This window comes from Ambystoma mexicanum, chromosome 8 (assembly GCF_040938575.1).
Source record: "Ambystoma mexicanum isolate Mex_15411 chromosome 8, UKY_AmexF1_1, whole genome shotgun sequence".
Classification (NCBI taxonomy): Eukaryota; Metazoa; Chordata; class Amphibia; order Caudata; family Ambystomatidae; genus Ambystoma; species Ambystoma mexicanum.
The window spans coordinates 1,220,715,175-1,221,868,607 of NC_090929.1; the positions used below are offsets into that span (position 1 = coordinate 1,220,715,175).

The following is a 1,153,433-nucleotide window of genomic DNA, read 5'->3' on the forward strand; positions in this document are numbered from 1 at the left end:
ATGTTTAAAAATTTGTTTTTCTAAAAATAATGTTTCTATTTATTCTTTATGTTCATTTTTCTTTGGCTACCTCATATGGCAATAATATGATCTGTGTGGCCCAAATGGGGGCTTCTTTCCCATTTTGTTTTTTTTAATTTTTTTTGTTAACACTCCAATGTCAATTTTGCTTTCATGTTTTATATATTTTATTTTCACTATCGCCACATTGTTTGTAATTTGAAAAAGAAACATTGCCCTGATCTGAGGAAGGCACATGGTTTGTGCGAAACATGTGTTATCGCAAAGGGCTATCAATAAATTGATAACTTTCACACATGAACTAACTCTGGTTAATGAAATCAAACTGTGGCGCAGTAACATGGATGTGTGCAGTTCTCTTCTCACTTTTTACTAACGGAGTGGGGGAACTCAGCGTCTCCGTTTCTCTGCACGCACCATTGCGACACTGCCAAGTTTTGGCTCATGGATTTCCAGTCGCGGAGGTTAAGAGTGAGTTTACCAAAAAGTTCCCTATACCTGATTTTTTTTTTTCGTTTCTGGATTAGACCTACACAACCCTTCCAATCTCTGTCCAATAACGAACTGTAACTTTCTCCTACAAATCTTGGACAAAGTCGCTACCATCCAACTCCAAGATTATGTTGACAGAAACACCCTCCTAAACATTCAACAATCAGGCTTTAGAGGAACTGTTACGCTCACCTGGACCCCATAGGGGTGTCGATCGGACCCGGACAGCTGCGGTCTCCTTCAACGTGATGCGTAGTGCAGAGATGACTGTCTGGACTGGCCCGCCTAGTCTTGTCTGCTGGACCCGAAGAAGTATTTTCCTGCAAGTGGAGACAGAGATTAACTACCTGTGGGTTTTAGTGATGGCCTCCCATCTGTTCTCGCTCTCCCCCAATAATCACCTCCGATATCCCCTTAGTAACCTCACCTTATGTTCGTAAAAGATGAGCTCTCCATCCTGCGTGTCTTGCAGGGGCGCGTAGATACCAGTTATTTCACTGGTTTGAAGGCGTTGGGAGAGTTCCGGTAAGTATTGACTCTGAAGTCCATGGCAAGTTTGGTAAGTATCAAGTTCAAAGAGTTAAATGTGCCCGATGTTCACTCTTGTCCCCTTCCTTCCTTAAATTGCAACTGAGCTCGTGAGAAGAAGGTCTCGTAGCTGTTGCTGGCGTTCAGGTAAGAGTCTGTGTTACCCAACGCTGTCCGGTAACTATTGCATGCGTTAACGTGTTGTTTTTCTCCCTCTTAACAGATGTGGCATATGAAAATGTGGAGAGTTATGGAATAATACCGCCGGTGGTAAGTCTATGGTGGTAAGAGGTTGTATTTGTTGATTCCCTTGGCTCACCTTGTTTTTTCTTTGTCCCCTAGGTGCCGGATTACGGCGAAGAAATGATGGAGACAGTACCAGATTGAAAGATGCTGTGAGAACTGGTGAGTATGGCACCGTGCTGGCGAAGCGACGCGTGCAGGACTGATGTACTTTCCAGGTCCGGAGATGAAATGGTTCCGGAATTAGGTGAGGAATTTGAAATAAGTTCGTTTTCTAACCTTGTCCTTTTCTTCTTCTTTATTCTAGGAGCTCCGGATTCGAGGCGGGCGTGGCAGAAGACTGGATGCTGGCTGCGGGCGTAGCAGAAGACTGGATGCTGGCTGCAGGCACGGTGAGCGTCACGCTGCTGGATGCAGAATAACACAAAGCATGTGCTGCTGTTCGGGTGTGGTTTAAATAGCCTCCAAAGTAGTTCCAGGTAAGAAGTTCCCTAGAGCCACGCCCGAGTAAAAAATAGCCCCTGTAACAAAATAGTCCCATCCAGGCCTCATGTAGGCTTGGACTCTTTTGCAGCATGGTCTGCATCAGGTAAGTAAAGTCTATGAGCCTGGCGCCTATGGCGCCAGGACTGATTTCTATGATGAGCCTGGCGCCTATGGCGCCAGGACTGATTTCTGTGATGAGCCTGGCGCCTAAGGTGCCAGGACTGAATCCAGACAGCCCCTAGCCGGGGCTGCTGAGGTTTAACCAAATGTCTGGATGCCTGCTCCCGGAGCTGAGGGCCTTGGTCCTGATGCCCGGGGGTAGGCATCATGACAGGAACACATGGTATAGAGACGGCCCTGCTCGACCTTCAGACTAAAATGCTTAGTATACTAGAAGAGGGAAAAACAGGGATACTGATATTATTAGGCCTCTCAGCAGCATTTGACTTACTCGACCATCAAAAACTCAATGAAAGCTTTAGACAAATCAGGTATTTGTTCTCGAGGAGCCATAGACTGGGTAACATCCTTCATCAAAGAGCGGAACTCCAAGATCCACTGGGGTGACCACTTCTCCATACCCCGACCTATAAATCATGGCATAACCCCAAGCGACCAAACTATCACTCCTTCTGTTTAATCTCTACCTGCGGTGTCTATGTACCCTATAAACCAACTTAGGGGTTTTCTTTACGAACTTCGCAGATGATACACAACTTGTCATCGAACTGTCCGGCTGTCATACCACTGACAATAATAAGCTTGCTTGCATCTTTGGATCACACCAGGCAAGAGCTAAGCTAGACACCACCTTTAAGATCAAAGACACACATATAAGAGTCTCTGATAAGGTCAAGACACTAGGTGTCTACCTACAAGCATCCTTGGGAGCGGAAGCCCACGTAACATGTTTGAAAAACAATTGCCGGTACCACCAAAACTGCTCAGCCGTATCAGGCCATTACTGAGTAAACAAAACAGCACCATTATCGCCAGAGCCACATTCTTATCCAGACTGGACTACGGGAATGCACTACTCATAGGGGCCAATAAAAAAATGCATCAAACAATGTCAAGTCATACAGAACAATGCAGTAAGGACAATCCCCAAGAAAAAAGGGAGGAACATATTACAGAAGACAGAAGACAGAAAGTCTCTTCATTGGTTAGCCCTGGAAGGCTGGATCACCTTTAAAGCAATGACCCTTGTCCATCACTGTATATATGGATCCGCACCCATATACCTAAAAAACCAAATAGCCACATACAAACCTTGCCACACCTTACGATCCAAGGTGCAAGGGTTTGTGAAAGTAACTCATTCCAAAAAAGCCAATGGACTTGGACGAGCATTCCCTACCAAAGCAGCATCTAAGTGGAACGGGCTCCCAAATAGCCTAAGGCTGGATTCTAATTACAATTGAAACGAGAGCAGGTCCCAGTCACACTGCGCCGAGAAGTTGCCAAATCAAGGTCAAGTTGCCAAATCAAGGTCCCAATTTCTGCACGCTGAAATTTAGTTGTGATTATTGCCTTCGACCAGAGATAACCGCAATTGCGAAGCCTCAGAGCAGTACTCTCTTTGGCATTTGCCTTCATCTCCTAATTTGGAGCTTCTTGAAATTTTCAAGCCAAGCCTCAGATGAAGAGTTGTTTTAAGCTCAAAACACGTGTCAGGCTGTTCCTTCCCAGGCTGTTCCTTTCCAAATAAATTACAGACTTGGACCTTGATTTGGCAACTTGACCTTGATTTGGCAACTTCTTGGTGCAGTGTGACTGGGACCTGCTCTCGTTTCAATTGTACTTTTCTCAGTGGTAGTATACTGGCAGCATACCCACACCCCCCAGGCAACCGCAGCCTTGAGCCTTCTTTTCAATTTGTATAGTACAAGCGCTGGGGGCTATCGGCTTTCTCTGCCAGAAGCTGTCTTTTAGATTCTAACTACCTATTCTTCAGGAAGAAACTGAAGACACTGCTGTTCAAATAAAGGGCCTGCTTAAATACTAATGTCCATGTAATGTAATCTAATCTAATCATACCAGTAATCTTACTCTACTGTCCCGTCACTTTTCTGTTGCCCTTGTCTTCATGTAATGCGCCCTGATGCCTGCGGGATTCGGCGGTAATGAAATAAATAAATAAATGTATTATTAGTATCTCATGAGAGACTTACTAATCTAGGTCTTGCACAAGGCAGCTTGAATTAAATACCGGATTGTTTCTGCCGTGCCCGATTTTGGCAAAGTGTATTAAATTAGAGCTCCTATATTACAGTGTAGTTTTAATTGGATAATTAGTCGGCATTTCATTAGAGTATTGCTATTCAGCAATACTAATTCAAATAGGTATTAATTTGTTGCTTCTGCCGATGCTGATTGGGGCAGATTAAATTACTGAGAACTACTAATTTGCTGGTTCCATTTAAGTATATTGATGTTGGCTATATGTTTCCAATTGCAAATAGGAGACCAGTGGGTTTGTCATGATAAGAATGTAGTAGGGTCCTATTGTGATCTGGGTAGTGGAGAGTCATCCATGAGAGTAAACATAGACTTAAAGTATTGCCTTCTGAAAATTATTGGGATGGGTACCATCCCTCTAGGGAGAAGGATACAGATTTAAGTAAATATCAGTATGTTGTTGCTGCCGTTCCTGAATGGGGCAAAATGTATTAATTGGACCTACTTATTTACTAGTTTTAAAGCATGTTGTGCTAATGTTTGCTAGGTGGTCTCAGTTGCATTTAAGAGACCACAATGATATATCCTCTCCAGTAATTGTCGTAATAAAAAATATTCATCTAGGGAGAAGCACTCGGTGGGCTAATGTTAGAGTTTGCTGTATTCCATTATCTATGTTAGTTATAATTCGGTCAGTTGCATCATAGGGCTGCTGTTCAAATCAAGCTTTTCAGCATCCCTGCTTTGGATCCTGAATACACGGTAGCTAAATTCGCTATAATCAGTTATACATGTTAGTTACATTTCAGTCATACGACTGTTCCATTCATGTTCTTCCGCAACCCTGCTTGAATGTTCGATATATGGTAGCTAAATATGCATAAACAATAGTCCATTGTCAATTAAATACTAATTCTAAACATTGCAAGTATTTTACAACATAAGCAATATGTCGCCCTGGTTTAACAGGGCCATGCCTGGTTAGTTTCAGACAGGGATCGGTTTATAGGAAAAGCACCATCTCGTTGTCCTTGTTAAGTCCATATTCTATTGATCTGAATTTGCAGATGAGATGTGCCTCTGCCTGTCTCAGAAGAATTTCATTGTTTCCTCCTTTTCTTCCTAATTTGATCTTTTTTAATCCAATGAATCTTAGGTCTTGTTTCTTCCCCATCTGGTGCATTTCTTGCCAATTTTGCGCCAGTGGTAGCGATGCATCTTGGCTACCAATTGTGAAAAAATGTTCTCGAATTCTTGTCCGGATTTCTCTGATAGTACTCCCGATAAATATTTGTTGGCATATGCATACTATTGCATATACTACACGTTTGGATCTGCAATTTATATTTGCTTCAATTTTCATTTTTGTTCCCCTTATGTCTTGAAAGGTGATTGTATTTTTGTGTGAATAGATGCACATAGTACATAATCTGCACTTCCTGATTCCTGACACCTCCTTTGTTAACCAGGTTTCAGTTTCTTTAGTAGGTACTTCTGGAGGTAGTGACGGGCTCAGGTGCATTTTGATGGTTCTCGCCTTTCTGTAAATTACCCAAGGTTGGTCTTCGATATATTTGGTTGAATGAGGATCCAGTTTCAATAAATGACAATTTCTTCTTAGGATTTGAATCCATTATTGGTTGTTGGAACAATACGTTGTGATGAATCTTACTGTTTCAGTGTCCTGGTTGCTCTTGTGATCTTTTGGTATAAGTGTTTGTTCTCTTGTCATCTTTAATGCTTTTTGGTGAGCTGCACTGATGCACTTCGCTGAATATCCTCTATCTCTGAATCTATTATGTAGTAAATTGTGTTCTTCAGCAAATATTTTGGAGTCTTTGTAGTTCCTTCTTGCTCTAATGAACTCGCCTGTTGGGACATTCCATTTAACCGGTTTATGATGACAACTTGTGGTGTAAAGTGTTGAATTAACCTAGTTTTCCTAGCGGTATGTTTGTGTGTATAATATTCCATCAGATACGTAAATTGTTAAATCCAAGAAATTAATCCTGGTTTGGCTGTTCTGCCCTGTGAGATCCACACCCAAATCGTTACAGTTCATTCTGATTCTAAATTCTTCAAGTTCAGCTCGCGTACTGTTCCAAATTAGAAGAACATCGTCTATGTACCTGGCCCATTGAACTACTTGTGTCTTGAATGCATAATCTTGGTATACATGTTGGTCTTCATACATGTCCATAAATAGGTTGGCAAGTGCAGGGGCATATTTAGTACCCATAGCTATTGCTCTTTTTTGATGATAATATTTGTTGTCAAAGAAAAAACTATTGAAAGCCAATGAGTCGTTTCTGAAAGCATAATCGATAGTCTGTGTTGCTGATTCATGTCTGATTATTGTGTAGAGAGCTCGCACATCCCAGAAGGCTAAGAGATATGTCGGTTTCCAATCTATCTGTTCAATAATTTGGATTTTGTCAGTTGTGTCTTTAATAAATGCCTTTACCTTAGGCACTTTTGGGTGTAAGACATTGTCAATGTATTCGGATATTTTTTCTGTGGCCCATCCTATGCCATTCATTATTGGCTGTCCTTCCGGAATTGTGTCAAATGCTTTGTGGACCTTTGGAAGGAAATATATGGTTGGTGTAATAGGCTGTTTGACTTGTAAAAATGATTTCTCCTGATCCGTAATTAGTCCTTTTATGTGTCAGTTAATAATGAGTCCTTGTAAGGATTTAGGTTCTTTGTCTGTATCCGTGTCCACCTCCAAACTGCCTGACGAGGTGTTAGGGGTATTCCCTTTGGATATTGGTTTGGTGTATTGGTTGAATTTTTCTTGAAATATGTACACTCTATCGTCTCGGTAATCCCGTTCATCCCTAAAGAATTTGCATAGTTTTCTTAGTTTTATCTCATCTTTTTTACAATGGGAGGCAGAATGTATTAAGGGGCTCTTTCATTGCAAATAATCACAATTGTCATGTACCCTGGAGCGTGAAATTTAGACGAAATGGACAAAGGGCCGTCGCCATTAAATGTGCCTTCACGTTGTGCACGTTGTTTATGGCAGCGGTCTTTTGTTTCTTTTTCAGTGATCGGAGCCGCCGGGTTTATACATTTCCTTCCGGTGGCCCCTATGCTTTGCAACTGCAGTGTCTTTCTGACTGCCACCTCAATGCTTAGCGGCTACTCTTTGAAGTGCGTTCTTTCATTCGCCAACGCAAACTCTCTCTTACAGAACCACCTTGCTGTTGCTACCCTTCTCTCCCCTTTCTTTTTTCCGCTCTGTTAGACTTTCCTTTTCTCTTTCTTATTTCTGTTGCTACGTTTATTTCCCCGACTGTACCTTTTTGCCTTCTTCCCTTTTGCTAAGGCTTCCATTTGTTCCCATTCTTTCTGCCTTCGTCTTCAGTTCACTTACCGTTGGTACCTGGTTTGCTCCTGCTCTCCTTCTGCTGGACCTTGTGTAGGGACATCAAGGAGATTCCGTTTTTCCTTCTGCTTTACCTTCATCATTTCCACAAGGCTACTACCGGACTGGCCTCAAATTTGACGCTGTTTTTTTTTGCCTCTTGGCTTTTTCCCCTTACGGCTGTCCCGGAAGGGGGTCTCCATCACAACACGGAAATTACGATTGCGGCTTCTTTCCGTTGCAAGCCACTGCTCCTAATAAAAACCTGGAAGATCCCCGCACCTGGCGTAAGGATCTACAGAACGTCTTCTCCACTGACTCATCCGATACAGGTGAGGAGAGTGGGAACAGTGATTCTGGGAAATCAGAGAGTGGTTGTGACAGATTGCAACGCCAGAAAAGAATAATGTCTACAGCAGAGCAGATACAGGAGCTCCTAGCAGCAGTGCAAACGCTTTCTGTAGAAATGCAACAACTCAAAACTGAAAATACCGTTCTTCGCCAGTTGGTATCAAACAGAGAGTGCCCTCTGGCAGAACTACCACCCATGGGTCTGTCATCAGGAAAATACGATGGAACTCCCCAAAAACTGAAGGAGTTCCTGGATGACTGTACCATTTATTTCACTTTCAGGACCACTACGTATACCTCTGATCACGCACGAGTAGGGTTCGTCATCTCAAACTTAACCGGGAATGCCTTGGCTTGGGCCACTCCTTTATTAACCGGGGCCAGCCCATTACTGCAGAATTACGGAAATTTTATTGCATAGCTTAGGCAAGACTTTGAGCACCCTGAGATTTCCTATAAGGCTTGTGAAGAACGTTTGGACATAAGACAGGGAACTGCTGATCTTTTGACCTATATTACTTCATTCAAAAAACTAGCCACAGAAGCCAGATGGCCGGACCAGGCACAGTATACCATATTCAGACGAGGCCTTAAAGAAGAGATCAAAGATGAACTAGCCAGGACGCCCAGACCCGCTACTTTATCTGAGTTATTGTCTTCAGCATTACAAATTGAACACAGGATATTGGAACGACGTTCGGAGAAACAACGTCATTGATCGCCTTTCTTGAACCCTGGATTCCCTACTCACTCCTCACCTGTATCCCCTAAGGAAGAACCTGTTATGGACTTGATCTTGATGGTCGTGTAGACTAGTAATGCCTCCGTCCCCAAGTACCACACAGACAACGAGATAATCAGTGCCTGTGCGGTCTTTGAGGCCACAGGTTGTTTTGTGAGCCGTCAGGTCTGGAACCGGGAACAGCCAGAAGGACCCCTGGAGCACTGCAAGGCAATAAGTGATTATCAAACAATGTGCGTGTTGTACAATGAATACCCAGCAAGGAAAGAGAGCACCGCTTACCTAAGAGTATAGGAAGTGTCACCCTGAAGGATAGTGGGGCCCGGGACGGGGCTTGAACTTCCAGTAGCAGAGGGTTAGGGGTTAGTGTGCAAAACTCTGTGGATGGGCGCACACCGTGGTTTTAGGCAGTCCAGGTTATGCAGGCAGGCGCACGCCTTGCAGAGGCCGGTGGCCAAAGTACCAAAAACGAAATCCGTGAGGCAGTCCAAATCCAAGTCCGAGGTCATGAAAAAATGCAAAAGCCAAGGTTCAAAAGTACCAGGGGTTAGACAAAGCAATCCAGTAGACAAATCCGAGGTCGTGACAGAGTTCAAGCCAAAGTTCAAAATTCCAAGGGTTAGACAAAGCAATCCAGTAGACAAATCCGAGGTTGTGACAGAGATCGTAGGAGCAAGGTTCAAAACAAGGAACAAGAGCCGTACAGTACTGAAAGAGTTCAGCTGTGAAGCAACGCTTCCGTGTTCCTGGACGCTTTTGAATCCTTGGGAGAATTCACGTGATGCGTCGGAATGACACGTGATGCGTGTCACGTGATGCGGAAGCGTTGTCGCCACGTGACTCCTGGCGGTGCTAGCCCCCTCACGTGATGCGTGATCATGTTGGCCCCATCACGTGACGTGAGGATCGTCACAAACGATGTTGATTGTTGCGGGCTGCCAGTGGGAGTCTACATTGTAATTGCCAGCCCTGGGATGGCCGGTAAAACCCTGGTCCAAACAATGCCCTTGTCTGGCGGGTAAGAGGATGCAGTCTCCGACTGCCAGAGTGCATATGCGGGATCCCCTGATGGTGTTTGGCAGAGGCCGGGCGTGCGGAGGGAGCAGGGAGAGGGTGTGCGGGGGAAAGCGTGACAGAGCCCCCCCTCAAAGGCACACGACCCTGTGGGCTAGAGGGGTAGAGGGGTAGTCCCTATGGAAACAGGCAACCAGGGTCAGGCGTGCACATCCTGGGAATGGACCCAAGAGCGGTCTTCAGGGCCATAACCCACCCAATCTACAAGATACTGAAGACGACCCCTGAGAAAACGAGAACCCAAAATAGCAATGACTTCGTACTCGTCAGGAGAGGACACAGAAACAGGAGCAGGAGGGGCACTGAGTCGGGTAGGAGCAAGACAAGGCTTGAGGAGGGAGGTGTGGAAAACAGGGTGAATCCGCCAGGTAGGTGGAACGGAAAGGCGCAAGGCCACATGGTTCAGGACCTTAGTAAGTCTGTAGGGACCAACAAAACGGGGCAGCAGCTTGCGACAGCCAGGAATATGCGGGTCGAGAGCCAAACCCGGTCACCCACACAATACTTAGGAGCCGCCAGCCGCCTCCTGTCCGCCTTTGCTTTCATTACCACCTGGGCCTCGTGCAAGTGGGTAAGGGTTTGGGCATGGATCGCAACCAAGTCACGAGCGCAGGCGTCAGCAGCAGGAGTGGCGGAGGGAAAGTCAGGAAGAGGAAAGGCACGAGGATGCTGGCCGTACAAGGAATAGAAAGGGGAGAAACCAGTAGACGAATGCCAGGAATTGTTATAGGCAAACTCAGCCAGGTGGAGCAGGTTAAACCAAGAATCCTGGTACTGGAGGGTAAGACAGCACAAATACTGCTCCAGGGCCTGGTTCACTCTCTCGGTCTGCCCGTCACTAGCTGGATGATAGGCAGAGGAGAAGCGGGAATCGATACCTAAGAGGCCAGTGAGGGCACGCCAGAAACAAGACGTGAACTGGGACCCTCGGTCTGAAACAATGACCTGCGGGAGACCAAACAGACAGGAAACGGACTGAAAGAACAAACGGGCCAATGTGGGTGCTGAGGGTATTCCCGTACAAGGTATAAAGCGGGCCATTTTTGTGTAGGAGTCAACGATAACCCAGATTGTGTCGTAGCCTCGTCTGCGAGATAGGTCTGTGATAAGGTCCATAGAGACCGTGTGCCAGGGCCTGGGCGGGACTGGTAGTGGTTGATTCAACCCCAGAGGCCATCCCCTAGACGACTTGCACTGAGCGCATATTGAACAGGTGTTGACGTAATTCTCTATGTCTCTCCTCATTGAAGGCCACCAGCACCACCGCTGTAGGAGTTCTAGGGTGCGTTTTTGCCCCGGGTGCCCTTTGATTGCAGCATCATGAGACCAAGTAAGTGCCTGATTGCGTACATCGCTGGTTGGGAGAAATAGTTTTCCTTGAATAAAAGGCAACCCCTCCTGTAGGTGAACGTCCCACTCTGTTAAGGCATGTGGGTGTTGGGAAACCCAGTGTCTGATGATGGCAAGCATAGGAGGGGACGGCGTACATATACAGATGACGTGGCCCTTTTCTAACAATGTGTCAGGAAATAGGGGTAACGATTCCCCCCCAGGAGACCGGGAAAGTGCATCCGCCTTGCCGTGGGAGAGACCAGGCCTATGTTTCACCACCAAGAAAGAGATGCCAGCGGACATGTCTGCTGTTTATACACTTCAGCGTTGCTAGATCTTGCAGGTTCTTATGATCAGTATATATCACCGTCTGGTGTTTTGCCCCGATGAGGTGGTGCAGCCATGTCTGGAGGGCGTCCTTGATGGCTAACAGTTCCTTTTCGGTAACTGTATAGTGGGATTCGGCCGGTGTGAATTTCCGGGAATGATAGGCTACCGGATGGAGACGGCCTGTGGTTGGACAAGGCTGGGAAAGGACTGCCCCTAATGCAAAAGAGGAGGCGTCTGCTTCTAGGATGAACGGGAGTTCTGGGTCTAGGTGTTGTAAGACCGGAGCCGAGACAAACCTAGATTTAAGTGCCTCAAATGCCTTCTGCTGATCGGGAGTCCAAATAAACGGAACAAGAGGGCTGGTCAAGGCTGTGAGGGGAGAAACAATGGCAGAGAAACCGGCGATAAAGCGTTGGTAAAAATTGGCAAAGCCAAGGAAAGACTGAAGCTGTTTAACATTGACTGGGGCAGGCCATTCCATGATGGCTCGAACCTTCGACGAATTCATGGAGAGACCCCCAGGGGTGATGTGAAAACCCAGGAAGTCCACCTCCTTCGAGTGAAACAAGCACTTCTCTGGTTTAGCAAATAAAGCATTGTTCTTGAGACGGGATAGGACTTCTCTGACATGCATGACATGTTCTTCCAAGGAGGACGAAAATATTAGTATGTCATCCAGATAGACAACAACATATACATCAAGGATGTCAGAGAAGACTTCATTGATGAAATGCTGGAAGGTGGCAGGGGCGTTACACAGCCCAAAAGGCATTACTGTATACTCATATAGCCCTTGTCGCGAGCAGAACGCTGTCTTCCATTCGTCTCCATGGCGCATTCGGATCAAGTTGTATGCCCCCCTTAGATCCAGCTTAGTAAAGATGGACGCACGTGTCAATCTATCAAGCAAGATGGAGATGAGCGGGATGGGATACCTGTTCTTTATAGTGATGGCATTCACCCGTCTGTAGTCTATGCATGGTCGTAGGTCACCCTCCTTTTTGGGCACAAAAAAGATAGGGCTGGCGGCTGGGGAACAAAAGGGACGAATGTGACCTAACCGTAGGGCTTGTTGTATATAGTCCTTCAAAGCTGCTTCTTCGGAATGGGATAATGAGTAAATCCTACCCTTTGGTATTGGTGCATCAGGAATCAAGTCAATAGGGCAGTCATAAGGCCTATGCGGAGGGAGAACCTCTGCCGTGGCTTTGTCAAAATACCTGCAGATAATCGTGGTAATCAGCAGGAATACCAGCTGTAATGTGGAAACAGAAAAATTGATATGAGGCCGGGAAGCCCAAAGGAAACACACCAACACAGGTTACAAAGGACATACAAAGCGCTTTATTCAAAGTTACAAAAATTACCAAAAGTTAATTGACATACGGATAGCTGAGTAACAGGACGAACCATCAACGGTAGTTCGCCGTGTTAGTGTGAGAGAGCGTACATTGGGAAACTCGGGTTTTTATACTTTTTATCCAGCCTTGGCCAACCCTCTCGCGGGTTAACCATTCTTTGGACCAGGCCTAGGGTTTGTTGCCAGATCAATCCCATAATGTATGCAATTTGATCAGTTCCGCTGATACAGTTGTTCATCTACACATAGGTCAGGGATAGGACAAGGTCTCAGTTTGCGACCCCAACAAGTGGCCTGCGGGCATATTACTTATTCATGTGTGCGGAGGTCACAACGGCCAGAATCCCACTCGAAATGTCATTCGGCCTCCATTTTGTTGTTCAGGGTGACTTCCACACTGCAAGAGTACCTAAAATGGCGGCTTAATCCAAGATGGCGATTTGCACAATACATTAAGGTCAAGACGTTGCCGCGGAATCTATGTATGATGTTTTTAGACAACTTGGCGTATGCCAACATACATTCAAACAATGCGATAGGAGGTACAATATTATTTTGATTTCCACAGACCCTCCTTTTGGCCTATGCCAAGTGCTAAACATCATCCCTAATGCTTTCGAAAATGACTCCATGTATTATCATCCATAGGTTCCGCATCATTGTCTGTAATGTCTATAGCCATAAGGTCGTTCATAAGAACCTCTTGTACCATGAATTCTTTAGATGCTGTACCTGGGGTATATATTTTATGCCCTATTGCGCTCACTGCTTGAGCACAACACCCCCCTAACATTCCACACATACTTGGGAGGCATTGAAAACAACAACAAAGGAATAACAGAATCCCTAAAATAACCAGAATGACGGAAAGCACCTTCCAACCCCAAGATCGCAGAGAATCCCAAAACCAAGTACTAAGGTTCCAGTCTCTTACAGGGATATGGACTTCAGAACTGAGAGTATGAAAGTTCTGAATTGCTTTAAAAATTGTTGGTGAGGAGTCTGATACGAAAACACAACAAGCGGACCCCACTAATTTGCATACTCCACCTCGTTCTGCCAAGATGACATCTAATGCCATCCAATTTTGAAGTGCTACCAATCTTATCGCCTTTTGCTCTAAGGTCATATTGTAGAGTATGTCCGTGGTCCGGTTGATCGTTCTCTCCAATACCCTTGCTAATCCCCTAATGTTCTCTGAGTTTGCTATTTGTCCCCAAAAGGGCACAACCGATTTAGCTATGTCCCCCAATACTTGCCCAGGGGTATCTCCAGTGTTGTCTCGCCATGGGCGAGCCTTAGAAACCTCCAAGGTACTAGCTACAAATACCCTGGGTAACAATATTCCTAAATAACAGGTTCCCTGCCAATCCTTGGGCAACCAGGGAAATGCTAAACTACCACAAACAAAATAAACAGGCCCTCCTACATACAGAGGCCTGTTTTCCCCAGTCAGAGTTACAATATTTTTACAAGTTTCAAAATCTCCCACTGGCCTAGTGCCATTTCTCTGTACACAGAAGGGAACCGAGTCGGGACTATGATTTACAGAATAAGAAGGAGGTACAGCGTCCTTATTGCCTATCGGAGCCATTTTAAAGGAAATCAGAGTTTGAAAAGGAAGAGATAGTTTGTCAGACGGCCTAATAGAAGCAACGTTAGGTTTACGTCTATTTGCGAAAAGCGAGCATCCCAGGGGAGTCAATTCACGTTTCTCAAAATCATTTAAATTAGTTCCATCAAAGTTCCCTCAGATGCTATCATTTCATCGGCCAAAGAATAGTGCTCTAAGAGAGGCATAGCAAGAAGTCGTTAAAGGTAAAGGATGTATATACCATCCCAGTCCCTTGTTCCCATGTTGCGGTAAGTGAGTACAAATCCAACAATTACTCTTATTAAAAATGGCATGAGTAGCATTCATTACTATCATCATAGTGTTATTATGATACTTCTGTCTATGTTGGGAGTCTCTAGGGGACAGAGTGTCAAGGTGTACAGAGGGAGTCAAAATAGTTGGTACGATCTTGGTCGGTAATAAAGGTTTCAAAGGATAGAATTCTTCGAAATACCAAAGTCCTACAGCAGCAGTTGCAAAAATAACAATAATGAAAATCAAAACACAACAGTACGTTTTCGGGGCCCAGGCACATTGTTCATTGTTCGATTTGGTCACCCCCTTATCTAAAAGTTCAATGCGGGGAGCAGCGGTGAAGGTGGCAGGCATCGTAGTTCCTTGATCAACAGCCACAATGTTCGTTGCTGGCGACACTACGGTCCCGTGATTTCTTAGTCCTTCCCAACCCTAGCCAGCAGAATCCCTTTTTGTTCAACAAAACAAAACAATTTTCCGATCACTTCCTTTTCCAGATGCACGACACTCGTGCCGTAGTTCTATTTCCGTGGTCGAAGGTTGTACCTGATGGTACCCAAATTTGTCTGGTTCAGAAGCAAAGTATCGTCACTTCCTGAGGGAAGCGACGTGTCGGTGGCGACGGAAGTCGCAGAGCTCGAAACAGTGTTTTCCGGAAGTGATTTTTCAAGAGAGTGCGGAGACGAGATGGACTGTTCCCCAAGCTCCTCATGCTCAGAGACCTTCTCCGACGCACTCACAGCGCTGTTTGCTACTCCAAGATCAGAGATTGTAGCATCAGCGAGGGGTTCTGCTTCTTCTGTAGCGTGTGGCGTCGGGTGAGGAAGTTTCTTGACGTGCGTCGCGTGAATCCAGTTCTTCTTTCCAACCACCCGCACTGCTGTCCTGGTGACCAATAATACCTGGTGGGGTCCCCGCCAGCGAGGCGCGAGACAGGAAGACCTCTCGTAGGCCTTCACGAGGACCCAACTTCCAGGCTGTATATCGTGTCCTGGGCCCGTGAACTGTACAGGTAAAGCTGAGTGCACCTGGTGGTAGATAAAATACAAATTTTTAGTTAACTGGTTACAGTAGTCTACAAGCAATACAGTCTCCACCTCCCTCAGGGCTTTAGGTTTCGGGAGACCGCAAATGTTAGCAGGCCTCCCCATCACTACCTCAAATGGAGAAAGCCCAGTTCTAGTCTGAGGTGTGGTACGCATAGCTAATAACACAATAGGCAAAGCATCTGGCCATTTCAGTTTGGTATCAGCACATGTTTTCGCAAGTTTATTCTTTAAAATACTGTTGTGTCTTTCTACCAACCCAGCACTTTGAGGATGCCTAGCTGAATGAAATTGTTTCTCAATACCTAGGGCTGTACATATTTTCAAAATTACTGCTGCGATAAAGTGAGGACCATTGTCCGACCAGATTATCCTCGGGAGCCCAAATCGAGGAAAGAATTCTTTTACCATAATCTTTGCAGTGGTCATGGCAGTAGCATCTCTGACGGGGAAAGCCTCGACCCATTTACTAAAGGCACAAATAATTACAAGAACATATTTCAGATTATTACATCGCTCCATTTCAATAAAATCAAAATGTATAGCCTCAAAAGGGACAGAGGGGGGCCCGAAACTTCCCCTTGGAGTCACTGTCCCCTTTCCCACATTGTGCTGTAGGCAGATCATGCAGTTCTGGACGTGCCTCTTTGCAGTTTCCAGAATTTTGTCATTTACCCAAACCTGTTCTAACATTTTCGTGATCTGCTGGGCACACACATGCGTAGGACCGTGTGCCATCGTAACCATCGCCAATACATAAGAATCAGGAAGCAACCATTTCCCTTCAGATGTATCCACCCAACACCCTTCGTCATCCAGTTTCCCCATTCCTTCAGCCCACTTTCTAGATTCTTCCATCGTGGCATCAGTCTGAATATCTCGCACAGACCCAATACCTTCATCCATTATGCAAACGTCTCTCATTTCCCTCGAGGTATACATGTCCGTGCTAAGGTCTGTGGCCGTTTGTCTGGCTATCAAATCCACAAAAGCGTTCCCTCTGCCCACATCATCTATGACCTTGCGATGTGCTGCACATTTCATGATCGCTAACCGTTTAGGGAGTGAGAGAGCCGAAAGTAATTGCACTATCAAAGGGCCATGCTGAATCTTGGTCCCATGTGAAGTCAGGAACCCTCTTTCCGACCAAAGTTTTCCGAAGTTGTGAGCCACCCCAAATGCGTACTGGCTATCGGTATATATATTTACTCTTCGCCCTTGGGAAAGTTCACAAGCTCGGGTCAACGCTATAATCTCTGCGGCCTGCGCGGAGTTATGCGAAATTCTCTTAGTTTCAACAATTTTGCTCAATGTAGTAACTGCATAAGCAGCTGTAGATGTACCATTCGAAAGTTTGAAGCAGGAGCCATCACAAAACAGCTCCCCTTCTGCATTATCCAAAGGAGTATCTATGAGATCTATCCTGCCCTTCGTTTCTTGCTAGGTGGTATACAGACAGTCATGTGATTCTTCGTCACCGCAAACAGTGTTTTGCGGGAAAGGTAAGAGTTCAGCCGGATTGAGAACACAAGACCTCTTAATTTGAATATGAGGGGCAAACAGAATTAGTTCATACCTTGTTAACCGTGCATAGGTGAGGTGTTGCGTTTGGGTTTTGTTCAATAGGATATCAACAGAGTGAGGTACCATCAAAATCAAATCATGGCCTAGGACCATTCCCTCACTCTGTTTTACAGACGCTGCAGCAGCAGCAACAGCGCGCAAACATCTTGGCAAAGCGCATGCCCCAGGATCAAGGGCGGAGGAGTAGTAGCCGCATGGCCTATTCTTCCCTCCGTGTTCCTGTGTTAACAGAGCCAAAGCACATCCATCACATTCATGCACAAACAACACAAAGGCCTTGTCATAATTTGGAGTACCCAGAACCGGTGCCGAACATAGCGCGGTTTTGAGAAGCTCAAATGATCGTTGATGTTCCGATTCCCATGGCAGTGGCAGAGAAATGCCCTTCTTCGTCAAAGCCAACATCGGTTTTACCACTAGTGCGAAATTCGGGATCCACAACCTACAGTAGGACGCCATCCCTATCAGGGCTCTGACTTCCTTCTGTGTTTTTGGAACAGACATGCCAGAAATGTGTTTTATTCTTTCAGGTGTCAATCTTCTCCCCTCCTTTGATAGGAGGTAGCCTAGATAGGCAACCTCCTGACAACAATATTGAAATTTTTTAAGCGAAGCTTTGTGACCATTTTTAGCTAGATGAACAAGCAACAGTATAGTGCCTTCTTTACAGGCCTTCTCAGAATCTGCAGCCAAAAGTAAATCATCAACATATTGAAGCAGCGTGCAAGTAGGTGGCAATTCAAGAGTGTCGAGCTGCTCTTTTAAAGCTCTACTATAAATGCTGGGACTTTCAGTATACCCTTGAGGTGCCCTTGTAAATGTAAATGAGCGTCCCCCCAAGGTGAACGCAAACAAATATCTGCTTTCTTTATGTATAGGGATACTAAAGAAAGCGTTTTTTAGATCCACAACGCTGAAGTGCGTAGCCGAAGCAGGGATCATTGTTAATATCGTCGTCACATCAGGCACAATTGGAAATTGTGGGGCGACCACTCGGTTAATAGCACGAACATCAATTATAAAGCGGTATGGAATTGCATTGTCGCCTTTCTTATATACAGGTAAGATCGGACTGTTACACAAACTGCCTGTAATCTCCTCGATCACCCCACGATGTACAAAATCGGAGACAATGCATTTCAAAGCATGTTCACCTTCTACTGATATTTTATACTGCGGGATGCGTGGCAGTTTCACCCCATGTTTCAGGACTATTTCAACGGGCTCAATCTGTAACACTCCGACATCATTGTCGTCCACCGCCCACAAGCATTCCGGGACAATGCTGAACTCGGGAGGTAAAGGTCGAATCAAGAACTGAGAATTAGGAAGTTGCTGTGGTGAAACCGTTAGCCGTACTCCATCCCAAGAACAATGAATTACTGCGTTCAATTTCTTTAACAAATTCAACCCCAGCAAATTCTCTCCACAGTTTGAAGTGAGAAGAAAAGGACAATGGTCTATAAAGGGACCCAAAGAAACGGATACCGGCATAGAAACCGGACAGTCAGTTGGTACAACAGAAAACCCTACGGAAACATTTGTTTGCCCTGACAGTGGGATGTTTGGAACCCGAGAATGATCAATGGAGCACTTCTGTGCTCCAGTGTCAATCAAAAACTGGTGTTTCCTATTCCCCACTAATAATTCAACGTAGGGGCCTTTTTGATTAACGGGAATAGGCAAAGGTTCCAAACCCTGCTTCGGGCAATCCTAATAAAATAGAGCCTCATCAGAAGGAAGCTCTTCAGAAAGGTAGGCAGCAGAAGGGTGATCGAATATGTTTCTCGAGTCCATACTGGAGGTCTGATTTTCCCGTGAAAAAGGTTGCTGAGAATCCTGTAAAAGCTGACCTCTATCAGGGCCCCCTGCTCCAGGGCGGCCCCCAGGTCGTCTACCCATACCCCCAAATGCACTGTTTGACCTCTGGCGAAGGACAGGGCACTGTGCTCGCCAATGACCTTCCTGGCGGCAATAAGCACATTGATTAATATTTATAGGACTCAGAGGAGCATTTCCTTTTGGAACGTACTGATCTCTAGTTTGTGTCATACCTCCTCTGTGGTTTCTAATAATTTGCTGTAATAATACTTTAGTATTCAAATCTCCCTTTCTCTTTTCATTTTTTTCCTTCTCATTATTAACACGGTTCTCATAATACTGAGCCATGTGCAAAACCTCAGATTGAGATTTTGCCTGCCAAGCGCTCTCAGAGGACATAATTTGTGACTGGATGTCAGGTAACAATCCACGTACAAAATTGTCCACAAACAACCTCTTCCCCGACTCTGTACCTAAATCCTGTCCACTGAAGTCAGAAAATACCTGCTCGAATCTATTGAAAAATTCGGTGGCGCCTTCAGTTTTCCCTTGAACATAGGCCGTAAGCTTGTCCCAAATAATCCTTTTTTCTGGAATTATAGTTTTTAGTTTAGTGACAATCCTATCAGGTAAAGTAAGTATTACCTCTGGCGGTTTCTCACCAGCTGGTCTTTCTCCATCAATTCTAATCATATTTGCCCACGTATCTCCCAACCCCGGCACATCATCTATTGTCCGAACCTGCTTCCATACATTTACGGGTAGGAGTACAGGAAATAACAAGTCAATGTCACTCAAGGTGAACACAGAGGACTGTAGAACGGACTCTATTTCTTTGTAAAACCCCGTCGGGTTTTTCCTAATATCGGGAACTGATTGTCTAATTGTGTTCACTTCCTGTCGTGAAAACGGGACGTGAACAAATTGCGATACATAATGTGCGGGGATATCCACCGCAGGGGCACCAGTCGCCGCGTTGGCGGGGATCTCAACTTTTGGGACAAAGGTCGGAGGAACCTCTCTCATAGGCAACTGAGATATAGGTACCTCCGGCCGCTTACTAAGCAATAGAGCCAGGTCGAGCGCTAAGGCAGCTGTAGAAGTGTCGGGCGAAAAAGCCCTTTTACAAATCCCCAATAATTCTATGGGGCAACTAACCCTCTTCCTTACACATTCCTCTTGCAGGTGCTGTACCATCACCTGAATTACTTTTCTTTGCATCTCTACTGTATACTGACTATACGTGTCATACACTTCGTCTGGCGGTATCGATGAATCTGAGATCCATCGAACCGCATCTTTGGTACAAATTCGTACTTCCTCAGGTGCTGTTCTTCGGCACGGAAGGAACCGTTTCTGTACATATATTCTATCGTCTTCATCATCCTCATCTCGTGATTTTTCAAAGTCTTTCCTAAACTCAAACAATCTTTCAACATGTCCATATACTTTCTGCTCTGTGTCCCTCGAAAGTGCCAAAGCATTCAGATCTCTCACCCCTTGTGGAAGATCCGAATTTTGTAACCTGCCCCACATCACACATAAATGTGTCCCCAATCCTTCGATAAAAACATTTTTCTCGGGAAAACTATTCAAATTAGATAATGTAGAAAAAACATTAGCTTGATCACCTTTCTCCATACAATGCTTAGCCCATGCAAACAATTCCTTTTTCCTATCCGCAGAAACAGTACTACGAGTCACAATCTTTGACCCTGCACCTGGATCGACTCCAATCAATACGGGGCCACTCGGGAGCGGAGGTATAGGTAAATTTAACAAAGGTGCAGGTGCAGGGGGAAGGGGCGGTGCGATAGGCGGAGGAACGACAACCAAAGGACTAGGAACAATAGGCTGTACAGGGGGAACAGGAATAGCAACAGGAACAACAGCAGGAATGGGTAGAGTGCCCAAAACAGGAGCATACGGAGGTGGCGCTGAGGCATCGGGCCTGCGTTCATTTAATAATTTCTCAATACATTCCTCAGACACATGGAAATCTTTAGAGGGATACATTTTCTTGATCCCGAGTGAAAAGGCTCTATCCATATTTTTATCTGATTCTAACCACTTTTCTTTATCATACAATAATGCTTTTTCAGCGTTTGTTTTATGACGACGTGCATGTTTATCCCTACTTTTAAGCTGCTGCAATGCTTCTTTCTTCCAATTTTGTAACACATCAAAGGCTGCTGGCCTAGCCTTTTTCTTTAACAAGATCGATTCTAAGTATTCAATGCGGGGGATCTCAAAACTACCGTTGATTGGCCACTGAAATTCGGAGGCATGTCTGGTCTGTCTGTGCCAAATATCATTAAGTACTATACTTCCAATGCCATACTTACAGTACATAGTACACGCCGGCGACCCCTCCTGTGGTGCCGGGCGGCTAAATTCCAAGGATTGCCGATCGCTGCGGAACAGAGCCCTAAAACAGCTAGACAATTTGCCAGGCATTTCTCAAAAAATTGGTGATACCTGGTCCAATAATTGTGTCTGCAGATACAATACGCCAAATTCAAAGTTTCAGGGTTAAATTAAGAGCCGGGTCACGACTGCACCTGACCAAACATAAGGAGGACCGTACGGTTTACAAAGAACTTACCTAACGAATTTTACCTTGCGTTTGGTGGATTCGGCAAATCTGCCCGCCTCAAAATTGGACCCTCGTCAAGATGCCGTGTTAGACCACACGACTATCGTCCAACGATCGGATCGTGCAGCGCTGCCGAGGTATCACGTCTCGATCGGTCGGGCCCGCAGAATCACACCGTCCGATCCCGGTTCGATAGTCTGCGTCAACCTTCAATGATCCAGCATCAATCTTGAGGGTCCCTATTCGGGCGCCAACTGTGGAAACAGAAAAATTGATATGAGGCCGGGAAGCCCAAAGGAAACACACCAACACAGGTTACAAAGGACATACAAAGCGCTTTATTCAAAGTTACAACAATTACCAAAAGTCAATTGACATACGGATAGCTATTCGGCCCTCAGAGTAACAGGATGAACCATCAACGGTAGTTCGCCGTGTTAGTGTGAGAGAGCGTACATTGGGATACTCGGGTTTTTATACTTTTTATCCAGCCTTGGCCAACCCCCTCGCGGGTTAACCATTCTTTGGACCAGGCCTAGGGTTCGTTGCCAGGTCAATCCCATAATGTATGCAATTTGATCAGTTCCGCTGATACAGTTGTTCATTTACACATAGGTCAGGGATAGGACAAGGTCTCAGTTCGCGACCCCAACAAGTGGCCTGCGGGCATATTACTTATTCATATGTGCGGAGGTCACAACGGCCAGAATCCCACTCGAAATGTCATTCGGCCTCCATTTTGTTGTTCAGGGTGACTACCACACTGCAAGAGTACCTAAAATGGCAGCTTAATCCAAGATGGCGATTTGCACAATACATTAAGGTCAAGACCTTGCCGCGGAATCTATGTACACGATGTTTTTAGACAACTTGGCGTAGGCCAACATACATTCAAACAATGCGATAGGAGGTACAATATTATTTCGATTTCCACAGAAACAGCCCCCACGGTATGTGTAGGTGTGGGTGGATCAACATCCTCAATTCGGGAAGAGGCCATGGCGCCAAGAATAGCGGCGGGAGAGGTGAGTGTCTCGGGTTCTGTTAAGCAGAAATGCTGACATACATCTGATTCAAATGTTGCCTGCCCAGTGCCCCAATTGATCAAAGGGTTGTGTTGTCTTAACCAGGGAATACCGAGTATGATACCAAACTGGGGCGTGGTGATAAGGTCGAAGGACATGGTTTCTTTATGGGTGTCCTGAATCACCACTTCTAGAGGGGCAGTCTGCTGTTTAATTGGACCAGATGAAAGGGAGGTGCCATCAACCGCTTGTACAGGCTCAGGATGTTCTTTCTGAACTAGGGGCAGATTGAGATGCTGGGCTAAAGTGATGTCAATAAAACTGCCAGTGGCCCCTGAGTCAATCACAATGCGTACGGCATGCATGACCTCCCTAGAGGGTTTCAGCAGTGCATGTACTACTATGGGTCTGATAGGGCCAAATACGGGTCCAGTGGGGGTCAATGAGGGGCTCGCCGGTACCCCCGATCTCAAGGGTGAGCCTTCGGAAAACCCAGAGTTTTGTTTTTTGGCCGACGGGGACATTCTCTTACATATTGCCCATTAATCCCACAGTAAAAACAGGCATTACTGGTTCTCCTGCGTTCCCGCTCAACTGGGGTTATAGGACTACGGATGCCACCAATTTGCATAGGTTCACCACCAGTGGCAGTCGAAGCAGTAGAGAGCTGGCCAGAAAAAGACGTCTCTGCTTTACGCTTGGTTCTGCGAGCGTCCACCTGGAGAGTGAGATCAACTAGATCAGAGAAAACAGAAGGAAGGGATGGAACCACCGCAAGGGCGTCTTTCATGGGGTTGCATAGCCCTCGGTAATAGACAATCTCCTTTTTCTGCTCTGGCCACGACGTTTCTGCTGCAAGCTGGTTGAAACGAGTGATATACTCAATCAGAGAATGCTTGCCCTGTGATAGTTCAAGGAGTTCCAGGTCTCGTGATTGGGCCTTATAACGAGTATCGAACACTTTCGCCATTTCAGACACTAGCAGTTCGAAATCGTACAAAGCTGGATGGTCGTTCTGTAGTAATGGATTCGCCCAAGTAGAGGCTACACCGGATAAGTGGACAGAAGGAAAGTGGCCTTGATAACGGAGTCGGGGAAGGCCTGGGGTCTGCACAAAAAGTGTAGTTTGCATTGGTTGATGAATGTACGGTATTTCCGGGGATCGCCTTGGTAGCGTTCTGGAGCCGCCAGGGGAAGAGGAGTTGGGAGCAGCACAGGAGTAGGAGTAGGAGTAGGAGGCGGAGAAGGGGCAGGCTGGAGTGGAGGGTTGGGGTCCCCAAACTCGGCGTCAACAGGCAAAGGTTGGCATGCGCTTTGTAAGGCGTCGAGACGATGGTGAATGGTAGTAGTGGCGGCGGCCATGTCGGTCCTAAGGGCCGCGACAGCCTGCATTAAAGCGGTCACAGGGTCCCCGATGGAGGCATCCATAATCAACACGACCAAGAAGGCTTCACAGTCTGTTACGGACTTGATCTTGATGGTCGTGTAGACTAGTAATGCCTCCGTCCCCAAGTACCACACAGACAACGAGATAATCATTGCATGTGCGGTCTTTGAGGCCACAGGTTGTTTTGTGAGCCGTCAGGTCTGGAACCGGGAACAGCCAGAAGGACCCCTGGAGCACTGCAAGGCAATAAGTGATTATCAAACAATGTGCGTGTTGTGCAATGAATACCCAGCAAGGAAAGAGAGCACTGCTTACCTAAGAGTATAGGTCACCCTGAAGGATAGTGGGGCCCGGGACGGGGCTTGAACTTCCAGTAGCAGAGGGTTAGGGGTTGGTGTGCGAAACTCTGTGGATGGGCGCACACCATGGTTTTAGGCAGTCCAGGTTATGCAGCCAGGCGAACGCCTTGCAGAGGCCGGTGGCCAAAGTACCAAAAACGAAATCCGTGAGGCAGTCCAAATCCAAGTCCGAGGTCGTGAAAAAATGCAAAAGCCAAGGTTCAAAGGTGCCAGGGGTTAGACAAAGCAATCCAGTAGACAAATCCGAGGTTGTGACAGAGTTCAAGCCAAAGTTCAAAATGCCAAGGGTTAGACAAAGCAATCCAGTAGACAAATCCGAGGTCGTGACAGAGATCATAGGAGCAAGGTTCAAAACAAGGAACAAGAGCCGTACAGTACTGAAAGAGTCAGCTGTGAAGCAACGCTTCCGTGTTCCTGGACGCTTTTGAATCCTTGGGAGAATTCACGTGATGCGTCGGAATGACACGTGATGCGCGTCATGTGATGCGGAAGCGTTGTCGCCACGTGACTCCTGGCGGTGCTAGCACCCTCACGTGATGCGTGATCGTGTTGGCCCCCTCACGTGACGCGAGGATCATCGCAAACGATGTGGATTGTTGCGGGCTGCCAGTGGGAGTCTCCATTGTAATTGCCAGCACTGGGATGGCCGGTAAACCCCTGGTCCAAACAATGTCCTGGTATGGCGGGTAAGCGGATGCAGTCTCCGACTGCCAGAGTGCCTATGCGGGATCCCCTGATGGTGTTTGGCAGAGGCCGGGTGTGCGGAGGGAGCAGGGAGAGGGTGTGCGGGGGAAAGCGTGACAGAACCTATGCAAATTGGGTTGACATGTGCCCCCTCTCATCAGAAGAAGACGTCGCCGGGAGTTAGGATTATGTGCCTATTGTGGTTCGGATAAACACCTGTTGAAAGTTTGTTCCGAGTTACCCTCCAAAAGTTCAGGAAACGAAAAACCTCGGTCTTAGTAGGGACGAGATACCGAGGTGAGTCAGCCGGTCCCTATGTTAAACTTTCAGTTACCTCTTCGCCTACCCTAGATGATGCTAGATTTATGGTCATTTCAGTAGGAATGAAATGTGGAAACCAGCAGATTGAGACCCTGGCCCTTTTAGACTGCGGGGCAGCAGGATCCTTTGTGGATACTTTGTGGGCGGATAAGGTGGGTCTCTGCCATCTGCCCAGAACCAAAGGACAAAAGGTGGAAGGGGTTGATGGCTCCCCGCTCAGCTCAGGTCCCATAACCCATACCACCGAGGAATTACAAATAACAATAATGCAACACACTGAGCTTATTACTTTTGACATAATTCAAGCAGCACATTTTCCCATGATACTGGGCATAACATGGTTGAGAAAACACAACCCTCACATTGATTGGCAACATAATCAGATGGACTTTCAGTCAGAATTCTGTGAGAAACTGTGCCTTAAGCATGCTGCAATTACTGTGATCCAAACTCTCTCTTCAGAGTCAGAGAACATTCTAAGTATACATAACATTCCCAAAGAATTGATGTCCTACAGACAGGTGTTTGTTGAACAGATTCTGCAAGAACTGCCTCATCACAGACCCGAGTATTGTGTTATTGATCTAACACCTGGAGCTCTTGTGCCTTTTGGTAGGATGTTTTCTTTATCCACCACTGAAAAGAAGGTCCTTAGAACCTATCTGGATACCAACCTGGCTAACGGCCTCATAAATCCATCTAGATCTCCAGCAGGAGCCTCTCTCTTCTTCATGCCAAAGAGAGATACCGCAGAACTTTGGCCTTGTATCGATTACAGTGTCCTTAACAAGGTGACTGTTCGGGATCGTTATCCCATGCCTTTAATCGCAGATATCATTGAGGCCGTAAAAGGAGCTACCATCTTCGCCAAGTTAGACCTGCGCAGCGCATACCATCTTTTGCGAATTCAATCGGGAGACGACGGGAAGACAGCCTTTCGGACTCCCTTCGGGCTATTCGAATATCGGTTTATGCCCTTTGGGCTGGTAAACGCCCCAGCGATCTTCCAGAGATTCATGAATCATGTTTTTTCGGACATGTTGTTTTTCTCGGTCATTGTATATCTAGATGACATTCTGGTCTTTTCGTCCACTCCTCAAGAACACAAGAAACATTTACTCCAAGTTATGCAAAGACTCCAAGACAACAAATTGTTAGCCAAACCAGAAAAATGCAAGTTCTGTGTGATATCGGAACCCTACCTTGGATACATCCTCTCACCAGAGGGTGTTCGAATGGACACCAGGAAGGTCACTGCCATACTCGATTGGCCTGCACCTGCCTCATTAAAAGAAGTACAATGATTCCTGGGCTTGGCAAATTTTTATCGCCGGTTTATACCTAGGTTTTTAGAGGTAGTATTACCCATCACCTCTCTATTGAAAAAGTCTAGTAGACCCTTCTCATGGTCGCCACAAGCCCAAGATAGCTTTGTAAAACTTAAAGACCTGTTTTGTTCTGCGCCCATACTCAAACAGCCAGATCAGTCAAAACCTTTCATCGTAGAAACAGATGCTTCAGTCTCAGCTATCGGAGCCGTTCTGTTACAGCAACATCAGGATCAAGAACAACCCGTAGCATATCTCTCAAAGACCCTTACCCCGAGTCAATACAATAATTCTGTCATAGAGAAAGAACTTCTTGCCATGAAATCGGCCTGTGAAGAGTGGAGGCATCTACTACAAGGGGGTCCGTTTCCCTTTCTCATCCGCACAGACCACAGAAATCTCAGAGTACTCCAAACAATGGATTGCGTTAATTCACGCCAAGCCAATTGGGCCCATTTCTTTGCACAGTACGATTTTCAAATAACATACCTACCCGGAAGTCTCAACACGGTGGCAGATGCTCTTTCACGCAAATCATCCAAAGACGCAATTAGACAGATTCTACCAGAAAGGTTGATACCATCGAACCGTATAGTGGCCCAAGTATCCTCATTTCTGCAAGAAGTCAGAGAAGCGACTATCCGCACTCCGTGTCCAGAATTGAAAGGGTTTCACAAGAGCTTGGAAGAGAAGAAGGGTCTGTTGTTTTCGGATCATCGCTTATTCATACCCACTAAAGAAATCCGTGAAAAGATCCTGAAATGGTGTCACGATAACAAGACTGCAGGACATCGGGGAAGTGCCAACACTCTTGAGTTAATACAACGTTCTTTCTTTTGGCCTCGGATGAAACAAGAAGTAGAGGCTTATGTCAATGCTTGCCCTGTATGCGCTACTAGGAAGACCAACACGTTCAAACCTTTAGGCTTCTTACAACAGGAACCTACCCCAACACGTCCATGGGGTGTAATATCCACAGATTTTATAGTGCACCTACCCATCTCTAACTCATGTTCCTGTATCATGGTGACCGTGGACTCATTCACAAAGATGGCTCATTTTTCCCCATTGCCGAAGTTACCCACTGCCTGTGAAATGGCCCAAGTATTCCTCCAGGATGTATTTCGTCTTCACAGATTGCCTGATAAAATCATATCTGACCGCGGCAGTCAATACACCTCTAAATTCTGGAAGACTCTATGTGACGAATTAGGAGTCGAAAGGGCTCTTTCCTCAGGTTTTCATTCACAAACGAATGGTCAGACAGAAAGACTAAATAACACTCTAGAACAATACCTGAGGTGTTACACCAACCAGCAACAAGACAACTGGGCTGAACTTCTTAGTACCGCAGAATACGCCTACAATAATACCCGGAACACTGCCACCGGCCTTTCTCCTTTCTTCTGCTCCTATGGGTTCAACCCAAGAGACATATTACCTTCTGATCTCCATGCAACCAACCTACTGGGATTAGACTCATTATTAACCACTCTTACAGAGACACATAAACAAGAATCAGAACAACTGAAGGTCACACAACAGTCCTATGTTACCCAGGAAAACCGTCATCACCGGAAGAACCCAGAATGGTCAACCAGAGATATGGTCTGGCTCTCTACGAAATACCTACCTCACTGGGTAAGGCCTTCTAAGTTATCTCCCAGGTATATCGGGCCATTCCCCTTTCAGAAAGTGAAAAACCCAGTTGCTTTTCGTTTACGTCTGCCAAAGAGCCTAAGACGAGTAAATCCAGTGTTTCACTCTTCACTCTTGAAGACCTATCTGGTGGATCCTAGCCACCGAAAACCATTGAAGACAAGATTAACACCACCTTGTCAGTCGGAGGAATACGAGGTCTCAGGAATTAATGATTCCCTTTACGGCAAGGGCAGGCTTGAATATCTGGTTAGCTGGAAGGGGCATCCCAGCTCTGAAGACTCCTGGGAACCTGTAAACCACTTACATGCAGCAAGACTCGTTCGGAAATTCCACAGGAATCATCCAGGGAAACGTGGTTGCCCAAAGAATAGAAGGGGGCATACTGTCATGTACCCTGGAGCGTGGAAACTTTGGACGAAATGGACGAAGGGCCGCAGCCATTAAATGTGCCTTCACGTTTGTGCACACTGTTTATGGCAGCGGTCTAGTGTTTCTTTCTCAGTGATCGGAGCCGCCGGAATTATACACTTCCTTCCAGAGGCCCCAGTGCATTGCAACTGCAGTATCTTTCTGACTGCCACCTCAACGCTTAGCGGCTACTCTTTGAAGTGCTTTCATTCATTCGCCAACGCGAACTCTCTTTTACAGCACCACCTTGCTGTTGCTACCCTATCTCCCCTTTCTTTTTTCCGTTCTGTTAGGCTTTCCTTTTCTCTTTCTTATTTCCGTTGCTACGTTTATTTCCCCGCCTGTACCTTTTTTCCTTCTCCCCTTTTGCTAAGGCTTCCATTTGTTCCCATTCTTTCTGCCTTCGTCTTCAGTTCACTTACCGCTGGTACCTGGTTTGCTCCTGCTCTCCTTCCGCTGGACCTTGTGTAGGGACATCAAGGAGATTCCGTTTTTCCTTATGCTTTACCTTCATCATTTCCACAAGGCTACTACCGGACTGGACTCAAATTCGACTCTGTTTTTTTTTGCCTCTTGGCTTTTTCCCCTTCCGGCTGTCCCGGAAGGGGGTCTTCATCACAACACAGAAATTGTGATTGTGGCTTCTTTCCGTGGCAAGCCACTGCTCCTAAAAAAGCCCTGGAAGATCCCTGCACCTGGCGTAAGGACCTACAGAACGTCTTCTCCACGGACTCATTCGACACAGGTGAGGAGAGTGGGAACAGTGATTCTGGGAAATCAGAGAGTGGTTGTGACAGCAATGGACAGATCAGCCCAGATTGGCAGATCCCTGGACACACGGATGCAATTTTTGAGAGCAGCTACAACGCGCATGGCTGTTTTAGTAATAATGATGTCTAAAATTTCTAGACTATCCAGTGCAGTGTTATTTGTATATTACAATGGGAGGCAGAATGTATTAAGGGGCTTTTTCGTCACAAATGATCGCAATGGACAGATTAGCCCAGAATGGCAGAACCATGGACACACATGTGAAATTTTAAGAGCGGATACAACCTGCTCAGCTATTTCAGTACTCATTTTATCTAAAATCTCTTAACAAATACAAAATCAACAATTCAGCTAATTTACATAGGAATACATATGTATCAAGAATAATAACCTGGGGTATTTATGTTTAAATTTGCAACAAATCAGTATCTAACACTGGAAAGGACAATACGAAATACGACTTTGGAATGTGTCTGTTTAACCAGTGAGAATGCTGCATATGTTACATGATGAATACATTGCAGGTGGAATTCTAACCCAAAGAAGGAACGAAAATCAGTTTGCTAATACAGAATACTATAAGAATGGAACTTATGGTAACAGATACATACATGTAAAATTGATGGTATATGGATTGAAATTGGGTGATCTGATTAATTGAGAAGGCTGGAACGGACAGCCAACCTAATATGACGACTTATATGCCAAAGGAAATCAATGGACTAGTGGAATCTGTGCAACACAAACTTTCAATGACTTTAATTCACTAAAGGCAGAGTCTGGAATGACTAAAGTAATGGACAATTGAACACTTATATGTAGAGTTTAGAAGAATGATGTAATGACTAATGCACAATACATGCACTATTGTGATTTATATAGGATTTCAATGGTTTTTATGCCATGACTATATTCATTTGCATTATTTTTTCTCTTTTTTACCCCACCTAACCCTACCTACTACTCCCTCCTCAATCTCTGTCTTTCTCTAATACAACCTTGTACGAATATGTTTGTCTGTGCACATGAAGCTTACATAAAATATGCCCTATTTTGAAAAAGGCTCAAGAAGAGCCGAAACACGTGTCATACAAAAGGGCCCTCCTTTGGGATATTTTTGATTTCTATATATATATCTTTCTGAACAAGATCAATTCAAAATTGAAACTACTTAATTTTGTGTGGCGCTGTTTATGTGTGAAAACAACACAACTCTATTCAGACACGGAGGAGGGATAGTGGTTCCTCCGATCTTTTCTTTCACACACTAGCGACACTAGCACATTGTGGATTTAACGAGTCGCAAGGCCGAAAAAATTGACTCCCACAATCACCCCCCTGTTAATACACACTACAAGATAGAAGTTATTAAATGACAGTAAGTGGAATTTTGCAACTCTGTTACTAGGGAGCTTCCTACTTCTGTTGTTGCTCTTTCGTTCCTCCATTTCCAGTCTGGTTTCTTTCACCCTTGTGGAACTCCTGTATCTTTCTTACGTTGCCATTTCCTGGACCTCCCTGCCTGTAGTTCTTCCCCGGACCTACTCTGACTTCATCCTGCCATTGGGAAGTTCAATGTTTTTTTCCTCTTGCTAGGGATTTTCTTTGCTGGGTCACAAACACCTCAGAAAGCATCTAACTTCTGTACCCATAAAGACAGAGAAGTGCCTGCACCAGGGGAATCAGCCTTACCTCTTCCCATACAAAAATAAAACATAGTACAGAGGTAAGGCTAATCGTTGAGAGTATTACTTACCTCCCACAACATCCTGTTTGTTTTTTTAAACACTTATCAACAGGTGAGAAAATGACAACAGGATTGGATGGAAGTTCTTGGTTTACATACTACACATTGCAATATATCATTTTTCTGATCCTATTTTGATGATGTATTTGAGATGTTTCTGAGGGCTAAAGAAGAGGAAGAGGGACTAATAACATAGACATGTATGTACTACAGATTTTAGTGCTTGGTTTACTTATGGGATGACCCCAGCTAATTAATAAGCCGCCATTGCACGTGTATCCTGCTAAACTGTTAATGCTATGCATACACAAGTTTTTAAAGGTATCATGTTTTGCTGCTGGATGAGTAGATAAAGAAGAGAGGTAACTTCCGGCCTCTGCTATTTCGTGGCATATTTGTATATGGGGTTGGTGTAAGTATACTAATATTAATGATTTTAGGGTAGTGGAGGCTGGAGCGGCACCCCCCCCTTAAACACATACTGCCAAATAAAATGCAGTGATCAGTCACTGCAATAAAATATCTAAGATCCCAGGACAATGCACAATACTCACCTCTGTGTCTACAATAGAATATGGTCTGTCATTCTGATATGGTCGACCATATGATGCGATTGCCAAAAGTAAATGCTATTAAGGTTCCAAAGGCAAAATTCTGAGAAGTTCTGCCTACAACGCACTCCTCTCCCAGTATTCGCCCATTTACTTATTTGGACACTTGGAGCTGCTTTCTGACTCTATGTCAAGACCGGAGGCTCGGATTATAATGGAGAGTGCATAGCAGCATATGAGGATATGACAAGGGAAGTGAGACCCCCAGGAGTATCTCAATTACTAATAGCAATTTGTAAACCCTTTAAGGCCATAACACCGGCTACCCTAGCCAGATGGCTCAGATGGGTAATGGAACAGACAGGCATTGATGTAGTAAAATATGGCGTTCACTCAGCTAGAGGAGCGATGACTACCAAGGCATTCAACATAGGAGCCAGAGTAGAGGACATTATGAGGTCTGCAGATTGGTCGAATGAATCGACTTTTAAAACTTTATATTTTAAACCAACGGAAAGTGTGACATCGTTAGTCGTGAGTAAGCTTTGAACAAGCATAATCCGAGCCTCCGGTCTTGACATAGAATTCAGATTTTTAACACATTCGTTCCAGAAAGTCTTCATTTTTATTAAAGACACAGAGGCGAAGGATTATCCCACCCTAACAATCGTAATAAATGGAATGGAATGGAAAAGTACTGGAATGTTAACATGTTTTACTGCATTTATTGAAATGTTTGATGATGAATACATTAAAGTGTTACAATTGTTAAATGCACAAAAGGATCATATATATAAATTGTAGTTGATTTTTACGATTGTCCCACCATCTTTCGATTTATAGTCACCAATTACTTTATGTTTCTATAGGTACAGGGACAGACAACAAACAATCCGGAAATTGAATTTAGATCAGCATGGAACTGGACAGGATTGGAAAGTTCACTGGATGCATTCTGGACTAGCAAAGAAAGAGGAGGAAAGTAGGACAGTGTGATTTATGCACAGAGACTATGATGATTTGTTGAAGTTTATCATGTGGTCAGTTTAAGGACCAATAAGAACAGGACTACCAAAAGCACAAAAACAATGGTTTTATAGTTTATTGAGTTTTGCTATTCATGTTTATTGGTTTGTACTTTGCTGCTGAACAGTAAAATTGGAAGAGAACCATAATCCTTTGCATCCCTGCCTTTAATAGAATTATGACTTTCTGGAAAGAATGTGTTGAAAATCTGAATTCAACCACGAGCGTCTTATTCACTGACTGCAGCAGTTTTAGGGCCTTTTCTTTACAACTATATTAGTGCATCAAAATGATACATTGTTTAAGACATTTGATGATATTGTTAGTAATAAATAAATGTGAATCATTTTGAGATATTTTTCTTATGAAAATGTCAAGAAAAGGGATACAGAACTAAATGCGTACGAGATGGGCTGCTCGAGGACCAATCACCTTCGCATCCCACCTGTCCGTTCCCTTTTCGCCCAAGAAAAGCAAGACCAGTAAAATAGAAAACGGACACAGGCATGGATACGAACCAAGAGCCTCCGAGTTCCTGGAGCCATCTTAGAAAGCTGTATTTACAATTTCAATGCAAATAACATTTCTGATGGTAAATACATTTGAAGAAATATGTTTGACAACATTGCATTAGAAGAGCTACACGATGTTTAGGCAAAAAGTCACATACTTAAAATAGATTGAGCTGCAGATAAACACATATTACTTTTACTAAAAACGTACCCAGTATGCATATGTTATAGAATTAGAATTGCATTGTTAACTGTTTTTAAAAAATATTTTACTGTTCCCTGTTTTGATACACGAATTTATGTGTGGAACATTTTTCCAAGATGTCCGTCGAACGCCCCGCCTCCATCGCCCCCATCTGTCTCTGCTGCGCCTGAGAAGCCGCAGGGGAGGCTGAGCCTGAGAGAGGCAGCCGGGAACATAGAAATGACCGAGAGTGACCTCGGAGAACTGAGCCGCTCTGCGCCGCCTATTGTCGACCCCTAGCCCAAAAGTGACTTGGATTTTCGTTTACACTGAAGACACCGCCAGCTCTCTTGGAAGCCGAGAGGCTTGGTCTCAGCGGTTGCTGCGGTAATGGGGGACGGGGCGGAGGATCCCCCGGGCCGGAGCACTACAAAAGGAACCGCCTGCTTCGTCAATGGGCAGCAATTGCAGAATGGATTTCGTGTTCCGTTGGAGCCGGCGCAGCAGCGTCTACTGCGGAACTCTGTGGGCAGCGGAGATTGCCAATATCGCCAACAAAGCCATGACTCGCCGGCCAAGAAATGCCGGCTCCGCAGGAGGCTCGACTCCGGCAAGAAGAACCGGCCGCGTGAGTAGTGCTTCCTTATCACTATCATCACACCTGACCGCTCTTCATCTCGGGCCACGCCGGCAGACAACATATGTGTTTTTATTGCAGGCATGTCGCAGCTTTCGTTCTGCTATCCCCACCTGCAGTCCTACGTTTCTGGTGTCCTCCCTCTGTAAATCCTTCCTAACCTCAACCTGAAGACCTTTTGTCATCTTGTTTGCCGGAGAACGATTGACTAAGACTGCTCTCCCACAACCCGTGGGAAGCCATTTCATGGATGTCGCTTATAAATTGGGTGATTGTGAAACAGGGCTATGTTTAACAACGACGGTCTGTGAGAGAGGAGCCAATGATCTGGCATAAATTTAACGCGCAGTATGCAAAACCTGTGCTGTACCGGGGCTATGCAGTTTGGTGGCTAGGGCATATCACGACGATGGTGGAAGGCAGCGTTTTACCGCACCATTTGGCGTAGCTGTATTTTCTTTGTTTGGGGGTATTTACGGTCACTGGCACGGTCAGCCCTGGCGACACCTGACTCTGCGGAACGCTATGCCACTATGATCACATACAACAGGCCGCTTCTCCCGTTTTGCGGGTTATTTTTTTCCCTGCTTTGCACGTTTATGCACAGTACCGCTCTCATTGGCCCGCGCTATGGTCTCTGTAGTTTGACAGCAATGAAGCCCGTGTCACCAAGCGCTCCACCTCTCCGCCAATCGAGGGCTAGCTATGCACACACGCCCACTCTTCCCATTTGGGATGGGCCGCCGAGCAGCCAATGAGAGTCCCGAGAGCATGGCTACTGCGTCGCGATTGTAAATACCGGACCCAGTACCGGTACCAGCAGTGTACAAACTCTGAAAATGTGATCCTTAGAGTACATCACAACCCCACTGCTGCTTCCCCAACCCGCAGATTCTTCCGTTTCGCCATTGCGCTTTAGAAATTAGCATGAGGATTATTAATTCCCGAAAACATTGTAAGTAACATGCTGATTGTATATTCGGAAACTTTTTAGTATTTTTTTTAAATTAAAACTTTACTAGTGGATGCTTCTTTTCTATGTTTGAACTATGATTCAAAATATATGCAGCGATTGGAGACAACTGTTGTTGATTTACCAGCAGGGATGTTTGTTGTGCTTTTCTGCTCATAGTTATTAATGCAGTAGTGCTTTTAGATGGTTGTTTGCCGACTTGTTCTAAGTTTTCCGAGCTCAGTCCCCCACCATGTACAATACAATCCCCTTTCTAGTGTCCTTATTTTGTCTTTTTTAAATGCAGTCGTGTCTCTCTCTGTTTATTCTCTTGGTGACCTCGCCCAGTTAAGAGCGTTAGGATGTTGTTTGTTTGTTTATTTATTTGGTGATGCGCACCGAACCCTTAGGTAGCTGGTCGCAAACAGGACAAGTATACTTAAAGCTTAGTTACAGCAAAAAACAATGGGTACAGGCATACAGAAATAACTTGCTACCACTTGCCGGTTACAGTGAGGGCGTGGTGCAATAGGTCACATATACATAATGCAGTCACCTAGTACAGTATGTAATGGGTACAGTGTGGTAAAGCAGTAGGTCGAGACTGCCAGGGGCCGCCAGATAGCAGTGGAACACAGATAGGTGGCAGGTATCTAGAGCAGTACTAGGGCGGTGGGTGATAGCAGTCGTTTGTGCGTAACCAGTTCAACATGTTTTGTCTGAATTTAGGGTAGGGTTGTTTAGTTCTAATGTAATTGTAATAAAGTTTAATTGTATACATTCTCTTTCTCTGTTTTTTGATGGCCGGGCCTTACCTTTTTGATATTTCATCATGTTCTTTTAATGATTGTCTCAGTTTCCAATATTGTATGTAACTTTCTTAGATACACTATTGAACCCTGCAGTCTGTATGACCTTGTCGTTCCCAAAACATTGAATTGTATCAGTTGTGCCTCACTTAAATCAACTTGTAGGCATTATTGTGAATTGTTGGGGATGTTGTTTTATGTCGCGCTCAGTACTATTTCTTGACCAAAACAATTGAGTTCTTTAATGCAGATTAACAAAGCTTCTTTGGATTCTACTGATCACTAGCCAAACGGCGACATTGTGTATTGTATAGACCACACAGTCACTATGGCTACAGATGCGTTTTTTATTCTTCAACAAGTCGCCTTGAAGAAGCCCACTCGGCACAACATTTTGTCCCACTTTTTTTCTTCAGGAGACCCCAAAAAGAGCATCGCTTTCACTTGACCAAGAGCCGACTTTGTGCCTTATCTGTAATTACTTCTCAACAGCAATTTTATTGTAAAACTGTTACAGCACAAATCTGAGTATCATCGCCAGAAAACGGGGATAAAAAAAATCTGTGCACTGTGCAACCACCACTCCTTGCAGTGACGTTATACATGCCCCCTAATCCCTTGTAGACATTGTTGTTTTTATTTATTGATGTAAAAGGCATTTATCCGCAAGTATTAATTTGGTAAAAAGACCAAATACTACTACTTAAATGTAGAATGTCATAAAAAAGAGAACACATTATAATTTGGTAGCCCTATTTGCAAAATAAATTTGAAACCAAAACATTGACCAGTCAGAATTCAGTTGGCAAGTGCGGCCAAAAGCCAGTGCGGGTGTAATCAATTGATGTTTTGATTGTGCTGCAAGGGCTTATGGTTGCTGTAGTCATCAGGTTTTCAGGGAACCCACTCACACCCAACACCCACAGTGGAGGATGGTGGTGGTGGAGTAGCCCGCAGTGTGGCACTCCAAAGCAAGGCGTATATCGTCTTAATGTAGCACCCTGGAACTTCCACCCTCCAGAGTACCTTTAACACGAACAGCACTGGATGGAAGGGGCGCACCCTGGTTCCCTGCACAATTCACCTCCACAGCTACTGATTGTCTCCGACTGGTTTCTCTGCACATCAAGGAGGCAGTCTCATTTGCAGCCTAAAGCCAGTGCGGGTGTAATCAATCTATTTTGACTGATATATATATATATACACACACACACCACATCGTCTGCGAAAATGCATTGCTTCTCTTACTGACTTAATGCTGTGGGCATTTAATAGTGATTTTTAAATAAGTCCTTCTCTTTACATTGGACGAAATGGTGGAATGATTCAATGTCCTCACAGTTCATACAACAGTCATTTTTTAACAAATGTTAACTTTTCTATACATTACCTATGGGGAGTGTGCTAAATTTTATATATTGTGACCTAGCAAATTGGCAGTGGATGCGGTCCAAATATTTTCTAAGCTAAATTCATATATACCCCTTCTCTTTAGGGCTGGCCAAGTACATACAATGCAAAAATAACTGCTTGCATTCTAAGACTATATTGTCATGAAATAACTCTGTGTTGTTTTGACCTGTGTCACTGAACAGTGATTAGTACAGGCTGGAGTCTACCACATTTCTATATATTGCATTCTCCTCGGTAGGGATTTAACATGTTTATACCATGGGAGTTCTTGTCCCCCATCCTGAGCTAATACATCTGTGAGCGCTTCTCTGTATTTGACCAAATGCATGGAAAACTAGATACATATCCAATAAAGTGGGTGATCAGTTGGATTATGCGTTGGACCCTGCTGACAGTGAGGGGGGGGGTTCTAAGGAGACAGCGCCCTTCCATCTCAAAATTGGGTTAAATAGCAACTGGTTAGAACCCTTGTCTCATAGGCGCTGCGTCAGTGGTTCTGATTTGTGATACTAATATCGTTCTAAAGATCTCAAGCTAGTCGGAAGAGGTTGGTCATAGGGTGGGTTTAATACCCGACTTAGACAACATGTGTTTTGACCCTATGTGGGCAAGGCCAACATGAGTTTTGTTGTCTCCTTCAAGTGCTGCTCGGTTTTTTAAACAGATGACGCATAACAGTGTTCCATTTAACCCATCTCCATTATTGCAAGTGTAGCAATAATATTACGTTTTTTATCTAGTGCTTCATGGTGTATACCTCCCTTTGTCTGAGAGCTGTAATGAGTATTATCACTTCCCGTCTTAATGGGAATATAATGCATTGCAAGTGTTCTTGATGAGCGCTTCTCTGAAATGGTCGTGGCCTGCAGTTCTATGAAAAAAGAGGGGAGTGGGTATACACGAGAAGCAAGGTGTGAAACATGTGACATTGATGAATGCTGGCTGGTAGAGTCCTGAGTTCCTCTGTAGTTCTATGCGGTTTGTGGGATTGTTACACGGTTATGCATCCTTAGGGAAACCACACAAAATCTATTAGATGACAGTGCTGCGATAGCTCCTTATAAGGCACAGTATGTGATGCCGCCAAAGATGTAGCATGCCATGAGATGAGCTCTGAGCTCCCTGCTTCCCCAAAATTCCTGTGGAGGGGGTGGTGGTAGCAGGTGAAATGTAAGCCATGGGTGTTTTGACTGTGCAAGTAGTTTAATGATGCTAGTAGAATGAAAGGTGAGTCAATCCATGGGGGACGGAGGAGGTAGGCTGGAGCACTTGAGGTTGAGGAGTCCTGGTATTTGGATTTTAGGGTTGGACTAAAGCGGAAAAGTTCAAGTCATGTTGCCAGCCATCAAGATCTGGTATTACTGTTGGGTTCCCGTTTATGAGGATTGTGGGGTGGTGTCAGTGTCTTATGCCTAATAGGGGGGGGAAACGTTGTAGAGACTGGCCCAACTGGGTTCCGATCTCCAATGTGTTCCTCATGTAAGTTTTGTGCATAATTAAATGGGTCAGTCTCTATCTCATCCTGGTTTTAGAGGTTAATAATCAGTCTTTCCATAAAGATGTGTGTTGGCTATTATGTTCACATCTGAGTTCTCCATCCCTGGGGTGTTAAGAACCGTGCAGGTTCATTTCAGTGAGTTTTACAGTTCTGGCGAGTTTCAGTGCAAGCTTGTGGTTGTGGCCTGGCATGCGCTGTCCAGCCCCTCACCAACAGAGCCACCCCCACATACACACCACCAGCTAGACTACCCTATTAAGGCACTGGCGAAGGAGCCAATGACGGGAGGGACGCCAGGGATCTGTGGAGGAGCAAACCATGGAAACACGTAGTACACACACATCCTGCAAAATCTGGAAATCTCGCTGGACATCAAAATCCCAGGTGCCATATTATGGACCGGGCATATAAGCCCCACCCACTCCATTGCAAATGCTTCACGTTAGAACCTAACGTTTCACCGTGCTGGAAGGATCTAAGTTCCTGCATCCTGGACAAATACTTACCTGTGGGAGGCACTGAATACTCGCCTGATGTGCCTTTGGACCAGAAACCTGCAAGCAAGAACCAAACAAGATTTGATTGATACCGTATACATCACAAGAAGGACTGCCTTACCTTCACCTGGAACTACGAGAAAACCACTCCTGTAAAACGAAAGGAAACAAATTAGTCACACAATAAGAGATGTTCTTATGAAGAACTTTTGCTACAGACATTGCTACAGATAGCATAGACATTTTTCATAAGAAAGCGACAGCTGGGAGAAGTGACGTAACTTTCTCCAAGCTTCGAGATGCGAACATTCCTTTTCTCTGGTACCGTTCTAGAGCATGGGAGGTAGGTGGATCAAGAGGGGTACAGGCCTAGGAAAATGGGACCACCTACACTTATGCAAACCCTTTATTTCCATGCTTGGGCTCAACTCATCAACCCTACCAGCATAAGCAATACCTGGGCAAGGAGTAGCCGCCTACCAAGCCCAGAAAGAACCTTGTTTGGCAAAACCTCCTCTTCCAAGCCCCCACCTGTCATGCGGATATTGATTGAGTTCTCTAGAAGCACACCGACTTTCTCTGTGAGGGGGTTGAGGAGGCTCAGTCTTGGTTGTAGGTGGGTTAGCTTTATGGAAATAAACTTTTGCAACCATTGAAATTACGAAATGTGTGGGCAGGGTTGGACTGGCCACGTCGGCCGATCGGCCAATGGCCGATGTACTTTGAGGACCTGGGGGCCGGTTTTTTATTCACGCCACCCTGGGCCGGTTTTTTGTTGTTGTTGTAATCTCGAAAATACATTTATTTTGCATCATAAAAGCAAGGTAACAACGTGTGTGTTTAAACATTGTTACCTTGCTTTGAATTATTTATCAAATGTCATCATGCATGCAGATGGAGCTTAGGGGCCGGGCCGCGGCCACTTTCTGGGGCAGCCGCTGTGCGGCGGTGGTCCGTGCTCGCATTGCGACCCTCGCCCCCCCACAATGCAGGGCAGGTCCAAATAATTGCTGGGAAAGGGAATTCGGGCCTGGGCCGCCGTGGCTGCTGACGCCAGTCAGCCTGGGCCAGGAGGCTGTGCGTGCCAGTGAGCAGTCAAGATAGCACTTTTGCTTATCCTTGCAGCTTGCAGCTTGCTGCTAATGCTATTGCTAATGTAACACCTGGGGCTGGCTGATGAGTGCTGGGCTGGGCCGCATAATAATTATGTTTTCTTGTATCAAAGACTCGGAAAGAAGTTAGGTTCGGAGGAGGAGAGAGGTGAGAGACAAATACTTCTTGCTTTCAACTTTGCAAGAAGTACAACAAATGTGTTGGACTTGCATGCAAAGTTGAAAGCAACTTGTGCCTGGAGCTGGGGCCCGCCGGGGAAGGGAGGGATATAAATTAACCAATGAAATGATTATGCCGGAAGGGAGCAGCACTCCGCGGCGCCAGAGGTTCAGAGGAGCCGGAGGACTGGGTTAATTCTGTGACGTAGTAATGTCACGTGTGAGGTGTGAGTTGAGGATGTAGAATGCACATGGGCCTCTTGCTCAGTGCTGGGCATGAATTTTGCACAGACGAGTCGAGTTAGAGTCAGAGTCACATCTGGACACGGTCACACTGTCCAAGGCAGCACTCAGTGTGCGCACTAGTCTGCAGCAGCAGGCAGTGTCAGCATGGCACTCACTGGGCCTGGGGCCCTGGGCATCCAGTCTCTGTGTGCGTGCACAGCACAGAGCAGTGAGGGAGGTGCAGGCAGGCACCATGCAGCAGCAGGCCAGCAGCAGAGACTGAGACACAGTGTGACCATCGCGGCACCTGCTTCTGCCTGTGATCTCCCTATCATCTATCTTCAGATTCTTTCCGGATCTGGACCAGGGACTTGGAACCACATGACATGGCAACAAGTAAGTTTAGGTCGGAGCCTCTAGGCCGGCCTGCGGCCTCCCCCCTCTCTTTCTCTGTTTAAAGTTGGTCACTTTAGCACGGTCTGTTTCACAGTCTGTTTCTGCTCATTGCATTGCCTTGCATTGTCCTCTCCTATACATTAAAGGAAACGTTTACGCTGAAAAGAAGCTCCCTTTTGTTGAAAATTGAAAGGCAGCAGCAGTTAATTAGAGCGGCACCTGAGCAGGAAGGAAATGATGCATTTTAATGGAAGGTTCATTTCAGCCATGATTTGGTGCTTTCCAGTTTTGCTTTCTTTCATGAAATCCATGAAATCCCGGCTGTCTTCAAACGTTTCAGTCATGGAAAGGCTTCCAGCAATGAGCCCTAATGGTCAGAGTTTTCTGGTGAGGCATTCATGCCTGACTGGCGCTCACTGAACGGGGTTTAAGTAATCGCACAGCGAAGGGGAGAATGGGACTGGGCTGGGGATGTGTGTTATTCATGCTTGGTTAATGCAAATTAATCAAGTCTGAACATCCATAATAAATAAACATAAAAAGATACCCCCTACTTTCATCTTACACTACACTTTACATTCCTGTTGGGGGGGCGGGGAAGTTGTTTACCTTTCTTTTTTCCGTGCTGCGTTAGGGCAGGCACTGTATTTGCGTGGCCTGTTTTACATCTGTGTTGGGTTGTACCTTTCTGCTGTGTTGCAGCCGGGGGAAGAGGCGGTGTGTGTTTGGCCTGTTCTCTGTTTGCTGTGACCGGTGGTTTTGGCAGGTGGTAGGGTGATGCAGTAGCTGTGCTTGTTGTGGGCCACGGCTCCTCTCATTGAAAGGGAACTGCAAGTGTCTGGATTTTCTCCTTGCCTGCCTGTTACATTTTACTTAACAATTGTGGAATTCAGATGAAAAACCGGAAAGGAACGGCTCCGATGAGGTGAGTAATAGCTGTGGCTTTGTTTTATTTTTGAGCTGTGCAGTGCTGTGTTAACGCTTTTGGCCCCTAACTCTTGCTATATGTTTGACCTATTTTCTCTTTAACCTGGAGCACACCCACAGGAGTTACCTTTGAGAAGTCTAATGCATCGTGTGTTTGCTCTCTAAACAGCGTAAAAGAAGCAGTTTTGTTATGTATCACTTTTTAAAATAAAAACAGCGATGTCCATTTTTATTGATTGACGTTTAATATTTTCCATGTGTATATTTTTCTAAATGTTTGACATCATATTTTAAGCTTAAAATCATATGACCTTCACGTGCATTAGTTTTAAGAGTATTACTCCTAGGTCATGACTGCTATAATAGTACCTTATTGGGGTGACTTACTGAGGGACTGCATTTTTGGATAGGTAATACTTTATTGATGTGTGGGACTGTTCTGCATGTACACGAACATCGCTATGACACGCTCTCCATCATTCTGACACCCACGTCACACCCAACCCAAGCCCTTCTTGTCACTCCATAGCCAGCGCAGCCAAAGCTCAGCAAGCACCCCAGTGGTGACCTGATGCACTGCTTTACTGGCCACCCAGGCACTTAAAATAAAAACAAGCATTGTCAATGCCAACAGTTGTGGCTTTTGGGTAGGCCCAGCAAAGCCATAGTGTTAACTGGCCATTGATGGTAGCAGGGGTGAAAATGGTGCGAGAACCAGGGCACATGATCGCATTGTCTGGCAAATGCCTAATACTTATGCACAGGCAAAAACTGTTGGCTTTGCCAATGCTTGTTTTTACCAGGACTTTAGTGAAGGACCCACCGTGTCGTCAGGTGGTCACACGAGTCTCCTCATTCCTTAAGTACTGTTCTTTGAGTGCAGGGATGATGGGCAGTACTGGTGAGTGGTGGTGATGTACTGATGTAAAATGTTTAAACCTCAACTTGGCTCGGATTTTTTTATATTTAAAATAATTCCTGTTGCCATGTTAAATTCCATTGGGCCTAATCCATAGAGGCGCTGGCAGAAGTAGTACTGCGTGCAGCCCTATTAGTACCCAGCGCATGAGCTGGGCCCTTTGCACTTTTATAAGTTGTTGCTGTTCTGGCAACTCTTGCCTCGGGATGGGGAGGGGCGGGGAGGGAAAATCTAATGAAGCTGCTTATTTTTTGCTATTTGATATGGTAGGGGCGGACTTTCTTGCAGCATTTGAACAGCTGCTACGACACATCCTGGCACAACAAAATCACAGGAGACAACAAGGGACACTAACCTAAGTTAAGTGCTGCGCTACTTCATGTGTGTTTATTATGTTGCTGTGCCTTTGTATACTGCTATAATGATATTGTATATGTGTGTAGAGTCAGAAGCAGGGACGTGTTTCTATCAGTGTAACAGCTCGCTGAAGCATGTGCAGTGATCAAAACCTTACCCTAACATCCCCAACCTATCCATAACCTCTCCCTAAACCTCATTCTGGTTTCCCTACTCCCCCCACCCCCTCTCTTCCTATCCAACCTTCGTCACCCTAACCCTCCTTCCCTGCTGGGGTTGCGGAGCCATGTATAAGCACCTACTTGTAGCAGGTCCCAAAACCACAGTGGGGGGGTTGGTTCATACCACTCCTGCACCTCGGAGATGTGGACTCTGTCACAGAGCTGTATGCAAAGTTATGTTATTTCATGAGTTGTGTTGTAATGTGACAGACATATGCACCCTCCATAAGTAGCATTTTCCATAAAGTCGTGAATTGGCGCGATTCACGGATGGTTTGAGGGCCACTTTTTTGAGGCGCGGGGTGGGCCACTTTTTTAAGGCGAGAGGTGGGCCACTTTTTTGTGGGTGTCCGGGCCTATTTCTTGTCCCAGTACGACCCTGTGTGTGGGTGAGTTGAGTGAGGTCAGTGGGGAAAGGGGACGCGGGAAGGGGAGAGAGAAAGAGGTATAGCTTGCAATATATTTACCTATTCTGTATGAGAAGATTTCACTTCAAATGCCTGTGCCCTCACGCTGCCCGTGCTGCACTTAACCTCGTTTTTTGCAGCAAAGCACCATACCTTTTTGTTTTCCAGGCTTTTCCATCCCAGGGTGCATACCACTAAAACACCCTTTTCCAGTCCCTTTTTAGTCCTGGAAATATCTGAATAGTCTTGAGTAATGGCCATGGGGCAAATTACTATCCCACTTTTGCTAATGTGCCCAATGTTTAAAAAAATAAATGTAGAAACGAAGCCCTCTAGTTGGGCCATTAGGCCTGCCCTGCGATGGTCAAGCAGTTGCTTTAAGCACACCATATTCCGTCTTCTTGTGCAGTAATTATAATTGCAGACTATAAAGCCAGGTGTACAAATACCAGAATGCAATGAGAAAATAATTGGTTTTGTATCTTAACCTGACCTCTGCTAATTTGTGATGTTAGTAAACCTCCCACTAAGTTATGCATGAGTGCTAGTTACCTGCACAGAATCATTGTTTAATGCAGCTTGTTGTGCACATACAATCAAGATACAGCATACCTTAAATGAGAAGACCTCACTCATACTTCAACTACATTCGACGAGGCAAGTGTGCTACAAGTGCACATCAATTAAGCAGTTTGGCAGTGTCCCGGGTGAGGTCACAGATCTTTTTCTTGGCAAGTCTTCGCGGGATCGCTCCATAGTGAGCAGTGTGTTTGAGCCTTAATTCAGATTTTCCACACATTCGTTACAGAAAGTCATAATTCTATTAAAGACACGGAGGCGAAGGATTATGCTTTCTCTTCAACTTTACTGCTCAGCAGCAAAGAAAACATTACCAAAGAACATGAATACAAATCTTATAAAAACTACAATAACCATGTTTTTTGAACATTTGTAGTTCATTTCTATTGGTCTCCAACTGACCACGTGACAATTCCTCAACCAATAAACCAGTCCTCAATGAACAAAAACTCCTGTCCTCTTTCCCTTCTTCCTCTTTCTTTGACCCTGCGAGGATGAGTTCTGTACGTCTTTGATATTCTCTTCCTTTCTCAATTTCCTACTTGTTTGCCATCTGACATCGTCCCTAGAGAAAAACATAAATTAGAACAGTGACTATAAGTTGATACAGGGTGGGTCAATCGTAAAATTCCACATCTAGTAACAACTTGTATAAACATTGATCATTAGCAACATCATCATATTCATTATACCTCTTATACGATTTTTTTGCATAATAATACCAGAAACATGTTATGTAAACATCTCATTCTTACGATTGATCGGGTGGGATAATCCTTCGCCTCCGTGTCTTTAATAGAATTATGACTTTCTGTAACAAATGTGTGGAAAATCTGAATTCTATGTCAAGACCGGAGGCTCTGATTATGCTTGTTCAAAGCTTACTTACCACTAGCGATGCTGCACTTTCTATCTAAAGGTTTAAAATAGAAAGTCTTAAAAATCGATTCATTCGACCAATCCGCCGACTTCATAATGTCTTCTACTCTAGCACCTATGTTATATGCCTTAGTAGCTATCGCTCCTCTGACTGAGTGAGCGCCATATTTCTCAATATTTATGCCTGCTTCTGCCATCACCCACCTAAGCCATCTGGCTATGGTCGCCGGTCTAACCGCTTTAAAAGGTTTACGAATCGCTATTAATAGTTGAGTTATCCCCTGGGGTCTTACTTCCCTCGTCATATCTTCGTATGCCTTTATGCATCTAACTGGGCATAATTTTGGTTGATTTGGAAAAACTTCATATGAAATAGATTTCAAACCTGTCTTAGTCCTCTTCGAAATGAGGAAGGTCACCCCATTAGGGGACATATTCTTCCTATTAATCTCCAGTGCTCTGATATCAGAAGATCTTTTACATGCTAACAGACATAAAATCATAGCTAATTTACCTGAAATTGCTTACGTGTCAAATCTTGATTATCTGGCCATGTCAAAAATAGTCTCAGGACCTTATCTACATCCCATAATTCACTATATCTCTCGCTAGGCGGTTTAATCATTTTTACTCCTCTTAATAGTCTACAAATTAATGGGTGTTCCCCAATCGCTAGTCCATCAACTCTAGGATGTCCAGCCGATATCGCAGATCTGGCCGTGTTAATGGTTCTATAAGCCTTACCTTGCGCTGCCATCTGAGCTAAAAAATTTGCTACATGTACTACATCCGTTCCATCGGGATGTATGTTCCTCTCCAAACACCAGCTACTCCATCTAGCCCATGCTGATCTATAAGCCTTGTGTGTTCCGGGGGCCCAGGATTCGTTGATGATGTTCTCAGCTTCATTCGATAGTCCTGGCCTAATCCAAGATCCCCTGAAATCGCCCACGCTAACAGGTTGATCCCTCCTGACCTCACCAAAGGGTGACTGAGACCTCTGGGATCTCGTATTATTAATTCTCCCTTGGGTAAGGCCAGTGGGTTTTGGTAAGTCATCTCCAGTAGACTGGGAAACCATACCTGATTTCTCCAATCTGGCGTTACTAGGATTAGTGATGCCCTCTGACGTCTCACCTGAGCAAGAGTCCTCGTTATCATGGAGAACGGGGGAAATGCATAGTTCCTCTGATGGCCCCAGTATTGCAGAAAAGCGTCTATCGCCTCTGCCTCCGGGTCCGGTCTCCAGCTGAAAAATCGGGGTAATTGTCTGTTCAATCTCGATGCAAATAGATCGATCTGGCATGGACCCCACCGAGACATTAGTTCCTGGAACACCATCTCGTCCAGTTTCCAATCGCTGGTGTCTCTGAGGTATCTGGAGTTCCAGTCGGCCACTACATTCTGTTGGCCCGGCAGATATTCTGCTCTCACTGAAACTCTTCTTTCCAGACAAAGTTCCCAAAATTCCTTCGCTAGTTCCGCAACAATTCTGGATCTTGTCCCTCCCAGTCTGTTGATATATCTGACTGCCGAGATATTGTCCATCTTTAGAAGGACACAACATTGAACTCTCTCTTGTGTCCAGCATTTGACTGCAAAAGATCCGGCCAGTAATTCTAGACAGTTTATATGGAGATTCGTCTCCTGATCCGACCATCTGCCCCCTGTCGATAGATTCCCGCAACGGGCTCCCCAGCCCCATCTGCTGGCGTCGGATTCTATGATCAGGTCCGGGGATGAACCCAATATGGCTCTCCCGTTCCATGCATCCATATGAATGAGCCACCAATTCAACTCTTCCCTCACTTCTGGTGAGATGTTCACCTTTGATTCGTATGAAGCGCCCTTTCTGAGGTGATATATCTTCAATCTCTGGAGTGCCCTGTAATGTAGTGGCCCCGGGAAGATTGCTTGAATTGAAGCCGCAAGGCGTCCTACTAATCTCGCTATGTCCCTCAGTGATATTTCTCCCTTTGCTAGAGTGTGTCACAATTGTTTCTTGATCTCGTTCACTTTGTGAATAGGTAAACTGAGGGTTCCCTGTTTCGTGTCCACTATGAACCCTAGGAATTCCATCTTCTGTGTTGGGATTAAGATGGATTTCTCCCAATTTATAATGAAGCCCAGGTTTTCTAATAATTCTATTGTTAATTGCACTTGTCCTACCAGTGTCTCCTTCTCCTGGCACATCAGACATATATCGTCTAGATAAATTATGAGTCGTATCCCTTGAGCTCTGAGGTGCGATACTACTGGTTTCATCATCTTGGTGAAACACCATAGGGCTGATGCCAGTCCGAATGGTAGGCATCGAAACTCCCATGTCGTTCCTCCCCAGATGAATCTCAGAAATCTGCAGTGTTCCTCTGCTATGGGAATAGTCAGGTATGCATCCTTCAAGTCTATTCTGGCTAGCCAGTCTCCCTGAATTAGAATATCCCTTAGTAGGTGTATCCCCTCCATTTTGAAGTGTCTGTATACCACGTAATTGTTTAGACCTCTCAGGTTGATTATTGGTCTTGTCTTGTGCTTCCCTTTTACTAGGAACATATTGCTTATGTAACCCTTTGACTGATCTGATACTGGACGTATGGCTTTTTTGTTTACCAAACCTCTCAACTCTCTTTCTAACAATATTTTGTCTCCTCTGTTCAAAACTATTCCCTTTGGTGGTTTCTCCTGCTGGGGTGTATCTAGAAAATCTATATAAAAACCTTGCGCAGTCTGAATCACCCAGGTATCCCCTGATATGTTCAACCAATTGTGTAAAAATGGAGCGGTTCTCCCACCCACTTCTATGGTATTTATACCTGGGATTGGTAGTCTCACCTGGATTGTTCTGCTGACGTTCACCTCGCCAGTTTCTGCCTCTTCCTCTACCTCTCGAAGGGAAGAACGGTGTTTGTTTGCGTTCCTCATAATCTCTCCATTGTGATCTGTCATGATAGGATCGATTGTATTGGAACCGGCCAGCCGAACGACCCCTCCCTCTGCTGGCCCGTCCAAAAATCTGTCTTCCGAACACTCTTTTAAGAGAGGCTTGAGCTTTATCTAAAGCTGCATATGAATTTACAAATTTGGTGAGCTCCTTGATGAAGGAGTCCCCAAACAGCTTCCCTTTTGCCGAAGTGGCAGATTCTGAGGAGGCTAATTCACTCAATTTTGGGTCAATCTTCACTAGTAACGATCTCCTCCTTTCTGTAGTAATAGCATGATTAGCGTTTCCTAACATGCATATCGCCCTCTGTGTCCATCCGATAAGGATTGCCGGGTCAATTGGCTCTCCTTTCGTCTTCGCTTCTTCTCCCATCTGGAGAATCTTTGTGAGGGGCCCCGTCATATCCAACATCTTGTCCTGACACGAACGCCAGGATCTGTCCAGGCCCTTTCTCACATCTTTGGTAAACTTACTCATAAAAGTTATCATTTTTTCATCTATTACCGGCGTGTCTGTCGCTCCTTCAGGGAGAAGAGTTCTGGGGCATTCCGCCCTCATCTTGCTTCTAGCCTCTTTGGCTAATGGCGCTCTCAGGCGCTTCTTTAGATATGCCGAAATCCTCCTGGGAGGTTCCCATTCTGAGGATCTGGGATGGATCAGAGTTTCTGGATCGAAATCCCCTTCATCTGCTATCTCCTCCTCCTCCTTTCTTCCTTTTCTTTAACGCTTCCTGGTCATCGCCTGAGGAGGATATAGATAACACTTCCTCTTCCTCGGGGTATTCTTCCTCCCAATCATTCTCGCCCTCCTCTGAGGAATCTGAGGATGATACTCGTCCCCTGCAAGGCACCGTCTTACCCTTTCTCTTTCTTTTGCCACCTTTCTTTTTAGGTGGAGTGCTCGGGGGGGGGGTGTGGGCTTCATCCGCCCTGCGAGCTAACTTACTGCCCCCTTTTGTCTTCATCCGAGCCTTAAGGCTCTTATCCGCCTCCAGGCCCTGGGATAGTCTGAGCCAATCCTCCATCAGCGCTATCTGCTGCGGATTATGTCCCAGAGAAGCCCCCAGGGCTTTCTGGAAAACAACATTCATTTCTGAATGGCTCCTCTTTTGGCTGACCCCAGCCTTCCCCTCATCACTAGAGGAACTCATGATTCCCAGGCCCTGGGGAATAGTGTTATGTTATGATATATAAATATAAATATATATATATTCAAATATATATAAGTATGTATACCAGGATTTTCTTGGTTTAATTTATATCCAAATATCGTAGTAGATTTCAAATTCACAGGTTTTACCTGGGACTGTGCCCGATTTTGGTGCGGTGACAGAATATTGCCTGCAGGGGCGCTGTAGAGCTGGTAACAGGACGCTACGCTCGAGCGATGCGTGTTGTTGAGCCCTTGATCTTATATATATCAGAGAATCTCACTCTGCGATCACACAACGTTCGTCACAGAAAGTCCGCTTTGAAATGAACCCAACACACGAAAAAGAACGAAGGAGAGAGCGCCGGAACTACGCGGTCCCGTCGCGCTCCCCCTTCCGTTATATAGTGCCCTCTATGACGGATCGTCGGCGTTGCGGCCGCCGGAGCACCAGCCCCGTCGCGGTCGCCGCTCCTCAGAGCCGCCTTTCCGTCGCGGAAATGTTCCGCCTAATATCGTAAACACAACGCGTCACACTAGGTGAAATTAACATGCATACTCACAGTTCGAAATATGAAATATAGAAGAAAAGTACTTAACTCGCTGCCGAGCAGCAAAGAAAGAGGAAGAAGGGAAAGAGGACAGGAGTTTTTGTTCATTGAGGACTGGTTTATTGGTTGAGGAATTGTCACGTGGTCAGTTGGAGACCAATAGAAATGAACTACAAATGTTCAAAAAACATGGTTATTGTAGTTTTTATAAGATTTGTATTCATGTTCTTTGGTAATGTTTTCTTTGCTGCTGAACAGTAAAGTTGAAGAGAAAGCATAATCAGAGCCTCCGGTCTTGACATAGAATTATTAACTTATGGCTGGTTGTTTGACTCATGCTCTCCGCAGTCAAACTACCTCACTACTAAACATTGTCATTGGAGGTGGTGAGGGCGGGGGTGACCCTCCCATGGTAAGATAAGAGTGGGCTATAAGAGTAAATGGAGGTATTTCAAAAGAAGCCCTGGTCTCCGGACTGTTATGGAACCTGGGGGATCCGGAAACTCCAGCGTGCTTGGTGAACTGTACCAGGCTCTTTTTAAAAACTTTTAAAATGTATTTGTTTTTCCTCCAGGACTCAATCAAACAAGTTAAACTAGGTGAAAACAGTCATGCCCCTTGCAAGTTTAGCAACTCAGATTCCGGGGGCTCAAAATAACCAAATGGTTTTTGAAAATGTATATACATCTCCCCCCCCCCCAGATCTGGAACAGGCACTGAATTAGGCATAACCTGTACTGGGCACTTGCACGTGAACAACCTTAGCATGATTGAGTTTGCAGACACTGTAGATCCTGACTTCTGCTAAGGACGATGAGATGGAGGTTATAGGGGACTCTTATTGGTGGCTTGGTTCCACAAATGAAAGAAGTTTCTTGATTGTGTACACCTGAGTTAACTGACTTAATTGAAAATAACATGCCATGGTCTAAGGAGGGAATTAGAATCACGGGAGGTGGATCTTATGCATTCTACCCTTAGTCATGTCGACGATCAGATTTGGGTTACCTCACTGACTATCTCTGCTTTAAATATGGTTTTGAGTTCCTTCATGGTTCTATATGATAACATTTGGGATGAAGTGAAAGCTCATACAATACTCGAGCGAAATGAACCTGAAATTAGAGTTGCAGGGCGAAGGTTCCCACCTGCCCATCCCACAGTCCTTAATTAAACTGTGAAATCTGTTACTAAATCGGCAAAGTGTTGCAGCTTGAGAGACCAGTCCAATTTGGGACTGCTATAGGCTCTCTAGAGGTGAAGTTGTGGAAATACGTAAAGATCAGGGTAGTTTGTTGACTGAAAATAAAAGAGCGCATATTAGGCCAGACTCTTTCGACAAGGATCTGGAGATTGTGAGTGTAATTGTTCCCATTGCCGAAGATCCTATCGGAATGTATAAGGGGTGTGATAAACCTGAAGGTACTCGCTCATCTACTCCCCAGGGATCTTCTGTTCCGGTGGCCAAGGATGGGCCAACGCTTTTGGATCCTGATCCTGGGGGTGGACTAGCGAGGGAGGATCACATGGGTGGAGGGTCCTTTGGGACTTCAGAGAGGGTACCTAAAGGCAAGACATGGTATTCCCCCCCCTTCACTAACACTGACCTATCTGACCCCCCCCCAATCCCCCTCAGTCTTTATATGATATTGTCAATCCTTCCCCCGCTTTTCCTTGTAATCTCATATCAAGCACTGAGACCAGGAAGCGGCAACTATGAGTAATTCACACTTCCTATTGGAAACACCACTATAGATATGATATTTATTACGCGCTTAATACCCAGAGGTTTCTAAGCGCGGACCCGGGGATCGAACCTGTGTTGCTCCCGTGTCGTCTTGCTTCCAAGGCAAGCACGTTGCCACTGAGCTATCCTCCCGAGACTGGGATAAAGGAGTCTGAACACTACAGAGCTGAAGTCAGGCATGTCCCAGTATTTGTCTAAGTGGAATCCGGCAAAACCGGTAAGAGAAGCACACCTGAACCCCTTTGATGGGATAAAGGTGTATGAAAGTGTGGCCTGGTAGCAGCAGAGGGGAAGAGGAGAGCAGAAGAGAAGTCCAGACAGACCGTTGGGAACCCGAGGAGAGCGGAAACGCGAGAACACTGGAAAGTATCAGAGGAGGGCACCCTGTGGAAGTGTGGCGAGGGAGACGTGTCTCCAGGGAGTTGGTGAGGTCGGAGGATGGAAGCTGTATGTAGCGTCGGCGCTTCCTGTTTGGTTCTTCAAGTGCTTGTTCCCCTGGGTGGAGGAGCCGGCCCAGGAGTGCCTGAGAGGCTGGTGGTGAGTGTGATGCTGGAAATGCATTGGAGGGACAGGGTCTCCATGTCCTTGTCCTGTCCTCCCTTATTATGTTTGTTCTGTGTTTTCTGCACAGGAGTCCATGTGTGAGCCCTGGCAGTGCAGCTCTTCCTCTTTTTTTGGTTGTTGTGGACAGAGAAACTTGGGATACCCTTATGGCACCCATGGGTGAGGGGTACAACCCTGTACCCCTAGTGTATGTTTTTGTGAACCTGTGTGTGGTCCACTGATCAGGGTAGGGGCTGGTGGCAGCTCCATGCTGAATTTGACAGGTTCTCTGAGTATCCTCCATTTTGGGATACCAAGGCCCTGCCGTAAGAATCGGTGTACTCCTGATAGAAGGCAAGATGGCCCCTGTGGCCTCTCGGTTTCTATTGCCTGTTATCCTGTTTTCCCAAGTCCTGGGAAGCTCTGACTCTGTCCCTTCCCCTGACTGACTGGTGGGTGGATGAGCCATATATGGTATTGTGGGGAAGTCTAGGCCAGACTGGCTGTAGCCTTCCCAGTGACTGTATGTTGTGGGTACACGCTTGGGGTGGGGACCTGTGTGAATATAGTGTGTGACCAATATGTATTCTATGTTATGGGTGTCTGGTATCTGTGTGAGTGTTACAAAGAATGAGACAGCCCTTCATGAAACTGACATGAATGCAGTGTCATGTGCCGAACAGCTGGGTGCTTGCCCCAATCCACATTCCTTCTTATGGGTGTTTGGGTGGAAGTGAATGGCCTGAATGCACTGTGAGCCTGATTGGCTGCCTGCATGAATGCCCTTCTGTCTGATTGGCTGACTGAGCTTGGCTCAGCAGTGTGAATGAGGGACAGATGTGTATATCTGGGGACGTCTCACTTCCCAATTTGTTCAGAAGCTGAAGTTGAAACTTGAAGCTGCTTATCCTTGAAGCCCAGCTGGAAGAAGAATTGCTGCAGCTTTCCTTCGGCGAAATACGAAAGCTGTCGAGTCTGTCGAGGAATGATCGGACCTGGCTAGGAGACCTCTCCCTGAGCTACGAGGGAACATCATGCAGAAGTTGATCTTCATCGAGGCACCCTGGAAGCCAGTCCCGAAAGATGTCGACCGCAGCCAAGGTCTGCCGAGAAATCTTGAAGTAAAGTGCCATGACATCGAGGCCATCGAAGTCCCTTGTCCTCGACAGGAGTTCCGAAACCGCAGGAAGCCAGTCGAGTCGTGTTGATCAGAAGCTGGGACAGTTATGCTGTTCGATGTCCCGAGCTGCAACGCTTCACCTTTCCCTAAGAACATTGAAAGAAGGGTTCCCTTGCCATCACCGTCGACCGCTTTGTCCCGTCAGAGAAAGTCGAGGTCGTCGACGACCGAGGAGAATCTGCCAGTGGGTTTCCCGCCACCTGAAGTCCACAAAGACGCTGACAAGATTCACAATCCAACCGTGGTCGAGTTCGGATTGCTGACGCCCACTGCCGAGTCTCCGTTCTTCAGCATATTCTGGCATTTTATTTAAACTAACTTATCTTCCTTCCTATGTAGATACACATTACTGTTTGATTTTTTTTTTTAATGTCTTTATAACTGTCAGCAGTTGATGCATTTTAAAGGAGTCAATAGCTAAGTGTGGTACCACATGGACATTGTATATGAAATTACAAAGTGTGTTATTGTGTGTGTGTGTATGTATACATACATAAAACACCTTATTTTTATATAAAGAACTGTGGTAGCACAAAACATAGTGTGTGGACATTCCTTTGTGGGGGGCTTGGGGACTACACTGTACTTAAGAACCAGCCTGCATCACCTCCTGAGAGCTTAGGCCTTGGTTGCCTGTCCATAGCTACCCTATAGAGAACTTTGGCTGGGGTGCTCTGTGCTTCTACTCTGCCATATAGAGGGAGGAGTACAGATACCCCCGCCCCCTGTCCAGTCTTTACAGTGAGTCCCTGACTTCAGTTTTTGAGAAGCTGTGAGAGCGGGTGTTAGGCAGAAACCTGTGCAGTTCCCTTAGGGAACACTGCAAAAGATTTAGGACTACAGGTGTTAGCAGTAAACCCACTTGGTAGCAGTCTGTACCACCCAGATTTACCTGGTAGCTGTGACTGAGCAGTCAGACTTCCCTCAAGAAGAGTTAGGGAGTATGCAAAGTATAAATATAGGCACTCGGATAAAATAATACAAACAAACACTGACCAGAGCTTTTGTATCAAAGTATATAATTATTTATTTAAAAACACACTGTGTGAAACACTCCAGCACTCTTATTGTAAAACACTCTAAACACAGTTACTATTATAATATATACACCCCTTATCAGATAAGTCTTAGTAAAACACCACTTATTTTCATACAGAGGGGAGCGCTTAACTAGATGGCACTCCAATAAGTTTGTGCAAAAGGGAGGGAAAAAGACAGAATATGGAAAGGTACACCTCTCTAAGATTTAGGAATACAGTTAGCAAGGCAGAAGAACAAAAGTCACTGGTGAGCCAAAGTCCATAGGCTGAGCCCACTCTTAGAGAGAGCAGAGCACAAATGCGCCCAAGATCACACAGTTACAATAGGCTTAGAAAGTCTTGCAGAGAGTTCAAAAGGAGTTTAGAGAGGCTCAGAAAAGTTTAGCCAGGGAGTCCCAGGCTAACCCAGGTTCGAAAGCCGGGGGTTAAATCTACCCCGCACAGTCGGTGGCAAGGGAAGCCAGGCGGGACACGGTACCTTAAGTGGGAAGGATCCTCCAGCGGTGGCAGTTGTTCCTGGCAGTGGGTGCAAGTCGCGTCGTCGTCCAGGGGAAGAGAAGATCTCGACTTGGAGGAAAGATGAAGGTCGTTGCACTGCCAGGCAAGAAACCAACCGCAGAGTTTTCCGGTTAAAGGTAGTACCTTTTTAATTCGCGGTCGTGGTAAAACATGGTATCCCGGTTGCCGGGGTGCTTGGCACGGGCAAGGCGGCCACGAGATACGTCGGGAAAAGCGAAAAAGACGGTGAAACTGGTTATCCCCACCAGTCAAAGGAAGAAGACTCTCTGGCGGGTGATCTCCTCTGTCGTTGAGAAAAGTGGTGAGACGGTCCAGCAGGGCTCCACCGGTGGTGTCATCGTGGCAGGTCGGCTCAGCTTTCGCTCGTCGGAGTCTTAGGTCCTGTGGCGACTTCTGAAGTTCCAGTCCCCAAAGCCCTGCTTTTATGCCGAAAACCCCCATTCACTCAGCCTAGCTGGCTCATCACTTGGGCCAATCAGGACGGAGAGCGACTTGAGTTGCCTAGGCAACTCAGTCCAGGGTGCCTAAATCCCCCTCCACCCCTCTAAGTACCCCAGACAGAGTGGCACCACTTAGGAGGGCTTCTGTGGAGAAGCCCGCCAAAAAGTGGAACAAAGGGCTCGACTTGGGTTGGAGTCACAGAAGAGAACACAAACAGCATTTTAGAACCGAGTTTTGGCAAAAAATACCAACCGGAGAATTAATAATTAAATAAACCGGCGGTGTGTTCGAGGCTATCGTAATTAAATAAAGATAGTTGCCTCGAGCAATGGGAAAATCCCATAGAGAAATATTTGCGGTTGAATATAAAAAGTAGTATCCACTGCCACCAGCCAAAACCCGATCAGGAGGGACGGAGACGTGCCCCCTCGAGTAACAGACCCCGGGGCAATTGAATTGCCCCAACCAGTACGTCCACAATATGATGGTTTGTACTGGTTCTGTTCAGAATGTAAGACTAGTAAAGTCAATGGTGACTTTACATGCCCTGGGAGACGGTAGTCAGTCCCAGGGTATGGAGTCTATACTGGGGGGTCACTATGACACCCCTGTGTTACTGTTACTGCACTGAGGGTACTGTGTGTAACACACATCACAAAAACACATGAAGCCCTATGGAGTAAAAGACCCCATAGCCCATTAAACACATCTAGAGTCAAAGAAACACACTCAAATCATGCCCAATAGTGAGGGTAAAAGAGTCTCACTCTTGGCAGGAGAAAAAAATAAACCCCAAAAATCCAGCAAAGCTGCTGGGGGACTCACTAGGTTAGGAAATTCAACCTAAACAGAGAATTCTCCCTAACAGCGGAGGAGCCACATCAAGTAAGGTGAGTTTCTGTGTGTAAAGAAACCTGGTGCGCGAGCAAGAGGAAAAGAAGGTAGATTGTGGCAGAGCAGGCATGTGTCGCCAATAAACTTGTAAGTACTTCTGAACTGATGCTATGCTAACGAGGCAGTACGAAGATACTGTGTATCATAGTGATCGTGTATAGAAGATTTGCAAGGTTTTGAAAGCCTTTCGAGTAATGGAGAAAGACTGACTTGTTGGCAACAGAATATCTTAAAACAGGATATTGGAGTGGTCAGGTGCAGGCAATGGCCACCGTTTCAAAAGTCTCTTGATATCGGAGGATGAATAAAAAGTATTTAACACACTAGGAGTGAAGAGAAAGTATTTAAAGGCTGTTGGATGAACAGCGGAAGGTGGAGCAGTTAAGTGGGAGCAAAAGAGAACCCAAAGGGTGCAAACCCTTGTGAAGGAAGAGACAGACTGAATATAAAGTTAACAAATGAAAGTACAAATGGTTAAGTAATGTTAAGGAGGACGCTTGGACCAGGTCTCAAGCCGAAACATAATGGCAGGGGTCCCTGGTTGTGCGACCTGTAATGAGTGGACTGTGCAATCTGACAACTGTGCCCAGACTAGAGGGCCCCAATCAAGTGTATCGAAGCTGCTGAAGAAAACCTAACAAGTGTTTGTTGAACCTTTGCTGCATCTGTGCTTGTTGCTTGGGGAAGGGAACCATGAGCTCCTTCAGAACTTTGTATATTGAAACCAAGTGTGCTTTGGGGCAAGACACCCTTAAGTCCTGAAGGAACAGATGAAGCCTATAACCATTGGAACTGTATCCTGAACTTGGGGAAGGGAGCTAGAGACTGCTCCAGACTTTGTTGAACACTATTTGAGTTGGAATAACCCTACACTACATTCTTGCATTAGATGTGCGGCCAAGCATGGGTTTTGACAGAGACAGGCTTTTGATTTGGACTTATGGACATAGGCTTTCCTTCGTTTCTTTTGGTGTAGAAATTCCCCCCATAGCTAAAGGGCAAGTTGGGCATTACATCCATTCTGATAATTAATGAGTCATATTGTTGAATTCACTTTCAGTTGTCTCTTGATACCATGCCTGTTTCACAGGGGGCAAATAGGCTATGTTGTAAGAGGCAAAGAAAAAAGTAAAAAATCTTAGGAATGGTAGACATAAAGGTAATTCATCTAGTAAATTCTTGCAGAATTTGATTGTTGAATCGAAGGTCTTCGGAGGTGACACAAAGAAATGTAATAGCTCCAATTGATTTCAGTGAGGGGTTTGTGAACAAAAGTGATTTAGTGGTTGAGAATGTTAGTATTTCATCAGATGAAGAAGTACAAATGGGCACAGCCAAGTGTAGGACCGTACATACGGTTGTACAGACTGAGGCTGTACCAGCATTGGAGGTGGGGCTAGAAAAAGACATTACTTTGTCGATCAGTAAAAAAAAGATTGGTGCATTCTCCATTTTAGTTCATGAATTGTGAGGGACTTTGTTCTCATGTTTTCCCAATTGGGCTTTGCCATATATATGGAAGTGAGTTATTTTGCTGAACAAAAAGATGTGCTTGTTTAAAGGGAGGCCACGACTTAGTAGTATCAGTGCACTCAGCGAATGGGTCTAACCGAGAAGGAGTATTTATAAATAACAAGAGTACAAGTGGAATGGACAAAGTAGATTGGCCTTGGATGGATGAGGCACTTAAGAGAATGGTGACCACTATTTTTATTTAATTTACATTTTTAAAGCACTCGCACAGCCTGTGGGCATCGAGGCGCTGTTACAGGAATTGTTTGTTTTTAGGGGCGTAATTGTTTTTGTCTTAGTTGCGTATTTATAACACCCTTAAACACCCAGAGGTTTCTAAGCACGGACCCGGGGATCGAACCTGTGTTGCTTCATGTCTTGCTTCCAAGGCGCGCACGTTGAAAGACTCTCATAAATAAATCTTTAGCCTTGAACAGTTGAAAGTAGTCTGTTGGAATTCTCATGTGAATGTGCATTTGTTTACTAATGATGAAGTGATGAAAGTATTGAAACAGTCTGTATGTGTCCTCTTGCAGGAGACATGACTGATGAAGACCCCTGTGCTGGATGGCTATTGGATTTTTATACAGGAAGTGAGACCCCGTACAGGGAGTCGTCCTGCTGGGAGGTTGGGGTGGGGGGGAACTATTGACCGCAGTAAAATCCTGTCGAGGTGTAATTACCACCAAAACCAACCTCCCATAAGGTATTTTAGCGGTGGAATTATTATTTGGGAAAACGGTGTAATTTTAATGGTGAATGTGCACTGCACACCGGTGTGAGTGATTGGACATGTTTCTGAGCTTTGTCACAGAGTTGGGGATACATTTGGAAATGCAAGAAGGATGATGGCTGTGTAATACTAGAGGTGATCTTAATTCCACATGTGTTGAAATGGAAGAGGACATTTGCAATGAGACATTGGACAGTTCTAGCTAGAAGAAAAAAAGGACAAGACATGAATGAAATGGATGGTTGGGCTCTCCTCTGTTGGCCTGCATATGTTAAAAGGAAAAGTGCAGGGTGGTTGGGGGGGGGGGGGGGATGTAAGGAACTCATGGTGGCAACAGTGAAGAGAGACACAAGTGATAACAGTTCAAGGGTGTTTATTAAACTGTATAGGTAGGTTGGAAACAACACTAATCTAAACCTAAATCTAAGATGGGAGCAAGCTTCGACCATCAAACAATAAGGCAGTCCGAGTGGCGTCTTGTCAAAATAAAAGGGCCTATACTAAAAAAAACCTATTGCCAATCCTTGAAAGATGTGTGGGATAATGTTCATAAGAAAGAAGGAAGTGTTCACAAATAATAAAGTCTGGATGCGGTAGTCTGGGGGTCTCACTTCCCCATGTTTTCAGCACGGGACAATGTAGGCTTCTGAAACCCAGCACATGCTCGAGCTTTCCCAGCACAAGCCAACAGTCCAACTCGCAGCAATCGGGGCCTATGGTGGTTAAATCTCTTTTCTCACAAAAAGTCTTTCTTCTGAGGACCTAATGGGTTTCAAAATAAACAATTTTCCTATACAAGGCGGGTGATGACCTTTCACCCCTGGATCCCCCTCTTCCGGGCTCAGATCTACAAAAAGTTTGTAATGATTTTGGGACCTTCAGTAGTGTCATGGGTACTGCACACCCAGCTATGCACCCCTTTTCCATAGTGTTTCGAGGGTCACTGAATAGGCAGACAGGGGCTATGTGGGTTGGGGCCTGGCATGCAAAACGCCTCCAGCAGCTTCAATCCCCCCTAAGTCTCAGGCACACTGCCAATTTAGGGAATGCCAGATCCTGCTCACTCAATGTGGAGCTCTAGTGCCCATGCTAGCTAGCACTGTGCAGCGCGTTCCAGTCACTGAGTTTGGTTGCCATTATAAGCCACTCCCAGAAACTAGTCCGTGCTTCGTGTAGTATCTGTTTCCCAAACTACACGCCCACGCCCTAGGTCTTCTGGTAATGGTAGTTTCAACAATCTGGTAATCGCCCAGAGTTTCTTGAGTGAGCACCCATTTGGTGCCTGACTCCTCTGTTGCTGGTTTTCCCCCTTCTAGTATCAACAATTCTTAGTGGATATAATTCAATAAGCTGCTTGATACTTTCGTTCAACACAGTTCGGTTTCTTATCGGCTCTCCCCTCGACTCATCGGCTGTGATTAACAGTTTAGCTTTTCTTCTCTTTGGAGTCAAGGGTGGTACCACTGAGACAAGCGTCTCTCCCCGGCTTGGTTATCCGCATCAAAGGGCCCTGTGTACTGTTGACATCTGCTGTACCACACGCCAGCTATTGTTCACTGTCTTACGATTTCTTCTCGAGAGGTTTCATGGACCTTGGTTGGAAAGGGCAAGGTCGCTTCCCTGCTTCGTCACCTCTTCGGTTAGCGCCATCTTTCTTCTACTCTTGAACTGCTGTGCTGAGTTAGCTCTTTCGTCATGTGGTCTGCCTTGCTCGTCTCGTGCTCCATCTTTTATCCCTGTAGGGAAGGGAAACGGCCGCTGGGTGTATGTGGTTTTGGTCAATTGCCTGACTTTGCCTGACCCTTGTGTTGGGAAATGTCAGGTAAATGGCTTGGGTGTTAGTCTGTCGTTCTTCGTGATATGCAAGTATTTGTGTTGAAAAAGGGGATGGGGTAAAGGGTTTGTGTATCCTATGTAGTAAGTTGGGGGAAGAATGATCCCATAAAAATGGGGGGATACCATGTCTCACCTGTAGTATCCCTCTTCCACTCCCTGAGGGGTCCCCCACCCAGGTGATCCTCCCTCACTAGTCCACCCCTAGGAACTGGATCTAATAGCGATGGCAGTGTCCTGACCACCTGGATGGCAGATCCCCGGGGACCAGTCAGGGAGACAATGTCTGTTTTCTCACAGGGAGGGGTGGATTGTCCTAGACATCTTGCGTGGCAGTGAGGAACTGGTGAAGCCACACTCAATTCCTTTCTCCCGATGACTCATTATTTCAACAGTGTCTAACACTTAGGAATGGGTACAGCAATAATAGCATGTTGAGTGCAGATTTTGGTTCCTTTCTAGGACAGGTAGAGCATGGTGGCGTAAAGGGTCTAATGGTCAATCCTGTGAAAAATGGGGTTTCCTGGAGGGGAAATTGTTATCATGCATTTTAATAAAAACATGGATGAGATGATCAAAGTGACCACTTAGAGTGGAAATTAAATGCTTTCAGAATTACCAAAAAATAATAAATGTGACCAGAAGGAGAAGGCAAATTGCGCTCGCATGCAAACATTATGGAGTGCATGGGTGTTCACTTTTGAAATGTGTCTATACTTTAAAGCCCAAGTTGATTGATCCATGAAGTAACATTTGTACTGACAACTATGCCATAGGATACAAGATTGCATTTTCAACTAAGGTTTGTACACTTATCATGTTCATTTAAATACAGTTTGTATGTTTCTCTTCCACAGGTGGTACAGGCTGGTGGCCTAGCGTACGTTTACATAGTGGCTTCATGGGAGGCTTGGATATCGCGTTCGACAAGTAATACCCACTTGTGTCATTGGTGCCATTCGAGCCAAATTCCCCAGTGACAGCGGTCAGTACAGGGGATGTTTCCACACTGTGCTGAAACCCGAAGTATACATTTTGTAGTACATGTGTGCCATCAACATCAGCAATAAAATAAAAATTATCTTTTATGAATAGTTGTTTACATTTTTCAGTTAATCAAGGACACGCTCGCTTGTCCTGGCAGGGTGGGAATGGCCAAGGCGCCTAACAACATGTACACTTCAAAGGTATCTTCCACGCAGGGGCCATTGTTCACATGGCCTAGCCAGACCCAGTGTGTGCAGGCTCCCCTGAAGCAGACCGCGCCCCTGTAATCCACATAAGTGTGACTCCGTTCATCAATGTTCCGGCCCTTTTCTGCAAGCCTCATGCACATCCATCTCCCCTCTAGTATCAATGGCAGTTCGTACCTGTAGCTGTGCCCTCCCAAGGGGGCTTGCAGGGTGGGAACGGCTGTCTCCAGACAGGCTCCCCTGAAGCAGACAACGCCAGAAACATGTCACTCATTCACATACACACCCACTTTTCTAAATCTTTATAAATCCCTCGATATTTATCCTGAGAACATCTACGAGCACTGCAAGTCAACTCTTGATCGCGCTACCTGTTCTCCTGCTACTAACTACTCTGCTTGCTGAATCTAATTGTTAGTCAAGGTAAGGGCAGGTCACCTAATCATCTTTCTGATCTCAAAATGTCTATTTCGACCAAATGTATCCCGTAGTGTAATGTTCATTCATCTCATTGACTTTACCATTGTCTACTGTTTAAAGTGTTCTCATCTCGATATATAGCAAATTTAATCCGTGTCAATTGTGATAGAATTGCATCTTTCTCGGACCATGTCTACAAGCACTTTTCCTTTTGCTGCATGAAAGTACATTCAACGGACGTGTAACACGTTACGATATCCATTGCATCAATCAATTCTGTATGAAAGTTATCCCAGTGTATATTCGACTACGCTGCACAGGTTTTGTTTCTTGGACCAAAACAAACTTTGCATTGAAAAATTTGATATCATTCCATCAATCTCATGCATGCAGTAGAATCTCTTTGTAATTATGTGTACTTTTTTTGTTTTTTATACAGATTTTTCAAGAATGCCTGCTTGTATGGTTTGCGGTTGCCTTTCTAAGAGCCATGACAAAAGTAAGGGCACAATTCCAACTCTATCCATGCACACGCTGCCTCAAGCGAGTTCCGGATGATGAATTAGCTGCAGGCGGGTGGGGTACTGAACAGGTAACTACATGAACAGTTTGGTGCTTTTGGTGTAAATGTCTCTTACTAAAGTTTGCATAGTTACCAGGTTGTATTACTTTTTAACTATACCACGTTTTACTACGCATCTGTCCTTGGTTTATGGAGCACCAAGAGAAAGTAATTCCGACCATAGAAAACAATGCCATTGTGCCCTTCAAAAGAAGCATAATCTTTTCGTAATCGGTTGCTTGACATGTCAATTTCTTTTTTTAGGAGAGCATACTGACGGAAGCACAGAGCCTCGCAAGTGATGGAAACACTGAAACATCCAGTATATCAATGGTGAGCCCTACAGACTTGCAGAAGTTCATATTATCGAGAGTTGGATCTTCACACATATAAAATGCAAATCTAATTTTCCTTTTTACCTCTGCGTGACAATGCACTGAAAATGAAGGAGCAAGATTCTGCATCCATTACTTTTGCGGAGTCAACAGCAACTTCGAGCGCCTATCAGGTAATTTAATTTCACTTTTGTATTATGTTTGGAATTTAAAATAATATGAAATGGTTTATGTATCCTTTCGTTTGTTTACACTGTGTCATTTATGGGTTTTTCTTTATATGTACCATTGTCTGCATCCTATTGTCTCTATTCTATTTCGTTGTTTTCATCCATACTAAAACAAGTACTGTTACAGGGGGATGCTGGTACTTCGACTACAATTATATCATCCTTTGGAGCTGGTCCAGAGTATGAGGTATACGTACTGACAGTTTCCTTGAATGAAAAAGTAAATTCTACATAGGATACTATTAGACGGTGACATTCATATAAAGGTGCAGTGTTTCAAACATTTATCATTTCAGTTCTAATGTTACAATTTCTACCCTAATGCAGAATACATTGCAAAATGTTTGAGGGCAACATTAAAATCGGTATGTTTTGCACGGTGATCTCTGATCGAGTACACTTGCTATCAATCGGGTGAAATTCAAAATGTAGATTTTGACAAAATGACATACACTGTTTACAAGGGTATGTATGTAAGCGATGTGTGCAATGAAAGATTTTAACTCCAAATACGTTTCGACTTTTGCTTTTTAAAATAAATATTCTATTTAAGGAATGTATACAAGGTCGGGGAATTGGAAGAGAAGGCACATGGATCAGAGGTGGTGGACCAGCTTGCTGGTGCGATTGTTACAGAGAAGACCACGGTTTCACAGAAAATCAAGAAAACAAGGGTAACTAACAATTTTGTATACTAAAAGTATTTTGGGCTGGTGTTTTCTTCATAACATTTAAAAAAATCTAAAGTGTTATCTACTCTGTGTGATTTACATTGAACATGTTTTTACACCCCATCTCCTAGAGGTCTAGAAGGAAAAGAAGTATAAAGACACAGGGGGTCATTCCGAGTTTGGAGGTAAGTAACGTCCCTTACCGGCATGGCGCAAATAGCATGTCATTGCTGGCACCAGTCCGCTAATAGAGGACTATTACGACTTCGTGGGCACGAGCTTTACGCCATACCGGTAAGGTATCTAGCGCCATGCCGTAAAAGGCCCCCCAAAAAGCCCTTACCGGCATCAAGCATAGCGCAGATAACACTACCGACATTGTTCAATGCGTCATTAGCGGTGACTGTAAATAGCAGTGACTGTAATTGGCGGTCACCGCTATTTACGGTCACTGCTAATAAGCGGAACCAGAAGTAGCGTCATTGCACTGTAACGGGAAGGAGCACGGCGGCCATCTTTAAAAACACAATCCATTGCCATCCTCACCACACAGGACCCCTGGGACACTGCTGATTGTTTAAAAACATCCACCTCCAAGACCACAATGCCTAAGGCCCTGAAGAAGGGAGCTGCCTGTCTGAGAAAAGAATGTTTCAATGAGGATGAGCTCCAGATGCTGGTGGACACACTGCAGGAGCATGCTTCCACAGTCTTCTCTAGCAACATGAAGAGAGAGGCAGTGCTAAGGAAGAAAGAGATCTGGGCACTTGTTGCCCAGAAGGTCAGTGCTGTGGGGAACACACCACACACCACGCACAGTAAAAGACTGTTGCAAGCGTTGGGACGACCTGCGACTAAGGGTGCGCAACATCCTCTCCGTCAATCGCAGCCAGGCCATGGGAACAGTAGGAGGTCCCAGTTCACCGATAAAGCTCACGCCATGGGAGGACATATGTGCAAGCATGATTGGGATGGAATCCATCGAAGGTGTAGGCGAGATGGAGTGTGGCGCCACAACATCGGGCGATGGAGGTGAGTGTCCAGTAAACACTGCTATGCCAAATCTGATGAGTCAACCCCAATGTCAGTTCGAAGAGTCAAGCTATGGACACACACATGCACGCACGCACGCACACGCACGCACCCCCGCAAGGTAGGCTGATGCATCATAGACGCATGCAGATGCCTTGTGTGGCATATACCACACAAAGTAGGAAATTCCACGAGTCACACAGCATGCATGTCAGACAGCACTGTTCCTGGCCAACATGAGTGACGCCGACCTATGCCTGCATTAACCACCCATGTATCAAATGACTTGCTCTTCCAAATGCAAATGCCTATTACCTCCAATTGTGTGGATGAGCAATTGCCCCAATGTATGTTTGATGCCTATCAAAACATCACTCATGCCGTCCCTCTCTTCCACCCCCACAGGCACTGACCATGACAGCGATGGGCAGGACACAACCCCTGCACAGGCCACACCCCGGAAGAGGTCCCAGGATGACAGCAACCGGCCGTCAACCTCGAGGGGACAACCCAGGGGGCACCGTGTACCAGCATCCAAGCCACCCCAGGTACCCCTTGCACCTGTGCCACCAAGGCCCGTGGAGGCAAAGCACCACCACCACCACCACCACCTCCACCCACTGGTCAGCCTGATGACCCATGCGAGGCACCACATTCGGAGGAGTCGAGTTTGGCTGGGGAGGTGGAAGCCACGGCACCCCTGACTGTGGATGACACACAGGAGGACATCTGGGTCCCCATGGAGGACGATCTTTCGGATGTGGTCCATACCCCAACTCAACTGGCATCCCCCCTCCCGCCCCCCCCCCAAGTATCATCGTTTGATACAGAGAACGTCCCCACCCCAGAGCAGTCCGGTCATGAGCACACAGAGGGACACTTCAGTCCAGTTTTCAGGGCTAGGGAGGCTGAGCAGGCTGGGCATGACAGCCAGGGGCCCAATACCTCCACAGGTGCACCCGCAGGGCCGCAGCGGGCTGACCTGCTAACTGCCCTTGTGTGTGAGTTCGTCCAGGACAACAGGCTGGCCAGAGAGGAGTGGCGTACGGACGTAGCCGCAGTAAGCCGGTCCATCAGACAACACTGCCTCCATGGTGATCTTTCTCGGACAACACCAGCTGCCTCTGCAAGGAGGTCTTGGCCCTCCTGCAGGTGTTAGGCCGCATCGCGGATGCCATAGAGGCAGGGCATCCCGCCACACAACCACAGCAGGCGGCCACACCGACGTCCTCCAGTTCCACAAAAACCAGTCCGCTCCGCAGGTCAGCCCGTTCACAGCGCCTACAAGACATGCTGCCCCCTGGGCCAGGGCTTGCCGAGTAATTGTTATGGCAGCCTCATGTAGGCTTTGGGGACTCAATGGGACTTGTGGGGGGAGCTGGAGGGGGGTGAGCGTGTGTGAGGGAGTTGTGGTTGGAGGGGGGTGAGGGTGGTTTGAGGGATTTGTCACTTACGTTTACTTTGTTACATTTAATACACCGGTTGTGTGAAAAAAAAAGACTTGAGTGGACATTCATCATTGCGCATATGTCATTTATTCAGTTACAGTGCATTGTGTAGATGTACCCCCACACCCAGTGCCCTCTGTCCAACCATCATGTCACCTTCTGCTGCCATGTGTGTGACAAATATTGTGCAATCACTGACTTGCGCACAGTACGGCCCTCCTGTGCATCGCCACCGCGATGATGTCCAGCCACATCATCTTCCACCCCTTCATCATCACCAAGTTGTAGCAGTTGAATGTCAGGGGCACGTTCTGGCGGATGCACATATCGTGCAGCTTAGCGCATGCCATGATGATCTTGGCCACCTTTTCATGCCTGTAGCAGAGTGCCCCACCCGACTGGCTGAGGCAGTGAAATCGTGGCTTCAACAGGCCAAAGGTCTGCTCGATGTCCACATGGGTACGGGAATGGGAACGATTGTAGTCCTCCTCGTGCCTGTTCTGTAGGTTTTGGACAGGGGTGAGGAGCCACGGCTTAAAGGGACAGGTAAATGTCATGCGAATAGTGATGGAAAGCTATACTAGTCACACATACCGACAGATTATCGTTGGTCACATGCACATGTCCCTGGTTCTATGCAAGATATTTTTTTGTTCCTCAATGTGTCCTGTGCCATGGAATAATGGTGTGGGTTGTATCTTCAAGATGATAGTGTGCTCTGCCGTATTGTAACTCATGCATTCTGTACGCATATTGCTGTGTTTGTGTGAATTTAGTGATTTGTATTCTGTAGGATTTTTTGATGCTGAGCGTTGGCAGTAGCCTCTGCATTTTGGGCATTCTGCGCTGATTTTTCCCATGGTGACATGCAGCATTCCTGTGGTTGATCCGGGATAATGGCCTCCACAATGTGTGAAGATCTTGCTTGCGTCACCTTCCATCTCCACCTGTTTGTGGTGGTATAGTTTGTGATTGTGTTAAACCACCTCCGTGGCATGAAGGCCACTTTTTGTTTCTAGTATCTCCTGGGAGGTCCATGGTAGAGATATGTATTCCGTTGTGTGCTTGAGGTGGAGCACCGACACTACCTTCAGTAGAGGGGGGGATGGCGGTGCATATTTCAATGAGACTGACAGTCGTGTATCATGTCCACAATGGTGTTGATGGTGTCACAGTCCAGACGGTACAAGGTGTGGTTGTGCTGCAGGGTTGGGTTGGAGCGACTGGCTCTGATATTTGGGATTGGGGGCTGCATGCGTGGTTCAGCTGGCTCACTGGTGGGGCATGCAGGGCCTGTCTCACCCTCCTTCTCCTGCTGCGTCTCCTCTGTGGTGCCTGCTGTTGTCGGTGGTGTTGCTGGTGTTGCAATGCATGCATGTCCTCCAGCTGAAGTGTTGATGCTGCTATTGTATTGATCCTGGCGTGGTAAGGGGTGGGGTGGGGTGTGGTGTGTGGGTGTGCTCATTTTGTAGAGGGGCAAACTCCATTGCCTCCACCTGTGCTGATTGTGTGCACCTGTGGCATTTGGGATCACTGCACATGACATTTTACGGTAGGTCTGCGATGGCGGTATTTACGGCATGCCGGTAGGCACTTTTAACGCCTTCATGAAGCTGTTATTTGCATGTCGGCTTACCTTGTGATCTCCTCCAGGTTATGGCATGCTGCTATTGCCGGCATGGTGGGTCACATGCCCACGTCCAGACCGCTATTAAAGGCACCGTACTTTGCAATGTCGTTAATAGCGGTCGGGCTGGTCAGAATAGTATTCCTTTACCGGCATGGTTGTTCCCTTAGCACCAACCTTGGAATGACCTCCACAGACAACAAATGAAACCAAAGATGCTGCTTGCCAAACAGATTTCACCATGGAGCAACTACTGTTTCAGGTGCAGCGTGGTCCAGTGAATAAGCAGACTCGAGATGCTTATGCCCAATGGCCAGAAAATGAATTGAATGTGACCGGCGAAGCCAGCAAAGTGTTGGACCAATGCTACAATGTGTGAACTCGACAAGATGAAACTGAATATAATGAAGATGCTTTTTAATTACTCGCTGATCACTTGACACAATCTACACCCGCAAAAAAAGTACACCCAATAAACAATCGTTGATGGTTTCTCCAATTCGTGTGCAAATGCCACAAGCTGAACTAACAGTGACTGAAACTTCTTTGCAATTGACCGAGGAACTTGCCAAAGATCTCGACTACAGTATGTCTAGTTCGGCCGATTTGTCCACCACAGTTGAGTCACAAAAACCACGATCATGCAGGATGATTGGCTAATAAAGGAGCAGAAATACATTGCATTCGAGAGCTGCCTGAAAGAGACTATACTGATGCTGAAATGTGTCCATCCAGTGAGGGGTGGAAAATATGCGTGGAGCCATTGGTGGATGTGACTCGTGTATTACAAGGCACTAACCTGAAAATCCAAGCCACCTGTGTCCACATCCATGATACATTTTCATGGTCCGCTGAACCGATGCTGGTCAAAGTGCCAGCTGGAAATCTACTGTGTTCAGCAGCTTTACTTTTTAGTGGCTCTACTTTTAGTATATTATCCTTTTTCTGTCAATTTGTGGGACTTCATTTCCTTGCTAAAATGCAGTACTACAATTCCCTGCTATTAGGCAAGCCTGGAAAATGGAACAAATGTCAATTGAAAGGACATTCTCTGGCAAACAGTTCAGGCTAGCTGCGATGGACAGTGTGACAGCCCCCAATTTTCAGCAAAGTACTACACATACCACCTTCAGGACACGGAAACTAAAAGAACTGTGAGTGTGGAGGTCGTGCAGGTGACCCAATGTAAATCCTCAGTGTCCATGGAGAAACTTGGTTTCATAAAATCCCTCGAACATCTTCAATCGATGGGAATGCAACTAGACCTCATAGCCACTGACAGACATGTTTCAATAGCCAAGGCCATGTGAGAGCAGTTTCCAAACATTCGCCATCAATTTGATGTATGGCATGTTGCCAAATCAATCAATACAAAAATCACAGCTGCTAGCAAAAAAAGGGTTCTGGAAATATTTTACAGTGGTCCCAGTCTTTCAGCAACCATATTTGGTGGAGCTTCAAAACTTGTGATGGGTCTGTGGAAATTCTACTTGAAAAATGGCTCTCATTGATGCATCACTGTTCCAACGTGGACAGAAAACCAACATTTTCACCAATGTTCACATGGACCTTTATCGGAGGAACAGGAACGCAAGAAGTGGTTGGTTCCATCTTCACCTCCACACAAAGCTCTTGAGAAGATCGTGTTTGATAAAACTCTTTCAAGAGACCTGAAGTGACTCCCGAGTTCTGTCATACCGGAGATTTGGAGGTGTTCCACAATATGTGCCTAAAGCACAGGCCCAAGAGGTTACATTTCGGCATAGACTGTATGCAATCTCGCACATTACTAGCCGTATTAGCGCATAATGAGAATCTAGGCCGAGAACAATCAAAAACTGCAGGAAACATTGAAATGCCTCGTTACACAATGGCCTTTTCAAAAAGAAGCAAAAAATGGGTTGCCAAGCAGATATACCAGGAAATGGAGTTCGATTTTGTGAAAGATCTCACTTTGACTGTGTTGGCCATGCATACTAATGGAATCGATCCTGAATTTGTTCTGAGGACACATCCATTGCAAACGAGCCCTGTCCACCAAAAGTGGAACTTGTTGAATGGTTGGCTTTTCTGGCATAATTGATTAGCAGCGGTGTGTGTGTTGCACAATGTTTGTACATTGTACATCACCAATGGAAATCTATTCAGCTTGAATTTCAAAAGTATTAAGCGTCCATTTTGTCTTTTCAAATGTATCCTCTTAAATATGTTTTTTTCCGATAGAGATGCCCTTTGGAGGATACCATGCAGTGTAACTCTGTGGTTTCCAGCTTTCGGCCAGCTCCTGTGGGTCCTTCACTGATCAGGGCACCAGAGGGTCAGATGGATATCAGCATGAAAGCAACTGTTGTGTCTGCAGTTGCCTTAGCATGCACGTGTCCAAATAGAATAAATATGCGTCCCACTAGGGAATGAAACCTAAGCTACATAACAAAAATGGCATGCAAGTACTGACTGTAAGCAAAACACCACATGAAAGGGGGCTGTTGGTGTGAAATAGGTGCATTCTGACCAATATTATTTATGGGGGCATGTGTTAGAGGTCGTTCCTTTCGGATGCCTTATCAGAAGGGCTGATCTTTGATTTGCGGCCTTTGGAGTCTTACGATGTCAAACACAGTTAGGATAGGTGTTGGTGTTAACAAAATATTTGACCACTCTAGATTAGGTATATGGTAGGTGAATTGGAGGTGGTGCGGGGGTAGGGTCTGGTGACCAGATGCGTTCAAAGGGAATGGGGGGGCATGGTTTCAGGGGACCGCGGCATGGCAGGGAGGGGTTGGAGATGGCATGAGTCGGTCAGCAGAGATGGATGGGGCACTAAGGTTGGAGCAGGCCTTGGTCTCACATTCTTGGATGAGCACATTTTGTCAGGGCTCGATACTCGCTACTTAAAAATGAAAAGCTGCATTTCCGTGAGAACAGGAGACGCACTGAGCTGACGACAGAGAACAGAGTTGGTGGGTGCTGCTGTGCTAGGAGAGGGAGAATGAATATTTCGCCAGAGGGCTTAGAAAAATATGGCGTTTGGAAGGACACAAAATGGAGTTCAAAGTATACACATTAGCAATGATACATGGATGATGCAAATGGGTACAGGAGGGGTGGATATGTCTCCCACCATAGCTTATACGTCATTTGCCCGGTACGAGAATGGTGCAGGGGCGAGATATACCGCCTCTACTACAACATTTGTTAGTGCACAGGAAATTCACTGGATATGGAAGGGCACTTGGATTCTTTTGACTTGTCAGTGTCTCACATTATCCGCAGAGCACATTCCTCTGCGAAAACAGGGCGCACGCAGATGTGACAATGGGGAGGACTCTAACTGGAACTGTTGCCCTAAAATCACTATCCATATAGATGAGTAAAAAAGTATTCACGATAGAGTGGCATTGGTGGATGCTAGCAAAGAAATATATCTATTTTTTAAAACAATTATTATTATTTTAACCATAAACATACAAACCAAACTTTAAACCATTGTCTTAATGCTATAATAATAATAATACATGTACTTTATTGTTCAAACCCCCACCCAAACTTAAACCATACCATCCTTCTCATCTACTCTGAGGGTATACTTAGTGCTCCTTCTGTCGGGGGGGGGGTGGTCTCCTCCTGCGCCAGTCTGAGCTGGCCCTAACAGTGTTGCCACTAAATACTTTCAGGCCACTAGTATCTCTCCTGGCTCTTCTCCTCCCTTCCTAGCTGCTTCGCTCCACACCTCCTTCTCGGCTTCCACCCATTTCTGAAGGTCTCGCCACCACACTTCTACTAGCTTTCCATCCCATGGCAATCCTATGCTTAGCCAGTATATATGCTAGGTCCTCGAGCTTGCATACATGTTTCAGCTTCTGCGGTCTGGGAAACCCTCCTATCACACACACCCACAAAGATTCCACTTCCAGTTTATCTTTCTCCAATAGGCAACCAGCCACCTCCCTCCAAAACCTTACTATTTCGGGGCATCCCCAGAACATGTGTATCATTCCAGCATTTACTTCCCTTTTGAATCGCGCAATCCTCTGTGGGGTCATGTACGCCCTATGGGTGACATACAACTGGATTTGTTGCAATCTCGCATTTCTAGATACTTTTTTATGATATCCTTGGGCTCTTCCCCCATAACCCGTCACTCATAGGATCCCCAGCTTCCTCCTCCCAGTCCCATCTTAAGTGGAGTACCTCTTTACCAACCCGAGACATGAGCAGCGATGCCAGCAAACAATTTATTTTTTTAACATATTTTGAATGCCACGTTGGACGGCTGGGCTAATCGCTCCCATGGAGTCAAGGTCACTGAGTTTGATGTTTCTTGTGGGCAGTTCACACCAACGCTTTCTGTACAGTATGTTTTTGATTTGTGGCTTTCCTTCACCAAAAGGAAAATGAGCATACACGCTCCTAAAGAAGGTTCAATTGTTGTTCGTCCTTGGACGAAAGGGAGGATTGGCTATGGATTGAAGGACGGGAGGTGTGTAATACCCGCAAAAATTATAAGGTTCACCATTTTAAAACTGGACAAAGGAACATGTCATTTCATTTAATGAAAACCGTTGATCTGAGCGGCCACTCTGCGTTACGCCAAGAGAATGGAAATATCAAATATAATGTAAGTTTTACTGAAGTTGGGGCATGTGATGACACGTAAACACAACCTGGATGTATTTGTCTTTGTATCGGGCACATGGGCAGTTCAACACCGCAATGCATTGAGTTCATGTCTGGGTTCCCCCAGGTTCCACCAACACCAAGTTTGTTGCTAATATTCCATTATAATGCCATCTATGTGTTGTTCGAATTCTTCCATCAGCTTCTGCATCCGCTTCGCATTGCGAGTTAAACCTACTCCACATCATACTCCACAGCACTCCATACACCTACTCCATACACGCACTTCACAACACTAACCTTTCAAGCACATTGTACACTCCAACTTTCCACAATACTTTCTGTGTTTCCATTGTTTCTGGTTTGTGTTCATTATTAGGTTTCACCCGGTGCAGTATTAAAGGGTAAATGGATACATTTGAATAAAGAACGGCTACTGAAATATATTATGTTTTCTACACAGCTACATCCTTCCTTTCTGCGAATGTCATCATCGTTTCCAGATCCCCAGTGATGGCTTCTACAACAGGCAGTGGCAGATGAAACTAAATGGCTGGATCGCAACTACTCTTTTGTGGGACGATCGCCCGGGACTGAGGTGCCCTTTTGCGGTACCAGCATCAAGGAGCAACCTGACATCGTTTACGATGGCCTAGCAAGAAGCTGATGCCGAAGCCTTGCGAGTCAATGTGCATCCAATGCTCGTCATCTACAGAAAACAACACCGTGTGGCTCATGATAAAGATTTGATGTACGAACACAACGAAAGGAAAAATGTGGTTGAAAATGAAAATTAGCGGATGTTCTCAGAGCGTTTACTGTGAAATAAAAGCACATTATAAATTGGAGAGTATTGGTGATTCCTTTTAAAAATAGTGTTTTCTATTCCGATTTGGGACGCACTGTGTGGGGAGAGGATGTGTGTTTATATTCCGAGTTATGTGTCAAGTAACATGAAGGCGTAGGTGATGACTGGGCACGTTTGGCTACGCTGCACACTAATGCCATGAAAATAGGTGGAGAATATCGCTAGGAATAGTGATGTCGGCTTCAGGGGCGGCGGATATGATTAAGTGCCGCAAAGGCAGTTCACGTTAGGGCGATGCAGCAACGGATAAGATTAGCACAAGATGGCCGTGCCCGTTGCTTAATTTCACATGTGTAAAAGTGAGGAAAACTAAGGTAAGGTGCATAGTTTTTACGATCGATCACAGTTTGCTTAAAACCACATGTCTGAATGCTCGGGACATAATATTTTTGAGCGTTTTATTCCTTTAAGAAGTCCGACTAGTCTCAAGTGAAACCCTGCATGATTCAGAAAGTGAAACTGAAGTATATGAATTTTTGTAAACAATATATGGCTAAATTAATGCATAACAATGCCGAACTCGTGATGGGCATTTTGAAAAATAGGGAAGTAATCTCTTTTTTGGGAAGTTATAAATGCTCAGGAAGGTTGTCAGTCAAGGAAACTACTAAACGCGGTAACGGTATAAATGGATGTCACATTTTGAAAACTTGTACTCATTGAAGGGTCAAAACATCCTAATTGAATTGAGTCGGGCTAAGGGTAATGAGGAAAACTGGGATCTTACTTTTGACCTGGAAATTGTTACTGAAACATAGCAGCGATGTGCATGCACCTGGGCCTAATAAGTTAACAAATAAAATATTCATCAACCTCAGCATGTTTGTTAACCCATACTTTTTAACAGTATAGTTTTTGCAGAGCACTTTCCTGGCTCTTGGATGACTTCATTTGTTGTGCCCATTTTTAAAAGGGGCGCGAAGACGGATCCAAGGATTTACTTTCCAATTACACCCACGGATGCAGACAGCAAAGTCTTAGTTTCCCTTTTATTAATACATCTGGATGTTTGAGCGAACACTGCAGTACAACTAAATAAATTACAAACAGGTTTCCGTAAAGGTCACAGCATGAATCTAAACGGCTTTGTGTAAAGATATATTCAGGAGCAGGCCTGGTCAAATGAACATCTTTTGGTATGTGCAGCATGAATTGGTCTGTCTGCTGCGTTGGACAAGAAGCTTCTCTGGGCGAAGTTGGCAAACTGGGAGAATCCCAGAAGGCCTTATAAAATGAATTATAGGTGTACACCAGGCCTCAGGAATTTGCGTCCGACTGAATAAGGAGGGGGAATCCATCCCACAGTATTGTGACTTGGACTGGTTTTGACGCAGGGATGTCATTTTGACTGTCTGCCTCTTCAGTCTGTGTCAGACGTTGGTTACTATTGGAGCACAGTTGCATTCATATCTTCTAAATTGGGCTCTTTTAAGATTCCGTAGCTCGCATACGCGCATGATTTCTCAATTTTTGTGTTAAATCATTTCTATTAGTATTTCGGCAGGGAGGAGGGCAAAACACAGGGGAATAAAGTGAATGCCACATAGTCTAAAGCAACTGAGGGAGGTATGGAAGTGGTACTTACAGTGCTGCCTGCAAATGTGGATGAAAAAGATGCTTTCTGGGTTGCACATTCCACCAGTGGACAAGTGTATGGTACTAAAATCGTCACTGTGGGAATTTGAGGAAGAAGTGGGGGTGCGGGGGCATGAGCAGGGTAACAAAGTTATGGGTCACCAAAACAGTATGTAAAAGCATAGCAGGCAACATTGGGTCGATCGGGAGGAGGATGAGATAAAGGTGCAAATACAGCACTGCCAAGTGCTGCGCACTTATTAGTTGTGTCAATGATGGGTAAGGGGCATTCCTTAGTGGGTGGGGGGAAATCATTGACAGCTGCCACATGTAACTTCTGTGCCTTGTGCAGCTCGAGTCTCTGGGGAGAAGTGGGGGCACCACGGGAGGGGATGGGATCCCGGAACCTGGGGGCATAGGGATGGCCCAGTAAATTATATTATGAATCGCACCACAGCCATGTTGGGGCACAAACTACAAGTAACTAAGTTACTTGGGTTTTTACACTGACAGACCCGACGTTTGAGAGTAGGCATGAATTTCTCAAGCACTCGGCCACAGCAGTGTGCTGGAGAAATGTTTCAAGCTGATTAATTCCCAGGAGAATGTAGTCCTGGGAGATGGGTCCAACTGATACTTCCGAGGTTAGTGAGCCAGGCACCTGGGCGGTCGCTGGGAAAGGAAGAAATGTCGCTAATGAATTCAGGCAAACAAGATCTTGATCACGGTGGGGTTAAGCGGTTTCAAATAGCCCCTTGCCAGATGGCCATGGAAAGAGGGCTGTGGGGCGACGGGATGAGCCGGGAGGCGACCGTCATGGAAAGAGTTTGTGTCCACAGGGTGCAACAGTGTTTTGTGTCCATGCCAATGTCAGGGCACCTCATTGGTTAGATGCCATGCAAACGTCTCCTCATTGCCAATATATAATAATTATAATTGGTTATTTATAATGCTCTTAATACCCAGAGGGTTCTACGCGTGGACCCAGGGATCAAACCTGTGTTGCTCTGCATCATATTGCTTCCAATGCAATCACTTTGCTCCTGAGCTATCCTCCCAGATTCCAAGCTCTAGTTGTTTTGTGTGTCTCATGAGAACTAGCCAAATATTAAAGTTCCTGTGCTCAGTTCAATAATGTAATAAAATGTACATCATTTTGAGGAGGTGTGGGAAGGTTTGTGATGTCACGCTGGGTGGTGCTGATTTGTAGGATGTATTGAGCCACTTTGCTATATTATGTGCCCTCACTCGATCTATGGTGCAAGGAACATTAAAATGGCGGCAAAAACCTTTGTGCGCGCCAAAACCGTGTTTTTCAACACACAAAAAAGATGGCTGCACAGCCTGCCACCCATGGTGCATGTGTGGTGGAACAGAGCACACGCTGCAGAAAAAGTGCCAGTGGGCTCCATGACAAGAAACATAGAGTGCAAAAGGAAAAGCAGCGCTTTGCAGGTGAAACTCCAAAATTCACCGTAAATTACATTTACTTTGCTGCTAAAACTCCAAAATGCCTATACACAACACTTCTCAACATTCAAAATATTGCTTGGCGCTAAAATTCATTTAACTTAATGAAGCACTGTGAATGTACAAAGTCCTGAAAGGTTAAGAGCAAAAATATTTTCTGCAAAACTGGATAGTTCCTGTCAAAAATCGGAGTGCAGCACACTGGGCTACCTGTGAATGACAGTTCCTGTCAAATGGGCTCTCCTGATTAGACTTTAAAGTTATCTAAACTGGATTAGCAAATATAAAAGGATTGTTGCTGAAAGAAACGCAGATTTCAGTTGTCTTTGATCCCACAGGTTTAAATCTAAGAAAGTAATTTATCTGTGTCATTTGATGCAACAAGTTTGTTTTCTGCTGGATTTTAAGTCAAGAAATTAAGAATACATTAGCCTGGCTGGCTGGAAGAAGTGGAAAAAGGGATTTCCCCCCCAAGGGGAGGGCATTCCTCTCAGCAGAAACACACTGACATATTCTAATTGTGGGGTAGAGCAGACTTTTGTCTGCAGCCAGAGACTGAATAATGGCAGATTCTCCAAGCCAGGAAAAGACGTGTGAAGAGGTCGTAAACTTGGCTTGCAGAAGGATCCCAAAGGTGGGGGCTACTCCTTGAGCTCCAGGGAGAGACAAAAGGTGGACCATTTGCTACTAAGAACATGTAATGAACAATTTTTAGAGACTCATAACTTGTTATCAGAAATGCTGAAAAATATAAAAAGGGCAGATTTGTTAGTCTAATTTTTGGCACTACGCTTCAAAACGTAGTGGAACTATGTAAAATATTCGGAACAGGAATGATGATATATGTGGTTTTATGGGAACAGTATTTATGCTAGAATTGGTAAACTTTACACACAAATCCCTATTTGTGGAAATTTGGAGAAAGTTTGGAAATTGTTTTCATGAGGAAATTGACAAAATGCTGAAAAAAGGCGAAACAAGATCTCACAGCTGCGGGATTTTGATGAACAGATACTCCATAAAATAGGGAATCCTTGTATGTAATTTTCATAGAGGATACAAATGTATAAATACGTATTTAGGACAAAATTCGATTTTGATACTAGTGGCTAGGGGAGGATTCTAAGGATTGTAAAAATCAAACCATGAACTTGACATCGCCTCTGTTTGAGCCAATCACTCAGATGCAAGGCGGAGATGAGGCTCTGATCCAATCCCAGTCCACAGGGGCGAGTTGAGTTAAGCCGGCCCATACACCCATTTTTGTGATGTCATTTGAAAGGATAAATGGAGACAGCTGACAACACAACGGAAGTCGCTCTTCTGATTCCAACGAATCACACTGATCCAGCATTTAACACCCAGCATGTTAACATCCTTCCAGATCCAGATGCCAAGGACCAGGGCAAGCAGTAGCTGAACCATTTTCAGCAAGGCCTCAATCCTCGAACTAATTCTTACAACCCAGTGAAGCGCTGCTGTGTGAGAAAGCATCCTGAGAACTAGCATCCCGAAACTATCTGGCTTGCTACCATAATGCTTTTTTTTTTTTTTAACAATTTTTATTATTTTTATTAACACTCCAAACATTACAAACATTGAGGACATTCGCGCATGAACTTTACATCATTATATTTACATCTTGTGTGTCAGTCCCGCCCCCTTTACTCGAGCCCCTGCTTCCATGCCACCAGCATGCACATCTCCGAGCTTGTCTTCCTCATTAGTCCCCCTCCAATCGTCTGCACTAAGTTCGGCCTGGGAGGGTCCCACAATCGAGGCCACCAGTTGCCTCCACGCTATCAGGGGTCCCGCTTCCTCATCCCCTCCTCTACTGATTGCTTCATACCAAGCTGCCGTTTCTGCATCTGCCCACTTCAGGAGGTCTGCCCACCACGTCTCTATTCTGGGTCGTTGGGCTGCCCTCCAGCCCATTGCGATTCTCCGTTTGGCCAGGATGTAGGCCAGGTCTTTCATCTTACTAATGTGCTTCAGCTTGCGTGGTCTGGCAAAACCCCCCCAGCATGCATGCCCAAACTGACTCCTCCAGTGTGATCCCTTTTTCAGCTAGGCGTAGCTTAACCTCTGTCCAGAATCTACCCACCTGCGGACAAGCCCAAAACATATGTATCATCCTAGCTTCCACCTCCCTGCACCTAGGGCATTTCTGTATCACTGAACTTCCAAACCTGGCGACTCTGCTAGGGGTCATATATGCCCTGTGAGTAACATATAACTGGATCTGCTGTAGCCTCGCGTTTCGGGACACCTTCTTGTGGTACCTTTTGAGCCCTTTCCCATTGTTCATCCAGCATAGGTTCTCCCACCTCCTCCTCCTAGTCCCGCCTCAGTTGGAGTAGCTCCTTGCCCACCCTAGTTATCAATAGTTCATATATGCAGGATATTTCGTGCCCACCCTCCAAGATATCGTACATCGTCTCAATGATCATATCCGGTTGCTCCGCTAGCACTGCCTCAGGTCACCTTTCCCGCACCCATTTAATCATGCTTGTATAGGTGATGTATTTGCCCTTGTGCACCCCGGTGTCCTCCATTAATCTCTGGAAGTCTAGTGCATCCCCCTCTTGACATGCATCTCCGAGGATCGCAAGGCCCATCGGTTCCCAGTATCTACGGATCCCTTTTATCATTTGCAGGTCCTCCCCACATAGCACCACTAGCGGCACCTGCAGGGAGCATGGGGTCGGGTTTCCCACCATTTGCCACACTTTGCTCCATATTTCCCAGCCCAGTTCCAGAAGTCTCGCCCTTGCTTGCAAACTTAATTTAGGCAACCACACCACCTCTCTTAGAAAAAAGGGGGCGGTGTCCTTGTACAGTAGCCTGGATTCAGCCGTCTCTACTTTGGACAACCACCTGGCCACATACTGGAGCTGTCCCACCAGGTAGTATAACTCAAAGTTCGGTAGGTTTATACCCCCCCTGTTGCACGAGTTTTGTAACTTCCAAAGGGCCACCCTATTCCTGGAGTTATGCCATATAAAGCCCCTGCATAAGCTGTGGAGTTTCGCAAAAAAACATTTGGGGAGCATGTGCAGGATGTTCGTAAAAAAAATGTAGCAATCTCGGCAGGACCACCATCTCAATCAAAGCCGCCCTACACACCATGGCCAGGGGTAGCCTGGACCAAAACCCCATGCTATTCCTAACGCCTTCCACTGCCCTCTCGGTATTGTATTTGTGTTCATCCTCAGCCGTGTGATATATGTCGATTACCAAGTATCGGAATGTTCTGGTCTGCCAGGGTTTCGGCAAGAGCGGTAGGTTCCTCTGCGGGGCCCTCCTGTATCTCCAGGGAACATGCTTGATTTCTTGGGGTTTACCGCTATGCCCGAGAGGGTGGCATAGCGTTCCATCACCTCCAGGGCATATTGTAGGTTTTCTTCTGGGAAGCGCAAGTATAGCAGTCTGTCATCGGCGTACAATGATATGAGGTACGATCCTCCCTTCGCGGGGATCCCTATCTCCCCATACTGTTGTCTGAGGCAGATTGCCAATGGTTCCAGAGCGAGAATGTAAAGCATGGGCGACCAGGGGCAGCCCTGTCTAGTGCCCCTACTAAGCTATATATAATTTTGACCCACCTCAGATGCTCCATCCCATATTCTTTCAGAGCCACTAGCAACCACGGCCACCTCACTGAGTCGAAGGCCTTAATAGCATCCAACGAGACTATTACCATTTCGCCGGGTTCCTTCACTGTTCAATAATGTGGTGGAGTCTCCTATGATTATCGGTTATATTTCTGCCTGGGACGTAGCCTGTTTGATCGGGGTGTATCAATTTGCCAATAACTCGTTTGAGCCTGTTTGCCAGCGTATCTGTAAGGATTTAGCCATCTCGGTTGAGCATCGATAGGGGTCTGTATGACCCATAATCCGTGCTTGGCTTGCCCGGTTTTAGGAGCGGAATGGCCACCGCCTCCCTCAGGGACTCCGGCAGTCTCCCTCGTTCAAGCGCCTCATTTAGCATGGCTAGCAGCGGGGGGGGGGGGGGAGGAGTACCTCCTGCTTGTATGTCTTATAAAATTCACTTGGGAGCCCGTCCGACCCTGGAGCCTTACACGTGGGTAGGTGCTGGACCACTGTCTCTAGTTCTTCTAGGGCAGGGGTGCACAACTAATTTTGACAGAGGGCTGAAAGTACCTTACATGATGGCCATTTTGGGGGTGAAAAGTAAATGTGGGTGGGGTGGTAGGTGGGGCGTGGCAGGAGGCTTTTTCAACCCTCAATTTGTATTAAACACATGGAAAAAGAATGTTTTTGAGGGGTAACGATTTTTATTGCATTTCAAACTTACATTTTGTGCTACACATTTTCCATTGTTATAATTTATTTCGATTTAGTTATTGTATATCGTCTGTTTAATTAAATTATATATATATTTTATTGACCTATGATTGGACATTACGTTATTTTGGACTGCTATAGTTTGCTGTTTGGGTTGCCCAAGAGGAGCATGGCCTTCGTTGGGTCAGGTTTCCTCAAAAAAGCAAAGGATGGACACCTCCTAACTGTGCCTGTTTAACTTTATTATTGGGTTCACTCTTGGAGTGCAACACTATGCCCCATGGCTCCCACCCCCAACCAAACACTATGCCCCATGGCCTCCTCACCCCCAACCAAACACTATGCCCCATGGCCCCCTCACCCCCAACCAAACACTATGCCCCATGTCCCTCACCCACAACCAAACACTATGCCCCATGCCCATGGCCCCCTCACCCCCAACCAAACACTATGGCCCATGCCCCCCACCCCCAACCAAACCCTATGCCCCATGGCCCCCTCACCCCCAACCAAACACCATGCCCCATGGCCCCCTCACCCCCAACCAAACACTATGCCCCAAACCCACTCTCAAGCATGCACCCATATAGACCCAAACCCCCCAGGCCCCCAACTCAGCACACACACACACTCAAGCATTCACCCATACAGACCCAAACCCCCCCATCCCCCCAACTCAGCACACACACTCTAGCATGCACCCATACAGACCCAAACCCCCCCACCCCCCAACTCAGCACACACACTCTCAAGCATGCACCCATACAGACCCAAACCCCCCACCCCCCAACTCAGCACACACATTCTCAAGCATGCACCCATACAGACCCAAACCCCCAACTCGGCACACTCTCTCAAGCATGCACCTATACAGACCCAAACCCCCACCCTCCCAACTCAGCACACACATTCTCAAGCACGCACCCATACAGACCCAAATCCCCACCCCCATCTCAACATACACAACACAAACATTCAAAAACAAACATTCATGCACATCCGACACCCCCCACACCCCCATCTAAACATACACAACACAAACACTTAAAAACAAACATTCATACATATCCAACACTGCCCCCCACCCCCCAACTCAACATACACAACACAAACACTTAAAAACAAACATTCATACACATCCGACACCCCCAACCCCCATCTCAACATACACAACACAAACATTCAGAAACAAACATTCATGCACATCCGACACCCCCCCACCCCCTCCCATCTCAACATACACAACACAGACATACAGCAGAACAGACCCGACACACAAACAAACAGACCACTTACCGGGCGTGCTGGAAGGCAGGTAAGCTGGAACGCTGGCGAGGTGAGTGGTACTACGGCTGGCGTGGCCAGCAAGGCTGAAATGCCTTCCGGCATCAAGCCTTACTGGCCACGCCAGCCTTAGTGCTGGCCCTCCATTGGTGCAGCACACACGCACTACGTGGCTCGTAGGAGCGACGTGGTGCGTGTGTGCTGAGCCAATGATGGCCAGTGTTTTTGTCCGGCTGAGAAGACAACAAAGACTTTCCTAATGGAGGACGGCCGATGCTGCTTGCATGTTGTGCACCCATGTTCTAGGGTGATTGGGCATCCAGGTCCTCCCGCTCCTGATCGTTTAATTTGGGCAATCCTATGTCTTCCAATGTTTCCTGAATCTCCCGGCCCATCTCCTCCCCCGTGTCGTCGTAAAGGCGTTTATAGAATCTGAGGAACCCCTCGTTGACTCCCTACTGGGTATCCCAGCTCTGGCCGTCTTCCCCCTTTAGCTCCCTGACCACTGATCGTGGTGTTTCATTTTTGTATAACCATGCCAGCAACCTTCCTGGTTTGTCTCCCCCCGCATGTTGCCTCTCGATGTATTTTTTATAATTCAATTTATATAGTCTGTCCCAGTGCTCCCTGCTAGTTTGTTGTAACAGAATCGCCCGTTCAGCATCCTCCTGTGCGGTGCTCCCCCTCTGCATTGTTTCTTCCAGCTCCTTCTCTGTCTCCTGTAGCTCTCGCTCTATGCCCACTTGGAGCCCTCTGGATTTGGAAATGGCTGCACCCCGTACTAACACTTTGAGCGCCTCCCTTAAGGTACCTTCTGCCTGAACACTCCCTCTGTTAATGTCAAAGTACTCAATAATAACCTCCCTTAAGTCCTCACGGAATCCCGAGTCCTGCAGGGCCTCAGCTCTGAGCTTCCAAGTCGGGATTCTCGCTCTGGGGGGCTGATGCCTCCACTCCAAGACCAGGGGGGAGTGTTCCGAAAGTACTCTGGCCTTGTATTCTGAACCTATCCTTTCTCCTACCGACTCCGAGGCAACGAACATATGATCCAGTCTCGTGTACAGGTTGTGTGGGGCCGCGTAATGTGAGTATTGCCTGTCTTCCGGGTGTAGCTGTCTCCAGACATCCTCTAGTCCAAAGTCCCTCAGCAGGGCCTGTAATGCTCTTGCAGCCGGGGTGGGTCTGTCTAGTTTACTGTCTGACCTTTCCATTTTGGGGTGTAATGTACAGTTAAGATCCCCTCCCCATATAATCGCACCGCCCAGTAACTCGCTAATTTTACCATATAGGACCCTAAAATAGGCCGCTGTGTTTTGGTTAGGGGAGTATGAGTTTATAATGCTCACTTCTGTTTTCCAGAATCCCCTGCACCACTATCATTCTGCCATCTGGGTCTACTGTGGATTGAAGCAGCTGAAACGGTGTACATGAGGTGCCACCCACGTGACCACCCCCCTTGTGTAAGCAGAGTATGTGGCGTCTGTGGTGGTCCCACTCCACTTTCTTTTGACCACTTCCAGTTTCTCCTTAGTAAGGTGGGTTTCCTGCAGTAATGCTATGTCCACTTTCAGCCTTCTCAAGTACATTATTACTTTATTCCTCTTCAGATAACTGTTGAGGCCTCTGACATTCCAAGTTACCATTCTAAGACTACCCATAGCCATGTTTGGTTCGTCCCTCCTCCTCCCCTCCAAGGTTTCCTCTCCAATCTAGCTTGACAAGAAATTGGGCTCGTACCCCTCCCTCTTTCAACATAAACTCCCCAACTAACCCCCCTCCCCAACCATAATACACTGCACCCAACCCCTTCCCTCCCCCCTCCCTATCCGTCCCCAACTGGTTCCCAGCTCCATCCCTGGATCTCAGGCTCCCCCGCGTTTGGTCCTGTCTCGGATTGGCGAGATCAGGAGCCCAGCAGGGCGCCACCGATCTACCGGTGACCTAACTAGTCTATTCGTGGGGGTGTGAGGACTGGTCTCCGTTAGGCTCCTACACCTTTCACTAAGTTCCCGTGCTCAAAGGATCACATGTTTACAGCCCTGGTCGCTCTACTCCGACAGGCTGTATCCTGTCCTATATTCTAGTCCCAGTGTCTGAGACTGCAACACCCTGGGTACCGCAGTCTCCATGTTACTTATCTGCACCATCTTCCTTCTGGATACCCGATTCCTGGGGACAGCTCTGCGCATCCAGCCATTCTGTTGCATCCTCCAGGGTATCGAAAAACAGTGTTCTATTTTTGTGGAACACTTTCAGTTTCGCAGGGTAGATCAGCATATACCTGTAGCCTGCTTCTTGCAGTCTTATCTTCACTGCACCAAAGTTCATGCGTCGGCATTGTACCTGCAGGGTGTAATCCGGGTATGCTGTTATGTTTGCCGACGCCCTATGTATCGTTCCTCCCTTCCGGAAATGCTCTAGGATTTTTTCCCGGTCTTGATAGTTCAGGATCTTGGCAATTACCGGCCTTGGGGGAGTTCCCGGTGGTGGTTTCCTCGTCGGGGCCCTGTGCGCCCGTTCCACCGCGAACCCCTGAGTCAACACTCCTCCGATTATCTCTTGCAGCAGCATTGATTCGATATACTCCATGGAGTTGGGTCCCTCGGCTCCTTCAGGCAATCCTACGATACATATATTGTTCCTCCGGGTGCGTCCCTCCACCTCCTCTGCCCTACTTTCCAGGTTGCCCACGTGTTGTGCTAGGACATGGAGCCCGGATTTGTGGAATGCACATGCAGCTGTATTCGGGGACACTTCCTTCTCTAAGTTGCCTGTACGCTACGCTAGTGCTCTGACGTCTTGCCAGAGGAGATTCACCTCCTCCTGTACTGCCCCAACTTTGAGCTCCAGTGCTGCCTTCAGTTCGACCATGGCCGATTCCAATTTGGTTTCCCAAGCCACTTTCACATCTGCAATTGCCGCAAGGATCTGCTGGTCTTTGCTCGTGGCGTCTGTGCCCACAGTGGGGGTTCTCTCCTTGCTCCTTGCCCCCTCTGCCACTGGCGGTGTTTTGCCATATTCATCAAGCGTGGGTTGTTTACCCTTTGTTTTAGGCAGTTTATTGGCCATCTTAATGTTGCTTGGCTTGTGTGTACGAGCACCACAGCGTTTGATCTTTGCTTCCGTCGAATTGGTCCCTTGTTGGCAACGGGACCCGAGTGGGCTAAATTGGGGGTTTCCTTATGCTGCTGATTCTATGCCCGGAGTGGATTGTATCCTCTCACGTTATAGTACTGGCAATTCTTTTTCCTCCCTCCGTGTGCCCCAACTCCCGCTGGTCCAGGTCTGTGGCTGCGCCCCAAAGTGCCTGTGGGCCTTGCTGGGTGTCGTTGCAGGTTCGGCGTTCTTCAGCCATGGGTACCGTCTGGTCACGGGTGCAGCCTGCTTATATGTGTGAGTGGCTGCTGGCTCCCCGGGGTGTGCCTTCCACCCCACCCGCATTGGGTGCCACTGGTGTGTGTCTCAGGTCTGTTTGCGGCACTTAGGTGGGGCCTTACCGGTCCGCTACGGTCTTGCCGTGCTGTTCGGCGCTCATGCCCCCTGCCAGGTCGTTTCGCTGCGGGTGCGCCTGCCTGCTGTGCTCCCCGTGGCTCCCTCTAACACGAGAGTTCGGGCCGTCCTTATTCCCCTGCCCCTCGGGCGTCCCGGTGTTCTCCTGCCCAGGGCTCCCAGGCGCTCTGCTCGAATCTGCCTCCTCTTTGGGCCGCTCCACTGCCTGCGAGAATGCTGCTTGAATGTTGTCCAGCGTGAGCGCTGGGGCCGTGCAGACCCCACTGGGTCTCCACTCACACTGTCTTGAGCCCCCCGAGAAGCCCCAGGCCTTCTTGGTTGCACCTTGATAGCAGTCCTTGGATATGGTTGTATGTTGTGTCTCTTGGCAGTATATCCCTCCTCTATTTGTGTTAGAACTCACGCCTTGCTTCCTTGGTTTGGTTAATGCTAATGCGCCCAGTCCGCATACTTGTCATTATGAGAGTCTCTTTGGCGTTCCCCGCTTCTAATGTACTCTGTGACCCAGCTTGCTTATATGCGGGCAATTTTCGGTTAGTTTAATGGCTCCGTATGTTCCCTTCAGTTGCGTGTGTATTGCCCCAATGCAACTCTATTCCGGCCGATTAAATATTCTAATAGGGCTTGCACTCATGGGCGCAATGCAGGGGTCTGGTCAGCCCCTTGTATTAGCACATACCGAGTGTTTACACAGCGCTTCTGCCGCCTTCCAATCCTGGCGGTGCCTGTCTACCCCGGAGTCCTGGGCTAGAAGCCTTGTTGGCTGCGTGACTGTTTGTCACTGTGCTGGAGTCCCCGCCGTGTTTAATACATACACAGGACGCCTCCTTGATGTGAGATGCCCATCTCACGGATGTAATCTGATCGGCTTCCCCTGCGGTTTGTTGCTCACGTTGTCTCTGCACAGCTGCTGCCCCCACCGGGGGCTCTTCTTGTGTCGTCCCTCCTCCACGTCACCTGGCTCCTCCGCTCCAGATCTGCTTCTTTTACTGCTGTTTAGGGTGCCGCAGCCGTGGACATCTCGGGCGCGTTTGTTCTCTCGGTGCTCACTATAGCTGCGGTCCAGATGTCGTAGGTACGCCTTTCGGATGATTCCTTTGTCTTGTGCTGTCTGCCATTTTGGGGGTCGCTGTGCTTGATCCGCCTCGAGACTTTCTCTGCAGATTTCGCAGTAACCGCGTCAGCGTTCTGAGCCAGATCGTTCCCTGCTGTGCCACAGCATATCACAGGCATATTTCTGTCATTTTCTCCGACCAGGGATCTTTATGTTGGTCTTCTTCCAGGATTAATAAAGGATCATCAGGAGCACGTCCGGATACACGTCCTGTTACATGGCTCCTTAGCCACGCCCCTTGCTACCATAATGCTTGCCTGATGAACTCGCCATCCCGCTGATTTGAAATACCCAGAAACCAGATGGGCAGATCCTGTGCAGTTCCGGTGACCGGCCTAGCTGATCCAGACAAGCGCCTGATGTGCTGTCTTTCCTTGATAGACCCAATCCATTGACCAGAACTGTGACTGTCCAAAAATCTTAAATCACAGTGGATTGTGAGTATTAACAGGACGCTAGAGAACTATTGTATACCTTGCTTATCTTGTTCCACTCTAACCTCTGAACTATCTCTACTTTCATAAGCAGTAAGTGTCAAAATGTTTAGTGCTATCTTATTCTGTGTAGTTGCTAAAGTGCAATTTTCATAGCCATCTTTATTTGTGTACCTCTGATCCATAAATCCCACTTTGAGTGTTTGGACTGGTGCCGCGGGGGAAGGTGATTGGATCTGTTACTGAAGTCATGAATCAGTCTGAGCTTACTTCGCCCTGACTTGGTTGCCTAGCCTGAACACTCTAGCCTTGAATGAAAGCATAAGCCATATTTTCTGATTCTAAACTGAAGTCCTTGTCCAAAGTCGTGTCTTTATTTTCGAATAACACCTCTCACTAAAACTTCCATAACTCCCTCAGTCTTTAAGATAGAAATGAAATGTCAACTCCCATTTGTACCTAACATCCTGAGCTATATTCACAACTCAAGAAACAGTGCGGTTGACCCGTTTTTATGAAAAATCACATAAGTAAAGGTTTGCCATGAATTGTCATTTGGAAAAGTTTTACACGTGTGAATTACATTTAAATTATTTCCCACTTGGCCTTAGAGATCCCAACTGTTTCCTTTTGATTGAATCATTGCTTGCGTTTGCTTGCATCTGTTCAAAGCGGCTCCTGTTGGAATTTATAATAATTTAAGCATTTTTTTAACATATTTTGTGTTTTTTGATCAGCCAATTTCAAAGCCATTCTGACTGAGAAAAGACAAATCCGTATTTCTCTTGTTTTCTAAAGGGGGAAGGTGGGAGTGATATTTGGTTTGGTCTGTGTTATTCCTGAGTACCTGCTCTCTCCTCAAATCTATTTAAATTGCCTATTGGTGGGTTGAGGGGTGTTGCAAGGGGAACCTCTAACCATAGTGCTATCTGTTCCAAACCAACCCAAAAGTATTATTTTCTTTGCTGCATTCTTTTTGTGTTCATTACTTGATTCCTAGTGCATTAAAGATATTATTCATTGTTCCTGTCACCCCATTGGTGATTGTTGTTACCTATTAAAAAATATTGTGATTTAAATTCTAAACAAATATTTACCTTTACAACTAGCTTGATTCCTGGTTCAGTGTAACCTGGGGGGGTATTTTGAGAGGGGTGTAATATGAGTGGTATATCATTCAGAATATTGAACTTCTAGATAAAAATAAATAAGGGATTCATTTGCACACTACATGCTGGGCGAGACTTGGGTGTGTGCCTGATTGAAATCACTTACAGAATAGAGATGGTCAAGATGGCCTTCTCCAATCGGGCGTGGGCAACATATATATCTAGCCATAGGGGACTAACACAGTCACGCCAATAAGCTTCATAGTATGGTTTAACTTTTATTGCAAACTTTGCTCATGCTAATATTGTGGAACTCTATAAAATGTTTAGCTGCAGTAGGCGGCGCCCAAAGGCTCCCTTTTCTATTCCACTCTGCTGATTGACTTGTGCTCTACCAGCTGCTTCTGGGCTTGCAATAAACCTCTTTACTTCTTGCCTGGTATATGCTCTATTTTGGTGTCTCTGACGTTACTAGTTATTGGAGGACCCCTGGTCAACTTTCTTCATTAAAAGACACATGCTCCTCAACTTCAGGTAATCTTGAATGGATTTGTTGCAGTGTAATTTTTGAAACATTAAAGTCATTCTGCAGAGTTAAGGATCTGTAATCTAGAACTGATGTGGATGACTGAATAGTGGAAAGCTCAATTAAAAAGGTCTCCATTCCTTTATTGATGGCTGTGAGATCCATTGAGGAATTGGAATAACTGTGGTCTGCCATATCTGGTGTCGTGAAAAATCCAATTGCACTTTAAACAGGCAAGAGCAGTAAAAATGAGTAAAGTGAACTATTTAAAATGGGTAATTCCAGTAGAAATCGCTGAGTGTATGCAACGAGCAAGCCAAAGCATCCACTAACTCGTAGTGCGTCACGCAGTGTATTCCCTGAGGGAATGAAGTAGCATGCAGCAAAGGATCTCACTGGTGTTCTGTTGGCAACCAATTCAGCTGCCGCACCGTAAGAAGGAATCCAGAGCGGGCCTTTATGACCGAAGCTCCGCAGTATGGGTTTCTGTCAGGCCTTTGAGCTGCCAATGCCGCCACACAGACGCGCTGGAGCGCAGACATATTTAAGAGCACACCGAGGTAGGGGAAAAATGACACCGGAGTGTACTCCAGCCAAGAAAATGTGTTATGCAGAAGTCTTGGGTAAACTAGTACGTTTTGGACCTATTTGAAAAGCTCTGTCGGGTGAATTCACAGGCTATGCGTCCATCCTACTTGGTCGCAAGACACGCACCTGATTTATTGATTTTTGACAACACCCGTATCGCATTTACTATCTTTCCTTGTGAAAATTCTAACTAATCCCAGCAAAACTAACATTTTGAAGTTTTCGAAGTTGTTTGTATAAGTGGTATTTAGGAAAAACTGTCTTTGCAGCACGCGTTACTTATTTGGGCTTTCCTATATGATAGGTTATTTATAACACGCTTAATACCCAGAGGTTTCTGAGCGTGGACCCGGGGATCGAACCTGTGTCCCTCTGTGTAGTCTTGCTTCCAAGGCGAGCGCGTTGCCCCTAAGCTATCCTCCCGCGGCGCAAGGCTACTGGGAAAATTACAATTAGTAATGTGCTTAGGCACAAAAACTAGGTTTTAGACTAATCAACCAGTGAAAATTCATGTGGGTGTTTTTTCGATTACCTTCTATGAAAGTAAAGCGGTTACGAAATTGATAATATGGTATTGAATTGTGGGGGATATGGGTTTTTGAATTGGACAAAATTGAGGCACCCATTTGGAGAAGGGTACTGAGTGTTCCCAGTGCTATTCCATTAGTTGCCATGCATTACCTCTATGTCCACTCTTCCTCGTCCCAGTACTTACCTCATGAGCCCCCTGCCTCCGACACAGGACCACCTTCTATTTTTTTTCCCTATTCATTTAAAATATTTTTATTTGCATTTGTTAATTAACATATTACACATATATCAACCGCTTCCTTACTCACTTCCAATACCACATGTGTAAGCTTCACATAAATTTAACAACCTGATAACACAACAACAAACTTAAACCGACTTCACGTGTCGGGCAACGTGCGAGGGCATGGGTGTCCTGCGCATTATTCAGCGACAACGTTTGTTTTCCGCCTGAGTTAACACCACTGGCATTCAATCTTTATGTACATCAATTATGAATAACTGCACTACAACATTGAAGCGTTCATCATCCGAGGGGTGGAACATATCCAAAACTAGTGATTTCCAAGCTGCATAGGTGTCATTCTCATTAATTACGTATCTAGTAGCCGCCCAGCCCTACACTCTGGTCTCTGCTTTTGCCCAAATTCTTTTAGCCATCTTATGTATTGTGGGCCCTTGGTCGATTTCCAGGCTATCGCTATGGCTCTCTTGACCAATATGCATGCCATGGCCATAAACCTTACCACCTGTTTGAACTTCCTGTCCCTGGAATACGTACCCAACCGGCATTCCTTCGGGGTCCAGCTATATCCTTGAATCTCAGCCCTTCTGCATGCCTGTTGAACTCGAGACCAAAACTTCTGCACCTGCGCGCACCCCCAGAACATGTCAGCCCAGCTCCCTCAGCACCGCACCAGGGACACCGCGATTGCACATTGGAGTTAAATTCAGCTATCCGGAGAGGTGTCATATAGGTGCGATGCAGTATAATAAGCTGGATTAGTCTAAAGAAGCAGTTCCGAGACACCTCACAGGGATACTGCAACACTTGTTTCCATTCTTTCTCTGTAAAGGCCACTCCCAGATCTGCCTCCCAACATTCTTTCAGCGCTGCACTCCTGGGGTTAGGTCTGTCTACCAATAAGCCATGTAGTCTAGACACCGGTTTCCACCCATCGCACAGGCTATACATTAGGGTCATGAGAGGGTGGTTTGCCGTTCTTCCGGCCACTCTGTCCACCTCACTCTCGCCACCTTCCTGACTCTTTGGTACCCCAAAAATTGCCTCTTGGGCAGCCCTTCCTTCACAAGAATCGTGGCAAAGTCCCTGAAAACACCCTCCGCCTAGCAGTCGCCCCAGGCGTAAATACCGTCAGCTCAACTACACTTTTCGCTCTCAGACCAGCCAGCAGGAATATGCATGACTTTGATCTGCTAAAGCAGATCCCAGTCACTTTTGCGTAGTTATCTAGTACCTCCGTTATTGGCGGTACATTGCAGTGTGGATCTCTCAGGTATATTAATACATTGTCTGCTTAGAGCGACACTATGTGATTGACTCCCTGCACCCATATGCCCTGCCTAGTAAATCGCTATAGGCTCTAGTCCCAGCGCATATAACGTAGGGGTCAGTGGACATCCCTTCCTGGTGCCCCTCTGTATGTTGCAGACCGATGACACCTGCCTTTCAGTTTTGATCCTCACAACATGGGCCGTATACAATATCTTGATCCATTTGATAAACTGTTCAAATGCTTTTATCACGTCTAACGATACTATTGTGTACTATGCCTGTGAATCAGCCATTTGTGCCATACCGTGTTGTAGCCGGTGCAAGTTCATGTCTGTGCTTCGGCCCGGCATGAATCTTTTCTTCCCTATAATTCCTCCCCTTAACCCATGTCATCCAGTTTAATTTTTCCTGCCTCTGGCAGGTTGGATTGTTCCCGGTGCGGGGCTCTGTGGTTGCTGGCCCCGCGATGGGGCTGTGTGGCAGGGCCTCGAATCCCTCCAGGTGCAGAGTGCTCCAAGGCCCCCTGCGGGGCTTGGGTCCCGGTTGAGCAGGAAGCCTTGCCTGGTTTTTTTGCCTGGCCCAAGGTCGGCATGGCAGCATTAAGGACGGGGTCCTGCAAGCCCCAGGTGTACGGTATAGAGGAAGGGACCATGTGGGGAGTATCGACGCGCTTCTTCTCCTCCCGGTGTGGCAGCATACAGAATTTTGATGTACCTTCTGGGGGTGGTTGGCTCTGCCTCCGGAGGGGAGGGGGAGTTTTCTTGTTTCTCCGATGGAATTGATGGAAACTCTAATACCCAACGGCCCTTTCCCAAGGGGATATATTGTTTGGTCTCCCCCATTGGTGGGTTTATCGCCTGGCCTGCAGTTTAAATACAGGGGGGCATCTACAGCAAGTTGTTCATGCACACCATGGAAAAGTGCTCTGCAAAACTCGGGCACCTTGCCCCGTCTTCTTCCTCTTTACCTGAAATTCACAGAAGGAAAAAGAACAAATCGAGGCATTTTTCCTTATCCAGGGAAGACTTAAAGAAGTTGCTATCATGGCCATATGCATGGGCACAAGCACCAACGCTGGTCTTTCTCATCCTCATCTTCTGGCGCAGAGTCCTTCTCTGCCGCTTCCTGTTCATCATCATCTGATGCAGGAAGGAAATATCTGGACAGGGAAGAGGTGGAAGTGCTTGCTCAAGTTTTGGACTTCATGGGTTTTTCAGAGCCATTGGTACCTGTGGAGGGGGCTGACCCCACTATTCAGCATTATAAGCATACCCCGAGGATGGGGTTGCCTTGGGGTTCTGATATCCGAGCTAAGATCCTTTGGAAATGGCGTGACCCGGAGAAGATTGCCCTGCCCTGCTTTTTGGCCAAACTCTACCCATTGAAGGGGGTTGAGGTTGATGATATCCTCACCAGTCTGGTGGGTCGCTCCTCTGTCAGCCGAGGAGGCAGCTGTCCGGGACCCAATGGACCCTAGGGTTAATTCCAGCTTGAAGGGCAAATATCTCTTGCCTCTACACTGCAGAGACTGTGCTGAGTGGTTTCAGGAAGTTTCAAAATGCCGTTGATGGGGTTTCTGACTGTGCCCCCCCTGCTGACAGAGATGCAGCGGCAGGCTGAACTTTTGTCCCATCTGGCATTTGATGGTACGTGGCTCGGCCATGGGAGCTGGTGTGTCAGCCCGCAGGCATGTGCATCTGCGGTATTTGAAAACGGAAGGTTCTCAGAAGGCGGCTGCCCTTAAACTTCTTTTTGATGGGTCCAAACATTTTGGTGATTTGCTTGAGGATAAAGTGCATAAAGTGTTTTATGCTGACAAACACGCTGGCAAGTTACAACGCAAGTCTACCTTGACGGTCAAATCTCCCTCTTGATGCGGATTCAGGGACCGGACGGTGTTTCCCTGGTTCCTCCTCCCAATCTTTTCAGAGAACAAGGGGGGGCCGTGGTCCTCCATGCTCTTCACATCTGAGTCCGGTACAGAAGTCCTGACGGTTTGGGCAGGCCAGTGGGCGGACATCTCCAGCTGTTTTTTCCAGTATGGGACAGGTGGTGTTCAGATGCCTGGGTTCTGGACACCGTTCGGAAGGGTTATCAAGTGAACATCCTGTCGCCACCTGTCCACGATTGCATGGTTTGGACTGTCCCAGATCACCAACCAAGAGGTTGGCTATGGTGACTGCCCTTTCCGAGTTGTTGCTGAAGGTGGCTATCATGCCGGTTCCCTTCCCACTTCGGGGTTTCTACTCGCAGGTATTTCTGGTCCCCAAACCTTCGGGGAAGTCTCGCCTCATCTTGGAACCTCAAGGCTCTGAACTGCTTCGTCCGGAAGGAACACTTAAAAATAGAGGCTTTGTAGAACATTCTCCCGATGTTGCACAGTGGGTGGGGGACTGGATGGCATCTCTGGATCTCCAGGATGCATATTACCACGTGAATCTCCACCCCTGCCACATGAGGTTCTTCGTTTTGCAGTGGGAACCCAGCATTTTCAGTTCCGAGTGCTCCCATTCGGGTTGTTCTCTGCCCCCAGGGTGTTCACCAAACTGGTGGCTCCCCTGGTGGCTCATCTGCACCCGAGGGGCATTCAGGTTTTTCCCTACCTGGACGACTGACTGGCCTTCCGGCGGACAGTCCTGACTCATCTCCAGCTGGTCTGCCAGGCATTGCGGGACTGGGGGTTTCTGGTGAACTGTCAGAAGTCTCATATGGAGCCCTCTCAGGATCTGGTTTTCATTGGGGCTCAGATCTGCACCAGAATGGGGGGAGTTTTTCTGTCCCAGGAGAGGGCGTCGCCTGCTGGCTGTTCTGGGCAGGGTTCTCAGGAGGTGGTATATCTTGGCTCGCCTGTTGCTCAGGCTACAGGGACACATGGCATCTTGCGTGTTTCTGGTCCTTGGGCTCGTTTTCATCTCCGTCCTCTGGTGTCTTATCTACTCTCCCACTGGCCCCCAGCCTCTGAAGCTTACGGGACTTTGATCTTGGTGTCTCTAGCTCTTCGGTTCTCCTTACTGTGGTGGTTGGGGGTTCAGAATCTCTGGGCGGGGGTGTCCCTGGTCTGTCCTCCTGTGACCACTTTTACTATAGACGTGAGCAGAAGAGGTTGAGGGCAACATTGGGCGTCCTCTCGGCCCAGGGGTTGTGGGCCCCGGTGGAGGGCTGTCGTTCATCCAATTTGAGAGTTGTGTGCCATTCTCCGGGCTCTTGTGTACTTCAGGGTGTTTCTGGATGGCCGGGCAGTTTTGGTCTGGACAAACAATACCACAGCATAGGCAAATGTCAACCGCCAGGGGGGTCCGGCCGCTCCCTCAGATAGGTTCCTAGGGGGAGTCGCATCTGGTGGCCTCACTTATCAGGAGGGTGGGCAATGCTCAAGTGGATCTTCTCGGCCACAGGTTACCCCTCCTCTACGGAACTGGTTCTGTCAGACAGGGTATTTGCAGAGATCTGTGTCAGGTACGGGATCCCCGTTCTGGATCTCTTTGCATCTCCGGCCTCTGCGAAGGTTCCCCTTTTCTGCTCCCGGTTGCAGGCTGAGGGTGCTTTGCGGGGTGGAGGCTGGATGCCTTCACTATGCAGTGGCCTCTGGGTCTCCTTTATGCATTCCTTCCTCTCCCCCTTCATCCGCAGGTGGTGCAGCGCATCGGGGAGCCCGGGTCGTCTATAATATGATATGGCATTTATAACGCGCCTATGCACAAGTGTGTTATTGCTTGCTCCGTTCTGGCCCTGCCGGAGCTGGTTCCTCTCTCTGTTGGAACTTCAGTCCCAGGAACCTTGGCTGATTCTGAAGTGGCCTTATCCCCGGCAGGTGGGTCTGGGGTTTTGGGTCCGACATTCAATGGGCATTATGGCAATTGCACGGTCTCGGTTGTTGTCTCAGGGGTTTTCCGGTCCTGTGATCGAGTCTATCATGCATGCTCATAGACCTTCTACTCTGAAGGCGTATGGCAGGCACTGGGGCCACTTCCAGGATTTTATGTGGGCGATCTGGGATCCCCACCACCCCGCCCCCTGCGTTCTGGTCTGCCCGCTATTCTCCAATTCCTCCAGGAGGGTTTGGACAAGGGCCTAGTGATCTCCACACTTCGCTCCCAATGGGTCTCCATTAAATTTTTCTTTGGGGACTCTGATGGCCACCAGGATGGGGAGGTGTTGGTAGGGAAGTTGCTCCGGGGTCTTTCTTCTTCCTGTCCTTGTACTTATAAAGGTCTTCCTCTCTTGTCTTGTGGTTCCTTCAGGAGCTGCCTTTTGAGCCCCTTTCTGAAATTGATATCAAGCACTGAAGATGGCTTTCCTTATCGCTATCACATCGGCCCGTAGGCTGGGGGAGATTGGGGCTCTATTGTGTCATCCCACTTTCCTAGGGGTGCTGCCGGACTCTGTGGTTTTGCGGTGTGATATGAAGTTTCTGCCTAAAGTTGTCTCGGTTTCACACCTCATCTCCCTGCTTTTTTCAGAATCCACAGACGCCAGAAGAGGTGGCTTGGCATGCCATTGATATGCGGCAGGCAGTTCTGGAGTTTTCGTCTCGGGCTGCTCCTTTCTGGCAGTCTGATGGTCTCTTGATTACTTTTGGTCCTGCTGGTGTGGGTCGGAATGCCTCTGTGGTTTCCATTAGCCGATGGATCTGTGTTGTTGTCTCCATGGCCTATGTGGTTTCTGGTCTACCTGTACCTGTGCACATTCAGGGTTGCTCGACCAGGAATTTGGCTGCTTCCTGGGCAGACTCAAGGCGGGGGGGATTTCTCTGCAGGAGATTTGTAGGGCAGCCACCTGGGCAGATGAGAGCACTTTCATCAACCATGATCTGTTGACTGTTTCCTACTCCGGGATGGTTCCTTTGGGGCTTTGTCTGTGGGATGTGAATTCAGAGTTATTAAAGGTATGAATTTTTTTTCTGCACTTTCTGGCTCTGTGTCTCATTGAGGCCTTTCCATGTTGCTGCTATGGTATACCTCATGAGGTAAGTACTGTGACAAGGGAAGAGTAGGACTAGGAGTAATGAAGATTACTGGCAAGTAATCGGAGTATTATGAGCTGGGCACTTCATCACTACAAGTCAGAGTGAAATGGAGGTTACTTAGCTTTTATCTGAAAGTAAATGTTTTTAATCCTAATTCACTTCATGACGAGATACATGTGTGTGGCAAAGAAAAGTGGTAAGGAATGTTTTTAAACCTTTTTTTGTATTGTGTGATCATTATGACACAATATTAAGTGGGGGGATGGATGTAATTTGAAAGACTTAGAAGGTTAATCCACACATGTAAAAGCTCTTTGTATAATTTGGATTGGTGTAATACTGTGGACTTGTTGCATCAATTTCCGTTTTTGTCTCCTCTATCCTTGGAGCACAAAAAGAGGTATCTGACTAGATTTCTGACTCCCCTTTGCAAAGCATTTTGTACTTGAGATGGAACTTGCTCCCACAAATAAGAAGCCTCTTGTCACTTTTGTGGAGACGTGAATATCATTGAAACTCGAAGACATTTAATGATTGAAAGTATTGTACTTTTACCCTTGCAAATGATTTATTTTAGGAAATGTGTTGCTGATTTAAACTGTGAAGGGGAAATTCCTATGGGAAAGATGTTTGGGTGCGACTCAAACCTCGGTCGGAATTGCTGTTTCGGGTTATTTGCATTGTTTGAAGTTGGGTTCTTAAACATTAATTATTTTTAAAAATGTTTAAGGATTCTCAAATGATTTTGTTCTTAAGCTTTTAACGTAATAAGGAAAATTAGCTTTTTTTATGGAGGTGGATCAAGGATTTTAAAAAAGTTGACCCATGTGAATTAATCGTTCTTCTGCAAATATTTCATTATCTACTAATAAAGATTGCCTATGCTGACAACTCAGTAAGTCTTCATTCTATTAAAGACAAGGAGACAAGCATTATGCTTTATCTTTCTTTATTTGCTGCCATACCAGCACTTTAAAACTTAAACTTTAATACTGAACATTTGTGGCTTTACAATACAAACATTTAAGAAATAAAAATGTAAAAGTTTAAAGTTCCTTTTCAAAATACAACCACTTGTACAGTTCAAACATCAAGGAACTACTAGCCCCATGATCCTCCGGGCTCTGGTAGTCCTGACCTCAACATTCTCCACCTATCAGTGGCTATCCTCAGGTATAAGAGCCCCTCAGACCAGGTCCCTTCCTCTTTCTTTGTCCATGTCCATAAACCTGAACGTAACTGTCCTTGCCAAACAACTGATCTTCTTTGATCAAACTGAGAGCGGTTGCTTGAAACAGTAAACTTCTTGGTCCAACTGGACAACTCGACACTTTATTTCCTTATCCTCTGCGTGCCAAGTCATCGTGCTGTCTTCTGTTCGTCTCCTGCACAGAATGGGGAACAAATCATGAGGGTGGGAATGTGCAAAGTTCTTTCACCATATGACATGTACGAACAAAGATTTTGCCATTCTTCGTGGGATATAATGCTCGCCTCCTTGTCTTTAATAGAATGAAGACTTCCTGAGCTGTCAGCGTGGTCAATCTTTATTCTATGACAAGACAGGAGGCTCGTATTATGCTTGTTCAACGCCTGCTACCACCCTATTCGCTATTTCGGATACAGGCTTAAAATAGAATGTTTCAAAGGTCGATTTCAGAGGACCAATCTGCTGACTTCATAATGTCTTGCAGAGACACACCTGCTGTGAAGGCTCTAGAAGCCATCGCACCTCTAGCAGAATGCGTGCCAAAAAGAGACAAGTCAATCCCTGCCCATTGCATCACATCTCTCACCCATCTATCAATGGTCGCTGACGCGACTGCATGATGGGGCTTTCTATGCGCTATAAGCAACTGAGAAACCCCTTGCGGCCTAAGATGTGCTGTCGCCTCTTCATAATCTTTGATACACTGCGCTACGCAAAGCTTCTTATTCTCTGTGAAATAAGGTTAAGTGATAACTCTCGAATCTGTTTTTGTCCTTTTAGCAGTGGTAAATGCTACTCCCTCCGGATAGAATACCTTCCTATCGATCTCTAGGGCCTTGACGTCCGAGGCTTTTCTGCATGCTGTAAGGCACAGCATCATAGCCTGTTTGCCTGATAACTGTGATCGGGAAAGGCTCTTGTTACCTGGCCACCTTAGGAAAAGACGAAACACGTCTCTGACATCCCACAATACTCCGTATTTGGGTTCCGGTGGCCTTCTAAGCTTCATTCCCTCAGCAGCCGCAAGACTACCAGGTGTTCGCCCACGGCACTTCCCTCTATCTTGTCATGCCCCGCTGAGATGGCTGGCCTATAAACTCCCACTGTCCTGAAGGCGCAGCCCTCTTGAAATCTAAATGCTAAGAAGTTGAGGACCTCTACTACAGGGGCTGAAATGGGATCCAACTTGTGCTCCGTACACCATTGAGCCCACCCGTTCCATTCAGTACTATAGGATGGAAGGCGCCGAGGAGTCTGATGCAGTCTGCAGCGAGTTGCGAAATTCCTGGCAACTCCCATCTCTTCATGAAACCCTGCAGGCTATCAAGTGTAACATGCTCGCTGCTACGAGTGGGTAAACCTGACCGGATGGGTCGAGAAGAAGGTCCGGCCGATGCAGAGCTATCCTCGGAAAATCTGTAGAAAGTTCCATCGCTACTGGAAACCATGGCTGTGACTTCCATAGGGGTAAAACAATCACGATCTCCGCTTGGTCCCTGCAAATCTTCGCTAGCGTTCTCGTAATCATGATGGCAGGAAGGCATCTGTGCCAGCTACACCCGGGTCTATCCACCAACTGTAGTACTTTGTGTCTGGGCATTCAGTCTGGACGCAAATAGACTTGTGTAGGGGCTTCCAAAGTTCCTGTAATCGATCGAACACTTGGGGTGTAGCTTCCGATCGCAGGAATCTGCAAGATAACGTGAATTCCAGTCTGCCACTTCGTTCTGCGACCTTGGCAAATATTCAGCTGATATAGCAATTATGTTCTGGAGGCAGTAATGGCAGAAACATTTCACCAATTCCGCTAACATCCTGGATCTCGTCCTCCCCCCTAACTTGTTTATATATCGGACCGCTGAGATGTTGTCCATCTTGAGTAGTATGCAGCATTTTATCCTGTCTTTCGTGAAAGCGCTCACTGAGAAGGAACTTGGCAGCAATTTGAGACAGTTTATATGCAGGCGCAACTTTTCTTCCGACCATTTCCTTCCTGTTTGAGTGTGCTCGCACCTGGCTACCCATCCTGATCTGCTTGCGTCTGACTCTATTATCAGGTCTGGGGTATCTCCTAAGATAGCTCGCCCGTTCCAGGCTTCCATACTCTGCAACAACCAGTGAAGCTATGTGAGGGCTTTGTGATCCAGGGTCACTAGTTGATGGTAACCTAAACCTCCCTGCAGATGTCTTATTTTGAGTCGCTGGAACGCTCGATAGTGGAGCAGGCCAGGGAATATCGCTTGAATGGAAGCTGCCAGCAGACCCACTACTCTGGCTAGATTCCGAAGCAAAATATCTTTCTTCGCTATCACTGTCCTGAGCTCTTTCTTGATCGCTCTCACTTTGTGACCCTGGAGCTTGAGAGTTGCTTTCACAGTATCTGTCGTGAAACCTAGAAACTCTATTCTCTGAACTGGCAGCAACTGCGATTTGCTTAGGTTCACTAGAAAGCCAAGTGAGGACAGGAGTGTGAAAACCCACTGTACGTTTTTGGTAAGTGTTGCTCTATCTGGCCCCAAGACGAGGATGTCGTCTAGATAAATGATACAAAGCCCTCTTTCTCTTATGGCCGCCGCCACTGGCTTCATCAGCTTGGTGAAATCCCAAGATGCGGATGACGGGCCTAACAGGAGGCAATTGAAACGACATATGTCCTTGTTTCACTGAAAGCGCAGATACTTCCGAAATGCTGTTGCTATTGGAATCGTAAGGTACGTGTCCTTGAGATCCAGCCAGTCTCCTGTACGTAAAAGATCTCGAAGCAGATGATTGCCCTCCATCTTGAAATGGTTGTACACTAGCCATTTGTTTAAGCTCTTCAAATTTATCGCTGGTCTTATCTTTTCTCCTCTGTGCATAGGAAACCTGTTGCGAGGAACCCTGGATGGACCTCCCTGGTAATCGCGCTCTATTGCGTTCTTGTCTGCTAACATTTGAAGCTCGCTTTGTAAGAGCGTCACTTCTTACTGGGCCATGCACATGGGGCGAGGCTCTGACCCCTGAATGGGTACTCCTGTATATTCTAACTGTAGCCCTGCTACTGCTTGCAGCACCCATGCATCGCTCAACCAGGCTTGCCACTCGCTTAAATATTGGAGAGTTCTCCCTCCCACTCTCACGCTTGCTGTACTCGCCGCCTGCGGCCCTGGGTTGCCGGTAGGATCCTCTTCCCCTGCGACCTCTGGGGAATCTCGCTCTGGCTGGGAAGAAGGTATCCTGCTGTCTTCCCTCCCAGTACTGGGCACGCGGCCCCTGTGGTCTCAGCTGGAAATTGTATCGACCGGAAGAGCAACCCTTATGTCCGGTCCCGGCAAAAACCCAGCCTGGAAAAAATGTTCTTATAGAACTTTGGGCCTTCTCTAACGCACAGTACGTTCCGATGAACTGTGACATTTTCTTCGCGAACGCTTCTCCAAACACCAATCCTTTGGCGCCTTCCCCTGCCTCGTAGGAGGCTAGGTCACTCAGTTTGCTGTTTATCTTTAATAATACCCTCTATGAGGAGAGGGCACAGTTGGCGTTGCCCAGGAGGCACACTGCTCCCTGCGTCCAGTTACCCAGTGCAAGGATGTCTACTGGTGTACCTGTATCTTTCGCCTTCTCCGTCAAGTCCACAATTTTGGCCAATGGGCATGATATGTCCAGGAGCTCGTCCTGACATCCCCGCCAGGCGCGGTCTACACACTTTTTTTTTTTTCTTCAAATTCAATTTTATTGAGTTTTAACATCAAAAGTGAACAATCGGGTGGATACATAGGTGGGCATACGTGGTTACTTCACAAGATTAGCGCGATCCAGCCCTATAACATTCCAACATTAACATACATGTCCACTTTTAATGGATGAACAGTACCAACCCCCCCCCCTCCCCCCACTTTGTCCATTCTCCTACAACTTCCGGGTGTCGGCGTTTGCTGTAGCGATCTATAGTAGATGGTGTGACGTTGATCGTTAGTTTCATGAGTTACAGGCGAAGTTTGTGACAGGCATGGCTATTAAACGGTATGGAGTTCGGTGTTCAGTTCCCGGTGGGGTCCGTTGAGTGGTATTTTGATTGGAGCGGTGAGTCGGTCGTGACCGTACTTGTAATATAATGACCCGTGAAGTCGATCCAGGCTTCCCCGTGTCGCGCGGCCCTGTCGTGGACGGCCGCGGTTATTTTCTCCATTGTATATATGTTTATGGCAATTTGTAGCCAGTCCTTTTTGTCTGGTAGACGCGGGGACTTCCATTTGATGACAAAGGCTGCTCTTGCCACCAACAGCAGGGGGGGATATTGGTCCTTTTACGCGCACCACCTCCTCCTTCTCTTCTTTTTCAAGGCCAAATAGGATCAGAAGAGGGTATAGTTCCCTTTCTATGCCGTCTAATTGCTTTATCCATCCCAGGACCTCTTGCCAATAAATGCATACCTTAGGGCACTTCCACCACATGTGCCAGTAATCAGCGTCCATGTCAGTGTCGCCAGCATTTTGGGCTGGAGGTTTGGAACATTTTAGTCAGTCTTAAAGGATCATACTGCCATCGACGTCTTGGCTGGTGTTTCGCAAATTTTGTCCCAGGCTTGCTGTTAAAATTCTCTATTAAAGTCCTTTCCCATCGCTCTTTGAGGTGAAGACTCAGAGTTTGGTCTTTGGTGATTAAAGTCTTGTACATACAAGCTACTAAACCTTTTGTAGAGTTGGTCGTGTCCAGAATAGATTCAAAAGGCGTCGGCTCTCTTCATGTAGTGTCCTTCCATTCTTTCCTTGACAGGACCCCTTTTAATCGTAGGTACAAGAAGATCGGAATTGGATGAATTTGGAGGGCCTCTTCTAGTTCCGAGATCGAAATGAATTTCCCATTTCTCCACAGTTGGCCTACTCTCTCAAGTCCGGCATCAAACCAGGCTTGATACCTGGCATGTTCGGGGATGGTCTACACACTTTCTGATGTTTCGAGTAGCCTTCGTTACAAAGGTGACCATTTTGGGGTCTAGCTCTGGCATCTCCGCCAGTTTACCTGGCAGTTCTGCCCTTGGGCATTCAGATCGCATCCGTGATCTCATTTCTCTATCCAGAGGTTTTCTAATATGTTGAGCCATGTATAACGCCACTCTAGGCGATGGCACCCAATCTGATGACTTGGGGTGTCGAATATTCTTCAGATCGAACATGTCTGACCTGTTTTCTATGTCTTTGGGGTCTTCCACCTCTTTACAAGCGTCTTCCTCTACTTCTCCCCCTTCATCATCGGGCGAGTAGTCCTCATCCAAATACCCTGATTTATTTACCCCTGGGGCAGGGGGTCTGTCCTGGCCATCTCCCTTCTTTCCCAGGAAGGCTTTTTTCAGCCTGGTGTCAGGGTCGTCTTTACTTTGGGGAGCAGTGTTAACCCTTTCCTCGTTGCCCAGGGGGTTCAAAGAGTACTTGCTCTTCTGGGCTACCTTACACCCCTTTTTCTCAACCCCTTTTTGGGGATGTCCTGCTGACGTTCCCTCTCCAGCGCTTCTAGCCCGTCTTTTCCTGGCTGCCAGCTGCTCTTGCTGTTTAGCCATAATTGTCTCCAGAGTCTCCAGCCTTTGAGCAATAGGCTGTACTTCTTGTGACAGCCTGTGTCAAGGAGTCTCCAAGCACTTTCCTGAAGCTTAAGGATAACTTTGTCTCTTATTGGTTGGGACCTTCCTCCCACTCTTCTTTGCTCCATTCATGTGTGGTGGATGGAGTACTTCTGGGGCTGGTGTATTGAGCCATAGCCATGATCCTTGCCTTGGCAGAGCCAACTGTGTGCAAGTCGGCACAAGCGTGGCTCTGAAAGTGCTCAAATCCTTGCTAACGTTACGTAGTTGCTGCAAGTGCACGTGTATAAAAATGCAATTTCCTTTTTATTTTATTTTCTAAACCTCTGCTGGTGCTCCGTTGTAATCTCTCTTTGTTTGCATCTAAATCGGAATATGAACGTTATCAGTATTCCCAGGGGATGCGGGGAAACGTAGGCGGTTTTCGCTCCCCTGGGCCCTACAGGCTGCCTGTTTAACTGTGACTGGGAGCGGGGCTCGGCTGCCTGAAGCGGGCGAAATTGCTTGCGGCTCCGGCCCCAGCTCCCTCACCACAATTCTACTCTCCTCAGGAACGGCTCTAAGCCTATACCGTAATCTAATCCTGCTGTGACGCATCTCGCGCTTAGGAAGAAATTCACTATGCGCGAGCGCGAAAGTTGACACACGGTACTCATTTTCTGACAAATGTATACTTGGGGTAGTCTTATATCGTTATGCTATCGCTTAATTTTCCTCAATATTCAAGTACACACAAATCTTATTATAGAGAATTGTTGGCACTTATCGGAGTTCGGGCAGCAAAAAGAAAGAGGAAGAGACCTGGTCTGAGGGGCTCTTATACCTGAGGATCGCCACTGATAGGTGAAGAAAGTGGAGGTCAGGACTAACCGAGCCCGGAGGATCATGGGGCTAGTAGTTCCTTAAAGTTTGAACTGTACAAGTGGTTGTATTTTGAGAAGGACCTTTAAACTTTTACATTTTGATTTCCTAAATGTTTGGATTGGAAAACCGCACATATTCAGTATTAAAGTTTAAGTTTTAAACTGCTGGTATGGCAGCAAAGAAAGATGAAGCATAATGCGAGCCTCCTGTCTTGTCATAGAATTATGGATTTTAGCGTGAGTACTGTAATATTTTTTTCATCTAATGATTGATATGTATATTATGATTTATTCTTTCTATCATGTATTGTAAAGGTTTTGATTAAACCAAATGCAAAACAAAAGCTTTTCATTTATATTGAGAAGGTTGAAAAGTAAGATCTTTAATAGTATACTACGGCCGGGATCACATACTAAAAAGAAGGGAAGCGAGAATAGCAGTTATTGTGTAGTTGTTCATATTTCAAGTTTTAAACATATTACATGGTAAACGGCTTATTCACATGACCAGCAAATAGGGAAGCCTGCTTTTAAAATAGATGGCTCCACGCCAGTGCATCAGGATGCAAGAAAGGGGAAGCTAAGTAAATAAAAAGGCTTTTAAAACGTTATTTCTGGCTGGCCCAAGGACCACCGCTTACGGTTGCTGAAGGATCCTTAGCTGGAGGTGGGTGCGACAGAGGTAGGGTGACCAGATTTCCAAAACTAAAAACCGGGACGCCCAACAACATAAAAGGGGTACCCCATCGCAGCCCAGCCATTACCGCCCTCCCCCAACATGCCCCCACAACCACCACCCAACACTATTTCCAGCACTTCTCTGTTGTATAAATTATATATGATCTATATTGTGCAGTCTTGTCTGTGAATCTTGCCATGTTAATTAAAAGCAAGCTTTTGCTCTAATTACATGGCTTGCTGTACAATCATTTCCAAACCAGTGTCTGTGGCACAGCCAGTAAGTGTTGTGGATCTTAACGGAAAGGTTTGGGGGGGTTAGAGCCAATCCTGCAACTTCAAAATTCTGATGTTTTGTGAAAATAATTACAATTGTAATTGTCACCTGCCCACTACCTCCATGTCCCCTTCCTCGTCCCAGAACTCGCCTATGAGGCCCCGACTGCCACACAGGAACTTTCTTTTTCTTAGAGGTGTATATATACCTCCCACTCGCCCATAATCCCCAGTTATTTTTCTCCTGTCTCCGACAGGGACTGGTTCTTCCTGGAGCTGGGCTCTGGGTAGCGACGTTGCTGGATCTTCCGTGGTGGCGTCTCCTGCAGGGTGGCTGCGGGTTCCCGGTAAGGTAAGGGCTCCCGGGCTCCCTGTTGGGCTTGGAGTCCGGTTGAGCGTGTCTGCCTGGCATGGATCCCCTGCAGCGCTTGGGGTCCTGCTGCACAGCCGTTATTGGATGCTCCGCTCTCGGATGGCTCGTGTTCTGATGTCTTGCGGTGCTGCTGGTGTGCTTCCTGCAAGGGATTTGCTTGCTTTTCTCCCCGACACCTGTCCTTGGGGAGGGGGGTGGCTTCTCTGGAGTGTACCCTCCATTGTGCCTCTTCCTGGTCGGGCATTGGTAGGCGGGGACCCCGTCCGGCCTGTTGGTGCCTGCTTCCCTGTGTTTTTCCTGGCAGGGAGAGGGTTGGTGTGCCCTCCCTGTTTCCTATTTGTTCCTCTTTGGGATCGGGCATGGGGAGCGGGGGCTCACTTTTGTTTTGTTGGCGGCCGCATCTGTGTGGAAATGGCCTTGTTCTATGCAGGGGATGGTGGATGCCAGTGGCTCCATTGGACTTGTCTCCCAACTGCCTTGTCTGTGGTTCTGATTGCTGCTCGGGCTGAGTGCCCCTGGGGATGTTTGGGGAAGGATCTTGCTTCCCTTTTGGTGATACTGGCCTGCTTTCTTCACTGGCAGTATCTCTGGGGCAGGCTGTGCCTTTGGCCAGGGTCCGAATGTTTTTTTCTTGTTGCTCCTTGCAAGGTCTTTGGATGCTCTTCCTAATAAGGGGGGTTGACCCTCTTTTGTGGCCAATTCGCGCCAGTTATTTGTTAGGCTGCACCTGCCTTTATGACCGGATCCTGGGTCCCCACCGACAAGCGCCTGTATGCGTGAGATCATGGCAAGTGGGCTTTGCTGCGCGAGTGGTGGTGGGGTGGAAACATGTACTACTGAGTACCTCCTATCCTCCTGTCTATTGTGGGTCAGGGTTCTCTCTGGTTAATTGGGCTCTCTGTGGTTCTTGATTGAAGAGCCTGGTCTCCCTTGGAGTTGTGGCGAGGACTGGCTTTCTGTCTCCATCAATTCACATACTGCTTCCCTCTGGATGGGGTCCCCATGCGGGGGATGCCTACTGTATACTTGTGTCCCAGACCTGATGTTTCACTGCCCTTGATACTAGGTGGAGGTTGCTGGCTTTGTGTTGACTGTGATGCATATCAACGATGTTGGTGTTCCTGTCTTTTATTGGCCCTGCGGCCTGGCCTCTGGTGGGCCTGCTTACCTGACATCTGTCTGGATGGCTGCCGCCTGCAGGACCTACTATGGTTGGATTGATCCATGGAGCCTTTGTTATTTTGATCAGGCTGACCATGGCAAGAGGAAGGTTTTTGCCTCCCCTTTTGTATTACTTACTGTGCTTCTGTGTGTCCCGTTACATCTACATGTGATGGGGTGGAGGGGTCTGTGGGCTGTGTCCACCCAGTGTACGCAGGTTTATGTGTGTCGTGCAGTGTGCATAGGGAATTGTGTGATGCTTTACCCCACTCATTTTCCGGCGGTTGGTCTGCCATCATTTGGTTTCGTTTCCGGTGTTGTGGGGCTGCCGGGGTGCCATAGGGTGCCTGCCGGTTTCGGCCCTGCGGGGTGCCTTACTGGGGGCGCGGCTTCTGTTGGGCCTTTCATTTGCCTGTCTTTTCTCTGCCGGCCTGTTCTCTGCTGGGGGTAGGGCACCCCACCTCTCTGCTTTCTGAGCCTGCTGGGGCCGGTCTCAGCTGTTTGCTCATCTGGGGTCGGTGGTGGGCTTGGCCTGTTGTGCCCTGGCCTGCTTTGGGGGGGGGGATGGGTTTACTGTCCCGTTGGTGCTCCTGCGGCCCCGAGGCTTTCCTCTGGCTTCTTATGGGGTCTGTCTGTTAGGCAGGGGTGTTCACCACCCCCTCCTTTCTGTTGACTGCTGCATGTGGTGGCTTCTGGTCCCTCTTTGTGGGGTTTGGGAGGGGGGCTGTCTGTGTCTCCCCCTCAGGCTTCTGGTGGGGCTTGCTGGTCCGTTGGGCAGGCTGTTTTTCTTGCTTTTCGGCCCTGTCGGACCTTTGGTTGGTTTCCGTCCTCAACCCCTTGTCCTTTGTTTGTGGGTCCATGCGCATCTGACGGACTCTTTGTCCTGGGTCCTCCCCTCTTCTCTCCTCCCAACTGTCTGAGTGTTCTGGTCGTACCTGCCTGTGACTTGGGTATTTGCTGGTTGTTTCCCCTGCTTCCCTTACCCGTGTGTTCGCCGGCTGTCTCTCATGCTGCCATGGGTTTGGTTGGGCCTCCTATGGAGATGGGTTTTCGGTGGGCATCTGTCTCCCGCAGCTAGGGGTTTCTGGATGCTCCCTCTGCTTCCCGTCCATGAGGGAAGTTGGTGGGGCTTATGGTCCTGCCCTCTCTTTTGCTGTCTGCCCGCCGGACAGGTGTCTTTGTCTTCCTTTGGGGACTGCTGGTTGGTGCCTCGTTGGCAGGCCTCCTTTTACGGCTCAGGCAGTGGTTCTTGTGGTGGTGTACTACGTCAGTCCTGTGGTTCTGCCCTTCTTCTGGATTGGTCTACGCAGGGCCTCTGGTGCCTTTCCTGTGGTGTGGTCTTCCCAGCTTTCCCATGACCAGGTGTCTGGTGGTGCGGGCGGCTTGGCCATTCCTGTCTTTTCTGAGTCTGTCGGGTTCTCAGTTGGGTGGCCTGTCTGTTCGTGCACCTAGGGGGTCTTAGGATGCGGTGCTCCGGGCTTGGAGTTGGTTCCCTGGTGTGGATGCTTTGTCTTCTGGCGGTTTTCTCGGGTGTCCCCCGGTGTCCATGGCCTTGTGCGGGTGGGGTGCGGCTAGTGGGGGGGGGGGGTTTCTCGTGGACCTTCCTTTGGCTTTGGTTCCTGGATCGGTCTATCTTCGCCTTGGTGCTTCTCGGTGGTCTGCGGTGGTTGAGCCTTCTGGGTGGTCCTCCTGGCTGCCCCGTCTCTTCCTGCGTCTTCGGTTCCCGTATGAGTGGTTCCCTTTTGGCACTGTGGTGTGCCTCCTCTTCTGTCTGCGGCCCTGAGGGTGGGCCTTTTTGCGCTCTCCTTGGGGGGGGGGGGCGGAGAGGGGGGTTCCCCTGCATGTGCTGGGGTTGGATGGGCCATTTCATGGACATTTGGTTTACTCCCAGCTTCTTCTGGTGCTCCTCCTTGGGTCTGCTAATTGGTTTGCGCTTCTGCTGTCTGTCCTTTTGCCTGTGTTGTTTTTGGGTGCAGGCTGTCCTGGTTGCTTGTCTTATGCGAGTTTGCCTTCTCTGGCGTTGCGTGTTCCTTTGTTTACCTTGGGTCTGTTCTTTCTGGCTGCCCTGGCTTCTGGGGGGCCTTGGGGGTTTCTGGGCGTGGTTTGCTGCTGGTTTATTTGGTGGTTCCGGCTGCCTTGTTGTTCGGTCCTCGTTCCTTGGTGGTGGTTCATGGGCTGGCCTGCTGTTGTAGGGTGCGGGGGCTTCGGTGGTGCTCCCGCTCCAATGCCTTTTTGTTGGTGCCCTTCTAGTTCTGTGGGGTTGAAGTGTTGGCCCCTTGGTTTGGGGGGGTCTCATTGTGCCCATCCACTTATTGTTGGCCTGGGTACGCCTCCTAGGTAAGTACTGGGTCTAGGAAGAGGGACGTGGAGGTGTAATACTCGGATTACTTACTTGTAATCTTCATTAATCCTAGTCATACTCCCATGACCCGACTGGCTTTGCAATGTACTGGGGATTATGGAGAAGTGGATGTATTTGGGATTATGGATAAGTGGAAAGTATACCTCCAAGGGGGAAAAAAGTTCCTGTGTGGGAGGCGAAGCCTCGTAGGTGAGCACTGTGACGAGGAAATTAAGATTACTGGTATGTAATTTGAGCGGTACTACTCACATTATGGGGTTTCCTGAGAGATGAAGAGGGCGATGTCATGGCTGCTGTGTAAGGTTGAGCGAGTGTGCTTCCGTGCAGGAGATGAGTGGCAGTGAGAAGAGAAGGTGATTGATGTATGGATGTGCCAGTGGGTAATGCTTAGAAGACGAATTCCACTTACGGATTACTTGTGTCTAACAAAAGATTCGTACTTTAATATCTGAGTGCGTGTGGTGCTTCTTGTACAATGTCCGATTTAATTGCTATAATGTGATTTTTGTTTTCAGGAACTCTGTTTTTGTTTAGGCACATGAGTTATGTTCCATGCCCATGACTACCAGGACACATGGCCTACGTCCTGTTCTGAAACCCTGGATGGCAGGATCACTAAAACCGCTCAAAATAAACACTCGTGGAACACCTTGTTCTTGCAGATGCATACAAGAATCAAATACTGCACAGGTTTGTTTGTAGCCTTGAGGTTTAAAAAAAAACACAACCAACTTGTACAGCAAGGGTGTGTTTCGTTTTTCAACACCAGACTAAAGGCTAAATAATAGTTCATTGGCTGACTTTTTCTTTATTAGACCTTTCAGGGTTGTTCCAGAGCAGATTTCCTCTTAAGGGTTAGCCCAGATTTTGTAATAATATTTCAGAACTAGATTGGCATGTTTTATGCGCTTAAGATCACTATGTTGATGCTTGGTCATGAAGTCCAAACGAAATGCACACGAAAAGGTGTTCTGTGCAGAAATCATCAAATATGCACCATTAGGTGTAATTGCGGACCTGGTGTACTATACAACGGAAACTAGCCAGTCTTAAACTTTATTTATCTAGGTGCCCTGCAATGTGCATGGTTCGTTATGATTGAGATTAGGCTTACTTGCCTTAATTTGTCACGTTTTGTGTTCTAATCTTGAATTTGTCGCAGCTTCTGGTGTGTTAAGAAATAATGTCTATGTTTTTTGTCAGGGTTTTCAGTGATGGTCTGGAAAAGCGTGCTGAAGTCTGCACCCATGTGTTTGTGAGTGTAGTATGGTTTTAGAATGTCTGCATTCTTTTGTGCTTGGTAAAAGATCCCCTACTGCGCCATTGCTAAGTGTGTTCCCATTGAGAATGGTGAAGGTATTGGAACAAACTATGAGCCTCATGGGAAGAGGCAGCAACGCTGCTAATTTGAACTCTTGGAGGTATCTTCTCAACATGGCCGGCACAACATTGTAGTACTCCAGAGGAGCTGACCCACCTCTGAGCCGGATCATCTAAATCTAAGACGTCGCACTGCATCTTTTAGAGTACCACCAGTTCTCCAGCATGGGGTCTGGCATGGATTCACATGCTCATGAATATTCCCCGTCGTCAGGCTGGGAATCCTCGGTAAAGAAAAAATCAGTATCGGTTTCGTTTCTGATCTCTCTTTCGTAGTAGTAACCAATCACTGATCTCTGCGTCATACTGACCACAGCCAATGACTGCCCTCTCCCTAAGCCCCGCCTCTGGCAGCCATCTTCAGATTTTTACCGCACGTTCAAGTGTTGGGAGTCCTCGTGCTTAGCTCTCGAGCTTTTACTGCGTTTTTCGCGCTTTTTCAGGTGAATTTTCACATTTTTTCGGTTAATCGAGCCTCAGGCTCCACCGTTTCTACTCCCGTTAACGGCTACCCATTGTGGGATTTTCCTACGCCCCTCAAGGGTGAAGATTTCGTCGAATCAACTTCTTGGAGGATTCCAGAAGATTCGCTGCCTACTTCGAGATGGCCCAGGACGCGAGTTCGTCACCCGGACCCAAGCTGTTTCGCAGCTGCCCTGGATGCGGGCTGCAGAATGTGTTTAAGGAGGACAAACATTCGCGATGCCTCTACTGTCTTCATGGGGACAAGACTCATGTAGAGAAGGACTGCCAGTTCTGCAAGAACTTGTCGGAGCGGACCATGAGGGACCGTCGATCCCGTCTCGCCAGCTGGTTGGAGAAGGGCTCAACGGGTGAGAAGAAGAAAGGGTCCGAGCGGGCTTCTAAGTCCTGTGCGGGCGCCCCGGCGACGGGGGCCCAACACCAGGGCAAGCGCCGCGAGTCCGCTGGCTCCGGGAGCGCCGAAAGGTCGGGCTCTTCGGTCGCCAGGCAGGGCGTGCCTTCCCCGGCACCGTCAACCACGAGCCAGCGCTCCGGTTCGGGGAAGAGGAAGTCCGAGACCCCGGGTAAGCTTCGGGAGAAGCCCCGTCCGATCTCGGAAGAGGGGGAGCGAGGCGTCGTCCCTCCCCCTAAGGAGAAGGCCTGGGACGCACCTAAGGTGGTGAAGACCCCTACCCAGCAGGCAAAGGCCTCTATCGAGGCGATCGCGGCGACTCTGGCCAAGCCGGCAGAGACCCCGCCAGCGGAGACTGCCTCCGGGACTAGAGTTTCCCTGCCGCCTAGAAGGGAATCCCCTTTTCAGCCCATCGTCATGGCCACCATGATGGAAGAAGCAAGGGGGGGCACGGTAGCGTCCCCGAGCTCAGAGTCCGCCTCGGAGGAGGAACTGACCGAGGCCGTGAGGAATCTCGAAGTCCAATTCGAGAAGGTTCGATCCCATAAGGAAGATCCTCGGGAGATAACCGAGGAAGAGCAGCCTTCCTTTCCGGCGCAGCCGGAACCTAGGCCTCAGGATAGCTCGGCGGCCATTTTGTCTGCGATCCAGTCCTTATGCTCTGCGATAAGGACGAGATCACCACGGCCCAGGCCGGAGGACCTGCAACCTGGCCCGTCGGGAAGTCCTCAGAACAAACGACGGAGGATCCAACCCTCTCCTCCACTCGCCCCGGTAAGGCCTACAGTTCCCTCCTCATCCTCCCACGAGTCGGGAGATGACGGTGCGTTGGGCTCGACGACTGGTTCTGAGGGCGACGGCGACGGAACGGGTCTCCCGTCGCACGGGCCTCGCCGCCCGACGAGATTGGCTCATTCCACGCCATGATCGCCAGGGCGTCCGAATTGTTCCAGCTCTGCCCGGAGGAGCAGAAAAAGGAAGGTTTCCTCTATCAGCGCCGGGAGGCCAAGAGGAAGACGGTCATCGCGGTGCCCCTAATTGATGACATCTGGGAGGAGGGCCTGTCGGTTCTCAAGAACCCCTCCACGGCACCAGCCAAACGGGACCCGTACGAGAAGAAGTACCGGGTCCCCGAAACGCTCCCCTGTGCCTCAGGGCCCAGCCAACGCCAGACTCGGTCGTCTCGGCGGCGGCGAAGAAGAAAGCGGCGGGGTCAGGAGCCTCGACGTCAAATTCCCTGCCGGACGGCGAGGGAAAGAAGTTGGACGCCATGGGGCGGCGGGTCATTTCGTTGGCGACGACGATCAAAGCGGCCAACGCCCTGGCGATCGTGGCCCGTTGCGACAGGGAGCTCTGGTTTAAGCTGGCCCCCATATTGGACTTCCTGCCGGACGACAAGAGGTCCGAGGCCCTGGAAATGCTGCAAGAGGGCGAGGTGGCGTCGGACCACGCCATAACGGTGGCAACCGATATTGCCGATACCGGGTTCCGGCAGCTGGGCAACGGTGTTTGCCTACGACGACGGGGTTGGCTTCGGGCGACCGACTTCCGTCAGGACGTCCAGACCAGGGTGTTGGACATGCCGTTCGACGGCAGCAACTTGTTCGGAAAGGCGGTGGACGAATCCCTCCAAGCCATAAAAACGGAGACGGCCCGCGCCCTAGGAGCCCTTTAGCTACGACGGCCCTTTCGGAGCTCCGGAGGCAGACAGGGTGCCTCCAAGGGATCCAGCGGTGGCTCGTCGTCCTACCGCCAGGCGGCACGCTCCTCGTCTCAGGAGGCCTACAGGGGTCGCGGCAAGCAGGGAGCGCCTCGCCGCCGTCGGTAAGGTGGCCAGGGCGGCAAGGCCACCACCTCCAAGCAGGACTGAACCGGCCGTGGCCTCGGGGCCCCCACCGAAGCACCCCGGTGGGAGGCCGGCTGACGAAGTTCGTCGGCGTGTCGAAGTCCATCTCCACCGACCGTTGGGTGCTGGATACCCTGGCAAGAGGACACTATCGAATTCCTGAAGAAGTGCCCTCACGTTCCACCTGTGGCCAGGAAGGAAAATCACGTCCCGCAACTGCTGTTGGGAAGTACGGGCGATGCTCAGGAAAGGCGCCATCGAGCTTGTCCCGAAGAGGCTCCGGGGCTCCGGGGTGTGCTCAAGGTACTTCCTCGTCAGGAAGCAGACTGGCGGCTGGCACCCCATCCTGGACCTTCGTCGTTTGAACAAATACATCAGATCACAAAAGTTGAGGATGGTCACCCTCCAGCACATACTGGGACAGCTGGAGGAAGGCGACTTTCTATCGTTGTTGAACCTGGAGGATGCATACTTCCACGTTCCCATCCTCAAAAGTCACCGAAAGTTCCTCAGGTTCGTCGTCCAGGGACGCCACTACCAATTCAGAGCACTGCCGTTCGGATTGAAGTCGGCCCCCAGGGTCTTTACCAAGTGCCTAGCACCAGTGGCGGCGCGGCTGCGCCGGCAGGGGATTCACGTCTACCCCTACCTGGACGACTGGCTCATCCGCTCAAGGACGAGGGAACTCGCCGTCGAACACACTGCGAGGACCGTCCAGCTACTCACAGACCTGGGATTCGCCATAAACTACCCAAAGTCCCACCTGGTGCCGTCGCAGGTGGCCCTGTTACTGGGCGCAAAGCTCGATACAGTGAGGCGCCTGGCGGCTCCGTCGGAGGAACAGACGAAGACCATTCTAGGCAAAGTGCAGCGCCTGCTAGCCACGGACGTGGCCAGGGTGAGGTCCATCAAGTCCCTCCTGGGGATGATGTCCGCCTGCATCTACCTGGTGCGCCTCTGCAGACTACGGATTCGCCCTCTTCAAGAATTTCTCGACGCCCGTTGGATCCAGGCGACGGGCACCTTTGAAGACAGGGTCCCCCTCAACGAGGTGTTCCGGCGGGCGATTCAGTGGTGGGGCGTTCGAGCTCACCTCACGGCGGGCAAGGACTTTCAGACGCTGGTGTACCAGGAGACGGTGACGACGGACGCCTCCCTGGAAGGTTGGGGCGCCCACACCGGAGATCTCCACGCAAGAGGCCTCTGGCTCCCGAAGGAGAGGCTCCTGCACATCAACGTCCTGGAACTCCGAGCCGTGTTCTGGGCTCTCAAATCGTTCCTCCCGTCGCTCAAGGGCAAGGTGGTGCGGATCTTCACGGACAACACCACGACAATGTTTTACATACGGAAGCAGGGAGGCACCAGATCCCCAGCCCTATCCAGGGAGGCACAGGATCTGTGGCACTGGGGGGTCGCCCAGGGGATGTTCCTGGTTCCCTTCCACCTGGCAGGAGAAAGTAACACCATCGCCGACTCGCTCAGCAGGGAGCTGCGCGCGTGTCACGAGTGGGAACTGCGCCAGGATCAGGTGGATCAACTCTTCCGACGATGGGCAAACCCCAAATCGACCTGTTCGCAACAGCGACAAACTCGAAGTGCAAGAGGTTCGCCAGCAGGTTTCCCAAGCATGGGGGATGCGTTCTCGGTCCCCTGGGACGGCCTATACCTGTATGCGTGCCCTCCGTTGCCGTTGCTGCTTCGACTCATCAGCCAGCTCAAGAGGTCCTGGTGCAGGATGATCCTCGTCGCACCGGCGTGGCCGAGGCAGATCTGGTTCCCGGACCTTCTGGACTTGTCAACGTCCCATCCCATCAAGCTGTCGGCGGACGCGGACCTTCTCTCCAGAGAAGGAGGCGCCATCTTCCACCACGACCCGGCGTCGCTGAACCTGCAGGCTTGGCTCCTGCAGCGCTAGAGTTTGGAGGCTATGATATACCGGCCGATTGCAGAGAGGTTCTTGCAAAGGCCAGGGCGTCCTCAACTCTTAAATGCTACGGTCATAAGTGGAAGAGGTTCTCTATCTGGTGCCGAGCACAGAAGATCAACCCCCTACGGATTACGGCCCCTCAAGTGCTGCCGTACCTGCTATCGCTGGCAAAGGCTGGGCTAGCCCATGCCTCCATTAAGATTCATCTGGCGGCGATCTCCAGATCTACCAGAACCACAGGGCGGACGTCCCATCGACTGGTAAAAGAGTTTATGAAAGGACTGTTCCGGTCGTTCCCGCCGGTGAAGGCCCCGGCCCCGGCGTGGGAACTTAACGTGGTGCTGACCAGGCTCATGGGGCCCCCATTCGAGCCGATGCACTCCGCACCGATGAAGTTTGTGTCGTGGAAGACTGCATTCCTGGTGGCCATTACCTCCGCACGACGAGTGGGAGAGATCCAGGCCCTATCCTGCAAAGCACCGTACTTGACTTTCCATGCCTCGAGGGTGGTGCTTAGGACGCACCCCTCCTTTATGCCCAAGGTGCCGTCGGACTTCCATCTTAAAGAGCCCTTGGTGTTACCTGTTTTCTTCCCGTCTCCTTCGTCGCCGGCTGAGAGGACTTTGCACTCGCTGGATGTGGCTAGAGCGCTGAAGTTCTACGTGGACCGCACGAAGAGTTTCCGGCGGACATCACAGCTGTTCGTGAACTTTGGACCTGTGAATCAAGGGAAGGCTCTCTCGAAGACTTCTATTTCCAGATGGCTCTCCGGCTGCATCATGCACTGCCACCGGTTGGCTAACCGACCGCTGCCAGGCCGTCCGAGAGCCCATTCGACCAGAGCGATCGCTGCTACTACGGCGTTCTTATCTGGTGTGCCCCTGCTGGACATCTGCAGGGCTGCTACGTGGAGGTCGACGCACACCTTCGCGAGATTCTACTGCGTCGATCGGGATTCCAGGGAGGAGTCCAGGGTCGGCCAAGCAGTGCTGCGCAACCTGTTCGCCTAAGGTGAGCCTGGTGAGGAGGTAAGAGATGCTTAATGTTGAGATTTTTGTATTGCTTAATGTTGAGCCTTTTGCCACCTCCCGTGGTTGTGCATGTGTGTACTGCTATTTATTCTTATATTCATGAGCATGTGAATCCATGCCAGACCCCATGCTGGAGAAGGAACAAGTTACTTACCTGTAACTGTTGTTCTCCAGCATGGGTCTGGCATGGATTCACATGCGAACCCTCCCGCCTACCCCTCTGCGGCTCTTCACTTGATCATACTGCCTCTTCACGTGCTACCAAATCTGAAGATGGCTGCCAGTGGCAGGGTTTAGGTAGAGGGCAGTCATTGGCTGTGGTCAGTATGACGCAGAGATCAGTGATTGGTTACTACTACGAAAGACAGATCAGAAATGAAACTGATACTGATTTTTTCTTTACCGAGGATTCCCAGCCTGACGACGGGGAATATTCATGAGCATGTGAATCCATGCCAGACCCATGCTGGAGAACAACAGTTAAAGGTAAGTAACTTGTTCCTTAGGTATTCAATAACTCATTAAGTACTTCGCAGCTTGTTAGTTATTCAATATTATCCAATCAGTCTCCAGAACCATTCATGACAATGTTTCACTCCATCGGTATCTTCCTATGCCCACACCAAGCCCCTGGAGCGCCCCGGCATGAATGTTCCCTCTCAGTTACTCACTGTTGTACAGCCGCTCCTCCGGGTGATTTCGCTTTCCTCTCCAGCTCTTGCTCGCTCCCCTTTCTTTCGTCTGGAGCTCCAGCAAGCAGCGCTTCCGAACCTTCTTGCTGCAGTCTGCGGCGTGTTGGAGACTTCTGTGTCCACCAGCTCCAGCGGGGAGGCACGTGGCTCGGGGATCTCCGGCGCTCTCTATCCTCTCGCAGCCTCTTCTGGCCTCGGCATCTTTCTCGCTTTCCTGCAGCGCTCTGCATCCTTTTCACCGGCCCCTGTCCAGCCTGTTCCACTTCAGATTGCTGTGTCCTTCTGCCCAGGCAGTCCTCCTCCCCATTCGCTGGTTTTTCCTTCTATGCACCTGCTGCCCCTCGATTGGCTGCAGTTGCAAGTACTTTGCCTGACCATAATTGCCTCTTCCTTGTCCCAGTCTTAAAGGGGGGCGGGGTGTGTGTGGGGGTGGGGGTGGGGGTGGGGGTGGGTGTGTGTGACACTGGTAATAACCTACAAAGGTAGGGGGAGGGTAGGGTGCATTCTGACAAGGGAAAGGGGATACTATGTGTCACCTAAAGGCATCTTTCCTCCACTCCTCAAGGACCCTCTTCCCAGGTGATACTTCCGTGCATATCTACCCCCAGGGTCGGGGATTCAAAAGCGATGGCCCTTCCCTGTCCACCTGAGGGGAAGACACAAGGTAAGTAGATGGGAGGATGCCCTCTGGTTCCATATAAAGCCCTGGCAGGAGAGTATACCAGGCAGATTTAAGTTTGCAAGTGTGTAAAGTAGAATACATGTGGAAGTCCTGATATGAGAATACATCAGGTATAGCCAAAGACTGTTGAAATTACATTAAAGAGTATAAGAAACCTGGTAAGGGAATACACCAGGTATCTTACAAAATTAAGACTAACAGCCAAGTTGTTTTGCATGCAAACAATTTTTGCTGAACTGAGAAGTCTAAGAAAGGTTCTTACCCTTAGGAGATTGGACATATATAAGCGGAAAAAATGGGGAAGGGAACAATCACCTGGAACTGTGAAAGTCTTCGAAAAGGGAACTTTTGTCACAATTACCTCTTTCCTTTTGAACTCAAACATTCTTGTACACTTTTCAAGGCCAAGACATTTCCCTTTTGACCGTAGAAATTATTTTTAGAATGTGAGGTTCAGAATAGAACTTTGGACCCAAGACATTTTGCTTTGGTTTAGGTAGGGAACTACCTCTTAGTAGGGACAGCGAGGCATTTCCCAACCCCCTTTTTGTTTGAAATAAGTGTATAGCCAATATTATGAACTCCTATGTCTCCGTCTCATTCCTGGCTCCTCACATTATTCGGAGTGCACGTGATGTATATGCTCTACACATCCATGTACAATGTTTATAGAAGCTGTAAATTCATTCTGAGCATACATGTAATCTTCATGCAGGTGTACATTTTAGATAGAATTTGTACATTCATTATAAATTTAATCGGTTTTAAATATGTACAAGAGATGTATATAACTTTTACAGTTCGTACTTGAATTAATGTGAACAAACTGTACAAAGCGGCGTATGAGTGTTGCAGTTTTTACATCACGCAATTTAAGTCTGTAAACTTGCGTCAGTCATTCCTCACTTTTAGGTGAGTTTTCAGGAGATTACAATTGCGTAAGGTACAAACTGTGAAACGACTCTGCCTTTGTACCGTTCGTCACATTAATTACATCTGGAAATTGACATTTAGTTAGTCTCGACTTTCATTTGAGTTTTCAGACGATGCAATGTTGTAATGTATGGACTGTGAATTTCATACGTTCTTAGCACAGTTAGTATGAAAGATGAACCTTCATTCTGGGTATGCACCAAATATAGATGGAGGATGTCTCCTAAGAGCGTGCTTCGTCAGAGGGCATGTCGTAGCAGCACCTATCGTAGGAGCATACGTAGTAAGAGTGTGTGTTGTGGGACCATGTGTCGTAGGAGCATGAGTGGTAAGAGGGCGTGTTGTAGGAGTACTGAGCACATGTCCAGGAGCATTTCCCGTGAAAGTCTGTTATACGAGCGCTTGTCATATGAGCTTGTGTTGTAGGAGCATGTCTCGTGGACAGTGTGCCGTAGACGCGTGCTTCCTAAGATTGAATGGTATAGTCAGATTTTGAGGTGAGAGTAATTTACTCCCTATTTTTAAACTTTGAGAGTAAATGTGATTTCAAGAGTAAAAATGAGTTTTCTCCTTTGCAAGAGTTAAATGTATGTCATCTAGCTGACGTGTGCAAAAACTGTATGGAAATCATTACCATGGGGCAGCCTTCGTAATCGTGATAGAAAAGCAGGGAACAGATGAAGCACTTGGTGCAGCATCGTTATGGAAAAGCAGGGAACAGATGAAGCACTTGGTGCAGTGGCACAAACACCCTCTCAGAAATTGAACAGATGAGCACTAACACAGTGTCCCTTGCATATAAAGAAAGTGTAAAACAGCAGTAACATCTTTTTAATGCTTTACTCACACAGAGCAGGTCAGTTTGAGTAGGTACTGTGCATGCTTCCCCTACAAAGGCGAATCAGGGCACCCCAATGCAAGCTTTAATGATGTAGAACAAGTGGTGATCAGTGCAAGGTGTAAAGTAGCAGTAGAAGATTCCTACACAGAACAGATCGGGTATGTGTCTCCGCAGTAGAAGCTTCTCTGATATAAAAGAGGTGTAACCTAGCTTTCAGTAGTGCACACTCCACTCCTAATGTAGAAAAGGTATATCATGGATCTCAGTAGATCATGCTCATAGAACAGGAACATTGTGAGTTTCAACCTTGCAATATTATCACACTTGGAACAGATGCATTCTGTGTCACAACAGTACAAGTTCAACTTCCATAGAGAAGGAACTGCCTGGGATGGAACACTGCAGCAGTTTCAAGCTACACTCACATATAACTGGAACATCACAAGCCTCAGCAGTCCAAATTACTGTCACAAAGAACATGCCCCGCATGTGCCTCACAGATACAGCAGTGGGAGTACCACCCACTGGTGTAGTGGCGGCCCATGCAGCTCCTGCAGTGTGGGGGTCCTGCCACCACATGTCCTAGGGGGTGGGGGCCCACTCAGACTTAAAATAAATAGTTTCTTTTTGAAGTAATTATGACTTCAGTAAGACATTTTAGTTATGGTTCGGTTCCGTAATTGAAATGATTTCTTTCTGAAGTCAGCGACTTAAAAAATAAATTATTTCTTTTTTTAAGTCCAAGGCCCCCCAACCCCTCACAGGACATGGATGCCTCCAGCTGGTCTGCTCTATGCCTGACAGGATCTAGCATTTCTACTGCGTGGAGCAGGGTGCTGGGAGGCCTACCAGGCCTGCAGAGGTGTTCCTCGGAGCAACGTATTCTAAAAAAGGTAAGCAAATGTGTGTTGTATTCTTTTTAATGGGTGTGTTTGTGGATGCGTTCACGCAAGGGGGTGTGTATTATATAATGTGTGAATGCATGATGTGTATATATATGGGTGGCTGAGTGTGTGTGAGTGGATGGTGAATGAGTGCACATGTAAATGAGGGAGTGATAGGTAAGAGCGTGTGCTTGTGTTTAATGGCCTGGATTAGTGTTACGCTCATCTGGTATCCACAGGGACGCCACCCAGCCGGGTTACTCACTGGTATGCTTCTCAGCTTTGCCCTGATGTGGTCTGTGGGGAAGGTTCTGCCTGAAAATGCAGGAGGACTGTGTTCAAGACTGACCGGCTGGGGTAAGTATCCTCCCTCCACCCCCATATGATTTCAGTCCTTCTGGCGCCCTCTCCTCACCTTGTGGTAGAATTAGGCATGCTCTCCATCCTGCCTTCTTTGCAGGGGTGCATTGTCTTTCATGGGCGAGTGCAATCCAGTTACTTCACTGACGCCATCCCGTTTGATATTGTTCAGGTAGGTCTTATTGCTGTTCTTTAGTTTTGTTACTATCCTGCATGCCTTTCTTTGTTTAAAATGTCTCTTTTTTCTCCCTTAGGTATGCGGAGCTTCAGCACGGCGAACTGGCTTGGTTGAGCCCTGCTGGTAAATGATGGCGCATTAAGAGCGCTATGATGCGGTAAGCGCTATGCGCAGCGCTGCAAAGTCTTGCCTTTGCTAACCTGTGTTTTCCTTCCGTGTAGGTCGCGGTGTTATTCAGCACGAGTGGAATGTCCGGAGTGGTGCCAGCCGAGAGGCGACCAGTCAGGTAAGCCTTTTGAGCAGTTCGTAATTTGTAAATGTCTCTACTGCTTTCTTTAATGTTGCCTCTATCTTCCTCTTTCAGGTCATTCTGTCCGGGAGGTGTGCAGATTCGAGGAAGCTGTTCTCAGTAGCTGCAAGTGTTTGAAGATGAAGTCTGCAGGTAAGATGCTGCTGCTAATGATGTTCCTTTTGTCTCCTTGCAGTTTCTGCTTCTCCGAGGTTCGAGGGAATAGCTGAACACGGTGAGCGTCACGTTGCAAGCTGCAAAGTAACGCAAAGCGTGTTGTCTTGCTCGGGTGTGCTTTAAATGGCCCCAACAAAATAGTCGAGGTAAAGTAGTCCCTAGGCTACCACATCCAAAACACTAGACCCCATAGCTTGGTTCTTAGGAACCAAGCTATGTGGATGCCTCCATGTTGGCTGACAATACAATAAAGTAGTTCCCAAGCACATTGTTTTTCATGGTGTATGAGCCTGGCGCCATAGGTGCCAGGACTGGCCCCATGAGGGCTTTTGAAGAGGATGGCAGGCTCTAGAGGCCCAAGTCCTGACTCCACCTGGCCAATGGATTGGCCAGAGGGGGTTTTGGGGCGAGGGTCGTGACATTTACTTGCCTGTAATCTTCATTACTGCTAGCCCTACTGTTCCTCGTCCCAGTACTTGCATATGAGGCAAGGTGCCTCATACGTAAGTACTGGGGCGAGGAAGAGGCATGTGCAGGTAGTGCTGGGCCGAGGAGCTGATTTTTGGGGTTGGGCGTAGTAGGGAGAGTGGGACTGTGAGGAGGGGAGACAGTGGTTGGTGCGCTAAATTGTAATGGGCATCCATGATAAAGCAGGCAATATATTTGTTATTAGTGGCTAGACTGGCATTTGGCTGCAACCAGTCTAGGCATTGGTAAGGCATCATTCAAATTTTAGGGTCACCCAACTTGTATCAGTTGAGCCGCATCCCTCTCCTGACACCATCTGTGAAGGCATCATGCAGGACACAGAGAACGGATTCAGAATGAAAAACAAATGGTTTTATTAACGCGTAAATGTCGGGTTGAAAAACGTGCCCTATGCTAAGGTGGGATTTCCCTACCTAAATAAAACTAAGGAAAGTCTTGAGTCCGAGTTCAAATGAAGAATCTGTCTGCGTTCAAAACCTATACTTGCCCTCACAACTAATCTATACAATGTGTAGGAATGTCAGCAACCGAAAGAAACTGTGTCCAAGCACAAAGATCCGAGCCTCTTCCAGCTCAATTTCCTTTCAGCTCCCTTCCCCAAGTATGAAACTGTTTTAGCAAAAGTCTCAAGGTTAACTCTTGTGAACTTAGAATAATGTAGTTTTCACCAGTGCTCGGGGTTCCCTTTGCCAATCTCCAAGTAACACAAATCCAAGTACCAAAGGAATAGTTCCAGCCTAAGGGTTCCCTTCTCAAAGCTTGAGTTCAGCCACACCAGAATTGTGTTTTTTCTCTGTAAAAAGTATTTGCCACTCATTAAACTTCTCTTGATATTGTTGATAGATCAGATATAAATCGTGATTATATTCAAAACCAACTTCAAAGTCTTAAAGTTAATTCTTTCTAATATGCAGCTTTTGACTTCACTTGCGAAGATTTCACTGAGTTCGGTATTCAATAAATGTGGAAGTACCATGGTGTCAGGAGAGGGATGCGGCTCAACCGATACAAGTTGGGTGACCCTAAAATGTTAAGGTTTTCATTCAGTTTTAGAATACACTGCAAACGGGTTGCACTTACAAACACACCTTCCCTTTTTACCCGTGGGTTATTCAATAGGTGAGGGTTGCACTCCAAGACATATGTTATTCAGCCCACACTGCAATACTTACTCAAAATTGTTCATTAAGCGTTCACAACACACTCGTTCAGCCAGCGGTATAATACTTCTTTATTTATTTCGAAATAGAATGGCCAATGCTCAGACTTTCAACGTGTCATCTCTCACACGCGACCACTGGGATGCAGTGTATGCTTCTCGGAAAGTGAATACTTTTTTATTTACTTCAGAATGGAATACCCAATGCTCGGAGAACTTCGAAAACGTGTTATCATTCATACGCGACCGATACAATGTATTCCTCATGAGAAGTTCAAACACTTGCATTCCGGGTTTCTCCTTCACTAGAAACGCACTGGTTGTGCTTAAGGACCTCCCAGCAGCACGGATCGCCCGGCCCTTGGCTTTCCAGATCAGGGTTCAGATTCCTGGCCCTCAGGCACTCCTCTGTCACCTTTTCAACACAGGGGAACGAGCACTAGCCATTCCATGAATGGGGACGGCCTCTCCGCACAGCTCTCTTCCCAGAACTAGACATGCTGCATGGGGTTTCAGCTCTCAGGCCGTGCTTCCACAAGTCGCTTGCCTTGGAAGGACCTCCGTGTCTAAGCGTGCTCCTTTGCCATGGTTCCCTGCTACCTTTCATGGCGTCTCTGCTGCTTCGACTCCGCCTCTGCTTCCACTTTCCTCCTCCCACCTTGAATTGGGGTCCTTTATACACCTGCAGCCCTTTGACAGGTTGCAGGTGCGAATGTTCAATTAGCCCTGCCTGACCACAATTAAAGGGACATGCCTTACCCTTACTACTCTCAGCAAGCATCTTCCTCGTCCCAGTACCAGAGTGGTAAAAGAGCATAGTCTTCATTGCTTTTGGTTGTTTATTCTTCGTTTCAGTATTATCAATTGCCATGTGTGAAGGAAAAAGGGGAACTGGCTTGTAACAGTCCAGGAAGACGGGACGGATTGGGTTGATTTATCAATACGGAAAGTGGATACCATGTCTCGCCCAAGGGCACCCCACTCCCAAAGACCCACCCTCAACCTCTCATGCCCCAACAACTATCATTCCATCACCATGGTCCCATTCCTGCTAAAAATTCCTCGATAAAGCCACCCATAACCAAATCCAGCACTTCATTGAAGCCAACTCCATCCTAGGAAAAAGACAATCAGGATTTCGTAAAGGCCACAGCACCGAAATCACCCTCTTGGATCTAGAGAGCCAAATAACCAAAATAATGGACAATGGTAAACCAGCCCTCCTACTGCTACTAGACTTGTCAGCAGTATTTTATCTCGTCGATCATAAAACCCTCACCTCTCACCTCACAGATGCAGCACACTTCTCCAAGCAGGCATCCACTTGGATTACATCATTCCTTGAAGGCAGGGCCATGAAAGTCTTCTCTGGCACGGCCAACGCTGCTTCCTCCATCATTCACTGTGGTGTGCCACAGGGATCGTGTACCGCACCGACCCTCTACAATCTGTTCACCCAACCCCTCTTTGATAAATTGGACTCCATCGGCATAGCATACACAAACTATACTGACAATACCCAAGTCCCCCTCACTGGCTCCTATGAACATGACTCAGCAGCTCTTCGCCGAATCTACTCCACCATACAAGCATGGATGGCAACTAATGGGCTCTGCCTAAACGGAGACAAGACAGAGATCATCCTCATAGGTCCCCAGGAAATACTGCTCAAACTCAACAAAAAGTACAGTGACTTTACCATTGATAACACCACCATCCCAGTCTCTTCTGCAGTCAAGACCCTTGGTATCCACCTAGACTCCACCCTATCCATGAATAAACAAGTCAATGCCATTGCCTCAGCTCATACCACCAAACTAATAAACGCCATCAAACCTTTCCTCTCCCGCCAAAATTGCCTTTCCGTTGCTTGAACAACCATAGGGGCCAAGTTAGACTACTGTAACGTCCTCTTGGCTGGCACCGCTGTTAAAAACCTCAACCGGCTTCAAGTGGTACAGAACAATGCGCTTAGAGCAGCACTTAAGATCCTCAAAAGAGGGCACATTACACAGGCCAGACGCGATGCCCACTGGCTCCCGGTCAAAGAGAGAATTACTTTCAAGACCCTTACTCTAACACATAAATGTCTTCGCCTTGCCGCCCCTGCTTACCTATTGGAATCCATCCACAGAGATTCCTCCACACGCCCGAGGAGAACACACCACACTAACCAACTTCGCATTCCACCCATCAAAAGGGCCAAGGCAGGGGGCTTGGGCTTTCCTCACATAGCCCTGAAACTCTTGAATGCCCTTCTCAACGCCCTCCGTGCTGAAACCTCCCTCCTGGCATTCCGCAAAGGCCTCAAAAGCACGCTCTGTAATTGTTGCCACTCATACCGCTGCCTCTGCTATCTCAACTCTCTGTACTACCTGTAACTAAGTATGTATTCAAGTACGTAGAACTGTCACACACAATCAAGTGTCTCTGTCTGTGTGTAACAGTTATGTTCCTTGTAACCAGTTTTTATGCTCATGTAACAGCGCCACGATGCCCCAGGGCTGCTGCACGCTCTATAAATGCTAATAAATAAATAAATACCCAGGTGATCCTCCCTTGCTTATCCGTCCCCCTGGGTCGGGGATTCAATAGCAATGGCCTTTCCCTGGCCACCCGCGCAGAGGATCCAAGGGGCTCAGGAGTGAGAATACCCTCGTTTTTCTCACAGTATGTCTTACTGTGGTGACTTGCATATGTTGGATTTTTGGTTTGCAGTTACCCTAAAAAACTATTTAAAATGCTCTGGCTTTTTACCCAATGTATGTCCGTGTGTGCTGTATAATGCACCCTTATCCAAACATTTATCTTTGGGGGGATGAAGGGGAAACCCCCCAAACCCCCTCTTGGAATGGGTTGGGCTCCCTCGCTATGCTTGGTCACTCTGGTATATTGTGGGAAATGGTTATGCCCCTTCAATTAAATAATTCACCAGCCACCACTGGTTGAGTGACTTATGGGTATGAGCACGTGTCCCACAGCACGAGTAGTGACAACCCGTGCCTGGAATGCGTGTTACAAGAGTTGGAATGCAGATGAGCAAGCGGAGACGGTTGGCGGAGAAAGCAAGAGAAGGGAGCCGCATCGTGGGGCTCGATACATTATACTTCCCTTTTTATGTCTTAGTTATTTTATAACAATAGTACACGGTTGTACTTGCATTCCCTGCGTTCCCTTCATTACAAGTGGCGATGAGGAGGTTTCAGCGAGCCCCACTACACCGCAGTTGCAGCCGAAACCGCAGCATTGAGGCGAGAGCCTCCCATTCCCTCTGCAGCGCCGTCTAGCAAACAGCAACGACGCCGCGTTGAGACCTCAGCACACTTCCATACATTTCAGCGCTCCCGGCTTCATGAATGCTGTGTGTCTCCTGGCACAAATCATAGCAGCCTCCAGACACGGATCGTGACAAGCATTCCACGCTTGGTTGGTGCACACGCACAGTTTTTATTTATTTGGGGGGGAAGTCACGTCTCTCGTCTAATCCCTGCCCTGAACACTGTTGCATTAATGGCAGCACAAACGCCTACGAGAAAATTTCCACTGCCATTATAATAGAGGCCCATCTCAATTTTCACACGCCTATGAGAACATTACCACTGCCAAGTAATAGGGGCCCATCTCCTCCTTCTTCTTAATTATCGGAAGCGTGGGCGGACCCACGCAGGGGGGGCCCATCTCAAATTTCAAACGTCTATGGGAGAATTACCACTTCCATATAATAGGAGTGCATCTCAAATCTCATTTCAAGTCTTTTCAATCTGCTGAACTAACAGTTTCGACCAGCATCGCAAAAAAAATTCAATTATTGCACTTTGCCACAACTGCACCTCACAAGGAGTACTTTTTTTGCTACCGCTGAAGGATATAAAACTGTACACATACATCAAATTGCGAGTTTTCTTCATGTTTAAACGGGCCTACTGCCCATAGCTCATCAACCCCTCATGCCTGACATGGCATTCAGCTGTGTGCCCACCCCCTGCATTGTTCTTGCCCAAGGTGGGTGAGCCCACAATTCTATGGAAAAGGTGGATCGAGTTATTCGAACATTATGCTAATGTGGTCTGTGGACAAATCTGCAGTGTGGAAAGGAGGAAGTCCCTTTTATTGCACTGTCTAGGTCCAGCAGGACAGGAAAAATTCAAAGATTTACTGCGACTTCCGGAAAGTGAAGGGGGAAATCTGAACGTATATGAGAGGGCAGTGGAAAAGATTGCCAAACACTAAGAGAAAAAACTCAGTAGCATCCTAGAACGATACAAATTTGGGAAGAGAATGCAAGAAGTGAGAGCCTAGAGCAATATATAACTGCACTACGGAATTTAGCAAGAACCTGCAATTTCAATCAGCAATTAGATGAGCATATCCGGGACCAATTTATGCCTGAGTGCAAAAATGCTAAAGTAAGAGAGAGACTATGGTCGGAGGATGGCCCATCATTAGAGGTAGTCTTTTGTGTTTGTGAAGGAGGTAGAGCACACGGATACATGTTAAAATGTTAGAAAGTAGAGTAAGCCATACAAACGTCAGCACTGAGGAACCCAAGAAGAATTGAATGCGTGTTGATGCGTCCAATATGAGTGGGAATGTTTCACCAATTGAAGATGCCTCTGGGAAAAGGAAATACTGTGAAAGGACCCGCAGGTCAGATCGGAGAAATGATAGAAGGTAGAATGTCGAATCGAGGACGAAAAATGAACCACCCCGTAGTCCAAGCAGATGTTTTCGTTGCAACAATGTAGTCCTCTGGGCAGATGATCCTGAATGCTCTGCCTTAAAAATCATTTGCAAACTATGCAAGTGGAAGGGACATTTGTTGAAGTGTTGAAGAGTGAAGAGGCCCTCTGCCAACTACATTGGTGATCAGCACAGCGAAGAGGAAGCAGAAGAGTGCGTGTACACACTATTTGACGATGATAATGATGAAGAAATTGAAAGCCCCAAATCCTCTGTATTCATAGATGGCACAAAAATGGTCATGATTATACTCTGGTGCTAAATACACATTGCTGCCATTAAATGATTGGGATCAATGAGTTTCTTCATGAGTCAGAAATTAACCCCAGGGCATATGGAGGTGTAGCGATTGAGATGGCTCTAGTGCACATTAAAATTCAAGGAGGGAATAGCACAAGGAAAGATCTATGTGACACGAAAGCGTAAGACCCTTACTGAGTTGGATTCACCAACGGAAACTCAAAGTGCGACTCGATCCCACAAAGTGCGACTCGATCCCAATGCTATAGACTGTGTTCACAGTGGAAAATTCTGGTACAAGTGAAAGTGTCAAGGATATACAGGCCGTTAGGGAAAGGGTTTTCCGCAATGAGATACGGTGCTTGCGTGGATTCGTCCACAAGATTAAGATGAAAGAAAATCGACCAGTGGTGCAAAAGTTACGGGACATTCCCTTATCCATGAGAGACGAAGTCAAGGCTGAATTAAAGAAATTGGAAGAGCAGGACGTTATAGAGAGAATAGATGCCAGCAAGTGGGTCTCACCCCTTGTAGTTTTAAGGAAGAAGACAGGAAAGATCAGGATATGCTTCGACATGCAAGAACTTCACAAGTGTGTAATTCCTGAAAGATATCCTCTCCCTAATATTCAAGAGATTGTGTCTGATTGGTCCAGCCAAGTTTTTCTCCACTTTACACCTAACATGTGCCTATCATCAGGTCAAGTTGCATCGTGAATCCAAAACCCTCACTGCATTTATGACCCCTGACGGGTTATTTCAATAGAAGAGGATGCCTTTTGGCCTTGTGTCCGCGACCTCAGTTTTCCAAAGAATCATGCATAGGCTGTTTGATGGGGAGGATGGCATAGTATGCTTCCAAGACAATATTTTTGTATATGCAGATAATGCACAGCTTCACAATGAAAGGCTAGAACATGTCTTCAAGAAACTCAATCTGGCCGAGATTACTTTAAGTAGAGAAAAGTGTAAAATTAACAGAACAGAAATTGAATATTTGGGACATATTATTTCAGCAGAGAGAATGCATCCCAGGAAGCACCAACAGATGCAATTGAGATCATGCCCAGACCAGAGTCAAAAGATGAGGTTCGAACTTTTATAGGCATGGCTGAATATTATTCTAAATTCATTCGAAATTGAGAAAGAGGCACTGCCATTAAATGGGTGGCGGATAAGTTTAGAAACATAATATGGGGCACATAATTTGAATTCCACACAGACCACAAGCCTTTAGTAGAGATAAGTACATCAAAATGTCTGGACAAGGTGTCACAGCGGATTAGGAGATGGGTCACCCAGTTACAAGAATTCAATTATGTGGTCAAATATGTACCCGGCGTTAAAATTAGAACTGCGGACTGTCTATCCAGGCTTACAAATGTAGTAGAATTGAATGAGGAAAATCTTGATGAGGATGTTGTCTTTAATATAAATTTGTTGCCAGTTCCACTTGAGGAGTGGGAACAAGCAATGAGCGAAGACAAATCGCTTAATATGCTGAAGAATGCAATACAGAGTAATGGTGCACAGAGGAGAAGTTATTTTCAGGAATAGAACCGAGTGCCTTATTGATGATTTGAACATTCAGGAAGGTTTGTTGATGCGTGAAGTCAAGATCATCCTGCCTGTGAATGTACGATCAAGGATTATAGATTTGGCCAATAGGGACATCAATGAATTAAGACTAAACGAAGGATAAGGAACGACTATTGGTGTCCCAGATGCAACCTTCAGATTGAGAGAGCAGTATGCAATTGTATCCTTTGCTGTAATAGTGAAAAGGTGTGTGTGTGTGTGAGCTCCAATTATCCTATGGTTGTGACTGATGTTCCTGAGAAGCCATGGGACAAATTGGGTCTGAATGTGCTGGGCCCAGTATGGAGTGATGGTGAGCAGTCATTCTGTTTGGTGGTGATTGATTTGCTTACCAGGTGGGCTGAGGTTTTGATCAAACCATGCATCACTACGAAGTCAGTTAACAATTTTTTGGATGAGATCAGTGAACGAGAGTTTTCCCAGAGTCCTAGTTACTGATAACAGAACCAAATTTCGCTCAAAGGAGATGAGTGATTAATGCAGAGCACACTCCATAGAACACAAGTTCAGTGCCATCTATCGCCTCCAGACGAATGGTGTTGTTGAGAGGTTCAATCGTGTCCTCAAGGAGACCATTCGTTGGGCGTGGTCCAATGGGTTGGAATGGAAGAAAGCTGTGAGGGATACCATTGTAGCTCATCGCTTCGCCCCACACTGTACAACTGGTGTTTAACCTTTCGAACTTAGCCGAGGACGCAAGGCCAATACCAAACTTGTACCACCTTGGTTAGGTAGGAGCACAACACAAGAGGGAAACCATAGGGACTTGTAGAGCGTATCGGAAGTTCTCAAGTTAAGAACAAAACAGCAGATGACAAAAGTGGGAGTGCCGAGAACCAAGAACAAGTCACCTGCTGTAGGAGACACTGTCAGGATTAAACTTCCCCCTTGCTCTCAGGAATGGGCCATGTAAGTGGTCCATTGGTGGGATCTGTGATGTTTAAACATACTGTAAGAGTGGATGATGGACGTGTATGGAATGTGGAAATAATGTGTGTAATGAGAGGTGTGGTGAATGTTTCTGATGTGAAAGAAATGAGGACAGGTGAGTGTCCAGACGGAAAGAAGGTGTAATGCGAAGGGTGTGTGCGTGTGTGTCAAGGAAAGAAGTGAACAGAATTTGGATATTTCCTTGCCTAACAATAATACAGAAATTGTTTGCCGGTCACGATGTGGAAGATCCTACTGTAGACCACGACGACTGGCTCAATACGTGTGTGGTTGAGGAAGACGCAGCTGTAAATTTCCGCCAAGGATTTGTATCATTGGTCTGGAATCACGTGTCCCACAGCACAAGTAGTGCCGACATGTCCCTGGAATACGTGTTACAAGAGTTGGAATGCAGATGATTGAGCAGAGACGGTTGGCAGAGAGAACAAGAGAAGGGAGCCACATCGTGGGGCTCGATACATTATACTTCCCTTTTTATGCCTTAGTTATTTTATAACAATAGTAATAAAGTACATGCTTGTACTTGCATTCCCTGCGTTCACTCATCATTACAGCATGCAAGCTTTGGGCCCTTGCAAGGGGCATTGGAACATGTTTGACTTTGCCCAAAAATGCTAGTTAACTTGATGATTGTTCTTAAATGGAGGGGTGTTTGGGTTGAAGGGGGGTGTATATCTAAATGTTTCCTTACTGTAGCATTGCATGTTTTACTGTCGTTGAGGGTGAATTCCACTTGAAGAGTATCCTTACATGGTGGTGCGGGAGTTGAGGAGGCATTTGGGCAGACAGCAATAACATGCTTTCTTCCTGTGGCAGGAGATCTTTACTGGCATTAACGGCAAAGCCAACAAGAGAATGTTCGTATATGGGGATACTGGCAGAGTCAGCATGAACGTGTTTACTTATTGTATTATTATTTCTCGTAATATTACTGGCCATGCACAGTTGGCTGGTAGATGTGGGTGCCCGAAGCCTGGCAAAGCCCCCTTGTTTCTATACTAGGTGATGGATTTAAGATTTGATTAAAACGCATATTTGTCCTCCTCACAGTGCAGTCCGCGACGTGCCTCCGCAGCACCATGACCATTGTGCATGCGTGGTGGTCCAGGCAGGCCCGGATTGTGGCACGACCCGTGCTTTGCCGAGCTGGGGATAGGGAGGATGGGGTGAGGGGAGGGCCCTCAGCAAGGCTTGCAGGAGGGCCCCCACATTTTATGCTACACCACTAAAACAGTCAGTGGATTATGCCTGTCTGGTACTCTTATTAGCTTTGTGTAATATACCAGTCTCCTCTCTCAAGGACTTAAATGTGTGCTTCACTATCAGAAGGTTGTCCAGAAACCCTGCCTTTTCTTTATGCTACTAAACAAATCCTTGGTCACAGGTACAATTTAAGCTTTGTTTGGATTACAGATACTCCCTATAGAGGGCTGCTTGGCTTTTTGTATTCAATAAATACCTATATGCCATACAGAATGCTGCACTGTGTCTTTTGTTCAGGAGACATAGACCACATGTTTCTCCCATAGTCTGATTCACTGGATGCTACGTAATCCCTGTACTTTTGAAGTGGTCCTCCTGGGCTTTTTATTTTCTTTTTCCTTTTTTGCAAGCAAGCTGCAAAGGTATTTTCATTCTTTCAGGGACTCTCCCTACGGATTTCTCCCTTCTAAAGCAGGTTTCCCCCATTCAAAAGGAAAACATTTAGAAGCAGAGCAGTGACCCGGCTAACATGTCTGCCTTTTCTGCTTTGCGCTATAATTGCATAACGATGTGCCAAATAGCATCCGTAACATCTTGAACATGGCATTTGAGGAAGCTTTAACGACCTTGCTGTTACATAACTAATTCCAGCAAATTAGAGAGTATTTTTCCAGCGCCAAGAGCATACTTTAAAAATGAACGAAACAATTAGGAATCTTGGACTGCAAAACATCTTTCACCGATAATGCACTCCTTAAATTTAGGCCCCAGCCTTCGGCCATTGGTTAGAGAGCAACACTTTCCCTTTTCCCTTGCATGCGTTACAAAAAATTGCCTATTGGAGAGGAGGGCCTTCCTAATGTCAGTTTAATATTGGTGGGGTCCACCAGAGGTTTTCATTGAACTCCATTTTGAATTGATAACCAGTGCAGACGTCTAAGTGCTAGCAAATTTGACCAAAATGACTGATGTGAAGGAGAATCCACATACTAGGTTTTGTAACTTTTAAAAATGGGCATTTCGATGTAAGTGCTATTCCAAATATCCAGGTAGGGAGGGAGGGATGAAATTCTGTACAGTTTTGACCGTATGGCGAAACATTCCGTGCATCTAATTAAGTATAAAAATCAGATTGTTTTTAAGTATTATTCCACATTTTACTTTTCAGACATGAAAGAGTTACTTTTGTTTTTATTCTCATCTGTTTAGCATTTCCATGGTTTGGAATGGATATTGGCGGAACACTTGTGAAGCTGGTCTACTTTGAACCTAAAGACATTACTGCTGAAGAGGAACAAGAAGAGGTGGAGAACCTGAAAAGCATCAGGAAGTACTTGACCTCCAATACTGCTTATGGTAAAACTGGGATCAGAGATGTTCACCTGGAACTGAAAAACCTAACCATGTGTGGTCGCACAGGGAACCTGCACTTCATCCGCTTCCCCAGCTGTGCAATGCACAGATTCATTCAGATGGGGAGTGAAAAGAACTTCTCCAGCTTGCACACTACACTCTGTGCCACAGGGGGTGGTGCTTACAAGTTTGAGGAGGACTTTAGAACGGTAAGTGGAGAAACTAAAAAGTGCTTATTGGGACAAAAGATTTCTGGTAGGTTCAGTCATGCCAAATTCGAATGCTAATATATTTAAATCCTTGAGCGTGTTCGTCAAAACTGGAAGCCGTCAATACAGTTTTAAACTCGTTGGCACAAGAGACACAAGCATGTTCAGACGACGTCCTCTGGTCTACCCAAAAACCTATTGCAAATGGCTGATCCTCCAGTCCTGTTTTTTACCACTGAAATGCATTGAGAGGAATTGTATGTGGCAACTACTGCATCATCTGGGACTTGGTCCCTGTCATGTAAAAGTTTCTTCTGTGCTCTGCTTTATATCTAGCATCAAGTCTTTGATAGATTCACATAATTTGAATATTCACACTGTCCGGTTCGGAACCCCCAGAACTTCAAAAACAAAAATTCAACTTTTGTCTTTTGTTTAACCACAGTTTGCCTAAAAAGCCCCTCGTACCTGCACCACTAGTCATCACCCAAGTAATGCTGACTACGTGCCTTCCTAATGCACGCTTTCAGATTCTTTCTGCATGTTGGGAGGGAAACCCTTGGAATTGAGCCTCTGCTCTGTGTGCGTGGATAATTAGTGTGGTAGAAGTTGTTTTGGCTTTGTTTTTGGCAGTCTGTACCAGAGCTCAGAGTGCTGCTTTAATTTGATCTATTAGTGGGTGTAGATCTAGGCCATTCCAGACAGCATTGAGGATAGCACTGTTCAAGATGTGCATCAACTATTTACGGAAAAATAGATCTGCTGGACCCCCACAAGAGTCTCATCTACTGCTTGCTCCACCACGAGGAGTCACCCAGTTAATTATGGCAAGCCTTGTCCAGAAGAACAAGATCGTAGAGAGAGAGAAAGCACTTGGCTGCAAAAGATCATAGGGGAGAAGCCCTTAAAAGACCCTAAAAGACATAACTGTGCAGAGCGAGAAGGCCAAAGAAAAGCATGCAGGAAAGGTAGAGTCCAAGCCTGGCTCTTCAAAGAATACTAAGGGATCTGGTAGCCTCAGACCCATCTCTACATCCTCCCAAAATGCAATGCAACAACCTGAATATTTAGTCGGGGGAGCTATTGACTAAGAGCAAAAAGTAAATGGGGGCGGGGGGGCGGGTGCTGTTGCTACTGTTGTAAAAAGAAACCAGAGAGACAAACCTACTTTATTCTAATGATCCGCTACTGCGGAAACAGCCGACGTTGATTTTCAAAAAGATTGTCACCAGCCATTAGTTGAGGAATTTCCATTGATGGTCCGGAAACCCGGAGGCTTGGGACACGGTCATTGAGGAGATGACCTGGAAGCCCTGTGTCAAGGTCTTGTCATCTGTCCTTGTTGAGGGACTCCTGTCGGTCACCATGACTTGTCATCAAGGAGCGAGCAGTATTCTCTGTAAGGAGTCACGGTAGATAGGAGCTATACACTGTTACTCCAAAATTGACCGGCTCTTTGAGGCGGTAAAGCAGTTTTGCTGTCAACAGCAGGGTCTACTGCAGAAGGAAGAGGAGGGATTTCCTTTGCACCACCACACCCCTCCATATTCTGAGGAGCAGTCTGCAAGAAAGTGAGAGGGATGATTATGTGCCATGGCTGAATATTTCTAGCAAGATCTCCATGCTTACCACCAACACAGTAAAGGTTGCAAAGGGAGCAGTTGGCACAGCTAAAGGAGGAAGTTAAATTCGTCCATCAAAGTGACCATCAAAGACAATGGTGGACAGAGTGTTGTTAGTAAAGGAAAAAGGATGAAGCACACCAATCCTTTATGTATGTTCATGTTCTCCAGCACATAGTCTGGCATGGATTCACATGCTCATGACTATTACCCAACGTCAGGCCTGGAATCCTCGGTAAAAAGAAAAGCAGTTTGGCTTTAGCCTGAAACCTTTGTTGCTCCTCTAGACCAATCACTGTCCTTTGGGTCCAACGACAGTGATCTCCCTGAGCTCCACCACTGGTGGCCATGTTCAGATTTTTGCTGCACGTTTGTGTTGGGGGGGAGTCATCTTGCTCTGTGCGCTGTTTTGATATTTTGAGTTTTTTTTCAATAAAGTTTTGTGTTTTTTTGACTGACTTTGTTCCATCGACTACTGGCAGCGGGGATCCGTTGTGTGAAGGCATCATGAAGTAAGACACAGACAACAGATTCACGTTTCTAAAATAAATATTTTTAATTTTTTAATTAATTTTATGTCCATCAACCAACAAACCACAACCAAACTTGCAGTACATATTAAAATATATCCAATTTTATACAACACAATCTTGTCTGCTTTTCCCCTTCCCTCCCGCCCGCCCGAGCCTACATCTCATCATGATCTGCTTCTACAGTTTGCAAAGGGATTTCCTCTCTTGTGTCCTCCTCCAGATCCTGGTCACTTGACCCGTTTTGCATGGGCCCAAATAGTGTGGCTATTAGGTGTCTCCAACTTGTTAAAGTTTCTGCTTCTTCTCCCACCCACCTCCTGTTACTAGCATCTTGCCACACTGCTGTTTCGGCTTTCGGCCATTTCTGGAGGTCTTTCCACCATATTTCAATCCTAGGTCTGTGACACCTCTTCCATCCCATGGCGATTATACGCTTCGCCAGTATATACGCCAAGTCTTTTAGTTTGCTTATGTGTCGTGGTCTTGTGAAAGCCCCAAGCAGACATGCCCACGCTATACCGACAGTTATGTTTGATCTCCTTTTCCTCCAATCTGTGTGCTATTTCTCCCCAGAATTTCTCAATTTCTGGGCACGCCGAGAGCATATGCGTCATCCCAGCATCTTCCTCGCCACATTTGGGGCACGTTTGCTTCCCCACGTTGTTAAATTTAGCTATCCTCTGGGGTGTCATATAGGCTCTGTGAGTTATATATAGCTGTATTTGCTGCAACCTCGCGTTCCTAGACACTTTCTTATGGTATCCTTGGGCCCGCTCCCACATTCCATCACTCATTGGGGCACCTACCTCCTCCTCCTAATCTTGTCGCAATTGTACCACTTCCCTACCCACTTTAGACATAATCATCTCATATATCATAGATATCTCATGCCAGCCTTCTGCTATATCATATATCATTTCTGTAGTGGTATCCGGTTGTCCTTCCAATACTGTTTCTGGCCATTTCTCCTTAATCCACTGTACCACCCTGTGATATGTAATATATTGCCCTCTATGTAGCCCCGTTTCTTCCACCAGCGTCCCGAATTCCTTTATCTCCCCTTCTAGCCAAATATCACCTATTGTCGCTATCCCAACCGGTTCGCAGTGCTTCCTAATTATCTTCATTAATTGCACCTCTTTCCCCGCCAGCACAACCAATGGCACCTGCGGGGAACATGGGGTCGGATTTTCCATTCGCTGACAAGCCTTGCGCCATATGTTCCACCCCAATGTCATCATCTTTGGGCGCTCTTTCATGTCTGGTTTGGGCAGCCATATGATTTCTTTCAGGAAGTACGGGGCACAATCCTGTCTAAACAACCTAGATTCTGAGGTTGGGTCCTCTGATAGCCATTTTGCCACATATTGCAGCTGGCTCGCCAAGTAATAAATTTCGAAATTTGGCAAGTTTATGCCCCCTTATCATACGCTTTTTGCAGTTTCCAAAGGGCTACCCTGCTCCTTGCCCCATGCCAGAGGAAGCCCCTACACATGCTGTGCACCTTGTCAAAGAATCGTTTCGATATTAAATATGGTATAAAATAATGCAATAATCTAGGTAGGACCACCATTTTCAACATTGCCCCCTCCCCATCATCGCCAGGGGAGCTTTACCCAAAATGTCATGCTATTTTCGATGCCCTTGACCGCCTTCTCTGTGTTATGCTGGTGCTCTTCCTCTAACGTATGGTAGATGTCTGTTACGCTCCCACAGAGGCGTCGATCTGAACTGGACAGCTCCGGTCTCCACCAATGTGACGCATAGGGCCGAGATGACGGACTGGACTGGCCCACCTAGCTTCGTTTGCTTGGCCCGTAGGAATATTCTTCTGCAAATGGAGAAAGGGGATTAACCACCCATGGAGTTGAGCATAAATCCCCCCACCCCTGCTGTTCTCCCCACAGATCACCCTTGGTGTCCCCTCTTATAGTCTCACTTGATGGTTTGAAAAGATGAGCTCTCCATCCTGCATTGAGCGCAGGGGCGCGTTGATAACCAGTTGCTTCACTGACTCGAAGGAATTGGTGAGTTCCAGAACAATATTGACTCCGAAAAGTATGTAGTTCGTAAGAGTTCACATGTCTGACTTTCACTCTTGTCCGATTTCTTGCAGTTTGCAGCTTGACCCCAGCGAAAAGTTCCTCGTGGTAGCTGAAGAAGTTCAGGTAAGGATTTGGCTTATCCTACACAGTTCAATAAAATAAGGCCAGAATGTAACCTGTTGCTTGCTCCCTTATTCAGGTGTGGAGAGAAAATATGAAGTTCGGGGGAATAATGCCTCCGGCGGTAAAATTAGGTAAGTCTATTGTGGTGAGAAGAGTTCCCCTTGTTTGTCCCTTTGCAGCGCGCATTCAATTCAAACTATTAACAACTTGCCACAAATGCATTTATGGGAATGCTCCTGTGTATTTGAAAGCACATGTAAGCATATATCATCCTCAGAGAAATCTGAGATCTGCTGAGAGCTGCTCCTTGAAACAATATCCGGTCAAACGTGCTAGGGGCCTTGGACGGACTTTCCATGTTCAAGGGGCAATAGCCTGGAATGCACTGCCTTTAACAGTACGCAAAATTGAAAACCAACTTGAATTCAGAAAGCAGCTAAAAACTGTACTCTTCAATCAATATGACTGATTATGTAGTTATGTAGTAGCCACCTTACATCTTCTGCCTCTCTGCGGTTGGATGCCCACGGGCTTTGGCGCATTATAAACAAAATAACATAACCTAACATTTGTCTCACCTTGTTGTCCTTTTGTTTCCCTTAGGGGCCGGGGTACGGCGAGGATGCAATGGAGACTGCGCCGACCCGTGAAGAGGAATAGTACCCCCGGCGGTAATCAGGTAAGTCTATGGGGGTAGTTACTATTGCCTCTGTTTATTCCCTTGGCTCACCTTTGCTGTTCTTGTGTTCCCCTTAGGTGCCAGAGTGCGGCGGGAACGTGCAGAAGGATGCGGTGGATCGTGAGGGTGCTGCGAAGGCCGGTGAGTTCAGCGCGGCGCTGCAGCAGGCGACGGGGCGCGCGTAAAATGCTTCTTTCTTCCAGCTCGAAGGCGCGGTGGATCCGGAATTCAGGTAAGGATCGAAGGTTTTGCTATTATTCTAACCTCTTCTCCTTCTGTTCCTCCCTTTTTCTAGGAGCTGCACACTCGAGGCGGGCCTGGTAGAAGACTCGATGCAGGCTTGCAGACACGGTGAGCATTATGCTGCTGGATGCAGAATAACGCAAAGCGTGTGCTGCTCTTCGGGCGTGGTTTAAATAGCCTCCAAGTAGTCCCAGGTAAGTATTCCTCCCCAGCCCCACCCGAGTAAAAAATGGTCCCTAGGTAAAATAGTCCCTTCCAAGCCTCATTTGGCTTGCAGCTCTGCACTATGGTCTGCATCTGGTAAGCAATGTTCTGCATCAGGTAAGTTCTACTCTATGCGCCAGGACTGACTCTCCATATGAGCCTGGCGCCAGAGGACCGCACCCAAACAGCCCCTATCAGGGTTTTTTGGGCTTGCTCAAAATAACGTGATGCCTGCTTCCGGGGTTGCTGGACCTGGTCTGGTTCCCCGGGGGTAGGCATCACGACATCTATCCCCAGGTACCTAAACGTATTAACCTTCCACGATATTTGTAAGACTGGCAATTTCTCTCGTGGGATGCCGATTTATCTACCCATCGGGAATATACATGATTTATTGGGGTTCACCGCTATGCCTGACAGCGCTGTGAATCGTTCCATCACTTCCAGAACATATTGGAGATTTTCTTCTGGGTATTGTAAATACAGCAGCATATCGTCAGCATACAAGGAGATCAGGTGCGGTTCTCCCCCCTATGTTTATCCCTATCATGTCATATTGTTGCCTTCAGTATATCGCCAAGGGCTCTAGCGCTAGTATTTACAACATGGGGGACCACGGGCATCCCTGTCTAGTACCTCTTCTAAGTTGCCACCTTTACGATATTATCGCTCCCGTTTTAACACTGGCAAATGGCGTGCTGTACAACAATCTAACCTATTTAAGGTACCCGGGTCCTATCCCATAACTGGATAGGGCTGCTGTCAGCCATGGCCATTTAACTGAGTCAAATGCTTTAATTGCATCTAACGATACAATTGCAATTTCTGATGTTTTCCCTTTTGTGTGTTCTATCACTCGATGTAGTCGCCTTTGGTTGTTAGTTATATTTCTATGTGGGACATACCCAGTCTGGTCAGGGTGTATTAGTTTGTCAATAATCCGTTTCATCCTATTTGCCAGTACCGCCGTGAGCATTTTACTATCTTGATTAAGCATCAACAATGCTCTAAATGATCCACAATATTTGCCTGGCTTATTGGGCTTGGGGAGTGGTATTATAACCGCCTCTCAGGTACTCCGGCAATCTTCCTATTTCATAGACCTCATTCAACATGGCCAGAAGCGGGGGGGAGCACCTCCTCTCTATACAGTTTATAAAATTCACTGGGGAGACCGTCAGCCCCCAGGGTCTTGCAAGTGGGTAGCTGCACCACTACTACCTCTTCTAGTTCTTCCAGAGTTATCGGGGCATCTAGATCAGCTTGCTCTTCCGCACTAATTCTCGGCATACCTATGTCTTCCAATGTTTCCTTTATGACCCTATGGTCGCTTCCCCCTTCATCCCCATATAATCATTCATAGTACTTTAGGAATTAGTTATTCACGCCCTCTTGGGTGACCGCTACTTGCCCATCTTCCTTCTCTATTGCCCTGATTGTTGGTCTAGGGGTCTCACTTTTGTATAACCATGCCAACATCCTACCTGGTTTATGTCATTGCGCGTGTTGCCTTTCCACATATCTCTTGTAATTTATGTTACATAATCTCTCCCAGTGTCCCACACATTCCTGTTGAAGCCTGCTTATGGTTTCAGCGTCCTCTTTAGTGTTGGCCTCCCTTCTCATCATTTTCTCCAGCTCCCTTTCCGTTTCCTGCAGTGCTGTTAGTATCCCTCCTTGCAATCCTTTAGTTTTAGCTATCGCCACCCCCCTCACTACCACTTTAAAGGCTTCCCAGAGCGTACCCGCTGACTCTACGCTACCGGTATTAATCTCAAAGTAGCTGACTATCTCTTCTCTCAAGTCTTCTCTAAACATTACGTCTTTTAACGCTTCAGCTCTTGGGCGCCATGTCGGTATCCTTGCTCTTGGGGGGGGTCTGTATTGCCACGTGAGGGTCAGCGGCGAGTGATCTGACAAGACCCTCGCCCTGTATTCAATCTGTGCTATATCTACCATCAGCTCTTGCGAGATGAACATGTAATCCAACCTGGTATGGAAGTTCTGCAGGGCCGAGTAGTGTGAATACTGTCTGTCTTGCTGATGGCGCATCCTCAAACCCAAAGTCCTTTAACAATGTCTGCAGTACCCTGGCTGCCGGAGAAGGTTTGTCTATTTTGTTATCCGATATATCTACTTTTGGGTTTAGCGTACAGTTAGTCACCCCCCCCAGATCACTGCCTCCCCCAGGTACGTGTCAATCTTTCCCAAACTTAACTCGCCCCCCTCCATTTCTACAAACTCCCAACACCCCTTCTCCTCCCCTTCCCTCTCCCCACCCTCCCCAACCCCAACTGGTGCCCAGCTCCATCCCTGGTTCTCAGGCCTACCCGCATTTAGTACCTTTTCGGCAATGCCGATATTAGGACCCAGCAGGGGGTTGCCACCCTACTGGCAGCCTAACTTCCTAACTATTGGGGTTTAAGAGTTCTTCTCTCAGTCTCCCACTATCTCCCGCACCATGTCGTGGACCTGCCACGCTATATTAATCTGTCGCCCCAAGGGTTCCACACATTCCTACTCTATCGTATAATCAAGTCCCAAAGTCACAGCATATACAGCACCTCGGTCTCCGAATCGGGCTTCACTCATCTGAGCTGTCCTTTTTCTGACTTTCCGCTCCTTCCGGACAATTTTGGGTATCCAGCCATTGTGTTGCATCTTCCGGAGTCTAAAAGAAAAGTGCTTTGTTTTTATGGAACACTTTCAGCTTTGCTGGATACATCAGCATATATCGTAAGCCCGCATCTCGCAATCTCCTCTTCACTGTGCCATAATTCAGATGCCGTCTCTGGATTTGGAGAGTGTAATCAGGGTACGCCGAGATGTTGGCAGCTGCTCTCTTGATGGTGCCCCCTTTGCGGAAATATTCTAATATCTTCTCTCTATCTTGGTAGTTCAGTATCTTGGCAATTATTGGCCTTGGGGAGGCTCCCGGGGGAGGTCTCCTTGTGAGCACTCTGTGCTCTCTCCACCGCAAATCCTTGCGTGAGGGCCCCGCCCCCTATTTCTTGCAACAGCATGTTTTCTACATAGTCCATCGGGTTAGGGCCCTCTTCCCCCTCCGGAAGGCCTACTTTATGTATATTTTTCCTCCGGGCGCGTCCTTCGGCCTCCTCCGCTCTGTCCTCTAGTTTGCTGACCTGTTGTTTCAGGACTTGAATCTCCTAGGCATGAGATGTACGAGCTGTCGTGTTTGTGGTCACTTCATTCTCCAGCTCATCTGTGCTTTCTATTTTCCGTACATCCTGTCTTAATAGATTGACTTCCTCCTGTACTGCGCCCACTCAGAGCTCCAGTGCTGCTTTGAGTTCAGCTGTGGCTGCTTCCAGCTTGCTCTCCCACGCAGCTTTTAGGTCCGCAATTGCTTCCAAGATCTGCCGATCATCTCGCGTCGGGGTGGCATCCACCTGCAGGTTTTTGTCTTTAGGTCGTTGCCCCTTCCATCTGTTGTTGGGTTTTGGTGATGTCATCTAATGTGGACTGCTTCCCCCTGGCTTTAGGAAGTTTGGATGTCATCTTGGTGCCTATACTCACACAATCTCCAAACTTCTGGGGCGCAACTAGGCGTTTCCTCCCGACTGTGGCGATGCCTTCGGATCTGCTTTTCAAGGGCTGGGTAACTCCTGGTAATGTCACTGCGGGACGAGCCGCCCGTTGCGTGGATAGATTGTGTCCTCCCACGTATTGAGCCGCCGCTCTTTCGCTTCTCTGTGTAGTCCCGGCTCTGATCCGGTCCCCCACCTCACATGCGTGTCCTCGGGCCCGACTCAGTTCTGTTGCAGGTCGGGACCAAGCCTGCCGCGCGGGAGCACGATGCACCGTTGCCAGCGTGCAGTTGTGTGCACTTACGTCTTGTCCTGGGGTGTTTTCTATCAAAGTAGGATCTGATAGTGGGCCCCCTTTCCCTCTTTCAGCCTCCTGGCGTTATTCAATCATGTAGTATCTGCCGTGCGCAGGCTCAATGCGCTGTTATGCTCCTCAAGCTGCTATCCAGTCTCTCCGAGCTGCAGCAGCTTCAGGATTCCAGGACACCCTCATTGTGATCCTTTTTGCCTTTATCGCAGTGTGTCCCAAGTCCCCACTTTTACTGCGAGCGTGCTCTCCTTAGTCACTTTTCTGTCCCATGTATTTATGTCCTGATGCTTGAAGTGCAGTGCCTCCTTCCCTGATACTCTGCATCAGGACTTCTATTTCTCTTCCTCTCGTTGGGGATGGCTAGAGTTCTGTCCATTGCAGCCTTATTCAGGGCCCGGGCTGTGCTTGGTTGTGTTTGGGTACTGCAGCAGCCCAAGCAGACAGTCCCCCTCACCCAGTTCGCACCAGGGCCCTCCCAGTTTGTCAGCAGCACACATCATGTTTTCGGGGCACTGTACGCCTCCAAACTGTAGTCCTTCGATCATGCTTAGCCTTTCCCAGTGAGTGTTCGGTCTTCACACCTCGACTTTGTCAGTTTTGTGTCTCCTTCTAGCTCTCACCATACCCTTTCATCCTTGATCGCAGCTCCATTCATATGTATCCAATACAGCTTCCCATGGATACTTAATGTAATCATCCGTTCTGGCCGCGAGCGGCGTTCCCCAGCCTCGGCTGCTGCCGCGGCCCGTGTGTCAGTTTCGCTGGCAGTGATCTGCACTAGCAGCCCGTGGCTCCCAGGTAAATTTCAATGGCAACAATTGCCTCGATTGCTTTGGGTCTCCCACAAGCCTTGCCACGCTCGGAGTGGGGGGGGGGGGTCTTTCCAGATCAGCACAGTGCCCACCTCGCTGCCAGGGCTCGGATCGCACCGCCGCCTTTTATTTATTGGTGCATTCCTGATCGGTGTCTTCCTGCACTTGTAAGCCCCCGTAGTGTGCTCATCTCCTTCCTAGTGCCGTCCTGCTCTGTCCTTTCTATGACGCTCTGCTTTTCCTTTGTTGTGCCGCAGGGGCCATTTTGTTCTCGGCTCCTAGGACTGCTCGCGCTTCTCTTCTCCTTGTTTTGCAGCCTTTTCATTCGGATTCTCATGGGAGTGATGTCATCTTATTCCTTATGTTTTCCCATGCAGTTCACTTGTTTTCCTTCACGTTTTGCCTAGCTGCATCTTCGGTACACGACAGGATGATGTAGGATCGATGGGAGACTCACAAAGTCATGTCCTACTCCATGGCTCCTTGGCTACGCCCCACGTTTCTAAAATAAATGGTTTATTTCTCAAAGTTCAGCATGGAGTAAGGCCTAGCCTGCCCCGTGCTAAGGTGGGATTTCCCTACCTAAGGAAACTAAGGATAGTCTGTCATAAAGCTCAACTCAAAAGTCTGTCTGTCCAAAACCTATACTTGCCCTCACAACTAAAGATATACAATGTCTAGGGATATCAGAAACCAAAAACCGTGTTCAAAATAAAGTTCAGAGCTTCTTCCAGCTCCTAGCTTGCTTTTCAGCTCCCCTTTCCCAAGTACAAAACAGTTCCAGAAAAATACCAAGTTCAACTCTGTTCCAAAATGCCTCAGGGTTCCCTTCCTCAAGTTTAACACAGTCCCAAAATCTCAGGGTTCCCCTCCACAAGAAAGCAGATTTCCTGCTTTCAAATTCAGTCAATTCATCCTTATCAGCTTTCAGTATGGATTCCAACTTCACTTTGTAACCTTTCAGGCTTTGCAACAATTCACTTAACTTGCTTTTCTCTTTAGTCACTTTAACACTTGTTAGGCAAAACCGCTTCAGTCTCATGACTTTACTTGGTACACTCCAGGTAGGGGTCACTCAGTCTAGGCGCAGTTGTCGGACCACATGGTTCACCCTTCACAGGTCACGCAACCCATAACCCTTGGCACTTTGTAATGTTCATTGGTTCTCGTTGGACTTCCTTGCCAACACAGGCTTCCTTTCTGCCTCTGTGGCATTAGTCCATATGTACTGCTGTTTCACTTTGACAGTATCTTGACTGTGCCAACACGTGACTTTCACACAACTCACTTTGTGGTGTTTGTTCCTCGTCACCAACTTGCTTTCACACTATGCAATAGTGCTTATTATTTGATTTCAACTTGCTTCACAAGCTCTCATTACTGCCTTTCACGTAGCTTGTACTTTCACAATGTTCATAAATGCTTTTGACTTGTTTTCACTTTGTTTGTAAATGCACATTACTTTCTTTTCACTCGTGCAGTATTTTTGCACATTTTGCATATCTTTTTTTTTAGTTCGACATTCAATAACGCATTTAGTACTTGCAGCTTGTTCGGTATTCAATATTTTCCACTCGGTCTCCAGACCCATTCATGACAAGTTTTCACTCTATCGGCATCTTCCTTTGCCCACACCAAGCTCATGGAGTGCCCCGGCATGAGTGTTCCCTCTCTGTCACTCAATGGTGTACGGCTGTTCCTCCGGGTGCTTTCCGTTTCTTCTCCGTCTCTCGTTCGCTCCCCTCTCTCTTGTCGGGAGCTTTGGCGAGCTGCACTCGTCCCTTCTGAACATTCTTGCTCTTGTCTGCGGTGTGTTGGAGACTTCTGTGTTCCCCCGCTCTAACAGGGGTGGGGGGACACGCGACTCCGGGATCTGCAGTGCTCTCGACTGGTTTTGGCCTCAGCGTCTTTCTTGCTTTCCTGCAGCATTTGGCATCCTTTTCACTAGCCCCTCTCCAGCCTGCTCTAATGTCGGATTGCTGGCTGCATCCTTCTGCCCAGGTGGGTCTCTTCTCCTCAGTGGCTGGTTCTGTCTTGTATGCACCTGTAGCCCCTCAATTGGTTGCAGGTGCAAGTCTTTTGCCTGACCATAATTAATTTTGTCAATGGGACATGCCTGACCATTATAGTGGTATTCCACAGTCCTTTTCCTCGTCCCCGTACCGAAGTGGTGTGCAAAGATTGAAGTGTGCATTACTCATAGTTGTCTCTTCCTTGTCCCAGTCTTAAAGGGATATAAATGTGCGACAGTTGTGTGTGTGTGTGTGTGTGAGACAGTGGGGAAGACTGGTAATGACCTACAAATTTATGGGGAGGGGAGGGTGGATTTTGAAAAGGGAAAGGGGATACGATGCCTCACCTAAAGACATCTTTCCTCCACTCCCCAAGGACCCTCCACCCAGGTGATCCTCCCTCACATGTCCACCCGCAGTGTCGGGATCCAAAAACGATGGCGCTTCCCTGGCCACGAGAAGGTGACCTAAGGGGAGTAGATGGGAGGATTCCCTAAGGTTTCTCAACAGTTGTCGGTGAAGATCATCTTACATCGCTGATCTTCTCTTCAAAGTTTTCGAAAGGCATAGGCTTGGGCCTACTTCACGCCTTCCATGTCAGAGGAGAAGAGGGAATCTCCTCAAGATATGTGAAATGTGGACTAAGAACGGTTTGTCGAGGATCGACCCCCACAAGTGCTTGTATTGCCTGCATCCGGACCACGATGAGGAGGGATGTGACATTTGCTGTGTTTTTTTTTGTGAAGAAGACAAAGGACCGTCACAGGTTAGCGGCGTGGCTCAAGTTGGGGGAAGGCCTCTGACGTGACCTCTGGGCACAGTCATGCCTCATCCAGGACTGGCCGGTCCCATGAGCAAACTTTGTCTGAAAAGAGGTTGAGGTACTTTGAGGATGCCCCTGCACAAGGGGTCCAAAAGAAGGCGAAGCATCACGCTATGGGTCCTGCTGGGATTGCCGCAGCTGCGGTTCCCAGTTCGTGAAGGAAACAATCAACATCTACGTCGTGCTTGCCAGTTAGGGGTGCACCTTCCAAGAGGAAGTTCTTGTACCCCATGGAAGCTCCAATTGCAGTCCTTGGACGAGGCTACAAAGGAGAAGTCCTCAGGTTGCTCCTCTGGCCACCCCTGCCTCACTCCCGAAAGAGTCGGCTAAGGCCAAGGAGAGGTTGCCCCTCATGGGGTCGAGAGTCTCTGAAGGAGCGTGTGCACATCTACACAAGCCTCCTTATGACCATGCATACTTTGGTATCGGAGATAAAACAAAGGCTCCCTGCTACTCCTTTTCTTGTTTTGACCCAGAATCCCACAAGCCCTCGGACCAGGAGTCCTTCCAAGCCAAAGCTTAAGTCAAAGGACCTGTCTGGCCCGAGACATCGGCTGACACTGCATCAGACGTTGACAACCCCCCCCCCGCAGCCCCCTGTAGTGGAGGAGCCCGCAAACACAGACACAGATACAGTCTCTATGGTGACTCATAAAGATGAATCCGATTACTATATCCCGGCAGTCGGGGAGCAGCTGGGTGCTGACGAGCCCGCCAGGGCCTCACCACCGGATGGGCTCTGTTTGTTTCATGCCATGATCTCGAGGGCTTCCACTCTCTTCAACTTGGTGCCGGAGGAGATGAAGAAAGAGGGGTTTATTTTCCAATTCCGTAAAACAGTCATGTCGATCCCACTGCTGGATGACGTCTGGGAGGAGAGTTTGGATCTGATGAAGACACCAAGTACCGCTCCCCAATAAGACAGGCTGTAGAAGAAGTATAGGGTTCCTGACTCGGCCCCCAGGTGCTTGAGGTCCCAGCCTTCTCCAGACTCTGGTGTCTGCCACCGCCAGGAGGCGCTCGTCGAACCCTTTGTCTTCAGCCATGGTGCCTCCAGATCAGGATGGGGAAGAAGCTTGATGCAGTGGGGAAGCGCATCACCCTGGCGGTTAATGCCCTGGCCATTTTAGCCTGCTACGATAGGGAGCTATGGTATAAGCTCTGGTCCATTTTGGACTTCCTGCCGGACGACCAGATGGAGGCCCTGGCCCTGTTCCAGGAAGTTGGCCTCTGATCATGCCATCACGGTGACTCTGGACATTGCGGATACTGGATTCTGCCAGATGGGCAATGGAGTGTCCCTCCGATGCAAAGGCTGTCTGAAGGCTGCTAACTTCAGGGCTCATGACCAGTCCAAGGAACATGCTCTTTGATGGGGATAATCTATTTGGCAAGACTGTGGACAAATCTCTCCAGATGATTAAGATAGGTACAGAGACTGCATGCTCGCTGGGGTAATTGCAGCAGAGGTCATCCTTTTGGTCATCAAGGCACAACACCCCCCTATTGTTAACCCTCCTGTTCCACGGCCCAGAAGGCCTCCCGGGACTGCTCACAGACCTAAGGCAGTGGAGGACAGCGTCGTCCTTGCCCGCAGGCCAGGACGCAGACAACCAAGGAGGCCTTAACCGACCAGGGACCCCACTTTTACACCCCAGTGGAAGGCCGGCTAATGGACTTTGTCGACAGGTGGAAGACTATCACCACGGACAAATGGGTGCTGGACGTTCTTCATCAGGGGCACCTTGAAATTCCAACACGGGTGTCCTCTCATTCCTCCTGTAGCTCGTCATGAGCTACCGATGTCCCAGCTGCTGCAGGAGGTTCAGGCCATGTTAAGAAAGGGAGTAATAGAGCCCGTCCCTCAGCGGCTTCGTGGCTCCGGAGTGTACTGTGAAGGCATCATGAAGTAAGACACAGACAACAGATTTGAAAATTCACAAACAAACACTTTTATTAACTTAAATGTCAGGATTGGACATAAAATTAACTTGCCCTATGCTAAGCTTGGATTTCCCTACCTAAATAAAACTAAGGTAAGTCTGAGTCAAAGAGTTCAACTGAAGAATCGATCTCTGTCCAAAACCTATACTTGCCCTCACAACATTTCTATATGTGCAGGGATGACTGCAACCAAAAGAAACAGTGTCCAGCATAAAGTTCTGAGCTTCTTCCAGCTCGCAGCTTCCTTTCAGCTCCCTTCTCCAAGTATAAAATAGTTCAACAAAAAGTCTTAGTTACCTTTCTTAAGTTCAAGGTGACTCAATTTTAACCACACTCGGGGTTCCCTTCCCCAAGACTCGGTTTCAGTATCGCAAAAATATCCTTGATCTTTTAGGGTCATTGGTTGCACTTGCGCCGTCTTGTATTGTTGTTTTTCATGTAAATGTCTTGAATGTCTTAGATTAAGTGTCAATGTTTCAATAAATCCCTCTTTCAATATATTCTCTTATGTGTAGTTTCCACACAATTTGGTATTCAATCTGCCTTTCTTTGGTTCAAGGTTAGTTTTCTTGCTTTTCAAATGCAGCATACGATTGTTTCATTTGTAGTTAAAGTTTCATTTAGTTTCAATGTTAAAAGTTTCAATGATTTCAAAGTTCGTTCATTTCTAGGATTCAGCATACGGTCGTTTTTCACTTTAAGGTTCAACATACTGTGGTTTTAATGTTTCATTCATTTCTGAACTTAAATGTAACAGTTCTGCTTTTTGGTAGAGTTTTCATTTTAGTTTCGTGGATTGCCCTCATAACGCACTTTAAATTCAACCTGTTACAGCTTCAGTTTGCTTTTAATTGTAGAGCCCAGCCTTCAGAGACTTTCGCAAATGTTTCCTTCAACACTCAACCACTCCAATACAAAGTATTCCTTTAGAAGGAAAGAGCTCAAATGTTCGCGCACCATCTTTCTTACTGGTCAGAAACTCATTGGTCGCGTTCACAGCTTTCCCAGCAGTCTGGATTGTCCACCCTTCTGCATGTGATTTCAGTTTCCAGCCCCTGCCCCTAAGGCACTCCTGTGACAACCTCCTGACACAGGAGAACAAGCATCTAGCCCACAAGGAAAAGGGGACAGCCTTTCCATTCTGCTCCCTTCACAATGTTCAGTCTTTTCCATGGAGCCCCAGCTCCTACGCCACAATTCTATAGACCTCCTCTCTGAAGACCTCAGCACCTCCGAGTTGTCTTCAAAGTTCCCTGCTGCTTGCACCGGCTTTCCTGCTGCTTCTCCTGTCGCTCCCTTTGCTACAGGGCTAGCCTCCTTTTATATACCTACAGCCCCTTGACAGGCTGCAGGTATGAATGTCCAATCAGCACTAACTGACCTCAATTAAAAGGAGACGCCTGACCTTCACTGCTGCTAGCAGGCATCTTCCTTGTCCCAGTACCAGAGTGGTAAAAGAGCACAGTCTTCATTGCTCTTAGTTGCCTCTTCTTTGTCACAGTACTGTTGAGTGTCAATTGTGGAGAAATGAGGAGAACTGGCTTATAACAGCCCATGAAGGTTGGGGAAGGGTCAGGTTTGTTGTCAATAGGGAAAGGGGGATACCATAACTCGCCCAAGGGTCCCCCATTCTAAGTCCCCAAAGACCCTCTATCCAGGTGATCCTGGCTTGCTTTTCCGCCCTTAGGGTCGGAATCCAATAGTGATGCCTTTCCCTGGCCACCTGTGCAGCTGATCCAAAGGGGTTAGGAGTGAGAATACCCTTGGATTTCTCACAGTACTCCAGATACTTTATGGTACAGAAGAAGTCAGGAGGGTGGGGGCTGATCCTAGACTTAAGGCGCCTTAACAAATACTTGAAATCCCAGATGTTCAGGATGGTTATGTTGCAGCATGTGCTCGACCAGCTGGAGGGAGGGGATTTCCTGGCCACCTCGGACCTGGAGGATGCCTACTTTCACGTCCCCGTTAATCCGAAGCATTGAAAGTTCCTAGGATTTGCAGTCCAGGGTTGGCACTATCAGTTCTGGCCCCTACCCTTTTACCTGAAATCGGCATTGAGGGTATTCACAAAGAGCCTGCCTCCGGTGGCAGTACATCTACGAATCAAAAGCTTCCATGCCTACCCTTATCTGGATGACTGGCTCATCCGCTCTCTTTCTCGTGCGCTGGCCCGCCAGCACACTGCCTACACCATTCGCCTCCTCATGGAGCTCGGATTCTCCATCAACTATCCAAAGTCATGCGTGGAGCATCACAGAACGCTATGTTCCTAGGTGCCCGTCACAACACGGTCGCATGCCTGGTATGAGGAATGTGAGGGCGTCCTCACTTCTTTTCCCCCAGTATTCTCTGCTCAGATGGCCAGGGAAAGGCCATCACTTTTGGATACCGATCCTGGGGGAGGATAAGCGAGGGAGGATCACCTTGGTGGAGGAGATATGGGGAGAGGACGTCCTTAGGTGAGCCATTATATTCCCCATTTCCCTTTCACCACAAACCCGGAAAATCGCATTTCGTGGAGCCGTTTAACATTAATAGATTACGGCTTTTCATAGTTGCCTCCCATTTTGAACAAGAGTTATTTTTCTTGTGTGATGAATTTGCTAAACAATGGAGGTTCAAATCGCCCACAATAAATGTGTTTGTTATCTCAGAAGTTTGCGAGATAATATTAAGGAGTTTCTCCTGGAACTTTATTTTAACCAGTTGTAAATAAGGGTTTGGTTGAGACCAGGGAAAAATTCTAAAGCCGGCCTCAGTATTGACAGCTACCATAAGCCCAGATGTAGGACGGCCTTTAGTTCCTTTGATTGCAGGGCAGAGCAAGATTTCATAGCCATTCAGGACCGGAACGGTCATAAACCAAGTTTCTTGAAGGGCTATGATATTATATGTTAGTAAATGGGAGCTGTCCTTTAGCAAATGACAATGACCACAGGTATTCCAACTTAAAATCGAGAATAGCAAGAGATTTTTATCAGACTCTAGTTATGAAGCATGGTACATTTTTTGGCATTTAGATTGCAAATGACCTTGGATTACTTCACTAGAGTCATAATTCTCAGTTGAGTTGTATAACTTGAGCTCTCGTTTTGGTGGTAAAAGAATGTTCGCTTTGTCTTTGTTTGTTTTGTTTTCAAAGATTGTGGGATCGATTGCTAGAATAAATCCCAAGGCAAACAAATCCATGCGAGCTCGCCATAAGACATTTCGGACTACATTTGAGCTTATCCACAATCTGACTATCTAAAGAGTGGAGTCATTTACGAATTCAACCTGTGTAATGTCATTTGAGGTGATGTCATTTAATGCAGGTATCAAAGATTGCCATAACACTTGTTCGACGGTCATATGCTTCAAACTGAGCGTCTCGACACTTTAGTATAAACCGATGGTTTTCATTTTGGTTCAACATATGTCTTGACATTTTGTTATTTGAAGCAAAGTTTGGGTGAACTTTTTTTGTTTGGTCAGAGTCGATTTCGAATCGAGAAGTGCTAGGATTTTCTTTTGGAAATGGATTTGCAACTACCACATTTGTCTCACTTTTATTAACGTAGGGCTCCTTTTTTGAAAAATATTCTTTTATTGCATGACAAATTTCAGCCCTAAAATTGGTCGGTAAATTCGCAGTAGCATTGCATTTCATCACGTCTTTCACAATAGAGTGTGTGATCATTTCACCTGTTGAGGGTTTTGAGATTATAAGAGGTTCTGTGAGTGGTACACTGTCTCTAGATATTACGGTCTCAGTTTGTGTATCTTGGTGTAACGATACCACAGGTTTTATACAATTAGAAGTTATATTGGATTGTTTATATTCATCCAATGACCGTCAAATTTCCGCTTGGACATCTTTTAAAATGCCATCAGGTAGTAAAGATTTATTAGTACCTGATTGTGTTGTGTTCGAAATACTAGCTTGTAGTATTAGTGGCTTATCAGGTAGTTTTCTTTCATTCACAGGACCTTATGTAGTGACAGAGTCACTAATTGCTGTTTTTATGCCACATGTAACACAGGAGGGACAGTCAAGCACAGGTTGAGTTTGCTTCATGTCACTCTTCTCCTGCGTCAGTGGAGTGTCTATCATTGTGATAAGGTCATTCAATGGGGCATATTCTTTGTTAGTAGCCGCATTTTTTTTCGTCAGTTCTTTTTTATTTAAGTGTTTGTATTTATCTTGCAACACTTTCCTTACACTCAGATTTGAGGTCTTTACCGAGGACAGGTGTTGTACAAATGGTTTGACATTCGAAATACAATATGATTTATAATTTTTTTGGTTCTTTGTTTTTTTCATTGAACTTTTTACCATAGTGATTTTATTGGAATCATTTTTTTTTTTTTTGCATTGATGTCAAACAGATTGAACACCGGGGCGGGTCTGACTGCAGAGTCTATTGATTGGTGCACAATAGATTGATCTGAATATATTTCTGTTAGATAAAACAAAACATCTTATAAAGGATCATTATGATTGTGCAAAATTATGACTGTGCAAAGAAAGCCATTCAAGACTTTTTAGGACATTCCAACAGGCTAATGGTTAGTCAGCCAAAGTAGGACCCAAGATGAAGAATCGTAAAGGATAATAAATATGAGTGAGCAAATCAAGACGTGGTCGGAAGGAAGCCAATAAGTGTATCACTGTGTGATAGACCGGAATAGGAGCCTAGGGCATGTTAAGCATTCATTCACCCTGCCTGTATAAAAACAAATATAACTATTTTGAGAAATTTGAACATGTTGTCTGTGTCTGACTCACAATGCCTTCTCACTGGCTATCCTCTTGAAGGAGAGGGTGACCGCCTTCTTGGGGAAGGTGCAGCGCCTGTCAGTGCAGTCCACAACAGTGCAAGCCATCAAGTCGCTGTTGGGGGGAAGGGGGGGTGGTGTCATGTATCCACCTCATTCCATTCTGCATGCTCCTGGTGAGGCCTCTTCAAAAGTTGGGCGCTTGGAAAGACAAGATCTCCCGCAACCAGGAGTTCCGACAAGCTCTGCGATGGTGGGGAGTGCACCCACATCGGACGCAGAGGGCTCCCTTTCAGGTCCCACCATACCAGACCACAGTCACAGTGGATGCCTGTCTGGAGGAGTTGGGAGGCCGCACCGGACAGTCTTGTGTCAAGGCCTCAGCTCCTGGAGGAAAAGGACTTTCACAACAACGTCCTGGAGCTCCAGGCAGTCTTCTGGGCGCTCAAATCATTCCTGCCTCAAATGCGGGGAAGACAGTGAGGATCTTCACAGAAAACACCACCACCCTGTTCTACATACAGCAGAACATGCTCCCTGACGCTTTCCCTGGAAGCTCAGTCCCTGTGGCACTCTGCCATTCTTCAGGACATGTTCCCTTTCTCCTGATGGGCACCAAGAACACCATCACAGACTCGCTCAGCAGGGAGATGTGGTCCTGCTACGTGTGGGAGCTTCATCCTCATCAAGTATCCTTGCTCTTCCACAAGTGAGGTCAACCCTGAATTGACGGCGGGCCAACTCCAAGTGCCAGAGGTTCGCAAGCAGGTTCCCCCAGCCGAGTGGTCTGGGGGATGCTTTTGTATTCCTATGGGAGGGGCTCTTCTATCACGCCTTCCCTTCGATCCCGCTTCCACTAAGTATCGATACACTCTGACAATGCTATTGTAGGGTGATACTCGTAGCTCTGGCGTGGCCACGGCAGATCTGGTACCTGGACCTGCTCCGTCTGTCAGTGGCTCCGTCCATCTGGCTGCTTTCACTTCCCGATCTACTCTCCAGAGAAAACGGAACACTGCACCACAACCCAGCATCGCTGAACCTCATGGCCCGACTCCTGCAGCCCTAGAGTTTGGGTATTTTTCCCTGCTGCTGGAATGCAAGAATATCTTGACCAAGGCCAGAGCTTCCTCTGCGCTGTCGTGCTACAGCCACAAGTGGAAACAATTCTCAGTGCTCGACTCGGAAGATTACACTGCTGTGAGTCACAGCTCTGCAGCTCCTTCCGTATATCTGCTTTCCCTCACACGCTCATACCTCAATCAAGGTTCTTCTGGCTGCCATATCCTGTTACAACAGGATGCCTGGTAGGCCATCCCTGTGGACTCACAGGCTCGTCAAGTAGTTCCTCAAAGACCTCTTCAGGACTTTTCCACCAGTGAAAGCTCCTGCTCCAGCTTGGGAGCGCAACACCGTTTTGACTAAGCTCATGGGGGGTGGGTCCCTTTTGAATCAATTCTTCAGGCCCCTTTGAAGTTTCTGTCGTGGAAGAGGCTTTTTTGGTGGCCATCACCTTGACCACATGGGTCGGGGAGGGTTCCTAGTGATTGCATCGAATGCAAAACCTTAAAACCCATTATAATAAAAGAAAAACCTTAACCTACAAAAAAAATTCATTTTTTCGATCCATTTCTTTTCGATGCTTTTGCATTTGATGCTATGTATTCGATGCAATGCCTGGATACCGTCTGGGAGATCCAAGCCCTCTTACGAGAAGCCGTATGTGTCTTTCCATGCCATGAGGGTGGTGCTATTGACCCACCCTACCTTTTATGCTGAAGGTTCCTTCAGAATTCCACCTCAACGAGTCTTTCGGTTCTGCCCGTCTTCTTCCCGAATCCTTCTACACTTACAGAAAGGACGATGCATTCACTGGATGTGGCTCGTGCCTTGAAGTTCTATGTGACACGTGCCAAGGACTTTCGGAAGACATCTCAACTATTGGTGAATGTAGTGAGCGATAGACGCAGATTGTACTGGTAACCTTGAAAACGTCTTGCCTTGAGGTTTGTGTACCCAGCTTCAGATATCCGGGTGCAACACTTTGGTATTGTTCCATATGAGGTGTAGGGAACACCTTCCCTACCAGTGTTGCTGCAGGTTCACCTCGCCTAGTGATTTTTGACTTTCCCAGGACCTGTTGTAGTTAGTTGTCAAGTGCTGCATGAGTTTGAGTCAGTCTCTAGTGTCCCCCTTGTATTAACTTCTGAATTAAGGCGCTTTCTAAATTGTGATTAATGATTCACTTTCTGACCTGGTCAGGCAGTTGCATATTACATATGCGCCAAGTGCACAAGTAAAGTGCAGTTTCAGCTGTTCCAGCAGGCAGCACAGTGAAAGGTTATGCAGATCTAAAAACAGTGTGTCCCCTGCTTACCTTAGAGGTTGGACTTTCTTACTCAGACTTAATTCATATAACTAGAATGTATAACCTAATAAGTAAATCAACAGATTTAGATCACAAACAGCTTAAATCCGCTGTGGTGGCTTCCTCAAACAACTGCTACACATTTTTGCACTTCAAAGCCTCCATCTCGCCTGGTCAGTCTAATATTCAGCCTAGTCTGGAAATAAAGGTATTATTAAACAAAGATGCCCCTATTTCCTCCTCCTCTGGACAAGGGGCGAACAACTCTAAAGTGATCTTACCTGCTCATCCCCTTGAGCTTTCTCCTAATCTTATGGAGTTGGTTAATCTCACTGATTGTGTTAAGCAGAGTTTAGGACAAATGGCTCAAAAAAGTTGGTTCGATTAATGATACAGTTTCACAGACTCGAGCCCTTTTTCAGGATGATTAGTAGGAGCATAGATCCCCTTCTATGTAGGATGACAACTTTGTGTGAGCTGCTTGAACAACTTTGTGATTCAGGGAACCAAGGTCCTAATACATTCTCTGCACTAAATTGAGTTTTGTCTTTGTTTATATGAGAATGTTTGTAAATAAAATTAAGCTTCATACAAGATTAGGAGAAATAGAATGACATCTTCAATGCTGGGATAATGGAGTCACTTCGGAAGCTCTGATTTACTCAGCTGAGAAGTTTAATATGGCTAGTTCTGTCTTGGATGTATGTGGATCTTCCCTGTCTGTCAACTGTCTAATGTGCCAAAGGACAATCCTGTCCAAGAGTCCTTGTTGGGGAACACAACAGCTCTTGAAATAGACGATCCTACATTATTCAAAATTAAGAAAAATCAGATGACTAAAAAGCCTAAAAATGTGTAATATTCATCAAGCGTCCTGCAGATCCTCAAGAAAATTCTTGAACAACTTGGAAAACAAGTGCTACAGCATGATGATGCTCCAGTGAAAAATCAACTTTGTTTTCATCGGACGTCAAGAAGGCTCAAAGTAAAAATAAAGCTAAGGCTGTGGATACTTTTTCTTCAGTCGCAAATAGAATCACTTACTAATTTGAGGAAACTGAGCCAAAAGCAGTACTTTTAGACTCCTTGAGTGCTAATTATCTTGATCAGGATATTACTGAACTTCCTAAGGTAGTCACTGATCCTGTCAAGGTATCATCAAAACCACATTTGACTGAGGTTTCTACACAAATGTTTTGTAAATCAAAGCTTTTCAATCAAAAGGTAATGGAGAGGCAGACCAGACAAACATCAGATTGTTCCTTTTAAAACTTGGCCTGGAATCACTTTTTATATAAAAACCTCCACCTCTTTTGAATTGTTTGAACGTTTGGTTTATGAAAATCCAAGTTTGAGGAATCTGGACTCAAAGGATATAGAATGGGTGGACGATTCTCACACTGATCTTGTCTGTTAACATTTTATAGCCTCTTTAATCGTGGAGCGACTGCTTGTCTATGGGGTATGGTTTATGTATTCTAATTCACTGTTAACAAATAATAAAACAACTATTACATAGATACATCTCAATTTCCTATGATTGGTTTGAATAAATCATCTTTTAAGGATTGTAAAATGATTCAATTAATGCAGTATTCTAAATCTATAATTCCTTCAACGCAGGATTGGTCGTGACTTCCTTGAGCATTATGCTTGGAGGGTAGGCCAGCCTGTCGAGCGGATACATCTCTTTAACAATCTCTCTCTAATAATTCTGTCATGGAATTCAAGGGGGTCACAAAAATGTATTTTCTCCCTTGAAAACTTGTCCAGATTTTAATGCTGTGGGTTCAATACTGTTAATTTCAGGAGGTTTGGCTGAGACGAAGCCCTTTGTTATATGGCTTTACTACTATTCTACAGCCTGGTGCCTACGGACCTTTAGGGAAACCTTTTAGTGGCCTACATGTAGCTGTTAATAATAGTCTTTGTAGCCACTGAAATTAGGTCAAATAGTTGCCCAGGTTTATTCATTATTAAAAGTATGCTTAAGAAAATGAATTGCCTATGGAAGTTGTTGATTGTGAATCTCTACTGGAATCCTGCACAAGAGTGTGGTTCTAGCTGGTCTCCTTTTGTTGAGTCGTGAGATTAGTTAAATACAATGGAAATATATGTGGTGATAGCCCTCCGACTTCGACATGGCATAATGACCACCTAGTGTCCTAAATTGATTACATATGGTCTTCACTGACTTGATTTGATCGCTGTGCGTATTCCCAAGCCATGTCCTCCTCCGTGATCATAATTGTCTTAATTCTGTCTTGGATATTGTCAGAAGTCTGATTAAGTGTCCAGGAGGCTGATTGGAACTTCCTTCTGACAACTCCAGCACCACTGGTAAAGGCACGTGGACCTAGGGTAGTAAATCGGAAGGTAGGGGAACACAACCTAGATGCTCAAACAGAATGGGTTAGGTTACCGGAACAGAACTCACTAGATCCCTTTCAGCCACCCTATCCTTTCCCAGACATACCGTGTCAGTGAAAGAAGAGAGTGGGAATCCTATGGTGAAGAATGCATGTTGTCACTAGTTTAGTCTATAGATCAGACACCCGTTCCCCACGCAAAAGGAAAAAAGAGAAAACCAAGCATATATAATGTTTGGATGGGCCTAACCTGAGTGCTACGAGGGTTCAAACTGTAGAGACACTGGATGTACAGATACCAGGAATAATCCAAGCCAGGGGGAAATCAAGAAAACAAAATAAAACCCACAAACCAAAGTACAGAGATGGTAAGGGTCACCGAGTTCCACAAAATGAAAGGGCAAACCAGTAACCGTTTCCACAAGACAAAGCCAAGGGTAGAAAAACAGAAGATCCACGCAGTAGTCCAAAATGGCAAATGCAGATCAACCGGATCCAAAAGAGAAAAACTGAACACTAAGCAGAGGATTCAGTAACCAGGAATCAAAATCCCACATATAGAGAGGAGGAATCAAAGGCAGAACGTAAAAAAGAGGTTCAGTGTTGTTGTATAGAAGACCCCAGCTTCTCCAGCATGGATTCACCTGCTTATGAATATTCCTCACCGTCAGGCTGGGAATCCTCGGTAAGAAAAGAAAGCAGTCTTGTTTTAAAAGCTTGAAAACAGCCTTTCGAATGGATTGTATCCTCCCACATATTCATCTTGCGATATATCTCGCCAGCTTTGCTGTTTCGGAAAAAATAATTATGGGCAAAAGGCGTTGTATAAGATGTTGGGTTGATGACCCTCGAGGGCCTCTGTAGAGCGTTGATGTAATTGTCAGTATAAATAGCGCATGCAGCGCCCGTTGGCTTCAGTTCCGTTTTTCCGAAAGATTTCGCTTTGAGTTATTAATGGCACGCTTCAGTTTTCGCTAGAAAATGTCTTCATCATCGACTCCTTCGACACCAAAGTCTGGTTTTAAAAAATGCCACGACTGCGGGTCAAAAATGTCTATTACAGATCCTCACCACATCTGCCTGTGGTGTCTGGGCTCCGGGCACCGTACCGACGACTGCGGGTTTTGTCAATCCATGACAGAAAAAGCTCTCATGGAGCACAGAGGTAAACTGGCGATGGGGAGGGTGGCTTCGAAGTCTTCGCCGAAGAAAGAGAAAAAGTCTGGCGAGTCTAGAGACTCTTCCCAGTGTAAGAAACCGAAGAGGTCCCGATCGAGGCATTCTTTCATCTGCCTCAAAGAAGGCAAAGAGGAGACATCACAGGTCTCCCTCTTCATCATCCAATTCCTCTACTTAGGTAATCGGATGCCCGACAAAATTTGATTCCCCAAGAAAATGGGATGCATTTGGATTAGAGATGATGTGTATTTTTGAAAATGTGGCCTGACCCCCTCAAAAGAATCGCAGAAAAGCCATGCCCCGGTTGCTCTTTCGCTACTACTTCGAAACCGGGCATAAAACCACCAATACGTCGAAAGGTTCTCGACCAGATGAGCAGTCGTCAAAAGTATCGACTCGGGAACAGTCTTTCTTCGGTTCTACTGAAAAAAGAGAAAGCGTCGAAGAACTCAGAGTTTCTCGACTCCATCAGAGTGGGTCTGCTCGATGTCGAAGGCGATGCTGAGTAAACCAGTGCCATTTTCGAAGCAGTCTTGGTCAACGGCTACTTTGACTTTCTCGAGGCCTTTGCCCATACAAGACAAGATTCACAAGCCTGTTCCAAAAAAAAGACTTCTTGAAGTCCATGTCTTCAATTTATGAGGAGAAACAGCCCTCTGAAGAGGATTCCCCTCCTTTTGGGTTACAATTTGGCACTCAGAATGTGCCAGAAGAGCTCATTTTGGAATAGTCCAAAATGAGACCTTTATGATTCTCTCCAGTCAGCTAGTGGTCTTGACACCTCGCCAAAAGTGGAATTTGGCAGGCCTGACCCTTCCAAGCATGAAGATTTGTCCTATATAGAAGACTCATGTCTAGTGTCATGGAGTATATGGGTTCGAGCAGAGCTTCTCCTACCTATGAACAGGACGACATGACTGACATCCTGGACCAGGCCCCTCAGATGGACCCAATTCTGCCCTTCCATAGGGCCGTTCAGAGGAAGATCGCTGCAAATTGGGAGGCCCCAGAATCCACACCTGCTCTTAATAGAAACTTTGCAAGGAAGTACAGGCCTTCGAGCAGCGATCTGGACTACCTAACCAAGCACCCCACACCTGAGAGCTTGGTAGTTCTGGCTGCCACTTCATCCAGGCAATCAGCTTACCCCTCTATCCCCGCAGATAGAGATGAGAAGAGATTAGATGCCTGGGCACGTAAAGTTTTCCCCGCAGGCAGCATGGGCTTGAAGTCGACCAATGTCACTTGTACTCTGTCCAGATTCACTTATACCCTGTGGGACTGTGTTGACATAGCGGCTGATCACATTCCAAAAGGCGAAGAAAGAGGAGGCTTCCTCGCTATAGTTAAAAATGGTAAGGAGACAATGGGAGAATGCCTCCAGTCAGTTTGGATAATGCTGACAGCATCCGCAGATCCATGGCTGCTAGCACCGTACTACGCAGATTTGCATGGTTGAGGAAGTAGGGGTTTTCACCGGACGTGCAGGCCAGGCTTCTCAACATGCCCTTCGACGACTCAAGGTTGTTCGACAGCAAGGCGGATGAACGTTTGCAGAAGCTGCAGACCTCAAAGGTGGCGACTAAATCTCTTAGCGCCTCCATTCGACAACCTCAACAACTCTTTTCAGGCTTATCTTCCTGAAGGGGTCGTTCTTTTCGTTTCTATTCCTCAATTGGTAGAAGAGGACAGGCCGGGCAAAGGGGACAAAGAAGATTCCCTCGTAGTGGACAAGGAAGGGGTGCTAAATCAGCCCCAACAGCGGCAACTTTACCCTCAGCTGCTGCTGCAGCCGCCTCCAAGCTACTCTAAGGCCTTGACCCAGAAGCGCTGGTGGGAGGCATAATTTCTCAGCATCTGCACGAATGGCAGGGCATTACTTCAGATGCTTGGGCACTGGAAACTGTAGCCCACGGTTACTGCCTTCCCTTTCAAAAAAGGCCTCAGGACCATCCACCGGGATACAACGGTCAAAATTCCAGATCCACTCCTTGTGCAGAAAATCTTGATCCTGCTAGAGAAAGGTGGGATGGAACATGTATCTGTAGCGGAGAGGAACAAGGGTTGGTATTCTCCCTACTGTCTGATTCCCAAGAAGGGCAAAGGATTGAGACCTGTCTTGGACTTAAGAAACTTGAACAAGTTCCCCAGGAAGGACAAGTTCAAGATGGTTACCCTTTCTCAGATCCTTCAGGCTCTCCAACTCCAAGACTGGTTGGTATCCTTGGACCTTCAGGATGCTTACTTTCATGTGCCAATCCATCTCAAGCACAAAGTCCCTGAGGTTCCCGATTGGCAGTTCTCATTTTCAATTTCGAGTTCTGCCATTCGGGCTGCCCTCCGCCCCAAGGGTTTTCACCAAGTGGATGGCGTTGGTGGCAGTGAGTCTCAGTAGAGTGGGGGATTCAAGTCGTCCCCTATCTGGACTATTGGCTTTTCAGGGCTCGTTCACCCGAGCAAGCATCACGTCTCTTTGCGGAAGATGTAAAGGAGGGTAGATGGACATGTCCAGAAAGTCTGGATACCACGTGATGGAGATTTTGCTTTTGACCAGAAGGCCAGCAACAAACTCCTTCTACTGGTGCCGCTGAAATAAGTTCAGCAACGGGTGCAGGGATAATAATGTAGATCCATTCCAATGTGGCATACCTATGGTGCTTGCTTTCCTATTGCATTTAGTCAATATGGGGCTAAGAGATACCTGGCAGTGCTTTCCATTTTTGAGTGCTCCTCGGAAGAGGATTCCTATTTTAAAATCCCTGTGATTGTACTATTTCTAAAGGGACTTACTAACCTATAACATCTAGATCAATTTATTGTACCTGTTTGGGACCTTAACCTCATATTAAAATCCTGACATGTATCTCATTCAAGCCTTTACTTTCATGTCCTTTAAGGCTCCTAAATTTGAAAACAGTCCTACCTATAGCAATAACATCAGCCCACATGGTAAGTGAGTTGCAGGCTTTCTTGCAAGCCACCTCCTACTACTTTCTATAAAGATAAAGTCATCCTTGTGGTAAAACCATCTTTTCTACCGAAGGGTAGTCTGACTTCCGCCTGTCGCAGAAGATAACGCTACCAACCTTCTATACTCCTCATTCAGGTAAAGAAGAGGAGAGACTACATAGATTAGACCCGAAAGGGCTCCAAGCTTTTACATTTCAAGAATGGCTAAATTCAGACAGGATGATCAACTTTTTATTGGGTATACTGGCCATAAATTGGGCCTGGCAGTCACCAAACAAAAAATATCTAGGTGGATCATCCTGGCCATTGGAGGATGTTATAGATTTGCGGGAAAAAACGCGCCGGAAGGTCTAAGGGCTCATTCCACAAGGGCATGGCAACCTCTGCGACTCTTCAAAGGGGTGTCCCAATAAATGACATCTCTTCAGCAGCCACTTGGTCGTCCATTTACACATTTGTCAAACACTACTGTTTGGATTCTTCCTCCGCTCAGGGAGGACTTTTTTGCAAAGGCCGTCCTCCATTCGGTCCATGATTAAATTAATTGATACTCCCTCCTCCAAATGGTTACTTCTTTGGGAGTGTATCAAAAGATGAGGAATACGTGGGAGGGCACAATCCATTAGAAGAACAAGTTACTTACACCATGTAACGTTCTTTTGATTGGATGTTCGTCCCACGTACTCCTCATTGCCCCTCCCAGCCTACCCCGCTGTACAATTTACGTGTATTCCACTCTGTTCTTTCTGAGAGCTTGCAGTCTTGGGTACGTCTGGCTAATTCCTCGAAGAAGGGGAAAGGGAAAAACAAAATTGAAACCAACAGGCACTGCAAAGCGCTATTTATACTGACAATGACGTTGACGCTTGACGGAGGCCCTCGGGGGACATCGACGCGACATCGTATACACCGCCCTCTGTCGATGTTTTTTTTTTTTTTTTCGAAGCAGCAAAGCTGGCGAGATACAATATCACAAGATGAGGAATACGTAAGAGCATCCAATTGAAAGAACGTTACCAGGGGTAAGTAACTTGACCGTCTCCCATTATGATATGATATGGCATTTATAACCTTTCCTGTACACAAGTGTTTCTAGGCACGACAAGACAAGGAGGGGACAACAGAGGGAGGACAAAACAACAATCTTATTAGGCCTTGTCATTCAGATTGCACAGATGCAGGGAAGAGAAAGGGAAGAAGTGCAGAGCATGGGGGGTGGTGGGGAGGAGAAGTGCTGGAAACTCAGTGTCGTCAGCGGGTGGCTAAGTGCAGGTAACTCATAATTGCAGAGCGAGGGGACCGTAGGGTTGCAGATACAGACCACAAGTGCTGGGGGAGCCAAGAGGCAGTGCGAAGGGCAACTGGACATGCAGGAGCCTGGGCCCATGTTCAGAGGGTAGCCAGGTGACCAGTGCGTGGAGCAGTCGGGATATCAGCTGGAGAGAGGAAGAGAGAAAAGGGAAGCCGAAAAGAAAGATCTTGAGCTGCTTCCGGAACCAGAGGTGGTACTGCTCAAGTTTGAAAGAGGAGGGAAGGCTGTTTCAAAGGGAGGCCCAAGCCGAAGAGAGAGATCTGGCCCCCACTCTCTGCTTGGAAAAGCGACTGACCCTCAGAGAGTTGAAGGTGGATGAGCGGAGAACTCGAGAAGGGAGATGTTTACGAAGAGAGAGTTGGAGGGAGTGTGGTCCCAGGCCCCAGAAAGCTTGTGGATGATTTAAATGGTCTTTAACCTGATCCTTGCTGCCACGGGAGCCAGTGAAGAGATTTCAGAGCTGGAGAGATACGATCCCTGGGCTTGAGGCCAAGGACAAGTCTGGTCAGTCCTGCTCTGGATAAGTTGTAGAGGCAGGAAGATTTAGAAAGAGGCTGTTGCAGTAGTCCAACCTAGAGAGAACCAGAGCTCTGGAGACAGTGAGCTTCTGGGGAAAAGTGAGGAAAGGAAGAATACCGCTGAGAAGACTTCTGACACACGTAACAGATGTGAGGAGAGAAGGAGAGGATGGTGTCAAAGATGACCTCAAGGTTCTTAGCCTCACAGGTAGGAGCAGGAAGAGGCCCCATAGTGGGAGGGCAGAGAGAGCGATGAAAGGAGGGAGCTGCTGTTCTGATGAGGAGGATCTCAGTCTTACTGGCATTAAGGCAGAGATCATTGGTGGTGCACCATTCCTGAATTGCGGCCAGACAGTCTGGAATGAGAGAAGAGGCGGCCAGGGGGAGCCTCAAAGAGAGCTGGGTGTCATCCGCATAGCACTTAAAGTTGGAGCCGGAAGTAGCGATGCAGTGAGCAAGAAGTGCGAGGTAGTGGTTGAAAATCCAGGGAGAAAGGTTAGATCCCTGGGGGACACCACAAGCAGAGCGAGAGATGGAAGAGAGGAAAGACCAAAGTTGGACCAGGCAGGGTCGGTCAGTGAGACTGGAGGTCAGCCAGGCCAGGGCCTGATTAGTGATACCCAGGTTATTACAGAGGGTATTAAGCAGGGTGGCATGGTTGACCGTATCAAAAGCAAAAGAATGATTGAGGAGAATAAGGACAGAAGGAAGGTTAGAATCCAGGACAGAGAGCAGGTCTTCATGGGTGTTCAGGAGAGCAGTTCCCGTGCTTCTAACAATGATGAAGCCATCCAGGTGATCGTGGAGACAACCAACAGATTCAGTGTGAAGATTAAGCTGGTAGATGGCCAGCTTTTCCCAGAGTTTGCCCAGGAAAGGAGTCGTGGAGATCGGGCGATAGTGAGCAGGAGAGGAAGGATCGGTAGAAGGCTGCTTTACAAGGAGGTGCACAAGGGTGTGCTTGAGGGGGGAGTGGAAGGTTCCAGTGGCAAAGGAGTGATTGAAGAAATCAGTCAAGGCTGGAGCAAGGGTATCAATGTGGTCCTTGATGGTTCTGGATGGACAGTGGAAAACCTGCTTTGACAAGACTTTCATAGATCGGACTGGTCTAGAAACATTGTCTTGGGTGAACAAGGGAAAGGAAGATGGCGGAGGAGAAGAGACGGCCACAGGCGGGCCAGGACATGATGATGATGAGGAGGAGGAAGAGGAACAGGAGGAAGAGGAAGAAGAGGAGGGCGAGGAAGAGGAAGTCCTGAGTTTTAGTGATGAAATGAGAAGCCAAGGCCGTGCAGAGGGCCTGGGAAGGAACAGGAGAGGTAGAGACTGCAGCAGAATTGTCCAGCTCCTTGCAGATTTTGAAGAGTTCGGCCGAGTTGTTAGATGCCTCGGAGACACAGGTTTGGATGTGGGCTCTCTTCTTTGCCAGGACAGAGAGTCTGTATTGCCTTTGGAGCAGGTGGCAGGCCAGTTTGTCAGGGGGTGCACCTGATGCCCTCCACTTCCTCTCAGCCACCCTGCACTTGCATTTAAGGATGACGAGCTTGGAGTCTTACCAAGAGTTGCACTTGGATTTGGGCTTCAAGCAGATCCTCATGACTGGGGCAAGGACATCGAGAGTGTTAGAGATGAAGATAGGATAGGGCTCCAATCACTGGAGACTGGGTCATACTGCACCCATCTTATGACAACCGTCCCTGAGTCCCGCCCCCGGCGGCCAGCTTCAGATTTTTACTGCACATTTCGGTGCAGGGAATCCTCGTGAGTAGCTCTTTGAGCTATTTTTCATCATTGTTTTTGACAGAGGAAATTTCCTATTTTTGTCCAAAATCTCTCATACGCTGACTCGGAGTCGGTACTAGCAGCAGCAATGTGTTGCCGGTGAAGCCCGATGGCTACACCGTCGGATCTTCGTATCAAGTATTGGAAGGCCTAGTGAGGCCTACTTCACGCCACACAAGTCGGAGGAAGGCAAGAGGAGTCTGTTCAGGCTCTGCACCCGGTGTGGTATGAGGAACATCTACCTGAAGGACTTGCACACAAGGTGCCTCTATTGTCTGCACCCTGACCATAAGGAAGACTGATGCGACATCTGCCGAAGCCAAGACTAAGATGGACTGTTACTGACGGTTGGTGGCGCGGCTGAAGGAAGATGGGACCCCTGGCGTTGCCTCTGGGCAAGAGGTAGAGATCGTCTGAGGATGTATCCCCACAGGGTTTGTTTATTTATTTGGTAATGCGCACCAAACCCGTAGGTAACCCGTAGGTAACTGGGCGCAACGAAAAGAATATTTTAGGCATGGTTACAGCATAGTATCGATACAGTACATAATAATTACCATTTTTTTTTACAGATAATGATAGTCAATTTACGAGATATTCGTAATACCAAGCGCTATGCTGCTGAGTCGTCTGGAGATGCTGCGGCTGTGTGTCCTAGTTTAAGATCTGCACGCTCTCCGTCATCATGCCAGTCCACGGTAAGCTTGTTGGTGGGCGGTGTATCATTTGTGAGACCTTTGAAACACGGCCCTTCGTCGAAGAAAAAACCGAGAAAGCATTCCTGTAAGGAGGCCACGTCAAGGTCTTAGTCTACGGCCAAGATTTATATCGGCAGCAAAGCACATCCCCGGCAATGACCCATTCGACAACCAGGGAGAAATCCAGGGAGAAATCCAGGGAGAAATCCAGGGTATCACTGCCCCAAAGACCCACAACCGTTCTGACCAGGACTACTGCCTCGACATCTACCACTACTCAGTCAAGGCACTGGTGGGGTCTTCTGCTTTGAAGGAGGCGGCAAGACCAAAGGATCTGTTACCACCAATGTATTATTTTTCCCAGACCGGTGTGGTGGGGGACGGGGGCGGAAAGATGTTGCGAGTGGCCTGATCATGGCGATCTACAGAGTTCTGAGGAGGAAATGTTGCAGGAATGCCTGGACACGGGTGGGTACAGCCCGATAGGCATAGAGTCGACCAGGCATACTAGCCCAGTGAGACGTATTGGCCCTCCATCAGTGCTCCCGCCTGTGCGCCCCCCCCCCCTCCTGCCCACAGGCCTCTAGAGACATGTCTCAGATATTCTTACTGCGCTGAGTTCTCTGATTTCTGTGAGAAACCTGAACGTGTCTCCCTGACTAGTCCCTGGGGGTTTGTCATCCAGGTGGCCAGGACACTGTCATTGCTATTGAATCCACTTCCTGGGGGTGGACCAGTGATGGAGGATCACCTGGATGAGGGTTCCTCGGGGAGTGGAAGTGGGACTCCAACGGGTGAGATGCAGTATTTCCCTTCTTATAACCCCTTTTCCCCAACCTACCACGTAGGTTGCTCAAACACTCTACCCCACTCCCCACCCACCTTTCCAACACAAACACTTTCCCATATCACGAAGGACGACAGACTAACACTCAAGCTGTTTACCTGACATGGCCCAACACCATGGTCAGGCAATTGACCGGACCTGCACAAACCTGAAGGCCCTTTCCCTTCCCCACAGGGATAAAAGGTGGAGCACAAGAGCGCAATATGAGTAAGGCAGACTGCACGACGAGAGAGCTAACTCAGCAGTTGAAGAGGAGGAGAAAGACGGCGCAAACCGAGAGGGTGACGAGGAGAGAAGCAAACTTGCCCTTTCCGACCAAGGCCTGTGAAACCTCTGCAGAAGGAATAGTAAGACTGCAAACAATAGCCAGCGTGTGTTGCAGCAGATGTCCATGGTACACAAGACCCTCCTCTGCTGATAACCAAGCTGGGGAGAGACGCTCATCTCTGTGGTACCACCCTTGACTCCAAAGAGAAAGAAAGCCAAGCGGTTCATCACAGCCGGTGAGTCGAGGGGAGAGTCGATACATCAATTAGTACCATCGCAGGTCTCTGTTTCTGGGTGCCTGCCTCAACACGGTGGCATCCTTGGCGTACCCCTCGGAGGAGAGGGTGGTGGCCATCCTGGGGAAGGTAAATCAGCTTTCCACACTGCGATCTGCGACCTTCCTAGCAATCAAGTCACTATTGGGCATGATGTCCTTTTGCATCCACCTGGTCCCATTCTGCAGGCTGCAGATAAGGCTGCAGATAAGGCTGCATCAACATTTTCTGGATGCCAGGTGGTGCCAAGTCACAGGGACATGGACAGACAAGATTACCCTCAACCTGGAATTCAGACAGTCCATACAATAGTGGGGAATGTGCTCATGTCTCACTCAGGGTTCCCCGTTTCTAGTCCCATCTTTCCAGGCTACAGATGCTACAGATGCTGCAGATGCTTCTCTGGATGGATGGGCACCTCACACCTGTCAGTCCCATGTCGGGTGTCTCTGGCGACCGGATCTACACATCAATGTGGTGGAATTACAGGCTGTATTCTGTGGTCTCAAGTCATTCCTGCCTCTTCTGAGGGATCTGGTAGTAAGGATTTCAGACACCACTTCCACAATGTTCTACATCAGGAAGCAGGGCGGGACACGATCCCCTGCTCTTTCACTAGAGGCTCAGTCCCTGTGAACTGGGCAATTTTTCAAGGCATGTTCCTCATCCTGTTTCACCTGGCAGGTATCAAAAACACTATAGTGGATGCCCTCAGCAGGAAGCTAAGGTCCTCCTACAAATGGGAGATTCAACAAGAGCAGGTGTCTTTCCTCTTCAGCAAATGGGGGCTGTACCCAGATCGACCTCTTTGCCACGGCAGCCAATTCCAAATGCAAAGAATTCACCAGCAGGTTTCCCCAGCCTGGGAAACTAGGGGACGCCTTCTCACTCAGATGGAAAGGGTGGTTTCTGTATAACCCCCACACCCTAATTCAACTTCTACTGCGTGTCATCAACACAATCAAACTCTTTCACTACAAGATGATACTCATCACCCCAGCGTGGCCCCGCCAGATCTGGTACCTGGACCTGCTCCGCTTGTCGGCTCCAGCCATTCGTCTGTCTCCTCTTCCGGACCTACTCACCAGAGAAGGGGGGGACCATTCTTCTTCACGACCCGGCATCATTGAACATCATAGCTTGGCTACTGCAGTTCTAGAGTTTGGCCACTATATTTTTTTTTGGATTGATTTATAAACCGTGTAACTTACATACTCTTGTATAAGTTTGCATGACAATGTACACCTGATTGTGTCTGTATATTCCAACACCCCCCACCCAGCCTATTCCATTCATTGTTCTACCACATTACATACATCTGTACTAAGTATACACATTAACGTTAGTCTGTCTCTTGTGACGGGACATTTATTACCCTACGGGTATCCCTGTGCGCCAAGGCCATCAATTCCTGCACCATTTGCTTCCAGGAATCTTAAGTCTATGTTTTGTTCTCCTTGGCCACGACGGGCCCCCTCTTGCCACACTGAGTTTTCTGCCAGCGTCCATTTTTGGAGGTCCTTCCACCACAGGCGCACTTCCAGAGCCTTGTGCGCCTTTCAACCCATTGCTATCCTACGTTTCGCCAGGATGTATGCTAGGTCTCTCAACTTACTAACATGCTTTGCCTGCTTCGGACACGCAAAAATGCAGAGAATATAGGCTGTGGGAGAACTCGTGTTTAACGTTATGATATGATATGGCATTTATAGCGCGCCTATGCACAAGTGCTTCAAGGCGCGATATATACCTGCCTTGGCTAAGACCTGGGCTATCCCCTCCCAGTATTGATGGATCTTTGTACACGCCCAGAACATGTGTACCAGGTCTGCGTTAATCAATCTGCATTTTGGCCAGGTCTATTCCGTTCCCTTACTAAATTTGGCGATCTTCTTCGGGGTTAGATACGCCCAATGAGTTACGTACAAATGAATTAACTGGAGCTTCGCCTTTCTGGACATTTTTTCAAGATGAGCTACTGCTCTACCCCAAGCTGCATCTGTCAATTGTTCCTGCAGGTCTGCTTCCCAGCTGCGCCTGGTCTGCTGAAGGATATCCCCCCCTGCCTTGACACTAATAACTCGTATATTCTCAGCACTGCGTGCGCCCCATCCGAAATATAAAGTGTTTCTATTATATCATCTTCCTGGCCATTTCTGCCTTAGTCTGTTGAGGAGTACAGCGTGTATGCCTAATTCTGACTTGAGTGCACTGAAGTCCATCAGTCTGGCCTCTCGTAGTAGGTCTCCAACCGTCACCACCCACATGGGTTCCCCAATATTTCCTCACATTTAGTCTGAGTTGTGGATCCTCCGCTTTTAGGGTCACCAATGGGATCTGGGGTGGCGGGGCGAGTAGGGTGATTCTTTGTCCAGAATGAGACAAGAGCTATGCCATATTGTCCCACCCAGCAGTAGCAGAAGTGGCGGTTTCGAGACACGCAACGCTATGGTCCACATCACCTCTTTCAAAACAAAATGGAGTGCATAATGGCTGTAGCAACAAGGTGTCTTGGGACTGCTCATCCGACAGCCATTTTGTGACAAATTGCAGTTGGCACGTCACAAAATATGCTTCAAAGTTGGGCACTTTTATACCTCCTTGATCATACGGCCTCTGCAATTTCGTTACTGCCATCCAGCATCTCGATTTGTGCCATAGGAAGCTACGACATATGGTGTCAAGTCTATTAAAAAAGCCTTTAGGTATGTTATATGGGACATTGGTGAAAAAATGAAGAAACCTTGTGAGCACCACCATCTTTAACAACGCAGCCCTCCCCCTCAGTGAGAGCAGCAATCGGGCCCAGAATGCCATGCACTTCTCACTTTTATCTACCGCTTTTAGTATGTTCTGTCTTGGGGTCATGAAAGATACCCACACCCAGATATCAGAATGTGGTCACCTCCCACTTTATTGGTAGCTCAGGCAATGTGTTCAGGGGTTTCTTCCTGTACCCTGCTAAAGGGAACAAAACGATTTCTGTGCATTAATCATGATGCCTTATAGGTCCGCATAGCGCTCAAACACATCTAAAATATACTAAAAGTTGGTTTCTGTGTGCTGTAAGTATAAAAGCATATCATCCACATATAGGGAACTTAAGTTACTATTGCCCTGTATAACTATGCCTGCATCTCTGTATTCCTTCCTGAGATAAACTGCTAATGGCTCCAAGGCTAGTATAAATAGCTTAGGCGACCATGGGCAGCCCTGCCTGGTGCCTTTCACCAACAGCCATTGGTCTGAGATGCAGGTGCCTGTCTTGCTTTCGCTGTTGGACAGTAGCCGTACCCATTTTATTTATGTTGGCCCCATGGTATGATATGATTGGTTATTTATAACACGCTTAATACCTAGAGCTTTCTAAGCGCGGACACTGGGATCAAACCTGTGTTGCTCCATGTCGTCTTGCTTCCAAGGCAAGCACGTTGCTGATGAGCTATCCTCCCGATGACAATGCCGAAACTTTTCAGTACCGCTAGCAACCATGGCCATCTGACCGAGTCAAATGCCTTCACTGTATCGAGCGAGGCCACGGCATATTTGTGTACTGGCATGGGTATGATCGATGACATGGCTCCGCTTACCTAGGTTACACGTGATATTCCTGTCTGGAACGTATCCCGACTGGTCCGGATGTATAAGTTTGGATATGGCCGGCTTAAGCCAATTGGCCTTTAGGGCTATAAGTATTTTCCCGTCCTGATTAAGCAATGACAGGGGACTGTAGGTTCCACTGTCAGTGTGAGGCTTGTTGGGCTTCAATAATGGGACAATAATGGACTCTCTCAGTGATGTTGGTAGTATGCCCGTGTCCAGTGCTTCGTTCAGCATTGCTAGCACCGTGGGCGTAACGTCTGCTAATAATTCCTTGTAAAATTCACTGAGCAATCCATCTGCCCCTGGGACTTTACCAGTCCGCGACCCTCTTATCGTGGATTATAGCTCCTTAATGGTTATGGGAGCCTCCAGCACGCCCACCACCTCTGCATCTAGCTTGGGGAGATATGCACCAGGGCCTCGTCTATTTCTGACAAATGTGTTGCTGATGTCTCTGCATATAACTACTTGTAATAATTGTAAAAGCACTTGTTTATGCTTTCTTGCGTCATACAAACCACCTCGTTTCCCCCTGTAAACGCTCATATCATATCCCGCTTAGACTCACTTTTGTATAGCCAGGCCACTAAGCGTCCCGGCTTACCCCCTTCCGTGTGTTGCCTTTCTACGTTTTCTTATAGCTCAGCTTGCCTAATCTTTTCCAGTGTTCCAAACATTCATGCCGAAAACAGGCAGCTTCTTGGGCCCGCTCTCTGGTCGTGGAGAGCAATCTTATAGCTTCTAACTTGGTTTCAGCCTTACTTAAGTCACTTTCTATCGTGGCTTGCATTCCCTTTGCTTTAGCTATCGCCGTCCCTCTAGTCACTACTTTGAAGGCTTCCCACAGTGTACCAGCTGAGTTTACACTACCTGTGGTGTTTCTGAAGTAGTCCTTCACTGCCTCTCTTAAATGTTCCCTGAACACTGTACCTCTGAGAGATTCGCTTCTAAGCTTTCAAGCTGGGATCCATGCCCTGGGGGCGGGTGGGGGGGGGGGTGTTCAGCCATGTGACCACTAGGGGAGCATGGTCTGATGGCACCCGTGCTCTGTATTGCACCGTTTTAAATTCCCCTAGTGTCTCTTCCCCTGTGAAGACATTTTCCGTTCTGGTATATAGATCTTTGGGGGCAGTATAATGAGAATATCCCCGGGCATGCGGGTGTAGGGCTCTCCATATGTTGGATAATTTAAATACTCGCAGTAGTGTATTCAAGGCTTTGGCTGAAGGGCCTGGATGTGCGGACTTATCATCCGATCTGTCAAGTTCAGGGTGCAGTTAGTCTCCTCCCCATACTGTTGTACCATCTTTATATGTGCTAATTAGGGGGTATAGTGAATGGAAGTAGGCTGTTGTATCCTGGTTTTGTGCATATGCATTGATGATGCAGAGCTCTCTCTGTTCCACAAGTCCCTGTACTATAATCATCCTACCCTCTTCATCTTTAAAAGTCTTAAGGGCTTTGAATGGCACAGATGACCCCTCTTGCAAATGCAGAGAATGGTGAGCCCAGAGTTGTAGCCCTCTGTTTTCCAGCAAGAGCAGTTTGTCTCTCTCTTGTGAGGTGCTTTTCCTGAAGGAGTGCTACGTCAATTTTTCGGTGCCCCAGATATGTCATTATCCGATTTTGTTTACTATAACTGTTTAGCCCCGTGACATTCCACGTTGCTATTCTAAGATCCCCCATACCAAACAAGCATTCCTACTTACTTCAACAGTCTGATGTGCATATTATACTTGTGTGGATCTGTAGGCTAACTCCCCACTAACTACCCCAACTCCCATACCTTCCCTAAATAACCCCCCAACAATTGCCTAGCTAAATACCTTGTGCTCAGGCATCCCTGCTGCTTACCCCCACCCCAGTTGCTTGTCCTGGTGCCTGGAGTGCAGCAGGTGGATACAGCTAGTATCGGTGAACAAAACCACTTTTAGGTGAAGGACGCTTCCCCGAAGTGCGTTCCTGGATGTAGACCCCACTGCTGGCTCCCACAGTACTCAAAGGTGTTAGTGCCTGAGTCTTTTGCAAAAAGATTGCACCCCTTTGCAATCAACCGGCTGTTCCCGGCCTCATCCTTATGGGTCATCCTAGGGCCTTTCAGCGCGCATTGCCCTTTTCCGTCGTATGATTGACCGCTCCAGTACCGCAAGATTTCTGTGTGCATCCATTTATGTGCATCCTCAGGGGTATCAAAGAAGATGGCTGTGCCTTTGCTCATTACTTTAAGCCTCACAAGATGTAGCAGCATATACTTAAGATTCGCCACCCGCAGCCTCCTCTTGACTGATGTGAAGTGCATCCTCTTTCTTTGCACCTGCAAGGTGTAATCCGGAAGGATGTATATGAATTGTTCGAACTACAATTGTTTGAATTACAATTGACCTTTGCACAATTGACCGAATTGTGAAGGTCAATTGTTACATATATGCGGGGGGGAAACCCCCCTGCAACCCCCCATTATTTTAATATATATATATATATATCTCAATTCGGACCCTCGACTTTCGGTCAATTCGGTAATTCGAACAATTTGGGTAATACCATCCGGTATGCAGTAATGTTGGTTGATGCTCGCTGTATCGTACCGCCTTTTCAGAAGTGTTAGAGTATCTTTTCAGAAGTGTTAGAGTATCTTTTCCCTGTCTTTGTAATAAAAAATCTGGGCTATAATGGGCCGTGGCAGTGCGCCTGATGGCGGTTTCCTCCTCCAGGGACCTGTGTTCCCTTTCTACTTTGAAGCCTTGGGTTAGGTTATCCGGGCACATTTCTTGTAGCAGGATGTTTTCTATAAAGTTGGTGGGGTTCACATTCTCTTCCCCTTCGGGGTGTCCGATAATTCTCACATTATTGCGTCTGGCTCGCCCTTCTGCATTTTCAACTCTACCCTCAAGATTCTGCAATTGCTGCTGCAGTATTGATACTTCTCTTGAGGTGTCCTTCAGGCTGGCTGTGTTCGCTGCGACTTGCTTTTCCAGCGTTCCTGTATGTTCTGCGAGTGACCGAACATCTTGCCTCAGGAGGTTCACATCCAGGCTGATGGCATCCTTTTTGGATTCTAATGCGATCTTCAAGGCAGCTAATGGCATCCAGGAACTGCTGGTTCCCCCTTTCGCTTGGATCTGTTCTCCTTGTGGATCTGGGGTCACTGGCATGGTGTTCTCAATTAAGTTTGTGGATTTAGTGAAAGTGTCCAATGTGGGCTGCTTAGATTAGTTTTTTGGGCCTTGGGCGCCATGGATGGTTCACTCTGTACCGCTTCTTCTGCCCACTTTTAGTTCCACACTTGCCTCTAGTTTGTTCAAGTGGTCGCCAGCTGATGTTAGGTGGAGGCTGTTTGTAATATTTCAGGGCAAAAATGCTGTCTCTCAGATGCCTCTTAAGTACTCCGCCGATGAATGACACTATCGATATTTGCTGTGTTAGTAGGGTCAGTGTGTCAGCAGAAGGTAGCCTCTTGCACACACGTGTGTTGTACCCTTAATTATATATTTCTGAAAGGCACAGGGGACCCCACACTCTAGATTAGGGTATTAACATAACAGTTAGTCTCGGAAAGAAAATCCAGAGCATACAATTTAAAGATCCAGTATGAAGGATTTTATTACACCTGATACATTTTTCTATTGTGTGAATTAAATCACGATTTAATCTGCACTTAGGCAATAATTTTACATAGCAGGAAAATTAAGATCACAATAATTCAATAAAATTAATACTATTAAATCATTCAACCATTCATCCACATACATTCATCATACACCAATCCACTCATACCAAACATCAATAGGTATAAGATAAAAACCTATAAAAATCGTAACAAACAATTCATCATCAATTCAATTATTATACAAAAGTTGTGCAAAAAAACACATGACCACAGAAGATTATATTAGTGGTCAGCACTGGAGATGGTTCCCAGAAATCTTCAAAGATGACCTCATCTCAAATTTCTCTCTACGGGTTTCGACGTATTAACGTTGCTTATGTTACATCTTCATCAGGAGATAAAGATTACTTTCTAAAACAAGGGAGAACATAAAGCATAAGTTCTCTATTCTTAAATTATATCATAAAAGAATTCTATACAAAAATGTGAAAAGAAGGATTTTTTTAAAAAGACAAAAAAGAAATAAATTTAAAAGTTGACCTTAATCACATTGTTAAAAACAAACCACATCCTGCTCTCACTCCGAGTTTATATCTATAGGGAGGTCCCAAGGTGTCAGACAGAAAGTACTACCATCAGAAATTGGTGTCCCAGGGCATAGTGGGAGTGGATCATGGCCAACAGAATTACCAGTAAATTTAAAGTGCAAATGCATAATGCTAGACTTCCCTAAAATATTAGGCAATTGTATTGGTAGTCTATGGGGGTGAGTCCTAAGTCCCAGTGTATAAAAGTACAGGTACTTAGTGCTGGACTGCCCTGAAGAATTGAACAATTATGTTGTTTGCCTATAAAAAATGACTCCTAAATCCCAATGAGTAAAACTACAGATGCGTGGTGCTGGTCTGCCCTAAAGTATTAGACAGTTGTGGTGTTAGCCTATAAGAAGTGGCTCCTAAATACCAATGAGATGCGGGTCCATAGTACTAAGCTGACCTAAAAGATTGCACCATTTGTATTGTTAGCCTATCAGGGGAGGCTCCTCGCGTGAGACCCAAGAAGCCCGTAAATTATAAAAATGTAAAAACTAACCTTAGCACAAAAAACACAGAGCAGTCCATTGCTTCTTTTATGGTAACCTGGAGATGCCGCCGTAGAGATTGACGGCGTCCAGATAGGTTTTCCTGTGTGACAGCTTACTGAGCTTTGAACTCCAATCTATAATATATTGGTATAGCTTTAATTTTTTATATAGCGTCTCACGTTGCACCAATGAAAGAGAGACACCCATGAGAGAGAGAGAGACACCCAGGGTTATGTTCTAAAAGTCAACAGTAATCTTACCTAATTAGTCCAAACGTTTGGAAGATATGAGGAAGAGTATTCCAACTCTTCCAGCTCTTCTGACGATCTTTACAGTGACCGTAATGCAGTCAGAGTCATCCGGGAATATTTCGTCTCTAAATGAAAAGGAGAGGCTAATTACCAAAAATATTTATTGGTCAGAGGCCATATACTAAATAGGACCTGGCTCTCATTTAAAATCTCCTGGGTCTAACCAAACTTAGCTGGCAACCTAAATGTGTTCTACAGCTATAAATCTAAATGCTAAAGCTACAGAACCTGGTTCGGAATGGTTCTGCCAGCTTTCCAAACCCACATGGTCAGTATCTCACTGCCTCGATAGGCTTACCTGCAGCAGACGGCCGCGGTGACTCAGCAGACGACCCGCGGATCTAATTCTCTAAACGGGCCGGCTCGCGAGAACTCAACAGCACAACACAGCTGTTGCAGCGAGTGTAAATAGGATCCGATTTGATCACATGATCGACTTATTAATCACGTGTCATCACGAGTGACGTGTTGTTCAAGCGCATGTCATCGTGAGTGGCGTTTTGTTCAAGCGCGCTGATAGCGTGCTGTCATGGATACATCTAACGCCAACCAGTAGAAATAGAAGGGGAAAGGAAAAACTACCCTGATTCACCATCAGTTATTTTTGAAAAAATGGACACAAAGTGCATCCTGGCCACCTCTAATATAGGAATCTACTTCTTCAGAAATGAGAGCGAGAGAGAAATCCATAATAGGCCAAAGTCACGTGTCATCGCGAGTGGCGTGTTATTCGCGCTGATAGCGTGCTGTCATGGCAACATCTACCGCCACACAGTAAAACTGAAGGGGGAATAAAAAGAGGGGGGGGGGCTACCCTGATTCGCCATCACAGTTGTGTTTGAAAAAATGGACGCAAGGTGCATCCTGGCTGCCTCGAATACGGAAATCTACTTCTTCAAAAATGAGAGCAAAAGAGACATCCATAATAGATCAACAACACTTTTACAAGATTGGGCTATTGGAGTACTCCGATAGCAGAATTCCAAACACTGCATCTAAATAAATGCTACAGAGCCTGACTAATCATGCACTCGAATGACAGGGTTCCAAGGTATTCAAACCTTGTGTGAGCGTCTTCAAATTAAAAATCCATAATTCTTCTTTATAGCTCAACATTTTTTACATTTGGGTTTGGTTATGACCAGACACTTTTTCCACGCAAAACCATTCCATTTGTTCTGCTTTATGTCCCATCTCTACATAATGGATAACCATGGGAGCATTAAGGTTGCGGGTTTTAATCTATGAGCGGTGCTCGTTGATATGGGTACTGACTTCTCTTGTCATTTTACTAATATACATCTTCTGGCAGGGACAGCGAATGGCATACTCTTACAAGTGGTCCCAATTTTTATTTTGCATGGTACAGGAAGTCCTTTTCTTTGAGAACTTACAGGCAACGCAAGAGGTACAAGGATAGTGTCCGATCACTGGATTCTGATTAATATCTCGCACGGAGGGAGATCTTAAACAGGTTCTGCTGGCACGAGTAATCTTTTGTTACAAATTTTTACTTTTTTTAAACGCAAACAGGGGTTTGTCCATAATCGTTCCTGATGCCTGATGTGGTACGCCCCAGGCCTAGCGAACTCCACATGTATTTATGCTTTCTGGAGCGTGTATCGGTTCCGGACCCCCCCCCCCTACGGGGTCCACACGTGCCTATTGGAGACAGGCTATTGTCCCATAAGCCACTTTTGATGCTACTGCTTTGGGCGACGCCTGCAGATGTTCACCCTATATTTTGTGCCTCAGTCGTATGCGTGTGTGTGCCCTTGCACATTGCCACAGGCTTATGCCCTAGCTGGGCCCCCTGTTTTGCTGGGGTAGCCGTCTCCTTTTTGTGACTCACCCCCTGTTCCTTGGGTTATATTGTCTTGTGTGGCGCTGAGACTTCACTGGCACTAGTCTGCTTTGATCTATTACTTGTTGGAATGTATTTTTTCGCTTCAACGTGTCTTATTCCTACACCCCGCTCTTGAGCCGTGCCTTCATGGATGTTGGATTGCACAATGCTGTGCGGAGCGCTTCAGTGACTTGTTCCCTGAGTATATGCTTATTCTGATGCCCGCTATGGACCGGGCCAGCTCCTGCCCCTCCCCTCCAACGGTGTTCCATTGCAGTCGGCTACTGCCTTGTGTCCCTCACAGTGTACAGAATCATGCGGCGGGGGCCGGGTGTTGTCACAGAGCCGCCTCACTGCCAGTACGTCCTGGAGCCTGCCAGGCCTTCGGAATTATTTGGTCCTGCGCTGCCGTGCCCAAGGCAGCATGTCCCAAGTGCTGCCGCCTCTGACCAACTTACTGCACTGTGTGCGGCTCCAGTGGCAGTCCTCCGGCAGTCACCAGTGTTTCGTTTTGCTCCTGGACTTGTCCGCCCTCCTCTGCACGATGCAGCTTCTCGCTTCGTGGCGGCTGCCCTGCACGCCTCTGACCCATAGCCTGAAAGAACCTGACCACGCAGTCTACCTAAAGCGGGCTCCAGCCGGCCACCAGGGTCTTAGTTAACGCTCTGTCACCACAGTACACCGCAGTGCTCTTCTGCGTACGCAGGCTATTGTCTTGCATCCGACATTTTGTTTTGACTGCCACTGGCCAGGTCTCATATTTCGCATGCTGGTACTCCACAATATGCGCTCCGACGGTGTTATGCTTGCACACAATTGTGCCAGCCGCCTTCATCCATTTGCTGGGGTCCTGACAGGGATCAAAACTTGCTGGGGCCGGTGTTGCCGACCAGGATTATAACGGATCGGCAGGAACTGAAAGAAAAGCATCCCTACTGAATGGCTGCTTGGTAAACGGTTCTTGCCAAGGCCAGGGCATCATCTACACCATTGTGTTATGGGCACAAGTGGAAGCGCTTCACAGTGTGGGGCAGGTCATGGCCTCATAGCTCATGCCGTACCTACTGTCGCTAGCCAAGGCTGCATTAGCCCATGCCTCCATCAAGGTGCAAATGGCAGCTATATCACGATACACATGCTCACCAGGAAGACCATCCTTGTGGTCCCACAGACTTGTCGTACTTGTCAAAGAATTCATGAAGGGCTTCTTCAGATCCTTCCCTCCAGTGGAGGCCCCTTCCCCAGCGTGGGAGATCAATGTCGTCCTTGCCAGTCTCATGGGGCCACAATTCGAGCCGTTCCATCAGGCCACCCTCACCAGGCTCATGGGGCCACCATTTGAGCTGTTGCATCAGGCCACCCTGAAGTGTCTTTCTTGGAAAATGGCATTCCTGGTAGCTATCACCTCAGCCAGGCGGGTTGGGGAGAGTCAAGCTCTTTCCTGCACGCCCATATCTGTCGCTTAATGCTGCAATGGTCGCTTCATGCTGCTGAAGGTGCCGCCTGCATTCCACCTTAACGAACCCTTGGTGCTTCCAGTCTTCATTCCGAATCCTGTTTTAGCTGCTAAAAGGTCACTGCATATGCTGGACGTTGCTCGTTCCTTGAAGTTCTATGTGTCTCGCACAAAGGAATTTAGGAAGTCTTCTCAACTTTTTGTCAACTTGGGTCCTGTGAATCGGGGAAATGCCATGTCAAAGGCTTCCATATCCAGGTAGCTCTCTGGCTGCATCGTTAACCGTCTGGCCAATAGACCACTCCTGGGACGGCCTAAAGCACATTCCACCAGAGCCATCGCTGCAACAACGGCTTTGCACTCTGGGGTTCCCCTGCTGGACATTTGCAGAGCTGCTACTTGGAGGTCTACGCACACCTTCACAAGGTCCTTCTGTGTCGACCAGGATTCCAGGGGGGAGTCCAGAGTCGGCTAAGTGGTGCTATGCAACCTGTTTGCTTGAGGTGAGTGTCTTCCGTGGTAAGTATTCATACTTCTGTTGATCCTTGCCACCTCCCATGGTTGTGTATGTGTGTACTGCTGTATAATCGGATTGATGAGCAAGTGAATCAATGCCAAACCCCATGCTGGAAAAGGAACAAGTTACATGGCAAGTCATGAACACGGAGATAGGTATAGGTACCCCTCAAGCCTCATAGTTGCATCTGATAACAGATGCTTTGACACACTATTCCATGGATTATGGGCACTCCAGAGATGGTTATAACTGATCTACTTCATTTAAGATGTCACGATGAGCGTTATCAGTCGATTATGAAACATTAATTAAGACAGCCAAAAATCACGTGCCCTGGTCCAGATAGACTGCCCATTTATGTTATGAAAGGCTCACATGAACTGTGGGCTGGCACCTTAAACATGATATTTAATCCCGTAATTGAGATACAAATCAACTGATGGCTCAACAAGACTCTAGTGGCAAGACGTTTGCATCACTTAACGTAATGGAACTTGAAAATGGGCATGACACAGGCAGACTAGTTAAATATCAGGATAACTACCTAAGACAACAACGAGCATGGAACACTGTCATTTATGCATGTGATTTTAATAAATCATCCATAACTGGGAAGTAATTGAAGGTCAAACGTACAGTGACATGACAAAAAGAACAGCCAACATGTGTTTCTACTTGAAAACAGTCTTGTTCAAGGCTGTTAAAGATGTAAAATCAAACACCAATATCAAACAATGACTATCACCCAAATGTGAATCCAAGAGAAAGCATAGCAATTACTGTGATGTCAGACTTTGAGGCTACATCAGTATAATAACCACAATTCACAAAGTTTAGTTTAGTTTAGTTTATTATTTATAATGCGCCGAAAAGCCCAAGGGTAACAAGGCGCAGCAGTTACAAGAATTTGCAAGACTTAGTTACAGACAGTAATATATATACAAGTATGAGCACAGTAATAATAGCAATAGGCAGTGAATATAAACATATGTACAGTTAGCAGTTGTGTATCCAGAGTGACCGAGTGAGGTGGGGGCCAAGAGGTCCTAGATGATGGCTGTTTTCAACCAAGACTTCAACTTTGAGCGAAAGTTTTGGTAGGGTAGGTCCATTCTAAGAGTGGGTGGTAGGGAGTTCCATAGCTTGGCCACTTTCACTGGGAAACTATTGCCACCTATAGTTGAGCGTTTGTAAGAAGGGACGGACAGGCAGTCTTTGTATGCTATCCTCGTCGGTCTCATGGATGTTAGTCTGTGAAATCTGTTGATCAGATAGGTAGGGGCTGCATTGTTAAGGGACTTATGGGTTAGTGAGGCAGTTTTTAAGGAGATTTTGTCTAAGATGGGGATCCAGTTTTGTTGTTTGCTATATGTTGTAATGTGGTCTTTTCTTGGGATGCCCAAGGCCGCTCTAAGTGCGTTGTTCTGGAGAGTTTGTAGCTTGCCAGTGACGGCTTTAGATGACCCAAGATAGAGGGTGTTACAGTAATCCAAGCGGGAGAGAATAAGGGCTCTGGCCAGGGTCAGACAAATATTCTCGGATAAAAAAGGTTTGGCTGTCCGGATCAGTTTGCAAGTATAGGACGTGGAGGAGGCTAGTGAGTTCACTTGCCTGCTAAAATTGAAATTAGAATCCAAGTAAAAGCCCAGTGTTTTGACTTCGTGTCCAACCCTGATGGTATTACCATCAATTATAAATGATGAGTATGCCGGGCTCAGATTCTTTAGGCTAGCTTTGGTACCCAGTGTGATGAGTTCCGTTTTATCATCATTCAGGCATAGACCGTGAGTGGCCATCCATGCCTGGATGATGATGTAGACCCTATTCACCAAGGCCAAATCCTTTGCATAATCTCCAGAAAGCGGAAGGAGGATCTGGGTATCATCTGCATAGTTAGTGTAGGTGATACCGAGATGATCCAGATCATCGAAAAGGGGCTTGGTGAATATGTTGTACAGTGTCGGGGAGACACAGGAACCCTGAGGCACGCCGCAGGTGATGGGTATAGGGTCTGCCGCGTCTGTCGGCGAGAAAACCCTCATGGTTCTGCCATCAAGGAAGGATCTAATCCAAGTAATAGCCTCGGGGGGAAAAATGGGCAGCCGAGTGGAGGTGGGTGCAGAGGACAGCGTGGTCGACCAAGTCGAATGCTGCGGATAGGTCAAGGAGGAGGAGTAAAGACGAACATAGTGAAAATCCCAAATTGTACAAGATATGCCGACAATATGTAAAGAGGGGCAGACAAATAAGAGGAACACACCATTAGAAAAATATTATGAAAGATTCCATTTTGATTATAGAAATTAATAGGTGACCAAGGAAAATCTGTCTGGGGTAAACTCTGCACGCCCTGTAAGTAAAACGTACTGTTGTGCTGTGCCTTGGTATATTGGGTGCTAAAATAATCGACTGGCTGATATATACGTCAAAGATACTAATAGGCCCTTTTTGGCCAAGGACCGGTTTAAAGCACTCGTTCAGCTAGTGTGCTTACTCAAAGTGACGGTCCGTAGTGATTATTAGGAAATCTAAAATGTGTATGTGAACAAGAGAAAGATGAGTGGTTGCCAGTGTAATATAATATTCGCGGGAACGGCATGTAAAACGTTGTAAACTAAAATAGTGCAAATATAGGTAAATGCACATACCCATGCCAGAATAGATGCAGTTAATGTATGAAATGGCTCAGACCTTTCACTGTTCATGAACTGTGATGGTGGGTGAAAACTCAAATCTAAAAAATTTGAAAATCGCATTGTTCAAAAACTAGGAACAGACGTGGATACTATCCAAAGCAGAATGGCAATGAGCAAGTATAAATGTATTGATCACTTTGGTCAGGATGGTGCCTGTAGAACGCTCGAGACACGAGAACCTTTTGGTAGTCTCATACCATAGCCATGGGTTTAAGCCCAAACTAATATGAGAAACCAAGAAGACGCACTAGTCACAAAGTCGGACCAAATATAAATAACTAGCCAGATGCTAGGTGACATAGAACAATGCTAAAACCTGTAAGGAAATTGTACCCATGCATGGCTGTGTAAACCACATGCAGATCCAGCCTTTTGGCGTTCCAACAAGGATAACAGTCAGCATTTTGAAACTGTTAAATGGACAGTCATGACAGATGCACGCGTAACATGCAGAGTCATAAACCGGTAGAGCCAACCGGCTTGAGAAAACCAGAGCCCGCCCGAATCACTGTTGACATTGTGAAACAACTTTACTTTAGGAAAGATCTAGTGTTGGAACACCAAGTTCAGATGTTACACTTGAAATCCTCACACATACACACCTACTCATGACATTGGAGTGCGAGGAGAGTGATACTCTTGTGTAATGCAATCTCATTGAGTATCTGAATATTTTTTATTTTTTAAACCTTTATTTTAGTTTTTTTTGGAAAATAAACTGATACAAACATTAGTTAACGAAGAGAGAAGTTGCATTGTGAAATACAGACCCTTTGACCTTCCTGCAAACCCTCTCCCTCGCGACACCTATGCATTTCATAACACCAAATGTCATTACCTTGTGGTGCTTTGAGGCAGTAACCGTGAGGCCTGTGAGGCCTTATTGTTCACCTATTGTTGCTTGGACTGACCTAGGGTTCCCTGTTCAGTCAGCTTGAGTCAGCAAGTAGTTCATATATGGGCCCCAGATGTCTGGGGAACGAGCATGGAGAGGTAGTGTTTTAATAAAGCATGTTTCTACATCGTGACAGTATGTTACGTCCTGCAGCCATTGTCTCCGTGATGGTGGTGGTCCCCTGCCTCAGGACATAGCGACTTAGCGTCTTGCCAGCACTAGCAGTAGGTTAGTGAGTTTCCTCATCACTGAAGGTAAATTGCATGTGCATCCTTCCATGATCACTGTGGGGCACGTTTGAATCTGTTCCCCCAACGATTGCTGAAGTTGTGATCAAAACATCTTCCCAGTATCGACTGATGGGTGGGCACTCCCAGGCGAGAGGAATGAAAGTTGCTGGGGTGGTACTGCATCTTTCGCAGGCCAGGGATATGGAGCTATGGTGTTGGTGAAGTTTGTTATGGGTGAGATAGGTCTGATGAAGAAAGTGGAAGTGGATCAGCTTAAATCTTGAGTTGAGGGCAACCTTTTGTGTTTGTTTTTGTATATAAAGCCAGTCTGTGTCACTGATCGTGTCTGCTAGGGTTTTTTCCCATCTCAATTTGGTGGTCGGCGATGGTTGTGTTGCAGAGAGCAGCTCTTTGTAGATGGTTGATACCAGTCTGCCTTCTCCTCGAGCCATGATCGTTTCGTGTAGTAGCTTCCACGTGGGCGGCCGCCCAGGGAATGTGGAGAACTGTGAGCTGAACACGTGTCGGAGCCTGAAATATACAAATATGCCCAATGAAGTGATTGAGCTGCGTTCCTTGACCTGTTGCAGGGACATGAAATTGTCTTCTATGAACCAGTCGTCGATCGTGGCGATTTGCAGTTTATCGATGAGCTGGAGGTACACTTTTTCCGTGGTGATCGGAATTCCTGGTATAAACTTTGCCGGCAGAAGGGGAGAGTACCTGTCCGCTATTTCGTGTTTGTGTGCTATTCTTCTCCAGATCTCGTACGTGGTCAGGACTATGTTTAGGGAGTTTGCCGGAACTGTGAGTTCTCCAAAGACCACTGCCCTCAGAAGGTTGGGAGTTGCAAAGGCTCTTTTGATCTGGACATACGGGCGGACAAACTGGGTTGTGTACCAATGGCTCAGGAACTGGGCTTGTGCTGCCCAATAGTAGCGTTCCATATCGGGGAGAGCAAGGCCGCCCTTCATCGTGGGTTGAACTAGAATGGAGTGTGCAACTATGGCAGGTTTGCCTGCCCAGATCAGGTCTAGGATGAGACTGCGCAGTTGGCGGAAGAACCCCTGTGGGAACAGCAATGGTATATTCGTAAATCGGTACAGTAGTTTTGGGAGTATGATCATCTTGACTATCGAGGTCCGTCCCCAGAGTGTTAGGGCTAGATGTTTACATCGTCCGATTTTCTCTGTGCGAAGTGCCATGGTTCTGCTCTATGGTTGTTGTCACAAAAGTTGTAATCGCGGTTCCTGGACAGCATAATCCCAAGATATCGGACTCCAGACTGTTCCCAGCAAACTTGGAAGTCCTCAGCGAACTCTATTGTGTTCAGCGTTAGCTGGAGAATTATTGATTTGCTATTGTTGATTTTCAATCCTGAAAAGGAGCTGAATTTGAGGACCTCCCTCATCACTGGGTTCAGGTTAGTTGACGGGTCACTAAGTAGGAGGGCCACGTCGTTGGCGTAGAGGGAGAGGCTCAATTTGTGTGGGCTGATGGATAGGCCTTTGTCCATATATTTGGATCTCAGGTTAGCGGCCAGGGGTTCCGTGGCTAGGGCGAATAGCAGTGTCGACAAGGGACAGCCTTGCCTGGTGCATCTCCTTAGCTGGATGGGATCGGATTTTGTAGATCCAAGTAATATGGATGTTTGGGGGTGTTTGTATAACACCGAAACAAGTTTGAGGAAGTGGGATCCAAGTCCCATTTTACAGAGTACAGCAAATAGGAAGGCCATTCAACGGAATCGAATGCCTTTTCGGCGTCGAGGAGGACGGCTATGGCTTGTGTGGACGGGTCTAGTGCTTCCATGATCCGAACATCCGGCGTAGGCCGAAGGTCATATTTCTTCCAGGTATAAAGCCAGCCTGGTTGGCCAGCACCAGACCCGGCATCAGTGGAAGGAGCCTGTTGGACAGGATCTTGGCAAGTATTTTGTTGTCCAGGTTTATCAGCGAGATTGGCCTGCATGAGCCGCACTCGTCCAGCGGTTTTCCGGGTTTGTGTAATAGGATAAGGTTGGCTTCTCGTAGCATAGGAGGCAGGCGACCGGTCGTCACAGCTTCTTCGAATACCGCTAGTAGAAGAGGGGCTAGCGTGGGTCCCAGTGCCTTGTAGAATTCGCCCGTCAGGCCATCTGGGCCCGGTGCTTTAGATCCTGGCAGTTTTTATGACCTTGAGGATCTCCTCCGTCGTGATTTGTTTATCAAGGTGAGCTCTCATCTCGTTGTATAGCCAGTACAGCTCCTTGTCCTCAGGTAATGTTGGAGAGCTTCCGAGGAACCCGTGGATTTTGAGCTGTAGAGCTCTTGGTAAAAGTCACGGAAGGTTGCCACTATGTCTTTTTTCGGCGTGCACAAGTCTCCCTTGCTGTTCTTGGATGCACTCTATCGCTGGTGGTTTCCTGTCCGCAGCTAGTATTTTAGCTAGGAGAGCTCCGGGTTTTTGCCCCTCGCCGTATTGGCGTATTTGGTAGTTCCTCACTAGGTAGCGACTTTCTCGGTCTGCGTCATTTCTAAATTAATTTAGTTCAGACCTAATGAGGCCTAGCGTGGTTTGATCACTGGTGAGTTCATAGGAGTTTTCGAGGTCTTTCAAGCGACTTTTATTTTTACAAAGGTATTTTCAAATTGTTTTCAAGACTGTGTCCTTTAGCAATACAGATCCCTGTTGTGTATCATTTTAGGGATTCCCAGAGGGTTCCGTGTGACGGGGCTGTGCTTTGATTCGAGTCCAAAAAGGATTTGATCTCATTGCTGAGTTCTTGTGCAAACGCTGAGTCTTGAAGGGCCCCAGCCTTGAATCTCCAGTTGTACCCCCTTGGTTGATAATTCAGCGAAGTGGCGACCAGTGAGACTGGGGAATGGCCCGAGATGGTTCGAGTAGGTAATCAAGGTGCAAGCTGGTTCCGTGCACCCACAAGTGGAAGGTGAATTCGCAGAGAGATTGGTGGGTACACCGCCATACATCTGCCAAGTTATATGTATCGCATATTTCGCGGACCTGAGAGCTCGCTTTTGTGTTTGATCTGGTGTCGATGTTCGATTTGTCGCATGTGGTGTCCACACAGTGTTAAGGACACCGCCCCAGATGATCGTGGCATTGTTGATTCCTGCGAGGTGCTGCATCAACCAATCGAAGGAGTTAGCCCTATCAACATTTGGTTCCGTAGGAGTTCACTAGGACGAGGTTGACACCTGCTTGGATTCCGTGCACTAGTAGAGTTCTGCCTTCTGTGTCTCGTGCGACCTCCAAGAGCTTGAAATGTACGTTCTTGTTGATTAGGATTGCAACCCCTCTGGCGTGCAATGAGTAAGATGCATAGTACCTGTGACACCCTCCGATGGGGGCCCAGCGGTTTTCAGAGGTTTGGGTCAGATGGGTTTCCTGTATAAGGGCGATGTCTACCTCGTGCCGTTTTATGAAGAGAGCTATCTTCCTAGTATTGGCAAGATTGTTGACCCCTCTGACGTTCCACGTGATTAATTTGAATGAGCAGCCGTGGTGATGCAGTGGAGCAGGTTTTTTTCTTTTTCTTTATTTTTTCGGGTTGATGCCTAGGTTGCTGCATGATGATGCATGTATGTGTCGTATCTTTTTGGGCTTGGGCTGGGGGCAGACGGTGCCGGCCGGGTCCGCAATGGTTGCAACTTCTGGAACTAAGTATCGTTCCCTTCCCCAACCTCCCCTGATGGGCAACCCCCAGTCCGCCTGTGGACAAGCCCTCCCCCCAATTTAACCAACAACCAAACAGTACTGAGCTTGGGGCGCTAGTGCCTCCCAAGAGCAGTGCCTCTTTTCAAAACATAAACAGTGCGTGTCTGTGCGATATCTTGTATTGCATAGTTGGGTGTGTGCAGAAGTTGCCAGTGCCGCTTCATGTGGGAACGCCCCTGCCTCGCTCCCTCCGCAGCTGGGTCGGTCTGTTTTGTAAGGGTTGGCAACCAATGTTGTCTAAGAAGGCATTGGCATCCTCCGGGGAGGTGAAGAACTGTTTTTTTCAGCATGGAGGACTTTCAGCTGAGCCGGGTACAGTATTGAGTATTGGATATGCTCTTCTCGTAGGCGGCGCTTCACCCCGTTGAAGGCCCTCCTCGGCGCCTGGACTGACGGCGAGAAGTCGGGAAAAATCTGGACTTTGTCCCCATCATAATGAAGGTCGCCTTTGTCCCGCACTAACTTGAGGATAGGAATCCGGTCTCTGAAATTGAGAAGTTTTGTAATAATGGGGCGGGCCGAGCACCTCGGACCAGGCAGTTGGCTGGGATTCTGTTCGGTCTCTCTACCACAAAGAGCTGGGAGAATGCTGTTGTCCCGAAGAGGTCTCTACACAATAGTTCGACAAAGTCCTCCATTCTCGTTGGAGCCTGCTGCTCACGTATTCCCACCAGTCTAATATTGCTGCGGCGAGCGCGCCCCTTGAGGTCTTCGTTTTTAGCAGCTACCTCCTTCATTTGTCTCTCTAGTGATGCCACCCTGGTAGTCAGTGCGGCTGCGTTATCATCCAGATCGGAGACCGTTTGTTGGACCGTGTCAAGCTGGTCGCCATGTTTATCTAATCTGTGCTGGAGCAGGTCTGCTTTAGACGAGAGAGAGTCCAGCTTAGCGTCAAGGTTGCTGATCCAGACCTTGAGGTCAAGGAGTATCTCCCGGATATCGAGTGTCGCGGATGATATGGAGTCTTCTTCTGATTCTGTAGCGGATGATTGAGCTACTGGTTGGTTTGCCGGCTTTGGGGTTTTAACTGTGGCCCCAGTTTCGAATGTCAACTTCTTCTGTGTTTTATCTGTTTTGCCCATGTTTTAGCGTGGGGATGGTTGCATGCTCACAGCACTGGGGATCATGCCAAGGTAGAAGGGTTCAGGTGATTGGGGATAGTCTTGCTTGGGTGGGGGGGGGGTGCGAGTTGATCAGAGACGTGTGTCGACGTAATGGGGAGTCTCTGTGTTGGGAAATGCAGCGGAGCTTCTCTGTGGCCAAATACCAGATGTGCGCTGGGATATTGGGCCGTGAGTGGGGAAGAGCTGTCAATGAGGTTGCCCTAATTTTGCGCTGGCCACAGGGCAGAACTGGATCTAGGGCTGCTTTTGTCGGCTTGTGACAGTTAATTTGAGATGGCAGCAGGATGTTTCCTGATGGCAGTACCATTTGGGCAGGATGAATCAAAAGGAAGGGCAAGGTGCTGGAGTGTCTTGGTGCGCCACGGGGGCGTCCGCTGTTCCCACTAGGCTCTGGGGCTGTGGTTTCACTACAGGTTCCGCTGGAGGCTCTTCTCCTGAGCACTGCCTGTCGATGGGTCCTGCTGGGTAGCCCTGCACTGCGGCGGGTTCCTCGGAGGTGCGGTGCGTCCGCACTTATGTTATGGCTCCTCCTCGTATAGCCGAGCCTCAGTGTGAAGGTGTATGATTCAGCAATTGTTGGGTCACACCGGGGCCGGTTTGGTAATACTTTGGGAGCCACTGGAGAGCACTGGTCTGCTGGTTATGGACTTTGGGAAGCTTTCAGTTGGCTGTTGTTGGTGTGGCCTCTGGGCAAAACCTGCCTACGATTGATGTGAACACGCACTGGTGCCAAGTGCACTGGCTTCGGGTGGTGTGGCTGTTATTACTAGGAGTGTTTGTAAGATAGGGTCTCTAGTTTGATGATGGTGGAGGCACTCGGATGTGTTTTCCTTGATCCGTCTTTGATGGAGGCCAGGGAAAGGGGGGGGTCTGTGCCACCAACTCCTGCCAGGGGTGAGAGCACCCCACCCTAACTCAGCTGGTCTCGACCTCACTGCTGGTGTTGCAGGAGGAGGGGGCACGGAGCATGTATGCGCCTCTCTGAGGCTGATTGCGTTATGCGGAAGGGCGGGCCCTGGGGGGAGCATCTCACTGTGCCCCGAAGGCACCCGCCGCAGCCGGAGCTTGTGGCCACCACCTTTTTATGGCTGTCGGTGGAGGTGGCGAACTGTCGAGCCCGGAGAATCGAAGCAGAAAGTTGAGTTCTGTGGGCTCGGGGGTGGGACACCACCTCCTCTCCGGTGACCCTGTCCTGGGCTCGCCACCTGGTCTGGGGGTGTATTGGTCTGGGAGGGGTCGGTGGGGAGTGATGATGCCGCCCCTACCAGGTGTGCTGTTGCAGCCCTTCGTCTCGTCCACGGGACTGCGCCCCCCTCTCTCCGCCACGCTGCGGGATGTCTGGGTTCCGCCTCAGGCCACGAGGTGGATGGCAGGTGGGAGGTACGAAGCAAGGCGCCGCAGCGCAGGCCGATGTTGGTCGCCGCACCGCTGTTCCCACGGGGTGGTTGGGTCGATTCTCCTTGCTTTCTCAGGATTGGTGGTGTCTTGCTGGTGCAACTAGACGGGCTCCAAACTGCCTCTGTCTCGATCACAGCTTCAGGCCGGCGGCACTCTGCTCCCGCTGTTCATTGGGCTGATTTGACGTGATCCGCACCCCAGCTGCAGCAGACTCTCCGGGATGCGGCCCCGGCAGGCATCCCCTCATTGTTGTTGGGAGTCGTATTGTGCTGGGGCAGTCAAGTACCGCCTGCCTCACCGCGGCGATGTCGCTCCTCCCCAGAGCCGCAGTAGGATCGCGGCCTCTCTCCCCGCACCCCGCTGCGCACACTGCAGTGGTTGTGGGGCCAACGTGCTCTCGGGCTACCGCTAGGCGCCCCCGGGGATTTCTCGGGAGGGGGGGTTCTGGTTGTGGGATTCGTCGGCGAGGGGATTAACAGGATGCACAACGCACAATCTTTCCAGGATATTTTAAGGCACTGCACAGAGCTCTCTAGTGAGCTGCCATCTTGGATTGCTCTCTAGCGCCCTCTATCTTGAGTATCTGAATATTGATGAAAGATGCATCACAACGCATGAACCCAAGAAGTCAAAATTCACTCCCAACTTGCAGAGTGAAAATGTGATTGATAACTTTCAGCAAGCATTAACACTTCCAATCCAGAAATTGGAAGACCAGACACGCAATATGAAAGGAAACTTTATAAATAATCTGAAGAAGGCATAAATGAATGCACTTAACGATCTTAAAGCTAACGCGAACATTCTAATCATGGAGGGCGAGAAGGGTGGAAATATTGTAATCCTTAACAAAGGCACTACATCCATGGCTTTTAACCATCTTGAGACACCCAATTGTTATGAAAAGATAGCTTGAAATCCCACCAAAATCATTAGTAGGGACACTACCAACCTGACCCATAAATGGCACAGGTTAGATGTAATTATCTATAAGGAACAGAGTTTCTTGATTGCCGAGCATCTGAGAATGCAGACCATTTACTTTTTACCTAAGGTACACATGCCTTTTGAAAGAATACCCGAAGGCAGACCCATCCTGAGTGGGATAGTGTGGGTAACAGAACATCTTGCTTAGAGCTACATCAACTCATTGAAAAGGAAGGCCTTAACATTCCCACATACTTTTGAGATACAATGTGTATATATCTGGATATGTTAGTCCAGACCTTTGGGAGAAAAACGCTGTTCCGAGTGGATCTGGATGGCAGGCTCTTTTTGAAAATGTTTTATTTATGTGGATGACTACATCGCATTCACGTTGTGCTGCAATGAAGTTATTCCGTCTGCCAGGGCGTGGCAGCCAAATTGGTTATAATTAGTATGGGTTTTCATTTGATGCCGGCAACTTCTTCGAATGCGGGATCCACACAGAACAGAGTTTTCTTCCGGAGGTCTGGACTAACATATCCAGATATTGGGAATAGAAGGTTACATTATTTGTTAGAACCTCCATCCCCAGTATTCTTACTAATGACTATGATTTAAAGTGATATTACTTAATCACATAGGGAATTACAAATAGCATATGGCTACTTATCTATTTTTCAGATTATACCAAATAGATATCTTGAAGTGACAGTATACGGAGAAAAGAATTGGGAAAAGTTTGAGAACACATCAAACCCACTACGGTGAGTTTTTATTAAAAGATCTATGACCACACAGACCATAACCTATGTACCCATCATTGGGCTAGCAACACAGATTTTGAAAAGTTATTTTTCCTCTTTATTTTTTCATCTTAAAACCTACAATTTGAAAGTGTTTAACAACAGAACGTCCGGGTGATGCACGTTTTATTGTGGTAAAACGCGTGTAGAGGGACTTTTGATATAAAGATAGACTTGACGCCTCAGAAAATCCCGATCTCATCTTCATCACGGAAACCTGGTTCTCGGACTACCTCAAACCAATCTCTCATGAAGCATTACTTCCCGATTACTCACTCATCACCCACAACCGACCCTCTAGAGTGGGCATATTAGCCATCCTCCACAAACCAAACATCTCTCATCTCCAACGAAACACAATCTTGCACAGCTAACTGCAAATTCCTTCTAGTCAAACTCTTTCTCCTGCCCACTCTGGCACACAGCTTCCTTCTAGTCTACAGGATACGTCAGACATTTCGCCAACAGCCTATGCAACTCACTAGTGGCCACATTAGTTAACCACCCTGCATGCACCTTACTGGGGGACTTCGATATCTGGTTCGACATGCCCAACAACTCCATGAATCTACCCCTGCTTGACAGCCTAGAGGTACTCCACCTCACCCAGTATATCATAGGACCCACACGCACTGCTGGCCACAGCCTTGATGCCATATTCAGCTCCTCTGACCTCATCTCCAAGTACACCCCTAAACCCCTTTTCGAATGGATTGGATCCTCCCACGTATTCCTCATCTTATATCTCCATATCCAGCTTAAGCTGCTTTGGAAAATTGTATTGGTTCAGCAGGGGGCGCTGCGTGTCGGTGCCTGTCGAGTTGATGTCCCTCAAGGGCCTCTGTCTCGGTGTCGACATCATCGATGGTATATAGCGTGTGCAGAAACCGTTAGCTTCAGTTCTGTTTTTCCGCGAGAGCTATAGCTTCGGAAGATCTGCGCGCTTCTGTTCCTTGACGAGAAACCTTTCGTATTTAGTAAAAATGGCATTGTCGTCAGCATCATTGACATGAGATCATGACGGAAATATCCCTTACAGAACCCCATCGGGTGTGTCTATGGTACTCATTTAACATTGGAGTATGGGTCCTGCCTATCGATGACAGCAAAAGCCCTGAAACAGCTTGGAGGGAATTAAGCTGCAGGTAGGTCTCGTAAATCCCTTTTGACAACCCCGTCAAAAAAGCGATCCTCCGAGTCGAGAGACGACTCACATCGTCGGAAGAAAGTTAAAAGGTCCCGATCACACAGTGGTTCACACCACTTGTCATCCTCACAGCGTTTGAAGAAAAGGCAGCACAGATCACCAGCTTTGTCATCTAGTTCCTCCATTTAACGGGTCTCTTGTCCCAACAAATCTGCCTCACTGGCTGAGTGGGAGAGGTTCAGACTTAAAATGCTCAAAGTACTCGAGAATGCAGCCTCAACACTCTATAAGAAAGAATAAGAGCCATGCCCATGTCGACAGACGCAACAATAAGAAGGCAAGGGACAAAACCCTTACACCCTCGGGCCCAGTTGTCTGGAGAAAACTCCTCTGTAGCCCTTGGAGGTTCCCTCGAGTAGAGACAAGACTCCTTTGAAGACCGTCATCGACGCCGAAAGACTCCACGTCGGTGTCTGAAAAATCCTCAATGCCAAAGCCGTCGAAGCCCTCAACGTTGACGGTTTCTAAGACTTTTGATGACGCAAATAACCAAACCATCGAAGGATGTTGAGAAACCTTTCACCCCACTGCATAGGAAAGACTTTAAGTCGATTTCCTCAATTTATGAGTATGATGAGCCATCTTCGGATGAATCGCATCCTTTTGGGTTCCAATATAGGACACAAGGATTCAGAGGATTCAAACATAAAAAAACCTACATGAAATCCTGCAAACTGCAAGTGGGTTAGACACTTCCCCTGAAATAGTTTGGCAGGCCAGTTCACTTAGACCATGCCAATGGCTCATACAGGCAACTGATGTCTAGGGTCATAGAATATCTGGGATGGAGTAGGCCTGCACCACTTTTTGAGCAGGATGACCTGACTGATATTTTAGATAAGGGACCCCACGAGGACCCTATTCTTCCTTTCCATGTAGCCCTGCAAAGGCGAGTTGATGCCAACTGGGAGACGCCGGAATTAATTCCAGCAGTGAACAAAAAACTGACAAGCAACACAGAGCGTCAAGCAGTGACCCCTATTATTTGACAAAACATCCAACTCCCGAAAGTTTGGTAGTTCAGGCTGCCACTTCTACATCCAAACAAAATGCATATCCAACTATCCCCACCAAACAGAAATGACCCGCTTTATGACGCTTTGGCTACAAAGGTTTTCTCTGCGGGGAGTATGGCCCTTAAATCGGCAAATGCCATGTCTGCATTGGCCAAATTCGCTTTCACCCTGTCAGATTGCATAGCGATGGCGGCTGAACATATCCCTGAAGGGGAAGAACGAGACGGTTTCCTAATCATTGTCAAGGATGGGAAATATGTAATGAGTGAATCACTCAAGACTGGTCTCGGCTCTGCTGACAGTATCAGCAGAGCAACGGCAGGTAGCACTGTAATGCGCAGATTTGCCTGGTTGCGTAAGTCTGGTTTTGCACAAGATGTGCAATCTAGACTTCTTAACATTCCCTTTTGACGGCTCACATTTCTTTGGCAGCAAGGCTGAAGAGAGCCTGGAGAAACTGCAGACCTCTAAAGCAGCAGCCAAATTCCCCCCACAAACACGCCCCACTGGTACAGCTTGGATGGGCAGATCCTTTCGCTATTACTCCTCAGTTGGAAGAGGGTGAGGACTGTCGAATCAAAGAGGTCAGAGAAGATTCCCCGTGGTGGACGGGGAAGAGGGGCTAAGACCGCTCAGGCAGGGGATACTTTACAATAAGCTGCCTCAAAACCTCTCCGAGCCCTTAGTCCACAAAACTCTGGTGGGAGGCAGAATCTCACAGCATCTGAAAGAATGGCGGGGTATTACTTCAGATGCATGGGCATTGGAAACAGTAGCCCAGGGTTACTGCCTTCCCTTTCTAAAAAAGCCTCTGGATCATCCACCTGGGAACAGCTCTTTCAAAGTTCCAGATCCACACCTTGTGCAGGACATCTTGGCCCTGCTAGAGAAAGGTGCTATAGAACAGGTACCTGTAGCGGAGAGGAACAAGGGTTGGTATTCCCCTTACTTTCTAATCCCTAAGAAAGATGGAGGATTGAGACCCATCTTGGACTTCAGAGACTTGAACAAGTTCCTCAGGAAGGACAAGTTCAAGGTGGTTACCCTTTCTCAGATCCTTCAAGCCCTCCAGCTTCAGGACTGGATGGTATCATTGGACCTTCAGGATGCTTACTTTCATGTGCCAATACATCACAAGCACAGAGGGTACCTGAGGTTTGCCATTGGCGATTCTCATTATCAGTTTCGAGTTCTGCCATTTGGGCTGACCCCAGGGTTTTCACCAAGTTGATGCGATGGTAGCAGCGAGTCTCGGGAGAGGGGGCATCCACATCTACCCCTACCTGGACGATTGGATGATAAGGGCTCATTCTCCCAAACAGGCCTTGGAACATCTCAGCTCCACCTGTCACTCCCTCCACAGACTGGGCTTCTCCCTCAACTTCAAGAAGTCCCATATGATACCATCTCAAAGGCTCCAATTCATTGGGGCTGTCCTAGACTCATCATTGGGAAAAGACTCACCACCCGAGGTTCGGGCTCAAGACATTCTGCAGATGGTCACAAGATTACAGAGTGCCCAGCGTCTTCCGGCTGAAGGGAGAGCCCTTTTGGCAACCATAGCCAGAGATAAAGGTAGTTACGGATGCCTCACTCACTGGGTGGGGAGCACATGCCAGCAATCTGACAATCAGCGGTCATTGTTCTCCATTGGAGTCCAAACTACACATCAACCTTCTAGAGCTGAGGGCAGTCAGACTGGTGCTGAAGGCCTTCCTGCTCTCTGTTTGTGGAAAGAACATCCTGATCATGACGGACAATACAGTGGCCATGTACTACTTCAACAAGAGGAGGTATAGGGTCACTACCACTGTGCAGAGAGGCAACCATGCAGCTCTGGATCTGGGCAATTGAAGGAATCTTCCTGTCAGCACCTGCAGGACTCAAAAGGAGCATAAAGCAAGAGCTAAAATAAAAGGCTCAGAAAGCGCACGGGATACAGGCATTGATAACATCTGTGACCGCGGACCGGGGGGGCCCCCTCAACATGGAGGAGGAAGAGCTCCGACAGACTGCTGTGCCCCAACGGTCCGTATCAGGCGGGAGCCCTGAAGTGAGAGGCCTGGAGGGGGATGGGCGAGTGAAGTGCCCCGCTGTCGGATCCCCCGGGAGAAGTGAGAGTGAGCCCCCTCTGAGGCACGAATAGCGTCCCCGCTGAGTGTTCTGGTGGCGGTTGCTGCCGGGGGGCTGGCATGGCGCCCTGCGTGGGAGAGACGGCGGAGGCCCCGCCGAAGGAGAAAGCCTGCCTGCAGAAGGAGAAGGCCTAAGGGAGCCCCTGTGTTGCTGTGCGACGAGTGGGGGATAGCCGAGGGACCAGGCGGACTTCCAGCTGGGCAGGTGGAGGTCCTGAGCCACGGCCCATACCGTCTGGGGGTGATCCGCGGCCCCCGGAGAAGAAAACACAAGAAGGTCATCCGCCGGCATCGGAGGGGGGATCGGGAGCAGAGAAGGAGTTACCCCGTCAGAGCGGCCCAGACACGGCCGTGTGGAGGTGGGAGAAGGGGCTGGAAACAAACAGTGACAGGGGGTTCAGTGTCCCGAGTGGAATTTTGCAGCAGATTTGCTTAGTGCATTGCTCAACGGGGAAAGGTGAACACCTACTGTCAGCAGACGCACTCCATCGGGGCTCGTCGAGCCCCGCCGCAATACAAGAAAGCGAGCGGAGGATTTACAGAGGACATGATAAACCCTGGCCCAAACGGAGCGAACGGAATCAGCATCAGTAGCGGCCGCCAGGAGAACAAGGTAGGAGGCTCGCTCACGTCTCTTAACTAACACACAACTTGGGAGGGAGGCCCAATAGCAGGCACTGGTCTGGAGCAGGCCCGATGGGGGCGAGGAGGAGCGGGGCGGAGGCCTAGCGGACACTCCTTCAGGGCCGGTTGGACTCCGGGAATTTAAAGGGGACTTAAAGGACAATCCCCCTCAGGGGGATAACACTTCAACAGCAGCAACCCCAAATGATAAAAGTGGGGGGAAGAGGCCGCAGCTGTACACAGCTGCACCCATTAGTGGGGACGCACGGCCAGCCAGTACCCGCTTCAGCAGCAGCAACGCATTGGCGGAGAGCACAAAAGAGTAGAGATATCTGTGATTAGCCTAGATCCCTGGCACCAGGACGAAAAGTGCACCCCCAAAGGCGAAAAGGTCCCCCCAAATCCAGGATAACCATCTGGCCAGGTGTTGGAGTCGTCAATAACCACAGGACCTAAACACACTGTCGCTGCCACAACGCTCTGCAGAGACAATGTCGGATACATCTCCTAGCGCCACAGACTCAAATAAGGAGGACCTGCTGTCCTGCTTGAAGGGCATGGAGTTAAGATTGACGAATGCATTCCAGACCCAAATAGGGCAACTACGAGACGACCTTAACACTTCACTACAGGAAGTCTGTAAGGAGATCAATGAGCTGGGAGAGAGAGTGGACACAATGGTGAATGGCCTCTCCAACCTATCAGAAGACGCTAAACAAGCCAGCCAGTTGCTGGACCAGTTAGAATAACCTTGAGCTTCAAGTGGAGGATCTTGAAAACAGATCACGCCGATCAAACATTCGCGTTAAGGGCCTACCAGAATCTGTTCCAGATGGAGATCTGCGTGACACATTGCAGCAAGCCTTCGGTAGCCTGCTACTGGACATTAAGCCGGAATCAATAGAGTTGGATAGGATCCCCGCAGACTGGAACCAGGAGCTCTGCCTAGGGACGTGCTGGTGACACTAACATCCTACGCCATAAAAGAAAAGATCCTGAAAACTGCCAGAGCCACCACTGATTTGACAATGGGAGCTCGATCCAGTTGTTCCAGGATCTGGCACTCTCTACCCTACACAAGCGGCGCCTGATGCGCCCAGTGACGAGAATTCTGCGGGATAAACAAATCCCCTACGGATGGTCGTACCCGTTTGGCCTTACATTCAGTTGGGAGGGAAGACAGAAGAAAATCAGCACCTGTGATGAGGGCCTCGCGTTGCTGGGAGTGGAAGAGAACCAAAGCCGAGAAGAGGGTGGTCGGATTCAAAACAAACAGCAGACCGGGGCCAACACATGGGAGTGGTCTAGATCACGCAGGAGCAGACCTAGGAGAGAGCCACACTTTAGAGGTCCAACTAACACCTCACCACGTCAGGAAGATGCCTACAGCAACATCCTAAAATAAAAGCATTTACAGGCCTGCAGGGACAGAGCAGGGAGGTGCCGAACCTTGGAATCCAAACCGAGACAGGGATCTCTGAGACCGCTCGGAAGCAAAGCCCTATATAGTGACCCTAAACCCCAGTTTTTCAGAAGGGGGGGGATTATGGGAAATCTCGGTCACAAGGGCCACATGGGGGGGGCGGGAGGGGGTGAGTTGGGGGTGTAGAGAAGCAAGCAAAACACAGTGCAAATAGCAGCAGTATGAAACAGAATAGAATAAATATGCAAAGAGCTGGGACGGGCGACATTGAGGTGAATTGGGAGAGGGCTACAGAGAGAGGGGACCCCCCATAGAGGAAGGATGGCAGAATCTAATGTAATTTCCCTGAACGCACAGGGGCTAAATTCTCCGACAAAGGGGAGAGCCATATTGGATCCTGCAGGAGACCCACCTCCTCCCGAAAGATGAGGAGGATGTCCCACCAAGCTTTCCCACAGCAGTTTTATGCCTCCAGCGGGTAAAAGAAGAGGGGAGTGGCTATCTTGATAGGAGGGGACTTAGAGTTCAAAAAGCTACAACTCTGAAAGGATAGTGGGGGAAGATACCTCGGGTTAAGGGGAGAATAAAGGGCTGTCTGTATACAATCCTAGCTATTTATGCCCCCAATGAACGGCAGGACGTATTCCTCTCGAACCTACTAAACCAGTTGGGCAGCTGGTGTGAAGGCCAGCTGATAATAGGTGGGGACTTTAACTGAGTCATGGACCCAGTGCTAGATAAACCCCCCCCCCCACCCCCCACAACAACGGCGGACCAAAAGAATAGGCAGGCACTGGGACGCCTCTTCAGAGAACTAGGGGTGATAGAGACATGGCGATTCTTCCATGAGGAAATCGGGGAGTACACCCATTACTCGGCGGTTCACCTGGGCTATTCCAGGATTGATATGATCCTAGTATCGGCTACGCTAATTCCCCAAATAACGTCAGTAGAAATAGGGGTGGAATACTGTTCGGATCATGCTCCTGTCATGGTGGGGGTGGACTGGGGAGAGGTAGCGCGGAAACAGAAGCCACCTTGGAAACTAAATGAACTCCTCCTGAAGGATATAGCGCTAAGGGCCCATATAGAATGCGCCATCAATAATTACTTTAAAGAAAATGACAACGGGGAAGTGAGCTGGGGGGGGAATATGGGATGCGGGGAAGGCAGTGATGAGAGGGGAGTTCATATCTCAGGCGGCAACGTACTACAGGAACAGGTCCCTCATAACACAACAACTAGAGAGAGAGGTGAAGAATGCTGAAATTCAACACAAGACCCGGCAAACAAGGAAGTCCCTACGCGAACTCAGGAAAATCCCAGCCCAGCTGGAGAGCCACATGGCAGAGCAAGTGGCCCAGACACTATTAAATGCGAAACAGTCCTATTATACACATGGGGGCAAGGCAAACAGATTCCTGGCCCCTAAATTGAGGAAAAGGAAGGCCCAAAACTACATTACGCAACTGTACGATAAGCACGGCATCCCCCACACAGCAGAAGCAAAAAAGATGGAAATAATATTGAAATTCCATGGAGACCTCCTGTGTAGAGAGAACCTAAACAGGGCGAAACAATATTCCTACGTTCACTCAACCATCCGGCCACGAATCACGGAGCAAGAGAGGAGTGACCTGGGAAGCCTGATCACAGCCAGGAGATCAGTGATGCAATTTCAGCACTTCCGATGGGGAAAGCTCCCGGCCCAGACGGCTTCAGCAATGGCTTCTACAAAACATTTTGCACACAACTTCTGGCCCCATTGACCAAGCTCTACAAAACAATCAGGGAAGAGGGTCGAGTGACGCCAGACATGCGGCGACCCACAACCATACTGCTATTAAAGCCAGGGAAAGACCCCCGTGAGTGCTCCAGCTATCGGCCAATCGCATTGCTAAATACGGATGCAAAAATATACACCAAAATCTTGGCAACGAGACTGATGAGGATCCTTCCGAGCATGAACCACAAAGACCAGGCAGGTTTCATCGCAGGCAGACTTACAAAGTACAATTTAAGAAGAGCAATAGATGTAATAGATGTAGGGAGAAGAACGCAACAAGCAATTGCGGTGGCCGCCCTGGATGCAAAACGAGCATTCGACAGTATGGATTGGAGCTATCTGGAAATGGTGATGGAGGCCTTCGGATGTGCACCGAAATTCATAAATATGGTGCTAAGTAATTACCAAATCCCGGCAACTAGCTTCATGATCAACTGACAAAGCACAAATTACATCAAAATTTGCAGAGGTACGCCATCAATCTCTCGAAATCCAAAGCAATGAACATTATGGAGAAGAGAGAAGTGATTGAGCACTTAGAGAAGGCCTTCCCAGTGCCGTGGGTGAAAGACTCACTGGAGTATCTGGGGATTCGCCTAACGAGCGACCCGCATAAGCTATACAAAACGAACATACCCCCCACCCCCCATGGAAACAGGTGCAGGACGATATGCTCAGGTGGGAAAACCAGGAACTGTCGTGGTTCGCCCGAATCACAGCAGTAAAAATGACTATCCTCCCCCGTCTTCTCTATGTGGTGGGAGCCATTCCAATGACCATTCCTCCGGCCAAAATCAAAGAACTGCAAAACATGATATGCAAATTCATTTGGCAGGGGAAGAAACCTAGGGTCCAGAAACACATCATGTCGCGCCCACCGCTGCTCGGAGGCCTAGGAGTGCCGGACGTGAAAGGCTACATATTGGCAGCTCAGCTAGCCCCAATGTTACGGTGGGCTAACCCCGATAGTCATAAAGGCTGGTGTCAAATGGAGCAAGCGGCCACAGCAACACCTCTAAAAGCCCTAATATTCCTAAAACAAGGGACCGAGAGAAAGGGGGCCTTCTTCTGGAAGCTACCAGGTGGTCCCTGCTCAACTGGGACACCGCCCGGAAAAGGAAGGGAATCCCACGGGGGCTAGGCCCTAACTCTCCATTAATGCACAATCCGGATTTTTCACCGGGCCTCCAGAAGAGGTTCTGGGACGGGTGGACAGGAGCAGAAGAATTGACCCTACACGATTTATACATTAACGGCACCCTAGTGTGCTTCACGGAATGCCAGCAGAAATTTGGCCTAGATGAAAATGAGCGATTCAGATATACTCGGGTAAGGCACTGGATAACTCACCCAACAGTGAAACAGGCGGGCACAAGGACACCAACAGGCCTGGAGCTGACCTTACAGGAAGGGCAGACAACGAAAGGAGTGACTAGACTTTACAGATTACTCTCTAAGGCCCAAGCGGAAGAGGTGCTCCCCTACCAAGAGAGTTGGGACAAAGATTTAGAGGTACACTTAACAGAGCAAGAATGGAGCCAAATCTGGGCGAGAGCACATGGCACCTCCAGATGCACCACAATCAAGGAATCGGCATATAAATTATACCTTAGATGGTACCTGACCCCCCCCCCACCGCATCCACAAAATGAACAGGTCCTATTCACCTAACTGTTGGAGGAAATGCGGAGTGAAAGGCGACCTGTATCACATGTGGTGGACGTGACCCAAAGCAAATGTATTTTGGAAAGAAATATTGGGCCACCTCAGACATTACAGGGGCGGAGTTGCCAATGTCCCCAAAAACGATACTGCTGGGAGTGCCTATAGAGGGAATATACGCAATGACAGGGCCTAGAGCCACTTTAATAACCCATCTGCTATCAGCGACGCGAATGTCCCTAGCACAGAATTGGAAGGACGAGTCAAGTCCACAGACTGCATGGTGGTGGGTTGAGATCTGGAATGTAATGGTTATGGAGAAGATATGCGCCCTCAATGCCGGAAAGAACACAAGGTTCCTAACAATATGGTCGCCCTTCCACGACCTAGTGAAAGACAGAGAAGCCCATTACTTCAAGCCTCGCCTACTCAGGAACATACACGGACATCGAGTCGACAGGCATCAACGCGCAGCGCCCCCCTGTTGGAAAATGTTTCAAAAACAGCTGAAACTAGATATGGAGATATCATAAGATGAGGATTACGTGTGAGAAACATCCTGCTCTCGCAAGGGACTTGGATGCAGTGTAATTTCACGAATTCAAACCATAAACCAGGACGTGAATACCCAACCACGCGCTGTAAACAATTACTTAGGAACCGAAAACTTGGATCCAATAGCACTTATGCTCCACTTTATTCCCATTGTCAAGGGAATATGCTCTAGAAATCAAGCAATGAAACTGGTGAGGCAAGTAACAGCATGGGACATCGATGTGTTGTACGGAACGGTGTTAGTCAGACACAGCAAAACAACAAGGCTTGGCCAGATGCTGGACCTTGGGTTTCACGGAGTACCAGCCACCATATCTAGGATGCACTCGTATGTCCGTTAGTACAGAACTTGATGCAAACGCACAGTAAAAAGGTGTCGCCAACAATCAATTGCAGACTTATCAAGACAAAGGGATGACCATAGACGATGATGCTGGACTGGGCTCACGAGCACCAGCCATAATCTCTAGGATGTAGTGCTAGGACTGATATAACTGAACGTGATGCATCGGTATGTCAGTAAGCAATTGCAGACCCAACAAGACACAGGGAGGACCTTAGCCTAATAGCCCCGAACCCCAAAGCCGCTAAACAGGCACTGGAAGCTCATCAGGAACAGGGTTCCCCCTCCAATCCACACACACACTCAAACACACAAATATACTACTTCTCTCCTCTGCACCAACAAACAATAGAATGCGGCTATACCCCTCGATTTTAATTCGGTCTAGCTGCACACACTTATACACCTCCATGATCACCTCAACAGTCTTTAGAACTCTTCTATACCCCACGAAAATTGGTTTAGCTGCACACATAATCCCATTCAAAAACTCCACCACTGCCAGGATGCAGCTACCAAAGACCAATTGGCCATACTGCACAGATTCTACTGATCTCGCACAACAACCGCACCACGCCTAGCACTAGAATGTAGCTATACACCACTTAATATGCCCTGGCTGCACACATACCAAGTGCACCCATGCACTGTTTACTACACTACTCTCTCCACTGACCTGGATTATGGTCCCTGAGGGCATTCAACCCACAGCACTTTGGAATAATACCAATGGTAACAGGCGCTATACAAATGCCCAATAACATAACACTACAATAACTGAAAGAGATTTATTTATTTCATTTGTTATACGCGCCCAGGACCCAGAGGTATCAAGGCGCTAGATTACATACATTGAGGCATAGGTAGTTACAGTCCAGTCAACAGTAGTTATATAGGTAATCATGCATATTTATTAAAAAGTGTAGTTTTGACTTGTTTGTGAAATGCAAGGTAGGAAGTTTCGTTTCTGAGGGTGGGAGAGAGCGAGTTCCATAGTGTGGGTGCGATGAAAGTGAAGCAGGAGCCCCCTGATCGTTTTCTGTTGAATCTAGGTGTAGTAAGTGAGATGGAGGAAGTTGAGCGTAAGGTTCGTGGATTGGGTTTCTTGGAGATGCGGTGCGCGAGGTAGCGGGGCTGTGTTGTAGAGGTAGATTAGAAATTTAAGAGGATTGTATTTAGGGGAACTCCACATACACAATGGATTTGTAACGCAGCGGCAAAATAATCTGATCACCAATTTGACAGCATCTTGTTTGGAAATTATATATGCAATAACATCAAATAAACTCAACGGAAAGGAGTAAGGACATTATTTGCTGAAAATGTAAAATAATGGAGTATCATTACCATGAACTGTTGAGCGCAATAACCAATGCTTATCACCTCTAGTATCAATTTGTGCGCATTGGGCAGACATAATTCCTTGGGTTGAGAGTCAGCAACGACAACCCAAAAAACTTGAGAGATCATCACCGATAAATCTAGTGTATGTATGTCTGCAATTACATATTCGCATTTTGCTCATTCAATATGTTTGTCTTCCTGGATTGTGGTTATTATACTGATCTATACTCAATGTTTGACATCGCAGGAATTGCTGTGCTCTTTTGGATTCACATTTCAGATGATTTGTATTGTTTGATTTTTAGATCTTCAGCAGCTTTGAAAAAGACATGTATCCAGGTCAAAACACATGTTTGCTGTTCTTTGCCATATCTCTGTACCTTTCGAAGGTTCCACATTTACATCTGACCTTCGAATACTATCCAGTTTGGATGATTTAGTAAATCATATGCATAAATATCAGTGTTCCAGGCGCGTTGATGTCTTGGATAATTAGTTATCCTATATATTTTGTTGGGGCCCTTCGTACTCTGGTCCTCACTACCTTGACGCAAGCTGCAGGCAGTACATTTTGATTGTCATTTCGGGACCCAGCGCAGGTGATTCTTTAGTTCATTGCTGATTTTAACCCCCCACCCCCACTTTCTTGTTAAAAATCAGAATGGTTTTAGGAAAGGAGTTGGGCACTCAACTTAATGGATGTATACCTTCATATTTTCGGAAACTAGCTTGGTCGAGGAGGACTCCAGATCTATTTGCAGCTAGAATTGATCTAACTGCTGCATTTGGTTTTGGTAATAGATCACGCCTATGCTTTAAGTTGGCATAATGGGGCCTACCAAGAGGCTTATTACCATTATACATTTGCATACAAATACCTCTATAAAATTCCATCTAAAAGGGACCAAGGCAGGATTGCATACTCCCTGTCTATTCAATTTGTAAGTATCAGACTTAAACTTAACGTTCTCTAAGGCTGCTTCTTTCCCCCCAAAGATCTGCAATTTCAGAGTCCAATGGTTCGAGAATGCTGATGATAGTCTTATTTGACGATACTACTCTGGGGTTTAGCGAGCATTGGTCTCCCTTCAGCCATATCTAATCTAGAATGAGCTGGAATTAAACATACATTTAACAAAAATAATTCCTTTTTAAGAGATCGATGCGTGGGGGGGCAATGGGGTGATATTGGGAGGAGCTTGGAAGGGTGAACCCTACACTTTTTGGCACCTGTAAAATGATTTATTCTCCTAAATGAAAATGGGCCTGCTGGTACTATGTCTGACCTGTAGTATAGAAGGAAAGGCTGAGTGTACAGATGCTAGATATCGTAAACAGATGGTTACCTCTCTAGCCAAGGGAGAAAAGACATGAGAAGCACACCCAAAATGTACCACCGTTGCAGCAAGCAAAGCAGGGCGTGTGGAGGGAGCTGGATAGACGCTGACTCTGCGGCAGAGTCCAGCAGTTGCCTTTCACTGTGCATGTGTGGTTCAAACAAAACAAACATGGTGGACCAGCCTTTTGAAGGCTTTGTCTGCTTCTGGGGATAGAGCACATCTCTCAATACCTGTGCAGCAGAGTAAACCACTTAGCACCTGCTAATCCCTTAGATGCCAGAGAAGGGAAGCAGTGTGGGAAGTTTGAGTAGCGGAGCAGTGAGCAGTGCATAGGGAGCTTGGAAGGTGCAGAAAGAGCTGGACATGCAGGGAGAGGTGAAAGAATAGAAACTGTGAAGTGCAGATTGAGGGTCACCGTGACCTGGAGAAGCAGGGAGGGGAGAAAGCAAGGTTGGAGGAGGTGAACAACCAGCAAGAAAAAGGTATAGAAGAGGTTGGAGGTGGTGAAGACCAAAGATAAGTGGGAAGGGGGGTATAAGTACTAGAGTGAGCAATGAGAAGGAATTTCCTTGGAGGCCTGAGGATGATCGACCATGCCTGTCTATCAGTTGTCTGGATGGAGTGGATGGGTGAATGAGCATGAGGCGTGTCTTCAGGGAGGCTAGTCCACAGCCTGGCTGACCTCTTTCCTCTCTGATCGACCCTCCCAGGTCCAACTTGGCTCCTTCCTGTCATCTATCTTCCTCTCTACCTGTGGTGTTCCCCAGTGGTCACCCTCTCGCCATGGCTTTTCAACCAATACCTGGCAACTCTCGCCCACTGCATTGCCATTTTATGCTCAAACTTCCAGTGCTACGCTGACGATACTCAACTAATTTTCAGGCTTCCCTCGGCCACCTCCTCTCCCATCTATGATTGCCTAACTGCCATTCAAGATTGGTGTGCCGCCAATGATCTTTATCTGAATGCCAGCAAGATGGAGATCCTCCTTATCGGCACACCTTCACCATCCTTTCTCCTCACTCTCTGGCCGGCCTCCCTTGGCCCGCCTCTTACCCCCCACCTGTGAGGCTAAGAACCTCGGGGTCATTTTTGACTCCACACTTTCCTTCTCCGTCCACATCTCTGAACTCTCTAAAAAGTCAAATTTCCTACTGCACCTCCTCAGAGGTACTCTGCCTTTACTCTCCTTCCCCCAGAAGTTCACTCTCTCCCAAGCTCTGGTTCTCTCTAGGCTGGACTATTGTAACAGCCTCTTTCTACATCTACCTGCCTCTACTCTCCGCCCTCTGCAACTAATCCAGAACAGGGCTGCGAGACTTGTCCTTGGCATCAAGCCCTTTGATCGTATCTCTCCAGCTCTGAAATCTCTCCACTGGTTCCCAGTGGACACTAGGATTAAAATCAAAACCCTCTGAAGTGTCCACAAGGCTTTCTGGGGCCTGGGTCCAACATACCTTCAACTATCCCTCTGCAAATACCTCCTCTCTCCAGCTCTTCGCCCCTCTGCTTCTAACTCCCTCAGGGTCAGTCGTTTTTCAAAGAAACAAGCTGGGGGTAGATCTTATTCAGCTGGGGCCTCCCTCTGGAACAGCCTCCCTGCCACTCTAACTTGAAGAAAACCATCTCCGGTTCCGGAAGCTCCTCAAGACCTTTCTCTTTGCTTCTGCTTTCTCTCTCTCTCTACCCTGCTGAACTCTCTTGGCACCGTGCACCTGGCCACCCTCTGTCCCCTGGGCCCAGGTACCTGCTCACTCTGCCACCCTCCTGCACTGCCTCCTGGCCAACCCTTGCACTGGGGGACTGTATCTGTACCCATACAGTTCCCCACACCCCAATGTTCTTCTTTTTTCTGCACTTATCAGACTTACCCAGTCTGCTGCCTTAAACACAGCACTTTCTGACTGCACTACACTGTTTATTGCCTCTATCTATGATTTAAAATTGTATTATTATTTATATGTTCTTCTCTGCTCCGCACTTCCACTCTTCCCCCTTCCATGCACTTTCCCTTTCCCATGCACTTGCGCTTTCTCAATGTCACTGGGCCTAGTAAGATCGTTTTGTTCTCCCCTGTTCCCCTCCCTTGCCTTGTCGTGCTCTGAAATACTTGTGTACGAGCGCGATATAAACAAATTATCATATCATATAGCCTGCACAAGAGAGCAAGGCTAGGTCCAGTGGCAGGCCCCAAGGTATAAGTGAGCTGTGATTTTGGCAGGGAGGAATGCAAGTTGGGTGTTGGGTGGCAGGAGGATCAGGATCCTTAGATAGGGATGTGAGCCAAGGCCCATCCAGGCCCTGAAAGATCCTTCAAGACCACCTCACCTCTGGGAAATGCTGCTGGTTTTGCTGTAACAGGGACTGGAACTTCATCGCAAACCTTTACAAATCCAGAGCGATGCTGCTTTGCCCTTGGCCTTCCCAGGAAAAGGTACCAGCAACCAGGATATTGCCCAGCAGAGCAACATTTAAACTTAAAGACCAAGTGGTCCTCGTGAGTGGCCTGGAGAGACTTTTGCAGAATCTTTTGAAGCAAGAAGACTTTTTCTTCTGGGTAGCCATTTTGACCACATTAAATACCCTTCCCGTGTACAAATCCCCACAATAAACCTGTTTGAATTGGAGTCCAGTTGGCTGTCTCGACAATGCACACTCACTTTAAAGGAAGAGGGGCAATAATTCCTGCACTTATCCATTAAACCTAAGGATTGTCTCTCTTCACCCCAATATGACGAGCATGTAAGACACCTCTTTCCTGGTCTTGTCTTGCAGTGCCCAAAAGCCAGGGGCTATATATGTAGCACCAGGCAGGATATGTAGAGATCTGCTAAATTCCATAATTTCTCAATACTTAATGAAAAGCACAAGTCTGAGGAAACTCTGTAGAACACCTGCGTCATATTCAATTTTAATGTTTCGTTGTGGGAACACTTTCTGGGGCTTCTGAATTTGATTACTCGCATGCTTTGCTTATTCTGCCATCTACGAGTTTGTCCAGAAATTACACCGGGACATAAATGATATGTTGTGGTGGTTACCAGCAAAATGTGAGTGCCAAACCCGTGTGGTATGTTGTGAGGCAGAGTGATGGAAGAATTATTTGAGAACATGAAAGGAGTAGGCAAAGCAGTAGATTGGGAACTGTGCCCTGGAAGATACAAGGTTTGATTTAGGGCTGACATATTTATGCACCCAAGTATCCTTTTAATAGACTTACCTCTTGCCCGTTCTCTTTCTTTGTGTTCTTTCGAGTCACTGCAGTTCTAATACTGTGTTGTGGTGATTGCTAGTTTTGTTACAGCGTTTATGGCATTCAAAGTAAAGACGTGTTAGAACTTGGATGTGCATGGGTATATAATGTCGCGAGGATTCGTAAACGGGCTTGAGATGTAAAAAGTGCTGATCTTCCCCGGAAGACTGGTGAAGGCAACAGTGCTTGAAGCAGGACCCGTCGTGCTGTGGAGTCTTTATTTTACGGCTCATGGAAAATCAGCCTTTGCATAACCCGTCAAATTGGTTCGTGCGTCATAACAACATTTGCGTCTCAACTACAAGTGGGCTATCCGTTCAAATAAAATGCCACTAACTAACATGTAGCCCTATGTAGCCATCCTCCATTAAGCACCAGACAGGAAGTCATGACACATATTAACAACATTAATATGCAGCCTACCTATATCCTAAAACCGTAAACTGGCAAACTGCATAGACGCTCACAACAGTGTTCACGATATATTCAAATCCCCCAACATTTAGTAAAGTGCTCGTGTTTTTAAGATAAATATAGTCCCTAGATTCACCCACGGGAAAGCCATTATTGCAGAAAAAAAGGATTATTTTTGTTAATTCGGGAAGTTTCAAAATGATCTCCAGAGCACCAAAGCTATTGGATATCGAGAAAGGTAATAGCCCAGTGTTGTAGAACCATTCAATAGTCTTGAAGCCTATTCATACAGCTGCTTTCGCAAGCAAGCACCGAGCTGCAGTTGCCTAGCAACTACCGAACATGAGCAGAAAAGCCTTCTGGCGACTTTAAAATCGCAGCATTTGTTATCATTGAAGCTCATAAAAGGACCACACACGCCTTCACGAGGAATTATCAAAGGTAATGTGTCCGATAATTGCTGAACTAATATGGCATGAAATGTAACCTTTCCCTAGCTAGCATTGTCTGCCGTGTAATGAATGAACAGTTTATTCGTGATCGCGAGTATGTGGTGTTGGTGCATTTTGATTGCAGAATTTGGACACACTGAGTTAAAGCAATATTACAATTGATGATGATCGAGGCTTTGTGCTGTTGAAGAGTGATCTTTTGTTATTGACTGAAATTAGTCTTTCAGCCTATGTAAAGGAGCTCATGTGTTGCATTGACTTTTATTCACCTTCCAGATACATTTTCTAAACGTGTAAATTCACTTAAATACATGATTTTATGTTTGTAGCGTGCAGTTGGTTGCCAGACCTTATTGGTGACTGATAAATGAACAAAAGCCCCCAATAACACCCACTCTTCCAATGGCAAGCCCACGAAGTGCTAGGAATCCTCAGTATTGCTCAAAGAAAATACCTCTATGGAATGTTGTTGTTTTAAGGGGCGTGCCTATGCTTCACCCCACCCCCCTAAATTAGTTGTGTGATTGTGTGGGAAAGTGTACCTCACGTTTGCGTGCGGAAGACCCGGGTGGGTCCAGTGTATTGCAAGTACACTGACCTTGTGCTGGACAACTGTAGAGGAGACCACCAGTGGTCCATTTTGATAAGTGCACCGTAAACACATTATTCCTCCAAGGGGATAGCAAACACAAATGATCACAAACATCTACAAAGGAAAGTTGGTCGAGACCAACTGCATACGCCATGATTCGTTCACTCTGGTTTGAGGAGAATCTCTGCTATGCAGTCTTTTAACCACATCTACGAGTGCCTTGTTGGTGTAATCACTGCAATTTGTTTTCTTAGTGTGGAGTCGGGTGCTCGCAGCTGGTGGTCATGATAGACAACTGTAAAGAGGGGAATGTCGAGTTTGATGAAGTGGACCGAGTCCCAAACAACAAGTGTCATATCTGCTGTAGAGACACAGAGATGATGGAAATTAGAATTGCACCCAAAAGTAGACGTCCCGTTAGCAGGGGAGCACACCAATAAACTGGCATTCTGGATACTGCTTGGCTATACAAACTCTTTGAAGTAGATTATCCAGGCCGTGTCTCCTGTGTATTTGATAGTATTAACATTTGCAGACAGAAAGCAGTCTGGTAGGAACAGTAAGCGCAACATGGTGGCTGCCCTTCCTACTAACGCCTTTCTGCAAGTGGTTCACTCACTGGCTAGTTTTCCTCTTTGATGGGACCCCAGTTCTTCCATGTGGTGACGTCTCCCTGATGTTCCATCAGACTCTTCTGAAACACCATCATCCCCCCATCCTGGACACCTCCCACCCCCCAATCGCCCCGTCCTCCTGTGCACAGATAGGAAGAGAGAAAATGGAAGGATTTCTAATCCTCTGTTTAGATGACAAACATCAAGCTGTGATAGGTTCTGGGCAGGCTGTACAGTCCGGGGGAGGCTGGGTGTAAGGCAGTTCTCCCCTGGCCTTCAGAGTGGGACTGCATTGAAAGGCTCGCTCCTCACTTCAAGAGAGGGGGTGCTTGCACTTGCACCCCCTCCATTCACTGATTTTCACCCTTAGAAAAGGCACAATTCCTATGACGGAATTCAGGCAGACTGCTCTCCTTTCACAGACTGGTCACTGATCTTTGTAAATAGGTTTTCTTATTCCTTTCTGGTTCCATTTGACAAGTCAGTTAATACATTAATGGGATGGAACAAGTTCTGAGACCACCAACTGTTGTCATAATCTCTGGAAGCACCGTCCCACCCAGTGGGGATACCCAGTTATGTTGAAGTTCCATCTGATGCCACAGAGCTATCACAACCTCGCCCTATTCCATTTTTTAGGTCTATGGATAATCCATGTTTGGTAACTGAGCCTCTCCCATGTCCTAAGCTCATCTAAACTCTCTGTGGAAAAATAGGTCATTCAGCCCTGTTTGCAACACCTTTGTTGTGGAAGGCATTCCCTGACACTGGGTTTAATCACCCCACCACTGACTGCGTGCAGTGGCTGGTGTAGCCTGGCACTGTATGTCGTGGCATCTTTGGCCAAACACAGTGCCTAGGATCTCAGGAGTGCATTCTCCTTATTTGGGCTATCATGGCCCAGACGGCATGCTTAACTTCTCTTCAGCCTAGTTTGCTTGCTGGTTGGAAGTCAATACTAAAGTGGGGTGAACATCTTGACCCCCCCCTTACTACTGTGAAGAAGATGGGTATTACGTCTAACTTATGTAGACACCTGGGCTTTGCTTTTGGCTTGGAACGCAAGATCTTGAACTATACACTGCACCCAGCCTTGCCCTAACTCTGGGGCTGCACACAAACAAGGAACAAACGGGTCTAGAATTCTCAACACTCGGAGCACATATTAAGAAAGATTCATAAATGATAGAGCAGAAAATAAGAAATTAATTGCAATTTTTAATGTATGATCATCAAATGCAAATGGTATACAAAACACACGCATAATTCAATAGTATATGCCAGCGTGGTGACTAAAGATTATCATGGTAGAAAAAGCAGAACATCACTGTGCTCGAAAAGAAAAGCAAAGGGACTAGGGGCAGAGGAGTAAGCCTGCAACCAACCAATTAAAAAGAAAACGGGTAGCAAAGAAGCACTGAATGAAGCCTTCATAAGTGTAAAGCCTGCAAGTGTTGTATACACCATGAGCCACACTTGTGTGTTGGCTCCCCGTAGAAACTGCTTCACAATATCCCAACATATGAAAGCGAAGCCAAAAGGCTTCCAAGTCCGCAAGGTAAAAATAGATGAACAGTGCCAACTCAAGTTTCGGCTTGAATCTTGTCTGAGAATTATGCCCTTCACCTTTTTTCTCTTGAGGATTGATACCATGGCTGCTGATGGCACCGAATGTGTGAGGGTATAGGCATGCAGTCAATCCTGGGTTGCCCTTCTTTGTCCAACCCTCCAGTATGCAGCTCTTTGCATGAGCTCTCGGTCTGCGCTGCTCTTTTTCTGCTCTGCTTTTTTCGTGCCTCTCTTGGTTCTTTTAGCGGATTCAGTGTGATTATAGCTCACCCACAAGACCATAAACCTAACCGCTAAGGCTTGTATCAAATAGTAGAAATCTAATCTAGAAATTGGTTACAGATTGCCAGGTGTTAACAAAGATGTGATTACTCTGATATTAATATGATTAATTTATTTTTTTCCTTTAGATTGAATCATATTTTCTTTCACACAGACTGCCATATGAACAGCTTCATCAAGAAGAATTTGTGTTTTGCTTTTAGAAGTAACCATCCAAAGCAGATTGAATGTACTGAGGGACCCAACTGTCCTAGTAATAACGAAGTGTGCCTGTGAGTGGTAGAGAAGCTGCTGCCTTCTTGTCCCCAATTGCAAGGAGGGTATTCTTGTAGTTTACCAGGGATTAGTATTCCTTTCTCTATGAGCCTTCTAGGGCACAAGATCGTTGGTAGTATAATTGTGGTTATCCAGTACCATCAACCACGCTTTGTCTGTTAGATCTACAAGTGAAGCTGAATATAACTCTCTTCTGATGAAGCTGCCTTTTTGGCAGTGAAGAGTTGAATAAGTGACATCTGTGTGAATGAAAATGTGATTTAATCCAAAGAATTGAACAATTATTTTATTAATGGCTAATGTGCTGAAATACATGAATATTTCTTAAATATTGGTTGGGCCCAGTTTTTAACATTTGGGTTGTTTAACTAGCTTAATTTGTCTAACCTGTCCTTTCACCTGGCATTACCGAGACTTTAAATGGCCTGTCGGCCATTTTGTGGTTAGACCAATGTCCTGCCTTCTGTATGCTTCTTTGTTTATTTATTCACATTTGTATAGCGCACTTGCAGCCCATGGACATCGAGGCGCTGTTACAAGTAGGTGTTGGATTCTTAATTCAGCAGATATGCATGAGACGAGAGGTCTTATGGATACACAATTACAGGCATAGTTACAAGTGAAGAATGATAATCATAATACAGTGACAGAATGCAGTCAGGTACGTGCCTTTGCTCTTTGCTGTGCACCTGTGGCTCTGGTGGCTCTGTGCCTTTCAGTTGGATTTATCACTGCAGAGCTTTTTACTGGATTTGGGGAGCAGAGATGAGTTAAAAAAAAAGCTGCATTTTGATTTAGATGCCAGCAGGGCTGAAGCGTTTTCAAATGGAGCCTTGGTTCCGCGCTGTTGACTATGTACAACTGTTTGTCTCCCAGGTATTGCTGCAACTTCGGTTCAGGTTCTCTTTAACAGGATTGAGGGTTGCCATCGGTGGATTCATAAGTACCTGCTGAATCGGACTAGGAGTGCGAGAAAGAATACTCACTTTCTTGAGCAGATTGAGTATTCTGTGAGGGAGGCATGGTATCACAAGTGGACACTGACCCGAGCTGCAAGTTTCAAAACCTTTTTTGATGGTTTAAAAGGGCTATCTTGCCCTATAACTAAGATGGGAGTATTCTCTACCATCAAACAAAAAGAAAATAGTCCTAGTCAATCCTTAGTCAAAATAAAATGGCCTACACTAATAAACCTAATGCCTGCCCTCTTTCTATTACAATAAATGTGTTGTGTAAAGGGAATGTGTAATGCAAAAAGGAAAATCAGTGTTCAAAAGAAATGTCAGTATGGCTGAGTAAATTCCCTTCCCCACGTTTTGTAGCACTGGGTAAGATGGCACACTTGGACTTTGTGACACACTCTTCTTCGGACACAAGGATGCAGTTTGTTTTGTGGATCAGGGCCCACGTGTCCTTCCACGAAAAGTCACTAGTTTGTCTGCTGGACACTCGGCTTTCTCTCATTCCAGCCCAGGTCACCTTTTAGCTTGTAATATAGTTCAACAAGTTTATTTCCTTCTGATTAGCACAATTCAGTACAAGTTTCCCTCTGCCGAGCTCAAACCTTTCAATCACAATTTGTGGGTGTTCCCTTCCTGAAACTTCCATCACACCTTCATAGGCTTCCCTCCGGCGGACTCAATCCTCCTTTCACTTTCCTTCTGCTGTTGAAGACTTTCGAAACTGCAAGTCTTTTGCTCTTACCTCGGCATGACCACCTTGACCTTCTTTCCTCCAGCGTCACTTTTCTCTCCTACACCAAGGCCTCTTGGTAAATGTAGGTTCAAGCACAGTACTTATTTTAAAGTTCAAAGAGCTCTCTCACATCCAGGTTTCCCTCTGCTGGGATCAAACCTAACAAGAGTTCAAATCTTGCATCTGTTTCTTTCTCTTCGGCTGGTGTAAAGTTTGGAACAAGGGAAATTCCTGAGGAGTTGGTTGACCCTCATTCAAAAATGACAGACCTATAGGAGTGCCTACAGACAACAAGTGGTCTGGACACATCTCCAGAGTATGAATTTGAAAAACCTGACCCTGCTGATCATGCAGGTACAGGAGATTAATGAATAGGGTAACAGAATGTATGGGCTGGAACAGAAATTCCCCTACTTATCAAGAGGAGGACATGACCGACATCCTTTCGTGGGGACCTCAACAAGACCCCATACTTCCTTTTCACATAGCTTTGCAAAGGAAGGTGAATACTGCATGGGAAAACCCTGAGTCAGCTCCTGCAGTAAATAAAAAAAAAAAATCACATTTAAATACAGGCCTTCTTCTTCAGACCCTGAATATTTAAGAAAACATCCATCACCTGAAAGTCTAGTGGTTCAGGCGGCCACGCCTACTAGGAATGCAGCATACCTTACAATTCCCCCAGACAGGGATGATAAAGAAATTGACACATTGTCCCATAAGATTTTTTCTTCCGTTAACATGTCATTGAAATCTTTTTTTTTTTTTTTTTTATTTGCATTTGGTTCATAATACACAATAATTCATGCAGAACCTTTACAAAATTTAAAATATTACGAATAATAATCATTTTACAGTTACAAAAATAGCTCTAATTCATTCTCGATGTGCTTACAAAAACTTGCCAATTCATATATTAAGGGTTTGTGACGTCCCTGCATCATTCTGGTCCACAGAACTTCAAGGCAGTCCTCAAATTCAATTTCCGCGAATTTCCTCAATTTGAGTGTCCTTATGTTCTTAAAATGCGGACAATACAGTATAAGATGTTTCAACGTTTCGTACGATTCATTGCATTCAACAAATCGACATCCCACGCAATCATTTAATTTATTCATTTCCCAGTTCTTAGTCCGTTCCCGTGTATGGTATAGATTTAATCTAAAGCGAATATATACCTTTCGGATATCTTCACAAGGGAATAACAAAACATGGTCATAACGTGGAATGCGCTGTTTTACGTGCATACTGTATTCCTTATACAACGCATAGGTTTTAATTAAATCAATAGTAATACACCAATCCATTTCAAAAAGTTTTTTCTTAACATAACCGGGACGATATTGCATGTCCTCAACGGTTGTATTTACATTATCTAAAATTTGTTGCATTTTCAATTGATAATTAAAAAAGGATTTTGGAGTTTGCATGCCCAACATTTTATTTAAATGGATATACAATGAATTAATAGGAGGATAATGAATTTTAACGTAATTGGACAATTGTCTCCATTTCCAACAAGTTGATAATGAAACCAGACCCAGTTCATGTCGAATAATGGCATTTGGAGTTGACATCGGGAGAAACATTGCAGATTTTAAAAGACAGCCCTGTATACTATCAAGCACGCTTGTCATGTCACACAGACAAATATCTAATGTGTACAATATGACGCTTTCAATTTTTAATGTCATAAAGTCTATTAGTGGGATTAAAGAGAATTTACAGTATTGGCTATAAATCCTTTTCATTTGGGATAATAGTGGTCGAGTTTTATTTCTAATAATATTTGACCATGCGTTAATAGAGTTAAGGGCTGATATATAATACCCTAAATAGATAGCATTGTTCACACGGCAAATTTGTGTATTCAATATTTGCCATCTAAAATTCGCATTTTTTGATTTCACTCCAAAGGTCATAATGGCAGTTTTTGCTGGATTAGGTGTCAAATTATGTGCTTTTGCAAAATTCTCAAATAATGAGTTTGGTTTGGAGCCCTACCGGAGTAGGGTCAAACAAAATAATATCATCAGCAAATGCAATCCATTTCAAATGAATACTCCCCACTTTAACAGAAAACAAATCACCCTTTTCCCAATTTTCACCAAGATCGGATAGGTATAAATTAAATAAGGTAGCCGCGAGGTTACAGCCCTGTTTCACACCTATTGTTGTACATATAGGGGCTGTGGTACCACCTTCTGGCGAGATCCTTATTCTATACGAGGTGTTTGTATGCAACTTAATGATCCAATACATCAACACAGATGGAATCCCTAACTTCAACATTTTCTTCCACAATAAATTGCGGACCACCGTGTCGAAAGCAGAACTCATGTCAATCATTGCTATATATACAGGATTAGAATTCCTTTCTTTTACTCCAGCAATAACATGCGACATGATAAAAGCATTTAGGGTTGTACTCATAGACTTCCTGAATCCAGTTTGATATTTCGAAAACATATCATTCGCTCTGATTACTTTCTCCAATTCATTTAAGAGAAGGATAGAAAAGATCTTAGCCTCAGAATCAATTAACGAAATTGGACGATAATTTTCCGGGAGAGATGGATCACCCTTTTTAAATATAGGTACTATATTGGCGGTTAGCCATGAGGGTGGAACTTCCCCAGATTTAATAATAGAATCAAACTTAAAGTTTATGATGTCAGCCCACAACACGGGATCTGCCTTATAAAGACAGGGGGGAAGGCCATCAGGTCCTGCAGCTTTTGAATAAGTCAACCTGGAGATTGCCCATATAATGTCGTTGCAATCCCAGTTCAGCCTTGGGATATTAGAATAATCAAGAGAAACATCAGGGACAAAGTGAAATTTGCAAGGCAGTTGATATTTAGCCTTTATAAAAGTTTGCCAAATGTGCTCAGGAATACAATTTAACGAAAACATTGCCACGCGTCTATTATCAGCTTTCAAAGTGCGCCAGATTACTCGTGTGTCATGAGCTAAAATGGCACGAATTAATGTACAATTTGCATCGTTATAATTTGAAATACGAGCAGATCTCAAGTGATGTTTATAGGCTAATAGTATTCCATTCCTCCTTATCTTACTAACTTCACTGCCCAAGTTGCCTTTCTTTAAATATCTCAATGCCCTGTTCTTCTCCCTTTTTAATAGTTTGCATGTATGATCATATGGATGTGCATGTTGCACATTACTTTGTATATTGCCAAATCGTTCAAGAGCTATTGCAACTATATCTGGATAATGCATACACAATGTATAATCATAATTTCCCCCTGCACTTCTAGTCCTCTCAATCTCTGAGGAAATTTGTTTAACAGGGTTACATATTCCTTGGTTCCATCTGATGGAATGGAAAGGACGATCTATTTCAACCACTGCCAAGGTTATATTAGGTATAAGTGAATTGCATTTTAGTTGCAAAAACGTAGAAAGTTGTGCGTGATCGCCTATCTCAATCCGTCCTATTTCTAGGGGTGCCATGTGCATAAACAGATTATGAGATATAAATATATAATCTATCATTGAATGCATCGTTCCTCTTGACCATGTATTACCAAGATTCATGTCGTTTCTGACCATTAAATCCATATCCCACTCTGTGAGGAGTTCTCTAAATTTGACTCCTCTACTACGAGAAAGAGTGGATGATTTAAATTTATGGATTACAGTCAAATCTCTACAATCACAATTAAAATCACCGCCTATAATGATTTCACAAGTGCGGTATCTGGTAGATATATCTAATAAACATGCATCTAATTCGTCTAACATTTCGTCAACTGAGAGGGCAGCTGGATTCCAATATAAGGAAATTATCGTAAGAGAAGAGTACCTAGATGCGGGTATTGCAAGATGAATCGCCAATATACTGACAGATTCCCAAGCTAATTCTGCTTGAGCCTGCAAGGAAATCTTGACTCCAACCAACAAACCCCCAGCTGGACGACCTAACAAAGATCTCCTTGGAGGTGATGTAAAAGTTAAATATCCGGGAATCACAAATCGGTCAGTTTTCATCGTTTCTTGTATCATTATTATTGTTGGTTGTTCCAAATAGGTTAAAGCAGAGTGCCATTTCATCAAGTTTACAAACCCACAAGAATTCCAAGATATAATTTGCATGCGCGTATCAATGCATAGCTATTTCGCAGGGATCGGTGGATTCGGACATAAGATTGCCGAAAGCATAGGTTCCAACCATGGTAAACCTTTTGTATTGGCTGCAAGTTTCAAAATTTCCAGCATTCCTCCCTCCAACCCTGCTTCAGATTGCACGCAAGGACCACCTGCAATTTTAGTTTTTTCAATACCCTTGCCTGGTGTTTCTAGAAATATTAGAGCCTCCGACTCACGATCAAAAATAAACAGCGTCAGACCCTCCTTTTTTATTTCCTCACGATTGAACCATATAAATTTCATTATAGCCTCAGAGGCAAGATAACAAATAGCCCTGTGATTATTTGTACTTGCCAGAGAAACCCTTGTAATATCCTCAGATTTAATTATTCTCAATTGAGGTATTTTTGAGAATACGGAGAATGTATAGGATCGATTAATGCGATTATCCGCCAATATCTTTACATCCCCCTCAAATCCAATAATGCACTGCGTTGCCAGTTCACTTCGATGAGGCCTAGTAGCAGGTGTATTTTTTTCTGTATTCATTAAAGATACAGCCAGTGGGATTGTCGTAGAAACCACACAGGGATTTGGCTCAGGTGAAAGTGTACTCCCACTAACAGGTAGATCGTATTCCCTATTTGAGTTAGTCATGTTAATTTGATTCCCAGGTAGGGACTTACTCAGTGCAGGGCCATGGATGGAGATGTGGCTCGGGGCAAAAAGGGTACTCACATTGTTTAATTCATTTGTTGATAAATTCCCAAAATGGGTCTTAGAAGGTACTTCAGAGATTTCCACTTTTTTCCCCCGGCCATTTACCATCACTACATTTTCCTTTTTATCCAGTAAGCAATTATCCGACCTTATTGCATCGTCACAACTTACATTCATTTTGTTACCAATTCCAATTCCTACTCCTGATTCTATTACATTACTCAATCTATGTGCATTATTTACATGTGTTTGAGTATTCGAGGCGCTAGTACATATCTCACTATATGAATTCCTCAGAGGTATTTTTAGGGGGACACTAATTCCTCCGTCCTCATGCTTAATTTGATTTTTCGACGTGCAGCATCTACCTACTAAAGGGAAATATTCATTTAAGGTGGTTTTTGGTGAGTTTTGAATGATGCAATCCGAGTTAGGCTTTACATTTCCCTTTCCCTGGATTAAGTGGACCTTTGGAATAATCGTGACTGCATCTTGATGCATCACAGCTTTAGAAGTTAAGGTTTTCTGAGAGTTCAATTTTGCCAATTTTGTAATATAAGTTTCGTTCTTTCCCATATTCGTATGCACATCTACCTTCAATGATTCAGAGGTGCCAAGGCTTCCACCCTCTTTTTTTACACTTGGTTCAGTTGCAGGTTTAAGGGCATCCTGACTCTCCTTGGACAACTGATCCAAATCAATGATCTCCTCATCTGCAATTTCTAGGATAGAAGTTGATTTTATACTCTTCTCCTCCCTCCTTCTTTTCGCAAGTCTTTTCACAGCACGCATATGCATCCTTCTAGCCCGACGAGACATAAAAGTTGAAGTTACCTCAGTATGCAAATTTTCAATTCCTGCCTTTTTTTGCTTCTCAATTTCATCCAGCAGGACTGAAGGACTATCAGGCTGATCTAATGTCAACACTTGAGCAATAGGACTACGCAGCATATCACAAGGCTGTGGTTTATTAAGTAGTTGTGAAACTATTGTATTATTTAATGCAATTATCGAAGCTTTAATCTCACTCACATCGTTCTCACAAGAGCACTTCAGTATCTCAGATGATACCCCATATGTTTGCCCAGAGTTGCTACGTTCTGGGTGATCAGGGAGTGAACATTGCGTGCTTCTCTCATGACAATCATTTGTAACCACTCTAGATCTTTGTCCACCTATTTCATATTGCAAATATCTCATGGTATCAATTGCAGTTATAAAGCCCTCAATTTTATCCATCTTGGAACAAAGAAAATGCATAGTTGCCTTTAATTCCCTTAGCTGCAAGTGGGTAAGTTCGTTGCCCTTATCCAGAAGATCTAATATTTTTGTGATCACAGGAAGGGGGCTAGGAGATTGAAATTCAGCACTTCCCTTATCGGAGGTGCTACCCTCAGGATCGTCATTTATAGACCTTCTATGGGCTTTGATTTGCTCAGGGGAATACGATAAAGCATGTGAAATCACTTCAGTGTCTTCGTCACCTATTATTTCGTTATGAGTTTTCACAATACGATTTCTAGAGGTGGAGTTAAAAATCCCCTTATTAGATGACCTATGGACAAGTGGGGTCATCATATCAATAGATTGATTAACTTGTTCATCTAGTTCAGCCATTTTCCTCATAGTAATTCTAAACGGGTCTTCGTTCAAGGTGCAAGGTAATAATGGGGTTATACAACTTGCCAAGCTCACCCTAGCAACATTATTAGCTTCCTCTTTTATAAAATTGTACATATTAGCAGTAGGCTCGGCATGAATCTGAGCCAAGTAGGTAGTTTGTATTGGAGTATCAGTACTATTTAAGTTATCATCTTTAGCTTCCTCAGCTAAAGTATTGTTAACCAATAGTTCATTATCAGGAATACTCCTTTTATGGCCTAGGAAGTCATTGTTGGTTTCAGTACAAGCTTTTAGTATTACTTCTGTACACCGCCCACTACGCAATCCATTAGCCATAGTTAATATTAATATAGAAACAAAAAATCTCAACCTACTAAATAAAAGTTAGTATAGACCTATAAAGGGTAGGGACTAATCCAGCTTTACACCTAGAATCAAAAGAAATGCGATTTAGCACATTAGATGATGACAAGCATCTAGCACTTTGTATAAAATATCATCAATAAGACCTCACTTTCGCTCCTCAGCGCATATAAAGAGTTATAAAATCCTTGAATTCTAACAATATTTCATTAGGTTCACTCCTTTCCACATAGAATTGAGCGTTAACACTTCCAATAATAGAACCTCCGGGGTTGACAGTGATTAGACTAGTCACAGCGATCTACCTTCTATGTACGCCGCCAAACAGCCGCACAACAGCTGATGGCCTTTTCACCATCGGGCTTAACGCCGCAAGGGTGGGTTGGGCGTAGTTTTCTGCTCGCGGCCAGTCACGTGATCACACACGTGGTCCGGGTGACTCCGCCCCCTCCAGGAAGCAGTCCGGGCCAGGCAAGAGTAGCACTCGCAGTGCCTGGTTCCTGGCAGATAAAATGCAGATTCAAATGCAGTACTTCGCTGCTCACACGCTCCTTGATCCAACAATAATTGAAATCTACAAATGTAACTTACACCCTTGCAAGATTTACATACCCCCTGTGGTACTGTATGACAGTGGCAGCTGAACACATCCCTGATGGTGAGGAACGGGAAGGTTTCCTAGCCATAGTTAAGAATGGAAAGGAGGCTATGGCCAATCAGGTTTGGACACTGCTGACAGCATCAGAAGGTCCATGACATCAAGTGCTGTGCTCCGCAGATTCGCGTGGCTGAGAAAGTCGGGTTTTGCACTGGATGTGTAGGCCAGACTTCTCAATATACCATTTGATGGCTTGAGGTTGTTGGGCAGCAATGCGGATGAAAGTTTGGAGAAGCTGCGGACCTCTAAAGCGGCAGCAAAGTCACTTAGTGCCACAATACGACAACCTCAACAATGCCCCTACACAGGTTCATCTTCCTGGAGGGGTCGTCCCTTTCAAATTTATTCCTCATTTGGAAAAGGAAGGGGAGAGGCCAGTCCAAGAGGACAAAGGAAATTTCCTCGGGGGCGAGGAAAAGGTGATAGATCTGCTCGAGCAGCGGCAACTGTTCCATCAGCTGCTACTGCAGCTGCCGCAAAGCCACTCTGAGGTTTTGACCCACAAGACCCCGGTGGGAGGAAGAATCTCTCGGCATCTGCAAGAATGGCGGGGGCATTACTTCAGATGGTTGGGCACTGGAAACAGTATCCGAAGGTTACTGCCTTCCCTTTCAGAAGAAACCTCAATCACCCTCCGGGATACAACTCTGCAAAAATTGCAGACACGCTCCTGTTGCAGGAAATTTTAACCCTTCTAGAGAAAGGTGCAATAGAACATGTACCTGTAGCGGAGAGGAACAAGGGTTGGTACTCCCCATACCTTCTCATCCCAAAGAAGGACAGAGGATTGAGACCCATCTTGGACTTTAGAAACTTGAACAAGTTCCTCAGGAAGGACAAGTTCAAGATAGTTACCATTTCTCAGATCCTTCAGGCTCTCCAACTCCAGGACTGGTTGGTATCATAGGACCTTCAGGATGCTTACTTACGTGTGCCAATCCATCTCAAGCACAGAAAGTACCCGAGGTTCGCTTGGCAACTCTCACTATAAGTTTTGAGTTCTGCCATTCGGGTTGACCTACGCCCTGAGAATTTTCACCAAGCTGATGGAGGTAGTGGCAGCGAGTCTCAGGAGAGGGGGAATTCACGTTTACCCCTACCTGGACGATTGGTTATTCAGGGCATGTTCTCCAGAACAAGCCCAGGAACATCCAAGCAAGACCTGACACATCCTACACAGACTGGGCTTCTCTCTTAATTTCAAGAAGTCAAATATGATACCATCACAAAAACTCCAAATTATCGGAGCAGTTCTGGATACTTTCCCGGGCAAAGCCTAGCCTCCCGAAGAGAGAGTTCACCACATTCTGCAGATGATAACAAAGTTCCAGAATGCCCAGCATCTGCTGGCCTTCGATTTTCTAAGGTTGGTCGGTCTTATGGAATCCTGCGTTTTTCTGGTGCCAGAGACCAGTTTGAGGATGAGATCCCTACTGAGGGCCCTCAGGACTTAATGGTCCCAGTTTTCAGGGGAGATGTCAGATCTTTTGCAAGTCCAGACCAAAGTGGCACAAGATCTGCGATGGTGTGCTTGCAACGAACATATCCTCAAAGGAGAATCTTTTTGGCAACCATGGTCGTAGATAGCGGTAGTGACGGGCACCTCAATCACGGGGTGGGGAGCCCACACCAACAAACTAACAATCAGCAGTCGTTGGTGTTCATCAGAGTCCAAATTACACATCAACCTTTTGGAGCTGAGGGGAATCGGACTAGCGCTGAAGGCCTGAAGGCCTTTCTGCCCTCTGTAAAGGGAAAGAACGTCCTGATAATGACGGACAACACAGTGGCCATGTACTATCTCAACAACAAGAGAGGTGGAGTATGGTCACTACCACTGTGCAAAGAGCCTATGCAGCTCTGGTTCTGGGCAATACAGGAAGGAATCTCTAACAGCAATTCACCTAGCTGGAGAGCAGAAAACGGCAGGCAGAGCACAGTCTCCCACGAATGGGAACTAGCCCAGGAAGACCTTCAAGGATCTTCGCCCTTTGGGGAACCCCGCAGGTGGATCTGTTTGTGACCGATGCCAACCGGAAATGCAAACTGTACTGCTCAAGGTAATTTCCCCCAAGAGGAGCTCTAGGAGATGCGTTCGTGGTGGACTGGGAATTTCCACTTCTGTACGCGTTTACTCCAGTCCCCGTGATTCCTCAAGTAATCAGAAGGTTAAGAAAGTTCGGGAAATCCATGATCCTAATTGCCCCGGATTGGGCCAGGAGGACATGGAACCCGGACCTTCTGGACATGTCCATCTGCCCTCCAATACGTCTTCCACAAAGAGAGGACCTTCTCTCGCGAGATGAGGGTCGGGTTCTCCATCCACAGGCCAGGACACTCATCCTTCGTGCATGGTTTCTGAGAGGCTGAGATACAAGGATTGGGTTCTTCCGGATGACATAATGGAGATTTTGCTTTCGTCACAAGGCCAGCAACTAAATCTCTGTACCGTGTGTTGTTGGAACAAGTTCAGTAATTGGTGCATAGATAAGAATGTGGACCCTTTTCAATGTAATATTCCCACAATATTGTCTTTTCTTTTACATTTGGCCAATTTTGGGCTCCAAGTTGGCACGATAAAAGGTTATTTGGCTGTGCTATCCATTTTTAAGCGCTCCTCAGAGGAGGAATCTTATTTCAAGATACCTTTTTAATTGTACAGTTCTTAAAAGGGATTACTAATGTTTCCTCCAATACCCTTTCAAGTACCTGCGTGGGATCTAAATTTAGTGTTGAAATTTCTCACTTGTATTCCATTTGAGCCATTGCATTCTTGACCGTTAAAGCTCCTTACTCTAAAGACAATACTGCTAGTGGCAATTACTTCAGCCCACAGGGTGAGTGAGTTGCAGGCGCTTTCTAGCAAACCTCCTCAAACCATCTCTCACAAAGATAAAGTTGTTCTTAAAGTCAAACCCTCTTTTCTACCAAAAACCGTCTCAGATTTTCACCTGTTACAAAAGATAACATTGCCTGCCTTTGATCCTCCTCTTCACGCAAGTAAGGAGGAAGAAATATTACACAGATTAGACCCTAAGAGGGCTCTTAGTTTCTATATATTGAGATTAGCTAAATTTCATTAGTGTGACCAACTTTTTGTGGGATACACTGGCCGTAAATTAGGGCTGGCAGTGACAAAACAAACATAGTCCAGATGGATAATTCTAGCTATAAGTGAATGTTATAGATTGTCTGGGAAAGATCCTCCAGATGGGCTGAGAGCTCATTCAACCAGGGGCATGGTGACTTAAACAGCTATTCAGAGAGGTGTCCTGGTACAATATATTTGTGCAGCAGGCACCTGGTCATCCATGCACATATTTGTAAAACACTACTCCCTAGACTAGACTGCTTCACAGGGGGGTCTTTTTGCAAAATCAGTACTTCATACTGTACATGATTAATATTTATGGCACTCCCTCCTCCAATTCGAACTGCTTTGGGAGCCTATCTAAGATGAGGAATACGTGGGAGGACACGATCCATTCGAAGAACAAGTTACTTACCAACTCTAACGTCCTTTCGACTGGATGTTCCTCCCACGCATTCCTCATCGACCCTCCCAGCCTACCCCACAGTACAGTTTACGTGTTTTACACTCAAAGTTCCTTTAGAGCTTTTGGTCAAAGGGACACACCTTATTTACTAATTATTGGCTACAGCATATGAAAAGAACAGAACTGAGGCCAAAGGGCGCGGCTCCAGCCATTTATACTGCAGATGAAGTCAACGCTCGACGGATACCGCCGAGGGACATCAATGACGCAGACTCGAGCAGAGCACCCTCTGGTGGAGAGAGAAAAAAATGTCTGAAGCAGCAAAGCTGTAGGTAAGAATATATCCAAGGTGAGGAATACGTGGGAGGAACATCCAGTCGAAAGAACGTTACAGTTGGTAAGTAACTTGTTCTTCTCGTGCATCACCTTGCTTTGAGTGTGTCTGTGTTCCATCTTTTAACCATGTGGGGAGAGCTAATAGGTACCAGGTGTTTGTAATTAAGATCAAGTGCCTGACCCTGCCTGATCTTATTAGTGGGACATGTCCAATGTATTGCATAGATGGTACTCCTTTCAGCCACAGACCTCCTCTTCCTCGGCTTAGTGTTTGTGTAGGAAAGGGGAGCAGGGATCTGGGAAGTTGGAATATCCTATAAAATAGGATGGGACAGGGGTATTTGGAAAGGGGGATACCTTGTCTCGCCAGTGGGTGTTCCTCCCCCACTCTCCGAGGACCCCTCACCCAGGTGATCCTCCCGCACTTGTCCACCCCCAGGGTCTGGATCCAAAGGCGATGGCTGTGCCCTGGCCACCTGAGTAAGGGATCCCCAGGGGGTTTAGGCAGTGAAACACCCTCTGGGTTTTCACAATGCCTACTCAGTTGATCTGTGTGGGATGTGACTGAGAATCCCGACTCTGTCCGCCTATAGGAAGCTAAGGCTATTATTTGTCAGAAAAGCATAGTCTCATTCAGGGTAATTGTTTGTTTTTAACTTTATTATTATTATTTATTCGGATTTGTAATGCGCGCGGCAGCCCAGGGGCATCGTGGCGCTTGTTACATACATGGCGTAGTTACATATACTTGATAATACATAAAGTTACAGGCATAGTGATACTGTACAGATTTACAGGACTGGTTCGAATATAGTTACATTTTTACTATGCCAGGAGTGCGATCTTTAGTTTCCTGCGAAATGCAGGGAGTGAGGTTTCAGCTCTGATGTCTGTGGGTAGTGCGTTACAGGATTTGGCAGGACTATATGGCAGGAATATACGGGAAGCCTAGGCCACCAGCTTTTGCTCTATTGATGCGTGGGATGTGGAGTTGGTTAGTGTATTGTGTCCTGGTGGGACGTATAGAGGATGATTTGGAGATAGTTTCAGATAGGTAGGATGGTGCAGAGTGAGTGAGGCATTTGTGTGTTAGGGTGAGGATTTTAAATGTGATCCGCTCTTTGACCGGGCACCAGTGAGCTGATTGTCTTGCCTGGGAGGTATGCTCTCTTCTAGGGATGCTTAAGGCTGCACGGAGAGCATTGTTCTGCGTGACTTGTAGCCTGTTTACATTTTTTGTTGATGTGCCTGAGTGCATTGCAATAGTCTAGTTTGGCTCCAATGGTTGCTCTAGCTATTGATAGGCAGTTGGGTTTGGATAGGTAGGGTTTTATGGCGTTGATTAGTTTGGTGTTATGCGCAGAGGAGGACGTGATTGCGCTAACTTGCCTGGTCATGGTTAATGAGGAGTCTAGGTATACTCCTAATGTCTTGATGGCTGTGGATACTGGGATGGTACAGTTATCAATGGTAAAGTTGGCGTATGATTTATCGAGTTTGGCTAAGGTGTTCTTTTGGCCTAGTATCATGATTTCTGTCTTGTCCCCATTGAGACAGAGGCCATTTACCGCCATCCAAGCCTGGATGGTGGAGTAGATCTTACGGAATGCCTTAGCGGTTTCGTAGTAAGAGTCTGAGAGAGGTATGAGTACTTGTGTATTGTCAGCATAATTTGTATACGCAATGCCAAGTGAGTCAAGCTTGTCAAAGAGAGGCTTTGTGAACAAGTTGTATAATGTGGGTGCTGTGCAGGATCCCTGGGGGACTCCGCAGTGGATTGTTGTGGGTGTAGCGTTTGCTATATCCGAGAAAACTTTCATGGCTCTTCGAGGAAGGAAGTGACCCAGCGCGCTGCTTCTTGGGAAAAGTTAGCTGAGAGTGTAAGGTGTGATATGAGTGTCTTATGGTCAATCTGATGGAAAGCTGCTGAGAGATCTAGGAGAAGCAGCAGGGCTGGTTTACCTTTGTCCATGATTTGGGTGATTTGATTCTTTAGGTCCACCAGGGCAGTTTCAGTGCCATCTCCTTTCCGAAAAACAGATTGCCTAGTCCCTAGGATGGAGTGGGTTTCCAGGAAGTGAGGAAGTGTTGGATTTGGATGTGAGTGGCTTTGTCCAATAATCTCAGGAGGAATGGCACTGTGGTTATTGGTCTGTAGTTGTTAGGTTGTAGGGGGTCAAGAGTCGTTTTTTTTTTTTTTTTAGGAGTGGGCGGACCCATGCCTCTTTGAGACTGGCAGGGATAATGCCCGATTTGAAGGACGCGTTGCTGAATGCTGTGAAAAGTGGAGCGAAGCGGTCAGCGCAGTCCTTAATGAGCTCTGGTGGGCATATGTCTCCTTTACAGGGGGAGGGTTTGAGGTTTTTGAGTAAGTTTATTGCTTCTTGTTCAGTGATGTCCCTGAAGGAGAACTCAGCATTGGTGGAGTTGTTTGAGGTGGGTGTTGAGTTGGAAGGTTTGGATCCAGTCTTTGGTGGTAAGACTTTACAGTGGTCCTCAATTTTCTTTTGGAGGAGGTCTATTTTATGTAGCATGGCAGATTGGATACTGGCACACCATGCTTCGTCTTTGACGATTTCATCAGGTGTATTTGGTGGGGAGATGAGCTCATTGAAAATGGAGACGATTTCCTTAGAGTGCGATTTAGCATTAGAGATGCATGTGTTGAATGTGTTCACTTTGGCTACAGTGATAGCTGCTTTGTATTGGTGGGAGATTAGGTTGAATTCATTTTTGGCACTGTTATTTGGGTTGGTTTGCCAATTTTTTAGAGCTTCTCTTTTGCATGTTCACAGTGATTGCAGTTCATCAGTGAACCATGAGTTGGAGTGTAGTGATTTCTTATCTTTTTTCCATTCAAGTGGTGCTATTTCGTTAATGGCTTTAGTGATAGTGTCCTTGTAGATTTCGGCTAGGGTGTTGGGGTCGTTGGCGAAGGGGGGTGCTTGTTCAGGAATATTGAGGTAGGGGCACAGATTCTTCTCATTGAGCTTCTTACTTGCGCAGCGGTAGCCGGGGTGAGTTTTGTAGCTTCTGGCGATGGGTATTGTGAATTCGATGCAATTGTGATCAGTCCATGGCATGGTGGTGATAGAGGTGATAGTAGCTTGCCAGTTATGGTCTGCGATCCAGTCTAGGATGAGGCCTTTTGAGTGTGTAGGATTTACTACTTTTTGGGTGAAACCTAAGTCATTAAGTTCCTTCGTGAAGGAGTTAGCAGGTTTGTCTTTCACCTTCCTTGAAACCCCAGTTCAGGTCTCCTAATAGAAGAGTCTTGGTGGAGCTTTTAATATTATTGCTAAGTATGTGGATGGGATGTTCATGAGCGTCTAGGGCAGTGGTCTTCAAACTTTTTTGGCCTGGGCACCGCCTGAGCAAAGTTTGGGCAGGCCAGGCCCCCCAAAAGTGCCAGATGGACAGTATGTAGAAATCGCTATGAACCTTTGCGTGCCGTCACCGCACCCTACTCCCATTACAGACCCTGGGCTCTCCCAACTCTACTCCCACCACTATCCCAGTGCTGACGCCCATCCTGCTCCCACCACAGTCCCATAACGCAAGCATACACACATCCAAACACATATTTAAATAAAAAATAAATCGCCATAAACGTACCTTCTTCAGGATCCTGTGCGTGGTTGCTAAAATACCCTGCTCCAGGTTGCTCTGCCCGTATGTACGAGGAGGCACAGGAGCACCCCCTCGCACATCAATACATGCAGTGCCACAGCCAGCATTTCCAATGAGCTATGCAAGGCTCGCAAAGCAAAACGCCCCCAGTGTTGCATGGCTCAGTGATCATGTGCGGCTGGGGAAATGAACTGTCAAGGGCAAACATTGTTTGTCTTTGACAGTCCAGCCAGCTCAGGAGCACTCCGTCAGCTGGAAAAAGCAGCTGATGGAGTGCTCGGTGTTCCACTGGGCTGGCTCCTCAGCTCCTCCATAATGGGTGAGGTGGCCAGTGGGTAGACGCCCCCTCACCCATTATGAATGGGCCACTTTTTTGGCCAATGTGGGCCAGTTTGAGGAGTTATTTCACTATGCAGCTAGTAGTTTTGACCATTGTTGCTGAATAAATATTGTTTAAATATCACAAACAACCCGATGGGTACTATTTAAAAAGTCTGTGACTAAAGGACTGAATATCCATTTGCAACTGCTGGCCATTTTTTCATTGGTGCCTAAGACCGTTTTATGGTCCAGTCTGACCATGTGAGCTGCCCCTTCCCATTTCCTACAATCTAAAATAATAGATATATTTTTTTTTTACATTTCATGCTGGGCTCTGGCGCCTCCCCTTGGAAGCGGCCACGTGCCCCACAGTTTGAAGACCTCTGGTCTAGGGGGAGGCCTGCGGGGTGGTATAGTATGTGAATGTTAATGGTGCTGTTGGGGGACAGTGTCAGTTTAGCAGATAGAAGGTCAGAGTTGCTGGTCCAGGAGTGAGTGACAAGTCGAAGGTGGAGACTTTTTGTAGATGAGAGCTACTCCGCTTCCCAGTCGTGCTACTCTATCTTGTCTGAGGATGGTGAAGCCTGGTGGTAGTGCAAGGGCGATAGCGGGGCCAGAGGCTTTGTGTAGACAAGTTTCTATGATGGCTAATAGATCAATGTTGTTGTCGGTTATAAGGTCGTGAATCTCAGATGCACGTGCTGGGAGGGAGCGTACATTGATGAGAGCACATTTGGTGTGGAGTGTCTGTGTGGTGCCAGTGTGGGGCCTGGTATAGTTGGTGGGTGGCTGTTTGCATATGTTTGCGTTTACGAGGCGAGGGGTGAGTTTATGGGTCGAGCGGGTGCCTAGTCTATTATTTCTGAATGCCCTGGGGATGGGTTGAGTGCTATGTTCTGCGGACAGAGTGCGAGCTCTAAGTCTTTCCAGTCTACAGAAGGTTGTGATGCATGGTGGAGCAGAAGGAGAGTCTGCTAGTGATGGGTGTGTTTGTAGTGCAGTATCCATGGCGGTGTGGTTCAGAGCGGGTGGCAGCAGAGCTTAGCAGTGTTTGTTTAGGCTGTGGGAGTGTGGTGAATGGAGAGCAAGCAAGGAGTATGATATGGAGGGTGAGCAGTGTGGTAGGATGGGTGGGGAGCTGCCTGCTGTAGGCATCATTGTATTCAGGGGGCCTAAAATACAACAATGGCAGATTGAACTAGCACAGGGGCCTAAAATACAACAATGGCAGATTGGACTAGCACAGGGGCCTAAAGTACAGTAGTATGCAGATTCGATTTAGCACAGGTGCCAGCTTGGACTGGCACAGGGGCCTAGAGTACAGCAGTATGCAGATTCGACTTTGCACAGGGGCCTAAAATACACCAATGGCAGATTGGACTAACACAGGGGCCTGGAGTATAACAATATTACCAGAGAAGGGCATAGATGCGTGAATACATACTACTAGAAAGATCATATGAGCGCATTTGTAATGCGGCAGTCAGTGTAGTCGCAAGCAAAGTGGGTGTGAGGCAGCAATTGTGTGTATGGCAGCAACAAAAGCAGTACTAGACAGTGTGGCCCTAGGTGGCACATTAATTACGGTGTGGCAGCAGACTATGGGGTAACGTTAAATTTGGCAGTGCAGCATGATGGGCGGCCGATCGGTCCAAAATCATATGTGCAGAGCCTTGACATGCATTGAGGTAATAGTACAGACGGGTACCTGGGATTGGTGAGTGGGGTGGGGCCAGTTACTGAGCGAAACCGGACTGTGCTGCGATGACAATGAGGTACGTAGTTTATCGTTCCACCAGGGATAGTCTCTAGTAGAAAAGCATGTGCGTGGACTTGGCTGGGGGGGTTCCTGCGAAGGGGTGGGAGGGGCTTAGTGGGCTTTGGCGAACTGTAATACCTGGTGTATGGTGTCTTGAGGATAGAGGCTGATAGGCCGAGGAACAGGGTGCCAGTCAGGAGGTATGGTCAGGCGTGGACAGGCAGGGACAGGATGTTGGCCTTTGTTTGGCGGCCTTAGCGAAGGCAGGCCGGCTCAAGCCTAACGGTGTGTGGTTGGCTGTATAAAGTCTAAGCTGTGGCCAATGGCAAGTGGCAGCAGTGTAGAGGTGCCGATCAAAGGCAAAGAAGTGTTTCGGCGATGTGGGCGGCCATCTTAAGGTGGTCAACCATGTGGGTCTCGAGTGCACTCAGCAAGTGTATAAAACACGGGCCTCTGTGGATGGTGGCGCAATTGGAGAAAGTAGCCTGAATGCTAGGTAGATAATGCTGCTAAAATTCAGAGTGGCGCTGTGCTGATATGCGAGCTCTCGGGTAGGCCCACGGGCTCACCTGATTATTTGGCGACGGCTTCATCGGAGATGTCGCACTGCTCCGGCAGTGGGGGAGAAGGAGCTCCAGCTCCTCTGGGTACACGGTTGCACTGAACAGACAGGCAGGGATTTTAGCATTTACTTTTATCTTGGGAGGAGGAGTCCGTGCTGGACATAGCACAATATGTGGGTACGTTGGCGGAGTGTGGTGAGAGTTTCTGTACAACATTGATTGTAGCATTGTAGACCTGCAGCTGTCTTTTTTTCCATTGCGTTCGGAAGGAGGCAGATTTAATTCTACAAATACTCCTTACACCAGTGGAGCGGGGTGGGAGTGTTTGTGTTCCTGTGGCCCCGAGGCACAGAGGAACAGAGGGGCAGATGTTTCCACGCTTTGTAAGAAATTATTTACCTAAATTCCGGGCTTTGCAGCGGAAAGAAGGCCGACTGTTGCTGCTGCCGAAACGAAGAGCCAAAGTGTTTAGCACCTGTACACTAATTGAATTTGTTTCTATTGACTTTTAGCCCAGATCCGCCTAATACTACACACCGCTTATTGTCACACTGATAGACTATCATTTGTCCATCATCGTTTATTATTTCAGTTGCAACACTCCATTACTCTAAAACGGCTCAGACATCACTGTGTGCCTGTTGCGGTAGACTGTCAATTTCTTTAATAGGTTAGTGGTCTCAACGGCTCTTGCTAGTTTAACACGTTTCCTTGCTTCACACGCTAAAGCCAAGAAACCAGGCTAACAAAAGCGGTGTGACAAGGAAGACAACAAATATTCCAGCAGATGCTTAAAACTGATAACAAAAACAAGAAAAAATACATTCTGAATCGGTTCAATAACGGACTGTTACAATTGTTGTGTAAACAGAAAACGGAATATGAACCAAAACATATGATGTAATTAAAAAAAAAAGAATGTTTTTGCATTTTCCATCTGCAATACTTACTGAAAATTTACTAACACTGGAATTCCATTGGCATTTACGGGTCCAGGTGCTTTACGTGACATTGACAGCTACTCAATGGCAGTGGCTTTAAGAAGCAAATAACTAAAACGCAGCTTGCAGGACTTAACATAAAGAACTATGATGGACAAAGTTGATGTTCGTCTAACTCCTCCAGCTCAATCTCAGTCAGCTATCAAGAAAAACGTGCCACACACAACTATTTAAAATTACATTTACAGCCACATTGATACAAAACACGCAAGTGTCAGAGGAGATGGGAGAGACATGTAGTTTATTGATTACAAATCCATCAAAACAAATGGATCCGTTGCTATCTAACTTCAGTGGAGGAGATTCCATGGAACCTGACCATCCTTGATAAATCTGTCGAACAGGCAGCGGACCAAAACCTGCCTTTACAATCTGAACAAGAAGGACACTAGTGGACTGGATAGTTCACCAACTAAATATGTGGCTCAGAAGCATCATCGAACACCAAACGCTGATGGCGACATACGTCTAACACAAAGGCTGTCTACTATTAACGGATTCAAGTCTACTGACTTTTTAACTTGGGAGCATCCAAAGTAGATGAGACTCAAACATTCTCGCCCTGGTTTCAGCCTCAATTGCAGCTCTTCACTTGGTGCTGGAATCACTTCTTTGGCTCTAAATTCACATGAAGGAGACAGTTCAGCAGAATCACCTCCAAATTTAAGAGTCCGGCAATAAGATCCAGAAAGTGCTGAATATAGTCGGTAGTAACAAGAAAAAGAAAAGCTCAAAATCTATACACTCTGAAAGTACTGAGGTCAACAATGAAAGTCTGGTTTTAACGACCGGCCCAGACAATTGTCAGAACTTGGAAATAGGGCGTGCGACCCCTAACAGTCCATCTCCATTAATTGTCATTTGGGAAGCAGCCCTTTACTGTCAACACGCAATGAGTCCATTGACACTAGTGACGAGGAACAGAGCATAATAGCTGTTATGGATACTCCGACCTCTCCTGTCTTTTCGGGCAAATCCCTGAAAACAAGATCAAAAGACAACAACAAAAGAAGAAAACTAAGAATCAGCCAGCTAAAAACAACAATCGAAGAAAATCTTCATTAAAGTTCTTGAGGTCACTGTCAATGGTGGCGGAACTCTCAAATGAATCCATTGAGGAAATTGGAGGTTCACAGCACTTGCCAATCGTGGGACCAATGAACCAAGATGAGTGTTCGATTCCTGTGAAAGTGAACAAAACCAATCAGCAAAAAATAACCTCTTTGCTGGCTCCTCCACCAGAGGCTCTGGTACAACTTACAGTTCTCTTCTTTTGAGACCTGAACAGCAGAAACAGAAAATCTCAATTCTAGTGACATGCCAGTGGTTTATTCAGTGCAGGCTGCCTCACTGGCACAAAACAGAACTAAACTGTTACTCGACCCAATGCAACAAATATCCAATAGCAGCGGACTAAGGATTCAAGCCATTTTAATACATTCACTTCTAAATCCATTGGATGGGCCAATATTACCCATATTAATGTGGAGATATCCATGAACAGAATAAAGTTCTTGACCAATTTCAAGTGATACCGTCTTTGCGATTGCTGCGCCCTGGTGACATAGATTATGTAGAGTTTTCAGACGTAGACAGCAGTCGACTGGCATGTCATTTTTACTCCAACATGGTTGCAAAATTTGTCTTTGAAGAGCAAGCTACCTTAAAATCTTTGGGATTTGACCTCTGAGATCAACGACGAGGTAGAGGCCAGGTCCTGCCTAGTGACCTCTATAGCCAAAGTAGCTCCAACAAACAATGTTCTGCAACAATGTGTAACTGTCCAACCAGTGACTCAAACCAGCAATTCAACTCAACGACATATAATAGGCTCAAATCAGGACTCGTCATCGTTGGAGGCGTCCTTCAAGATGTTTGCAAACTCGAGACAAGCTGCACAGCAGCTTTAACACCTCCAATGTAACCCTAATCTCCTGGAATTCCTGTGGCTAGAAGAATCTGGACAAGGCTTCGAACCTGACGCACATTTTTCTGGATAAGCATATTTTACTTCTGCAGGAAACCATGCATGGGTCTCACTTTGAACTAGAAGCGTTCTTCAACTAACTAGCCTCTAGAGGTACCACAGGTCTCCCATCTGGAGGCCTTGCAATAGACATCGATCTTGGCCTTAAGGAAAACTATGAGGCAATAGAAACAAGCTCTGGTGAATTACCCCCAGTAGCTTTTACATCACAACATCCCAAACTGGCAGTTCCGATTTGTTAATATTTAATTGAATCCTCGTAAGCCGACACTTATTACTATGTAAGTGGGGTCGGTGGACCTATTTACACAATGGCTGGATCAAGGCCACCCTTTTAACATCATTGTGGTTGGCGGCTTAATTGCCAGCTGCCTAGAGGGAGCCAGGTTAAACAATCTGGTCCAGTTGGGGGCAGTGCGAAGTCAACAATGGACAGTTTTATGCTACAATGGGGCCTTCAACTGGCTCTCCCAGGCAGCTTGTCTGACGTAGAAGAGACTTCATCTTGGAGTAGAGGCTCATCGTCTTCTTGGATATACTTCATATAGCTCACCAGCTACCTACACTCTGGTACACCTTGGACTTGGTGACCATTCAGCCTTACATCTAAGTTTAGATGTCGAGGTGAAAATGCATATGACCTCACAACGTTTGGCTCCTCTTTCCATTGACAGGGGGACTAACTGTAAATGCTGTGATTATTTACTTGTACAGTAAAGAAAGGTTGGTGTAGAAGAACAAAGGGGTGGCAACGGGTGGAACTTATAAAAAAAAATGCCACAATACAGCATTTAATAAACCCGTCCAATAAAGGAAAGTTTTCAGAGTCCAAAACACACATCCATGTGTATAACAGTCTAGTAGATGCACAAAACGTGAGAGAACACGTTTGTGAAACCTCCAAATAAATCATATGACAACGAAAGCTTATATAGGAAAGCAACAAATATTACAGAGTTATAAGAACGCTGTTATAAGAATTAAAGCTCAAATGCACACTAAAGACAATCTAAATCCTTCTTTAACAGCTGACACACTGTAATACTGCACAATTTTGGGCAGCAGTTGGATCCAGGGCGGCCCCAGTTAAATCTTTGACATGTCTGATTACAGAATCCATCTGGACCAACTATTACTCTAAGTTTACTTCATCGAAAGGGCTTGTCCTGGAGGATCCGCGACTAACTGGTCCTTTGGAATCGGGAGTTTATCCTTGGGAGGACAAGGGTATACTCTTGGCAATATCAAGTGCCGAAGCCTCTAGGGCACCTGGCCCTGACAGGTTGGCACAAGTTTTACTTAAGGCCGCCACAGGCCGGGGTGGGTCCTCTAGGCGCACTGTTTTCCTCCATATATGCCACAAAGGTTTTTCCTCCCTCCTGGCACGAATCGATCATTCTACCTATTTTTAAAAACAGTCCGGTCAACAATCCTGATAATTATAGGCCTATTGCACTCCTGCCAACAAGATATTCTATTCTTTTCTCTTCTTTTACGAGACCTGAATCGTTTGCTGCCGCATCTGGGGGTGCTAAACCGTTGCCAGGTGGGTTTTAGACCAGGCATGGGAACTGTAGTTAATGCCACTATCGTGGGACACTTGCTGGAATTGGTGAAAAAGGGGGCCTTGGGTACCATCTATATAGCCTCCCTAGATAGAAGCAGCGCATTTGATAGAGTAAATCGATATCATCTATCGATATCTTCTATGGAACAAGCTGCTGGGATGATCTGTTCCTCTAAAACTAGTGAAATTAATGGCTAGTCTTAGGAACATGTCTGTTAGGATTAGGCTGACAAGAGGGTGTGGTGTCGGGCCCAGTACAGACCTGTGTGGGTCTAAGACAAGGCTGTGTACTGGCACCCACCCTCTTCAACATTTACATCAGCGACTTAGAAAGCCTCTGGTTAGAGGCAGTCACATTTCCAGTGAATCTGGGGTACGTGAAGCTAAACAGCTTAATATATGCAGACTATGTAATCCTTTTTGATAAAAAACCCATAGGCCTACATAGAAAACTAAATCTATTTTGCACCTAAGCCACCAGGAATAATCTTACGGTTAATGGAGAGAAATCTAAGATTATTATTCTTTCCAACAAAGTGAAAGCGAAATTAATGACATGGAAGGTGGTAGAACAGATTTCAGAGAGGGTATCTTCGATACATTATCTGGGATATGATCTTTCTAATACTTGTTCACTGGCAGCAGGTAAGCTCCGCCTCAGTGAAAAATCCAGGCCTTTAATCTTCCAGATGAAAAGATTGATGTCTAGTCTCTGCAAAGTCTCCCTCCTTCCGGCCATTAAGTATTACTTAGCAAAAGCGGAGCCATCCATTTTGTACAGTCTAGATTTTATATCTTTAGACCTGGGCCCATACTAAAGACTATTCAGTGGGTTGTATGGAAAGAGATTTTAGACCTTTCTAAGTCTGTCCCGAATGGAATAATCCGGCATGAGCTGGGTTTGATTTCCCTTCATACTAGGAATCAATGGAGGCAACTGTCAAATTATTAAAAAATGATTGCCCTTCCTACCAACTATCTTTGAGGATCTGGGTGAACTGCTAAAAGACCAGTCTGTTCAATTATTAAATGTGTTCAAAGCAAACACCAGGGACATTCTGGAGGCTATCAACTCCTCGGAAGAGCTGCTACAACAAAAAAAAAACTATTCACTGTGATCTGGTGTATGAAGATGTATCTCTCCAAAAGTCCTATAGCGAATATGCAAGATTCCCTAGAAAAAGGGAGAATCTTCCCACATGTGCTCCTAGCAATAACATACGAGCAGTATATACGCTTTTGTCTTAACCAACTCTCCAGCGAGTAAGATCCTGGAAACCAGAGGCAGGGACCGGTCACACTGTAGACAGGGTGACTACGTCCTGTTGCGAAATCTAGATTGTACTAAGCTAAAATACATCAAAGTTAAAAATTTCAGCTCAGTAGTGCCCATTTAATCCAGTGACCTGGGGGAGACCCGTTTGATGTGGGGTGATAGTGTGTCACTCATAATTGCCCCCATATGGTTTTCTAGTAGAGACATACGGGAGATTAGAAGTTATCCAGCTTTGACACACTCCTATCCGACGGTTACAAGATCCTCTCTGTGCCCAGGCCCAACCGTGCGGGGGGAGGTGTGGCCCTTATCTTCCCTGAGTGGATTCCTGCCACTGTTACTCCCACGCAGACCTACTCCTCTTTTGAATGTCTTGTCTGCCGACTCTCTCTCTCTCCTAGCCATTCCCTTACTGTGGCTACTATCTATCGGCCACCTGGTCAAATTTCATCCTTCCTCTCCGAGTGGGCGGACCTGTCCTCCTCACTCCTGTCCTCAACCACTCAACTCCTCTTTCTTGGAGACTTCAACATCCACCTGGATGCCTCCTGTCCCCCCTCTGGACTCTTTCGCAACCTCTGCGACTCTCTCTCACTCTCTATTCTCCCGTCTGGGCTGACTCATTCTGCAGGGCACACTCTTGATGCCCTGATCTCCTCTGACCTTCCCCTCTCTGTCCCTCTCTCCACTCCTCTCTCCTGGAGTGATCACTTTCTCCTCTCCTCCCACCTCACCCTCCCTACCCCACAGGCAAAGCCACCCCCATCACTGCCACCTTCCATCTTGGTCATCCGACCCATGAAGCGCGTGTCAGTTGAGGCTTTGGCTGCCACCTTCTTGCCCCCTCCTCCCCCTTCGGCTGACTCCCACCCTGACACAGCCCTCTCCACTCTGCTATATCTGATACTCTTGATATCCTTGCCCCTGTCATGGGAATCCGCCTGAAGCCCAAAGCCAAATGTAACTCCTGGTATGACTCGGATCTCGTCACCCTTAAACGCAAGTGCAGGGTGGCAGAGAGGAAATGGCGTGCTTCATGTTCATCCTCTGACAAACTGGCCTGTCGCCTGCTCCAAAGGCAATACCGGCTCTCCGTTCTCACCAAGAAGAGAGCCCTTATCCAAGCCCGCATCTCTGCGGCATCTAACAATTCGGCCGAACTCTTTAAAATCTGCAAGGAGCTGGCCAACCCTGCTGCAGTCTCTACCTCTCCTGTCCCCTCCCAGGCCCTATGCACGGCACTGGCCTCTCACTTCATTTCAAAAACTCAGGACATCCTGTCCTCACTCTCCTATAACCTCCCCCCTCTATTCCCTGCCCTTCCTCTGGCTCTTCTGCAGCCACCCCTCCTCTCTCCTTCTCTTCCTTTCCCCTTTTTTCTGCTGACGAGGTTTCAAGACAAGTCCGATCTATGAAAGTCTCGTCAAAACAGGTCCACCCCTGTTCCTCCAAAATTATCAAGGACCACATTGACTCCTTGGCTCCTGCCCTTGCTGACTTCTGCAATCACTCCTTCACCTCTGGAGTCTTCCCATCCCCTCTCAAGCACTCCCTTGTGCACCCCCTTCTTAAGAAACCCTCTTCCGACCCTTCCTGCCCAGCTAACTATCGCCCAATCTCCATCACTCCCTTCCTGGGCAAGCTCCTGGAGAAACTGGCAATCTCCCAGCTTAATCTCCATGCTGAATGTGTTGGTAGTCTTCATGACCATCAGTCTGGCTTCAGAGCTGCCAGAAGCACGGAAACTGCTCTCCTGAGCATCCGCGAGGACCTGCTCTCGAACCTTGACTCTAACATTCCATGTGTTCTCATTTTGCTTCATCTCTCTTCTGCCTTTGATACTGTCAACCATACCATCCTGCTCAACCGTCTCCGTGATAACCTCGGCATCACTGGTCAGGCTCTGGCGTGGCTGACCTCTTTCCTCTCAAATCGACCCTCCCGGGTCCAACTGGGGTCTTTCCTCTCTTCTTCTCTACCTGTGGTGTCCCCCAGGGATCTAACCTCTCTCCCTGGCTGTTCAACCAGTATCTGGCACTTCTCGCCCACCACATCGCCGCTCTCTGCCCCTACTTTCAGTGCTATGCGGATGATACCCAGCTCATTTTCAGGCTACCCTCGGCCTCCTCTTCTCCTTCCCTCATCTCTGACTGTCTTTCTGCTATCCAGGAATGGTGTGCCGCCAACAACCTCTGCCTTAATGCCAGTAAGACTGAGATTCTACTCATCGGCACTCCCACTCCCTCCTTCCCTGCTGCTCTCTGGCCGGCCTCTCTGGGTCATCTTCGACCCCACACTCTCCTTCTCTCCTCACATATCCGACGTATCTAAGAAGTCACACTACCAGCTACACCTCCTCAGAGGTATCCTTCCTTTCCTCTCCTTCCCCCAGAAGCTCACTGTCTCTAGAGCGCTGGTTCTCTCTAAACTGGACTACTGTAACAGCCTCTATCTAAATCTGCCCGCCTCTACTCTCCACCCTTTGCAACTCATCCAGAACAGGACTGCAAGACTTGTCCTTGGCCTCAAGCCCAGGGACCGTACCTCTCAAGGACTGAAATCACTACACTGGCTCCCAGTGACTGCGAGGATCAAGTTCAAAGCCCTCTGCATTGTCCACAAGGCCGTCTGGGGCCTTGGGCCAAAATACCTTCAACTCTCTCTTCCTAAATATCTTCCTTCTCGAGCTCTTCGCTCATCCGCCTCCAACTCCCTCAGGGTCAGCCGCTTCTCCAAACAACGAGTTGGGGGCAGATCTCTTTCCACTGCAGGTTGGGCCTCCCTCTGGAACAGCCTTCCTGCCTCCCTGAAACTTGAGGAGAACCACCTCCGGTTCCGGAAGCACCTCAAAACCTTCCTCTTTGCCTCCGCTTATTCTCCCCCTCTCCCCTGCTAATACTACTGAAACTGCACTGAATCTGCAACTGGGCCATTCACCGTTCTCGGCCCAGCCACTCTCCCCTGCACTGCCTCCACGGCAACCCTTGCACTACGGGACTGTGTCTGTATCCATACAGCCCCCCTTCCCAGCACTTGTCTGCACTTACCTCGCACTTGCCACCAGCTGGCCCTTGTTATTTATCCTGTATGCTGTATGCTAATAAGTACTGCACTTCCCCTCTCCCTTTCCCCCATGCACTTTCCCTTCCCCTCCACCCTTGCACTTGCGCGATCTGAATGATATCTGGCCTAGTAAGATCGTTGTCTGTCTCCCCTTGTTCCCCCCCCCCTGCCTCGTCGCGCCTTGAAACACTTGTGTATAGGCACGTTACAAATGCCTTATCATATCATATCATTTAGGATACCCAATGTCCCAAATTTATGAATTACAGAATGTATATATGACTTGGTACTATTCTTTTCGTCTGTTTTTTATCTTTTTTTTCTTTTTCTTAATGACTCGATTGTATTGTAATATGCTGAAATGTGAAAGGTTTATTTTTAAAAACCAATAAAACAAAAAAAAAATATGTAGGTTCATCACTGAATAGCAACTCTATCACGTAAATCCGTTTATGGTTATTGGGGATGCAGTTCAGTAGAGTTTTGCTTTTTTATGGTGTCAGCCAGTGTTGCTTTCTGCCTTCTTTCAGCAATCAACACTTTGGTGCTATTTTGAAAGCTACGCTCCTAATCAAATAATCAATATTATGATCTTACAGTTGAAGAGTGAAGATTGTGTTTCATACAAATGCAAGAATTGTCATGGTGGTTGGAAGAGAGATATAATGAATAATAGTCCAGGGAACAGTCAACTAGTTTACAAAGTCCCAGGCACAGTAATTGTATGTGACAGTGTTGCTGCAGGTAAAGCTCTTTTGAGGATGCTTCCCTGAGAAATGTCACATGAACATTGAAGTATAAGGTATTCACAAAGAGGCGGAAGAATGAAAGAATATATGTATTTATTATATCTTAGTTGTGCTGTAGGGCAAAGGCTAAGTTAATCTATCAGGCTCCACCGGCTGCCGAGCACTACTGTTAACATTTGAATCCTCGCTCGCTCCCAGCACACGTACGTCATGTGCATTATGACATCCTCCAGTATATCGCTTCTCGTGCTTGCTTCACGTGGCGAGCCCTGTAGTCCTTAGATAGGTTAACAATACTACAAACATGTAAAGTCTGTGGTCCTTTCCTGCTCCCCTCTCATGCCGCAAGTCGCCACAACCATTCTGTCCCCTTCCACTGGGTAATATAGACACTATCTATTGTACTAAAGGGGGTGGAGTACTGTTGTGTACCAAACGAAGAGCTTAGAGCAGAGACTTAGTTTCAGAACAGTTTTTGAATAATTAATTGGTGATCTGTTCACTTCTTCCTGTACACGATAGCAGGTTTGTCCTTTGCTGTCTTCAAGCTTTTGCAATGAATATACACATAGTTTCAGAGTGTAATGAATTGTTGCGTTTGTCTGATAAAACTGTCTCATCTTCTCTTTTCCCTTCCATTTGTGAATCGTTATTTCTTTTAGCAGATGCTCTTTCTTTATCCGGTGTCTTATGTTGAGCAAAGGTGAAAGGTAGATGACATGGCTGTATGTGTACTGTACGTTTGTCCAGCTTTTTTGCCTTGTTCTTAACACTCCAGCTCTCTTGCCCTTGAGCTGACTCTCTTCTCCTGCGTCCTGTGAATGTAGCATGCAGGATTTCTGGTCCTTAGCGGAGGGGTGAGAGCTGGCTCTTGTTCCTGGAGTCGCTGTACCCTCTTACCTCTCCTCATGTGTTCCCCAGCTGTAACTCAGCTTATAACTAAAGGAGCCCATCTGGGGACTACAGGCAAGATGGCAATGCTGTTGTCTGCTTTGTCTATGCTTGGTTGATGAGCGAAAGTAATCCACTTAGCAGTCTACTGTTTTACTCTGGAACAATTAACCTGTGACACACTAGCATCAAGAATCTGTTGCATGGAAGGTGGCTAAAGGTCCAGCATGAGAACAAAAAAACATCCTGTTACCAACAGGTAACCCAAATGCACACCTATGGCAATGAATCCCTTGTATTCAATTCAGGTGCTTGTTTCACAATATCAAATTGTAATGACAAAAGTTTTTAGAATTCAAACAGATTCAAAATAAAGTAGTGTTTAATTACACACTGACGGTGTATACCAACAAATTATTCAAAAATAATACTTTTGTTTACATGCAAAAATATAGCAAGATATATTAAATAGTTTGTCATGCATTGTCACACATGTAGTGTTTTAGACCAAGGAGTACCTTTCACTAGAGACAGCTTTACAGTAAGAGTTGATACAGAAAATAAACAAATGGCTGACTCTCATTAATGCTGACGCTTTGCAGATGTATTATACATTTTTAAGGCTTTCATGCTCTTTTTTTTCTTTCTTTTTCTTGTGAATTTAAAGTCTTCAACCAACCTAGAAAGTACAGTGTAGCGTCATTGCATTACATTCTAATGTGTATCACTATTGCATGGCATATACATGTCAGCCACAAACCTCTTAAATTCACCTGATATTTGCTTGTGTGTATGTGTACATAAGACCAAAATAAGCAAACAATCATCAGTCAAGTGTTGGTCTCAGTTATGTACTAACAGGATTCACATATATGATGCATCTCACATTAAGAAGGATAAGTGCTCACCCAGATCCACTTCTTCAGACCTCCCAGAGCAATGTTTTGAATTTCAGATCTTTAAGCCAATTGAAATACTTCTGAAAAAATATACAGGCTTGTGTCATAGTATCCACTGCACGGAAGTCTACCTCCCTACTCTTGCATACAGTACTTATGATCTGCAGTTTCACCGCTCCAGTCAACAAGGCAACACACCGGCTAAACTGGTCGGGTTCCCTTTGTCCATGATTTTTTGCTCTGTTTGGCTTTTGTGTGACTTCCATAAAATACTTGGTGATATCATGTATCGTGCGGCAGCCATATTGGAACGCCACAAATGGACTTGCATTAATCATAGTGTTAAACATGGGACTGCGTCCCTTCAACAATTAATTGTTTCTTCTATCCTCTTATTTTCTTCACCAAAGACAGGCAGTTAATCAAAAATATTGGGGCCTGCATCTCACCCCTACATTCCAAATTAATGAAGTTTCCAATCACTGGTGTATTACACACAGGGATTCACCCTTTACATAACTAAAGGTAAGGCGTGTATTAGATCATTTTGAACGGGTCCCGGGGGAGTAGACCGGAGACCCAGTCGGGTTCCCCCACGTCCGTTCTTCCTGTTGGCATACAGGCATAATACTCGATGCAGTTATTGTCAGGGAACGCCATCTTGGAGTGTGTGGTTTCCCACACCCGCATATGCGCTTCTAACTGGTATCTCCATCTGAATATTATTCTCCATACCAATCATTGTATTTTCGCCCATCATCTTTGAACGATAGAATCATCGAACCCCTGGATGTTTAGTCTCACACACATTGTTTTATCTAGCCTCACAGCCTTACAAAATGCAGTAACATCTCTGGTGAAATGGCAGTGTGTTAATCTCTGTGTAATATTCATCGTACAGTTTCATAATTATTTTGAAGTCGCAGATCTCAAAAATCTATTAAAACGTATAGTTCCCCACTGTAGAATGTTGTAGCCATAGTACATATTGACCTCAGATCAACTAGAGTCTCTCTCAGGATAAACCTGCTCACATTCTCAGACCTGTCCCCCTAAGAAGAACCATTGGTTGCTAAATTGTAACCATGCCCCATGTCTTGAATTGTTTTCAGGTAAGCCAGAATCTCTCACAGGAAAGGCCCGCTCACAATCTTGAACCAGTTCATTTCTCGTCGGCCATAAGTTCCTAATTTGTAACCCTCATGTAGGGCCACTCCACCATGTAGCCCTGGTCACTAATGAAGTGGACCCCAACAAAGCTCTCCGGTGGATCCTTCTCGCAGCCTCACAAAGTTACCACAACGCCTCAACTATATGTAACATGTGAGATCCCAGTTGCAATTAATTCCTCTAGTTGTAGTCTAGACGATGAATCCACACAATCAGTCTCTGCCTAACCCTCCTCTGTAGGTCGTGCCCCCCCCCTTCCCCTCCCTTTCTGGGCATGGTAATCTGGTCTAAAATTACACATTTCAATGGAGCTACTTTGTGCCTACCTTCTAGACAGTGTATTGCCACTGTGACCTGAGATTCTTAGTCCTGATATTCGATTTACGTTCAGTCCAGCAGACCTTTGCTTTTCTTCTGGTCACGCCTTTGTAAAAGAGCCCACGGGGGAATTTCAGTGCTTATACCACATTGGCAGAGTCACATGTACATGAATGTTTAAGCTCAATCTTCCTCCCTGAGTGTGTGTGTGTAATCTTTTTGCCCTTAATGACATTCCCACAATGTTGGCAATTGTAACAGGGCTGGGTTCCAGTGAATTTGGTAGTCGATCTCTTAGGGACCAATGTCTCTGCCCCACATGGGTGTTTTTATGAGCCTGACTATTTTTGTATGCAAAAGTAGGTAGGTGCGGAAGTAGCCCATGTAATGTGGAGTCCATTTGGACCATTGGCCAGTACTTCTTATTCACCTTTTTAATTTTTGTACTTTGTGTGGAGTATGTAGTCAGATATACCATTGATGGGCTGGTTCCCACTGGTTTAGGTGCAAGTTGGGACTCCCTTGGGGTATGTACTCTCCGCTATCCCTTTGATTAATTCCTGATCGTATTTTCTGTCAATACATTTATCCTGTAGTGTTTTTGTCTGTAGTTTATATACTTCTGGTTTCGTGATGTTGCTTGGATACTGTAGAAACTGACTGAACGGCACACTATGCAGTGTGCATTTGGGGTGAAAGCTGGTCACCAACAGCAACCTATGGTCCAGCATGACCAGGTCTTGGTTTAATAAGTGACCTTTTGTTACAATTCTGTGCAGATCTTTTCCAAGTGGGGTTTAAACCTCAATTTGATTATGTAAATAATCCACCTTCCTAGTGACTGTTCTATATCTGTGAACAAATCATTTTCTATATAATCTTTCTATTAAAAAAAAAGCATTAAAAAGACTGCATGCTCCACTTGGCAGTGCTACACTGCCGCACCCTGTTTTAGTGCCCAACAATCATTTGCAGAGTGAATTGCTGGTAAAACACAGAAAATAACTTGATATTGACTTTGACACGTTGTTTGTTCTCTTTTTTTTCCGGAGACATTTTTCTTAGAAATTAGTCTGTGATTTCATGATATGATATGGTATGATATGATATGGCATTTGTAACGCGCCTATACACAAGTGTTTCAAGGCGCGACGAGGCAGGGAGGGGGAACAGGGGGGAAAGACAGACAACGATCCTACTAGGCCAGGTGTCATTCAGATCGTGCAAGTGCAGGGGTAGGGGGGAAGGGAAAAATTGGAAGAGGGGGGGGAAGTGCTGAACAGGGTAAGTAGAATAAAAAATAAATAAATAAATAGGGCCAGCTGGTGGCAAGTGCAAGGTAAGTGCAGACAAGTGCTGGGAGGGGGGGGGGGCTGTAGGGATGCAGAGACGGTCCCGCAGTGCAGGGGTTGCCAGGGAGGCAATGCAAGTGGAGAGTGGCTGGGCCAAGGACCAAGGTCGGTGAGAGTGGCCCAGGTGCAGGTTCAGTGCAGTTTCAATGAAGAATTTAGCAGGGGAGAGGTAGAGAGAAAGCAGAAGCAAAGAGGAAGGTTTTGAGGTGCTTCCGGAACCAAAGATGGTTCTCCTCAAGTTTCAGGGAGGCAGGAAGGCTGTTCCAGAGGGAGGCCCCTGCCGCAGAGAGAGATCTACCCCCAGCTCGTTGCTTCGAGAAGTGGCTGACCCTGAGGGAGTTGGAGACAGATGAGCGAAGGGCTCGGGAAGGAAGATATTTAGGAAGAGAGAGTTGAAGGTATTTAGGCCCCAGGCCCCAGAAGGCCTTGTGGACAATGCAGAGGGTTTTGAACTTAATCTTCGCAGCCACAGGGAGCCAGTGTAGAGATTTCAGTCCTGGAGAGATACGGTCCCTGGGCTTGAGGCCAAGGACAAGTCTTGCAGTCCTGTTGCAGAGGGCGGAGAGTGGAGGCAGGCAGATTAAGATAGAGGCTGTTACAGTAGTCCAGCTTCGAGAGAACCAGGGCTCTGGAGACCGTGAGCTTCTGGGGGAAGGAGAGGAAGGGAAGAATACCTCTGAGGAGGTGCAGCTGGTAGTGTGACTTCTTAGAGACGTCAGATAAATGAGGAGAGAAGGAGAGTGTGGAGTCGAGGATGACCCTGAGGTTTGTTGCCTTGCAAGTAGGAGCAGGAAGCGGGCCAAGAGAGGCTGGCCAGAGCGCTGCAGGGAAGGAGGGAGTGGGTGTGCCGATGAGTAGAATCTCAGTCTTACTGGCATTAAGGCAGAGGTCATTGGCGGCACACCATTCCTGGATAGCAGACAGACAGTCGCAGATAAGGGAAGGAGAGGAGGAGGCCGAGGGTAGCCTGAAAATGAGCTGGGTATCGTCCGCATAGCACTGAAAGTTGGGGCAGAGAGTGGCGATGCGGTGGGCAAGGAGTGCCAGATACTGGTTGAACAGCCAGGGAGAGAGACTAGATCCCTGGGGGACACCACAGGTAGAGAAGAAGATGTCAGAGAGGAAGGACCCCAGTTGGACCTGGGAGGGTCGATTGGAAAGGAAAGAGGTCAGCCACGCCAGAGCCTGACCAGTGATACCCAGGTTATCACGGAGACAATGAAATAGTTTTCATTAAAATCTTAACTCCTCATAGTTTTTAGATTTTTGTCTAACTCTTTTATGACCATAGACTCCTGAAAATTTCACATTAATTTTAGGGGTCTACATAAACGTTGAGGAGCCAACAATATTTTGTTGCTGAAACTTGAGCTTGCCATCTGTTTTTGACCCATTCCCAATGTACCCTAAAACAGTCACTCTGCAGTACTGCACTCAAACTGTGCATAGATTTGTTGATACTCGGTTATGCTCTGCTCACCACCAGCCATGCTGGGAATCCTGTGAAGCTTTGTGGCGCCTACAGGCCAGGCTCAGGGAGTGGGACTTTGGGTAGTGCTTATACGCTTTTATTGCACCACTTTTTAAACTCACACAATGTGATGGAGTCGTGAAGCTGGAAAGGGAAAGAAATTTAGCACACACCTCCATGTCTTGGAGGAGAGGAGAGAACAACCCACATTGGGAGGAGTTAGTTCTTGGTGAGCTGTGCAAGGAGACCACAAAGAGGAGAAGACACGATTTTCCTACTTTACTGCTCCATGTCTGCGGCCAGATGGATTATTCCGATTTCTTGACACCTGCACATGTGCTCTTTCTCATAGACATGTACACAGGAGCACTGTAAGAATCAAAAGCAATACAGTGTCCTAGAAACGGACCCAAGCCTCATCATGCATTGTGTTCTACTCCTGTCAACTCAGGCAGCCGGGAAATGCAAGGAACCTGCTGGACTGTCAGAATACCTAAAGCCAGCAACATGACTTGGAATTAGGGAGGCTCCAGAACTACTTATATTTGCAAATTGTGAGACTATATAGGATTTGTAAGCAAATGGCACTTGTTAACTGTAGTGACCACCCGTTAAGTTATGCTGAGTGTGGCCATGTATGTGCAGGTGAGTGTCCTGGTCTCCTTTAGCATTGTTATTTTTCTTTGTGACCCTTTGTATATATGTTCATGAAATTTAGTTTGTTCTTCCCTGTGACTGCACAAGTGTTATGACTGACCAAGAGTAGCATTTTGCTGTTGCTGTTATTTTGCTTTAAGATCCAGTCCTGTCCACTGGATCATACTTATTTGTATTGTGCTCTATCCCTATTAGTCTTATCTAGATGCCATTAAAACACATTTGTGTGAAAAAAAAAATGTATTTCCAGTGACTGGGTTATATATTTAGAATGTTGGAGCAGCGTGACCTCTCACCCCTGATTGTTTGTTTTTGTATATCCTAGTATACCCACCTGGGTTTTTCAGGATTTTGCCAGGTGCCCTAATATATAACCCCCAATATGTCTGCCATCCAGGGCGCTGTGTGCATCAAGAGCAGACCCAAAGCAGTTTTCTGGAGCTGTGCCATCTGAGACCAGTGGTGGTTGCGGCTATCCTGTGTCGCAGGAGGGGCGAGCTGGCCATAAGAGATCGGAAGGCTGCAGGGTGAGCGGGCCGTGAAAAACAAGAACCGCCTTAAATAACGGTACGAGAAGTTGTGCACTTGGCAGTGTCTCACTGGTTTATGACATCGGCAAGCCGGGAGCGGATCAGTGGGCAAGTACACTAACAACCAATCCTTGGGCTGCAGAACCTGCCAGATGACATTGGCCGTTCTCTTAGCTGTCATGTGGATCATAAGTGAGGCAGTGAAGGACTCCTGTCTGGTGTAGTGGCTCTGGCGCATTAGAACTGCAGGGCCTGACGAGCAACAGAGTGTCGTCATGTCTTTTCTACAGCAACATCATGCCTGCAGTACTGGTATTGCCCTGATAAAGTAATGGTGAGCCGCCTGCATGCAAGCGTGCCAGGGAGGATTCTCCTGGTAATCATGGAGAGTCTCCAGCTGGAGAGGAAGATCTGCTGGGATGTTGTCCCCAAGATCGGGATTTTATATGGTACTGTGACACACCGTCCAGTGGTTTAAAGTCATTCTGAGTGTTGAAAGAAGAGCAAGCTGCCATCTATATGTGACGGTGTCTCATGCCGAGGGGAGCTGCAGATCACCAGTGATAATTAGTTACTGCTTTGCTGGGATGAATGTCCAACGTCCCGCATGCAAGAGAAAATACAAGATAAGGAAGTCCCTATAACACGAAACAGAAACTACACAGAAGGCCGGACACTCGGCCAATATGCATAACACAATAGGCCTTAGGTGAAGGAGACCAAGGGATAGATGTATTTCTGAGAACCTTCATGAAGAAATATAAACAGCAGCATACAGTAGACACATGCACGTACATTAAGAGTATATCCAATCTAGAATAATGGCACATACTAACAACGTGCAATAGAGGATTAGGCCTGAACACACACACACACGAGTACGCTGGATGCAGACAGTGTGTAACGTAAGCAGCAGTGAAATATTTTATTAGAAACAATGAAGATTGTAATCACAAAAACATAATATAAGAACATCTGACATTCATTAGTCGTACAACATATAGAGTAGACCTCTGGACAAAAGCAGTTTGGTAGGTCATTAAGAATTAATAGGCCTAAGAAATGCATGGATTATCCCGCACAGTAAAATGCACCCAGTTTGGTTCATCTTCAAGACATACACACATACAAACAAGGTCAGTAGCCTCGGACCGGGTGTAAAGCAGCGCTGCGATTGTTCAGAACAGAGAGTCGTAGCTCATTTCCAGGCTTCGAAGGGGAAAGCAGTGATTCAATTAAATATTACAGTATTGAGCAGACCCGAGGGAAGATGTGAGAGCTCCACACAGACAGGCTAGGAGTAGGAGGTGCAACAAGTTCCCAGGCAAGGGACAAGTGAAACATAAAACAATGTGCCTACCCATTGCTTTAGAAACTAAGACGACGAAGGCCACAGCCTGGCGAGAATGAGCAAATGAGCAGAGGAGTGCACAAGACAGTCGATCAGGGGAAAGACGCACGCTGCCCCCTATATGAAAATATCCAATCAAGACTGAAATCACAAACAGCACTCTCTGGCCACCCTCCTTGGGGCCCCTCACCCACCTGTGAGGCAAAAAACCTTAAGATCATCTTTGAATCCTCTTTCTCTCCACACATCACAGACCTTGCCAAGAAGTCCAACTTTCAGCTCCACCTCCTCAGAGGCATTCTAAATTTCCTTGCCTTTCCCCAGAAGCTCAATGTCTCCAGAACCCTGGTTCTCTCTAGGCTGGACTACTGCAACAGCCTCTTCCTTAATCTGTCTCTTTCCTCCCTTCGCCCCCTTCAACTAATCCAGAATAGGACCGCAAGATGTATCCATGGCCTCAAGCCCAGGCACCACATCTCTCCAACCCTAAAATCTCTTCACTGGCTTTCAGTGAATGTAAGCATCAAATTCAAGACCCTTTGCATAATCCAAAAAGGCTGTCTGGGGCTTGGGACCCCCCTACATCCTGCTTTCCCTCCCTAAATACCTCCCTGCTAGAGTTATTCGGTTCTCTGGCTCAAACTCTCTGCATGTCAAACGTTTCTCCAAGCAGAGAGTGGGAGGTAGATCCCTTTCCTCAGCTGGTTCCTCCCTCTGGAACGACTTCCCTGCCCCCCTCAGACTTGAGCTGGATATTTTTAAGTTCCGGAAGCTTACTCTGCCTTCCCTCTCACGTGCTAACGCTTCCTCCCCGCTGCGACTGGAGCCTGGTCCACAGACATACAGGGGCCAGACCACCCCCCCCATAAATCCCCCAGCATCACTTGCCAGAATTTGTCCTCGGGAAACCTTCCCCGGACTAGCCCTAACCTGGTCCACCCTGTCCACTGCACTCTTCCTCCCTTCCCCCTCTTTCCCCTGACACTTGCTGTCTTGGCCCTCAACAGCACATGCTCACCCCCTCCTTTTGGGCACCCCACTCCTGCACTTACCACCTTGTCTTGCACGGTAGGATTATCACAAGGCCAATATAACCATTTTTTTTGTTGTTCTATTGTTTTGTTTCCTGTTTCCCCCAACACCCCAATTTGTCTTGTGGCACCTGGAAACCCTTGTGTATAGGCGCCATACAGATGTCCAATAAAATAAACACTGAGCAACATGAGCTCCCCAACCAAGAAAGATGCGGGCATCCATAATAAGGTATCCAGTGATGTTACCAAGTAGAAAACTGTGATTCTTTTTTTTTGTATCGAAACCAAAATCTGAAAAAATATTGAATGTTTAATTAAAATGTATATTGGGGTGGGGTAAAGGGGTAAAAAAGGGGTGGGGAGGGTTTAGAAGCACAGGAAAACGGGGGCAGGGGGAAGAGGGTTGGGTGGACCTCCTCAACTTTAAAAGAAAATTTGAAAAATCAATATTATTTCAGTAGAAAATGTTAAGTAAAAAGGTATTCTCTGTAATTTTTTTCGGTAACATCACATAGATCCCCATAATAACATACATATGGAGTCTAAGTATTATATGATTATATGGAATATAATAAGGAATACATAAGACTGACTACCTGACACCCATTAAATGATAGGCGTTCATAGGTATTAGGACTACTCACGCCAACACACACAAATACACAATTTAGATGTGCACATGGTCCCAAAGCAAGAGGCCCAGAAGAACGCCCCATGAAGTCATGCAGACACATCATTGAAAAGGAAGCAGAAGGGCAATGTGTTTCCAACGAGAAGTCGCAATATTAACTGTCAGTTGAACAGTCGCACAGTGAGAACGGTAAGTTGGTGCCAACCTTTGGGTCCTGTGAGAAAGGATGTGAAGTATTCTTTTTTTTTTTGTTGCCACACTTTTCACATCTCACCAGGCGATTTGTCAATTGTGGTGGAAGCAGCCCACCCAGGAACACTTGAGACTGAACAACTAATGATCAACTGAGTAATATGTTGCAATATTTGAATCTGACAGCTGTCCAATCAAGACTGTAATAAACTAGACAACCCCATTATTAGATCATTGTCAAGAGGAAGTCATAAGCATAGTCACGAGGGATAGGCTAGGCCAGTAGGGCGAGGTATTGTGTAAATTCACCTATAGCACAGCAAAGACTGTCCAATCAGCGAATGGGAATTTACATGCATCTTGAAACAATGTGTGAAAATCAACTCCACTTCTCACTATATAAACCGCCATTTAATATGTTATGTTGAATGATTTGTGAATTTTTCCCGGCCGAGGTTGCATGTAATGAACCTTTTTGATTTTCTTGCTTCTCGTGCACTTGTATTAGCTCATTTTTCTACAATTCGGGTTTTGGGCCTTACTGTACATGTGGCGACCCTGTGACGTGATTCCAGGCTTTCTGGAGGCTACAAGCGCCTCTGCCGCATTCTCGTGGGTAAGCTGCAGAGAGCAGAAACTGTGCAAACCACGATCAGATCTGATCCATATCAGTAGTTACCAATTCCATGCAACAATCTGGCCTAAAACCTAGTTGAGCACAATGTGGAATGCCATGTGACTGTACAACATCTGCTCTGTAAGTTATCTTGTGAATACTCTCTCAAGCTGCTTAGTGAGAAAAGGAAGCTGTGACCTGGGATGGAAGGTGGCCATTTTATCAGGATTCCAAATGTTCTTTTTTTTTTAAAAAAAAAAATATTGGTCTTCTTGGCCGGTTTCTAGAGTTCAGGAAAAATCCCTGAATTCGCTAAGCTGTTATCTAGAGCAGCTGTAAAGAAAAGTGGCATCCTCTGAGGTTTGGGCAAAGCACACCTGGATAGAAAGGGATTGAATATAGGGATTTCTTATCTTCTCGATTTTTCTCTGAAGTTCCGAAATGCCATCTTCTAACATTTGTGATGGGGAAAACCTGCATGATATATTTTATTTGTATCACACTCGTACACAAGTGTTTCTTCAGGGCATGAGAGAGCTAGCAGATTTAATAGTTTATTCAAAATTTAAAATGTTCTCTAGGTAAACTAGTGGCGTTATCTAGTATACTGGTATGTAAAACGTTGCATTAGCCTGTGTATTGAGGATTTTTATATCTGAAGATGTGATTTAAAGTTGGACTTTTTCTGCTGGATTTAGGACACGCCTCCATCTTCTTTTAAGACTCTGTTGTATGTGGCCTGAGTCCTTTATTTCATTGTAGAACCAACTTGCTCTGGGTGTTATTGTAATAGAAATATTATTTCTAAATTGTGCTCATTCATCCAGAGTGTTGCTCAACCAAAGGGTCCAACAGCAAATCAGCATGGTCCCCTATTTTCAAATCGTAGGTTACAGAAGAGTGTGTTCCTAATTACTTCTGATGTAATCTTGCCCTGTGTTTGAGAATTATGAGGGCAGACTACTGCCAAAGTTAGCCTTGAGTTTGGTGTCAGATTTACAAAAATATTAATACAAATTACTGGAAAGGGTGTCACTGGTGCTACTGCAGAATGGAACATAAATATTTGGTCTAAAGTATGTCCACCCTAATGGGTGGAGGAAGAATCAAGAGGGTGGAATTACAGATATCAAGTGCTGATAGATGCGACACGTTCCTGTTGAGTGAACATCAAAACAAAAATTAAAATTGAACATCATAAATCATGTCCTTGGCCTGTGAGTAAAGTTTAATTGAAAGCGGCTGTCAGGGGCTTAAGGGCAGAGACGTGCCCACAAAGCCAAATGGAGAAAAGCGCAGAAGAGACAGGAGTCTAAGGCGTTTTGTAGACCAGAAAGGATAGGCAATGACTACAGGCAGGCAACAAAGGCAGTGAACTAAAAGGGGCATCTAATAGAAGTAAGACAAACAAGTTTAGGTTCCCAATTGTGGTGTACACAGAATGGCGGAAGGGTTTCCCACAGGTTCTGGGTAAACTCTAACCTTCTGAGCTGGTTACTATTACAGGGCCCCACTCTGAATGCTCATGGAAAGGAGCAGCATGAGTGGGTGTCTGGAGCCAAGGCACGAACAAGGAAACAGTGCTCACAAGACTGAAGCCTGTACTGGTCCAGCAGGATCTGAAAAGGGACTGGCTCCTGAAACAGGAACCAGCACACTGTTTGCAATATGGCACAAGGTACAATACTGAAATGCGACAAAGGAAAGGGGCAGAGTTTTCCTGCTGAGAAACCCAGCAGCCAAACTCTGAACAAAGGAATTATACAAGCACAAGTGGAGCCAAGGACATTAACAGAAATATCCAGGGAAAGAATAGGAATTCTAAGTGAGCAAGGTTCAGGACAGAGATTGGGAAGTAGGAGGAAAAATAAGAAGACAAGAATCTAAGTGCAAGGGTACAGGAGATTGGGAACTTTAGACTACTAACTAAGCACTGGGATCGGAACAGCAGACTAAACTATAGACCAGGAACAAGAAATCTCGGGACCAAAACTGTGGACTAGGGTAACAAGGACTGAACTGCATATAGGTAACAAGGAACTATGGACTGAGGAGTATCCAGGGCAGAACTACAGACGGATGACAAGAACACCCAGGACTGGAATCTAGGAAGCTAAAGCCAGGTAACAGTGCACAGAACACGGAAATGCAGACCCGGTACAAGAAGATTGGTGGTAGAGAGCAAGGGGCTGCAGACAGGGAACAAAGGACTGAAAGCAGGGGAGCAGAGCTGCAATGCAGAAAGCACAGAGGTGCAGGGCAGTAGGCAGGGGAGTGCAGGCAGAGTAGCGGGGCTGCAAGGCAGGGAGCACAGTGCACGAACAGGAGCGAACATTCATGACGATACTTAATTTAATTTAAATTATAATTCTGGTTTCCACTCCATCAATTTTGCTACTCTACAGTGGTGCAAGAAGAACATCTTGAATAAAACAAATTGCGGCCAAGACCACTTTTGTTCAAACATATTTGTTGCCTTAACCATCCTGGCTGGACATTTTTGAAATCATTTAAAACATGTGCGAAATATCTGTCACTTGCCACTTAGAAGGGAGCACTCGACCATCAGGTGAAATTTGTGTCCGTTTTACAGAACCTACACCACCTTAAGACCCGTCTCACCCCTCCCTTTTGCTCCTATGACTTAATTGGTAGGAAATGGATTCAAATGTAAGCGTAGAAATTGAGACCGCCAGTGTTACCCTGGACAAATAGTGTGGAATGGTATTGTAAGCACAAACGTCCAAAAGGACCCCAGCAAACAGATGGTAATCCCGAACACAATTGATGGTATTAATCCAGTCCCTCTCCCAAAGTCTTTTTTACTTTTATCGGGTTAATTAACAAATACTCCACTGAGGTATCAATAGAGTTTAGGACCTTACGGCACTGAGTCTGCCACTCCTGCAGTGGGACTGAGGTCTTGTTTTCCATGCCACGCTTTAGCAAACCCCAACTTGACCTTTCTTCCGCTAAATCAATTTCTCGAAGGAAATTTGTTTTTCTACTTATCTAGTGCTTCAAGGGATACTAGGTCTAATTCATATCTTAACACTGGCACATTGTTTGGCACTTTTAAAATTCTCCTCCAGAAGGCCCCTTCTAGTTTACTCCATTGCCCCTTTAATGCAAACAGTCGTTTCAGCTCCATACGTCAAAATAGGTGCCACCTTTTTGCAATAAAACTCCCTTACAGGCACTATCCGAAATTGGCCACATTTCTTATTTATGTGCCCTGCCTGGGCGGCTAAGGCAGCAATTCCTGTGACGTTTTGCTTCAAACCGCTGCGTTTTATATTTATGAGAAAAGATTGGGAATCCCAAATATATGAATGAGTCCACTTTATCGAAGTGCTTCTTACTCAAGAACAACCTAAAATGTCCTCCAACTTTCTCAGACCCTTTTTTGAAATGAGGATTTTGGATTTAGCAACTAACAGTTGGATTATTCTTTTTAGTATAGGTCTCCAATGCGTTTAACCAGTCGCTGCAGCCCTATGGGCGTGTGAGCCATTAAAATCAGATCGGCATAGAGTAGATAATTGATTAATGTGCTGTCTATTTTTGGTGGAAAAAAATTGAATGTCTAAAAATGCCTCTCCGATGTCTGATTAAAAACAAATTAAATAAAATCGGAACCAGTAAGCAGCCTTGTTTGAGACCTCTTGCCGAGCTGATTGGAGCCGATAACTCACCATTCCTATCCAACCTCACACGCAAAGAAGTAACTGAATGTAACGCTATCAAAATTGGAGTCAGGGGCTGAGTCTGAGGACTTGTGGAGAGCGGAGCGTAAAGTCTGTTTACCCTGTTTATCGTTCGCTGTGGGTGTGTCTGCATACACCCTACCTACAAAGACTCATTCCCCCCGCGGAGCGGACGCGGAGTCAGGGGCTGAGTCTGAGGAGTCAGAGGATCGGAGGAGTGGAGGTGTGCAGCCTTCCTGGTCTGACTCCCATCCTGCGGTCATAGCTTCAGCGTGAGAATGCGCGAAACCCGCGCCCAACGAAAACTGATCTCTCCAAGATCTACAGCAAGGACTGCATCTGGCGACAGATCTTGGGACCCTGCCGTGCACGCACCGTCTTATGATGTTCGAGGTGTGGCTTGTGCGGTATCAGCCTCACCACCATCAAGATCAGTTTCATCTGCACGGGCAGCACCTATGCCAGAGGTGAGTGCTTCCCAGCGTAAACATTGTGCCACACACAGTAATTGTAACTGTATCGGCAACTGCGTTGAGACATTCCAAACTCCCGTTACCTGTGTGCATTCATCGGTGTCCGCTGCTTTGCCGAGTGTCGGGGAGGCCGGCTGGTCTTGCGGGCCTGCTGTGCATGCTGATGTTGTTGGCGTCGGTGGCGGTGGCGACGTGGACGGCGAAGTTTCCTTTGCTGCTTCGGAGGTCCCCGCCCCCGCCGGATGCTTGGAGCCGTCCGGGGTCGGAGTGGTCGCTCCGTGTGATGTTGATCTTGCTGGGCGGGCGGAGGGGTGGGGTCTGCCTGTCACAGAGGGCGCCGTCTCGCGGCAGCTCTGCTTGAGCGGAGCGCTCTGCGAACCTGGCGGTGTCTGCTTTTCGGATGCCGTGGTCGTTTTGAGTGACTCGCAGTTGCGTCCTGGGAAACCTCTTAAGCCTTCAGGAACCATTAGTCCAACTGTTAATGGACAGATAAATACAAATCCTGAGTCACCTCGATCCGGATTCTATAGTGCCTTGGCTTCACCTGGAAACCCTGACATTTCTTCAGTACATAACAGTAAAGAGGCCTTTTCATTTGAAGACACAGATGTACTTTTTAGTGGTGTTACGTGTGGTATCAAGGTGCCCGTGTGTCTTGCAGCACGACAAGTTGAAGAGAGGGGTACTGATCCATGTCCGAATGATGTCTTGGGTGGCGCCTTGCCTCATTTTACATCGAGCTTTGCCACTCCCAAACCCATATTAGGATCTGAGAGAAGAAACTCACTTGAGGTGGCCAACAAATTGCTACTTGACCTCACTCGTTTAAATAAAGAAAGAGCTGTTAAAAACAATACAAACGGTGATCTGGTTCTACAGGTTCCTGTAAAAAATCATTCTGGCTCAGGGGCGTGTTCCTCTACCACGCAGCCCATATTGCTCACCCCGAGGCCAAGCTCATTGCATAAATGAAGGAGGATTGGGGGGAGCGTATCTCCCAGTCTGAGCTGCTCTCAAAACAAGAAACTCAAAATGAGCTCGATAGAGACTAGCAACGCAATAGGTTCACCAGCTACAGTCTTAGCGCCAAGGCAAGCTACTGAAGATACCTCTTGTACAATGGATTCCTCATCTGATCAAACCTCAACGGATTCATCCATAATGGAACGGCCGTACCCCAAGATCCGACGACCGGCATACCGTGGTAGGCGAATGCCACCACTTGACTCTAAAAACCTGGAAGGGCCAAGAACTGTTCAGCAGACTAAGGACCTACAAGCAACTATAATTTCCTCTATGGCCATCTCCATCGCACCCTTCATCAAAATGTATGAGCATCTTAATGACAACATAAAAGAGCTTTCTACGGTGGTTACTGCCATGAATTACAAACTGGAGAGCATGGAAAACAAAAACTTCCATTGTAAGGAAGTCCTACAAGAGCTACACAAAAAAACAGACTGGGCCTTTGAAACACTATCAGATCACGCTAAAAATGCAAACCTAGATAAAAAACTTCTAGCTGAAGTAGCTAAAGAAGCGCTGAGTATCTTTCAACAACAAAAAAAAGAACACGGCTACCAGGGGGTAGTTTCCCCTCATGTTGTACTCCAGGCGAAACAGCCACGTGTCATGCCAGTTTCCTCATTTAGTACTGAAAGATGTACACCAACCAACCCACCTGAGAATGCTGCTAACAACAACAATACTACTGCTGCCAATATATCATGCGGGCCTGCCAATGTGCAAAAAGAGCCAATATTAAGCAATAAGGGAACACCAGAGTCCATTGTGCCTCATGTTGCCACTGCAAACTCGATAGATCTCACCTTGACACCTGAGACAACGGAGAAACTCAGGAGACCGTCTACACAACCGCATGTTGCTATCATCGCGGTAGATGAATGCCAGTTTAGTACTCCGTTTGCAGCTGCCCTAAAAGAGAGCCAGGCGGTTACGAACCTGGCACTACAAAACCCCCAAGAGGCATCTACCTCTAAGCCGAGTCTTAATCAAGATCTGTCTTGTTCCCAATTGCAACCAATGTCTCCACCTGCGAGGGTAAATCCCGTGCCTGCCATACACGACATCTTCAAGAAACCAATTGCTGCACAAAAGCCTCCCGCAGCCAACAAACAAACCACAGGTGGTTCACTTAAAAAATCTAAAAACCAACCCGCAAGGAAAGCGAGAAGAGGAATCGAGTCTCGAAAATTTTTACGTAACATCAAAACAGTTAACGTAACTGTCAATGGCGCCATCACTAAAGACACCTCTATTGGGAAAAAAGCTGGTTGTAAGCTCAACAAAATCTATGCCATTAGATCCCAAAGAGACATCAAACTGTGTCAGTGATGGTCCCGATGATTTAATGAATGTATCTGTGTATGACGAGGAAGAACTCACCGTCAGACAGGCCAGTGGCATCTTTGCAGGGCAGACTTAAATTAGGCTCTGCTGCGCCTACCTACACTGATTCAGACGTGCCTGATAATACACCCCAGGAAGAAGTCAAGAGTCCTTGTACCTCATCTCTGAAGTCTAGTCAATATGTGCCTATTATTGAGAAAGCGTTTAAGGGAGTGTCTAGAATCTGCCAATTGATTAAACCACCACCTCTGCAGAACACAGACTGTGACTTTGGACGACAAAAGACGGATGCTTGACGCCAAGATCCGTACAAAGGGCCCATTTCTAGGCCCGCAGGTCGGGACCGAATCATCTACCGCGTCCAATGAGTTGCAAGCTCCCATACGTGCGACACAGGTTGTATCGATCGGGGCCCATACAGCGAGCAATTCTGGGTATAAACTGCCTATGCCTACAGACAAAAATAAAAATCAAACAGAGTGGGTGAATCGCTCAAATAAACAACTTCAAAAACCAATGGCAAAGGAGAGAACACATCAACCAGCGACGCGGCAAGCACCTCGTCTGATATTGGAACGTATATAATCTTCTGATGACCTTATATTAAATCGATTCAACGTGCTGCGGCTGTGTCAGCTGATTCCCAGCCTACGTGCGATAATTTCTGAAGACCTCAAAATTGTGGAATTTCCGAATGAAAAGAAAACTGATGCTCTGATTTTACATTTACACTCTAAGATCATAGCAGATGCACTATTGGACGCCGGTCCTGTGTTGATGTCCCTAGGATTTGACATAACTAACGCCGAAGGAGGGGCCTTGGTTGTTGACTCCCAAGAGAGGTCCCGCAGTAGACCAATGAATAATGTGAATCCAAGACCTACTCAAGATCTGGAGAACAGCAATGAGAATCAACCAAAGGAAAGTCAGGTGCTTAGTCCTCCCAGAACCTGGGACTCAGCAGCCTCTCCACATGGGTGTGATCTGATAAGAATTACAGTTAATGGAATGGTAAGCCCACCTATTACACGAGACAACGAGAGGACCCCTGCCACCATAATAAACAAATGCAATGATTGGTCCTGGTTGGCCAAAACCTTAAACACTGAACCGATGAAATAATGCCAGGAACCAGGAAGCACTTACATATGTACTGTAGGTTCTTGGAACACTAGAGGCTTTATGCACCTATTTGAAACAACATGGGCCTCAAAACTGGATATTCTGTGTTTACAAGAAACATGGCTCTCTCAAAGTCCGTTGTTGGAAGGATTCGAAATAGCTATTAATCCTGCTATAAAACAAACAAAGGGAAGGCCGATGGCTAGCCTCCTCTTGGCTGTGAGGAAAGGTGCTGGACTACGGATCCTTAATTCATATAATCCTTCACCACTAATTCAGGTCTCCACCGTTGGTGTCTATCAGAAAGAAACAAACAAGGAAGCTTGCCTGTATATTATCAACTTATACTGGAACCATAGACGCAGTGAAGAGCTTACCTTTATCGACCATGTAACAACCTTGATCGACGATTTACTCACAAAGGAGCAACCGCTAGACTTAATTGTATGTGGTGACCTAAACATTGTCTGTATTCCAGATATTGCTCAAATTGATGAAAACAAGAGAGGCAACTGCAAACGCAAACAAGCTGCGGCTCAATGGTGTCTGGAATTAGATCTTAGAGGTTTGCACATGCTCAATGGACAAACGGTTGGTGATATTCCGGCCTGCCCTACATGGAGAAGAGATGATCAAAAATCGGTCATTGATTACATATTTGTGACTGAAAACATCCACAAGAGAACAATGAAACTTGAAGTCATTAAAATGCAATACAGTGATCACGATATGGTAAAATTATCAATCCATCGCCCTTGTTCGGGTGAGCAGAACTGTTGGCCGTTTGCGGTGTGCACTGGGACTGGTAGAATACGTCTAAATCTCTTGGATACAGAAGTAGCGGCCATCTCTAACGTCTTTCAACACACTGCTAAATCTCTGGAATATCAAAATCTTCTGTCCAGCTTTGAGGAACATAAACGTAATCTAAAACACGTCGAGTTTCGTCCAAAGCATAAATTCGACGCGTCTATTCTTCAACGCAAAAGAGAGATGAGACAAGAACTAAGAAAACTTAAAGGTCCGTACACCGACAATATGAGAGACAGCAAAAGAGCGATCAAGGCCAAATACCGAAACTGGCTTAAATCACATGCAGCGATTATGCTACAAAACGACTCGGAAGAGATGCTGCAAAAAATGGCTGGTAAAAACTCAGCAGCATACTGGAAACTGATAACACCATGGCTCCACAGCAAGCCCTCCAGGCCATTGCAGTAACTGAAGCTGAGTGGTCGACTTTCTACACAAACCTTTTTTGCAGTGACAAACCCGTACCAACTTGGGTACCTATGACGTCAAATAAGTGGGACCTGGCGTTTGAGAGAAGTGACATCTTGGATATAATCAAGAATGTGCACGACTCTAGAGCGCCCGGCCCTGATGGCCTAACTAACTATACACTGAAAAAAAATCCAGCTTTATGGGCAGACATTTGCGTTACTCTGTTTGATCGAGTCATTGCGAGCCGATCAACCCCAAAGTCTTGGAAAAGCGCTGTAGTGGTCCCAATCTTCAAAAAGGGAGACCGCCTAAATCCAAAAAACTACAGGCCCATAGCTCTTCTTAACGTGTTGGGGAAGATTTATGCCACCCTTTTGCAACAGAAACTGTTAAAATGGACTAAAGATCATAACCACGTAGACCCCAGACAAGCAGGGTTTGTAAAGGGAGTTGGATGCGGCTTGAACCTATTGGTACTGAACCTCATAAAGATGGAAGCAATCAGAACCAACACAAAGATCTACCTGGCTCTGATAGACCTGTCCCAGGCGTTTGACAGCATAGACAGAGAGCTGTTATGGGAGAAACTCATTAGATGGAACTGCCCTCCAAGTCTAGTGGAAGCAATTCGTGAACTACACACGGATACCACTATCAAGATCCGTTTGGACACTAAAGGTACGTTATCCGCCCCTATCAGTACACAGAAGGGAGTGAAAAAAGGCTGCCCTTTGGCATCCATTATTTTCAACCTCTTTATATCTGATATAAATGAGGCATTCACTGGTGTAACAATGTTTCCTCCGAAATTACATGGCTCGCCTATCAACTACTTGGTTTACGCTGACGATCTTATTCTAGTCGATCTGACTCCTACAGGCCTTCAGCGGAAACTAAATTGTCTCGACATCTATACCACAGCTAACGGCCTTCGAATTAACAAACAAAAATGTGAAATTCAAATTTTGGAGAAACTGCAAGGCTGTAGCACTCAACGGAAAAAGAACAGATGGTGTCTTGGTAATGAACAACTTCAGACAGTAAAACACTCTACATACTTGGGCATGAAGATCAGTGCCAGCAGAAACGATGCACCATGGGCAGAATTGGCAAAGAGCAAATGCCGACAGATGGCTTGCTAAGCATGCTAATTAACAAAAAATTTGGAAAGTTCTCCTTAAAACCAGTAATTAAATTTTTCCAACAAAAAGTGGTACCCGCCTTAATTTATGGCGGTGAAAACGCGTTTGGTTGCTCAAGTGACCTGTGGAACTCACTCGAAAACATATTCTGGACGCGAGTTCTACAGCTTCCCAAAGGCACCTCGACGGTCTGTCTCCGATATGAATTGAGCCTTATTTCAATAAACGCAAGAGTCACCTGGAACCTATTAAGTCTGTTTAGGAAAACAATGATAAAAGATCCAGCGATCCAATTCAAAATATTACACAAGCCGGATTCTGCCAAAGAATACATGATTCTCTTTCAATGGAATCTCCTTTGCCAAACACTTTTAAAGGAGTTTGACATTTCTGTCATAATGTTATCTGAGAATCCCGAGTTGGCAAAGACTAAAATCTGGAGAGCTGACTGGATCAAAACTTGCGACTCAAGAGCTAAATCAACTCTAATGCAAGAGGTCCCAGGAGAAGCTAAAGCATATCATCAGAGGCACACTTATCTAACCCTCCTTCCAGACCATCATGTAAGATCCTTATACATGCGCTTCAGGCTAAACATGTTAGAAACAAAGGAGCGTATGAGCAGTTGGGCGAAGTGTGCGGATATTGACTTAAGGTGTAGATTCTGTAACAAGTATAAGGAGACCTTAAAACATCTAACGTTGTTCTGTCAAACTTTTCAACATCAAAGACAAATCCACTTTGGAGCGCTGATTAATGACCATCAATGTATGACGGTTGATGACTGGTGGGCAGCTTTATTTGAGGGATCTAATAGAGCAGTTCTATTTGCACTAATAAACTTTCTCCGTGTATTAAATGGACGACTGGACGACCAAAAAGCAAATTTGGTGTAATTAAAGACTAGAACTCTCTGGTAGCTGTCATGGTCCTATCCCTTAACATGACATGATGGATGTGCTAATAGAGCTGTTAAGACGATAACGGTGGAGGGAGGGAGGGATGGAGGGAGGGAAACAAAACAAAAAAAATTCACATGTGATGTATTTTTTTTTGTGTGTTGTTTGCTTTGCTTATTTTTTAAAGGTTGAACAAACCAATAAAAATATATAAAAAAAAAATTTAAAAAAATGCTATTAACGCTGTGGGACAGCCCCATTTATCCAATTTGGCCCATAGCTTATTTCTTGGCACTGTGTTGAATGCCATTGAGAAATCCACAAAGGCCACGTATAGTGGTTTATGTCTAATCGCCTCCTTCAGCAGTTCCACCACAAAGCCATTCATTTCTGTTCCTACCCCTCGACAAAACCCTTTTTGGATTATGTCCATCCTTCCAATGTTTTTAGACCAATCTCTTGGGCCTCTCAAAACTAACCCTGCAAAAATCTTAGATGGACTATCCAGTAAGGAAATCAGCCTATAGTTGCTAGTGCTCAAGCGTGAGCCCTTTTTGAAGATTGGAACAACTATTGCCGTTAACCATGACTCTGGCAACTCTGTCATTTAGCGCAGCCTTGAGAATGTTGTCTAGGACGTTTACCGAAACTTGTTGTTCTTTAGGACAATCATAGCTAGCCCACCTGGCCCTGGTGCCATTGATTTGTTTACTCCTGGTAATTAGTTTGTACAAATCATCTAAGTCCCACTTTAGTACCCACTCTATTTTCCCCTTATCCTTCAGAGCCCATTCGCACTCCATTTGCACTGTGTGCTTTGTAAATCTCTGCAAAGTGTGCCTTCCACAAGTCCTCTGTTATTGGATTTATTTTAGTGCCAGTTTGTGCAATGTCGTTGGATTTCATTATGTTCCAAAAGTCATACAAATGTTTACTCGGTATGACTTACAGCATTTTCCAGGCATCCTTCAATATCAGCTGATGATGATAATAGTGTTGCTACCAATTGTTGTAAGAAGTATTCAAACGTCTTTTACCTGCCATGTCCGTTTTCCATATACCTGTAAGTGATTTCCGTAACGCTCTTTTTGAGCATAATCTCCCTACCAAAGGTATGCGTATGCAACACTTTGCCAGCGTTCCTTTTAGTAGTCTCTTGTAGATCTCTTCCCAAACTTCTTGATAGTTCTTCCCCTTAAAACGCTCTTCAAAGAAAGCTTTAAATTCACCTGTTGCCAAAATTGTGTTAAAAACAGACATTCTCTGCTCGGTCCACCTTATTCTGTTGTCCCCTGAGTTTATATCCAGATTGTGAGTGTAACTTTCATTTTGCTTACTGGAATCTACTGCCTACAAAACCTTCAATGGGAAATGGTCACTCGCCCTTTGTTTCTTCCATGTGTAGTTAGTGTATTTCGGAGTAGATATCCTCTGAGACATAGTAGTAATCAAGAATATTTCTTCGTGTGCCCCTCTCCCAAGTGTGGTGTGGTAACTCATCTCCTTTAATATTCCCAATTAGGATTAGTAAACCCCACTCCTCCATGAGATCCCCTCAAGAACATACCCTTTTCCAGGCTGACTTTTCTGCACAAGATGTCCCTTTCCCGGCTGTCCACTCCATGCACCTACTATTTAAGTCCCCACAAATTATGATTGACTTTTGCCCCATGGAATGCCAGTTAAACAAAATCTCTTCTGCTGATTCCAGGAGCTCTTTTTGCGGGATCTTTACATTATTCCAATATATGTTTATTTATAGAGAGTCTAATCTACCCGGGAAACTCAATTTGTTCCATACCAGCTTTATTCCCTGGATATATGGATTGGGGTTAGCAATTGTCCCTGCCTCAACCAAACCTTGTTGGATACCCCAGTCACCAGCCCAGTGGCTGGGCAGCCCCTTTCACCTCTAGTGGCCCAGACAGAGGAGGACGGAGTACCCATCCAATGTTGGTGCATCTCTCAACCAACATTCTAGCAGACAAAACAGGTCACAGGCTAGAATATCCACACTCTCCCTTTGAAACAAGTGGGAGAAGCCCCTACAATTCCACCAGAGGAGACCCACTAGAGTATTGGTTTCATCCTCCAGACCTCTTTCATGCTTACCCGCTTGGCCTCGCTTTTAAGGTAGCGGCCACCCATGACCAAAACATCCTCCCTTTCTTGGGAATCCAAATCATCCTCCCTGATTTCTTACATTGGAACTGGCCCCAGAACATCTGAATGTTATTTTAGTATTTTCCACAATGGGCGCAGCCTTCTGGAGCTGTGGTAGGGATGCACACCAATTGTAGGAACCCCTCTCGTACATGGCCGTTTATAAAGGTCATAGCCCCAGGCCCTGGTCACATCTGCCTCAGCCAGCTCCTGATTACATATAGTTAAAGTGTAGTATCACTTTATCCATGTTGAATTTATTCCAAAATGCCACCCGCCCAATATCCCTGGCGGACAGATCAGCCAATGCCTGCACTTTCCACAAAATTGCCAATACCTTTGATCTGTTTAAGACAATCTGTACATGATCCAGGGGCAATTTCTGTAACACCACTTTAGTCTCCCTCCCACCTACTTGCATCCTCCACCTTTCTCTTCCGGTTTGGATAGCTCCTGACCTGTATGATGTTTCAACCTCGTGGGATGCTCAAAGTCTGTCCTCTGGGCCCCTTCGGGTGATCTGCCTAACTCTTACTCCCTTCTTGGTAATACCTCCCTCTCCTCACTTTCCATCCTGTTGTCTTACCCACGCTGCATAACTAAGGAAGTATCAATCCGCTCTTCAAACTGTGGCTCTACCCGAAGGTCCCTGTTGGTATCCTCTGGAGTATCAGTACATTCCTCAATTCCCCCCACCCCCTATCTTTTTTTGGCAGAGCCCACCAGGTTTACTCTGTTTCCCACGAAACTCAGGCTCCAACTAGCGGCTGGGGGCGTAAGGTTCTGAATAAATTGTCATACTCTTTTCTGACCATTTTTTCTAGGTGCCTTTTTTATTTCTTGATTTCGGGCCAATCGTATTCCTTGGTAGTAGACCGGCTCTTTTTTTTTTCTTTTTCCCCATCAAATATCTCTAATCCCTCTCTTGCAGCCCGCATGTTTACTGCCCCCTTGTCTGCAGCAGTAGGCTCATCCCCTGATATTGACTGATCTACATAGTTTTCATTTAGTAACTATTCTGCCACCCAGAGGGCTATTGGTGAGAATCGATGTAATGGGAAGAGGGCTTCCTCACTTCCTCCCTCCATTTCTCCCTTCTCCTGACACATGGCATTGTTGGTCACTTCTTCCACCGACGTGGCCAATACACTTGGCAATATATCAGAGAAATCTTGCCACACCTCCACCTTTTTATTTACATTGATTCGATCGTTTTTGCCCCTAATGTATCCTTCAATTAATGTTAATTTGGTCCTCATTGAGACAATCACTTCCCCTTGATTTGCCACCGCTTGAGCTATATCCCTTTGGGAATTATTCATTATTAACAAGGCGGCCTCCAAACCCCTAGATACCGACCCTAAACTGTCCATTATTTCCCTCGGTCGGGATCATATGTTTGTAGATTACAACACACACTCTTGTTCAAATGTTGAATAGAAGGCCTATGTGGCTCATGGAGGGGGGGTGCTGCCTGCTGACCCCTCCACAATGCCCTTTTCACCAAATTCACCCATCGGCAGAGGTCTGGCAACAGTGCCATCTCACTTTTTTGCACAGATGCTCCTTCTGGCCTGGGGTTTTGACTCTCCTCCGCCCTCAGAGTCAAACCCTTAGGGAATGCAAAGTTACTACCATTTAAGTTGGTATTAACCCGAAAGGGAAAGGACACAGGCCTCACTATTTGACCCAAAACTGGGGGAGATAGTGCCACTAAACCTCCCTCCTGGGCCTGGGCACCGTCCTCTTGTTCACCCACCTTTGCCCCCCTCAACCCAAGGTCCCCTTTGGCAATGGCCCTGTCTCCCCTTGACCTCCTACCCCTCTGGCCTAGGGCTTTAGGGACCAGCAAAACAAAATATGGAGCTTAACGTCCGGTCCTCTCCCTCCTTCCATTGGCCCCGGAGTCCCCCTCCTGTTCCTCCCCCGGAAAGTCCCTTGTCCGAGACTTTATGGGGGCTCCAACCTGGGTGCCCCTCTTCGACCTCACAACCCGGTGGATCCCCCATGTTCAACTTGCTTCCGCTTGATACCCCCACCCTCCTTGTCCTTGTCAAATTCTACCCCCTCTTCTTTAGCACAGGGCAAGGATAGTAGGTCTTGGCAGGCCAAAAGTTCCATGCCTGTAATATCGTCCTGGGCGGTGTTTAGATGATGGCATTCTGCATGTATGTGGGTCAACCAAGTCAAGCGTTCCCAATGAAGCCGTATTATATCCCCCACATCCTTGATAGGGCACCCTTCACCAATCCCCTCATTTCTCCAGGGGTATTCTTTTTGACGCAGTTGGTCATCTCTAATAGCAATTGAGGTTGATGCACAGGGCGCTCTCAGGGTCTCTTCCCTGTTTACAATTTGAGAGCGGTGTGCTTTGCGCATAGTTTCAAAAAAAGCTTCTTTTGATGCCTGCAACGAGCGCACCGAATCTTTAGGGGCACAGATTTGTACCACCACTGTTTATCTCCTAGAAATGACAATTGCTGCTGGCAAACCATTTTACCCGGCCTTTTATCCGTCATCCCCTCTGAGATAAGTTTGCTCCTATGGCCGACGCCATTGTGGTGTTATTTTGCCCCACAGGGAGCAACCTTGCATATTGCCGGCTGGCGGGGCACATCCCACAAGCTCTTTTGGTGAGCTTTGAGGAGAACCCTGCTAAAGCTAAAACAGATGTCGAGCAGCACACTCCTTCACAAGCCTGCTTGTAAAACACAGTAAGACAAATCAAGCAGGCGAGTTTCCTTACTTGTGGAACAATGTTTCTTCCTGTGCGATTGCCAAGTCTCTGGTCTCTTCTTACACCGCCCCCCGCCAAACAAACAAAATGCACTGTGCGCTAAGCGCGGAAGAGGGTTTTTTGAATGCTCCACCCTCTGGCGTCACAGTGGAAAAAAAGGTAGGACTTGCTCCTCCAGCAACTCCGGTCTCAGTAATAGTCTCTCTCCACACAAAACACACTGCATGCATACTGACCTGCCCTGTGCGAAAGCATGCTCATTAGCAGCACCTGGAGCACCACACCTGAAGGTAATTTGCCTCCTCCCACTCTGGTCCTGGGAAACGTGAAAGCAGCAATGATCTCGAAGGCTTCTGTGGATTGTGGTTCTAAGACTGCTGCATGGGAATAGCCAGGGAATGAGAACTGCTACAAGGTGCATTATGGGACATGCAGTTTGTGAAATTAATTAATGAAGTACCAAATTCTTGCAACCGGAAAGTAAAGACAAAAATATGATAAGGTATTGTCCGGGGGAGGATTATGGTGATTGAGTCCCAAATAGTCCATAAAGGGTGCCAATTAGTTCTCCAGTGGCACAGTCTTGACAGCGGCATCTGCATGAGGCAGTCTATAAATCAATAGCAAAGCAATGGATTTGCTACGAAGTTGTAGCTTCACAAGTAAGGATTCGGAGTCTAGAAAAGTGTTTGTCTGCTTTAAGAATCCGAAGTGAGTATCTAAAAAAATAATAACGACACCTCCTCTTTTGTCCAAGTGTAGATGAAACGAAATCCTGTGCTGCACTCTGAAATCCATCTTTCCTTTAGACATGGAAAATCAATATTCCTTTTCCTAATAAGATCGAAGATGAAGCGCTTTTATTTACTTTTTTTTTTATAGCGGTTTGCTTGTGCCAAAATCAATAAATGCACCGTTGTGAAGGATGCTAACAACCTCTGTAAGAGGGTACCCCCCATTCCATGTGATGTCAAATTCAAAGAACATGTCTAAACACCCAGCTTCTTGAGCCTGCGCTTCAATTGATTGGGAAAGTAACCATTTTAAACAACCGAGTGGTGCTGCGGTTGGGTGGTGTTAATGCAACCACATTAGAAGATTCCACACATACCTTACTTGTATACTTTTAGAATTTGTGGAATTGTTTAGCCTTTGTGTTATCTCAGCTTATGTGGGGGTGACCTGTGTTTGTTTTGCAATGTTCGCCTTTTGCTGGACTAGCCCTATGTACTGCTTCATGGTCCATCAACACGTTTTCTTGCTGTTATGGTATTCTTTCTGCTCCATTTCTTCTGTTCCGTCACCTGTATTTTTTTCATCATTTTATTATTTTGTACCAGTTGATATATTTTTGTAAATCACTTTGCATATAGTGCTATAGAAGTAAAATAAAATCCAGGTACATCCGTCTCTGTCAGGACAGAGTTCACAATCGGTATAGTGGTAAAAACGGAATTTGGACTTGCTGCACTGAATACAGAGCAATTATTCGTGTTTAAGTGTTGAATATGCAATTGACATAAACGTTCATAAGGGGAGAGGCTGCGTTCTCATGCTGTACATCTCAGAGAAGATCTCCTAAACATCAGACATGGCAGGTTACTTTGAAGGTAATCCCTACCTTGGAGTCCCACTGGGGCCCGGCGGAGGGGCTTGGCCTAATCTGAAAGCAGCTGCAATCAGTTGGAAGTTGAAGACTAGAAAGGCCATACTTCTAGATGCAGATCTAATGAGCGGACACACCATGCCCAGGAACGCAGCTTGTGATTGTACATTCACTCATGCACACTGCAAGATAAACATCATCCAAGACCAGCGCAAACATGCCCCTTGCTTCCAGTAAAGCCAAAGACCAGTGCCCTTTCTTAGCAGCTTAACAGATCAAAAAAATGACTGTTGATAGAACACGGACTGCCTAGCCCCTTCTTTAAAGTAGGTCCAAGGTAATGCTTCACTATGAATGTAGTGGGCAGAGAAAAGCAATACGCCTGTAGACATTCAGTTTAGTTTTTGGCTAGGGCAACGTTTGCATGGCATCTGCATACATCTCGCATAACCACCACACAGCTCTGCAATGCCATGCACTCAGGGCAGTGCCAATGCAGTCCAATGAAACGGGGGGATTAATTGAGAGGGCTCCATAAATAATTGCACTCTCGGGTACCCTTTATTTTATGGGCAGCGCAGCCCCACATTTGCATCAAGGTTCCACCAACTGGGATTGATGAGGGGAGATTCCTTTACCCCCCCCCACCCTTTGTACCTTAATCCCACGTGTTCTGTCTCGCCAAAGGGTGACACCATGCACAATGTTCCTCATTGCTCCTGCTTGGTTGCAACAGTCTGTGTCTGACCCACATGTCTTTATCCAGGAGTCCCCCATTAAAACTCGGTCTCTGTCCTCTTCTGTCTCAGAAGAGGTGTGGGCAGATCCTTCATCACCCCCTGGTCTCTATGATGCTGCCCTCTGTAAACAGGAATGTTGGCGTGTTAGCTTGGTGTGGTCCTGTTCAATGATTGCCTTGACATCTCACCAAACCAACCTATTCCAGAAATTGCCACCATTTGTGTTCCTGGTGTAATGGCCAGGCAATGCAACCCTTTTCCCTCAAGCCCCATCTACCATCTTTTGGCGTACCCCACACCTCTAATATGTTGCATTTGTCTGCAATATCTTGCTAACTACTTTCTCCAGTAGTTTAGGGATTCCTGAATGGGCTCCGAAAGGATTTTCCTCCCAAGTTTCAACAGGCCCCCTTCCTGTGCGTTGAAAACTGTTCCTACAAAGCTCATTTAGGCTCTTTTTAGACCTGTGGTTAAGGACAACATATATGGGATTTCCTGGAAAAGTGCCTCGTTAGTGGCTATAACCGCAGTCGGGAAGGTGGACGAGTTGCAAGCCCTCTTCTTTTTATTTTCAGACAAGTTTGTTCTTCATGCACCTTCAGGCTTTTTACGTAGAACCTTTTCTGCAGTGGCCCTGTCCCAATCAATAACATAACCTGCTTTTTGATGAGTCTCTGCAGTGGCATAACAAAAGCTGCACACGTATGGCAGCTGCTTTATTACTTGATTTTTCCAATCTAATTGAACTTTTTTCATTTTTTACACGTGTTATGATCTGACTGGATGTTGGTATGTTTAATTGTGGTTAATAATCGGTGGGGGTGATTGTATGTTACCCATCAATCATGACAGTGCTCTATCCAATGGCTAACAACGTTTGTGATAATTTTATCTTGCGTTATTACCGTTTAATTTATGACCTCCTTGCGATACCTGATGATGATGAACCAACGTTGCACTAATATCTTTACTGCAAGGCATGTGTATAATGCATGATATATATATTTCTGAGGCTTGTGGAATCCGCTTAGATCACATGCTGTGCATAGGCTGACATCTAGTGGAAGCTGCAGAGTATTAGTTTGTTTTTCGAAACTCGAAAATGGGCGTCGACAGAGGGCGTGCCAGTAATACTATCCCTAGTGTGACGTCCACTGTACCCATGATCCCTCACGCGTCTAGGACCCTCAGATTGTTTTTTTCCGCCATACCGGTCGGAAGCATTTCGCGGAGTTCCCTGGCCTTAGCCATACTTGTGCTAAATATTGTTAAATTTACCCATTTCTCCACCCCAACGTCGAGTCACCGAACTTCCACACTCGACGCCGGCCCGGAGAAGAATTCGACCGTCGACAACTGCATGACGGATTCGGGCCTAGGAAGGCCTCTGGCCTCGGCCCGGGCCTAGGAAGGCCTCTGGCCTCGGCCCAGGCCTTGGATGGCCGCTGGCCTTGGCCCTGCAAGTAGGGAGAGTGGGGGGTGGACATACTCTACACTCTTTTGGTATATAGGTACATTCTTATATATTCCTACACTTACAAGCCCGCTGCCACAAGGTGCGTATGGAGGGTACCCCTTTCCAATTCTGCCCCAAGTGCATCCGCAAATACCCTTGGGTCGACAGGCACACCACGTGCAATCTCTGCTTGCCGAGGGACCAACCCGAGCCGAACTGCAGAGTGTGTAGTAGGTTTAAACCCAAAACACTTGAGGACCGTTCAATCAAGCGTTGGGCCCACCACGCCAGGCGTCCAGAGACCATGGCAGCGGAGGGCGCCTTCAGCGATGGCAGCGATGCCGTGCTTTCGGACGGCGAGGGCATTATGGCATCAAAGGACAGCCGAGCGCAAGTCCCTGACCTCGGAAGGTCGTCCGGCAGGGCGGCTATGGGGAAGACCCCCGGCGACACAAGCGCTTCCCACAGCACTTCCACAAAACACATGAAGTCCAACCGGGACTCGACGCGCACGTCGAGTTCTCGGAAAGAGGCACATAGAGAACGGTCGGAATCGGCGTCCTCAGGGCGTTCTCGATCAAGATCGCCGCATGACTCCAGGCAATCATCCACTGTTGCCAAGAGTGCCTCGCTCCCCAAGGTAACGGACGTTCGATCGTAGGAGGACGAAGCCGACTTCCATCCCCAGACCGCACTCCAGGAGTCAGCGCCCGCAGACCGGGTTTCAACGGTTCCCGAACCCCTACCTCCACGCTCGAAGGATAGGGACAATAACCCCGACCTCGACGGCAGGCTTCGTAAGGCTCCGAGGGGCCTAAAAAACAGGGAAAACACTCTTCCAGTCACGGGGAGGGAGGGAAACAACAAAGGAAGCAGCCTCAACCTACTTCCACGCCCTTAAAACACTCCACTCATAGACAGACAAATCCAAGTCTTCTGATATCACTAAGTCCCCTGCTCAGACCACCACGTCTAGTCAGGATAGGTTTGAGAAACTTCCAGAAAGAGTCATTCCCAGTTCTAGAGAATGGTCTAGTGATGACATAGACAGGGTCATGTCAAGGATGTCGTAATTGGCTGATTTTTACGCAAAAAACCCACAGCATTTTCTCTCTTACACTCCCGACAGGTCAGCACCCTCAGGCTCTAAGGATCCTATACCTCCAAGTAATAAGTCCCGGTTTGAAACACCAACAGTCTTCGGACCCCTTCTATGTTCAGCCCTACTCTCAGTATCAAGGAGAAACATCCTTTTGTGAGGATCCAGATTTGGGCATGGTGGAAGAACAAACTGGTACGGGCTACTATGGGGATGGTGAGGACCAAGAAGAGGAGGAAGACCCGGAAACCTATAGAGTAGACTCCCCGGTAGAGAGAGAACTCCCGGTTACCGACTCCCCTGTCGACAACCAGCCGCTCCTGAATGAAGTGCTGTCTCGAGCAGCTGAACATTTCCACATTGACACCCAAGGTGCTCAAGGGGAGAGGGACTTCGCCGAAGAGTTAGTGGGAGAAAGGAGGCCTGTTGCTCAGGCCATCCCTATCCTGAAGTCTATTCAGAGAAGAATAGACCCTTCACTCACTAATCCTAATCTCACCAGAGCAGTGAACCCTAGGATTGAGAAACTTTTCAAGGCAGCCCAATCAGACCCACTGTATATAAGGGGGAATCTGAAGCCAGACTCCCTGGTTTTTACAAACACCCGTAAGAGGGCTGGAACACCCTTGTCATTGTCCGAAGCTCCTCCCGACAAGGAGAGCAAGAAACTGTATGGTTTGGGCAGGAAAGTGGCCTCCACTTCCGCCTACCAGGCAAGGATTGCCAACTCCACCACCCTGTTGGCCAGCTGCAACTGCCATCAGTGGGAAGAAGTCGCGGCACTCATAGACTCCGCACCAGAACCCTTAAAGAGCCAATTGGCACGAGTTTCGGCAGAGGAAAGAGCCATGTCCGGTTGCATTTTAAAGGCAACCTTTGATGCCGCAGATAACGCCGGCAGATTAATAGCAGAAGGAACTGTTATCAAGAGACACGCTTGGTTACGCCAGTCTGGATTCAAGGCTGAAACACAAGCATCATTGTTGGATAAACCGGTGGAGCCAGATCTGTTGTTTGGTAAGGCGGTCGAGGATGCGCTGAAAAATGCCAAGGACGAGTATGAAACACTGAAATCCCTAGGCCAGCTAACCAATAAACCCCCGAATCAGAGAGGGAATGGCAATTTTCGTCGCCCACGCGGCCAAAATTCCCAGAGAGGATCAAACTATTCCCAGGGGCAGGGTACACAGTGGAACAATAATGACCATCAGTCTACCCAGAGTTACGGCAGGGGTAATAAGAGGACGTGGAAAGGGTAGAGGCAGCCCCAGTAGAGTAGGCGGCACGCCTCCACTGAAACAGTGACGCTCCATTCAGGGTCCCTTCTCACGCAACCCCAGTAGGGGGACGCATTTCCAACTTCACCCAAGCCTGGGAAGGGATCACATCAGACAGATGGGTGCTGTCCACAGTATCCGCAGGGTACTGCATAGAACTGCTAGAGCGTCCCCAAAACCATCCTGCACGACAAAGAATACATTCTTTGGAACACCAGAAGATCCTCCTCGAGGAGATCGTCAATCTGCTAGCAAAGGACGCGATAGAACTCGTCCCGGGACACCAGGTAAACAAGGGTATTTATTCAACTTACTTCCTTGTGCCAAAAAAAGATCTGACAATGCGCCCAGTATTGGACTTGCGGCCTGCCAACAAGTATGTCAAGCCCCAAAAGTTTCGCATGACAACTCTCCAAGAGGTAATCCCCCTCCTAAAAAAGGGGGATTACATGGCAACATTGGACATGAAAGATGCCTATTTTCATATTTCCATGTTCCCAGCGCACAGAAAGTACTTGCGCTTCAAAGTGAACAGTCGGCACTACAGGTTCAAGGTACTGCCCTTTGGGATAGCTTCGGCTCCATGGGTTTTCACCAAGGTACTGGCGGTGGCGGCAACACACCTACGCAGGGAGGCAATCCCGGTGTACCCTTACCTGGTCGACTGGCTCATCACGGTGGAGACACCAGTAATTTGCAGAACGAACATTCAAAGGACAATCGACCTCCTCTTCGAATTGGGCTTCTCATAAACGAGAAAAAGTCAAGTCTGGTGCCAAGCGCATCCAAACAGTTCCTAGGATCTAGGATAGACACTCAAGAGGGGTTGACCTTTCCTTCCGAGGAAAGAATTCGGAATATACTGCTGCAAATTCCACAATATCAGTCCGGTCGCCAGATAACGGTACGCAAAGCATGCGTCCCATGCAGGAATTGTTGGCGAAACAGTGGTCTCAGGCAAGTGGTCAGTGGGACAATCTAGTGGTCGTTTCGCCAACACTTGTACAAAGCCTTCACTGGTGGACAAGAGAGAATCTGTCCAAGGGGAAACCCTTTTACGATCCCGAGATACAGGCGGTAGTCACAACCGATGCATTCCTGACTGGGTGGGGAGCTCACCATCTCCACCACACAGCTCAGGGTCTCTAATCTCACTCAGTGGCCTACAATCACATCAACCTGCTAGAGCTTCTGGCAGTATTCAGAACGCTTCACGCGTTCGAGCCCTACCTGCTAAATCTGTTAGTGCAAATCCGGACGGACAGCACTACAGCCATGTTCTACCTGAACAAGCAAGGAGGGACTCGTTCGCCAAATCTGTCCAAGGTTGCCCAGAAAATCTGGATATGGGCACTCAGACGGAACATCTTCCTGTCATCGCAACATGTTCCAGGGGATCTCGATTCCCTAGCGGATGCTCTAAGCAGAGCCCCCCTCCCAGAGGAACACGAATGGTGTCTACATAGGGAAGTTGTAGAAGATATCTTCTCTCAGTGGGGTTTCCCCAATATAGACCTATTCGCCACAAGCGAAAACAGACAATGCCCAGGATTTGCATCCAGGTTCCCCCAACCAGACTCCCAGGAGAAGGCCCTGTGGATGAACTGGTCAGGGATGTTTGCGTACGCTTTTCCACCAACTCCTCTAATCAAGAGCCTGGTCAACAAGATGAACAGAGAATCGATGACGCTTGTCCTAGTTGCTCCCATGTGGGCAAGACAACCATGGTTCCCACACTTACGCAGATTGGCAGCGTGCAAACCCATCAAACTTCCGGGCTGGCACAACCTACTGTCCCAGCACCAAGGTCAAACAGTGCATCCTCAACCCAACTCAATGAACCTAGTAGTATGGCTCCTGAGGTCATAGAGTTCGGACATCTCAATTTACCACAGAGGTGTATGGACATCCTAAAAGAATCTAGGAAACCTAACACGAGGCACTGCTACTTTGACAAATGGAAGAGATTTGTTATCTGGTGCCAGAATAAACAAATCAACCCAGTTGATTGCACTCCTTCCACTATTGTTACATACATGCTGCACCTGCTGGATGCAGGACTGGTTTTTAACTCACTGAAAGTACACCTGGCAGCCCTGTCAGAATACACCACTTCCCATAACAAGGTGTTGTGGTGGAAAGTACCAGTAGTTAAAGCCTTCATGGAAGGAGTAAAGAGACTTCACCCTCCTATTTCAAACCCACCACCAGGATGGGACCTTAACGTGGTGCTATCTAAGCTCATGGGCCCCCCATTCGAACCAATGCATAAAAGCAGTCTCAAACACCTGACTTATAAAACGGCCTTCTTAGTAGCTATTACATCTATAAGAAGGGTCAGTGAAATTCAGGCTGTGTCAGTGCAGGATCCCTTCTTTACTGTCCATAAAGATAAACTGGTTTTACGCACACACCCTAGGTTCTCACCTAAGTTTATTTCAAAATTCCACGTGAACCAGTCCATCGAGCTTCCGGCTTTCTTCCAAGACCCACAAAGCTCAGCTGAGGTGAAACTACACACACTAGATGTGCGTAGGGCGGTCCTCTACTATATAAACAAGACCAGACCTCTAAGGAAAACAGATCAGCTGTTTGTCTCCGTAGCTACAGGCAGAGAGGGGGGATCGCGTCTCTAAAGGTGCCATCTCTAAGTGGATTATTAACTGTATCCAGCTGTGTTACTTTCTGAAAGAAACTCTTTCACGCCGAGGGCCCACTCTACAAGAGGCATTGGGACCACTCTGGCTTTCATTGCAAATGTACCCCTTGACACCATTTGCAAAGCAGCTACTTGGAGCTCTATTCACACTTTTACTCAGCACTACTGCATTGACACCCATTCCAAGACAGATACACAAGTGGGACAAGCGGTTCTAAGACATTTATTTGCTCATGGCCCTTCTCACATCCCACCTCCTTCTCCGGTACTGCTCGCTAATCTATTCACAGCATGTGATCTAAGCAGATTCCACAAGCCTCAGAAGGGATATATTACTCGCCGTAATCGTATTTCTGATGCTTGTATCTGCTTAGATTCACATGCGACCCACCCTTCCTCCCCTCTGAGAGAAGGCGCATGGATGCTTGTAGTCTTACCTTTCTATCTGCTTGGATTATCTGTACTCGCGCTACTCCTCATGCTACCTCATGTCAGAAAAAATACAATCTGAGGGTCCTAGACGCGTGAGGGATCATGGGTACAGTGGACGTCACACTAGGGATAGTATTACTGGCACGCCCTGTGTCGACGCCCATTTTCAAGTTTCGAAAAACAAACTGTAATACTCCTCAGCTTCCACTAGATGTCGGCCTATGCACAGCATGTGAATCTAAGCAGATACAAGCATCAGAAATACGATTACGGTGAGTAATGTATCCCATATTGTATCTTGGTATATTGTGGGACACAGATTCAACCAGTAATTGGTTCTGATAATATAAGAACTATAATGAGCTGGCCCCGATGAAGGATACAGACTCCAAAATGCATAGGCCAAATAGAGCTCATGTGACGCATCTGCCAAACCAGTGATGTATAACTGTAGAGCACTAAGGAAATGACAAATAAAATTTTACTTTTCAAAACGAATATCAATTAACCACTTGAATAATTATTACCTGCAACAGATCAATGCTAAGTAGTTATACCACTTGGTGGTAACTGGGAGTGCAGCCCGCACCGCTGGCTTCACGGCCTTGGTCCATATTTTATTTGCTTTATCTCAAACAGAAGAGTTTTACATGTGCGTTTGACTTTTAAAAGCTTGGCAATCTTGACAGTGTTCCATACAAGTATGTGTCTGACATTTTCAAGGTGGCCATGGGGACCACGCTGCATACCTTCACAGATCTGTTGTCTGGGCACTGGCTACTGAATTAGCTGTGGGTCATGTGATGCTCTGTCCGCCTAATGTCTGAAGTTGACCCGTGCCTCACACCATGTCCTTGTTCTCCAAACTGCTCCATATTCTATTTTTATCAGGTGATCTATGGAAGATTCAATGCTGGGTATGAATTAGTTACCTGTAACTCTAGTCCTCCAGTGTAGGTATCATTCATAAATTCAGATACAAGCTACCCGCCATTCCTTGAGGCTGGACACTATCCTAATTCATCATGTACTACAATTGCTTATATATAAATCTAAAATGGCTCCTGGAGGTGGAGTGTCTGCCTCTGCCCTTTGTTGGTCCCAGTGTAAAAGCGACTTGCAAGTTAAAGATGTCTTTTCTTACTGGTACACATTTGTATTAAATAAAGATTCCCAGCCTGATGCTAGGAGGGGGAGAGCGGGTGTGGGGGGGATTATTTTAAGCATGTGAATCTATAAAAGATACCGTACTCTGGAGAACTCGTTCTTGCTTGGCATTTCAGTGCTGAACTGTGGGCTGGTATGCACATGGTATGCAAATGAACAAGTTACTTACCCCATGGTAACGTTCTTTCGACTGGATGTTCCTCCCACGTATTCCTCATCTAGATCTCCTATATCAAGCTTCAGCTGCTTCAGAATTTCTTTTTCGGCCGAGGGCGCTGTGCGCCGATGGGGGTCCACTCGATATCCCTCGAGGGCCTCCGTCTCAAGGATGACATCATCGAAGGTATATATGGAACGCGCGATGCCTGTTGGCTTCAGTTCTGTTTTTTTGTATTTTTCTTACAGTAGAAATACCAGCATTTATGTGGTTTAGACCATACCAGACTCTGAAGGAGCGTTAAGTGTAAATTACGGAAATTCTACTGCAGGTAGGCTGGGAGGGCCGATGAGGAATATGTGAGAGGAACAGTCAGTTGAAAGGATGTTACCAGGAATGGATTGTGTCCTCATCTATGATAGACTCCCAAAGCAGTCTTAGTTTTGGTGGAGGGAGTAAGAATTTTGCAATCGGGGGCTTTTAAACTGAATGAAGGACTACTTTCCCAAAGCTTCCATCCTGGCTTGAGGTGGAATAAAGGCAGTAATGCTTAGTAAAAGTGTGAATGGTGGACCAAGTGGCTCAATATCTTGTATTGGAACCCCTCTTTGCAGAGCAGAAGTAGTAGCTATGCCCCTAGTGAAATGGGCTCTCAAGCCTTCTGGGGGTATCTTTCCCGGCCAGTCTATGACCAGTTTAGTTACAGCCTGTCTGTCTATGACTAGTATATACTATAAACAGTTGTTTATCTAGACAAAACTGACATTCTTGAAATGTAAAAACTCAGAGCCCTTCTTGGGTCAAGTCTGTGAAACCTTTTCTTTTCCTTGCTAGGATGAGTAAAAGGTAGGTAATACTAATCTTTGTCCCAGATGTAAATCTGATATAATCTTAGGTAGGAATGAAGGTTTGACCTTAAGGATGACCTTGTCCTTATAAAACAAAAAACCCATAGAAGGTGGTTTAGAAGAGAGTGGCTGCAACTCCCTCACCCTACGGACTGATGTTAAAGCCACTAACAAGATGTTTTTGAATGTTAGTAGTCTTAAAGGACCTGAATGGAGTGGTTGAAATGGTGCACACATGAAAAATTTCAAAACAAGATTAAGGTTCCAAATAGGAACTTGAAAAGATGGAGGAAACATGTTAGTGAGTCCCTTTTAGAAATGGTACTACCAAAGGTATTTTTAAATATGCCGTTTCCTCAGACGAGCGCTTGAAGATGGAAAACGCTGCCAAATAACCTTTTATGGTTCCAACCTGGAGCTCCAGATTGGCCAAATGCAGCAGAAAAGATAACACCTCTGGTGTTTTGCATAGATAAGGATCCACATTCTTATCCCTGCACTAGCTGTATAATTTATTCCAAAGGCAGCGGTGCAAAGACTTTGTTGCTGGCCTTCTGGCCAAAAACAAGATCTCCATTACATCCTCTGAGAGGTCCCAATCCTTGCATCTCATCCTCTCAGAAATCAAGCGTGAAGGTTGAGCGTATTGACCTCTGGATGGAGGACCCGACCCTCCTCTCTTTGCAGAAGACTTTTGGAGGGCAGATGGACATGTCCAGAAGGTCTGGGTACTACGTCCTCCTGGCCCAATCCAGAGCAATTAAGATCATGGATTTCCCAAACTGTTGTCAACCTCCCGATCACGCGAGGAATGATGGGGACTGGAGGAAATGCGTATATAAGTAGAAACTCCAGTCCACTACGAACACATCCCATAGAGCTCCTAGAAATTCCCTGGAGCAGGACAGTTTGCACTTCCGGTTGACGCTGGTTGCGATCAGATCGACTTGAGGGGTTTCCCAAAAGGTGAACATCTCTTGAAGGACTTCCTGAGCTAGTTCCCGCTCGGTGGGAGACTGTGCTCTGCCTGCTCAGAACGTCTGCCGCCGTATCCTCCACTCCAGCTAGGTGAACTGCCGATAAGGATATTCCTTCTTGTATTGCCCAGAACCAGAACTGCATTGCCTCTCTGCACAATGGTAGTGACCCTACGCCTCCTCTCTTGTTGAGGTAGTACATGGCCACTGTGTTGTCTGTCATTATCGGGACATTCTTTCCTCGAGGGCAGAAAAGCCTCAGCGCAAGTCTGATTGCTCTCTCCTCCAAAAGGTTGATATGTAGTTTGGACTCCGATGGAGACCAACGACTGCTGATTGTCAGATCGTTGGTGTGGGCTCCCCACCCTGAGTGAAGCGTGTGTGTGTAACTACCGGTATCACTGGCCATGGTTGCCAAAAAGGTTCTCCCTTCAGAATTTTGTCCTCGCAGGCCCACCACAGGAGATCCTGTGCGACCCTGTTTGGAACCTGAAGTAGGTCTGACATGTTGCCTGAGAATTGAGACCATTGTGTCCTGAGAGCCCATTGAAGGGATCTCATTCTCAGGCAAGCCTCTGGCACCAGGAAAATGCAGGTGCTATAAGGCCGAGCAACCTCAGGCCGAAGGCCGGGAGACGCTGGCCACTCTGAAATTTGGTGATCATCTGCAGAATGTGTTGAGCCCTCACCTCGGGTGGCAAGGTTTTTCCCAAGAGTGTGTCCAGGACTGCCCCAGTGAATTGGAGCTTTTGAGATGGTATCATATGGGACTTCTTGTGATTGGGGGAGAAGCCCAGGAGAACGTGCCAGGATCAGCCAATCGTCCAGGTAGGTGTAGACGTGAATTTCTCCAGCATGGGGTCTGGCATGGATTCACATGCTCATGAATATTCCCCGTCGTCAGGCTGGGAATCCTCGGTAAAGAAAAAACCAGTATCAGTTTCGTTTCTGATCTGTCTTTCGTAGTAATAACCAATCACTGGTCTCTGCGTCATACTGACCACAGCCAATGACTGCCCTCTACCTAAGCACCGCCTCTGGCAGCCATCTTCAGATTTTTACCGCACGTTCATGTGTTGGGATCCTCGTGCTATTGCTCTCGAGAGTTAGTGCTATTTTTTCGCGCTTTTTACAAAAAACTTCGATTCTTTCGGTCAAAAGAGCCTCAAGCTCCACCGATCCTACATCCGATCAACGGGGACCCGTGTCGGATTCATCTGTGCCCCTCAAGGGTGAAGATTTCGTCGAGCTACACTTCGGAGGACTCCAGAAGCTTCTCAGGCCCTGTCTCGGAGATGGCCCAGGAGAAGGGAAGCTCGACGCCCGGAAAGCTGTTCAGGGTCTGCCCTGGATGCCAGCTGCAGAACGTCTTCAAGGAGGACGAACACTCTTTCTGCCTTTACTGCCTTCATGAGGACAAAACGCACGTGGAGAAGGACTGTGCGTTTTGCGGCAACATGTCGGAACGGACCATGAAGGACCGCCATCAACGTCTCGCCAACTGGCTGGAGGGTAAGAGCCCGTCTGGCGAGAAGAAGAAGAAATCCGAGCGGTCTTCTAAGACCTTTGAGGGCGCCCCGGCGACGGGGGCCCAACATAAGGCCAAGCACCGCGAGTCCGCTGGCACCGGGAGCGCCGAACGGTCGGGCTCTACGGGCGCCAGGCAGGGCGCACCCTCCCCGGCACCATCAACCACGAGCCAACGCTCTGGGTCGGGTAAGAGGAAGGCCGAGCACCCGGCGAAGCTCCTGGAGAGGCCCCGGTCGAGCTCTAAGGCAGAGGAGGAGCGTGGCAGTGCCCCCTCCCTCAAGGATAAGGCGGTGAGCGCACCTAAGGTGGTGAAGGCCTTGATCCATCCGACCAAGCCCTCTATCGAAACGGTCGCGGCGGCCCTGGCTCAGCCTGTGGTGGCTGCACCAGTGGTGGCGACCTCAGGGCCCAGAATCTCCCTGCCTCCTCGGAGGGAGTCTTCCTTTGTGCCCATCGATAGGACCCCCGTGAAACCCTCCGTGGGGAAGAAGAAGGGGGGGCAGGGCGTCGTCGTAGAGTCGGCCTCAACCTCAGAAGAGGAGCTGATCGAGGTCTTAAGCCACGGCCTAGGCGTGGAAGAAGGCCAGCCCGTCGGAATGGACCCCGACGCAGGTGACGACGACGACATCGTCGAGGATACCGACGGGGCCCCTGCTCGCCCGTCGGATTCCCCTCTGCCAGCGCCGCAAGACAACTCGGCGGCCATTTTGTTGGCCATACAGTCCTTATGCTCCGAGATAAGGACGAGGCTACCGTTACCGACGGAGGAACCTCTCCCGTCGGGGGATCCAGAACCGGGACCTTCTGGTGTTCCCCCTACCAAGAAAAGAAGGATCCATCCACCACCTCCTTTTCAACCGTCGCGCCCCTTCCAGCCCTCCTCCCCGTCCACCCGAGGGGATGATACGGGGACTGACACGGCAGTGACGGGTACGGACGACGAGGCATACGACGAGGATTTTCCGTCGTCGCCTCCCACCAGGGCCTCTCCGCCCGACGAGATCGGATCTTTCCACTCCATGATCTCCAGGGCTTCCGAGCTTTTCCAACTCTGCCCTGAGGAGAAGAAAAAGGAAGGCTTCCTTTATCAGCGGCGCGAGGCCAAGAGGAAGACGGTCCTCGCAGTGCCTCTGTTGGACGACATTTGGGATGAGGGCCTTTCCCTCCTCAAGAACCCTTCCACGACGCCAGCTAGAAGAGACAGGTACGAGAAAAAGTACCGGGTCCCGGACACGGCCCCCCTATGCCTCCGGGCGCAGCCTACCCCGGACTCCGTCGTCTCCGCGGCAGCCAGGAAGAAAGCGGGGGGGGTGCGGCCTCCACATCGACTTCCCCGCCGGACGGCGAGGGAAAGAAATTGGATACTATGGGGCGTAGAGTCATCTCGTCGGCAGCGACGACGATTAAAGCGGCCAACGCCTTGGCTATCGTGGCCCGCTACGACAGGGAGCTCTGGTACAAGATGGCTCCCCTGCTGGATTTTCTGCCGGACGACAAGAGGGCGGAGGCCCTTAAGATCCTACAGGAAGGTGAGGTGGCCTCGGACCACGCCATCACCGTGGCGACGGACATCGCCGACACTGGATTCCGCCAGCTGGGCAACGGTGTTTGCCTTCGACGTCGTGGATGGCTCAAAGCTACGGACTTCCGGCAGGACGTCCAGACCAGAGTCCTGGACATGCCCTTCGACGGGAACAACCTGTTTGGGAAGACAGTGGACGATTCCCTTCAGGCCATCAAGGCGGATACTGAGACGGCCCGGGCCCTTGGAGTCCTGCAACGACGGACGCCCTTTCGGAGCGGCGGAGGCAAGGGCGCCTCCAAAGGTTCGGGCGGCGGTTTCGCTTCCTACCGTCAAGCGGCCCGCTCGTCGTCGCAAGAGGCCTACAGAGGACGAGGCAAGTCTAGCGGACCCCGCCGTCGTCGCCAAGGAGGTCAAGGCGGCAAGGCCGCGTCCAAGCAGGATTGAACCGGCCGTGGGGTCGGGCCCCCACCGAAGCACCCCGGGCTTCGTCAGCGTGTGGGAGTCCATCTCCACCGACCGTTGGGTGCTGGACGCCCTGGCCCGGGGCCACGCGCTCGAGTTTCAAAGAAGGTGCCCGCGCGTCCCCCCCGTGGCCAGGAAAGAACTTCACGTCCCTCAACTTCTCCTGGAGGTAAAGGCGATGCTCAGAAAGGGCGCCATCGAACTCGTCCCAAAGAGGCTTCGGGGCTCCGGAGTCTACTCAAGATACTTCCTCGTGAAGAAGAAGACGGGAGGATGGCGCCCCATCCTGGACCTGCGACGTCTGAACAAGTTCATCAAGGCGCAGAAGTTCCGGATGGTCACCCTCCAGCACGTCCTGGGTCAGCTGGAGGAAGGAGACTTCCTATCGTCGTTGGATTTGGAGGATGCCTACTTCCACATTCCCATCCTAAAGGGGCACCGCAAATTCCTCAGATTCGTGGTCCAAGGGTGTCATTACCAGTTCAAAGCCCTTCCCTTCGGACTACGGTCGGCACCCAGGGTATTCACCAAGTGCCTTGCACCGGTGGCGGCGCAGCTGCGCCGCGAGGGGATCCACGTCTACCCCTACCTGGACGACTGGCTCATCCGCGCCAAGACGAGGGAGCTCGCCGTGGTCCACACGGCAAGGACCGTCCAACTCCTCACGGACCTGGGATTCTCCGTGAACTACGCCAAATCCCACCTGGTTTCTGGGAGCGAGGCTCGACACAGTGTCCCTTCTGGCCTCCCCGTCGGAGGAGAGGACCAGGACCATCTTGGGCAAGGTGCAACGGATGTTGGTGGCCGACGCGGCCAAAGTGAGGTCCATCAAGTCCCTCCTCGGGATGATGTCTTCCTGCATCTACCTCATTCCCATGTGCAGGCTCCGGATGCGCCCGTTGCAAGAATTCCTGGATGCGCGCTGGATCCAGACGACGGGCAGCTTCGAGGAAAGGATCAAGCTCGACGAGAGTTTCCGACGAGCGATACGGTGGTGGGGCACCCGCGCGCATCTGACGGCGGGCATGGACTTCCAGACCCCAGCCCACCAGGAGACTGTGACCACGGATGCCTCCCTGGAAGGGTGGGGAGCGCACACCGAAAATCTGCACGCAAGGGGACTCTGGCTCCCGACGGAGAAGTCCCTACATATCAACGTCCTGGAGCTCCGTGCAGTGTTTTGGGCCCTCAGGTCCTTCCTTCCGTCCCTCAAGGGCAAGGTGGTGAGGATCTTCACCGACAACACCACCACCATGTTTTACATCAGGAAACAGGGCGGAACCAGGTCCCCAGCGCTGTCCAAGGAGGCGCAGGACCTGTGGCATTGGGCCGTCGCCCAAGGGATTTTTCTGGTGCCGTTTCATCTGGCAGGGATAAAAAACACCATCGCCGACTCACTCAGCAGGGAGCTGCGCTCGTGCCACGAGTGGGAACTACGGCAGGATCTGGTGGACCGCCTCTTCCGACGGTGGGGCACACCCCAGATCGACCTGTTCGCGACGGCGACGAACACCAAGTGCCGGAGGTTCGCCAGCAGGTTTCCCCAGACGAGGAGCATGGGCGATGCTTTCTCGTTCCCCTGGGAGGGCCTGTTCCTCTACGCGTTCCCTCCCTTGCCTCTGCTAATCCGGCTCGTCAACCAGCTCAAGAGGTCACGGTGCAGGATGATCCTCGTCGCACCTGCGTGGCCGAGGCAGATATGGTTCCCGGACCTTCTGGACTTGTCAGCGTCCCCGCCGATCAAGCTGCCGGCGGACGCGGATCTACTCTCCAGGGAAGGAGGCGCCATCCTCCACCACGACCCGAAGTCGCTGAACTTGCAGGCCTGGCTCCTGCAGCACTAGAGTTTGGAGGATACGACATACCGGCCGATTGCAGAGAGGTTCTTGCAAAGGCCAGGGCGTCCTCGACTCTTAAATGCTACGGACACAAATGGAAGAGGTTCTCTGTCTGGTGCCACGCACAGAAGATTAACCCTCTACGGATTACGGCTCCCCAAGTACTGCCGTACCTGCTGACGCTGGCCAAAGCTGGTCTGGCACATGCGTCCATCAAGATTCATCTTGCTGCGATCTCCCGATACACCAGAACCACGGGCCGGACGTCCTTGTGGTCTCATCGTCTGGTGAAAGAGTTCATGAAGGGACTGTTCAGATCGTTCCCGCCGGTGAAGGCTCCGGCCCCGGCGTGGGAGCTCAACGTGGTGCTGACCAAGCTCATGGGACCTCCGTTCGAGCCTCTGCACTCGGCCCCGTTGAAGTTTCTATCGTGGAAAACAGCTTTTCTTGTGGCCATCACCTCCGCACGACGAGTGGGAGAGATCCAGGCCCTTTCCTGCAAGGCCCCGTACTTGACTTTCCACGACACGAGGGTAGTGCTCAGGACGCACCCCTCCTTCATGCCCAAGGTACCGTCGGACTTCCATCTCAACGAACCCTTGGTGTTACCTGTGTTCTTCCCGTCGCCTTCGTCGCCGGCTGAGAGGACTTTGCACTCGCTGGATGTAGCTAGAGCGCTGAAGTTCTACGTGGACCGCACGAAGGGTTTTCGGAAGACGTCACAACTCTTTGTGAACTTTGGACCTGTCAATCAGGGGAAGGCTTTCTCGAAGGCTTCCATCTCCAGATGGCTCTCCGGCTGTATCATGTGCTGTCACCGGTTGGCAAACCGACCGCTGCCTGGCCGTCCGAGAGCCCATTCCACCAGAGCGATCGCAGCTACCACGGCGTTCCTATCTGGTGTGCCCCTGCTGGACATATGCAGGGCTGCTACGTGGAGGTCGACGCACACCTTCACGAAGTTCTACTGCGTCGACCGGGATTCCAGGGAGGAGTCCAGGGTCGGCCAAGCAGTGCTGCGCAACCTGTTCGCCTGAGGTGAGCCTGGTGAGGAGGTAAGATGCTTAATGTTGAGTTGATGGGATGCTTAATGTTGAGCCTTTGCCACCTCCCGTGGTTGTGCATGTGTGTACTGCTATGTATTCTTTATTCATGAGCATGTGAATCCATGCCAGACCCCATGCTGGAGAAGGAACAAGTTACTTACCTGTAACTGTTGTTCTCCAGCATGGGTCTGGCATGGATTCACATGCGAACCCTCCCGCCTACCCCTCTGCGGCTCTTCACTTGGTCATACTGCCACTTCACGTGCTTCCAAATCTGAAGATGGCTGCCAGAGGCGGTGCTTAGGTAGAGGGCAGTCATTGGCTGTGGTCAGTATGACGCAGAGACCAGTGATTGGTTATTACTACGAAAGACAGATCAGAAACGAAACTGATACTGGTTTTTTCTTTACCGAGGATTCCCAGCCTGACGACGGGGAATATTCATGAGCATGTGAATCCATGCCAGACCCATGCTGGAGAACAACAGTTACAGGTAAGTAACTTGTTCCTTACCCCCACCCCCCCCGTCTCCCTAGACTCGCTGACACCACCGCCATCAGTTTGGTCAATACCCTCGGGCGGAGGTCAGCCCGGATGGCAGAACTCGAAACTGATAATTAGCACCTTTATGTGCTTCAGATGGATTGGCACATGAAAATAAGCACCCTGAAGATCCAACCGCACCATCCAATCCTGGAGCTGGAGGTCCTGAAGGATCTGAGAAAGTGTGACCATCTTGAACTTGTCCTTCCTGAGGAACTTGTTCCTGCATCTCAAATCCAAGATGGGCCTCAGTCCTCCTTCTTGGGGATAAGGAAATATGGCGAATACCACTGTTTGTTCCTCTCCATTACACCTTTCTCAAACAGGCTCAAAATTTCCTGCAAAAGGAATGGATCTGGAACCTTTAACGAATGGTTTCCTGGTGAATTATTCTGAGGTCTCTGAAGGGGAGGCAGTAACCCTGGGCTATGGTTTCTAATGTCCAAGCATCCGAAGTAATGTCTTGCCATTCTTTTAGATGCTTAGACAGTCCGCCTCCCACCGGGGTGTCCTGAGTCAAGAACTCGGATGTTTTGAGGCGGCTGAAGCAGCAGCTCATGGTAAAGATGCTGCTGCTTGGGCGGGCTTTGCACCTCTCCATCGTCCACCACGAGGGAATCTTCTTTGGCCTCTTTGAGCAGCCATTCCTCCCACTCTTCCAACTGAGGAGTAGAAGTGAAAGGATCTACCACTCCAAGAAGGTCCACTGGGGTGAAAAGGCTGAGGCTGCCTGATGGCAGCACCTAGAGACTTGACTGCTGCCTTCAAGGTCTGCAGCTTCTCAAAGCTTTTGTCAGCCTTGTTGCCAATAAGATGAGACCTGTCAATAGGCATATTAAAGAGTCTAGACTGCACATCCGGTGCAAATCTAGACTTCCTTAACCAGGCAAACCTGCGTATCACAGTGCTTGCCACCATGGCTCTGCTGATGCTGTCGCCAGACTCGAAACCGGACTGTAGACTCACACATGGCCTCTTTCCCATCATTTACAATAACCAGGAAGACTTCTCTTTCTTACCCATCGGGAATATGTTAAGCCGCCATGGATACAGTCCCATACGGTTAAGGTAAATTTTGCAAGGGCGCATGTAGAGTTGGCAGACTTGAGAGCCATATTCACGGCAGAAAATACTTTCTTTGACCAGGTGTCTATACGCTTATCCAGATCTGGTGGAATGGTTGGATAGGCAGCTTGTTTGGAAGTAGAGGTTGCTGCTGGCACCACCAGGCTTTCTGGGGTTGGGTGTTTAGATAAGTAGTTGGGGTCACTACTTGACGTTCTATATTTGTCAAAATTGTATTGACTGCCAGACTTGATTCTGGTGCTTCCCAGTTTGCATAAACATTTTTTTTTTTTGTAGAGTAGAGCAACATGAAATGTTAGGATTGGATTCCTTTGAGGACCTTCATCCAGGATATCCGTGAGGTCATACTGTACGAATGGAAGAGCAGGCCTGCTCCATCCTAGATAATCAATGACCCTGGTCATTAATTGCCTGTAAGATGCATCTGCGTGATCTGCCGAGTCTGGCTTGCCAAATTCCAATTCTGGAGAGGTGTCCACCCAACTGGCTGATTTTAAACGATCACACAGGTCCTGCATTCTAGACTCCTCCGATATAAAACTATCAGGAACATTAGATGTGCCATGTTGTAACCCAAAAGTAGTATTATTGTCGTCTGAAGACTCAGTCTTCATAAATCGATAAGAGAGATTTAAAAAAATCCTTTCTTGGCAATGGTTTAAAGGATTTTTGAATGTCTGGTGGAGGCGTCGATGGCTTTGAATGTTTCAAGCCAGATGCCGATGGAGTAGTCGTCAAACTTGGTTTTGGCGTTGATGAAGTCGGTGTGTTGGACGCAATGGTTTTTGCGTTGACTTTTCTTTGGACTTTGTCCATTACTCGGTGGAGTCTTCGATGATTTTTCATTGACTCAGGACCTCGACGGCTCTTGATGAAAATCTGGCCTTCGTCCCGGGCTTGAGGGTGCTCAAGATGTTGCTCTAGCCCTTTCCTTACCGGCTTCAGAAGGCACACTAGGAGCCTGGCCTACGTGCTTCAAGGGAGCTCGTTTCTCAAAATGTTTTATAATTTCCTGCCCGAGTGATTCCCATTCAGCCGGACTCGAGGCCTTAGTAGGACAAGCTATACTCCTCTTTGGAGATGAGTCGGAAGATGAAGTAGGCGTTTTATGATGCCTTTTCTTTGATTTTCTCATTGACAAGGCGTGGTGAGAGCCACTCCGTGACCTAGACCTTTTAGTTTTCTTCTGTCGAGGAGAGGATCTCTCGCTTCGTCAGAGGAATGCTTTTTCAACGGGCTAGTCAAAGGGTTTTTTTTTTGCAGGGGGGGGGGGAGTCTACCTACTGCCAATTTCCCTTTGCGCTCCTTCAGAGCTTTTCCTGTCATCGATTGACTCGACTGACAGGTCGAGGTCTTTTGCGCCACACCAAGGCACCACAAAAGCACCCGATGTGGGTCTGTCAGCATCATTTTGGCACTGCAGTCTTGGCATTTGTTAAAACCGGTCTTTGTGGTTGTCAGAGACTAAGACGTTACGAAGTAATATGATGCGTGCCGTAATTCACAAAGCGATAGCTTACTCTGAAAAATGGAACTGAAGCCAACGGGCGCTGCACGTTCCATAAATACCTTCGATGATGTCATCCTCGAGACGGAGACCCTCGAGGGACATTGAGTCGTCTGTATCGACGCGCAGTGCCCTTTGCCGAAAGAAACATTCCGAATCAGCTAAAGCTGGATATAGAAGATATCATAGATGAGGAATAAGTGGGAGGGCACAATCCGTTCGAAAACATATTTCTCAGCTGGTTTGAAAAATTGCAGTTGGTTAAAACCTGCTACAAACCTTACTGCCTGAAGACTGCTTCCAGAATTGTTTCTTGGGGTTGAACATTTTATTTGCAAAGTTGCTGGTTCATTAATGCACAACACTATTAAGTGTTATGGTGTCATTTATGAAATTGTTTCTCGAGCTTGCTGTATATCCCTCAAAAAGCTCACTTTGTTACCACCGTTCCATGAATTGACTGCCATGTTTTTTAGTTCCCAAATTATGTGCATCTGTGATCAAATTCTGATAAGTCAATGGATTTCCCTGTGGATGGGATTCTGTCATTGCATTCTTGTAAATATTTAGATGCCATTAAAATCAATGTATGAAAAAGAGTATATAGTTATAAAATATGGCTACGGGTTTTGCCTAATGCAAAGGGTCTTCGAGCAAAAGTTAAAATCCTAGCATTTTAATTAAAACCCTTAATTCTCCATAATGACACGTAGCCACTCTGAGCATCAATTGTGAAGTTGAGCCCACACGTTGTAGTTTATTGAAAGTGGAAGGACATGCTGATGCATGTGGTGCTTGTTGTCCCTTAATGGTATGATTGCAAGTGCGAACCCATTTGTGAAATCGTGTCTGAATTGTGCTTTAGTTATTTGAAACGATGAGCAGTTTTCTAACAAAGTGCATTAGGGTAAAGTATCGTGCTTTAGTTATTTGAAACGGTGAGCAGTTTTGTAACAAAGTGCATTAGGGTAAAGTATCGTGCTTTAGTTATTTGAAACGGTGAGCAGTTTTGTAACAAAGTGCATTAGGGTAAAGTTCACAATGCAATGTGTTCAAACACCTGTCCATTTATTAACTTTGTTTTACTTCTTTCAGATAGCTGACCTCCAGCTCCATAAACTAGATGAACTGGATTGCCTCATCCAGGGACTTTTGTATGTTGACTCAGTTGGTTTCAATGGTTCTTCTGAGTGCTACTACTTTGAAAATGCTACAGACCCTGAACTCTGCCAGAAAAAGCCTTACTGTCTTGACAATCCATACCCTATGTTGCTGGTTAACATAGGGTCGGGGGTCAGCATTCTTGCTGTCTATTCCAAGGACAACTACAAGCGAGTTACAGGGACCAGGTAACTATTGTACTATTTTGTATTGTTGAGCACTAAGTGAAATGCACACCAGAACTGCCCCAGGGAGATCTTTCTTGGCATAGAAGGTTGAGAGCAACATGACATTTTATTCACATCACTTAGCTTTTGAATGAAGTTCTAGTTTCTGCATCTGTGCCAAATTTTTGTCCATTTGATACACTTTCACTAGAGCTGGGAGCAGTTTGGTGAGTCAAGCCTAGGTCCACCTGGGCCAAACAGCTGGCTTGACTAGAGTTTGGAGCCAGTGACTGGTTAAACCATGGACAGTCTGTATGTTTGCGACAGGGGAAATAAAGGTACGTGTGTGAAGAAGAGAAAATCATGCCCACTTTCTTCAATGGGTAAAAACAAGTGTCTTACCTGGAGAACACTGGTGACCAGAATGGCCTTCAACTCTCCAAGCTACCTCATAGGCATAGCTTTTGTTTTTTTACGTACTTTTCCTGCTACCTGAGGGATTGTACCAGCGAATGTGTTGCCAGGGCCTGGCCTGAACATAGGAGCCATGCCTGTTAAAATGCCATTCTAATTCCGTTATTTGCATGCAGATTGCACGTTTGTTAAGTTCTGCATGAGCACATTTAAATGCAGCAATAATACTCTTTATAACGATGTTGACTCAAGCAATGAATACACTCCTCACACATATATAATGTATGGTCACTATTATACAATAACTTCATCAAATATTTACTGTGGCTGATTTCTCAATCTTCCCATTCTGGATGACAGGTTAAAAAGGTTGCTATATAAATGTTTAATGCACATGTGTCACAAATGGCTTGAATAATTTCACAAACTCAGGGACACGGTTGTAGGGTTTTTATTTAGAAGACTGCAAGAGATCTGACTAAGGGTGCCCCTCACTCATCCCTCGACCTCCCATGGGCTACCACTTGCCTAGCCTAGACTCCCCTACTCCACGGGACACAACTAGTGCTCAGTAACCCCTAATGTCTAATCTGACCTTCTCTACTGGTGAGGGCCTGAATGATGCCCTACAATGTGATCAATAGTGTTTGAGATGATGACTGTCCCTTCAAACACATACTCCTCTAGCCTCTTCTCTCACTCCTTTTCCTGATCTTGCCATATTCCTCCATGTTCTTTCTATTTCCTATCATTCTCCTCCCCTCTCTCTCGCCCACCTCTGTTCTCTCTCATCTCCACTCCTACTACTCTCTTCTGTCTCCACGCTTCCTTCTACTCAGTCTCTGCAGTCTTCTCTATCTTTCCGCTCCCGCTCCCCCTCCTCTTACAAATACTCTGTCCCATCTTCAACCTCCCTCTTTGCAGCAGTGTCCTTTACCTTCCATTCCCACATCCACTCTTTGGCTCTCACCATCCATTCTCTAGCTCCCCCGTACTGTACTCTCTCCCATCTTCCTTTCTACCACACACTCCCAAACCACCGTTTTAAACTTACTTTCATACTTAGTACCACTCTCTCATTTTCAATATCTTACTTGTACTCTTATCCAACACTGCCACATATTTCTCAACTTATCTCCACTGTCCTCCTTCTGCCTGGTCTCTGTCTTCCACCACGCCACCTGACGTCATCCCAAAACCTTTCACTCTGTTTAGTTTCCACAGGCTTTTTATACCTGGGACTTCCTGGTTCTTACCTTTCCCATCTTCCCATTGGTGCTGTGTCTCACCTGACTCTTTGGGCCATTCTAACCCGATTCGTTTCCCTGGGCTGGAGAATCCCGCTGCTCTGCTGTAAACGCCCCTATTGTAGGCCAGGCCCCTGCCCGTGCACAGGGTTTCATGCAGTCTGAGGTTTGCGCAAGTCAGCGTTCCTCTGGCATCTTGCTCTTCTTTCACTGCGTTAAGTTACATTTCATGCGGGCTTGCTGGATGCTGGATTGCTCGAGAGTCTGGTGGGTCATTGTATTCGGCGTCTGTCTGCCTGCAGTGTTTCTCTGCTGCTGTGTTGCATTTTGCATCATGCAGTCTTACAAAACAAGAGAACTCAAGTTGAGAACAGCTGCTAGAAGGCAGGAACTGATCGGCAGTGGCACCACTATTCTCATGCAAGGAGTGTTCAGGGACTGGGGCCCTCCAAATCTCACCGCACCTCTGGCATAGGATAGGCCCTGGCATACACCCTTGTAGGCCGCTTAACCCATGACATTAGGGGTCCCTGTACTCCCGACTACCCCCCACCCCCCAGGCCACCTCTCTCCCCTCCCGACTAGGTCACGCCCCTGACCGTTGTCAGTGCCATGGCAATGTGGGGGGGCAGAACACCAACAGATATGTGTATTGTGTTTTGTGAGATGAGGAGGCAGGACGTGATGTCTGGCCTTCCTTTTGATGCATAAAGGCAGGCAGGATGTCAGGCATGGGTGTTAGTGTATTTTTTGTTCGTTTTATAAAGTGATAAAACTTGTTTAACATGATTCTTCAGAGTGTTTTTAAAAGGAGAGTGTGGGAGGGAGTCGGGTAACTAAACAAAACGGACAAGTTTTTTGCAATGTTAAATGAACAGCAGATTCCTTCTTTGCAACAGGATACATTTCTATACACAGGTAATACAAGAGTAAAACAAGTGCAGAAGAGTAGACGGTGTCCGATGTGGGAGGAAAGCAGTTTCAAGATATAGCTCCACGGGAGAATGTATTACTGAAAAGCAGGCTTGTTGACCATTTCTAATCGTCAGATGATTTTGCGCAAGTCGAAATTCCACAGACACGGCATTCCACAGGATTGCACTTAAGGCTGTTTGGCTTCTACAAACCTGGATTTCCTTTACATTCTTACCTCCTTTATGTAGGAGGCCATCGTTGGCTTGTTGGAAGTGCTCGATTGGAAGTACCTGGAAGGTTTGTATCTGGCCAGCTGTTTGTAGATGTAGGAGGGGCTTTTATTATTCAATTGTCAGCCATTTCACTCTCTTGAAGGCCCATGATGCATCACTTTTTCAGTCCACAAATGAGGCCTGCTGCCCTGTTTTCAAACTCTTGAAGGTGGCTGGTCTTTTTTGGGAAGGCCCAAAAGGAGGCTACTGCAGTAGCTCAATTTTGATGTGATCATGGTGTGGATAAGGTGTGCGATATTGCGCATCGCCTTTAAGATCATGGTGAAATGCCATTTGCTGACGACTAATATATCTGTTGCGGAAAGGACTGGTCCTGCTAAACTACTCCCACTTGTTCTGCTTTCCTTGCTGGTGTGGGGCCAGGCTAACATTACCTGCTTTGAGGGGTTAGAAATGTGAGGCGGACAACTTTGTAAAGGTTTTTCATAAAATGCCATTTTATTAACTTAAATGAGTTTGACAAACGTCTCACTATCTCTACAATAACGAGGATTTCCCTGCCTATCAAAATAACTAAATGAAACACTCTAACAAAATTAACATGAGCCTCACACTTGCACATACAACAACTTAACAAGGTAATGTATGGCAGTTCATAAACGACAATAACAGTTATGTTCAATGTACACCTGCTAACTGTTTCTCCTGGTAACTGGGGTGAAATCCCCTTCCCCAGATTCAACCAGGATCTTCTCTCAACAGTTTGACAATTAGGTTAGTTGCATCTTACAACAAAGTTCAAATAATAAAATTCTTCTTGCTTCAGTCTTTATCCCTCCACTATTGCCAGAGAGTTCTTTTGGGGAGGAGTTAGTGCCGCCCTGCACCCCTCCAGCGCTTTACAATTAGGCAAAACTTCTATAAGCACTATATCACTGAGAAAGCTTTTTTCATGCAAAAATACTCACACACAGACGTGGCCAGGCACTAAATGAAAATAGTATTTAAATATAAGGCGCAAATATTTAGCCGACTACATTTGAAAAAGGGTTAAATTGTAGTTAGTTTTTCTCAAAGCACAGTGAAAGCAGCCAGGCATTGCATGGTGTCGGCTAACTCTGGTAGAGCACACTAAGTGGCTGGGCAGCTGTTCCCTGTCCATCAAAACACCCAGGCAGGCTGCGGCTCATGTACACAATGTAACAGTATGGGAAAACATGTTTTTTTAGCGGAATTACTGGACCACATAAAATAAAAGTATATCGAGTGAAGTGTTGAGAGTATGGCGGGAAGGTGTGTTTATATATAAATGTTTATAATATAGTAAATGATGACAAACGGGAGCTACAATGTATTCCTGCATAGGCAGCAGTTTGCAAATTAGTTTGTAGCCTGGCCATGCAGAAGAAATACAGTTTGGATGATCAATGCCAGTATCCAGTTACCAAGTTGAACAGTATATAAAGAGGCCTGCTTGCCATCAGTCTGGAGGAGCCGGCCACGGAAGGACAGAATGCTGGTCCGGGGGGTGGATGGCCTGAGTCCTTTGACCCCACCATCCTTATTTTTGTGCAGATTAAATTGTTATCCTTGCAAGACAAGCCTCTTGGCCTTAATTCCCTAGAGGGATAAACTTTAATCTGGTGTGAGCGTGTTTAGGGGTAGCCCAATATATTTAAGAGGTAGCCCTGTAAGTATGGGCTACCTTTCAGTTCAAGTCAACTTCTCCTCAGAAAAGTATATTTCCACAGTTCGTTTGTATCAACAAATAGGCCTTTTGTCAGGATGATTCCACAACAGCTCACAATATCTTTTAATGTCCTTGCCACTGCTTCTTCAGTCTTTAACCACAATATAGTACTTCAGTGACTTACACCTGGTCCACTCACCTGCCAGGTCTACTATTAGAGAGTCTCTGCCCCGAGATACTCCCCTACCAGGACATATGAACACTTCTAACACTATTGCAAGTACTTCTGTGGTAAAGGTTTACTTAAGGCGACTTATCAAAGTCTTTAGAGTTTCCACAACATCAGTTTTGACTACTACTTCTGGGAAGACATGAAACACATTGGTGCTGTTTGTTCCACACTTGGGACTGCCACATGCAATGTAGGTTATGCTCCCCTCTTCCTGAATACTCTATCCGGAAGGCAGCTCTCCTGCCACTTCTGTTTTCCCACTCTTATGTTACCCAACTGCTGATAATGGCTTTCACTCCAACTCACTCTTCTCTGGCTTAGACCATGCTCGTTTAGGTCATTTACAAGGCTTGCTTGTTTCTCACTCTGGCAATATGCTTTACAAACAACTTGTTTCTTAATTGCCCTCTCTTAGCTTTGGCAATGTTGGTTTTACAAACTTGCCCCGATATTGCTTTCTTTTGACTCTGGCAATGTTTCTGACCTTTACCCGTATAATGACCCCTTTCTTGTTTGTCCCCACAGTTCTTATTCTGTCACTACAGCTTCTTTGGGTCAGTTCGGTATTCACATGCATTATTATTCTGCCACTTCAGATTTGTTACACCAGTTCGGTATTCGAAAGCTTTGTATTTGGCCAGCAGGCGATCAGAGTGTTCTGGGGTCACAAACCACTAGTGAACACACTTTGCATCGCATACTCGTCCATTTACTCTGCTGCCTATGGGTCTTACTACTTTTGGTTTCCCGGTCAGGAATGGAGCGCTCCTCGCTCCAGGGGCACTCCGGTGCTTGCCTGCCACCGTAGCCCGCTTCACATTGGGGAAAGCTTTTACTCTTAATGCTTCCAGCTGCGCAACCTCTGCATTCAGGGCCTTTGAAGGTAGGGACCGCCTCAAAACCAACACTCGCTCTGCAAATCACAGGCGCTCCAGAGTCTCTAATCTCCTTCAGCTTCAACTGCAGTTAGGCAATCACTCCACCGCCCACTACTGCTTTCTATGGCCTGCACTTGAGTGGGTCTTTTATACCTCCCAGTATCCCTTAGGCGTGTGGGTCATTAATACAATTAGACTGTGACTCGCAGTCCAGTGCCTTTGCATCACACTTCCTTTTCCCAGTACTTCGAGCATTGTGGACTTGAAGTCCTTAATGCTCAAATTATCTTTTCTATTATGAAGGTTTTCTAAATGTAGTACTTTCATTTCTGCTCTTCAAAACCTCCTCTAAAGAATTTTTATAAGGATTTAATGGTGGGATTCTGATTAACAAAAGAATAAGGGTTTTCAGAATCTAAGAAGTTAATGGTTTGTGATTTGCCTTTAACAATCCCCTGTGGAGCAAATGAGCTTTGACCACTATACCTGTGGGTGACTTGGGGCCTGGGGAGGGGTGGAGTCTCACCCCTAATAACTGACTGATTATGCCAGTTTTCACCACCATTATGATAATTGGCTTTGGGAAAGAAAGCCTCCCTCCGGCAACAAGCCATGACATATTCGGTCATCCCTGATATTTTAACTAATTCAGTATAGTCCTCCTGGTGCCATTCACCTCCCAGGTGATCCTCCTGGCTAATACCACCCCCAGGGTCAGGATCAGGTAGCGGCCGCTTTCCCTGGCCACCTGGGAGGAGCTTTAGGCAGGGTCTTTGTGAGGACTCTGCAGGATTCATCACACTGCCCACCACAAGGTTTAACTACTGCCGACATTAGAACCACCTAGGAGAATTTCTGTTTTGTCAGGGTTCAGAAGAAGTGGGTGTTGGACATCCAAGCTTAGGTAGATGATGATCATTTCCAATGGAGGCTTTCCTCCCACTGATTCCTCATCTACAATATCCCTATCCCAGCACTGCTGTTCTCTGGAAAATATTTCCACCATCAGGAGGCGCAGCATTGCTCTGCCTGCCACCTCTACATGCTCAGCGCCGGATATGATGTTGGGTCAGTGTATATATATATATATATGTATGTGTGTATATATATATATATATATATATATATATATATATTTTTCTGAGGCTTGTGGAATCTGCTTAGATCACATGTTGTGCATAGGCCGACATCTAGTGGAAGCTGCGGAGTATTACAGTTTGTTTTTCGAAAGTCGAAAATGGGCGTCGACACAGGGCGTGCCAGTAATACTATCCCTAGTGTGACGTCCACTGTACCCATGATCCCTCACGCGTCTAGGATCCCCAGATTGTTTTTTTCCGCCATTCTGGTAGGAAGCACTTCATCGGAGTTCCCTGGCTTTGCCATATTTTCACTTAAAATAATTCTAATTTGCCCCGTTTTGTCACCCTTACGTCGATCAGCATCTCGACGCAGAACAGGGGAGGAGATCAACGTCGAAACCCGACGGATTGGGCCTTGAGGCTTCCGCCTCGGCTCGGGCCTGGGCCGCTGGCCTCGGCCCTACAAGTAGGGAGAGTGGGGGGTGGTACACTTCCACACTCGGTTATAGACACCTTCTTACCTACACACACTTGCCCGCTGCCCACAGGCGCGTATGGAGGGTACGCCCTTTCAGTTTTGCCCCAAGTGTAATAAGAAATACCCTTGGGTAGATAAGCATGCTACGTGCAACCTTTGCCTGCCCAGAGACCACCCCGAGGCGGGTTGCAGGGCCTGTAGCAGGTTTAAGACCAAAACTCTTAAGGACCGCTCCACCAAGCGTTGGGCCCACCACGCCAAGCTAGCAGCTATGGAGGCGGAGGGTACCTTCAGCGACGGCAGCGACGCCGGACTTTCGGACGGCGAGGGCACCAAGGCGTCGAAAGACAGCCTAACGCACGTCCCCGGCCTCGGAAGGTCGTCCGTCCCGGCGACTATGGGGAAGTCCCCCGGCGACAAGAGCGTTACACATACACACGCTAAACACAAAAAACCCACCCGAGATTCGACGTCGTCGAAACCTCGGAAAGAGGCACAGAAGGAGCGGTCCGAAAGGACGTCCTCTGGGCGGTCCCGGTCGAGGTCGCCGCACGACGTCAGGCAAGCCTCCACACTTGCACATAGTGCCTCGCCCATTAACATCACGGAAGATCACTCGTCCGGAGACGAACACGGCTTCCATCCCCAGCCTGCACCCCAGGGAAAGGGTACATCACTTGGGAGTAAGGAGGGCCCAGTTTCGAAGCCTAGTTCGAAACACAGGGATTCCACCTCCGATCCTCGACGCCAGGCGTCGAAAGATAAGGGAAAGGGTAAACACACTTCCACCCACGGGGAAGGGGGTAAGCAATAAAGGAGACAACCCTTGCAATCCCCCACAACAATAGAACTGACTTCCCCGTCCAAGTCTTCTCAGGGACAGTCCATAGAGAGTTCCAGCAAGGTCACCCCAAGCTCAAGACTCTGGTCATGCGAGGACATTGACAGAGTAATGTCAAGGATGTCCTCCTTAGCAAATTTCTTCGAAAGACACCCTGACCAACTACTAGCTTTAAACCCTCAGGAATCTTCTCCCTCCGGTTCAAGGGACCCTATCCCTTCAAATAAGAGGCCCCGGGTCGAGACGCCATTAAGGGCTTCAGACCCCTTCGAGGTCCAACCCTATTCTTGCCTTTTCCCTACAGGCCAAGGAGACTCTTCCCTTATAGAGGGCCAGGATTTTGAGACACCAGAAGATCTCGCAGTGTCAGATTATTACGGGGAGGACGAAGACGAGGATGAGCCAGAAAATAGCCCAGATATTTTCAGAATGGACTCACCAGTCGAAAGGGAAGCCCCAGTGTCTGATTCCCCAATAGATAATCAGCCCCTCCTGAATGAACTGCTCTCTAGGGCAGCTAACCACTTCCACATAGACACACAAGGTGTCCAAGAAGAGAGGGACTTCGCGGAGGAACTAATAGGGGAAAGGAAGACAGTAGCCCAGACCATTCCCATCCTGAAATCTATTCAACGCAGAATAGCACCATCCCTTGTCAACCCAAACCTGACAAGACCTGTAAACCCGAGAGTAGAGAAGCTGTTTAAAGCAGCCCAGTCGGACCCTCTATATATTAGAGGCCAACTTAAGCCAGACTCTCTAGTCGTAACTAACACCCGCAAGAGAGCTGGAACCCCATTATCTTCCTCGGAGGCTCCCCCCGACAAGGAAAGTAAGTAACTCTATGGTTTTGGTAGAAAAGTAGCTTCCACGGCAGCCTACCAAACCAGAATCGCGAATTCCACCACACTGTTGGCCAGCTACAACTGCCATGAGTGGGAAGAAGTGGCAGCACTAATAGATTCCGCTCCAGAACCCCTTAAGAGCCAGCTATCTCGCATTTGTGCAGAGGGAAGAAACGTCTCAGGCTGCATTTAAAAGCAACTTTAGACGCCGCAGACAATGCGGGTAGAATTATAGCAGAGGGGACTGTCATCAAAAGACATGCTTGGTTGAGGCAGTCGGGATTCAGAGCAGAAACACAAGCTGCACTCTTAGACAAACCAGTGGAAAGTGATCTCCTGTTTGGAAAGGCAGTCGAGGACGCACTAAAAAACGCTAAGGAGGAATTCGACACCCTCAAATCCCTTGGCCAGTTAACTACAAAACCACCTAACCAAAGAGGGAACGGCAATTTTCGTCGCCCCCGCGGCCAAAATTCCAATAGAGGAAATAGCTATTCCCACACCCAGGGTACACAGTGGAACACCAACTCACAACAGTCTACCCAGGGGTATGGTAGGGCTAGTAGAAGAGGACGTGGTAGAGGCAGAGGCAGCCCCAGTAAAGGAGGCGGCACGCCTCCACCAAAGCAGTGACGCTCATTTCAGGGTCCCTTCCCATGCAACCCCAGTAGGGGGACGAATATCCAGCTTCACCCAGGCATGGGAAAGGATAACATCCGACAGATGGGTGCTGTCGACGGTATCCAAGGGGTACTGTATAGAACTACTGCAACGTCCCCGAAACCACCCTCCAAGACAAAAAGTCCACTCTTTAGAACATCAAAAGATCCTCCTCGAGGAAATCTACAATCTGCTCCTAAAGGACGCGATAGAACTCGTCCCAGGACACCAGGTAAACAAGGGTATCTATTCAACGTACTTCCTTGTGCCAAAGAAAGATTTAACAATGCGCCCAGTATTTGACTTACGGCCTGCCAACAAGTATGTCAAGCCCCAAAAATTCCGTATGACCACGCTACAAGAGGTAATCCCGCTCCTAAAAAAGGGGGATTACATGGCAACCTTGGATATGAAAGATGCCTATTTTCATATTTCCATGCTCCCGGCGCACAGAAAATACTTGCGCTTCAAGGTGGACAGTCGCCACTACCAATTCAAGGTACTGCCCTTCGGGATAGCTTCAGCACCAAGGGTATTCACCAAGGTACTGGCGGTGGCAGCTGCACACCTACGCAGGGAGGCAATCCCAGTGTACCCTTATCTGGACGACTGGCTCATAACGGGGGAAACCCCAGGAATCTGCAGATCAAACATTCAGAGGACTATCGACCTCCTCCACGAATTAGGCTTCTCTATCAACGAGAAAAAGTCAAGTCTGGTGCCAAGCACCTCAAAACAGTTTCTAGGAGCTATCCTAGATACTCAGAAAGAATTGACCTTCCCTTCGGAAGAAAGAATTCGGAATATACTTCTGCAAATTCCGCATTATCAGTCAGGTCAACAGATAACAGTACGCAAAGCTATGCGGTTACTGGGCATGATGGCGTCATGCATTTACCTGGTCCCCCACGCGCGTCTGCGCATGCGTCCCATGCAGGAATGGTTGGCGAAACAGTGGTCTCAGGCAAGTGGTCAGTGGGACGATCTAGTGGTCGTTTCGCCAACACTCGTACAGAGCCTACACTGGTGGACAAGAGAGAATCTCGCAAAGGGGAAACCCTTTTACGATCCCGAAGTACAGGCAGTGGTGACTACAGATGCATGCCTGACTGGGTGGGGAGCTCACCATCTCCACCACACAGCTCAGGGCCTCTGGTCTCACTCAGTAGCCAAGAACCACATCAATCTGCTAGAGCTTCTGGCAGTATTCCGAGCGCTGCAGGCGTTCGAGCCCCATCTACTGAACTTGTCGGTGCAGATCAGGACGGACAGCACGACAGCCATGTTCTATCTGAACAAGCAAGGAGGGACTCGTTCGCCAAATCTGTCCAAGCTTGCCCAGAAAATATGGATATGGGCACTCAGACGGAACATATTCCTGTCATCGCAACATGTTCCAGGGGAGCTCAATTCCCTAGCGGATGCTCTAAGCAGAGACTCCCTCCCAGAAGAACACGAATGGGTCCTTCACAGAGACGTAGTAGAAGATCTCTTCTCTCAGTGGGGTTTCCCCACTATAGACCTATTCGCCACAAGCGAAAACAAACAATGCCCAGGATTTGCATCCAGGTTCCCCCAAACGGACTCCCAGGGGAATGCCCTGTGGATGAACTGGTCAGGGATGTTTGCGTACGCTTTTCCACCAACTCCTCTCATCAGGAAGGTGGTGTACAAGATGAACAAGGAATCAATGACGCTCATCCTAGTTGCTCCCATGTGGGCGAGACAACCATGGTTTCCACACCTACGCAGGATGGCGGTGTGCGAGCCCATCAGACTCCCAGCCTGGTACAACCTTCTGTCCCAGCAACAAGGTCAAACAGTGCATCAGGAACCCAACTCTATGAACCTAGCAGCATGGCTCCTGAAGTCATAGAGTTTGGACATCTCAAATTACCACAGAGGTGTATGGACATTCTAAAAGAGTCCAGGAAACCAAATACAAGACACTGTTACTTTGACAAGTGGAAAAGATTCGTTATCTGGTGCCAGAATAAACAAATCAACCCGGTTGATTGCACTCCTTCCAACGTTGTAACATACATGCTCCACCTGCTGGATGCAGGGTTGGTTTTTAACTCTCTGAAAGTACACCTGGCAGCCCTCTCGGCTTACACCACATCCCATAACAGGGTCTCGTGGTGGAAAGTACCAGTGGTTAAAGCCTTCATGGAAGGAGTAAAGAGACTTCACCCTCCTATTTCGAACCCACCGCCAGGATGGGACCTCAACGTGGTGCTAGCTAAGCTCATGGGCCCCCCCTTCGAACCCATGCATAAAAGTAGTCTCAAACACCTGACTTATAAAACGGCCTTCTTAGTAGCCATTACCTCCATAAGAAGGGTCAGTGAAATTCAGGCTCTGTCAGTGCAAGATCCTTTCTTTACTATCCACAAGGACAAACTGGTTTTACACACACACCCTAGGTTCTCACCAAAATTCATATCCAAGTTCCATGTAAACCAGTCCATCGAGCTTCCGGCTTTCTTCCAAAACCCACAAAGCTCGGCTGAGGTGAAACTACACACCCTAGATGTGCGTAGGGCAGTCTTATACTATGTAAATAAAACCAGACCGCTAAGGAAAACAGATCAACTGTTTGTCTCCGTAGCTACAGGCAGAGAGGGGGATCGCGTCTCTAAGGGCGCTATCTCTAAGTGGATTATCAACTGTATACAGCTGTGTTACTCTCTTTCTGGAGAGACTCTGCCTTTTACGCCAAGGGCCCACTCTACTAGAGGCATTGGGGCCACTCTGGCTTTCATTGCAAATGTTCCCCTCGACACCATTTGCAAAGCAGCTACTTGGAGCTCTATTCACACTTTTACTCAGCATTACTGCATTGACACTCATTCCAAGACAGATACACAAGTGGGACAAGCGGTTCTAAGACACCTGTTTGCTCATGACCCTTCTCACATCCCACCTCCTTCTTCTGGTACTGCTCGCTAATCTATGCACAGCATGTGATCTAAGCAGATTCCACAAGCCTCAGAAGGGATACATTACTCACCGTAATCGTATTTCTGATGCTTGTATCTGCTTAGATTCACATGCGACCCACCCTTCCTCCCCTCCGAGAGAAGGCGCATGGTTGCTTGTAGTCCTACCTTTCTGTCTATCTGCTTGGACTATCTGTACTCACGCTACTCCTCATGCTACCTCATGTCAGGAAAAACACAATCTGGGGATCCTAGACGCGTGAGGGATCATGGGTACAGTGGACGTCACACTAGGGATAGTATTACTGGCACGCCCTGTGTCGACGCCCATTTTCGACTTTCGAAAAACAAACTGTAATACTCCGCAGCTTCCACTAGATGTCGGCCTATGCACAGCATGTGAATCTAAGCAGATACAAGCATCAGAAATACGATTACGGTGAGTAATGTATCCCATATATATATATATATATATATATATATATATTACGCGCGCCCTGTGACCTCAGTTCTTTTTCCGTTTACTCTGTTCGCTAATTGTGAACATGCTTTGTTGAGCTTACTTTAAATTCTCTACACTATGCCTACTCCATCTAAGGCCTCGGACTTCAAGCTGTGTGCCTAATGCAGCCGGTAGATGACGTCTTGGATCCTCACTGGATTTGTCTGTATTGCTTGGGCGAGAACCACGACACCCAGGATTGCAGGTCCTGCCCGTCCATGCACATGAAGGCCCTCCGGGAGCGTGCGTGAAACTCTTGATATTTGTCCATAAGGCGAGGGGTGAGGCTCCACAGCCTCACTCACTCTAGTTCGCACGGTGTGGATCAGCCCTTCGAAGAACTGCGGCTCTGCGCAAGGAGAAACATTAGAAGAGGTCCTACTACACGAATGAGTCCTCACACCAGCATTCCTCCTCTTCGAAGAAGGGCCATCCCTCCAGGGGCTCTCCTGAGCGGCTGGCGCAGGTGCAATATCCCACCCATACCTTCACACCGGAGGACTGGGAGAATTTTCGTCTGAAGATGTTTGGACATCTTGGCCAAGGCACTAACGGCTCCGGGCTTGGCGCTGGTGGTGCAGACAGCGGCACCGGCAGTTTCTGTGCAGATGTGTCCAACTGCGTCTATTGCGACTGACGGGGTACCCTCTGGGGATCACTCATGCACGCCTAAGGGCTCGAGCCTGGACCAGAAACTGACTGAGGTCAACTTGGCGCGACTGACCCCCCCCCTCCCCCCTCCTCTGGGTGCTGAGGCTTCAGCTCCGACTTTGTCGCCGCCGAGCAGGGTCGTTGACACTGTAGCTCCATGGAAATACTTCCCACTCTCTATGGGTGCTTTCATGTGAAAGATTTTTCATTTTTTCCCCTTTTTGTGGAAGGTTTTTAAAAATGGAAAAACATTTTTCCTGTTGTAATAGTCTATTTAAGTATTGATTTCTGGTATCTTTGTACTTAATGCTGAAGGTTATTTTATAGAACTATAATGCAATAAAAAGAAAATGTATGACATCTTTGAGTAGGGCGACCAGGTCCCCTTTAGGCTAGAACCTCTGGGTTTTAGGCAGATGAGGGATTTCCCAGAGGAATTCTATGGGGAAGATGAGGATGTGCTGGGATTGGCAGAGGACCTGCGGGCCTCCAGTAGCCCCGTCCCTTCTCCGGACATTGACATTTTGACCGCTCCCACCCCAGGAATTCCTCAAGCCACGTTCCAGGCATGATGGGTAAGGTGGGCAGTACTCTAGGGCTGTCGGCCCTGTCCAGGTTCAACGTTTACTATGAACTATGCGACATATTGGACGATGCTCCCAAAGAGGGGACGCTCATGCCCTTCAATTTGGCAGTGGAGGCGCCTGTACTAGAGGTGTGGGAGAGGCCTGCCACTGTCTGACAGTGGACACAGAACTGGCAAAGAAGAACTGTCCCGCCCCGTCAGACTTTGCTTTTCTCTCCTCCCATTATTCACTGCAGTTTGGTGGTTCAGGCTACAAAAGCTAGCCTGAAGACATCTACTTTCCCATCCCTACCACCAGACAGGGAAAGTAAGAGGTTTGTGCTTAAGAGGTTCTTGCGTCGGGCAGTCTTGCACTGCATGCCGTGAATTCCTCTTGTGCCATGGCAACATTATATTTCAGCCTTTGGACTCACTAGCCAATGCGACTGAATACGTCCCGGAAGGAGAAATATTGGACATTTTCCTGTCCTTGGTCACTGATGGCAAGGAGGTGGCACGCTAAATGTTGCAATCTCCACTAGACGCTGCAAACTGTGTGGGCAGGTCCATGGCCATGAGAACTGTGGTAAGGTGTCACTCTTGGCTGAGGAGATCTGGTTTTGTGGCCGATGTTCAGTCTAAGTTATTGGAAATGCTTTTCAATGGCCAACATTTCTTTGGAACAAAGGCAGATGGCGCCCTTCATAAGGTCCAGTCGTCAAAGGCAATGGCTAAGTCTTTGGGGCTTGCCGTGCAACAGCCCCCCAAACAGTCGGTGTGTCAAGGCATGGGTTTTTGTCCCTCGACACCCTATGTCCTGAGGGGCCATCGTCAGTCTGCCCCAAGTAGAATGCAGGGCAGACCCTTCCTGCAAGGTAGAGGAGCCCAGAGAGGTAATGCTGTTGCAGCTGCCGTCACCACCACCGCCGTGCCACAGGACGCAAAACCTCAGTGACAGACTTTGCCACTCAACACCGGTGGGGATGGAGGCTTTCACTGTTCAGCCTGGAGTGCTCAAGGTCCACTGTTCACGCTTGGACCTGACAGGTCATCGAACAGGGTATTGCCTCACATTACTCCAATGTCCTCTGTATCATGGGGCCCAGGGTACTGCGTCCTCCGTACCATGGGCCATTGCCTACTGTGGCCAACCAGACGCTATAGGTTAGAGGGGTTTTCCCTACCTACAAAGTAAATTAAAGTTGCTTGTCGTATGTCAAAACAAATGAGTCCTTGGTCCAAAAACCCGTTTGTTATCCGGCCCTACCACTTTAGGAAAAAAACATAAAAATAAGCTAGAATAGCCTCTTAGCTCAGGCTTCGTCTGACCAATATTATTTGGATCTCTCTCTGGGTATTGGTCACAGTTCAAAACAATGTTCTTCAAATTTCACCAAAGAAATGTTTTCAGCTCTGTCTTTTTAGGCTCCTCAAACGTTGTAAATCTTTATACAAATTAAATGTCTCAAGTTCTTTGAGGGGAGGAATGACTCCCTTAGTCCTTCTTCACCAACTTGGTCGATTTTCTTTTTTTTATATCTTGTACAGACTGATTGAACCCTGCAGGTTCCCTTCTCTCACATGTTGAAGAATGTCATTTAATTCTCTATGGCTCTCCAGACCCCTCCAGCTCTCTGTCTTCAGAATTGTAGGACTCTCTTAACCCTCCTTGTCATTTCCTCTCTTTTCGCTTTGTTCCACTCCCCTCTCTCCACTCTGGGGGTAACGCTGGTACCCCTGCTGTTGTCTGGTGTGCTCCATGGATTGGCGTCCCGCAGAGCCATAGTGGTGTGCGCCCGTCTTCGGTGTCGTCGTTTCATAAGGATTTGCTTACTGTATCCTGCCTGTCGTGGCACACTCGGCGGTCCTTGCCCTGAGAGCAGAGGATTCGTTCCTCTGTTGTTTGCTGGTCTCACGGTTGTTTGCGGGTCATTCACGACTGAAACATGGTCCCCAGGTAAGATTGTCTTTCTTCCATCTATCTCAGCATTATCGCCCTTTACAATGCCAGCCTCCCGGTGTGCATCTCTCTCGTCTCTGCTGTGTAGCGTGGCTGAGCCCCTCCAGGACGTTCTCACATCAGAGGCTCGCCTCTGCGTAAGATTCTTCCATCTGAATTCAAGATTCCTTGTCTCTTTATTCTCGCTGCCGTACTCGAAAGTGGTGTGTTCATCAGCTGCTGAGTTTGTGAAGATTCCAGTATTACCATGAGCTAACATTAGACAAGTGATGTTCCTGTTTTGAATGAGGGTCAACTGAAACACCAGTTGTTTCTATTCCAATGTATGCAGGCAGGGTAACTTTTAGAGTTCCAGATAGGAATGCAAGTCCTTGTCCCCTTGAGGGAGTAACTCCCGGCGAGGACCTGCTTTCCCAAACCCCTAGGGAGGATTTTACTGAGCAGGCTCACTTCCCTAACCGTAAAGGGGGCGGATAGGTGGGTACTCCATACAAACCTTACCAGCATCTTCATGCTTGGCTACTGAGAGGTTAAGATGCAAGGAGTGGGAATTGTTGGATGACATCCTCCATGTGCGCCTTTCAGCTAGGAGGCCTGCTACAAAATCCATGTATGCCTGCAGATTGCCTACATGTTTGATCTTTGCCGGGAGATGGACCTGGATCCTTTACCCTGCCCGCTATCCCCATATGTTGGCTTTTCTGCTATGCTTGGCCCACGTGGGCCTGCAGAGTGGCGCTGTAAAGGGTTACTTCGCCGCTATTTCGGTGTTCAAGAGGTCCCCGGAACAGGACTTGTTCTCCACAAACCTACAGTTCTTGCGGGGCTTGTGTACCAGTTTCCTCCCCACCGGTTTGTAGTTCTGACGTGGGATTTGAATTTAGTTTTAAAGTTCTTTATGGGCGCTCCGTTTGAGCCCCTTCATTCCTGTTCTATCAGATTGCTCACCCTTACGGATATGTTCCTGGCTGCCATCACTTCTGCAAGACTGGTTATTGAGTATGCCAAGCATTGTCTTTTTTACCTCTCTATTTGTTTTTTCCAAAGATAAGTTGACTTTCAGAGTGAGACCCTCCTTTCTGCTGAAAGTGATCTCGGATTTCCATCTTTCTCAGAAGATCCATCTTACTTAGTTTTTTCCTCGGTCTCACCCTTCCAAGGCAAAGGAATGATTCCATTGACTCGATGTGAGCCTTAAGTTCTATGTCTCTTGAATTAGAGGCTAGGAAAGATGACTAGCTGTTTGTGGGTAACGGTGGAGCTAGTGCTGCCAAGGCGGTCACCAAGCAGACTCTATCAAGGTAGATCATTCTCTGTATCTCGGAATGCTATAATCTGGCTGGAAAGGATGTGCCCGAATGTCTCCGAGCTCATTCTGTCGTAGGAGTAGCTGCCACCTCTGCCCTGCAGAGGGGTCTCCCTGTCCCGACATCTGCCAGGCTGCAACATGGGCATCTTTGCACAGGTTTGCAAGCATTACTGCTTGGATTCCCTTGCGGGCCAGGATACCCGTTTTGGTAGGGCAGTCCTCCAGAGTTTTCTGGTGTCATTTGGCGTCCTTGTTTGTTGGATGTTCCTCCTATGTATTCCTCCTTTCCTATCTGCCTCGCCCACATGGTGGGTAGCTATTACACCATGGTTCTACGGTCTCTCGGCTACAGAGTGCTAGGGAAACGAGTAGTCACTGGCCCAAATGTCCTATCCAGCGCAGGCCACGTGGAGGTGTCAGCGGAGCCAACGCAGAGCCGTGCTGCACCCCCTGGTGGTGGAAGTGTTTCTGGAGAACAGTTGCGCTGGGCTAGAGATATCCTAGATGAGGAATCCGTGGGAAAAAACATCCATCAGAAAGACCATTGCCAAGAGGTAAGCAATTTGTTCTTTAGGCTGCTGACGTCGTTTTGGGGCCAAGTGAAAGCTCATTGCAATGCAATCAATACAGTTGTTGTAGGCCACATTGAAGTGGTCTACTGTGACTGTGAAGGGGCAGCACTAGATGTTAAACTCCCATGGTGACTGAGATGATCCTTGTGCGACACCATGCTTTAGGGGAATGAGATTGCTTAAGAATTTACTCCATTTTACCCTAGCTGTCGGTCTTGACAGTAAGATAAGATGATCGACCTGGTTGTACCCCTCAGAGGTCGAGAAGAATTATTGCTAAGGGTTTATTCAGGTATAGTCGGCAGAATATCTTCCCTGGTGCCTGTGCTTATTGTAGGATGGATCCCTTACTGTATGTAATGTAATAAAAAGAATGATTGACTGCAGTTGACTTCGAACAGGGGGGTGTAGATTGGCCTGTAGTTTTTCAGTTTCGTTTGGTCAGTGTTGTTTTTTTTACAGAAGGGGTTAGATAATGGCAGAGTTCAGCTCCATTGGGAGGGTGCCTGTGGCCAGAGAGGACTTGCATTGTACAGTGAGTGGGGTAACCAGGGGATCCATGATGTCGAACAGTTTGGCTTGTTTGATTCTTTTCACCATTTCAAGTGTATTTTCAGGAGTGATTTCACTTGATGTTTTGGTAATCCAGGCGAAAGTTGGTTTGGGGGGTATTTGGTACTATGTCTTCAACTTTCTTGCTAAAGAAAGATGACGGGTTGTCCACTTGGAATTAAGATGTCTCTGGAGTGGTGGACTCTCAGAAGTAGACAAATAGCTGTTTGTGTTTATTTGTAGGTTCTTTGATAGAGAACAATACTTTCTTCAGGTTGATGGTGGCTGTTTAGGTTTAGGCATGGTGAATGCTCTAAGAAAAGGAGCAGACTCAGTTACAATGAATAACCATTGCATTAAGCTGTAGAAGGACCGTGCGGAGTCCCTCATGAATCGTCTCCGGTCTTCCAATGTCACCCAGGGACATCTAGTCTCCCCTTACATTCTAGAAGATCGTGTTGGGACTCTACAAGGAACAACACCTATAAGAGGTTTGATGCACTGATGCATAATAACTATATAAAATGCAAAATATAAAGGAGGATGGAGGGAAGCATACCACACACCTCCCACTGTTGAGGACAAAACAGGAGGAAGAAACCAAGGAAGGGAACGGGGTGAATGAGAATTAGGAAAGGGGCAGTGGGGAGGACAAGCAGGATGACTGAGAGGAAAGGAGAAGAAAAGGAAAAGAAAAGGGCAACGGAACACTACATGGATGAAGAAATGTATTGCCTAAATCTCATAATCTCGAAACCAGATATGGTGTTTATTTACCTGCTTGGTGCTATTGGTCCTCTGGGTTAAAGCTTCATCAGGGATTCATGCATTGGTGGAACATCCACACACCACCTCGCTCAATACTCTTTTTCTCTTCAGCTCTCCACTCATGCCCCATGATACCCTTCTATTGTAAATCCAAATAAACACATTATCCAATCTCGAGGCTTTAGGGAAAATGTTTTGTAAACTCTTTTTGGGCCAGAAAGCGTAAATACCCTTGTGTGTTGGCTTCCCCTCTCAAGATGACCTGGTAGAGCCTCTTCCTGCTGCGCCAGACTCCCTTATGTTACATCCTGAAATTTGACACATGCTGGGTTCAACATCGAGTTAACATTCCTCCCTCACATCAAACGGAAGGAGGATAGCCCTGTGACTCAACTGGGAGCTGACCTAACACTCCAAATCATCCTCTTCAGGGCCTTGTAACATCAATGTTGTTCCTCCAAGCCTGGTCAACTGTGTCCACCACTGCCCTATTAATATTTCCATTGGCGCTTGGTTTTCAGGTGGTTATTCACAGTGAACTTCAATTTCATTCCTATCTCTCTCGCATACTTGGCTACCTCAACTCCCCTAAATTGGGATCCGTTACTGCTAATCATATCAGCTGGCTGACCCGATCTACTAAAGACCTCTTCCAGGAATCGTACATTATCCTCCCCAGATGTGCATTTTCACATGTTTTAGCTCAGGACTCTTGGTGTAAAAAAAAAATCATGGCCATTCTAAATCTGATGTTCTGACCTAACCTTTAGACCCCTTTAGAAACCTGTAAGGGATCAAGAGTAAGACTTGCATACAGTGGCAAGTTAAGTGTTGGTTACATACTTTTATTTTTCACAAAGGAAAACTAGGATTTGAGGAATCCTATCTATCCCTAACCTTAACAGGGGTTTCCCTGCCTCAAACAAAACTAAGGATTGTCTGTGTCAGGATGTTAAACCAAAAAGTGTCCTCCGTCTTGTGTACAAAACGCTAAACAAACCCTTTCCTGTGAAACTTAATATAATGTGCAAATGGGGATTTCTGTAAGCTATATACTTGTAGCTTTCTTTCAAAGTTCCAAGCATAGAGTTCTACGATGCAGAAAGGAAAAGGAATACATTTCAGGAAAGGGGGTCTTGCCTTCCCCTAGATTTCTTTTGGTGGTTTGAATGTTACTTTGTTATAGTTCGTTTGTTAAAGGAGGAAGACTCTTTACGCACACAGTACTTTTGAATATTATGTGTTTCACTCTCTGGATCTCATTTATCGTTAGAGTTTCTTTTTCCCCTTTCCCGTTGATTGTCCCTGTTTCACAATTCCAAGGAGCGGTTTTGACCCCTGAGCTTTCTCAATCCTTTTCATACCCCTGGTGTACTCTCCTGCCAGGGTATTGCAACTTTTTGTTACTTAATCTTAAAATGGGTATGGTTCTTCCCTTTTTGTATTGGTTATCACTGTTCCACAATTTCAGGGTGTGGGTTTTACGCCTGCCTTTTCTCACTTCTTGTCCTTTCTCTGGTTTAACTCTTCTGCAGGGGATTTCAACTTTATTACTTGGGAGCGGGTCCCAGATTCACTGTTTGCCTGGTTCACAATCCTGCCAGGGCTTTTCCATTCTCCATTCACACTCTTGCATCCAGGAAATAATGCTTGTATTGGGTCGCAGACCTTTCTTAACAATGTTGGTATCTTTCTCTCATCAACACAGTTCCAATTCACATAACCATTGAACCCACGAACAATTGATTATCTTCCTTGTCCAGAGCATTCAATGCCAATTGTTTGACTTTCTTAATCAGCCGTCTCCGTATTTCACTATAATTTAGCTTTATTCATTTACTATTCCATTCCCAATAAGTACTGGGACAAGGAAGATGATGTTTATAATCACTCCTGTTTCCAATTGGGTCTCCAACACAGTTTCCATAGATTTGGCATAAGTGCCCCAGTCTCCCCGCTCACTCTTGTGGTCTCACCGGTTTCGTTCGGCAACTTTGGGCTCCCTTGCTGCTTCCCTGCAGCTCTGCAGCGTTCTCAGACAGGTGGCTGGCATCACCCTTGCGCTCCGGTCTTCCCGGTCGGCGAGAAGCTTCTTTGCTGCTTCTATGCTCGCTTTAGACCACGTGCAACCTCTTCGGACGCGCTGTTCCCTGGGATGTTGTATTCACTCCTTCTCTGCTCTCCGGTAACCTGTCGGCTCTGGTCTCGGCACAGAGAGGATCTCTGCTGTGCTTTCTTAACCCATGTCAGGAATGAGTCAGTCTTCTTCTTTCTTGCTGGTCGGGACTTTTGAATAGCCCAGCCTCGGTCACATGTCCATAACAACTAGAGGGCATGGCTTGCTTCTCGATCTTCGCTGTTTGAGCCCTCTTCTTTGTCCCAGTATTTCTATGGGACTGTATATGGAGGTGATTATTCATACTTATGTTCTGTTCGTTCATCACAGTATGGCATACAAAGGTGAGAGGGTGACAGATTATTATTGTCACCATTGCTCTTTAGGGAGAGGGGGCAGTAGCATGTTCTGTCTAGCAAGTCTTCCATAGTCCCCTGAGATTGTTCCCCCCACAGATAACCACCCCCAGTGTCGGTGTCGGGTAGCTTCTGCCCTTCCTTGGCCACAAGAGGGGAGACTCTCACCGGGGTATCGGTGACGACTTGCTGTATTCTCACACACCTTATCTTGTGATTTAAGACTTCTTTCGGAAATATTTTTTGAGGGACTATACTCAAGACTGGTTCCTCCTTGTTAAGATCTATTTTGATGTTCAGTGTGGACTGATCTCTCCACTATAGTAATTCAACACACAATGGCCATCCTGCCTCTAAACTGCACAACCGATTGGAAAAACACAAAGATAGTGTAAGGTTGTAGAAGTAAGGCTCTGACACTAAGGTGGTATGTTTTTTATTACGAACTTGTATTAACCAAGAAAAGGGTTGGGAACACTGCCTCTCTGTCCCTAAAGCTACGAGGGGTTTCCCTGCCTTAATGTAAAAATAGTGAAAATGTCAGGATGTCAAATAAAGAGATGGTCACGGTTGTGTCCGAAACATTCCGACACTAATAACCTAAATCTAATGTGCATAGGTATTCTCTTCTGAACTAAAGTGCTAATGACCGTTCTTGCCAATATAAAAGTTCCCTAAATCTCGGGCGGTCAAAATGACAAAAGAAATGTTCACCAATGTACTATTCCAAGGATTTTAGGGGTATGCTCCATGCCCTGAATTACTTCTGGCGTATGTCTTTAGGTCTCAGACCCATATCCTCTTGGATGAACCTCACTGCATTCTTAGATTTTCACATGGGTGCGAGCCCCACACTCAAATGCTTTGTTATGCCAGCTTGGTGTACTCTCCTGCCAAGTATATGTTTTCTTCTGATCTGTTTCTTTCGCTTTCAGGGTCCCAATCCCCTTTATTCTCTGTTTCACATATAGGTGCGGGGTCGCAGACTCACAATGTGTGGTTGCAATAACTTGGTTTACTCTCCAGCCAAGTATATGCTGCCTTTTGTACTGTCTTTCTCTCAGGGTCCCAGGCCCTCTTTTATGGGTGCGGGTCCCAGACTCGCAATGCGCTTCTGCAATTGCCTGGTTTACTCTCCTGACAGGCATATGCTTCGTTCTGCAACATCTGTTTCTGAGGGTCCAAGGCCCTCTTATACTTTGGCTTTTATATGGCTGCTGGTCCCAGACCCACTTGTCTCATGTTCTGCCTCGGTTTCCTGCTTCCTTGCAGAACTCCAGCACCTCTCGGTCTGCCCGTGATCCATTTTCTGTGGTCTGCATCCTTCGAGCACCGGTGCTTCCTTCTGAGGCTCTGCGTTCGGTTGCTTGCTGCATTCTGCAGCGACCCACCGGTCAATTTGCATTTGGGTTCCTCTTCCCGTTGGCGGTCGCTCCGCCAGTCTGCTCCTTTCTCGGGATGGGGTTTTACCTTCCGCTTGCTGGACTTGGGTGCACCAGGATGTTTGTTCGGGCAGCTAGGAAAGTAGCTCCTTTTTTTTTGGACTACCTTCTCGCTCCTTTCCGCCTCCATGCACTGCGTCTTATGCTGCGGTCCCCGGTTTGCCAGGTCGGCATCTCACAGGCTTCCTCATCAGAGGATGGATCTACGTATGTTGGGTTCCCACTGATGTTTTGTATTTCTTTGAAAGCATCAAATGCTGTGGGAGACTAGACCGTTCACTTTGGTTCTCCAGAGTGATCTGCATAGTCCTTGTCTTCTTCACATACTTGTAATGGAGATATATGGAAGGCAGTTGGTATGGGTTAGGGCCACTAGTCTGGTCTAACATATTAAGTTGATCAATGCTACAATAGCAGGCATTGGAACTGGTGGGAAGGAGAGTTTGGGTTGGGGAAGGAGGGAGGATCTAACAAGGCGTGGTATACCACGTTCTCTGGGAATGGTTGTCCCTAATCCCATAAGGGGCTTCCTCTCCCATGTGATCCTCCCCCTGTGCACCACCCCCAGAGGGTCTATTGTACTGTGGACGCACTGCCCTGACCCCATTGGAAAGGTGTCTCCCTAGGGGAGAATAGGACGACATCCACAGATTTGTCACAATAGGTATCAGAGTGCCTTCATCCATCCAGAGTCTTTGATGTTAGACCTCCTCAGGTGTGCTTTCAAACTCTGCTTCACTAGCTCTTCCTATTTATGCTTGGTGATGATGGAATACAGTGAACAGCTGTTCACCATCATCAGAACAGAAATCTTGTTCATGCGGGCAACACGGCTCTAGCATCTTATTTTGGAATAATTTTCAGTATGACTGTTGATCGTCAGCACACACTCATGGTCGTAGCTCTCCTCCTGAACACAAGCCACCTTACATTGGGAAACAGCCAAGTGCCCACTTATACTGCAAGCATTTATGGTGGAGCGCTAGGCGTGAGTGCAAATTTACATAGTCACAATATCTGCCACAGCAAAAGTCCTTCTAGTCTGATTCAAATAGTATCTGGGGCTGCTTGTTGTCCTTTTTAGCAAATGTATCTTCCCTGACGTTGATATCCATTTGTTTGCTCCCAACTTTGACTTGTATTTCACTAGGCGTGCCGACATCTTCACAAGTCATTTTTTTCTTATCTTTGATGGTTTTACAACTGAGTTCTATGTGATCTACCTTCTTCGCTATTGCAAGAGTTGCCTGCAATATGGGGTCACGAAACATCCAGAGATCGGCTCCTGGACAGTGCGATAATTGGTATGAAAAATATGAAAATGTTATAAATAAAATGTTTTAAAAGAAAATTCAACACAATTACATCTGTCCTCAACCCCTTCCACCCTCTCTCTCCACCCTTCCCCATAGCTACCCACATAGCATATCGGCCACCCCCAAGTCTTTCTGTTGCACACATCCCATATAGAACAAGGTTACATAAAGCCACCATGTCCCCAATATAGCTACCAAAGCTATGAGTTTAGTCCTTGTTCCCGTCACTTTCCTTGCTATTGGTATGATTCATTAAATAACTCCTCGGGGGCGCCCAGATGTTCCCCAGCCGCCTACTTGTGGCTGGAATAGTGTCTCCAAATATAGCCTCCTTCGCTTGACAGTACGCCAAAGTCCAAAGCCATGTGGCCATTGTAGGCATAGGGCCCTGTACTGCAGTTTGGCAATCAAGCAATCTAGAGATCATGTTAAAAATCTTTCTAGTGAGCAATCCCTCAATTGGAAACCACCCCAGGAGCCACATCTTGTTGCAATTACCTATTTCACCGGAGCCCAAAGTTTCTGCACCGGAAGGCAGGACCATGATGAGCATCTTCAGCAAAATGCCAACGCCAGTTTACTAGGCGAGTAATAGATCTGGTGTATATAGTTGTAGTGTGTAAGCCTATGTGTACCACTCCGAAATTGACCTAGTTAGTAAGGGTATACAGTCTGTATAACGAAAATGTTATGAAGAATGCACATATATCTAATCTTTTATAACAAAAATGTATGTGGGGGTGGGATAAAGGGTTTGTTTCCATTGCTTATCTGCAAGCTCCTCCCTCCAGAGTATTTTCCCATCTGGTCATTGCCAGGTCCGAACCCCGGATTCTCTGTTCCTTGAGCATTCAATACTACCCTGGTGTAACCTGGAGGAGAAGTAATATACAGTGCAAGAGGGGACACAAATGGAGCATCTGGCATGCTATGAATATGTTGCTTCAGGATCTCCCCCACTCCCTGAGGCTCATGTGAAGAAATACTGTGATTTCATTGACTCAACCTCTGTCCATCAGTTGCTCTAGAAAAATAAAACTGCCCTCAACAAATAAATCCTGTATCGTATGAATCTCCAAGTGTTCAAAATGTGCTTGAAACAGCTTCTCATGCGAGTTCGATCCCTTCCACTCCATATGTGGAAAGTTGGGTGCATATAGTTTACCCAATCCCACCATCTCCCCCATTTTGTCCCATGCTGCCCAAGTAGTGTGTACCATCATTATTTCACATTTGTTGAATATTCTGCTACCCCATATTATGGACCTTAAGTTAGTTGGCGAGAAGAGAGCCCTTTCTACACTTGCGTCAGGAAATTAATGCTTCACCGTGACCCACCAAGTAGCATATTGCGACCTGGGCTGAAAGGTAATAAAGGTATAGATCTGGGTAATCCATCCCCCCTTCATCGTAAGGCTGTATGGGTTTCATATGCTAGTTTGATCATCATCCTTACACTTCGCCAAAAAGGAGCTAGGGGGTATGATTGGGACATTATTAAAGATGTATAGCATCCTGGCTACGATGACCATCTTTGCTAATGCCCTTTCTCGCCATCTGGGATAATGGGAGCCGTGTCCACCTAGCAACTTTAACCTCCAAACATTCCAGGACTACCACATAATTCTCTTTGTACAGGGTGCTCATGTTGGTGGAAACAGTAATCCCCAGGTATCGAATGTTGTCCTCACTCATATTTAAAGAAGTCCAATAGTTAACTCAAATAGAATGGGTGACAGCGGACACCCCTGTCTGGTACTTCTGGAGGGTGCTGTAGTTGGTCATCACGGTAGCCCTAGGGTCACTATACAGCAGATTAATCCAGCTCACAAACTGGAGTCCCAGCCCAGATCTACGCAGTACTTCATGCATATAAGACCACTCCACAGAGTCAAAGGCCTTGTCTGCGTCCAGAAAGGCTACAAAAGCCAGGATTTGGAGATCAATGTGATGCATCATCAAGAATAGTCTCCTCAAGTTGTTCTGGGTCGAGCGACCGGGAATAAATCCCACCTGATCTGGGAGAACCAGGGAGGGTAGAAGTGATAGGAGTCTTCCCTATTTTTTGGCCAGGATCTTATTGTCCGTGTTTTTCAGGGACAGTGGCCGATATGAAGTGCTTTTAGATTGTACGTTTCCAGGCTTTAGTGGTACAATGATGACCTACGTCCGTGTCTTTTCCCGGGAGCCTACCCATCTCAAATCGGTGCTCAAACATGCAGAGCAAGTGTGGTGCAATATCTTCCACAAAGGTATTCTAAAACGTAGTTGTAAGACCTACGTTACCCGAGGTCTTATCTGACGGCAGTGCCTTAATGGCAGCTTTAATGTCTTTGAGCGAAATGGGGTATGAATAATGTTCTCATCCCTTTAGAAGTGCATCTGTTTGCATACCTGTGCAACATTTACAGATAAGCATGCGGAGCACAAACCTATTTGGATTTTGTCTTCCTGGAATAAAAATTGTATCTTAATTGCAATGCTCTTCTTTGGTCTATACTTTGTATTCAGTTGCTTCAGTGCAATTTAATAAGCGTTAATATCTCCTCTGCTGAAATCAGCTGACGACATGGCTGGTATTTCCCTGAATTTCCTTTGCCACTCTGGGCCGAGTGCATGAATAAGTGGATAGAGGTTTCGGCTGGGGGATTGGAAGAAAGCTTTCAGGGGTGGGCGGTAAGGGATTGCAAGGTAATCAGTCTTGGAAGGTAGGATGTGTACATCTGTCCAATCACAACAGTAATTAACAGTATTCCATGTCCATCTTGGAAACAGAATGCATGTCAGAGTGGTTTCCCACAGTGCACTTTCACACAGCTGCTTCTGCAAAGTAATACGGCAAGGTTTGCAGCATCTTGTATGTCCCGTGGCTGCAGCACATGAGGCATACTGGAAAGTGCCTGTAAAGAATTCAATAAAGTTAAACTCTGTGCTTTGTTGCTTCTGTATTAAGGAAATCATGTGTAAGATAATACTCATTCCTTTTCATGAAAGACATGATCATATGTTCAAAGAAATCGAAGCACATCACACAAATATCAGTTTTATTTGTGGCTACATTCTAGATTCATATATCTTGATACATACAACAGTTCTGCATCATATTCTGACTTCACATGTCTTGATATGTATGCATTAGTTCTGCGCTGAAACATGTTTCGACCAGGCAGCTTTTATTAAGGCAGGTACATTCAATTCAAAAGTGACATTGTTTTAATGATCTCTTATCCCAGTATTATTACATTTTAGTTGTTCAAGTTACTTTACCAATAGCAACATTTTAGTTGTGACATAAAACCCATCTACATTGCTGATCTTCATTCAAGATTCTTTATTCTTTCAAGGTTCCTATACTTAGTTAATGTGGAGTCATCATAGTCCTGTTCATTGTAGGTTGTGCAATATTCAATTGCTTCAATTCATATTTAGTCAGATGGTTTACATTCCCACCATGTTCAGTGTTTTATATATATATATATATATATATATATATATATATATATATATATATATATATATATATATATATATATATATATATATATATATATATAGTTTTAATCTGCTATTTATCAACAGAAACAAGTTTTATGTAAATGTTAACTGAAGTTGCTTTTGCTCTTTAGAGGTGTATAAGAAACCTGAGGCTATTCTCACTCCTAGACCCCTTGGATCCTCTGCACAGGTGGCCAGGGAAAGGCCATTGCTGTTGTATCCCGACCCTGGGACGACAAAGCGAGGAAGAATCACCTGGGTGGAGGGACCTTTGGGAGTGCTGTGCCCTAGGGCGAGACATGGTATCCCCTTTCCCTACCAATGACCAACCCTTCCCCATTTTATATGGGCTATTGTAAACCAGCTCCCCTCATTACCCCACCACTGACACTTAAAAGTACTGGGACAAACAAGAGGCAACTAAGAGCAATTAAGACTATGCTCTTTTACCACTCTTCTACTGGGACGAGGAAGATGCCTGCTAAGAGCAGTGGAGGTCAGGCATGTCCTCTTAATGGTGGCCAGTTAAGGCCGATTCATTATCCACGCCTGCAGCCTACTAAAGGGCTGCAGGTGTATAAATGGAGCCCAAACCAGTGGCAAAGGGGAATGACAGGAGAAGGACCAGGGGGCTGGTGGCATGCAACAGAGAACCCTATGGCGTGGCGTGAGAGCTGAGACTCCCAGGAGCAGACTGGGACCTGTGAAGGGAGTCATGCTGGAAGGCTGCCCATTCCCTTTCTACTTAAAGTGCTTGGTCCCCTGTGGTGGAGGACCACCACAGGAGTGTCTGAGGGGCAGTCTCTGGAGCCCCGACCCTAAAGGAACAAGGCTGTGTGATCCACGCTGCAGCACACACTTTCAAAGAGACCGGTGAGTTTCTGGGGATTGAGAAACGCGGTGCACGTGCATGTGAACCTGAGCATTTCGTGGCCTGAATACTTTGTATCGGAGTGGTCGTGTGTGGAGAGCAACATGTTTTTGAAGGTCTCTGAAAAACGTACTATTCAATTAAAGTGAAACAAACTATTATATTTGTCAATGATCAAACAAAGAGGAATATCTTGTATCGGAATTGTCGCGTGTGGCAAGAAACACATGTTCGAAGTCGTCTGAGCAGTGAACCATTGAATTAAAGCAAGACTAACAACTCTTGGACTATAAATGGAGGGAAAATGAAGCCTAAGCAAGAGATATAATTATTGAATGACGAACGCAAGTAAAACTTTGAAACCATTACAGAATTAACACCTCTGGAACCTAAACAGGGGAAAAGAAACTTTAAAACCAAGCAAACCATAATATGCAGAACTGTTGAATGACTATCACAAGCCCTGAAAATGATGGTGACCTTCTGGAAATGGCCATCTGCCCTCCAATTTGTCTTCCCAAAAGAGAGGACCTACTCCCACAAGAGGGGAGGTCTCCTTCACCCATGGATCATGACTCCCAATCTTCACGCCTGGTGTCTGAAAGAGTGAGATACAAAGATTGGGACCGCCCGGAAAACATAATGGAAGTTGTTGCTTTCGGCAAGTAGGCTAGCAACTAAATCCCTGTACCGCTGCCATTGGAATAGGTTTCGGAGCTGGTGCAGGGAAAAGAGACCTAATCCTTTCACATGTAAACTTCCCCATGTTCTGTCTTACTTGCTCCACCTGACCGATTCTGGGTTGCAAGTGGCCATGCTGAAGGGCTACTTGGCGGCACTATCAATCTTCAAAAGATCTCCAGATGATGGGTCACACTTCAAAGGGCTGATTGTGGTACAATTTCTGAAAGGCTTAACCAATTTGTTTCCACCCACTGCCTTCAGCGTGCCATCATGGGATTTAAATCTTGTATTAAGAAGTCTTATTGGAGCTCCATTTGAGTCCTTACATTTGTGTCCTCTGAGGATGCTAACTTTGAAAAAAGCCTTTCTGGTAGCTATCACATCTGCCCGTAGGGTAAGTGAGCTGCAGGCCTTGTCTTCCAAACAACCTTTTACTTCCTTTTCAAAGGATAAAGTAATTTTAAGAGTTAGGTCATCTTTTCTTCCAAAAGTTGTCAGAGTTTCATCTAGCACAACGTATTGTACTACCATCTTTCTACCCTCCTCCTCCTCCTCATCCATCTGAAGAGGAGGAGAGACTCCATCTAGACCCGAAAAGAGCACTAAGCTACTACAGCTGATGAGGATGACATTAGCATGCTAGTCATGTTGGACCTCTCGGCTGCCTTTGATATAGTAGATATTGAAATACTTATCTCAAGACTTTCTGCTACGGCCCAGGTTTCCAATGCTTCATTGCAATGGTTTATTTCTTTTTTTAAATGACCGATTCAACAGGTTAAACTGGGGACATTTATCTTTGAATTTCTGGCACTTAAATATGGAGTCCCCCAGGGATCTTCACTGTCACCGTTGCTTTTCAACATTTATATTCGCCCTTTGCTGGAAATGTTTGCCGGATTTGGATTACTCTATCGTTCCTATGCCCTGCAGGTCTATTTGTGGCTAATTGAAACTATGCAAGCCACACAGAGTGCTCACACATTTCGTAACCTCGGAGGAATCTCCATTGGTTGCCCGTACAACAGAGGGTGCTGTTTAAGACCCTCTGGTTGGTCTTTAGGTGTATTCAAGGGACTACCCTGAGATATTTGGTGTCAAAAATCTCGGCCTGTCACCCAGAACATTGTTTGCGTTCATCACAACAACAGCTTCTGGTGGTCCCCCACTCGAACCCTGTTACTTGGGGGCGATAGACGCTTCTCGTATGCAGGCCCAAGAGCGTGGAATGCTTTACCTCACGAACTTTGCAACACTAAATTGGACTTAAGAAAAAAACTGAAAAGTCACCTTTTTCATCTAAATGTAGCCGACAATGCTGGCTTTCTGTGTCTGTACTGCTTTAACATCTGCTCTCAGATGCATTTTTTTTGGCCCGGTTCCCTTGTGGATATGCGCTCTAGAAGTTCAAAAATACATACATACATTACAAGAACTGCAAGTATTCTGCGGCAAGATGATCAGCTTTTCATCGGTTATGCTGGGCATGGCAGTGACAAAACAAACATATCTAGATGGATTGTAATGTGCATAACAGAATGTTACTCATTAACAGGCCAAGATTTGCCCCTAGTTTTGAGGGCGCATTGCTCTAGAGGGGTGACTGCTTCTTCCGCTCTGGAAAGAGGTGTGCCGGTATGAGACATTTGTAGAGCGGCAACCTGGTCGTTACTTCACACTTTCAGTACATTTTACTGTATAGATTCTTTTTTCAGGAGAGGAAGCCAAATCTGGCAAAGATGTCGCCCATAATAACAAATCAGAACATTCTTGGCACCTACTACTTAACTCCAACTGTTTTGGGATTCTACCAAAGATGAGGAATATGTTGGAGGACACAATCCATTCGAAGAATGAATTACTTGCCCATGGTAACGTTCCTTCGACTGGATGTTCCTCCCACATATTCCTCATCGTCCACCCACCCACCCACCCATCCATCTCCTCTTGTCTGATTAGAATGTTCTGTGTCTTACACCTTCCTTTCTCGCAACGTCAAGATTGTCTCCTCCTATGAGACAGCATGCAAGTTAAAGGAGGGAAAAAAACGAAGAACTGAGGTAACGGTCAGCGTGCGCACTTCTTATACCAGCGTCGAAGGGCCGCTACAGAGGTCGAGGACCAAGACTCAACGCTGCACGATGCTCGACCCTATGAAAAAGAAATTCCGAAGCAAGCTGCAACCCGACTTCAATGTCAATGATGAGGAATACGTGGGAGGAACATCCAGTTGTAAGTATGTTACCACGGGTTAGTAACTTGTTCTTTGTGAAAAACCTTTACCAAGTTGTCTGCCTCACTTTTCTGACCCTTCAGTGTGTTGCTGCATAGTTTAAAGCAGCATGTTCGAGAAAAGGGACTGTGTTCTAAAACATGAGCACGTAGCCCAATTTAAAATCATTAACTACCTTCTCTAGAATGTTTTTTCCTTTGAAAATGCCCCAGCGATATATTTCAGTTCCCCTCCCCGTCCCGAAGAAGGACGTTTATGTTAATTAAATGAAATACATTGGGGGCCATAGAGAATATGGGAGCCTGGGAGGGTGTACCCTGGGAAAAACAGATGTGTAGAATGTTTCACACAACAGACCAGGTGTAAACTGCTCGATGTGTTCTAACATCATGTAGTGCCATGTGGCCCATTTATCTGAGGCATTATAAAATCAATGTACACTATTTGAATGATATTACAGACGAGGTGTTCTGGTTGAGATGTGTTTCTGCGCAGAGTTTGTCGCCAACACTGGCAATAACAAAAGTTTGGAAAATTGCAGCAGCCAAATGAATGCCTAGCTAAGGGTGTATTTGATGATTCACTATGTAAATGCATGTATTCATTCTGATTTTTAACTGCAATTATGAGTTTGGTGTGGCTATATGTATTTCTGTAGTATTGTATTATCTTTTGTGATGAATTGTGTGTGTAAAGTTACATTTGTAACTACAACACACCAAAAATAAAATAAAAATGTATATAATGTATCCTGGTTGAGCTATTGTGGCCATTACTATTTTACGCAGTTGATCCAGGCCAAATCACCCATTACATTCCCTCAGTTCAAGTTTACACAAAATATGGGCACTATCTATTGCCTGGCTAGGCAGTCTAACTGGATATTCAGCCACTAAGGACTATCCCAAACCACATTGTGGTGAAGGAGGAGAAGATATAGTGGTTCCAGAACCCCGGATCCCCTGATCTCTAGGAATCAGGCTACCTCTAGTGAGGGGCTCTTCTTTACGATGTACCGATCTGGTATATGATAAAGAATAGTCAGAACAGTCTATCGCACAAAAGAGCGGGGAGTACACGCACCGCTAACCCAACACTGCAAAGAAATGAACAGATGATTAGACACCCAAAAACTATATGGAAGCCTAAGGATAGGATAGATACAATGGGGATGGCAATTACTGATAAGCAAGGACGGACACTATTCGGATTATACACAATAACGGTTACAGAATAATGTTGTTATTGGACTAACCTGGCAAGTCGGTGTAGGTTAACCAATCCAAAGTAAGAACCAATCCAGGAGAGTAGAAAAACAATGAAAGGGTAAAATAATAAACGGGTAGGTTAGTACAGGGTGCTAAACCCGATCGGCAAGAGGGCCGCACTAGATCCGGGTTGGTGCACAAACAGGAAAGCGTTCACATGCACTAGCGAAACCAATCCGAGAAGGGTTATGTCCTGGATTGCAAGAAAGTACCCAAGTTCTTCAGGCATGCAGGTTCCGTGGTAGATATGGAGAACAGAGCAAACGGAGTACAGAATGGACACCGGCAGTTGGTTACAGGGGTATTGGAATACCTAATAAGGACCGATCAAAGGAGACGCCAATATTCTTCCTTCCGGGATAAGGAAACGGACGAATGGAAACACTGGGAATCAAAGCGGGACTTCTCTGCCTCCAAGGCGGGCTAGCTGATTAGACTTCGTTAGTTTACAGGCAACTCGGAGCTATGCCAGCTCTGTCAGGCAAAAGGGGAAAAGCGAGAGTCTTGAGTCAGCCCTCTTTGGGAGGCAAGGAGTGAGGCAGGCGCTGTGTAACAGGCTAGCGAGGAAAGCAATGAAAGAAACATACGAGACCTCCAGAATCTGTAGTGCCGAACATCAAAGGGAATCCGAGAGCAGTCCGAGCGAATAAACAGGTCTGATAACCGGGTAATCAATCGGAGGTCCGGAGTAATCCGAAGACAGGAAAAGTGGCTGAGAAATCAGCCGGAGCCGTAACAAAATGATTAGCAGCAACAAGAACGCTGCTGCCGCAGCGTTTTGAACTGGCCGGGGGCGTGGCTTATCACGTAGGTAGACGTGATGAACGTCTACGCTTCGTCAGCTGACGAGCAAGATTGCCAGCCCTTCCTAGTTTCCATGGCAATTTGAAACAATGCCATAATGGGCTCCGCCGTATCGTGGAATCCAGTGCAAATGCAGCATGCAACAGCCGACGCGTAACAAGCAGCTATGTGTACTTTCTTGGGATCATATAGTGTCCAGTTGTTAACAAGTTCCTGCATTAAATCTAGTGTTTTTGGTGTGATTTTATTATTGGGTCTATTGTATATATTAAACAGAACAATGTACTGGCCTTTGGTTATGTGTGTTATTAAATGCTGTAGATCTGTAACGTCCCAATTCAAATCCGCATCTACCCACGTTAAAGGTCCTCCACTGGGCCCCTACTTTGGGCCCTTCTGAGCAGGGATACAGAATTCCCGATGGCCCTTCACTTCTACTTGCTCCAATGCCCAGGTTCCCTGCATGCATATTAACATATGCCTCCAGATAAAACTACAGCAGATGTTATCCATAAGATGCTTCCAAATCCCGACAATATTCCATGAAACAATTTTGATTCGACACAGGCAAGATCGAACTTTAACTCCACCACATGGGCCTGGTTACCCAAAGCTTTGACTACTCGTCTTCATAAATAGCCACCAGTTGTTTCAAAAACTGTCCAAGCACAACTTTCACTCTCCCTTGCGACCTGGAACACAAGAGGGTTTCTACACTTAACAATTCCCGGTGACATCAACCTAGGAGAATGACATCCTTTGTCTTTAGGAAGTTTGGCTACAATCTAAACCCTCACTGGATGGTTTTGAACTTGCCTTTGTAGAAGCATTAGCAGGAAACAAAGGAAGGTCTTCCTCAGGCCTAATTGTTGCAGTCCGGATGGGAGTGGGACTAGAAATAGCAAAAATCATATTGCAGTCCCCTTACGTCATCGCGGTACTAATTTCCTGCCTGCGAAGAGAGCCCGCCGAGGACCAGTATACACGCACTTTTTTGCTAGTGATGTCCATTTATTGGAATCACAAAACGATGCAACAGACTGCACTATTCGACACAGTGACTTCTACACTGGACTCAGTATATCTAGAGTTCGGGATTTGTGACGTCATAGTATGCGGAGACTTAAATATCAAATGTCCAACCCCCAGTTCGATCGTCTCAAGTCCCGCACAGATCATTCCTTGCCGACAAGGTCTAGCTTGGCACAAGTTGATGTTGGCCAGGCAACTGTTTAACACTGCATTTGCTCTCCCAGACTCCACTGCTTTACAATCATGGAAACGAGGCATGGCCCATTCAACAATAGACTATATCTTCGCCTCTGAATTTTTGCTAGCAAGGCTGACAGATTTCAGCATCCGCCAGACTAATCAAAGTGACCACAATCTCCTGGTTGTTAAATGGGCATTTACAAAACCAGCATTAGCCCATTACTCGGGTAGAATTGAACCGGAAGTAAAAGGCAACCGGGTTAGAGTTACAAAGGCAAACATTCAAGCATTTACTTCTTCATATGGAAGTGCGCAGGAAGCAGAGAAGGTTGACTACAGACCACTTTTGGAACCTCACAGAACCACGACAAAGAGCTCGAAGGGGATAAATTCAAAACAAATCCACGCTCACAATTTCGATGCCCTCGTGGTGGCCCAGCGAAACCTCCTTCGTAAAGCAAAAAGGACGGCCCGGAGAACCAACACGCCCTCTAATAGGGCGTATGCAAAAGAGGCTTCGAGAGCCTATAAAAGCTGGCTACGGGAGCACTGTTTAAAATTATACCAACAAGACTCCGAAAACATGTTGGAACAAATCCAAAAATCCAACTCTAGAGAGTTTTGGAGTTTGGTTAACCAACGAGCTAAAGAGACAGCCTCAATGATGCTGAACAGCATTTCAGAAGCATCTTGGATTGAGTTCTACTCAACTCTTTTGCTCTCCAGACATGGCCGAGCTCCCTTTAACACCCCAGACAAGAGCACCATGGGTTGATCTTTCAGACAGAACTGAAATCTTGGAAAAAATATCAAAACTGAAGAAATCAAGGGCCCCAGGCCCTGATGGTCTGTCAAATGAGAATGTGAAATCTGCACCAGAAGAATGGTCACATTTGCTGAGCTTAATATTCTACAAATGTACAACCTTTTGCACAATCCCGCCTACCTGGACTTCAGCGATTATTATCCCTATATTTAAAAAAGGTAGGAAAGATGATCCCAGGAACTTTCGCCCAGTGGCTCTGCTCGACGTTATAGGGAAGATCTACGGCTCCCTTTTGCTGGATCATTTCAACCAATGGGCAAAAAGTGCACCCTGTAACGACCTGTTTCAATCTGGGCTTAAAAAGGGTGTAGGTACCAGCATAAACATTTTTATTCTCAGCCTTTTGAAAGCCAAAGCTCGTGAATCCAACAGGAACCTTTATCTGGCATTTATAGACCTTTCCCAGGCCTTTGACCTTGTCAATCGCAGGGAACTCTGGGAGAAACTTACCAAATGGAACTGTCCACAGGAAATTCTAAATCCCATCAAGGCTCTCCATGCTTCCACTTCAGTACAGGTACGATTGAACACTAGAGGCCTGCTTTCGTCAGCTATAACTACTGACAGAGGAGTTAAACAGGGCTGCCCCTTAGCACCAGCCCTCTTCCTCTCATATTTCGGAGACTACAAAGAAACCATAATTGGTTTACGAGCATTTCCTCCAGAATTAGGCAAAGAGAAGATCCCAAGACTTCTGTATGCGGATGATCTTATCCAATTGGATCAGACCCCAATTGGCTTACAACGCCAACTGGTTGCATTGAACACTTACACAGTAAATAATGACTTAGAGATAAACAAACAGAAAACAAAGATCATGGTGTTGGGAAAAAATCTCCAAAGGAAAAAAGAACTCGTGGTTCCTGACAGGAAACAAAATCGAACAAGTGACAGAATTTAAATACCTGGGAGTCCTCATTGACTCCACAGCGAAAGATACAGCGATGCAACGCCATCTTGTGGAAAAAATGAAAATACTAGTTTCTCAAGCAAAACTACTCGACAAAAAATATGGTCGCTTCTCACTGATGCCCCTACTTAAATTCTACCGGGGCAAAGTTATTCCAGCTATCAATTATGGAGCCGACGCAATGCCATCTTTACCCCAGTCCCTATGGGCTAGATTGGAGAGTCTTTTTTGGCGCTCAGTCTTGAACTTACCATCATCGACTCGAATCGCCTTAATAAGACGCAAAATCTCCTCTCCTCTCTAGACTCAATAGTCAAAAGGGCGTCAGTCATGCTGTACAGGAAGATCAAAGATCCTACTTCCGCGGCAATTTTTTTGATGGTTCAGGCTGAGATGAACCTACACAACTCAACGTTACTCTCCAAATGGGAGCTTATGTGCCTACATCAACTTGAAAATTGCGGCAGCTCGATGGAAGAACTGATGGGTAATCCAACAAAAACTAAAGCATGAATTGAAGAAATGGATTGGATAAATACATTGGACAAGGCATCTGAGTACAAGCGTGCCACCCATTTACCTCCAACATGTAGAAAATTGAACGTAATCCAACCTTTCCTGATTAAACATCCAAGCAGAAAAACTCGGAATACACTTCTTCGTGCAAGGTTAAATTTATTACCTACAAATGAAATTTTACATTCAAGAGGTCTTTCACCATCTAACACCTGCCGCTTTTGTAACGACCCCGACCAACAAGAAACATTACGTCATCTTTTGCTATTGTGTCCTGGTACAGACAAATTTAGATCCCCATATATATATTGCACCATCTAAAGAATGCCTACCTTAGGGAAGAAGATCTTTGGTGGGAACGCTTAATAGGAGGCTTCTTCCTGGACCATAGCAGCCACAAACATTTTGGACCAGATCTTTCTACAAGCACCACTACAGCCTCCCCAGAATGGGTTAACACAAACAGATTGTGGGGAGTGATCCTCTCCTGTCCTGTTCTGTTTGCCTTCGTCCTCACTTTTACCATCTGTGTTTCCACTCTGGCTTTCATTGTTAACCAGTTCTTCAGTTTCATCTTCTATCTTTACTTTTTCTACTACTATTTTTGCTTTTACCTTCGCTTTTACTTTTGAAATCTTACGTTACCTTCTTCATCTTCTTGTAAAAATCACTTCGGTGATTATATACTCGGAATAAAAAAATAAATAAATAAATTATTGATTTTAATGGAGTTTCTAGCAAGGTCTGTCCTGCGTCCCAGCAAAAGGCCCTCTATGTGAAGTCCCAGCCTGCCCCTATCGGTAATATCCCCTATATTCCGCATGGGTCCCTCTTGATGCTGCTGCAATTGTGTTCGATGCATTCAACTTATGTTCATCAATCCAATTATTCTTGTCACATCCAATAGGGGAGGGGATATGGAGTCTTAAGGTGATTCTTGCTCTCCGTGGCACATAAGCCTTGAATTCGATGGTGATTAACCCCAGTACCAACCACCTGCTTTTCAAAAAGATCTGGATATAGCTGTCTACACCGTTTGGCATATGTCTCCGGTCACAATACTCTGATCACTGATGTGTATCCCTTCATGTGGCAAATCCAATCAGTGCATTTATTGACTGGGGCCTCTTTGACCTCATAACTACTGGAACCAAGCCTGCGCACATTATACATTAATACAAAGTTTGCTCCCCTGGTGTTGTCTTACCCACCCTGGTGCTATCATGAAGCGCCCAATACCAGTTATTCCACTGTGTCCTTCAGTCCCTTCTTTGGGCCAATTTCTCCAGGGACGATTAGCATTGGCATGCCTTTTTATAGTCTAGGTTATGGCCTCGCACAAGTTAGAAGGATCAGATGTTCGGCTAACCCCGAAGGTTGCTGAGCTCACACCACTCGCCCCATTTGATCTAAGGGTTGGTTCATTGTTACCACCTTTGGGGGCATTTGTGTCCAACGGTTCACCTGTATACTGCTGGCATAAGGCCTTAGATTTCTCAATTCCGGGAACATTTTGATGTGGTGCAAGACCAGGGAATTTCATATCATGTAATTGTCCCACTAAATTAATGAGGGTGCCTATTGATCCTGACAATTTTTTCATTTCCACCAGAATTTCCTGGTTATTATCCCCCTTGCGGCAAACAGAACCTGTATGCGCATGTAATGGCGTAACTTTCAGCCCCTCTTGACTTATGGGAGATATCTCGTGGGTAATTTTAATAATCCCTCACCCCCGTCAGTGCTTTGATTATTCATGTGAGCCTACTTGTAGGCACAGGTATCACCTTCATTCCAGAGACCAAGCACGCTCGACTTCTTGGAGGGCAGCCTTAGAGTTTGTCTCCCTCCCCTTGCTCTGGGTCACCCCTTTCTCCCTACCACATAAAGTTCCTGTTCCTAGCTGCTGAGATGGTAGCCCAGTTAACTCAGTCCAGTTCCACATACATGTCTGAAGTTGCTGCCGTACTGGACACCCACGACGGTATATAGAAATCGTTGCTGTTGAAATTAACAATTCACCCGGCTCGCCAAAGGTGTGGGCCGAATACTAAACCACGATCAGCTCCTCCGTTGGTCACTGGGAATATAGTGTATGGCTGTTATACCAACACTTCCTCACGTTGCCAAACAGCCTGTGGCGCACAACAGCAGCACCCATGACATCCTGCTTGCTTCACCGCTGCAGGTTCCTGACCCTTGCTTCAGGCTCTGGTTGGAGGGCAAGGGGGGAAGCGCGGCCTCCTGATCAACAGGCCGCTTCGTTCCACACCAGCTTGCGGCACACAGTTGCCGAGCCCTTGATCTCCTGCAGGCTTTTCTTTTCCATGTTGTTGGCCCAGAAGTATTATCTGCAACTCTGCAGCAAAGTTATTTCCAGAGCTTACTCCCTTTTCAACTCTGCATCTGATGCCCTGAAGGCAATGCCTTTTCTGCGCAGTTGCTATTCTTTGGACATTGTGACAGAAGTCCCTGACAGTAGATGGGTTGGAGATTGAGGTGTTGCTACTGTCCCATAAGTACCCTGTGCGGTCCTTTCGAGAAGGTAGAGTGAATGACACCAAAGTAGTCAAGAAAGGAGTGTACGCCAAGCAAGAAGTAACACCGTTTTTTACAGGTCCAGGTGCAGCGGGAGAGCACAATTCAATCAGCACCGTGGAACAGAACTGATCAAAGGGAGCTGTTGGTGCCGCCAACCGCGGCTAAACGTTTTCTATGGTTAAACATTATTAGCATAAATCAAAGTTAGCAACACTGTTAAATCATCCTACAAAACTTATTGGCAGAACTACATCAGTCCTTTATGGCTCCCTATACGTTATGTAAAAAACCAGGAGGTCTCCCCGCTAGTCCCTGGGGATCTGCCATCCAGGTGGCCAGGACACGGCCTTAGCTTTTGGATCCAGTTCCTGGGGGTGGACTAGTGCGGGAGGATCACCTGGATGAGGGGGTCTTCAGGGAGTGGGAGTGGGAGTGGGACACCGGATGTTTAGGAACTCGACCTCCTCTCCCTTTTCTGACACAAAAACTTTCTCACAGATTGTTCACCATGAGCGACAAAGGATTGACACCAGAGCCGTATACCTGACATGTCCCAACACCATGGACAGGCAAGGTCAGGAAATTACGGATTATTTCACACACCTGCTTTCCACTACACTTCCCCCACACAGATAAAAGGTCGAGCACACTGAGCAAGGCAAACCACACGAGGAAACAGGAGTTCCAAGATGGCAGTTTAATACGAGGAGAAAGACAGTGAGACCAGAGAGAGAGTTGAAAGGAGGGATGTACCTGTGACCTCTAAAGAACATTACTTTCGTGAGCCTTGGAAAGTAAGAAACAGAAAACCGGGAACTAAGGCTGATCAAACCTGCACAGTGTGTCGGAGGTACTCGGGGCTCTCTTGCGTTGTTAACCAAGGCGGGGAGGAGCGATTGCCACTGTGGTGCTGTCCTTGGTTCCTACAACAAAGCAGCGTCAGAAAAGACAGCACAGCCAGTGAGTCGGAGAGACTGATACCAAACCAGCGTGTGTTTTGAAACAAGGTTGCAAGCGCAACATTGTACAAAGAGAATAGTGTGTGAGGCGTTTGCAAAGAGCGACACAGAGATAGTTGGAAACCAAAAGGAATAGTTTATCTTTACAATTGAACTTTGGGAGAAAAGATGCCATACACAGGGCCTCATCACGAGTTGGGCGGTAACGCCGGCGCTAAAAGCGCTGGCGTTATTAGCCCTACCGCCAAACCCACCTGTGCTATTAGCTCCGGATCTTGGGTTTGGCGGAAGGAGTATTGCCCATTCCCCATTGAGCCCATTTGGGAATTCCCCATTCCCCATTGGGCTCAATGGGGAAATTTCGGGCTTTTACTGCCGGCGGATTTCCCGCCGGCGGTAAATGCGCCGAAAATCGGCAAATTCTCGGTGGATTTCCCCCCAGCTCAGAGCTGGGGGGGAAATCAGCCAAAGCCGTGATTTGGCGGACCCTTAAATGCGGCGGTAACAGCGCTCCCACCGCATTTAAGGGCTACCGCCAAACTCGTGATGAGGCCCACAGAGTGGTACGCCGTCACGTGGGCGCACATTCAAAGATCTCTGTTAGGTATGCGTAGTGTCAGAAAAAGGAATACTGATATCGAAGTGGTCATGTAACAGGTCTTGCTAAATCCCGTGCACATTCGAAAGTCTTTGATAGTTTAAAGTACAACACAATTGGTCTGAGACCGGCTGAGGGAGACAAATTGAGTGAAAGAAGGGGAACTGAGCCCGGCTCAGGGGGATCTGGGTGAATCGCAAGTCACCAGAGAAAGAGTTATCTGAACATAGTTTGAAAGGGATCTGAGCCCGTAAGAGAGGGATCCAATGTTGACCTTTTTCTTTTTATAAAGTATCTGAGCCTGGCTGAGGGGGGTCCAGGGTGAACACCCATATTGAGTGTTGGAAAAGAACGTTTGTGTTTTGTGTACACCAGGCCCTCTGAGTCAAGAGACTTGCAAGAAGCAAAGAGACTTGGACACAGTAGGTCCTGAACTGTGAAAATATTAATGTATCCTTGTGCTGCAGAAGCCAGAGTGTGTGCTTGGCTCGAGTGAACCGCTGTGTCCCATGCTGAAAACGTGGGGAAGAGAGGCCAACGGCCCAATCGTCCTGACTTATTTTGTGAACACTTCTTTCTTAGTCATGAACTTCACCCCACATCATTTGTAAATTGGTATTAAGGATTGGCAATAGGTTTTTTAGTATAGGCCCTTTAATGTTGACAAGACTCCATAGGACTGCCTTCTTTATTATTTGATGGTTGTAGCTTGGTCCCATCTCTAGATTTTATTGAACTCTCACTTGTCTGTCTTACTATTGCCACCATGACTTCCTTAGAAATACTAGTTCATGATGGGTGCAAACCATCTTGACCCCCCCCAACCCCCTCGGACTGGCACCTCCCCTTTGACGTCACAAACATTCCCACACCACCCCACAAGGACACATTTTTCATAACTTAATTGTACTAGCCACCAGAACTTTATTTGCTTGTTACTGGCCAGTTCTCTTGAGAAACACAAACCAACCTCGGTTTGCCAATGAAGAGACTTTCACATGGCATCTAACCAATGAGGTGCCCTGCTGACATTGACACGGACACAAAACACTGTTGCACCCTCGGAACACAAACACTCCACCTGATTGGTCCCCTCCCGACTCACCCCCTCGCCCCACAGCCCTCTTCCCAGGCACATCTGCCATTGGGCGATTTTGAAACCGCTTACCCCACTGTGATGCTTCTTTTATTTACCTGTATTTAATTATTAGAAATCTTCCTTTTCCAGTGAATGCACTGGAGCCTGGCTTGTTGACCTCAAAATTATCAGCTGGACCTCTTTCCCAGTAACTAGAGTCTCCTGGGAATGGTTAGTGTGCAACATTCCTCCAGCACGCTGCTACTGCAGAGCGCTCAGGAAATTCATGCCTGCCCCAATATACGGGTTCCGTCTGTGTGAATATCCAAGTGACTTACCAGCAGCTATGTGTCATTATAGCTTGGGTATGGTTACCTTGTATCATGGGTGCCCTTGCCCCTACTTTATTCTGCGGACTCCTCAAGCTGCACCTGCACAGGCGGTCCCGAAGGTATATTTTGTAGCCGTCAATGGTGCCCCCCCCCCTTTTAGGGTTGCCCCCTCCCCCCCCTTTTTTTTTTTAAAGGTTTTTATTAAATTTTACAAACAAACAATAAAACCAAACAAACAGTGCATGATCCAACAGTTTCAATACACTTTTTTTAGTTCCTAACCACAACTCCCTCTACCCCACCCCCCTTGCGAGTCTATTGCATTGAACCTTCAGTTTCCACACCCTGTGGTTCGGTCTCCTCCTCCACAGGCTCAGTCGGGTCGTCTACATGCTTCTTGCCATGCCATGGTTTCGGCTTCTGCCCATTTTTGCAAGTCTTTCCACCACACCTCTATCCTCGGCACATGGCATGACTTCCATCCCATGGCTATCCTTCTTTTTGCAAGCACATAAGCCAGATCCCTTAGTTTGCTTACGTGCCTGAGTTTCTGTTGTCTGGGGAACCCCCCCAGCAGACAGGCCCACACCGTATCCACTACTATCTTGATCACTCTTCCTTCTAGGTTCTCTTTTACTCCCCTCCAGAACCTCTCTATGTTCGGGCATGACCAGAACATATGCACCATGCCCGCGTTCTCTTCGTCACACTTGGGGCATGCTTGCCGACCTGCATTCTCGAACCTCGATATCCTCCAAGGCGTCATGTAAGCCCTGTGTGTTATGTACAGCTGTTTCAAAGGGATTGTGTCCTCTGACGTATTCCTTATCTTTGATATACGTTTCCAGCTTGCTGGCCTCCAAAAAATATATTCTCTGTAGAGGGCGCTGCGCATCGACTTCCGCCGAGTCAATGTCCCTCGACGGCCACCGTATCGGCGCCGACGTCACCATGCCCATAAATAGACACGCGCTGCGTCCGTTGCTCAGTTCAGTTTTTCCGCGCTTCGTGGGGCCTCGGAACGTCGTTGCTCAGTTCAGTCAGGTTTATCTAAATCTATTTTGACGAATATTCCTTATCGTTCTCGATGGCTTCTTCATCAGAACCGACGACGCCGCGATCCGGCTTCAAGAAATGTCGAGACTGCGGTAAAAAAATGTCAATAACGGATCCACACAGGGTCTGTTTATGGTGCTTGGGGTCCGAGCACCATTGTTCGGAGTGTGAGGACTGCATGTCCATGACGGCCAAAGCCCTGAAGGAGCGAAAGGGGAAGCTCGAGAGAGGTAAGTCAGCCAAAACCTCCTCAAAGGTTTTGTCGGCCGAGGCATTTGTCTCCTCGCCGTCGAAAACACTCCCATTCTAGATCTCGAAGCAGCTCCCACCATTCGTCGAGATCTAGACACTTCAAAAAGAGACGTCGAAGGTCCCATTCCTCGCCGTCTTCGCTGTCCCCAGAAAGAGTTTCCTGTCCCACCAAACACAGTTCTCAAATTGAGTGGGAGGAATTCAGAAAGAAAATGTTAAGCGTCTTCGAGAACCCGGCCTCGACCCCCTATAAGACAGCTGAGGGTGATACCCCGGGTGAAAAACCCAAAAAATCTAAACGCCGCGAGTCGCAGCACCCGGCGAAACATTCCACCCGATAGTGCCATGAGCCATCGGGTAAGAAGGCACCGTCTTCGACGCCGTCGTCGAGGGTTCCTTCGCCGTCGTCGAAGATTCCCTCGACGCACGGGTCGGCTCCATCGACGCCGTTGTCGAAGGGTTCCTCGACGCATCGGTCGATCGACTCGACGCCATCGTCGACGCCGACACTGAGGAAAGAGAGGACCAAGGCTCCACAGCCAACAGTGTTTTCAAGGGCCTCCGGCACGACGCCGAGACTGTCGTCGAATCACCCGAGTAGGATCCCGATCCTCTCGAATTCTTCGAGGCCCCTTCCAGTTTTTTCGATGCCATTTTCAGCGCCTTTGAGGCCGGTTACATCGGCGTTGACGACTTCGACATTTTCTCGTCCAATAACGACGAGTTTGGCTCCTTCAGCCCTAGAGATGGGCTTTACTCCATTTCAGATATCAGAATACCCTGGTCTTTCTTCAATTTATGAAGAAAGAGAAGACTCTGACCAAGAAACCTTTGGTTTACAGAGATCCTCACTGCCTGCTGCAGAGTATTTCACCTCTGAAGAAAGGAGGCTGAAGGAACTACAGGACTCACTTCATGAGGCCAATGGACTTGACACTTCCCCAGAAGTGGAATTTGTAAAGACAGACCCAGGGGAACATGCCGAAACACCATATAGAACCCTGATGGCAAGAATAATTGAATTTATGGGTTGGTCTGCGCCTTCACCTGTTTTCCAACAGGATGATCTAACGGATATATTGGACAAAGGCCCACAGGAGGACCCGGTGGTCCCCTTCCATGCAGCCCTACAAAGAAAAATTGCATCCAATTGGGGGACTCCCGAAGTCATCCCAGCAGTCAATAAAAGACTGTCGACAAAGTATAGGGTAGCGGCTGCTGACCCTGAATACCTGTCAAAACACCTGACCCCAGAGAGCCTGGTGGTTCAAGCGGCACGTTCATCCAGCAGTAGGACTGCTTACCCTACTGTCCCACAGGACAGGGATGACAAGAGGTACGACTCTATGTCAAAGAAAGTCTTCTCTGCCTGTAGTATGGCATTGAAGTCCATCAACGCCACCTGTACGCTCGCCAGGTTTAGTCACACATTATGGGAGTGTGCTTCATCAGCAGCTGACTGCATACCCGATGGAGAGGAGAAGGAAGCCTTCCTTAACATCATTCAAGATGGCAAAGATGCCATGTGCGAGTCTCTTCAAACTGGCATCGATTCCGCTGACAGTATCAGCAGGGCCATGGCGGCTAGTACAACAATCCGCAGGCATGCGTGGTTGCGAAAGTCTGGCTTTGCTCCAGATGTACAGGCCAGACTTTTGAATATGCCCTTTGACGGCTCTTCGTTATTCGGAAAAAAGGCTGATGACAGTGTGGAAAAGTTAGACTTCTAAAGCAGCAGCAAAATCCTTAGGAGCTGCTATCCGCCAAACTCCTTTTCGCCCCTCAGGAACCTCTGGGAGAGGAAAGTCCTTTCGCTATTATTCCACATTCGGAAAAGGCAGAGGACAGCCGGCGCAAAGATGCCAAAGAAGATCCACCCGAGGTGGACGGGTCAAAGGTACTAAGACCGCAGCTGGTGCCTCTTTACCCTCGGCATCTGCATCAGCCGCCCCCAAACCACTCTGAGGCCTTTGCACACAAGACACCTGTAGGGGGCAGGTTAACTCACCATCTGACTGAATGGCAGGCTATAACGTCAGATGCTTGGGCGTTGGAGACAGTTGCCCAAGGTTACTGCCTACCCTTTCTACACATCCCTCAGAGTCATCCACCGGGGAACAGCTCCCGAAAAGTTCCAGATCCGCTCCTCTTGCAGGAAATTTTGGACCTGCTAGAGAAAGGTGCCATAGAACCGGTAACTGTAGCGGACAGGAACAAGGGCTGGTACTCCCCCTACTTTCTCATACCAAATGAGGACGGAGGACTGAGACCCCTCCTGGACTTAAGAGAATTGAACAAGTTCCTCAGGAAGGACAAGTTCAAGATGGTAACTCTCTCTCAGATCCTTCAGGCCCTCCAGCTCCAGGACTGGCTGGTATCTCTGGACCTTCAGGATGCTTATTTCCATGTGCCAATCCATCTCAAGCACAGGGAATACCTGAGGTTCGCAATTGGCAACTCTCATTGTCGATGTCGGTAGTGGCGGCGAGTCTAAGGAGGGAAGGGATCCACGTCTATCCCTACCTGGACGATTGGCTGATCAGGGCCGTATCTTCGGAACAGGCCCGGACCCAGCTAGATTATGTCTGCCTCTTCCTTCAGACTGGGCTTCTCCCTCAATTTAAAGCAGTCACAGATGATACCATTTCAGAGACTCCAGTTCATTGGAGCGGTCCTGGACACTTCCCTGAAAAAAGCCTCGCCACCAGAGGTGAGGGCTCAAGATATTCTGCAGATGGTCACCAAGTTTCAAAATGCCCAACGCCTCCCAGCCTTCGACTTTTTGAGGTTGCTAGGCCTCATGGCATCCTGCATTTTCCTTGTGAGGCTCGCCTGAGAATGAGATCTCTTCAGTGGGCACTGAGAAGTCAGTGGTCACAATTCTCAGGGAGAATGTCAGACCTCCTCCGGATTCCGGACAAGGTAGCCCACGACCTTCAGTGGTGGGCCTATTCAGAGAACATCTTGAAAGGAGAACTGTTTTGGCAACCATGGCCGGAGATAACAGTAGTCACAGACGCCTCGTTCACAGGGTGGGGAGCCCATGCGAACGACTTGACCATCAGCGGCCGTTGGTCTCCATCAGAGTCCAGACTACATATCAACCTATTAGAGCTGAGAGCGATCAGACTAGCGCTGAAAGCTTTCCTGCCATCAGTACAGGGGAGAAATGGCCTGATAATGACGGACAACACAGTGGCCATGCACTACCTCAACAAAAGAGGAGGTGTAGGATCACTACCACTGTGCAGAGAGGCAATGCAGCTCTGGTTTTGGGCAATTCGGGAAGGAATCTCTCTATCGCCAGTCCATCTAGCCGGAGAGAAGAATTTGACAGCGGACGCTCTGAGCAGGCAGAGCACAGTCTCCTACAAATGGGATCTACCTCAGGAAGTCCTTCAAGAGATCTTCGCCCTTTGGGAAACCCCTCAGGTGGATCTGTTCTCCACAAGCACCAACAAGAAGTGCCATCTGTTCTGTTCAAGGGAATTTCCCCCGAGAGGAGCTCTGGGAGACTCGTTCGTAGTGGACTGGGAGTTTCCACTCCTCTACGCGTTTCCACCAGTCCCTGTTATTTCTCAAATGATCAGGAGGTTGAGAAGATTCCGGAAAACCATGATCCTAATTGCCCCGTTCTGGGCCAGGAGAACGTGGTACCCGGACCTTCCAGATATGTCCATCTGTCCTCCAATCCGTCTTCCACTCAAAGAGAATCTTCTCTCGCAGAAGGGAGGTCAGGTTCTCCATCTAGACATCAGAACCCTCAACCTTCACCCTTGGCTTCTGAAAGGTTGAGGTACAAGGATTGGGATCTCCCTGATGACGTCATGGAGGTGCTGGTTTCAGCCAGAAGACCAGCAACAAAGTCTTTATACCGCTGCCGTTGGAACAAGTTTTGCAGCTGGTGTAGGGAAGAGAATATCAACCCTTTTTCATGCGATACACCCAACGGTGCTATCGTTTCTACTCTACTTGGCAAACTCAGGCCTTCAAGTTGGCACTGTAAAAGGCTATCTCGCAGCGCTTTCTATCGTCAAGCGCACTGCGGAGGAACCATCATATTTCAAAATTCCTCTAGTGGTACAATTTCTCAAGGGTCTAACTAATGTTTACCCTCCAAAACCATTCCAAGTCTGGGACTTAAATTTAGTCTTAAACTTCTTAATGGGCACTCCATTCGAGCCACTTCACTCTTGCGCATTAAGATTTCTCACACTTAAAACTGTTCTTCTTGTAGCACTAACATCGGCTAGGAGGGTGAGTGAGCTACAAGCTCTCTCCTGTAAACCCCCACATACAATCTTCCACAAGGACAAGGTTGTCCTCCAGGTGAAGCCTAATTTTCTCCCAAAGGTGGTTTCTGAATTCCATATTACTCAGAAAATTACCTTGCCTTCATTCTACCCTCCTCCCCATCCGGGGAAAGAGGAGGAAAGGCTACACAGGCTGGACCCTAGGCGAGCGCTCAGCTTTTACATCAGCAGAATGGGTAGAATCAGGCAAGCAGACCAGCTGTTTGTAGGATACTCGGGACACAAGTTGGGACTACCCATAACAAAACAAACCATCTCCAGGTGGATTATCTTGGCCATCCTGGAATGTTATAGACTAGCAGGGAAAGAGCCACCCCAAAACCTCAGGGCTCATTCAACCAGGGGTATCGCAGCTTCTTCGGCTCTCCAGAGAGGGGTACCGGTCCGGGACATATGTGCAGCTGCCACATGGTCGTCCGCACATACATTCACAAAATTTTACAATCTGGATTCCTCCACTGCTCAAGAGACCATATTTGGCAAAGCCGTATTACACTCGGTCCATCCCTAAAGGGATATATAACACTATCACTCCCTCCTCCAATTACATACCACTGCTATGGGAGTCTATCAAAGATAAGGAATACGTCGGAGGACACAATCCCTTCGAAGAACAAGTTACTTTCTTACCTGGTAACGTTCTTTCGACGGGATGTTCCTCCGACGTATTCCTTATCGCCCCTCCCATCCATCCCCGCAGTGATAATTTCCCTTGTGGTTGCAGCTTTCGCTCCTTCAAGGTTACTAACCAATTCAGGCATGTCCTTCTTATACTACAAAACGGAACTGAGCAACGGACGCAGCGCGTGTCTATTTATGGGCATGGTGACGTCGGCGCCGATACGGTGGCCGTCGAGGGACATCGACTCGGCGGACGTTGACGCGCAGTGCCCTCTACAGAGAAAAAATTTCCGAGGCCAGCAAGCTGGAAACGTATATCAAAGATAAGGAATACGTTGGAGGAACACCCCGTCGAAAGAACGTTACGAGGTAAGAAACTAACTTGTTCATCTGTTTCAGCCTCGCGTTTCTAGACACCTTCATATGATACCCTTGCACCCGTTCCCACATCCCATCTCCCATTTGGGCCCCAACCTCCGTTTCCCAGTCCATTCTCAACTGCGTGACCTCCTTCCCCACTTTAGACATCAACATCTCATACAGTCTGGAAATCTCATGACCCCCCTCAGCTATATCATATATCACGTCTATGGTGGCGTCCAATTCTTCCTCCAGCACAGTTTCGGGCCATGTTCTCTTAATCCTCTGTACCATTCTGTGATACGTAATGTACTGGCCTTCGTGCAACCCAGCTACTTCCCGCAGCCCCTCAAAAGTAACACTAGAGCCCTCCTGCCAGATATCCCCCATCGTTGCCACCCCAGCCGGTTCCCAGTGGGTCCGGAGTATCAGTCGCAGCTGAGCATCCACCTCTGTCAATACAACCAATGGCATCTGCGGTGAGCATGGGTACGGGTCCCCCATCATTTGGCATGCCCTGCGCCACACCTTCCACCCTAGTAGCATCATTTTAGGGCGCCCCACCATTTCCGCTCTGGGTGCCCACATAACTTCTTTCAGATAAAAAGGTGCACAGTCACGCCCAAACAACCTATGTTCAGAGGTCTCTTCATCAGATAGCCATTTGGCAACATACTGCAACTGGCTCACCACATAGTACGCCTCGTAGTTGGGCAGCTTTATTCCCCCTTTGTCATGGAAGTTCTGAAGCTTCCATAACTCCACTCTATTTCGCGTGCCATGCCACAGAAAGTCCCTACACATGCTATTCAGTTTGGTAAAAAAAAACACTAGGAATCAGGTACAGTATATTCCCGAAGTAATGTAGGAGCCTCGGCAGGACCACCATCTTTAGCATCGCTCCCCGCCCCATCATCGGCAAAGGCAGCTTCGCCCAAAACCGCATGCATTTCTCAATTTTTTTGGATTGCCACCTCTGTATTACACCTATGTTCCTCCCCAACAGTGTGGTATATGTCTATCCCAAGGTACCGAAAAGTGCTAACCGCCCACGGTACCTGTAAAACCGGTAACCTCTCCGCTGGAACTCCTATATACCCCCCCAACGGGAACAGACTAGACTTCTGGGGGTTCACCGCTATGCCGGATAGCTCAGCGTATCTCCCAAGCACTTCCAAGATGTACTGGAGGTTCTCCTCTGGAAACCGCACATACAGCAGCATGTCGTCCGCATATAGGGAGATCAAATGCCTCTCCCCGTTCACCTCGATGCCTATGGTGTCCTATTGTTGCCTCAGATAGATAGCAAGAGGTTCCAGGGCCAGTATGTAGAGCATCGGAGACCACGGGCATCCTTGTCTAGTACCCCTGCTAAACTGCCACCTCTCTGATATCACAGATCCTGTCTTAACTCTAGCCAGCAGTTCACTATACAAAATCTTCGCCCACCTTACATAGCCAGGCCCTAACCCATAGTGTTTCAGGGCCGCCAGCAGCCACAGCCACTTTACGGAGTCAAAGGCCGTGATCGCATCCAAAGACACGATCGCCATTTCCTCATCTCTACCACTGCCAAACTCAATGATCCTCTGGAGTCGCCTATGATTATTGGTGATGTTTCTATGGGGGACATAGCCCGTTTGATCCGGATGTATTAACTTGCTAATGACCCTTTTCAGTCTATTCGCCAAGACTGCAGTTAATATCTTGCCATCTTGGTTCAGCATTGACACAGGTCAAAAGGAACCACAGCTACGCTCAGGTTTATTTGGTTTAGGGAGAGGTACTATGACCGCCTCTGTGACTCCGGTAAGCGGCCCATCTCGAAAGCTTCATTTATCATTTCTAGCAGCGGGGGGAGGACCTCTTCTGTATATACCTTATAAAATTTGCTTGGGAGCCCATCTGTCCCCGGGGTCTTACTAGTAGGCAACTGCCTCACCACCTCCCCCAGTTCTTCCAGGGTAATCGGGGAGTCCAATTCCTCTTTCTTCCTCGCTTATCTTGGGCAGCCCCATATCATGAAGCGTTTCCTCTATCATTACACGGCTACTTTCCCCATCTTCCCCGTATAACACTTTATAATAATCCACAAATGCTTGATTAACTCCCTCCTGGGTGTCCTCTACGCTCCCATCGTATCTCTCTATAGTTCTAATTGTGGCTCTGGGGGTCTCGCTCTTATATAACCAAGCCAAAAGTCTCCCCGGTTTATCACCTCCCGCATGCTGTCTCTCTATGTACTTTTTATAATTCAGGTTACACAACCTCTCCCAGTATTCCGCACATTTTTGCTGTAGCTTGAGTATCAAATCTAGTTTCTCCGCTGTATCGTCACCGGCTTTTAAGGCCTCTTCCAATTTTGCTTCCATCTCCCTCAGTTCAGCCGAAACCCCACCCTGTAGGCCCTTGGATTTCGCCATGGCCGCCCCCCTCATGACAACTTTGAAGGCCTCCCATAATGTCGCCGCCGAGTCCACACTCCCAGTGTTGGTTTCAAAATAGTTTACTATTTCCTCCCGCAAATCCTCTCTAAAGAAGGGGTCTCAACGCCTCCGCTCGTAGGCGCCATGTCGGGATCCTCGCCCTCGGGGGGCAGTATTGCCATGCAAGAATCAGGGGGACCCTGGCCCTGTACTCTGTGTGCCATCTCTGCTATCATTTCAGGTGATCCGAAGTCCTAGTCCAGCCTCGTTGATAACTGCTGTGGGGCCGAATAATGCGAATATTGCCTTTCCCCAGGGTGCCACACTCTCCATGCATCTTCCAACCCAAAGTCATCAAGCAGTGTCTGTAGCGCCCTGGCTGCAGGGGCCAGTCTATCCAATTTCCCGTCCGATCTATCCACCCTCGGGTTCAATACGCAGTTGAAGTCCCCTATCCAGATCACCGCGCTTCCCACACACACGCTCAGGTTCGCACTCAGTGTCCTAATGTACGCTGCTATGTTCTGGTTCGGGGCGTACGTGTTAACAATACTTATCTCCCTGTTCTCTACCAATCCCCTCAGCATAACCATCCTCCCGTCTGTCTCAGCCACCATTTGCAACCGCTGAAACGGGACATGTGGCGCCACCCATATAAGTACTCCCCTTGCGTAGGCCGAGTACGATGAGCCCACTAACACCCCCTTCCACTTTCCCGCAATCATGTCTATCCTCTCACGTGTGAGGTGGGTTTCTTGCAGCAATGCAATATCTATTTTCTGCCTGCGCAGATACAGCATAACCTTGTTCTATTTTAAATAGCTATTGAGCCCCCGCACATTCCATGTGAGTATTCTAAGGTCCTCTAGGGCCTGGTATGATCCCATTCCCCCCCCCCCAGGTGTCGTTTAACTTTGAGTTCCAATCCATATAGGCTTGCATCCCATTCTAAAACCCCTTTAACCAAAAACGCACCAAACTTCCCGCCCCCTCTCCCCCCCGCCTCCCGTCCCTTCCCCAACACTCTCCCCCCCCAACTCTTGTCCAGCTCCATCCCTGGATCTCAGGCTCCCCCGCATCTAGCTTTTTCGGGCTTTCGCCTGTACTCGAAGCTCCGCAGGGTGAGGCCGCCCTAGTGGCCAACCTACTACAACTATAATTCAGGGGGTAGGGTACTTCCGTCCTGCCGCTCCAATAGCACATCGAATAACTACACATTGCCATACAATTTAAATATATGTAACCGCCACTATATTCCAGTCCATCAAGTCTCTCACAATCAGCAATATGTTATCGAATATCAGCCTCCCGCAGCCAGGCCCATCGTTCTCAGCCTTCGCCTAGGCACCCTAGGGATGTTCGCTCGCCGCCATAGCAGTATGCATACCATATCTGAGTCACTTTTCACGTCCATTTTGTGTCTCTTCCGTGTCTTGATCTGGGCAGCCCTGCAGATCCAGCCATGTTGTTGCTTCTTCCGGAGTGTTAAAAAAATGCATTTTGCTCTTATGCACAACCTTCAATTTTGCAGGGTACAGCAGCATATATTTTATCCCAGCCGCCCGCAGCCTCCTTTTGATAGTTACATAGCTGCCCCCCCTCCGCTATGTCGTATATCATATCTACTACGGCATCTGGCTCACCCTCTAGCACAGTTTCCGGCCACATTGTCTTAACTTCTTTCACTATTCTATAATATGCAATGTACTGACCTGGATGTAACCCAGACATATCCCGCAACTCCTCAAAGGTAACTATTGAGCCCTCCTGCCAAATGTCTCCCATGGTTGCAAGCCCCACCGGCTCCCAACGGTTTCTGATTATTTTCCGTAACGGTGCATCTGCCCCTGTCAGCGTGACCAATGGTATCTGCGGAGAGCATGGAGCTGCGTTTTCCAGCATCCTGCACGCTCTGCGCCACATTTTCCAACCTAGCAAAATCATCTTGGGACGCCCCTTCAGGTCTGCCCTGGGTACCCACATCATTTCCTTTAAGTAAAAGGGTGCGCAATCCTGCCCAAGCAACCTAAATTCAGAGGTTTCCTCGTCAGAAAGCTATTTAGCGACATACTGCAGTTGGCTGGCCACATAATATGCCTCGTAGTTGGGCAATTTTATCCCCCCTTTTTCGTGGCAATTCTGTAACTTCCATAACGCCACTCTATTTCGCGTGCCATGCCACAAGAAATCTCTGCACATACTATTCAGTTTGGCAAAAAACTTATTCGGGATCAAATATGGGATATTCCCGAAATAATGTAAGAGCCTAGGCAGAACCACCATTTTAAGCATCGCTCCCCTCCCCATCATAGCCAAGGGTAACTTCGCCCAAAACCGCATGCAGTTTTCAATTTTAGCCAGGGCTGACTCAGTGTTATGTCTATGCTCTTCCTCCACCGTGTGGTAAATGTCTATCCCTAAGTATCAGAACGTACCCACTGCCCATGGCACCTGCAGCACAGGCAACTTTTCCCCGGATATACCCGGATATCTACCCAACGGGAACATGCTGGACTTCTGGGGGTTCACTGCTATACCAGAAAGCCCTGCATATCTATCCATTACCTCCAGGATGTATTGGAGATTCTCTTCCGGGTACCTTAGATACAGTAACATGTCATCCGCATAGAGGGAAATCAAATGCTTTTTCCCTTTCACTTCAATGCCTATCGTGTCATACTGTTGTCTGAGGTATATCGCTAGAGGTTCCAGGGCCAGTATGTAAAGCATTGGGGACCATGGACACCCCTGTCTGGTGCCCCGGCCTAGCTGCCACCTGTCCGATATCACCGATCCTGTCTTGACCCTAGCTAGCGGTTCTCTGTACAATATCTGCGCCCACCGTAGGTATCCTGGACCCATTCCATACCCTTCCAAGGTCGCCATCAGCCATGGCCACTTGACCGAATCAAAGGCCTTAATTGCGTCCAATGACACAATCACCATTTCCTCAGTCTGTCCATTACTACTTTGAATAATCCGCTGAAGTCGCCTGTGGTTGTTCGAGATGTTCCTGCCTGGGACATATCCCGTTTGATCAGGGTGTATGAGACTGCCAATCCCTCTCCTCAGTCTATTTGCCAACACAGCCGTCAGTATTTTGCTGTCTTGGTTAAGCATCGACAAGGGCCGATACGAACTAAAGCTGTGCCCGGGTTTATGTAGGAGTAAGTTCTCAATGTAATCAGTCGGGTCCTGGCCTTCCTCACCTTCCGGCAAACCCACCACACGAATATTGTTTCTCCTCACTCTCCCTTCTGCTTCTTCTGCTCGAGACTCCAAGTTGGCCACCTGTTGCTTAAAGACATGGATCTCCTTTGCATTGTTGGTGCTGGTGTCCGTGTTAGATTTCACTGCACCCTCCAGGCTGCTTGTGCGTTCCGCCAGTCCCCTGACATCTTGTCTCAGCAGGAAGACTTCGATGCCCACTGCTTCAATTTTAGCTTCCAGAGAAGTGCGTAGGTCCGACATCGCAACCCCCCAAGATTCCTTCAGCTCCGTAATGGCTTCTAAAATCTGATGATTATCAGCCGCTGTGGCGCCCTCAGCCTGTGCCATTGGGCCTTTGGTTGCGATGGCCGCAGGAGACTGTTGTGTTTTTGCAAAAATGTCCATCGTGGGTTGTTTGTTCTTATTCTTACCCACGGCACCTCACGCCGCCATTTTCCAGTCACCGTTGGGTCTCCCTAGCGTCCGAGTGTCTCCCCAACCGTAATTTCCGCTCTTTACCGACTGTCGTGATGATCTCCAGGCAGTCGCGACATCCTCTCACCGCTGCTGGTTGCTGATCAATGCCGAGCGAGTGCTTCTTGTGCTTGTCGTGGTGCGGCCTGCATTTTCACACCTCTGCTGCCCTCGGGCCCCTGCCGTCCGGGCCAGCCCCCAAGCCTCCAAGGCCCACAGCCCCCAGGGGTTTTGTTCCGTCTTCACCTTGCCATTAACGTTCTTTCCCCGTGGCTGCCGCCCCTATTCGTCCCCTTTGGGTACCCTAGATTCGTTTCCTTTGTTGTCGGCCATCTTGTGTGACAATGGACCAAACTGCCGCCGTCGTTCGTCGAGCAATTCCTCCAGACTCCCGCTTACGATTCTCTCGATCTTTATACAATGATCAGAGAATACGTTCCTGTGCGTGTGTGATCAATTCTGGAACCAATGGCGCACTTTCAAAGGTAGTTTTTACGGATCATCTGTCGGATCCTCCGGAGCTCCACGGGAAGCATGTCCTACTCCATGGCTGCTCAAGCCACGCCCCGGGTTGCCCCCTCCCCTTATCTGTAATTCCCGCAACTGATATGTTCACCCCCACTCCCTTGGCAGCGCTGTATTTGCACCTTTACCGCAATTATCAGACATATGAAACATTGCGCAGTTTGCGGCTACAGTTCAACTCTCACTTAAGCGGTGGCCTTGCAGGAAACGTCAAAAGAAAAGAAAAAAAAAAAGTGAATTACCAGAACATCACAACACAGAGGAATTGTTCACGATGCCCACAAGCCAATTGTACGATTTTCCTGCCTTGTGTACCATCATGAAAGAAAGAGCCTCAACAGTTTGGTTATACATTAGTCCCGTAGCCCTTTCCTAGGAGCATTCGAGCAGTCCCATCGCTTTACAACCATAGAGCCATGTAGAGTCTCTATTATGAGTCCAAGCATGTGAAAAACCCCGCCCCACCTCTGAAAAAAGGTCTGGATCTCGATTTCTGAGCAGAAACCACCTTCTCAGATGCCATTATTGCCCACATGCGTGCCCACCAGTCACCAATATTAATTTTGATCGCTGAGACCCTTCCAAATGTAGAGATGGCATTCGTCTCCCAGGATCGCAGGTCAGACTTGATGGTGTTGAACAGGTCAGGGTAGTTAGCTCAGAACAGGTCACCACATCGGGGAAAGAGAGAAATCCCCAAGTACTTCAGTTTTCCATCTGCCCAATTAAAGAGCTACCTGCTTCAACACGCCAACGGTCTCTGCCCGACATGATATATTCAACGCCTCACTCTTGCTTAGATTCAGCTTAAACCCTGATACTGGGCAGAAAGCATCCAGGATCTCCAACTGCACTGGGACCGAGGATTAAGCCCTTGACAATCAAGGTCACATCATCCGCAAAGAGAGCGATTCTATTTGCATCCCCCTATACGGAATCCCTTGAATGTGGTCTTCTCTAATCCACACCGCAAACGTCTCCACCTCCAGTGCGAATGAGAGGTGAGAGGGGGGCAGCCCTTCCTGGTGCCTCCAGAAAGCGTGAAGCCACTCGAAATTCCACCATTAGCAGAGAGAATGCCCCTTAATAAAGCCATCCCCCAGGTTACACCTCCTGAAGACTTCTCTGAGAAAAGGCCACTCAACGTAGTCAAAGGCCTTATTGGCGTCGAGCCCCAGCAGTATGGCCTGTGTACCCGTAGTCTGAACCACATCTATAAGGTTTCTGATTTTTCCGGACATTATCCACACACTGGCAACCGTTTACAAATTCCACCTGATCCTCTCCAACAGCAGCGGCAGCACCTTATCAAGCCTCAAAGCCAAAATGTTCACATAGATTTTTATGTCTGTGTTCAATAGGGTGATGGGCCAGTATGAAGCGCACAAAGCAGCGTCCTTGTTTGGTTTTGCAATGCGGGATATCCTAGTCTGGCCCACGGTTTGAGCTGATATACCCTGCGAGAACATCTCATTAAAGAGCCTATGAAGCGGTTCTATGAGACTACCAGAGAACTTCTTGAAAAAGGACATCATTGGGCCCTCCTCAGTCTCGGGGTCCAGGTCGCCTGTAGGATTTCCTCCTTAGTGATCACGCTCTCAAATAGATTGCACTGCTCTGCTGAGAGTCTAGGCATGGGGCACTGGTCCAGAAACTCTAGTACAGAGGCCTGGTCTGGCCGGTCATAAGTATATTGCTTTTTTAAAAAAGGTATCAAACTCCCCCAACAGTTTGCGGTTGCTACCTAGCATTTTGCCTGTCCCATCCCTGACACCGGCAATCCTCCCCGAGCTAGCTCTCTGCTTTCGCTTCCATGCCAGGCGCTTACCCCCGCTCTGCTACCTTCTTCAAAATATTTTGCTTGGTCCGCATGATATTAAATTCTGCCCTCGAGGCCTCAAGCATGTTCACCTGCCGTTGCGATACATGCAAGGTCTTGCGTGAGCCTGTTTCCCTGTGGTCAGATTCCCTACTCTTCAGTTTTTGAGCAAGCAGGACAGATTGCGCTCTTCTGAGTCTATTAAAAACAGCCGCTTTGGAAATAAACACCTGACCCCTTGTATATGCCTTGAATGCATCCCATCGGGTGACCTCTGGGACTTGGCCCACAGGGTTAGTCTGAAAGAACTCGGCAATTTCGACTTTAATCTCCTCCCGCAGAACAGCATCATTGAGTAACACATGGTTGTTTCCAGCATCGGTAGCCCGCTTCATTGGGGGTCATAGTGACTCATGTGAATTGGAGCATGGTCGATTGTACCTATGTCAATGTTGCCCACCTTTGAGACTAGGCCTTCCCCCACCCAGAAGTAATCTATTCTTGAAATATATGCGCTGAGTGTGCGAAAAGAAGGTGTAGTTCCTCACATTGGGATGCAAATGGTGCCAAGCATCAACCAGATGTAATTCTGAAAGCTGCTAAAGGAGAACAGTAGAGGGACGTGCGGATCCCCAGTAATCCCTTTTAGACTTGTCCCAGTTGGGGGTCCACAAATTAAAATCACCCCCTAGAATATGCCCTGTGGAGAAAATCATCAGCTCCATGCATAGGAAGTCAATCTGGCCTGTATTTGGCCCCTAAACAGCCGCTAGAGTGGCATGGGATCCCTCAGGAGGCCCGTTACAAAGAGGAATTGCCCTTCACCGATCATATTTCACCACTTTAACCTAGAGCGGACCCTCTTCCCAGTAAGGATACCCACTCCTTGCTTTTTACTGCGGTGTGTGGAAAAAAACTGTTGCAGGAACTCCCTGGTGTGCAACCTACTCACGTCTGATCTGCTCATGTGCCGTCCCTGGATAAACACAATATCAATCTGAGAGCACTTCAATCTGTGTATCAATATGCTACGTTTCCTGGGGTGTTCATGCACCTAACATTGTGGGTCATACATCTTAATTCCATCCCGCCTGAGGGAGTAACCTTGTGCCTGCAGGCTGCCCCATCATTTTCCACATTGGAACCCATGTTGAGACTCCTCCTAAGTTAGTACCGTGAAGCCCCTTGTATGTCAGTGCATTCTCCAATTTGACATAACAGCAACAAGAATAAACATGAATAAACTCAAGCCATTCCAAGGGGTGTAAAGGCAGATCTGCCCAGTCGGGAACCACTTTTCTCAACCGGACCTGCCCCCCTGGCGAAACACCCATGCAGACCTATCCAGAGATGAAGTTCCCAAACAACCATGAGGGTAGGGAGCCCAGACACCAAGCACACTTTACTGTGGATCTTCGATCATCTGGAGGAGCCATGCTCCGAACGCCTTACCCCTTTAGGCTCCTGCCCCGCAGGCGCCTCCATCTTCTCTCAATGTCATCTTCTTTAGGCTGCCCCAGTGAGATTCCCAGGAACCTTGCTGCCTCATCTGGAGCAGTGCAGCGCCATTTCTTACCTTCCCACATGAAGTGCAGGCCAAAGGGGAGCATCCATCAATACTGTATCTGCTCCTGCCAGAGTTTCCCTGATGCCTGAATGCCAGCTCCCCATGGGCCCTTCTGGAGGGGTCCGACTCTATGTACTCTGTCAAGGACGATGAGACCTGCGGAAATGTTGGGGAAAGTTTCTTTGAAAAAGCAGAGAACCCATGCCTTGAGGTCTGTTCCTTCTCCTCAGGTTCCCGGATCCTAGGATTCTCTCAACTATGCCTATTCTCCAAATCTTCACTTGTGAAGACCGGCTTTTCCATTCCCTGTTTAGCTCCAGCAAATTTCCCCTGCAGATGAATGACATCTTCCTGCAGAAGTAGATTTTCTTCTGGTCCTTTGAGAGTAGGTCCAGAGACTTCTGAATCCCCTCTGTCGAAATGTCCTTCCTGACTGAGGTTGAGAGCTTCTCCTCAAGGCTGGCCATGCACTCCAGAAGTTCTTTTCGTAAGGGGCGATGCCCTCGCTCCCACTTCTTTTGCTGCCACCATCGTCTCTCCAGCCGGCTTACTGGAGCCACTAGCCACTTCGCGCTCAGCCTTCGGGGACCACAGGGACGTCGCTGACCTCCACTTCTTCTGCCCCTTAGGTGTTGACATGCAGGTACTGCCTCAATGCCTCCTGCCCCCTTGTTACGGCCAAGATCACCACCAAGTGGTGAACCCCAACAGTCTTCCTGCCAACAGGCCTCCAAGGTGTCATGTGGCACTCACGTTGCTGAGCTAGCAGGCTGGAGTCATGGGCCCCCAACATGTGTCTGCGCAGGCTGACTGCCACGGAGCCGTCCGGTCCTAGTGAGACCCCAGCGAGTGGCCAGAAGAGATGTTCAGCTGAGACCAGGAGCCACCTCTCCTTCCAAGTGCTTCCAGTCAAACACAAAAGTCCAAACACGGCTACATGACCGTCTCCAGGGCACAGCTCCCGGTTCCCCCACTCATAGACACTAGCCCCTCACTCTAGGTGGAATGGAGAGCAAGGAGCGGGCAGACAATCCCACTGAGGGCTACAGGTAGGGCTCCTTCATGGGGCTGTTGCAGCACCCAGGTTTCCGACTCCCACGGGCCGCCAGCCGAACTCATCACCGGCTAGATCGCAGGTCAGTGCTGTCTTGCTTAGCCGAGCGGGTCTACCACGGATGGATGCCCTTTGCTATGGGCATGCTGGGCCTCTCCTCCATTAGCGAAGGTCACCGGGCACAGCGCCCCACCAGGCTCCACCAGACAGGCTACAGTAGATGGTCATGTGGCACACCACAGGCCCCTTGGCACTGCGTCGCAGACCTGCTTCTTTTCCCGGCCGGGACCCTGCTCCCACACTCACCGGGGTCACTGGCACATCGGGCCCGAGGTTGGAAGAGCTCCCTCAAATCGGCCATCTTGACTCCTGCCGACCAAGCCCCCCCATCCATATATTTTGTTGCAGAGTCCAATCTACCGTGAGCACCCCGCTTCTTTTTGCAATAGTAGCCTTTGTCTTGTGGGACTTGTTGGTTCGGATGGGGCTTGGCTGTAATGGAATCCTGGGACCAGGTTCATTCCACAATAATTGGAACTTGCATAAGTAGACCAATTTATTTGAATCACCAGTTTGGAATGTGGCGAGAACTAACATTTTCCACTGGGGCTTCTGGTTCTGAGAAGCACTACGTTTTGCTTTACTAGCTCTATTGCACAGCAGCCAGGGAATCCTTCCTTCCTGGAAGTCGCACTGTACAGAATGCATTTTATTGAATTCCTCTGGCATCAATAAGTGCTTCCTGTGGCCTTTCTCACCATTTCCATGCAGATGATTCTCAGATCTTTCTTTGTTTCCTCCTTCTCAAATACTATTCACTTTTTAACTGCCATTCTCTCATCTGTCCAATCGTTGATGTCGAAGCTTTTCTTTACATCTTGATCCATCCAAGACTGAACTCCTCTTATTCCCTGTTTCTACTAGTCCTCCTTCTTCAAATCTTTTTCCTTCCTCCTCTCTCCCAGTCTCATCTGCAGCTCGTAATCTTGGAGGTATTCTGGTCACCACTTTATTTTTTTCTTCTCCTATCTCCACTGTCACCCGCTCCTGCCGCAATCGCCTTTACAATGTTAGACATGCCAGTCCCTTTCTCTCTTTCCATGAGACAAAACCATTGGTTTCTTTGTTAATTTTCTCCCGAATTTTCTACTGTTAATCACTTCTTTGTCTTTCTGCTTATCAATCGGCACCACTCCTATTTACAATTCTTCAATCCAACTTATTTTTCAACTTTATCCTTGTGATCCTATTGCTTCTGCTCTTCATTACCTTCTACTGTGACAAATCTTGTCAATTTGTCCCTTCTCCCCACAGGGGATCCACCCCTCTGTGAGGCTAGGGAGATGAACTCGCTCTGCAAGTCCCTCCCTAGGGGTCTGGGCAAGTGGGACCTCACTGGGAGTGACTACACGTTTTGGGACTAGAACTCCCAGTCTGAGAAGGACCTCCCGGACCATACTACAGGCTCAGCCTACATAGGTATTAAAAGGGCTGTTACTTCTGTTTTAAAACCATCAAACAGTGACACTTTTTTAATTTCTTTGCCCCAAGTTAATGGTGGACCTCGTCTGAACTCCACAGTCGAAGAACACAGGTCTTTTTACTGTGATCCCCTTTTTACTGTGATCCCCTTTTTACTGTGATGACGTATTTAAGCAAAGGAGGAACTGTGAACAAGGAGAAAACTCCTACGCAGGAAGGAGAGTGAATTCCATGCAGAGGCAAACCTCTGCCTGAAAGACGTCCTGGAGAGGCAGAGCCATGCCTGACAGCGAAGCCAGTGTGGTGCGGGAAGCAAGCCTAAAGATAGCTGAACTCTGGAAGGTTGGCGTCTCGTCTGACTGAGCAGCCAGGGTTGGAGGGAGAGGCAGTGACGGGGAAGCCCACGTTTCCTCTGGTGGTGCGACTGCAAACAAGCTGTGATGAGCTGGAGGCCTAGCAACCGACACCAGATTGCTAGGAAGAACACAAATCCCTGAGCTTCATATCCGACGGACGTTAACTGCTGAGGGACGCAGTACCTGGGAAGCCGAACGCTTCCATGGAGAGAATACCGCTGAGAGGAACGCACACTTTGAATCAAGGGTAAGAGAACTTTAAATGTTATGGGATCGTGAGAAACCCAAACGGGCAAACACCTGGTATGAAGCTGGGTAAGGAAAGTACGAACACTTTAAATTAAGGGAACCTACAAGGTTACAGGAGCCTGAGACGCCCAAATGAGCAATTGCTCTATATCAAGATGAATACAAACACTTTGTGTACAGGTTGGAAGAACCTATGAGGGTACGGGAACCTGTGAAACCCGAACAGGCAAGCTCCCTTGTAAATCTGATCAGAGACACAAACTCTTTGTATATAAGAAGGGACAACTGACAAGGTTCAGGAGCCTAGGAAACCCAAAGGGGCAAGCGCCCTGTGTGAATTGAATTTAATGCAAACATTTTGCATCCAAGCTGGAGAAGCCGGCGAGGTTGCGTGAACCTGAGTGAGCAACCGCCTTATATAACGTTTATACCAGAGAGTGAACAAGTCTCTCAGAGAGCCATAAGATTTCGGGGAGTCTGAGAGCCACGGGCTTGGTCTTTGTGTAAGTGAAAACATATTGAACATTTCTTTTGAACTAAGGTCTGCTAGAAAGATGGGAACTGTTGTCGAACTTTTATGAACTATTGAGAAAACCCAAGTGTTGGGCTAAGCAAAAGTCTAACCCAGAGACCGTGTCTTGGTCACCTCCTTTCTGTTTGTTTTTCTAAAGTGGTAGGTCCAGTTAACAATTGGTATTCAGACAGAAGACTTTTATTTTGGACTTTGACGAGCCTCCTTAGTTTTAGTTTTGGGAACTTCCCTCGTAGAAATAGGGCAACAAATGAGTTTTCCTTTTTATTTAAATAAAATCACATTAACATGTCACTAAGTTGTCCTACTCCTCCTTCTGGCTCGCCACTCTACTCATCTACCCACTCTTTAATCTGAGTCTTAATTTCTTCTTGCTGTCCCCCATGCTCCCTTGCACCCCCAATCTCTATTTCTTTCCTTTTCACTTCTAGCACCTAAGTTCTGGAATATTCTCCCTCTTGATATCGGATATACTTCCTCTTTTTCTTTGTTCCGTACTAGTCTTAAGACTTATCTACTCTTCTCCTAAAGTTTATTCACGTAATTCCATTTTGAACTATATTTGTGCTATTTATATATGTCAACGGCTTTGGCATAAAGCACTATAGTCATTCAATAAAATTCAAATAATTGCCATACAATCTGTGAATACAATACATTCCATGGAAAATGACAGCCTAAAATCCCGTAGATTCGGTATTTAAGTCTGGATCACATTGGCAGAACACTCTCCTTAACAACTCCAAGAATTCACCAGGGGACCTCGTTGGGCCTGCGGATAATGCATATGCAGCGCAATTTGCATCCGGAATGGCATGGCTTGGTATGGTGAAAATACATCCCAACTTCTTTTTGTAATTAATCCATGAGGTAATGTTTTGCTCATCTAAGCTTCGTAAGGAACCGGAATACTGGATTTCAACTGTCCAGGGGAAGACTTTGATATAATGCTGCTTTTCAACTACAGTGCAGAATGGGGGAGGGAGGTGCTCCACAGCCCGGTATTTTAGCATGGCTGAATGCTAAGCTTCAAGGGTGCACAACAGTGAATAATTGGGCTGCCCTTTCTTCAGAACGCCTATATAGCTGACGTGAGGTGTTTGGTCCCATTCGGGGCTGTGTTCTATTACCTGGGCCTGGGCACAACCATTGCACGTGAGCCCTCGACCCTTGCTCCACGGGGCGCCTGTTACGCTCACCTGGCTCCCACAGGGGCGTCGATCTGAACTGGACAGCTGCGGTCTCCACCAATGTGACGTGTAGTGCCGAGATGACAGACTGGACTGGCCCACCTAGCTTCGTTTGCTTGGTCCGTAGTAATATTCTTCTGCAAATGGAGAAAGGGAATTAACCACCCGTGGAGTTGAGCGTTATACCCCCCACAAAAAGCTGCCTACATCTACCTTGGATCCTGAACCTGCAGTAAGCTGCGGTAGGTAACTGGGTAGCAGCGGGACACACTCCATCCCCCTTAAACGTCACACTAGGGTAGAGTGCACCCCTGTCAACGTCTGTAGCCCTGCCCCTTGGGCTTCTTTGTAAGAGTTGGCTGTCTGCTGTTGCGGCCCATGACATAGCGGACCCTAGAGTTTGCAATCACTTGCCTGCAGATCTCAGACCGCTTGATCAGCAACGCCTGGGCTGACACTCCTCCTTGGTTGCGTACTGCCACTGAAGCCCCTAGACTATATCCTAATCCCTGCACATCTGTGCTACTCCCGCATTCTGATGCGCTGCTGCAGGGTTCACTAGACATTGGGGTGAGCGACATTGGCAGCATCCGGCAACCCTTTTTCCCCTCCTTGCTACCACACTACACATCCTCTGTTGTCCTGATTCCAGCGAGGTGCTGCAGGTTTGACATGACTAGGGTACCGGGAAGAAACAGAGCTCAGTAAATATGCATGCCAGGGCTACGCCCAAGACTTTGGATGGGGCGGACGGCGCAGCGGCTGGTGTGTCGTAGCCGGGGAACCTAGCGAACTCCACCCCAGGATGGAATATATGTGGGAAGGGTTCACTGCCATATACACTAAGTTGGACGACATGAGCGGTACAATCAGCGGAATAAAATATGGGATGGAAAAAACTGATCTCTGTATTGGTGAAGTGGGAACGACCGAAGATGAGGTCATGGCACTTAGAGCAGATGTCACCTCGCTCTCGAAGCAAGTGCTTCATCTATCAGCAAAAAGGAGGATGACCTGGAATCCAGATCACGGTGCAATAACCTGTGAATAATGGGTGTAACGGAGGATAATAGTGATGTTTCAATTAAAGATTTGGTGTAACGCACCCTAATCTCCTTACTGGATGCCCCTAACTATCACTGCAATTCGAAATAGAGCGCGTCCATCGCGCGCTCAGCCCCAAGCCCAGGCCCGGAGCTCCTCCCCGACCGATAATAGCCTGTGTGCTCAACTACAACTACCAAAAGAGACAAGCTGCAAGGGCCAAGGGGGAGTTACTGTTAGGCTCCAACAGAATCCACTTGTACCCCGATTTTTCGATTGCGTTGCAGCAGTAGCGAAAATCGTTCATGGCCACAAAGAGGCTTTGCGATCTCGGTTTGAAATACGCCATGCTATATCCAGACAAATTAAGAATTGTACATGGCAGCAAGGTATACTTCACTCTACCCGAGGAGGCCATGAAGTTTCTAGATGACCAATTCCCTGGATGTACCTAGACTGTACGGTTCCATTGCCTAGAAGTCCTCGTCGATCGATCCTTGTTGTGACACTGACCATGAACGAAATGTACCCATGAGCGAACATTGTGGTTCTCCTCGACAAGACTGTTGCTGTTTTTCTACCTTGACTATTGTTCACTTTGGAAATATGCACCAGTAATTTGTTTCAAATATGTAACGTCATGGCTGTGTTGATGCCCGGGCTGTAGTCATCGGACAGCCCTCCCATGCAAAGTTGCCAGTGCTGTTGGGTTTTCGGGTGTGGGATGTTCATTCCTCTGATTGGGAGAGGGGTGGGGACTGGGAGTTTCGGGATGTGGGACAAAAAAATGGGACACGCTGACCAGACCATACATACAGGGAGGCCTTGCAGCCCCGGATTCCGAAAAGTACTGGATTGCAGCCCAGGCACAATATGCAGCCTATTGGTTCGATGGAGATGCTCACCTTCCACACGTTAAAATTGAACGACATGCAGCCGGTACTCGCAATGTGCGTTCATTGGTACTGCCACCGTTATGGAGCGACCGCGGAGTCAGCGATTCCCATTAATGGGACAGCATTGGCTTGGAGCAAGATATTGAAATGATTAGATACCCCTTGTCCGTTCCACAGGGATTTTCCACTAAGGAACTTCTTCCAGTCGTTTCCTAAAATAAGCAAAATCGCTTAGCGGCAATGGGCGGTAGATGGGTACACTACTGTAAGGGACGTTTATGACATGGGGTCCTTTATCACATTTCAAGACTACCAGGGCCCTCACGGAGACGACCCTCGTGATGGCTACAATATGCCGGGCTCTGCCGCGCTCCTAAGGATCTGGACAGAGTTCCCTGTGCTGCCGCCTGATGAGCCGTTAAGTTTTATCATGGAGGGAACTTCAGCTTACAGCAGAGTGGCTACGTTATACGATCTACTGCAGAGCCGAGGTTAAGCTCTGCGAGACCTGGGCTAGATATTTAGATATAGACATTACTGATGAGATCTGGGAAGCCATGTGTTTGCAAACCCGCATTGTATATTTTCATTCTAGATTTTGTTTAATACAGTTTAAAGTGTTACACAGATTCCACTACACTACGGCTAGACTGCATCTCTTTTCACACACTCACTCTGCCTTGTGCCCAGGATGTTACTCTGAGGGGCGGGTTAGCTGCACATGCTGTGAGACTCCGAACTGAGAGATTTTTGGGATGGGGTATATGATACAATGGCTACGATATTCGATTGCACCATTGAGCCCAACCCGTTGGACTGTTTGTTTCCTAAGTTTCAGTCACTGCGACAAGGTTTCCACAGGCTGGCGAGCCTCTGTATGTTACTTGCAGTCCGATGTATATTGTTATGGTTGAACCCCGCCAACCAGACTGTGACATGGGTTTCCGATCAAGAATAACAATGGTCCTCTTTGCTGCTGGCGGGTTGCAAGCCAACGGACATATGGCCTCCTTTCCGCATTTACTTGCTGTCGCTACAATAGAATGTGCTTGATACTGAGAGCTTGCCAGTCTGCTTGTCATTTTCCCCTCCTCTGTTTGTGTGTTGCTACAGTTGGGTCTAAGTTGTTGCCTACTTTGTGCTTTGTCTTGGTTACTACAAAGCTAATGTGCACAACTGCAGGCGCAAGATTGTCACTCTCCCCAATGCTGCTACTTTCTCCTTTTGTTATAATGTCAAGCACTTTATAAATAAACTTTTTTTTTTTTAAACTATAGTGCGAAATGTGCATTTTCTGCATTGTTAAAATCTTCTATTGAAACACCTTATCCTTTGGTGAATGTTTTCACCATTTCCTTAAGGTACTTTACAATTTCAGCAGGGTCTACTGGATATGGGCCCTTTTCCTCTGTCTGGTTCTAAAGGGCCCCCATGGGCCTGTTTCTTCTGAGGCTGACTCATGTGTGGTGTCTCGAATTACATGTCTATTCCTGCACCTACTGGTGCACACTTTTCTGCCTTCCTTTTCACACACTGAATGCACTTTTCACTCTTGCGAGAGCAGCACTATTCTTCTCTGTGGAGCTGCTGTTCTGTGTGCCTCTCTGGCAGAGCATCTGGTTGATGCCAGACATTGGGGCTCATTACAGGGTTGCCGGTAAAACCCGCCTGATGTCCTGGTTGCCACCAGGATATCACAAGGGCGGCAGTAACGGTTACTCTCCATTTCCATGATGTCTCAACCCCATGTCTCGGCATGGAGTTCAAGTGCTTCACTCACCTCATTCACTGTACTAGCTGCCTGACTCTTGAACACCTCAACTTCAGACCTCTTGGTTTATGAGATAAAAACATAAGCATGCTTCAGTAATCTTAAAAGATCTTAACATTGCACAGTATGGAAGCAAATGGACCAGGTTTTGCTATTGAAGTCTGACTAAAGAAATGTTAATTGTTACATTAAGTCGGTTCTGTCACTCATGTCTATCCTTGGTAGATTGCCAATTAAAGTTGAATCTTGTCAGACCTATCTCTCTGCATTTGGGCCTACTTTAATTCTGAATAGTGGTTTCTCGGTCCAGAATCCGGAGATCAAATGGGGTTTTGGCAGGCTAATCCCCCTCTTTCCTACCGTTGAGGAACTGTGAGGGAGGCATGGTTCAAGAGACACAAACTCAAAAGTATTTGTTTATTTACGGATGTTCCTGGCTTGGTAGAATGACTGACTGGCCCTAACTCTAAAGGAATGGTTCCCTTAACTGATGTTTCTAATGACCTTCGTCCAATAGTCCAAAACAAAAGTCCATCTGTGTCTAAACCTATGCTTGCCTTCACGCTTACGAACATTTGATGGGAAGTCTTTTTGAAAAGGAAAGCTAGTGGTTCAACAGAAATGGCAAAACCAGTGTTGGTTTCAAGCGGTATTCTCACCAGGTGCAATTTGGTCAATGTCACAAAAATGTGCTCACTGTACAGGGCTGTCCGAAAGACCTTCTCCACCAGGCCTTCACAATGAATTCCAATACATCCAATGTCTTTGAGTTCCTTGCGGTTCCCTTCCCCAAGCTTCAACTTGTCCACTTTACTTTCATCAATGGGCCTCTCAGGGTTCACTTCCCCAAGCTCAGGCCTTTTCGAGCTTTCAGCACAAGTCTTATTTCTCAATTGGCCTCTCAGGGTTCCCTTACCCAAGCTCGGGCCTCTTTCAGCTTTCAGAACACAAAGCAATATCTATCACAGTTCCTTATTGATCTGAGGGTGCCCTTCCTCAAGTGTAGGCCCCTTGAGTTCCAAACACCATTTTATCTGTTCAGGGTGCGCCTTTTCCATATGTATATCCTTTCTTGCATGCTATCCTCTCGCGGGGTAGAATCAGAGGCTTTAAAAAACGCCCGGTTCTTTGCTTTTCCTTGGCGCGACTACTCTGACCCTCTTGCCCTGCTTTGTTTTTGTGTGCTCCTTTCCCTTTATCGTGCACAGTTGCACTGTCCTTTACTCCTTTTGTGTGTTGTGCCTCTTGCACACTTTTTCTACTTTGCCAAGCATCTCTGTGCTTGTTTCTGTCTTTCTGGGTCACTTACACCCTTTTTGCATTATTCTTTCCTTTTGTGTCTCTTGCACCTTTTCCATTTCCCATCGTGCCTCTTGCACCATTTTCACCACTGGCTACTAGCCCCCTTTGCATTCACATTACTTCACTGTACAATTTTACTCTTTATTCTTGTTCACACGCACGTCTTCCCAGTTTCACGCATATACTTTACACTGTTACTTATATCAATGTCTTTGCACTCTTTGAAATCTTCCTGTTAGGCATCCCGGTTTCTGGCCTCTGGTCCTGGGCAACTCTAGAGTCTCGCTTCTCCTCTCGGTTCCATGTCATTTCATCGCAGGATTTTATTTTGCTGGGTTTTTAACCGCAAATCTTTTTTACATATATTTTTGGGGCTTCTCCCCTACCCCCCAAGTCCCAATTCCATTTCAGTTTTTATCTATTCCCAAACTACTCACATCCCATATATAGAATTTTCTAACCCCCCCCCCCCAAAAAATATTCAATGCCTTTTTTTTCGTTAAAAGATTTGCGGTTAAAAAAACCCTGCGGTAAAACGTCCCGCCATGAAAGGAAGTTGTACCGCGATGAAGGGACGTTGTACCCTCCTCAGCTCGCTCTCCTGCTTGCTCTCCTACTCGCTTATACCTCTGTGTCAGACCACACCTTTTTATAGTGAAAAAAACAGTGCAGCGGAGTCAAATATGAATGGTTACTATCAAATGTCTGACACTACCTGACTGATAGGTTGCCCTAATTTTACCCATGTTATTCCTGTGGGTAATCATTACTGATCTTAGTTGCATCTTCCTCGTCTCAGTATTTGTTGAAAATGGAGAGGGGGAAATGGGATTTGGCATTGACAGGCTGTTATTACCAGGTGATTGCTAAAGAATAGGGAAACACCCCTTAGCCCTAATTTGGTAAACAAAAGATGAACCTCTCTGTATGAAATGATTCCCTATGTTACCCACTCGGATATGCGAGCACTGACCTGTGTAACCCTTCCCATGGTCTGAACGGGGGAAGGACCAAGAAGCATTGGAATTGAGGTTCAGTTTTTTGTTTCAACTTGTTTATGGAAACAATGACAGGTGACTGATGAGGGGGGATATAGGAAAGCCCTCTAGCTTGGGTTTTGTTTGAAGGAATAGTTGTTTTCCCTCTCAGTAGGTCACTTTGTATTCCTGACCAAGTAGCATACATACGTGGGACTTGATAATATTCCCTGGAGTAGGGGGTAGGGGGAAATAAAGGTATACTTCCCTTAAGACTATATCTTTGTCTTAGTTGTCTCTTGTTCTCCCTTGGATTGAGTATAGGGAGGTCTTGGTCAGGGATGATGGAACCAACATAACCTACAAAGGCTTTCCTGTCCTTCCCATGTCTTGTTGGGATACCACATCTCGCCTAGAGTATTCCCACAACAGCAGCCCCGGACTCCCCAGATGATCATCCTTCGCTTGTCCACCCTCAGGGTTGGAATCCAAGAGCGGTGGCCCTCCCTTGGCAACCTGAATGGAGGACTCTATGGGTCTTAATGGGAGAATACCCCTAGGTTCCTCAGAGGACCACCTGGTCTGGAAACTCAATGTTGTGTTAACATCCCTGGCTCACAAAACCATTGATCCTATGGCTTCTTTAAGGTGAAATTAGGCACTTTGTAAACTTTGTCCTGGGTTCACATATTTCATTCTAAAAGATGCAAGAGTGTCAGACTTTTTTGCTCCGAGAAGCCTATCATTTTCCATTGAGACATGGTGGTAGGCCTTACAAAGTCCTTAATGATGTTCACATTAATCAGATTTTAGTGCCTGTATTTTCTTCTGAATCCCTCTGATGATGCAAAGGGGATGCTGCACAAACTGGTTTTGGATCCTTCATCTCAGGTGGGTCTAGAACTCCCTAGATTGTTTCCTGTATTATGGAGCACTTCTTGCTCTCAGGTCGTCCAATACCTAAAGGGTTTCACACCCACTATGTCTGATCTAAAGTAGCTTCTGTAAACTCGACCAGCATGTTCTACTAGAGGATAGCTGTGAGACAGTTCTGCGGTCAACCCCACATGCATTTTGTAAGCATTACTTCCTGGAATCCAGCTCCAGTAAATGCTAATTTGGTCAGTCGATCCCAAATTTTGTTGCCTAGTTTAGGAGTTCCTGTTGCTGCCATTATCCCTCTCGCTTATCAGTTCCGTTTGGTCGGAGTACTATGGAGAAAAGGGTACGGGATGTCAAAACGGGTACAAGCTACTCGCTATAGTGACTCCTGTACTCCTAGTACATACACCTCTGCCCTATGGCCTTCTCTCCACCTCAGCGAAATACGATTCCACAGAATGGTTAACTAAGACGAAGGGACTGGCAGTTGGCAATGGGGGCATGTTAGGGTGACCCTTTGTGACGAGGTTATGCTTTTGTGCCATGGCTGTTCATTTTAGGACCCTCCTGCCCCAGTGCTTTTTTTTAACTAAATATTTTTGAGGCCATTGTCCTGATGGTTTGAAGAAAAGGGGTTGTTACACCAGGAGTAGTGTTCACAATGGCGAGTAGCTTGTAAAACACATTTCTAACGGAGTGTGAAGGAGGTGGGAGGTGCCTCCTAGTTTCGCATCACATAGCACAATTTGTGGCTCAACTCTTTCATATTAACAGTTACTTGTATTCTGAGTGAAGCCACACTTTCCATGTATGGTTAAAAAAAGTATTCCCAATTCTTCCCTGACAGAGAGAAATGATTGCCTTGGTCAATCATAAATGTCTGGCTATGGTAATAGTTATATTGTAGACCTGGAGTGCAGCCATGCTATTCAATGAAGCGAGCATTTGGAAAGTTTGTTTATTATCTTTGTATCAAACTTAAATGAAATGTCTGTGCAAAATATTAGCCAATACTTGGACAATATTTGCACTTCCATGTATATATGTGCCAGCACGAGTTAGGATCTCAATGCACCTATATCAATAGACAATATGGAAGCTACAGTGAAAGATCTATCACATTTGATGCTCTTGACCTCGATAGCTTAACAGCAGAATTGTACAAAGAACTCAAAAATGCTTGCCTTGTGTCGCGTCAAAATTCATGAAACCTCTGTCCAACGAGGCTCCCTACCTGGCGCCACTCTTGAAGAGCTAGTGACCATTCCATTAAGACTGAATAAACCACCTCAGAAATGCTCACCCCGCCATCCATCGTCCCTGATTACTAAAATCTTATTGGTGGTTTTAAAGATATTGGCTAGCCAGGTATTTCCTTTTAATGCTGCACTTAATATTGGACTAAGCCAGTTTTGCGCCTGCTAGGGCAACACAAAATAACTCGGTTACATCGATCAGATTTGCTTATTTAGAGGATGATGTAGAAAACTATGTAACTGATGATGAAGTTTGCCATTTAGGGAAATGGAATTGATGAATGTAGTACTGATGGACATTTTAATGTTAGGATGATGTTAAGTCAACGTTAGGAGACTTTTATTCAACTTGTGAATGTTAGACTCAAACAGTATTGTGTTTTGTGATCCAACTATTGTAATGTTTTGCATTGCAAGCAACTATCGTTCATAATGCCAACACTGATCTGCTTGTCATTCTGGAAACCTGTCATGTAGAGTAGGCCGCTGTCTCTGTTGAATGGCCTTTTCTATTTGAGGTATTCATGAAGGTCTGCTATAGGTGGTTATTGTATTTCCCTTGTCAAATTGTTATTTGCAAAAGTAGAGCAGGGTCAATGGGATTATGTGGTCTGTCCCTTCCCCCCCCCCCTACTAGAGGCCCACGTCAAGGCTTCCCCATTTCATAGTTGCTCTTTGTTTTTCCCCATAGAATCCTTGGCTCTCCTATCAAGGGAAAAGCATTGTAGGGATGAAAGTCCAATGCCCCAGATATGAGAGAAAGTACAAACTAAGAAAGCACCTATAGCGTGGAGAAATTGCCATTCAAGTGCAGGCATCTTTTGTCATTGTGTGCAACATTGTTGCCACGTGTAAACTGCATTTAGTTCAGACGCTGTAGAACGTATTTTAGGGTGTAGGCCAGAGTGGTATAATGGGCATTTGCTAGTGAGCAGTAGCTGAATTGGATTGTGGCACGTGTATACAAAAGTTGTGGCAGATACTCTTGTATTGATTTTTTTTTTAATTTAGTTACTAAAAGTCAGTCAGTGCACTTATTAAGGAAAATGGATGCCTGGTTTATTAGCAGACTCTTGGTTATATTGGCTAGAGTTGTGCCAGGTTGAATTACGCCACATTAAGCGTTCTAGATTCCGGTTGCCCCAGATTACTAGGTCATGGCTTTAACTTTGGTTTTCGTCATTGTCCTTGGAGGTGGTGTGAAATGTTGCTCAGTGATTGGCTGATGTTGTAGGGCCTAGCAGTATCACAGGCTTTGAACAAGAACATTACAGCAGTTTTGTGTTCCAGACATTGGCTCTGCACCTTAGTGCGATGGACATAGCTTAGTCTGAACATGGTAGTGTTGGGCTGTGGACAAAGGGATCTGATCAGGTTGTGGTTATTCCTGCCCCCAGGGAACACACTGTCACTCAATTGGATCTGCTGAAATGAAGCCCATAAATTAGAGAAATAGTTTTGCAAAGAGTGGTGTCTTAGTGGTATTTTTTATAAGGTGATCTCATAGGAGATGAGGAAAGATATGTACTAAAATGGCAAAATGTTTCCAAACAGGAGTTGCAATTTAAGCTGTCAATTGTACAGCCACACCATTCGGGTTTTGGGCCAACCTCACAGCATGCTTATTGTGGATTACAAATGTATTCTAAAAGAATGCTGCTTTTGCTGTGGCTGGTAAGTAATACTCGGTCAAATACCGATCGATCTCTTCCCCATGGTAATAGAACACAAGCACTTTGGAGAAGTGGATGCATGTTCACCAAGTTGGAGAAGTCTGATCCTCTCCCTATAATGCCCGTTACACACATTAAGAAACTTCGTTTTTAAATCGATACATTCATCGTTTTGGTACTTTATTATGGCGGTTTCTCTGGGAAAAGACATCTTATTTAATGAAAACTAAATCAATTGAAGTTTTACAATCCAAATTCGAGATTCGAATTAATTTCCTTACGTCCCGTTGTACATCATAGGATAGCTTTCTCTTATGAGGATGGTGGTTGAATCTTAGCTCACATTTTTTTTTTAAATCTCGCTATTACAGCCTGTTTGGTTGAACGTCTCCGGAGGATGTTTATCCAACTCATATGGGCGGTTCCTGACCAAAGGTTTCATTTGACACATTGCAGTCATCTGCTTAGAATACCTGAGTAGGGTGCAGCAACCGTCCTTTTTATGGCAAGAACAGGGCTGTTGACCACCGGTGTTAAATCTGGTCTTGCGTGCAAAAGTGGAAAACGGTGCACTCTTACTGGGCAGATCGCTGCATTGGCAGTTCAATGATTGTGGTGGTGCTTTTAGTTCTGGACCCTGAGGTTTTCCATCTTGTTGCCCATGTGAATTGTGAATCTTAGCATATGCCATACTTAGAGTTGAGAACATTGGCCTGCGCCGTATTTGGACAGGATTGTGAATGCTAGCGTGTGCCACACTTAGTCGGACTTCCTAGCTTCGCCCTGCGTCGCATCTAAAAGTGCTGCAAAAAGTGTGCCTTACTTAGCGACATCCCCCGGTTTCTTTTCGGATTTGTGAAATCTTATACGAAATGATTTTTGCATTTATCATCAGACATTGTACATTAAAACATTGACTATAAATGTATGAGAAACATCTTTAGCAGAAGATTTTATATTTCTGATGTTTGTTAATCTGCTTAGAATCACATACTGTGCATAGTCCGACATCCAGTGGTCACTGCAGAGTATTGCATTTTGTTTTTCATAGTCGAAAAGGGGACGTCGACAAGGTGTGTCTGAAACACTATCCCTATGGTGACGTGCAGTGTACCCACAATCCCTCACGCGTCGAGGTCCCTCAGATTGTTTTTTTCCGCCCAGATATTGGTCGCCTTTACGCGTTGCTCCTCGAGAGAAATTGCAAAGACATTTACTCGACCCTTTGGTCGTTATTTAAGACTATACATTAGAACCCTCCTTCGACGTCGTAGCTGAGAAGCTGTTTCACCGCCGAATAAGAACTTTGACGGCGGTGACTTTGAAGGAGGAGATCCTTCGGCACTGCTGAACACGTGGCCTGGCCTCGCCGGCCTAAAACAGTAGGGAGAGTGGGGTCGTGGGACATTTCTTGTTCTTTCTCAGAATGCCTTTCTCTTTACCCTTCCTTTCCTTTGGGGTCGTTATCATGTTTAACTGTATCCTCAGCTATGGAGAGGACTCCCTTTAGATTTTGCCCGCGCTGCAAGGGCAAATTCACTTGGAAAGACAAGCCCAAACGGTGTAACCGTTGCTTGCCCCTCGACCACAAAGAGGACGGCTGTGCGGCCTGTAAGCTTCTTAAGCCAAAGACTTTAAAGGACCGCAGGGTCAAAAGGTGGGCCGCCTACGCTATGTCTAGGTCTGATTCCTCACCTGCCGCTACCGAGTGTGACGAGGATAGTGATAACCTGACCTCCGTGTCGGAGGTCGTAGACCTCTCTAGGGAGCGTACCCACTCCTCGTCGTCTGTCCCCGGCCCCGACAAGCTCGGCTCACGCCCTGCTTATGGGGATGAACACCCCGGCGACACGGACAAACGCAGAAAACACAACACAAGCACACAACCCACGGCACGTCTTCGTCGAAGACGAAGACAGCCCTAGCACCAATGGAGACGCCTGGCCTACCGGCGACCTCCACCGACCGTAAGGATTGCAAGCCCTCCCCACCACCGCACTAGCGACTGGGCTACCTGCAGACAAGGGCGCTACCACCAAAACATCAGGCGACGCGCCTCGTAAGAGCTCTATTGTTGCCGAAAAAGACTCAGCAATGCCCAGCACGACGCCAGACGAACTCGACGGAGAAACTAATCGTTGAGAGCTTGGTGCGTATAGTTTCCAAGGACAGCCAGAAACGGACGGCGAGTGACACGCCAAAAACCGCTCACAAGGCCAGGGAAGCGCCGAGGATGCCGGAAGGAAGGCAGGGATCACTCCTGCCGTCGAAAGAAGGCCCTAGCCTGCGAGAAGGTTTCTCAGAAGGCAAAGGGACCTTATCGTCGACGTTATGGGACAGACCTAGATGGATACAGACAGACAGAGGGACCTCCTTTTTCGCCCCCAGACCGTTCTGGTTTACCATACTGGAATGTTGAGAGATTCCAGTCATGTATGGACAAGCTGGACAGATTCATGTCAACTCCTGAAAATAAAACGCCTAAGAGACCAAGGGAGGCACTTCAGGAGGATCCTAGGACTAAATATCGTAGATTATTGCATCCCCTCCAAGAGGACATGAATACTTATGACCTCACTGAAGAATACTCTCACTTCCAGGAAGTTGAGGCGTTCTTAAATAGTGAAGACCAACAAAACCTAGAAACAGAAGAAGGTTTTAAGGAAAACACTGACATGGGTTGGGGGGGGGGCTTCGAGGAAGACCCAGATGAAGGTGGCTCACAGCCCTGGCAGTCACCAACAGACCCTGACATCTTAAACCTTCCCTCTCCTTAGACCACACCGGTCAGGAATCCATCACCAATAGATGATCAACCCACCTTCAATGCGCTACTTCGAAAGGCGGCAACGCATTTTGAGATTGAAACTGACGAAATTACCCCCGATACTCATTTTGTGGAAAAGATCATTAAAGAAAAACCTCCCACTAGTCAAACCATTCCCCTCCTCGCCTCAGTTAAGAGACGAATTACTCCATCGCTGTCCACACCTGCACTGGTAAGAGGGGTCAATCCCAGAATTGAAAAATTGTTTACTCCCTCTCAGACACATTATACATTAGGGGTCACGCAATTCCGGACTCCTTGGTGGTAACTACCACAAGGAAAAGAGCAGGGATTCCGCTGTCAACCAGCAAAGCACCCCCAGACAAAGAACGAAAGAAGCTCTATGCCCTGGGTAAAAGAATTACAGCCTCGGCAGCTTTTTCAACCAGAATTGCCAATAATAATACACTACTGGCAAGTTATGCTGATGCCCAATGGGGAAAATTACCGTGAGACCTCGAAGTTCCTGAGCCCTTAAGAACTCGCTTATTGGCCACAGTAACAGAAGGAAATCTGGTTAACCAGAGCATCATTAAAAACACTCTTGATGCTGCAGAAACGGCTGGCCGTTCCTTAGTGCAGGGAATTCTTTTGAAGCGTCATGCCTGGCTCCGCAATTCCGGTTTTAAGCCAGAAACACAGGCGTCACTCATTAACAAATCAATAGAGGAGTCTAACCTCTTTGGGAAGGCAGTGGACGACGCACTGGAGACTGCAAAGAAAGAGTTCGACACCCTCAAGACCTTAGACCAAATCTCAAGGCCTCCCAATAAGCGAGGATTTGGCAACAAACTCTTTTTTTGAGGGCAACGCCAACAGCAGCAACAACAGCAGTACACCACAGGCAACTGGTCCTCTACTCGGGGAACCAGTGGCCAGTACACGCAAAGAGGACAGCGCCGTGGCAAGGGCAGAGGTCGGGGCCCCACTCCCAGAGGTTCCCCGGCTACCAACACCAAATGACCCAAAGATCCGGGTCCCCTCCCATGCATCACCGGTCGGGGGCCGGTTATCATCTTTACTACCAACATGGGAGGGAATAACAGACCGATGGGTATTGTCAACTATAGCCCACGGGTACTGTATAGAATTTAGTCGGTCCCCCAAGTACAGACCCCCAAGGGGACGACGCCCGTCATCGGAACACCTCGCCATTCTTCAAGAAGTGGAACTACTGCTACTCAAAGGAGCAATAGAGGTTGTGCCTCTATCACAGGTAACGGAAGGTATTTATTCAGTGTACTTCCTTGTACCCAAAAAGGATTTAACCATGCGCCCTGTACTAGATCTGCGCCCAGCGAACAAATTTGTCATACCTCAAAAATTTCGCATGGTGACCCTACAGGAAGTACTTTCGCAGGGAGATTACATGACAACACTGGACATGAAAGATGCATACTTTCATATTGTAATGTTGCCAGCACACAGAAAATACCTCAGGTTCATGATAGAGGGCAAACACTACCAGATCAGAGTGCTACCCTTCGGCATAGCGCAGAGGGTATTCACGAAAGTACTGGCAGTGGCAGCGGCCCACCTGCGCAGGTTGTCCATCCCAGTATACCCTTACCTCGACGATTGGCTCATAACCGGGGATTCATACGAACATGCTTCTCAAATACCCAAAAGACTGTAGACCTTTTGTTCCAACTGGGCTTCTCCATCAATGAGAAGAAGTCAAGCCTAGATCCCAGCCAGATCAAACAATTCCTAGGGGCTCTAATTCGAACAAAGGACGGCCTCGTCTTCCCCTCCAACGAGAGGGTCCAAAATATGCTGTTTCAGATCCCTCAATATGTGGCCGGTCGAGACGTGACGGTGCGCAAAGCAATGCGTTTGCTAGGAATGATGGTGTCATGTATATATTTGGTACCTCACGCGCGACTGCGCATACGCCCAATGCAAGAGTGGCTCAACAGCCAGTGGTGTCAGGCCAGCGGACAATGGGACGATCTAGTGGTGGTCTTGCAGGCCTTGGTTCTCTCGCTACGGTGGTGGTCGAAGGAAAACCTTGTAATAGGGAAACCATTCGCCACCCCCGCAGTGGAGGCCACTCTAACCACAGACGCATCCCTCACAGGATGGGGGGCTCACCTATCCCATCAGACTGCACACAGAGTTTGGACTCCGAGCGTAGCGTCCAAACACATAAACTTGCTGGAACTGCTAGCGGTCTTCAAAGCACTGAAGGCTTTCCAGGCACACCTGTAAGGGAAGACAGTGATGGTCCTCACAGACAGCACCACAGCCATATACTATCTGAACAAGCAAGGGGGCACTCACTCTCCAGGACTGTCCAAGCTGTCCCAGAACATCTGGAAGTGGCCTCTCAAACACATGTTCCTGTTGTCACAACATGTACCAGGGGAACTCAATCTGCTGGCAGACGATCTCAGCAGAGACTTCCCTCTGCCCGGAGAGTACGAATGGCGGTTACAAGAAGACATCGCCTTCGACGTCTTCACACAATGGGGATTCCCAGAAATAGATCTGTTCGCAACTCTGGAGAACTCCCAATGCCAAGATTACGCCTCCAGGTACCCCCAGAACCAATCCAAGGGGAACGGTCTATCGATACCATGGTCAGGGAAATTTGTTTACGCTTTTCCCCCCGACTCCCCTTCTCAACAAGATAGTGCACAAGATGCACCAGGAACCAGTTACCATGATATTAGTGGCCCCTATGTGGGCCCGGCAGCCATGGTTCGCTCACTTGATGGAAATGTCTCTATCTCCTCCATTGAAACTTCCCTGCCCGTACAACATGCTGTCACAGGACAAGGGCAGAACACTACGCCCATGCCCACAGACCCTGAATTTAGCAGCCTGGCTCCTGAGGTCATAGAATTTGGACATTTACAACTCCCTCAAAGATGCATGGACATTCTTAAAGAGGCTAGAAAACCTAACACTCGTTACTGCTATTCCAGCAAATGGAAAAGATTCGTCATCTGGTGTGGAGATGAGAACATCAACCCAGTTGACTGCTCTCCCACACAGATTGTTCTTTACCTGACTCACTTATTCGCCTCAGGTCTGGTCTTTAATTCCATTAAAGTTCATCTAGCTGCACTTTCCGCATACACCACTTCTCAACACAAAGTGTCATGGTGTAAGGTCCCAGTTATTAAGGCCTTCATGGAGGGAGTAAGGAGAATACACCCTCCTATAGCTAACGCAGCTCCCGGATGGGACCTAAATGTGGTACTTACCAGGCTTATGGACTCACCCTTTGAACCCATGCACAAAGCATCCCTTAAGAACCTCACTCTTAAAACTGCTTTCTTAATAGCTATCACCTCCATTAGGAGAGTGAGTGAACTACAAGCGCTCTCTGTACTAGACCCCTTTGTAACAGTTCACAAGGATATGGTGGTTCTACGCACACATCCTAGGTTTGCACCAAAATTCATTTCTAAATTCCATGTCAACCAATCAAAGAACTACCAACGTTCTTTCAGAACCCTTCAAGTTTGGGAGAAAAGAGCCTGCATACACTAGATGTACGCAGGGCTGTCATGCTTTACATGGAAAGAACTAGACCTCTGAGAAAGACTAATCAGTTCCTTGTCTCGGTGGCAGCAGGAAGAGAAGGAGATGGAGTTTCAAAATCCACTATATCTAGATGGATTGTCCAATGCATCACTCTCTGTTTCTCTCTTGCTAAGAGAGAACGACCCTTCAAGCCAAGAGCACATTCTACTCGAGGCACGGGGGCTTCCATAGAATTCATTGCAAATGTCTCTCTGGAGTCTATTTGCAAAGCGGCAACCTGGAGTTCTGTACACACCTTTACAAAACACTCCTGTCTAGATGCCCACTCTAGATCTGATTCCCAGGTGGGGCAAGCAGTGTTAAGACATCTATTTTCTAATGTTCCTTCTCACAACCCACCTCCAACTCCGGGTACTGCTCGCTAGTCTATTCATAGCATGCGATTCTAAGCAGATTAACAAACATCAGAAGACAATGCATTACTTACCGTAAAAGCATTTCTGATGGTTGTATCTGCTTAGATTCACATGCGCCCACCCTTCCTCCATGCTCGGATGGAAGGAACATAGACATCCTTACCTTTCTCTCTTTTCTGTACTCACTCACGTCTGATAGGCTCCCTCAGGGCAGAAAAAATACAAACAGAGGGACCTTGACGCGTGAGGGATTGTGGGTACACTGCACGTCACTATAGGGATAGTGTTTCAGACACGCCTTGTCGACGTCCCCTTTTCGACTACGAAAAACAAAATGCAATACTCTGCAGTGACCACTGGATGTCGGACTATGCAGAGCATGTGAATCTAAGCAGATACAACCATCAGAAATGCTTTTACGGGCAGTAATGCATTGTCTTATGTCTCGGAGTCGGTGCCGTCTGCCTGTGGCCCAGGGCCTGCGGCAGCACCGCAGCCGCCGCAGGTGAATTCCGGACCATGGGGGGTGTCATGGCACCCGACCTTGCACACACCCGACCTCAGCCTGGGCCTGCGGTGGCGCCGCGGCCGCAGGCGAGGGCTGTGCACCAGTAGCACCGACCACACACATGCCACAGCAAGCCCCACGCACTCACCCTCCCCACACCCACCTCTCAGTCTCACACACAGCTACTGTCTGCCACCTCTACCTGAGTCTGTGTACTCACCGGGCCTTGTTGCTGGAAGCGCTGGAGCGCCGCACACATCTTGCAAGTGGAGGACCACGCAGTACGGCAAGAAACCTGTGGCCACGCCCCCTCCTCTGATTGGATGGTCGCCAGAGGTCGCAAGAGATTCACAGAGGTCGCTGGCCAATCGGCAGCGGTCGCTCTTGTGACCTCTGGCGACCCCCAAATGACGCCCCTGCGTGCAAGGCCTTGAAGTTTGTCGAGAGTGACTTAGGAAAATACTCCCATGTCCCCCTCCCTCCCTGTCTTTTGTGTAGAAGGCCTCTATATCTCCTTTGCTAAGAACTTTGTCAGGGTTGGTTGTGGTTTAGGCTGCCCATTAATGAAGATATTTTTGTACACTGGGCAGTTATCACTCTTAAGCAGCTTTAAAAGTCAAAATACCAGGCTTCTTGAGTGCACTCCAACCCCGTGATTTTCGGCCTTGAGCAATTTATTGCGAAACCACTTTATTGTAAAAATTGTGCTTCTCTATAAAGTCAGTCCCAGAAAGACCTGCGGGCAATACTCTGGGACCTGCTCCAAATGTTGGCCAGCGCTGTTGAGCAGGTTTGCATGCCCACCTGACTGCACTGCAAATGGGATGCTGATGAGCAGTTGCCTCTGGTTTCAAAGTAATTAACTCACAGCTTAAAACACAGGGCAGCAACTGCATTGGTTACTGCTGGTTAGTACTCCTTCAGATCTTTTAATGAGACGTCAGATCTTTTAAAGAATCCCAATTCAGAGAATGCATAGTTGGCATGGGGGTCTGGATTAACATATGCCGATGGCTTTCCAGCAAACAGTCAAGTGGGATAAATGTGCATTGCGGTCTGCTCAAGTTACTTTTTCGGCTGATAGACAAGGTGATCCTCGGGTAAAACAGACCGTGACAGACGTCGGATATGGGCTTTCACCACCCATCCACCCCAAAATTCTCCCCTTCATGGTCTGAAGCGTCTACATCTGAGACAATCCGCTCAAATGCTATACCACACAACAGGACGGATGGCTCACATTACGTTCTCAAAATCCCTCATTAGTTATCCCCCTGCACCCCTTTATGCAAATCTATTGAGTAAAGCTATTCGCCTTAGTAGGGACAACTCTTTCAAGGTATTGAGTCAGATTGATTAGGGTTGTTGAGCAATAGAAAGAAATCGGAGGGGAGGAGGCTGGAAGTTACCGTCAGGGATTTTTCCCCCTTCAAACATTAATGACCCCTGGACCTTTCTGCACTCCAGTGGGTTGGGTTTAGGGATGGGTATTTTATTTTCACTTGGGTGCAGCACACAGCTGTTAAGGAAATGATTATGGCCAAGGTTTGGTTTATCCAGGCAGCTCATCTTCAGCGTTACTGTGGAGATTGCCCGCAGCGTGCTCGTCGCACTTTAAATGGCTCCATTCAAGGTTGCTGCTGTACATTGCATTTTATTATATTTATTGCAAATGCGTGCTGTTTCAACCCGAAACACGTACATAAGCAAACTATGTAGTGACCAGATGGCATTGTCTGTTTCTTATGCAAAAAAAATCCCGGTGCACTAGTTTGTAGAATATCGGTTAACATATTGCTCTTGCACTGCTTTGAATGTACTGTCCCTTCCTTCTCTTCTAGTCTTGGTGGTGGAACATTCCTGGGTCTGTGCTGCTTGCTGACTGGTTGTGAGACCTTTGAGGAAGCGCTCACAATGGCAGCAGAAGGAGACAGTACTAATGTTGATAAGTTGGTGAAAGATATCTATGGAGGCGATTATGAGCGGTTCGGACTTCAGGGATCTGCTGTTGCATCCAGGTAAGATTCATAAAACATTCTCCACTTATTTATTTGGTTTATGTAAGCGCTAATACTTTGAATATTATACAACGTTGAACTTCTTACTAGTTAATCTGGCAAGACGATAAATGTCAGATTCCCCCAAGGTATGTCTGTCCACTTGAGTGAGGCAAGTAAGAACAGTTTGAATTCCTGCAGCTGGTGGATTCTATGGGAGAACTAAAGAGGTTTTACCATCTACATGATTTTGGTGTGTCACCCCTTTGCCTGGGGCGTGTTGCATTGGTGTCACGTCGGGTGGGCCTGACATCAACAGGGTGACCCATATTAGGAGATCCGCTGCGTGATCGCAGCCCGTGTCCCCCGCCGGGTGATCCCGGTATCAGCTGTGTTCTGCTCCGGGGCCCCAAGAGCGGGACACCACAATGATGTTTATAAATTCTTAAAAGGAGAAATATTGACTGGAAAATTGTGTTGTCTTAAGACGGGTGTATATTTAACCTTTTTGAAACCTATTTGCAAACTACGAAAACGTTTGCATTAGCTTTATTCGTCCAATCCTTTCAAGTAAATGCTTTTTTCTGCCTCAGTGGGAGCAATCAATAGGAATTGCACTTAATCAATTTTGACAAACTATATTATTTTCAAAATACTTTTACATTTAAGATATGGATAAGCAGCTCAGGTCAAAGTGTATAAATGCCCCTGAACAATATCTTGTTTCATTCATTGAATGATTGGTCATCGTATAACCTCAAACACATTAATTCTGTGGCAGCAGCTTTTTTAAAAAAATGTTTTAAAATGCAATGACAGTAGAATCCCAAAGGACTCGATTAATCGTGGGAAGTGTCGCACAAAACTAAAATCCAGTTTGGCCCATTACCATCTGACACAACCTGAAATAAAAGTAACACACACTTCGCCGCTTCAAACTTCAGACTTACCAGCTCCAGGCCCACAAGAAATAATTAAAACCATTATTACTCTACAATGTCAGAAGTAGCTTTTAAGTGCCATGGTTAATGTTTCTAACATTAGCAAGTGCTTCTCGACGTTTTCAGACACTGTTAACTCAACATGGGGCCTAAATAAATCTCCTCTATGGCATAGAACTCGTGCACAGGCAACCATACACCTTATAGGACAAGACCACAGCTTTCCAGGGAAATGTTTGTGCAATTGTCAGAAGCAGTGCATGATACAGCTACAGCTCCTTCCCTGAAGCAAGAGGTCAATCATTAATTACAAGTCACGAAAAAATAGCATTTTTAAATTTTTTTTATTTTAGTGTGCCTGCCGGGTATTCTAATGCCGACAGTTGTCTGTGCTGGGTAGCAGCACATACGAACGAATACATGCTTTTAGAGCTTCTTCATTGTCTCTAAACTTGACAACCCTCTTTTAGAAATGTTTTTTTTATTGCTGCACTTCATCCTGCAGTCACTTTACAGTGATGGGAGCTACATGAAGAATAACCGTAGGATACAGGAAGAGCTCTACCGAAAATGAAAAAACCAACAACATATCTGATATCCTTCAGTTGCTGTTCACTGTGTAGAGATGGTTGTAGTCAAATGCCATACAGAAATGCTGTTTTCAACGGTTCACAAATTGGCACTTTGTTGAGGGTTTGGGAAATTCCAAAGTCTGGGACCTTTTACTTACAGGGAGACTTTGGAGAGATTGTTGGTTGATCAGATGTCCGTTAGCCAACCAGTAGTTTTTAACCAGTTTGTCGTGTGGAACCTGTGTCTGGCAGTAGCATGGGGCTCTTTCCCACTAGTCTCCTCTGCCTACCCCCATCCCTTCCTCAGATAGCAATCTTCTCATTGTCCTAGTTGATCGGAAACTAGGAAAAATAGGAAGCCTATGATAAGCAGTGCACTTTCCAAACCATGTTTTGCATGGAGAACATGTGCAGTATATCCACTACTTAAACACTGCAGATGCTTTCATTTTGTGTTCAATTTCTTTACAAAGAAAAGTTCTATCTTTCTGTCAGCTGTAGTGACACACTCTTGGCAAATGTCTAGTCCTATACCTGCCTAGATAACAATAACATCGTTTGCTTCACCATGCTGTTCTCCATCATCCTGCTATTCACCCTACCTTGGCTTTCACCTCGATAACTTTGCTGTGTAGCACTGTACTACAACCTAAAATAAATGATCACATATATTGAATATGGTGCCTTTTACAGATCCCCATACTTTTGACCACCTCTTAGGCTTGCAATCTCTGAACTTTAAATGGTCATTTAGCATAGAAAAAAAATGTTTCCTAGTGTTTAAAAATAGCCTACTTAAAATGGTGCATGCCTCGTTAAGCATGCGTGCACCGCCTACCCACTTTTAACTAATCCGAGCAGAGTACCTATATTTCAAAACCACAGTTTGACTCTAATTATTTTTGCACCCTCTTGGAGAGACTCCCCTGGAAAGAGTCACTGTTTAGCTGTCTTCAATTGTGGGAAAGTTTGTATTTTGGAAAAACATTGGCTGTTTTCAAGGCATTGTGTGTCACAGTTACCGACAGCAGATTTAATTTCATCTGAGCAGGTAGCCGCAGTTCTTATCAATTCTGGACAGAAGGGATTATGTTCCTTTATAAGACTTTCAGCAAGTGTTTATGAGAAAATATAGGTCTGCAAGATTCCCATGAGTTCTGTATTTATTACTTATATACTTGTGTGGAACATTCATGCCTGCTGTGCCAAATCTCTCGTTTACAAGAAGAGTGCAAGGCAAAGAGCGTATGCTTTTGGCTTGCCTACATAAGCCTAGTGGTTTGAAGACCATTAAAGAGCCTAAAAATCAGTACAGTGTTCTGGGAGAGATAAGGTGAAAGGAGAACCATGTAGGTAAGACAAATTCCAATCCTGGGACTGCAAGGATTGCTGAGGTGTCTGTGATGAAATTACTCCTGCACTGCAGGAGTACACAGTCTTTTATGGCGGAACTGCATACTCGGCCCTCACACGTCTACAAAACAAGAGTGATGTCAACCATAAAGGTGAAACTGGCACAGTTAAGAGAGCTAACTCCTTCGCCTTTTTTAGTAACATGGGCTGAGGGGAAGGCTTGTACTCACGAGAGGAATGTGATTGTATCCCAGTAGCAAGTCAAACAGCAAAGTGCAACAATGCAAAATAAAAATGTCCAACCGAGGTTCTAGAAAAATGAATATACTTTCATTAAACACACCACTGTACAACTATTAAAACCACTATCAAAAACCTACCCCTGAATAGAAAGGCATAAAAACACCGAATGTAATAGATGCGCACACTCTGTATAGTCGCAAGGGAGGAGAAAGGCAATGTTCAAAAAGGATATTCATGTGCGAGACAAGGGATCCAAAGTGAAGCAACCTAACCAGTCTCTAGGACCCACAGATGGACATGTGAGGGGCAGTTGGCAGTCAATTATACTTTCTCACTTTTCTTGGGTGGCTCAAAAGCATCGAGCTACACTTCCTCTACTTGTGTTTGAGTGCTGCGAGTCATGTAGATCCAAGCGGCGATCAGCCATCGAGTAGTTGGTTTAGAGCAGTGGTTGGAGCAGCAGTTTGAGTGTGGTGTTCGAGCGATGCAGTTCGGAGGGCCTCAACAGAGTCAGCTCAAAGATCACTCCCATTTGAGACTCCGTAACTGCTGGTTATGGTTGGGCGAGTGTCTATCACTGAAGGGGGGGGGGCACTGTAAAACTGAGCATGCACTGACTCAGTTAGTTGCTTTGGCGAGGGTTGCAGCCCAGGTTATCATTGCACACTCCTTAGAGCTCGGTATGCGAAGGTGGCATGGTAGTCCTGCATCTCCCAAGTGTTATTAGGCATTCCAACTGGCTATCGCCAATGAATGGGTGCATGGTAATCCCTCACACCCCACATTTGTATCGACATAGACTGGTTGTCACTAACTGACCCCCTTCAGATGCTGTACAGTAACACAAATATCACACACGTCACTGACCTCGCAACAGGTTGTCGGGGTAAACAGGGCGGCCACAGGAGCTGTGGGATGGGCGGGCAAAATCACTATCAGAGCCTCTCTCTGGTATGTTGCCTACCTGAACTCCAAAAACTGGAAATTGTGAATGCATGCCTTAACTAAGAACATACGTCTGGTGGCAGACGTGATAATTTAGGGATGACTAAGCACATTTGTGGAAGAAAAGTGTCGAGCTGTCACGTATAGACCAGTTTAGATATATCCAAAATTAAACAAGCTATGCAAACACAACTTGGGAAAACCTACGTTTGCCCAGATCACAATCTTCTAGAGGCCACCTTCAATGGGAAATTGATTCACAAAAAAGCAATCTCTGTCTTGTGCCAAGTTTTCTTAAATTTTAGCCACCGCCCCTTGACGAGGCTAGAACAAAAATGGGTGTCAGACTGTGTTCCTATTGAAGCAGAAGCTTGCTGGAAAGTTCTGGTGATGCCCGAAGAGGTAGATCTCCCCACCCGATTCCGACTGGTTCAGCTTAAAATCCTCCATAGGGTGTATTAGACATGGGGACTGCTGTTTATATGTTGCCAAGCAGAGAACCTCAACTCTTCGCAGGTTCTGGCTTGCGATCCAGAGGCAGGTATCTCAAACACTGGTTTTACCCACCCCAAATGATCCAAAACGTGCGCTGTTGGGCATATGGGGAGAGACAGCCTATTCCCTATTTGAGAAAAGCGTTGTATGAAATGCTATGATCGTACCCAAATGTAACACTGCCATGCTGTAAGAAATGGAGGCGAGGGAATCGCCTAAGATCTACAAGTTTGCAACGGGATCTAGATAACTGCATGCCATTGGAGGATGAGATGTATAAAGCCTGCGGATACCCACATAAATTCACTAATATATGGAACAAGTGGGTGGACCAGAATTGTTAAATCGGGAAATGACGTTATCCCCTATGGGCCAGGTAGTCATTTATGTGGGTCAATGAACACTGTGTGAAGCAATGCCACTCATCAATTTGGCTGTAACTGTTTGATGGTTCTGTTTTTGGGTGCATGTAGTGCCTATCATTTCTTTCATAACAAAACAATTTGGATTTTAATCATTATGTTGAACCCATCACCACCAGACCACATGGGCATGTGAGGTTTAAGATTACCCTGTCACCAGGTGGACAGTTTATCATAATCATATAGAATTTGGAACAGAGGTGTAGATGTAAATGCTACCTCTGCACTGCCGTGACTTGACTTTCACAGCAGCTGTCAAACAGGGACTCCCGCTGTTAGGCTAGGGAGGTGAGCCTGTGCACCAAGGGCCTCCCTCCATGGGAACCTGGGCAAGTGGGACCTCACTGGGAGTGACTCCCCTCTAGATCACAAGGACTCTCATTCCCACATTGAACTCCTAATGCAAATGACACAATATGCTTATATGGGAGTACCTGTAGTAACAAGTAGTGTGCCTTCCTCTCTATTGGCTGCAGGTAATGCTGGAGCGAATACGATATTGGAAGGAAAATGAAATGCCCCTTTGAACGAAGTATGTAACCGGGATGAACTGAGCGAGAGAGAGCCATACGCAGGGGTGGTCATCTGACGTAGTCGCATCTTGGAGAGCTGGAGCAGAGGGGAGCTGCAGAGTCCACGGCAAGCCATGAGGGAGAGTGCTAGAGAAGGATGCTGAAGCTCCTGCGCAGAGAGCGGTGGGGAAACCGCTTTCAGGACAGTGGCGTGACCACGGGAAAGCCACAGTGAGCCCATTGCCCAATCAACAACGCCGAAACCGAAGTAGTTGGAGGAATTAAACCTCCCATCAGCAGACATATGCCGAGCACATCAACAGTACGATGCAATGAGAGCAACTCCATGCTGGAGCTGAGAAAGCGGAGACGAGAGGAAGCAAATCCATCCCGATGGCCCACCACGTGAGTCCACCCACATCAAGTGAAGGTACTAAGGTGGATAAGGTGAGGCCACAGGGAGTGTATGCAGTACATAAAATGAATGGCCATGTTGACTGTGGGTCATGGAGAAAGCACAAGCATTGTGAAGCACCAACAAAGTTGCCAAGCATAATTGTTTATTAACATTGGAATCTATTACTAAAAGAAATTGAGAATTAAGTTCAAGTACCAGGCATAGAAAACAAAACAGGGAAACCAGAGGAGAAGCCACAGGAATGGTGGTGCTGTAGCTCTAAGGAGGACATACCGAGCCCCAATAGAGAGTCGAATGGACAGTCAAGGTCTAAAATGTAAAGGAAGAAGTATTTGAGACTATCTGCAGAAAGGCTGTAAGAAGGACGTTGAGGACATTGATAGGTCTCCCAAACTCTGGGATATCCGGCCTATAAATATGCACCACAAGCTGCAAAAGTTCATGAAGGAGAATTTGGAACCCGGTTTGAAATACGCTACTGAGTTGTTTGAATTTCCAGAACTGGTTGCATTTGGACTAACCCTGAAACTAAGCCAGAAAACCCGTCCAAAGGGAAGGTGCTACAAGAGTGATATTCTGGCAGTATTTCATTATTGATTCTAGTGGTAGAGTCAGATTGAAGTAGGTTTTGGACTGTAGACGTTTGATTTGGACTTTTGACAACAGACCAGCCCCATTAGTTAGTTTGGTTAGGTAGGGATCATTCCCTTGGCTATAGGGAGAGTTCGTTTTTTTGTGCTTTTTATAGTCCACCACACTTTGAGATGGCGTTTCCCGCATCATTGTATTAAGTAATACAAATCAGAAAGGCCAGTTCTTCCACATCCTTGCTAGATTGCAATTCTTCGCCGTGCATATTGCCTAAAACTTTCCTAGAGCCCTAGGCCAGTTGGAAAAATGGGTAATTCTTTGTTGTCAATGGAGAAAGACTTGGTGGCAAAGGACCCATGGTTTCAATTGTGCGACTGGCTCCAGTGCTCAGCCTTCAGAAGATCATTGTCCACCTCAGACTTTGACATGTCTATTGGTGTGTGAGACCTAGGGCGTGGTTGTTGACAAGTCTGCATGGGAGTCTGTCTTTGAAGGTCCTCAAGGCCAGGTGCATGTGGATCTAATGTGACTTAAGCAACCAGTGCACTTAGAGCTATTGCAGCAGTCTCTGGATCCTTGCATTCGGATGCCTCATGTTCACAAACTGCTGTCCAGGCTCAAACCTTAAGTACTGCATCATGCTCAGCACTGCACTTTGTCATGTCAGATTATAAAGGGTTAACATCTCCCTTCTGAATACGTATCATTGCTCTCTTCCAGTAATTGGCTCTCCTGAGAAGGTGGAGCAAATGACAGGAAGGGGGAGTTAAAGACAGAGGGACATAGCTACAGAGATTTCAAAAAGGGGGGTAATAAAGGAGATTTACCTGCAATAGTCGCCCAGCTTCTTTATTTAATTTTGTGTCCTCCTGTTCAAGGCCATGATAACTGGCGAAGAGGATGGGGATGCATTGAAGTATACATTCAGAAGTCGCCCTCTTTGCTCAGCAGCATATTCCGATCCATCAACGTGAATTGCTCTTACCCTAATCACTCTCTCCACCACTAAGTGACTTCCCGTCTGGTGCACAGTATGGTAATTGTGCCTTCGCCTCACTCTCCCTACGGATAATAGAAAATTGATAAGAAAGCAAAGATGTACCTTTTCAACGCATAATTACATGCAATTTGGCTGCATAACAACCTGTATGCTAAATTTTCAGAGAAACACATTAGGATCCTCACAAGGTGGCCCTCTTGATGTGGCCATTGGTAATGGTACATATATAAGAACCTATCTGAAATTTAAATTGAAGAACACAGACAACTTCCACTGCAAGCATATATTTATCATCAAGTTACATTCAAGGATTATCATGACAGATGCTTTCTTTTTTCTCCCACTTCTTTATGACTTGTCTGATCCCAAAGCCCTTGAGCCTAAATGGTAAAAGTGGATTAGATGATTTGAGCATTACCTTGAGGCACAAAATGAAAATTATCTGGATAAATATGCACAAGTGTACTCCTTGATTTGATTGGTAATGAAGCCAAAGATCTGACTCTGCATTGGCTGCAGGACTGCCTTAGTGAATAATTTGACTCTCAAAGAAACATAGTTCACGAACAACACACTTTTAACTCTGCGTGACAGCTACCAGGGGAATCAATGAACCTGTTTATCACGAGACTGCAAAAATTTGTCGCACACTGTGACATTAACTAATGAAGAAGCAATACGATTACATATCAGAAGTGTCTGCTTATCGTCCTTTCGTGAAAGATTATTGAAGAAACCTCTTCCTCTGGTCACAATTCTCACCTTGGACATACCTGAAGCAAGAGCTGAGAGTCCAGCATCTTAAGGGGCAGGACGATGCAGAAACCTGAACTAGTGTGTCAAAAAACTAATTTTAAGGAAAAAAGAGGAGAATGGAAAAACAAACGTTTGCACTGATCAACAAAACCATCTCTGTAGGGGAATGTTACAGATGTGGACAATCACTTCATCACAAAGGTAATGTCCATCTATGGGACAAAGGTTCAGTAACTGCAATAAAGAAAATAATTTGGCCAGAGCGTGCAATTCAGCCCCGCCCAAGCGTGCTGATAGAACTTTCAGTGACACTAGACGCAACATACATGATGGCAAAACAATTTTCATCCCAGTCTGAAAATGAGTGATCAAGAGGAAAACATCCGAAACACAGAAGATCATCTTGAAAACATGGTAGATGATTACTTGGCTCCGTTTATGGAGGATACTGGAGCAATGCTCAAAGTCCTGTGCATTTTGTAACGCTAAATAATGAACATGAGGCCAGCATTGTCACAGCCTGTATTGAGAATCTTTCCATGGGCGGCTAAAGATCCTGTCGTCAATCATGGCAAGTTTGTGACACAACTCAAGTGTAAAGGAAAAATAGTATCAACTGAAATGCATGTGCTACAAGGGGGAAGTGATTGGGAGCAGTCTTCTAGGTTGTTCCACAGCAATTGCCATGGATGTAGCAGCAATGACCTTTCTCTGTGAGGCATGAGCACACTGTCATTTCAACAAATCGGATAATTGAAAGGAAATCCAGCCATACTCCACAGTGATGAATTGGTACATCCAATTGCTCAACATTGACGTGTTCCAATAAATCTCCAACGTCAAATAAAGAAAGAGATGGCATCCCTGATCGAAAATGACATTATTGAACCTGCCACCAGGCGCACTCATGCATCTCCCATAAAGTTGCAGTTCCACCAAAGAAAGATTCGAAAAACAACATTCACTTCTGCAATTGAAAGTTAGACTCATCCGGGAATACACATGGATCATATGATCCGCCTCCTCAGTGGTGCCCAATATTTTCTAAGTTGGGTATAAACCAAGAGCAACACAAGATGGAATTAGAGCCACAATCACGCCACATTACAAAATGTTCTACGCATCAGGGGTTACACAGATACAAACGGCTTATCGTCAGCTGCATAAATCTTGCAGGGTAACATCAGACAAGTGATCAAACATTTATCACCAACAGTTTTAATTGCATTGATGACATTTTGGTGGGATACTATTGAGCGTCGTGACCATGTTCTCAGAGAGGTATGTGTATAGCACTCACTGGAGCTCAGGTTAACACTTACTGCTGACAAGTGTAAATTTCACAAAGTACAATTGAAATTCATTGGACACATACTTTCCTGTATTCGAATGCAGCCAGATACAGAAAAGGTGAAAGCCATCACTGTGATGGCATCATGAAGTAGACGGACACCAGTTTCAAATTTGTACTCAATTTATTTAACTTGAAATGCAGGATGGAGAAAGGCCTAACTTGCCCAATGCTAAGGTGGGATTTCCCTACCTGAAAAAATGAAGGATAGTCTGTGACAGAATGTCCAAATCCAAAAACAGTGTGTCCAAATCCTATTCTTGCCCTCATAACTAACTGTATACCATGTGTAGGGATGTCGGCATCTGTAGAAATAGTGTCCAAAATAAAGTTCTGAACTTCTTCCAGCTCTTGGCTTGTAATCTGCTTCCCCTCCCCAAGTTCAGCACAGTTCACAAACTATCAGGGGTTCAGTTCCCCAAGAGTTCAAATCTTCCAGCTTTTCAAAAAATACCTTTTCTTGGGACACTTTGAAGCTCTCATCAGTACTTTTCACTGATTCACGAGGCTTTATATACTTATTGGAATTGTAAAGTGGCCACAGGTGTGTCATCCAGTTCAATTACTTGACCATAATGAAACTCATTAGCTCGATATGCCTGGCTGTTCCATCGGTACAACCCATAGCCCTCTTTTTCGTCTCGGTACCAGAGTGGTGTTTGGGGATATATGAATTAAAGTAAGTATGCATAACTTTTATTCTTCTGTGTCTTGGTACTTGACTGATGTGTCTAGCTCACCCAAATGAGGATGTGTCCTCCTAGTTGGCCTCTTCCTCATCCAAGTGTTGAGGTGGTGTTTTTGGGGGACATTTTGGAGGGAAGAAAAGGGAAAGGGCTGACTGGTGTGAGGGATAGAAGGTTCATTCTGAAATGGGAATGTAGGATACCATGTCTCACCTAAGGATGATCCCTCCACCCAGGTGATCCTCCCTTGCATATCCACCCCCAGGGTCGAGATCCAAAAGCAATGGCCTTTCCCTGGCCACCTGAGAGGAGGGTCCAGGGGTTAAAGAAGTGAGGATGTCATCAGGTTCCTCACTTCAGATATCCCTTCTCCATCAGATGCCAGTGATGTTTGCTGCTGCTTGTGAATGGCTAGCGACTCCCGCAGATACATTGCAGACTTTGCCACCACTAGTTCTCCGTTGAGAGAATTGACTAAACAAGGTGTGCCATTCAATTGGTTGAGAACGTGCAACCAAGTATCCAAACAAATGCAACATGGCACTGTTTTAGCTAACCATGTCATATTTCAACCCATCACTGTGCACAGAATGGATTGTTGATGAGTCGTGTTGGTCTTGGGGCTATTCTTGCTCAACATAACCAGGTTTTGAATCATCCAGATATCTGATTGCATTTGCCAGCAGAAGTTTCTCGGATGCAGAAAGAGCATACCCCCAACCACAGAAAGAAGGGTTCGGCTTTGTATGGGCATGTGAACATTTTCACAATTATCTATTTGGAAATAGTTGCGGCTCATCAGGCATTAGACACCATTTATGGCAGCCCTAAATGCAAAATTCCGCCTGTGACGAATCTGGTCAATACGTCTCTTCCCCTCTCAGAAGCAAGGACTCCCAGTCAGAGAAGGACTTTCTGGACCGGACTACTGTGTCCACCTAGATGGGACTTGAAGAGAATGACTTTTGAACTATTACTCCCAGAAATCCTCGTTCCACCCTGTTAGCTTCATGTAATGCTGGGGTTTATCTGACCATCACAGCCAAGGAAGAACACACCCCCTTTGTCTGTCATGACATACATAAGCACAGGAGGAACTGGGAACAAAGCGAAATCTATGCAGGGAGGAGAGTGAGCCCCACGCAGAGATGAACTTCTGCGGAAAGGACGTCTTGGAGAGGCGGATCCAGGTTCGACCACAGAGCCAGCGGTTGTGTGGGAATCTAGCAGAACGCTAGCCGAACGTTGGCGTCCATTTCCACTGGGAAGCCAGTCTCGGAGGGAGAGGCTGAGACTGGGCAGCACCAGTTTCCTGCGGTGGCGCGACCACGAGGAAGTTGTGGTAGGCCTGGGTCCTAGTAACTGACACAGAAACCAGATCGCTGGGGAGGACACAAATCCTCAAGCTCCATATCAAATGGATGTTAACTGCTGCCGTAATGGTCGTCTGCATTTTCCTCGGTAGAATTATGGCCGGTTCAGTTATCACATAGATTCTGTCAGAATTACCTGATACTCTGTGCAGTGAAGTAGCCATCGATTTCTTTGGTCCATTGAAAGATGGGCAATATCTCCTAGAGCTGATGGATGAATTTTCTGTAGTCCTAGTTTCCTCTTCAACAGGACCATCAGCAGTACTCCCATTTTTTGATGATGCATTATCTTTTTGGGGTTTACCCATCTTCCTCAAATCTGAGAATGGTCCACCTTTCAGTGGTCACGAATTTGCAAGATACGTGAGATATATGGGATCACAACAAACAAAGATAATTCCTCTACCAAATAGACTGGTGGAAAGGTTCATGCATAGTATCAGTCATTCAACACTGCGAGTCAAGCACCATGTAATTGAAACTAGCTTTGTGTGTGCTATGCTTAGTGGAATACGGAATCCGCCCAACCCCCAGCACTACGGCAGCATGCCTGCAGAGCTGATACTAGGAAGAAGACCTCTCAAACAACTTCCATGCTTATAGAAACGACAAGAACAAACATACTGTAATAAAAGGGAAAGTATTCCCAACATGAAGAAATGTAAGCGATATCTGCATTTCAGATCTGAAACACTGTGTTTGGACGGAAGCAGCAAGTAAACTAACTCCATGTTTGATTCATCGCCATTGATGTTTACCTACATCACTGTACCAATGGTGACTGCAACAACTCCAGACTTAGTTGTGACAAGGAATGTCTAACTTCAGAAGGTACAAGCGTTGTGAAATTGAGAACGACCATGTGGATGATTCTCCCAGTGATGGAAAGGAACATGCTGAAATGGATGATGTATACAGGGTTTCTGGCGGTGTTAAGCCTAAGAAGAGTGGTAAAAAGGCCTACGCCCTTAATGGAAGAAATGTCATTGATCATTCTTATTCTGTAATGTTTTGAGTTAATTATGTGCGCGAGGGGGTTTGTCGCCATGTTGGTCCAGTTGTAAAATCAAACAAATCCCACGTTTTGAGACCTTTTATTTGGACTAACACAATATTGTGCTAAGATGCTAGTTCCATAGGATTTAGAAGTCCAAGAGGCCTTTTAATCATATGGTGGCCGCAAGACAAATGGGGAAACAAAAGAACATGCACTCAGAGGTCTATTTCACTTTTACATGATGGGGGGAATTAAAAAAGGGCAAGGAATTCTCCCACTTTAAACTCCATTGGTTTTGGGGAAAAAGTATGCCAGGAATTCAGTCATGCAGGGACCTTGTATCTAAAGGGCCATGATTGGAAATTAAAAACAGACACATGCTCGAACACTGGGAGGCAGTTTCCCTCGCCGAGAAGTTACATTTCAAGCAAATGTTTTGCAGTGCGCAATGTGTCCAAACTTTTAAAAGCATAGGGCATGAGTGGAACCCAGCATGAAAAATAAGTAATGGTATTCTAGACACATTCCAGAATGTTAGATTCAAAGGCACTGTAAGTGATCAAGAGCAACATTTGGACACAGTGGCATTTTTGGTGCTGGTTAAAGACTTTACTAAAAGAAATGGGGGGTTTGGGGAAATCCTACCTATCCCTAACTCTACAAGGCATAACATAAGCAGTGTTGCACTTTGCTATGCAATTCTGAAGGTTTTCTAATTAAATTGGCACTTGTGTAGCAAAAGTTAGCTATTCAAGTTACCACTGCTCACCCTGAATATGAGAGAGAGAGAGAGAGAGAGAGAGAGAGAGAGAGAGAGAGAGAGAGAGAGAGAGAGAGAGAGAGAGAGAGAGAGAGAGAGAGAGAGAGAGAGAGAGAGAGAGAGAGAGAGAGAGAGAGAGAGAGAGAGAGAGAGAGAGAGAAGAGAGAGAGAGAGAGAGAGAGAGAGAGAGAGAGAGAGAGAGAGAGAGAGAGAGAGAGAGAGAGAGAGAGAGAGAGAGAGAGAGAGAGAGAGAGAGAGAGAGAGAGAGAGAGAGAGAGAGAGAGAGAGAGAGAGAGAGAGAGAGAGAGAGAGAGAGAGAGAGAGAGAGAGAGAGAGAGAGAGAGAGATTTCTTTTTCAGACGTAATCTGGTTGATATTAAGCAAACTATATCTTCTTTGGCAAAGACCAGCATGTGTAACTTGATTAAAAACAGTCATTCAATTTTTTCCTAACAATTTAAGTTGTTGCATAACTACAATATTGGCTTCTGCAAAACACTGCATTGTTTATTGTACAGTTTAGGTTAGTGTATCTAAATCTCAGTGTCAACTAGATTTTTTTTTTGTGGGGAAAGATGCATCACATTGATGAGTGAACGCTTTTGAAAATGTGCATGATCACATGGCAAATCTAGTTCTATGACCTGCTGGTTGCATTACCTGTGCAACTAGTGCTCAACGCATGAGCGGTTTTGTACCAGTTAGCCTGAAAGTGAGATGTCAGCAAACCATATTACACATAGTTTGAAAAGGTCTCTGCCTGCTATGACATTTACTTTATGACATGTACTGTGCTTAGTCTTACTTTCTTTCCACTTAAATAATGAATACACAAGTCTAACTAAATGTTTATGCAAAAGAATGATCAATAGTTTCATCCAGACAGTGCATCGACAGATCTACTGCAGTACCACACGCTTTAGTTAGCCTCCAGAACTCACTTTGCTCTAAGATTATGATTGTATTATATATACACACCACCTGTGGGGAAGGGCTGGGCAAACTGTTTCAGAGCATTTTTATCATATCTATTTTTCTGAGGCTTGTGGAATCTGCTTGGATCACATGCTATGCATAGGCCGACATCTAGTGGAAGCTGCAGATTATTACAGTTGTTGTTTTCGAAACTCGAAAAGGGACATCGACAGGGTGTGCCAGTAATACTGTCCCTAGTGTGACGTCCACTCACGCATGGTCCTTCACGCATCAAAGTCCCTCAGATTATTTTTTTACGCCATTGTGAGCGGTCGCTTCTCGCAGAGTTCTATTTCGGCTGACGCCATTTACTTATGAAAAGTTTAATTATAGTTACTCTTTCTGTCCTTTTCCTTCAGACATCGTTCTTCGACTCGGTGGAAAAGACAAGATAAGACAACACCATTGGATTGAGTCGAGTTTCGACTGACCCTTTCGGCCTTGGAAGGCCCACCAGGCCTAGGCCCATACAGTAGGGAGAGTGGGGGCGGTCATTAACAATGCATTTTCCCACCTTTTCCCTTCATCACCGGATACCCTTCCCAGACATGGATAAGAAACCCTTTAAATTCTGCCCTACATGTAATAGAACATTTCCGTGGATCGACAAACAGTGTGCAACCTGTGTCTGAACCGCGCCCACGACAAAGTGCACTGTCGTGCTCGCAAGCTCTTTAAACCTAAGACACTTAAAGATGGCAGAACCAAGTGCTTGGCCCATCGCGCCATGCAGGCAGGCCGAGGCCACCGCGGACGTGTGGGAGCCTCCAGTGACTGCAGCATCACCGTCTTTTCGGGTGACGGGGAACAACATCCAAGCTCCCAAGTGGAAGCCCCCGACCCTAGAAGACAGGCTGGCAGCTCTGTTGTGGGGACGACACCGGTGGCAAGAGCACTTCCTCTTCCCACACCTAGCACATACCCTGCGGCGATACGTCAGCACTGCCGAACAAATGGCCAGATTCGGCGTCTCGAAAATCCTGGTCACCCCATGACAGGCACTGTAAAACAAAGGAAACCGCCCATAAAACTCCTTTGGCCGAACGTCGACCGACAAGGTGGAAGCCCTTTCAAATGCCAAAAAGTCTTCTTCTAAGAGTTCTGACATAGAGACAAGTCTCCTAAAGTCAAAGACAAGTCTCATAGGGATAAGTCTACCCCTTCTAAAGGAACTTTAACTGTCCCACAAGAAGATAATGAGGGTCCCTTAAGTGAGGCCTTAAATAATAAAGGCCTATCCACACCAACACCCCAAATCCATGCCATACCTTACCCTGGGGTCATCCCCAGCTCAGCCTTATGGAGAGCAGAGGACATAGATAGGGTGATGTCCAGAATGACCTTTTTTGAACATTTCTTTGAAAAAAAACCTTCATGCAATAGAACACATTCAGATCACACCTCCCACTGGTCAGGCTTCAAGCTCTCAGCCCATGTCTTCTACTTCTCAGTCACTGTCTTCATCCCAGCCACCAGCAAATAGGTATTGCACTTCTGCTGACCTTTATGACATCCATACAGACACTGAAGGGGATCAGGAGGAATACCAATACTATGATGGTAATGATGATGAGGCAGAGGTGTATACTATATCTTCTCCAATCCAACAGGATTCCCCAGGGCCTGATTCTGCAGTAGATAATCAGCCATTATTCAATGACTTAATGATCAAAGCATCTGAGCACTTCGGTATTCAAACTTAGGAGACTCAGCAAGACCAATATGTTGTCGAAGATATCCTGGGAGACAAAAAAGCTGCCACCCAGTTCATACCCATCTTAGTCTGTCCAGAGAAGAGTCCAACCTTCACTGGAGACACCCAAATAAACAAGGGCAGTAAACCTGTGGATAGAAAATCTGTTCCGCCCGGTGCTGTCTGATCCTTTATATATCAGGAGAGAGCTTAAGCCGGATTCGCTAGTTGTCACAACTACTTGAAAGAGGGCGGGTACACCACTAGCCTCTTTAGAGGCTAACCCAGACAAGGAGAGCAAGAAGCTCTATACTATGGGGAGGAAAGTGGCAACTTCGGCAGAGTTTCAAATTAGGATCGCCAACAATTCCACACTGTTGGCGAGCTATGACTGCCATAAATGGGACGAGATCACGGCCTTCATTGACTCTGCCCCAGAGCCTTTAAAGTCTAAACTTGCCCTAGTAGCAGCAGAAGGCAAAGCCACTGCCAGCTGCATTCTCAAGAACAACCTTGATGCTGCAGATAATGCGGGCTGTATTATTGCAGAAGGAACCATTGTCCAGGGCTACGCTTGGCTCCCCCCAATCTGGATTCAAGCTTGAGACCCAGGCAATGTTACTAAACATGCCAGTGGAACCAACTGTACTATTCGGCAAAGCCGTGGAGGATGCTCTGAAATCATCCAAAGAGGAATGTGATACCCTCCTTTGGGCAACTGACTAATAAACAACCTGGCCAAATGGCAGGGAACAATTGACGCCGTTTTCGTGGCCAAAATTCCCAAAGAGGCTCCAGATACGGACAAAATCAAAATTCATCAAGGAACAACCAGGGTCAAGCGTCAGTGTTATCCAAGAGGTCAGCGCAGATCCTGCGGCCGGAGGAGATCCTCCACATCTAGAGGTGGAGGAATGGCTCGCAAACAATGACAACCCGCAACATGTCCCCTCCCATGCCTTCCCAGTAGGGGGACGGATTTTACAGTTCACCCATGCATGGGAGGGAATAACCACGGACAAGTGGGTGTTATCTACAGTAGCGTGAGATTATGTGGAGCTCCTGGAAAGATCATCGAACCCCCTCCCCCCTGCCGCGCCAAATGAAGCCATCAAAGGAAGAACAACTCATCCTGGTAGAAGTCAACGCGCTGCTCCTCAAGGACACCATCGAGATTGTGCCGTCCAACGAGGTAAACAAGGGAATTTACTCAACATACTTCCTTGTGCCAAAAAAAATCTAACCATGCGCCCAGTATTAGACTTATGCCCTGCAAACACTTATGTAAAGCCACAAAAGTTCCACATCATAACGCTACAAGAGGTAATTCCCCTGCTAAAATGGGGGGATTACATGGCAACATTGGATATGAAAGATGCCCATTTTCATATTTCAAAGTAGCAAACCAGCACTGCCAATTCAAGGTGCTACCCTTCGGAATAGCTTCAGCTCCAAGGGTATTCACCAAAGTACTGCTGGTGGTGGTACACCTGCACAGGGAAGCAAACCCAGTGTACCCCTACCTGGACAACTGGCTGATCATAGGAGAAACACCCCATCTTTGCAGACAAAACACACAAAGAACCATAAATCTGCTCTTTCAGTTGGGCTTCTCAATAAACGAGAAAAAGTCAAGTCTTGTACCAAACACAACAAAACAGTTCCTAGGAGCTGTATTAGATACAATAACAGGTTTAGCCTTTCCATCCATGGAAAGAGTGCAGAACATGCCTTGGCAAATACCCCACTATCAAGCCAGCCTCCAGATAAGTGTAAGCAATGCGTTTGTTAGGCATGATGGCATCTTGCATATACCTAGTCCCACACGCACGTCTGCACATGCGACCAATGCAGGAGAGGTTGGCGAAACAGTGATCTCAGGCAAGCCGTCAGTGGGACGATCTAGTGGTAATTTCACCAACACTACTTCAAAACCTACGCTGGTGGTCGAGAAAGAATCTGTTAAAGGGGAAACCCTTCTACGATCCGGAAGCACAAGCGATTGTCACAACAGACGCATCACTCTCCGGGTGAGGGGCTCACTACTTTTACCACACAGCATATGGTCTGTGGACTCTCCTCACGGCACAGAACCAGATCAACCTGCTGGCAGTATTCGAAGCACTTCAAGCATTCGAAGCACAACTGATGAACCAGTTGGTTCGGAGTCTAACAGACATCACAACTGCAATGTTCTACATCAACAAACAGAGGGGCACACACTCTCCAAGTCTGTCCAAGTTGGCGCAAAAAATATAGAAATGGGCACTCGGGGAATATCCCTATGCTCCCAACACGTTCCAGGGGTACTCAACACTCTAGCAGACTCTCTGAGCATAGATCCCCTACCAGAGGAACACGAGTGGCATTTGGCTCAAGCGTCCTAGACCACATCTTCTCTTAGTGGGGTTTCCCCGCACTAGACGTGTTCGCTAGAGGTTAAAACAAGCAATGCCCAGACTTCGTGTCCAGGTTCCACCTCCCAGACTCCAAGGGGGAATGCCCTATGGATGAACTGGTCAGGGAAATTTGCTTACGCTTTTCCCCCCCCCAACTCCATTAATGAGCAGAATAGTGAACAAGATGCACAGAGAACTGATGATGCTCATCCTAGTCGCTCCCGTGAGGGCGAGACAACGGTAGTATCCACATCTGCGCAAACTGGCAATGCGCGATCCCATCAAGCTCCTGTGCCTAACCAATCTGTTAACCTGACATGGGGGGGGAACAACAGTACACCCACAACCACATTCATTGAACTTGGCAGCATGGCTCCTGAAGTCCATAAAATTCAGACACCTTAATCTATGACAGCGGTGTATGGATATACTTAAGGAGGCACAAAAACCAAACTTTAGACACTGTTATTTCGACAAGGGGAGGAGATATGTTATTTGGTGCCAGTCAAATCAAATAAACCCCATAGAATGTACTCCCTCACACATTCTAAATTACATGCTCCACTTGTGAGACTCTGGGTTAGTATTCAACTCTATAAAGGTCCACCTGGCAGCTTTATCAGTTTATACCACCTCTCAAAGTAAAGTATTGTGGTGGAAAATTCCAGTCATTAAGGCATTCATGGAGTGAGTAAGGAGACTCCACCCTCCAATTTCAAACCCACCTCCTCAATGGGATCTCAATGTGGTACTAGAAAAGCTCATGGGGCCCCGATTCGAGCCTATGCATAAGTCAAGTCTTAAACACCTGACATACAAGACTGCCTTCTTAGTGGCTATTACTTCCAAGAGAAGAGTTAGTGAATTACAAGCATTCTCGGTGCAGGACCCTTTCTTTATTATCAATAAAGATAAATTGGTTTCACCTACTCATCATAGGTTCTCCCCTAAATTTATTTCCAAATTCCACGTGAACCAATCTATTGAGCTTCCGGCTTTCTTTCAGAATCCGACTAGCTCAGCTGAGGTAAAACGCCACACACTGGATGTGAGGAGGGCAGTCCTTTACTATGTAAACAAGACCAGGCCGCTTAGGAAAACAGATCAACAGTTTGTCTCCGTAGCCCCAGGCAGAGAAGGAGACCGCATTTCCAAAAATGCCATCTCCAGATGGATAGTTGGATGTATACAATTATGCTATTAATTATCAAACAAAACATTGCCTTTTACACCAAGCGCTCACTCCACACGTAGCACAGGAGCTACTATGGCTTTTATCGCAAAAGCTCCCTTAGACAGCATTTGCAAAGCAGCCACATGGAGCTCAGAACACACTTTCACTCAGCACTACCTCATTGACACCCATTCCAAAGCAGATGCAAAGGTGGAACAAGCGGTTCTAAAACATATGTTTGCCGCTACTCCTTCTTACGACCCACCACCTTCTCCTAACACTGCTCACTAATCTATGCATAGCATGTGATCGAAGCAGATGCCACAAGCCTAAGAAGGGATACATTACTCGCTGTAATTGTATTTCTGATGCTTAGATTCACATGCGCCCACCCTTCCTCCCCTGTGAGAAGGTGCATAGATGTTATAGGAGCTTTCTGTTATCTATCTGCTTGGATACACCTCTACTCCCGCTACACTTCATGCAACCTCATGTCAGAACAAAACAATCTGAGGGACCTCGACGCGTGAAGGGCCATGGGTACAGTTGACGTCACACTAGGGATAGTATTACTCGCACGCCCTGTCGACGTCCCTTTTCGAGTTTAGAAAACAACTGTAATACTCTGCAGCTTCCACTAGATGTCGGCCTATGCATAACATGTGAATCTAAGCAGATACAAGCATCAGAAATACGATTACGGTGAGTGATGTATCCCATTTGTGTCCACTTTAAAGACACAGCCAAAGCTTGCCAAGTTCACTCGCCCACTCGCATAGTCAAGTAGATTTTTATGAAGGGTGAGTACCTTTTGCAAGGGATGTTTTGAAACTTCTTTTTTGCAGTAAATGTCAAATAGGTTTCACTGCACATAGCTGGCAGCAGTGTGTCAAACAATATGTTTTTGTGTTGACATGCACAATTTTACTGAAAGCGCATTTACATTTTGTTGTCACCCGTTGCTATGGGTCAAGTGCATTTATTTTAGGTCGAGTAGGTAAACTAAATTACTTAACCTGCAGGTCTAGTGTCATTTTAAAGGATTTGCAAGGCCCGATTCGTCTCAGTAATATCTTACTTCATTGGTACACACAAATGCTGTATTGATGCTCATTTTATGTTTTGGATGCAAATTACTTCTGTTGACATTACAAATATTAATGCAGCATTGCTAATCAAATGGGTGTGTTTGCTAATCAAGAAAAATGTAATTAGCAAACTCTGCTAATATATTTTTGAAAACTAATTTATGCCATGCTCTAGGAGGGGTTTTCCTGCCTCAACAAAAGTAAGGAAGGTCTGTGTCAGAATGTCCAAAACAAAGTTTTGTCCTCCTGTGTCCATAATCCTAAACTTCCCCATACCTGCTAAACTTAATATAACGTTAAGTGGCAATATCCTTTAGCTGAACACCTGCAGCTTCTTTCCAAAGTGCTAAAATGTAAAAGAAACCAAAAAAACTTCCACCAGAAAAGGGGGCCTACCCTTGCCCTGGATTTCTCTGGCTTTCCAATGTAACATTAATATACTCCACAATCTCAAGGGGGCCAACTGCTCCTCTAGATTTCCTTCAATTTACACAGTTTACTCCACAATCTCAAGGGGCATGACTCTTCCCCCTGAGTTCCCTTCAGTTTACAGTTTATCACAGTTCCACAATACACCGGCTCAAGGGGTGTGTCTCAGCCCCTGAGTTCTCTTGGCTCTTTTCAGTCCACAGATTTCACAGTTCCACAATGACGGGGAATTGGAGGGTGACTCTCTTCCACTTCCCTAGATTTTCTCTCATTTGGTTAATGTTTCCCCTTTTCTCAAATTCTCCAATCTTGATTGGGTGTGAATCCCAGACCCGCTCTATGCCTGGTTTACTCTCCTGCAAGGGTTTCCTTATTCTGTTACTTGGGTGCAGGTCCCAGACTCGCTATAGGCCTGGTTTACTCTCATGCCAGGACTTTATTTGGCTCAGGATGTGGGTACAAGTTCCAGACTCATTTCTCATCAGCAATCGACTTCTCTTTAATATAGTCCCACGATTCTTTAACTATTCTCTTCATAGATTGGGTCAGCGACCCCTTTTTAGTAGTCTGAGTCTTTTTGCTCAGTTTTCCCAGTATCTCAGCTGCCTTGCTCTCCGGTTCCCGCTTTGCCTTCTTCCTCACTTGACCGCTCCTGCTCTCTTTGGCAAAAGCGCAGCAAATCTTCCACTGCTTGACTTCCCTGGACGGCACTTCCACCAGCTTCTCTGCTCCACACTGCAGACTGCTCTCCTCCGGTGTCCCGACCGACGTCGGGACGAGTGAGTCTCTCTTCCTCTTCAGGTATGCCCCATTTAAATTTCTCTGCACTTGTTAACCTTTTCAACAGCTAGAACGCAGTGTTTTTTTTCCGCCTCTAGTGATCTTCATTACTCAAGTCCTCTTACTCGTCTTAGTGTTGTATTCCATGGTGAACTTAATGCATTGGTGGAAACTATTAAGGGATAATTTAATTGTTTCAGGGAATTTTTGCCTTCTGTCCAAATCAAGAAAATATAATTGATGTAGCGCATGTATTTTAGTGGTAGTGGCAGTTCCAATATTTTGTAGGACATGTTTTCCTTTAAAGCAGAAATTGTTGTGTTGAAGTACGAATGTAATGAGATCCGTTATGGCTTTTATTGGGATGTCTGCCTTGGGGGTTGATTTGCAGGAAAAGCTAGCATGCAGCTCATGTGGAATGTTGGAATAAAGTGAGGTGAAATCCTAAAATCTCTGGTGATGGCCACAAACCGCTTTGTAGAACACATTTCCTCAGCAAGAGTCGAGAGGTTGGACATGTGCCACCGTATGCACTGTTGTATGTCACCTCACTTTATTCTAGCATTCCACATGCAGATGGAATAGCTGATTGCAAGAGTGTCCTGCAAAGCACAAACCCCCAAGATGGACATCCCAATTAGGACCGTAACAGATCTCACGAGATTTTTTATCGTGCCGAGCAGCGCAATGATTGAAAGACCACACAGTACAGATGCACTACACGGCTAGTTCACAGCACAATATGTGACTCGCCACAGTCAACCACACAGTTATTCTGAGCCTTAGTCACAAGAGTGGCATGGTCAGGGTGAATGTCTCCTTAAAATACTTTGAGGTGAGATTGTTCCATATTTACAATTGAAATACTGGACACGCATAATCAGTGGCCAATAATTGAAGTAGCCACTGCTGACAAGCTGAAAAGTCTTGCAAACCATATAGAAGACAGTCCTGAAGATCGATCGACCATGTGGCCATCACCAGAGATTTTAGGATTTCACCTCACTTTATTCCAACATTCCACATGAGCTGCATGCTAGATTTTGTTCTTTCAGTCATACCTAGACACACCAATTTCAGATTTAATGGAAGAAATTTTTCTACAAAAGACTGGGACTGCCGTGGGCACACAAATGGCGGCCCAGTATGCTAATCTTTTCAAGGCAGACCTCGAGCAGCAGGTTTTACGACAATCCTAGAAACCACTAACATACATGTGCTACATCGATTACTTTTTCTTGATTTGGACACAAGGCAAATATTCCCTGAAACAATTCTATGAATCCCTAAATAGCTTCCACCACTGCATTAAGTTCACCATGGAATGCTCCAAGATGAGCATACACTTCCTGGACATCACCATTTCTGTTGGAAGCAACGGCCGCCTAGAAACAGCTGCATACAGCAAACCAACAGAAGGAACAAATGCCTTGCACAGGACATGTTTTAATCCAGGCCACACAAAACAATCTATCTACAGCCAGGCCATCCAATACCAACGTATATGCTCCAACAGGAAGGCAACAGGCAACCAACTTGCCACACTTCGTAGCTCCGTCTTGCAAAAGGGACACTTGGCCAGCCGCATTGATAGGGAATTTGATCCGGCATTGAGACTACCCAGAAATGACCTGCTTCAATACAAAGTCAGTGAAACCACGTAAAGAAAACCCTTGGTCGTCACATATCATCCAGCACTAACCCAACTAAATAGAATTGTTAAGAACCTACAATCACTATTCAGAAATGAGGAGCCGAGTGACTCCTTCAAAGAAATCCCTTTAGTTGCATACAAACAACCAATAAATGTTGCACGGTCTCTCACCAGAAGCTTATTTCTACCATATCTAGAACAGAGACAACGGGAAAAGTCCCCATGCAATGTTAGGAGATGCAAAACCTACCAACACATCAGCACCAAATCAGCTGTAAAAACTCCATGGAACCAAAATTAACAGATACAATAAACATAATCGCAAATCATCTAATGTAGTATACCTCATCCAGTGCAAGAAATGTCAAGGAACATATGTGGGTGAGACTTGCAAGGAACTACGTCAAAGAATAAACCTGCACAGACACAGCATCTTGAACCATAAAACAGAAACACCTGTTAGCCAACACTTCACAAAATGGGTATACACTGCATGACCTGTCAGTGATGGTGCTGAAAGGAGACCTCTCGAATACTGCACAAAGAACATCAGACCTCAAGTAAAGATTCTCAACCTGAAAAATGCTGTTCTGAACACACACAGGATTTATGTCACACTATGGCCTACTTTGAGCCTGTGACCTTCAAAGCCACCACATGGACAATACCTACATATGAGCTCCTCCTACTATCTATCACATACAACGTTTAGACACAAGGTTTAGATCCCCGAATGGGTAAGGACACAGACCTCAATTATGGCAATTTTGGATTTCTGCTGGGCATGCCTCTTTAATAATTGGTACCAATCGTTTCTGCTCAAACAGTGGAAACGTCACCATTGGAACAATGGCAACGTATTTTTGTATTTGTCGCTTTTTTATGCGAGCCATGAAGACACTGTCAAATATGAGGCACAACTAGGATACATTTGGACATAGCACCTTGGAAGCTTACGGAACATTTCTGTATTTGTTCCACCATATGCATACAAGTAGCCCTAAGTAACTCTGGTAAACCTTTTATACCATCCTAGCATAGCATGGAGGCATACCATGCAGCAGTTTGACTGTATGGTAGTTTCAACACACTGATGCACAGTGGTATTCTTAGTCAGGTGGGTTGTTACAATAACTTCAAGCAATAATTTGGGTGTCTGCCAGGAAGATATTTATGCACGTTGTAATTGGAAAAATGTGAGTCTGTTTATAATATTGGAAAATGCGTACCACTGTACATGTGAAAAACCTTACTGCGCAGGAATTTTGGAATTTGACTACAGTAGCATTAATGGTTTTTTATGCTGTGTTGTCTACACGTTTAAACATGTTACATAATGCCAAACATTTGCTTGAAATGTAACTTCTCAGCCAGGGAAATTGCCTACCAGTATTTGATTATGTCTGTTTTTCGTTTCCATTTCATGGCCCTCTAGATAAAGGGGCCTTGCAAGACTGTATTCCTGGCCTACTTTTTTCCTGCAGCCAATTGAGTTTAAAGTGGGAGAATCCCCTGATGGAGGGTTAACATTTTCCTTCTGAATGTGTCACTGCTTCCTTCCTGTGATTGGCTCTCACAAGAAGAGCTGGAGCAAATGATCGGAAAGGACAGAAGAAATGAGGGAGTGGACAGAACTACAGAGATTTCAGATTCAGAGAGAGGAAGTAACCAAGGACATGTACCTGCATATTCTGCACTGCTTCTTTATTTCGTTACTTCATGTTTGAGGACAATACACACAATGGCAGGTTGCCTTCTGATTCTGAGGTCTTCGAGTTTGAACACTTGAACACGGATCAATAATTCACAGAAGATGCAGAGGGCAAAGTGGTTTCTACAAGGCTACCTTATCCCAAGGAGTGGAAAAGGTTCTGTAACTGGCAAGGTCGCCACTCTTGTCAGTGGATTCAGCCACTGGTACTTGAATTCAGGAGTATCTGAGGAAGATCTCCTTTGTTATCTACATAATCTCAAGCCTATTCAATCCAGTTCGGACACACTTCCCGCCATTTTAATACAACTTTATTCCTCTGTTTGACGAAGTGGATCTCCCATTTCGTCAAACTATCTCTACAAAAGGGGATCTGGTCCCTCAGCTTTTTAAAAAAAAAAAAAAAAACGCCCTCATCACAACCCTCTGGAAAAAACCCTTATTAGACCTTGAGGAAATGCGAACTAGCAACTGAATGCAGGGCTCCCTTGAATCGCATAGATCCTCAAAGGTGGTGACTCAACAACTAAGTGCCTTTTCATTGAGACCAAAAAGCCCTTGGCCCTCCTGCAACCAGTGTTCGAGCCGGGACATGGGACTGACACTGCCCAGGTCTCGGTATTGGGATAAATTATCACTCCATTTGGATCAGGGGCGTTTGCCACTGTTGGTGATGTTGATTTATCGTCTGCCCTTGACATGGTGGACCACCGTATTCTTTTATCGCAACTTGCAACTCTATTAGGGATTTAAGGCTCCACACTGGACGGGTTTTGAACCTTTTTTCCAACAGGTACCAAGCTATCCAGGTCGGATCATTTTCACAAGCCTCTTCTCTGGTCACATGTGGATCCCCTCTGTCCGCTCTTCTATTTAATATTTATTTTTCCTTCCCTTTTGACTGTCATTCGTAAATTTTATATTCACTTTCATTCTTATGCATTGCATTAGAACTGTTCCTAAAGGTCTTCAGTCCTCCCTCTCTGTAGTTAAACTTTGAGTAATAATAAACTTCCATTCAACCCAGCGAAGACCCAGGCTATGCGATTGGGCCCCTAAAACCACCCACAAGACCATCTTAGATGCCGTGGATCACCAATTTATGTTCTGCTTATCAGGTTTGCAAACAAGATTAAGAATCTAGGAGTCATCTGGAAACCTGACATGAAATTAACTAATCAGATCAGATCCTCCTTTTATTATTTTCGCATGCTTAGACTATTTCTTCTGCATGCTGCTCATGGGGTGCTGTGGGTCTCTTTGATAAATACCTGGTTTGATTATGCCAGTGCTCTGTATACCAGACTGCCAAGCTACTTGATGAGCCACTTAAAAATCACCCACAATGTAGCCATTAGACTTATTTGCAAAGTTCCTAAGACCTTCCAGTTTCCTTGGTTAGGCATTCTCTGCATTGGTTCCTAGTTCTCAACAGGTGTTTATAATGTTGAGCCTGGTTTTCAAATACGTCCATGGATTGGTACCCAAGTATCTATGCCCAACAAATGTAAACCATACCTCACAGTGCGCCCTCTTTGATCTTCCAATCAGTGTTTCTTGCACAGTCCTACATCATGTTGTTTAACCAGGGGAGATGTGGGGAGGGGAGAGGGGAACTTTGTTTTGGGACCTCGCCTTTGGAACAATCTTTAGAACATCTTTGCTTCCCGAACTATTTTGTGCCCTTTAGGAAAAAGTTGAAAGCCAACCTTTTTTGTCTTACTGCTTTTTGGTGTCATTTTTCTATCGGCCTATTCTTTCAGAACATACTATATTGATTCTTTTCTTTTCCCATATATGTCTAGATACATGCTGGGTTATGGACCATATAGAAAAAAAACAATAAATGTCTGGGTTAATATGTAAAGAAAAATGCCTATTTGTTAGAAACTAGTATGTCCACATTTGGGTGTGTACAACCCTGTGCGATTGGTAATGTGAAACTGGTGACATGTAACATGTGTACTGTTTTTAGGCTAGGTTTGGTCACATTTATGAATTAATATAAAGTCTCACGGCTGAGCTTGCAATAGTCAAATCCTAACTAGGTTGTTTAAGGTTAAGAATGAGACCAAAAATAGCATGAAAAATAATAGGACACAAGTGTCAGAACTGCATAACGCTGACAGAAGTAATTTAAAACCTTGTGAAATCTATTGGTAAACAATTAACCAAATCAACTAATAGTTAATGTAATTAACAGATATGCTCTGCAGAAGGCTTGCACTGCTCAATACAACGAGTGGCACTGAGTCATGGACAAAATGCAGGAAGACCACGTGGTACTAGACGTTTTTCTTTAATGTAATAGTAATGTGACTTACATGACCAATCCGCCCAATCGACAAAAAGCACAAAAGAAACAAGTGATTTGGTTATACGTTAAGGGTTGCCTTTTGGTGATACGCACTTGCCCTTTTAATGCAGCACAGCACAGTTCCATTGCCAACCTCTTCTATGATTGTATTGTTTTGACATTAGTGGATCACAGCCACATAGATGGCCTATTGCCCATAGATCATACATTTCCACTAAGAGGCTGTGCACTAGGACCCCAACCGGCCCATAAATCTGGGGGTTGCCCAATACACTTAAAGATGAGTAGCAGCATCCGTGAGATGGATGGGGATGCAGATTAATACTCTAGCATCAAATCAATAATGACAACACAATGGTTTGGCAAAGGGAGTCCGTTTAATGACAAATACAAAAAACAGAGTTCATGAATATCGGCAGTCGCTCGATCTTCCTTCTCGCTTCAACAACTCCAATGAACTTCATAAAAAACACATCATTTATACTAAAAACTCATCATCACTGACGTGTAACGCTTAAAATGTTGCATGCAATTCTATTGGTTCTAGGAAGGTAACTTTAATATAGGTGCTATAATTGTACATGGTAACGGAGTAAGGGGATTGGACAAACACTGTCAGGTGGGGCATCTAAGCCCTGTTCTTTTGATGGGTACTGGACAGAGCCCCACTGTGGCTCTCTGCTGGTTTATTTGCTCATCATACGACACATATTTCGGCGTGAATGTTCCTGGTACTTCAAAATGGATGGCTGGAGTGTGGGTCGTGCTTGGGACCTCCTCTACACTCCCCCCTCTGGGCGATTCATCAACCACCTTCACTTCTTTGGGATCCACTTTTACTTCGTCCTCTGGAGCCAAACATGGAGGTTTGAAGAAATGCATCTTTGGGGTCCATATCTTTGATTCTCTTCAAGCTTCCTGCTGTTCTCACATGTTCATCTTTGTTGCATGTCATAAATTGACATTGTCTATTGGGCTACAATAGATCCATTTTCCCACATAATTCCTATGTTTTCTTGGATATCGAAACTTTGTTCCTTCTGGTGCATAAATGCTGGCTTTTACAAAGTCCCTTATTTCTTAATCAGTCAGGTCCTTGGGTTTCCATCCTCGTTCGACATCAATCATGATCTTCATCCCTATGGCCTTTTTCGCAGTTTTTGATCTTCATCCCTATGGCCTTTTTCGCAGTTTTCTGGCACTGAGAGATTATTTTCTTGCTAACACAGAATCCGAGCAGTGTCATCAGTAGCAAGGCTCCTAGGAATTTGAATACATCTGCCATCCATTGTGGAACCCATGAGAATAGTGATCCAAACCAACTGTCGTCGTCGACTTTGTCAGTTTCGTCAATCATTTTAATCTATTATATAATCACCATACCTACGGCCTCTGTTACGGTTCCATTTTCTTCGTCTTGAGATGGTATAAATGTGCAACATGATTCTCCTATTTTTGCACGAACACCTCCATCCATAGCTGTGATCATGTCAAGGACATATCTGTTCTGGAGAGTCATTAGTTGGATTGCCCTCAACTCTTCTTAGATTGCGTTGAATCCTTTTATGGTTGTGTTGATGGTTTGCAGTAACTCCCATCTGGTTATCTGCAACCATTTAGTATTTGCTCCAACTTGAACTCTTGGCATAAACATTGTTGTGAACACTGATGAGGTCAGGCTGAACAGTCTGTGTTCATACGGGATTGCATGAAAAGCTTCTTCTGATGTAGCCGAAAAGTAATTCGCTCTCTTAATTCGATTCACCAGTTCCACAGATCTCTTCTTCCTCAGGTGAGCATCTGCTTTCTGGAAGCTGTCAATATTCAGATCACTTTTTGGAATCACCAATGCTGGAACATGGACATTCACTATTGTGCATATACCTCCCAAGTTTCTCGGCAGTCTGATATATGCTTTATATACATATGCCCAATAATAATCACTGCAGTACATGTACCATTCCTGGACAGTCAAGAACTCGTCCACAGTTTTGATTCTCCCCCATTTTCCTTGTGCCATTATTCCTGAAGCAGAATTTTGGGCTCTACAATGGCACTATCTGCAAGGGTCCACTCGTGTTTGCCCTATGTCAGTTGTTTAGCAAGTTTTGGCCATAATGGCTTGCATCCATTTAAACTATGTTAATGGTGGGCTCGTAGTGACCGAAGACCATCCATGCTCTGCAGATCACCACTCCTTTTCCTCATCTGTCTGGTGAAAGCACTGTTCTCTAAATTTGCATTTGGCCTCTGTTCTTCCACTTCCGAGGTTCTTCCAGAGTTTTTCCTTGGACGTTTAGTTTATTTGCCTCTCTTCTGATCTCTGCTCCTTTAACGCCAGGCTTCTCATATCCGATCATAATGTGCTTGGTTTTTCCATTGTTTCTTTTCTTTATGTCTTGGACATAATCGTCTTCATTTGGATCAGTTCCTTCAGTTGCCCATTTCAGTGCGGCATCACTTCCAATCAATCAAAACAAATGTATTCGGATGTATAAAAACAACCATTAAACGACAAATCAACACATTATTGCACAAATCCAAAATACAAATTCTTAAAATTACAATTCATAAAACTAAAGTCAATATACATTTCCACGGACAACATACAGATACAATTAATCATCAGATGGTTAACTCATCAAAGTCTATTTAAAAAAAAAAAGAAAATAGTTGAGTAAGGGATCATACAAAAAGCAATACAGGAACCTTTGTCCCATTACTGGTGCTATTAGGCTTTATTACAGACCTTCACCCCCTTGCAGTTTTAAAATACTGTTTCTGAAATACATTGCTCTTTTCAAGAACGTCAAAAGAGCCCATGCTGTATATACAGTTTCGGCACTCAAAAAGAACACAAGAGCAGCCCTATGTGTGCGGATCAACGTCTTCTTAAGAGCTGGAATCAGTGTCAGTTTACGAATACCAACATACCCAGTACAGAAAAACAGCAAATGTGAGAGATCGTCTCTACAGTGTCCACAGACTGGGCAACCCGCTGTGTCTAGAAAACCCTTCCAATTATGGGTGTTACCTTGCAGCCGAAGGCAATCAAAGCTTGCCCTCGTGATCAACCATCTGTCCTTTTTTAGCGTACTCCATAGCAGATATGGTTGAATTCCATTCAGACAGCTAATGCTGGTATGAAATTCACCCTTTCTGTGGCCATACTCTAGCAAAGTTCTTTTTCTTACTAAGGTTTCACCCAACTTATTTTTGTAAACGGTCCTTTCACTCTTAGAAATGAGTGTATCAGGCGAAAAAAGGGCACCTAAATTGGCTTCGCCCAAGGTTGAAAAGACATACGCTAGCCAGGGGATTTTTTTCCAGCCACGTTTGCCCAGCACCGTGCGTAAAATGGTATGACACAAGGAAGCATGCTCATTGGCCCACAGCCTGACCCAGAATAACAGTGGAGCCAACGCCCACTGATCTTCCCAAAACTCCACACCCAACTCCCTGTGGATGGCTATTCCAGATACGCTGGACGGGAGCCCGAGCAAGTTTTTGAAAAATGTGCTCTCCTTTCTCTGGATTTCTGCCACATTCTGGAGCACCGTACAGAGTGGAGGCCGCAGTTTGGGTGCTATAAATCTTAAGGATCACATCCAAAGGCCAGCCCCTACACTTCGACATAAACCGAAAAATACCACCTATCTGTTGACTCATCTTGAGGGATTGTTTGGCCACGTGGTCTTTACCATTTAACGCCTCTGAAAAGCGTATTCCAAGATAGTCAAAGGATTTAACTCTGGGGATGATCTCTCCTGCACAAAGCATGGGTTTCATGGGCACAGGACGTTTTCTTCCAACGCACGCCATTACTGCAGATTTCTGAGTATTTATTTTTAGGCCCAAATTGTCCATAAATGTTGAATACGCATTGATCAATATCTGTAGGGCCCTGGGTGTTCTTGCAAGAAGGACAGTATCGCCCACATAGGCCAATACTGGAAACCCCCTTCCTCCCAAAACTAAAAAATCTGCCAAAATACCAATCTGGTCCTGTGAGAGGCCATTGATGTAGAGGCAGAAGCAGATGGGGGCCAATACACAACCCTGCCTCACACCACACCCCACCTGAAAGCAGGCCGTGCAGTGCCCCCTAGGACCACTGCGAACACAGGCCTCATTATCCATATGGAGATCAACCAGAGCCTGCAAAATTTCCCCTGGACACCCTAAGGACACAAGCACTGCCCAGAGCTTAGCTCTATCAACTTTATCAAAGGCAGTGCTTAGGTCCATGAAAGCCAAATACACTGCCTCGCCCCGACAAAACACAGAGTTAGCCACCAACAAGTACAAGTTAAGGCTCTGTTCTAAAGTGCCCACTCCAGGTCGAAACCCGAACTGGATATCTGATAAAACTGACTGTTCCCCAAGCCAAGATTCAATTCGGGCCAGCAGTATTCTCCCAAAAATTTTAAACGAGGAGTCTAACAAAGAGATAGGCCTATATGCGGCGGGGCTGGACAGGTCTCCCTTTTTAAAAATAGGGAAGATTATCGCCCTCTTCCATGAGGGGGGATATTTCCTCGCTTTCAAACAAGCTTTAAACACCATGAACTGGCCTCTGGTCTTGCACATTGCTACGTGTGATAGACAGTGTGCCGTCTGCACATCTATTTAAACAGCTACAAAGATCTTTGATTTCCCCATGCTGTAAGGTAGGAGTGCACAAACAAAGCATTCCTCCTCTGAATTTCGTCTTCCAACTTCTTTCATATGTTGGTACCAGATGTTATTTCCCAAGTGTGCTGTGCTGACCAAGTAGTTGTTTAATTCATTATCATCTGCTTGTATGCTGCTTTTGATTCTGAAGGTTTTCATGTAGTTTGCTATAACCACGTCCTTGAACACATCCGTATGGCTTCTTCTTGCTGGAGGATTCTCGGGTATCTCAATCCATGGCTCAGGTCTCTTCATCTGTATCAATTGGGTAGAAGACTGTCTGGCAATTCTTTCCTTGTCCTCTTGTCTCTTCCTACCTCTGGCTATGAACGGCCATAATGATTCTGCTATCATTTGTGCACGTGAGATTTTTGCTGGGCTTGCACTTGCCTCTTTCAGTGCTGGGTCAGGGGTGCTTCTCAATGCTGTCTCTGTTGGTTTCTTCTCCAACTCCTTTTTGTTTCTTTAAAAGTTCAGCTTTTCCCATTTCTTTTCACTTCACTTGTAGTAGAGCTTCTAATCGTTGCTTGTCCAACCTTCTCCCATTCTTTGGATTGTGGTTCTGCAGTTATTGATACTAGACCTGGTGTATGTGCACTCCTCATTTGTATATGTGTGGTTGTCAGTAAGCTTTCAAAATGTTTGCTCTGCCGACCCTGTCTCCGGCTTTTCAACTTGCTTGTCACTACATGTGTGTCATTGCTAATCACATCCATTTCAAGTTCACTCACTCCTTTGTCAGACCTTCTAGGAACTGGAATCACTATAACGGGTCTAGGTCCTTTTGTGGGTGTCATGCGTACATCATTAGGTGGGTGCACTGGAATCGGAACACTTTGTGCACCAATGAAAAATGCAGTTCAAATTGTCAGTGACAGTAAAACAACAATGAATACAATGCATAGATACATTATTCCTCTATAGGTTAGGCGGCAACACTTAGTTCTGGAACAATAAGAGCGTCTCTCCTCCTGAGGGATGACAATGCTGCTATTTTGGGTGCCCAACTCTATCATCTAAGGAAAGAAGACTAACTTTTAATACATTCTACGCAACAATATCTCTGAATTCTGCTGTCTCTGCTTGTCGGCTGCAATGTACTGGAACAATTGTCCTCCTTTGTCTGGACAATGGATTGTCTATTGTCTTTGGATACAGTTCTCTTTTCTGTATACGGAAAAATGTCAATTAAGACAAAAAGTTCAGCAAGTCCTTTTTTACTGTTCGTGTTCAAAATACACAAGCTCCCCATCGATTCCTCTCATCTGTTTCACTCCGGAAGACATGTCGTGTCCTTGTCAGTATAAAGAAGAGTGAAGTCACTGGCAACACTTTCTCGATCTGTCCCTCGGTAGAATTTTTTACAGTCTCCTCCGGAAATTCTGATGATGATTAGAAAGTTCAACTTGCATCACAATGCCATGCAGGAGCATGCTCATCTGTGTAGAATTTGCTGTGTCTCTGATGAAAGTGAGGACGTCAACACTGGCGGGCCGCCCCACAAGTTATGTAAAGTCCTCAATCAGGAGAAAGAAAACATTGCTTGCCAATCTGCTATCTTCTGGTGACGGGGACATTTGTCTTGTCCTTGCTGTGAAAGGAACTGTTCGGCACTTACTGTGAGCATCTTCTGTGATTTCGATGAGCGTGAAGAGCAACCTGAATTATGATTCCGTTCAGGATTACACTCAAACGTTCTGTGTTTGATGGATCTCGAAGAAATGTCAAGACGTCAGTGTGTCTCCCGACAAGATCTGGGAAATCTTCAATTAAACGAAAGAATAACACGCTGAGAAGCCTATTTGTTTCATCTTGCGCTTGGGACATTTATTTTTTTCCTCTCTGTATTCCGGAAGCAGATGGAACTGCTTGGCGATCACGGTGAGCAGCCTCCTTATTGTCTTTTCGTTTTCAGGGTCTTGGAGAAATTTTGTGATGCTAGTGAGCCTTCCCACTAGTGACGGATACGATCTCAAGACTAAGTCAAAGTAATTTAGAACGTCTTTAGTGATGTCACTGCTGTGGGACACCATAAGTGAGTCCAAATAATGCTCCTGTTTGGAACAAGTCTAGATATTGTATTTTCCTCCAATTTGTGTGTCCTCGATCAAAATTTGGCATATCCTTTTCTTATCAAGGCTTCAGTGTGCCTCAGTCCAAAGTTCAAAGTTAATAACTTATGTTGTGGCTTATGCATGCAATTCTCTTCTTCACCCTGCAACTGGGATGCACAAAGTGTCTGTTTTTATGTCCTTATCCCTTTTTTCGCATAGAGGAAACTTCCACATTAAGCCACAACCTTGAACAAAAGTGATTTGCCTTTGCTTTTGCTGGTCATGCATCCTTCTTCGTCATGGATCTCGTCTGCATGTGCTGCAGTTCTTCCCAGTCATCTGTAGTCTCTACGTGTTGGGGTGCGGGCAGGGTGCCTTCTCCGTTGTACGGCTTGATGTCACCCAGGAAGATCCAAGCTCTTCTTCCATGTAGCTTGACTGTAGAGGGAGTGACGTCTTCCACTGTAAAGGGTCCATTGAACCTTGGCTCGTCCCACTTTTTCCTCATGTGGTTACTCACCAGGACCGTGTCTCCAGGGAAAATTGGTGGTAAACCTCACATACTCCCCACCTGGGAAATACCTCTCTCACCAGAGATTTGGCCGCACAGGTAGAGTCTGGGTATGCACCTGGACCTGCTTCTATCCATCTAGAGAATGGACACACTACAAAAATGAGATACCTGTACCCGTTACACACTTGAATCATATCGACATAATCGACTTGCAAGTGCTGAAAAGGTCCATTGGGCCTTGGGATGACTCCTCTAATTACTCTTATAGTATGTCCAGCTGTGAACTGTTGGCAGATTATACAGTTCACCATAAAAAAAATGCAACATGTTCCACTAAGTTCGGTATAAACCAGTCTTCCGCGATCGTTGCTGCTAGATTCTCTTTTGACATGTGTGCTAGATAATGCAATTGTTCCAATGCTATTTTTGACAGGGCTATAGGTATCACTGGTTTACCAGTGATGTCTTCTCGCCACAAGCTTTCGGAGGGGTTTAAAGAACACCCTCGCCGCTTCCAAAGATTGTTTTCCTCCTGTGCTGCTTCCCCTTGGAGTTCCATTAACTGGGTTTGCCCCACATTACTATAACCCTCGGGTTTACTTTGTGCAACAATAATTTTTTCATGTACATTAGTCATTTCCACATTCATTTATTGTTTCGCCCATGGTCTTCATACGCTTGGCTTTCGTGTCTGCTGCTTGATTTCCTCGTGAGATTAAATCTGTGCCTTTCATGTGGGCAGCACATTTCACGACTGCTATGCCCACTGGGAGCTGTAGTGCCTTAATGAGCCTGCCCAATAAGGCTGCGTGCTGCAGTGACGTGCCGTCCACTCGGAGGTAGCCCCTCCTTTTCCAGCGCGCTAGGCTCATGCACTGTCGACGTCACATAGGCATAGTCGCTGTACACTGTCACTTCCTGGTCCGCGTGAATCTCAATAGCGAGTATCAATGCCAATAATTTTGCAGGTTGCGCTGAATAATGAGATGGTAATCATGCACTAATGAGTACTCAAGATTTGCTGTGTGCTTTACCACAGCAGTGTCTGTATATCTTTGCCCATCATTTTGTTTGATTCTTGAGGAACGGTCAACAAAGACAATTTCTCCTTCTGCCAATGCAGTGTCTTTCACTCTGGGAATCTCCTCCTATAATTCTTCATAGTTTGCACATTCATGGATTGGCTCTCCGTCAGTGACTGGCTCTGCTATAAACATAGCTGGGTTCACTATCTTACATTAAATTATCTTAATCGATGGATTTGATATGATCACTTCATAAGCAGAAGCTCTCTGAGATGTCAATGTGCCTTTTGGTTTTTCTAGAATTGCAAATAATGTGTGCTTGACGAATAACGTCATTGAGCATCCCATCACAATGGTTGTAGCCTTCTCTATGGCGAACGCTGCAGCAGCTAAACTTTGTTCGCAGGGGAAGTGACCTCTCATCACTGGGTCTAAATTCCCACTGCAGTATGCCAGGTGCTTGTACCCCAACGTGGTCCTCTGTGTAAGTACTGCAGTCATAACACTGCCATTCGTGTGTGAAAACAGGTAGAATTCCTCTGCATAATTGGGAATTCCTAAAACTCGTCTTGTGCAAATAGCTTTCTTGAGTTCAATAAACCCTTCTTCCATGGTCTCGGACCATTCCATTTTTTTCTTTAGTCACCTGTGCCTTATTTAGGGCCTGTAACAAGGGCTTGGTATATGAGCTGTAGTCCAAGACCCATGCCCTGACATAATTGCAAAGACCTAGAAAATTCTGCATCTGTTTTATCATGTGTGGCTTGGCTGTGTTCAATATGGCCTCAGCCCTTTCAGGGATAACCCTTTTCCCCTCATGCGAGATCAGCTGGCCTTTGTACAGCACTTCTTGCTAACAATATTGTAACTTCTCTTTTGTCAACTTAATATCCTTTCCCAGCCAATATAGTCAATAGCTGAATAGAATCGTGTCTGCACCTTTCCTCTGTTGTGATGCAAATTAAGATGTCATCCACATATTGCAAGACAACACTCTCTAATGCAACATTGCTTAAGTCCATCTGCAGGACTCTGTTGAAAATCGAAGGAGACTCACAGTACCCCTGGGGTAACCTTGTGCTTTTCAGACGCATCTGTCTGAATGTAAATGATGTCAAATCTTGTGAGTCTTTGTGCAATGGGATTGAGAAAAATGCATTTTTCAAGTCAATCACTGTGAAATATTTTGCCTCAATGGGCATATTACATAGGATTGTGGACGGGTTAGGGATTAGAGGGAACTAGGCCTCTACAATATCATTTATCGGGCGTAAATCATGGATTAGTCTCCACGACCCTCCATTTGATTTTTTAATCGGATAAACCGCGGTGTTGCATGACGACTCTGACGTCACTAAGATGCCCTGCTCCATCATCGCAGAAATTGTCTTGAAAGTCCCTTAATTTGCTTCCCTAGACAAGGAATATTGTCATGCTCTTGGCAAAATTGCTCCTGGTTTCAATTTAATCCTCACTTCTCCAACTCCTTTTAGTAAGCCTATGTCATAGGGGCCTGTGATCCACACTGAGACAGGCACCTGGGCCATGTAGTCATCAAAATATTCAGCACGGTTTTGTGCCGGCATCATTCTGTGGGGCACCCCTCTTTTGATCATTCCCCCCCAAAAAATGAGATTTACCTCAACTGTTGTTTCCTCAACATCTTTTTGTTCATCAAACAGATCGTCATCAGTGACGTCAGTCAATCTGTACCCTTCCTCAATGGTGATTACTGTGCACCATTGTCTGCCTTCGTCATCACAACCATCGATCAAAGCCATTTTCCCTCACACTATGGCTGTGTATTCATCAAGAGAAATACTTGTCCCTTTTCTTCATGCATAGGTATTCTTGGCCTGAATAGAAACTCATCTGGAGTTCTCATGGTTTTGTCTGCAAGGCCTGGTAGCCCTGCCATTAACACACGCACTCCATACGCAAATATTTCTGGTTCCAATGGGACAGCCCTCATAGCTGTTTGTCCCGCATATCATCGTATAATCATCGTGAATACGGTCAGATAATGCATTCCTGGAGTCGAACATACTATGCCCTTCTTCGTGAACGAGATTGTCATGTTTAACTTCGTCATTAGGTCTCATCCCAATATATTTACTGGGGTTTGCCCTGAATATAGTAGTGGCACATTCATGTCACATTCTCATATAGAGACTGGAAGTTCATTTGTGGGAGAAAACACAGGTTCCTTCAGACCTCAACCTGCAGGTTTTACACTTTAGTCTAACTACCATCTACGGGGAGCTTCTCGGTCTACTTAGCCGGATTGGCAAAGGACTCGTGGTATTGCAGAGGACCTAGAGTTACTTTATGTCGACGGTCAATGGGTGTGTTATCTAGTCGATAAACCATCCTATCTCTGCTACCAAGTGTGCACTAGGACCCCAACCGGCCCATAAAGCTGGGGGTTGCCCAGTAGCACTTTAAGATGAGTAGCAGCACCCATGAGATGGATGGGGATGCAGATTAATATTCTAGCATCAAATCAATAATGACAACATAACGGTTTGGCAAAGGGAGTCCTTTTAATAACAAGTACAAAAAACGGGGAGTTAGTGAATATCAGCAATCGCTCGATCTTCTTTCTCGCTTCAACAACTCCAATGAACTTCATAAAAAAAAACACATCATTTAGGTTAAAAACTCGTCATCACTGACGTGTAACGCTTAAAATGTTGCATGCAATTCTATTGGTTCTAGGAAGGTACGTTTAAAATAGGTGCTATATCTGTATATGGTAACTGAGTGAGGGGATTGGACAGACACTGTCAGGTGGGGAATCTAAGCCCTACCTTCAAAATGGCTACTGTAAACGTCACTAAAAGTATGTCTCATTAGTTCTACTCCCTATAGGACCCTAGATTACTTGGTGCACTATGATTGTGTTGGCAACAACCCCACTCATACTTTTCCACTGGCTTAGCAGCGTGCAGAATAGCTGGCCAGGTGCAGGGAGTTTGTCTGCACCCCCCAGCTTTCCTCAAATTATTGCTACAATCAATCATCACCTCAGTGGTAATGTGTCAATTATTTTTGTGGTTGGCCTCAAGACTGCTTTTCGGTTTGGAAATGTTATCTGTGCATGGCACAAGGCCACGCATAGGTGTGAAAGTTTCATCCCTTCTCGCTTGGCTGGTCACGTGATTCAGACACTGTGAAATCGTCTTATTCTTCAGGCAATTTGTGTATTTGATTTAATTATGCCAGACATCTGCCTTCTGTGGCTTATCTTGACCTTTCTGAACAGGATACCCTGTTCTTCTTTCATAATTTGTATCCACTGTTGGTCTATTTCAGCCGATATGACCTTGGCTTCTTGGCACGATTTGCATGCGTCTGAGTTTCTTTCTGTCTTTAGTTTTCGATTTGCTTGCTGCGGGACTCTTCCCCTCAGACCTCTAGTAACCTTTGGTTGATTCTGCTCTTGTGCATAGTGGAAGTATACTTATATAAAGTACTCCTTTTGAGGTAGATATGTATAGGTGGCACTTCCCACACTCTATCTTACTACTAAGCTTAAGCAAGCCTCATGAATTCTCTGCTTCTTGCGGTTCCATGCATATGTACACATGTAAACATATCTTCATCATGCTCATGCCATAAAATTCTGACATTTTGACATCGTTATTTCACATTAGGTTCACGATGTCCCTTATCTATGGTGTTTCGTCTCTTTTCATCATTCGCAGGTCGTCATATCTTCTATGTGTGAGTCAGTCTGGGTTCTTGTGACGTCATCATTCGTCTTCCTTCATTATCTTTTTAGCTTCTTCAGGGACTGTGTTCTGACAATCTTCATTCTGTTTCATTTGTCAATATGGCTTTCTCAATGGGTACCTTACTGTCCTGGGTTTCTTAGGTGTTGGTACTTCAACGGGTGCTGTCCTTTTCATTGGTACTGGACAGAGCCCCACTGCGGCTCTCTGCTGGTTTATTTGCTCATCAAACATCACATATTTTGGCATGAATGTTCCTGGTACTTCAAAATGGATGGCTGGAGTGCAGGTCGTGCTTGGGACCTCCTCTACAAAGCTCACGGGTCGAATCAAAAGCAAAGCCTCCTTTTATGATTCTGGGCCCAGGGCTTATTAGAGATGAAGTTGGATGTACCTCTAGAGATGCACATGGTCAATCAAGCACTTGGGAGTAGGTTTTTGGGGGAAATTTCACAAAGGTGATATTTAATGGTAAATATAGAAGGGTCCTTACCAAGTATATAAGGGCTCTTCCTTAGGCTTTTGTAGGGTCCGATTTAGAAGCTTTTAATTAACAATGGTGGTCTACAAAGCGCCTTGTCCTCATTTCCTATGAAAATAATCAATGTGTAGCTTGGCATTGAAGGGAGTCTATCCAAATGATATTGTGATATATTGCAGATTTACTGAAAAACCCTGAGGCTTCCTATTGTTTGCATTTTGTAAGGAGCAAGGATAAAATGTGTTTCTAAAAAACATGGACATGTCAGAAATTAACTATTGTAGGCTGCAGATTTTTTTATGTTCCTACTATTAAGAACCAAAGGTGGCGGCCCAGTGGTGGGTTTACAACCTGCATTAAAAATGACTTAAATGTGAAGGTTACACAATTGTGTATATGGTAGCTTGGCGAGGAATACCAGGCGAGAACTTGAGCAAGCTCTGGAAGAAATAGGTTGTGCTGGTGGTTCACCTCTGCATTTAATTATGGTGGTGGTGGTGCTAGATGATTTTAGGTTGCATCTAGAGGCTCTTTTGGATACACAGGATCTGCTAGATGGGGGAATATACCTGCTGGAATATCCCTTCCCTTTGGGAAAATCCACCCATATGACAACATCGTCCAGTGCTAGAAACGGCACACATTGTTCCGAGAGGGTCTGCAATAAGCGTACTCCTGGTGATTCATCTGCCAGACCAACCAATAGAGGAAGGGATACATGTAGCCTGACAGACTACAGTTTAGTCAATATGGAAGCATTGGGTATGTATGTATGTGGTTTTTACACAGCGCTACTGCGGCGCAAGGGCATCAAGACGCTAGATGGAAAAGCAGGATGACCGGAAGGCTTCAAACACAAAAGAGTGACCTGCCAGTCAAAGCAATGAATGCAAAAAGGTTTTTAGATGCTTATGGAACCGGGCATGAGAAGTTGTTCCCCGTAGGGTTTCCAGAAGAGCATTCCATAGGGTAGGTGCCAAGTAGTAAAAGGAGCACACAACAAGGCGCGCTCTTTGGTAATGGGGAGTCTTCAGCAGGTTCTTAGAGGCAGACCGTAAATGCCTACCTGTTTGGTAGCACAATACTTTCTCCTGCAAATATGAGGCACCAACATTGTGTACCGCATGGTGTCATGCACAGCACCTTCAATTTAATATGGGAGCGGACAGGGAGCCAGTGGAGCTGGTGCAACAAAGCCTGAGAAGAAAATAAGTGTGGGGCATCAAGTGCTAGCCGAGGCGCTGATTTCTTTAAGACTTGTAGTGGTTGAACCTAAAACAGATGCCTATCCCGGATAAATCCCATTGCAGTAGTCAAGTGCCCCCATGATAGACGACGTGACTACTTGAGTTCCACATTTGAGCGGAAGAAAAGGAAGACTCTTCTTAATAACTCGACTTAGTAAAGCCGGCATTGCAAACTGTGTTGATGTGAGCATCTCTCAAAGCGGATGGTAAAGGTTTCACACCCATGCTTTTAACTGAGTTGCTCACGGTGGTTCATAGAGCCAGGGCTTCGGGCCAGAACTCAAGACTCCAATTGGAGTTGGGGTTCAGGGAGGCAATCAGTAGAACCTCTGTTTTGTCAGCGTTTAGTTTCAACCAGTTTTGCATCATCCATTCACCTCTTGTGGGAAGACAGGATTTCAGTTTGCCCCGAGGTGTCCTGTACCGGGTAGTCAAGACGGAAAACCAGCTGTGTGCCGTCCGCATAAGTGTAAAAATGCACTCCATGGTGGGCAATAAGCTGTGCCAGAGGATGAAGACAAAAGTTTTTTAAAAAAATTACCGAGAGGGAAGACCCCTGGGGAAGACCCCTGGGGAACGCCACAAGGTAGAAGAGATGGGGCAGAACGCTAGGGCTCCAAGGACACCGGTTGGGCACAGTTAGAGAGGAAGGAGGCAAACTAGGCTAAAGGAGAACCAGAAATGCCAGCCTCCTCCATGCATTGCAATAAAATAACATGGTCCTTGTATCAAAAGCCTCAGAAAGGTCAAGGAGAATCAACACCATGACACCTCTGCAGTCCTGAAACAGAGCACAATCATCAAGGAGCGGGACCATGACAGATTCTGTACCCATCTTTGGTCTGAAACCTGACTGAAAGTGGTGCAGAAGCCTGTTCTGGTTAAAGAAACGTGAAACCTGAGAAGAATTAATCGCCTCCATAAGCTTCATAAGCACAGGCCGAACTGAGATGGGGCAATAGTTGGAGGGTAAGGGAGGGTCCAGATGAGGCTTCTTTAAAAGAAGAGAAACCTGTGTGCATTTCAATGGACCAGCTGTAATAAGTGGTAAAATTGTAAGAGGTCACTTTTTTTTAAAAATGGGATCCATTGTTTAATGCAGACAGCACTATGTCATCGGTAATGGGTTCAAATTGCAAGGGTTCAGCAAGGTTTGATCCCTTGGGCCAACGCCCTTCCGCTTGGCCCTAATTGAGTCTTATGTTTTCTATTTCTTTCCATAAAAAATGTACTGATGCTATTGCACCGTATCTTTGAGCTTGCCGAGGTAATTCCCAACAGAGGAGGGTAGGTAGTTCCCTTGCAACCCTAAAAAGCTCACGTGGGGAGCAGGCTGCAGAAGCAATGCGGTAAGCATACAATGAGTATTTGGCGTCCTTGATCACTCTGTGATACCATTGCACTGCCATTGAGTAACAAGCTTTGGCTTAACTTTTATGCCATCAGTGTTTAGTCCTACGGCACTCTCGGTTGTGGTCCAGCAAGCTGGGATTGAAACACGGGACCAATGGCTTAGAGGGGCATAGACGTGTCAGCAGGCGCAAAAGTATAAGCCGCTTCGGTCATGGCTTTAATTAATGCCATATTAGGGTCCACACCTTCAGCAGTGGGCTTACTTGTGCTAGTCAGAAGATATTCTGCCACTGCAGGAAGTTGGACCCTCGCCCAGAAGCGTTTGGTGGTTGGTCGTTTGGGGAGGGGGCCAGGACCAATTCCTTCCCTTAATGCTCCCTGGGTGTCAGAAATAATATTATCAGTAACTCGGGTGGCAAGGCTCAAGTGTACTAGTTTTCTGAAGATTTTAGACCTGGCATCAAGAAGATGGACAAGAAGTTCACAAGTTCCTGTCTCCCTTCTTAAAAAGTGCGACACTCGTAGCCCAACACCTATTATTGGGAATCTGTCCAGTATTCATACAATACGGCATTTAATGCTCTTGTGAGGAGAGGTGCCCAAACGTTAAGCCTACATTTAAATAATGAATGGCATCTGGGTCCTCGCGCTTGTCAGATGACTGGGAAGTAATGGCACTAGAGACCTCTGACAAAGTCAACTTGTTACTGGCTCTCTCAATATTTTACACAGCCTCCAAATCCTCTAGCATTGTAAGAGCTTGCAAAAACTACTCTGGCTATAAATGTCTGATAAATAATCAATCCACATGGATGGTGGAATAGGAATTTTCAGCCACTTAATTAGTAGTTATAAGCTCAGCAGCTTTCCATCTCCAAAAGTATCTGTTAAGAGCAGCTTTTCCCAGGTTGGCTCAAGCAGTTTATGCCCACTCCTATGAACATCCTTCAAGGCAAATATCTGTACTGCAATCAATCCTGAATTCTTTAAGATTAGTTTGAAGGAACTAAGGAGTTCAGGTTTGTCCAGTCCGACTAGACCAACCTATATTCAACTTTTCCTCTGGCAAGTCTAACAAATTCTGCTGTGGTTGAAAATATAGATCTAATATTTAGGTCTGGGTACATATGTATGCATTATCTTGGTTGTTCAAGTTATTTCATGTATGCTGTTTTGGGATTAAAAACGTTTGATGCTAAAAGGTTACACCATAAAAATTAAAGCAAAATCGTTCAAAGGTGGTGGTCCTTATCAAGTTGCTTGGCTTGCTTATGTTTCTGTAATTTCATGTACACTCACTTTGCAGATGATTATGCATAGCTGCATTTAATATTCTTTTGAATAATTTGTTAAAGCAGCATCAAAGTAATAATGTTATGTCTACAACAGTTTTGGTCAAATGATGAGTAAAGAAAAACGAGATACCATCAGAAAGGAAGATTTGGCAAAGGCAACATTGGTAACCATTACAAATAATATCGGATCCATCGCTCGAATGTGTGCGCTGAATGAGGTAAGTTGCAGAGATGTAATCACTCTTCATGACGTCGGTCAACATTGAACCATTTTACCTGTGGATTTAGCTGAGTAACTGCATAATTGATTTTTTTCTCAAGAGTTCAAAATTGACATTCTGCTTTTTAAGATCCATTATTTGCTGTTGTTTTAAGTAGTAGTTAAAGTGCTGAGATAAAATGTTCTCAAATATTTGCCCATCTGCACATGGTAAACCACTGCTGTACGTCGACCAAAGGAAGACTCCAGGGAAACAATTAAAGGGGGCATCCCTGGCCGATACACAAAATAAGCTCAACAGACCCCTTTGAGAAACATTGTGGCAGTTTTAAGCAACCAGCATAATGTATCTTTGAATTTATTTCACAAAGGCTTATGTAGTAATTAATCTATTGTTTTAACTTTTGCTAGTGGATGCTGTATAATCAAACATTTGTGAATACCATAATTTCTCATACATTTCTTTTTACTTTTTTCAAAAATGTACTGAAAACCTAATTATTTCAATTAATCAAAGTGGCATATGCACCCTAAGCAAGGGACTTGGGCAATAGCAGATGGAGTGCATAGAACTGAGGGAGTAGTTGCGACGGATGCAATGCATGGAACAGACAGAGGGCATGGAATGGACATTGTGCAAGAATGGTTGGAGGTCATGGAACGGCTGGAGTGCATGGAACGGTTAGAATGCATGGAGTAGCCACTACGGATGGCGCAAACTCAACGGATGGAGTTGAACAGACGAAGCCGACTGAACAGACTGAGTGAAGAAAACGTTTAGAATAAAAGGTTCAGATGCGCGCTTGATCTCAAGCACCTACTGAAAACCACCATATCACATTGCATCGCCACGCTTACTTTCTTCTATACAGCACCACTTAAGTAGAACACAACAATACTATGACACATTCGGTATAGATGTTCTCATACCAACACCTGCCACATACTCCCCATCATCCTAACTAAACACAGATGGCTGCACACCCGCCAGCTTAGGCATTCTCCTCAGGCCTAACACAGCCAGAATCGGTCTGATATCACCCTGCCAGACCGAACACATACTCCTGATCTCCCAACCACCACACCTACCGCTGAGAAGCAGCTATCATACAAGTGCCACACCGGCTGCACGCATATCCAGTGCTCACACGCACCTTATGATTCTCTCTCTCTACTGACTTGAACTACGGTTCCCGAGGGCGTTCAACCTACCAGCGTCTTGAGATCATACCAATGGTACATAAGGCGCTATATAAATGCAAAGTATCATAACGTAACAATAGCCACCAAATTGGGCAACTTTAAATCAACACGATAAACATTGAAGCTTATGGATTTTCAATGAACCAAAAAACATTAACTATTCAACCTTTTCAATGTTAGTTTGTGTTTTTTATTATTATGATTGCTATTTAAGTGTAGCTTCGGTATTGCTGTAATCCACGTTTGTATGGCTCTTTTAGTTTAGCTCTAAAAAACAATTCCCAACATGTCTACTTCCCTCTAAAGATATTGTTCTATTGTGGGAACTTCTTCAGGGGATCTTTTCTTTTGAAATGGCGTTAGCAATTTAAAACAATAATGTATTCACCCTGATTTCATACTGTTCACTCTGTATTCACTCAGCTACTACATCTTCTTAATACACATGCTGAAGTTGTCTTTGTGTTTACCTGCAACATAATGTAAACACAGCCTAAATTAGTACTGTTCTCATCATACTTTTAGTACTGGTGTGTCAAGCACCTATGAATTAGCAATCTCCTAGGAGCAAAATTAAAAAAAACATCCTTATTCAAGTGTCGACCGTATGTCTCACCACTATTGGGCATTTACAATGCACTTTTTAATCCTGTGATGTATAGTGTTAGACTACCAGTACTTACTGGTCCTTCTATTGCTATGCACATAGTGTTTCTATGAGGAAAATTCTTGGGTCATCCATGTAGTTCTACCATAGGTGTACCTTTAAAGACAAAACTGGGGGAAAAAAAGGCAAAAAGAGACTCTTTAGTTGTAACCCTTAATTCTGCTTTCTGAATGGAGAACGCTCCATCTACTAATGAATGACTAAATCTTGCCTCCATGTCCTCTCAAATTCACTGGGTATTCAGTCTGTGGTGGCATATGCCTCCACACCAAACCCATCGGATAGACTCCATTGTTAGCAATAGGTTTTCTTTTTGCGACAATTTATAATGAAAGCAAAACAAAATCTCGGGTCAGTTTTAATCTCATACTGAATCTAGGATGTATCTAACATTTACAATGGTATGCCATTATGTCATCTGTCCTCGTTTTAATCGTGTCTTACCTCCTTTCCGCTTGAGATCGGTCTTCCTTTCTCATAGACCACAGTCAATGCCGACTATGTTGACTATTACGCGATGACAAATATGTTTACAGTGTGAGATGCACACGTGAACGTCTAGGAAAGGCTCTTTTATGCATAGCAGTGGCCATCTTAGAGTGTAAAGGGCAGCTTATTTCTTTTATATTCGGAGCTGCATAAAATGCAATGGTCACATTAAAAAATGAAATAGTTAACCGTAAAGGTCAAAGCGACTCACGCATGCCGCTCATACTGTATGCATCTGTGAGATTTATCATACTCTAAACATCCTTACCATGTAAGTGGTTTATAGAAGATACTCTGTTACACATGATTAGCATATGCAACATATTATATGTGGCCCAAGGTACTAACTTGTAGTACCAGTGAGACACTGGTAAAAGCCATTTTACTGAGTCTTACTTCCTTATAGATATTGTCTGCCCGTGTGAAGGACCTTTATAACCTATAGCGCTCTGTTTTCATTAAGACCAGTCTCACGACTAATGATCAAATAAATCAAGTGCTGCTGTTGCTCAGAGTTTCTTTTTGTTATAGGGTGCATTTCCACTCAAGTGGATTCTCACCAGTACAGTCCAATGCAGCTCCTCACAGTTTTGGCCCATACTTACAAAATGCCCAACAATGGGTACATTTTGTTCAGTTTTGCCTATGTACAGTTTACTACAAGGACACCAAATGACATATATCACCATTGATATGTTGCAGTTGGATAATGTCTTCTGTAACCATGGTTTAAACCTAAGTCCACTGTCAGGCTTCTTCTGGTTTGGGCACAGCAACTGCAGTGGCCACAAGAGGCATGTGGTAAAGGTATTGGCATACCCCAGCTTTTTGTAATACTCATTTGTCTATCTAGAGGTAAGTGGAGATCATTCTTAGTGAGGCTTTCTTTTAAATTCTTACTCTTCTGAAAGCACATCCGGGTGGGGCCAGGGGCATATTGACTTCCTGTAAAATCCACCAATTATTCTTAATAATACTATTGATTTTATTTGACAAGGGGTTGTAAGTGCTGACAAATACAATATTCTTTTACTCATCTCGCCTTTGTTTTGTATTCTAACAAAGCCTCTGTTATTATTGTTAGCCCTTTTGCATGCTTGTTTCACTATTCTCTTATGATATCCTCTCTGCATAAGTTTTGAGCTAAATTATTTGCTTCAGTGGTATATGATGTTTTGCTAGTGCTGTTACATCGTAGATGCAAACATTGATCAAATGGTAAATGCTGTCTTGAATGGCGAGGATGAAAACTGGAAAACAGACATAGGAAGTTTTTACCACTAGCTTCATGATAAGGTTTAACTATAAGCAAGTATCGCCCAGAACAACAAAAATTGTGATGTCGAGAAAGTCTTTCTGATTTATTCTGGCTTGAAGTAAATATCAAAAATGAGTTTTAGTTATTCAACCACGTGAAATAATCCTCAAATGTGAAAGAATCACCATGCCAGACCAGAAGTACATTGTTAATATGCCCTTTCCAAAGCTTGATGTTATTAAAGAATGGGTTGTTGTCTGTCAATACTTTGCTTGTCTCAAAACTCTTGACATAGAGGTTATCTAAAGTAGGAGGTACCGCTGACCTCATAGCTGTCCAACGTGTCTGGTGGAAAATCCTGTTGTTGAACATGAAATCGTTTTCCATTAGGGAAACTTCTGTATACCAGAGAATTAATGAAATGGGTGTAGGACTGTTCTGTTTACTATGAAACAGTTCTTCAATTATCTCAGGGGTTGCTGCTTGTGGTATTTGTACACACTATATCTACTCCCACCAATAGATCTTGGGTCTCTTCAAACAAATGACCCTCTTTTGAGTTGATAACTTCAGTGGTGTCCTGGATGTAGTTAGTCATCTGTGGTTTGAGATGGAAATCTGCAAATTTTGAAAGGTGTTAGAGAATCGAGCCCGTTCCAGAAACGATTGGACGTCCAGGGGGGAGGTGGACCAAAGTTGTTTTACTCTTAGGCAATACATACAATTTTGGTACACTAGGATTGTCTGCAATTAGATGTTCTGATTCTTGTTTTGAAATCCATTTATTAGGGGTATATGTCGACAAATGAAACAATAAGTCTGTCGGCTCCTTGTCTGGACAACTGAATGACACTTCATTTTATAAAGAAATTGCTATAGACCCTCCAGAACATCTAAAATCACTGATTGTCACGAAAGTGGAAAACGCTTTTAAGAGGGTTTTTCAAAGTATGTTTATCATTTTATTTTTTACCATTTTGATCAAAGTTTGAAGACATCAAAGTAGTAGTATGATGTCTTCAAACGTTCTGTTCATTATTTAAGAAAGGGGATAGGTTTCAATTGTTTTCTGAAGCCAGTCAAAAAAGAAGCTGTCCAAAATCGACAATTGCAGACTTCCAAAATGCTGGCGCTTCACAAGAAAAGGCTTGTTTCTGATTTTCATTTTTTCACCATGGGAAGTTACAGAATTAGTTTATTACGGTTGCACGAGGTGGAATTTCGTCCAAGAACATGTAGTTTGGTAATAAGATATGACGGTTGCCCCAATCTGAAAGCTTTAAAATTAAACATCCTAACTTGAAGCGGATATGTTCTTTAAAGGGGAGCCAGTGCAAAGATTTCAAAATCAGTGACACAGAACTGAATTTTCTAGCTCCAGTGATAGGTTTAGCAGCAGCATGAAAAATTATCTTTAGAGGCCTTAGATTACTCCGTGAAATTACAATAAGTAAAGTGTTCTTTGCATCAATATGAGACAGGACAGGATAATATGAACTAAACTGGAAAATTAAGTAGAATGAATGTCGTCTCTAATCCTGCAGAGAAGAGAAAGTCGATAATGGGTTAGCTGTATTTTGTTAGATCCATGAAACCTTGATGTATTTTTGTGTCCATGAGAAAACCCAAATATTTAGTTAAGTGTCAGAAACTTAAAGCAAGTGAGGATGGCCAAGATTTAGACTAGCCCTATTTTCATCCATTCCTCAATGGCTGATATACAACAGCCTAAATGAAGGGTTGTATACGAATTGTTCGTTTTACAACTGTTCGAATTACAATTGACCTTTTCACAATTGACCGACTTGTGAAGGTCAATTGTAACATATATGTGGGGGGAACCCCCCAGAGCCCCCAAAACCCCTATATATATAAATAAATATATATTACCAAACATATATATATGGTCAATTGTGAGAAGGTCAATTGTGACCCTTTAAATTCAGTCAATTGTTCATTCAAACAATTGTAAACGAACAATTTGGGTAATACCAAATGAAGAACATCATCCTCCGATCTCACGGCTAAATACAGTTGTGTATCATTGCCATACGGATGCATAGTAATCACTAAGCTTGAAACCAGGTCCCCTTATGTTTCCATGTACACATTAAAAAGCAGTGGAGAGAGAATTTAATTTTGTGGGATGCACAGCGTACAGAAAAGCAGAGAGTAATTGGAGGCTCCAATGTGAACTATCTGATGTCTGCAACAGAGAAAAGAGTTGAAGCAATTTAAGACAGCTGCTCCAATACCCATGTGATGTTACATGGTGTCAAGTAGCACTTTCTGATCCACAATATCAAATGCTGCTGAAAAATAAAGCAGAACCTAAAGACCAAGTTCCCTCTGGTCATTGATCCAAAGAATACAATCCAGCACTTGTAGTATGGCCGACTCAATTCTGTGGTTTTCGCAAAAACCTGATTGGCAAGGTTTCAAAAGATTTGCTTTAGAAATGGTCAATAAATGCAAGGAGGCTGTTTTTTAGGATTTGTCATAGAAAAGGTAAGGTGAACCCTAGTCGAAAAATGTATTATTATTGTCTAGGTTATCCATCTTTAACAGGGGAGTAATGATGCCCGTTTATAGAGGACTAATAAATATACCACTTTAGAATCATAATCTGATATATATCTTCCAGTGTCATTTATTTTGGCGGGTCAGAAGTACACAGACATGTTGAAGACATTTCCAGCAATGTTTATTAAATAATATGAAGATGGCCTAGCTCTCCCTATAACTATGGGGTGTTCACTACCTATATAATTAACGTGCTTAAAAATGTCCACATCAAAAAAGTCCACTGTCCAAAACTAACCCTATCTGACCCTACTACCACTATTCAAAACAACTAAGGTCAGGATAATTACTCCCTTCTGATGGTGAATCAGGATTCTGCTTGGCTTTAGTGTTCCATTAATATCTTATTTTCAAATTGTCTCTAGCCACCTTCTGTACTAGGGCTTGCAGTTGTTGGATAAGGTATTTGACTCTTCCTTTATCTTGTGGGATTATTTTCTCGGGGCTCTTTCTTAAAGTGCATTTGATCCTTATGTCCACATTGGTTAGTCGTGTATGACCATGCCTGATATCTTCTCTTGGCTGGGTTATCCCTTCAGGGTTTTTTTATGTCCCCTTCGTAGCTTAGACTCATCTTGATCATTGGTTTGTTCATCCACTATCCTCCAATTAATGCCTCCACTCTAGCACTTCACCCATCATGGTCACATGCCGAGCACAGCTGGCCGTACCCCTGGCCTGCACTTAAAAATGTCTGTTGGTTGTCCTTAATCCTAGTATGTCCACTTATGTATTGTCCCCGGTGACTGTTCAATTTACTACCCTTTGCAACATGGTCAGAATGTCCTTCAAACTCGCCTCATTTTAAGAAGCTCACTGCTACCCGTCAAATCTGATTTCTTATCTATTGTACGTTCTTTTGTGATCAAAAGAGCATTGTTCCTCCTGTATATAAATATTTTTTTTGAGGGTTTACGTCTTCTCCCCTCTTCCCAAGGTAGTCTTATCTACTGATTCACATTTTCTTTCTCAGGTTTACATACAACGTTCCCTCTTATTTTGTTACAGTTCAGATTTATCAATTTTGTGCGTTTCAGTACTTTCAATGAGAAGAGTTTCTCCACTCGTATAATGACTTCCTTTTGGCTTCCCGTCTATCCATTACCTCTCTTCATGCATGGGGATTCTGGGAACTGTGGTCACTCGGGACCTACCTTCCTGCTTAGCATCACTTTCTCAGTTGTTTTCTTTGGTGGCATCTGTTTGCTAGTTTCTTGCTTCCCTTTTGTGCTGTGGTCTGGCGTCTCTCTTGGCAATCATTGCTGTTGTGGATACCTCTGCGGGTTGGTATCAGTGTTGTTGGTTGTGCTCTCTGCCCACCACAAACTATTTGTGGTCAAACCACCAATGGGTTCCGGGTTCTCAGACTCTCGGTTTCTTGTTGATGCAGTAAGCTGTCTTCCCAGTATGTGATATTCTAGTTAAGAGTCATTATGAACTTCACAGGCTCCGGGGCTCTCTTCGGCTCTGCCTCCCACTTGTGTTAAGCCTCCCCTGCTGCTGTATGCTTCTCTCTCTATCTCTCTTACTTCCATCTCAGCATGTCCTCCTCTTTAAACATCCTCGTCACAGTGAAGTTGTGGTTTGTCGTAAAGAGGCTGCTTCCTTTCTTTGATACTCTGGCTTCAGGATAACATTGTCTTCAACAGAGTCTTAGTTTTTTATTGCTGGTAAGCATCTCAGGTAGTCCCTTGTATGCCATCACGAGAGAGGGGTTAGGTAGTTCCTCAGAGGAACAGGAATCTGTGTCCCCTAACGGGCAATCTCTCTCAGTGAGTTTCTACTTGCCCACACCCATAGGGAAGGTTCTGTGGAGCTGGTGCACCCACTTAGCCTCAAAGGGGGAAACGCCCCCTTAGGGAAAAGGGAAAAATTCCTTTGATTCCTCACAAATTGCTGATAATTTTTTGTCAATTTTTGCTGGATTCGGATTGTTGTCATAAAATGTGGGTTTTAGTTTTGCAACTAGCTTGAGGAATTACTCTATAGTAGGTAGGGTGAAAATATTCCAGTTTAAAAAAAATATATATATATTTTGCCATTTTCACCAACAATTTTGGACGAAAAGTAAGCATCCGAAATACAATAAATCATAACAATCGCAAAACCAGTTTATCTCCAAGTTGCACACACATCAATCATTGAAACAAAATCAATACCTGAAACATGAAACAACCAGTAATAACAATGAATAACATTCCATAGTCATGTAACCAATAAACATAAAAACCACAAAAACAAGACCAAAGACACACAGACATACATATCCAAAACATACCACAACACAGAACTATGCCACTCCCCAAACACCATCCACAACGTACTCCACCAACGAAAATCAGCCATACAAACTAATAAACTGTGCCTGCATCGCAAGATAAAGTTCCTTCCGGTTCCTGTTCAACACATCACCTTGCCACTCACGCTTGCCACTCACGGCCTTCACCCAAAATGGCCGACGCTTTGAACGCGTCGTGAGCGTTCCCTGGTTGCCTAGCAACCTCATTTGCATATCCCCCGATCGCGAGGACCGGAGGCGGAAGCCGGCCCCACTCGACCTAAGGCCCGCAGAACAAAGGCCCTCCCTGTCTGCCCCTGTCCGCACCTAGCGGCACAGCGCGGGACTCTGCTCCTCACAGTGCGACTTTTAGGCACCCTTTCTGCCTTACAGACAACGTACACATGCCGCCTATCGCAAAGCAGATTCTGACGGTCTGGAACTATCCCCGGTAACACTCCGGTAAGACTTGTGACCTTTTTGCTGCATTCACTTGAAGCCTCACCTGTGTCCCTGCACACTGCATATTACATCTGCATGGCACATCCACCGCCCACATTATGTGCACTCAGCACGTGCAGCCTGCTTGCCAACATTTATTGCTGCCGCCCGTGTATCTCCCGCTCGCCTGACTTAAAGCAACTTAGTCATTGCTTATGCTAATCTATGCCCACTGTGCCTTGTGCAACTTAGTCATTGCCTATGCTAATCTATGCCCACTGTGCCTTGTGCAACTTAGTCATTGCCTATGCTAATCTATGCCCACTGTGCCTTGTGCAACTTAGTCATTGCCTATGCTAATCTATGCCCACTGTGCCTTGTGCAACTTAGTCATTGCCTATGCTAATCTATGCCCACTGTGCCTTGTGCAACTTAGTCATTGCCTATGCTAATCTATGCCCACTGTGCCTTATGCAACTTAGTCATTGCTTATGCTGATCTAGGACCACCGTGCCCGGTGTATCCAGTTCCACATCATGAGTATCACACCTTGCAGCCTGCTATTGTACCTATCTGCAATTATCTTCCACCATAGAGAGGACAGTAGCCTCCCTACTATGCTCACAAGACCACCAAATTCCACCATGACCACCCTCTCTACTGACACCAGTATGGTACACCCGGATCTGAATCCACTATCCGAGTTTCCCAGCAACCCATGTAGTCTACTCTGTCGAAACTCCAGGCTCAGAGCTAGACTCTCGAAACCTTATGAGCCTCTGACTAGAACCCTACCTCCTAACAACAAAAGATCCAATACCCAGAAGCCCAATACCAACGTCCCCCCAAAAAATAGGAGACTTCCTCCCACTACCCAGACCAAAACTGTACCACCTCATCCGTCAAACCACCTACTCAAAGGAGGACTAATAAATGCAAGATCCCTGATAGCACATGCCACAGATATCTGTGACCTGATAGTGCTCGACAATCTGGACTTCATCGCCATCACCGAGTCCTGGCTGCACAACGCAGCAGGACCCCTACTCTCCTTAGCCATCCCAGAAGACTTTACGATATTCAGGCAAGATAGAACTAACACGCGCGGCGGTGGCATTGCCATCATCGCAAAGACCAGCTTAGATATGAAAATCTCACCTACAATAGCAGCTGACTCATGTGAATCACTTACTATCAAACTCCCACTAGCTAGCTCCCAAACTTTGACGATCCATCTCATCTACAGACCACCTGGTCCCTTAGGGACCTTCGAGGAGGATCTCCATAATTCACTCTCCAATAACCTTAAAACCTCTTCACAACTACTTGTCCTAGGGGACTTCAATCTGGGCTTCAATGACCCTTGAGATAAAAATGCCACCATCATTGCCAATTCCCTCTCAAATTTGGGCATGACGCAAAAAACTCTTGCACCTACACATAATAAGGGAAGAATCCTTGATTGGCTAGTAGACTACAATTGCACTGCCAATATCAAAGCTATTATCCCTCAACCTTGGTCAGACCACTTCTTCCTGTCATTTGAATTATCTACCTCCAGACCACTTCCACCAGCCTCCATCATGGCCCCGCCTTGCCCAACAAGAAACAAAAAGAGCATCACCAGAGACACAGTGATCCCGGCCATTCTACCTACACTTAACGGATTAGCAGATCATCTAGACCCAGAAACACTAGTCAACGAGTACAATAAAATTATGCTAACTACCCTCGACAACATCGCACCCTTGAAACTCAGAAAAAGTAAACCCAAATCTCACCTAAATAAATGGTTTACCCCCGAACTAAAGGATTTGCGACTACTTAAGAAGAGCTGCGAAACAGCATGGAGGCTCACCCCTTCAGTAGACCATAAAATGAAACTAACAGAAATCTCCTCCCAATATAAAAAAGAAATCCATCTGGCCAAACAGAACTCCTTTAATAAGCGGATCTCCAACGCCAATTCAAGCATGAGGGAACTATTCACCATCCTCAAAGAACTAGAGTCACCCATCCCCATTACGGATACATGCACCAAAGACAAAACTTGGTGCTCCAACATTCAGCTAGCCTTATCCAATAAAATCTCCCTACTCCAAACAAAAATAACCAAAAAGAAAGCCTCCCTTACTCATCATTCCAAGACTAACAACCTCATTACAGACCCTACCCCAAAGACCCAGAACACAGCCACACGATTCATGTTTTCCAAAACATCGATTCTCGAGGTGGAGAAAGTCATCCTCTCTCTTAAGCCGTCTAACTGCCAGGGCGATTCCTGCCCTGCCCAGCTTATAAAAGACGCAGCTAGAGATCTCTCCCCGTTTATCGCCAAACTTGTCAACTCCTCATTCACGTCCGGCACGGTACCCACCAACTTAAAACAATCCTGGGTACTACCATTGCTTAAAAAGCAAACGCTAGACCCTCTTATACCCACAAACTACCGCCCCATTACAACAATCCCCTTCCTGCTCAAAATCCTGGATAAGATCGCCTACAATCAAATCCAAAGTTTCCTGGAACAACATAAACTCTTAGGAGAGCGCCAATCAGGATTCCGTCCACAACATGGTACAGAGACTGCCCTCATCGACCTAAAGGCACAAATAGATGAAATAAGAGATAAAGGTAAAATGGCTCTCCTCTTGCTGCTGGACCTCTCGGCGGCATTCGACCTTGTAGACCATGGAGTACTTTGCAGCCATTTAGACTCAGCCACACATTTTTCCAAGGAGGCCATATCTTGGATTGAATCCTTCCTCAGTGATAGGACTATGAGGGTGTTCTCCCCCTCGGCAGCGGCGGACCCAATCCCCATCCGATGTGGAGTCCCTCAGGGCTCATGCGTCTCCCCGACTCTCTACAACATATTCACTAAGCCCCTTTTTGATGATCTGGACCATCTTGGTATCACCTACACCAACTATGCAGATGATACCCAGATTCTCCTCCCACTTTCCGGGGACTACAACAAGGATTTGGCCTTGGTGAATAGGGTGTATATCATGGTCCAGGCATGGATGGCAACCCACAGTCTATGCCTGAACGATGACAAAACAGAGCTGCTCATCCTAGGGACACATTCTAACATGAAGAAACTCAGTCAGGACTACACCTCATTTGAAATTGACGGAAATATTATCAAGGTTTCCAAAGATGTGAAGACACTTGGCTTCTATCTGGATGCCACCCTCTCTTTTGACAAGCAGGTGAAGTCATTGGCATCTGCCACCGCCTACACATGCAAGCTCATTAGAGCAGGCAAGCACTTTCTCTCCGATAACAACTGCCTTATCCTAGCGAGAGCATTAATCCTTTCGAGACTTGATTATTGTAATGCCCTCTACATCGGAGCAAACAAATCCATTACCCACCGACTTCAAATTCTTCAAAACAATGCCCTACGAGCCGCCCTTGGTGTACCCAAAAGATCACATATTTCAAACATCAGGCGTCAAAACAATTGGTTATCCTCCCAAAACAAAATCCACCTTAAAGTAGCATCCCTGGTTCATAAAGCCCTGAACAATGCAGCACCAAGCTATCTCCGCAATAAACTCACAAAAAGAAATTACTCGCACCCCGCTAGAACTGCAAATGCCAACAGCCTCATTATTCCTAGATTCAGGTTATCTAAGGCGGGGGGTAGTAGCTTCCCGGTGCAAGCAGCTCAATTATGGAACTCATTGCCTAATCCTCTACGCGAGGCACAGCCCTTCCCTAAATTCAGAATTAACTACATCAATCTGCTAAGGACTGCCAATGAATAGCCTATTGACGCCCACTTATCCTTCACCCCACCCTAGAACTTACACTTCATCATGATCTTATGGTCCCACTCTCTTTGGCCACCTGACCGATGAGCTTTCGCCCACACAGTACCTGTACATAGATTGTCTTGAGCATATTTTGTATTTATTCTGCATGTATACCGCAACTGCTGCCTTCCTGTGATATTTTGCATCTATTTTTTGTATTTTGTATTTGTACAGTGTATGTATCCCATGACCCCACCCTGCAACCTAAGCTTCGCATTTTCTGTACTGCTGCGCCCAGCTACCTTTGGGTTTGGTGCGCATTATAAGTGAATAAAACAAACAAACAAACCTTCTCATAGCTGGACAGAACCTGCATATCCACCAGTCAATCTTCCACACAAGGTTTCTTCCTAGTCTTCCAAACATTTAAAAGGTGTTTTGCTGCAACCACTAAAGCCTTATTGATCCATTCATCATACCCTCCAGCAACCACACAACACCCATCACGTGATAATAGAATCACCTGGGCGGGTGATCTGGAAACTCAAATGTTCAGCACCATATTCACCTAATCTAAGACCTCCCCCCAGAGAACCCAAGCACTCTCTCGTTCCAAAGCATATGCAACAAGGTGTCCTTATCTCCTCCACAACCCCAACAAATATCAACAACCCCACACCATTAATGCGCACCAGCCTCCAAAAAAGTCGCTATATTATCTTATACCTGATCAACCTCAAATTCATATCCAGTCTGGACGGAACACCAACTTTAAGTAAACCCTCCCGTTCATCAGGCGAAATCACATAATTTAGATCATCCGACCAAACCTGCCTCAGTTTATCCCAGGAGTCTAAATGTGACTGTTTCATAGGCATCATAGCAGTATATGTAGATACCGTGTGTGGCGACGCTTCAAAAACTTTGCAGCATTTTGGCTTAGTCTCTAGTCTTAACACCCAACATATTAAGTCTCTGCAACAAGAGAGTCTCTCTATAGCACCCCAATTGAAATCTGTCGATGTTCCTGAAAACTCACCAATCACCCCTCCCTCAACTCACCTTTCATGACCCACCTACGCTTATACAACCATTTATTCCCTCTCTGGAGTGCCGCATACGGCTTGCATGCATCCTTATCTATTCTCAACCAAAGTGGTGATGTGTCTTGATTCAATGTGAAATAATGAGCTGCTCTTTTAAGTAGAAACCCATTGCAGTATTCTTCAAGGTGCAGGTAACCAAAGCCCCCTTCCCTGACGTTGTGCAGCAGAATGAATCATGGAATCCTCAGACGTTAACGCCCCACCAAAAATTCAGAAATATCCTATCAATTTCCTTCAGCAATAACTTAGGAATCTGCAGCGGCAGTGATTGTATGATATATAAAGCTTTCGGCAATAGTACCGTCTTAATAGCATTCACCTTGGCCCATATACCCATAGTCAACCTTTCCCATTTCCTAACATCAACTAAGGTTTTTTCCACTACCTTATTCACCTTATTAAACTCTACAATTTTGCTCCGGTCTTGTATAATATACACCCCAAATATTTCACCTCACGATCAGACCATCTGTAGTTCCATGAAGAGAGAATCTCCCTGTCACGAGAAGAGGGAGCACCTCCGTCTTGTCCCAGTCCATTTTATGTCCGGATAGCTTCCCATCCTCCTGAAACATGGCCATTAGCAACACACCACACTCCCCCGGATTTGATAAAACAAGGGTCATGTCATCTGCATAAGACAATACTTTTATATCCTGACCTTCCCCTCCACCTCCCACGCAGATCCCACAAATTATTTGCTCCTGTCGAATATAAGCCACCAGTGGCTCCAAGGCATTATTAAATAGATATTCCATTTTTTATTTTTATAACATTGGAGCATACTGTTGTGGTATGAATTTTGAAACCATCATTAATCTTTTATTTTAGCAATAAAGTATTACATTTTTCACATAACTAAATCTGCGAATTTCGGACAATCAACTTTTATTGGAGTAATAATTTCTTTACAGCTCCAAACATGGTCTTCAGCTTATTCTCAGTTTGAGTAATTCATTGTGAGTAGTAGTTTGCATTGGCCTTTGCTTTTCTAATCCGCTGTCTTCTATTCATTCTTGAATATTTTACTTCTGAGAAATCACCCGTTTTTTTTTTTTTTTCTTCCTTTTTCTCATGCCTTTTCCAATTTTCGAATTATATATTTGTCATTCAGATTTGGGTTGTACCATGGGTCATAGGTTTTCATGTATTTAATTAACCAGACTTCTAAAGGAAGGACAGTATCGAAAGCCTCTGATAACTTGTTAAAATACCTTTCTAACATCTATTGTTAAAGACACATGATCCGCACTAGGGCTCTAGTTATATCATGTACTTTTTCTAAATGAAATGGAAAGAGCAAAAAGTACGAGAACATATTTTTTTTCTGCATTTTTTGTTAACCCTGCTGAATCTCAGAAGTATATAGAAAATTAAAGGTAGTTGCTCTAACCAGTCTAATTAAATAAGGGACTGGCATTATAATAAAGCTGGTTTGATAAAATATTAAGACAAGTACATTCCCACAAATACGAGTAGGGGAGAGAACATTTTCGATAAAATTGGAGGGCTCTAAAACTTCATAAAATTTATGTTATAATGCAAAGATGGAGCCTTTTAAAAGGTAGTCATTAGTTAACCATCTACTTTCAACTGCTGCGGCACATGACACTGTTAGGATCATCAACCAGGCACTAACTTCTGTTGGCTCTAATCGTGGCAATAATGAAGTACAGCACTTGATCAATTGTGATCTCGCAATCTGGATTCCATCTAATAGTTTGAGGGTGTATAACTCACTGGCAGGCAGTGGTTGTAGCTCAGTGGGTTCATTAAGTTGGAAATGGTGTGGTTGACATTTCAAATACCTATCCGGGCTGATACAAGCTTCCATAGTTTTGAGTTCAATGAAATGTGTACCATATTGTGATTTTGCAAAATCTAGGGTGTATTGGAGTACTGATGATGTCTGGAAAATGAAGACTCAAATGGGTAAGTGCTTAAATAGGAGCACATATTGAATGATAGTTGAAGGATTGTCATGCGATATGTCATGCAATTTTTGGTTTTCTGACCTTAATAAAAACACATAATATAGGAATCGCATTGAATGGAGTAATACAATTACTGTGTTTGTGGTTTCTTTTAAACAAATCTTCATGCTCTGTATGGTGGTTAATATATAATTGTTTGCTAGCAATGTCTGTTCAGCTGCTGAAAGAGAACACTTCTTGAACTCCAAATATTCAGATGTCAAGGGAGAAGTCGTGTAAACAGCATTTCTGAGGAAAAGTGTCGGGACCAGGGATGTTTATTCTCCTTGTTTTCAGCTTCTTTACAGTGTTGCCTTGTTGCATGGATTTCAAGCAGCATTGTACAGGGCTATCAAAGCATTGAGAGCTGCATCTGAAGGGAGAGTTTCCATTGTACTGAAGAACTTGAACATTAAAAGAATGAAGTACACTCCACCTAACCGTCAATAGTTTTGTGTGCAATTGAATGCATTTTGTGTATTTAAAAAAAAAAAAAGTGTGCATACTTAAGATTTCTCAGACAGTTTGTACATATCTATGTTCTCTGCAAATACAACATGAACCCGTTGCATGAAACCTAACAGAATCCAGTGATCTCACGTGTTTCATATTTTACATTTTATTTAAGTTTTAGAGCCCTTACTCATTTTCTACAAATATAATCTCTGAGATTGCCGTCAGCTGATTTATTTTGATTGTGTACTGTAAGACTCTTATTAAAACTTAAAATAGCTGAAATTGCTCCAGGAAGTGATATACTTTTTGTCTGATTGTCAAGCGCTAGAATCATGCTTAAAGAACCTTACGTCTGACATATATGTCCTAGGGTTGTGCTGAACACACTATCTCAGTCACAAGATACGCCCATACTACCTTCGCAAAGTCCTACTGCCCAATCTCTCCTGTCTCACTGCCTCCCCTCCATCCAGCTTTGAAGACAAGGGGACCATTGGTTTCTCAGTTCGGCTCCCCAATGATCAAACTGCCTTTTCCATGCCATCCGATTGTTGCCTACTTCTTGAGTAAGGTTTTAAAAAATAGCCCTTTTCCGAGCCACAAAATTCGAATCTGTGTGTTGATGAGGTTACTTGCATAAAATAAATGCTTGTTTTCTATTACCTTCCTCAGCTGCATACATTTACTATAGGTTAATGCCCCAAGTGTGATGCATAGGACTAGAATGACTAGATATCTAGTATATTGACCCTGAAGCGCATTGTGTAAAGGTTTTCCTGCCTTAAGCCATACCCCAGTATTGGGAGGAAAAATACCTCTTCAAGAAACTTTTTTCTAAGTGTCTTGTTTTGTAACCATGCTTACTTAATATAGCAAATTGCCGACACAGACCTACCCAAAGAAATCTCACAATGTTAATATAAAAGCACCAGCATCTAAAAGAGCCAAGATTTGCAACCTCTGCTTGTTCGCCAATGCCTATCTTCACATGAGAAGACAATTCCACGCTGGCCAAATCAGTATTGTTTCAAATTTAACTTCTCAAAAACATTCTACCCTACACACTAAGAGACAATCACCTAAGCCTAACCACCACAGCCGGTAAAATAGTTCAGCAGGTTGAGCGCTCACTGCTGCGATCTGTGTGATTTGAATGTTCAAATCCCTCCAAGGCTAATTCAGCCTTTTATCCTTCGAAGGTCGATAAATGAGTACCAACGTCCGTTGGGCAATAATGGTATGTACATATGTTTTATGTACAGCACTTTGACAAAAGCTGTATATAACTAATAAATCATCATTACTATCATTAATGGGTGTAGGATCATTTGTGAATTCTGAACTCAAGGCTGCACTACTGACACACCTTCTATGTGGGCCACTTTGCCTCTCTGATCACAAGACGACAAAAAGTAATGATTGCCATGGGTGGGCTAAATAGGCTTAAAGAAAGTTAAAGCTGCCACCAACTAGCTCGGCAGCAAACGTTGACTTCCAGTGCAGTACAGTATTGCCTTCAAGCTCTTGTGCCTTGCATGCACATGCCAAGAAGACTACGTCTCATGCTACCTGCAAGAAAGGATCTTATGAGGCGAATCCAACAGAAGCTTATGCTCTATAACTACTAAGAAAAACATCATGCAAGTCCTGAGATGACAGATGATTCACTTCAATCACCCCCAACTCTGGAATAACGTAGACAACTAAGACTCAACCCAAATGTGGCACCTTTCAATGTATAACTGAAGACCCACCTGTTCTTCTATGACCACAAAGAGGAGCCACTGCTGGAATCTGCCAGAAATGCCAGGATGCTTTTCATTTATGCAGTGAGCGTGCTACAAATAAACATACTATTGCACTGTGTATTAAATTGACATGCTTATCTTCTCTTCAGAAGCTTGAACGGTCATATTTCAAGTGCTAGTTTAATTGGTGTCTCCTGAAAGTTAACCTGGTAATGCAAATGAATGTCTTCACATACACAGTTGTCTAAAATATGATGAGCATGCTATGAAGAATGGAACATTAGGTCATTTGTGCATCACATTTATTTTTAAGTTTTATAATGCACCAATTTGCAGTACCAGCTGTTTCGAAGCATGTGGAAGAGGAGGGGGAAAAGCGAAATGTTCTAATCAATAAGCATGCGTAAATTGCTTTCCTGAATGAGTAAATGGATAACTGTGTTAACATTAATGGTTTCTGGGGGATCCAAATGTGGAAGCAGAGGGTTTAGGGCACAGGGTATTATTAGATGGAGCTACATCTGGGGCAGGAGCATACAGTGAGATCCAGTCCAGGGATTTCTAGGGCACTTCTATGCTATGGGTACCAACTAAGCTCAATGCTTTTCCATGGAACCTTTTCAGTTAGTGTTCAGTTATAAGGGCCTTGTAAAGCTTGTACTAGGGTTTTGCTTCAAAGGCTACAGAAGTGCAATTTCCATGCAGATATCTGAATTTGGGCAATGCTAATAAATTGAATGAGGCAGATCTCAGATTCTTTGCTGGTGTGGACTTCTTCATGCTAGGAGGGAGGGAGGAAGTGAAGTCCTTCACAAGAGGCGCTCTTGTGCATGTATCAAGGAGACTTGTGAATGTATTTTTGTTTAGCAGGAACCCATTTGACACCTTTGGTGTAAAAAGCTGCATAGCTTGATGTTGAATGCAAGACTTTCTGCCTTGTTTTGTGGAAGTTGCAGTTAGTGGATCTAGTTTTTGTTAAGGTCCACATACACAAAGTTGCAATAATCTAACCTTGACTGAACCAGTGCTTGGCTCAAATCAATTTTTTGCGGCCCATCAAGATAAGGGCTCATTCCTCAAGTATTTCTTGCACTCTGGTCAATGTGAGGGGTGCATGTTATGTTATTAAACACAGTGCCTAGATTTCTGCCTGAGGAGATGGTTAAACGGGGGTGGCGCAAGCAAAGCAGGCCATCTGAAGGGATTGGAAAGTGGATGAAAGAGTCCAAAACAAATACTTGCCTGCTTAGCAGGATTTAGGCACAGGTCATCCAATTGTCCAATCTTGTAGGTTTTGGAGGAAAGGGGGAATTAAATAAGTTACTTTACACTTTACCCATAGAAGGGATTTCAAGGAGGGTCTGTAAGTTAAATGTGTAGATCTGAAAGTGGAGAGGTAAGGAATAAATCTAGTTGGGTGTGGGGTGAACATAATTGTTGAAGAATCATGAGATATTGGAACTTTGGGGTATGTTAAGTTATCCGGTGGTGACGCTCCCCTCTTTGACATGACGGGTGCGCTCCTGTAGGCCTTCTTGATTCATTTGAGAGCCGGAACTCTAACAGTGTTGTGGAGCCACTTGATGAGCAGGTCATGGATACTGAAATACGTGAAATACTGATTTAAAGGATACAAAGGGTAGTGATGCTTCTGTCTAGGAAATCAAGAGTTTTCTGTCCGGGAAAGGAGACTGGTCTCCTTGCTTCTTCGGAGCTGGAAAATGTATTGGTGATTATGCAGGAGACTTAGGATCTTGCCTCAGAAGCAATTGTTGGAAATGGGCAAGACGTTTTCTATGACCAAACACCTCTCGCCGTAACTCAATTGACTTCAAGACCATTGATATGAAAACACTATGGACAACCTAAGAACATTCCTTACCTTTGACTATCCATCAGGTTCTCTCCACCTTACCGCACACAAACCCAAGCCAGCCACTTGCACACAGCTTTATTGAAAAAAGACCCTATTTCTCAGACCTTGAACACCACAAACCTACACCTCTTACGGCAGCAGACATCCTCAGCCCATGACTTGCACCCACACTCGAAGCAGAAGACTCTTCCACTGGGCACAAAACCTTTGCCACCTACACTTCACGCTTACAAAGTTTACACGCACACAGAGCTCAGCGTACTTCCAATCTGCAACCTCATCACAAAGCACTGCATTCTTGTCTCTCTCTTCTCCTAACTAACCAAACCCACTCACTCTCTTGCAGATCCACCAAAGCACCTGGAGATCATATCATAAGGCAACGGTGCATGGTACAATTATTAGTAGCATAAGACACGATGATGGGCTGGCACCATGTTTTTTTGTGATTGTTATGAGAAGCCTTGTGATGGTGGATGAATTCAGGGCGGCAGTAACTAAACCACTGTTCAGTGAGGCATTGCAAGAATCCACAATGGGTCCCACCACTATGTGCATGGACTCAAGTATAAGCCTTGAGATTCCTGGTTATGGTGTAATGTCGTCCGCAGTTATCTGTGAGACATTTGTGAAGAAGCAGATCATAGGCATGTCTGAAATTGAGAGGATGGAAGAATGCAATTGCTGCTTGCCGTATGATGCTGATGTGCTTGACTAATCTTGTCAGCAAAGACAGATGCCAAGTTCATGGCCAATGATGTCAACGGCCGAGAGTTACTGTTAATCTGCAAAGGATTGCGTTCAGAGTACATTTTAAATACTTTTGTAGCTTTGTTTTGTGATGTGAGGAGATTCTTGAAGTGCAATGTTTTTTTCCTTTCAATAGGTTTGTGGTAGCCTTGTTGAGAATTGTGTAGTGTCGTTTGTCAGCTGGGACAGGCTCTTGCACCAAAGCTAGTCCTGATTCACTTCAGTATGGCCAGATCTTCATGAAACCATGTTTGCTAGAGTGGTTTTTGCCATCTTCACTTAAATTGAGACTATAATGTTCAATGTTCTTGATATTTCACCATACAAATTGCTATGAAGCCGGTCTGGATCAGAGGCAGAGGCAGCTGAAAGCTGTAGTTGTCCACAAAGGCTACTGTGAAGTTTCCCGGGGTTAAGAGGTTAGGAAGGTCGGACCAGGAGCTTCATCCTGTTTTTAATTAATTGAAAAGCAAGTTACGATCTGACTAAGGGCGATGCACATGATGGGTGAGAAGTTAAAAGTGAAGATGTCAAGTCTGAGGCCATCTTGATGCATGGAATTGTTGATCCATGTTATGAAACGAAGGATGAGCATCATCTGAGAAAATTGGTTCAGACAGATTGATATCTGCAGGTTGAACCTAATGTTTAGCCCTTTTATAATGCAGATGCATTTAGACATGGGTGAGGGTTGGAGTTGAGATCTGCACATTAATCCTGGAATATGGAATCTGTTCCTGGGGGTAACGATATGACTAGGATAGTGAGTTTATAGACCCATTTTCTTTAAAAGTCTGACCGACTTGAGGAGTGGTAAAGGTGCAGTAGTTGAGGAACACCAGCTACACTGTTGCCTTTTTTGCCACAGTGATTGACACACATTTGGAATTGTTTTAAGAGCAAAGAAAAGATGATGGTAGTGAAGTTGGCAAAGAACCAGGCCTCCACTGAGGCAAGAATATTGATGTTTGCAAAGGATTGTGCAGTATTAGTCTCTTGTCTGTTGGTAGACTGCAATCGAGAGTGCCATAGCTGGTCCGATAGCATAGCGAGTAGAGCGCTCGCTTTAACATCTGTGCAGAGCCTGCTGACGCAGGTTCAATTCCCGGCAAGGTCAAACTCGGCCTTTCATCCTTCTCAGGTCGATAAATGAGCACCACACACCGTGGGTAAAAATAAGCAGTACTCGAATGCCTGAGCGTTCATAGCGCTACATAAATGCTAAATTATTATTATTATTTTACAATATGCTGTTGAGTCAATTGAATGTGAGGTCAATGTCCAGAGGCGAGTAGGGTGAGGATATTTGAGGTAGCTCTACAGAAGTAGTTGTATAGGAGCTAGAGGTGGATAATGGGTCCTTGGAGATGCAATGCCTGTAAACGTGGGAGACCTATGGTTCTGGGACTCGGAATCTATTGGCCCGGGGAAGTTGCAGTGTCGGGTTGAACCTTTGGGTCTGGCTGAGGGCAGGGGGGTCCGGGAGAGGGAGTAAGAGGGTCAGAAGTAGGAGAGGTATCGTACTGGGGGATGGACAGGTAAGAATTTGCCACTTTTTAGATGGCAAGGAGCAAGCTGTCCAATTTGTGCAATGTTGCATGATAGCTTGGAAAGTAATAGTGCCAGTGTTATATATGACCGAGTTTGTGGGACTTGGAGCGCGGGAGCAGATGGCTGTGACCAAGTTCCCTGACTGACTCCGGGGGACATCTGGTGCCTTGATTAAGTAGGCCTAGTGACACCCCAAGCTAGCAGGTGATGGAACTGGATAGTATCTCGAAAGGTTTACTTTACTTCTGTTAAGACTCTGCTAGCACATATCAGCCGGGCCACCATCCTCTTAATGTGACAGTACCCATATTTTGTTCTACCTTAAATATAACAGCAGCAGCATTTTCCCAGCTGTCAGCAGATATGGGATACTAAGTGCTCGAATTGCACCCCCCTTTTGAATACTTGGAATAAGAAATGGTGTCCCCAGATCAGTCAGGGCCTAAGTATACTTTTAAAAGGGAAAAAGTCCCAAAATAAAACTTCATGAATCTGTGCTCTGCTGCTCAGAGTCATTGTTCTAAGATTGGTTGTGAATCTAAGGAAGATGATACACGCTCTTTGAAGCCTAAGCACTTTGTGCCAGAGCTTTTGTGTGACCTGAGGTTATAGCCAATGGCATTACTTCTCATGAATTACTGATGTGCAGACTAATTTACATTGCCACGCAATTAAGTCCCTTCAATTACAAATTACCTAGGTTTTTGCTGAGACCTCGCAGTGGCTCTTTCTTTACCGAAGAATAACTTTCTCCATTGACTACTTGCTTGGTGGCAAAGAAATGTAGGATTCGGAGTCTGTTTTTACTGTATTTTCTAACTAAACACAATGGTATTAACTGATTAATGGCATTTACATTGAAAGCTTACCCTCAGAAGAAATAACAGTAGAAAACCAAAATTGTAACCCTCATCCAAAAGTACCCTTCACTACCCCTATGAATAACCCACTTACTCAGCAGTACTCACAAGGCTGAAAACATTAAAATAGTTCAAATCTAGATTCCAGTAGTTCGTTGTGCTTCCAGTCAGACCCAGAGTAGGCCATATGTATCAGTGGTTAGGAGAAATTTAACAAGCCTTCAATCCTTTTTTGCTTGTTGACCTCATTCCCGGACGGTGTACTCCATAGCCTGTGCTCGGCACAACCTCACTTTGCCGGACTGCTTCAGTGAGCATACTGATTATCTAGGAGTTCCTGCTCCATTAAGTTTTTTTTCTTTGTTTGCAACTTGACTTTAACATCTGCTGCATCATGGCCTGTTTGTGGGCGTTTCTTGTTTCCTGCTCTCTGGTTCCTCCTTCCCTCCCTACCAACCTCCCCGTCCCTGATTAGGCGATCTGCCCCACTTAAGTGTGCCCAGTAGAGCAGTCCGACTGCAGGTTGCAGTCCCCTGCAGCTAGGGGCCTCAATGCAAAGGACAGCTCCCACAGTAGCTGCTCCAGAGGGTGTTAGCCAGTGTTTGTCTTGGGAGCATGCAGAACAGCTGTCCACCAGCAGCGACTGACAAGGTAAGAAAGGTGCAGGCAGGGCATACACCCATTACTGCTATCTTTTTAACTGTCCCTCCTCTCTTACTACTTCTATTATCTAATTCTACGGTCTGCTGCACTTGGCAGTTGTATGTTGCCTTTATCTGGCATTGGTGATTTGTCATAATTAGCCAGTGGGGCTTTTCCCTCTTTTCTAGGAAAGTCAAACTTGTGTGTTCTTGCATTTGCTGTTGTGTTAAAAAAAAATGTAGGCTTTTTCCCTCATGTCTAGGAAACTCACTCCTGTGTATTCTAGCATCTGTTTCTGTGTTAAAAATGAGGCTTTCCCTCTATCTAGGTTCTTCCCTTAGTCCTGATAACTTGCTTCTAGATGTCGTGCTTTCTGTTATATGATGTAACCTAGGCCTTTTTTCCCTCCTGGACACTTGATTCTAGTTTGTTGCATTGCTGTTTGTAGTTGGTGTTGTGCTCTTCATTTCCTCCCTCCCCCCCGACTCCCACTTTCTCCCTGCACTCTACCTCAGTGGTGCTCTCAATCTCCCCTATCTTCTTCAATTCTATCACCTATCCTATCCCCCCCCGGCCCTCTGATGGTTGTACCACACTCCTGTAACCCTCCTCGGAAGACCTTCAAAAGTGGCAACTTGCTCCACTTACCTACCCTCAACTCTCGCTCTGTCGGCAAACACTCCTCTGAAATCTGCCACCTCCTTGTAGAACTCGACCTTGATGTCCTCACTCTCACCGAGATATTGTTCACTGCCAGCTCTGTCCCATATTTTGACAATCTCCACCCTGATGGGTACTAGATGCTCTCTAAGCTCAGGCCTTACTGGCCCGGGGGCGGAGTTGCCCTGATCTTCTCTGAGTAGGACCCTGCTACTTTCATACCTCACATCTCCTGGCCTCCTCCACCAAGCTCCTCATCCTCTGAGACTTCAATATTCACCTTGACTCCCTTAATGGAGCCTCTGGGCTCCTCCGCAACCTCTGTGACTCATTCCCTCTCCATTCTTCCGCCCAGTCTGGCACACTCACCTGAACACACCTTGGATGCTCTCATCAGACATCCCCATCTCCAACCCTCTCATTACTTCTCCATCCTGGTCTGATCATTCTCTCCTGTCCCCCAGCCAAGCTCTCGCCCACACTGCCAGACTTATTTTCCGTCATTAGACCTATGAAGCCCCCTCCTACTCCTGCCACTGACTCTCACTCTGACACAGCCCTTAGTAACTTTCAACTATCCAACACTCTGGACGTCCTTGCCCTGGTCATGACGATCCTCTTGAAACCTGCCTACAAGTGCAACTCCTGGTATGACTCTGACATGGCTGGGCACATCCTCTAACAAACTGGCCTGCCACATGCTCCAAAGGCAATACAGACTCTCCATCTGCTCGTAGAACAGGGCATATATCCAAGCCTGCATCTCTGCGACCACTTACATGGCTGAACTTTTCCAAATCTGCAAGGAACTCGCCAACCCTACTGCAGTCTCCACTTCTTCTCTACCTTCCCTGGCCCTCTACACTTCTCTGGTCTCACTTAATTTCTAAAACTCAGGACATCTTGTTCTCCATTACTCCTCACCCTTCTCCCCCACCCGCTCTCAGGCTTCCCTTGGCCCTCGTCTCCTCTTTTTCTCCCATAACACCTGATGAGGTTTCTAGACAAGTCTGCTCTATGAAAGTTTTTACCAAACAGGTACTCCCCAGCTCCTCCGGAACTATCAAGGACAACATTGTGTCCCTTGTTCCAGTCTTGGCCGATTTCTGCAATCAATCTTTTGCCACTGGATCCTTCCCCCTCACTCCTCAAGCACTCCCTTGTGCACCCCCTCCTCAGAAAGCCTTTTGCTGACCCTTCCTGTCCGGCAAACCATCACCCTATCTCATTACCCTCTTCCTGGGCAAACTCTTGGAGAAGCTGGCTATCTCCCAGCTTATCCACCATGCTGAATCTGTTGGTTGTCTCCACGACCAACAGTCTGGCTTCAGGTCTGCCAGAGGCACGGAAACTGCTCTCCTGAACACCCGTGAAGACGTGCTCTCTAATCTAGATTCCAGCTCTCCTTCCATTCTCCTTCTTGACATTTCCTCTGCTTTTTGATACAGTCATTCATGCCACCTTGATAAAATGGCTTCATGATACCCTTGGCATCACATATCTGGCTGTAGACTGGTTAACCTCCATCCTCTCGGACCAATCTTCCCAGGTTCAACTGGGCTCTTCTCTCTCCACCATCTCACTCTTCACCTGCGGTGTCCCTCAGGGCTTTATCCTCTCACCTTGGCTTTTCAACATCTGCCTGGCCCTTCTAGCCCATTTGATCTCCACCTTCTCTCCTAACTTCCAGTGTTATGCGGATGGCAGACAGCTCTCCTCCAAGCTTCCCTCCTCTGCCTCCTCCTCTCTCATTCCTAACTGCCTTTCTGCTATTCAGGCATGGTGCACTGCTAACGATCTCTGCCTTAATGCCTGTAAGACAGAGATCCTTCTCATCGGGACCCCTGCTCCCGCTTTCCCTCCCACACTCTGGCCACCATCCATGGGCCCTCTCCCCTCACCCTCTTGTGAGGCAAAAAACTTGGTGTCATCTTCGACTCCTCTCTCCTTTCTTCCTCACATCACAGACCTTGCCAAGAAAGCCCACTTTCAGCAGCACCTCCTCAGAGGCATTCTCCCTTTCCTCACCTCGACCCAGAAACTCAATGTTTCCAGAGCTCTGGCCCTCTCCAGGCTGGACTACTGCAAAAGCCTCTTCCTCAATCGGTGTAACTCCTCCCTTCTCCCTCTTTAGCTAATCCAGAACAGGACTGCGAGAGTTATCCTTGGCCTCAAGCCCAGAGACTGCATCTCTCCAGCCCTAAAATCTGTTCTAAAACATGTGCGTGTTGAGAAGGGGAATGGTGGTGATCGAGGGGCGGAGAGTGTAGGTTATGGGACAATAAGGTCAGACAAGCACGTAAACCGAGACCACCTGAGGGAAAGAGAATGGGACACTGTGGTTGAGTTTGAGGAAGGGGATGCACAGGAGGCACCAGAGAAATCACAGAGTGAAGTGCTTGTGGGGACCGCGATTGAAGAGTATGTTTGGGTGGGTAGCAGTGTGAAGGAAAAAGGGAAGTGATGGACGGAAAGCGTGGAGGGGAGTAGGTACCTATCTGCCATTATTGCTTAAAGGCCATGGTATGGTGCATTATGTGCTTTGGGCTAAAATGAATAAAAATAATTTGATCAAAACACTCCCACCGCTCCCTGCAGCGGCTGGGAAGTGAATATATGCATTTGAAAAGCAGACAGCGGGGCATTCCTTTGGCATGGAAGACATGAAGAGTTTACTCGTAGCAATTGTGGGTGATCAGGCTGGGGGCGTGTGGGTCAAGGCAGGGTAACTAGGAGTGAAGCTAGATAATGATGCGCATGATGGAGCCTGTTTCAACAATATCAGAATTCAAGTGTAGGACACTGTGGTGGGCATACCCTGATACACCGGACTTGCAGTCCATAATGCAGTATATCATGGGGATGACGATGAAGACCCTGATCAGTACATTTTAAAATGTGTTTATTTTAAATCAAGGCAGGTTGACAAGAATAAACCATGAACAATAGCAGAGACATGTTGACCCCAAACATTTCCTTCAAGACCCGTCCCCCTCCCTCCATTCCCCTGCCGGGGCCTTCACCCTCTGGGCTGTCAATTCTGTGGCCCCATAGTCTGTGTCCCCTCCGGGGTCTTCCTGGTCTCTCAGGGTCCACCGGGCATTGATGGGTTTGTAGGTCAGAGCGGGAAATCGCTGGTCATATTCCAGTACCGGGCCCCAAATTTTCTGGAATCGGTGGAGGACCCCGGCCTTTGCCGCTGTCACCTTCTCCGCTATCAGTATGTCCCATAGTTTTGTCCACCACTGGGCCATAAAGGGGCCGTCCGGGGACTTCCAACAGCGGGTCATTACCGTCTTCCCAGCTAGAAGGCATTGGGTCAGCAATTTCGCCCTATTCCCGGAGCCTGGATAGATCGCAGGGACCAGGCCCCCTAGCAGAACGGGCTCCGGTTCCAGCGGGATTGCTGTCCCAGTGATTTGTGCAGTAGTTCCCAAACATACTTACCAGAATTGCTGGATTTTCGGGCATGTCCACCACATGTGGAAGAAGGAGCCTGGATGGCAGCATCCTCTCCAGCAAGAACGGTCCACCTGGGGGTTCATGTGATGAAGCCTAAGAGGGGGTTAGTACCACCTCCACATGATTTTAAATGCACATTCCCTGTTGGTGACACAGGTGGATGAGGAGTGTGCTCGAGTCCAGATATCCACCCATGTCTGGTCCTCTATCGGGTGCCCCAAATCAACCTCCCACTGGGCCATGCAGCGGGTTCTCTCTGCCAGGAAATCGCCCAAAAAGCGCCTATATAAGGTGGATATCCTGCCTCGAATCGGGAGGTCCTTGAGTGTTAGGTCAAGGGGGTGAGAACGCGCGTTGCTGCTTGTAGGATTTGGGGGTGCGAGCACCAGTGAGGCAGTTGTATGTAGGTGACTCTTTTTCCTGAAGTTGGAACTGTTCCTTGCACTGTGCAAATGTGTGGGGTAGATTTCCCTCGTACAGCTGCTCTAGGGTCTCAAGGCCACCATTTATCCAGTTTTGAAAGTGCAGGGGTTCGACCCGGGCGAGAAAGCTGGATTATGGAAAATCGGCGATTGTGGGCACAGGCCCCTCGGGACTCCCTTTTGTTTTAGTGCCCAGTCCCAGGTATTCAGGGTGTGTTTGGTTGCCAGAAGTAGATGAACTTTAACATTTTCCTCTGTAGGTCTCGAAGGATTGGTGTGAGGATTGTCACTGGGAGGGAGGAGCAGGCGTAGAGAAACCTTGGGAGAAGGTTCATTTTGCAAGCCGTCCAATTAGCGAGATCTCCTTGGTCGTCCAGTCTAATTCTCTGGGCGAAGGGCTCCATGGCGAGTACAAAAAGCAGAGGCGATAATGGGCAGCCCTGTCTGGTTCCACAGGACAGTGGGATTGGTGCCGAGATGGATCCGTTAGTCCTCAGGAATGTTTTTGGTTCTTTGTAGTTGGCCAGAACCATTGTCTGGAATGCTGTTCCAAAGCCAAAGGCCCCCAGAGTGCGTTTCATGAACGGCCAGCCAACCCTATCAAATGCCTTGGTAGCATCCAAGGCCATGAGTACTAGTTTCTGGGAGCTTCGGGCGGCAAGGTCCACCAGGTTTAAGGTCCTCCGGATATTGCCTCCTGCTGACCGGTTTAGGATGAAGCCTGCCTGGTCTGGCTGGATTATCTCTGGCAGGATGCGACCCAGGCGATTTTGCGTGAATTTTGGAATACAGATTGGCGTCTATATTCAGTAGTGCTATCGGCCTGCATGTAGCCAGGTCTCTTGGGTCCTTCACTGGCTTGGGCAGGAGGATGGTGGTCGATTCCTGCATCGAGGGGGTCACCGACCCTGTTTCCCTGAAGGAGTTGAAGAGTGTCACCAAGGGGGGAACCAGCTGGGGTCTGAATCATTTGTAATACCTGGCCGAGAAGCCGCCTGGGCCCGTGTTTTGAGAGACTTAATGGCTTCCTAGACCTCCTCCTCTGTGATAGGTGCCTCCAGGCACTCTCTTGCTGAGTTGGAGAGTTGGCCAATGGGCGTGGACCGTCACCTACCGTGCTAGCCGAAGTGGGCGTGATTTTGTTGTGAGTGTGATTTGTCCCTCTGATGGGGGGACCTAGCCAGGGGGCCTCCTGACCCCAAGCTCTCAGCCCAGGCCTCAATTATACAAGGCTTCAGGGTGTGCCCCTGGTGTCTTTAGCCTGGGAGGGCGTGGGTCCGCAATGGAGGGTCAGAGCAGCCAGCGGCGGAGAGCGAAGTAAGAGGGGCCCCGCTTAGCGGAGTATCATGGTGTTCCGGAGGAGCAAGTCACTGGAGGAGCATGTGTAATGCAGGTGTAATTTGGCACCAGTGGTGTTTACTTGCTTCTTCGGGAGTCTCCGGACTACTGCGTTGGCCGAGGCGAGTCGCCCCCTGTTGGCCTGGATCTGGAAGGGGTCCTCTAATATCACCTTGATGGGGCTGCCCCCACCACCCGCGTAGCGGAGTATCATGGTGTTCCGGAGGAGCAAGTCACTGGAGGAGCATGTGTAATGCAGGTGTAATTTGGCACCAGCGGTGTTTACTTGCTTCTTCGGGAGTCTCCGGACTACTGCGTTGGCCGAGGCGAGTCGCCCCCTGTTGGCCTGGATCTGGAACGGGTCCTCTAATATCACCTTGATGGGCTGCCCCCACCGCCCGACACCCCCTGGGGCCGGGGCCCACTTTTTAATGTCTTGGGGGTGGGCGTTGGGCTGTTCTCCTGTGTCGCCTGCCTTGGCTGTTGCTCCGGCTGTAAGCCGCAGCCCTGATGCTGCCTCTTCCCCTGGTTGGTGTTTCTGCCGCCCGTCCCCTTCTGAAGATGGGGTCCGCTTTTGAGCCCCTTTAGAAGTGGGAGCGGGTGGCGGGCTTTCCTCCTACGCCGCCCGCCTCAGCTGCAGCTCCTGCTGCAAGGGAACCCCTACCAGGGCCTTGACACGGCCACCTTTGCCGCTCCTCCTCCTCTGGGGTCGGGCTCCGCACGCCGGCGCCCCGCAGAAGCAGGGGGGTGGCTCCCTCCTCACCTCACCCTTCCCAGCTGCTGCTCCAACCGCGGAAGGCCCATGAGTGTAGCCTTACTGCGGTCTTCACCGCTGCTTGTCACGCTTGGGAGCCGGGGCTGGCTTTCCTGGCTGGTGTTCTGCTGGCCCCCCTCCGCTCCGATGCTCTCATTGGGTTCGGGCCGCCTCACACAGATGTAGGGTTTCAGTAAGCACCTCCCGTCCGGGCACTCATCGCCAGCCCGCGTGTCGTTGTGAGGTTCGCCTCCATTTCCAAGCCGCATACGCACTCTCACACGCGCCCGCCATCTTGCTTTTCTCGGATGGCGCTGGGTGCTGGGTTTAGGCCGGCAATTTCGGGTACAGTGCTCCTGCACTAGCCCTTCATCTTTGGAACATTTATGCTCTACCGGTTCTGATCATCATAGCTGGTGTCGGTGGTCCGTTTTACTTATGGGAACTGCATGAATTTTGCCGTGACAGCGGGCAGTCCACGGGCAGCTTAAGCAGAGGGACCACATCGATAGCGCTCCAAGCCACGCCCCCGATCGGTACATTTTAACAGTGCAGATGTGGAGCGCAGAAACAGGTGACCAGTGGGACCAATCAGATCCGCTTTTTTATTTTTTCACTAAGAGGGGAAGTGCAGAAGGCGCTAGAAAAGATATTTGGTATAGAGGCGAAGGATTGGGTCGAGATTCAGACTATAATTTTACACCATGGCAAAAGGATTCAAGAACGAGAAAAGGAAATGGCTCAAAGTGTTCAGGCTAAAGGAAGCGAAACTGGTGCAGAAAAAATGTGCTAAAATAGCAGTAGAATGGGGAGTAATGGCAAATACTCGGCAGAGCAAGCTGCAGCACGTGCAGAAGTGAGAATAGCAGCGTTTTGGCCAGGCAGAAGATGGGGGCAGTGGAGCGGTGGACCTCAGCATCAGTATTGTAGATGACAACAAGGTCAACAGCGGGGAAGAGGGGACAGGGCAGGGATTTGGTGGGCTGGGACCCAGAGTGGGTATGGGACCTTCTCAGTGTTGGAGATATGGGAAGTGGGGGCATTGCGCTAGAGAGTCCAGAGGTAGGCAGGGAGTGGGGTATAATCCATACAGTCAACCTGTACCACCGCAGCCATATTCCTTTCCACCCTCGATGGCCACCTCCATACCCTATGAAATAAACCAGGCGTATACCCAATTGCCACCAAAAACCACCTTGCATGCAGGCACGTGCACTGCCTAATGCCCAACCACAAGCTGCTCGGCAGAACCCCACCCCACCCCCCCGTGCAGAGGTCAAATGTCCACCACCAATGCAGTTCGTAATGGAACAGTAGCGCCTTATCATGGGGTCAGTGTCATGGGGGAAACCCTTTCACGTTCCCAGGTACCAAAACGTACCCGGACTAGGACAGCCCACTGAAAGCTCTTGCGTGCCAAGTGCTGTCCAGGACTACCCACCCTGACTAGGAATCCTTGGTGGGTGCTGACATGGGTAATGAGCAATTCATCTTTATGGTCGACGCTGGTGCCACTAAATCATGCATCAGTGAGGGAACCTTTCCATCATCAGGTGAAACTCTCAACACTCAAGGATTCTTTGGTGCTGTCGCCACGGTTCACTACACAGAAGAGATAGCAATCAAAATAGGAGTAAAAGTGGTGCGTGCACCCTTATTGTACTCCGTTTTCCCCGATAAATTTGTTATGGTGGGATTTGCTGAGTAATTTGAACATGACCAACTCCTTCATGGATCATGGGGTGGTTTGTGTCACCTCAGGCATGTGCTACTTGAGTGTGATGGTCCTAATACAGGCCAGGAGTGGAGAGGTGGTAGTTCATGGCATCCCTGTGGATCTGGATAGGTTTGTGAATGGGATCACAGTTTTACTTGATGCAGTGCCCCAGATTGGTATGGTGTGTTGGAGGGTACCTTCTGATTTCATTTTCCAACCTGTGGTGACCCAGAGCTTGTGGCAGGGACAATACTTTGCGTAGATCTAAAGCGCCTAGTGGGATCAGCCAAAAGAATTGTTGTGGTGGGGATGGACTCTGACGGGTGAGAGTGGCGTACTATGCTGTGCCCCTCAAAGAAGTGACAGACGCAGAATTGTTTGAGGATCAGGTTGGCGATGGAGAAATTGTTAGCAATTTGTATCCCCTGTGACATTATGGTGCAATATTGCAAGGTACAGTGTTCCTTGTCGCCACGCCTCCCTTCACTGAAACAGATTTGGAGAAGGTCCCAGAGAGGCTATGTACTACCAATGCCCACGATGTAGGGCTATTGCAGGGAGTAGCCCCTGTTCGAATTACGTTCAAGCCAGATGCAGTATTGCGCCGAGCTAAACTGTATTCGCTGTCAAAAGAGAACCAGGAAATGATTGTAATTTCTACATCCCCATCCAATACGGCTATCTATCTGATCAAAAAGGCAAAAGGGATGAGTTGGAAAATGATACATGATCTCTGCCCCCTAAATGACATTGTACAGGCAGAATTTCCTGTAGTTCCGAACACCGCAACAATTCTGTGCAGCATCCCTAAAGAGGCGACCCACTTCACTGTGGTGGATCTCAAGAATGCCTTCTTTTCCATACCCTTGCACCACGACTCGCTGTACCTCACTGTGTTTACGCATGGAGTAATGCACTCCGAGCTCACAAGATTGCTTCAGGGGTACTGTAAGTTACCCAGTATCTTCAACAGAATATAACATGCTTACCTAGGGAACATTCAGGGGCCCAGTACCATTATTCAGTATGTAGATGACCTGCTTGTGTGTAGTGACAGTGAGCAGGAGTGCAGGAAGGAATCTGACGCCCTTCTGAAGCTGCTTGCATACAAGGGTTACAAGGTAGACCAGGCGAAGCAGCAATACTGCCTCCAAGAAGTACTCTATCTGGGACAATTGATATCTGTTCACAGAAAGAAAATCGTACCTGACTGCACCGCGTCTGTGACCACCGTCCCCAGCCTAAGATTGTCGAGGAAATGCAAAGTTCCTAGGGTTGTGTAATTTACTGCAGAGCATGGATTTCAGACTACGCTGCTTACACCAGGCCCTTGTTGCAGGACCTCAAGGAGGCTCAGAAGAATGACCATAAGCTTGTATGGACGGAGGACATGCTTAACAGCTTCAATGACCAGAAGGAGGGTCATTCCCACTGCCCCAGTGCTAGCAACCCCTGATTACACACAAGAGTTCTATCTATTGTCCCACGCCAATGGTCAACTGATGACTGCAGTGAAGAGCTCAATGGGCCATAAGACACTAGCCTTCTGCAGCGGAGTGTTGGATTCAGTGATGCAGGGAAGTTTCCAATCGAATTGGCACTTGCTGCTGCTGCCTTTGCCATTGTGAAAAGCTCCACTATTGTCATGGGATGCTCTGTGACGCTGTATGTGGAGCATGCAGTATTTGCCATCCTACGCTTACCATGCAGCGGGCGTTCGCGTCTGAGGTAATCCTGTCCAGTCCAAACATCCATATAGTGCGATGAAAAAATGTAAACCCGGCCACCTTTTTGTTACAGAGGTGTGCACTGACACAACTGTGACATTTCAAGGGGATGAAGACCTCCAAAAGCAAGAGACCACCCACTTGAAGTTATCTGCCTAGTTTACTTGGTTTTTAAGGTAGTGGTGCAGAAGAGAATACCCATGCGCTATTCAGCCCAAGCAACAGAATTTATAGCACTTATTGAGGCACTCCTAGCGTCTGAAGGGTGCCGCTTGACGATCTACTCTGATTCTGCCTACGTCACTACCACAGTGCTCGCGGGACTTGCCCGTTGGAAGAGAAGGGGATTTAGGAGGGCTGACGGGTCCCTGGTACAGCATGCTGCACTGTTATATAAACTTATAGAAGCACTATCACAGCCCTCCCTGACGGCGGTGGTGAAATGCACCGCCCATACGAACGATAAAGATGAGGTCTCACTCTATAACGCTGCCTCGGACACAGCGGCCAAGCAAGCAGCATATCTCCCAGTGCCGAATGTTTCTGAGTACCCTTTGGTAGCACAGAGCATCTGCCAGCCTCCTATAACTCCCTGCCAATTGCACAACTGATTGATTTGCCGGGCCGGGCCCCACAGGATGAAAAAGATCTATGGTTGAAGAGAGGATGCAAGCAGTCTCCTACAGATTTACTGTGGCGATGGGAGATATCAGGCAAAGCAGTCATGCCGCACAAATTGCTGCTGGTCGCATTCGACCAGCTGCATTATCCATCCCATGTGTCAAAACAGCATATTACTGCACATATACAGGAGGTCTGGTTTGTCCCCAATCTGCAGGAGGCAGTAACTAAAATGGTTATTAATTGTACATGTCAGACTTACAGCACTGGCCTCGCCCTAAGAACAATCAGAGGTACCCTTCCCCGCCCTACTGGGCTGTTCCGTTAATTACACAGACTACACGGAAATGGGAGAAAGGTGTAATGGATCCTGTTATCTGATCGTAGTTGCTTGTCCCTTCTCATGGTGGGTGGAGGCTGGTCCTTGTGCACTGTTTGCTCTAACAAAAGCCATAAAATGTATCTCTCAACAGGTGGCGCTGCATCAGACACACCAGCAACGTCACCTCCTCTCCAGATGACCTTGTGTACATAAGGAACTTTGTCCGCTGGTGGAGTGTGCCTAGATATAACGGCCCCTTTTGAGGTTGTTTATTCCACTCCCTTTGTGGTGAAAGTGCAGGAGTTGTGATATTGGGTGCCTCTGTCTGATGTTTGCAAAGCAACCCAGACCCCACCCCAGCCCAAGTTCAGTAAAGAACCAAGGTGGCAAAATAAGTCCTGTACCCTCCTTCACATGAATTAACACGTGCAACTGCACCTTGAGTCACTGATCTATCTCTGCGATAAATAGAAAACGCTGCTACGCATTGTTTGGAAAAGTTCCCCCTCTCCCTGCTATTTCTATGTTTAGATTAGGTATATATCTAGGGTGTAGTTTTAAATGGGTGGCCAGGTAAAAGGGGGGGGTTCAGACATGCAAACGTTACTAATGGTTCTTTAACACATGAAAATGCTGCAAATGTATCACTATCAAACAGAGTAACTGAAATGAATATTGATACTGCTAATGATACATCTTTCACCCAGCAACACATGGGCTTGCAAATTTGCTAATGTTATCATGATTTCCTAATGTGTTTTCTGACATAATTGCAAATGTTAGTTTCTCTCCTAGGGTCCCACATGTTACTGTTTTGAAACATTTTAAAAGATACGTTTGAAGGACCAAGTACGATCAGTACCAAGGACTTTGATACAATAGAAGATGTGCACCATGCAGAGTTAAGTATTAGCTCAGTGGGGAAAAAGAGGGTTAATGGAAGCCACTACGTCTATTCCTTGTTACAACATGCGTCGGGAGCCCCCAAGGTATTAATGACCTTGTTCAGATCGCGAAGCACTTTCCAGACACGAAGCACGCAACTCAAAATAATGGATCCAGATCAACCGCAATGTGCTCAAAACAGTGTGTGCAGAGATTGCAAAGACTGTACCTAAAGCTGGAAGGCGTTAAGTTCATGGCAAGCAGATATCAAGAAACCACAATGAGCTGCATGGCAGGAGGATCTGTAGTATTCGGAGAAGAAGGGATTCAAAAAGTGATAGTTGTATGCAGTGGGTACTGGAATGAGCATGTGACAAACCTCACATGGGTTGAGGCAATGGAGAAACCAGTAAAGGTACAAAAAAAAGCAGGAGGGATATGAACTGTGTTTTTACAATGAAGGGAGCATCTTGGTGGGTACAAATAGCAGGTGCAATAAAACATTATACATCCCAGACCTCAATAAAGGGACAGCAGCTATGATGGGTAACTATTGAGTGTGCAGCCAGAAGGCATTCCTGCACCTCCCGCCATCATAGCGGGGCGCCTGCTCGCTGGACTTGTTGCACTCAGAACTCCTGGTAGTCCATGAAGAACATTTGATAGTGGGACCTGTTGGCTTGTCTGCCCCAATACCTACACCAGCGTCCTATGTTTCCACTACAGTGCTGCCGCAGCCGCCTGTATTCCATATCTTGCCAGAGGAGAAGGGCCAACTATCTATTCCAAGATTCCTCACAATTACTCAGAGATACCAGATCAATATCGACTCTACAGCAAGGTAGAAACATTTTTTGCATCCTTATTGTTACCAGGAGTGAAAACTGCCACAAATGCCAAATTACTTCAGATCATGCATTGGGAAGTGATCCAACTGGCCATTGACACTGAACAAGGCCTCAACACAATCAAGATGGAGAGGCTCACGATCCGGCTCATAACGTTACAGAACGATACATGCTGGACCTCCTCATGGACATGGAAGCAGGGGTATGCAAGAAAATTGTCGATTCCTTTAGCACTGACGTGCCTCCTAATGATGCAGACAATGTGCCCTTTACAAACATAATGGTGGCCCTGCACACCTTTGGCACTCACATGCAAACAGAAACTGGCATTCAGAAGAATGACCGGGGTCAACCTTTTTTCCTTTGCACCGACTTGGATGGGGGCGATTGTGAAGCTACTTGTTCCTTTCAGTGTTCGTACTCGTGACCTGCCAGCTGGGGCTCCGATGTTGTGCCAAAGCAGTGCCTAGCAGTGCAATGATGATTATCTCAATTGGGGTACAGAGTGCACCTTGCAGTACAAAAGAGAGTGCGATCCAAACCAATGACCCTGACAAGTCATGCATGGTTGCAATGGAGCAACAGTTTCACAAACCCCCCTTTCCCCCCCGGGCACCACCAACTCCCCCACCAAACACTAAGAATTATATAGAACACTGGGTAGATCTAGCCGGGGACGGATGGTGTATATTCATGACATGTGCCACTAAGCAATATGCCTTCGCTGGGCAAAGTTTACCGTCTGTATGTAGAGCATGGGTATCAAAGGAAGGGTCACTGCCATATTTGGAAGTGGAAAGATTGGAAAGGGAAAGAATGGAGGAGGAAGAGCAGCTCACCTGGGAGTTTGTTAATGTGATATTAACGAAAGTGGGGAATGTTGAGAAGGGGGGACGATCCGTTTTAGGAAAGATTTCCAATTTATAGGTAATTTCCCCTCCAGTTGTGTACCCCCCAACTTTTTGCTGATGTTTAACGCCATAGTCTGACTTTACCTTCTGCTGCACTCCTCTGTGCTTTTCGCTCACTTTTTATGGGAAACGGACATTAAGTACTGGGAGACTTTGTTTCCCTTAGTCCTTTCCAATGTTGCAACTTTTCTGCAACATGTAACAAGTGTACAATGCACCTTCCAGAACAGTGCACTTGGGTCTATTAGTCATTTCCAAAGGCCCTAGATACTCTCGAAGGATTTTTTAGGAGAAGTGCGGATGTGTCTTGGATAGGGCTGATGGCAGATTATCATTTCGTATATTTTTAACCCTTTCCTGCCAGGTAAACGGCCATTACCGCGTTTGGCACGAATAGGTGGCCTGGCTCCAAAATGGCCATGCTACAAGGTTCTTTGTCCTGTCCTTTGGCCATCTTGACTCTTCCCCTTCCCAGGTCGGGCCAACCCAGGTCAGTCCTTATTTGGGCATGCATTCTCCCACGAAACGCCAAGCTTTCGTGGGCTTCTGCATGCCTTTTGTGTGCGCCACCAGGATGTGGGCTGGAACGTCTGGTTCCAATACACATCCTGGGTGCCAGAGAGTCTTGAGTGCCGTGAATGCCTGGGACCACTGTGGTCTGTGATTGGTCTACGTATGGTATGCTTGTATGTGATCAGATCTCCCATTGGGTCCTCTTCGTTTTGGCGTGAAGGAGATTCTGGATAAGAGAGGGCCCCAAACACCCATACCATGTCGATCTCTGGAGTTCTCACTGAATGAAGGATAGGATCCAAGTATCCTGAACTAAGAAGCTGAGTCGAGGAGCCGCTGGTGACCCGCTGGAAGGTTTGGCATCCTGAGCCTGCTGTTGTCCCGTGGGACCCCTCTGCATCTGGTCATCCTAGAAGGTCTGCGAAGACGCTTCTACCCATTGGAATAGTGGGACCAACTATTCTCGGCACCTTCAACAAAACCTGCAAGTGAGCCTTTTTTCGGAAGTGTTCCTGGGCCAACCAGTGGGCTGACCAGTTTACGCAGACTCTTTGCCCTGATACCGCCACCGTTTCGTGGAGGCCCTCGGAACTTGGTATATCGCTAGCTTTGTGTTCATGGCACCCTCACACCGAATTTCGTACACTTGGCGTTCCCAGGTCTGAAGTGAGACGAGTGCGCCACAACCGGAGCATACGCGGTTAACGTGTCGCCCAGCCGTGGTGACTAACTTTGCAGGTGCACTGCATTTGTGACCTTCTTGCCCCTGAAGCCTGCTACAGTGAAACTGGCTTGATCCATCCACCAGGAGTGGAAAAATCGCAACTGTCCCGCTTGGGAATCATCACGGTATCTTCGTTGCTGAAAGCCACAGAGCTGTCAAATTGCCTCACTTGAACCTGCAACTGAAGTGGACTCGACTGCCGAAGTTTGGTCCGTAGTGTGCCGGGGGTCAGTGAGAAATCGCAACCCGAACTGGTGGCCCCTAGTGCCTGCATCCATTTTGATGCACGAGTGGCCCCAGGGGGCCCATCTCATTTCCACTGCTAGTGCGAACTAGCGAACTATTCCCACTTCTTGGAATTGCCTCTGCCCTCAAGTGGAGACCCTCCTCGAATAGTGGGAACCTAATCTTCATCGCCTCACCCACCTTCCTGAGTTCCTACAGACCTCTGAAGAGACCCCGTTTTGCCGATTTGAACTACCGCATGCGCTTGCATTGCATGTACATTTGAGCATTGGGTTCTACTCTTCTTAGGGATTGGACTGCCTCTTAGGAGTGAGTTGGATGCAGAAGGGACTAAAGACTATTTGCACTGCCTGTTTCCATCCTCTTTTAGGTTTTGGACCCATTTCATGCATTAACCATTTAGACCCCATTGGTCTTTTATATATGTAATTAGGTAGGATTGTGTTGGCTTAATAAGTACTGTGATTTGATTTGTGTGTTGAAACTCAAAGGCCTAGAAATAAATGTATATGTATTTTTAATATATCTACACCTGACTTGGAGTGATTTGTAAGTGTCCTTTACTCTGTGTGCTCATTGAGGGCTTTCAGTCACCCTCACCCCTCCTGAGACCTAGTCTTCACTGCCACCATAGCTACCTTGATTGGTCTGGCTTGTCCAGAATGTTCACAACACACTCCTGAGAGACCAGAGGTAATGTTTACAATGACCTCTTGTGAACAGCCCTCTACAAAAACATTTGTTTCACAATATAATATGTTCACAGGGTCACTTGCTTCCAGAGAGCCATTCAGGTTGTCCCTTATTGTACATGATTAATACTAATTAAATTCACATATAGCACCCAACTTTTGTCAAAAAATATATATATTTTTTTATAACAATTCTTTAGTAAAAAGATTTTCACATCTACAATGTTAGAGTTTTCAAACAATTTATAAAACCAGACATTTCACAATAGTATTCAATTCAACTGTGCACATTTAATATTATGTAGTACTCCAATCAATTCACAATTTATAAAAGTAGTTTCTCAATCAGGATCTGTTTGCTCTCCTCTCTCATAGAGAAGCACATCCCAGTCCATACCACATTTTACTCTGTGTTCATATCACCCATGCTTTCTTTCATGCCACATTCATACCATACACATGTTTCATTCCTTTCACACTTATAGCAAGGAAATTCTTCAGGGGTTTATTGTACCACATTCATTTAAAATGTACAATTGTGTTTGTCTTATTTTGGATTATATCTGGGGGTTGGCTTCAAATGATACCCCGTTAGTCCCTTCATCCGGGCCAACCACCAAACGGATAGCTGTGGGAAGCAAGTGTGGGATATTCGAATTTTAATACTCAAATTATATCCCGGTTGTAATTATTATTACAGACAACCTGCTGTAGTGAATATTGCAGCAAAAGGGAATCATTAACTTATTTAGCTCCTTCTATTCATCTGTTTAGACATCATTACTCTTTCTAGCTTGGTCCAGGCTTAACATGATAGGTTCATTCGGGATTGATTTTATCTCACCCTTAATTTTGTAAGTCATACTCTTATGACGCACCCCATGATTACATCATGCATTAATGGATCTCTAAGCTTATCTTGACATTTTACCTTTATAGCTTTCACCTCCTTTCTGTTACGTCTGGGGATGGCCCGTCTATTCTTGTGCCGACACTTCCAGATTTATGTGATGGAAAACTGCTTGCTGCCACCTATGTTGGACCACTGGGGCACACCCCTATGTGAGAGACATAGAATGTACATCATAAGTATTTTTCATTTTTTCTTTTTTTTTTATCCTTCACTACTACGGGTTGGATTACTTGGTGCATCACATACTGACCTAATGATCTTATTTGTCTCGGGTAACCGGATTTGGCGAATCTTGGAGATTAACTCTATATATCTTTAGTTGATAATGTAGGGTCCTCTATGGCTGTGTTGATGGATACAATCCGTGTTTCTAACTGGGGAAATGCGGCAGGGAAAAGACAGTTGGATCATTCTTCTAAACAATTTAACTGCCCAGTATGTTATTGTCATATTGCTGTAGCATTCTAATTTCTCTATTTGACACGCCAGTCTTACCTAGGGTTCCTTTTTATAGCCCTGCTCCTTCTCCGGTTCTCTGGTCCAGATTGTGACTCTCCTCGCTCCTGTCTGGGTCGTCCAGTCTTCTCCGGTAGCTTGGTCCTCTTCGGTTGTCGCCGTTCACCTACTATCCCTTTCTATCCGGCATCCCTTTTTATTTGTTTAACTGAGTCACGTGACAATCTTGTCACATGATCGGGCGGCGTGGCTAGATGTTACTCGCTTTTCTTTTTAAGCTTGTCTTGCCGTCTCCTGCCTTCGGCCCCCCATTAGCATTACTCCAAGGCTCCAGCATCCAAACAGGGTCAACATGGCTCAACGGTGCACACTAACACATGAAACGCTCGCACTCGCCGCAGACCACTGGCTTCCCGACACGTGACTTCTAATAGTTTGTGCTAGAATAGGAGGGCGGGGAATTTTGCACATAATGAAGGGCTCTACTCTAAGGTTAAAAAAGCCCATTACCTAACCCCTCCTAGTTTTTTTACAAATATGCGCGCCATGTTCCTGGCTTTGTGTGTTGAAACTCAAAGGCCTTGACATAAATGTATATGTATTTTTAATATATCTACACCTGACTGGGAGTGATTTGTAAGTGTCCTTTACTCTGTGTGCTCATTGAGGTCTTTCAGTCACCCTCACCCCTCCTGAGACCTAGTCTTGACCGCCGCCATAGCTACCTTGATTGGTCTGGCTTGTCCAGAATGTTACCCTGTTCCAAGAAATTAGGCTGGCCTTCTGAACCTCTGCCAACCAGGTCAGAGTTCAGAAATCCATCTTAACAACCGTCCCAGACCCCTTAGCGCTTTCGGGTGAGGCAGAGGCCTGGAAAAGTATGGTATGGCCTTGGGGAGGGGACAGGGGCAGGGGTGTGTCGACAGGGTCTATAGTGCGGGGAGGGTAGTGCATGTTTTGGTTTTAGAATACATTGGGAAGTTAAACCCCATCTTAGATAATAGCAGCCATACTGAAATCGAGGCCTAACTTTGCGCTGCAGCCAGGACTGCAGGCCTCGGCCATAAACATGGGAATAGGTGCATGCATGTAGTAATAGGTTCTATCATGAGCACCAGTGAGAGAGGCCAGAGCTGCAGAGATTCATAGACCTTTCATTATCTCATGTTGCCAGCATTTGTATCCCAGGAGGAATGCGCCCTGCAAGGCCATAAGGGGGTTGAGAGCTCCCTGCAAAAAGCAATCTCACGAGGAGGGCACAAGTATCCGACCTTTCACGTCCCAGCTCTAAGTAATGGTGCCCAGATGCCCCATGTCCCAAACCCCAGCATTCCAAGGTACGAGTCAGTCCCAGACCACTGACCATAAAGCTGTTAGACCCCCCATACCCCCAATCCATCAGGAAAGATCAGAAAGCAGGGGCAGGCTGCTGCTGCCACCATAGGGCAAGTGATTTGTGCTGCGAGGTGCTGGGAGTGGCAAAACGGACCTAAAACGCAGGTGGGGAGCTTTGGAAGGGCGCCGGCGTGTCTGGTACTGAGCTGAAGTTTGTGAATGACATTGACGTGAAACTATCTTCTGCAACAAATTTTATGGCACGGCACACTCCAGCCAGAGACGACTTCTACTGACACTGAAGGTGGCGCACCATAAAACACACCTTTTTTATTTTTATTTGAACCCCGGATTCTTTCTTGAAGAGGCACCCAACCACTCACACACCCACCTTCACAAATACCCAGTGTCGTAGTGGACCATGAGCCAGGCCGATGTGTATCGAAGAAATATTTATTTATTTTTCGAATTCAAATGAAAATCAAAGTGAAACAAATTTTAAGGCAGAAATTGCCAGTGTGGTGACAATATAATGCAAAATGTTATAATTCAACTTTCTGACACTTCTACATAAACCTTAAATAGAAATAGAAGCAAAATCACTTTTTTCACACTCCTAGATGGCACATATGTTATGCACTCCCCCTGCAACACTCCCCCCACACACCTGCTAACTAAATTCTGTGCAGATGGAAAGCAGTGGCAAGGAGTAAGCAAGGAGAGGGAACCATCATTTTTTTAAATTCGACCCACCACCCCAGAATGGGAGGCCAAAAACGAAGTGAAAACCTTAAAATTGAGCAAAATAGCATACTCTGATTGCACTTGTTACTTGGAGATCAGTTTACATTTGCTGTAGGATAGATAGGACTGAATTTTGTTTGGCTGTGCTAAAGAGACAAGGAAGCTTGCAGGCTACTGATCAGAGCACTAAAGCAACGTGGACACACATGAGAAGATCGATTTTGGGAGGAAAACAATGGAACAAAATCACACATGGCAAAATTGCAATTTCTTATTTCACACAGGCTTTAAACTGGCAAACCGCTAAGAAAATGGGCTTAGCAGGCAAAATCGGAAATCGGTTTTTCATATGAGAATAAAGACACTGAACAGATGGGATACTAAGGAAGGGATGGATTACTCTTATGGGATGACATGGGTTTTATTATGTGAAGTGCAAATCGGATCTTTAAAGGAAAGCAAATACACAGGCAAAATCTGTTTTGTTAGCACAAGGATTAGTTTTACTGAAACTATATTTTAAGGCTATAATTAGTAAAAACACTCGACAGAATTGTTACTATCGAAGTGAAACAGTAACAAACGTGAGTTTTCAATGGGGAATTAATTTATTCCAAATGATTCTATTGACTTGCACAGGTAACTGAAGGAAATAGAAAAGAAATATGCTAACAGATATAGACTAAACCGATTTTTCTAGGGAAAGGGTGAACCGAGGATACTGGCAATTGGGAAAATGACTAGGATTGTTATGGGATTTGAATAGGATTTTTTATGGATTTGAATAGCGTTTGCACTGGGTGCAAGGTAAGATAGCGGGATATGCAGTTTTGGGTACTGGGTGATGAAATGCTTACAAGGCAAGCTTGGGTCTGGTAATTTGAATAGCCAACAGGGTCTCTAGAAGGCAGGGCCACAGAGGTCACAGGCAGCGCGGTCAAGAGCTCTGGTTACTGGGTCAGCTGGGGGCTCCTGGTGGGGAACAGCTGGGCAAAGACTGGTCACTGGATTCTCCTAAAGGGGATCAGTTGCCTTTCCTTCTTTCTCCATGGATTATTGGGTATGTCTGGGTCTGGATTGGTGGTTCTGCCTACATCTGGAGTCTTGGAATCTTGAAGGGTGAATTTTGAATGTTGAATGTCCCTGTGTCTCCCTGTCTACCCCCTATATAGCCAGAATGACATCGGAATTTTACAATATGGGCGGAAGTATCCTGGACTTACCCCTTGCATGGATAGGCAAGGCTAGGGGTGTCCCCTCCTCCCTGCGGACTGATTGATCCAAAGGAAGTGACCTCACCTCAAGTGTGCGTACTTTTGACTCCCTCTGTCTCACAAGCCTATTTTTCACAAAAGTGGCTTACGGAACAAAACTTCATATTTACAATAGTCACCATCAAAAATCAGATGGGCAGATCCCATATTTTGCAAGAAATATGCCGGTTTGAATGCCAATTCTGTGCGATGTTGCCTCATCCTTGGGCTAAATTTCATTGTTTTCAGGAGAAATATTTTGTCTAAAATTCTGCAAATGGCTACACATATGCCTAATAGTATTTGGCATATTTTCCCCAAGTTTAATATCTGTGCCACTTTTACGCTTGCCCCAGAATTGCATTTTTTCTGCCGTTCCAGTTCCCCAGGGTATTGGAACAAGTCCTTACTCTCTTTGGGTTTGTCCATAACTCACATAAAATACTGGCATAATATAACATTACTGCTTATTCAGGGCATTGGGAGAAATGTCTTAATATGGAAAGGTCCATAAATCAAATGGGTTGGATTTGTCCCAAATATGGGTGGTCTTTCCACCCCCCCACAGCAACTGTCTCTGCCATGCTTGGCTGGCAACAAAGAGTTTTTTACGATGTATTTTGAAGTTTTTGACAGTTCCACCTCTTCAGAGGGGTGCTTGAGGAAATCGCACCTTGCTGTTATGCCCAGCCCAACTTGGCCTCCTTTGTTCATTCTGGCAGAGCAGCCAGTCAGTCTGATGGCGCGAACTTCCACACTTTGGCCCTTCTATATGCTCATGGGGGCTGGTCCATTTGTGGAGGGAATTCTTTTCCCATGGGGGGCAGAGCACCTTTGAAGTGCCTACTAGGCCAAACCTGTTCTGCTGGTTTCAAAAGTTATTTTTTTCTTGCTTTCTTTCAACAGAAGTCTTTTTGGGAATACATATAATATACATTTCAGAGCCAATCCCATCCCCACATATATAATATTGTTTCTGTGCAAGTAATGGTTTTATTTCACATTTAGTTTTCAAAATGTCATTTTCCTGCAAAAGCAGATTTACACATGTTCTTTTTCTCTGATGTTCATTTCACAAAACAAGTTTTGTTCCCCATACACAGCTTCCTTGGCATTTACTTTCTGAAGTGCTTTTTATAGATCTGGTCAGTTTCTAGACACAGAGATATGCTTGAAAATGGTTTCTTGGTAATTGACACAGGCAAAAGAGAGCATCTTTTCTTTGAAGTACTTTGCGTGTGTTGATTTATTTCAAAAAGTAAATCCAAGACATGCGGACTGGAAGCAGCAATCATTTGCATTTCATGGACTTTACTAATGATACAATGCCGTTCTGGGAGGGATGGCCTTATTTGATGGTGTTCAAAATGAAATACACGGACAGGGCTGTGTGTTTAATAGAACCAAACTGTGTGATGTTAAAAATGAAAGTAGCACCAGTGTGATGCTGTTTTAAATGCAAGGTAATTTTCCTTTGCAGCCTTGAATATTTAAATGACTGAACAGCAATGCACAGCCATTCTGATTGAGTTGTTTTCTCTGGATTCATGTGAATGACACCCAAACGCAGCTATTTTTGGGGTGGCTGTGTTGAACTCTCGCCCCATATGTGCTCAGCAGGCCAAAGCACATCCATTTTTGGGTAACTGCTGGAATGCAGTTTTTTGTTTTAGGGGGTTTCTGCCTTAGGCCTTAAATGTACCCCACAGATTCCCCCCTGCTCTGCCGCAACCTCTTGTTGAGGGAGACTAGGGCAGAGTGGGATTCATTTTATGGAGTTCTCTTCCATCAGGGAGCGGCACACCAGAATTTAATTCTGTCTTTTGGTTGGAGGGTATGCAGCGGCACCACCTTTCCTTCCTTCCATTTCCCCGGGGAGGTCCTCGCCAGACTAGAAGGTAATGAAGTTAATTATCTAATAGGACATAGATAAAAACAGGTTTTACGATATTTAAATGGCAGTCTTCCCGGAAGAGTTACACACTGAGACAATAATTACAACTCACGCTTTCTAGGACATAAACATTTCGCAGCATTACCATCACACCAAGTAGATTACTCAACCGGACAAAACAACCATTTGATTTGTAAAACAATTATTTTTTCATTATTACAGTAACACTAATGATTATTACAGTAACACTAATGAAAAATACTCCCTGTTATATAGATATACCTATTATGTCCTTCTGCTTTTTCTTGTTCTTTCTTCTCATTCATCTGATGGTTCCTCTGTCTGATTTTCCTTCGGCTCATCAATCAGCCGCAAAGTGTATCTGCGTGATGCTGGAAATGCATTGGAAGGACAGGGCCTCCCTGTCCTTGTCCTGTAGTCCTTTTTAATCTGTATTGTTTTCTGCCCAGGAGTCCATGTGGGACTCCTGTCAGTGCAGCTCTTCCTATTTTTGGTTTGGTGTACAGACCCATGGGGTACATATATGGCACCCATGGGTGGGGGTAAAACCATGTGCCCCTAGTGTATGTTTTTGGGCAACTAACTGTGTGTGGCCCACAGAGCAGGGTATGGGCTGGTGGCAGCTCCATGCTGAATTTGACAGGTGCTCTGAGTATCCTCCATTTTGGGATACCCAGGCCCTGCCATTGGAATCAGTTGATTCCTGATACGAAACAAGATGGCCCCTGTGGCCTCTTGCTTTCTATTGCCTGTTACCTTGTTTTCCCAAAGATTTGGGAATCCCTGACTCTGTCCCTTCCCCCTGACTAGCTGTTGGGTTGAAGTTCCATATATGGTGTTGTTGTGAAGTCCAGGCCAGACTAAATGGAGTGTGTGACCAATATGCACTTCTTGTTGTGGATGTCTGGTATCTGGTGTTTGACACAATGACTGAGACAGCCCTGCCCGAAACTGGTATTTATGTAGTGTGTAGTGTTGAATGGTTGGGTACTTGTCCCAATACACATTCCTTGTTGTGAGTGTCCGAGAGGGAGGAGAATGGCCTGAATGCAATGTATGCCTGACTGCTGAATGCCCTTCTGATTGATTGGTTGCCTGAGTGTGACCCAGCAGAATGAATGGCAGATCAACTAGTATATCTGGGGATCTCTCACTGCTAGAATTTGTTCAGAAGCTGAAGTAGAAACTGACATTGAAACTGAAGCTGAATCTCGAAGCCGAGCCCGAAGGTGGTTGACTGCTTTTACCTTCACCGCAATCTGAAAGCTGCCGTGAAGTCGAGTCTGATCCAAGAGAGGACCTGTTTAGGCTCCCTCTTCCTGTGCTCCGAGGGAACCTCGAGCACTGCTAGCCTTTGCCGAAGCTCCCTGGAAGTCAGCCCCTCAACAGGCTGCCGACCGGAGGCAGGGACCGCCGAGGAGAATGAAGATAAGCACCGGACATTCCGTCCACCGCCGTCAACCAGCGTTTGCAGGTTTGCTATAACCGCGGAAGGCCTGTCGAAGCTGTGTTGCCCAGAAGAGGGCCTGCTTGACGCCGTGCCATCGACGACTGGAGCTGCATGCTGCATTGATTAAGACATTTGATTCCCGGACGCGCTCGTCCGCTACGCCAACCGCCTCATCCCACCGGAGAAAGCCAGGCCGTCGACGTGCTGGGGAGCATCCGCCGGTGGGTTTCCCGCCACCCAAAGATCGTAGAGACGCCGGACCACTCGACGCCCTTGCAGGGCCACAGTTCTTCACAAACTCTTTGCGGTGCTGAACTATCGACATTGAGGTGCCCCGCATGCCTCTTCCTTGCAGAACATCTTCGCTCTGTCGTCGATGGGCACCGCTGGGACCGAAGCTGCCGCCTCGACGCCGAGTACACTTTCCTCGAGGGATCTCGTTGATCCGTGGTTCCTGTTTTAAAGGGAGCCGCTCAAGAAGGCTCTGTCGATGACTCGTCGAACTCTGCTATTACAGGTACATTGGGGTGGTAGAAACATTATAGAAGGAAATGAGACTTATTGAACAATATATGGAATGGGCTTGTAGTGTACCTTTTTATTTTAAAGGTTGCCCAGATGGGGGGGATCTCCACACATACCTGTGTCTAGTGGTAGGAGCCAGTATTCTACCAATTGTTCTAACCAACTGCTTTCCTCCTATATCTATTGTTGGTTACCTTTATTAAGTGATTTGTGTGACATTTAACCAGAGTACAGTTGATGCACTTTAATGAAATCTGATAATAATTGTTGTACCACTTAGAACTGTATATATTTGCCATTGTAGATTAACTGAGCACAAAGTGAGTTATTGTGATTGTGTATATAACCTTGAACCTTAATTATATAAAGACTGTGTTTTAACTAATAGTGTGTGGACATTCCTTTGTGAGGGCTTGGGGACTACACTGTACTTAAGAACCAGCCTGCATCACCTCCTGAGAAGCTAGGCCTTGATTGATTGTCCATTGCTACCAACAATAGAGAATCTTGTCTGGGGTCCTCTGTGCCTCTCCTCTACCATATAGAGAGCAGGAGTACAGGCACCCCCCTCCAGTCTTTACAGTCTGGGGTGACAACTTTTTAACTGATTGATGTGGACCCATTTCTCTTCTGACAGCTCTCCTTTAGGAATGCAGATTCTGTAGGCGACAGGTAACATTTTGTCTACAATTTCAAAGGGACCGCACCAGGAGGAGAGGAATTTTCTCTGCTTAGTCTGGTTCCTCTGAAAATTGTACAAGGAGACCCTGTCTCCTACTTGGTATTATTGGTTTAGTTGTTTTTAAATCGTAGTGGGTTTTCATCCTCTCTGCTGATTTCTCCAGATTCCGCTGAGTGGACGCAAAAGCATGCTGAAGGTGTTTTCTTAGATTCCCAACATATTCATGTGTTTTGGAGGCGTTTATCAGTGTCTGCTCTTGTGTTCCATAGAGCAGACGCTGAGGTAGCACCAGTCATTGGCTCAAATGGAGACATTTAGGTGGCAGAAGATGGTGTAGATCTGATGGCCATCAGGACAAGTGGTAATCATATGTCCCAACTTGGCCCAGAATCTGCCACAAACTTATTGAGAATGCTCACAATGGTTTTATTTTATCTCTCAACTCCCCCACTAGAGGATAGGCAGTATGCAATATGGAGTTTCCTTTTTACCCCAAGTATCTCCCACATCTTGGTCAGCACTTCACTGACTTCCTCGGTCTGACAATCCTTTGGGGAAGGCCGAAACGTGAGAAGATGTGGTTGATCATCAGGGCAGCTGCTGTTTCTGACTTGCAGTTTGAGGCCGGGAGACATTCCACCCATTTGGTAAACCAGCATGTTACTGTTAACATGTACTTGTTCCCCCTAGAGGAGCGAATCACGGGCCCGATGAAATCTACTTGTAAATCTGACCAAGGCAGTGTCATCCCCCTCTTCTGGAGGGGAGCTCGGTGTGTGAGTTAACTGGGCTGAAATTGTGCACACACAAAACAGCCCTTCAAATATCAGTCAAGGTCCTGCTCCATGTGACGCCAGTATGCAACCTCCAGCAAGATTTCTAAAGTAGCGTGAAACCCCCGATGAACAGCTGTGGCCGCGTCATGGACTGGATTTAGCATCAGGCTTCGGAATGCGGTAGGTAACACCCACTGCTCACATCCAGAGATGGATCTTCTTACCAACAAACCGTCTTGGATTCTGAACATTTTGGGAAACTTCATCAGCACCCTGAGATCCTCTTTCCCAATGTAATCGGTTTCCGTCAGAGGAAAGTTCACAGGGTCCTCAATATGTTGGTAAAATGTCCCAATAATCTGATCCCCTTTTTGTGCCATAATTAAATCCGCATCTGGGGTCTCCTTACTCCACTGGGCAGTTGAGAGTTCATTGTGAGCAATTATCTGGGACCTGGTGACAGCAGTGACCTGGATTTCCCCCAACAGGGACTCGATCTCAAGGAGATCCCCCTGGATGGCTCTGGTTTTGGCCAACTGATCAGCCAGGTAGTTTCCAGTTTTGTCTGGTCCCTCTATTCTAGAATGACCCTTAATCTTTTTCAATAGATGGTCAACCCATTTGAGGTGACCAGATATTCAATATTTTGTATGAGCTTGCCATGTTTAAGGTTTATTGTTTGAACACAACACGCCTCTGGTTTTCCAATTGATCAGGTGCTCCATGAACTCGTTCCAGACATAATCTGAATTGGTTATTATGACCAGTTCGTGGAGTCGGTGTTGCACGGCAGTGAGGATGGCCTGCTGAACTGCCATCAACTCCGCCACCTGACTGCTGCGGGACTGATTTTGTACCCAGCGGAGGGCTCTGGGGCATCATTCACCCAGACATTCCCAGCGCTGGCCACCAGTTCCTTTTCCCCGTTGTTGTCAACATGGTAGGAGCACCCGTCCACATAAACTGTGGGCATCCCCTCGCACTTGTCTTCCTCATAGACTTTGTGCGGGGAATTCAGGTATGCCTCCATGTTGTCTTGGGTTTTCAGACTTTTGTCCTCGAGACAGTTTTCTTGCGCACAGTCATGCAAGTCAGCCAAACCTTCTTGTTTTGGCCATATCTGACCTCTACAGGAAAAGCCTTGCATGGACATAATCCAGGACGTAATTCTGGAATTACTTACATTTCCTGCCCTGATTCTGTCACTTTGGAGGTATTGCAAAGGCTGGTGCAGAATCTCTACTATGATGTGCTCCCCCTGGATGAACAGGTGGTAATTTTTTGATGCCCACACTGTTGCCAGGAGTGCCTTCTCACAATCGTTGAATTTTTGCTCCACAGAGGATACATTCATGCTTGCATAGGAGATGAATTTATTGACCTTGTCATGCTTTTGATATATTACTGCTGTTAAGCATGTATTCGAGAACCCCGTCTCCAAGAAGAACTCCTTGTTTTTGATGGGGTAAGCTAGACAAGGTGCTTGTGAGCAACTTCTTTTGAGTTGCTTTACTGCCTCGGCTTGTTCTGGACCCCACTCGACCCCCCACCTTTAACAGATGGACCAGAGGTCTTGTGACCTCTGCGTAATCTTCAATGAACTTCCTACTGTAGTTGGTCAGTCCAAGAAGGCTCTTTTGTTCAGAGAGTTGTGGGGTCTTTCAGTTTTAGTAGTGCTTCCACTTCTCCAGCATTGGATCTTTCATGGATTCACATGCTGTGAATATTTCCCCGTCGTCAGGCTGGCAAACCTCAGTAACTTTAACTCAGAGTTTTCCTATGGAAAACTTTGACACTTTAGTGCCCTATCCATGTTCTTTTTGGGTGCTTTAGGCCTCACCAATAGTATGCCTGGTATAAATAGCCCAGCCCCAGCTGCTTCCCTTCAGATTTCAACCGTCTCCAAACTGTTGGGATCACCTAGTGTTTCTTCATGTTTTTGTACGTGCGTTTGGTTCGTGGGCTAGGATGTCATCGGTAGCCAGAAGAAGTCTGTTTTTCGGCCTTGTGCTACCTCCGGCTTGAAGGTGGTGTACTAAGGGGATGGTCATATGGACTGTCTTTACTGTCTATACCCCCATCACGCGGCGGATGCTGCGAGATATGTCGGTTTTCGCAGAAGACTTCGTAAGACCGCAATGGACAGCACTTATCCGACCTCTGAAGTTGGTTTGGCCCGGGGAGCCAGTCTTCAGAAAGGGCAGAGAAGTCCGCAGAGCATCGCCGGGCAGCATCGGCGGAACCCCCTGCTAAGTCTTCGTCTAGGCCGCATCATTCGAAGGGGGGTGAGTGACTCTTCGTTGTCCAAGCATGGTAGGCCAGACAAGTCCAGGGGGTCTGGTGGTAGGTCTGAGAAGTCTACGGGGTCTGAGAAAGACCTGGCGAAGCCGAAGGAGTCTGTGTCTCCGGTGAAATCGAAGTCGGAGGGACGTGGTTCCGACGACAACAGTCGACGGTAGTGCTGCAATCTACAGTCCCATCGTCGGTGGGGTTGTCGACGGTGCCTCCACGACTCTGACGAGCAATGGTCCGCCTCTGTTGTCGTCATCACCGATGGAATCGGAAGGGTTGTTGACGACGGGTGGGGCGTGGCAGTCCATCGCCTTTGAGTCCATCCTTCCTGAGAACATTTTGCAGCAAGATCCAGCTACGTTTTCTGTTTCTTCGGGAATAGAGGAGGAACAGGAGCCGGTGTTTGACCCGTCGACTCTGGGTCTGCAGAGTGTGAGGCCTTTGACGTCGAGTGGGGTGGGGGTTGGGCCGCCCCTTTACCCGTTGGCTAACCAGCAATCTCTGCTGTTGTTGCAAGTGCTGTCGACGCTTCAGTCTTTATTGGGGCAACTGGATGCGAGGTTGTAGCCTCCTCCGAGTCCAGCTGTGCCGGTGGTCGAGGGGGTGACTGGTGAGGTGCCTAGGAAGTCATCAATATTGCTGTGGACCAGGCAGAGTCAGGTTTTAAACAGATTAATAATGGGGTGGTGCTCCGCTGGCAGACCTGGTTGAAGTGCACAGACATTTGCCCAGAGGCCCAATATAAGGTCATCGACATGCCCTGTGAGGGCGAACACTTGTTCGGCGAGAAAATTAAGGAGGCCCTGAAAGGAATGAAAGGGGATACGGAGACCGCTAAATCCTTGGGTTCCTTGCAAAGTGGTCGCTCTTTTCACTCCTTTTGGGCTTTTCGTGGAGCCTCTGGGAATGCCCGGTTTGCTTCCGCCAGAGATCGAGGATATGGGCGCTCCAGCTACTCATCTCAAGGTTATCGGCGATCGGTCCATTTGGCTCAGAAGGGGTGGGACTTCAAAGCTGAGCGAAAGAAAAGTTTGCAGTCCTCGGCGGCTAAAGGACGGCAAACAAAAGCTCAACAATGACAGCCATATGGACAATCTTCTGGGGGGCAGGGTCGCCATCCATGTCGACGAGTGGCGAAAGATAACTTCAGATCGCTGGGTGCTGGACACGGTGCGTCTTGGCCACTCGGAGTTCCGGCGGCCTCCAGTCCCTATTCCACCAATACATGGCCTGCAGCCGCATCTTCCAATCCTGCGCCAGGTGGTGGTTCTCATGCTAAAAAACAGGGCGATAGAACCAGTTCCGATTGCAGAACGGGGCCAGGGGGTCTACTCCTGGTACTTTGTTGTGAAGAAGCCCAATGGCAAGTGGAGGCCTATTCTGGATCTTCGGGCGTTGAGCAAGAGTCTGCATCGCCTGAAGTTCAAGATGCTCACCCTTCATGATGTCATCCGTTAGGTGGAGCCAGGCGAGTTCCTGACGTCGTTGGACCTGCAGGATGCCTATTTTCACATCCCTATAAGGCGGAAGCACCGCAAGTTCCTGCATGTTGTGGTCGGAGAGGAACACTATCAGTTTCGGGTCCTCCCGTTTGGACTGAAGTTATCCCCCAGGACATTCACAAAGTGTCTGGCCCCGGTGGCGGCCTTCCTCCGGAGGGAGTGTCATCATGTGTACCCCTACCTGGATGTTTGGTTGGTGAGGGTTTAATCGCAGGAAAGGGCACAAGAGTCTCTCTTGGCGACCATGCGGCTTTTGCAACGGCTGGGGCTTGCCGTCAATTTCGCGAATCATATTTGACGCTGTCCAGGGAGTTGGTGTTTCTTGGGGCACAGTTTCTTATCCGGCAAAATCTGGTAAGGCCTTCCGGCGAGCGAGTGGAAAAGTTGCGGGCCAAGGCAAGCGAGTGGAGAGGGAGTGCAGTGGTCTCGGTCTGAGGTTACATGTCACTGTTGGGGGCCATGGCGCCGTGTATCCCTCTTCTTCCCAATTGCCGCCTGTTCATGACGCCGGTGCAGGAGTTCCTCGCAGACAGATGATCGCCAAGTTGAGGATTATGGTCGGACAAGTTGGTGGTCGAGGGCTTGGTGGACGCCCTTAGCTGGTGGGCATGCACGACCAATCGTGTGAGGGGCATGCCCTTGCTGGAGCCGGAGTTCCAGTTTACGATTGTGGCGGATGCTTCCCAGGTAGGGTGGGAGGCACACCTCGACAAGTCACAGGTGCGGGCCTATGGTCTCGGTGGAGGCTATGTTACATATCAATGTGCTCGAGTTGAGGGCGGTGCACTGGGCCCTGAAGTCGTTTCTTCTGCGCATCCACGGATCAGTGGTGAGGGTGTTAACGGACAATACAACCACAATGTTCTGTTTAAGAAAACAGGGGGGCACACATTCCAGAGTCCTGTCAAAGGAGGGGCAGGATGTTTGGCATTGGTGTCTAGCTCAAGGGATCAGCATTGGGCTTTCCATCTGCCTGGAGTTCTGAATGTTCAAGCGGACCCGCTCAGCAGGGAGGCTGAAAGAGCAGCAGGTGACAATCTTCCGGCGATGGGGGCAACCTCCGTTGGATCTGTTTGCTACGAGGGAAAACAAGCAGTGTCTGGAGTTTGCCAGCAGAGAGGCTCATCCCGAGTCATTGGGGGACACGTTTTCGTTCCCGCGGGTGGGCCTCTTTGCATATACGTTTACCCCGTTCCCGCTCATTTGGAGAACCATCCAGTGGATTCTGAAGTACCAGTGCCAGGTGATTCTGGTAGCCCTGTTCTGGGCCCGGCAGACGTGGTTTTCAGATCTCCTTCATGTGGCGGTGGAAGAGCCGGTTTGGTTGGGAGCAGATCCGGATCTCCTGTCTCAGGACGACAGCTAAGCGTGGCATCACGATCCGGCGTCTCTAAGCCTGGCGGCGTGGCTCCTGACCACTCCAAGTTCGGTCATCTAGGAATATCCAGAGCGTGTCAACGGATCTTGGAGGCAGTGAGGGCACCTTCCACGAATGTCTCCCATGGTCATAAATGGACGATATTCTGTGAATGGTGTAAGGGTCATCCTGAGGTTGAGCCTTTGGACGTTTCCCCGGCTCAGGTTCTCCTGTACTTTTTACACCTGACAGAAGGGGGCCTTGGCGGCGATTTCTAGGTTCACGAGAAAGCGCCATTCTGCACCTCTGTTCAGTGATCGCTTGGTGAAACGTTTTCTGAAGGGGTTGTTTCTGACATTTCCTCCGGTGAGGTAGTTTGCACCGGTGTGGAGCCTTAATATAGTCCTTTCAGCTTTGATGAAACCTCCTTTTGAACCCATGTCGACGGCTCCCCTGAAGTTGCTCTCATGGAACGTGGTTTTTCTAGTGGCAATTACCTCGGCCAGGCGGGTATCTGAATTGCAAGCACTAGTCATTGACCCGCTTTACTAAAGGTTTATGAAGGACAAGGTTCTCCTGGCCACTAACCCATACTTTATCCCGAAAGCGCCGCCGGCATTTCACAAACTTGTCTCGATTGCATTACCCTCATTCTTTGCTTATGTGTCCACGTCAGCGGAAAAAGCCCACATTCTCTGGACGTTAAGAGGGCCCTAATATTTTATCTGAATCGCACACAGGACTTTAGAAAATCAAAACAGCTGTTTGTGGCGTTTGGGCCATCCAACAAGAGGCAGGCCGTCTCCAAGCAAGGGCGTTCCCGTTGGGTTTCCTCTACAATTTCGTTTTGTCACACAAAAGCTGGCAAGCCTTTGAGGGGTGCTCCGAAGGCTCATTCTACGCGGTCCACAGTGGTCAGCGGTGTTGTGGTCTGGGATACCGCTGGTGGACATTTGCCAGGCAGTCTCCTGGGCGGTGCCGCATACCTTCACCAGGCACCAGGCATTACTGTCCGGGGAACCAACATATGGAAGATGTGCAGATGTGCAGGTGGGGAGAGTGGTCTTCCTCCTGTTTCAGTAAGGTAGGCCCTGCAGCTTCGGGGTTCTTTCTATTTTGCTATATCACTTTCTTGGTTTGTTGTCTCATGTATGTGATTAAATACCGTTTGTTGGTTTGTTGGTTTGCCTGTGACACACCGCCACACATTGGTTGTACTACTATGAAATCTAGTCACAGCATGTGAATCCATGAAAGATCTAATGCTGGAAAAGGGAGTAGTTTCTTACCTGTAACTCCATTTCTCCAGCGTTGGTATCTTTCATGGATTCACATGCGCCCGCCAGACGCCCCTGCAGGCAAACCTGGGTTTGGGATCCCTCTACTTTGGAGGTTAAAATCGGAAGGGAAGCATGGGGACGGGGCTATTTATACCAGGCGTCCTATTGGTAGGGTCTAAAGCACCCGAAAGGATGTTGATAGGACACTGAAGTGTCGAAGTTTTCCATGGGAAAACGCTAAATTAAAGTTATTGAGGTTTCTCAGCTGACGACGGGGAGAAATTCACAGCATGTGAATCCATGAAAGATACCAACGCTGGAGAAATGGAGTTAGGGGTAAGAAACTACTCCCTTCTTCGCCTGGAGACAGAGACCCTCAGGGGTGATTTCATGTCCCAAGAAGTTGACATGGGTCCTACACCACTGTGCCTTCTGGAAGGACAGTTTTGCTCCGGCAACCCTCAACTGGGTCAGAACATAGCGGCTATGAGTTCCTCCACAGTTGAGCTTTTAATCAGGACATCATCCACATAGGCCAGGTTACCCCTTTCACCCAAGTCGGGCATGGCCTTGTGCAGGAAGATGTTCAAAAGAGTTTATGTATCTGAAGGGAGTCTGGGTCCATGTGTACAGCTGGCCCCCGAAGGTAAAGGACAGCTTGCACTGGTCCTCCCTACTGACGGGTACTGTTCAGTATCCGTTGGTCAGGTCAATGGCGGTGTACACCTTTGACCCCTGGATCTGGGCCAGTCCCTGGTCCAATGTAGGGAAGAGGCCATTGGGACATGTGGACCTGTTTGTTCAGCCCCTAAGGTCTGCACAAAGTCTCCATTGGCCATTTGGCTTTAAAACCCCCGGTACCGGATTATTAAAGGTACTGTGGACTGGACGAATTATCCCACAGGACTCTAGGCTTTTTATAATTTCTGTAAGGAACTCCATAGACGCGAGAGGCAAGCGATATTGCTTCACAAATACAGGAGTCATTCCAGGGTCTGTGGGAATTGAGGTGGTATGCATCTCGTATGTATCTCGGTGCGATCGCAGTCGTACGAGACCACAGCAAAGATATCTTGAAAATCTAAAAACACCTGTTTCAACTTTTGTTCCTCGGTCTCACAGGCATCAGCGAGGTTGACCCGTTCTTCAACCATCTGTCCGAAGCCTGGAAAAGACCTTGGGTTTTGTGATCTCTGCAGCCTCCTCCAGCTGTGTGGAGAGTTCTCTGGTGAGGGTGTTGACCTGGACAGAGGTTTTCAGGTAGGAGAGGCAGTCATTGTGGACCTGGAATATCACCTCATCCTTCCTGATGTCACAGGCCACCTCTCCCCCCTTCCCCCCCACACCTCCTATAAGGGCAGGAAATTTCCCCCTTGCCGGGTGAAGATCCTTTCTGGTGCTATGTCATCATCACAGTCATAGCAGTCATTGGGGATCGGTCCTATAAGTTAATTCCCTAAATCCATGGAAAAATGCTGGTCATCAACCGCCATTCCAATAATGGTGGCTGCGCCCAGAGTGATACTCCTAGGGTCGCTGTTATCCACCAATATTGGAATGGTGTTGGATTCTACATTAACTAATAGTGTTGGGTTTAACCCCAACCCCTGTTGTTGAAGATGGGCATTGAGGTGTACATAAGCATATGGATTTTGAAGTTTCTGTCCTCTTAATTTTTAAGTCAAGTGGGAATTGTCGGGTCCGTCCTGGGATGGTGACCTCCTCTCAAATTTGAACTTCAACTGCATTCGGTAGCAATTGAGCTGACCGAAATGCCATTTCCGAATCATTAGAGCCCATGGGGTTGCCCCCAAGTCGGGACCAGGCCTTGTAATTGATAAGATCCAAATGAATTGCGAACTGATTGAGAATGTCACTGCCTAAATAAAATGCAGCAGGGACATCTCGCATGACCCAACAATTATGCTCTAATTTAAATGTGGGAATGGTGGGATCTTTTGGGAGTTTCCTGAACAACGCTTCGCTGACTAAGCTTTTTCCATTATTCAGGCACACTCCTCATTTAACTGAATAGGGAGGAACAGCTGTTCACGCTTTTCTGAATCTCAGCCAAACTTTTAGCTGGTTTTTCATCACCTTTGACTACAGGACTTGGATTTTCAGATCGGGGATCGGTATACAATTTCAAGGCATTTCCTTCCAGTGTGAAATGCCACTTGAAACTGGAAGGAAGGTTGATTTTTAGAAATGGAGGGGAGTTCCCATCACCAGATTATGGTCCTACAGCAATGACTGTAATGTCAGGTATTTGATTGTTTTGGAAATGGAACTCGATTTGGTTAGATTTCTGTTCAACCATGTGCCATATAAACTGACATAGTTGATGCTTTTTTTTAAATTTCATTAGCCGGTTAGCCTGAGTCAAGATTACCTTGTTCACTCAGTCTGTTAGAGGAGATAACCTCAGAAGGAGGTCATTTCCTAATAGAAATGGGGTTCCCTCTGGAGTCACAACTATTACCGGGTGCTTCACCTTGTCGGCCAATTTTAATTTCCAGATCTGCAGTACCCGCTCCCGTCAAAGTTCTGGAGTTGTCCAGGAAGAGGGGTGAGGGGGATCTGGTATCTCTCTCCCGCTTCCTGAATTTAGCTGCTCAGAGGCTCTTTTGGACAGAAGAGTGGCTTGGGATCCAGTGTCCACCACTGCTAAAAATCCACATTTCCCTTGCACTCGGACAGGGGCATAGAACCTCCCTTCTTTCTCCTCCAAGGGGCAAAGGAAATGGGCATTTTGGGCAAGCTGGACTGTTATTTTCTTTATTTTGTACTCCGACACTGGGATTTTGGACAGTATTCTGTGGCGGAGTTTGGGAATCTGTAAAAATAAAATGGGCATCCAGAAATAGATGGGATTTTGGAATCCCCTTGGTCCCTTAGCTCTGTGCTGTCCCCCCTTACCTGAAGACAGTCTCTAGAATCAGTTTGTCAGGAGGATCCCTCAGTTACTGTTACATTCACAGGATGACATTTCTGGGGTTCAGGGATGGGCGATTCTGAATCAGTCCCCACACCTACCCTCTGGGTTCTGGTCTCTTGCGACCCACTTTTCTTTGGGAGGAATTCCCCCATATTTGAAGGAGAAGACTTTCTTCCCAGAATCCTCCAAGGACTCTTCCTCTTCAAACTGGAGGACACCGACTTCCTCCACAAAATGTGCTTTTTTGGTCTCTTTGTTTCTCCTATCCACCCTCTGTTCCCTGGGTTTCAGATTTTCAGGGGGCAGGAGATTTTAGTTCCGGTTCAGGGGTGTCCAGGGGCTTTTCATGGGTGAGGATGGAAGCCTCCTCTAGGGCTTTGCATCCCCCTTCCTCCCGTGCCGTCTCCTCTGCAACCAGTGGGTTGTCGGGTGTAACGCTCACCTGATTCCTGTAGAGGCGCCGGTCTTGACTGGGCGTATACCGTATCTTCAAAGGTGATGTGTAACACACGGCTGGCTCTTTGGGCTGGACCTCTGTGCACTGTATGTCTGACTCGAAGGGTAAGGTGTCTGCAGATAGAAAATATGGGATTAATGAACTGGGTTATTGAATGTCTCTCTCTTCTTCCCTTTCTTTTCTCCTGTAGAACCCCAAAGGTTAACGCACTCACCTTAGGTAAGTGAACGCCGTGCTCTCCATCTGCTTCGGGGCAGGGTGCTGTAACCAGTTTCTTCACTGGATGAGGGGAGCAGGCCTCTTGACTTCAGAGGACTGCTGTCCGTCGTTTACTACACGAACGGTAAGTTTCGAGTAATTCTAATGTCTTTAAAAGTCTTTAGTAATGATGTCTCTTGTTTTGCAGGGTTCCGGCGATGGCGGATGACGGGCTGAAGTGAGTTGAAGATGGAGCCCGTGTGATGAATAGAAGCGCCTGGAAGCACGTAAGTAAGCGCTTGTTGCCTGCTTCACGATGCGCTCTAACTGTCTTTTTCTTTTGCAGGTACAAGTTCGGAGCGGCTGCAGGGTGCCGGAATACCCACTGGGTTAGATGTGGAAAGAAGTAATGGCACGTGAGTATTAAAGTTCCCCAATGTCTTTAAACGCACCTTGTTTTGTCTTTCAGATGCGGGATGCAGCACCGAAGGCCTCCGGAGCGTGCGAAGAGTTGGTAAGCTTTTGTCTTTCAGATGCCGGAATGCAGTGCGAAGACCTCCGGAGCGCACGAAGAGTAGGTAAGCCTTTGTCTTTCAGATGCCGGAATGCAGCGCGAGGCGTTGGTGACAACCGATGGGCCAGGTAAGTGAAGCGCTGTCACTGAAGACCGTAATGCTAACCTGTTCTTTCGTGTCTTTATAGGTGTTGCTGAAGACTGGATTCAGGATGGTAAGCCTTTTTCCTTAGGCCCAGGATCAGATGCAGAAGACACGATGAGCGTTCTGCTGCAGAGGATGCAGAATAACGCAAAGCAAGATTCATCCATCGGGTGTGGTTTAAATAGCCTCCTGTAGTGCTTAGGTGTCTCCTTCCACACCCACGCCTAGGTAAGAAAAGAGTTCCTGCTTTCCAGAAGAGTTCCAGTGTTCTGAACCTAGGGAGTGGCTCCTGCCCCACCCAACAGGAAAAGTAGTTCTAAACAGAAGAGGATCAGAGGCTCAACTGGCAGGCAAGTAAGCAGCATGGTCTGCTGCAGGTAAGTCCACCCAAGCATTATGAGCCCGGCGCTTCCAGCGCTGGGACTGGGCATATTTATGAGCCTGGTGCCACTGGCGCCAGGACTGGGTCCAAAAGGTCCCAATTGGGACTGGTTGGCACTCGGAACCTGGGTTATGGATCTGCTTCCAAGGGAGTTGGGAAAACCCTGACCTTTTGGAAGCAGAGATCATGACATCGGGGTTCTCTCCCCATCATTGTTCTGGGGTACCAGACGCTTGGTTGGAGTTATTCTGAGCCGCCATGTTCATCTGAGGGTTTTGCTGAGCCGTCAACATGCGACCCAGATCTTGAGTCAAGCTCTGGACCTGTCGCTCCAGTTTGGACACCTGCTCTGCCTTCTATGGGGGTCTTGGATCAACTCTGAGTTTCTCTTGGGAAGGGTAACTATCCCTTCTCTCGGAGTAACCTGGGTACTGGGGGTTCCCCTGGTAACCTTCCACCCTTGGCCTCCCCTCTTCCAGATTTGGTGGTCTGGACTCCTTAAAGCGGGGAGAGTAAGGAGGGCTGTCCTGCATGTTGGGGTCTAGAAGGTACCTGGGGAAGAAACTTAAACCAGGATTTGGAGGATTACTGCCCTCCTGAGGGAAGTTTCCAGGGGCCGTACTCGCCTCATTGGATCCCCCCCCTTCCCTGGGCCGGGGGAGTCCACCCGTACCACAAGATGGGTCTGTTGCCCTTATACCTAGGGCTGATGTAATTGTCAGAGTTAGGGGGCACATTTGTGGGGTACCCTACCTGACTACAACCTGCTTGTGATTGATCAGAGGGTCTTCTTTGCCTCTGATTGGGTTGGCTTTGGGAAGGTGTATTTTTAGGCCCCCCCGTTTCTAGGTCCAAAATGGGGGCAACCTCCACCTCCGCCACCTTGGCAGCAGCGGGGGTGCTGGTTCGTTTGGGGTTTTCGGTTGGACTTTTGTTTTCTATCAGCTTTTAGACCGCGTAGATCCGGGTAGCTTGCTCTGTTACCCAGGCCAGGGTCCGGTCATCATGGAAATCTTACCAGCTGTGTCATGATATATTTTGGGAATGCATGAAAATATGTTTTTATAAATTCCCTACTATTCGTGCACACCCACCTAGTAGTTTGCGCAAATGCCCGCTTTAGCTCCTGAACAAATTCTCTTGCTCCCTGATCCTCTCTACACTGCAGATTGTAGGCTGCATTGCGGGCCTCCTGGGGGTTTGTGTGTGTGGAGAAGTGCTTCAAGATGGCTGCCTTATAGGTGGACCACCTTGAATGGTTCTGGTCTTACAACCCAGCAAAGAAGCTGCAGTATTCTGAAGAGAACGTCCATTTGGCAAATTCTATGCAATTCTGTTCATATAGCTCCAGATGCTCCCAGACAGAATATTTGGCATTCTTGTGGTGGAAAGTCATGAAACGCCATATAGCTTTAATCTGTTTAATGGGGTCTTTCACCAGAGCTCTCTTTTTTGTTTATTAGCCTTTTTTTGCCACTTGACCTGAGTCCATTCGCTCTCAGATTCAGAGCTGCTATTTGAGGTCCCCTCGTTATCCTCTAGGCACTCCCTAATCCTTTGAGCTTGTAAGTTTCTCCCAGAATGATGGGGTCTAGTCTCCTCTCCCCTGTTGTGCCTTGGGCTCTCTGGGTCACTCCCCTTGGACTCCCTCTTCTGTACAGGAGAGTAGTCTTCTGACTCCTCCCTGCTTCCAGAGTTGGTGGAGAATTCTCCCCCACTGCTCTGATTGGGTGGAGGCTTTTAGAACACTCTTTTGAGGCCTCAATTCATACTCCTTTTTCTCTGCAAAGCGAACCAAGAGGTTCCTCTGTAGGCGATTCTGCAGGTCTAGTTCCCTGATTTTCTCCTCATAGGAGCTTTCCTGGTCAGATCCCTAAGCCATAATATTTTTGTACCTGAACAGAGACGCCTGTCCATCAGTCTCTGATGGACGCTGGCCCGTCAGCTCAATCGTGCTAGGCCTATTTAAGTCTAGCTGCCTCATGGTTTTCGATTCATTTGAACCTGGGGACATGAAGTCAGAAGTGCCTTGTGCATACAAAGTGGTACATAGTTTCGAGTCCCTTGGTACAGTGGGCATCATGCTGTGATCAGGGGTTGCCCTGCCACTCTCTACTTGTTCGGGGTCCCTCAATTTCTGATTCAGCCTAGCACACTTTTTCTAACTTCCCAAGTTTCTCCTTCTCGGCCCCTACCTCTTGATAGTAGGCAAAGGTCTGAGCCTTTTGCTCTGCTATCAGGGCTTGACTTGTCTCTATTACCTTTCCTTGGGCTGCTACCTGGCTCCGGCGTCCCCTGTTCTCATCACAGAGGGCGTCATTGTCTTTTTGTGCTGCTTGTATTGCCTGGAAACACTGAGACCATTTTTGTTGCAAGAGATACATCTCCTGACTTTGCACGTTTTTGGCTTAGGTGGTCTCTTCTAGATCACCTTCTACTTGTCTTGTATGCCCCAAAAATGTTTAATATTCTACTTTTAGTTCATTCAGTTCCTGTGGGTCCAACTCTTTTCTGTAGGTCTGTTTTTAATGTGCACAATTCCTGGTATAGGGCATCTTTTTCCTGATGCAGGGTGCCAACCTATTCAGTCAGGTCATCCATCTGTTGCCTGATAGGGCTTATTCCTGGCATTCTTGGTCAAATTCTGTTTGAGTGGAGTTCTTTAATTATTAATTTATTATTTTCCTCTTCCAATTGCTGGACCTGATTTTGTAAACTGATTATCTGCCCTGCGCAGGCTGTTTTGTACCCCACCTATTCATTTAATTTTTGTTGATTCTCTTTCAGGGACTCAACCTTTTCATAACACTATTCTTTTAATGTAGCTAATCTGGCTTCTTGTTCTGAGTTGGTTTGCTGCTGTACTGCCAACTCCTCTTTTAGCTGTTTGATGTGGTTTTCAGATTTTACCTCAGAATTTTGGCTCTTTTGTAATTCTTCTTCTAGCTGTTTTAATTCACTTTGGATTTGGTTTAAGAGGTCAGACTGGTTTTGCGCAAAGGTTCTATTTTCTTGATATTTCTCCTCCATAACCACCATGTGAAGGTATATGTAGGCATTGAGTCGACTATTTTAAGCTGCTCTTCTTTAATATTCAGAGTAATATACATCTCAGTCAAGGCTTGATGTAACAGGCTGCTGCCCTATTACACATCCATGTTCATGGAGGTGACCAGTTGCATCATGTTGGCTAGCCAGACTCCCTGCTCCTGTTCCGCCCATTCCCCTCTAACGAATAGTTTGGACAGAAGGTACTGCCTATATATTTTAATCTCTATGGTGCGCATTATGAAGAGTGTTCTTCCTTTATTTAATTATAAATGCAAGGACAGATCTATACTCTGCTTTTGTCTAGTTTAGGGTCAAGTTTACTTTATTTTTACAGACAGGCCTGATTCCTAGGGTACAAGTTTTGGTATGGTGCTTTTACAGTGTAACACGGTTTTCTAACCACCAAAACTATCACTACCCTCAATAAGTTAGCCGGCTGTGTTAAGCTGTCACGGGTGGAAACACTTACTTCAATCATGGCACAAGCCCACAATGTGTAACGGATTTTATGGCACGGCACACTCCAGCCAGAGACGACTTCTACTGACACTGAAGGTGGCGCACAATAAGGCATGCCTTTTTATTTTTATTTGAACCCTGTATTATTTCTTGAAGAGGCACCCAGCCCGTCTGACACCCACTTTAACAAATACCCTGTGTCGTAGTGGACCATGAACCAGGCCGGTGTGTAACAAAGATTTATTTATTTGAAAAATTCAAATGAAAAACAAAGCATAACTAATTTTAGGGCCGCAATCACCAGTGTGGTGACAATATAATGCAAAATGTTATAATACAATTCATTCAACTTTTTGACGCTTCTACATAAACCTTAAATAGAAATGGAAGCAAAATCACTTTTTTTTCACACTCAGATGGCACATATGTTATGCACTCCCCCTGCAACACTCCCCTTCTAACAAAATTCTGTGTGGATGGAGAGCAGTGGCAAGGAGTCAACAAGAAGGGGGAAAATCGTTTTTTAAATTCGTCCCAACACACCGAAAATGGAAGGCCAAAAATGAAAAATGAAAACCTTCGAATTGAGCAAAATAGCATACTTGGAATGCACTAGTCACTCAGAGATTAGTTTACATTTGAGTTAGGATAGATAGGACTGCATTTCGTGTGGCTGCGCTAAAGAGACAGATTGCAGGCTACTGATCAGAGCACTAAAGCAACGTGAACACAGGTGAGAAGATCAATTTTGGGAGGAAAGCAATGGAACAAAACCACAGGTGGGAAAATTGCAATTTCTTTTTTCACACAGCCTTTAAACTGGCAAACAGCTAAGAAAATAGGCTTAGCAGTTAAAACCTGAAATCGTTTTTTTGAGATAGGAACCAAGACACAGAACAGATAGGATGCTAAGGAAGGGATGACTCTTATGGGATGATATGGGTTTTATTATGTGAAGTGCGAATCTGATTTTTAAAGGAAAGCAAATACACGGGCAAAATCGGTCTTGTTAGCACAAGGATTAGTTTTACTGAAACTATATTTTAAGACTATAATTAGTAAAAACACTCGATAGAATTGTTACTTTCGAAGTGCAACAATAATGAACGTGAGTTTTCAATGGGGAATTTGTAATTTATTCCAAATGATACTAATGACTTACACAGGTAACTGAAGGAAATAGAAAAGAAATATGCTAACAGATATAGACTAAAAAGATTCTTCTAGGGAAATGGTGAACAGCGAATACTGGCAATTGGGAAAATGACTAGGGTTGTTATAGTATTTGAATAGGATTTTTATGGCATTTGAATAGTGTTTGAACTGGGTGCAAGGTAAGATAGCGGGATATGCAGTTTTGGGTACTGGGTGATGGGATACTGGCAATTTGGAAAGGCAAGCTTGGGTCTGGTAATTTGGACAGCCAGCAGGGACTCTAGATGGCGGGGCCACAAATCTGGTCTCAGGCAGCGCGGTCAAGAGCTCTGGTTACTGAGTCAGCTGGGCTCTCCTGGTGGGGAACAGCTGGGCAAAGTCTGGTCACTGTGGACAGTGGAATGGGCCAGCTGGGCAAAACGTTTGGTCACTGGATTCTCCTAAAGGAGATAAGTTGCCTTTCCTTCTTTCTCCCTGGATCATTTTTTATTTTATTTTTTTATTTTTTATAAGGCTTTATTTGGTTTATTAATTACAAACCTTTTGCCTTCAGATGAAAAGAAAAAGAAACCGTCTTACGCATAAATGGTTGACATTTCCCACTTAAAATGGGGCTAAAAAGTTCAGTGTCAGTAACAAACATCATACAAATTCAATATGACCACTAAAACTGTAGTTACATTTCAGGGAATATAGTAATCGTTGAATTTCTTAAAATAGCTAGCAAAAGTTTCACCAACGCTAAAGTGATGCATAAACTATGACCTCTGAGCAGAATCAGCCACCAGCCTTCTGCTGATTTGTTAACATAACGAGATGTGATCTTAGACGTTAATTGACATCTTATGTTATTAACTGCTGGACAATGTAGGACTAAATGTTTTAGTGATTCTTTGGCTTCGGTTGAGTGACATAATCTGCATTTTGAATTAATGACGTCACCAGTAGGAAGAAGATTCAACCGAAACCTTAGATATTGGTCTCAAAATGCAGCATTTGTAAAAATTGCCAAATACTTCGGGATTGTATTCAACTTCTGGCAATCACCAAACGATCTTCCGTATCGTGTTAATTTTTGTCGATCATTTTGTGTCTTAATCCAGTCTCTGGCATAAAGTTTCTTCTTAATTTTGTCTGGATTTTCACAGTGTTTTTGGTTTTTCATTCAGATCTTTCAGAGTTTAATACATATTAATTGCCATTCTTGTAGAGTGGATTCTTGATTAGTTGTTAAGGCGTTATTTATAGATAAGAATCCACTTTTTTTGGAGGATAGACGCATTTTCTATACAAGGCTAGTGATTTCCATAGGACGATTGCTTGGAGGCACATAAGGCCTAATTCCATGAGTAATGCATAGATTGGTGCTCCAAGTGGGAGGTGAAGCACTAGTTTCCAAAAAAGTCCTTCCTACCATCCAATTATGTATGTTTTGGAATGTGAAGACTGTTTCTGCACCATATGTAAGTATCGGAATTACTTTTGAGCGGTAAAAAGCTATCAGTGGTCTAAGGGAGAATTCTCAATAACGTTTTAATAGAATTTGGCCTTGACTAGCTAAATTAATAGCTTTTTCTCTTAGTTGATCGAGTCTCGGTTTATCGCTCTGGCTTGTAGTCAGGCATACCCCAAAATAGGTGAACGCAGTTACTCAGGGGATATTTTCGCCATTTATTGACCACTTATTGTTTTTTTTCCTCGTCCTGATGATTTTCTCTCCAAAAGTCATTATTCAGCATGTGGTCGGGTTGATTTGTAGTCCATTGAATTGCACATATTGGTGGAATGCATTTAATTGCCGTTGGAGGCCTACGGGAATTTGATCTAATAAAACGATAGAAGCCAGTTTATTGAGGTGCTTCCAATTTTAGGAGGGAAGCGTCTGATGTCATGAAATGCCTGCTAGATATCCGTTATAAACAAATTAAACAGGTTGGCCGCCAAGGGGCAGCCTTGTTTTAGCCCCTTATTGTTTGAGATGGGTTTTGTTAGCAACCCGTATCGGTCAAGGCGTATTTGGATCGAAGTGTTCAAATATAGCTCTTGTATTGCATGACAAATTGCCTGAGGGCATTTCTACAATTTTAGCTTGTGCCATAAAGTGCGAGGGTTAACTCGGTCAAAAGCTTTGGTTAAATCAATAAAAGTAGCATATGTTTTTTTGCCTTTGTTTCGTTGGGTCTGAGCTTTTAAAATATTTAAAATAAAAAGATTTAAAGTTGTGCCTAGACCGCGTACGAAGCCACTTTGCCAGATGTCGCGATGATTAGATTCTGTACTCCATATGCTCAGTGATTTGCAAATTAAAGTTGTGAATATCTTCCATGTAACATGGAGTAAAGCAATAGGGCGATAATTAGATAGAATGGATCTCAGACCTTTTTTAAAAATTGGCATTACGGGGGGCGTGGCCTGGAGCACCAGAGAGGTGGCAGCTCCTCTAATGGTCTCCGCATGGGGACCACAGCGATCACTGTAAACCTCTCGTTCCTAATAGGGCCCAACCTTCTAAATGCTTGATTCGGGTGGCGGAAAGCTGGAAGCCCTACTGGAAGCGATCCTAGGTGGTAACACGAGCGAGAACTTTGTAAACGCAATAGGGGTGCCTACTGGCGGTGTCCGCCAGGCAAATCCAAGATGGCAGATGCGCCGTGTTGGCCCCATCGCTGCGGCCATTCACCAGCCCTAGTTGGCTCCGGGACCACGCTGGGGAGCCTCTGACTCCTGAAATCCTCCCTTACCCTCCAGCGGAACCTGTCAACGCTGACCCAAACTGCTGTGCCTGAGCTGCGGATGTGGCACTGATCAAAGCTCAACGGGGAGCCCAGCCTGAATCCGCTCTATGTGGGTTGCACCTGTCGAAGGCACCGCTTTCAACCCAGCGCTCTTGGCCTTCTCCTGCTCCCCAGTTACTCAACTCTCCTGCCAACTCCCCTCGGGAGGAACTGGTCCCTCCTTGGAACTGTACTGCTGTCTACGGAGGGTGCCGGCCGCCCACCTCACTGGGGCCAGGCCCCCTGGGGCCTACCCCCCCCGCCCGCGCCACAGCAGTCTTGCTGGCGGGTGACTGGTCTCTCCCTGGATGCGGAGGAGATGAGGTTGTGGCCTCGTGGCCATGCTCCTGAGGGGGGGGGGCCCCCCGACCACCAGCTGCACCCTGAGTGTTTAGGGAAGCCTCAATGGACGACAGCAAGCTGCGGCGCCCCAACACGGCTAATTCACCCCCTGCATGCTTGGGGAGCAGAGGGGGACACTCTATAGCCTCCACTATTCTGTTGAGGGCCCAGACGGCACTGGACTTCCACTCTACCCCGGCGAGGACGGCCATCGCTCTCACAGAGCCCCTGCTCCACCCGCACAGCACCTCGCCCCCACCAGCTCTAGGACACTCACAGGTTTGAAGAATCCACTGATTGAGCCCTGAATAATGGGCCCGAGCAGTGATCCTCCCCCTGCGCAAGGCAGGAACCATCTGGGGCCTTCACCCCCTTTCCCTTCATCCAAGTTCATGGGAATAGCATCTGCTCCTGCTCTCCCGCCAGTGCTGCAACCTTGGGGCGGCATCCACTGTCATGACTGCCACCTCACATTAACCCTTTCTTGCCTTGCTCCCGCACGCCTCGGGGTGGCGGCCTCACCCCAATAGCCAAGGGTGTGTGGGTGGACCACGGGGAGCATAACACGCTCTTGGAGAAGCGCCCATTTCCAGCCCGGAGTCCTCCAGACACAGCCAAGCTCTGCTTGCCCACAGCCTATCTCAGAGGACTCCACCACTGAGGGACACAGACTGGAATTTTAAGGCCTACAAGATGGCCCCCCCTCCTGCCTCCAGGGTCCAATCTACATTCTCCCTGGAATCCTGGACTCTTTAAGAACATCTACAGCAGTCCTGGCTGACAGCAACTGCTCGTACAGCTTCCTGGGGCGCCCCTGCCCACCTCCTATCATCACCAGAACGGAGAGGCTTGATTGTCCCCCCACTCCCCCTGCCTTCACTTCGGGAGCTCTCAGCAAGCAGTGAGTTGAGCACCAACTGCCATTATAGCTTTGGGCCCCCTTGAGCCCACTTCCCCGTGTGCTAACCACTACCCCACTGCAGCAAAGGACCTGCAATCGTTAACTGGACTGGCCACTTCCTGGGGCGCCCCTGCCCACTTCACTGCTGCCATCAAAGTAAGACAGCGTATGCCCTTGGCTGGCATCCTGGGACTTTCTACTGGTCAACTAGCGTCTCACCCACGGCCCAGCAACCGTAACTTGGCACAATCTTGTGGGGAATTGTCTCCCGCCCTGGAACCATGTCTAAATCCCTGAAACCTCCCAAATCTGCAGATATTTCCATCATGCTCCTAGCAGCGGAGAAAGGGAAGAAAGCAGACCCTCCAAAACTCACGCCTCAAAAAACGCTTGATGATAAAGGGTCCCTCGCAACCAAAGAAGACCTCGAAGCTTTCATGTCCGATATCAAAGCAGAGTTCAGATCTTGCATGAGGGAGCTTACTGCAAAGCGTGAACAAACAGAGCAAAGGGTCAGTGACATCGAACACAGGGTGGGGGAATCTGAAGACCTAGCCCAAGAACACTCCAACACTCTGGAAGTGCAACTCACAATTCAGACCCTAATGGACAGAATCAAGATCCTCGAATACAAGCAGGAGGATCTGGAAAATCGCACCTGCTGCAGTAACCTGCGTATTGGAAGTGTTCCCTCCTCGATCCCCGCCAGGGAATTACCCGAGTACGTGGGCAACTTCTTCCAATCGATGCTACCGAACCTGGACGAGGCCCAGCTTCTACTCGATCGCACCCACAGACTACACCCATGATGAACTGACTTAGACCACCCCCCCCGGGATGTCATCTTGAGAGTCCATTTTTATACCACCAAAGAAGCCATCTCAGCAATAGGTCGCTCGCGTGATGAGCTATAATTCCAGGGCTCCCCACAGAAACGCAGAGTCCTGTGCCCTCTTACACTCTTTCTCCGAGACAAACAGATTCACTATAAGTGGCTGTTTCCAACGGCATTGCAATTCTCGCACAATGGCACCCCGCGTACCATCAGCCACCTCGACGATGCAGCATCAATCCTACATCCTGGTTCCCCGGGGGGGCACAGGGTCTTCCTCCCCCCACCCAGAAGATAACCGAGCCGGGCACAGCTTCCCCTAAGCCGAGGCGCGCGCCCTTTACAAGAGTGCAGAGAAGCCGTAAACCTAAATGACGATCTGCGAAAGGTTCAAAGAATACATAACATCGGAACCCAGCTTACTCAATCCTGCTGCGGTCCCCACGAGGTCCGTATCTAACTTCAAGGTGGATGTCACCGTTTTACCCTTGGAGTGAAATTCAACCTCTTAGGCTGTTGACAGTTTGGCTGGCTGGGGGTTGTATCATTAAGTTAAAATCGGTGCCCCCAGGTCAAGGTTCTGCCCCCCCGTTGGAGGACAATGTTAGAAGTTTGTTCCTCCCGTTGGGGGCTATTTGAAAAACCTCAGCCTCAGGAGAACCTAAATCGGCCTGCCCCTCACGGCCATGGCTGACCTGAGCCCCTTCCAACATCTCCCTCCCCCCCCGCAGCAAGGGAGCCCAGGGGGCCAGCCCTCATATCAAAAACTAAAATTCACCACCCTAAATGTCAGGGGCCTAAACTCCCCTCCGAAAAGGAAATCCATTCTACAAAGGCTACAGGACGAGGGAACCTCAGTAGCTTTCCTGCAAGAGACTCACCTGAAGCCGGCTGACTTCTCCCGCCTCCGCTGTAGATTTTTCCTACAACTACTGGCCTCCAATGGCACCAAGAAGGGAGGCACAGCTATCCTCTTTGCGAAAGAACTGAAACCGCAAATCCTAGACTCACTACGATGCCAGGAAGGTCGCTTCATTGCAATCAAATGCATCATTTTTGTCCAACTCTATACCCTTCTCTCAGCTTACGCCCCTAATGAGCATCAAGAAGGGTTTTACCGAGAACTAGAGGAGGCCCTCCTCCCATTCATTGAGAGGCAAGTCATCATTCGGGGAGACTTTAATGGAGCCCCGGACCCACTCAAAGGCAGATCATACCCCCCATCATCCAGAGACCTGAAATTAGCAAAGGGCTTGCTTTAGCTCTTCCGAACCCTGGGTGTCCAGAGGAAGAAAACTTCATGTTCTATTCATATGTGCACCGTACCTTCTCTCGAATTGACCTGCTACTGGCCTCGCCTCAGATCCTGGCCTTCACGGACGACGTCATCATTGGCTCCCGGAATCCTCTCCGACCACGCCCCAGTCTCATTGATCCTGCGAGCACGCGACCCAGACCCCCCCCCCCCCTCGCCGCCAATGGACTCTATATGACCCTATTTTGAATGACATGGCAGTGAGGGGCTCCATAGCCCAGACAATAAACATATTTATGGAAAACCGTGTCGAAGATAACTCCCCAGCTAACACCTGGGATGCCATGAAGGCAGTGCTCAGAGGGGAACTGATTGCCCAAGGCTCAGCCTTTCATAAGCGTAAACAGGCGGCCCGCGCCGACCTGGAATCCGAAGTCCGGGAAGCGGAAGCCACTCACAAGCGGAAGGGTTGGTCCCCGAAATCCTACAGGACTCTACAGGTAGCAAGAAAGAAGCTGGAGGCACATTACGCCGAAGCCACAGCACATCTACTAACCAAGACTAAACAGTGGTACTATGTCAACAATAACAAAGCAAATAAGCTGCTGGTAAATAAACTGGCCAAATCGAAGAAATGAAACACTATCCTGGGCCTTCGCGACTCACCGGGCACGGTCCAATTCACAGAACGCGAGAAGCTACGTCTGGCAGTGGCCCACCAAACGGAGATAATGACTGCAGTCCCGAGGGACCAAAACAAACAACAGTCCTATATACGGGAGGCAGCTCTCCTACTTCTTACACCCACGGCGAGGGAAGGACTTGAAGCGCCCATCACAAGCAAGGAAGTTGAGGAGGTCATAAAAAGCCTGAAATCTAGAGCCCCATGCCCAGATAGGTTTTCCACCCGATTCTACAAACTCTTCCGCCCCCAATTGGTGGCTCCCCTAACCCAGCTCTTCAACTCATTTGCCGCCACCGGAAGTATCACCCCTACTATGCAGGAGTCCATTACGATCCTTATTCTCAAGCCCGGAAAAGACCCTAAGGACAACAGCTCGTATAGGCCCATCTCATTGTTAAACCTGGATGCCAATATATACTCTTAAGAACCGGGCCAACCCCCTGGCGCCCATCCTTCCTAGCATTATAAACCCGGACCAGACTGGGTTCGTTACCCACAGGTCGACGAGAGACAACATCCGCAGAGCCCTAAACCTAATGGAGGTTGCCAATCAGGAAGCACAACAACTTGCCCTGCTGGCCCTGGACGCAACCAAAGCCTTTGACAAGGTGGATTGGACCTTCCTATGCCTCGCCCTCGAAGCTTTCAGCTTTGGCCTGACATTTCAGAAAATGATCCTAGCTAATTATCAATCTCCCAATACCCAGCTGAGAGTCAACGGCCTCCTGTCGGACCCGGTCCCTCTTACATGTGGAACGAGACAAGGATGCCCCCTGCCAAACCCCCCCCCCCCTTTCTCTTCACCTGGGCCATGGAACCCTTGGCCCAAAACATCAGCAGAAACTCCCAGATCAAAGGCCCTCAGGTAGACCCGGCCCAACATAAGATTGCTCTCTATGCCGACGATGTGGTGTTGACTATCGCCGATATTGAGGTTTCCATGAAGGTGGCCTTGGCTGAAATCCGAGGATTTGGGAGAGTAGCAGGCTTGGTCATCAATTTCGGGAAATAGGTGGCCCTGGGGGAGGGACTGAACCCAGGCGAAAGGGAAGCCCTAGAGAAACAACGCCCAGTCCAGTGGAGTGTCAAGTCTATCCCATACCTGGGGGTCCAGAACCCGGCCCATCCAGCAAAAGTGTATCAGACAAACTTTCTTCCGCTCTTTGAGGAGATGGAAAAGGACCTCAACCGTGAGCTATCGCAAGAGATCTCCCTCTTGGGCCGTATTAGGGCCTGCAAAATGAACCTCCTCCCACGGTTCCATTACGCCTGCTCCTCCTTACCCACTTCAATCCTGCCTCCCCCCGCAACACCTGCAAAGGAAAACTATCGATTTTATTTGGAGGGGCAAGAAACCGCACATCCCCTGGAGGACCATGATGGGCAGCGCGAACCTGGGAGGACTAGGGGTTCCAGACCTCTGGAAATATCAAATAGCAGTACAGCTGGCCCACATCCAGGCATGGGGAATCGCCTTGGGGCGCCCGAAATGGGTGGAGATCATAGAGTCCCGTCTGGCTCTCCCCCTCCGCTTTCTCCCGTTCATCCCCACCGCACTGCACCAAACTTGGCCAAACATGTTGGCCTCCGCTAAACACTCAGTGAGGGCCTGGGACTAGGCCTGCAGACACAAAGGCATCCCCGGGGACCTGAGCACCTTTTCCCCAATCTTTCTTAACCCAGCCTTCTCCACGGGCCTTTGCCCAACGAACTTTAGTAACTGGATGGCGGGAGGCCTCGAATCGCTGGGGCAGCTCTTTGAGGGGGGCGCCCCTTGCACCTTTGAACAATGCAAGATAACCTTCCAGCTGGCGGAAACACAGGTTCACCTATGCCCAACTGCGACACTGGTGCTCCCACCCTCGGACGCGAACTGCAGCGACACGAGTCCCTGTCCCACTGGAGCTCACTGTAAATGACCTGCCGTCCCGAGGGAAGATCTCGGCCCTCTATAAACTACTGGAGGAGGACCCCTTTCTCACCAAGCCCTCCTATATGTCCCAATGGGAGGCGGACCTGGGTCATGCAATAAAGGACCAAACCTGGATGGACATCTGGTCGAGAACACGCACAGCCTCCCCCTGCATCACAAACCGGGAATGCGCCCACAAACTGTTCTACACTTGTACTACCCCCGCTCCGCCTTCACCACTTCCAGCAGACATTGGACCTGCACTCTTGCCGCCTTTTGTTGCCTCCCAGGATCCTATCTCCATATGTGGTGGACGTGTCCCAAGGTGAGAGAATTCTGGTCTCAATGCCTCGCCACATTAAAAGATATCACTCAAGTGACAATTCCACTAGCCGCTGAAATGTCCTCTTGCGGATCCCGGTCCCAGGCACGTACCCAAGAACAGGAAGGAAGGCAGCCCTGATAACCCAGCTCTTGCTGGCAGCCAAAATTACAGTGGCACACACCTGGAAATCCGCGAAAGGCCCTCTGATGACCCTTTGGTGGGTAAAACTTTGGGACATTCTGATAGCCGAAAAGGTCACGGCAGCCAAAGTGGGCTTTCTTCATCGCTTCATGAACATTAGAGCGCCGCTGATGGACTATGACCAGAACTATCCGGCCCTAACTTATAAACCACGCCTCATAGCGAGAGCCTTGCACTCAACCAGCGAACACCTATCGCCTGACCTGCCCCAATGAGACGGGGAGATAACTCATCTTGGGGATGATGGGGGAGGGATAAAGGAAATTTCAATTTATATGTATCGCGAAGTGCAGCAAGTAAATGTTAATGTATATGTTCTCCTGTGTGCTGATATATAGATAAACAAATTTAAAACAAAATTGGTATTATGACTGCTTTTTTCCATGATAACAGGATTTCTTGTTTTTTTATGATCATAAACAAAGCCGACAAAATTTCAGATCATTGCTCAAGATTTTCTTTCAAGAGAAAATTTGTCAGGCCATCTGGTCCCGCTGCACGGGATTTATTCAGTTTGCGTTTCACTTGTTGTATCTTCGTTATGTTGATATCAAATAATCCCAGTTGCAGCCTGATTCTCTCTGATCAGATGGATTTTGTAGGTTCGCATCGAAGAATTTTGAGAAATAAGTAGACCAGGTTGATGCCGAAATGGAATTTGATATAATTGCATTTTGAGGAATATCGAGGTTATTAATCAAAGTCCATATTTGGGATTTTTTTTTTTTAGTATATATGTTTGAGCATTTGTTCGGCATCATTTAATATTAATGACCTTAAATGACGTTTTCTCCAGTTACAAAATGGTTTTATTTTTTTAATGATATCTTTGCGTTCTAATAAATGTATATTAGATATCGCACGTATTTCTTTATTTTTTTTCTTTTGATTGGCCAACAGGTTGGCAAAACCATTGCATCTATAAGCGGTTATGATCACTCATAGGTGTCACGACTACTTGCATTGAGTTTTTATGTTGCAAAACATTTTCTGAAGTGCAAATATAGTTGAGAATTTTGTTAGTTTTCTTTACTCTCCATGTTGCTGAACCTGGTTTGTCAAATAGCCGGATTGTCAGTCAAGATGCTGATATTTGTTTGTGTCATATGACGTCTCCATGATATGCCTCTTTTTCTTGCTGCAGATATAACTGTTGAATCATCATCTGTATCATAGCCATCATCACTCCAACACAAGGCATTCAAATTACCACAAATAATGAAATGAGGGTTTGACCACTGTTCTCCAGGTTTATCTATATATAATGAAATCATTTCTGGAAAATTGTTGAGAGCTTTTATTACCGGATTCCAATATAGATTTAGAATAACTAGAATTTTGGATTGGGTAAAAGTTTTGTCCAACAGAATGCCTGCTACACATTGAGAGTATGAGTTTGGATTGTTTGAGTAAACTAAATCAAAACTTGATTAGAAGACCTGAAGCTGTTCTTCCACGCAGGCCTTTAGTGGCTGGATTCAAGAATACTGAATACCCCTCAATGGTAGGAATAGATTGTAACCACGTTTCATGTAAGCAAATGATATCTTGGAAAAATACTGATATATTCTTATCATTTGTTAAGTGGTTAAACCCTCGTGTATTCCAGCTCACAGTTGTTAATCGTTGTTTTTTCTTGCTTTGAGATCTATGCATTGTTCATTTTTGTTGCAAACAAGCCTGCAAGCAACCGCCAATTTTCTGCTGTGCCAGTTTCAGGAGTCGCTAACTGTGGTCCTCTTTTCTGAATCTCAGCTGTCCTAGTGGACTCCACTTTTGGCTTATTTGATTGAAATCTTGTCTGGGTACGAGTGATGGTGTTTTTGCGTTGATTGTGATCTTTCCATGCCTTATTCGGCCTTGTTATTGGATTTGATGTTGAATTGTTTTTTCGGCTCAGGATCATTTAGTTCTGTTAAGATGAAACCATAGATCTTAAATTGGGTGCTTCGTCTAACAAGATGTGTTTTATTAAGATACTGTTTAGGTGAATGATAATTTTATCTTGCCGTTTTTCTTCAGCGAATTCTATTGTTGTCACATCTCGAGTTGTTAATCTTAACGCAGGAAGATGATGGAATAACCAAATGATGTTCCCTCTGTTTAGGGTTAGTCCGTCATCTTCTGGTGAAATACATTCCAGTCATATTCGAACCGAAGTATCAAACTGTTTTGTTTTCGAAGGTACTGGAGCACCATTATTGGGTGCGTTGTGAAAGGTTTTTTGAAAATCTTTTCTTTTGGTGATTCGTAGAGGCGGAATTCTGTAATTGTCATTTGGTTTTGAATCTTTAATCAGGCCACGTCTGTTGTGGGCTGTCCTTGTATCTAAATTGTGGTCGTCTTCCTGGGTTAGTCCACCTTGGTCAATTGGCACAGGTGCTTCTGTTTCTTCTTGTATGACAGTTAATAACTTTACCTCTGAATTCCAAACTTGAGGTCGCCGTTTTTGTAAACTTTCTTTCCGTATGTGATGCATCGGACTTACCATTGGCTGGAGGATTCGATGGCCTACTTCTTGGTTGAGTTTGAACAATAACTGGTCCTCATGGTCTTTTATTCCAGCGTGGTTTCTGAATCTGATAAAGATCGTCCTCGGAATCTGATGGAGGTTCATACGATGAAACTTCATTTTGACTTACATCTGAGTCTTGTACTTCAGAGGATGTAATAGAATATGTGGACAGATCTAATAGATCTATAGTTGGAGACACCGTATTTGAAGGGATCTCAACTTGTTTAGTTGCCTGACAAGAAAGGTTAGTCGAGCAATGTTCATCAGTTAGCAGTTTCCATGATTGATTAGAGCTTGGTAGTGTAATATTTTTGATAAATGTTTTACTTTGGTTAGATTTGGTGCGATTATTTGCCAATCGATTTTTGGTTTTTCTTACCTGATTTAGTTTGGCAGCAGTTTTTATAGTTTTTTGTGTGGTCTTCTTGTTGAGATACCTGTACTTGGTGAATATGATGTTGAAGTGGTATTAGATTTACTGTGTTTGTTTAAATATCAGACACATAATTGATTCTGATGGTAAAGCAGATACTGGTTGTACTTTAGGTTCTGACTGTTAAATTGAATTTGTGGTCTGAGCATTGATGATGGGTATGATCATTGAATTATGACAGTCGATTGGAACTGAAGCCTGAGCATTTAATGGAACTGTGTTTTTTAGAAAATATATAGAGTTAACCAAAGAATGGTCAGTTTGGGAGGCAACCGTTGATTGATTAAGGTACTCCGTTTGTGCTCCAGTTGCTGAAACTTGTTTCGGCAGTGACATCAAAGGTGAATTGATATCAACAATTTTGTGAGAACGCGAAAGCCTACGAGCTTGTTTTTCTTTTATGATGGGGTCCAAAATAGTATGTAATAACTCAGACACTTTGGCTTCGCTGGTGTCAATGTTTTGTTGGACACCACTTATAAAGCCCTCAACATGAATAATTTTGTAGTGTAGCATTGCAAGGACTGTGGTGTGGTCTTTAAGGTTTTTGCCAATTTGTTCATATAGTTTAGTAAAAGGATTCAATATTGATGTAAGAGTGGAAATCAATGTGAACTCACGATTGCTCGAAAATTCGTCTTGTTTATTTTGATCTTGAGAACAATTATGTATAATAGTTTGTGTTGTTGCAGAATGTATTACTTTTTAGTTTTTGTTGATCTGATAGATTTTGGCCGATGCAGACTGCAAATTGACTCAAGAGTACAGGTAGATTAATTTGAGAATTACTGGTCATCTTGGCTTGAGACGTAATTTGCAGAGTTGGTGGATTCAAGTTTGCGCTGGCGGAGCCCAAATTTTAAGTTGACTGTTGTAAAATAGGGCAACTGCTGAGCTCTTCGGTACGCTCAACAGACAGAGACATGTCTAGCATTTGCTGGTCTGAAATTTCTGAATCATTGGTATGAATATTGTCTGAATATTCAGGATGCTGCAAAGAATGAAAAACAGCCGATGTATTTATCTCAGTAGATAAATTAGTGTTTCTTGAGTTTACATAATGGAAAGATTCAACATCAAAATTACAATGTGGTTTCAGAGTCATGGGTTTCCACAAGGTTTTAGTGTTGCTTGTTTTGCCAAAAAAGTTGCTCCACGCTGTTCATGCAGCGTGATGTTAAGCTTTCTTTTGAGGTCGTGGGTAGGTAATCGTATATTTTCATTTACCATTCCTTTGGGCGGCTCATTCTGAGTGGCAATGGGCATATCCAACAAATGGGCGACACGCTGAGGCTGATGTTGTGGTTGTCCGGGTAGAGAGCGGTGAGGGACCACAACAGGGAGGCCCACAGAGCCGCTCTCGGCACCAATCCCGTCGACAGCTCTCTTGGTCGATACAAGTCCACCGAGCAGATCTTGATGACCCGTGTGGCCTTTGGATGCAATTACTGGTGCCACCTTAAGCTACTGGATGACATCCAGAATCGCTGTTGCCGACATGGCTGTCGCGAGTACTCCGGCTCAACAGTCGCCGTGTCTCGGGTCTCGCCGCTGCCCGTATCAAGTTTGAAGTTGATTAAACTCGATGTGTGGAGTTGTCAAGTTTGTTGTTAGAATTAATGCAGAGCAGGTCAGTGGTGAAGAATTGACAGACATTGTAATTGGCAGGTGACTTGTTGATAAAGGTGTATGTAGTTGCATAGTGTTGATGTGAGAAGCTGTGCGGGCAATAATCTCAACTTCGACATTGAAGGGCAGCGAACAGCAAGGGATGACATTTGCCTGATGGGCAAATGCATTAGGTAAAGAGGTTAGCTTTAGAGCTGATAAAATTTCAGTCTCGATGTCTGGAGTCTCTTGTTTCTCACAAGCAATAACTTGGCTAAAGGCGGCGACATCAGTATACGATGGAATTATGCTGGTCGCATTAAAGGGCAGAACAGTTGTTAAATGCATAGATGTTTTGTTGCAAGCATGTTCATTGCTAAACGCCAGATCAGCTTCAACACTGGGTACATTAAATATAGGGGCGGCCGTGGACGAGGCAGATGGAGATATCAAAATAGTCTGAGAGCGTGATGAGTCCAACTGACGCTTTGTCTAAATTTCATTGGTAGGATGTAGTTATGTTTTAGAACAGAGTACAAATCACTCACCACAGAAATATTACTGCTCTACCGGAGTGCAGGACTGCCACTTTACACCACTCTGCGGAGTTAATGGAGGTTATATAGGTCCGCCCACAAGTGAGAGCAACTGGAAACTGTAGACTGACTCTCCAGGGGAGTCAGTAACACGCAGAACTGAGAGTGGTTAAAGGTAGTAGACTGCAGGACTGCCATTCTTCCTGGATTATTGGGTATGCCTGGGTCTGGATAGATGGTTCTGCCTGCACCTGGATTGGAATTTTGAAGGGTGAATTTTGAATGTTGAATGTCCCCGTTTACCCCTTATATAGCCAGAATGACATCAGAGAATTTTACAATATGGGCGGAAGTATCCTGGACTTATCCCTTGCATGGGATAGGCCAGGCTACAGGTGTCCCCTCCTCCTTGCGGGCTGATTGGTCCAATGGAAGTGACTTCACCTTAAGTGTGTGTACTTTTATGACTCCCTTTGTCTCACAAGCCTATTTTTCACAAAAGTGGGTTATGGATCAAAACTTTCACCATCATAAAAATCAGATGGACAGATCCCATATTTTACAAGGAATATGCCGGTTTCGAATGCCAATTCTGTGTGATGTTGCCTCGTCCTTGGGCACAATCTCGCCGTTTTCATGAGAAATGTTTCATCTAAAATTGTGCAAATGGCTACACATATGCATGATAGTATTTGGCATATTTTCCCCAAGTTTAATATCTGTGCCATTTACGGAACAGCAGTGCACAGCCATTCTGATTTTTAGTGTTTTCTCTGGATTCACGTGAATGACAACCAACTGCAGCTATTCTTGAGGTGGCTGTGTTCCACTCTCGCCTCATGTGTGCTCAGCAGACCAAAGCACAGCCATTTTTGTGTAACTGCTGAAATGCATTTTGTTTGTTGTAGGGGGTTCTACCTTAGGCCTTAAATGTACCCCACACTTCTTAGCCCTTGTCTGTAGATGGAGAAGGCATTGTTTTTCTTTGTATAATGAGCAATTAATTGTAGCTTCATGCCTGATGACGTGGAAGGAGATGGACAGAAAAGGCTGGGAGCAATGGCCTGGAATCCCCTATGGAGCAGGTAGCCTATGTATAGGGTTGCGTCAACAGCTATTATGATTTGTACCTTATGTAACTTACGTCACTGATTCTGTGTGCCTTTTAATGGGTTGTCCGTGCTGATTTTGACAGAATGTTCCACAGCAGCAGAGTGCTTTGCTTGTGCATCTCTATTTTTCTGGACATAAATCTTGTGTTTCTTGCAAGAGATGCTGGGCCTTTTTCCCCCTAGTGAGTTAACATTTTTTCTGGTGTTAGCGTTGGGGGACTTCTCTACATGGCAGACAACAAAGGGGACTTTGGGCACCCCTGTCTCGTCCTGCTTCCAATATAAATCTGTTGGACTTCACTCTGTTAACCAATAGCCTTGCTGTTGAACTGGAGTTCAGTGCTCTTGACCAACACGCTCGCCTCTCTTAAACGTGTCTGCCTAACCAGCACCTCCGCCATCTTTCACCAGCTGACCAAGTCCAATGCCTTCTGAGTATTCGGGGATATTATGGTGAGGTCAGCTGAATCTTCACATAGGGCAGTCTAGAGGTCTGGGGTGATGCGTATATTAACTCCTCCCTGTCAACCCTTTATAAATCCAACCTGATCATTGTGGATAAGCTTGGCCAAGAATGAATTCAGTTCTAATGCCAATTCTCTTGCGAGAATCTTTGTATTATTGCTAAGGAGCAATATTGGTCTTTATTACACACACTCTTTAAGTGGCTACGTTCTTTAGGAGGCTTCAAGGAAAGAGAATTTACTCCTCCTTGAGAATGTTGTACACTTGATCAGAATTGGGGCTAGAATTCCTCTGGAACTTTGAAAATGATCTAGTGAAACAATCACTCCCTGGGGCTTCACTGATCCCTTTCATCCTATAGCTGTGAGAACCTCTTTCAACAGAATGTGTGTTTGAATGCATTATTGCTTCCTCAGAGAGATTCATTTTGGATCAACATTATTTCACCCGATTGCTCGACCTTTTACTCCTCTCTATATATGGCTTCTTAAAATGTCCTCCTTTCCCGATCGGTCCCTAATAACGAAAACTCCCCCCTCTATTCTCTGAACCCTCAATCAGTCAGCAGAGTCAGCCATATCCTCTTCTGATAAAACCTCTGTTTAAGGATGTGTAGCTTTCCATTCCAAAGACACCACTAGCAAGAGTGAATGGAATTCCTATCTTTTTGTTCGTATTTTTAAAAGTACATCTCCATTTTGTCCTGCTGCTTAAGCAGGACATTTATCTTCTGAATCTACTTTTTGAGCTTTGCTTCCAACTGCTCCTTCGCCATGAACCTACACTAATCTCTGAAATATGTCCATGGCCACTTCCCAAACTGTGCCAAAAGCCACTTCTGTATATCATGTACTTTGAAAAACGATTCCCTTTCCTCCTGCTGACAGTCCCTGAATGCAGCATCTTGAGAAAGAGTATCCAATACTTGTCTTTGTGATGGAATTCCCCAACACCCAACATCAATCTTCATGGATACCCTATCATGGTCCGTCCCCGAATAGTGTGTATGAGCTGGCCGGAACCAAATATTCCTTCTGCTGCAAGAATAATCAATATGATTATAAATAGATTGGGGAGGCGACAAGAATGTGAACCCATTGTTCTGTGAATTGAGAGAAAATCATACTTCTGAAAGACATAGTCCGAGATTAGCTTAAGCTTTTTCTGTTCAGTCTATCATGGTGAAAGAGCCCTCTCCCTACCAGTACAAGTCTAGGGACGTGTTCCGAGGTCTTACTAAAGTCTCCAGTCATTTGTAACCCTTCGGGACCCACTCTGCCTGATTTTAATTAGTGCCATAAATAGAACCCATGGTAACTTTCATGTCTCCCGTAAACCCCTTCACAATTGGGAGACAACCCTGAAGTGCACTGCCAATGGCTTGCAACTTAAATATCAATTATCTATTTATCATGATTCCAAACCCTGCCTCACCTCCCCCACCTTCTTGTAAGAATCTGCAGCTCAATATGAATACCCAAGTTGGCTTCCATGAATCCTATCCTCCTCTCTCCTCTTTAAATTGGTTGTTTTTAAGAAACAGAATAGGTAGATTATTGTGTTTAAAGTGCTTAGTAACCAGAAATCTCTTAAATGGTGAGTCAACCTATTTACATTTAGAGTACTGACTTTCAAACCATTCCAATTTGAAATCAAGCTCAACATTCTTGTTCTTTCTTTTCCCTCTTGAAATCCTGCAGTGAAGAGCAAGGATCTATAAAGAATCGATTTTCAATCTTCTCAATTGCTTCGATTTATGGCGCAGAAATATGGGCCTTTGAGAATATTGGAGCACTAGACACTCTGGGACACAAGTTCCTGAAACAATTATTACTTCCACAGAGCGCTCCATCTGCACTGGTCCATCTGGAGCTTGGAGTACTTCCTCTCGGCGAACAGGTCACCCTGAAGCCAGTCCTCTATTGGATTAGATTGTGGTGCACAGAGGGCCCAGGAAAACATTGGGAGACCCTGATGCACCATATGAGTCTGGAGGGGGCAGCAAGAGAATAAAATAGGTCTCAAACGTAAAGAACACATTACTTGCTCTGGAGGAGAGAGGTCTTTGGGATAATCCCCAAGCACTAGATGGTTTGGCACTCACGAAGTTGAAAAAGCGGCTACCGAGAAATCGATAGAGCATTTGGTGGAGAGAGCCACCAAATTAAAATTGGGACCAGCTTACCTTCTATACAATATGCGGTCTGGGTACGAACAGTATCTTGACTTTATTGTGCCACCATTTGAAAGATAATTTTCTGTGGTTAAGGCAAAGGGGAATGGCCGCTATGCAGGGCAGAGAGTGAAAAAGTGACTAATTTCTTCGTGATATGTGTTGTGAATCTCAAATTGATTCTACATTATAATAATGAAGAAGAAAAAAAGAGGCCTAAAACAACAGGGTTTTTTTGTGGCTGAATTACAAAAAGATTATTTTCCCTCTTTTTTATTTAATGTGGCGGAGACCCGCATGACACCTTCCACATCCCCCCACACTTGTTATACGTTTACCCAACCCCCATCTATTTTTTAGATAAAGGTACCAAAATACTGCTCAAATTCGGGCCAAATAAATAGTTGTTTTCGTGCTTGTTTATTTTGTATTAGTTCTTTTTTTGTTTTTTACACCCTACCCTCAATTTAAGATGCATTCACCCGAGACCAATAATAGCAGCCGGGTTCTGCACTACGGGAGATACCATGAACTTCCTTATATACTCCTTGGTGCCCCATGTATTTGCAACAGCACAATATTTACATAAAGCCTGGATGCAACGAACTAGGACCCTAAAACAGGTGGCCCCTAAGAGTGTGGTAAGGGAAGGTTCATGACCATACGATGGCTGTACTCCGGTATGGGCAGTCTGTTTAGATACGGTCAATTTTACCAGGTTGCCAGCAGTTTGTCCTTATTGGTACAACTTCACACTTGTGTTACCCAGGATCTCTGTACTGATGAAATGCTTTATTTCCTTCTTACACCAACCATTGGACCGTAACTGTGCAGCTTTCTCTTTTTTATTTATTTATTTATTTATTTATTTTTAAAACATTTAATCCAAACAATGACAATACAAGATGTGCAAAATAATTCATAAACTCACATATTCATTTCCCCTCCTCAAAATTCAGCTCCCGCTCAGCAAATCACAACAGTTTAGTATCAATTCATAGAGCATAACATAATCATGTACAAATTCATTTATCAATAATCTATTGAAGGGAAGAAAGCATTGGAACGATATATTGCCAGAAACGGAGGAAAAAAAAATTATATATATATAATTGGAGTCTGTGCAATAGAAGGCTATGTCAGGAGTTCATAAAGTGTCTCATTAAGTTCGGTTGAAAGAACATCTGCTCTCTGTCTAACACATAATTCAAGAAAGGGTTCCAAATCTGTATGAATTTCGAGAGTTTCCCCTCTAGCATGGCAGTAAGTTTCTCAAGACCCATCAATTCCCACACTTTCACCCACCAATACGCCACATGCGGCCCCTCCACAGATTTCCAGAAACAAGCTCTTGTTATTCGTGCAGCAGTAAGCAGCTGGGCAATTAGGGCTACTCTGGAGCCCGACATTGGGAAGGACCCATCCTCTGGTACGTCGCCCAAAATTAGTATGCGTGGGTCCATGGCGAGCAGTGTGCCAGTGATGTCCTTGATCTTAAATCGCACCTCCAACCAAAAGGTTTGCATAACCGAACAATGCCATCACATGTGCCCTAAATCTCCCCGTTCACCACAGCCGTGCCAGCATGTGTCTGGGTAGTCTGGGTTCATTGCATGCAACCTGCTTGGCGGGAAGTACCAACAAAAGCATATCTTAATGGCATTCTCTTTTACCAGCGTGCATCTAGAGCTCTTATGGGCTCTATACCATATTCAATGCCAGGACTCCTCTGGAACCTCTACTCCCAATTCCCTCTCCCAAGCCATCATGTAAGGAAGCTTCTCGCCTTCCGAGGCGTTGGCCCTATTAGTCAACCAATGTCGGAGTTGTATGTACCTAAACCGCTCCATCTCTGACACCCCAAATTTCTCCTTACACTCCTGAAATGTCAGCGGTTCCTGATCTACATACAGATCCCTAAGCCTTAAGGGCCTACCTGAATTCCAGCCCTGAAATGAGCTGGGATTTAGTCCCGGCGTGAACGCCGGATTTTGGACAATGGGGGACAGTGGACCCAACCCTGAGGCAATCCCTCTTTGCGCACTTGCCTTGTCCCAACACCGGAGCGTTGCCAGCGTCGTGGGCAATAGCCCTCCTTGATAGCTTCGTGCCTCTTTGGGTAGGAAAGGAAAATATTCCAACAGGAAAGGGGCGGCTGCTTGCTCAATCTCCTGTCATTTAGGGGGTTCCAAAGAGCTCCACCAAGCTAGCATGGGTGTGACCTGCGCCGCTCTAAAATAACGCGAAACTGAAGGAAGACCTATGCCCCCAGATGCCGCTTTTCTCGTAAGGAGCTTGTAGGGGATTCTGGGCTTCTTTTTCTTCCAAACAAAACGTCCTATTTCCTTTTGCATAGCAATGAGATCCCCTTCAGGGATCTGAACCGGTAAAGAATGAAAAGAATACAGCAGCTTCGGGATAAGGGACATCTTCACCACACTAACCCTGCCCAGCCATGAAATTTCCTGAGAGTCCCAACGTTGAAGCCATTCTTTGGCTTCTCTCAGTAAAGCCGGTATGTTAGCCTTAAATAAGCCTGCGAAGGTCGGGGTCAATTTTATACCTAAATAAGGGATATTTGTGGAAGACCAGGGGATGGGGAAAGCCACTTGTACCTCTGCCAAGCCCTCGGGAGATTCAGTTAGGGCCATGCCCACCGATTTATTAGCATTCACTTCAAAGCCAGAAATTCTAGCAAATCGGGATAATAATTTCATTGGGGTGGAATGGATTTAGGGGCATCATTCAAAAAGCACAAGTCATCCGCATATAAAGCTATTTTATGACATTGTCCTGCAAATTCAAAGCCCAAGATCTCCGCACTCAGTCTAATTTGCTGTGCTAAAGGCTCTAACGCCAGGGCAAAAACCAAAGGAGACAGGGGACAGCCCTGCCTGGCACCCCTATATAAACGTATTAATGGGGTCCAATTTGCGTTCACTTAGACTTTATTAGAGGGGGACTGATAATTTGAGAGGATCAACTTTAAGAAACTGGGTCCAAAGCCGAATCGCTCCAGTACCAGCTGCAAGTAGCTCCAGGACATACTATCAAAGGCCCGATGGGCATCTAAAGATAACAATGATAATTTGCCTGGCAGCCTGGGGGCCAAAGCTATCAAGTTTATCGCCCGGCGGATATTATCGTGTGTCGAACGGTTGCGTATAAAGCCAGTTTGGTCTTTCTCCACTAATGCCGGAAGAACCTCTCCCATGGGCCCCGCTATTACCTTACTTAGTAATTTCGCATCTGTGTTCAATAAAGTAATAGGTCGATAGGATTCACAATCGACTGGGTTCTTTCCAGGTTTCAAAATCTGAGTCGTAGTGGACTCTGTCATAGATTCCGAGCCAGCTACCCAGTTGTTGTTAAAGAGTTTTGTTAAATAAGGGGAGAGCACAGCTTTAAAGGTCTTATAAAATGTATTCGTGAACCCGTCTGGTCCCGGGGCCTTACCCAAGGCTAGCATTCTCTACCTCTTCTATTGTGATTGGCTCCTCTAAGAGCTCCCGAGCCTCTTGAGACAGTTGTGGCAAGTGCGCATCCCGTATAAACCTATCAGCCATGTGCAAATCTGTATGATGGGGGACGGAGTGGTCCCTGAAATACCCCTCAACTATGCAGAGTTTATCCGCCTCCGTAGTAACCTTCCTCCCTTCTCTATCTAGCAGTGCTTCAATCCAATTACGACCAGCCTGCTTTTTCAGCTTGGCCGCCATAAGCCGATTGGCTTTATTTCCTTTACAATAATAGTATTGTTTAGTTCTCATCATACTATACTCTGCTCGGCTCATGTGATGAGCCTCGAGAGCCCTCTGAGCTACCCTGACATCACGCCTCAGCCTTTGAGAGGGTCTGCGTCTATGGGATTCCTCCCTCTTCCGGAGCTCTAGCTCCAGCTGGGACTGTATTCGCTTTCTAGCCTTCCCCTTCTCTGCTGAGTAAGCTATAATCTGTCCCGAAGCACAGCCTTTGCGGCATCCCATATTGTGGTATAGGCCAATTCACCCAGTTCATTCTCATTGAAGTAGTGGAATATAGCATCTGAAATAAAGGATCGGAACTGGGGATCCTCCAGGAGGAACTCATTCAACCTCCAGGCGCGTGTGGATTGTGTAGTGTCATTGAAAGGGGCCATCGTTAGCAGTACTGGGGCGTGATCTGATAAAGCTTTAGGAAGTATATCTACGCCAATTGTTTGAGCTATAAGCTTGTCAGAAACTAGGAACATATCCAACCTGCAAAATCCCATATGTACTGCAGAATAGTATGTATATTCTCGCTCTTCTTGGTGGTAAAATCTCCATACCTCTATATGGGAGTGCTCTCGAAGGAGCGTTGTAAGCGCCAAGTAATTCTTTTTATCAATGCTAGTTGGAGGGAGAGTCTTGTCCAGTAAAGGATTAATCACAGCATTGAAATCACCCCCAATCATGATTTCACCTTCAGCATGTTCAAACAGAAGCTTAGATAAAGACACAAAGAACATGTCTTGTTGAGAGTTGGGCGCATATAAAGAGACCAAAGTCATCTTCCTTCCTTGTAACCTAGCCACCACAAGGACATATCTACCTTCCACATCTCTGAGTCTTGCAAACCACCAACGGGGTCCCCCTGCGAACCAGAATGGCCACCCCGCCTCTCCTAGTCGCCGAAGAGGCGCAAAATTTCATGCGATATAATTTATTATTAAGCCTGAATTTATCAGATGGGAGAAGATGAGTTTCCTGAAGGAATAGGAGCGAGGAGTCTAGGGTGGCCATACGGTGCATCAATGCCCTGCGTTTAATGGGGGAGTTTAAGCCTTGCGCATTCAGGGAGAGGCAATGAAAATTCAGGTTAGTCATAGCCATATTTCCTTTTCCAAGCCAGTATCTCCAACAATCTCTTCTTCAATATAGGCCAAAAACTAGAGTCCCATTCCATCCCCATCATCCATCCGCATCGCCTGTTTCCCTGTTCATTGACCCCAAGCAAACCATGCATGCAAAAGGACTGCTTCATTTCCACCACCATCCCCGACATTAGCATTTCACCACAGCACATTTCAGAGGGACACATGAAAACCCTGGGCATAACGGTCAAGAGCGAGTCCTGACATAAACCTTGTAAACTAGACTCCTTGGAATAATATAAAAATACATAAAAGGACAATAAAAATAAGAAGAATTAACAAAAAAAACAGATTACCAATTGCTTGCCAAACTTTTAGTACAACTGATTTAAACAGCAGCCCTTTCAGGGTAACAGTAACAGGCATAATCCATGGATCGGGCACCAAAATTTAGAACACTTCATATTTGTCCCAACAAATCCCAGACTGTATTATTTGCACGCAAGGGGAGCGCGCGAAAAGAGAACTTACTAGATATTATTGCATCCTCATACACATCAGCAATCCAGAAGCAACACCTGGAGCAGGACAGAAGGTAAACAGATATTATACCAGTTTATTAGCGTAGATGTCCCGACCAATCAACCTGGGAATAAGTTCCGGCCAAGCTTCATCAGTCACCTTGTAGCAACACCCAAAGCAGGACGGAAGGTAAACAGTTATTATACCAGTTTATTAGCGTAGATATCCTGACCGGTCAACCTAAGAATAAGTTCCGGCCAAGCTGCATCAGTCACCTTGCAGTCAACAACCATTTTGCGAAGCAGAAGCATGCCGCAGAGAGGAGAACAAATATACCACAAATTAACAAACTGCAGAACAGCCGGCATCCGCCCGGCAAGATCCTTCCCAGCCTCATGCAAACTCGTGTGAGCTCCTCAACCCGACAGCAACCACCAGGTCAAGGGGGGAACAGTGCTTCCCAGATCCAGATCCTCCGATTCTTTGGATGCTTTAGTTAAAGCCCAGCCCCTGGGCTTTCACCTCTTGTCTTTTGGCATGGGACTTAGAGCCGACCTCCTCACGACAGTAGTACTCTTGTCACCAGACTCGCTTGCGGTGTCCCGTAGCCAGTCATCTGCTTCTCCTTCAGAACCAATAGCGTAAGGGCGGTTATGATATCCGAACAGTAGTTTGCATGGGTACCCCCATCGGTAGCGGACCTTTTTCACCTGCAGCCAAGTGGTGACTTTCTGGAGGCGCCTACGCTTTGCCAAAGTATATGGCGAGAGATCTTGAAACAATGATATGGAAGAGCCACGGAATTCTACCCTCTCTGCCCTTCTGGCTGCCGCCATTATTTCCTATTTTTGCTGAAAGAAATGGACTCTGGACAAAACATCAGGGAGAAGATTACGCTTTTGCTGAACAGAGGAATAGACCCGATGGGTCCTGTCTAAGATCAGTTTGTTAGAGTCTCCCAGGTTCAATAAGGATTTAAAGAGGGCCCGCACATATTCAGAGTTCCTGATCTTGAACCTGCCTTGGCACTCCCCATATCCTGATATTATTCCTTCTCGAACGATTTTCCAAATCCGCTTGCTTAGCCGACATTTCCACCAGCCTATCTTCCACATTCTGGATTCTTTTGGTGAAGTCATAATTTTCCTGCTGGCTCTCACATACTAAGTTCTCCAGTTCATCAACCCTGGTCTCGAGGCCCGTCAAAGTGGAACTTATTTCAGCGATAAACCGTGCCAAAGAGTCTTTTGAGGACTGAATCTCCAATTTTATTGCTTGTGTGATGTCCTGCTTAAGAGACTTTAACATTCCCTCCAAGTCCTGTCTAGATATGGCCGGATCAAGGGTTAGATCAGACCCTTGTGAAGCATGAATTTCCACCACAACAGACTGCATCTTCTGTGGTGCAGACGTCACCGAGGTCAGGTAGGTTGTAGCTACCTCACACTAACAACTAACCTTTGGTCCTGTGCGTCCCGGCTGGGACCCTGTATTACATTGCTCTTGTACATTACTTCTCTTCGTCGAAGCTTTGATATATGTAACATCTGCTGTAACTCTGTCACAACTGTTATGACTACTGTGATCATATGTCATTTCTGTAACCTTCTATTAAGATATGCGCCCGTTGCCCTCGGGCCTGGTTTTGCGCTATACAAATAAAATAAATATAAATTACTCCCTTTATGCTTGTGTCCTATCTTGGGCATTTCCGGGAGGAGATTACTCACATCAATGGAGCACCCGTAAGGGCACACTTAAGAGCTATGCCTGCAGGTTGTGACGTTTCGGAAGGGTGACGCTCCTATAAATTGAGGATTAGGAGTGCCAGTACGTCAACCAGCACCCTAGAGCAGTTACATGTAAGGACAATATTTATCCCTCCAACTCAGGCTGCCAAGGCTGTTCCATCAGGGACTCGCCTCCCCAGCTAGGCGTCAATATGCCGCCCCCAAATCCAGCGACGCAATCACCTGGTTCTTTCTCCCCTCCACTGCGTCGCTCACCACCTCCAGCCCTTAGGTGTTCTCCGACACCGAGAAGCAAAGGGCTCCCGACAGCGTGCACCGCTCAGCCCTCAAGCGCCCCTCCACTTGCGGGCAGCTCGAGGGAGGCATAACGCTCCAAAACAGCCCGCACCTCGATTGGCAGGCTTGCGGACTGCTACGAGGCTCGCCGTCTCCACCTCCGCTCCTCCCCTGACAGGCTCCTCCGGGCCGCCCGCTCACCGTCTGTGCGGCGAACCTTCCCACTGCGTTTGCTTCAGATGATGCTGAGAAGCACTAGAGCACCGTCCCCTCGCCAGCCGGTCCGCTCTATGCCGGCAAGCAATGCCGCCCCGTGGAGCCTCTCTCCTCCAGATCAGCTCCTCCAGGCTATGCAGCTGCCTCCTGGACCCGCAGCGGAGCAGAAAAACAACTCCAGCGCGCCCGCCATCTTGCGCGCCTCAGGCTCTCCCTCGCAGGGCTCCGAAACTTTGGAAAAATCAGCTCCCAGGCGTTCAGTACATCACCGTCGGAGCCCCGTAATCTTCAAAGGCGCTCCCTGCATCTTTCATGTGTAGATTCATGGAGTTAGGGCATGTATTAACTTATAAATAGGTGCCCGTCCTGGAGCCTACAGCAGGCACGTCCACATGGCGCCCTGCCTGGCCACGCCCCTGCATCTTTCTCATTCTTATAATCAAATAGGGAAACACATTTTTAGAAACTGTTCTGTATCAATTTTAGTATATTTTATCAAGTTATCATTATACTATTAACTCATGTCAGCAATTTCTTTTATCTCTGTGCCCTTAGTGGAAATGAAAATGTGTTTTTATATTTGTTTTGTACTTGAAGGTTTTCATGCCAAACATAAGTACCACAATTCACCCCAAACCCAATAAAGAAATGGCTGCTATCTCTTTTGTAGCAAGTTACCATATGCCTAATCCATGTTCTTCAATTCATCAATACAGTTAATAAATGCATTGAAGAGAAAAACATAATCGGCCAAGATGATAGAGCAAAATATCTAGCGGCTGCAAAAGCCCATAGAGATGCCATTACTGCTGCAAGAAAAGTGGCCTTTGATCAAAAGATCAAATGTGCAAACGCAGACACTAGAGAACTGTTTAAAATATTGCGGAACTGGAAGATCCGGTCCCCGTTCGACCAATGATGAATAGAAACAAGGATTGGTGTAATTCCATCCAAGATGGACTGATCAATAAAATAAAAAAGATTCAGGCTGATATGCAGGCTAAACAGGATATACATAGTTAGCTGCCATGATATGCAACGGGAGGGGGATGTGAACTTTCCTCCTTTCGAGTTTGACCCAATCACGGAAAAAGAAATGTCACCTTTGGTGAAATACCTTTTGTAAGGGTGATGTGTGTCCATCGAAGTTGGTGTAAGATTGTGCTATCCAGCTGATCTCTCTCATTACAAAATTTGTGAACTTTTAATTTAGGGAGCCAAGTTAACTTGTGCCAAGTTGTGTTAAACAGACATGGATTTCACTGCTACTAAATAAATCATCTCTTGATCCAAAAGTACCCTCTAACTATAAATCTTGGACCGAGCTGCCTAGACGCAGGTACAGGTCTATCTGGAGGAAAACTAGATTTTGAGTCACAGTCGGAGGGCCCATAGTACAGAATCCGCCTTGCTAGTTCTTAAAGCAAACATGTTGGAAATTGTTGGAGGAGGTACGTCCCTTCTCTTGCTCATTGATCTTTCTGCAGCCTTCGACCTGGTAGATCACTCTGTTAGTATCCAGGCTCACACATTCTTCCACTTCTCCATAGCTGCGGCCAAGTAGATTGAGTCTTTTTTTGTCCTAACGCACCGCCAGAGTTTGTGCTGATAATTACAAAGCAGATAACTTTGAGTTTTCTTGTGGGGTCCCGCAGGGTTCATGCCTGACTCCAGCGCTTTTTAATTTGTTTACCGCACAATTGTTTGAGGTGCTCAGTGACAGGGGGTATTATTTCTAAATTACACTGATGGTACTCGGTGCCTAATCCCCTTGTCTGGAAATTAAATTGGGGACAATGAGGCTATCAATGTGGCTTATGCCATAATACAAACCTGGATGATGGAAAATGATTGGGCACTGAATGATGGGAAAACAGAAATCATGATTGTGAGCACTGCTGCATGCCTGAAGAAACTAGGTCCAGATTATAGTGAATTCCACATAGCTGGGTGTGTTATTCCTACCGTTCACAAGGTGAAGGCTATGGGCATGATGCTAGACCAAGAGCTCAGCATGAAGGCTCGTTTGTGCTTTCTGGTGTCATCTACTTCCTACTACTTGAAACTGCTTGTACAGTTGAAGCCTTTCCTATCGCATGAAAATAATGCGACAATTGCAACTGCAATCATTGGAGCAAAACTAGATTATGGCACCAGCTTGTTATATGGAATAAGCAGGGGAGAGATGATGTGTCTCCAGATCACTCAAAACAATGTTGTGAGAGTAGTGGAGGGACTGAAAAGGAATGACCATGTTACGGAAGCTAGGAGAGCACTGCATTAGCTTCCCATGGCTAGCAGGATGTCCTTTCATCTTTTGTGCATTGCGCACAAATGCCTGTGTTGAGTCAGTCCGGCTTATCTTTCTAACTCTTTTTCTTGGTTGCGGGGTCGAAGAACACTTAGGTCCAACTATCTGGTGCTCCTTCAAACTCCTTGGGAAAAGCTTCACATGGTAGCCCAGGGCTCTTTTGTTTATGCTGCGCCTAGAAATTGGAACGCTCTTCCTCCAGATTTAAGACTGTCAATCCTTTGGCAGTTTCAAAGCTGGATTATCAAAAAGTTGCTGTTCTGCGGATTCTGGATTTGATTTTTCTAATTCATCTGACTATTCCCTGATTTTGTTTTTTTTTGTTCTTGTTGGCGCTATTATGCCTACGGGCCTGTGATTGCCGCCTATAAATAAATAAATGAAGAAAACAAAGAAAAATAGTGATTCCAACTTGACCCATGAAATGCATTGGATGAGGCAGAGGTAAACATATTCAGTAAGATAATTTAGTCTTTGTTGTACTTAAATTCAGTTATTTCCAAGTTATTTCAGGAGATGTGTACACCCCCACAATTCATTTTTCGATTCCCCACTCATTCTGTCCAAAAGATGCTCAGCCGGCAAGAGGATCTCCTTATTTTATATCTCCAAATCTTATCTGCCCCGCCCACCTAGGTTCCATTCTTACCACTTGTCTGTACGGTTTACCAAGAATCAGAAAGTAAGATCCCACTTACTCTGTGCTCCACAACAATTCACAGATATCCTATCCCCTTTGCCCCCTGATCAACCCAAAAAAAGATGTTATAGATTGTCTCACACTCATATTTTTTTGATTCAGTCATCTTCTTTCTCATTCCTTTGCCCATACAGTCCTCAGCTTGCCTGCCAGGCACTACTTTGTCCAAGGGAGTTGGCTTGGGCTATTCTGCTCCACTAGATGTTCCTTATTTCCATATTTGTAATGAAGTATTCTTTCTCCACTGTTCACTCATCAGCAAGAAACTTTAATTCCTTTAACTTATACCAAGGTCCAATGGGTGATTAAAGGTTTACATTCTCTCCTCTTGAGTGTCAACTATGAGGCGTACTAAAAGATGTGAATCTCCGCCTTCTCGATCAGTCATGTCCATCTTTCATGCTCTGGTTGGACCCTCACAAGGTGTCACTCTTACCAATACAAGCTAATAGTCACATAGTGACATTTTGCTGCTATGTTACCCTTATCTGGACCTGCTCTTTTGTGAGCTCTGTCCAGCAAAATGTCCTTGCCACCATCTTCCTTAAAGGCTATTATTTCCTTGACCATTCTTTCCATAACCTTAGGGGAATCTCCCTTATCTGCCACTCGTAGTACCCATACATTACAGTACCTATCCCTGTTCTGTTATCCACTTTCAGGACCAGGTCTGGTTCATGGGAATCAAAATCCAATCCATGTTTCCTCATATTGCACATGGATCAGGTTCACTGATAACTGATTATTCTTAAAGGCCTCAACCTGGTCTTCCTCTTCATCAACCCGATCCCTTGATTTCTGTCCTAATTTCATTTAGTAGGTCTTTGTTTTCCTTGTGGCCACTTCCACTATTTCCGCTCCTCATCTGCACTTCTAAGTACCACTCCATAATTGTTATAAAGTAGTTGACCTTATGAACTACTGCAGATCTGCAATGCCAATGATCCTGAGCCTGCACCACAACCTAGTGTGGGTGCAAGCCTGTTGCTGCCCAGGTTTAAGAACAGACGCTGATTCCCCCACAGAGAAAACACATACCAGTGTGATCCAAACGACCAGTCTGGTTAATTTAAATTTTGCCCACAGTCTGTACCTTTTGGGTGAGTTCTGGCATTGACTCCTCCCTTCTGCTCACATGCCCTGGCGCTTCGTTCCAAGAAATTGCTGCTCCAGCTTTATATAACTCTTTTTGCTGGATGCTCTCGGACCTCCCCTCACTGTTACTGATAAGGGTTCTTCTCCCAGAGCTTGTATTCAGCGTTGCCAGGCTCCTGTTCTTGCAGGTCTTCCCAGTGACCTCTCCACAGGCTCTGGAACTTTCCTCTCAAGCTCTCTGACCAGGGAGGAAAGCTGATCTGGCTACACAGAGCAAGGGTTGCAAGCAACATGCATGTGCAGAGAAAGGATAGGCCCTCAGCTTCTCCCCCTCCACGGCTGCCAATTATGGTATGTCGCAGCAGATGCTGGGGCCTCTAAAGTTCCTCCAGTACCGCTAGGCCTTCTCAGCCACTTTGCACAGTGTGGCACCTGTGAGGCACCACAAGGATCCCTTCCACACCAAATGCACCCCGGGGGTAGGCACGGCCAATCTTCAAGCCTGTGGTATCAACAGGGTCTCTTTTTGTTGAAGCCTCAGAGGTGATTTTCTGTTGCCCGGTGAGCGCTAGCAGCAGGCATTCATCTTAGCCTGCACACTTTGTTTGTCCCAAGCATTTTCTACTAATGGCGTCACTTTGGAAGTACCATTCTACTTATTGACTGCCTTTGGTGTTTGCTTCTCGTTCCATGTTTCTTGTGGCTTCCTCATCTGGAGAAATCTGTCACTCTCGCCGGTGATTCAGATAGGTACTTATTACTTTAATAGGAAATTTGGGGGGCAGCTAGCGGATCACGCAATCTGGGTCCACCAAACTCTGCTCAGCAGCACTGTATGGAGTAAAATAGGGGGTGATAATGTAACAAATGACTTTATTCCCATTCAACAGCACTATTTTCCATCAGATAAGTACTTTCCGTAATAGGCAATATGGCTCGCTTCGTAACTTTTTGTTTTTAAACTCTTATTATTTTAACCTTAAACAACCACAAAAACCAAACAACAAAACAAATCTTTAACATAACAACCACTCTGGCACTTCCATGTGGATTCTGCTTTTGCATCCGTCTCGGAATGACACTGCGACAGTGTTATCGTGGGTCGCCTCCTTCTGTTTGATCAGTCTCAAGTCGATCTTTCTTGCTTGCCTGGCCTTCCAAGGGGTGCTACTTGTTTGCATCTCTCCTCTCATTAACGTACCTCTGCTTCCCCAGAATATCCAGTGTCACTTTCTGGGCCGTGTCCAAATAGCTCTTGCAGCAGGGAGTTCCACGCCGTTATTCTCAGACCACTTTCCCCTTCACCTATCTGCACCGCTCTTGTCCATACCACTGTCTCGGCCATTGAAGATCAAACCACCATGAGTCTATACTTTGTCCCTCCTTGGACTTCCATGTCATTGCTATCCGGCGTTTGGCCAATATGCATGCCAGATCTTTCATTTTGGCCAGGTGTGTCCTTTGTCGGTCTCCTATGGAGAAGAGGCCCAGTAGATAGTGCTTGGTTTCCCATGCTTGCATTTGAAGCTCACCTTTTGCCACTTTCTCCTTGATTCCTTCCCAGAAGATCCGTATTACTCTGCAGGTCCAAAACATATGCAACATGTCAGCTTCTTCCTCAGGGCAGCGGCAACATTTACAGGGTTCTCCCAGTCCCATCATGGATATCTTTTTGGGCATGAGGTATGCCCTGTGTGTAAGGTACAACTGTGCTTGCCTAAACCTTGCGTTTCTGGACACTTTTTTCGGACATCTCAGCACCCTTTCCCACTCCTGCTCGCTAAAGGGCCTCTGAAGCTCAGTTTCCCAGCGTTCTCTCACTTGTAACACTTGCGTGTTGCTGGGTCGCAGCAACTGTTCATATAGTCTTGAGGCTGGGTCCTCCTTCTGAGATGGTATACCATGAATCAGCCCTTGTCTTCCTCCTCCGGCCATTCTGCCCATCTCTTGCTGAGTACCGCTACCATTGTGGCATGTAGAATAAATTGACCCCCAAGTATATCTTGGCCTTCCATAATATCCTGGAATTCTGCCCATTGTCCCTCTTTCCTCAGGTCTCCTATATGGGCCACTCCTTTGGCTTCCCACTGGGATCTGTATGCCGCCGGGGATCCCACATCCGTGGCCACAAATCCGGCTAGGGGGATCTGTGTTGAACAAGGATCTTTCGACCCTTGGAGTTTCCATGCTCTGGTCCAGTGTTATTGCGTGTTTGATCATAGTTGGTAGGGGCTTAATCAAGGAGTTATCGATCCATGGCAATTCTCTCAAAAAGTATCCTTGTAACGCTGGTTGGAAAAGTATAGTGTCTATCGTTATATCATCCCCCAGCCATCTGACCACAAATTGTAACTGCCCTGTTAGATGGTACTTTTCGGAATCCGGCAATCGAATCCCTCCTGCATCATAGTCTCTTTGCAGAGTCGTCACAGCGATTCTGCATCTTCCTCCCGCCCCCCCCCCCCACAGGAACTGTCACGCTATCGTATTCAGCTTTGTGAAAAAGGTCCTTGGTATGTTATATGGAATATTTGTGAAAAAATATAAGTCATGGGAGTACCACCATCTTCAAGATGGTCGCCCTCCCCATCATACCCAACAGATGTGTTTCCCAGAATCTCATGGCTGTTTGCGTTCTGGGTAGGTCTGCTTGGGTATTGATTTTATGTGTCTGCAATACCATGGTGTATATCTATCCCCAGATATCGGAAGGAACCTGGCGTTCATCTAAGTCCCAGATCTGGAAGCTGTTCCAAGGGGATCCGTCTCAAGTCCGCCAGGGGAAATAGGGAGAATGTTTCTTTATTGATGGCTGTGCCTGAGAGCCTGGTGTATGCATCAGTCGCCTCCAGCAGACAAGGCAGGTTTTCTCTCGGGTTTCCGACAAATAAGAGCATATTATCTGCATACAATGAAATCTGATGTACTACTCCATCTATGTCTATTCCCGTGTCTCCATATTCCGCTCCAAGGAAAACTGCGAGAGGTTCTAGCGCCAATATATACAACATTGGTGATAATGGACAGCCCTGCTTCGTCCCTCTGTATAGCCTACAGAGGTCAGAGATATGTTATCCGGTTTTGACTCTAGCCCTGGGATCCCAATATAGCAACCTGATCCATCTGAGAACCCCTCCCCTATTCCAAAGTGGGCGAGTACCTCCAGCAGCCACTTCCAATTGACTGAATCGAAGGCCTTCACAATGTCTAAGGACGCTACGGCACATTCGCCCTGTCTAAAATGTGTCTGTTCTACCACGTGATGGAGCCTCCTGAGATTCCACAACGTATTCCTCCCCGGAACATATCCCGTCTGGTCTACGTGGATCAGCACGGGTATCACTCATTTGAGGCGGTTAGCTAACACTGCCGTGAGAATTTTGGCATCTTGGTTAATGAGGGAGATCGGCCTGTATGAGGGGCACTCCAAGGGGGCTTCCCGGGTTTAAGCCGGTCAAGTGGCACAGTGAGTAGAGCGCTCGCTTTGACATCCGTGCAGAGCTTGCTAACGCAGGTTCGAATCCCGGCAGGGCCAAACTCAGCCTTTCATCCTTCCGAGGTCGATAAATGAGGACCACACAACGTGGGTAATAATAAGCAGCGCTCAGATACCGAGGGTTCATAGCGCTATATAAATGCCAAATTATTACTGATTCCAACATACTATCTGACATTTGTTCCTTCTCATATGCCTCCTAAAAGGTTTCAAGTAGTCTAGGTGCCAGGGCGCTCTTATATACCTTATAGAACTCCCCCAGGAGTCCATTGGTACCTGGGGACTTGCCTGATGGGAGTTACGCTATCACTGTCTCTACTTCCTCCACTGTAATGGGTTCATCCAACAATTGGGCCTGGTCTTCTGCTAGTTTTGGTAATCTTATCTCCGCTAAAGCATCTGCCATATCACCTGGCTCCGCCTCTGGTTTAGGGGCGCACAATTTCTCATAGAAGTGGGAAAATAACGTATTAATGCCCTCATTTCACCTAACCTCCATCCCTGCTTCATTGAATATAGTATTGATTGGTTCTTTTATATTCCTGTTTGGTGAGCCAGGCCAGAAGCCTACTGGGTTTGTCCCCCTCCACGTACAGCCACTGTATATATTTCCCATAATCCAACCTTCCCACCATCTCCCATAGGTCTACACTTCTGAGTCTCAGCTCCACCAGCTCTCTGGGTTCCCCTCCCATTCATCGCGCTTTTCGTTCTTCTCTTTCTATCTCCCTTTCCAGGTTACTCGGTGCCGCTAGGGTTTCCCCCTTTATTCCCCCCATTTTGTTAATTGCCACCCCTCTCACCACCACCTTGAGCGCATCCCATAGCGTGCTATTATTCTCTATGCTTCCCACGTTATGCTCAAAGTAGTCTTCTATCACTTCGTGCAGGTATTCCTCAAACTCGCCTTCTTTTAACGCCTCCGCCCTCAACCGCCAAGTTGGAATCGGGGCCCTTCTGTGTGTGTGTGTACCCATGTTGCTACCAGTGGTGCATGGTCAGATAATGTGCGTGCTTTGATTTCTATCTTGGAAAATTCTGTCAAAGATTCTGTGCCCGTGAATAAATAATCTATGCGTGTAAATACCCCGTGGGGGGGCACTGTAATGTGTATATCCCCTCTCCTTACCGTGTGCCTTCCTCCATACGTCTGTCAGCTGCAGTCTAGTCAGGGCAGTTTGCAAGGCCTTGGCTGGGGGAGCCGGCTTCTTATATTTATCATCTGACCTGTCTACGAGTGGATCAAGTATGCAGTTGAAGTCTCCCGCCCAGATGAATGTCGCTTCCCTGTACTGCACTAGATTGGGCGCAAGTCCCCTAAAGAACTCGCCTGCCTCATGATTCGGTGCGTACGTATTTACTAAGCAGATCTCCCTATTTTCCAGCATTCCATGCACTAGGATAATTCTTCCTTCCAAGTCCTGCTCCTGCTTAATTGGTTGAAATGGAACCCCTGGGGCCACCCAGATTAGAACCCCTCTAGCATAATTAGAATATGTAGAACTGTACACCTGTCCTCCCCACTTCTTATCTACTTTGGTTTGTTTTTCTCATGTTAGGTGAGTCTCTTGCAACATTGCTATCTTACTCTTCATCCTGTTTAACCACGCATATACTCTGTCTTTTCACATATGCATTAAGCCCTCTGATGTTCCAGGTTACAATCTTCATATCATCCATGCCCATATTCATTGTGTCTCTCCCGGCTCTGTCGTCCCACGGCCGTCCATATGATCTCTGTCCTGTATCTGTCTCTCGATTCTTGCTTGGGGCGTTCCATCTCTCTCTGGTTCAATTTTCTATCTCCTATCTTCAGCGCATTCCTGCGTCATCGACCTCTTGGGACCCCAGCCGGAGCTATTCCTCTGAGCTCTCGGTTTCTGTGCTTTCTCATTTTCGCTGCTTCCCACTTCTCTTCCTTCCCTTCTGTATTTGTTGCTTCCTCCACTGTTGGGTCCTTCTACTCTTCTCTTGAACAATCTACTAACTATAACTATATAACCAGCGCCCAGCCACCCTGCCCCTGCTCGGGCTTCGCCGCTTCTCTTGCTCAGTTTCCCATAGTGGGACTGGCCCGCCGCAGCGTGACTCCTCCAAACTGGCATCTGAACTCTCAAACCATTCTAGGGGTGTGTGTCCTGTCGGCCCTTACAGCCAACTTGGAGCCCTCCGCTCCATCTCAGCTTTTTATTGGCTTGTCTTAAATGCTGTGAACTCGGCATCTCTATACATGGTAGTTCTTCATTGTTATGCTCAGGGTTGAATATCATCTTCATTGGCGTTCCTAGGTCTTTGCTGGGAGATGCCTTGTTGATCCATCCATGTTTGGTCCCCCTCAGTTGTTTCGAAGAAACACGACTTCCCTTGGTATATCACCTTGAGTTTGGCGGGATACAGGAGCATATAGCGCACTCCTGCCACCTTAAGGCAATCTTTGGTCGTGCCGAACCGTGCTTGTTGTTTTTGGACCAAGGCTGTATAATCTGGGTACATGGTAATCCTGGAGGAGTTTCTGGTGATCACACCCCCTTCTCTCGAGAATGCCAGTATCTTCTCTCTGTCTTTAAAGTTCATGATCCTGGCAATCATCGCTTTCGGGGAGGGCACCTGGTTGGGGTCTCCTGGTCAGGGCTCTATGCGCTCTCTCCACCACAAAGCCCTGAGACAGCATCCCCACCCCGACCTCCTGGAGCAGCAAATTCTCAACGTAACCCATGGGGTCTCTGCCTTCTTCCCCTTCCGGGAGCCCGACTATTCAGGTGTTATTTCTCCGTGCTCTCACCTCCGCGTCCTCCGTTCTCCGTTCTAAAGTCTTGACTCTCTGCATTACTTCTGACATTTGTGTCCGAGTGACAGTGACATCTGTGGTGTTTTGTTGCATCTGCTGTTCCGCTGTTGTAACTCTGTCCGTCAGGTTTTGTGCATCCTGGCGGAGGATGCCCACGTCCATCATGACTGTGTCTAATTTGTTTTCTAAGGACGCCTTCAGAGCACCTATTGCTGTGTTCATTTTAATTTCCAGGGATACTTTCAGGGTGGCTATCGCTTCCAGGATTGGTCCCTCACTCGCACTTCCCACTTGGTTTGTGGCACTTGTTGTAGCCATCGCCATGCTTGGTTGGGCAGATTGCCTGTTCCCAGATTTCCTGGTGAAAGTCTATACTGATTTCCTTATTCTTTGCCCATGTTGTTCTGTTTGGCATTATCACTGTTACAGATGTAAAGCGACTTTTCCTCTCCTGCAAGTCCCACTTCCGGATCTGTGTGAAATGGTCTTTCGCTGCATGTTGTTGTGGGTTATGGTGAGTCGGACCGTGTTGTTGGCCATGTTAACTCTAGGATAGATGCCATAGGCGTAGGATCCTCCCCCTCTTTCCTCCGGGCCGCAACTCTTCCCCCTGGGTTTCACCTCACTTGTGGGGGGTGTCTTGACACCCAGGTCGCCCGACCTTGCCTCTCGCTGTTCCAGCTTTCGAACTGGTCTCATTCACGAGGTGGGGGTACCTCTTTCTGGACCTGCTCCTCCCTCTTCATCTACAGAGCCTTTGGACGGATTACGACCTCCTACGTTATACTGCCTTTTACCTCTTTCTGCGCCTTCCTCGGCTGAGTGTCGCTCAACCACCCTGCTTGCAGGAATGTACTGTTCCAGTGCTGTTTATCGGCCACTCATCACAAAGTGTCGGTGTGGTCGGGCGTGTTCCTTCCCCTCTCCTGTTCGTCCCAGTGTCCCCCGTTGTTTGTGCCACTGTCTCCGGCTACTAGTCTCTCTGATGTTCTCTCTGCTTCTTCCTTCTTACTCGCTTCTCGAGGTGCCAGTGGGTCAGTGCAGCGTTCCTGCACCTTTCTTAGGTCTTGCGTCTCTGTGCTGCTCCGGAGCAGGTTGGGCCCTGTTTGCTCCTCTCTCTGCATCTAATCTCCCCGATACTGTTTTGTTGAGTCCCTTCAGGTCCACGGTCCTTCCCCTGTCCCCCAGGCGGTAGATCGCTCATACAGTGCACAAATGGCCCTTCTTGTTTGCACTGTATATGGAGTGCTGTGCACTCATGTAAGGCACGCAGTCGTTCGTACCTGTTAGTTCATTTATGCGTCTGGCAACTTGCATTTATTTGTTTGTTATCCCTGCTTGTCCTCGTTACTGTGGGTTTGCTGCGGGGGTTGCCTCTGATCTCCGGTTGCGGCTGATTTGTGCCGGTCCAACCGTCGGTTCCCTATCCCTTCATGCACTTTTTTTGGCCTCCTCGGGGCCTGCTCTGTGTTCTCCGTGAGTAACGTCCCTCTGGCAGGTGCAGGCTCCCACCTCTATCTGTCGGTGCGCTTGGGCCGAGTTCCTGACTCTCATCTCCCGAGTGCGCACCTCTTCCTGCTGCGGGACCCAGGGGTGCGGAGGGCGTCGCCTGTTTGGGCCTCCCTCCGGGACTCTGATGGTAGCGCTGTGTGTCGCACCCACCCTAGGTGGCCGGTCTGCCCCTGCGCGTCTCTTGCTCTTCAGGGCGATACTTCCCTTCCCGACTGTGCTGGATTCATGGATGGGTGCCCGGCTGCCGTCAAGTGTCCACCACCTTCTTTGCCCTGATCACGGCGACCGCCTCAAATCCCGCAGTGTGTCTGCCTTCTTCAGTGGTCTGCGTCCCCCGCACCCACCATTTTATATTTTGCAAGCAGGATTCTTCTCAGCTGATTCCTCCGCTCTGCTGTTCCGGTTTTGCTCGGCAAGTTCTCTGGGTATTCTCTGTATGTTCCAACGTCAGCTCTAGTAATTTTGCTGAGCTTGGTATTGCCTTATGCCAGTTTAACAGGATTCACTTTAGGATCTCGTCTGAGCTCTCGGGCAGTTCTCCTTACTGCATGGCCTCCAAGCCACGCCCCTCGCTCGCTTTGTAACTTTATGTGAAACTAGCTGGGGTACCCGGCGTTGCCCATGTCCTGATTGGGTGATGTCTCATGTGCCCTGGAGGATGTTGCTCTTGTCTGCAAGTCCTGCTTCAGCTTCCTCTGGCATCTCATTTGCCCTGGAGAAAGTTTCTCTTGTCTTCTGGTTGGCTAGTCGTGCTGCTGTTTTTTGTGTTTCAGAAGCTCTTGATATTGATTTTCGCTTTGTAACCTAGTTACCCCTGTTGCCCCACCTTGCCTAACAAGAAATAAAAAGAACATCACAGTGGACAAGGTGATCCCTGCCATCCTCACCACCCTTAACGCGCTCGCAGACCATCTAGTTCCAGAAACTCTTGTCAACGATTATAACAAAATCATGCGAACCTCTCTAGACACTATTGCCCACTCAAACCTAGACCCAGCAAGCCCAAAACCCATCTAAGCAAGTGGTTTACCACACAGTTAAAGGTTCTACGACAACTAAAGAGAAAATGCGCAACCTCCTGGAGATCACTCCCTTCAGAAGCCAACAAAACCAAACTAACTGAAGTCTCCTCCCAATATAAAAAGGAATCTCTCTGGCCAAATGCAATTCCTATAATAAACGCATCTCCAATGCCAATTCCAGAATGGAGGAATTATTCACCATCCTTAAGGAACTAGAGACTCCCATCCCCACTCCTGACATCTGTATTAAGGATAAAACATGGTTCTCAGACATACAACAAGCACTCTCTAACCAAGGATCCAACCTCCAAAACAAAATGGCTTTAAAAAAAGCTTCCATAAATTCTCTACCTCATCCGCTTAAAACTATTCCTCACCAACCCTCCAAAGAACCATCATCCGACTCCCCTGCCCGATTTAACTTTACCAAAACTTCCACGCTGGAGGTAGAAAAAGTTATTCTCTCACTCAAGCCTTCCAACTGCCAGGGTGACCTCTGCCCAGCCCAGTTGATAAAGGATGCGGCAAGAGACCTCGCCCCATTCATTTCTAAACTCATTAATGCTTCTTTTTTATGCGGTACTATCCCCACTAACCTCAACCAATCATAGGTGCTCCTGCTGCTAAAAAAAGCAAACCCTTGACCCACTTATACCTACCAATTACCGTCTCATTACGACAGTGCCCTTTCTCTTAAAAATTCTTGACGAGATTGTCTACCTCCAAATCCAAAAATATTTGGAACTTCACAAACTCCTAGGAGCACGACAATCTGGATTCCGCCCACTACACGGAACTGAGACAGCCCTTATCGACCTCAAGTCCCAAGTCGATGAGCTAAGAGACAAAGGGAAAACTGCCCTCCTTCTACTGCTTGACCTCTCAGCTGCATTCGACCTCGTGGACCACAAGGTCTTATGCAGCCACCTAGATTCAGCTGCCCACTTTTCCAAAGATGCCATAATTTGGATTGAGTCATTCTTGAGTGACAGGACCATGAGGGTCTTCTCCCCTTCAGCTGCAGCAGACTCTGTCCCTATCAGGTGCGGGATGCCCCAGGGATCGTGCGTCTCCCCCACATTGTACAATATATTCACGAAGCACCTTTTTGATGATCTGGACCATCTTGCTATCACCTACACCAACTACGCAGATGATACTCAGATTCTCCTCCCATTTTCAGGGGATTACGCTAAGGATTTGGTTTTGGTGAATAGAGTGTACCTCATCATCCAGGCATAGTTGGCTACCCACGGTCTATCTAGCCAGGAAACTAACACTTATTTACGTGACAGTTCTTCAGTGATTAAATTGGTGGAAGGAAGACCATTAAACACTGAGGAGGAGATCCTTGTCACTTTGGACATATGTGCACTTTACACGAGTATTCCTCAACAGGAGGCGGTTCAATGTGTACGTGAAATTCTTACCATTGAAGGATCAACTCGGAATACCCCTGCAGAATTTATCTTAGAGCTGCTTACGATGGCCCTTGAAAAGAACTATTTTCAATATAAAGACCAGTTCTTTCTACAGACCCATGTGACGGCTATGGGTGCGGCTTTTGCCCCCAGCCTAGCCATATTATATATGGCAATGTGGGAACATCATTTTGTCCTCTCTGAAACAAATCCGTTTGTGGGCCACATTAAACTATGGCGGCGCTACATTGACGATATTCTTCTGATTTGGCACGGTTCGGCCTCGGTTCTCCAGGAATTTTTCCTGTGGATCAATAGGCAACACACAGAGATCAAATTTACAATCAGTTCCAGTATAAAAGAGATCCAGTTTTTGGACCTCAGAATATACGTGAGGAATGACAACTAGTGCTCATTATTCAGAAAACCTACGGATAGAAACACATTGCTTAATTTCTCGAGTTTCCATCCGAGGGGAGTAAAAGAGAATCTTCCGTATGGTCAATTTCTGCGATTGCGCAGAAATTGCACATCTATTGCTGAATATACCACCCACGCAGACAATCTCAAAACGCGCCTGGTGGCAAGGGGTTACCCAAGTAAATTGGTCTCTAAGGCGGCCAAAAGAGCGAGATTCACCCCTAGGGAATGTCTCCTCACCCCAAAAGTACATACTACTGAAGAAAAACTTGTCTGTGTGCTGCCTTATTCTACGCATACGTATGCAGTCAAGAAATTGATCAAGAAATTTTGGCCTTTGGTCAAATTGGAACTGAGTGACGAACCAATGCCTAGAAAGACTAGACAGAAAAAGCTGAGGGACCTGTTCGTGCATGCGAAATCACAGGTTTCCCGAAACAGAACCACGGGTTGGGATCTCCGCCCGTTGGTGGGACACTTCCCTTGCGGAGGCTGTTCAGTCTGCAAATATACCAAAAAAATTAAAGAGTTTCAGGTGAGAGACAGAAAATGGGATATCATTGCCATGACTAACTGTAAAACCCCCAATGCTAGATATTGTATCCAGTATCCATGTGGCCTTAAGTATGTTGGCCAGACTTCGAGACCCACCCACACACGTATAGTAGAACATAGATCTCGCATCAGGTGTAAGAACATTAATGCACCACTAGTATCTCACTATATTGAATATGGTCACTCTCCCGAAGACCTATATTGGTGGATTTTGGAAGCTCTCCCTAGACAAAATATCTCGCCACGCAGCCTGAATTTGGCTGAGGCTAAGTGGATACATCGGCTAGATAAAATTGAACGGGGTTTAAATGAGAGCAATCCTCTACGATGGTGACTGTTGCCATTCTGGACATGGTTTCTTTTTGGGCCCCCGTCCTTGATCTAGGGAAGTTCCGCCTCTGCACATAATGTTTGGGCCATTTGGCGCAACTTTTTGCTGTTTTTCATCTCCATTTATGTTTATTTATTTTTTATTATTATTTATTACCTTTTAGCTTTAGGTCTTTATTTGGTTTCTCTGGCCTTTCTCTCACCCACTCAGTGGTATGAGACTTCGGGCTATATTCATAGCCTGATTTATGCCTCCATATAATTATAAACCTCGCGGCGCGTTGTTGGGTATAACTAGCTCCTCTGTGTGGGGCTTAGTAAAAGTTCCATCGGGACTTACGCAACTTTAGTACATCAACCTTATCCCTGGCCGCTGGTTTCAGCTTCCAGTCCCATTTCTTTGCCCATGTATGGGCTCTGTATATAGCTACCAGTTCTTGAGGCAACTGCGTGTCCTTTCTTTGTTTCCATGGACCTACTGTCGGCGCGCGCACACTGCATTTCCTGTTTCGGGTAGTGCGGATGACGAAACACTGTGGATACGGGCTGTTAAGTGGAAGGCTCTTCTCGGGTTACGTTCAGCGCCACACACGCAGAGTTGAGGAGTGTAACGCAGGTAGGCGCCGCATTTAAAGGCTGTGAGGCACTATTTATGTATGCCCGATATATGGGGCATGTTGCTAAGGGTGTGTACCACGCGCTCCGTGTGGACACCCATGCATATGGCTCTACACGTATTTCTAAGCCGTGAAATGTCCATTAATTTTGAGTGATTAGGACGTGTAGATCCTTCATTTATGATTGCATGGTCAAGCCAACCTGGCTTTCTCTGTTTCGCTTTCCTCAGTCTAGGAATGGCTACGGGAGGACGCCCGACTGCATGGTTGCCCTGTACCTCTGCATTTGGTGACATGGACGTTTAATCTATGCGACAGTCATTAGAGGCATACTTATTGAGGTCATACCCAGCCTTTCCATCCAGGTGAGCAAGGGTGTGGCTCCCTATAGGTTTTAAGGGGGAGATTTGTAGTCCATTGTGGGTTGCTATCCCCTCTTTTGATTAGGGTGTTATTGTTTATGGTTCTTTTGTCTCTATGTTTGCAGACTTGGAGGTTCTTTCCTCTTTGTGCCGCCTTTGTGGCAGCAAATATACTTCTGGAGGATCGTTTCTTTTCTTAAAGTAAGTTGAGGGCCCATTTAGCCCTTTTTTTTATATACACTGTCTTGGGGTTCTGCAGATTTTTTAGCCTTGGGTTCGGTCTTTTGGGGCTCTTGGCACCCCGGTTCTTGGGCACAGCATCACCACACACAACCTTGTTGGGGGTTTTATATTAATGGCTGTTTTAATTTCCCTCTTGCCCTTCATCGTCTTCAGGTGGAGGTTGCTCTCTATGTAGATATCACCACACTGGTTAGGTGTGGGGTTTTTGTCTATACACAGTAGTTTGGTGTTGTGTTGGTGGAGGTTTTTCCTTTTAGCCTCACGTTTCGACATATTATTTCCCCAGCAGCCGCTCTTTTAGGCGCTGGCCCTGCAATATGTTTTTATTTTTGAAAGTAATGTTAACTATTTATCACATCTACAGAGCTCCATTTCCCTTGGGGTCCTGACGAAGGCAGTATAACTGATGTCCTGCCAAAACGTCCCTTGCATCACTCTGTACCAACGAGTTCTGCTACGTGGTCCAACATCGCCACCATGGACGTAGACCTGGGACGTGTATTTTCAGTCATGTACAATTCTTGTCATGCATAATCAATTTTAGAATATGTATTAGGTGACACTATGTTTTGGAGGATTTCTGTGACTTATTAGCCAGATAGGGCCAGGAAGACAGTGTTTTACGCCCGCCTCCCTCCAAATTATAGAATTGTCTCTGTGTCACTTTTCGTTTTATGATTGAATCACTGAAATGCTATTAGATGTATACATACATCTTCCATATCGATATATGTATTTATGTGTTTTTTTTTTATTTTGTTAACGTAGGACCAATGGCCTACGCAATAAATTATAACTATTTTGTATAAAATGACAAACACTGTGTATTATATTTTACATTCTGTGTGGTGATTCAAACAGCATATGGAATGGGACCTGGTATGAGCTAAAACTGGGCCATTAAATTAGTTGCTGAATGGTTCATTTGGGGGACCCCCCTACGTGTGTTTATCTCGTTACTCATTTGTCCCCTGTATGCCTTTGAGTATTCTTCCCTTGTGTGGCAATACCCACGGTCTATGCCTGAATGATGACAAAACCGAGCTCATCATCTTGGGTACCCATGCCAATCTCAAGAAACTAGGGCAGGACTACTCATCCTTCTTAATTGATGGCAACCTCATTAAGGTGGCCAAGGAGGTAAAGACCCTTGGCTTCTGCCTTGATTCCACACTCTCCTTCACCAAACAAGTGAATGCCATGGCTTCTGCCACTGCCTACACTTGTAAACTCATTAGAACCCGTAAACCCTTCTCTCTAACAACAATTGCATCATCTTGGCCAGAGCCCTCATACTCTCGAGGCTCGATTATTGTAATCCCCTCTACATTGGGGCCAACAAATCGATCATCCAGAGGATACAAATCCTCCAAAACAACGCCTTAAGAGCGGCTCTCGGTGTGGCTAGAAGGTCACACATAACTATGATTAGGCACCAAAATAACTGGCTCTCTACTTATAATAAAATCCAGCTAAAAACGGCATCCCTTAACCACAAAGCACTGAACAATGCCTCCCCAGCTATCTCACGGATAGATTCCACAGGAGAACATCCACCAGACCCATGAGACTCATCAACTCCAATTGTCTCACTATCCCCAGATTTAAGCTCTCAAAAGTTGGTGGAAGGAGTTTCCCTGTCAAAGATGCCCAACTATGGAACTCCCTGCCACATTCCATCAAGATTTCAGAATAAATTACATAAATTGGCTCAAGTCTTCTGATCTTTAAGGCCCTTCATGTGTGCACTCTTGTACTGCAATTGTATTCTCACCCAATGTATTTGTATTCTCACCCAATGTATTTATTTGATTTATGCCTGTCTTGTAATTTTTCCTTTGTGTAACCTGTTAACCTAAGCTTTGCATATCGTGTAACTGCTGCGCCCTGATAGCCTTGGGTCTGGTGCACATTAGAAATAAATAAACAAACAAACATCAGATGGAGCTTTTCCAATTGATGTTAGTTATTTGTGCGGCTGTTAGGAAAGATTTCATATTGTATGTAATTTTCCCTCCATGTGGCAACCCCCAAACTTTTTGCTGCTGTTTTACACCCTGATCTAGACTTTGCCAGAGAAGCGCAGCCTTCCGCCGAACTCCTCTGGGCTTTCGCTCAATTCTAATGGGGAAACTGACATGCCCTTAAAACAGTCAGTACTGGGAGACTTTGTTTCCCTTAGTCCTTTCCTCATGTTGCAGCTTTTGTGCAACATGAAACAAGAGTGCACTGTAACTTACTTTGCCGCGCTCTTGGGTCTCTAGTCATCCCAAAGGCCCTAGAAACTCTTGCTGGACTTATTATGAACTGTGCAAGTGTGTCACGGACAGGACTGGTGGCAGCTATCGTTTCTCTTGTGTTTTGAACCCTTTTTCACCATGTTATCCGCGCTTACCGCGTTTGGTGCAAATTAGTGGCCTGGCTCCAAAATGGCCATGCCCCGAGGTTCTTTGTCCTGTCCTCTGACAGTCTTGCCCCTTCACCTTCCCCAGGTCGAGTCGACCCGGGTCCGTCCTTATTTGGTCATGCATTTTCCCGCGAAACCCAATGCTTTCGCCGGCTTCTGCATGCCTCGTGTGTGCCTCCAGGATGTCGGCTGGGATGTCTGTTCCCAATACACATCCTGGGTGCCAGAGAGTCTGGAGTGTCCTGAATGCCTGGGACCACCGTGGTCCGTGATAGGTCCACGTATGGTGTGAGTGTTTGTGAGCAGATCTCCCATTGGGTCCTCTCCGTTTTGACGTGAAGGGAACTTTGGATAAGAGGAGGCTGAAAACACCACTACCATGTCGATCTCCTGAGTTCACACTGAACAAGGCATAAGGAGCCAAGTATCCTGCAACAAGAAGCTGAGTCGAGGAACCACTGGTGACCCTCTGAAGGTTTGGCACTGTGAACTGCTGTCGTCCTGCGAGACCCCTCTGCATCTGATCGTCCTAGAAGGTCTGCGAAGGCGCTTCGACCCATTGGAATAGTGGGACCAACTATTCCCGGCACCTTCATCAAACCCTGCAAGTAAGCCTCTTCGGAAGTGTCCCTGGGCCAACCAGTGGGCTGACCAGCTTACGCAGGACGCTTTGCTCTGTCACCGCCACCGTTTCGGGAAGCCCTCGAAACTTGGTTTACTGCTTGCTCTGCGTCCACGGCACCCTCTCACTGAATTTCGTACACTTGGCATTACCAGGTCTGAAGTGAGACGAGTGCGCCCGGAACAGAGTAAACGTGGTTGCCGTGTTGCCCTGCTGCGGTAACAACCTGTGCACGTCCGCTGCATTTGGGACACCCTCGACCCTGCATCCTGCTACACAGAATCTACACGGGGTCGAGACGCCCTGATCATCGCGGCTGAACCTGCCGCAACGTGAACTGAACTGGAGAAGTCTGGGTCTACCTGCGTCGGGGACCGGTGAGTAGTCCATACCCCAACCGGTGGCTCCACGCGCAGGAGCCTGTTTATTTTCTACCGCTGTTGCGAAATAGGGACTCTCTCCCGCACTCTCACCCTGCCTCTGCCCACAAGTGGAGGCCTTGCTTGAGTAGTGGGGACTTGTTCTGCATCGCTTCATTCACCTGCCTGAATTGCCTGAGACCCTTGAAGAGACCCTACTTTATCCATTGGCACCAGCGCGTGCAGGTATTTTTGAGCATAAGGCTCCTCTCTTCGTAGGGCTCGGACATCCTCCTAGTTAGGTGTATTGCTGATGTCGAACTGGGTCTAATGATTACTTGCACTGCCTGTTTTCCTCCCCATCTAGGTGGTCTACACATTACGTGCTCATAACTCCTTAGACCCCACGGTCTTGTATATATATATTGTATTGATTGTGATGTGTTGGTTTACTTTAGTATTATTGTGATTCTTTGCTATGGTCGATGTTAGAAAGGCCTTGTAATAAATGTGTCTATATTTTTAATATAACACCTGTCTGGAGTAATGTGTAAGTTTCCTTGCTTTGTGTGCTCATTGAGGTCTTTCCGTCACCCTCACCCCTCTTGACACTTAGTCTTGACCGCCGCCATCGCTACCCTGATTGGTCTGGCTTGTCCAGAGGTTACCTTGTTCCAAGAAACTAGGCTGCCCTTCTGAACCTCTGCCCCTCCAGGTCCGAGTTCAGAAATCCATCTTAACAGCTGCATGTTTCAGTCACTCAATGGCTTCAGCACATTTGGGAAAATGTCCAAGAAAGATTGATTGTGCTCTCTAACTGTAACCTTTCCATTTTCCATATTTGGAGTGGTGTGATTAAAAAAAGGTAAATTTCTTTGTTTTTATTCTCTTTAAAAATGCTTTAATAAACACTTTCGAACTGTAAACTGTTGTAATACATTTCAAAGGAATAACCAACACATCGAACATTTTGCTTCAGACACTTCCACATTTTGCCTCCTTATAGTAACTACTGTAGTGAATCAGGGTGAGCATCAGTAAATGAGGGTGTCTACCGAGAGCATTTTTTCACATCCAACCATAGACTATCATCTTCCCCCAGACAAAAGAGTAATTCATGCCAAATTTTGTAGTAGTGGGTTCAACAGTGTGGGTTTGTATAGCTGGACATACATATATACATACGTTCAGCTTTATATATAAAGATGGTTTGAAGCATTACATCTGTAACGTGCCACAATACCCCTCTTCATAATATTGTATTGTGGAGGGTCTACACTGTTACTTTGGTACTACAGAAGGAAAGCGAGATAGAGAATCTTTAAACCAATTAAATCAACATATAAAGCTTGCATGCCAAATAGAAGAAAAGATCTGAAACTTTATGACAAAGAAAATAGTGAGTGACACCTTATTGTGAAGCCACGGAAAGCAATCATAGTTTAACTATTAGGGTTTTAATTCAAAATAACAGAGGGATAATCTGCCATTTGGTCAGTAGCTCAGAATGCATTGTTATTGTACCAGACACTCATATTGTGATGCACATGCCAAAACACGCATTATGAAATTAACAGAGTGGCTATTTGAAAAGGTTTTGAAAAGAAAATCAACAACAAGCCAGTAACAACAAGGTTATGCTGGGAACAATAACTGTCCAAGAATCCCAGGCCCTGATTTCTCTTCACTATCTGATGAGATCAAATGTGTCATGAAACACCACTGGAACAGTCTTAGCTGGTTCCTTTTGTATTTTAAAAAAGATCTGCAGGAGCAAATTATGAGAAATTACCTTATATTGAAATCAAGCCAGACACAACAGAACACAGAAGCATGTCTAGGTGTACCTCTGAATAAAAGGCCACTTAGCATGCTGCTCATGTGAAATCAGTCGGACTTCCAAAGAAATGGAGGCAAATAAACACCAATTGCAACACCAGCACAGTGGTTTTCCTCATTACTGGCCCTTGTAGTCTCCAATATATCGAAGAGAAAACTAGAAAAAGAAAAGTTCAGTGCAAATGAGCACAAAAGATGTAATTGACTTCTAGATGAAGCTACACCTTTACAAGCACATATAATAGAACACCTCCCATTTCCCAATTCCATAACTATATATGGAAGCTTAATGAAAACTGGCCACAACATTGTAGGTTATGGAATGTAGATCTTTCTCTATGCATTAATTACCGCCAGTAAAAAAGATGAGCAGAAAAAGGTGGTATGCTGTCCTTTAGTAAACAACTATATTGGTTACTTTTTGTAACATCAAATGCGACTTTCAAATAATAAACCTCTGTAAGTAACTCAATGACCCACATGTAAAAGGTTGAGCATGCATGAATAACTATTGGCCCAATTTCCCTGCACAGGACCGTTGACAACATTTTGTAAGGGTGTCGAAGAAGGAAGTTGTTACAAAGGTGTCATGGTTTTGGTTCTAAACTTGTATTTCTCAAATAGAAAACCTCACTGTCATTATCTCTAAGAGGGGTTTCCCTGTCTCAAACTAAAACTAAAGGAATTTTCAGAATGCCCGTGAAATCAAAGTTCCACCGTCCTGTGTCAAATTCTACTGTAACCCTCAACACTAATAGGTGCACAAACAGAAAGTTTCTTCATTAAGAGAATGACACCCTTCTCCTGCTTCTTGAACGGTGTCCAAAGAATGTTCTCTTCGAACAGAAATGGCTGAGAGATTGACTCCCTTCCCCTGGCTTACTGGTTTCACCGAGTCTTTATACAATGCCCAGGAGAATTATTCTCTTCTCCTGCTGTAAACGTATGCAGTTCCCAATAAAAATATGGGGGCTGGGGGGTGTTTCTCCCTTCCCTTGGTGTATCCAATACAACTTTTTGCCCGGTATCAAGAGAATACATCCCTTCTCCTGGTGTTACTTTGTACATTTCACCACAAGACCATGGGGAATGACTTCATTCCCCTGACGTCTTCAACACAAGTCCTGGGTCTGTCTCAAGATAATGACTCCCTTCTCTTGGTGCTGCTTCCTTCAGTTCATAATACGGCCGAGGAATGACTCTTACCCTCATGGCTTTGTCACACCTCTTTGTTTGATACAAGGAGAATGACTCCCTTCTCCTGGTATTGCTTGGCACAGTTTTTTCTCACCGTTTGGGTTCCAGTCCCTTCTTGGTTGGCCACTGATTTCTTTTATACCACTGCACCGGGGAAGATTTCCTCTTATGCTCTCTTTCTCACTGTTGGGGTTCCAGACCTTTCTCTGGTGGACAGTGGCTTCCTCATTACCACTGTGCTTTGGATGTTTTCCTCTGATGCTGGCCTTCTCACTCTTAAGGTCCCAGACCCTTCTCTCGTTATGCCCATTAATGTCCTTGCTAACACTGGGTTGGGGAAATGCCACCTCTGTGTCAACCCCTGGGTCCTCTCCGGTTCTTGTGTACTTCACTTTACCTCTTACATTGGTACCTCTGGTACGTTGCCAGGACTTCCAGGGACCAAGTCACACTTCTCCAGCTCAATGTGCTTCTCTGCTCTGCATTGTAACTTTGCAGCATTTTCTTGGCTTTGGGATTCGGTCTGCCTCCACTCAGTGAGCAGAGAACTTCTTTGTCCTCTTGCCACTCTATGCTTTTCCCCAGCTGTCGGTTGACATTTGAATCTCATGCGCTATAGATTTCATCAGCCAGCTGCTTTCCCCAACAGGACTGGATAGTGCTGTACCTGCCACCACTGTGCTTCTTGTTATGGCTGCGTTTGGCTCCGCGACCGGGCTTGATACTTGTAATAGTACTTTATTCCTTTTTATACATTGTATCCTGTTCCTCCCATGCAGATTACACAAGTCATTCTTCATTGTAACTGACTTAATCCTGAGGCTCCCGTGGGGCCACCTCGTACCAGTGTTATCACAATCAATGATCTTTGTCTCCTGTGATCTTCCTCATCCTAGTACTTTTGCCTCTCTGCCCTATATTACAACAATACATGGGTTTGTTTTCAATGTAGTGGGTCTGGACATTAGTGAGGGGTATGGAATGTCAAGGAGTAACATTCAATTGGCTGTACCCCAGGCGTTCGTCCTTATTGTCACGACCCGTGACCTAAAACCCCACTGGCATGCTCACATGCCAGGTAGGGTTAAGACTCGAGGTTCAGCTGGGTCCCCAAGGGCCTTGCACTATCTTCATGGACTCTCCTGGAGTCAGTCCTGGCACCAGGCTCATGTTCAGGATGGAAAACCTTCTTGAAGGGACTACTTTTTCTTTGGAGGCCTGCGGCCAGCATGGAGGCACCCACATAGTCTAGTTCCTAGAACCAGACTGTGCAGTGCAGTGTTTTAGGGTATGGTAGCCCGGACTACTTTACCTGGACTACTTTACTAGAGGGCTATATAAACCACACCCAAGTTACAGAACGTGCTTCACGTTATTCTGCAGCCAGCAGCGTGGCACTCATCGTGTCCAGTGACCAGATTCCGGCGATCCTTGAACAGCGGACCTGCAGAGGAGACAAAGAACATCCTTAGCAGTCTCTACTTACCTGCAAATTCCATCCCGCCTCTGCCCGTCGAATGTCCATCCTCCTGCTGTTCAGTCATCCATCCAGTCAGCAGCATCATCGGGACACCACAAACGCACTGGAACGAAGCACCTGGAGGGATAGAGAGCGAGAAAGACAACGTTAAAACAAGTTACTCACAGCCTTGCCGCAGTCATCACGAGAACCTGGCTGGGCATCTCTTGGCCGGCATCGTTCCGGAACTCTTCACACGCCCGCAAAGACCATCGCGACCTGAAAGGAATAAAGAATACAGGTTAGCAATTAAAAGGTATAACAGCGGCACACTTTGCGCATTACCTACCAATTCGTTGTACGCTCCTGGGTCCTCCATTCTGGCAGGAGCCGATCCAAGCTGCGCATTCACCAAACCTCCGTGGACCTAAGGGAGGAAATAAAGAAAAGACATTAATCACAAGAAAGGAAGGCAAAGGCATATAAAGACTGCTGGAATCAGACTTACCTTTCTAAAAAGACACTCGAATGGGCTAGCACCAGTGAAGTTAACTCAGTCGCTCAAGTCCGCAGAAAACTATGTGCCCCTGCACAGAAAGCAGGACAGAGAGCATGCCAGACATCATGACAAGGTGAGGAGTGGGCCATCAGGTCGAATCCAGGGGCAGGTGGGAGGAGACTGAATCTGTTCCTAAATCCAGTCTTCCTGTGCTTTCAGGCTCGACTTCCATCGAAGGCGCATCTGGGATCGGGAAGGGTCCAGAGCAAATCCAGGAACCAGGGCAGAGGGGCGTCCCCGTGGATACCAGCTGAGCGTAACAGAACGCGAAGACTTCATAACATTATCCACCTGGGCTCCATGGAGACATCAGAAATTGACCAACTGGCAAAGTTATTAGGACAATTACGTGCCAAAGTTCATTTGGCTAGGCAAGAGACCAATACTCTACGAAGGGATCTCGTCGTCACCAGGGATCGCTCCGAAGAAATCAGCAGGCAGTTACTACAATCACAGACCGGACAAACTCCATTGCCTGGAAACAATCCACCAGCACAGATACCCACGTTATCTACCGCTCCAGTGCAGATCACTTTACCCGGAGCAATTCCTTTAGCGTTGCCGGAACGGTTTTCAGGAGACCCCAGGAAGTATGCTGCATTTATGAATCAATGTCGTCTTCACTTCCTCTGCAGACCAGGCGCATTCCCCAACGGTCAGGCATGGGTAGCCTTTGTTCTGTCATACCTGAGTGGAAGTGCAGCAGACTGGTCAGTGCCGCTTTTGAGCTATGATGATCCTTTACTACGTGACTATGGGGGTTTCCAAAGGGAGATGGAAAAGCTCTTTGCACGTCATACACATGAACAAGCTGAAGACCATGAACTCCTGTCACTTCGGCAGGGGAATCGAGACTTATTAACATACATAGCAACCTTCAATAGGTTAGTTGCTGAAACTAGGTGGCCTGAAGATAAGAGAACCACATTGTTTCACCGAGGCCTTCGAGGGGAATTGAAGGACGTCCTGGCCCAAGTGGTTGATCCGCCTAGAGACTGTAGTGAATTCATCAACCTGGTTGTGCAACTAGATCACCGATTGCAAGATCGGAAGGCAGACCGGTCCAGGTCAGACATTTGGGCCGTGTATCTGCAAACCAAGGATGCTGCTCCACGCATGTCAGAGAATACCAGAGAGCCCATGCAGATCGGAGGCATCCGACCACCGATAACAAAAGCTGAAAGAGGTAAGAGAAGGTAACAGCAGTTATGTTTGTACTGCGGAAAATTAGAAATCATGAAGAAAAAGGGGTGTTGCTGTGCCGTGGGTTTTCAACAGAGATGGGGGTTATTTGATTCCTGAAACTCCCCTGGTCAACCCAATGTTAAAGCAATGAATGCTGCAATATTTTGTTTTAAATCTAATCCTCTTGACAAGACAGGTAAGATACCAAAAGGAGGCAAGTATCATAAAAACATATTTTTAATATATGTAAAGAAATGAAGAAACAATCAACAAGAAATGAAAAAAGAAAAACAACAACATAAGTCTCAAATCACATGAAACGATTTGGTGTAATGTGGCACACACCTGAACTTTATCTGTAATCTAATAACAGAAAAACTTGTGTTTAAATCAAAGCGTTGGTGTATGGGAAACAACAGAGATGCAGAAAAGAGATGCGGAAAATTAGGGCACTTCCTAAAAGACTGTCCAGTAAAACCTCCCAAGAGAACTGTAAGAGCTACAGAAATCGATGAGAGTAAGGAGTCGGAAAACTGCCTAGCTCGACAAATGTAGAGGTCAGTTTGTCGAGTGAGAAGAATGAGCCACCGACCTCACATTTTGCAATACCAGTGATTCTAATCAATCACCAACAACCATCAAGGATGCATACCGTTGAGGCTTACATAGACAGCGGAGCAGTTGGGGAATTATATTGATCTAGACCTGGCCGCACAGATGGGCTTCCCTTATGTTTCAAGCCGAACACAGAAAAGGTAACCACTGTGGATGGGACAGAAATTGCTTCCGGGCCAGTAACCCAATGTACAGTGGGGATAACCCTGCTGTGCCAGGATGGACACAGAGTATCTATTTCCTTTGATCTCATCAAGGCACCTCAGTTTCAGCTAATATTAGGGATGCCATGGTTAGTTGCTCATAACCCTCGGATAGATTGGTGTGCAAGAAAATTGACTTTCCCCCATGACTGCGCTCCCACCTGTTATTACCCAGGAAGAAAAATCCAGTTTCAACGTCCCTAGGAATCCTAGAACCGGCACATCTACACTTGGCGCAACTAGTACTCTGCCAGAAAAATACCAAGATTTCCAGGACGTGTTCCAAAAGGAGCAAGTTAATACACTACCGCCGCACAGGCCCTATGACTGTCAGATTGACCTCATACCTGGTGCACAAATCCCTTGTGGCAGAATCTATGCGCTCACAGAACCAGAAAACCAGCATCTAAAATCGTATCTGGACCAGTACTTGGCAAAAAGGTTTATCCGCCCATGTAAATCCCCGGCAGCCAGTCCCCTATTCTTCGTACCGAAGAAGGAAGGGGACTTGAGGACCTGAATCGACTATCGCGCATTAAACCGGATCACTGTGAAGAACCGTTACCCCCTGCCACTTATTCCTGAAATGCTGGACCAAGTCAAAGATGCCCAGATTTATACCAAGTTAGACCTCGGAGGAGCGTACCACCTAGTCCGAGTTAAAAAAGGAGTTGAATGGAAAACGGCTTTCCGTACCAAATATGGGTTGTTTGCGTACCAGGTAATGCCTTTTGGACTCTGCAACGCCCCCGCAGCGTTCCAATACTTCATGGACGATGTTCTGAGGGAATTGATCAATGTTTGCGCCTAAGTCTACATAGATGACATCCTAGTGTATTCAGCCTCGAAACAAGACCATGTCAAGTATGTCCGCGTCATTCTTGACAAATTTCGCCAGCATCGACTATATGCAAAACTTGAAAAATGCTTTTTTCACGTAACCGAAGTAGAATTCCTTGGTTTCATCCTCACACCGAAAGGCATCAGAATGGATGTAAACAAAGTGGATGCCACTCTTAAATGGCCTTCCCAAACTTCGTTAAAAGGGGTCCAGAGCATGCTGGGCTTTGCAAACTTCTACCGTCAGTTCATCCCAGACTTCTCTCAGATTGTGCATCCGATCACATTACTTCTACGAGAAAACAATAAAAAATTAATGTGGACAGAAGATGCCGAAAGGGCCTTCCAAGAACTTAAGAGAAGGTTCACCTCAGCCCCGATTTTACAACACCCTCGCCCGGATCTCCCTTACATCGTGGAAACGGATGCCTCCAGCATGGCTATGGGGGCGGTTCTTTCTCGAAAGGACCCTGAAACTGGCCAATTGCACCCTGTGGCCTTCTGGTAGCGAAAATTCTCACCCCCCCCCCGAACTCAATTATGTCATCACCGACAAAGAGCTTCTCGCTATTAAATCCTCCTTCAAGGCATGGCGACATTATCTCTTGGGGGTCAAAGATACGGTCCCAGTAATCACCGATCATCGGAACCTACAATATTTGAAAACAGCAAAGGCACAATCCTCACACCAACTACGATGGGCCCTTTTCTTTGCCAAGTACGACTACGTGATCACTTATCGCCCAGGCGTAAGAAACGGGAAAGCTGATGCATTATCTCACATGGGCATCGATGAGAAGGTGTATGCAGCTCCAGATCCGGTGGCCATCATCCCTGAAGATGAGCTCTTAGGCCTCACCACAGCTTTAACACAAACCGAAATCAGAAACGAGATTCAACGTGAATTAACCCCTAATATCTTACTGGAATGGCATACTAAAGGAAACAATACACCATTAAGAACCAACTGCCATATTTTGGTGAACGTCTGTACGTGCCTACAACAGAACTACAACAGTAAATAATTTCAGATTATCACGATTCCCTGATGGAGGGTCACCCCGGGATTGCCAAAACTCTAGCCAAAGTGAAACGCAACTATTGGTGGCCTACTTGGCATCGAGACGTCATCCAATATGTCCCGTCATGTGGGGTGTGTGCACAAAACAAGTCACTAAAACAGAAACCAGCTGGTCTTCTGCAACCATTGGAAATTCTTCCTGCACCATGGCACACACTTTCTCTCGACTTTATTACAGACTTGCCTCCCAGCCAAGGATTCAACACTATTTTAATAGTAGTAGACTTATTTTCAAAAATGGCACACTTTATCCCTTTCAAGGGCCTCCCGGATGTATCCCGCCTAGCAAAAGTGTTCCTGGAAAACATTATCAAACTATATGGTTTCCATCAGTCCTGGTCTCTGACTGAGGCAGCCAGTTTGCATCCAATTTCTGGAAAAAGTGCTGCTCTATGGCTCAAATCAACATCCGTTTATCCACCAGCCATCACCCCCAAACGGATGGTCAAACAGAGAGGACCAACCAGACTCACGAAAAATACCTACGGTGTATGCTGCACCAAGTAGAAGGAACTTGGAGAGACCTATTATGGATAGCAGAATTTGCTTTCAACAATTCATTGCATTCCAGTACTGGACAAACCCATTTCTACACCCTCTACGACAGGCATCCACGTACTTCCGAACTAGACAGTCCTCCCAGTTTAGAAATGCCAGCAGTGAAAACTCTTCATGCAACCATCTCTCAGGCCTTTGGGGCGTGGCTTGGCAGCCATGGAATAGGCTGCATCTCCTGTGGGCTCCGTGATCCGACAAACGATCTGTGGAAGCGTGTGCAACCTGACTGCAGAGCCCTGCCTCAAAAGAACACCAAGCATATATAAAGGAGCAGGGACCATGAAACGTGTACCAGCGGGAGGAATGATACATTGTGGCAGGAGAAATTTTACTTTGTAACTCGAGTCGCGAGCAGTGAAACTGGCAACAAGATGGCGGCGACCCGAGACAAAGGAACCCTCTAAGAAGGCTATTGTGTTGGAGAAGCGGGCCGCCGGAAAACAGCTGGCCTGCACAGCGCTGAGCAGAGCTGAGCGGCTGTGGCAGCGCTGCTACATTGGCCCATGAGTGGAGTGGGCTGTGGACGTAACAGCCCCGTTGCACACAGCCGGTACCCCGGCCGTACAGAACTCTCAGCGGAGAGCTCTGGGGGCGCCCCGTGGGCGAAGGACGGTTCGGCAGGAGGCACCGTTGACCTGGCAGAAAAAGGTGCAGGCAGCGCGGCAGCAGCCCCCGAGGGCAGCACGGCGTATAAGCGCGAGATGCGCTAGGACACTAGCAGAGGATGGCTGCACCCGGGGATCATTGTAACGGAGGAGCGGGCCGCCGAAATCATCTAGCCGGTACTTCTGTGTGGAGCTGATCAGCTGGTGCGGCACGGCTGCATTAGCCCTGCGGATAGACGAGCCTCGCATAGAACAGCAGGCAGCCCTGACCGCACATACCTCCAAGCCGAGCATCCGAGGCCCTCTGCCGAGGGTGCTCTGGGTGTGCTGCGGGCAGAGGACCGCTCGACAGGCTGAGCTGCGGATCCGGCCGAGAGCCCAGTAGTGAGGGAGGCACAGCGCGAGAAGCGCTAAAACATTGGCCGGAATTGAGAGCCCCACAGCTCATTGTTCCGGGCAGGGCTTAATAGCCTCAGCAGGACAACGTGCACACGGCCCGTGGAGGTGCTTTAATCGGAGGCTGCAGGGGCAGCTCCTCACACTGCAGCACGAAGGGAGGACAGGGTACCCTCTGCACACAACGGACTGCAGTAACAACCAGGTGGGCAACCCAAGAAATAGGTCACAACGCATTGGACAGCCTCTGCAACATTGTGACCCCAACGGGGTTGCACAAGGGCTAGACCTCAGATGACACACGGCAATCCCAGCAGGCGAATACACCACAATCACGTGCTGCAAATGTGACATTCCAGGCAGCGCAGAACGTAGAAAGGAGCAACCTGCAGCGAACATCAAGCCTGCACATTACCTCAAGACACCGAGCCTGGGACCGGCCTGCCCCCGATAGGCGTGGACTGGCGGCAAGGCCGGAAGACACAACCAGCCACACGCCAACGCCAGACAGACACCGCATCTTGTGGAGAGGTTGCACGCAGAGTATTGAGGACAGGTACTTCACGCGAGAAGAGTGGTAGCCAAGATTAGGATACCAGAAGTGCCCAAGTTTGTTGGAGGAAGAGCACACACACAGACCTCCGTACACCAGCTGCGGGATCGGTCCCCCAGAGGGACGCACTTGAGCTGTGCGACAACGAGGCAGGGAGATACATAACCAGGAGTCCGTGGCGGAGGGAGTGAGGCGACGCTACGCTCTTCCACAGGAACCGAGGTGGTCAGACACACAGCAACGCCCATACAATGGCCCAGAATGGAACCAAAAGGAAAGTGAAGCAGCGGACCATGGACATATTCACCACAGCACAGTAGCCCCAACCATGCATTCACAGGCCGAGGCCACGACGCAAGAAAAGCGAGCTCGCCAAGAGACGATCAACGAATCCTTGTAGCCATCACGGAACTAAAAACGGCTATGGATGAGCTGAAAGAGGCACTGGAAGCCAAGATAGAGGCAGTGGGAATTGACGTCAATCTACTAAGGCAAGATGTGAGGGCGCTGGCAGACCGAACAAGTGGCCTGGAGAGTGCTTTCAAGACAAATACAGAGGCAAGCGCCACCAATATGAGAGAGGTCCATATACTGAAACAGGTGGCCAACCTGGAAAACCGAGCAGAAGAAGCGGAAGGACGCGCTAGACGCAGCAACATACGAGTGCTAGGCTTACCGGAGGGAGAAGAAGGCATGGACCCCACGGATTACGTCGAGATCATGCTACTCCAGGAAATAGGAGCTGGCAAACTTTCACAGGGGTTCGCAGTTGAATGGGCACACAGGGTCCAGACGTGAAGGCCTCAACCTGGGGCTCCTTCGCCTGTGCCATCATCGCCAAAATGTTTAACTATAGAGACCGGGAGAAGTTTCTTGAATTCTTCCGAAAAGGCGGAACCATAATTTGAGCGTCAGCTACGATCACGGCTGACCCGGACTACACCATGCTGGTACAGAGACAGCAATTCAACTATGTGGCCGTTAAAAGAAGACTGCGCAAGGCTTGGTTGAAATACATGCTCCTCTACCCTGCGGAATTGAAAGTCTTGCATAAAGGGAAAGCCCACTTTTTCGCGATCCCAGAGGAAGCTGCAAACTGGCTGGACAAGCAAGGATGCCCAGAGGCGGAAGAAGAACGAGACCAAGAGACACAGGCTAAGTGATCCGACACATGGGTACGGAAAGGGGAGGGAGAGACATAGTAGGAGCAAAAAAGCAAAGGTGAGTAAGGCGGGGGGCAGAAAGGGGGTGTCACCTGTATATACGCACTCGCTGAGTGAACAATGTGGACTGGAATATAGAGGCGAGTAGATTAAACATGTGGCGCACAGCGCAGTGACTCATAGATATTTCAGAGCCACGGGCGTTCCATTAGGTGTATTAGAAGGTGCGCCAATAGGGCAGCATCTCCCCACTGGGTTCCGAGTACGGGCAGCGCAGAGAAAGGGGCCAGATGTGGGGGAGCCTGAGATCCAGGGATGGAGCTGGGCAACAGTTGGGAAGGGAAATGGGGGAGGGAAGTTGGGGGTTCAGTTGGGGCCGGGAGGGGGAAGGGAGGGAGTGAGGTGGGAGAAATGGTAGTAGGGCGGGAGGAGGGAGGCGAGGGAGTGAGAGTGGTAAGGGTTCGAGCATACACCAGCGCACCGCTGCGCATAACCCAGATTATGTATGCTCGGGCTGTTGATTATGGAGAGATAGTCGGGGGCAAGGACCGGAAGGGTGATGGGAGACCTCAGAGTGATAACCTGGAATGTCAGGGGCCTCAGTTCCTACTTAAAGAGGAATAAAGTGATGATGTACTTGAGGAGGCACAAAATAGATATAGCCCTGTTACAAGAGACACACCTCACTAAGGAGAAACTGGAGGCTATCAAAAAGAGATGGAAAGGTACCACTACAGGTTCAACATATTCAGCATGTGCTAGGGGGGTGGTCATCTGGGTGGCACCACAAGTGCCTCTCCAGATATTACAGGCTAAGGTGGAACCGGATGGTCGGGTGGTAGCGCTCCGAGGACTGTTGGAAAAAGGGGAACTGAGTATTATAAACGCATATGCCTCCAACCAAGACATGGTGACCTACTATAAATCGCTAAATGGGAAAATCAGCCCCCTTACAGGCGGGGCGATGTTATGGGGAGGGGGGCTTTAACTGTATGCTAGATCCCACACTGGATAGATCAGACACAAAACTAGTCAAACCTACCCCCGCAGCAAGAGCATTACGGGCCCTACTGAGAGACCTTGGGCTCGAGGACATCTGGAGGAGACAGCACCCAACAGCAAGACACTACTCACACTATGCGGCCCCACATAATTTGTATACGAGGTTGGACTATGTATTTACAACCCCCGACATAGCGGGAGAAATTGTGAGCTCGGAATACAAAGCCAGGATATTATCGGACCACTCCCCTTTGGTCCTGGAATGGCGTCACCAGCCCCCAAGAGCTAGAATCCTTACATGGAGACTTAGAGCTGAAAAACTGAGGGATGCCACATTCCGAGAGGATCTACGGGAAGAGATAATATTTTGAGCTATTTTAATATAATATTTTGAGAAAAGCTATTTTGAGCACAACACGGGTAGTGTGGATTCAGAGGGAACCCTATGGGAGGCCTTCAAGGTGGTAATTAGGGGAGCTGCCATATCCAAATCTAAAGGGCTTCGGGGAGGCATTGAGCGGGAGCTGCAGGACATAGAAAAGAGACTGGAAAGAATGATGGAGTAAGAGGGGACTTCACAGGAGCAGGAGGATGGGGTGTGGCGGCGGGGAAGTATGGGAGAGGCTAAGCAATCTGAATTACAAGAAATATATTGAATGTCAGCACGTAGGAGGGGACAAACCGGGAAGGCTCTTAGCATGGTTCTACCAAAATGAGGCACCTAGGCCCGCCATCAGAGAGATAGTGGGAGAGGTGGGACAAGTCTGGAATACCGAGGAAACGGTGAACGAGGGCTTCCTTAAATTTGATAAACACCTCTATGCAGACAAAGGGGAGAACATGGAGAGAGAAACGCAGGAGATCCTGGAAGACATGGGCCTGCCCAAACTAAGCGCGGAAGAAAAGGAGAACTTAGACGCCCCAGTCACACTGGGAGAACTTGAAGCAGTGGTGATGCATCTGCCTACTTGCAAAGCTCCAGGAATGGATGGGCTCCCCAGTGAGTTTTATAAAACATAAACAGGAGATCCTTCCCCCGCTACTGGCAATGCTAAATGAGGCATATGAGAAAGAGAGACTGCCAGAATCACTGAGAGGCGGTAATCATCCCTCTCCACAAACCGGACAAGCCTAGCGCAGATTGTGGGTCATACTTATGCTGGACTTCCTTTGCATCTTGTACTCATGGTTGGCCCTGACTCATGCTGTTCCCATCTTCATCTTGTATTCTGGCTTGCAACATTATGTGTTACTACTGACTTCTGCAATTGTATTCGCTCTCCACTCTTGCTTCTCCACTCTTTTTGACTGCTTACTCTTTTCTCTCCTCCTTTCCCTTCTCCCTTTTCCTATCTCCTCCCCTTACTTAATTCTATGCACTTACTCTATCAAAATTGTCCCTGGACCTAATATGATAGCAACCTTGTCTGTTTCCTCCACCCTCCCATTACAGTTTTTTTCCTCCCCACCCCCCCTCCAGCACTATCTGAAATGTCGTGAGGCCTAGTATGATAGTTGCTTGTTTTGTTCCTCCCCTCCCTTTCTGCACCCCTCTCCCTCACCTTTTGCTTTTCTCCGGCTCTACCAGAAATGTCATCAGGCCTAGTACGGTAGTCGCCTGTCTGTTTACATTTCCATCCCACTCTCCCCCTCCCTTCCTTATCTATGTCTTAGCTCTTGCACTATCGGAAATGTCGTCAGGCCGAGTACGATAGTTAATTTCACATCCTTACTGTTCATGGCCTGTAAGAATGTGGTTGTATTTTCCCTTGTTCCCTCCCTTGCCTTGAAGCGCTTTGAAACACATTGTGTATAGGCGCTATATAAATAATCATATGATATCATATCATACAAACCACTATCCATGCTGAACCAAGACAGTAAAATTCTTACAGCAGTACTCGCAAATAGACTTAAGCTGGTGATAAATGAGCTAATACACCCTGACCAAACTGGGTATGTCCGGGCAGGAGCATTTCTGACAACCACAGGAGGCTCCACCATATCATAGAGCAGACAGAGGATGACCCAAATGAAATAGCAGTGGCCTCGCTAGATGCAGTCAAGGCCTTTGACTCGGTTCGGTGGCCGTGGCTGATGGCAGCCTTAAAGGAATACGGGATAGGGCCTGGGTACCTGCGGTGGGCAAAAATGCTATATAGCTCCCCCATGGCTAGAGTAAAAACAGGAGCGATAATCTCAGAGAAGTGGTAACTAAGTAGAGGCACAAGACAGGGGTGCCCATGGTCCCCGATGCTGTTCATCCTTGCGCTCGAGCCGCTCGCAATTTATTTAAGACAGCAATACAGTGAGATTGGGGTGCGCACTAAAGGGGGACTGCACCTAATATCATTATATGCAGATGATATGCTCCTGTATCTGCGATACCCTGAGGAGAATTTACAATACATCTTAGAAGTGATGGAGTGCTATGTGGCTCTATCGGGTATTACGGTCAACCCCAGGAAATCGTGCATGTTCCCCCTGGGCAGATACAGAGGCAGGCCACAGACAAACCTCCCCATACTGCAGATCGCTTAGCAGACCGATACTTTCAGATACATGGGGATTAATATCTACCACACGGTGGCGGCGGAGCACAATACAGAGAGAGCAGTGGAGGGTGTTGAGAACAGCGTGGAGTTCTGGGCGAAGCTCCCCCTGGCCATGATAGGGAGGGCGGCACTGCTGAAAATGGTGGTCCTGCCTAGACTACTGCATTTCTTCACAAACATCCCATGCATGGTGCCCAGCTGCTTCTTCACTAAATTGCACAGCATGTGCAGAGGTTTCCTGTAGCATAAAACAAGGAACAGAGTGGCCCTGTGGAAACTACAGAACACGTCCGACAGAGGGAGGATTAATCTGCCAAATTTTGAAGTATACTACCTAGTATCCCAATTACAATACATAGCTAGGTGGCTAGCGGAGAACGAGACGGCAGAATCCAGGCTGCTGAAGGAATAGAGCGCCCCATACTTCCTACGAGAACTAATATGGCTACCCAAGCCAGAGATACGGGGCAGGCCGAGATTGATAACATTGGGCTGGGAAATCTGACACAAGATTTGCCGACCATAGGAAGCCCGATCCCATGCTCCCCGCAAGTCCCACTCATGGCGTTATGTGGAGCAGATGACCAATTAAAAAAAGCGATCCAGACATACTGGGAGCCAGTAGGCCTCGCCACCCTGGGTGATGTCTGGCAGGAGGGGGAGGCCACGGATTTCCAAACAATAATGGATGAAACCGTGGGTACAAGCGGGTCAGCATATCACATATAGAAGAATAGTCAAGAGTGAAAGAAACGTGGTCCGAAATAATGCTAGCGGAGCCACCGGATACTGTCATTGAAACGATATGACATTTCAGAGGGAGGGCATGAAATATCCAGTATATACAAACTAATAATGTCCAGAGTGGGAAGAGAGCCACTCAAATTGCGGCAGGACTGGGAGGAGGAGGCGGGAGAGGCTATGCAAGATGGGCAATGGGAGAGGGCCCAGAGATACCACAAGAAAGTGTCCAGAAATGCCAGGTTGCAACAGATCCAACTATACGTTACCCACAGAGCGTATATGACCCCCCAAATGATGGCAAAATTTGGAATCGCAGAGGCACAGAAATGCCCCAAGTGTGGAGAGGAGGGAGCGGGGATGATCCATATGTTCTGGGCGTGCCCTGAGGTTGGGAGGTTCTGGGGGGAAATTAAACACAATCTGTCTGATGGGGGGGATTAAACTAGACGTGGAATCTATATGAGCATGCATGCTGAGGGGCTTCTCCAGGCCGCATAACTTGAGACATGTATGCAAACTCAAGACCTAGCATACATCCTGGGTAAGAGAAGTATTGCCATGAGCTAGAAGGCTGCTCATAGACCCAGACTAGAGATGTGGTGGAGAGACTTCTTAAAGTGGGCAGATGCAGAGACAGTGGCATGGTACGAGGTGGCTACCAGGGGGGGGGGGAGGGAGAAGAAGTAGGACCACTGATGGAATGGAGACAAATGATGGCCACGCTGCATGGGATCCAAAGAGACCCCAGTGAGGATGACCGGTCCGAGAACCAGGAAGAGAATTAACCCCGAGCAGCGGGGGCCAGAGGCACAAGAGAGAGAGCTTGAGTTAATGGGGCAAGGAAGGGGAAGACATTAAGGAGAATACATATAAGGAATGGCATGATTCTTGTAACCAAATTGTTGGGTGTGTAAGTTATGTTTTGTTTGTTTTGGTTGTTTTAAAATAATAAAATTATATTTAAAAAAAACAAAATCTCTCAGGTCTTTAAACTGGCAACAGAGTATTTAGTCGAAGCCAAGAACAAGCAAGAGATTTGTTGACCAACATCGGAAGAAGGCCCCTGACTATCAAGTAAGAGACAGGGTTTGGCTAGCTGCAAAATATATACCCTTAAAAGTAACCCGGACCTTTCGTCATCGCTATTTGGGACCTTATTCTGTCAAAGCCATTATCAACCTAGCAGCAGTTAAACGAGCACTACCAGCCAACATGCGAATACACCCGGTATTCCACGTCTCACTTCTAAAACCGGTACAACCCGGTACACGAGTTAAGCCGCCACCAGAACCCTTAATGGTCGTTGGGGAACCAGAGTTCGAAGTAAAAGAGATCTTGGATTCTAAATATACTAGGTCCAACCTATACTACTTAGTTGATTGGAAGGGTTACGGCCCTCAAGACAGATCCTGGGAACCTAGCGAACAATCATGCACGAGTGCTGTCACGACCCGTGACCTAAAACCCCATTGGCATGCTCACATGCCAGGTAGGGTTAAGACTCGAGATTCAGTTGGGGCCCCAAAGCCTTGCACGATCTCCATGGACTCTCCTGGAGTCAGTTCTGGCGCCTTTGGCGCCAGGCTCATATTCAGGATGGGAAACTTTCTTGAAGGGACTACTTTTTCTTTGGCTGCCTGCAGCCAACATGGAGGCACCCACACAATCTAGTTCCTAGAACCAGACTGTGCGGTGCAGTGTTTTAGGGTGTGGTAGCCCGGACTACTTTACCTTGACTACTTTACTAGAAGGCTATATAAACCACACCCAAGTTACAGAACGTGCTTCGCGTTATTCTGCAGCCAGCAGCTTGACACTCATCGTGTCCAGTGACCATATACCGGCGATCCTTGAACAGCGGACCTGCAGAGGAGACGAAGAACATCATTAGCAGTCTCTACTTACCCGCAAATTCTAAATTCCATCCCGCCTCTGCCCGTTGGATGTCCATCCTCCTGAAGCTAGCGGTCATCCATCCAGTCGGCAGCATCATTGGGACATCACGAACGCACCGGAACGAAGCACCTGGAGGGAGGGAAAGAGAGAGAGAGAAAGACAATGTTAAAACAAGTTACTCACGGCCTTGCCGCAGTCATCACGAGAACCTCACCTGGCTGGGCATCTCTTGGCCGGCATCGTTCCAGAATTCTTCAAACGCCCGGAAAGACCATCGCGACCTGAAAGGAATAAATAGTACAGGTTAGCAAGTAAAAGGCATTAAAGCGCCGCACTTCGTGCATTACCTACCAATTCGTTGTACACTCCTGCGTCCTCCATTCTGGCAAGAGCCCGATCCAAGCTGTGCATTCACTGAACCTCTGTGCACCTAAGGGGGAAAATAAAGAAAAGAGATTAATCACAAGAAAGGTAGGCAAAGACATATAAAGACTGCTGTAATCAGACTTACCTTCCTTAAAAGACACTTGAATGGGCTAGTACCAGTGAAGTTAACTTGGTCGCTCAAGCCCGCAGAAAACTACGCGCCCCTGTACAGAAGGCAGGACGGAGAGCACGCCAGACATCACAACAAGGTGAGGAGTGTGCCATCAGGTCGAATCCAGGGGCAATTGGGAAGAGACTGAATATATTCCTAAATCCAGTCCTCCTGTGCTTTTAGGCCCGACTTCCATCGAAGGCGCCATCCGGGATCGGGAAGGGTCCATGGCAAATCCAGCAACCAGGGCAGAGGGGCGTCCCCGTGGATACCAGTTGAGCGTAACACTTATCCCCAGAGGGGGAGTCCCACCCCATGAGGTTCTCCCGCATTAAACCACCCCTAGTGGGACTAAAGCGTAGCGGCTGCACCTCCCTGGCCTCAAGGAAAAGGGCTTCCCCTAGGGAGAAGTGGAAACGCCTTGTGAATCGTCACAATTCTTACTGTCAGCTTTTGGACAGTATGCTATGAGAATTCGCATTTTAATGTGTCTGGCGTAAGATGTCCCCATTGAATCTCTTGCGATTGGGCAGGGTACGTGCACCAAGATATTTAAAAGTCTGTTTTAAACCTAACTTGTTCCTTTGCCAGCGGACAAACTCCATAATGCGGTAAAGACCAACAATTATGCCATCTAAGCAACATTGTTTTGGTGGTGTCGCTTTTCTGTTCGTTCATGCAGACGCTCCCATGTGAGACCTTAACACTAAATTCCACCATTAACACGTAGAGCCCATTTGATCAACATTTAACAGTGGTGGTGTGGTCCGGTGGATGAATCCACTTCTCAAGAGATTAATTCCGGAACTTTTCTCTTCCAAGTAGAATCCTGGAAGACTCCTCTATCTGCAGTCGGTGGTCCTCTTTTACACACACCCCTACCTATATGCAAAAATGTGCCTTACTCAGCTACAAGGGTATTGAGGAGCAAGCCTACCTTTGGGAGGCAACAGATGGCTTTACAAGTCATAGGGGGAGGACAGTGAGGGAAGCAGACATACAAGGCAGGGGCAGATAGCAATCGGGAGGTCAGGCAATTTGGCAATCTACAAGCAACTATTGGAAGAAATGGGAGGGGAGAGAATATCCACCAGTCTCCGGTTAGGTCGGGAGTGCAAGGTGAGTGGACCTGGGTACTCGGAAGGAGCAATCCACAGCAACACTGTTCACTGTTATTTTAACTTACTTTTCATTACAGAAACAAGGTTCAATGAAACCGCCAAACTTGTTTTTCACCATCTAATACTCCATAGTCAATCAGTCATCCTGGAAGACTTGCTGGCTGTGTAGCTGTCATTTACCAATCTTCCCTCAAAATCTTGTAACTCCCAATCCTGCATGAACAAAGTTTAGAGTACCTTCACATCCTTCTTGGCACACCTACAGAGAGTGGCGTAGCACAAAATTTGATGGCCACTCTGAGGAGACCCTCCTAAGCTCCTTAACAAAGCACAAGGCACGTCACATCCTGGGCCAGCCTGGACCATGTTGTGTTCACAATTTATATAACGCTGCAGGGGCATGCACTACTCCGGGTGAAAGATGTAAATGTTTTTTGATCAAAGCTTAAATGTTTCCCTGGCATAGAAGGAAGAGGGCAGTGCCCCTTCATTGGAGGGTGTAAATGTCATTAAGTATGAGAATATTCTTAAATAATTATCTTTACTTATCTATGAAGTCTCTATTTCTGGTTATATTCAGGATGTATTTAATGGGCTACATATGGCAAGCTCCTTGTGTACAATGTCAAAAAGTGTTGCAAACATTTGGCGTGAGTGCGCTAAATATAATTACTTTTGCTGCGTTTGTGATCTAATGTCACATTGTTATGCAGCCAACCTCCTCGGGGAAGTCTTTTGTGGTTCAGTGGCAGCCCAACTACACAACACTGTGTATAATTTAAAATGTTTCATACTTAGTTGAATCTAAGACGGACCACCTGTCTAGAGGTCAATGTATACTTGGCCTCCAGTTTATGTAATCAAAATCAAAACCAGGACATTAGACCATATATGGCATGTCTATTGTAAAGTGCAGTGCATAAAGGCATCGATCAATATATTGTATCTTGTGCAAAACCACGTTACTAAAGAACATATTATGCTAAAGTCACTACCAGGGGGAATGTTATTAAATGAATAATCCCACCTGTTACTAATAAATCATACAACCGGTGTCGGTGCTGACACTAGATTTAAAGTGCCTCGTGCTTCATATAAATACAATCCAATGTGCAAATTGCAAATGCTAAGTTGCAAAGTGCCATGAATAGCTTATTGCTAGACATACAGTAATGACATAAATAGGGCCTATCAACTTTGACTTTCACCTAAAGTGCTAATGCAAAGGATCATAATATATCCATCGTTTGTGCATAGAGTGCTAGTGCAGAAAGTCAAAATACATGCTAAAGTTTACATATCAATTAGATTTCATACAGTCAGTTTAGAAATACATACATCTGAGTCTACATTCAAGCCAAATGGTCTCGACGTTTATTTACAGATTAGTTTTGCTTCTAGCTGTCTCAACTTAAGTTCCCTATTCCCTTTTCTTTCGTGTTCAGGGATATGGGCAAGTCCCAAAAACTTTATATTTCCAACATCACCATTGTTTTTGTCCATACAGTGTTGTCAATGGGTAATTTAAATCTGCATTTTTTATGGGTTTTTTTTATGGCTCTTTAGTGTTGCAGTATTCTGAGTTTCAAGGGCCCAGTAGTCAAACCAATATATTTCAGACCATATAATAACATATACCACATATTTAGACATGTCTAATGACAATGTTGAAAAGATGAAGTTTTTGGGACTGGCCCATATCCCTGAACACAAAAGAAGTGGTGGGTGAGGACTGGGCCCCCTAGACCTAGTGTGGCGGGGCCCCCGCTGCGTACTGCCTACAGACATGAATATCAATAACGTGGTTGTCGGCCAGTCCTCTGGATATGCCAGACCTTTCCTGGAAGCCATTTCCTCTCTTGCTTCCCTATTTGTTATCCAAATCCACCCTCCCTTTCAGTGATTTCAGCCTTTGCTGGTAAACTCAATCAAAATCAACCGCAGAGTTTGCTGACCTCTGTTACTTTTTAGATATCAGAATCGTAATCATATCACCCACCCACATCAAGGACCCTTGTATCAACTTTGTCTGCAGAACATTACATCCACATTTTTCCATTCTTCCCACACCCTCATCTAGACTGATCACTTTCAATCTTTAATTGACTGCTCCGATCACACTTCCCCATAGATCCCACATTCCCTCTTAGCCCTTTGTTCTTAAAGGAAACCATTCTCGTCTGACTTAGTTAAGTTTAGGTTTGAGAGCATTTTTCTATCCCGCCCCAGTGTCACCTTGGTATCCTCATTCATGTTCAACATCAAATCCAAATGTATAACCATTGCCTGCTCCTTGGTGCCCACTAAAACAATCAATGCAAAATCTAGCTGCTAAGTAATCTCTCATTGAGCATCCTTCCCCTTAAAACCTTGCAAACTATAAACCTGCTAGGAAATCCTAATTCAAAGCCATACTCCATGCCAAAAATATCTTTCTCACACAAAATCCTGGAATCCATTAATAAACCCACAGAAAGGTTCCACGCTGGCTTCTATCTGACGTCGCCCAATTGTTCTCAATGTCAGAACTCGCAAAAAACCTAAACGCTTTCTTCACTTCTAACATAAGAAAACTTGTTAACAGGCCTAGCCTCAGGCTCCACAAAGCCATCCTCTTGTATCTCCCCCCTCCCCACACCACAAAATTGCATTCTACGCTTCTCCTGAAGAGGTATTGCCTCTTATATAAAGCCCTAAACCTACCAAAGAAAAAATTGACATCTGTCCCAATGCACATATCTTGGCTATCCATGTCAGACTTCACCAACCTCTCACTTTGACAAGGTTCAGTTCAGAATGCTCTCAAGGAATTCTTCTTTACCCCCATCTTCTGAACAAAGATCTTTCCCGACGTACATGTACACTCAATCTATTGCTGCATTCCTGAATTTCTCTATATATCGCCAGAATCCTTGCACAAGTGTTTACTGAGCAATTGCAGAACCACAAAGAAAACTGTGCCCTATTAGACATCTCTCTTTTTTGCGTTCAAATCTTTTTATTCGGAATTTTAAATGAACATTGCAAGGAGACAAACCGTAATTCTGTCTTACCAGATCTCCAGATTCAGCCCAACAGATAGGTTTTAATCATGCACCCAATTCCCCCCTGCCTTCAATACCCTCACCGCCCTAAACCCCTCACTACTGCTACCCCCCACCTCCACCTCCCAGTCCGCAGCATCTCGCAAACCAGTTTCCAGCGTATTGTGTCACCTGTTAGTTTATATCAAAAGCTAACTCTTCTCACAAGTTCAAGAGCTCTATGCCGAGAGGGGAGTAAGGGGGGGGCATGAGCAGTCCCTATTTTTACAATATATCAAAGACACAAACAATGCCTATTTAGTGAGTGTGGACTTGTGTGATGCAACATATAAGAAATCTTTTCACAAATAAGGAGACACCACATGCCATTTAGCCAGTCAGTCAGTGTGAGCTGAAGTGTGGAGTTCCACTTGGCCGCAATGGCATTCCTGGCCACCAGCAACATTAATCTGAGAAGTCGTAATGATTGACGCTGCATGCTCACCAGTTTTTCTTGTTGTGGGGACCACAAGCCTAGCAAGCAGAGTTCTAAAGATCCACATATCGGGACACTGGTTATCTGGTTTAAGGTATCAACTACCTCATCCCAAGAAGGTATCAGCTTGGGACAGTTCCACCACACATGTTTGTATGTACCTGCTGCCCTGCACCCTCTCCAGCACAGTCCTGGCTCATGAGATCTAACATGGGCCCCCCCTCGTTGGACAGATCTACCACCTTGCTAACATTTTTTAGTTCTGCTCCATATATTGCCTACTGACTGTCATTCTCCTAGAACAGCTCCCTCACCCCCCCTGTATCACATCCCACTTTTCCTGGTCCAGCTCTCTGCCTATATCCCTATGCCAGTCCTTTGTGTAAGATGGGAGGTTTGCTAATGTATGCTGATTGAGACAGCTATCAATCCTGTGATATCAGGCCTCTAGAGCCACCCAGAGTGAAGATTAACCATTTGAATGCAGTAAGAGGTCTCGTAGCACCCTTTTTGTTTCTCCTCTGTATGACCCAGTGTCTCAGATGTAAATATGTGAATCGCTCCTCTTCAGTGACCTTAAAGGCATCTTTGCATTTCAGGAATTACCTAATGTTGCCCCCCCTCACACATGTGCTATGTATTGACAGCCTCCTTCCAGCCCTGGACGGAATATGTTTTGGTAAGCCAGTGCGAAGCAGCTGTTGTGGTGGCTCGAGGTGGCAGGGCCCGGGAAAGAGGTGAGGTCCAACCACCTTGCTACCGCATCCCACACTTTAAATGTTGTTGCCGTGGCTGGAAGCTCATATAGGCCTATGGGGCGGTCCTGCCTTGGAAGAGACAACATGTACTGTAAGGATTTACCCGCCACCTTCTCCTCTATCTGCATCCACGGTTTAGACGAGAAGGGATCCACCCTATCTTGCAAGACTTGAATTGTGCAGCTTGATAGTATTTTCAGAGGTTCAGAAGGGCTAGAGCCCCTTCTCTTTTTGGCCTATATAGTGTGACCGCTGCAACCCTACCTGGTCAGTTAGTCTAAATAAATGCTCCAATATCTCTTTGGAGCTTCGCAAGTAATTTTCTAGGAACCTCCACCTGCAAAGTCTGAAATAAGTATAGGAGCTTAGGCAAGATCAACATTTGTATGGCGGCTATTCTGACCAGCAGTGATAACTCTTGCAAGGTTCCATTTAGTTAATTTTCCCCATATCCAGTCTAGGAGTGCCGGGTAGTTTGCCATATGGAGGTTCTACGCACGTGGCGTTAGAGCTATACCTAGATATTGAATTGCGTCCGTTGCCCAATTGAACAGAGATCTTCAGGAGGCTCTGCAAGCTATCATGCCCCAGGGATAAGTTCAACGCATCACATTTATCAAGGTTTATGTTAAACCCTGAAATGGCATTGTAAAATTCTAAGAGCACAAGTGTTGGAGGAAGCAAGACTTCCGGCTTGGACAGTGCCAGAAGATTATCATCTGCATACAACACGATCTTGTGTTCGGTTCCTTCATAACTGAGCCCGTGGATCCCTGTCTCCCCTCTAATTCCACTAGCAGTTTTACAGAGAGCACAAAGAGCAAGGGTGAGAGCGGGCAACCCTGTTGGGTGCTTCTACTCACCAAAAGCCCTGAGATAACTGGCCGTTCACCACAACCTTCCCTGTTGAAGTGTTGTATAGCGCAAGTATTCCTGTGATGATCTGTTCGCCTATACCAAATTTATGTAATACTGCTCGATGGTAGGGCCACCCCCCCCCCCCCCCGGTCAAAAGCCTTTTCGGCATCTGAGGCAATTAACATGGCAGGGAGCTTTTGCTTGTGTGCAATGGCAATGAGATTTATGACCCTTCTATTGTTATCTGCCGCTTGTCTCCCCACCTCAAACCCAGATTGGTCAGATATCACCGAGGTTCCAGCCTAGCTGCTGGAATCTTGGCATTGAGTTTCCTATCACTGTTTAACACCGCAATGGGACGATATGATAAGCATAGACATAGGTGTTTGCCCTCCTTCAAAATTACTGAGACCTTCGCCTCTTCCATAGACTCCTGGACATGGCCATTCCTCCAGATTGTGTTGAACAGCACGTGAAGCGGCTACAGGAGCGGGTTGGCGTATGTCTTGTAAAACTCGGGAGCGAACCCATTCGGTCCTGGAACTTTGTGCATTTTGAGGGAGCTAATAGCCCTTACAATTTCTTCTTTGGTGAGCTTCCCATCGAGCCCCAGTCTTTGCTCTGTCAATAGCTTTGGCAGCTTACATCTACTTAAGAAGGCGTTAATTAGCTCAGAACTGGGAGAGGCAGAGGAGTATAATTCTGTGTAGAGGTCATCAAAGACCTTAAGCTTCTCCCGTTCCGAGGCGATATAGTGGCCATCTGCAGTCCGTATTTCAACCCACCATCCTCTGGTTAGTCTGGGCTTCAAGTTTCCAGGTGAGCAATCTGCTTGTCTTGTTGCCATGCACATAGTATTGCTGTTTGGTCTTCAGGAGAGCGAATTCTGCCTTGTTACCCTCTAACAAGTTGATTTGTCTCCTCACCGCCTGCAGTTTCCTATAAACCTTTTGCGTAAAAGAGATTCTGTATTGACCATAAGTCTTTTAGCTGCACTAATAGTTTCTGTAACTCTAGTGCACATGTCCTATGAAGCCCCGCCCCTTTCAAAATGATCACTCCTGTAATGCAGGCCTTGAAAGCCTCCCATTGAGACTCCTCCTTCGTTTTGACTTGAGCATTCTCATGGGGGAAAAAAATGTCTTTGCCGATCTCAGTCCTTCATACTGAGTCATTAAGGAGTGATTAATTAAGTCTCCATGTTCCCTTGGCTGTAAGTACCATGTGATTGTGACTGGGACGTGGTCAGAGACTGATATAGTACCCATTTCTGCTTCCTTAACTCCCGCTACACAGCTCAGCCTTATGATGTAATCCAACCTGGAGTAGACATTATGCACATGTGAACAAAATGAGAAGTCATGCCCAGGGGATTCAGGTGTCTCAAGTTATCAGGCCGGCCTCTTCAAATCCCCTGGTGAGTGCCTTAGATGGTTGTGTAGTGCCCATATATGTGCCTCTAGAGACGTCCCAGTTGGAGGTCAAAAGTGTGGTTAAGATCCCCTGCCAACACCATTTCCCCAGATGCAAATCCAATGAACTCCATCAATACTGCACAGCAAAAATGGTTCTGGCCTGTGTTCGGTGCATAGACTGAAGCTATTGTGAGGAGCGCATCATTAAACCAACCCTTAACAAAGAGATATCTTCCTCCTCTGTCGGACTGGTCTTGAGCTGTTTGAGTTGGAACTGCTTGCTTACTAAGATACTCACCCTCTTGCTCTTACCCTTGGCGCAGGAGAAGAATTGGTGCGGGTACTCTTTCGTATAGAGCCTATGTGTGTCTCTGCCCACAAAGTGTTTTTCTTGTAGACCCGCTACATCGATTTGTAGGCGGGAAAGCTCTAGGAAGAGTGTACCTCTCTTCGGTGTCGAGTTTAGTCCCCTCACATTGTATGTCAGAATCTTGAATGGCATATACTCGCAAGGTCTGGCTTGAGGCTTTGTAGTACCCTGTGATCAAATCGCCCTCCCTTCTATACAAGCATGATCGCTGTGGACAATCCTCCCCACCCCCTGCACATCCCCTGTACCCCAAAACCCATCCCACCCAACTCTCCCAACGAAGCCGAATAGTTGAGTTCCATCCAACTCACTATTCAGAAACCATTTAACAATGGGTAAAGCCACCATACTCAACCCAGCACCTTTGATGTATGGGCGCTGATCTAATAGGCACAGGCCCCGTTGCGTGGTGCCCTCAATTGTCCTCCGTGAAACTGCATGTGTCATGTCTGCGTACCTATCACTGTTCCTGCACCCAGTGATCTGCGTAATCTTCTGTGCGGAAGGGGTCTGGCCCAAAGCCTGTTTTGTTGCACATTTCCTTCTGCTCGCTTCCAAGTTGCAGTCCAAGAATCTGGGCTGCCTCCTTTGGAGTCGTGCACCTAGTTTCTCGGCCGCCCCAGGTGAAGACTAGCCCACACGGTAATCTCCATCTGTATTTGAATCCACCCTTCTGTAGCTTGGTTGTGATCTGTCGAAAAGCCTGCCTCTTCTGTAAGGTGAGAGCAGCTATGTCTTGGAATATAAGTATGGATATCCCTTGATAGGATATGGTGCCCATGTTCGTTGTCTCTCGTAGAACCTCCTCTTTTGTCCCATAAGAGTGAAATTTCATTATAATGTCCCTCGGCTGGTCATTCAGGGTTTTTCTAAGGGGGCTCACTCGCTGCACAGAGTCCAGGGTTATGCCTCCTGCCGCCAGTTCCGGGACGATGGTTTGAAAAATATGTTGCACCCGTTCGCGTAGGTCGGGTCCCCCCACTCCCTCAGGTGCTCCTCGCATGCGGAAGTTCGCCCTACAATGTCTTCTCTGGTGGACACTAAAAACAAAATGTCTTCTTTAGTGCTTGCCAGTTCTCCCTGAAGGTGAATGACGTCTTCCTGCAACGATTGCACTGATATTTCCTTGTTGCTCCCTGTCGGATTCGTGGACATTCTTCTGGACTGTTTCCCTGATGTAGCCTGTTCCGGGGAAGCCCAGAGGGTGCTCAACGTCTGGACCTGTGTACCTTGAAGTTTCGAGAAGCAACATACGCTGATTGGGTATCTTCAGTGGGAGTGACTTTTTGTGCTGAAAGCAATTGTCCCAGGAACCCACTCTGGTCACTTCCCACCAAAGTCTTATGTGCCTTTCAGATCGCTTGGACCTGTCTTTTGGAGTGACCGCCTTAATGTGGACCCCTGGGTTGTTGGTTGTTTCTGCCTCGGAGCCCCCAAACTCTGCCGCTGAGTGGTGCAATATCCGCCAGTTAGGTAGCTGGGTTCTGTTCACCCTCCCCCCCCCCAGGTCTGTTGGACATGGGGTGTCAGCGCTGTGTCCATTTGCCTGCGCTACGGGAGGATGCCGAGCCCTCACTATTCCCCCAGCACAACACTCAGATGGCGCCCCATAGAGTGATAGAGCTGATTTCTCAGGGGCTTTGCTTCGTGTACATTCCACTTCTCCTCCACTGGAATAAAGGAGGGGGCACCACCATTCGGTGCTGAGTCCTCAACACAACCCTGGAGACGACTGCTCACTCTGGGGAAGAAGAAATTGTTGGTGTCTTTCTTGAGACTCACTGTGACTCTTGTATTACTACACCAGTGTTTTGCTTGACAAAAAGTGCAACGACAGACATATATCTTTTTATCATCAGTACACAGTAGAGCAAATCTTGGAAGCAGGTAGGCAAGGCAATGATTCACACATATACACACGGTTAGAAGATAAATTAGCGTATTTATTCATAGTGAAGCATACATAAAGGAATAAACTAACAGAAATAAATCACAGAAAACACAGTAATCTAAAGAAAATACATCACCGTGGGTGCAACTTCAATCCTCCTCTTGCCAGAAGCGGCGGGAAGATCCCGGAACGCAGCCAGGCACAGAGCACAGCAACCCACATGTTTAGAGCGAAGCTTCCCCCTCCGACGGAGGCCTTTGCTTTCTGCCTGACCTTTTAAGAGTATCGCATTATAAGCCCTCCACAAAGGGGGTGGATTTCTCGAACCTTCTGGCATGAGTGCCTGCGCATTGACGGCAAACCGTTAGTCCCCGGCCGGAGTGACCCACGGTAACCTCAAGGAGCAGAGCGCTTCCCTTTCTCAAAACAGCAAAGAAAACAACTCTGTAACTCATCCTCAACTTTGACAATGCCCATAACAACCTTACCTTATCAGATACCAGCCTGCACCCGCGGATCCCAGCTTCTTCGAGCACTGTGTCCTTGAATGAGCCATGCAGAACAACATAAGCAACAAATAATGTTGAAAACATGTTTTTCCAGTAAAATACTGCTAACGATGCTGAAAATCTGTGTACAAGTGCAGCTTTCACTATCCATTATGGCTCTGAGTGCCCCCAGAATGCACTGCACACCAGCACCATATTTTAGCTCAATCATTACAATCCACCTTTAGATATTTACCTACCGTAGCCCAGTGGCATTGGAATTGGTTTCTGAAACCGATGGAGCATCATAACTAAGTTAGGAATGCATTGAATACAACAGCAAACAGCAATTATAACAGCTAGTATTACACAAATGCAAGCAAAGGCATAACGCAGGGTTCTCCCAATATCAGGAATCCATGAAAATAGCCAGTCCCACCAATTCCCAGTATGATCTTGAGACACTTGGGATATTAAGTCTTTCAAACCTTGAACATGGCTTTCAATGGATTGTCAATGATCACACAAATTGAAATAACCCATACCTTCAACTGCGTTGCCCCCCAAATTATGTTTTAGCTACAAATAATCAATGGCAGCTCGGTTTTGCAAAACTGCCTTTCTAACAATTTTGTTATCGAGAGGCAACTCCCCTAATGCCTGAGAAGTGTAAGTCCTTTCACTACTAAACACGCTAATTTGATTAAAGATGTATAGCCCCCAGCAGCTAAACCCCAAACTCCCACTAATGAATAGGCCAATGCTAATACCTCAGCCTCTGATAACAAATGCACATGTGAATCACTATTTGTGAATAGCCCTACAGATTCGAAAGTTGATCTTTTGCTCGGATATACTGCTGGGTGTAACAGAAACATCATTAATCCTAATCGGGTTAAGGCACATGGACCCTCAGAAATGTTAGCTGGAATGTACATGTACGTGATGTTACCACTTGAAAAAAGCCATCCCGTTGTAAGTTTCACAAGATTTAGAGGACTTGCAGCTACCACTGTGTAATTACAGGTCATGGTGTTATTTACATTGGTACATATGTTTGGAATCGTGCACACAATTTCTTCTCAATAGCAAACATTGCCTTGAGTCAGATTATGGGGTATAATTTGTATCAGGTTTCTCTATTTGCGATTTGTTTCTTGGCAAAACTTGCAATACTCATAGACAGAAAAGGACTGCCTGACATCGGAATCCTGTACTGCAAAATCCTTGTGCATGACCCCGAAAACTTGCCCCAGGATTGGGGCAGGTGTTGGCACTGCTACTAAACAGGTAGTCAGCAAAGCTTCTGCATGATGCACGTCAGTTAGGCAGAAATTTGAAATGTTTAAAACTTGCCGTGCTAGATATGTCCACATGTTCTCCGCTGGGCAATCATCAGTGAATATCTTCGCCGCCCTAAGGACATCTCTTGCATAGCTGGCATCAGTGTTTGTGCTCGCACCTGACATGTTTTTCCATTTCACGAATCCCGATCTTCGGTCTGGATGTTTTTTTAGCATCAGCATTTGTCTGCTTTTGGACATCATTGCTCATAGTCATTAGACTCTCATGGATCATGGGCACAGATGTAACATTTTGCATCGGTTGCAGCATGCTGTTTGACACTCCCTAACAGAGTATTTTTAGTCCCACAATTACACCAGCCAGACACAGGATCTAGAAAGCAAACCCAGAAAAGAGAGATGAGTGTTGATAATCACTGTCTTATGTAACATTTGTCTGCAGGCACATACTGCCATTTTTCCTTGCCAGATTCCAACACTAAGACTACTTGGTCCTTGCCTTACGCAATAACATCTGTGGGCACTGGTGGGACACTTGGTCTTTCGACCCACACTTTCGCACCCGGTACCATGCTGTCTGAAGAGCCGAAACCACGATCCCCATGAGTTGTTAACACTGTGTGGGGGTGGGGGGCTCCCTTTTTTTGATCATGGACAACTTACTTCGAACAATCAGCTGGGCTACTCGATCGGCCTTACGAATCGGTAACACTCGGTCTCCACTGTTCATTAAAATGACTTTGATCTCTCCTTGGTAATCAGCATCTATGACCCCTCCAAGCACTTGAATGCCTTTCAATGCTAATCCAGATCTAGGGGCAATCCATCCCATGTGTTCTGGTGGAATCTGTACTCCAATCCCTGTTTCAATCATAACTATCCCTCTCGGGTCTAACCTGATCTCTTCATGAGAATGCAAGTCTACCCCTGCTGATTCTGGGGTTGCTCGGTAGGGAGCTAAAGACCCCACTGTAATTTCCCAGTACATTAAAGTCTCTCTAGCTGAATTGAGTTGAATCTGTAAAGCAGGAGTCATTAATTGCAGCAATGGGGGTCTCATGGTTATTCACTGGGCAATTATTCAATACATGTACCGCATCAAACACGCGATCACGCCACCCGGCTAAACTGCCATTGCCCGATTTTGTGCAGCTGTTCTCTCAACAACCCATTCATTCTCTCGATCAACCCTTATGCCTCTGGGAGGTAAAGGACATGCAACACCCACTTAATGCTCTTTTGCTGACAATATTCCTTAATCAATTTGCCTTTAAAGTGTGAGCCGCTGTCACTTTGCATTTGCAAGGGTACACTGTAATACAGTGTAATCTGATCCAACAACTTAATGGTGTTCAGTTATGTAGCATGTTTACGCGGCAATAGCATCAAATATCCGCAGTATGTATCCACAATAGTACATGCATACTGTCAGCCTTTGCTGATTGTCACAGGACCGATATAATCGATTTTCCAGATTTGACCTGGTAACTTTCCACTTTGCAACATACCCCAGACAATTTGAGGGATGGGTCTATGTTGTTGGTGTTGACACACCGGACATTGCAAAATGATTGTCTTCGCTACCTCTCAAGGGATAATGATCCCTTGAGCATGTGCCCATCTGATAGCTTTTTCTCCAAGGTACCCGCATTTTGGTGAGCACACTTGCCCAAACCCTCCAAATCGTCGTCCTGACCCTCTGCATCCACAGATTAAATCTTGGTGTGTTCATCTATAACAGAATGAAACCAACGTTCTAATGAATCTATAGCACAATGTGCATCTACATGATACACAGTGACTTTACTTTGTGATAACATTTCCACAATATCTTGCTACAGTTCCTTTCCCCACAATTCTTTTGAATGAATTTTCCATCCATTCTTTTGCCAGGTTGGCAGTCACACCGCCAACCCATTTGTCACTGACCAAGAATCTGTATACAAATAACATTGACCAGGGGTCTCTTGTTTCAATGCTTGGTAAACTGCGTATAGAGTTCTACAAACTGGCTGCTCTTTATTTTTCCCTGATGTTGTCAAAATCGTTCTTGTCTTGGGATTGTATGACACCCCATTCCAGTATCGCTCAGTTCCCACGTAGCGAGCTGAGCCATCCGTAAACCAGGCATGCTCTGTTTGCTCGACTGTTGAATCGCCTTAAGGTACTCCCCATTTCACGGGAGACTCACGTTTTCAGTCACTTTCTGTGGTATGTAATCTGTGGGTGGTATGTTGGCCACTTGCTCACGTAATTTTGCAACTCACCCTTTCCCGATTGTCTTGAATGTACAATTTCCACTTGATTATACTGGCTTCTTGATCGTGTCTTATTCTGTGTGTCTTAGGAGAGCTCAACACCCATTGCATAATCGGAATTTCAGGCCTCATCAATACATCATGCCCCACTGTCATTTGCTCAGTATTTACAAGAGCCCAATAACATGACAGCAATTGCTTCTCAAACGGAGTGTATGTGTTACCAGCCTCGGGCAACTTACGACTCCAGAATCCCAATGGGCCACGCTTCCTGTCCTGTTTCTGCCACACACTCCAGTTAGCATAATTGTCTTATACAGACACGTTTAACTCCACTTCGCCTTCCTTCAATGGCCACAAATCAAGCACCTGCTGCACAGTGTCTTTTGCCAAATCAAAGGCTCTTTGCTGCTCCTCCCCCCACTGAAACTCGTATTTCTTGTGTGTCACTTTATAGAGGGGGGCCAGTATCTGCCCTAAATGGGTTATGTACTGTCTCCAAAACCCAAACAGCCCTATGAACTTCTGAGCTTGTTTTTTGTTCATCGAAGTGGTGAACCTCAGTATTTTTTGTCGGGCCTTCGGCACCATCTCCCGATGCCCATTATGCCACTAAATTCCTAGGAACACCACAGTCTGAACTGGCCCTTGAATTTTGTTAGGGATAATCTCCCACCCTCCCTTCAACCCTTCCAGGATGACTTCTAACTGAGCTTGCACACTTTGCTCATCCTTGCCCTGAATCAAAATATCGTCAATGTAGTGAGAGATTTGTATATCCGGTTTACATGGTAGCTGGTCTAAATGTTCTGCCACCAGCCTGTGACAGATGGTCGGGCTGTATATGTACACCATAGGTAATCTCATGAAGGTGTACTGGCGCCCGTTCCAAGAAAATGCAAACTGCTCTTGGCACTCCTCAGCAATTGGCACAGAGAAAAATGCATTGACTAAGTCTACCACTGCATACCAGGTTCCCTGAAACTTTTGGACATTCTCAATCAAAGTAAAGGCATCTGGATTATCGCAAGTTGAATAAACACACTCCTCCTTTAGTGGCTGCAGTCCCAGAGTCATCCTCCAGCCTCCATCCCCCTTTTTGACAGTCCAAAGCGGATTGTTCCACGCTGTAGTATCAGGGCGTAACACTCCATCCTCTACATACCCTTTCATGGTGTCTGAAATTTCCTTATGCCCCAATGCAGTATTGCTGCATCGCTACCCTCTTGCTTGCCACAGGCACATGCACTGGGGGCATTTTCAATTTGCCTATGGTAACGGTTGTACAAGTCAGTTCACTCACTCCAAACTGATAAGTTTTACCTCCCAGTCCCAGAGTCAATCCTCCAAAATATCAACCCCAATTATGTATTTGGGTATCGGGACAATCAACACTTGGTATTTCTGCCTTGTCAAATTGCCTATTTTCATCTCCACTCCTGTATGTACTGCAGGGGTTTCCTTCCCCCTACTCCTGTAATGGTAAAGTGTCTACCTTTAAATCGTGTCAGATTTCCATGAATCAAAGAGGACTCCGCCCCGGTGTCTCAGTGCTTGCATCAATTGTGTATTTCCCAGCCCCCAAAAAATCTTAACATTAACATGAGGTCACCTATCGGTTTTTATGCAAGCAGACGCTGCCGCAGCATGGCTATAATCCTAGTCCAAATGATTGTATCCCGACCCTGACTCTAACATGTCACTCACCTCCTTCCTCAAATCAGCATATGTTGGCTGGTATGGGGAAGAGATCACCATCGACCCTTCCTCCTGTTCCTCCTCAGGAGGATCTGAAGGTGAGGTGTCCCTCTGTGGCTTAGTCACCACCTGTCTCTTGACCTGTTTATAGCACTGTTTTGCTGCAAGCCCTCTCTCTTTGTATAACTCGTACATTGCCCTTGTTTCAATGCCATCAATTTCTTCTTGTGACACATCATCTTTCAATAAGGCTAAACACATTAAAAACATATCCTTTCTGGACACTCGGGAGTCTCTACTATCTTGCCTCCTTCCTTCAGTTCTTCTTTCGCTACGCCCCTCTCTCTCTCGGCTTATCTTCACTGTTGTCCCATTCCCCCCCAAGTCTACCAGTTGCCGGATGGCATCCACTACTTCATCGGGTGGGTTTGCCCATCATACCTACGAGCAATGTCATGATTGAGACTTTTGTATGCGGTTGGGGCATTTCTTATCACCATATTCCTAGTTGAAACTGAAAGTGGCACTACCCCATGTGTCCTGGCTCATCTACATGAATTGCCTCCTTCATAGCGTGCTCTCTGATCTTTTGAATTGCTTCTTTCAAAGTGTACCACCTCTTTTCCTCACTCAGCCAGTTTGTAGTAATGGGATACTTGTGGTTACACCCTTGGACTGCTAGGTTGAACAAAGACACCTGTGAAGCTTGACCATTATCGTTTGGGGGCGGCCCTGCTCTTAATACCTCCTGTACATTGGTGTTAGTTGACAAAGGCAGGAAGCGCAGAGAGTCTGTCGCATCTACCAATAACCTTCCTGCCCCTCCATCCAACATCCTCACCATCCATGCCAGCAAAGGTTCTCCTAACTTTTGCCTCTAACGATTAATGATTTCCCCACCCTCCTGTTGAGTGTAATCTTCCAGCGTGGTTAAATCTACGACTCCACCCGCAGGATTATACAGATGAGGTTGCGCACAGCGTCTCCTAATGGGTTTAGCTCTCACTGTGTTTTTATTAAGTTCGGACTTAGATTTTGACTCCCCCCTCCGAGGTGCTCTCGGGGCTGGTTGTGTTAAAGATGTCTCCATTCCATGTGTGGGGGTCCCAGTATGCACTTGCTTTAGCAATTACAGCCACTACTTTCCTCTGGTTGACCCCCCCTCGTCTCTTTCTGTATTTATATCGGACCACTCTGACTGCTGCCTTCTCTGCTACGGTCTGATATCTATCAGCCTTGTCCTTAAAAAGATTCATTTGTAATTGCTGCATTAATGCAATCTGTCTTTCTGCCAACTCCACATTCCTCTGGTGTAGCTTTCTATAAACTTGTAAGACAACCCAACCCCTCCTACCTAGAGCAGCATATTCCTTTCCCTTTTCAACTGAAACCTGCTGTAAAAAGAACACCACCTCTGCGGTGCTGGTGTCTCATACGCTATCATCCCAGGGTCCACTTAAGCCTGCCCCACACATCCAGGCTTGGACTCATTTATCATATGGTATCTTGGCCCACTATGGAATCATGACATTGGGACTTTATCTGCCAGCGGAAGCCCCTTTTCTCCAGCATGGGGTCTGGCATGGATTTACATGTTCATGAATATTCCCCGTCATCAGGCTGGAAATCCTCAGTAAAAGAAAAAATCAATTTCAGTTTAGTTTCTGAATGGTCTTTCTCCTAATGACCAATCACTGGTCTCTGGGTCATACTGTCCCCAGCCAATGACTGCCCTCTACCTAAGCCCCTCCTCTGGCAGCCATCTTCAGATTTTTACCGCACATTCAAGTGTTGGGAATCCTCGTGCTTAGCTCTCGAGCTTTTACTGCGTATTGCGTTTTTTCAAAAAGTTTACTCTTATTTTTTCGGTCAAATTGAGCCCCAAGCTCCACCGATTCATCTTCCAATTAACGGGGACCCATTTCGGAAATCTCTACGCCCCTCAAGGGCGAATTTTTGTCGAGTTTCACTTCTTGGAGTATTCCAGAAGATCTTGGAGGCCTACCCCTCGTAGTCATGGCCGAAGACAAAGGAGACTCGACGCCTCTGTTTTGGATCTGCCCAGGATGTGGACTACAGAACCTCTTCAAGGAGGATGGGCACTCAGGGTGCCTCTGCTGCCTGCACGCAGATAAATCGCACGTCGAGGAGGCCTGTGCGTTCTGCAAGGACATGCCCTCCCGTACCATGAAGGACCGTCACAAGCAACTCGCTGACTGGCTGGAGTCGAAGAGCCCGGCGGCAGGTGAGCCCCGGCAGCATACTTCTCCCAAGAGGAAATCCGAGCGGTCTTCTAAGACCTTTGAGGGTGCTCCGGCGACAGGGGCCCAACCTAAATCAAGCACTGTGAGTCCGCGCGCACAGGGAGCGCCGTTGGTGCAGGCTCCTCTGCTGCCAGGCCGGGCGCAGTATCGCCAACACCGTCAACCACAAGCCAACACTCTGGCTCGACGAAAAGGAAGTTGGACAACCGGGTAAGCTTTGGGAGAAGGCCCGGTTGGTTTCGACGGAGAAAGCCAAGGGGAAGCGAGGCGGTGGCCCTCCCTCCAGGGTGAAGGCCTCAGACGCAGTTCTACTACGCATCTTCAGTTCGGATCGCAGCTTCTGTCCCGTGTCCTCCTGATCATGGGCCCTGCTGCCTAGTTTTGTTTCCTTGGGCTACGCGCCCATTGGAAACATTGGATCCTCCCAGCTATTCACCAGTTCTGCAGCTATAGTCCCGCTCCCAGGCAGCCCCCGCCACCATCCAGCTCGTGCGAGCAGGTACTAACGCTGTGGTTCGCAGCTGTCCCAGCGGCCCGCGAGCCTCTGCTGCTGTATGCCGGGGAGTCTCCTTCACATGTGCCGGGCTCCCCACACATCACCATCCACCGCACTTAGGGCATGCGGGCTCATCTAGGCTCGCATCTCGTCACAGGGAGCCTTGTTCGTTGCGCTATGCAATTTTGCTTCCAGCCGCTACAGCCGCCTCGCCATCCCGCAGCTGGCTGATTCCTTTGTCCTGACCCTCAGTCGGCCATTTTACCTCCTCCTTCTTCCCCGGCTCTCACAATCTTGTGCCATGAAGAACTCTGTTGCGGCTCATCTCATACGCTCCAAAAGTTCAGTGGGTACGGCCGCCCCGTTCATAAGCTGGCATGTGGATTTTCAACGATCCTAGGCATCTGTTAGTGCGCCATTTGACAGGATGGTTGCAGGATCACAGGAGCTCCTCCAGAACACGTCCTCCTATATGGCCCTCGTAGCCACACCCCCCCCCCAGAAGCTATTCAAGAACATTTGTGTAGTACAGTTGCTGCATTCCCTCTTTACTATGACTTATTGCTCCTTCGTAATCCAAGCAGTCTAAAATAAGGGCCAGTATGTACTCGTATATATAGGTTACTTTCATAGTGACCCTGTTACTAGTTGCATGGGGATCCTCTTCCTATAGTCGACCCATCCATCATCCTCCATTCTCTGTTGTTAAGAGTTTCATATAGAGTGGAACTGAGGGGGCGGGGGTGTGTGTGGCATGCTGGCTTTCATTGTATTTTATACTTTGCAACCAATGCTCTGTTCTTTTTGTCTAGTGTACCGATCTCCTAGGAGTCTACAGGAAGGGGCGCATGGAATATGTATGTCACTATCATGACCAACTGTTCCAAGCATTTTGGGAAATGCATTTTGAGATGTGGTGCGTTTATTTTAGCACATCACCAACCAGGGGAGTTGCTAGGTCTGGAAAAGACCCGGGGCTAAGCTGCTGTCGGAACTGTTGGGACTGGGGGCTAGCTAGTCTTTTGGCTGTAGCTCCTGAGATTCTATCCGGGGCTACAACCAAAAGATCAGGGGCTATAGCCCCCTTAGCCCCCCCTAGCAACGCCCCTGTCACCAACACCCAGGTTGCTGCTTAGAATTGCTCCATTTCGCCTTGCATACATTAGGGGGCACCTGTTCCCACTCTGCACTCAACTGATGATATATTAAAATTGGAGAATGTTTTTATTATTATTTCACTTTGTGGTATCAAGAATTGTCCTTTGTTTTGTAGTTCAATCATCCACCTACACCTCCAACTCCCATGATTGGATGAGGAGGTAGTTAAGAACATTTTCCTGCAGTGGGGTCTCTTTAGGTTTTGTTTTCTACAAGGCAAAGCAGGCAAAGTGTCATTTTGATGCGGCTTAGATGGGAAAAGTTTGGATTTACTCAGTGGAGGCCTTTCAGATAAATTGGCCAAAGACGTTACTCTACGCCTTACCTCCAAAGCCTTTCATCCACAAATGACTTCAAAGGTTTAGGCACAGCATGAATTAACCATTGACTCTGATTGCTTTGAACCGACCTACCATTTAGCCAAAACTGAAAAAAGGATGTGCTTATGCCATTTGAGCTCTGAATCACAATGCTAACCCACTGACATAGTCTATAGACAATGTCTCGCCATTTGGCGTTATTGTCCAGCACTGGCATCAAGGCTGATTCTTGCAAACATTACACGTTGGCTATTGTGGCCTAGTTCAACAGAAGTGCAATTGTTTACTCCTTGCAGAATGTAACCATTAAGTGCCAATTTCAAGGCCTGCTTCTCCTTACCTTGCCCCCACGTTAGAAATCCTCCATTTCAGTCTGATTTTAATTTCATTCTATATTCCCTTCTGAGGAAGCCCTTTGAGCTTGTGGCTTTCTGCGACCACAACATTGCATCCTGGAAGACTGCTTTGTTGACCACGGTTTCTTCTAGCAGGAGAGTCAGCATGTTGCCAGCTTTTGCCTGTAAGTAATCTGATGCAGTTTTCCAAGTTGATAAGCTGATTTTAAGGATGGGTCCTTCATTTATAAATTTCTGTGCATCCATTCAAACCAGGAAATCTGTTTACCGAAGGCCATGCTGGGGGGGCATGTATCCAGTCAGCAATAGCCTTTCAAGTAGTCTCATACTTGTCCATAGTGCCAGTTCTGACTTTGGGGCAGCCCTGCCTTAAAAGTATTTGTGGATGATTGTCTCGACCAGACAGCCATGGCTGATGTGGCAGCCCTGGAGCTCCCCAACAAGCAGAACCACTTCAGGGACCACCAGAGTAGAGTATTGACAGATTGCTGAGTCAGGATGCTTCCATACTCTAGCCCAATGCAATAAGGGCAGGAGCAGGGTCTCCTCCCTCTTCCTTGTTACAGTAGATAGAAGCAGAAAAAGTAGACTTGTTCTTTTATTTGGTCTCGAAGTGTGAGTGAGCTTTCGAGCTATGGTTTGAAATTCATTTTTGGAAATGTGGGTCGCTAGGGTGGCGCTAGAGAGCCCGACCAAGATGGAGGTCTCTCTTTAAGCTCTGTGAGGCAGCAAACTTCTTTAGCATAGGGCGGCTGTGTGCCCTGAAGATCCCCCCCCCCCCTGGAAACCTTCAACTCATCTGGAGCGGATGCCGACTCAACCCACGTAATGAGCATGGCCGGCCCATAGGCGTGAGGTGGGGCCGACGAGTGCACAGAGACCCCTCGGTGCGTTGGCTCTAGAGGCAGATAGGGGCTGGATTGGAGGGGTTCCGGCGAGCTGCAAAGCTGCAAAACCCGATATAGGCGGACACAGCAAGATGGGGGTCCAGTGAGACAGCTCCGGTTCCGAGAGTGCAGAAACAGACAGTCGTGGCCTTGGATCGACAACGCCTGTGATCCGAACCGAGCGGGCGAGCGAGAGGCCGGCCGCTGGATGAAGAGAAGGCCCGTCCTCACTCACCAATACCCCCCCGTACCTCCGTGGCAGAGACTCTTGGCAATGTCCCCCATCCATCAGAGGGAGAAGGAACGAGAGTGAGATGCAGACGGTGACGGGGTGCCGCCTTGCTGGAGGGGGGTTACGTTTCATCACACTCCTCCTATGCCAGAGGGGCCGCTATCCTGAGCGGGAGGAGGTTAAGTTTCATCTGATCTCAACAGCGAAAGACGATGAGGGGCATGCTCTCCTAGTCCACGGGATCCTTGAGGGGGTAGAGGTGGCACTATTGAACTCTTACGGCCCCAATATAGATGGTCTGAATGGCTTCGACTGGGTCATGATACACCTAGCTGGATGCCAGGGTGCCACGATAGTGTGGGCAGAACACCTGAACTCAGTGCTGGATCCCCTTATGGAATGGACGGGAGCGGGGCAGGGTAACATAACCAAGGCCGGTATACAAGCACAGGAAGTCTGCGTGTTATATGACCTCATGGACTCCTGCAGATATATCCACAAGAGGAGCAAGACTACACCTACCACTCTTGGGTCCATGGCTCCAGCTCTATGCTTGATTATCTATTGGTGTCTCATGCCGGGGGGATTCCGGTTGGGTGCCTCTCCGATGCTTTCACAGACCCTCCCCGAGCATGCTGCGGTTCTTCACGAATGTGGGGTGGGCAGACTGGGGGGGGGGGTCATTGCTGGTGATTTAAATCTGGCGCACTACAGGATGCAGTTTTCCTCCAAGATAACGAAGGTTCCGTCTTGTCGGTGGGGGTGCTGAGGAAAGTCTAAAGTGCCTCATTCGAGGAGCTTGTATGTCTAAAGAAAACAGACTCCTCCGGAGCATTAGATCCAAACTCACGCAGGGGGAATCTAGAATTAAGGAACTGGAAACCGATTGGGCAAGCACTTTGAACCCCCAGGTCCTCGTACAACCACGCAAGGAGCTCGATAAGTTCAGAACTAACGCGTAACGGAAGGTTCGCCCTCTGGCACGCGGTTGTAAAATTAGGCAATCCAGTGAGGGACATAAGCCAGGGGCACTACTTGCACTGCTAATAGCGGCTGACAGGCGACCTCCTCAAGTGTAGTGTGTGAAGAACCCCCAAGGTAACCTAGTAGGCTCTGAAGAGGACATTGCAGCAGCGTTTCAGACATTTTATGCAGAACTATATAGCTCCAAAAACCTGACAGACCCTGAGGCGCTACAGTGCTATCTAGACCAGGTGGAACTGTATTGGGTAGAGAGCACCTCTGCAAACCCCTCAAGCGCATAATATCCTTGGAGGAAATCCTAGCGCTAATCAAGGAGCTCTCGGTATCGAAATCTCTAGGACCTGATGGTCTAACGGGGGAATTCTATAAAGCCTATGCCCCTATAATACCCCTGATTCTCCTACGAGTATACCAGGAGTCGCTCACGATAGTATCGCTCCCACCCACACTGGGTGAGGCCAACATAATACTAATACAAAAACAGGGGAAACCCCCCTCCCCCCAGGACTGTGATTTTTACCAACCTATTTCCCTGATTAACGTTAATAATAAGATATTGGCCAAGTATCCCTCTACTGCTGCCCGGCAGCTTTGTTTGACGCCTATGTGGACTTATCCTTGAACGGGTGTGTGCTGGGAGGATGGCGAGGGTGGCCTATGCAACACTGATACACCCACTGAGCAGGGCAGGCCTAGCTCTACCTGAACTTGAGTGCTACTATTGGCCAACGCAGGCACACTTCTTGAGTCACTAGTATGCAATACATTTTATACGACCCCATGTGCAGGTGGAGAGGACTCTATCTGCGCCGCACTTGCTGCGGCAGTGATTATCGGGGAGTCACACGTGGCAGCCAGCACTCTGAACGTAGTAAAGATCACATGTGCGATCTGGCAGAAAGTGGCAGGGAAGGTCAGCCTTTCCATCCTATACTGGCCCCTGACCCCAGCACGCCACATCCCAGGCTTGTCCCTGACAAGCTAGCAGGTGTATCTTCAGTGGGACCATAGGCTAGGAATTCAGACCCTTGGGGACCTGTTTGCAGAGGGAGAGTTCCTCACAATCCAACAGGTAAAAGATAAGGGAGGTGTCTCGGCGTTAGACATTTTTGTATAGTTCCGTCTGCGTTTTGCTATCATGGGGCTCTTTACAACATTCCCTGTACAACCCTCAGTCTGGCCATTTCTGCAGGGAGTGAGTCAATCCTAGTGGTGGGCAAACTGGTCTCACAAATATACAGGGGGTTGATCTGGGAGATTCCGTGGGACAGAGACGCCCTATGGAGGCAAGGGGAAACAACACAGAGCACCAATAGATGATGTGGACTGGGGTATTTACTTAACCAGACCCAGAAAGTTTCTCTGAACTTCGGATACAAGCAAATACATTTTAACTTTCTGCACTAGACCTATCATACCCCAACCAAGCTTGACGGATGCCACCCTGGACGCCTGTGGGAGATGTGGATGCGCCCCAGCTGGTTTTCTTCACCTTGCATTGGAGTACACACGAGTTCACGGTTTCTAGGTAGAAGCGCTGGCCGAAAGTTCCTCGATCATTGGTGAACCTCTAGTGCTGGATCCCGCTCTAACACTCCTGGGATGCACTAGAGGCTTGCATCCCACAGGGAAACACTTGGCTGGATTACTGTTGGTATTAGTGCGCAGAAATGTGGCTATGGCCTGGGGGAAGGGCCCCTCTCCCAGAATACAAGATTAGTTATAGGACATAGCCTACAGTCACAATGTTGAGACTGCCTTCATACAGACTCTGCCATTACATGCCCGTCCCCCTGAGGTGTGGAGCACAAATGTCCAATACTTGATTTCAAATGCGGCCTGATGATGTTGCATGTAACTCGAATATTACACAAGTTATGGAATTTTCTGGATGTGTATCTAAGTTTGGTGGTCAGTGGTGGGGAATCAGACTTTGAGTTTGTATTGTTTGGTTGTATAAAATACAAATAAAGTATTTAAAAAAAGGAAATGTGAGTCATTGGCTATAATGTTGAGGACTGAAAAAAATAGCCATTGCTGTCCCCGCAATGATGTTTCGACCTTTGAGAAGTGTTCATTGGTTTCACAGGCCTACCAACATCCATTGGGCCTTCTTGTGGTGATCACACTTATTAGTGAAAAAATAGACTTCTGTTGCTTGCTGTATGGTCTGGTCCTGTGCTCCATATGACATGCGTCATGAAAATACGTCTTGAGATACATACTATTCTTGGTGTGTGTGTTCATTAGGAATGAAATACAGCCTAATGGGTTAGCTGCATTGTCCAGCTTTTCAACCCAAAATGCTAATGCTTATTTGTAGCAAACTAACCCCTTGCCTGTTATCATACTTTCGTATTTGCAGCCACAAAGGAGATTGTATTGACTGGAGCCCATGTAATTTACTTACACTTTCCCAAACCGTCTGAGACGTGGTAAAGCAGACCTGCACATAAAACTATGTGTCCCACATTATCCACTCTAAGTTTTCAATGCTACTTTATGAAACTGCATGATTAGTATTCAAAAGTGAGTCATTACCTTGAGGCTTGCTGGAGTATTGCACATTAGCATTAATATATTGTGTGTTTTAATATTAATGCGCATGTCTGTTTTTAATCTTGCAGAATATTGACCGCGTTGTGTTTGTTGGAAACTTTCTCCGTATCAATATGGTCTCAATGAAGCTGCTTGCTTATGCCATGGATTATTGGTCAAACGGACAACTGCAAGCCTTGTTTCTGGAGCATGAGGTACAGCATAATATGTATTACTTTATTTCCACTGCAGCACATCGACTCTTACTATCGAGGCTTCTTGGTGTTATAACACAGGCAACCTATCTAAAACCGATGACAAATGCACAGTTTACAGAGAAGCCTTTTGCTTAGATAATAACATTTTGGTGTGTTGTAGAAGGGGACAATTGTCTTTATATAAGGCATTGATTATGGTGTAGCGTTTCACAGGACTGCAGCTTGCAGTATGAAAGCTCCCGCCACTCTCCTTTGGAGCAATTCCAATGAAGCCTGACCAGTAACACTGTAGTAAAGAATCGCACAAGACATGATGAAGCTTACCTGGGAACATTCCTTGAAGAAATGCAAGTTATTTTCAGTGAATGACCCGGGGCCTTTGTAAAGTTACTTCTATACAGCTGTCTGAGCAACAGGCTCCACGAACAAAAGGTATGGCTGCTACATGTATGAGGTGTGTGTCCAGTGGCATAGGGCAGGTTCAGATGTCAATGGTGCCCTGTTGGACAACTGCTGTGACAGCCACGCCACTCCAGTGGTTGAATTTACGTTTATACATGTGTACCAAATTCCATATGATTGATAAACTTCCCACCTAGTGGCAGGTAATCAAAAAATATAAACCATACCCCATGTGGTGTCGTAGAGGGTTTAAATAATTATTAAAAGCTACACTTGATTTGAATCCTACACTTGTCAGCACTGTGTGCCCAACCACGCTGTGTTAAGGGTTGTATGTATTCTAGTCGGACACCCTGTCCCTGCTATCCAGCAGGGCGAAAGGCTGAAGGACTAAAAGGCAATGCTTCTTTTGATCCTTTGTGAGTTTGGGTAACGCCACTCCCCACAAAAACGACCCATTAGCAGGAGCAGTCCTGGGAAATTTGAATCAATGGGCATATCCAATACAAAAGGACTAGCCTCACACCAGGTTCTTGCATACCAAAGGGCCTTTGATGCCTAGGGTGTAAGGAGGCATGGTTAGTGTAGTCAGAGTGAGCTTTACACAGCTGCGCAAACGTTACACAATCTTTTTTTCTCTTTGAACTGCTCCTTCCTTCCCGTCTCCTCTAGTTCCTTGAGCACAAAGCTCTTTGGTTATGATGCAAGTAGGCAAAGACAACTCGTCACAAAGACACGGTTTTGACCCCTTAAAGCAGGCTTGCTTTTGTCCAATCAGCTGTTTACATGTGTCTATAAAGGGGTGCCTCTGACTCTTTTGATTCACTGTTGGACCATCCAGGCAGAAAAAAGAATACATTTGGACCTCTTTTGGCAGAGATGATCTTTCCAAAGTTGAATGCCAGTGAGGTAACAGTGCGGAAGAATGTTTTTTGGAAGAATGTAATTTACTGACTGAAAGATTTAAGGAGAGAGGCTACACAGCGGACATAATGGGAGTCTCACTGTAAAATACTACTTAGGAAAGGACTTCTATGCTACAAACATGTGCAAAATCCAAGACCATTCCCAATAACGTTAATATTATCACTCAGTATTCAAAGGACTCTAAAACACTGTTCAGCATTGTCCAAAAGCATTGGAAAATACTACTTATGGACCCGGACCTTTGTCCTTATCTGGGTAAGAAACCCAAATTCATATGTACACGAGCACCTACCACCAAAAAAAGCTCTGTCCCTCATTTCTGAAAATTGAACCAGCAAGGGGCAGTGATTGGTTGACGAAAACAACTGGGTTCCACAAATGTAGGATGTGAAAGTATGCACATGCTGACTGTCGTGAGTTCAGACACAAGAATGGTAGAGTGATTAAAATTAAAGATTTCATGAATTGTCGAACTACGTATACTGTGTATGCTATTATCTGTGTATGTGAGAGAATGTACTTGGGTAGCACGATCAGACAACTGCGTGTGAGAATTAGGAAACATGTGGCCAATTTGAGTAGCCAAGACAATAGGCTACCAATCGAAATTATCTAAAATTCAAAGGTCTGATGCGGGCCAAAAATGGAAAAAGAGGGGGAACCTCAAACTAAAATGAAGGAGAATGGAATCAAAATGTTTCTCTTAAAATGTGTTAAACAGGCACTGAATGCTGAATACGAAATTAACTTTTTTTGTGAACTGAGCACTAATCTCTGTGATCATGTATCAAATGTCTTACTAATTAGCTGAAAGATCGAACCTGTATGCTGCACCCGACCAGCCAGTACCAGCTATAGTGGCTGGGGGGAGAGATTTGACTACTAAGGAGTACAATTTAGGATGTATACACTTTAACACGGGCTATACACAAATCTCTGGTTTATGGTGCAAAAGGATGTTTGATGATTCTAGGAACTCATTGGCCAGCAGGGCTAATCATTTAACAGAATGTCACTGCATTGTTTTTATAATTAAACATAATCATCTATCTATCATGATTAATGAATCAAGCTAACTGCACCCAAAAGATAATCTAGTGCTAACAGATGGGAAGCATAATATTTCGGGAGGTAGAGAAATAGGCCATGGACCCAAGCGGTAATTCAGAGAAGTCTGTAGGATAGATTCTACCAATAAGTAACGATTTGTATGCAGAAGCAATAGGGATTACAATCATGGACTCCGAATCAGGGAAGCTGTATCCAGCACGATGCGTCACCATGACAGCACGTGCACGCATACTGTAAACGTCACACGCCACACTAATATCAACAATGAAGGGAATGGCGCCGGCCTGCTGTGACACTGGCAGTGCCTGGGATCTATCCCGTATAATGGTTAAAGAGAAATAAGATGAGCGTGACGCGATTCGAATAATTGAGAAACGTGTTAATATCTTCTCGACTATAGAGGTTTAGGTTAATATACTAAATGAACATTGGATAACTGGGCAGTTTTTAGATGTAATGCCTGTACTACATGAAAGTCCAAACACTTTCTTTGTAAAGTAGAAACACAATAATTCCAGCGTTGTCAATGGGGACATACACGAAGGAGTTATACCCACTATTCTATTTTACAGGATATTTATCCATGGTTATTACGTATAAAACACTTGAACCAGTGCAGCTGCAGGATAGAACCTCCAACTACGGCAATTGTGTAAGTGAATAGAAACTGAGAGACAATACGTGTCATGAATGACATATGCTAACATACATCTCTAAAGTAATATCTCTTTACCAATAGGCATTGAAACCAGGAACGTGCCATTAATGAAAGGAAATAATAAATGATTGGAGTGCACAATCTTATAACCACTGAGGTGGATGGAAGTTGTTAAGCATGTTAAAGGAGTGCATCACAGCACCTAGCTGTCTATAGTGGATTAAGTCCACTATAGACCGGGTTCGGGTTATAGGGTGCCGCTCACCACTGTACCACAAGCACCAAGATAACCATATGTTAACACGCTAATAATAATATACCAAAAAAAGGGGGTGTTTAAAACACTAAAAGGCCGATTCATGGAAATACAGTCAAAAGTATCGCACGCGGCTGGCGCAGAGTGTTCCCGTGCGAATGTCTGCGCCAGCCGCGTGCGATAAAATCCATTTCAGCGCACATCGTATTCATGGATTAATCCTCCAAAACAAGCCGTGGCGCAGAGTATCGCAGCGACCCTGCAGCAGCGCCAGTTACGCCCCCAAGAACGCCCTCGCGCAAGGAAAAGCCATCAAGATCGCAAAACCATCGTAAAGGGCTGCGCCAACCCTGTACCAGTGCGAGAAGTAACACACGCGACCTGGGGGAGCGTGTGTATGTAATTCAGGGGTGCGCGAGAAGTTCCACACGCGATTGGCCTGGGCGCGTGTATTTCAGGGGCTCGCGGGTGGTTACACACGCGATCGGGCCTGGGGGAGCGTGTGCGTGTAATTCAGGGGTGCGCGAGAAGTTCCACACGCGATTGGCCTGGGCGCGTGTATTTCAGGGGCTCGCGGGTGGTTTCACACGCGATCGGGCCTGGGGGAGCGTGTGCGTGTAATTCAGGGGTGCGCGAGAAGTTCCACACGCGATTGGCCTGGGCGCGTGTATTTCAGGGGCTCGCGGGTGGTTTCACACGCGATTGGCCTGGGCACGTGTATTTCAGGGGTGCGCGAGAAGTTCCACACGCGATTGGCCTGGGCGCGTGTATTTCAGGGGCTCGCGGGTGGTTACACACGCGATCGGGCCTGGGGGAGCGTGTGCGTGTAATTCAGGGGTGCGCGAGAAGTTCCACACGCGATTGGCCTGGGCGCGTGTATTTCAGGGGCTCGCGGGTGGTTTCACACGCGATCGGGCCTGGGGGAGCGTGTGCGTGTAATTCAGGGGTGCGTGAGAAGTTCCACACGCGATTGGCCTGGGCGCGTGTATTTCAGGGGCTCGCGGGTGGTTTCACACGCGATTGGCCTGGGCACGTGTATTTCAGGGGTGCGCGAGAAGTTCCACACGCGATTGGCCTGGGCGCGTGTATTTCAGGGGCTCGCGGGTGGTTTCACACGCGATCGGGCCTGGGGGAGCGTGTGCGTGTATTTCAGGTGTGCGCGAGAAGTTCCACAGGTGATTGGGCTGCGTGCGTGTATTTCAGGGGTGCGCGGGAAGATCCACACGCGATTGGGCTGCGTGCGTGTATTTCAGGGGCTCGCGGGTGGTTTCACACGCGATTGGCCTGGGCGCGTGTATTTCAGGGGTGCGCGAGAAGTTACACACGCGATTGGGCTGTGTGCGTGTATTTCAGGGGTGCGCGGGAAGTTCAACACGCGATTGGGCTGCGTGCGTGTATTTCAGGGGTGCGCAGGAAGATCAACACGCGATTGGGCTGCGTGCGTGTATTTCAGGGGCTCGCGGGTGGTTTCACACGCGATTGGCCGGGGCGCGTGTATTTCAGGGGTGCGCGAGAAGTTCCACACGCGATTGGGCTGCGTGCGTGTATTTCAGGGGTGCGCGGGAAGTTCCACACGCGATTGGGCTGTGTGCGTGTATTTCAGGGGTGTGCGGGAAGATCCGCACGCGATTGGGCTGCGTGCGTGTATTTCAGGGGTGCGTGAGAAGTTCCACAGGCGATTGGCCTGGGCGCGTGTATTTCAGGGGCTCGCGGGTGGTTTTACACGCGATCTGGCCTGGGGGAGCGTGAGCGTGTATACCAGGGGTGCGCAGAAAGTTATACATGCGATTTCAGCAGGGTACGTGTATTGCAGTGATTTGCCAGTGTGGGTCCTCCCAGGTGTTCCCTGTACACCCTCCACGGCCCCTGCAGGCAGCCCACACCACAGGGGACTACCCTGCATCCCTGGTCATGTCCCGCAGGCAGCCCACCCAACATGGGCATGCCCCCCAGCATAGGCACATGTCTCCTTGCACCAATGATCACCAACTCATGTCCCCTTGCACCCCCACCCCCAGAATTGCGGGGCACCTGCCAGCAGGCCCCCACCCATGTCTCCCACCACCCCCACCCCCCAGCACTGTGGGGCACCTGCCAGCAGGCCCCCACCCATGTCCAACTCATGTTCCCCAGCACCCCCACCCCCCAGCACTGTGGGGCACCTGCCAGCAGGCCCCCACCCATGTCCAACTCATGTTCCCCAGCACCCCCACCCCCCAGCACTGTGGGGCACCTGCCAGCAGGCCCCCACCCATGTCCAACTCATGTTCCCCAGCACCCCCACCCCCCAGCACTGTGGGGCACCTGCCAGCAGGCCCACACTCATCTCCACCATGGCATGTCATGCAATGTGAGAGCAAACAAATTCATACCCCAAACATTACACAAGTGCCACGAAGTACAGTGTCCCGAATGGAAACTGCCCACACACAATATGGCCACATACAAGTAGAAATAACAACAAACATGACCAAATACTAAAGGATACGTTGACCTACAACCTGATAATGCCAGCACATCGACCACCTCTTACTGTACAGTTTTGGTGCCAGCCACATCTGTGAGTGCACTGCTTACAACATGAACTCCATCTCCAAAGTAGACGGGCTTGTGAAGACATGAGGACTGACCCTGCAAATTAGGAGGGAGACATGGAAGCACAAGCACACATCAATACACCATGCAGTGTACAATACTACCACAATATGCACTAGGAATGTATACACAGTATTGACTACAGACTGGCCACATAGCTCATGGGAGTCCAACGTCGCTGTGTAAGTCACTGTCACTTGGGCACACCCTTTGCAAGCCCATGGAAACGGGAAGCAGGAGGAGTGTGGGTCTCACAAACCCAAGCATCTAACCCAAACTCAGGACAAGCCTGCATGTGCCCAACGGAATACAGTGGATGCCCACGGGAGCCACACAAGGCAACACACTGCACCTCAAAAATCAAAAAGCAAAAATCAAAAATGGCCATGTGGGGGTCAGGGGGGGTGGGGGAGGCCACCCAGGAGGTCCGCGGACAGGATGCTCACCAACAGCCACCTGGGTGAATGTTGCGAAAATAAAACACCTCCATGGGCTCATGGCCTGCACGGCTACTAATTTGTGGGAGAATCACTGCTGGATTCGCTCTCCTCAACCTCTGCTGCTGCCACAGGAGGTGGTGGTGCTATGGGAGGCAGCCCACGCAAAGCCCTGGTTTGGTCCTCCATTGCAGCAAGCATGCGGGTGTTGAAGGCTTCATTCTGGAGGGATATGGTGCGGAGATCCCCATGCAACACCCGACGTGTTGCCCGGACCTCCGCCCGAGTTGCCTGCATCTCTGCTGAGAGCGTACGGGTGAGGCGCTCCAGCAGCTGTTCTGTCCTGGTGACAGTGGAAGCCTCAAGGTCCAGTAGAGTCTGCCTGAGGTGCTGGACCTCTCCCCTCAGGGCTTCCCTCTGTCCCTGGGCATCTAGAGAAATTGATTCCCTCAGATTGTCCAGGGCCGCCTGTCTGTCCCTGTTGGACGCCAACATGTCCTCCCTTACTGATTGGCAAATGGAGGCTGTTGCCTGCTCTAGTAGCTCCCTCTGCCTTTCTGGGGGGCACAATGGAAGTGGCCACCCTGTCCATGGCTTGAGCAATCATTTCAGATGATGCTGCCTGTTGGTTGGCCATACCATAAATGGATTGCTCCCATACGGTATTGCCAGGTGATGGACGGCCACCGCGTTGGCGGGCACCACACCTGTCTGGGGCAAGGCGAACTGCGCCTCGCAGTGTCGGCACTGCCTGAGGCTGCAGGACTGCATTTCCCCTCTGATCTGCTGGCCCAGGAACAGGATCAGATGTTGCGGAGTGTGGCCCTGCATCCGTAACCACCACAGGCGCACCTACCAACACTGACATCCCCATAGTGGGCTCTACCCCTGGTGCAGGTGGGTCGGACAGAACAGTATCCCTTCCATGAACACATACCTGCGAATCCACATGGGTCACATCCGAATCAACACTTGAAAAGAGTTCTGGGGAGGTGCACCCATATACAGCCCTGAAGAGAATGCCCTGCAGCAAGAGTGGGTTCTCACCCACCAACACACCACGTCCCCCACTCGTGCTCAGATGTGTCAGAGATCCCTCCTGGGTGAGCACCATCTCCTCACCCTCAACAGCATCAAGTGCGTCATCCTCTGAAAAAACATGAAAGACAGAAAATGGAAACAAGCATTAGCACCATGGCACGCAATTAGGCCAGACAAGCTACAGAAACAGTACTTGATAGACACATGTCCCACATGACTATGACCCTCCCATGCATGCACTGTCACTGAGTTGGAAGGGGAGGAAAATGTCAGACACTGATGACACCAAGATGGAAGGGCAACACATCAGATGCATGCTGGCTAGCAGTGCCATCCCACAGTTGGCATGTACCATAGGTATGTCATATTTGTGAGAATAGGGCAGAGTGATGTGCAATAGAACTGGGGGTATTTCAACAATCAGCCGGAACGTGCACAGCAAAATACGGTACAATGTTGTTGCATGTTGCCACTTCAAGGTCAACTGGCGCAATATAGTGGCAAATGCCTGCTGTGGCCAGAAGGGACACTGCAATACCCAAATCCCGGGGGGCTAAATGCATTGGATGAAGCACATGGGTGACCCAAACCACTCAGGCACACACACCCTGACCTGGCACCCACCCTGGACCCCTCCCACATGCAACGTACACATGGATCACACACACATGCATGTGCACTCACCGGACAATGCCTTGTAATCTGGAAGTTCTCCCACACCTTGGATCTGCTCCTCTGTGACGTAGGTCCCAGCAACATTCTCATGTAGAATGAGCTCAATGTCCTCTACTGGAGACCCACCTCCAGTCACCAGAGTTGCGGCATGACTTGAGGCCAGCTTCCTCTTTGCCCTGCGCTTTAGGTCATTCCATCGCTTGTAGCACTCAGTAGCTGTGCGCCTCATAAACCCAAGGGAACTTATGCTGTCCGCGACGGCCTGCCAGTGTGCCTGACGCCGAGCAGGTGTGATCCTAGACCCTGGAGTGCTCAACATTTCGGCGTCATGATTGGACACATACTGCACAAGTTGATTCAGTTCGGCATCATTGAAGCTAGGCTTCCTCGGCGTGCTGGACTGTGTAGCTGTGTCGGGGGCATCAGCCTGTAGTGCACGAGCACTCTTCCTCTTCCTCTTGTAAGGTGGTGGGGACTGTGAGTGGCATATGCCGCTCTGGCCACTCGGGGCAGGAGCACCGGTGGACTGTGTCGTAGTGTGCAATGGCACACTGACCATCTGACTTCCTGCAGGCATTAGCTCGAGTGTGATAGTGGCAGGGGGAACCTCAGACTGACGGACTGGGACCAACACTGTCCTGGCTGGGAGAGACAGAGCTGGGGTGGACGGAGCTGCAGCTGCCCCTGCAGCCTTCCCACCCCACCTACTTGGGGCAGCTGATGACATGGCTGCCCCTGATACACGTGGCCTGGTGACACTGCCTGGCACGGCCACCCGTGGCCTAGACTTGGGGACCTGGAAATCAGCCTCGGAGTCAGCCTGTGCCAGGTCAGGTGCCACAATGGACGGGTCCAACAAGGGCTGAGCATCGATGGTGTCAGCCACGTTTTCCTCAACCATGGGGGGGGGCATGGGTCTCCCTGACTGGTCCTCCACACGTGGGGTGCTAGGGGTAGCCTGCAAATCCCGGCCACGTCCCCTACCGCACCCACCACGCCCACCTCTTGAGGGTCGGCCACCTTTGCCACCCTTACCTCTTGCTCGCCTCCCAGACATGGCACTGATGTAGCTGTGCGTATGGGAGTAGCAGGGAAGTATTGTCCTGGGCAATTGGGGGTCAAAGGGGTAGGGTACTAGATGGTATTCGTACCCTAGTGCACTTGCAAGGCTGAATGGAACCCCTGGGGAAAGATGACGGGTCACGCAAAGCACAGGCACCCCAATAACAGAAAATGACGTGCAAGCGACCCCTCGTAGACCACGTGCGGGGAAACAAAAACACGCACTACACTGTGGCACCCAGAAACACAATAATGAACGTATGCGTGTCACACGCAGCCTACAATGACCTCTGAAGGGGTACGCGACACACGGGGCAAGCACTGTTGGAAAATAGGTGCGCAACTCACCGTCTGCCAGGAAAAAGTGCGTGAAGTAGACGCGCGTGCGCGCCCACGCGTTGGCAACACCCCCGCCAAAAGAAGAATTGTACGCTGTCTGAGGAGACAGGACTACAGGAGAAGTGAACGCTGTCTGAGGAAACGGGTCCAGAGAAAAAGAGGAAAAGAAAAACTGACAGAGGTAACAGGGAGTACGAACTCGAAACGCTGTGAAGTAATTCGCGTGTGAACCGACAAGAAGTACAGATTTCACCCACTCGCTCTCCACGAAAAGCACGTACAAGGAAATGACGTCCTACACGTACCTTTTAAACAGGACCACACGTCCAACGTCACTTCCGCGTATACGTCCTAAGGACCTATTACAAGAGCTGTGACTAGGACGTGCAGTTCACGTCACAGACGCGCCTGCGCTGTAAGGGCCTTTGGTCCAATGGATTCGCGTACCCAGCCAAAACGCGTGTGAAACTTCTCCCGCACCCCTGAAATACACGCACCCAGCCAAAACACGTGTGACACTTCTCGCGCACCCCTGAAATACACGCACCCAGCCAGAACGCGTGTAAAACTTCTCGCGCACCCCTGAAATACACGCACCCGCTCCCCCAGGCCCCATCGCGTGTGAAACCACCTGCAGGCCCCTGGAATACACGCACCCCGCTCCCCCAGGCACCATCTCGTGTGACACTTCTCGCGTACCTCTGAGATACACGCACCCAGCCAAGACGCGTGTAAAACTTCTCGCGCACCCCTGAAATACACGCACCCGCTCCCCCAGGCCCCATCGCATATGAAACCACCCGCAGGCCCCTGAAATACACGCACCCCGCTCCCCCAGGCCCCATCGCGTGTGAAACCACCCGCAGGCCCCTGGAATACACGCACCCCACTCCCCCAGGCCCCATCGCGTGTGAAACCACCCGCAGGCCCCTGAAATACACGCACCCGCTCCCCCAGGCCCCATCGCGTGTGAAACCAACCGCAGGCCCCTGAAATACACGCACCCCGCTCTCCCAGGCCCCATCACGTGTGAAACCACCCGCAGGCCCCTGGAATACACGCACCCCGCTCACCCAGGCCCCATCGCGTGTGAGACCACCCGCAGGCCCCTGAAATACACGCACCCGCTCCCCCAGGCCCCATCGCGTGTGGAACCACCCGCAGGCCCCTGAAATACACGCACCCCGCTCCCCCAGGCCCCATCGCGTGTGAAACCACCCGCAGGCCCCTGAAATACACGCACCCCACTCCCCCAGGCCCCATCGCGTGTGAAACCACCCGCAGGCCCCTGGAATACACCCACCCCGCTCCCCCAGGCACCATCGCGTGTGAAACCACCCGCAGGCCCCTGGAATACACCCACCCCGCTCCCCCAGGCACCATCGCGTGTGACACTTCTCGCGCACCCCTGAGATACACGCACCCTGCCAAGACGCGTGTAAAACTTCTCGCGCACCCCTGAAATACACGCACCCAGCCAAAACGCCTGTGAAACTTCTTGCGCACCCCTGAAATACACGCACCCAGCCAAAACGCGTGTGAAACTTCTCGCGCACCCCTGAAATACACGCACCCAGCCAAAACGCGTGTGAAACTTCTCGCGCACCCCTGAAATACACGCACCTGCTCCCCCAGGCCCCATCGCGTGTGAAACCACCCGCAGGCCCCTGAAATGCACGCACACGCTCCCCCAGGCACAATCGCTGAGCTGTGTATACAGTATTTTTTAAGCGCACATTTTGGCGCACATGTATTGGGACGCTACCGCCTGCTTTCTGTGGCGTACGGGCCTGTGCGCGTCTTTGTCCGTGCGCTCTTTTACCCGATTCGATTCCATGAATGCCTGTTGTAGGCGAGCGTCTGGGCGTTCCGCGCACTTGCCTCCTGGACCTCCCCTGTGACGCCCACATTTTCACGAGTTGTTCCCCATTCCGCGTGTCACGCCCCGGTTTCCGCCTACTTTTGGGATGTGCGCCGCGCTATGTGGTGACCTGTGCGCTAGCATGCGGCGCGCACTTTTTCAGCGCACATCCCACATTTTGCTCGTGCCCGTGCTTCCATGAATGGATGTGCGCTGTTTTCTGTGCGATATTCTGCGATTTTTTTTTTCTGTGGCACTGCGAATCGCACGTTTTCGCACGCGTGCGCCGGTTTTTCCGCGCACATTATTTCCATGAATCGGCCTGTAAGTGAGCACTATGTGCTTAATGCCACAAATGTAATATTCAGTATGTAAGAAAACGGCTGAAAAGTTTTTTTTTTTTTTTCTGTGTACTTTCTCCTATGCCCTGACCAACCGCCCACTTTGGTATGTTATATTCACATTCTTTTATTTGATGGATATGTTTTCATTCAATCTATTGTCAAAACAAAAATGGCTATTTTGCTATTTGTATTTTGTGACTGCATTTAAAAAAAATGTTTGGAATATACTCTTACATGTATTCAGCCTTGAGAACTACCTAGCGTCGAAACATGTCGGCTGAACAGATCAATAAACTGGCGAGCAACCTACCTAAGAAAACTTGCGACTATATGGATTTATTTGAAGTTATTTGGGCAGTGCGCGTATCTACAGTATTAACCCACTGTTTTAATTATTTATCAAATATGTTGTGTGAAAAGTTTATTTGAACTAAAACACACTAATAAAAAAATAAAAATAGCTTTGTCTGCCTTCTTACTATAAGACTACGTGTGCTTTTCTTTCTCCTTCCTTAATATTTTCCAGTCTTCCTTAAGATGCGCTTTTTCTTAACTCATTCAAAAATACTTCAATTCCTTCTGCTGTTATGTTAATTTTCAGCGAACTTCAATTTTCCACTTTCTTTAGTAAATTCTTAGTACGCCTGTGTCCTGCATACTTGTAGAATGTTGTCCGTATGGGGGCAGGATAACAGCACTCAGGTATTTGGAGAAAAAAAAGAACCAGGTGTATGTGGGGGGGGCCACATATTGACACCAGGACCTCCGTGTTTAATGCTTCCTGCTTTATAGGGATGTCTCACATGTATGAAAGAAAGGGAACTATCTACAAAGATGTACAGCAATCACTGCAATGAGTAATGGTAAACATTTGGTTAAGTCTCAGCTCTTTTCATTCCTACAGCTTACCTTTCCTTTGATTTCTTAGCCTTCTTTTCTAGTCAAATCACTCCCCTTTCTCCTCTTCACCACCCCGGTTCGGTGTTCCACCTTATATGGCTTTGCCAGCCCTGCACCCATGTTTCCCTTTTCCTCAATATGTTGCCATTGTCCACAAAAGGTTCTCCTTGTGTTTTACAGAACGTTTGTTGTAGTTACTGGCACAGCTCCTTATTTTCTATTTTTTTTTACTCCACTATGGTGTTGACTAAGGTTCTCACGGCCCCTTTTTTACATTTGTGTACACCATTCCTTGCATCGCATTTCCTTACTATTTCTTCAAGATATCTGTTGAAGTATTTTCCCTCTATGTACAGATTGATATAGTTAATGTATGCTATAAAATGTGTTGCCACCTCAGTACTTTTTAGAGGGATCCTCTGAATTGCTTTTTCGTTACCCACTTGATATTTTTCTATCCCTTTCCCTACCATCACAACTTGTTCTTAATCTATTTCTTTGGCAACCTTGTGCAGTGCATTGATACAAAGGGCCTGATTCATGGAATCGGGCGCAGAAAAGGCGCAAGTGCCGCCCGCCGAGGAGTCTGCGCTCCCCGTGGCGAAGAGAAAATCTTGCGCGGCATGGGCATTATTCCCAGAGGCATCAGTAGCTGTCACATAAGTAACATCAAGCTGTGCAAGTAATGCCCGCAAAACGCCTCCACGCGCACTAAAAAGCAAGTGAAATGCCCAACACGGCGCAAGCCACCACGCCATCCGTGGCCCATCATACTGGCCCCCCCCTCCCCGCTAAATCGCACAGAAACACCCTGCGATCCCATGGGCACACTCCAGCGTAATTGCACGAAAACACCCCACGATCCCTGGGTGCACCATAGCCAAATTGTGCATCTGCACTGTGCAATCTGCAGTATGCAGCCCCTTCCAGATGGGTCACCCCCATCCCAGGCCCCATCACCATGACACCATCCTGCAGGCAGCCCCCTCCAGACGGGACACCCCAGCCCCCATCACCCTGAAGGCAGCCCCCCTCCAGACGGGACACCCCAGCCCCTATCACCCGTGACCCCATGCTGCAGGCAGTCCCCTCCAAACTGGACACCCTCACCCCAACCCCCATCACCCGTGACCCCACCCTTCAGGCAGCCCCTTCCATATGGGACACCCCCGCCCCATCACCTGTGACCCCACCCTTCAGGCAGCCCCTTCCATATGGGACACCCCAGCCCCCATCACCCGTGACCCCACCCTTCAGGCAGTCCCCTCCAGATTGGACACCCCACCCCAACCCCCATCAACCGTGACCCCACCAGGCAGGCAGCCCCCTCCATATCGGACCCCCTCCATCACCCATGACCCCACCATGCAGGCAGCCCCATCCATATGGGACACCCCCATCCCAGCCCCATCACCCATGACCCCATCCTGCAGGCAGCCCCCTCCAGACGGGACACCCGCAACCCAGCCCCATCACCTGTGACCCCACACTGCAGGCAGCCGCCTCCAGACAGGACACCCCCATCCCAGGCCCCATCACCCGTGACCCCACCCTGCAGGCAGCCCCCTCCATATGGGACTCTCCAACCCCATCACCCGTGAACCCACCCTGTGGGCAGCCCCCTCCAGACGGTACATCACCTGTACGCTGTACCCTGACATAGTTACACATCTGCCATGTTGTGACAACGACCAGAATATCCACAGGAACATGTATTCCGCAAAACAAAATGAAAGCATTCACCTGGGCCACATCCTTGAGTGTGGCATCTGCTCAAACACAATTGCTGTCCGCAACCATCTCCCAACATAGACATGTAAAAAGTCAATTTAAAGTTGAGGCCCTGCTGGCCATGGGACAATGTCATGACATCAATCCCAGGGACAAATAGTTCTACAATGACAGAATCAACAACACTCTCAATGGGTGCCACATGAGCAAACACTGGGCAGGTGTCTCAGAGCCTGATCCTCCTTGAGCTGCTATTTATAGAAGCGATTTTCCTAATAAACACATCACCGGTCCGCCTATGTGTGAAGGACATGCCAATCAGACACTGCACCATGCACAGAGACAGTTGCCTTGGGCAGCCGATGTGTAAATACAAAGAAATGCCAAAAGTGCATCCCAGTGCAAGGGGTTGACCAACACCAGAGATGATAACTGTCCAAACACATGCTGGTGAAGGGAGATGCACCACCTGGGTCTTAGAGAGCATCACGCAAATCACGTGCAAATGTCTTGAACATGTAACCCTCCCACAGTCACCCCACCCACCTCACTCACAAATACAGTGAGGTCAAATACACAGTGATTCTGCACATGTGAAAGGAAATGCCATTTGCCCGTGCACACACAAAATCCCACTTCCCACCACCACCACCACCGGTCCCCCATGTGCATACTCACCCCGCAAATAAACCCCAAACATTACACATGCAAGTAAGCAACTACACACATGACTAACAATGGGCTGGATCAGGGCTACTAAATGGACTACCAAACAGGCACACTGCACAAATAACTGTGACAAGCAATGACTGAGAGTAAAAAATTAATATATTCAACAGTTGTATTTTCCACATACACACTGTAAATAAAATCGTAAAAGATGTCCATGTAAAAATAGAAAAATAAGAATGTCCATCTGTATAGAAATATTTACACTAAAAAATTACAAAAAAATACAAATGAAACATGGTTACCAGGAGCCCTCAAACACACTAAAAAACTATGTACAAAAAAAAGGATAGGTCAGAGTCCACTCCAAATAAAATCATAAATAAAAGAATATGTACACCTACAGAACTATGTACAAAAGAAATGGAGTAATGTCCGTAATCCAAGCTCCAAATAATAAGGAAAAATGAAATGAAACCTATATCTACAAAACTATGTACACAGGCAGCGGGTTATTTATTTATTTATATATTTATAACGCGCCGAAGCTCGCAAGCATCAGGGCGCGACAACAACACAAGAGGACAGATCACAGGACAACATGAAAAAGGAGGACAGGGGACTCAAAGGAGTCCATGCTGAATATGTAACGAATTATCGAAAGAGTAGAGTTTTCAGCTGCTTCCTAAATAGCGAGTAACTACTTTCTAATCTGAGTTTCTCAGGAAGCTCGTTCCAGAGTGCAATAGCTTTGGTGGGGAAGGCTCTCCCGAGTCCAGTAGCTTTGACTCTGGTGTGGCTAACTTTGAGTAGCCCTTTTTTTGCTGATCTAAGACAACGGCTTGGTTGGTACCCAAGAAATTCCTTCTCTAGGTATGTAGGAGCCGTGCCAAAAAGACAGCGGTGGACAAGTGTCAGGGATTTGAATTTAATACGCTCCTCAATGCCGAGCCAGTGAAGGCCTATTCGGTCATGGGTGATGTGCTCGCGCTTAGACTTCCCGGTAATAGTTCTAACAGTGTTATTCTGGATGATCTGGCATTGTTTAATGCAAGATTTACTTGAACCGAGCATCAGCGCATTCCCATAATCCAGTCGGGACAATATCGTGGCTCTAGCAATGGTGGCGCAATTTGTAGCGTTGAGATATGGCCTAATGCGGCATAGTAATCTCTGGTGGTACTGGCAGTTCTTTTTAAGAAAAGCGACTTGAGCGTCTGCTCCTACTGAGGATTGCAGGTATATGCCAAGTGTTTTCACCTTAGTTAGGACCGTGATGCTAGAGTCCTTAATAAGAAATGATGAGTAGGCTGGGCCTAGATTGGATAAGGCTTTTGAAGATCCTTCCTCCTCATCACCAATTTCACTCAGTCTGGGCCAGGGCATCATCAAGCACTGCGTTTCTTCCCCCAGGCGGGCCTCTGTACTCTCCTCGAGGGCTTACAGGGCCACCAGCATGGACCTCTCCAACCCTCCCACTCCCTGCAAGTATCCTCGAGGATGGCAGCCCGCCTCCTTGCCCGACACAGTGCAATCTCTCCCATGGCCATGGTGACTCTGGCCTCCCGAGCCCACTGCCTCTCTGCCCTGATTCGCTGCCCGTATCACACGAACACGGAAGACATCCTCGATCTGAGGTCCACATTTGCGTCCTGCCTGACTCTGGATACGTGCCCCCTTAGGATGGTATGCCCCGAGTACATAAGCTGCCTCCTCAGAGCCTGCTGCTGCCATAGAGCCCGGTGCCTGCTTCATATGGACAGCCTGATCACACTAGCCAGGGTCTGGCCCGTGCCCTGCTCCTGGGTGCCTGCTCTCCCTCCATTGCCTTTGCTCCTGTCGTTGCCTCGATCAGCATGGTGACCACCTCAGCTGATCCACTGTCGACTCCCAACTCATGCAGGGATGTTTGTCCCACCAGACGGGCCAACATGGGTGGGATTTGTGCACAAGGGGCCCTGGTGGTATCTGAGCTGGAAGGCACCCGGGAGGATGACTGGAGCACAGAGGAGCAAGACTAGGAGGGGGTCGCAATAGTGGCCAGCCCATACAGCACACTCGAGACCAGGAAGGCTGCTAGCCAGTTCAGGAGACGCCAGATGTCCTTGTGATGATGTGCAAGCCTGCACATCATCACAAATGACGCTGGGACGCTTCCCAATACCGACTAGCAGGGGTACCATTCTGTCCCGAATGGCAACATCCGCAGGCATTGGGATGTCGGTCTGGGTGGAAACATCAGACACCTCTGGATAGGTACGGCCTGGGGCATGCCAGCAGGTGCATACTGCTGCACACGCTGACACGGACAGGATTTAGCAAGGGCACCTCCATGGTGACCTGCACGGCCTCATGCCCCTAGGTCAGGACTCTAGCAGTGAAACCCACCTCACCACCCCCGCCTGACCCCATGGACTAGGTTACTATGGCCCCCTTCTCCTCCCCTGCCATCCTGGATGCCTCCCGAATGTCTTCCGCAGTGGTAGGCCCCTGTGTCTGCTCCTGTCCCCCCCAATCCTCCTGCCGAGGAGCCAACGTCCCTCTTGGACTTTCCCTCAGCAGCTGTGGCCGATGGTCCAGGCGCGGCACCAGCTTCCTCGCTCCCTGATGATGTGTCCAGGGAGCGAGGCTGGGCCTTGCGCCTATGCCTGGTGGGGTCATCCCTGCTGCCTTGCTTCACAGCACCATCTCGGCCCTCTTTCTCCAATGCAACTGCAGATAATGCGACATAGAACACAAACATCAGGGTAATGCACCGATGTGTGCTTCAGACCAAAAACATTTGCATTAAGTACGCTGCTAAAGGGTACAACCATCATCACCCTCCACAACACACAGGTACATGCAATGTACATACATGCACATACATGTCTGTCCTTCACAACAATCACATCGGTGTACATGGCACTGTCACAACCTATCAATTGCACATGCTACACACAAATGCATCATGGGCTCATACACATGTCATGCACACACATCACCTGACAGTCCTCAAGCAGTGCACTTAGCAATCAACAGAAATCACGCAACATAACTAGGTCACACATTGAAAGGCACCTGTTACATCCATCCAGGTGTGATGACCAGTCACATTTTAGACGCATACACATGAACACCATAAATGCACATGAGGTTGACAACACCACCTCATCTGTCACACCTCTCACCCTGGCACGTCTCAGACACATGTTACAAACCACATGCATGTTGTGAAATGCTGCAGTACAACACACAATGCTAATGTAAGACCATTGAAATCACACATGGTTCACTGAACACATGTACAGTATTGTCTGGGACATGCACACAGACATCCATACAAGAGGCATACTTGCTGTAAGCCCAAGGTGCACACTCCCACCATACATGAACATGCACATGCACTGTGAAGGCCAGCAACACATGGACACTGACCTAACGACTCCAGACATTGCTGCAAATGGCTGACCTTGGTGTGACGCGCCGGGTAGAACTTCTCCAGGACCCACATGTCAGTGGTGTTCATCCGGCACCTGCACCCCCCTTGCTTGGCACCAGCCTGGAGGAAGCGCAGGGCCTTGATGTGGGTCTTGGATTTCAGGTCCTCCCAGCGCTTATGCACGTGTTGGTAGTCATGGGATGCCACCCACCCCGCATTGATGACATCCACAATTTGGTCCCAGATCAGCTTACGTCCTTCCTTGCCAACTTGCGTTGGGGCGTTGAAGAGGGCTTCATAATGCCCCAGGACATGCTCCACCAGGATGTCAAATTCCCTGGCATTGAAGTTGACAGCCCTCTACCTCGATACCACGGGTTGCCACCTACCTCTGAAGATGTTGGTTGAGACATGGCAACTCCTAAGGCAGGTGTGGGTGGGCAAGGTGGTCCTGGGGTTGGGTTGTGGAGCGGTGGTGATGGAATGGCATGTTGGGAGTCTTCGGAATCAGCTGAGGCAGGTGTGGGTGGGCAAGGTGGTCACAGGGCCAAGGAGAGGAGCACTGGCAATGGCTGGCCAGCAGGTACTCAAATTGCAGGGCAGGTGGTCAGCAGGTACACACAGTGGGCAAGCAGCAGCAGATGGCTCATAGGAGGCAGCTCAGGGCAGTAGGAGGCAGGTAAAAAGGCTTGCAGGCAGGAGCATGGGTCTTCTGTGTCTCTCGCGTGGGCAGCCGGAAACGGAGTGACAGTTACTGTGCACGTTCGAAATTAGTGCGGACACGTGAAATCCGAGGAAAGGTCCTCACTGCGTACCTTACGTGACACGTGCTGGGCGTTGGCATTCCAAATCAGTATAAAGAAGTGCGTAGTAGCAAATCCAGCCGTGCATGTTTTTTGGAGTGGACGGACAAGTGTATTTCATGGACATCTGGAGTGCCACGCAATTCGTTCACTACTGTGACAGTGCTTACTTATTATTTTGCTCGCGGATTTGCCTGTGCGCACATGTGAGTCATATAAACATTATTCATACTCTGTGTTCCCCTGTGTATCGCGTACCTCCATTATTACCATCAGAATAGCTTTCCTTGGCTTCGCGTATGCATTATTTATGTTGCTGGGTGCCACAGCGTATCGCGTATTGCTTATACTTTTTACTGCAACAACCGACGTGTCGCGTACATGCTTTTTTGTTTTTTGGGGTGCCTGTGCATTACGCATCCAGTTTTATTTTCACCAGGGGTAATATTGAGCCTTGCTGGACCACACAAGTACGTTTACCATCACGTACACTGCCCCCTCACTCCACTTGTCCAGGACAATTGCTTGGTGTGCCTCCCATTGTACAAGTCCATCTGTACCATGAGTGGGAAGGCCCCAAGAGGGCAAGGTGGCAGAGGTGGCCGGGGTCGGAGTCGTCCATCTGTAGCTAGTGCCCCCACCTCCAGGGGCAGGGGACGTGGAGTGAGAGCTGTGCCCCCCACCCAAAAGGGGCACGGAGCTGCAGATGCAGCTGCTGTCCTTATCACCCAGGATCATGGACCTGCAGGGACAGCTGCTGTTGTCACCCCCCAAGGTCAGGAACCTCCAGGGACTGCTGCTGTTGGTCAGGGAACTGCAGGGACAGCTGTTGTCCCCAACAACTAGGGTCTGGGAGCCACAACAGTAGCTGTTGTTCCTCCACCCCCTCACGGTACATAGACACACAAGGACAGCTGATGTACATGCTCCAAAGGGGAAGGGACATCAGGCAGCCACAGCAGTAGCTGTTGTGTCCTCTCTCCCCCTCCATATAGCATGGAGCATAACAGCTCGCATGTTGAGGGACCTGCAGGGGCAGCTGTTGTCCGCAACCAGGGTCAGGGAGCCACAGCAGTAGCTGTTGTGTCCCCTCCCCCCCCAGGTACACGGACATGCAGGGGCCGCTGATGTCTGCGCCCCAAAGGGGAATGGACGTCCGGCTAAAGTCCCTGTCCCCAGCTCCCATGTTGAGGGACCTGCAGGGACAGCTGCTGACCCAACATCAGTGGGTGATGGCATGGCCCATACCACTAGTGGTCCAGCCTCTACTGCCCTGAGTGGTCCCAGCCACACGGAGTCTGCACCACTTTCCAAGAAGCAAAAACCTGGAGGACAGGAAAAGTGTCAATCCCAACGCCTGCCACAGGACACCACCACTTCGAGGAATAGGAGATTCAATGATGAAGAACTCCAGATCCTCGTGGACTACGTGTGCGAACACCACTGTGACATGTGCACACAGCCAGGGAGCAAACACATGACTGCTCAGCGTATGGTCCACTGACGGCGAGTCATGGATGACATGAACGCCTTGGGCAATGAGGAGCACCGCTCGTGAGGTTATGAAGCGGTGGAATGACCTCCACCGCTGAACCGAATACAAGCTGGGTGCCAACCTTGCCTCTGCTATGGTGACTGGAGGAGGGTCACCACAGGAGCAGGAGCTCACACCACATGAAGAGGCCATGAGCGAGTTGATTCATGTGGATTAGGTGCAAGGCATGGGAGGCCTGCCAAATCACGAGGACACGTCCGGTGAGTGATGAAGCTTGTGCATCCTTAATATGTGTATGTAGATTAAATGAATCGGTATGTTTGTTTAGCACTTCTGCCTGCATTAGTATGACTGCCATGGGTGAACCATGTCATGGTGTACTGACTTGTGCTTAGTATATTGCAGAGTGCATACAACCCATGTGCTGCACATCTGTTGAACATGCCTTTGGGACAGTAGTCAAATTTCTGGCATGCCAACACAACGTGGCATCTGGGTATTTTTATCAGTGATGTTAGTGACTCAGCTATGCCAGTCATGTGCTTGTGTCTGAAGCACGTGCTATACATTATGCACAGCATGTAGTAGAAAGTCCATCCACACATGTCCGTAGGTGGTTTCATGCTACCCATACCTTCCATGTACACTGGCAGGGGGCGTGACATTGTGCCATGAGTGACAGTGCATTTTACTGCACTGTGCAACACCCATCTGCAGCTGAGGCACTGACCCCCTTGTAAAAAATGTGTCAGGAGTCATCCCTGTTGACCTGCCCCACTCAACACACATTCCATGTGCCCATGGCCCTGTCCCCTCTTCCTATCTCCCGGGGCATGTCATTACTCTCTCCACATCACACACCTGGCCCTCCACACTCTGGGCATTTCCACATTGTGTGTACTCCTGGTACCAGTCGTACACTAGTGGTACATTTAATTGTAGTTGACTTGGCTTTGATTATGTGAGCACATGTTATTCTGTAGGTTGTCATGTTACATATCCACTTGGTGAGTCACAATTAGCATGTTTTAGTATACCGTTTGCTGTGCCATGGGACAGGATCTACCTCCACAGATACATGTCTGTTGGCAATGTGTGCAGTGCTTACATGGTCAGGGACATGGGATGTAGTGGCAAGTCTGCAAACGCCATGGTCTCAGGGCTTTTTGTACATAGTGTGTGTATGCAAATTATGGCATGTTAACATGTATGGCAATGTGTTGCAGGACAGCATTGTGATGACAATGCATGTAGTAGATGCAATTAACATGATTCTTCATGTCTTTATATGTCCATGTGGAGGTGATGAGCCACTAGATGCAGGGGAGGAGGTAGAGGAGGAACGGGAGCCTGAGCCCCAACAGCACCAGTGGAGGACGTGTTGTGGCAGCCCATGAGAATTCCCTGGTGCTACAGGCCATCCAGGGCATGGCTGAGTATCAATCCAACGCCAATGAAACCAGTAGCTCTGGTGGTGAACTGGATGTCCATTCCTCTATGCTGTTGGAGGTGATTGCATCAAGTGTTGGAGCTGTTGTAGCCTGTGCATCTGCAGGTGGTCACGTCCCCTCAGAGGGCCAGTTAGTGTTGTCCCGTCCATCTGTGGAGTTATGGCTGCCAGGGCACGCTCCACAGTATTGGTTTTCCGGTCCTGGGATGGATGACCAAGGGAGGGATGCAGTTCTGGAGCCGCAGACAGTGGCTTCACATCAAGGGCCATGCTGCCTTCGGTCTGGCAGGCAGGCGTGGAGCACGCACACATGGTGGACGTGTGGCGGCTGGGGAGACAGTGTGGGAGCAGACAGTGTTGCGTGTTGCACAGCAACAGGGTGCTTCCTTTGAGATGTTGGCTCAGGGCATGGATAGGGTGGCCAATTCCATGTTCCCCTGAGAAACACAGAGCACCAGCTGCGGCCATTGCGATCCACATGCCGCTCACACAGGCTGCACATGGAGTCCAGCAGCAGGAGCAGACGGGATGATCTGAGGTCTCGGCAGGCATCCCTGCTTGCAGAGGGTCGGGCCCTCATGGAAGCCCTAAAGCAGGAGTTTCTGGGCCTCAATGGAAGTGCTAGAGACAGCCCTCAGTACAGTACCAACAGTAGATGCAAATGTTGAGTCATACCATCTCGGAGGAACTCTGTGCATCCCATGAGGTGTTGCATGCGGACCACAATGGCTTCATGTTGCAGATGCATTCATCCGAGTCCCACCTGGCCGCTGCCATGGAGGACCAGGCCAAGGCTCTACGTGGTCAACCTCCCTTACCACTACCACCTTCGGATTCTACACAGGAAGGTGGCCACAGCAGGGGCATTCCTCCCAATCAAAGATAGCTGTGCGGTCCATGAGCCCATGGAGGGAATTGTTTTTTTCAACCTCCAACTATGTGGGAGTAGACGTGCATCCTCCCCCGCCCCTCGGTGCCCCCACCCTGGTCCAAGATGCACATTATTTTTTTTTAATTATTATTTCCACCCCCCTGGCCAGATGTTGGCATATCATATTTTGTTTTGCCCTTTTTCTGGTTGTGTTCTTTAATTTTTGTATTGATTGCCCTTGAGGTGTGCCATTAACTCCTCATAGACTATACATGTGCATGCCTAGTGAAGTCATCTAGCATGTTTTCATGGGGGTGCACAGGATGGCATGTGCAGGTAATTATAGGTTTGTTGTGCCATGGCACGTGTGTGCTGAGTCAATTATACTGCACAATGGGTATTTTAATATGTTCTCCCATGTTGTTCCAGTAATCCATGATGTAGCGGGGACTGCTGTCCCGGGTGAGACATCCTGCACCATTTGAAGTCCACACTCCTCATGCCCTCCACCAGACACTGTCCTTCCTTTGACGAATTAGGAAACGCACATACTGGTGAAGGTCATGTGGAATTTACAACATGCAGACACAGTAATTTGGTAAGCGTTTACACTGTCTTGCATGCTTCATTTGTTTGTTTGTTTGTTTATTTGATCATGCGCTCCAAGCCCTTGGGCAGGTGGGCGCAACAATACAAGTAGACTCAAAACTTAGTTACAGTGCCTGACACAGGCTATTACAAAACAGAGGTAACTTACAACAAATGATACAAGTGATACTGTACATATAGGATCAAGATGGGTAAGCGTAGACGAATACCGTCTTAACATATGTATAGCATGATCAGCTAGATAAGGGTGAATATTGTTACATATCATTGTTGTGCAGCCATTTGAGAGCGTTACATCTAAATCTAGTGTAGGGTAATGAGCGTCTGAGGTCAGGTGGGAGTATGTGCCATGATTGTGCAGCTCTAACAGGGAAGCTAGATCCCCCGCTGTGGTAAGTTTGAATCTTGGGATTTCAAGTAAGAAGGTGTTGGCAGATCTCGTCAGTCGGTTTGAGGGTCTCCAGTTGATTCTTTCAGCTAGGTAGGGGGGTGCTTGATTGTTGAGGCATTTGGATGTGAGAGAAATAGTTTTAAGGAGGATTCTGTCCTTTATCTTTAGCCAGTGGGCCTCAGTCCGGTGTTTGGAGATATGCTCTCTACGTGGGATATTCAAAGCTGCTCTTAGGGCATTATTTTGTAATCTCTGGAGTTTGTCAATGACCGACTTATTTGCACCTGAGTATAGGGCATTGCAATAGTCCAGTCTGGACATGACAAGGGAATTGGCCAAGGTGAGGCAGCTGGCACTGGACAGGAATGGTCTGGCAGCACGGATGAGTTTACACGTGTAAGTGGTTGTAGAGGCGAGGGAGTTCACTTGCTTTTTAAGGGTGAGAGCTGAGTCGAGGTAAAAACCTAGAGTTTTAACCTCTCGCATAACCTTGATAATATTATTGTCGATGTTAAATGAGGCATAGTCCGGGGTGAGTTTAGTTAGGTTAAGGTCTGATCCGAGGAGCAGAATTTCAATTTTATCGTCGTTCAGGCAGAGGCCATGGGTGGCCATCCATGCCTGAATGAGGATGTATATTTTATTCACCATAGCCAGGTCCACTTCATAGTTGCCCGAAAGGGGTATGAGGATCTGGGTGTCAACTGCATAATTTGTGTAGGTGACACCCAGTCTGTCCAACTTGTCAAACAATGGCTTGGTGAAAATGTTGAACATAGTGGGTGAGACACAGGAGCCCTGTGGGACTCCACATGTAATTTGGATGGGATCGGCACAGGTAGAGGTGGAAACGACTCTCATGGTCCGGTTGGCTAGAAAGGATTGGACCCGTGCTATAGTTTCCCCTGTGAAATTGGCAGCAAGCTTGAGGTGGTTGCATAAAACTGCATGATCCACCAAATCAAAAGCTGCTGACAAGTCCAGTAGGAGTAGCAGCGCTGTTTCCCCACTATCCTTGAATTCCTCAATTCTAGTTTTAAGATCTATCAAGGCTGTTTCAGTGCCATGGAGAGGCGGAAGCCCGATTGGCGTGAGCCTAGTAGATGGTTAGCTTCTAAGTAATCTTGAATTTGGAGATAGGCTACTCGATCGATGATTTTTAGTAGGAAAGGTACAGTGGTAATAGGCCTATAATTAGTTGGGATGGATGGATGGATCAAGGGTTTGTTTCTTAAGAAGGGGGAGGACCCAGGATTCTTTTAGGTTAGCTGGCACTGTGTTGGATTTGAAAGAGGAGTTAATGAGCTTCGAGATAAACGGGGCTAAATCTCTGGCTGCGTCCTTTATTATTTGAGCTGGGCAACTGTCGCCCTTACAGTTGGAAGGCTTCGGTGAGAGGATAACCTTTTCAGTGTCGATGATGGAGATAGGTTTGAAGCTAAAAGGGGGAATAGTATTAGGTTCAGTCACTAGAGGTGCTTGTTGATCAGTAGGAGAGAGGGTGTCCTTTTTATTAGTTATTTTAAGCTGGAGGGTGGAAATTTTATTAGATAGGGCGTTCTGTATGTTAGTGCACCATATCTTGTCCTTGGGGACCATGTCAGTTGGTTGGATGGGGGATTCCATTTCTCAGAGGATGGCAAAAAGTTCCTTGGTATTAGATTTGGCATTAGTAATTCTGTCATTGAATACATTTTTTTTTGTATTGATAATTTCTGTCTTGTAATATTTGGTGAATTGGGTTAAGTTAACTTTGTTGTCGTCAGTAGGCGAATTGCGCCAGATAGTTTGGAGTTTTCGTTTCTGCTTTCTAAGGTCCTTAAATTGGGGTGTGAACCAAGCATTAAGGTGGGCTTCTTGTTTAGCTTTGGGTAGTTTAGGTGGTACAATAGTGTCTAGTGCATGAGACATAGCTTTATTAAAGGTATCTACTAGGGTGTCTGGGTCAGTATTGTTCTCCAGGCCATTGATAGTAGACAGGAGGAGGGGGATGAGTTTTTCTGTAGTAATGTCTTTTTTACTTCTGGTGGGGAGTGGTATCATTTTGATAATTTTAGGGCTGAGGAGGTCAAGTGTGGCAGTGAAATTTATTAGATAGTGGTCGGTCCATGGTTGAGGGATGATGTCAGTAATGACTATGTTGCAGTTAAGTTCAGATACCCAGTCAAGGGTTCTACCTTTAACATGTGTGGGGGTGAGGACTTTTTGGGTAAGGCCGTGGTCGTTTAGGATAGCTGTTATAGAGAGGGCATTTTTATTATCTGGCTCATTGAAGCCAATGTTAAAGTCGCCCATCAACAGCGTTTGCGAGTGATTTTGGGTATTGTTAGCTATGAGGGCGTTAAGGTCATCTTCGAAGGTTCCCAAGGGACCTGGGGGCCTATAGATCAAGTGAATAGTTAGCGTGCGGTTATTAGAGAGTTGCAATTTTGCTGAGAGTACTTCGCAGGAAGCACAGGGAGGTGAGGTGGTGAGTCTGATAGGCAAAGTAGTTTTAGCGATGATGGCTAGGCCACCGCCTTTGGCATTGGGTCTATCTACTCTGTGGATCTGGTAATTGTCAGGTACGGCTAGCATCAGGGAGGGTCCTGCTGCCTCGTGGAGCCAAGTTTCTGTTACGGCAAGGAGGTCGATGCTGCTGTTGTTTAGTATGTCAGCAATTTCAGTTGCATGAGCTACCATGGATCTGGCGTTGATAAGGGTTCCAGTAAGTGATAAAGTATTCTTAGGAATAGGATAGCTTGCAGATTGCTTGTTTCGACTCGGTTGTTTCTTTTTATGAAAGTGAGTGGAATTCCGGGTCGGAGTTGAGGGTTTCGTGGCTTGAGTTTGCGTATCCAAGTGCGTCTGTATAGTTGGGGATCCAACAGTATTGTTTGCGCTATTTCTTTTGGGTTCATAAATGCAAGGTAGTCTTGCCCTAAGTCTCAGGTTCCTGTCTGTGGGGGGGCTAGTGCTGTAGGTAGCAAAGGCCATGATTGTAGTTAGGAGGGTCAGGAAGGTCAGGTTTCTACACATGTTAGTTAGAGTAGTTAAATGGTTCAAGTTACTTCCCTTACTTCGCTAGGATGTCTGGCTAGGGTGTCGCAATATAGATTGCGGGTGGCTAGTTATAGCCAGGGGTTCATCTAGTGATATGGATCATGATATTCAAGAATCACAATATGAACTAAAATGCATGACTTAGAGTAGTTAGCAACGTGCAAGGCAGGCGACCCAAGGGTCTTAAATAGGTAACAGGATGCAGTGGCAAGCTACCAAGGGGTCTCGATAGGTCACAGGGTGCAATGGTAGGAAATTAAAAAGGGTCTCGGATAGGTCACAGGGTGCAATGGTAGGCGACCAAAAGGGTCTCAAAAAGGTCACAGGGTACATTTGTAGCAATGCGGCAGTCTAGGCAGTACTGAGTGAATGAGTGGGCACATTCATAGCAGAGGTACAAAAGGCAAAGCAGATACCAGGCTTGCAGCAAATGTGGGCATATCAGGCAAAGAGCAATGCAACATACATGGGGACAATCATTGTTGGGCATCTTTGCTGCATGTGTCAGTTGTCTTATATGTCCATTGCATGCTCACATGGCGTTGTGGTAAATTGATTGGCGCTCATGTCAATGTGTAAGCTACCTATGTGGATACCTCAATGGGCGCACTGACTGTGCTGTGCAGCATGTCATTGTACATCGTAAAACCAGGCCATGGACTCCTTGATCTGTCATTTCGTTGGTATTCTCTCTCTGTACAAATCTATTTCTATAATCATTCCCCCTGTGTTGCTCCTGCACTCTGTTCTATGCATATTTTCCTTCGGTGAACAATTATGATCATGTATGTGCAATGTGCATGTAGTTTGTGCTGTTACTCTGCATTGCATTCCATTTAGGTAAAGCGTCTCCCAATGGTGTGCATCATATGCAAGGCAGGTGAGTTCCACGGACAGGTGAGTACATGGCATTTGCTGACACTTCGGTGGTGTTTGCATGGGAGCGAAGCACTGTGTGTGTTCACTCTGGATTTACTTACCTTGTCTCTATCACTATTGCTCGAGGGTGGAATTGATCACCCAGGGATGATTCCAATGATGGCTATGGTCATGTTAATTGGAAGGATTGCTGGGGTCAATGTTCGCTGATTATGATAACTGTGCTTTCTAACTGTGTCCAGCTTTCATGGTTGTATGGGAGTGTGTAGCATGGTCAACAGTTTGTGGACTGTGGCAAGTACAGATGTTTGGGCTGAGGTGTGGCTCATTCAACTTTTTTCAGGTCTAATGGTGACACATCTGATTCATATCAGGGTTTGTGGGATTAGGGATGGTTCTCATATTTATCGGGTCGAATTTATGCTTCAACTATTGGTGTGTGCTCACACATCGTGAATCCACAAACATGTTGCATTGTCTGCTGGTATGTGTGGTATTTGTTCTTACAGCACATCAAGTTTTGTATTGTTAGTGGCTTTTATTCCTTTTTCCAGGCATGTGGCAACATGGTGTATGCAGCTTTCTATTGCAACGCATCTAGGCGCATGGTGATGCAGCATTACACCATTGGAATGCGGTGACCATGAGTTCTACATTGACCATGTTCTTGTGGTTTACAGTGTACTTTTACCATTATTTGAATGTTTAGGATGTTATGTTTGCTTGTTCTTGGCTTATATCTCCCCTTGACACTCCATCAGTGTGCAGGAGTACTTTGTGCCATCAAGGAGGGTTCTGGCAGAGGAGCAAGAGGTGAGCGGCTGATTTATTGTGAGGAAATCCACTGTATATTCTCGTAGACCACCTTCGCCGTACCTTTATGCGCTCACGCCACATACTACGTCTTGATAATACATGTAAATGAATGAACCAACCCCTCTGAAGCAGTCCCTTGTGCATCCTCTCCTCAAGAAACCCACAGCTGATCCTTCATGTCCGGCCAACTATCGCCCATTATCCATTACTTCCTTTCTGGGCAAACTCCTAGAAAAGCTGGCCATCTCTCATCTTAACCTTCATTCTGACTCTGTTGGCTGTCTGTCTACATTACCATCAGTCTGGCTTCAGAGCTGGCAGAAGCTCAGAAACTGCTCTCCTGAACATCCGTGAGCATCTGCTCTCCAATCTAACATTCTCTCTGTCCTCATCCTACTTGATCTCTCCTCTGCCTTCAACGCGGTTAACCATACCATCCTGCTCAACCATCTCTGTGATAACCTGGGGATCACTGATCAGGCTCTGGCCTCTTTCCTCTCTGATCGACCCTCCCATGTCCAACTTGGGTCCTTCCTATCATCTATCTTCCTCTCTACCTGTGGTGTTCCCCAGGGGTCTAACCTCTCAGCCCTGCTTTTCAACTAATACCTGGCAACTCTCGCCCACTGCATTGCCATGTTCTGCTCAAATTTCCAATGCTACGCTGACGACACTCAACTCATTTTCAGGCTGCCCTCGGCCACCTCCTCTCTTTCTCTCATCTCTGATTGCCTAACTGCCATTCAAGATTTGTGTGCCGCTGCCGATCTTTGTCTAAATGCCAGCAAGACGGAGCTCCTCCTCATCGGCACACCTCCACCATCCTTCCCCCTCACTCTGTCTGCCCTCCCTTGGCCCTCCTATCCCCAACTGTGAGGCTAAGAACCTCGGGGTCATCTTTGACTCCACACTTTCCTTCTCCGCCCACATCTCTGATGTCTCTAAAAAGTCAAACTTCCTACTGCACCTCCTCAGAGGTACCCTGCCTTTCCTCTCCTTCCCCCAGAAGCTCACTGTCTAGCTCTGGTTCTCTCTAGTTTGGACTATTGTAACAGCCTCTTTCTAAATCTACCTTTGCTGGTAAAAGCATTATGCTAAGGTATCAACAGCCTACCACCGTCAGTTAGGTTGGTGTCTCACTTGGTGTCTCGCTTCACCCTCTCCTCATACTTTGCTATGCCTCCTTATTCTCAATAACTTGCATGCATTGTATCTCTGTTCTTGTAAACTCTACGTTAGCCATACTATGTTCACCTTTTGTACCCATGGCATGCTCCGTCACCAACGTTTGCTTACTGTTATTGTTCTGTATAACCTTCTTCTCTCTACTCTAAATTGTATTACCTATCACATTTTGCACCGATCATCATCCTATAGACATAGCTTATTTCTATACCCACCTAGGCCTGGTGCCTTGCGCACTTTACTCTTGTACACCTTGACTACCGCAGCTTCCCATTTGGGTTCCTTCTCTGATATATTGTTTCATCGCTAACATCTCTGTACCTGCATTTCTAAGAAGAGCGTATACATGGTTACATTACGCAATACAATGTGCAAACATATTTGCCCATACCTTATGCTCACTGCACTACTACATATACCTATTACTCATTGGTATACTTACACCGCTACCTTTTAATACTTTGCGTATTAGTAACCTTGCCCAACCACAACTCACACCAGAACCTGGACTGCTTAGGTATCTTTCATCCACCACTATCATCTTCCTTACTTAAATTGACTCTACACATGCCTATTCGCCCAACTATAATTAATATGCCAGACTCTAATCCTTACCTGAGCTCGCCAGCCCTCTGGCTACAACACTTTGCTTCTAAACCAGCGCCAAGCCAACCTTGTGCTACAGCCATCAGAAATCTAAGAATTGGCTCTAGATTCTGCTACAAAGCGCGCCACTCACACGTACGTACCATTACCAACCATAAACTCACCATTACTAGGAACAACACTGCAACCCATGTGCAAAACATTTTCCCATCAATCTTGACAGCAGTACCACCACGTCCGAAAACATACCTATTAAAGCTGCACTAATTAATGCTAGGTCACTCCCAGCTCATGCCTTTGATAATCACATCAGAAGATTTGGACCTGCTGGCTATTACGGAAACGTGGCTCCATGCTGTGTCTGGCCCCGCACTTTCCTTGGTGGTCCCAGACAATTATACCATCATCAGATGGGACAGAAACAATAATCAATGTAAAAGTGGGGGTATTTCCTGTATTTTCAAAAGGGCCCTTGGACTTAGACCCACCCAATATTCGCAAATCCCTTCTGCGGAAATGTTAACAGTCAGACTCGCCATCTCGCCCATTCACACAGCCACAATACACCTCATCTATAGGCCTCCAGGTCCCATTTCGACCTTCACTGAGGATGTATCTACAATCCATGCTGCCAATACAAAGCCTAACTCACAAATTATACTACTTGGCTACCTCAACTTGGGTCTCCAGGATCCAAATGATACTGTTGCCTGTGACTTAGCCAACTCCCTAACAGATCTTGGATTTACCCACCACATCCAGGAACCTACCCACATCAAAGGTAGAACCCTTGATTGGTTAACCGATTTGAATTGCACAATTGACCTCCTGGCCATAACACCATGCCTATGGTCTGACCACCACAAAATTATCTTTACTATCAAAGGATCGCCCACGTCAGGCACTAAAACCAACATACCTCCCGCTATCCCCACTCATAATAAAAAGGACATTACTAAGGAGACATGACTCCCCTTAATCTCCCCTCTTCGCAATAAGTCGGCATCACTTGACTCTAACCCTACAGTCCTTGCCGACATCTATAACCGTACCATCTTAAAAGCTTTAAAAACCATTGCACCACTAAAACTGCGCAAACCCAAAGCACGTCCTCATCTTAACTCGTGGTTTACACCACAGTTGAGAGATCTCCGCAAAGCCAAAAGAAACATTGGGGCCCACTGGAAAAGTAGCCCATCTGATGCTAATAAAAACTCACTAATCTCTGCATCTTCCATCTATAAAGATGTCAAACTCCGTGCCAAAAAAGATGCCTACAATAATGGTATCCTGTTGGCTGAATCCAATACGAAATAACTCTTTAAGATTCTTAAAGAACTTGAGTCACCCATTGCCCCATTAGACCAATGTAACACTGATTCTTCCTGGCGCTCCAACATTCAGAAAGCCCTCCTTGACAAAGTGGCATCCCAACAAACAAAAATGAATCTAAAGAAATGCAGCATCACCCCAGATCCTGCATTTAATCTTGCTTTTAACACCACATCAATTTGCCCGCCAAAACCTTTCAGTTTCTCTATTTGAGAAGTAGAGAATATCATCAAAAAACTCAAACCTTCTAATTGTCAAGGTGACTCATGCCCAGCACCCATCATTAAAGACTCACAAACTGGCCCCATTCATCGCTACCTTCATAAACGCCTCTTTTAAATCGGCAATTGTACCTGATAACCTCAAGGCTGCTTGGGTGATACCCTTAATTAAAAAACCCACCTTGGATCTTAGTAATCCGGCCAATTATAGACCTATAACTATGGTACTCTTCCTTCTAAAAAACTTCGGACAGGGCAGGGTATCTGCAAATTCAGGCTTACCTTGAACCCAACAATCTTCTTGGCCTCAGGCAATCGGGCTTCTGCCCCAGACACGGAACCGAAACTGCTCTTATTGACCTCACAACACAAATTGAAGACTTTAAAAGATAAAGTTAAACTTGCGCTACTTCTTTTGCTCAACCTATCGGCAGCTTTCGATTTGGTCAATCACCAAATTTTGTGCCAACACCTCAAAACAGCTGCCAACTTCTCTGATGATGCCCTTTCATGGTTTAGTTCTTTCCTCGCTAACCAAACAATGCGGGTCTTCTCACCTTCTGCATCAGCCGAACCATCACCAGACTTATGTGGAGTACCTCAAGGCTCTTGTGTTTCACCAACACTCTACAATGTACTTACTAAGCCCCTTTTTGATATTCTCGACCATCTTGGTGTCTCATACACTAATTATGCTGACGACACCCAGATACTCATCCCCATTACTGGCGACCATGCTCTCGACTCTAAAGCACTCAATGATGTCTACTTGATCATCCAAGCCTGGATGGCTTATCATGGGCTATGTCTAAACGATGAGAAAACCAAGCTACTCATCCTAGGTTCCCACATTAGACTTAATAAATTGAATCCCACTTTTAAATCCTTTACCATTGACAGTGACATTATTAACATTTCTAAGGACAACAAAACACTCGGTAACTATCTGGACTCCACTCTGTCACTCACACGACAAATCAGTGCTGTTGTTTCAGCTTCGGCTTACACCTGTAAACTGCTAACAGCATGCAGACAACTTCCAACTGCATTACCCTCGGAAGAACTTTGGTGATGGCGAACATTTTATTGTAATGCTTTATATCTTGGGACCTGCCAAGAAAATATTAACAAGCTTCAAGTCACCCAGAATAATGCCATCAGGGAGGCACTCAACATCCCTAGGAAATCGAGCATATCTGACACAACGTAGTCTACACTGGCTTCCTATATCCTCTAGAATATCTCTGAAGACTCTTGCACTTAATCAAAAATCCAGAACTAATCAGGCACCTATCTATCTTGCCAACCGATTCACCACCTACACACCAAACAGACCATTAAGATCTGCGCATGACAACTTATCGGTTATACCGAGATTCAAGCTGCAGAAAGCGGGGGCTCTAGCTTCCGTGTCCTCGCCGGCAAACTCTGGAACACGCTGCCAGCCACATTGAGATCTGAATCTTTTTACTTGGCTTTTAAGAATAAGGCCAAATTATGGCTCATTGAGCAGGACCGCATCACCCCTAATATGTAACTTGTTATGCCGGTTTCCCACATCCGGTAAACACTCTACTTTATTATAAGTAACTGTGCCTCTTGTGTATATATCTCCACCAATCATTGTATCTGCCAATCTTGTTAATTCTGTGTCACTGTATTTACCTCCCTTGTTACCCTTCCCTAAGTAATGTGCACAGATGCCTCCGGGCCAGGTGCGCTATACAAATAAACGAAATACCTGCCTCTACGCTCCGCCCTCTGCAACTAATCAAGAACAGGACTGCAAGACTTGTCCTTGGCCTCAAGCCCTGGGATCATATCGCTCCAGCTCTGAAATCTCTCCATTGGCTCCCAGTGGATGCAAGGATTACATTCAAAACCCTTTGCATTGTCCACAATGCTTTCTGGGGCCTGGCTCCAAAAAACCTTCCGTTATCCCTCCGCAAATACCTCCCTTCTCGAGCTATTCACTCCTCTTCCTCCATCTCCCTCAGGGTCATTCGTTTTTGAAAGAAACAAGCTCAGGGGCAGATCTGTCTTCGGTTGGGGCCACCCTTTGGAACAGCCTCCCTGCCACTCTAAAACTTGAGGAGAACCATCTCCGGTTCTGGAAGCACCTCAAGACCCTTCTTCTTTGCTTCTGCCTCTGCCTACCTGTCCCCTGCTGATCTGTCCTCTCTCGGCACCGTGCACCTGGCAACCTGCTGTCCTCCGTGCCCAGGTACCTACTCATCCTGCCACCCTCCCGCACTGCCTCTGGCCCACCCCTTGCACTGGGGTCTGTATCTGTACCCGTACTACCCCCCTCCTTTTTCTTCATACACTTATCAGACCTAACCTGTCTGCTGCCTTTAACCCAGCACTTGCCACTTGCTGGCTGCACTACCATTGTTTGTTGCCTTTATTATTTTATTAATCTTATTATTTATCTGTTTTTTCTGTTGCTCCGCACTCTCCATTTCTCCCCCTTCCATGCACTTGTCCCTTCCCCCTATCCCATGCACTCTCGCGTTCTCAATTTCACTGGGCCTAGTAAGATCGTTGTTTTGTTCTTCCTTGTTCCCCTTCCCTTGCTATGCTCTGAAACACTTGTGTATGAGCGTGATAGAAATAAAATATCAATTCAATTCAACTACTGAGAGACACTTCATACACAAACCTAAGCACCTCGACACTCACCATCATCATTATTCATTCTCCTCATTCACGTATGTCTCCCCTGAAGTATTCAACCAAGTTGAAAAGTACATGAAGGGGTCATCCCTATTGGTGCACAGCTGCTCCTACAGAACCATCATTGCAAACTTCTCTAGGTCTAATGCTCTTGCTGATCTATGTATACTCTCCTTTACTGGTTTTTAGTTTCAATCCTCCATAAGGCACTCACTTCTGCACAACATTGCTAATTTGACATATGCCCAGCCTTCCTGACCACCAACATACTGGTGAATAGCTTGATAGCCTTCTGGGAGAAATTGCTAGCGAAGTAGGTCCAAACACAAATGTACACCCATTAGGGCATTCTCGTGGATGTACATCAATACCAGTGTGCATTGTAACAGTCCAGAGCAACAGTCACTAGGGTCACATCATCAATGGTGGCATCCCTCCATTCATAATGCCATGCTGTACTCCTCATCCTAGATGTCTTATTTGCTTTTCACACAGAGATGCATTCCATTCTCATTTTGATGATCCATGAAATGGACTTGCTTATGTCATTCTTAAAAAATATATCAAATGAAAACCCATACTGTCTTTCTTCTGCCCTACTTCAGCCGCCATCTGTGGCATCATGCAGGTGTCCATTCCTTTTCGATGCATCTTTGACATATGCATTTGCTTGCTGCAATGCACATTTGGAAAATGTTCATTATGATTAATGTGCTATGATGAGGACAGAGTACTTTTCACTACTGTTACTAGTGACACACTGGCTCCCTTATTCACCATGTCTGCCACTCAGCCATACTGGACTGGTGCCCTCAAAATGTCCTTGGCTTGTGTGCCGTTTACACATGCGCATGCCCCTATTGACTCCACTGCAGCCTACTTCTGCCATTGACTCAGTCCTTCCTACATGTTCTCACTCCCTGCACACTCATTCCAAGGCAGGAATGTTGCCTTAATGTTCAACTATCCCCTTTTTTACTGCCACGTATTTGTGGGATTGTGAAGGAGTCTGACTTGCAGGTCTTGATGCACACAGTTAATGTACACTTCCACAACATCACACAGAGGTGTAATGTTACACGTGCTGTTACACTCTCTAGGCTACACTACTGCTACTGCCTATTCCACCAACTCCATGCTTCTAATCCACACCATGTGTAATTCATTCCAGACAAGACCGCAAGTATTGTGCTTGACGTCAAGGCCAGGTACCACATCTGTCTGCCACTGATTGTCCTCCTTTGGCTAGCCGTGGCAGACAGCGTCGAGTTAAGGAAGTATGCATTGTGCACTGTGATTTGTGAAGCCTGCCTACTCCCTATCTGCTAATATTCATTCCTCAATGCTGTCCCTCCAGAACCATTTCATCATGTTACTCCAACCTTCTTCAGGTGAGGCAGTTATTGATGGAGATTTTTTCCAGGGGATCTTTATCATCAGCAGGGGCCAACCTCTGGGATACCCATCCTGCCTCCCTCTGTTTGGGGACTCATTTCCTGACTTTCCATGAACTACCAATGTGTTTCATCTTCTACACTTCCTTCTTTCTCACTCTTCCCTGCTAAGCGATCCCTCTGCTTTCTCACTCTCTCCATTCCTTTTGTCCTTGCTGCTTGATGACTGTCTGCCTGATGTGCCTCAAGGTCTCACATGCCCCTGTCAACCCCAGCAAATTGTGGGGAAGTTGCCTCCGTGACCTGGACTAGTGTCATCATCACTGCACTTGGGAAATGACCTGAGAGAGTTGCTTCTCTCTGCACTTAGCCAAGCATCCACTGACTGGTTGCACTTGAACCACCCTGACCTTGTTACCACCCTCCGAATACCACACCCCTCTGAACATCTGTGCACTTACTGCTTCTGATTGCACCATGCAGGCACGGTGTCTGTCTGTTCCACCCTGTCCTCTGTCCCTGCATGATGGCACATTGATGCACTTGTGAAAATATGATGAATCACTGTCCGACAGATTCACTGTTACATCCACTGTTAATAGTATAGTATAGAATGCAATTACTGTTCCTGTCCAGAATATTATGGATGTCTATGACACTTCTATTATGGATTGCCCATTTATCTATCTCCTTTGACATTGCATACCATGGAACAGTCCTGTGATTATTTTACATGAAATATGGGACGGTTTATGTGACACACAGGCAATTTGATGTCTAGTTTGGCATGGTGCTAGTGGCATACTCTCTCTTCTATGTGTTTCTTTTGGAAACTCAAAATTAAATTAGTTTGTTATAAGGGATGCACACAATGTTGCACTTCCAGGGACACATTCTCAAGGTGGTTTGGTGGGCACAGATGATTGGCCCTTTGTCATCATTGAATGGCACCTGGTATGTGCCAGGACTGTGTGTACTCCACAGGGGTTGGATTGTAGGTGAAAAATGTAACCACAAGCTGGGTACGGGCAGCCTCGCCAGGTGCCCTTTTGACCTGCCATGTGCAAGCGGCGTGCATGTGGTTGGGGATGCAGGGGCACCACCATGTCCACAGGTACACCACGCCCTGTTGCAATATTGTGCAGGACACATGCTGACACAATGATCCTGCACACTAGTGGTGGTGCATATAGCAACTCACCACCAGAGTGGTCGAGGGAGCGGAAACATGACTTGAACACTCCGAATGTGCGCTACACTATGGCCAGAGTTGCTATATGGGCTCTGTTGCATCTTACCTGGGGCGGTATGGCAGGGTTCCGTTTTGGCGGCGTCATGTAGGTGCTCGGAGGGTAGGCACTGTCCCCTGTAGAGGTGAAAATGTTCGTCATTGGTGTGCATTTGTGTGTGAGACATGCATGCATGTGTAGGGCCATGTATACTCACCAATGAGCCATGTGTTTCCATGCCTCCCGCTTCCAGGGCCCTGTGTAGGGGGTGACATTCTGAATATGAAACTATTATGGGTGGACCCTGGATAGTTTGCATATACAGAAGTAATGGTGCCCGTGGCATCACATACAACCTGCACGTTGATGGAATGCCAGTGCTTGTGATGTGCTCTGTAGCCTTAGGTGGACGTAGAGCCACATGGGTGCAATCGATGGCAGAAAGCACTCTAGGGAAGTGCGAAACCCCAAAAAAGTCCTGGCCAACGGCCTGCCTTTCTGCAGGTGTTCTGGGCATGTAGATGTGCCTGCTGACCGGGGGGCGTGCAGTCATTATTGCCAACACCTGGTGTAGGCAGTGTGACTGCGTGGACTGTGAAATGCCCCCAACTATGGCAATTGTCTGCTGAAATGACACATTGGCCAAACAATGCAGTATATTGAGCACCTTTTCCAAGGGGCTCTGTGCTTGGGAGCACAGGGTGGGTGATACAAGGTCATTTTCCCACCCGTGACCAGATCTAATATGATATGATATGAGGTGGAAAGCTGTACCTGCCATAGACCTGGTCATTGGGCATCTCAAAAAAGGCTGGTCCTAGGTAGGAAAATCCAGGCCCTGGCCATCCTCCTCCTCCTGCGGTGTCCCATGATCACTGCTGCAACAAATGGTACATTCATCATAGCTGTATACATGCGTTGGTTTCACAAGTTAAGTGTTGCGCAGGCTTTTTATGCATTCTTTTTTGTGCGCGTTGATGTTTACGTCAGCTATCGCGTGGCGTACGTGTTTCACGATTTGCATTTATGGGCGTTGCGAGGACTTTACTGTGGTACTTCCCTCGTTATGCCCATATTTTCGCTTGTTCCCCTTTCCACGTGTTCGGCCCCCTTTTTAGGTGACTGTGCAGACACAGGGAGGCCTTCACTTAGAGTCTTGCGCAAGGCGTTCGTGGTGTCGCAGTAACGTGTTGGACTGGCACGGATTCCTCGCAGGTTCCTGGTAAGCCCAGCGCATTCTGTTCCATGAATCGAAAAACTGGCGCTTGCCCGTGATTTCGCCCGGAAGTCCTCTATTTTCTGCGCAAATAATTCCATGTATCGGGCCCTAAATGTGTTTTTAAAAAACGAATGAAAGGGTAACAAATGCAAGAAATAAATGTATATTGAAGTTTCAGAACTCTGTGCCCATCAAACCTAGAATATAGAAGAATAGGACTGATGTCTTTAACCAGCACTCAGTAACATATTTTTGTAGTAAGGCTGCTTCTTCATCGATAAGCATACCGTAAAATGATATTGCCTTTGCCACTTGTTGAAAGTATGGCTCTTATTGGCCACCCATTCCCTTTACCAGTCAGCATGTCTGCATTTTGTGACTGAATCCATCCAATCATATAAGTGCAATATTGTAGCGCCTCAATCCACACATCCTGAGGTAGGGTGGGAGGAGGGCTTTGTTGCTTTATTGCTGATATGGAGATAAAATACGTGTATGTAACTTGCAACAATCCTCCAGTGAAGTTCATGAACACCATGCTATTCTAACAGGGCTGCAAGCGATACTGTTTTTCTTAGAAGCACTTTTGTGTATCATTTCTATAAGGTAGCTGCACTTTTTAATAGTCCTGGTTTCCTTAATTGATTTTCTCCATTTTGTTTTGTTAGGGTTATTTTGGAGCCGTCGGGGCACTACTGGAATTGTTGAAAATGACTGACCGTCAGTGAATTACACTACTGGACACGTTGCCCTTTGCAAAGCTGCTGCTGATGTGAAAAAGGCTCTGGGCAGATGGAAATGAAGCCATTGTAGCAGTTGTTAATGTTAAATTTGTAAATAATGTAAAAGCGTTTTAGCCAACGATCCACTTTTTTGAGTTTTGAATTGTAATTCAAAATTCAAACTTGGGATATAATTTTCTCTTCACTGTAATTTTAAATTAAACAAATGTGCAAAATGGCCAAACATACTGAACCAATTTTATGTATTTAAAAAGCTGGATACTATTTAAATAGGACCTAATTGTAAGAAACCATGTTTTTTTTTTCTTTTTCGGGTGTACTGATTTGTGCGATTAATGTACTTTTCGACAAAGATGATATTGTTCACTTGTATTGTTCATGACATTTCATGATTTTAGATGTTGGTTTCAAATGAAACTACAATGCTGCTGCATGTACTGTTAACACTAAGGACTTTGATTCTGCTGCAGTTGTATTTAAAAGAAGAGCCTTGCAAACTGACTTTATCTATAAAAAAATGAAAATGTTAATGTTTCTTAAAAGGTTGTGTTTTTATTTGTGGTTCCCAAACGTGAAAGGGTTTGATTGGTACCTCCACGCCTCCGAACAGGGACTGTGACAGGACTGCAAAACTTGTCCTTGGCCTCAAGTCCTGGGATAGTATCTCTCCTGGTCTGAAATCTCTCCATTGGCTCCCAGTGGGTGCAAGGATTAAAATCAAAACCCTCTGCATTGTCCACAAAGCTTTCTGGGGCCTGGGTCCAAAATACCTTCAGCTATCCCTCCGCAAATACCTCCCCTCTCAAGCTCTTCACTCCTCTACCTCTAACTCCCTCAAGGTCAGTTGTTTTTTGAAGAAACGAGCTAGGGTAGATCTGTCTTCGCCTGGGGCCTCCCTCTGGAACAGCCTCCCTGCCACTCTAAAACTTGGAGAACAATCTCCGGTTCCGGAAGCACCTCAAGACCTTCCTCTTTGTTCTGCCTTCGTTCTCCCTCTCTCCTGCTGATCTGTTTTCTCTTGGCACCATGCAACCTGGCCACCCTCTGTCCTCCGGACCCAGGTACCTGCTCACCCTGACACCCTCCCCAACTGCATCCGGGCCACCCTTTGCACTGGGGTCTGTATCTGTACCCATACAGCCCCCACCCCCTTTTTCTTCCTGCACTCATCAGACCTACCCTGTCTGCTGCCTTAAACCCAGAACTTGCCACTTGCTGGCTGCACTAACAGTTTGTTGCCTTTATTATTTATTTATTTTTATTTATGTTTCTCCTTTGCTCCGCACTTCCCACTTCTCCCCCTTTCATGCACTTTTCCCCTCCCCAATGCACTTGCACGTTCTCAATGTCAAAGGGCCTAGAAAGATTATTTTTTTCTCCCCTGGTCCCCTTCCTTGCCTTGCCGCACTTTGAAACACTTGTGTACGAGCGCAATAGAAATAAAGTAAGAATTCAATTCAATTAACTACAAGCCAAGTGTCTGTCAGCGGATACTATCTGACCATCTAACCAAAAACAGCATTAGGCCTATTTCACCCAATACCTAACTTGGGTCTGCTCACGGCTCCTCTACTTACTTGCAACGATCCAGACTCCACACTCCAAAGCCTTGATATGGGTGGAATGGTGCACTTTGTAAAACATTAAAATAAATACAAAATGTAAGTTTTAAATATTGAATTAATCGTCAGAATTTGACTTCATACAACCTAAGTATACTGAGCTTAAGAAATCCTGGTTTGATAATTAATAGATTTTAATTGTAATGATGTTTGTAATTCAAGTCAGTTGATTTAGAATAAAAAAAATTACATTTACCTCACCCTCCCTTTTTTCTGATATGCTCTCGCCCTCATTCCTCACAACTCCTTTTAACCTCCTCTTTGATGTTTCTCCCACCCTTCCTCCAATACACCCACTTCGTTTCTCCCTCTGTCTATCTCCAGCCTCCGCTCCACATAATCCTACCACCTCCTCTGTTTGCTTCACTTCAGCTGTCTCGCTGCAGCTTTCCCATTCCCCTCTCCTTCACCGCAAACTTTGTTTCTATCCAACTCTTAACACCAACCCCAAAGCTATGGTGTCTGTGGCTTTTATTGCGTTGTAGCCCCTCTCTGCTATGCTTCCCGGGAGTTGTAGCATTTGTGGGGGGCATTTGGCTCAGGTTAGGATTGGCTTAGTATCCCCTTCTTTGTGCACCTACCAGCAATGTGAGACCACAGGGCTGCACTGTGACGTGGACTGAGCTATCAAGTTTATCCATCATCTTGGATTGGACATGCGCAATGCAATTGCTGTCGGGTTGAGGGCCCTAACAGCATTCCCTTGCCAAGCTGATGCAGCATCTCAGTTGTACATCTCCATTTTCACCGCAAAACTGAGCCTGATGCTATTACTCTTCTTACCAGCATGTTTAAAGGTTGTAACATAAGCGAAATAGGCATTACAGCAGGGAATGTGGGTTAACCCTGTTGGCACCTCTTAAAGGGACTGGTCCACAGAGCTATGTGAAGGTGACAGGGGATACTCATGCTCTACCTCCAGGCTCCTTTATACTAAAAGAGGACTGCTTTTTTTTTTTAAATAAGAGGACAGGATCAAGCCCCTTTTAACTTCATATTCTATACAAAAGAATCCTGTCACCTCTTAACTATTCCCTGGTGGTATCAACCTTCTTTGGTAAACTCCATGAGGATTCTTGAACTGGAACGCAAAAGCAACTGCAAAAGTTTTAGTCTTAAGTGAGTATTCTCATTAAAACCTCGCCACTGAAATGGCAAAAGTAATTCATCTTTTTATTAAACAAATTAAAACACACAGGCCACGAACATGAAACAGTTCATCCTCCAAAATTACTAAAACAACTTGCTGAAAGAAAAAGAAGGAAAAGAGAAAAGGTAGAGTGAATCAACAATTCACAATCAAATTAACAATAAAAAAACCTTTAACCTATTCTCAAAATGGCCTTTTATCCCAAATAATAATGTGCATAGGATCAAATCAACCAACAGACCAAGAATACAATACATAAACAAAAAATGATCCACTAAAAAGACACAATAAATGAAACTAGCATTTAGCACAGTCTAACATGTTAATTTCTAGTATCAAACCCGTGATCTTGTTCTAGGGTTCTCAAATACAGATTAGTTCACTTGGCTTTTAGTGCTTTAATATCTCTGTGGAACTAATCTCACAGCATTTTTAACCCAACATGTTTCATTCCCATTTTAATTAGCATCGGTTCAAGGGAAATTCATCAGGGGACCACATTTCTAAAACATTCACTGTGTTATCAACATCAATTTCTTAAAATCTGTAGCTCCAGCTTTGGATTCAAACTCTTTGATCAGTCCTGATGGAGTTTCAAACTGCTATATAATGTGCAGTTATCTAGGGGAATAATAGAAAACTCCTGTAAGTTGCACTGCTACAAAATACATTCAAGCAATATTCTCACCAAAATTGCTTAAATAAAAGTGGTTAGGCTTACCACATTTCAGTCATAAATCACTGGTTAGTGTGGAAAATGGAACTTCTTCCAATTAGAAGCCGGATCTATAAAAGTAAAAAAGATAACAAAACGTCCTTAATGTCCAGCTCAAGTCATGTCCAACCATCATGTTTCTCCTTTTCAGGAGACCATTTTCTAAGTTGGTAACACATTTTTTCCACTATCTCTGTTCACATTAGGACAATTAGGGTCTGAGGGATTTTCATACATTTAGTGCAGGTGTCTATCTGATATCCTACTCTCAAGCAAACCAAATCTATTTGTTTATTACAGAAACATCTAGTACCTATCCATTCCTATTATTAGATGGTACCATGTTCTTAGATCTTAGCTCGCAGTGTTTTTTTCTTATTTCTCGTATTTAACACCCACTCACCATGCCCACGCGGTACTGTGATATCTGTTTTGCAAAAAGCTTTTTCATGTGCGTTCTTGCAGGGAGCTGCTTTCGGATTCACGTGTTTTCTAACAGTCTCAAACTGAAACGTTGATATGCTGCGAAACCAGAGCAGGAAAGGAGTTGTATTTAATATATTTTAACCACTAGTTTTTAATTACAACATTACAAACGAACACTCGAGTATTGCAAAAGAGTTTGTTCATTTGCGATCGTTGTGTTGGAACCAATATGTTAATTCGGAACAAACCCTTCACATTCGCGAGAGAAAAATGTTGCAAATAAAACAAGTGGGAAAAACGCAGGGATGAAAGGAGGGTTTCTGTTTACCTCGCCGCATTCATTGTTAGTCACAGAGCTTTTCCGGAGGACCGATCGACTGCCGGCCTCAACACAAATGTACATGCATGCGTCTTACATCTTAGTAAGTTGTATTTGCAATACCGGAAGTACGCCGGCTGTCACAGAACAACTAGACCATTGTTATTCTTGATCCTTATCAAAAGTTGGCTCTCATCTTGAGGGAACAGCATTTTCACATGTAAAGTCGTTTTGTTATTTACAATGGACACTGTTATACAATATAAAAAAAACGACAACAGTAGGCCTAGTATTATAAAGACTTTTTATAAATGTCATTATTCTTGCTTGAAATATCTCATGTGGTGTTCCACTCATGACTCACATAGAGACCCTCTTATTTTTCCTCTTTTCATATTTTTTGCTATTTCCAGTTGGTTATTAAAAAAAAATGATTGCTTGTCACACTCTGTTTAACCCTAGATGTAGTAGGTGTACGACCAACGGACTTAAAATGCCTAGGATATATAAAGGGGACCAATCAATTAAATCGTTAAGCCTGTTCTCTACAGTATTGCAAAGGTAAATCAGTCTTTGTTCTTTGTTGTACGGTCTCTTTTTATTAGTTGCAGTGTCTTCCTCCAGGCTCAGCATCACAGCGCTGGTGGCGACACCCAGCCCCTGTGATCTCCCCACCCACTTACTCCTGGCAAAGGCAGGGAACGTCGTCACATCCTCCCATCACTGTACAGCATAGCTTTAGATTGTATGCTATGTTCCCTGTAAAATCAGATTAAGGGTTTTGACAGACCCAAGATAGATAGGCTCTTTAAATAAAGAGTTTGACAGCGGAACACCAAGAGGGATGCATTTGAACGCATCTCCCCAAAGGCCAACATTGTACCCGACTTCTAACGGGAGGTATGCTCACTAATTTACCTGCCCACAATGATTCAGACTCAAAATCCCTGTGATGTGGCTAAAAAGACAAGTAGGTGCTCTATAGAATATCTACATAAATACAATATGTACAATTTCAATATTGCTTAAACATGACTATTCTGCTTCAAGCAACCCAAGTACAGAGTTTAGCTATGAATATGAATTATGAAAACAGGGCTCTTGGCTTTGGACATACTTCCAATAATCCACAAAGCATGCAGTTTTGATGGGTTTTAATGAATACTTCTTTCCATCTTTGGTTAACACTCGTATTTCCAAAAAGGGTGGTGGTGGTGTTCACATGATCAGCAAGGACACACCATTGGCACTCCTTCCCCTCTGATTTAATTCCCTCATCCATTCAGCATATCTGTTGAACCCCTCGGCATATCTCATTCCCACCCCTCTTACTATCCTGATCTACTGCCCACCGGGCACACTCCACCTCTTCTCTGCTGGGCTCTTACTTGAAACACTCCAGCTGATGTCCCTCCCGTCATAATGAGTGACCTCTACCTCCCCAATATGACTTAAGGCCCAACCACTTCAAGCTGACTTCACTCTTAAACAACTCACTAGTCAACCTATGTAAGCTTCCAACCCCACACTTAAGGCAACTCTATTGATATTATATTCCTATATTCCTTCCTGGTTTCTTCTGCTCCCACGATTAACCCCAATCTCCTCTGACGACTCTTTCACGTCACCTATTTATTACCCACTCTCCCCCCCTCATCTATCATCAAACGTAAATTCAAGCCCAACTCCATTGTCCACTATCTCAACCACATCTCTCTCCAAGCTGTCTCCTCTACTTGCTTTTATTAACTTCATTGAACTCAGACTTGCTGAATTCAACTCTGAACTGTCTACCCTCTTTAATGATCACTACCCTGCCTGCTTTACCATTTTCTGTGTCCTGAACCATGGATCTTCCCCGTCATCCAGCAGCTAAGGACAACAGTGCATCACTACTTTCTCCGTTCCCCCTTCCCCCTCTTCTCACTGCCCACAACGACTCTCTACCCTGACCCCTACTCTCAACATGTGCTCTTTTTTATACTTCTTAGCTAAAACCACCAAAAATGTAACACCTTCTTTACCAGTCTATCTATCCATCCCCTTCCTCATTCTCCCCTCCTCCCCACACTTGCCTCTCTATCTCCCTTCTCGAGCACCTTTCCCACTGAACTTCCTCCCATCCTTACTCTGCCAACCCATCCGTTGTTCCAGTTGACCCCTTTGCCCCACATATTGTTTATGAACTTGCACCAGTCCCCTCCATTCACCTCAACCACCTTATTCAACCCGTCTCTCTCAAAAGGCATCTAAACTGCCTGTTATTAAACAGCTTGTCATACCTCTACTAAAGAAACAAACTGCTGATCCCAGCTTACACATCTTTTGCAAACCCTTGTCTCTCCTTCCCTAGCACTAAAATCCTTTAGAGGGTTGTCTTCAACTGCATAGTCGACTATCTAAAGGTACACTCACTTGCTTGCTGACCCCCTCCAATCTGGATTCTGGTCCAAACACTCGGCTGAAACTTCTAGACCTTTCAACTGCCTTTGGCACTATGATTGAACCCTCCCTTCAAACTCTTTCCATTCTTGGCTTCAAGGACACCATACTCGACTAGGTGTCCTATCTCTCCGACTATTCCTTCTCTATCTTCAGGGACACCAGAAACACCTAACACTTCTTCCCATGTGTGTCCCTCGAGAACCAGCATGGACCCACTTCTTTTCACCCTATATAACCCCTCCCTTGGCAAGCTCATTTCCTCCCTTTGGCTTTAAAACTCCCCTCTTCACTGACCTAATCCAATATTCTTCTCATTTTCCTCCTTCGCTATTATAATCACCAAATGATAACCATTGGATTTCTCCACTCTGCTTCATGCTAAACTCTTCAAAGATGGAAATCCTCTTTCACCCTATCTCAAATGTGAGACCCACTGTCCCCTTTCCCATCTCTTTCCTCCAGACCTCCTCATCCGTGACTTATAATCTTGGGGTTCCCTTGGATAGTAACCGAAAACCTTACCATTCCGTTACGGCAGCTGCAGCCAGAATGAACCGTCTAAACATTAGAAAGACTGGCCACTCCCTGAAACCCTGATCTCTACTTTTATGCTCTGTAAACTTGATTCTTGTCTGTGCCTACTTCTTGGTCTACCCCTATACTGTTTTGCTCCAATCAGCAAAGTCCTCAACTTTGGAAATGCTCCCCTTTTCAACATACCAAGATCCTCCCCACCACTATCTGCTTTTACCACGCTGGATGGCTCGCCATGCAACTTCACTCCTTTCTTCTAGTCAATAAATCGTCATGGTTTTGCCCCCACCTCCTCATGGAATGGATCTCACTGCATGTTCCCTCTTGAACTCTCTGTTCCTTGATTCATCGCCTAACAGTCCCCTGAACCTCATGCTGCCTCCTGCTTTCGCTCCTTTTCCATGCATGCCCCTTTCCACTGGAATGCTCCCTCTCTAAGGTAATCAAAGCCATTTCATTCATTCAAAGGAATTCTTCAAAATGAGGTGCGAATCCACCTGTTAGCAAGGGAAGGGCCCCCAACCCTCTCCACTCCCTCCTTATTTAAATGAACTGCCCAACCAATCTCTCAAGCATTCTGTCCTCCGACTACACTGTATAATTTGTAAATATGTAAATACTGACCTCAAGCTCTCAATGTAAAAGTGTTAATGTCCTCCAGTCCCTGTCCCGTGTTCCTATTCTTACTCATCACCAAGCAGTATACATAATTCAATACAGCAATGCTCTTCTGTAAAGGCACCTTGGCTTCAGACTGCCTCTGCCTTCTGTTGTTGTTTCTGTTGTTGTCTACTTTGTAAGCCATTTCGGTTAAAAATGACACCCTGTTCTTAAATAAAATTGCTATAATAAACATGTTGCCATTGGGCTACTGGGTTATTGAATGGATCCTCATATCTCATTCCCTTTTTCTGCCTGCCACAGATGCTAGAATTCAGTTCTCAGAGTGTCTTTTTGGTTGGTTTCCTCTGGCATATTAAAATTTTAGGGCTTCCTGCTATGCATTTGCCTAGAATCTCAGGTTTTTAACTTTGAAAACTGTGTGATCATCTATCTCTAACTCCATTGTTTCTGTGTCTAGTGTCTACATTAGTCATGTTTAACCCTAGTCAGAAAAGGCTACGATTCCATGCCAAATCAAGGTTTCCTGAGGGGGAGCCTTGCTGCCCCCACCGCCACCCCACCTTCCAGGTCCTCAGAGGGAAAGAAGGCCGTCTTCCATCAATTAGTGCACAGAAATAAAAAAAACTGCACACCACCTCCAGTATAGAATAGCTAGTATAGCTGACAATGCTTAGAATCTTCTGCCTTGCCTGTTTTGGGATTATGGCAGAGACTTATTGAAATCTTTTATTATATGAAAAATACTGGTGCTAGAGAAACACAGTGACAAGGAAGTTGTCTATTTTAATCTTGCTCTGAATTGCGAAGCACAGCCTTATCATCTAACCACTGCTAGGGATTTAGTTCTGATTCGCACCATACTTGATCAACGTCTCCTCTGCTTATCCCTGCTGCTTCTTCATTTAAGTAAAGTACCTATTCTTTAAAATTGCGAATACTGGACCGCTACCTTTTCTTATTCTTTAGGTAGCTTCTAGCCAGTTGGAACAGTTTTGGTAAGCTATATTAACACACACAAAAATATGGTTCTGCATCAGTCTTTGGCTTCCCCAAACTATTCTCCCTTTCATGGTTTTTGGGGCAGTGAGGCTGGTGCGGCACCTTGGAGTCTGTGCTATGTAGAACCTTCATTAGTTCATGTTAATGTTAAAGGACATTTGTACCGCACACTATCAAAACCGGTGTGGTCCCCTGGTGCTCTGGCGGCTCTGAAAAAGGAAGGGGAGGGTGAGTTAGTGCGAGGAAGCTGGAAAAGTGCAAGAGAGCAGTGATGGACTGTTGGCGGCCTCAGCCCGGTGGGTCCATTGGCTGGGCCTGGGGTCAAAATATAAGTCCCAGATGTGTTGATATTTCGATAACTTCTCAAATCCGTTTTTAAACAAATGTTGACAGATTTGAATGCTTGGTCTCTATGGTTAGAACGCAGTTTTCAAACCCACTGTTGCTAGTGACTGGCCCTCAAAACAAATTTGTCACTTTTCTTAGGACTTGTAATGTCCCACATGCTCTTCTCAGCGCCTACCAGTGCAGTCTGCCAGCTACACTTATTCTACCATGTGAATATACTCTCTTGTGCGCATTGTTCTTTACATGTTCTAGCCTCTTCCCTGCTCTGCACTCACCTCTGCTGGTTGCTTGTGACTCTGTCTTGTACATTTACGAATCTATGATTGACATACTTCAAATGTGCATAAATAAACTATACATTTAATCACTCTGATTTTCTTGTGCATTGAAAGCATCTCTGCTCTAATTTGTCTATTTAAAATGCAAGTCTGATCTATTTTACCTATGCATTGGCCAATTAAATTGTGTTACATTTTGCCTGTACGTTTTTGAAAAAGCAATTATCTGTAAGAGGTGCATTTGAAAAGTGATTGAGCTAAATTGGCCTAGATTTACATAACCTTTTTGCTGGCTTCTTTCTGTGCTCCCAGTTCACCACATCCATTGACGAAATGGAAAAAGACTACCCTCAAATGTAATAAAGGGATCTGTGAGGAGCCAGGAATGAGACAAGGACACAGAGGAGAAATGTTGTTGGTTACAAACCTTTATTGAAAAGAAATGAGCATTGGAAAATACCTCACCATCCCTATTCCAGGAGTAATGTGCATACCGCAACCAAAAACGAATGGGTATGCCCAGTGTCCAGATGTCCAAACAAAATTATGTCCTGTGTCTGTAATCTTGTTCTGCCCTTCACACTGTAAATAAACTCCACATTGCAAAGGGTACTGTCTCTTGTAATTCACAGGTGCTCAAATGTTCAGGTTCAACACAAACATTCAATCCAGCAAAAAGGGTTCCAATGAGCAATGTTCCCAGTTCCAGGGAACAGCTTTCTTTGCCAGTTTCCTTTTGTCAATATCACCAATTCAAAAAGAATGACTTAAGTTCCAAGAGGATTACTCTTCCCCCCACACCCCCCGCTTGGTCAAAAGGAGTTCCAATGAACAATGTCCACAATCTCAGGGAATGACTTTCTTTCCCAGGTTCCTTGGATCAGTCTAACCAGTTCAGAAAGAATACAATTTCTTGTATCAATCTTACCAGTTCAAAAAGAATAATCAAGTTCCAAGAGGATTATTTTCTCCCCTTGAGGTATTCACTTTTCTTGGGGTATGAGTCCCTTCCCAGGCTTTCTCTTCCTATTTACTATTAGCAGATCCTAGGTGTATGTCTCTTCCTAAGGACTCTCCTTTCTCTTGGGATTGTTCTCAACGGTTCATGATTTCAAGGGCATGGCCTTCCTTGAAGTTCTTTTAAAATTGTTGTATATATTTGTCTTCACCTGATATACTCTCCTTCTAGGACTTTACTACTCATATATTCAGAAGGCATATCTGTCTGCCAGGCCTTCAGTACATAAATGCTTAAATTCACCTAATATACTTGTCTGCCAGTACTTCATTATACAAATTACTCTTTCTTTAAGGTTTGGGTTTAATAACACGTTGGTGGCTTTCTGTACTACTTCGTGTTGCGTTTTCAAGAAACGCTTTACTTTCTTAGGCCATCCGGTAATCCACTTGCATTCATTAGGTTCATGTTGGTTTATGGCTTCCACTTGCTTCAGTTCCCTGCAGTTTATTTCTACGAAGTGACTTTCATGCACTGGCAACCCGGTAACTCTCCTTCTTTCCCAGGGCTTACTGGTTGCCTCCAACGCTGCCTCGCTCTCTTCTGCTTCAGCGTACTGACTCTATGTGCACCCCGTCAATTGTTGCACTCCCACTGTGTTTCCTTTCATGGTGCACGGTTCCCACTGCTCTCTCTCAGAGGTGGACGCCAGCACCCAGCCTACACCTTTGGATTCACCTTCACGTCACCTGCCGCAGCATGTTTCTCCCCAGTGTGATAATGGTCTGCACTGAAGTTCAGTGTCTGCAGCTCTTCTTTCTCCCTCTGTCAGCTGTTGCTGGCCCGTACTTGAACTTAATTTTGTTTAAACTTTCTTCCTATGGGTCCTCTGTGATAAGTGGTGGTACCAGATGGGTTATATGTTTGGGCTTATCCCCTAGAACTGAACTATGATGTCACAGGGCAACCACATGAACTTGCTCGCTTTTGTGCACCTGCTCATGGCTTTCTTCACTTTACACATCTTTACCCTATGGCTGGTAGGATCCCTAATGCTTCTTGGTATGCAACCTCCTCTGTACCTTTGTATCACTATAGCTGGTCCTGCTTAACATTGCTCCCCAATGCTACAAAGTTACCAGTTTCTGGCCCACCGGCTAGGAAAGTCTTAAAGGCCAGGAACTATTGAATGGTGCATGCTCTCATCTCTAGGTCTGCTAACAATCATACCTCCAACATCCATAACATGCTTGAAAAGCAGGACATGACTTATTTGGCCTGACCTAGCGTTGGTTCACTACTAAGCCTTTTTCCCTGATGGTTCAAGATCATTCTATATAATCGGCAGAACAAGTTAGGTGGAATGGTTGCCTGTATCTTTCCTTTCGAATGGATTGTGTCCTCCCACATATTACTCATTTTATGATATAGCTTCCAGCTTCAGCTGCTTCAGAATTTTTTTTCGACAGAGGGTCCTGTGCATCGATGCAGTCGACTCGATGTCCCTCACGGACATCCCATCGGGTGCGTCTGTGGTGCCTTAGCATCGAACATAGGACAGCAGACTGTGAATCCTGTCAGTTGATGACCTGTAATCCTCTGAAAGAGCGTGCAGGGAAACTGGAGGCGGGTAGACCCCCTAGTATATCCCTTCGATGACTCCATCGAAGAAACGATCATCCGACGAGTTAAGAAGTGACCCTCCTTAAAGGAAAAGATCACAAAAAACACTCATGTTGCAGGAGTGGGTCCCATCATTCCTTGTCATCTTCGTTGAAGAGAAGGCATTATAAATCACCTACTTCAAGTTCATTTTATTCCTCCCCGGAGAGGAGTATAACCTGTCCAACTAAATCCTCTACTCCAGCACAGTGGGAACATTTCAGGCAGGAAATGCTGAAAATCTTCAAGAGGCTCCGACCCCCTCGAAGGAGAAGGTAAAAAGCCATGCTCCTGGTGAGCCAGCGAAGGCAGAAAAGGGAAGGCCAAAAGCTACATCCCACACACCCTCGAGCCTGGGACATAAACTGGAGACCCCTCGAGATCCTTCGAGATCTCGACATGACGAGAAATCGTCGAATACTCTTTCAAGTCGCGGCTCAAGCCCTTAGAGGGCTCAGTCAAAGATGAGATCGAAGGAGAAGCTGTCAGTGCCTTTAGCATCAACACCGTCAATGCCATCAGCGTCCGTCATCAACACCAATTTTGTCTATCGAGGCCTTTGGCAAAACAATCGACGCCTTTACCTTCAAGGCCTAAGGAAATTCAGAAGTCTTACAAACCATTAGCAAAGAAAGATTTCTTTAAGTCTTTATCCTCAATTTCTGAGGAATATGAACCTTCTTACCACGATACTCCAAGTTTGGTTTGAAATTAAGCACACCTAATGCCCCAGAAAGCCTTCTTCCAGAAGAATCCAGACTAAAGAATTTATATGAAAATTTCCAATCAGCTAGTGGGTTCGACACTTCACCTGAGATGGAATTTGGCAAGCCGGATCTGGCAGTGGCAAGCCGGATCCAGCAGACCATGCTGATGACACTTCTAGGCATCTGATGACTATTCATTGACTTTCTGGGATGGGGCAGACCTGCAAGATGACCTAACAGATCTCCTGGATAAAGGTCCACAAAAGGATCCCATGCTTTTAATGTAGCTCTCCAGAAAAGGGTCATGGCAAATAGAGCCCAGCAGTGAACAAAAACCACACCAAAAAATATAGGCCATAGCCTAGTTGTTCAGGCATCTATGTCAACCTCAAAACAGACTGCAAACCCTATCATCCCACCAGACAGGGATGATGAGCATTTCGATGCTTGGGCAAGAAAGGTATTTTCTGACAGAAACATGGTGCTCAAATCCACTTGCGCTTTAGCAAAATGTACATTCACCCTGTCGCACTATGTAGCTATGGCGGCTGACTGTATTCCTGAAGGGGATGAGAGACTGCTTCCTGAGCATTGTAAGAGATGGCAAGGAGGCTGTGTGAGTCTCTACAATCAGGACTGGACTTTGGCTGATAGCATCCGTAGAGCCATGGCACCAAGCACGGTAATGGGCAGATTTGCGTGGTTGCAGTCCAGGCTCCTCAACATGCCTTTTGATGGCACCCGGCTGTTTGGCAGCTGACCAAAGCTCAGAGAGTGTTTGCCGAGTGTTTGGCAGCAAAGGAGAAAGGAGAAGCGCTGCTAAAGTCTGTTCTCTGTTTCTACACTTTTGGATCCCTCAAGAACCACCCACAGACGCGGAGCGTAGCGGAGTGTTTGCCGAGTGTTCGCCGATGTGCGAGCAAATGGACCGTGAGACATCAGGAGACATGTATTCAAGAACACGGAGTAAGGTACGTGCACTGGATGACAATCAATCTAATAATGCACGCTTAATCTCCCCTTATGCTCCATCAAACCTAAAGACTAGTACAAAAGGCTGTGGAAAACAATGCAAAAATTTGACACCAAACCTAAGCCTCATCAAAGTACACAATACAACTACAAATGAAAGCTCCCCCCTAATCCCGCCTATCCCACCAAACAACTGGTCCTTACCTCCTCCGGACGCCTGTGTGGCCCCTGGGAGGTCGCCGGCGTGCTGCGTCGCGGCATGTGATTGCCATCGCGGCTCCAGCGCCATTAGCAGCGGGGTATGCGATGAGCCCTCGGCCGGTGCGAGGTGCGGCCAATGGGTGGGGCAGGCTGAGGAGATTGCGATCGGGAGTGCGAGAGTGCCGTCTGCAGTGCACGCCTTGGAGGCGAGCGCTGATATGGGCGCAGCCCCCCTGGCTCCCCGAAGGGGAGAGGATGTGTGCTGCGATCCGCCCTCCAAGCCCCCGGGCCTCGCAGAGGTGTCGCAGCTGACGAGGACGGAGGCTGATGAGAGCGCGGTCCCACCGTCGCACTGCAGGGGAGAAGAGGCGGGCTACGGCCCTCGCACCGATCCCCTGTGCCCAGCAGCGGCATCGCGGCTGGCGGAGAAGGATGCGGACATGGGCGCGGCCTGGCCAGCACACTGCGGGAGAGGAGAAGTGGGCTTTTGCCCTATCACCGAGCCCCAGTGTTTCGCAGTTCTTACAGCGAACGCGGTCGGCGCGAGAGAGGTGGCAGCTGATCCCCGCGGCTGCAAGGAAACACGCGGCTTGATGCCGTGCGGGGGCGGAGTTACTCGAAAGCCTGAACCGGCCTCGAGCATTGTGAACGTAGAGAGAGAAACTAACTCTTTCACGTCCGGGGAAAAAAAAAGCCTAAATGAAAGGCTTTTGCTTACAGAGAAGCATGGGCAACCTGGACCAACTAAAACACATAACACAACCTCGCAAATGTCCCCAGACCCATTATTAAATATTCCAAATAAAAACAAGGCGCCAAAATTTTCTTATGAAAATATATACCCCAAAGTTGTGAAAAAAAGTATTAACATAAAAAAGACGGTCACTAATGCAGAAGGTGACCAAGACAAAAGATCAGAAGCTCATGGCATACAAACTTTAAAGAAGCAGACAAAAAAAGGTGCTACTCTACATCAGAAATCGGCACTCTTAGATGGCACTTTAATGGAAAAATTGCGCCTTCAGAAAAAAGCAAAGCTACAAATTATGATGAAATCGTAATTTCCAGTGAAAGACCTGTGCAGAAAGAAAACAACACAACACCCAAAGAAAATGTGATTACTGAAATAACAGATGATGACCTACTAAATAACATAGTAGAGATCACAGACACACAGATGACAAATCCAACCACAGAAATGCTGAAGGATATGGAAAACCAGAAAAAATCTATCACAAACCAAAGTAAAGAGAATGAGACAACTGATTTCTGGTCTCCAAAGAGCCCCCGAATCCATTCACCAGAAAAAGTCTCTCTGCCAAATACACCGGAGGCCCCTATTCATCCAGCTAACAAAGAAACATTGACTAGTGATACTACCTCTAAAACAATGTATGAACCAAAAAATCACAAATTAAGGCCTTCCAGGGAGAGAGAATTAAATAAAAATTGTGATTTAGAAATAAAAACATTACAAGACAAAATTAAAAACTTTCTACCCCACACAAAAACAGGCCAAACTGAAACTATGACATCAGAAGACACTTTTTCATCTTCTTCAGAGTCCAGTCCAAATGAAAGTAACAGGAAGAAAAGAACAAATTTACAAAGACACTCAAACAGTACCATACATGGATCTGCAAATGAAGTGAGGTGGCTAAAAGAGACATAAGAAGCAATCATAGCATCTGTATCAATAACATTGGCCCCCTTCTTAAAACTCTATGAAGCCCTAAATGAAAACCATTGAGATCAGTGAACAATAATTGCCCTAATGAACAGCAAAATGATCTATGTGGAATCAGTCATGGAGCAAATTAAAGAAAAGCGAAGCAGAGAGAAAGAAATGGACGGAGTGGTCCTAAAAACCCTGATTGATTTATTAAAAGAAGCTAAAACTGATAAACAGCAGTTTCTAGAAGGAATTCGAGAAATTGTCACAACCTTATCCTCTGGATTAAAAAAGACTGATTCAAGGCAGAGTCCCATGCGGCCTCACACACGAGAAGAACAGAGAGGGACCCAAAGCCCTTTCCATGTGACGAGTCCCGAATCATCAAATCCAGGAGCCTCTATCACTGTGTCTCCAAACACAAGAACAACTCCTACTCCAATACAAACGGAAAATGAAATTAGCCAAAAACCTGCACCTGAGTTTGCTGATAAACCGATTGAAAATGAGGAGAAAACAAAATCAAGCGCCTTTCCAATTTTTGGCCAAAATGTAAACAAAAAGTTAGATGCAGTAAATACAAACAACACACAAAAGAATAACCAAAAAAGTCTAAGTAAAACAAAAAACGTGACCAGTAAAGAAAAGAAGAAGCAATGCGGATCTAGGAGCTTTTTAAGAAATGTAAAAGACACAAAAGAAAAAGAGCCGCCCTGCATTGCTTCTTCTAGCAAACTCAGAGTCACCAATCCGGGCAACTACTGAAAAGACCACAACAGTCTCCGTGTCATCAGAAGAAGACTGTTTACAAGATGAAAGCATACAAGAACTTTTAGATTGTTCGATATACAAAGACGATATTGTCCAAACAGATCAAATACAGGAACGAACGATCAAGGACTTCAATATATATGACGCCAAAGAAGTATATTTTGAATCCAAGACGGTTGATGAAGATTTTCTAACACTAAGTGATAAACTAAAAAAATGCACGGCCAAATACTCAGAATCAAAAGAACTGAAAGGCCATCGTCCTCAAAAAGAACTGCAATTCACCACCTCAAAAAATGACTACCAAAATGTTACAAAAAGGGAGCTCTGGCCCCAAAATGGAAAACAATGAAACTTTAAGAACACCGGCGCGAACACCAAATGGAATAAGGAAAAACCAAAACCACCTAAAAATACGGTTGTAACAATAGAAAAAACAGGAAAAAATGCCGATGGCCTGATTTTAAATAGATCAGCAATTATGAGACTTCTCCAATATATTCCTCAATTAAAAACAATAAAATCGGAAGAACTACTGGCAGTAAGCTTCCCGGATGAAGCGCGTGTCGATTTTGGTGGAAATCGTGACGAACTCAGCAATACTTGCCTCAATTATGTTAGAGGCCCATGAGAATTTCAGAGCACTGGGATTTACGATCTCCGAACTAGCTGACACCCAAAATACACAAGAAGAGCCCAGAATGAGCAAAAACAAAAAGAAAATTGTACATTTTGAGAGTTCATTTTCAGGAGATGAAAGTCCACACTTCATCAACTCAAGAACTGAAAATAAAAAGACAAATCAAAGAGAGAATTATCAACACGATCAGAACAATATGAATGAAAACAAAAATAAATTAAGATCAAACACAGATGCTCCACACAGTACAGAGATGGAAAACGGAAATAAAGAACAAATACAAGTGCGAGAAAAAGAGCATTTAAACAAAATAAAAATAACAATAAGAACTGGAAATACAAGTGACCCAACAAATTCACAACAAATGCCAAAAGAAGACCCGAAATATTGGAATTGGTTAGGAGGCTCTCTCGCCACCAGAACAGAACTGTAGCCATTCAAACAAACTCATACCAACCGATGGAGATTAGGAAGCTGGAACACTAGAGGCTTCCGACATCTTTTTCAATGATTTCAACCCGTTTCTAAACGAGCTAGACATTATATGCATACAGGAATCCTGGCTAAAAACAGCCCCATTTAAAGAAGGCTATACTGTGTTATGCAACCCTGCTAAAGGAAGCTCAATTGGAACACCATCTGCAGGTCTCCTAACTCTAATTAAAAATGGATCAGGAATACAGGTGATTGAATCAAAAAATGTCAACTCATACATTCAAGCAATAACCATAGAATTCCAACTAGACACCTCAAAAGCCAACCAAAAAATGCTAATACTAAATGTCTACTGGAATCCTAAAAAAAATGAAGACGAATGCTTCATAGACCAAGTAATGGAATGTATAGATGGAAAAATAGAAGCACACGAAGAGCTAAACATCATCATCTGTGGCGACCTGAATGCGAACTGCTTCGAAGAAAATAAAGTTCCTCAAACATCCATAGGCAAAAACGACTACAAACGTAAACGCGGAAAAGCATGGAATGAAGAAATGGAAATAAGAAGACTACACAGACTTAATGGCAATATGAAGGGTGATATTCCCCCTGCAAACACTTGGTCAAATGGCAACGTGAGCAACATACTTGACTACATGTTTGTGTGCGAACGTTTACTAGCAAAGGCACAAAGCTTTAAGATATCACCGTCAAACCACAGTGACCACGATCCAATCATTGCTGAATTCTTACACTCGAAGACTCGAATAAATCAAATGTGGGACACAAAAATAGAGCCAGAACATGGCCTAAATCGACTAAGGCTGAAAAAAAGAGACTTCGATGTGGTACTAAAAAACTTAGAAAAGTGGCAATCTAAAGATCAATTGTCTGTAGAATATGAAACATCACTACAGATTTTCAAACAAAGCAATGAAAAAAACATAAGACCAAGAACCAGAAAGCTACATATATATGACCCAGAAGTAGCGTTACAAAGGAAACTTCTAAGGAAAGATATTTGTATTTTAAAAAATGAAAAGGGCAAAAACCTGAAAGAACTTATCCAAAGAAGGAAACAAAAATACAAAAATTGGCTAAAAGCCCATAAATCACAACTCCTCCAACAAGATGCTGAAGCCATGCACAGAGCAATATCAAGGACAAATAGCAGATCTCTATGGGACATGTTAAATGAGAAACAATCAATGGCAGCTCTTATGAATCCGATACCAGAAAATGTTTGGGCAAAACACTTTACAAAATTATTCAACGAGACACAAACTATGGAGAAGAATAATACTAAAGAAGAAATATCATGCCCATGGGAAATTAAATTTGACAAGGAAGAGATAAAATCTTTAATCAAGAGAGCAAGCTCGTCAAGAGCCCCTGGCCCAGACGGCTTGTCAAACGCAGTGCTAAAAGAAGATCCAGAAAAATGGGCAATTTTCTGCGAATGACTCTTTAAGCGAATTGTGAAGCAAGGACAAATACCAAGATCTTGGAAACTGGCCATCATTGTCCCTATATTCAAAAAAGGCAATAGAATGGATCCCAAAAATTACCCCCCAATCGCTTTACTAGATTGTGTCGGGAGAATTTTTGCCACAATTCTGCTCAAACAATTAAAGACCTGGATAAAGGACTCGAATATCTACGACAAAAGACAATCAGGCTTTGTCGAAAATGTTGGGTGCAACTTAAATCTTCTGATCCTAGGCCTAATGAAAAGAAGAGCCTTCACAAATAAACAAAAACTGTACATAGCCAGTATAGATCTTAAACAAGCATTCGACAGTGTGAACAGAAGCCGACTCTGGGGAAAAAAATGGCTTCTAAAGGGTGCCCTCCTGATCTCCTAAATGCAATAAAAGAACTGTATGCTGAAACTTCAATAAGAATTAAACTGGACCAAGGCGGAAATCTATCGAAGGCCATAAAAACAGCAAAAGGCCTAAAACAAGGATGCCCGTTAGCAGCCACCCTATTCTGTTTCTATATTGAGGACTTGCAACAATGCTTTGGAGATATCAGGTCTTTTCCACCAAGATTAAACTGTAAATCAGTTAACCATCTGCTATATGAAGACGATCTGATAATTTTAGATCATACACAAATTGGTCTACAGCGTGCATTAAAACAGGTTGAGAAATACATAGAAAACAATGACCTAGAAATAAATGCAGAAAAAAACGAGATATTAATAATCAGTGACAAAAGATGGAAAAAGACCAAAAATGAAGAATGGAAAGTGAATGAAACCTGGATAAAACCTTGTGAAGAAATGAGATACTTAGGACTACAAATAAGTGGGATAAAGAATGAAGAACCCTGGAAAAAGATGCTAAAGACAAAAACTAAACAGCTAACAACCCAAGCAATCATTATCAACAAAAGATACGGAAAATTCTCTCTATGCCCAGTGATTACATTCTACAAATTAAAAGTAATTCCCACACTTATATATGGAGCAGAAACTGGCACAAATATCCCAGAGAAATTCTGGTCCACTTTAGAAGGTCTTTTTTGGAAAACCGTCCTTTCAATACCAAAAGCGATTCCAATCTCGGTAATCCGCCATGAACTAGGCCTAACATCAATATATATACATATACGTTACAGCCAATTGATGCTGTACAGAAAAACAATGATCAACCTGATACCTCCCCAATTTGAAATATTGGTCAATTCCAAGAACTATGATGAAAAAGTAATAGAAGATTGGAAAAATGGAAATAAACAAACCCTGACAGAATTTGGCATCAAAATCGAAACCCTAACGGAGAAACTAATAGTTGTAAAAAGAACGCTGTGGGCGGAGGACAGGTCGAACACTGAAACGAAACGAGCTTCGGCGAAAACGCACACACTTCTGAAATCCAATTGTGGTGTGATGTCTATTATACCAGATTATCTGAAAAAATTTCCTAGTTCAAAACAAAGAGATCTGTTATTACGTTTCAGACTAAACATCTTAGGAAACAAAACGACAAAAGCAAGATACACAAAAGAGAAAATATGTACAAAATGTAGACTGTGCAAAAGAGGCGAAGAATCTCTAATTCATCTAGTGCTATTCTGTCCAGAATTAGGAGACTTGCGAACCTTTTTGTTTAGCAAGTAACATCACTGACTTATGCGATCTAGATGCGGAGAAATGGTGGAGTTTAATATATACCTGCCAATCTCCAAAAATAAACTTCGCAACAGTCAAATTCCTTGAAAACACCCTAAAAAGACTCGATCACATTGATGAGGAAAATACAGCATAAACAATGAACTCGAGCGAATGAAAGGTTGTGCTGAGCCAATGTTAGATATTTATGCGTCATTTAAAACTATTGATCTAATAATTTTATCTTATCCAATACTGTTAGCAATAGAAATTCACCTTAAGTACTCCATTTGATTATAAAAGGAGGTTTTAAACTAATTTAATTTCTTGATTGTTAGTTAATGCTATGTTAATTTGCAACTAACATTTTGTTATCATTTATCAGCACTGACTCTGTAAATTGTTTTTTCGTAAAATTCAATGTGATTGCATTAGGACAGATCTCTCTTAATGAAATATAATGTTTTACTGATGTGAAAGATTTGAAATAAACCATATACACTTAAAAAAAAAGCTCAGAGAAGCTGCAGACCTTGAATGCTGGGCCCAAGTCCCTTAGAGATCCACAATCCTCTCATCCCTGCCTTCCCTTCCTTTCTAAAGAGGCCTCAGGATCTTCCACCAGGAGTCACTCACTCAAAGTTCCAGATCAGTTCCTTGTGCAAGACAGTTTGAGCCTGCTAGAGAAAGGTGCTATGGAACCAGTACCTGTAACGGAGAGGAACAAAGGGTAGTACTCTTCCCCATTTCCTAATCCCCAAGAAGGACAGAGGATTGAGGCCCATTTGGGACTTGAGACGCTTGAACAAGTTCCTCAGGAAGGACAAGTTCAAAATGGTCACACTTTCTGAGATCGCTCCAGCCCTCTGGCTTCAGTTTTGGATGTTGTCCATGGACCTTCAGGATGCTTACTATCATGTGCCTGTCCATCACAAGCAAAGAAAGTACCTGAGGTTCGCAGTTGTCAGTTCTCATTATTAGTTTAGAGTTCTGCCATTTGGGCTCACCTCCGCCTCGAGGGTCTTCACCCAGTTGATGGCAGTGGTGGCAGCAAGTCTCAGGAGAGGGGGGATTCATGTCTACCTCTACCTGGACTATTGGCTGATCAGGGCTCGTTCTCCCAAACAGGCCCTGGAACATCTCGGCATAACCTGTCACTCCCTCCACATACTGGGCTTCTCCCTCAATTACAAGAAGTCCCACATGATACCATCGCAAAGACTCCAATTCATAGCTGCAGTCCTGGATGCACCCTTGGTAAAAGCCTTGCAAGCTGAGGTGAGGACTCAACACATTCTGCAGATGGTCACCAAATTCCAGAGTGCCCAGCATCTTTCGGCCTTCAACTTTTTGAGGTTGCTCGGCCTCAAGCACTTTCCTGGTGCCCGAGGCTCGCCGAGGAATGAGATCCCTTCAGTGGGCCCTCAGGACGCAGTGGTCCCAATTCTCGGGCAGGATGTCAGACCTACTTCAGGTTCCAAGCAGGGTTGCACAGGATCTTCTGTGGTGTGCCTGCGAGAAATATATTCTGAAGGGAGAACCTTTTTGGCAACCATGTTCGGAGATTACAGTAGTTACAGATGCCTCACTCATGGGATGGGGAACCCATGCCAACGAACTGACAGCGGTCGTTGGTCTCCATCGGAGTCCAAACTAGACATCAACCTTTTGGAGCTGACGGAGATCAGACTAGCGATGAAGGCCGTTCTGCCCTCTGTACAGAGAAATAATTTCCTGACAATGACAGACCACACTGTGGCCATGTACTACCTCAACAAGAGAGGTGGTGTAGGGTCACTACCACTGTGTAGAGAGGCAATGGTTCTGGGCAATTTAAGAAGGAGTCTCCCTATCGGCAATTCACCTAGCCGGAGAGAACATGGCTGCGGAAGTCCTGAGTAGGCAGAACACAGTTTGTCCCGAGTAGGAACTAGCTCACAGAAGCCTTTCAAGAGATCTTCACCCTTTGGGGAACCCCTCAGGTAGACCTGTTTGTGACCAGTGTCAACTGGAAGTACAAACTGCTCTGCCCTGGGGAATTTCCCCCAAGAGGAGTTCAGGAGATGCGTTTGTATTGGACCATGAGTTTCCACTCCTGTATGGGTTTCCTCCAGTCCCCGTCATTCCTCACATGATCAGGAGGTTGAGAATGTTTGGGAAATCCATTATATTATCTTAATTGCTTTTGATTGGGTCTGGAGGATGTTATACCCGGACCTTCTGGACATGTCCATCTGCCCTCCAATGCGTCTTCCACAAAGAGAGGACTTTCTCTCGCAAAAGGAGGGTTGGGTTCTACATCCAGAGGTCAAGACACTCCACCTTCACGCATGGTTTCTGAGAGGTTGAGATATAAGGTTTGGGACCTCACAGATGACGTAATGCAGATTTTTATTTTGGCCACAAGGCCAGCAACAAAATCCTTATACCGATGCCTTTGGAACAGATTGGGACCACAAAAGGATACTTGGCGGTATTTTCATTATTGAAGCGTACCTTGGAAGAGGTATCATATTTCAAAATACCATTGATTAAACAATTTCTTAAAGGGCTCACTAATGTATTCCCTCCTTCACCTTTTCAAGTCCCAGTGTGGGATCTTAATCTGGTATTAACATTTCTAATGTGTGCTCCCTTTGAGCCACCCCACTCGTCCATTAAGACTGCTAATATGGAAAACCATTATGTTGTGTTAACATCAGCGCGGAGGGTGAGTGAGTTACAGGCCCTATCTAGTAAGCCTCCATTTACCATTCATTTTTTTTTTTACAAAGATAAGGTTGTCCTTAGGGTTAAACCATCTTTTTTGCCAAAAATTGTTTGATTTTCATTTAGCCCAAATAATTGTGCTTCCAACTTTCTATCTGCCCCCTTATTTGGCCAAGAAAGAGGAAAGGCTACATAGGCTGAGCTTTTGCATTTCACAGAGGGGAAAGATACGTCAACATGATCAACTTTTCATAGGTTATACTGGACACAAACTGGGACATTCATTTACAAAACAAACCTTGTCCAGATGGATAATTCTTGCTTTTACGGAATGCTACAGATTGGCCAGGAAAGAACCCACTGAAGGCCTGAGAACTCATTCCACAAGGGGCATAGCAACATCTCCCGCTCTTCAAAGAGGGGTGCCGATAAAATACATTTTGTGCGGCAGTCACTTGATCTACCATCCATACTTTTACAAAGCATTACTGTCTGGATTAATCCTCGAGCCAGGAAGGAGGATTTGGGAAAGCAGTCTTCTACTCTATCCATGACAAATCTTGAAACTGAAAATTCATACTCTCTCCTCCAAGACCTAACACTGCTTCAGGAGTCTGTCATAAGATGAAGAATACGTGGGAGGGCACAATCCATTTGAAGAACCAGTTACTTACCCCTGGTAGCTTTCTCTCGACTGTATGTTCCTCCCACGTATTTCTCATTGCCCCTCCCAGCCTACCCTGCTGTAGAATTTCCAGGCATTACACTTTACGCTCTTTCAGAGCCCAGTACTGTCTAGGACTCACTGAGGCTGGTAGTTCTGCATGATGATGTAAAAATGTAGTTGAAGCCAATGGGTACTGCGTGTGCTATCTATACGGACGATGACGTTGACCCTGTGATGGAAGCCCTCGCGGGACATTGAGTTGACCGCATTGACGCACAGTGCCCTTTGTCGAAAAAAAAAATTGCAGGCAGCTGAAAATAGAAGATATATCATAAAATGAGGAATGCGTGGGCGGAGCATCCAGTCCAAAGAACGTTACTAGGGGTAATTAACTTGCTTGTCTCCATCACTGCAACCAAGATTGCTCCGGTGGACTTTTTTTCCTTCCAAAGTGTAGCATGGAGATGCCTTCTGGTTTCCAGCCCCTGTCTCTACATAATTTTGTAGAGCCCCCATCCTGGAGACACCTCCCTCATCACTAAGGAATGGCCTGCCCTAATTGCAAGGAACCAATCAGTCTCTAACTATAGTCTTACTTTTGGGGACTTCAATATCTGTTTGGGACCCCTAAGAACAAAGCCACTGCTATTTCTCTCAACTTCTGCGATACCCAGACTCTCCAAATCTTTCCTCCCACTTCCTTGGGTGGGCATACAGTAGGTGCCATTTTATCACCTCTGCTGTCACTCTCGAACACTGTTGATATGGTCTTTATTTGTCTTAGACCCCTATTCTCAATGGTCACCTGGTCCAACTGGGAAAGTGGCGGGCCCCTGCATACTCAGTTGAGGCAGAATCTTTCACTCAGGCCTCTGAAGAGGGTCTACACTTCTGATTTTGCTTTCACCTTCTTGCCTCCTAGCATGGAATTTAACCCTGCCCTTCCCACCACCCCTACACTCCCCAGACTATGAAATATCTTCCTAGATAGCCTCCACATTGTGCTTTCCAACACACTGCTCTCGTTGTCAGGAAGAAGGATCCACATGCCTCCATAAATGTAATTGCTGGTTTCATGAGCACAAGGAATAGAGGACTGCAGTGCAGCTAGTTGAAATTGAAGACTGGGAGGAGCTTGTGGGAGTACGAGTTGGCTCTCCTATGCCACATGGGAGGCTACTACACTACTATGAATCGCAAGAAGGAAGCCCTCTTGCACAAATGCAATGATGTGGTAACTAACAAATCTGCTGAGCATTCTGCTGTATATCAAAATGAGTGCCCCTCATACCTGCTTTGCCATGCCAATCCCCTCAGAATCCCTTGCAGACAATCTGACTTCCTTCTTTGAAAAGCTTTAATCAATCCAGACCACCATTGCTGACCATGCTAAATCCACTTTTTCCTCCCCAATAGTCCTCTCATGATTGTCCTCACTCTTCAAACTGAGCGGACTGGCTGATGTTATGAATTTGACCCACAAAAATGAAAGCATTGACAGAAACAAATTATTTTGCCAGCTTGGCAGCTCCCTTAGTCACCCTTTGCAACTGTTTGTTCCACTTGATATCCTTCCCTAAGAGAGAAGATTCACATCTTGCCTCTCCTTAAAAATTATTCTGATGATCAATTGGTTCTTTCTAACAACCATCAACTCACCATCACCCCATGTTTTGCTAAAGTAATTGAGAAGATGGCCTTCTTCCACTACTTCCTTTCAGTGAAGACAATGGCTTTCTTCATGACCACCAGACTGGTTACGTTCCTCTGAGCCAAGCTCCACCATTCCTTAGACAGTAATTGTCCTGTCATCCTCAGTCTCCTCGATCTATCCTCTTTCGACAAGGTCAAGCATTCCTTGACCATCTGGTTGAACATCTGGACTGCTCCTTTGGCATCAAAGACAGAACCTTGGGTGGATGTTTTCCTTTCTCCTGAACAGATTGACCCAGGTCTGGTTTGGCACTTTACTTTCTCAATCTACCATTTTACCTATGGGGTCCCCCAAAACCTAATTGTCTCACCTTGGCTCTTAGCACTTCTCTCCTAGATCGGCGATCTCATCTCACCCTTCTTTTGTACCTTTCAGTGTTTTTCAAAGGACTCACAAATTGCCTTCATACTGGTGGCTCTTCTGTAGCCTAATTCCCTCCTGCCTCTCTTATGTCCAGGCTTGAATGTTTGATAACGATGTGTGGCTTATTGCATAAAAAACACATCATTTACTTGGCATCCCTGCTTCTTTTATCTTTTCCCTGGCCTTCCGCTATGGACAACCTGCTTACTACACCAAAAACTTTGGGGTCCTACAACTATCTAAGAAAACTAATTTCTAACTGCACCTTTCTCCCTTTTCTTAATTTCCATCACAAGGTGAAAGCGACCAGGGCTCTGGCTCTTTTTATGTTCTACTGTAGTAATAGCCTTTATCCCAGTCTCCCCAAGTCTGTACTCCTTCATCAGCAGATCATACAACATAAGGCAGCCAAGACTCATCCTTGGTCTTCGACCGAGTGACCACATCACTCCGGCCTTGAAATTCTGGCACTGCCCAGTGGTTGATGCTTGGGTCCCCTTCACAGCCCTCTATTATCCATTGTGCCTATTGAGGCATGGGACATGGATACTTATCACATATAAGGATACTAAGTATTGTCTTTCCAAACTCTAATCTGCCTTGTTCAGGTCCCTTGTCTACCAGTCTAAAATGCAAATGTTTGATTGGCGCACCCTTTGCAGTGTTGGGGCCTGTTGTGGAACTCTCTACTGTCCCACTTCACGGTTCAGCCCCTGTTGCTTCAGAGAAGGACTGATGACTCATGTATTTACAGAATTCCTTGACCCTTAGGTTGGACTGTTTATGCCGTTTACTTGTTGCCTAGCCTTTCTTCGTTGCTCCTGGTCAATCATACTTGGACTGTGGTGTGTTGGGGCTTGGTCTAGTCCTACCTCTGTGTATGTGGCCTTCTTGGTCTTTGGTCTTGTTGCCTAGTAATGACTGTTAGGGACTTTTCTCTTGTTCCTCTTTGTATTGGCTTACTGTGGTGCTCTGTTGTGAGAATGGGTTATCATGCCCACTTTCATGGGCTCTGTTAATGGTTTGGGAGTTCCTGTGTGTACCCTCCGTTGTCGTTACCCTTTCTCCTTCCTCCACAGAAACTTGTCTAATCTGAATGTTGAGTCTGCTATTACCAGTCAGCTCTCTCCTGATCCCCACTTGTTGCGCCACAAAGTTAGCGCATTTTACAGATGGCATCTTGACTATATAAATAAATGTGCTTGAAAAGTACTATAAGTAGAATCCCTATTGCCTGAACTACCATTGTGACACAAGCAATAACTGATCTGGATCACGGTAATGATGAGAGGTAGCTGTCCCTTTGGATTTGGATTAAGCATACAGTGCAATTGAAGGGGTGGGGGAAACCTTTGCCCTGCTTGTATTTCTTTTTTATTTCTTTTTTTTTTATTGCATATTAGTTTATTACAAAACGTTTTCCAAAATACGAACTAAGACTTCCTCAGCTCCAAAAGACCTTAAAGTCGAAAACTCTTCTTCAATCCCCCTGCTAGGCCCAATATTCCTTAAGAAAGGGCCATCATTTCAATACTATTTTCCTTTCATCATTACTTCCATTTGCCCCTTTTCAAAATGGCGACACTGCCCCATTTATCCTTAAAGGTAAAGAAAAAAGTCAGAGGTTGGCAACAGGTCTAGTTATTTAGATTTAGACATTCTCTAATGAAGTCAATCATGGCAATAGTTCGGCCAACATGTTTACCTCTAAAGGCCAGTTGCCACCATTCATCAGGCGTAGATTTCCTCATTTTTGATGAATTTGGCTAAATGCTTTGGCCTTCATTCCATTAAAGCCTTGCAGGCAGTAGCTAGATGTTGCAGTGTTTCCTGAGATCCTATTCATCTGCAAAATCTGCACATAGGAAGTATTGTCGGACATTTCCCCCTTGCTGCCAGGATCTGCATAGTTGGTAGAAGGTTAAACCTGATCCTCATCAAATTGGCTCTATAAATAGGATCTGCAAATTTCTTTATGTAGCTCAATGGTTGGCTGTAAGATTTCTCCTCAAACCCCAGCTGTTTATACAGTTTATTCTTTTTACCTTCTTCCCCAGTCTTTATCCAGTCTCATTCCCAGAGTTTCCGTTTAATTGTATCTGAAATCGACAGGAGCTCCTCTGGGGAGGCCTCAATTGTGTTGAGAAACTTTGTGCACTGGTCTACCCATAGTAGGCTGAGTGTGTTATTCCGATTTACACATTATGCCTGTATCATTTTGAGGCATGGAGCCGGGTTTGGTGATATACATTTCCTAAAGAAGCTTAAAAATGTCCAGTCCACTGCTGCTCTTAGTGAAATTAGGCCTAATTATTTTCTTACTATTTATATCGGTATTGATTTCGGTAATCCAAGCACACGCTTCCAAAACATCCATTCAAGTAATGGCCACAATTGGTTAGGGAAAGCCATCAGTTCTACTTTCCGTGTCAAGGCCCCATATTGTCCTTTTCTGCTTGTTTCACAGAGATCATCAGGCCCAGATATTTAAACGAAGAGACATTCTCTAATTTTTCCCCATCAATATACCAATTGAAGATGCTCTTTCCTTTATGCTGTTGAAAATGCATCACCCTGGTTTTCTTTTTTATTGATTAAGTTTATTCAGCTTTGTGTATGCTTCGCGGCAATTCAATTGTCTCTGAGACTCATTTGGGGTTCTATCCATCAAGACGAGGTCATCAGCATATAAAAGGTGAGTCAACTCGTGTTACCCTACTTTTGGGTGAATGCAAGTGCAGGTTTTCATGATTGCTGCAAGATCTGAAATGTACAAGTTATAGATGTAAGCAGCCAGCGGGCACCCCTGTTTTACTCAGCAGCCCGTTTTTATCTTATCTGACAGCTATTCTTCCATATTCAGTTTTATTCTAACCGTGGTGTCCTTGTGAAGAGCTTTAATTTGGGCTAACAGGTCTTGTGGGCAGTTCCAATTTGATAACTTTTCCCACAATTGCCGGCTAATGCTGTCAAACACTTTTGAAAAGTCAATGAAAGCCAAATAGCAATTACTTTTACATTTTAGCAATTTGTTTTTCATTAGAGCCAACATAAGCAGCAGATGTGCTCTCCCAAGGCCTTTAGTGAACCCAAATTGGAAGGGATCCTGGTATCCAGTCTCTTTTGCCCATGTTTTTAGTCTCTAGAGAAGAAGTGTAGCGTACAGTTTCCCCAGGACATCCAAAAGTGCCATCGGACGGTAATTCCCATGATCTGCGCAATCACTTTTTTCATAATTGGCACCACGATTGCCTCCTTCCAGGACACGGGAATCGATCTTTACATGCATCGTTTTTTCTGTAAAATCTCCTTGCGTGATGTAATTATTTTCATATGAATCATTTATTACATTTGAATTCTTCATAAATTTCACAGTACTTGGCTTTATGCCAACATCTGATAGTGTGCAGAGTACGGGAGGATTCCCAGGTTGAATCTTCTTTCTCTAGTTATCTTCAATGAGTCAATTGCCATCAGTCTTCTAGAGGCAAAGATTTAATCAGTGACCGAGGCCCGTGTTCCAGAATGCCATATTGTCCTCGTCAAATGCTCCATTTAACATATACATATCTTGTGATTTCATCACTTGCACCCAGCGGGCTCCCCTTTGGTTTCTTTGACCCATGTTGTTTATTTCTTGTTCGGTCACTGGCGTCCCCGCCTCACAAATCGAATTTAGGTCAAGCGCCGCAGAGTAGGATATAGGTGTTGTCTAGATTGTAGGCCTTGTCTAGGGCCATAGCTATCTCTTGCAGTAGTTGAGCCTCTTCCTTTTTTTTGGGTTCCAATATGTTAATTAGAACTAAGAATCTCAGTTTCCGCTGTGCACTGGAATTGATAGATGCCCGTGATTTTAGATTCTTCACTTGCAAATAGGGGTCATAATTCATTGAACTAATTGGTTCAAACCTGGACCCATTTTTTTACCAGAGTCAACAATCCTGCAGCAGGATGGCCCCTTGCGTTTGTTATTGCCGGATTTATGAAGGACACCTATCCATCCAGGGCAGGATTTCTTGAATGCCACGTTTCTTGTAGACACATGAATTCTGCATTAGTCCATTCAATTTCACTTTTTTTGTCAGATGAGTGAAACCTCTTGTATTCTAGGACACCAGCGATAAATTAGGGCGTCCGACCTTCTCCTCTGCTCACTGCTAGATATCATTTTCCCTGGAGTTTGAGACTTCAGTTGCCAAATTGCGAGCCCCAGTTGTCACCAATCTGCACTCGTGGCTTTCCCCCGTCTTTTCAATCCGTAAAACCAGGTTTTCTCTCTCCCTGCTTGTTTTAGATTGTCCTAGTCTTGGTCCATTCAAAGGTCGATCTGCCTGCACAGTAGGAGAGGGACTTCTTAAATCCATATTATCCTGTGGCAGTTCAGGGGTAATCTTCTCACGGCTCATTGTTTGCCTTGGTTGCCTGGCTCAGTTTGTAGTTAAATTTTCTTGGAGGGCTGTCCTGCTCAGATTAGTTACACCAAAGCCAAAAGTTAGCATCCAACAACAGGTCTTTGATGATTGAAAGTGTATGTTTTGCACACACCTTATTACTGCGCCATAGTAGAAGAAAGGTTCCAGTCTACTGATTCGTGTTGTGTTGGTGAATTTTTATTTTTTGTTTATGGCCCTTTATGATAACACGTGTTTTGGTATTATAAATGTTTTTTTCAAATCAGGGCATATCTTTGTATCCTTTGCCGTAGTTCATATATGCATGATAGCTGAGGATTTGAAGTAGTACTGGGCTAAATCCCGTCTGTAGTATCTTTCTCGCGTCCCGCGTCGTTGACCCGCAAATGCAAGAGCACCTCATCTGTGCGATTTTCATCCGGAAACTCTGCAATGCAAATGTCATCCGGTACTAATTGTCTCTGATTCAAGATACAGTGGCATCATTTCATGAGGTTATGTCTGTTCAAGATGCACTCCTGTCCTTTATCCAGCACTCTTTCTATTCTAATTGCAGCGGGCCCAGTCCCTCTGAGGATTCTGATGATGCGACCCCCTTCTACAGAGATTGCTAACCAACAGGCTTCAGCTCTTGTCCATTCACTTAATTGGTTGTGATTTGAAAAAACTAGCTGGTTTTAGTCGTGGACTTTCTATCAACCCTGGGGCCATATCCTTTCCCCTGGGCATTCTCTGAATCGCAGGCACCTGCCGCGCTGATGTTTTCCACAGTTATCAAGATTTATAATCTGGGCTTCAGTCAGTTTGTCACTTACCAGGCTTCGTTGACACTTCCTCCCTTCTTTCAGCAAGATTGAGGAACAGACTATTCCTCTTAGTGTGGGGCTGTACTATCCGCATAGAGACCTTGGCTTCATCCCGCTCTTAGTGTCAAGGGCCATTTGGGCTTCAATCAGCTCTTCCATCCCCTCGTCGGTCGAATATGAGGAGATGTTAGTTAGAAAGATGTGGTCGTCCACCTCCCAGACCTGTATTTCTTCTGACTGACTTTTCAGAATTTAAACACACCAGCTAATTCAACATCTCCAGTAGACATGGGGGTAGTCACTGCAGCCACACACATCAAAATAAAGTGTTGAGGTTCTTCACAACCAACTCACCATTCTGCCTATCGAGACCTTTGACTATTTGTACACTGAATATGGATTGTGCACATTTGGATTCGGATTATGTATCATGAGGGACGTACATACCTCCCTCATGATACATAATTTAATGTTTTAACTAACCCCTTTTCTGTAGACCAAATTTGGTTTTAGGCAATAAGATGTGACACCACCCATAAGAGTTGGGTACCACGTGTGCCCCAATGTCGAAGGTTATGTAGGCTGGGGGCCTCCAGAGGCCAAGATAATACAAATGGACATTGGAGGACACTGGCACCGTGTTCACTGCTACCAGATAATTGTATCACTGGGTAGGAAATAGAGAGCACTCAATTAAGTAAAGCCCACTGCACCACTGTCCCACTGTCCAGCACAATTTGCTTGTGACCGCTCAATTGGGGTCCTCCCATGTTCAAAAGATGTGTAGTTCTGGAGAGAAAGGGTATTGTCTACCAAAGTATTGATGGGTCTCATGCTCAAGCATCAACAGGGAATACTATAAAATGGGAGGGTATGCTTGTTTACATCTGTGTATTGCCTATCAAAGTGATATGAGGGAATTCGACATTGTGAAAGGCCATATATCCTTATTCTATGTTTTATTAGAGACTTGCAACGAGTTATGGTTGCTCTGAAATCACAATGGTTTAACCAGCCCAATCCCTAAATTGCAGGGTGGTTACTGCTATAGCTACACCTGCATTTTATGTTATAATGGTGAAATCAATAATTATTGATTATAGTGAGCTCTTTTTAATTGTTTTATTGAGGCTTATGGGATTCAAATTGATTTTTAAATGCATAGTCTCTATTGAATAATATTAAGAAATGGCAATATGTAATAGTGTTTTATTTTGTTTGTATTGTGTTTAAGGCTGAATTGTCAACCATTTAACAATATTAAAAAGTAAAAAAATAGCTCCAGCTAGACAGATTAACTCTTGCAGAGCCCCTATGTTAAGTTAATGGAACATATAGGTGGCATCACGATCCTGTGTAGCCGCTGGAAATGACCTCCCACTTTATTGACCATTTATATTTATTAATACACTCCACTATTAGCGGTAGCTGAACAAGCAGTGCCCAAGCACCCCTATATTCCGAATGTATCCCGATAGAACTGCCAGTGGGGTGTTCACCCTTCAAATCAGACACCTTGATATCCTGAAGGATAGACCCCAGAAGATTACAGGGAAATGTGGATTTCACCAGCTTTGGATGTTCAGTAGATTCACATACTTTGATTATTCCCAGTTGCCAGTCTGGGCCTCCTAAGAATAGGTTTAATATTGCAAAAAGTGCAGTGCTGTGCCTATCCGCCTCATTTTGAGCCTTTTGCCCAGCAGCCAATGAGGTGGATAGGCCATAGGTCTACCCCCAGAGGCCATCTTTAGAATATTTACCACCCCTCATGTGAAGAACAGCTTCAGCGCATTCTCGAACTTCCTTCAGTGATTTAGAATCAATTTTAACACCCAAATAAGATGTTAATCAGTTTTCGGAGAGGCTCCATTTACAGAGCTTTTTGGGCTGTTTACTGTCAAGGGCGGCCACGTTTTCTGGGGTAGGAGAGCTCTGTCCACACTCTTTGCTCTCCTGGGTCTCGATACTGAACACAGGCCACCACCACTCCTTCTTCAAAGTCTGCACTGTGGTACATGTTGACAGCTCCCTCATCCATGAAGCCAGTGTCACCAGCCCACCTATCATTGGCTCATAGCAGTCACCAAGCAAGGTGCCAACGACCAGGTCCTCAAACAAATCCTGGCATACACACTACTCATTCAGCACAGATATCAAAGGCCCCATCAATATGCATGTGTCACACGGTCTTGCTGATTAACTCAGTCAACACATAGCTCCAGGGTGCATCACCAGTCATTATAACTTTCATCAATTGAGGCTTTGATTGTAACATTGGGACTGTCATTGGCAGCGCTCGCCTCAGCACTACCGTCCTCAACCACATCTCCATCAGGTTCACTGATGGCAGTGCCAGTGACAATGTCCACTATCAACAGGAACATACATTACAACGCAATTAGCATGATGCAAGGTCTATAGAGAGAACAGTCATGCTTGTCCTGGAGTGCCCAATCCTTACTGAAGTGCTCCAAACTTGTACATTTTCTGTCAAAGTGACCTGTTTCCGTGCTACACATTCTGGAGATGTTCCCAGAGGACGTCTTGCAGCACCAGATTGACAACAGATGTTAATGATTTTAGGAACTTTCAGACTCTAACCCCACTGAAGCCAGACCATGGCGAGTAGGCCTGTCGCCAACATGGCGTCGTCATCAGCTGGCTCCTCCGTCACTAGCTGAGCTACTGTCTCTGCAGATCCTCCAAACCTTAGATGAATAGCAGTTACTTTTTTTATAAGCTTTTTTTTTTAAACTACTATAAATCCTACTCCAAATCACAATATACAAATAAAGACCAGGTGCAATTAATGAAATCTGTGGATAGTGACCTAATCATAATTTATCGAATTTTGGGGCGGAGGCACATGGGGAGAAGCAGACCCTGAGATTTAAGCAGGCAATTGGGTTGGGGGGGTGGGGGTAGCCAGAGCTTTGGGGTAGTTTAAAATAAAACCGATTGAGCTAGTACTCAGTCTTTCATGGTAAAGCTTCTTCTGTGGCAAGATATGGCATGGAGTTATGGGGATTTGGTAAAACTGAATCCATCTAGGTGGTTCAAAACACTTTTTTTTAAGAGTGTGCTGGGGTTACCTGGGGCTGTCTCCAATTTTGCAGTACATCAAGAACTGGGCTGTTGTTTTCTTACTGACCTGATCGCATCTATGCCTGTTAGTCATTGGCTAAGAATTTGGGGTAACCCTAAAGCCACCTTGACCCAGGAATTAGTTATCTTGTGCTGAGAGATCACCTTTTGAGGAATCCTTGGCTCAGGTATGTGAAAACCGTGCTGTTGGATGCGGGTGTGGGTCACTGTTTTTTGACATTAGCCCTTTTATGTAATAAGGGTGTACATTTAGCAAATAATTGTGTACTCTGGTCTATTCAGACTAAGAGAGAGTCTTTGGAGATCATGAGGCCTGCTAATAGGAAACATTTGATCATTTCATCCCCTGGTTTGCGGAAGTATCTGAGCTGGGCACAGCATCCGTCTCAATGCATCCTTATTTCTAGGGCACGTTTTAACCGTATTCACCTACGAGCTGTGGTGGTGGCTAGGCTCGAGGGGGATGCAGATCAACCATGTTTGCTTTCTGGGCTGCCCAAGGAGGACTTGGTACCCGTTTTTATGTTTTGCCCAGCCTTTTCAACAATTAGAGAACATACTTTGAAACCTGTATTAATGGGCCTGGGCTTTCGTTGTAATGAGCCTGCATTGTATTATTTGCTGTGGGCGGATTCTCTAAATGTGGGTTGGGCTGTATTGACTTTTTTTTTAAACATGCTTTGTTTTGGAGAGAATTTTTATTAAGGTGAGATGGATCTTAAGTATTGTAGTTTTGTGTCCCAAATATTTTTATGGTTGTTGGGTTTAACTACATTTATATATATTTTTTTTAAATATTGTTGATTGTTAATTTTTCTGTCCTGTCTTTATGGTATGCTTTGTTTCACCACAATAAACAATGAAATTAATGGAACGGACATAGTCCGATGTTTTCAGGCAAGTCATTAAAGATTGTCCCTAAAGACTATAAAATGGCATTCCTGGGGGGGTAAAATAAATGTGATTGGGCTGGTTAGCACTGTGGAGAACTCATCTAAGATATTATTCAGAATCTTCACTCAGCCTAGTAAAGCTGCACATTTGCATTCAGAAGCTATACCCTCCAAACATTTTCTGCGATACATTACAAAATCTTTGAAAATCCATTTAATCTAAACCTGGCTGCTCCTAGAATTAACAGGGGACATGCCTACCTTACAACAGTGATCTCCAAGCAGTGCCTCTGGGTGTTCCTTTCGTCCTGAAGGTATTTGCTCAATAATTCAATCAAATGCTCCAACTTTGGTTCCAGTAGATTCCTCCCCTGTAAAGTGATTGCATTACACATGGATGCTCTAGACCCACTCATTGCAAATATTTGCTGGGGGTTTCATTCCTGACTCTTTGAAAAAAACCTAAGGTGCATCACTTTTGCTTCCCTTGGTCATTTTCTTCCCTCGGGCTACAGACCCATCTCTGACTATTTTTGTTGAAGATCCCTTGTAAAATCACCTCTCTGCAACTTAGAAACTGCTTTGACAATTTCCGGGATTTAGGAGATTGGCAGTCAGGTTTCAGAGCATCGTAACTGCCTGCTGGGTGTTAAGGATAATCAGCGCCAATTAATTGATGCTGACTGACTGAACGTGTATGTTGATGTTGCTTGATGTTTCGGCGACTTTCAACATGATAGATCATCAAATCATATTAGACAGACTGCCCATGAATTTAAAGCTTGATACCACAGTTACTAAGTGGTTTTGTTCCTTTCTTCAAAACAGGAGTGTGTCAGTTAAACTGTGGTTTTATAAATCCAACATTAGTGTCCCAAAGTTTTGTGTTAAATGGGGCTCTTGCCTCTTTCCCTTCTTGTTTAATGTCTACATTAAACCTCTCCATGAATTACTACCTGGAGCTGGGGTGGCATTTCAAAATTATGCAGATGGCCCCTAGATCACGTTAAGAGCAACTGGAAATAGAGAAACTTTGCAAGTTTTGGAAACTGCTCACCTTGTCCTGGAACTTTGGATGAGGTGGTTGAGCCTAGATCAAACCAAGACTGGCTTCCTTCTCCTAAACAGAGACCATCTTAAATCAAAGATTGCAAACCTTGTATTCATGTATTACTATCGTCCACACAAGGATCCAAACCAGTGGCCAAAGCTAAATCGTTAGGTGTTACCCAGGTGTACATTCTCCCTACGCCAATTTGTACTTTTTACACCTTGTAACCAAGTTTCGCATATTCTTGTACATGCTGCGCCCTGATACCCCTGGGTATAACTGCGCATTATAAATAATAAACTAAACTAAACTATATTATACCATTTCCGTGTCCTGCCATGCCGATATTAGTTAATTATCCTATTATCTGATGCTACTTCAGCAAATCCAAACTTTTTGGTCAGAAGATAATTGTGTGCGCGTTACTCTAGTTATAGACTCGAAATTTGATTATTGCAATATTCTACTTTTGGGGGCAAGGAAGAGTATTGCTCAAGGAATGCAGGTACTGCTTACTTTGGCATATGAAGTAGTTAGCAATTCCCTGAGGTGTTCTCACATTTCACCCGTTCTTAGGAGGTACAATTGGCTTCCAGTGGAAGACTGGGTTGAATGTAAGGCTTTCCCTATAGCTCACAAGATACTGTCTATCTGTCTCAATGCCTTGCAGGACCAACATCAAGGTGCCCAACGGAAGTTGAATGCCTAGACTCTTTTTTTTTGTTTTGTTTTTGTTTTTTGGTCTAAGCCCCTCCTCTAGTAAACATGTACAATAGGGGACTTCCACTACAATGACCCTATCTCCAACCTGCCCACATTCCCGCCAGCAGCTGAGAGATACATTTGGAGTGCCTTTATAGTCTTTGGGGAGTTGCGTTCCATTTAAAAAAATAATTGAATAAGAAATAATCGAAGTGCATGTCGATGAATGGTATGCCCTTTCCCAAATCCTTATGTGACTCCCCAGCGATGGTGATTCCAAGCTCCATTTTCCATTTTGTTCATGTATGTCGAAGGGTGAAGGAGGATACAGCAATTTGCAAATGTGAGAAATCTTGTGTCTTGTAGACCCTTCTGAGGATAACACATCCAGACCATCCGTTCTAGTTTCTGCCATCGTCATGCATTTATATGATTGCCAGTGGCATAGCTGCAGCTACATATGTCTGTTTGGGTTCACCCAAGTAAAACTTTTCCTTGCAATCCATACATTTTAGTGACATGCCCTATTAGTACAAGTCCCGCAGCAGACAAGTCTTCCTCCTTCCCAAGCAAACCAGCTACTCCTGGAAAGACCCGGGTAGAATTTTGGATGATCAAGCACAGGTGAGAATGGCCTCAACCCGGGGATAAGTCCACATAGCCTAAACCCCAATGTCAGTAATATAGTGTGCATTTAACTGTGGGCAGGAGAGGGCCCCCTGTTTCCCTAGGTATGGCATCTGTGAAAGGGACGTCGAGGAGAATTTTGGAATAATGCTGTTCCGCAATCCTTCCAACGTTTAACCATGGGGCAGTGACGCCATTCAAGGAGCAAGCTTATCTGAGATGGAAATCAGGGTCGCTAATGAATGGGACCCCAAACCGCTTATTCTAGGACCTTGCATGAGAATGTTGCAGGTACTGAAAGTACATTCCCCCCACCCCCCATATAATAGCGCTGATCTTCCAGTGTAAACTATTAACCATGCTCATTGGAATAAGGAATGGCCACCCCTGGGACATATACAGTAATCTTGATGTTAATGTAATTTTCACTGCTGTTATGCAACTGATCAGGAAGATCTCCTGTGAATCCCATCGATCTAGGTGACTACCTCCTTTTTAAACCCCCAATAACTGGTTTTCCCAGCTCCAAGAACTGAAAAGCCATTTATCAAGCTTGTGTGCACATGCTATAACCCAAAGCAGCCTATGTTTCAAATGCCTAACCCTTTGTTGCCCCTAACCAGGGATTGTGGCCACAGTTAAGCCAGGCCTTGTAGCTACGGATGTTCCACGGGATTAGACTGCCTATTCTGGCAAATATCTGGACAGTTTTCTCCAGCTAAATCGAGAAGATGTGTAAAACAGTCACACAGCTTCGTGCATTCCTACCAGAAGATATGAGCTGAGCTGCATGGGTCTTGAATGGTGGAGAGGGGGATTCAAACCACACCATAAATATAGCATTGTAGTGGCCATCTTTAAACAAATGAACAACGGCAGAGTCTCCAGTCATCAAGGTTGGTTGAAGTGTACTTCATTCAGACATGAGGCACAGACAAACGTCCTGCGTTCGTTCTTTGATGGCCAACGCATCTTCTGGAAAAAGATAGATGAAGCCTTGCAATAATCAAATCAGAAATAGAGACGGCACTGCCCTTTGGCTCCTTCCAGCAAAGCCGGCAATTGTTCCAAAGGTGGGCGGACCATGAACAGTTTGCATGGCAGATATCAGTCATACCCCTCACAAAGATACCAGTATGTCTGCCATTATGTACTGCAAATCCCAGAACTGCTGCTCCTTGACTAAGGGAAAACTGCTTCCACCCTTCAAGATGCATGCAACCAGGTAGGCCTGACTTTGAGGTGCTCTATCCCTGCCAGACATATGCCAGCCCAGTGGGAGGTGGGATTGCAATGAAACGCAATCCCATCTGGGTCCAGAGGTCACGAGACCAGCCTTGAGGACACCACAATTGTCTGGCTTTGCTCAGAAAGAGGTTAAAGCTCTCCTCAACAAGGGTGTCATTGAAACGGTTCCTTGCTCTGAGAAACCAGAAAGTTCACAGCAGATCCTTCCTGGTAAAAGCAAAGGAAATGTTGGCTAATAATGGATCCCCGATTAATCAGCAAATTCTTGAGAAAGCAAACCTTAAAAGATGGTGATGCATTATACTGTTCCTGCAAAAAGTGGATTTTCTAGCATCTCCCAAATCTACAGCCTGCATATTTTGACATTCCTATTCAGGTCAAATGCAGCAGATTTTATGTCAAACTATAATTTCCAATTCAATGTGTGCTGCCCTACTGGCTGAAGCCTACTCCCGGTGGGTGATAATCTTTGAACAGCAAGACACCATGTCTTTCTGTACGACTGGCTGAACCATGTTTTTACAGCCAAAGAGGCCGATATGCCACTGCAAGAGTCAATAACTCTACTGGGATTGCCATAAAGTTAAAAACAAAATTCTCCCTTACCTTGTTCACAACTGTAACATTCTTCAGTGTGGCGTTCCATTTATATCCAGACCTGGTGAGACAGGTAGCAGAAAGTAACTTTTTTTTACAAGGAATGGTAAGCTTCATGAGCTCCAAGGAATGTGTCTCTGTGAAATAGTAAACATCTTTTCTGGGTGGCTCTCCTTTTATTCCCTTAGCACCACGCTACAGTCTACACATGAGGTCGACTTGGGAACCTCCCTGCAATCTTTCAACATCTTGGGTCCATGAGAAGAAAGGATCTGCTTTGGTGATCAATTGAGTTTCAAATCGATGGTGGAAAGATGTTCGCACCTTCTCAAGGAAGCACAGTTCGAAGACCCACATCCCACTGTTACATTGGTGACTGACGTTTCTGTGGAGGGTTTGGGGTGGTCACTTGAAAGTCTGCAAGGGAAAGTAAATTAGCCTCAAGTGAAAGTTATTCCACAAATCCACCCAAGAGTTGAGGGTCAGATGAGCCCCCTGATCTTTCCAACGCTATCTGTGAAACACAGTGCTCAACATCTCCCAGACAACAGTACAAGCATGTGTTATATCCATAAGCTGAGATGCACAATTGCAGGAAGCTCAGCAATTCTGGCAATGGGCAATCCAAGAAGAAATGTCTGCAATGCCATTACGAACACACAGTAGGGTGCTACCCTGCCACAAGGGAACATTGAAACGACTGCCCCTGCACAAGGTCTTTTGGATGGAGGGGAAGCTCTACCGGATTCCTTTGCCATAGCACATTGTGATGAATCTGAACAACTAGTGACATTCTGCTTTAAGAAACTGTAAATAATGTAACATTTACCATGCATTTCATTGAAGGCAGGCTTCTACACCACTGTTGACAAACAAATGAAGTCATTATAGCACAGCACATTGATAATATATGATTCATTGTTGATATGTTTATAAGTTGACAATGCACCATACGTTCATTATACACCTCTAAAAAGGGATAGCGCTTATTAATTACTACATTTGTTCAGCTTGGCTTCTGCTGCTGGAAATCAGACAGCAGCAGAGAATGGCATTTTATTAAAAACTCACCTCAAGAGTATTGCATTATTTTTGCAAAGTATATATTGGACTAAATCCATATATAGCTGGATTGATTCCAAGGCATCTTTGAGAATAACTGTACATGCATTCATACGTAGTCCAAACACATCACTTGTGACAAATTCAACATCACGATAGGACCAGGCTTAGACTAGAATAGGGAATGTCAGTTTACATTTGATTTATTTCAGGTTGATTCTCTCTTTACAGGAATGATTATGCAAGATATAACATTGTGCTGAGGCAAGCATAATGTCTTCAATCCAGAATAGCCTTATAAATCGATTAAACTGACCGAAGTAGGATGATCAAAATTGAGAGAAACGAATGCATTGGTATAGGAGCAGGAGGGGACAGCAACCTGGCATGGAGCCCTTTTGAAACTAGTACAGACATTGATGGAAAAAATGCATTTTTGTTCTTACGTATACTAGAATTTGCTACATTATTTTATGGACCAATTTGTGTATGATTTAAAACACATATGTATTGCCTATTCCCATGTACACGTTTTTACTTTACATGAATGTTTTATTTAGAATTTCAAAATGTTGTAGAATTTCAAAAAGACACGGCTTTTCTACAAGAATTAATTATACTTTGCACGTGGAGGCATATATCTTTAAAAAATAAGCATTTCTGCATTAAACCACAGAGGTGGCAGAAGATACAAGTTTTAAAGGAAGGAGAAGATGGCGTGGATCTGGAAGAAGGACAACCGGCTATAGAACATCAAGATGAAGGCACAGAGAATAAAATATGACCTTGATGTAAGGGGAATCCAGGGAACCACCTCAGGCTGGAGCAATGGTGTTTTTAGACTTTGTTTTCTAGGAAATTCTAGGGGGTCGAAGCCATCGAACCAATCCTGAAACTTCATTTGCACTTTATTCCTACCACACTAACAGTTTCCTAATAAAACATCTTGAACTTGGTTTTGTGTGCTTGTTTGGTCATTTTGTTCCCTGTCGTAGATGTGGCAGTCTGTATTAATCTTAGGAAGTCGAAAAACTGCATTTAAGCAAATAGGCACATTTGTCGAGTAGAGAATCCGTATTTACCCAGTTTATATGGAACAAATGGCTCGGAATGAGCAACACTCCCTCCAGCTGAAAAAGCACAGATGGGCAGTAGGTGTAGGTATAGATGAAATATAGCTTAACAGAAATAACATAAATGCTTCCAAGCAACCTCCTCAAATAGCCTACATGCGTTTCATGCTGTGGTCCATTATGACCTACATTGTGCTTCTCCAAAGCCTGTTTCAGCTACTTATCAAAGTATGTAAGAACATAAAAGAAGAGTAGGAAGAAAATGGAAAAGAATAATTGAGCAGACAATGACCGCCTCAAAGGGACGCCAGCTACAACACCACCACAGACAAACAACCAGAGAGGAGACGAGATGGGTCAAAGAACCACAAACAAACCTGGCTAGATAACGTCAAGCCGCAACCAAAAAGCCTTGCCAGAGACCCCAACAAACTGACTGACTTACTAACCCATCTCCCCCTTCCTGCTCCTCCAGCATAATTGGCACCACTACACCAGACCTTGGACTAGCCACACTACACATAAACAGAATCAATGCTATGATCACACCCAGCATCTCTAGATGCTGCAGCACGCTTAGAGTGAACCACCCACATAGCCCATAAAACCATCAACAATGTAACTACACAGCTGGAAACCGGGTTATCCTACAGCTACGGCCACCTGTGACTCTGGATCCCTTAAGGACACTAACTAACCAGTGCACACATCATAACCCACAAAACGCTACCACATACCCGAGGCACCGAATCTTACCCATATGGTTAGAATGCATGAGGTCTTGGGCACAAACTACCACATGCAAAACAACACTCCGCTAGTTCCTCCTCGTTCTGAACCTATCTTCTTACACTATCCCCAACAACCTTCCAACCCACCTCTCTTGCAGAGCTACACAAGTCCATGGAGACTGCCCCTGGGTGGTATAGCTGCGTGGTATAAATCAACATGACATGTATAATCTTTCCTTATCTTGCATGCCTGATAAACAAATGAAGTAGAACGTGGAAAAGCGCAATAGTTGACCAAAGCACACCACGTGTGTAGGCCATTTGAGGGGGTTTCTGTGAAGCATTCATTGCACTTTTATTAAACTATCACATGAGGAATTACTTGATTCTTTGAACAAAAATGTTATTAGTTCAAGGAAGTGGTTGTAGGCATGTCCGATAATCACTTGAAAACTTGTGTATGTATATCTATATTTGTCTTAACCAAACGCACATATATGCTAAACAATGGTGAAGAAAACTTAATTGAAAATGAGGAATTGATTCAAGCGCTGGTTCGTCCCTCCTATATTACAATATTGTTCTAGGCACTACCCTAAGGGTTTGGTGCAGGGGTAGAAATACATCTGCTAAACCCAATCTACATATAACGTTTAAGAGAAGCACAGGTATTGAGGACACCTGCACTCTACTTTTGTTGATGTTTTGTTCCTCTTAATCTTGCAGCAGTCTATTATTTTGATAATTTGTCCATTTTTATTTTCAGTCTTAACATGCCAACATATAAAGATAAATGCCAAAAGGCTATTTGGGCACCATTTGCCCCAAGGAGGTGAACTGAATATGCCTTTTCTAGCACAGATAGCCATTCTACGGAAACCATGAGAGATGAATTTTACAAATTAGGAAGGTTTACAAAAAAATCATACGTTGTGGGTAGCTGCAATGCTGAATAAATACCCTGTTAATGGCCACTTCTCCAGCATTGGATCTTTTGTTAGATTCACTTTGAATATTCTCTGTTGTCAGGCTTGTAATCCTTCGTAAGTTTATAAAGCAGTTGCCCATATACAACTCACTTCAGGGATCTATCCACCTCATTTTGGGTCTTTTATCCCCTGGCCAATGAGCTTTGCATCACTAATCTCCCATTGAGAAAGTAAAATGGCACTCATAAGATCTGTTTGCCACTGTAGAAAACCCCAAATGCTTTCAATTTGCCTGTCGTTGCAGTCATCCGAAAACTTCCGTGTTCCAGGAGTGTTGCACAAGCTGCTTTGACAGACAGGCTGGTTAATGCTGGTGGCCCCATTATGTCGACGAGGGGCTTCGTCTACAAGGCGCCTCATTTACCAGAAACCTAGTCAGTGAGGAGCCTAAACTATGACAGTGCCTCGTCAACCTGGATCTTGTCTAATATGGACCTAGTCAATGTGAAACCTGTTCAATGACCCTCTACGAGTGGTTGCTCTGCGACAGATTCCTCAGTGAGAAGCTTTATCAACGAAAGGCCCTCGTCCATGAGAGATCTATCTAGGATAGTCACTCATGTACAATAAACTAGTCTACGTAGGGCCTCACCCACGACTGCTTCAACTGCTAGTAACCTCAACACTAGGCCTTTTCTGAATATGGCGTAGTCTAATGGAGGCCTCGTGCACAACAGCTTTAACTGTCGGAGGCCTCATCTATAAGGGGCTCAACAAGTGGCCATCTCTACAAGGCCTTAACATGACCTGGCCTAGCCTCCGACATCCTTGCTCTTTGGCAGAGCTCAGGGAACAAAGGCTTTGTCAAGGGGAGGTTTATTATCAGACCTCGGCACCAGATAACTTAGTCTGTGAGGGAGCCAATACCACAAGGAACCCTGGCATCAAATAATTGAGCAGTATTCACAAGGATACCTCTTCTACATATTCATCTTAATAGGATGAGTGCTTAACACCAAAGGAGCTAGGTGCTGGTGCCTTTTATACTAAACAGAGTTTCAAACTTGAGGCCTGTATGTCACTGCGCAAAGCCAAGAGAGTGCCGGTGGAGTGCAATCGGCAATGTTCTCTGTGTCTCTGGTTTGTCCAATCTAGCGAATACACTGTATCCTGACTGCCCCGGTCCCTCTGGCTAAAGATGTAAAATAGCCGGTGCCAGTGGAGTGCCTTTCTGGTGCAGCCGAACCAGCGGATTACTACACTGTACCCTGAGCCAGCCCTTCCCCCACCCCCAGGCTGAAGACGTAAAATAGCCTGTGTCCTGTGAAGATGAGACACTGGTGTAGTGCAGTTGGCAGTGTTTCTGTCTCTGGTACGGCCGAACCAGCAGATTGCTACACTTACTACCGGCACCCCGCCTCCCTAGGCTGAAGATGTAAAATGGCCTACACCGCGCGCTGGTGGTGTGCAGTTGGCAGTTTTCAGTCAGTGGAACCCGGGCTTGAGGACACATCACACCATTAACCAGAGCAAATTGGATCCTTTTGTTGAGGTATTCCTAATATTTTTTATTCTCACTTTTATATTGAGATGCCTTATAATCTGCGCAGCTCAAATGTCGAAGCAGTTAATGCCCCTATTGATATTGATTTACAGCTCGAGTTATGTTATAAGCTACAGAGGGAAGTGAAGAACACAGAAACCGGTATAATATCTTCTGCTGAAATTGCAGAGGTAAATGAAGCAGCAAACAACCAAAATTTCAATCATACACCTAATTTGGAATACTTGATCAGCAATGATAGCGTAACTAATTCCATCCTTTCGCCTTCTCGGTCTTCCGCTTCTGTCCATCTAACTGTGATATTGATATCTTTAGTAACTATATGCCCTGCAATCCAAAATGAACAAAAATGCATTATGACTTCTTAGTGCCCGGCGAGAGACAATCTGAATGCAACAAGCATTCTGATTGGCTCTCGACAGGTCCCTACCCGGCCGGGAATCCCTACGTCGGGATTCCACAGCCTTTGTCCCCGGCGGGGGGCGTGGCAACCCCTCAGCCAATGAGGAGGCTCGAAGCAGGGCCATCCCCGCTCCGAGCCTCTCCGCGGCTGAGAGGCTGCCTTCGCCCCACCGGCGGGGACTCGGGTAAGTCTTTTTTTTTTTTTTTTTTTTTTAAATTCCCTTCCCTCCCACCCACCCCCCAACCTACCTTCTTGGTCCTGCGTCCCCGGCAGGGGACGAGGGAAGCCTCCAGCCGTGTGGAGACTCGGAGCGGGGCCATCCCCGCTCGGCGCCTTTTTTTTCCCTCTTCCCCCGTCCCACTCCCGCCCTCCCAACCCCACTTACCTTCTTTTTGATCCTTTTTCGGGAGCAGACGCGCTGGGAACACTTGTGTTCCCAGCGCGTCCGCTCCCAATGGCCGCCATCGAAAGGGACAACGGACTCCGTTTTCCCTTTCCATGGCGACGGCCATTTTCTTGGTCTTTTTTTTCTGTCCCGAAATGCTAAAAAAAATGCTTTTAGTGCCCCGGTCACGCAAATAATATGGGCCAGGGTACTAATAGCAATAGAACCCTCGCGGCGGGGGCATTACCGACTCCGGTAATGCCCCGGGGCCTTCGGTAAGGAACTCGTTTCGCTCGGGGCCTTACCTATAGGCCCCGGGGTAGTACCTGAGTGGGTAATGACCCCGCCGCTCAGGTTCTATTGCTTAATTAAAACAGGTCAGGGTAACAATAAACATTTCAGAGAGCTCATTCCTCTATTTTTAGAGGGTAGTCTGACATAGTATAAGGCCCGCCGCAGATCACCTGCCATTAAATAATGTCACGGTAGCGGGTAATAACTCATATGAAGAGTAACATCACACGGCTCTGTAAAGGTACTGATACCTGAAATTGCAGAACTGTCTTACAGCCAGGAGCGAGCCTCGTTATTCCCCTGCCAACATTTGCATCCATTTGCCCAAATGGTCGAAGCAACCGCACAAAAAGAATAAAAGCAACCTCTGTATACAAAGGTGAAAAAAATGAAAATAAAAATATAAACAAGAAGGGGTGATATGACGCTCCTAGCAAAGTGAATATGCAGTCACGCTCTGACTCCTCTGAGGATACGAGAAACGAGGGGGTAACAGGCTCGAATTGAAAAAGAAGAAGCTATGTAGCAGTCGAAAATAAGAAACTTTAGACTCGTAGTTAGTCAGGCAAAAGCTGTTCCTGCACTTGGAGTCGCTGCAATCAGCGCAACTTGGGGAATTCAATCTGACATTTTTGGACAAACCAGACATAGAGGAGAAGTGTGCCCGAAATATAATCTCTTGACAATCTAGGCAATGGAAGGATTGAACACAAATTACCCTCAAATGTACACATAGTCAAAAGATGATGGATCAGCAACTATGAGGAATTCGCACCTGGGACGGGGGAGCAGCCAATGGAGTTCCTTGGACCGTGGGCTGAAACTGTTAATCTCAGCCTGCGTTCCATAGAACCTGACGGCTGCTTCCCCCACCCTGTACCGCCATCCTACCCCCACATGCCCTTATTGTTTTTCCCCTCCGACCCACCCCAATTACTTCTTTTTTTTCGGTGACCCTGCCGGTGCTGCTGCTACCGCAACGTGGCTGCCATGCAAATGGAATAGGGGCTCCGTATGGAGCCCCGCCTTCCACATCCATGGTGGCCATCTTTAGAAATTTTTTTCATTCAACGCAGTGTCCTGTACATTAACTGAAAATACAATTTTCTTAGCAACCCCGGGTTTCTGGATTGGAAAACCTGGGTGCTAATAACGTTAAGCATCCACGGCAAGGGCTAAAATGGGTGTTAACGTCCCGGGGCTCTCGTTAAATGCCCTTGCTTCGCTTGGGCCTTGGAACGTGAGCCTAACGCTATATTCGAATCGGTTTCCTACTACAGCATCACCTGCATGATCCTCGGTGGATATTTATGCTTCAAAGGAAAGTTCCCCCTTTAAATTGCCTCTTTGTGTTGAATCTTCTGAATACGATCCCTCCACTCAGGGGTATAACATCCGCAGACATTGACTTAATTGGATTATTTGAAGATAAGAGACGCTTCTCACCAATACACTGTTTTTCCACCCATACGTTGGAACTAATAATGGTTCACTCATCATTAACAATGGCCTATTCTTCTGAAATTGGCTCTCATGACAACTATTCAGATGCACTTTGTTGTACAAGCCTTGCAATTATAAAGTAGTGTGTAATATGGGGTGCTCGGTTTACATCCACCTCGAGAGTAAATCTACTTGTAGGAAGGGAAATGCCCTGTCAAAAAAGAAAAAATGGATTCCTAGCCATTGCAATAGAATGGGTTTACTCTCCTGGAATACCAGAGGCCATACCCTTTATAACCGCGTTACCATGTTTTCTTCTTTGCTATACTAGCTGTTTTCATATGTGCCATGGTGTTGTCACATTGGCCGGTTTCACCACTTAAAAAAAAATACATGGGTTGTGTGCTTGGGGTAGGGGATTAGGGGGGTGGGTGTCAGAGTGAGATGGTGGGGGTGGTGTAGCGATGATTGTGGGTAACCCCCACCATAAAAAAATGGCAAAAAGGTTGCGGTAAAAACACCACGGCAAACATGCAAACAGCTAAAATAGCCGCGAGGAAAACACGGGAACCCCATTATACACATTGTAGTGATGGTTTCCTTATTCTGATCTTACAGGAGACTTGGTTTAGGACAGAGATTATAATCGATGGTTAGCGACTGACGTTGCGTCCCCCAACTCAGAAGGGAGCATATGGTAGGTTTAAGGGCGGCGTTAAATCGCACTTACAATTGCAGGAGTACAACATGCTTGGAAAGAATGAAAAAGTTGTATGTGGTGAAGTAATTATTGATGAGAATATGGTTAAGTTACACAGTCTTATGATCAATTCATATGACCCCTCTTGGGGCGAGCATACAGATAGGATTATCCCGGGAATCTTTGCTAGAATTGCAGAGTAGTCCTGGAATGATTGTGATACCAAGATATTGATTTGCTGTGACTCGAATGCCTATTGTGGCGTTATGGCATTGCGCCTGGAACACGTGGAAGGATTGCATGATGGGGAGATGACTTCATGGTGGATGCCGAAACAAATCGCTCAGGGTGAAACGTGGATGAGTAGTACGTACAGTACAGTCTTGGCCTTAAAATAGTACACGGCACTGATGCTGCCTTTTAAGTTAAGGTCCGTTCTTGGAAAAGCGGTAGTGGGCTTCATTACATCTTTGCTGGTGAAACCTTGAAGAACAAGGTAGCTTTTTCCAAAATTCAACATAATATACTTAGTGACCATTCTACTTTGCGTGTATATTTACACACAAACACAAATAAAACGTATTTACTGGGTTTACATGAAACTAATAATCAGGGTAATCAAAACATCTGCAGAACATCAAACGCCAATGGATTAAATCAGGAAAAACTTGAATACATTTGCTGATGATTGTCAGGAACATGTGAATTCTGGTGCCAACAAATTAACTGGAGTCTCATATTCACTTTGGCACCAGTAGTAATGCATGAGTCCATGTTAGGGAGCAAGATGTGACAAGAATTTGATGCTAATAAAGCTGATCGCAAACGCGTCAACATAGAGCTATGCGGAAAACAATCTAACATTTATTGTGCATTGCACGTCTCCACCTTAAAAACTAGATATAAAAATTGGATTCTTTATTATAGGAAATCTGCATGAATCGTTCAATGGCAGAATATATACTATGCGCTCATAACAAATGATAACATGTTGCTCTAAGGATACTACTATCAAACAAGAAATCCATCCTATAGCTGGAAAAGATCAGGTTACACATATTGCACTTTATTATGATAATAAACTCAAACCATCATTAACAACTCCTTCTCTGTTAGGAGCCCCATATGTGGACCCTCACACTGTGGAGTACATCTCTGATTTGATCATAAAACTTAATCCCTCCCGTGCTCCAGGACTGAACGGGTAACCAAATATTATAATCAAAAGCAACTCAGTACTTTGGTCAAAGATTCTAAATGCTTTATTCAAAACAATCAGTCCAGATTTCAAAATACCGTACTCCTGGAAAAACACCTTATTGGTCCGGGTCTATCAAAAAGGCCCTGGTAACGACCCTTCCCATGACCACCTTCGAGCAAGATTTTTGCAAGTATATTGCAAAGGAAACTGGCAGAAAGCAACAAATGATTGCATGAAAATCAAACTGGCTTTCCCTCAGTAATGGGAACTACACACAATACATGCACTGTGCAGTATCTCATCAGATGAACATTACGCTCTTCCATCATCACTGTACGTGGGATTTGTGGATTATTCTGCAGTATTCGATGGTATTAGCCGCCAATTGCTGTGGGAAAAGTTACAGAAATGCGGTATACCAGGCCCCATACTGCATTTAATAAAACAATATTACCGGAATACTGCTGTGCTAATAAGACTGGAAAAAACAGGAAAATCATCCAAACCTGTGTCTACTAGCATTGGACTGAAGCAGGGGTGCGTTCTTGCACCCCCGTTGTTCAATGTATTTATCTCTGATATGCACAAAGCTTTGAAAGACACCACTGCTTTCCACCTAGAACAAATGCATGTGCAATATTAGGGTTGGGATATGCTGATAATAATATGATGGATCAGACACCTATTGGATTGCAGCGGTCTCTGCATGCTCTTGCTGCATGCTCAAAATTATTTGAAAATTAATTTTAAAACAATGTTTTGGCCTGCAGTAGATCTCAACCGAAAATTAACTTAAACTGGACAATCAATGGTATACTGATTGAGCAACCAGGACCTCATTTCACCAAAATGCTAGGGGTAGCGGAGGTGACATCAGACGACCCTTGACATCTGATGACATCACAGGAAGTGATTTCATTTGACCCCACCCCGAAGTGACACCACTGGAAGCGTTGGAACACAAACTTTCACCCCTTGACAAAACAGGAAGTGGCATCACATAGCATTGTTTCTAAGTACAGTATGAAAAATCTGGTTACTATATCACTGTAAAGTGGTATACATTTCATACAAGAATGGACCACCATATGTATCGTTAATATCAGTGCGTGTAGGCCCATATTACTAAATCACTGTGAATGCAAACAGACGTCCAAGGCCAAAAAATTATGTGTTATTATATAGCACTTACGCTTAAGCGCTTCATATAGAACAAATATACATACAGTATCACCCAACCTGTGTTGGTACTCATTTATCAACCTCAGCAGGATGAAAGGTTGAATTGACCTTGCTGGGAATCGAACCTGCAACCTTCAGTTTACACACACATTGCAGCAGCCAGCGCTCCACCCACTGAGCTACCTTACCGGCTATAGCTATCTGAAAACCAGCCACTCTAGAAACAAAGAGCCACGTGTTGCATATCCCCAACGCTCTACAGCATATTCACCAAGCTGATGTTCGACCGCCTTGATGAATGTGGAGTGTCTTATACAAACAATGAGGACGGCATGCAAATTCTTATACACCTAACGAGAGACTACAATACAGACTCTTCCATCCTCAACAACATTTACCAGCTGATACAATCCTGGATGGCACAAAATGAACTTTGTCTAAATGACAACAAAACAGAGCTACTTCTGGTCGGCACACAAACTCACCTCAAGAAACTTGACCCCAAAGACAAACACTTAATTATTGATGGAAACACCATTACCATATCTAAAGAAGTTAAAACTCTGGAGTGTATCTAAATTCCTCCTTAATCTTCACCAGGTAAGTTAATTCAATAATCTCATCAGCAGCCTACACTGCCCAACTCATCAACGCTTAAAGACCCTACTTATCAGCAGACAGTTGCTTAACCTTAGCTAGAGCCCTCATTTTGTCAAAACGTGACTATTGTAATATCCTCCTGGCGGGCACAGCAACCAACAATATCAAAAAACTACAGGTCACTCAAAACAACGCCTTACAGGCAGCACTGAACATACCAATGTGGGATGTTTCAACCCACACATCTAAGCCCTGCAACATCATTGTGCATTACTGACAGCAGAACCATCAGAATGGCCACTGGAAAGCATGCTGCTCGCTCAAAACCAGCCAAAAATGCACAGTAAAAATCTAAAGAATAGGCTGCCACCCACTTTTGCCTATATTAGTGAGCACAGGAGGTCACTGCCTAAAACCACCATTGGGCTACACACACAGTAGCCTGAAACCATTTGGGAATAGCAATACTGATTGCTAAAAGCAACCCAGAGCTGTTGGGAATTCATTTTTTATGTCCAAAATTGCTAAAATTAGGGCTCACCAAAACCATTAAAAAGAGACCACCTCCTTGTTGGGGGGGGGGGGGGGTCAACATCATTCTCCCGCAAGAATCTACATGAATCTGAGGTCCACAAAAGTGCATCCATATTTGAACAAAGTATTTTTGAGGATTGCTTACCGGTAAGGCAGCTGTTAAAAATGGGTGCAATACCGGTGCTTGCCACTGACTGGCGATGGTGATCTAACTTCTGACAGGAGACCTGTATTTCTGAAGCTAAACTGTACCCGGAGTTAGCTGAGACTTCTAAGGCTGGCTGTCCCCGGGAAGTCTTAACACCTAGTCTTCTCAGCAACAAGGCAGGGAATCACAGGGTTCTGTTAATCAGATGGAGAGTGGCACCCTGGACTGATGCCCTGCTGGCAGGAAAAACAGGACAAAGGATTCCTTCAGCTGAATAGGGTATGCTGATTTTGGGTGTGAACTGTCAACACTGCTCTGGGGGATGGCAAGACATTTGACCTTTGAGTCAAGTCAAGTTTCTAGGGGCGGGGACAAACCAATGGGTGTACTGAATTGAGAGCAAATGTATGTTTTATAAGAATACTGATAACTAATTACACCAAGTGGACAAAAATGTACAATTTAGAGATTCTTAATATGAAAAATGTACCCACAACTTGAGACTAAGCTGGACGCTGTGGGATGTTCTGAGACCAAACCCCATAATTATTAATATTGTCACTGCTGTGTGTATGCTAGAAACCTAAGAACTTACTGTCATATGCGCAGAGAGGGTGTGTACCTCTGTGCAAGGTTTGGGGTGAACCCAATATTGCAAAACCCACGAAAATCGTGAATAAATTGTCATTTCTGAACCCAAGCTCTTAGAAAGAGCAGGGTTGAACAGAGACCTGTCTTAATTAATTTGTGAAGTGTACATGTAATTTCAACAACTTGTATATCTGGGAAGCATGTTTGGTTATGAAAAATTGTTTTCTAAGTAAATGCAAGGGGGAGTGTTCTTTCAGCCAAGCCATAAACATAGCATCACTCTGACTCATTCTGACTCACTACTCCGTTTAGGTCACAGAAAATCCTTTAACCTATCAGGATCCTCCGTGGGTTGGGCATAGAAAGTCAACCTTCCCACCCAATTTCAAAAGACATAAAAAGAGCCACTGAGACCCAGATAGGGACTCATTTTCCACTCTTCAATCGATTTCTTGTGCAGCACTTTGCCGGACGACTTCAAACCCAGAGACCAGACTCTAGAACCCAGCTTGAGAACCTTAAGCAGGGGCCTAACCCAAAAGCTGAACCCTTCTCAGCAGGCTTCAGAATCCAGCAACCTAACTCAACTATTCAACAGCCGGGCGAGCTGTTTGATTCTGGCTAGAACCCGGTGCTAGAACCATATCCAGACCCAGAAAGCAGAGCTGTATCCAGACCTAGACCAGACTGCTGTGCAGTGCCGATAGCAGCCCAGAGGCCTCGCTGTGGGCAGAACCAGTGCCAGAGACCGTCCCGTGGCGAGAGAACCGCAGCCCAAACCTGACCAGATCTGTGACGAGGTCCATTCCCTTCCAAAACTAGGAGTGAGTATCTGAACTGTCCTGACCCCATCTCTTAGTTTAAAGTAATCTTATTCAAACAATTTCAACCTGTCCAGAACTGCATAGAAATTGTGTGTCCATTCTGTGATTTCACAGCTGCAAAAGTGTCATCTGTCATTCTGAAATCTTGACTTCATTTCTGAAAATCTACCTCCACAAAAACATCTGTATCTTTTGAACCATATGTCCTAGAAGCAAGATTTAACTGTCATTTTGAAACTAAGATCCTCAGCTTTCCAACAAACCTAAACTCCTTATAGTTTTTCCATATTCACGGTTCACACATTCGGAAAAAGTGCAGCGAATTGCAAGTTGGCTCAATTTCACCACTTGTAAAAATAGCTGCTTCTTGCTTTCCACTGCTGAAATTCGTTTTCACTCTGATAAATCATTCATGAATCATTGCTAGTGCTGACCTGAACTAATTGAAAGTAGCTGTCACCTACCCTGAATCTCCTATAGGGAATTAAAATCATTTTTAGCATATTTTTCACTTCATTGCAATCACATTTAAAAGTATTTGGCCTGTGTTTTGAAATCATACCTGTTTATCTAAGCTTGCTGGGGGGAACTGGAATTTGAACTGCATTTGATTGTATTCCTGAAAACTGTGTGCTCTTCTTTCCATCTCTTTCTATTGCATAAGGGGAGGGGGTGAATTATCACAGGAAAAAAAGTAATCATCTTATCTATTGTTGAAACCATATCAGTTATTTCTGTGCTGCATTCTATCCATCATTGCTTTTGATGGAAACCATATAAAGTATTCTCTGCTACCTTATCCTTTCTATACCAACACCTAAGTAATTAAAGAATTGTGCTACTGTAATATTATCCACTGTTGATCACTGTCATATTCATAAGCGTGCTATCAAGTATTAATTTATTCATAAAAGTGTGATACATATATTGTTTAATTTTTCCAATAAACCTTTTAATTTGCAAAACAACCTACTTCTTGGCTCAGTGAGGTCAAGGGGATTCAAAGAGAGGGGCGTTATATAAGGGTTCATCATCCAGATTTAAGAACTTGACATAAAAATATATAGATAAGGGCTTCCATCGGGCATTCCAGACTAGGCATTGATTTAGTGGGATTGCTAGATTGAAGTCACTTTCAGAGTGGGGCTCGTCCGGGATGTCTGGGTTAGATCTACCACTTCTGCAGCTTAATACAGTGTGCTAAGTGACAGGATACAAAAATCCTGTTGGATAACCACGCTGTGTTACGCTGCAAAAGCACTCCTCAAGGGAACGCTCTAAGGAAACGGTCTGTTTTGCAAAATAAAATACTAACTTGTGTAAGTCAGGAAGGAAATCAATTTCCAGAATGACGACACTGGTAGACATCAAAATAACGAGAGAGCACCTCTTACATAAGCTGTTTGTGAGAGGTGAGTGGATTCAGCAGGACCAGACGGTGTGGTTGCAGGCAATCGCACCCCAGATCACTGAAACAGGGTCAGATATATGGAGAGATCAGGGTCCCTTACATGTGGCCCCGAGTGAACTATATATAGCCCCTAAAGCCAAAGATGAGCACGACAAGATTGCCAGGATAGCGGCATATTTATATTTATATATGTGAGCCATACAGGACAAATGTGCTGAAGGCCAAGATCAACGCATGGCATTAGAGAAGGCCCAATCTGACGTGGATTCTTCTGAGCAGAGACTGCAGAGGAGCAAGGAGTCCAAAAATGACAGTAGACAGTATCTCATTCAAATAAAAGAGGATATGGTATCCTGCAACAGGAAAAGGCAGACCAGGATACCAGATTTCTGGCCTTGCAGAAGGAGTACCAAGAAGGTTTGGACTCCCTACTGCAGAGCCAGAAAAAGCTGGAGCAACAACTGGACTTCAACAGGGCATGCGCAGAGCAGGTAGTCACCCTGCAAAGCCACCTAGATAGGGAAAAGGCAGAGAGCAATAAACTGATTTTGAAAGACCTGGACACCCAGACAGAGTTTGATGAGGAGCGCCAGAGAGCTGGTGCCTTTCAAAGGCAGAGGGACGACCTGGCAGCACAGATGCAGGCTCCTACTCAGGAAAGGGATACCTTAGGCCAGGAAGTCTGCCACTTAAAAAAGAAAATGGAAGAAAATCACCTGGCCCTCCAGGGACTGGGTGACCTCCAAAAAGAGCATCAGAACTTGTTATAGCGCACCAGGAGGGTGGAAGATGTTCTGGCAAGAAATGAGCAGGCCAGTAGGGACAGTACTCAGGGGGTAACCTTCCTGCAGCAAAGACTGGCCCAGTACTCCAAGACTAACCAGGAAGCACAGAGAGAAAATGAAGCCCTCTGCCAGCACAATGATAGGCTCCAGCAACAGGTAGCCATGCAGGAGAGACTGATAGAGTCTGGTAAGGCCTTGATTGAGGAACTGAAAGCACAGGCTCTTGCAGAGCAACAGGGAGCAGGGGCTGATAGAGATGAGGTTCGCTGGGAAAGGGAAACACCTGAGCATAATCTCAGGAGCCCTAGTACCAGAGGCCTCCATCTCTCCCAGTCCCTGGACTCTGCCACCCCCATGTCCACTGGTGCACATGAGCCCAGGGCCACACGGATGGCAGATTACTATCCAGTTAGGAGTATGGGACTCATGAACCAGTGCCTCCCAGGAATGGATGGGCGGGCATCCGGGTATGGGCACCCAAGTACAGCGCAATTTAGTGGGGAACCCCGGGAGAGTAGGCCCTCTAAGGGCATTCTGAAAACCTCTGCCCAGTTAGGTCCGTGAGGGGGTACCCATCAAATCCGGGCAGCAAGGAGGAATCTGAAGACTCCTCCGCGCGTCCAAGGACAGAAGAGACTAGCTCCCCACATTCTGCCGGCCATTCCCAGGCTCGCAGAATTCGTGAAAACCTGGAAAATCAGACGGGCACCTCTGGGAGCAGTGCTTCTGAGTCAGAGGATGAATGGTGCAGGGTTACCCGAACCAAGAAGGCCAATAAGGCAAAAGGGGCCTTGCTTAAGGACCCCTTGAAACAAATTAAGGCAATAAGGAGTGTCATCACGCCTTATCACAAAAACAGCAAGTATTCTGTGTGGGAACACTTGGAGCTCTTTGAGTAAATGATGGAGACTTTCCATTTGAAAGACAGCAGTAGCTGCATGCAGTACGTCAAATGGACATTCTCCCCAGAATACTCCAGTTTCTTTGCAGGGCTGGAGGACCAAAATCATGCAAGATGGTCCACCTACAGGGCGGCCATCTTAAAGCACTTTTCTGTTCACAGAAATCCCCAAGAGGCTCGCAAGGCAGCCTACAATTTGCAATGTGGGGAGGATCAGGCCCCACAAGAATTTGTGCAGGAATTGAAACGTGCCTTTGCGCAGACTACCAAAAGGGTGCGCACGGACAGCAAAGAATTTGTTAACACTGTTTTCCATGCCTTGCCCAAATACATCATGACCCAGCTAGTGAGAGATTTTCATGCGAAAAGGTCGCTAGACTGGGTCATTGAACAGGCCACCCGAATCTATGAGGTGCAGAAGCCCATAGAAAATAAAAGTAATGCGCAGAAAAGCCCCAAAAACGACCAGCACCCCTGCTGCTGCCAAGGTGGCAGAGGTAAAGGTCACACCCGTTTTAGATTTGGAGATGGGGGGGGCCTAAAAACTTGCCTGCACAGAATGATTCCAATCCAAGAAGGCCCTCGGGCCAGTCACAGACAGGGAGTCAAGGAGGTAGTCCCACAAATGGGATCCCTCACTCCCCTGATTATGTAGGTCCCCGCTACAAGGGAAACCGACCCATCCTGGGTTATGTGTGGACACCTCCAGCCCAAGGGGGCGGGATCCAGCCAAGCACCTAACCCAGGGAACTTCCCTCCTAACTTCCCACAGGAGGGCAGAAATTCACCAAATCCTGGGCAGAACTTTTTTCCCAGGTATCCACCCAATTTCCAACCCCAAAATCATCTGTCCTTCTTTCCCCACTTCCCTGAGCCCAGACCACCTAATCCAGGAGAGGGGAGGCCAAGGGTGGAGGGGTACCCAAATCTTCCCAACTCGGGGTACTACCAGAGAAGGGATAGATACCCTTCGCGGGATTAGCCAAGGGGAGAAAACAGAACCCTGTATCAGCCTGAGCGGGTTTCACAGTTAGAGCGCCAGGTCCAAAATATGGCACAGGAGCTGGGTTGCATGCTAAGGGCTCAACCGAACCCTCAAATGGGCATGCCGGCGAGGAATGCACCAAACCCTCGGCCTGGTGCTCCAGAACAATGATGGGGGCAGCACCCCGATAACCCACCGGTTCCCAGGGAGGAGGCACAAGGTGAAGGGGGGTGTAAAGCCTTGGAGGAAGCTTCCTTCCCCACTTGTAAACAGCCCCTGGAAACCCAGGAACCGGAAACAAAATCTCTTACCCCTGAAGGTCTGCCACCCAAGGAGCAGAGAGGAGGTAGGAGAAACAAAGGACCCAAACAGACCCACTTTGTGGAGGAGTTACAGATCTTCCAATTTGAGGGAGAGGGATCCTCAGAGGATCCTGGGAAAAGGATCTTCTCCTTCAGAGATGGGGGAACTCCTCCTAAAGAAAAATGGGTCCCAAGGGATTCACAGACAGACTGCGTAGATGTGGGGACTGAGCTAGTGCCGCCCATCATCTCATCCCAGAACCAACAGCATCAAAATCCCCTGGTTCAAACCCATTCTGGTAACTGCCTCCAAAAAGGGGGGGCGGCCCAGAACCGGAACCCGGGGAACCCAAAACGTCTCCCATTTCTAATTGCCAACTTTTTCTTTCAGATTCCCAAGACTCTCCACAGAATTCTGCCCAAATCTCTTCTCTTTGCATGTCCAGAACCAGAATATTGGCCCACCAGTTGTCCAAAAATGTGCATTATCTGTGCCCCCTTGAGGAGAAGGAGGGAAGATACTATGCCCCGGTACAAGTGCAGGGTACAATGGTGGCACTGGTGGACACTGGATCCCAAGCTACCCTTCTGTCCAAAAGAGCCTTTGACGAACTAAATTCAGGAAGGGGGGAGAATTATCAAATTCCTCTCACCTCTCTTCCTGGACAACTTCAGAACTTTGAGGGGAAGGAAATTCCCGTCGAGGGGACTGCGGATTTGGACATTAAAATTGGGCGACACAAGGTGAAACACCCGGTCATAGTAGTGACTCCAGAGGGCACCCCTTGTTTAATAGGGATTGACTTCCTGAGAAGGTTGTCACCCCTAATAGATTGTGTAAACAAGGTCCTCTGGACCCAGACTAGCCAACCAATAAAATTAAAACAGAGTGTCAACCATGTTAGTTTAAACGGCATATGCCACATGGTTGAACAAAAATCTGACCAAGTAGAATTTCACTTCCAGAACAACCAAATTCCAGACGTGACAGTAATAGCAGTAGGACAACAGACTGGTGATGGGGGGGTCCTCTCTATTTCTGAAAACCAACCTTCCTTCCAGTTTAAGGTGGTATTCCACACTGGAAGGACACGCTCTGAAATTCTTTACTAATCCACAATCAGACATTGCCACTCCAATAGTCCAGAAAGATGTGAAATCAGCTCAGAGCATGCCTGATATTCAGCAAATTGGACAGCAGTTGTTCATCCTTGTTCAGTTAAATGAAGGGAAGGACTCTGTTCTCGCCCGTGTGTGTGTGAACAACGGTAAGAGCTTCATCAGCGAAGCCATGTTCCGCCAGCTCCCAAAAGATCCTGCCATTCCCACATTCAAACTGAGAGACAAATGGGAAATGGACCTGGAAGCACCCAACTCCAAACATCTCCTGCCAAGCTCAATTGGCAACAAGAGCCTAGTCCATAATTTTTGGGTCGTGCGAGACGTCACTGCTGCCTTTTACTTAGGCAGTGACATTCTCAATCGCTTTGCCATTAGTTTGGACCTAATAAACTTCAAAGCTTGGTCCCGATTAGCGGATAATCCCACGGGCTTTGATGATCCAGAAAAAGCATTTAGGTCAGCTCAATTGCCACCTTATGCAGTTGAAATTCAGATTGAAGAGGAAGTCACCATCCCAGAAAGGACCCGACAATTCTCCCTGGAAGTGAAAGTTAAAAGAGGACAAAAATTGAAAAACCCTGATGCTTATATTCATCTAAATGCTTCTCTCCAACAGCAAGGATTGGGGGTAAACCCAAAACCATTAGTCAATACAGAACATGACACCATTCCAATAGAGGTGTATAACAGCGACTTAAAGAGTATTACTCTAGCCGCAGGCACCATTATTGGAATGGCGGTTTATGACCTACATTTCTCCATTGATTTAGGAAATGAACTGTTAGGACCAATCCGCAAGGACTGTTTTGACAGTGACAGTGATGACAATTCAACACCAGACAGGATCTTTACCCGGCATGGCGGGAACTTCCTGGTGTACACTTCCTGCCCTTATGGTAAGGAAGATGTGACTTGTGACTTCAGGAGGGATGAGGTGATTTTCCAGGTCCATGAGGGCTGCCTTTCCCACCTGAAGCCTCCGGTCCAAATCAGCACTCTGACCAGGGACTTCTCCACCCAGCTGGAGGAGGCCGCTGAGATAGCAAACCAGAAGTCTTTCCAGGCTTCAGGCAGATGGTTGAAGAGAGAGTCAACCTAGCTGATGCCTGTGTGACTCTGGAGCAGTTGAAACAAGTTTTCTTGGATTTCCAAGATCTCTTTGCGGTGGACTCATATGACTGTGGTCGCACCGACATCCACACAACAACAATTCCCACGGACCCTGGCATGACTCCAGTGTTTGTGAAGCAATATAGCTTGCCTCTCGCATCCATGGAGTCCCTTACTGAAATAATTAAGAACCTTGAGTCCCGGGGGATAATCCGTCCAGTACACAGCACCTTCAATAATCCGGTGCTGGGAATATTGAAGCCAAACAGCCAGTGGAGACTCTGCGCCAACCTTAGGGAGCTCAACAAACGGGTCCATACTTCCCGATGGCCTCTTCCTTACATTGACCAAGGGCTGGCCCAGATCCAGGGGTCACAGGTATTCACTGCAATAGACCTCACCAATGGATACTGGACTGTGCCTGTCAGTAGGGAGGACCAATACAAACTGGCTTTTACCTTTGGGGGCCAGCATTACACATGGACCCGAACTCCCTTTGGATACCTCATCTCCGGCAATGAATTCAACATTTTCCTACACAAGGGCATGCCCGACCTGGGTGCGAGGGGTAACCTGGCTTATGTAGATGATGTCCTCATCAAAAGTTCATCTGTGGAGGAACACATAGCGGAGATCCGTTATGTTCTGACACAGTTGAGGGCCGCCGGAGCAAAAGTTTCCTTTCAGAAAGCACAGTGGTGTAGAACCCGTGTTAATTTCTTGGGGCATGAGATTACTCCTCAGGATCTCTGTCCCCAGGAAACAAATGTGGAAGCACGTCAGAAACTGAAGGACCCCACAACTCTGCGGGAACTAAGGAGCCTCCTAAGACTGACTAATTATAGCAGAAAGTTCATTGAGGGCTACGCAGAGATCACTAGACCCCTGATTCATCTCTTGAAAGGGGGGTCAAGTGGGAATGGGGTCCAGAACAATCTGAGGCAGTAAGACAGCTCAAAAGAAGCCTCTCACAAGTGCCCTGCCTAGCTTACCCTGTCAGAAACAAGGAGTTTTTCTTGGAGACAGGGTTTTCTAATACATGCTTGACTGCAGTATTATATCAAAAACATGACAAGGTCAATAAAGTAATCTCCTATGCGAGTAAAACTTTATCCTCTGTGGAGGAAAAATTCAACAATTGTGAGAAGGCACTCCTGGCAACGGTGTGGGCATTGAAGAACTACCGCCCGTTTATCCAGGGGGAACACATAATAGTGGAGACTCCACACCAGCCTATGCAATATCTTCAAAGTGACAGAATCCGGGCCGGAAATGTGAGTAATTCCCAAATTACTACCTGGATCCTGTCAATGCAAGGCTTTCCTGTGGAGGTCAGATATTGCCAAAACATGAAGAGTCCCCTCGCGCAAGGTCTGGCTGACTTGCACGATTGTGCCAGAGAAAACTGTCTCGAGGACGAAAGTCTAAAAATCAAGGACAACATGGAGGCATACCTCAATTTCCCACACAAAGTCTTTGAAGAAGATAAGTGTGAGGGAATGCCCACTGTCTTTGTGGATGGATGCCCCTACCATGTTGACAACAACAGGGAAAAAGAACTTGTGGCCGGCGTAGGGAATGCATGGGTGAGTGAGTCCCCAGAACCCTCCGCTGGGTACAAGATTGGTCCCCGAAGTAGTCAGGTGGCAGAGTTGATTTCTGTGCATCAAGCTATCGTCACTGCTGTCCAACATCAACTCCACAAATTGGTCATAATCACAGATTCGGATTATGTACAGAACGGGTTAGTGGAGCACCTGGTTAATTGGAAAACCAGAGGCATCTTATGTGCTAATAACAAACCCTTGAAACATGGGAAGTTAATCCAAAATATTGATGATCTGGTCACCTCGAATGGGATGACCATCTACTGGAAAAAGATCAGGGGTCATTCCAAAGTAGAGGGACCAGACAAAACTGGAAATGACTTAGCTGATCAGCTGGCCAAAACCGGGGCCATCCAAGGGGATCTAATAGAAATGGAGTCCCTGTTGGGGGAAATCCAGGTCACTGCTATCACTAGCTCCCAGACAAATGCTCACAATGATCTTCAACTGCACAATGGAGTAAGGAGACCCCAGATGCTGATTTGATTATGGCTCAAAAGGGGGATCCAATAATTGGTAAGTTTTACCAACAATTTGAGGACCCTGAGAACTTTCCCCTGACGGATACCGATTACGTTGGGAAAGAGGACCTCAGAGTGTTAATGAAATGTCCAAAAATGTTCCGAATCCAAGACGGTTTGTTGGTAAGGAAATCCAAAGCTGGTCATGATCAGTGGGTGGTTCCTACTTCATTCCGAAGCCTGATGTTAAGTCACGCCCATGATGCGGCCACTGCCGGTCATAGGGGGTTTCAGACAACACTTGAGATCTTAAGAGAGGTTGCATACTGGCCACACATGGGGCAGGACCTCAACTAATACTTGAAGGGGTGTCTTGTGTGTTCACAATTTCAGCCAACATCCCTCACACACTGTGCGCCTCTCCAAAAGAGGGGGATGACACTGCCATGGTCAGATTTACAAGTCGACTTTATTGGGCCCGTGATTCGCTCCTCTAGGGGGAATAAGTACATGTTGACAGTGACATGCTTATTTACTAAATGGGTGGAATGTCTCCCGGCCCCAAACTGCAAGGCAGAAACAGCAGCTGCCCTGATGATCAACTACATCTTTTCGCGTTTTGGACTACCCCAAAGGATTGAGTCAGATAGAGGTAGCCATTTCACCAGCAAAGTAATGACAAAGATGTGGGAGATACTGGGGGTTTAAAGGAAGCTACACATTGCTTACCGGCCAGCCTCTTCTGGTGCAGTAGAACGTTACAACAAAACCATTGTGAGCATCTTGAAAAAATTTGTGGCAGATTCTGGGCCAAGTTGGGATATTCGCTTACCTCTTGTCCTAATGGCCATCAGATCTACTCCTTCATCTGCAACTAAAATGTCACCGTTTGAGCTGATGACTGGAGCAGACACTGATCAATGCCTCCACAACTCATGAGTATGTTGAAAACTTAAGGAAACCCCTTCAACATGCTTTTGCCTATGTTCAGCGAAATCTAGAGAGATCAGCCGATAGCATGAAGACCCACTATGACTTGAAGACTACTAGGAAAGAATACAATGTAGGAGACCGGGTTTACCTGTACAATTTCTAAAGGAACCAGGCCAAACAGCGGAAATTTCTGCCTACCTGGAAGGGACCTTTTGAAATTGTAGACAAGATCTCACCAGTCACCTACAAGATCCGCATCCCCAAAGGTAGTTTGGCGGAAGGGGAAGACAAGTGGGTCCATATTAATCAGCTAAAGTGTTGCCATCCCAGGCACACTCTGCAGCAACTGGAGGAGTCCTCTGCAATCCCAGAGGGGGCCGCTCCAGAATAATACATTTCCAACCCTAAAATATTCCACATATAGTGTATGAAATACCATAATAAGAATGCACATGTCTCCTGATTAAAGTATGAAATACCATAATAAGAATGCAAATGTCTCCTGATTTATAAAATGTATATGTTCACCCCACCACATTAATAGTTGTGGGGAAATGTCTACGAATATGTTTCTGCCGCTTTGGCTTTGTCATCCGAGGTGAGAAGAGAGAGAGATAAACCAGGGAGACTGACCAAGGAGGATGACCCGGGGACCGGGAGCAAAGATCCGAGGGGCCTGGAGTACCACCCAATACTCCCATCAGGACCAGCGAGGAGAACCGATTGATCCACCCTGATGGAGGACAAGATGCTGAACTTTGTCATCTGCGGAATCAGAAGAAGATGAGGCGAACATCCCAGTCTTGCGAGTTCCATTGATGGACAATCAATGCCATCGCAAGAGGGGGGCTTGTGGGATGTTTCAACCCACACATCTAAGCCCTACAACATCATTGTGCATTACTGGCAGCGGAACCATCGGAATGGCCACTGGAAAGCATGCTGCTCACTCAAAAACAGCCATAAATGCACAGTAAAAATCTAAAGAATAGGCTGCCACCCACTTTTGTCTATATTAGTGAGCACAGGAGGTCACTGCCTAAAACCACCATTGGGCTACACACACAGTAGCCTGAAACCATTTGGGAATAGCAATACTGATTGCTAAAAGCAACCCAGAGCTGTGGGGATTTAATTTTTTTATGTAAAAAATGGCTAAAATTAGGGCTCACCAAAACCACTAAAAAGAGCCCACCTCCTTGTTGGGGGGTCAACATCATTCTCCCGCAAGAATCTACATGAATCTGAGGTCCACAGAAGTGCATCCATATTTGAACAAAGTATATTTGAGGATTGCTTACTGGTAAGGCAGCTGTTAAAAATGGGTGCAATACCGGTGCTTGTCACTGACTGGCGCTGGTGATCTAAATTCCAACAGGAGACCTGTATTTCTGAAGCTAAACTGTACCCAGAGTTAGCTGAGGCTTCAAAGGCTGGCTGTCCCCGGGAAGTCTTAACACCTAGTCTTCTCAGCAACAAGGCAGGAAATCACAGGGGTCTGTTAATCAGATGGAGAGTGGGACCCTGGACTGATGCCCTGCTAGCAGGAAAGACAGGACAGAGGATTCCTTCAGCTGAATAGGATATGCTGATTTTGGGTGTGAACTGTCAACACTGCTCTGGGGGAAGGCAAGACATTTGACCTCTGAGTCAAGCCAAGTTTCTAGGGGCGGGGACAAACCAATGGGTGTACTGAATTGAGAGCAAATGTATGTTTTATAAGAATACTGATAACTAATTACACCAAGCGGACAAAAATGTACAATTTGGAGATTCTTAATATGAAAAATGTACCCACAACTTGAGTCTAATCTGGACGCTGTGGGATGTTCTGAGACCAAACGCCATCATTATTAATATTGTCCCTGCTGTGTGTATGCTAGAAACCTAAGAACTTACTGTCATATGCGCAGAGAGGGTGTGTACCTCTGTGTAAGGTTTGGGGCAAACCCAATATTGCGAAACCCATGAAAATCGTAAATAAGTTTTCATTTCTGAACCCAAGCTCTTAGAAAGAGCAGAGTTGAACAGAGACATGTCTTAATTAATTTGTGAAGTGTACATGTAATTTCAACAACTTGTGTATCTGGGAAGCATGTTTGGTTATGAAAAATTGTTTTCTAAGTAAATGCAAGGGGGAGTGTCCTTTCAGCCAAGCAGCCATAAACATAGCATCACTCTGACTCACTACTCCGTTCTCCATTCAGGTCACAGAAAATCCTTTAACCTATCAGGATCCTCAGTGGGTTGGGCATAGAAAGTCAGCCTTCCCACCCACTTTCAAAAGACATAAAAAGAGCCACTGAGACCCAGATAGGGACTTCATTTTCCACTCTTCAATCGATTTCTTGCGTAGCACTTTGCCGGACGACTTCAAACCCAGATAGATCCAGAGACCAGACTTTTGAACCCAGCTTTGGTACCTTAAGCAGGGGCCTAACCCAAAAGCTGAACCCTTCTCAGCAGGCCTCAGAATCCAGCAACCTAACTCAACTGTTCAACAGCCGGACAAGCTGTTTGATTCTGGCTAGTACCCGGTGCCAGAACCATATCCAGACCCAGAAAGCAGAGCTGTACCCAGACCAGACCACCATGCAGTGCCGATAGCAGACGACCAGAGGCCCCGCTGTGAGCAGAACCAGTGCCAGAGACCGTCCCGTGGCGAGAGAACCGCAGCCCAAACCTGACCAGATCTGTGACGAGGTCCAACTGTCCAGAACCCATCTCTTATTTTAATGTAATCTTATTCAAACCATTTCAACCTATCCAGAACTGCATAGAAATCGTGTGTCCATTCTGTGATTTCAAAGCTGCAAAAGTGTCATCTGTCATTCTGAAATCTTGACTTCATTTCTGAAAATCTACCTCCACGAAAACGTCTGTATCTTTTGAACCATATGTCCTAGAAGCGAGATTTAACTGTCATATCCAACACACCTAAAACAACCTCTCAACTCCTTATAGTTTTTCCGTAATCGCGGTTCACGCACTCGGAAAAAGGGCCGCAAATTGCAAGTTGGCTAAATTTCACCACTTGTAAAAATAGCTGCTTCTTGCTTTCCACTGCTGAAATTCGTTTTCACTCTGATAAATCATTCATGAATCATTGCTAGTGCTGACCTGAACTAATTCAAAGTAGCTGTCACCTACCCTGAATCTCCTATAGGGAATGAAAATCATTTTTAGCATATTTTTCATTTCATTGCAATCACATTAAAAAGTATTTGGCCTGTGTTTTAAAATCATACCTGTTTATCTAAGCTTGCTGGGGGGAACTGTAATTTGAACTGCATTTGATTGTATTCCCGAAAACTGTGTGCTCTTCTTTCCATCTCTTTCTATTGCATAAGGGGGGAGTGAATTGTCACAGGGAAAAAAGTGATCATCTTATCTATTGTTGAAACCATATCAGTTTATTTCTGTGCTGCATTCTTTCCATCATTACTTTTCATTGAATCCATACAAAGTATTCTCTGCTACCTTATCCTTTCTACACCAACTCTTAAGTAATTAAAGAATTGTGCTACTGTAGTATTATCCACTGTTGATCACTGTCATATTCATACGCGTGCTATCAAGTATTAATTTATTCATAAAAGTGTGATATATATATTGTTTCATTTTTCCAATAAACCTTTTAATTTGCAAAACAACCTACTTCTTAGCTCAGTGAGGTCAGGGGGATTCAAAGAGAGGGGCGTTATATAAGGGTTCATCATCCAGATTTAAGAACTTGACATAGAAATATATAAATAAGGGCTTCCATTGGGCATTCCAGACTAGGCATTGACTTAGTGGGATTGCTAGATTGAAGTCACTTACACCTAGAAGAGAACATATTTCTGAAATCAGACACAAACTGCATTGGCTACAAGTTCAAGACCGGATTAAATTCAAAACCTTAGCAATTGCCCACAAATGCCTCAGCAATATTGCTCCTAAATATCTTACTAATCTGCTTACTCCAACCCAAACCATCAAGCCCACATGCTCCGCATCAGCATTCCTTCTCACGGTGCCAAAATTCAAAAGCACCAAGGCGGGGGGACGTAGCTTCCTAGTCGTGGCAGCCAAAGGTTGCAACGCCCTACCTCTAGACATCAGAGCGGACCCCTCTCACACCTCATTTTGCAGAAAACTCAAGGCCTGGTTCTTCACTTCCAATGTGTACCCCTCGATGCCGCATTTCCTACAGTATATTCACTATACAATCTGCCTATGTAAATACTTCTACTCTACTTCATCAGTACACATACAGTTATGTGAATAAGATTGTACATGTAACTATCACTGATTATTATACTTACAGATCCTGTGTGTCTGTAAATTATCCTATGTCTGTAATTATGCTACTTATTTGAATAAGATTGCACATGTAAATATCACTGATTATCATGCTCACGGATCCTATGCATCTGTTAATTATCTTATGTCTGTAAATATGCTCAATATAATATATGCCAAACTTATGTTTTCTATTGTTGACTGTACCGCATTACCTGTTTCCCAGCGCACAGATACCCACGGGTTTGGCGTGCTCTATAAATGCTAAATAAATAAATAAATAAATAAAATGAATGTATAAAACATGCTACTGGCCACAGCCCATGAGCCTCAATGTAAAAAATAAAAAATGTTAAAAAACTTGTTAAAATCATATTTCAGGGGTAGCAAGGGAGACCTCAGGGGTTGCATTTGTGACCCCTAAATGACATCCATGTTGAGAAGGTTAATGCGTTTCTTCATCTAGGAGCTCTATTAAGTATTAAGGACATAAGACCAATTACAGAATCATGTAACCACTAAGACATTAAGCAAATGTATGCCTATGAAAGGATTTAGATGCTAGATTGGTGGCTCCTCGAATTAGGGCTTACTTAAAATATACAAATCGAGCATCATTCCAGGTGTTTTATATGATATGAACTGGAAATCTACTCTGAAACGAGTACAAATTAATAAGAGGGTGCGGATAACTGGATAGGATGCGCTCAGGTATCTGATATACAAGGCAGCTGCACAACTATACGGAAGCTGAGATTTCCCCCTAAATCTCTGCAAATTAAGAGCATGAAAAATGTAGCTTCCTGATGTGTGTGCGTATCTAGAAAACATTTAACAACTGCTAGATGCCGTGAATGCAAATTCATATTCCTTGTTTGCCTGAAGCGAGTACAAACTTGCGAAAGAAACTGGAGGGTAAACTTTGGCGATTTGCATTATCCCTACAACATTGCTTCCCTTTGAAGCCACTAGATTAGAACTGGGGCTAACTTCATTATCCACTCTTAAAAATAAAACAGTCTATTTTAATTCATAATGATTACAACTCATGGTAATTCGCTATTGGGACGCATTGGAAAGCTCATACTGCATGGTCATACTGAATCTTAAACCATAGAAATGTTTATAACATTTTGTGCCTAATTTCATGAGATTATAAACTGGCAGGTAGACCTGTCCTTGAACTACTCTCAAATAAAACGTACAAGATCTACATTATGGTATTGTGGTAATAATAATGCTGACTATTTAAGCACCAAGAACACTTTTCATTATTGTACTCCTGCAATGTACCAGACTAGTGTTAGCGATATTAGATTGCAACACTTTATAATGCTTCAATCAGCTTCGCACATTCACAGGGCGGGGCCCATGATTAAAAATATCACAAGAAGAATGTAAATGCAGACTCTGTAATTTGCCTCTTGAGACTGCTCAACATCTCTTGACTCAATGCAAGGAACTACAACCCGCATACATAAGCAATTATCCCACCTTTATGTACGATAGCCTACCACAAGACACAAATGAGAATTGGGACTACATAGGGGCTGGAAAATCAATGTTCATACCTTCTATAGTACATACATTCTGGAGACAAATTGTTGCATCGATAGTAGATAATGTACAATTATGTAATGCTTTTATTTGAACTTGTTGGATAAATATTAGAACTGTGTGAATTCCAATGTATGTATAACACATTCAAATGTGTGTAAGATTTAATGGTTAACCATATCGCAATAAATAAATCATTTTTAAAAAAGCTGTGAAGAAAAAGTGTGGGTGAGAATGTGGTCAGGTCTGCTGGCAAATGTGTCAAAGGTCTATTCTGTTCTACTAGCTATACATTAGATTGGCATGGCAGATATGATATGATCCTTCCATGCCGTGTTCAGTACACCAGGTGAAAGTTAAATGCTCTCTGCAAAAGATACTGGTAGCAGGAGCCCCCCCACCCATCTTGACCTGATCTAACTAACATGAGGTATGAATTAGGCTCACTTCTAGACATCTTGCCAGGCAATGAGGGAATTGATACCCAATACATCTGAAAGGGCTTGAAGGTGGCTTCAGACGGTACTGTGCCCATGTGTTTGTCGGATCAGTTATGTGAGACTAAGGAAGACTTCTGTGCCTGGCATACTCTCAGGAGAACACATTCTAATAAGAAACAGAGTATAATTTAGTTTGTGTCTTGCGTAGAGCCATAAGGGTGTTCCTAGCACTACCAGTCACCTGGATCTCAAGCAGGGCATGCATGGCAGAATTGCCAATCACGCAAAATAGATACTGCCCAGACAGTGACCCACACAGACATGTCTTAATAGCCCACAGCCAACACTAACATCACCAGGCGCCACTGGCGATAGGATGCTTTGGATATTCTGACTGGATAGTATGTCACAATCAAAATGTAATGGGAGGAGGGGGGAGGACTGCAGCAGGCCAGCCTTCTAGACCAGCCAAGTCTCAGGAGGTAGGAGACCTTTTTGGGTTTTTTAATTCTCCAGCATGGTCAGACATGTCTGAAAGTCAAAAGGTAATAAGGGGTATATCTGTAGACCGTTGTGTCATGCCTTCAAAATAGTGATTGCTTGACACTCATTGACATGTAAGCGACCACATTTGATGAAAGGCTTGCTATTAAGGGTGCCCATTACCAGTCCTGGGGGCTTAGGGGCTTCCCCTCCAATTTAGGTTACCTTAGGAGGTTTGTCCACCAGGTCAAATTGGAAAGGCCCTGGTTTATCTGGTATGACGTCCATTCTTCAACATGCATTTTTTCGATGGGTTTTTGCCAATTTTCTTTTTGTTGAAATAAATATGGAGCTGTCGGAAAGGGTATATAAGGGATGGGGAGTTGGGAATAGTGTTGGATACTTGAGGGAGGTGAGGGGGAACCCCACAAAAAGAGAAAACAATATTAGAAAAAGAAATTTCAGCAAACAAAAAGTATAAAAAAAAATGCAAGTCGATAAATGAACATAGAACCGTTCATCCAACTATAGAGGATGGGCCCCTTATACCCTGTCTGTGCTCTGGCAATTTCTTGACTCCCCAGCTCAGTCAATGCATTTAGTACTTTGCCATGACCGTTCCCAGAGTGCACACTTCAACACAGACTAAGTGGTACTGCTATTTCAAAGGAAAAGGTACAGGGTCTTATTAGCAAAATAACATTACTTGCAGTGACTTTGCAAGTCACTGCAAGTAATCTTACCATCTTGCATTAAACTGATCCGATTTTAGTTGTTTCTTGAGACTCATGTTGAAGTACCACAACTCCAGAGGAAATCTTCCTCAGTCTCATGATGATACAGTACTCTAATGGGTGCTCAAGTTGTACAAACCTCCTCCAATGTCACCTTCATGAAGGCCTTAAGTTCTGAAAAGAGAAGATTTGCATAAATGTTCTCAAACTTTTAGCAGCTATCTACACTCTAGAGTCTGTATGATTGCATCAGCATGGACCTTCAGGCAGCGTTGTAGCACAAAATATGGGGGGGGGCCTCCTGCGGACATGTTGAACCCCCCCTGCCATAGCTCCTTAAAACATGGGGCATGCCCCAATCCGGGCCGGCCTGGACCACAAAGGGTGCGCAATGTCCATGATGATCGTGCAGCTGCAGGGGCACGCACTGCTCCAAGTGAGAGGTAAGTATGTTTTGTAATCAAACAAGGGGGAGGTGCCAATGGTGGCTGGTGAGTTGCTTTATTGGAGGGTGTAAATATTTGCCACAAGTATACGAGAGCCACTGAGCAGCCATACACCTTCTCTCATAACCACTCATTGCATTCGTCATACAGGCACCCACCCAGAACATGCATCCAATCACATTCATACTCATTAATCCAGCAGTCACTCACCCATACACCTTCTCTCACTTCCACTCGCACTGCATTCTCCACACAAGCATCCACCCAGAACGAATGAACACACACACGCATGAAAAATGCACATATCACACTTTACACACACAAAGAAAACCAAGCCTTCTCACCTGTTTGTCATAGAGTGAAGTCTACATGACACAGGTAAGTCTCACTAGCTGTTTATTTATACAAGGACAAGGTGTCAGAGGGGTATAAAACCCCCTCTAACATTTCCCTTCTCCAGACACAGCACCCAACTGATTCCTATCAGAATTCCATGTACACTACAGAGCCTTGCAAGCATCCAATGTTCCACTCACTCCAGTCTTCCCACACACATACTCCACTTAAAGATATAACACACATCCCCTTCCACATACTCTCTCTCTCACACACACACACACGCACGCACACATCCTGCACTCAAACACCATCAATAATTTTAGATGTACCCAACCCGTGACACAGCAGCCTTTGCAATATTCTGGGTGATGCACTGACCTCAGACAGCACTCTTCCTCACTCTTCCTTTGTTCCATACTTTCCCATCTTCCGAGTCCACTGTGTCTTCATACACTCTTATAACTCTCTGCAGACCCCAAACACTGCTACACCCTTTTGCAATTGTTCCCCCCTTTCATGATCCTCACCTACTCCCCTACATGAACTTCCTATCTCTTGACATCCTTCAGCATACCATGTCTTTCTGTCATGTGCTCTTTTCTATCCTTCACTTCTTCTCTGAGGTTCTGATCGACCCACTCCATGAAATGATCTCTTCCCAACCACGGTGGATCCACCATTGTATGAGATTTCCTTCTTCTCAGAACCTCAAACAGCACAAGACCTGTAGTGGCATGGGGCACCAGACAATAAGCACATACTATCCTAGGCTCTCCCTCCTCCCAATCCCTTCCCTCCTGAATTGCCATGTGTATCACTTGCATAATCAGTGGACCAGTGGAATGGGATGACACATACATTCTTTGTTCAAATATAAATTCAAATTTTAATAGTCAATACAAATTTCACACCATAATTAATTTCCTCAATTATACATTTCATCAAACAATCATTCTCACCCCCATACTTTCACATTCAAACCCTCAACAATAAAACCAATTTGGCATGTCAGGGCAGTATACACTACTGCTACTAATACAGTCTTCCTGACTTGACTGTTTGCATAAACAATGATCTTGAAATGTCCTACTCTACTGACTGTCTTTACATCTTTCCTTGTGAGAAACTGGTTTATGTATTAGTGCCTTGATGGCTTTGGGTTTAGTGCGCTTTATCAATGGAAAAGAAATAAATAAACTAGGAAGACGTCAGGGAATTTTACCAATTGTTCCATGAAAGTGTTTTCAATTAGGAGAATGCTTAAGAGTTTTATTGTGTCATGCATTGGTTTATAGTGATAAATTCGAATGACATTACGTCGAAAGTCATAATGTCGAAAAAGAAATTAAAAAAAAAAAAAGGAATGTCTATTTTTAATTGCTTTTTGTTCTAAATGGGGAGGGTTCCCTCACCCCCAACCCTCCTTTTTTATTTTTTTTTGTTTTACCCCTTTTTTTAACTCGCGGAACCCGAAAAAAAACATGTCAATAAAAAAATCAAACATTCAGGGCCAATGTTCAATGGGGAATTACCGCCCCGCCAACCTTGGAATGGGGTGGTAATTCCCCATTGAACATTGGCAGACTGGTTATGATACCGGCACCAACCATGGTGCTAATAGCGCCATGGTTTAGCGCCAGTACCGTAATGAGGGCCTATGTCTTTCGACATAATGTTTTCGACTTTTTCACTGCCTACCTCATGCATTTATTACTAAAGATATGGCCCGTACCTCTGAATGACAGTATGAAGTCTGGCAGTGTCTTAGCTGAAACCCAAAATAGAAAATAATACTTCATAGAGCGGGAGAGACAAGCAAATACTCTTACACCACCAAGTAAAAAAAGGGAAATTATTACATAGGCAGTGATGTTCAAGTTTGTTACACATTGTTGCACTATTCAGTACTCATGACAAATTCTTTCGCTGTTATTTGTATGTTTATCAGATCCATGATAACTTTATGTATAGTGTATATTACAAATTAGTAACTGTCCGGGGAGGTGTAGGAGGGGGGAGTTTGGCAGCCTCTCATCCAATGAGAAGGCTCGGAACGGGGAATTGCCAAGGATAATCCATTCGCTCCAAGCCGCCTCAAGGCTGGATGCTGCCATCTTCCCCCTCCGCGGAACGAGGTAAGCGTGGACACCCTCACCTCCCTCCTCCCCATCCACAGAATTCCCTTCCCACCTCCAATCCCCACTTACCTTCTTTAAAGTCCATTTCAGGAGTGGACACGCTGGGAACACTTCTGTCCCCAGCGCATCTTCTCTTGATCTGCGACAGGCCGTCATGGAAAGGAAGTCGGGACTAGATATAGTCCCTTCTTCCTTTCCATTGCAGCCATTTTTTTGTTTACTTTTTTAATGGGTGCCATGAAAAGAGAGAAGGGACTACTTGTAGTCCCTTCTCCCGTTTCCATGGCAGCCATTTTTTTGTTTACTTTCTTCAATGGCTGCCATGGAAAGGGAAAACAGACTTAGTTTTCCCTTCCCCGGTGGCCATTTTTGACATTTTTTTAAACAAAATTCTGTTCTGAAACGCCAGAGCCTGAAGTGGTAATGCCCCCCTAGTTGGGGCTTATTGCTTAAATAATTCAGTCTTTTCTGAGACATATTGGACCGCTATCAGGTTTTTACTCATCGCGAAGCACTTAAGCTTCTCCCAGCCTCACAGGAAGATTCTAGATCATTTAAGAGTATTTGTAGTAGCTTCTCCACCTGTGCAAAGAAAGCTTTATCTGTAGGAAGCATCCTTTGAAAAATGTCTACCAGTTATAAGACTGAAGAAAACTTGTGTATATTAGATAGGGTTGTTAATTGTGCAAAGAGGGAGAAAATGTTAAATACAGACATTTCATATTTTTGAATCATTTTAGAACTTAGTTGGTGGAAGTGTGGAACGGAAGAGATTGGAAGATGAGAGCGGGGTGAGTGAAGGAAAGGAGTGGACAAGAGGAGAGCTAACAGACTGAAGTGGTGGTTAAAATGATCAAGATGGAAATGCATTTGAGAGGAGAGAGGGGCATATATACATAGATAATGATCACAATAAAGACATCTAAATCCAATTGCTCATTTGCCGATTAGCATTTCTGCTGTAACACTTTAGAATGTAGTGGGTTTTACTGGGTATCCACCCCAGGGGCTACACCATACTACCGGACAAATGTCTGAGAGGGCTCCTGTATGCAGCACTACGGTGACATAGCCCAGGGCACGACACCTACAAGGCCCCGTCCTGAGGTGCAGGGTAGGCCTCAAGCTCCACCACCAAGAGTCCAGGAGGAGGCCGGGCCAAGCACGGCAAGCACCACGATGCTGGCACGTGGCATTCAGCCCAACAAAATGGCCTCCATGCCAGAAAAAATGGCCGCTCATCTGATGCCACCCCTCTTCGGGGGGCAGGTAGGGGAACGAGTTTCCAGGTGGGACTGGTCTTCACAAGGTACATGGCCTAGAGCATATCCTTCAGTGTTGCAGGGTAGATACACCCATATGCATCAAGGCCGAGTACGCCCAGGCCTCAGCAACCTCAAGGCCCTGCTCCTACTCCCGCACCACCTAGTGCCCCACCTTCCCGTGAAGACAAGTTTTTTGAAAAGTTCCTCATGCTGATGAGGTCCCCGCAGATGGGAACCATCCCTCGGGATGTGATCAGGGACATACTCCCTCCAGTCCTGCCACTAGCACCCACAATCATTCCTCCAGTGCCTCAGGCCTCTGCGCAGCCCCAGCTGCCCACGCTGGGACCCACGGTTCCGGCCCCCCTGTCTCCTGCAGCTCAGGTGGTTCCACACCCTCCAGCCTTGACAACAGCCTCCAGCTCTGGTCAGCACACCTCAGCCTTCGGCGCCCAGTACTACTCCACCTGCTCTGGACCAGCAGGACACCCTGGTGGACACAGATGAGGAGGCGGACCCCGACACACCGTCTTCAGCCAAGGCATTCCATGAGCGACTCGCAGGATTAGCCGAATACTTGGTGTTTCCACAATCCGAGGTTGAACAACCAGAGGCAGGGGCTCTGGCCTAGGTCCTCACTCTACTGCCTGTGGCTAGAACAGGGATTCCGATGCAGAAAGACGCTGTCGCCTTGGCCAAAAAGGGGTGGCAGAAACCCCATTCGGTGCAGCCTACCAATCTGCGCCTCAACGCCAAGTACAGGCAATTGGTGGGGAATCCACTCTTGCTGTCGGCACACTCTCAACCACACTCCTCAGTGGTTGTTGCAGCCTCACTGTACTCCAAGCCACAATCTTCCTCTGCTACCTCGTTCTCGGTGCTCCTGGGCAAGGAGGGCAAAGGTCTAATCCAACGCATCAATGACCTTCGTCAGTCTAATGCGGACGCTATGCTCGCTGCTGTAAATCAACGGTTTTGGCGGGAAATAGCCGACTTCCTTCCATAACTTCCGGTGCAAAGTCATGCACGCTTCAAGGCGTGGCGGAAGCAAAAATAAATGTTGGTGCAGGACATCATGGAGTCCACAGTGGCTCATATAGACCCCTCAGGCCTTGCCATCTGCATCACTACAGACATGAGAAGAACTGCCTAGCTATGGGCTACCAAGTTCAACCCGGATGTCCAGGAGCGCATATTGGACCTTCCGTTTGAGGGTGGCAACCTTTTTCATTACACCACCGATGAGGAACTTAATAAGAAGAAAAACGGTTCCCAGACTGCAAAATCCTTATCTATCCTCACAAAATCCAAGCCCAAGACCTACAGCAGAGGTCTTCAAATTGTGGGGCGCACCCCCCTAGAGGGGGTGCGAGAGCCCAGCATGAAATGTTCAAACAAAAATATATATATATTTTTTTTAAGGTTGGCGGAAATGGGCTGGGGCAGCTAACATGGTCAGACTGGACCATACAATGGCCTAAGGCACCAATGAAAAATTGGCCAGCAGTTGCAAATGGATATTCAGTCCTTTAGTCACAGAATGAATAATACCCAAGGGGGTGTTTTTTGTTCAAATGTAAACAAATTGTGATATTCAAAGAATATTTATTCAGCAACAACGGTCAAAACTACTAGCTGCATAGTGAAATAACTCCTCAGACTGGCCCACATTGGCCAAAAAGGTGGCCCATTTTGACTGGCCTATACTCGCATTTTGCATTTTTGGTACGGTCATTGCCCTATTGCCCTATAGGCCAGTCCAAGCCTGGCTGCTCATCGATAATGGGTGAGGGGGCGTCCACCCACTGGCCCCCTCACCCATTATGGAGGAGCCGAGGAGCCAGCCCAGTGAAACACTGAGCTGCTTTTTCCAGCTGAGGGAGTGCTCCTGGGCTGGCTGAACTGGCAAAAGGAAACACTGTTTGCCTTTGATAGTTCAGTTCCCCAGCCGCACATGATCACTGAGCCATGCAACGCTGGCGGCGTTTTGCTTCGCCAGCCTTGCATAGCTCATTGGAAATGCTGGCTGGGGCACTGCATGTATATATGTACGAGGGGGTGCTCCTGCGCCTCCTCACACATACGGGCAGAGCAACCCAGAGCAGGGCATTTAGCAACCACGCGCAGGCCCCTGCAGAAGGTGCGTTTATGGTGATTTCTTTTTTATTTAAATATGTGTATGGATGCGAGTATGCTTGTGTTATGAGACTGTGGTGGGAGCATGATGGGCGGGAGCACTGGATAGTGGTGGGAGCAGGGTGGGGAGAGCCCAGGGTCTGTACTGGGAGTAGGGTGCGGTGACAGCATGCAGAAGTTCATAGCCATTTCTACATACTGTCCATCTGGCACTTTTGGGGGGCCCGGCCTGCCCTGATTTTGCTCAGGGAGGGCCCGGCCTGCCCAAATTTTGCTCAGGGGGGGTCCAGGACAAAAAAGTTTGAAGACCACTGACCTACAGCCAGGCCCACCAACGTTCTGACAAAGGGTGGACCTTCGGCAGGTTCCGGGGCTTCCAAGAACGAAGGTCATTACAGCCAGACTGCTCTCCAAGTCAGCACTGCCTCAAACAGCACAAGGCAGGGAATAAGGACTTCTTTCAGCCCCCCTCCTCAGCCCCAGAAGGAAAGTAGCATGACACACCCCACCGGCTCCACGTGTCTCCAGGGGATGGGTGGGGTGTTAAGGGGGAGGGGGATGGGGGAGTGAGGGAAATGCGATCGCTTGTAGAGTCAGGCAGTGGAAGAAGTCCCAGCCTCCCAGAGAGGTCTGGGCTTCTATTCACAGATTTTCACCATACACAAGAAGAACCAGGCTAGCCTGAGAGTTGTGTTGGACCGTTCCACCTTGAACCTTTCCCTCCCTCTTCAAATGTTCAAGATGGTTACCCCAGCGTTTATTCCAGAGACACTGTGCAAGGGAGACTGGATGTGTTCCCTGAATCTGAAGGATGCGTACCTACACGCCCCTATTTGGCAGCCTCATCGATCCTTTCTGAGGTGCAGGATCATGGGCTTTCATTTTCAATACAAGGTTCTACCCTTTGGCCTCAATTTGGCCCCCAGGGTTTTTACCAGACTCATGAACGCGGTGGAAGCCCTTCTCAGGGCCCAGGTCACCATGTCTACCCATACCTAGATGACTGGATTGTCGGGGCGAGATCTCCGGAGGCAGTCCAGCACACTGCCTCCTCTCTCATAAATATGCTACACAAATTGGGATTTTCCATCAATCTCAACTAGTCTCAGCTGGAGCCTACTCAGAATCTTACATTCCTAGGCCTCATCTGCAATGCATGCCCAAGAGAGTTTTCCCCTCGGAGGACAAGATCACAGCCATCAAGTGGGCCACGGGGCATTTTCTCAGCAGACCTGTGACCTCGCCTTGGTGGTGCCAACACCTCTTGGGTATCATGACGGCATATCTACTTTCTTCTCGCACCCCAAGGACGAGGCACAGAGGGTTCTGCACTGTCTGGATGTCAGGCACGCACTAAAATTCTATTTGGACAGAAACACGAGCTTCCACAAATCGGAGGCTCTCTTTGTCACCTTCGGTGGGTCAAGGCCAGGCTATCAAGTTGCCAAGGCTTCCATGGCAAGATGGATGGTTGCTGCGGCCACCATGGAGGCTTATGAGGGGCAACGCAGACCACTCCCAGCAAATATGCATGCCCATGCTATCAGGGCCAAGGCCACGGCTGTGGCGTTTCAGAGGCATGTTCCATGGCAGGTCATCAGTAAGGCGGCTACATGGGCAATGACGTTGGCCTTCTGCAAGCACTACTGCTTGGATGCCAGTTGCAGGATGGATGCAGCATTTGGTCAGGCAGTTTTACGGAACTTGTTTTCTTAGGAGGGTCACCTCTCGACCCTGGGGCTACAATCCGTTGTAATCCCCCATACATTATGGAGGAAAGGGGACAGGACGTATGAGTAATTATGTTACTCACTTTAGTGATTAACGTACTCCTAGTCCATAGTCCCCTTTCTGCCATACATCCCACCATCCTCCAATACTGATGTAATTATGCAATGGTAATATTGTTGACGTGTCAAAAGGGGACTGAGGAGTGGCGCAGGTGGGCACAGTCAGGGGAGCGCATGCTCCCAGAGCCGCGCCCCCTCGCGCCTCTAAATTTAAAGGGGAAGAAGATTTTTTCTGGTGAAAAATATTCCATCTCCCGGCCCCTAGCGAGGGACGCCCATACAGTTTGGAGGAAAGGGGACTATGGACTAGGTGTATGTTAGTCACTACGGTGAGTAACTTATAATTTACAAGCCCAGAAAGTACCACGATTTGTCAGGTATTAGCATGATGGGCTCTGGAACTCACATCATGAACCATATTTTGCTAGCCTATACCAGATTATGCTTCGAAATCCCAGGTACTCACTACTTCAAGGTTGGGCTAACAAAATCCAAGGTACTCATACCATTACCAGGTATTGCCATCAATATAATGAAAATACCAGGTTCTTGCACCATTACCATTAGATGCCAAAACCCTTCCAAGTCAATGTCCACAACCAAAAAAACCTGGTGGTTGCTGACACAGTACTGGGTGAGAGCAAGAGGGAAGAGCGAGTGGGAAAGGTAGCCCATTGTTTGCCTGCTTACATGTCTGTCGAAAGAAATGTGAGGGGAAAGTTCTGAGCATGTCTGTCATGTCCAAAGTACTTTGTGTTGTTGTGACAAAATTGCTGCTGACACAGTGACAACTAATGGGCAAGTACCTCCTTTATCCCAAGCAGCCTTGGAGTCACCTATGTGCTTCCCATTGTCAAAGGCACCTTGCTACATTAAAAAAACATTTGATCGCATCTATTCATAACATGCAGGCAAGGGACATACCATTAGACAGCTTGCCATGATGTTGCACATGTTTGTACACTTGCCACTATACCAATGGAATGTCTATGCACAAGCTGCTGACTTGAAGAGCACCATACTAGCAGACAATGTTGCACAACCACATATGTGTGCAAGGGTCCAATATGGACAACCAGGAGGGGAGTGGATAAGTGAACCGTTGCTTGTGGGTAGTATGTGCTGGAGCAAGGTCAGGCTTGGTAATGGGAACATACCCAACATTGGCATTGTTCACTAGTTCTTTAATTGCACATCGATCCTCTGCAATAGGACCCAAGTAAGTGTCCCACATGAACCACACACCATGGTGCGGGGAAGGGGTACCTTCCCATGTGCACCCCTGCCATGACAACCATGTGTTGTCTGCTCACCTCTGCATGCAGTGGCCATGAGTGATGCACCTTATCGGATTTGCCCTGGTGCAGGATTGGGTGTGTGTATCAATATATGTTGATGAGTAGATGATCTCTTATGTATGTACTGTGAGTTATATGAGGATGTTGTCCCTCCTTCCCTAGGGAAAGATCTTTCCCATTGAGCCAGGGCGGTGCGTCCAAAGTACAATAGTTGCCCCTCAGGGTGGTGCACTGAGGGAGGGTCACATGGGGAAGGCACACTCCCCTATGGGATTTTGGACGATCATCACCAGAGAACACAGTATCATCCTGCTTTTCCACATCCAACCCCTTTTTCAAGTCCAGGTTCTTCTGCCCCCTCCCTGGATGCAGCTAATATATATATTGCTGTCAAGTTATTTATTTTGTCATTTGTAGGGCGCACCAAACCCGGAGGCATCAAGGCACTGTTTAGATTAGGCGCAGTATATGAGTGAAGCATTTGGTACAATAAATGCAGATTAGTGAGAAAAGTTACTGTACAGTTTTCATGGATAAATGCATGCAGCATTTTTCGTTTGAGTCTTGTTTAAACAGACATGTTTTGAGGCATTTACCAAATATCCAGAATGACTGTTCGATTCTTAGTGATCGTGGTAAGGTGTTCCAGTGTTTGGCGGCCATTACAGGGAAAATGTTGCTCTTTGTAGTTTGAATCTAAGGATGGGAATCAACTGTGAGAGGGAAGCCCTAGTTGATCTGTTGGACTGAGATTTGGTAAATTTGCTAGCTAAGTATCTTGGTGCCGAGTTTGCACTCTCAAATGGCCAACCAATGAATAGCTTTCCTAGCATGTGATATATGGTCTTTTTGGTAATGTTTAAAGCTGCTCTTACCGCATTGTTCTGAATGATTTGTAATTTCTTGATATTGTCAAAGGAAGAGCCTGCAAAAAGAGTGTTGCAGTATTCTAATCTGAAGAGAATAATCGCTCTCGCAATTGTGATGCAGCTGTCCACAGAAAGGAAAGGTCTGCATGCATTGATGAGTTTAGTAATATGGGCTGCAGATAAGGTAATTGCGTTAACATGTCTGGTTAGCGATAGTGAAGAGTCCAGGTAGACCTCTAGTGTTTGGACTTCTTTAGAGGCTAGGGTAGTATTACCGTCAATGATGAAGGATTTATAGGCTTTATCAAGTTTATTTAGTCGAGTATGGGATCCAATGAGGAGCAGCTCTGTCTTCTCATTGTTAAGGCATAGGAAATGTACCGCCATCCAAGCTTGAATGGTTTGCTATATTTTGCCTAGGGTGTTGGACTTGCTGTCATAGGTACTCAAGCCAGGTAGGAGAATGTTGGTATCATCTGCCTAATTGTTGTGGGAGATACCCAGGGAGTCCAGAAGATCGAAGAGTGACTTTGTGAAGATGTTATATAGTGTGGGTGAGACGCAAGAGCCTCGAGGGACTCTGCAAGTGATTGGGGCTCGAGGGCAGAGAAGACTCTCATTGTTCTATTAGATAGAAAGGATGAGATCCAGGCTGTGGCTATCAGAGAGAATTGACCTGCTGAAGAGAGGTGTTGGCATACAATTTTGTGGTCCACCAGATCAAAAGCAGGTAAGAGGTCTAGTAAGAGGAGGAGGCCTAGTTTACTGTTGTCTTTTATTTCGTCCATTTGGATTTTTAGGTCTGAGAGCAGATTCTGTGCCATGACCTGGTCAGAATCCAGATTGGCATAGCCCAAAAGGTAGATTTGGATTTGAAGGTACGTTGCTTGGTCCTCTATTTTCAGTAGGAAAGGGATGGTTGTGTTGGGACGGTAGTTAGTGGGGATATTTGGGTTTAGGGTGGGCTTCTTGAGAAGGGGTAGGACCCAGGCATCTTTTAGAATAGTAGCCACAGTGCCGGAGGTGAAGGAGGAGTTAATGAGTGAGGAAATGAATCACACAGTCTTTGATGATTGTGGCTGGTCAGATGTCCCCTTGACATCTGGATGGCTTGAGGCCTTTGATGATTTAGATAACATCAGCGGCTGAGGCCAATTTGAACTTAAATAGGAGTGTGAGTGGGAAAGGCTTTGGGATGGGTATGATCTCTGTGGTAATTAGTGAGTTTTTTTTGAGAGTTAATGGTGGGAAAAACTGGGGATTCAGTTCTCGTAGTATGGCAAAGAGTTCTCGGGTACCAGAGTTGGCTTTTGCAATTCTGTCATTGTAAATGGCACTTTTGGATTGTAGTATAGCCTGTTTGTATGTTTTTGCCACAGAGGTAAAAATGTCTTTATTCAGGACTGTTGGGTGTTTTTTCCATGTGGTCTCGGCCACTCTTTTGGTGGAGCTGTGGTGATTGGTTATATAGTTAAACAACTAGTATCGGGGTCCTCACTCTGTTGTAGGTAGTCTGTCAGAGGGTCTAACAGCGGCAGAAGAGTCGCTGATGTGATGTTCCTAGTATTTCTGGGGAAGTGGGCCAGTGGGGGGGGTGAAGGGGTAAGGGGTTTATTGATCGATTTGAATGGAGAATGATACAACATTGTGGTCTGACCACTGGCAGGGCTCGTACAATGAGATGGTGATATTGCATTTAAAGTCTGCAAGCTGGTTCAAAGTCCAGCCTTTATCATGGGGAGGATGTGTGACGCTTTGGGTGAAACCCAAAGCTTCTAACGAGTTAGCTAAACCAAGTGCATTGAGGTAGGTAGGGTCATTAAATCCTAAGTTTACATCACCCAGGAAGACTATTTTGGAGGAGAGTTTAGCCTCCAACGAGAGGAGGTGCAAGGTGTCTTCCTCGAAGGAGAGTGGTAGGCATGGAAGTCTGTATATAAGGTGCAAGGTGATGGTGGTTGTACAGGATAAGGTCAGTTTAATAACAGTTCCCCTGAATGAAAGACTATGCTGTTCATTACACGGATAGGCAAGGAGCATTTAACAATGATGGCTGCTCCTTCCCCCTTTGGCATCACTTCTATCTTTCCTAAAGATGGAATAATTATCAGGAATGGCTAGCGAGTGGGTGGGGGCTGCTGCCGCATGCAGCCAAGTTTCTGTAACGGCCAGTAGGTCAAGATTATTAGAGGAAATGAGATTGAACATATTGAGTGGGTGAGCCATTAAGGACCTGGCAATGATTAGTGCTCCTTTGAGCGGTGGTTGTGTTAAAGGGCGAGGCAGTGTTGAGTTGGCAATCGCTAGGATATGATATGATAGTTTGTTTATATAGCGCCTATACACAATGTGTTTCAAAGCGCTTCAAGGCAAGGGAAGGAACAAGGAAAAATACAATGACATTCTTACAGGCCATGAACAGTAAGGATGTGAAATTAACTATCGTACTCAGCCGGACGACATTTCAGATAGTGCAAGAGCTAAGACATAGATAAGGAAGGGAGGGGGAGAGTGGGAAGGAAATGGAAACAGACAGGCGATTACTGTACTAGGCCTGATGACATTTCTGGTAGAGCCAGAGAAAAACAAAGGTGAGGGAGAGGGGTGCAGAAAGAGAGGGGAGGAACAAAACAAGCGACTATCATACTAGGCCTGACGACATTTCAGATAGTGCTGGAGGAGGGGTGGGGAGGAAAAAACAGTAATGGGAAGGCGGAGGAAACAGACAAGGTTGCTATCATATTAGGTCCAGGGACAATTCTGATAGAGTAAGTGCATAGAAGAAAGTAAGGGGAGGAGATAGGAAAACGGAGAAGGGAAAGGAGGAGAGAAAAGAGAGTAAGCAGTCAAAAAGAGTGGAGAAGCAAGAGTGGAGAGCGAATACAATTGCAGAAGTCAGTAGTAACACATAATGTTGCAAGCCAGGATACAAGATGAAGATGGGAACAGCATGATTCACGGCCACCATGAGTACAAGATGAAAAGTAGGTCCAGCATGAGAGTTGAGAAAGAGTGACGCACCGTGAATGAATGAAGTCCATAAAAGTCAAATCCAACATTGGCCACAAGACGGTGATGGTGAAACCAGAATGTATCAGGACAGTCTCCTGCAGAAGTAGGCTACAGGAGGTTGAGGGGAGCAGGGTGGAAGAATCAAGCAAAACAGGCAACACCTGTGTGCGAGAAGGGGGGGGGCACAAGGGTATATCACAGTGGGACCAGAGGGGGTGGCGATGGCCTGTGAGGACAGAGGGGTTAACACATGTTGGTGCATGCTTACCTGCTGTCTGAGCAGGCGGTCGGGCCCTGGGTCCTCCTGGTCCGAACAGGTGCAAACAGGAATTGCCCTTTTCTTCGTCTGCCCTTCACTGCAGACCAATGTTCCCTCTAAACTGTGCGCATGTGCGCTTGCCCAGCTTCCTTCTGGGTGCCGCTCAGAAGAATTTTAGCAGCACACACAGACAATTCTCACCTATTCAAAACGATTTAATAAGGCACAAGCCACAGCAATTACCTGAAATGTTCTGTCTCTAAAAAAAGCCTCTAGTCTTCATACTCTGCTCATTTGCTTTACACTACTGTGCATTACACTACTGTGCATCTAGAATCCCTAACAGCAAAATACAACACAAGAGGTTAAAAACTAATATGAAAAACTGGCTCCATGAACAGAAGAATCTAACCAAGATATGCCTGCACACATTAACCAAAAATGTTACCTCTCCACCCATGACTCCTAAACCTGACTCTAATACACTTTTACCTTATGACTTTAACTTCTGCCCCAGAGTACATTAAGTCACTACCAGACAACTTTGACAGTTCCTCTCTTGGCTATGCGAAAGGTTAGCAGACGTGTACCTACAGCCACTTGTTTTATGTTTGTTGTGAGTTCACGTGCCAGAATTTCTGTTACTCATTGAGCCTTACCAAAAGCGTCCCCCACACTATATAATCGAACTACCAGCTCAAATATCAGATACTGACTGTGAATAAGCAAACTACTTGGATGTGTAACCAAATCCCATGCTTCCTCTTCTTTGTACATATGTCACGCAAGTGCTTTGAAGTGGCCCCCTTGTAAGTTAAAACATTATAAAACTCAAATATTAATTTGCCCTCTAAAGATTATGAAAAGACGAATGTGATGCTCAGTGTCTCCTACTATACCATTACTAACATTACCCTATAAGCAGAGAGCAACATTGCAATATCATATATAAGCCTACAAGGGATAATGGATATGGACTATGCCTGGGATATTTCGTCCGTAGTATCAGGTCACCGGATATCCAGACAGGAGAATGCTTTTCACACAATCTGCATCGTTTCCAAGTGTTCAGAGTACCTTTGTGCATAGACCTTCACATGGTATATGGTAACTCGCTTCTATACAAAAACAGTTTCACTGAGCACTTGTGTAATGCTACACAATGATATAAGGGTGGGATATATTGCAAACAATCTTGTATGCACTGCAAAATAATTGTGTACATGCAGAGTCAAGACATTCTTAAAATGCACATCATATGTTGAGGCATTTAAATATGCCTTGCTTGCAAAGAATTGTGGGTCTACAAATACCCCAGTGAGTGTTTACTGCTACAATCCCTCACTTTTTACAGTGCTTTCAACTAATATTTGAGGCAAGCACAAGGGCCGGGGAAGGGTATGGGTGGAAGCATCACTCCTTGCGGGTCATTTGCAAAGCAGCACATTTAAAAAAACAAGGCAGACATTTGGACAGTACACTGAAGGAAATGTGTTGCATGTTTGATAAAGAATAGGAAATTCTAGTACCCATCTAGACAACAGCACCTTCTTTTTCTTTCTATACACAGCTGCTGAGGGCTTTTCACTATAACTGTGTTCTGTGTGTATCGTCTCTAGCATCCCCTGCACCGTATTTAACTGATAACAAAGAATTACTGAAGAGGGATCCATAGTTACAGAAGAAGGCACTCAATCAGTTGTATCTCTGATGAATTGATGCTATTAACTTAAAAGGCATATATGTGAGATTTTCTTCAACCGGGCTCCATAATAAACCTCAGTAAGGCTCTTTTTTAATTGTATCTTGGCTGTGGTGCGGAAGGGTGGGAAAAACTATACACTTTATTATGTGCCTTGTCATTTCACTTCCTATGTCAGGGATACAAGCAGGGCTCTAATCAGATTTTGCTCCCTACTTGGAGTCATGATTTGTGAGGGAGTAAAAAGTAATTAGCTTTGATAATAGGGATACTTTCTGCTTATTAAAAGATGTTATTTGCACATAAAATTCCTTTTAAGATCGTTATTAATATTATCAGAGTTCCTTCCTTCCTATGCCACTGCTCTACTGGTCACTAATTCGAAAACATATCAGTGGAGCTTTGTGGGTTGAAGCAATGATAGGTTAATTGTTTCTCATTTTTCTTAGACATATTTTCCTTTTTTTAGGGAGTAAACATGCATGCTGCATATGTCTCTTAGCTCTAAGGCTTGTGTTAACCCTACCCACAGAAGAACGTAATGTGGATAGTAAGAAGAGGCACAGGAATTTTGGATCATCATATTCTAAGGTGCAGTTATTATGATGCAATTATCATCCTTACACAAACTATTAGAAGCATGTTCTCCTGGCCCTTGAATTACTTCATTAAAGTGGCACTTGAACTCCTTTCAGCATGTTTTTGACACATTGCTTTTAATTGCCATTAATCCATCAGCAAATGTATTCTGTCTTGACAGCCACATCAGTTATGACAAGAGATATTTGCGGGCCACAAATGCCAGGGACATCGTTTGCAGCAGTAACAGGCTGACAAGCCAGCCTATTCAAGGAATGGAACTCACCTACCCCAACCCACCACCACGAGCCAATCTACCTAATGGTTAATGATTAATAACACACCAGCCTTGATAAAGACCCCTAGGGTCGAAACACGTGTGAGCTGACCACGAGATTATCGCATCAAGAATCGAATCCCCTTTTTTTGAAAAATCTGAATACAAAGAAAAATTTCTTTAAGAATAAATATTGTTTGCGCAAGATATCTGGGAACACAACTAAGAGATATTTGTGTTTTGTAATAAAGAGGAGTGATTTTCCAGTGACATAAAATATACAGGGCCTCATTACGACTTGGGGCGTAAATCCACCTGCGGCCAGAAGAGAAACCAATTGGCTATCTATCAAGGATAGGATTCTACTCAAACTAGTTTCTATCACCCATAAATGCCTAAACAATGCTGCCCCACAGTACCTACAAGAAAAAAATAATCAGAAAGTCTTCATCCCGTCCTACGAGGGCTACCCAATCTTGTTGCATTATAGTTCCCAGATTTAACCTGAAAACAGCAGGTGGGAACAGCTTCCCAGTCCAAGCCGCCCAACAGTGGAAGGCACTCCTGCTGCACCTCCGAGCAGACCAGACCTTCCTAAGTTTCAGGAAGAATACGAAATCTTGGCTTGCTTCAAATGACATCTGAATGTAACTTTGTCGTTCTGCAACTTCATCATGTACTATATTGTATTGTTCCTTACTTGTAATTTTCATGTACTGTAAAAAAGATTCCTACCTGTAATAACCTTGTATTGTATATAAAAAGTGCATACCCTTGTCGCGCCCAGATACCCTCTGGTGAGGAGCGCTATATAAATAAATAAACCACCCAAATTAATTACTGTTACTGTCACTTGGTCCAGGGCAATTTCTGCCGGATTACAACTGGTGGTGTCGGTGTAATTCCCCATTCATATTTAGTCCATAGTGAGTCCATTGGACTCAATGTGGCTTTTTTGGCGGAATTACCGCAGTGGGAATTCCGATGATTTCGGCCTTGAGTTGGACGATTTACCTCCAGGATTGTCCTAGAGGCAAATCTTCCACTCCAGGCCCGAAATAGTAATTTGGCGTAGTGGTGAAGTTGGCAGTAACTCCATTGCAACTTTACCACTTACAGCCAAACTCGTAATGAGGCCGACATTTGCTCTGCGCAGAAGTACATTTGCATGGTGCTGTGGCAGATATTGTAGTCTTGGACTGGTTGATGAGTTTTCTGTATAATCACATGACATATTTTATTTTAGACTATGTGATTGGAAAAAGTGTTGTAAGATTTTTAAAGAATTGCAGTGGCTGGGAAAGGAAATTCCTTTCCAAACTCTCTTCTGGGACGGTAGCTCACGAAGTGGCTTATCTCATTAGTACGTTGCGCACATGGAAAATAATGTGCGCACAACAGCCAACCGGTTCCGCACATAGAGAAAAATAATTAGAGGGAACATTGCTGCAGACGCCCGGGTGAGAGACGCCCTTGATCGAATAGTTAAGAGCAGGAAGGAAGAGGCAGGGCTAAGAAGGTGGGTGGTGCTTAGAGCAGGTGACCTAGATGCACTTGCACCTGCTCCCCATCTACAAAGGAAAAGAGGCTGGAGGGCTCCTTAAGTAGGGAAACAGAGCGGCAGGCAGGAAGGCACCAGGTGGGCGGGGCTTGCTAAGTGGTGAAAAAGAGCAGCAAGCAGGAAGGCACCAGGTGGGCGGGGCTTGCTAAGTGGTGAAAAAGAGAGGCAGGGAGGAAGGCACCAGGTCGGCGGGGCTTAGGCCAGGTGACCTAGATCCACTTGCCCCTGCTCCCCATCTGCAAAAGCAAAGAGGCTGGAGGGCTCCTTAAGTAGGGAAACTGCGCGGCAAGCAGGAAGGCACCAGGTTGGTGGGGCTTTCTAAGTGGTGAAAAAGAGCGGCAGGCAGGAAGGCACCAGGTGGGCGGGGCTTGCTAAGTGGTGAAAAAGAGCGGCAAGCAGGAAGGCACCAGGTGGGCCGGGCTTAGGCCAGGTGACCTAGATCCACTTGCACCTGCTCCCATCTCTGATGGTGATGATGAGTGAGTTTCGAGGAGTGGTGGACTCATCTTTCCAATTTGCTTGTTAGTTATGGCGTTGGTGCTTGAGGAGAAAGTGGTAGTGTTAGCGCCCTTCTTGTTGATGGGAGGATTAACAGCATTTTCCTTATCAGCAGGGGTGCCAAATACAGATTTGTTAGTGATATTTATGTTATATCCGCCTTGCGTCCCGCTATGCGGTGACGCAAGGTGTCCTAATAAAAGCCCTGCTCCTGCTCCGCGGAGGCAGTTCTGGGGCAGGACAGCAACACGAGAGTGTCTGTGTCATCACTGCTCCCGCGGGAGCTGCGCAGCGAGGCCTAGCTGTCCGGGCCTACCCTCCCTGCTTCCTGCCGACACCTCGGTCGGAATCAGGGACATAACACTGGCGACGAGGAAACTAACACAACGGCACTTAAAGCCATTCACAAGGGCAACATTTTTGGGAACACGGTGGGGGCACCCAAAACCCCACCCAAAAAAAAAAAAATCTTTTTCTCTCCTTTTTTGTCCTGGACTAATCTCGACCACACTGCCAGACGAGTCCTGAAAGTATCCACGCCACACAGCGGGAGCTTTGGATGCGGAGAAGGAATAGCATCACGCCCAACACATGGACACACGCAGGGGAAGCCAAGAACACTCCCAAGAGCGCCCCAAGGTGAGAGAACGGTTGCCACACTTGCGCACTGACTTTCAACATGGCGTCAGGCACGTCCAACCCGAGGCCCGGCACGCCTTCCAGAATGGCCACGAACTTGTCACTGTCTACGCCGCAGGCCCGCCCGCAAGGTGGATCAACCGTTGCACTCTACCCTTTTGACCCATACACTGACCCGTCATCAGTTGGCCCATGATGGCAGTTGTGGTTACAAAAGTTCGAGATGGCAATGGAATGCAAAGACAAAATGAGGTTGCACCTAATACTGAATGTGGGGGATAAAGTATTACGCATTTTCAATTCACTGGCAATCACGGATGGCATTGATGTCTACCAGCAAACGAAGAACGCCCTGACGGCCCACTTCATGCCCCAGCTTAATCCATATTGTGAGACATTTATATTATGCCCAACCATCCAGATGGAAGAGGAAACGCTGGATGTCTACCACACCAGACACCGGAAGCTTGCAATCTCATGTGAATTCTAGGACATAGAGAAGGAAATCCGACGCCAACTCATAAATGGGATTCACTCAGAAAAACTGAGGAGGATGGTGCTGAGCGAGAAGGGAATATCACTGACCCGGATCCTTGAACTTGGCCGCCAGAGGGAGTTAGCATATGCCAGGGCGGCCCACATGGGCATGACCCTACAGAAACTACAGCCAGCCCTCACAACGGCAACTGTGGCCCATATCACGAATCGCCAATTCACAAGGGACGAGGCCAGTGGAAACATCATGCACCCCAAATGGCAACACCGAATCCCGGGACCCATGGAATGTGGGTGGTGCGGAGGGCCTCCCCACGGACGATGCAACTGCCCGCTCAAGGAACCACATGCGGCGCATGTGGCAGAAAAGACCACTTCGCCAAGGTATGCAGATCGTCAGGAGTGCCACAGCAACTACCGCAAGCACCCCAGGACAAGAGTGCAGGAAAGAAAAAGAAACAGGCCAGCGCCCGACGTATCGAAACCACCAATTCCTCGACAGAGGAGGAAGGGGGCAACGCAGCACATATCCAACTGGAAGCTGCAAATGAACATTGGAAAAAAGAAAAAAAGTATACCTAGTTTCAGCCCTCAACTACGGAAGCACTACACCAAAAAGGAAACTGAGAAGATGAAAATGCCAGGTAGCGATCCAGGGCCAAAATATACTAATGACCATAGACACGGGGGCATCCGTGAACGTCATGCCACTGATGCCACTCAGAAAACTACAGCCCCAGCCTGCCCTCAAATCGACAGACACACTACTATTCGCATACGGGTGCAAGACCCCACTGCCCATAGTAGGCAGATTCTGGACCAAAATCAGCCAAGGGGAAAAATCACTGCAGTCAAAAATCTACATGGTAAACGCAGGCATTGAATGCCTCCTGAGCGGAGACGCAGCAGAGGACCTGTTGATTAGCTTCATTTGCGAAGTGACCGACTCACAAGAAGTCGACAACATTCTCGAGAAATACCCGAACCTCCTCAAGGGGATCGGATGCCTAAAAGGAAAGTCAATCAGGCTACACATCGATGAGCCAGTCCAACCGAGAGCAGTGCGACACAGAACGATGCCGTTCCATATACGCAGCCAAGTGGAAAAAGAACTAAGGGCACTGGAGAAAGCGGGCATCATCGAGGAAGTAATTGGGCCCACGCCATGGGTCTCTCCCATGGTTGTCACCAAGAAGCCCAAACAACTGGGGAAGGTCAGAATATGCATAGACATGTGCCTCCCCAACGCAGCAATAAAACAGGAGCGCCACATCACCCCAACCCTCAATGAGATAGTGGCAGACCTCACAGGATCCAAAATATTCTCAAAGGTCAACATGAACGCCGGATATCACCAGCTGAAGCTACACTGGGATTCCCGGTACATCACGACATTCTCAACTCACATTGGCCTACGCAGGTACAAGCGCCTGAGTTTCGGAATCTCCTCGGCAGCTGAGGTTTTCCAGCAAACAATACAGGAGGTAATACGTGACATTCCGGGAGTTTTAAACGTCAGTGATGACATTTTAATTCATGCAGGCAACAAAGAAGAACATGTACGAAGGCTCCACATGCTACTCAGCAGGTTAGAGAGTGCTGGTCTGACAATCCACAAAGAAAAATGCGAGTTCCTGAAGGAAGAGATCTTGTTCTTTGGGTACACATTCAATAGCGCAGGCATCCCGGCGTACCCCCAAAAAGTAGCGGACATCCAAGCTGCCACACCCCCCACCACATCAACGGAGGTGCGCAGTTTTCTATGAATGGCTACCTATTGCGGAAGGTTCATCCCAAACTTGGCCACACTATCTGAACCTCTTCGAGAACTCACAAAAGCCAGCATGAAATGGGAGTGGGGGCCCACCTGTCAAGAGGCATTCGAGCACATCAAGGCATCACTCTCGGCAGACACCATGGCCTACAACGACCCCGCACTGTCAACCAAATTGTACATGGACGCCAGCCCTGTGGGTCTGGGGGCCATTCTCATACAGGTGGCCAAAACAGGAGAATTGATGCCGATTGCCTATGCATCCAGAGCACTGACACCGACAGAGCAACGATACTCCCACATCGAAAAAGAGGCGATAGCGGTGCTGTGGGGCTGCTGCCACTTCCACCTGTATCTGTACGGCGGAAGTTCAAAACCTACACAGATCACAAACCACTGCTCCCAATCTTCACGGGCACCTCATCTCACCCCCCCTGCCAGGATTGCTAAGTGGCTGCTACATCTCTAACAATACAACTTCGAGCTGACGTATCAGCCAGGCAGTGGCAACCCGGCAGAGTTCCTGTCGAGACACCCGAGAGCGGCAACACTGAGGGAAATACACGTAGCAGAAGAGACAGAAGAACATATCTGCCAGGTGATACACACCATGAAGCTACGAGCAATCGGACTAGAAGACATCGTAGAGGCCACACAAAGTGACCCATGCTGTAATCTGGTGAAGGACACAATCATCTTAGGGGAATGGAAGTCGTTCCTACGGAACATCCACAATAGAACAGCGGAAGCCAAAGAATTCCTCACGGGAGTCTTCACAGTCCGGCAGGACCTATCCATCATGGAAGAAGGGCTCATCCTACGAGGAACCCGAATCATCATCCCTCCCAAGCCTACAGGACAAAATAGGGGCGTTGGCACACGAAGGCCACCAGGGGATAGTAAGGAACAAAGCCCGGATAAGGCACCGCTTATGGTTTCCCCATATCGATGGAAAAGTCGAGCGGCTAGTCAACACCTGCCTCCCATGCCAAATAACGGGGCCACTGCCCAATCCGGAGCCCATTCAATCGGCGGAGCGAGGGCCCGCGAGATGGGACACCATAAGCATAGACTTCTGCCAAATACAGGAAGGAACCTACTTATTGGTGGCGATTCACGACCACTCCAGGTACCCGGAGGTCAAGATTGTCAATTCCACGGCAGCAGAGGCAGTTATACCCGCGATCGAAAAATGTTTGCAACACATGTCGCTCCTGATTCTCCTTGGGAGGCCAATGGCCCACCTTTCCAAGGAGAAGAATTAAAAAAATACCTCATGGAATTCAACATCCGCTACCACCACATAATGCAGAGATGGCCGCAGGCAAACGGTGACGTGGAACGTTTCATGCGGACAATAAACAAGGTATTGCGCCTGTCGCGTGTCAACGCTAGCCCATGGCAGGTGGACTTATACCGATTCATACGGAATTACAGAGTTACACCCCACAGCACAACGGGAATACCGCCGGCAGAGCTAATGTATGGCACAATCATTAACTCCTCCATACCGCACCATCTGAGCAGGAGCACAGACACGTTCAACCACAAGCGCACCGAACTAAGAAGACCAGGGGCAAACGCTCACATGAGCAACAAAAGGAATGCCATGCGGTCCGACCACAGAGTCGGTGATCAAGTGGTTATGGTGAGGAACCCATCCAAATATAAACTAGACACCCCATATGACACTGCCCCATGGACAATAAGCCAGCGGCATGGCACCATGATAGCCGCCAAAAGGGGGCAAAGACAAGTAACGCGAGTAACGCGAAATGCGTCATGGTTCAAGGCAGTGCCAAAGAGTCTATGGACGGACGGCGAGTGTCCCCCGGAGGAAGAAGAGAATCTGCCTAGGGACGAGGGACATGAAAATCCAGAGGATGGAGAAATCGTGGACGACAGAACAGAGGAACCACCGAGTGAACCAGAACCGGGTGAGCCGAACAGTGAAGGTGAGCAACCCAAGGGGAGACAGGGGGTTGCACCCAGGGGTGGAAGACATAGCCTAAGAACTGCGACCCGGCCCCAGGCCAGACTCAGAGACTATGAGTGGTAGAAGACCCCACCGAGAGACTTAATAATGAAAAGGGGCAAGCCCGGTTGGCTGAAAAATGTTTTATTGTTATTGTTCAGTTAAAATAAAGGAGGAAAGGTGTCCTAATAAAAGCCCTGCCCCCGCTCCGCGGTGGCAGTTCCGGGGCAGGACAGCAACACGAGAGTGTCCGTGTCATTACTGCTCCCGCGGGAGCTGCGCAGCGAGGCCTAGCTGTCCGGGCCTACCCTCCCTGCTTCCCGCCGACGCCTCGCCGGAATCGGGGACATAACAATTTACTCCAGTGGGAGTATCTGGTATGTTACCCAAGGTTCCTTGAGGATAAAAAGGGGTACTGCCTGTGGCGAGCAGAGTTGAGCACGGTGACTAGGCGGTTTGCACAGCCTTGTTCGCATTCCACACGACAAGGGTTGTGCACTGGAAGGAGCTGCTATTCAATAGCAGAGGCGTTGGTTTCGGGAGCTGCATAGCAAAGGAATAGTTTGGTGTCTGTTGACATGAGTGGAGCGGGCAGATAGCTGCATGTTTCTGGAGTAGCCGCCACAAGGTTTAGAGACTCAGCGATAGTTAGGGGCTATTGCAACATCATGACTCGAGAAGGGGGGAGCTGTGGACAAGGTCTGCACAGCAGTGGGTAGGAATATTGATGGTGTAATGGTTGCATGCTCAAGTAGTGAACCAAACATGCATAGTGTAATACAGAATTTAGGGATACTGAGCGACACATACCATAGTGAAGAGACAGTAGGCAGGAGACTTCCAGGAGCATGACAGGGCAAGACAGGGGTTGCACACAAAGGCCTTTCCAGTCGGCCTTCCAAGCGGGCTGGCTTCTCCTGTTGGCTCCTGGAAGGATGCAATATCATCCTGCTACTGGGCTAACCAGATCGGAACGTAGGCGGGCCTTTCGAGGCCTGGACATCTGAAAGGATCTCTTGGGCATCTCGGTCAGCCACTTTAAAATCGTCCTGTTTCATCTTTGTTCAATACCCCAACTGGGCCTGCAGCATGCTTGTGAGACCCCAGATGAGGGTTCGCAAGGACAGCAAGTTAGCCAAACTAACCTACATGGCAACATTGAAAATCCAGATAATGTAAAGCATTATGCATTTAACTTTAAGGATGCTACAGATATGAAGAAGATTGCCAGGGGTACACGGATCCCTCACGAGCAACCGAGCGAGCAGTGTAGTTCCAAAGGGCAGTGATTGGCTCTAAGCAATACATCAGTCCGATGCAGGAGTTCTAACAGAGTTTAAGCTCGGGCTCAAACGAAAGCACCGAAGCGACGCGAGAGAGGAAGAGCCATTCCCCCGAAGAGGAATAGCGGCAGCTATACACCATCACAAGTCGAAGTGCAGAGACAGAACGCGCAACCAGAGAGAAGCCTCAGCCTGCATGGATGCTGCAGTCCTCGCTGGATGCCCAAATACTGCCGGAGCCTCAAGGAAGGATACAGCTGCCTGGCAACTGCCAATACAACCAGGAAGGAATCAAATTGGTATGTGGGTTGCCTGGGAGCTGTGAAAGGTCTGGAGAAGCGTCGGGGTGAGCTAAGGAGCTGGAGAAAGAGGGTCTGGAACCCTAAATCAAATAAGGGACAGTTGTATACTTGGCAGGAGAGTGAACCAAGCGGATACAACACAACGGCGCAAGTCTGGGACCTGCACCTAAGTGAAAGAAGGTCATACTTGATAGGAGAGTGAACTAAGTGGATACAACTCAATATTGTGAGTCTGGGACTCACACCCACATGTGAAACCATAGTTTAAGGAGAAGAGGGTCTAGGACCCATAGAGAGAAAAAGAGATAATGCAAGCAAAAAAGCTTGTTTGGAAAGGGAACAAATCAAATCATATAAAGTATTGCAAGTCTGGGATTTGCACTCAGGTGAGAGCTTAGAAAATAAGAGGGACAAGAACCCTAAGACTGGAAAAAAACAGAATCCGAAGTTTGGTAGCGGAACGTGATCAGCTGATAGGATACAACGACTGTGAGGCTAAGAAACAGTTCCTCTTGAGTTATATAGTGATTTAAAATAAGAAGTAGTCTAGGGGAAAGGAGCACAAACCTAGCATTTTGGAATCTTGCATTTTGAAACATTATTTTGCATTACATTTTACTACCAGTGAAACGGGGACCTTTTCTGTTGGTGGAAAACACAACTGACACTTTTTGCTTTGAGAAAAGACCATCCTTGCTCTGAAAGCTTCATGAAGTAGACACAGACAACTGAACTGAAGTTTGGGCTATACACTTTTGTTAAACAGAAAAAAGGGATGTAGAAAGGCATAGCTTGCTCTATGCTAAGGTTGGATTTCCCTACCTAGATGAAACTAAGGATAGTTTATGTCAGGAAGTCCAAAGTAAATGTCTGTTTGTAACCAAAACCCATGCTTGTCCTCACATCTATTTGTATACAATGTGCAGGTATTTCAATGTCAAAATGATACGTGTTCAAATAACTGACCAGAGCTTCTTCCAGCTCTTATTTGGCAAAGGGGTTCTCTTTCGCTAAGGTTTGAGATAGTTCACAATGCCAAGGGGTTCTCTTCCCCAAGTTTTCAAGTCTTCCAACTTCTTCAGAACAACATTCTTTGTGATATGTACCAGCTCTTCTGGTTTGGTTACCTTTCACCAATTTCACAAATTACAGTTCCTTAATTTCAGTTCACATAAAATGTCCTTCATATTCAATTAAAAGTTTCTTTGTAGGTGTTTTAAGAGGGCTTTCCATAGGTCGGTGTCCTCGGTCTAGGTGTAGTTATCGGACCACACGGTCCATCCATTACAGGTCACACAACCGACACACCTTACTTGCCTCTTCTTCCTTGTAGGCACGTTGCCACTGTTTCAACTCTACAGTGGTGCTTGGTTTATTCTCGTTTCACATCCTCTTGATGCTTTGCCATTACTTGTTTTTCCACTATTCAGTTGTTGCAATTTCACATGTTCCTATGGCTCTTGCCAATACTTGTTCTCTTAAGTTACACAGTTCCTTTTATAGAGTTAAACTCCACAAAACTGCTTTGATTAAGATCTGAATTCCACAGTGCTTGCTTTCATTCGGACCAGGATTCAAAAGTCATTGCTTTAATTTGAATCAGCATTCATTAAAGTTCTCACAGATCTGAAATCCTTGCCTGCTGTCCTGTGTCTCCCTGCCTAGGTTGACTCATTGGTCGGTGCTTGTGGTGATACAGTGAGGCTTCCGGCAGCCACAAGCTCTCTTTCATGCAGTGCCTTGCTCTGTCTTCACAGCAGCTCTATGTGGCTTTGCTCCTGCCACCAATGCGCCTATTGCAGCTCGGGCCTCACTCCGAAGTTTTGCCTGGTCACTCCGGCTCCCAATCTGTAGTCTGCCACAGGCCTCCAGCTTCCTTTCGCTTTGCTTCCCACTGCATACGCTTTGCGTCGAAGTGGGGTTCTCGAGCACTCCGTCTGCCACGCCTCTGTGAGAAAGCTGAAGGTGTCTCACACGCTAGTCCCCAGAGATCTGTCATCCTGCTGGCCAGGACATGGCCATCGCTATTGGATCCAGTTCCCTGGGGTGGACCAGTGGGGGAGGGTCACCTGGTTGAGGTGTGTTTGGGGAGTGGAAGTGGCCCCGTGTAATCCATACAGGAGGACTTTAAAGTGGAACATGCCTAGGGGTGTGGCAAAGGCAGTTTTTTGTTTATCAGGGCCGTATAGTGGAACATGCCAATACCCTTTTGTAAGGCATATGATGGAGAGATAGACAGCATTGCCAAGCCGATCAAGGAGATCACCAATACAGGACATTGGATAGGCATCAAATGCAAATATGGCATTGACTTTCTTGAAATCAAAACAAAATCGGCAACTTCCATCGGGTTTGGAAACTAATTCAATGGGGGAAGACCAGGGTTATTAGATGGTTCGATAATTTTGGCTTCAAGCATCTCCTTGACATTCTGCATGATGGTCGCTTTCCTTGCCTCGGGTAGTCTATAGGGTTTATGGTGTGCCACTTTGCCCTCAGGGGTGAGGATATGGTAAGAGATTCCTTTCACTCTCCCTGACTCCCCTTTTCAATACGTCGTTAAATTGTAGGAGTAAGTCATACAGATCTAGTTTCTGGTTATTACAAAGTTCGGGAGGGTTAAGTACCTTTCTATCAGAGTCATCAGGTAGTAAACATAACAGAATAGTGGTAGGGTTTTCTTTCTGTTCTTTTAAAAGGTTGATATGGTATACCTGGGTTTTTAATCAGCGGTCAGGTTGGGAAATTTTGTGGTTACAGGGCCCTGTCTGTTCTAGCACTTCCTAAGGTCCGTGCCATTTGGAGATTAGTTTATTCTCGGAGCCTGGTAATAACACTAACACCTTTTGTCTCACTGAGAAAGATCTTATGGTGACCTTTCGATTATATGAGGTTTTCAGCTGCTCTTGTGCTTTGGCCTTATGGGTTTGGACTAGAGATCTTACTACTGTCATGAGCTCTTTAACGGTGGGCGATTTGGGAGAGTGGAGTTGGAGCTTCCTCTCTTTCTTCCCAGGTTTCTCTCAACATATCCAGGATAACTCGGGGTTCCCATCCGTAGAGTAACTCAAATGGGGAAAATCATGTAGAAGCCTGGAGGGTCTTCCGAACAGCGAATAAAGCCCAAGGTATGATCTGGCCCCAATTCCTTTCGTCTTTTTCCAATAGCTTCCGTAACATTGTTTTCAGGCTTTTATTAAAGCTTTCTACAAGGCCACCTGCCTGTAGATGGTATACTGAGGTTCTTAAGGTCGTAATTCTGAGTGGAGACATGTGGCTGTGGCCAACCCAGCTAGAGAGAAAACTGCAGCGGTGAGACCGAGGCAGGCTCCAGCGCTGGTCCACATCAGAAGGAGAGGGTGGAGATGCGCTGGTGCAGACAGGGCCGTGGCTTCATGGAGCGCGCCACTGCCTGCAGCATCATACATCTGAGAGGCAGACTGGGGACACTGTAAGCAGCTGAGAGCTGCCATAGACCAGTATGAAGGTGGCAGCTGCAAGATGCCCCTTCCATCGAGAACGAGGTAGTGAGCCAAAGTAAGATGAGCCACAAACCCACCCTTAAGTTCAGGGGCCTGCTCGGCAGCCCAGTGGGAGAACCCGCTGGGCCTAGGGTGGTACCCTGGTGCCCAGGGGGACTGATTAGGTGGGGTGTTTAAAGTTATTTGCCTCACGATTAGCTTGAACAGCCCACAGGTGGAGAACAAGGGGTAGAGCGGAGGAAACCTCGCTCCAGCTCAACCCCTGTATAGCATCATCTAGCAGGGATCCGGCATTCCATAGCCTGCTAGAAAAGTGTAAATTCACTGATATTCAATCCTACCTGGTCCCCTCGACCTGCACCGCACAGTGCAAGGAGCGGAACCTCTGCCTTGGGTGACACCGTGGTCGTGGCTGACACATGATGCGATGTGGATAAGATCGCATGATGGTCTGCAGTTGACTGCTCCTGGGGTGCTGACTGGAGCGGAACTGCTGCAGAGCCCCTCTAGGCAGTTGCAACCCACTTCTGGGGGTTAATGGTGGCCCGCTGCCCAGAGGAGACAAAGGCACACAAATTGCAGCTCTGGCAGGTGAATAGTGGCATGAGCAGCCCCCCGGTGGCCCTGAAGTATTACTGCCTGACCCGGGGACTTGCTGCAGTGTCCTTAGGAGTCTCTTGGTTTGCTGGAGCTGCATGGTTTCAGCCTGTACTGTCTTGGGTGCTATAAGTGAACTTATAACTGAGTGGCAGATTAGTGAGCAGTTTGTTATGCGTCCAAACCCACACCTATACCACCAGGATCATACCACAACTGCTAGCCACATCTAGACTGTGTGCTTCTGCCTATGTAGCCTGTGGGATCAGCAGGACTCAGCTTGGTTACTGGGCAACCGCATAACAGTGTACATCACCCTTCACCGAGAGCTTGGAACTGGAACTACGGGATGTCGTAGTTCTGATGAGGCTTGGCCGGCCTGGTGGAGGGGATTGAAATTCTGTCCTTTGTCCTGGTGAGTCGGAGCCCACCAAGGCAGTGGAGGCAGTTCAGCGGGGGATGGGAGTGGCTGTTGGTGGTGGCCTACCGCACTTGTGGGAGGGATCACAATGTCACCTGCAAATCCCCACACTGGGTCCGATCACCTGGGGCTGTTTTGTCTCAGGGTCCCCTGTGACCGATTGCTACCTCTTACTACCTGGCTCAGTGTGTCAGCATCTGGGCAAAGACTGCCAAAAGAAGCCTCAGGACTCTTAAAGGAAGCCTCAAAACTTCCTTTCCCAGCTGGAGCAGCACAATATCCCGCTCGTCAACCTGTGTGATGTTTTGCACCTGATTTGTCTGTGCCTGTCTTGTTGCTGGCTGCCTGGTGAGTTCATGCATTGTGTAGTTTCTCTGTCTCGCTATCTCCCCTTCCCATTTCCCTCCCCTCTCCCTCAATGGTGCTCTTCATACCCCTGTTTACTCTAACTGCTTGTCAGGAATCAAGGGTGCCCACAACCCTGTGCAAGTACTATCATCTGCAACAGATCCCAAGCCAAGCCTGTGCTTCGTTTTCCTCATTCACGGCTGCAGCTGCATTCCCCGGTCCTGGCTCGTTACAGATTGCCATGGAAACGAGGAACACGTACAGCAGCACACCATGCACCCGGAAGATTTCCATGGAAACGGAGAATGAGTGGCACGTCATGCCGCAACCCCGGAAGACATTCTCCAATCAAGGGTCGCGTTGTAGCATGACGCGCTTCCTCGGCATATAGCCGCCTCCTACTTTCATTCGGGGCTTCTGATTGAAGTTCAGGACTTTGTTTTGCTTCGTCCTCATTTCACGCCAGCCATTCGTTACCTGTTCTATTCCTGGACCCGTTCTGCCTGATGCTCTGTTTAGCTTTCTTGGTCTGACTTCTACACTGCTCTATGGAATTTTCACGTCTCCTGTTTCCATATGTCTCAAGTTACCAGCTAAGTCTACTGAACTGTGTGTTCCCTGTTCAGGCTTCCTAGACCCTCTTCTGTTCTTTCTTTCCTTGCTGAATTCCCTTCTCCCTGCTGATATTATCACGGATTGCTAACAGACTCCTCCTGCCTCACGCTTGGTACTTTCTCTACAAGCACATTGCCCGACCCGGATTGCCCAAAGGACTCCTTCTGCCTAACGTTTGGTAATGTCACTGCAAGCACTTTGCCAGACCCGGATTGCCCAAAGGACTCCTTCTGCCTAATGTTTGGTACTGTCACTGCAAGCACTTTGCCAGACCCGGATGCCCAAAGGACTCCTCCTGCCTAACGTTTGGAACTTTCACTGCACGCACATTGCCAGACCCGGATTGTCTAAAGGATTGTTTTTCTTTGTTGCCCTACCATCATTGTGTTCACAAGGCACTAGGACTGGAAACGCTGTCTAGCAAGTGCCTTAGGCGTCCTCGTGCCGTCGGGATAGGTTTGAGACTTGGGAACCACCAGGCATCCTCATGCCGTCGGGGTAGGTTTCCTTGGATACTGGATCCTTTCCATCAAGTGGAACTGCTGGAATCATCAAGAACTCTTCGGCTCCCATCTGCAATAGAAATTGGTAAGAGCTCTGCCTGTATCTTCTCTTGTCTTAGCCCTATAGAGCTTTGCCTTTATCTCTTCTTGTTTTAGCCTTTTCTGTATCATATTTTGATCTTCTGGTATTCCTTTTAGAACCAATTACCTGGCTCCAGGAGATATACCAGCTACACCTAAGACTGACCTGCACCTTTCAGAAAACTACAAGGTGGGTCAACTACACTGAGCCCTCCACTGTCTTGCCAATCTTGTACCTCTTATTGACCATTTGTCTTGTTTCCCTGCAGCCGGTGAATTGTGGGTGGTCTCCTCTTCCAACTGCTCGACCTCTCTGCCTGTTTCTTATTTGAACAGCAGTGAGGTATGACAGGGGGAAGAAATCTTCTTCTACTGATCGGTCTTCTGAATTCCATCACACCCTGACAAGAACCTCCTGGTGGTCTTGGGTTCATGACATAGCTACTCTATCACTTATCCTACCTCTCTTTTAAAGCCTGGAAGGAAAAAGTTCTAGAAAGATATTCTGGTCTCCAACCTGCCCATCGCTAACACCTACGTCAACGCTTCTTCCAGGGAGACTGTCACTGACATACTCTTTGTTGCTCCTTCACCGGGCCAATGGACTCTCATATGGTCTCAGTCCTCGCCCCTTTCTCTTCTTCACCCATTAATGGTGGAACCAGATGGGAAGTACTCTTGGCATACTTAGCATCGTCTAGGTGCATTGTTAATGTCTACCAGAATGGCACTGGCATGCCACAGGGCTCTCAGCCCAACCGCCTCCTTCTTGTTTTTATTTTATATTTTTTATGTTATTATAACCAACACACCAAACATTACAACTTAGAGGACATTTACATTCAAGTCTGTTGCGATATAGTCGTACATCAAACATTACGGTCCTTCCCCTCCCTCCTCTTTACCTCGAGCCCCTATTTCCATGCCGCCCGCCAAACCATCTCATTGTGCTCTCACATCTCCTGCGCAGGATCCCCGTTGGGACCCGCCTTGGGGGTGCCTGCTAGTGTAGACACCAGTTGCCTCCATTCAATCAAGGATCCCACTTCTTCCTCCCCACCCCTGCTGATTGCTTCATACCAGACTGTCGTTTCAGCGTCCGCCCATTTTAGGAGGTCCGTCCACCACGCCTCTATTCTGGGGCGCTGGGCGGCCTTCCAGCACATTGCGATTCTTCGTTTGGCCAGAATATAGGCTAGGTCCTTCATTTTACTAACAGGCTTCAGGTTACGCGGTCTGGCGTACACCCCCAGCAAACATGCCCATACTGATTCCACCTCCAATGTGATCCCTTTCTCCGCCAGGCACAACTTGATCTCTGTCCAAAATCTGCCCACCTCTGGGCAAGCCCAGAACATATGTATTAGCCCCGCTTCCATCTCTCCACATCGTGGACACTTTTGCGCCGCTGGGTTCCCAAACTGGGCAATCCTACCGGGGGTCATATATACCCTATGGGTGACATAGAGCTGTATCTGCTGAAGCCTTGCGTTGCGAGACACCTTCTTGTGGTACCTCTGAACTCTGTCCCATTGTCCAACTAGTAGGGGTTCTCCCACCTCATCCTCCCAATCCCGTCTCAATTGCAACACCTCCTTACCCACCCTGGACATCAGTAATTCGTATATGCGGGACACTTCATGCCCACCCTCCGAGATATCATAATTGTCTCGATAGCCATATCTAGTCGCTCTGATAACTCTTCCACAGACATCTGTCCAACACCAGTTTAATAATTCTAGTATGGGTGATGTTTTGGCCTGCTTGCACCCCGGTGTCTTCCATCGGCCTACTGAAATCTAGTGCTTCGCCCTCTTGCCATACAGCCCCGAGGGTCGCAAGTCCCGTTGATTCCCAGTGTTTACGGACCGCTATTATCAATTGCGTGTCCTCTACGCATACCGCTACCAGCGGCACCTGCGGGGAGCACGGGGTCGGGATTCCCACCAGCTGCCACGTTTTGTTCCAGATTTCCCAGCCCAGTGTTAGGAGCTTTGCCCTTCCCTGCACCTTAGCTTTGGGCAACCACACCACCTCCCTCAAAAAATAAGGGGCCGAGTCCTTATACAGCAGCCTGGTCTCAGCGGACTCTTCCACGGACAGCCACCTGGTCACGTACTGAAGTTGTCCTGCCAGATAATACAGCTCAAAGCTCGGTAAATTTATGCCCCCTTTGTCACTCGGGTTTTGTAACTTCCATAAAGCCACCCTGTTTCTGGTATTGTGCCAGATGAAGCCCCTACATAAACTGGGGAGTTTCCCGAAAAACCGTCTGGGGAGCATACATGGAATATTCACAAAGAAGTGCAACAGTCTCGGCAGGACCACCATCTTAAGCAGCGCCGCCCTACCCATCATGGCTAAGGGGAGCCTAGACCAGAACCCCATACTGTTCTTAATACCCTCTACTGCCCGCTCCGTGTTGTGTTTGTGTTCGTCCTCCACCGAGTGGTATACATCAATGCCTAGATACCTAAAAGTCCTGGTCTGCCAGGGTATTGGCAAGACCGGCAAGTTTGCCACTGGGACCCTTCTATATCTTCCCAAGGGGAACAAGCTTGATTTCCTGGGGTTCACCGCTATGCCCGAGAGGGTGGCATAATGTTCCATCACCTCCAGGACAAATTGCAGGTTGTCCTCTCTGAAGCGCAAGTATAACAGGATGTCATCTGCATACAGCGAGGTGAGGTGCGTCCCTCCCTTTGTGGAGATGCCAATCTCCCCATACTGTTGTCTGAGGCAGATTGCCAGCGGTTCCAGAGCAAGGATATATAACATGGGCGACCATGGACAACCATGTATCGTGCCCCTGCTAAGCTGCCATTTGTCAGAGATCATGGCGCCAGTTTTAACCCTGGCGATTGGGGAGCTATAAATCATTTTGACCCACCTCAGGTACCCCAACCCCATGCCATACTCCCTCAGTGCCGCCAGCAGCCATGGCCACCTCACTGAATCAAAGGCCTTAATTGCATCCAACGAGACTATCGCCATTTCGCCCGGGTCTTTCTAAGTTTGCTCGATAATGTGGTGGAGTGTCCTATGGTTGTCCGTTATATTCCTTCCTGGTACGTACCCTTTTTGATCGGTATGGACCAGTTTCCCTATGATGCGTTTAAGCCTGTTTGCTAACACGGCAGTAAGGATCTTGCTATCCTGGTTAAGCACGGACAAGGGTCGGTAAAATCCGCAATCCGAGCCTGGTTTGCCTTGTTTCAAGAGTAGGATTATTACCGCATCCCTAAGGGACATCGGCAACTCCCCTTGTTCATACCCCTCGTATAACATGGCGAACAGCCGGGGGAGCATCCCCTGCTTGTATGTTTTATAAAATTCACTCGTGAGCCTATCTGACCCTGGGGCCTTACACGTGGGTAGGTGGTGTACCACCGTCTCTAGTTCTTCAAGAGTGATTGGGGCGGGCATCTAAGTCCTCCGGTTCCTGGTCACTAAGCTTGGGCAGTCCTATATCCTCCAGGGTTTCCTGAGTCTCTCTCCCCATCTCCTCCCCCGTGTCCTTGTATTAGCGCCTGTAGAATCTGAGAAATCCCTCATTGACTCCTTCTTGGGTATCCCAGGTCTGGCCATCTTCGTCCTTTATCTCCCTAATTACTGAACGCAGCGTTTCGTTCTTGTAAAGCCACGCTAGCAACCTGCCCGGTTTATCGCCTCCCGCATGTTGCCTCTCAATGTACTTTTTGTAATTTAACTTGCAGAGCCTTTCCCAATGCCCACTGCTAGTCTGCTGGAGTAGAGCCACCCTCCCCGTATCTTCTTGTGAGGTACATCCCATCCGTATTATCTCTTCAAGCTCCCTCTCTGTCTCCTGTAGCTCCTGCTCTATGCCCCCTTGGAGCCCTCTAGACTTAGATATGGCCATGCCCCGCACTACTACTTTAAATGCCTCCCATAAGGTGCCCTCCGACTGCACACTCCCAGTGTTAATATCAAAATATTCAGTTATGGCCTCCCTTAGGTCCTCTCGAAATCCCGAATCCTGCAAGGCCTCAGCTCTGAGTTTCCACGTCGGGATTCTCGCCCGTGGGGGCCGATGCCTCCACTCCACCACCAGGGGGGAGTGGTCTGAGAGCACTCTGGCCTTGTATTCCGAACCTGTCATTTCCCTGGCTATTCCTGATGACACAAACATGTAATCCAATCTAGTGTACAAGTTATGGGGGGCCGAATAGTGAGAGTACTGCCTGTCCCCCGGGTGCAGCAACCTCCAAATGTCATCTAGATCAAAATCCCGCAGTAATGTCGTTAGTGCCTTCGCCGCAGGGGTGGGTCTCTCGAATTTCTTATCGGACTTGTCCATCTTGGGACCTATTGTACAATTAAAGTCGCCTCCCCAGATGGTAGCGCTGTCCATTAGGGGGCTAATTTTGTCATATAGGGCCCTGTAATAGGCCGCTGTGTCCTGATTGGGAGCATATGTGTTCACGATGTTGACCTCCCTATTCTCCAACATCCCCCGCACCACTAGCATTCTCCCATCCTGGTCTGGCGTGGATTGGAGAAGCTGGAAAGGTACATGAGGTGCTACCCACGTGACCACCCCCCTTGCATATGCCGAGTATGTAGCTCCTGAGGTGGTTCCCCTCCACTTTCTCTTGACCACCTCTAATTTGTCCCTAGTAAGATGGGTCTCCTGTAGTAATGCTATATCGACTTTCAGCCTTCTCAGATACATCATTACTTTGTTCCTTTTCAGGTAGCTGTTGAGACCTCTTACGTTCCAAGTTAGAACCCGGAGGCTATCCATAGCCGTGTGAAAAATGTGCTGCCTCCAGCCTCCACCCGGGTCACCGTTCCAGTCCCGGCCAGCATGAAATTGGGCTCGTTCCCTACCCTCCCCCAGCTTGGGCTCTCCAGCTAGCCCACTCCCCACCCCCCACTCAACTATTCCCCACTGCACACTTCCCCTTAACCCCACCCCCCAACCCCACCCAAACTAATGCCCAGCTCCATCCCTGGATCTCAGGCTCCCCCACGTTTGGTCCCACCTCAAATTGCTGAGGTCGGGAACCCGGCAGGGTGTCACCAATTTTAGGTGACCTAACTAATATACTAACTATTGGGGTCAAGAGTGCTTCTCACTCGTCTCCTGATGATTACCATGGTACATTGTGCATCCCCCGTATCACAATAAAGTACTTCGCCCCTGAGAGTCAACAAATCGCTACATTATATTATAATCAAGTCCTAGAGTCACAATATGTACAGCACCTCGGTCCCATGATCGGGCCTCACTCGTCCGTATCGTACTTCTTGCGGCTGTCCGCGCCCTCTGGGCAATTCTGGCCATCCAACCATTCCATCGCATCCTCCGGACTCTCGAAAAACAAAGCTTTGGTTTTATGGAATACTTTCAGTTTAGCTGGGTACATCAACATGTATCACAACCCTGCGGCTCGTAATCTCCTTTTCACCGTCCCATAGTTCAGCCTCCGCCTCTGCACTTGAAGTGTATAGTCAGGATATGCTGAGATGGTGGCAGAGGCCCTTTGTATGGTGCCCCCTTCCTGAAATATTCCAGTATCTTCTCCCTGTCCCGATAGTTCAGAATCTTGGCGATGATCGGCCTCGGGGGGGGGGGGGATACCCGCGAAGCCTTGCGTGAAGATCTCAGCCCCTATCTCCTGAAGCAACATGTTCTCAACATAGTCCGTCGGGTTAGGGCCCTCTTCCCCCTCCGGAAGGCCCACTATGTGCACATTGTTTCTTCGAGCACGCCCTTCGGCCTCCTCTGCTCTATTCTCCAGGTTGGTCACCTGCTGCCTCAGGATATGGATCTCCGAGGCGTGCAAGGTCCGGGCAGTCGTGTTTATGGTCACTTCTTTCTCTAGTTCATCTGTGCGTTCCGCCATTTTCCGCACGTCCAACCTGAGCAAGTTGACCTCCTCCTGCACTGCGCCGATTTTGAGCTCCAGCGCTGCCTTAAGCTCGGCAGTGACTGCCTCTAGCTTACTTTCCCACGTTGCCTTAAGGTCTGCAATTGCCTCCAGGATCTGCCGGTCAACGCGTGTAGGAGTGATGTCCGCTGGTGGATTATTGTCTTTAGGTCTCACCCCCTCCGCCTGTTGCAGGGTCTTGCTGAAATCTTCCATTGTAGGCTTCTTCATCTTGGATTTGAGCAGTTTGGATGCCGTCCTGCCGTCTGGCATTCCTGTGGTTACAAGCGAGGCCTACTGGCCCCTTGTCGCGGTGCCGTAGATCGAGTAGGCCTGCAATCTTGCCGGCCGGCCAATGGGCTAGCCGTATATTAGGGGCCGCTATTGGCCCCTGCCTCCCTCCAGTCCCAGGTGGATGCCGCTGCCTTATGTGCACCCGCACTCGGGGCCCCTCTGGAGTATCCTATGTCGACTGCTCAGGTCCACAGGGCGCTTGTGCGCCGCCAGTTCTGTGGAGCGCACATGCACTCCCGTTTCCGATGACCGCCTGTATAAGCAGCAGGAGTGTCCACTGCTCCGGGTTCCCCAGCAGCGCAGCTTGGGCTCTTCATGATTATCTTCTAAGCCGCCATCTCGGCCGACCAGGGACGCTGTCCCTCAGGATGCCCACCGAGGCCTCCTCCTCAGTCCTTCCGTTCCTTTGCTCGGAGAGCCCGTACCGCCGCCATCTTTGATTCCGGCCACTGTTCTCCACCGCCAGCACAGTTTTCTGCGGTAGCTGCACTAATACTTGATGAATTTTGAGCGGAGTGCCGTCATTTGAAGCAGCTAGCGTTGCCACCGACTCTGGTCTGTCTTTGGTAGTGAATGTTCAGGATTACGGTGCCAATGCACCCAAGGATCATTCCGGATCCGCAGGAGACGGTCTTACACCATGGCGGCCTAGCCACACCCCCCGACCGCCTCCTTCTTGATAGGCAACTTCCATCTCTCATCAACTTCCTGCCTTCTCCTGCCACTCCTCCTTCTGCCACCCCCCTGGCTCCTTCGCCACCACTGACAGGTGTACCAAATCAGTGTAGCCCTCCTCAGAAGACGTTCAAAGATGGAAAGCAGCTTCACTTAGCTACCCTCAACTCTCGCTCTGCCGTTAAGCACTCCACTGACATCTGTCACCTCCTTGAAGACCGACCTTGACACCATTGCTCTCACTGAGGCGTGGTTCACTACCAGCTCAGTCCCTGTTTTTGACACACTCCTCCCTGGGGACTACAAGATCCTCTCTAAACCCAGGCCTAACCGGTCTGGAGGCGGAGTGGCCCTGATCTTCCCATAATGGGTCCCTGCTACTATCATACTGTGGGATATATTGACCCACTCAGCTGTACTCCCTTCCATACCCAAGCTGTACTTTGGCAGAAGCAGAAAAATGGCTGCGCTGGCTCCTGTGACCACCATTGCCTCACACCAAAACTGCATTTTCAGCTACAAAAAGATGGCTGTACCATCTTGCCAAGCACATAGTGGGCAGGATGGAACAAGGGGGCACACTAAGAAAGCCTGCCAGGGTGTTCTTACATGTACAAAGGAAGGGGAGTGAAAACGCAGCTCTGCTTTGCTGCAAACCCAAAGTTCCCATTGAAAAAGGGAAATATTTACATTTAAAAATGATGCCGCTCTGATGCTCTTTTTCCTCTGTTACTCATCACAATACTTTTATGAATGACAGGCTTTTGTTCTGATTTGAAGAAATCAAAAGAAGCTTTACTTCAGCTACACGGGAAATGCTTTACTTTTTGTTGTCAAGGATCAATGGGTCAAAAAGGCCCTGGCTTTCTGGGCCTATGTCAATTTCAGTACACCTGTGTTTTAACCCACTGCTGCGTACCAGAAGCGAACTATGGCTACAAAACAATGTGGGAATTCAGAGGGAAGAGAAAAATCGAATTTGCAAGGAAAATGTAGTCACCACACGTTTAAAATGTACTTTTGCAAACTAAGAAAAATACTTGTTTAAAAGTGTATGTTGGATAAGGCCCTGCCCTTATCTAGCAATGTGAAGGGTTTTTATGCCGTGAAACGTACATGGGAGATCATATTCAACAGGCTTTATTCTGATTTATAACAAAAATAAATAAAATAAGGAATTCAATTGCATTGGTTGCAGTGGCGGAAATCAGCCCAAACAGGTTTCTGCTTGGGGTTTGCCAGCAACAGAAGGTCCCTCACAGAAGATGTTAGAACACACAAGTGATAATTGCTACCTTGGCAGACTTTCATCTGGGCTGAGGCCTATTACAATGGAAGTTCCAGGACACCAACCTGTGAAGTGGAAGCAGCCATAAACATTAATTCAAGCTGTGATAACCCTTCCCCACACTGGGGGAAGTGACAGTTGAAGGTTGCTGAAGAGAAAACAATTGTCCCAGTGAAGGACAAAGAATGTCCATTTGTTTCAAAAGACTATTTTATTAAGAAACTTTGATGACAGTTAGTTTTGCAACAGAAATTTGCAGGAATGTAAAAAGTTCAGTTTTAATGTAATTTTGTGTGCTTTAATTTAAAACGTAGCCTTCACTGCCATATAGGGAACAGAAATGGAGGAGAATGGGGTATTCCAAGGAAAGTGTACATGATGCCAATGTAAAATTAAATTCTGACATGCCTGATGGTAATCCATACAGACGTGTAAAGTTATAGAATTTTAGGCCAAATATTTCACACTAAAAATTATTAGAAGGGCAAAACAATGTCTTACAAATAGAGTTGGTCTGGCTTGTTGTACATAAAATATGTAACCTGCTTATGTAATTTGTTAGAAGGCCCCAACTATACAAATGTGCCATTTATGGCAAAACGGAATTGTAGCTAAACTAACTGTGGGAGGTTCTGGACATTGTAAAACTCACATGATAAATCTGACATCATGCCCACGTAACCCAACCAGCTGGGAGGAAGGCGGTAACTATCTCCCCTGACCAATCCAGTTGTTTAGAGGCGTGCTTAGCTAAGCCTGCCCTGCTGTATAATTCTATGATGTCACCATGCTCTATAAAAAGGTTGGCTGACAAAACTCTAGACAGACTCCTTTGCACCTACCTGCAAAGCAAAAAACCTTGGAGTCATCTTCGACTCCACACTCTCTTTCTCTCCTCACATATCTGATGTCTCTAAGAAGTCACACTACCAACTACACCTCCTCAGAGTTATCCTTCCCTTCCTCTCCTTCCCCCAGAAGCTCACTGTCTCCAGAGTCCTGGTTCTCTCGAGGCTGGACTACTGTAACAGCCTCTATATAAATCTTCCTGCCTCTACTCTCCGCCCTTTGCAACTTATCCAGAACAGGACTGCGAGACTTGTCCTTGGCCTCAAGCCCAAGGACCGTATCTCTCCAGGACTGAAATCACTACACTGGCTCCCAGTGGCTGCGAGGATTAAGTTCAAACCCCTCTGCATTGTCCACAAGGCCTTCTGGGGCCTTGGGCCAAAATACCTTCAACTCTTTCTTCCGAAATATCTTCCTTTTCGAGCTCTTCGCTCATCCACCTCCAACTACCTCAGGGTCAGCTGCTTCTCCAAGCAACGAGCTGGGGGTAGATCTCTCTCCGCAGCAGGGGCCTCCCTCTGGAACAGCCTTCCTGCCTCCCTGAAACTTGAGGAGAACCATCTCCGGTTCAGGAAGTACCTCAAAACCTTCCTCTTTGCCTCCGCTTTCTCTCCCTCTCTCCCCTGCTAAAAACACTGAACCTGGACTGAATCGGGCCACTCTCCGATCTCTATCCTTGGCCCAGCCACTCTTCCCTCAACTGCCTACCTGCACTACGGGACTGTCTCTGTATCCTACAGCCCCTTCTCCCGGCACTTACCTTGCACTTGCCACCAGCTGGCCCTATTATTTATCTTGTATTCTACTAACCATGTCCTGCACTTTTCCTTGCACTTGCCACCAGCTGGCCCTATTATTTATCTTGTATTCTACTAACCATGTACAGCACTTTCCCCCTCTCCCTTCCCCTTGCACTTTTTCCCAGTCCCCTCTACCCTTGCACTTGCGCGATCTGAATGACACCTGGCCTAGTAGGATTCGTTGTCTGTCTCCCCTTGCCCCCCCACTGCCTCGTCGCGCCTTGAAACACTTGTGTATAGGCGTACGTTACAAATGCCATATCATCATATCATATTATATCATATATCATATCATATCTTCCTGAATATTCTGCGCCTGCGTTCCTGATTTTCTACATTCATCTTGCCAGATTCCAGATCTCACTGCAAGGCCAAAGCATTGCTGACCATCCCAGCAAGGGCTAAATCCAGAGATCCCATTAAAGAAATCCCAATAGCCAAAGGGAAAAGCTGTGGTGTTCTTTTGGGAAGCATCCTGAAACCAGACTGGCTTTTTGCTCACTAACTGTATGCTCGCTGCAACCCTATCATCCTGTTGTCTTGATTATCTGGTGACTAGACAGGCCCAGCTGTTGTTCTGCTAGTAGAGTCTGCTGCTACCTTGTGACCCGAGCCCTGGAGTCCAGAACCTGGTTGACTGTTACTAATCCCAAATTTAAGACCAGACTGTGAGTATGCCTCATCCCATAACACATAGTCTACCACATCTTGACTTTTGCCATTGTGCCACTCTCTAAGCAACCCTATCCATACCCTGATAACTTGTATAGACTGTTCCAATTTTCTGTGCACCCTGTTCTTGTTTCCTAGTGTTAGCGCAACTCTTTTATTCACCTCACATTGTAACTCATTAGTGATATTTGGAGTAATTTAAATTAATTCCCACATAGATCAGACCACAGTGGGAAAAGGTTGACGTCGTGAATCAATCTTTGAACGTACCGTGGCTTTCTTTAACAATATAGTCTAAATAATTTAGTTTAAGTAAAATTTGCCTCTCATTTTTAAAACCGATTTTCTCCTTTTCACTGTTCTATTTTCCTAAAAACTGACTTCATTCTACCTTCCAAATCTCTCTCAATTCTCCAGCTATAGCCCTCCTTTCACTTCTATAATTGTCCCTGTGCTGTGTATCTCTCTCTCTCCCTGCCCAAAAACCGCTCTCCGATTCAGTTGTTTTTCACCCGTTTATTTGAAAAAAACATTTTGTATTTATAACCAAACCAGAAAAAATGCAACTTTTCCATGTGTGAATTCGGCTGCACTGGGTTTTCAATTTCAATCTGTTTTGGTGAACTGCATGCTTTTGTGATCCCTTACCTTATAGTTGATAGTGAGATAACATCCCTAATACAGTGATAAAACATATTTATATCCTTATTTAAACACACGTATAATTATTTATCAAAATCCGAGTGTCATTTTAGGCCTTTGCAAAAGGGTTTTTGCCTCTTATTTAGTGAGGGAAGGTCGGAATTTAATTCTGTTTGCTGCCTCTTATCCCTGACTACCTGCTGCTTCTTTCTATCCACTCAGAATTCGATTATTGGTGGGTTGAGGGAATATTGCAGGGGGAAACCTTAACTTCGGTGCTATCTATCCTAATTCAAAAAGTGTTCCTATTGCTTTGTGCTTTGGATATGTTCTACTAGAAGCTTAACCAAGTGCATTGGTTCCATTTCCATTGTCATTATCACCCCATTGGTGATTGCTGCCCAATATTAAAATTTGTGTGATTTTTGTGAATTTTAAAAATAAATAAATATTGTAATTTCACCAACCGGCCTGGTTCATGGTCCATTGTGACCCGGGGTATTTGTAAAAGGGGGTGTAAGACGAGTCGGGTACCGGCTCAGTTCGAATTAATTGAAATTAATTTCCATTGTCCTGGTCCAGTGTGTGACGCCCAATTGGAATCCTTAACAGATTGGGGGCTTGAGTTGGGGATTGTGTTTGTTTATTTACCCGTGATAGCCTAACACAGCAGACTAACCTTCAAGGTAGGAATACTTTGTGGGGCTGGAACACTGTGTTACTCTGTAGAAATGCCTCCCCAAAACAAAAATCCTAAGTACCAGGCCTTTATATAAAATTAAAGTTAGATCAACCCCTAAAATAGACAAAAAGCAATAGAATACAGATTACCCTTCTATAAATAAATGAATAAAGAAAGAACACTTTCAAAAATGGCAACGGTAGAGATCAACATAGCTAGGGAACACCTTCTGCGCAAATTATTTGTCTGGGGGGAATGGCCTGAACAAGATCAAAATATCTGGCTAGAAGAAATGATGCAACAGGTCACTGCCATAGACATGGATACATGACGGTGGCCTATTACACCAAGCTTTGGGCGATTTATACAGGACTCTGAAAATTAAAGAGGAGCAGATTAAAATTGTCGGAATTGCGGCCTATATGTACCTTCATATGGGAGTGATGCGGGAAAAGCATGAGGAAAATACAACTCTTGCGCAAAATCAATCCGAACTTTTAGCTGCGATCCAGACTGAACTGAAATTAGCGGAACAGAAATTGCAAAATAGCCAAGATTCTGAGGCAGAATGTGGAGATTACATTAAAAAGTGAAAAGAGGACTTGGTCCTCCAACAACAGAATAATGTAGACCAATTAGCCTGATTAGATGCATTAAGAGTAGAGTGTCAGGAAAAGGTTTACTCTCTGGCAGAGAGTCAACAGAAGCGGACTCAATTAACATATAACAGGGCCTGCTCAGGACAAATAACCATGTTGCAAGATCAGGTCAAAAAGTTGAAAGAGGAAAATAATAAATTAATTATGAGAGACCTCCACTCCCAATCAGAATTTGATGAAGAGCGCCAGAAATTAGGCGCCATAACACAACAAAGGGATGACCTGGCGGAACAAAGGGGCGCTCTGTATTAGGAGAAAGAGGCCATCCACCAGGAAATGTGTAATTTAAAAACCAATCTGGAGAAAAGGGAGTCAGACCTTCAAGGACTGACTGGCCTAAAAGAAGAATATGATAAATTAGTGGGGCATAGGAGACAAATGGAACTTGATTTAGAGCAGGTCATAGAGGCTCTAAATGTGCAGAAAAGGGAGGCTCACCTCCTACAACAAAAATTGTCACAGGGTGCCCAAACTATCCAGGCAGCACAAAGAGATAATGAGACCCTCTGTGAGGAGAATGATCGACTCCACAAACAAGTGGCAGCTCAAGAGCGGGTCATAGAGGCCAGTAAAACTCTGATAGCCGAGCAAAAGGCTCAGATCTTTGCCTATTATCAAGAGATAGCGGCTGCGAAGGAACAACTAGCCAGATTGGAGAAAGAGTATTCTAGACCTAATACCAACTGGAGGGACCCCGAAAAGGTGGAGAGGGACAGGGCAAGCCCTGATCACAGTATGATGACCTCTGTGCTAAGGGACTCCAGCCCAATGGAATGGGGGGTCCTGCCAGGTAAGTACTCCCCCAGCAAACTTCCCTGCTAACTTCCCTCGGGAGGGCAGTAATCCCCCAAATCCTGGGTTAAGTTTCTTTCCCCAGTACCCTCAAAACGCCAACCAGCAGGGCAACCCTCCTTTCTTTCCCCGGTTTCAGGAGCCTAGACAAGAGGGCAGGGCTACCAAAATCCACTATCTCCAGGGTACTAGAGGAGAAGGGGTAGCTACCCTTTCTGTGAACAACCGAGGTATGAGCAGAGACCCCCGTACCAGCTGGAACAAGTGCCCCAACTGGAGCGCAAGGTCCAGAACCTTACCCAGGATCGGGGTCGCATGTTGAGAGCTCAACAGAACCCTCAGATGAACATGGCCGCTCAGAACCCCACAAACCAAGGGTCTGGCACCTCAGAACAATGACAGGGAGAGAACCCTGACAATCCACCGGTTCCAGAGGAGGAGGCACGTGGGCAAGGTGGTTGTAAAGCCCTGGGGGAAGCTTCCTTCCTCACCCGGGAAAAGCCCCAGGACACCCAGGACACCCAGGAACCGGAACAAAGATCACTTTCCCCTGAAAATCTGCAACCCAGGGAACAGAGGGTGGGTAAGAGAAAGAAAACCAGTAAAAAGGCCCACTTTGTGGAGTAAACTAGTGTCCTCCAGTTGGAAGGGGAAGAATACTCAGAGAATTCTGGGAAAAAAATCTTTTCCTTCAGGGATGAGGGAAATCATCCCAAAGGAAAATGGGTCCCAAAAGATCCAAATGAAGACTGGGGGGATTGTGGGGACTGATGCAGAGTCACCCATCCCTCAACACCAGAATTGTCATCCTGAGAAGAAAATAGTAATGGAGGGATCCTCCCCACAAATTGGTTGTACTGACTGCCACCCGGTAAGCGGAGGCAGCACAGAGCTAAGGGAAACAGGGAATTCCAAAATCTCCACTATTTCCGGATGTAACATTTTTATTAAAGATCCCCAGACTCTGACACCGAAAATTGTTCAAAATGCCACTGTGTCAGAGTCCAAAATAAAGAAAATGACCACTCAGCTTGCCCAAAATGCACATTACCTTTGCCCACTTGAGGAGAAGGAGGGTAGTTTTTATGCCCCGGTCCAAATGCAAGGGCAATGTACATTTTCAGCACTGGTGGACACTGGATCCCAAGCCACTCTTCTGCCAAAAAGGGCCTTTGATCAGCTAAATTCAGGAAGGGGGAGAGATACCAGATCCCTCTCACCCCTCTTCCTGGACAACTCCAAAACTTTGACTGGAATGAAATTCCTGTCGAGTGGAGAGCAGATTTGGATATAAAAATTGGGCGACACAAAGTGAAACACCCGGTCATAGTCGTGACCCCAGAGGGCACACCCTGTCTACTAGGGAATGACATCCTGTGCAGGTGGTCCCCCCTAATAGACTGTGTGAACAAGGTCCTCAGGACTCAGACTAACAGGCCAATAACATCAAAACAGAGTGTCAACCATGTTAGTTTAAATGGCACATGCCACATGGTTGAACAAAAACCTGATCATATTGAGTTTAATTTCCAGAACACTTAAATACCTGACGTAACAGTAATTGCTGTAGGACAACAAACTGGTGTTGGGAACTCCTCTCCATTCCTGAAAATCAACCTTTCTTCCAGTCTTAAGTGGAATTCCACACTGGAAGGAAATACTTTGAAATTTTATACTGATTCACAATCTGAAAACCCCAATCCTATAGCCAAAAGTCATGAGAAACCAGTTCAAAGTTTAGCTGATATTCAGACAATTAGAGAACAGTTGTTCATCCCTATTCAGTTAAATGAGGGGAAGGAGTCAGTTCTTGCCCAAGTGTGCGTGAACAACGGTAAGAGCTTCATCAGCAAAGCCACGTTCAGACAGCTCCCAAAAGATCCAGCCATTCCCACATTTAAATTGATCAATAAGTGGCCAATGGGCCTGGAAACTCCCAATTCCAAACATCTCCTGCCTAGCAAGTGTATGCTCAAAATTTCTTTAGGTAACAAAAGCATAGAAAATAATTGTTGGGTCGTGCAAGATGTCCCTGCTGTATTTTATTTAGGCAGTGACATTCTCAATCGGTTTGCCATTAATTTGGACCTGATAAATTACAAAGCCTGGTCCGGGCTAGGGGGAAACCCCATGGACGTTGATGATTCAGAAAAAGCATTTCGGTCAGCCCAATTGCTGCCGTATCCAGTTGAAGTTCAAATTGGAGAGGAGGTCACCATCCCATTACGGACCTGACTATTCCCACTTGAATTAAAAATTAAGGGGACAGAAACTGCATTATTGGATGGCGGTTGATGACCGACATGGTTCCATGGATCGAGGAAATGAACTGATAGGACCAATCCCCAATGACTGCTTTGATAATGACAGTGACAATGACTTACCACCAGACAGGATCTTCACCCGGCAAGGGGGGAATTTCCTGGTGTACCCTTCCTGCCCTTACAGGGAGGAAGAGGTGACCTGTGACATCAGGCAGGATGAGGTGATATTCCAGGTCCACAATGACTGCCTCTTCTACCTGAAACCCTCTGTCCAGGTCAATACTCTAACCAGAGACCTCTCCACCCAGCTGGAGGAGGCTGCTGAGATAGCAAAACCGGAAGTCTTTCCAGGCTTCAGGCAAATGGCTGAAGAGCAGATCAACCTAGCTGATGCCTGTGAGATTCCGGAGCAAAAGCAAAAGTTGAAACAGGTGTTCTTAGATTTTCAAGATCTTTTTGCGGTGGACTCGTATGACTGTGATTGCACCGAAATCCATACAACAATTCCCACGGACCCTGGAATTACTTCTGTGTTTGTGAAGCAATATTGCTTGCCTCTCGCCTCCATGGAGTCCCTGACGGAAATCATCAAAACCCTTGAGTCCCGTGGGATAATTCATCCAGTCCACAGCACCTTTAATAATCTGGTGCTGGGGATTTTAAAACCAAATGGCCAATGGAGACTGTGCGCAAACGTGAGGGAGCTAAACAAACGGTACCACATGTCCTGATGGCCTCTTCCCTACATTGACCAGTGGCTGGCCCAGATCCAGGGGTCAAAGGTATATACTGCCATTGACCTGACTAATGGGTACTGGACCGTGCTCGTCAGTAGGGATGACCAATGCAAGCTGGACTTTACCTTCGGGGGGTAGCAGTACACGTGGAACCGGACTCCCTTTGGATACATAAACTGTTACGCTCACCTGGTTCCACAGGGACGCCACCCAGCAGTTGGGACTCAGGTATCCTTCTCTGCGGTTCCCAGGTGTGACCAGCGGGAGGGTTCTGCCTGGAATACAGGTGGGCAATGTTCAAGACTGGGCAACTGAGGTAAACAGTCTCCCACCACCCCATATACCCACGGCCTCACTGGACCTCTCCTCACCTTGTTTTTAATGCAGGTGTGTTCTCCGTCCTGCCTTCTTGGCAGGGGCGCGTTGTGCTTGGTGTGCGTTTGCGATCAAGTTACTTCACTGATGCTGGCCCGCTTTGAGTCTTTCAGGTAGGTCTTATTGCTGTGCTATATTATTGTCCTTGCATGCCTTTTTGGTTTAACTAATGTCTTTTCTCTTCCTTAGGTGCGCGGAAGCCCAATATGTGGCACAGACTGAATTGGGTCTCGCCGGTGAGTAATGGCGTTTTTAGAGCGCCTTAATGCGGTGAGTAGGCGCTAAGTGCAGCGCTATGATGCCTTGCCTCTTGCTAACCTGTTGACTTGTCTTCCCACAGGTCACGGTGCTCACCCGGTGCATGGAAGTCCTGAGGCAATGCTGGTCGAGGAGCGGCTTGCGAGGTAAGCTTTTCGGCACCGTTCATTAAATTGTAAAAATGTCTAATGCTTTGTTTCTTTCTTTTTTGCAGATCCGTCGGTTCGGGAGGAGCGCTGGTTCCAGGATGCTGATCTCAAGAGCCGTGGACAGCTAACGAAGAAATTACAGGTAAGCTGCTGCTGCTAACGATGTCCTTTTTCTCCTTTACAGATGCTGTTCTTCCGAGGTTCGCAGGTGCAGCTGAACACGGTGAGCGTCACGTTGCAGAATTGCAAAGTAACGCAAAGCGTGTTATCCGAGTCGGGTGTGGTTTAAATAGCTTCAAGAAAGTAGTCTAGGTAAACTAGTTCCTATGATACCACACCCAGAAATACTATACCGTATAGCTTGGTTCCAAGGAGCCAAGCTATGTGGATGCCTCCATGTTGATTGACACTGAAATAAAGTAGTTCCCAATACAAGTTCTTTATCAAGTATGAGCCTGGAGCCAAAGGCGCCAGGACTGGCCCCAAGAAGGCCTAGGCCAAGGATGCCTGGTTTTAGTGGAGACCCTTCCTGGCCCATGGGCTTGCCAGGGGTTCTTCTGGATGGGGGTTGTGACATAAACTCTGGCAACAAATTCAACATCTTCCTGCATAAGGCCATCCCCGACTTGAGTGAAAGGGGTAACTTGGCCTATCTGGTTGATGTCCTGATAAAAAGCTCAACTGTGGAGGAACATATAGCAGAAATACGTTATGTTCTGACCCAGTTGAGGATTGCAGGAGCAAAACTGTCCTTTTAAAAGTTGCAGTGGTGCAGAACCTGTGTCCACTTCTTGGGGCATGAAATAACTCCTGAGGGTCTCTGTCCCCAGGAGAAGAAAGTGGAAGCACTACTAAAACTAAAAGACCCCACAAACCTGCGTGAGCTAAGAAGCCTCCTTGGACTTACTAATTACAGTAGGAAGTTCATTGAGTATTACGCAGAGATCACAAGACCCCAGATCCACCTGTTAAAGTGGTGGCTCAAGTGGGAGTGGGGTTCAGAAGAAGCCGAGGCAGTAAAGCAACTCAAAAGAAGCCTGTCGCAAGCGCCTTGTCTAGTTTACCCTGTCAAAAACAAGGAGTTCTTCTTGGAGACAGGGTTCTCGAATACATGCTTGACATCAGTATTATATCAAAAGCATGACAAGGTCAATAAAGTCATCTCCTATGAAAGCAAGACTTTATCCTCTGTGGAGGAAAAATGTAACAATTGTGAGAAGGCACTCCTGGCAATTGATTGATTGATTTGTTTATTTATAGAGCGCCTTATACCAAGGCGCTGTACAATGGAACAACTCATACAGTGAACAACAATAAACAATAAACAATGTGAGCAAAATTACACAATGAATCATTCAACAGCAAAACAGTGCAAAAAGCAATTAACTGGACGGAGGGGAAGTGGAGAGGAAGTAGGATTGGTGTGGGGGAACAGAGAAGGATAGAACAAGTGAAGAATAGAAAGGTGGGAGAATGAAAAGGGAGTGGGGATTGAGGAGTTAGAAGAGGGAGAGAGGGGGGATGAAGAGAGAATAGGGAGATCTTCAAGGAGGAGAGTGGAGGAGAAGGGATTTAAGGGACGTGCGAAATGAGGGAAGGGTAGTGGAAGAGCGGATTGAGAGAGGGAGTGAGTTCCAGTGAAGAGGAGCAAGGAGTTGGAAGGAGTGGAACCGGGAAGAAGCACAAGGGGAAGGAGGTACAGTGAGGAGGAAACGGTCAGCAGAACGAAGAGAGCGTGAGGGGGAGTAAAAGGTGAGAAGGGAGGAGAGATAAAGAGGAGCAAGACCATGTAAGGATTTAAAAACAAGGCAAAGAAAGCAGAATTTTAACTGTAAGTGGAAAGGTAGCCATCGAAGATGAGAGAGCGAGGAGGAGATGGAATCATGGGAGGTAAGGAGACAAAGAGTACGAACAGCAGAGTGGTAAATGGATTTAAGGGGGGTAAGCTGGGAAGCAGGAAGTCCAAAGAATAAAGGGGAGCAGTAGAATAGTCGGGAAAAGATGAGAGAGGAGATAAGGAGTTTGGTTGCATGGAATGTGAGGGAGGGGCGGATTTTGCGAATGTTGGATAGGTGGTAAAGGCAGGAGCGAGAGGTAAGTGAAATGTGTTGTGAGAAGGATAGAGAGGAGTCAAATATAACGCCCAGATTACGAGCATGGGAGGAGATAGGGAGGTTGGAGGGGGGAACGTGGATGAATGGGGGAGGAGAGGGAGGAGGAAGTGAGTTAGAAGGGAAGAAAAGGACTTCCGTCTTATCAGTGTTAGGAGAGAGGAAGTGGGAGGACATCCAGTTCTTGATAGCTGTGAGACAGGAGGAGAGTTTGAGATGGAGGTCAGGTGTGAAGGAGGAGAAAGAGAGAAAGAGTTGTGTATCATCAGCATAAAAGTGATGGGAAATGTCAAAGGAGGAGATAACAGGGGCGATGAGTGAGGTATAAAGAGAGAAGAGGAAAGGACCAAGTACAGAGCCTTGTGGAAATCCATAGGTTAGAGGGAAGGAAGAAGAGGTCTGACCTCCCCATGAGACAGTGCAATGCAATGGTGTGGGCATTGAAGAATTACCGCTCGTTTATCCAGGGGGAACACATCATAATGGAGACTCCACACCAGCCTTTGCAATACCTCCAAAGTGACAGAATCTGGCCCGGAAATGTGAGTAATTCCAGAATTACTTCCTGGATCTGTCAATGCAAGGCTTTCTTGTGGAGGTCAGATATGGCCAAAACAAGAAGAGTACCCTTGCGCAAGGTCTGGCTGACTTGCATGATTGTGCCAGAGAAAACTGTCTTGAGGACGAAAGTCTTAAAATCCAGGACAACACAGAGGCGTACCTGAATTCCCTGCACAAATTCAATGAAGAAGACAAGTGCGAGGGAATGCCCACAGTTTATGTGGACGGGTGCTCCTACCATGTTGACAACAACGGGGAAAAGGAACTGGTGGCCAGTGTGGGGGATGCCTGGGTGCATGATGCCCCAGAACTGTCCACTGGGTACAAAATTGGTCCCCATAGTAGTCAGGTGGCAGAGTTGTTGGCAGTTCATCAGGGCATATGCACTGCCGTCCAACACCAACTCCACAAACTGGTCATAATCACTGATTCAGATTATGTCCGGAACGGGTTTGTGGAGTACCTGGTAAATTGCAAAACCAGAGGCATGCTATGTGCTAATAACAAACCGCTCAAACATGGCAAGCTAATACAAAATATTGATGATCTGGTCACCCCTAGTGGGATGACCATCTATTGGAAGAAGGTAAAGGGTCATTCCAGAATAGAGGGGCTAGACAAAACTGGAAACAACCTACTTGATCAGCTGGCCAAAACCGGAGCCATTCAGGGGCATCTCCTTGAGATCGAGTCCCTGTTGGGGGAAATACAGGTCACTGCTATCACTAGGTCCCAGACAAATGCTCACAATGAACTCTCAACTGCCCAGTGGAGTAAGGAGACCCCAGATGCTGATTTAATCATGGAACAAAAAGGGGATACGATTATTAGAAAATGTTATCAACACATTGAGGACCCTGAGAGCTTTCCTCTGACGGATACCGATTACATTGGGAAAGAGGACCTCAGGGTGTTCATGAAATGTCCAAAAATATCCTGAATCCAAGACGGTTTGTTGGTAAGGAGATCCATATCTGGCTGTGACCACCGGGTGCTCCCTACCTTATTACGAAGCCTGATGATAAGTTACAACCATGACGCGGCCACAGCCGGTCATCAGGGGTTTCACACTACTTTAGAAATCTTGTGGAAGGTTGCATACTGGCCACACATGGGGCAGGACCTCGACCAATACTTGAAGGGGTGTCTTGTGTGTGTGCACAATTTCAGCCAACTTCACTCACACACCGAGCTCCCCTCCGGAAGAGGGGGATGACACTTCCTTGGTCAGATTTACAAGTAGATTTCATCAGGCTCGTGATTCACTCCTCTAGGGGGAACAAGTACATGTTAACTGTAACATGCTTGTTTACCAAATGTGTGGAATGTCTCCCGGCCCCAAATTGCAAGGCAGAAACCACAGCTGCCCTGATGATCAACCACATCTTCTCACGTTTTGGCCTACCCGAAAGGATTGAGTCAGACTGAGGTAGTCACTTCACCAGCAAAGTGATGACAAAGATGTGGGAGATACTTGGGGTGAAAAGGAAACTTCACATTACATACAGCAGTCCTCTAGTGGGGGAGTTGTGAGGTACAATAAAACAATTGTGAGCATTTAAAAAACGTTTTTGGCAGATTCTTGGCCAAGTTGGGACATCTAATTACCGCTTGTCTTGATGGCCATCAGATCTACACTTTCTTCTGCGACCAAGATGTCTCCATTTGATCTGATGACTGGGCGAAGGATGGTGCTATCATAGCATCTGCTCTACAGAGCACAAGAGCAGACACTGATAAACGCCTCCACAACACATGAGTATGTTGAGAATCTAAGAAAACACCTTCAACATGCTTTTGCGTACGCTCAGTGGAATCTGGAAAAATCTGCAGAGGAGATAATGAATTAATATGACCTAAAAACCACCAAAAAATAATACCAAGTAGGAGACAGGGTCTACTTGTACAATTTCCAAAGGAACCAGACGAAGGAGCGGAAACCTGGAACACTCAAAAATCTAAAGTATGCTACATGAATGCAGACCTAGAACCTAACACAAGTGGCACTAGGCTGAGACTAGCTGAAAAGGCTATTGATCAGCTCACGAAGAACTACCTGTCTCAGACTGTAGAAAACAAACCAAACAAAACAAATGAAGTTGACCTGTCGGCGTTCCTTTCAGTCTTAAACCAAAAAAGGCAAAGGTCTCCAGTCATTCAAAATCCACTTTGCATGCATTCAATGAACAAGTGCTGGAGAGAAGAAAGAAAATTAGAAAATTGAGCGGCACAGCCTATAAAGATCAATCCAAAGCTAAAAATAAAATGGAGGAAGCAAAGCAAGCCTTGAAAAGCTATCGAGCCTGGTTGATGAATAACAGATACCAGAGATACCAGGAAGACTCTGAGGTAATGCTGCGCGCAATATGCGGAAAGAAGACGCAGGACTTCTGGCCACTAAGAAAGGGTAATGCCAAAGGTGAAAACCTATCTCTTCAGAATATAGTGGGCGACCAAAAGTGGGTGAAACATTTTGAGGAGCTAAACAGATCGCCCAATAGAACGAAAAAATTGGAAACCATCTCAAGCACTGACAAATGGCTAATACCAACTGACCACAATGAGATTCTAAACAAAATAAAAAAAACTCAATGGACCCTGGGTCGCTGGCCCTGATGGAACCACAAATTTAAAAAAAACATGCAGAACCCTGGTCAATTTTCATCAAGGAAGTGTTCAAAAATTGTGTGAGGACCGCATCGATTCCGCCCTCATGGAAAAGGGCGATAGTGGTCCCGATTTTCAAGAAGGGTGTCAGGGAAAATCCAAATCATTATCAGTCTTTTGCCCTCTTTGACTCAATAGGGAAACTCTTTGGTTCACTGATCTTGGAAAATTTACAGGAATGGATGACCATCTCCAAAACCTTGAATCCCTTCAAGCAGGTTTTGTTAAAAACCTGGGGACGACAGCCAATATATTGGCGCTGAGTTCACTAAAAGCCAAAGTCCTGGAAGGGCGACCCAAAATCTACATGTCATTCATCGACCTGGTATAGGTTTTCGACCAGTCCTGTCCACCTCAGATTCTGAATCCAATAAAGGCACTGTATACAGGAACCTCGATGTGTGTATGTCTCAATCAAGCAGGCCTGCTTTCGACGTGGATAAACACCAGACGTGGCGTGAAACAAGGATGTCCATTGGCTCCGGCACTGTATAACGCCTACATAGCTGACTTTATGGACTACAAGAACAGAGTCTGATCCTTTCCACCAACTTTGGGCAATGTAAAAATATCGAGACTGCTGTATGCAGATGATATTATTCTCATGCACCAAACGCTGATAGGTCTGCAGAGATAAATAACCAACTTAGCAGTTTACCTGAAAGATAACCTTCAGATGGATCAGGAGAAAATGAAAATAATGGCATTAAAAAAAAACATGAGGAAATCAGAGAGTTTCACCTGGAAGATCGATGAGCAGCCTCTTGAACTGGTGAACAACTTCAGATATTTGGGAATCACACTAAATAAAAAATATCAAAGAAGTGCTGATGCAAGATTGTTTACTGATAAAGGCACGCCTACTGGCGACCCCGACCAGAGCAATCAACAAAAAATATGGTCTCTTTACATTGTCTCCTACTCTGACATTTTACAAATCGAAAGTTATCCCTAGACTTAGTTACGGCACGGAAGCTATGCCTTATCTACCAGTGAAGTTCTGGCCAAAGCTGGAAGGGATTTACTGGAGGAAGGTTTTAAACCTGCCACAATCATTGACATTATCTTTGATACGGAGAGAACTATGTCCCCAATCATTAAGTTCCATTGTGGCCCGGAATGAAGTTATGTTATATAGAAAAATATTGCTGCCTTCACCTCCATTCATCCTTATGGCTATCAATAAGGAAATAAAAGCAGGAAAATGTAAAATGCTACAGACTGGGCTTCCAAGAACAAATCTCTCCTGGATTGGGTTGGTAGCTGTGAAGAGGAGCTAATAAGTAATCCAGATAAAGTAAAAAACACATACTAGAAAGAGATTGGATATAAACCTTTGAAGATCCGAGCTCCTCAAAGTTGATATCAGACTTTCCTGCAAACACGACAAAAATCAATGCAATAAGACTTTACCTGGCTAAATGGCTGGACAGGAAATTACGAGAAAACCTCTTGAGAATTCGACTAAACATTCTACACGCGAAAGAAATTCTGGCAAGAAGAAAACAAAGTGATACAAACTCATGCCGCTTTTGCTTACAGCCAGAAATTAAAGAAACCATTAAACACCTCCTGTTGATTTGCCTGGGGGTGAACTCTGTGCGCTCACTTCATTTGGGTCATCTATTCAGAAACCTACAGTACTACGACGAAGAAGAATGGTGGAGTAATTTGATGAGTGGGGAAAAAACGAACTGGCTAATAGCGGTAGGAGGTTTCTTCGAAGGCTTTGGACTAATCTGCAGGTGGACACCCTCAGCCATCGATGAGGCAGTGGCTACTCAAGAAAAAATGGAATGCTAATGATACATTTAATGCTGAGGACATACTGGCCGGGAAAAAGACTTGACTAATTAGTCAAATAATTAATCAACTGGGATAATCCTTGTAAAAATTGTTTTAATTGCAATTGAAACAAGTTTAAATATTTAAATAAATCAGCCCAAACAGGTTTCTGCTTGGGGGTTGCCAGCAACAGAAGGCCCCTCACAGTAGATGCTAGAACAAACAAGTGATAAATCCTACCTTGGCCGACTTTCATCTGGGCTGAGGCCTATTACAATGGGAGTTCCAGGACACCAACCTGTGAAGTGGAAGCGGCCATAAACCTTCAATCAAACTGGGAAAATCCCTTCCCACACTGGGGGAAGTGACAGTTGGAGGTAGCTGAAGAGAAAATAATGGTCCCAGTGAAGGTCAAAGGATGCCCATTTGTTTCAAAAGACCATTTTATTAAGTAACTTTGATGACGGTTATTTTTGCAACAGAAATTCGCAGGAATGTAAAAAGTTCAGTTTTCATGTAATTTTGTGGGTTTTAATTTAAGACGTTGTAGCCTTCACTGCCGTATAGGGAACAGAAATGGCAGAGAATGGGGTATTTCAAGGAAAGTGTACATGATACCAATGTAAAATTCAATACCGACATGCCTGATGAAAATCCATACACACGTGTAAAGTTATAGAATTTTAGGCCGAATATTTCACACTAAATATTACTACAAATTTTTAGAAGGGCAAAACAAGGTCTTACAAATTGTAGAGTTGGACTGGCCTGTTCTGTATAACATATGTAACCTGCTTATGTAATTTGTTAGAAGGCCCCAACTGTACAAATGTGCCATTTATGGCAAAACTGACTTGTAGCTAAAGTAACTGTGGGAGGTTCTGGACTTTGTAAAACTCACATAATAAATCTGACATCATGCCCTTGTAATACAACCAGCTGAGAGGAAGGCAGTAATTATCTCCACTGACCAATCCAGTTGTTTAGAGGCGTGCTTACCTAAGCCTGCCCTGCCATATAATTTTATGATGTCACCATGCTCTGCAAAAAGGGTGGCTGACAAAACTCTAGACAGGCTCTTTGCTGAATTTCCTGGGCCTGCGTTCCTGATCTTCTACATTCATCTTGCCAGATTCCAGATCTCACTGCAAGGCCAAAGCATTGCTGACCATCCCAGCAAGGCCTAAATCCAGAGATCCCACTAATAAAATCCCAATAGCCAAAGGGAAAAGCTGTGGTGTTCTTTTGGGAAGCATCCTGAAACCAGACTGTTTTTTTTGCCCACTAACTGCATGTTCGCTGCAACCCTGCCATCCAGCTGTCCTGATTATCTTGTGACCAGACAGGCCCAGCTGTTGTTCTGCTAGGATAGTCCACCGCTACGTGGTGACCCGAGCCCTGGAGTCCAGAACCTGGTTGACTGTTCCTTATCCCAAATTTAAAAGCAGACAGTGAGTATTCCCCATTCCATAACACAGTCTACCCCATGTTGACTTTTGCCTTTGTGCCACCCTCTAAGCAACCCTATCCATACCCTGATAACTTGTATAGACTGTTCTAATTTTCTGTGCACACTGTTCTTGTTTCCTAGTGTTGGCGCAACTCTTTTCTTCACCTCACCTTGTAACTCATTAGTGATATTTGGAGTAATTTAAATGAATTCCCACATAAGTCAGACCATGGCAGGAAAAGGTTGATGCCGGGAATCAATCTATGAACGTACCATGGCCTTCTTTAACAATATAGGCTAAATAATTTAGTTTAAGTAAAAATTGGCTTTCATTTTTAAACCGATTTTCTCCTTTTCATGCTCTATTTTCCTAAAAACTGACCTCATTCTACCTTCCAAATCTCTATCAATTCTCCAGCTATAGCCCTCCTTTCACTTCTATATTGTCCCTGTGCTGTGCATCTCTCTCCCTGCCAAAAACCGCATTCCGATTCAGTGTTTTCCACCCGTTAAAAAACATTTTTGTATTTATAACCAAACCAGAAAAAATTGAACTTTTCCATGTGTGAATTCGGCTGCACTGGGTTTTCAATTTCAATCTGTTTTGGTGAACTGTATGCTTTTGTGATCCCTTACCTTACGGTTGATAGTGAGATAACATCCCTAATACTGTGATAAAACATATGTATATCCTTATTTAAACATACATATAATTTATTATAAATCTGAGTGTCATTTTAGGCCTTTTAATCCATGACTACTTGCTGCTTCTTTCTAGCCACTCAGATTCGATTATTGGTGGGTTGTGGGAACATTGCAGGGGGAAACCTTAACTTGGGTACTCTCTATCCTAATTCAAAAAGTGATCCTATTCCTTTGTGCTTTGGATATGTTCTACTAGAAGGTTAACCAAGTGCATTGCTTCCATTTCTATTGTCATTATCACCCCATTGGTGATTGCTGCCCAATATAAAAATGTGTGTGATTTTTGTGAATTTTTAAAATAAATAAATATTGTAATTTTACCAACCGGCCTGGTTCATGGTCCATTGTGACCTGGGGTATTTGTGAAAGGGAGTGTAAGACAGGTCGGGTACCGGCTCAATTTGAATTCATTGAAATTAAAGAAAAAGCATTCCTATTGAGCACCGCATCCCAGGCTAGGACCAAGTGTCCTTTTCCAGTGTGTGATGCCCGATTGGCATCCTTAACATTACCCACTCAGTCCTACTCTTCCTTTGAAAGGCCTTGTCTGCAGGCTTGCTGTCTCTCCTATACTCTTGCCACCATCTACAGGACCCCTTGTCCGGTCCCCCTTCTTCCTTTCGGAGTAGTCTGACCTCACCTCTTCTTTCCTGGTCTCTACCTTCAAGTTTTTCCTTCTCTGAGACTTCAATATTCACCATGACTCTCCTGATGCAGCCACTGCACTGGACTCTTCTGCAGAATCTGTGACTTTTTCCCTCCCCATTCTTCCCTCCGGTCTGCTCCACTCAGTCAGACTCACCTTGGATGCTCTCAACTCAGCAGACATCCCCATCTCCAACCCTCTCACTACACCTCTCTCCTGTTTTCTCATCTGGATCTCTTGGGCCCCCCTTCTAGGCCTCTGCCCGTACTGGGTCATTCGACCGATGAACTGAGTGTCTGTTGCTGCTTTTGCTGCCACTTCCATTCCCCCTCCCACTACAGCAACTGACTTTCACACTGACACAACCCTTGCTAACCTTCACCCCTCCATCTCCAACACCCTGGACATGCTTGCCCCTGTCATGAGGATCTGCATGAAGCCTGCCTCCAAGTGTAACACCTGGTATGTGACTCTGACATAGCCTCTATGAAACGCAAGTGCAGAGTTGCTGAACGGAAGTGGCTGGCTTCAAGCACATGCACTGACAGACTGGCCTGCCGCCTGCCCCAAAGGCAATACAGACTTTCTATCCACTCTAAGAAGAGGGCCCATATCCAAGTCGGCATCTCTGGGGCAACCAACAACATGGCCGAACTGTTAAAACATCTGTAAGGAACTCAAAAGTCCTACTGGAGTCTCCACTTCTCCTCTGCCATCCCAGGCCCTCTGCACTGCACTGGCCTCCCACTTCACAACCAAAACTCAGGTCATTCTGCCCTCGCTCTCCTCTACTCCCCTCCCTCACCCACTCTCAGGCCTCCCTTGGCCCTCCTCTCACCTTCCGTCCTACTCTCCTCCTTCTCGCGCATAGCACCAGATGAGGTCTCTAAACAAGTCCTCTCTATGAATGTCTCCTCCAGAAAGATGCTCCCCTGCTACTCCAGAACTTTCAAGGATAACATTGCATCCCTTGCTCCAGCCTTGGCTGATTTCTACAATTACCCCTTTGCCACTAGTTCCTTCCCACTATCCCTCAAGCACTCCCTGATGGACCCTCTCCTTAAAAAGCCTTCTGCCGACCCTTCCTGCCTGGCTAACTACTGCCCTATCTCAATTACCCCCTTTCTGGGAAAACTCTTGGAGAAGTTGGTCATTGCCCACCTGATCCACCACACTGAATCTGTTGGTTGTCTCCATGACCACCAGTCTGGCTTCAGATCAGCCAGAGGCACGAATGCTGCTCCCCTAAACACCTCTGAAGACTTGTTCTCAAATCTTGATTCCAACTTACCTCCTCGATCTTTCCTCTGCTTTTGATACAGTCAATCATACCACCCTTATAAATCGCCTCTGTGATACCCTTGGCATCACAGACCTGGCACTGGACTGGTTGACCTCCTTCCTATTCAACCGACCTTCCCAGGTTCAACTCGGCCCTTTCCTCTCCTCTGCCACTCTCCACCTGCAGCATCCCTCAGGGCTCTATCCTCTTGCTGTGGCTCTTTAACATCTACCTCACCCCTCTGGCCCACTTGATCTCCACATTTTCTCCTCACTTCCAGTGTTATGCGGATGGCATGCAGCTATCCTTCAAGCTTCCCTCCACTTCATCCTCTTCTTCCTCTCTCCTTCCTAACTGCGTGACTGCTATTCAGGCATGGTGCATTGCTAAAGATCTCTGCCTTGATGCCAGTAAAACTGAGATCCTTCTCATTGGGACCCCAGCTCCGTCCTTTGCTCCTACTCTCTGGCCGCCCTCCTTGGATCTCCTCCCCTCACCCTCTTGTGAGGCTAAAAACCTTATTTTCATTGTAGATTCTTCTCACTCCTTCTCCCCTCACATTGCAGACCTTGCCAAAAAGGCCCACTTTCAGCTGCACCCCCTCGGAGGCATTCGCCCTTCCTCACCTTTGTCCAGAAACTCATTGTCTACAGAGCTTTGGTCCTCTCCAAGTTGGACTACTGTAACAGACTCTTCCTCAATCTGCCTTTATCCTCCCTTTGCCCCCTTTCAACTAATCCAGAGTAGGACTGCATGACGTATCCTTGGCCTCAGGTCCAAGGACCACATCTCTCCAGCCCTAGAATCCCTCCACTGACTAGTGGTCGCTGTGAGGATCAGGTTCAAGACCCTCTGCAACATCCACATGGCTTTCTGCGGCCTGGGACCCTGCTACAACCAACTCTCTCTCCCTAAATACCTCCCTGCTAGATCCCTTCGGTCTTCTAGTTCCAACTCTCTGCAGATCAGACTCTTTTCCAAGCAGAGCGCGGGGGTACACCTCTCTCTTCAGCAGAAGCAGCCCTCTGGAATTGCCTCCCTGCCCCTCTCAGGCTTGAGCCGGATCTCCTTATGTTCCAGAAGCTTCTCAAGATCTTCCTTTTCACTGCTTCCTTCCCTCTCCCCGTCCCCTGCTAATGCCCCCCTCTTCTGCATTGACTGGCTGCCTGTTCTCTTATAAATCATACAGGGCACCAGGCCCTCTTGGCCCAGTCTACCCCAGTACCCAAGTCTTCCTTACACCCCCCCTCACCTGCACTTGCCCTTCCCCAACTAGCCTGGCAGGGTGTGCATCCCTTCCAAGCCTGGTCCATCCCCATCCTCGCACTTAGCATGTGGTCCTCACTCCCTGCACTTCCTGCATCCCCTGGCACTTGCCCACTGGGCCTCCCCTTAGCACTTGCCTAGCCCCAGGGACCCTCTTTGTCCCTTCCTCCTCCCCCCTGCACTTGTATGCCTCCACTATTTTGCCAGATTGCATATGATTGTACAAAGGTCTTAATATCTGCATGGAATCTGGGCTAGTGGAATTTGTTGAGGATTTGTGCTTTTTTTTCTGTCCTAGGTGACCACCTGTCAGATGGGAATTAGCTATTTCCAGGACAACCTGCTTATGACTCTTAGGTATGACTAATTGTGTTCTAACCAGGCCCTCTGAAGTTGTGTCTCCCTGGTACATCAACCCATGATTTAGAAAGAAAAAGTGTCCCCCTTTCTCACGGCCCTCTAGTTCTGGTATGATTGGTAGGAAGGCTTCAGCTAACAGTGGGTCATTCCGTTGGGCAAAGGCAATGTCGGGAAGAGTTTCTAATTCTTCTTCCATGACTCTTCTGGGCTCGGGTGGGGGTGTCAGGTGTTTCATCAGCTTCCCTGGAGTCTCAGGTACCCTGATCCGTTACTTCTCTCCTGGCCGCTTCTTTTGCCCTAGGAAACAGTGCTCTTTCGAGCACCCCCTGTACAATTGTATCCCCTGGATGGATTTGGAAGGGATCTTTCCTATGGTTTTGCAGTAAAACCTTTATATCTCACCTGAAGTCTGGGTTTATGACCCCTGCTAACACATCAATTCCAAATGTCCATGCTAACCCTGATTTGGGAGCCAATGTGATGTATGTATGTGTGTGTGGGTGGAATCAAGACCAGATCAGTGGGTATTAGTCTCCTTTTGCCTCGGGCAATAATTTCTTCCCTACTGCTGCAAATATCAAACCCAATAGAGCCTTCAGTAGCTACTGAAGGGTCTTACGCTTTGGTACATTTCTCAAACTTTAGGGTTCCCTAATTTGTATTGGCTGAACTACATCCCACTCCTGGCACGACCATTGAACTGAAGTTTGGGCTACAAACTGTTATTAACAGAAAAAAGGGATGGAAAAAGGTTTAGCCTGCCCTATGCTAAGGTGGGATTTCCCTGCCTAAATTAAACTAAGGATAGCCTATGTCAGGAAGTTTATGTGGCAGGATTGACCTGATAGTATACCTCCTAGCAATCACCCTCCCCTGGTAGGCCCCAGATCCTTCACCATGGCTTAGCCTGAGGCCTCTTGCTACTCCCGGCTCTCCTGTCTTGCCCACACCCCGCCTTGGCGCGACAAGCCACAACCTAATTTTACCCCCTGGACCCATGAGACTCCAGCTCCCAGTACCTTTCCATAGCTGTGTACAAATACCAGTTGTGTACGCCAAAGTTGAGTACTGATCTTTCTACACAATGTACCCTGCATGTGGCTTCTTCACTGCTTCCTAGTAATACCAAATGTCTACAAACATCATGGCAACTTGCCATGCTATATAAGATGAGCACTGACCTGGCAGAGCGCGCTCCTTTTGACAACTGATTACACCTGTAATTTGTCATTCTGTATAACTGTATTTTGCTGTTTGTCTTTCTCTAATAATGACTTGGTTTGCCTCTCAGCTGTGTTCTTAATTTTCTTGCTGTGGGGTTTCCGCCTGCCTTGGGGACTTCCTTATCAAAAGTAAATGTCTGTCTGTGTCCAAAACCTATGCTTGCCCTCACATCTATTTGAATACAATGTGTAGGGATTTCAATGTCAAAATGATAAGTGTTCAAATAGCTGGTCAGAGCTTCTTCAGCTCTTAGTTGGCGAAGGGGTTCTGTCCCCTAAATTTCAAGATAGTTCACAATTCCTGTTACCTTCCCCAGGCTTTCAAGTCTTTCAACTTCTTCAAAACACAATACTTTGTGATACATCCCAGCTCTTCTGGTTTGGTTACCTTTCAGCAATATCACATATTGCAGTTCCTTCATCTTAGTTCACATAAAATGTCCTTCATATTCAATCATAAGTTTCTTTGCAGGTATTTTGAGTGGCTTTTCCATACGGGGTGTCCTCTATCTAGGCACAGTTCTCGGACCCCACGGTCTACCCATTAAAGGTAATCCAATCAATGCACCTTACTTGCTTCTTCTTCCTTGTAGGCACATTGCCACTGTTTGAACTCCACAGTGGTGCTTGGTTTATTCTCATTTCATATCCTCATGATGCTTAACATTACTTGTTTTGCCACTATTCAGTTGTTGCAATTTCACATGTTCCTATGGCTCTTGCCAATACTTGTTCTCTCAAGTTACTCAGTTCCTTTATAGCGTTAAACTCCACAAAACTGCTTTCATTCAGATCGATATTCCACAGTACTTGCTTTCATTCAGATCGGTATTCAAAAGTGCTTGCTTTCATTTGAATTGGCAAACATTAAAGTTCTCACAGGTCTGACATGCTCGCCTGTCGTCCCGGTGTCCACCTGCCTAGGTTGACTCACTGGTCTGTGCTTACGGCGATACAGCGAGGCTTCCGGCTGCCACAAGCTCTCTCTCTCTCGTGCTGAGCCTCACGCTATCTACAAAGCCGCTCTCTATGGCTTCACTCTCTCCACCGATGCATCCCTCGAAGCTCGAGCCTCATTCCGAAGCTTTGTCTGGTCACGCTGGCTCCCTTTCCGTAGTCCTCCACAGGCCCCTAGCTTCCGTCCTCATCGCTTCCCGCTGCATATCCTCTGGATCTAGCTGGGTTTCTTGAGCACTCTATCTGCCACACCCTTTCCGGGCGAGTTCTGCGCTCCTCCAGCAGTCTTCCTCATCCCAGTACCAAATTGGTGTGTGTATGTGTGTGAGTCAATAAAAAGAAGATGTATAACTCTGGTTTGTCTCTTACTTATCCCAGTACCTAACTGGCATCTATTGATTATGGGAAAAATAGGGAAGGGACAGTCAATAGCCTATAAAGGCCTGAGGGATGGCAGACTCATTATGAAAGGAACAGTTTCTCAACCAAGGGTGCCTGACCTCCTTCACCCCGGTAGTCCTCCCTCACATATCCACCCCCCCCCAGGGAAACGATCCGGTAGTGAAAGCTTTTCCTTGGCCACCTGGGAGGAGGATATCTCGGGGAAAGAAGTGAGGACGCCCTCGGATTCCTCACATAACACAGTTATCTTAGATTATTAGTGTTAGCGACAGAGGTAGGTTTTTGGGACATGGCAGTGACAGACTTTTTAGTTTTGGACTTCCTGACAATTTCATGTGTTACCTTTGAGGTAGCGAACCCCCTCTTAGCATTAGTGATAGTGAGGCATTATCCCAACCCTCTTTTAATTAATAAAAGTCTATTTCCAAAAACATGCCACCATTGTTGAGCCTTACTTCTGCAGCATTACAGTACCCAGCAACCACTTTGGCTTTAGTGGTACTGCCTTCATGATGCATGTCAGGTTGCTCTGTCCCAGGACCATCGAGTCATGCGTGAAGCCTGGAATCATACACACACATGTAAAGGGCAGGGCAACATCTCAGACTATCTGCCCATTAATAATGTGTTGCACATGTCTGTTAATGAACATGTGCTCTCTTGCCCGGGGGCTGTAAAAGGCTGCATGTGTACAGTCCAGAGTCTCAGCACTGATCTTTGGCACAATGGTGTTCAGCTTTGTTGGCTTAGGTCCTGAAAGATTTTCCTCCCTGCTCTACAGTCCTATGAGTTGGCATTACCGTGGAATAAAGCACCTTACAGAGCCTTATAGCGTCAGGGTAACTGCCAAAGCATAGTAACCTAAAATGAAAGAAGGACGTCGTCGGTCACTGCATACTAGAACCCTCACTCGAGTGGTGCATATGGTGGGTGAGGTCTTATTTGTGGAGCTTCCCATTCCCCATACAATGTGCCGCAGGGCCCCGGCACAGTATTGTGGTGCTCTAAATTGTCTTTGTTGTAGTTTTATTAAAATATTTATTTTCTTTCCTCGGCTTTGAAAGACACTGCAGTGCTTCAAAGCACTAGGAAGCTAATGCAAGCAGTATGTTAGCACTGTACATAACACAAAACACATCAAATCAGAAAACAAGAAATATGAAAAAAAGAAACTCCATGCATCATAACTTCTGTCCTTCGTTCTGCTTAACCCTGTAATGACTTAGAGGATGCTGTTGATATTACTCTATATCACCACATCAGATCTCAGGCAGGGCATCACTGTTAGAGACTAAGAGAAGGGTTGCAAGTTGGATTGCATAGGTAATCATACGTTTCATGCCTCCATGAGAATCACACGCCAGCAGTAAACAATAGGCAATGACAAAATGGAGGATGTCAGCACGGCAGAGACCATATGTCTGCTCTGTGCGCCTCCTCCACATTCTCACAGAAGCAACTTGGAGCAGAGCAGACAAGGGAGTTGTGAAAGCATTATGCTAGCTTTCATATGTCAATTCCTCAATCTGCCCCATTTTGAATGAGGCTGGCTGACTGTGGATCTCAACACACCCTTTTGTTTATATGATCATGTAACATGTATTGCTGTACATGTGCCCATTCAACCTGTCAATACCGTGTCCTCCACACCAGTGTGTTTGGTACATGTGTGACCCTTTCATGGGTGCTTTTGAAGTTGATAGATATGAATGTGAAGGACCACTGAACAGGGCCAGGCGGGCCCCTTTATGGCATCTTACTATGGACAGCGCTGCATAGGGTGCATGCCTGCTGCCTTGCATGCCTGGAAATGTTCTCCCTGCCCTGGTGCAGGGTCAGCGACATACCAGTAATCAGCTGTGTGGGTATGCTTGACCCTGCAGAGATGTTGATTGATATGATCATTGCAGTTGAATGTCATTGCTGAATGCTTGCCTCTGTGAGACACATTCATATGGCAATGTTAGCATTGTACACTAGTTCTTTAAATGCACATCCATCCTCTGAAATAGGACCCAATTAAGGGTCTATTCACCCTGTACTCCATGTTTTGCAATGCACACTTCTTGGCACTTCTGAATGTTGGCACTGATGCATCTTGTCAGCTTGCTCTGCAAAACTTGCTGTTCCCTGTTTAATGAATCTGATGGCATTGTTACTCCCTTTCTGGCAGTGACCTCCCTCCATGTGGCCAGGAGACGGCAGCCGCTTACTGATGATGACCCTGGGGGTGGCTCTATGAGGGAGGATCACATGGGGGGAGACAACCTCTGGGAGGGAGTGATGGTATCCAAGGATGAGACGTGGTATCCCTCCTTCCCCTTACAGGATGACTGTCCCGTACCCAACATCTTAATCGCCTATTTTTGTTCCTTCTCTGCTTCAGAGGGAGAGTGCTGAACTTTTCTCAATCAAATTTCAAGTACAATTCTCAAACCTCGATTTGCAATCAGAATATGATAAAAACCATTCCTCCAATATTTCCATACAAATACATTTTTAAAAAAAAGACTATTCCCAGAAGCACTTTAACACTGCCATGAGGAAGAGGATTGGAGGAATGCAGAGCCGAGGAACGTCTGAGCACAGGCAACGCTCTAGTTGTTGTGAGCATAGACATGTGCCTGGGCCGTTTAAAAGAAGATCACCAGAAGAAATGGCAGACTGATGTTAGGAGTGGGTTGTAGCTCTGTGCTGCAGAAGAACCAAAAGCTGAACGTTGGAGCCACTTGCCTAATATAGTAAGCAGTAGAGGACAACGTTAAGAAGATTCCATGTGGGTACACCAGTAGCAAGCAGAGTGCACCTGCGCAGTCACGAGCCGTGAGGAGAGATGAAGCCCAGTTAGAGCCATGGGGGACATGGAAACTGAAAGCTGCTCAGCGTGAAGGAGAGAGAATCCAGCAGCTGTCATCGGCGAGCTGCAAACAGACCATGAGATGCCACAAAGAGATGGTGAGTCCACACTGGGACAAAGGGAGCACTCAGGCATATTGCACATTTGCCGCAGAAGGGAATCTTTAGTAGACAATGTAAATTATCCCATAATGCTAAGGTGGTGAATGAATGGAAGTGTGAGGAAAACACTAATGAGGCAATGTACTATGGACTAAAGGAATTAGCCAAAAGGGCTAATGTGGTAAACTATCAAAGGTGGTATTGCAGTGACAGACAACTGCAAGAAGTCCTGGCTGGAGAGTACACCAGGCAATAGCAAGTGTGTGAAAACAAGAAGCCCTGGCAGGAGAGTATATCAGGTATCCTGGCAACCTAAAGGCCAAAGATAAATATATATGTGACTTTGATATTGAACAAGAGAAGACAAGAACTATTATTGGAAAGAAACTGTGAAGAAGAATCCAGGGGAATGGAGACACCCTCTGGATTAAGGAGCAATATCCTCGAGAGACTTTATGTTGGCGTTATGTATTCCTTTTTGAACACTTTCGAAACACTGAAGGCCAAAGACATCCTTTTTACCTTAAAATGTATTTCATTCGAATGTGACGGTAAGAATAGTACTTTGGACACTGGATAGTTTTGTTTTGGACATTCACATACAGTAATACAACAGAGTGCAGCGTTACCATCTTATCACCATATTAGCATTGGCGTTGCCTGCGAATGCTGTTACATACAACTACTGAGCGGGTTTCCTCACTATATCCTGTCCTGTGTGGACTGCATCTCAGGGAGGAGGGCAAACATGGCTTGGGTCAGCACATTCCAGGACGCCACGTCCACACTTCCAATAGATCCCTGTATACAGCCTTGTGCCAAATCGCATCTCTGCAGGTCTCCCCACAATGCTTCAATGCTTGGACCTGCCGCACATTTACAGGCTGTGATGCTGGAAATGAATCAGAGGGACAGGGCCTCCGTATCCTTGTCCTTTACTGCTTTTTATCGTGTGTTCTGTCGTGTTTTCCGCACAGGAGTTCATGTGGGACTCCTGGCGGTGCAGCTCTCTCTCTTTTGGTTTGGTGAATGGACCCGTGGGATACCCTTATGGCACCCATGGGTGGGGGTACAACCCTGTGCCCCTAGTGTATGTTTTTGGGCACCTGTGGGTGGCCCGCAGAGCAGGGTATGGGCTGGTGGCAGCTCCATGCTGAAATTGACAGGTGCATGGGGTATCCTCCATTTTGGGATACCCTGGCCCTGCCATTGGGATCCGTTGATTCCTGATGGAAAACAAGATGGCCCCTGTGGCCTCTTGCTTTCTATTCCCCATTACCTTGTTTTCCCAAAGTCCTGGGAAGCCCTGACTCTGTCCCTTCCCCCTGACTGACTGTTGGGTGGAAGTGCCATATATGGTGTTGTTGTGAAGGCCCGGCCAGGCTGGCTGGAGCCTTCCCGGTGATGTATGTTGTGGGTACCTCCTGTGGGTGGGACCTGGGTGAATAGAGTGTGTGACGAATATGCATTCTGTGTTGTGGGTGTCTAGTATCTGGTGGTTGACCCAATGACTGAGACAACCCTGCCCGAAACCGGTATGAATGCATCTTGGAGTGTTGCATGGCTCAGTACTTGTCCCAATACACATAACTTGTTGTGAGTGTCTGGAGAGAAGTGAATGGCCTGAATATCTCGTGTGCCTGATTGGCTGCCTGCCTGCATGAATGCCCGTAGTCGTGATTGGATGCTTGAGTGTGACCCAGCGGAATGAATGGGAGATCAACAGTATATCTGGGGACCTCTCACTGCTAGGAATCGTGTTCAGAAGCTGAAGTCCACTATGAGGAGTAACTGGAGTAACTGACGCTTGACCTTGAAGCCCTGCTGGATGAGAAGAATGGCTGTTGCTCTCCTTCACAATCTGAAAGCTGCTGTGCCTCCAAGGACTGACCCAGAGAGGACCTGGTAAGGCGCCCTCTTCCCGAGCTACGAGGGACCATCGTTCACAGCTGATCTTTACCAACGCTCCCTGGTAGACAGACCTTCGACAGGCTGCCGACCCGATACGGGCACTGCTGCGGAACTCCAAGGAGAAGCACTCGGACTGTTGTCCGCCACTGTCGACGACCGCCATCGCCGACCGGAGCCGCTGTGCTCTCGTTTGCCTAAGAACTTCAATTGATAATCGGACGCTCTCGTCTGCATCGTCACCCGCTTGTCTCCCGCTGGAGAAGGCCTGACCGACGACACGGCGAGGGGCATCCACCGGTGGGTTTCCCGCCACCTAAAGACCACAGAGACGCCGACGACTCGACGCCCTTGCTGGGCCACAGTTCTTCATCATCTCTTTGCGGTCCAGAACTATCGTCACTGAGGTGCCCCGCACGCCTCTTCCTTGCAGGACGCCAACGCTCTGTCGTCGATGAGCACCGCTAGGAAAGAAGCCGCCACTTCCCTGCCGTAGTTCACCCTGTTCACCGTTGGACGTTCTATGACCCGTGACTCCTGCCTTAAAGGGAGGGCACTCAAGAAGGGCCGTCGATTCCCTGACACCGAACGCCAAGTTCCCCGACACCTCTCGACGATCCGTGGCTCCCGCCTGAAAGGGAGGCACTTAAGAAGGATCGGTCGACGCATCGTCTGAGAACTCTACTCCACCAGGTACATTGGGGGGGTAAAACCTTAATTGGAAAGAAGTGAGACTATCGAACATTATATGGACTGGGCCTGTGCTATATATCTTTATTTACAGGTTGCCCCGGTGGGGGGATCTTCACACAGAACTGCGCCTAGTGGTAGGGGTCAGTATTCTGCCTATTGTTTCAACCATCTTGCGTTCCTTCCTATCTCTATTGCTGGTTTCCTCGTTATTAATCTGTGTGACATTTTAACCGTACAGTTGATGCACTTTAATGAGATTCGATAACATTAGTGGTACCACTTTAGAATTGTATATATTTATCATTATTGACTTCCGAGTACAAAGTGCGTTATTGTGATCGTGTACATACCTTTGAATATTAATTATATAAAGTCTGTGTTTTCAGTAATACAGTGTGTGGACATTCCTTTGTGGGGATTCGGGGACTACACTGTACTTAAGAACCAGCCTGCATCACCTCCTGAGGAGCTAGGCCTTGATTGCTCGTCCATTGCTACCTTATAGAGAATCTTGGCTGGGGTCTTCTGTGCCTCTCCTCTACCATGTAGAGAGCAGAAGTACAGACACCCCCTACCAGTCTTTACACAGGCCATGGCAATCCAGCACTTAGCCAGCACAGAAATAAGGTCCTTAATCCTCATAAATTGCACCATATTATTTATGTTTTCCCATGTGTGGAAAAACGCCCAGTAGGCAGGCCTCAGGGGACCATGCTCGCATATCCACCCAAGCCCTGGCTACCCTTTTTGCAATTGAAGACCAAAATGTTTTAATCACTTGGCAGGTCCAAAACATGTGTAATATGTCTGCGCTGCCCCTGTTGCATCTGGGGCAACACTGCCCACCTACCCCCTTGAACTGGGATATTCTGTGGGGAGTCATGTACTTGCGGTGCATATGGTACAGTTGCGTAAGCTTGAATCTAGCATTTCTCGAGACTGTTTTAGTATACAGTAATACCCTGCCCATTCCACATCAGTAAATGTCCTACCCAGATTTGCTTCCCAACTTGCTTGCACCCCCAGATCGCCTGGACTGCAACAACTCGGGAGCAATTCGTATAATCTAGATAAAACATGGCTCCCTTCAGACATGTCATAAATTCCCTCTAATGCTGGGTCACTCTAAATGCCCAATCAGAATTTCCAGCCATCTACTATCAATCTTCTGAGAAAGGCCCGTGTATGTTAAGAATTGCGCTTTGTGTATACCAAAATCATTTGTCAGCCTCGCAAAGTCCATCACCTTACCCTTCCAAAGTAAGTCCCCCAGTGTGGCCACCTGGTACCCTTCCCAGTGTTTCCTGATGTCCCTTCCTGAGTCTGATCGCCCCCCTGCCAATATCACCAAAGGAATGTGTGGGGAGTAGGGGTCTTCAGTGCCAATAAGCTTCAAGGCTCTATGCCACAATCTCCTGCCCAGGATTAAAAGGTGTGGCAATTGGGGGAAACCAGCCTCATTCACCCAGAGCACCTGCTTCAGATAATAAGGTCCCACCCAAGGCTGCAAGTGCATCGTGTCCATTGAAGCTTCATCAGCTAGACAGCCCGTTATGAACTGCAATTGCCCGGCCACGTAATGTAGCTCGAAGTTGGGAAGTCAGATATCCCGTCAACGTAGGCCCTCTGTAATGTACTCAATGCAATTCTATACCTCTTCCCACCTCGCAAAATTTCTCTAGATATCGTATCAAGCTGCCTGAAGACCCTCTGGGGTGAGTAGTAAGGGATATTTGCAAAGTGGTACAGCAGGCGGGGGAGCGCCACCATCTTCATAAGAGCTGCTCTGATGATCATTGACGGGGGTAGTTTCTTCCAGAAGTGCATGGATGTCACCATGCTTTCCAATGCCACCTGTTGTGCTCATGTGATGATCTAAAACCATGCCAGATATTCACACTGAGGTATCTAAACGTGTGTGTGGTCCACCTTTGTTCCAGGTACGGTAGCTGTCCGGCCTTAGGCACCTCATGTCACCCTTTGGGAACAGGCAAGATTTATCTCTGCTAATCCTTATCCCAGAGATCTCTGCAAAACTGTCAAGCACATCTATAGAATATATGTTAGGTTGGTTTCAGCGTATCTTGCATGGAGAAAGATGTCATCAGCGTACGATGAAAGGACATGTGTAGTCCCATTCAGCAGAATGTATGTGTCTGCATATTTCATCTCCACAAATGATGCAAGTGGTATGAGGGCAAGAATGAACAGCATGGGGGACAGCAGAAATCCCTGCTTTGTACATTTCCTCAGTTCCCAGCTCCTGGAGATGTTTCCCTGTCCTCATCCTTGCCATTGGTTTAGTGTATACCATCCGCACCCACTCCAGGAAACCAGGCCCAATACTCAAATGCCTCAGAGCCTCACACAGCCAATCCCATTTTACAGAATCAAACGCCTTAACGGCATCCAAGGAAGCAACCATGAAATCTCTGGCAGGCGTTGAGTGCAATCTACACCGTTAAGCAACAGTCTCAGATTCCAAGAGGTGTTCCTGTCCAGAACATATCTGGTCTGGTCAGAGTACACTAAGGAACCTAACACCCCTTTTAACCTATTCGCCAGGACAGCTGTGAGAATCTTACGCTCCAAACCTATCATGAAGAGGGGCCTATAAGAACTACAGTGTAGTGTGGGCTTTCCTGGTTTGATGATATGCACTATGATGGACTCTATTAGGCTCTGGGCCAATGATCTGCCTATTAACTACTTGTCCTTCATATAAATAAGCTGTTTCTATTTATTTGCTCTGATTCTGTATTTACTTCTATATCTGTTTCTGGCTGTTATCTTTTCCTTACTTCCACTAGCATATGTATGGACGCTGCACTGTAGACAGCTGGCCTCGGTGTTCATACACTTTTATTTCCATTACCTTTCCTCCTACAGCACTGTACCCCATAGTTTACAGCTGAGTCCCATGCAAAACTTGGTCCAGCCGTCAACATGCACTCTCCCATTCCCATATACTCTGCGCCTCTTGTCTATCCACTCTTTGGCTTCCAATTTCTCTACACTAGACATTGCTTCTATTCTAAACACATTCATAAACCATAATTAATTACTGCTGCATGCATTGCTATTCTCCTTCCTCTTGTCATTTCAGACTAGTCTGCTGAAGTGCCATTTTACCTACATGGCTTCAATGCCATTACACCAATTTGAGCATCATTTTCTTTCTTGCGGCAGTTAGTCCCATGGTCTGCAACCAGTGACAAGCCCTCCCAGAGTTGTGATCTTCATGAGGCACACAGGAGGAACTGATGAGGTTGTGAAGCTGCAACAGAGGTGTAGCCCTGGCACCACTGGAGTCTCTTCCCACTCAGATCTCCAATTTGCAACTCCGAAACTGTCTATGCCGGGATAAATTATTTCCTAGCAATGGAATTCTTTCTGTGGACAAGGGGATAAGACTTCCCATGGGATAGTTTTCACTGAAGGCAGTTTCCACCTGGGATAGTTCTGCCCCCCGGGATAGTTCTGCTGCTTGGGATAGTTCTGCCCCCATGATAGTTGTACCCCAGGGATAGCTGGGCGCCTCGGGATAGCTCAGCCCCTGGGCTAGCTCATCTCTTGGGATAGCTTAGCCCCTGGGTTAGATCCCACCCCTCGGAGGTGCCCCACCCCAAAGATACGGTTTTGCCCCTGTGATAAGGTTTAGACCAGGGATGAGGTTAGCCCCCCATATAAGGTTAGCCGCAGGGATAGGTTTATCCATCGGGTAGTTTGACTCCTGACATAGTCTCGACCACTGGGATAGCTTGTCCTATAATATCATCTTACACCCTACATCCTGTGACACCTCTGCTCCAGGCTGAAATAGCAAAGACAAACACAGCCCAAGTGAAGAGAAAAACCCTGTGAGGACAAATCGACAATCCACCAGGACAAACCTGAAGAACCAAACTGATTGAAAAAAACAAAATCAAATAGTGACCCAGTCCCCAAGCAACAAGCCCACATCACTAAAATTCACCATAATAGGAAAGACAAATGCACAAGAAACAACCAAAACACATCAAAGCAAATGAAACGAGGCCAACCATCTCCAACCACCACACCTGTTAGTTAACCAACACCAAGAAATAGCACACCGCTGGAAGAGAAACCCTCTGCTGGAACAAGACCAAAATCACCCTAATATCGTGCGACCTATCAACCTACCACCCATTTGCACAGCCAGCCAACCACATGCATCATAAGCACATAAGAAGGCGTTCTGGAAACACGACAGACAGACGTGGTATACGCAGAAGGACAACTGAACAATACGACCTCAACACACCATTCGTTACAAAAAATTGGCGAGACACAAAGAATCATCAATGCGAGCAGACAGATGACCCCGCAGAAAAAAACAACACAAAACAAACCCTCTTGACCTTCTCAAGGAAGAAACAGCAACAACAAAACCGAAGACACAATCTGATGGAAAAGCAAATCGATATGAACTCGAATCACCAATGCCACTGTCAGAGGGGAAAAAACTCAGAAAACAATAGTATACTCTGCAACCTAGTCAATGCTAGATCAACATCAAAACACACAACAGAGATATGCAAACTGCTAAGCAATGGAGGGACAGACATCCTATTTCTAACTGAAACCTGTTTTACTCTAAACGTCAAGCTAATAGCACACACTTCCCGACCCAACAACTTCAAATTGAAACAAGCCAACCGAGATGGAAAATAGGAGGTTTTGCCATTGCATACAAAAACCAGCCAGCTAAAGATGACCACACGAAACATCCCAAACTGCAAATCACTCCTTCTGCTGTAACCTTAGACCACCAAAGCAACCTATCATTCCTACTGATCTACAAACCATCGACATACAACCCTACTTACACAAGGCTCATCTCTGTCACCACTGCTATTCAACATCTACATGATCCCTCTCATCAACCTCATCAAAACACACAGTGTCACTTGCTAGAATTAAGCAGACGATACACAAATCATCCACAAAATCAACACTAGTGGAAAACAAGACCCACCGCTTATCAACTGCCTCACAGATATAAACCATTGGTTGAGTACCAACAGCCTTAAACTCAACACTGGACAAAACTGAAATCATGATCACTCTCAGTGACCCATTGAACCAACACCACATTACATAGCCCACTCAAATGGGAAATCGACCGGAACCATCCAAAGTGGTTACAAATCTCGGAATGTTAATGAACGACTTACTCAACCCGCATGTCAACGCAATAGTAAAGAAGTGCTTCTTCCACCTACACACAATTAAGCTGATACTTCCCTTTTTCACCTTCCCACATAGAACACTCACCATCGTTTCTCTTGTCATGTCAAGAATAGACTACACCAACAGCAACTATCTCAGAATGGCAGACTGCCTTACCAAAAAACTACAATGAATACAGAACGTAGCAGCAAGACTACACCACAGATCAGACTCACTAAGAGAGAACACATCACACCAGCACTGAGAACCCTACATTGGCTACCAGTCAAGAAACACATTGCGTTTACGTGTAGACTTGATCATCTCACCGAACGCATCCAGCTATCAAGCAGTAACATTGCTCATCACATTGATGTACAGACGTCCCTTCTCCGCACCACTACTTTCATATATATCTAGCTATTTAAGAGTGCACATGATACCAGGCACATCATTTTATCCTGCATTTACCTTGGCTGCTGTAACCAAGTAACTTGGACCATTTTTACCTCTGTATTGCAACCGTGTACCCTGTGTTAAGAGTACTTCTTTTTGTCTCAAACCTAAACAATACTCAAAGCAGAAATTTGGTGGAACAGCGCTCTCCTGCATCACAGCAAAACTTTGGAACTCGTTCTCAAAGGAAATAAGAACCACAGAAGATCACCTAAAGTGCAGAAAATTGCTGAAAACAAGGCTCTTTAACTCACCAAGCAAAACAGGAAAATAATCAAAGGGAAACGGCAATCACATTACAATAGAAACACCAAAAACAACCAAAACCTGATGAACTGAAACATGGCTACAGAGCAAAATAAAAGATTCTGCCGCAATTCACCATAGAATAATATGAACTTGACGGAGCAACATAACCATGGCACAAAAGGACACAAACGACTGTCCACTAGCCCTACTAAAAATGTTCCAATATCCTGCATACCCGTCCATAAGCACTGAACAAAACCCACTCATACTTCTATCACAGCAAAAACCTAAAACCTCCACAAACTCTGCAACACCCAAAAGGAAAATAAACCAATTACTCAAAAATGAACTCATACACACTAATTCACCAAAACACCACATAACGTTTATCAACTAAAAACAAACCAGCACACAGTGACCAGTTTTCTGAACAGAAGCTACCAAAATCACATTAAAGCCGTCTGGGGCTTTTCCCTCTCAATCCACCAGAGCACCTGTAGACCATGAAAACGGCAGTGGTGTGCAGCATACATCCCAATAACAAAAAATAATTGCGAGTTCTTTCAAATGCATCCTGCTGCGCAAAAAATTGTACAAGGTGCACTTTCAAAAGCACGAGTTTGCTCTTTTCTTGACAAAATATTTGACGTGAATCTTGCCCCGCACCCCCACTCTAATCCTCGACCCTCACTTCCCCAACCCTCCACTACTTTCCCGATCAAAATTAAAGATTTTATTTTGCCAATATGATACACAAGTGCTGAACAAAATCGTTTTTGGTGAACCACCCATCCCTTAATAGCCCTAGCAACTTGATGCACTGGGAGAAGGGGCACTCGACAGTGGCATCGCCAGGAATCAAATTTAGGAGGGGCACAGAGGGGGGCTCAGACAAAAGTAGGGGGGCTCAGACAAAAGTGGGGGGACGCCTATTAAAGGTAATGCGTGACGTCACACGCACTCCTACAAAGAGGATTTTGTGCACACCAACCACCCACACCCCACTGCACCCCCCCCCATCAGAATGCAGGCACGAAACCATTCAGTGACTAATGGCCCATCATTAGCACTTTCGTGCTCTACATTCTTATGGGAGAGGCTGCAAACTGCTCTGCACACTATGGAGGTCGCTGTGCAGAAGCCGGGCAGGGACACCTGAGTAGTGGCTTGTGCTCATCATACCAATGCCAGAAGATCAATGCTAGCTTTGAGACAAAGGGGTATTTGTCGTGTGATATGCAGACAGAACAGGGTCACTGCTCACCTTAGGTGGGGGGGGGGCACAAGAGGGGGCACATGATTTCAGTGGTGGGCCAGGCCCCGCAGGCCACCCGTTAGCGACGCCACTGGCACTCAAGCGCCCTGTGAGCGCTAGGGCTCAGGGACATTTTTTTTTATCAATCTGAGAGCCTTCAGCACGAAACTACAAATAGACGCTAGGTGGCAGTGTTCTCCACCAAGCACTGACGTGGTCATACGAAGCAGGACGTGTGGGCGCATCTTCCTTGGCATGGCTGTTGCGGCGCCTTGGACACACATCTTCTGATGGCGCGACTTGCTTTGCTGCTATTGAATGTAGAAATGTGAAAATGCTGAAACCTTGGGGATACATTTTGAAGTTCTGCACTGGCCAAACGTATAAATCCCAACAGTTAAGTTATGTCTGCACTCTCCCCCCCCGCCCACCCTTGTACCTTGTTCTTTCCATATCAGCAAGTTTGGTCTATATAAACTCCATGGAATGATGAGAAGGATATACACTAAGCAGGGAAATAACTATTGTATACTCAATTCAACCACAAACGCCGCACTTGGTCTGGACCCATGACTCGTGCATGCGGCCCTAACTCATGCTGAATGCACTCGTGTACTTTGCACATATGTTCACTGCATGTGCCATGTTGCCTGCTGGACCAGGCTCCATCTCACAGGTTGTCCATAATGCAGCAGCCATTTCACCTTAATATTGTGGGAGAAGGTCCCTTTTTTTTAAAGCCAATGCGAACCTGTAATATACTGGTTGCATAGCTCGCTGAGCTACCCCGTTGGGACGGCGTTGCTGCACTTCATGTTGATTGGCTGCGTGGGACAGGAGGCGGCCACATCCATGAATTCACATTGTACCAGACTTCCTCCCTCCCCACCTTGACCCCCAGTGCTCACCACTATAAGCATTTAGCCCCCTTGTCCTCGTCTTCTTCGGCGCTTCCTCTCACCTGGCAACGTATCATCCGGCACAGTTCAGCAGTACAAGTGTTAATGTTAAAGGTATTTATTTATTTTGTATTCTTTAGCTTTGCATTTACCCTACCAGTCGCTTCGGGCCCAACAAAGCACTCATCCCTTTATTACATTGATTTTATCTCGTTTTTCTATCTCTTGTAGGACATGATTTATTAACGGCATACTCTTGGAGAGTGCCTAGAAGTTACTGAGTTTGAATTGCTGTGCTATGACAAGTCTTCACGGACAGCAGGGCTTCAAAGCCCATTCTACGGGGGATTGGGAGCTGGTATGTGGCTTTACATTGAAGTGTTCCCATATCCTCTGCATCTCTCCTCCACAGGTCACGCGGTCTTCCGGGCCTTGCACAAGATGTACATTTTAAATATGGCTTTGAATGAAGACCGCATACACAGCCTCTGATTGGGCCAGCCAATAGAGGATTGTTGCTTTATTTATGCAACCGTGTGAGTGCATCACCTTGTTGCTAACACCTGCAACAACAAAAAAAAGCAGACGGTAATGTTCGGGGTGTGGAAAATATTTCCAAGGCACAGGATCGGAAAATCTCAGTATTATTATTATCCGTGTTGGGCCTTGTTCTTCCGAAGCGCCTCCTCGGTGCAAGGGTTACCAAGCCCTTAATGATGGGGATTCTATTGATGCTTTACAATAGAGCAGGTATGTATTGATGCAGGAGGTATGTCATCTATTTTTTTTTATCGTTGATCTGTTTTCTTTTGTTTTATATCGTGTATTGTATAATTTATTTTGCATAATGTTATTTTTGTATTGTATGATACAAATGCTAAAGGCTTGCTTGCAAGCTAAAAGCCAAATAACAATTCAATTTAAAAAGAGCAGGTATTCCCCTCTACTGTCTGAATTCTAGTCAAGTAAACACACATCTAAACACCCTCTTATAGTCCTCTACCCGAATAATCCACGCATTCTGTGTAAGAGAGAAAAATAAACTTCATGGTAGACACTGGCCCAGCAAAGGAATATGCACCCATTGCACACGAGCGCGTTGTTGTGCATGTTTCTGCAAATCATTGGCATTCGGCTAGATCATAACCAGTGGAGTACAGAGGAGGGGATGGGAGCCAGACCGGGACATTTGCCAGTAGGACACCTCTCCCGTTCAGCACCCAAAGGAAGGGAAAGGCGGGGGACAATTAGCAGGGGCTGTTGTCCCTTTAGAAATGTGAATGGGAGGGAGTGAAGGGTGCACAATGCTGCATGCTTTATGAAATAATGAATATGGGTTTAAAACCCAAGGGGGATTTGGTAGGCCAGAGAGATAGAGGAAAGGAGGGAGCAGGTGTACCGATGAGGAGGATCTCAGTTTTACTGGCATTAAGGCAGTGATCATTGGCATGAGAGAAGGGACAGAGAGGTGGCTGAGGGGAGCCCGAAAGATAGCTGGGTGTCATCTGCATAACACTGAAAATTGGATCAGAGAGCAGCGATGCGGTGGGCAAGAGCTGCCAGGTAGTGGTTGAAAATCCAGGGAGAAAGGTTAGACACCTGGGGAACACCACAAGTTGAGAGAGAGATGGACAAGAGGAAAGACCCTAGTTGGACCTGAGAGGGTCGGTTGGTGAGAAAAGAAGTCAGCCGTGCCAGGGCCTGATCAGTGATACCCAGGTTATCACGGAGGCAAATGAGAAGGATGGCATGGTTGACCGTATCAATCGCAGAGGATAGATCAAGGACAATGAGGATAGTCAAGGGGAATGAGGACATAAATTGAATGAAGACTAGGACAATTTAATTATCCACATCCAAGTTTCACCATTTAACCAAAGTTTGTGATCCGGGGAAAATAATTTAATTGCACTGTGTCTTATATGCAGCTCTGTAAGCGATTCTGATTCCCTTCATAGCTTATGTTAAGGTATCATGCTATTAAAAAAAAGCATTATGACTATAAAGTTGCTCCGCATATAATAATAGTGCAATTTAGGTGCTTTGCACTACAAAGTTATTTGCTACTTGGCTTGCTTATGGCAACTTATTATAAAGTTACTTCCATGGTGCCTCCAAGTATCAAAGACTGATGATGCTCACTGCAATGTTCTTTTCTGTGAAGTCACTTCTGTTGGTGCAATCCATTTGCAAATTAGGAGGTTTGCAAGTATTTTGCCCCAGAGTGCCAGGACAAAGTTCTAATAGATGGGTTTCCTGCCTAAGAAGATGGAATTCTTAGATGGAATTCTTAACCTTAGCCTTTGCCACATCTAGATAGGATTGTGAATGTTAGCATGTGCCACAATTAGATGGAATTCTTAATTTAGTCCACGTCATACCTAGATAGGATTGTGATCGTTAGTATGCGCCAAACTTAGATGTAATTCTTAACTTTAGTCTGCGTCACATCTAGTTAGGATTGGGAATGTTAGCATGTGCCACACTTAGATGGAATTCTTAACTTAGCCCGCACCATACCTAGATAGGATTGTGATAGGATAGGATCACAACCTTGATCGCCACACCTAAATAGGATTGTGAATGTTAGCATGTGCCACACTGAGATGGAATTCTTAACTTTAGCCTGCATCGCATCTAGATAGAAATGTGAATGTTAGCATGCGCCACACTTAGATGGAATCGCAAGCATCACACCTAGACATAATTGCAAGGACAGCAATGCCAATTAACCATTCCACTAACAATTTCACCCCTCTGCATACACCTCTCACACTCTAACCAAACACAACCACAAGCCTACAACACATCAATCCGCACAAACTTCACTACACTGCAAAAAACAAAACAAACCACACATAGACTCGCTCAACAGCACACAACGACTACCGACCGTAAAACACCCCAAGCCCCACTTTTCCAGCTTATTCCCACTAACTTACCCCCCTTCCCTTTTCAGAGCCACCAGAGCGCCAGGGGACCACTCTGGTGGTGATAGTGCACGCTACAAATATCCTTTAACATTAACATTAACATTAACATTAACATCTGCAAGGATCCTGTAGTTCGTTTTAATGTTATGTGTTAAAATGCCATCTGCTGCTAATGTAACCAAAAAAGTAGATTGGTGTAGGGGTGGGCAGTTTGGGGGTGCAAATGAGACCCTATGGGATTGTGTGCACTGCGTTTGGGGGGGGAGTAGCAGGACTTTTTTCATGGCTGTCCCCCCTGCCCACCTACTCTTGCAATGGTGGATACTGCCCTGTATGAATAAAGCAGAATGTTGCTGGTAATGTGTCTATCATTTGCCACAAGGGCAATTGTTTTTTTTTAAAACCTTTATTTTATTGGCAATTTGGTCGAGTACCACAGATTACTTATGGAATCAAACAAATGCAATTTATACACAGATAATCACAGATCATTGTAATTGTAAAAGACAGCTCATGTAATCAGCACACGCGATAGTAATGTGTCCATTACTCGCTGTGGCCGACTAACCTTCTATTCCGTGGTCGTGACTGCTGCCTAGTAAGCCCGGAACTCAGACCAAATGTCCCTGGGTCTGGATGTTAGGGGCAATGTGCCCACATACAGTTCCTCATTTTCTTGAGCCCAGGTCAGAGCCACCACCCATTCTCGCTCCCCAGGGTTTTTTTAATCTTTCCACTTCAGCAGAATGCATCTTTTGGCCATCATGCAACCCACATTTACAAATGCTGGATGGCTCTTGCTCGGCAGATCTGCCCATAAGCCAAACGGAGCTCTGAGTGGGGCTCGCTCCAACCGGGAACCCACCACCATGGACAAGGTATCTAAGACTTTGCCCCGAAAATCTCTCAAGTGGCGACACTCCCAGAACATATGTAGGGGATCCGCCAGGACAGACCTGCATCTAGGGCAGTTATGTCCCTCAAGTTGGAACAATTTGCTTAGTCTGGTGGGAGTGTAGTATAATCTGTTCAGTATTTTCAATTGCATGAACTTGAACCGGAAACTCAGAGATATTCTCCTGGTGTGGTTGCACATGTGTGTCCACTAGGCGTCCGTAAGTTCCATACCCATTTACTCCGACCAGCGAATGTGTGCATGTGGGGCTGAGGGGATTATTTTGTTTAACAACATTTTATAAAGGGTGGGTAGGATATGTCTGCAGGTGTCGGAGTCGGCTATGTATGCCAGCTCTGGCGTTTCAGGGGGTTTATTGGGTTATCCCGGCCATCTGGTTGTCACTGCTGATTGGATCCTGTAGTATTGAAGCAATTCCCCTGCAGTACATGCATGCCCAGGACTCCATGTAGTGGACATGATACATTTCCCTTCAGGGTAAAGATCTGCCAGTGCTCAATAGCCCAAATCCTCCCACTTTGACTGTACCACCTCCATCCCACATGGGTCCTAGTTAAGGAAACGTCCACAATGGAAGCCATTGATAGTAAGGTTGGTCGGCCCCTGTAAAGGCAAAGATTGCCCGCCAAGCTCTAATCGTAGAGGCAACTGGGTGGTATGGGCAACTGTCTTTATAGTGTTGGTCCAACAGCAATGTCCTAAGATCTGTACGACCTGATGCCAGTCTCTCAAACTTGACATGGGGCAGGGGGTGTTTCCCAACATACCAGAATGTGGCAAACTATGCTTGGGCGGCCACCCAATATAGTTCTAGATGGGGGGATTGAAACCCTCCCCTCTCATATGGAAAGGTCATCTCTGCCCATTTTTTCCAGACCACTACGGGAATGCCACAAGAATTCTACAAATAGTCCCTGCATCTTGGCAAAATAAGACTTCCCTGGCCAGAGTGGGATATTTATGAACATGTACAGCATTTTAGGTAATAATATCATTTTGATCAGGGAGAGTTTGGCAACAGCGGAGAGTGGGAGAGATTTCCATCTATTGAGCCTGTTTTCCACGTATGTTATAGCTGCCTCGTGATTGTCGTGCAGCAAGGAGGTGCATGTTCTGGATATCCCCACTGAAGGCACCACAGATTTTGTATGTATTATCTGTGAGCGGCAAGATCTCTGATTTGGAAACATTAATGGTGAAGCCGGAGATTTCACTGATTCGCTTAACATTGTGAAGGATTGGGTCCAAGTTAATGTGAGGGTCTCTAACATACAACATTACATTGTCAGAATACAGGGAGATTATCTCAGGAGGGCCGGTCAAGCCGCCGCCGCTGGTTGTGGCGCTCTCTGATAAAATCTGCCATGGGCTCGATGGCGAGGGCAAAAAGGATCAGGGAGAGGAGAAAATCCTGACGGGTGCCTCTTTCTAGGTGGAACTGCTCAGATTCACATGAGTTGACTAGTATCCCGGCCAGTGGCTCTGTGTATAGTAATTTAATATGTTGTGTCATGGCCGGACCTATCCCCATCTTCCCCAGCACCACCAGTAGATATTCCCACAATACCATATCGAACGCCTTTTGGACATCGACAGCCACTCCTTTTGATGTCAAACAATCACCTAATATTGAGAGCTGTAGATCTTTCAGGAACAAACCCGGCATGGTCGCAGTGGACAAGATGAGGCATCAATGGGAGAAGGCAGTTGGCTAGGACCTTAGCATAGATCTTGGTGTCACAGTTCATGAGCGAAAGGGGCCTATAAGATCCACATTAGTTTCTTTGCTTATCTGGTTTCAGAAGTACTGTGATCATGGCCTCCCAGAGCGACTCCAGCAGAAGAGAGTTGCAAAGCAACTCCTCACAGACCCAGAGGAGTTTGGGGGCCACCATTGCTGCATATTCCTGATAGAACTATGCAGTGAGACCATCTGGCCCTGGAGCCTTTCCCTAGTCTTTCTTCTAGCGTTATGAGGGCCTCAAGTCTTTCCATAGTCTGGCTGTTAAGGCGTGATAGTGGGATATCTTCTAATAATGAGTGAATGGTATGTTCCCAATGTAGCAGCTCCTCTGTGTATAGGGATTAATAGAATTCAATTTCAGTGTGAGTGTCACTGGGGAGTGGTCGGACAATGTGCAGGGTTTTATGTCGATGTCTAGCACTCTTCCCATAAATGAGCTGGAGATCAGGAATATATCAATCCGGGAGGCCATATCATGCACTGAGGAGTAAAAAGTATATTCCCTTGTCTGTGGGTGTGTCATGCGCCACACATCGCACAGGGCTAGCGATTGTATATGAGACAAGAATCAGCGGGAGACTCTAGGTTGGGGCCTGGGTGCTACACATTTTATCTAGTGTATGATCTACATTCAGGTTCATGTCCCCTCCCCATATTATAGGTATCCCACAGTATCCAGACAGGATCCTGCCGATAAGGTCAAAGAACTCAGGGGAGTCGACACTGGGACCATATGTGTTTGCAAGTACCAGTTCAATCCCCTCAAGGACACAGTGAATCACCACGTACCTCCCCTCCAGGTCAATGTGCACTTTATTCCCCACAAATTGTAGGGTCTTTTGTATAAGTATCATGACTCCTCTGGACTGCGAGGAGTAAGAAGTAAAATGCCTATTCCTCCCCCATGTAGGGGAAATACTACAGCATATTTCTTCTTTAGCATGGGTTTCCTGCAGGAACAGAACAGTTGTTTTATGTCTATTCACGTAGTCCATCACTTTCCGTGTTTTAGGGAAATTCCCCAGACCACGGATATTCCAACACATTATTCTCAGTTGTTGTGCCATATCCTATGCATTATCATATTATTTACCTAGTGTTTACTTAGAGTTAAGACTTCTGTGCAGCCAGGAAATGTGCCATCTGAGCACCCATCACTTGCCAATACTTTTATTGTTTTCTCCCTCCAGATCCCCTGAACCGCGTAACCATAACTCAAGGCCTGTTATAGCCTGTGACCTTATTTCCCCTACATCCACGCCGACTGCCACCCCCCAACCTGCAGTGTATAGAGCCCCCCTACCAACTATCCCCAAGTTCTAACCGGGCCCAAGGGGGAGTACTTCCCTCAATTCACACAAAGCAACTGCAATGGGGCTCACTGTTGCCACACAGCACCTTACACTTAACGAGGGATGTCATAGCCCTTGTGAATAGAGTATTGAGGTGGCGGATACGCATAATCTTGCTGCTAATAACTCATATTATGACCTGAGGTTTCCAAAAGCGACATTGGGCCAGGGGACCCTTCAGTCGGGCATATTTCCCTCTGCAGGGTCAGTAACAGGGTTATTTTTAGGGATCTGAGCGTCAATGAACTTCACGTCTTCACTCAGGACTGTGAAAAAATAGAGTTTACCCCGTAATTGTAGCCTTAGTCGCGCTCGGAATAGCATTGCATATTGTTTGTTGCGCTCCTGGAGCATTTTCTTGACACCAATAAACTGTCTGGGCTCATGCTGCACCGACAGTTAAACGTCCGGGAACAAGCAAATGGTTTGGGATCCTAATCTCAATTCCTTCTTCTCTCTGGCCAGGCGGAGCAGATGATTCCTGTCGCAGTAACTCAAGATGATGGGCCTGGGAAAGTCACACGGTTTGGATCTGGGGGCTAAGGCACGGTGGGCACGTTCCACAGCAAAGAAGGGTAAAGTTCTGGGTGACCCAGAAGGTCATTGAGCAGGTTCTTAACCACTGATAACATGCTTTCAGTGGGGGCGTCTTCCGGGACTTCCACTATACAGATGTTGTTCCTGCGTGAGTGCGACTCTAGATCATCGCATTTGTTTTTGACAGATTTCGTGTCCCTGCTGAGGGTAGCAACAGTGTCCTGGAGGGCATGTACATTGTCTTCATTGAGACCTTTCCTTGCCTCTTCCTCTGTGATGTAGACCCCTTCCTGAGCCAATTGTGAGCACATGGACGCCCCGTTTGCTGTTATGTCATCGAGCTTTTCGGGCACGGCAACAAACCCTTTCCCCATGGCTTCCATCATATTTGTCAGATCTGGTGAAGGTGTAAGCACGGGGGTTGGGAGGGCCAAGTCAGGTTGGGCCTGGCTTGACTGCCCCTGCTCGCCTCGCAGAGTAGATCTTGCAAATGTGTCCATTGCTCCCGATTTCCCCCCCTCCCACCGGCTCCTTTTGTCATGGTGAATTGAGGGAATGCAATTCAAGGATCCCATCCAGCTGTTTCATCAGGGCCTAGGTCTGCTGTCCGGCAATGAGGCTGCCAGTCACTTCTTCACACTATGAGGGGAGCTCCACTTATGAGGAGGATACCCTACGGCCCACCTTGGGGGTTCCCACAGTACAGGGGGGAACCCTGCGGTCTCTTAGTTATGGGGGTCCCATGTTTCCCTTTTGGTGCTGATGTGTGCCCAGGGCTCAGGGGGCCGCTCAGCGTAGATTACGCACCGACCGCTGGGTCACTCTGGGCCATGCACTGTGTAACGTGCAGGCCTCCCTTGGGACCTGCTGTGTGATTGCAGTGGGGGGTAGTGCTCCTCACCTCATGTGGTTGTTGCTTTCCATGAGGTTTCTCTTAGGCACCTTCTGCTGTGGTCCGGGCTGTTATCCTCAAGGCCAGCACTGCCGCTGCAGCGCATCTCTCTACATGCTCCAGCGCCCGCGATGCCTGCATAGTGTGAGGGGGATGGGCGGCTTACTATGCCAGCTGCTGCAGCTAGGCCTGGGCCAGGAGGATCCAGGCAGTGCACAGGGACCCTAGGGTGTTGGGTCGTCCTATCTCACAGAATGTGGTAGGCAGGCAGTGGGGGTGTGTGGATTGTTTGGTCTCTCGGGGGAAGGAAGCAGGTCTCTAAGGGCTCCTCGGGCCTCCTCCTCACATGGGCTGTGTGCTGTGGCCCGCCTCCAGCGTGGGGTCTCCCGCGTTGCAGCCTGGGCAGCCAGGAGGCTGCAAAGTTGTCCACGGGTGCACTACCATTGCTGTAATGCTGCCACCTAGCAGGATATTCGCACTGTTCTGCGGAGCTCTCAGTCTAGGCAGCCATCTTCCTCAGCTGCTCAACAGCACCCCCGCCGCAAAGGCAATTTAGAATTAGGCTGCAATGCCAGCTGCTAAATGCCCACATTTAGCAGCTGCGTCATAATTGCACTTGCGCCAAATGAGCAGCGCCAAACTGATTGTGGCGCAACTGTGGAAGTGCGAAAGGAGCTGACAGGCCACAGTAGTGCACCAAAACATTCCACGCCAAAATGCTAGTGTCGAAACAAGACACACCAGTGTTTCTGATGTAAAGACTGCAGTTTTGTTTTTAGAATATCTTTCTTTGGGAATTATGGAGCAGAGAGAATCCGTCTTGGGGTGGGGATCGACGTCTACATAGTGTATGACTGAGCCAAGGATGGAATACACTGGGGGTCATTACGAGTGAGGCGGTAAGGGGTTAACGGCACCAGTAAAGGTGCCGCAGCCGTCAACCCCTTACCACCTCATTACGAGTCTGCTTGCGCGAACCCGCTAGGGATGCCTGGTTGTACCAGGCACCCTTAGCGGGTCCCGCGAGCAGACCAGGGTGCTAACAACGGGCCCGTTGTTAACGGGCCCGTTGTTAACACCCTCCCCATTCCCATTTAGCCCTATGGGGGCTTGAATGGGAATGGGGATGAGTTCCTTGAATTAGGAATTACCGGGCCCTCCAAGGTCAGAATGGCCCGGTAATTCCTCATTCAAGGTACCTGGTAAGGGGGTAGCCATGCCGCTAATAGCGGCATGGTTACCTCCTAACTTGTAATGACCCTCACTGTGTGCAGTAACTGGTGCTTTATGTAGTCAAACATATGATTTCAGTTACAGTGAACTATTAGTGAAGGTTCCAGCAACGAAAATATCACGTCATTAAGAGCAAACCTGTATATATGGAAGGATGTATGATAAATGTGTCTCTGTGAAGCATTTATTGAGAGGCTGCGTCTGAGTGTGTACTTGTTGAAGTGTGGCTGGATGTTTGGAGGGTTATGTGCGGCTATGCCCAGCTGAAGATGTGTAGGCCCCCATTTCAACATGATGGTTGGTGGCACCCTGCTTAGAGAGAAAACAGTCTGAGGCACCCCTGTGGTTCCTACATTACAGTGGTGACAAAGATAAGGTTTATCACAAGATGGCCAGCCAGCAGGGAGCTTAAACACTAAATACCCACCGAAGAGCAATGTACCCTTTGTCAGCATGTGGCTGATATGGAGGAACCAGTGTTAGAAGGCAATTAGGTGATAACACTTCTGTATTTATTTAAAATGTTGTTTATTGCCATTTGGTAAAAGCATAACAGAACATCAGTGGTTAACAAAGATCCTTGTCAGGTTCAGTTTACAGTCACTCAAACCATGTAAGGTAACAGGTCTGTGCATACTGTGCACAGGGGAAGTACAGGGGGAGAAAAACAAACCAAACCTAACATCAACATTTTCTGTGCTTAACAACTGGACTCTCTCATTCAGGATGGAACAAAGGGGTTTTGCAGGCAAGACAAGGCATGCCACAGATGCCGAGGGATAGGTGTTGGGGGGGATTAGTTTAGAAGAGCAGAGTGGGAAAGGGGTACAGCAGGGGTGAGAGTGGTACGAACTTATGTCACGCCAGATGGCATAGTGTTTCGGAGGGATTCATGGGGGTTTGTCATCAGAGGGGTGGAACATATTGAAGACAAGTGTTTTCCATGCCTCTTATGCACCTGCTTGAAGTTTACCCAGGCCTCGTAGTGACCCAGGCCGTGCCTTTGTTTCGGCTTCACACCAAGTTTCAAATTCAAGATACCAAAATTTGTACTGCAGGCCCTTAGTTTGCTTCCATGACATGGCAATGTGGCGTTTAGCTCGTATGCAGGTCAAGTCCATAAACCCGGTGACGTGCCTGACTACCCTTCTTCTGGAGTATGCCCCCAGCAGACACTCTAGTGGATTCCAGGTATATCTAGCAACTCCAGCCGCCCTGCAGGCGTGTTCAACCCGTGACCAGAAGGACTGTACCTTGGGACATTTCCAGAACATATGGACTAGGTCAGCACCATCAAGTTTACACCACGGACATGTCGCATTCCTATCTTTACTAAACTTAGCCACTCTTTTAAAGGTCATATACGTGCGATGGAGCACATTAATCTGGAGCAGTCTAAATCTGGCATTGCGGTAGACTTTTTTTGGGAAGTACAGTACAAGTGACAATTCCTGGTCAGTAATCGTAGACCCTAAGTCCGATTCCCAGTGTGTCTTTAAGTTCAGGTTTTGTGAGCGTGAGCCGCTTAGTAATCAGCCGTATAATCTGGTAACAGGTCTCCATCCATCCTCCAGCATGTACATTTGAGTCAGGAGTTCTGTCTCTTCCAGCTCAACCGACCATCCCACCCAATAGGCACTAGCAACTGTTTTAATTTTCATGTATCCTAAGAATTGTCCCTCTGGCAGCCCATCTGATGGATTAGATTATCCAAGTCCCTGAACAACCCATTCCCGTACATGTTCCCCCATGTATTGATTCTCCATATTTCACAGTGCCTGATGGTTACCAGGCCTTCTCTGGATTTGCATACATCTGCTGAAAAGGAGCGTTGGATGAGTAAGGGCGACGGATATGGAGGAGCCTCATTGCGCGAGACCAAACCTTCCTGCCCAGGGTCACAAGAAGCGGTAGGGAGCTCATACAGCCGGGCGGGTGCCACAGGGTTTCTTTGAGGCGGGTGGGTAAGACCACTCACAGAAGTAGCGTTCATTCCGAGGTGGAGTCGTCAGACAACCATTTCGTGATGGAGCTCAGTTGAGCAGCCAGATAGTATAGCCCCAGCCTTGGTAGTTGTACACCCCATTCACTATATGGTATGGACTAGACCTTTAGGGAGAGAGTGTGGCGGTTATCTAGTTTGCAGAAAAATTCACGGGTCTAGTTCGCAGAAAAAGTGGGCCCCAATGTAGTAGGAGACTCGTGAAGCAGTAAAGAAATTGGTGGAGAATAATCAATTTCACGATAGCAACCTTACCCACAAGGGACAGTGGTAGTCTGGACCAGAAGGACATGGACCTCTCTAAACCCCGCAAGACATTGAATGTGTTAAGGGTGTGGGTGTCCTTCGGTGTGTATAATGTGGATCCCAAAGTACTTAAAAGAGTGCTCCTCCCAGGGAGGCCCAGGTTAGGTAGTGAAGTCTCATTCACCCTTCGAAGACCTGCAAGGGGGAAAAGGCAGGATTTCCGCCTATTGAAGACTATGCTGGATAATTCAGTGAAGTTATCTAGTATGTCTAGAATCATTGGAAGTTGTGTTGTGGTTCACTTGTGTACAATAAGACATCATCAGAGTACAGTGATATCAAATGTTGGGTTCCCCCTATTTGGATGCCTGCACTTAAGTATTCTTGGCGCAGGTATACTGCAAGAGGCTCAAGAGCCAATATATATAACATGGGTGACAACGGGCACCCCAGGCGGATCCCACAACGTCTGTTCCACAGTTTGGCAATCTGTCTGCCAGAGTTTACCCTGGATGTTGGGAAGGTGTATAATAGTGTAACCCAACGGTTGAAGCAGTCCCCCAACCCGAAGCTCTTCAGTGAGGTAAGCAACCATTCCCAATAGACCTAGTCAAAGGCTTTAATTGCATCTAGTGATGCCACAACATAGCTCTCTGCACAGCGTTTAGTTTGGTCGATGATGTGTTGTAGCCTGCAGAGATTTAAGGTAGTGTTGTGCCTCGGAATTAACCTGGTTTGGTCTATGTGTATCAGTGAGGCGATTACCTTGCAGAGGCGGGCCGCTAGTACAGTGCTCGACATTGTAACGTAATTTAACATTGCAGGAGTTGGTATGAGTCACACCTGTCCATAGACTTGCCTGGGTTGGGAATGGGCACAACCAGAGTTTCCCTCATGCTGGCTGGGAGCATGCCTTTCTAGTAAGCCTCCTCAAACACTTTGTGGAACAGTGGGGCCAAAGGGACACTGTAGGTTTTGTAGAACTCCTGGGGCAGTTCATAACTTCCTGGGGTTTTGTTGGTGGAGCGGGAAGTTATTGCCTCAGTGAGCTCCTCCACTGAGATGGGTTGGTCGAGTAGGGTCCTTTGGGTTGGCGTAAGTGTTGGGAGCTGTATGATCGAAAGAGCTTCATCAATGTCGTTATGGGGTACCTGTTTATCATGGCTGTACAACTGGGTGTAGTATGTCGTGAAAGTGTTGTTTATAGCAAGTTGGGATCTCCATGGGGCCCCACATTCATCATAGAGTAGGGTAGTCGGGAGCCTCGGGTGTTCTTTTTTGCAGCCATGCCAGTAGCCTACCAGGTTTGTCCCCCTCAGCGTGTGACGGGGCGACACGTGTGGCATGTTTGAACCTTGGAAGCCTTTCCCATGCTACAAGATAGAGGACTCCAGTCTCCACCAGTTCCCCTTACAGTGGACCGAAGGTCCATGTTCTGGGTCTCCAGGGTTCATAATTCATCCTCCATAGCTTCTAGGTCCTCTGGCAGTTTCCTGCGTATGCTACTGGCACCTGCTATCACCTGCTCTCTGGTCACCACTTTCAGCATTTCCCAAATAGTGCCACATTCTTTAACTCTTCCAATGTTGCACTCCAGGAAATCTGTCAGGAAATCCTGAAAAGTCTTCCTGAAAGCCTTGTCAGTCAGTGCTCCCACTGGCATGCGCCAGGTTGGAACAGGGGATCTTGGGTATGTGACATTCCATTCAATCACCAGGGGTGAGTGGTCAGAGATAGAACGGGCCAGGTATTCCGCACTGCAAATTTCAGCCATTTGACCAGACCCAGCAAAGAAGTAATCCATTCTAGTGAACTGCCCGTGGGGGGATGAGTAGTAGGAGTAAGCCCTGGTATCAGGATACGAGTCTCTCCAAACATCCACAAAGACTAAGCCAATTATAGCTGTGTTTAAAGCAATAGTGGCTGGAGTTGGGCCCCATAGGGGCCATCTGGGTTCTGTCCACAGTAATGCCCTTACATAATTAAAGTCCCAGCCACATAGAAAGAAACTACCCCATCTTGACGCAGCTACACTGCTCATGGCATGTACATGGGATAGGATATTGTGGTTTGGGAAATACGAATTTACGATACAGATTTCCCTGTGTTATAAGTAGCCCCTTAGTATTACAAACCGTACCTCCCTGTCCCTCTCAACATCAACCAATTGGAATGGTAATGTGTCATCTATCCAGGTGAGCACCCCCCAGAAAACTTGGTGTATGCGGCCCCATATCCCATCCCGCCCCAACGGCTCAGAATCACTTCCTGTTTGTCTGCCAACAGATGGATCTCTTGGATCAGGGCTATAGATATTCATCTGCATTTTAAGAAGGATTTCACCCTATTCCTACGAAGGTAAGTTCTCATCCCTCTCACATTCCAGGTTATTATTCTAATTGGGGCCATGAGCAGATGTAAGGAGAAAACACACCAGCCAAAGCCCCCATCAGCAGCCCTGGGAGGCCCCCCAATCTTGTGCCACAGGGGCACAGACCACCTCTGCCAGTCACTGTCGGGTCCTGTTGCACTCTCTTCGTGAGCAGGAGAGACCTTGAAATACCCATTCCCAGCCCCCCTAACCCATTGTCGTAGCACCCTTGGTGCCCTAATGCACGGAGTGAACCAGAAAAAAGAAACGGAAACAACAGAACAGTCTAACATTTCCCAGCAGAGGGTGGTTGCTCAGGAATACCGGTACTGTCAAGGCCAGAGTCCGCCATTGAGTACCAGGTTGGTGGGGGGGCAGCAACAGGCCAGCTCCCAGTTCTTACTATGGGTGGGCAAAAAGAGTGGCAGCGAAAGGCTGGGCTTTGTGTTCCTGCTGAACAAGAAAAAGGTATTGTTGAAGCAGTGCAGTTGCAGTTCCAGCTGGTAGTAGGATAGTCTTGTAGGTTGCGCTGCGTCCAATTTCAGGGAGTGTCCTAGTTGTTCCAGGAACCCTGCTGGGAGATGTTGGCGCTGAGTCCAGGCATCGTACTGTAGGTGGGCTCAGAGCAGGCCATTGGGGCCATGTATTTGTTTAAGTATCAGTGTCTACCCTGCCAGCCAGGTTGTTGTGTTGCATCCACATGGTGGCTGCAGCAGGACTTTCAAGGAAATGCGATTTGTTATTGTAGATGATCTTCAGTCTGGCAGGGTACCTCAACATATATTTGAGGCCCAGTTGTCAGAGCCTCGCCTTGACCGGCACAAATGAGTTTCTGGCTCTCTGGACTGTAGGTGTATAGTTAGGGTAAATTGCAACCCCAGAACTGTCTCTCTCTATATTGCCATCTTCTCTAGAGAATTTGAGGATGATTTCTCAGTCACAGAAATGTAATATCCTGGCTTTGATCGGCCTCAGGTGAGATTCAGGTGGGGGCATCTTTTTGAGTGAGCGATGGGCGCGTTTAACAGTGAAGCCCTGTGAAGGTTGCCAGGTCCGTTCTCTTGTAGCAGCATGTTTTCAACGTAAGTTGTGCGGTCTGGTACCTCGGACCCCTCTGGGAGGCCCAGTATCCAGATGTTGTTTCTACAGGATCAGCCCTCAGCGTCCTCAGCCCGTGACTCCAGTGTTTTGTTTTGCATTTCAAGTTCCCTGATGCGTGCCGCCAAGTCTTTAGTAGCATCAGTTGACTCTTTTAGTCGCTGCTCCACGGTTGTGACCCTCTCAGCCAGTTGCCAGACATCCTGATGGAGGAGCTGTACATCTATATTGATCTCGTTGATTCTGGTTTCAAGGGATGATCTTAGAGCAGCGATTGCAACGAGGACCTGACTGTCCTGGGGTTTTGCTCTTGGGAGGGTAGCTTGGCTTGCGTGCCCTCCTCGGTCTGGCTGGCTTTGTATTTTTCCTTTGGCCAGCAAATGAGTCGATTATTGTTGGGTTGCCTCTTCCTTGGGGACATCCTGAGGCTCTGGGACAGGGGGCAAGTGCCATCCATTCCAGATGTTTATGCGTGAAGATGAGGCGAGCTCGTGGATCACAGCTTCTCGCTGCTAATTTGGGCAGTCAGGCTATTTGCCCTGTTGCTCCGGTCGCTGGCTTGGGCCCAGAACCAGCACTGAGAGCGCTACTGGTGCATAGCTGGGGGCAAGCAAGCAGGCGCACCAAAGAGGTAGCCAAGAATGCGGCTTCCAAGTTTGTAAGGCTCCAGGGGACCATGTGGCTTTGGATTGCCTCAAATTGAAGGAAGTCTTTTGGGGAACGCTTCCCCAGCCATCCATGGTAACAGGTGTCAGCAGAGCTTGTGGTTGGAAGGTGAGGGGGAAAGCAGAGGGTTCCCTTGGGTATTGTGTGTCAGTGGTTCTCCCAAGTGCGCAGGGTGATGTTGCGTCAGGCCACGGAGGAGCAGCACAGCGTTATCTGTTCAGTGTAACACTCGTAGTGGAGTGCTGAAGTTGCAGTGCGCCTCCACCTCACAGCGGACTGATTTGGTTTCCTGCTCCAGCGCACAAGGGAGGAGTGTCATTGCAGCAGAAACCCAGATTAGGTGTACCGGGTCCAGGGCACCAGTATAGTCAGGTTCAGGTCAGATCAGAGGACCACCAGAGCTTGCAGCGATCTTCACCTGAGCAATCTCCCGGGGAATCTGGTGGTGTTGAGCCCATAGCTCATCCAAAAAATTGCCAGCAGCTACGCAGTCTACCAGAGCCGGTACATGGTCGACCTGATTTCCTTGAAATTGAATGGAGACTCCAATCACTACCATGGATTGGTCCTTGTTAATGGTGCTGTACAGCTGGGGACCCAATATCTCTTCCTGTATCACAGTCCCCTTTATGATTGGGAGGAGGCATTTCCCGAACGCCTAGTAGGAGCAACGGGACAATCCCATACTAAGTGAGTGTTAGCTGCACAGTACATACACAAGCCCAAAGTCTTGCAGCAATTTTGCCCTTCTGGAGTGAGGGGACCTCTAGCAGCCCCAACTTGCATAGGTTCATATTCAGGAGCAGTCTTTGGAAGGGGTCTTCCTCCTTCTGCTGTTCCTCTTGGGGCCCCCAGTTTCTTTCTCTCAGCATGCTTGTCTTGAAGACGGTAGTCTATTTGCATTACCATAGTAATCATGTCCGCAAGGCTCCGGGTCTGGGGACTCTGGATACTTCGTCCTTCAGCTCTTCTGTTAAACCCCAATGGAACAAAGTCAACAGGATGTCGTCTGGCCAGGCCGTGCCCCCAGCCAGTTGTTTGAATTGGGTGATGCAGGCTAAGGTGTGTAAAGAGCCTTGTTTGAAATCAAGCAGCTGTTCTTGGGCTGACACCGTGATTTCTTGACCTCCAAACATTGCACTTAAACGGGCTACAAATCCAGGATAGGAATCCAGGACTGTATTGTTTGATGTAACTATGGGTTGGCCCAAGCAATAGCCCCACAGGATAGATTTGATATCATAAACCCCACGTTAGCTCTATCCGTTGGGAAATAGTTTGGCTTGAAAGTGAACTTGACAATGCAGGCATCCAAGTATTCCTTGAGTTTACATGGATTCCCAAAATATTTACCGATTGGAAGGGGCACTGGGGGTATTTCAGGTGCCCTAGAAGGCTGTCCCACTATTTTTCTTAGGGCTGCGTTTTCATTTTTTTAACGTTTTCACTTCAGTAGTTAAAGACTGGACAGCGGAAACCAATAGCTGGAATTGATCAATCTCCGTTGGTTAGGTGTTGCTATCTGTCAGATGACGTGCACTAACCTGTGGAGTCCAGTGGGAAGTGCGGTGATTGAGGTATGTGAAGGAAATCCCCATTATCATCCAACCCCTAAATGAAACAGAAGGTTGTGTGGCCAAAGGGGAAACCTCTGTTCAACAGGGAAAAAACCCTGGAACGCTGAGGTGAAAGTTCCGCTCTAAGGCTGGTATGTGGCGGGCGTTCCTCCAAATGCCACGATAATGTGTTTCCGGATCCTGATTGGCAGAACTCCGGGAGTTGGGAGGTGGAGTCTCGCTGGAATCGGAGAAAGTGCTGTCAGTATGCCGACACACTGTAGACTTCAGGAATCGCCGGGAGGACGGGCAGGGGGTGTGTAAAGTCCGAAAGGTTACAAGCAAGGAAGCAGAGGATGGCTTTAGAAAAGGTTGAAGCAGTAGCACAGAATCAAGGTACGAGCATAGGAGAGTAGCGAGGGAGCAGGGCGAAAGAAGCAAAAACTAGAGTGGTACAGAGAAGTAGCAACACGCCGTCTTACCTTGTAGGTATCCTGTTCTTCTTGTCTGCATATCCCGTGACAAGCGCCGCAGATGTACAGCTGGCTTCAGAGGTACTGCTGTACTGTTCCTCCTCAATAGATAACACGGGATGATTCGGGAGCCATCTTGGGGGAATCCTATATGATAACAAAGGCGCTTCCACCTATTCCACAGGGTCCATGGGGGACGATGGATCCTGATACTCCCAAGTGTTTTGGAACAGTCTTTAGAGAAAGTGCAAGGTATATCCAGAAGAGATGCTCTAAACAAGGTTAAAACAAATTGAAATAATACATTCTACATTAAGCTATGTTCCTTGTATGCATTTTATTGAGAGGAGTATTAGAATCACTGTGGAATACAGAGGGCTGACTGAATGGTGGAGAGGATCCCCTCAGCACCCTCCCTTGGTCTCTGTTGGTTGACATGAGACAGTCATTTTGAGACAATCGGACCTCTTTTTAAAGTGGGGGATGCCAATAATCCCTCACTTGTGATCCTGGACCCCAAAGGGGATCCAGTGACCTTCTGAAATGTAATGATGCAGTCTGTGGGCACTGTGATGTCCTGTGCGTCCATTAACTAATTTCCTATGAATTCTGTGACTTTTCTGCGGACTTGCCTGGCACCTGCGAACATACTGGAAAAGCTGAAAATAGGTTAGATAATTCCCATACCCCTACAACACTGAGGATACCTACACAGCATGGCGATGCAGTGTGTCTTTTTCTCACACAGCCCTCACAACCCTTCTCATCTCATATGGGAAAAACAAGATGGCTTCCAGGCCTGATATACGTTTGGTGCTTGAGTCTGAACTGGGTCCAAATGAGGCTTGAAGTACTAGCCAATTACAGTCCTTAATGGGTAATGACAGCTTCAGCCCCTTACCCAGTATCCAAACCTGCGGGAGGGTCTGTAAAAAGGTGGACACACACTCGGTCAGTGTGGGTTGTTGGAGCAAGATAAGGCTGTAGATTGGAGGAACTGGAGTGCAGTACAGGACAATAGTCTGTTGGAGGCAAGGTGGTAAGAAGGAGCAAAAAGAAAGTGGGAAAAACTTAAGAGGTGGTAGCAGAAGAAGAAGGATGTGAACATCAGGAGAGGGTGGTTAGACTAAGAGTATCTGGTGAGAGTTTGGCACAATGATTATACTAGGAGTAGTAAGTGATCACCAGGAGAAGGTGGTTACACAATGATTAGATGTTTAGTTCCTGAGGAGGTGATTACATCAGGAGGAGACGGTGGGAGTGGTTTATAGTGACATTTTCGAACGTCACATTTTCAAAATGGCATTTTGTCGACACAAAAATGCAGAAAAAAAAAATTCGAATGGATTTTTTTTTATTTTATTTTTTTAATGGAGGACGTCCCCCCAACCCCCTGTTTTTTTTTTTATTGACACTTTTTTTTTTACTAACGAAACAAAAATAAAACACAAAATAAAAAATACATTCTGAATTTTTTTTTCAGCATTTTTGGTTCGACAAAATGGCATTTCGAAAATGTAACTGGATACCGGTGGGAGTCTGGTGGGGGGTGATTATAGTAGTAGGAGGAGTTAAACATCAGGAGGAGGCAGTTGCATAAGGATAAGCTTGTTGGTTTCTGGAGGGGTTTACATCAGGAGGAGCAGGTGATGGTTTGGATGAGGTGGTTGTGGGAAGAGGCAGTGAATGTTAGAAGAAGGTGGTAATATCAGGAGGAGGTAGTGAATGTCCGGAGGAGGTGGTAACAAATGGAGAAGGAGGTAACTAAGAGAGTAAGCACAGGAAGGAATGCAGAACCTGGATGGTCACAGGAGGAAGAGGTGGGGTGAGGTGCAAGATCAGGCAGGGAGGACAGTAGAGGAGTATTGAGGACACGGAAAGCAATTTGGGTTCCAAAGGAGACACTTGAGGAGTAGGAAGGGGGGCCTTGAGCTTGGTCTTTGCATTGATGTGCCTACTTTATGAGGTTCTTTGCTTTATGAATCACGAAAGACGACACTTCGTTTTCTAGGGGCTTGAGAGCGAGCAGATGGGAGGCCATGTGGAGTACATGTCATTCAATATTGTACAATTTTTTTTTTTTTTCTTAAAAAAACTTTATTGTGTTGTTTTTCAATAAAATCTTTACAACAACCAAATTTTATAAGATCACATACAAATTACATAAATCAAACCCTATTCATGTTACTCTAGTATAACAATTTCATTTACGTAATAATAAAAACAGAGCAGAAGAAAAGAAATGTTATCACAGAGAACAATTAGGTAGTAGTTGACAGTGAGGCCCAATCACATCATTATCATCATCTCATTATCCGCTTCTCTTTCCAATTTACTTTCGATGGCAATCAAGAAATAATGCAGATCAGCAATCAATGATTTCCTTACTCCCCACATACATTGGATCCATAATAATTCAAGGTCATGGTTATTAGATTCATTCAGATATTTTCCCAGAAAAAGTTGCCTCTGCATGGAAAAATAGGAGCAATAAATGACCAGATGTTTCAAGGTCTCAATTGTTGTTATATTACAAAATCTACAACCTTCTACATAAGCTGATACCATCTGATTCCAGTTTTTAATCCTCTCTCTCGTTCTAAAAAGATTGAATCTAAAACGCATGTAGCTCTCTCTAAGCTTTTGACCAGGTGTCTGCATGATATATCCCAGTACTGGTTTTCTGGGATGACGGAATTTTGCATATTCTCTATACAATTTATAGGACCCAATTTTGTCGGCTGTATCTGCCCAATCAGATTCACGTAGTTTTAACTTCACTGTTTGTGGTCGTGTGATTAAGTCCACTGAGTTCATTGCAAATCTTTCCATCGCTATTATACATTGTTGTCCTGCAACTTCTATCCATTTAGGATTTCCCAGTTTTAACATTTCACCCAGATCTACATACAATGAATTTGGTACTGGGTCTAACATCTTTGCATAACTGGCGATTTTGCGCCACAAATAATTTGAGGCTAATGAGTTTAACCCTAATTCATGAATAATTATCACGTTGGGCAATGACATCGGTAATCGCAATACTTGTTTCCATATTTTTCCTTGTACTTTATTTAGAATTTTTCCAATTTCAAGAGTACATAAGTCTAACCCATAAATGAGTATTGGTTCCACTTTAAGAATATAATAATCAATCAGTGGTATCAATGAGAATTGACAAAATTTCTTGTATATTAGTTTCATTTGAGAGATAAGTGGCAGTGCTTTTGTGTTAATTTCCGACTGCCATTTTGCGATCGAGTCAGCATTTGTTAAATTATACCCCAAATAAGTCAGGCCCAATGCCCTTGGTATACATAACCCATCAATGTTCCAATTATACCGAATAGTCTTTTTTTTATTTGTAAAGACCATAATGTTTGATTTCTTTGTGTTTATTTTCAAGTTATGATTAGCGCAAAATTCTGCCAAGCATGTCATTTTGTTTTGAAGGCCAAAAGGAGTAGGATCAAATAGTATCAGGTCATCCGCAAATGCCATCCAATCCAGGCGGAGTAAACCCAATTTTACTGAAAAGGCATTACATCCTGACCATATTGCACCAATTTCTGTTAGATATAGATTAAATAATGTGGCAGCCAAATTACATCCTTGTTTCACGCCAATATATGTTTTAATTGGAGAAGTAAGCGATCCATTTTGGTCTATCTTTATCCTATAAGTTGTGTTCGTATGGAGTAGTGCAATCATTGCTATAATTTGTGCTGGTATATTGTGTTCTTTCATTCTTTTCCATAGTATCTGCCTAATCACTGAGTCAAATGCTCCTGATATATCGAGCAAAGCCATGTAAATCGGTCCATGATTTTTTACCCTCGTTAACTTTAGTAAGTGAGCCAGAACAGTCGCATTTAACTGTGTCCCCATCCCTTTCCTGAATCCAGTTTGGAATCGGGATAAAATTTCTTTTTTTGTGATGAATACATTTAAGTCTTTTAGAATAAGAGCAGCAAACACTTTCGCTGTTACATCTATAAGTGCCACCGGTCTAAAATTTGCTGGATCATTTAGTGGCCCTTTTTTGTGAATGGGGATCACAATCGCCGACAACCATGATGTCGGTACTCTCTTAGTTTTCAGCACACACTCTATACTTCTCAGTGTAATAGCCGCCCACAACTTAGGGTCATCTTTTAAAACACAGGGTGGAATTCCATCAGGGCCTGCCGCCTTAGATGGCTTTAGGTTCATTATAACCAATTCAATATCTTCTAGTCCCCATGGGCATTTAGTTGGCAAATCTGTCATGTTAACTTCGGTATACATATTTTTAAATTTTGATGGCATCGCATATTTATTACTATATACCTCTGTCCAGGCTTCACCGCTGACAGCCGAAGGCAGCGACGATCCTTCCATCATTGCAGGATCTCTTAACAATGCCCAAATTTCTCTTGTATTTTTTTGGCATAAGTTATATATCATGTTCTGATTAACTTTTTGATATTTTACCATTTTTATTTGTTTTAAGTCATTTTTATAGCTACTCATAATAGCCTTTTTTTCATTATAATATGTACTACCGAAATTACCATTCCCAAATTTTAGTAGGTTGCGCAGTTCTCGATTCTTGGTTTTTTTCCTAATGGCAATTTCTGCATTATATAATCCCTTTTGGGTTTTCTTTTTCTGTGTGTTGTTATCTTTTTGCGCTGCCAATCGTTCAATATGATTGTGTATCATAATAGCATTCTTTGATTCTAGATTATTAGCCTCTCCTATACTCAAGAACTGTGGATTCATTTTAACCATGTCCCTATTCACCAGGAAGTTAAGTTCCCTATATAGCCTCGTATTCCATCGTATTGATAGTGCTTGACGATCTATTTCCAATAGTGCAAGTGGCACTAGTACATCATATCTTTGAAGAGGACATTCACAGTAACACTCCAATATGCAATGATCACTAAATTGTGATTGTGTAATTGTGCACAGGGATGTAGTGTTAGCTATTGGTCCAGACATCACAATATAGTCAATTGTGGATTTCTTAGACCCGCGCGACCAAGTAAATAATGGCTCTTTGACAGAGTAAGGTATAATATTCATGTCCCATTGTTCAAAAAATTTTAACCAGATTTGTCCCCTTTCCACGGAGGGTGTAATATAACCCTGGTTAAATATCATTCGGTCTGCGCTGCTTTTATCAAGGATACAATTAAAGTCACCACCTATGATGATCATCACGTTGGGGGATTCTTCTATAACTACCGTCATCACATTCGATAATTTTTCTAGTATGGTATCTAAAGTAGTTGTAGACGGATTCCAGTATAAAGATATTAATAATATGTGTGGATACCCGGTGTTACTTGATCTAATTTCTATTGCAAGTATTTCAGCATATGTAAAGAGTTGCCGTATTTTAACCGCATATAGATGTTTCACAAAGATCGCCAATCCACCAGCTGGTCGCCCCGTTTTGCCCCTCACTGCATGTGCACAATATGCCATGTATCCTTCCAAGTAAACATCCGCTAGTGCCATTGTTTCCTGTACCACAATTAAATCAGGCAATTTCTCCCGATGAGTTTTCTGGAACCATGCCTGCAAGTTCTTCAAACCACAGCAGTTCCATGAGCATATACTCAAAGGCTCATATTATAGGTTTGTTTTTCCTGATTGCTCACTATTTAGAGTCTTTATTAGTGGCTCAAGCAATGCGAGAGTGGTGGCTATCTGTGCGACTGCTTCTGATTGTTCCCTTATTTTTTCGTGGATTCTTGCAATTTCACTTTCTCGCCCTTCCATTTTAGAATCATTGTGGCACAATGATGGCTGATATTCAACAAATCCACTCGCTTCTTCCATTGAAGCGTACAATGACAATTCATAGCCCAACAATTCAAAATCTTTAACATGTTGCCATATTAGCGATGCAATTATTATATTTTGATATTTGCATAACATCCTACAGTTTGGAACATAAGGTAGCCTGACCCAATCAATGTCATTTGATACCAGGTTGAGTAGGTTTGGAATTTGGTGAAATACCTTCATTAGTGATGCGCGGTTTAAATTTGGTTTTTCAACCTTTGCTGGGTCTACCGTCCAGCCCATCACCAGTTTCATCTCGGGCGACAGTTGTTTATAGTCAATTCCACCCTTAGCCTTGCAACTACCCTGTGACTTAGTCTCTGTTTCCGATTTCTCTTTAGAGTGTGCATCTATTTGTAATGTATTTACATGTGGGTTAACATGCTCACCTGCACTTGGTGTCACAGGTTCTTTTTCCTCTCTTTGTACCGTCAATATGTCCTTATTGGACCCTAAAGCAGTGGTCTGAGATGTGTCATTGATCATCTGCCCAATACCCTGAGATGATTGAGTTAAGGACGATATTTTCTTATCCATCCTCTCAAAAAAGCGTTGAAGTTGTGTTTGTATAAGATGAGGTGTTGATATGTTCGTAGTGTCTTTAACATCTACTAAACTATCATTGTCTTCTAAGTGTACCTGACTTTCCTTATTTAAGTGAAGTTGGTCAATTAGTGGTGCCTCCTTCACTTTATTTACACTAGTTTTATTCTTTTTAAAGAAATCTCCTGTCACCAATCCTTTTCTTTGTTTTTTGTTCTCTTCTTTTTTGTTTGTAGTGCCCACCACCTGAGGTGAGGTTGCTTGAGTTCCTCTAATTGCTTGTCTTTTTTTTGCTCTTGCGTGAAGTTTTTTTGCTTTTCGGGACATAAAATATAATGTTTGATTTGCCACAGGTTCTTCATTATCATTTTTATTTGACTCAGGTGCTTCACCATTAGCTCCTTCAGTCAAATCAATAAGGTCTGTAAGATCCGAGGGGCTATCAGGCCCTCTATGTGTCAAAGAGTCACGCATATCCCCCTGTGCCATCTGTTCTCCAACATGTATGGTATCAGGAGCTAAATTTGCAGTTAGTACTATTTGTTCTAATACCAAAATTCTATCGTGCTGGAGTTTTGCAATTTCTGCATAAGGGGGGGGGGTTTCTATGTTCTTATCTAGTGAATAGGACTCTATGATTTCTTCAGACCCATTTTCTATACTCCCCAACTGTGTTTGGGTAAATTGTGATTTTTGAGCTGGAATAGCACCACTATTTGCCGCACCCATTGTCTCTGCCACCATTTTCTCCTTGGTGACTTTATCTCTGAGAAGTTGATCAGCCCAGAAGGTGTGGCATTTTTCCTGAGCCATCATGTATCCTTCCATTCTACTTATTCTGTTACCAATATCAGACATTGCTGTGCTCAATGCACCAATTGCACCATGGGTATATTCATGACCCTTATCAAGCAAGTTAAGGATCCTTGCCAGCACAGGGAAGTTTTGTAATTCTTGTTGATTCAAATCCACGAGCGTATCTTCAAGTGGAAACAGTGGCAGAGATGAGTTCGGTTGGCGTATTGAGTCAAATAGTGGTTTGGCTTGAAGAGAATCGGCCCCTAACACAGGTGAGTGTGGATAGATTATCTCCAATGGATTGGTCACTAAGTCGTGGGCAGGAGAGCTTGCATTTTGTTTCTTTTCTTTCTCTCCCTCCTCTCTCCCATTAGTTCTTTTTTCCTTTAATTGTTCCAAATTGGCAGCAATTGCTGCATGGAAATGAACTTGGTCTCTCACTCCCCGCGAGCTCGCTGCAGGAGTTGATGGGCCATTTGATAGTCGTGCTCTACTATGTAGTTCTGCTAGAACCACTGGTGCAACCAGAGATGTATCACCAGTAAATAAACTGTGTTCCTCACTAACTGCACCTAACATTGAACTATCAGTGATTGGTATATTACATATGGGGTTTATAGGATATGTAAGCCCTACCGTGTTCTCCATGTGTATTTGGGCCGATACAACTTTTTTTATTTTTGGTGCTTCATTTGAGTTTACCATCTCATCTACTGCTGAGTTAGGAATAAGTGAACTTGCTGATGGTAATGCTAGCTCCTTATCACTAGACGTCTTACTATTAGTTCTCCCTTTTTTTTTTGTTTGATTTATGGTGTCGTGCATTATTTCGTCATCCGACATGTTTCCTTCTCCTAGTAATGATGGAGACCCATTCAGACACCTTTTCCCATTCCTTAGCTTTTTCACCATTCTTTATTACCACAATCAGAAGTTTCTGTTATTAGCCACTAATGCAAGGGATGAATGCATGCAACACTTATTATAGGTTTTGTAAATGTCCTAGTTTCTACACCCTCAACCATCCAGCACTCTCGTTATATGATTTCCACAAGCAGGTTAGTGACTTACTGTTTTATAGCCTTTACCCACACCCTGCGCTTCGTACAGCAAACAACAACCCGTACCTATGTGGTACTTAACAGTGCGCACGGTGCACTAGTAGATAAGATTTTACAGACCCAGGAAGAGGCGTTTCAAAGACGGGGAGCGAGATTTCCAACAATGAGAAAATACCTTCTTCCTATAGGGTCAGGCAATAAGACAGTGTCACGGGTTCAGCTGTCCTCCGAGCGAAATTAGAACAGGAGGTCAGGCAAACCCAGCAAACAGTGCTTATATGGTACTTAACTTGTGTTATTAAGATTGCAGCCTGTGTCATGCAACGGCGTTGTAGTTTTACAAATCTTCATTAAATGTCAAAAGCACATGTGTCGGACTCATGCATCTACGAGATTATCTACGTTGTGCATTAGTCATTACCATTTTATAACACACGGCTGTTGACTTTTCACAGCACTTAGCCGCTTGCATTCTCTGCAGGCTCCCGTGTGCGGAATGCTTTCAACACTTCAAACGCCACAGTTTTCAGAAGTTTACTTAAACATTGGCATAAAAAAAAAAAGACCGTAATTGCTTTCAGCACATACCTCTCAAATTCAGTTACATTGACTTCCTTTAGGCAGAACTAGCAAGCACGACAGAGTGTTATCAAGAGAAGAATCAATCCCCAGTAGATCCTCACAGCGTTTTAGATAAGACGGCAAGCAAACAATGTTCGCAGCCTCCAGCCTCCAGCCCCCGGCTAACAGGCACTTCTGGGCACTTCCTTGGTGCGCGCGCGCAGGTGCGCGCAGCCCAGCCTTCTTGAAGAATTCTGGGAGGCGGGGGCGGGGCTTATCTAAATAAAGAAATGTATAAATATTTAAAGCTTTTTAGCTTTTGCTGTTACCTTCTCTGGTATATACAATTACTTTCAGTACAATTTGAGGTCACTGTGTCCATGTATGAGCTAAAAAAGCTCACCCTTGATATAGCGAGAATATAGTCCAGCAGCGTTTCCAGCAGCGTTTCCTCCAGGCTAACAGGCACTTCTGGGCACTTCCTTGGTGCGCGCGCGCAGGTGCGCGCAGCCCAGCCTTCTTGAAGAATTCTGGGAGGCGGGGGCGGGGCTTATCCTTGATATAGCGAGAATATAGTCCAGCAGCGTTTCCAGCAGCGTTTCCTCCAGGCTAACAGGCACTTCTGGGCACTTCCTTGGTGCGCGCGCGCAGGTGCGCGCAGCCCAGCCTTCTTGAAGAATTCTGGGAGGCGGGGGCGGGGCTTATCCTTGATATAGCGAGAATATAGTCCAGCAGCGTTTCCTCCAGGCTAACAGGCACTTCTGGGCACTTCCTATATGATAAATACTGCAATGTATGCGCATATTACATACGTTTGCTATGTTTTATATTCTGCAGAACTTGCTAAAATGTTTTCTGAAACGTGCAGTATATGCGGCCATTGAAATGATGAATTAAATTCCAAATAAAAATTGCAATAAAAATAACATTATGATACCATGAAAAAGGTATATATTTATTCCTTGTAAAGAGTGCCTGTGAGGTTGTGTTAATATGCACACTTTTCTGATTTGATTGCATATGTTCTAAGCGCCACAGGCGTTTGTGCTGAAGAGCAGATCCAGTTTTCTTCAAGGGGTAATGAGTGCACTTTATTTCACGTCTGTGGTGAGTGAAAATGTGTCATTGTGGGAATAAAACGGAAGTTCCCAGGCTCTTCTTTGGACTCTGGCTGCAATCTCGGTGGGACGGATAAATGTCTGCTGGATGCAGTTCTGCATGCTAGCATTGCAGCAATTCCTAGGAAAATACCCTGTAATCATGGTGTAGGGTCACCCTCCCCATTCTATGGGTTTCACCTTCTATATTTAGTCGACACCACATCTTTGTACTGGACCTCTGTGTCAGTCTTGGGTTTCTCCAAACTGACTGCATGTTCAGGATTCCTGCCCTTCTGGATCTCTGTAAAGCAACGGAAAAGTTAGTAGTGGGCGCCTTGTGATGTAAATATACACCATCTTCAAGAGATCGGCGGTATGGAGACATTGGGCCTCATTACACGTTGTGCGGTAGGGATTTAACGTTACCGGTAGAGGAATACCGGTATCGTTAAATCCCCATGCCAATTACGACCCGGCTCACCGCTATTAGTGGCACCGCTAAGTACGGTGCCACTAATAGCAGCTAGTCCGCGTGTGCGCGACCCTCCATCCCATAAATAACGGCATGCTGCTAATAGCACACCATCACAAGCCAAGCGGACATGCTAATAGTGCATGGTAAAGCCCCCAAAACCCCTTACCGCCATGGCGCTAATACCGGCATCGCGAACCACCCGTTAATAGAACTGAGCAGTGTTCCCACCTGCCACAGGTGGACACAATCAGCACAGGTGGAGGCAATGGACACTGTGGCAGCACAAAAGGAGCACACCACACCCCTTCACACACCCCTTCCCCCACCAAGATGGTTCCAATACTAGCAGCATTACATGGGCTGGAGGACATGATTGCAGTGCAGCACCAACAACAACAGGCAGCACAGAGGATACGCAGGAGGAGGAGGGCAAGACAGGTGCAGCAAGCACCACCAGGGCACCTAGTCATACCACAGAGGCAGCCACCAATCACCAGGATCAGAGCCAGTCCATTTAACCTAACCCCTGAGCAGATACACACCCTGTACCGTCTGGACCGGCATACCATCACCAGCATTGTGGACATGATACATGACGACATTGTCAGCCTCATAGACATCCAAACTGCCATCCCCCCTCTACTCAAGGTGGTGACTGTGCTCCACTTCCTGGCCACAGGCACCTACCAGCATACAGTGGGGCAGATGCATGGCATCTCACAACCAGTATTCTCATTCACCCTGAACCAGGTACTCGATGCCCTCCTGAAGCATGCACCTGAACACATATTCATGCCACGGACTGCCCAGGAGATCGCAAACACCAAAGTTGGCTTCTATTCACTGGCAGGCATCCCAAGTTGCATTAGGGCCATCGACTGTACCCATGTGGAATTGGTGGTCCCATATCACAATGAAGTAGTCTACCGAAACAGGAAGCAATTCCACTCCATCAATGTCCAAATGGTATTTGACGCTAACAAGATAATCACTCATTGTTGTGCCCGAATTCCCAGATCAACCCATGATTCCATGGTCCTGCGGAACTCAACCATACCACGCTACATGGAGCGACAAGCCGGACTACGTTCGTGGCTACTTGGTGAGTAGCAGGGCAAGCACATGGCTGTGATTGGGGTGGGGAGGGATACATACTCCAACTGGGTGTAGCCTGTCGTCCGTAGGACAAATGGACATACAGATGTATGCCAATGTCCATCAGGGAAGGCCGCAATGTACTTGAGAAGAACCCGCATGCAATTATATGCTACATAACATAGAGAACAATTCAGGTCTACGAATATTACACATCCATCCACATCCACATTGCACATTATGCCACACCACATAATACACGATTCAGCAACATAGAGTCAAGATGGTAATACAGTATCAGCGCAGCACAACATCAATACAGGAATGTGCCCTTGAATGCATGCAAAGGGATCACCCCTAGCCATAGCATTTACCACACACCTATAGCACCAGTAAAGTGATGCTACACAGCATGGCAACATCAATGTCGGAATGGCAGTACACTAGCAGTGTAGTACCAAATATGCCTGGGCCCAAGGACACCTAAGACCTGGCCTCACCCAGGACATGTCAATTGCTGTTGGAGGCATGATTCGGGCATGTCCACTTGCAGGGTCAAGTACACCTTTGCACATTGCAGTCACACATTGTCTGCATGCATGCTGGTAGTCGTGGATCACAATCAGTATGCATAGTTGATTTGTGTGACATGTACATGCCACTCCAGAGTTGAACAGTAACAGGTCCCCATTCTTCCCCCCATACAGGCGATGCCGGCTATCCCCTGAAGAGGTGGCTCCTTACCCCTGTACGGAACCCACAGAACCGGCACGAAGAGGACTACAATCTTGCACATACCCGTACCTGTGTCGTGATTGAGCAGACATTTGGCCTTTTGAAGACACGGTTTAGGTGCATAAGCAGGTCAGGAGGCGCTCTCCTCTACGGCCATGAGAAGGTGGCCAAGATCACCATGGCATGTGTCATGCTGCACAATATGTGTATCAGACGGAACGTCCCACTGCCCCCTGACGTTCAAATGCAACCACCTGATGAGGATGATGATGGTGATGAGGACGGAGGTGACAGGGATGCAGGTCATGCAATGGGCGATGGCCAAGAGGGATGTGATGTGAGACAGCATCTGATCAACCAAATATTCTGAGTAACATGGTTTCACTCTGTAAGATGGATATGGGTAGAAATGCACTGGTGTCTGTGTTGAAGCGCACAATGGACCCTGTCACCAATAAAGTATACATACACAATGAAGAAGTCCTAGCCTGTGTTTTGATTAATCACCAGTATATTAAGGAATTTAAAGATGTATAAGTGAATGTCCCCAACCATCCCACCACCATTCTCCCCTCCCCCCACAACAGTCCCGAAACACCCTTCCCCCCACCCCCACAACAGTCCCGAAACACCCTTCCTCCCTCCCCCCACAACAGTCCCGAAACACCCTTCCCCCCTACCCCCACAATAGTCCCGAAACACCCTTCCCCTCTCCCCCCACAACAGTCCCGAAACACCCTTCCCCCCTCCCCCCACAACAGTCCCGAAACACCCTTCCCCCCTCCCCCCACAACAGTCCCTTATGTGTCTGGCACAATGTAGTTGTCCAGATGCACGCGTGGAAGGTTCACCCTGCAGTCCCTATTCCCCATTGCCACCACTAGCATTAGGAGGCTGGGATGACGTGCGCCTGGGGGTACGCCTGGAGCGGCGGAGGGGGCTTGTCTGCCTCGAACTAGCGGATGATGATGTGGCTGTCTGTCCGGGTGGTGGTAGTGGGAACTGGCGGTCCATCGCGTCCGCTATCCGCATGAGGACCTGCCTAAGTTGGCCAATCTCCCCATACAGCCTGTTGGTACAGGCCTCAATCGCCTCCCTTGAGTGCCTGGCAGTCTCTGTTATCTCCCCCCTGAGACGGGCAGCCTCCTCCACATGCTGCCCAACCAGCACAGTTATGTCCTCTTGGCGCTGCCTGATGCTGGCCAGGTCAAGGGCACTGTGGTGTTCTGGTGGTGTGGCTGCTGCGCCTTCCTCTGCTACCAGGACATTTGGTGAAGCCACCGGTGGGCTGCTGAACCCTCCCATGTTGTCCTCACCAGACTGGCCATGGACCCTGGATCCAGGTGTTTCCTGTGGAGTTGCCTCTGGGCTTCCTGGAGGGGTTGGGGTGTGAATTTCCATGGGGAACTCCATTGGGTCCTCCACATCTGAGAGCGGTGTTGTGGCTGCCGCCTCTCCTGTGGAACTTGTTGCAGTAGAGGGTGGGCCCTCTGTGGCTGGAATCTGTGGTGGGGGGTTCACTTCAGAAAGTGGGGCAGTTGTTGCTGGTGTGGACAGTTGTATGTTAGCAGTGGCGCTCCGCCGATGTTTGGCACTCTGCATGGGGACTCTTCTCCCTTTGCCCCTTGATGTCGTGGGGGTGTCCCCTGTGTCCTGTGGCCTTGGTTTTTTCGTGGCAGGGGGTGCCTGAGTTGCAGTGCCAGGATCTTCACTGTCTGTCGGGGACAAAGAGGGGGATGGCATTGGTAATGGTTCTATGTACTTCATGCAGAATATGTCAATCATGCTGTTGTGAGCATTTGGACTTCATTGGTAGGGATGCAGGTGATGTGTCTGTTGAGTGGCTCATCCATGCATGGTTGTGTGTGGCACTTGTCTCTCTGGTGATGTGTGCATGTGTGTGTGTTTGGGTTTGACACAGACATGGCCAGGGTTGTATGCATGTATGGATGTTTGTGCATCCATCAGGTGATTCTGGGCTCACATTTGGGGGGACCTGAACATTCACAGTGCATACTTTCATGTGTACACTCACTTCCATCTGATGTAGTTGCCACACCATCCTCCATGGTCCCGACTCCATCAATCGATTCAACTCCAATCATGTTGGCGCAGGTCTCTTCCCACTCCTTTAATTTTATCGGCGAATCAGATCCACCTGCTGTGGCTATGTTGTGGTTCGCAGACAGGATGCTTCTGACCCGGAGGCAGAGATCATCCCACCGCTTTCTGCACTCCCGGACGGTGCGGGTGGTGGTGCCCACTGCACTCACTTTCAGGGCAACCTCTGCCCAGATTGCCTTCTTGCGGATAAGGGTCTCCCGACGCATGTCGCTCGCAAATACCACGTCGGCATTCGCTGCAAGGGTATCTGTGAGCATTTTTAGCTCCTCAGTGGTAAACTTCTCCTTGCGCTGGCGGTCGGTTGTTTTTTTAATAGACGTAGGCATGGCGAGGGTCTGCTTGTGGCTTTCCAATAGCGAAGTACTCAAAACAGGTCCAGGGGGCAGAGGATGGCAATGGATTGTGTTTTTAAAGATGGCCGCCGTGCTCCTTCCCGTTCCTGTGCAATGACGCTATTTCCGGTTCCGCTATTTAACGGTGACCGCTAATTGCGATGGGCGTTATTAGCGGGGACCGCTATTTGCATGTTGCGGGAGGTCGGAAGTGCTATCAGCGCTTTCATCGGTGCCGCTAAGGGTCTTTTTGGGGTCTTTAGCTGCATGGCAGTAGGGTCATTACCGGCATGGCGCTATGCTTGTGTCCGCGTACTCGTAATGCTACGCTATTAGCGGACTCTTGCCAAGGCGGACACGTTAATAGCGCCATGCCGGTAAATTGCGATTTTTACCGCACAACGTGTAATGAGGCCCATTGTCATGAGTTTTTGTTCATACCAGGGTTTTTTGTCTTGTCTCAGAGACATGCAAAGGCTTCTCTCAAACATCCAGATAATCCTCTCTTGGGATGTTTATCTCCAGAGCAAGGGCACGGACGGATCCAAGTGTGTAAGGGGTTCCCTTACACCTGTAATTGCAGTTCTGCAATTCATCCTGCATCTCTGAGTAAGGCACTGTGGCAGAGACTTGCATGTTAATGGATTTCTAGGAAGACGCTGAATCTTTCGCAAATGTTGCCCACTGTGCCCCAGGTCTGTTAGAATGGGTTATGATTTTGGACTGCAGTCTCCCCCTGCCCCTTGCGGGAGGAAGGGCGCCCTCTTTCACTGTGGTTCAGGGTGCTTCCCTCATTTACATGTTCTGAGCAGATGCCAGTGCTCTCCCGATTTCTATCATGTCCTATGGTCGACTGGTCATTGGGGGGGTTCTCTGATGGCTATGTTTGGCATTGATAGATGGGAATTATTTATTTAGTAGTAAACTGACAGGTACAGCCTTTCTCTTTGGCTATCGTGAAGCCAGTCCTTCTGCTTGGGTATTCCTAACTTTGTAAGAACTGTGATGAGGAAGGGGGACGTTCGCAGGGGTCAAGTCCTAAAAAATACAAATGTGACGGATTCATTAAAATACGCCATATGATGTGACGTCACCAGAAATGAGCATATCATGGTGAAATATGCACATTTCATTCAATTGGTTTAGCATAACCATACACATTGCGAACACAGGACGAATGGCATTTGCCTTTCATAAAATCAACATACACACAAAACCAAGAGAGGATATTTTGTTCTAATAGTGTCTAGAAATATTTAAAAGGTGCGCGTGTTTTAAACTCCAAGAAGCAATATCAATGTTTTGCCTGGAATATGCAGTCCCGAAATGTGGCATTTCACCTTTAGTTGTTTGCTGTTTTTCACCAGGTTATATGGTGTAGTGGTGAAGTGACCAGCCTGTGAAGCTGGCCACTGCAGTGCCAGACCCCATGTCGGCATAAAACAAAATGACAGTCAATGTTTTGCGTGTTTACACATACCCAGGAGGACCGTGTCTGCCCTCTAAAAAAAAGTGGGGGGACGCTGTCCACCCGCGTGTACCCTTGACTTGAGCCCTGGACGTTTATGCCATGTTTGCATTACTTACCAGTAAACCAAATTGCTCCTAGTCCTCCTCTTCCTTGGCACAGCCTTGACATCCTCACCCAACCTTGCTAAGGGGCTGGGTCTTTGGCCCAGAGTGGACAGGCTTAGGTAATCACACTCAGACAAGTATTCCAGCCACTTTTACATCTTGCCAGAGGAGTGGGCGGGGACAGTCTTGAGTAGTGTTGACAATTATTTAAAGGGCCAGTTATTGTCTAGGAGGTGGGATCCACCCCACTATGTAACTATTGTGACTGGGCACTAGGAGTAATGATGCGTACTGGTAAACCATCTAGTCACTGGCCTGTTAGGTAAAGCCATCAGGTTATAAACCGTCTTGAGATAGGTGTCCGAATGGAAGGCACGTGGCTGTTGAGTCGGTCCAGGCTAAAGGGCAGCAGCATGGGGACATTTCAGCAATTCCTGTGCGGACAGTGGCAGTCAGGGTCGCACTGGGACATACAATTCTCTAGGGACCAATGAAAAAGTGGCCACTGTTGCAAATGGTTATTCATTCCTTTTGTGACTCTCTTTGAATAGTAACCAAGGGGATGTTTTGATTAAGTGTGATGCACATCTTGTATTTTAAATATTTATTCAGCAACACTGCTCAAAACTACTAGCCACAGAGTGAATTAACTCATCAAACTGACCCGAATTGATCAAATAAATGACCCCTTTGACCAAAAAAACTGGCCCACACCAGCATTTTGTGTTTTTGTTTCGCCCATGGGCCTAATGCCATATATGCCAATCTGAGCCTGGTGGCAGTGCGAGCAACCTGCAATTGCACCCACCACCCCCCACTTGCCCCTCCTTCAACAGAGAATTGTATTTTTAGATGGAGGAAGGCCGTGACCAGCTCTGGGTACAAACCTACCAGATGCAGTTGAAACCGTAAGCACGACTCAGGAAGTTGGCAAAACATAACTGTTTTATTTGCAATTGTCTAAAACAGGGAGTACAACGGACCATAACGGATGTTCGCTCAAGTTTTTTCAACTCACTTTCAAAGCATTTCATAAAAAACATAGACTTTATACTAAAAATCTGTCAGAGGTGACGTCATACTTCGTGGCAAAATAAGGAAACCTACGTGAGAGTGTGGTTGGTCTACGGGGAACATCGAAGTATACTTTCTATGGGGGAAAGGATTATGATTTGGTCTCTGTCAGGTGGACAGCTATGCCCACCCCTAGTGCAAGTCATCTTTGCTGTCATGAAATAAACGTTTCATTAGCTTTCAAACTATAGGGCTCTTTATTACATGGCCTTCTATGATTGGTTGGCCCGCTTGTATCCTTCTGGAATATTCCACTTGCAAGCAGCATGCAAGCTGGTAACCCAGGTGCTGGAGGGTTGGACTTGACCATGCCTCCCCACCCAATTAGTCCAACATCCATCATCACTCCAGCTGTCTGCCTAGTATATTGAATTTTTAGTTCCTGACTGTTACTGGCCTAGATATATATCAGTAAAGGAAAAAAAGAGTGAGCCAGACATGTGATGTCATCAGTGATGTCCTGGGTGTTAGTCTTAGCAGTGCACGGTGGTGGTGCAAGTTATGGTAGTTTAGCTTACCATAACTGGCGAATTTCAGGGGTTTTTCGGTTTTATTTGGAACCATATGTCCCTTTTAAAAAAGATTTTTCATTGAATACATATATATATATCATGCAGCCCACAAGAAATAGGCACCGCCTGCAGTCTATTCACTACGCATAGTCAGCCTCATGATTAGTCTACTTGCATTTCAGCATCTGTACAATTATAAAATGGCTTGCATTTTCTTCAGTGCTTCTCCCAAACGTACAATCTTCATTTCGCTCATGAAATGTTGCTCAATTCTTTACTTCGCCATCAGATTCTATAAGGTCTATATACTGTCTTCATTGGCATCTCTTCTGGGTGCATCATTTCTGCTTCATGTGATGTCACCAGTCCTCTCTTTCACTCATCTTCCCCCTCCTTTCCGGAACCGCCTTTAAAAGACTGTCATTTCTCCGTGGGGGCACCATATAGGGCTTTGTCAATGGATACCTTGTTTCCAGGTTTCTTCGCAGTATAGGGACCATTATTGGTGTTGTGCATGTCGCAATTTCCGGTTTCCCAGTGCCTGCTGATAGAGGCACTTGTCTCCTCCTCTACACAGTGACCTTTCCTTCATTTGCATGCGGTTGTGACTGAAATGTGTGCATGCTGCCCACACCAATAGGCAGGTCAGCCACCTATTTCAACAACTTTGGAATTACAAAAGGAACAATGAGACCCCTTCTGTAAAATTGATATGGAGCAAATGCACAAAAGTCACCAAACACTGGCTACTGTGCCAGATGTGCAGCTGTTGCACAGTTATGTATCTGGGTCACATGACCCTTGTGCAACTGCTAGATAATAATATCTAGTGCTGTTCTTCATGGACTAAGTTACAGAAGAGAAGCAGAATCCTCTGTTTTTAATTTAAGTAACTAGAGGGAGAAGTACTTGCTTCAATGAGTTTTGGACATCGATTAGGTTTTTTGTAAATTAACATGGTAGATAATACTGTCTGGCACACCGAGTCGATATTAGCCAATTCAAGTCTACTTTACAAGTCCCAGAGACAGTGGTTCAGCTCAGATGTGAAACATCTTTTGAGTTTTGGCTTTTAGGTGGCGCTGAACGTCATGCCCATAAGCCAAAACTATTGTCATGGGAAGCGAAGGTAGGAGAAAGATGAGATTTACAGAGGAATAAACAGCTTGTCGGTGTTGATAGTTATACACCCACCCATTGACCACCCCTGCCTATCCTAGTCCTCATTGCCATTCCAACCCACTACCTGCCTCACCAGCCCTAAACACATTCTTAAAGGTAATGGCGTATTTGCATCTATGAACCAGCTAAACCAGATCCTGGTGTAATAAAACTGTCTAAACCAAGTGTTGCCTTCTTCAACTTGATTTAAAATTATTATTTGTTTCCTTTCAAAATATTTCTGTTAAAAACAAGCCTTGACAAAGCCAACAGCTTTGGCTCTTGTATAGGCATTCGATGGGCATTTTCAGGGAACTGCTATAATATGCCCAGGTACTATCACCATTTGCCAGCAGGTGTCCTCTTGTGGCCAGGTATTATGCCAGTGCCTGGAAAATGTGTCTCTCATTCCTACAAAAAACACAAAAACACTGGCTTACCCAATGTTCGTTTTCAGCAGCTGTTAAAACAGCAGCTGCTCCAAATTGAAGGTGTGATTTCACCTTTGAGACCTTTAACCTTGCAGTCAATCAGTTGACTTAATACTAAATCCCACACATGCACAGCTCAGTGTACCATTAACTGACTGCCATTAACAGACTGCCGACGAGCCATTTGAAAACAGACTTTTAATTATGCTCATGAATTATGTCTACTGAAAGTGAGGTTTATGCGAAGTGTTTGCTCCATTTCAACTCGAATGCGATTCTTTTTTTTAGTAATTCATATGAAATGAATTGTTGTACTCTTTCCCAAAGTATGCTTTTTGATAATAGCATTTTGGAGATCCACTGGTACCAGTGGCCAAGGCACGCCATGCTTCATTGGTTAAGATCAACAAAGCACTTTTAGAAGTCATTGAGCAAACAGTGGAAGGTCATTCTGCCGAAGTGTGATAATGTCCGCTCAGGGCTGAACTGGGCTGCAGCTCACAAGAAGATTTGCACTGGGCACAGGGAGTTCTCATCATGTTTCATTGATTATCGATTAAGTGACAATGGCTGCAGACAGGCCTGCAGTTTCCATTTCCTGCGTTGCCTTTGATTTAGAAGGTAATGAGGCGATTTTCTGAATTAGACAGCAGGTTGTGTGGCACTGGTCTAACATGTAGTGTAGCCACATCTATAACATCGCCAATGTTTCCAATGAGAAGGAATACCTGTTGGCCACACCTTTGCCTTCCACTACTATAGGCAAAGAAGCCAAAGATCATATGGTGGTCATGAAGGCCTCAGTGGTGGCTGACGGTGTGTTTAATTGGTAGGGTGGGGGTGGACTGGTCTAGAGGGAACTCTGGGGATTTCCCACTAGGCCCCTGCACCCGGGGCCTCTTTGTGTGGTGTTTCCCATAGGAAAATGAAAATGTGCAATGTGTGGCTACTCCGAAAATGATTTCCAGGGCCTCCTTTGGTTCCCAGTCCACCCCTGCTGGTGGGACATACATATTTTCCCTGAATTTGTATGAGTGACCCAGAACCACCACCCCCTCCCGTCACAGGTGTCTGTGTGGTTTCTCCACCTAAGAAATATTTATTTAAAAATTGTCAAAATTGTGTTTTTTTTCCAACTCTATGTTTAGGAACATTGGATAAAAGCCATAGGATGTATAAGCTTTTCTCTAATGGATAACACCGGGACCAGATTCTCAAAACATTTTTTGGTAGAAGTAATGAGACGCGCTTTCACCAGACAAAATAAGCAGCCCAATCCACAAAGGGTATCTGAATGTGCACATCTTAGATGCACACACATGCCTTTTGCATTTGCGCAAATAAGGGGGCATTTCTGCGCATTCCAATGCACATCCCGAATCCACGAAATTAATGCGCTTTGAAATCCGCAGAAAATAGACTCACTTCCCTTGCGCCTGTTTATTAAAGGTGCAATGTATGACAGGCTAATATTTGACCCTATGCATTTTGTTTGAAGTGTGACAGCACTTATATAATGCATGTGTCAGACTTGCATTTCTATCCCACAATCAGCGATAGATATGCTTTTTGCATTTGCAGTGCAGTTAAGCTCCCTTGAAATGCTCAGGTCATCTTTGTGGAGAAGGGGATCTGCGTATATATCTGAAATTGATGCAAAAGTTCATCCTCAATGCTATTTTCATTTGCACTCATTTTTGAGAATCTGCACAAGGTACTCGTTCACATGAACATTTCCTAGCAACAAACAATGGACTCATTGGAATATTTTTTGGCAGTAACAGAAATTACCACAATATTTCCCACAAAGCTGAATTATACATTTGGAGAGTTTAAGTATGACCTTGAGGGCTAAGATCATTTGTTAACTGGAAAATTACAGCTGTTGTGCAAAGACCTCGTGGTGATGGAGGGGATAAGCAGCCATGGTTTGGCGGGTGTGTGTAGGTTGCACATTTGCTGCCCATGCTGTTCTGGTACTGCCTGTGTGTGAAAATGCGCACTGGGCTAGTTCTGTGAGGCAAGCTGAAACTTGAGTTATCCATGCTTCACATGTTGTGTGTTACAATGGTATGCTTCCGATTCTGCTACCTGTCCAGCAGGGCCGGCCTTAGTGCAGGGCCACCCAGGCAACTGCCCAGGGTGCCATTAGCCCCCCGCCACACCAGCTTGGTTGAGCCTTTTAAGGTCCTCTCCGAGCTGGCGTGGTGGGAGAAGGCGTGGCAGGAGCCTATTGAAATTAAATGCTCCCTGCTCTTGTGCTGGCTCCTGCCTTTCCGGCGCGGGAGTGGGGCGTATTTAATAACAATAAGGCGCTGATGCTTTTGCATGGATGACCTATTGAAGTGATTTCCTCCCCGCTCGGGCGCGGGAGTGGGCTGGTTTTCATTAGACTAGGACGCTGATGCATTAGCATCAGTGCCCCAATCCAGTGATGCACTCCCTGCTGTGGCGCGGGAGTGGGGCGTTAAAAAAAAGTGCCACCCCCGGCATTGACTAGGGATGTGCGGGGTGGGGTGTCGGCGCCACATTTATTTTTCACTACCCTGGGCTCTACTGCCAGTAAGGCTGTTCCTGCTATTCAGTGCCTGGCTTGTGGGAGGGAAGCCATACCTACCAATATGCTCCATGCTATTTGCAAGATTCTTATGCAGTCCTGTTTTTAAATTTACACTTTTAGGACGTAGAGGGCCTGATTTACTAAGCCCTTTTCAATGGGGTTTTCCCATTCAAAAGTATTTTTATAAATCAGGCCCATCGTTTTGTGGTCCCTTTAGGAATGTGAAAGTACCAGCCCCAAGGTGAAAAAAAAGAAACACAGGCCTGGATAAGCTTCCCCTAAATAACAGGCAGCATCCTGGTATGTGTGGGAAGCTTGTGCTGCACTAAACATCACTTTTTGTTGTGGTGCCATACTCAACTAAAAAACTTTTTATTTTGCTTGAATCAGACGTTGCAATATTTCACGTTTATTGTGAGACCCTATTAGTATTCACGTCATTTGATGGGTGAGTGGGGGCCACATTGAGATACAGCAGAATTTCTTTAGAATTAATATTGTCATAGGAGGCTAGTGATCCCGATTTGCTACTGTTTTTCCTCCTCTTTGTTTATAAGTACAGTATCATTGGTCCAGCCCGTACTCTCTTTACGTAACATTTTGGAGACGGTTACAGGCATCTTCATATAACATCCGTATATTTTAGTGTTTTGGTTAGAATTTAGTCTTTGGAGATGTTATATAAATGATGCTACGACGTTCATTTATCGACAGCCATTTTTTCGTTGGGTATTTTGCCGAATGTATTTCTCTCGAAAAAAAAACATCGGAAGGGGGTTTGGGGAAGGGTATATAAGGCTTGCAGGGGTCTGGGTAAGAGTGAAACGCTGTACCACTATGGCAAACATTCAGAATAATTTCAAGTTATTCTTTCCAACCCCACTTCTCTTCACACAGGGCATGGCGGTTCCAGTGTCAATGAACAGTTAATTGTCGGTTCAACGTTTCAGTCTCTAGAGAGCGAAACTCTCTAGGACAAATGCCTCCTCACGAGCTAAAACTGAAAGTAGGTGCTGTAGTTATGCTACTATGCAATATTATGCCATCACGGGGACTCTGCAATGGAACAAGTTTGACAAATACACGTCCACAAAGACACATCATAGAGCCCTGTGTAATTGATGCATTACATTTAGATACTGTGTTCTCATACCGCACATACCTCTCATTCCATCTGATACAAATATGCAAAAGAAGACAGTTTCCTGTACATTTAGCCATTTCACTGACCATTAATAAGTCACAGGGACCTGCGCCCCCTTCCTGGAAATGATTAATGTTAATTCCGATATTTAAGAAGGCGGACAAAAGTGACCCTGTGAAATACCAACCGATATTGACCTTTAAGATAAACTAGAACGGCATATCTTATGCCAGGAACAGCTAGTGTTTTTTAATTGGCCTATTTAGAGTTAAGGAGTGTGCACGTAGAGTAGTAACACACTATATAGACTCTTATTTGTTGATGTTTTGTTTTCAGAGATCTGCCATTTGGATGGACTTTCGAGTCCAAAAATACACTGGCCATGATCGTCTACCTCATGAAATATTGAAGTTAAGGGGCTCACAATAAAGAAAATGTTTGTATGACAAGAGTATTTTATCATTGTGCTATATCTGGACACACGAGTAAATTGCAGTAGTTTTACTACTACAAGGGTGCAATCAGTACTGTGGGGGTTTCCCATAGTTGTTTATGTTTAGGGTCACAATATGCCACTTTTCGACAAGGCCAGGCACCATACGACCACTATGGTGGTGGTAGGAGCAGTATGAATATTGGACACCATAACATATAAAAGACGTATGTTCTTAAAATTCTATCTACATCAGCTATAAATGGCTGAATTAATGGGTTATCTTACAAGATTCAATTGAAAGACACAAGTTGGAGGTAATTACGACCCAGGCGTTAGGGGGTTAACGGCGCCGTAAAAGGTTGCAGCGCCGTTAACCCCTTAACGCCTTACTACGAGGTCCCTTTGCGGCTCCCGACCTTTACGGCTGGTCTGGACCAACCGTTAAGGTAGGGACCCGCAAAGGGACCTTGAAGGTAATTACGGTACCGCAATTTGCGGTACCGTAATTACCGCCTTCCCTTTTCCCATTGAGCCCATGGGGCAAAAATGGGAATGGGGAAGGGCCAATGGTAAATGGGGAATTACCGCCCCGCCAACCTTGGAATGGCGTGGTAATTCCCCATTTCACCATGGCGGAATCGGTAAATTACCGGCGTTAACCATGGCGCTAATAGCGCCATTGGTTAACCCCGGGGTTGTAATGAGGGCCAATATGTCAGCTATGTAACACTAATGGATCAACGGGATAGGAAGACTCCATCGCTGGATTTTCCATCGTGGGAGAATTCATCTATTTTTTTCCATTGCATTTTGCAGCAAAAATTGATGTGAGAGGGGTGTAGAGTAATAATAAAGGTTGGCACTGACTTGGGGAGGCCTGCTGATGGTCTCCCCACGCATACATCTGCGGTAAAATGTCCTATAAAGAAAAGAAAAATCAATGAATTTTCACATTATGAAAAGTGCTCGATGGCATCACATAGAACTGTATCAACCGGGTCCTTAAGGCACTTCTATATGGAGTGCTGTGTGCTAGATCAATGCAGACTATTAGCATGTGATATGTCTGTAACCGATAACACAGAATTGAACAGGGAGTACAACGGACGATAACGGATGTTCGCTCAAGTCTTTTCAACTCACTTTCAAAGCATTTCATAAAAAACATAGACTTTATACTAAAAATCTGTCAGAGGTGACGTCATACTTCGTGGCAAAATAAGGAAACCTACGTGAGAGTGTGGTTGGTCTACGGGGAACATCTAAGTATACTTTCTATGGGGGACAGGATTATGATTTGGTCTCTGTCAGGTGGACAGCTTCAGGCTATGCATTTTCAAGGTTAAGATTATCATAAAATCCTAAAGAGGCATCTTGTTGTCAAATAAAATATTTATTTTTCTGTAATTTATGTATACTAGCTATACTCTTTCTTATGAAACATTTATCTTTTCTTACATTTTTTTTGTTTACATTTTAATGTGTGATAGTACAAATGTATGTAAATCATGTTCATGCCCAATAAATAAAAACATTTGCAAGTTAGTCATGATTAAGGAGAGCGTTCTCATGAGAAAAAGTAGACACACCATCAGGGAATAGTAGCTTGCAAAATACGTAAATGTGACCTCCATTTTTATACAGATAGTTAAGTATTTTGTATCACAAATTCCAAACTCAGGCCTGATTCTGAGCTTGTGATTAAACAGTGTGTGGAAATACGACATTCTTCCTTCCAGTTTCCAGCTCCCAGCTCCATCCTGTGGGGGTAATCTTGGAGGGGAGATGTTGTGCTTTCCAGCAGCAAAAACTGCTAAAATCACACGTTCTGAGGGAAACGTGCTACAATGACATTGCAAGCATTTCCTTATAGACTGCCACTTTTCTAGTTTGAGAAAGTTTTCTTAAACTTTCTATAAACTAGAAAACTGGTGCTGTAATTCTGGGAGATACCAAGCTCCTCTGGAGGGGTGACACATTACACCTCCTTCATGGAAGAACACTTTCTTATATTTGCACGCACCTCAGAATCAGGCCCTCGGTTGCTTGCAAACGCCATCTGCCGTGGTTGACAACACACACTGCACATAAGGAAATAGAAACTAGAGGTAAACACTCATGAGGACAATTGACTAGTAAAACATACATGCTGGCGGTGTCATGATTACACCAACAAGAATTAGCCTTACAGCGTCTCAACATAAGAAATGTTTCCTCCTTCGTTTATTAAAAGCTTCTCTCATGTGAGGTGCACAACGTTTTTGCGCAGGGTCTACCTCCTTTCAAGCTTTCTCTCACAGTAATATAGATCGTGCTCAACTTTTAAAAATGTGTCCGATTAATGCAACCCTGCTGCGGATCCCGGGGTGCAGAGCCGGGGAGGGGGGGGGTGGAGGTTTAGGTTACCCACTGTGAGCAGTTCTAGTGAGAAGTCCTTGGAGAAAAAAAACACTCTGTACCCTTTGTGTATTAAGAGTGGTGAGGGTGCAAGGTGTACACACCGCTGGACTGCAGGTGGCATGCCCTGCGAGATAACACGCTTTCCAGCGAAGAGGACCTTCGTCTCGCTGATCCATATCTCCAGAGTGTATTTGGGGGAAGCATGTGGCCGATTGCACAAACATTATGTGACAATGCGTTCTGTTGCTTCTGCAAATAGCGCCCCCTGTCAAGCAGTAGCCTGTTTCTCGCTAGGCCTGTGATGCTAGACTGGCATATGGTTTCCTCGCCGGTTTACTGGCGGGAATCTAGGCAGCTCCTTCCAATGGTAACCTAGTCTATTTGCATAGCAACCTGCAGCCCCGAGGGATAAGAATGGTTCATCGGGCCTCGCCATCCCATCACACCTGCACACCGGAAGCCCACACACTCCAACCTAATGCAATCCACTCTCTGGATCCGCACAGTGTCCTGTGGGATCGACTATATTATAGGCCTGGGCATAAATAATGACTCCCACCACCTGCTGCCAATGTTCTCAAGTTAGTAAAAACAATGTGCATCTTTGTGACATTGCATTCACTAGTTTGATGAAACAATACTAACGTATTTTGGTAGAAATAATGCACAGTTTGGTTATTTTTTTGATTTAGTAATGATTTTTGTGAATCACATGCCTGGCCTGGTCACGCATTACAGTACAGTCAGTGGTGGAAATAGAAACAATGTAAAGGGGGATCCCACAAGGGCCGGGGTGGGGGTGAAGCTTGGAGGAGGGGGTGGATTTCCGAGGGGGCGGGGCTGGCAGTTGAACTGCGCTCAAAGGAAATGTTCAAAATAATAGTTTAAATATGGGGCAATTTCTTTCTTGCTGCTTCTTTCCAAACTCGACACTGTACACCAATTCCACTTTAAATCACTCTCCATGGCAGTGGTGCACCAGAAATAATGTTGGTTATGTAGTGATTTTTAGTACATCAAAGGATCCATAGACAAGCTCTACAGTAGAAGGCTACCAGGGTAGCTCAGCAGGTTGGGAGAACCACTGTTTGTTAATCGTATGACTTTTTGCAATTCCTTATAAAAAAACAAGTGCTATAAAATGTGTTCGGCCGGGAGATGGGTTGGGCTGCTCGCTTGCTTATATTCTTGCTTGCTTGTATTCATGGCAGAGGTGGGAGTATTTCTGCCCATGTAGTGATAAACAGAAGTTGGCACCCATGGCCCCACAGTTTAATCTCCTAACAACTGCTGTCAGCACAAAAGAAGCATTTATTTGTGATTAAGCGATTTGACAAGAATATAACATCCTCCTTATAAATATAACATGTGATAAAACACAAAGGAAGGGGCACACACATTGCAGGGTATTTGTGTGGTAGTCCAACAAAAAAGAAATACATTTTTTTAAATTTGATTTATTTTGCATTAGTTTATTAAACAAAAAGACGTTTACAAATTCCATTTCAGCTAATCCATGCTACATGGTTCAAATTATATAGTCTCAATGGCATATGCCAAGTCACAGAAAGGTCAAGGATCATCAGTTCAAATGATTCCATTGCGGGTTGTCTGTTACAAAGACCTTGTTCAGAAAGTTGACAACTGACCAGACTCCAGAGACCATATCGCCGTTTGTCAAGGCGCCACACCATTCCTCTGGACACAGTGATGGGAAGGCCCGGATAAACAAACGGAAATAGAGAGTTCTAACCTCGGTCTGCCCTGTGCAAAACAGCAGCAGATTCTTCAAGGTCTCCACTTGACAAATCTCTAAGCAAAATCTACACCGACTTGTTTTGTTTTGCTTGTGGTGGAGACCTTGAGGCAATTATTTCGTTAGTTGGAAGCAAGTTCAACCGTAGGAATTGTTTTCTAAGTTGTTTATTCGGGAATTTCCCCCGATATTTCGGGGAAAGTGCCCAACTTTCTTACTTCATGATCCAGCTGTCGATACAATTTGTATGATAAAGCTTTTTCCAGGTTATGATCCAATCAATCTTGTACAGTTTTGTTTTTACTCTGCGCAGGTTAGTTAATAGGTCCTCCGTAGCACAGCCAATGTGCTTCAACTTGAGATTGTTAGCATCCACCCATTCCTTCAATGGCCCTTTGGTGAATTTCCCCTTTCTTTGTATATAAGCGAAAAGAGTACCGGCCTCGAGGCCCTGAGACATTTCCCATAGAATGTCAGTCTCTTCCATTTCACTGTTGCCTTTAGAGAAAGGGGGCCTAGTTCTCTTTACAGACTGTACATAGGAAGTCAGCTCGGGAGTCCCAAAACATTCCTCCAAATTGTACCTTCGAGCCTTTCAAAAATGTCCTCTGCATCATAAGTGAGTGTTGGAACAACTTTCATTTGGAAAAAGTCTAAAACCGTCACAAATGTGAAGCGTCCAAATTTCATATTTACTCTGGTGGCTTGGCTCTCCAGAACTTTGGTCGTACTACAGAGGAAATCCACCGTCTGGTTTCGACATTGCTGTTAATCACCATGGTTCCCAGATATTTAAATGCTGACACCTGTTCAACCTTTGTTTGGCCAAGATGCCTTTCGAAGGTGTTATGTTTGGAGTTTTTATTTCTAGTTCTTTCTTTAAAAAAAAAGATATTTCTTTATTATCATTTTAATTTCAACTATTAGCAATACAAACAGTCCCGAGATAAACCGCCCCTCCTGCCCCCATCCCTCCAAACATGTCGAGACAGTACTGGGCATAAGAGCAAGTCATACATTAGCGATAAATGTATACTGGTCAATGCATCAGCTTGTACATAAATATACACCATGAGCATCTAAGGTGATGTCACACACTGCCCCAAACTTCCACACCATCCCAAGAGGGCATCACAAGGCCCCGCCCGTGCTATTCCCATACAGGTATTGAGGAACGAAACGACCCTGCGGTCACACTGCCTAGGAAGGGGGTTAGGCCAGGTCCTCCACCTCTCTAGTCAAAACACAAGAGGCGACGTAGACGACCTCTCCAACTACAGGCCAATTTCAAACATCCCCTACCCGGCAAAACTCCTGGAAACCTACGTATATAAACTAACCGAAGAGCACGTAGAAAAACATCACCTGCTAGACCAAGCTCAAGTCGGTTTTAGACCCGCAAGAGGAACGGAAACAGCACTACTATCCATCTGGGACGACCTAAAAACAAACTCAGACTCAAACACAACCTCAGCCCTTATTTTGCTCGACCTCTCCGCAGCCTTCAACATAGTTAGCTATGACACTCTAACCAAAGGACTGTAAGACATAGGCATAACAGACACAGCACTACTCTGGACTAAATATTTCCTAGCAGACAGAACAGAAACCGTATGGATAAAACCCTTCAAATCCACTCCATGAGTTAACGACTGTGGAGTACCACAAGGATCCTCACTATCACCACTGTACTTCAACATCTACCAGACTCCAGTTATCAGAATCTTCAAAAAATACATTACATGCTACAACTACGCACATGATACTCAAATCATCTACAAAATCAAAGACACCCAAGCTGATCATTCAACCCTAATCAAATGTCTAAAAGAAGTCTTCAACTGGATGAATGCGAACAACCTGAAAATCAACCCAGGAAAGACAGAAATCATGATCGTATCCAAAGACCAAGAGAACAAAACCGCCATCCCGTGGCCAACGGAAATGGGAACCGCACCATCACCGTCTAAGGTAGTAAAAAATCTGGGAGTCCTGATGGACAACACCCTAACCTAAGAACCACAAATAAATGCAGCAGTCAAGAAATGTTTTTTCCTCCTCCACACGGCAAGAAGAATCCTACCTTTCCTCTACTTCACACACAAAACACTCACTATCGTCGCTCTCATCATGTCAAGAATCGACTATGCTAACAGCCTATACCTCGGAATACCAGAATACCTCCTGAATAATCTACAGCGGATTCAAAATACAGCAGCCAGACTACTCCTCAAACCATCCAGAAGGGACCACATCACTCCTTCCCTAAAAACACTACACAGGATCTCAGTAAAACATCGCATCACCTTCAAAACAATGTGCATAACACACAGGGCAATCAGTGGACAAGGAGCAGAATTCCTACAAAAGAAAATAAAAATCTACAAGCCAACGAGACTCCTCAGGTCAAGCAATGAAAATCCGCCTGGATCTAAAACCATAACTTAAGAAAAAACTTGGAGACACCTCCTTCTACCACTTAGCCGCAAAAACCTGGAACAACATCCCAAAAGAAATAAGGAACACCAAAGATCACCTAAAATTCAGGAAATTACTAAAAACCTGTCTCTTCAACACCACAGACCCAAACTGGAAACCGAAACAACAGAAATGAAAATGGATGACTAAACTAAAGAGGACAGAGACAAATCCCAGAACGGATTAAGAAACTCCCCCAACACCTAGACATGTGATGACAAGGAAAATAGAACACAATTGACACCCATAAAGACAAAATCGACAACCCAGGCCAATCCCACCCAACTTCCTCACTCGCCTCTTAGCTGCTACCAGGTACCACAATGTTATAGAATTGTCAAATATTAGCAATGCCCACATTAACTGAGTAGTCAACATTAGCAGATACACTGGCCACATGAGTGGGAAAGCGAGACAGGTATGGTTATGAAGGAGGTTGATGGAAGTGGAGGCCTGATGTGAAATACCTGAGAAGCCCAGATCAGGACAGAGGCGCAGAAATGCCCCCACACCCAGTCTGGGGAGATTACGCAAACTCACCCCCTCAATCCAAGAGAGAAATGCCAACTAATCAATTCCACTAACAATTTCCACCCTCTGCATACACCTCTCAAAATCCAAACCAAACACAACCACAAACCTACAGCACAACAAACCGCACAAACTTCAATACATTGCAACAACAAAACAAAAAACACACATAGACTCGCACAACAGTACACGATGACTACTGGCCGAAAACAACCCAGGTCCAGCCAACGGAACCACCAGGCTGAGGCCGCCGACAGCACATCACGGCTTTCTTGCACTTTTTCCAGCTTCCCCTCACTAACTCACATTCCCTTCCTCTTTCAAGGCCTCCAGAGCACCAGGGGACCACTCCGGGGGTGATAGTGCGTGGTACAAATATCCTTTAACATTAACATTAACAATCATATAAGTTCTAAAAGGGTTCCAGTAGTCCAGTGGTCTGCTATGGTCTCGGAGGGTTGTAGCATAGTTTCCCTACTCCCAAACATGTTCATGCTGTCAGCCACTCCTGAAAGAAAGGCGCTCATCGTTTCCCCCATGCCCTAGCTATTAAGGTTCTTGCACCCACTGATGCCATCCCCACTAATTCCATTTCTGCCCTAGACCCTGTTAATGGCTCCAATCAAGCATTCCCAGTAAGTCAGTGCCTGGACTGGGATTGCTCAAGGGAAGCCCTTATTTATATATTTTTATGACAAGTTATAATCTGGATGATGAACCCTTGTATAACACCCCCTCTTAGAATCCCCCTGACCCCACTGAGCCAAGAAGTAGGTTTGTTTTGCAAATAAAAAAAATGTATTTGAAAAATTAAACAATAGAGATATATCACACTTTTATAATAAATTAATATTGACAGCACACTTGTGAATATGAGCAGTAATCAGCAATAGGTAATCCTACAGTAGCACAGTTCTTGGTTACTTATGAATAAGAACAGATGACTAAGGTAGCAGAGAATGCTTCATATGGTTCAAGGAAATGTAAGGTGGGACAGAATGCAACACAGAAATAAATTGATATGATTTCAACAAGAGATAAGGTGATCGCTTTTTCTTTTGACAATTCACCCCCCCCCTTTTATGCGCAATATAAGGAAATTGAAGGAGAGCACACAGTCTTCAAGAATACCAACAAAAATGCAATACAAAGTTCCAATTCACCCCCAGCAAGCTGAGAGCACCAGGGATGATTTTTAAACACAGGCCCAAAATACTTTAATGTGGGGGCAATGAAGTGAAAAATATGCTAAAAATGCTTTTAATTCCCTCTAGAGGAACAGGGTGAGTGAGAGATACTTTAAATCAGTTCAGGCCAGCCCTATCAATGATTCAGGGATGGTTATCAGGTTGAAAACGGAATTCCATAATGGAAGTAAAAGACAAATATTTTTACACGTGGCTGAAATGAAGCAAAATGTCAAATCGCGGCAATTTAGTTGCGTGCGTCAGGCGCAATTACGAAGGATCTATAAGTTAAATCTCGCTTCTATCACAAACGGTTCAAGAGATACGGACGATTTCGTGAAGGTAGATTTTCAGAAATGAAATAATGATTCAAAATAGCAAAATGACACTTTTACAGGTTGAAAATCGGAGAAGAGACACACAATTCTATGATGCAGTTCGGGACAGGTTCAAATGTTTTGAATCAGATTAATTTAAGCTAAGAGATGGGTTCTGCACAGTTCTAGCTGGGTACTCACTCCTAATTTTGGAAGGAATGGGCCTCGTCACAGATCTGGTCAACAGGTTGAACTGGACCTCTGGGCGGTTTCTGGTACTGGTTCTCTGGTTCTGGATCTCTGGTTCTGATCTGGCCTGTTCTGGATCTCTGGTCCTGCTCACAGCGATCTGGTCTGGGTCCGGTCTGTGGTTCTGGATACAGCTCTGCTTTCTGGGTGTTTCTGGCACAGGGTTCTAGGCCAGAATACAATAGCTCAGCCCGGCTGTTTGAATAATTTGCAAATGATTTTGAGGCCTGCTGAAAAAGGATTCAGCTTGTGGATTCAGGCCTCTCTGCTACAAGTTCTGGAGTCTGGATTCAAAGTTCTGGTCTCTGGAGATTGATGGATTTGAAGTCTGGAGTCTCCCGGCAAAGCGTCCCGCAAGAAAGTGGAAAGTGAATGTCCCTGTCTGGCTTCCAGTGACTCTTTTTATGTCTTTTGAAAATGGGTGTGGATGCTAACTTTCTGTGCCCAACCCTCTCACGATTTGATAGGTCAAGGATTTCTCTTTGACATGATTTGAGAAGGGAGCAGTGAGTCAGAGTGAGTCATCTTTATGGCATACAGAAAGAACACTCCCCTTTGCTTTTACCTTAGAAAATCATTTTCATAACTAAACACATTTCCCAGATACACAAGTGGTTGACATTACATATACACATCATATATCACATAAGGTAGTCTCTGTTCCAACTCTGATGTTTCTAAGAGCTTGGATTAAGAAATGACAACATTTCGCGTTTTTTGGTTGGTTTCCCAATATTGGACTTTGACCCAAATTTACACAGGGGTACCCTGTCTCTCCACACAACATGAATAAATTGCGGGGTTCGGTCCCAGAACATCGTACGGAATTGAGTTTAGACTCAAATTGTAGGTACATTTTCCATTTTAAGGATCTCCAAATTGTACATTCCTGTCATCTGGTTACAATTAGTTATCAGTGTTTATATAAAACATATATTTGCCTTCAATTCAATTCACAAAAAGTGTCCGGCCCGCCCTTAGGAACTGGGTGAGTCAGGGATCACATGTCTCTTCTTCCAGGCAGAGCTCGGTTTACAGTCCACACCCAAATCAGCATACTCCATTCAATTGAAAGGGTCTATTGTGTTGGGTCCAGCAGGCTGCAGGGAAGTCCCCTCCCTCTCAATTAACAGGGCCATGTGATATCCTGCCTCCTGGTGTGGGTCTCTGGGGTGTTCAGAGTTCTCAGGAAAGGCATGTCTTTTGAACTTTTAATTACATAACACCCCCTTCTGTTCACTGCACAGCTCTGCAAGACAGCTCTCCTGTCAGGATTTATAGAGCGCCAGCGCCGGTCAGTGTCCAATGCCGGTACTGCACCTATTTTTGACAGCTGTCTTGAATTAATACATTTCAAAAGGAAAGGATATACTTGATAGTATATGATCCTTGCTTGACATGGAATTGATGTGGATCTGTAGTAGAGTAAAGTAAAACACTCAACCATAGTTGGATTTTTGTTTGGTGGTTCCGGGCCCATGATCTTAGCAATTGTTGACATTAATAAAACGGGTTTTGAACAGAACCATCTTTCTTTGCACTGGTGGGTGGCAGGTCAGGGGACCATTTTGCTGTGCGCAAAACTGCACGGTCCTCCAGGATTCTGGCGCAAATGTGGGCTTTTCTGCCCTCTTGGATTTCCTAAGGCCACAGCACCAAATGTTGCAGCATAATAGTCCAAACGTGGGTCAGGACACCCAACAAGCCCCCCCGCCTGACTGCGCTTTGATTTCGAGTCGAGGGGGAGTCGGGTGCAAAGGATGTTTTGATCCACGTGCTGGTAAGTTCGCATCATCTTCTTCCAATTCCGCAGATGGCACAGTTCAGCATCTTTTCCTCCATCCGGTTGGATCGATCGGTTCTCCTCACCTGTCCTGATGGGAATATTGGGTGGTACCCCGGGCCTCTCGGATCTTTGCTCCCGGTCCCCGGGTCGTTCTCTTTGGTCAGTCTCCATGGTTTCATCTCTCCTAGGATGATAAAGCAAAGCGGCAATACACATTCCTAGACATTTTTCCACCACTATTAATGGTGTGGCGAACATATACATTTTATACATCCAGATACATTTTGCAGTCTTATTTTAAAAAACAAGATATAACAGGAATTTTCATACCAGAATCATGATATTTTAGAGACTATATGCAGGATATTTTAGGGTTGGAACTGAATTACTCTGGAGCGGCCCCCTCTGGGATTCCAGAGGATTCCTCCAGTTGCTGCAGAGTGTGCCTGGGATGGCAACACTTTAGCTGATTTATATGGACCCACTTGTCTTCCCCTTCCGCCAAACTACCTTTGGGGATGCCGATCTTGTATGCAACTGGGGAGACCTTGTCTATAATTTCAAAGGGTCCCTTCCATGTAGGCAACAATTTTCGCTGTTTGGCCTGGTTCCTTTGGAAATTCTATAGATAGACCCGGTCTCCCACATTATATTCCTTCCTGGTGGTTTTCAAATCATAGTGAGTTTTCATGCTATCAGCTGATCTTTCTAGATTCTGCTGAGCATAGGCAAAAGCATGTTGGAGGTGTTTCCTTAAATTCTCCACATACTCATGATTTGTGGAGGCATTGATCAACGTCTGCTCTTGGGTCCTGTAGAGCAAATGCTGGGGAAGCACCATCTTGCGTCCAGTCATCAACTTAAATTGTGACATTTTAGTTGCAGATGAAGGGGTAGATCTGATGTCCATTGGGACCAGAGGTAATCGGATATCCCAACTTGGCCCAGAATCTGCCACAAACTTTTTTAATGTGCTCAAAATGGTCCAGTTGTAGCGTTCTACTGCCCCAGAAGAAGCCGGCTGGTAAGCAATATGTAGCTTCCTTTTGACCCCCAGTATCTCCCACATCTTAGTCATTACTTCGTTGGTAAAATGGCTACCTCTGTCTGACTCAATCCTTTGAGGTAGACCAAAACGGGAAAAGATGTGGTTAATCATCAGAGCAGCTGCTGTTTCTGCCTTGCAGTTTGGGGCCGGGAGACGTTCCACCCACTTGGTAAACAAGCATGTGACCGTCAACATGTACTTTTTTCCCCTAGATGTGCGACTCACAGGGCCTACACGGTCGATTTGCAAATCTGACCATGGCAGTGTCATCCCCCTCTTTTGGAGAGGCGCACGGTGTGTGAGGGATGATGGCTGAAATTGTGCACACACCAGACACCCCTTCAAGTATTGGTCAAGGTCCTGCCCCATGTGTGGCCAGTATGCAACCTCTCTTAAGATTTCCAGTGTTGTGTGAAACCCCCTATGACCGGCTGCAGTCGCATCATGGGTGTGACTTAACATCAGGCTTCGCAATGAGGTAGGAACCACCCACTGATCATGGCCAGCTTGGGATTTCCTTACCAACAACCCGTCTTGGATTCGGAACATTTTTGGACATTTCATCAACACTCTAAGGTCCTCCTTCCCAATGTAATCAGTATCCGTCAGGGGAAAGTTCTCAGGGTCCTCAATGTGTTGGTAAAACCTACCAATTATTGGATCCCCCTTCTGAGCCGTAATTAAAACAGCATCAGGGGTCTCATTACTCCTTTGTGCAGTTGAAAGATCATTGTGAGCATTTGTCTGGGATCTAGTGATAGCCGTGACCTGGATTTCCCCCAACAGGGACTCAATCTCTATTAGATCCCCTTGGATGGCCCCGGTTTTGGCCAGCTGATCAGCTAAGTCATTTCCAGTTTTGTCTGGTCCCTCTACTTTGGAATGGCCCTTGATCTTTTTCCAGTAGATGGTCATCCCATTCGATGTGACCAGATCATCAATGTTTTGGATCAACTTCCCATGTTTCAAGGGTTTGTTGTTAGCACATAGCATGCCTCTGGTTTTCCAATTGACCAGGTGCTCCACGAACCCATTCCATACATAATCCGAATCTGTGATTATGACCAGTTTGTGGAGTTGATGTTGGACAGCAGTGAGGATGGCTTGATGCACAGCCATCAACTCTGCTACTTGACTACTTCGGGGACCGATTTTGTACCCAGCGGAGGGTTCTGGAGACTCATTCACCCACGCATTCCCTACGCCGGCCACCAGTTCTTTTTCCCTATTGTTTTCAACATGGTAAGAGCATCCATCCACATATATAGGGGGCATTCCCTCACACTTGTCTTCTTCAAAGACTTTGTGTGGGGAATTAAGGTATGCCTCCATGTTGTCCTTGATTTTTAGACTTTCGTCATCGAGACAGTTTTCTCTGGCGCAATCATGCAAGTCAGCCAGACCTTGCGTGAGGGGACTCTTCTTGTTTTGGCCATATCTGACCTCCACAGGAAAGCCTTGCATTGACAGAATCCAGGAAGTAATTCGGGAATTACTCACATTTCCGTCCCGGATTCTGTCACTTTGGAGATATTGCAGAGGCTGGTGTGGAGTCTCCACTATGATGTGTTCCCCCTGAATGAACGGGTGGTAATTCTTCAATGCCCACACCGTTGCCAGGAGTGCCTTCTCACAATCGTTGAATTTTTCCTCCACAGAGGATAAAGTTTTGCTCGCATAGGAGATTCCTTTATTGACCTTGTCATGCTTTTGGTATAATACTGCCGTCAAGCACGTATTAGAGAACCCTGTCTCCAGGAAGAACTCCTTGTTTCTGACAGGGTAAGCTAGGCAAGGCGCTTGTGAGAGGCTTCTTTTGAGTTGTCTTACTGCCTTGGATTGTTCTGGACCCCATTCCCACTTGACCCCCCCCCCTTCAAGAGATGAATCAGGTGTCTGGTGATCTCTGCGTAGCCCTCAATGAACTTTCTGCTGTAATTAGTCAGTCCAAGGAGGCTCCTTAGTTTCCGCAGAGTTGTGGGGTCTTTCAGTTTCTGAAGTGCTTCCACTTTCTTTTCCTGGGGACAGAGACCCTGAGGAGTAATCTCATGCCCCAAGAAATTAACATGGGTGCTACACCACTGTGCTTTCTGAAAGGAAAGTTTTGCTCCGGCGGCCCTCAACTGTGTCAGAACATAACGGATCTCTGCTATGTGTTCTTCCACAGATGAACTTTTGATGAGGACATCATCTACATAAGCCAGGTTACCCCTCGCGCCCAGGTTGGGCATGGCCTTATGTAGGAAAATGTTAAACTCATTGCTGGAGTTGAGGTATCCAAAGGGAGTCTGGGTCCATGTGTACTGCTGGCCCCCAAAGGTAAAAGCCAGTTTGTATTGGTCCTCCCTACTGACAGGCACGGTCCAGTATCCATTGGTCAGGTCTATTGCAGTGAATACCTGTGACCCCTGAATCTGGGCCAGCCCTTGGTCAATGTAGGGCAGAGGCCATCGGGAAGTATGGACCCGTTTGTTGAGTTCCCTAAGGTCAGCACAGAGTCTCCACTGGCCGTTTGGCTTCAATATTCCCAGCAACGGATTATTGAAGGTGCTGTGTACTGGACGGATTATTCCCCGGGACTCAAGGTTCTTAATTATTTCAGTAAGGGACTCCATTGATGCGAGAGGCAAGCGATATTGCTTCACAAACACTGGAGTCATGCCAGGGTCCATGGGAATTGTTGTTGTGTGGATGTCGGTGCGACCACAGTCATATGAGTCTACCGCAAAGAGATCTTGGAAATCCAAGAAAACTTGTTTCAACTTTTGCTTCTGTTCCAGAGTCATGCAGGCATCAGCTAGGTTGACTCTCTCTTCCACCATCTGCCTGAAGCCTGGAAAGACTTCTGGTTTTGCTATCTCAGCAGCCTCCTCCAGCTGGGTGGAGAAGTCCCTGGTCAGAGTGCTGATTTGGACTGGAGGCTTCAGGTGGGAAAGGCAGCCCTCATGGACCTGGAAAATCACCTCATACCTTCTGAAGTCACAAGTCACGTCTTCCTTACCATAAGGGCAGGAAGTGTACACCAGGAAGTTCCCCGCATGCCGGGTAAAGATCCTGTCTGGTGTTGTATTGTCATCACTGTCACTGTCAAAACAGTTCTTGGGGATTGGTCCTAACAGTTAATTTCCTAAATCAATGGAGAAATGTCGGTCATCAACCGCCATTCCAATAATGGTGCCTGCGGCTAGAGTAATACTCTATAAGTCGCTTTTATCCACCTCTATTGGAATGGTGTCATGTTCTATGTTGACTGGTGTTGGGCTTACCCCCAACTCTTGCTGTTGGAGAGAAGCATTTAGATAAACATAAGCATCAGGGTTTTTCAATTTTTGTCCTCTTTTAACTTTCACTTCCAGGGAGAATTGTCGGGTCCTTTCTGGGATGGTGACTTCCTCTTTAACCTGAATTTCAACTGCATAAGGTAGCAATTGAGCTGACCTAAAAGCTTTTTCTGGATCATCAAAGCCCATGGGATTATCCGCTAATCGGGACCAAGCTTTGAAGTTTATTAGGTCCGAACTAATGGCAAAGCGATTGAGAATGTCATTGCCTAAGTAAAAGGTGGCAGGGACGTCTCGCACGACCCAACAATTATGGACTATGCTCTTGTTGCCAATGGAGATTTTGAGCATACACCTGCTTGGCAGGAGATGTTTGGAATTGGGTGTTTCCAGATCCATTTCCCATTTGTCTATCAGTTTGAATGTGGGAGTGGCTGGATCTTTTGGGAGTTGGCGGAACATTGTTTCGCTGATGAAGCTCTTACCGTTGTTCACACACACTCGAGTGAGAACCGAGTCCTTCCCATCATTCAACTGAACAGGGATGAACAACTGCTCTCCAATTTGCTGAATATCAGCCAGGCTCTGAGCTGATTTCACATCTTCCTGGACTATCGGAGTGGGAATGTCTGATTGTGGATTAGTAAAGAATTTCAGAGTATTTCCTTCAAGTGTGGAATACCACCTTAAACTGGAAGGAAGGTTGATTTTCAGAAATAGAGAGGACCCCCCCATCACCAGTCTGTTGTCCTACTGCTGTTACTGTCACGTCTGGAATTTGGTTGTTCTGGAAGTGAAATTCTACTTGCTCAGATTTTTGTTCAACCATGTGGCAGGTGCCGTTTAAACTAACACGGTTGACTCTCTGTTTTAATTTTATTGGTCAGCTAGTCTGGGTCCAGAGGACCTTGTTTATGCAATCGATTAGGGCTGACAACCTTCTCAGGAGGTCATTCCCTAGTAAACAAGGGGTGCCCTCTGGAGTCACTACTATGACCGGGTGTTTCACCTTGTGTCGCCCAATTTTGATGTCCAAATCTGCAGTCCCCTCGACGGGAATTTCCTTCCCGTCAAAGTTCTGGAGTTGTTCAGGAAGAGAGGTGAGAGGAATACGGTAATTCTCCCCCCTTTCTGCATTTAGTTTGTCAAAGGCCCTTATGGACAGAAGGGTAGCATGGGATCCAGTGTCCACCAGTGCCAACATTGTACCCTGCCCCTGTACTTGTACCGGGGCATAATATCTTCCCTCCTTCTCCTCAAGGGGGCACAGATAATGCACATTTTTGGACAACTGGTGGGCTAACTTTCTGGTTTTGGACATTGAGAGAGAAGAAATTTGGGCAAAATTCTGTGGAGGGCCTTGGGAATCTGAAAGAAAAAGGAGGCAACTGGAAATGGTTTCGGGTTCCCCTGGTTCCGGTTCTGGGCCACCCCCCCCCCTTTTTGGAGGCAGTCATCAGGATGGGTTTGACCCATGGGATTTTGTTATTGTTGGTTCTGGGATAGAATGATGGGCGGCGACAGCTCAATCCCCACATCTACCCAGTCTGGGTTGGAATCCCTTGGGACCCATTTTTCCTTTGGAGGAGTTCCCCCATCTATGAAGGAGAAGATCCTTTTCCCAGGATCCTCTGAGGATCCCTCTCCCTCAAATTGGAAGACCTGTACCTCCTCCACAAAATGGGTCTGTTTGGGTCCTTTGTTTCTCCTACCTCCTCTCTGCTCCTTGGGTGGCAGACTTTCAGGGGTAGGAGATTTTGTTTCCGGTTCCTGGGTCTCCAGGGACTGTTTACAAGTGGGGAAGGAAGCTTCCTCCAAGGCTTTACACCCTCTTTCCCCTTGTGCCTCCTCCTTGGAACTGGTGGGTTATCGGGGTGCTGCCTCCGTCATTGTTCTGGAGCACCAGGCCCAGAGTTTGGGGCATTCTGCGGTGGCATGCTCATCTGAGGGTTCTGTTGAGCCCTCACTATGTGACCCACATCCCGTGTCATATTTTGGACCTGGCCCTCAAGTTGTGAAACCCGCTCAGGCTGATACAGGGTTCTGTTTTCTCCCATGGGCTGATCCCGGGAAGGGTAGCTATCCCTTCTCTGGTAATACCCTGGGTTGGGAAGATTTGGGTACCCCTCCACCCTTGGCCTCCCCTCTCCCGGATTAGGTTGTCTGGGCTCAGGGAATTGGGGAAAGAAGGATGGATGGTTTTGGGGTTGGAAATTGGGTGGATACCTGGGAAAAAAGTTCTGCCCAGTGTTTGGGGAATTTCTGCCCTCCTGTGGGAAGTTAGGAGGAAAGTTCCCTGGGTCAGGTGCTTGGCTGGAGCCCCCCCCCCTTGGGCTGGAGGAGTCCACACATAACCCAGGATTGGTCTGTTTCCCTTGTAGCGGGGACTTACATAGTCAGGGGAGCGAGGGACCATATTTGTGGGATTACCTCCTTGACTCCCTGTCTGTGACTGGCCCGAGGGGCTTCTGGGTGGTGAATTGTTCGGTGCAGGCAGGATTTTAGGCCCCCGATCTCCAAATCTAAAACAGGGGCAACCTTTACCTCTGCCACCTTGGCAGCAGCAGGGGTGCTGTTGGCTTTGGGGTTTTTGGGCTGATTCTTATTTTCCACCGGTTTCTGCACCTCATAGATGCGGGTGGCTTGCTCAATGACCCAGTCTAAAGATCTTTTCTTGTGAAAATCTCTCACGAGCTGGGTCATTATGTATTTGGGGAGAGCATGGAAAAATGTGTTGATGAATTCTCTGCTGTCCGTGCGCACTCTTCTGGTGGTCTGCGCAAGGGCACGCTTCAATTCTTGCACACATTCTTGTGGGGCCTGATCCTCCCCACATTGCAAATTGTAGGCTGCCTTGGGGATTCCGGTGAACAGAAAAATGTTTCAAGATGGCCGCCCTATATGTGTACCATCTTGAATGGTTTTGGTCCTCCAGCCCTGCAAAGAAACTGGAGTATTCTGGGGAGAATGTCCATTTGACATACTGAATGCAGCTACTGCTGTCCTTCAAATGGAAAGTCTCCATAATTTGCTCATCGAGCTCCAAGTGTTCCCAAACAGAATACTTGGCGTTCTTGTGATAAGGCGTGATGACACTCCTGATTGCCTTGATCCGCTTTAAGGGGTCCTTTGGCAAGGCCCCTTTTGCCTTATTGGCCTTTTTAGTTTGGGTAACCCTGGTCCATTCATCCTCTGACTCAGAAGTACTGCTCCCAGAGGTTCCCGTCTGATCTTCCAGGCTCTCCCGGATTCTGCGAGCCTGGGAATGGCTGGCAGAATGTGGGGACCTGGTCTCCTGTGTCCTGGGCCGCTCAGAGGAGTCTTCAGATCCCTCCTTGCTGCCAGGATTTGATGGGTATCCCCCCCACTGACCTAACTGGGCAGAGGTTTTCAGGATGCCCTTAGTGGGCCTACTCTCCGGGGGTTCCCCACTAAATTGCACTGTGCTTAGGTGCCCATACCCGGATGCCCGCCCATCCATTCCTGGGAGGTGCTGGCCTATGAAACCCATACCTTTGGCCAGATAGTAATCTGCCCTCCCTGGAGTCCTGTGCTCATGTGCGCCAGGGGACATGGGGGTGGCACATTCCAAGGACTGGGAGAGATGAAGGCCTCTGGTACTAGGGCTCCTGAGGTTACGCTCAGGTGTTTCCCTTTCCCAGCGAACTTCATCTCTGTCAGCCCCTGCTCCCTGTTGCAATGCAAGAGCCTGCGCTTTCAGTTCCTCAGTTAAGGCCTTACTAGACTCTATCAGTCTCTCCTGCATGGCTACCTGTTGCTGGAGCCTATCATTGTGCTGACAGAGAGCCTCATTTTCTCTTTGCGCTTCCTGGTTGGTCCTGGAATACTGGGCCAGTCTCTGCTGCAGGAGGGTTACCTCCTGAGTCCCATCCCTACTGACCTGCTCCTTCCTTTCCAGAGCATCTTCCACCCTCCTGGTGTGCTCTAACAAGTTCTGATGCTCTTTTTGTGATTTCCTTCAATTTGTTCTTTTAATTGGCAGACTTCCTGGCCTAAGGTGTCCCTTTCCTGACTAAGAGCCTGCATCTGTGCCGCCAGGTCGTCCCTCTGCCTTTGAAAGGCACCAGCTTTCTGGCGTTCTTGTTCAAACTCTGCCTGGGTATCCAGATCTTTCAAAATCAGTTTATTGCTCTCTGTCTTCTCCCTATCTAGGTGGCTTTGCAGGGTGACTACCTGCTCTGTGCATGCCCTATTGAAGTCCAGTTGTTGCTCCAGCTTTTTCTGGCTCTGCAGTAGGGCGTCCAAACCTTCTTGGTACTCCTTCTGCAAGGCCAGAAATCTGTTATCCTGGTCAGACTTTTCCTGTTGCAGGATATCCATTTCCTCCTTTATTTTATTAATATACTGCCTACTATCATTTTCTGACTCCTGGCTCCTCTGCAGCCTCTGCTCAGAAGAATCCAGGTCAGATTGGGCCTTCTCTAATGCCACAAGTTGCCTATTTACCAGATCTTGGCCTTCAGCACATTTGTCCTGTATGGCTCCCATATGTAAATATAAATATGCCGCTACCCTGGAAATCTTGTTGTGCTCATCCTTGGCCTTAGGGGCCATATATAGTTCACTCAGGGCCACATGTAAGGGACCCTGATCTCTCCATGTATCTGACCCTGTTTCAGTGATCTGGGGTGCGATTGCCTGCAACCAGACCACCTGGTTCTGATGAGCCCACTCACCCCTCACAAATAGCTTATGTAAGAGGTGTTCTCTGGCTATTTTGATATCTACCAAGGTCGTCATTCTGGAACTTGATTTCCTTCCTGACTTACAGAAGTTTGTATTTTCTTTTGCAAAACAGACCGTTTCCTTAGAGCGTTCCTTTGAGGGGTGTTTTTACAGTGTAACACGGTGTGGTGATCCAACAGAATTTATATATCCTGTCAGTTAGCACACTGTATTAATCTGCACAAGTGATAGCTCTAATCCAGAATCCCTGGCTACGAGCCCCCACTCTGTTAATGACTCCAATCAAGCATTCCCACTAAGTCAGTGCTTGGTCTGGGATTGCTCAAGGGAAGCCCTTATTTATATATTTTTATGACAAGTTAGAATATGGATGATGAACCCTTGTATAACGCCCCTCTCTTAGAATCCCCCTGACCCCACTGAGCCAAGAAGTAGGTTTGTTTTGCAAATAAAAAAAAAAATTGAAAAATTAAACAATAGAGATATATCACACTTTTATAGTAAATTAATATTGATAGCACACTTGTGAATATGAGCAGTAATCAGCAATAAGTAATCCTACAGTAGCACAGTTCTTGGTTACTTATGAATAAGAACAGAGGACTAAGGTAGCAGAGAATGCTTCATATGGTTCAAGGAAATGCAAGGTGGGACAGAATGCAACACAGAAATAATTTGATATGATTTCAACAAGAGATAAGGTGATCGCTTTTTCTTTTGACAATTCACTCCCCCCCTTTATGCAATATAAGGAAATGGAAGGAGAGCACACAGTCTTCAAGAATACCAACAAAAATGCAATACAAAGTTCCAATTCCCCCCCAGCAAGCTGAGAGCACCAGGGATAATTTTTAAACACAGGCCCAAAATACTTTAATGTGGTGGCAATGAAGTGAAAAATATGCTAAAAATGCTTTTAATTCCCTCTGGAGGTTCAGGGTGAGTAAGAGATACTTTAAATCAGTTCAGGCCAGCCGTATCAATGATTCAGGGATGGTTATCAGGTTGAAAGCAGAATTCCGTAATGGAAGCAAAAGACAAATATTTTTACACGTGGCTGAAATGAAGCAAAAAGTCAAATCGCGGCAATTTAGTCACGTGCGTCAAGCGCAATTACGAAGGATCCATATGGAATAGCAAGTCGATTTAGAGCTTGTTTAAAAGTTAAATCACAAACGGTTCAGGAGATACTGACAATTTCGTGAAGGTAGATTTTCAGAAATGAAATAATGATTCAAAATGGCAAAATGACACTTGTACAGGTTGAAAATCAGAGAAGGGACACACGATTCAATGATGCACTTCGGGCCAGGTTCAAATGTTTTGAATCAGATTAATTTAAGCTAAGAGATTGGTTCTGCACAGTTCTAGCTGGGTACTCACTCCTAATTTTGGAAGGAATGAGCCTCGTCACGGATCTGGTCAACAGGTTGAACTGGACTTCTGGGCGGTTTCTGGTGCTGGTTCTCTGGTTCTGGATCTCTGGTTCTGGTCTGGTCTGTTCTGGATCTCTGGTTCTGCTCACAGCGATCTGGTCTGGGTCCGGTCTGCGGTTCTGGATACAGCTCTGCTTTCTTGGTGTTTCTGGCACAGGGTTCTAGGCCAGAATCCGATAGCTCAGCCCATCTGTTTGAATAATTTGCAAATGATTTTGAGGCCTGCTGAAAAAGGATTCAGCTTGTGGATTCAGGCCTCTCTGCTACAAGTTCTGGAGTCTGGATTCAAAGTTCTCGTCTCTGGAGATTGATGGATTTGAAGTCTGGAGTCTCCCGGCAAGGCTCCCGCAAGAAATTGGAAAGTGAATGTCCCTGTCTGGCTTCCAGTGGCTCTTTTAATGTCTTTTGAAAATGGGTGTGGATGCTAACTTTCTGTGCCCAACCCACTCACGATTTGATAGGTCAAGGATTTCTCTTTGACCTGATTTGAGAAGGGAGCATGCGCTTTTTGGTTGGTTTCTCAATATTGGACTTTTACCCAAATTTACACAGAGGTACCCTTTCTCTCTACACATATTCCAGTAAATTTCCATGTCTCTAGCTTAAACCCAGTGTCTGCAACATGAATAAATTGTGGGGTTCGGTCCCAGAACATCGTACGGAATTGAGTTTAGACTCAAATTGTAGGTACATATTCCATTTTAAGGATCTCCAAATTGTACATTCCTGTCATCTGGTTACAATTAGTTATCAGTGTTTTTATAAAACATATATTTGCCTTCAATTCAATTCATAAAAGGTGTCTGGCCCGCCACTAGGAACTGGGTGAGTCAGGGATCACATGTCTCTTCTTCCAGGCAGAGCTCTGTTTACAGTCCACACCCACATCAGCATACTCCATTCAATTGAAAGGGTCTATTGTGTTGGGTCCAGCAGGCTCCAGGGAAGTCCCCTCCCTCTCAATTAACAGGGCCATGTGATATCCTGCCTCCTGGTGTGGGTCTCTGGGGTGTTAAGAGTTCTCAGGAAAGGCATGTCTTTTGAACTTTTAATTACATAAGACCCCCTTCTGTTCACTGCACAGCTCTGCATGACAGCTCTCATGTCAGGATTTATAGAGCGCCAGCGCTGGTCAGTGTCCAATGCCGGTACTGCACCTATTTCTGACAGCTGTCTTGAATTCATACATTTCAAAAGGAAAGGATTTCACTTGATAGTATATGATCCTTGCTTGACATGGCATTGATGTGGATCTGTAATAGAGTAAAGTAAAACACTCAACCATAGTTGGAATTTTGTTTGGTGGTTCCGGGCCCATGATCTTAGCAATTGTTGACATTAATAAAAACGGGTTTTGAACAGAACCATCTTTCTTTGCACTGGTGGGTGGCAGGTCAGGAGACCATTTTGCTGTGCGCAAAACTGCACGGTTCTCCAGGATTCTGGCGCAAATGTGGGCTTTTCCGCCCTCTTGGATTTCCTAAACCCACAGCACCAAATGTTGCAGCATAATAGTCCAAACGTGGGTCAGGACACCCAACAACCCATCTTCAACAAGGGCTAACAACCACAGATCTGAGGGATATTGCATTTGAGTACAAAGCATCTGAGCAATAGCCACCTCTGTGTTATCCCAAATAGGACGCATCTGTGGGCAGCTCCAGGAAACATAGAGAAAATCAGTCGGGTCATATCCACACCTAATACACTGGGGGTGTGGGTTATCAGGGTAAAACCTGTGCAGGTGAGCCTGGGAGTAGTACATCTGGTGCAAACATTTGAAATGTATCAAAATCAATCAGTGACGATTGTTCAAGAATAGTTTGCGCGTCTGTATGCATATCTTCCTCTATTGTTCTTCTGACAACTCACTCCCCAGTGACCTTGTTATTACATATATTGGTTACTCTCTGTGACCGAATAAGTTTATATATGGAAGATACCAGCTTCTTAGTGGTTGGTGGAGCTCTGACATGGAGTATTAGGGGTGGTTCAGGGTGCGTGCGGGAAGTTTGGCCATTTGGACTAAAGTACCTCATGCAGTCGGAACTACAACAGCATAGTAACTGCTGTCCATTATCCTCTATCCTTTAGGACTGCCCATGCAATGAAGCACCCGTCATGAAGTAGATCCCCCCCAGTGCGTGGATCCCCAACCTCTCTAAATGTTGTCAAAAACTTTTCTTGTGGGTAAGTGGGATACCGCTGACCTGGTACAAAGCGAGCATTGGGGCGTACCACTCCCCAGGTCCAGTCAAACGACCTAACTGGTCCTAGGCACTGCAAGTGATTGCAACTGGTTGTATGTCGGTTCTCACCTCCCTTTCTAAGAAACCCCATAGCAGTCCTCTCACGTTATTTGGGTGTGAAATTACCTTTTCAAGCAGGATATGTGGGAGTTCAGGCATAGGGGATCACCGCCGGACAGTGTATTGTATCTGTGCCACTAGGAAATAAGCATACAGGTCCATTCCCATCCCGGGTATTCTAGGCTCCCCTGTTCATACGATAGGGCCTGGGTGTCATAAGATACCCTTCTGCCCAGACTAATCGGACCATCAAGCTCCTGAGTCAGGAACAGCAACCCAAAGGGGGCCATGTTGGGACATTGTTGAAAATGTATAAAAGTTTCGGAAGGATCACCATCTTTGGCAGTGAAATTCGGGCCGCTTTGGAGATGGAAAGGAGGATCCACGTATCGACCTTGAGTTCCAGTTTTTTGAGCGTCATCACATAGTTTCCTTTATACAGTTCTGTTGGGGAAGGTGACACTGGTATGCCCAGATATCGAATGCCCTGAGGGCGCCATCCAAAAGCCTCGCCAATGGCAGAGCGATCAACACTAGCTCCAAACAGGAGTACCTCCCACTTAGTCTAGTTGATCCTCAAACCGGAAATGTCACCAATCCGGGAGATATCATCTACCAGTGGTTGTAAATTCTGTCTGGGATGTCACATATAGCTGCATGTCATCTGCGTAGAGAGAGATTATGGAGGGATGGGAATGGATCTTTACCCCTCTGTGTGCATGATATTCCCGTATGACACAGGCTAAGGGCTCGACTGCCAATTCAAAAAGGATGGGGGACAAAGGGCATCCCTGTCCAGTACTCCGCGTTGGGTGGATATAGTCGGACAGAATTCAGTTAGTGTATATCTTCAAACTAGGTGCCTTGTACAGCAGCCGTACTCATTCCCATTAGAGGAAGGAAACTCTGATACCCAACTGCCGAAGAACCTCAAACAGGAATGGCTATTCCACTGAGTCGAAGGCCTTCTCAGTTTCCAAGGCGGCCACAGTGATTGGGATCTCCTGGTTCACATTATGCAAAGTGGAAACAGCTGACGTAGATTATTCTGGGTGGAGCGACCGAGGATGAGGCCGGTTGGGTCGGGAAGGACCAGAGTGGGCATATATGGAGGGAGCCTGTTGGCCAGGATCTTAGCCAGGATCTTATTGTCTGTATTGACTAAAGACAATGGTCTATATGAGGAGCATTTGCGTGGGTCCTTAGTGGGCTTTAACAACAAAATTATGAGGGCAGTCCTGGTGGATTCAGGAAGCATGCCTGAATATCTGGCCACTTCATACATGTCACGCAAGTGAGGAATTAAAAGATCAGCGTATGCTTTGTAAAGTTCTGCTGTAACGCCGCCTTACCATTAGGGAGAGAGAGGATCACTCTATGAAACCGTCGTTGGAGGGGGGATCATTCCGGGACATCCCTAGAGCTTGGTCTAACCAACCCAGAGCTATTCTGTCCAGATTGTGCCCTATAGTGTCATGCCCAGCAGTTGTCTGGGAGGTGTATAACCTCTCATAGAAGTCACAGAACACAGTGTTGATTTTTTCACACTCTTTTGTGAGGGTCCCTTCCATGTCTTCAGTTTACACTATAGTGCCCAGCTGACGTTCTTGCTTAATCGTCCAGGCCAACATCCGACTTGGGCGGTCCCCCTCAGCGTATGTAGCAGCCGTTTTGCGATCCCCCAAGTACTGTTCTTCTCTGCCCGTTAGGAGAGCCATTTCTTCCCTACTCGGCCCGAGTTGAGACAGCACCTCCCGGGAGTGCAGGAGGCCCTGCTGCAACTCTAAGCTTTTGATCTCTTGCTCAAGGGCAGCTATGCACCTACTTATGGATTTCAAGACACCACCTTCCTTTGCCATGGAACATCCCTTAATTTACACCTGGGGTCAGGTACCACATTTACTTGAAAAAAGGTTTGAATGTCCTTCCCTATTTCCTCCCAGAAAACCGCATCTTCTAGGGCGTGAGCTCTGAAGCTCCAGAGCAAGTGCCTAGTGGCTGGATCGGGCCTAGGAACTGTACCAGCACTGGGGAATGATCAGATAGAGTTCCGGGGTGTATCTGAGCCATTGTGATATCACAAGCTAAATCACATGATAGCACCATGACGTAATCTATTCTAGAGTAGCTGTCATGTACCTCAGAGTAATATGAATATTCCCTAGATGTGGGGTGTAGTAGTTACCAGGAGTCATGAAGATCATGATATTCAGCTATGGCAGACCATTTCTGGCCTGCTCTCAGAAGGGAGAGCTGGGTCGTGGAGGATCTATTCAGATCTAGGGAAATAGCAACATTGAAGTCTCCCGCCCACATGATCTCATAGTTCGGGTATGTACACAAATGAGTGGCACAGCGCTGGAAAAAGTCTGCGCTATCATTGTTTGGAGCATATATATTCATGATAAGGACCCGCTATCCTGCAATCTCTCCTGCTAACAGTAGGAAACGTCCCTACTCATCCCCAATTTGGTCATGGAGTTTAAATTCTAAAGAGCAATGGATGTAGGTTTTTGATTGATTGATATTTAATTTCTATCGCTCTCGTACACAAGTGTTTGAGAGCGTGAAAACTGTTCCCCAGGAGTGTGTAGAGAAGGAGGAGCAGTATCCATGAATCCCCCACCCCGCCAGGTTGGGGAGCCTACTGTCCCATGCTAGGTGTGTTTCTTGTAGACATAAAATATTTACACCATGTATTTTAGCATCGTTCTTGATCAAGCGCACTTTCTTGCCATTAGTAAATCCGCGAATGTTCCAAGTTAACAGTGTTATATTCACGTTTGACCCATTATTATCTTCAGGGGTTCCCATACTATGGTCTAACATAAACCTTCAACAAGCGTTTGTACAATACCCTTAGCCCTCGGTGGGGACCTCACAGGAGCTCATAATGCTTGCACGTACTGTCAGTTGACACAATTCATCTCCCCAAACCAGAACAAAATTATGACTCGACTTGTCATCTTCAACCCCCTTTGAATCCACCCACGCCAGAAACAACAATTTACCAGCCCCTTGATCACCACCCCCACCCTGCTCATCCCCCGCAAGTAAACCCAAACAATGTGTTCTTTGCCTAAGGGCACAGGGAGCTAGCGGCAGCTGGGTTGGCTCCATGTGATAGAGGCATGCTACCATATCTGTTGCTTTATTACCACTTGTTGGTGGGATCCAACTGAAGGAAATATATGCACCCATAGTCAGAGTGCCATAGCGCCATGGGCGCATCAGGATGATCCCAGCAGAAGAAAACACTAAGGCAACCTTTGGGGGGAGCCCCTCGGGTCTGGGATGTCCCCTGCGAAGCATTCTGCAGCCTCCGGGATGTAAAAAAGGAAACCCTGCCATCCTGCACCACCCTGAGCTTGGCTGGAAATAGCATACTTGCTTTATTCTTGGGATATTTTCTACTGTTTTAATTGTTTTTATTTGTTCCTGTACTTGTGGGCTGAAATCAGGAAAAAAATGAATGGTCCCCGATCCACACCGCAGCTCTTTCTTTTCTCTGGCAGCACAGAGCAGGATGTCTCTGTCTCAGCAACTGAAAATTCTGGCTTTAATAGCTCTCTCCGGTGCACCAGGGGGCTCTAGATGCCAGAGACCTATGTGCTTGCTGTACCATAAACATGCTTCTAACCAGTGGATTTTCAAGGTCCTCCATGAGCAGTTTTTCAACAAATGACTCCATATTGTCCACAGGAGTGGACTCAGCCACTCATGTTATACAGATATTATTCCTCCTGGATCTTCCCTCAAGGTCGTCGGTCTTTGCCACCATTTTCTTGATTGTTTCGCTGTAGAGTCACCACTTTATCCTCCCTATCGCCAATCCTCTGCTCTGCTTCGGTCATACGGCTGCAAAGCTTATCGATCTGGACTTCGGAGACATCCACTTTGCAAGTCAGGGCAGTAATTTTAGCCCTGAGGTTCTCGGTGCTGTTCTTCAGAGCTGGCAATGTTTGGTTCATGGCTGAAATGTCCAGTTGAGATGGGCACAGCATCTCAGTGGGTTTGAGGGGGTGTCTGGTCAGACCTGGCAAAATGGTCTAAGTACCCATACTAGGGCGTCAGGCAGTAGAGCTCCAATGTGAATCCCAAATGTTTTTCTTATTCCAGTGATTGTTTCACTTAATGTTAGGGGTCACACTACAATCTGTCAATTGATGCTTGTTAATTAGAGAGTGCCCAGAGGACCTCAGGGGGAGCGTGGCCACAGTAGATGTTATGTGTATGGGACTGTGTGCATGCCCAAGTGATACCCCACTGTGTAGTGCCCTTAGGGCCCTGCCCGCACCAACACACAGGATCTCAATGCATGGGCACAGCCACCATCAAGGAAGGGGCAAGTGGTGGACGCACGCCTCCCAAGAAGGGGGTATTCGTCGCTGTGGTCACACACACTCTCCACATACTCACTGGCAGCACCGATGGTGCTCCTCAGTTCCCACATGTGGTCTGGGTGTTGGAAATATAAGGCCTCTCCCCCCTGGCGACTAAGGCTACAGACTTGTTGCAGGTGATGGATCGGGCATGGATAGGCCAGGTCCCCAGTGTGGGGCAGAGGGTGGGACCACACTCCACCCACACGTTCAGGCCATCAGGGACACCCAGAGCCCCAGGGTGCTCAAAGAAGCACAGCATTGCAGGCTCCTCCTCCCGCTCTGAAGCATTGGGTAACAGGATCTACAGGCAGCACAGTGTTCACAGAACCAGGTCAGGCGAGTGCCGTGCACACAAACCCCCCAAACGGATGGGGGCGAGATGGTTCCAGGCACCTCCGCTTGCAGATTTGGGACCACTTGACTGTAGGAGGTCTCTGTGTTGGGCGCAGCGTATCACACCACCATGCTCCGCTTAGGATCAAAGCCGGCACTCGCGAGGCAAGGGTCACAGAGTCTCCGGAGTAACACAAGCCACTGCCACTCCCTTTAGGGACCTACCCTACCGCAGCATAGGTGTAGAGACCGCCAAAAGCAGGATACAAAATCAGGAAGTGTATGGCCTCTGCCGGAGCCTTCTCAGGTAGCAGCCATTTTCCAGCTGCACAACAGCGCCCCAATTTCTAGTTCAATCTAACACCAGGATCTTAGTTTTCTCTGTGTTAACCTGGTGATCATTTTCCTCCACATATTTCCTTAGTTAATCTAGCTGCCGCTAAAGACCCGCCAGGGTTTGATGTATTAAGACTAGATCATCTGCATAGAGGAGCCTGCTAAGGTGAATCCCACCAAAGCATGGAGGAAAAATTCTCGCCATGTTGAGTGATAAACCAATGTCTGCCAATAAAAAATGTAAATGGTCTGATGCCAGCAGGCAACCCTGCTTTAGCCTTCTAGATGTTTCAATTTCTGCCGACAGTAGACCAGATTGATTTCATCTTATTCTCATTGTGGTATTTGAATGAAGAGCCATCAGAGGATCCAAGATGGGCATTGGGCAGTTCAGTCTTTGCAGTTTTTCCCACAGACGTTTCCGGTCTACCTGATCGAACGCCTGGACAAGATCAACGAAAGCCAAGCAGATCCTTGTCTTGCTTTCATATGCCCTTCCGTTTAGGATACTTAGAATCAAGATGTTAGCTCCAGTTCCAATTTCTCTCCTGAAGCCTGTTTGAAAAGGGTCATTACAACCCCTTGTCTCCAACCATTCGGTTAGTCGGGTCAAGCGGAGAGAGCCGAAGATCTTCCCGATTACATCAAGATGGGCAATTGGGCGATAGTTCTCAGGGTCATACCTATTGCTCCTCTTGAAGATCGGAACAACTGTTGCTTGCCTCCAGGAGTCCCGAATTGTATGGGTGTTGGTTATTCATTCAAAGAGAAGTTTAAGGAACCAGGCCCATTCCTCTGGATGTTCTTTTAACATTGCGTTGGTGAGGCCGTCCGGGCCAGGAGCATTGGAGCCTGACAGTTTCTGCAGCTTTGTCATTATGTAGTCCAGGTCATGCGGGGTGTCCCAATAAGATACTTTCTCAAAAGTCTCAATGGTAGTTGGATTCCTCTTCTCTTCATATAGTTTACTAAAGTGAGAGATTCAGACTTCTTCCGGGATGTTGTTGGTTTGAGATAGCCTTCCATTCCCTGAACAAAAGTTTGTAAGGTACCAAAAAGTTTCTCACTCGTCTCCCACAAACTGTTTTTGACATAGTCTCTGAGTCCTGTTGGTAGAGTTTTTGTCTGTAGGCACGTAACCAGCTTTTATACTCCAGGGCAGCTATCTTTGCTTTGTGGATGTCCTTTGGGGTCTTTGTTCGGGCAGCTCAGTGTTTTGCTCACCTCATTATTTAAATTTTCCACCACCAATGCGTCATAAGAATGTAATGTTGTTAACTGACTTTTGGTTCTTCCATTATTTTTGGTGAAAAAAACACCTCAATAGAGCGCTACAGTCCACCTTGGAAACTGCTTCCAATGAGTCTGCCTCCTGATGGTCGTCAGAGAATTTCTCCATAAGCTTCCTGATTGCGGTTTTTGGCATCCTTAATCTCCTTCCTCCATTACAGTCCTCTACAAGTTGTGCCCATTTATGCACGGGTCCTGTTGGTTCTGCTTCCCAAGACATTTGCAAGAGATTGTGATCACTATGGTTTGTAGCGATTATTCTAAAAGAATGGACTGCAGGAAGGAAAGCTCCCAGGCACAGCCTTTTTTTCCATCTCTTGCCAGGTCATACATGGTGGATTATCACCCACCATGTGGCCATTTAAAAAGGGCATGGCTCCTTTTGCCATTATAGTTTCCAAGCCGATCCTCTTAGGGCAGAAGGGGTTTGGTTGAGGTCACCAACAGAGGTACCAAGTCCCAATATACCAATTGCATTTAGATCGCCACAAACGATATTTTTGGCTTAATGATGGACATAGGCACCATCAATCAATCTTTCTGTAAAGGTTCAAAAAGGCTTTGGTCGTGATTGCCATCATATTCCAGTATAAGTTTATAATTGCCAGGTGCAGCCCCTTTGCCTGGCATGGTTCCACCACCTCAGGAGTCCACTCAGTAATGATTTCCTCCGCAAACAAGTTTGAAAAAACCAACTCGGTCAGTTTCATGCCTGCTCCTGTTTTAATTGTGGTCAGGAGACCTGAGGAGGGTCTTCTCTTCGCCCCCTTGGCAGCTGGGCTTAGAAATAGTTTGAATCCATCTAAACATGGTTTTTGCATCAGCCAGGTCTCCTGGAAACATAAGAGGTTGTAATCTCGTAAATTGACATCACTCTTTGATGTACAGTGTTTAAAACCTCTCGTGTTCTATGATGCCATCTTCAGCCAGCTGCTGTTTCCCCTCCGGCAGCTCTGAGCTCTGTTTGCCTGCTAAAGCCCCTGATATCCATGACCATGAATAGCCATCACGGTTATTTGCCACATTTGACAAGGGCATTGTGATATCTCTTTTTCGACTCTGAAGCTTTTTCGTCCTGGATGGTGATGCTAAAGTTAGTCATCTCTCAACCCAAGAGGTGTGATGAGTTAGCTTTTTTAATTTGGGAGGTGTATCCCGTGGGTGTGGGGTTTACAACATTCTTGGTTATTTCATGGGCTGTATAGGCTTTTAATTTCTGAGACCCCATTTTCATTGGTTGGCCTCACCCCCTCGAACTGTTCTTTTGCAGGGTTCGTCCTCATATCAAGGTCCTTGTTCTCTTCAGGTTTTGAAGCATTTCCCACACTCGTCACTGGGACGTCCCCACTCGTTTCTTTTACCAGAGTAATAGCGAAGTCCAGCATTAAGAAACGTTCTGCTGCTCCAAATAGCATTCACTTTGTTAGGGAGAATTCTCATTTATGGCTAATTTCCCTCACCTAGTGAGCCCTCAGCAGCTTTGTTGGATTTCTGGGGTTTATTTTTTTCCACCTGGTAAGAGTGTGAGCCTTTTTTTCCCACTCTTTAATGTGTTTTGCCATGTGTATTTGTACTTTTTGTGTGATCTTGGGCTCTGGAGCCACACCACTCCATGAGCCCCACTTTTTGTGTGTGTTACACAGCACCTTCAGTGCAGTGACACCGGGTTGTCTTCGACACTTCCCCCTGACTTCATTTTTCTGGGGCTGACTACTGTCCCCCAGAAACATGTAAAGTTGCCATTAACTGTATGTAGTCTCTTTAAACTACAGACCCAGTACTCCCCATCTTAAATGGAGTATTGGAAAGGGTTAGTTCCTACCCCTTTTTGTCTGTGCCTCCTGGAGCCTTGTTTCGCTCCCTTAACATTAAGACTTGGCTGGTGGCAGTGGTCTCTACCCTACCTTTTCTACCGCGATTATAGTATATAAACGTGGTACTGTTTTAAGCTATTGTATTAGCCTTGAACATAAACCCGCTTGACCAAATACATTTTATTTTTGCTCCAGTCGGGTTTAGTCACCATTTATTTTTGTTAAAGTCCTTCTTGTGTTTTACTTTTTGCGCCAAACCAGGTTTGCCTTCTTTGTTTGCCGTCCTTTGGCAGGCTTCTGCCCAAAAAGCCCTTGCACTGGAACTGCAAGAACCGCAGAGAAGCAGAGAAGAAGACGGCTGCTGCAACTCCCGAATCCCGGTGAAGCCCTGCTGCAGTCCTGAGCTATCTACCCTTCTACGACAGAGAAGATCCAGTCCGGTGTCTTCTTCCCTTGAGCCTGGTGGGATCAACCAGCCCACCTTCAACAGCCAGAGAATCCTCTTCTGGGTCGAAATCGCTGCACAGAGCTGTAGTGGTCCGGATAGCCATCAGAAGAGCCCTCTCCTGTTTTAAAGGAGCGCACCTTTTATTCACTGTTGCTTTGCTGCTGCTGGCTTCATCCCTTGGTAGTGCAGATCACTCCAGACATCCTCCTTCTTGTCCCCACGACTGAAGCTTCAGAAACCGTGAGTCTGCAGGAACTACCAGGAACAACTGCCGTAGCACCAGCTTTCTTCATACGAATAAGGTACTGTGTCTGTTTGGTCGTTCTCTCCGTCCGACCTTGAGGAATCAGGGTGAACCCTTTTCCTTTCCGAAGGCTTGTCCTTTCTTCCTTCCCTCTTATAACTTTTGCTTCCCTTTGACAATATCCAAGTACTCCTGGCAATCGTTAATCGTGAACTGTTATAACCGTGTGATCCTCGACAACAGGATTCCTGCTCCATTTGACACTGGCGCAGGCCTATTGACTTTTATCTACCTTCTAGAAAGTGTCCTCTGCTTCTATTTGCCTTGACAAAAGTATTGCCTATGATTTTTATTCCCTATTCCCTTGTTTTAATTCTTTGTGCTAAGTGTGTTGGACTTCGGGTGTATTTCTTCCCGCGGGTACGCTTTATTTTCGTAAAACCGAACTGTCATTACTGTCAAAAAGTGATTGTGTATTAACCCCTGGTAACGTCTTTCTTTCGAAACACTGGTCTGTCAAAGTCTAATGTACTTACCTTGAATTGATCTAAACAAGAGGACTTGTTTAGATTTGTTTACTTGTTTAGTTGTGACTTGTTTACTTGTTTACTTGTTTAGATTGTGTTGGACTTCGGGTGTATTTCTTCCCGCGGGTACGCTTTATTTTCGTAAAACCGAACTGTCATTACTGTCAAAAAGTGATTGTGTATTAACCCCTGGTAACGTCTTTCTTTCGAAACACTGGTCTGTCAAAGTCTAATGTACTTACCTTGAATTGATCTAAACAAGAGGAATTGGTTGTGTGTAGCATATTTTAAGTGTGGTTTTATTTAACAGAAGTGAAGTGTTTTGTGAACAGATGGTTTAAAAAATAAATGTACTTATATATTTTTTTCAACCAGATACCTTGTGTCAGTGTTTGTTTGGGTCACAGTAATTGTAGTCTTTTATGTAATCTCTACTATTGCTCATTTGCTCTTGAGATAAGTCTGGCTGCTCAGGCATTGCTACCACTTTTCTGTGTAGCACAGGCTTGCACCAAAGGTGCAATTGTAATACCACTTGTAGTCTTAATTGTGTGCAGTGGTCCCTAAGGGCACTGCATATGATTCTGCCTAACACTGGTGTACAGCGGTGGGATTTTTAAGTATAGTGATTACACTTAGAGTGCTGCTATTACCTTGGGTCAACTAACCACAAGGCTAAACACCACTAAAGTTTATTAACTGAAAAATAATGTCAAATATGGAAAGCTACAGTGAAGAGAACCTCTTAAACTACACTGTTGAGGTTTTAAGAAGAATGTGAAGGGAACAGAGCCTCTCTGGTAAAGGAAAGAAATCTGAACTGGTTGCTAAGTTATTGGGAAAAAAAGTCTGGAGAGTGGGTCAGAAGGGCCTACCCCTCCAGCAAATGTGGGTAATGATGTTTCTGATTCTGAGAGTGTTGGATTGGAAGTAGTAGATGAGTCTATATCAGAAGGCCCTCCAACTCCTCTCCCTGCCCAGAAACCACAACATCTGTCCACAGGGACCCCATCAGGTCCTACACTCACTCCTGAATTTATTGCACTTGAGAAAATGAGACTTGAGTTGGAAGTGAAACGTATTGAGGCCCAAACTGCCATGAAACATCAAGAGTTAAGGCTCAGGGAAATGGAGATGGCCCATGCTTTAGAGATGAAGAAATTGTCTTTGGAAAATGCTTCTCTCCCAGAATCTTCTAGGTCTTCAGGCCCTAAGAGACCCTGTATGCCAAAGGAAATGATTGGTATGTATAAGACTAAACTTGATGTTTTGGATTGGTTAGCAATTTTTGAATATAATCATGGGATTCAGGGTATCGCAGGGAATCAGTTGATTACTTGGCTTTTCTCTAGGCACCCCCCTGTTGCAAGTGATGCTGTAATGGACTTGGGGAGGAGGATAAATTGGATTATGAGTGTGTGAAGCTAACTTTGATAGCTAAATTTGGGAAGACCCCTTCCCAGTACCTTAATAAGTTTAGGACCCTCAAAAAAGCATGATGGTACCCCTTGGGCTACGTGGGTGTGTGAATGTTTGAAAAACTTAGATGGTTGGGTTAAGGGTTACAAAGTGAACACTTATGAAGGTTTGAGGAATCTTGTTATGATTGAGTCAATTTATGATGCCTGCTCTCCTGAACTTAGACAGCACTTGGCTGATAGATCCTAAAAGGTTAGCTAAGGCTGCTGACTTGTGGGTTGCCAACCGGGCTACTCACAAGGAGAAGAAGGATGAGGGAAAGCAGCCAAAGAAAGATAACAAGGAGAATTCCAATACCTTCCATCCACAAGAGGGCCCCAAACATAACCAGGGTAAGCCACAGGGGAAACCGAATCAGGCTAGTGTACCATCTGGTGCTAAACCAGGTGGAAGTCAGAGTAATCTTCCATTCAATAGAGCATTTGGAAAATGTTTTGTTTGTGAATCTACTGACCATGTGAAAGGGGATCCCAGATTTACGGGTAAACCTTCAGGGGTCCACACTGTCTCCGTAGCCTTCTCCCAGGTGGAAGAAGTACCTATGGCCAGTGGCAACTTTCAGTTACTGGCTGATGAACCCATGAGAGTCTCAGCTAGTGTTTCTTTAGTGTCCTTGGATCTTTGGGAACAACAGAATTTAGATGTCTATAACTCAAACCCAGATAATACTAAGGAGTATTATAAAGATAGTGTTCTTGTGAATGGTCAGGAGACACCTGCCATCAGAGACACTGGAGCCAGCATAACTGTGGTTGATGAATGTTTTTTCAAGGTAGAGGATGTTGCTAAGGCACTCAAACACCTAACCAAGTTAGCTGGAGGTCCTGTGCAAATGGTTCCCCAGTTACCAGCTCTCATCCAGTGCAATGACAAGACTGCCAGAATACCTGTTAGTTTGCAGAGTGAAGTACCTGGGAGAGTTCTGTTGGGTAATGACCTGAAAACTCTTGGAGTTGTGACTAGTACCCCCAGACCTCCCAGTAAAAAGAAGCAGGAGCTCACAAGGCCTGCAAGTGAGAGAACCTTGAGAGGCTCTCCTGGGGACTTGATAGAGGAAGTTATCACCCAAGTCCACAGGACTTACTTACTGCTATTGCAAGAAAGAAAGAGACCAAGGGGAAACCCAAGTCTACCAGCAAGAAAACAGCAAGCACCCCTGTGCCTGCAAGGACATCACAGAGACTGTCCAAAGTCACACCTGTGTGACCACAAAAGTGATGGGTGGAAGGTTTTGAATGAATATGAACCACTGGGCAACCTTCCACACCACCGTTTTTTTAGCTTGTCTGTGCCATTGCAAAAGGGGTCCAGCCATATGCAAATCAGTCTGGTGCTATACCAATGGTAGCAGCCCAGCCTGAACTGCTAGGCCAGGTCCCCTCTGCACGGAAACACAAGCAACCCCAGACATGTTTCGGCCTTGTTGGGCCTCCTCAGTGAGGTGCAGCTTGGTTCCCTATGGCGCAGCGAGCAAGAGACCCACGTCTGGGCATACCCTCTCTCACATAGTGAGACAAACCGTGACCACAAAAGTGATGGGTGGAAGGTTTTGAATGAATCTGAACCACTGGTGTAGGACCAAGCCTGATTTGCATATGGATTTTCCCCTTCTGTAATGGCTTGGAAGACTGAAAAACGATGGTCTGGAGTGTTGGCCAGAGCTTTGCCTGGGGTTATGATTTATTCAAAACCTTCCAGCCATCACCTTTTCGTTTTGCTAAAGTCACCCCGAGTGGGACGGGTATGCCCAGACGTGGGTCCCGAGTCTGCTGGGCCTAGAGACCCAAGCTACTCCTCACTGATGACGCCCAACAAGGCTTAAACATGTCTGGGGATGCTTGTGGTCTCGTGCAGAAGGGATGTGACCTAGCAGTTCAGGCTGGACTGCCCCTTTTGGGCTAGGACCAAGCCTGATTTGCATATGGGTTTTCCCCTTCTGTAATGGCTTGGCAGACTGAAAACGATGGTCTGGAGTGTTGCCCAGAGCTTTGCCTGTGGTTATGATTTATTCAAAACCTTCCAGCCATCAACTTTTCCTTTTGCTAAAGTCACCCCGAGTGGGACGGGTATGCCCAGATGTGGGTCCTGAGTCTGCCGGGCCTAGAGACCAAAGCTACTCCTCACTGATGACGTCCAACAAGGCTGAAACATGTCTGGGGATGCTTGTGGTCTTGTGCAAAAGGGATGTGGCCTAGCAGTTCGGGCTGGACTGCCCCTTTTGGGGTAGGACCATGCCTGATTTACATATGGTTTTTCCCCTTCTGTAATGGCTTGGCAGACTGAAAAACGATGGTCTGGCGTGTTGGCCAGAGCTTTGCCTGTGGTTATGATTTATTCAAAACATTCCAGCCATCACCTTTTCTTTTTGATAAAGTCACACCTGTGACTCCTCCACCAGCTGAGGATGAGTGTGAGGTTCAACCCTGTGTGATTCCACCAGATACTGAGGACTCAGATCTGGAAGAAGATCTTACTCTAATTGGAGATCTAGACCCTGTTGAACATCCTGAGCTGCAGTCGTTACTGGCAGAATGTGGACCCAACAGGGCAGACTTCAGCAGAGGACAAAGAGAGTGTCCTACTCTTGAAGGTCTTTGCCTACAGGCAGCTTCTCAGCTCGATGGGAAAGAGCCTGGGAAGTATAGGTTGCACTGGGAAGATGGCCTCTTCTACAGTGAACCGACTGAGTCAACCCCTGGAGACTGCAAAAGACTTGCAGTACCTCTGGTGAACTCCAGTTCCTACAGTTAGCCCACGAGATACCTTTGGCTGGTCACTTAAGTTTTAAGAAGACCAAGGAAAGGCTCTCACTCTACTTCTACTGCCCTAAAATGGGTTCAGAAGTAGATAAATTCTGTTGGAGCTGTCACACTTGCCAAACCTCTGGCAAGAGTGGAGCATAGAATGTGGCACCCTTGGTGCCTCTCCCAGTGGTGGGAGTTCCTTTTGAGAGGGTAGGGATTGACATTGTTGGTCCTCTTGATCCTCCCACATCTTCAGGTAACAGGTTAATCCTGGTTGTAGTAGGCCATGCTACTAGGTATCCTGAAGCAATACCTATGAGAACTGATACGGCTCAGGCTGTGGCTAAGGCCCTACTTGGTATTATTACCAGAGTAGGTTTTCCTAAAGAGGTGATATCTGACAGGGGATCACATTTTATGTCCCACTACATGCAAGCCATGTGGAAAACCTGTGGAGGCACTTACAAGTCCTCTCCTGCCTTCCATCCACAAACAAATGGATTGGTGGAGAGGTTTAATAGAACTATGAAGAGCATGATAGGTGCTTTAGAAGAACCCTTAAGAGGAAATGGGACCTTCTACTGCCATGCCTTCTCTTTGCATATAGAGATGTCCCTCAGGAGGGAGTAGGTTACAGTCCATTTGAACTTCTCTATGGCCATCCAGTCAGAGGTCCATTGGCCATGATTAAGGAGGGGTTGGAGAGTGCTCCTTCCCCCAAGCCAGTCAGAGTGACTGACTATGTGATAGTTCTCCGGAGGAGAATGTCACACATGATGGCAGAGGCAAGTGATAACTTGAGGGCTGGTCAAGCTCTGGTCAAACATTGGCATGGCCAGAAGACTGTCTTTTTAACTTAAATGTAAATATAGACAATGGGCTAATTTTGCTCCTTGTTTGTTTTTATCTCCCCACTACCAGCATACCCACCTGTGAAAAACAGGATCAAGACCACATTTTTTTAGTGTTCTTAGAAGCTACGTCAAGGTTGAAGTGACAAATAAAGTTTTGTTCCTCCTGAAGTAAGTTCTGTATTAAATCTGTAGAACTGAAACATGTCGAGGGAAAGACTGGTAATGATTAGTACTAGTTATATGTGTGTTTTCTTTATCGATTTGACACCCGGCGAGGTATTATTGTCTCACCTGTATATGTTATTGTAAATATTCAGGTGGTTTTTTCCGAAGTCATTTTGACATCGGTGTTGAATAATTGTAAAGGAATATTGTAAAATCAATTATTGTCATGTGCACTTTGTCCTTGCTTTCTTTTTTTAACAAATGTTCTCTATAATTTGATGACCAGAAGGCTAACATCATTGATTTTACTCAAGACCAGCTTGTTCTTGTTATGGTGCCCACAAGGCAGAGGGCCTTGCAGGACAAATGGATAGGACCCCTCCAGGTTGTGGGTGAATTATCTGGTGGACTTAGGCAATCCTAAGGAGGCTCCCAGAGTCTTTCACACCAACCGTTTGAAGGCTTATGTCTCTAGACCTGAAATAGGAGCTTTGCTTCTAGCTTCAGCTCAGGAGGAGGAGGAGAGCGAACCTCTGCCTGATCTCCTCAGAGGCTTACCTTTAGATGAGAAAGTGGAAGGAGTTAATCTCTCTTCCAGTCTAACACCTGACCAGCAGGATGAGTGCAAATTACTGTTAAATCAGTTTGCCTCCATGTTCTCACTTTCACTAGGCTTGACCGCTTGAGGCCAGCATGATATCCTCACTGATGACTGTTTGCCTGTGAAAAGCAGGGGGTACAGAATGTCAGACAATGTCAGGACCCATATAAGGAATGAGGTCAACAAGATGCTTGATCCCGGGGTTATAGAGCCCTCAACTCGTCCATGGTCTAGCCCAGTTGTGTTCGTACCAAAGGCAGGATCCAAAGAAATGAGATTCTGTGTGGATTATAGAGCTCTAAATGCAGCCACAAAGACTGATGCCCATCCTCTACCTAGGACAGATGAGCTGGTGGATAAACTTGGTGCAGCCACGTACCTCAGCACCTTTGACCTAACCTCAGGCTACTGGCAAATAGCTCTGACAGACCATGCCAAGGAGAAAATGGCATTCTTCACCCCAGCAGGCCTCTACCAGTTTAAGTTAATGCCTTTTGGACTAAAGAATGCACCTGCTACATTTCAGAGGATGGTCAATCAAGTTCTGAATGGGATGGAGGACTTCTGCATGGCATACTTGGATGACATTGCAGTGTTCAGCCCTACATGGAAAGAACATATTGATCACCTAGGATATGTTTTGCAGGCTCTTGAACAGGCCCATCTGACCATAAAGGCAAGTAAATGTCAAATTGGTCAGAGCAACGTGGTCTACCTTGGACATGAGGTAGGAGGAGGTGAAATAAGGCCATTGCCTAGCAAAGTACAGGCTGTACAAAACTGGGCCACCCCTACTACTCAAACACAAGTGAGAGCCTTCCTAGGTCTCACTGGGTACTACAGGAACTTCATAGAGAACTATGGGACCATAGCCTCTCCCCTGAATGTCATCTTTTCTCCCAAATTTCCATAAAAGGTCAGATGGAATGAGGAGTGCACTCAAGCCTTTGAAGGCCTGAAGAAAGCCCTTTGTCAAGCTCCAGTCCTAAGAGCTCCTGACTACCACCAACCCTTCATTGTACAAACTGTTGCTTCAAACGCAGGTATAGGTGCAGTCCTTAGTCAGTTGGATGAGAAAGGTAGCGAACATCCCATTTGTTTCATCAGCAGGAAGTTAAGGGATCATGAGACAAGGTGGGCAACAATAGAATGTGAATGTTTTGCTATTGTGTGGGCACTGAAGATGTTTAGACCATACTTGTATGGATCTACTTTCGTTATTCAGACTGACAACCAACCCTTGAGATGGCTGATGCAAATGAAAGGGGAAAACCCTAAACTACTAAGATGGTCAATCTTCCTGCAAGGGTTTGATTTTACCATTGAGCACAGAGCAGGAAATCACCACCAAGATGCTAATGGTCTCTCTAGGATGTTCATAACCAACTAGAGGTATGAGATCCATCCAGGAGTGGATCAGATCCTCCTGTCCCTTAGTCTGGGGGGGGCGAGTGTTAGGGAGAATTCTCATTTATGGATAATTTCTTGTTTTTTTTTTTCCCACCTGGTAAGAGTGTGAGCCTTTTTTTGCCCACTCTTACATGTGTTTTGCCATGTGTATTTCTACTTTTTGTGTGATGTTGGTCTCTGAAGCCACACCACCCCATGAGCCCCACTTTTTGTGTGTGTTACACAGCACCTTCAGTGCAGTGACACCGGGTTGTCTTTGAGACTTCCCCCTGACTCCATTTTTCTGGGGCTGACTACTGTCCCCCAGAAACATGTAAAGTTGCCATTAACTTTATGTAGTCTCTTTAAACTACAGACCCAGTACACCCCATCTTACATGGAGTATTGGAAAGGGTTAGTTCCTACCCCTTTTTGTCTGTGCTTCCTGGAGCCTTGTTTCGCTTCTTTAACATTAAGATTTGGCTGGTGGCAGTGGTCTCTACCCTACATTTTCTACCGCGATTATAGTATATAAACGTGGTACTGTTTTAGGCTATTGTATTAGCCTCGAACATAAACCCGCTTGACCAAATACATTTTATTTTGACTCCGGTCGGGTTTAGTCGCCATTCCTTTTTGTTAAAGTCCTTCTTGTGTTTTACTTTCTCGCGCCAAACCAGGTTTGCCTTCTTTGTTCGCGGTCCTTTGGCAGGCTTCTTCCCAGAAGCCCTCCTTTGGCGTCTGGGTGTCTAGGTGGGCTGAATGTGAGGGTGGGGTTTAGTAACCCCCTGCACAGGGCCTCCTGGAGACCCAGGTTGCACTTTGTGTCAATTGGCTGAGGTGGTTGTCCGGGCCAGACAACTCCCCTGCTGGGTGATTGACAGCCAGGCTGTGTGAATGGGGGATTTTGGCATAAAAGGCAGGACTCTTGGGCTGGAAGTCAGAGTTACCACTGGAACTGCAAGAACCGAAGAGAAGCGAAGAAGAAGACAGCTGCTGCAACTCCCAAATCCCGGTGAAGCCCTGCTGCAGTCCTGAGCTATCTACCCTTCAACGACAGAGAAGATCCAGTCCGGAGTCTTCTTCCCTTGAGCCTGGTGGGATCAACCAGCCCGCCTTCAACAGCCAGAGAATCCTCTTCTGGGTCGAAATCTCTGCACACAGCTTTAGTGGTCCGGATAGCCATCAGAAGAGCCCTCTCCTTTTTTAAAGGAGCGCACCTTTTATTCACCGTTGCTTCACTGCTGCTGGCTTCATCCCTGGGTGTTGCAGATTGCTCCAAACGTCCTCCTTCTTGTCCCCATGACTGAAGCTTCACGAACCGTGAGTCTGCAGGAACTACCAGGAACAACTGCCGTAGCACCAGCTTTCTTCATACAAATAAGGTACTTTGTCCGTTTGGTCGTTCTCTCCATTCGACCTTTAGGAATTGTGGTGAACCATTTTCCTTTCCGAAGACTTGTCCTTTCTTCCTTCCCTCTTATAACTTTTGCTTCCCTTTGACAATATCCAAGTACTCCTGGCAATCGTTAATCGTGAACTGTTATAACCGTGTGATTCTCGACAACAGGATTTCTGTTCCATTTGACAGTGGCGCAGGCCTATTGACTTTTATCTACCTTTTAGAAAGTGTCCTCTGCTTCTATTTGCCTTGACAAAAGTATTGCCTATGATTTTTATTCCCTGTTCCCTTGTTTTAATTCTTTGTGCTAAGTGTGTTGGACTGTGGGTGTATTTCTTCCTGCGGGTACGCATTATTTTCGTAAAACCAAACTGTCATTACTGTCAAAAAGTGATTGCGTATTAATCCCCGGTAACGTCTTTCTTTCGAAACACCGGTCTGTCAAAGTCTAATGTACTTACCTTGAATTTATCTAAACAAGAGGAATTGGTTGTGTCTAGCATATTTTAAGTGTGGTTTCATTTAATAGAAGTGAAGTGTTTTGTGAACAGATGGTTTAAAAAATAAATGTACTTATATATTTTTTTCAACCAGATACCTTGTGTCAGTGTTGGTTTGAGTCACAGTAATTGTAGTCCTTTGTGTAATCTCTACTATTGCTCATTTGCTCTTGAGATAAGTCTGGCTTCTCAGGCATTGCTACCACTTTACTGTGTAGTACAGGCTTGCACCAAAGGTGAAATTGTACTACCACTTGTAGTCTTAATTGTGTGCAGTGGTCCCTAAGGGCACTGCATATGATTCTGCCTAACACACTTGACCACTGGTAATGGTATGTATAAGTAGACAGAATCTGTGCGAATTTCATCCACAAATTCAATTATCTTCCGATCAGAAGATAAGACTTGGCGGAGGTTTGGTATACAGAGCAGTAGGTCCATAACGCTCTTTTTGTTCATTATGAGAGCGTCATCCTGATCCACTATTTTCTCCAATTTCACCTGAACGGTTTGCTTTTTCCATACCAAACCCTGCTTACGAGCAGTTGACCGGCTTGGGAACCCTCCCCTTCAGAGCAGACCCTGATTTGACGAGTACTGGCCAAGAGGGATTGTTTATTGGTCTAGGCCACCAACTCCCTATTGTACCATCCTTCTGCCTAGAACAATCCAAGTGGGGCGGTGGCAGTTCGTATTAGGGTTTCTCTGAGCCACACTCCTAGTTTTTGCATTGTCCTCGTCGTCATTCGGTAACCACACTAGAGTGTTCATACCTTCTCTAGGGGGTTCTTTTTCAGGATGCTCGATGGCTGTTTGTTGTTTTGAATGAGCTATATTCCTTCTTTCTTCCAAGGTCAAGAACTGTGGAGAAGATGTCCCAGCTATTGTGTTTACCTTCACAGTGGTGGCAGGCAAGGTCTGTAATGATGAAAGCTTTCCTGAGGAAGGCTGTGAGTCCCGGTCTGCCATCGCCTCCTCCAATGAATATACAGACATGTTCATGAGGTCTCAATCAGATAAGTAAACCGCTTCTTCGTCTCTGCTCTCCAAGGTCATAATAAAATCCCTTTTGTCAGCAGACAAGATTGAACGTCCAAGTGCCAAAACTGGGGTAAGATCTTGCCCATCCCGGCCATTTCCACCAAGGTCTTCTGGGACTGGTTGGACCTTCTAGAGACCCCGAGAGGATTTTGATTTTGGTGGACAGTACAAAGGTTTTATGAGATGTTTATAAACACATAGGGCTGCAGTTTTTTTCTTCTTCCTTTTTTGTTCAAATATCCCACATTCTTTACTTTTAGAACCTACCAGATCTTTTCCTAGAGTAAAGGTTTGAGTGTTAGATTCAACGTTGGAGGTGTCGGCGCTGCTGAAATCCTACTGTTGGAGCCCCCCGGCTACAACAGTGATCGGGCATATGTTTTGTGTCCCACTTGGGCACTTTCGCTGTTTAACAAATCCACTGGTTCCGTTGTGCCTGGTGTTGTCTCGGAAGTCTGATCTTTAGTGACTCCCTTTGATAAGACTGCGCTATCCTGTGGTTCAACGCTATTAGATTGTTTACTGTGTGCTTAACCATTCTTTTTCTGCAGCTCTGCACTTGTTATGAACTCCTCCACAAATGATAGTTTTGTATGGACCATTGCCAACAACGTAGTATGGTCTCCTATGGTGTCATTTAGCGCCTCACATAACTTAGTGAATGGCGCCATTGATATAGTTACTGAGGACATTATTGTTAGCAGGTCTGGTTTTAAAAAGCCTCTGAAGATGATAATGAGTCTAAGGATTGCCTGGTGGTATGTGAGGCAGAGTACACAGCCCTTGCCTGGCCACTCGTGACTGCCAGGTCTTGGGGACTGGGGGGCAGAGAGCCTGCCGTTTGTCTCTGCTTTGTTGTCACTCTCCACCTCGTCCATTATTACTGCTAACTCATTTGGGATTTGGGCAGCCAATTTCTTATGTCCACGGCTTTTGTTCTTACATCCTGGGCTTTTGGCTGCCCCCAAGGACCTGGCTTTAAGGCCATTCGCAAGTTGTCTGGTCTTCGTTTTTTGTAGTTTGAGTTCAGGAATTTCCTGATAACTCTCATCTGTAATTGGAGCCCAGTTATTTAAATTAGGCCTAATGCTGGCCCCAGCTGGAAGCCTCAATGCTGTTCTGGGCTCCATTAGTGGGCAGTTAGGTCTCGATTCCATTTTTGTATTTTTTTTAACCAAGGGTTGAACAGCACTTCACCTGCTCCCTCCAGAATTTCTGCTCTGTATTGCAAACGTTTTTTTTGCTTGTTGATTTAGTTTTCAGTTGGAAGAAGGCTGTTTGTTTTGCCGTCGGGAGCAGACAGCCTCCCACACCACTTCTATTTGATCTTATTGGCGTGGAAGAGGAAGCCTCAAATGTCCTCACAGTTTCTTTTTTTTCAAATTCAATTTTTATTGGCATCAACACGTATACAACTCAATGCAGGAAGCCTGCCGAAATTACGGTATTACTAGATAAACACCAGATTTTTACTTTTCTCCCCCCTCCCAACTGATAGTATGTACTCCCCCTCCCTATGCCCAACAGTGTTCCGGCCGTACTAGGGCAATCTCTCTTTCAGTCCCTCCGGGATCTCCGTTCCTGTCTCTATAATTGTAGCCTGAGGTTTGAGGGCACGGGCTGAGGCACCCAAATTTCCTCAAACTTTGGACCCCTTCCGATTAATCTCCTTTCAGTTCATGTTCTCCTGTGTGTCTTAGCCTTCGACTGGGTTGGCTCCCTGCTCCAACAACATTCTTTCCGGCCCACCACCCTCTCATCCCACCTCTCCTGCCTCTTGTAAGTGTTCTGGGTCGTATTTTTATAGGAATGGGGCCCATTCCATAGCCCTGGTAGGCGATCGATTGTGTATCAGTCTCGTTAGCTCCTCCATCCTATACAGGTCTAATGCCTTAGATGCCTACTCTTTTTTACTTGGGAGGCTGTCCCTTTTACATCCACATGCTAGACATGCCCTCGCTACCAGCAGGAGAGAGTGCAGCATATGCAGTAGTTTCTCCTAGTTCTCCTCTGTTGTTTTGGTTCCAAACAACACCAGTAGAGGGTCCATACTCCTTTCCACCCCATCCAGGTCTCTTATCCACCCAGCACTTCTTTCCAATATTGTTGCACCTTATCACAGTTCTACCACACATGCCAGTAATCCGCTCTGTGACCACATTTCCTCCAGCAGTGGGGGTCCGCCCCGGGTACATTTTCCCCAACCTTGCCGGCTCATATTGCCACCTGTATAGCAGTTTGAGCCCATGCAGCTTATATTGTCAGGCGACTGATGTCCGGTGTGCATTTAGGCAGAGTGTCTTCCATAGCTCCGGATCTATCCCTTTCCATGTCCCTTTCCCATCTTCCCTTGAGCGTTGATATATCATCCCCTCTAGCCTCCAGTAGTGCCTCGTACAGCCTTGAAATAAGACCTCTAGAACCCCTCGCTGTGTCTAGAACTCGCTCCGTGCGTGTCAGATCCTTCTGCAATTCCTCTCTCCATCTTCTTGACATTAGTGCCCCCTTCAGACGCAAGTATTTAAAGACAGATAATTTACTCATCACCAGATCAGCCTCCAAGTCTGCTATTCCCAGAAATACATCTTTCTTGAGAACCTGCCCCACTCTCTCTAGGCCTGCTTCAAGCCAGTCCTGGAAGCAGCTGTGGTCTGGTATGGCATCCCGGGTGACGCCCATATGTGGCTTAGTGGGGAGTGCCACGTTGTGACCCCTTCCATTTCTTTACTATCTTTCCACAACGTCAAAAACGGGCCAAACATTTTATGCAAGTAGATTTCTATCGGCATTGCTTTCCTCGGCACCCACAGCCATTCCCCAAGGGTGACCGCGCAAAATCGGTGATTTTCTAACCCTACCCACTGCTTATCCTTATCTGTACGCAGATGGGGGACCAGTTCCTTGAACTGGGATGTTCTGCAGTACATTCTCATTTCAGATAGTCCCACTCCACCATTTTCCTTTGGCTGGATCAATAGTTTATAAGCTACCCTTTGCTTTCCCCCTTGCCATATAAACCTAAGTATTTTCTCCTTTACTTCCTCGAAGTGTACCCCCCGGTATGTCTATCGGGAGCGCTTGGTATAAATATAATAATCGGGGAAGAATTACCACTTTAAGTGCGTTTAGCCGCCCACGCCAAGAAATTGTAAGTTCCTCCCATTTCTCCATTTCACCTACTAGCCTGTGCAAAAGTTGGGGGAAGTTGCATTTGTAAATTCTTTCCAACCTCCACGGTATTCGCACCCCTAGGCACCTTATACAATCCCTTTCAATCGGTATCCCCAGGTCTGACCACATCAACAATTGCTCTAGCGTACCCTCACCCAGGGGAAGGAGAGTCGATTTATCAATATTTATCTTAAAGCCTGTCACTTTCTCATATTCACCTTTAACCCGAAACGCTCTTTGTACAGAGCCTCCCATGTCCAAGAGGTACATAAGAATGTCATCTGCATACATGCTAATTTTGTGCATCTGCTGCCCTACTGCTATTCCCTCTATCCCTTCATCCCCCCTTTATCTTTTTACCCAAGGGCTCCATCGCCAGGGCAAACAGTAGGGGCGGAAGGGGGCAACCCTGCCTGGTACCTCTCGTCAGGTGGAACTTGCGCAATGTTGCCTGGTTAACCATTACCCTGGCTGTCGGATTTGTATAAACTGCCCTAATTGCACTGTACATCCTCTCTTCTACCCCTATTTTCTGGAGCACCCCAAAGAGGAAGGGCTACTCCACTCTATTGAATGCCTTCTCAGCGTCTAAACTTAGGAGTGCTTGTTCCCCTTTTTTCTCCCCCATGTGTTCCATTAGACCAATGGTCTTCCTGATTGCATCCATCCCCTGCCTTCCCGCTATGCACCCCATTTGGTCCGGATGTACTAGGTGCAGTAATTTCTCTTCAAATCTCGTCGCCAAGAGGCGGGTGAACATTTTTTCAGCCACACTTAAGAGGGAGATTGGACGGTATGAGGAGCAAAGGGATGGGTCTCGACCCTCCTTAGGGATAACAGAAATGAGGCCCTTGCTAAACGATTCCAGGGCCTTTCATTGCTCCAGGATGTGGTTGTATTATTTGACCAGGTGTTGCGTCAGGGTACCTGAATGTTTCTTGTAGAACCCTATCGTATATCCATCCTCTCCTGGGGCTTTTCCAGTAGGAAGGCGGGATATTGCATTCTGGACTTCCTCCTCTGTAATCAGACTATCTAGTTGTTCTATCTCTAGGGGTGCGAGTCTATTCATGTGCACATCACTCAAATACTTCCCAACTTCATCCTCCCCTTCCCCCGCTTCGGTAGCATACAACGTTTCATAGTACCGTGCAAATCCTTCCGCTATACCACTCGGCGTGTGCCTGTCTCCCTCCCCCTTCACCGGACCCTCCAATTTCATGACCAGCCTCTCTCCTCTCTGGGCTCGGAGTCTAGCCGCCAGGAGCGCATCCGCCTTATCGGCCTTTTTGTAGTATTTTTGTTACAAATACCTCAACTTCCATAATGATGCACCCATATCCAGGGTCCTTAACTCAGCCCTCTTAGCCAGCACCTTCTCCCTAAGTACCTCTGGGTCACCTTTCCTGGCGTGCATCTCCTCCTCTCCTTGTGCTGTTTCCTTACGAAGCTTCCCTTCTACCAGGCCCCTCTTCCTTTTCTTCGTTGCCCGTCTCTGATCAGCATGCCCCTCCAGGTAACCTTCCCTGCATCCAATACCGTTTCCACAATCACTTCCCCCGTATCATTAAGTTGAAAGTATTCTACTATCCCCTCGGCCAGGCAGTCAGAGAAAAGGGGATCATTCCGAGCCACTCGTTAAATTGCTAGATGCCTCTTGGTCTGTATAACCCCGAGATTTCAAGGGTGCACAAAACCATATCGTGGTCTGACCAGCCCACAGGTCTTATAGTACTTTCCACCAATCTCACACCCTGCTCCCTGTTGAGAAGGCTATAGTCAATTCTCATATACGTTTTGTGTGGGGGAGAGTAGAACGTATATCCTTATTCCTTTGGATGCTTTTGCCGCCACACATCTACCAGTGCATACCGTCCCATTGTCCGTCCTAGATGATGCCATCTGTCATCACCCTTTTCCACACTTCCCTCCCTAGACATTCTGTCCTATGTTTCATTCACCCAGGCATTGAAGTCTCTGCCAATAATATATAGGTCAGCCTCCCGCTCATGTATTTTGTCTAGTGCTTCCCTTATAAACCGCTCCTGTCCCTGATTAGGGGCATATATTGCAGCCAGTAGCACTCTTGCACCGTCCAGTGTTCTCTTCACCATTAACAGTCTGCCCTCCAGCAGACTAGTGGCTCTGCACTCTTGGATCCAACAGTGTTTGTGGAGGAGTATCCCTACCCCTCCCTTTTTTGCGAGTCCAGAATCCCAGTACACTTTTCCTACTCCCCCTCCTCTCAGCTCCCGCTCCTCCCCCTGCACCAGTCTAGTTTCTGCCAGGAAAAGGATGTCATGTGAGGCCTTCCGAATCTCTCTAAGTACCAACAACCTTTTGGTCGGGGAATTTAACCCTTTTACATTTAGGGTGCCTACCATCAGGCCCTTCGTGACCGCTTTATTCCCCGTAGCTGGTTCCATCTATTACTTCTGCCATCTTGTAACAAAAGATTGGGGTCACCTCCAGGCTTTCTTCTTTGTTTCGCAGAGGAGCTCGCCCAAATTTATGTGAATTTGCCCTTTTAGTGCCGGTTTTCCCCTTAAACATGTTAATAAAACATGTAACTTCTCTAAAAGTAAAACCCTCCAAAGTGGAGGTGTGAACTATGAAGTGTAAGACGCCCCCTCTCTCACCGGGGGCCACTTTAGAGAGGTCAGAACACCCTCCTTCCAGCAGTCATTTCATGTTTACCTGAGCATCCGCCCTGGCATCCTTGCTTATTGCGTGGCCTCTCGCATTCACTTTGCTTCCCCTTCAGTACCCTTTCTTCTCTCGGGGCGCTGGATCTTTTCTCGGCAAAGGGCCGTTAAGCCTCATAAATTTCTGCCCTTTCTGGGCTCTCCTTCTTCTCTGTGGCCCTGGTGCCGGTCGAGTAAGTGTTACCCCTTGCGGCCCCCTCACTTGATTTTCTGTGTCTTACGTGAGGTGTATCGGGGCTTGTTCCGCTTCCTTGATTGATGCCAATCTGTATTCAACTCCTTCTGCCGCAAAATCCAGAGAGAATGGGTAACCCCATCTATAGCGGATCTCCTTCTCGCGCAACCAGGTCGCAAGCGGCCTGCAGCCTCTTCTCCTTGCAAGTGTAAAATTGGAGTGGTCTTGGTACACAGAGACTTTGGAGCCCTCAAATTCAATTTCCTGTTGCTGCTTAGCTCTGTTCAAGACCTCTTGCCTGTCTCTGTAACTTAGGAACTTGACCACAACGGAGCGGGGGCTGTTCCCATAAGGTTTTCATCCACTATGGGCCCTTTCCAACTGCACCAACCTGCCCGCTTCTGCTGCGAAGAGCTGATGAATCAGCACCTGTACCTTTTCTTCAACTTTTCTCAGCGTCTCTCTGTCTGACTCCTTCATGCCCAGTATTCTAAAATTGTTTCTTCTCTCCCTATTTTCGAGGTCATCGATTATTAGCCTCATTTCTTCTTCCCGAAGGTCCATCTTGGTCATTCTAGCGTCTAGACGCATCTGTACCATGTCAGCATTGAGTTGATTAGGTTCCAGTGCTTCTACCTTGCCTTCAACTATGGGTACTCTGCCTGTCAAATCCACTAGAGAAGCCTGAATATCTCCTCTCAGGGCTTTAATCTCTGTGAGGATGTGCCCTATATCCTCTTTGGTCGAGAATTTCGAGAGGTCTACTCCTGTAGCCATTGTGGTCTCCGTCCCTGCACGCTTGCCTTGCTGCTTTGAGTGCTGCCTTTGGCGCTGCCTCCTTTTCCCCTTCCCATTCAGTGTGTCCTCTAGTCTTCTCTTCTCTCTTTACTCTGTGGTTACAATGCAAACTTCTTGGTTTCTGCGCCATCCTGGGTTACCCCTAAATGGTACAGAGCTCAGGGCAGTGCAATGTCATGGGGGCTATGGGCTTCCACAGGGTAGCAGTGTTATGGGTGCTGTTTTACCTCAGTCCTTGTGACCTGTTTGGCGTTGTCTGTAATTACCCTTCTGGGCTTGGAAATAGAGGGTTGAAGTTACCTGCTGGCTGCCCTGCCGCCTCACAGCGGCGTGGGTTCGGTTTGCCTCTCCTACACCTGGGCTCTAAGTCCATGCACTGTCTCAGCTCCTCACCACGCCTTTCTCCAGCTGCATTGTAGTCCCTGTTGCCCCCGGACGTGCGTACTTGGGAAGGGCCAGGGCACAGCACGTATCCTCCTGTCTGTGTTGGTGTTCGGCTTCTTCTGCTCCCCCTCATTTCTTCACCTGATCTCTCCCCTTCGTATTTACTTCGCCCGCTCTGTTGCCTGGCCGCTCCCAAGCACACCCCTGCCAGTTGCAGCTGTATGAGGCTTCACTCATTGCTCCAATGCCCCTGGGGGCTTGTGTGTCGTTTTCTGTGCACTTAGCCTATTATTTTGCTTACTTTTCGGGCTCGGGCATCCCCGGGGGGGGAGTCACCGCTTCCTTCCCTTATCTGAGTCTTCCACTTTTCTCTGTGCCTCCGAGGTTGGTCTCCCACTGCTGCGGTCTTTCCCCACACCGCGTGGCCCGGGCTGTGAGCGGTACAATCTGGTCTGCCGCAGCCACAGTCCCCTCGGGCGCTCTACTTTTGCTGCATGAGCCCATGTGCTCCTTTCTTCCGGTCCCCTCTTCAGGCACGCTATCTACCCAGCTATAGTACCGCTGCACAGCTCTGGGATTGCCGGTTCCCTGGGCGCGATCTCACGCATAAGACTCCTGCACCTTTCTTCTCCAAGCCCAGCCTACCCTCTCCCTTAGGCCTCTCAAAGGGGTCTTTCCTCCTTACCGCTGGTCCTCTCAGCTCTGTGCGATGTGGGCGCGGGGAGATGCATCTCCGATCAGCTGTCCCAGGGGACCCCTCCGGTGTACCTCCTTCACCCCACCACAGAGGGCTCGCCCTGGAGCAGCACAGGTGGGCAGCCGCGTCCCAGCTAGGCACCACGACGTGCTCCACAGCGGATGGTCTCCCGTCGGGCAGCTTCGCCGGCTCAACGGAGTCTTTCGGTGGGGACTCGCCGTTGGCAACTTCCGGCCGGAATCCTCCTCTGGCAGCCTCGTTCAGCTCGTTGTGGAGTGTGTGCAACTCGGGCGGGGGAGTCACCTCCGATGTCCAGTGTCCGCCGCCACAGGAGGCTTTGCTTCACCTCGGCACGCCCCCAACAGAGGCGGCCGAGGTACTCCAGGCTTTCTTCACCACCGAGCGTGGTCCTGTCACTGCCGGCACCTCTGGGGAAGGCCCCTTCTGCATTTGTGCACTTCCCGCAGGTGTTTATTACTGTCTTTGCACCTACGGGTGCCCCAGTCAATTCAGCTTGAGGTGAGTGCCTCTGCTCACAGATCTTTCGGGTATGGATGCTCGATCTCCTCTCATAAGTGCTGGAGGGAGCGGGAGCTGTGTACTTAGGCAGCCATCTTGTCCCTCACCCCCTAGTGATCTCATTCTTACAGTTTGTAATAGCGCCTCAGATGCTGATGTGATTTTCCCTAGCAAGTCGGACAAGCCCTCCCAAGCTGCGCCCACTACATTCACAACCTCTCTTGAGGTGGTAGGGGGGAAAAGAGAGGGCTCAGGTTCCTGCCCACTCCAACCGTCCCCTCCTTGTTGGTTGCACGGAATGGCCCCCTGTGTGGCTGGATGGATTTATCAGGGGGGTATGGATAAGGCATCAATGGGTGAAGAGATCTTCTCATTCGGGAGGTTTGTAAATAGGTCAACGTTTCGAGAAGATGTTTGGGCTGCTGGATTGTGGACTTGGGCTATCATGTTCACTTCCACCCTTTGAAGGGCTGGTTCTTCTCCTAAAATGAGCTCTCCTTCTCGATCCACAGTACTCATATATGGGTATGGGGCGATTGTGAAGGCTGAAAGATCTGATTTTCAAAGCCAAAGTCTGTAACCAATGATTCATTGTTGACCCTAAGGAGTCCTGGAGACTTCTCACCCCTGGTTCCATATCTCGTGGAAGTCTGGCCCCTCTCTCTGATTCTCTCTACTCCCCCCACCTAGGGCCAGCAGGGTGGGAATTAGGTCGGAATTCTCCAAGGTCCACCAGAGGGGCCAAAGGTGTAAGGCTCATGTGGTTTAATGGAGAGGAGGAGAGGGCACTGGGGGTGATGGAGAATGTTCTGTTAACGGTACTGCTTTATCTGCTTTGTCTATAGAGGGCGGTTCAACACACGGCTCCATGGATGGAGGCACACTACTGTGGTCCTGGTTTCTGGCTGAGCAGTCAGGGTTGGACATAAGTGAGATGTTTAAAGAAGCTGTTTTCAGGTTACGCTTACCCACAGTTCTTGCAACGGTGGTTGATTTTGCAGGGAGACTGAAAAACAAAATTGAGGTGTGCCGGTGTGGTGAGGCGCTGGGTTAGAACTAAATTTGAAAAGACAAACTAAAGTCAATGCGACCCTTACAAACCAAATAAGATTGGGTTGCTGCACGAAAGAGGGACCAGCAGTCACCTCAAGAGATACAAACACTTGAAAAATGTCACCTCTAAATGATTGTGCAGCCCTAAGCGAATGGTAAATATCCTATTCAAATTGAATGTGTAACTGAACAACAAATACAGTGAAACAAAGAGTCCAAAGCAATAGATTCTTCAGTCAAAAAAACGCTGTTGAAACAGATTTTATGAGTTGATGCAAAAACAAGACTGCCGACATGTGTTTCGACCCAAAACAACGGGTCCTTTTCAAGGCAAGAGGTATGTTATTCAAACTGAGTTGGAAAACCCAAGCCCTCCTACGGCAAATAACTGAAGCAGTCTCTGTTACTGATACATTGTGGTACATTCCCAGAACATGTGAGTTTGTTCAAACGTTGCAACTGTAAGTTCAGGGGCTGGTTCCCCACTGTGGCCAGAGTCCCTGGTAACAGAGACTGCTTCAGTTATTTGCCGTTTATATTCTCGAGGAGAATCAACTACTTTAGAATTGGCCCATATATCTGCCCCTAAGGAGGGCTTGGGTTTTCCAGTGAAATGCTATGTAAAGTGGGGGTGGGGGGCATTACCGCTACTGATCAATGCATGCCCTATCAAGGCACTGTGCAGGCAGGATCTGCCCTCTCACCCCGCACAGGACACCCACCAACCCACAGTATTAGGCCCTGCAGGACAATGCAGTAGTATGTCAGCAATGCATATTGCCCCAAAAATTAAGTAATACACAGACAGAGGACTGCGGGAACCACAATGCATAGGGAACACATACATACACTGCCAATGACACAGTTCAACACTGCACTATGACAATGCAACACTGGCAGACAGTGATGGCATGTAATCTGCAAACCATGTTTGTGCCATAATGGAAGGAATGCAGAAACCACAACCATGCACAAGACCAACCAATCACCAATCAGGGCACATACATGATAGCAGCACACAGGTCCAAAACAGATAACATGCACATTGCAAATCCGATCATAGGCCATGTTTCTCACAACTGGTGTGTGTGAGCTGTGTGGACAGTGTATCTCAAAGTGACAATGCATATGTACCCCCATATGGTTCCATGTGTTAATATACCCGCAAAAATATCGCCATACAAAAATATCACCATATTTTTCCAGCAATAGTAAGGCATGGAACCTGCGGGGAACACCCCCCTCAAACCCTGCATTATTTTTAAATGAACGGGGGACACCCCCGCAACCCCTGCTCCCAAAAACCCCCAAATGTATCCCCCCAAAAATATCACCTATGGCCGTTCCAGACGACCATATATACAGCAAAATTTTGGTGGGGATAATATGTAGTGATATCCCCCATATTATATAGCACTGCATACAATTATTGGGATGGAAAACCATGTGGTACAACAACGCACCATTGCTGCTTCAAGAGAGTGCCCATCAACATGCCATGTAACATACCATTCATCCTCAATGCACTCCGACTGACATCTTTCAACTTTGCCTTTGCAGGTGACTCTGGTTACCTCCATCTCCCATGGCTGATGACACTTGCATGTAATCTGTGTGTGCCGCAGAAGGTAGCCTAAAATGTGGCACACGTTCGGACCAGGCTGTGCATTGAGCGGACCGTGGGCCTTTTGAAGGGATGCTTCCAGTTTCTCCACCAGACTGAAGGGCTCCTGATGTACAGACCAGAGAAGGTTGGCCACATTTTTTTTGCCTGTGCCATGCTGCACAGCATCTGCCTCAGGCAAATGTCTGGTTGAATGGTTGAGTAAATAATATGTCTTTGCGCCACTCTAAAATGTATCAAAATATAATACGTTGATATATATTATATGGAGGTTCTTGGCTGCAGATACCTAAAAGTGATTGATGTTCACTTAGTCCAAGAGAAGAGATATAAATGCAGAGTAGTTAGGTAGGGTTCCGCGCCATTGTTAATCAAACTCAATACGAGCATATGTAGGCAAAATAGATGTATTATTAAAAATAACTTCTGTCATTTGGTATATACAATGCGGTCCTAACTCATCCTAGGCCATTTTCAACCTTCCTAAGCCAATGTCATCCAAATGGAGGCATGTGCTAATGTTTCTGACACGACTGGGCTTTGTGAAGCCATTGCAAAAAGCAAAACAATTAAAACCAATTATCCTGTCTAGAAATACAGGTTGTTATGTCCTCGATCTTATTATCATCCAATATGTCCTTAGTTTGTTACACTGTACTTAACATTCCATTGGTCATCAATCCAGCCTGGCATTGCTACTTCACAATCTTAGATGTTAACAACCATTAGTTGATCTTATTTTGTCCCAAAGTACATCATTTTCCATATGTTGTTAACACATCATCAGATTTGTTACGCATTAATTCGTTTTTACAATCCTGTTGTATACCTGTGTATAATTCCAGTCCTGTATGTATACTTGTGTAAAGTTAATTCATAGTGTCCAGCTGCCCTTCATTACTGCACATGTATTGCTACAAAATAAATTTGCAGTAGGCTATTGCCCATGTTCCAAAGAAACCTGTGAAGGTAAGTGTCATGATGCCCGCTCCCGGGGAGCCGGTTCAAGCCCTGCGTCTCCGAAAGGTGACATCCAGTCCCCAAGGAAGGACCCAGCAACCCCATATAGGGGCCCTTTGGACAGTGTCCTGGCACCTATAGCGCCAGGCTCATAAAAGACATCAGTCCTGGCGCCATAGGCGCCAGGCTCATTATGGAAGTGCTTGGGTGCACTTACCTGATGCAGACCATGCTGCAGGATCCCAGCCTCCTTGAGGCCTGAAAGGAACTACTTTACCTGTGGGACTAATTTACCATCCGGGCGTGGTCGGGGAAGGATACATACCTGATTGGAGGAAGGATACATACCTGGAACTTCTTCCAAGGCTATTTAAACCCCACCCGAACAGCCACAAGTGCTTCGCGTTGTTCTGCATCTAGCAGCTGGACGCTCACCGTGTCTGCTCCTGCATCCTGACTTCTGCCACGCCTGCCAGCATCCTGGATCACCTGCAAAGGAAGAGAAGAAGAGAACAGAAGAAGGAAAAGTCCTTTCCTGCTAAATCCGCATCCCGGAGACATCTCGCCGACAACCCTGAAAAGAAAGACTTTTATTTAAAAGTTCATCACGTCGATCGCTGCAGCGCCGCATTCCACTCACCTTTACTGGGCGCCTCCATGTTCAGCAGCGATCATCCGGATTCGCAGTCACGCCCCAGCGCCTAGGGAGAAAAAGACCAGAACAAAAGGTGATATAGAGAAGGGAATAAGGAAAGCTAAATCTCCATGTTAAGACTTACCTGTTGATTCATTCCCTCTTCATTTCGGTTCCACGCCACATCCTGGCATTTCCGGACCCCTGCCCCTAAGGGGAAAAAAAGACATCAGCATTAATGAGCGAATGAAAAGACATTACCAAAAAACGCTCATTAAAGACTTACCTGATTTCTACAAGGATTTCACCTCTCATCTCGGGTCGGTGCCTGTTCCCCGGCATTCCGTACCCCGGCCCCTATGGGGAAAAAGACACTAGCATTAGTACATTAATGCATGGACACAAGGGGAACCTCTTATCAAAAAACTTACTTGGAAGCCAAGCAAGTTTGGTTCTCACCAATCCGAAAATCCAGTGAAGTAACTGGATACCAACGCGCCCCTGCATCAGAAGCAGGATGGAGAGCTCGTCCTTCCAGACCCTAAGGTGAGACGCTACGAGGAATCACAGAAGGGTTTCGAGGAGGGTGAGAGGGGAAAGTGGGAGGCTGATTGCATTACCCCGCAGACAGTTAATTTTCGCCTACAGAAGGATACTTCTGCGAGCCAGACAAGCCAGATTTGGGGGTCCGGTCCAGTCCGTCTTCCGAACCCTGCGCATCACCTTAGAAGAGGTCACAGCAGCGCGAACCAGGCCAGCGCCTCCGTGGGAGTCAGGTGAGCGTTACAGTAAGTAAAGTGAGGGAGAGGAGAAAAGAAAGAAGACTAGCAGAACCTTCCTATCCTCCAACAGCTGCCTCACTCTTGCCAGAGCCCTCATTCAGTCCAAACTGGACTACTGCAACAGCCTGTACCTAGGAGCCAACCAATCCATAATCAACAAACTCCAGGTTCTCCAAAATAATGCGCTACGTGCAGCACTCAACATCCCAAGGCGAGAGCACATTTCCACAACCAGGAAAGCGTGTAAATGGCTTTCCATACAGCAAAAGATTGACCTCAAAACTATCTGCCTCACTTACAAGTCCTTAAACCACCTAGCCCCACCGTACCTCACCAAAAAATTTACTTTAAAAACCGCCACCAGAACCACCAGATCATCCAACTCACTATGCCTGTCAGGGCCTAGATTTGCCCTAAAAAGAGCAGGAGGCACTAGTTTCACAGTGCTTGCCTCCCAACTTTGGAACACCTTACCACTCAACATTAAAACTATTGAGTCCTTTCCGATCTTTAGGAAACATGTTATTGGCTGGTTACTGAACAAAGAATAGCATTTACCTTCACTTTCTAAGATCTTCAACTCCCTAAGGCCGTAACCATGCCTATATTATATGTAAATTGTTGCAACATGTAATTCATGTAAATTCCTGTACTATGTAAATGTATATCTCATGCCTGTAACCGCTTCCTTAAGCACCCTTCTACCTACGGGTCCGGAGCGCTATACAAATAAATAAAATAAACAAACAAACAAAGAAGGATATTAGGGAAGAGGTATGATAGGTCTATATGTATTGTCATTTATTGTTCATTAATTGAGTTAACTATAGTGTTAAGGTAATCATCTTGCTAGTCTTGTTAAGTATCTAAATGCCTGTCTCATGACATCACCAAATTCTCCAGGTTGTTAGTCTATACTTGGGCATCAGTGCATGGATACAGAACTTAGCTAATTTCTTCCATAATTTGGAACCATTACCTCTTGCGGGATGGTTGTACATGGTTGAATCTGCGTCAATCTCAATTCTTTATTAAGGGTATCTGTGAATTAGAAACCTTGTGTTGGTACAATGGACATATATAACTATGTGCTATGCACTCTCCTCTTGTAACTGGTCATAGTTATGGTAAAGTATTACGTTCAATTCAAAATACATTTTATAAAATGGTCATCCTTCTATACTTTGTGCTGTGAGCTTCAATGTTCAGTCTCTGTTGTTGTCCTCTTACATATGTCCTATTGGATCTAATGACAAAGAGTGGTGTATATTTTTGGATATTCCCAAATTAAGTGGATTCTTATAGTGAGCCCTCATTTTCAAAATGCTTACCCTGTTAGGTCTATGCTCAACTTCTTTTAGGATGGCAGTGCTCTGCTTGCGTGGTGGAGCGCTGCTATCTTGAAAATGAGCTTTATAGTCATTGTGCGATGATGTCACACGCTCTCCGTTAGTGAGAATAATATAATATTGGTAACACTGTCTAATTAAAAGGTAGGATAGTGCCCTGTACTACGTTTAACATGACTGGTCCTGTAAGTGGTGAGATGAATTCCTAGTCCCTTCCTAAGCAAGATGATTACACTGTCCACTAGATTAAGTTGTTAGTGTGGCCATTGTTGGAAATATTTTAGGACTCATATAGCATATAGTATAGACCCTGTGTATATAGGCCTTTTATTATCAACATGGTTCTATTACTATTCAGAACCTCACAATATTTAGTCATTCAAATTGTACACGTTCTTCCAATTTGGCTCTCATATTTGTATTATCATGAGTGTTAACCCTAGAGATCAGACACTAGAGAAATATGCATTGTGCATGATACTTCAATACTGTTATTACATTCTAATATATTTTCAGAAATTGTACATATCATATATTACATTCCATGGCCTCATACATTTCCATAGGAAGTGGTGCATCTCGTTGTCTGTGTTTAGTCCTTCTGTGATGGTTCTCAGATTGCAGATGGTCTTGACCTCTTCTTGTTGTAGGATTTACTTTCGGTCTCCCAGTCTTGCGTCCGTTCTAATAAGTGTAATGCAGAGGAATTTCACATTGTCTTTTTTCTCAAAAGAGTGTTCTTTATGCCAATGTTCTGCCAGTGCACTGTTCGTTCGGGCATGGTCAGGTAGATCCTGTGTTTGTCGAGTGACCACAAAACTATTGTCATCATCCTCTCTTTTGCAAGAAGAAACAACTAGTTCCTGAATTATTCTTTACCTGTCCCTCTACAACCACCTTCACCTCTTTGGAAACATTTTAGAAGACCAGTGGCTGTGGATGCAACATTTCAAGACCATAGCAGCATGACCAAGACAAGTGGCAGACAACATAGAAAGATGAATGTTTGTAGATTTATGGGCGGGTGACATCCTGAGGATATGAGGTGTGGAATTTAAACAAAATCTGCACTTGCTGCACAAATGATTTTTAACTTTTTTGCTGCAAGTAATGCAAAATCACAAAGTTGCACGCATTTCAGTGTCTCAATGTAAACTATTCCAGTTTAACATGATGCAATTCACTGCTCCACATTCTTTTGTTCTCCATGAATTGGAAATAGCTAAATGTGAGATAATAAATTGTCACAGTCACTTCCCAATGTCTGTAGCTGGAGGCCACCCAGACATATACAAAAAACATTGTTTTTTACCACTGCAGGGGTTGTATTTGGAAGGCTGCAGATCATGGTCCATGGAAACACTTAGCAATCCGTGCCACGCCTATATACCTCCACGTATAGACATTTATCACATCAGATTCTTGTTTTCAAGCATTTGGAGCATCACCATATTCCATAGGCCCTTGGCGAATCACAGAACCACTCGGCTCCAATGCAGGCCTCCCAAGACTCATCTGACCCTGCACAAAGCAGATAAACCATTCCGATAAGATAATGGGTTGCACATTCCAATTACTCTTTGTGAAGCACAAAAACATTCCCATCCAGTGACACATTCATCACACCCTCAGCATCTGACGACAGTGCACTCCAACAATTTGCATCCAATGGCAAGCATGTATCCATAGTATCAGTGTCTGATGGTTGCATGTTTCTACAATCCATATTCAGAGTGTCTGCCGATGGCTCGATCCTGCTGTTAGAGTTCATTGTGTGTCTAAAATACAAAGAGAATATAAAATCAGAATAGGATACCTTATACTCATTGCCAATCACCTCTTTGAAATATTCAGATACAATTCCCCCCCAAAAATATCACCTATGGCCGTTCCAGACGACCATATATACAGCAAAATTTTGGTGGGGATAATATGTAGTGATATCCCCCATATTATATAGCACTGCATACAATTATTGGGATGGAAAACCATGTGGTACAACAACGCACCATTGCTGCTTCAAGAGAGTGCCCATCAACATGCCATGTAACATACCATTCATCCTCAATGCACTCCGACTGACATCTTTCAACTTTGCCTTTGCAGGTGACTCTGGTTACCTCCATCTCCCACGGCTGATGACACTTGCGTGTAATCTGTGTGTGCCGCAGCAGGTAGCCTAAAATGTGGCACACGTTCAGACCAGGCTGTGCATTGAGCGGACCGTGGGCCTTTTGAAGGGATGCTTCCAGTTTCTCCACCAGACTGAAGGGCTCCTGATGTACAGACCAGAGAAGGTTGGCCACATTTTTTTTGCCTGTGCCATGCTGCACAGCATCTGCCTCAGGCAAATGTCTGGTCGAATGGTTGAGTAAATAATATGTCTTTGCGCCACTCTAAAATGTATCAAAATATAATACGTTGATATATATTATATGGAGGTTCTTGGCTGCAGATACCTAAAAGTGACTGATGTTCACTTAGTCAGTCCAAGAGAAGAGATATAAATGCAGAGTAGTTAGGTAGGGTTCCGCGCCAGTGTTAATCAAACTCAATACGAGCATATGTAGGCAAAATAGATGTATTATTAAAAATAACTTCTGTCATTTGGTATATACAATGCGGTCCTAACTCATCCTAGGCCATTTTCAACCTTCCTAAGCTAATGTCATCCAAATGGAGGCATGTGCTAATGTTTCTGACACGACCGGGCTTTGTGAAGCCATTGCAAAAAGCAAAACAATTAAAACCAATTATCCTGTCTAGAAATACAGGTTGTTATGTCCTCGATCTTATTATCATCCAATATGTCCTTAGTTTGTTACACTGTACTTAACATTCCATTGGTCATCAATCCATCCTGGCATTGCTACTTCACAATCTTAGATGTTAACAACCATTAGTTGATCTTATTCTGTCCCAAAGTACATCATTTTCCATATGTTGTTAACACATCATCAGATTTGTTACGCATTAATTCGTTTTTACAATCCTGTCGTATACCTGTGTATAATTCCAGTCCTGTATGTATACTTGTGTAAAGTTAATTCATAGTGTCCAGCTGCCCTTCATTACTGCACATGTATTGCTACAAAATAAATTTGCAGTAGGCTATTGCCCATGTTCCAAAGAAACCTGTGAAGGTAAGTGTCATGATGCCCGCTCCCGGGGAGCCGGTTCAAGCCCTGCGTCTCCGAAAGGTGACATCCAGTCCCCAAGGAAGGACCCAGCAACCCCATATAGGGGCCCTTTGGACAGTGTCCTGGCACCTATGGCGCCAGGCTCATAAAAGACATCAGTCCTGGCGCCATAGGCGCCAGGCTCATTATGGAAGTGCTTGGGTGCACTTACCTGATGCAGACCATGCTGCAGGATCCCGGCCTCCTTGAGGCCTGAAAGGAACTACTTTACCTGTGGGACTAATTTACCATCCGGGCGTGGTCGGGGAAGGATACATACCTGATTGGAGGAAGGATACATACCTGGAACTTCTTCCAAGGCTATTTAAACCCCACCCGAACAGCCACACGTGCTTCGCGTTGTTCTGCATCTAGCAGCTGGACGCTCACCGTGTCTGCTCCTGCATCCTGACTTCTGCCACGCCTGCCAGCATCCTGGATCACCTGCAAAGGAAGAGAAGAAGAGAACAGAAGAAGGAAAAGTCCTTTCCTGCTAAATCCGCATCCCGGAGACATCTCGCCGACAACCCTGAAAAGAAAGACTTTTATTTAAAAGTTCATCACGTCGATCGCTGCAGCGCCGCATTCCACTCACCTTTACTGGTCGCCTCCATGTTCAGCAGCGATCATCCGGATTCGCAGTCACGTCCCAGCGCCTAGGGAGAAAAAGACCAGAACAAAAGGTGAGAGAGAGAAGGGAATAAGGAAAGCTAAATCTCCATGTTAAGACTTACCTGTTGATTCATTCCCTCTTCATTTCGGGTCCGCGCCGCATCCTGGCATTTCCGGACCCCGGCCCCTAAGGGGGAAAAAAGACATCAGCGCTAATGAGCGAATGAAAAGACATTACCAAAAAACGCTCATTAAAGACTTACCTGATTTCTACAAGGATTTCACCTCTCATCTCGGGTCGGTGCCTGTTCCCCGGCATTCCGTACCCCGGCCCCTATGGGGAAAAAGACACTAGCATTAGTACATTAATGCATGGACACAAGGGGAACCTCTTATCAAAAAACTTACCTGGAAGCCAAGCAAGTTTGGTTCTCACCAATCCGAAAATCCAGTGAAGTAACTGGATACCAACACGCCCCTGCATCAGAAGCAGGATGGAGAGCTCGTCCTTCCAGACCCTAAGGTGAGACGCTACGAGGAATCACAGAAGGGTTTCGAGGAGGGTGAGAGGGGAAAGTGGGAGGCTGATTGCATTACCCCACAGACAGTTAATCCCCTATTTTCGCCTACAGGAGGATACTTCTGCAAGCCAGACAAGCCAGATTTGGGGGCCCGGTCCAGTCCGTCTTCCGAACCATGCGCATCACCTTAGAAGAGGTCACAGCAGCGCGAACCAGACCAGCGCCTCCGTGGGAGTCAGGTGAGCGTTACAGAACGCAAAGCCTTTCTACAAATTCCCACCCAGGCGCTATGGAAAGTTCTGAGACTGATTAGTTGGCCCAATTACTGGGGGAATTACGGGCCGAAGTACATGCCGCTCGTCAAGAGACTAATGCCCTCAGGAGGGAATTAATATTATCAAAGGAAACAACTGATGACCTGGCCAGACAGCTTTTGCAAGGTCAAGCTGGGCAACCTCCTCTACCCGGTTCCGGAGGGAACCCCGCTCCTGTGGTTTCCAGTAACCCTGTGCAGATTAATCTACCTGGAAACATGCCGCTGGCCCCACCCGAACGCTTTGCTGGGGACCCCGAACGATTCGCCGTATTCATGAATCAGTGTCATTTGCACTTCCTATGCAGATCTGGGGCCTTCCCTAATGATCAGACCAAGGTAGCCTTTGTATTGTCATATCTCAGCGGCTGCACTGCCGATTGGTCAGTTCCACTGGTTACTCAAGATGACCCGATTCTCCTTGATTTTCAAAGGTTTCAAGCAAGCATGGAAAGGTTATTCGCTCGACACTCTCAGGGGCAGGCTCTGGATGACGAACTTCTATCCCTGCGACAGGGCAATCAGGACCTCCTATCCTATATTGCAACCTTTAATAGACTAATTGTGGAAACGGGATGGCCAGAGGATAAAAGAGTCACGTTGTTTTATCGAGGCCTACGCGGAGAACTTAAAGATGTCTTGGCCCAAGTTGTAAATCCGCCCCAAGAATGCACAGAGTATATAGACTTAGTGGTCCAATTGGATCATAGACTTCAAAACAGAAAAGCAGATCGGTCCAGGTTTGAGACCCGGGTGTTGGTCAAGACCCATGCTAATCCCAAGGGAGTTGATGTCTCTGAGCCTATGCAAATTGGAGGGGTTAAAGGACCCTTAACTCAAAAGGAACGTGAAAGGAGGCGGCAGTTAAAATTATGTCTTTATTGTGGGAATTCTGGACACTTTCTACGAGATTGCCTGGCAAAACCGCCCCGAAAGGCGGTAGGAGCAGCTGATAAAAACCATGAAGACTCTGTTTCGGGAAACGACTCTGCCCGACAAGTGTAGGGGTCCGCTTGCCGAGCTTGAAAACTAACTCTCAGACCTCGCATTTCATTGTGCCAATGGTTCTCGTAGATCCAGAACAGCCTAAGCGGTTGCATGCAATAAAGGCATACATTGATAGTGGGGCTATTGGAAACTATGTGGATCGTGAATTGGTCTCTAGGATTAACCTCCCTCTCCGTCCTAAAACCAGCAAAGATGTCATCACCACAGTTGATGGAACTGAAATTGCCTCTGGACCGGTAACACATTCCACTACTGAGGTGACTCTTATTGGTCCCGACGGCCATCGGGAGGGTGTTTTGTTTGAAGTAATCAAGGCTCCACAGTTTCAGGTTATTCTTGGAATCCGTTGGTTAGAGACACATAATCCTCGAATTGATTGGCAAGCTAAGAGAATAACCTTCCCGGATTGTACACAAACCTGCTACCCAGAAAACCTGAAGATTAATCTAGCATCTGTAACCTCTGCCTCCATGCAACTACCTCCGGAATACCAAGACTTTCAGGACGTCTTCCAAAAGGAACAGGCCAACACGTTACCTCCTCACAGATCGTACGATTGCCAAATCGATCTGGTGCCCGGTGCACAACCCCCTTGTAGCAGGATTTATGCCCTTACCGAAACTGAGAATCTGCATTTGAGACAATATGTGGATCAATACCTAGCTAATGGTTTTATTCGCCCGTCAAAGTCCCCGGCATCCTCGACTTTGTTCTTCGTGCCCAAAAAAGAAGGCGACCTTAGAACTTGTATCGATTACTGCGCATTGAACCAGATAACGGTTAAAAACCGTTATCCTCTGCCTCTGATCCCTGAACTCCTTGACCAAGTGAAGGACGCTTGCATATACACCAAGTTAGATCTCCGGGGGGCTTATCATCTGGTACGAGTTAAAGAAGGCGACAAATGGAAAACTGCCTTCCGTACTAAATACGGATTATTCGAGTACCAGGTGATGCCTTTCGGATTGTGTAAACGCGCCGGATGCCTTCCAATACTTCATGAATGATGTCCTTCGGGAACTCATCGATGTTTGTGTTGTCGTATATATCGATGAGATTCTGGTGTACTCCTCTTCGGAATCTGATCACAGAAAACACGTCATGGCAGTACTTGAAAAACTGCGCCAACACAAACTATTTGCTAAATTGGAGAAATGTGTTTTCCATACCACAGAAGTCGAGTTTCTAGGTTTCATCCTGACACTCAAAGGAGTCCGAATGGACTCAAGAAAAGTGGATGCCATCCTCAAATGGCCATCACCTAGCTCTGTAAAAGAGGTTCAAAGCATGCTCGGCTTTGCCAATTTCTATCGCAGGTTTATCCCGGAATTTTCACGCGTGGTACAAACCGTTACTGCACTCTTGAGGAAAAATAAACGTTTTGAATGGTCTGAAGAAGCCGAGCCGGCCTTTCAGGATTTAAAAGCTAAGTTTACCTGTGCACCTATATTGAGACACCCGCGTCCAGATCTCCCTTATGTCGTCGAGACTGACGCATCCAGCATAGCCATGGGAGCTGTCCTGTCCCAAAGAGATCCCGAAACCAACCAACTGCATCCCGTAGCATTTTGGTCCAGAAAATTCTCGGCACCCGAGGTTAATTATGCAATCACGGACAAAGAACTGTTAGCCATTAAGTCCGCTTTTAAAGCCTGGCGGCATTATCTTCTTGGCGCTCGACATTCCATCACAGTGATAACTGATCACCGGAATTTACAGTATTTGAAAACCGCCAAGGCTCAGTCATCACAGCAGCTCCGATGGGCTTTGTTTTTCGCTGAATTCGATTTCATGATTACCTATCGACCTGGCTGCAAGAATGGCAAAGCAGACGCCTTATCCCGAATTGGAATGGGAGAATCTGATACAAACTCAGATCCAGTACCAATAATTCCCGAACAGAGGATTCGAGGCATGACTTCGTTACAGACGCTTGAAGACATTCAAGCCAGAGTGAAACAACTCCTGGACCCTACAACCTTACAGGATTGGATACAAAAGGGATCAGACTTTACCATAGATAATGGTTTACCTTATTTTCAAGGACGCTTATTCCTGCCGCATAAGGAATTACACAAACTAGTTATTTACGGTTCTCATGATGCATTAATAGAGGGACACCCCAGTATTGCCAAGACAGAGGAAAAGGTGAAACGACAATTTTGGTGGCCCTCTTGGCGAAAAGATGTTAAATCTTTTGTGGTGTCCTGTAGTGTTTGCGCCCAAAATAAAAGTCAAAAGAAAAGACCAGCCGGTCTCCTTCAACCTCTAGACATACCGCCAGCACCCTGGCACACCCTATCAATGGATTTTATTACGGACCTACCTCCTTGTTCAGGGTACAAAACTATTCTGGTAATTGTGGATTTGTTTTCCAAAGTGGCCCACTTTATTCCTTTGAAAGGTTTACCTTCAGCTTCTGTCCTAGCCAAAGAATTCCTCAAAAATATTGTTCGGCTACATGGATTCCCATCTATACTAATCTCTGACCGGGGAAGCCAATTCATTTCCCACTTCTGGCGCAAATGTTGTCAAATGGTGCAGATCGACGTAAAAATATCGACCAGTCACCACCCTCAGACCGATGGTCAGACTGAGAGGACAAATCAGACCCTTGAGCAATACTTACGGTGTATGTTACAGCAATCTGAAAGCAACTGGAAAGACATTCTTTGGATAGCCGAATACGCATATAATAATTTGGTACACTCTGGAACTGGCCACAGTCCTTTTTATGCTTTGTTTGGGCATCACCCTCGAACCTCAAACCTTGACTCACCTCAGAACCTCGGAATGCCTGCAGTAGAACATCTGCATTCTACAATTACCCAAGCCTTCTAAGAGGCAACTACGCATTTACAACAAGCCAAGAGAAAATACAAGGAGAATGCTGATCTACATCAGAGTGAAGCACCTCCGTATCAGATTGGGGATCAAGTGTGGTTAGCTACCAGACATTTACCACTCAAAGGGCCTCGGACTTTTAACCCAAAATATCTGGGACCTTATTCTATTACGGCAATAATTAACCCAGTGGCTGTTAAACTTGATTTACCAGCTAGTATGCGAATTCACCCTGTTTTTCATGTGTCACTTCTGAAACAAGTGGTACCCGGAACCCGACTACTCAAACCTTCAGAACCTATTCTAATAGATGGGGAGCCCGAATTCGAAGTGAAGAACATTTTAGACTCAAAAATGTTTAGGTCAAAACTGTTCTACCTAATTGATTGGAAGGGGTACAGACCTCAGGAGAGGTCGTGGGAACCCAGCGACCATGTGCATGCACCTCGATTAGTCAGGAAATTCCACCGACTCTTCTCAGACAAACCAAAACCCCCAGAGGGAACAACCTTGGGAGGGGGCTTGGGGGGGAGTGCTGTCATGATGCCCGCTCCCGGGGAGCCGGTTCAAGCCCTGCGTCTCCGAAAGCGGACATCCAGTCCCCAAGGAAGGACCCAGCAACCCCACATGCTCATAAGACATTAGTCCTGGCGCCTTAGGCGCCAGGCTCATTATGGAAGTGCTTGGGTGCACTTACCTGATGCAGACCATGCTGCAGGATCCCGGCCTCCTTGAGGCCTGAAAGGAACTACTTTACCTGTGGGACTAATTTACCATCCGGGCGTGGTCGGGGAAGGATACATACCTGATTGGAGGAAGGATACATACCTGGAACTTCTTCTAAGGCTATTTAAACTCCACCCGGACAGTCACACGTGCTTCGCGTTGTTCTGCATCTAGCAGCTGGACGCTCACCGTGTCTGCTCCTGCATCCTGACTTCTGCCACGCCTGCCAGCATCCTGGATCACCTGCAAAGGAAGAGAAGAAGAGAACAGAAGAAGGAAAAGTCCTCACCTGCTAAATCCGCATCCCGGAGACATCTCGCCGACAACCCTGAAAAGGGATCGCTGCAGCGCCGCATTCCACTCACCTTTACTGGGCGCCTCCATGTTCAGCAGCGATCATCCGGATTCGCAGTCACGCCCCAGCGCCTAGGGAGAAAAAGACCAGAACAAAAGGTGATAGAGAGAAGGGAATAAGGAAAGCTAAATCTCCATGTTAAGACTTACCTGTTGATTCATTCCCTCTTCATTTCGGTTCCACGCCACATCCTGGCATTTCCGGACCCCTGCCCCTAAGGGGAAAAAAGACATCAGCATTAATGAGCGAATGAAAAGACATTACCAAAAAACGCTCATTAAAGACTTACCTGATTTCTACAAGGATTTCACCTCTCATCTCGGGTCGGTGCCTGTTCCCCGGCATTCCGTACCCCGGCCCCTATGGGGAAAAAGACACTAGCATTAGTACATTAATGCATGGACACAAGGGGAACCTCTTATCAAAAAACTTACCTGGAAGCCAAGCAAGTTTGGTTCTCACCAATCTGAAAATCCAGTGAAGTAACTGGATACCAACGCGCCCCTGCATCAGAAGCAGGATGGAGAGCTCGTCCTTCCAGACCCTAAGGTGAGACGCTACGAGGAATCACAGAAGGGTTTCGAGGAGGGTGAGAGGGGAAAGTGGGAGGCTGATTGCATTACCCCGCAGACAGTTAATCCCCTATTTTCGCCTACAGAAGGATACTTCTGCGAGCCAGACAAGCCAGATTTGGGGGTCCGGTCCAGTCCGTCTTCCGAACCCTGCGCATCACCTTAGAAGAGGTCACAGCAGCGCGAACCAGGCCAGGGCCTCCGTGGGAGTCAGGTGAGCGTTACAGTAAGTAAAGTGAGGGAGAGGAGAAAAGAAAGAAGACTAGCAGAACCTTCCTATCCTCCAACAGCTGCCTCACTCTTGCCAGAGCCCTCATTCAGTCCAAACTGGACTACTGCAACAGCCTGTACCTAGGAGCCAACCAATCCATAATCAACAAACTCCAGGTTCTCCAAAATAATGCGCTACGTGCAGCACTCAACATCCCAAGGCGAGAGCACATTTCCACAACCAGGAAAGCGTGTAAATGGCTTTCCATAAAGCAAAGGATTGACCTCAAAACCATCTGCCTCACTTACAAGTCCTTAAACCACCTAGCCCCACCGTACCTCACCAAAAAATTTACTTTAAAAACTAAGAACCACCACCAGAACCACCAGATCATCCAACTCACTATGCCTGTCAGGGCCTAGATTTGCCCTAAAAAGAGCAGGAGGCACTAGTTTCACAGTGCTTGCCTCCCAACTTTGGAACACCTTACCACTCAACATTAAAACTATTGAGTCCTTTCCGATCTTTAGGAAACATGTTATTGGCTGGTTACTGAACAAAGAATAGCATTTACCTTCACTTTCTAAGATCTTCAACTCCCTAAGGCCATAACCATGCCTATATTATATGTAAATTGTTGCAACATGTAATTCATGTAAATTGCTGTACTATGTAAATGTATATCTTATGCCTGTAACCGCTTCCTTAAGCACCCTTCTACCTACGGGTCCGGAGCGCTATACAAATAAATAAAATAAACAAACAAACAAAGAAGGATATTAGGGAAGAGGTATGATAGGTCTATATGTATTGTCATTTATTGTTCATTAATTGAGTTAACTATAGTGTTAAGGTAATCATCTTGCTAGTCTTGTTAAGTATCTAAATGCCTGTCTCATGACATCACCAAATTCTCCAGGTTGTTAGTCTATACTTGGGCATCAGTGCATGGATACAGAACTTAGCTAATTTCTTCCATAATTTGGAACCATTACCTCTTGCGGGATGGTTGTACATGGTTGAATCTGCGTCAATCTCAATTCTTTATTAAGGGTATCTGTGAATTAGAAACCTTGTGTTGGTACAATGGACATATATAACTATGTGCTATGCACTCTCCTCTTGTAACTGGTCATAGTTATGGTAAAGTATTACGTTCAATTCAAAATACATTTTATAAAATGGTCATCCTTCTATACTTTGTGCTGTGAGCTTCAATGTTCAGTCTCTGTTGTTGTCCTCTTACATATGTCCTATTGGATCTAATGACAAAGAGTGGTGTATATTTTTGGATATTCCCAAATTAAGTGGATTCTTATAGTGAGCCCTCATTTTCAAAATGCTTACCCTGTTAGGTCTATGCTCAACTTCTTTTAGGATGGCAGTGCTCTGCGTGCGTGGTGGAGCGTTGCCATCTTGAAAATGAGCTTTATAGTCATTGTGCGATGATGTCACACGCTCTCCGTTAGTGAGAATAATATAATATTGGCAACACTGTCTAATTAAAAGGTAGGATAGTGCCCTGTACTACGTTTAACATGACTGGTCCTGTAAGTGGTGAGATGAATTCCTAGTCCCTTCCTAAGCAAGATGATTACACTGTCCACTAGATTAAGTTGTTAGTGTGGCCATTGTTGGAAATATTTTAGGACTCATATAGCATATAGTATAGACCCTGTATATATAGGCCTTTTGTTATCAACATGGTTCTATTACTATTCAGAACCTCACAATATTTAGTCATTCAAATTGTACACGTTCTTCCAATTTGGCTCTCATATTTGTATTATCATGAGTGTTAACCCTAGAGATCAGACACTAGAGAAATATGCATTGTGCATGATACTTCAATACTGTTATTACATTCTAATATATTTTCAGAAATTGTACATATCATATATTACATTCCATGGCCTCATACATTTCCATAGGAAGTGGTGCATCTCGTTGTCTGTGTTTAGTCCTTCTGTGATGGTTCTCAGATTGCAGATGGTCTTGACCTCTTCTTGTTGTAGGATTTACTTTCGGTCTCCCAGTCTTGCGTCCGTTCTAATAAGTGTAATGCAGAGGAATTTCACATTGTCTTTTTTCTCAAAAGAGTGTTCTTTATGCCAATGTTCTGCCAGTGCACTGTTCGTTCGGGCATGGTCAGGTAGATCCTGTGTTTGTCGAGTGACCACAAAACTATTGTCATCATCCTCTCTTTTGCAAGAAGAAACAACTAGTTCCTGAATTATTCTTTACCTGTCCCTCTACAACCACCTTCACCTCTTTGGAAACATTTTAGAAGACCAGTGGCTGTGGATGCAACATTTCAAGACCATAGCAGCATGACAAAGACAAGTGGCAGACAACATAGAAAGATGAATGTTTGTAGATTTATGGGCGGGTGACATCCTGAGGATATGAGGTGTGGAATTTAAACAAAATCTGCACTTGCTGAACAAATGATTTTTAACTTTTTTGCTGCAAGTAATGCAAAATCACAAAGTTGCACGCATTTCAGTGTCTCAATGTAAACTATTCCAGTTTAACATGATGCAATTCACTGCTCCACATTCTTTTGTTCTCCATGAATTGGAAATAGCTAAATGTGAGATAATAAATTGTCACAGTCACTTCCCAATGTCTGTAGCTGGAGGCCACCCAGACATATACAAAAAACATTGTTTTTTACCACTGCAGGGGTTGTATTTGGAAGGCTGCAGATCATGGTCCATGGAAACACTTAGCAATCCGTGCCACGCCTATATACCTCCATGTATAGACATTTATCACATCAGATTCTTGTTTTCAAGCATTTGGAGCATCACCATATTCCATAGGCCCTTGGCGAATCACAGAACCACTCGGCTCCAATGCAGGCCTCCCAAGACTCATCTGACCCTGCACAAAGCAGATAAACCATTCCGATAAGATAATGGGTTACACATTCCAATTACTCTTTGTGAAGCACAAAAACATTCCCATCCAGTGACACATTCATCACACCCTCAGCATCTGACGACAGTGCACTCCAACAATTTGCATCCAATGGCAAGCATGTATCCATAGTATCAGTGTCTGATGGTTGCATGTTTCTACAATCCATATTCAGAGTGTCTGCCGATGGCTCGATCCTGCTGTTAGAGTTCATTGTGTGTCTAAAATACAAAGAGAATATAAAATCAGAATAGGATACCTTATACTCATTGCCAATCACCTCTTTGAAATATTCAGATACAATTCCCCATCCACCGCAGTACACAACATATTGCATTGTAAGTGCACACATTTTATGTCCAATGCAATACCCTAGCACTTGACCCATTAAAAGAATTCAACATTTCAATCAGTTTATATGAAAGAATCTCAGCTACATCTCTTCATCAAAATGTGTGATCTTTGACACATACTCGAATCCCACCGTGCATGGCCTGCCAAAATTGTGAGTTCACAAAACCCCTGCATCATTCATGAGGGGCAATGCATTTGTTCGAATCCTGATCCTCTTCTTAGAACCAATCTCTGTATTAAGCACGTTATAAAAGAACAATTATAATTATGCATAGCAACCCCAATGGTGTCAAATCACGTCATAGTCAGTCTGATTAATGAGCAAGCTGCCGCTTGAATATTTGCACACTTAAAATATTTTACAGTCAGTAGCACCATGAGAGTTATAAGAAGCATATATGCAGGAATATGTTGTGCGCAGGCATGTGTGTGCATGTGTGTGTGCGATGCATGACCCTACTCCTTGATTTGCTGAGGTTTTGGACCCCTGAAAAGATTAAATTTTGCTCTAAAATGTAATCTCTACCGGGGTGCAGCGTTATAGGTTTTCGAAGGCCTGAATTTGCAAAGACTTCACATCATTTGAAATAAGACCCACCATGTTTTACAGTTAAATAAGTGTAGGCTTAAATATTTGCACAGGAGAACACATTTTGGGTAAGCTGAGAAGCAGGGATTTGACCACCCTTTATACATTTGACCTCATACTTTCCTTCTTCTTACCACCACTTGCATTCTTGCAACTATATGTGAATATCTTGGCGTGCCTCTTTCCATGTACATACCCCCTCAGGTTGTCTAAAAGCCCCCTTATGCCATCACCTATCAGTTTATATAGTGATGGCAGCCACAATCAAGAGGAGGATTCAAGAAATTGCATTAATTGACAAAATTCATTAGTTTAAAACAGACTTCAGTCCTCATAAAGTAATACTCTGATTCTCAACCCCAATACAATATAGCCCTCCATGTACAGGGTCGCAATCCCATCATAGGCTTTCTCATGGCCTCAGCGAGTGCATCGCTGAAAAACTGTTCAGACAACCCCGCTTGAACAATTACAAGGACCACAATGCATCTGGGCAGTCTGTGCCAGAAGCCAGCGCAGTCTTTTAAAGAACCTTCAAATACAACTTTGTTTAATGAAAGGGTCACCAGGAGTTCAAATCACATCCAAGTTTACTTACAAAACACAGAAACTGTATAACATCTAAATACTTATAGCAACATGCCAAGCGGGAAAGAATATTGCTCTGTTTTTAATTTATACAGCCCGACTGGTAAACTATAACCCACAGAATGCATGGGAATGCAACCCTGCCAGGCCTATTTACCTCCCCTGTCCCCACAGTACCTAAGTCACAGCCTAAAGGAAGCAGTGTAAAACTTAGCTAGATCTGGAGATTCCTTGTTAGAAACATCCATCTCTTTGTTATGCCTGTTGCCGATAACATTTGCATCATAACATAAATGCAACATGTCCGACTAACAAAACATCCTGCTGTCCAACAAATCTATACATGGCGCTTTGAAATGCTACTTTGAAAAAAATACAAAACCAATACAGTGAAACACAGGTCTTAAAAAAATCATTTAAATGTTTAGTTTAAAAATAAAAAAGCAGCTCACCTAAAGTTCTGACAGCCAGGGTCTTGAATTTGGCTCTTATCCGATTAGTAAACACAGGGCTGGTTTCCAAGCAATTCCAGGCAGGTGCCCTTCCCTGCCCCAGGCCTGCCAACAGCTCCACTGGGATCACTTAACTCCAGATAGCCCAAATTCTTCACCGGTCCTTCCAGCAGATCCAGGCATTAGTCACCCAGAATGAGCCTCCACACAGGGTATTTTACAATGATGACCCCAGCTGTCAGAATTGTCAACTCCAGGTAAAAATCCACACTTGTCCCAAGAGATGGCCCTGCCTGATCAGAAGTGCAACTTTCATGGGTTAAAGACATGCAGCCCCCATGCCTCCCCCTACTGCTTCCTGGTCACAGAGGCAAGATGCATATACTCTTGTCCCCACTGCCCTAGATGTCCTGCCCCATGTATTTCCTGCTTGCTTTGCAAAAAATTCCCTCTGGCTGCTTGTGTCACTGTTGCAGAATCTAACATTAGCCTGGGCCTTGCCAGGCTGCTGCTTCCTGTCTCTTTCATATCACCCCAACATCATTCTATCATAAGCTGAAAATATCCCTCCCATCCCTGCTGAAGTGTGAGTCATCAGATCAGAATCCCTGTCATTCCAGAGACCATAAGTCACTGTATTGCGTCAGCAGATCCTTGAGCTTCGCAGAGCCAAAAACCCACCCTACAGCAACCACTGTTTGTGATATCTTTGCTGTACCCACAATTCAGTCATTTGTATCTGTCTGCTGCAATGCATTGGTCTCAACGGTGTTGGGTACATTGAAACAGCGTGGGGCGTTTGAAGGCTGCGGAGGACTGGTGTAGAATCATTGATCTATCATAAAAGGTTTATGGTCTTTTCATCGAAAAAGAACCATCGAAAAGGAAAACCATTGAAGAAAATGCACCAAAATTAAAGTATCGAAATGCTATCTTTTACATTTAAAAGTACATATCCTTCAAAACTTTTCCATCGAATATAGGAATGGACAAGTTTTGATGGTACTTTTAAATGTAAAAGATAGCATTTCGATACTTTAATTTTGGTGCATTTTCTTCAATGGTTTTCCTTTCGAAGCATTTATTTTCCCTGTTGAAATGTTACATGGAGCTGCCCAGACCTGAAATCTTTAAATTATTTCGGCACTGCCCAGCTTCATGTAACATTTTCTTTATTGGGGGGGTTCCCCCAAAACCCCCCAACCCTAACCCTAACCCTAATCGAAATCCAATTAAATGTATTCAATGAAAGTGCATTTCGATTTGATGAATTTATTTTCGATGGATATTCAAGATACCATCATAAAACAGGTTGATGTGCCTACAACAACCTTTTCCCTCAAGGCTATGCATTGTGTTAATTTAAAATAAACAGGCATTGCCCAAGGCAATAGTTTTGATCTTTTGTATTGACATTGGAAAAACACACCTTGCCTATAAAAACAAATTCAAATAGGGTTATTTTGGCTTGCATCAAAAGATCTGGGGGTTCCAAGCTGGCATCTATTTCTACTCTATATAAAATGTATATCAATGTTTGATGTTACTTGGTGATGCAGCAAACTCAGCTCTCTAGGCTTATTTTTAGATGCCATCTGTAATGCCATGATGTCATCCATACTTTATAGTGATTTTATATCCAGTTAATATAACATTTATATATATTTTATATCAAATTATAGTACAAATGTTGGCTATCAATTACAACTTTTTTGCAGTTATTAAATTGACATCAAAAAGTATATGGAATTTTATGTCCAAATGTATATTAATATTATATCAAAATTCATATTAAAATATATCAAATGTTATTTTAAAAATATACTAACATGTTATATTAAATTGTATATACATTTTATATACAAAATGGATGGATGCTTTTGGCTGTTATTCACCCTGGATACAGAATAATAGGGGCTTAAGGCAGGGGTATGTATTGGCCCGTTCCTTTTTTGCTTGGGGTTGGGAGGTCATCTAGGAACATGCCTTCCCCCCAGATTGGGCTCCCTGGTAATCCAATATTTACAGTAAGCGGGTGATATAGTTTTATGCGGCTTAACAGCTATCGGCTTACAGAGAGCACTAACAGCAGTAGAGAGATTTCTGGTGAGTCTGGGTCTATGATTAAACACAACAAAATCGAAGGTGCTTATCCTAAAAGGGGGGGGAAAAAGTTGGAAAACATTACCCTGGCATTTGGAAAATGGTAAGCTTGAAGTAGTGAATAAGTTTGTTTACCTAGGTCTTGCATTGTATGATAATGTTACAAGGGCAGAACCGCAAGAAGATTTGAAGACTAAATACCTAGGGGCACTCGTGAAGCTCAGAGTCTTTGATGGCAAATTTGGTAGATACTCACTTTTACTAGTTTTGAAACTATACAAGCAGCAATTAGTTCCAAAACTAATCTATGGTGCTCAAACTAGGAGTCAGTGTATAGATTGGCCAAAATTGGAGTTTGCTATGTGGAGAGGTCTTTTGCAATTGTCACAGTCAGTACCCCTTGCAGGGACAGCTCCTTCTCCAGACTTTGGTGGACTGGGGGAAACTCCAGCTTTTTATAAACATTCTGAATCCTCCCACGGCTTCGGTTCTTGAGCAGTTTAACCTTGTAAGGTTACAGGGTGGGTGTAGGGTTCTCACAAACTGGGCCCTGAGTTGCGAATCAATGCTCCAATGCGCAGACATAATGGTCGAAGAACTAGGCCATACACCAAAAGTAGCCAAGTTAAGATGGTGTAGGCATGTCTGGACAAATGTGAGATCAATGATTATGGATTCTAAATGTTTTGGTGATCACTTTGTGTGGACATGTAAAAGCTTCAATGTACTAGCTCCTTACTTGAAAAACACCCTTCTAGAAGCTTTAGGTCTCAATTATTAAGAGTTAGGTTGAATTTGGTCTCAAGCAATGAAATACTGGGCTGGCGTCTTAACATTCCACGAGTACAGAGATTGTGCCGTCATTGCAAGACTGAGATCGAGACTCTAAAGCATCTATGTGTCGGGTGTCCCAATTTGGAAACTTTGAGAATTCAATTCCTACCTGGGATAGGGTACTCCTCTGAAGAAGAGCTGTGGAGGAGGATTTTAAATGGAAATGAACTAAGTTTGAGTTGAGTTGAGTTGTCTTATAGTTTTTAAAGAATGCTGCAATACTTTTTTAAGACCGTATATTTTTTGTGGATATCATTTTTCTTGAGGTTGCATTGTAATGATATTGGAATTTGGTATTGTATTGGATTTGTTAGATTTAAACATGTGTCATTTGTTTTATGTGTTTTAAATACTGTGTTAAAAGTACATTTGTACTGTGGGACACAATAAAATAAATAAAAAATAAATAAAGTCGGTCACAAAAGGAGTCAAGTCTGAGGCCATACATTTTGCCGCACAAGCAGGCAAGGGGAAAGGTATATTAATGGTAGGCTTCAGTGCCACAAGAAGGGGAAGGAACCATTTTTCAGACACTGACTTAAAAGCAAAGCATGGTGTCATATTGTTCTACCCTCCTCCTAACAATTCCCAGCTGTCCAAAGGGTTTAAAGATGGCAGTCTCTCTTGTGGTCATTGGGATCTACTATTTTCTTGAATGGTTTTTATTTTGTCCATAAAGAAAACATTGAGAACATTAGCCTGGTCTAGCGAAGGTTGTTTCACAGGTGGCACTTTGTTAGGACTTACAAAATTAGCTATCGCTTGAAAGAGTTCTTGGGGGGCGGTAGGGGTGGATTTTCTTTTTTATATTTTATTAAGGCTAATTTTGACATGTCGGCATGGTCAGATGATTTAGAGATGCACCATTTTCTCTTTAGTCTTTTGTATGTTGTTTTCAGTTCAAACAACTGGTCTGTATACCTTTGTGTTCTCCTTTGAGATTCTTATCTTATTCTTACTTTCTACTGTTCTTAAGGATATTTGTATCTCTCCTAAAACTTTATATTCTGAGAGGTTGGCACAACCACCTTATGTGGAGTGCCCAGGGGATACTTACCATCACCTTTCCCTCTGCTCCTGTGACTTTTTAGTCACATAGACATCCTTCTAGTTATGGCTGGTGCTATTGGGCGTGTTCTATCAGCTATTATGTGATTTTCTACCACAGACTATGTTCATAGACCTGGTTGTGCATAATAGGGTCGCTCAAGTACTAACTTGGGGGCTCCTTCATTTTTTCACCATTTCTAGCAAGGTTTGTCTTTGTTAGCCCTTCTTCTACTATTCTGGAAGAGGGAGGTCTGTGTGTCTGTTTTGCCTTTGGCTGGAACCCTTGGGTGTCCCCGCCTAGGCTCCAGTGTGTCTGGGCAGGCAGGAAGTGGGGGAGGAGTTATTCACTCCCCTGCCTTTTGTCTGCATGAGGGCCTGAATTGAACCAGTTCCCACTAGGGGTCTGGCTGTCCTAATTGGACAGCCAAACACCCCTTTCAGTAAAATGCTGAGAGAGATTGCAGAGGAGTGTATGCTGAAATTGAATACCTTTTGCAACACATGAATCAACCACTGCTGTCCTGACCGAAGAGGGCGATTCTCACCAAGGCCAGGGAAAAGGGTCCAATCGACCTGAATGGTTAAAAAATACAGATTTATCAGTACCTGTCAGCTCTTACATTAACCAAACGCAAAGCGTGACATCAATTGACACAATGGCTCCAGGAACATGCGCTTCGCTACAGATGGGGGTTCCCGTTTTCGCTTAATTGTGAGTACCTGAGGGAGACCTATCATGTAACGATGTCGGCGGAAGCAGGGGGAGCATTGGAACACTTAAAGAGCAGGACACAAGAATTAGGACCCTCCATAGAACCAACAAGACCGCAACACTCAGTGGCAAGAGACCCCCTGTACCAACCGCAACGGGGAAGAGACAGTGTCCACAAGATTCTGCAAGCTCAACACTCCCTAAGGTAGTTGCTTAACATTGGCATCTCTCTGCCAATTGGACCCAAAGTGCACCAGTCGGATGCTTCGGGTGAGATGGATTGTGGTTGCAGTCAGTCATTAATCAGAAGCCCTGACCGATTGGTCTCACCTTCCACCAATATATTTTTGACCAGGCCCAACAAACTTGGGGGGACTCTTGTTAGAATTGTGTATTTAATGTTGCACCGTGGGGGACGAAGGGGCCCGAGTGGGTGACCCTAGTTTAATAGTGTTGTCTCCTAAACAGGAAGGAGGAGGGAATTCGTAAGGAGATGGGGGGGAAGATGGAGGGCATAGAGGGGAGGAAGGGCCTAGGGGGAAGGAGGGGAAGGGGGGAGAATTCAAGGGGGTAGAACCAACAGGGGATAGATGCATTGATGTTGCAATGAAATGTACAGTTGTCAGTTTTGACGGGCGTATCACAAAGACTCGCCAATTACCACAATTGGAGAGACATTTTTTTGAGGGATGCTATACTCAATGGGACAATGACAACGAATGAACAAACTTTGCATGTGGGGTCACTGAATGTGAAGGGACTAAATTCGCCACATAAATGATCTTTGATGGGGAGGGAATTCCAGAAATCGGGGGTTGATTTATTGTTTATCCAGTAAGCCAAATTTAAAAAAGGGGAAGAATTCACTGTAAGGGGCAATGGAATAGGAACCACAGTGCGGGCATCCAGGCTGGATAGAACAGCAGGAGTGGGAATCCAGATTAGGATATCATTGCATATGCAAATCATACAGACCAAGGATGATATAGATGGCCGATTTCTAGCAGTCAGGGTGTAAACTTGAAAGAAATGAGGCAACACTTTGCTTGCTCTATATGTCTAACCAACAGCAGACCTAGTTTTGCGATGAATCATTTAGCAAAATTGAAAAATGGAAGAAGGGACTGCTGATTTGTTTGGAGGGGGTACCTTAACTTGCTGGCAGATCCATTTAGAGACTGGTACTCAATGAGGGAAGGCATGACACGACCCACAGGCTGTCAGGGGGACGCCTTAGCAGGGCTTTTACATAAAGACTACATGGAAGATACATTCAGGACGACCCACCAAGGCCATAGGGCATGCATATTCTACTCTTCGCAACACAGGACCTACACAAGACTAGATTATATATTACTTACTTCTGACAGAATTCATGATATAGTAGGCTCGGATGTTTGAGTAGTAGCCTGGTCTGACCACGACATGGCAATGCTCACGATTGACCTAGGGCGGTGGACCACAACTAATCGGCGATGGACCTGTAACAATACCCTGTTCAGGGATAACTTGTTCAGGGACACATTCCAAAGGGAATTGAGTGAATTGTTTAAGACCAATGACACAAGGAAGTACAGAGACAAATGGTCTGGGATGCTTCAAAGTGACTCTACGAGGCCTCCTAATTGCAGAGGGAGCAGCAAAGAAGACGCTTAGAGCGATGAGAAACAAAGAACTGCTTTTCTTAATTAGAATCCAAGGGGAGTACTTATGGGAGGGACACTCTGACCCAGATGACGGTAGGAAAGTGGTGACAGATTTGAGACAGGAATTGAAGGACCTGTGACAGGGAGGCAGCCTTGTACCACCTAAAGCAAAGATTCTTTGAAAAAGGGGAAAAAGCCCATACCTTTCTGGCAGCCACGCTCAGAAAGCAGAGGGCTGAGAGGTTAATTAGTGAGGTGAGAGACCTATGGGGGGGTCCAGTTAACAACTCCAGTAAGTATAGCAGAGAGATTTGTACGCTTCACTGTACACCAGTGAAATAAAACACTGCACCAGGCCCAGGTGGCTATCTGAAAAATCTTTATAAGCGGTTAGGGATCACATTGGTACCGTTCCTTAGTTCCCTATTTAACAAACTGATGGATGGCACAGTGACTCCAGATTCCTTTTACTCAGGCTACAATATTTGTTACATTAAAGGAGGGAAAAGACAACATTGAATGTGGCTCGTATTGCCCCATTTCCCTCCTAATCATAGATGCAAAGGTGTATGGTAGCATCCTGGCTAAAAGACTGGGCAGGTTAATGCCCACCCTTTTACACCACGACCAGGTAGGTTTCGTTAGAGGGCGATAGCAATCGAGCAATATCCAGAAGACCCTTGCCGAAATAAAAAGAGCACTCTTAAGATTTCTTTGGGATAATAAAAAACCACAAGTGGCCTATAACACCTTGATATTGCTGAAGGAAAGGGAAGGAGCAGGATTCCCGGATTCATGGGAATAATACAGGGCAGCCCAGCTGAGAGTCCTAAAAATCTGAGAAACAATAATGACAAACAGTGGGTTGACTTAGAGAACGATCTGATGACACCACTTATGATGGGAGAATGGTTGTGGGTACTCTATAAACTAATCCCAGGCACAGTTAGAAAACATCCAGTATTAGCCACATTGGTGGCCCTGTGGAGGAAAACTAGGGTGAAAGGAGATAATCCACCTGGCCGCCCCCCAGCCCCCCTTATCTGCCACTTGCTGCCCCCGATTAGAGATAAAATCCATGAGCCACTACGATTCCAGTCCCACTATGAGAGTGGTTTTATACGGGTTGGGCAACTATGAAGGGACGGAAGGTTTATTACTATACTGAACCTTGACATAAAACTGGGTAATAACTCTTTGTCTAACTTTATGTATCATCAATTAAGGGGAGTTTTAACGGACCGTTCCTGGAGTGACTATTGTGAGAAACCAGAAGGTGTCTCACCCACTAGTCCCCAGGACATGGTCATCACTTTTGGATCCAGTTTCTGGGGTGTTTCAGTGCAGGAGGATCACCGGGTGAGGGGTCTTCAGGGAGTGGGAGTGGGACACTGGATGGTGAGACACGGTATCCCCTTCCCTGTAATACATTTACCCCATCCTAGCAGGAAAAATACTTAGGAACTCAACCTCCCCTTTCCCAACATGAACACTTTCTCACGAACAGCTTGCTATAACAGAAAACGGACTAACACCTGAGCTGCATACCTGACATGTCCCAATACAATGGTCAAGCATGGTCAGGCAATTACTGACCATTACACATACCTGACTTCCATTACACTTCCCCACACGGATAAAAGGTGGAGCACGAGAGTATACTCTGAACGAGGCAAAGCACACAAGGAGGCAGAAGTTCTAAGATGGAAGTTTAATACAAGGCGAAGGATGGGAAAACCAAAGGGGATCGCAAGGAGGGAAGTGCCATTGACCTTTTCGACAAGGAGCTGTTACTTTCATGAACATTTGAGAATAGAAAACGTAAGGACCGGAAACAAGGCTGAAGAATCTTGCATTGTATGTCGGAAGTACCTGGGACTCTCCGCGTTGACAGTCAAGGCGGGGAGAATCGCTTGCCACTGTGGTACTGTTCTTGGCTCCTACAACAAAGCAGCTCCAGTGAAGTCAGCACAGCCGGTGAGTTGGGGAGACTGATACCAAACCGGTCTGTGTTGAAGCCAAGGTTGCCAGCTGCAACATTGTATAGTGAATGCTGAAGTGAACATTGTATGAAGCATATGTGATAATTAACGCAAGTAAATTTGAACAACAGATGAGTGATTGAACTTTGAAGCCGAGATATCATACCTTAGATAGAGTGGTCCGGCACTGTGTGCATGATCATTCAAAAGTCTCTGTGAGGTATCCAACTGAAAGAGTGACAAAGAATTGTGAATCGAAGTTGTCCTGCAATGGGTCAAGCTAAATCCTGTGCATAATTGAAAGTCTTCAATGTTAATAGCGCAAAGAAAGGTGATGACAAAGCAGATGAAGTTGGTCTGAGCCTGGCAGAGGGAGATCAGCTGAGAGATTTTGGTTAAAGCAAGTTTGTGTTATAAAGTTAAATTGTAATTGGTCTGAGCCCAGCGAAGGGAGCCTAATTGAATATTGTGTTAAAGGGGATCTGAGCCCGGCTGAGGGGGATCAATGGTGAGCCGTGAACCACCTGAGAAATTGGATACATGAATATCCTATGAGCATTGGATACATGAAATCCTAAGAGGAAAAGGTGTTAAGAGGATCTGAGCCCGGCTGAGGGGGATCTGACCAGAATAGTGAATCACCTGAGAAATTGAGTACTTGGGAAATCCTAAGAGGAAAGGAACTTATAGTTTGTTTGTCGCCTCAGGCCCTCTGAAGGAAGAGACTTTTAGAGGCAACGAGACTTGGGCACGGAAGATCCTGATGCTAATGATTGAACTGTATCCTCATGCTAGAGAAGCCAGAGACTCTGCTAAGCTCCAGTGTACCGCCTTGTTCCGTGCTGAAAAATGGGGGAAGGGAGGCCAAAGGCCTGAACATCCTGACATCATTTTGTGAACACTTCTTTCTTTTTCGTAACACTATTTTCCACACTATTTGTATTTAGAGGTGAGGATTTGCAATAGGTTTATTAGTGTAGGCTCTTTTATTTTGGCAAGACACCACTAGGACTGAGTTGTTATTATTTGATGGTTGTAGCTTGCTCCCATCTGTAGATTTAGGATTAGATAGGCATTTTTCAAACCCTTTTTGACGTTCAATAAACACCCCTTGCAATGGGGTCACTTGTGTCTGTTTTACTGTTCATATCATGCCTTCCTTACACTATTTGAGTCGCAGGTTGGTGACATTTGAGCAAATCTTGGACACATACATTGGGTCCAAGGCCCACATTTAAAAACTCTACCTGGCATTAATAGAAGCAAAGGATAAAGAGATGCAGAAGACTAAGCAGCAATGAGCAAGGGAGCTTGCTCCCCCAGAGGATAGGGACCCATGGCAGGCTATTTATAGACAGACCTGGACAGCCCTGGCAGCAATGCAATATAAGATGCATAACTACAGGTTACTGCAACGCTAACAGTTCACCCAGATAGGGTAGCCAAGATTTTCCCAGACCCGAGCCCGCTGTGTTGGAGAGATGTGGAAATATCGGAACATACTCGCACATTTGGTGGGACTGTCCACAAGTGCAGATGTATTCCAAAGATGTACTGCCCTGGATAAAAGGCATGGATGGGATAGACAGACCTCTGACTCCCGCCACTGATCCTCTTTGGGTTACACAACGATGGGGAAAGTTACAATGCAACTAGGAACCTACTACTGGCAGTGAGGGCATGCTTAACGATATATTGGAAACAAGCTCTCCTCCTTACATATAGAGAATGGCTCCACAAAGCTTCCAACATATGACATTGAATGCTTAGCAGTAATCCTCTCAGACACATATATTCATTTAGACTCGGAATGGCTTCCCTTCCTCACTCACTATAGGTAGGCAAAGTTGCGGACACATACGGGATCTCACTAGATCGCTTAACATTGGTTGCAAGACTGATTGACAACTGGACAATTGCAAAGGTTGAGATGGTTTATCCTGATGGAACTGTTATTGAGCATTCCTTTTGACTCCCCTTGCACGAGTAGGTGGGAGGAGGGTGGGAACCGAGACAGGGGTTGGTGAAGCAAATATAGAGGGCTTATGTTGAGTTTTTGCATAGTTTAAGTCAAAAGAGGTTTCAACGGTTGGCAAGCAAAGAGGATCCTGTGTTTTGGAATGATAACTTGTACTTTTCAGGCAAAGCAATAGATCCAAGTTCAATGACAAGGTATGATTTGTTGTACTCAATGTTACTCATTGAAAACCAAATTTCATAAAAAGATAATAAATGAAGACGAAAGACCTTGTTATTAACATTACAATATACCATAAGTATATATAGAGTTACGCCTTTATCTTTATATATAAAGCTGAATGTATGTATGTGGGTGTATGTTTGTTTGGCTATAAAAATCCACACCGTCTACCAAATTTTGCATGGATTTCTCTTTTGTCTGGGGCAAGACTGTAGTCTATTTTTGGATTAAAAAATCTTATATGCAAAAAATGTTTTGTGTGTATGTTTGTCTGGCAATACAAATCCACACCGTTGCACACACTGCTACCATATTTTGCATGGATTCCTCATTTGTCTGGGGCAAGATTGTAGTCTATGTTTGGATGCAAAAAATGTACTCTGTAGACACCCTCATTTACTGATGCTCACCCATATTCACTACAGTAGGTACTATAAGGAGGCAAAATTTGGAAAAGTGTCTCAAGCAAAATGTTCGATATGTTGGTTATTCCTTTAAAATGTATTGCTACTGTATACACTTCGAAACTGTTTATTAAAGCAGTTTTAAAGACAATAAAAAAAAATTAACATTTTTTTTATTACGCCACTCCAAATAAGGTTAATGGCCAGGTTACAGTTTACGTTTATTCACGAGAAGAGAGCATAATCAATCATTCTTGGACATTTTCTCAAATGTGCTGAAGCCATTAAGTGACTGAAACACGCCGCACAAAAAAATGACCATCACTTGGAAAAGCTCCATCTGATGCAAAGCGAAAATCAATATCAAGCGCTTCTGAAACACAACAACAAACAGCAGCACGACTTGCCGTCCCGAGGACAAGAGCAACTTCCTCCAGGGCACATGAGACGCCAGAGCAAACTGAAGCATGACTTGCTGACATGAGGACAAGAGCAACATCCTCAAGGGCACATGAGACACCACCTGAACAGGAAACGGGCCACGTCAGGTACCCCAGCTATATGTTAATACAAAGGTTACAATGTCATTCTCGATAGGGGGAGAGACAGCCAGACTAGTTCTTATAAAGTGCCACTCGGACTGACGAAAGACTCAAAACATAGCTATATATAATATGCTGCATTTGACTGAATCGAAGATCTGCCTGATTGCAAACAAGACCAAAATTGGCCAGTTTGTATACTTCTTGTGCACAAATTCCACAAAACCAACCTTATATATTTTAAGTGATTACATTGAGATAATACATGGAGTGCAGTTTTTAATCAATGTTACACATTCAACAAATTCTGGGTTTTTTCTTCCAGACTCCTGTAATCATTATTGTCAGTAATGCGTTGAGCCTTAACTGCTTAATAAATCTACATATTGTAGGATCATTTTAATTTATTAAATATTCAGCAGGTGTATTATGGCCAAAACCTTCACTAACGTATTCCGATACATTTTTTCATGGTAAACTGTTCTAAATTAACAGTACAATCCCAATCAATTGCTTTTCTCCTAACCTCCCTCACATAGTTTGTTTCTTTATCTACTGTTCTATCAATTTCTTCAAGGAAGAACTTGCATGAATGGCAAAATCCCTTTATTGTGTGGTTAGTTTCTTTACCTTTACTTCCCAAATTGGCAAATAAAACTAGCAATCAATGGGGATTGTTATGCTCTGCTTTTCTTTTCATGTACAAGGGATTACTTTTAATTTTCAAATTTGTGAGCAATGATGTAAGGCCCAATACTCTTCTGATATTTATTTATTTATGCATTTGTATAGCGCCTTGCAAGCCCTTGGGCATCATGGCGCTGTGGAGAATAGGTTACACAGATGCTACTAGGGCCAGAAGGTGGTTACAAGTTACTTGTAAAGGAATGGAAGCAGAAAGACCCAACAACCTGCGCCAAAGTTTTATTTCTAGATTGTTTAACCAAGCGTCTTCTTTATCCATAAATCTTTCTAAGTCATTGTACTCAATATTATGCTTGCATTATATATTTTAAGTAAGCCTTCAACCCGAGATGTCCCATTTTATATGGGTGAAACTTTTAATTGCACTGAGCTTCTTTAGGACTTTTGGAATAATGTGCTTTCCAATAATTTTGGATTAAGAGACCAGCTAAGGGGAATACGCAAGTAGGTATAACTTTCGACCACTTTAATAGAGGAAGAAGTGATTTTCCATACCAGATTGTTATATAGTTTCTTCCCAATAATCAATATCTTGGTCTCCTAGTTGTTAATCTGAAGATCATTTGCTTTAGAGTATTTGAACAAGGCTTTGAGTGATCTTTGGAGGCCAACCAGGGTTTTATCTAAGATGATTGTTTCGTCCGCATAGGAAAGCCATGCAACCCTTTGCAGGTTCATTTGAGGAGGGAAGTTGTTAGTCAATTAGCACCCTGGTGGGGGGAGCCAGCCAATTAGGTGGCTAGGAACGTGGGTTTGAACCACTGGTGAAATCCTGCTTTCCTTCCCACCTGACGGCCAGATCCCTCAACCGCCATCATTCCCCCACCCTCTCTCCCTTTTTAGTTTTTTATTTGTACCCCTTCCAACCCCCCACTTACCAGTTTGTTGTGGCTGCGCAGGCCGCTGCCGCAGCTCCTTCCCCACTTCTCTGGCCTAAACTTTAGCTTAAATAGCATGTGTGTTTGGCTGGGATTTGGATTGCGTGTGGGAGGGGGTGTGGCGATGTGGTTTTTGGGCAGCGGGGGCAGGCCAGCAGGGACCATAGTTCCACTACATCTTTCTGTACACTTTGACCACTGAGTAAAGGTGCTAGAGTGCACCCTTGTTTGAGTCCGCAATTGGTAGGAACCATTGTAGTTTCATTGCCAGTTTCCAGTTTCCTATAACCATATGGTGACAGTGGTTTGATGGTAAAGTTATATGATTACTAAATTGTAGATGCCCAGAAAAATATGCCATGGCACAGTACGAAAAGGCTAGAGTGGCTGCCCCCAAATACCAGTCTAGACAGTCAATAACACGTATCATGCTTACTTTATTATTGATGGGCAGTAAAAATGTCATGCCACAGTAAGAAATGACTAGGCTGGCTATACCAAAATGCCAGTCTAGCCACTAATAACACATATCATGCCTGCTTTATCATGGATGCCTATTAAGTTTTAGCGAAACACAGGGCTTTAAGTGGACCAGGGCTAGCCAGGTAGAGCCCTGACAGTCTACAAAAAGGACCCCCAAGCTGTGGGCATGCAGCTCCCCGACTAGGACAAGATATGTTGACCCCCAGCAGGCAGCCCATTTAGCTAAATATTTGCACATGATTAGGGCTGCCTGCAGGTGTCCGCACTTCTGATTAGGAAAAAGGAGAGATGGCGCTCCTTTTTCCTAATCCGAAGCGTGGACACAAGCAGCCAGCCCTTTAACCATGAGTGGCTCTTTGGCTAAATGGGCTGCCTGCTGGGGCTTGGCTCCTCTCATTAAGGAACAGAAGGAGAGGCTGGACGCAGAAGCTCTCCTTCTGTTCCTTAGTGAGAGGAGCTAACCCCCTGAAAGCAGCCCTTTCACTCAAAGAGCTGCAGGGTTAAAGGTCTGTCTGCAGGTGTCGGCATCCCATGCAGGCAGCCCTTTAACCACATGGGGAGCCAAGCATTTTTCAGGCTCCCCACGCCCCGCAGGTGAGAGGGCCTCTAGTTTAGGGGCATGGCCTAAGTACGGGTGGGTCAGATCCTGCCACACATACCTAGGCCACACACCCTTACTAGAGCCAACCTCGATTCTGAGATCCACTTAAAGCACTAGTGCACCCCCTCCTGGCCCACCCTTCCCACGCATCCCTTTCCCACCCTCTCTCCTCCTCCAACCCCCAAAACCAGCTCCTCGGCCAGCATTCCCTCTGCATCCCTCTTCGTCATCCCAGTACTTACGTATGAGGCAAGGTGCTTCATAGGCAAGTAGTGGGACGAGGAAGAGTGGGACTAGGAATAATGAAGATTACTGATAAGTCATCCAGACATTGAACACACACCTTCACACATCATTCACTTGCTCATTTACACGTGCACCCATTCACTCACACAAACACCCAGGCATCCATACACACACACACACACACACAGACACACACACGAAAAAACTTTGTAAAGTGACGTTATGGTTAAGTTGCACTAATAAAAACCTATGAAATTCAGTGAAAAAATGTTGTTAAAGAGACGTTATGGTTACAAGTAAAACTGAAAAATCCCAGAACTTCCCCAGTTGTGGTAAGTTAAGCAACCATACCTCGCGCCACCACCGTGCACTGCTAACACTAACACCCAGGACATCAAAGATGACATCACAAATGTCATTTATGACATTATTGATGATATCACATATCTAGGCCACTTGTTTTTGTTCACTGACTGATATATCTAGGCCAGGTGTTTTTGTTCACTGACAGTCAGAATATAAAAATTTAGAAGGTGCTTTATATCTACACATTAAACTTGTCAGATGTTCTTAAAGTACTTTCCTTACTGTTTAGTATGAGCTTATGGTGCACATACACAGGGCACTAAGCAGGCCTCAAACACACAATAATTTGTATACATGAAGATGAACTTGAATGTTATTGACATGTTCTGGTGATGTTGTTCTTTTCCTCCTTCCGTTAGTTTTCCTGCATATGCCTTCATATGTATTGGTGGTATTAATACAAGTGCATTGCAAGCCTTGAATTGTTAGCTATCTATTCCATGTTCAAATTAATGAAAACTGTGATAAGGTAGCATTAATTATTTTACTATTGAAAATTACTAGATTAAAAATATTGTACTTCTATGGTGCATGCTGCAGCCATTGACTATGTGTATGTATGATTACGTTCCTGTATTAACAACAACTTTCCAATATAATATTTTGTTTAGATGAGTACATTCTTTAATATATGAAGTATTTCATGATAGATCTCCAAATCACCTCTGAAATGTTGCTACCAACATTTTGGACACAAACCGGTGTAGGAACTTTTTCCGACAATTAATTTAATAGGTGATGTCATCAGTGATGTCATAAATGACATTTGTGATGTCATTTCTTATGTCCTGGGTGTTAGTGTTAGCAGTGCAGGTGGTGACACGAGTTATGGTTGCTTAGCTTACCGTAACTGGTGAATTTCTGGGTGTTTTGGGTTTTAATTATAACCATAATGTCCCTTTAGCAAAGCTTTTTCACTGAATTTCATGGGTTTTTACCAGTGCACCCTAATTCGCTACAACTTCCTAATATAATACCCCAATATAGCCCCATTTTCGACCAATGTCCAAAGTTTAAACTTAAAACGTGGCATTTCCATCTGACATCACTGCAGACTTATGGAGTCAAGTCTTTAGGAACCACCTTTCACAGTTAAAAAATTGAAGTAAAAAAACATAAGCTTATAGACTCCATCTACTTTACATTTTTCAGTAAAGTAGTTAGACTCAACAAAATTCTCCAATATTCCCATTATCATTTTCTACTATGCTAATGAAAATAATGGACAATAGTATACTAGAGAAAAAGAACAAAACACAGAAACAATTTTCTGTCCCAAATACTTTTCTCTAGCATACAGTAAGGACCATAATCCATGGCCCTTTAGGAATATCTGCGGTCTCTGCTTTCACCTAGCTAGGCCATGCTTTATTAAAAATCCCGGATTACCGTGCGCACCATCACACGATACAGCCCTTCTAACCATTTTACTGTTATGTTTGTACCACTCCCTCATTGCCTTCTTTGAAACAGTCACACATATATCCACCCATTAGATTAAAAAACTCTACAGATAACCCTATCAGCATACTAAACCTCCACACACCAACTGCCACTTAATGTTTTACAAATCTTTTCCATATGCATTTCCCTTGCTTATCCAAGAAAATTGTACACAATGCTGCTATAAATGCACACATGCAATGCGCAGTAAAATAAGTTAATGAATGGAAAGAGGAGTAGGGATTTGCCAAGTGCTCATAGTGCTCATAGACACCCAGAAAGAAAGTACCATGACATGCCAAAGTGTGAGGCCATTAACTACCTGCTGGGGCAAAGGAGTCCCAAGGGTGTGGTACACATCCGCCAGGCAGTACACCCGCAAGGGCAGTGCTGAAGGGTGGAGGGGTGTACTTGTGTCGACTAGATATAGGGCCTAGAAACTGTGAGGTTTATGAGGCACCAAGCCATCATTCCTTGCTATGAGTTAGCAAGGAATGGATTCAGTAAAACGAACACAAAAGCAGTTTTCTGAAGTTTCCAGAACTTAAGGAAGTTCAGCTCAAGTACAAAAGGAACAGGAAGTCTGTTCCAAAGAGAGGCACTGGCCGAAGACAGAGACATGCCTCCCGCTCTCTGTTTCAAAAAGCATTTCACAAGCAGAGTATTGGATTTACAGCCCCAGAGCGCTGTAGCAGTGCAGTATTTAGGGAAACAAAGTTGGACATATTATAGTCATTGCAATTAGCAGGACCCAATGTACACATTTTTGGGCTGCAGTGATACCATCCCTGGGCTTCAGGCCAAGGGCAACTCTTGCAGTCCTCTTCTAGATTAGCCGAAGGGGATATAGACGACAAATGCAGAGGTTAAGGAAGAGCCTGTTGCGGTAGTCCCACCTACCCAGTACCAGGGCTCTGCAGACGTTGAGTGTCTGGGGAAAGGTAAGGAACAGTACAATGCCTGTAAGGAGGTCAAGCGCAAACCATGGGCTTTCCTTACAAGCGGCAAAATGTAAGGAGTAAAAGAGAGAAAAGATTTATATAAAACCCCAAGGTTTTTGCCCTCACAGAATGGTAAGAGTAGACGGCCCAACAACAGCAGCCACAGGGTAGCAGAAAAACAGAGTACAGGTATCATAATAAGAAAGATCTACGTCTTACTGGCATTGAGACAGATGTTGTTAGCCGCACACAATGCCTCAATGCAGAATAAAAAACAAGGAGAACAAATAAGTTCAGGTAACTTTAAGGAAAGCTGTGTGTCATTAACAGAACACTGGAAATGAGAAAATCATAAAGACATCAGATGAGCCAGAGTGATGAAATAGATATGTAATTGCCACAATGATAGGATAAAACCCTGGAGAAATCTGCAGTACACAGTGTACTGGTGAAGTACAAACAGCCGAGTTGCCGATGGGAAGGTCAGTTAGTCAGGAAACAGATAAGCCAGTATCATGTAACCATTTAATAAGGATACAGTGGTTCCCCGTGTCAAAGGTGGACGAGACTTCAAGGAGCACTATCCTCAATTGTACTTCAATCATAAATACCATTTACACTATTTAGACAGAGATTGTTAGCCATACTCAATGCCTCAATGGCGGTCAGACAATCCGGGATAAAAAAACAAAGAGAACAAATGAGTTCTGGGAAGTTTAACATAACACTGGAAATTAGAAAAAAAGAAACGCATCAGGTGAGCCAGAGAAAGGAAATAGATATGTAATTTCCACAATGATAGGATAAAACCCTGGGGTACCCTGCGGGTAAACAGTGAGGTCGTGGAGTACAAAAAGCCCAGTTGCAGCTGGGAAGGGCCATTAGTGAGGAAAACAGAGCAGCCAGTCCAGTACCCGGTCCATGATGCTAAAGGTATCATGTAACTGTTTAATAAGGATACAATGGTTCGTCGTATGAAAGGTGGACGAGACATCAAGGAGCACTATTCTCAATTGCACTACAATCATAAATACTATATACAATTTAATTATATCAGTCCACCATATTACAAATACTGTATACTCGCCCTACATTACCTATAATTACTATACACATATTATTATACTACGTGTTGCCAGTGGCCAGATTTATCCTCCTCCTTTGCTGCTTCTCTCTCGAAGCTGCATCCGTCCTGCAAGAGGGAGAGAGGTTCCACCTTAGTCCATTGTCGCTGTCAGCTTTTAAAAGGGGTTGATTAGGCGGTAGCCAATCAGAGCTGTTTTTGCTCGGTTCCTGGTAAAGACTTTCCCAGGCCCCACCCCCTCTTCCCCGTTCCGCCAGTCGTCACAGTGCCTTGCTCCCAAACACTCTCCGGTGAGATTGTACGAGGGAACAGAGGATTTGGGAGGCCCCTTCAAGAGGTGAGTTTGTACAGGCGGGGGACAACAACCCATTACATGCAGAACTCGGCAGTGGGACGTGCACAGTCAGAGGCTCTTCGGAATGGCTGCTCCCCCCAGCAGCAAAGGAGTACCGCTGGGCCTACAAGGACTAGAGGAAGGGCCAGTAAAGTCCACCCTTACTACAGAGGCCCTGAAAAGAACAAATTTAAAGAGACTGAAGCAAGTTTCTAGCAGCTATCCTCTGTACCTTCCTTAAATAAATCACGTATTGTTGGTTCATGCAACACTGCTTCCTTCATCCTTTAACAGGGTCATTTGTTAATTGCAAAGAAAGGACATCAATGTTAGCACTTACATGCACCTGTGTCCCCTCCATATAATTTTCAACATTTGCAAAAATGTTAAAACAGACAAAATAGCCTTTACAACTTTGTACTCCGGAGACCCCCGGCCGGCCCATAGAGCCAAGGTTTGCTCTAAAAGTACTTTAAGACGAGATAGCTGCCCCCTTGAGATGGATGGGGGTGCAGATTTATTACTCCAACACCAATCAATAAGGACAACTCAATGGTTTGGCAAAGGGATTCCGTTTAATGACAAGTACAAAAAATGGGGAGTCATGGAAATCAGCAGTGATGCGATCGTCCTCCAATGAGCTTCATAAAAATCATAGAATTTATACTGAAAACTCATCATAATTAACGGGTAACACTCAAAAGTTAACATGCAATTCTATTGGTTAGGAAATGGTAACTTTAATATAGGTACTATATCTGTATATAGTAACAGAGTGAGGGGATTGGGTAAACACTGTCAGGTAGGCGTCTAAGCCATTCCTTCAAAGATGACTACTGTAGACGTCACTAAAAGTACCCATTGGTTCTACTAACTATAGGACCCTAGATTATTTGGTCCATTGTGATTGGGTTGGCACCAACCCCATGCATACATGTACACTTTGCTTAGCAGCACGCAGAATGGTCAGCAGGTGCAGGGTACCCCTCCATTACCCGGCCTTTCTCCAATTAAGGTTACAATCAATCATCACTTCAACAACTATGTGTCAATTATGTTACTGTGGTTGCCCTCAAAACTGCATGTTCTGTCTGGCAAGTTCTGATATCTCTTCCTGGGCGGATGGCAAGTGCAGGTGTGAACTCGTGCTTCTCCTCGCTCGGCTGGTCACGTGATGCAGATACCGTGAATTTGCCTAGTTTCTCTCAATTTGTGCATTTAATTCTTATTCGGTTTGCCACCTGCCTATGCCTCCTTATCTTAATTTCTCAGAGACAGGATATTCTGTTCTTAAGTTTAAATTATATGTAGCTACTGTTTGTTCCTTCTATTGGTATGACCTTGGCTCTCCTGACACGAGTTGCATCTGCCGAGTTTCGATTCAGCCCTCTCTTCTCGTTTTGTTAGAATATGAATCTATGCTCATTCGGCCTTTAGTAACCTGGGTTAATTCTGCTTTGTTTTCAAAGTGGAATTACACTTATAATACTGTGCTTCGTTTTGAGGTAGATTATGTATAATGGCGCTTGCCGCACTATTCTTCTACTTAGCATTGTAAGCTGCATTGTGTTCTTAGCTTTCTTACGGTTTCAAGCATATGTACAAGTGTTAGCTGGTTGAATATCTTCATCCTGTTTACAGCTTAAGCATATTTGTATTTCAACATCGCTCTCCCCTTTAAGGTTCACGACATCCTTATTCATGGCGTTTCGTCTCTGGGTGTCATTCTCGGGTTGTCATTTCTTCTACTTGTACGTCAGTCCGGGTCCTTGTGATGTCACCATTCGTCTTCCATTAAGACCTTCTTGGTTTCTTCTAGGACTGTACTTAGGCAATCTTCAATTTGTCTCATTTGCTGGTAAGGTTTCCTTAATGGATACCTCACTGTCCATGGTTTTCTTGGTATCGGTACTTCAATAGGTGTTGCTCTTCTGAGAGCCCTACTGCGGCTCTCTGCTGATTTATCTGCTCATCATACGTCACATATTTTGGTGTGAACGTTCCTGATACTTCAAAATGGGTGACTGGAGTGCAGGTTTTATTTGGGACCTCCTCTACACTGCCGCCTCTGGGCGATTCATCGACCACTTTCACCTCCATCTTTGGATTCAACTTACTCGATTCCTCTGTATTTATCTTTACTCCATCGCCTGGGTTCGTTCTTTCTTCATCTTTGGGATCTATGCATGATGTTTTGAAGAAGTGTGTCTTTGGAGTCCATATTTGTATTACTACTTTCAAGCTTCCTGCTGTTCTTACATGTTCGTCTTTATTCGTAGTTATCAATTGACATTGTCCATTTGGGCTGCAATAAACCCATCATCCCACATAATTTCTGTGCTTTCTGGGATGGAGAAACTTTGTTCCTTCTGGTGCGTGAATGCCTTCACAAAGTCTCTTATTTCTTCATCAGTCAGGTCTTTGGGCTTCCATCCTGGCTTGACATCAGTCATGATCTTCATCCCTATGGCTTTCTTCGCAGTCTTCTGGCATTGCGAGATTATTATCTTGATAACGCAAAATCCTAGTAATACCATCATTAACAGGGCTCCCAGGAAGTTGAATGCATCTGCCATCCATTGTGGAACCCATGAAAACAGCGATCTAAACCAGCTGTCATCATCAACTTCAGTTTCATAGATCATCTGGTTCTGCAGGTTTGTCAGCATGCCTATGGCCTCTGTTAAGGTTCCATTCTCCTCAGCGTGAGATGGTATAAATGTGCAACATGATTCTCCGATTTTTGCACAAACTCCTCCATCCATGGCTGTGATCATGTCAAGGACATATCTGTTCTGAAGAGTCATCAGTCGGATGGCTCTTAGCTCTTCCTTGATCGCATTGAATCCTTTTATGGTCATGTTGATCGTCTGCAGTAACTCCCATCTGGTTATCTGCAACCAGTTAGTAATTACTCCAACTTGGATTCTTGGCATAAAAATCGTTGTGAACACTGATGAGGTGAGGCTGTACAGCCTGTGTTCATATGGGATTGCATGAATCAGTTCCAGAGATATCCTCTTACTCAGATGAGCATCTGCTTTCGGTAAACTGTCAATATTCAGGTCCCTTTTCGGGATCACCAGTGCTGGAAGGTGGACATTCACTATTGTGCATATACCTCCACAGTCTCTTGACATTCTGATGTATGCCTTGGATCCGCATACCCAATAGTGATCCATAATTACTGCAGTTCCATGCACCAATCCTGGAGCGTCAAACACTCATCCACAGTTCTGATTCTCTCCCATCTTTCTTGTGCCATTATTCCTGAAGCAGAATTTTGGGCTTTCTAGTGGCACTATCTTCAAGGGTCCTCCTCTGTCTTCGACCCATGTCAATAGTTTTGCAAGTTTTGGCCATAATGGCTTGCAGCCATTCTGCACGATGTCAACAGTTCCTTTGTAGAGTCCAGTGATCACCCAGGCTCTGCAAATCACCACTCCTTTTTCCCACCCATCTGGTGAAAGCACTGTTCCCCAAATCTGCATTTGCGTTCTATTCTTCCACTTTCAAGCTTCCTCTGGAGTTTTTCCTTGGACATTTAATCTCGGATTCACCTCCCATTTTATTCCTGCTCCTTTAACTCCAGGCTTCTCGTACCTGATCACATGGTTCCTAGTATGAGCTCTGTTTCTTGTCTTAATGACTTGAACATAATCATCTTCATCGGGATAGGCTGTTTCAGCTGCCCATATTAATGAGGCATCACTACCCATGAACTGGCCTCTGGTCTTGCACATTGCTACGTGTGATAGACAATGTGCTGTCTGGACATCGATTTCTACCGCTACGGAGGTCTTGGATTTCCCCATACTGTATGGTAGGAGTGCACAAACAAAGCATTCCCCTTCTGAATTCCGTCTTCCAACTTCTTTCATATGCTGGTACCAAATGTTGTTTCCCAAATGTGCTGTGCTGTCCGGGTAATCATTTAATTCATTGTCATCTCCATGCATGCTTATCTTGATTCTTAGTGTTCTTCTGTAGTTTGCTATAACTACATCCGTAAATGCATCTGTATGGCTCTTTCTTGCTGGAGGATTCTCAGGTATCCTGGTCCATGGTGCAGGCTTCCTCATCTGCGCCATTTGAGTGGCCAAACGTCTGGCAGCTCTTTCCCTCTCGTCATGCATCCTTCTCCTGCTGGTTACAAATGCCCATTCCAACCATCCTGACGCTGGTCCGGTGTATGGTTGTGTTGTAGAACTTGTACTTGTCCCTTGTGTTGGAACATATATTAGGTTTGTTACTACTGTCTCTGGGGTTTTATTCTTCAATTCCTCTAGTCTTTTCCCGTCTCTGGCTAATGATGGACATACTGCGTCTACTATTAGCTGTGCTTGTGAAATCTTCTTGAGTTTGTCTTTGTCTCCCTCAGTGTTGTCTCAGGAGTGTTTATCATTATCGTTTCTGTTGGTTTCTTTTCCGATTCCTCTTGTATTTCCACAATGTCTGTTGTGGAGTTTCTTGTGGCAAGCAATCTCTTCTTTTCTACTGTTTCGGCTTATGATTCTGCAGTCATTGACACTAGGCCTGTTTTGTGTGCATTCAGTGTTTGCATGCGTGTGGTTGTCAGTAACCTTTCTTTATTCATTCCTTGCCAACCCTGTCTCCGGCTTTTCTGTTTGTTTGTTACCACAGGTGTTTGTGTATCATTGCTAATCACATCCACTTCAAGTTTATTCACTCCACCATCAGATCTTCTAGGGGCTGGAATGACTAGGTAAGGTCTGGGTGTTTTTGTGGGTTTCATTCGTGCATCATTAGGTGGGTTCACTGGAATTGGAACGCAGTAAAAAATGCAGTTCTGATTGTTAATGACAGTAAAACAATGATGAATATGATACATAAATACATTGCAGCATTTACTTCCAGAGAAGCGCGGTTGTCTCTCCTACTGTGGTAGGACCAGATTGCTGCTCTGGACCCCCATCTCGATCATTCACCAAATGTCAATGCTATTGTATTCCCTTAACCAATATCGTCTTTCAAGATCTGTGTTTAAGAGTGTCAGTTGTTCTACAAGTGGCACCCCTCGTGTGGATGCTGAGTTGTCTCTTATCTCAGGATACAGTTCCTATGCTGGACTATGGGAAAATCAAATCAACTAACACCTCGGTAAGTCTTTTACTGTGCGTGTTCAAAGTAAGTAAGCTCCCAATTCACTCCTCGGATTTGCTTCAGTCCTGAGGACATATTGTATGCTGGTCAGTATAAAGAAATAAGGACAAAATAACAACAGATGCAATAAGTGAAGTTCTTGACACTGCTTCCTTGATCTGTCCCTCGGTGGAAGGCTTTTAGAATCTCCTCAGATAATTCTGTGGATGGTTTGAGAGCTCTATCTGTAGCACGATTCCATGCAAGAGCATTCCCATCTGTGCAACATTAGCTGGATCTCTGATGAATGTGAGGACGACAACATCGATCGGTCTCCCCACTAGCTCTGGAATGTCAGTGACTAGGCAAAAAAGGACATTGTGAGGTAGCCTGCTGTCTTCTACTGACAGGGACATCCGTTCTGTCTTGCTGAGTTTTTCAGGATTGTATGCTTTCTCTTTAATGTAAACAATGTCTGCACTGTCCAGCCGCGTGGAGTGCGACTAGGATCACTATTTTATTTAGGAGATGGCTTAGGTGCTCTGTATTTGCTGGATCTCGAAGAAACGTGAGTGTGTCTGTTGTTCTCCCGACAAGAGTTGGACAATCTTCGATTATACGAAAGAACAATGTGTTGATAAGCTAATTTATTTCCATCTGTGTTTGAGACATTTGGTTCTTTCTCACTGTACTCAGGAAGTAAGAGAAATTGTTCGGCAATAACAGTAAGCAATCTCTTTATTGTCTTTTCGTTTTTAGGATCTCGGAGAAAGTCAGTGACACTGGTGAGCCTTCCCACCAATGAAGGGTACGATCTCAGCACTAGATCAAAGTAGGTGACCACATCTTTGGTGATGTCGCTACTGCGGGACACCATAAGTGATTCCGAATAGGGTCTCGGTGTAGAATGAGTCGGGATACTGCAGTTGCTTCCAATGTAAATGTCTTCGCTCAAAATTTGGCATATTCTTTTCTCATCAAGGCTTAAGTATGCCTCCGTTCAAAGTTCAAAGTCATCAGATTGTGTTGTGGCGTATGCATGCAATTTTCTTCTTCACCCTGCAACTAGGATGCATAGAGTGTCCTTTTTTTATGTCCTTATCCCCTTTTTTTGCTTAGAGGAAGGGTCCAAGTTAAGCCACAATTTGCAAAATGTTCTGTGTCTTTGTTTGGGTGGTCATGCGTCCTGCTTCCTTTTCATGGATCTCGTCTGCACGTGCTATGGTTCTTCCCCGTCGCTCATCGATTCCTCTCGTTGGGGTGCAGGAAGGGGGCCTTCTCCGACGTAGAGTTTTATATCGCAGAGAAAAATCCAAGCTCTCCTGTCTTGTAGTTTTACTGCGGATGGAGTGCCGTCGTCCACTATGAAGGGACTGTTAAACCTTGGCTCGTCCCACTTTTTCCTTGTATGATTCCTCACAAGGATGGTATCTCCAGGGAAGATGGATGGAACACAAAGTCCTTGAGCTGTGTCTGTAGTAGTATCTCCTTCTGTGTTCCGTGCTGCCCTGCACCCTTTTCGTCGTCACTGCAGCTGGTCTGAAATTACAGTAAGGCAAGATGTCATGCAGTTCAGATGGTTTTGCATTTCAGATTCTAAAATTTCTCCTGTTGACTGGGCATCACACTTAACTCTATCTCGGGGTGTCAAGGGAGTTCCCATTCTTCTTCCTGTGACTATCTCGTGTGGTGTAAAATGATGGTCAAAACCGGGTTGGTTCCGAAGTGCATACAGTGCCAAAGGAAGGCAGTGCAAGCATCCCTTTCTTAGAGTCAGCTTCAACTTGGCTATCCTTTACTTTAACAAGCTGTTGAGCTTCTCACAGATCCCATTACCTTGCGGATGATACACTGACGAGAACTTGTGCTTTATAGCAAGCAGCAAGCTAATCTGTTTGAATATTGCATTAACAAAGTGAGGGCCATTATCTGATCTCATGACCTTGCATACCCCCCACCGGTGGAATACCTCTCTCACTTAAAATTTGGCCGCACAGGTAAAGTCTGGGTGTGTACATAGACCTGCCTCAATCCATATAGAGAATGGGCACACCACAAAAATTAAGTATCTGTACCCGTTACATACTTGAATCATGTCGACTTAATTGACATGCAAGTGCTAAAAAGGCCCATTTGGCCTTGGGATGACTCCTATTATTACTTTTAATGTGTGCCCAGCCGTGAATTGCTGGCAGATTATAGAGTTCACTATAAAGAATGCAACGTGCTCAGCTAAATTCGGTATGAACCAGTCTTCAGCTAACGTTGCTGCTAGGTTCTCTTTTGTCATATGCGCCAGATAATGTAACTGCTCCAGCGCTATTTTTAATAGGGCTACAGGCATTACTGGTTTACCAGTGCTGTCTTGTCGCCACAAGCTGTCAGAGGGCTTTAAAGAACGCCCTCAACGTTTCCAGAAGGTTATTTTCTTCCTGTGGTGCCTCCCCTTGGAGTTCCATCAGCGGTGTTTGTCCCAAACTACTGTAACTTTCAGGTGCAGTTCATGTAACCATCATTTGCTCGTTGGCATGGACTTCCACTTCCACTTCCATGATCGTTTCACTTTTGGATGCCATACGCTTGGCTTCCGTGTGTGCTGCTTGATTTCCGCATGAGATCAAATCTGTCCCCTTCGTGCGGGCAGCGCATTTCACGACTGCTATGCCCACTGGGAGTTGTAGTGCCTTGATCAGCCTGTCCAATAAGGCTGTGTGCTGCACCTCCGTGCTGCTCAGAGGTAGCCCCTCCTTTTCCAGTGTGCTAAGCCTGCGCGCACTGTCGACGTCACATAGGCAGAGTCACTGTACACTGTTACTTCCTGGTCTGAGTGATTCTCAATGGCGAGTATCAACACCAATAATTCTGCAGCCTGTGCTGAATAATGAGATGGCATTCGTGCACTAATAAGTACTCGAAATTCTCCATTTGCTGTGTGTTTTAGCACAGCAACGTCAGTATATCTTTGTCCGTCACTTTGAAGACCCATCAATGAAGACGATCTCTCCTTCTGCCAAGGCATTTTCTTTCACCCTGGGGATTTCATGATAGTGTTCTTCCTAGTTTGCACAGTCATGCATTGGCTCTGGCTATGAACATAGCTGGGTTCACTATCTTGCATCAAACTATCTTAATCGATGGATTTGACATGATCACTTCATAAGCCGAAGCTTTCTGGGATGTCAATGTGCCCTTTGGTTTCTCTACAATGGCAAATAGTGAGTGCTCGACGTACAACATCATAGAGCATCCCATCACAATGGTTGTAGCCTTCTCTATGGCGAATGCTGCGGCAGGTAAACTTTGTTCGCAAGGAAAATGACCTCTCATTACTGGGTCCAAATTCCCACTGTAGTATGCCAGGTTCTTGTACCTCAACGTGGTTCTATGTGTGAGTACTGCCGTCATAACGCTGCCATTTGTGTGAGAACCAGTAAAATTCCTCTACATAATTGGGGATCCCTAGAACTGGTGCTGTGCAAATAGCTCTTTTGAGTTCGGCAAACCCTTTTTCCATGGTCTCACACCATTCAATATTTTCTTTTGTCACTTGGGCCTTCTTTAGGGCCTGAAGTAAGGGCTTAGTGTAAGAGCTATAGTCGAAGACCCATGATGCCCTAACGTAGTTGCATATGCCTAGAAAGCTCTGCATCTGTTTTACTGTGTGTGGCTTAGCCGTGTTCAGTATGGCTTCAGCCCTTTCTGTGGTCACTCTCTTTCCCTCATGTGAGATCAGCTGGCCTATGTACAGCACTTCTTGTTCACAATATTGTAACTTTTCCTTGTCAACCTTATAACCTTTCTCAGCCAGTATAGTCAATAGCTGAACAGAATCATGCCTGCATTGGTTTTCTGTGGTGCTGAAAATTAAGATGTCATCCACGTATTGCAGAACGACACTTTTTAGTGCAATATTGCTCATGTCCATCTGCAGGACTCACAATACCCCTGGGGCAGCCTCGTGCTTTTCAGACGCATCTGTCTGAATGTAAATGACATCAGATCTTGTGAATCGCGGTGCAACGGGATTGAGAAAAATGCATTTTTCAGGTCAATCACCGTGAAATATTTTGCCTTAACAGGTTACTTACATAGAATTGTAGCCGGTTAGGGACTAAAGGGAACTCGGCCTCAACAATATTATTTACTGGGTGTAAATCCTGGATTATCCTCCAAGACCCCCCCTTTACTTTTTTTCACAGGGTAAACTGACATATTGCATGACTACTCTGACGTCACTAAGATGCCTTGCTCTATCATAGCTGAAATTGTCTTAAAAATCCTTTCATCTGCCTCTCTGGACATGGGATATTGTCGTGCTCTTGGGAGACTTGCTCCTGGTTTCAATTCAATCTTCACTTCTCCAACCCCCTTCAAAAGGCCTACGTCATAGGGGCCTGTGGTCAACACTGAGACAGGCACTTGGGCCATGTCATCATCAAAGTATTCAGGACGGTTTTGTGCCAACATCATTCTCTGAGGTACTTCTCTTTGGTTCATTTTTACCCAAAAGGTGAGACTCACTTCCACCATTGTCTCTCCCATATCTGCCTGTTCTTCAAACAGATCGCCATCGGTGACGTCAGCCAATCGATATCCTTCTTCGATGGCGATTACTGCGCACCATTGTCGGCCTTAGTCATCGTAACCGTCAATCCAGGCCACCCTCCCTCGGACTGCAGCTGTGTGTATCATCAAGGGAAATACTTGTCCCTTTTCCTCGTGCATTGGTATTCTTGGCCTGAATAGGAATTCATCAGGGGTTCTCATGATTCTGTCTGCAAGGCCTGGCAATCCTGCCATAAGCACACGCATACCATATGCGAATATTTCTGGCTCTAATGGTATAGCCCTCATGGCTGTGTGTCCTGCGTACGCTCTGATCATTTTGCATACATTTGAATAGTGCATTCCTGGAGTCGAACATATTATGCCCTCCTCCGTGAACTAGATTGTCATGTTTAACTTTGTCATTAAATCTCGGCCCAAAATGTTCACTGCAAACTTGCCTTCACGTATGCACGAGCGTGTTACACCCGTGCCAACTAGGAAGGAATATTCTTTATCCCCTATAGCAAAATCCACCCTAGGTTCCCTGTGAGGGTCTGGTGTCACTGATAGGATAGAACACATCAGGGTTCCCAGTGAGCTGTCCTAGTCTATATATAAATTTGGCCCACTGTGTGCTGGCAGATTTACCCCATTTCCATTGTTACTTCCCATTCCAGGGTTCATGGTCTGCCCTGTGGTCATCATCTGCGATAGTTGCAAAAGTGCCTGCTGGGATTGTCCTTGTGGAAAATTCCCCATGCTTTGCGGTTGCACCCCTTGTTGCACTCCTGGCGCTTGTTGTTGCACCATGTGATTGCTGTAAAACTGCAGGTGGGTTTGTCATGCCTGCTCCTGTTCCTTGGCCATTCTGCATCATGCCTTGGTTTCTGCAAGTGCGAGCTAAGTGCCCTGTCATTCCACACAACCAACATACTGGCGGTGGTCGGATCATTTTCCCGTTTGACATATCTTGATTACCATTTTGCATATTTTGAAAACCTCCTTGATTATTTTGGAAACCTCCCTGATTACTCTGACATCCTCTTCCCCTAAATCCTCTTCTTCTGGGGTAAAACCCTGTATTGCCCTGATTATTCTGCTGTGGATTAGTCACCTGCTGCATGCTTGATTCAGCTGTGCTAGTTATCATGGCTCCCTCAAGAGCATATTTTGACAATTTCTTCTGCACCAATTTTGCTTCCTCACCCTTACGTGCAGCTTCCTTTTTGTGATTCTTTTCTTGCAGCAATCTGCAATAGTGTGCTATGGTAAGCTGTATCTCAGCCCAAGGCTTGGCCTCAATTCCCACCAACTTCTTGAGCTGTTTCCTCTGGCAGCCCTTGGCACAATATATGGTAGAACACAGGTATAGATTTCGTCCAAGATTCATGAGTCTCGAGTACCCATGCGTCTTGAAAATTCTGTATATAAATTAAAAGATCCTCAGATTCCTTTATTTTCCGTGTCATTATAGCTCCCATATTGGAAGTATCTGGGTATAGCATTCGTATCGCTTTCCATACTGCGGCTCTACAATTGTTAAATGGAGCTCCGTCATGCACGGTATTAATTGTGGTTACACCAGGGTAGCCTGTTCGTGCCCACACATCGTCTGCTCTCTCACCAAGTATGGCGATTAGGAGACCCTTGATATCCCATATAGCTAACGTGTTCCCTCCTGTCATTTTTTCTAACTCATGTATCCACTTTCTGGCTCCCGATGTCAGCATTGGAAGCTTGTTTTTCAAATGTTCTTGGTCCATGTGTGGCCATGGAATATATTGTGGTCTTACTCCCCCTTTCTTGAGTAATGGAAATTGGGATGCATAGCCCTCTCTCTCTTCTCTCATTGTCCTCCTGTCTATTGCCAGGGTAATATTCCTGCATTGCCATCTGCCTGGTAGGGACCTAAGTCTGTCCTCATAGGGCTGTGAAGACACCCCCCTCTGACCATGAGATACTTCTTCATGTCGGTCAGACTGTGTGGCTGATTCTGATGCTCTTGGTGCAGACTCACTAGTGTCTGACCATCTTATTCCTTTCTCTCTTGGGAGTCGTCTTTCGCTCCATCTCTCTTCCTCATTTTCCTTGCGCTCCTCTTTTTCTTAGTCAGACATTATCTGTCCCCCATTCGTGCAACTTCTTGTATCTTCTTGGTTCCTACTTACTTCGAATCTATCCAGAGATAATTCCCTATCCCCACTACTTCAGGGGACATCCTCAGTGTCGTAAAGCTGAGTGCTCTCCATGAGCTCGTCTTCCCTCTCCCCCTGGGGTGTTTGTTCTAGCCCAATTTCATCATATATTCTATTGATCATTTCTCTGATGCTTCTGTTGTCGAAGTCATCTTCCGTAATTGCCCTAGACGTGCCTGGTACTGAATCGTACGCAGGAAAGAATTCTTTGATGTCTTCTGAATCTACTACTGGATCTGGTTTTTTAACCTCTCTTCCTAGATATTCAAGATTGCGTGCTCTCTGTCTTTGCTTACGTTCTACATTGCCATTAAATTCCTTGCGTTTCCTCGCCTCTCCTCTGACCCTATCTTCTTCCTTTTTCTTTTCATTTCTACGTTCATCTGCCCTTTGCATTTTTTCATCTCTTAGTCTTTTTATTCTTTTCTCACATATCCTTTGCTCTTCCTCTAACCTCTGCTGCTTCTGTCTGTCTTGATCATTTTCTGCTCTTGGGTTGCGATTGAGCTGTCTTTCTTGCTCTTCGCGATATAGCTGATCTCGCCTTTGTCTGTCTTTCTTTCTTATTTTTTCATCTCTTAACTCCTTCTCTTTTCTCTTTCTCTGTACCTCATCTAACCTCTCCTTTCGTTTCGCGTCATCAATGCCTTTGCCATCAAGTTTCAATAAAATGTGTCCTCCCATCCATTTGTTTTTTGAGAACGCTATCTCATCAGTTCTGTATTAGTTTCCCTTTCATCTCTTTCCTTCTCTCTCTTTGTCGAGAGATGCACTTGTCTGTGCCTGATCCCTTCTTTTGTCATCGCATCTCCCCTTGTCCCGTGGGACTGTGGAGGTAATATCCTTATCCTTATCTTTCAAGTTGATTTTTGTCACTACTTTGCGTGGGTGACTCGTATGCGGGGTTGCTATACCCTGTGGCTGCTTTGAGCTCTCTCAGCGGGTATAATCCCTCATCTTTACTTTCTTCACCCTTTGTTTTGGATGGGGCTGGTGGCGCGTTAGGCGTCTCACCCAGCTCTGTGCATACATTAAGTATCCAATCTATTGGCGGCTCCTCTTCCTTTCCCTGTTCATACATTTTCCAAAGTTCTAGAACAGTGAGGCATTCGTCTAACTTTTTGCCCATATATGTGGCATGCAAATATGCTGTCATGTGTTGTAAAACAGCTTTAGATAAGGACCCACCCTGTGGCCATGGCATAAACATCTTGTGGGCGGTTCCTATAACCCACTCTGAACTATATTTCTTCAGTTTCGGTGCGTGTTTCGGCAACTGTTTGCACAAGTGTGTCAATGCAGTTATATCCTCCATGCTCAAATCTATTCCCTTTCCTCTTATATAACACTTGTCAGCACTGTTCACGTGGCTTAAACAGTTCCAACAATATGAACGAGCACCAAACACTGCAAGCTCCAATCCACATTTTTTCACACATTTCCATACCTTCTAATTTACTCGAAAAACATTAATTCATATGCGATATTATCTCAGCTATTCAATCGCGTAAAATTTAAATCAATTTCTTTAAGGACATTTTTTTCGATGTATGACGTCACAACAAAAACATGTAAGGCAGACTCTTAACATACTAGACGAACACCAGCTGGTCATAGATATCTCTGCCACTAACCGTTGTGGTAGTCTGGTAGTCTAATCGTTCCCCCTTTAGCTGGTACTCTGGGTACACGTTTCCTCTCTCTTCTGGGGTGTCCTCCCTGTTAACCTTTGTTTACTTAATTATTCTCTAGTCATTATTCCCAAATATATATATATATATATATATATATATATATATATATATATATATATATATATATATATATATATATATATATATATATATATATATATATACATTCTTCTCTACGTCTAACTATATTTAGTTTTTTCCCACCTCCCTCTGTTACCTTTCCCCTTTACTTGCGCTAAGGCATGCACATTTACCAAAACATTCAATCTTTTTCACTCACAGTTCGCATGGTTCCTCTCTGGACCCTCGGGATCACCGCCTTTGTTATCGCCTTCTTCGGCTTTTCACCCACTCAGCTGCCCATAGGAATGGGAAGGGATGTGTGGGGAACATGGGTCCCTTCAAGCTCTGGTCTGCAGTTTTTCTTTTTACACTACCACTGTCTACGGGGAGCTTCACGGTCTACTCAGCCAAAGGACTTGTGATATTGCTGAAGACCTAGAGTTACTTTATGTCGATGGTCAATGGGTGTCTTATTCAAATAAAATAATCGATAACCATCTCAAATCTCTGCTACCAAGTGTACTCCGGAGACCCCTGGCCGGCCCATAGAGCCGAGGTTTGCTCCGAAACAACTTTAAGATGAAATAGCTGCACCATTTAGATGGTTGCGGATGCAGATTTATTACTCCAACACCAATCAATAAGGACAACTCAATGGTTTGGCAAAGGGAGGCCGATTAATGACAAGAACAAAAAAGGGGGAGTCATGGAAGACGGCAGTGATGTGATTGTCCTTCTCGCTTCAACTCCAATGAGCTTCATAAAAATCATAGAATTTATACTGAAAACTCATCATAATTGATGTGTAACACTCAAAAGTTAACATGCAATTCTATTGGTTAGGAAAAGGTAACTTTAATATAGGTGCTATATCTGTATATGGTAACAGAGTGAGGGAATTGGGTAAACACTGTCAGGTGGGCGTCTAAGCCCTTGCTTCAAAGATGATTACTGTAGACGTCACTAAAAGTATAACGTCCCATTAGTTCTACTAACTATAGGATCCTAGATTATTTGGTCCATTGTGATTGGGTTGGCACCACCCCCATGCATACATTTCCACTTTGCTTAGCAGCACGCAGAATGGTCAGCCAGGTGCAGGGTGCCCCTTCATTACCCGGACTTTCTCCAATTAAGGTTACAATCAATCATCACTTCAACAACTTGTCAATTATGTTACTTTGGTTGGCCTCAAAACTGCATCTTCTGTCTGAGAAGTTCTGATATCTCTTCCTGGGCTGATGCCAAGCGTAGGTGTGAACTCATGCTTCTCCTCGCTCGGCTGGTCACGTGATGCAGACACTGTGAATTTGCCTAGTTTCTCTCAATTTGTGCATTTAATTCTTATTCAGCTTGCCACCTGCCTATGCCTCCTTATCTTGACTTCTGAGAGACAGGATATTCTGTTCTTAAGTTCAATTATATGTAGCTACTGTTTGTTCCTTCTATTGGTATGACCTTGCCTCTCCTGGCACGAGTTGCATCTGCCGAGTTTCGATTCAGCCGTCTCTTCTCGTTTTGTTAGAATATGAATCTCTGCTCATTCGGTCTTTAGTAACCTGGGTTAAATCTGCTTTGTTTTCAAAGTGGATTTACACTTATAATACTGTGCTTCATTTTTAGGTAGATTATGTATAATGGCACTTGCTGCACTATTCTTCTACTTAGCATTCCAAGCCACATTGTTTTCTTAGCTTTCTTGCGGTTCCAAGCATATGTACAAGTGTTAGCTGGTTGAATATCTTCACCCTGTTTATAGCTTAAGCTTCTTTGTATTTCAACATCGATCTCCCCTTTTAGGTTCACGACATCCTTATTCATGGCGTTTCGTCTCTCTGGCTGTCATTCTCGGGTTGTCATTTCTTGTACGTCAGTCCGGGTCCTTGTGACGTCACCATTCATCTTCCATTAAGACCTTTTTGGTTTCTTCCGGGACTGTACTTAGGCAATCTTCATTTCGTCTCATTTGCTGGTAAGGTTGTATACCTTACTGTCCATGGTTTTCTTGGTATCGGTACTTCAATAGGTGTTGCTCTTCTGATAGGTACTGGGCTAAGCCCTACTGCAGCTCTCTGCTGATTTATCTGCTCATTATACGTCACATATTTTGGTGTGAACGTTCCTGGTACTTCAAAATGGGCGACTGGAGTGCAGGTTTTATTTGGGACCTCCTCTACACCTTTTTGGGCAATTTGTTTTGTAAACAACGTGTCACTTGTCATTTACCCATGGCAGGTCTCATTAACAATGTATTTCTATGGAATCCACTTACTTTTAGCAAGCCCCAAAACAGGCAGCTTCCTTGTGAATCTATTGGTTTTACACAGACATGAAAATGGCATACTTAGCGATGTCATTTGGGGGTCCCCCTGGGTCACAACTGTGACCCTTGGCACTGCCTCTGCAGACCTCTTCACATTTTATTCAGATAAGCAAATAGATGTTACAGTTCAGTAATAATGCTTTGTGTTTGGTGGTATGTAGAAACAGAGCTCTGTGCATATTTATTTACGTCCATGTGCTGATCCTGCTATGGATGTCGTCATGGATCAGGGAGAGTAGCTCTGCAATGGTCTCCCTGTTCAGCCAGTACAGGGTTACCAGCTGGACATCAGTTAATGCCCTGGGAGATGGCCTGACCCAGGGAATAGGCTCTCGCCTTACATGGCGTCTCCTCCTCCTCTCTGCTCTATGTCCTCTCTGATGCTTTTTCTGCCTCTGCACCTCGATGTAGAGCACGAGATTCTGCATGTTCCAGTTTGCAACGGGTAGTGGCAGCGTTCTGTTGGAAAGAGTGTTTGGGTTCAGGTGTGGGCCTTGTATACTCTTTCAGAGTGGATTGGGTGCACCTGTAACTTGATTTTAATCACCTGTATGCCTTTACCTCCACCCTTCGGGTGGGGACAACAGCACCATTTTTGTCAATATTTCAAGTTGTAATACAAAGGAAATACAATTTTGCATCTTGATGATATTTCCACCGGCGGAATTAACACCGTAGCTAATTCCACCATATGTTGGCGGAATTTCCGCTGGCGCTGATTCCATTGGCAGAATTAGTGCCCACCCCTAATTCGGCTGTGTGGTCAAAGTGGCAGTAATTCTGTTACTGCTTCTTTTAACACATGCCACCCAACTCATGTCAAGCCCCAATATGTCAATTGTGGAAGGCAGGGATACTAGCTTTCTGGTTTCATAGTTTCAAATTTAGACAGGAGAAGAAACTTCATCTTCTCCTATTCCATCTTCAGTATCAGAACCAATAAAACGCTTTTGTTTTCCAAGGGATAAACAAGTACACTACTCAATAGATCTGGCTTGCCAAGCACCAAGTCACATGATAAAGCAACCTGACAAAATATAAGTGCAGTCTTAATTGAAACATTTGCTCATGAAGCAATTATGCATCAATTTGTTAGAAAAAATGAAAGGGGTTGAGTACGTCCCACGATGAGGTACAGTGTCATGCACATTAGGCAGAGATCTTAGCAACAGTCACTCAATCTACTTACCAACCTTTCCAAGTGTGTACCTTTCTCTCATTTACCCTATTTTTCTTACCCATCATCCTCAGTCCTTCCTTTGCACCACATCCACAATACCCTTTGACCCCCTACCTTTCAATTAACTTTCAGGCTTCTGTTCTCCTTTTGCACCATCCCATAACCGTTAACTCAATCCCCTTCCCTTACCTCACTTACCCCTTCATTTGCCCACATTGCTCAGTCACCAATTATGTATTACTGAGCCCCTTACATTGCCCAGGCTCTCATGTAGACAGTAGACCCCCTTGATTTGCTAATCAGCCTCTGCCAGACATGACAAGAAGCTGTGGTCAGGGACTCGCTGGTAATTCTCGCTATGTGGACTGCACTTGGACAACGCAGAGCAAAAGATGCAGAGGGGACTTGGTTGTTATTGTACTTCCAAAATGCACTTTCTTGGAAAGTCAGCTGCATATTTTAGCTCCTGGACGGAGAGGGTACTGCAAGGAGAGTCTGTCTGGGATCTGTTGATGGAGAAGAAAAGGGAGAAAAAGCAGCCTGTCCTATTTATGTGTGCTTTCACAGAAGGTGTATTGTGTGTGTGTTTCTGTGTGTTTAGTTTCGGTTTGTGTGACTGTGGTGATGTGTTTGAGTGTGTTGGTGACTGTGTAAAACATGTGGAAGGATGAATCTGAATTCATGTGACTATGAGCCTCATCACGACTTGGGCGGTAACGCCGGCGCTATTAGCGCCGGCGCTATCTGCCCTACCGCCGAACTCTCTGGCGCTAATAGCGCCGGATCACAAGTTTGGCGGTAATGTTAATCCCCATTCCCCATTGAGCCCATTCGGGAATGCCCCATTCCCCATTGGGCTCAATGGGGAAATTTCGCGCTAATACCGCTGGCGGATTTCCCGCTGGCGGTATGAGCGCGAATTTTCGGTGGATTTCCCCCCAGCTCAGAGCTGGGGCGAAATCCGCCGAAGTCCTGATTTGGCGGACCCTCAAATCCGGCGGTAATAGCGCTACCGCCGGATTTAAGGGTTACCGCCAAAGTCGTGATGAGGCCCTATGTATCTGTACATGTCAATATGTTGATGTTTGTGAGTCTTTTGTTGGTGAGGTGAGAGTTTTCTGGACAAGACAAAAAAATGAAAACGTTAGCAGGGTCTTTCAGAGTTAGGCGGTAATGATAAACTCAGCAGTATTTGGCAAATACCGCTGATTTTACTGCGTTCCCAATTCCATTTTTGATCAAATATCACCGACAGTATTCCATGAGAAGCAGTATTTTGCGTAGACTTTCTGCCGAAAATCTGCCTACTTTTAGCTCCACATAGGAGGTGGAGTTAAAATAGCCACATTTAAAAAAAAAGTGTTTTATGGTACAGAAGAAAAAGGGCGGTCGCTTTCTTTCAGTATAGTGAAACAAGTTTTCACAACTGGCCGTGGTAAGGGGTGAAATGGTGGTCATCTCTAGTGTCCCTTCCCACCTTATCAAGAATTGACCCATTTGCTCATTAAAAAAATGGATAGTAGTGATGAGAACCACTACAGTACATAATCCATTAATGAACGTGGAAATGACTGAAATTTATATTTTTAAAACACCTTTTTACATCACCACCGGCACAGGTGACATTTCAAAAATACCTCCGAAGGTATTCCAAAAATAACATCTCAGCTACTGAACTGGATGGATTTCCAGAAACAACACTGCTAGAGGTGGTAACTTTCTCCATCAGTATTTCATAAAAATTATCTGCCCAACTCTGAATGACCCCCGTAGTTTGTAGTCTACTAATAATTAATACCTTAATGTTACATCTTTCTGTGCATGTTTTTCAACTGTGCATAAAATTGCGTATCACAAACAATCCAACAGCCAATTATGTGAGCACCATATAGTAACATTCATGGGTGCTATTCCGGGTGCCATTAAACCTTTTTGTGATGAACTTACCAGTGATCAAGAAATTCCTCAGAGCACAGGGGAAGCATTCTTACAGGATGAAACTCAGGACAAACTAATAAGATATGGACCCTTACTTCCTGGCAAGTAGGACTCGTTATAAGCTGCTGAGGATTGTACCAGACCAATGGTAAATAGGTCACAGTGGCGCCAGCATGTTCATGCAGGATGCCTACATTGCCACTGGGTGGTATGAACATACTCCTGTGCCTCGGCTCTTCTCTCTCTCACCCACTGTGGAGGCCCACATGTGGTGGTCGCCCATGCACAGGTGGAACATTGCTGGAATCTAGACAAGTGTCTAACACCATCTTATAAAGAAACCGAACAGGCCTTGCAGCAAACATTCAGTTCCTTCGAGGTAGGGTAGCATCTGAAGGTTTTTACCCTTTTTCAGTTTTATTTGTACATTTTGCAGCTCTGGCTCAGGGAGCCAGAATTGGGCAGAGGAAGGGGTTGCCCTTTTGCCCCCAACCCCTTTCCAGCCCGCCCCTGACCGACGCATTCTGGAAACCTCTAAATTGGGATATTTGATGGTTCTGATTATCCCACTCTAGGCACCTGCAGTTCCGATGTACACAAAATAGGAGCATTGCGTTCCAAACCGTGCGCGCAACAGTTTGTCGTTGTATGGAATCGTCTGCGGAGGACTTTTTCATACTGTGCAGGGACTTTGCGCATGCTCGGCAACCTTATGAAAGCGATCGAGTGCCTTGCGCGAGACACCCCGCAGAGTGTAGGAGTGGCCTGTTCAGAGACCGGAGTTGGGGGCTGAACACACAAAATGGGGAAGAACAAGGAAAAACGTGGGCATTAAGAGGGACTGCCCGCAGGTAGTCCATAGCAAGTCAACAAATGTGTATAACCGAGCATCTTCATGGATCGGTCCGCGCAATCTGTCGTCAAAGAAATGGACACGAAGTGCATTCAAACTATCTGCCAACCAAAAGCAGATGTACAGACACTTGCGCATAGGAACCACTGCACAGAGGTAAGATAGGCATCAGATTTAGGCGTGCGTGCACGCAGTTGGGATTCCGATTGCACTTGGGAGTGCTCGTAAGCAGTGTAGAGGGGTGCAGGAATCATTTCCGGGGGTTTGCACGCATGTGTACCAGAAAAAGACGATTTTTATGATATGTGGTATGCATGTTGGGGGGTGCTGGGAATAGTTATGGGGGGCCCACGCAGGCTGTTTTTCCAGTGTGCATTGCTACACGCACGAGGAATGCGCAAAGGTCTCTTTCCATGACTGGAATGGCTCTGCGTGTCGTGGGCGATCCGGCCGCGACTTGTGCATGAGGTTACTTTGCATGGACAATTCCATGAATACGCATGGCACGCAGATTTTCTTATGCGCGACGGGCCGCACAGGTTCGTTCTCGGGATGCAGGATCTATGCACACTTTTCCATAAATTGGGCCCAAAGTGTGTGTATATTTTGTTATCCTTTTATCATCACAAAGTTAAAGGAAGAGACAAACTGGGTGCAGGGAGAGCCACCGGAATTAGCAGCCCAATTTATAATGGCATTTGCTAACAGCAGCAAGGTCATTGGTAATGACAGGCTTGCTCCCTTGAACCACAAGAAGTTGTTACATTCTGACAATGGTTTTGCTCCAGCGCGCCTGAAATGGCTCTCCCCATAACAGCTGGATATACCCGCTCATTATCGCCTAGCCCTGTAACAGCCCGTCTTCCTTAAGGCACAGGAAGAAGGGAATTGGAGCTTTGTAGCGATATCTATGTTTACGACCCCTTTTTACTGTTTTAAAGTCAAGTCATTTTAGGGCACAGATATTGATGCCTTAGACTTTTATGCCACAGCAAATAATATTGAAAACGCACATATCCCAGGCCCGGGAGAACAGTCACATTCCCATTGGTATAATTGTTTATAATTGCCCTTCTGGGGAAAGACTTATGTATTTTCCAGGATCCTCCTGGTTTAATGACCAGACGGTTTAACTGCTTGAAGGTGTGAGAAAGACCGGGGTTCTGAACGGAATCCTCTCTCTGCCTTCAACTAGGGATACCTCGCACTATTTGTTTCCTCACTAAATAGCATTTGTGGCATGTGTTTGTATTTCTCTTGCAAACTCACACCATGTGCAAACAGGAGGCATTTTATATTTATATGGAACGAGAACTCTTTTTTAAATAGAAGTGTGAGAGTAATATCATATATAGAGAGAGTTCTGTTGGTGGAGACCGGATGCTTGCTATTGTGAACTAAAGCTCCTTTACTCTTAACAGCCGCAAAGGAAACAACTTGTCAACAAACAAATATATGTGCTTCAAAAGGGAACAGAAACATAAATTTACATCAATCCAATATGGATGACAAGATTGTGGTCCCGAAACAGTCCATCTAAACCAGCTAGCCTGTATAAAACAGCCCAGAGATAGTCTCATAGCTCTCAACCTTTTGTGTCCCCAGGGTGGGTGAAAACACCCCGGGGCCTGCTTGCACCGAAAATCTTGGCGCAAGCAGGCGCAAGCGCGCAAAACAGGCGCACGCGCATGCGTGCGATTCATGGAAGTCCCTGCGCGTGTTTTCCTCGGGATGTGCGCCAAACCCGTGCATGGCGCACACGTCACTGCAACATCCCGAACGGCGTGCGCGACGCGCACAGTGAAAGCGCACAACCTCGGCGCATACACCAGAAAGTGGGCGGAACACGGGGCGTAACGCGCGGAATGGGGAACAACGCGCGAAAATAAGGGCGTAACTGGGGATGTACTGCAGGGAAGCAGATGGAACGCCCACACGCACTCGAACCACACGTATTCATGGAATCGAATAGGGCAAAGACGCGCACAGCCAAAGACACGCACAAGCCGAAACACATCCGCCACACGAAGGCAGGCGGTAGCGTCCCTGCACATTACAAAAGTGGCAATATACAGCAATGATGAATGTCCCATACTGCGATTGGGCCTGTGCGAGTGGGGCATGTGCATTTCAGGGGTGCGTGGGAAGTTTCACACGCGATTGAGCGGGGTACGTGTATTTCGGGAGTGCGTAGGAAGTCTCACATGCGATTGAGCGGGGTACGTGTATTTCGGGGGTGCGCAGGAAGTTTCACACGCGATTGAGCGGGGTACGTGTATTTCGGGGGTGCGCGGGAAGTCTCACACGTGATTGAGCGGGGTACGTGTATTTCGGGGGTGCACGGGAAGTTTCACACGCGATTGAGCGGGGTACGTGTATTTCGGGGGTGCGTGGGAAGTTTCACATGCGATTAAGCGGGGTACTTGTATTTCGGGGGTGCGCGGGAAGTTTCACATGCGATTGAGCGGGGTATGTGTATTTCGTGGGTGCGCGGGAAGTTTCACACGCGATAGGCCTTGGGCGAGCGGGGTACCACCCACCGTCTGCGTGTAGAAGAACGCGTAGCCAACACCCACCCGCTGTGAAGTAATAGCGTGTGAACCCCAACGCCTGGAAAACACACGCACCGCACCCCACGGAAAGCACGCACAGAGCAATGGAAATCCATGTGGGATCTTCAAGCCCTTCCAGGGCAACGCCCGTGCGCGATACGTCACAGACGCGCTTACGCGCTAAGAGCCTTTGGTCCAATGAAATCGCATATGCGTGCAGACGCGCTTACGTGCTAAGGGCTTTTCCTCGAATTACACGCTGACGTGCATATTTTTTCATGAAAACACACGGAAGACCACGCTCCTGCCCAAAAGGCCGAATCACTGCCCCCCAGGGCCCCGAGTATGCTCCCACCTGCCATCTGCTGCTGCCTGTCTGCCTGCTGCCCTCGTGCCCTGCCATTTGGTGCCTGCACATCAGCCATCTGCAGGGGTCCAGTTGCGGTGCCGACCCCTGCTGGAACAGAAGACTCCCGACTGGGATACCATCACTCCACAGTCCAGCCCCAGGTCCCAGTTGCCCACCCACGCCTGCCTCGGGGGTCGCCATGTCGGGGCAAACACCATCTGAGACCACTGGCGCCCCCCAGCCAGAGGGGCAGAGGGCCGCCAGCTTCAGTCAGAAGGAAGTTGGTGTCCTGGTGGAGCTTGTCCTGGGGAATTATGATGCCCTCTTCGGATCATCATGCGCCGATAAGAAAGGACGGGACAGGATCTGGGACGACTTTGTGGTTGCCATCAACGCGGAGGGTGTGGCAACCCGCAACATCAAGCAAGTCAAGAAGCGCTGGGAGGGCTTGAGGTCCAGGACCCTCATAAAGGCCCGGTGCCTCGTGGAGGGGGGCCGGGGCAGCATGAGTACCATCCAGATGAGGGTCCTGGAACCCGTACGCCCAGCGCTCCATGCCCAGATCCTTGAGAGGCAGACCCATCTGGAGTCGAGCGGTAAGTGGCCAAGCATTGCTGTGTGAGACAGGGCATGTTGCAGTGTGTTGGTTGTCTGATACTTGCCTGTATGTGTGACATAGGCCATGTACGCATGTGTTTGCGCAGGGACATCATGGTCATGCATGTGAGACCAGTAATGTGTGAACCACACGGTTGGTGCATGTGTTGAAATGCAACATGGGGAGCCCTATGCGGAATGGATACATGAGAGCATGCCAGTCTCTGTTCCTGGACATGGGTGGGGGTGAGGGATGGGTGCTGATGACATGTACATGTATGGTGTCCATGTCTGTGTGTCTGACCTGCGTGTCTGTGACTTGTGAATGCCCTGGATGCATGACACATGTCTGTGACAATGTTCAGATTCACTGATGCAGCCAAGTTATCCCTGCATCCACTGTGTCTGGGGTGTACGAGGCCAGATGGATGAAACTACGGTGAAGTGTGTGCATGTGATAGGCATGACCCATGATGCATGTGAGTTCCAAAACAACATTGTATGTTTCAAGAGTCCCTTGGACATGTATGCTAATGTCCATAGCATGCGCCATGCCAGTTACTGCATGTGTTTTGCCTGCACTGACCCATGTGTTGTGGAGGGACATGATGGAAGTGATCTTTGACAGTGTCACTCATCTGCTATTGCTTCCTGTCTAGAGGACCATTGTACAGTACCCTGATGCTTGTGTTCTATGTCTCCCTCTACACAGCGCCAAGTGAAGAAGAGGGCGGAGACGGCGCTGTGGAGCAAAGGGGCGGGGATGCCCCCATGGCTGCAGCGGAAGGGGTGGGTGAGCCCCCACAGGGGCTTGCAACGGCGGAAGACAGTGTGGAGCCATCCAGGTTGGTGGTTTCCACAGAGGAGGAGGAGGCCACTACTGAGCCGCACATGGGGCCTGGTGGGGGCATCCCTGCTGGTGCAAGTGCTGCAGTCCAGGGGCAGGGGCAGGAGGCAGCACAGGTCGCCGTGGAGGGGCCTGTGCATGTCACTGTCCCTGACACTGTGACTGCACCACCATGCACCAGCAGGGATGCCCCATCCCAGCCCTGTCCGCAGGTAGGGGGATGTCCATGTCATCTGATTCCCCTCCACCTGCGGACGAGGGGACCCCTGGCCGTATGGACAAGGTCCTGATTGGTGTTGCGTTGCGCACGCCTGACATTCGTGATGACGTGCATGCTTCCCGGGGGGAGCATGCACGTCATCACGAAGAGCACCATGCCAACGTGGCCCAGTTGGGAGCGGGCATGGTCGGGGGTTTCGTACATGTGTCAGCCACTCTGGCGACCCTCTCCTCCTCTGTGGAGGCTATGCGCCAGTCGTTCTCCATGCCGTCTTCCGGCCCAGATGCCACCAGGGCCCCCTGTGGACCTGCCCCGACCAACGCAGCCAACTCAGTGGGGATCCCATCCCTGCCACAGTCGGGAGTCGGAGGTCCAGCAGGGATGGACACACCAGCAACTGGACCCCAGCAGATGGAGGATGTGACGGCATCATCGGGCAGGGCACGTGCACGACGGCGTCGGTGGATTCCATCAGCCTGGATGCCGTTGTGCTGGCAGAGGCAGTTGCGTCGGAGGCAGCGGCAGGCTCGACGTGGGAGGCATCATGGCTCGGGGCCATCAACATCAGGGGGCTAGGCATCGGCCGGAGGGCAGGAGAACCCTGGAATGGGAGTGTCTTCCGTGTGGGAGCGGTTGGGCCAGGAGATAGGTGCGAAGCGGCGGCGGGCGGAGGAGGAACGGCTCACAATGGTCAGGGCGGAGAACTCCATGCGCGCCTTGGCGGGCTGAGTGCCTCGAGGTTATTCGCAGGGAGTTGGAGCTGGACACCGCATTATCCCTGCGAGACCTCGGGGCCAGGGAACATGCCCGACTCCAAGCCATTGAACAGGAGTTCGATGATGCCCTGGGCCATGACATCAACCAGTTAGCCGTCGGACTAGCCTGCCGCCTTTGTATATAGTTATTTAGGTTTAGGTTTCATTTCTTTATTATCATGATTTGGAGTCCACGGACTTTGCTCCACTTTTTGTATATAGTTGTATTTTAGATAGGGTTCTTGGTAGGTTTCATTTGCTTTTGGGATAATGGACCCTTCAGACTTTCGTTTTCAATTTTCAGGACATATATATACTTTCTTTTAGTCATATTCACATGGATTAATGTTTTTTTTATGCTTTCCATCTTTGGATTTCATTCTATGGACTTTGGGGATGCACCACTTATATTTTTTCATGTTTTGGATTTCTTTTCTTGCTTCGATTTGACTTTCTTTTTCTTATTTCAAATATTATTTCTTCATTTGCATGTGTGCTTTTCATTTTGACATTTGTTATACTTTTTAATACATTTCTTTATTCAACATTATTGGTGTGGTGTACAGTGATGATTTTGGTGCATGTCTCCATGAGCATTGGCACAGTCATGTGTTGCAACTGTGTGGCTCTGTAGGACATTTGCTGATGGGCATGCTGGTTCTTTTCAGACTATCATGGAATGGGTGACTTACTAGGGAGTGGGTGCAGTAGTTCGTTGGGTGTTTGCACTGGGGGGTGGAGGGGTGGGATTTGGGTTGGCATTAGGGCCATGGGTCTGTGTAGTCATGGCGTGGTGTTTGGGGGACATGAGTAGGGGCCTGCTGGCAGGTGCCCCACACTGCTGGGGGGTGGGGTGCAAGGGGACATAGGTGGGTGCCTGCTGGCAGGTACCCCTCACTGCTGGGGGGTGGGTGTGCAGGGGGACATGAGTGGGACATGAGTGGGGGCCTGCTGGCAGGTGCCCCACACTGCTGGGGGGTGGGGGTGCAAGGGGACATGAGTGGGGGCCTGCTGGCAGGTACCCCGCACTGCTGGGGGTGGGGGTGCAAGGGGACATGAGTTGGTGATCAGTAGTGCAAGGAGACATGTGCCTTTGCTGGGGTGCATGCCCATGTTGGGTGGGCTGCCTGCGGGACATGACCAGGGGTGCAGGGTAGTCCCCTGTGGTGTGGGCTGCCTGCAGGGGCCATGGAGGGTGTACAGGGAACACCTGGGAGGACCCACACTGCCAAATCCCCGGCACCCCCGAAATACACATACCCTGCTGAAATCGCGTGTGAAACTTCCCGCGCATCCCTGAAATACACGTACCCTGCTGGAATCGCGTGTGAAACTTCCCGCGCACCCCTGAAATAAACGTACCCTGCTGGAATCGTGTGTGAAACTTCCCACGCACCCCTGAAATACACGTACCCTGCTGAAATCGCGTGTGAAACTTCCCGCGCACCCCTGAAATACACGTACCCCGCTCGCACAGGGCCAATCGCGTGTGGAACTTCCCACGCACCCCTGTAATACACGTACCCCGCTTGCACAGGCCCAATTGCATGTGAAACTTCCCGCGCACCCCTAAAATACACGTACCCTGCTCGCACAGGGCCAATCGCGTGTGAAACTTCCCGCGAACCCCGGTAATACACGTACCCCACTTGCCGTGCTGGTACAGGGTTAGTGCAGCCCTTTGCGCTGGATTGGGGATTTTGATGGCTTTTCCCTGCGCGAGGGGTGTTCTTGGGGGCGTAACTGGCGCTGCTGCAGGGTCGCTGCACCACTCTGCGCCACGGCTGGTTTTGGTAGCTGAAATCCATGAATACGCTGTGCACGGAAATGGATTTTAGCGCACGCGGCTGGCACAGAGATTCGCACGAGCACACTGTGCGCCAGCCGCGTGCGCCACTTGTGCGCTAAATTCTATGAATTACCCCCCAATGTCTTTGTTGGCTGTTCCCAGTCCATTGAAGTTAAGAATGTGTAGGCGGCTTGGCGTGTGAGTAAACTGATTTAAAGAAGGGTGACAATAAGTGACACCCACTAAAAGCGTTTCCGTTGAGAGCTATGTAGTCCTACGCCCCTTTTTCTGCTTGACCAGCACACGCTATTATCATTGACCCAAGTGTGCCTCTCGAGAACTTGATTTTCAATGGATCTTTGTTATTGGTTACAATCAGTGGCGTCGCTAGTGGGGGGCGGGGGGCGTGCCCCCTCTGAAATCCTGTGCCCCCCCTCGTATCCCCAACCTAAGGCGAGCAGTGACCGTGTTCTCTGTTTGCAGTGTTATTTGTGACACTCAGTAAGGCAAATGTCTGCATATCACACGGCAAATACTCTCCTTTTGTCTCAAAGCTAAGAGTGATCTTTGCATGCATTCTGACATTGGTATGAACATGAGCACAAGCTACTTCTCAGGTGTTCCTGCCCGGCTTCTGCACAGCGACCGACCTCCATAGTGTGCAGAGCAGCTTGCAGCCCCACCCATCAAAATGTAGTGCACGAAACTGCCAATGATGGGCCATTAGTCACTGAATGGTTTTGTGCCTGCATTCTGATGGGAGAGGACTGCAAGCTGCTCTGCACACTATGGAGGTAGCTAGTCACTGAATGGTTTTGTGTCTGCATTCTGATGGGAGAGGACTGCAAGCTGCTCTGCACACTATGGAGGTAGCTAGTCACTGAATGGTTTTGTGTCTGCATTCTGATGGGAGGGGAGGTTCAGTGAGTGGGTGGTGTGCACAAAAGCCTCTCTGCAGAAGTCCTTGTGATGTCACACATTCCCTTCATTCGGCGCCCCTTCACTTTTGTCTGTGGCCCCCCCCTACTTTTGTTGCTGCCCCTCCTAAATTTGATTCCTGGCGACGCCACTGGTTACAATTACGATGTACTGCCGTAAAATCTGGTTTGATTTCTGCTTTTTTGCTCTGCCGAGCGTGTGAGGCACGTGGCAGCTCCTGTCTTTGGAGTGAAACAAATCGTCTTCCCTGTGCAGAGTGAAATGTTTTAGTTTGGGCTATGCCACCTGTAAGCCAAAACGATTGCATTAATGTGCAGATATAGAGAATTGGCACGTGAGGAGGGACACCCAGCTTGTAGGTGGTGTTTGGTTATTTGCCCACTCATTGAATGCCTATGGCCATGCTAATCCCTATGGCCATTCCCACTCAGTTCCTGTCCCTCCCTGCCCAAAACCACGGTTTAATCAAGCCTTATCATCAAACTTTGCACTCACATTGCCATCCAGTATTTTTTCCAAAGCAGTCTCCTCAGAGTTAATGACTTAACTGGAGGTGTACATCCGCTACAGGTGTAATAAAAATGTCTTAACCAGGTCTGCCTTCATCCACTCGATTTGTAAGCGCTATGCGTGCCCTTCACTGAAGTGCTGTTTAAAACAAGCATTTGCAAAGCCAACAGTTTTGACTTGTCTATAAGTATTGGCGCGCTCAGAGCAAGTGGCTCTGTAAGTGGCTGTTCGGCTGGGTATTCTGCTGGGATTCGAAGTTGAAAAATATCCGAAGACATCACTGATTGGCTCCTCCCACTTTACCCAGAAATCTTTAAGAATTGTGGTCTGCGCGCTCATGCGCGCGCGCTCAGAGCAAGTGGCTCTGTAAGTGGCTGTTCGGCTGGGTATTCTGCTGGGATTCGAAGTTGAAAAATATCCGAAGACATCACTGGTACGCTACTGAACCTATCGTCCGTTTTTACTGAAGGATCAAAGATCAATGGACTCTCTAATATAATTATAAGATCTCTATATGTAATATAGAGTCTAATTTCACCTCTTTACTTAATTTTTTAGATTGGCTCCTCCCACTTTACCCAGAAATCTTTAAGAATTGTGGTCTGCGCGCTCATGCGCGCGCGCTCAGAGCAAGTGGCTCTGTAAGTGGCTGTTCGGCTGGGTATTCTGCTGGGATTCGAAGTTGAAAAATATCCGAAGACATCACTGGTACGCTACTGAACCTATCGTCCGTTTTTACTGAAGGATCAAAGATCAATGGACTCTCTAATATAATTATAAGATCTCTATATGTAATATAGAGTCTAATTTCACCTCTTTACTTAATTTTTTAGATTGGCTCCTCCCACTTTACCCAGAAATCTTTAAGAATTGTGGTCTGCGCGCTCATGCGCGCGCGCTCAGAGCAAGTGGCTCTGTAAGTGGCTGTTCGGCTGGGTATTCTGCTGGGATTCGAAGTTGAAAAATATCCGAAGACATCACTGGTACGCTACTGAACCTATCGTCCGTTTTTACTGAAGGATCAAAGATCAATGGACTCTCTAATATAATTATAAGATCTCTATATGTAATATAGAGTCTAATTTCACCTCTTTACTTAATTTTTTAGATTGGCTCCTCCCACTTTACCCAGAAATCTTTAAGAATTGTGGTCTGCGCGCTCATGCGCGCGCGCTCAGAGCAAGTGGCTCTGTAAGTGGCTGTTCGGCTGGGTATTCTGCTGGGATTCGAAGTTGAAAAATATCCGAAGACATCACTGGTACGCTACTGAACCTATCGTCCGTTTTTACTGAAGGATCAAAGATCAATGGACTCTCTAATATAATTATAAGATCTCTATATGTAATATAGAGTCTAATTTCACCTCTTTACTTAATTTTTTAGATTGGCTCCTCCCACTTTACCCAGAAATCTTTAAGAATTGTGGTCTGCGCGCTCATGCGCGCGCGCTCAGAGCAAGTGGCTCTGTAAGTGGCTGTTCGGCTGGGTATTCTGCTGGGATTCGAAGTTGAAAAATATCCGAAGACATCACTGGTACGCTACTGAACCTATCGTCCGTTTTTACTGAAGGATCAAAGATCAATGGACTCTCTAATATAATTATAAGATCTCTATATGTAATATAGAGTCTAATTTCACCTCTTTACTTAATTTTTTAGATTGGCTCCTCCCACTTTACCCAGAAATCTTTAAGAATTGTGGTCTGCGCGCTCATGCGCGCGCGCTCAGAGCAAGTGGCTCTGTAAGTGGCTGTTCGGCTGGGTATTCTGCTGGGATTCGAAGTTGAAAAATATCCGAAGACATCACTGGTACGCTACTGAACCTATCGTCCGTTTTTACTGAAGGATCAAAGATCAATGGACTCTCTAATATAATTATAAGATCTCTATATGTAATATAGAGTCTAATTTCACCTCTTTACTTAATTTTTTAGATTGGCTCCTCCCACTTTACCCAGAAATCTTTAAGAATTGTGGTCTGCGCGCTCATGCGCGCGCGCTCAGAGCAAGTGGCTCTGTAAGTGGCTGTTCGGCTGGGTATTCTGCTGGGATTCGAAGTTGAAAAATATCCGAAGACATCACTGGTACGCTACTGAACCTATCGTCCGTTTTTACTGAAGGATCAAAGATCAATGGACTCTCTAATATAATTATAAGATCTCTATATGTAATATAGAGTCTAATTTCACCTCTTTACTTAATTTTTTAGATTGGCTCCTCCCACTTTACCCAGAAATCTTTAAGAATTGTGGTCTGCGCGCTCATGCGCGCGCGCTCAGAGCAAGTGGCTCTGTAAGTGGCTGTTCGGCTGGGTATTCTGCTGGGATTCGAAGTTGAAAAATATCCGAAGACATCACTGGTACGCTACTGAACCTATCGTCCGTTTTTACTGAAGGATCAAAGATCAATGGACTCTCTAATATAATTATAAGATCTCTATATGTAATATAGAGTCTAATTTCACCTCTTTACTTAATTTTTTAGATTGGCTCCTCCCACTTTACCCAGAAATCTTTAAGAATTGTGGTCTGCGCGCTCATGCGCGCGCGCTCAGAGCAAGTGGCTCTGTAAGTGGCTGTTCGGCTGGGTATTCTGCTGGGATTCGAAGTTGAAAAATATCCGAAGACATCACTGGTACGCTACTGAACCTATCGTCCGTTTTTACTGAAGGATCAAAGATCAATGGACTCTCTAATATAATTATAAGATCTCTATATGTAATATAGAGTCTAATTTCACCTCTTTACTTAATTTTTTAGATTGGCTCCTCCCACTTTACCCAGAAATCTTTAAGAATTGTGGTCTGCGCGCTCATGCGCGCGCGCTCAGAGCAAGTGGCTCTGTAAGTGGCTGTTCGGCTGGGTATTCTGCTGGGATTCGAAGTTGAAAAATATCCGAAGACATCACTGGTACGCTACTGAACCTATCGTCCGTTTTTACTGAAGGATCAAAGATCAATGGACTCTCTAATATAATTATAAGATCTCTATATGTAATATAGAGTCTAATTTCACCTCTTTACTTAATTTTTTAGATTGGCTCCTCCCACTTTACCCAGAAATCTTTAAGAATTGTGGTCTGCGCGCTCATGCGCGCGCGCTCAGAGCAAGTGGCTCTGTAAGTGGCTGTTCGGCTGGGTATTCTGCTGGGATTCGAAGTTGAAAAATATCCGAAGACATCACTGGTACGCTACTGAACCTATCGTCCGTTTTTACTGAAGGATCAAAGATCAATGGACTCTCTAATATAATTATAAGATCTCTATATGTAATATAGAGTCTAATTTCACCTCTTTACTTAATTTTTTAGATTGGCTCCTCCCACTTTACCCAGAAATCTTTAAGAATTGTGGTCTGCGCGCTCATGCGCGCGCGCTCAGAGCAAGTGGCTCTGTAAGTGGCTGTTCGGCTGTTCGCTGCTCGCAGCGAGCCGCGGTGCGATCATTTCTGTGACCTCCACCCTTTCCAAAATGATGGTTGTACTCGTGTCATGTGTGTTGGTGCTGCGCGCGATGAATTTAGCTAAGTGTTCTTAACTTACATACGAATATCCAATGAACGTAATATATTGTATTCAATTACTTTGATGAACACGACTTATATCTGTTTGATGGGTATTGACGGGTTTTGTATTGTACAGCTGCCCTACTTTCATATTTGACTATCTTGTTCCAATGGCACGCATGTCGGCATAGCATGTTTACAGAAATACGATTTCTACTTCCTTAGTTACACCTCGCTGATTGCTTTTCTCTGGCACTTATTGTAGTCTCACTTTCCCTCTGTAAAATATGTCTGGAGCTTCACTTTTGTTACAGCATAATGAGTCATGAGCCCAAAAAAATCTTTTAAAGTAGCTGCAAAAAAATCTGTTAAATCAAAGCTACGCTCTACCAGTGTATCTGTGCCTCACATGGCCACCAGAATGAGTATTGCTCGTGCAATAGCCCTATCCACCTCGGATTTATCTAACTCCGAAAGAGAGATGATGGATTGTGCGCAAATATGCTCAAATGAACAAAATCTTATAGCCAATGTTGTTCATCTCTCAGAAAGCTCGCAATCTCTATTTGCTGAGGAGGGCACAACTTCTGATGTTGATGGTAATAGGGTGATCGAACCAGACAACAAAAAAAATAGTATGAATGTGAGTCCTACTTATGCCGACACTCCTCCAATCTTTAGCATAGGAGCAACTACATTGATGGACGTTTCACAACATCTGGTCCAATATTCAAGCTATGACAACACTTCTGTACTAGAAATAAATAATGGAAATCCAGTCATATCTCCTGAGACCTGTTGTATAGAGACCCAAGCATTGGTATTATCAGAATTAAAGACTCACTCTAGATTATTAAATGAGATGGTACTGGCTCTTACAGCTCTACCCGAAATGCTAACACAATTGATCTTAAATCATGATATTGAGTCTAACTGCGTGAAAAAGCAGCTAGACAATAGTGACATCACAAAGACTAAAGAGCTGATCATAAATGCAAATCACCTAAAGATCCCGCAGGGTTTGGCTACAGGTGTGTTAGAGACTAACATTGCTAAATTAGGTACAAGCACTCCCGACACTGTCACTGAAGGTATAACTACCATAAGTGATGATGACAATGGTGCTTTTATTGAAAAAATATCAAAAAAAAAGGAAAAGAAAAATAGAAAAAAACAGGCAAAACAAGCGAAGGCGAGTCTAACAACATCTCGTAAATTTATGAGAACTCTTGATATTCGCGAGGCTTGGCTAGACAAGAATACTAACAACAACACATGCAAGGCGGCGGTCGAAAATAATATAGCTGACCCAATCCCCCCAGTTTCATCAGCTAAATCGGCAACCCTACCACCGGTTGCCACACGAAGCCCAGACAATTCGGTGTACACAGAAGGTACCTCTATGCTGTCAGCCGTACTTAAAAATAAAGTTACTTCTGACAGGATGGATAGCAATCTTCGAGCCTTAGAAAGGGGGGTCCAAGACATTTTTGATATCTTTAAGAACCCAGATGTCTTATCCAGACCAAATACTCCTACAATCGTGGACTGCACCTCCACCGCTTGCTCTATATCTCCAACAGCACAAGCAAAAGAAACTATGGTGGCTCGTCAAATTGACAAAAAGGGTGGTGGGATCACACAAAGTTGCAATTCTAAAGAGGGGGTGCAGGAGATCAAGCATCCCGATCTCACTGCAAAAGATAAAACTTATGAGTCACGTCAATTAAAAAATGCCGAAACTAATACACCAAATGTGGACATAACTACGAATCAAACTGCAGGGACTTCCGAACACCCAAATTTATCTAGGGAAGCAGTTAGTAGTATTGTCGAAGACATTTTAAATCACAAGCTAAGTGAAGCAAAAAAACTCCTACCGAGCCTAGTGGACCCCTCCACGTGTAAACACGATAATTTTACTATGGGAAGTGTTGCAAGTAGAAATAACTGGGTGCCTGAGGTAGCACCAAGTCAAAACATGGGTATAGGGTCTTCTCGAGGTAGACAGGAACGCTATCAATTCCAAGAATCCGAACAAATGGTCAATAGTAATAAGAGAAATGAGTCCCGCTACTTAAGGCGTCCTGTGTACCCGAATGAACCAAGTCTGGTGCTTTATTACGTATTTGACGACGGGGGACCTTGGTCCTTAAATAGGCAGTACATCTTAAGCTTATTTAACGACATTGAAGAACTACGCCTAATTACCTCCTCAGACATTCAACTTGTAGACTTTATCCATGATGAGAGATATGACTATGTCAGATTAATAATCAATTCTCCTCTGGTTAGAACACTTATTTTAAAAGAGGCAGGTGCTCTCCAAAAAAGAGGATTTGATGTGATGGAATTCCAGGAATCATATAATATTGACGTAAACATGGGGTCAAATGAAGGCTATATGAAACATTCCTCTGATCCAAGTACCTACTCTCAAGAGGTTAGGTGCCTCAATGGTAATGAAGGTGATAAGCCGGCAATGAAGGAAGTTAAATCCCAACTATCTGATATGCAAGAATGGAGATGGTTAGCCCTATCTCTTAGGGAATCCATAACTGAGCTGAAAACACTGAAGGACCCACTTTAGCATAGATACAGCTTTTAACCTTGGTTCTTGGAATACTAGGGGTTGTTCACATCTCACTGCTAATGCTGAAACTGTTGATATGTTAAAGTGTTTTGATTTTGTTTTGTTGCAAGAGACCTGGGCCACAGGCAATTTATTATGGGATGGCTATGGTATAATTAACATGAAAGCTTCTAAAGGTCTGCTAGGTTGTCCTAGTGGTGGCCTTGTATTAGGTTATAGATCAGAAACTAATATAAAGCTGATCTCTGAACAACAGATTATGGACTGCGCAATTGTTGGAACTTTTAGATTAGCCACAGACAATGGCAATGTTCCCATAATGCTGATAAATATATACTGGAACACCGCCACTCACACAAACACAGAGCTTTTAAAGCTTTTTGCTCTGCTTAATCAAATTTTACATGATTGGTTGGATTCGAACATGGGTAGTGCTTTGCTGCTTGCGGGTGATCTGAATGCAGATTGCACCATGGAATATGATGACGCAACCTGGATTCTCGCCTCCACTGAATTGGAGGCTTTGGGGGCACGTAATAAAGTGTATAGAGGCTGTATGTGGGTGACTTTCATGTATAGTTGGGGAATGCAGCCTTTACTTAATTCTACTCCAACATGGCAAGCACGAGGCCTTAGCTCCATATTGGATTACATCTTTGTAAATAATAACTCCCAATATTACCCTAGCTCCTTAAAGGTGACTGGTCTGTTGGAAAGTGATCATGCAATGCTATCTACAGTTTTACCATGGAGGAAGGCAAACAAAGATGTGGTGCAAAATTTGGGGAATATTACAGTTAATGTTGCTGGTACTAAGGTAAAATGGACCCCGGAAAATATAACCAAGCTAAATACCCTGATATTACATGATTATCTATCTTCACCAATAGAGTGGAAGCTTGCAACTTATTCAGGAGATTACTTTAAAACATATGTAGCATATATGTTGGTAAAAGGTAATATCATAAAATCAACCTCACAAATCCCTAAAAACAAATGTCTACATGTTTTTGATATTGAAGTGCAAAACAGGAAGGCTTTGTTAAGGAAAGAACTGCGCTTAGCAAAAAAGGTAACATCAAACGAGATAGAATTGCTCTGCATAACAAAACAGATCAAACAGAAATATAAAAACTGGCTTCTATCTTATAGAGCCACTATGGCACAAAAGGATGGTGAAGCGATGATTAAAGCCCTGGAATATGGAAACCCCAGGGATATATGGCTTATAATCAATGGAACTGAAGTTTCTCAACAACAATTGATAACAAATCCAATTGCTGGACACATATGGGTAAACTATTTTGAGAAGCTGTATCAACAACCAGATACTCAAATCTTAACCCATTATATTAATGACCGGATGTGGTTACTGAATATATCACCAAATAATATCTCCAGGCATATAAATAAAGTTAAATCCACATGTACCCCCGGTCCCAACAATCTCTCTTATATCACACTGAAAAACAATGTAACACTATGGGCAGATTTACTGAACTGTATGTTTAGATCCATTATACATGAGAGGAAAATTCCTAAATCCTGGAAAATGTCTTATGTTATACTGATACATAAAAAGGGTAACCGCCTAAGTCCCCTGAATTACCGGCCTATCATGTTAACAGATGTAGAATCTAAGATTTTTGCGGCAATTGTTCTGGACGAGCTGAATTTATGGATAAATAAAAAGAACATTTTAGACATAAAACAAATAGGTTTCAGAGAAGGGATGGGCACAGACTTGGGCGGGTCAGTCGTAACAAATTTGCTGAGTATGGCTAGGAAAAAAGACAAGCCTCCATTGTATCTAGCATCCATGGATCTATCCATGGCTTTTGACATGGTCGATAGGGAAACCTTGTGGACAACCCTACTTGAGCTTGGCATTGAAAAAAACCTACTAGATGTTATAATAGCTCTTTATTCTAACACTATGCTTAGGGTGAGACTTAATAACAATGGCCTACTATCTGACCAAATCTCTACATATAATGGTCTAAAACAAGGTTGCAGACTGGCAGCCACACTGTTCAATCTCTATGTGTCCAAAGCAGGGAGCTTTTTAGATGATAGCGGTTTAGTCTCACCTAAATTGGGCAAAATAAGATTGAATTGGTTGGCCTATGCGGATGATTTTTTGTTATTTGACGCGACCAAGGTGGGCTTGCAAAGGCTGATTGTTGCATTCGAGAAATTTATCTTGAATAGAAAGCTACTGATAAACCCTAACAAAACAATAATATTCTACACAGGTATAAAAAATATAAAAGAAGACTCTTTTTCAATCACATGTGGTGGTTTGAAACTAAAAAACAAATCTATGCTAAAATACCTGGGTTATATATATACATCTCCCTTTTCGTCAGGGTTTATAAAAAAACATCTTGGTATAAAAGCCTCTGCCATCGCCAACCAAATATCAGCTGTGGAGAGAAGATATGGCAGGTTTACAATGATGCCCTGTATTTTGTTTTATCGGTCGAAAGCTATCCCCCGTTTGACGTATGGTCTTGAGTTCTACTCTGAAGAATTGGTATCCTATTTGAAAATAGTTGAAGCACAAGTATGGCGAAGGGTCCTAAGACATTTACCGAAATGTTTGCCTATGGAACTCATACGTTATGAGTTAGGTTTGTCTTCCCTAAAGTGTACAGTACACTGGAAAAAATTATCTCTATTACGAAAGTATATGATGTCTGAAGATAATACACTATATTGTTTTTTGGGTGCTGATTTGACTGGAGTTTTCATCTGTGAGTTAAAAAAAGACTGCATGAAAATTCTAAGTGATTTAGGTCTTACACTAGAAAATCTAAAAAGAAATCCTCTTAAAGTGAAAGAACTTTTAAGGGCCTCTGATTGGCTGGAGAATAATGTGGTAATCCTGAATTCCTCGATATATTCACAAGCGATATCTTTCTGGAAATGGAAACCTCATCCTGAGAAATATCTAGAAAAATATCCATCCAGAGCATATAGAAACCAATTTATGAGATTTCGTTTTAATGTTTTAAGTACTTACGAAATTTGGAATATAAGGTATAGAAATGAGACAAAGAAATCCTGTAGACATTGTGCGGGTACTAGGGTTAACGAATCATTAATGCACTTGTTGTTGGTTTGTCCGGCCTTATTGAAACAAAGAATAGAATACTTTGCAATGTTTGTTCATGATATTTCAAATGTAAATAGATGCAATTTGTGGTCCGAAATGCTTCATGGTAACTCGACGATTTTAAAAATACGTATTAATGAATTTTTGAGAATTATCTGCGAATTAACATAAGGATTACTTAAGCCTTTAAATTATCCGGAAGCTTTGAAAAACAATGAGTTGAAGTCACAAATTTTTAACAATGTTTTAGTCAATAGGAATAATTATTATGATCACACATACATTGAGAAGTAACAAGTGATAAGCGTCTTAAAATGAATTGCTCGTTTCTAGCTGTCCAATGTATTATAGGTTCGGTATTGTATCAGAAAAATGTATCTTAAAGTAGCGTATTGTATTTTTATATGTTGTAACTCTTTGTAAACTTTTGCTACTAATTGATTGTATTATGAAAAATATTTTTATACATTGTACCTCTTTTGTAAACTTCTTCTATCAATCATTTGTAATATGGAAAGAATTCATTCAGCTGTCTAATGAATTATAGGTTCGGTATTATATTAGAAAAATGTGTTTTAAAAAGTGTAGTGTAATGTATTTTTATATGCTGTAACCTTTTGTAAACCTTTTCTACTAATCGATTGTATTATGAAAAGTATTTCCATATGTTGTATTTTCTTTGTAAATTTATTCTATTATCGTTCATATTATGAAAAGAATTCATTTTGTAAAGGTTTGTATAAACCAAAAACAATAAAGATAATAATAAGTATTGGCCATTTTGCAGGCACTGCCATTAGATGCCCAGTTAGTCGCACCATCTTGCACCTGCTATCATAAACGGCCAGTTAATACCACTACGGCTAGTGCCTGACAAGCGCCTTTCCCATGTCTGTACAAAAGCGAAAACTGTTGGCATTGCCATTGCTTGTTTGTTATTGAGGCACCTGCTCGCTCAAGTTTACCAGCGCTTAGTGCAGCATTTTCAAGTTTCCCAGTTCCATGTGTAATGAAGGCATCCAATCCAGTTTTTTCTTGGAATTCTAGGAATTGTAGTGCTTTTCCATTTTAAATGCAGTGCTTCAAATCCCAGAATTCCAAGAACAAAATATGCCTGGATGGCTTTCTCATACATGGAACTGGGATACTTGAGAGCTCTGGCAGTGTGCTTCCCCGATCAGCCTCCCAATAGCCTGCCCTGGTCTTTTGCACCTGATGACCCTACTTTCCTCTTTGGTTTACACAGCCTGCCTGGCTCAGTACTGTCTCTCTCACAGCTCTGAGGAAGCTCTGATGACATGCTTGCTCTTCCTGGTGTGAACCCTGTTCAAGGTGAGATACGCCCTTGTAAAGGGCCATACATTGGCTTTCAATCAAAGGGGTGTACAGTAGCAGGTACACATGGTGAGCGGGCTAATGACATCTTCTAGAGGAGGAGATAGCGCAGTGCAGGACTCCACTGCTCCTAGAGGACTTAAACAGGGCTGCAATTTGGCTCTGACACTTTTCAACCTTTACCTTGCCGATATGGACACGATTCTGCATAACCCTGTATCAATCCCCCCAGAATTGGGCACTGTAACACTGAAATGGCTAGGCTATACTGATGACAATGTCATCTTCAATTTAACCCCCGCCCCTCGAGGCATGTGGGCCACTTTGGACAATCTCAAAGCCTACTCTGATCTTAATTCACTAAAAGTGAATACGATGAAGACCAAGATCATGATCTTCTGCCCGCCCAGAAGAAAACTGAAGAAGGTTAAGTGGGAGATGGATGGCCAAACAATTGAAGTGGTGAAAATGTACAAATACCTGGGCCTCGTTGTTGATAAATTGCAAGGCACAGCTCACCTACACCAAGTTCCCACCAAAACAGCAAACTTAATTGCCATTATCAACTCATTTGCCAAAAGAGGATGAGGCTATTCGATCGATACACTACTCAAAATTTATCAGGCAAAAGTGTCTTCTGTTATTCTCTACGGAGCTGAAATCTGGGTTATCTATAGCTGATAAAATCCAGCTTAGTAGCATGACCACTGCCTGGAAATTGGTTAATGCTCCAGCTCAGACTTTAATGCACCTATTAGACACAGTAATGATGATGTGTCCCACAACTATGCATCAGAGTCTTCTTGCAAACATGAAGACTCTCCTGAATCAGTGGACACTACAAGGTGCCTCTGCCTCCACAATGACGCTAGCTAGCTACAAACTTCATCTCACAGCCTCAATTAAAGATAGTGCATATGAGCTCTCTATAGCTAAATTGACTAACAAAAACCAGGCCCTGGAGTTTCTTGAATATATCCAGCACTGGACCTTGTTACCGCCATATGCACACCAATTCATCAGCAATTCGCTGGTTTGGGATGATGTCAAACTAAAATTTTATACTGTGAAAACCAGTGAAATTTTAGGTGCTTGGGAGGGTGTCCCAAAACAAGACAGGGAATCCCGTCCATTTGGGGGAGCAATCATCGAAACATCTACTCTTTGAATGTGAGGCTCTGGAGTTACTAAGAGCCTCGACAAAACTGGCTATGAATATTTCCTCTTTTCCTTTCTTCCTTTTCTTCTTCTTTTCTCCCCTTCTTTATCCTCTGTTCCTTCTTTTATATATGGTGTTTACAATTAGTTTATGATGAATTGTTTAGTATGCTTTGACTTTAATTGACTATGTGCATGATTAATGGGTCAGTGATTGTCATTCTTTTCCATTTTTGTTCTTATTAGTTGTAATGACAATAAAAATTTAAAGTGAAAGCAAAGCGGAATTACACCCAGTGAAGGCTGGAATTTATTACCTGAGTGGAACAAGCGAACCATGTATCATCTACTTCACCCGATTATGGAGGAAGATTGATAAGATATTGGACATTTGGGAAGTAATCACGACAAGCAGTCTACCACCAAAACATCCCTACCTTGAACATGCTCCAATAAAAATTTGAATTCCTGCAAATTCATCAACCATTTTGCAATTCTGCGAGTTACCATGCCTGATCCCAGGGTAGAAAACAAGTGTCCCAAAGGTTTGTGTTCACATTTTACAGAAAACGGTATGGTCCACGAATATGTTCAAATATATCTTGCTTCCCAGCAACAGGCCCACACCTCCTTCTCAATAACTTAAACCTCCACTCACAATCATTCAACGCTCTTGAAGCTAAATCAATGGGCACCTCTTCACAGCCTTGACACTGGCTCAATACAGCCCCTATTCCCTCGTCGCCTGCACCCTCTGTCAAGAATGTTCTTGTGCCCACCACAAATCTTTAAAGTGTTGGAGCCCTGGCAATATCTTCCTTAACATCTGTAAATTCTTTTTTTACATTCTTTTTAATTGTGATATAGTTCACATAAAGCCTTTCATAATTTTCACAACATAAAGTCACAACTAATTGAAAAATAACAATACAATTAAACAAATAACGCCCTTCCACATTCTTTCATCCAAACTGAAAACCATAAACTCATTCACAGTTATTTTTCATATCTTTCACGAAAGCTAATACAACAAGTGATAACGATAACTGATGGGATGCTAACATTCTACACCAAAATTGGTCGGTCTGCAATTCGGATTCCCTTTATATGAATTTACTCAACCAGCACTATCTAATAGGCAATAGAGCATCACATTCAATCACCAAATGTTTTTAGAGACTATCGTACCTTTACAGACCCGAAATATTGTACCTTTACAGACCCGAAATAACTTACTCTCACGCACCATCTTTTGTCATGCGCCGCCTCCCGTGGACATTATGGTCCAGGGTGCGGCTTGGGGCCGCCATTGCAGAGTTCCGCCACGTTTTCGAACGTCGCTGTAACAGTCTAGTGTTTCTTTCTCTGCGAGCCGGAACGCTTATCAGCCACGCCCCCCGGCACACAGTGCGTTGCAACCCGCTTGGTCAGCTCCCTGACTGCTTTCTTTCGGTTGCGGTTACGCTAGTTTTCCTTTCCTTTTTCCTCTCTCTCCTCTGCCGCCCTTTTTCCGGGACCTATTGTCTTCCTTACCTCCTTACTCTGGCTCCTTTCCGGTTCTTCCTCCGTTCTGTTGTCTCTCGCTGGCCATTATTTTCGGCTACCTCACGGTTCCCTCGGAGCCTGCCTTCCACCCGGAATCCTTACGACGGACCTCCGCTGTTGCTGTTCCACACGGAATCCTTACGACGGACCTCCGCTGTTGCTGTTCCACCTCTGGGGTTTTTTGTGCCGGACGGCTTTTTCCCCAGTTTGTCCCTCCCAGAAGATGGGCCGCAGGTAGTGCTATTCACAGCAGTACACTGTGGCTTCCTTTTCGTGAGAAAGACACTTTCTCAGAAAAAAAAGAAAGAAGAAAGAAGGAGAAGGATTATTGTGCTAGAAGACCACAAATATCATCCATTCAAGACCAATCTTCAGGTGAGGAGGAGGCGAGGGGAGAAAGGTTAAGGGTGGAGATTGAACATTCTCAGAGGGCTGACATCTTTTTCCTAGCGCCCAACAATTCATTTGTTAATAACAGATTCAACTTCAGTCTCATAATATTGTTTCTAAATCTATAAGAAGGGTAACGAATCAAATAAGGATATATTATTAAATGATTTCACTTCCAAGTGTGCATGATAAAATAGCTGATATTTCATAAGTTGCTCTCTATTTAAAATTCAATCCATACGGGCCACTTTTATTTTGGTTTTATGGGGAGTCTGAGTCAATACTTCTAACGTGGACTTAGCAGACTGCAGTGTACTACAACAACAAATTGACCATTGATTAAAAACCTCACACAATTTACTTGATCATAAATTATATAGATCTTGGAAAAGAGTATGTATAGGCGGATTCAGAATTTTGCTAAGAAACGGCAGCTTTTTCCAGTCAATTAGACATTGAATTGATAAAAGACTAAACTCATGTTTAATTGCGCTTATCGGTGCACCGTTCAACAATTGAAAAACACTACGCCATATTATCCCCTCAATTCTCCACCAGTCTACACTTACAGGTAGCGTTTCAGCACCGTAAATCAATTTGGGTAATATCTGTAGCTCATAAAATTGCAAAACAGACAGAATTGATAAACGTACAAAACGTCTATCCAACATTTTCATCTGGAACGCCACTGCTTTTGCAGACATACGCAGTTATGTTGTCCTTTATTGCTTGCCATGATATTTATCTATGAAATGGACCCCCAGATATTTAAGGCCATGAAACCAGTTCGTTTTTTTCATCTTTTTAGGTTGTGTTGGTTTCAGAATCAATACTTTAGTTTTGGAGTCATTAATCTCTAGATCCAATTTGCCTACTTATTCCACAATCGCAATTAAAGCCCTTTTCAGGCCAATCATGTTGCGGACCAAATCATCAGCACATGCCATGTACTGCACTTTTAGCGGGCCCAGATGAGGAAGCCCTGCTTACATGTTATTGAATCCCAATTTAAGTCACTGATATACACATTCAATTAAAACGGTGCTAGAATGCAACCCTGGCGTAAACCACAATGTGTAGGTATTGACCAAGAATAGTTGCTCTTCTGGTCTAATCGTACATTAACACACGTCTCTTCATGTTAAGTCATTAATATATTGAGTAAATGTCTCAGACAACCAGCATGATATAATATACTCCAAAGTCTTGACCTATTTACGTTGTCAAAACCCTGTGTCAAGTCAAAAAAAGCGACCTATATCTGTGCTTAGTCCGCATTTCTGCAATGAAAAAAGATGAAGTATCACCCAATTCAAGGACGTACCCACCATCTTTCTAAAGCCCAGTTGAAATCTGTTTCTAGCACTCGAGGACATCGCCCAATTCTGCAGTACTTTTAGCAGTAATACTGGAAAACCTTACTCAAGATTTCCTGAAGAGAGATCGGTCTCTTGTTACCAGGATCCATCCGATCGCCCTTATTAAATGCCAGAATAATATTCACATATTTTCAAGACTCAGGTATACGTTGTTCCTGGATAATATTCAGAAAAGGCTGAAAGCACAGACACACATACCTCAGCGCAAGTCTTAAAAGTAGAATTTGCAAGGCCATCAGAGCCCGGCGTCCTGGAAGATTTGAACATCTGAATGATCACTAAAACGTCCTCCACCGCAAAGGGCAAGCTCCAAATGCTTCTATCTAACTGCCAACAATTCAGTACTAAGCTTACAGGTTTCTCTTATAATTTACGAACGTGTTCTACCCAGCAAGGCTCAGTAATACGTTGCATTAACAAAAGAAAATTACTAGTCATTGTGGGTTTAAACAAGGACCAAAATGTTACAGAATCTTTCTTACCAAGGGCACTTATCATGCTTTCAGCATTGCGCTGCTAGATTAAAAATTCATGTGCCTTCAGCTTATTTTTAAAACTCTGTATTATCTTTAGTTTCTTCTGTGGCCCTTCAGTATTTATTAATTTCCAACTCATGCGTTTTAATGTCCTTTTCCTCTCCTGTACTGACTCCTCAAAACAATGTAGATGTGGACTCCTACTACTTTCTTGGTTACCCCGCCTATCTATGAATCAACTGCTCAAGATATTTTGATAAGTGAACGCAGAACTATTAGGACGAGATCATTCTTGAAATGTCATGCATTTAGTGGCCATTAAGCAGCTAATCTTATTCAAACGATTTGCCAGACCAGAGCACCATACTACAGAGAAATGACTTTCTCTAATCTCCTATTTTGGATTGCTCTTCCCGACCGCATTGACAATGTCAATATCGTTTCCGTCCACAACAAACAATGGTCACCTCCTTGTTGCTTACATGTCAGGTTACTACACCCTGACGCCATATTCCTGGACACAAAGATGTAAACCAAGGTCGATTGTAAATTGGCAGATTGCCACGTGTAATGCGGGGAATATCGGCCTTAATGCACCCAATCATAGGGAACAAATCCCACTCCTCCAATACCCTGCAAATATATTCACCGTGAGCTCTAGATTTTACAAAAGCGTCTCTGCAAAGATGAGCATCATAATAAGAAACTTCCAAACATTCACTGTTAAATTACCCCATCACCACCATAGAACCTGAATCAAGTGCATACCATTTCTCAAATCAGTCTGTTATAGCTAACATAAAAGTCTCTATTTCTATTTTACTAGGGTTCAAATGTACATTCAATAATAAACAATTTTTAACCCTAACTCAGTCGCACGGCCAAAACATATTGACGTTTCACCTCCCAATCCTCAATAGTTATTCCAATATTATTTCGAATGGCACACAAAAGTCAGCCGAAGGGTCGCCCCTTAGGGCCTTTTTGTGCCCTAGCAAATTTAACCGTGAAACCATCCAGCATGGGTGTGTCAGCTAACCATGCTTCTTGCAAACAGATCACTGACACTGTACCATCAAACACATTCCAATGAGGGCTGTGAAGCAAGTGAGAAAAGCCCCAAGCATTCCAAGATGTAACATTTAAATGCTGAAACTCAAGGCCTCCTTTTGATGGTAATGTTAAATGTTAAATGCTAAAGGTATTTATATTGTGCACTGTCATCAACAGAGTTGGTCCCCAGGCGCTCAGGCTGATCTGTAAAACAACAAGGCGGGTGGGTTAGGTTAGTCAGGTGAAGAGGGAGTAGGAGAGTGAGAGAAGTGGTGTGCTGTTGGCGGCTTCAGTTCGGTTTCCACCGTGCGCTGAGCTTTGGTGTGAGTATCGGACTGGAGCAAGACCTTGGGCCTCATTAAACGGACAGCGGTAACCATGGCGCTGGTTGCCGCCGGTATTTTACCGATTTCACCTTGGTGAATGGGGGAATTACCGCCCCATTCCAAGGTTGGCGGGGCGGTAATTCCCCATTCACCAAGGCCCTTCCCCATTCCCATTTGATCCCCCATAGGGCTCAATGGGAATGGGGAAGGCGCAAATAACGGTACCGCTGTTAGCGGTACCGTTATTTGCCCTGAGGTCCCTCAGCGGGTCCCTTCCTTAACATGTGGTCTGGCCACACGTTAAGGACGGGATCCACTGAGGGACCTCGTAGTATGGCGCTAAGGGATTACCGGCACCGGTGCCCTTACCGGTGCCGGTAATCCCTTAGCGCCATCCGTGTAATGAGGCCCAATTTGTGTGCTGTTGATGTAGTTTATGTGTTGGTTGTTTGTTGTTGTTGCAGTGTGGTGAAGTGTGTGCGGTTTGCTGGGCGAGAAATGGTTGTGTGGATTTTCAGGTGAATTAGGTATGCAGAGATTAGAAATTGTGTTAGTGGGTTGTATATCCTGGTTCTAGCAGATCTTGTTCTATTTAACTATCATTCCTATCTGTAGGCTTAGTTGCTACTTTCCTTTCTTGACCATCTAACTGTTGTGAGTGATGGCGCAGCGCGTTCGCGGCTGTGTTGTATTTGAACTTAATATGGTGGGTTGGGTGTGTCTAGTCCCCCCCTCTGTTGTTGGTGCTGTGGTTTGGCCGCCCCCTATTCCTTGTTATCTATATTGACGGTGGTCTGTTGGAGTTTGAGTGTGATTCGGGGGCAGGGTGCTATTGATGAATCGTTCTTCTCCTTCCGTCTTGGTCTGACAATGTATTCAGTCTTTAGTGTCATCCTATCATAGCTATCTCTCAGTTTGTAGTTTGGTATGTCGTAAATTGTCTTCCTTAGATTCTGTTTGTAGGTGATTGCTTGGTGGGATCTGGAATCGGTACCTCCACTCATCATTGTTTCAGCTATGTGTGTGACCCTGTGGGTGTTCTTCTAGTTAGGCAGTGAAGAGCCAGGATTTTAGCAGTTTCCTGAATAGTAGGTGGTTTTTTGTGTTGCGTATGTTCTTTGGTAAATCCTTCCAAGTTTTTAGTGCAAGGTGGGAGAAAGAAGATCCTCTGAGATTTCTTTTCATGTAGGGTTTCGGTTCCAGGCCGGTGTCGTTGCTAGATCTGAGCATTCTTGTTGGGTGGTGTAAGCGTAATGTGTCTCTCAGGAACTCTGCACCTTGGTTGTGGATTGCTCCATGCGTGATGCACATTGATTTGAATTTGACTTGTTTTTTTATTGGTAGCCAATGTAGTGATTTTAGCTCAGGTGTGATGGGTTCTCTTCTGGGTAGTTTGAGGAGCAGTCTGGCTGCCGCATTTTGTATGCGTTGAAGTTTTTTTTAGAAGTCGCTCAGGCATACCCAGGTATGGGCTATTGGCGTAATCTACTCTGTACATGACGAGAGCGATGCTGGTGTAACGCTCACCTGATTCCCGCAGAGGCGCCGGTCTTGACTGGGTGAATGCCGTATCTTCAAAGATGATGTGTAACACACGGTTGGCTCTTTGGGCTGGACCTCTGTGTACTGTATGTCTGACTCGAAGAGTAAGATGTCTGCAGATAGAAAATATGGGATTAATGAACTGGGTTTATTGGGTGCCTCTCTACTCTTCCCTTTCTCTTCTCCTGTAGAACCCCAAAGGTTAACGCCCTCACCTTAGGTAAGTGAACGCCGAGCTCTCCATCTGCCTCGGGGCAGGGTGCCGTAACCAGTTTCTTCACTGGATAAGGGTGCAGGCCTCTTGACCTCAGAGGACTGCTGTCCGTCGTTAACTGCACGAACGGTAAGTTCTGGGCACTTCAAATGTCTTAAAAGTCTTTTGTAATGATATCTCTTGTTTTGCAGGGTTCCGGCGATGGCGGATGGCGGGCTGATGAGAGTTGAGGATCGAACCCGCGTGAGGAATAGAAGCGCCTGGAAGCACGTAAGTAAGCGCTTGTAGCCTGCTTCACGATGCGCACTAACTGTCCCTTTTATCTTGCAGGTACAAGTTCGGAGCTTTAGAGAAGCTGAAGGGTGCTGGAATACCCACTGGATTCGGCGTGGGAAGGAGTAATGGCACGTGAGTAATAAAGTTGCCCAATGTCTTTAAACGCACCTTCTTTTGTCTTTCAGATGCGGGATGCAGCGCCGAAGGCCTCCGGAGCGTGCGAAGAGCTGGTAAGCTTTTGTCTTTCAGATGCCGGAATGCAGTGCGAAGACCTCCGGAGCATGCGAAGAGTAGGTAAGCCTTTGTCTTTCGGATGCCGGAATGCAGCGCGAGGTGTTGGTGACAGCCGATGGACCAGGTAAGAGATGCGCTGCCACTGAAGACCGTAGTGCTAACCTGTTCTTTCTTTGTCTTTACAGGTGCTGCTGAAGACTGGATTCCAGGATGGTAAGCCTTTGTTCCCTTAGGCCCAGGATCAGAAGCAGAAGACACGATGAGAGTTCTGCTGCAGAGAATGCAGAATAACGCAAAGCAAGATTCATCCATCGGGTGTGGTTTAAATAGCCTCCTGTAGTGCTTAGGTGTCTCCTTCCACAGCCACGCCTAGGTAAGAAAAGAGTTCCTGCTTTCCAGAAGAGTTCCAGTGTTCTGAACCTAGGGAGTGGCTCCTGCCCCACCCAACAGGAAAAGTAGTCCCAAACAGAAGAGGATCAGGGGTTCAACTGGAGGGTAAGTAAGCAGCATGGTCTGCTGCAGGTAAGTCCACCCAAGCATTATGAGCCCGGCGCTTCCAGCGCTGGGACTGGGCATCTTTATGAGCCTGGTGCCACTGGCGCCAGGACAGGGTCCAAAAGGTCCCAATTGGGACTGGCTGGCACTCGGAACCGGGGTTATGGGTCTGCTTCCAAGGGAGTCGGGCAAGTCCTGATCTTTTGGAAGCAGAGATCATGACAGCACCCCCCCTCAAGGCCCCTCCCAAACCGGGCTTCTCCGGGGGTTTGGGCTTGTTAGGAAATGTTCGATGAAATCTTTTGATTAGACGAGGCGCGTGGACATATTCTGCAGGTTCCCAGGATCTTTCTTGGGGACCGTAGCCTTTCCAGTCAATCAGGTAAAATAGTTTAGATTTGGAGATCTTGGAATCCAGGATGCTTTTGACTTCAAACTCGAGTTCTCCATCAACTAGAATAGGTTTTGCAGATGTAGTTAGTCGGGTTTGAGGTTGCACAGGTTTTAATAGAGAGACGTGGAAGACCGGATGTATCATGTGAGGGGGCAAGTCCAACTTGACCGCTACTGGATTTACTATGGTAGTGATGGAATAGGGACCAAGGTATCTTGGGTTGAATGTGCGTGGTCCTTTTAGAGGTAGATATTTGGTGGATAACCAGACTTGATCTCCTACTTGATATTGGGGGGCTTCCTTCCGATGTTGGTCTGCTCCTTTCTTGTATTGTTCTTTAGCCCTTTGAAGGTGAGAAACGGCTTCCTTAAAGGCTTGGGTGATTGTAGAATGCAGGTGGTCTACTGCTGGTGTTCCAAGATCTTGGAGTGGATCCAACTCCGAGGTTCGAGGGTGACTACCGTATAAAAGACGGGGTCTTCCCAGTTCCCGAGTGGACAGAGTTATTGTAGGCATATTCGGCTATCCAAAGGATATCTTTCCAAGTTTTTTCAGTTTGTTGTAGCATGCAGCGCAAATACTGTTCCAGAGTTTGATTGGTCCTCTCGGTTTGTCCGTCGGTTTGAGGGTGGTGGCTGGTCGAAAGTCTCACATCAATTTGAGCCGACCGACAGCAACTTCGCCAAAAATGAGAAATAAATTGACTACCTCGATCCGAAATTAGAACTGAAGGAAAACCGTGCAGTCGGACGATGTTTTTGAGAAATTCTCGGGCCAGAGTTGCTGCTGTTGGTAAGCCTTTGAGTGGAATGAAATGCGCCATCTTGGAGAATAGGTCCACGATTACTAGGATCGTATTGTATCCGGAGCATGGAGGTAGATCGGTGATGAAGTCCATCGAAAGCGTATGCCAAGGGCGAGGCGGGATGTCAATAGGGCGTAAGAGGCCGGCTGGTTTTTCCTTTTGACTCTTGTTTTGGGCGCATACTCCACAGGACATTATAAAGTCTCTGATATCTTTTTTCCAAGACGGCCACCAGAAGTAGCGCTTGATCTTTTCCAAGGTCTTGGTCATACCGGGATGTCCTTCCATTAAAGAATCGTGATAACACGAGATTACCTTTTTCTGTAAATCTGTGCTGGGCAGGTATAACCGTTCTTGGAAATATAATAGGTTGTCCTTCACCGTAAAGTCCTTTCCCTGCAGATGCCAATTCTGTATGTCTGCTCGAGTTACCAGTAGCCTGGCTTTATCCTCAACTTCCTCTATGGATTGTGCGGCGATTACACCTAGAATTCTTTGTTCTGGAATGATAGGTACAGGTTTAGCATTGACCAAATGTTCTTCCACTCCCATCCGAGAAAGGGGATCAGCTTTACCGTTTTTTGTACCAGGTCGATAGGTAATTATGAAGTCAAACTCGGCAAAGAATAGTGCCCAACGGAGTTGCCTAGAGGATTGAGCTTTTGCGGTTTTCAAATATTGCAGGTTTCGGTGATCTGTAATCACAGTAACGGTGTGCCGGGCTCCCAGAAGATAATGCCCCCAAGCCTTAAAGGCGGACTTGATAGCTAGAGGTTCCTTATCAGTAATAGTGTAATTGATTTCAGGAGGCGAAAATTTGCGGGACCAAAATGCCACGGGATGCAACTGATTGGTTACTGGGTCCTTTTGTGATAGAACTGCCCCCATGGCAGGGCTCGAAGCATCAGTTTCAACGATGTAGGGGAGTTCTGGGCGAGGATGTTTTAAGATCGGTGCAGAGATAAATCTAGTCTTCAAATTCTGGAAAGCTTGTTCCGCCTCGGTAGACCATTCAAAACGTTTGTTTTTCTTTAACAAGGCGGTGATGGGCTGGACTATTCGAGAGAATTCGGGGATAAACCTGCGGTAAAAGTTAGCGAAGCCTAACATGCTTTGAACACCTTTTACGGAGGATGGCGATGGCCATTTAAGAATTGCATCGACCTTCTTTGAATCCATACGCACTCCGCTAGGTGATAATATGAATCCCAAGAATTCAACTTCAGTCACGTTGAAAACGCATTTTTCCAACTTAGCGAAAAGTTTGTGTTGACGCAATTTCTCGAGGACCATTTTCACGTGTTTCCGATGTTCAGTTTCCGATGAAGAATAAACGAGGATGTCGTCAATGTAAACAACGTGTTTTTCTCAAACGGCAAAAACCATGTTTTAATGGATCAAATTACACTCTTTACCACAAGGATAAACCTAATAGTATATATAACAAAAAAAGGGTGTAAACACCGTACAATATACCACAGAGGTGACAAACGCCAGGGATCGTATATTCCCGAATATACTTGTTCATACATTAATTTATTTAATTATAACTCTCTTAAAATGATCACATTACATAAAATTCATAGTTAAACACATAATATATAAAACATCAAAAGACTGTACTTCACAAAACACATACAAATCCCGAATATGGGTTGATTCTGCTGGTCTGTAAATTGACTCCGTGTGGAACTCCACACTGGAGAAATTTCTCTTTTAACTAGGTTTTATTGGTCCTTGCTCAGTAACCCAACTTGTACAAGTTTCTGTCCTAGAAACACAGATTAATGTGGGACATTCATCAGGGGTAAAGTGATATGTGTTTTTTTCTCTCAAAGGTGATGGTGATTCCTCCTACCACTTTCTTGCAGCCATAGAATTTCTAAAATTGACTCCCTGTGGAATAAAACAAAATCTATTACTAATTTTGTACGGCTGTTTGTATCTTATAATTTAGACTACAAACATCAGCACCCTGATTCAAAAAAAGGGTGTTAAAGTATATATTTATTTACATACCTTATCAATTGTGGTAATAACTTCCACGACAACGCCAAATTTATGGTATTGATAAAAGCGACTTCCAAATGGTTTAGAGAAGGTCGCTCCAAAACTTCATCTCAAGTTCTACAAAGACACATAAGGAAAAAAATATTTTTATAGAGAAAAATATTTTTTTATAGGTGAGAATTCAAGGATTGGTTCAAAATGATATAGGAACTTAGCATGGTCCTCTATATTTTTTTATAAAATACCCAAATCTTACTTACCGATCCTTTAATTAGATCGGTGCTTTAGGATAAGAATTAGCCTCCATCTTGAAGGATGTTGATTAAATGGACGGAAGAAACTTCCTGTAGAATGAAAACACAGGAAAAAAGGTTTGGGTCTAGGAGTCTATAGATACAAAGTTTTTCTACATGATGTCCATAAATACTATTTCTGAAATTTTTATTTCAAAGTCTAGATTTCAAAAAGAGGGAGTTTTTTGCATGTCCCAATGTGTATACTTTATGCATTAGGGAAAAAGATTTCAAACTACACCCCAGGTTCTAAGGGTCGAGATAGATAATCTGCCTGCTGTTGATTTTCTAATGGCAGTTTCTCATCACATAAAGAGTGTCAAATCCTCCTTACCTTAACAGGAAAAAGAAAGGAGAAAGAAATTCCGGCCACAGAACAGGTTCCAGTTACATCTGTGCCGTTTTAAGAGGAAAAAGGGCCGCCTTTTAAATCCCTAATCTGTGGCGTCTCACGTGACGCGATGACATCACCCGCAACATGGAACGCGCGATGGCGTCATCACGCCACGTGCAGTGACGTCATAACGCTCCGCGCCATAATGGCGTCCGCCCAAATAATTAGGGCAAAAAAACAGCAATAAATTGGGAAACAAACAGAGTGAGGTACAACCTCACTTCCCTAGATTTACTGGGAAATATAGAGAGAAGCCTAGTCGTGGAAGGGAAAAAAAGGGGAAAGAAAAAAAAGGGGAAAGAAAAAACCAGAGACTGGACACAACCAGCTTCATAGTTGCCCTTGAAGCCAAGTAATAAAGGTAAAAATACCATAGCAGAGTTTATTGAACCCACACCAAAGGCTGTTTATAAAAGATACATCTTATTTGGGAAATCTTTAGAAGGTCACTGTTCACTACACCCCCACAGGCGGAAGGGGGGGGGGTTTGGACAACAGCATAGTCAACCAAGGGCTAAGTATGACAAACATAGCTGTAAATGAAAAACATACAGATATAGGAACATAGTCGCCTCCTGATCTTCCAAAAAAAACTAAGTAACAAGAATGACTGTAGAAAAAAGGAGAAGCGTTAAGCATTGTGCCACTCTACATTTTCGTTCAAACCACAAATATGACTTTTTTTTTGGAAAATTAGTTTTTGTTCCAGACTCAAAAGTTTCTTGTTGATCAAATTTTGTGTTTTACCTCTCATATGTTTTAGAATTGTCCAATTAAAGTCTGTGTTTGACGAGTGGTGCTGGTTCTACCTTGTTCCTAATGCAGCTTTTATGCTCAGTCATTCTTATTTTACACTTGCGATTAGTTTTTCCAATGTAGATGTATTGACACAGGTATTTGATGACATATATCACATTCTCTGTATTGCAGTTAGTATGCTCAGTAATGTTCCATTCTTTTTTAAGACCTAAGTCTACTTTAACAGTTTTTCTGGTCTGTGCACACATGCTACATTTGCCACATGGGTAGTGTCCTACTACTGGAGGTAAATTCCACAATCTTGTCTGCTGTACACCTTTATTTTCATTGTTTCCAATGTCATTCCTCATCACCAAGTTGCGTATGGTGATACTTTTCTTAAATGCTACTAGTGGTTTCATATTCTCCTTTGGCATCACCTTTTTCCAATTTTTATTGATGATGCCTTTGATCTTATAGGATAAATTGCTATAAGTGTTCACGAACACTAAAGGGCTCTCCTTACGTGTCCTGTTCTGGTGTAATTGTTGATCAAGGAGGGCTTCTCTGTTATTGTTGAACGCCCTCCTTGCAGCATCTTTAACTAAACGTTTCGGGTATCCTCGATTTGTAAGTTTAGTAATCAATTTATTGGCACCTTCCTCGTATGACTCTCTAGTACTACTGTTTTTCTTAATACGAAGAAATTGACCAAAAAGCTAATTATTTTTGACATGTTGGGCATGATGACTAGTGAAATGAAGAAGAGCATTTCTATCTGTCTCTTTGTTGTAAGGTTTAACCAAAAGGGTGCCTTGGTGATGATATATCGAGATGTCTAGAAAGTTCACCATGTCATTACTCATGTTCATTGAAAATTTGAGGTACCTGTTTTGTTCATTCAACCATGTGTTGAATTCATTGGCCTCTTCTGCGTTACCCTTCCAAATAACAAAAATTTCATCTATATAGCGTAGCCAACATATTATGTTGTCTTGAAAAGGGTTGAGACTACGATATATGATTGTTTCCTCGAACATGTTAACGTATAAATTGGCTAAATTCGGTGCCATGGCGGCACCCATAGCGGTCCCTTCAATTTGTACATAAAATTGGCCCATGAATTGAAAAAAATTGTTTGTCAAGGCCATCTCCGTACACCATTTTATAAAAGAATTGGAGACAGGATGATCATCTTCTCTTTTGAGGATGTCAATGTAAACAACAACACACACATCTATGAGCTCTCTGAGGACATCGTCATAAAATATTGAAAGGCGGCCGGGGCATTGCAAAGTCCGAAGGGCATGACCTGATATTCAAATAGCCCATACTTGGTGCGAAAGGCCGTCTTCCATTCATTGCCCTCTTTTACTCGTACCAGGTGGTAGGCTCCTCTAAGATCCAGCTTTGTATATATGCATGCTTTTCTGACTTGGTCCAGGAGTTCAGGGATCAAAGGTAACGGATATCTATTCTTAACGGTGATCTGGTTCAGGGCGTGATAATCTATACAAGTTCTAAGGTCCCCTTCTTTTTTTGGAACAAAGAACAAAGCTGAGGAAGCATGGGACTTGGAAGGACGAATAAACCCATTCGCTAGGTATTGATCCAGGTATTGTCGGAGGTGAAGATTCTCAGGCTCGGTGAGGGCATAAATTCTACTACAAGGAGGAGTAGATCCAGGTATCAGGTCTATCTGGCAGTCATAAGACCTATGAGGAGGTAGAGAGTTAGCCTGATCCTTCCGGAAAACATCTTGGAATTCTAGGTATTCAGGAGGTAACTGGGGAGTCTCCGAGGAAATTGCTGCCAGTGCAACACCAGGTCGAGGGTGACAAGTAGAGACACATTCTGGAAACTGAACCGTTCTTGCTCGCCAATCGATCTGAGGATTGTGCTTCTCTAACCAAGGAATTCCTAGAATAATCTGGAACTGAGGGGCCTTGATCACATCGAACACGATCTTCTCATGGTGTCCATCTTGACTTACTAGCGTCACTTCTTGGGTGGTATGCGTTACTGGTCCGGAGGCTATCTCCGTACCATCCACCGTAGTAATGACGTCCTTTACAGCCTTTGGACAAAGAGTCAGATTCATCCTCAAAACCATTTCATGATCCACATAATTGGCGATGGCACCGCTGTCGACGTAAGCTTCAATCGCATGTAATCGATCCGGATGTTCAGGGCTAATGAGGACCATAGGTATCACGAAATGCGAGGTCACTGAACTGGTTTTAACGCTCGGCAAGAGGACCTCTATTCTTGTCGGGCGAGGTCGTTTCCCTGCTCAGATTTTGTGACCCTGGTAACTGCAGCTCCTACTGCCTTCTTGGCTGGTTTCACCGGACAGTCTCGAAGAAAGTGCCCCGAGTTTCCGCAATAGAGGCATAATTGCAGCTGTTTTCTCCTTTCCCGCTCCTTTTGTGTTAGTGGTCCTTTCAGGCCCCCTATTTGCATGGGTTCCCCGGAGTCTACTCCTTTGGTAGGAGTTGGTGGTTTGGAAAATACTCGAGCATCAAACTTGGAACGATCGGCCCTCCTGTTCTGCAGTCTGTGGTCAATTTGAACGACTAAGTCAATATAGTCCGAACAGTCTTGCGGGGGATTCACTACTTGGGCTAACACATCTTTGAGCTCTCCACGTAGACCTCTATAAAACAGCGTAATCCTTTTGTCCTCAGGCCATCGAGTTTCCACTATCAGTCTGTTGAAAGACGCAATATAAGCCAAAAGGTCTTGATTACCCTGTCGCAATGAAAGGAGCTCATTGTCCAAGGCCTGCCCCTGTGAATGTCTTGCAAACAGTTTTTCCATACTGAGCTGAAAAGCTTGAAAATCATGGAGAACCGGATCATCTTGATTAACTAGAGGGATCGACCAGTCTGCCGCATTGCCACTAAGGTACGAAAGCACGAAAGCTACCTTAGCTTGATCAGTTGGAAAGGCTGCTGGCCGGCATAAGAAGTGCAACCGGCACTGATTAATAAATACTGCAAACCTCTTTGGGTCACCAGAAAATCGTTCGGGCGGAGCCAGAGGTACATTCCCAGGTAGGTTGATCTGCACTGGGTTCGTAGAGGATGTTGAAGGAAGATTTGCCCCTGATGCGGGTAACGGAGTTTGTCCGGCTTGTGACTGTAGCAATTGTCTAGCGAGATCGTCTGTTCGCTCCTTGGAAATAATCAGTTCCCTTCTTAGAGCATTCGTTTCCTGACGGGCTGCATGCACTTCTGCTCTTAGTTCCCCAAGTAACTGGGCTAGCTGGTCGGTATCCGAGGTTTCCATAGCGCCTGGGTGGGAGTTTTGCGGTAGGCTTTGCGTTCTGTAACGCTCACCTGATTCCCGCAGAGGCGCCGGTCTTGACTGGGTGAATGCCGTATCTTCAAAGATGATGTGTAACACACGGTTGGCTCTTTGGGCTGGACCTCTGTGCACTGTATGTCTGACTCGAAGAGTAAGATGTCTGCAGATAGAAAATATGGGATTAATGAACTGGGTTTATTGGGTGCCTCTCTCCTCTTCCCTTTCTCTTCTCCTGTAGAACCCCAAAGGTTAACGCCCTCACCTTAGGTAAGTGAACGCCGAGCTCTCCATCTGCCTCGGGGCAGGGTGCCGTAACCAGTTTCTTCACTGGATAAGGGTGCAGGCCTCTTGACCTCAGAGGACTGCTGTCCGTTGTTAACTGCACGAACGGTAAGTTCTGGGCACTTCAAATGTCTTAAAAGTCTTTTGTAATGATATCTCTTGTTTTGCAGGGTTCCGGCGATGGCGGATGGCGGGCTGATGAGAGTTGAGGATCGAACCCGCGTGAGGAACAGAAGCGCCTGGAAGCACGTAAGTAAGCGCTTGTAGCCTGCTTCACGATGCGCACTAACTGTCCCTTTTATCTTGCAGGTACAAGTTCGGAGCTTTAGAGAAGCTGAAGGGTGCTGGAATACCCACTGGATTCGGCGTGGGAAGGAGTAATGGCACGTGAGTAATAAAGTTGCCCAATGTCTTTAAACGCACCTTCTTTTGTCTTTCAGATGCGGGATGCAGCGCCGAAGGCCTCCGGAGCGTGCGAAGAGCTGGTAAGCTTTTGTCTTTCAGATGCCGGAATGCAGTGCGAAGACCTCCGGAGCATGCGAAGAGTAGGTAAGCCTTTGTCTTTCGGATGCCGGAATGCACCGCGAAGCGTTGGTGACAGCCGATGGACCAGGTAAGAGATGCGCTGCCACTGAAGACCGTAGTGCTAACCTGTTCTTTCTTTGTCTTTACAGGTGCTGCTGAAGACTGGATTCCAGGATGGTAAGCCTTTGTTCCCTTAGGCCCAGGATCAGAAGCAGAAGACACGATGAGCGTTCTGCTGCAGAGAATGCAGAATAACGCAAAGCAAGATTCATCCATCGGGTGTGGTTTAAATAGCCTCCTGTAGTGCTTAGGTGTCTCCTTCCACAGCCACGCCTAGGTAAGAAAAGAGTTCCTGCTTTCCAGAAGAGTTCCAGTGTTCTGAACCTAGGGAGTGGCTCCTGCCCCACCCAACAGGAAAAGTAGTCCCAAACAGAAGAGGATCAGGGGTTCAACTGGCAGGTAAGTAAGCAGCATGGTCTGCTGCAGGTAAGTCCACCCAAGCATTATGAGCCCGGCGCTTCCAGCGCTAGGACTGGGCATCTTTATGAGCCTGGTGCCACTGGCGCCAGGACATGTTCCAAAAGGTCCCAATTGGGACTGGCTGGCACTCGGATCCGGGGTTATGGGTCTGCTTCCAAGGGAGTCGGGCAAGTCCTGATCTTTTGGAAGCAGAGATCATGACAGCTGGTAAGTGTTTTGTTGGCAAATGACAGGAACGGTAGGATCCTTTTTGCTGCTCTATTTATAAGGACTTATTAGAATGCAACCTATTAACAATAGCGGACCATTCCAACACTTGCCTTTTTGGTATACTCGCCAAATCCGGGACCTTCACAGCCTGGCCTGCTTTCCCATCTGCCGAAATACGGATAACGAGTGGATGAAATCTATCCATCATTACCCCACTTGGCACTTCATGCATATTTGTTTTTAAAATGTTCGATCTATAATTTGTACCCAGGGATAAAAAATAAAAAAAACATCAAAACCTAATGATAAAAGTGAGGGCGCTTCTTCTCGCAGTAGCACCATCATCCTTACCATATTAGAGACAAAAGCAAGTTTCACTAACTCCAAGTACTGCTATATACATTCCACTTGTATTATATTCGTACCTACAATAGAGTGCAACCTTGGTATCTCATAAAACAGTGCCAGCACATTTTGTCTGTTTAGAGGGGTAATACACTCATCGTCTAAGACTCTTTTGGGAAAAACATAATAAGAGGCCGAAAAATCCTTATTCGTGACCTGGCAAGACTGTGACTCTGCAGGATATGCTCGAGAAGAGACTGGTGAAAAACTATTTCCCTGCCCACCCAGCATTACTCTTGGGTCATCCAAATCTCTACTTGTATCTCCAGTAAACAGCCTCGATCCCCTAGGACAGGAGCCTCAGGCCGCCCAGCCACTGGTTAAGGCACATTTACCCACCTCGAATTCCAAGCCCAGTCTGACTAATAGTTTTTTCCTTTTTTCCTCAAATATAAGAAATACAGGCGACTCTGGTTGCACTACTCCTTTTGCAGCCCCTAAGGACCCCACATATAATTCACTTCCAACCCCTTGCACCATCCAAATGGCCTCTTCCTGGGCATCATCTTTCTGCCCCTTGGAGACGCCAGCATTTCACATGAATGTACTCTCAACATGCTAAGGTCAAGTCCTATTTTGTCCCTTTCTCTCTCTCCATTGACTGAGGTTTGAGGAAATGTGTAATCACATGTTCCTCTTTCGTACTTTATTTCCTTTGTTCGCTGTCTTCCTTCTACGTTTCTTTTCTTTAGGATGCAGTGCAACTTGAGAAGCATTTTCCTTTACTGTGATTTCCATTTCCAGTTGCTATTGTTCCAGCACTTCTGAGTCCTCACTCCTCATTGATCGTAAATAGTAAAGCTTTTAGTCTCCTTAAAAATGTCTCTGATACTTTATTTTTAGGTTAATCACCTTTTTTTAAAATGTTCAATTTATTTTTATTAGGCTGAGCATTGATACGGCTAGTTTGTGGCAATATCATCACTCCCTCTCCCTTAACATCTGCAATATGGACATTATAACACTCTGGAGCAGCATGAACCACGTCCATAATTATAACAAATGGTTCTTTAGCTGTCACTGCAGAAATCACCTCAGGCTCTGTTTCTCTTAGCCCTACACACTCCATAACCAAGTCTCTTACGATTCACTGGATCTCGTCACTACTCCCCGAGGGGAGCACTTCCCGGTGAGGCTACGGCGGTGAGGTCGCTATCCAATAGTCCCCTTAGGGGTGGTGGAAAGTGATACCCCACAGAGAGAGACTCCCCTCGTGGGTATAAGGACTCCAATTCTGTGAAGGAACTCCCTAACCCTCTTGCTCTTGCAACCATAAAAACCCCCAAGTCTGTAGAGAGTGCAAGTGAAAGTAGTACTATGTGCTACTGTAACATTCCCTCCATTCCTTCCTTGAGACTTGACACCACTGAGATGAAGAAGAAGAATGATGACATACCCTTTTTTAAAAGTACTGGGAAGAGGTGGCCTTGAGGAAGCATAAATAGTACCTCATGGAAACAACCAAAAGAATATGACACTCCGCTGGGGCGGGCCCAGCTAGGAAAGATAAAAACAGAGGAAGCACTGAAAGAAGAGACAAGCCGGCAAGGAGCCAACAAAGCTCGGGAAGTTCAAACATGGGAACCTGTCCACTCTGCAGATAAATTGGTCCTTGGGATAGACGATGCAGGCGAGTGGATGTCACAGAGCAGTCCCTTGAGCCAGCAGAGAGCTGACTCACTCGAGTGCTGGGGAAGTCGAGGTGATGCGTGACCTCTGGGAGGTGGACTGTTTGGTCTGACAACGACTGCAGAGACCGCAGAGGTGAACCGAAAAGAAGTGTCAAGCGAACACCAAACCACCCACGATCTCAGGGAGAACCAGACAAGTGCTTCCAACACAAAGAAGGTAACAGGAACTATGGGAGATCCAGGGGCGGGGAGCCATGGAAACCAAAGAGTCAAGTAAGCCTCAGGAGTAATCTCCCTCGTCACAGCAATGATACCCAAAGAAACAAGAGTCAAGAAAGTCTCCGGAGTAATCTCCCTCATCACAGTGGCGACATCCAGAGAACCAAGAGTCAAGAAAACCTTGGGAGTAATCTCTCTCTTCATTGCAGTGATACTCAGAGAATCAAAAGTCAAGAGAATTTTGGGAGTGATCTCCCTCGTCACAGTAGTGATGTCCAAATGTCTGAAAATCAAGAGTGCAGCCGGTGGAATTTCCCTCATCACAATGGTAATTCAAGTACAACTAAAGAAGATTCTAGACAACAAGAGCTGTCTGTTGATTTATAACGTTCTCTGTCAGGGTTTGCATTTGGACAAAAATCCTGATGACAAGCACTTAAGTTATTATTTGTTTAGGCAGCGATATTCATTTAGAGATAGGGAGAGGTAGCACCTTTTCTTTATTTTTCAAATAATACCTGTTGAAACACACCCCTTTCCTACAACTTGTTACTCCACCACCTTAAATATAGGGTGTCAGGAGTGGAATCCTGCCCAATTGATATAAATTAGGGTTCACTTAATTTCAGCAAGCTTACTCCGAAAGTCTCAAATCCAACTGTTGCAACTGCTGAATCTATCAGTTTTCATCTTCATAGTAGCAGTGACGTCACTATTGTTGTAGGTGAACATCAACTTCCCACTGGCCTAATTCTATCTCCTCCAAAAGGCACCTATATAAGATTTGTTTCTAAATCCATGTTGGCTTGGGAGCATGGCCTGGATGTCATGGCCGGTGTGATAGATCCCGACTACTGAGGTGGCATGAAAACACTAATCCACAAACATGGAAAACAGGCTTATGATGTAAAGGTTGGTGAGAAAATCTTGCAAGGAATCTTGGAAAATACAGTGTTTTCCATACCGCTTTAAGTCCAGGAGCAAGATATCACTGAGAGAGAGAGGTACAAAGGGTTTTGGGGAAGCTGACATAGATCCACCAGAGACAGTAAGACTCTTACCTGAAGAGGCAGAGTTTATTCCTGATTTAGCCTTTGCACAACGAAATGATCAGATTTTAACAGAAGCCTTTTCGAAGGTCATTGCAGAGCCTGAGGGTAGATCACAGGAATGGTCTTTCTTTTTAATTAAAAAGGGGTTTTGTGTCGAGTGGATATGACATCCGAGGGTATATCTAGAACACAGCTCATAACACCCCGCAACCATAGGCGAGTAGTCTTATAAATGGCTCATTCCCATTTGACATCTGGGCATTTGGGAATTGCGAAAACACAAGGATAGGCCCTTTCCTGATTTTATTGGCCAGGATTCCATGCAGGTGTGAAGAACTTGGTTGCTACCTGTGCCTTATGTCAAAACATAGCTGCCCAAACAGTGCCACCAGCTCCCTAGCAACCCCACTCTCCCCTGCTGAACTGCTCTCTTGGCACTGTGCACCATGCCACCCCCTGTCTCCAGGACCCAGGTACCTGCTCACCCTGCCACCCTCGTGCACTGCCTTCTGGCCACCCCTTGCACTGGGGACTGTATCTGTACCCATACAGTTCCCCACACCCCCATTTTCTTTTTTTCTGCACTTATCAGACTTACCCAGTCTGCTGCCTTAAACACGGCACTTGCTGGCTGCACTACCACTGTTTGTTGCCTCTATTATCTATTTATGTTTATTTATTATTATTTAAATGTTCTCCTCTGCTCTGCGCTTTCCACCCTCCCCCTTCCATGCACTTGCGCGTTCTCAATGTCACTGGGCCTAGTAAGATTGTTGTTTTTGTTTTCCCCTGTTCCCCTCCCTTGCCTTGTCGCGCTCTGAAACACTTGTGTACGAGCGCGATATAAATATATTATCATATCACATCATTGAGGTACCCTTCTCTAGAATCAGAATGGACATAGTAGGAACATTACAATCTTCAAAGTTGGGGAATAAATACATCTCAGTTACATTAGACTATGCTACCTGTTACCCAGAAGCTTTTACCCTTAAGAACAACTCTCAACAGATTCTAAAGCATTTGATTTCCTTCCTGTTTAGGGTGGGGTTCCCTCGTGAGATTATAACAGACCAGGGCAGCACGTTCATTTCAAAACTAATGGTGGAAGTTAAGGTGATACTCCAGATAAAAACATTGCGTACCTCCGTTTATCGTCGTCAAATTAATAGATTAGTGCAGCGCTTTAACCAGACTTTGAAAAACATTCTTAAGAAGCTGGTTGAGGCTGATGGGTGCAACTGGGATACGATGATCCCTTGGCACCTTTTGCTACATGGAAGTCCCCACAAGCTTCCTTGGGTTTTTCTCCTTTTGCACTTGTTATGGGCATGACCCACAGGATGTATTAGATATGCCGAGGGAAACCTGGGAGGAGAGGAGGCAGCCCTTATTATTTCCCAAACTGCCCAGAGTTTGCTATTGTAAGGGAGATAGACAATAGACATCTAGAAAAAGCCCAGGAAACTCAGAAGGATCCATGTATTCAAAGGGCTGTGCACCGCTCTTTTTCTGTAGGTCAAAAGGTACTTGTTCTTTTGACCACTTCAGATTAAAAACTACTTTAAAAGTGGTATAGACCTTATGAGATTGTAGTGAAAAAAGGGCCATATAACTATCTCGTGGCCCAACCTGATTGCAGAACTAAGACTCAGGTTCACCATATAAATCGCCTGAAAGAATGGAAAGTGGATCCCGTAGGAACCCCTTCAGTAACCATGACTACACTTCTTTTTTTTATTTCTTTTTTTTTGCATTTTCTTAAACATCAAAACATAGCCCACCCCCACCCAGTTTCCTGAACAAGGCCACCAGCTGTAACATAACAAATGCCTTCTGTATTTGTTTAGAACTGTGTCCTCCTTTATAAACACTAAAATACAGGATCACAAAGACCTGGGTCCATGCAAAGCAAAGAAATGAGTCATATACATATTAATTTCCTTCCAATACTTTCCTAACTTTGGGCACGCCCACCATACATGTTACCAGTCTCCCAGCATTCCACATCTCCTCCAATACTTGTCTGATAGGCATGTTTTCATTTTGTGTAGACATGCCGGTGTATAATGCCATTGCGTCATTATTTTATACCAGACTTCTCTGATTCGCAGCGATCTGGTAAGTACCTTCCACGGCCCATCCCATTCTACCTCTGATATTTTGTCCCCTAATGTTTGATGCCAGTGCTGTTTATATCTAAGCGAGGAAGTCTGAGCTGTGTCATACATACGTTTATGCAGGTTTGAAATGAAGGCTTTATTCCTTGGGTTGGATGCCACAAATTTCTCAAAAGGTGTGAGATCACTTACTGCCGCTTTTCGCACTGGGGGGGTGGCTAGAATCCAGTGCCCAACTTGGAAAAATTGGAATCGACTCGATTCTTGAAGATTAAGCTCCTGTTTACACTATAGAAAGGATTTAGTATCTGGTCCCTGAAACATATCCCATAGTCTATTGCAACCCACGTGTTTCCATTCAGAAAATGCTTTAGGGTCTGGATCGGGGGTGAATTTTGGATTGAAAATAATTGGTGTAGGAGGTGAGGGGAATGTTGTCAGGTGACATTGTATGACTGCCTTATCGCATACTTCTTCAACCAGATTTGTAATAGCACTTGCATGCAGATTGGGAGGGTCGATCTTGTTTTGGTAACCAAAGGTTGTCCCCAAGCCGAGGACCGCAGATTGCCCAATGTATCTGCATTCATTGCTTACCCTCATCTTCCTCACACCAATCCCTGAGTACCCAACTTTGCGACACCTGATAATATTTCATAAAATTGGGGAGACCCAGCCCACAATTACCTGCCGGGGTCATTAACGTGCTTAGGGCTACCCTTGGAGCTGTATTATTCCAAATGAACCTTGAAATTGCTTTATTCAACTGCTTAAAGAATGAGTTAAGGACCCGTAATTGTGAAGGTTTGAAACATATAGAGTATCTTGGGCAGTGTGACCATCTTAACCGAGTTAATTCATCCAAGCCAAGAAATGGACATCGGACCCCACATCAAAAGTTGACCCTGGATACTTTTTAGCAGGGGAGGGTAGTTAGCTGCATACAAGCCTGTTAATGTTGGGGTTATAGTTACTCCTAAGAGTCTGATCCCCTCCTGTGCCCAGCCGTATTGTGTATGTGTGTGTAATGTTAGGATTTCAGTAGGAGAGAGGGACAAATTTAATATCACAGATTTGAATTAATTTATCTTTAAGCCTTCTACCTTTCCAAACTCGCCCAATCTCCTCAGCTGCTGCATGCCAAGTGTTTACCAGCTTTGAGACCAACATAAGCATATCATTAGCGTAAGCCATGAGTTATGCATAGAGCCCGCAACGTCGATTCCCCTGATATCGTCCGTCGGTCTGACCCTGGCCAATAATGGTTCCAAGTGAAGTGTATATAATAATGGTGATAGTGGGCATCCTTGTTTGGCTCCCCTTTGTAATAAAATGGGGAGGGATAATTGACCGTTCAGTAGTAGTCTTGCGGTGGGTTGTATATAATTAGCTATGATGTATTTTACACATTTTGGGCCAAACCACATCTTTGCCAGGGTGAGAAAGAGGAACAACCACTCAACCCGATCGAAAGCTTTTTCAGAGTCAATTGAGAGAAGTACTGCAGGAATCTTTTTCTTCTCTACCTACTCTATGATGTGATACACTCTACTTATACTCTCCTTATATTATCATGCCTCTGCCACTGTTTAATAAAACCCGTCTGATCTGTCTGTATTAATGAGGGTAACAGATCTTCCATCCTATTAGTGAGGACTTTTGTAAAGATTTTTGCATCTAAATTTATTAGAGCAATTGGGCGATATGACCCGCAACTACTTGGATCTTTGCCTGGCTTAGGGAATATAACTATTTTTGCCTCTTCCATAGTAAGGGAAATATGACCGGTATGTGGAAAGGAGTTGTATAATTGGGTTAATCTGGGGGCTAATAAATTCTGCTATGTTTTGCAAAATATAGCCGAGTATCCATCTGGACCCCACGATTTATTCAGAGGAAGATCGGTAATAACCCTATTAATTTCGTCTTGCGTGATATCCTGTTCCAACCCTTCCCAATCAAATGGTGTTAAGCAAGGGAGGTCAATCCTTTGTACATATTCCTTCTGTGTATGAGAGTCTGGATGGTCTGATCGATATAGGTCCAAATAAAATGTGTGAAATTGTGTAAGTATGTGAAGATCTTTGGTAATTATATCACCTAAGGGTAGACAAATCTGTTGTATAGTCTGTGATATCATTTTTCTGGCAAAGCTGATTAGCTAGCAGTCTGTCCATTTTATTAGGCTTGATATAATATTTTTGCTTAAGATACAGCAGGGACTTTTCCGCTTTCTTAGTATTGTGTAAATTGATCCTGTCTGCCGCAGCCCTATTTGCTTTTTGCGTGATCCGACCCCTGTTTGTTTCCAAACTTTTCATTGCTCTTCTAAGATCTTCCTCCAGTTCTATTTCCAAAGCTAATTTCTGCTTATGTCCGTTGGCCGATTCTGCTGTTAAAAGACCCCGAAGGGTCGCTTTAAAGGCGTCCCATGCAATATGTATAGTGGTTTGGCCTACCAGATTCAAATACAAAAACTCCTGTATCTGCTCTGCAATTTTATCACTAATAGCTTCATCTCTCAGTAGCTGCCCAGAGAATCTCCAGGTCCATAAACTCTGAGTTTTTCGGGAGACAGTAATCTCTGTCACTATCGGAGCATGGTCCGACAGAGTAATAGGATGTGTAGTGATGTGGATAACTCTACCTAATAATGGGATCGAAGCCCAATGCGTAATCTATTCACGAAAGGGGAGCGATGTATGTGTGAATAAAACTTATAACCTACATCTGCCCCTCCGAGAGCCAACCAAACATCGACCAAGGATAGTTGTGTGAATTTATGCTTCAGCAAAATGGAAGGGGGAGGTTGAGCATAACATATGAATATACTACGATCTCTGGCGGGGTCCCATGCAATGTTGAAGTCTCCTAGAAGCAATATTTCCCCCTCTCTGAAAATTTCCAGCGGACTCAGGGTGGACTTCAGAAATCCCTCCTGACCAGCGTTAGGGGCGTAGACAGTAGCCACGGTTAGCCACAATTATGGAAATTCAAGGTTCATAAATATTAATCGGCCAGCTTTGTGAATCTTAGTATGATGTACTTTATTGCAAGCCCCAGCTCTAATTGCAATAAGCATGCCCAAAACCTTCCTCTCCGTATTTGCCTGCACAATATTCTGGTAATCTCGCGACGTTTATACTTATCCGCTCACCGAATGTGGGTTTCTTGGAGTGCCACGAAGTCTGGTTGGTAGCATTCCAACAAGGCCTTCAATTTCCGGCATTTCAGTGGGGTGTTAAGCCCCCTGATATTCAATGAGAAGCATTTGAATTAGGCAAAGTGTGATAATCCATGGGGCTGATCACTGTAAACTCCTAAAGCCCTCATAGCACAATGGTTGCCACCCTCCTTCCCCAGTTCCCCTCCCCCAACATATATTCCTTATCCTCCACCCCAAATCCCCCTCCCCATCCCCATAATGTCCCCTTCGGCGATTCACAGTACCTATTGTAACCTGGAATGAAAAGCCCCAGCCATGAACCACCTTTTCTCCGAAGGCAAAGTGCAGGATGTACTAACATCCCCACCCGCTACCTGAATGGATGCAATTCCAAGATGCAACACTTCCTCTCTTAGGGTCGTGTTTTTAGTTCTGCTGTGTCTGAACTGTGCTCTTCTATGTTCCTTTACGAGGCCTCTATGCCGCTGTTTGAGGATGAGGCGGCCCTCTAAGACGGACTCTCCAGTTCTTGTTCCAAGTACCTCCTCCCTGTCTCCTACGTAGCGCCTTGAAACATTTGTGTATAGGCGCGTTATAAATGCCATATCATACATCATACGTCGATCTACCGTAGACCATTCCCACGGTTTAGACTGTGTGATACGGGACACCACTGTTCCTGCAGCCCCTTCTGGAATATCTTCAATTTCCTCTTCCTCAATTTGAAAAAGCGTGATTCCAGCCTCCCAGGTTGTGATCCTATGTTGTCTTCCCTCCAATGAAAAAGCTAATCCAAATGGGAATGTCCATCTGTATTTAATTTTGCGTGTGCGAAGAGCTTTAACTACCACCTGCATTTCCCTTCATTTTTGGAGGGTTGTCAGCGAAAGATCTTGGTACAATTGAATGTCCACTCCATTATATGTTATTGGAGCCGCTGTTCTGGCCTCCTGAAAAAATCTGCTCCTTTTGTGTGTACAGTGCACATGCCACCAGCACATCACGCGGGCGAGCTTCTGGGTCTGTTCACTTCGGGCCAGTCCGATGATCCCGGTCCAACCGGATACCCTCAGGCACCTCTCCAGCTATAAGGTTCGAGAACATCTGAGTGACTGCCTCTTTAAGGTTCAGATCTGACACTGTTTCCTGGAGGTTTCTAATGCGAATATTAGAACACCTTGAGCAATCTTCTAAGTCTTCACATTGAATTTCGAGGTTTTATGTAATCCTGGATAAGTCAACCAGAGCCATCTCGGCCGGTTTACTTTTTTCTGTCAGTTCTTGTATTGCCCGCTCATTTGTATCATCACGTTCGCCCAGGGATGAAATGTCCTTACTAAAGTCACCAAACAAATGTCTTATTTCTGTGATTAACAAAGTGAATTGCGTCTGAAAGGAGGCGCAGAATTTGTCCTGGAAATCTTGATAAATATCAGCAAAGTCTGTCTTAGATGCTGCCATGTGGCTTTCTTTTGAATGGAGTTCCGGTGAGAGTTGTTCAACAGAGGGGTCTGGGGTCACAGTTCTTTCAGTGTCTCTCCCCCAGAGTTTTTCCAGCAGAGTAGCTGGTTTTCTGAGAGGTTGTGTTCGGCTGGCTGGGGTCTGCTTCTTCATACCGCTTGGCATGTACCCAACTTCTCAAATCACCTATGAAGTCCAAATAGCCACAATGACATGAGGCATGCAACAGCGGGTTTGAGGTCATAGGAGTACACCCTGGTTTCGCAAGATTTTGGTGTTTTCTTCAGATTCTCTTGTCAGGGTACACATGAAAAAGAGAATGTCTGCGAGGTATACAGTGCGCAGTGCACCACAAGTATAATCAGTCCCTGCTGTAGAGTGGCCTATGCCCAATAAAGAAGTCTGGAAGCAGGCAGTATACACATTACAGGCACCACAAGTTGTTTTAACGAGGTAATGCTCCCAACCGGTCCAATTTTGCAGCCCCTCAGGTGCTTTAGATTTGGGCTCTGTCCTCCTCGACTGCTAGGTGTTCAAGGTTTGGTGCTCCCTAGCAATGACTAACCATGATACGCAGGATTCCCCAGCACTCCAACTGTCCCGTGGACCACAAACGCCTTTCTGCTTCTTATAGAGTGAGCGTTCTCGCTGATCGCATTCCACATGGAGGGGGAAGGGTCTCAACAGCCAGACAGATGATGCGGGGCAGGAGAGCCGTACCTACAGCCTGCCTGCAAAGCACCACGCCCAGTTCCAGCACTGTAGTTGCAAAACGTATCGGGAGTCAATCCTTTCTGTCCCACATCGGAAGACTGCTGATGTTGCTGCAGTCAAATGTTGCCCCGGAGTGATTCACTGGAGAAATGTTGCTCGATGAGAGATGGAGCATCAGCATGTACATCTTCACAGTGCAGTGGCCATCTTGGAATCCATGGCTACACTTCTAATTGAGGGAGTACCAGAAGAATACTTGGTTTCCCCTGACTTAACACCTCAGCAGCAACAAGACATCTCAAACCTGTTATCACAGTTTCCTGATGTCTTTAATGGTGACAGGACACACCTAGGGCTTAATTAAAGACCATGAGGTCCTAAATACATTCCTGCCATTAGGATACAGTATTGTAACACAAAAGAACGGTATTGGAGAACACAATTAGAGAAGAGAAGAACCAATCTTCTTGTTAGTTAAATAAAACACACAGGCAGACTGTCCCTATAGTGAAGAACACCCTGTCCCTATCCCAATGGATCTCTCCCTAGGAGTCGGATGGTGCACCACCTAGCTAAAAGGGATAGTAGAAGGAAATCTCCCTATTCAACAATTGTATAAATCAATCAATAAAATATCAGATACAGGTCAACAAAATATCACTTCAAGACAGAAAAAATTCAATTATGTCTTTTTTCAAGAGTGACATGGACTGGTCCTATCGTCTGGAATTTGGCTCTGTGTTTTAATCATCAGTTTCAAACGTAGTCCTGTCAACTCAAACCTAGCTCTGATAATATAAAAATATTATGCTCCACGACAGGAGCAGAAAAACCTAGAGGCTGATAGAGCTATCTAGAAGTAAAACACATTGTTTGTGACGTATGCACATGTATTAGGTTGAACATCGTCATCTGTATGAGAACACTCATGCCTGGTTGTGTCGACCGGTTTCAATAAACATAGCAATTAGGATCAATTGATTTATACAATTGTTGGATAGGGAAATTTCCTTCTACTATCCCTTTTAGCTAGGCGGTGCACCATCTAACTCCTAGGGAGAGATCAATTTCCCTTTAATAGTGAACCAGGGAGGGTAAAATCTTTACTTCACCACATTCAAGCTCCCCCCAGAAAGGTGGTAAATCTGAAGCCATATAGTATTCCAGAAGCCTGGAAGAAAGCAATCCTTCAGGGAGAGGAGAAAATGTTGGAGGCGGACATTACGGAACCATCTGAAAGTCCTTGGTCCTCGCCAACAGACCTAGTCACAAAACCAGATCACTTGTGGAGATTCTGTATCGACCTCAGAAAGCTTAACTCCATTTCCCAGTTTGACAATTAACCTATGCCTAGGATTGATGATTTCATTGACAAACTGGGACCAGCGGCTCATATCTCTGTGATTGATCTGACAAAGTGCTATTGGCAGGTTCCATTAAATCCCTCTGAGAAGGAAAATATGTCTTTCTCCACTCCTCGGGGTTTGTTTCAGCTCAAGGTTCTTACTTTTAGATTACATGGGGCCTCAGCAACATTTCAAAGGAACCCTTTTCCAATTTTTATACATAGATGACATTTTAATCCACAGCCAAACTTGGGAAGAACGCCTTTTTCATTTATATGAAGTTGTGAGGTCCCTAAGAAAGGCAGGGCTGACTGCCAATCCCAAGAAATGCCATCTGGCTCAGTCAGCCATGATAAATCTTGTTTTTTTTATTGGAAATGGATTGATACTGCCACAGATAGAAAAGTATGGGCTGTTCAAGACACCTCTCCCCCTAGGTTAAAGAAAGATCTTCATGCATTTCTGGGTCTCACTGTATATTTATCCCTCGATATTCCATGATAACATCAGGTCTAACGGATACACTAAAGAATTCAGAACCACAAAAGTTATAGTGGGAAAAAAAGAAGATCAGCCCAACTTTGACACACTGAAGCACACACCCTGTAGTGAGCCGGTATTAAATGCTCCTAATTTCAACAAGGAATTTATACAGATACGTCGAAGGTGGGTCTTGGAGTGGTATTTTCCCAAGAATATGTTGGGAGTGGAACATCCTGTACTATGCATTAGCTGAAAGCTCTTTCTGCACTGAAAAAAACTATGCCACTATCGGGTAAGAGGCTCTTGCCATCAAGTGGGCTATAGCAAATTTAAAATACAAATTAAATTGTTGTAAGTTTAGACTAGTTAATGACCATTCTACTCTAACCTAGCTAAACTCGAGGGAAGATACCAATCCCTGCATAATGCATTGGTTTGTATATCTCCAGCCTTTCTGCTTTTCCGTTGAACCTAGGAAGGGAAACAAACAGGGGAATGTAGATTTTCTTTCCAAATTTTTTCTAGATGAAGATGGGGGAGCCAACTCTATTAGGGGAAGGATTTGTGATGATTCACTGGATCTCGTCACTTCTCACTAGGGGGGCTTCCCTGTGAGGATAGGGAGGTGATACTGCAACCCAATAGTCACCCACGGGTGGTGGAAAGCAGGACTTCATAGAGAGAGACTTCCCTCATGGGGATAAGGACTCCTGTTCCATAAAGGAACTCCCAAACTATCTTGCCTTTGCACCCATAAAAACCCTAGAGTCTGCAGAGAGTGCAAATGAACTTCCCACTGTGTGTTACGTGTGGTACTGTAGCATTCCCTCCATCCCTTCCTTCCTTCGTTGAGACTTGACACCACTGAGACGAAAAAGAGTAAGAATGATGACATACCTTTTTCTAAAACTACTGGGAAGAGGTGGCCATGAGGAAGCATGAAGAGTACCTTATGCAAACAACCAAAACACTGACACAGCGCTGGGGTGGGCCCTGCTAGGAGAGATTAAAACAGAGGAAGGACTGAAAGAAGAGACAAGCTGGCAAGGATCCAGCAAAGCCCAGGAAGTTCAAACCTGTGAACCTGTCAGTGGTGCCGAGAAGTTGGTCCTCTGAATAGACAACACTGAAAAGTGGTAGTCGCAGAGAAGTCCTGTGAGCTGTCAGAGAGCCGATTCACTCCAGTGCTGTGGAAGTGGAGGTGGTGGCGTGAATTCTGGAAGTTGGACGGTTCGGTCCAACAACGACACTGGGATCTCCAGCACCAGGCTTTTGTGGAGCCATGCAGGTGAACCAGAAAGATGCATTGAGCACTCCGCCCATGAACCCGCAAAGAACTGGACACATAGAAGGTAACAGGAACTGCGGGGAACCGGGCAGGGTCCAGAGATACCAAAGGGTCAAGAAAGCCTCAAGAGTAATCTCCCTCATTACAGTGGTGACATCCAGAGAAAAGAGTCAAGAGAGCCCCAAGAGCAATTTCCCTTGTCACAGTGTTGACATCCAGAGAACCAAGAGTCAAGAAAGCCTCTGGAGTAATCCCCCTCTTCACAGTAGTGATACTCAGCGAATCAAAAGTCAATAGAATCTTGGGAGTAATCTCAAATGTCACAGTAGTGATATCCAAAGATCTGAAAATCAAGAGTACATCGGGAGGAATCTCCTTCATCACACTGATCATCCAAGTAAGACTAAAGAGGTTTCTAGACAACAAGAGCTATCGTGAGATAATCTTTATAATGTCCTACGACAGGGAAGAATTACTAGAACTGTAAAGCTAGCTTTAAGAAGCCATTGGGAAGTAGTGAAGAGACTTTTGAGGGCTATCGTCAAAGAATATACAGGGCAACCTTCAATACTGTGTGAGGTGGGTCAGGAGAAGGGAGTCATTCTCCTAACCACACTTTCTTTGTTGAATCAGAAGTTAGAGCAAAAGATTGATGTGAAAGAGATAAAGATTGAGCAAGTTTAGCAGGAGAAGTGAGGCATTCTCCTGGTGCTGTTTTCAATTGGATGCTGTACCCTTTTGTAGTCTTGTGATAAGATTAGAGTAGGTTTTGATTGAGACAGAGGACGGACCTTTTCATTTGGGCAAACAACCTGATGACGAGTACCTGAGTTGATATTTGTTTAGGCAGGGATAACCCTTTAGAGAGAGGGAGAGGTAGGACCTTTTCTTTATATTTCAAATAAAGCTTGTTGAAACATGCCACCCCTTTGTCTGACTCCTTACTCTGCCACACAACATCTCTCATTAGATTTTGCATAGATATAACCCCCTAAAAAGGTCAACTTTGTCCCAATCGTTGTGAGGGTATGCTCCTGAGATTTTAAATCTGCTCTTATAATATCATATAATTTTACTAGCGACGTTAGAGCAAAATTGAGTGCATACACAGCTGAGTTGGCGCCCAATGGCCCCTCTACATGTGATGATTTTAAATTGTCTGTCGTTCATTGCCATGGTGTTGGCTGATAAGAGAAAGCTGACAGTTCAAAGAGCTGCACACTCTGAGGCATAAAGGGTAGGAGAATGGGATAAGCAAAGCGTGCACGAATCACCAGTTCCAGTAAGAGACCCTGCTACAGTATTATGTTCAGGCACAAGTTCTTCTGGAGCTTGGATATGAGATTCTCCCGGTTCTTTAAGAAATCGCATCAATTTATTGCCCTGCATTTCATCCGTCACAGTCTCCAACATAGAAATGTCATCTAAAGAGTTATCATTTTGCTTTTTAAATTTAGTCTGTGCACTCGAAGCTAGAACCTTTCTTCAACCCATCTCTTAAATCAGCTGTTCTCTCAGAAAAATGTGGTACACATTTTGAATAAAATTCCACTAGACCCAAAAATGAACTCAATTGGTCCTTATCCTCAGCCTACCTCATCTCCTTGATCTCCTTTACTGACTCTGGCTTCGGTTTTAACCCTTCTCCTGTTATTACATGGCCCAAATATATGACCTGGGATACCATGAAATTACACTTTTATTTTGTCACTGTCAATCCTGCTTTTTCACTGAATATCACATGTGCTGCAACAACTGATCATGCGCTCCCTTCCCCTGCACACACCAAGGTATCATCCTGGAACCAGTGTGTATATTTCTTTTCTTGAAACAGGTCTCCCATCACCCTGTGGAAAATAGCAATTGCCGAAGTCATCCCAAATGGCATTTCTCCAAAATGGCGTGCCCCCAGGGATGTTATGGATGCATAATATATTGTGACTCAGAGTGCAACTTTATCGCATAGTAGGCCGAAGACAAATCTTTAGTGGAAAACCAATTTGCCTTCCCCATTATGGATAACATATTGTTTGTAGATACAGGTCTACCCATATAACCTTGTTGGCATTGCGCAGATCCACACACACACAGATATATCTTATTAGTAGACTTTTGTGTTATCACAATGTGCGAAAATCATTCACTTGATTCAATCAGTTTTATAATCCCTTGTGCACAAAGCTTCTTTAGTTTTTGTTCCAACGTATCCCTCACATTAAAAGGAACTTGCCTAGCGTCATGCACAGTGGGTATTGCATCATATTTCAATGTTATTTTGTGGTGAAAACCCTCTAAGATCCCAATGGTATTGTTGAAGACTTCTGGAAATCCTCCTACTAACTCTTCCCCGTGTTCATTACTGGAGGAAACGTCTTTATTTGATTCACTTGACCAGGCATTAGTTCCATTTGCAATCACCCTTTCTCAGTGCCATACACCTTTCCTTAATCGTTTCCGAACCTATCTTGCAACAAACATAACCTAAAGAGCGTATGGGTACACCACCATAGGCGGAGGGATCTATGTCCTTCTCCTGCAGACTCTCATTCTCCCTTTTTAAATCTGACTTGTATACTGCCTCGTACACCAATGTCTATGGGATCCAGAGTCTACCAGAATCTGAATCTGTGTGTTAATTACCGTAACTCCTGTAAAGGGTGGTCTGTATGGTCAGTTATTGTCTCCCCCATCACAGACAGTCTTGGATCTGAAATACCAGCTTTGGAAAATCCTTCCCCTCTTCTGTTGTCAATACATTGACACAAGAACTCGTCATTGCTGCTTTACCTATCCCTGGCTCATATGCTTGGCATACTTGTGCAAAATGTCCTCTTCAATTGCATTTGCAGTACACTCCTATTAAGGCAGGATACTCTCCGTCAAATGCCCTTTGCCCTATGATTCGACATCGGAAGCAAGCACCTTTGAAACTTGCAGCGAAGGCACCTCTCGTGCCCGTTGACAATGATCCTCCCAGACCACCTTGGATTTCCTTTTTCGAAATTGCTACAGCCATCACTCTGCCCACATTGGGTTGTGACAGCTCCTTTTACTCTTAATCAATGTTCTCTCTTCCTGCTTCCTTCATCTCTATATATAGGGTGCACTTCTTGCTCAATTCTATACACCTGGCTATGTCTAATGCTTCCTTCGAGGTAGGATTTTTTGCTTGTCACAACATTTCTTGTATGTTGGCAAATGATGTGCACAAGTCCAGTTGATCCCTAATACATCTGTCTTCTGTACCAGTAAAATGACATATTAGTATTCACAAGTCGGCTATGTAGGCCTTGATATTTTCTATGGGAATCTGTTTGCATGAGAAGAACTTGTACCATTCCAAAACGATATTAGTTTGAGGACCATATTGTTCTTCCATCTTGTGCATGGCTTGGTGTACATAGATCCCCTCGTTGAACCATCACGTTAACCCTCTGCTGAGGTGGTTGGCTGTAGGAGGCGTTTGATAACTTGCACTGCCTGTTTGCCTAGACAGTTGATCAAAGTGGCATGTTTTCTTTCATTTCAACATGTTTTGCCACCTGTGGCTAGGTGGTAAAATAGAAAAAAACCTTTCCCCTCCTCTGACTTAGTAAAAAGGCTCTCATGGAACTTACAAGAGTTTGCTGGTGGCGTTATTCCAGAACTCGTTATTCTGCATGCAGCTCATCTGTCTCCTTTCACTGGTAGTTTCAAGCCTTTCTGTCATAACGGGTGGCAAGGTGTTTTTCCTTTTAGTGCAGTCACCCCTTCTTACACTTCCTCAGTTCTCTTTGCAGCAACGCTCTTCTGCTAGTGTCTTTAAGCTATAGAAGGCAATGTATGTTCCACTCCACCGGCATCTGTCATCTGTAACTGGCTGCACCCCCTCATCCATCCTGAGTAGCTCTCAGTGCACTGGTTGTGGGATCCCATACTTCCCCACATCAGTTTCCCACTGCTGTGCTTCTCAACTCTCACTAGGGCCTTAGGGTTCAGGTCCACCCCACCCAGGCCCTTGCTCCCCCTGTAGCTTGCTTTGCTAGCTTGGTAAGCTTGATGCACATTGCAGTACAGCTCATACCAATGTTCGGTTGGGGTTCCTCTCCATGCAGGATCACTCTTTGGAAATGTTCAAAAGATAGTTTCAATGCTGGGTATTGAAAGAACTGCCGTTAATAGGTTTAGTTTGTAAGTAACATATATCCTAGATGACCCGCACTGATATCCTTATCCTCCCCCACCAACTGTCTCCCTCACCCATCTTTCCAGAACCCTTCATATGGCATATGTCAAGCTCCTCATTACAACTGTCATATACTGGTGAAGTAACCCAGCCAGTACTAAAGACAAAAACTATACTTAAATGTATGCACTCCTCAAGGAATATCCAGATGAAATCAAATTGTGCAAATTCCGCAAAATTCTATGGAGATTAGAGAGATTATAACAATGACAGGGTATATACTTTCCACGACAAATTTGATTATGACAATATTTCACCTAATGTGAAAACAATGACTCTCACTCCAGTGTCTTCTGAAGTAGAATCAGAGGAAGATAATCACGTTGCATCTGAAATGGGAGAAGCAGTACCGCCACAGGTTTACAGCACCGAAGAAGAGGGTTTCTAGTGGAAACTAGGCAATACAAGAAAGGTAACCAGTCTAATTACAATTCCACTACCACCAAACAAGTTAGATTCCATGTCCCTTTAGGGTGAAGTATGCCAACAGCGACCACCTCTTCAGAGGACTAAGAGGAAGAGGGTCAAGGAGAAGAAACAGGCAGGAATACAAACGCCAGATTAACCAGGTCAGGCACCAGGAATCTCAGGAGCAAGCCCATCTTGAAAACATAGTGTGTAATTTGTCGAACAGAACTCTCTCAAATTGTGAATTGTCGCTTCTCAAAAAAGGCCTTTCTTTTGCTCCCAGCACACAATCCGATCTAATTGAATTTCAAATAGATCTCTATAAATACGTGAGAAAACTCAAATTGAACTTTTTTTCCACAACCGGGTTGCAATATATCACCCAACTGAGAGACAAGAAACTGTCAGTGCCTTGAAAGTTGCAGACATAGAAAACACTCAGTTATGTTTGTCCCTCACTAGTGACACAACACCGTCTCTTTTATCCATACAACAGGGTTTAGGAGTACGTCAACGCAACCTGGAGATCACAGAACAAAAACAATCCAAATTCGTTCCACCATCTACCGATGAGAATGTAATTGATACATTCTACCAAGCCATTACTGAGGAGATACATCCCTATATTGACCATTTCAAACAAGGTTTTAGCAGTCATAAATCAAATATTTCCAGAGCTGAGAGGGTTGCAGTTAAAGACTTAGCAAGTCAATTGAGTATTGTCCTTAAGGAGGCCGATAAAGGCGGGAATATTGTTCTCTTAAACACAGTAGACTATTTGAAAATGGCAAATGACCACTTGGCAACACCAGGTTGCTACAAGAGACTTATTGGCAATCTCACTACACAGACAGTGTTAGAGCTGACCGCTCTTATTCGAGACTGGTACTAACATGGCATGCTCACGGACGATGAGAAAACCTTTCTGATTAAGACAACACTCAGTTATTCCAACCATGTATTTTCTGCCCAAGAGTCACAAAAACTGCTGACTATTACATGATGTCCAACCGATTATGAGTGTACTTGGATGGCCTGGATGGTGTATTGCGAGAGGACAGAAGGCCTCTCGCAATACACAGATACTGCAATGAAAGACCTGGTCCCATTCCTGCCCGCGTATCTTAATGACTCTACCCAGACATTGGCAATTCTGAATTCGATTGAGTGGCGACCACATTATCAACTAGCCAGTCTAGATGTCAAGGCATTGTATACATCCATCCAACATAGCCTTGCATTGGATACCAACGACTTTGTATTTTTCGTGAACACTCTGCGTCATTTTCCAAACATATAGACATGATTAAAGCCTTTCTAGTCTTCACTTTAAATCACAATCAATTTCTGTTCAATCAACAGTATTCTCTCCAAACAAAAGGTGTGACCATGGGTGCCAAATATGCGCCTCCTTTGGCAAATTTGTTCATGGGCTTTTTTGAACACACTCACATTTTTTCCAAAAAAGTATTTCAGGGCGAAATCATAGTTTGGAAGCACTGTATAGATGATGTTTTAGTGGTATGGAATTAGACATCTGAGCGTTTTACTCATTTCACCCAATATCTCAATCAAAATACCTTTGGAATTGAATTTTCTGGCTGCATCAGCAGCCAATGTTTGGAGTTCCTTGATTTAAGGATTGATGTAATTAATGATACTCTGCAAATCAAGACTTTTAGGAAAGCAACAGCAGTCAATGCAACGTTACACGCCAGTAGTTGCCACCGGAGGTCTGTCATCAACAATAATCCGGTGGGTGAATTTCATCGTGCAAAGAGAAATTGCAGCTCGCAGGCAGCATATGAGGATAAATGTGAATTGTTGGAGCAAAGGTTCAAGAAATGAGGGAACACATCGCATTGTATTCACAAGGCTTTGCTCAAAACTAATCTTCTTACGAGGAACTCGATTTTACACCATACTAGTGTATGGCAAACACAGCCAACACAGGAGGTTAACTTTATTACGAAGTATGTTCAAGATAACGATTGCCTGTACAGGATGTTAAATAAACATTGGCATCTGCTAAAACTAGATCCAGACCTGAGCCAATATATTACTAGCAGACCTAAAATCACTTTTACCAAAAATAGGACCTTGAAAACTCAACTCAGTCCCTCTTCTCTTGAACCTAAACCCGTTCATCAAACTAGTACTAGTTGGCTCAAAATTAGAACCTCTGGTTTCCACAAGTGTGCTACATGCAATTTTTGTCGATATGCTCTGACACCGACAACAAAATTCACATGTCATCATGGTCTGACAATGTATATCGTGACTTCATCAATTGCAAATCAAAATACATTGTCTATGCTATTGTGTGCGTATGCAACAAGGAATATGTTGGGAGCATGATACGCGAATTGCGTATTAGGCTACGAGACCTTCTCTCACATTTGAATAGCCAAGATCCCAAGTTATCTTTCGTGGTGCTTTGGCAGACACAACACAATGTGGACAATGAAAATGACATCCAATTTCTTGCCTTATTACAAGCACAGATTCACCCTATAGGAGGCGATCAACAGCTACTTTTGCGTCATCTTGAAGCACAAACAATCTGCAAACTAAGATGTACGATACTCATGAACTCAGTGTTTTCCTATGAAGATTTAATCTACTGACTCTTTCAACTGATATGCAAGGACTGGGATGTGCCCTCATCTGGGTCGTGTGACCCGGCACAGTATGTATATATCTGGGCACGCAAGGACTTTGTAGCTAGCGGAAACGCAGGATCTGTGATACTACGTACTAATTGGAACGCTGACACAGCAGAAACGCTTAATCCTTGCGGCTTCACAGTAATTCACTTCGACATTCTTCTACTCCTAGAAGTATGGGAACTATTTGGTGACTTTTTATGGGTCCTTATAATGAGACAATGCTGCCTTATTCTTTCTATGAATGTAGGCACTATTGACGACTTGAGCGACACATGCGATCTTTACCTGCAATATTTACATATAAGGCCAACGGAACACTTGGGGGTTATGCAGCCTTTCATGTATAACTTCTCTTAAACCATGAGTAGTGGCAGCATGGCGACATGATCGCCAGTGGAATCCGGACTGTACACGGTAACACAGTTATATGTTGTACTTACTCTCGGTGCTATCTGTCAGCTCCTTGTGATCTAATCAGAAATCAAACTGATTACTTATATTATTTACATATAGGAACTCTGCAACTTGACATATCTCTATGATGCACTTTGTGATAACCAGACAAAGTAAAAGAATTACGAGCCTATGAACATTTCGCAGTACAATATTCTAAACTTTTGAGGTAGAATCTTTAAACTTACTAATAACAAAAGTTAATATCTGTTCTCCTTATTACTATGCTGCGCCTCCTTCTATTTGCATTTCTCTTTCTTCCAGGCACAGACCATTTTACAGGTCTATTCCATTTAGATTGCAATCTTAAGACTCACCACTTGTATGTGGACAGGCGACTATAGACACCTTCTTGATCTTCTTGGTATTCTCTCAATGCACACCCCAAGAGAGGTTTAATCGCACATTTAAAGCATGACAGATGATGGCCTATATTTTCTTCGGAAACACGCCGAATAATGGATTCCTCAGGGACTGCACGTCACCCGTCTTTTTGCAAATCACAAAGCACTTAATATGGACGCATTAAACTCAATGAGCCGTTAACAAATAAGTCTGAGAACGGAGAACCGTAACTTATTAGATATTTTCTGCATTCGAGACCATCACCCAGCCCAGGTTATAAATGAGGTTTTGTTAATGGTATTCTAAGTATCTTATTAGTCGGTTTGGAACTGATTTGTTAGGATAATTTGATATATTTTCCAGCATCTCTCAACATGTCACCAAGGGCATGTAGAGTTATGGTTTGATGCCTACATGCCATTTACACATAGCCAATTGGATCTGATATCACTCTCAGTTCATTGTGGTCTGGTATATTGGATGGCATGACAACACAGAATGTTTTTCTGAACACGGCACATAAGGAGAACAAAAATGATATTCACAATGTCATTTAAGATTAATAATGTAGCTTTTACTTTTCTGTTTTCCTTCCCCACCTTTTTGTTTCTTAAATTTTGGTTGTTTCTCTTATTTGGTTCCACAAACCTTTCATGTGTTATGCTCAATGTATTGATTGTGTTTTGAATTTGTCTCATCCATCCCTCTCCTCTTCATGTAATATAACAAATGTGTCTATTTATCTTGGAATATGTCTTTGTATCGGCATTAATTTAGTGGTTTGGGAACAAGCCGTGATTCAGAAAGACCCGAAGGGGTCAAAACACGTGTTGGCAAAAGCGGCATTGACATATTTAAAACAGATATTTTGTGATTAAACACAGGACTGTCTGTTTGTGTACTTGTTTCATCCTTAACCAAAACTCATGTGACAACGCATTTTCCATGGAACAAGAGCTTATTTTTATATACTGGTCAAAGTTAAGCCTATCGGCAAGCATTTCCTGGCCAAAAAAGCATTGTGCTCCATTCGCATCAAGATACCACCTAAGCTTAAGTATTGTACCTTTTAGGATGTGCATGTTTGTTGCAATTCTGGCCTAACAGTGATGGCCTAACTTTATTTCAGTTGTCTGGTAAGTTAACAATGTTATTGTGCCTTATCTATATCAAGCATGTGCAATGCTTAAGATGTTGATAACAATGCCTATTTTTGTGAAGGTGTGACATTCTTTATCACACATTGGACTAAATGTATGATCTCTTCAGTTTCATATCCTTCTTGTGCAGGGGATCAGAAACTATTAACGGTGCACCGTTTACAATGCTATGATAACAAAACTAAGGTACCTTGAGTACATTCCACTGCTCAGCTGCTTATTTCCTTTCACAGACCTTAAGTCCAGTCTCTTCTGCTATTGTGTCTCTCCGCATGCGCTGGGTCATGAAGGAAGCAGAGGATTTGCCTTTCTTTGCTAGAGGCTCATTCGGTAAGGGGGCTATGGCCTTCAAATCTGTCCTGTGGATTTGATTGTTTTGATAAAATTTCCTATATGTCCACAGAACCTTAATTGGACATTCCTTTATTTTGTACAAAGTCTGTTTGGGTCGCTACTGTTATCATCTCACACCCCTCCTGAAATAATTGCTGGCCCTTTGTAAGGCAGGCATGGTATAAACAGTAAGACAGACACAATGTCACGCTTCGCTATTCTTTATGGAATAGGGGGAAGATATAAAAGTAGATCTTTCCCCCTTTCCAACACGGCCTCCAGTGGGTCTGTACTTTGCTATGTTATTTAACAGTCTAGTGGTTTTTAATCATGGCCGCCATGACTCCACCCTTTTTGCCTATTAAAAATCAGAACCGGTGCGTTGCTACGAATTTGACTCGTTGCCTTGCCACTTTTCTTCAAGTCTGCAAGAAGTGTTTCCTTTCTCATTGTTTTTCCACCTTCCTACTGTCCCCGCCTCCCTTCTGATCATTCCTCGGAAGTATTTCCCTTTCCTAATCATTTTCGCTAATTTTGAGCACTCCACTTGAAATACGGGTTGCTACCCACCTGTTTTTCCGCATTCCACCACGTTGGAATTGCATCTTGTGTATGTTAGGCAGAGTTTGTATGCAGTACCCTTTGGGACCACTACACACAACTATGACTACAGGTGTAAGCAAAACCAACCTTTGTTATAAGTCTGTACTACACAGTTTTTGGTAGCGGAGCTGAGCAGCCAGGCTTATCTCCAGAGGGAATGTGAGCTGTAAGGATGTTACACAGAGGTCTACAATCAGAGGTATTCAAATAAACTCTTACCCTCAAGATTTCTTGGTTAAACACTTATTAAATGTATACAACAGTCAGTTATAAAACATTCACTAGAAGGAGGCAGTTAAATATCACACAAAAATACACTTCAGTACTAAACTCATTAAGTTTCAACTATGTTGAAGGGGGAGCGAAACGGCATGCAGAATACTTTGAAGGAGGTGCAAAAAGGAATAGGTTCAGAACATAAAAGAATTACAATATTCTTAGACAGTGCAGATACTTTGAGTTCACCAGAAGAGTCAATTCAATTCAATCGGATAGGACAAAGTCAATGGGCTAAAGTCTTGCATAGGTAAAAACAGTTCTGGTAAGTAAATGGTAACGTCTCTGTAGAAGTTCTCAGAAGTAGTTTGTAAGAAGAAGAATTATATGTTGGGTCACAAGCTGTTTAGGCCTGCTAGTTGTGAAAGTTTCAAGCACTTTTACAGCGAGGTGTAAGTATGCTCAGTCTCGTTTCACAGTACCTTATGAATGAAGAAAAAGATGCAGCTGAAGACTTCTGTTCCTGGTAGTTCCTGCAGTTCTTGCTGTTCTTGCTGTTCCTGAGCCTCAGTCGTGGGGACAAGAGGGAAGACGTTGGGGGACTCCTGCAATGCACTGGGACTGGTCAAAAAGCTGGCACTGGCAAATCTTCAATTCCAGTAGCTGTAGTAAAGCACACAAACTGGTGTCTCTTCCCCTGGTTATTCGGTTTGCTGCAGCACTCCGAGGAAAATACAACCAGCTGTGAGAATGGTATCCAGGTGGCTTAGTGTCGAGTTGATTGGTCCCACCAACTCAAAGGGAGAAGTCATCCTTGCAGGGCTTCTATGTCAAGATGAACTTAGCGTTTTTGACCTGCAGCAGGGATTCACCGGGCAAACCAACGGTCCAGGAGTTGCAGCAGCCGTCCTCTTCAAGCTCGTCTTTGGTTCTTTCGTTCCAGTTGTCGACTCTGCTTTCCAAGCCAAGAGACTTGCCTTTTATCCAGTTTCCTCCCATTCATTCCAGCCTAGCTGCCACTTGCCCAGCAGGGTGGCTGTCTTTGCCGGACAGTCAGCCAGCCAATCAGGCCAGAGTGCATGTGGTCCTCCAAAGAGACTAAGCACAGGGAGTTTTGGGCACCTCCCTCACTTCCTGCCTACCCTAGACACTCAGACGCCAGAGGCGGTCTTCAGTCCTGAAGCCCGCCAAAGGCAATGGAACAAAGGGACCAAACCTGGTTTGGCGCGCAGAGACAATCTCTAGGAGGACCTTTCCAAAAAGAAATGGTGAAAAAAGAAGACCGGGACCTGTTTAAACAGAGGGGGCTCAGACGCCATCTTGAAAAACATGGCTCCCGCGATTTAACGCTACCGTCAGGAAAAATCATGGTAGTTCGTTGTAAAACTACTGCCACCAGCCATTTCGAGAGGAATGGGTAGCATTTGACCGCTACATGAGTATCTAGACACAGGGGATACTAGGTAACCCCTCCAGCACTCTATTGTAAGATAGGGTGTGCTGGGTCTAGGATTTTAAAAAGATTAATGAAGTCAATTTCACTTTACTTTCTTATGGAAAAAGTAGTTTATCCCAGAAAAGGTATTTAAACCTTGGGAAAGCCTGGAAGGCTTCCCTGTGCCACTGCACTGAGGGTGCTGTGTGACACAAATGAAAAGATGATGCCTATGGAGTTGTCTAAAACTTCATAATCAAAAGAAACAAACACAGAAAACAAATAGAAATAAAAAGTTCAAAGTCCCAACGTTTAGCAAAAGAGCTGGAGGGATCTAAGGTGGGAGGCATTGGCACATTTATGAGAATTCTTCCTAACAGTGCCGGTTAAACTATTACCGGTTCCTGTCTTTCTTTCATCCCGTTTTACGGGCTGCTGCGTTAACATACCTCGGCTTTCGCATTGCATTATACCCGTTTCACGGGTTGCTTTGTAACCTTTCACCGACATTTGCAGTGCCTTATTCCCTTTTCTCGGGTGATTGTAAAACTTGGCGCCTGCATATTAGCATGACTCTGGGTTAGTCACCACCAGTATCTAATACCTGTCAAAGCCACATCCGTTGAAGGCCGAACAAAGGTTCTATTTAAATCATTATCAATACAGCGTTATTTGACAACAAGGATTTATCCTTCACCCTCGCAACACGTTCAGCATTCTTCCAATTACGCAACACGCGCATCAATTTCTCTCCCTCCGCAACACGTGCAGCAATCTACCTACCACGCAACACGTGCCTCAAATCTGCTTCCGTCCCAACACGAGCAACATTTCTTGATGAACCATCCGAGCATCAGTCACAGACGCCTCTAGCTTCTGTTGTTAAAGCGGAACGAAGTTGGTTTCTGGTAAGAGATGATTCTCTCTCTGAGAAACACCAATACTGAACTTTGTATGCTTACTGAACTTAAATGCTCCCTCAGAAGTAACCCTTTCCATTCTCATTTCCCTACTTTCTAGTCTGCAAATTCAGTGCCAACATCTGCTGTCCTGTCCCCACTGATATCCATTGCTGCCCTCATTCTGGAATCCATTTCACTGCCTTCATGGGTTTTCTTCCCCAGGGGGGTTTCCCCATTCCTACCTCTGCCCCAGTCTTCTATACTCAGGGCCAGAGGTGAGCTTGAGAAGGCTCCCTGCTTGTACTCATTTCCATCCCGGCAGGTAAGGTTTCAGTGAGCCGCGCATTATCTCACTCAGATTGTAAAAGTCATACTACATATTGCAAAGTTATAACACACAAGTGACCACAGTACAAGGGGGATTATTGAAATTTCAAAAGGGTTGAAAAATGCCTTTCTAATCCTAAATCCAAATATGGGAGCAAGCTACAACCATAAAATAATAATAACACAGTCCTAGTTGTGTCTTGTCAAAATAAAAGGGCATATACTAAAAAAAACTATTGCCCATCCTTACCTCTAATTACAAATAGTGTGGGAAACCCAATCGAGCTTAGCACAGTTTCTGGCTTCTCTGGCACAAGGGTGCAGTTCAAACATTAGCATCATGGCCTTCCGTGCCCAAGTCTCTTTGGCTTTCAAAGTCTCTTCTTTCAGAGGTGCAACAAACAATAAGTTCTATTCCTCTCGGGATTTGACACGTACACAATTTCTCAGGTGATTCACTATTCACCTCGAATCCCCCTCAGCTGGGCTCAGGTCCCCTTCAATACAATGATCGTAGGATTTTCATGTATCCAATTTCTCGGGTGATTCATGGCTCACCCCGGACCCCCCTCAGCCGAGCTCAGATCCATTTTAACACAATGTTGAATCAGTCTCCCTGCGCCGGGCTCGGACCAATTTGATTCACTTTAACACAAACTTACTTTATCCCAAAAAGCTTTCAATTGACCTCCCTCATTCGTCTCGGACCAACATCTACTTTGTCATAGGTTTCTCTTTAGTTTATCAACATTGAAGACATTCAATTGTGCACTGGATTTTGCTTGACCCGTTGCAGGACCACTTCGATTCACAATTTTTTGTCACTCTTTCGCTTTTGCCACCTCTCAGTTGGATACCTTACAGGGACCTTTGAATGAGCACCCCCGTGATGCCAGAACACTCTGTCAAAGGTATTTTATCTTGATTTCAAAGTTCAATCACTCATCTGTTGTCCAAGTTTACTCGCGTTGGTTATCACATGCGTTTCATACACTGTTTGCAGCAGCACTCGCCATACAATGTTGCCATGTGCATCCTTGGCTTCAACACAGACCGGTCTGACTCACCGGCTGTGTTGATCTCACTGGTGCTTCTTTGTTGTATTTCTTGATTATCGATTCTGGGTGGCCCCCGGGTACCTACGACACACAATGCAGGATTCTTCAGCCTTCTTTCCGAGTTTTACACTTTCTATTCTCGAGGTTTCGTGAAAGTAATGGTCTCTCGTCAAGAAAGTCAAGGGCACTTCCATCCTTGCAATCTCCTTCTGCTTTGCTGTCTTTCTTCACGTTTTAAATGGCCATCTTGGAACTTCTGCTTCCTTGTGTGCTTTGCCTGTCTCAGAGTGTGCTCTCGTGCTCCGGCATTTATCATGTGGGTAAGTGTAATGCAAGTCAGGTGTGTGTGAACCAGTAATTGCCTGACTTTGCCTGACCATTGTATTGGGACATGTCAGGTATACAGGTCGAGTGTTAGTCCGTTTTCTCTCATAGCGAGCTGTCCATGAGAAAGTGTTCATGTTGTGAAGGTGGGGGAGTTGAGCTCCTAAGTATCCTACCTTGTAAGATGGGGTAAAGGTTTTACAGGGAAGAGGTTACTGCTTCTCGCCATCTGGTGTTCCACTCCCATTCCCCGAAGCCCCCTCACCCAGGTGATCCTCCCGCACTGTTCCACCCCTAGGTACTGGATCCAAAAGCGATGGCCGTGTCCTGGCCACCTGGATGACAGATTCCCGAGGACTAGCGGGTGACACACCTTCAGGTTTCTCACACCTTGTCCTGTGCTAGCAAAAGAGGTGAAAGAGGTATTCCTGGTTGGGTGTGTCTGTTTCATCTTTATGATTGGGATTATTGCTGCTTTAGTAGCAGTATGTAGATGAGCAGATGGTTTAAATCACTAATCATCTTTGAACTCATGCAGAGTAGTAGTCATTTTGTCACAATAGACCTTACAAGACAAAACAACCTGCAACCCAGCACTCGTACCACTGGGCTCTTGCAGACAGGTCCCATTTCACTAGTTCACCTTTCCATTACACGCTCTCTCTCTCTCCCTCTCGGTCTCTCTTTGCCCATCTCAAATATATATGTTGTATCTATTTGAAAGGAAATGGAAAAGGAAAGGAAATGGATGCAGTCTGGAAACTATACACATTCCCATAAACTACATGGTAATGGTTATGGAGGGCTGGAACCTGGTTCAGAGAAAGAGCTGCTTGAAATTTGAAGACCACAAGCACCTATTTCACCTCCTTTGGTATGATGGTTAGCAGGCTAAGAGGCGCTAACATCACGATCAGGTGCAATGCTCACTGTCTGCTGGATCCTTTGCGAATCGGCAGAGCCCGATGGGGGGTAGTGCAAGCCATTTGTCAGGCAAAGCAGGGGCTAGAATCCCTGCTTATTCTTCCTCACTGGTCCACCCTGCTGTCTCCTGTAAGCCCTTAACTCTTCTCACATAGGGCACTTAGCTATAGGCCAAATTAAAATGCCCTTGTCACCACTGGCTAGGACTCCCCAAGTGTTGAGGCTGCATCAGGATTTTGGTTTCAGCGTGGTGCTACAAACCTGAAGGGGCTTCTTCACAATGAGTGCACCAAAGGAGGTGTGGTGGCTGAAGGAAGGTGAAGAGACGCATACTGGAAGTGAAAGGAAAGACATTTGAGATGGGGGATGGGCTGGTCAGTACAAAAGCACTGCACTCTCCAGTATGTTTGTTTATTTAGTTATTTAATTATTGTTCACTTTTTAGGCACGCATACAGCAATTTTATTTTGTTTCAAAGCAACCACAGGGCAACAGGGAGGGGACATGGGGATGAGAAGCATTAAAATACATACAAATATTAAATACAGTGAGGAGTGGGGGGGTAAAGAACCTACCATGCCTTGTTAGTTTTCAGAACGTAAAAGTGCAGGAGGGAGGGGGAATGGGATAGGTGCTGGTGTGCTCGTGGGTGAGCAACCGGTGAAGTGCAATGTGTGGTAAGTGTGAGCCTCCAGGGTGGAGGGTGTGCTGATGCAAGTACTGACGATAGACACGATTCGGTGTGGGAGGTCGGGGCTTCGAGGATGCATAAGGGCCCTAGACACCAAGCAAGCAACTGTGAGATTAGCAGAGGAAAGAAGGAGGAAGTAGGGGGTAAAGAGGAAAGTGTTGAGGAGCTTCTGGAACTTAAGAACATCCTGCTCAAGATGAAGAGGGAGAGGGAGGCTGTTCCACAGAAGGGAGCCAGCTGAGCCTTGTGGATGATGCAAAGGGATTTGAATTTCATTTGTGAAGCAACCAGGAGCCAGTGAAGACTTTTAGGGCAGGAGAGATGCGGTCCCTGGTCTTGAGGCCAGGGATAGGTCTTGCTGCCCTATTCTGGATTAGCTGGAGGGGTTGCAGAGTGGAAGAAGGTAGATTCAGAAGGAGGCTATTGCAATAGTCGAGCCTAGAGAGAACCAGGGCTCGGGTAACATTAGGTTTTGTGGAGAAGGTAAGAAAACGTAGAATTCCTTTGAGAAGGAAGAACTTAAAGTGGGACTTCTTGGCAATGTCCTGAGTGTGAGGGAGTAAAGGGAGAGAGGAGTCGAAGATCACTTCAAGGTTTCTGGCTTCGGAAGAAGGAGCAGAGGGAGATCCCATGGAGGAAGGCCAGAGAGAAGGGCAGAAGTCAGGAGCAGGGGTCCCAATGAGAAGGATCTCCGTTTTGGTGGTATTGAGGCAGAGATCATTGGAAGTGCACCAGGCCTGGATGGCAGAAAGGCAGTCAGGGATGATGGCAGGTGCAAGAGGGTCAGCAGGAGAGGTGTCTGTCATCTGCATAACACGTCTGCATAACACTGGAGGTTGGGGAGAAGGAGGAGATGAGGACTGCCAGCTGAGTATGGTATTAAAAAGCCAAGGCCAGAGGATAGAACCCTGGGGGACATGACAGGTGGAGGAGGAAGTAGGAGAGGAGAAGGTTCCCAGGATGACTTGGGAGCAGTGGTCCATTAGGAAGGAGGTCAGCCAGTCCAGTGCCCGCTCCGAGATACCATTGGTGTCATGGAGCCTTTGTATGAGGATGGAGTGGTTGACCATGTCAAAGGCGGAGGAGAGATCAAGAAGGATGAGGACAGCAGGGGAGTTGGAATCCAGGGATGTGAGCAGTTCTTCACAGGTGTTCAGAAGAGCAGTTTCCATGCCTCAGTGTGATAATTGAGTTGGGGCAAGGCCAATTTCTCCAGCAGTTTCCCTAGGAAGAGGGTGATGGAGATAGGGCAGTAGTTGGCTGGACAGGTAGGGTCTGCTGATGGTTTTTGAAGGAGGGGGTGCACAAGGAGGTGTTTGAGGGGGGAGGCCAAAGGAGTGATTGCAGAGATCAGCGAGGGCAGGGGCAAGAGAGCCAATGTTGTCCTTGATGGTTCTGGATGAGCAGGGGGAAACCTGTTTGGAAGAGACCTTCATGGAGCAGACAGCTCTGGTGAGTTCTTCAGGTGTGATAGGGGTGAAGAAGGAGGAAGGAGGAGGTTGAGTGGCCAAGGGAGGCAAGGGGGTGAGGCATGGGTTGGGAGCAGGGTTGGACTGGGAAAAGAAACGGACACCCAAAGAAAATTGGCCCACCCCTTGCCTCACGACCCTTGACCTCTGATAACATCCCCAGAAGGGATGTCATTTGACCCCACCCCAAAGTAATATCCTGGGTAGCGATGAAAAACAACTTTTCACCCCTTGACAAAACAGGACGTGGCATCAAATAGCATTGTTCCTAAGTACACTACGAAAAATATGGTTATGATTTTACTAATGTGATATACATTTCATACAAGAATGGATCACCATATGTATCATTAATATCTGTGTGTATAGATCTACATTGTCAAATTAATGTGAATGGAAGCAGACATCCAAGGTCAAATGATAATATGTTATTGTATAGCACTTACGCTTAAGCTCTTTTTTATAGGACAAATATGCATACAATATCACCCAACCTGTGTTGGTACTCATTTATCGACCCAAGAAGGATGAAAGGCTGAGATGGCCTTGCTGGGATTCGAATCTGCAGATCACACACATCGCAACAGTGAGGGCTCAACCCTCTGAGCTATCATATCAGCTATAGTAAAATGAGCAATTATTCTGTAGTGGATACCATTAAACTGGTAACTGAGATTTAACAGAAGACCAGTTAAGTTCATCTGCAGGTCTGGTGCGAAGTTGGCCGCATGTCAAGCCTGCATGCATCTACTTTCAGGCTTCAGAGGTTGGCAAAATAGGGAAAGCACCGCACTCACAGGACATCCCATACTCTGAGCACTCGTTACCTCATACATGCAAACAAACATCCTGAACATCATGCCAGGGAGATGGGAAAGATAGACACATTACAACAAAGCATTCATTGTGGCACAATGAAGTCAAAGGCCACTTGATGTGCTATGGTCAAATATTTCTACACTGTACAGAAGCTTTTAGGCAGAAGGATTTTGTCAAGTGACAGAGGACACCGCGATGGAATGTCTTCTGATGATCGTAACAGAGACAACGGCAGAAAACATGCTGTTACTGCAACTTGCAAAAGGCAAAATACATAGTCCGAAATGGATGCTTATTTTACTCTAAAATTGGTTGTTTATCACTAATATCACTTATAAATATTTATCATTAATACAACAGCACCGTCACTCCTGGGGACTCTGTGCCCTCTGGAGTGGCGGCACGGTGGCGGCCCTGGCCCCTCAAATATGCATGCTGCAGCAGCATGTGAATGATGCATGCATCATAATTTATGATGCACCCATCATGCATGCAAATCAATTATCAAAGCAAGGTTAGCTTGCTTTGATGAATTATGCTGTTGCAGGTGGGTTTTTTTTCTTAAAAAATGTTTTTTTTTTAATTATCAAATTTTTTCACACATTTATTTTTCAATTTAAAAAAGAAAACGGCCCAGGCATGGCCAGAAGCCAGTCCCCACTCCCAAGGGACGATTTCGGCACGGCCACGGGTTGAGAGGCTGAGGGGCCAATGCGACCCTGGTTGGGAGGGTGAGTAAGACGACCGTTCAGGATGTCCTCAGTTTTGGTGGTGAAGTGAGTGGCCAGTGTGTTACTGAGAGCAGTGTTGATGGTACTGAGTTAGGGGGATAAGGGGGTATAAAGGTGGAAGTGAAGGCAGCAGCTGACACTCGTTTCATCGGGTGGATGTTCGTGAACAATTTTGTCAGGGCTTTTGGAGGTGCGGTCAGAGGGCCATAGGGACCCAGGTGGGTGGACAGAAGAGAGTGGTCGGACCAAGAGAGGGGGTTGACCAGAGGAGAGGGGAGAGGGGAGAGGGAGGTTGGAGTTGATGAGGGCATCCATAGTGTGTCCAGCAGAGTGGGTTGGAGCATAAGGGAGAAGGGAGGGGGTTAGAGAGGTGCAGAGGTTAATGAAAAGAGTGAATGCTGTGCCAGTAGAGTCCAATTGATGTTAAAGTCATCCAAGAGGAGCAGTTTGGAGGAGGTTGAAAGTAAAGAGGAACAGAAATCAGCCGATTCAGAGAGGAACAGGGGGGTAGCGCTTGGAGGACGGTAAATGGTAGCAATGGTTTACAGTCCCCCTGGCACCTCTCTAGATAAGGATCTCTACCACAGATGTTTCTTTTTTTTTCAAATTAACTGTTCTTGTTGAAAACATGTTTTCTTTGTTGATGATAGAGTGTGAAGCAGTATTAAGCTAAAGCATAAGACTCAGGTCTTTTAGTTGAATCTAAACTCGCGCTAATGCAAGGGAGGAGATGATCCTTTAAATGTGCTTCTAAGTGCTATATTAGGATGTAAGGCTGAGTCGGGTATGGCAGGATTTGGACGTATAGATTTTTAGAATGGCCATATGCCTGAAGCAAAGGCTTAAGTCACTGAGCTACCCTCCGACCGCAAGCTTAAAATAATAATTTCTACTTCCTTTTTGCATTTTTCTATCGATCCGGAGGACACATACAAACTACATTTTCAATCACAGGCCTTTTTATTCGCATCAGTGAAAACACCCTCACAGAACACATATGGGTAGGGGGCTACCACCAGACTTCTGCACTCACAGGTTCAATTGTCCAGTTTGCTTGTGTCAATAATGCACCTGACCAGTGCTTAATTTGTGGGGGAGCCCTGGCACTTATTTCTGAGCCCCTATTTGTCTCAGACTCAGTTTGATTATGATGTGGTGTTTTGGCAACTTTCTTATTGTATTATTCATTATTGTTACTGGCAGTCACATAATAGACACCTATAGAATCAGAGCAAAATGTAAATGATGATTGTGTTTAAAGACACAAACATGTGTCTCATGTCAAGACACCACGAGTACATTCTTTTATGTGTATGTTGATCTGTTTTTGTAAATTGCACATCTGCCGTAGTGACCGAGTACATCCAGAGCCACAATAAGCCAGTCGCAGTTGCAGCTTTAACCGGTTTATAGTGATTGCATGGAATGCCAAAGCATCTAAAAAAAAGCAACGAAAAAAAAGCATCAAATGCATTTTTTTTTTTTTTAAATGTATGGGGGGGTCCCCTGACCCCTGTTTTTTTACCCCTCAAAACCCATTAACCTTTACCTTTGAAAAAATGCATTTGATGCTTTTTTTCATGCATTTTTTTCAATGCTTTTGGCATTCAATGCTTTGTAATCGATGCAATGACTGGATACCGCTTTAACCCCATACATGTTGACCGCATGGGGAGAAGCCATGGGTGGTGGCAACAGAGGCGGAGAGCTGCCAATCTCGACGTGTCATGGGCATGTTGGAAAATATTTGAGCCCCAGCACTTCTTTTTTTTTACAAATGAAGCACTGCACCTGCCACCTAAACACGCAGGGAGGGGCTGGGCGTGGATCCTTTGAGAGAATAGCTGCTCCCTCCAGCTCCTCACAAGCCGCTATTGCGAATCAGGGACCTGTGAGGAGAGAGATGTGTGGGGAAATATCCAATAGGCAAAGCACAATCGCTCTCCACCTGCCAAATCTTTGTGAAATTGAGCCACGGCCTCTGATTCAGGAAATTAAGCTATGCACCTTAACATATTTTGCTATGCTCTTGCTGCATGCATAGTGCCATCAGTGCCTCTTGCTGCACGCCTAGTGCCATCATTGCCTCTTGCTGCACGCCTAGTGCCATCATTGCCTCTTGCTGCACGCCTAGTGCCATCATTGCCTTTTGCTGCACGCCTAGTGCCATCATTGCCTCTTGCTGCATGCCTAGTGCCATCGTCGCCTCTTGCTGCATGCCTAGTGCCATCATCGCCTCTTGCTGCATGCCTAGTGCCATCATTGCCTCTTGCTGCATGCCTAGTGCCATCATCGCCTCTTTTGCTTATCCAAACCGGCACAAGCACATCAACAGCCGAATTATAATGTATTATGGAAAATATACAATAATGTAAAAAAAAACATTAAACAAGCTTTGAAAGGAGTACAGCTCATACACCTAAGAAGCCACCCTGAAGTACGTTCTGCAGCACTGCAATGTTAAGCGGGCTTCTAAATCAACAAAGTCTTCATATTATGCTAAATAACAGGGAACTAACTCTCTCTTGGAGGGATGTTTATATCACGTTGGTAGCAATGCTAGGAATCCGAGGGCAGCCATGTTGCTGTGGACTGGAGAACCAATCGCAGCCAAGACATGCAGACAGTCCCCCTAAGCAGAGATGGCGCCAGGACCTTTTAAGTTTTTCAAATGAAAGACGCCTCGAGCCTCAGGAGGGTCCCAGCAACTGCCCCAATATTGCCAGTCAGCAGTCTAATAACACAGCAATCTATTACTTAGAGTGGGGCTTACAGTGTGCGCTTTGCAACGCTCACATTACAAGCTGCTGTTTGCTAGAGCCTGTCTGGCCGTAACTTCCATTGGGGAAAACAGAAGTGTTATCACCTCGTTGCCTTTCAAAACTGGTTCCTCCACATCAGCCACTTGCTTACAAAGAAGGATTCGTTGCTATTCAGAAAGCATTCGGTGTTTGAGCTCCCTGCTGGCTCACTGTCTCATGGATCATTGGCTGCTATTAAACTTATCTTTATCTCCATTATAATGTACCCCCCCCCGCCCCCATGCCTGCCCCTAAAACCATTTTGAGTGCATCTGGAAAGAGAAGCATGCTACTAATGGTCTAGGGAGCATGTATCTTTTTGTCTAAACTTGACTGACCAGTCTTCTGGCGTGACCGGTTTTAGGGCGTGCCCAGTTTTAGGGCGTGTCTGTTCATTCATGCCTGTTTTGAAGGTTTGTAGGCCCACTTGCAGTGACACACAATGCAAGGTGTGCTACGTTGCAGCTCATTACAAATGATGACTGTGCTAAATTCTACCAATTACACTCACTACAAGCCTTTCAAAAAAATCATTTTCCATACGAATGCTGATAAAACTACCTACAAATAAAACACAAAAGCTACCATCTGTCCTCATAAATTAAGTCACCTTGTCAGCCAGCTCGCTTTTTGCGCAACAGACCTTAACCTTTTGGGTCTTGTAGTTTCATATTATCAACATTGCTTTGTATTATAAAGAAAACCATGAGCCTAGAGATGGCATCATTCAAAGTGCTGTTAATTAAAGCTCCAGGCCTGACTGGCCCTACATGGCTGGTTTGAACACTGTGCTAACATATAGCGTGAATGTACCTACAGGGTAAACACTTTCCAGTAATGCTCACAGCCAAAGCAATGCACAATCGGCGCCATCTTTGCCGCTGGCTCCCTGCCCCCTGGGAAAGCATCTTCTGTGTAAACAAGCCGAAGCTGTCCCTGGGGGCAGATCGCCTTGTGAAAAGCCTGAACGGCAAACACCGTTCACAAACAAAACAGCGAGTCGTGTTACAGCCCGGAAGGTCAGGTAGATCTGCTTTCGAGATTGCCGTTACGTATTCTCTGGGGAGGGCCTGACCCCTGGACCCCAGCTGCCTGGTTTCACTGGATGAATGAGGCTTGCCATCAGGATTCTTGATTGCCTACTTAGAAGTTGTTTACTGGTTCCTTCCCGTGGGTCGTTTAAGTACGGCTTTGTGATGAAGATTTAGCAAAGGGGCAGGGGCTAATCTGCAATGAAAACACACTTTGAACACTATTGAGTACTAGTCAGTCGCAGAATTCGAAGCAAAAACGAGCAAAGGCAACTTGATGAATCTTCTGGTGCATGTTGTGGCCCATCGCTCATAGCTGGCACCCCTCACCACAAAACCACCAACGCAATAACAGTATCACACAATATTTTGGCTGGGCCAGTTCAGGTCTGTGGGCGCCCAGCCTTCGTGTGTATTATTACGGGGCCCACTTTAATTACTTGCAGGTCCGCAGGGCACCCGTCCGAACTCCATTGAGAACTCTTCAGGACCGGTCAGGTTTCAAGGGCCGGTAAAGCTGCACGTGGAGGTACCATGGGCCACCTCGGCCGAGTCTATAGGTGGTGGGAGAAAAATAACCGTGGCACGGTGCTGGGGTTGATGGCAGGATGATGGACCACTATCTTCACTTCCTCCCCTCCGCCCTCGGGTGCTGCTGGACACTGTTGGCAGCAGAGGGCGCACAAGCACTCGCGAGAGCTGCAACCCTCCACTCCTCCTCCGTTCCTCTTGAGAGTCACTGTTGCATGGCTCTGTGGCAGTGACCGCACATCCAGCATGGGCAGCCCTGCACCGTTTTCCGTATTTAGGTGCATGACGTTGTTCCTTTTGTTGCTACTGGAGCAGCCTGTCTGCTCCTCCCCCTTCACTGTGTGGAGGACTGGGCACTCTGGCTTCCTTTTACCCTGTGATGATGTCCTGGGGTGGGCACAGCCTCACCTGTTAAAATCTGGTGGGCCAGTGAATGCGGGGCCAGCCGCTATTGCCTGTTGTTATTCCCTCCTGGGACCACCACTAGCAGCTGATCAAGATTCTGCACCCCACACACTGATCCTTGTTAGGGAGAATTCTCAAGAATGTGCTAATTTCCCTTACCTTTTGAGACCCCCAGCAACTTTGCTGGATTTCTAGGATTTATATTTTTACCTGGAAAGAGTGTGAGCCTTTTTTCCCACTCTCATGTATTTTGATGTGTGTTTTACTTTTGTGTTCTTTGGATATGGAGTTTTAAAACAACTCCAGATGCATCATCTTTTTCTTATGTGTCACACAGCACCTTCAGTGCAGTGGCACAGGGGTGTCTTTCAGACTCCCCAAGGTTTAAATACCTTCTCTTGGACTGACTACTGTCTCCCAGAGCATGTAAAGTTAAATTGACTTTACTAGTCATTTTAAATTTACAGACCCAGCACACACTATCTTCCTATAGAGTGCCTTGGGGGGTTGCCTAGCATCTCCTGTGTCTAAACCCTCATGTAACAGTCAAATGTTACCCTTTTCTACTTGAAATGGCTGGTGGCAGTGGTTTTTAACAAACTAGCATGATTTTTCCCGACCGTGAACACCGGTAGCTAAAAATCGGGTCAGCCATGTTTTCCAATATGGCGCCCAAGACCTATCTGTAAAAACAGACTCCGGTCGACTTTTTTCACCGTTTCTTTTAGAAAAGGTCCTTCTTGTGTTTAACTCTGTGCGCCAAACCAGCTTTGGTCCCTTTGTTCATTGGCCTTTGGCGGGCTTCAGTGCTGAAGCCCTCCTCTGGCGCCAGGGTGTCTGGGGTGAACACGATATGAGGGAGGTGCCCAAAAACTTCCTGTGCTTAGTCTCCTGGGAGACCTGAATGCACTCTGCCGTGATTGGCTGGCTGGCTGTCCAGCAAGGACAGGCACCCTGCTGTGTGGGTGACAGCAAGGCTGGAATGAATGGGGGAAAACTGTTTAAAAGCAGCCCTATGGGACTTGGAAAGCAGAGTCAACTACTGGAACGAGAGAACCGAAGACGAGCTGAAGGAAGACGACTGTTGAAACTCCTGGTCCACCGGTGAAGCCCTGCTCCAGGTCCGAATTGCGTGAAACTCCCTCGACAGAGAAGCCCTTCAAGGACGACTTCTTCCCTTGAGTTTGGTGGGAACAACCAACTCGCAAGTCACCTGGACACCGTCCCTATACTGGTTGAATTTTCTTCAGAGTGCTGTTGAAAATTGGATAGCCAGTGGGAAGGATACCAGTTTGTGGTCTTTAAGGCACTCACACCTTAAACTGACATTTTGCCAAGCTTGCGGCCTCTTCCCTGGGCAGTGCAGGAACATCCCGGCGTCCTCCTTCTTGTCCCCATGACTGAAGCTCAGGAACAGCGAGATCTGCAGGAACTGCCAGAAACAACTGCCTCAGCTACAGCTCTTCTTCATTTAAAAGGTACTGTGCAAGTGCGGTCCAGAACTCTGTTCGGCCGCAGGCGAAAGTTGGTGAAACTTTCCCAACTTTGAAGGCTTGTCCTTCCCTAAACCAACATCTAACTTTTCGTTTGACCAACTACTTCTAAAAACCGTTGCAACTTAACCGTTTACTACCAGAACTGTGCTATCCTATCCAGGACCGAGCCATTGACTTTGGCCCAGGCCTATTGAATTGTATTGCTGGTTGTAGTGAACTGAAACTATTTGCCCTACCTCTGAAAGTATTTGTGCTTTTGATTCTTATAACCTTGTCTTCTTACCCCATTTCTAAAGTAATAAAAGTGCCATTTTGTTCCCACTTCAGGGGAGCTGAACTTGTTCAGAAACTGATTGGTTGTGTATTGTAGTATAATAGATTGTTATATTGAGCTGCTCTTGCTAGTGGAATGTTTTCCAAATGACTGTGTAAATAAATGTATATTCTTTTACGAAGAAACCTTGAGAATGTGTTTGTTTGAATCACTGTGATTGCTAGTCCTTTTTGTAACCTCTTGTACTGCTCACTTTACTCTTGAGATAAGTCTGGCTGTTCAGTCACTGCTACCACATTACTGTGTAGTACAGGCTTGTACCAAAGGTGAAATTGTACTAACACGTGTAGTCTTAATTGTGTGTAGTGTTCCCAAAGGGTACTGCATGTGATTCTGCCTAACAGTTCTTTCAGCAGTTTCCATGGGGGTTGTTGTTTGCTGCGTACTCTTCTTTCACCCCTGCAGCCCGGGCCAGATATGAGGCGCTGCACAGGGCTATATTCTGCTTTCTCCCCCAACTAATGACTTGCCCAGCCCCATGCATGCACCAGAACCACAGGCCTTGCCCGATGCACACCCACTGTTCCATTTAGGGGGCTTGGTCATGCATCCCCTCTGTGGGACAGGGCACAGACACCAGCAAATCTTTTCTCCCCACTCTGGCTCTTCTCACCCAGACGGCCCGGGTCTTGGTGGGCCACGCCCCCTCCTTGCGGGTTCACTGCAGGCTTCACCATCTGCACTGCATACTTTCTGTTTTTTTATTTATTTTTTTATTCCTGCTTTTCCCCATGGCCGGGTATCTATTGGGCTACTCCCCAGCTGCTTTGTTGCTCTGCAGAGCTGAGCTTGCGCCTTGTTTCATCATTTTTTTTTCTTTTCTTTTACTGCCGCTGGTAGAGGGATTCCCAGACCCCCCTTTGTTTGCACACATTAACTTTGGGTTTCACCCTAAGTTAACAGGGCAATCCAGACGTGGACCCCTTGCTCACTGTTCTTAGAGAGGCAACAGTTTCACCTCACTGATGATGCCCAACAAGGCTGAAACATGTGTATGGGGTTACTGATGGTACTCTTGTTCAGAGGAGAATTGCCTAGCATTTCGGCGCTGGACTGCCCCTGGGCAGGACAAAGGCTGATATGCGGGGAAATTTCTTCTCTGTGAAAAGGACAGTGAACTAAAGACTTGGTAGAGTCTCTCCCAGGGGTTATTCACCCAAGAACAGGTCATTGGGCTGTGTTCATGCTGGTAGAGAGATTCCCAGACCCCCCTTTGTTTGCATACATTAACTTTGGGTTTCACCCTAAGTTAACAGGGCAATCCAGACGTGGACCCCTTGTTCACTGTTCTTAGAGAGGCAACAGTTTCACCTCACTGATGATGCCCAACAAGGCTGAAACACGTGTATGGGGTTACTGATGGTACTCTTGTTCAGAGGAAAATTGCCTAGCATTTCGGCGCTGGACTGCCCCTGGGCAGGACAAAGGCTGATATGCGGGGAAATTTCTTCTCTGTGAAAAGGACAGTGAGCTAAAGACTTGGTAGAGTCTCTCCCAGGGGTTATTCACCCAAGAACAGGTCATTGGGCTGTGTTCGTGCTGGTAGAGAGATTCCCAGACCCCCCTTTGTTTGCATACATTAACTTTGGGTTTCACCCTAAGTTAACAGGGCAATCCAGACGTGGACCCCTTGCTCACTGTTCTTAGAGAGGCAACAGTTCCACTTCACTGATGATGCCCAACAAGGCTGAAACACGTGTATGGGCTTACTGATGGTACTCTTGTTCAGAGGAGAATTGCCTAGCATTTCGGCGCTGGACTGCCCCTGGGCAGGACAAAGGCTGATATGCGGGGAAATTTCTTCTCTGTGAAAAGGACAGTGAGCTAAAGACTTGGTAGAGTCTCTCCCAGGGGTTATTCGCCCAAGAACATGTCATTGGGCTGTGTTCGTGCTGGTAGAGAGATTCCCAGACCCCCCTTTGTTTGCATACATTAACTTTGGGTTTCACCCTAAGTTAACAGGGCAATCCAGACGTGGACCCCTTGCTCACTGTTCTTAGAGAGGCAACAGTTTCACCTCACTGATGATGCCCAACAAGGCTGAAACACGTGTATGGGGTTACTGATGGTACTCTTGTTCAGAGGAAAATTGCCTAGCATTTCGGCGCTGGACTGCCCCTGGGCAGGACAAAGGCTGATATGCGGGGAAATTTCTTCTCTGTGAAAAGGACAGTGAGCTAAAGACTTGGTAGAGTCTCTCCCAGGGGTTATTCACCCAAGAACAGGTCATTGGGCTGTGTTCGTGCTGGTAGAGAGATTCCCAGACCCCCCTTTGTTTGCATACATTAACTTTGGGTTTCACCCTAAGTTAACAGGGCAATCCAGACGTGGACCCCTTGCTCACTGTTCTTAGAGAGGCAACAGTTCCACTTCACTGATGATGCCCAACAAGGCTGAAACACGTGTATGGGCTTACTGATGGTACTCTTGTTCAGAGGAGAATTGCCTAGCATTTCGGCGCTGGACTGCCCCTGGGCAGGACAAAGGCTGATATGCGGGGAAATTTCTTCTCTGTGAAAAGGACAGTGAGCTAAAGACTTGGTAGAGTCTCTCCCAGGGGTTATTCACCCAAGAACAGGTCATTGGGCTGTGTTCGTGCTGGTAGAGAGATTCCCAGACCCCCCTTTGTTTGCATACATTAACTTTGGGTTTCACCCTAAGTTAACAGGGCAATCCAGACGTGGACCCCTTGCTCACTGTTCTTAGAGAGGCAACAGTTTCACCTCACTGATGATGCCCAACAAGGCTGAAACACGTGTATGGGGTTACTGATGGTATTCTTGTTCAGAGGAGAATTGCCTAGCATTTCGGCGCTGGACTGCCCCTGGGCAGGACAAAGGCTGATATGCGGGGAAATTTCTCCTCTGTGAAAAGGACAGTGAGCTAAAGACTTGGTAGAGTCTCTCCCAGGGGTTATTCACCCAAGAACAGGTCATTGGGCTGTGTTCGTGCTGGTAGAGAGATTCCCAGACCCCCCTTTGTTTGCTTACTCTTGAGATAAGTCTGGCTGTTCAGTCACTGCTACCACATTACTGTGTAGTACAGGCTTGTACCAAAGGTGAAATTGTACTAACACGTGTAGTCTTAATTGTGTGTAGTGTTCCCAAAGGGTACTGCATGTGATTCTGCCTAACAGTTCTTTCAGCAGTTTCCATGGGGGCCGGTTGTTTGCTGCATACTCTTCTTTCACCCCTGCAGCCCGGGCCAGATATGAGGCGCTGCACAGGGCTATATTCTGCTTTCTCCCCCAACTAATGACTTGCCCAGCCCCATGCATGCACCAGAACCACAGGCCTTGCCCGATGCACACCCACTGTTCCATTTAGGGGGCTTGGTCATGCATCCCCTCTATGGGACAGGGCACAGACACCAGCAAATCTTTTCTCCCCACTCTGGCTCTTCTCACCCAGACAGCCCGGGTCTTGGTGGGCCACGCCCCCTCCTTGCGGGTTCACTGCAGGCCTCACCATCTGCACTGCATACTTTCTGTTTTTTTATTTATTTTTTTATTCCTGCTTTTCCCCATGGCCGGGTATCTATTGGGCTACTCCCCAGCTGTTTTGTTGCTCTGCAGAGCTGAGCTTGCGCCTTGTTTCATCATTTTTTTTTCTTTTCTTTTACTGCCGCGGGCCTGGTCATCTTGGGCCATGCCCACATCCTTTGTTCTTTCCGGGCTTCCGCGGGCCTCCTTTCCATTTTGCTTTTTTTTTTTCCTTGGTCCCCGAACAGGCCTCCGCACACTTACAGCCTCACCCGCCCCGCTTCTGAGGCCCTTAAGCATCGGAGCAGGCTCGGGAGAGCCTTCAGGCCACGCCCCCAATCTTTCGGGGCGCCGCGGGTTTCCCTGCCACTTTTCTTTTAGTACCTCCTCTGAGAGCTGGCACACAACGACTGCTGGTTGCTCCTCCCTGCGGCTGGGACCAGCAGGGAGACATCAGTAGTCCTCAGTGCTCTTCGGCCCTGCCAGGCGGACTCTTCCATCCGCAGCCAACACAGCAAGGGTGCAGGCACACTCCGACCTCGGCATGATGCCTTCTTTGCGCGGCCATTGCCTACTCCAACATGCGGCCCCGAGACGGCCCATGTCAGCAAGCACGGGGCCCTGGCCACCCCACAGGAGCTTCCTCCTTTCGTCTGCCGCAGACATCCAAAATAAAAAAAAAACACGGGCTTCCCGCAGCCTGCACACACCAAAATGCGGGGCCCAGACCAGCCCTCGTCTGAGCCGGTGTAATGTCACTTTTTGCTATCTGTCAGAAAATCCCATCGGTAGGAAAATCTGACAGGAATTGTAATGTCATTTTTTGCTACCAGTCAGAAAATCCTACCGATAGGAAAAAGTGACAGGGTAGGAAAATCTGACAGCCTGACCTGCCATTTTTTCCTACCCGTCAGAAAATCCTACCGAGAGCAGGCATTGGGCAACCCACCCAGGGGTAGGAAAAAGTGACGGGGTAGGAAAATCTGACAGCATGACCTGTCATTTTATCCTACCCATCAGAAAATCCTCCCGACAGCAGGCATTGGGCAACCCACCCAGGGGTAGGAAAATGTGACGGGGTAGGAAAATCTGACAGCCTGACCTGTCATTTTTTACTACCCGTCAGAAAATCCTACCGAGAGCAGGCATTGGGCAACCCACCCAGGGGTAGGAAAAAGTGACGGGGTAGATGCAAGATCCTCACAGTGCTAGGTGGAGGTTTCCAAATGCCCAGTCGGCGAGTGTGTGCCAAGGGGGCAATGTTCAAGGCGTTTAGGAAGTAGAAGCCTATAGAGAGATGGGGGCATTGCTTAAAGAGTCGGGGACTGAGACCCCATGAGTTCCCGGCAGTATGCTGTCACACGTGGGTGGGGTGCAGAGTGCCCTCTTACGGCAGCCCAAACACTGATGTGCTTTCTTCAAAGAGGCGTTTTATTAGCAGGTAATTTCTTAATGGAGGCGGGCATATTAATGGCAAAATGAGGAAAGCAGATTATTGTGTAAATATAGACTGGGGTGTGAGAAAATCGCCCTTCCAACAAAAGGGCCCCGCCTCTCCGACTTTCGATCCTGATGAGACCTCCGGCACAGCCCAGATCCCCCATGAATGAGGGTCTTGTGGAACGCCAGGCTCCCCTCCCTTCTCCCTGACATCAGCATGCTTTGCCCTGCCCACCTCATGTTACTGCTGGGGGAGATGGCTCATCCGGGCAGCACTAAGCCTTGACCACATCAAACCAGATCTAAGGCGGGGGCACTCCCTCTCCCACGCCCTGGGCCGGTGTAAAATGGCTTAGGTGTGTAGACACTACCCTAAGCACCCCCCCCGTGCCTACTGCTTTCCTCTGTACAAAGATGCCTCTGCTATTTCGGCGGCCCTGACCCCACTATTTAACTATAAGTCATGACTGAGCATGCGCACGCACTGCACACTTTATTTAGTATTCATTTTTGCAGTTACATAGTGCTACAGGCTTCTGAGCGCTGCTGATTACCAACAGATTACGGTGCTCATTTATTGACCTCAGCAGGTTAAACATCAAAGCTTTCTCTGAATACGGAAGATGATGGAGGAAACCTGGGCATGTACTGCAGTGGGGGCGGGGAGGGGAGGGGAGTGAGCGGATGGATGCGAGCACGCGCGCATGTGTGAAAGAGCCCAAGCGGGCATGGAGAATCATCCACAAGGGCTGAGAGGCCAATGTGGTCATGTCTGCATACAGACTGGTGCCGCAAAGGTCCACTAATGGCAGCGTTCTCTCTGGCCACCTTATGGTCACAGTAAAAAGAGCTTCCTGGGGGGCAAGAGGGGTTGGAGCGGGTGGGGGGGACACACAAACGTCACAGAGGCAATATGCCCTGGTCTTTCTACAGCACAATTCCAACCATGGAAGTGACTTTTGAATAAGTTGCCATAGCAAAATGGGAAACCAAAGCAAATGTAAGTTATTTAAGAACAAACTTACCCGGAAAGGCTGCAGCAGTACTACTCAGGGACTCTACACCTTTCACCGTTCAAGTCAGCAAACAAAGAGGGCTACTACTCCCCAAATCTGTGCATATAAGCATTTCCCTGCCTCCCACTATCCAGCCTTGCCTCTGGATAGCCCCTCACACCTTGCCCCAGTATTTGGCCAATGTCCTTCTGCCTCCTGCCATCCTCTTCACCCCAGTATGCCCTCCCTTTGATCACACTCTCCCAATTTGCCAGGCGTCCCTTCCCCTTGGAGCTGCCTGCATCCCTTCCCCCCAAGCCGGTGAATCTCCATGGCTGGTGGGGGGCTCACCACTAGGTGTTAGGTGTGGGGGACACCAAGAGGCCAATGTGATCATGTCTGCATACAGACTGGTGCAGCAGAGGTCCACTGCACACTTGTAGTATTCATTTCTGCATTTACATAGCTTTACAGGCTTCTGCATTTTGGAGCTCGTAGTATTTATTATATGTCAAATTTAATATGGAACTCCAAGTTCCAGGGTGCAACGCGCGGTTGGCTAAAAAAATAGGATTGTCCTACCATTTCATACACCATGAAAAGAAACTGTACAATTTGGTCACAGAACAAGTGTGTTGATAATTGTCCAGTAATCAGGGTATCTACAAAAAGAAAGATGTTTTTGGAGGGGACACCATTGTGTTACCTGACTGGCATACTTTTGTGTTCTTCGCTTGTGTTTGAGCCGGGATCATGACATAATCCCGTTGAACGTTAAATAATGAACAATGTGTGTACAACTTTTAGTTTCCTCTTCAGGGCAAGATAGCTCTGGGAGCTAATGCTCTCCCTACAAGCGATCAGCTAGCAACCACCTGGTCGTGCATTCACATCATGTCAGGGTGCACAATGCTCAACTCTTCTTAATTCATTCCAGATACATTTATTACAACTGTTACGATGCCCAGTGCCAGTCACAACAATTCTTAATTAACATCACGCTTCATTGCACCCAGAGTTTGCGTTCTATCTATGCTGTGCCCTGTCTACTGGCACTGAAATTGCTCGCACATCAGTGTCCTGCCTCTGTTTACTGCCCTAAATTCCTTAACCTTGTGCCTTAACCATTGGACAACCTACACCATTCACCACGAGGCGTTTGAGACATGCTTGACCTGAGGTTCGGGAGCCGCTGTGCAATATTTTATGTGCTCCCCTATGTGGGTACCCCACCAAATGCATTCTGGTATCTGTGGCCCGGAGCCAACTATCGCATTGAACAGAAGTTGGGTCAGTGCTGTGCTGGGTTGTGCCAGGATTGGTGGAGGCTATGCTGGGGTGACCTAGGTGAGTGGGCATTGCGGCGAGTGAGCTGCAGTGGGTCAGTGCTGTGCTGGGGGTCGTTGAGGTGCTGGCTTGAACTGGGGCATGTTTGGTGCCAGGTCTAAGCTAGAGTGGGAGGATGGAGTGATTGGAGGCGCTAGGGTTGGTGGAGGAGGTCCTACAGTGACCTGGTTTGGGTGCAACACTGTGGTGAATAGGCTGCTGGGTTGTGCTAATATGGGTGCAAAGGGCTTCATTACATGTTTAATGTTCATTCAGTGGCCCCTATTCTTCATTACCATTACCGCCACTTGGTCCCATGAGTGCGCCATGGGATTACAAGTGGTGGTAATGTGGTGTAATTCCCCATGTGTGTAGTGGATTTACCACCGGCGGAGTTGTTGCTGGGTGTAAATCCTCCACTTTATATCCAAATTTATAATTCAGTGGTTTGTGAAAAATGGCAGTAATTCTGCTACCGCCCAAAAAGGTGTCAGTAATGGAATTACTGAGGCCCTTAAAGTCTGCTGCTTTTAGCTCAGTTGGGTGTGTGTTGTGCTTGATCGAGCTATAGGATGCTTGTGTGTGATATGGGATACTTGTGTGTGCTAGGGGATGAGTGTGTGTGCTAGGGGATGCGTGTGTGTGCTAGGGGATGCTTGTGTGATCTATATGATGCTTGTGCGAGCTAGGGTTTGCTTGGTTGATGCAGTGGGTGGGCATCAATAAGATACATTCTAGGATGGTGTTTGATGTCTTGAGAGGAGCCTGTACTGGGATGTAATTGAGTGCTTGGCTTTACAGCTCGGATGAGCTTATGTGGGTGGGTGGGCTGCTGGGGTGAGCTAGGCTGGGTGGGTGCTGTGCTGGGGTGAGTTATGGTGGGTGCTTGGATGAGCCACGGTGACGTTGTTATTTTCGCTAGTGTCCTAGGGTGGGTGGGTGATGTGCTGAGATAAGCTATGTAAGCTTGTTCAGATGCTGGGTGGCTAGGTTAAGTGGGCTGGGTGCTGGTATGAGCTTAGATCCAGTGGGATGATGAGGTGAATTAGGGTAGGCCGGTGGGGTTGTTGGGATTAGTTCTGGTGGGAGTCCGGCTAGGGTGAACTAGGATGGATGGTTTGCTGGAGTGAATTAGGATTGGCATGCTAGTCTGTCATGCTAGGCGGGGGCGTTTTGCTGGTGTGAGCTGTTGTACCTGATGAGCTAGGTGGGTGGGTCCTGTGTTGTGGTGAGCTAGAGTGAGTGGCTAGGGGCTGGGATGAGTTAAAATGTGTGCAGTGTTCGGGGAGCTTATGGTCGGTTGGATGCTTGGATGATGGGATGCTTTGGCGAGCTTGAATTGACAGATGGGGCGCTATAGTGATCTTGTGCTGGGGTGATCTAGGGTGCTGGGGGTATTGCTAAGAGCTAGAGGAGGGTGGTTTTACTGCACAGGTGAGCTAGGGTGGGTAGATTGTATGCTAGTAAGAGTTAGGGTGAGTGGATGTTTTTTTTGTGGTGAGCTATCTTGTGAGCTAGGGTGGGTGGGTGGTGTGCTGGAGAGAGGCAGCTTATGGTGTATTGTGCCAGGGCAAGCTAGACCAGGAGGTTTATGTACTGGAAGGAGTTAGGGTGGATATGTATTGTGCAGTGATTAGTTAGGGTAGATGGGTGGCGTGCTGGGAGAGCTAGGGTGGGTTGATGTTATGCTGGGGAGCTTCCGTGGGGTAACATTGTTGGGTAAGCTTGTGTAGGATGAGGCAAAGTGGTTTGTTGAAGTTTGGTGGGGTGTGTGAGGTCGGATGAGGTGTGAGGGAGGTTGTGTGACTGGGAGAATGGGCCACTGGGGTGAACTCATGTTTTCTGGGGGGCTTTGGCAGTGGTTGGATAGGTGGACTGCTGGGATGAGCTTTGTTGAATGAGTGGTGCTTGTTTTTATTGCATTTGCATTGGGTGTGAATGCTTGGCTGAGCTAGGGTTCCTGGGTGTAGTAGGTTGTGCTGGGGTGCAGTAGGTTTGCTAGGGTGAGGTAGGGTTTGCTAGGGTGCGCAAGGGTGGTTGGGGTGCTGGGGTGAGCCGCATGTGTTGCAGTGATGTAGCCGGGCTGGGAGTGATCAGAGTGTCATAGGGTATGGGGTGGGCTAGGGTATGGGAGTGAGCTTGGGTGGGTTCTTAGGGTGTGTGTGTTGGTGTGATGCTGCAACCAGCAGGGGGGATTCTAGGTGAGGAAGAGTGGGTAGAGGGTTAGGTGTGATCCTGGGGTAGCAAGTGTGGGTGAGCTATTGAGATGCTTGGGTGAGCTTGGGTGGGTGGACTCCTGGGGTGAGCTCTGGGTGGGTTGCTGGGGAACGCTGGGTTGGGTGGGTGGTGTGTTACTTCGAGGTGACCTAGCGTGTGTGAGTGGGGTGTTGGGGTGAGCTATGGTGTTCTGGGGCTAGTTATGAAAAATGGGTTGTTGTGCTTGGATGAGCTAGAGTAGGTGGATATTGTGCTAGGGTAAGCTAGGGTCCTCACGCGTTTGTGCTATTGTTAGCCTAGGTGGGAGGGGTCCTGGGGTCAGTGAGGTGGTGGGGTGATATTATGTTGGATGAGGTGAGCTAATGTGATGAGGTTGGGTGAGCAGGTGACATGGTTGGGTGGGTGCTATAGATGGGGTGATGTGAGGTAGTGGGGGGTTGGTTTGGTTGAGGAGAGGCGGTGGTTGGGTGGAATTAGGTGTATTAGTGGGGTGATTGTGGGCGGTTTGAGATTTCTGGGTGAGGGTTTAGGGTGAGGTGAGGTCGTTGGGACAGGCTGGGTGGATGAAGTGAAGTGGGGTTGGGTGTGGTGAGCTTTAGGCTGGCATGTGCTAGGGTACATGGATGGAGGAAGGGCAAAGCTGAGGCAGGTATATTGTTGACCAGAACTACGGTTCCCGAAGGTGTTCAACCTACCAGCGCTTTGAGGTCATACCAATGATATATAGAGCGCTATATAAATGGCAAGTAACATAACATAACATAACATAACATAGGACTGGGGTGTGCTCGGATGGTTGGGATTCACTACTGGGGTGATCTAGAGCAAGTGGGTTTCAGTGCTAAGGTAAACTAGGCTAAGTGAGTTTCGGGAGTAGGTAGGGTGACAAGACGATCTAAGATGGGGTGCTAGGGTGAAGTAGGTGAGCTGGGGTCAACTAGGGTTGGTTTTTGGTTGAGGGGCTAGTGAAAGTTTGGGATTCTGGGTGGGGCTCGGCTGGGTTAATGAGTGGCAGGCCAGGGCATGCTAGGGTGGGTTAGTAAAGGGGGTGTTGTTAGGTTTCAAGGCCATTTGGAGTGCTCCGGTGAGGTAGGATGAAAGGGTGGGCGGTAGGGTGAGAGTATACTGGAGGTTGGGCTACTGGGGTGATCTAGTGTGGAAGGATGCTGGGGTGATCTAGTGTGGAAGGATGAGCTGCTGGGGTGATCTAATGTGGAAGGATGAGCTGCTGGGGTGATCTAGAGTGGAAGGATGAGCTGTTGGGGTGATCTAGAATGGTTGATGTTGTGCTTGGGCGATCAAGGGTTGCTGGGAGGTATGCTGTGTCAAGCTACGGTGGGAGGCAGTGAGATGGAATGACTATACCGTGCTGGGGATGAGGTAGGATGGGTCATTTGAGGTGTTCTGGGGTAAGTTTTGTTGGGTGTGCAGGTTGGTGTGTTGAGCCAAACCAGGGTGGGTAGCATGCTGGGACGACATGGTGTGGGGGTGTGTTTGTGTGAGGTAAGGTGAATGGGTGGTGGGCTGTGGTGAGTAAGGGTCTGTGCATGTTGGGTAAAGTGGTGCGGTAAGGATGTGTGGGATGAGGGAAGAGAGAATTTAGCTTTGGTGAGTGGATGGAGTGGGGAAGGTGGTGGGTTAAAGGTGGCTGGGGTGATGTTGGTGAGGTGGTGAGGAAGCGGGCTGAGGTAGCGTGGGTGGGTTATGTGGGTGGTGTGGGGAAGTTGGGTGGCATGAGCCGTTGTACTGCGGTGATTTAGGGTTGTGGTGGGTGGCAAGAGTGCTTGGCTAGTTCATTGCTAAGGTGAGCTTGAGGGTGTGGGTTGTAGAGCTGGAGCAAACCAGGGAGGGTGGTGTTCTGTGCTGAGGTGCACGATAGGTGTTTAAGTGGGGTGCTGGAAGATGCTAGGGTGGGGTGTGCATGATTATTAGGGTGGGCATGTCCTTTAAGCGCTGCTTGCAGTGGAAAACAAGGCATCAGCTTTCAGCGCACTCCACCCCACGCCTTCAGAGGGTTTGTAGCAACCCAGCAGGGGCTTGTCTTGAAGACCCTGACTGATCTTGGCTTGGCCAGACTTGGCAGATCTGAGGATGAGCACAGTTCTCAGCAGAGAGCACTGAACTGACTGAGCTATCCGACAGATGCATTTACATTATCAATGACACTGTTTCAGGAGCAGTACAGTGAGGTTCCTTCCAAACAACACTGTACCCCCCAATAACAGTGCCTCTCATAGCACTGCATGTTCTCTTCTAGTGATAACCACGCCCCTTCAAGCTCTAGATGTGCTCCTCTGCCAATAAGCACGCCTCCATAGTACTGGATGCGCAAAATTAATAATGCTAATGTATCTCCAAGACTTGACTGTGCGCCTCCCCAAACTCTGACCCCTACCAAGCACTGCCTGCAGTCCTCTCTCTACGATGGACCAAACAAGGCCTGTGGTGCTGGCCAATACTGCCCACATCTCTTCAAGCACTGCCTGTGTTCTCCACTAAGAGCTTCCTGCGGTATTACCCAAATTGTTCGTTTACAATTGTTCGAATGAACAATTGACCGAATTTAAAGGGTCACAATTGACCTTTTCACAATTGACCGTATATATATATATAGAAATATATATATATCTGTTTGGTGATATATATTTATATATATATATATAGGGGTTTTGGCGGGTTTGGCGTTAGGTGGAGGGTTGTGGGGGGTTTCCCCCCACATATATGTTACAATTGACCTTCACAATTCGGTCAATTGTGAAAAGGTCAATTGTAATTCGATCAATTGTCAAACGAACAATTTGTATACATCCCTTCCTGCTACCCTGCCTCTCCACACCCTGGCTAGTCTCTTCCCTATATTCTCCTCCCTTACCACACCCAGCCTATACTCCTTTTCCTCTTGTGGTCCTAACTACTCACACTCTTCTTATACTTCGTATCCCAGTATTGTCCTTGCCACACCCTGCCTATGTGCTGCCCTATGTTGCCTTCCACCCCATTTCCCTACTTATGCTTCTTCTCTATGCGCGTCCGCCCCCGTACTGCTCCCTGCTTAGACCTTCAGTGCGCTGTCTTTCCTCTTTGTGCCTTGTCTATACATCTCTTACCAGTGTTGTCCTTGCTCTCTGTGCCCTATATATGCCCGCTTCCATTAGTGTCCTCCCTCTCCATGCCCTGGAAATGCTTCTACGATTGTGGACGTTATCTGTCCACACCTTGCCTATACTACTCTTCCCAGTGTTGTCTTTCCTTTCCACGCCCAGCTTATACTCCATTTGCCAGTATTGTCCTCCGTTTCCACGCCCTACTCCTCTCGTCCGGGTTGTTCCCCCTTTCCATGCCCTGCCTATGCTCCTCTTATCAGGGTGGTCTCCCTCCCCATGTCCTGCCTATGCTCCTCTTACCATCGTTGTCCTCCCTTTCCACGCCCTGCCCATGTGCTTCTATTGCCCTCCCTCTGCACGTCCGGCCTATGCGTTTTCCATTTTTGTCCTCCCTCTCCATGCCCTGCATATGACCTTCCATTGTTGTCCTCCCTCTCCACGCCCTGCCTAGGCTCCTCATCCCAGTGTTGTCCACCCTCTCCTCCCCTTCCTAGTCTCGTCCTCCCTCTCCACGCCCTGCCCGTGTTCTTCACATAGTTGTGCCTGCATCCCCAAGCTCTGCTACCTCCTCCCCCTTCCTCCTGTGTCCTCAGTTATTTATAACCGCTGGCTGCACAGAGATCAGAAAGGCGACCACTAGATACAACTCCTGAGTAGGTTGCAGAGGAGCCAAGGGGAGTGACAGGGGACATCAGCTGGGCAAAAGGAGAGGAAACAAACCCCAGCACCAAACTGGCGGATCTGAGGATGGGGAACACACACCGCGGCGCGAAAGCTGGGCAGAGCAGGGGCTGCTCACACAGCAGTAGTCTGTATTGGGTCAAGTGTTGGTAAACCCATGGCTATCAGGGCTGTTTGCAATGCAAGTACCCCGGGCTGTGCACAACACACATGTTAGCTGTACACAACACATTGTCTTTTGCGCATGGGCGTACATACATACTCCCTGTTGGGCTAAGTGGCTCAAGCTCTTCACACCGAGAGAGTTGTGCACAGTATCGATGAGTAAAAGTACTAATACATGTTGTGAAATGTGTGTAATGGTCCCATGTGTTGTTGCAGTCAGTTACTGGGGGAGGTGAGGGTTCCAAGCTGCTGTGTGGGTGTGTGCAGGGCTTCGTGTATTGCCAGTGCCACCGTTGAGTTGTCGAGCTGTATGTGGAACGATGTAGGCGTTGTGAAGGCTTCTGTTGTGCACCGATGCCTGTGTGTGCTGTGAAGACCGCATATAGGGCCTGAATCTGATTCATGGAATTTTTTACACGATTCAAAGTGACTTTGCACTACTGCAAAGTCACTTTTCAGCAGAGCAAAGTCACTTTGAACAGTGCAAAAAATGCAATGAATCGGGCCCATAGTTGGCAACGGCAAACCCTGTGCATTCTACCGTTGTACACCAAGGGTTGTGTGTACTGTGAAAACTGTTCTGTCCCGAGGCAGTAAAGACTGTCTGTATGGTGCAAGCTGCTGGTGGTTCCTGAGCACTGTGTGCACTGTCAGAGCTGTACACAGAATGATGAGTGTATTATGAATGCTGCTGTTGCACACGACAGTGAGGAGGAATGCATAAATAAGGCTGGTGTAGAGTTATGTATGACTGTGTTGTGAAGTTTGCCGGTGTGTACACGGTGCATGGTCAAGACTGTATACTCAGTGGCGTGTGTGTATTATGAAGGCTACTTGTGTTCACTGAACATTTTGTTTATTGTGAAGGCTTGAGCGCACAGGTTCAGAGCTGTACACGGAGACCTGTATCCTTGAGGCTGATTGAGGGATGCACGCAGAGCGCACTGTGTATTCAGGCTTCCTGCACACGCTGAGGATGAGTACGCATGCGCAGTCAGCAGGACTTATCACAAATATGTACGTGTATGCAAACTAAATGCATATACATTTTTTATGGATTATTTAATATGTTTTGCACATTTAGTGCTTACTAGAATCCTGGGAGCTTATAAAACAAAGTGTCTGCTGGGTTCAGGTTCTTTCGTCTGCTGGGTTCGTGCTTTTTACGTCTGTTTTGAAGTTTGTAGTGACACGGCTTCACCATGTTCTGTTATTTGAGTGAGCCTGGCTCTCATGAAGTTTAACGTATTGCACCCCAGGGACCCCAGAAAGATAGGCACACCACATTCCTGGTAGGATTTTTTGACACATAGCAAAAAGTGACGTTACACCGGCTCACACCTTCCTCTCCCAACAAAAGGTGTTGACATGCCAATGGGATCGCTGTGTGGTTGCTAGGCAACCTAATAAACAAAATCAGCGGCTGCCATTTTGGTGGCTCCTTGTGGTCTGTAAACGAAGATGCAGCCCAGATAAGGTGGATTCTGGTGATTTGGTAAAGTAGAAACAACGTGGCAATGGATACCTGAACCCTCCTGGGATCGGGTAGTAAAACAGCAGTGGATTGCTCTGATATGCATTCCTGGATGCAGATGCGGCGTTAGTTTCTGCAGCGGCTCGGTATTTGCAGATCAGCTGGCTGGACTGATGCATGCTGGGCTCCTGCCCACCCGATGCTCCTGCCCACCTGCTACTGTGCGGCCAGACCTGCACTATGAACTATGATCTGATAATAATGCTACCAGACCTGCAACATGCACGAGCATCTTATACTATGTGGCCAGAACTGCACTAGCACCTGCTACTATGCGGCCAGACCTACACCATGCACTAGAATCTGAGATAATGCGGCCAGACCTGCACCATGCACTAGAATCTGATATAATGGGGCCAGTTCTGCACCATACACTAGCGTCTGATACAATGTGGCCAGACCTGCACCATGCACTAGCGTCTGATACAATGTGGCCAGCCCAGCACCATGCACTAGCGTCTGATACAATGTGGCCAGATCTACAGTATGCACTAGAATCTGAGTCAATGTGGCCAGACCTGCACCATGCACTAGAATCTGAGATAATGCGGCCAGACCTGCACCATGCACTAGAATCTGATATAATGGGGCCAGTTCTGCACCATACACTACCGTCTGATACAATGTGGCCAGACCTGCACCATGCACTAGCGTCTTATACAATGTGGCCAGACCAGAATGCTGCACTTGCGTTTGATACAATGTGGCCAGACCGGCATCATTCACTAGCATCTGATACAATGTGGCCAGACCTGCACCATGCACTAGCGTCTGATACTATGTGGCCAGACCTGCACCATAGACTAGCGTCTGATACAATGCAGCCAGTTCTGCACCATACACTGGCGTCTGATACAATGTGGCCAGACCTGCACCATGCACTAGCGTCTGATACAATGTGGCCAGACCGGAACCCTGCACTAGCGTCTGATACAATTGGACCAGACCTGCAACATGCACTAGCATCTGATACAATGTGGCCAGACTTGCACTATGCACTAGCAACAGACAGTCAAGCACAAACCATATTGAATGTTTAGTATTAAACCATTCTGATAGGTACCAGGGGCGTACAGATGATTACATTCCGCAAGCATAAGTGTGCCAGATATTTACATTTCTTTAAGTCCTACCAGTGCTATTTATTAGATATCGCAAGTGCTATGTGCAATGGCATTTGAGCACATCATAAATGACACATATCATAGCGGTATTACTATGTTGTAGATACAAATCAGTATTATAACATGATATAAACAATGCATTGATGCTGTACATATAACAAGCATTAATAGGTGTAGACATTTACATTGAACCCGCATCAGTAATAGACTTTCGTTACTATAATTAAGCCATCATATAACACGATGGACATTAATGGCCTAGCTATTTTAAGTCTAGCACCTCAAGACACCCACATGGTGTGCTATATAAACACGATCTGAAGTTGCCCAACGTAAATTAGTTGTACGTTTTTTTCTTTGCATTTTGATACTACAGTTTTGCCTTCTCCCCATTATACATGTATAAAGGCCTCCAAGTCACAGAATGCAAATACCAAGGAAAAGCAGGACTGTGTGATATGGAACAGCTTTGTGTTTATTGTGAAGGCTTGAGCGTGCCGGTTCAGAGCTGTACATGGAGACCTGTATCCTTGAGGCTGATTGAGAGATGCACGCAGAGCGCACTGTGTATTCAGGCTTCCTGCAAACGCTGAGCATGAGTACGCATGCGCAGTCAGCAGGACTTATCACGAATATGTACGTGTATGCAAACTAAATGCATTATTATCACGTTAATAATACACTTAGTTCACATACACATACATATACATTTTTTTATGGATTCTTTAATATGTTTTCCACATTTAGTGCTTACTAGAATCCTGGGAGCTTATAAAACAAAGTGTCCGCTGGGTTCAGGTTCTTTCGTCCGCTGGGTTTGTGCTCTATCCATCCCTTTTGGAGTCGCTCCTGACACGGCTTCACTCTGCTCTGTTATTTTAGTTAGCCTGGCTCTCATAAAGTTAAATGTATTGCACCCAGGGGACCCCAGAAAGACAGGCACACCACATTCCTGGTGTCAAAAAATCCTATCCGTAAGTAATGATTAAGCCTGCGCACGCATGCTCAGTCAGCAGGGTAGGATTTTTTGATACATAGCAAAAAGTGACGTTACACCGGCCACAGCTGGTATCGGGATCACCCGACAGGGACCTTTGGGCTGCGTTCACGCAGCGGAACAACAACAGGGGGCCCCCTGTATTATCCGGATCACCGGAGGTAGACGCGTGGGCTGGGGGCACCCAGCTCACTGCAGCTCCGGCTCTGGGGGCACCCAAGACGGGGTTGCACAGGCAGCTGTGGTCACACTGCTAGGACCTTCAGGTTGGACGGTGTTGCCCAGCAGGGGCACCGTCCAAGGGCAGGGCCCCGCCATTGGGCCCGCTGCACTCGGTCCGTCGTATTTATTATGTTGGTCTCATGGTTAGCACCATGTGACGATTACACTCATCCTGGGAGCTACCATGCTCCCAGGAGGGGTGACACACAACAGTGCATGTACTGGTATTAGTGGAGCAGACACTTTACTAGAAAGCAGTGGAGCACTTTACAAGGAGGCAGTGATGACTCTATATTGTGTTGCTACAATGAGAGACTTATAGGTAGCTATCTAGGCTGCCACCGGCAGAGGAGGTCTTGGGGGACCTTTGCTTGGCCTAAAAACTGCAAATGTGCCCAGGCTTGGACTGTCATATAGGGTAACGGGGCAATGCCCAAAGTGCAAACCCAACATGCGAGTGTGGGCCCGGTGTTTTGGTTTAAAGTGGGCCACATTTTTAGACTTTTTGCGTCAGTTTGATGAGTTGCTTCACTGTGCAGCTAATAGATTTGAGCAGTGTTACTGAAGAAATATTCTTTAAAATTCACAGTTTGCAGCACATTTTACCAAACAAGCCCCACTTGGGTATTCCTCAACAGGAATCCAACGAAATCTACATTTAGGTGGTGGGTGGGGGGAGGTCTAACTGGTTTTGGGCAGGGCCACTTTAGAAACTGGGTGGGGCAAACTTAGAGGCCACACCACCCTTATTCTACCCCAAGGGTTGTCTGGCAGGGAGCCCATATATGCTGTCCTCATTTCCCCATCCCTCTCCTACCAACCACCACCTCCCACCCTTTACCTGCCAAAATCAGCTCCTCGGTCCAGCATTACACATAAGCGCACAAATATATATATAACACACACACACACACTTGCTCCCTTACATGCACAGTCAGCCCCCATTCATCATACACTCATTCACACACACTCATTCATACATAACACACACACTCCCTGCACGCATGCATACAAACGTAATGAGCTAACATGCAACACCCTTTCACACTAAGTTTCAGAAAAGGTTTCCCTCGCCTCTCTGCCGAACAAAAAGTAAGTGTGCACATCAGCCCCTCCCCTCGGATGTGAACGTTGTTATATGTTCGCTTGCATCCGTGAGGAGGGGGCTGATGTGTACATTTAATTTTTGTTAGGCAGCGCGGTGATGGAAGCCTTTCCAGAAACTAGCAAACATTCTGTACAAACAGGGGCATAGACTTTTGTTTTCCCGGGGGGTGTCAGGGGAGTGGGGAGGGAGCGACGGCAAAAAAATAAATAAATAAATGTCCCATTATAAGTATAAGGACTTTCATGAAAATAGCCTGTGCACTAGGTGCCCGGCCCCGGAGCACCCGCGTACTCGGCTCCCCTGTGCAGGAACACAGTAACACTTTAAAGCTGCCTGTTTTAGGAAAGGCTTCTCCCCCGTCTCTGAGCAACAAAAAGCCCTCCCCAAAGCTCAAATTTCGTGTGGGGGGGAGGGAGGGTCTGAAGCCAGCCAGCTCAATGGCGTTGTGCGCCTGCTCCTCAAACAGTTTGTCACAAAAGGAATGAGCTGCCAAGTGAGACTTTGAGCCAGTTTTCATTGGTGCACGAGACAATCTTAAGCCCCAATTCTACCTTGAATGTTGCCCATTCTAAGAGTGGGGTGCTTAAATGTCACAGTGGAGAAAGCCCTGGGTGTGAACGCACGGCGAAGGCTGCACACTAACATCAAGCAATACTGCTATGCACCTTCCATGCGCTTTGAAACACTTGTGTTGTGCTTTGAAACACTTGTGTATGAGCGCATAATAAACAATCAATCAGTGCAATGTATAATACCAATTTCAAGTTGTGGTTTCTTTTACAAACTGCTACAACAATTGTATATACTCGCTTGGTGGCCAAAAATATGTATTCTTATATACAGGCAGACACCAATGGCCAATGCGTTTCGGACCAACCAAAGTCCATCTTCAGGGCGAAGTCTGCATGATAAGTGCAAAAGTGACCTCAACTAGAAGAAACTATGTGCAAGCATTTAAAGTTAGAAACACATCACACCACACCTAGCCTGTGAAAATATGTGAAACAGAACCACCAATAAGAATAACCTAAGATTTGTAAAAAAAAATAAAGCAAAAACAGAAAACAAAGGTTATGGCAATGAAATACAGTATAAAGAAGCCACACAAAGTTACACAACATTGCGCAAAGCGTACCTCGAGAACCATTTGACGAATACAGTACCCAACAATCAATTGCCGAGCAAATCACAGTTGTGCTAAATAAGTGCCTTCACCTGGCAAGGCATGAATTCAAGCGCCTTATCTGTTTGAAAAAAAGAGTTTGTGACAATTCAAGTTGTGCACATAATTAGAGAGTGAGGGGTGGAGGAGGTACTGCTGAGGCAACAATACTTGAAGAAATGTAATTTCAATTATTTTATAATTGCAGGAGTGGTGGTGCTAGTGTGTGGTTTCCATTAATACCAAACCTGTTTTGCAGAGCCACATTGAGAATAAATTATGTTGGCGGGGCCCGACCAAAGGCTGCAACTGCTTATATTTTTTTTTCAATGAAGTCACCCTCCTCCATTTCGAAAGAGACTCCTCCCTCGTCCAACCCGTATGACATCTGGGTGCTATGGGTGGAGGCAGCACTAGTACAATGCTAAGCTCTCAAGTTCCTCCTGGCCATGTGATGTATGAGATGGCAAGCCAGTCCTGCTTTCGCTTAGAATTCTGGGACTTGTTGTTTTCCAACTTTTCAAATGGGAAAGAAAAAAGTACAAGTCCCAGAATGCAAAGGCAAAACATCAGTACTGGATGGCCTTCTGAGTCATGGCCAAGGGGCACTTGAGAGCTCTGCCAGTGTGAGTTTGGATGTTTGTGAGGCTGAACAGGTAGTTTGAAAAAGTGCATTTTACGAATGTACATTTCTCAACGAAGTCTAGATTTGGTTTAATGTCATGTCTTGCTTTCCTAATAACTGCTTGTGTGGGACGTTTGCAGTGATGCTCGTGTTTGGTTCACAGGGAACGAGTGTCTGTAAGACCTTGGCCTGCAAGATGCTGGCGCCATAATACACTCAAGTGTGGCAGGATTTTTTTTCTTCGTTTTCACATTTCATGTTTTTTTTCTTTAAAAACCCGATTGTCGTTTAATTTATTGTGGTATTTGATATTGAACAAATGACTTTCCCTTAATCTTCCTTAGTTGTAGTCTTTGCCTTCCTCATCACCAACCTCCATGACAACAGAGCTCTCAAGTTTCCGCTGGCCATAAGTGAGAATGGTACCTGTTCCTGTTTTTGCTTTGTATTCTGGGAGTTCCTATGTTCCAAACAGGAAAGAAAAAACGACGCACCCCAAAATCCCAGAGGAGAAAAACATGGCTGGATAACTTTCTCACACATGGCCAAAGGCCAAACTTTAGGGTTCTGTGATAAGAACCTATTTGTAATTCAGTGAAGTCCCACCCCTTTCCGTGTGGAGGTATAATACCCCATGTATCCCACAATCTCTTAACTACTTGTCCCAATCGGATCATGTGCTCTTCCACCCCATGTTGGGACAGTGAGGTGGCTTGCAAGGACTGTGACGAGGAGGAGCAGGACTAGGAGTAACGGTAAGTAATCTCTTCACTACCTCTGCATTCCCCTTCCTCATTTCAGCACTTACCTTTGAGGCACTCCAATGCTAGCTATGGATGGTCCGTTCAATAGATTGCAAGGTATATGTTATTAGGATCTGTACTGCAAACCACTGCCATTTGCATGATCTCCCACTGCACCCCGCAAGCTTGCCGGTTACGGGCCAGCACCCACTTTCACCAGTGTTTTCCAGAGCGAAGAACACTTGTGCTGGATATACTGGCAGACTGATCGTCCATGTTTATTTTTTAATGGACTATAAAAGTGTTATGATCTGCCCAAGCCAACACAATGAAGATTTTTTGAAGAGATATGCCATGGGCTATTAATCGACCTTGAATCATGACAGGACCACAGAATAATACTGGCCAATTAGGTCCCAATAGTGAACTTGGTTGGGTCTGTTTTTTAATACCGATAATCACGCACCGATCAAACTGATGTGGTGTGTAAATATCCGGTAAAAAGAATGGTACATCCAAATCTCTGCCTGGATTGAAATGTCAGGCCTGCAGCATTTGCATTAATCCAGAGCTCGAGGACAGATTAACTCGGATTTTTTGAAAGCATGGGAAACTCCATAGCAAAGGATGTAGGTGCGGGAGATGTGAGGTGTGGGTTGGCAAAGAGTGAGGCAATCTTGTAAAATAGCTTTCTGGGATAATGAGCTTGCCAACGAGATCCGCGTTTACCCTAAAGTTACATCTTGGTTTCCCAGGGGGCTGGCTCAGCCTTTTCAATGTTCCAAGAGTAGTACAATAAACACACGTCTACTGTGTAATGATTGTTCTCTTATGAACTTTGTGCAGCTTTCACATTTGGAAACTTCCAACACACATTTACATGTCACTGCATGTTTACATATATCATTAAACATCCCATCATGTGAACTGGTGCAGGTGACTAGTCATTTGGTGCTAACCAACCGATTGCCAGTCTCCACTCCCACGAGACACTAGACAAGACCTCAGCTTTTCATACCAAGAAAGGACTTTACAACCAATTCCTGAGAAAGTTATTGCGCCCTGACACCTTTCCCCTCATCCCACTTCGCTCCTCCCTCACCAACTCCTCACAATTAAAATCTTGTAACCTTACATTTCACTCCCTCCCCATCCGATGGCCCAGAAGGTTTAGTGCACTAAGCAGACTCCTACCTTTTCCACTTGCTCTAAACATCCCCACTGCAACCATAGCTGCTTTCACAGCCAGAGGGCCGCCCTTTAGGCTTTTTCTCGACAGTGTATCTCTGGCACGCCCCCACAGACAGTGGTGTCCCTAGGAGAACTTGGAGGGGCACGCCCCTCTTTAAAATCCCCCCCCCTTTTGCTGCAGCTACCTAAGGCGAGCAGTGACCCTGTTCTCTGTTCGTGGTGTTATTTGTGACACTCACCTAAGGCAAATGTCTGCTGCATTTCACATGGCAAATACTCTCCTTTTGTCTCAAAGCTAGCAGTGATCTTTGCATGCATTCTGGCATTGGTATGAACATAAGCACACGCCACTTCTCAGGTGTTCCTGCCCGGCTTCTGCACAGCGACCTCCATAGTGTGCAGAGCAGCTTGCAGCCCCTCCCATCAGAATGTAGCACAGGAAACTGCTAAAGATGGGCCATTAGTCACTAAATGGTTTTTTGCCTGCATTGTGATGGGAGGGGGGTGAGTGGGGTGGTAGTTGGTGTGCACAAAAGCCTCTTCAGGATTGCTTGTGACGTCACACATTACCCTGTATTGGCAGCCCCCCACTTTTGTCTGTGGCCCTCCTACTTTTGTCTTTGGCTCCCTCTGTGCCCCTCCTACATTTGATTCCTGGCCCCGCCACTGCCCACAGAACGCAGTTTTCCAAACCGGCACATAGGTAACGCCTGCTTCCACCCTACACTCATCAGCAGTACAGGCTTCGGCTTCTGCCATTTCTTCTATCCCACTAACAGCCGACATGGCTTTTATTTACAGAGCCATTCACAGCAAAGCCAACATTATTGGCAGGAGAGTGCTAAATAACATCACTGAGGTTACCTCAACTACAATATTTACAAATTAAAGTGCATTTTTTAAATACTTCCAACGTCTCATATTTAGTGTCTTACATTTTATTTCCATACAGTTAACAATCATATTTCCATGTATAAACGTTTCCACTTACACTTTTAGGTTTTGGTCCACAACACAATTAAATTCCTGTTCTACCAGTCTTAATCTTTTTTTTAAATATTGAAGCACTCAACTACTGGTTTCTCAAGAGCAGCGAGGACAGCTGCTCCTTGAAACCATAATTGAGAAAGTGTTGGCAGTGCAAAGTCACTTTTGAGCAGTGCAAAGTCACTTTGAACCGTGCAAAAAATGCCATGAATTGGGCCCAAAGTTGGTCTGTTGGAAGCAGTCAATAGTGGACTGAGATTTTGGAGACAACGGAGCAGAGAAGGGTTGTGTGGACTAATGGAGTAGTGTCTGAGGTCATGCAGGAAATCGAGAGCGGGAAGAGGCATAGTGAAAAGTCAGGGGGCAATACAGACGAATTCATTAAGTGTCGCTAATGGAGGAAGAAAAGTCACACAGCCCACAAGGGGGGGGGAGGGGCAAGTGTGACTGTGCAGGGGGAGAGCAGGTTCAGGGAGACTTCATGCGGTGCAGGTGGGAAGGAAGATCCTGAGGTGATTGGTAGGTTCTGCCCATGAAAAAGGGGACAGGCAGTTTGAGCTTCAATGGCAGCCAGATGTGGGGATGGAGGAAAGTGTTCTGTGTGTGCCAGTCGACAGTGAAGGCTTTAGGGTTCAGAGAGTAAAACATGTGGGCAAAAAGGAATGAGGTGGCAACGCGCACAGAGATAGGGATGAAGAGTAGGGAAAATGTAGCATAGGTGGCAGTTTAAATGTAGTGCACAGTGGGAGTACGACGGAAGTTTCTACGGCAGAGGTAGGGAGCGCATGCAATAGTCATGAAGGGCATGGCGCGGTTTGTGTTTTGATAGTGGTCTGGGGAGTGCCGGACATATTGGAGTTGGGCTCACCTGGCCCTATGTGAGATTAATTTTAGGGGAGCATGGAAACATGCAGGTGGCTAGGTTGAGTTAATACAAGTTGTTTTCGAGAGGGAGAAAGAAGTTGACAGGTTTCTGGTAAGGAGGACAGTCCAGCAGCAGGGACCTCAAATAATGAGAGTTTAAGTTCAAGCAGCAGAGAAGCAGTCAGTGTAGCAATGGGAGAGGGTATGGATCCTTGCAACCATATCAAAGCAAGAGTGGGGCTTATAAAGGTAATCTCAGCAACTGTGAGAAGAGTGGGACACGAAGGGTAGGGGCAGCCTGCCTATCCTGCCTAGGACAATACCAAGATGTGAATGGATAGGGTAAAGCTCCTCAGTGGCAACAGAGGGTGCAGGTCAAAAAAGCACATTTATGTTAACAGGAGGATGAACTAGAATCGAACGTTATAGCAGCTAAAATTCTGAATGTTGTCATGCTGAAAAAGGTAGATGAGAGTGAGCTGGAATATGTGGTAATTAAAGAAGCAGAATTGTCTGAAAAGGCCCAGACAGTGAGGATAGTAGGGGGGAGTGGGAGATTTGGAAGACTCCCTGAAAGTGGTGTGGTAAGGAGTGCATGGTTTCGTGATTCAGTGACTAATCACTAACCCTATAATGTCATATCCTAACTGCCACTGAAGTCCTCTACACTAACACAAACACCAGCTCATTGCACTCAACCCTTGAAATAAAGCAGCAACCTTGGCATACACTACCGAGTCTTCTTCATGACCCGCGCACTACAAACTGACCAGCCCACTAAAACGTACAGATGCTTACAATAACAAAGGATGTGATGATGGTTCCAGATGTTTAAAAGCATTAGGCTATCAACCAAATCATCCCACATTTTTTAACATTGAGATGCTTACCCAAAACAGAGCACAGTTTCTCCAAACTGCCTTATATCACCTCTTCACCAGCACACAGCACCACATGCTTTCTTAACATGCCGATGCTTATACACAGCAGTTCAATGGCTCTGTGATGTACATTTCATCAGCAACATTCTTTTGTCATTTCCCCATTTGCTATCTTGATTTCGTAGGCAATGGGAGAGATCTTATCTATGATCTCGAAGGTCCCTAGCCAGGTGGGAAGGAATGTGTGCTCTTTGGATTGGTTCTATTGCAAATTATAGAGGTAAACTCAATCACCTACCTCATGCTCCTTCTTGGAGGTCTTTATGTTGGAGGGGGCCTTCATAATTACCTTCTCCCGATTCCTCTGTGCATACATAAAAGTATTTTGGAGCTGTTTCTGCACGTTTTCTACATTTTCATGAGTAGTGGAAGCATTGATCAAAGTCTGTTCCTGTTTCTTCATATTCATGAGTGGTAGAGATATTGATCAACGTCTGTTCATGTTGTGTTCCAGATGTTGAGTCAAGACCATTTGTCCATCATTAATAAGTTCAAATGAGACATCTCAGTAGCAGATGCAGGGGTAGAGCTCTGAGCCATCAGGACTAGTGGTAATGCCACGTCTCAACTGGGTCCATAATCCCCAACAAACATCTTTACAAATTCCCACAATTGTTTGATTGTATTGCTCCATGCCCGTGCTGGATGCGGGGTGGTAGGCGATCTGCAACTTACTCTTGACTCTAAAATTTCCCAGATCTCTGTCAGTACCTCACTGGTGAAATGCCTACCCAATTTGGACTCAATCCTTTGAGGAAGGCCAAAATGAGAAAAGACATGGTCAATTCATCCATGATCTGTAGATCAGACCAGCCTTATGCCATTCCTCTCTTTTGTAGAGGAGCTTGGTGAGTGGGAGAACTCGTTGGAACAGAGCACACATCAATCAACCTTTTAAATCTATGTTTAAGTCCTGTCCTATGTGTGGCCAATACTTGACCTCACGTAGGATCTCCACCATCTTTTGAAATCCCTGATGGCCAGCAAGCAGACTTTGCATCATGGGCATAGTTTAACATTATGCTTTGAAACGAGGTAGGAACCATCTACTGATCACAACCAGATTTGGACTTCCTGATTAAATAAAAGTGTAGGTTGAATGTTGAAAATTTTTTGAAATGTCATTATTACCTGGGGTGGGGGGAGCAACTAAGCAACTAATCATGTTGCTTGGATTACGGGCTGTATCCCACGATCCAAGCCCACGTTCCAAGGAACCTGATGGCTTTTCCCCTGCCTGCCATCTTCTCCCCGCCCTTCCTATTCATTTTTCTGTCCCTCCAACCCTGCGGCCCACTTACCTGCTTACTGCGGCGGTGGCATCCGCCACCTCCGCTTAGCTCTGTTGTCCTGCTGGGCCACCATGGAAATGGAAGAGGGGCTCGCTTGGAGCACCATCGTCCAGCTCCTTGACAGCCATCTTGTTTAAGTAAGTATTTTCTTTCAATGAATGGGACGCCGCGAGGCGACCCATTCATTGAAATTAAATACATTGGTCTTAGCACCCTGGGTTACCGGATTGGCAACCTGGAGGGCTGTTAGGAAGGGGTCAGCCCCGTCCCACCCCCGTAAGTGCTTTAGAGTGAGGCCAGATGCATTAAAAGCACTATGATGGGCCAAGGAGAAGGGAGGACGGTGAAAGAACCACCTCCCAATACAAAGAACCCCACTTCAATATAATCAAATATAATCAACCCACATAGTGCAGCGGAGGGCGCGAGCAATGTTATTTTCTGTAGATATTAGTAATCATATTTAGAAGGTAAGGCCAGCGTGGTCCCTGCAGCATCCAGACGTTTTTTCGCGCTGGATCAGAGTCCCGCGGCATTCATCCGTGCCACGAAGAGGATCCTTCCCTTTGGATTGCCACCCACATGGGCAATGTAGGGTCAGAGACCGCAGGGGACCACACCGGACCCACCACATCTAATCCGGAGCTCCCATCTTGCAAGCCAGCCATCTGCAGTTGAAACTGAGCGCTCCAGGAAACACAAAGGCTTGAAACGACCTTTCCACCTCCTGGTACACCTACTAGCATTTTCTGCATCTCTCCATGACACAAGAATTCCGGAGTAATACCGATCGAGTATGACCATACATCAAAAGGGTTACCACAGGAAGGGCGCTACCCGAAAGTGTACCTCGTCTGTTGTAATTAAGAAACACAGAAGCAATCACTCTCAAGTCTAGGGATTACCCTGAGCTCTAGACTGGACACGACCCAAGACTTGGGATCACAGTATCGGCAGGGTCTTCAAACAAGACGCCCTGATGATGGCGGACTATAAAATTGTCTTATGACCGCCGAAACGTGAAGAGCTTGGTTGGATACTGAGCCCCACGTAGGCAAAGAATTCTTTAACCCCAAAGACCCAGATACAGGCTTCATCGGAGCCACAGGACATTCATTAACCCTTACAAATTCCTGCCTTTTCACCAAACAGAGTAACTGCCGGGGAAAGACATAGGGATTGTCTCAGGACACCCTTAATTGGGTGCATAACTAGGGAACTGAATTCAAGTTTTCCAATTTTAAATTTATTTTCAATGTTATATTTAGAAAATGTTATTTCTTGTTTTTTATGTTGATCAATGTTTTTGTCATGATTTATTAAGATTAAGTTTGTTCATCACAATATGTATATTATTGAATGTTGGAAAGATGTTACTGTTGAGTTCAAAACACAATTTATCAAAATGCACTTTATTAATGTGAATTAAAGAGCACATGTTGAAACATTTCTTCCCTCTCCAATATGCTCAATTATCCTCAGATTTCTATAAATAATTGAACTGGATGATTGATAAAACACTGGTGTCACCTGCAAAGTAACCACCAAGTGATGATCAAAAATCTTTCTCAGATTTCGTTCATTTAGGGTGGGATACATTCATATTTACATACAGAGCAGCAAATGCAGCATTGCATGCACTAAGCCCAAATTAAGAGACAAGGGAAATCTCCAGCCATGCCCGAGCTCCCATGAGGACAGCCCACACCACCAACCTCCACAAACGCCTATTCATTGTTCTAACAGTGTTCCAAAGATGTGTTTTTTACTCAAGAGGAATGTGCCCTACAAGGTTGTGATCACAGACCGGTGCCTGGCGTGCATGTTATCTCACACTGGCCAAAGCATGACCCGGCCCATCCCCAGGCGACCACGTGTTATAGCCCATATAACTGACTACATCTTAATATCCCTGAATTCCATGGCACCAGGTGCCCTTTGACCACCAACCCCAAAGTAACAAGTCCTGAAATGTTCAAAGAGGACGGACACGGCACATCGTTGAGCGACAATCATATGATTTGTATTGCAAGGTGCTGGGAGGGATGAAGTATAGTTCAAAACGAGGGTGGAGACCTTGGAGCCGGATGGCACGTAAGGGAGTGAATGAAATGTGTGTGTGAAGGTTACAGTGCCCCAGAACCTCCTTTGTGCCTGTTTTAAGGTCTGCCAGGTGCACAGTATAGTGATAAAGTAGCATTATGTTAGGAGTATAGTTAGTTTGTTCTTTGACCTTTGATGTGAGAAGAAGATGATCACTGCAGCACCCACGTGATGGAAGACGGACAGACTGGGCTGGAACCAATGACCTGGCATCTCTTATGGAGCAGGCGGATCATGTATAGTCGCACACTAATCAGCTGCGCATGTTTCTACTGTATGTATTGCGTCATGTATGACGATGTTTTCCTTTATAGGATCCTGCTTGTACTACTTTTTGGCAGAACGTTCTTAGCAGCAGAGTTCTTTGCTGTTGCTCTCATCTGCGTGTGAGGTTAAAAATTGTTATCCTTAAAAAATCGACTTGGCCCATTCTTCCCTAGCGGGTTGTATTCTCTTTGGTATAAGCATTCAGAGACTTGCCTTCAGGGCTAATAGCAATAATGTGTAAAATCACAACATGGATCAGATCTTTTACTTCTATCATCAACAAGGAATAAGGTAAGCGATTCGCCCTACGCTAGTTAGAGAGTAGAACTCTATTTTTCTACTTACCTATTTAGGTTACCTGGATTGGTTAAAGGTATGGAAGGCCAACATTAGTTTAAGCTAGTTTAAACTTCAAATGTGCATTACTATTTGAAAAATAACTAAGAAAACAACCATTGAATGAGTAAAGGAAATAGGATATTCATGCCCCTCAAGTAAACTGAGGGGTGGCAAAGATTCAGATCTATGGGCATGTGTTGAAATATTTAACATTGAACATAAAGGAAAACAGATTAAAGATTGAATTTAACTCCTATTCAATTTCAATTTACTTCTATATGAAACAAAATGTAGAAGATATAATTGAATCACATGAATAATATTGAGGACATTTTTTTAAGTTTACCAAGAAGTAAAATATCTACGGGTCAGTACCCTAAAAATAGCAAAATAATTCACACAAGTAAATTCACACTTCAACTTTTCCTTGACTTTTTTCTTTCTGTTGATGTCTACTATCTTCTATTTACAGTATCTCTCCTGATGAACCATAGGAACCACTATGGGGAAACACGTGTAGAGAGATGAATGAACAAATGTATGAAATCAACACTAAAGTAACGGAAGAAAGTAAATTGTATGAAACCAATACAATGAGAGATGAATGAATACGTGTATGAAATTAATACTAAAGTAACTGAAGAAAGTAAATTGTATGAAACTAATACAACATAACTGAAGATAAACTAAATAAATACAAAGTTAAGCATGTATGTGGTTTTTGAAGACAATTTTCATTTTGAACAGTTAGTGCACAGTCCAAAGGTACCAGACAAATGTAAGCGTTAATAGCAATAATGACCTGTTCCATCGGCTGTAATGGGTTATAACGGCACCAGGTCCCTCGTTATAGGCCCTCGCTACGCTCAGGCCTTAACTCTGGCCCCAGGCCGTTATCTCCCGTTCCAGCCCGTGCAACGAGTCATTATTGCTTAATTAAGACTTGAATATCTTCCTTTCCCTGACAGTCTTGTTCAGTAAAGGTAATGTTTTCTGGATCTTCTAGGTATTGATAACATTTTCCAATAATCATGTCTTCGTTTTGTGCGGTAATCATTTCTTGTTCTGGAGCATCTTTACTTCACTGAAGAGTAGAATGCTTGCTTTATGCTCGAGTTTGTAACCAAGTTACTGCTGTTATTTGTATTTTTTCAAGAAGATGATTCATATCAATGTATTCCGCTTGGAGTGATCCAGTTTTGGCTAACTGATCAGCCAAATCATTTCCTGTCGTATTAGGGCCCTCATCTTTTTAATTTCTTCCAGAGGTCACTAAATCATGTATTGATTAAATTGGCTTACTTTGTTTTAGGGGCCTGTTGTTCACACAAAGCATACCTGTGGTTTTCCAATTTACTAAGTGCTCAACAAATCCATTTCAAACATGATCTGAATCCGTTATGATCACTAGTTTTTGGAGATGAGGATTTATAACAGTGAGGACAGCTTTATGTATGTCTATCAATTCAGCCACCTGACTATTCAGGGGACCAATTTTACAGCCATGACATGTGTACCCTCTTATTTCATTCTCTTAGGTCTGCACAACGTCTTCACCGTATGTTGGTCTTTAATGTTCCTAGTACAGGGTTATTAAAAGGTACTGTGAGTTGGTCAAACAATCCCACAGGATTCAACAATTTGGATAATCTCTGTGATTGATTCCATGGGCGCTAGTGGTATCTGGTGTTGTCGTACAAATACTGGCACCATATCAGAGTCCATAGGTATTGTGATATTATAAAGGAACGTGTGTCTATAATCATGGGAATCAACAGAGAACATTTTCTGAAAGTCTAAAAATATGTCTTCATTTTTGTTTTTGTTCTTCTGTCTCACGTGCATTAGCCATACTGGTTTGTTCTGTGACCATTTGACGGAAGCCTGGAAATATTTCTCAGTGGCTATTTCTGATGTGTTTTCTATTTGAGTGGATACGTCCTTCCTTAGAGTGTCTACCTGGGTGATTGATTCCTTAGTGCCAATGTAATCACTAGCGATCGTGAAAACGATCTCATTTTCCAGTATGCCACAGGTAACATCCTCTACTGCATAAGGGCACAGAAAGTACACAATAAAATCTCTCCCTTTTTGGGTATAGAGAGTTTCTGTCCTTGTACCATCAATATTGACATAACAATCTTCAGGTTTCCATGGAAAAGTCTCTGGAGTCAACAGCCAGTCCAAGGGAGGTATCTTGGGATAAAATAATATTTTGGGGATTATTATAATGGTGTCATCTTTGGGATCTAGTTGGATGTAGAGACAGTCCTTTCGCTGAAGAATAATTTTTAAATTAATAAATGCTTTTTCACTAAAGTAGGTCTGTCCTTTTCTGATCTTTATTGGAAAAGTGTATTGTCGAGTATTTTCTGGAATAGTGACTTCATTGATTGGGACTTCAGCATCATAAGGCAGCACTTCAGCTGACCTAAATGCCTTTTCTAGATCATTTCAGTCCATCGAGCTTCCTCCGATTCTGAATCCATTGTAATATGCCATTACTAATATAAAGTTGTATTCCCTCTATGCCTGTGATTACTATTTGCAACAATGATGTCTTACCCACCGCTAAGTACTCAGGCAACACCTCTAGCACCACAACCATCACTCATACCAATGTTGCTGCTTGTGTGCCTGTTATACCTTTGCTCCACTATTCTACTGATATGATTTCTGCCAAATTGATTAACTGCGTACATGATAGGACTAATAATAGGTCCTCAACTGCTACTGATTCAAGTGCTGTTTGTGTGCCGCCTCCTCCCGCCCAGCCCACCGCCTCCAGTGTCTATCAGAATTGTAATATTGTTCCAAGTGCTGCTTGTGTGCCTGCTATACCTTTACCTGACTACTCTACTGATATGATTTCTGCCAAGTTGTTTAACTGCGTACATGATAGTACTAATAATATGTCCTCCACTGCTACTGATTCAAGTATAGCTTGTACGCCACCTCCACTCACCCAGGCCACCTCCTCCAGTGCCCATTAGAAATGTTATGATGCTGCAAGCACTGCGTATGCGCTGCCACCACCTGCACAGCCCATGGCCTCTAAAGCATCACGGAAATACAATTATATGCCTGCTATTGCACTCACCCAGTTCACCCCCCAACACAACCTAGCCTTGATCAATGCACGCTTTCTGCCCGCCCATGCCCTGGACATCCATGATCTCCTGACAGTAAACAATCTTGATTCACTAGCTGTTACAGAAACCTGCCTCCACACTGCCTCCGGCCCTACCCTTTCCCTTGCCATCCCTACAGACTACACTATCCTCAGAAGTGATAGATCTAATGCCAGAGGGGTTGGTGTTGCCTTTATTGCTAAGGACCACCTGCTCATCAGACAAATCAACCCCTCACTCAACAACAATTGTGACATCCTCTCTATTAAACTCAACACATCCTCCACCAACACCATCCTTGTACACATCATCTACTGTCCTCCTGGCCCTGACCTTTCATTTGAGGAGGAATTACTCTCTATCTTAAGTGACAACATTAAACCCTCCTCTCAAGTGCTGCTACTTGGCAATATTAACCTTGGCCTCATCAACCCTTCTGACCTACCAGCTAGCTCATTAGCAAATGCCCTCACCTCCCTCGGCTTCACACAACATATTGTCAACCCTACACACATCAAGGGGCGATCACTTGACTGACTAGCTGACAATTGTCACATATCCATCAAAACCAACTCTCCTTGCCCCTGGTTGGATCATCACGTCATCACCTTTTCGCTCCCTTGCGCCCCCCACTCCAAACCATCCACTGCATTGCTCCCTCCCTCCTTGGCCCACTGTATAAGAAAACTCACCAAGGAAAGTCTCTCCCCCTGCCTCGGCACCCTAAACCCAGACTTCCTAGTTTTTGCTAACCCCATGCTCTTAGCTGACCTATGCTCCAAAACCTAGGCAGTGGTATTGACTCCATCGTTCCGTTGGTACCTAAAAAAAAGCCTTGCTGCTAAAAACTGACACATTAAACAAGAAAATCTCCAGTAAACAATCCAGTCTTGCCCTCTTGCACAGGCCCTCACATGCCCCTACCCCAAATCAGCCTGCAGTCCCCTTATTCAGCTTCAATAAAATCACCATTCAGGAAACTCTGCACATTCTCCTAAGCCTTAAGACATCAAGGTGTAAAGGAGATGTCTGCCCAGCCCCTCTGATCAAAGACTGTGCTGAAACCTTCGTACCCTTTATCACAGCATTCATTAACGCCTCCTTCACCACCGCAGTGGTGCCAGCCTGCCTAAAGGAAGCCTGAGTCCTCCCACTTCTGAAAAAACCACCCTCATTCCAACTTCGCCCAACAACCACCGACCCATCACCACGGTTCCCTTCCTCCTCATAATTCTCGACAGGGCTGCCTATATACAAATTCAACATCATCTTGAGTCAAACCACATCCTGGGGATTCACCAATCCGACTTCTGCCCAGGGCACGGCATAGAATCAGCGCTCCCAGACCTGAAAAATCAGATGGATGAGATCAGAGATGAGTGGAAGCTAGCCCTGCTTCTCCTCCTACATCTGTCGGTCGCCTTCAACCTGGTCGATCATAACATACTGTGCCAACATCTGACATCCTCAGCCTCCTTCTCTAAAGTAGCTGCCTCTTGGATAGTCTCCTTCCTGGAAGGTAGAGTGATGAAAGTCTTTGCAGAGAATGCCTGTGCATCACATCCCTCCATCAACTGTTGGGTGCCACAAGGGTCTTGCGTGTCCCCCACGCTATTCAATATTTCCACAAAGCCCCTCTTTGACCATCTAGACTCCTTCAGCTTCGCCTGCACCAATTATGCCGACGACACACAATTTCTCCTTCCCCTCTCAGGTTCTTACCACACTATTGCTGCCACCTTAAGCTCCACCTATGCCACCATCCAAGCCTGGATGGCCACCCATGGACTCTGCCTCAATGATGAGAAAACAGAACTTATCATCATTGACTCCACCCCAGCCTTAAAAACAAACTGGACCCTATGTACTCAGCCTTCAACATTGAGGGCTCTGTGATCCCAGTTTCCTCATCTGTGAGAACTCTAAGAGTTTACCTCGACTCTACCCTCTCCCTCACCCGCCAAGTCAATGCCACCTCCTCAGCGGCAGCCTACTCCAACTGTCTAACTATCGCCCGCTCTGTGGTGGAAGCTAGGCTAGACTACTGTAACACTCTATTCGCCAGCACCTCATCCCGTAATCTACAGAAACTCCAGACTATCCAAAATAATGGCATTCGCGCTGCGATTGATATTCCACACTCAGAGCACATCTCAACTGCCCGTAGAGCATCTCCTTCAAGACGCTCTCAGTCACCCACAAATGCATCTCCATGTCTGCCCCACCATACCTATCACAGAAAGTCAATAAGTCCCAGCCATCCAGGCCCACTCGAACCCCCTTACTCTCACAGGCTTCTGCAACCTAAATTCAAACGTGTGAAAGCAAGAGGCTCAAGCTTTCCAGTTGCGGAAGCTAAGCAGTGGAATTCCCTCCCGCCTGCTTTTAGAACTGAAGGTTCCTTTTCGGCCTTCCGAGAAGCCCTTAAAACTTGGCTGTTCAAATAATTTGCCTATGTCAACCACACTGTAATCCTTTTGTTATTGCACAAATGTTGCCTGCCTCGCCTTCAGGCCTTTTGTAATTTTAAGCCTCACCTCATTCAGCCTCCATGTAACTGGTTTCACAGTGCACTGATGCCTGAGGGTTTGTGCACGCTTAACAAATGAAATAAATAAATAAAATCACAAATAACATCCCCTATGACCCAACAAATATGATTGATCTTTTTGTTTCCAATTTTGATCTCAAATATACATCTGCTGGTAATAATCTGCTTCAAATCTATTGCATGAAGTCCAGATTGCCATTCATATATTAGGTTAAATGTGGGAAATTTCTGATCCTTCTGTAATTGCTTAAGCAATATTTCGCTAATAAAGCTACTTTCTTTAGTTAAATACGCTTGCAAGAGAACTGGTTCCTTACCTTCATTCTGGTGAATAAGGGAGAATATAAGATCTAATTTCCTTTGTAGTATAGTTAACTGCTGATTTTATCGGTTTAGTTATTCTCCAGTTGACCTTGATCCTCACTGGAGGCCACCCACAGATAGAATTTCAGTGTATTTCCTTTCAAAGTGTAAAACTACAAGTTACTTGGTGGAATATGTATTCTCAAAGTTTCTGCGGGTGTCACTTCACTATCTATCATCTTGTTCTTTCACACATATGATAGTGAGGTCTGGTGTCCTGAAAATGACTCTCCACTCGCTTTGGATGTTTGTCAATCAAGTCATAAGTGCATTTAAACTAACATATTTGCCACTTCTTTTTATTTTGATCAGAGAGTGGGATTGGGTCTGAAAAGCCTCTGAAGTAAATTTCCCAGTAAAAGAGGTGAACGCTGAGGAGCCATGATTATCATTGGATTGGGTGAGTCTATGTTGCCCTATTTTAATTTCTACTTCACAAGAAATGGGGGAGAAGGGAGAAGTGGCCTCACCCCAACATACTTGAGAGGTACGATTCTGAAGAAATGATCTCAACCATAGAATTGAGTCAGGGGCGCAGCCACCATGTCTCTCTCAGGCAGGCAGGAGTTGATCATGGTCAAGAAGATCAAAAGCTGCTGACAAATCAATCAGAACCAGCATGCCAGAACGGCCTTCATCCAAGATTCTCAGCATTTGCGTCTGTAGATCTAAAAGAGCGGTCTCAGTACCGTGGAGAGGTCTGAAGCCAGACTGTCTTGGATGTAAGATGTTAGTCTTCTCAACAAAGGCTTGTAGTTGGTTGGTAGCGCATTTATCAAGAACCTTGAGAAGAAAATGACAGTTGGAGATGGGACACAGGTGACCCGGGACACTTGGGTCCAGTCCTGGTTTTTTAACCAGAGGGGTGATCGTGGCTTTCTTTATGGAGTCGTGGACTTGATTATTGGCAAAAGAGGAGTTGACAAATCTTATCAAAAAGGGTGCAAAAATATCCTTGTAATCTAAGAAGGAGTTAGAATGAATTTCTCTGGGCATTGAGAGGGACGCATGGTAGAAAAGCGTAGCCATCATGTCAGCAAAACATATGCTTTGCTTTATGATCAGAGGAACAAAAGGAGAACAGGAAGGTAGATGTTTGTCAGCCAAAAGTTTAGCTCTGATTTGATCCCGTGCCTTGTCCACCTTGGCTTTGAAGGCGGTCTGTATATCAATAAATATTTGATCCGTGGGAGCTATAGCGATGGAGAGAGTACTGGGTTTCTCTAAGGACTTCACATTCTCAAAAAGTTTTTTAGAACTGTTGTTTGCTTCCTCTATTTGGTTGTTATAGAATTTATTTTTAGCTTTGTTAATAGCTATCCTTTAGTCCTTGTCTAAGATTTTCCACTGGCCTTTGTTATCTACTGAAGGGCATTTAAGCCATTTGGTCTCCGCCTGACATTTCTGAATTTTTATTTGGCACAGATCCTGTGTGAACCATTTCTGGTAAGAAGGGTTATCGCTAACCAGCTTACACCTAACCGGTGCCACATGATTCAACATGGTGAGAATAAGATTATTGAAGGTGTCAGTAAGAGTAGAAGGAGGGTCTAGATCAGATGTGGCCGACATAATGCTGGCAAGGCAATCCTTCAGGTCCAGCTGCGTAACCTTCTTATAGTTCCGATTTATAATGGTTTTCTGATGGTCTTGTGGTTCAGGATATGGCCCAGGTGTAAGAATTGTAAAAGAGACATGGTGGTGGTTTGACAAATGCAAGGGAGGGTGTCCATCGCATTGACTTCGAGATTATTTGCTACAGTCAAGGTTGTGACCCCTGATATGAGTGTGCACACTAATATGGATGTGAAAGTCAAGGCTATTTAACGCCTTCTCTAAAGTGATTGCTTGCTGGTCAGCAACGCCAATACACCAGCGATTAAAGTCGCCAACTAACAAGGTGGAACAGTTGGGTCCTTGTAATTTATTGAGAACGTGGAAAAGATCTTCATCGAAGTTGGGTGTTTCAGCTGGAGGATGGTATATCAGGACAAAATTAATGTAACTATTTGTTGACGGTGTCAATTTGAGATGCAGAACCTCGCAATCCTTAAAGGAGCAAGGTGACTGAAAGAGATTAAGGTAATTGTTTGCTACAATAGCTACTCCCCCTGCACCCGCGGGAAGAAAGGCAGTTCTGACAGAAGGTTCTTTAGTCATCTGCGGTAGCCAGCTCAATCTGTTGGCCACTAGCTTCATTTAGCGACGGCTCTGTAAGGCACAGTAGGTCCAAGTCTCCTTCTAAAATGTAGTCATGAATGTTAGTGGCATGCTTGGGGAGTGAGAGGGTATTAAGTAAAGCACATTTCACATTTATGCTGACCTTGTTGGTGTTTACAGTCTTGGCAGAGATAGTATGCAAAGTTGCCTCTGACTGCTGGAGAAGGAAAGATTTATCATCCGTCTGTGAGTCTAAACTGCGAAGCAGGGGAGGAACACAGGAGGTTTTAACTGTAATAAATGGCTGTGAGTCACTCATAATGAGAGCTAATCCACTTAGGTGTGCAACCAATGATTATGTAAAGAAGGTGGCGCTTCTGTGCATAGATCCTTATTGATTTTTTCGAAATGAACATATTGTGGGCAATCCTCCTTACATATGGGGATGGAATTGGCAGAAGGCAGGGCAACTGGGTGGTCTAATCTTAAAGAGAGGTATTTATCGACGATGGCAGGGCAGCATTCCTTTTGGGCAGCAAGCAGCAGAGTAAGGTTATCTAAGTAACCCATATTGTTACCAGCAGAGGTCGCCTTGTTGTTTACAGAATGCAGGACACAACGATGAAAAGGAACAACCGCCGTAAGCAAAATGAACGGGTTAGCGCGAAGTGTAGTACACATTCTACTGGGATTTCCTTTCTATCAAAATTAAGTAGTTCCCCAAAGAAAAACATAATTTAAGTAATTTAATTTAACATACATAACTCTCTTGTTGTGCTTTCAGAGTCTCCAATGCTCAAGCCATAGTTCCTGTACTCTTCTTTCAATTGGAGTAACCACACACAATCAGAGCTGGGAACCGCCACCTCCCTCCCTTGCCTGCCAACCCTCCTGACAACGTGGCCCGCCCCTCTTATCCCAGTCTGGCAAGGCATCTATTTCCCTAGCGCCATCAGAAAGGCCACCACAGACAAGAGGAACAACTCTGTCGGCCTGCACAGGCCAGAGGTCCAGTATGTCTGCTTCACAGCCCAGACAAACATTTCTGCATTTATTAATCAGCAGCTGATAAGATCACCATGTCTAAAAATGAAACAACCTCATAGTGACCTTCCTGATCGCAGCCCACGTGTTTATAAACACAAATTCTGCAGTTCAGCATGCCACCAATCTCACACATCTGATCACAACTCACAACCTCAATTTAATTTTCCTCAAAGAGTGTGATTGAATACCTCCTCTTCAGTCTTCAGCATGTGGATAGAGTGGGAGGGATCGGTTATGTTTTAGTGGTTGTTCAGAAGTTAACATGACCCAGGATATAAATGCCACACTCTCATCCATGGAGCGCCACACATTCCACTTCCCCATGCCTACTTCCTAAGCACAACCTTGTAGTGGGGTTTCTAGTTGACATTACGAAATTACCCATCTCATGTTATCAGCATCTGCCTTTAACATTAACTCCATTTTCCTCTGTGACTTTAACCTTCCAAAAAGCACAACCCCAAACTCTGCCAGAATGGGGCTTGATCTATATCATGAACATAAACACCATGTCACAGGGCCCATCCACCTCCAGGGCAGCACACTGCCATCCCAGTCCAGCCCACCTGTGTAACACTACGCAGCAAAGGGCATCCTCTGCTCACAATCAGCAATTACCTTTTCTTCAAAGCTTTCCCCAGAGAAGCCATGGAGGTCGGATAACTCTCAGTCTCAGACACTATTGGGCTAGCAACCTTTATACATTTGCTCACCCCCACCTTTAATCAAAGCATAAGCCCTCTGCCCAAACTATATGTAAATTAAAATTGTGCGTGTAAGGACAAAAACATGTTCTCCCTGGTATTCTTACAAACTCATGGACTGACAACAGACCATTCACGGGGCAGAAAAAGTCTGGCACCACACAAAAGCACTGCATGGCCTTGCAATGCTCAAATCAGCTGTACAGCACCAGGGCGAACACTGTTAAAAACAACCAAGCCACATACGAAACCCCAACAATAACCGAGGCAGCAAACAAAAGCAGAATCCTCTCTAAAACAGAGAAAACATTGTTACAACCCTCTCCCTGGTCCACCCCTACCAGGATCGGTGGAAAAATGCGACACCATAAATATTTCCTTTAGCAAAAAAATCTCAATAATTGGGACTCACTGACAAGACTCTTAACCAGCACTTTCACCGATCCTGCCAGCTGAAATACTTCAAATGGTCAAAATTCAGGCTCATCATAGGTAATGAACTCTACAATGTACATAACGCTGTCAGACTCCCCCCTCCTCCCCTCGCCTCTATCCTTACAGTCATTAGAGGACAAGTGTTCCTGCCCCTGAGAGAGAGACCAGAGGAACACAAAACACACTTCTTGACATGGCAATGGGCTCCTTGGATTCTGGATTGGCCTGGTCCGACTCCTACTTTTTGGACAGGAACCAGCTGGTCCAGATTGAAAACCACAGATACATGTGCTGTCTTGACACTTGTGTGTCCCTCAAGGCTCAATCCTGTTAATGGTAATCTTCAATATGCACATGGAGACTCTAGGAGCTCTTATGTGGGTGATACACAACTATACAAAAGATTCAGCTCTGTGAAAGACATCTCATGGCTAAAATGCCACATTGTGCTCATTCTATTTTGGATGACAAATTCATATCTTAAAATCAACCTGACAAAAACAGGGGTTTCACTGCTCAGGAATTTGAACAGTTAAGCACTCATCCAGTCATGACTGAACAGATGATCTTAGAAGGGTGCCCACTGAAGCGCTAGGCTTTAACCTCAACTGCAACCTTTCTTTCAAACAGCACATGGCCAAAAATACACCAATGGCCTGTAATCAATTACAGCAATATTGCTGTTCAAAGAGAAGTCTTTGCTACCACCCGCAGGGTTTAGATTTGTGTTCGATCACTAATCCTTCCACATTGGGCAGGGGGAATACACTCCTTTCTGGCATGCTGCCACAACGCCCACCCTGCTCGGTACATCAAGACACAATCAGGCTGAAGCCCTGGCATCCAGAAATGTGAGCACATGGCCCATCCTGAAGGAGCTACACATTGGCTACCAATTCCAGCTCAGATAATCTTCAATTTTGCATGTGTCAGATATGACATTGTAGCAACTTCCCTAGCCTAACAATGAGGCCGTCTCAGGAGACCAGCACAATTTCTGAAGTTAACAAATTTTGAGGCTAGAAGCAAAACATGGCGGAAATGAAAACATAGGTCACAGGACATCTCCTTTTATACTCTGGTACCAGTCTAGTTCTGCAGGGCACAATTGCTCCTGCAATTCAGGAAACAACTGAAGACTATGCTATTTACAGATTTTCTTTAAAAGCTCCCTGCACTTTCTAAAACCAGTCAGGTGGCTCTGGCCCCGCCCATGTGATGACAGCTATGCTTTGACTACACCATTTGATTCGCTGAACACTTGTAAAGGACCCCATTGCTCATTAGTGAGGTTACTGCTAACTAAATATTCTAAATACATACATGTATTTGATGGACGCTGACCTTCTTTGGCAGAATTGTCAAAAAAGTTCAGACGTTGGGGTGACCTCGAACCTCTCAAAATGTGGGTGTGCCACCTGGTCTAAAGCTGACAGTGGGTGTGCTGTACTTTTCTGTAGAGGGTTTAAGTTGTTTGTGGTTTGATGGAATGGGGCAGCATCGACACAAAAAGCATGCATTTGACATAGAACGTTCACAAGCAACCAGCATGTCTGTTTGGTAAATGGGTAGATCCTTTAACAACACAAAATCGCACGTTACCCCTGCACGGATGGTCGTGGGCTAAGAAAAGCACAGCTTGGAACAGATGCGGAAAGTTACACATTTTCTGAAACAAGTAGATTGAAATCCAGGTTTTGTATTACAAGCTTAACAAAACTGTTTCCCATTATGTACCTATTTGTCAACATTGGGATCTCTTTGAAATCTGCTTGGTAGAATAGAGTGTGATTTTAAATACACGAACAGCAACTTTTCAATTCAATAGACTTTTCAATCTGCCTTAAATAGCATGTGTTTGTGTACTGACAAATCCGAACTGATACCCATTGCAGTCTTTTTGGAAAGAATACAGCCATGCTACATGTGTAGGGTATGACCTGGACTCTATACAGGAAAGCCCCCATTCAGTTCTTCCATCACAAATAGGTGGCATAACATTAGGAGCTAGCCCTGAGTACATTGTACTGCAATAATACATTACACATCTCGAGGTGTAAAACAAGCGTGCCCGTTGGCTCCGGCCCTCTTTCTGGCATTTTTGGGTGATATCCAAGGCTCAGACGCAGAAATAAGAGCATTTCCACCAAAGCTATCACAAAGTTACTTTATGCAGATGATCTAGTTCTGCTAGATCATACACCGATTGGGTTACAACGCCAATTTACAAATCTACAAAGTTACATCCATGGAAACAACTTGGAAATTAATGAAAAAAAAACAAAGTTCTTGATGCTTGAAGCAACCACAAGAAAGAAAAAACTTGTTTAACCCTCGAAGGAACTCCCATTGAAAAAGTTCTAGATTTCAAATACTTGGGGGTTATCCTGGACTCCATAAAACAAGATCGTGCAATGCAAGACTCATTAAGATCCAAAGTCAACGAACTGGCAGCACAAGGCAGAGCCATAGACAAGAAATTTGTCAGATACTCTATGGTCCCAGTATTGGAATTCTATAAAAAGAAGGCGATGCCTACATTAATATACGGAAGTGATTCCATGTTAAACCTACCAACGACCATCTGGCCAAAATTGGAAGCGACATTTTAGAGGAAAGCCCTCAGTTTGCCAAACTCCACTTCGGCTGCTTCCATCCGCCGAGAACTAAGCTTGCCCTCCTTAAAAGGAGCTGTAAAACAGTCTACATTGATGTTCTATAGGAAGTGTCGGATGGCAAACCACCCGTCAATTTACAACCTAATAAACCAAGAAATGGAGAGAAATGGCAGCAAAAGACTATCATTCTGGAAAAGAGAAAACATTGAAACACTGGAATCAATAGAGTGTGATGAAGACACATTAATTGGTAACCCGGGAAAAATCCTAAAAAAATTGAAAGACCAAGATTGGATAGCCACACTGGAAGAAGCAGGAAAAAACAAACTAACATCACATCTCCCGCCCAATACAAAGAAATTAAATGAGCTGCAACAATACATAAAAAAATGTCCAACCAAAAAGGGGAGAGACTTGCTCTTACGTGCCCGGTTAAATTTGCTTCCAACCAATTAGATCCTGGCCATCAGAGGCAAGTCCCCTTTCAACCAGTGTCGCTTTTGCAAAACAACAGAAAAAGAAACCATCCGACACCTACTTCTAAAATGTGCCAGCAACCAACATATAAGAGAACCTTATCTAAAACACATCTTCTCGGATTTCATTCTCTTGGACGAACCGACGTGTTGGGCCCGACTGATTGGTGGTGACAAGACACAGTGGTTACTAGCACCCTACAAAATTCTTCAATACATCAACCTGCCGAGACCTTAGCCAATCAAGAGGGCCCATTTTGGAAAGACCTTCAGAGAAATTTCCCAGATGGACACCACTTAAAAAAAAAAAACAGCCGACACATATTTTGTAAAAATCTATTTTTGATTAAACACAAAAAAAACATGTTTTGATGAACATATCCTCATCCTCTTATTCCCCCAAAATATAGCACCATTTATACATTTATATGCGAAGTGCTGCATTGCATTGGGCACTCTGGAGAACCAGGGATTTGCTGGGGCACAGCATTTCACTTTAAGAGGAAGGGGGATTTGTCTGCTGAGTTCAAGCATACTGGGGCCTAATGGGTGTGCTTTGTTAGCATGTTCTAACACTCTCAGTTAATCCAAACTGTCAAGAGCATGTCTCCGGGGGTATGCAGAAATAAAGACTGAGATTGACGGTTCTGTGTCTTAACTTCACATGTATTTACTGCACAGGCCTTTCCCCTGTAGCGCATGCATGGAAGCTCCTTTGCTCACCGCCCAGTGCCAACCAACCCGCCTCTTCAAAGGGGGCCCACCCTTCACTTCCCACTCACTGCCCCTAGCACCCAAAAGGGGGCGTGGGTTCTGTCCCCTTCAGTATTCCCAACCCCCAACACTCATATTAAACTTAGATGTGTCTCCGGCTGTGGGATCACTTCCTCCACTTTAGCTCCTGAACCGTCCCTTCGAACCTGAGTCCCTTAAACGCCTCCCACCTGCCCACTCTCCACCCACCTCCCAACATATACAGGGACAACTCTCCCCACGGAGTGGTCCTTTGCCGCGCTGCAAGTGCGGCATGGCAAAGACCCCCGTTGTACTTGCAGCATGGCAAAGACAGGTAACAAATTGAATAGCTGCACTATTTGTTCCTATATCTGTTTGTAATCTCACATATTTATTGGTTGTTTTTTTAAGGCAGCACATGAGGTGACTTTAGAGAGCCAATTGTGAAATTAATGGACAGAGAGAGTGAGAGAGAGAGCACAAATGCTTCTCACCAAATTAGCCACTTCAGCAAACTGTGACAGAGATGGAGAAAGGGATGCCTGCTCATGCATTGCGTGGGCATCCTTGCCTCTGCATAAGCAGAGTCCTGACATGGTTTGTTGGCATGGCAAAATATTTGGAAAGAAATAGAAGGGAGTGGATAACTTCATTTCTCACACCATTTCAGGGGTCAAGTCTTAAACAAACAAGCATTGGCAAAGCCAACCGTTTTGGCTTGTGTATGGGTATTAGGCATTTGCCAAGCACTGCTATTAGATGCCCAGCTCCTCGTACCATTTTGCACCTGCTACCACCAATGTGCAGTTAATACCACTCTTTTTTTATTTTTATTTATTTGGTTGGCTGAAAATAGAGAATTCAACCTTTCAAAAAGTCATGACATACAAAACAAATTCTCAAACAATTTCATCATACATTATATCATTCACATGCATTATTACAAGAGTGTTCTGTCTGTTAAAACAATCATTGAGATACAAGCTAAAACTTGAAGATTAATACCACTATTACAGTGCCTTTCCCATGCCGACACAAAAGCCCAAACTGTTGGCATGGCCAATGCTTATTAATATTACCTTTATTAAATGTATGATATGTTTTAAACCAAATTCAAACTGAAAAAAACAAGTATTGTTCTTGGAGATCCGAATTGCCAGTGTTGGACACAAGCAGTATCGCTTCCTTAGCTTCTTGCGTTCCAAGCCTATTTACAGGCGTTAGTTAGTTGCATATTTTCATCTCACCTCTTGGTTACGTTTCTTTATATATCAACATAATTTCTTCTTACAAGTCCATTACATCATTATTCTTTACATTTCGTCCTTGTGTGTCATCTTTCGATTGTTGTTTATGTTCAACTGTACGTCTGTCCGGGCTCTTATGTCGTCACCATTTGCCTTCCATTAAGGTTCTTTGGGTCTCTTCGGGGACAGTCTGTAGGTAGTCTTCATTTCGTGTCAGCTGCTGGTATGGTTGTCTCAGCGGGTACCGAGTTGCCCATGGTTGTCTGGTTATAGGAACTTCAACAGGTATTGCTCTTCTGATGGGCACTGGGCAGAGTCCTAGTGCCGCTCTCTGTTGGTTTATTTGTTCCTCATACGTCACATATCTTGGCAAGTATGTTCCTGGTACCTCAAAATGGGGGGCTGGAGTGCAGGCCGTATCTGGGACTTCCTCTACAAGAGAAGAGCAGTAAATGGGACCCCCTGTGTTGTTCCCATACCGTACTGAGTGTATGAGAGAAGCTATGCACTCAGACAGCCATGCAGAATGTACCCTCACATTGAGCGAGTGGAAGGATTCCGCATAGAAGAATGCCAGCCTGCACCATTGGCCACTATGGAGCGTTAAGGGAAACTTGATGACCGTGAAGTGATGTCATAAAGAAGATATATGAACCTATGTTGAAACAATATGAGAATACTTAAGAGTAACAATGTAGCTGAAGCACCAAGAGAAACATGTACCTAAAAGTTAAAGTAATCATGACTATAAAGACGATGAAGTTACTAACTGATCAATAACTGTAAATACACAGTAATGCAAGATAGAAGAGTCATATAGAAACTTGCTACAAAAGTTTATATAATGTGGCTAGGAAGGCCATGATAGGAAAATGGATGCCGACTTGTGTCTGATTTAACCGAGCTACCTCCGAGACAGACTAAGACTATAAAATCAGGAGACGCAGGAGAACCGCTCTGTGTGCAGAGCCAATGATGAGTCAAAGTTGGCCCCGAATAAAGGATGCTATTTTAAGGAATAAGCACAGAGCACAAAGAGAGTTACATGGATAAGCTCTGAATGTGGGACATTCCTCGTAGATTTAAGATGAAGAAAACATCTGTAAGAGCCAACAGTTGGTCAAATAAAATAAAAAGTTCATATGAGAGAGAGTGAGCAAGTCTCTAGTAGCCACGAGGAGCAAGTGCAGCAGCATAATTAAATCAAATAGCAGAAAATAGAAAGTCAGAATGGACACATTTGTGGTCTGCTAACACGTGATTTCGAAAGAAGAGAACAAGGACTATTCATTGAGCCTCGGACGAAGATAGTGGTGTGCGTACACTACCCTGAATGTTCCAGGCCAGTGAGCAGTCAACAAGGTCAACTACAAAAGGAAGACTTTGGCTTACAGTCTACCAATTAGAGATGATGGACTAAATGGGAAAACAGGGAGCAGTCTGAAGGGAATCAAACACCTAAGTTTCATCTCACTGACCTGCTGCTAAAGAGTTCAAACTCCAAGGTTGGGTGGGAATGCCAACCAATCACTAGGGTTGAGAGACAACTTGACATACAATGGGCCTCATTATAAGTTTGCCGGTCCGGAAACAATGGTACCGGTAAGCTTGCTGGTACTGTTGTTTTCGGACCGGCAAACTACGAGTTCTGCGAGCGGGTGCCTTTCAGCTCGCCAGGTCTGACCTGGCGGACAGAACAGCACCCGCTCGCAGACCTTGACGGATGCACCGGCAGCATTCATGAATGGTGTCGGTGTATCCTTCCTTCCCATTCATATTGAGCCAATAGGACTCAAATGGGAATAGGGAGTAATATTTTCTGGTGCCCGGGAATGGGCAATTACCGGGTCCACCGGGGCTATAATGTCTCGGTAATCGGCCAATTCCGGGCGCTGGAAATTTCATAAATCCGGCGGCAGCCATGCCGGTATTTACCGGCACAGCTACCGCCAAAGTCATAAGGACCCCCAATGTTTCACAGACCAATCCATTGACAGTTTGTCCATTATAATCAGTACTATACGTATTTAGAGATAGTTCAAGGCGTGCCCTACAGATTAGGCCTAGCCAATGATGCACTAATCCTTATATGTTCTATAAGTAGATATGTTCCCTTAACGAATCCCTCCCTTCAATAGGTTTTGTATTTTGCCATGTAGTTTGACATCACAGATGACACACATTGGGTTATAAGACCTTTGCATAATCAAGGTTAATTGTGAATGTGCAGGCATCAGCCTACTTAATGAACTGAGGATAAAGAAGTGTTTTGCCATATTCTTTGAGTCTGTCCGGTTATTTGTTCTGTGATCTTTATTTGTAATTCTATCTAGCACAAGAGATGCTTGAAGGTGCTGGAGCACATTTTGGTAGTAGTGCGCATGGTTACGGTGCAATTGATGTAGGCCCAGATCCAGACTCCCGGACAATCACCGGCTCCCGCCATTAGCTAGACGATCTCCAAGCTTCCTGCGGAGAGCGGATCGCAGAAAAAATGTGTTAGAAGAGCTGGTCGGCATGTGCCCCTATGACAAAATTCCTGTCCGGTCTCCACAGGTGCTCTGTGGAAGAAAGATGAACTGGTCGATTGACAGAGAGTTGATGCTGGAGGACATGAGGACATGAGCTAAGCCATTGATGTAAGTAGAACATCGATAGTGGCAAAAATAGGAGGAGGGACTGTTTTGTAAATAACATGTACAAAAAGTAAAGTGATTTTTTGGGGGGATTATAAAGAGAAGAAGTAGATACCATGATTCCTGATTCCAAGAGTGGTGGAAGGGTACGCACTAAAAAAGACTCCAAATAGGGGTGTTAAGGATTCCTAAAGCTAAGCCAATAAGAAGAGTGCATATCAAACTTCAATGTGAAGTATAACAGGAGATGAGATACATTTACTAAAGATAGTAAAGGAAGGTGTATGCAGAAAAGGAATAAAAGTGCACGTGTGTGCGGTTATAAAATGTCAAAATAAAAGTATTTGTTGTGTTTAGATTAGTAGATCTAAAATGATAGTAAAAATAATTAAGGTGATTGGTATTTTTTTAACCAAGAGATTGACGTCAATCAGGAGGGTAAAAATCAAAGGAAATAAATAAATAAACAAAGGTGATACTCAAAACAATATCATAGAAATTCATAGAAAGTGTAAACGAAGAAACAAAAGGAACAGAGTTACATAAAAGTGATTACAAACAAATTATTTTTGATTTTGGATAAATAAGCAGCAATTAAAAGTGCCTGCTCAAATTGATCAACGTGGTATATTTGATAAAATAAAGAACCAGATAAAACATTGGTTAAGTATTGGCAGTCGAGATCGACTCCCCATCATGGGGGACACTCCTCTTTTACATCTGTTTAGGACACTGCCAAGATATACAGCCAAAATAAGGAAATATAATTCAGAATAGGTGTGAGGCATGACCAATAAAACACTCATGCCGTGGCCTCAAGAGGAATCGCTATCAAAAACAATATTGCAGCATATGATGACATATTTGTACGCCACTTGTAAGGGGAAAACGTTACAGAAAAGGCTTGCTGTTTTAGAGTTATGGAAAATGTATCAGAGTGAGAAAGAAGATCCAGCCGCGAAGAAGTGGATGCTTAACCAGCATAAAGGGGATGATGTTATGCCCTCGGCTACCCTTCCCCCTCTGGAAATCAAGGGTGAAGTGTAAGAAAGGCATGGTGTCAACAGTAAGAGAGACACAAGTGACTACAGTTCAAGGGTGTATATTGAACTTTAATTGGGTTTGAAAAATACCTATCTAATCCTAAATCTAAAGATGGGAGCAAGCTGCAACCATCAAATAACAATAATGCAGTCCTAGTCGGGTCTTGTTAAAATAAAAGGGCCTAGACTAATAAACAAATTGCCAATCCTTACCTCTAAATAGAAATAGTGTGGGAAACAATGTTATGCAAAAGAAAAGCATTCAAGAAATGGCATGTCAGGATATTCAAGTCGTTGGCTTTCCTACCCCACGTTTTCAGCACAGGACAAGGCTGCACACTCAAGCTTAGCATAATCTCTGACTTCCCTAGTACGAGGGTGCAGTCCAAAACTTCAACAACATGGCTTTGTGTGCCAAAGTCTCTTTGCCATTCAAAGTCTCTTCTTTCAGAGGGCCTGATGCAACAAACAAACAATAAAGTTATTTTGCTTTCTGTATTTCATATATACACAATTTTCTTAGGTGATTTACTATTCACCTCAGATTTCCCTCCGCCTGGCTCTGATCCACTTTAACACAAAGTTCTCAGGATTTTCAAGCATCCAACTTCTAGGGCGATTCACGGTTCACCCCGGATGCCCTTCTGCCGGGCTCAGATCTGCTTTGACAAAAAATATTTAATTAGTCTCTCTCTGCCGGGCTCAGACCAATTTATCTATGGTAACACAAAACTTCCTTTACTGTATCGACATCAAAGACTTTCGATTGTACGCAGGATTTAGCTTGACCCATCGCAGGACCACTTCGATTCACAATCCTTTGCCACTCTTTCACTTTTGTCAACTCTCAGCAGGATATCTTACAGAGACATTCGATTGAGCACACATGCAGTGCTGGACCACTCTGTCAAAGGTATCATATCTTGGTTCCAAAGTTCAATCCCTCATCTGCAGTTCAACTTTGCTCATGTTAGTTATCACATGCGTTTCATACAATGTTCGTTTGCAACCTTGACTTCAACACAGACCGGTCTTGTATCGGTGTTCCCAACTCACCAGCTGTGTTGATTGCACTGAAGCTACTTTGTTGTTTGAGCCAAGGACAGTACAACGCCAGCTGGCGATTCTCCCCACCTTCTCAGGATGTTCAAGCACCCAACTTCTAGGGTGATTCACGGTTCACCCCGGATGCCTCTCTTCCGGGCTCAGATTTGCTTTGACAAAAAATATTTAATCAGCCTCGCTCTACCGGGCTCAGACCAATTTATCTATGGTAACACAAAACTTGCTTTACTGTATCGACATCGAAGACTTTCGATTGTACGCAGGATTTAGCTTGACCCGTCGCAGGACCACTTCGATTCACAATCCTTTGACACTTTTTCACTTTTGTCAACTCTCAGCAGGATATCTTACAGAGACATTCGATTGAGCACAAATACAGTGTTTGGACCACTCTGTCAAAGGTATTGTATCTTGGTTCCAAAGTTTAATCACTCATCTGCAGTTCAACTTTACTCACATTGGTTATCACCAGGGTCGGATTGGCCCCTCGGCCTTTCTGCCCGTGGCCAGGCCAAAATCGTCCCTGGGGAGTGGGGGCCAGTTTCTGGCCATGCCTGGGCCGGTTTGGAAGAAAATAAAATAGAAAAAAAGATATATACATATATCTTTTTTTTTTCAAAAACGCCTTTCATCCTTCTTAGGTCGATAAAAGAGTACCAACACAGGTTGGGTGATATTGTATGCATATTTGTTCTATAAAAAAGAGCTTAAGCGTAAGTGCTATACAATAACATATTATCATTTGGCCTTAGACGTCTGCTTGGATTCACAGTAATTTTGTGTACTTAGGTACAATGCTATTTGATGCCACTTCCTGTTTTGTTAAGGGTGAAAGGTTGTGTTTCATCGCTTCCCGGGATGTCACTTTGGGGTGGGGGTCAAATGACATCACTTCCGGTGATGTCATCAGAGGCCAAGGGTCGTGAGGCAAGGGGCGAGCCACTTTTTTTAGGCGACCGGGCCGATTTCTTTTCCCAGTCTGTCCCTGGTCATCACACGCGTTTCATACAATGTTCGTTCCAGCACTTGCCATACAATGTTGCCGCTTGCAACCTTGACTTCAACACCGACCGGTCTTGTATCGGTCTTCCCAACTCACCAGCTGTGTTGATTTCGCATCTGGCGATTCTCCCCACCTTGATTATCGATGTGGGAGGTACCTCTGACACACAATGCAGGATTCCTCAGCCTGGTTTCTTGGTCTTATGCTGTCCATTCTCAAGGTTGCATGAAAGTAGCGTTCCTTGTCGAAAAAGTCAAGGGAAATCCCCTCCTTGCAACCCCCTTCTGTTTCACCATCTTTGTCCTCTTGTTTGACTCCCATCTTGGAGTTGCTGTTTCCTTGTGTGCTTTGCCCAGCTCAAAGTGTGCTCTGCCTTTTATCTGTGTGGGGAAGTGTCTTGAAATTCACGTGTATTTGTGATGGTCAGTAATTGCCTGACCTTGCCTGACCATCGGTTTGGGACATACCAGATATACGGCTGGGGTGTTAGTCCATTTTCTCTCATAGCGGGCTGTCTGTGAGAAAGTGTTTGTGTTGTAAAAGGGGTGGGTGTTTATTTCCTAAATATCGTACCTGGTAGGATGGGTTAAAGGTGTTACAGGGAAGGGGATACTGCGTCTCACCATCTGGTGTCACACTCCCCGAAGACCCCTCACCCAGGTGATCCTCCCGCACTGATCCACCCCCAGGAACTGGATCCAAAAGTGACAGCCTTGTCCTGGCCACTTGATGACCGATACCTGGGGACTAGTGGGTGAGACACCTTCTGGTTTCTCACAGCAGATACAGAAGAGAAGGGATTTTATCCTTTAAAGGAATTGAAGCAGCAGCGCAGTACATTAAACCAGCATATGAGCCCCCTGCTTATAATAGTGAGGACAATATGGAAGAGAGTAAAAACAGAGAACATAAGTATATTTTAACATGAGATGAAAGTAAACAGCGTGATGAGAAATGATAGACAAGACAAACAGATAGAAGAAGAAACAGGGAAAAAGAAAGAAGTAAAGGACAAGGCTAAGGGAAAAGCATTGGTACAGAATTAATGGATGGGAAGACAAATACTACTCATGTTAGATGATAAGGGCATTAATAGGGTTTGAGAAAGAGGACAGTGAAGAACGGGAAAAGAGAGAGAAGGAAGAGCATACAAAGAATACAGGGACAGAGAACACAAGCGGATGTAAGAATGAAGGCAGTACGAGAAAAGAAAAGGGAAGGTTAGAAGAGAAAAGACGAGAGGAGATGAAAGCACAACAAATAAAAGTATGTAGGGTGCAAAGATTGCAAGAGGAAGAGGAATTGAGGGAAATAAAGAAAAGGGAAGAAGAGATTAATAGAACTAGGGGATTAAGAGATGAGGAAATAGAATATCTGTCATAAAAGCACTGTGCCGATCGAGGCACAAGAACAATTTGAGGATGAGAGAGGATCACAACAGCCCCATAGGGACTTACATATGATACCGAGTGGATCAATATGGGCTGATGAGCGAGAGACAGAAGACGTAGGGGAAAGGCTTAGGACTTTATAGAGGCAAACAAGGGATACAAACGGATATAGAACCCAAGAGAATATAGAACGGTCCTTATTGAAGGAAACAGGAGGAAGATTGCATGATGTCATTACAGACGATCACAGAACGCTGTCTTTAAGGAGATTAGATCTTGATGATGCAGAAAAGGGTAACAGTCAAACGAGTTGGTGCATAATAATGTCAGACGAAGAAACAGAAGAAAACAAGAGAGCGCAAAGGGAGGGCACACAATAGAGCATAGACAAAGGGGTTAAATGGTCAGATTTAGAAGACCCCAAAGAGAGAACACCAGAATCAACATTAAATGCTGATCAACCACAGGAACGATTGTGCAGTGTAGGGGATGTATCATCGCCTTATGTTAGTAGATTAAGGGCTTCACCAGGACAGAAACAAATGGGTGAGACAAGCCCCAACTGGAAAACACAAAGCATGGGCAGGAATGATTTTGGGTCAGGATTTTCACAATTCCCATTATCAGAGAAAGGGGTAGGATGACCACATTATATACCATGGCCACAGATGGATAAAGATAATTTAAAATGTAAAGGACCATGTTTGACTTCTGGTGCAGGAAAATTGATTTATGAGTTTGAGAAGACGACATTGCGAATGACGTTAGCCAGAGGCGACATAAAATGCTTGCTAGCTGCCATTTTAGTAGAGAGAGACGATGACATTTGGAAAAGAGCAGAATATCCAAGTGTGACCACACAAAACACCACACATGATGGAGCGCCATTTAATAATTGCATAACAGATGTATGGCGAGCGCTCATAGTACAATATTCCGATACATCAGACCTGGGTGCAATTATGACTAGGAAAATGGGAAAGAATGAAGACCCTATTGCTTTTATTCAACATAGTCAAGCCTTATGGCATCTGGAGATAAGAGAACCATGGGATAAAACAGCGGCATTTTTTTACCACATCTTGTGTCAGCAACTGCCCGAGCCAGTGGAACAGCAACTGAAGAAGCAGGTGGGAATGGGAGCAAAGCCATGGCCAGAAATACAATTGACGATCGTGCATTATTGTCGATTGTTGCAGGAGAAGAATAAGAAAAAAGCTGAGAGCAGAAAGCAGGAAGAGGCAAAGTTTGTTCAGGAAAAGCTATCAAAACCCGCCATAGAGGGAGCGGTATTGACAAGCATGAAGGTGTGATGACTCAAGAAATATAATCATGGCAGAAATATAACAAAGTATGCCCCATGGGTCAGGGCGGGTATAATCTTTGGCCAAGAGGAAGAGGGAATGGGCCTAGAGGAGCAGGCCGAGGTGGATTTCAAAACCCTCAGGGAAGAGGAGGATTTAATGGCAGACACCTGCAGCAATGTTGGAATTGCCGGAGGATAGGACACATAGCTAGAACATTTATAAGCAGAGGAAGCATGCTCCAAGAGGGGGGATGAGTTATGCTCTGCAAAATAATATAGCACCACAGGAGTATTATGCCCATGATCACACACAGACTCAGACATATGCGACACAACCACAGCAGATGCAACAAAATGTAAGCACTGCAAGGACAAACACAGTCCATACCTTTGCAGACACAGCAGGTACAAACTCAGCAAGCGCAGAAACAACAGGTTATAGTACCACAATGGAATATGATTACAGGAGCATCGCAAGCACCTACACCTAAATTCGGGAGTGTGAATGTGGAAGCAGGAAATCCTTTCACATCTACAGGGATGAATTTTATAACACAATAGGATAGCCCACAAGGTGACCTGATGTGTTTGGTACTATCAGTAACACCAGACCACCAAGAGGAACCAAGGGTCAAGGTGACAATAGGAGGCAATACATTTTCCTTTCGTGTAGACCTGGAGCCACTCGCTCCTGTGTCGGTGAGGGAAATATCCAAGTCAGGCATTGCCATGAATGCTCATGGATTCTCTGGGGCGATATGTTTAGTTCCTTTTACAGATGAATTACCAATCTCTAGAGGAGAACACGATATGTCGATGCCATTATTATATTCTAGACAGACGGCAGTTAACATATGAGGACGTGACTTAATGATGAAACTTAACATGACAATATCTTTCACTGATGATGGTATAGTGTGTTCAACCCGAGGGATACATTACATGAATGTGGGAGAGTTTACATTATCCTTTACATGCCAGAAGGCATTACGAGGAATTGGATAGGCAAAATATTGAGAATACCTGATGAATTTTTGTTCAGGCCTAAAATCCCTATGTATGATGAAGAAGGGCAGATTATTACCTTAGAATTAGAAGCAGCAGCGGTCAGAGATGAGCAGCGGATGAAGTCATATTTGAGACAATTTCCGCTTTAATGAAGCACGGCATATTAGTGCCATCTGACTATCCATGTAACACGGCTGTGTACCCTGTAAAAAAAGAGGGGTAGTGGAGATTCATACAGGACCTTCACCCCTTAAACAATATAGTTGAAGCAGAGTTTCCCTTAGTTCTGAATCCTGCAACAATATTGTGTAGCGTCCCATCTAAAACCAAATATTTCAGTTATAGATTTAGAAAATGCATTTTTCTCAAGTCCCCTACTTGAAGACTTACAAGATTTCACTTGCTTTACGTATAGAAATACTCGCCTGAAATATACTCGATTACCCCAAGGGTACTGTGAGTCCCCTTTGATCTTTAACAGAGTCCTCCAGATGGACTTGGGTAATATCCAACTCAAAAGTGTAATAATCCAGTACACGGATTACATTTTGCTATGCGGTGAGACAGAAGAAAGGTGCAGAGCAGACTCAGTTAAGCTAATGACAATACTCTCAGAGAAAGGGTATAAAGTAGACAAAGAAAAATTACAATATTGTCAGGAAGAGGTCTTGTATATAGGACAGTTGATCTCTCCTGATGGGAATAAAGAGACACCTGAAAGGGCAGAAGCGATCATGAAAACCTCAGCACCCAAAACAGTGAGGGAAATGCAATACTTTCTAGGTTTAGGTAATTACTGAAGAGCCTGGGTGTTAGATTACAGTGCATATATTCAACCACTTTTAAAAGGACTTAAACAAGCCCAGGTAGATAAGAGTATGGTAACATTGATGGGTGAGATGATTGAAGGATTTGAGGAATTAAAAAAGGAAATCAGTACAGCCCTGTGTTAGGAATTCCAGATTATCATGAAGAATTGTACTTATTCTCACATTCAAATGGAGAAGTTATGACAGCAATTCTCACACAAATGGTGACATTAGGACATGGGCATAAGCCATTAGCTTATTATAGTGGGCGTTTAGATCCAGCAATGAAAGGGTACTACCCTTGTGAGCAATCATTAGCAGCCTCTGCATTCACAATAGAAAAAGCTTCAAGTATAACAATGGGGTGTCCAGTAACATTGTTTGTGGAGAATGCATCATTTGTAATTTTAGAGAAGCCAAAAAGTACATTCACCACACAAAGAGCCTGAGAGTATGAGGTAATTATTTCAAACCCTGCAATTAAAATTGTTAGTTGTAAAACAGTGAACCCAGCAATATTTATTAAAGGCAAAAAGAGGGGGGTGTCCTGACAGGAAGAATCATCTGATTTAACAGTGGTATTAGTCGCTTTAAATGTCTCAATGAAAGTTCATATACTGTGTTTGTTATTTGGACAAAATGTGATCTCCTGTTGAAAACTCTCTATTTTGTGAAAGCTAAAACACACTGCACTAAATCCTAGCACTTGTGTAAGTTTCACATTAATTTATTTGTAATATAAAATTCATACAAATATATTACCAACAACTATTTAAACATATATTGAAAAAGAACATATTAAAAAAAATTAGAATGAAAAGAGGCCAATGTCATGTAGATTCTAGACAGCACCTACTAATATTTGCAAAGCAATGTTTAAGCCAAAGTGCACATAGAACATTTTCTGCATTTCATGCCAGCAGCATATTTTGACCAAAACCTTGTTTATGAGCAACATAAGTCACCTTATTCCCTTCATGCAGCTGTCACTAACACACACTGTGCAGTCCTATTGAGTCCAATGAGAACATTGTGAAAATAATGCGTTGTTATTAGTTGCTTGTGTGTGTGTAAAGTCTAAACTAGGTAAGGTCGATTCGGGGTCTATGCAGGGCACTGGTGTAAATCCAAGTCAGCTCACACAGCTTGCGTGTCTAAATCAAGATGCAAACCTAGATGCATTTCGGCGGTGTTGGGTAATGTCTGCCTTGCTCAGGACCAAGGGAGTAGGATGTATTGGGGTGACCCCTGAGGAGGAAGTGTGGATAGGACTATCGGTTCAGAACCGTCTGCTGCTCGATTAGTAGCATGTCTAGTGGTGTACTAGGAGAACAAAGAAACATGTTGAGTGCATTAAAAGGCTGTCACTAAGCTGGATGTGATATGTGCGGTCAAGACACACATTTAAAAATGGGTGCCTGTGAGTGAGGCACTAATATGTAGTGCGCACATGCTCAACGTGCAGAATGCGTGCATGCGAATGTGGTTAAAAATTGAGCAGAGAGTGGAGTGACAGTGAGTCAAGCATGAAGAAGCAGCAGAATGCTGAGTCTTGCCCACTGGTCAGATGGTCAAGCCTGTAAAAAATGGTGGACGGGGATACTGTGAGGCGCTAGTAAGATTAGTCTCCCCTCGGTCTTTCAGTAAGATGAGGGGTCTATATTGGTAGCACCTTGTTTATAAAAGGCATGCCAGCACAGGTGAATTGGCAAAGCAGCATGCTAGATGGCAGTGCTACGTACAGGTTTATTTGCGCGTGTGATATAAATACCTCGCACAAGAATATTAGTCGTTTCCATGATGTAGGCGTATGAGGAATTCTTGCCAGCGGGTAGTAGAGAGATCCACCATGGCAAGAACTAAGAATGGAACTTGACACAGTCTGTAAGGGCAGTACCTCGGGTGTGCCTGGAAATGTAACAGATGAGGTGCACTGGTAACAGTAATAAGGCTGACAGTGGAGCTGCAGACAATGATAAGAAAACAAATGGGTCTGTAGGCCTATCTGCGTCTGTAGGTACGATAGTGTAGATGAAAAAATATATCGCGGGCTGCGTGGCAGTGTAAATCAGCTCTCCAGCAAATGTCTGGGGCTGGGCTTCTAATCAACGTTGTCCAGGCTCCCATATGGGAGTCGCTGTAAAAGACATAAATATATATAGATACCTCAGTGGGGCATGAGGATGAGTCATAGATTGCAGGTGGGGGAGTTTTGTGGGAGACAGGGCAGCTCGGGCAAGCCAGTCGATGGGGGCTTCTTTGTTGCTGAGGCTCCTGTGGGGATTAGGTGTATTCCTCACAATGGGCCTCATTACGACCCAGGTGGTAAATTACCGCCTGGGTCGTACCCTTACCACCATGGCGTAAACTATGTTTACGCCATGGTGGTTGGCGGATTTACCGCCCCATTCCAAGGTGAGTGGGGCGGTAAATCCCCATTTCCCATTTTACCCTTCCCCATTCCCATTTTTGCCCCATAGGGCATAATGGGAATGGGGAAAGGCGCTAATTACGCCACCGTAAATTACGGTGGCGTAATTAGCACCAAGGTCCCTTTGCGGCATGGGTTTTAACGCCTGCAAAAAGCAGGCGTTAAAATCACCATCCCGCAAAGGGACCTTGGAATCAGGCGTTAAGGGTCGGCGCCGTTTACGGCGCCGTAAACCCCTTAACGCCTGGGTCCTAATGAGGGCCAATATCTAGTATCTACAAGGGAAATGTCCCACAATTGGTTGTAATTCCCAATTACTGATATTGGATCTTGATTGTTTCGTTTCGGAATGCACTAGCTGGTCCTTCAGATTGTTGGAACGCTTGAAGGCAAACAGTGGTTTTTCTATATTGGGAATACAGGTTGAAATCATGGGCCATTATTTCATCAGAGCTTTTTAATGGAGAAGGATTGAGTGCTATAGGTTGTAATACATGTTATCCTCTCCTGATGGTCAGTTTTGATTTTGGGCTCTAGTAGACTTTCTCTGGGAGTGAATCCTGCTCTTTTCAGGGCATGTGGCACCAAATTTCTGGGGTATCCCCTTTCCTTTAGGTCCCCGCACAGTTTATTAGCATGTGAGTAATAGTCAGATATTGAGGTGCAATTACGTCTTAATCTCAGGAACTGACTATAGAGTACATTTTCTTTGGGGGACCTGGGGTGAAAGCTTGAGAAGTGCCGTGTTGTATTGCGATCCGTTGTCTTTTTATAAAGGGTACATGCCAGGTGTCCAAGTTCCACCTTGATGGTTAAGATCTGAAAAATGTGCCACTCCCTGATCTTTGGTTTATATTGGTTGGTGTCAGCTAGGATGAATTGCTCCTCAAAGTTGGCCATAAATAGTGTAGCAAGTCTTGGGGCAAAAGCTGAACCCATAGCTGTACCTCTGATTTGTAGGTAGTACTGACCTGCAAATTGGAAGACGTTTTTTCTCAATGCAATGGACATGAGCTCCACAATGAATTCCGCTGGCACTGTCTGCTGGGTGGCCTGGTGGGTCAGAAAACCTCATATTATGTATATTGCTTCAGCCTTTGGTATATTGGTATAAAGTGATTTTATGTCCATCGTGACTAGAAGAGAAGATTATTAACCATATCAAAGCTCTGTCCTTCGAATATCTTTATAGTGGCAGTGGTGTCTTTTAGGTATGTGGTGGTCCCCTGGCTTATCGGTTGCAGAAAAAGGTCCATGAATTTACTGAGAGGTTCTAGCAGAGATCTAGCAGCAATGTTTATAGCAGAACCTGTAGGAGAGGGTGACTATGTACACGATTGTTGAAAATCCCCCAAGAAAATGCTCTCGGGAGTGGGGAAGTTGACTTTATTGATGGATCATCAAGAATTGATAAAAAAAAACTGGGGAAAGACATATGGGATCAGCAGTAGTGAAACTGAATTGAGAGGGTGAATTTACAGTAGTGACAAATGCGAGATTGTCCTCAAATTTCTGAGCACAGGCAGCAGAATTAGTGGCACTCATCGAAGCACTGCAAAGCTTTGAGGATGAGGAAGTGACGGTGTACTCTGATTCTGCCTATGTGACGTCAACTGTGCGCGCAGGTTTGACACTCTGGAAAAGGAGGGGCTTCCTCCGTGCAGACTGCACTCCGGTCCATCATGCAGCCATATTAGATAGGCTTATCAAAGCATTAAGTCTTCCATTGAGCCTAGAAGTTGTAAAATGCTGAGCACATTCTAAAAGAGCAGACATAATTTCCTGTGGAAAAGAAGCTGCAGATGTAGAGGACAAAAAGGCAGCCTATTATCCACCTATGTCTAGGAAATAGAAGATGTTAAACAAATGACAGGATGATGACTGTAAGTAAAGGAGGGCTTTAACATGCTGTCTATTGTTCATTTACTTTAAATACAAGGGCAAGCTTCACAAGAAGAGCATGACTTATGGAAAAAGCAGAGATGTTCTTTATCCCCCACTGTGTCTGACAATGGACAGCATTTTTTGAATGAACTATTTGAGTAAGTAGTTATTTTGCTAGGCATAAGACACGTTTTCTTCCATTTATCAGCCACAGGCCAATGGTGTCTGTGGGAGTTATCACGCACAGGCCAATGGTGTCTGTGAGAGATTAAACCAACTCTTAAAAGAGAGAGTAGCCAAGATGATGCTGAAGAAGGGATGGCTACATTGCCTACCCCTTGCATTATATGCGTTAAGAAATCAGCCCGGCTCAGATAATCATCTAACTCCTCATGAGTTGGTGACCGGACGCTGCATGAGAAGTCCACTTGTTCCTCCAACTAGAGTGAGATGCAGGATTACTTAACAACAATGACTGCAAGTTTTTCTATCATGTCTCAACAGATTAAAACCAGAAGGGAGGTGTCAAAAAGAAGAGACAAAGACAATCAACCTATTGAAACAGAGGAGTTGTTGAAACCTCCTATTCTATATCCTGGAGACCAGGTTTGTGTGCACCTGGAACACACCCTGTTTTGTAGGACTGTATGAGGTGGAGGAAGTTAGCCCCACTGCAGTGAAACTGAAAGGGAGAGGAGCCTTACTACACCTGCATGATATTAAACTGCGGAAAATGCGAACCATCAACCCCTCCTGCAGCTGCCCATAGTGAAGCAAGAGAAGAAGTTCTGTGTATGCTGACTCATTCAATGGCTAGAAAAGAGAATAAGGAAAATGAAGTGCACTCAAGGACCATAGACTAAGGACCAGCGCTTGTCAAAATTTGATAAAGAAAAAATAGACTTGCAGTCATCCTGGAACTTTTTGAACAGGTCCTTTAAAGAGACAATGAGAAGAAAATACAGAGCATGATGAAATGAAGCACCTTTTATTTCTTATGTATCCTATCCTAATAATGATACACACATTCTTGTATGCTGTTTTTCCTATATATTACAGTCTTATCCAGCTCTAACAAGAAGATATATAAGTATTGTTGCAATTTTCAAAAACCCCAAGAACACTTATGTTATTTACAGAGTGATAATACGAATTATATTACAGATTTTGATATAAAAGGTGATTTATAAAGGCAATAGTAGTTACACATTGAAGACAAAAACGAGAGGTTACAAAATATAAGAAGTGCATTGCTACCACGAAAGTGTTCATGGGATATTAATCGAAATATCATTTTGTATTATGATTTGTGTTTTCTTCCTTATTATTATGGCATTTAAACATTTTACACAAAGCAATACAGGGAGGAATGATGTTAATGAAACATTAATTATTGTTCCTAATGGAGGTACAGACAGTTTTTTTCCATAATATGACTAGACACCTGTTTAGGTATAAAAGGGATGTTGAAGCAGACCAAGAGGATATAAAAAAATATAACTTGATATTCGATTCATTTAAAAAATAACCTATGGTACCAGCACATGAAAGAGGTGGTCGAAAGAACGCTGTTACTTTTGTTCCCTAATACTTTGTGCCATGAATGCGGCAAGAACATTTATTGCAAGAGAAATGCATGCACATGCTACAAAGCGCCACAGTCATCTAGCAGCATGCACAACCAAAGGTCAATTCGAAGGAAAATGGGCAATGTTACTATGGCGATCAAATGTGGCATTTCCATATGAAGACACCTATGTGAAAACAAGAAGGATGGAAAATTGACTAGGGTGGACAAGGAAGAAGCTAATGTATCCATCCCAGATTGGAGAACGAATAAAGGTTGTTCAGATGAAAAAGCTGAATTGCTCAGAAGTGACTGAAAAAATAGGAGAGCCAAGATGTGGAGAAAGAGCTCAGCTAGTGGTATATGGACGTGTTGTCACCAGTACCAGATGGGAAGAAGGATTATTGGCCTGCCCTGCACATCTATTGAAGAAAGAATCAGCAAGCATAGTGCAGATAATGAGTGACAAATGCCTAAGATCATGAGGCAAGTACTCAAAGTTACTCTCATGGGTGGACAATGAAGCAGGAACTGTACCTATAATACCATTAAAGAATTCAACAGCATGCTTCAGGAATGACGTCCTGGTCCTGGTTGGAGAAAACAGAGGATGTGGACAGATAATGGAAGCTCCAGTAATGAACAGAGGAACTGCAGTATTGATGGACCAATATTGGGCCTGTGGATCTAGAGCCTACATGCAGTTGACTAGCCATTGAGGAGGAATATTTTCCATGGTGATGATATATGTTCCAGTATTGGTGATCCCCAAAAGTGACCTTCATATTGATGAATTTCCGAAAATGGATGAGCACCAGAGGAAGAAGAGGTTGCTCAACCTCCATCGGCAGAAGAGAAACAATTATTTCTCAGAAAAATCAATGGAAGCCAACGAAAAATTTCTGGATGAACATAGACTGTTCAGCAAGACAGCAGTAATAACAACATCTATATTTTTTCCAGGACTCCAGACTGCAGTAAATGCCAAATGGCTGCAGATTGCTGGATGGGAGCTGTAGCAGATGATCAATGAAGCAATAAAAGCATTCAATGCAATCAGAGAAGAATTGAGAACAAGCAGGCTGATGACTCTCCAGAAAGGATATGTTCTAGACTTGATTACAGCAATGGAAGGAGGTGTGTGCGCCAAGATTGGGCCTTCTTGCTGTACGTTCAACCATCACAAGATGGAGGAAATGGAACTCTGACAGAGGCAATAACTATGCTGACAACCCTGCATATGAAAATGGAGGAAGAAGTTGATGAGACGGCGGCAGATGATTGGTTCTCATTGTTCTAATCATGTATTCCAACCTGGCTGGCAAATGCTTTTAAAGTACTTTGAGCAGTACTAGTGTTGGTATTGCTGGGATGCTGTCTCATAAGGGTCATCTTGGGACAATGTCAGAAGATAGCCAAGAAAGCGGTTGGAATGAAGATAATGATTGACATAAATGCTGCAAATGGAGGAGAAATCCAGAATGAGGAAAGTACCCATGAGAATATAAAGAAGAGTTCCCTTGCACCTTCAGGAACAAAGTTCTACTATCCCAAGGATCATAGGAAATGTGTAGGACATTGGGTATTCTGTTCGCCATCTGGAGAGTGCTGTCACATGAGCTGGAGTGTGGATGAACATATAAAGAATGCAGGTTACATGAGGTGGTGACAAAAATGTAGATCCTAAAGAAATGATCATATAAAGAGATGATAAAGGAGAATGAAAAACAGTATGAAGAGAAGATGAAGACAATGGAAGAAGAGAATTTGGTCGAAGATTCGACCTGAGGGGGGAATGTAGAGGAGCAGGTAAACACTTTCTCACTAGTTCCTGCCCCCTTACCACTGTCATACTGGAATAGTCAGAGAAGAACAGTAAATGGGACCCCATGTGTTGTTCCCATACTGCACTGAGTATATGAAAGATGCTGTGCATTCAGAGAGCCATACAGAATGTACTCTCACATTGAGCCAGTGGAAGGGTTCTGCATAGAAGAATGCCAGCACGCACCATTGGCCACTATGGAGCGTTGAGTGAAACTTGACAACCGTGAAGTGATGTCATAAAGAAGATACATGAACCTATGTTGAAACGATATGAAAATACTTAAGAATAACAATGTAACTAAAGCACTTAGAGAAAAATGTACCTAAAAGTAAAAGTAATCATGACTATAAAGAAGATGAAGTTACTTTCTGAACAATAAATTTGAATACGCAGTAACGCAAGATAGAAAAGGCATATAGAAGCCTGATACAAAGGTGTATATATAACATGGCTAGGATGGCCATGATAGGAAAATGGACGCAGTCTCGCGTCTGATTTAACCAAGCTGCCTCAGAGACAGACTAAGGCCACAGAATCGGGAGACGCGGGAGAACAGCTGTGTGTGCAGAGCCGATGATGACTCAAGGTTGGTCCAGATTAAAGAATGTTACTTTAAGGAATAAGCACTGACCACAAAGGGAGTTACATGGATGCGCTCTGAATGTGAGACATTTTTATTTTGAATTTCTTTTTTTTACTTGTTTACAGCCAAATTAAGGCTTTTACAAGAATGGCTAGAACCGTATGTCTAGAGTGGTAAGCAGTCTGAGAGATCTGGGAAATCAGATGGAAAAGGTATGTGTGTCTAGTTTACGTTAGGAGTTAGACGTTAAGGATTTGCAATTTTATCCATCGCCAGTTTTAGAATTTTTGAAGCTGCAGTCGTCCATTTAGTACTATCGCCGGACAACAGACGTGTCCGCCAAAGGCACTCCTCCCGGAGATCACTGTCCAAAAACAGTGGTGAGAGGTAGGTCTTTCTGAAGATTTGGGTTGCGGGACATTTCATAATAAGATGGTGAATGGTTTCCTGCTGGTCGATGTCCTGACAAAGTCTGCATGCATTTGTTGCTGCTTGAGATCGAATTTTCAAGATTTCCCCAGTAGGTAACAGGTTGAATCGTGCTTTGAGGAATGTTGCTCTCAAGAACTTGCTCGGACATTTTTTTATGTATTCTGCTACCTCTTTTCATTTACGCACTTAGTGAGGCAGATGGGACAGTAATCTGTTTGATGACGCCTGATCTAGGGTTTTAATCCAATCTAGATCCTCAGTCTTTGTTTTTATCCTCAGCGGGTTGGACATCAGCTCCTCTTCTGTGCAGGCTATTGAGTCTAACAGGGTGGTATTCCTTTCACACCAATCAGAGAGTTGAGCACATGTCCCTTTGGTGGCTTCCTCTTTGATGTTAGCGTAAATAGTTGGACTATCCGAAAGCAAGAGTTTTTGAAATAGTTGGATCCTGCTGTTGTTTATTGCCACCATTAAGGAAAGCAGGCCCAGTTCATGTCTGATCACTGGGATAGATGTTGACTTGGGGATTTGAGCGCCAAAAAAAGCCCTCCAATTTTGGCCAGATAGTGTCTGGCATTGTGAGGGAAGCGTCCATGCCGTATACCATTGACGCGATGACTGGTTTTAAATAATTGGATGGCCGGCAACAAAGAAAACCTTCCATACTTTTTGTTGAGCATTCTTGTTTGTGCAGCGAGGTTGCGAATCTTGGACCAAAGCACTCGGTGCATTTGAGTCTCGGATTTGGAGCAGTCCAAGGTAACACCCAAGTATTTAAAATGCTCGACTGACTCCAACTTTGATCCTTCCAGGAACCATAGGGGTTTTGCTTTTTTTGATGACAATTTTAGTTTTGTTCTTGTTGATCTCCAGGTTGTTGAGAGATAGGTAGTGCGCCAGATGGTCAAGCTTTCGCTGGAGCCTGATTGGGGTTTGATCGATCAGGATTGTGTCGTCCGCGTGCAGTAGGTACGGTATCTCTGAAGAACCAATTTTTGGTGGAAAGGCTCGAACTTAAAGTACAGAGTCTTCATAATCCCCAAAGAAGGCAATGAAAAGTGCGGGAGCCAGGGGGCAACCCAGTTTCACCACCCTGAACGATGGAATCTCTGCAGACAGCAAACCGTTTTGACTTAAACAGACTCGCATAGAGGTTCCCGTATGCAGAGCTCTGATAGGTGCCAAGATGGAAGAAGGGCAATTCCAGGCTGCTAATTTCGCCCACAGCTTGTTTCGATCGACCCGGCCGAATGCTTGGATTAAATCCACAAAGGCAAGGTACACTCGAGGAGCTCCAGCGCAAACTTTGCTTCTTAGAATGTTGAGAATCATAAGGTTAGCAGATGTATTAGCATTTTTCAAAAAGCCGGTTTGGAGCAGGTCTGCACAGGGCAGGATTTAGCCCAATGCGAAATCTTTCGAGCAGTAGCAAGGCAAAGATCTTGGCGATGATGTCCAAGAGCGCGATTGGACGATAATTGGACGGGTCCTCTCTAGAGCCCTTTCTGAAAATGGGGACCACCACGCCGTAGTCCAAGATGAAGGAATGGTTTTGTATTCATTGCAACATGAAAATATTTGACTGATCAAGGGGGCCCATTCTTCTGTGAACTGCTTTAGGTCAAAGTTTGTGAGGCCGCCCGGTCCCGGTGCTCTGGAGACTTTTAACTTCTGGATCTTTCTAAGGATATCCCCCTTGTCTGTAATGTCCACCCAAGGAACCAAAATGGGGTCTTTGGTCCATGTCAGATCTTCCGCTGTTCGGGCGAAGAGGTTCCTAAAGTGGAGTATCCAATTATCTTCACTTACAGAGTTTACTAGTGTCTCGTTGAGTTGAGAGCCCGAGGGCCTGACCAAATCCAAAATTCCTTTGTTTTTTTTTGGGTGACGACCTGGAGCATTCGTTCGGCATCTTGTTGGTATAAGATGATCTTATGGGATCTGAGCCAAGTACTATAGTTCTTGCGTTCAGTCAAAAATTGAGACCATGCTTCCGTGGTGTTTAGCTTGAGAGTAAATCTTTTCAGCTGCCTTAGCTTTTGACGGCGTTCAACAAGGGTTGTATTATAGACGTGGGAGCCTTTTGCTTGGCTGGGTTTATTCGGCTGGGTTTATTCGGCAAGCGATGTTTCAAAAGGAGAGGTTGGTAGTCCACTATAGGGTCTTTTCCCTGGTCTGTATTAACTTCCAACTGGCACTTGTATTTTTTTGCCAATTCAATGATGTTTGCCGATGATAGCTTAAGCCTTGTTTGTTGCCGGGTTTGGTTCAATCATGGAATTCCATGAAGGCTTTTGAATACAACTGGCAGACCAGCTTATGGACAGAAGGTTGTGATCGCTTTCTTCGAACCTCAGCACTTTCAACGAGTCGAGTTTGTCCAATAAGGTTGTAGAGACAAATATGTAGTCCAAGATTGCGAATGATGGTGCTCGTTCCCAAGTAGGTATCAGTTGGTCTGCTCGGACAATAGACGAGGCACTATGAAAGGATCTTGAAGTCATGAGCACCTGCCATTCGGAGCCTCTTTTATCTGCAGCTGACCTTGGTGATTTTAGTGTTGGTCTAACACTCGAGTTGGAACAAGTGGCGTTCAGGTCACCGCAGATGAGAATATTGGACAATTCATGATCGGACAGAAATTCATCAATCACTTCTCCTATAGTTGCACAGAAAACTTTAGTTGTTGTTCTCTGGGGGTTCCAATAAACTGTGATTATCCCCAATTTTATTTTCTTAGGCGCCGATTTCAGGTTGTCACTGGTGTACCAAGTTAAGAGAGTAGCTAAATGGCCATAGGATTCTGACGTTTTCTCGATAAGGGTAATCCCGAGCCGTTGCAAACTGCCAGAAGTAGGCCAGGTGAAGGTCTGCCAAGAGTGCCTCTGCTGGCGGGAGAAGTGATTACCGTGAAGCCATCGAGAAGTGGGGTCCCTTCCAGCCAAGTTTCTTGGAGGCATAGTATATTAAATGTGCCTAAATCGATTCCTCCCGGTTTTGTAAGATGCTGGTGCCCTCTCGTGTTCCACGATCCCAAGTTTAGCCTAGTCTGTTTTAGTTGATCCTTTGGTTTATCAACATTCTTGAGGAGTGTCTGTTTCGACGGCTGTAACTGCTATCTCTTGCTTGTTGGATCGAATGCTTTCCTAGGGCTTACTTCTCGATGGTTTTCTGCCGACCTTGATTCGAAAACTTTCCGGTCTGGAGACTTATCTGATCGTCTGCGCATGTACGGACTCCTGTTCCGATGTACTTGGGTATGTCTTGACAGGTGGTCTCCATCCTCGGTTCTTCTATGAGGAGAAGGAGAAATCCACGCTCCACGGTAATCTACGTCGCCGTGAGAGGACTCTGTTGACGTTGGAATGTGTCGTTGATTAGTGGAGGACACAGACTCCTTTGTGGTTCTTACTCCTCTTGGAGATCTTGGCCCACCTTGAGTTTTTATACAGCTCTTCTGTCTTTTAGACAAACCGGTTGTACGTTTCACTCTTAGTGGGAGCGACCCTACCGGACGTTGTGGACAATCTGCTAGTTTGTAATTCAGTGAGTCGAAAACCTCTGGATTCGAGATTGTAGTAGGCTTCAGACTGTGTAGTAGCAAGGGATGCAGTTCTAATGTGCAGATATGCTTTGGCCAACCCTTCTCGATGGTACGGTTCGATGAGGAGGACGTCCTCCATTTTCAGCTTCTTCAGCTTAGTTGTTTTAGAGAATTGGGTAGTCCGCCTGTTAAGGTTCAGGTCCTCCTTTATCTTTGATGTTTGTTCCAACTTAAAGAGCCGAGTCGCTGGATTCCTTGATGAACTGGAGTTAAAGTCTTTATATGATTTTGAACTCCCAGAGACTTTTGTAGGACAATGATTGTAGTTTGGTCTCCCTTCTTTCTGGGGATCCTGGTGTGTTGTCATTTTGTTTCCATATCTGTCTCTCATTGGTGATCCTCGTCTTTCCGCCTTTGGAGAACTCTCTGAAGAGTGTGGGAGATGTCCTCGATGAGTGGCTTTGATATGGTCCTGTGGTCTCTGATGAGTTTCGCCATTATCCTTCTCGGGTTGTGCCGAGATTATACCTTTGCGATTAGTAGCAGGGGTAGAAGGAGGCTCGTGCTGCTTAGGATCATTACCCTGGAAGTTTGTCCAAAGTGTAGAGATAGATGCCTTCTTCGGTAAATTCGGACTTTCATCAGGATCTAAATGGATAGTTAGGTCCATTGAGTTTTTTTGTCCTGTAAAAAATCGCTTACAGTGATGGGAGAAACTGGCGGTAAGTCCGTGCTGGGGGCAAAGACTGTAGACTTTGGAAGTTCTTGTTGAGTTGAGGGTGTTGATTCCTTGTTCATTGTTATTGGCCCTTGGGCATGGGAAGTCGTTTCCGCAGGTGCCGGAAGTTTTGGAGGGAGTTGCAGAACAACTTGCTTCATGTTTTCGGTTGACTTTTTCAAGTTGATTTTAGGCTTTTCAAAGATGGGATACCCTACGGAAAGGCCACTGGGTAGCACCAAGCTAGAGAACGAAGATCTAGGAAATCCATCATCAAGAGATTCCGTTAGGGTACAAGAGCTCATTGGTATATTGGTTAAGTCAATTGTCGTGGTAGACTGCTGTTGGATTTCTGAGAGCTTAGGTGAAGTGGGACCGCAACCCGCTTTCTCCTCTAGGCGGAGATTACATTGCGTTCCTTTGGAAGACTGGCTAGGGTGGATAAGCACGTTGCAAAACTTCTTTAAATCAGCCATTTGGAGGTCAAAGGTGGCAAGATGTTCCATGGCAGTAATGTAGCCCTCCAAGTAGATGATCTTCGAATGGGTCATCGCAAGAAGGGTTGTCTAATCTTTGAGGGAATCATTTAAAGCTTTGTACAGCTTACTAAATGGTGCTAAGGCTACAGTTAACGTTACCATTATGGACAGGAGGTCCGGTTTCTTATTAGGAGTAGAGTTTGGGGTTACAGGGTTAAGGTCACTTACTCGTCTGCTGGATTTTGGACTAGAGCCTCGAGAGTGCCGGCTAGGGGGTGAGGAGAAAGGGAAATCTGCAGGTCTTTTTCTGGTTGGTCGCCCTTGGGTCAGTTTGTTAGGCATTGGTTCGTGACTCGTGGACTGAGGGGTAACCAAGTCTCGCTGTTGAGGGTCCAAGGTCTCTTGCAACATCCGTGCTTCCTCCTGTCATGACCCTTGCCCCTGGCCCTCACTGGCAAGTCAGCCTTCCAGTTAGGGCCAGGTCAAAGGCCTTAAAACCTCATCCAAGACTCTCTTGGAGTCAGTCCTGGCGCCTTTGGCGCCAGGCTCATAACCATCATGAAGACCAACATTAGAATGGACTATTTACTTGGGACTATTTAACTTGGGGGTGGTTCAGCCAACATGGAGGTACACACATAGCTGAGTTACAAGGAACTGAGCTATGCGGTCTAGTTTTTCGGGTGTGGCAGGCCTGGGACTACTTTACCTGGACTACTTTGGGTGTGGCAGGCCTGGGACTATTTTACCTGGACTACTTTACCCGAGACTATTTAAACCACACCCAAACAGCAGAACATGATTTGCGTTATTCTGCTGTGGACAGCTTAACGCTCACCGTGTCCAGTTCTTTGATGCCAGTTTACCTGAAACCAAGGACCTGCAGAGAGAGAAAGAACACTATGAAACTTACCTGGAACAGTATCCTGTCTTCAATCCATCGCCGACTTCAGTTCCACTCACCTGAAGGTACGAACTCCATCATCCAGGACTGCGTGCATCCTGGACTACCATAACCTGGAAAGAGGAGAAAGACAGCATTAGTAAGCGTTTACTCACGTTTCCTTCCGAATGAAGAAAGCCACACAATTCTTACCTGAGTAGTCATCTCCTGGTCAGTATCATTACTGGAACATTACGGCGCTCGGCGAGGAACATCGCAAACTGCACGGAGAGAAAAGACACAAGTTAGCAATATAAACGGCGAAACAGCGCCGTGCATCGCGCATCACTCACCGGACAGCATTGCGCACACCGCGCGTTCGCCTACCGGCCCATGCTCATCTTCAAACTGCATGACAACTCCAAAATACCTTTCCATACCTAAAAGGAAAGAAGCAAGACATTATTATTCAAACTAATAGGAACATAAGAACTGATATTAAGATTGTAAAGCAGCAAACCTACCGAGTCGCAGCAGGCCTGGATTCCCACAGGGGGCTTGCACCAGTGAAGTAACTTGGTCGCTGCTCGCCCCCCACATCTACGCGCCCCTGCCACGAGGAGCAGGACGGAGAATCTACCTTCTACAAGGTGAGGAGAGGGCACAAGGGGGATGAAGGAGTTGAGGCCAAGGGAGGTGGGAAAACATAAAGACAATCTGGTATTGAATCCAGCTCTCCTATATTGCAGACCCATCTTTAACCAGAGGCCTTACCACCGGGAGAGGGTTCGAGAGTGCAAATCATCCAACCAGGGCTGGGTGGCGTTCCCATGGATACCAGGTGAGCGTAACAGAACGCAAAGCCTCAATAATATTATCCACCTGGGCGTCATGGAGACTTCAGAGACTGACCAGTTAGTTCAGTTGTTTGGACAATTACGCGCTGAAGTACATTCAGCCAGGTAAGAAACCAATGCCCTTAGGAGGGATTTGATTGTTATGAAGGATCGTATCGACGAAATAAGTTGACAATTGCTCCAATCGCAGGCAGGGCAGACCCCATTGCCTGGTAACATTCCGCCAGCACCTGTACCAACTTCTACCAATCCAGTACAAATAACCTTTCCTGGGGCAGTTCCTTTAGCTCCACCTGAACGATTTACAGGGGACCCCAAGAAGTACGTAACGTTCATGAACCAGTGTCGTCTTAATTTCCTTTGCAGACCTGGCGCTTTTCCTAACAACCAAGCATGGGTTGCTTTTGTTTTGTCATATCTGAGCGGCAGTGCTGCGGATTGGTCGGTACCATTGGTAAGTCTGACTTTGGGGGTTTCCAGATGGAAATGGAAAAACTCTTTGATCGTCATACCCAAGGCCAAGCATTAGACAACGAGCTTTTGTCACTCTGTCAAGGAAGTCAAGACTTGCTTACATATATACCAACATTTAACAGACTAGTCGTTGAAGCTGGCTGGCCTGAGGAAAAAAGGACCACACTATTTCATCAGGGTCTACGAGGTGAACTAAAGGATGTCCTTGCTCAAGTGGTTAACCCACCTAAAGACTGTGCAGAATTCATCAACCTTGTGGTGCAATTAGATCACAGATCAAAAGACTGAAAAGCAGACCAGATAAGGTTAGACACTCGAGCTGTGTATGTCCGGTCAAAGGATAATGTTCCACGTACATTGGAAAACACAGTAGAACCCATGCAAATCAGAGGTGTACGGCCTCCTTTAACTAAAACTGAAAGAGACAAGAGAAGGCAACAGCAATTATGCTTATATTGAGGAAAATCAGGCCACTTCCTCAAAGAATGTCCAGTGAAACCACCAAGGAGAACTAGAGGTCCCCTTGTCGAGTGAGAAGGATGAGCCACAGACATCACACTTTGCAATACTAGTAATTTTGATCAATAACCAACAACCGTCTCAGATGCATGCTGTCGAAGCATACATAGACAGCGGAGCAGTTGGGAATTATTTAGACCAAGATCTGGCAGCAGAGATGGGGCTTTCCTTATACTCTAAGTCAACTACTGAAAAAGTTACTACTGGTGATGGGACAGAAATAGCTTCCGGACCAGTAACCCAATGTACAGCAGCACTAAACCTACTGCACCAGGATGGACACCAAGAGTCTATTGCCTTCGATCTCATAAAAGCTCCTCAGTTTCGACTAATCTTAGGGATGCCATGGTTCGTAGCTCACAACCCTCTAATAGATTGGCGTGCCAAGAAGTTGGCCTTTTCCGATGATTGTGCTCGCACCTGTTATTACCAAGAAAAGGGGAAAACAGACTTATGTACATCTGCTACTCCCAGTACTGTGGCGATTGTACTAGGTGTGACTGGTACTTTACCAAATGAATACCAAGATTTTCAAGACGTGTTCCAGAAAGAACAAGCAAATACTCTACCACTGCACAGGCCCTACGATTGTCAGATTGACCTCATACCTGGTGCGCAAATTCCTTGTGGCCGAATCTATGCACTTACTGAACCAGAAAACCTCCATTTGAAATCTTATCTTGATCAGTACCTGGCAAATGGATTTATCCGCCCGTCTAAATCACCGGCAGCCAGTCCCTTATTCTTCGTACCTAAGGAGGAAGGAGATATGAGGACTTGCATCGACTATCGCGCATTAAACCAGATCACAGTAAAAAAACGTTATCTACTGCCCCTTATTCCTGAATTATTGGATCAAGTCAAAGATGCCCAAATCTGTACCAAACTGTACCTTAGGGGGGCGTACCATCTGTTCGAGTGAAGAAAGGAGACAAATGGAAAACCGCCTTTCATACCAAATACGGCTTGTATGAATACAAGAATGCCTTTTGGACTTTGCAACGCTCCCGCTGCATTCCAGTACTTTATGAATGATGTTTTGCGGGAGTTCATCGACGTTTGCGCCCTAGTTTACATTGATGACATCTTAGTGTATTCTCCCACAAAAGAAGACCATGTCAGGCATGTCCGCTCCGTCCTTACTAAACTCCACCAACATAGACTGTATGCTAAACTCGAAAAATGCTCTTTTCATGTCACCGAAGTGGAGTTCCTCGGTTTTATCCTCACACCAAAAGGTATCAGAATGGATAGGCACAAGGTAGTTGCCATTCTTAACTGGCCGTCACCAACTTCATTTAAAGGAATCCAGAGTATGTTGGGCTTTGCAAACTTTTACCGCCGATTCATCCCAGATTTTTCCCAAATAGTGCATCTAATTACATCACTATTGAGAAAAAACAATAAAAAGTTCCATTGTATGAATAAGCAGTGAAGGCCTTTCAAGAACTTAAGAAAAAAATTACTTCTGCTCCAGTTCTACGGCATCCTCGCCCAGACCTCCCTTATATAGTTGAAACAGATGCCTCTAGCATGGCTGTGGGAGCTGTTCTCTCACAAAGGGACCCAGGAACTGGCCAGTTACACCCTGTGGCCTTCTGGTCACGAAGAATTCTCACCTCCCAAACTCAACTGTGCTATCACAGACAAAGAACTCTTGGCTATAAAATTAGCTTTCAATGCATGGCAACACTATCTCCTTGGTGCTAGGCATACTGTCACGGTCATAACTGCTCATTGAAAACTGCAATACCTAAAAACAGCAAAGGCTCAATCATCCCATCAACTGCGGTGGGCTCTTTTCTTTGCTGAATATGACTATGTGATCACCTACTGGCCAGAAGTCTGAAACGGAAAGGCTGACGCCTTGTCCTGCATGGATGTTGATGAAAAGGTATACATAACTCCCGATCCAGTAGCCATCATTCCAGAAGGCAAACTCCTGGGTCTTAAGACAACATTGACACAGGGTGAACTCCAAAACAAGATCCAACTCTTAATGGATCCCACTTTCTCAAAAGAGTGGTGTACTCAAAGAGAACATTACACCATTAAAGACCAGTTACCATATTTTAGGAACCGTCTATACTTGGCAAGTAAAGATTTACAAGAGCAGGTTATTTCGGGTTATCACGACTCCCTGATTGAAGGTCATCCTGGAATTGCCAAAACTCTAGCTAAAGTAAAACGAAACTATTGGTGGCCCACATGGCGTAAAGACATCATACAATTTATACAATCTTGCGGTGTGTGTGCACAAAACAAGTCCCAAAAGCAGAAACCAGCTGGTCTTCTCCAACCATTGGAAATTCCTCCTGCACCATGGCACACACTGTCCCTTGATTTCATTACAGATCTACCTCCCAGTCAAGTATTCAACACCATCTTAGTAGTTGTAGACTTGTTCTCTAAAATGGCACACTTTATTCATTTTAAGGGTCTTCCAAATGCTTCCAATTTAGCAAAAGTATTCCTGGAGGAAATCGTACGGCTACAAGGCTTTCCATCGGTCTTAATCTCAGATCGAGGTAGTCAGTTTGTATCCAACTTCTGGAGGAAATGCTGGGTAATGGCCCAAACTGATATTTGAGTATCCACAAGTCACCATCCTCAAACAGATGGCCAAACAGAAAGAACAAACCAAACCCTCGAGCAATACTTACGTTGCATGTTACATCAAGTGGAAAGAAATTGGAAGGACTTGTTATGGATAGCTGAATATGCCTATAATAATTCTTTACACACCAGCACTGGACAAACCCCTTTCTACACTAGGGGCCTCATTACACGGAAGGCGGTAAACCATGGTGCTATTAGCACCATGGTTGCCGCCGGTACCATACCGGTACCACCATGGAGAAAAGGGGAATTACCACCCCATTTCAAGGTTGGCAGGGTGGTAGTTCCCCCTTTCTCCATGGCCCTTCCCCAGTCCCATTTTTGCCCCAGAGGGCATAATGGGAATGGGGAAGGCGGTAATTACGGTACCGCAAATTGCGGTACCGTAATTAGCACCAAGCTCCCTTTGCGGGTCCCAACTTTAACAGCTGGTCTACACCAGGCGTTAAGGTCGGGTCCCGCAAAGGGACCTTGTAGTAAGGCGATAAGGGTTAACGGTCACCGGTACCGTTACCGGTGAACGTTAACCCTTACCGCCTTCCGTGTAATGAGGCCCTATATATGGTAGACATCCACGTACTTCAGAATTGGATCTCCCAACCCCTTTGGAAATGCCAGCGGTTAAAACCCTACATACGACTATTTCCCAGGCCTTCAAAGAAGCAGCAGAACATTTACTCCAACCCAAGAACAGACAAAAGAAATGTGCTGACCAACATCGTAGTAAAGCCCCCGACTATCAAATTGGAGACAAGGTCTGGTTAGCATCAAAATATGTGCCCATAAAAGGGACTCGGACCTTTCGTCCCCGATATCTGGGACCTTATTCTATTGAATCCATAATAAATCCAGTGGCAGTTAAATTAGCCCTACCACCCATTATGCAGATTCATCCTGTGTTTCACGTATCACTCTTGAAACCGGTACAACCCGGTACTCGGGTTGCAACACCACCAAAACAAGTATTAGTTGACAGAGAACCAGAGTTTGAAGTAAAGGATATCCTAGACTGAAAATACACCAGATCCAAACTATACTACTTAGTTGATTGGAAGGGGTACGGCCCTCAAGATAGATCATGGGAACCTAGTGAATACATCCATGCACCTCGCTTAATTAAAAAGTTCCATCAGAATTACCCAGCCAAACCAGGATCAGGCAGAAATGCCACCGTGAGAGGGGCCTTGGGAGGGAGTGCTGTCATGACCCTTGCCCCTGGCCCTCACTGGCAAGTCAGCCTTCCAGTTAGGGCCAGGTCAAAGGCCTTAAAACCTCATCCAAGACTCTCTTGGAGTCAGTCCTGGCGCCTTTGGCGCCAGGCTCATAACCATCATGAAGACCAACATTAGAATGGGACCATTTACTTGGGACTATTTAACTTGGGGGGGGGGGTTCATCCAACATGGAGGTACACACATAGCTCAGTTACAAGGAACTGAGCTATGCGGTCTAGTTTTTTGGGTGTGGCAGGCCTGGGACTACTTTACCTGGACTACTTTGGGTGTGGCAGGCTTGGGACTATTTTACCTGGACTACTTTACCTGAGACTATTTAAACCACACCCAAACAGCATAACATGCTTTGCGTTATTCTGCTGTGGGCAGTGTAATGCTCACCGTGTCCAGTTCTTTGATGCCAGTTTACCTGAAACCAAGGACCTGCAGAGAGAGAAAGAACACTACAAAACTTACCTGGAACAGTATCCTGTCCTCAATCCATCGCCGACTTCAGTTCCACTCACCTGAAGGTACGAACTCCATCATCCGGCACTGCCTGCATCCTGGCCTACCATAACCTGGAAAGAGGAGAAAGAAAGACAGCATTAGTAAGCGTTTACTCACGTTTCCTTCCGAATGAAGAAAGCCACACAATTCTTACCTGAGTAGTCATCTCCTGGTCAGTATCATTGCTGGAACATTACGGCGCTCGAAGAGGAACATCGCAACCTGCAAGGAGAGAAAAGACACAGGTTAGCAATATAAAAGGCGAAACAGCGCCGTGCATCGTGCATCACTCACCGGACAGCATTGTGCACACCGCGCTTTCGCCTACCGGCCCATGCTCATCTTCAAACTGCATGACAACTCCAAAATACCTTTCCATACCTAAAAGGAAAGATGTAAGACATTATTATTCGAACTAAGAGGAACATAAGAACTGCATATAAAGATTGTAAAGCAGCAAACCTATGGAGTTGCAGGCAGCAGGCCTGGATTCCCACAGGGGAGGCTTGCACCAGTGAAGTAACTTGGTCGCTGCTCGCCCCCCACATCTATGCGCCCCTGCCTCGAGGAGCAGGACGGAGAATCCACCTTCTACAATATTAAGGTGAGGAGAGGGCCCAAGGGGGAGGAAGGAGTTGAGGCCAAGAGAGGTGGGAAAACATAAAGACAATCTGGTATCGAATCCAGCTCTCCTATATTGCAGACCCATCTTTAACCAGAGGCCTTACCAAGGGACCGGGAGAGGGTTCGAGAGTGCAAATCATCCAACCAGGGCTGGGTGGCGTCCCCGTGGATACCAGGTGAGTGTAACACCTCCCTTCCTAAAGGGTGCGTTGAGTCTAAGGGCCTTTGCAGTCCTGGGCTGAGTGAACTAACAGATGGACTTACCCGAGGAGAGCCCCTCTCGATGTTAGCCACCAGGGTCCTCGTCCCACGAGAGGGGGACCCATGCGTAGATGGTACCAGGGTTTGTTGAACCTGAAAATCAGCAAATGCTTTAGGAGTGGTAGAAGGGTTACCAGTGGTGGACGCGGCCAGCAAGTCCAAAATTGGATCTTTAGTACTCTGGTCGGTTGTTTGGCTGTTAGCTTCCAATGAGCGTGCAACACGCAATGGTGGAGAAAGGTGTTCAGATACTAGCGAGGAGCTAGCTGTTCTTGTAGGAGAGGGCTCAACTCTACGCTCTTTGGGAGATTGTAGATCTTGAATGGCGTCCAGTATTTCACTGTCTGAGAGTTCCGAAGAGGAATCGAATTTTCTCTTGCATTGCTTTTGAAAAAGGTTTTTCAAAGCCTTTCAGAGTAGTGGGGTTGGTAAGAGTTTTACTTTGGGGCCACCTGTTTTCCTTCGCTGCAAATTAGGTCCTTTGGCGAGGATTTTCCCCCTGTCTGGGACATGCCGAATTCTCACTGATTGATCCGTCAGCTTCTGATTTCTAGAAGGTCTTGGCTTTATTTTGCTATGGACTGACAGCCCTTGAGGCCTCACAGAGAGTGGATTGTGCAACTTTTTCGATGGCATACTTGTAGAATCGCTGAAGGGTACTATCAAGTCCAGAGTTGGAGTGCACTTTGCATCAGTAGTAAGCTGAGACTGAAATTCAGCACTGCCAGGAGGCAAATGCTCTTTGTTCGTGGGATCTGTGCACTGGGCATGTGAAGATGATGAATCTGGGATGGTGTGGGTCAATGCCGTTGCCTTAAAGGTGTTTGGCCCCTCTGGTCCAGTGAGAGGGTTAATTCTTCTGCTCCGAGGCGGTGTAGGGGGTGGAGCCTCGCAGCCCCGCATTTCGGTTTCACTTTCCATGTGGATTTGCAGGGGTGAAGCCTGACTGGGAGCGTTGCCGTGAACTGGCCGGGCACCCCATCCATCACCCACTGTGCCCGGGGGGCCAGGAACAGCTAACGGCGGCCCACCACTCGTCTGGCCAAGCAGGCCATCCGACTGCACCGGGCTGACCTGCTGGACTCGCCCGAAGTCTCCATGGCGATGGACCCAGCGGCAACCCGCATCCCTGCCTCCGCCTCCCGGGCAGGTACAGCGACACCAGTTCCAACACCGGCCCCAATACCGACCACCCACGGGGGCTGGGGCACCACCGCCTCACCACGAGGACACGCGAACTCCGTCTCCAAAGGTGAGTTTGGTGTGGGGTTGAAAAGGTCTTCTGAAGGATGGCCAATGGGGGAGCAGTGACTTCTCAAACGCCGTCCTTCCCCATCGTCAGACGGTTTGCTGGCTTTGCGAGCATGAGACTCCATGTCCAACAAATGTTCACAGTTGAGGGGGCTGAGTGTATCCTATCAGAGTCTTTACTGGGGCTTTCAAGTATTGTTTGCTAGCCGGTGGTTGAGTAGTGGGCAGGAAATAGTGATTGGTGGCTCTCGGCTCCCTTGAGTTCCGAGATCACCGCAGATCACTCTCCTCCCACTTTCTGCTCCACGTTCCGCAGCGGAATGAAGTTTAAGAGTCCTTCTGCTGGGCTCAGGGCTCAGAGGCCCCTCCTTCTTGTCCAATCAAAGAAAGTGAGGAGATACTGCAGGGCAACACGCAGGCACCGCAGATCACTGTCCTCCCACTTTCCGCTCCGCGTTCCGCGGCGGAATTAAGTTTAAGAGTCCTTCTGCTGGGCTCAGGGCTCAGAGGCCCCTCCTTCTTGTCCAATCAAAGAAAGTGAGGAGATACTGCAGGGCAACACGCAGGCACCGCAGATCACTTTCCCCCCACTTTCCGTGGGACATTCCTCATAGACTGAAGAAGAAAACATCTGCAAGAGCCAACTGTTGGTCAATTAAAAGCGTACAAAGTTCATATGAGATAGAGTAAGCAAGTCCCTAGAGGCCCAGAGGAGCAAGTGCACCCAGCATAATTAAAGCAAATAGCAGAAAATTGAAGGTCAAAATTGACAAATTCGTGGTCTGCTAACACGTGATTTTGAAGAAGAGAACAAGGGCTATTCATTAAGCCTCAGATGAAGATAGTGGTGTGCTTAAACTCCCTTGAATGTTCCATGCCAGTGAGCAGTCAACAAGGTCAACTTCAAAAGGAAGACTTTGTTTTACGGCCTACTGATGAGAGATGATGGACTTATTGGGGAAACGGGGAGTTTCACTCACGTGCTGCTAAAGAGTCCAAAGCCCAAGGTTGAGTGGGAATGACAACCAATCAGTGGAGTTGAGAGACAACTTAACATACAATGTTGCATAGACCAATCCACTGACAGTTAGTCCATTATAATCAGTACTATACATATTTAGTGGGAGTTCACGGAGTGCCCTGTAGATAAAGGGTAGCCAATGATGCACTCATCCTTATATGTTCTATAAGTAGATATGTTCCCTTAATCAATCCATCCCCTCGATAGGTTTTGTATTTTGCCACATGGTATGACATCACAGAGGACGCATATTGTGGTATAAGACCTTTGCATAATCAAGGTTGGTTGTGAGTCTGCATGCATCAGTCTGATCTAATGTTTGTCAGGTCTCCCTACTTTATGAACTGAGAATAAAGTAGTGTTTTTTATATTCTTTGAGTCTGTCTGGTTATTTGGTCTGTGATCTTTATTTGTAATTCCATCTAGCACAAGAGGCACTTCAAGGTGCTAGAGCACATCACTATTAATCAAAATACAGGCGGCCTGCACATCTTATGTTGCCCAGGGACCCACAAATTCTAGGGCTAGCCCTTTTGGAAGGGGATGGATCATGGAGTACCTTATACAGAAGTTATAATGGTAAACCCCAAAATACTACACTAAGGGACTCATTCCAAGTGTGGCGGTCCAGAAACAAGGGTGCTGGTAAGCTTACCGACAGCCTTGCTTCTGGACCACCACACTACGAGTCTGCTTGCAGGGGCCGTTGCTCACAGCAGAGTCAGACCTGCTGGGTGCAATGACCCCTGCAGGAAGACTATTCACGGAAGCACCGTCACCGTTACTTACGTGCCAGTGCTTCCGTCTCCCCACTCCCATGGAGTTCTATGGGATTCCACAGGAATGGGGAGTTACCAAACCCACCGCTTGACTTCCCGCGCTGCCAGTGAACCTTTATGGTCCTTTTAATTAAGGTAACACTCTGTACGATGGATGGGATGGAGAATAACTCGCACACCAAACACAAAGACCGACTCAGGAAGTTGGCAAAAACGTCTGTTTTAATATCAATCATCTAAAACAGGACATCAACGGACGTCGCACAGCACAATCTCAATGCATTTTTAAAAAGTTACACTTTTAAAACAAAAACTCGTCATACGTGATGTCATACTATGTGGCAAACTGAGAAAACATACAGGGGATTGTGCTTGGCTTAAGGGGAACATCTAAGTATACTTTATATATGGGATAGGATTGTGATTGGCCCTCTATTCTCAGGTGGCAACTAATGCCCTCCCTAAGTGCAAGTCATCTTTGACAGTGATTAGAAACACAACACATCATTGGGTCACAAAGTATAAGGCTCTGCGTTATATGGCCTTCTACAATTGGTTGGCAAGCTTGTGTTCTTCTGGAACATTTGATTCTTTAGCAGCATGTAAGCTGGTACCCCAGGTGCTGGTGGATGAACACGACCATTCCTCCGCACCCAATTAGCCCATCATCTCCCATCACTCATGCCACCTGCCATTCAGATTGTCTTTGAACTAGGATTTTTAGTAGCTTCTCGTCTCTGGGAATATGAGGTTGTGTGAGCACTTTCTAATCAAGGTTCAGGCTTGCATCCCCACATCTATTTTCATCTTGGACTCACGTGATAAGAGACCGTGAATCGACACATTTTATAGCATTTAATTGTCTCGAATAAAGAACTTGGCTCTCATGATGTTCTCTCTTTGCAACTTAACAAGGAGGCCTCGGCTTCTCATGCTTACTAGTTCTTCGAGGACTGATAACCAGTTTTGGCTGCTCTTATCCTTTGACACCAAGCCAAGCAGTCTTCCTTTGGTCCATCTTCGAGCTTCGGCTTATTCTTTCCTGCAATACACGCATAGCCATCAATCCTCCTTTCTCAGCGGTTTGAGCTTACTAAAATTGTGACATCAAATGTTCAGATTCTATATACATATATATATAGGCGGCACCGCCTGCAGTCTATTCACTACGTATAGCCAACCTTAATGATCATTTAGTCTACTTGTGTTACGGCACCTGTACAGTTATAAAACGACTTGCACTTTCTGCAGTGCTTCTTCACACATGCAATCTTCATTCCGCACATGAAAGTCTTCTCAATTCTTTACTTTGCCATCAGATTCTATATGGTCTATGGATTCTCTACTCTGGTCATCCTTCTTAGTGTGTCACACTAATTTCTCGTGACGTCACGAGCTTCTTCTTTTCAAGTTTACACACTTCCTCTGGCATCTCCTTCAGGAGACCGTCATCCTTTCGGGGATACATCATGTAGGGTTTTCTCAGCGGATACTTTGTCTCAAAGGTTTCTCTTACTGGTATTGCACATGTCGCAACGTCCGGTTTCCAACATATAGGCAGAATATGGGCGGGACTTCCTGCAGAGGCATTCAGCTGCTCCTCTACATTCCACCCTCTGGTTGATTAATCACTCCTTCACTAGTCTCCACATCTTGGTATTCTTTCTTGAAAAAGTGCTTCTTTGGAGTCCAGATTTTCACTACTCCCTTTAGGGATCCTGCTGACTTTACATGTTCGTCGACGTTCCAAGTCATACGGCTGCAGTGTCCATTCGGATTATAATAGATCCATCGTCCCACGTACTTCCTGTGATTTTGTGGATGCAGGAACTTCATTCCCTCTGGTGCTAAGATATTGGCCTCTATATACTTTCTGATTTCTTCATCTGTCAATTCCTTTCTGATTTCTTCATCTGTCAATTCCTTGGGTCCAAACCCTGATTTGATATTGATTATGATCTTAATTCCTACAGCCTTCTTTGCTGTCTTCTTGCACTGTGTGATTTTCATCCTGATCACACAGAATCCAAACATTACCATCACCAGTATTGGTTCCAGGAATTTGAAGATATTCGCATCCACTGAGGGACCCACGAGAAGATAGATGCGAACCAGCCATCACCCGCAATATCTTCTGTTTCATCTTCCATCTTGTTATGCAACTTCGTTAGCAATGTTATGGGCTCTGTCAAGGTCCCATTCTCATCATTGTTTGTGAGAAGGTATGAATGTGCAACATGATGGCCTGATTTTGTCGCAAACTCCTCCATCCATCTGCTTTTGGAAATTCACCAATGTTCAGGTCACTCTTCGGAATCACTAATGCTGGAGCATGGAAAAGTACTAAGGAACACGTTCCTCCCCAATCCTTGGGGAACTTCATGAAGGCTCTGGACCCACAAGCCCAATATTGCTCCATCAGGACGGCTGACCCTGCTCCATAATGAGACATCAACTATAGTCATGCAACCGATATTATCTCCCACATGTCTTTTTCCTTTTCGCTGGAAACACAATGTCGCATTCGTCAAGGGAATTACAAACATTGGGCCTGATTCATCTTCTACCCATGTCAACAGCTTGGCATGTTCGGCCCATGACTTCAAACATTCATCATTCAACTTTTGTACTTCTTGCACATATTCTTGTTTCAATAGATGAACTGTGCAGCACATCAATCCTTCTTCCCATCCTTTTTTGGTCTTGTCTATAGACTAGAATCGGAGTTCTCTCCCAGCATACAGGCATCCAAGGCAGCTCATCTTTATCAGGACAATCCATTCTCTTAATTTCTGTTATTACCTCATCCTGTCCAGCCCTAGGGTATGTGAGCATCTTACTCTTACATGCAGGCTTCTTTTCCATCTGTGTAATCTTAATATAATCATCCTGGAATGGGAACAACCAATTTGATCTCCATCACAGAGTGGCCCAATGTCCTTGGAATTGTCCTCGTGTCATGCATGCAGCAAGGTGGACAAGACATCCGGCATCATACTCTGGTACTTCTCTGGGAATGAAATTTCAGACATGACTCATGGCATAAGGTACGAGAGAGCAGACGTAGCAACCCTCCTTAGAGACACTCTCTCACACCTTTTTCATGTGCTGATACCACATGTTATTACCCAAATGTGCTGCACTGTCTAAATATGTGCTATTCCCATTATCATCTTCCTCTGCATTTCTCTTGTGTCTTCCCAACATAATGGTTGCAGCCCATGGAAATAACTCTAAAGCAGCTCTGCTCTGGGCAGAAAGCACTCGAGACCTAGGCTCATGAGAAATAGGGAAATCTACACACGAGTTCCTAGGGTAGGGAGAACCAAAGGAACTTCCGCTGTTCTTGGACCAATAAAGTAAAGAGTGTGAACCAGAAGAAACAGGAAGACAAAAATAGATACTGCACATATATATATATTTTATACACCAGAATATGAATCCACACCATTTGTGCCACTACAGTATTTCTTGAGTTTACTCATTCTCTGAAATCGTGCAATTTTTAAGATTCCTGATTTTTGCTATACTCATTTAAGGAAGGAAAAATCACTACTCCGGTAATTGTAGTATATTCAGTATTTGCAATAACTCTTCTACGATTGCTATAAGCAACCTTCTAATCACAGGGCCATTTTTAGGATCCTATAAAAACATATGGATAACCACATCTCTTCTAACAAGTTCAGGATAAGCTGGGAGAATAAACACAAAAATAGCAAGCACAATTCGATGCACATTACTCTCAGGGATAATCATAAATTCAATTAAACATGTATTCAGTAAGGATCAAATCGGTATACTGTACCCTCTTCCAGTTGTTGAAGCCAAATTCAAAATCCAACTCAGGCATAATCATGATGTAGAAACTACTTTCTAAAGTTCATTTTCAAAGAATTCTGTGGCTCAAGAATGAGTTTGCATGCCTGCTATAATAGGCGGAGTCACTGTCACATCCTGCCCTTTGTGTTTCTTGAGTGCAACAATAAGCGCTACCAATTCTGCCGCTTGCGCTGAAAAGTGAGATGGTAGTCTTGCACTTGCCACAACCTCAAATTCTCTGTTTGCTCTATGCCTCACTACATCTGTGCCAGAATGCCTTTCTCCACTTCTCTGATCAATTTTTGAAGAGCCATCAATAAAGAGAATCTCCCCTCCTGTCAGTGCATTTTCTTTAACACGTGGTATGTAATCGTAAACCTCCTCATAGTTTGCGCAATCATACACATACTTGCCCTCTGCCACAGGATCGGCCACAAAGGTGGCAGGATTCACTATATTACACCTGACAATTTTAATTGCTGGATTTGATATGATCACCTCATATACAGAAGCTCTCTGAGATGTCAATGGACCCTTCGGTTTCTCCAAAATGGCAAACAAAACATGCTCTACAAAAAAGCGTCATGGAACAACGCATCACAATACTTGTTGATTTCTCAATTGTGAACGTGGCTGCTGCCAATGACTGTTCACAAGGAAAATGCCCTTTCATAACCCGATCTAAAATCCCACTATAATATGCCAGAGGTTTGTACCCCAGTGAGGTCCTCTGTGTAAGCACTGCTCTCATAACTGTCACATTAGTGTGTGAAAATAAAAAGAACTCCTCTGCATAGTTGGGAATTCCTAAAACAGGAGCTGTTCAAATTGCCTTTTTCAATTCTTCAAACCCTTGCTCCATTTCTTCATCCATTCAATTTTCTCCTTATTCACCTGTGCTTTCTTTAAAGCTTGCTAAAGGGTCTTGTGTTTGAACTATAATCAAACACCTGTGCTCTTACATAATTAGATAATCCCAGAAATGTTTGCATCTGCTTCACTGTGTGCAGTTTTGCAGTTTTCATAATCGCCTCAGCTCTTTCAGGTGTTGCCTTCTTCCCTTATGCGAGATCAACTGGCCTATGTAAAACACTTCTTTTTGACAATACTGTAGCTTCTCTTTGTCTACTTTGTATCCCTTGTCTGCTAGAATAGTCATTAATTGAATCAAGTCTTTTCTGCATTCATCTTCTGTTGTGCTTTAGGCGGATTTGGCAATACAAAGTTAAATCTTGTGAACGGGATTCAGAAAAATCATTTTTCAAATCAATCAATGTGAAGTATCGCGCTTCTACTCGGCTACTGCATAGTATCGTCGCTGGATTAGGAACTAAACGAAACTCTACCTCTAAAATCTGTCTGATCAGTCTCATGTCTTGTATGAATCTCCATGATCCTGCCTTTAATTTCTTCACAAGGTACACCGTGGTATTGCACAATGACTCTGATGGCACCAGAATCCCTTGCTCCATCAATGCTGAGATGGTCTCAAAAATGCCCTCATCTGCATCTCGAGACATTGGGAATTGTCTCACTTGAGGTAGAATCACTCCTGGTTTAAGCTTTATTTTAACCTCCCCTACTCCCTTTAGCAGGCCTACATCATACAGCATCTGTACAGTTATAAAATGACTTGCACTTTATGCAGTTCTTCTTCACATGTGCAATCTTCATTCCGCACATGAATGTCTTCTCAATTCTTTACTTCGCCATCAAATTCTATATCGTCTTTGAATTTTCTTCTCTGGTCATCCTTCTTAGTGTGTCACAATCATTTCTCGTGATGTCACCAGCTTCTTCTTTTCACATCTTCACGCTTCCTCAGGCATCTCCTTCAGGAGACCATCATCCGTTCGGGAATACATCATGCAGGGTTTTCTCAGCAGATACTTTGTCTCAATGGTTTCTCGTGATATAGGTACTCTTACTGGTATTGCACGTGTCGCAACTTCTGGTTTACAACATATAGGCAGAATATGAGCGGGACTTCCTCCAGAGGCATTTGGCTGCTCCTCTACACCGGGACATGTAATGTCCCGGTGGCATTGGCAAGTCAGTCAGTGGATTCAGTGTTTCCAGGTTGTTGGCAACCTGCTGGTGGCACCAGTGGTTTACCGCCATCCTCAGAATGAAGCCCTAAGTCTAAAAGTTATTGCTAGCTTTTAAATATGTGTCTTACACATCACTTCATGGTGTCATCATGCCAAAGCTGTGATAAATCCACCCCAAAGCAGGATAAAAGCAGACACAGTGAAGCAACAGAAATGGGACACTGGATGGTCTGCACTCTATATTCCAGTTTTACAGAAGGAGTTTTTTCTACTGCTGTCAAAGAAACCTGTTTTTAGCTAGTGCTTTGAGATAGTCCTCGAAGTTGTCATTTCTGAGTATCTTCCAGTAGCCATTGAAATACGTAGCCATTGTGCAGCGAGAGAGCGGTCTAAGGCACCGTCAGAAGGCTGGAGAGCATGTACGCGGAGAGCCGGAAGATGTGGTGGGGCAGTTGTGAAGCAAACTAAATTCGGAGCAACAGTTACACTCCCTGTAATCTGGGAAGTTTGTGTGGAAGAGATCAGGAGTTGGGTGCAAAGTCTCTGTAGAAGGTGATGTGTGTGGAGCAGGGCGAATGTACCGTGGCTAAGTGTAATGCTCACCTGGTATCCACAGGGACGTCACTCAGCCTGTTATGACCTCTTACGACCTCAAACCCTTCCCTGGAGGCTATTCGACTGGAGACTGTACCTGAAACACAGCATTGGTAGAGTTTAACTCCCTATTGTCTCTGTGTGCTTTAACCCCTTCCTCCCCGGGGTCCAACCCTTCCCTTTGATCCACAGCTCACCTTGTTTTCTTGGATAGTGTGCTCTCCGTCCTGCCTTCAGTGCAGGGGCGCGTTGATTGATGCAGGCTCATTGCTACCTAGTTACTTCACTGGTAAGAGTCCGACAGGTAAGTATAATGAGTCTTTTGAACAGTTCTCTAACTTCGTTCCTGTCCTTCCTTAGATGATGGCCGGCGTCCGGGGATGGCGGCGTTCTGCTGAGATGAGTAGCGCTGAAGGTGAGTGAGAGCGCGATGCGCGATGCTCCCCTTTCGTATTTGCATTGAACTAAGTTCTTTTTCTGTGTCTTTTAGGTGCCACAATGTTTTCAGCGTGGATGCCGTTTATGAAGAACAAATGCGGTGGGTAAGCGCAGTATGCAGCGCCTCTAGATGTTTCCATGCTAACCTGGAGTGTCTTTTCCCTCTTGCAGATGGATGAGAAGTTCCGGAGACTGAGTTCCCCCAGAGCGGCTGGGATTCAAGTAAGCATTTGAAGCTCGGACAGTATTTAAAAATAAGCGAAGATTTGCAGAATGCTTACTAATGCCTTTTTTCTGTTCTTTTCCCTTTTCCTTAGGAAACGGCGTGCCGGGATGGGAATGACACTGCCGAAGATGCCCGCAGAACAGAAGGAGCGGTGATTGATGGGCAGAAGCGCCGCAAGGTAAGGCTGTTCCTAACGGTGTTCTTGTTCTTGCAGGAGCAGAGCGCAGAAGAAAGATGCAGGCCTACTGGAGACCGATCTGAACACGGTGAGTGTCACGCTGCAGGTGCAGAAAACGCAAAGCATGTTTCTCAGCCTGGGTGTGGCTTAAATAGTCTCTGGGTATCCCAGGTGCATCTGGGCTGAACCACACCCAAAAGACTAGACCGCACATGCAGCTCTGGGAACCGAAATATGTGGGGGCATCCATCTTGTCCCCATCAATGCACTACAAGTCCAATCCCCAATGTTATCCTATGGGAGTGAGTGAGTCTGGTGCCACAAGTGCCAAGTCTGACTCAAAGTGGGTCTTTGGAGGGATGGAGAGGCCCTATGTAGGGGATCGTGGCCTGGCTCCAGCCTGACATCTTGGAGGGCTGGGGACATGAGGGGCAGGAATCATGACACTAAGGTCCCAGTATTTAAGGAGAGCTGACAGACAGACGTCCTTGGTACAGTGGATGGGTGCACAAACACTGATGCGTAGCACAAAGGAGGTTCAGTCCCAGGCGTGGAGGGAGGCTTGATGAAGGGATGGGGTGTCTAACACTCCAATGCTCAGCTCGCTGACTCTGCAATTCCTGTTCCCTGGCTTTTTTTCCGTGCCTTCATGAGAGCTCTCATAGTCCACCCGCCTTATAGTGATTTCTCAAATCCTCTAACTAAAAGGAACGAGAGGGGCATACAGAGGTAGCACAGCATCAAGACTGAAAAAAAACGTTTATCTTTCAGTGATAATTCATTTGTCCCTTTGTTGCTCTTCCTTTTTCACAAGCCTCCCAGCTGATAGTTTTAAGCCGCTCAGATGCCACCGAGCAAATTTCTCATTGCATAAAACAACTATATATCGTAATGTAGGAAGAGTGATCTGGGTATACTTTCCTGCGAGCTGTGTGGAACGCTGACAATCGAATTAACAGCCTAGCCTTGGTTCATCCTGCTCTGGGGTGCATGGGATCTCAACCACTTAAGCAACTAGCCGGAACAAGAGCGGAGTGCAGTCCTGTATTTTATACTAAAAAATAGATACATTGTGATAATGGCAGTGCAGATATCCTCAGATTGGACAAACACACGGCAACGCTGTCCTGTGTCCCGCAGTCCTGTGGGACACCATGGGAATGGGGACTAACATTTTCTGGCACCTAGCTTACCGGTCTGCCGGGACTTGTAATGTCCCAGTGGCACCGGGAAGTGAGGTGTCAGAAACGGTGTTATGAGGTCAGCAGCAACCCGCCGGTCGCCCCTGCAGGTTACCGTCAACCTCATAATGAGGCCCAAAGTGTCTTGTTTTATACACAGCCTCTAATATAGTCTGGGGGGCGGTGTCCGCCCTCTGAAAAAAGTGGGGGGACGCCATCCACCCGCACGTACTCTCGACTTGAGCCTTGATTATTAATCTCACCTTTTCAAGGCACCTTTTCTCCTGCTCAGAAGGATTCCAGACTGTACATTTTACCCACTCTGTGATGGTTACAAGGGTTGCTCTTGTCACAGCTACACAGCTTGGCAGTGCTGTTTGGAATACATTGAGGTCGTCAGAGCTGCAGAAAGTAGCCTATAGGGGTCATGATCAAATTCAGAGCTTCTAGAGAAGCCACAGTGACTCCTATTAACATGAAGCTTCTCTGGGCATACAAGAAGGGTGCCAAGAGATCATCAGCGCACACACACAAACTTTCCAAGTGCACAGACAGCTCAATAGAGTTCACCACACACTCATCCGAACACCACACACTCACCGAGTCTACTTAAAAAAAACGTTTTTACTTTTTTATACTTTTATGTTAAAAAGAAACTGTTCGGAATGGTTTACCTTTAAAATAAAAGCGTAAGAATAAGTTGAAACTTGCACTTCAGTACACTGCACTGAACGTTCCCTTAAACAGCAGGTGCATTTGTTTAGGGGTTTGTATGGAGCAAGGGAGCGTGGTGATAGGGTGTGTGGGGGGTGGGTGCAGGCCAGCAGGGAACATATTTCCACTACTTCTTTTGTACACTTCGACCATTGGCATCCGCACATACACACAAAGCTCATCAGAACATGGAGAGAGTTCTGTGGATCACAGCACACAGAGAGCTCCTAGGAACGCAGAGATCCACAGCGAACAGACTGGTAAATGGCACATGCACACATGGCTAATGCGACACAGAAGAAACCTTGGTTCGCCTCCTTCTCTACCCTCCCACATCCTCAGACAGAGGTTTCTTAGGCACTGATGCACCTGAAAGAGAATAAGCGAAAGGTAGAGGAGAATACAGCCCAATGTAAGGGTAGGTGCGGCAGGAGGACGCTCTGTTCCCCCTCAGACTGGGCAAATGGGCCTGCAGTGCACCAAACCAGTGCACCCATGCCCTTAGGGGACGCCCATTAACAGATGTGTGTTGTTTCCTAGGGGCGCCCAGCCCAGATATACTCAGGCAGATAGATCACTGTGGAGGGAGCACACATTTGATTGCCCTCTCATCAAAGCATTGTTCACGTCCCCTGAGAGCCCCCTGCTCACAGCTTTGGGAACGAGCCTTGTGCAGTCATCAGCTTGGTGGCCTTGTATTTTCACGTCATATGATATTAAATGCATGAGAGAGTACAGGACAACATACATGCAGCACCAGCCCCCTCCATACATAGACACAGCGGTGAGAAGCTTGGAGCATGGCTCAGCATGAACCGTATACACTGATCCAGATACCTACTCTCATGTTGTAGACATGGGCCTGATTACAAGTCCAGAGGTAGCCGTGCCGGTAAATCCAGCAGGCTGCCGCCAGCCTTGCAAGATTTTCCAGCGCCTGGCTTGCCTGATTTACGGGGAAATACAGCCCTGGCGATCCGGGAAGTCAGGGGCAAGAAAAGGTAAATCCCCATTCCTATTTGAGTCAATGGGAATGGGGAGCATGGAAGCACCGGCACCGTGTGCAACAATGCCGGTGTTTCCATGTAAGTATGCGAGAGGGTGCCGTCCAGCCCGGGCAGGATGGCAGCCGCTTGCAGACTCGGAGTGTGCCGGTCCGGTAACAACGGTGCCGGTAGACTTACCGGCACCATTGGAACCGGACGGTCTCACTCGTAATGAGGCCCATTGTGAGGTAAGGACAGCACAGTTGTTTAAAGTCTGTGCTGCAGCTATTGATATGCAAGCAGTATGCCACTAGATTCAATGCCAGCCAGGTAACTCTGTGAGTTAAAGTTTTTGTCTGCAGGTCAGAGGGGCTAGTACCAGTTAAATAACTCGAGGTGTTCGAATTATACTCCTGCTAGAGACGATCAGTGTATAACTTACAAGTCCAAGTCACATTCTAATTTTAGAAATATAACTCGGCGAGTTAATGCTCCAAGTACAGTGATATGTGAGGGCAACTGTAGGAGTTAGAGTTTCACGAAACAGTGCACGGTGGGAACTATTCAGCCTTACTTTACAAAAACAACCTTATCAGCCTCAGCACATTTGCAGCCTGTATGTGTCCTGACTCTTGCAGGCAGGAGAGACATGCCTGTGCGCAGCTGCAACACAATCTGTACCCCAGACTGTTTCAAAGTCCTAAATACTCTGCCCTTCCTGTCACCTCAGCAGCCTAGCCCACTGACCACAGTTTGCAGGGCTTCCCATATCTTGTGTCACTTATACAGGGAACTAGTTTGAATTAGAGCTATGTACAGTACTTATATGAAGAGTGCATCCCCAGAGCAGACTCCCGCAACCCATTGCATTCATGTTCTCCCTGTCTGTCTCTCTTTGCATTCTGGAATTTGTAGTCTTGCGCTTACAATGAAGACATCCATGACTGCAAATCCCAGAATTCAAAGGGAAACCCGAATTTGATAAACAGCTCCTGAATTGAATGGGGCATGGTGGGATGTATGTTTGGGGCACTGCACGATATTCTAGCATTGTAGACCTACCATAGACCATCGCAACTCCTACCTGTGGTTCAGAAATTCTTGAGATAATGAGATTCTTCCCTCAATGGGCAGTTTCCCGCTTGTACCTGGGGACGTTAATTTTTATGTTCTCAGTCATCCGTTTTTATTGCGCCCAGAGAGAGTGTTTGATTAAGCGATTAAATGATTCTTGAGTTTTGGCTGACTTACATATTTTGGATTCTTTTTCGAACCAGTGAGATGTATATATATATATATATATATATATTTACCGTGGCTGTGTAGTTATGGTTAAGTTGCTAATCCCATAGGACGAGCACTTTTTGGGTGGCTTATAACTTCGCTCTCCCTGGACGAATCCTCACCAAACTTTGCAAAATAAGTATATGGCCCACTCTGAATTTCTGCAAAGTTTGGTGAGGTTTGGTCCAAGGGGGACAAAGTTATAGGGGGGGTCCCAATTTTTTTTTTTTCTCCATAGACTGAATGGTGTGTCTGAGTATGATGGTAAAGATGTATGTGGTGGTGTGTGATTGTGCATTGGGCAGATACAATTAGTTGGGAAGGCTATTCTTCTATTTGTGTGTTACTATACTGTTGTTCAGATGACAGTAGAAACTTAGCTAGTGGTGAGGAGAAGCACTAATAGTAAATCTAATGGTATAAAATTAAAACAGTTCTTTGTTTTGTAGTACTAACATTCTAGGGGTTGTGTTATATTATTTGTGTTCCAAAAAACAGGGATTTGTGTGCCATTCTGCCTGCTAATCCGTGTTTAATAAATGGGGATTTGTGGGCAGAATGGTTCAGAAATCTCTTTTTTTTTTGGTGCGCAAGTTACATCAATGAACTACACAGTGTGTTTGAGTAACAGTAAGAATATTAAGGTAGTATTGCACTTACTTTTTTGTGTGGAATGAGCAGGTCTCTTCGGATATGTTGTTTGTAGTTCAGATGCTGCTGCTTTGGGAGAGTGGTCTTCACTGCAATTGTAAAAGAAAGAAGTTAGTAATTTTGTGTGTTTATAGCACTGATGTTAATTTAGACGTTGATTTTTATGTTTTTGTAGTAGTATTCTTGTTTGATATCTGAACATAGTGTATGCATGCATTTCATTTGACTATCTGCAGCCTTCATATTTTATTTACAATATGCTAGTTCAACATGGTTTGCAAATGAGTAGATTTTTAAGTTATGAAATTCACTTGTTTTTTTAAAGCTGTGTTGTAGATAGCAGACTGGTTTCGAAGTGACAGTTGATTATAGTAGATGCAAAAAATTTGCAATAAGTTCATTTTATAGGTTATGCAGGTTTAGTGGTATTACTCTGTTTATATGCATTCATAAGAGTTGTACATGTACTGTGAATAAAATATGCATACCTGTCCTTTGTATCCATGCATGTGGATATGCATGCAGCTGTAAGTAGAAATCTTGGAGACTTGTAGAGTAGTTTTTGTAGTAGGTGCTTTCCAATGATATGAGACTAGTACTCAGAGTGATCAACAGTACATTTTTTAGTGTAGAACTCTGATGATGGAGTTAGATGTAGAGGTCTTGGATGTGATTGGTGGATGGTTGTGTGACTGCGTAGCTGTATCCATTGAGGGAATGGCACCGAGAGTGATGTGGAAAGGGTAGAAGGGCTGGCTAAAAGTTACGCGCTTTGCGGACACCGCGGCTGTCCACAGATAGGGCATGCCACATCCGTGGTTTTCCAGCAAATCCAGCATTGAAAGGGGACTGTAGGGATCAGCCAATCAGATGTTGAGGTTGTGAATTTGTGTTGAAAGAGACTGTGTGCAGTGAAGATGGCAGAGGTGGAGAACGTCAGGGTGTTGGTGCTTGGAGATATGTTTGTGCATGGTTTACAGCAGTATGCTCAATGCAGGCATGTGGCAAACTTTTTCGATGTTAAAAGAGTGGAGGTGGTGTGGAGCACTGTGCCTGATTGCATTGTACAGGGAATTGTACAAGTTTGTGAAGATATGGGCAGGATGAACAGTCCACATCTGGTAGTTTTGCACTATGTGCTTTCCATTTGGGCTACGTCAGTGCCGCTACTTTGTTGGCAGATTTGGAACACTTGGTTCAAGCAGTAATGAACATCCTTCCAAATGCCAAAATATTCTTTTCTGGATTACTACCTAGAGCAATATGGGCCAAAAGTTCTGTTTTTTTGTCCTCAGCAAAACATTGGTAGGTGTGCAATCAACCGAGGCATGTATGCTTTCATGCTTAGAGCTTGTGTGTTTTTCTGTAATAATGAGAATATTGATTCCAGTAATGCTGCTTATTTTAAAGGAGATGGCATTTCCTCATCTTTTTTGGGAAATGCTATGCTGTTTTGGAATATAAAGGTTGCTTTAGAGAAGGTTATGTGAAGGTTTTAGTAGTAAAGTAAGAAGAACCCCCCCCCCCAAAAAATACAAAATAACAGGTGTCTGTCAAGCATCTGCAAAAAACCAAAAAAAAACGTCTCTTTTCAGAGCCAACCTCAAAGGGGAAATGGGGCACATTATTTAAATTTACATTCACCACGCTCAGATTTTTGATATGTCCGCAGACATGTTGGGAGTCCGCAGACACCGCGTATTGCATACAGGGGTTTTGGGGTGGAGAGGTATGCAAATGAGAATGAGCAGAGCTAGGGATTGGTCAGTAAAGTTTACTGGGTGTGTTGTGAAAGGAGAGAGTTTGTCAGAACGTCTTTTTCCTGAGAGAAGAACAGATAGCTATGGCTTTGTGTTTCCGAAAACATATTATCTGGATTTTGGGAGACTCATAGATACATTGGTTGGAGGTGAATGCAGAATGCGGTGGAGTAGCTGCAGATCTTGAATTCCCTCATGTGGAAGTGCACTGGCATGGAGTGTGTGGAATGAAGTAGCTGGACTTGGTACCTCTCTGTGCTACTTTAGAGACAGAGCATCATCCAGACATGGGAACAGTTTAGGACATGTGTCTGGAATTTCTTTGCAATTTGCAATGAAAGAAGTTCTTGGGAAGGTCATGGACATGTTTCCAAATTCCCAAGTAATTTTTTCTCGTATTGCGCAAAGACAAATGTGGCTGCGTTCTTCTTCATTTGGTCCACAAATGGAGAAAGCAAAGCGCAATATCAATAAGGCGGTTTGTGCCTTTCTAAGAGATGTTGGCATGTCCTCTTTTCACAATGAAAATATTATGTTTCGTAGCACATACATTTTTCAGAGAGATGGAGTCCATCTTACTTATGCTGGCAATCAGATTTTTCTGAGAAATGTACAAAATGCATTGCAACCTTTTTTGGAATTACAGTCATCTATGTTGCAGTAGATGTTGACGATTTCAAGTTTTTCAAACACACAAAACCACCACCAAAAGGCTCTTTTCAGAGCCACCACTTCCTCCCAGAGAAAAGTGCATTGGTTTTGCTTGGGCAGCACCCTAAAACTTTATATGTCCTAGGACTGCCCGCGGACTTCCAAAACATGCACAGGGCCCCGCACTGTTTATTTGCCACTTCTATTTTTAACTGTGAAAGGCGGCTCTGAAAATAGCTTTTATTTTAGATTTTTGTTCTTTTACATTTTTTTTTTTACACACGACACACTAGGAGAGGAGGGGAAAGGAGGGTAATGAAGGGACACCAACCACAGGGATAAGAAAGGGCAGGTGGAGAGAGGAAGATGTAGGGTGGGCTTTACTTAGGAAGGTAGCAGGTCTTCTGGTGCTCCATGACCGTAGTCTCGAAAGCACTTCGAAGACTCTCCCCCCTGCAGAGTACTGCGTCGCAGTACATACACAATATTGTGACCCTCGAAAGGTAAGGGTCAACAGCATCGTGAATGGCCTGTGAGGCAGCTGGAGGGATGCGCTCTCCCACACAAATGTTTCTTGTGGTGAGAGGAGCGGAAACGGAGGATGCGGTAGAGGAACAACCTTGCGAATGGCCCACCTTGGAACGACGTTAGGTGTCGCTTTATGGAAGTTGTGCCAAAGCTGTACGAACCATGTCTGCCACGACTCAGCACCATTTTGCACTGTTTGCAGGTGACCTTGTTCGCACATGCTTTTAGTGTGTTACCATGAATGGTAAACAACCGCCACACTCAAGACTCCCGGCGAGTGCTGGTAGAAGGGAGTACCTCTATCTCATCCTCTTCATCCTCTTCATCCTCGTTCTCTACATCCTCATGCCTGTTCCCCTCTGCAGGCTCTTGGGGAGGTGGTGGTGGTGGAGGGTTTGGGGGGTGGTGCTGAGGCAGATATAGCAACAGCAGCCATGGATGCTATCAGGGTTGATGAGATAATCTCAGCAAGAGCAGCAGAGGCAGCAAAAGTCAATCTGCAATCGCCTGAAGTACAATGAAGATCAGCTCTGGGGTGAGGCTTTTTATAGGGGTGGAGGGGTGAGCTTCGTGGACAGATCGAACACCCCAAAAAGGTTCAAAAAAGTTCAAAAAAGTATGTGGAAAGCCAGGGTCATTGTCTGGGACATGTGCAATGGTGAATTTTTACTGTAAAATAATTTGGATTGTCTGAAAAAGTTCTTTTAAAATGTTGGAGAACCGGACAGTGTCCACAAATTAGGACACACGATCAGCGTGGGTGCGGTCACAGGATGACGCCGGGCAAACGTCCGCGAAGGGAACGGGTGTCCACAGGACACCAAATGCATGGGAACAGTTGTGCACATGCACACGGGTGTTCTATGGACAGTGTTCGGGTCCTCAAACAAATTAAAAGTGCGACACAAGTGAGACGGACAGTTACAGACAGGCGCGATGTTCGCAGGACTTACGGGTGTGGTGCGCATTTGTGTAGATGTTCTGCAGACTGTATGGACAGGTATAGTGTCCTTAGGACACCTTCATTTTGTTTAACTACGGACATCCCGGACACCGCGCGTGTTCTTAGGACAGTTTCAACTTGCCTGCGGATGGTACGGACAGGTATAGTGTCCTTAGGATACCTCCATTTTATTCACTCACGGACATCCCAGACACCGGGTGTGTTCTAAGAACAGTTCCATCTTGCTTGCGTACGGTACGGACAGGTATAGTGTCCTTAGGACACCCCCATTTTGCTAATTACTGACATTCCGGACAGGCGCGCTGTCCGCGGACACCCCAACTGATTTTTTAAAAAAATAAGGCACAAAGGATTGAATTAAAAGATACATCATATATTTTTCTTATTATATACAGATACACAATTTATGAAAGAGAGGGGGAAGCAGAAACTCATACAAATTCAGGGGAATTAGGGGTTTGGAGAGGATGGATGGGAGGGGATGAAGGGATGGAATTCTCATCAAAACATTTTTCTTGGTGTGGAGGGTTTGGGGATAGTTGACTGGGACATGGAGAGGGGGAACAGGTACATGTGGGACAATGGTATTTAATGTTTTCTTTCATGTGGTCCTCCACAAAATGTTTCAAAAGATTGAAATTTTCCATGAGCATATCCATTTTTTGTTCCATGTGCTGCAGAGTATTTTCCAATGTGTCTTTTGGTGTATTATTTTCAATTTGTGTATGGTCTGTTAAAAAAAAAATATATATGTTAAGTGCACATAAAGTAATGATTTTTAATTTGCTTACAAAGAGAAGTGTCTACCATTAGTATTACTGTCTTCAGACATTTCCTCACGTGGTAAATTTTCCTCAAGCCATTCCAAAGTACTGGACATTTCTGTGTAAAAAAATAAAATATATTAATTTTAGTGTACCTAATACAAAATGTTTAGAAATATATAAGAAAAATGAAGTTTACTTACTGGTAAATTGTATTCTTACTGTTGTGTAGCTCTACTGTTGCTCCTAGCTGTGCAGTTTCTGTGAGGTAATTATGTTGGAGGCATATCTTTTTTGTTTTGGTATATTCCATTTTAGTACATATGGTATTTAAATGGATAGTTGATGTGTTCGATATATAGGTTCCACTTCTTATTTATTATTACCTATAATGTGTTTATGTGCTGCTTTCTGAACTTGTGCAGTGTTTATATGGCATGATATAACAATTTAAGATACCCCCTCATTGTTTGGGTAGTGTTGATGTTGTCCGCCTCTGTTAGCGGACATACGCACAGTCCGCGGACATCAAAATCATTAGCAGATCGTTCAGTATGTTCCATGTTACATGTATATAAAGTAAGGGATTCCTAGTGAACATCTATCAAATTCACACTATGAATATGTATGCTCAGTAAAATAAAATTTGATAAAGGGAGGTTATGGTTAAGTTGCGCTATTAAAAACCTATGAAATTCATTAAAAAAGCTTTGTTAAAGGGATGTTATGGTTCCAAGTAAAACCGAAAAACCCCTGAAATTTGCCAGTTATGGCAAGCTAAGCAACCATAACTCGCGCCACCACCGTGCACTGCTAAGACTAACACCCAGGACATCAAATATGACATCCATAACGTCCCTTTAACAAAGTTTTTTTTACAGAATTTCATAGGTTTTTAGTAGCGCAACTTAACCATAACATCCCTTAACAGGGTTTTTTTAACTGAATATATATATATATATATATATATATATATATATATAGAGAGATATATATATTTGAAAACATGTTTTACAAAAGAGCGATGGTTTAACCAACAAAAGTAGAAAATCTACAAGCAATCGAAATACAATTAAGGTAACAACGAAATAAATGTTTTTTAATGCACTGAAATGTAATATTAAATTAAATGTCATGGTAACCTTAACTCACCCTGTTTTTGTTTTGTAATATTTTGCGTTTGCTCTAAAATGCTTTATAGTAATGTAATGTTTGTGTGAATATTTGTTTTTAATAAAAAATGTTAACTGTGTTTATTTATGTTCATGCTGCTTTTGTTAGTATTTACAGCTTGCATTAATTACTACAGTTAATTTAGCACATATTACACGTTTGCTTTTTTTGTGCATGGTGTAATGACTACATTTTGTGTACATATTATCTGTAGAAGTAAATGCTGCTAAGCTTTTACTGTACATGATATTTTAATACTTTTTTAGTTGTTTAGTGTGTTTTCTTTTTATACAGTCATGTTTATTTTTTAGTAAATTATATACATTTACAATGATCATATAACCCTTGGTAATAGATATTCTATATGTAAAGTATGACACTTCAATGCTAATGTATATTTTGTTATTGTATGTTTACTTTTAAAAATATTTTGTGTATTTTTTAAATTGCTATTGTTTGGAGGAATTATGCTTGTGTATATTATATTTTTAGTTTTTTGTTGTGTAGTCATTTTGTATTACAAATATATTTTACACTTTCTTTTAACATGTGATATCCGAAAACGTTCTGCCACTTCTGCTTCGGGATCTCACTGTTCAAGTTTGGTACCAGGACACATGTATCATTTTGAGCACTACTACATTCGAGTATTGGCACTTTGTTTTTTTCGCCACAGTGGGGTTCTGCCACCTGGAATTGACCACTGTGAGGTTTCACCACTTCTGAATCTAGCTACTGCAAGACACGCAGGTATTGTACTGACCTGATCCTATGCTGCTTGCGGAACTCTTCCACCAAAAGCTGAACTGTTTCCCTCCTCACTGCTTTACAATTTATCTAATCAAGACCTGCATTGATCTGGTCTCTGTGGCCTCCAAATAGGGCAAACTAAGACAGCCCTGGTCTCAATCACTACTCTTGAGATTCTGAGTAGTGACGCACATCATTCCACAAGCCTAATATCTATCATTCATACTGCATCCAATAACGCCCAACAGCTCTAATAAGAGGTTACAATTGACGGACAAGAAACATCACTGAGCACCTGGTTAGACACCATCCTTACTGCACCTTTTCCCTGACCCACCCAACCATTCAAGAGATGCAACAAGTAGCACATCCTACCTATCCCTTAACTATTATCCCTACCCTCACCATAGACTTATTGAAATCCGACAACACATACGCTTCCCCCTTACAGCTGCTCTGACTTCTGTCTACCCCTCCCCAATAAACACTCCACTTCCTTCAACTCACATCCCCTCTATCTTCAATGGACACCCAACATTCAACCCTCCTTCAACGAACCTACTCCCACTCACTTCCAGAACTCAAGCTCCCTCGACGATCAAACACTCCCAACACACTCCACCACTTACCCACCGTGGCCATTGTCGCAATTTGAGCAACAATCTTACATCCCGTTCCTAACCTCTGGCCTAAGACTCAATTCCCCCTGTCCTGCTAACACCTTGCAACTCTACACTTCCCATCAGCATTCAAGGTCTTCACAGAACACCAGAACACCCCTGCCTCCTACCCAATCCCCTCCCCTTTAACCTTCATCCATCGTCCATCAGGCACACTTCCCTCCACATCTCTGACCCTAACTATTTCTTCTCCTCCTTGCACCACTTGCCCACCCCCTTTCTTCAACCCTACCATCAGCCAAACCCTTCTCCACTCACTACCACATCTCTAAGCTTCACCCCACATAACTCCATTCACATCTTCCACCCTGAATATGCCACCTCTTCTAATAGCATACGCCGCCACCCTCCCAAGGAGGAACCCCTCAACACAACAAAATGCTGCATCTCCTGAATCCTCACAAGCCCCTCAGACTGTTACTTCTCAGTCAACTCTTGACCCCTTTTGCTCATCCCTGGATACGCGCACCTCTGCGGGAACCACCTATGCCCACTAAGCACCTTGTGAACAATCCTTGCCTCCACCGCCCGCTCGGCCAACCCACCTGCTCTTACTCACACAACCCCAGCATCAAATAACAGAACGAATAGACACCTCAGTTCCCGTACAACACGTATCCAGCCAAACTCCCCCTACCTCCCTCCAAAACATAGTAAAAGCACACACGTACACCGTCTATCCTCCCCTAAACCTCCCCTAAACCTCCCCTAAACCTCCAAACCCAGGGAAATCCCTCCTCAACCTGCTAAAAAGCCCCCAGAGCTTGCAAGCCAAGCACCTCACCTCTCACACAAGAGAAGAGTGTCCCCTGACTCCCTACTCCCATTTGGAGCTCCTGACTGCCTGCAACCATATCCACCAACACCACAGACTCTCCTTCTATAGACCTACAGTGTTCCGGCAACCTAAGCCATTTGCTCCCCTGCATACACCTTCAACCCTCCAAGCCACATTACTAATCAACCTCCCGACCTCTCCAACCACCATAGCCTCCCATACACATCCTCCAACACCATGGGCCTCATTACAAGCTTGCTGGTCCGGTAACAACAACACTGATAAGCTAGCCGGTACCATTGTTACCAGACCAGCAAACTATGAGTTCTGCTCGCGGGTGCCTTCCTGGCTGCCAGGTCTGACCTGGGGGTGTACCGGCACCCGCGAGCAGACCTTGACGGATGCAACAGCACCATTCATGTATGGTGCCGGTGCATCTGGCCTCCCCATTCCCATTGAGTCCAATGGGACTCAAATGGGAATGGGGAGTAATAAATACTGGTAATGGGCAATTACTGGGTCCGCTGGGGCTGGAATGCCGCGGTAATTGCCCATTGCTGGGTGCCGTAAATTCATGACCCCGCAGCAGCCATGCCAGTATTTACAGTCTACCTACCGATTGCTATTGGAGCCAACCCCTTCCCTTCGTGGACAACCCTCCACCACACCTAACTCCCACTCAGCACCTAATCCCCTTACTCTCCAAACCACATTACCAAGCTGCCGCTCACCACTCCACATGCCCTAGTCATCCCCACACAAAAGTCTACACCATGTCTGTAATCTCCTTCCTCTGTTTCGACCTCTAGCCAACCCCTTCCATCCGAGGATAGCCCTCATCCACACCAAGACCCTAGCCAGCACCTAATCCCCTTAGCATCAAACAAACAATTAAAAAGCCACCTGAAATGAATTCTCATCAATGCCAGAGTGGTCTAAAAAAAATCATCATAATGTGATCTAATCTGAAATGAATGCCTCCACAACCTCTTCAACACTGAAGGCTGGTTCTCCCAATATTTCCTCCTGATTGCACATGAAACCTTCTCACTGGGCTACAAACTAATTGTCCTAATACGGGCCAGCATGGCAGGTGGCATTGCCATCCTACACAAAGCCACTCTCTCTCTGCCTTGCACATTGAATACCTGCCCCCCTAAGATTGCAAACCCCTCTTGGTCAAATTCTTGCTCTCCCCCACATCTACACATTTTGCTTATATACAGAACCCCGGGTAACAATAGAAGCTTTGCGAAAATTCCCAAGTGACTCTGTCACAGCCAACATGGTCTCCCACCCCCACCTAACCGTATTAGGGAACATCAATGTTTGGTTTGATATGCCTCTTAACCCAATGACCCAATGACCCAATCATTACTAGACAACCTGGAAACTCTGCAGCTAACACAACTTATCTCAGCTTCAACCTACTCTGCTGGTCATAAGCTTGCATGGTCAGACCACTCTGCCATCTTCTTCATCCTGTCCTCACAGGACTTTCCTCCCCACCCCTTTGGCAGCCCATGAATCACTAACCCAAATTACTCATCTGGAAAGAAATCAAGGTCACTACTGACATGGCAGAGATTCTGCTTACCTCATCGACTACCCTTTCTCTTTCCCTGGGCCAGGTCACAATCTTTAACGCTGATTTCTGTCTTTCTGAAGCATTTAACTCTGTCTCACCCATCAGACCCTTCACAAACAGAAAACTTTGAACCATATCCTGGTGAGCAGATTGCGCTCGGCTCCATCTTCATCCAACAGACTTGCCTACACCTTCCAGCTCAAACTCTATTGTGCAGAAGTCTGCATAACCAAGAACTCTTATTACAGTAATACAATCTCCACAGCCCCACACCCATCCAGGGAACTCTTTAAGCTCCTTGCAGAATTCCACATCCCTGCTTGCTCCACCAACTCATCCCCCCACTCACAATCCCTTTGTGACTCTTTCTCAGACCACTTCCACAAGAAAACCCGAGGGAAACATATCTCTATTTTCTATAACATCTCCCCCTATCCCACACCTGCTCATCCCTGGTAATAGAACCACCTTCTATGCTTCCACATTTCTCCTGCTTCTCACCGCTCTCCCCTCAAGAATTCCTCCAACTACTATCACTTAGCCAGGCATCAGGCTTCCCAGGAGACCCCTGGGTCCCCTCTCTGCTAAAATAAATCTTGACAGCCACCTATTTTTGTAATCATGCACAAGCCATCATCAACTCTTCACTCACTTCCGGTATCTTCCCAGCAGAATTTAAGAACTCCTTCATCAAGCCCCTCTTCAAAAAGACCTCACTCGACCCTCATGACCCATCCATCTACAGATCCATTTTGAATAACCGCTTTATAGCCAAATTAGCAGACCGATAAGCCTAGTCATAACTCTGCCTCTTCGCAGAATCCAACAAGATCCTAGACATTGTTCAATCCAACTTCAGACCATTATGTGGAAGGGAATCTTGCTTAGTTTCCATTTGGGACGATCTAAAAAGACACTCCGAATCAGATGGATGAGCAGCTCTAATCCTTCTTGACCTCTTGGCAGCGTTCAATACCATAGACCACTTCATTCTTGCCAACAGACTACACACTATTGGAATCAGGAATATAGTCCTGAAAAGGATATCCTCATTCCTGTTCAACAGATCACAAATGGTACACTTTCCTGTTCTCCTTGGTACCCCACCCTGCCCTCCATGGGGTACCGCAAGGTGCCTCTCTCTCCCTGTGCCTCTTTAATCTCTACTTGAGCCCACTGCCAGCCCTCATTTGAGCTCACAGATTATTGTGCTAGAACTACGCTGATGACACATAACTCATTTTAATGATCTCAAATTGCCCTTTCTCTATCTCTCTCGACCTACCTCTCCGAGATCGAACGCCAGATGACAGCCAATCACCTTATACTCAACCCAGGCAAAGCTGAGATCATACCATGTGGGAACACCATCCTCTTTCCTCAACCCACTCCCTGGCCTTCCTTTCTATGCCCGCTCTCCCAGCCCCTAACTCAAACAAAGTAATAGATCTTGGATGCATAATGGACTCAGACCTGACTGTCATATCAGACAACTCAGTGGTAAAAAGCTGTGTCCTCCACATATGCAACCTTTGCTCTATTTTTCCTTTCCTGACTTTCCCACACAGAATCATAGCTATTTTTGCAATTATCCTTTCATGCCTAGACTATGCCAATGCACTATACTTGGGTGCTTCTGCCTCGCAACTGAGAAAACTCCAATGAGTGCAAAACACTGCCGCAAGACTCCTCCTAGTTTTAAGTTCTAGAGAACACATCTCTCCCGCCCTCCAAGTTCTCCACTGGCTGTCAATCGGTTGGTGAGCTTCCTTCAAAGGACCTGATTGTCTGCAGTGAAAATGTACGGCCTACAGGCCGAACTGAAACTTCAGTTCTGGCTCAGCATTTCTGCTCGTAATTCCAGTGGTGAAATCAACTTGTTTGGGGGCACCTCCTTATCAGTGCAAGCCCACACAATTCAAAACTTTCTCCTTCTAACCATCTGTTCACCTTGCCTCCAGGAAAGCACTCTAAACCTGGCTCTTCCCCTCTGCACACTTGCATACGTTATCTGGGTCACTTGCCCAACACAACAAATTACACCTTATCAGCCTCATCCACCCTACTAATTCTCAGCGCCCCACCCACTTAACACAACCTACACAACCCTAGCCATCTGCCTCCCACCTGCACCCTTGTTTACGTAATCTGAGCCACTGTCCCAATATGACAAACAACCCCCTCATTGGACTCATCCACACTACAAAATCTCTGTGCCTCAGTCTGGGATATATGTGCATGAATTGTAAGGTGCACGTGTTGTAGGAACATGTGTCAGGAGCGTAAGTGATAATAGTGTGTGTCGAAGAGTCTGAGTAGTAGCAGTGCATGCCGTAGGAGAGCTCGTCATAGGAGTATGTTTTCTAAGAGTGTGCCGTAGGACCATGTGTTGTAGGAGCATGTATCATAGGATTGAATGTTGTAGGTGCACATGTTGTAGGAGTGAGTGTTATTTAAGCACGTGTCATCGGAGCATGTGTCATAAGAGGGTGCATAGTAAGAGTTTTGTATTATTAGTGTTTATATAATCAATGTTAATGTCACAGATGCACATGTATGGTTTTAATATACATTGGGCCTCATTACACGGAAGGCGGTAAGGGTTAACGGTCACCGGTAATGGTACCGGTGACCGTTAACCCTTACCGCCTTACTACGAGGTCCCTTTGCGGGTTGGAGAATTTAACGCGTGCTTTTTGCAGGTGTTAAAAACCAACCCGCAAAGGGACCAGGGAGCTAATTACGGTACAGCAATTTGCGGTGCCGTAATTAGCACCTTCCCCATTCCGATTATGCCCTATGGGGAAAAAATGGGAATGGGGAAGGGCAATGGGGGAAGGGGGAATTACCGCTCCACCAACCTTGGAATAGGGCGGTAATTCCCCTTTCCACCAAGGCGGTGCCGGTATTTTACCGGCATGGACCAAGGTGCTAATAGCCGTCTGTGTAATGAGGCTCATTGTACTTCCGTTCTGCTCATAGATTGTGTGCCACATCTTTAAAGTACAATAGTGAAATAAAAACTGCAACTTTATTGAAAAGGTACTTCAAAGTTGTTCTTAAAAAGGACAAATATCATCCATTAGCAGAGAAATATAAGCAAAGAAGTTTGACTGGTAGCCACACATTCCGTCCTAACAGTCAGGCCATTATAAAAAAAATGCAAATAGCTCCACACCTTTAAAGTAAGGGCATTTCTATTTCCTGATGTGATATCATCGAACATGTGTTCATAGAAAGCAAGAAATCTTAACCATCAAGAATCTATCACAGCGCCATCTTGAAAGTTAAAAAAGAACATATATGCAATGTGTAGTACATTTCCAGATTACACATAATAGCATACCCAGTGCTAAGAAATACATACCATAGGGAGTAGAATGCAAGCCCAATAATGAAGAGTAAATAGTAAATAGCTAAAGTGCAAGTGCATAACTACTACAAATATAAAACATCACACGTACGACAATTGTGTGATCAAATTCCTGGGTATAAAGAGACAAAACATTGTGCAGCACACATCATTTCACACTTATAAGATGCATAGTTACTAATGGATTATAATACTAAGCATTGTGTAATCAACGTGGATATTTATAGAAGATGCAATTTGCATAAATAAATACAGCAAATGCCATAAAAAACAGGGGGAGGACGTGAACATGTATTAACAGCATAATAAATACCATATCATGTTAAATAATCAATCAGATAGCAAGCAGAAAACCCACACATTTTCATTTTCTGCATCAAATATAAATCTGTACATAATCAATTCATGAATTCAGAAAGTTGTCAATAGAGCATATAACAGATTAAAAGAGATTCAAATTTAAACATGTAAATAAATGTCAAGCTGGAGAATAATATCAGTAAAAGAAAACATGAAGTTCTTCATCCCCATTCATTCCTTTAGGTTTCATGGTATTAAATTTAACAATCAATTTGCACTCTAGTTGCCACAGCTTCAGCTCACATATTCCTTTCCTGGCATGTTCAGGTAAATGAGTTAAAGCCATGAATCTCATGGCATCCACATTGCCATCATGTCATTCTGCCATATTATGCGAGTGATACATTCCGCCTCCCCGTTATTTCGATGAAATTTGCTGTATTTATTTATGCAAATTGCATCTTCTTTCAATATCCAATTGGATTACACAATGGCTAGTATAAGAATCTGGTATTATCTCTGCATCTTATACATCTGAAATGATGTTTTCTGCACAATGTTTTGACTCTTTAGACCTAGGAATTTAATTGTGCTTCATTTGTTGAACTTGCAATGTTTCATTAATGAGATTTGTGATGTCATCTTTCATGTCCTGGGTGTTAGTTTTAGCAGTGCACTGTGGTGGTGCATGTTCTGCTTTCTTAGCTTACCATAATTGGCGAATTTCTGGAGGTTTTCAGTTAGGTTTTCATTAGTGCAACTTAACCATAACGTCCCTTTAAGAAACTTTTTTCAGTGAATTTCATAGGTTTTTATTAGTGCAACTTAACCATAGCATCCCTTTAACACATATCTTTCAGTAAATTTCATGGCTTTTTACCAGTGCACACTAATTTCCTACAATTTACCAATATCATACTTACCCCAATATAGCGTGTGTCCAATTTACAAAGTTTCACCTTAAGACTCTGCCTTTTCCCACTTTCTAGCATCATTTTTAACACTTCTATACACATTTTGCAACTTTTTCTCTGATTTTGTGTTTGTCAACATTCGCAAACATCTGATGTCATCGCAGAGTTTTCGGACAGTGTCACATGACCATGCTCTGGCGCTTGGCATGATGACGTGTTCGTGAACATGAATGGGTACGTGCTTGGCAAATAGTTCGGAACTGCATTTTCAGCTGATCCAGGAACTTTGAAGCTCAAAATGTACCCTTGCACAGCTCCTACAACTATTCTTACTCATTATCTATTAACAATATAGCACACAGCACATACTTGGAAGAATATTAGCAAAACTGCTATTTATCTTAAAAATGGCATCAGCTATTGCCATCTCTCCTTCCCAAGAGCCACCACCACCACCTGGAGGACCTACACAACAAAACAAATGTAGTACTTCAAAAGACAATGGGCCTCATTACGAGCATGGAGGTAATGAAAAAAGGAAGGCAGAATGGTATTACCGGCATCGCTAATGGGTCCGGGCCATTACGAGCCGACAACCCAGCAATACTGCCACCGCCCGTACCGTGCCCCTTCTTCCCGGCATGCGCGCGACACGCGCCCCTTCGCGGCGGAAATACCGGGATGCCGCTAACAGGAGGACATCACAAGTTACGCGGGCATGCACTTACCGGCATCCCGAAGGCAGTAAATAGGGCCTGCACGATGGCGGCAATACAGGCATCGAGGACCACCCGGAAATAGCAACCTGCAGTGTAGCCAACTGCCACAGGTGCACATAATCACCACAGGTGGAGTCAATGGAGCCTGTCCCAGTACAAAAGGAGCACACCCACACACCACATCCCTTCCTACACCAAAATGATCCCACTAGCTGTTGCAATCCTGGGGCTGGAGGACATGCCTGTCCTGCTACACCAGCAACAACTACAACTACAACAACAACAACAGGCAGCACAGAGGAGACACAGGAGGAGAAGGAGGGTGAGACAGGCCCAGCAAGTCCCACCAGTGCAGCCAGTGGTACCACGTAGGCAGCCACCAATCCGTCGCATCAGAGCCGGTCCATTCAATCTAACACCTGAGCAGATCCACACCCTGTACCGGTTGGACCGGGACACCATCACCAACATAGTGGACATGATACACGATGACATCGTCAGCCTGATAGAAATCCGCACTGCCATTCCCCCTCTACTGAAGGTAGTGTCTGTGCTCCACTTCCTGGCCACAAGCACCTACCAGCACACAGTGGGGCAGCTGCATGGCATATCACAACCTCTCTTTTCACGCATGCTGACCCAAGTGCTGGATGCCCTCCTGAAGCACGCAAGCATCCACATATCCCTACCACGGACTGCCCAGGAGCTTGCTGACACTAAAGTTGGCTTCCACGCACTGGAAGGCATGCCCAATTGCGTTGGTGTCCTCGACTGCACCCATGTAGAATTGGTGGTCCCTCATGCCATAGAGGCAGTGTACCGCAATCGTAAGCAATACCACTCCATCAATGTGCAGATGGTATGTGACTCCAGCAAGATCATCACACATTGTTGTGCCTGATATCCCGGATCCACACATGATGCCATGCTGCTGTGTAACTCCTCGCTACCCCGTTACATGGAGCGACATGCTGGACGACGTGCCTGGCTGCTTGGTAGGTTGCCTGACAGGCCCATGGCAGTGCAGCGGGTGGGTCAGATGGGGGGCGCATAATCCACCTGGGTGTGAATGGGGGGGATGCATAATCCACTTGGGTGAGATTGGGCGGTGAGTGGACAATGCACATACAGCTAAACACTGTTGCCCTGAACAACCCAACCTGAGCATGACACATCAATGCCATACATAAGACCAATTCTGCATAGGAATGACAATATGCCAGACACACAAGCAGGCCACCATGGGAATGTCAAGCGATGGATCACAAAACATGAATACACCTGTGACAATGCCGCTAGTGGCAATACATGCAGAGTGCCATACATCGCCAATATGGGTGGCAAGACATGGTTCCGCATGCACACTACATCTGCATCAGCATGCAAGTGAACACCCTGCATCATCTGGACAACACAATCCACACCAGCAGACCATAGTACAGTACACATTGCATCAAATGAGCCTGTGTGCAAACATCCAGGGACATGTGCATGTCAACACCAAATAGCTGCAGCCATGGCAGTGATTTCAAATGTTTTCAGGTCAGATATTGACTTACACATACCTCATCGTGCTCCCATGCAGGTGATGGGGGCTATCCCTTGAGGCCGTGGCTACTTACACCTGTACAGAACCCGCAGAACAGGCACAAAGAGGAGTACAATCGGGTTCATACCCGTACCCGTGTAGTGATTGAGCAGACTTTTGGCCTGTTGAAGGCACGGTTCCGCTGCCTCAGCAGGTCTGGTGGTGCACTCCTTTACGGGCCTGAGAAGGTGGGAAAGATCCCCATGGTCTGTGTCATTTTGCACAACATGTGCATCCGGAGAAACGTACCACTGCCACCTGACATTGACCTGCATGCACTGGGTGAGGATGATGATGTCGGAGGACAAGCACCCCTGGAAGTTCGTGATGCACAAGATGGCTTTGCTGTGCCCAATCAGTGATTGACGATTTCTACTGAACCACAGGGATGCAGATGGATCTGTGTTAGTACTACACTGGACACTGGGATGTTGCGGACATGGACACAGGGTGTGTGGGGAGTTGAGCACTGTGCGCTGTCATGAATTGAATAAACACACACGAAATTAACAATGTCCAGTCATGATATGATTTATTACACAACGGGTGTATTGAAATTGTAACAATATTGTGCTCCATCCTTCCACCTCACACATGCCCTCCTCCCTTCCCACACACCCCAAAACCCCAAACACCCCGTAACCCCCAACACCCCATACCCCCCCAAAACCCCACAAACACCACCAACTCCACCTCCCCCCTCACCCATTGCCATCCCACACACGATGTGATATTCGTGAGTTTAGCAAGGTGGCAGTTAGCACTTGCAGGGTGGTTCTGCTATTTTCGGCCTCTCTTCGGGGCTGGGGGCAGCATGTCCGTGAGGTGTGTGCTGCGCCTGGTCATGCGCACAGGACTTGAGGGATTAGAGCTGGCAGGTGTGGTGGATGGGGTCGAGGTGGATGGCTGTGCGACCGCAGGCGCAGGTTGCTGCTACTGCATATGCTCTAGTATCCTGCCAAGGACCTGTGTAACCGCAGCCAAACTGTCTCTGATGACAACAGTGTTTGAGTTCATGGCCATTATAGAAGCCGCATTTGCCTCCCGTATCTCACGGCGGGTCTGTTCTCCCTCCACCACACACTGCCGTACCAGTTCGATCATGCAGTCCTGGTGGGCCTCTACCCTGGTCAGGCAGGCCTCCATGTCAGTGGGGGCTGTGGAGGTGGATGGTGCAGTGGTAGGGTGGCCCATTTGTGGACTGCCCTCTGAAGTGGTGGACAGATGCAGACTCCCCAGTACAACGGGATGTTCTTGCATGGGGCATGGTGGTGTGCCCTGTGTGGCGAGCAGGGGGGTGGCCTGGGGGCTCGGTGTATGGGGACATACTACATGGATGGTGTTTTCCATGTCTACGAATTCCTCAGCTTGGCCATCCACCTCCCTGAGGGGGGCAATGGCTGCTACCTCCCCTATGGAACTTGTGGCAGCTGACAGCGTTCCTTCACCCTCGACTCCATTGTGGGTGTTTCGTCGGCTGGTGTTGTCTCCTTCTGTGCTGGCGTGGCCTGTACTGCTGGCCCGTGTTGCACTCTGGGCGTTGGTGTGGCCCTGGAGGTGGAAGGTTGAGTGCCTTCATGTCTGGCCCTGTATCCCTTTGAGGATGTACTGGAGATGCAGGCCATCACGTTGGTGGCACGTGCAAGATGCATGATTTGGTGTTGTTCAGTATTTCACATTTCATGCATTGCTTTCTTGTAGATGTGATGCTCAGGTTACTTGCAATGTGGGGGGGCCATATTGGCATACGCCGTGGACTCTCCTTTCTGGACCCATGTGTACTAGGTGGCATACCGTTGTATTGCAGTTTACCTGATGTGTGACATGTGATTGATCCCTGTGTGTTCGGTGTCTGTGGGTAATGGGATTGGCATGCGGCATGCATTTAATTGTGCCAGGGTTTGGGCCACCATCTGGATATGGATCTGAATATGTGTGTATGATGCGCCATACATTGCCTTGGTTCACTTTCACATCTGTTGTGCTACGCCATGCTTTGGTTCTCTGGGGTTTGTGGGGACACTCACCTCCATCTCCCGATGTCGGCACTCCTGTCTCCATTTCTCCAAAGCCCTCAATCAATTCCATGTTGATCATGGTGCTGCACGTCTCCTCCTATCTCATCAATTTGGTTGGTGAGTGGTCCCCGCCGCCTGTTGCCATGGCCTCCCTGTGGTTGGCTGCAAGTATGCTGCGCACCCGGAGACGTAAGTCGTCCCACCTTTTCTTGTAGTCCTTCACCGTGCGGGTGGTGGTGCCAACCGCAGTCACCTTCCATGCCACCTCCTCCCATATTTGCTTTTTGCGCAGTTGTGCTTCGCATTTGAGGTTATTGGCAAACACCTGCCTGCCAGCGTGTCGGCCAGCATATTAAGCTCCTCGTCGGAGAAGCGCTTCTTGCGCCTGCGGGGGGTGGATTTACAGGTAGCCTCGAACATGATGGATTTATTGGGCCTGCTCTCCACTCTGTACAAGTGCTGTGTTATGAGGATTGCAATGGATTGTGTTTTTAAAGATGGCCGCCGGCGCATTTCCCGCTCCGGCGCGATGATTTTACTTCTGGGTCCGATATTACGAACCCGGTATTTGCATGATGGTATTACCAGTTTCGTTATTAAGGGGTTGCTCCTGGCCAGAGGGAGTATCGGCGGGTCTCGTCATGGCGCTATTGGAGGTTTGGGGGGTTCTTTAGTGGCATGGCAGTGCAGCCATTACCGGCATGGGCATTCGCGTGTGCTTGCGCACTCATAATCAACCTCTATTAGCGGCGTCAAGGGTACACGGATGCGCTAATAACACAATGCCGGTAATGACTGCGTTTTTCCTGTGTTTCTTGTAATGAGGTCCAATGAAGCGGACCAAGAAGATGAGGTAGAGGAAGTGCCTATCTCTATCACCCAGAAAGAATCATGGGTTTAGCAGTTCTTTATCACCACTGGGAATGTACCAAAGGCTAAGTGAAAAGCACTGAGTGCAACGTTGTACTCAGTCCCGGACTACCTGGACAGTACTCCTAAGGGACCACCTCCATGCGCCACCACACCAAATCCAATTACTGTAATGGTCTCATGAAGCTTGTTCCTTTCTTAGCAAGGATTGGGCTGTCTTCCTCCACCTCATCTTCCTCACCCAATACTGTAACCACACAGCCTACTTCTATGGGACACAAAATCCCACAAGCTACCTTGCAAGTGATAAAAGAGGCTGTTGATCAATATATTTCGAAGACAACAGTTCTCTGTATGTACTGTAACACACCAATCTGCAGGGGGGAGCAATTTAGAGGTGTTTTTGCAGTTGTAATCAAGGAGCATGAGAAACATTGCCCCCCTACATTAGATGTAACACAAACGCAACATCTTCCCCTGTCCACCTGCCCCTCCATATTTGTGGTTGGTACCTCTTCCCTCATTTCCCTCCACACCTTACGTTCTGACCTCTCCTGCAAATTTTTTTTAAAAAAAACACAAAAAAAGGTTCCTTTAGGAACCACCTTTCACAGTTACAAAATAGAACAAATAAAAAGAACCTGATAGACTCCATCTACATTTCTCACTAAAGTAGATAGACTCAATAAGATTCTCCAACATACCCATTAGCATTTTGTGTTATGCTAATGGGAATAATGGGCAATTGTATTAAAGACAGAAACAATTTTCTGTCCCAAATACTTTTCTCTAGCATACAATAAAGACCATAAACGATGGAGCTTTATGACTATCCGCAGTCTCCACAGTTCCTTTCCAGGCCATGGATCATTGAAAGACCCGGATGACATGTGCATACCATTGCACAGGGCAGCCCTTTTACCCTTTTTAATTTTACATTTGCATATGCACTTCCCTTACTTATACAAAAACATTGTACACAGGGCTCCTATAAATGCACATATCCATTGTGCAGTGAGAGAAGTGCATAAATAGAAGGGGCATTATGGATGGGCAGGTGCTCATGAGAACCCAAGAGGGAAATGCCAAGGGATGCCAAAGTGGGACACCACTGGCTAACTACTGGATCAGAGGGGTCCCAACAAGAGTGGAATGCATCTTAACTGTAACATCCCTTTAACAATGTTATTTCTGTCAATTTAATAGGTTTTTATAAGTGAAAATGTTTCATGGTATATAAGTTATTAATAATTCCTCTTTTCATATATATGAAAGAACTATAAACCTCCTTCAAGAAGCATATTTTTTTCAACACATACTTAAATCTGCCGTTATCAGCAGCACATGCTGGGTACCCAAATCATCGTTCAATTGCCTACGGTATAAGGCTCCACCATGACCCCAGCAGAACCAAACCACCTCTATTATTCACTGCATCTACTCTGCATTCTAGCTTAGTGTCCACTATACTACCCTAATAATGTAACCAGTGGCTAGTGCACATGGCTTGCAGCCATGGCCAGCCTTTAAATCCATGGGGCATGGGCTTTGGCCATGCCACATTCCTCAATAAGCATATAAGAGTACACATTTGCGTTTGCCGAGGGCCATGCCCACTAGCCAGACACCTAGGGCCGTATTTACAGAGCGTTCGCCAATGGGGCTTTGCCATTATAAAACGCTTCTGTGAATTAGGCCACACACTGGTACTTCTACTTACATTCTTACACTTTGGAAAAATAAAACACAAGACATATTTCCAAAAATATGCTTTCAGATCCTTGGCTAATGCTCATCATGCAAGTTTGTTGTTATCTAGTACACCACTTCAGGCTGTAACCGCAAACAGAATATTTTTTCCCATTCAAATGTACCGCTGTGGCCATGCTGGAGGCCCCAATAAGCAAATTACAGTACACATTTCTCCTTGCTTATGGCCCCGCCCATTGCCGGGACACCAATTTTATATCACTGTGGTGTGTACTTACATTTTCACACTTTCCAAAAAATAAAATTCTGGACATATTTGCAAAACCATGCTTTCAAATTCTTGCTGACCCTCTGAAACATAGCCCATACTTACAGGGGTACACCTTAAATACGGGTACCCCTAATCACGCTCACTCCAGATTAAGCCACAGAGTTATATGCCTACTCCAATTACCCCCTTGTTTACTTAATCCTTGATGTGCATGCCGCCATGTTGGATAAATATTGTTCCCTACTTTCTTCCTCAGTTACAGAAAATATTTAACCAATAGCCATTTCCCCTTAATTTTAACTGTACAGTTGAACTGTGAGTAAATGATTGGGGTTCCTCTTTAAAACATATTTTTATTGAGATGTTTAACAGACAGTGAACTAATGAAAGATAAGCATTTGCTTGACATAAAACAAATTGAAAACAAAAATCAAATGAAAAGAACAATGTAGATAAATCATGATAAATGGCGTGGTCCAAGTAGTCAGATAATAACTGGTATCCCCCTGTCCACACCTGACTACGCTGGCAGCTTTTCCAGAGCCGTCAGAACTATACATGACAGAGGCAAGATGATCCAAGACATTTCCTCTACTCCCTAGGAAATACCGAAACCTGAGTAGTTAGTATACTGAGAAGCTGCGTAAGTCCTAAGACCTATGGACAACTGTTCTGCTTTTCTTGCACGTTTAAAACCTCACAATAACTTACCCTATTACACAGAATGAAAGTTCTTGGACTCAGGAAGGCAATAATACACACTTAGACCATTAGTAAACGTAGACTTTCATTGCGGTCTGGAAGCGAATGTCCAAAATGGCCAAACACCGGCACCATGTTTTAGCTCATTTTCACTCACGCACTACAACATCTTCATTAGCATGAATTAAATGAATAAGTGGGGACCAAGCTCTGATGAATTTGACAGAGAATCTATGTTTATTCATTGACAACTGTTACCATAACTTGAGCAGCAACAATTATATCGGGTAGCGGCTGGGTTCATTCACTAATTTGCAATTGCCCTTTTATTGGCCAAGTGAATCTGTACAATCAGCCTAATATCTAGACCCTGTAAAGGGAATGCTTCCCTCTTGTCCAGCACACCCAGTACAATGATCAAGGGGTCCCAGGGCAGAGTGATGTGTGTGATTTTAAGTATCAAGTATAATCTCTCCCACCACATTGATTGAGTGATGGGGCAACTTCAGCAAATAAGTAGCATGGAACAACTGAACAGGCAATTCCTACAGCAGGAAGGCAAGGACAAGGGACACATCCATTGAAACCTGTGTTTGTTTGTTTGTTTGTTTATTTATTTAGTATGGCGCGCAAAACCCAGAGGTAACAGGGCGCAACAGAGAACAGAAAAATAAGGTTACATATAGTTGCAGGATAGGGCACAGGTGAGTATAAAGCATAGCATTACATTTCGTAGAATCTGGTGAAAAGACACATTTACATATATAGATACAGTTAATTACATTAGGGTGGGACAATTAAGGAATTAACATATATACAGTCAGATTAGCATGGCTCAGTCAAGGGAATCATTGGATCGTAACCAGGAGAGAGTGTTTTGCCTAAAGCTGTAGAAAGATTGGTCTGTTCTGATGTTGAGTGGGAGAGCGTTCCAATGTTGAGCAGCCAGGACCGGGAATCTGCTGCTGCCCGTTTTCATTTGTCTGAATTTGGGTACCTGAAAGCAGTGAGAGTTAATCATTCTGGTGGGGCGGGTGGAAGTTCTTCTTACTATTCTGGCTGCGAGATAGGGGGGTGCTGCATTGTTTAAGCATTTGAAAGTGAGTGATGCTGTTTTGAGTGAGATGCGGGCACAGATTTTGAGCCATTTGTGTTCTCTTCTTTTGTTGGAGATGTGTTCCTTGGAGGGTAGGTTAAGGGCTGTTCTGAGTGCGTTGTTTTGCAGTGTTTGAAGTTTGTCGGCTATGTATTTGTTGGCTCCTAGGTACATGGCATTACAATAGTCAAGTCTGGATAGTATTAGGGCATTAGCGATGATGATACAGCTAGCTTGGGAGAGGAATGCTCTACTTGCCCTGATTAACTTGCATGTGTAGGCGGTAGAGGATGCTAGTGAGTTTACTTGTTTTTTTAGTGACAAGGCTGAGTCAAGGTGAAAGCCTAGAGTTTTCACTGTTTTGGCGACTGTGATGGCATCAATGTTAAATGCCTTGTAGTTGGGGCTGAGTTTTTTTAGATTGGCGTTGAAGCCAAGGAGCAGGATTTCGGTTTTATCATCTTTCAGGCATAGGCCATGTGTGGCCATCCATGCCTGAATGATGAGGTATATTTTGTTTACCAAGGCCATATCTGAATCGAAGTTGCCCGAAAAGGGTATGAGGATCTGGGTGTCATCTGCGTGGTTTGTGTATGTGACACCCAGTCTGTCCAACTTGTCAAATAGGGGCTTGGTAAAAATGTTGTAGAGGGTGGGGGAGACGCAGGAGCCCTGGGGTACACCGCAGGTTATTTTGATGGGGTCTGCTGAGGCTAGTGAGGAAAAGACTCTCATAGTTCGATTGTCCAAGCATGATTGGATCCAGGCTACGGCATCATTCGAGAAGTGGGCAGCCAAGGCCAGGTGTTCCCACAGGACTGTGTGATCTACCAGGTCGAAGGCCGCTGATAGGTTGAGGAGGAGTAGCATGGTGGTTTTTCCTTTGTCATTAATCTCATTGATTTGGGTTTTAAGATCGATTAAGGCTGTCTCAGTGCCGTGCTGCGGTCTGAATCCAGATTGGCGGGCGCCTAGTAGTTTGTGAGTTTCTAGGTATTGCTGGATTTGCAAGTAGGCTACTCTGTCTACTATCTTGAATAGGAAAGGTACCGTGGTGATGGGCCTGTAATTAGTGGGGATCGCGGGGTCTAGGGTTTGCTTCTTGAGGAGAGGCAGAACCCATGATTCTTTGAGATTACTTGGTATGGTGTTGGAGGAGAAGGATGCATTGATCAGTTTGGTTATAAAGGGAGCTAAGTCCCTGGAAGCATCCTTGATTATCTGAGGTGGGCAGTTGTCACCTTTGCAATTGGATGGTTAAAGTGAGGCGATGACTCTTTCTGTTTCTGGGATGGAGATTTTAGCGAATCTGAAAAGGTTCGGGTGAGGTTGATTGGTTGTTTTGGTATGATTGCTAGGAGATGATTTGTTAGTGGTTAGGGAGTCTTTTTTCAGTGCGATTTTAGTTTGGAGAGTTTTGATTTTGTTGGTTAGAGCGTTTTGGACGCTGGTACACCATTGTTTGTCTTTAGTTATGTTATCTGGTGGGGGTATGGGGGATTCTAGTTCCCTTAGCATAGCTAATATTTCCCTGTTATTGGAGCTGGATTTTTCTATTCTTTCATTAAATAGGTTATTTTTTGTGAGAAAGATTTCTTTTTTGTAATTATAAGCGAACAGTTTAAGTTGTAATTTGTTCTCTTCTGTGTAGGTATTGCGCCATTGGGTTTCTAGTTTCCTTTTGCACATTCTTAGTTCTTTCAAATGGGGGGTGAACCAGGTGTTGAGGTGAGCTTGTTGTTTGCTTTTTTGCATTTTTAGAGGGGCAATGATGTCTAGTCCTTTTTTCATAGCCTTGTTGTAGCTTTCCACTAGGCATTCTGGATTTAGGTTGTCTGGGAGAGCATTGAGGGTTGGCAGTAGAAGCGGTAGGAGGTTGTCAGGAGTTATATATTTTTTTGCTCTAGTGGGCAGTGGTGGTGCCATGATCTTTTCTTTGCTGACTTCTTTATTGAGTGATAATGTGAAGTCAATGAGGTAGTGGTCTGTCCAGTGTTGAGGAGTGGTTTGTGGTTTTGGTGATGGTGGTATTGCAGTTCAAGGCGGCAATCCAGTCCAAGGTCCTACCTTTATTATGGGTAGCGGTAAGCACTTTTTGGGTTAGGCCGTGTTCAGCTAGCATGTTGGCTATGGCTTGTGCTGGTTTATCATCAGGGTCGTTCAAACCAAGATTCAGGTCGCCTAGTAATAGTATTTGAGAGGTGTCTTTTGTATTGTTGGCTATGAGGCTGGATAGGTTCGCCTCAAATGAGCCAATGGGGCCAGGTGGCCTATATATTAGGTAGATGGTTAAGGTGCGGCAGTTAGAGATGGGTAATTTTGGCTGTGAGGAGCTCGGAGGATTTGAGAGGTGATTGAGTGAATGGTCTTAGCTCGAGATTGGTCTTTGCTATGATGGCCAGACCGCCTCCTCTGTTATTGGGTCTGTCCATTCTGATTATTTGAAAGTTTTCAGGGATGGCTATTGAGAGTGCTGGGCCTGCTGCTTCGTGCAGCCAAGATTCGGTGATTGCTAGTAGGTAGAGGTTGTTGGTGGATAAGGTATCTGCTATTTCCGTGGCGTGGGCCACTAGGGATCTAGCGTTGGTCAGGGCTCCGGATAGAGTGGTTGTGTTGGGTGAGTCCTGGATAGTTGTAGGGATAAGTTTAGGTTGGGTGGAGTTATTACAGGGTGTGGTTAGGTTAGGACATAGTTTAGGGTGTCATGAGGTAGATCTCAGAAGAGGATTAGGGATTTTGTTATGACAGGTGGGCTCGTAAAGACGGGGTAATCTGGCGCGAAGCCTGATGTTTCTTTCTGCGGTCGGACAAGGTACATTTTCTGCTGGGTACATGGTTACTGCAGCAATAGAAGTGGTAAGGTGTAATAAGGGCATGAGGGGGTACAGTAGGGTGGCTGTTTGACTCTTGCTAGCGCACATTGTATAAAGAGTGGTTATCTCAAATTACATTTGGTAGAGACAGTAGAGATTTAGCACCTCGACTAGGATCAGGTAGGACACAGCAACTAGCATGAGGTAGGGCTAGTTTAGCAGCAGCAACAGTAGTATGGTGCAACAACTAGCATTAGGTAAGACACAGCAACTAGTATAAGGCAGGGCTAGGCTAGTAGTGGCAGCAGTAGTAAGGTGCAACAACTAGCATCAGGAAAGTGTGGTACAACAACTAGCATCAGGTAAGGCACAGCAACTAGTATAAGGCAGGGCTAGGCTAGTAGTGGCAGAAGTAGTATGGTACAACATCTAGAATCAGGTAAGACACAGCAACTAGTATAAGGCAGGGCTAGACTAGTAGTGGCAGCAGTAGTAAGGTGCAATAACTAGCATCAGGAACGTGCGGTACAACAACTAGCATCAGGTAAGGCACAGCAACTAGTATAAGGCAGGGCTAGGCTAGTAGTGGCAGCAGTAGTATGGTATAACAACTAGCATCGGGTAAGTATGGTACAGCAACTAGCATCAGGTAAGTATGGTACAGAGACTAGCATCAGGCAGCACACAGCAACTAGTATAAGGCAGGGCTAGGCTAGTAGTGGCAGCAAGTTATCACTTAATGAATATTCTAAAGTAAATTTGCCCATATTGAATGAAATGAGATAAAGTAGTGTCCCTCCATCTCCTTATGTATAGAAAATTGTTGACAGCTGATTTACTATCAAGAGTTATACATACCAGCATTTACACAATGGATATACATGGTCTTGAGACGTCCCGTGCTTAATCTCAATGTAAGTGATTTAGTTTTTTCCGTTAGACCAGAGGACACTTTGCAAGCCACAAAATCAAGTGGGAGGCCATCTGAATATAATTGGCCCAGAGTGTACAGCCCACCATTCTTCCAGTGCCTGAATTTCTAGGGTGCGAGCATGCAGGGAAAACACTGAAAAACCTTAATCTGAAATATTTTAGTTAAGCGAGACAATCAAGAAATGATATGTGAGGGCAAAATCTATCTGATATAGAGAAGAGTATTTACTGTGGAGAGAGAACTCCCTTGGGATTGATTTAAAATTTTACACCCACCCCCCTACAGGAGACTCTTTACAGGTAGGAGATATCATCATGCTCTAAAGACAAAAGAGTTGTCATTCAAAGATGGTTTCACTTGAGCAGAGAAGTCGTACCAATGGGGGTCAAGATTAGCCAGGCTTGAGCTCCTTTGTATGGGAATACATCCTCTGGGAAAAGTGAGAGGTGTGCCTTTCCACAAGACAAACGCCATACGTGTTCTGGTTTGTAGAAGCAATGAGGGAGGAATGTCTGCAGGCTGGAGCTTGGAGAAAATATAAAATGCATTGAAGAAAATTAAGTTTAAGACTCGCTATTTAACCTATGAAGGATAGCTCAAGTTTCAAGGAAAGAGGCAGGGATAGCCTTGAAAAAGTCTTCCAACAAGGGGAACTTGGTGTGTTTAAAGAGGGCTTCATGCCTTCAATTGTTATTTAATGCTAAATACTTTAAGTGGTTCAGCTCCCATCCAAATAAATACGAATGTTCCCAATTTAAATTGTGATTTGATTGCAGGTAATGGTCAGACCTTTCAATTTCCCGGGTTAACTTTGTAACATTTTTTTTTTTTAGAAGATGTGCTCCCTCATAACATGTGGCAAGGATTGTTTGGAGTGGTTAATCATGAAATAAATAACATCATCAAATAGTGTCAGGTTTTGTTGGGTTTTCATACTGGGGCAGGCCAGAAACAACAAGCTGCAATCTGCAAGCATTTGTTACAATGTTTCGATGAGACAGGGCTCTCTGGGAGCAGTAGTGTGCTGGCCCTCTTTACAGAGATCTGTTGCAAGCAGTCCCCTACCTTCAATGGTAATATGGGTGGAGAGGAAAGAGAAGAAAACTCTGTTGATGGAAGATGTGGAGCAACAGAGTACACACACCTAGCGTACCTGCCTGAACTCTCTCCGTTACACACCGCTATCATTCGCTGCACTCCTGCTGAGCTCTTCAGTGATTGAGATACGCTGGTGTCAACTTGGGATGAGGTACCCGGGTATGCTTGGTAGGCATTTCCATAGTGGAATTTGGGCTGGCTGGATGCGCTATGGACAATAATCTGTGCAGCTCACAATGTCTGTGGTGTTCCTAAATCCCTTTGTTCATCATGTAAGTTTTGGGTGGGGCCTGGGAAGCTGGGAGATGAGCACACAAAGAAATACGTTGCTCCATTTATACTTGACTTTAACCACCCACCAAAGGAAACTATAAATGTGGCCAGTGCTATATTTGTAGATACACGATTAATGCAAAACATGATATCATTAAACCTAATGGCATAAAGGTAATCATAAAGGATCTCATCAATTGCAATAGCAAGTTTGTAGTGAACACAATTGAGTGTGTCTGCCATAGATAATACGTAGGCAGCACGATCAAGAAACTGAAAATAAGGATAGGAGAACATATAAGAGCAATTACCAACCAAGACTCAAGATCACCTTTGGCAACACATTTAAAGGAAAAGCATCTGCAACAAGAAATTACGTAACTAAAATGTTATGGAATTGAGAAAATATTGCCCCCACCAAGAGGAGGCAACATGGAAACACTACTCAGAAGACGGGAGGCATTTTGGATATGCAGTATGAACACATGCGATACTGGTTTGAACATAGACCAAGAGATGTACCATTTCCTCTAATCACTGTGCATGCCTCTATAAAATGTACATTACATTGTTTTTTGCATGTTGGTAATTATATTATTATCTGGTATGTATAGTAGCATGTCATTTCGCCATGTGTCTATGTTGGGAACACAGTGAATCCCAATATCCAGTATACACAGCAACACAGCAACATGATTTCACTGCATACATGCAATACAGTCAGTGATCACTTTTTTCTATACTTACAGTGTAGAGTATGCAGCCTCCGCATACCTATTTAAAATAGCCTCAGCAAGCATTCAACAACAAGTAATCAGTCAAACCATGAAATCAGAATAACAAACCAAATGGGTCATTTATATACAGATATTAGGCCAAGAAAAATATCCAAAAGTGTAAACACATCTGCCAATTTAATCCCAATACATTATGGCGGCAACACAGGACATACGCGTGACGTCATTATGTGCATTATGCACAATGTCATTCCGCTGTATAAAAATATTAATTGTGCCGTCTGAAACTCACGGCAATCGAACCGGGCGAGAACAGTACATTTCAGAACCTCTAGCACCAAGGTAAGAAATAGCTATCATGAAAATCTTCTTTAAAATGTAGCACAAATAAGTAAGGAATAGTCTAGATGAAAATCTTCTTTATAATGTATCACAAATTATTTAAATATATAGATTGAGTGTAAAATCAGCCTTTAAGAAATAGTAGGATAATAGGTACTATTTAACACTAAGCAAATACATTTCTAGCCAATTATTGCTTTAATTGAATGTAGCATAATTAGTGGAATTTAAGCATTGGTCCTAATATCTAGCGATGTTTGTACCTTAAGGGAGCAAAAGGAAACAATCGATGTAGGATTTGAATCAAGTCACCTCAAGGGGGTAAACAGATCCTCACAGTGGTCAAATGGCTCCTGAAATCACGAAATTGTTTTGAGGCAAGCGTACTAACAGAGCAAGTAAGTATCATGAACACCTTTGATTTAGTTAACACACACATATACAATACAAGAGTATAAACAATGACCCTTTTTGGCTCTATTATTCTTTATCTTCTAGGAATTCATAAAATAGTACAAACGAGATAATTAAGGGGCCGATTCATGGAACAAATGTGCGCCGAAAATCGTGGCGCAAGCGTGAAAAAGCAAGTGCGCGCGTGCGATTCATGGAAGGGCCTGCACGTGTTTTCCCCGGGATGTGCACCAAATCCGTGCGTGGCGCACACGGGCGCACACGTTATTGCAACATCCAGAATGCCATGCGCGACGTGCACAGCGAAAGCGCACAACATTAGCGCACACACCAAAAAGGGGGCGGAACATGGAACGGAACACGCGGAATGGGGAACAACGCATGAAAATAAGGGCTTAACTGGGGAAGTACTGCTGGGAAGTACACGGAACGCCCACACGCACACGAACTACACATATTCGTCCGCCACACGAAGGCAGGAGGTAGCGTCCCTGTGCATTACAAAAGTGCACGCAAACAACAAACACGTATATACAGCTACAATGAATGTCCCATTCTTGGGCCTCTTAGGATAAAAGACATGTCACACAACGCTCAGGCATCCCAAACAAGCAAGAAAAAGAGATAAGCGACCCGTCTAGCCCACGTGCGTGTAAAAACACATGCGCTTTACGCTGTGGCCGCCAGGAACACAAAAAATACGTACATGATCAACACGCAGGCTAGTATGCCCAAGAAAAAGGGGTATGCGACTAACAGGGACACCCACATTAGGAAAAATAGCATGTGCGACTCACCGTCTGCCTTGCGTGTAGAAGAAGAACGCGTAGCCAACACCCATGCCAAAAGAACAAGTACGCACCGCAGCTGCTGTGAAGTAATCGTGTGTGATCCCCAATGTTTGGAAAACACACGCACCGCTTTCCACGAAAAGCACGTACAGAGCAATGGAAACCCAAGTGGCACCTTCAACCCATGCCAGGGAAATGCCCGTGCACATGTTACATCACCTACGCGCTTACGCGCCAAGGGCCTTTCCTCGGAATTCACGCAAACGTGCTGTTTTTCACGAGCCAAATCACTCCGCATCAAGCTGGCCACGCGACAACACACGGAAGACCACGCTCCTGCCCAGAAAGCCGACTTACTGCCCCCCAGAGCCCTGAGCAGCCTCCCACGAGCCATCTGCTGCTGCATGCCTGCCTGCTGCCACCGTGCTCTGCCATTTGGTGCCTGCACATCTGCCATCTGCAGGGGTCCAGTTGCTGTGACCACCCCTGCTGGAACAGAAGACTCCCGACTGGTGTTCGATCACTCCACAGCCCAGCCCCAGGACCCAGTTGCCCACCCACACCTGCCTCGCAGGTTGCCATGTCTGACACAACACCTTCCGGCACCAGTGGCAACCCCCCAGCAGAGAGGCAGAGGGCTACCAGCTTCAGTGAAAAGGAAGTTGGTATTCCTGGTGGAGCAAGTTCTGGGGCATTATGATGTCCTCTTCACACCATTGCACACCGACAAGGAAGGATGGAAGAGGCTCTGGAAGGACATAGTGGCTGCCATCAACGCGGAGGGGGTGGCAACCCGCGACATCAAAGACGTCCAGAAGCGCTGGGAGGTCTACAAGTCCAGGACCCTCAAGAAGGCCCGGCGCCTCTTGGAGGCAGCGGATGCAGTGGTGCGCCAGGCCCCGCTTACCACCCAGCAGATGAGGGTCCTGGAGCGCATTCGCCCAGTGCTTCACCACCAGATCCTCAGGATGCAGGCCCGTCTGGAGTCGAGTGGTAAGTGGCCATGCATTCACGTTTAAAACAGTGCATGTTGCGGTGTGCTGGTAGTTAGCTACTTGGCTGCATGTGTGACATGGGTCATGTATGGATGTGTGTGTGCGCAGGGACATGATGGTGCTGCATGTAAGTCCAGTCTGGCGTGACCCACATGGATGGTGTATGTGTTACAATGCATCATGCGGAACGGCATGCGGAATGATAACATGTATGTATGCATGCCTGTGTCTGTACCTTGACATGTTTGTGATGTGATAGATATGTGCTGCTGTCATGGACATGCATGGTGTGCATGTCCATGTGTCTGAGTAGTGTGTGCACCATGGATGCATGACACATGTCCGTGACGATGTGTTGAATCACTGATACAGCCTAGTCATCCTTGAATCCACTGTGCCTGGGGGTGTAAAGGGCCAGATGCATGACCCTCCGGTGATGTGTGTGCATGTGATCACCATGTCCCATGATGCATGTGAGTTTCAGCCCACCATTGGATGTTACTACGGTGCCTTGGAAATGTATGCAAATGTTCGTTGCATGTGCCATGCCTGTTTCTGCATGTGTGTTGCCTACACTGACCCATATGTTGTGGAGGGACATGGGGCGTGGCTACGAGAGCCATGTAGGAGGACGCGTTCCAGCGGAGCTCCCGAGATCCTGAACAGATCCGGGCAAATCAGTGCAATACGACTGCTTATTGAATACCGACAATATGCATGCCAGCGTGTGAAGGTGCTACCGAAGTACTGTGAACTTTTGGAGGTCATAGTAGCTACGACGGCTGAGATCGGAGAAGAAAAGTCGAGAGACGCTGAGAACAAAGGGCGACTCAAAATGGCCGACATAGACCTGACATAGACCTGAGACGGGATTGAAAAGAGTTGCTGGAAGACCTAACCAGGTCAGCGTGCAGTGCGCCCACTCATCATTCGGTAGACCTGCACATCCTCAGAACCATGTCCAGTAAGGCAGTGCGACCTAAGGCGAAACAGCCCACGCTGGATGACTTCACCAAAACGTCCCCGGGCTCGGACGCCACCAAGAATAAGGATGCACCGGCCGTGGGTAGCGCGACGACTTCGAGCTCTAACCAAGAAATCCTAGCAGCGATTGCGGACCTGAGAGCGGCCTGGGAGTCGAAATTAGAACTGGCTGTCTCTGAATTAAAAACGGCATTGGACCTCAAAGTTGGGGAGGTCCAGGAAGACGTCAATCTACTGAGACAAGACGTTAGGGTTCTGGCGGAGCGCACAGAGTCCCTAGAAAAAGAAGTTGGCCCGAATACGGCGGACTGTGCCACCCACAAGGCAAAACTGCACGCCCTAATCCAAAGGGTAGGCAACCTGGAAAGTAGAGCGGAGGAGGCGGAAGGACGGGCCCGTCGCAACAATATCCGCATTGTGGGCCTACCGGAGGGGACGGAGGGCTGTGACCCTACTGACTTCGTTGAGACCATGTTGCTGCAAGAGATATCCGGAGGGGCCTTATCCCAAGGCTTCGCAGTGGAGAGAGCACATAGAGCCCTAACTAGGAGGCCGCCTCCTGGAAACCCGCCCAGACCCATCATCGCCAAAATTCTTAACTATCGTGATCGGGAAAGAATATTAGAACATTTTCGAAAAGGAGGCACGATCAAGAGAGGAGCAGCAAACATCACGGCGTATCCGGATTACACCCTAGCTGTGCAGCGGAGCCGCATGAACTTTGGGACTGTGAAACGGAGGCTGAGGGAGGCAGGTTACAAATATATGTTGCTTTACCCTGCAAAACTGAAGGTCATACAGGCGCATAAAACTTTATTTTTCGAGACCCCAGAGAACGCCATGGAGTGGCTCGACGCACAAGGGTGCCCTCAAGAATCGGCGGACCGGCCCCAGAAAGACTCGGAGGAGCTGCGGAAGACGTAAAATGGCGTCGCAAGATGGCGCCACTCATGGACCCTAAGACTTGATTATAGTCGGTTCGGTACCTTCGGTATGGAAGGTCAGTTGGTTGTACTGTTTGTCACAAACATCGAGATTATCATTGAACGGGAGCCCCATGGAGCGATACTCTCTCCCCACAATAGCTTAGGTTAGGTGGCCATTAGGGCGACCTCACCCTACTGGGCTCCGTGCACGGACCGGTGTTTGCGGAACCAGATGTGGGGGTACCTGAGCTCTTTTGTTGAAGCTGGGCAACAGTTGGGGTGTGTGGTGTTGAGGGGAGGGTGGGAGAGGGAGGGGAAAGGGGGTTGGAGTTTGGTTGTGTGTGTGGTTAGTTTGGGAATGAGCTTATTCGCGGAGTGGCTGCAGTGGGACGCCTTCTGTGTCATGAGAACTGCTGGAGGTTCCCGTAAGTGGGGTGGGAAGACACATATCTGCCATGGGTGACCTCAAGATTGCCACCTGGAACGTCCGAGGCCTCAATAATTACCTGAAAAGAAATAAAGTCATGTTGTATCTTAAACGACAGAAGATCGACATTGCCCTGCTACAAGAAACGCACCTGGCCCAACATAAACTAGACCTTGTTAAGAAAAAATGGGGAGGTACAGTGGTGGGCTCCCCGTACTCGGCCTATGCCAGAGGTGTGCTGATTTGGGTGGCCCCGCATGTCCCACTCAGAATTGTACGAGAGGAGGTAGACACGGAGGGTAGGCTGGTAATACTGAGGGTACTGATTGAGAACAGAGGACTGAGTATTATTAATTCATATGCCCCCAATCAGAATACTGCTGTATACTTCAGAACTCTATGTACACGCCTGGGCCTGTGCGCAGGGGAACCGATCATCTGGGGGGGGGGACTTTAACTGTGTTCTTGACCCCAAGACAGATAGGTCCGACAGGAAAGTAGACAGGCCCACCCCAGCGGCCAGGGCTCTACGGGTACTATTAGACGACTATGGACTAGAAGATGTCTGGAGATTGAAACACCCCACGGCCTTGCAGTACTCTCATTATTCGGCCCCTCAACAGTTGCACACGAGACTAGATTACTTCTTTGTTACGCCAGAAGTGACGATAACAACTACACAAGTTGAATACAGAGCGAGGGTCCTGTCGGACCATTCGCCCTTGGTGATGGCCTGGCAATATGGCCGCCCCAGAGGGCGGATTCCAACATGGCGCCTTCGGGCGGAGGCGCTCAGAGACCCGGTCTTCAGAGAAGATATTAGAGAGACGATTACAAGGTATTTTGAGGAGAACACGGGCAGCGTGGATTCGGCTGGTACACTTTGGGAGGCCTTCAAGGTGGTAGTGAGGGGCGATGCTATTTCTAAATCAAAGGGCCTTCAGGGGGGGGTTTTAGCTGAGCTGGAGAAAGTGGAGAAAGAATTGGAGCGTGAATGTACCAGAGGGGGAGGGGACACAGACCTAGTACTCGAATTACAACAACGATGCTCAGAGCTTTGGGAGCGGCTTTGTGACCTCAATTACAGGAAATATGTGGAGAGGCAACATGCAGGAGGTGACAAAACTGGTCGCCTACTGGCATGGCTTTATAAGAGGGAAACCCCCAGGGCCCCGGTCATGATGATAGAAAGGGAAGACGGAGAGGAGGCTCACACTCAGGAAGAGGTTAACGCTGCTTTCGTAGATTATTATAAAGCGCTGTATGAGGACAAAGGGGAAGACAATCTGGATAAAATCAGGGACACACTGGAAGATATAGAACTGCCCAGGATTAGTGCAGAGGAAAGGGAGGAGTTAGATGGCCCCATTACGCTAGATGAACTGGAAGAGGTGGTGAAACGGCTGCCTACTTGTAAGACCCCGGGCACTGATGGACTCCCGAGTGAGTTCTACAAAACGTATAGCGCAGAGATACTCCCCCCTATGCTGGAGATGTACAACGAATCATTCGAGGGAGGCCGATTGCCAGATACGCTCAGAGAAGCGCTGATCGTACCACTGCCCAAGCCTAACAAGCCGAGACAACACTGTGGATCGTACAGACCGCTGTCGATGTTAAGCCAAGACAGTAAGATCCTGACAGCGGTCTTGGCGGATAGGCTGCGCAAGGTCATCGGCAGGCTGATACACTCGGATCAGACAGGTTATGTCCCTGGCAGGAATATAACTCATAATCACAGGCGGCTCCACCGAGTGATAGAAGAAGGGAACAGAAGAGATGAGGAAATGGCAGTGATCTCCCTAGACGCAGTTAAGGCGTTTGATTCGGTGAGGTGGCCATGGCTGTTTGCGGTCCTGAGGGAATATGGGTTTGGGCCAAGCTATATCAGATGGGCGAGACTACTGTATAGCCAGCCTACGACTAGGGTGCGTACGGGATCAGTGATATCCGATAAGTGGCACCTAAGTAGGGGTACTAGGCAGGGATGTCCTTGGTCCCCAATGTTATACATATTGGCCTTGGAACCCTTAGCGGTATATCTTAGACAGCAATATGACCTGGTGGGCATCGAGGTGGGAGGAAAGAGCCATTTGATATCCTTATATGCCGATGACTTGCTGCTGTATCTAAAGTATCCGGAAGAGAACCTCCAGTATGTTTTGGAGGTCATGCAGAAGTATGCCGAATTGTCCGGCATAGCGGTTAATCCTGACAAGTCGAGCATGTTCCCCCTAGGGTACTATTCGAGGGTCCCCACGGAACGCTTACCGGTATTGCCCGTGCCTTGGGCAGCCGAGTCCTTCCGATACCTCGGAATAGACATATATCACACTGTGGGAAACGAACATCTGCATAACACCGAGGTTGCTGTGGATAAAATCCGTGCGTCTATGCGATTTTGGGAAAAGCTGCCGCTAGCGATGATAGGGCGAGGGGCGTTGCTTAAAATGGTTGTCGTGCCTAGACTGCTGCATTTCTTCAACAACATACCATACTTAATAGCTAGGAAGTTCTTTACCAAACTCGATAGTATGTGCAGGGACTTCCTATGGCACGGCACTCGCAACCGAGTGGCGCTGTGGAAGCGGCAAAACTTTTACGATAAAGGAGGGATTAAATTACCACATTTTGAGGCCTATTATGTAGCGAGCCAATTGCAATATGTTACACAGTGGCTCTCTGATGAGGAATCTCCCGAGTCCAGGTTGGTTGGGACAGATTGCACCCCGTTTTATTTGAAGGAGATCATCTGGGTCCCTAGACAAGACTTAAATCTTTGCCCTGGTATGCTGTTACTTGGGTGGAAAATGTGGCGTAGAGCATGCCGGCTGCTGGAAAGCCCGGATCCGTGTTCGCCGCAGGTGCCACTGGTTGCCTTGACTGCGGGGGATGGTCAACTTAGAAAATTGATCAGAATGTACTGGGAACCGGTTGGGTTGGCCACGTTAGGAGATATATGGCAAGATGGGGCCATCAAGGATTTTGCAGACTTAGAAGAAGAAGCTGGGTTACATGGGGGCCAATATGTTACATACCATAGGTTGGTACAGATTATCCAAAAATCTTGGCCTGAGACGGTGTTAGCGGAGGATCCGGACGCCCTGATTGATACAATATATGACATATCAGAGGGCGGACACGAGATCTCCAGATTGTATGAGGTGGTGATGTCCCGAGTGGGAAAGGACTTGACAGACTTGAGACTAGAATGGGAAATGGAGGTGGGGGTTCAGATGACTGATGGGATGTGGGAACGGGCTCTGGGATATCATAAAAAAGTGTCCAGAAATGCTAGATTACAGCAAATCCAACTATATATCACACACAGAGCGTATTTGACCCCCAAGAGAATAGCTAAGTTTGCGAACTCGGGCAGGCAGGCATGCCCGAAGTGTAACGAGGAGAACGCAGACATGACGCACATGTTCTGGTCCTGCCCAGTAATTGAAGTTTTCTGGGGAGAAGTGTCACAGAAGTTGGCTGACAAAGGGGTCCCGATAAGCATTGACACGACCTGGGCTTGCCTTCTAGGGGGGTTCTCCAGACCAAAGAACACCAGACATCTGGGGAAACTGAGAGACCTAGCGTATATACTCGCTAAGAGGAGGATAGCTATGAACTGGAAGCAATGCTACAAACCTAGGATAGAGATGTGGTGGAGGGATCTCCAAAAATGGGCGGAAGCCGAAACCATGGTCTGGCAAGAGGCATGCAGTAAATGCGGGGAGGAGGATGTGGGCAACCTAGTAGCCTGGAGGTCATTAGTCACTGGTCTGTTTGGGGCACGAGGAGAACCTACTGCCTCGGAGGAGGAAGTCACCCGGCCACACCAGGTCGATACGGAACTACCCTGTGGATGAGCTCTTGGGGGGAGGGGGGGAGTGTAGTGTTGTGTTTTGTTAAGTGTTTATTGGCTTATTGGGTATAATGTCACAAGTTTGTTTATACTGTTTTCACTTAAAATAAAATAAAAATATATTTAAAAAAAAAAATGTTGTGGAGGGACATGATGGAAGTGACGTTTGACAGTGCCACTCATGTGCTAAAGCTTCCTGTCTAGGGGACTATTGTACAGTACCCTGATGCTTGTGTTCAATGTCTCCCTTTACACAGAGACGAGTGAAGAAGAGGGCGGAGACAGCGCTGTGGAGGAAAGCGGCAGGGATGCCTCCACGGACGGCGACGCAAGGCCCAGTCACCCTCTCAGGAAATTCCATCATCCGGGAGCGAGGAGACTGGTGCTGCGTCCGCCACTACGGCTGTAGCGGAAGGGGCGGGTGAGCCCCCACAGGGGCTTGCAACGACGAAAGACAGTGCGGAGCCATCCAGGTCGGTGGTGTGTGCGGAGAAGGAGGAGGCCGCTACTGAGCTGCACATGGGGCCTGGTGGGGGTTGTACCACTGGTGCAAGTGGTGCAGTCCAGGGGCAGGGGCAAAAGGCAGCACAGGTCGCTGCAGAGGGGTCTGTGCATGTCACTGTCCCTGACACTGTGACTACATCACCATGCACCAGCAAGGCTGCCCCGTCCCAGGCCCGTCCGCATGGAGGGGGGAGGTCCACGTCATCTGGCACTCCTCTACCTGCGGACGAGGGGACCCGTGACCGGATTAAGTCTGTCCTGATTGGGGTCGCGTTGTGCACACGTGACATTCGTGATGGCGTGCGTGCTTCCTGGGGGGACCACGCACGTCATCACGAAGAGCTGTGTTCTAACATGGACCAGTTGGGAGGGACCATGGTCGGAGGTTTCCTCCATGTGTCGGCCACTCTTGCGGCCCTCTCCTCCTCTGTTCACACTATACGCCAGTCGTTCTTCGTGCCGTCTTCCGGCCCAGATGCCACCAGGGCCCCCTGTGGACCTTCCCCAACCAACGCAGCCAGCCAGGTGGAGATCCCATCCCTGCCGCAGTGGGAGTCGGAGGTCCAGAAGGGGTGGCCACCCCACCAACTGGACCCCAGCGGATGGAGGATGTGCCGGCATCATCGTGCAGGGCACGTGCACGACGGCGCCAGGGGATTCCATCAGCCAGGGAAATGCCTGCACGCATGTTACATCACCTACCCGCTTACGCGCCAAGGGCCTTTCCTCGGAATTCACGCAAATGTGCTGTTTTTCACATGCCAAATCACTATGCATCAAGCTGGCCATGTGACAACACACGGAAGACCACGCTCCTGCCCAGAAAGCCGAAATACTGCCCCCCAGAGCCCCGAGCAGCCTCCCACGAGACACCTGCTGCTGCATGCCTGCCTACTGCCGCCGTGCACTGCCATTTGGTGCCTGCACATCTGCCATCTGCAGGGGTCCAGTTGCTGTGACCACCCCTGCTGGAACAGAAGACTCCAGACTGGTGTTCCATCACTCCACAGCCCAGCCCCAGGACCCAGTTGCCCACCCATACCTGCCTCGGAGGTTGCCATGTCTGACACAACACCTTCCGGCACCAGTGGAAACCCCCCAGCAGAGAGGCAGAGGGCTACCAGCTTCAGTGAAAAGGAAGTTGGTATTCCTGGTGGAGTAAGTTCTGGGGCATTATGATGTCCTCTTCACACCATTGCGCACCGACAAGGAAGCATGGAAGAGGATCTGGAAGGACATAGTGGCTGCCATCATCGCGGAGGGGGTGGCACCCCGTGACATCAAAGACGTCCAGAAGCGCTGGGAGATCTACAAGTCCAGGACCCTCAAGAAGGCCCGGCGCCTCTTGGAGGCAGCGGATGCAGTGGGGCGCCGGGCCCCGCTTACCACCCAATCAGATGAGGGTCCTGGAGCGCATTCGTCCAGTGCTTCACCACCAGATCCTCAGGATGCAGGCCCGTCTGGAGTCGAGCGGTAAGTGGCCATGCATTCACGTTTAAAACAGTGCATGTTGCGGTGTGCTGGTAGTTAGCTACTTGGCTGCATGTGTGACATGTGTCATGTATGGATGTGTGTGAGCAGGGACATGATGGTGCTGCATGTAAGTCCAGTCAGGCGTGACCCACATGGATGGTGTATGTGTTACAATGGATCATGCGGAACGGCATGCGGAATGCACACATGTATGTATGCATGCCTGTGTCTGTACCTTGAAAAATTTGTGGTGTGATAGATGTGTGCTGCTGTCATGGACATGCATGGTGTGCATGTCCATGTGTCTGAGTAGTGTGTGCGCCATGGATGCATGACACATGTCCGTGACGATGTCTTGAATCACTGATACAGCCTAGTCATCCTTGAATCCACTCTGTCTAGGGGTGTAAAGGGCCAGATGCATGACCCTCCGGTGATGTGTGTGCATGTGATCACCATGTCCCATGATGCATGTGAGTTTCAGCCCACCATTGGATGTTACTATGGTGCCTTGGACATGTATGCAAATGTTCGTAGCATGTGCCATGCCTGTTTCTGCATGTGTGTTGCCTGCACTGACCCATGTGTTGTGGAGGGACATGATGGAAGTGACGTTTGACAGTGCCACTCATGTGCTATTGCTTCCTGTCTAGGGGACTATTGTACAGTACCCTGATGCTTGTGTTCAATGTCTCCCTTTACACAGCGGCGAGTGAAGAAGAGGGCGGAGACGGCGCTGTGGAGGAAAGCAGCAGGGATGCCTCCACCGGACGGCGACGCAAGGCCCAGTCACCCTCCCGGGAAATTCCATCATCCGGAAACGAGGAGACTGGTGCTGCGTCTGCCACTACGGCTGCAGCGGAAGGGGCGGGTGAGCCCCCACAGGGGCTTACAACGACCGAAGACAGTGCAGAGCCATCCAGGTCGTTGGTGTGTGCGGAGAAGGAGGAGGCCGCTACTGAGCCGCACATGGGGCCTGGTGGGGGTTGTACCACTGGTGCAAGTGGTGCAGTCCAGGGGCAGGGGCAGGAGGCAGCACAGGTCGCTGCGGAGGAGCCTGTGCATGTCACTGTCCCTGACACTGTGACTGCATCAGCATGCACCAGCAAGGCTTCCCCGTCCCAGGCCCGTCCGCAGGTAGGGGAGAGGTCCATGTCATCTGGCACTCCTCTACCTGCGGACGAGGGGACCTGTGACCGGATTATGTCCGTCCTGATTGGGGTTGCGTTGCGCACACGTGACATTTGTGATGACGTGCGTGCTTCCTGGGGGGACCACGCACGTCATCACGAAGAGCTGTGTTCCAACATTGCCCAGTTGGGAGGGACCATGGTCGGAGGTTTCCACTGTGAAAACAGAAAAAGAATATCGAGGCTGAGTACCCCAAAAGGAAATACACCGAACACGGGTTACAAAGGAACATACAAAGCACTTTATTCTTTACTGAATTCAATTACAAAAACAGTGCAAAGTCAGATAGATATCGGCCCTCAGTACAACACAACGAACTCCAGCGTGGTTCAGTGTGTTCAGTGAGAGACCTTGTACATTAGAATGCATTCGCTTTTTATACATTTTGAGGGCGCGATGCCCAGCCCCACTTCGGGTAAATATTCCTTTTAATATATCACAGATCTAGGGTTCGTGCCAAGTCTCAAATAACCGCATATAACTGGTTTGCTTTTAATACATGTAACAACAAGCATATGCAATAGCTGTGTATTCTAAAGTTTTCCATGCAGGCCTTCTTAAACATTAATACAATGTAATAAGACAGATGTTCTTTGTTCAGTATTCGAATGTATTGTCTCGACATATGCTCGTGGATTAGTTTTCATTGCACGAGTAATCCCTTTACACATAGGTCAACGAAGGACGAGGTCTCAGTTCATGACCTCAACAAGTGGCCTGCAGGCAAATTACACATTAGCTATGTACAGAGGTCAAGATGGCCATGTTGTATTTTGCAATGACATCGGCCACCATTTTAGCTCACAGGGTGACTTTTACACAACGAATCCTAAAATGGAGATTTGACCTAAAATGGCGGCCTACATAGATTTAAGGTCAGGACCTTGCAACACAGATTTCTTTCGCAAGCGACTTTCGAGCAGCTTGGCGTAGGCCAATATAAAATATATTTATTACAATAGGAGGCACAATATAGTTTCTATTTCGACACCTCCATGTGTCGGCCACTCTTGCGGCCCTCTCCTCCTCTGTTCACACTATACGCCAGTCGTTCTCCGTGCCGTCTTCCGTTCCAGATGCCACAAGGGCCCCCTGTGGACCTTCCCCAACCAACGCAGCCAGCCAGGTGGAGATCCCATCCCTGCCGCAGTGGGAGTCGGAGGTCCAGCAGGGGTGGCCACCCCACCAACTGGACCCCAGCGGATGGAGGATGTGTCGGCATCATCGTGCAGGGCACGTGCACGACGATGTCAGGGGATTCCATCAGCCCGGATGCCATCGTGGTGGCAGAGGCAGTTGCGTCAGAGGCAGCAGCAGGCTCAGCGTGGGAGGCATCATGGCTCAGGGCCATAAACACCGCAGGGGAAGGCATCGGCCAAGGGGCAGGAGGACCCCAGACTGGGAGTGTCTTCCGTGTGGCAGCGGTTGGGCCGGCAAATAGATGCGGAGAGGCGACTGGCTGAGAGGGCACGCCTCAGGATGGTCAGGGCGGAGAACTCCATGCACCGGTCTTTGAGGCGGGCGGAGGGCCTAGAGGAAACTCACAGGGAGTTGAGGGATTCCATGGCTGCATCCCTGCGAGACCTCGAGGCCAGGGAACAGGCCCGCCTCCGGAACATCGACGTAGAGTTCGATGATGCCCTGGGCCGGAACATCAAACAAATGAGCTATGGGACTAGCCCGCTGCCTTTGTAAATAGTTATGTAGTTGTAGGTTTCCTTTATTTATTTTTTCCTTCGGGGCGCATGTACTATGCCCCGCCTTTTTGTAAATAGTTATTTATTAGGTAGGTTTTTCTTAGGTTTCCTTTGGATTGTTGGGCACGTGGACCCTTGATTTTTACATTGTATATATTTATGGACCTGATTTTACATATTTATTTTTTCCATGGAGGAATGGTATTGTTTTTATTTTGACTTTGGATTTGGTGTTATGGACGGACACTTTGGAGACATTTTTCTTTGCATTTTATTGATTTCACCATTAATATTTTTCCTTCATTTCGGACATCCTTTTATTTATCATTTTTTTCTTGTGTAATTTCGTTTCATTCATTCATTTTTGTATATAATATATTTTTATTTTTTACTTCATTTGTGTGGTCTTCTCTCATTGGTTTTGTGCATGTCACAATGTGGGTTTTCTCAGTCATGTGTCGCCATTGTGTGGGTCTGACGGACTTGTACTCATGCGCATACTGGTTATTTGGGATCTATCATGACATGGGGATTTCAATGTGGAGTGGATGGAATGCTTGGTTGGGTGTTTGGACTGGGGTGGCATGGGATGGGATTTGGGTGGCCATAAGGGCCATGGATCTGGATTGTGATGACGTGTTAGGTGGGGGACATAGGTCAGGGCCTGCTGGCAGGTGCCCGTCACTGGGGGTGGAGTGGGGACATAAGTCGGGCCCTGCTGGCAAGTGCCCGTCACTGGGGGTGGGGTGGGGACGTAAGTCGGGGTTCCCAAGTGCATGGTGCCATTTGGCCTGCCTGCGGGTCATGTTCAGGGATGATGGGCTGCCTGCGGGGCATGGGGAGGGTGGATGGGCTGCCTGCGGGGCATGGGGAGGGTGGATGGGCTGCCTGCGGGGTTTGGGGAGGGTGGATGGGCTGCCTGCAGGGCATGGGGAAGGGGGGAAGGGCACACCCGGGAGGGCTGACACTGCAAAATCACATGTAAAACTCCTGCGCACCCCTAGGAATACATGTACCGCGCTCGCGCCAGTGAAATCACGTGTAAAACTCCACGCACAACCCCGGAATACACGTGGAGTTTCACACGCGATTGGCCTGGCGCGAGCGGGGTACATGTATTCCTAGGGGTGCGCGGGGAGTTTTACATGCAATTGGCCTGGTGCGAGTGGGGTACGTGTATTCCAGGGGTGCGCGTGGAGTTTTACACGCGATTGGCCTGGAGCGAGCGGGGTACGTGTATTCCGGGGGTGCATGTGGAGTTGTACATGTGATTTCGCTGGCGCAAGCAGGGTATGTGTATTCCGGGGGTGCGCGTGGAGTTTTACACGGGATTTCGCAGGCGCAAGCGGGGTACGTATATTTCGGGGGTGCGCATGGAGTTTTACACGCGATTTTGTTGGCGCGAGTGGGGTATGTGTATTCTGAGGGGTGCATGGGGAGTTTTACACGTGTTTTCGTGGTTGGGGGGCTGTATGCTGGTCCACTGGCCTGTGCGCCATGTACTGGATTTGTGTGAGGTTTTTGGCGCACGGGGCGGGTTTGGGGGCATAACTGGTGCTGCTGCAGGGTTGCTGCACCACTCTGTGCCACGGCTGCTTATGGATGTATGAATCCATGAATACGCGGTGTGCCGAAATGGGTTTTGGCGCACGTGGCTGGCGCAGACTGCTGCACGCGCACGCTGTTTGCACCACTTGTGCGCCGAATTCTATGAATTACCCCCTAAATATTTTGAAAACTTACAACGATTCAAAATCAAAAAACAAACCATATCCCCTGAAGAACCGTCGTTAGCCAGACGGGGAAACACGTGTCGGGATACAAGTTAAAGAGGAATTTACAGCAAGTACAATAAACAAGATTCTCAGGATTGAATGCAAGGAAATTGATGGAAAGTTCAACAAATATTCATTGACAAAACAATATTGAATGCAGTTAATTTAATCACTAACAATGTGTTTAACAATTTTAGTTGAATAAAGATAATTCAAAAAATGTGTCAGTTTAATAAGGCAATTCAACAAAACACGCAATAACCAAATATGATGAAACAATAAAATGTGTTGAGGAGTTCAAGCAACCAAGTATCAAGTTATTTTTTGAGTGGATCATAAAATACTACCTAAAACATGTGCATGCGCAAGACAAGCTGACTCTACCCACACACTTCATATCTCTAGAATCCTGATCAGTCTCAGGACAAGAATCAGCAACTCGCAGCAAGCACAGACTTCAACAATGTCACATAGACCAATGAGAAGTGCCAAGAGCTGCTCAGGCTGAAATCTCTTTAATAAATATGCTCCACTTATTGCCCGTCAGTTTCATGATTGACATTCTTGCAGACAATCGAAACAGTGATAACATCAGCTGGTGTGTGAATTTTTGTTCAGGCAGGTGTGACGAGTGTAAAAATGCCAGGAATCAAAGTTGACACTCAAAGATTATGGGCCTGATTCATGGAAAAGTGCACATTGATCCCGCAAAGCCAATGCGACGAGAACGGCCCTGCGCGCATAAGAACATTTGCGCGCTGTGTGTATTCATCGATCCCAAAGCGCATTACAACCCGACCTGCAAAGAAGAAAAACCGAGCTGCGTGAGGAAGGCCCACAACATGCCCCCGCGCAAACCAAAAACCAAGCCATATGCCAAACTATGCACAAACCTCCATGTCCACCCCTGACCCACCATCCAGCACCTCTGCAAAAACGTGCGAGCTCCCTCGTAAGTCAAGGCTGTGCCCCTTTGAAAATGCGGGAGCACACTCGTAAGTCAAGACTGCACCCCCTGCGAAAACGCAGGTGCACCCTCGTTAATCAAGGCTGCAGCCTAGTGAAAAAACGCACACACACCCTTGTAAGTGAAGGCTGCACTCCTGGTGAAAACGCAGGAGAACCTTAGGAAGTCAAGGCGGCACCCCTGTGAAAACATGGATGTACCCTTGTAAGTCAAGGCGGCACCCCTGAAAAAACGTGCAAGCTCCCTCGTAAGTCAACGCTGCAACCCAGTGGAAATGTGCAAGCTCCCTTGTAAGTCAAGGCTGCACCCACTGCAAAACGTGTGCCCTCCCTCGTAAGTCAAGGTTGCACCGGCTGTGAAAATGTGGGACCTCCCTCGCAAGTCATGGTGGCACCCCTGCAAAACTGCAAGTACATCCCCCCAATTCCTAAGGCACCCAAACTGCTGCCATATACCCATGTCCGAGCAACCCAAGCGTTGCCACAGCAACGGAGGTACATCTGGTTCAGACGCATGTACCAGACTCAGGACACTGGCACTGAGCGCCTGTTCATTAGCCTTCCGAGGAACACGAACGCTGACCCCTGCAGTGCGGCTGTCCACAGCTAATTCGTTGCTCACTTGCCGTGCAACAATGCAAAAAACTAACCAAGGTAATCGCTCTCGTCATCTCTGCCATGGCCCCTCGCAAAAAGCGGGCCTCCAAAAACTACAATAGTGGCTCGCTACACGTATTCCTCTACCGTGCATTAGTCTAAAAGAAGCCTCCCTTTTGCGCTCATAGCGTGCCTCATATGATTTTATCCTTCAGCACCAGCACGGAGGAACCCAGATTAAGGCAGCAAAAGGTTCTTCTGCAACAGACCCCCAGGCCCCTGCCTGCAGATCTCCACTACACTTTCCCAGCTTCAAGCCACGCCAGGGATCCACCAACCTCTGGAAACTGAGATGTGGAACTCCATGCACCCCGGTTTCACAGCAATTTGGCTCCAAGTAACCAAGTACTGTTAGCTATACACTACACATTCAATGCCCACTTACCTTTTTCGCTACAGACCGGCGCAAGGTTATCCCGGCACGCTCAGTCCCTCAAGACTACCTACCTTTCCGGGACCCAAATTTGTGACCGACCAGGGATACCAATGCAAGAAGGCACCTCTCGTCTGCCCCACCCGCCCCAGAACAGGTTACAGCCCTAAACTGAACGAACCATACTAATCATGGTTTGTGCCAAATATATGTAAATCCCTTGACTTGCAGAGTTTCCTTTACTCGCAGTAGTTTTTATGGTTCTTTTTAATTTTCACACAAGAGACTTAGTTTTCTTTCCTTTTCTTCCCACTCCCATCTCTTTCCTCACATCAAGAACGACTATCCCAGAGGCTCAGAAGAAGGCTTTATAACCAGGAGTCGAAACGCCAGTGGACACAGCCAACAGCAGGCTCCAAAGTCCACCAGAACTTTAGTTTTTTTTTTCTTCTCCTGGAGTAGACTTACGGTTTGGTCCTCTGATTTAGCATCTAGATGAACCTTAATCCGGCCACCCCAGCTAGGGCCCAGATAGTTTGCCTGACTGTACTAGCAGACAAATACCCACTTGTATCATGCATAGGACTCGAGTACGGTTTCATCTAAATGTAATAAGGAAATACTGAAGTTTCAGCTTTCTTTTCCTCACTTTTCCCTTCTGAACAAAAAAGTGGCTCTAATGTAAATGTACTTGTGAGTGTTAAATATGATGCACTATCTTTCTAAACACATAACTAACACAACATGTATGTAATGTTTAATATTGTACCTGTGCTAAGACTATGTTGTACACCCTTTTAGTTTAAAAGTATGAAGTGCTAATACTAAAAATGCCTTTCTACCAACTGACAATAAGATTTGTTAGCACTAATAAAGCGGACATATGAGTTGAAATAATGCTCCTTGGTATATGTACGGATTAAGGCCACATAAAAACGATCTAGTCAAGGGACGCCAAGCTTACTCTGGAAGCATTTTGTGTAACTTGTTTGAAAAATTCAGTAGACATACGAATAGTAATGTATTGTCACCAACTCGATTTGTGGAAGGAGCCAGCCCTCTTGTTTCATATGCCATAAAGCCATGTTGCACATCAACCCATCAAGCCCAGAGACACCACCCACCAGCCCCATTCACCTCTAACACTACCCCGAGTCATTCCCCTCAAGTACAGACACCACCCACCACCCCCTCACCTCCAAAACTACCACAGGTAGGCCTCTCAAGTCCAGAACCCACCAACCCTCTTCACCTCCCAAACTATCCACGGCAGCACCCTGACAGTACACTCCCCTCCCCACATCGCCATCAATTCCGACTCTACCCCAGGCAGCACCCTGAAGTCCAGACACCACCCACCAGCTGCCCTCACCTCCGACACTACCCCCAGCAGAACTCTGCCAGCACACTCCCCTCCCCATATCACCCACACCTCCAACACTACCCCCAGGAAGCACCCTCAAGTCCAGACAACACCCACCAGCCCCCCTCACTTCCCATACTACCCTTGGCAGAATCCTCAAGTACAGACACCACCCACCAGCCCCCTCTCCTCCAAAACTACCACAGGTAGGCCTCTCAAGTCCAGAACCCAGCAACCCTCTACACCTCGCAAACTATCCCCGGCAGCACCCTGACAGTACACTCCCCTCCCCACATCGCCATCAATTCCGACACTACCCCAGGCAGCACCCTGAAGTCCAGACACCACCCACCAGCCCCCCCACCTCCGGCACCACCCCCAGGCAGTACCCTCAAGTACAGACACCACCCACCAGCCCCCCTCACCTCCGACACCACTGTAGGCAGCACCCTGACAGTTCACCCCCATCCCACACTGCTCTCTCTCTGACACTACCCCCAGGCAGCACCTTCAAGTCCAAACACCACCCATCAGCCTCCCTCGCCTCCAACACTACCCAGGCAGCCCCCTCAAGTCCAGACATCACCCACAACTCCTTTCACCTCCGGCACTACCTCTGGCAGCACACTGACAGTACATCCCCCTCCCCACACTGCCCTCACCTCTGACACTATCCCCAGGCAGCACACATTCTAGTCCAGATACTGCCCAACAGCTCTGACACTACCACTGGCAGCACCCTGACAGTACACCCCTCATTGCTCTCACCTCTGACACTACCCCCAGGCAGCACCCTCAAGTCCAGACACCACCCACCAGCCCCCTCACCCCCGACACTACCTCCAGGCAGCACCCTCAAGTCCAGACACCACCCACTAGCCCCCCTCACCTCTGACACTACCCCGGCAGCACCCTGACAGTACACCTCGCTCGCTCACACCACCCTCACCTCCAACACTACCCCCAGGCAGCACCCTCAAGTCCAAACACCACCCACCTGCCGCTCCTCCTCCAACACCACCTCATCAGCACCCTAACAGTTCACCCCCCACACTGCCCTCACCACCGACACTACCCCCAGGCAGCACCCGCAAGTCCAGACATGAGCCACCAGTCCCCCTCACCTCTGACACCATCCCCAGACAGCACCCTCAAGTCCAGACACCACCCACCAGCTGGTAGGCATGTGAGAATGACATGGGAGTGACACAGCAATGGGAAATAAATGTACACGTGACGTGACCAGGTCACCCATACACAGTGAGCCCACCTCCCACTGCAGCACCTATAATGCCAAATACACACTACAGTCAATAGAGTGCGGGCACATACACAATCACAAGCATGTGCAAAGGGGACACATGAACAACAGTGGACCTGAAATGAAAACAATGTGAAAGTGTGCAAACACTTATGAATTCCAGCCACGATCAGAGTCAAACAAAAAATGCAAAACATATCTACACATCGCTGCAACCACACCCGGATGTACAACATCTGACACACACCAGAACCCTGCTCCCCAATCACACTGGCACACTGACGCTAAACACCCAGTGATGCTGCACATGTAAAGGAAAATGAAAACATCCAGTGCAGCCTCCAGTCGTCTTATGTCCTCACCCCCACATGTCGGGCACATGTGCATCCCTCCACCCGCAAACCTCACTGCAACAACATCACACACACAGGCACGCTAATACACATGACCAGCAATGGAGGGATGCACTGGGTGAAATGTCAACAATTAAAGGTGCAGACACACAAATTAACTGCATGAAGAGTGTAATGTAACCATATAGAACGTGTGTTCAATTAAACTTTGTACAACAAAAACTGGGAATGAAGGTCCAAGAGTTCCAAGAGGTCTGGGGTAAATGAGGAAAAATGAAATTAACCATATACCTAAGGAACCATATACATGGGAAACGGGCAAGGGAAGTCTGGGGAAAAAGAAGAAAACATAAATAAAATCTATACCTAAATAACTATATACAAAGGCAGCGGACTAGTCCTCATCTCTAATCTCTCACAACCTGTCAACCAAGGCTGATTCACACGCCACATCCTCCTCCCTCAGGTGGGCCTCTGTTGTTTCCTGCGCCGACCTGCAAGTGGCCTCCAGGATGGCAGCCCACCTAAGCCCTGGCAACCATCAACACTGCCTCCCGTACCCGCTGCCTCTCATAGTTGCAGAACACAGAAGAGATGTTGTTTAACGCACCACAGGTCCCTCCTGACCCAAATGTGCCACCTGCCTCCTTGGTGTCCTTCAACAGGCCACCTTCTCATAGTTGCCACCTGCTGCCGCTGTGCCCTGTGCATGCTCTCTCGGTGCAACCTCTGACCTGATGAAAATTGTCAGGGCGTGTGGCACTTGCACTGCTACGAGGTGCCTGCTGTCCCTCCATTGCCTGCGCCCCTGTCGGTCCCTGGGTAGGCACGATGACCACCTCAGCCGACGTACTTGCGACTCCCACCTCGGGCGGGGATGTTAGCTCCACCAGACAGGGTATTGGGGGTAGAACTGATGCACATGGGGGCGTGCTGGTACCTGGCCTGGGAGCCACCCTGGAGTACGACTGATGCACAGAGGAGGAAGCAGAGGAGGTGGGTACAGCAGGGAACAGCCCATGGAGCCCAACAGGGAACAGGCCTGCTGCCAGCAAGGCCACAAGGGGATACAGCTCATTGTGATGATGGGCAAGCATACCACGTGTAGCCTACCCATCATCATGTCAGGCCAGCCAGCAGGGGCAGCACCTGATCCCTGATGGACACATCAACTGGAAAGGGGATGCTGGTCTGGGTGGAGACTTCCCGGAAGGCGTGCACTGCTGCATCCAATGGTCCAGACACAGGCACCTCCATGTTGGCCTGCAGAGCCTCAGGCCGCTGGGATTGGGTTGCAACAGGCACACCCGCCTCGACATCCCCACCTGACCCCTTGGGCTGGACTGCAACTGCCACCTCCTCAGCCTCCCCCTCCCTCAACCTGGATGACTCCATGGTGTCTTCCGCTGTGAATGGCCCCTGTGTGACATTGCCCAGTCTCATTGCTGCTGGGGAGCCCCTGCCACCTTCACTTCCTTGGATTTACCCCCAGCAGCCACATCTGATGGTAAAGGTGCTACATCAGCCACATCGCTTCCCAAAGGTGAGCTGTCACAAGGGAGTGGCTGGGCCTGCGACTCTGTCCGGTGGAACGGTTCATGAATCCACGCTCCACAGCACTGTTCCGCCCTCTTCTTCAGCTGCAGCAACTGCGGTAAAGGAAACACAGGACAGTGACATCAGTGTACTGCGTCAAAGCCTGTGTGTCATCAACATTTACAGGAACATGAATTGTCCAAGGTACAACCAGCAACATCCACACTCACACACATGGACATGCAATTCACATCCAAAAAGACAAAACAACCCAGGCGCAATGACAACCACAGTCATGACACATCGACATGTAAGCATAGCACAATGTGGGCAGTGCTCAGACACATACCAATAGAAATTACATGGCACAATGGGAAAGGCAACATGACCTAACTCCAACCTGATGCATATCCATGGGAGACATGCCACAGGGGCACAGGGGTGGGCAGGGAGTAAACTAGTAGGGTGGACAGTCATGTAAAGCATGAAAGTGTTAGGCAGAATTATATGCAGTACCCTTTGGGAACACTACACACAATTAAGACTACAAGTGACAGTACCATTTCACCTTTGGTACAAGCCTGTACTACACAGTTATAGTGTAGCAGTAGTGGAGCAGCCAGACTTATCTCAAGAGTAAGTGAGCAGTACAAATAGTTACAAAAAGGACAGCAATTACTATGATTCAGGCAAACACTGACTCAAGGTTTCTAAGTAAAAGAATATATATGTATTTACTCAACAGTTGTATAACATTTCACTATTCTAAGCAAGTCAACAATCACAATCATAAATACACCACACCACTTCCCTTAAATTCCAGACAAGTTAACCTCACAAAATGAAGTGGGAGCAAAATGGCACTCTAGTAATTCAAAAGGGAGGGAAAGACAAAGTTATTAGAAAGTAGGCAAAACCAACAGGTAAGTATTTTGAGCAGTGGAACAAGAGAGACTACAGTGAGGAGATCAGCTAGAAAAGGCTTAGGGCCAAAGTCAATAGGTCAAAAGTCTTTTGCTCAAGATCACACAGTACAGGGTAGTTTGCAGTAAAGTTTGTGGCACAGTATTCCGGGCGAGGTTGGTTGGTAGAAAAGTTAGTTCAAAGAGAAGAGAAGGACAAGCTCTCAGATTGGAGAAAGATTTCAAACACTTTCACCGCAGCTGAGCGAAACGCACAAACGGATTTGCACAGTAGCTTAAAACGGAGAGGGGGCTGTAGCTGAGGCAGATGTTCCTGGTAGTTCCTGCAGGCTCACGGTTCCTGAAGCGACTGTCGGACTGATCAGAAGTAGGAAGACTGGAGGGTCCTGCACTACCCAGGGAAGAAACCAGCAGCAGTGCCAAACAACAAATAAAAGGTGTGCTCCTTAAAACCCAAGCAGGGTCCGACCTTCCTGGCTATCCGGCCCACTGTAGCTCTGTACAGCAAATTCGACCAGAGGAGGGGTCCTGGCTTGTAGTTTGGGCAAACTGTTTGGTCCCACCAGCTCAAGGGAAGAAGTTTCCTGGAGGATCTTCTCTGTCGTCGGATTTGGAAATTCAGACCTGCAGCAGGGCTTCACCGGGCGGTTCAGTCGTTGTAGGGGTCCCCTTCTTCCAGTTCCTCTTGGTTCTTTTGTTTCAGTGGCGACTCTGGTCTTCCAGTCCCAGAGACCTGCTTTTTATGCAGTTTTCCCCCATTCATACAGCCTGGCTGTCAATCACACAGCAGGGTGGCTGGCCTGGCAAGGCCAGTCCCCTTAGCCAATCAGACAAGAGTGCGACTTGGGTTACCAAGGGAACCCATGGCAGGGGTCCGAAGATCCCTCCCTCAAATCCTGCCGACCTAGACTATCAGGCGCTTTAAGGAGGGCTTCTGTGCAGAAGCCTGCGAAAAGACAGCGAACAAAGGAGTCATCCCCGGTTTGGCGCACAGAGAAAAACATGAGAAAGACTTTAACAAAAAGAAATGGCAAATAAACACAGCTGGAACAAAAATAAAATGTATTTGGTCAAGCCGGTTTATGTTCGAGGCTAATATAATAGCCTAAAACATTACCCCTTTATATAAGATAATCGCGGTAGAAAAGTTAGGGTAGATACCACTGCCACGAGCCAAGTCTTAATGTTAAGGGAGTGAAACAAGGTTCCAAGAGGCACAGACAAAAAGGGGTAAGAGTTAACCCTTTCCAATACTCCACGTAAGATGGGGTGTACTGGGTCTGTGGTTTAAAGTGACTATGTAAAGTTAATGGCAACTTTACCTGTTTCTGGGAGACAGTAGTCAGCCCCAGAAAAAATTGAGTTTGTGGGAAGTCTCAAAGACAACCCTGTGTCACTGCACTGATGGTTCTGTGTAGCACACACAAAAGTGATGCACATGGAGTAGGTGAGGCTCCAGTGCCCAAGATCACAAGGAAAGTAGAAATACACATAGCAAAACACATGTACGAGTGGGGAAAAAGGCTCACACTCTTACCAGGTGAAACAATTAAATCCTAGAAATCTAGCAAAGCTGCTGAGGGACTCAGTAGGTAAGGGAAATTAACCATTTATGAGAATTCTCCCTAACTGTAAGCACAGATGTGCCGGGCCATCGCCGTGGACACATTGCTGGCAAGACACGCAGTGTATTCCTGGCCACGAATAGTCACTCCTGATTGCACCACTCACGGCATGGCCATGCCAACACCTGCTCGGCCATCTCTCCACGCAATTGTATCTAACAACATGCCTCCGTTACAACCCGACCTGTGTGAATGCAACACACACATGCATCAATTGCAGAGGCCCACACGAGTATGCCATAGCCCCAAGCACATACATATGGCATGTACACAAGCCGCACCATGACAGATCACATCAAAGTCCCAGAAACTGAAATGTCCCTACTTGATTACGGCAAACATCCAAACGCATGTGTCACCAGATGTGGAGGAAGCACAGTCACACATTGCAATTGTTGGCACTACATCATGTCCATCATGCAAGCACCTGACATGGGCAACACATTCTCATCTGGCACCCTTGCCATCCAAGCATGTCTCAGCCGCAAGTGACATTGCATGTGCACGGTTTGCCCAACTGTACACCAACACACACTGCAAATACCAGCGCATTTCCAATCAACAGATGTCACACCTAACACACATGGAGCATTGTCTGGGGGATGCATGCCGCTGTTTATGGCTGAAACACACCTGATGCAACCATAAGGGTATCACTACAAACATGCAGACACATGTGGTCTTCTCTCATTGGTTTTGTGCATGTCACAATATGGGTTTTCTCAGTCATGTGTCGCCATTGTGTGGGTCTGACGGACTTGTACTCATGCGCATAGTGGTTATTTGGGATCTATCATGACATGGGGATTTCAATGTGGAGTGGATGGAATGCTTGGTTGGGTGTTTGGACTGGGGTGGCATGGGATGGGATTTGGGTGGCCATAAGGGCCATGGATCTGGATTGTGATGACGTGTTAGGTGGGGGACATAAGTCGGGGCCTGCTGGCAGGTGCCCGTCACTGGGGGTTGGGTGGGGACATAAATCAGGGGCCTGCTGGCAGGTGCACGTCACTGGGGGTGGGGTGGGGACGTAAGTCGGGGTTCCCAAGTGCATGGTGCCATTTGGCCTGCCTGCGGGTCATGTTCAGGGATGATGGGCTGCCTGCGGGGCATGGGGAGGGTGGATGGGCTGCCTGCAGGGCATGGGGAGGGGGGGAAGGGCACACCCGGGAGGGCCCACACTGCAAAATCGCATGTAAAACTCCTGCGCACCCCTAGGAATACATGTACCGCGCTCGCACCAGCAAAATCACGTGTAAAACTCCACGCACAACCCCGGAATACACGTACCCCACTCGCGCCAGGCCAATTGCATGTAAAACTCCACATGCACCCCTAGGAAAACACATAGCCCGCTCACGCCAGGCCAATCGCGTGTGAAACTCCATGCGCACCCCTAGGAATACACGTACACCGCTTGCGCTAGGCCAAGGCCAATTGCGTGTGAAACTCCACGCGCACCCCTAGGGATACACGTACCCCGCTCGTGCCAGGCCTTTCGCGTGTGGAATTGCATGCGCACCCCTGGAATATGTGCAGGCAACCCTCTCACGCTCCCCATGCCCCGCAGGCAGCCCATCCACCCTCCCCATGCCATGCAGACAGCCCATCCACCATGACCACGACACGCAGGCAGCCCACGCCACAGGGGGGACTTTTCCCATGCATTTTACCTGACGCGAGCGGGGTACATGTATTCAGAGGGGTGCGCATGGAGTTTCATACGTGAATGGCCTGGCGCGAGCAGGGTACGTGTATTCCTAGGGGTGCACGTGGAGTTTCACACGTGATTGGCCTGGCGCGAGCGGGGTACGTGTATTCCTAGGGGTGCGCGGGGAGTTTTACATGCGATTGGCCTGGCGCGAGCGGGGTACCTGTATTCCAGGGGTGCGCGTGGAGTTTTACATGCGATTGGCCTGGAGCGAGCGGGGTACGTGTATTCCGGGGGTGCACGTGGAGTTGTACACGCGATTTCGCTGGCGCAAGCAGGGTACGTGTATTCCGGGGGTGCGCGTGGAGTTTTACACACGATTTCGCTGGCGCAAGCGGGGTACGTATATTTCGGGTGTGCGCGTGGAGTTTTACACGTGATTTTGCTAGCGTGAGCGGGGTATGTGTATTCTGAGGGGTGCGTGGGGAGTTTTACACGCGTTGTCGTGGTTGGGGGCTGTATGCTGGTCCACTGGCCTGTGCGCCATGTACTGGATTTGTGTGAGGTTTTTGGCGCACGGGGCGGGGTTGGGGTATAACTGGCGCTGCTGCAGGGTTGCTGCACCACTCTGTGCCACGGCTGCTTATGGATGTATGAATCCATGAATACGCTGTGTGCCAAAATGGGTTTGAATTACCCCCAAAATATTTTGAAAACTTACAACGATTCAAAATCAAAAAACAAACCATATCCCCTGAAGAACCGTCGTTAGCCAGATGGGGAAACACGTGTCGGGATACAAGTTAAAGGCATGGTCTAGTAAAAATTGTTATTGTCCCTACGGGTCGGCCATGTTTTTTTAAGCCTAAATGGCTCGATTTTAGAAAACTTTCCTATGGACCTTACCCGAGTTTTCGTCCATTAAACACACGCGAAAACAGGCACCAGGGAGCCGCCATTTTGTGATAATCCTATCACTTGCCGCATCGCCCTGGCTGACCTGCTTCTTCGGCACTAAATCAAATCCCCCGCCCCTGAGCCTGACATTATCAAAACATTCATATTCCCCGTCTCTCTCCGTGACGTTACTGTGCTGCGTAGGCAAACGCGCCCAGTCGTCTTCTACGCGACTCCACACAGAACCCGGAAACCAACACAGACCATCTCACAACACAGCGCGCCACAATTCGGAATATGAAACTGTACTTTAAAATCAAACAGCAACACGGTACATTTGGTAAAGTACATTTATTTGACATTAAATGTTTAGAGAATATTCAGCAATTGCCATATGAACTCCGAAAGCCATTTATTTTCTTTTATCTGTATCCGCAAATCCGTATAAGTTTATATTGAGTCACGCGCTGTTCCTTTATGGTACACAGGGTGTTGGTTTTCGTTAAAAGAAGCACTTTGGAAGCACAGTGAACCGCAAGGCTGTTCCATCAACTAGGCACTAGTCCATCGTAAAGGTTGATATGTTGCTTCTAGCCACTAGTACAGCGTAAGGGCATGTGGGCCCTTGGCGATTGTCCCATAAAATTGTCAGTGTGCTCCAGTTGTTCACACGAAGCTGCAGGTGTCTGTTGAAAAAACCATCTGCCGGTGTCTCAAACCGATGACAGTAGCAGAACGGGATCAAATACCTGTTATGAAAACAAAAAAACTATTTTATTTATTACGGCAGATCAGAAACTATTTGCTTGCAAGGATAGTTCAATGGAGTATGTTCGGCTCTAAAATCAATGCAAAAAGTAACGAAATAAATCGAGGCCAACACACAATGAGAAACGACAGTTTGTCTACATGCGTGTGGAATTATATGATATATGATATGGCATTTGTAACGCGCCTATACAAGTGTTTCAAGGCGCGACGAGGCAGGGGGGGAACAAGGGCAGACAGACAACGATCCTACTAGGCCAGGTGTCTTTCAGATCGCGCAAGGGGAAGGGCATAGGGGGGTAAAAGTGCTGTACATGGTTAGTATAATACAAGATAAATAATAGGGCCAGCTGGTGGCAAGTGCAAGGTAAAGGCCGGGAGAAGGGGCTGACGGATACAGAGACAGTCCCGTAGTGCAGGTAGGCAGTGCAGGGAAAAGTGGCTGGGCCAAGGACCGAGATCGGTGATACCTGTGGACCTGCATGCCCATGTGCCCACTACGAACACGTTTTCCTTGCTTTTCCTAGCTCTTCATTCATTCATTTATTCATGCATCCATTCATTAATTCTTCATTCCGGTATAAAAGCGTCCAAAGATTTACTCACATTATATTTGAAATTTCCATTGTGTCTCTGCGTAATGCAGTCCGTAAATCCGACCGTGCTCTTGACAACGATTTTTCGTATACTGAACTAAAATGAAACTCGGTCTAGTTTCTGAATTTTCTGCCTTATCGTCTCTTACGTTATTGCTCACCCCCTTCAAGTTAAGTTCTTTCGACATGGTCCCTGTCTCAAGGTCAAAAAACAATAGACCCTTATACTTCCAGTGCGACTTGTGGGCCTCTTCTGGGCGCGAGCTGAAAATCAAAGCCGCTGTCCTTCGCATTCTTTATTTGCAACATCCCGTAGTAAAGGCATATGTGAGAACTTGACGTCTAGAATCCCTCTATGTAGTGCACCACAATGTGCAAATGCGAACTGGCTTCTCTCCCAAATGCCACGGCCCGCTTGGTGCGTTCTAAGCCCCCCAATTTTGTCCCCGTTGTCTGCGAGCTTTGCAGCCCCAGAGAATCATAACTATGGAGACATTTAATTTTTGGCGGAAGGTCAGGGAAAGTATAAAGTACCACAGGAGTTGAGTTCAAAGTGAGATTTATTGTTTGTTTGTTTGTTTTATTATTTGCAATACGCAAGCCTCCCCTCCGTTAACAGTGCGCAACAGTGCGCAGCATTTACATTTACATGAGATGAGACATGAGAAAAATATATACATACACATATATGAGGTGAATAGAGAGAATTCAAAGATGACACCCAGCTTGTTCGCCACCCATGATGGTGAAGGTAGGGGTTAGGGTTACAGGTACACTGTACAATAACATTTATTTACAAAAAGACAATCGTATTGCAATTATTTAAACCGGGATTTGTACTTCACAACCAGCTGTGCTTCGGGTGGACATGGCACAGTTGCAATGTTCGGTGGCAATGGATCACTGCTCTGCACAGAAACGTCCAAAATTCCATATCTGTGCTTCTCTAACACAGCAACAATAAGGCCTTTCACAAAGTCAAACTGCATTTCATCATAGACTGGTTTGATCACCCATTGCTTACTTCGTTTTGAAAACACCTTAGTGTAGCGAGGCATCCTTACTTTACCCCTAGTCCTAGATTGTTCACGTCCGACATTGCTGTTATGGGCCAAGACCGCTAGTAGAGTGCGATGTTTCATGCCCCGAAAGCTAAAATGCAAGCGCTTTGGCCTGTACTTTAGGCACATATTGTGGAACACCTCCAAATCTCCTGTGTGACAGAATTCTGTCAGTCCTCTCAAATCTCTTGATAGAGTTTTGTCAAAAACAATCTTCTCAATGGCTTTGTGTGTCGGTGAAGATGGACTCAACCACTTCTTCTTCCTTGCCTCCTCTGGGGACAAAGGGTCATGTTCACATTGGTGGAAATGTAGGTTTTCTGACCAGCGGTGAACGTTGGTACAGTGGTGCATCAGTGACCGCCATTTTTCAAGTAGTATTTCCACTGACCCTTCACAAGTTTTTGAGCTCCACCAAAGATGGTTGGTGATAGACTGGGACCACTGCAAAATACTTTCAAAACCTTTTTTTTTTCCCTGCAGCCGAGATTTTCTTACTGATTGATTTAGCAAAATGCCATACGTCAAATTGATGATTAATAAGCGGGAACTGCTCTCTCATTGTCTTGGCAATTGAAACGTGTCTGTCCATGGCTATGAGGTCGATGTGCATTCCCCTTGATTGTAGATATTCCACTGATTTTATAAATCCTAGTTTCTCCATGGCCACTGAGGATGTCCATTGTGTTACCTGCACGACCACCGAACTCACAATTTTCTTACTATCCATGTCCTGAAAGTGGTAGGTGCAGTACTTGGCAGAAAATCCAGGGCTGTCGCACTGTCCATCGCCGGCTAGCCTGAAACGTTTCCCTTCGAATGTACTTGCTAGAGACAATTGTTCAATTTTCCAAGCATCACTAATGGCCGGAAACAGATAATCACGTTGGTATATGTAGTACAGCGATTTAGAAATTAAATGGAGTCCCACAAACTGAAAGAAAGCCTCTAACTTTCTAAAACTGGAGCCACTAAAAAGTGATGCAGCTGCACACAGTAGATTGCCTGCTGGCATTTTCCCCAGCATTGTTTGTGCAGACCATGTTAACCTATGATTTAATCGACAGGCGGCATTTATTTTGACGTTACTGCCTTTTATTTGACGAGTCACATTAATCAATGGCTTCCCACATTTCCCTCTAACTGAATGCCCACATTTCAGCATACTTATAATATCCATCAAACAACTGTCAAATACAATGTATTTGCTCTCTTTCATTAGACTGTCATCCTGCGTCAACGTTGTTTCGGCCTGTGACGTTGCGGAGATTTCAACACATTGGAAAGTAATATCGCTGCTATCAAGTTCTGATGCGTCTATGGATGCTGCGGCTGCTTCATTCTCTGTCATTTCGACATCTGCTACTTCAACGTTGATGGGAGAACACAACAATGTCGACATGATTTGGGTGGCAATTTTTTGGCGGGTGTAGATTGTGTGAATTGATCTGCAACTACTTCAGAGCTATCTTCAATACATTCAATATCATCTTCTTGTGGTGGTGCGGTCACACTGTAGCAATGGTCCAATGCAACTATGCTGTATTCTCCAAACACAGTTAATTCATGTTCTGGCCATTGGACATGAGCATCTCAAGCCTGAACACACCTTGCCTCAATTAATAGTTCCTCCATAGTGCACATGGTCTGGCAAGCAACATCTCTCATTCGCTTCACTGTCTGTGTATGTATAGTTCTGACACCCACGGATAACTTGAAGAGAGATTGGAAAAGGGATGTTCAGTTTAAACACAAGATAAAGTGTAGTCCAATTGACTGGAAAAAAACATAAAATAGTCCCCAGCACAAACATTTTTTTAAAGTTATGAACTGTTTGTAACTAACCTTTTTTTGGTTTTTTTTCTTTGCAACTTTTTTGACTCGACCTTCAACATCTGCACGCTATAGCTCGATTCCTTTCCGCATGTCCTCCCTTCCACTTGCGCTGCAACGACTATATTTTCTGTATCCGCATAGACAGCACAGAATGAGGCTCCATCGTCTCCCTGAAACATAGTACTTTCATTACTATGTATCAAAATATTGTTAGCATAAAACACACGTGAGGACGAACACACAGGTACATCTCAATAGCCAAACATGATTTAAACATTGTGTGCAACAATCAAACGTATTAGACCTGTGATGATCTATTTCGATGGAACTGTCAGTATCCATACCTCTGGCTCTGCATGGACTGCCATGAATGGTTGTATTGGAGAGGAGGCATCAGCATCTCCCTGAAACACAGTACTTGCATTAGTATGGTTTTCAGTATTGGAAACATAACACACACTTGGGGTCGACGGCACAGGTACATATAAAGAGATAACCACAAATGATGCATTGTCTAAAACAATCAAGGAAAATATAAATATGCAGATTTCATCGACTTATTTCTCCGATTCCTTTACATCGGCATCATCAAAATGGGATGTTGTGATTGTAGTGGAAGCTCCGTTGTCTCCCTGAAACACAGTACTTGCATTAGTACGGTTTTCAATATTGGAAACATAACACACACTTGGGGTCGAACGCACAGGTACATATAAAGAGATAACCACAAATGATGCATTGTCTAAAAGAATCAAGGAAAATCTAAACATGATCACATTTCATCAAGTTATTTCTCCGATTTATTTACATCTGCATCATCTAAATGGGATGTTGTGATTGTAGTGGAAGCTCTGTCGTCTCCCTGAAACACAGCACTTGTGTTAATAGGGAAGAAAGTATAGCAAATGGAATCACGTTATATGATCACGCATGAGGGAGCTGTCAGTATCCATACTTCGTGCTGCTGAAGAATATCTATGGATGTTGCAAATATAGTGCACACTTCCGAAAGCTGTTGCGCCGATTCGTATACGCATGGTCCCGCTTCCACTTTCCCTGGAATTACTTGAATGTCAGGCTCCGCATCAAGTGCAGGGGTTGACGCTCCATCAACTGCCTGAAACATAGTACTTGCATTAGTGAGGATTACAATAGTGAAAACATAACACACACCTGGGGTCGACAGCACAGGTACATATCAACGGCTAACCACGAATGAAACATTGTGTAGAACAATCAAACGACAAGAATTCCAGCTCTGATGATGACGCTCGATGGAGCTGTCAGTATCCATACCTCCTGCTGGTGAAGAACATCTAGAAATGTTGTAGATGTGGCGGACGCTTCAGCATCTCCCTGAAAGACAGTACTTGCATTAGTATGGATAACACTAATTATAACTGAAAACAAACACCAGTGGACGATAACTAAGGTGTATATCAATTGGAAAGCACTAACCAAACATTCGGTAAAATAATTACACGATAGAATAAAACTATTACTTGACATGCATAAAACAAGTCTGTAGCGGATTAGCCTAGTAAGATTACCTGATACACACTAGAAGTGGTTGATAACTGCGACCACGTCAAGGATGTAGAATGTTCTTGCTTCAGATTCAAGGGATAGTCAAGAAGTTGTAAAGGTAAATTAATGATTGATAATGAAATGCCAATATTAAAAATAGCCATGTAAGGCGACAGAATACTTGAAAAATGCTCAAAACAGCACAGTTCCCTGTTCCCATATATATACATTTTGTTTGTGGGTTATGGAAACGAAAAAGAATATATTGATAAATGTCATTATTCAAAAAGCTATTCACACATATCAATATCGAAATTATTACAAGGGATAGAACACCTACAATATCAATTAATCCATTCGGCTACCTACACACTACCGCAAGGCCTAAAACTAAACCCGGACACTTGACTCACCGGTGGCGGAATGTGGATGAATAGAGTGGGAATAGCGTTTTCAAGCAATTTCTGTGTCGTTCGCCGTTTATTCTACTTTGTTACCCAAGATGTTGTGTACATGTCCAAGGAAAAGTGCCGGCTGCAGATGCGGTATCGATCACCCCTGTTGTCCTGTAAGACTTGTTGGACTCTACTTTCCAGCTCATCCAGTGGATATCCGCAATGTCTGACCCATTCTCTTATTCGATCAACAGTTTTCGGGAATACATGCATTGTAGTGCCTTCAGATTTCGCATGGGTCTTCGAAGGGCAACCGCTAATGGAACAGGCAGGCATTTTTGATAAATCTGAAAAGTAAATATCGACATTATTATACAATCTTCATGAATAAAGATTTGATACAAAAGTAAATGAATCATACAATGATCAATGCAAGGTTTGTTTTGGTCGCAGGAACTATACCAGTTCATTATGTGCGGCTTAGTATTTGCATAAATTGCAGAAATGTATAAATGATATGACTAAAATCTGAACATGTGACTCGTCCCTTGGATGTTCTGTCTTGCATGAGAAGGAAACATGCTTACATTATAGACTGGACCCCCGAAGGATGCAATTTCGATGACAATAGACAAAGATGAAAATAAATAGATCTATTGATAGCGTAGCAATGGAAACTCAAGTCAATAGCAATGAGACCAATGAACATAGCACTATTGTGTACTCTACTCGCAAATAGATAGAAATTAAAAAATCTGCGAAATATGACTAGGATACATGGCCTTACCTTGACCAAGAAACAGTTGGATTCAGCAAGCAGAGCAGTATGTTGCAGGAGAATTGGTGGGTCGCCACAGGTAGCACACTGATGGGTTTGCTCTAAGCGGTCACAGAAGTTCACGGATAGCACGGCGACGAGCAGATTAGCGTAGATCTCAGAGGTTGCCAGGTAGCACGTTCAGGAGTTGACTTGCAAAGCACAAAGATGTTCTCATGAGACATATCAAGTGGTTTATAAAGTATTAGAAACAGGGGTGTGTTTGTGAATGAATGACCTATGTATGTGGTGGTCTTAGGGGGGTGGCCTGCTTCAAGGGGAGGCCTGGCTGGAGACACGGGGTCTGAGGAGGCCATGTGAGCGATGGCCCCTGGGCGTGGGATACCTTTTGAAGTGTACATGCTGTTTGGCACCTTGGCCGTTTGCGTCCGTGACAGCCCCCCATGCCAGCGCTCATGCCCGGGTGCGAACCGCCTTTGATAGAGGGGGTGGGATGGATGGGCCTGTGGCGTGCAGATAAGGCACAGGAAGACTGCTGAATGGAGACACACTTATGTGGATTGCAGGGGGGCGGCCTGCTTCAAGGGGAGGCCTGGCTGGAGACACGTGGTCTGAGGAGGCCATGTGAGCGATGGCCCCTGGCCGTGGGATACCTTTTGAAGTGTACATGTTGTTTGACACCTTGGCCGTTTGCGCCCCAGACAGCCCCACATGCCAGCGCTCATCCACGGGTGCGAACTGCCTTTGATAGTATATCGTTGCTTATCAATAACAAATGCCACATACCGGAGATTCTTGTGTGCACAGACCCACACTTCAACCGGTGTATTATAGTGGTCAAGACCCTTAACCTAAGGCCAGTATAATCCAATGGTAATTGTTAGTATAGATATATGTGTGACTTTTATAGAGACATAACCTACTGAAAGACTTTGAACAAGTGTTATTTAGTGCATGCATTATCGAGAATATGTTATGTTAGCTTAGATAGATCGTGACCACCCTGCTTCACAGCGACCAGACCTTCACCCATTCGGAGCACAGATGTCTGACGTCCATCCTTGAATGGAGACACACTTGATTCATTTAAAAAATTGAAACAACCTTTGTTAAAATATATGTGGTGTTTTATTTTGTATCTTATTTTCATGATACAAAAATACAAGACTTTAAAGATTATACAGGTCAGGTTGCAGCACAGCGAGAGAAAATCCCCTGTACTGACCGCTGTCACTCGGGAACGTTTCTCTTATGGCACGAATGGCACAGGCGGGTATCACTCTTCGAACACGGTGTCCAAGCCTCCCGTGGAGCCACCATGTAAAGGAACGATAGGCCACCAGCCTGTACCACCTGTGAAAAGGAATGAAACAAACTGTTTTTAAATGACCAAGATAAGTTTAATAAACGTTTGTTGTCAATGACAATTCTTGTAACTAATAGCATTCTGCACGGACAAATGCTATCCAGACAATGCACACTATTGAACGACTTTCATGCGTTACTATGATATGAATATATAATTTTGGATATAGTAGAAGAACATGAAATAGGAGTGGCATGACAAGCAGAGTATACTTACTCGTTACTCGGATTACGAGGACGAACAGTTGCGCGAAGTTCGTGCATAAGCACCATCATTATTCTCAACACGGCCTGTGTGAGGCAGGCTGCCCTGAAGTCTGGCAGCTTGGTGATGCATTGCGGTCGTGGCTCGCCTTCCGAAATGTAGGCCAGGCATCCCGAGTTTTCTCGACAGCAGCAGTTCTTGTCCTCGGTTGGCATTAGCTCGCACCGATTGCATGTGCACCAGGTGGAGACGCCGTCCATGCGACTAGGCCCAGGCTCTTCATCTGTTGAATCGTCCTCCCAACTGCCGTCCGAATCCCCATCGTTTTCGCGTGCTTCCCTTTCCAGTAGTTCCTCCTCGGTATACTCGAGCTCGTACATGCAGGGCATTATTGTAGCCATTGTGTGGTAAACAAGGTAAAATAATTTACAGAGATGGTACAGGTGTTTACACGGGCTACAAGTGGCGAAGGTAGCTGACCAGAGCACAGAAACGAGTCACAGAATACTCAAAGTAACACAGAGAGAGGAATGGAATCGAAAATCTGCTGCTGTGTGTTGGGAAACGGTCTGTTTATACTTATTGGGGAAAGAGGCGTCCTGCCATTTCCATGGCGACACATCATTAGCTGAGGCGCAGCGATTGTTGACACGAGACGTGCTTTGGCGTTGGGAAATGGGCGGTACGAGTCTGCTGATAACAGGCTCAGGGGCCGGGGATTTGATTTAGTGCCGCAGAAGCAGTTCAGCCAGGGCGATGCGGCAAGTGATAGGATTATCACAAAATGGCGGCTCCCTGGTGCCCGTTTTCGCGTGCGTTTAATGGACGAAAACTCGGGTAAGGTCCATAGGAAAGTTTTCTAAAATCGAGCCACTTAGGCTTAAAAAAACATGGCCGACCCGTAGGGACAATAAAAATGTTTACTAGACCATGCCTTTAAAGAGGGATTTACAGCAAGTACAATAAACAAGATTCTCAGGATTGAATGCAAGGAAATTGATGTAAAGTTCAACAAATATTCATTGACAAACCAATATTGAATGCAGTTAATTTAATCACTAACAATGTGTTTAACAATTTTAGTTGAATGAAGATAATTCAACAAAATGTGTCAGTTGAATAAGGCAATTCAACAAAACACGCAATAACCAAGTATGATGAAACAATAAAATGTGTTGAGGAGTTCAAGCAACCAAGTATCAAGTTATTTTTTGAGTGGATCATAAAATACTACCTAAAACATGTGCATGCGCAAGACAAGCTGACTCTACCCACACACTTCATATCTCTAGAATCCTGATCAGTCTCAGGACAAGAATCAGCAACTCGCAAGCACAGAGTTTAACAATGTCACATAGACCAATGAGAAGTGCCAAGAGCTGCTCAGGCTGAAATTTCTTTAATAAATATGCTCCACTTATTGCCCGTCAGTTTCATGATTGACATTCTTGCAGACAATCGGAAACAGTGATAACATCAGCTGGTGTGTGAATTTTTGTTCAGGCAGGTGTGACGAGTGTAAAAATGCCAGGAATCAAAGTTGACACTCAAAGATTATGGGCCTGATTCATGGAAAAGTGCACATTGATCCCACAAAGCCAATGCGACGAGAACAACCCTCCGTGCATAAGAACATTTGCGCGCTGTGTGTATTCATCGATCCCAAAGCGCATTACAACCCGACCTGCAAAGAAGAAAAACCGAGCTGCGTGAGGAAGGCCCACAACATGCCCCCATGCAAACCAAAAACCAATCCATATGCCAAACTATGCACAAACCTCCATGTCCACCCCTGGCCCACCATCCAGCACCTCTGCGAAAACGTGCGAGATCCCTCGCAAGTCAAGGCTGTGCCCCTTTGAAAATGCGGGAGCACACTCGTAAGTCAAGACTGCACCCCCTGCGAAAACGCAGGTGCACCCTCGTAAATCAAGGCTGCACCCTGGCGAAAAAATGCACACACACCCTTGTAAGTAAAGGCTGCACTCCTGGTGAAAACGCAGGAGAACCTTAGGAAGTCAAGGCGGCACCACTGTGAAAACATGGATGTACCCTTGTAAGTCAAGGCGGCACCCCTGAAAAAACGTGCAAGCTCCCTCGTAAGTCAAGGCTGCAACCCAGCGGAAATGTGCAAGCTCCCTTGTAAGTCAAGGCTGCACCCACTGCAAAACGTGTGCGCTCCCTCGTAAGTCAAGGTTGCACCGGCTGTGAAAATGTGGGACCTCCCTCGCAAGTCATGGTGGCACCCCTGCAAAACTGCAAGTACATCCCCCCAATTCCTAAGGCACCCAAACTGCTGCCATATACCCGTGTCCGAGCAACCCAAGCATTGCCACAGCAACGGAGGTACATCTGGTTCAGACGCATGTACCAGACTCGGGGCACTGGCACCGAGCACCTGTTCATTAGCCTTCCGAGGAACACGAACGCTGACCCCTGCAGTGCGGCTGTCCACAGCTCATTCGTTGCTCACTTGCCGTGCAACAATGCAACAAACTAACCAAGGTAATCGTTCTCGCCATCTCTGCCATGGCCCCTCGCAAAAAGCAGGCCTCCAAAAACTACAATAGTGGCTCGCTACATGTATTCCTCTACTGTGCATTAGTCTAAAAGAAGCCTCCCTTTTGCGCTCATAGCGTGCCTCATATGATTTTATCCTTCAGCACCAGCACGGAGGAACCCAGATTAAGGCAGCAAGAGGTTCTTGTGCAACAGATCCCCAGGCCCCTGCCTGCAGATCTCCACTACACTTTCCCAGCTTCAAGCCACGCCAGGGATCCACCAACCTCTGGAAACTGAGATGTGGAACTCCATGCACCCCGATTTCACAGCAGTTTGGATCCAAGTAACCAAGTACCGTTAGCTATACACTACACATTCAATGCCCACTTACCTTTTTCGCTACAGACCGGCGCCAAGTGTATCCCGGCACGCTCAGTCCCTCAAGACTACCTACCTTTCCGGGACCCAAATTTGTGACCGACCAGGGATACCAATGCAGCTTGACGTGCAAGACGGGCACCTCTCGTCTGTCCCACCCACCCCACAACAGGTTACAGCCCTAAACTGAACGAACCATACTAATCATGGTTTGTGCCAAATATATGTAAATCCCTTAACTTGCAGAGTTTCCTTTACTTGCAGTAGTTTTTATGGTTCTTTTTAATTTTCACAAAAGAGACTTAGTTTTCTTTCCTTTTCTCCCCCCTCCCATCACTTTCCTCACATCAAGAACAACTATCCCAGTGGCCCAGAAGAAGGCTTTATAAACAGGAGCCGAAGCGCCAGTGGACACAGCCAACAGCAGGCTCCAAAGTCCACCAGAACTTTCGTTTTTTTTTTTCTCCTGGCGTAGACCTACGGTTTGGTCCTCTGATTTAGAATCTAGATGAACCTTAATCCGGCCACCCCAGCTAGGGCCCAGATAGTTTGCCTGACTGTACTAGCAGACAAATACCCACTTGTATCATGCATAGGACTCGAGTACGGTTTCATCTAAATGTAATAAGGAAATACTGAAGTTTCAGCTTTCTTTTCCTCACTTTTCCCTTCTGAACAAAAAAGTGGCTCTAATGTAAATGTACTTGTGAGTGTTAAATATGATGCACTATCTTTCTAAACACATAACTAACACAACATGTATGTAATGTTTAATATTGTACCTGTGCTAAGACTATGTTGTACACCCTTTTAGTTTAAAAGTATGAAGTGCTAATACTAAAAATGCCTTTCTACCAACTGACAATAAGATTTGTTAGCACTAATAAAGCGGACATATGAGTTGAAATAATGCTCCTTGGTATATGTACGGATTAAGGCCACATAAAAACGATCTAGTCAAGGGACGCCAAGCTTACTCTGGAAGCATTTTGTGTAACTTGTTTGAAAAATTCAGTAGACATACGAATAGTAATGTATTGTCACCAACTCGATTTGTGGAAGGAGCCAGCCCTCTTGTTTCATATGCCCTAAAGCCATGTTGCACATCAACCCATCAAGTCCAGACACCACCCACCAGCCCCACTCACCTCTAACACTACCCCGAGTCATTCCCCTCAAGTACAGACACCACCCACCAGCCCCCTCACCTCCAAAACTACCACAGGTAGGCCTCTCAAGTCCAGAACCCACCAACCCTCTTCACCTCCGAAAATATCCCCGGCAGCACCCTGACAGTACACTCCTCTCCCCACATCGCCATCAATATCCACAGGCAGCACCCTCAAGTCCAGACACCACCCACCAGCCCCCCTCACCTCTGACACTACCCCCAGCAGCACCCTGACAGTAACCCCCCTCCCCACACTGCCCTCGCCTCCGACACTACCCCCAGGCAGCGCCCCCAAGTCCAGACACCACCCACCAGCCCCCCAACTCCGACACCACCCCCAGGCAGTACCCTCAAGTCCAGACACCACCCACCAGCCCCCCTCACCTCCGACACCACTGTAGGCAGCACCCTGACAGTTCACCCCCATCCCCACACTGCTCTCTCTCTGACACTACCCTCAGGCAGCACCCTCAAGTCCAAACACCACCCATCAGCCCCCTCGCCTCCAACACTACCCAGGCAGCCCCCCAAGTCCAGACATCACCCACAGCTCCCTTCACCTCTGACACTACCTCTGGCAGCACACTGACAGTACATCCCCCTCCCCACACTGCCCTCACCTCTGACACTATTCCCAGGCAGCACACATTCTAGTCCAGATACTGCCCACCAGCCCCCCACACCTCCGACACTACCATTGGCAGCACCCTGACAGTACACCCCTCATTGCTCTCACCTCTGACACTACCCCCAGGCAGCACCCTCAGGTCCAGACACCACCCACCAGCCCCCTCACCCCCGACACTACCCCCAGGCAGCACCCTCAAGTCCAGACACCACCCACTAGCCCCACTCACCTCTGACACTACCCCGGCAGCACCCTGACAGTACACCTCGCTCCCCACACCACCCTCACCTCCAACACTACCCCCAGGCAGCACCCTCAAGTCCAAACACCACCCACCGGCCGCTCCTCCTCCAACACCACCTCATCAGCGCCCTAACAGTTCACCCCCCACACTGCCCTCACCACCGACACTACCCCCAGGCAGCACCCTCAAGTCCAGACATGACGCACCAGTCCCCCTCACCTCTGACACCATCACTAGACAGCACCCTCAAGTCCAGACACCACCCACCAGCTGTTAGGCATGTGAGAATGACATGGGAGTGACACAGCAATGAAAAATAAATGTACACGTGACGTGACCAGGTCACCCATACACAGTGAGCCCACCTCCCACTGCAGCACCTATAATGCCAAATACACACTACAGTCAATAGAGTGCGGGCACATACACAATCACAAGCATGTGCAAAGGGGACACATGAACAACAGTGGACCTGAAATGAAAACAATGTGATAGTGTGCAAACACTTATGAATTCCAGCCACGATCAGAGTCAAACAAAAAATGCAAAACATATCTACACATCGCTGCAACCACACCCGGATGTACAACATCTGACACACACCAGAACCCTGCTCCTCAATCACACTGGCACACTGACGCTAAACACCCAGTGATGCTGCACATGTAAAGGAAAATGAAAACATCCAGTGCAGCCTCCAGTCTTCTTATGTCCTCACCCCCACATGTCGGGCACATGTGCATCCCTCCACCCGCAAACCTCACTGCAACAACATCACACACACAGGCACGCTAATACACATGACCAGCAATGGAGAGATGCACTCGGTGAAATGTCAACAATTAAAGGTGCAGACACACAAATTAACTGCATGAAGAGTGTAATGTAACCATATAGAACGTGTGTTCAATGAAACTTTGTACAACAAAAATTGGGAATGAAGGTCCAAGAGTTCCAAGAAGTCCGGGGTAAATGAGGAAAAATGAAATTAACCATATACCTAAGGGACCATATACATGAGAAACGGGCAAGGAAAGTCTGGGGCAAAAGAAAAAAACATAAATAAAACCTATACCTAAATAACTATATACAAAGGCAGCGGGCTAGTCCTCATCTCTAATCTCTCACAACCTGTCAACCAGGGCTGATTCACACGCCACATCCTCCTCCCTCAGGTGGGCCTCTGTTGTTTCCTGCGCCGACCTGCAAGTGGCCTCCAGGATGGCAGCCCACCTAAGCCCTGGCCACCATCAACACTGCCTCCCGTACCCACTGCCTCTCTGCCAGCAGCTGCCTCTCATAGTTGCAGAACACAGAAGAGATGTTGTTTAACACCCCACAGGTCCCTCCTGCCTCAATGTGCCACCTGTCTCCTTGGTGTCCTTCAACAGGCCACCTTCTCATAGTTGCCACCTGCTGCCGCTGTGCCCAGTGCATGCTCTCTTGGTGCAACCTCTGACCTGATGAAAATTGTCAGGGCGTATGGCACTTGCACTGCTACGAGGTGCCTGCTGTCCCTCCATTGCCTGCGCCCCTGTCGGTGCCTGGGTAGGTACGGTGACCACCTCAGCCGACATACTTGCGACTCCC

At 46.1% G+C, this 1,153,433-nt stretch overlaps 1 protein-coding gene across 3 annotated transcripts; it reads left to right on the forward strand.

Moving 5' to 3' along the window:
• The first annotated feature begins 33,522 nt into the window (after window positions 1–33,522).
• On the forward strand, window positions 33,523–623,287 carry PANK1 (pantothenate kinase 1). Of its 3 annotated transcripts, XM_069611322.1 has the most exons (8): window positions 33,894–34,023; window positions 34,114–34,987; window positions 132,565–132,917; window positions 291,180–291,433; window positions 374,680–374,856; window positions 418,942–419,065; window positions 574,254–574,379; window positions 613,658–623,287. In XM_069611322.1, exons 2-8 carry the CDS (start codon window positions 34,960–34,962, stop codon window positions 613,715–613,717), a joined length of 1,122 nt encoding a protein of 373 aa, XP_069467423.1. In that variant the 5' UTR covers window positions 33,894–34,023; window positions 34,114–34,959; the 3' UTR covers window positions 613,718–623,287. The 3 variants fall into 3 exon arrangements, with proteins under 3 accessions (XP_069467422.1, XP_069467423.1, XP_069467424.1); XM_069611321.1 differs by lacking the exon at window positions 34,114–34,987 and having other exon boundaries at window positions 33,523–34,023; XM_069611323.1 differs by lacking the exons at window positions 33,894–34,023; window positions 34,114–34,987; window positions 132,565–132,917 and adding an exon at window positions 208,812–208,915.
• The last annotated feature ends 530,146 nt before the right edge of the window (window positions 623,288–1,153,433 follow it).

What these genes read in the sequence shown, in the direction of transcription:
- PANK1 (XM_069611321.1), top strand. Translation starts at nt 33,786, where the DNA reads ATGGGGGACGGGGCGGAGGATCCCCCGGGCCGGAGCACTACAAAAGGA. An exon ending in TTGAGGAGGACTTTAGAACG is followed by an intron (nt 132,918 to 291,179) that starts GTAAGTGGAGAA and finishes TACTTCTTTCAG; the next exon opens with ATAGCTGACCTCCAGCTCCA. An exon ending in AAGCGAGTTACAGGGACCAG is followed by an intron (nt 291,434 to 374,679) that starts GTAACTATTGTA and finishes CTTCTCTTCTAG; the next exon opens with TCTTGGTGGTGGAACATTCC.